This window comes from Pinus tabuliformis, chromosome 6 (assembly GCF_031772625.1).
Source record: "Pinus tabuliformis cultivar Carrire ecotype Pingquan chromosome 6, CPIR1, whole genome shotgun sequence".
Classification (NCBI taxonomy): domain Eukaryota; kingdom Viridiplantae; phylum Streptophyta; class Pinopsida; order Pinales; family Pinaceae; genus Pinus; species Pinus tabuliformis.
The window spans coordinates 2,106,487,924-2,107,641,356 of record NC_142292.1 but is presented as its reverse complement, the minus strand read 5'-3'; the positions used below and the strand labels follow the sequence as shown (position 1 = coordinate 2,107,641,356).

The window sequence follows — 1,153,433 nt, the reverse complement described above, 5'->3', positions numbered from 1 at the left end:
TGCATGCGATTGGGACCCTCTAGTCACTCCCACATCAAGGGCATGCCAGTGACTGGGGACTTTTTCAGTCAATTCTGAGCCAATGACCCTGGATTCTATGTCAATTTTTCAGGGCCAGGATTCAGGCCACTGCCCAGAAATTCATGAAACCTTCGGGAATGGTAAATAACACAGAAACAAAGGTACTGATGAAAAATTTTGATCAATGAATTGACTGGACCCCTACTAGCCATGATAGACATTTCCTCAAACATGTCACAAATATGCATTCTACAGGTCATAACAACATATCTAAGCATAGGGGTCTCATACTTATCTAAGAATCGCTAAGAAGCATTGATGTCTTATCACATTAGCTACATTATCATCTTCTAGATCATATATTCATTGTACTTAGAATTACTAATCAAAACATGAAGAGAGCCATACATCAAATTTGTCATAAAACATATTCATAACCAACAGAAATAACAAGGATATAACAACCATATAATCCACATATAAAACAATACATTTACACATGAAATACCAAGGATAAGAAACTCTTATTAATGAGTGCAAAAGGCAACCAGGTATGGGACTTCCATGAACCACCTGACCATAGATTGGCTAAACCAAATCCCTTTTTCAGCCAATCACCCCTGTGCCATATTCCAAGCATGAATGTGGGACTCATAACCAAAATCAACTAGGGATTCCCGAGGCTAAACTACCTCACCCTCATTAATAGAATCAAGATTTACCACAATCCCCACTAGATTACTAGGCCTTAAACAAGAATGGATGCCACTGGATTTCTCCACCTACACCATGAGGAATTTTTTATGTCTCCTAGTCTCTAGGCTTTACCGTACATCCCACCATACAATGGATGAGGATCACTAAGCCTAATCGAGACTCCACCCTCCAGGATTTACCGTATATCCTATTATTGGTCGACCAAGGATTCTTAGGCCTAATCGAGGGCACCCACCTCTAGGATTTACCGTATATGTTGTCATTCATTGGTCGAGGATTCTTAGGCCCGCCAAGGTAACACAAAATATGGCCCTTATCACAACCCACAGTTTGGTTCAAGGGTTACTAGGCCAAGGTTTTACCGCAATGCACAGTCTGATTAAGGGATCACTAGGCCATGTGCTCTTTCTTTAAGAGACCACCCCACTCAATTTTGAATCCATCCGGTGATCCAGCTCAATCAAAACATGAGAACCCCATCACACCATGGCTATAAAATAATGGCAAGGCTAGGCTAAAAAACACTGTCACACCTAGAAAAACCCATGCCCATGACAACAAGAGAACCAAGAACAAACATGCATAACCATGCATTCAAAAACAGGAAAGGAAATCATACATGCAACTTGATACCTTCAAATAATCCCAATGTAGACGCTTGATCCTAATCTTCCTTTCTTGATATTGGCTTCCTCTTTGCCTTGATAGAGTATGAGAGACATAATATATATAGAGCTCCAAAACTAAAATGACAAAGACTTACAACTGACAAAAGGTACCAACTGATCCTTAGAAGCCTTTTTATTAATGAGGCCTCTATTTTCCTCAGTTTTCCATTACTTTCCTTCATTTTCCTCCTCACATGTAACCTGTGACCTTTCACCTTCCTTTTCTCCTAATTTCCTTTATTTTCATAAATAAAATGTCAATTAATGGTTCATTCCTTTCCAAAGCCTTTTCTATTGCCTCTTCCAATTTTCTTAGCCACAATAAACCAAATGAACACCCACACTAAGATGTTTTGCCCAACATTCAGTTTGGAAAAAGTGTCCCATAACCGTGGTTATTATTTTTCCTTTATTAACATTTATTACATGGAATTTTCACCAAGGGTGTTACATTGTTGTTGATGAGTAGCATTATGGAAACATGGACATGTGTATGAGTTGTAGCAGCTATAGCATGTTTGATTGTGAGATCTCTTTCATTTTCAGGTCTGTCGGATCAACATGTCCATTAAGGTATAATGAGGTTAGGGGGAGATATGCTTTCACTCATTGGATATATATATTTAAGCCATGTATGCACTACTAAGTGCAAGTTTCAGCCCTGTATTTTCATTGATTTTATCATTTAGCTCATGGTGGGGTGGTCCTAGAGTCAAACATGCATGGAGAGGGAGTCAAGTTGATTCATATTTGAACTATATATTCTCTTTTTTATTGTGGTTGAATAGGCATAAGTGGGAGTCATGTTTTGGCCATGGATTCATTTTGGTGTTTATCTTGCATTTAATAGCGTCTTGAGAGTTGACAACCATGTATGGGCTATTGGCATCATTTTTGGCAGCCATGTATTATCATGTTACAACCCTCTATCTCCTTATGTAAGCCTTGTAATATCATGCTTGTCATTTGGTACTAGTACTTGGTTAGTTTGATGAGAAAGTCTTGATGTCTAGCATGAATTAAGAAGATAGTTGTGTATTTTCGTTGTTGGAACATGTTATGGTGATGGGCATGTAGAGAAGAGTCAAATTTCAGCCATGAGTGGGCCTATGGAGTCATTGGTACAACCATGCATTTTCATTAATTAAGCCTTGTATCTCATGCATTAGCCTTGTACTTTCATTATGTATAATTTGGCCATGAGGTGTATGGTCTCTTTGATGGACTCTTTCTTGTTTCAAGGAGGTATTTGCAACAGCGAATGTTGATGTACATTACTATGGAGAAGATGGTTCTAGCCCCATTACAAGTTTAGGAGGAGTATGTTCAGCTTGTAGTCAACATGGTGTTGAGTATTTCAAGGGGAGTGATTCTTTTAGCCCCTCACATTGTTGTCATTGTTTTCAGTGTTGGTATTTCCCTTTGTCAATAATGAGAAAAGGAGAGAGAAATAGAGAGTGTGTGGAGAGAAAATAGAGATCAACCTTAGAGTTTGGAGACATTAATGCCAAAGGGGGGGCACATTGCTGGAATTGATTTCAATAGGCACTTGTCACTTATTGTCTTATCATTAATGTCAACCTTTTGATGGTGGTCCTCATGATATGTGGTTAGCTAGAGATGAGTTATCATTGATTTGATGCATTGGTGTTGACTTGATGCAGAGATGTTGATCCATGCAGAGGTGTTTGGCAAACTAAGTTTTCATGATTTTTACTTGATACAGACATGTTTGGCCTTATGATGATGATATTGATGATACAAAGGAGTTGGAGGAGGTTTTACAGGGTCTGGAGATGCTTGAAGAGGTTGATGAACATGTTTTGGAAGTTTTGAAGCTCAACGGATGGAAGAAAGGATGTTTAGATGAGGTAACATGATTTTGGAGGGATAAAGTGCATTACAATGCAGGTATTGAGGTAGAAAGTGCATTTTAATGTAGGAAAGAGATTCAAAGGTGCGTTATGTCTTAACACAAGTATCCCATTAAGTTTGTTATAATGCAGGTTTTGGTTATCGAGATTGTGTTACAACCAGTAAGTAGAATTTCCCAAATTATGTGCACACTCAGGTTATTTCTAGGGGTTTTTCCTTTGGTTTTTTCACTTAGTAATTGGTCCAAAAGTCCGAGAAGTCTTCTAGAAGATGGTTAAAGTTGATAAGATTTCTCATTCAATAAAGATAGTGGTGTATGAAGTCAAGGTGAAAATTACCAGAGTATGAACATAAGTGTTTGGCTCTCCATATATGTGTGCTATTATTGTTTAATCACTTCAGATATTTTATTTATGGGAGGAAATTTTGTGTTGATGAGGTTGGTTCTTTTGAGAGGGAAAGATATTGTGAAGCACTGAAAGCCAATGGTGAGAGGAGAGACATAGCTATGACAGATTGTTGAAGGAGACCAGTTTATTGCAGATTTTTGTGTGCACACTTCAACATTTTTTTGATGCAAGTTTATGAAGGCATTTGATGGAGAAGATTGTTTCTTTCATGGAGATTGATTGTTAGCATATTTTATACAACACACTTGTATTGCTAACATGGTGTATGTAGGGGTTTATAGCTAAGTATATCATGTTTGATTTTATATGGTTGTAGCATTGTATTCATATCTTGTATGGTTGTTTTGTTGATACACGGATGAGTTCATATATCCAGATTTGTTATGTTTCTGATTGAGTTATGTTGAGAGTATATGTGTTGGATGATTGGTATTTGGATTGAATATTTATATGTATGTTGTTGCATGTGTTATGAGAAAATTTGTTGGGGTAGACAAAGTGCTATATGCTTAGATTGTATTAGTGAGTTCAATTTGAAAAGTGATCAAATGAGGCTCACATTTGTTGTATGCAGAATATATGAGCCTATTGTGACATATTTTGAGATGAGATCCATGAGGGTTTGAAGGTTGGGGTCTTCATTGTTGCAGGTAGAGGCTTACAAACAAGTGGTGGATTTCCAAGGGAGTAGTGGCTTCCTTCCAGTAGAGGCTTGAGAACTTACTCAAGGAGTAGAGGCTTCCTTCCAATGGTGGCCAGAAAACTAGTGAGGGTGGTGGCTCTCAGTAGGTAGCAGCTTGCATGTTTTATGGGAGTGGTCGCTCACATTGCTATGGAAGTATAGGCTTGCATGTACTGGTGGTGTCCAATGATTCCAATGTAAATGAATTTTTATAATAGAAGAGACGATGAAGAAGACTATTTGCTGACGGTAGCTTTTACCCTTAGGGTTTCCACCTTATATCTTGTGTCTCATGTGTTGATGATTTTTGTGGTTTTTTTGTTTATTACTTGTGCATGCTACTAACTTGATTTATATGCTTATAATTTGATCTACAAATGTACATTTTGTTGTTGGTTGAATGATGCATATACAATGATTGATTAAAGGAGGAAAGATGTTTTAATAATTGGTATTCAATACAACATTGATTCACCTGCCACCCCTCTTAGTGGTGTTCAAGGTTTTTAACACAACAATGGATTCAATATTGTATAAGAGGTTTCTAGGTAGCTTCATATACCTTATTACAACTAGACTTGACGTTTTGTATGTGGTTAGTTACATTTCCAGATTTTTGGAGTCTCCCAAGGAATATCATTAAAATGTTGGAAAAAATATTTTGAGGTATATTACATGTACACCTAGTTATGGATTTTGGTACATAGGTTATGAAGACAACATGCTTACAGGATACACAGACAGTGAATTTGTTGCTAGTATTGATGACATGAAAAGCACTTCACGATAAGCTTCTCTGTGAATTTGTTGCTAGTATTAATGACATGAAAAATACTTCATGATACGCTTTTCTTTTGGGTACAAGTTTGATCTGATGGGCATCTAAGAAACAACTGATCATCTCAATATATTCCACTGAAGTAGAATATGTAGCCACTACTACAATAACATTCCATGCAATATGGCTATGAAGACTTATGAAAGATCTTGCACATGCTTCGAAGGAGCTAACTACTATCTTTTGTGACAACAGTTCAACAATTGCATTGTCAAGGAACCATGTATTTCACAAGAAAAGCAAGCGCATTGGGACTCCCCATCACTTCATTCAGGAGCTTTCCAACAATGATGACATGCCACTTCAATTTTGTGGATCTAGAGATAACTAATAGATATTTTCATTAAACCATAGGGAGAAAAAAAATTAGGTTCAGCTGAGATTGATAAGAAGTGTTACAGTATAATAATCTCCCTTGTTAAATAGAGAGAGCAGATAGTTACACCTGAACTCCAATGATACAGTCAATTGTGAGCCTGAGTTATTCTTAAATAACTAATATTTTACTAGAATAAGTTAATTCTAGATATCTCTAGAATCTCACAATGCTAAATAATTTTAGAAATTTCTCAATACATTGTAAAATTTATTTAAGGATGAGAAAAGTAGGTTGCGTCCCAAGGTTTTTTGCATTATCTTTGTGCACACTTTCTTTCTATCAGCGTTCAGACTTAGTAATTAAATTTAGATAGTGAAACCCTTATTGTATATGCAGATTCAAATATTTCAATAAAAACACTGATGGCCCAAATGTAAGCTTTTCTTTGAAATTGTGTGCTCACTATTTATCGCTCTCTGTTTTCAGTGTTAAGGTTGGCAAACCTGTGTGACTGTTTAGATGCTCTCTCTCTCTTGCATCAACGTTAGATATTTTACGGATATAGGTACTTGTTTAAATTGTAATATTACAGATTATGTATATAAGTCACTGTATCTGTCTTCGTGACCTTCAAAACATAAATACTATAAATCAAAATATATTCCAGGACACACAAACTTGAAGAATAACCTTCCCAGATATTATTTACAAATTTAAAGACGGGTTTCACATTAAAATCTTTTATATTTTATTTTAGATATTTTCTAACTAGCTTATTATTTTTAATTTAAAGTATTAAATCAAAACAAATATGTTCGTTGTTTGTTGGATATGTGTTTTAGGTTTGGAATATGTCTTAAAATTGTTTTTGGTTGATTAAGAGCTTGTTTTTTATGGATATAAGGAAATATGTTAAGGAGATTTGGGAGGACTGAAAGCTTACTTTCTTACTAATCACTAGTAGGTAATTCCATGTGGCAAGATTTTCCTTGAATAATAATTACCAGTAAACCAGTATTTAAAATTGTAACCAATAATAATTATGGTGACTATTGGTTTGACCATTAAATTATGATAAATTTATAATATAATTTATTTAAAACTTATTTTCTTTCCTTTAAAAAAATATATATAAATAAATTAATTTAGAGATATCTGATAGTGAAAATTTGTTAAAACTACATGCAAATTTGTTAAAACTACATGCACCTTATTTCATACATATATATATAATAATAATAATGATAAAGAATCGACTAACATTGCTAGTAATGGCTATCCTCCTGCCATGAAAGATAAATCATCATCAATATTGGCAGAGTCAAATAAATTATCATCAATATTCCCACAGAAATAACAAATGGTTTTGGCATTGAATTTCAACTCACTATCCGAATGGCATTTTGGCCTCCTTACATAATATAAGGGTCTCAGATTTTTCTCTATTTGCTTCTCAGATTTTAGGTTCAAGTCTATGCATCAAGTTTTGAAGACTCATTTAAATAGGAGTCTGCAAGGGGATTAGCCATCTCTCCACCAATGACCAAATTTAAAAAAAAATCGCAAGTTTTTTTTTTTTTTTTTTAAATACCCCGAACAACTTGCTCCCTCAACCTCTGATTATTACTTATCAAAAGAAAACAGACGAATTTATAGGTGTAAAAGATTACAGATTAGCTTGTAAGTACCCCACATCTCAATGATAAAATCAGCTCATCAAGAAAGACGCTTAAACCCCACATCTCAATGATAAAATCAGCTCATCAAGAAAGACGCTTAAACCCCTGCGAACGCAGCGTTTGGTTCTGGTCTGAATATTAAGGGGACGGTGACTCTGATACCAACTTAAAATATAAAACTCACAAACTTTATTGATATCTTTACTCAATTACATCATGCTTATATAGGAATTCCTAACCACTCATAACTAACTCTGTTCAACTACTTATAACTAATTCTGTTCAACTGCTCCATAACTAAATCTATTTCTACATTATTTTCACAGCTGGGTCATTTCCCAATGGCCCTTTTTACACATATTCTAATTTTTGCGGCTGCCTCGATGTTCAACTACCACTCCATGACCACATCTGTGTAATAGATACGAGTACAATGCAAAGGGTGAGCATAGCCATGGCGAAATTTAAATACCCGTGCATTTTCTAATATAATAATAATTAACTTATACTCTATTAACAAGAAAATAGCTTACAGTCAGAATCCGTCATTATCCGATAATCTGCGGCTCCTAATTGTGAATAATCCTCCGTCTTGTCCTTTTGGGCACACACCACTTGGCCGCCATTTCTTTCTGCAGAAGAAGATAAATGTACGTGGTTGCAGCATTTCTGTTCACTAGTGCCTTCAAGCGCTTCTGATTCACGCTGGAGCCCTTTTGATGGAGTGTGGACTAAGCAGCCATCCAATTTCTTAGTTTGAAATTTGTGGTGGATCTTCTTCAACAACACTCCCTTTACCTGCACCATTGTCATGATTGGGTGTTAGAGATGAAAATATTGAAAGTTTAATAATGCATATGGGTTTTAGTGCAATGGAAAATCTAACATAGTATTAAAGTTGTTTGGTGTAATAGAAAATTTAATATGATATCAAAGTCTCGGCCAGGTTTCATTGATATTTACTTTTGTTGAATTTTCATTCATTTTATTGGAAATCAATCAAATGACTAAACTCTTAAACCACTTAAAAAAATTAGTAAATAATAATGATTTGGAAATTTACAAATTTCTAAAATTTTAATGTAATAAAAAACCTAACATAATTCACACAAACACAGAAAAACGGGCACACTCAATCTAATTTCGACCTTATACTTGAGTTTTGGATGCTCAAAATGAAATTGCGTCGCTCCGACCATATTTTTCCATCCAAGTGTTTTCTTTAGTCTTCCCACTGGTGATCTTTGGCCACTCAGAACTTCTATCTCTGATTCGACATTCGTTGCTTTGCCATCGAACGCATTGAAAGCATCGTTACGATGCTTTCTGCGCGAGCTTAGGTAATCTGCAAGAAAGCCAAATCTGCAATAAATTTCTTTGATGCAGCCATGATCAGATGGTTGCAGCTTGGACTGAATAATCTGATTGGGCATATCATGAGGCTTGCTCTCATCAAGATTGTCTTCCTGGATTTCGAAGCTGGGTATATCAGCTAATGCCTCTTCAGCTCCATTAATATTCTCAATTCCACCCAGCTGCCCCACTACCCCGATACCCAACGTCTCCATTGACACACCCTCCGTTTCATCGACATCGACATCGACGCCCGACATTCTTCCCAAGTTCGACCAACACCCAAATGATGAAAAGCTCGAGGAAACTCGCGGCACAGTAGTTGAGCGCGCATGACACCCTGTATCCCAATTCACACATTCCGACTATTTCCCGTCAAAACTTTACATATTGAATGCAATTTACCAGAATATAGCTAGCAACTAGGTGATTGATATTATATTTGAGCTTACCCGCTTTCACAGAAATTTTGATGCTGTTATTACCAGAATTTCCGCATAACTTTGGGTGCAGCCAATCCCAAATCTCCTGAGAATTTCAAATCGATTCAAATGACAAGTTAATGGACATGTACTTAACTCTAAATTAAGAGATTTTTTGTGAATATGATATACCTTCTTCATGTTACCTGCAACTTCTTTCCGACTTCGTGCAAGTTGCAACCCCGCACAAAATCCCAATTTCTGTGTCTGAGACAATGAGAGTAAAGCAGGTTGCAACAATGGCGTTGGAGTTCCAGGTGTGTGATATTTATACCCACAAAACAATGAGCAGGTCGAGATGAGTGGAAAGGCATACTCAAATGTATCGTTACTTTATGGACAGATGTTAAACTTTCCGCTGCAGAGGGCAACTGAGTCAGACAGCATATAAAAGAAAACCAGATGACTTGGAAAAGCCGCGCTGCCGCGAGCAATCCCGAGAACATGTGGCTGGAAAAGCGCAAATCATGCGATCTACTACGTCATGGAGGCGGTCAGGCACTAAAAGCTGTACAATTAAGTAAATCGGAAGACTAATATATTTTCACTGTGTCCATTTGCGTAAGATCCAACCCCATGACGTGGAATAAGAAATTATTAGAGCTATATTATAAGGAAGGGATTTCTATGTGGATTCGGTTGGTTGTGTGAGAAAAGGATTTTTGTCAATGGTTTACCTAGAATTATGTGAAAAAAGAGTTCAGGCGATGTGGAATAAGAAAGTATCATAACAATATTGTAACGAACAATAATAAAGTGAATCTGGAAGTGGATTTGGTTCGTTATCTACGAAAGTAGATTTTCATGGTTTCCCGAGAGAAGCGAAAAGAAGGAAGCTGAGAAAATGAGGCGAAGAAATGGAAAGGTTTTTAATATAAAATTGGGATGATATAATTTTTAACAAAATTATAATTTATTATTATTTAAAATTGTGATTTTAAATTAGTTGTTTTTAGTGTGATTTTTTGGAAGTGTTTTTGGTTTAGTTTTTTTTAAATCTGGAAAACATTTATCGAATTCACAAGTTTGATGGGTAATAGCTCTACGATCCAAGTGCCTTAAAAATTTTTCAGGTGCTGAATCCATATATGTAGTCAAAAAACAGTTTAAATAATACAAATCAAAATTTCGCCTCAATTTTTTCCTCGTGCACTGGAAAATTCAAAGAATCCCAACAAAAATAACTCCAATTTCAAATATATAAATAAATTTAATGTTTTAAAAATTAATTTTAATTATATTTATATAAAAATATTTGAAAATAAGTTTTAAAATAAAAAACTAAATTATAAAATGTTTAAATTATATTACTTTTATATTAAAAGAAATTCAAAAATAATGATAATGTCTATGCTTATTTTGATAAGTTTGACTAATTTGAAAGGCATAAAAACATTATCACATCAATTTCCCATGACCTTTGAGATGACAAGAAGATGCATAGCCATTGATTTAACTATGATACCTATATGGTATTGTCATAATTAGTACAAAATAGTTTATCAATGATAGAGTGAACGCGGTTAAGGTACATGGAAGCCTGCTATTCCATTTAAAAACTAAATCATTACTAGTAAAAACTAAATCATTAAAATGCATTTTTTTAATAGTTATCCATTTTGGGAAAATATTTAAGCAAAGTTTAATGGTAAATTGAAAAGTAAATGTTGTATAATATTTTTAAATCAAAATCCTCATCCTAACAAAAAAAAATCTCCAAACCCCCTTATCATGGTTACTTAATTACTATCATAAATTCAAATTTATTTCCATACTTCCATGAAGTTTGAATCAAAGTTTGAAATTGGATATTCTTTGTACTTTTCACTTTTTATTTTCACCAAGGAAAAAACAATACATTTCTATAATAAAGAGAAGTTGTTACATCAAGGATCAGTGTTACTAATTCGTCCTCACTGGTTTTTACAAAGTATCAAGTAGATAAAGATGAAGCTACCAACTGAGGATAGAGCCTTTTCCCAAAGGAACAGGAAATAGATAAGCTCCTTCCAAATACAGAGGGATGTCCAAATAAGACACCATGACCAAGAAAAAACTAAAGAACATGGTTGTCAACCAGATATACATCTGACAAAAAAACATACCATCATGTAAAAATGATTAATAACAGAGCCCTGGACCTGATATTCGTACTGGAAATACCCGGGGAAGGCAAACCCCGCGCTTGGAGAGTTTATCCACCAATGAATTCTTCTCCCATGTGGCGAAAGGAGGAAGAACGAAAACTAGCCCTCATTGTCGGGAATTTCTGGTAATTCCAAAAAAAAAATGAACAGAAAGCACTGTTTTAAACACAGGATCTTAACACAGCGGAAACTAAAAATTGTTTTGCTGGAGAACAAAGTTTTCAACAACACGTATAAAAACTTGTATTCATTAAGAGACTGATGTTACAAAAGATTTGTCTTCCTCTATCAGAGGGATTACAACAACACTAATGTGTAAAATTTTCTTTACGCTGCTGCGTTCTGCACTGCTGTGTTCTAACTCTCATCAACTCACCACTAACACACACTAGTTACAATGTTATTCTGAGTATATATGCAATCTGTATAAAAATATCTCTTCTAGGTCATGCGTGGAGGTGTCATCAGTAGCTTCCATTCCAATCAGAGAAGGTTGGAACAAGACCTTGGGGAATTTGAAACGCTCTGCACCAATGGTGATGATCCAATTCCTTCACGCAATTTCGAGTTTCCTTAAATAAGGGACATGCGCATTAGCTCTTCCATTGAATTATCCAAATGAGCAACCCCTTCATTCAATGGTAGCAAATACTTGCGTAATATAAAGACATGTACAAGAAACTACAAACCATTTCTTTCAGTCACTGTGTGCAACCTTGTATTATTAATACATAGTGCATGAAGACTACTAGGGATGCAGCAAAGTGCTTTTCAGGAAGGGAGAAGTAAACCTTCTGATATAGCATCGAAGAAGGCAGTAGTAAGGCCTGCTGCATGCAGTGTTGAAAAACAAGTCGGATCTTTATGAATTAGTTCACTCATAAGTGTCACCGCCGAAGAGAAGATGTCACCATTGAATTTATGGGAATGACTGAATAATCTGCTCCTTGAATGATTCCCACCTTTCACCCTCATAAATTTCCCTAGTTGGTAGCATCTCCATAATGTTCGATTGGGACGTTACCTTTGCAGTACTGAATGCAACAGCCTTGTAATCAGGAAGTATGCATTAACTGTATGTGTGGCACTCATCATAATCATCTTTCTGAGAGAACCACTCACACAAACCTGCAGCACTATTTAACATTTGAAGTAAACAATGGTGCCAGAAGCTAGACAAATAACCAACAGCCTAATCCTTCTTCCATAATGTGCAGAGATAATGTGCAGCGATAGCAGAAATATTATCATAAAATTACCAATAACATTTGCCACACTTCAACCCCTATGAACTAGAGGGTTTGAGTATAGGTACAACTTCACATACAATGACATCGGTGTATGCTACTAACAAAACACCGTTGTCTTCATGAGCAGAGCATAAGACCAGGTTTGAGTTCAGCATAGTGCAGGAAGCCCACTGTAACTAGTGCAGGAATCCCAATTGATGCAGGAACGTAAATGCAATGGTGTAGGCATGTCCTAAAGTATAATCAAACCGGTTTTAATCCTGCAACACACAAACCTTAATTAAACTCTTATTAATGCTATTTTAATCCTGTTAAAACATACAAGTAACAAATACTCTTCGAAAATAATCATTTAGCCAATCAAAAACATGAGAGAAATAGATAAAAATAAGTTAAAACGGAGACCCAACAGTTCCATTGGAGAGTTTTTTAAGAAACAACAAACATTGTTGCTCATTGCACCAAACTCCCCGAAAGTGAAAGCTTACAAAAAATCAATGAAAGCCCACATGGTAGAATGATGCTAAGCAAGAACACCAATTGATTAGCAATATTTCCTTTCTCACCGACCTGAAACCATAGCTCAATCAAATAGTGCCACCCTTGTGTGAGATATCTTGTGTGAGATATCTATTGAGGGAGTTGATCCCCTACAAGATCGTCTTCCTAGTTCTCCTTCCCCAATAAGGATTCTTGAACCTCTTCTTGAAGAGGCTAATATTTGGCATCTCAACCTCAACCTTATGTCAACTAGGCCAATCAAGTAGAGGAGAAAGAAGCAAAGCAAAGATATAAGAACCTTCATTTGAGAAACTAAATCAGAACAAAAAAGAACAATAAAATCTAATAACCACACTCTAAAACTTAAAAAAACAACAAAATCTAAAAACCCCTTTCTCAAACTTAAAAATAATTATGGAGAAAGAAAAACACTATAGTTATAGTGCCAATTATAATAATAAATTGACGCTAAAACTATTATATATTATTTTTATACTCATTATATTTATATTTATATTTTTTTTTTAATTATTTAAAAAAAATGATCAATACAATACAATTTTAGAAATTTGTAACACTATTAAGTAATCCAGTGAATTAAAATCGATCTTAAAAATTTAGAACTTTATTAATCTCACATTTTAGACTTCAAAAATATATAAATATATTTTTTAATACTTTTTAAATTACTACAACTTCACCTTATTTTTAAAACTTTATTAATCTCTTATTTTACACTTCCATAATATATAAATATGTTTTTTAACACTCTTTTAAATTACTGCAACATTGCCTTGTTTTAAGGGACAAAGCAGTCAAACTTGAGTTAAAAATATAGACACCACTGAAATATTTTTATATTGAAAGTGATTAGTACGGATATTATCCAATAAAAAAGATAGAGACCATTGGATCCAGCATCTTGGATAATTTTTATATTGAAAGTGATGTAGGGGTATTATGCAATGAAATGAAATGTGTTAGTGAGAGTCATTTAAATGTCCGTTATAGTGGCTTAATCTTGCCCACGACTCGTAGATTGCAGGGTTTGCGGGTTTCCACTCACATTTTCCCTCGACTTCTTCCGAGCAACGTGTGCACCTAGACTTATTTTCATTTCGTAACAGTTAGTGCACAAACTAATATTTTATTACAACGTCTGCAAACTTTCCGGATTCTCCTCTCGATTGTCTTTTGAATATATATTTATCACATGCAGCACTCTTCATCAATTCTCTTGCAGTTTTACTTAATCGCCATAGTCCTAGAAAAAGTGTGAGAACATTAATCACAAGTTAGCAAATGGCGCCGCCCACTATTCACACGCCAGCAAATTTAATGTGACTCCTATAGGAATGAGTCGCACATCATTTCAAGACAGTGGAGATTGGCTGGGTTACTTATTGACTTTCCTTCATATGTATCTATAAATAATTATGTTTAGTAATGAAATATTAAGCTCTTCTATAGAGTCTTCATGTTTTTGTCATGGTATCAAAGCTTAGGTGAGCTTCAGGAGACAAAACTCGTTGTGAGGAGAGGCCGAGTGGTATTAGCTGCGTGAGGCCAATTGTTGTGCTCTTGCTGAACGATCATGCAAGGAGCCTGAGACAACGTGAAGGAATTGTTGTGTGAGAGCTGAGTGTTAGCCGAGATCTGTGAGGCTTTGCCATGTTTCTATGTTGTGCCTGCTGTCCATAATCTTTGTTGGTGATTTTTTTTATTTCTGCTGAGTGGTGAGAACAGCCGAGTGTGGGCTGTTTTGAGTTGTGAGACAGTGTGCCCTGTTGTTGGCACTGATTGGTGAGAGTTGTTCAGCGCGGGAAGGTCGCTGCAAGAGGTGCAGCGTGGTTGTGTGAGCATGTGTTGAGGGTTGTGTGAGCCGTTGCCCACGTGGAGGTCAACCAGAGGTAGTGATGAAGGCTGAGGTGAGTGCCAAGAGGAAGCACTGTTAAAAGGAGTGTGTGAGGCCTGGCGACGGTGTGGCTAGGATCTAGTAGAGATCTGTTGGGTGAAAAGCGCCGAGGTGAGCTCAAAGAGTTGAGGGCCAGGTGGCGAGAGGCTGACACAGCGCGTAGCGTGGCCGTGGGTGCTTGTGTGGCTGCTAGGGCCAGTGGCCCTGTGTGATTGAGTGGTGAGTAGGAGCCGTTGAGGCTTGTGAGCATCGAGAGGGCCGAGATTTGTGAGGGTTGTGAGGCTGGAAGCAGAGTAAGTCTGTCCAGTGTAATCTCTGTGTTCTCCGATGAAGTGTTAAGTGTTATTGAGTGTGGAAGGCCAATTAAAGGCCAATTGAATGCATTCTTCAATCTAGGGAGAGTGTTGTTAGTGAGCACCCTGTGTGGAGAGCCCCTTAGAAGGTCATTTGCTTGATTGGAGTATAATGAGTGGGATAATGTTGGATATTGATCTTTTTGATGATGCATTTTTAGAGAGCCCATTTGGAAGTATTTTTGGACCTGGTAATATTTTTTATTCAAGGAGTATTTTTGAGTCACAAGAATTATTAGATCAATAGAATGATTTTTTTGATGACCATAAATATCCAAAGGTGGAGTCCATTCCACATGAGAGCAAAACTTGTTTGTCCTTGAACCCAATTGCTAGTAATGTGATTGGCTCTGTTTCTAGGAGTTCTACGACAGTGGAGGATACTACCATGGATGTTGTTAGGAGGCTGCTCATGTTCGAAGATGAGTGCATTTTGGTGGCTCCTCATGGAAAGTGGGGAGAGCATGAATTGGACTACCTCGTTTTCACTATTCAAGATGTTTCCTTGCATCCCAATCCGAAAAAGGTTGCTGATGTTAAGTACGTAAGCAAGGAGCAGAGGAATTTCATAAGGAAACCCAGAAAGGTGAAGATGAAACTGCACCAGCAAATGAACAAGCATGGACCCTTTAGCAAGAAGGCAAAAATGAAATGTTTTGTTGTAAGCCTAGCTAAGACTTAGACCAGCATGCAAGTTAAAGTTTAGGTCGTCGTGATTAAGGGGAGGTGTTAGAACATTAATCACAACTAAGCAAATGGCGCCGCCCACTATTCACACATCAGCAAATTTAATGTGACTGTGCAGGAATGAGTCGAACATCATTTCAAGACGGCAGAGATCGGCGGAGGTCATTATTGACTCTCCTTCATATGTATCTATAAATAATTATGTTTATTAATGAAATATTAAGCTCTTCTATAGAGTCTTAATGTTTTTGTCAAAAAGCGGCGAGGGATTGTATGCGGAGTTGCAGCGTGCAAAAGTTCGAAAGTAGTTGCAGTTAACAACGCTAACTTAAGATGAATAAGGTATTTCAGATTCATAAGATTCTTTTAGTTTATGGACAAACGCACAAACAATTAAACTTTGTTAACAAAATTAGCGTTGTTCAGAGAAAGAGATAAACAAGCATATACAAGTTACTACTACACATAAAATGATGGGACCAGCCCATAACTCCACTTTATTATGTTAACAATGATATAACAAAGCCTTAATCAGCGATTGAATGATTAGTAAATGATTTGGGGTTTAATACATGTAATTAGGCGCTAATCATAGGATTGTTCTGGATATTTGTTGGATGGCATTTATGTTGGACTTTAATGATGCTGTGTTGGCTATACTCGCCTCGGTTACTGTTTTCCCACTCTTGGTTAACGCCAAAAACCTGAGTTCTTTGTCATTTCTTCATTTTGCACTTGTGTTTTCACTGCGCCGAGGGTTTGGACTGGTAGTGAGGGTTTGTGCTGTGACTGCATGGGGTTTGGTAGCAGGGTCTGCACGCGCCCAACTATGGTTTCTGTTGTTTGTTGGCGTGACACCTTCACTGGTTCTTGTGATTTCGTTGCCCGGTTACTTGGGCACAGTATGGAGGTTCTCCTCATCTGTATAAGAGGGATACTGCTATTTTTGTCTGCTTGGTTACTATACTTTCCCCTGCTCCACTGTTTTCCTTTCGTTATAGTTCTTCTGGTTATTAGCTTTGATTAATGGATGCTTGTTCTGCGTTCTACAGGTCACGGTCACGGTGGCCTCCTCAGCTTCGCAGTTCTGTTAAGGTAAGCTGTTCCTCCATGATTTGCTTACCCTCTTCGTTTTCCTCCAGCTCTAACAATGTCTGCTCCTTGGTCTCAGGGTTTCACCGTTGGCTGTGGCTCAGTGGGGTTTCAGTCCTCCCACGTGAATACTCTCCAGGTAAAACTAATTTAATAACTGTGCATTCAGTTCTCTCCTTCTTAGGTCACTTCTTGTCTTTACTCTGCTTGCATATGGCTAACAGCACTCCATTGGCTTGCTTGTGCAGGTGGGAGTTCGTTCACCAGCGTGGTCGATGAAACTGCTACGAGCTTTGCTCCAGTAGGCTCGTTCTCTGCTACTGTTGTCAATTTGTTTTTGTTAGGTGGCCTCTGTCAGTTTACTGGGCAGAGTCCCAGTTCTCCTCCATTCGATTTTCCTTGTTGTTATGCGACCCGGTTCAATCTTGTATAAGAACCCTCGTTTGTATCCTGGGCAATTTGTAATTATGAACCACCTTTTGGACGGTGGCCGACCAAACCCTCACCCTTAGGGTTCTGCTGTTTCGTAATATTCTTTCCGCCATTTTAATGGGTATCTCAGGACTGTTGAATGTATACAAATATTTTTTTTTGTAATGAAAAAGAATTAATAGGAAATTTTGTTTATATTTCGTTTACCTCTGTCCTGGGGTCGTTGCTCAGCGTTTGCATTCTCGTTCCTTTTCAAACTGCCCGTAATGTGGTTGGCTTTCGTTTGTGGAACTCCTTTATGTTTGCTGCCAGACTCCGTGCTGGGAATGCTCGTTTAATTTCTCTGTTCGCTCTCTGTTCTATAGAAAGGAAACAAAATGTAATAGGTAGGAACGCACAATATTTGCTTAGTTTGCTTACTCAATGACTAAGGGAAAAAGTAAATAAATGTTACAACAAACTGTTACAGATGGACTCAGATATTTTGGATGAAAGAAATTACTCTTTGTATTGTATTTCTCTTCTCATGTACTGAACCCCTCCAGAATGTATTACATTGGTTTTTATGTTGTGTTTAAACAGTTACTCAAACTGTTCTCGGTTACCATACAATTACTCTTTGTAGTTACACAATCGATAATCATGCTGGGTTTTCTTGTGCTGTAGGGTTTACAATATTATACTTTTGTTTATGAACAGACATCTGTAAGATGGACTAAGAAAATGACAAAACCATGTAACTGCTATGACACTATCCTAACTGTACTGTTCCTAATATTCCTTAACTAATAATAATAAAATAAAACTAGTTTCTAGACACTGTTTTATTCATTAAACGTAAATGAAATTAAAAGACATTGAACCTGTCCTCCTTGGCTGAGACCAACACCCGGTCATGCTGCCCTTAGCTGGATGCTCCTACATCATAAAAACTTTCTATTCATTAATCTTCCTCATATACATCCATTCGAGTTGCTGCTCTTCGCTTAATTCACACATTACAATGAACTAATTATAGGTATATAAACATCAAATTTTCTAAATATGAACTTTTTGTTTGTTAATCTTTCTCATATACATCCATTTTCTATTCATTAATATTTCTCATATACATCCATTCGATCTATTCCTCTTCGCTTACTTCACACATTACAATGACCTAACTATAGGTATATAAACATCAAATTTTCTAAATATGGAACCATGCAAATTCTAATTGGACTTTACTCTCTCTAGTTAATTACTTCATGTAAACTCGACTACAGTTGGCTTAACTCAAACTTTCATGCATCACTCAATTAACTTCCTTAACTTAACTCATCATGCATTGCATGCACACATGAGATTACTATTTCTAACACTTTATGATCGTATGACTCAACCTTAACTAAATCATGACTCAACTATGTTTGCTGGACTTACAATAAAAATTGACTTAATCATAATTTGAAGATGCTTTCTGGTTTAAGTCTCAGTTAGGCTTACAATGACTCAAAACTATTACATTCTTGGATTTTGTTTTTCAATTCTTCCAAATTCTATACTCTCAGAATTGATTCATTCTCAGCTACACTTTCTTATTGTAAGCTCTATTTGTCTTCACTTGTTGTTGCAATTTTCCTTTGATTTTTCTTGTATTTGTTCTGAAAAACAATTTTGTCTTTTTGAGTCCATCTTCTATAGCTTTCTCGTCAAAGATTCATTCATTCATGGATTGTAGCCACAACTCTTCATCTTCAAATTGCTTTGTTTCTTATACTTCATATTTATGATCTTCTTGTTGTCATGTTTATTGATAGCAGAATTTGATTTTTTCTTGACTCCATTGTTGAAAGATTGTTTCAATGTTTTTTTCTTCGTCTTCAGAAACTTCACGTCCTTTCCTACATCTTTTTCTTATTCTTCTCTTGTATCTGGATTGCTATGTTGTTTACCTGCACACTCAAAATCAATGTTAAAAACATTTTCATTATACTATGCTGCGAGAGTTTTCTCCTCTTCCTCTTCCTCTATCTTCTCTACCCTTTCAACTACATTGAGGCTATTTTATACTATTATGCAGTTAGTGGATATTCTCGTAAAAAACTCTTGAATCACTTTATCCTCTTCTTGATCATCAGTTGTTGCTACATCACACATTGATTCATAAGCAATTCCAACTTTTGCTTCATAACTTGCTGCTATAGTGGCAACTTCAACCTTCAATTCTTCATTAAACATTACATTTTCCATATTGCCACAATCAGACTTTGTTTCAAAAAGTAGACCCCAAATGTCACGAACATAATTTTCATCCACTCTATGGTGGGATATCCAAGCATACATGTGCTCATTAACAATTTTAACTTCACCAAATTCATTAGTTGTTGTTGAATTTACAAGAGATGCACTCTCAACTCCAAAAACCATTACTTCATATGACAAATTCTCTTTTTCATTCTCAAACTTAAATGTCTCAACCTTTGATGCAAATAGGTCATCATCAGTTGTAATCTTACCATCATCAACAAGGTCTATTATTGGATTCACTAATTCACAACTCACTTTGCAGTCTTCATCCACGTGTCTCATCACAGTGGGATTCGCCACACACATAGGTTCGAGCCTCTCTCTCTACAAACTTTGATGTGTCTTCTTCATCCATATGTATAATGGGCCTCACTTTTAAAGTCTTCATAACCATCATCTACCTTTGAATGGGATTCTTCAAGCTCTGTTGTCCTCTCAGATCTGTGGTTGACTTCTCTATTGATTCTTCAATAAGTTGTGATACAACTTGTTGTTGCATGTCACTTTCCTTTGTACCAAATTCTGCTTCCAGGATCTTCCATGCTTCTTGGGAAGATGTAGCAGTTTTTCCCTGCACAAAAACTTCTCATCCAATGGCTAATTTATAAGATCCAAAACTAAAGCATCACATACTTCATCATATGGGTTATTAGACCGGTACTCAATCAACTCTTTACATCAAAGAAAAAATTGCATTTTGACAACCAAAAAAAAAATAAAAATTTACCAGTAAAATTTTCGTCGTGTTATCAGATCCATCTTGAACCATGCATTCTTGAATTGTTCTACTTCATCTACTTATCTTTTATATCTCTTGATTGCAGCGAGAACCTCTATGATTTCTTTGAAATACTCTGACTCTTCTATTTGATTGATTTTCTTAATCTGCTTCAGTCTTGCTTTGTGATCCATGGTTTGCTGGAATATCTAAATTGCATTTGATTAATAAATGACTTTGGATTCTCATATTTTATCATGGTATTAGAGCCTTGAGGGTCTGGCCCCTCGTGGGCTTGGTCCGTACTGGGCCGAGGGAAATAAAATATTAGTAGAATGTTTGTGTTTGTCCATCGTAAATATACTTAAAGACTTGGATTCAAGCGATAGGGAGGTTTTCCCAGTTACAATGGGTGTTCAGGGCAGTGTCTGAGGCGAGACATTGGAAATGGGGCAAGATCTATGGTTTTTGTGTTTGTGAAGCCTCCATTTGAAGCAAATGTGTTGAAGATTTGCGTCGAAGAAAAGTATCCATGGTGCATCCTACGTTGGAGCAGAGCCGGCCATTGAAGTTGCAGCTAGCATGTTGAGCGTGGTGGTTGCGTTTTTTTCATTGTAGGCCGATCTGTGGCTCTTCCGATCAGCGATGAGGGCGGTCTGTGGCAGAGCTGTGAGTCTACTACTTGGTTCATGCTCGAGCTGGTGAGGCTGTTGATGTGGAGGCTTGAAATTGATCTCTCGGGGTTGTGCCATGGCTCATTCGGCGAAACAAAACAATTATGGAACGTCGGTCGCAGTAGAGTCTCACAAATTTGTTTTGGCTCCGTTTCTCATTAAGACATATCAGTTGGTGGATGATTCCATCACGGATGATATAATTTCATGGAATGAAGTCGATACAACGTTTATTGTTTGGCGAACTGCAAAATTCGCCAGAGATTTATTGTTGAATTACTTCAAGCACAACAATTTCTCAAGTTTTGTTCGCCATCTAAATACATATGGCTTTCGGAAGATTGTAATAGATAGATGGAAGTTCTCAAATGCATTTTTCGTAAGGGGGAAAAGAAGCTACTTTCTGAACTACACAGAAGAAAAGGTCTAATACAACCTCCTCCACCACCTGAGAACAGATCCATCTCACCATCTAACTTTGGTGATGAACAAACATGGTCTTCCACCTCTTCTCCTAAATATTCCAATGGGAGCTATCCAGTGACTCTTCCCATGTATTTGCAAGGATTTTGAGCATCTGACCTGTTCAGAGGGTTGGAGCAGAGGAGGAGCGATGCCCTGTGGCCCGTCTATGTGAGAGAGGCGTTGTGAGCATTTGAAGGCTCTGTTGCCAAATATGTGGAAGCTTTATTGCCAGTTATGTGACTGCGGGAGATCTCTATAGCAGAAGCATGGTGTGGTTGGCTGGCAGTCGTGAACTATGATAGTGAGGTGTGGTTATGCGAAGCAGATGTCTGCCTGCGGTGAGATGAGCAGTAGAAGAGTGGAGTCTTCCTCGTCGTGTCAATTCGTGTGCAATTCTCATGCAAAATTCCAGCTGGTCGTTCTCCTTGTCTGATCTGTGAAGTTGTGAAAGCTATGCAGTGCTGTAATTAGTTCATTGCATGGGAAAGGGTGAAAGAAGTGAGAATTCTGGCTTTGGTACAGGGCGGGGAAATGAGCAACATTGCCACATATTTTTGCCGAGGTTCTTTCCCGATGAATCTATTGATTTCTCCCACAAGACACTTCTCCCATAGGACACCTTATGGTTTAACCAGAACAACCCCTTCTCTAATTTTATAAAGTGATAGCCTCATATGCGTATGTGTATGGAATTATGGTAAGTGCTTTGGATTATTCAAGTTTTTTTTATTGAGTTTAGCTAGCTCAATGGGTGATGATTTTGTTAGAATTGACTATTTTAGCAAATCACATCTATGTAAATATGGAAATCCAAAATAACTATTGAACAATGTTGTCGACAATATGAACAATTCAAAAGATGAGGCAAAGGAGTTACATCAAAAAATTAAAAGATAGATGGACAAATAAAGTAAAATAATGTGTGTTGAAATAAAGCAGACTCGCAGCATATGTCACATATATTAGTAAGCATGTCTAGGATGTTTTATAGTGGTCTTTGTAACGTATGTACCTGGTAACTCCAAAAGTTGGAGTTAAGTTATAAGCCTTGAGAGGCATGTGTATCCCCATACAGTTCATGGTAATATAAAAACCACTTTGTATTTACAATGTCGTTTTTCGTAAGCGAGAAATCACATGTAAGAGTGAAGTGGGATAGAGATTCTTGTTGGCATGGTTTAGGGTTAGCTGAAAAAACCCTTGGCCTGGTTGAGTCGGGTCTTTGGAGTTCCCTAGTGGCAATTTTGTAGCCCAGAGTGGCTGGAGTGCCCTAGTGGCAAGTTTGTGGCCCATAGTGGCTGGAGTGCCTTCGTGGCTAAGTTGAGCCTTCGTGGCTGTGTTGAGCCTTCATGGTTGAGAGCCCTTGGTGGCATGGTTGAGGGTGATCCGATAAAACCCAGAGCATGGTTACGGGTAATCCGAAAAAACCCATGTTGGTATTGGAGGGGGATTTACACTTACAGGTACATGTCTGCAGTTACAATAGTTGATAGAACCGTGTATACGAAGGACATCTTACAAGACTGGCGATTGCAGTGGTTGGCACCCATGCAATCCGATAGATGGTTGTTCCTTTATATGGACGTTGACATATTCTTTTTGGTATATTTGACCACAACTAGATTTTACAGATTGATATGGAGATAAATACTCATTAAGGGCGAGTGTTGGACTATCTAATTCCTACTTGTCTCAGTTGTGATTTTTACTAAGTAAAAGAGTCTGTTCCTAGTAGTTAGGATCTATTTCCTACATTGATTTGTGGTTGAGATATTCTCTCAACCAACAGATTGTGTGTCCAAGATAACGTACCTATCTTGAGACAACACTTCTTGTATATAGATAATTGCATTTAATTAATAAACGAATCTAGATTCTCATATTTTATCATAGTTGACATCTTTCTTCATTTTTCAACTTTTTCCTTTATTACATAAATCTTCTTTCCATATCACTCAAAACAAAAATATGATTTTATAACTCCACCCAATACAAAATATGACTAAAAAAAACCTTTTTGATCTAAAAAGAATTCTCTCCAAAATTATATTTGATAAAAACAAGTCACTTTAAAAAAATCTCTCAAATATGTAACACCACAAAATCTGCCGCATAACTCTTTAAAAATAAATTTATTCTATATAATAAACCCTTTATTTTAAATAAATTTAACCTCAATTTCTTTTTCTTTAAACCCCTTTTAAAAATTCTTATAAACCATAAACCATTTTAAAGATCACACTTTAATACCATCCCACTTCCTTCATCCAAAAGCCTTTTGGACTTTTCTTTTAAATCTTTCGTGCAACTTCTGGTTAGTGTTTACTTTTCACCATATGCGTAATTTGATTCTACGTGCTCATGCCAATTTATTTTTCATGGCCATTCGAATTCGTGCTTCCAATCAACTAACATTAACGTACCTTTCGACTCATGGCAGTGGCATTAGCCCAGAAATATTATTAGTAATGCGGAATAATGTGAATTCTAATTTTTTGGCATGTGTTATAAAGTGACTTTCGGACTTATGGAATGCGTCACTGTTGCTCTTCCTCTTAATACACTGGTAGCTCTATAGGCTATTCACCTCCCTTTGGCTCCTTGGATCTTGAAATTTGATTTCAGCTCTGATATTAATTATTGATTAGAGGAAGAGATAAACAAGCATACATAAGCGACAGTTACACATAAACAGTGGGACATCAGCCATACTTGTCACACGTACTTTTTACAAGTTGCGTCTCTGCTTGAAGACATTTTGGAGGTTGTGTCTCAGCGCGAAGATAGAAGGACCGAAGCCAGACGCGAACCACTCAGAAACTCAGAAAAGGAATTTAAAGAACTTATGTACTTAGATAAACAAATATGGGCAAGCATTAATTCAACAACCTTGCCCACACTCCAGGAACACCTGCGCGACTCTAATCACATTCAACGACAACATCAAAATTAATTTCGCTCTGTCATGAATTAAATGTAAAATTGTCTGTTGAGTTAAATATGAATGTAAAATCCATTTTGATGGTAGGAGGGCAAGTAGAAAAAGAGCGCAAGTCTCTATGGAGAAAATTGTGGAGCAATTTTTAGTGGGCGCGTAAAACAGCAGTTACTCTGTTTTACTGTATAGTGTTGCGCGTAAGTTTAAATCACTGTAATTTTTATTTTACTTGATGAATGAGCGGCAGTCTCATGTAAATGTATTTCATGTTTTAGAATTCAATACTAAGTTTATTATATTGCTCCAAAACCTATTTCCTCATTTTGTCGTGAGCAAATATTATTCATAAGTCTCTGAAATCACTGAGCGGTTGTGCGATATTCAACCCTGGAAAATAGCCTCGCGTTGTGTGAAGGTAGCTCCGCGAAATTGGCTTCGCAGTGCGCAAACCTAGCTTCGCAAAAGTAGCTTCGCGAAAGTTATAACTCTCTACCTCTCCCGTCCGTGAAAACGAAAATTAAATTCGCTAAAATATTATGAACATGGTATCAAAGCGGGTTAGACTCTGTTAGCGTAAAAATAAGTGTTTTTACTAATAGTGAAAATTGTTTTCAGCGCGGATTGTGTTTAGCATATTTACCAGCAGGTAGAAAGTTTTTTTTTTACGTTTAGAAATGGCTACATCAAGCACAAGTTTGACTAATTCTCAAATACCTCAGTTTAATGGCAAAAATTATGATTATTGGGCTATTACAATGAAGGCCCTGTTTTCTTCTCAAGATATTTGGGATTTGGTGGAGAATGGTTTTCAAGAACCAGCAGATGCAGCAGCATACAATGCCTTATCTCAACAAGAAAGATGTTCTGAGGGACAACAGGAAGAAGGATTCAAAAGCCCTGTTTTATATTTTCCAAGCAGTTCATGAAAGTATTTTCCCAAGGGTTGAAGCAATAACGAAGTCCAAGCAAGCATGGGACATCCTCCAGACAGCGTACCAAGGCATGGCAAAAGTCAAGACAGCAAAGCTGCAAATGTTGAGGAGAGATTTTGAAACACTTTGTATGAAAGAGTTTGATAATATAGACTCGTTTTTTACACATGTAAGTGGGCTGGTTACTCAAATCACGTCTCATGGTGAGACACTTGAGGAAAGAAGAATAGTTGAGAAAGTTTTGAGAAGTCTGCCAGCAAGGTTTGAGGCCATTGTTGTGGCCATAGAAGAGACAAAAGATCTCTCACAGTTCACATTGGATGAGCTTAATGCATCACTAATCTCTCATGAACATAGACTGAATAGAGCAGGAATGATCCAGGTGGATATTGGTGGCCACCCACCTATCCCATTTGGAACCCCACAACTGTCTCTTTCAGTCTTTTCAGTTTCCTAAATTGTAGCACAGTTTACTATTTTTAGCAGTTTTTTGGGTCTTAAACTTCCGGAGCTGTTTTGAGGCCCTAAACGACGTTTTTTTGGGAATCTGGGGCAACATGGATCCATGGGTTGCCTCCCAAAGTGGTAGTACTCGGATAGATCTTTCTAACGAGCTATCGTACGCGTCAAACGGAGATCGTATGCCAAAGTTACGACCCCGGGAAATTGATGTACCAATTTACCCAAACGGGGCCCACAATTTAGCATTTCATCTTCTAGGGTAAGGTTTCGGGATGTGAAGGGTTTTTCATTGTTTCTCAACAATAAATAGGCCTTCGAGCCTCATTGTAACTCAGTTCGGAACAGTTCAGAGGCATGGAGTCACACATCTCTTCTCAGAGGTAAGCTACCATCGCCCTAGCTGGTTTATTTCCATTTCTGGTTGTAAGCATATTTCGGTATTTTCCATTAATGAAATGAAGTATTATTTCCGCTGCATCTCTGTATTTATGGTTATCGCATCTCTGTATTTATGGTTATCTCTGTAATCTATTGCGTTCCTGCTTAAATCCGGATCAGTGGTATCAGAGCGGTCTGCTTTTTCTCTGTTTTTCTTTGCATGTCCCCAACAAGGTCGGGATATAAGGAGTTAGGGCTTGAACTGGTTGAACCTTTGCAAGACCAGCCTCGCAAATCCCGACGGCCTCCCATGGCGGATGAGAAGAAAGACGAGGGGGCAGGAGATCCCATCAAAATCTTGCTCGAAGAAGCCCTCGAGCGACAACGGAACGCGATGATGGACAGCTTTGCTCAGATCCTTCAGCGGCTACCCAGAGGCCACGCATCGGCTTCCAACAGCGACTCTGGAAACGCCACGCCGTTTAAGGTACAAGTTAATTTTGAAATCCCCATCTTCAAGGGTAAAATAGACGCAGATGCTGTAGATAAATGGTTAAATCTGCTAGATGGGTATTTTTCTGTTCATGAATTTTCAAGTCGGGAAAAGATTTTTTTCGCTCTTCTCAAAGCAGCCCCCCACGTCAAGGACTGGTGGGAAACCTACTGCGAGCAGAAGGATGAAAGTACAGGCTCACTATTTTTAGCCGCACCCACTTGGAATGACTTCCGGGATGCCATCAAGGAGCAGTACTACCCTGTCGGAAGCTATGAGGACAAATACATCAAATGGACCACACTGCAGCAGGAACGAGACCAAGATGTGCCGGAGTTCACAAACATTTTTCATACCCTTCGCACACAGTTGGGTATCAAAGATTCTGAGCTGCATCTGGTACTCAAATACCGTGGTTGCTTGCACAGATACATCCAGGAAGATATGGGGTTCTTGAACATCTCCTCACTCGGCACAGCATACCGATACGCTGTCAAAATCGAGCAAAAGTTCAAACAGAAGAAGCGAGACTTTGGATCTACAAATCTGAAGCCCAAAGGACAAAGCCAAGGCGGGGTGACCCAAGACAACCTGTTGAAGCCGCAAGAAAAGAACACCACCATGAAGCCGAAGAAGGACACAGGGAAGTGGTGCGAGTTCCACAAGAGTCCCACTCATAACACAAGTGAGTGTCGGACCAATCAGTCGCTGGTGGCTGAGTTGAAGGCTTCCGAATCAGATGCATGTTCCGACCCTGAGCTAGAACCCGACAAGGGGAATGGAAAAGGGAAGCAGATCATTGATGTGGATCCCAGCGCCACTGTTGCCACTGCCAAGATCCAGAAGAATGAACCTACAGATCCAGAAGAGGGGGAGCATCTTTTCCACTCACAGATGTGGGTGAAGGGTTCGCTGCTACAATTCATTGTCGACAGTGGCAGCCAAAAGAACCTCATTTCAGCAGAGGTCGTGAAGCGGTTGGGCCTACCGACTACACCACACCCACAGCCATACAGTATTGGGTGGCTTCATGAAGGACGAGATCTCAAAGTTCGCCAGCAGTGCCGCCTTCCCTACAGCATCAAACCATTCACAGACGAGGTATTGTGTGATGTTACACCTCTGGATGTTTGTGATGTATTATTAGGCCAGCCATACTTGTGGAGGCGACATGCTGTGTATGAGTCCAGGCCTCGTGCTGTCATTATTTCTTTGAATAATTCATTATACAGGATACCAGAGGTAGCCCCACCTACTGCCACATCCTTGATCACTGCTAAGAAAGGTAGCAAGCTCATCTCACAGACCAGGAAATTTATCTGTCTGCTTCGCTCCCAAAGTAAGGGGAAGATCGTTGCTACCTCCATGACCCCTGCAAAGGGTTCCTCCATGCAGCAGCAGCAGCAAAGGGATACGGTCATGACAGAACACAGGAACAACTTCTCCTCACCCACAAAGATACCACACAAGTTTCAGGTGGGCAACAAAGTCTGGTTGCATCTGCAGAGAGAACGTCTTACGAGAACCCATCAGAAGCTCAGACCACTCCGACATGGTCCTTACAGCAGTACCAAGGCTGTGGGGAACAATGCTTTCGAGCACATCATTCCTCCATTCCTTTGCCTGCACCAAGTGTTCAATATGGACCATCGTCGACCATGCTTCCCACCATTACTGGACACATCAGAGATTGCAGGACAAGTTCACCAGATGGAGGAACTCAACGCAATGGGGACCATTGCTTCCTAAGGGGGGAGGAATGATCCAGGTGGATATTGGTGGCCACCCACCTATCCCATTTGGAACCCCACAACTGTCTCTTTCAGTCTTTTCAGTTTCCTAAATTGTAGCACAGTTTACTATTTTTAGCAGTTTTTCAGGTCCTAAACTTCCGGAGCTGTTTTGAGGCCCTAAACGACATTTTTTTGGGAATCTGGGGCAACATGGGTCCATGGACATGGACCGATGTTGCCTCCCAAAGTGGTAGTACTCGGATAGATCTTTCTAACGAGCTATCGTACGCGTCAAAAGGAGATCGTATGCCAAAGTTACGACCCCGGGAAATTGATGTACCAATTTACCCAAACGGGGCCCACAATTTGGCGTTTCATCTTCTAGGGTAAGGTTTCGGGATGTGAAGGGTTTTCCATTGTTTCTCAACAATAAATAGGCCTTCGAGCCTCATTGTAACTCAGTGCGGAACAGTTCAGAGGCATGGAGCCGCATATCTCTTCTCAGAGATAAGCTACCATCGCCCTAGCTGGTTTATTTCCATTTCTGGTTGTAAGCATATTTCGGTATTTTCCATTAATGAAATGAAGTATTATTTCCGCTGCATCTCTGTATTTATGGTTATCGCATCTCTGTATTTATGGTTATCTCTATAATCTATTGCGTTCCTGCTTAAATCCGGATCAAGGAAGCTCCTCATTGGAGCATGCCTTCAAGACACAAGTATCATTTGGTCAAGGTCGAGGTAGAGGAAGATCATATGCTAGAGGAAGAGGAAGAAGCCCACACAGAGGTGGAAGAAGCAGCCCTTCAAGCTCAAATGGAAGAGGTAGCAATCAAAATCCAAGTCAAGGCCCAAGCCAAAATCAAGCACAAGGTCAGAGGTATGATAAATCTCAAGTTCAATGTCATTACTGTAAGAAGTATGGTCATTATGCAAATGAATGTAGAAAGAAGCAATATGATATTAGTAACAAACCAAGTGTAAATTTCACAAGAGAAAATTAGAACCATGATAGCATGTTTCTAGCTTGTAATGTAGCACAAGAAAAACAGAGTGATATATGGTATCTAGATTCAGGGTGTAGCAACCACATGTCAGGAAACATAGAAATGTTTTCTGATCTAGATGAAAGTGTGAAATCTGAAGTGACATTAGGCACTGATAGGAAAGTCTCTGTCATGGGAAAAAGGAAGAGTTAACATCCTAACAAAGAAGGGGGAGAAGAAATACATCTCTGATGTTTACTTTGTCCCCGGTCTGGAACATAATCTCATGAGCGTCGGACAACTCACACAGAAAGGCTACAATGTCTTCTTCAAAAATGATGTGTGTACAATTTTGGATAGGCATCCAAGTAGACCACTGATTGCAAAGGTTCAGATGACAGACAATAGAATGTTTCCCTTGAAAATAATATCAGCTTTGCAGAAAGAAGGTGCACAAGCACAACTATCTATGAACTCACAAGAGGATGGAAGAAAAGGGGCAGCTGTCACCCAAGTGAATTTTCAAGTAGAGGTAAAAGATGAAAACTGGTTATGGCAATTGAGATTTGGACATTTCAACTTTGGAGGTTTGAATTTGCTGCATAGGAAAGGCATGGTGAAGGGTTTACCACTCATAGAAAAACCAGACAGCATATGTGAAGGATGTATCTTGGGAAAGCAACATAGAGAGACATTTCCAACAGGAAAGTCAGTGAGGGCAAAGGCACCTTTGGAGATTGTCCACTCAGACCTATGTGGACCAATGCAGACACCATCAATTGGTGGCAGCCACTATGTATTGACATTCATATATGACTACACAAGGAAGACATGGGTCTTTCTCCTAAAACAAAAAAGCGAAGTGTTTGAGCGCTTTTGCCAGTACAAGGCTCTTGTTGAAAAGCAAAGTAGACATTTCATCAAAGGCCTTAGGATAGACAGAGGTGGAGAATACATCTCAAACAACTTCCTTCAATTTTGCAGGGAACATGGAATTCACAAGCAATTTACAACAAGATATACACTGCAGCAAAATGGTGTGGCAGAAAGGAAGAATAGGACCATTATGGAGATGGCAAGGAGTATGTTGAAGGCAAAGCATTTTCCAAATGACTTATGGGCTGAAGCTATCACTTGTGCAGCATATATCTTGAATAGATGTCCAACCAAAAGTGTCCAGAACATTGTTCCTGAAGAGGCATGGTGTGGAAGAAAACAAAATGTCACTCACATGAAAGTTTTTGGATATGTGGCTTATGCACATGTCCTGGATGAGTTGAGAAAGAAGTTGGACAACAAGGGGGGAAAATGCATATTTGTTGGATACAGTGATGAATCCAAGGCATACAAACTCTACAATCCATTAACCAAGAAAGTCATAATCAGCAGAGATGTGCAGTTCATAGAAGAGGAAACATGGGATGGAAGTTTAGAAAATACAGTCAATGTCAAAGCATGCATACCAAATGAGGACAGAGAGGAATTAACAGCGGCAAGTAATTCATCAACAGTGACTCCCTCTACTCCTATTCAAGTGCAGCAAAGCAGGCAGCAAGCGATGCCATCAACAAATAACAAGACATTTTTGCGTAGCCAAGAAAGTGCTTCTTCAAGCACATCGCGAAGTGCGACACCAAGTGACATATCAAGTCCATCTTCAGCAAGCACAAGAAGGCAAAATTTAGAAATTTGAATGAAATTTATGAACAAGATGAAGTCAATAGTGGCGCAGGTCTGAATTCCTTATTTGCATTATTTTGTCATGTAGATGACCCAATCCACTTTGAAGATGCAGTCAAAGAAGAAAAATGGGTTGCGACAATGGAGGAAGAAATAGAAGCAATAGAAAGGAATGCCACATGGGAGTTAATGAGCCTTCCAAAAGGAAAACATGTCATTGGAGTGAAGTGGGTCTATAAGACCAAAAGTAACATTGAGGGAAAGATTGAAAGGCTCAAAGCAAGGTTAATTGTCAAAGGATACAAGCAGCAGCATGGAAGAGATTAAGCGGAGATGTTCACACCAGTCGCGCAGATGGAGACAGTGGGCGCAGTTGTGGCGATTTCCACGTAGCATAAATGGACAATGTATCAGATGGACGTAAAGTCAGCATTCTTGAATGGAGTGCTGAAAGAGGAAGTGTATGTCACGCAACTGCCTGGTTATGAGATTGAAGGCCAAGAAGACAAAGTGTATCGGTTGAAGAAAGCTCTTTATGGATTGAAGCAAGCACCGCACGCATGGTACAACAGGATAGATGCTTACTTGTTGGACAATGGTTTCAACAAATGTGACGGTGAGCCTACTCTCTACATCAAAGAGAGCGAAGGTAAGATTCTCATTGTCGTCTTATATGTAGATGATTTGATCTTTACAGGTAGTGATGATTTCCTCATCGCTGATTTTAAACAAGTAATGAAGAGTGAGTTTGAAATGACTAACTTGGGATTGCTAAGATATTTTTTGGGCATAGAAGTGAAGCAAACAGAAAATGGCATTTTTATCTCTCAAGCAAAGTATGTGGCAGAAATTTTGGAGAGGTTTAAAATGCAGAATAACAAGTCTGCACCAACTCCAACTGTCATAGGGTTGAAGTTGAGCAAAGAAGATTGTAGCAACAATGTCAATCTGACATTATACAAAATCATGATAGGCAGCCTGATGTATTTGACCGCCACTAGGCCGGATATAATGTATGCAGTAAGTTTGGTGTCAAGGTTCATGGAGACACCCAAGGAGACACATTGGCAAGCAGCGAAAAGGATTCTGAGAGTTGATGACAGAAAGAGCATGTCAGGATATGTTTTTCATTTGGGTTTCGGAGCCATTTCATGGGCCTCCAAGAAGCAGCCAATAGTGTCACTGTCAACAGCAGAAGCTGAATATGTCGCAGCAACAACAGCAGCATGTCAGGCAGTTTGGATGAGAAGGATGTTGAGGGATCTTCGTCATGACCAAGAGGGCGCGACAACTATTTTCTGCGACAACACCTCAGCAATTGCATTGTCAAAGAATTATGTCTTCCACAAAAGGACCAAGCATATTGATGCTAAATATCATTTTATTAGAGAATTGATTAACAATGATGAAATTGTGTTGCAGCACTGCAGGTCACAAGAACAACTTGCTGATATTTTCACAAAGCCATTGGTAGGAGAAAAATTTTCTTATCTCAGAAACTATTTAGGAATTGTCAATGGCGGCAGTTGTGATTAAGGGGGAGTGTTGGAAATAATAATCCCAACCACCGCAATAAACAGTCGGACAGCAGCCATACCTGTCAGACGTACTTTTTGCAGGTTGCGTCTCTACTTGAAGACATTTTTGCAGGTTGCGTCTCAGCGTGAAGATAGAAGGACTGAAGCCAGACGCGAACCACTCAGAAACTCAGAAAAGGCATTTAAAGAACTTATGTACTTAGATAAACAAATATGGGCAAGCATTAATTCAACAACCTTGCCCACACTCCAGGAACACCTGCGCGACTCTGATCACACTCAACAACAACATCAAAATTAATTTCGCTCTGTCATGAATTAAATGTAAAATTGTCTATTGAGTTAAATATGAATGTAAAATCCATTTTGATGGTAGGAGGGTAGAAGAGTAAGATGTAGAAATTTTGAATAATATGACACTTATTCACAGAGATTATCCTGATTATACACTGTTGCGGAATACATGCACAATACATAATCTCCTCTACGTTGATCATCAATTTAGCAGCATCAAAAACAATGAAACATCAATAGCATGCACACATTAACACAGTATGTAACCCGGGGAAAGATTACAGCTGAAAACCCAACACTATCTGTATATTAATGATTTAGAACATGTAACAATACATAGTACAATACTCCTCACAAGTATCTAGCACTATCTCCACCTGTTACACACAAAACTAGCTCAGATCTGCTCCAATCACAGGTTCAAATCTTCTCCACTGCTTTGCCTGCCTCCACAGCACAATGCTTGAGAATCACTCACCCTGGAAATCACGTGAGCACAGGCTATAATACTTGATATTGTCCCACATTGCGTAGTCTTCATTGGCATAACTCAATCCCATTGATTGTGCAAGATCTCATGCACAACTATAGTCACAACTGATAGCAATCTCAACCCCTAACACCTGTCTCCACTGAACTGTAAATGCACTGACATGCAACTGAGTTAACTGATGTATTCTTTAGTTGCTTTATGAGTTAATAATTAGTTCACATAACTCATCACTAGTCTATTTGCAGTTAGACTAATTACAACTAGTTTAACCAAGTCAGACTGAACACAACTCCATCAACTCCACATCCAACTCCACCAAACTCAATTGCTTGAGTTCTAACTGAAGTCCTGCATGCAATAGCTCAACTGACCAAAGAAATTGCATTTCCTTCTGACAGTTGCATGTGCCACATCTGTAGCTCAAACTGAAGTGCTCCAAGAGGATAAGATAATGTTTATAAAATATTATTATGAGACAATAATATTTGACTTTACTATTTTTAGCCTGGCAGTCTAAAAATAGACTTTGATCACACCGCTGTGAACCAGAAATAGAAGTCCATCTATTTTTCCCAACATGACCAATCATCCATAAACAGCATACTGCAACTCATAGACCATGATCCATATGTCTAAAAATAGACATAGTCTAAAAATAGACTTTGCGCCATAATTTGCTTGTGGGCCCACTTAGTGAAGGCGACTCCTTTCCACTAAGCTCCATCATCTTGTTGCATTCTCAACTTAAGACTGTGTAGAGAGGTTAGAGAGCAAGTAGAAAAAGAGCGCAAGTCTCTGTGGAGAAAATTGTGGAGCAATTTTTGGTGGGCGCGTAAAACAGTAACTGTGTTTTACTATGTAGTGTTGCGCGTAAGTTTAAATCACTGTAATTTTTATTTTACATGATGAATGAGCAGAAGTCTCATGTAAATGCATTTCATGTTTTAGAATTCAATACTAAGTTTATTGTATTGCTCCAAAACCTACTTCCTCATTTTGTCGTGAGAAAATATTATTCATAAGTCTCTGAAATCGCTGAGCGGTTGTGCGATTTTCAACCCTAGAAAATAGCCTCACATTGTGCGAAGGTAGCTTCGTGAAAGTTATAACTCTCTGCTTCTCCTATCCACGAAAACGATAATTAAATTCGCTGAAATATTATTAACATAATTGGCTTAATCTGGTCCACTACTCCTAGATTGCATGCTTTGCGGTTTTCCACCCACATTTTCCCGGGACTTCTTCTGACCAACGTGTGCAGAGGAACTTGTCTTGATTTTGTAAACAGCCCTGCACACACTAATGTTTTATTATTCTCTGGATTCTACTTGCGATTGTTTTCTGAATATATATGTATCAGAGACTTGCAATTCTCAATCCATCTTAGTCAATGCTAATTCAACTTTACATAATCGTCATAGTTCGAGAAAAAGCGGAGAGAGATTGTGTGCGGAGTCGCAGCTAGTCAGAAGTCAGAAAGCAGTTCCAGTTAACAATGCTAGCTTAAGATGAAGAAGGTATTTTAGAGTCATAAGCTTATTTTAGTCTCTGAGAAATCATATGGATTCCAAAAATCATATTATTAGTTTTTCAGATTAATCATATTATTAATTTTTCGGATTAATTATATAGATCACAGAAATCTGAAATCAACAATTAAATTTTGTTAGAGAAGTAAGGTCAACCTTTTCTTAATGGATTTAGAAAAGGATTAAGGCTCCCTAACTTATAATAGCAACATTGATCAAATTTATTACCATTTTACTACTACCGTTTCCAATACCATTAGCAAGTTCTCTAAGGAGACTTCGTATAAGCAGAATAATAGAACTTCGAATCCTTGGTATGACAAAGACTGTAAAATTGCCAGGAAAGCAATCAGAGACGCTCCTAATGAAATCATTAAGCTCCAAAATATAAATATATGCAAAGCTCTCATCAAGAGGAAGAAGAGGTCATATATTAATAAAAGACAAGAACATCTTCTCCACCTTTCTAAAGTCGTGCTCGTAAAGTTTTGGCGGAATGTGCTTGTTTGTAAAACTAAAGATAATCATTCTATCCCCTTAAAAAATTGGGACAATTATCTTAAGAAGTTATATAAATCTTCAGACAAGTATGGGATTAATAAGCTCGTTAATGGGAAAGCTAAAGATATTGAAGGATACCAAGCTGAGGTCTTTAAAATGGGAATATCTATCCTCATTCCTCACCTCCAAAAGCTTCTTAATTTGGCTGTAAAGCATGGCTTCCCTCTTTGGACGCAAAGCCTTATTGTGCATATCTTTAAAAATGGGGACAAAAGTGTTCCCTCTAACTATAGGACCATTATGATTAGCCACATCTTAGCCAAGCTATATGGGATCATTTTCGAAATGAAGCTTAGCCTTTGACTTGAAAAGGGTAAAAGAGCTAAAGGGAAAGATGGTTTTATGAGACATCACTCATCTATCGACCATCTTGTCACTCTTAGGATCATTGCAGAGGAATGTCACAATAGTAAAGTTGATCTCTTCTGTTGTTTTGTGGACTTTAGAAAATATTTCGACATTGTTCCTCGAGATAATTTTTGGGAGAGACTTGAAGAGATCATGGTTCCCCCCCTGAACTAAGGATTATTGTGATCCGTCTCTATGAGACTGTCATTGCCAAGATTAAGACAAATGAAGGGTGGTCTAAAGACATTAAATGCAATATCGATGTTAAGAAAGGGTGTCCCCTATCCCTACCATTTTTGGAATATACATCAATAAGCTAGAAGAGTGTTTGGAAACTATAGGATGCAAGGCACCGAGATTGCTAGTATAATCATTACTCTTCTCCTTTATGCTCATGATATTGTTCTTCTTGCAAAATCCATGATGGCCTAGGCACGTAGCTTAAGGCTCTTCATGTTTACTGCTCCAAGATGGGTATGAGACAAGACTAAAGTCGTGATCATTAAATCCAAAAAGATCACCCATTATAGTTTCATTTATAATAATGATTTCTTAGAGCAGGTTTCTTCTTATAAATATTTGAGTATTGACTTTCCTCATCGGCTCAACTGGAATGATAACATTGAGAAAAGGATTATTGGAGGTTGGAAAGCTTATTGTGAGCTTGAAAGCAATTGTAAGTCAGTCGATCTTTGCATTTTGAGAAAAAAGAGGTTCCTCTTTGAGACTCTCATCACCCCTATTGTCTTATACATATGTGAAGTTTGGGGTTGCAGTATATCCAATGAGTCTTGGAGAAAGATTGAGATGCTTCAAAAGCAATTCATAACCTACAACCTAAAGATCAAGGGAAATACTCCCTATCCTATCCTCTTGATTGAAGTTGGTCGGTCCCCCATTGAAAGTACAACTATGTTTAGGTATCTGATTTATAAGAAGAAGGTTTACAACTTGGAATCCAAGAGGCTCCCAAAAATTGCTTCTAACTTTAGTCAAAGCCCCCACTTTTGCCTCAAGCACACGTGGCATAAAGATGCCAAGTCTTGGCTCAACCATTAGGGAATTAAGGAGGAGATCATTATGGGAAGAAAAGATAGTGTCAAAGATAATAATACCTCCAATTTTAAGGACAAGTTGTGGGAGGATAAGGAGATGGAGGGTAAAAGGAAGTTAAGATGTTATAAGGAGGTGATCAAACCCACCCTTGATAACCAAAATTATCTCTTTGTGTTGACCAACACTAAGGAAAAAATGAACATCGCTAGGATAAGAACTAATTTTCATGAGCCTCGAAGTTAAAACCGGGCGGTGGTATATTCCCAAGACTCCCTAGAACGATAAAATCTGTCAGATTTGTGATACTAAGAAGGTGGAAGATGAAAAGAACATCCTTTTAGACTGCCTGACTCTTACTCACATCCGCGCTTAATTCCCTAACATCTCCCACACTTCCAATCTTCTTGACTTATTAAGCGAGCCCAACTATGGCGATCTTGGAGCACTTCTTTTTCTTCTCTTTGATCATAGAAACAAGATTTTGATGAATTCTTTTCTTGAGGTCTGATAGGCCGCATTCATCATCATCATCATCATCATACACAAATGAAAGATTTAATATATCTCAAAATAGTTGTATCTTTTTAATTAATTAAAAAATGTCATATAAACAAGTGTATTTATAAGCCATTATATTGGCCATCATATTATAACAAACTTAAACAACTTATTTAAAATGAAGTACATCTACATAATTAAAAATATCTTATTCCATAATTTTTAAAATGTATATATGTCTAAAATATATATTAATTATTTTTTATAGTTAATAAAATAATCATAATTTTCTTTTTACTAGATTTTAATTTTAACAATATAAGATGAATGATAAAGTAAATATTTCAAATGATGTTTATTATAAACTGAAACTTACCAACATTTACCAACCATTCAAATTATATAACTACCCTAATTTTTTTTCCATTCATATAATACTCTAAATTATAAAAGAAAATACTAACACAATCATTATTTTTTAATTTCTTTTAAAATCCCTTAAATCAAAATTAATAAACAATTAAATTTACTAGATTTTTATTTTTTGCACTATATGCATCTTATTTCTAATACTGTTTTAAATTACTCGACAGTTTTACCTTACTTCGAGATATAAAAACCTAAAACTTGAGCATTAGTCAAGGGTAGAAAATACGGACACCATTCGATTCGATCCCGAAGCATTCTTATATTTTAAAGTAATTAGTGTGGTTGTTATCCAAAGAAAATGTATTAATTACATCTATTTAAAGGTCAGTTTAATTGGCTTAATCTGGTCCACGACTCCTAGATTGCATGCTTTGCGGTGTTCCACCCACATTTTCCCGGGACTTCTTCTGACCAACGTGTGCAGAGGAACTTTGTTGGGGATTTTTCTGGTAAAATCCCAAAAACAAACAAAATAAACTCCACAGAGGCAATGCTCTGTTTCCTCTGTCCAGGATCTTTGCACAGGGAAGCTATTTAAAAGAAATTATCTCAGAACAAACCATTACACAGCCATAACACATTTCTATTGATTAAAAACAAAAGACTGATACAAACTTCATCCTCTTTGCTGAGAGGGATTCACAAAACAAACTCGGTCTCTTTCACTTCTTGTTTTCCACTGCTGTGGATATTACAAAACAATTTCATGCTATTTCTTGGTTCTGCGATGGCAAACCAATACAATACATCCCTGTTCTATATGATTTCTCGCACTGTTGTGCGTTCAATACATACCACAAAAAAAAAACATGCGCGCAGGCACAACACCCTGTTATAAAAAACATACATATGTATATGAAAAAACAATAAAATTTATGTGCCGTAAACAAAATTAAGATCTACCTACTTCTACGAACAATCAATAAATTCATTAACTTCCTTCGGCGGTCAACGGAAAACCTTATACTCCACGCAATCCTTGATTTGATGCGGGCCCGTATGCAGCTTCAGGCGATCGACGACGGAGGTTGATGAGCTGCATCGGACGGTGGACGGAGATATCGGAAACCATTACATGACTGAACAATAGCACCCGAGAATGTCAGACTTGCTTACGTATGGGGAGAGCCACGCATCTGCACCATATTGTATCGAGCTCAAATATACGGAAAATACCTTTGCCGGAAAATGGTCCGAGAAATTTCAGGCGGGTTTGTTGAACGGTTTCTGGCGATGTACGTCTGCGTTGAAATTACATATTCAACACTCCCCTTTAATTTCAACTGCTGGGCATTCAGTCATACCCAGACACTTCCTCAAAAATTCAAAGCTTTTCTGATCTAGTGACTTTGTCAAGATGTCTGCAACCTATTCCTGAGTCCTGCAATGTTCTAGGACAATTTCTCCATTGTTCACCAATTCTCTGATGTAGTGAAACCTTGTATCAATGTGTTTCGTTCTCTTATGAAACACAGAATTCTTTGACAATGCAATGGCTGAGCTATTGTCACAAAAGATCACTGTCGCTTTTGCCTGCTCTTCGCCTAAACTCCTCAACATCCTTCTCATCCAAACTGCTTGACATGCTGCTGCTGTAGCTGCCACATATTCAGCCTCTGCTGTAGACAATGCTACAATGGACTGCTTCTTAGAAGCCCATGAAATGGCTCCTGAACCCATATGAAAAACATAACCGGAAGTGCTTTTCCGATCATCTACACTTCCAGCCCAATCACTATCAGTGTATCCAAACAAATCTGAATGTTCTGAGACACTATATAATATGCCAAACATTTTGGTACCTTTGACATACCTTAAAATTCTTTTTGCTGCCTGCCAATGTGCCTCCTTTGGTCTCTCCATGAATCTGGAAATTAAACTAACAGCATACATAATGTCAGGCCTAGTTGCTGTTAAATACATAAGGCTGCCAACAATACTCTTGTACAAACTAGGATCAAAATCCTTGTTGCTGTCCTCTCTGCTAAGTTTTAATCCCATTACTGTGGGAGTGATCGCTGCCTTGCATTCTTGCATGTTAAATCTGCCCAATACTTGATTTACATATCTAGCTTGTGAGATAAAAATTCCTTTTTCATTTTGATCTACTTCTATGCCTAAGAAGTATCTCAAGAAACCCAAGTCAGTCATTTCAAATTCCTCCTTCATGACTGATTTAAAATTCTTAATGAGCTGATAATCATTACCTGTGAAAATAACATCATCAACATATAAGACAACAATTAAAATTTTACCATCTTTTTCTTTGATGTAGACGGTGGGTTCTCCTTCACACTTGTCAAATTCATTATTCAATAGATATGAATCTATCCTGTTGTACCATGCTCTTGGCGCTTGCTTCAGCCCATAAAGAGCTTTCTTCAATTTGCACACTTTGTGCTCTTCACCTTTCTTCTCATAGCCTAGAGGTTGTTCAATGTAAACCTCTTCCTTTAACACTCCATTTAGGAATGCTGACTTCACGTCCATTTGGTAGACTTTCCATTTGTTTTGAGCTGTTATGGACAGCACTGCTCTCACGGTTTCCATTCTTGCAACCGGGGCGAAAGTCTCATCATAATCTCTCCCATACTGCTGCTTGTACCCTTTGACAACCAGCCTTGCCTTGTGTCTTTCTATTTTACCTTCAGCATTTCTCTTGGTCTTATAGACCCATTTCACTCCAATGACTTCTTTGCCTTTTGGTAGCTCAACCAAATCCCATGTTTTGTTTCTCTCTATGGCATTCATCTCCTCATCCATAGCTTCTATCCATTTCCTATCTTTAATTGCATCCTCGAAATGAATAGGATCATCAACATGACAATACAAGGCAAATAAGGAATTCATTCCTTCATCATAAATGTCACTTAGATTTCTAAACTTCTTACCTCTTTCACTTGGTGTGCAAGTGCTTGAAGATGCACTTGAATTTCCTCCTTATGGTGTGCTTGGAGAAGCACTCTCATTTATCCTCAATGGTGTCCCTTGCTGTCCTTGTGTTGGCGCTGCTGTTTGGGGATCCATTTCAGCCACCTCCTCATCATCTTCATCATGAGACAAACAGTTCTTGACATTCACTGTTTTCTCTATGCTTCCATCCCAAGCTTCCTCTTCAATGAATTAAACATCTCTGCTGACGAAAAACTTCTTGGTAGATGTGATATACAACCTGTAGGCTTTGGATTCCTCACTGTATCCAATGAAAAGACATTTCTCCCCTTTGCTGTCCAACTTCCTCCTTAGCTGATCTGGTATGTGTGCATAGGCCACACATCCAAAAACTCTCATGTGGGTGACTCCTTGCTTTCTCCCACTCCATGCTTCTTCCGGCACTTTGTTCAACACTGCTTTTGTAGGACACCTATTCAAAATATACACTGCACAATTTACAGCTTCAGCCCAATAATCATTTGGAAAATGCTTTGCCTTTAGCATGCTCCTCGCCATATCCATGATGGTCCTATTCTTCCTTTCAGCAACTCCATTTTGCTGCGGAGTGTACCTTGCTGTAAACTGTTTGTGAATTCCATTTTCTCTACAAAATCTTAGGAATTCCTTGGAGATATACTCACCTCCTCTATCAGTTCTCAAAACTTTAATACGCAGCCCGCTTTGGTTCTCCACAAGTGCTTTGAAATTTTGGAATTTTTCAAACACTTCACTTTTGTTTTTAAGGAAATATACCCAAGTTTTTCTTGTACAGTCATCAATGAATGTTAGGAAATATTGGCCGCCTGCTAATGATGGAGCTTGCATTGGTCCACATAAATCTGAGTGGATGATTTCTAAGGGTGCCTTTGCCCTTATGCTCTTCCCTGATGGAAAACTTTCTCTATGTTGTTTTCCCAAAATGCAACCTTCACAAAGGCTGTCCGGTTTCTCTATCAATGGTAATCCTCTTACCATTCCTTTCCTACTCAACAAATTTAGACCTCCAAAATTGAGATGTCCAAATCTCAAGTGCCACAACCAATTTTCATCCTTTGGCACGCTTTGGAAAGCCTCTTGGGTGACTGCTGCAATTTCATTTTTGTTTTTCAAATCTGCCCTGATCCTGAGAGGGAACATCCTGTTCCTTGTCATTTTTACTTCAGCAATGCATCGTTTGCTGGGTGCTATATCCATGATGGTGCACACATCATTCACAAAGAAAACATTGTACCCCTTTTGAACAAGCTGTCCAATACTCAAGAGGTTACATCTCATTCCAGGGACATAGTAGACATCTGCTATGGTTTTCTTTTCTCCTTGCTTTGTAAATATTTTTACCTCTCCTTTTCCCATAACAGAGATTTTGCTATCAGTTCCTAGTGTGACTTCTGATTTCATATTTTTATCTAGAGCAGAAAAGAGGGCTATGTTTCCTGTCATATGGTTGCTGCAACCTGAGTCTAAAAACCATATGTCTTCACTGTTTGTTTCAGCCATGTTACAAGCTAACAACACATTATTTTGGCTGCTGTTTTCTCTAGTGACATTTGCATTTTGTCTATCACTCATATCATGCTGCTTCTTCCTACATTCACTGGCATAATGCCCATATTTTTTACAGTAATAGCATTGGACATTGGATTTTTCATACCTTTGTCCTTGAGCATGATGTTGTCCTCTTTGTTGGCTGCTGCCTTGGCCTTGGTTTTGATTTGGATTGCTGCCTCTTCCTTGAGCATTTGCTGGGTTGTTCCTTCCACCTCTGTTCTAGCTTCTGCCTCTTCCTCTCTTGTTTCCTCTGCCTTGACCTCTTCCTCTTCCAAAGGACATCTGGGTCTTGAAGGCTTGCTCTAGAGATGAGTTTTCATTTCTACTCAACCTCTGCTCATGTGTTATCAGTGATGCATGTAGCTCATCAACTGAAAAGTTTGAGAGATCCTTTGTCTCTTCAATGGTGGTGACAATCGCATCAAACTTTGAGGGTAAGACCCTCAATATTTTCTCCACAATCCTCCTTTCTTCAATGGTTTCTCCATGAGTCCTCATCTGTGTGACCAAACCAATTACATGTGTGAAGAATGAGTCAATATTATCTGACTCCTTCATGCTCAGATTCTCAAAATCCTTCCTCAGCAATTGTAGTTTTGTTGTCTTCACTCTCTCCATGCCTTGATAGGCTGTCTTGAGGGTTTGCCATGCTTCATTTGCTGTCTTAGCTGTTGCTAACCTTGGAAACGCACTCTGGTCTACTGCTAGATACAACAACATACGGGCTTTTGAATCCTTCTTCCTATTACTCTTCAGGAGATCTCTCTCTCCCTGAGTTAATGCATTGAACTCATCTTCATCTGCTGGTTCTTCAAAACCATCTTCAACTATTTCCCATAAATCTTGAGAGGCAAACAGGGCTCTCATAGTTATTGACCAGTAGTCATAGTTCTTCCCATTAAACTGTGGGAGTTGGGTATTAAACATACCCATACCAGTGCTTGTGCTGGCCATTCCTTGCATCTTTAACTATGCTTTAAATTCTTGACTGTGTATCTTAAAATAACTGACTGCTTCTTCAGCAACACATAAAAAAACTTTGTGAAATACCTGAGTATTTTCTTGACTGAGCCTTCACTCTGCTGGAGAAGATTTACTGCTGCAACAAAAGACTCCTCCTTTCAGCTTCTTTGTCACCTTCAAAGAGCTTAAGCCTGCTCTGATACCACTGTTGGGGATTTTTCTGGTAAAATCCCAAAAACAAACAAAATAAACTCCACAGAGGCAATGCTCTGTTTCCTCTGTCCAGGATCTTTTGTGCACAGGGAAGCTATTTAAAAGAAATTATCTCAGAACAAACCATTACACAGCCATAACACATTTCTATTGATTAAAAACAAAAGACTGATACAAACTTCATCCTCTTTGCTGAGAGGGATTCACAAAACAAACTCGGTCTCTTTCACTTCTTGTTTTCCACTGTTGTGGATATTACAAAACAATTTCATGCTATTTCTTGGTTCTGCGATGGCAAACCAATACAATACATCCATGTTCTATATGATTTCTCGCACTGCTGTGCGTTCAATACATACCACAAAAAAAAAACATGCGCGCAGGCACAACACCCTATTATAAAAAACATACATATGTATATGAAAAAACAATAAAATTTATGTGCCGTAAACAAAATTAAGATCTACCTACTTCTACGAACAATCAATAAATTCATTAACTTCCTTCGGCGGTCAACGGAAAACCTTATACTCCACGCAATCTTTGATTTGATGCAGGCCCGTATGCAGCTTCAGGCGATCGACGGTGGAGGTTGATGAGCTGCATCGGACGGTGGACGGAGATATCGGAAACCATTACATGACTGAACAATAGCACTCGAGAATGTCAGACTTGCTTACGTATGGGGAGAGCCACGCGTCTGCACCATATTGTATCGGGCTCAAATATACGGAAAATACCTTTGCCGGAAAATGGTCCGAGAAATTTCAGGCGGGTTTGTTGAATGGTTTCTGGCGATGTACGTCTGCGTTGAAATTACATATTCAACAAACTTCTCTTGATTTTGTAAACAACCCTACACACACTAATGATTTATTATTCTCTGGATTCTACTCGCGATTGTTTTCTGAATATATATATGTATCAGAGACTTGCAATTCTCAATCCATCTTAGTCAATGCTAATTCAGCTTTACATAATCCTCATAGTTCCAGAAAACGCGGAGAGAGATTGTGTGCGGAGTCGCAGCTGGTCAGAAGTCAGAAAGCAGTTCCAGTTAACAACGCTAGCTTAAGATGAAGAAGGTATTTTAGAGTCATAAGCTTAACAATATAAGAGGAATGATAAAGTAAATATTTCAAATGATGTTTATTATAAATTGACACTTACGAACATTTACCCACCATTCTAATTATATAACTACCCTAATTTGTTTTTATTCATATAATACTCTAAATTATAAAAGAAAATCCTAACACAATCATTATTTTTTAATAATTTCTTTTAAAATCCCTTAAATCAAAATTAAGTTTATTAGATTTTTATTTTTTGCACTATATGCATCTTATTTCTAATACTGTTTTAAATTACTCGACAGTTTTACCTTACTCCGAGATATAAAAACCTGAAACTTGAGCATTATTTAGATAATCTTCGGCAAAATCACATAACCAATCTTTTGTCGACGCGTTTCGAACCAACCAGTGTGGTTCATCGTCAGGACAAGTTGAAGAACCAATCCGGCTTAGCTTGATTAAATAGAGTGTGCAGAGACTCCAACAGCTATAATGCTAACGGCTAATTTTGACCCAATGATCCTGGTCAAACCACTAAAATAGTTAATTAATATTTCTTGAAATAGGTAAATAAAGGAACTCATTTGTTAATTAAAAAATAGATATATTATTATTATTATCTCAAATATTAAGAGAATTCATAGTATAATATTAATATTTTAATTATAATGGTCATTATATCTCAAGGGTAGCGAATATGGACACCATTTGATTCGATCCAGAAGCATTCTTATATTTTAGAGTAATTAGTGTGGTTGTTATCCAAAGAAAATGTATTAATTACATCTATTTAAAAGTCAGTTTAATTGGCTTAATCTGGTCCACGACTCCTAGATTGCTTGATTTTCCCGGGACTTCTTCTGACCAACGTGTGCAGAGGTGTTGGAATTAATGCTTACATTCCATATTTAAGAAGTTGGTTTGTGATGGTTGAGAAATTCTCTCAACCTCTCTATCTAATTTAGGAATAAGTTGGATCTCAAAAACTCTATTTAATAGAGTAATCTGAATGTAATCGGGTGTGTGAGTGTCTTTGCACATACACCATTTGTGCATAATATATGTTTGAGTTTTTGTGATTGTGTGATTTTAGCTGTTTCTATCGAGAGGAACTTCTCTTGATTTTGTAAACAGCCCTGCACACACTAATGTTTTATTATTCTCTGGATTCTACTCGCGATTGTTTTCTGAATATATATATGTATCAGAGACTTGCAATTCTCAATCCATCTTAGTCAATGCTAATTCAGCTTTACATAATCCTCATAGTTCCAGAAAAAGCGGAGAGAGATTGTATGCGGAGTCGGAGCTGGTCAGAAGTCAGAAAGCAGTTCCAGTTAACAACGCTAGCTTAAGATGAAGAAGGTATTTTAGAGTCATAAGCTTATTTTAGTCTATGAGAAATCATATTATCAGTTTTTCAGATTAATTATATAGATCACACAAATCTGAAATCAACAATTACATTTTTTTAGAGAAAGTGAGGAATTGTTTCCATTTATGATATTAATAGGTTTCGAATTATTATGTGCATAGTTGTAGAATTCTAGATTTTGACATGTCACTTATCATGTGAATCAATTTTCATTCGGCAGGAGATTTGGGATTGGATGCACCCAAAGCTATGTCGAAATCCTGGTAATTACGGCACCAAAAGTTCTTTGAAGGCGGGTAAGCTAAAGACATGAATTTTAGATAACTCGTTTAAAGCATTTAATTCTGGCAAGTAGCATTTACCATTTCAAAGGAATAGTTTTCTGGGAATTAGTCTGAATGTGTGGATTGGGACACAGGGAATCGCGCGCGTTCCAGTGCGGCTGGGTTGGAGAAAAGGCGTATCAGTAGTATCACTTTCGATATGAATACAAATGATGCCCCGCGCTTTTCACTATTCGGGTGTTGGCCCGATTCAAGAAAGATGTCGGGTGTTGATGTCGATGTCGATGTCGATGAAAGGGAGGGTGTGTCGGGTGGAATGGAGACGTTGGCTGTCGCGGTCTTGGGGCAGCGGGCAGGACTTGACCACATTATGGGAGTGGAAGAAGCCGTAGCCGATGCACCAACCTTGGACATCGAAGAAAAGCATCGCGATCTGCCCAATCACATTATCCGGTCCCTGCAACCATCTGATAATGACCGCATCAAAGGATTTAGCTTTTTCGCGGATTACCTAATGTCGCGCACAAAGCATCGTCACGATGTTTTCAATGCGTTCGAAGGCATAGAAAAGAATGTCGAATCGGAATTGAAATTACTGAGTGGCGACAAAGCATCAGTTGGAATACTAAAGAAAATATTTAGTTTGAAAATCGACCGATCCACATCAATATTGTATTGTCAAAATCGACCGATCCACATCAATATTGTATTGTCAGCGGCCAAAAGTTCTGGAAAAGGTAGAGTGACTGACTATTATGTCGAGCCGTTTTTGGATATGATTTCTTTGTATTAATCTTTGATGTGTAATACCCAACCACATGATTGTGCAGATAAAGCGAGTCTTCTTGAAAAAAACTCATCGCGCAGCTAAGAAATGGGGCGGCTGCTTAATCCAAAACACTTCAAAAGTAAACGACGCATCGGAAACTCTTGAACAAGAAAGCAACCACGTTCATTCCGCGCCAAAGGAGGAGGTTTATGCTCAATTAGCAGATGCAGATTAACGGATAATGACCGACGCTGACTGTAACCTATTTATGTCTCAAAAAGTATAAATAATAGTATTATATTTCATAATGCATAGAGATTTAAATTAATTTTATAATGATGATACTCACAGTTGATATAACTCTAACTGAACTAATATTGCAGATGTCACTCTGGAGTGGTAGAGAGGGAGGTTCAGCTCAACACTATCTGCTACTTAACCACGGTGCTTATGTTGTTATTTCTGGAACCTGATAAACAGCCTCTTTCTCCGCCGCCGTAGCTGGAACGGAGTACAAACCATTCATAGTTCTGATGGAATCTACTCAATTTCTCTGGAATTCTTGGTACGGGTCCGGGTTGATCGAGAGATGGCGCAAAACCCGTCGAAGCAGTGTGAATCAATTTAATTTGTTTTTTTTCGACTACGTATCTTTATTAAAACGATCAATTTGTAATTTGAATGTACGTATAAGCCTGACTCGTTGATCTTAATGTCAGTCACACAATTTTATATTAACGTTTTGACATCCACGAGCATTTTTTAATTACAGAGAACCCTTTTGAAAAGAAAATGCAGATACCCCATGAAACCCGTTTTCCAAGGTTTAAGTGTTCGCGTCGTTGCAAAGAGATTTCCTCGTACGATCTGATGACGAGACTCTCGCTACATCCCTTAATTTTTCAGTTTTCCCACCTAATGTTTTGGGATTGTCTAATTTTTCAGTTTTCCCACCTAATGTTTTGGGATTTTTCAGTTTTCCCACCTAATGTTTTGAAGTTTTTTTATGGGTTTGGGAAGTTAGTTTAATTGATTCAGTTTTTATGATTAAGCTCTTGATCTTGATTGAGTTTTTATTACACAGGTATTTTTATTAGAATCAAAGGATTAAGCTCTTGATCTTTTTAGTGGATCTGCTTTAGTATTTCCCTAGGAAAAAAATTTGACATTTTTTACTTTGGAGACGCCATGCTCGGTATCTATGCCACCTGTCGTTTCTAAGTTCTCATTTCCATCTATACCATAGCTTACACATCCAAATGTCGTCACCATGTTTTTGTTCTTAAAATAATGAAAAATTTAATATGATTTTGACGATAAAGTGTTAAATTTTAGGATTTTGGATGCTTTAAATTTTTTTAAACAGGTTGAATCTATTTTTATTATTTAAAAAATAATTTAAACACTTAAATTAAATTTCTTATAAAAAATTATTAAATTCCAACAAAAAAAAATCTATAATTCAAACAAAATTATCGTCAAATTAACCAATCCATGCAGTTTTATCCCATACTCATGAGTCACTACTTGCATAGCACTGAAGACTATGTCAGCGCTGTATATTTATGGATACTCGTGCTATCATGGCCAATTTAAATTTGAATATTTGTTTGTGTTTTCCAAAACTTTTTCTCATAATCAATTTATAATTATTTACATTTTTATACATACAAGCAATGTCATTAACTATAATATTTAATATTCTTATAAACGAAAAACGTTAACTATAATATTTAATATACTTATAAACTAAAATCATTGATTTAAAAAAATAAAAATAAAAATCTACGTAAATTTAGCACTTCCTTATTAGTCCCTGTCATAGGACAGCAAGGACTATAATAATTGGTCACTTTTATTTTATTAGTCTCTCCACAAAAATCAAAATATTAAATTAAAAATCAAAACATTAAACTTCAAGTTTTGACACAAATATTTTGGTGTATTCTTTTCTCAACTTATTGAATATTGACAATGTTTTTTTTATCTAATCAATAATATTGAAATCTTATTTGGCCTGTTCCTTGGGCCGAAAGGGGAATAAAATATTTTAAGAAAACATATGCTCAAGAGTTTCATTGATGATGAAATAATTCTAGATTATTTAACATTAGTTGGTTAGCATTAAATGTTGGTTTTAAAGAACAAAATAACCCTACACCACAACACATTTTCTTCCATCTGCCACATACAAAACCATGCAAATGTTGGTGCCACTACCATGCAAATATTGGTGCCACCTACACCAACATCAAAAAAAGAGGTCTTTACTTGTATTGTTTTCAAGGGTTTGGATGTTTCTTTCAATCCTACCTTTCGTTCAATCCTCTGGCAAGACTACACATGAGCTACGGTATCAAGCTCTTTCTAGAGAGCAAGCGCTCAGATATTAGGCTTTGTTGCTAGAAATTCTTGAACTACAGGGCATATTGTGGTTTGGAAGATAAACACTACATGGAGGGATGAAGTGTCACATCAAAAGACTAGGGGAAGATTCTTGCAGAGCTTTATCAAATGCCCACAAGGGAGACCAGGCTCAAAGTAGCACAAGCTTAGCGTAAAGGAGCTTGGAAAATCTAGGATCAGGTTTACCAACCATCAAGGGTTGATCAGAAAGGACTGGCCCCTTATTGTAACGAAGCCCCTACCTAATAGCACTTATAGTCAGAGTGTTTCTTTCTTTTCAATACCCATCAATATTGATAGACTCTAAAATTTTGCAAGTTTTGTGTTGAGTATCGCCCATTGTTCACTTGGGTAATATTTTATATGGCATTGATAACACCCTACCCTAACAAAGAGTGGTTTGTTGATAGTTCTGTACACTCCATGCACATGGCTCATCTCGCTTTACAGTTTCAATGGAAGCCACTAACAATGCAAGCCAAAGCCAAAGAGTACTTAAATGCCCAAGGAGATAGGAAAAAAACTTGCAATGTCACCAAGTTTATAGAGACTCATTCTAAATTAGATTTGTTTGGAACTGGGAAGCTATTACTTTTACATTGCTTTCAGTCTTTATTTGTATACATCATTTTAAGATACTCGGGTTTTATCAAAGCAATAAACAAGGAACCCAACTGCAACTACAGCACAAGAACAAAATTTTAGGCTAGAGTAATCACAACAATTGTAAGAAAATGGTTTTATCTTATCCTTTTCTATTTTATTCTTAACTCGGATGTGTTTGTACTTACCACAATATGAATAGTTATTGACACAACATATATATGTGGACAGATAGATAAGTTATTATTTCTCGACTTAGAGGTAAACATGTGCATAAGCAAGTGCATAAGTTTGAACACTAAAAGAGAAGGCCTATTGAGTTGTATCATATGTTCATAATAATTGTTCTATTTTGATTAAATTGCATTGTCAGCTTATTGTGTTTATTTCTATTCTGTTTTAAGTCTTAACTCAGTTTAACTTGGACTTTTAGGAACCAAATAACCATCGTTTTTCTAAGGTATTCTTGAGCCAAAAATAAATAGAATGTCATTTCTCAATTGCACTCCCAAGCCCAATCCCTATCAAGGGTTCTCTAGAACAAGTTATAATATAGGATTGTTTTCAAGCAAAAATATGAAGTGGGTACTATGGTGAAACTCAAAAGAAATGCCCCAAGTTCATATATTTCAATATCCACATCCAAAATTTTCCATCTAACATTACCTCTAGTCAATATCCAACCTAAAAACAAGGACCAACCATGTTTCCAAATAGTGGAAGATCAATCTCAAACTTTACAGAAGCAGTAGAGGGCTTAATGATGTTCTGTTAAGCTTTCCATTGCTCAGATCCTAACAAGTGAAAGGAATCGTAGAAATCCCACATCTATTAATAATCTAAACCTAATTCCTTATGGAAATCCAAGAGGGTACAAGCCCAAATGCCATATCTAAAAGAGCAAAAAGATAAATTCTAGCAAACTAAGAAAATGTAACTGAATAAACTCACACCAATCTTTGTGTCATGGCGAATCAAAACTAGCTCATTCCTCTTATGAGAACTTGCAATCATACCAACATTAGTCTCCATTTTGTGAATCTAAGGATAATATCTTGATCTGAAGGCCTTTGTTTTATGCAATCCCAGACAATGTTTCAAATAATTTTGTGATGTTGGGTAGAAGCCATATCCACATTTCCCTCAACATCCCCACTCTACACCAAATTGTGGATAACTCTAAGACCCCTAATGTTGTTGATTTGAATGTTTTATTACATGTTATAGATTCTTCTTGTGCTCTCTTTGTTGCCTTTTTTCCTTACTTTGTAGAATGATAAATTGCTACTGTGACTCATGGAGCACCAGAAATCAACACTTCCAACGATGAAAGATTGGAACTGGTGAAGGTTGTGGTAGCTTAACACGGTGAATGATTGCAACTTGGGAATGGTTTCTTCTTTTTAATAGCTCAAAAACTTGACATTCATGCGAGGTTAATTTAATTTATTTTCTATTTATTTACTTTTATTAAATTTTTAAATTTTATATTTTAACTATTATTAAATTCAAAATAAACCAAACTTTCAACCTTAGAAACTCATTTCTAAGTGGTATGTGCCACTAGCCATTCATATGGGTCAACCCCTAATTATCACTGTCTTTCGACAGGCGAATTGGTAAAGGATAAACTTGAAATGAATGGTTGAGCAACCTTTGTGAATGGGAAAGAGACAGATGTATTGGTCCAACTGAATTGATGGGAAGAATCGCTCTCCAGTCTGTCCAAATGAATTGATTGACAGAATTACTGCTCTCCAAGTGAGTTTGGAATTGGTGCACCATGATATTGGAACTAATATCCCCTTTATTGATCTGATAGTATTGTAGTTACATAATAATTTGAGACTCCAATGTGTATCTTATCCAGTTTTATGCTATCGTTTATTCCCATAGTCAACACAATATCTAAGATTGAGACTTGGTAATTTTCATATATATTAGTATTATTTCCTATAAATGAATGGGATTTCTAATCTATCTATAGCATGTTTGTCCACTAGTTTCTAGGGAGACACTAATGACACGTAAGTTGGAATACGGAGAAGCATATGGCATATTAGTAGTGCAAAGGTATATGGGAAACATATTAGTCAATGTAATGATTATGGATATTGTTAAGCTTCTAATATTATTGAATAGAGTATGCACATCTTATCTAAAATTCTTAGCTTGTTCGGGAGGCTTAAGAATCATGGTTATGTATTCAAATTCCATTGGCAAGGACTTACTAACTCACAACCTCTCTTGTTGATAATAGGGATTGTTCCCAAGTGACAATGGAGAGAAGTGAAATCTCTTTTACATAATTTTTATTGAGCTAGATTTATTCATCTTATACCTTGGATCACTAGAAATCAAACTATATTAAATCTAGTGTATAATTACATGTGCAAAAGGTTTTTTTGCCCCTTCTATGGAAACATTTCTCAATAAAGAGATTGATTGTTGGCCCATTTCTTTGTTAGTTGACCCATTTAGGCATATCATTGGATCTTATACTTCATTGAAAATGATGAAAGTTAAAATTGATCCTATATAAAATTAATCATTAAAAAAAGGACATTGATTCCACAATTAAATTGTGTTACATAGATAGACTTATTCTTTACCTAATTTATTATTTTAAAATAATACCTAAAATATAATAAATTTCACTTATATATTTAGTGTTGTTTTATTTAAGAAGTTTTGTATCAAAATAAACTTATGAATTGTTGAGTTAACGTTTTTATATGTTAAAACAACATTTAAAGTTTGATTAAAGAGATTCCTTATGTCTATGAATATTGTTGTATAGGCTTCAACCCTTGTGAACTATAAAATGAGTATAAATGTGGGTACCAACAACTTCAATCTAGCTCTAGAGCTGAGTGGAAGGCTAACTTCTCTCCTACACACGAAAAAAGTCCCAAAAAAGAAAAAGGGTCATGCCCACAAATTAAAAGGATGGAAACCCTAGGATCCTTATTTCTTTGAAGATGAAGCAGAAGAAATCGTAGAGAATCCTCCAAACCAATCAAAATAGAATGCCCAAAACCAAAGTGAAAATATGTCTCACTTGTAAAATGACACCAAATTTCATGAGCCATAGAACCCTGAAATGATGAGGCACGTATAGAAAGTGTGATGGCGAGCACAAAAAGACCACATGTTTCATACAAAGAATTCCCACCAAAGGAAATAGGAAAATAACTGACAATAGTTCTCATCGAACCAAATTCAGAGGAATTAAAGAAAGTAAAAAAAGAAAAGAGAAATTAAATAATTATTATCACGTGTAACTTAGTTTTTTTATTCTCTCTTCAGGTTTCCTACGAATCTCCATTTTTGTGGTTAAAATTTGCTCAGTGATATAGGGAGTGTTTTAGGATCATATAGATAATATTCTAGGAAATTTCATTTCAAAACTGAGGAGATCGAACATTAATTATGTTTGCTTTAGCAAAGGGTTTCCAAAATAAACTAAATTTATTGTAAAGATTATATGAGGACCCAAAAGATGGACTATGAACAAGTTTCCTTCCATCGGAGAGTTTTTTCAGAAACAACAAACATTGTTGCTCATTGCACCAAGCTCCCTGAAAGTGCAAGCTTACAAAAAATTCAATGAAAACCCACATGGTAGAATGATGCTAAGAAAGAACACCAATTGATTAGCAATATTTCCTTTCTAACCGACCTAAAACCATAGCTCAATCAAATAGTGTCACCTTTGTGTGAGATATCTAGTGAGGGAGTTAATACCCTACAAGATCCTCCTCCTAGTTCTCTTTCCCCAATAAGGATTCTTGAACCTCCTCTTGAAGAGGCTAATATTTGGCATCCCAACCTCAACCTTATGTCAACTAGGCCAATCAAGTAGAGGAGAAAGAAGTAAAGCAAACATATAAAAAACTTCATTTAAGAAACTAAATTAGAACAAAAGGAAACAACAAGTCTAATAACTCGATTCTAAAACTTAAAAAATACAACAAAATCTAGAAACTCTTTCTCAAGCTTAAAAATATTTATGAAAAAAGAAAACAATACAGCTATACTACCAAGTATAATAATAAATTGACACTAAAGCTATTAGATATTATTTTTATAATCATATTATAGATATATATATATATATATATATATATATATTTTGAACTATTTAAAAAAATTATCAAAAATTTAAAACTTTATTAATCTCATATTTTACGCTTCAATAATATATAAATATGTTTTTAACACTTTTTTAAATTACTGCAGATTTACATTATTTTTAAAACTTTATTAATCTCATATTTTACACTTCCATAACATATAAATATGTTTTTTAACCTGCTTTAACAGATAAAGCAATCAAAATTGAGTTGAAAATATAGACACCACTGGACCCAACACAGTGAATAATTTTTATATTGAAAGTGATTAGTACGGAAATTATCCAATAAAAAATATAGAGACCATTGGATCAAGCATCTTGGATAATTTTTATATTGAAAGTGATTACTAGGGGTTTTATCCAATGAAATGAAATGTATTAGTGAGAGTCATTTAAATATCCGTTATAGTGGCCTAATTTTGCCCACGACTCGTAGATTGCAGGGTTTGCGGGTTTCCACTCACATTTTCCCTGGACTTCTTCCGAGCAACGTGTGCACCGAGACTTATTTTCATTAGTAACAGCTGTGCACAAACTAATATTTATTACGACGTCTGCAAACTTTCCGGATTCTCCTCGCGATTGTTTCTTGAATATATAATTATCACAGACATGCAGATCTCTTCATCAATTCTCTTGCAGTTTTACTTAATCCTCATAGTCCTAGAAAAAGCGGAGAGAGATTGTATGCGGAGTTGCAGCCTGCAAAAGTTCGAAAGTTTGCCGTTAACAGCGCTAACTTAATATGAAGAAGGTATTTCAGATTCATGAGCTTCTTTTAGTTAACGAAATCAGTGTTGTTCAGAGAAAGAGATAAACAAGAATACCCAAGTTACTACTACACACCAAAAAAAATATATATATATATATATATATATATATATTTATTAATCTTTCTCATATACATCCATTCGAGTCGCTGCTCTTGGCTTAATTCACACATTACAATGACCTAATTATAGGTATATGAACATCAAATTTTCTAAATATGGAATCATGCAAATTTTAATTGGATTTTACTTCTCTATTAATTGTTTCACGCAAATTGGTAAGACAAACGGAGCTGCGGAGCTGGGGAGGTGATCATGGACGACTAGGGTTTGAGTCAGACCTGCAAACGGCAGACCTGCACAGACCACGGTATTCTGTCTTCGCTCAGCAGTAAAGATACAAACACTACACGACAAAGGATCAGTACGCAAGCAATGGAAACCCCCCAGGGGGAGGATATGGCGCCTCCCCCCAATGTCGCTGAAAACACTCCAATGCATACAGAAGATGTCAGGAAGGAACACCAGGAAGATGTCAGAACAGAACCCAAAACTTTGCCAGACAATACGAACAAGAATGAAGCTCCCAAGGTGACGTCGGCAACATGTAAGCCTGTAGCAGCTGAAAGACCTAAGATTGAGCTCCCAAGCCACCGGATCAACACTCAAATCCAGTACATGAAGGATCATGCGTTGATTGGAAAGTTTATAGGCTTTTGGCCCATAGAGAAAGCTTTGCATGGCTAGATAGCAGCCAAATGGAAACCAAAAGGGCACATTACCTTGCAGTTGGGGCCTAAAGGCTTCTTTACAACGATTTTCAACTGTATAGAAGATCGAAACAACGTCGTTAATGGAGGATGGTATTTTTTCAATGCAACAGGTTTATATCTGAGAAATTGGATTGAAAGATTCAATCCAGACAAAGAGGATTTAATCTGGGCACCAGTGTGGATTCACCTTTATTCCCTCCCTTTGGAGTACTAGGATGAAGACTCGCTACAAGATATGGGAACAGTTTAGGGGAGTTCATTAAAATCGCAAAGGAGACGAAACTCAGGTGATATACCTCCTATGCCCGAATTTGTGTCTATATGCATCTCAGCAAAGCTCTCCTGGATGCAGTAAGTCTGTACCATGATGATTTTGAATGGATACAATCAATAGATTATGAGCATGTTCCATTCTGATGCAGGAAATGCCATGCCCTTGGCCATCTCTTTCGAGACTGCCCTTCAAATCTGAAAACCTCGACCCCCTCCAATCCGGACAAATCTGACTCGGATGGGTTTACCAAAGTCACCAACCGTAAAAAGAATCACAAAAAACCCTCTTCTAGCCTTAAAAAGCCTGTAGCCAATACCTCTATGCCATCCACAAGCAATAGCTTTGAGACCCTGAATCAGCCGGAACTAAATAACTATGAAATCCCTGACCATTCAGAGGACATCCCCAAGATGACTCCTCATTCCACCCCCTCGAGCTCTAAGATGGCCCAAAAGTCTGTACAATCCACAGATCTTAACTCTGCCTTCCCCAGTCTCTCCCCGAAATGGAATATTCAGGGCATGGAGGTTGACAACGTGCAACAGGAAACCATGACTATAGTGGAAACAACAACAGAACGAAGTGAGGCCCAGCACATGGAAGAGGAGCCGGAGAGCTTCGACATTGGAGATCTAGATATACTGGGATTAGAGCAAGCTTGCAAGAAAAAAGAATACGACAAAATCCCAGAGAGGCAACTGGAAAGCTTAGAAGTCATCCTCTCCAGAGCACAACAGCAAAGATCTTTAGGCATCCAACCTGGGAGTCAATGGGATGGTAAAAATAATACTAAAGACAATAAAAAAAGAGGCAAGAAAACTGATCTACAAAGAACCATCTGCATAGGGGAAATGTTGGTGGAATCGGGAAGATATTCCAAGCTTACAAAGTATTACAACCCCCTACCTAGCAGTGCATCATGAAGCTCATATCATGGAATATCAGAGGGCTAAACAGCCCTGGGAAATATAGACTAATAAAAAACATGATTCAACAGGAGAAACCCCAAATTTTTTTCATGCAAGAAACCAAATGTAATTCTACAACACTGGACCAGACACTTGCAAAAGCGTGGCCAGGCAGCAAAGCGGCAGCGGTGGATGCCTCCGGTGCATCAGGAGGACTAGCAATAATCTGGGATGAACGAGCTATCACACTTGATAATATTCATGCGAGTAAGCATTTTATTCAAGCAACCTTCCATATTATAGGGACAAATGTACATGGTCATCTAACCAATGTCTACTTCCCCCAGGAAGCAATGAATAAGATAGACATATTGAATACTTTAGCTTTGATCAACTCTGAAAGAACACATCCAATCTGGATCACAGGAGGAGACTTTAATATGATAACAAGGCTAGAAGAAAAAAGGGGAGGCAGGGCCAAATTGGGCAATGAAAGCATTCACCTCAAAACCTTCATCCAAGATAACTATCTCATAGATATGTCATCCAACAACGGAATATACACATGGAATAACAAACCAGCAAGTGCACATCAAATCGCCTCACAATTGGATTGATTCCTGCTATCAGACAATGCAATCCATCTAGGTGGGGATTTCATGGCGTCGATCTTACCAATCTCAGGATCATATCATTGGCCTATCACGCTTCAATGGCAAAGGCCGGGTAACACCACACGAAGGCCTTTCCGCTTTGAGGCTTTTTGGATGATGCACCCAGATTTTAACAACCTGATTCATGCGGTTTGGAAAAATTTCAAACCCCCGGATGGTACAAAAATGTATCAATTCCAACAAAAACTCAAAAATCTCAAGAACAACATTAAACAATGGAATCAGAATACCTTTGGAAATATCTTCCAAGCACAACGTGTTCTAGATCAAGAAATGAAAAAACTACAGCAGAGGATCATCACGGAAGGATGGTCTGAAGAAAACTCAGAGCTGGAAAAACACCTGCAAACACAACTATCCGAAAGAGCAAAGCAAGAAGAAATACTTTGGAAACAAAAGTCAAGAATTAGATGGCTTAAAGAGGGCGAAAGAAACACAAAGTTCTTCCATCGCACTACTATCAAAAGAAGAATGCATAACAACATCACCTATATCCAGAATCCGCAGGGGGATCGGTTGGAAAAACATGAGGATATAGAACAAGAGTTTCTTACTCATTTTAAGCAGGTACACCAGGAACCTCAGATAGATAGACTGCAGGCTATTGAGAAAATTACTAAGAATATCCCAAAGATCATAACAGAGGAACACAATCAGCTCCTCCTCAGGCCAATATCTTTACAGGAAGTGGAGAACGCCATGCGACATCTCAAAGAAGGAAAAGCACCTAGCCCCGATGGTTTCACTTCCAATTTCTTCCACAGATTTTGGGATCTCATCAAAGAAGAGGTCTGGCAAGTCGTTGAGGAATCCAGAACTAATAGATGGTTGCTTCCCTCTCTGAACGCAACCTTTATAGCTCTCATCCCCAAGGAATATCATTCTCAGACTCCGAACAAATTCTGACCCATTGCTCTATGTAATGTCATATACAAAATCATCTCCAAAGTTAGTGCTTCCAGACTAAAACCTCTTCTTCCGTTACTCATATCACTTGAGCAATCAGGCTATGTGGAAGGAAGACAAATCACAGATGGAATAACTCTCACTCACGACATTATACACTCCTTAAAGCAATCCAAAAAAGCAGGTATGCTCCTAAAAATCGACCTCTCCAAAGCTTTTGATAGTTTAAGCTAGAAATATATTCACAAAATGTTGATAGCCTTTGGCTTCTCCCCCCCCTGGGTCAGATGGGTCATGAGTCTTATATCATCTTCCTTCTTCTCCATTTTGATCAATGGGATCCCTTCCACCCCCTTTCGCCCCTCTAGAGGCATCCGGCAAGGAGATCCCCTCTCCCCTTTTATGTTCGTCATAATGGCAGAAGGACTGGGAAGATGCATCAAGGAAGCTCTTCAAACCCAAAAACTAAGAGGACTTACTTTTCCCAACACCCCTGCCTTCACCCACCAACAATTCGTGGATGATAACATGCTGTTTGGCCATCCCTCAGTCTAGGAGGCCCTCAAATTAAAAACCATTTTGTCTGAATTCTCAGATGCCTCTGGAGCTTGCATTAACAAGACCAAATCCCAGATCTTTTTCTTTCATACCCCTGCTATAACCAAAGCCTCAATTGCTTGAATCCTGGGTTTTACAATAGCTGCTCTTCCCTCCAAATACCTGGGCACTCCCATGACGGACACTGCTTTAAAGCACTCATCTTGGAAATTACTCTTGGAAAAATTGGAAGCCCATCTCTCTTCCTGGACTTACCGAGTGCTAAACATGGCAAACCATCTAGTCCTAATCAAAGCCGTGTTGCAATCCATGCCGCTTTACCTTTTTTCAATTTTGGCAGCGCCAAAATGGGTCCTCAAAGAAATTAAAAATCTTCAAAGAGCCTTTTTGTGGGGAAACACAGGCCAAAAGAGAAAATGGGCTTTGGTAAAATGGGATACAGTATGCCTCCCGAAAATATACAGAGGTACTGGGCTTCGTGATCCTCAACATAGTAATGCGGTCATGGGAGCTCGCATCTGGTGGAAATGGATCTCGAAGCCGCATACACCCTGGGCTATCCTTTGGATAACAAAATATGCCAATAACCAACCAGTTGATGATTTAATCAGACTCTCAGAAGTTGGCTCAGGCTCTCTCATCTGGAATGCAGCTAAACAACACAAGGATTTAATTCAACAACACAGCTTCTGGGAAATTAGGAATGGTAATAATGCGTGGTTCTGGGAAGACTCATGGCAGCAAAGACCCAAGTTGAAGGACTTGATCGAACCTCAACAAATACAGGACTGGGAAGGGCAATTGATGGCAAAGGTAAATCAATACTGGAAGCCTACCCACACTCAAGGATACAGGCAATGGATGAACTCGGACCACATCATCAGGCAAGGCACACAACTCATCAAGGACAATCTGGAAACAGAGCTTTCAAACAAGAAAATTCGCTACTCTCACAAGAGGGATAAAATCAGATGGGGTTATGAGGCGAAAGGAACCTTCACTACTCAAGAAGCTTACATTTTAACAATAAGAAATCAAATCGTCAAAGACCCTCTATGGAACAAAGTATGGGCCCCCACCATTTGGCCAAAAGTTTCCACTTTCCTTTGGCTGCTATGCCAAAATAAAATTCTCACTTGGGACAACCTATGGAAAAGAAGCTTTCATGGGCCTTCTATGTGTCCCAACTGCAAACAAGCAGAAGAAACCACTGAGCACCTAATAAATTCCTGCCCATTGGCAAATAGACTATGGGAAAAAGTTAGCTTCAGATGCCAAAAAGATGGATGAGTTAAGGAGGATATCCCCAACACTATACGCACTTGGGCAAACAGTCCTTACAAAAGCAAACTGTTAAATGCTTTATGGAAACTTATCCCAGGTCTCCTCATGTGGATTTTTTGGAAAGAAAGGAATCGATGCATCTTCAAGGACCAATCCTCCCCTTTAGAAGTCCTATGGAATAATATAGGTCAAAACCTTCGAGAAACCTTGATGCTTCAAACATGGTCTGAAGAAGATTATCCCACCATTCCACAGGAACAGAATATATGGGCAAACTGGAACCTTCAGTGGAACCATATGCAAGCAAATCAGGGTAAAACTTCCTCACAAGGAAAGACACTAGACAGATGGACTCCTCCGCCCCAGCATATGATACAACTTAACTTTGACGGAGCGTCTAAAGGTAATCCAGGCAAAGCAGGATATGGAGGAGTCTTCAGGGATCACAAGGGCATTCCTCTTCTAACCTACTTAGGCTCAATTGGTTGGGATACGAATAATTCGGCGGAATTAGAAGGGATATGGCAGGGGCTTCTCCTTGCACAACTCCATGATTTCTTCCCACTTATAATTGAAGGGGATTCTCAGATTCTCATTAACATGGTTAATCAGATCCTGCAAGGGACGCCCTCATACAAGGTTGGAAGCAGTTGGAGACTGGCAGAACGATTAGAGCTCATTGAACAATGGCTCTCAACCCACAGAGCAGTAAACCTTAAACACTCTCGTAGGGATGGAAACAAAGTAGCAGATCTTCTAGCTAACATTGGGGTAGACAGTGGAAGGACCTTTCATGCAGGCACACTTAATACTATGGCCACTACTCTTCAGTTACAAGAATACAATGAATTGGTGCAGATTGAAATGGTACAGGAAGAAGAAACGCACCCGGATGCGGGTGATTACCAAAGTCATTAAAACGATGAGACGGCAGGGCGGCGGAAGGGCTGGCCACATGGCCCCCTGCAACTTCCCCCATGCCAATCTGAATTGCATTCAAGGCACCTTGCAGGCGCCATTTAATGAATGCACAGGCCGAGACAGAACCAAATCACACATAACTATGGAGCCTGCAAACTATTCTATAATTCCTCCCCCCCTATTCATTGTGTTTGTCCTTCGCAGGCTGGAGAGCCTAATGTGCGCACTGTAACAGGTAGTCGATGCTGGTTGTTAAGCTGCATTGACCTGGGCAATGGATTCCACCATTCCCACACCCGTCTCTGCAACCTAGCTCAGGTCCACGCTTCCTCTGTCAATTCCCCACGCAGTTCCTCCACCATCCCAGCTGCTATTACCCCTGCTTTCAACCCCACCATGGTCCGCCACCATATGCGAAGTAGGAGAGGTGGCACTAGAGGTGGGAGCTCTCACTCACCTGCAATGTCCAGCCCCGACTCGGTTTCCCCTGCTTCCTCAGCCGACAACCCCAATCCACCTAGTTTCACTGGGCGTTACCCAGACACCCGCAGCGGAAGAGGAAGAGCCTGGTTCCATGGCACAGGAAGAGGAGATGCGGTGGTTCGCACTGCTAATTTTCCCCTACCTCTGCATCCTACTCCCCATACCACGCAATTTCGATTTCATAGCTCTCTGAATCGCCCCGTAATCATAGCCACCGTTACAATCACTTTCACGGAAGAAACTGAGCCGCCAGCTCCTTTGGTTGAACACACTGATGAGCCGAACAGAGCAGAACCAAGCAACAGGAGCCGGTGCAACCCTGGTGAACAGTGAGCAGACGAAGATAGAGCCACCCTGCATGGTAAAGTGGTGGCTGGCAGCCAGCATGTTGAGGAAGGTAGGCTTAGTAACATGCAGGCATCAGGCAGTCGCCGTGGCGACACGTCAGGAATGCGTGTGGGTGCATGCAGCATTGAGGGAGACCATCCAGCACATGGCCATGGCACTTCGGACGAGGATGACGATTCAGACAAGTATGCATGTCCGATTGTGGAGGAACCAACCCCAGACAATTGACAGCCAGGTGTCGAGTTTGCCAGGTGGATGTTTCGTTTTGTTGACTAGGCAGTTATGGTTAAGTTTGTGTGTTTCCTGGTTAGGACTCTGCTATGTCTAAAATGTTTCTGTTGTTTTGTGATCAAACTGGTAACCCCTGCATGGGCTATTTTCTCTTTTTGGACTGGTTCTTATGCTTTCTTGGACTGGTTTCCCCTCTGTTGGGGCAGTCAAAGCTAGACAATCTTACTGTGTGATGAATGATGCTCAGAACTTCTGAGGCCGGGCCTCACTGTAACTCCTTTTTGTATCATATTAATAGATTAAACTTACTTAGAAAAAAAAACTATTTCATACAAACTTGACTACACTCAGCGTAACTCAAACCTTCACACATTAGTCAACTTAACTTCCATAAATTAACTCATCATGCATTGCATGCACACACGAGTAATTACTATTTCTAACACACCCCCTTAATTACGATCGTATGACTCAACCTTAACTAAATCATGACTCAACTATGTTTGCTAAGCTTATAATAAAAATCGACTTAATCATAACTTGAACATGCTCGCTAGTTGAAGTCTCAGCTAGGCTTACAATGATTCAAAACTATTATATTCTTGGATTTTCTTTTTCATTTTTTTCAAATTCTATACTCTTGAAATTGCTTCATACTGAACTACGCTTTCTTATTGTAAGCTCTATTTGTCTTCACTTGTTGTTGCTACAATTTTCCTTTGATTTTTCTTGTATTTGTTATGAAAAACAATTTTGTCTTTTTGAGTCCATCTTCTATAGCATTCTCTTCAAAGATTCGTTCATTCATGGATTGCAGCCACAACTCTTCATCTTCAAATTGCTTTGTTTCTTGTACTTCATATTTCTGATCTTCTTGTTGTCATGTTTCTTTATAGCAGAATTTGATTTCTTCTTGACTCCATTATTGAAAGATTGTTTCAATTTTTTCTTCTTCGTCTTCAGAAACTTCACGTCCTTTCCTACATCTTTTTCTTCTTCTTCTCGTGCATCTGGATTGCTATCTTTTTTACCTGCACACTCAAAATCAATGTTAAAAACATCTTCATTATACTAGGCTGCGAGAGTTTTCTCCTCTTCCTCTTCCTCTGTCTTCTCTACCCTTTCAACTACATTGACGCTATCTTATAATATTATGCAATTAGTGGATATTCTCGTCAAAAACTCTTGAATCACTTTATCCTCTTCTTGATCATCAGTTGTTGCTAGATCACGCATTGATTCATAGGCAATTCCAACTTTTGCTTCATAACTTGCTGCTATAGTGGCAACTTCAACCTTCAGTTCTTCATTAAACATTACATTTTCCATATTGCCACAATCAGACTTTGTTTTAAAAAGTAGACCCCAAATGTCACGAACATAGTTTTCATCCACTCTATGGTGGGATATCCAAACATACATGTGCTCATTAACAATTTTAACTTCACCAATTTCATTAGTTGTTGTTGAATTTACAAGAGATGCACTCTCATCTCCAAAAACCATTACTTCATATGACAAATTCTCTTTTTCATTCTCAAACTTAAATGTCTCAACCTTTGATGCAAAGAGGTCATCATCAGTTGTAATCTTACCATCATGAACAAGGTCTATTATTGGATCCACTAATCCACAACTCACTTTGCAGTCTTCATCCACGTGTCTCATCACAGTGGGATTCACCACCCACATAGGTTCGAGCCTCTCTCTCTACAATCTTTGATGTGTCTTCTTCATCCATATGCATAATGGGTCTCACTTTTAAAGTCTTTATGACCATCATCTACCTTTGAATGGGATTCTTCAAGCTCTGTTGTCCTCTCAGATCTGTGGTTGACTTCTCTATTGATACTTCAACAAATTGTGATACAACTTGTTGTTGCATGTCACTTTCCTTTGTACCAAAGTCTGCTTCCAGGATCTTCCATGCTTCTTGGGAAGATGTAGATTTACCTACACAAAAACTTCTCATCCAATGGCTATTTTATAAGATCCAAAACTAAAGCATCGCATACTTCATCATATGGGTTATTAGACCGACACTCAATCAACTCTTTACATTAAAGAAAAATTGCATTTTGACAACCAAAAATAAAAAAAATTTACCAGTAAATTTTGGTAGTGTTATCAGATCCATCTTGAACCATGCATTCTTGAATTGTTCTACTTCATCTACTTATCTCTTAGATCTCTTGATTGCGACGAGAACCTATATGGTTTCTTTGAAATACTCTGACTCTTCTATTTGATTGATTTTCTTAATCTGCTTCAATCTTGCTTTATGATCCATGATTGACATCTTTCTTCTATCTTTTAACTTTTTTCTTTATTACATGAATCTTCTTTCCATATCACCCAAAACAAAAATATGATTTTGTAACTCCACCCTATAATACAAAATATGACTAAAAAAGCCTTTTGATATAAAAAGAATTCTCTCCAAAATTATATTTAATAAAAACAAATCACTTTAAAAAATCTCTCAAATATGTAACACCACAAAATCTGAGGCGTAACTCTTTAAAATTAAGCCTCTTCTAAATAATAAACCCTTTATTTTAAATAAATTCAACCTCAAAAGATAAACATCTTCTAAATAATAAACCATTTATTTTAAATAAATTCAACCTCAAAAAAATTCTTTAAACCCCTTTTAAAAAATCTTATAATCCATAAACCCTTTATTTTAAATAAATTCAACCTCAAAAGATAAACATCTTCTAAATAATAAACCCTTTATTTTAAATAAATTCAACCTCAAAAAAACATATTCTTTAAACCCCTTTTAAAAAATCTTATAATCCATAAGCCTTTTAAAAATAACACTTTAATACCATCCCACTTCGTTCATCCAAAATAACCCTTTTGGTCTTTTCTTTTAAATCTTTCGTGCAACGTGATTTTGAAAAACAGATATTTCATTATCTTTTGTTCAAAACATTTAAAACTTCAGCTTAGTGTTTACTTTTCACCACATGCGTAATTAGATTCTACGCGCTCATGCCAATTTATTTTTGATGGCCAATCGAATTCGTGCTTCCAATCAACTAACATTAACGCACCTTTCGACTCATGGCAGTGGCATTAGCCCACAAATATTGTTAGTAATGCGGAATAATGTGAATTCTAATTTTTTGGCATGTGTTATAAAGTGACTTTCGAACTCATGAAATGCGTCACTGTTGCTCTTTCTCTTAATACACTCGTAGCTCTATAGGCTATTCACCTCTTTTTGGCTCCTTAGATATTGAAATTCGATTTCAGCTCTGATATTAATTGTGGATTAGAGGAAGAGATAAACAAACATACATAAGCTGCAGCTACACATAAGGTTTTTTTATTCATTAATATTTCTCATATGTATCCATTTAAGTTGTTGTTTTTAGCTTTAATACATTACAATGACAAAGAAATTGGAAAAGTGACCATGTACACAAATCACACACGAAATAATTCATATATTATTATTCAAAACCAAATTATATCCCATATATAATATAGTTCTTATGAGATCCAACAAATTCTAGACAAGAAGAAAATTGTTGAGAGAATATCTCAACAAACCAATCTAACCAATAAATCAATCCTACCTATATATTATTGTTAGAATAATGCATAAATGGAAGAGTTTAGAAATGTGATAGGTTTGTTGAGTTGTTTTCCTAGTTGTCAGAAAATGATCTAAATCTATGTGAGTTACAAGGTGTTGTTCTAGAAGTAACTTTTTTCCAATGTAACTGAGTTGTAGCTTGTTAAAAAGTGATGTTTGAATTAATAAAGACAGCCATTGGTCAGCTCTACGAAAGAGAGTCTGAACCATAGAGTCTGGCTTTGCAAAACGCTCTGCATACTCAATGTACATCACACATTATATAGCAATCATAGATTTAGGGAAGTTAGAACCATACCCTAAGAAATAGAAACTAATTCCTATCCTGAGGTACCATGAACCAATTCACTATTCTAGGATATTCTCCATTATCTTTAACATCGCTGAGTGAGAGTGTGTATCTTATGTGTTGTCATGTCCATCAAGTCTAGTGATCCCATAATTATATAATAGGACAATTTGTGATGTATTTGCAGTGAGCATGTGTCAGCAAGCTTAGGCCTGAAATAATAAAAAGTGTTTCATTGTGTTAAATTGTATGTTTTCTAATTTGGTATCAGAGCCAGAGAGAGACCTAAAGATATAGAAATCAAGAAAGTTAAGATCTGAGAAATCTCTTCCAAATCTGAATTATACAGGTGGTACAATTGTCATAGTTGTTCGTTTTAATGTGGCTGGAGTGGTTCAAATTGGTGCATCAATCACCGATCTAATATTGTTTGGCGTGAAACAGCTAGGTCTTAAGGCCGTCAGTGAAGTTACCTATTGAGGTTGCCATGAATTTGAGCCTGGAACGTTGTTTTTGCAAGACGGCCAAGATCGGCTAGCATAGAGATAGGTTGTGATATGTGAGGGGTCGTTGTATGGACACAATTCTGCCTTGGTAGATAAGATCGGCTAGATCTGCAAGTGGATTTTTTTGTGGCGAAGAAATGAAAGCTCTATTCCCGATATGAGTTGTAAAAGTATGGATCTTGCTTGTGGTTGTTATCATTTTGTGTGTGGAGAATCTAAGCGGTTGCGCTATGTCCAAGTGGGAGTGTGCATCGAAAGAACCTACAACCTGTTATGTGATGCACAGATCTAGATCTGAGATCCTTTTATGGTCTTTGCTTGATACAGAGGAATTTTGAAGGAATACTGTGTTTGGGGCTGTGTGGTTGTAAGATCATCAGATTGGTTTGATATATGTGGCTCAAATCGATCAAATATGCTAGAAGAATTTGCATATGGTTGAGATTGTGTAAAGATCTTGTCTGTGGCCAAGATCGATCGGCATACCGTACTGTCAGAAATTAACAACTAATTCCCAACATCTATTTCTAAAACCACATGCATCTTTCCTATTTAAACATTTAAATAGAATAATTTTTTCACATTTATTTTGAAAATAAGCCACATCACATAAATAAATTGTTTTTTTCATATTTATTTTGAAAATAAACCACATCAGATAAATAGATTGATTTTTTTACATTTAGTTTGAAAATAAACCACATCAAATGATTAGAAAAAATCACCAAATCTAAATGATATGATTAATGTACATCTTATTTTTAACCCCTTTTAAATTAATTAACAATTTACCTAACTTAAAATTATAAAAACCTACAGCTTGAACTTGAGCATTTATCAAGGGTAGAAAATACGGACACCATTCGATTCGATCCAGAAGCATTCTTATATTTTAAAGTAATTAGTGTGGTTGTTATCCAAAGAAAATGTATTAATTACATCTATTTAAAAATCAGTTTAATTTGTTGGAAATAATAATCCCAACCACCGCAATAAACAGTCGGACAGTAGCCATAACTGTCAGACGTATTTTTTGCAGGTTGCGTCTCTACTTGAAGATATTTTTGGAGGTTGTGTCTCAGCGTGAAGATAGAAGGGTCGAAACGAACCACTTAGAAACTCAGAAAAGGAATTTAAAGAACTTATGTACTTAGATAAACAAATATGGGCAAGCATTAATTCAACAACCTTGCCCACACTCCAGGAACTCCTGTGCGACTCTGATCACACTCAACGAAAACATCAAAATTAATTTCGCTCTGTCATGAATTAAATGTACAATTGTTTGTTGAGTTAAATATGAATGTAAAATCCATTTTGATGGTAGGAGGGTAGAAGAGTAACACTGTGTAGAGAGGTTAGAGAGCAAGTAGAAAAAGAGCGCAAGTCTCTGTGGAGAAAATTGTGGAGCAATTTTTGGTGGGCGTGTAAAACAGTAGTTACTGTGTTTTACTGTGTAGTGTTGCGCGTAACTTTAAATCACTGTAATTTTTATTTTACTTGATGAATGAGCGGCAGTCTCATGTAAATGCATTTCATGTCTTAGAATTCAATATTAAGTTTATTGTATTGCTCCAAAACCTACTTCCTCATTTTGTCGTGAGCAAATATTATTCCTAAGTCTCTGAAATAACCACTGAGCAGTTGTGCGATATTCAATCCTAGAAAATAACCTCCCGTTATGCGAAGGTAGCTCCACGAAATCGGCTTCGTGGTGTGCGAACCTAGCTTCGCGAAAGTAGCTTCGCGAAAGTTATAACTCTCTACCTCTCCCATCCGCAAAATCGAAAATTAAATTCGCTAAAATATTATTAACATGGTATCAGAGCGGGTTAAACTCTGTTAGTGTAAAAACACGTGTTTTTACTAACAGTGAAAATTGTTTTGAGCGCGGATTGTGTTTAGCATATTTACCAGCAGGTAGAAAGTTTTTTATTACGTTTAGAAATGGCGACATCATGCACAAGTTTGACTAATCCTCAAATACCTCAGTTTAATGGAAAAAATTATAATTATTGGGCTATTACAGTGAAGACCCTGTTTTCTTCTCAAGATATTTAGGATTTGGTGGAGAATGGTTTTCAAGAACCAGCAGATGCAACAACATACAATGCCTTATCTCAACAAGAAAGAGATCTGCTAAGGGACAACATGAAGAAGGATTCAAAAGCCATGTTTTATATTTTCCAAGCGGTTCATGAAAGTATTTTCCCAAGGGTTGCAGCAGCAACGAAGTCCAAGCAAGCATGGGAAATCCTCTAAACAGCATACCAAGGCATGGCAAAAGTCAAGACAGCGAAGCTGCAAATGTTGAAGAGAGATTTTGAAACACTTTGTATGAAAGAGTCTAATAATATAGACTCATGTAAGTGGGCTGGTTACTCAAATCAAGTCTCATGGTGAGACACTTGAGGAAAGAAGAATAGTTGAGAAAGTTTTGAGAAGTATGCCAGTGAGGTTTGAGGCCATTGTTGTGGCCATAGAAGAGACAAAAGATCTCTCACAGTTCACATTGGATGAGCTTAATGCATCACTAATCTCTCATGAACATAGACTGAATAGAGCAACAAGCTCTTCATTGGAGCATGCCTTCAAGACACAAGCATCATTTGGTCAAGGTCAAGGTAGAGGAAGAGCATATGCTAGAGGAAGAGGAAAAAACCCACACAGAGGTGGAAAAAGCAACCCTTCAAGCTCAAATGGAAGAGGCGACAATCAAAATCCAAGTCAAGGCCCAAGCCAAAATCAAGCACAAGGTCAGAGGTATGATAAATCTCAAGTTCAATGTCACTACTGTAAGAAGTATGGTCATTATACAAATGAATGTAGAAAAAAGCAATATGATATTAGTAACAAACCAAGTGTAAATTTCACAAGAGAAAATTAGAACCATGATAACATGTTTCTAGCTTGTAATGTAGCACAAGAAAAATAGAGTGATATATGGTATCTAGATTCAGGGTGTAGCAACCACATGTCAGGAAATATAGAAATGTTTTTTGATCTAGATGAAAGTGTGAAATTTGAAGTGACATTAGGGACTGATAGCAAAGTCTCTGTCATGGGAAAAGGAAGAGTTAAGATCCTAACAAAGAAGGGGGAGAAGAAATACATCTCTGACGTTTACTTTGTCCCCAGTCTGGAACATAATCTCATGAGCGTTGGACAGCTCACGCAAAAAGGCTACAATGTCTTCTTCAAAAATGATGTGTGTAAAATTTTGGATAGGCCTCCAAGCAGACAGCTGATTGCAAAGGTTCAGATAACAGACAATAGAAAGTTTCCCCTGAAAATAATATCAGATTTGTAGAAAGAAGGTGCACAAGCACAACTATCTATGAACTCACAAGAGGATGGAAGAAAAGGGGCAGCTATCACCCAAGTGAATTTTCAAGCAGAGGTAAAAGATGAAAACTGGTTATGGCATTTGAGATTTGGACATTTCAACTTTGGAGATTTGAATTTGCTACATAGGAAATGCATGTTGAAGGGTTTACCACTCATAGAAAAACCAGATAGCATATGTGAAGGATGTATCCTGGGCAAGCAACATAAAGAGACATTTCCAGCAGGAAAGTCAGTGAGGGAAAAGGCACCTTTGGATATTGTCCACTCAGACCTATGTGGACCAATGTAGACACCATCAATTGGTGGCAACCACTATGTATTGACATTCATAGATGACTACACAAGGAAGACATTGGTCTTTCTCCTAAAACAGAAAAGTGAAGTGTTTGAGTGCTTTTGTCAGTACAAGGCTCTTGTTGAAAAGCAAAGTGGACATTTCATCAAAGTCCTTCGGACAAACAGAGGTGGAGAATACATCTCAAACAACTTCATTCAATTTTGCAGGGAGCATGGAATTCACAAGCAATTTACAGCAAGATATACACCACAGCAAAATGGTGTGGTAGAAAGGAAGAATAGGACCATCATGGAGATGGCAAGGAGTATGTTGAAGGCAAAGCATTTGCCAAATAAGTATTGGGATGAAGTTGTCGCTTGTGCAGCATATATCTTGAATAGATGTCCAACCAAAAGTTTCTAGAACATTGTTCTTGAAGAGGCATAGAGTGGAAGAAAACAAAATGTCACTCACATGAAAGTTTTTGGATGTGTGGCTTATGCACATGTCTTGGATGAGTTGAGAAAGAAATTGGACAGCAAGGGGGAGAAATGCATATTTGTTGGATACAGTGCTGAATCCAAGGCATACAAACTCTACAATCCATTAACCAAGAAAGTCATAATCAGCAGAGATGTGCAGTTCATAGAAGAGGAAGCATGGGATGAAAGTTTAGAAAAGACAGTCAATGTCAAAGCATGAATACCAAACGAGGACAGAGAGGAATTAACAGCAGCAAGTAATTCCTCAACAATGACTCCCTCTACTCCTATTGAAGCGCAACAAAGCAGGCAGCAAACGACGCCATCAACAAATAATAGGACAGTTTCGTGCAGCCAAGCAAGCGCTTCTTCAAGCACACCACGAAGCGCGACACCAAGTGACATATCAAGTCCATCTTTAGCAAGCACAAGAAGGCCAAAATTCAGAAATTTGAATGAAATTTATGAGCAAGATGAAGTCGATAGTGGCGCAGGTCTGAATTCCTTATTTGCATTATTTTGTCATGTAGATGACCCAATCCACTTTGAAGATGCAGTGAAAGAAGAAAAATGGGTTGTGGCAATGGAGGAAGAAAGACAAGCAATAGAAAGGAATGAAACATGGGAGTTATTGAGCCTTCCAAAAGGAAAACATGTCATTGGAGTGAAGTGGGTCTATAAGACCAAAAATAACATTAAGGGAAAGATTGAAAGGCGTAGAGCAAGGCTAGTTGTCAAAGGATACAAGCAGCAGCATGGAAGAGATTACACGGAGACGTTCGCGCCAGTTGCGCGGATGGAGACAGTGGGCGCAGTTGTGGCAATTGTCGCGCAGCATAAATGGACAGTGTATCAGATGGACGTAAAGTCAGCATTCTTGAATGGAGTGCTGAAAGAGGAAGTGTATGTCGCGCAACCGCCTAGTTCTGAGATTGAAGGCCAAGAAGACAAAGCGTATCGGTTGAAGAAAGCTCTTTATGGATTGAAGCAAGCACAGCGCGCATGGTACAGCAGGATAGATGCTTACTTGTTGAACAATGGTTTCAACAAATGTGACGGTGAGCCTACTCTCTACATCAAAGAGAATGAAGGTAAGATTCTCATTGTCATATTATATGTAGATGATTTGATCTTTACAGGCAGTGATAATTTCCTCATCGCTGATTTTAAACAAGTAATGAAGAGTGAGTTTGAAATGACTGACTTAGGATTGCTAAGATATTTTTTGGGCATAGAAGTGAATCAAACAGAAAATGGCATTTTTATCTCTCAGGCAAAGTATGTGGAGAAAAGAAGATTGCAGCAGCAATGTCAATCCGACATTATACAAAAGCATGGTAGACAGCCTGGCGTATTTGACCGCCACTAGGATGGATATAATGTATGCAGTAAGTTTGGTGTTAAGGTTCATGGAGACACCCAAGGAGACACATTGGCAAGTAGCGAAAAGGATTCTGAGTGTTGATGACAGAAAGAGCATGTCAAGATATGTTTTTCATTTGGGTTCCGTAGCCATTTCATGGGCCTCCAAGAAGCAGCATAGTGTCACTGTCAACAAAAGAAGCTGAATATGTCGCAGCAACAGCAGCAACATGTCAGGCAATTTGGATGAGAAGGATGTTGAGAGATTTTCGCCATGACCAAAAGGGTGCAACAACTATTTTCTGCGACAACACCTCAGCAATTGCATTGTCAAAGAATTATGTCTTCCACAAAAGGACCAAGCATATTGATGCTAAATATCATTTTATTAGAGAATTGATTAACAATAATGAAATTGTGTTGCAGCATTGCACGTCACAGGAAGAGCTTGCTGCTATTTTCACAAAGCCATTGGCAGTAGAAAATTTTGCTTATCTCAGAAACTGTTTAGGAATTGTCAATGGCAGCGGTTGTGATTAAGGGGGAGTGTTGGAAATAATAATCCCAACCACCGCAATAAATAGTCGGACAGCAGCCATACCTGTCAGACGTACTTTTTGCAGGTTGCGTCTCTGCTTGAAGACATTTTTGCAGGTTGCGTCTCAGCGTGAAGATAGAAGGACCGAAGCCAAACGCGAACCACTCAGAAACTCAGAAAAGGCATTTAAAGAACTTATGTACTTAGATAAACAAATATGGGCAAGCATTAATTCAACAACCTTGCCCACACTCTAGGAACACCTACGTGACTCTGATCACACTCAACTACAACATCAAAATTAATTTCGCTCTGTCATGAATTAAATATAAAATTGTCTTTGAGTTAAATATGAATGTACAATCCATTTTGATGGTAGGAGGGTAGAAGAGTAAGACTGTGTAGAGAGGTTAGAGAGCAAGTAGAAAAAGAGCGAAGTTTCTGTGGAGAAAATTGTGGAGCAATTTTTGGTGGGCGCGTGTGTAGTGTTGCGTGTAAGTTTAAATCGCTATAATTTTTATTTTACTTGATGAAGGAGCGGCAGTCTCATGTAAATGTATTTCATGTTTTAGAATTCAATACTAAGTTTATTGTATTGCTCCAAAACCTACTTCCTCATTTTGTGGTGAGCAAATATTATTCATAAGTCTCTGAAATAACCACTGAGCGGTTGTGCGATATTCAACCCTGGAAAATAGCCTCGCATTATGTGAAGGTAGCTCCGCAAAATCGACTTCGCGAAAGTTATAACTCTCTGCCTCTCCCATCCGCGAACATGAAAATTAAATTCGCTGAAATATTATTAACATAATTGAAGGTAGCTCAACGAAATCGGCTTCGCCAAAGTTATAACTCTCTGCCTCTCCCGTCCGCGAAAACGAAAATTAAATTCGCTGAAATATTATTCACATAATTGGCTTAATCTGGTCCCCTACTCCTAGATTGCATGCTTTGCGGTTTTCCACCCACATTTTCCGTGGACTTCTTCTGACCAACGTGTGCAAAGGAACTTGTCTTGATTTTGTAAACAGCCCTGCACACACTAATGTTTTATTATTCTCTGGATTCTACTCGCGATTGTTTTCTGAATATATATGTATCAGAGACTTGCAATTCTCAATCCATCTTAGTCAATGCTAATTCAGCTTTACATAATCCTCATAGTTCCAGAAAAAGCGGAGAGAGATTGTGTGCGGAGTCGCAGCTGGTCAGAAGTCAGAAAGCAGTTCCAGTTAACAACGCTAGCTTAAGATGAAGAAGGTATTTTAGAGTCATAAGCTTATTTTAGTCTCTGAGAAATCATATGGATTCCAGAAATCATATTATTAGTTTTTCAGATTAATCATATTATTAATTTTTAGAGGAATTGTTTCCAATTATGATATCAAGAGGTTTCGAATTATTATGTGCATAGTTGTAGAATTCTAGATTTTGACATGTCACTTATCATGTGAATCAATTTTCATTCGGCAGGAGATTTGGGATTGGATGCACCCGAAGCTATGTCGAAATCCTGGTAATTACAGCATCAACAATTCTTTAAGGGCGGGTAAGCTAAAAACATAAATTCTAGATAACTCGCTTAAAGCATTTAATTCTGGCCAGTAGCATTTACCATTTGAAAGGAATAGTTTTCTGGGAATTAGTCTGAATGTGTGGATTGGGACACGGAGTCACGCGCGTTCCAGTGCGGCTGGGTTGGAGAAAAGGCGTATCAGTAGTATCACTTTCGATATGAATACAAATGATGCCCCGCGCTTTTCACTATTCGGGTGTTGGCCCGATTCAAGAAAGATGTCGGGTGTTGATGTCGATGTCGATGTCGATGAAAGGGAGGGTGTGTCGGGTGGAATGGAGACGTTGGCTGTCGCGGTCTTGGGGCAGCGGGCAGGACTTGACCACATTATGGGAGTGGAAGAAGCCGTAGCCGATGGACCAACCTTCGACATCGAAGAAAAGCATCGCGATCTGCCCAATCACATTATCCGGTCCCTGCAACCATCTGATAATGACCGCATCAAAGAAATATATTGCGGATTTAGCTTTTTCGCGGATTATCTAATGTCGCGCAGAAAGCATCGTCACGATGTTGTCAATGCGTTCGAAGGCATAGAAAAGAATGTCGATTCGGAATTGAAATTACTGAGTGGCGACAAAGCATCAGTTGGAATACTAAAGAAGATATTTAGTTTGAAAATCGACGGATCCACATCAATATTGTATTGTCAGCAGCCAAAAGTTGTGGAAAAGGTAGACTGACTAACTGTTATGTCGAGCCGTTTTTTGATATGAATTCGTTGTACCTAGCCTCTTTCTCCGCCGCCATAGCTGGAACGGGGTACAAACCATTCATAGTTCTGATGAAATCTACTCAATTTCTCTGGACTTCTTGGTACGGGTCTGGGTTGATCGAGAGATGGCGCAAAACCCGTCGAAGCAGTGTGAATCAATTTCATTTGGTTTTTTCAACTACGTATCTTTATTAAAACGATCCAACTGCAATTTGAATGTACGTTCCACTCAAAGATATTTGAAATAGTTCACAAAAGCTTGACTCGTTGATCTTAATGTCAGTCACACAATTTTATATTAATGTTTTGACATCCACGAGCATGCATTTTTTAATTACAGAGAACCCTTTTGAAAAGAAAATGCAGATACCCCATTAAACATATTGCCCCGTTTTCCAAGGTTTAAGTGTTCGCGTCGTTGCAAAGAGATTTCCTCGTACGATCTGATGACGAGACTCTCGCTACATCCCTTAATTTTGGGATTGTCTACTTGTTTGAAGTTTTTTTATTTGGTGTGGAAAGTTATTTGAAGTTTTTTTAATTTGGTTTGGAAAGTTAGTTTAATTGATTGAGTTTTTATTATAAAAACATTTTATGAGAGTTAAAGGATTATGCTCTTGATCTTGATTGAGTTTTTATGACACAGGTATTTTTATTAGAATCAAAGGATTAAGCTCTTGATCTTTTTAGTGGATCTGCTTTAGTATTTCCTTGAGAAAAAAATTTGACATTTTTTACTTTGGACACGCCATGCTCGGTATCTATGCCATCTGTCGTTTCTAAGTTCTCATTTCCATCTATACCATAGCTTACACATCCAAATGTCGTCTCCATTTGCACCACTTTCGTTGTTTCTGGTTCAGTGACATAGTTTTCCATTTGCACCACTTTCACTGTTTCTGGTTCACTGACATAGTTTAGAGTAGTAAGAAGGCCATGTTTTTGTTCTTGAAATAATGAAAATTTTAATATGATTTTGACGATAAAGTGTTAAATTTTAGGATTTTGGATGCTTTAAATTTTTTTAAACAGGTTGAATCTATTTTTATTATTTAAAAAATAATTTAAACACTTAAATTAAATTTCTTATAAAAAATTATTAAATTCCAACCAAAAAAATCTATAATTCAAACAAAATTATCGTCAAATTAACCCATCCATGCAGTTTTATCCCATACTCATGAGTCACTACTTGCATAGCACTGAAGACTATGTCAGCGCTGTATATTTATGGATACTCGTGCTATCATGGCCAATTTAAATTTGAATATTTGTTTGTGTTTTCCAAAACTTTTTCTCGTAATTAATTTATAATTATTTACATATTTATACATACAAGCAATGTCATTAACTATAATATTTAATATTCTTATAAACGAAAAACGTTAACTATAATATTTAATATACTTATAAACTAAAATCATTGATTTAAAAAAAAAAAAAATCTACGTAAATTTAACACTTCCTTATTAGTCCCTGTCATATGACAGCAAGGACTATAATAATTGGTCACTTTTATTTTATTAGTCTCTCCACAAAAATCAAAAATCAAAACATTAAACTTAAAGTTTTAACACAAATATTTTGGTCTATTCTTTTCTCAACTTATTGAATATGACAATGTTTTTTTATCTAATATTGAAATCTTATTTGGCCTCTTCCTCGAGCCAAAAGGGGAAAAAATATTTGAAGAAAACATATGCTCAAGAGTTTCGTTGATGATGAAATAATTCTAGATTACTTAACATTAATTGGTTAGCATTAAATGTTGGTTTTAAAGAACAAAATAACCCTACACCACAACACATTTTCTTCCATCTGCTACATACACAACCATGCAAATGTTGGTGCTACTACCATGCAAATGTTGGTGCTACTACCATGCAAATATTGGTGCCACCTACACCAACATGCAAAAAAGAGGTCTCTACTTGTATTGTTTTCAAGGGTTTGAATGTTTCTTTCAATCCTACCTTTCGTTCAATCCTCTGGCAAGACTACACATGAGCTTAGGTATCAAGCTCTTTCTAGACTAGGGGAAGATTCTTGCAGAGCTTTATCAAATGCCCACAAGGGAGACCAGGCTCAGAGTAGCACAAGCTTAGCGTAAAGGAGCTTGGAAAATCTAGGATCAGGTTTATCAGCCATCAAGGGTTGATCAGAAAGGATTGGCTCCTTATTGTAACGAAGCCCCTACCTAATAGCACTTACAGTCAGAGTGTTTCTTTCTTTTCGATACCCACCAATATTGATAGACTCTAAAAATTTGCAAGTTTTGTGTTGAGTATCACCCATTGTCCACTTGGGTAATATTTTATATGGTTGGGTTGATAACACCCTGCCCTAACAAAGAGTGGTTTGTTGATAGTTCTCTACACTCCATGCACATGGCTCATCTCGCTTTACAATTTCAATGGAAGCCGCTAACAATGGAGCCAATGCATATTCATTAAAGCCAAAGCCAAAGAGTACTTAAATGCCCAAGGAGATAGGAAAAAAACTTGCAATGTCACCAAGTTTACAGAGACTCATTCTAAATTAGATTTGTTCGGAACTGGGAAGCTATTACTTTTACATTGCTTTCAGTCTTTATTTGTATACATCATTTTAAGATACTTGGGTTTTATCAAAGCAATAAGCAAGGAACCCAACTGCAACTATAGCACAAGAACAAAATTTTAGGGCTAGAGTAATCACAACAATTGTAAGAAAATGGTTTTATCTTATCCTTTTCTATTTTATTCTTAACTCGGATGTGTTTGTACTTACCACAATATGAATAGTTATTGACACAACATATATATGTGGATAGATATACTAGTTATTATTTCTCAAATTTGAGGTAAACATGTGCATAAGCATAAGTTTGAAAACTAAAAGAGAAGGCCTATTGAGTTGTACTATATGTTCATAATAATTGTTCCATTCTGATTAAATTGCATTTTCAGCTTATTGTGTTTATTTTTATTCTGTTTTAAGTCTTAACTCACTTCAACTTGGACTTTTAGGAACCCAATAACCATCTTTTTGCTAAGGTATTCTCGAGCCAAAAATAAATAGAATGTCATTTCTCAATTGTACTCCCAAGCCCAATCCTTGTCAAGGGTTCTCTAGAACAAGTTATAATATAGGATCATTTTCAAGTGAAAATACAAAGTGGGTACTATGATGAAACTCAAATGAAATGCCCCAAGTTCATATATTTCAATATCCACGTCCAAAATTTGCCATCTAACATTACCTCTAGTCAATATCCAACCTAAAAGCAAGGACCAACCATATTCCCAAATAGTGGAAGAACAATCTCAAACTTTACAGAAGCAGTAGAGGGTTTAATGATGTTTTTCTAAGCTTCCCATTGCTCAGATCCTAACAAGTGAAAGGAATAATAGAAAACCCACATCTATTAATAATCTAAGCCTAATTCCTTATCGAAATCCAAGAGGATACAAGCCCAAATGCCAGATCTAAAAGATCAAAAAGATAAATTATAGGAAACTAAGAAAATGCAACTGAATAAACTCACACCAATATTTGTGTCATGGTGAATCAAAACTAGCTTATTCCTCTTATAAGAACCTGCAATCATACCAACATTTGTCTCCATTTTATGAATCTGGGGATAATATCTTGATTTGAAGGCCTTTGTTTTATGCAATCTCAGGCAATGTTTCAAGTAATTTTGCAATGTTGGGTATAAGCCATATCCACATTTCCCTCAACACCACCACTCTACACCAAATTGTGCATAACTATGAGACACCTGATGTTGTTGATTTGAATGTTTTCTTACATGTTATAGCTCCTGCTTGTGCTCTTTTTGTTTCCTTTTTTCCTTACTTTGTAGAATGATAAATTGCTACAGTGACTCATGGAGCACCAGAAATCAACACTTCCAACGATGAAAGATTGGAACTGGTGAAGGTTGTGGTAGCTAAAGACAGTGAATGATTAGAACTTGGGAATGGTTTCTTCTTTTTAATATCTCAAACACTTGACATTCATGCAAGGTTAATTTACTTTATTTTCTATTTATTTAATTTATTTTTAAATTTTAGATTTTAACTATTATTAAATTCAAAATAAACCAAACTTTCAACCTTAGAAACTCATTTCTAAGTGGTATGTGCCACTATCCATTTATATGGGTCAACCCCTAATTATCATTGTCTTTTGACAGGTGGATTGGTAAAGGATAAACTTGAAATGAATGGTTGGGCAACCTTTGTGAATGGAAAAGAGACAAACATATTGGTCCAACTGAATTAATGGGAAGAATTGCTCTCCAATCTATCTAAATGAATTGACTGCTAGAATTGCTGCTCTCTAAGTGAGTTTGGAATTGGTGCACCATCATATTGGAACTAATATCCCCTTTTATTGATCTGATGGTATTGTACTTACATAATAATTTGAGACTCCGATGTGTATCGTATCCAGTTTTATGCTATCCATTATTCCCATAGTCAACACAATATCTAAGATTGAGACTTGGTAATTGTCATATATATTAGTATTATTTCCTATAAATGAATGGGATTTCTAATCTATCTATACCATGTTTGTCCACTAGTTTCTAGGGAGACACTAATCACATGTAAGCTGGAATAAGGAGAAGCATATGGCATATTAGTTGTGCAAAAGTATATGGGAAACATATTAGTCAATGTAATGATTACGGACATTGTTAAGATTTTAATATTATTGAATAGAGTATGCACACCTTATCTGAGATTCTTAGCTTGTTCGGGAGGCTTAAGAATCTAGCTATGCGTTCAAATTCTATTAGCAAGGACTTACTAACTCACAACCTCTTTTGTTGATAATAGGGATTCTTCCCAAGTGACAATGGAGAGAACTGAAATTTCTTTTACATAATTTTCATTGAGCTAGATTTATTCATCTTATACCTTGGATCACTAGAAATCAAACTATATTAAATCTGGTGTATAATTACATGTGCAAAAGTTTTTTTTTCCCTTCTATGGAAACATTTCTCAATAAAGAGATTGATTGTTGGCCCATTTCTTCGTTAGTTGACCCATTTAGGCATATCATTGGATCTTATACTTCATTGAAAAAGACAAAAGTTAAAATTGATCCTATATAAAATTAATCTTTAAAAAAAGGACATGGATTCAACAATTAAATTTTGTTACATAGATAGACTTATTCTTTACCTAATTTATTATTTTAAAATAATACCTAAAATATAATAAATTTCACTATATATTTAGTGTTGTTTTATTTAAGAAGTTTTATATCAAAATAAACCTATGAATGGTTGAGTTAATGTTTTTATATGTTAAAATAACATTTAAAGTTGTTAAAGAGATTCTGTATCTATGTGAATATTGTTGTTTTTTAGGCTTAAACCCTTGTGAACTATAAAATGAGTATACATGTGGGAACCAACAACTTCAATCTAGCTCTAGAGCTGAGTGGGAGGCTAATTTCTCTCCTACACGGGAAAAAAGTCCCAAAAAAGAAAAAGGGTCATGCCCACAAATTAAAAGGATGGAAACCCTAGGATCCCAATTTCTCTGAAGATGATGCACAAGAAATCGCGGAGAATCCTCCAAACCAATCAAAAGAGGATACACAAAACCAAAATGAAAATATATCTCACTTGCAAAATGACACCAAATTTCATGAGCCATAGAACCCTGAAATGACGAGGCACATATAGAAAGTGGGATGGCGAGCACAAAAACACCACATGTTTCATACAAAGAATTCCCACCAAAGGAAATAGGAAAATAACTGACAATAATTCTCATCGAACCAAATTCAGAGGAATTACAGAAAGTAAAAAAAAAAAAGAGAGAAATTAAATAATTATTATCATGTGTAACTTAGTTTTTTTATTCTCTCTTTAGGTTTCCTACGAATGTCCATTTTTGTGGTTAAAATTTGCTCAGTGATATAGGGAGTGTTTTAGGAAGTTCAATCATATAGATAATATTCTAGGAAATTTCATTTCAAAACTGAGGATATGGAACATTAATGATGTTGGCTTTCATTCCAAAATAAACTAACTTGATTGTAAAGATTATATGAGGAGCCAAAAGATGGACTATGAACAACTTTCCTTGCATTGGAGAGTTTTTTAAGAAACAACAAACATTGTTGCTTATTGCACCAAGCTCCCTGGAAGTGAAAGCTTACAAAAAAAATTCAATGAAAACCCACATGGTAGAATGATGCTAAGGAAGAACACCAATTGATTAGCAATATTTCCTTCTTGAAACCATAGATCAATCAAATAGTGTCACCCTTGTGTGAGATATCTATTAAGGGAGTTAATACCCTACAAGATCCTCCTCCTAACCTCAACCTTATGTCAACTATGTCAATCAAGTAGAGGAGAAAGAAGTAAAGAAAAGATATAAGAATCTTCATTTAAGAAACTAAATCAAAACAAAAGAGAACAACAAGATCTAATAACCCCATTCTAAAACTTTAAAAAACAAAAAAATCTAAAAACTCTTTCTCAAACTTAAAAATATTTATGAAGAAAAAAAAACACTACAACTATACTACCAATTATAATAATAAATTGACACTAAAAGTATTAGATATTATTTTTATACTCATTATATTTTTATTTTTATTTTTTTCCGAACTATTTAAAAAAATTATCAATACAATAAAATTTTAGAAAATTGTAACAATATAAAGTAATCCAATTAATTAAAATCGATCTTAAAAATTTAAAACTTTATTAATCTCATATTAAATATGTTTTTTAACGCTCTTTGAAATTACTGCAAATTTACCTTATTTTTAAGACTTTATTAATCTCGTATTTTACACTTCCATAACATATAAATATGTTTTTTAACCGTCCTTTAAATTACTGCAACTTTATCTGCTTTAACAGATAAAGCAATCAAAATTGAGTTAAAAATATAGACACCACTGGACCCAACACGGTGAATAATTTTTATATTGAAAGTGATTAGTACGGATATTATCCAATAAAAAATATAGAGACCATTGGATCAAGCATCTTGGATAATTTTTATATTGAAATTGATTACTAGGGGTATTATCCAATGAAATGAAATGTATTAGTGAGAGTCATTTAAATGTCCGTTATAGTGGCTTAATCTTGCCCACGACTCGTAGATTGCAGGGTTTGCGGGTTTCCACTCACATTTTCCCTCGACTTCTTCCGAGCAACGTGTGCACCTAGACTTATTTTCATTTCGTAACAGTTAGTGCACAAACTAATATTTTATTACAACGTCTGCAAACTTTCCGGATTCTCCTCGCGATTGTTTTTTGAATATATATTTATCATAGACATGCAGCTCTCTTCATCAATTCTCTTGCAGTTTTACTTAATCCTCATAGTCCTAGAAAAAGCGGAGAGAGATTGTATGCGGAGTTGCAACCTGCAAAAGTTCGAAAGTTTGCCGTTAAAAGCGCTAACTTAATATGAATAAGGTCTCTTTTATGTGTATTTTCTGAACTGCTCTGACATAATGTTTTTTTGTTAAGGATGATAGACATTATATATGTAATTACGCTTTAGCACCGTATTTTGCAAACTCTACTCAAAGTTGAATCAACGTATCGCCATGTTGTATCTGCATCTTGGTGGTGGTTTCGTGTAGGTCCGTCTTGGTGGTCTGTTTTTTGTAGGCGTCAAGGTCGAGGAGGTATAGATCATAGATCAGTAGGTATAGAGAGAAGAGATCTAAGGAGGTATAAAGAGCCGGGCAGCAATTGAGATCCGGACAGTTAGCAAGATCGAAGATATAAGGTCTGCGGTTCGTTCGCTTTCATTCATTCTCCCACCATGCCCCCGTTAGGTAGGTCACTGTAGGCAGTCGTTCGTCCTTGGGACGCCCCACCACTCCACAGATTTATGTAAGCCGTCAATCGGCCTGTATGGGAAATCTGTATGCATTTTTATGAAGAGGCTGGGCATATCCATGACAAATCAGTCATCTTGAATTATGTATTGAAGATCTTTATATACTCTTAATATAAAGCTATGCTGTTTTTTTCTCTGAAAAAAAAAACTTAATATGAATAAGGTATTTCAAATTCATAAGCTTCTTTTAGTTTATGGACAAACACACAAACAATTAAACTTTGTTAACGAAATTAGTGTTGTTCAGAGAAAGAGATAAACAAGCATACACAAGTTACTACTACACATGCCCCGAGGGATAGCTCAAATGGTCGAGTTCCCGTTGATAGTACTCTCCTGGTTTGGGAGGTCACGGGGTCAAATCTCCTCGACGCCCTCGGGGTTAGGCCTGATGGCCGTGCTTCTCTACGTGGACGTAGCGGCCCACCTCTGGTGCCCCGTGAACCACATCGAAAAAAAAAAAGTTACTACTACACATAAAAAAAAATCCTATTCATTAATCTTTCTTATATACATCCATTCGAGTCACTGCTCTTGGCTTAATTCACACATTACAATGACCTAATCATTATAGGTATATGAACATCAAATTTTCTAAATATGGAATCATGCAAATTCTAATTGGACTTTACTTTTCTATTAACTATTTCATGCAACCTCGACTACACTCAGCTTAACTCAAACCTTCATGCATCAGTCAACTTAACCTCCATAACTCTACTCATCATGCATTGCATGCACACATGAGTAATTACTATTTCTAACACACCCCCTTAATTACGATCATATGATTCAACCTTAACTAAATCATGACTCAACTATGTTTGCTAGGCTTATAATAAAAATTGACTTAATCATAAGTTGAACATGCTCGTTGGTTGAAGTCTCAACTAGGCTTACAATGATTCAAAACTATTATATTCTTGAAGTCTCAACTAGGCTTACACTGTATACCTCCAGATCTTAAAAATGACGCAGCTAGGGCTACCGGAAACCTTTTCGCGTGAAACGAAAGGGGTTCCTCACTGGAACAGATGCTCCCAACACAACAGAGCAGTCCTCTCGGCCCGAAAGTAGTCAGAAATAGTAGATCTAGGAAACGGTAGTCGGATGCAGTTCTACCGGCTTCAGATTTGGATCACCAACGGACGCGTTCCTCAAATAGCTGTGATACCATGTAGGAATTTACAGGGTAAGTTCCTCAGACAGAACACCAAAGGACACCGCCCACAAACAGATCGCAGATCAATACACCAATACTTTTGACGTGGTTAAAACCCTCAAAGAGGGAAACAGTCCACGGCCTGAGCCAACGCGGCCACTTCAGGCAATTTATAAATAAAAGAATGAAAATTTACATAAGCTTCTCTCATGAACGGTTAACCTACAAATGACCCTCCATGCTCTTTAAATAGAGATCATGGACCAATCGGGTGTTAAGCCACGGATCAAGTGTCAGTAATACCGAGGAGAGAATGAACCGTCGGATCACTACATATCGTGACCGTCGGATTGTAAGTTACAAAATGTACATAGTAAAGAAACACACTTTACCTAACTCTATACCTAACTCTATACTAGACCAAGTTGTACTTAACTATTTCCTATGTGTCGGAATATTCTAACACTATCCGTGTATATCCATAATACCCTTTAACTTGGATTTCAATTTAGCCGAACATTAACCATAATACATTTATTTTGCTTTATTTCTGTTATAACTCTTGTATAATAGAAATTATACATAACCCATTTAACCCTTCATTAACTTACCATTCTGCCAATTCACACGACTTTGCACATTTACTGATGCTCAACTTGCACTTCAAATCCCCACCGTTAATTCTCTTGTCTCATTCCAACGGTGATCGCGCCATATCGCGCTCTAACTAGCACGACAGATAAAATTCCAGAAGCACGCGAGAAAAGTTGTATTGGTTGTGCTACGTGTCTCCACCTTAGGTTAATCGCGTCAATTAGAAAAATATCATTTACCATTTTTAAACTACACGATATACCCTTACCGTTTCCACAACACCACTCCACTATTCTGCTAACACGTGGCTTAATCTTCTCCATCCAGTTCTTAACTTTATTTTACACGAATAGATTTCCGTCGTTCATCTTCCATCCATCTCGTCCATCGATCTTGATGATCCAACACTCTGTACACTGTTACTTCATTTCTTCGCGCCTTTACGCTTTCTTCATAAATCCTTAGTTTTTAGGAAACCTTGCAGTTATGCCTTCATTGTAACATTTAAGGGTTTCCTCCACTACTGTTTATGTGCAAGCCCGTAATACTCCTCTCTACACTTCTTCTCTGGTTCTGCTCACCTGCAAACCTATGTGATGTAGAATTACTCTAATTCATACACAATTTATAATTCGATTACTAAATCCACACTTGCACAATTCATATCTAAATTCTCTGTATATGTATAAACAAGTAATTACATAATGAGTCTTCCTTTGGCTTGATATTCTAATCAGTGGCCTTTTTCTCTTTCTGCCCATAGGCTTACAATCAAACCCTATCTATTACCTTGTTTCTGAACTCTAACTCTGACTCTCTCTAACTAACTCTTTCTATGACTTTTAGGCTTACATTTATAAAAAAGGTTCTGTAACCCATTTCTGTTCAGATCCTTAATCTTTTGAACTAAATCGTGAATATCCTCTAAGTCCACTTTTGACTCAACTAATCCCTAAGGATTCTCTCTAATCCACAAAATCATCAACTAATTCCTAACCTAAGCTTTTGCAATTAATTCCCAAATATCTCAATATCTATGAACTCTCAACTGTCCTAATTCTCTCATGTTCTCCAACATTCGAGAACATTTACAATATGCCTCGCAATATCTTATTAATTCCTATTCCAAATCACTCAAAACATTTATAATTACATTAATTTGAAACATAGGAATCCAATGTCCTTGAAAACACAAGACCCCTTAAGTTAACTAGAATACAATGAAATCGCTGAGCTGGAAGCTCCTGCATCAGACTCCCAAGGTTAAAATAATCATGATCTCCAGATCATGTGCTCCCGACCTTTGTCCTCCTGGATCCCATACTTTGTTATGTAATTTGTCTTTGGTTTCTGTTGTTGTTTGTTGTTGTTCTCCAGGTCTCCACATTTTATGTTGCTTTGCCCCACTAGCTATGCTTTCAGAGTCTGTTGTTGTCTTTCTCTTGCTGTTGCTTGGCCTTCGTATTGCTTTTTTCTTCTGAGACACCTTCATCATCAATCTTATTATTCTTTCAATCTCTATGTCTAGTATATCTTCTGACTGTTGATTGGTTTTACCTCTTGATTGCTGAACTCTTATTCCTACTGTCGCCCTTTCATCCTTACCCTCTTGTGGTTTTCCAAAAAACCTTTGTTCAATATCTACAAATTTATTTTCAAAAAATAAATTGTCCTCCAATTCCCTTTGTACTTGATTCCTCTCAAATACATCACTATGTTGTTCATCAATTCCAGCATATTTTCCTTCCTCTTCCTTGACAACCCTCAGTAATTGTCCTTCATTTCCTTGACTGGTTCTAATAGTCAATTTAACTTCTTCAAGCATGGTATCTTCATTCTTTTCATTTTCCTCATCAGTATGTCTGACCTGGCAAATTCCAGTCTTCTTCAGTTATAAAACTGATTCTTCAACTTGAAACATGTTTGTCTCATCTTCATTAAATCCTGTAATCATAAAACAATTATCAAAATTAAAAATATAAGGTCTCATTACCTTTTCCTTCTCTGGCAACATCTCAGTATGCTGCTCTGAGTTTTCCTTCAATTCCTTTGTCAACACATCAGTTTGTTGATTTAAAATCTCCTCCATATCATCTGTTTCAATGATATATCTCTGCTCTGGTTCACAATAATGTACTCCTCCTTCTGTAATGTCAATTTGCTGAACTTTTATTACCATTCTCTTTTCCCTATGATCGTCATTCATGACAATTTCTTTGTCTTCCTTTTCCAGCAATTTATCCTGACTATATATCCTTTGCTTTTCCAACTTCCTTCTTTGAAATTCTAATTTTCTATATAACTCAATAATTTCAATTGGAATAGAATTTGGAAATTTTACACAATTTTCCTTACCTTCACTTGTTATCGACCAATCATTAGATTTCCTTTCTCATTTTGCTAAATCTTTTGCATAGATTTCTTCTTTCTTAACATCTTTTAGTAGATGTCCTTCTTCTTCCTTCAATTATGTGAGTGTCTTTTCTTTGTCTTGAGTCGTCTCTGCCTCCCCTTCTTCTTCAATACACTTTGCCTTGTTGTCTCTTTGTAAACCTCCTTCAAGAGCTATCCTCGCCCCATCATATGCATTAGTATTCTCCTGCATTTGTTCTTCATCAATCAAATTCATTAGATTACCTCTCTGAGACAATATTCCTTCATTTTTTATCAGAATAAGATCATGATCTTCCATCTCTATGACAGCTTCAAATGACTGTCTTCTCTCATTAAATAACTCATCCATAGACTCTTTCTATTGTAACCAGTCAAATTCTTCCTCTTCTGAGAATTTTTCCTTGTCACATTTTACTCCAAGATCTTCATCCATCCTAAAGACATCTTCAAAATGTTGCTTTTCTTCTACAATACCTGCAATCATACACAAATTATCAGTTTTATAAACATAAGGCCTTGTGGTCTCACTTGATGCTTCAGTCATCATATCTCCTTGCTGCTTTGAATCCTTGATATTAGTCAGCTCCTCTGTAGATTTCTCCTCTGTCTCTTCATTACTTTCAGAAAGTAATGGACCATATTCGGGTTCACATACATACTCATTTAATCTGAGTAACTCTTCCTTCAATTGAGCATTCACTCTTTGCTCCCATTTTACTTGCAATCCATGCCATTTGACTCTCATTTTCATAATCCATCCATGCCTCTAGTCCTCCTTATTCATCTGCAACATCTCCATCAACAACTCAATATGGAAATTTATCTCAACTTTCTCTCTTCTTCAATGACCTTCAGTAGTCATCCTTTCTTGTTATGTGAACTTTTATCTGTTCACTTGTGAACTACACCTAATCTTACCTTTTTAGCAAGTCTTTGTACCTGCCACTCATCAAGCTTTCCTCTTTAAACTTAATCTATGGTTCTCTACCTCTGGAACCATCTCCTTGTCAAGCTCCTCTTGACTCATCTGTTTCCTGTGGATTGCTTTAGCACCCTTTTCCTTCATCTTGTAGCCTTCTTCTGAACCTTCCATATGACTTTTCATAGCCACCTTCTCTTCTGTGTGAGCTCCTACACCTGCAACCAATCCACCTCCTTCTGAGTTGATCTTCTCACCAAGCTTCTCCTCTGTCCGGTTTCCAAGTCCTCTTTTCCTTAGAACTTGCACTGAGCACTCTTTCTTTCTCTTTGGTTGCTACACTCACTTCTCTTAAGGACCCCTTTGGCCCTATCTCTTCCAAGCCTCAACTGGAATAAGGTTCATCTACAATCTCTAAGAACTTCCAAAAGTTCTTCCTATAGTTTTACTATTGTAGTCTTGTGCCATACTTTTCCATTCATTCAACTGCTACAAACTTTCATACCTTTGTAATAAATTTATGTCTCAACTGGTTGTCTCCTGCAAACGTGCAACTTTTGCACCCCCTTGATCTGTTTCAATTTGTAAAATATCATTAATTAATCAAAGCTTATGCATTCTTTCAACATACAGCTGTTGTCACCACAATCAATCCTGAACAGAGCTTCTCCATATCTCATACAAGACTTCATTCCACATCAATTTGGATCTCATTCCTAGAATGATCAAAATGCGTCCTTGTTGGAGAGGTAAATCCCCTCTGTGGACAGAGGCAATCCCACTAGCCCAAAATGGGTCTAGCAACAATCAATCAACGCTACCATGCAAGTTCCTAGTTGCAAATTGAAAGTGGATTATGAGAACCAACCTGAAGTCCAACGCTAGTGTCGTGGAAGAATTGATACTCCCATTCCCTTGCTCCAGCAGGTCATGATCCTCACGATCTCCGCGAATGGATACCTGCACATGCAAAGAACGAAGCGAATACAAGCATAAAATCCACTAAATACAACCATATATCGGTCAGAAAAGATATAGATCAAACATTATCATAATGAACAATAAGATCGGAACCATAATGATAGTCGTTTATTAATGAGTAATCAACAGAGAAAAGTACAACCAAGGTTCTGACGTTGAATCCCTCCTCTGGCTAGGCGAACAGCTACATATGTCTTGCAATAAACCTTTCTCTCTCTTTGATTATGAATGCACAGCTCAGACTTCTGACAGTATAATCTCCCTATGCTCCAAAACTCTTACTATCACTCAAAACTAGCGTTATCACTAGCTTGTCAAATGCATGAGGACAGGCTTTTATAGATGGAGGAGGGGAAGACGATACAATGAATCAAGACACCCATTACGGATTGGCAGTATCCCCAAAAATCCATTGTGGATAGATGTAAGGGATAGATGATGAATCTCGACATCCAAGAGATTAGCATTATCCTCAAAAACTTCATGATTTGAAGGGAAAAAACATCCGGGCGCGCGTTTGTTAAAAATATTTTCCAAACTCGGTTGGCGCGGGTGTAACTCTAAGACAGAGCGCCAACTAGCGCGCCCTCTTTTGAGTATTTCCTTCATTGGCGCGGGTAGTACATTGTGGACCCGCGCTAATGGAAAAAAGGCACTTTTCAGGGATATTTTGCAGGAGATGTCTTCAAGGCACATGAAGTCCATACTTAGGGGAACATAATGCAAGTGTTTTTAAGTTATGTCACTGCTCACAGGTCCCGGAATGAGTCCTCCAAAGTGCGGGAAAGGGGTAACAGGGACGGTGACCAATGGTGACAAATTACTGTGTAATAGATGCCCCCTAAAGCATGAGGCCCGAGAGAGAGAGAGGGGTGAAATGCTTTACAAGAACACATGCAGCTGGCGCTGGAGAATCTGCATAGAAAGATACAACTGATAGCTCAAGTACATGATATATGTGGTATGGTCGCAGCCATCCATAACAGAGTACATAATAATCTAGATCCATGGTATGGGTGCAGCCATCCGGTTAGGATCGATGAATAGACTCAGGTATGGTCGCAGCCATCCAGTGAATGAGTCATGTAACAAGAATCCACAAAATCACAGCCTGGATTCCAACAGACAAAATCCAGGGTCTTGCGCTCCATCTCGACCCGAACAAAAGTACAAGTTCAAGCATGCGAATACATGAGCTGAAGTCGAACATGCATGAACATCGTTTGATTACCAGTCAATAATGAAAACTGTTAACAGACGCGAGAGGTACCACCAATAATGACAATGGCCCTCAAGGTACTATAGGTACAATCTACGGCGTGCGAATTAGTGAGCTGGCGTCGAACACCCATAGAATCATTCGATCGGAGGCCAATGATGAAAACCTCACGTCGAACACGAAGAACCTGCCATTGAGGCATGCAGGCTCCAAGGCACCAGAAGGGAGTCTCTAGATCAGCTTCCTGGATAATGAGTTGAAGTCGACAGGAAGTGACCTTGATCGAAGGTGGGCCATAGTGTTTCCCACATCATCGACACGAGACAGAGAAAAAATATTGTGGTGGATCAAAATTGTGTGAGCTATCAGAAAGAGGTTGTTACTCTGCAGAGGTCAACTTCTCTTGAACATATCGGCGGCACGACAGTGGAATTGGCAGTATTTGACATCAATGGATCAGAGGTCATGGTGACGAGGCAATGAGCAGATGAGAGGTCAAACAGGATTACCCAAATCCACGGAGGCAAGTGAAAAATGAGATGAGATATCCCCACCCAGACACGAAAGCAGACAAGTGCCATGTTCAAGAGCGACATACTGCCGACACGACAATAATTATGGTTCCATTTTCCCCTACCATTTCTGGCGAGTACCCCAATTATTTTTATTTACAAGTTTGATGGGGATAGCATATGCTTGTAACTTCATCTTGACGGACTCCAATGTCATTAAGTTTTAACGAGTCTGACAAAGGAAAAACTCGGCGTCTTTTCATGTTTAGAGAGTTTGAAAAGACTGCGGAAAAGAAAACTCCAAGGGTGTCCTTTTTCGTAAATTTGTGTCTCTCGAGCCCGAAAAAGTATAAAATAATGCTCGAAAGAACCGCCCGACCATTACGATCGAGGAGTACTTTTCATAAGTAGTGATTTCGACTTGAAAAAGTAAAAAAACGATCGAAACCACGTCGTTTCGAAACTGTTAATGAACCTGAAACGACAAAGGTCCGACGATCTTTTCGTTTTTACACAGTCGGAAAAGAGTTTAAAGACGACCGCCTCTTATTTACGTTTAACGAGTCAAGAGGGATAACTCGGCGATCTTTTCATGTTTAGCGAGTCAGAAAAGTCTGAGCTGAAAGATGACTCCTAGTGACTTTTTCGTGTATTTACCGAGTCCGAAAAAGTATAAAATATAACTCGTTTCACCATCGAAGTTGCGTAAAAGACCTGTCGTTGTACAAGAAGCAATCGTAAAATCCATTTTCGACCACAAATATATTAAAATATTAAAAAAAAAATAACTTTTTAAACCTAAAAATGAGTCAAAAAATCTATAAATATGGTGAAAATGTAAAAATAGAATTACTTTTTACTTTTTACCTCTTGAATAGTAGTGGTGGTCCGTTTGGAGGGCGAACTTCAGGCGGTGATTACAGCCAATCCGTGCAACCATTCGAGATTTCGTCGGTTCCAGGTAAGAGGCGCTTCCTTTGGCTTTATTTCCATTCCTTTTTTATGCATTTTGTCCCCTGATTGAGCCTCTGTAAGGAGGAATTTGAAATTTAGGGCCGCGCCCCATTGGCGCGGGTATCCGGCACGGGTCCGCGCCAATGGGGTGATTTACCCAAAGGTGCCGCGCCATTGGCGCGACTGTTTTAGAAACAGTCGCGCCAACCGCGCGACCTAATTTTTACCTTGAATTTCATCATTATTTTTGAAATTTGTCTGGTTTGTAAGCTTACCAGTGTTCCAATAATGACTTATTCATCCTTGTGGGTGCAGGAAACAAGCAAAAATGGTGGTGGAATGGAAAGAACGGGAACATGATGCCGTAGATGCCTTGGCCATCGAGGATGAGGGATGTATGAACGCTTTGAGGGACTGTGGTCTCAAGAAGTTCTTCCTCACATCTTATCTGCGAGCTCAGCCTGAGTTATTGCAGTTCATAGTGGATGCTTGGGATGTTGATGACCAAGTATTTCGCTTACGGAATCAAACCTTAGAGCTGGACATGTTTGATGTGTATTTCATTACTGGGCTATCACGGAGAGGGGCGAGCCCTATTTTGACTGGAAGCAGACCTTCCGGAGAGAAGATAGGTGAAGTGAAGGCTCGAGTGTGTCCAGAGGCACAATTTGGGAGAAACAGTGCCAAGGTGGATATCGCCACCATCCAGGATTTGGCTCTTAAGGTGATATTGTTCACCATCACGCGTGCAGTTGGGGTACAGGCGCCCCATGAGGCGAGCAAGAATCATCTGTTACTAGCGACAGAATGCCTCAGCCCCACCATCTTTGACTGGGCTACAGCGGTGACTACCAACATCAAAAGGCAGCTTACAAAGTGTAAGCGCGGAGAAGTGAAACAATTCGGGTATGGCTCAATTGTGGTGTCGTTCTTCTTGGAACGATTACCCCTCTTTCAGATGCAGGGAGCTGTAGTGGCTGATCCATTGCCACGAGAGCCTAGGATGACATGCTGGGCAGCATTAATGCCCAGAGGAGGAGGGGGCCAGCAGATGTCTTGGCGGCCCGAATTCTTTATATGGCTCCGTCGTCAGTTGATTGTAGTAGAGGATTGGCCATACGCGGGAACTAATTTCATGGGGGACCCAGACCTTCCTCTGCCAGAGGAAGAGGAATGGGATGAGGAGCTGGGTATGATTTCTTCATTTTTTGATGTTTTATATATTTTCATTTTTTTTGTTAATACATGCATGTTCTGATAACTAGGGACTGGTGCAGAATCTCGAGGGACTCACCCAAGGGATTCCGAGTTACGCTAGACTAGCGGACGTGCCCTTTGCATACCAGAGGCACACAGTGGGAGTGCCGACTCGTATCCATCGTTTGTTAAGACGATTGGTGCGAGCGGTGACGTACTATCATGAGCACCACCATGACTAGACTTCTAGGTTTCTTTCATGCATATTTTTGAGGGACATGTCGTCCCAGGATGTATCAGGATGAACATGTATTATTTTTTGGACTATGTAACGCACGCGGTGCAAACATTATGACACACATATATATATACATATGCCTATGGTTTATTATTGTGTTTTTATGTGTTTGCTTGTCTAATGTTTTGATTATAAATTACGCAAATGTCTATCTAATACATGATTAGCCAATGCATCAGATAATGTGTTTAATCGTCGTGGAATATGTTGATATGTGATAAAATCAAATTTCCTTTCTAACAATCTCCCACGTGAATACAACTTTAGAATGTGATGGTCTCTGACGGAATATCGCCCGTTGAGCTGGTGGACGACAAGTTGAGAGTCTAGGTTCACTACCAATGCACGAATGCCGAGATTAATTGCTTCAGCAAGTAGCTCAATTACAGCACAATATTCAGCGACATTGTCAGTGGTACGACCCAAACACACACCTTGAAAATCTATCAACTCGCCATGAGGATCATAGATCACCCATGCCACAGAGGACAAGTTGCGAGTACTGCGACAGGCACCATCAGCGAAACCAACATAAGGTGCATTAGACATCTGCACAAGAAGCGAAAGACACAATAAGCGGCAGTCACGCCTTTAAAACTGACACACATACACACAACACACCTGCTAAAGTACATGTATGTACAAAATAAAGTGTACAAGCATCATGCATAGTACTTTTTCAAGTACAGCCCGTTTCGGGGCTTCCCGAGAGGGTTCCCTTCATAATCAATTAGCTCGTAGGCCCCTTTTTGCAAAACTTTCTTGACAATGTAAGGGCCTAGCCACATAGGCTCGAGTTTTCCTGCTCCCAGCTTATCGTTTGCCTGATCGTATAGCAGGACTAAATCTCCCTCAACAAAAGAACGTGGATGGACAGTTTGATCAAAGTGAGTCTTGACTCGCTTCTTTTGTGTTTCGATGGCCAAAGAGGCTAGGCGACGGGTCTCATCTAGCCGTTTCAGGTAAAGAAGGCGTTCTTCTAACGGAGTAGTGTTGGGAAGTAGCTCGATAGCCAATTTTAATGAAGGGATTTCGCACTTGATTGGAAGGGTAGCCTCTAGTCCATAAACTAGTTGAAATGGAGTGAAAACAGTGGCATCCTTCACGGAGGTTTGGTAGGCCCACAAGGCAGGGAACAACATCAAATTCCAGTTAGACTTATGCATGCCAACGGTACGCTGAAGCATTGTAACCAAAATCTTATTGATAGCTTCAACTTGGCCATTAGACTGAGGGTAGTATGGAGTTGAACTATCGTGCTGTAAGCCTAGCTGGGTTGTTAGTTCCATCATCATATGATTATGGAAATGCTTCCCGTGATCAGTGACGATGGCTTGATGGACGCCGAATCGCGAGATAACATGGTTGAATAAAAATTGTGCCGCTGTGTGACCGTCTTCAGTTAATGTAGGCATCGCCTTGGCCCATTTAGTAAATTAATCGACGGCAACGATAATAAACCCATGCCCCCCGGCCGAGCGAGGGTTGCAGGTCGTATAATCAATGCCCCATTTTGCAAAAGGGCCGACGGTGACAACATGGTGCAATGGAGCGGGAGGCGCTCGCATCTTCCGCTGGTATATCTGGCACTCATGACAAGAGCGGACGGCAAGAATGCAATCTTTAAAGATAGAGGGCCAAAAGTAGCCAGCACGGAGGATTTTTTGGGCAGTAGCATATCCGGACATGTGACCACCACAGGCACCAGAAACAATGTAAACTTTGAAACGGGAACTGATACTGTTACCCGTTTCGTAGAGATAGCAAAAAAATGACCCGATTTTCAAAAGTGGTGATGCAGAATACACATGTTTTTTTTAGAACATGGTTTTTGGAACTTTAATTTTTTTCATGTGCATTAAGTTTTAGAATGGTAGTGATTTTCATGCTGATTTTAAAAAGTGAGTATTCTGCATCACACCCTTTTTTTAAAAGACCTATTTTTTGACTTTAAATTTTCTAGTGTGTGAAATGTAAAAAATTATTTTCTAAATTTGATAATTTTTGAAGTGGTCATTTTATTCATATTTTCTTGTTCTCTATCTTAATTATTATTTTTTCAGTGGGGTTTTTATTGTTTTGCGTTTTTAAATTAGAAAGTCGACAGTTTGAATTTTAGATAATCTACATATTTATACATCCTTAATTAATTTTTCAATCCACATGAAATAATTGTTTCTAAAAAACAACATTTTTTAACAATGGACATAAAAATAACTATTTTTAACATAAATATAACAAAAAAACTAAACGTTTTGATAATTTTTTGCTAGAATTAACATGTCAAAATCACAATTTTATACAAAAATATTAATTAAAAATGGTCAAATAATAGTTTTTTTTATGAATTTCATGTCAAAAAAATAATAATAACAACTTTTTTTTCAAAAAATAATAATTAACTTAAAAATCAATGCGAAAATCACAAATTACAAATATTGAACACATAACAACTTTAATTCATTGATTATTCTTTTCATGAAATGTCAGAGTCAAAACATTGCAAAGCTTGATTTCCAGGTATAACTTAAATTTAATCAACAATGTCACGTAATCCAAACTCTTCGTCCTCTAGAGTTTCATCATTGTCATCTTCCACAATATTTTCTGCTTCCTTTTGCGCAATTTCCTCTTCTAATGGGTCTTTGATGTCTGCAAATCTCCCAATATATGTCTTTCCAAACATTCCATGTAATGGTGGTTGGGGTTCCTTTGCCTTTTTTGCCACACATGATTCACTAAAGTCCCCTTTCTTCAACCCAATTTCTTGCATTGCATCTGGAAGAAATTAAAGAGCATTAATTCTTTGCTGAATGAAATTGCATTGTAATGGATCTTTCTCAATTGCAATGCAATTTCTTCCTTTTTGAAGGTAGCATGCTAGTGTTGTACCTAATTATCAAGCACAAAAAAATAATGAAGTAAATTAGTACAATGACATATTAATTAAAAAAAAGAACATATTGAAATTCAATTCCATGTGGCAAAACCTACCTGAGCCAGAAAATAAATCCAGAACCCAATCTCCTTCATTTGAACATATGTCTATAAGATAGTTAATCAATAATTGTGGTTTCTGATAAATGTTAACTATCTCTCCTTTCGTTTCTTTGTCTTCATATGTTAGTTTTCTCACAACAGCATCATAAGTCAGTATTTGGCTATGACTCTTTCTGTCCACCCGATTAAAAATCATAGACATACGGCTATCATCTTTTGCCCAACTATCAATATGAATGAACTCACAGTCATTTATAAATTGTTGATCTTCATTGTTAAGAAGATTTGACTTTTCCCTGTAACATAAAATAGTAAAAGTTAAATTAACTTGTACATAAATGAATTTTTCAACATTAATCAAATATACCTTTAAACATCTTACCATGTAAGCTGCATCCTTGAATTTCTTTTCCCCTTGAAGCTTGACAATACCATTGCCAATTGTGTGTCTGAATGAAATGTCACAAATCTCCATAATGGTGATGACGTCACTTCCATAAATCCCGCCACCACTTTATTAAAAGCTTGATAAGTATAAGGGTCACTATCATAGTAAATGTTTGGAATATTGAAACCATGGGGAATATCTGCAATAACCAGGGCATAATCCCTTTTTGGTACGAGTTTAGCAATGTCTTCACAGTCGCCTTGTATTACTTGATATTCCATTCCAAATGAAATGATTAAGAGTTGGATCAAGTTCAACATTCTTAATACGTTGCTTTCTTAGTCTTTCAATCTTTATTTTTTCAATAAAAGTCTTGAAACTGTCTGGTGCTCCATTATCTTCTTTCCTCATCTTTTACCAAACAAACAAATGTATGTGTAAGTTTTAAATTAAAAATAGTACACGGATGATTAAAACTGAATGTATAAATCAAGTTACCTTTTTAAATGCAAGATAAAAAGTTTTTAATGTTGATGTAGAACTTGAATCTGGATAGTTGCGTACAACATCATCCGAACTATCTTCATTCAACAATTTAACCATTTGTTCCTGAATTTTCATGTAAACTTTGTGACTGCATAGATAAAGTAAGAAAAAAGTTAATATAATGATATGTATAACAAATACTACCAATAACAACATGTTTTATTTAAAAGATAACTATAATCCTGGAAATAAGTAAAAATAATTCAGCAAACTTACTTTTGAAATTCTTCAGACATTTCTTCCAATGATAATTCCCCTGACCTCACACGAGATAATACTATTTTGACAATTTTTTCATCTTTCACTCCTTGCATCGCCCTCCAAGGCGTGATGGTCATATCGTCTGGAAGTTGCTTCAGTTCAGGAGCTGATTTATTGTTGCTACATATCAATGGCTTAGACTTTTTGACCCTCTGGTTTTTAATGCCAATGTCTTCCCACATGCTAAAAATGTCATCAATCAAATTCCAAATATCTCCAGTTCTAAATGCCAATTGGAAAATGTTATCAACACCTCTGAATAAATCGCTATATCTGTTGTCTTTTCCACCTTTTGAATTGGTTTTCTCTTCAATTTGATAGCCTATTTCCATACAACATTTCTTTTGGAAATCTGCAGTAATATTTATCTTATCCCCACCACATTTTTCTAGGAATTCACTATGAATAAATCTAACCTTTTGGATCAAAGTCATAGACATCCTATATTCATTATCTGAATTATGATCCCATGCCACTAACTTTGCTTCTGTTTCATTTAAACCAGCATAAATGATACATTTCATTGTTTCAAAACGTGGGTTATTAGGATATTCCTCCATCAATTGTCTTTGAGCTTCAACAGAATGGTTCCCCCCAAGCACATAATAATTGTATTCAAAACATTTTGACTTATCAAATGCTTCTTTGTTGGGAACTTGAAGTGGATCAACAAGAAGCACATAACTAACCACATGAGCATATGGATTGTACCTCATCAATGTCTTCATGTTGTGAACATGCAAATGATGTGGCTTTCTGACTTGATATTGGCATTGTCCTTCACTTGCCTTATAGGTTTGTCTGATATTTAACTGAAATGTACAACCACCATCAATTAAGTTTCTCTTTGTCAAATTCTGTCGAATGGCATTTTTTTTTGTTTTGATTATGCCATCATCTAAATCAGCTCCTGGTGTAATGATTTCTCTGCTTTCTTTTGAAGTTTCACTAGGTTCTTGACTGCTGGTAATGACTACTTCAAGATCTTCAACTCTACTTTTTTTCGTCATAACATTCTCAAGAGATCTATTCTTGGGCATTGTTACTTTTGGTCTTTTACGACCTTCTTCAGTTCCAATGTCATCTTCAGTAATGGCAACATATGCTTCATTGTCAATTTCAACTTCATCGTCCTCAAAAGTAACTTGTTTACCCTTGCTAGATTTATCCACCAAAGGCCTTTTTTTTTTATTCTTTGGATGTAGTTTTGTAGCATCATCAATTACTACATTTTCCATGTTTTCCATATCTTCTTCTGACACTGAGTAAAAATGGCTGACAACTTTCATGATATCATGCTCTATGAAATGAATGCCTCCCAACCTAATTGAACAGCTTTCAACAAAATTCTGCCAAACAAAATATCATATGTTAATATAAACAAAGTTAAAAAAATATAGCGAGACACTTTCAAAATGCAAAATAAAAATACAAATAACAATACTTACGATGTTTTGTGTCATCTCATTTACGATTTGTTTACATAACTTTGTAGATACCTCTCTCATGTCATATAATGAATATGATAGTCGGGATTTAATCTTTTCATGTGACTTGGGAGCTTTTGTAAGTACGTAAACAACTTCAGTGTTTGGTACCGAACACATATCTATGACCCTTCCCATCACCTCCAAATTTTCATTATTATGGGGTATATCAATGTATAGATATATATTCACAGTTGTGCTCTCTCTTTCTTTCACATACCAGACTCTTGATGGAAATTTCACCTCTTTTGAACTTTTCCAATCTGAGATTAGCTTCTTATCACTTGAAGCACTTGAAATATTTGTAGGCATGAGCTCAGGTGGAGTTCGTTCACCAATGTTTTTTGAAGATACACCTTTAAGACTCTTTGGTCCAGAAAGATTCACATAAATTTTCCTTGATGCCATTTTCCTAAAAAAAACACATAAATTAGTAAATAAAAAAACATATTAACTTAAATTAATAACAAAAATATACCATAAATTTTTTATTTGTATAATCAGAATTGCCCAGCCACCTCTAACGGGTAGGCGGGTCGATGGGCGAGCGGGAGGTCAGGTGAGGGATAATGAGGCTAAGTAGACATTTAGGCAAGTATGGGCGAGCCCCTACCCACGCGCCCCCCACAACCCCCTAAGCTTCCCCCCCTCCCCGGCCCCCCCTCCCCTTCCCTCACCCTACCCCCTACCGTCCCCCCACACTCCCGCGCCCCATCCCCCCCCCCCCCCGCCCCCAAAACCCCCTCCCCCCCCATCCCCCCAAACCCCCTACACCCCCCAACACCTCCTCGCGGCCGCCCCTCCCCACTGCGCCCACCGCTCCCCACACCGCGCGCCACCCCAACCCCTACCCTTCCCCATCCCTACCCCCGTGCCCTACCCCATCTGCCCCAATCCCCCTACCCCCCCCCCCCTACACCCTACCAGCGCCCTACCCCTCTACCCCCCCCCCTACCCTTACCCCCCACCCCCTACCCCCCCCATCCCCCCCCCACGCTACCCACGCCCTACCCTTACCCCATCCCCCTACCCCCCCAATTCCCCCCCCCGCCCCCGCCCCCTACCCTTACCCCTACCCCCCCAACCCATCCCCCCACGCCCCCTCCCCACCCCGCACACCCTCCGCCCCCTACCCGGCCCACCCCGCCCACCCCTCCCCCTCCGCCACCCCTCCCCGGCCCACTTCGCCCACCCCTCCGCCCACCGCTCCCCCTCCCCCGCCCCCTCCCCGGCCGCTCCCCCTCCCCCGTCCCCTCCCCGGCCCCTCCGCCCACCCCTCCCCCTCCCCTGCCCCTTCCCCGGCCCCTCCGCCCACCCCGCCCACCGCTCCCCCTCCCCCGCCCCCTCCCCCCGCCACCGGTCGGGCGGGGCGGGGCGGGGCGGCTCGGGGGTGGCCCTGCGCAGGCGGAGGGGGCCGGGGAGGGGGCGGGGTGGGCTGAGGGGCCGGGGGAGGGGCGGGCGAGGTGGGCCGGGGGCGGGGGAGGGGCGGGCGGGGTGGGCCGGGTAGGGGGCGAAGGGTGTGCGAGGTGGGGAGGGGGCAGGGGGGAATGGGGTGGGGGGTAAGGGTAGGGGTAGGGGGATGGGGTGCGGGATGGGGCGGGAGGGGAAATGCGGGAGTAGGGGGATGGGGTGGCGTGGGGTGGGGTGGGGTGGGGGGGTAAGGGTAGGGGCGGGGGGTGGGGGGGGTGGGGTGGGGTGGGGGAGTGGGTGGGCGGAATGGTGGGGGGGTGGCGGGGTAAGGGGGGGTAGGGGGATGGGGTGGGGGGGTAAGGTTAGGGGTTAGGGTGTAGGGGGAGGGGTAGGGGTAGGGACAGAAGGGGGGGGGGGGGGCAGAAGGGGGTGGAGGGAGAGGGAGCACGGGGAAGGAGTTAGGGGGTGGGGCCCATGGGGCCGGCGTTAAGGAAGGGGGGGAGGAGTTGAGATTGGAGGGGAATGGGAGGTAGGGGGTGGGCTTATGGGGAGGAGAGTTGTGGGGTAGGGAAGGAAGAGTTGGGGAAAGGGTGCATGGGTGGGTGAGTTGGGGGTGGCAAGGGCTGGCGCATGGGTAGGGTAGAAGGGGGAAGAGGGCATGGGTGAATGGGAAAGATCGGTAATGGGTTGGGGGAAGGGGGCACGACGACGGCCTACCCACGGTTATTGGGTGATTGAGTTTGATTGGGCCCACCATGCTCACGATTGACATAATTGTTATTTTGGCTTGGAAAAATTATTAATTTAAAAAAAAAAAATCTTCTTCGTTAAATTAATTAAATATGAAAATTTTGAAAAAAAAATTGAACTTACCTTTCAATTGCAATAATTCTTCGTTGAATATGTTGTTGATAGCAATATAGTTGCTCCATAAATTCACAAGTCTTTCAACGAACTTCAGAAAACCTGGATGTGAGGTAAGTAATAGTGATAACGAAATTTAATATATAAGTGAAATTACGAAGATGTTTTTCTGTACGATTAATGTGGGATAATTTGTTTTAAATTATTATAGAGCGAATATTGTAGAGTTGTTTTACAATGGATTGAATGTGGGATAATTTGTTTTAAATTATTATAGAGCGAATATTGTAGAGTTGTTTTACAATGGATTGAATGTGGGATTAATTTGTTTTAATTAAATTTAGTTGTTTAGTAAATATTATATACTTTAACTATTAGAATAATTAATATAGAAGTTGTAGTTTACAATTTGAATTTCAGTGATTGATTTCATAAAAAAATTTAGTTTATGTTTTTCAATAAATTGTAGAATAAATAATAAAGGTAAATAAATCTAACAAACTTTTGGAGGGAAATATTTTCGCAAAAAATTTTGGAGGGAAATATTTTCGCGAAAATTTTTGGAGGGAATAATTTTGGAGGGAATATTTCATTCTTTAAGCTATATAATATTCTTAGGAGACTCCATTTGTATCATTCAACATCTTCTATTTGAAAGGGATGGATTGTTCTGATGGTGAAGTTTCGGTTTATACACCAACATCTTCATCATGTAACAACTCTATTCATATTGGTGAATATAGCGGGAATTCTTCCACTATGAATAGAAAGTCAATTCTTCCACTTAGTCTCGATTCTAAAGACTACGAGAGCAGCACTGATGAAAGAGGGGATGGAGAATTTCAAATTAATAAAGAGTCACAGATTCCACTTAGTCCAAATTCTAAGGACTATGAAAGTAGCGGTGATGAAGAGCATGATGGTGAAGTTCAAAAGAATGGAGTGTCACGACGTCCACTTAGTCCTAATTCTGAGGACTATGTGAGTAGCAGTTTTGAAGAGTGTGATGGTGAAGTTCAAAAGAATGGAGGGTCACGGTGTTCACTCAGTCCTAATTCTGAAGACTATGAGAGCAGCAGTTTTGACGTGTATGATGGCGAATTTCAAAATAATGGAGTGTCACGGTGTCCACTTAGTCCTAATTCTAAGGACTATGAGAGCAGTAGTGATGAAAAGTGTGATAATGAATTTCAAAAAAATGGAGTGTCAAAGTGTCCACTTAGTCCTAATTCTAAGGACTATGAGAGCAGCAGTGATGATGAGTGTGATAATTAATTTCAAAAGAATGGAGTGTCAAAGTGTCCAGTTAGTCCTAATTCTAAGGACTATGAGAGCAGCGGTGATGAAGCGCAGGATGATGATTTTCAAAAGATTGGAGTATCACAATGTCCTCTTAGTCCTGATTCTAAGGACTATGAGAGCAGCAGTGATGAAGCGCAGGATGATGATTTTCAAAAGATTGGAGTATCACAATGTCCTCTTAGTCCTGATTCTAAGGACTATGAGAGCAGCAGTGATGAAGCGCGGGATGATGATTTTCAAAAGATTGGAGTATCACAATGTCCTCTTAGTCCCGATTCTAAGGACTATGAGAGCAGCAGTGATGAAGCGCGGGATGATGATTTTCAAAAGATTGGAGTATCACAATGTCCTCTTAGTCCTGATTCTAAGGACTATGAGAGCAGCAGTGATGAAGAACAGGATGAGAGCAGCAGTGATGATCCAATGATGGAGATGTTGCCAAGAAATATTGTATCGAGGAGTAGGAGCAGACCTTTTCGTATCAATGCAAACTATTCTAGTTATACAAGGGGTAGAGTAGAATATCTGACGAGAAGAAGTTCTATCAGCGCTCTCATTTCAAGTGAATGTTGCCAAAAAATTGCTTGAAACGTATGGATTTCACATTTGCATTAGAAAGCGGGAAGAGATATTTGTCAATGAATAAAAGCATGCAAAACTCATATTTAGTTGGCTGCATGCAATCTACATTTTCAGGTTATGATTATCATATTAGGAATTTATTATTGTGTAGAAAATCTTTCAAAATGTTTCATTCAATTGGGAATTTTCGTCTCTCAAGAATTCAAGAAAATTTGGAAAAGGATCCCACATTTTATTCAGAAGTACGTTATAAAAGACAGTTTGGGCCATTATCAAATACTGCAATGTCATGAATGAAAGATTTCTTTTCAAAGCATGGAGAGTGTATGCCAAATAGAGAGACAATACATATTCCAGATAATTTTTCAAGACGAGAAATCTACAACTTATACAAAGAATATGCAAAAAGTGCTGAGGGACAGGGCCAATTTATTACATATCAATATTTTGTGAAGATATGGAAGAAAGAATTCAATAATGTTCGTATTCCTAAGAAGACAAGGATGGGGATTTGCAGTACATGTGCTTCTCTTAAATCAAAAAGGGAAAAATGTGAAGGCTCAGAAAGAGGTAAGTGTTCATAACTTTTACTTTTAAAATTGCATAGTCATCAACTATGAAAACATATTTCTTAATGAATTTCTTTTATGTTGTGTAGATTTAATTGTCAAAGAACTTTAGGAGCATCGCGAACAACAAACAAATGAAAGGAAGAAGTTGTACAAGCATCAAAAGAAGTGTTATGATAATCCAAATAAATATTTGGGTTTGATAATTGATGGTATGGACCAGAAGAAAACACTTTTACCACATTTTGTTCTCACACCCAAAAATCTACAAGAGGAAAATTTTATTCAGTTTCACTTGGTCGGTTGTATGGTCTTCAATGGGAAAATGTTGCCAAGGGTGTACTTCACAGCTCCAAATATTCATAATGATGCAAATCTGACCATAACCATAATTCATGATGTGATTTCTCATTGGTCTGGTAATCTTCCTGAAGTTTTGTATCTACAATTGGACAACACTTGCCGTGAAAACAAAAATCAGGTTGTTTTTGGGTATCTGAACATGCTTGTTGAATTGAGAATTTTTCAAAAGGTAAAGGTTGGTTTCCTTCTTGTTGGGCACACTCATGACCATATTGATCAGATGTTCAGTCGTTTTTCAGTCACATTGAGGAGGAAGGAAGTTGGGAGCTTGCCATCACTAATTGAATGTATTAAGAAATCATACATTCCAGAGCCTGCTTTTGAAGTGTTGGAAGAAACCGTTGACATGCGAAGGTTTATTCTACGATCATATGGTGAGGGGAAATGCATTGAACAACTTAATGATATTAGCTTCCAACATCAATTTCGTATAAAAAAAATTGATGGGAAAACACTAATATGGGGCAAGAAGTTTTCAACTACTACAGAATGGGCACCGTCATCAGGTTTGCAATTTTTGAAGTTCATTCCAGATCGTCCAATATTTGCATCAAAAATATTGTTATTATAATCAGTTGGTGAAGTTCAGAATGCACGCAGACAGAATAGACATATAAATTATTCTGATTGCCTAGAAGAAATTAAAAAATGTATTAGATATACATATGAGTACTTTGACATTGCTGATTCAGTTTGGTGGGAGTCATTTTTCAATAATCAAAGTGATATCATTTCAACAACAACCAATGAAGATATACCTTTGAAAAATCCATTTATTTGGCCACAAAATGTGTCGAATGAACAAGAGGAAGTAAACATTGTTGAACAGCAACAAACTCAAGGTATTATTAATTCTTCACAGGCAATGGAAAGAGAGATGTATATTGGTTCCAGAAGATCTCGTGCACAACGTGAAGCCATGGAAGACCTTTATAGGGGTTCAGTACATGATATCAAGGAGGGTTGCATGATTGCAGTGCCAGCAGATGGAGATCCCAAAGGCTATCCATTTTGGGTTGCTAAAGTTATAAAGGTCTTTACAGAAAATGAGGATGTTACAGGTGTTGAAGTACATTGGCATGCCACAAATACACACCCATTCAATGGTGTGTATAAGCCAGAGATGGTAGTTGACAAAAAAAATGGTGGAAAAAGAAAAAGAAAGGGTACAAATATAAATCGCCGCCGCACAGACATATTACAATTGGAGGATGTTGACATACTTGTTTATGACTTCAATTTAAAAAAGAGAGGAACTCTTCGCTTCAAGACGACAGAGATTCTGAAAAGGTTGTTACCAGAAGGAATAGTGTTGACATGGGAGTCTGCTGAAACCAGTCGTAGATCTAGAAGACTTTTGAAACCTGGAATGTTGGGCATGCATGTGGACTCAGATGGGGCACTAGTTGATGAAAGAGAAGAATATGGAACATCTTCGTCAGCATCCAGTCACTCATCTGAAGATGTGAATTGTGATGGTGTGCAAGAAAATATGAGTGATTTTGAATAATTGTTTAAGACAGATTATATAACTCATGTATGCATCATATCTTCAAATAAAATTAATGTTTTCCATATGTTGTTAAATGAAAAGTTATGAAGCATTTTTATGTTGTTGGATTATGTCTTAAGTATGATAAATTTTATTGTTTAAATATCTACAATGCAATATCAAATTAGAGATATAATGTCTGTTTTATTCAGTATACAAATAAAGACTTTTGATTTCATTCAGTGATATAATTTGTTCATAATGTCATGGTTTTTTAATTTTATAGTTGAAAAAATTTCAATTTCTTTTGTATCTAGCATGGTGTGGTTGAAAACATGTTAAATTTATACTTAGGAAAGAAAAATGATATTCTACCAGAAACATTAATGTGTTTTTTCCTTAAAAATTAACTTTGTTTGAGACATAAAAAATTGGTTTTATTAGCATTTTTTAAAAAGTTTGAAAATTGACCCTAAAAAAAAAAACGTTATTCCAGTATCATCACTTTTTTTTTGAAGCTATATTTTGCACGAAAATTTCGTAGTAAATTTCGTAGTCACCGCCATTTTTAAAACACGTTCAAAATTGACACCTAAAAAAAAAAACATCGTTCCAGTATACACACTTTTCGTTTTTAGCACTGTTTTTGATGTTTTTTTGGGGTTTTTTGGCCAGAGTTCCCGTTTTGAGTTTATAGTTCCCGTTTCAAAGTTTACATTGTTCAGAGTGGCAGTCATTCAAGACACGCTCAGCTTCTTCGAGAGTTAGACATCGGCGGAGAACAGAGTCGGCGCCAAGGCGATAAAGTGTGTCCCCAATGATACGGTATGGTTGAGACTGATGATGAATCCTTCGCCGAGTGTCTTTGGACACGCCGGGATGAAAGGAGGACGTTTGCAGATATATAATGATATCCCCGTACCAGGGATCGAGGGTGCTAATGAGAAATAAAGTCTCATCCGGAATATGATCCTCTGAGTGAGAGGGCGGGGAAGAAGATGGCAAAGAGCAAAGTAACTCAGCAAATACAAGGGATTTCTTGGACTTGGCAGTGGTAAATTCCAAGTCGAACTCTTGGAGGATGACAATCCACTTTCAGTACTTGCCCCCCAGCAACTGGCGTGACAAAATATACGTCATGGGGTTGCAATAAGAAATCACGGTGGTAGTGCGCAGCAGAATGTAATGACGGAAGCGTTGGACAGCACAAACGATGGCCAAAGCCAACTTCTCGACATAAGCATATCGAGTTTCCATGTCTAAAATATTGCGGTTGAGATAATATACATCATGCTCAGTGTCATCATCATCAGTTTGAACGAGAACCATACCGATAGTGGTGTCGGCGGCAGCCAAATACAGAGTGTAGTCCCGATGATAGTTCGGAGGATGGAGCAACGGAGCAGAAACAAGGAGACCCTTGAGACGCTTAAAAGATTCCTGAGCGATGGTATCCCAATGAAAAGGGACATCTCGCTTTAGTAACCGTGTGAAACCTTTAGCCACCTCGGCATAGTTTGGAACGAATCGTCTTAGAAAATTTGCTTTACCCTGCAATCTTTGCAATTGCTGTAAAGAAGCAGGGGGAGGAAGATTTACTATAGCCTCGACTTTAAGGGGATCCAAATGGATTCCCTCTCGGGAGACGACAAACCCGAGAAGTCGGCTGGATTCAACGCAAAAGACACATTTGTGAGGATTGAGTCTGATTCGGTAGTGTCGACAGCAAAGAAAGATATCGCGAAGGTGAGTAGGGTGGTCCTGACGTTTGGCTGAATGAGCTGGGAGATCATCCAGGTATGGCTGTACAATGTGTCGAATGTCATGGAAAGCATAGGACATTGCACGTTGGAAGGTAGCACCGGCATTTTTGAGACCGAAAGGGAGCTTCTTATAGGCAAAAGTTCCCCATGGACAGATAAAAGCGGTCTTGTGTTGATCAGCGGGAGCAATATTGATCTGGTTATATCCAGAAAAATCGTCCATAAAAGAGTACATTTCGCTTCCGGCACACTCGTCAATAATTTGATCAATGAATGGTGTGGGGAAATTATCTTTAGGACAGGCCCGATTAATATCACGATAATCGACACAAACACGGATTGTACCCTGTTTTTTATTCACAGGTACGATATTGGAGACCCAATCTGTGAGTGGGATAGGATAAATAAAACCGGCTTTAAGAAGCTTCTCTATTTCCGCCTTAATAGCTGCAGTCTTTCGGGGATGTACAGGGCGTAAACGTTGACGAATAGGCTTAGCACCCGGGTATGTGATTATCTCATGCACCACTATGCTAGGATCAATTCCGGGCATTTCTTCGTAGGACCATGCAAAGACGTCACGAAATTCACGAAAAAGATTGGTATAAAGTTGAATCTCCTCCGGAGTACAAGTGACTCCAATGTGAAGATGTTCGACAATCCCTGGTTTCACAGAGATGTCGATGGGCTGGGTTTGTGTAATGTTTGCCATATTTCCTTTAGAGGACACTTGATAAACTTGGATAGGTGTTTGAAGGATTTGAAATGGGAGACAAGGAGCAAACCGCTCGAGACAAGTAAGCATATCCTGATGGGCAAGGAGAAACGAGGAACGATGGTGAGAATCATGCCAAGGAGGTTCCTCGAGGGACATAGTCTCAATAATGGCTTCGTCGGAAGGGAATGTTTCTTTTAAAGGGTCCGAAGAAGTCTCATCTACAAGCCATGAAGATGGAGCGAACGAGTCGAGAATCTTACTCAAAGGAGCAAGTTCAGAAGAGGGAGTCGATGCAGCAATGATTTCGACATAGTTGAGCTCGGCAGGACTCAACGGCATCTGGTCGCCCCAAGAATCTACTTGGTCGGTGGGAGGGAGAATCCACGGATCAGAACAAGTAGTAATCATATTGACGGAAGCGACGTTAGGAGGTGGGAGCGGAAAAACACCCATGAGGGCGGGATCTTTGAAAAGCCCGGCTCCCAGACTCTCAGATGATTTGGAGGTATGCTCCACAAAAGGGATGTTGCCTTCAGAAGAGGAAGCGAAGAATGACAGCTGGTCTACGGTAACAATCTTCCCTTGATGAGGGAAACGGATGATACGAAACAAAGATGAAGCTACAGCTTGCATCGCGTATATCCAGCTACGTCCGAGAAGGAGGTTGTAGGTAAGACTAGCATCAACAACTTCAACTTCCATTTCGACTGTCTTCCCTTCCAAAGAGATGGGCAAACGTTGGAGTATACCATAAGGACGGGATGATCTTCCATCAAAAGCTTCCAAGGTTGTGGGAGACTGGCTCAACGTCGGAGATCCAATAGCTTTCCAACAGGCAACAGACATGATGCAAGTTGAAGCACCTTCATCAATCATTGTACAATGAATCGTTTAGGAATTAATAATAACCTGTATGAGGAATGCGATTTGGGGAGGCAGTCTCTGCGTATGGCGTTCCAAGTCAAAAGTAATCAAATCCGAGTCGGCCGGGTCTATGCCACCGATAGCGGATAGCAAGGACTTCCTCTGAGAAGGGCAACTCTGGAGAACTTCTAAAGCGGACATAGCCGATGGAGTCTGAGCTAAGTCCTCAACGATATTGTAGTGCTGTGCAGCACGAGCATTTGGGTTGTAAGAAGATTTCCGGAGTACTCCTTTTGGAGGGGGTCGAATAGGCGTCTCAGTACTAGGTCTCTCGATGTGGAGCGGGCCTGAACTGAACGGAGGAGCACTAGAGGGGACCTCAGGCTCTTTCCCGGCAGATGACGGATAATCTTTTGTTCGAGTACTGATGTGGACAGGTATCATTCCAGCCATAAATACTTGAGAACCGAAGGAAGAGGGAGGTTGAGAGGGGTCAGCCACCATTTGAGTTTGTTGCGAGGGAAAGGGTTCTTTGAGCACCGCAGGAGTCCCGAGAGCGCCTTTCAACAAATGACTAACTTCGGACCGCCTAGGGCAGTCTTTGGTATAGTGATCTTCATCACAGATAAGACAAGGATACTTGGGTTTGCGCTTGGCACCTTCCTCGGGCGGAGGTTTAGGGGAGTCCTGTTTAGGTTGATCTGGCTTATTCTTCGCTTTCCCTTTCTTCTTTCCTTTCGAGGCTTTGTCTGTCGTGGTGGACTGGACGGCATTGACCTCGGAAGTAATATTCGAAGTGGGTGTTACCTGAGAAGTGTGTTCATTCGAAGCATTTGATTTTTGCTTCCCAGGGTTCGTAGAATTTTTCTTCGAGGACGAATTAACAGAACCAATAATACCGTCAACAGTTGGTGTTGGCGGGGCTTTGGATGTTCCTGGTCTCAGGGCATCAGGCAAATAATCATACAATGTACTAGACTGAGAATAAACCAAGTCAAGGTACTGAGCGCGCGCAATAGCTTGCTCTTCAGTGACACACGCCCCCATGGCAATGTCCCGAGCTATTGGAGGAAAGAACGAAGTCGTAAACCAATCGGTAAGAAGTTGGTCGGGAATCCAAAATTTGATCAAACGTCTACGCCATCTCCATTCATGGATATGATCAGAGATATGCGTAGCCGTTGTCTGTCTTAAGGATGTCAGGAGGTGTGTACCCGTTTCATATCGAATGGGCAACTGAAAATGAGTGAGGAATGCCATAGCCAACGAGTTGAAATCCTGAAAGGATCCACGAGTGAGCTCAATATACCACTTAGCTGCAGAGCCAGTGAGAGTCCTTTGAAAAAGGCGAAGCCGAATCAAATCATCAAGCCACGAATTGGATGAACACCACAAGTGATAGGTCATGACATGAGCTTGAGGATCCTCATTAGCCTTACCATCGAATTTTGGACAGTCACCGGGAATTTTCGTTGGAACCGGAGGCCAATACGGATTATGGAGAATAGGATCATTGGTCAGTTTGGACACATCCGGTAATTCTAAAGTCGCTAAGAAAGGTAACTGAGGATTGAAGGACATCTGGGGCTGCTGGTAGGACGGAGCACCAGGGTTCCAACCAACTGGTGGTTGCCCCCATGGGCTTGGTCCAGACAGATTTGGCCCCATAGGGTTTTGTCCGTAGGGATTTAGGTTCTGCCCCCCAGCGTTCCATGGATTACCAAACTGTCCTGCAGGAGCACCATACGGTTGTGGATAATTCTGATAAGGATTCGCCTGCAGTTGTTGATAATTTTGATATGGGGCAAACAAAGGTTGCCCTTGAGGTTGTTGGTAACCATACGGTGGCTGGACTCCAAACTGAGTTTGAGAAACAGGCTCAGTTTGAAAGACTGGTTGGGATTGAATTCCAACTTGCATTTGAAGATCGGATGGGGCCTGGGGTCCAGCCTGGGGCAAAAAACCGGGTTGAGCAGTGCCAGAAGGATGTCCTGTAGGTTGGGCTATCTGGCCGGAAGGATGACCTTGTTGATATTGAGGTTGGCCCACCTGCCCAGAAGGTTGTACTTGCTGGGGGTGGAGTTGTTGTTGCACAACTGAAGGTTGTCCTAACGGACCAGATGGCCGAGTGGGCTGGGCAGTTGGTTGGCCTGATTGGATTTGAGGCTGGCCGACTTGCCCAGAAGGTTGACTATACTGGACGATGGGCTGACCATGTGGTTGAGCAGCTTGTCCAGATATTGGACCATACTGGACATTAGGTTGGTTTGGGTGAACATATGATTGACCAATTTGTCCAGTAGGATAACCTTGCTGGATACCAGGTTGGGCTTGTTGAACAGAAGATTAACCTGAGTTACCAGAAGGTTGAGCATAAGGAGTGAAAGACGGACCACCAGAGGCGAAAGGTTGTCCCTAGAAGGGTTGTCCTTGTTGGTCTTGATAAGGTGGTCTTTGAGATTGCGCAGACGATACTTGGCCACCATGATAAGAGGTGGGGCCCCAATCAATTGACAGCGGAACTGAAATCTCAACAGTCGGTTGAGACGACAAAGGCCTACCAAGATGTGGTAAATATTGATCGTATGGCCCCTCTGCTGGGACGTTTGACGTAGGATCAAAGACTCCGAATAAAGAGGCCGAAGGATGACTGAAAATAGGAGTCGAAGAAGCTACACATACCGTTGGAATGGTTGGGATTGAGGTAACAGACGTACTGCGACTTTGTGGAGCAAAAGGCTCCGTGGTGGGAAAAGTGAGTTGTGACCAAATATAACTCGTCAAGGGAGTTCCAGAGGACATAACATCCTTTAAAGCTTTATAGCCGGGAGGTAGTCTCCCAGTAGTAGGGGTACTACTAACAAGTATAGGTTCCGTTGCGGTGGGAATTTCATTGCTCATCGCAACGGATTCTTCAGTCGAAGTAGGGGATACGTCCTCCATGTCGGAAGAAAATAGTGGGGCTGAAACACGAGGGGAAGTGTATTCCCAAAAAAAGGTACTGTCCTCAGAAGGTTCCCAAATAGGGTTCCAGTGAAACTCATAAGTCTCGTCGCCTGGAGCACGAGAATTAATCGGTTGTATACTCGGAATAACAGGAAGAGTTTCACTCACAACCGGTATCTCGGCAAAGGAAGAAGACGAAATTGGTAATTCCGCCAGGATGAAAACTTCACAAAATCCTAGGGAATCTAACGAGATAGGACCCTACTCAAACTAATGCAAACAAGATCTAACCGGCTAAATGTGAATCGTGGCCGAATAAATTTTAAGACAAAGGAACTAAACTTGACCTTTTCATGTTTTAAGAGTCGAGAAAAGGACAAAAAGATGACTCTAGTCTCCTTCGAATATTTAGTGAGCCCGAAGTGACAAATGCTCAGGTGAACCTTTTCTTTTAGGGAGTCCGAAAAGGGTCAAAAGTGACTACTCTAGAGAACTAGGCAAAAGGTTTACCAAACAATCCGTAAAACTGCTTATACACCCTGGCAATCAGATGAAAACCAAGGACTTCCCGTACGGCAGTCAATCTTCCCGAATGCTGTGTTCAGTGCATTACGGCTTGTAAGGCGGTAGACACGACTTCATGTGGATAAAGGATGATAACCTAGTGGGGTCTCCACATATACTCGACAGTACGTGGGAGCACAAATCCGTGCTAGACCACTATCGAGTCACAAAAGGAGGAATCACCCAACCATAATGTGAAACAACAGTGACTAGGTTTAACGACGCCGGAACACGTCTCTAGCCTAGACCTCTAGAATGTATGCGTTAAGTTCCAATGCGTTTTTAGATTCATTCAGTTCATTTTACAGTTGATCTTTGATTAGGTTTCAGTTTTCAGGTCCTACCGTATGTGATCTCTCACAATTTCCTAAATGCAAGCTATATGCCAAAATATATCATTCCATTCAATGAATGCTAACTACAGAAGAGTTGAGATGTTTCAAACAAACAAAATGATTATCAAACAATCAACAAAGATTCTAATGCAGCTAATAGCAATAAATGAATTTTATTTTTATTTTTATTTTTTAAAGTGACTAATTGCTAATAACAGTGAAGAATGCTAACTAATGCAATGCAAAAAGATCGTTTGTTTTTTTTTTTTTTAATGGCATAATGCACTTAAACAAATTTTGAGAGATGATAACAAAGAGTAAACAGACAAATTTCACTCAATGAAAATAGAACCAAGTCTGAAACACCAAGACAATCTGTCAAGCCAAGGAGAATCACAAAGACCTCAATGAGCTATGTGATCTAAGCCCAAATGAAGCCAAGTGAAATCCAAACGATCAAAAGGTGGATTGCTCGAAGCACACAATAAAAAGTTCTGACAACCACTAGACAAGTGCAAAAAACAGCCAAGAAGTCGACTGGACAATCAAAGAACCAAAAACTCCCACGGAAGGCTCGATGTACAAAGCCACTAGATGCTCTAGGGCTGGGATATGAGATTGATGGAAAGAGGCAAACACCCGAAGGATGAAGGTCAAAAACCAGTCAAACAGAGCTCTGACACACTCCAGTAGCTGAAAAAGATGTGAAAAGACAGAAATCTGAGTTTAGAAGGCTTCCAAACAAACAAACTGGCAAAGTTCACAGGACTGGCGCGACTGTCAGTCTGTAACTCGCGCTATTAAAGGATTAGCGCGAGTTGCTTTTGTGCAACCTGCGCCCACTGGCGCGACTGTCAGGTAGAAAAACACGCTAATAAAGTTTGTTGGCTTAAAAATAAATCAAGCAGTCCAGGGTCTGATCGACAGTATCCAGACAGATCAAGCAGCAAGAAACAACTTAAAAATCTAACCCAGAAAGCTTATTTAAGCAAGCAAACAAGAGAAAACCAAAGTGCAAGACAAACTCCAAGTTGTTCGGTTCGTAAACCAAACCGGAGATTGACTGAAGTGGCATTGATCTACTTCGCTAATGCAGAGAAATAGCGTTTCGAAGGCTACCTGGCCGTACTTCAGGCTCCGTCCAAAGTTTACGAATCAAACAACAAATAAGTTCCCCAGCGGAGTCGCCAAATTGTTGGAGAGGTAAATCCCCTCTGCGGACAGAGGCGATCCCACTAGCCCAAAATGGGTCTAGCAACAATCAATCAACGCTACCATGCAAGTTCCTAGTTGCAAATTGAAAGTGGATTATGAGAACCAACCTGAAGTCCAACGCTAGTGTCGTGGAAGAGTTGATACTCCCATTCCCTTGCTCCAGCAGGTCACGATCCTCACGATCTCCGCGAATGGATACCTGCACATGCAAAGAACGAAGCAAATACAAGCATAAAATCCACTAAATACAACCATATATCGGTCAGAAAAGATATAGATCAAACATTATCATAATGAACAATAAGATCGGAACCATAATGATAGTCGTTTATTAATGAGTAATCAACAGAGAAAAGTACAACCAAGGTTCTGACGTTGAATCCCTCCTCTGGCTGGGCGAACAGCTACATATGTCTTGCAATAAACCTTTCTCTCTCTTTGATTATGAATGCACAGCTCAGACTTCTGACAGTATAATCTCCCTATGCTCCAAAACTCTTACTATCACTCAAAACTAGCGTTATCACTAGCTTGTCAAATGCATGAGGACAGGCTTTTATAGATGGAGGAGGGGAAGACAATACAATGAATCAAGACACCCATTATGGATTGGCATTATCCCCAAAAAGCCATTGTGGATAGATGTAAGGGATAGATGATGAATCTCAACATCCAAGAGATTAGCATTATCCTCAAAAACTTCATGATTTGAAGGGAAAAAACATCCGGGCGCGCGTTTGTTAAAAATCTTTTCCAAAATCGGTTGGCGCGGGTGTAACTCTAAGACAGAGCGCCAACTGGCGCGCCCTCTTTTGAGTATTTCCTTCATTGGCGTGGGTAGTACATTGTGGACCCGCGCTAATGGAAAAAAGGCACTTTTCAGGGATATTTTGCAGGAGATGTCTTCAAGGCACATGAAGTCCATACTTAGGGGAACATAATGCAAGTGTTTTTAAGTTATGTCACTGCTCACAGGTCCCGGAATGAGTCCTTCAAAGTGTGGGAAAGGGGTAACAGGGACGGTGACCAATGGTGACAAATTACTGTGTAACAGTCCTTGTCTTTGAATAATGCTTTGAATATGAACCTCAACAAATTAGAATTTACACAGAACTTTATTTGCTTCCTAAGCATCTATTTCACCAACAATATCCAATCATAACATAGTTCATAATTCTGCGTTAATGGTTTGAATTTCAACAATACAATACCCTGCAAACATAACAAGTCATCTCTTCCTCATGCAATCTGCGTAAATATAGTATAAAGCTCACTTCAAACTTCCTCAAAAGTTCCCTTCCAAGTAGAAAACAACATTCCTTTGTTATCACGGCCTACCACCTGTGATAAATCTTCATCATGCTTGTTCTTCCTTCTACTGGATAAAACCTGCTCTACTATGATCATCCTTTCTGCAACTCCCTTAATTCACTGTTGGAACTATCAATCTATGTCTAAATGGGGAAAATAATTTATGTGTTTGTTACTCAATTTCAAATAACGTTGGCTCTGATACCAAATGACGCAGCCTAAGCCGCACAAACCCACACAGTATGCATATAAAATGCATGTCACATACATGTCCCAGGAATTCTAATTTCAAACTTAGGAAAAATTCTCTTAATCAAGGTTTAATGCTCTTTCAATAAAATCTATGTGGAAACATTTCATTTAACTATCCAAAGTTTAAACCTTTATAAACCCTTGAGCAGAACCTTATAAGACTCTTCCATAATCTTTGGTTAATCCTTACTTTCAGTGTATATCCATAATACCCTTTAACTTGGATTTTAATTTAACCCAACATTAACCATTATACATTTATTCCGCTTTATTTCTGTTATAACTCTTGTATAATAGAAATTATACATAACCCATTTAACCCTTCATTAACTTACCATTCTGCTGATTCACACGACTTTTCACATTTACCGATGATCAACTTGCACTTCAAATCTCCACCGTTAATTCTCTTGTCTCATTCCAACGGTGATCATGCCATATCGCTCTCTAACTAGCACGATGGATAAAATTCCGGAAGCATGCGAGAAAAGTTGTTTTGGTTGTGCTACATGTCACCACCTTAGGTTAATTGCATCAATTAGAAAAATACCATTTACCATTTTTAGACTACGTGATATACCCTTATCATTTCCACAAGACCACTCCACTATTCTGCTTACACGTGGCTTAATCTACTCCATCCAGTTCTTAAATTTATTTTACATTAATAGAATTTTTCCGTTCATCTTCCATCCATCTCGTCCATCGATCTTGATGATCCAACACTCCGTACAATGTTACTTCATTTCTTCGTGCCTTTATAGTTTCTTCATAAATCCTTAGATTTTAGGAACCCTTACAGTTATGCCTTCGCTGTAACATTTAAGGGTTTCCTCCACTACTGTTTTTGTGCAAGCTGTAATACTCTTCTCTACACTTCTTCTCTGGTTCTACTCACCTACAAATCTATGTGATGCAAAATTACTCTAATTCATGCACAATTTATAATTCGATTACTCAATCCACACTTGCATAATTCAAATCTAAATTCTCTGTATATGTATAAACAAGTAATTACATAATGAGTCTTCCTTTGGCCTGATATTCTAATCAGTGGCATTTTTCTCTTTCTGCCCATAGGCTTACATTCAAACCCTATCTATTACCTCATTTCTGAATTCTGACGCTGAATCTCTCTAACTAACTCTTTCTATGCATTTTAGGCTTACATTTATAAAAAAGGTTTTGTAACCCATTTCTGTTCAGATCCTTAATCTTTTGAACTAAATCCTAAATATCCTCTAAGTCCACTTTTGACTCAACTAATCCCTAAGGATTCTCTCTAATCCACAAAATCATCAACTAATTCCTAACCTAAGCTTTTGCAATTAATTCTCAAAACTCTCAATCTCTATGGACTCTCAACTATCCTAATTCTCTCATGTTCTCCAACATTCGAGAGCATTTACAAAATGCCTCACAATATCTAATCAATTCCTATTCCAAATCACTCAAAACATTTATAATTACATTAATTTGATACATAGGAATCCAACGTCCTTGAAAACACAAGACCCCTTAAGTTAACTAGAATACAATGAAATTGTTGAGCTGGATGCTCCTACATCAGAAATGAAAACATCAAACGCAAGCTTGAATAATCCTCAGATACCTCAGTTTAATGGAAAAAATTATGATTATTGGGCTATTACAATGAAGTCCCTATTTTCTTCTCAAGACATTTGGGATTTGGTGGAGAATGGTTTTCAAGAACCAGCAGATGCAACAACATACACTACCTTGTCTCAAGCATAAAGGGATTTGTTGAGGGACAACAAGAATAAGGATGCAAAATCCCTCTTCTACATTTTTCAAGAAGTTCATGAAAGTATTTTCCCAAGGGTTGTAGCAGCAACGAAGTCCAAGCAAGCATGGGACACCCTTGAGACAGCCTACCAAGGAATGGCAAACGTCATGACAACAAAACTACAAATTCTAAGTAGAGATTTTGAAACACTTTGTATGAAAGAGTCTTAGAATGTAGACTCAATTTTTACACATGTAATTGCGTTGGTTACTCAAATCAAGTCTCATGGTGAGACACTTGAGGAAAGGAGAATAATTGAGAAAGTTTTGAGAAGTTTTCTAACAAGGTTTGATGCCATGGTTGTGGCCATATAAGATACAAAGGATCTCTCATAGTTCTCAGTGGATGAGCTTCATGCATCACTAATTTCTCATGAACATAGATTGAATAGAGCAACAAGCTCCTCATTGGAGCATTCCTTCAAGACACAAGTTTCATTTGGTCAAGGTAGAGGCAGAGGAAGATCATATGCTAGAGGAAGAGGAAGAAGCCCACACATAGGTGGAAGAAACAACCCTTCAATCTCAAGTGGAAGGGGCAAAAATCAAAATCCAAGTCAAGGCCCAAGCCAAAATCAAGCACAAGGTCAGAGGTATGATAAATCTCAAGTCCAATGCAATTATTGTAAGAAATATGGTCATTATGCAAATGAAAGTAGAAAGAAGAAATATGACATTAGTAACAAACCAAGTGTAAATCTCATAAAAGAAAATCAGAACCATGATAACATGTTTTAGCTTGTAATGTAGCACAATAAAAACAAAGTCATGTATGGTATCTAGATTCAAGGTGTAGCAACCACATGTCAGGGAACATAGAAATGTTTTCCAATCTAGATGAAAGTATGAAATCTGAAGTGACATTAGGGACTGGTAGCAAAGTCTCTGTGATGGGAAAAGGAAGAGTTAATATCCTAACAAAGAAGGGGGAGAAGAAGTACATCTCAGATGTTTACTTTGTCCCTGGTTTGAAGCATAACTTCATAAGCATTGGACAACTCATGCAAAAGGGCTACAATGTATTTTTCAAAAATGATGAGTGCACAATTTTGGATAGGCCTCCAAGAAGACAGTTGATTGCAAAGGTTCAAATGACAAATAATAGAATGTTTCCCCTAAATATAAGATCAGATTTGAATAAATAAGGTGCACAAGCACAACTATTAATGAAATCACTGGAGGATGGAAGAAAAGATGCAATTGTCACACAAGTGAACTATCAGGTAGAGGTCAAAGATGAAAATTGGTTATGGCATTTGAGGTTTGTACATCTCAACTTTGGAGGTTTGAATTTGTTGCATAGGAAAGGCATGGTGAAGGGATTACCACTCATAGAAAAACCTGACAACCTATATGAAGGATGTATCTTAGGAAAACAACATAGAGAGACATTTCCAGTAGGAAAGTCAATAAGGGAAAAAGCACCTTTGGATATTGTCCACTCAGATTTATGCGGACCAATGCAGACACCATCAATTGGTGGCAACCACTATTTATTGACCTTCATAGATGACTACACGAGGAAGACATGGGTCTATCTCCTAAAACAAAAAAGTGAAGTGTTTGAGCACTTTTGCCAATACAAGGCTCCTGTTGAGAAGCAAAGTGGACACTACATCAAAGTCCTCAAGACTAACAGAGGTGGCGAATACATCTCAAATGATTTCATTCAATTTTGTAGGGAGCATGGAATTCACGAGAAATTTACAACAAGGTATACACCTCAGCAAACCGGCATCACGGAAGGGAAGAATAGGACCATTATGGAGATGGCAAGGAGTATGTTGAAGGCAAAGCATTTTCCAAACGATTATTGGGTTGAAGTTGTCGCTTGTGCAACATATATCATGAATAGATGTCCAACCAAAAGCGTCCAAAACATGGTTTTTGAAGAGGCATGGAGTGGAAGAAACCATAGTGTCACACATGAGAGTGTTTGGATGTGTGGTGTATGCACATGTCCCAGATGAGTTGAGGAAGAAGTTGGACAGCAAGGGGGAGAAATGCATATTTTTTGGTTATAGTGATGAATCCAAGGCATACAAGCTCTACAATCCATCAACCAAGAAGGTCATAATCAGAAGAGATGTTAGTTCATAGAAGAGGAAGCATGGGATGTAAGTTTAGAGAAGACATTCGATGTTAAAGCTTGTATACCACATGAGGACAAAGAGGAATTGACAACAGCAAACAATACATCAATAGTGACTCCCTCTACTCTTGTTCAAGCACAACAAAGTAGGCAGCAAGCAACACCATTAACAAATAATAGGACAACGTCACACAGTCAAGAAAATGCTTCTCCAAGCACGCTGCAAAGCGCAACACCAAGTGACATGTCAAGCCCATCTTCAGCAAGAACAAGAAGACCAAAATTAAGAAATTTAGATGAAATTTATGAGCAAGATGAAGTTGATAGTAGCACTGGTCTGAATTCCTTATTTGAATTATTTTGTCATGTAGATGACCCAATCCATTTTGAAGATGCAGTCAAAGAAGAAAAATGGGTTGCATCAATGGAGGAAGAAATAAAGCAATAGAAAAGAACGACACATAGGAGTTAGTGAACCTTCCGCAAGGAAAAGAAGTCATTCTAGTGAAGTGGGTCTATAAGACCAAGAGAAATGTCGACGGTAAGATTGAAAGGCACAAAGAAAGACTAGTTGTCAAAGGATACAAGAAGCAACATGGAAGAGATTGTGTGGAGACGTTTGGGCCAGTCGCGAGGATGGAGACAATGTGTACAGTTGTGGCGATTGTCATGCAACATAAATGGAAAGTGTATCAAATGGACATAAAATCAATGTTCTTGAATGGAGCGCTGAAAGAAGAAGTGTATGTTGCGTAACCACCTGGTTATGAGGTAGAGGGCCAAGAAGGCAAAGTGTATCGGTTGAGGAAATCTCTTTATGGGCCGAAGCAAGCACCGCGTGCATGGTACAACAGGATAGATGCTTACTTGTTGGACAATGGTTTTGAAAAATGTGATGGTGAACCTACTCTCTACATCAAAGAGAGCGATGGTGAAATTCTTATTGTTGTATTATATGTAGATGATTTTATTTTTATAGGCAGTGATGATTTCCTCATCGCTGATTTCAAAGAAGTCATGAAGAGTGAATTTGAAATGACTGACTTGGGGTTGTTAAGGTATTTTTTGGGCATAGAAGTAAAGCAAACAAAAAATGGCATTTTTATCTCTCAAGCAAAGTATGTAGCAGACATTTTGGAGAGGTTTAAGATGCAGAACAGAAAGCCTGCACCAACTCCAACTGTCATGGGGTTGAAGTTGAGCAAAGAAGATTGCAGCAGCAATGTCAATCCGACATTATACAAAAGTATGATAGGCAGCTTGATGTATTTGACCGCCACTAGGCCGGATATAATGTATGCAGTGAGTTTGGTGTTGAGGTTCATGGAGACACCCAAGGAAACACATTGGCAAGTAGCGAAAAGAATTCTAAGGTATGTCAATGGGACAAAACAGTATTGCATTTTGTACAATGCAACAAGTGATTTCAAGTTGGTTGGTTACACTAACAGTGATTGGGCAAGAAGTGTCAATGACAAAAAGAGCACGTCAGGATATGTTTTTCATTTGGGTTCTGGAGCCATTTCATGGGCCTCCAAGAAGCAGCCAATAGTTTCATTATCAACAACAAAATTTGAATATGTCACCGCAACAACAGCAGCGTGTCAAGTAGTTTGGATGAGAAGGATGTTGAGGGATCTTCGCCACGACCAAGAGGGAACGACAACTATTTTCTGCGACAACACTTCCGTAATTGCATTGTCAAAGAATTTTTTCTTTCACAAGAGGACCAAGCATATTGATGCTAAATATCATTTTATTAGAGAGTTGATTAACAATGATGAAATTGTGTTGCAACACTGCAGGTCATAGGAACAATTTGTTGATATTTTCACAAAGCCATTGACACGTGAAAGTTTTGTTTATCTCAGAGATTGTTTGGGAATTGTCAATGGCAGAAGTTGTGATTAAGGGGGAGTGTTGGAAATAATTAATCCCAACCACCGCGTTAAACACTCTGACAACAACCTCCATTTATCACGCGAATGTATTTTCCTATGTTTTGAAATATAATCTAAAGCATGGTTTGTTGTGATATGGTCTTAAACCTTCATGAGTATATTTACCGCAACCTTTTTGGTTTTAATATGTTTTTCTATGCGTTAAATTTATATTCAATTAAGCCTCAATGTAGTTGTGATATCCTTGCCGCAACTCAATTATGAGCCAGACTCCTCTCCTCTACCCCCTATGAATTCTTTTCTAACATTCCCTTCACACATAATCAACCTTCTCATGGCCTCTGAGCAGGAATCTATGTTCATACAACGAATTCAAACACAACAGTGACAAGATTACTCTCGGCCTTGTCATAGTGGGACTTCGCCACATGAGTCAAGGCAACGATTCCAATCTTCCACAAAACACACAGTGGAAACACTCAACCCACACTTCACCAAGCTCGACCCCAATGAATGGACAAACCAAAACAAAATTTACCAAAATATTTATTTCCCTAGGCCCAGAAGGGGCCAAGGACCAGGCCCTCACAGGCTCTGATACCATGTTAAATTTCCATAAGGAAATCTATTATCTTTAATCAAATAATGTTACAAATAAATATATGAAGTGTTGTCTCAAGATAGGGAAACTATCTTGGACACACAATCACTTGGTTGAGAGAATATCTCAGCCACACACCAATCTAGGAAACAACTCCTAACTAATAGGAACAAACTCCTTTACGTAGAAAGAATCACAACTGAGACAAGTAGGAATTACATTTTCCAACACACCCGAAGCTATGTCGAAATCCTAGTAATTACAACATCAAAAATTAAGCTAAAGAAATAAATTTTATATGCGAACTAGAATCTATCTATAACTCATTTAAAGAATTTAATTCTGGCAAGTAGCATTTACCATTTGAAAGGAATAGTTTTATGGGAATTAGTCTAAACATGTGAATTGGGACACAGGGAGTCACGCACGTTCCACTGCAATTGGGTTCGAGAAAATGCGTATCAATAGTATCACTTTCGGTATGAATACAAGTGATGCCCCATGCTTTTCACCATTCGAGTGTTGGCCCGATTCAAGAAAGATGTCAGGTGTTGATGTTGATGTCGATGAAAGGGAGGGTTTGTCAGGTGGAATAGAGATGTTGGTTGTTGGGGTCTTGGGGAAGCAGGTAGGACTTGACCATATTACGGGAATGGTAGAAGTTGTAGCCGATGGACCAACCTTCAACATCGAAGAAAAGAATCATGATCTGTCCAATCACATTATCCGATCCCTGCAACTATCTGATAATGATCGCATCAAAGAAATATATTTTGGATTTAGTTTTCCGAATTGTCTTTAGTGCGTGTTTTTGGAAGCTTTTTCGGTGGTTTTTTCCAATCTAATTTCTCTAAAATCCGGTCGAAATTCATTGAAATCACAAGTTTGATGGGTAACCCCTGCAGAATAGAAGTGCCCTAGGGGTTTTTCAAGGTGCTAAATCCATGTATACACTCAAAAAACTAGTTTAAATAACACAAATCAAGGTTTCTCCACATTTTTTTTCCATCGGATTCCGGCACCGGAAACTCCAAAAAGTCGCACTAAAGACAACTCCTTAGTTTTCTCACAGATTATCTAATGTCACGCAGAAAGCATCGTCACGATTTTTTCAATGCGTTCCAAGGCATAGAAAAGGATGAATTAAAATTAATGAGTGGTGACAAAGCATCAGTAGGAACATTAAGGAAACTATTTGGGTGGAAAATTGAGGGATCGACATCATTGCATTGTCAGGGTCCAAAATTTATGGGAAAGGTAGACTGATTGACTATTATGTCAAGTTGTTTTTCGATATGATTTCTATTTATTAATATTTCATGTATGAAATTCGACCACATGATTGTGCAGGTAAAGCGAATCTTTTTTAAAAGATCCATCTTGCAGTTAAGAAATCGAGTGGCTTCTTAATCCAAAACTCTTCAAAAGCAGTTGACGCATCAGAAGCTCATGAACAAGAAAGAAACCACGTACATTCAGTGCCAAAGGAGGAGGTTTATGCTCAATTAGAAGATGCATATTATCAAATAATGACCGACTCTTATTGTAATCTAGTTTATGTGTCAAGAAACATAAATAATAGTATTATATTTCATAATGCATAGGTATTTAAATTAGTTTTGTAATGGTGATGCTCACAGTGGATATAACTCTTAACTAAAATAATATTGCAGATGTCACTCTGGAGTGGTAGAGACGGAGGTTCAGCTCAACACCGTGGCTGGATATTGTAGTGCATTTACCTTCAAAACGACCTTGTGTGAGTTATTTCTATTTTCAGAAGTTTTGATTTTATATTTTTTCAAATGCCAGTCAATATAACAATCCTATTTATATATGTATTTAGTGTTATTATTTCCATGTTCGCCGAAGGCTCTTCATCATCTTCAACTAAAGAAATGGTAAATGTTGTTGATTTTGAACATGAAGAGGAGTTTACCACAAGACATCAATATTTTAAGGTTCAATATTTTCAAGAATCATAGTCCATATGCCATATGCCATAAGTCATTACTTTTCTTTTGTACTTGAAGATTAGTTAATTAGTTAATGCATTTCTAACCCTTGAAATGCAGGTCATAGATAGAAACAAGACAAGTTTGAGTGGTAATTGTGTGCAATTGTCGCCAATTTGTAAGGAAAGACAAATAGTTTCAGATACAATTGAAAAAAAATATTGAGCCTTTATCAGAAGTAGACTCGGTTGGGTTGTCTTTGGAAAAAAATGGTTTAGAGGAGTCCTCAGAAACTCAAACTCATTAACAATTTAGAAGTGTTATTGGTGATGAGAAATACTTAACAAGTGATAGACAAAAGGAAGAAATAAGTCAGCAGGAGGCTTCAGAATCTGCAACAACATTAGAAGATAAAGTTGGCACAAAGGACTATATTATGGAAAAAGAAAGAGATGTTGGTTCTGAGAATGGTGAATTTCAGAAATTAGACATACTATACAATTCAAATATGATTGTTAGGAAACACTACGATTATAGAAATATAGATTACTCATCAAAGAAAGCTACTCCAAATTTCAAATTTTTTATAAAGGTAACATTTAGATTTTTTTATCTATTTCTGTTATTTGGTCCGTTGACATATATTTTAAGCAATTGTTTCATGTTTGGCTTTTACTATTTGTTATGTTTCATGAATTATCAAACCTGACCCAAGGAAGTTGTGTGCCTACCTCCGGTAGGTCAGTGGAACATGATGAATAAGGTAATGATTATCTTCTCTTAAAGATAATTTCCCTATACGACATACAAGATATATGTTCTTCAATAGGAAAATAGCCTATGTATAAAATTTGTACTATTGAAATCTTTTATTGTTTGTAATTTGTTAACTAACATTTGCATAGCATGAGATGAAATAGAAAATGGTCAATGGAGGCACAGTTAACCACTGGGCTTGTATCAACTTCTCACGGGGTGTTCAAGAAAGTGTTGCTCTTGGATTTTGTCATGAGTTGGCTCAAATGTGCCAAATCTCTGGCATGGTAGGAACATGTGGGCCTTGTTGACCTTTCATATTCCTTTTAGAGGTTGTAACATGATTTTCAATACTTTTCTTATGTACTTGAAGATTAGTTAATCAGTTAATTCATTACTAACCCTTGAACTGTAAGTCATATATAACAATATGACAAGTTTGAGTGGTAGTTGTGTGCGATTGTCGCCAATTTGTAAGGAAAGAGAAGTTGTTTCATATACAACTGAATAAAAAGATTTAAGTCTGTATCAGAAGCAGGCTCTGTTGGATTGTCTTTGGAAAAAAATGGTTTAGAGGAGTCCTCAACAACTCAAACTCATCACCAGTTTAGAAGAGTTACCGGTGATGAGAAATACTTAACAAGTGATAGACAAAAGGAAGAAATAAGTCAGCGAGAGGCTTCAGAATATGAAACAACATTAGAAGTTAAAGTTGGCAAAAAGGACTACATTATGTCAAAAGAAGGCGATGGTTCTTTTGAGACTAGTGAATTTCGGAAATTCAACATACTATACAATTCAAATCTGATTGTCGGGAAAAACTGGGATTATAGAAATACAAATTAATCATCAAAGAAAGCTACTCCAAATTTCAAATGTTTTAGAAAGGTAACATTCATATTTTTTTATCTGCTTCTGTTATTTGGTCTGTTGACATCTATTTCAAGCAACTGTTTCATGTTTGGCTTTCATTGTTTGTTATGTTTCATGAATTATCAAACCTAACCCAAGGGAGTTGTATGCCTACCGCAGGTAGGTTAGTGGAACATGATGAATAAGGTAATGACTATCAACTCTTAAAGATAATTTACCTATACGACATAAAGGATATATGTTCTTCAATAGGAAAATAACCTATATATAAACTTTGTACTATTGAAATCTTTTATTGTTTGTAAATGGTCAGCTAACATTTGCATAGCATGAGATGAAACAAAAAATGGTCAATGGAGGCACAGTTAACCACTGGGCTTGTATCAACTTCTCATGGGGCGTTGAAGAAAGGGTTGCTCTTGGATTTTGTCACGAGTTGGCTCAAATGTTGCAAATCTTTGGCATGGTCGGAACATGTGGGATTTTTTGACCTTTAATATTCCCTTTAGAGGTTGTAACATAATTTGCAATTTAGCCTATGTTATATAGAAAACCTGGAAAAAATGTTCCTAATATCTGTTATTGGTTTATGCCTTCCCCTTGTTGTAGGTATTCAATCTTGAACATGTTATTCCAATCTACATGGCACGACCTAACCAAGTTGAAAGCTCTAAAAATTGTATACAAAGATGTAATGAACAAACTAAGAGGCAAGGAATTGGAGCTCCTCATAGTCATTCTACCCGACAACAATGGATCTTTGTATGGTCAATATTTTATTCTTTCTTGAGGATTCAATAACTTTGATCATGTAGAAGTGGATTTTACATGGAATTCAATCATGTAAAATTTATGGAATATCTGAGTATGTTATTCTAGTAATATGTTTATATATATATATATATATATATATATATATATATATATATGGGAGCAGCTTAATTGGTAATTTTTTGAATTTACCAATTCTAATATGTATGATCCTTACGATAATCTTTTAAGAAGTACTTTCAATTGAAAAATAAATTTCAGGTGCATATGTTTATTCTATAAGAATTATTGGATGTTAGGATAACTTACTATATAGGTTACTCCTAGTCAAATGTGTGAGTAAGGTGTCTTTATGAGGCATTGGATATTTACACTTGATTGTGATTGCATTCAATGGTATATAATTTATTACCATTCTTTTCTTCCTTCTCTGTTATTCGCTAGGCTTATTTACCATGAAGGTTGAACCAAAAAAAGAAGAAGTCTAGGTTATCCCATTATTTCATTGCATTCAAGAAAGTGGAATTTGAACTTCAAAAGTTATTCTCGGATTGAATCCATGTCGGCTCTGTCTACAGGGTTGATTGGAATTGCTTTTCCAAAAGCTTTTGCTCAGTGTTTTTGAATCAAATTGTTTGGTTGCCTACCAAAACACTTGTGGCTTTAAGTTGCAACACTTATCAAATTCCTTTTTAATATATGATCTTGATGTCGATGTTTTGGATATTTACACTTGATTGTGATTGCATTTAATGGTATACAATTTACTACCATTCTCTTCCTCCTTCTCTATTATTCACTAGCCTTATTTGCCATGAAGGTTGAACCAAAAAAAGAAGAAGTCTAGGTTATCCCAATGCTTCATTGCATTTAAGAAATTGGAATTTAAACTTCAAAAATTATTCTTGGGTTGAATCCATGTCGGCTCTATCTGCAGGGTTGATTGAAATTTCTTTTCCAAAATATTTTTCTGAGTGTTTTTGAATCAAATTATTTGTAGGGTTGATTGGAATTTCTTTTCCAAAAGCTTTTGCTCAGTGTTTTTGAATCAAATTGTTTGGTTTCCTACCAAAATGCTTATGGCTTTAAGCTGCAACACTTATCAAATTATTTTTTTAAGATAGGAGCTTGATGTCGATGTTTTGTAGCTATTGTATAATCTAGACTCTTTTTTTATGTATTTTTATTTTATAGCAGTCTTTTGGAGTGCTTGTTGGTCATGCTTAAATATCTTATAGACCAAGAGATTATTCTTAAAGTTCTTATTGGATTTTTGCTGCAAATTATTTGATATCCTTATCTGAATTATTGGCTATTAGGATTCTTTTTCGATATGCCCTTTGCGCCATATGTCCAGCAGGAAATTAATTGTTATTGTGTTTTTTTTTCTATTAATTGTTTGGATTCATTTTTTGTGTCCCTATACTTATGGAATGATCTTTGATACTAACTGTAGTATGTTTTGTTTATTGAAATTCATAGAAGATTTTTCTTGCCCATTTTGTTTGGTGTGTTGTGCCAGCTTCAAGGTTGTTAATTGAGACCCTTCCACTGCTTACTTTTCATTTGTATTTTTGTTGGAGTTTTGGTGTTTATTAGTGCGACAGTGCATCATTTTCATTTTTTTGATGACTTTCTTTCCCAATATTTTGTTTTTCATAATGCTTTAACAAAAAATTTCCTTCTGTAAATATTTAAGTGACCTTCAGAATTATTGTGTAGGGTTTATAACTGCATTTGAATTCTTCGCATGATCTATTCAATTTTGAGTTTTGGGTTAGTAAATTGTGTTATTTTTATTATTTTTGAATGCTTATTGGATTTTTGCTGCAAAATCTTTGATATCTTGATCTGAATTATTGGTTGTTAGGATTCTTTTTCGATATGCCCTTTGCGCCATATGTCTAGTAGGAAATGAAGTTGTTGCTTGTAAATTTATGTGACTGATTGGATTAATATAATGCTTCTCCAATGATAATAATTAGGGGAACTGTAATTAAACTCTATGCTATAGTCTACTAGGTTTTAGGGGATGATAAGAAATTAAGGAAATGTGAATTTAGAGTTTTTGACTGGTTTTTCTTTTGTTTCAGGTTGGGAGTCTACATCTACATCGATCAGAATAGTTCATTACCTCTTCCTCAACTGGAGAGCCCAAATCTCCCTTGCAATATTGCTCAACAACAACTAGGTGCATTTTATGGTGGTGAGAAGGTTTACACTAACTAGAGAATGTTAAATTAATACTCCATCAGCGACTATCGAATTGTGAAAACCAGTAATGGAGGAGATAACTTTATAGGTCACCAATAGATTAAGAATTAGCCTATATCATGTTGTTAGGACTTCTATCAATTTTCCATCTTTTGTAAAACCTTCATCAAGACAGGGTTGCCAATCAATTGTAGATTTGAATGCATATACATTCTTACAATTTTTTGTTATCAAGGAAGCTAATTCCAATTATACAAGGGTATGAATTAAATTTTCCACAATTTAATGTGATTCAAGCTTTTGGATTTATATGTCAAAGAGTAAACTCTCTTGTAGGATGGAGAAATCTTGAACATTTTTCTTTTACCTCATAATATGTCATGAAATTAAGTTCCAACGGAGGATCTTGCATGTTCAAATTCAATGACATGAATGTATTTTCAGCGAATATAAGTGTGATGCCTTATTATTTTCAAGGTTGCTATTTAGAATTGTTAAGTTTTGGAAATTGTTTTTTTAGTTAGATTTAAAATGACTTTCCTGTTAGCTTAAAAAAAATGGAATTCATTCCTTTGTTTTCCATAAAGAACAGAGATTTACGGTAATTAAAATCACTAATTGGGAACTTTAAATGTCGAAACCACCTTAAAATAACATTTAAAATGATTTTGTTTTTTTTTCTTAAATATTTTTTCATATTGTTTCTAGAGAGACAATAGTTGGAATTATGGACATATAGTCTTTATAGAGACAATATGTTTTTAATCTTAGCTATTGTCTCTGAAGAGACAAAAATGTAATTGTCTCTTAAGAGACAATAATGCTTGTGTCTTTATAGAGACAAAAATAATATAGGTTTTTTATTGTCTTTATAGAGACAATTTTTTAAGACAATAATTTTGAGACACTAATTTTGAGGCACCTGCTTAAAGGCAATATTTAAAACAATACACAAGTTTCTTTTTTTCTCAAATTAACATTTGACTTGAAAATTGTCTTCAATATTCTCTTAAAACCCCCACATGTAGAAGTGAAATTACATATTTTTCATACTGGATCGGAGAAGGCCTCTATAGACAATCATTTACATTACAAGCAACCTAGATCCATCTTAACTCCCGATCTACCAAGCACCTAGAGGGATAAATTCTCTTAATATCTCAAGAGATTTGAACTTGGTAGGTCCGGAGTTAATTTTATAATGATGATACTCACAGTTGATATAACTCTAACTGAAATAATATTACAGATGTCACTCTGGAGTGGTAGAGAGGGAGGTTCAGCTCAACACTATCTACTACTTAACCACGGTGCTTATGTTGTTATTTCTGGAACCTGATAAACAGCCTCTTTCTCCGCCGCCGTAGCTGGAACGGGGTACAAAGCATTCATAGTTCTGAAGAAATCTACTCAATTTCTCTGGACTTCTTGGTACGGGTCTGGGTTGATCGGAGCAGTGTGAATCAATTTAATTTGTTTTTTTCAACTACGTATCTTTATCAAAACGATCAATTTGCAATTTGAATGTACGTTCCACTCAAAGATATTTGAAATAGTTCACATAAGCTTGACTCGTTGATCTTAATGTCAGTCACACAATTTTATATTAATGTTTTGACATCCACGAGCATGCATTTTTTAATTACAGAGAACCCTTTTGAAAAGAAAATGCAGATACCCCATTAAACATATTGCCCCGTTTTCCAAGGATTAAGGATGACGAGACTCTCGCTACATCCCTTAATTTTTCAGTCTTCCAACCTAATATTTTGGGATTGTCTACTTATTTGAAGTTTTTTTATTTGGTCTGGAAAGTCATTTGAAGTTTTTTTATTGGGTTTGGAAAGTTAGTTTAATTGACTGAGTTTTTATGATTAAGCTCTTGATCTTGATTGAGTTTTTATTACACAGGTATTTTTATTAGAATCAAAGGATTAAGCTCTTGATCTTTTTAGTGGATATGCTTTAGTATTTCCCTAGGAAAAAAATTTGACATTTTTTACTTTGGAGACGCCATGCTCGGTATCTATGCCACCTGTCGTTTCTAAGTTCTCATTTCCATCTATACCATAGGTTAGACATCCAAATGTCGTCACCATGTTTTTGTTCTTAAAATAATGAAAAATTTAATATGATTGTGACGATAAAGTGTTAAATTTTAGGATTTTGGATGCTTTAAATTTTTTTTAAAAGGTTGAATCTATTTCTATTATTTAAAAAATAATTTAAACACTTAAATTAAATTTCTTATAAAAAATTATTAAATTCCAACAAAAAAAAATCTATAATTCAAACAAATTTATCGTCCAATTAACCAATCCATGCAGTTTTATCCCATACTCATGAGTCACTACTTGCATAGCACTGAAGACTATGTCAGCGCTGTATATTTATGGATACTCGTGCTATCATGGCCCATTTAAATTTGAATATTTGTTTGTATTTTCCAAAACTTTTTCTCATAATTAATTTATAATTATTTACATTTTTATACATACAAGAAATGTCATCAACTATAATATTTAATATTCTTATAAACGAAAAACATTAACTATAATATTTAATATACTTATAAACTAAAATCATTGATTAAAAAAAAAAATCTACGTAAATTTAACACTTCCTTATTAGTCCCTGTCATATGACAGCAAGGACTATAATAATTGGTCACTTTTATTTTATTAGTCTCTCCACAAAAATCAAAATATTAAATTAAAAATCAAAACATTAAACTTAAACTTAAAGTTTTAACACAAATATTTTAGTGTATTTTTTTCTCAACTTATTGAATATTGACAATGTTTTTTTTATCTAATAAATAATATTGAAATCTTATTTGGCCTCTTCCCTGGGCCGAAAGGGGAAAAAAATATTTTAAGAAAACATATGCTCAAGAGTTTCGTTGATGATGAAATAATTCTAGATTACTTAACATTAGTTGGTTAGCATTAAATGTTGGTTTTAAAGAACAAAATAACCCTACACCACAACACATTTTCTTCCCACTGCCACATACACAACCATGCAAATGTTGGTGCCACGACCATGCAAATATTGGTGCCACCTACACCAGCATGCAAAAAAGAGGTCTTTACTTGTATTGTTTTCAAGGGTTTGGATGTTTCTTTCAATCTTGCCTTTCGTTCAATCCTCTGGCAAGACTACACATGAGCTCAGATATCAAGCTCTTTCTAGAGAGCAAGCGCTCAGATATCAGGCTTTGTTGCCGGAAATTCTTGAACTACAGGGCATATTGTGGTTTGGAAGATAAACACTGCATGGAGGGATGAAGTGTCACATCAAAAGACTAGGGGAAGATTCTTGCAGAGCTCTATCAAATGTCCACAAGGGAGACCAGGCTCAAAGTAGCACAAGCTTAGCGTAAAGGAGCTTGGAAAATCTAGTATCAGGTTTACCAACCATCAAGGGTTGATCAGAAAGGACTGGCCCCTTATTGTAACAAAGCCCCTACCTAATAGCACTTACAGTCAGAGTGTTTCTTTCTTTTCGATACCCACCAATATTGATAGACTCTAAAAATTTGCAAGTTTTGTGTTGAGTATCACCCATTGTCCACTTGGGTAATATTTTATATGGTTGGGTTGATAACACCCTGCCCTAACAAAGAGTGGTTTGTTGATAGTTCTCTACACTCCATGCACATGGCTCATCTCGCTTTACAGTTTCAATGGAAGCCGCTAACAATGGAGCCAATGCATATTCATTAAAGCCAAAGCCAAAGAGTACTTAAATGCCCAAGGAGATAGGAAAAAAACTTGCAATGTCACCAAGTTTACAGAGAGTCACCCATTCTAAATTAGATTTGTTCGGAACTGGGAAGCTATTACCTTTACATTGCTTTCAGTCTTTATTTGCATACATCATTTTAAGATACTTGGGTTTTATCAAAGCAATAAACAAGGAACCCAACTGCAACTATAGCACAAGAACAAAATTTTACGGCTAGAGTAATCACAACAATTGTAAGAAAATGGTTTTATCTTATCCTTTTCTATTTTATTCTTAACTCGGATGTGTTTGTACTTACCACATTGACACAACATATATATGTGGACAGATATACTAGTTATTATTTCTCGAATTAGAGGTAAACATGTGCATAAGCAAGTGCATAAGTTTGAAAACTAAAAGAGAAGGCCTATTGAGTTGTACCATATGTTCATAATAATTGTTCCATTCTGATTAAATTGCATTGTCAGCTTATTGTGTTTATTTTTATTCTGTTTTAAGTCTTAACTCACTTTAACTTGGACTTTTAGGAACCCAATAACCATCGTTTGCTAAGGTATTCTCGAGCCAAAAATAAATAGAATGTCATTTCTCAATTGCACTCCCAATCCCAATCCCTATCAAGGGTTCTCTAGAACAAGTTATAATATAAGATTGTTTTCAAGCGAAAATACGAAGTGGGTACTATGATGAAACTCAAATGAAATGCCCCAAGTTCATATATTTCAATATCCACGTCCAAAATTTGCCATCTAACATTACCTCTAGTCAATATCCAACCTAAAAACAAGGACCAACCATGTTCCCAAATGGTGGAAGAACAATCTCAAACTTTACAGAACCAATAGAGGGCTTAATGATCTTCTGCTAAGCTTCCCATTGCTCAGATCCTAACAAGTGAAAGGAATCGTAGAAATCCCACATCTATTAATAATCTAAGCCTAATTCCTTATGGAAATCCAAGAGGGTACAAGCCCAAATGCCAGATCTAAAAGAGAAAAAAGATAAATTATAACAAACTAAGAAAATGCAACTGAATAAACTCAACCAATCTTTGTGTCATGGTGAATCAAAACTAGCTTATTCCTCTTATAAGAACCTACAATCATACCAACATTAGTCTCCATTTTGTGAATCTGGGGATAATATATTGATTTGAAGGCCTTTGTTTTATGCAATCTCAGGAAATGTTTCAAATAATTTTGCAATGTTGGGTATAAGCCATATCCACATTTCCCTCAACACCACCACTCTACACCAAATTGTGCATAACTCTGAGACACCTGATGTTGTTGATTTGAATGTTTTCTTACATGTTATAGCTTTTGCTTGTGCTCTCTTTGTTTCCTTTTGTCCTTACTTTGTAGAATGATAAATTGCTACTGTGACTCATGGAGCACCAGAAATCAACACATCCAACGATGAAAGATTGGAACTGGTGAAGGTTGTGGTAGCTTAACACAGTGAATGATTAGAACTTGGGAATGGTTTCTTCTTTTTAATATCTCAGACACTTGACATTCATGCAAGGTTAATTTACTTTATTTTCTATTTATTTACTTTTTTTTAATTTTTTAATTTTAGATTTTAACTATTATTAAATTCAAAATAAACCAAACTTTCAACCTTAGAAACTCATTTCTAAGTGGTGTGTGCCACTAGCCATTCATATGGGTCAACCCCTAATTATCACCGTCTTCTAACAGGTGGACTGGTAAAGGATAAACTTGAAATGAATGGTTGGGCAACCTTTGTGAATGGAAAAGAGACAAACGTACTAGTCCAATTGAATTGATGGGAAGAATCGCTCTCCAATCTGTCCAAATGAATTGATTGATAGAATTACTGATCTCTAAGTGAGTTTTGAATTGGTGCACCATGATATTGGAACTAATATCCCCTATTATTGATCTGATGGTATTGTACTTACATAATAATTTGAGACTCCAATGTGTATCGTATCCAGTTTTATGCTATCGTTTATTCCCATAGTCAACACAATATCTAAGATTGAGACTTGGTAATTGTCATATATATTAGTATTATTTCCTATAAATGAATTGGATTTCTAATCTAACTATACCATGTTTGTCCATTAGTTTCTAGGTAGACACTAATGACACGTAAGCTGGAATAAGGAGAAGCATATGGCATATTAGTAGTGCAAAGGTATATGGGAAACACATTAGTCAATGTAATGATTATGGATATTGTTAAGCTTCTAATATTATTGAATAGAGTATGCACACCTTATCTGAGATTCTTAGCTTGTTCGGGAGGCTTAAGAATCTGGCTATGCATTCAAATTCCATTGGCAAGTACTTACTAACTCACAACCTCTTTTGTTGATAATAGGGATTCTTCCCAAGTGACAATGGAGAGAACTGAAATTTCTTTTACATAATTTTCATTGAGCTAGATTTATTCATCTTATACCTTGGATCACTAGAAATCAAACTATATTAAATCTGGTGTATAATTACATGTGCAAAAGTTTTTTTTCCCTTCCATGGAAACATTTCTCAATAAAGAGATTGATTGTCGGCCCATTTCTTCGTTAGTTGACCCATTTATGCATATCATTGGATCTTATACTTCATTGAAAATGACAAAAGTTAAAATTGATCCTATATAAAATTAATCTTTAAAAAAAGGACATGGATTCAACAATTAAATTGTGTTACATAGATAGATTTATTCTTTACCTAATTTATTATTTTAAAATAATACCTAAAATATAATAAATTTCACTATATATTTAGTGTTGTTTTATTTAAGAAGCTTTATATCAAAATAAACCTATGAATTGTTGAGTTAATGTTTTTATATGTTAAAATAACATTTAAAGTTGATTAAAGAGATTCTGTATCTCTGTGAATATTTTTGTTTAGGCTTAAACCCTTGTGAACTATAAAATGAGTATACATGTGGGTACCAACAACTTCAATCTAGCTCTAGAGCTGACTAGGAGGCTAATTTCTCTCCTACATGGGAAAAAAGTCCCAAAAAAGAAAAGGGGTCATGCCCACAAATTAAAAGGATGGAAACCCTAGGATCCCGATTTCTCTGAAGATGAAGCACAAGAAATCGTGGAGAATCCTCCAAACCAATCAAAAGAGGATAAACAAAACCAAAATGAAAATATGTCTCACTTGCAAAATGACACCAAATTTCATGAGCCATAGAACCCTGAAATGACAAGGCACATATAGAACGTGGGATGGCGAGCACAAAAATACCACATGTTTCATACAAAGAATTCCCACCAAAGGAAATAGGAAAATAACTGACAATAATTCTCATCGAACCAAATTTAGAGGAATTACAGAAAGTAAAAAAAGAAAGAAGAGAAATTAAATAATTATTATCATGTGTAACTTAGTTTTTTTATTCTCTCTTTAGGTTTCCTACAAATCTCCATTTTTGTGGTTAAAATTTGCTCAGTGATATAGGGAGTGTTTTAGGAAGTTCAATCATATAGATAATATTCTAGGAAATTTCATTTCAAAAATGAGGATATGGAACATTAATGATGTTGGCTTTAGCAAAGGGTTTCCAAAATAAACTAACTTGATTGTAAAGATTATATAAGGAGCCAAAAGATGGACTATGAACAACTTTGCTTCCATTGGAGAGTTTTTTAAGAAACAACAAACATTATTGCTTATTGCACCAAGCTCCCTGAAAGTGGAAGCTTACAAAAAATTCAATGAAAACCCACATGGTAGAATGATGCTAAGGAAGAACACCAATTGATTAGCAATATTTCCTTTCTGACCGACTTGAAACCATAGTTCAATCAAATAGTGTCACCCTTGTGTGAGATATCTATTGAGGGAGTTAATACCCTACAAGATCCTCCTCCCAACCTCAACCTTATGTCAACTAGGTCAGTCAAGTAGAGGAGAAAGAAATAAAGCAAAGATATAAGAACCTTCATTTAAGAAACTAAATCAAAACAAAAGGGAACAACAAGATCTAATAACCCCATTCTAAAACTTAAAAAAAACAACAAAATCTAGAAACTCTTTCTCAAACTCAAAAATATTTATGAAGAAAAAAAAACACAACAACTATACTACCAATTATAATAATAAATTGACACTAAAACTATTAAATATTATTTTTATACTCATTATATTTTTATTTTTATTTTTTTTCCAAACTATTTAAAAAAATTATCAATATAATCCAATTAATTAATATCGATCTTAAAAATTTAAAACTTTATTAATCTCATATTTTACACTTCAATAATATGTAAATATGTTTTTTAACACTCTTTGAAATTACTGCAAATTTACCTTATTTTTAAAACTTTATTAATCTCGTATTTTACACTTCCATAACATATAAATATGTTTTTTAACCGTCTTTTAAATTACTGCAACTTTATCTGCTTTAACAGATAAAGCAATCAAAATTGAGTTAAAAATATAGACACCACTGGACCCAACACGGTGACTAATTTTTATATTGAAAGTGATTAGTACGGATATTATCCAATAAAAAAATATAGAGACCATTGGATCAAGCATCTTGGATAATTTTTATATTGAAAGTGATTACTAGGGGTATTATCCAATGAAATGAAATGTATCAGTGAGACTCAATTAAATGTACGTTATAGTGGCCTAATCTTGCCCACGACTCGTAGATGGCAGGGTTTGCGGGTTTCCACTCACATTTTCCCTGGACTTCTTCCGACCAACGTGTGCACCGAGACTTATTTTCATTTGTAACAGCTGTGCACAAACTAATATTTTATTACAACGTCTCCAAACTTTCCGGATTCTCCTCGCTTTTGTTTTTTGAATATATAATTATCACAGACATGCAGCTCTCTTCATCAATTCTCTTGCAGTTTTACTTAATCCTCATAGTCCTAGAAAAAGCGGAGAGAGATTGTATGCGGAGTTGCAGCCTGCAAAATTTCGAAAGTTTGCCATTAACAACGCTAACTTAATATGAAGAAGGTATTTCAGATTCATAAGCTTCTTTTCGTTTATGGACATACGTACAAACAATTAAACTTTGTTAACGAAATTAGTGTTGTTCAGAGAAAGAGATAAACAAGAATACACAAGTTACTACTACACATAAAAAAAATTCTATTCATTAATCTTTCTCATATACATCCATTCGAGTAGCTGCTCTTGGCTTAATTCACATATTACAATGACCTAATAATTATAGGTATATGAACATCAAATTTTCTAAATATGGGAATCATGCAAATTCTAATTGGACTTTACTTCTCTATTAACTATTTCATGCAACCTCGACTACACTCAGCTTAACTCAAACCTTCATGCATCAGTCAACTTAACTTGCATAACTCAACTCATCATGCACACATGAGTAATTATTATTTCTAACACACCTGCTTAATTACGATCGTATGACTCAACTATGTTTGCTAGGCTTATAATAAAAATTGACTTAATCATAACTTCAACATGTTCGCTGGTTGAAGTCTCAACTAGGTTTACAATGATTCAAAACTATTATATTCTTGGATTTTCTTTTTCATTTCTTTCAAATTCTATACTGCTTCATACTCAACTAAGCTTTCTTATTGTAAGCTCTATTTGTCTTCACTTGTTGTTGTTGCAATTTTCCTTTGATTTTTCTTGTTTTTGCTCTGAAAAACAATTTTATCTTTTTGAGTCCATCTTCTATAGCTTTCTCTTCAAAGATTCGTTCATTCATGGATTGCAGCCACAACACTTCATCTTCAAATTTCTCTATTTCTTGTACTTCATATTTCTGATATTCTTTCTATCATATTTCTTGATAACAGAATTTGATTTCTTCTTGACTCCATTGTTGAAAGATTATTTCAATGTTTTCTTCTTCGTCTTCAGAAACTTCCATGTCCTTCCCTGCATCTTTTTCTTCTTCTTCTTTTGCAGCTGGATTGCTATCTTGTTTACTTGCACACTCAAAATCAATGTTGAAAACATCTTCATTATACTATGCTGCGAGAGTTTTTTCCTCTTTCTCTTCCTTGTCTACCTCTCTCTCCTCTTCCTTTGTTTTCTCTGCGCTTTCAACTACATTGAGGCTATCTTATACTATTATGCAGTTAGTGGATATTCTCGTCAAAAACTCTTGAATCACTTTATCCTCTTCTTGATCATCCGTTGTTGCTAGATCACGCATTGATTCATAAGCAATTCCAACTTGTGCTTCATAACTTGCTACTATAGTGGCAACTTCAACCTTCAGTTCTTCATTAAACATTACATTTTCCATATTGCCACAATCAGACTTTGTTTTAAAAAGTAGACCCCAAATGTCATGAACATAATTTTCATCCACTCTATGGTGGGATATCCAAGCATACATGTGCTCATTAACAATTTTAACTTCACCAAATTCATTAGTTGTTGTTGAATTTACAAGAGATGCACTCTCAACTCCAAAAACCATTACTTCATATGACAAATTCTCTTTTTCATTCTCAAACTTAAATGTCTCAACCTTTGATGCAAAGAGGTCATCATCAGTTGTAATCTTACCATCATCAACAAGGTCTGTTATTGGATCCACTAATTCACAACTCACTTTGTAGTCTTCATCCATGTGTCTCATCACAGCGGGATTCACCACACACATAGGTTCGAGCCTCTCTCTCTATAATCTTTGATGTGTCTTCTTCATCCATATGCATAATGGGTCTCACTTTTAAAGTCTTCATGACCATCATCTACCTTTGAATGGGATTCTTCAAGTTTTGTTGTCCTCTCAGATCTGTGGCTGACTTCTCTATTGATTCTTCAACAAATTGTGATACAACTTATTGTTGCATGTCACTTCCTTTGTACCAAATTTTGCTTCCAGGATCTTCCATGCTTCTTGGGAAGATGTAGCATTTTTTACCTGCACAAAAACTTCTCATCCAATGGTTATTTTATAAGATCCAAAACTAAACCATCGCATACTTCATCTCGGTTATTAGACCGGTACTCAATCAACTCTTTACATCAAAGAAAAAATTGCATTTTGACAACCAAAAATAAAAAAATTTACCAATAAATCTTGGTAGTGTTATCAGATCCATCTTGAACCATGCATTCTTGAATTGTTCTACTTCATCTACTTATCTTTTAGATCTCTTGATTGCTGCGAGAACCTCTATGATTTCTTTGAAATACTCCGACTCTTCTATTTGATTGATTTTCTTAATCTACTTTAGTCTTTCTTTGTGATCCATGGTTGGCATCTTTCTTCTATCTTTTAACTTTTTTCTTTATTACATAAATCTTCTTTCCATATTACCCAAAATAAAAATAAAAATATGATTTTGCAACTGCACCGCATAATACAAAATATGACTTAAAAAAACCTTTTTGATCTAAAAAGAATTCTCTCCAAAATTATATTTAATAAAAACAAGTCACTTTAAAAAATCTCTCAAATATGTAACACCACAAAATCTGCCACATAACTCTTTAAAAATAAACGTATTCTATATAATAAACCCTTATTTTAAATAAATTCAACCTCAAAATTTTTTTTTTCTTTAAACCCCTTTTAAAAATTCTTATAATCGATAAGCCCTTTTAAAAATAACAATTTAATACCATCCCACTTCGTTCATCCAAAATTTAACATATGCATAAAAAAAATAACCTTTTTGGATTTTTCTTTTAAAACTTTCGTGCAACGTGACTTTGAAGAAAAAAAATTTCATTATCTTTTGTTCAAAACATTTAAAACTTCCGGTTAGTGTTTACTTTTCACCATATGCGTAATTTGATTCTACGCGCTCATGCCAATTTATTTTTCATGGCCAATCGAATTCTTGCTTCCCATCAACTAACATTAACGCACCTTTCGACTCATGGCAGTGGCATTAGCCCATAAATATTGTTAGTAATGTGGAATAATATGAATTCTAATTTTTTGGCATGTGTTATAAAGTGACTTTCGAACTTATAGAATGCGTCACTGTTGCTCTCTCTTAATACACTGGTAGCTCTATAGGCTATTCACCTCTTTGGCTGCTTAGATCTTGAAATTCGATTTCAGCTCTGATATTAATTGTTGATTAGAGGAAGGGATAAACATACATAAGCTGTAGCTACACATAAGAATTTTTTATTCATTAATATTTCTCATACGTATCTATTTAAGTCGTTGTTTTTAGCTTTAATGCATTACAATGACAAAGAAATTGGAGGAATGACTATGTATACAAATCACACACAAAATAATTCATATATTATCATTCAAAACCAAATTATATCTCATATATAATATAGTTTTTATAAGATCCAATAAATTCTGAACAAAGAGAAAATTGTTGAGAATATCTCAACTACCTATATATTATTGTTAGAATAATGTAGAAATGGAAGAGTCTAGAAATGTGATAGGTTTGTTGAGTTGTTTTCCTAGTTGTCAGAAAATGATCTAAATCTATGTGAGTTACGAGGTGTTGTTCTAGAAGTAATTGTTTTCCAATGTAACTGAGTTGTAGCTTGTTAAAAAGTGATGTTTGAATTAATAAAGACAACGACTGGTCAGCTCTACGAAAGAGAGTTTGAATCAGAAGAGGCAGAAGGCTCTGCATACTCAATGTACATCACACATTATATAGCAATCATAGATTTAGGGAAGTTAGAACCATACCCTAAGAAATAGAAACTAATCCCTATCCTGAGGTACCATGAACCAATTCACTATTCTAGGATATTCTCCATTATCTCTAACATCGCTGAGTCAGAGTGTGTATCTTCTGCGTTGTCATGTCCATCCAGTCTAGTGATCCATAGTTATATAATAGGACAAATTGTGATGTATTTGTAGTGAGCATGTGTGAGCAGGCTTAGGCCTGAATTAATAAAAAGTGTTTAGTTGTGTTAAACTCTATATTTTCTAATTTAGTATGAGAGCGAGAGAGAGAGACCTAGAGAGAGAAAGCAAGAAGATTAAGATCTGAGAAATCTCTTCCAGATCTGTTCCCGATATGAGTAGTAAAATTTGTTGGAACTACTACACACCTACATGCAGACTCTTAGTTAGAGCATAAGACTGCATGCAAGATTCCTTTTGCATGTTGGAACTACTACACACTTACATGCAGACTCTTAGTTAGAGCATGGGATTGCATGCAAGATTCTTTTTGCATGATTTACTCCTTGATTTGCTCCTTCTTTAACTCCGCAACTGACTAGTTATCTCTGGAACTTGTTGTAGGTGTTGAGTCTTCTCATTGATCACCACTATAGTGCATTACCTTGGGATCTTCACCCAGTGATGCTATATCATGAGCATTGTAACATATTTTCGAATGCAATCATTCTTTTCTTCTTTCGATTTTCTTTTAGTGTTTTTGCTCTGCAAAGTTGTGTGTTCAACCTTTACTAGCTAGATTCATCTGTGCAGGTTTTCTAACACATTTACATGGTATCAGAGCCCACAGGTTGCTAGATAAAAGGCGCACCAGTACTTTATTTTGCAAGTATTACAGCTTGGAGATCGAAGATTGACAGAAAAATGGAGTTTCCCAAAGCATCGATCCTAACACCGTACAACTATCATGAATGGAAGGACCAAATGGCTCGATACCTTCGTCATCAAGGGTTGTACAGGATTGCCATGGCTACAGAAGTGGAACCCACTTCAGCCATAGAGAAATCCAAGTACCTCAACCGTAAGGATGAGGCCCACGAATCCATATGCATGTGCATCTCTCCAGAGTTGCAGTTTCATCTATCTGCATGCAATACTCCCAATGAGATTTGGAAAAAGGTTGAAGAGCTCTACGGGAAACAGGATGAGATGAAAGGACATCTGCTCGAAGTGGAGCTGCTATCATTGGATCCACGGAACTATGACAGAATTCAAGACTTCTTCACCAAATATAATGATCTATTGCTGCAACTCAAGGGTTGTGGAATTGACAAATACAAGGAGGAGAGTCGCCAAGTTCTCTCTATTATGTCAAAGCTCAGACCGGAATACTCCGTCTTTGTGTCTACATCTCATTCAGTAAGGCTCGCAACAGGTAAATCCTACACTATGCCTTCTCTCAAAGAATTTATGGAGTCCCTTATTTTTGAGCAAGATAAACTCATTGGCATGGGGAAAATCAAACCTCCAAAATCACATGCACTTGCTGTGCATGATGGCAGCCACAATAAAAATCACAGATCTGATTCAAATTAGAAAAATCAGCAGCAAAAAGACAAAGGAAAAGCACATTCCCATCCAAAGAAGGAAGGGTACACCAAGCCCTTCAATGACTCCTCCGGCTCGAGAAATGAGAAAGGGAAGAAAGGAAACAGATGCACCTACTGTCAAAGAGGATTCCATCCAGAATCCTCTTGCATGAAGAAACAAATTGACCAAATGGCAGAAATCCTTCAAAAGCACAACCTTGGGGACCACATCCCTCAGGGCGCCAAGAAGAAAACTGAGGATCCGCCACACGGGAAAGGTAACAATTTTCATGCTTTAGTTGCAATTAATTCTTCTCCTGATGCATGGATTATAGATTCTGGTGCATCACATCATATGGCTGCTGCAAAGGAAGTCTATTCCTCTTTGGATGCATGCAAAGAACCTCCCATCCTCATGGGAGATGACTCACCTATTGAGGTCACCGGAAAAGGTAGAGTGGAACTTTTACACGGAAGCTTTGAAGTGTTGGAAATAATACTGAGAGGGGGGGGGGGGGGGGGGGGGGGGTGAATCAGTATTATCAGATCAGTAAAACCTTTCCAATTTCATACTCAGAAACATATACGCTACTTCAGTTAAGTGAACCAGCGTGTACACGCTACTGTGTCTAAAGCAACCAGCGTATAACCAGAAATCTTATGATTCAGTTAGCTTATCTTCAGTAAATGCATCAAGACATTATTAACCATATTAATAGTAAACAGGTGCAGTATAACAGAACAGATCATCACACAAAATCCACACACATGAACACCATGATATAAGGTGGAAACCCAATGTGGGTGAAAACCACCTGCTGCAAGTCGTCTCTTTCTTTCTTTAATAAGAAACTTCAGTTTACAATCTTTTGTACTGGTGCAGCCTTATACCAGTACGCAGGCTACAACCTGCAGAGGGCTACAACCCTCTCTCGTTTTCCAGCTACTTCTGGAAGGGAGCTACAACCCCCTCAGCTCTTGTACTAGCCGATCCATTTACTAGTACGTAGGTGCTGACCCTACAGAAGGCTACAACCTTCTTCCTTTCAGGGACCACGTTTCATCAATTTTCAGACTGGATCCATGAGTACAAAACAAACACTGCTTCAATACAATCATCAACTTATACTTGCATCATAATCACCCAATACTGAATCACTGAAACCCTGTCATCAAGAACACAAAACACAAACCAGAGCCCAGAACTCTGCAACAACCACCAGAATCAATAGCAACCTGAAATATCAAATCTTATTATGCATACGCTACTTCGCTATACCAAAACTGCGTGTATACGCACTTTCTCCAAAGGCAACCTGCGTGCAGATCTAGAAATAATTACTTATACCTTCGCTGTCAGATCCGACCCTTGCCAAGCGTCCCGAACAGATAACCAGCAATACCAGATCTTCTCACTTCATCAGACACACATTGCTTACCCCACTTTGCCTAATGATCTTCTCCTTATATAGCCTTAGGCCCTTCACAATACCACGGTCCAAAACCATAGTAACACAATACCATCAACTTCAAAACTAGGGATCGACACGCCCGTCGAGACACCATGGTCCAAAACCATAGGCACAACTTCCAAGGACTAACCGCCACGGACCAAAGGTACGTTTTCACATGTAAGCGCTTTTATTGAAGCCAACCTGCGTGTATACGCTGATTTTCCTTAATGAACCTGCGTATATCTCTTTCTTGTCCTGTTGTACTAAGATCTGTCCTCTGATTAAGTTGCCATCACTTGTACCTGCTTCTGAGTGAGTTGCCATCAAGGACAACACTTGTATTATAATGCCAACAATCTCCCCCTTTGGACTTGATGGCAACCACCACACCAAGTCACTCTCCCCCTTTGACATCAAGGGCAAAGGGCGGACCAAGATATTCTCTTCTTTGGTATACCTTCTGCTGTCCATACTCCCCCTGAGTACATGCTGAAGTTTCTGATTTGGCTCCCCTTTGTATATGCCAAGTTGTATCAATCCATCCATGCTCCCCCTGATCAGATGCAGGTTCTAATACCAGCAATAACTATCATTTATCATATATGATCTGTACCATACGCATAAGCCTGCAATTCCATTCCTTTGATCAAACAACAAGATGTATCATTTAGTTTCATCAGCAACTTCTAACCATAATGCCAACAATGAATTATTTGAAGTATATGCTCCCCCTGAGCGTGAGCCAACCATGACTGAACCATTTCCTGAGTCTGTTCTGCTACCCTTTATGCTCCCCCTGAGCCTGAGCCAACCATGACTGAACCATTTCCTGGGTCTGTTCTGCTGCCCTTTCTACATATACGCGACTTTGCAGCCTGTAACTCGCGTATATACACGACTTGTCTTCATTATATCAGCGTATGCAAGATGGAATACTGAAATTCATCACTTTCAGATTCCCCTGTGTCTGTTATGTCAGCTGACTGAGTTATGCCACACCTTTCTGTCTCTGTCTTCTTCAATTCCTGGAACTGTGATGATGTATGGTCCTCTTGTTTTGAATTTTGAAATCTGCTCCTGCATTCCCTTGCTTTATGCCCATATTTGTTGCATGTATAACATCTTACATATTTCATGTTCCTTCTATCGCAATCAATTGCTTTGTGTCCATATGCATTGCAGGCAAAGCAATATCCTCTGAAATACCTGGGATGCGATGATCTTTTGTAATGGTCTTGAACCATTCTACTTCTACATCTGGCTGCAACATGTCCAAGATTATGACATACATAACATTCAACATTATTCAGTGGAGGAAATAATCGTCTATCACGTCCATAGTTAGGAGTAAAGGATCTTCCTTGAGGAATTTCTTTCCTTGGTTGTTCCTTGTTGAGCATTTCAGATTTCTCATTAGAGTTTATTGCCTCACCTTGTGAACTAGATTCACCTTCAACATATTCATGAAAACCAAGACCAGTTTTGATAGCAGGAGACCTTTGACTATTAAGAATATCGTCCAAGACTTTAGTACTATCTTGAAATCGTAAAAGCTTATCCTTTTCTTCTAATTTACCTTTCAAGATATTTACCTCAACTTGATGTTGTTCTTCCTTTTTCAGATACTGATTCCTTAGGTCTTCTTCAACTTTTCTTCCTTCTTCCACTTGTCGCTTTAGTTTGATCACTTCATGTTCTTGATCTTCAAGAGCTTCTCTGTTCTGTTCTCTTGATTTTTTAAGATCTTCTTTTAGAGAGAGGATCTTTGATTCAAGTCTCTGAATAGTTATGCTCTGATCCTTTACTATATCCTGCAATTGCTCCCTTACCCTGGTTTCTGTCTCCAATTGTTCGTTTAATTTGGTAACTTCTTCAGTTTCTGCATTCTTCTTTTCATGTGCCATGAGACTTCTAATATCTTCACTATTATTGGATGAAGCATTCTTCTTTTCATGTGCCATGAGACTTCTAATATCTTCACTATCATTGAATGAATCATTACCTTTAACATGGGTATAATAGCTTCTACCATCTTCTTCAGACATCTTTCCTTTGTTATGAGGGCATCTAGCAGCATAGTGACCAACTCTACCACATAGAAAACATTTGAAAGGTAGCTTACCTTTGAACCGTCCAGTTCCCCGTTCAAGATTCTTGACAAAATTTACCTCATCTTCTTCCTCCGATGCTTCGAATGCGGCTTCCGATGGTACCTCTATTCGCATTTCAAAAGCAGTTAAGATCCCGTGAAGCTGTGACATGGTGATTTTCTGCACGTTCTCTTTTTCTTCTATGGCAGACACTTTGGAATCAAATTTAGAAGACAGAGATCTCAAAACCTTTTCAACTAAGACAACTTCCTTAAATTCTTCACCCAGATCCCTCATACAATTTACAATCTCATCCATACGCAGGAAATAATTAGCTATGCTTTCATTACTATGCATCTTAAGATTTTCATACCGGATTCTGAGAGTTTGAAGCTTTGCTCTTTTTACCTGATCATCTCCTTCGTAGCTTGTAACGATTTTGTCCCATATTTCCTTAGCTGATTTGAAATGCATGACCTTCATAAATTCTGATTGTGTCAAACTACTCAATAAGACAGTAACAGCTTTGGCATTGAGCTCATATTGCTTTTTCTCTGCTGGATCTGTAGGAGTTGCTGATGGGAATTTATATCCTCCTTCTACGATTCCCCAAACTTCTGCTCCAAGTGATTGTAGATATGTAGTGGTTCTTATCTTCCAGTGGGTAAAATTGTTCCCGTCAAAGACTGGTGGCCTGATGTGTGCCTCTCTTTCTGGATTAGCCATTCTGATGGATCTTTTCCTTCAAGCGATCAAGCTTCCTCTGAAGGACCGGCTCTGATACCAATTGTTGGAAATAATACTGAGAGGGGGGGGGTGAATCAGTATTATCAGATCAGTAAAACCTTTCCAATTTCATACTCAGAAACATATACGCTACTTCAGTTAAGTGAACCAGCGTGTACACGCTACTGTGTCTAAAGCAACCAGCGTATAACCAGAAATCTTATGATTCAGTTAGCTTATCTTCAGTAAATGCATCAGGACATTATTAACCATATTAATAGTAAACAGGTGCAGTATAACAGAACAGATCATCACACAAAAGCCACACACATGAACACCATGATATAAGGTGGAAACCCAATGTGGGTGAAAACCACCTGCGGCAAGTCGTCTCTTTCTTTCTTTAATAAGAAACTTCAGTTTACAATCTTTTGTACTGGTGCAGCCTTATACCAGTACGCAGGCTACAACCCTCTCTCGTTTTCCAGCTACTTCTGGAAGGGAGCTACAACCCCCTCAGCTCTTGTACTAGCCGATCCATTTACTAGTACGTAGGTGCTGACCCTACAGAAGGCTACAACCTTCTTTCTTTCAGGGACCACGTTTCATCAATTTTCAGACTGGATCCATGAGTACAAAACAAACACTGCTTCAATACAATCATCAACTGATACTTGCATCATAATCACCCAATACTGAATCACTGAAACCCTGTCATCAAGAACACAGAACACAAACCAGAGCCCAGAACTCTGCAACAACCATCAAAATCAACAGCAACCTGAAATATCAAATCTTATTATGCATACGCTACTTCGCTATACCAAAACCGCGTGTATACGCACTTTCTCCAAAGGCAACCCGCGTGCAGATCTAGAAATAATTACTTATACCTTCGCTGTCAGATCCGACCCTTGCCAAGCGTCCCGAACAGATAACCAGCAATACCAGATCTTCTCACTTCATCAGACACACATTGCTTACCCCACTTTGCCTAATGATCTTCTCCTTATATAGCCTTAGGCCCTTCACAATACCACGGTCCAAAACCATAGTAACACAATACCATCAACTTCAAAACTAGGGATCGACACGCCCGTCGAGACACCATGGTCCAAAACCATAGGCACAACTTCCAAGGACTAACCGCCACGAACCAAAGGTACGTTTTCACATGTACGCGCTTTTACTGAAGCCAACCTGCGTGTATACGCTGATTTTCCTTAATGAACCTGCGTATATCTCTTTCTTGTCCTGCTATACTAAGATCTGTCCTCTGATTAAGTTGCCATCACTTGTACCTGCTTCTGAGTGAGTTGCCATCAAGGACAACACTTGTATTATAATGCCAACATGAAGATGTGCTTCATGTTCCAAAACTTTCAGTAAACCTACTTTCAGTTTATCATATCACTCATTCCGGCACCGGAAAGAGAGTGGAATTCACTCCAGATGCAGTGAACATATATGATCTACATAGCAATGACAAAATTGCAACTGGTGAGGTAAACAATGGAGCCAGACTGTATACATTTTCTGAATTTATTGAATCTAAATCCTCCTTATTTCTTACACATGCTGATGATAGTAGTAGGCTTTGGCACGAGAGGTTTGGTCACTTAAATTACAGGTATATGTAGCAGCTAAGCAAGAATGAGATGGTGGAAGGATTGCCAAATATCAGTTTCTCCAAAGGAGTTTGTGAAGGGTGTGTTCTTGGCAAACATCCCAGAGAAAAGTTTGACACCGACAAGACTCACAGAGCATCCTCTCCTCTAGATCTGATCCATAGTGATCTCATGGGGCCTTTTCCTCATCCTTCCATCAACAAAGCAAGGTATGTGCTTACATTTATTGATGATTTCTCACGGTATACTTGGGTGTATCTTCTCAGGAACAAATCTGAAATTTTTGAGCACTTTGAAGATTTCAAAGCACTAGTTGAGACACAGTCAGAGAGAAAGATCAAAGCCCTCCGTACAGGTAATGGGGGGGAATATGTTAACACAGCACTTCGAAACCTTTGCCTTCAGTTCGGCATACAGTTGCAGTACACAGTTCCATACACTCCGCAACAGAACGGAGTTGCTGAGAGAAAGAACCGATCTCTCAAAGAGATGGCTTCCTGCATGTTGCATGCCAAGTCACTGCCTCATAAGCTCTGGGCCGAAGCACTTAATTGTGCTAACTACATCTAGAACAGATCTCCTCATAGGTCTGTCAAGGATCAGACCCCCTTTGAGGCTTGGAGCGGCACTAAACCAGAGGTCACTCACCTCCGTGTTTTCGGCTCTCGAGCATGGGCCCGGATCCCCTCTGAAAAGAGGAAAGCTCTTGATCCACAGAGCATTGAGTGCATCTTTGTTGGATACCCTGATGGTGTGAAGGGATATCGACTCCTGATTCCCTCTACGGACAAGCTCATCATTGAGCGAAGTGTCAAATTTGAGGAAAGTCTCTTGCATGCACCTCAAGCGCCGCATGCAGACACTTTTTATCTACCTCATGTCAGAGATGATGACTCAGTGCACTCAGATGTAGATTCAGATCATTCAGATGCCGAGGAAGAGCATGCGGATGCAAAGACAGAGTCTTCAGATACAAATCTAGTGCATGTAAATGATGATCCACATTCAAGTCCAGATCGGGCTTCCAGCAGTGAATCATATTCCCCTGTCATAAATCAGAGAACAAGGAGCTTACGTGAGATATATGCACAAGACCAACCAGCTGCTAGAAATGGTCTTGTGGGGGATAATTCTGATCTACAGAGGACTAGCACAGAGTTTATTGAGCCTCCTCTTGTCCTCACTGCCACTGAACCATCGCCCTCCTGGCATTGTCATTTGGTTTAGTCTTCTGATCCACAGCCTTATGCTGAGGCTGCTGGGCATCCATCTTGGGAGTCCGACATGGAGGAGGAGTATAACCCCCTCCTCGAGAACCAGACTTGGGATCTGGTCCCCCTTCCTTCAAGAAGGAAACTTGTCCGATGCAAATGGGTCTACAGGACCAAGAGTGCTGCAGATGGGCAAATCACCAGACGGAAAGCAAGGCTAGTAGCCAAAGGCTTCCAACAAGTGCATGGCATTGATTATGACAAGACCTTTGCTCCAGTAGCAAAGATGGATTCCATACGCCTTACACTTGCCATTGCGGCTACCCAGGGGTGGGAAGTACATCAGATGGATGTGAAGAATGCCTTTCTTCACGGAGACCTATCTGAGGAGATCTACATGGAGCAGCCACATGGTTTCATTCAGGATTCATCTTTGGTCTGCAGACTGAAGAAATCTCTCTACGGCCTTAAGCAGGCCCCGAGAGCTTGGTATGCGAAGATGGATTCTTTTCTCTTATCACAAAACTTTGAAAGATGTAAGTCTGATCCGAATGTTTACATGCTTAGGACACATGATTCTCTTCTTATCTTAGTTTTGTATGTAGATGATCTCCTAATCACTGGCAGCTCGGCTTCAGCCATTGCTACAGTCAAGAGGGCCTTGCATGATAGGTTCTTGATGACAGACATGGGTCCCTTACACTTCTTTCTTGGTCTTGAGATTATCCAGAATGCCACAGGCATCAAACTTTCTTAGGCTAAGTATGCACGAGATCTCCTCGAGAGATTTCGCATGACTGACTGTAAGCCAACACCGACTCCTTTTATGTCTGGGGTCCGCCTTGAGGATGGAGGTGACACTCCATTAGTTGACAGCACTCTCTACCGACAGCTAGTGGGGAGCTTATTGTACCTCACCCACTCCATACCAGATCTCTCATATGCAGTAGGGGCAGTTTCCAGATACATGCAGGAGCCGCATGAGCTACACTGGAATGCTGCCAAGCGCATCCTCCGATATGTGCAAGGCACCATCACCTTCGGGATTCACTATGCAGCAGGCACTGCATTGAATCTCCTTGGCTTCATAGATTCTGATTGGGCAGGAGACAGCATTGATCGCAAGTCCACCTCCGGATATTCACTAAGTCTAGGATCTGGCCCTATCTGTTGGTCGAGCAAGAAGCAGGCTGCTATTGCTCTCTCTTCAGCTGAGGCTGAGTACCGAGGAGTAGTCAACATCACCATTCAGGCTCTGTGGCTACAACACTTCCTCACTGAGTTGGGCATCCAGTTCCACCAGCCCATTGTCATCTGGTGTGACAACCAGAGCACTCTCAAATTTTGCAGGGATCCAGTACAGCGGCAGCGGACGAAGCACATAGAGATCCATATGCACTACATCAGAGATTTAGTACATGATCGGGTCATTGATTTGCAGTTCTGTCCTTCAGCAGAACAGACTGCAGACATCTTCACCAAGACATTCACTGAGCATAAGTTTTGCTCTTTGCGCGATCGTCTTGGAGTGAAGGACACGATTGCTTAGCAACTGTATTTTTCTTCCTCTTTTCTTTTGATTACATTGTATTTTGAGGGGGGGTTTTTCCCATGAGGTTTTCCCTCTTTCCTCAATTTTAGTACAAGTTGCACTGTATTTTGGGTGACCTTTGGCCTTAGTTGCCAGGGCCCATTTTCTATTTTTCCCCATAGTGGTGTTCAGGGGGGGTGTTGGAACTACTACACACCTACATGCAGACTCTTAGTTAGAGCATAAGACTACATGCAAGATTCCTTTTGCATGTTGGAACTACTACACACCTACATGCGGACTCTTAGTTAGAGCATGGGATTGCATGCAAGATTCCTTTTGCATGATTTACTCCTTGATTTGCTCCTTCTTTCACTCCGCAATTGACTACTTATCTCCGGAACTTGTTGTAGGTGTTGAGTCTTCTCATTGATCACCACTATAGTGCATTACCTTGGGATCTTCACCCAGTGATGCTATATCATGAGCATTGTAACATATTTTCGAATGCAATCATTCTTTTCTTCTTTCGATTTTCTTTTAGTGTTTTTGCTCTGCAAAGCTGTGTGTTCAACCTTTACTAGCTAGATTCATCTGTGCAGGTTTTCTAACACATTTACAAAAGTGTGGATCTTGCTTGTGGTTGTTATCATTTTGTGTGTGGAGAATCTAAGCGGTTGCGCTGTGTCCAAGTGGGAGTGCGCATCGAAAGAACCTAGAACCTGTTATGTGAAGCGCAGATCTAGATCTGAGATCCTTTTATGGTCTTTGCTTGATACAGAGGAATTTTGAAGGAATATTGTGTTTGGGGCTGTGTGGTTGTAAGATCATTAGATTGGTGTGATATATGTGGCTGAAATCGATCAAATATGCCAGAAGAATTTGCATATGGTTGAGATCGTGTAAAGATCTTGTCTGTGGCCAAGATCGATCGGCATACCGTACTATGAAAAATTGTTGAGCATTGGCCATTGTAGTTGTTATATGTAATCAAATTGCCACGGATTCGTTACAGTTTACCAAGCTTTGTGTGAAGTTCAAAACCAGAACGTGCATCTTCAACGCCGGCTACTGACTATGTCTTGTGATCGGAGGCGTGCCAGTTGAGACTGCTAAGGTGAGGCTCCACAGGCGGAAGAGCTATCATTTATAGGATCTGTTCAGATCGACAAAGGGAAAGAATGCGATCAGATTTTTTTTCCGACTACATCACTTCAGAGAAGTTGTGGTAAAACGCTGAAAGTGTAGACTTGTTGTGTGTTTATCGAGGAAAGCTTCTTGTGTTTATCGAGGAGTCGCTGCCAATCGGAGCTGAGGGTATTAGTGTAAAGGCATGTTGTTGTGTGGCTGATGATTTGGAAATTCAATCCACATAAGACGTTGAATACTTGTCATGGAGGTTTGAAAGGTCTTCAAGTTTTCAAGTTATAAGTTTGAGCGCTTAAATTTTTTAAATTAAATTAAATCCTTTGACATTGTGTTTGGAAGTTTTTTTTTTTTTCCTTGTGGAGATATTTGAAGTTATTTTAATAATGGTTAAGAAATACAACAATGTATTTTGGAGACCTTTTCTTTTAGTGGGTTTATTAAAAATAGTTCCTTTATAATTTTGGTGAAGCTTTTGACTATTTAAATTGAAAAAAGGGGGAGAATCTAAGCCGTTGAGGGATTGGAATGATTTTATTTAAAGTATTTGTTGGTGTTTGTTTTCATTTTAAGTATTGCTGAGATTTGGTTTAGATATGGTGCATTGTTAAAGTAATCTGCTAAGGGAATTTGCAGTCATTTTTTATTAATATGAAGTGTTAGTTGGTCATGGTCAAAGGAATTGAGTAAGCACAATAGTGATGGGTCAACAAAGGAGAATTAAATAGTTCTAAAGAGAACTGAAGAAATTGAGGCAAAAGAATCAAAGGGCAGAAAGTGAATCCTTAGTAGAAGATCTATAGCTAGGTGATGAGATTGCAGAGGAAAAAGTTATGGGTGACTTAGCAGCAATCAATGAATTGAAGAAAGAGGAATTTGAAATAAAATTTGATAATGGATATTTGTGTTATGAAAATAAATTGCAGGTTATCTTTTAAAAGAAGTTGATTGATAAATTGTTGTTTTCTTTTGATGATCAAGTGGTTGATGAGAACTTTATTACAATAGCAGAAGCAAAAGAACATGATGAGGAAATAGTAGCAACAGTTAAAGGGAAAATAAAGTTTGAAGATACCAAAAATGATTATGATGCCCAGATAAATCTTATTGAATAATGAATTCAAAATTCCTTTGAACAGATTGATGAAGGTCTAAAAGATGCAGCTGACGTTACATGCTTAATGGTGAAGGCTCTTGAAAATGAGAAAAATGGTGAATCAATAAATAATTTAGATGACATATAAATGGAAACAGTGGTGGATATATTTGAAGAGGTTCATGGTATTTTGATGCATTGGATCCTAGAGGAAATCAAATATTATTATGAACTAATGATGCAACAGTTAAGTAAAAATGAAACTATTGATGATGAAAATGTACTTGTTGAAAAAAGAGTTGAAATGGAGTGGCATCATCCTAGTTGCAATAAGAAGAAATATCCAAACTTCATGATTTGGGGTAGGAAGAAGACTAAACAGGTTGAAAGTGTCAGAGTTTGGAGCAACAAATCCAGGAATAAATTTCATCAATATGTTGAAGCAAAGAAAGTCAAAATGAAATGTTTGAGTCATATTTGTAAGCCTATCTGAGACTTAGACCAGTAGGCATTGTTATTTATGTTATATAAAATCCATTTCTCCATTAAGGGGGGATGTTAGAATAATGTAGAAATGGAAGAGTCTGGAAATGTGATAGGTTTGTTGAGTTGTCTTCTTAGTTGTCAGGAAATGATCTAGATCTATGTGAGTTACGAGGTGTTGTTCTAGAAGTAATTGTTTTCCAATGTAACTGAGTTGTAGTTGAGTCAGAGTGTGTATCTTCCATGTTGTTATGTCCATCGAGTCTAGTGATCCCATAGTTATATAATGGGACACATTGTGATGTATTTGCAATGAGCAGGTGTGAGTAGAATTAGGCTTGAATTAATAAAAAGTGTTCTACTGTGTTAAACTATGTGTTTTCTAATTACTATTGCAAGCATTATTTCCAAGTTCCCCCCTTAATTCTTACATTATTACATGAATACAAAATTACATATAAATCACATCTGTATGATATGGTTTTCATCAACAATTATATTCACTCTGAAATCTTGTAAACATTGTTCTTTCTTCACCACCACTTGAGCTACCGCTTGAGATACATTTAAAACATCACTGCCTTTGACCATTGTTGACAAAATTTGTAGAATTGACACTTTCTAACCTCCCAAAGGACAATATTGATATTGAACCACTCTATGGACTAACTACCATCTATAAAAATGTAGCAAACTGCAATTTTGACAGTTATATAGGTAATTTGTCTCGGTATTGAGTGTATTCAGTAGTCAATTATACAATTGACCTGTATAACACAAGGATCTCATAAAAAAAACTTGTACCTGATGCTCTTGAAGCCCGAAGCACAACAAGACCCATCAACATATAACAGACTCACATAATCAAATTAGCGATATGTTACCTCGACACCGAAAAACATTGAGAATGACTAATTTAATTATATTCCTTTGTTCATTAATTGGTTCTACACTTTTTACGAACAAAATGGAAAACTACACAAATCTCACAAAAAAACCAATAACCATAAAACCTTTTACTGTCATCCAAGCATAAACAAGTCTCCTTGTCCCTCCTTGGTTGTTCATATATAGATGTTTCATCTTGGAGTTTTCTCTTCTTCATGAAGCAATTGTTAGAGTGGTTAGTTCTAACAAAATCTCACTCACATATTGAGTTGACTAGACTCAATATGTTTTTATAAAAACTCCAAAGATATATCGAATATCTAGTCGATGACAACAAACAAACTTGATGTTGGAAGTTACAACAGTCTTGAAAATGACAAAAATGTTGGCCTTGGTAGCTGTTGGCTTAAGGGGGCCTGACCCATGTTCAACGTTATTTAGCCAAACAAATCCCTACACTATTGGCCCTTTCGGCATCAGCCCGCGAAGTGCGGACCGAAGTCTCACTCGAAGCAGTATGGGGGTTTGTTGGAACCAAGTTTCTGCACCCTGAGATGGTCGTGATTTCATTTGATCTCTTCTTTCCCTGCCTTCGTGCAGGTGTTCTCGCTCCAGGGCTTGTAAGACAAACCCCCTATTTCGGCTTTCAATACCTTTGCAAAAGTATACAATCAACCTTCGCGCAGCCCTAACTTGGGGCTCAGGTACTTTCATGCTGCTATGGCAACGCGCCGTACAGATTCCTCAATTACCCTAAGTGATTTACTTATTTTGCCAAATACTTAATTTTATCACCGCGTAATCAGATATTCGTAATTGTGTTTAATTATTCAATGTCATTGTATTCATTCACGCAACATAGAAGCATACCAAAACAAATTCATGCACAAAATATCCAAACCCATCAACAGAACAAATACATAGAAATTGTAGAATAACGCCTTTTATTAATATCTTCCAAGTGTTACAGACTTTGTTCACCCTGTGCACACAGCTGCAGGGGTCCACACACTCAGTTGCGGACTTCTACCCTAGGCCTCTACGCACTCAGCTGCAGAGCCTCTACCTACACTATAACCTAAGACTTAGACTTCTTGCTCTAAAGCTATGACTTTCTTACTTCTTCTATTCTTCTAACTACTTAGACCTTAGCTCTTTTTATACAATCCCATGGTCCGCGGACCATGGGTATATCTCTTACAACCGACTTTACTTTACAACACTAAGGGTGGACTACCCTTTGTGACACATAACACCTTTGCACTCCGCGACCACAAAATGTGGATTATTTATAATAATATTACAAAAACATGGGCTTTTAGCCCCAAAACTGCCCTTGGGGGATCCCGCTCCCAACAGGCCCCCAACACAAACATCATGACTCGCCCTCGAGTCACTCGGTAGGCACGGAGATCTTTGCGCGAAGCCTGTCTAGCTCGACCCTGATGACCGCAACTTCAGTTGTGCACTGAGCTGCTGCCTGCTTCATGTCTTCAACTATCTTCTCAGTTATTGCCCCTGCGTTGTCAGCTTGAAGCTGTTGTTGTGTCGCTTGCAGAGTCAAAACCTTGCCTTCAATGTTTCCTGTCACTGCATATGCTTCCTCCAGCCAGGGCTTTAGTCGCACCTTCAACACGACTTCTTTGTGTAGCGCTGCATCCACCTGTTCCTTCAGCTACTTGGCTAACCTCTGTGTCAGCGCGACGGTTCGCGTTGTGCCCTTAACTTCGTCATAGCGCTATTGCAGTTCACGCGCTTGCATCTTGAGCCTCTGGATGTTTGGGTCCTCGTGTAAACCGGCCAGGACCTCAAATGATTGTTCAAACAACTGGGTGCAGTCAGCTACTGCACTCTCCACTACCACGACTGCTTCCGTAACAGCGGCCACCCATTGTTCCTTTACCTCTGGTGGTGTTGGAGGCTGAGCCCTCAAAAGTGATCTCATCTGGTAGCAATGGGGTTTGCAGGGGAGTCTTACTTTCATCAATGTCCTTGGTGACCTTGGACTTAGGCTTGCGCGAAGGGACATACTCTGACAACCGTGTAATAAGGTCCGCACCCTGGGCTTCAACCTCTTCTATTTCCACTCCCACATCTTCATCATCCATGGGGATGTCTTCGATATCTTCCTCACCTGCCTCTAGGTTTATAGCCTTGCCTTTCTCATGGGCAGTGGGCTATGTTGGGTTTCGTCTCAGCGACGCGCTCATCGGAATGGTAGGCTGCTTTCCCTTCTTATCTTTCATGGTCTCTTTAGTTGGGGTTGGCTTCGGTCTCAGCATTCTTAGGGATCTAGGGACCTCCACCAGTGCTTCGGCTACTTCTGGGGCCGCCTCTTCTGCCCGTTTCTCCATCTCTTGTGCCAGTTGTTCTACCACTTGTTGTGTATTGATAACTTTTGGGGCTGATGACATAACACTCTCTATCAGTACTCGCGACATCTCAGGCAAGTTCGCAAATGCAGGAGTTTGTTTGAGAGCTTTGAAAAACTCTAGGTCCATAGGTGTCTAAGAGCTCAACAGCTAAATACTTAAAATGCCAAGTGTTTCTTGTTGGACAACCACTTGTAATTTATAGGGAAATTTGAATTCAAATCCGACCTTTCCCTTGAAATCAGTCCATTAATGCTGGATTGGCGGAAAATTTTCAAGGATCTAAGCCATAAATTTCATCTTAAATTCTGACTGCCTGCTCCATTTGGCCTCACTTCTGCCGTCTTTTCATGAATAGTGACTTTAATGGTCACTTTCCAACCGACCTGCGTGATTTCTCCTTGGGTAGCGCAGCTCCCTCCACACTGTCGCAGACCCAGTGACACGTCCTTGCTTCGCACCATCTTCCAACCGCGCAACTCCCCAACTTGGGCAGTGTAGTTTATAGTCCCGCGCCTCCTTTCAGCTACCTGGAGTGCTAAGACTGTGCTACTTTCATTTAGTCACATGGCCGGACCACCGGTGTATGGCTTCAAGCGACTGCCATTCACCTTTCCTGGGAAGGATTTTCCATTTAACTTGATCAGTTGTACTGCTCCTATGTTGTTAATCTCCTTAATAACATAAGGCCCTAACTAGTGCATCCTAAATTTTCTGTGGATTTTATCAAAACTACTATCATACAAAAAAACTAGATCATTTACCTTAAATGTGTGCAACTTGATGTGTTGATCATGCCATGCCTTTTCACGCTTCTTTTGGACCTGCTGGTGAAATCCAGCTAAAAATCTTTCTTCTTCGAGCTCATCCAGCTGCGCGAGCCTCTCTTCCAGGGCTCCACGATCTGTCATACCTGTGAGCGCTGCTATGTGCAAACTAGGCACGATGTATTCCATAGGCATTACGGCTTCCACACCATAGACAAGCCTAAAAGGGGTTTGTCCCATCAACTTCTTGCATGTCGTTCGATAAGCCCACAATACTACAGGTATGCGTAGGTTCCAATCACTTCGTTGTGCATTGCAAACCTTGGTCAGTGCATTTTCAAGCACTTTGTTGAACACCTCCACTGTCCCGTTAGCCTGTGGGTGATAAGGTGTGCTCTTCTAGTGATATACCTGAAATTCCTCCGTTAGTGCGTTGATCGTCTCATTCAGGAAGTGCGTACCACGATCACTCATCAAGATCCTTGGACATCCAAATCATGTCAGTACATGCTCAAATAGGAACTTTGCAGCCGTCGCGCCCATGCAATCCTTCATCAGCTGTGCTTTTGCCCAACGAGTCAAATACTCTGTCACAGTGATAATGTACCTTGCTCCTATCTTCCCTTGTGGCTAGATGGGTCCTACAAAATCTATTACCCACTTTTCGAAGGGTTGCAATGTCATTTGTGGATTCAAAGGAATTTCATCCCTCCGCGATGGCCTACCCATTCTTTGACATACATCACATGCCTTGCAATATGCTTTTGAATCCTGATGAAGGGTTGGCCACCACAACCCTGCGCGTAGAATCTTCTGTGCGGTTGCTCTCCCTACATAATGTCCTCTCGTGACGCCCCCATGAGTGTCCGCGAGGATGCTGCTTCGTTCGAACTTAGGTACATATTGTCGCAATATCTCATCAGTCCCCATCTTGTATAGATGCCCAGCAATGACAGAGAAATCTGTCACGCGCACCACTAATTCCTTCTTTTGTTGGACAGAGTATCCTTCCGGTGCAGTTCCTGTTGTTAGGAAGTGTATTATATCCTCAAAATGACCATCCGCGACACGCACTGCAAATAGTTGTGCGTCAGGCAATCCTTCTTCCAAGTTAGTAGGTTCCTCCCCTATTTCGATGCGCGACAGATGGTCTGGTCTCGCATTCAATCGTCCAGGATTCAGAACTTCAAAATTGTACTCTTGGGACAATAAGAGCCATCTGCAGATTCGCCCCCCCCCCAACACAGGCTTATTGACCAGGTACTTCAGCACGGAGTGATCCATATACATCTTAAAATGGCCTCCTAGCAAGTAGTGCCAGTACTTCTGGAGCGCATACACCATAGCTAGCCCCTCGCGTTTAGTGGTAGAATAGTTCTTTTTTGCTTTGGATAATCTACGGCTTGCAAACGTGATAGGATGGTCCAAGCCTTCTCTGCCATCCTGTGTTAGTACTACCCCCAGTGCTATACATGACGCATCGACATGTACATGAAACTCTTTCTTCCAGTCCGGGAAGACTAGAATCGGTGCGGTAACCATCTTTTCTTTCAATATATCCAAGATTTTCTTATAGTCATCGTTCTAGCAGAACATGACATCCTTCTTCAACAATTTTTCCATCGGCATGGTGATCTGGGCATAGCTTTTGATAAACTTTCTGTAATATCTCGTATGTCCCAGAGTAGTGCGCAACTGTTTCACACTCCTCGGCGCTTCCAAGTTCAGTATCACTGCGATCTTCATGGGGTCTACCATCAGTGCCTATCTGCAAAACACATGCCCCAATAGGTTCCCAAAAGGAACGCAAAACATATACTTCTTGAGATTGAGCATGATCTGGTATCTTCGAGAGGTATCTAGCATCAAGCGCAAGCTTGCTTCGTGGCACTTAAGTAGCCCAAGTACAATCCAGTCATCAAAATATACCTCCAGGGACTTATGAATAAATCCTTGAATGCCGCAACAACCATGCGTGAAAAGATGGTAGGCACATTCTTCAATCCAAATGGCATTACAGTGTATTGAAAACAACCCCACTTAGTTGCGAAGGTTGTCTTGCTCCTATCCTCCGGCGCGATTTTGATTTGGTGGTACCCAGAGAACCCATCAGTGAAGGAATATGCTTCCTGGCTGCCTACATTGTCCAACACTTCATTCGTGAACGGAGTCAGGAAAGGATCATGCACACAAGCGTCATTCAGTTTTCTGAGATCCACGCATATCCTTATCTCATCCTTCTGCTTCTTCTCTTGCACCACCATTGGGCTTACCCAATCGGATTCTTCCACAGGCTCAATGATGCCTGTCGCTAGCATCTTGTCTAGCTCTAAGCAGACATTTTCCTTGTATTGCGGACTGAAGCGGTAAGGCCTTTGCTTAACTGGCTTCGCGTCGGGCTTTAACGTGATCTTCATCACTCCTAGGTCTCTGATTATTCCTTTTAGATTTGTAAAATTGGTAGGGAATAAGTCCTGGTAATCGCAGAGCAATTCAGCAACCTTATCCACCGTCACGTCATCCCAATAGTCTCCAATCTTTGTGTTGGTCACTTTAATTGCTTATTGAATTAAACAACAAAGTGCGACATTAATTGTCAACCCAGGGAAGTCTTGTTATTTCAAAGGCAACTGCGTACTATATGTACTTTAATTTTAAAAGTAACGGAAGTTATAGTATAAGCAAATCACGCCTTAAATCAACAAACTGAAGCTCCACTCTGCATTACAGCAATTACACTTTGTTGCAGATGGCTATCAGAAAAGTGCTTAATTCTAATAAAGAAATGGAAAGAATCAATCTGCAAAAGAAAACAATGGCTATGCTGTAACAGAGAGTCAGGACCCTATTCCTCGGAGCGGTAATCTCCAGCACCTGCCTCTGATTAATTCAGCCTTGCCAATTCACTCTGTAACTTAATCACCGGTGAAACACTCATATAAAAATAATCAGAAACAGAGTTTCAGCAATGGTAAAACAATGTTCAGCAAATAGTATTGTTAACAAGGCATGAATAAAAGGCACACTTAACACACTGTAGAAATGTAATGGGTGAATCTTGTGATGAAGGTGGGCTCTGTCCTTCTCACAAGATTCCCCAGGAAACAAGAACTAGAAAAAGATGCTCAGAACAAAACTTTATTCATCCATCAATATGTCATATTACATAAAAGAGTTCCAGTCCTGTTCCTTTTGCTAAGCCTTTTTCTACAGTCTGTTCATCCCCCCTCTAATGTAGATGTCTCCTCTTTAGGAGACATCTATTACAAAAGATTTACATTGTTCTAACCCATTATACAAAAATAGAGAAGCTAATTCCCTGTCAATGAAATGTTGTTATAGTAATGTTGTCTTTAGATATAAGCGTTACATCCCGTGTAACAGCTTCTTTGGTGATCAGTCCCGATTCCTTTGCTGTTGTCGTATTTAGAATGTGGATCTCAACTGTTTCAGCATCGTGATCCGCATGCTGTTCCCGTTGTTTCAGCAACTACAAAAATAGTCTTCTAGTTGTTTCAGCATCACAAACTGCACCTCATCCTTTAATTGTTTAGCACTTAATAATTCAAAGACTAACTATGAAGATGTCATGATTATATGCTAAATAATTAAACGTATAGTGATGAGAAGAATCATTTCATACCTTAGAGATAATTGGGTCAAAATCTTAACAAAGGCTTTTAAATATAAGTTTGAAAGGGATGGTATCATAGCAAAATATATGGTCAAAAAGGGACAATATGAGGCCCTAACATCCCCCCCAACTGAAGCAGTTGCATGTCCCCATGCAACATCTACTCTGAATCTGAATCGGAATACTGGGATGTACAGTGCAAATTACTTATACAGTAAGTATAAAAGGTGCTATCAGTCGGATTTTTGAAACCTTGGACACTCTGTAATCTCTGCCATGCTGCAAGCTCCTCCTTTTTGGACACCTTAAAGTCGGCCTTATATTGTTGTACTGGCAACCAAATAAGGGGAAAGTGAAAATGATAACCTAACCATTTGTTACCACATTGTTGAACACATTTAACATAATTAGGCACGCGTGAAATTGCTGTATGAAGAGTGAGAGTGTTAAAAGGATGATATTCCCTTCTCTCCTTAGGGCAGTGTTCCCAGAACAAATTATTTGCCTGCATGGCAAGAGATCCTTTCTTCTTGATATACTGATGACATGCTTCTAACACTGCTACCCGTAATTCCCTGATATGCTCAGTCATTCCTGGTTCTTTTATGATCCTATGATGTTCAGCAATGAAAATAGCAGCGTTCTGTGGTTCAACTCGAATCCACAGAAGGCGATTTTCTTCGTTATGTTTTGTTGAAAGAAAATCGTTTTGCCATGTGAGCTGATTAGCCATAAAAGAAACCAAAGCTCTAATCTGAATATCACCAGCTACAGGAATCAAATTAAACTTCCTATCTTCTGGCATGGCCTCATTATCGAGATAAAGTTCACATAAGAGATTATGTTCGCTGACTGAGGCTACTGCAAAGGTTTCAATAAATTGTTGTTGTGTAGAGACTTCATGTGGTCGTCCATCTCTGACTGCTTTTATCTGAAGGAATTCTAGGCGTTCTGCTAGGAACATGGAATAATTAAAAGATGGTTTCCTAGTGGCTAGAAGTTTTTGAACTAATTCAAAGATAAGGGACTGTCTGGCTTTTAACTTTTTATTTTCCTGCTGCTGTGCGTGGAACTGTTCCAAGACTTCCCAATTCCTATATGCATGGTTCTGCCATAATGATTTTTGTGCCTGAAATTCCCGTTCTTGCGATAAGGCATACTCTTTCTTCCATATAGCACTGAGTTCTTGAATGCTTAAAGTTTGAGTAAAAACAGTCTCTGCACGAAGAGGCTCAGTCTGGGTAAATACCATCTTTGCAGACTTTGGTGCAAGATTCTCAACTTTGACAACTGGGGTAGGCCGGTGTACTTGCGGTTTTTCTTCTTCTTCAGAAATCTTTGAAGGCCCTGCTGGTTCTTGTGTAACAGCAGGGCGTTCCTTTTTAACTACAACAGGAGTGACTGCAGGAGTAGGTCCAGACAATGGAACTTCAACTATCTTATAACCAACTCGAGAATAAAGATCACCACATTGGCTGCGCATGTATTCCTCATACTGATCCTTATCCGCACTTCTCTCGGTTATAGATGCTACCTGGGCCAAAGTATACAGATTAAGTTCTTTTTCATAAGCTTCCCTTGCTATTATTAACTCCTGCTTATAGGCCTCAATCTCGGCTTTCAGAAACTCATTCTCCCGTTGGAGGGAAGCTATCGTGACTGGGCCTTCTGTAACAATTGCAGTCTTCGTGGTTAGTTCAGGTGGATGGGAGGATGGTTGTTTGGTGGCAGCTTCATCATTCATTTCTCCAGTAGGTGGTTCTTGTGTGACAACTGCTGGGCCATCGGCTGGTTTTGCAACAGCTATCTCTTTCTGAACATGCAAATTTTTCATACTGAGCAACTGAGTGACTAGCTCTTCTGTAGCAGCAGTATCCTGGGTATCAATTCTTTGCTCATTGGCAGGTGGTTCTTGTGTAACACCTACTGGACTAGTAGCTGGTTCTTGTGTATCAGCTATTGAGTCAGTAACAGCTAAGTCTTGTTCAGTTTCCTATTCCTGGTCATCAGCAAGTGGTTCTTGTGTGACACTTACTGAGACAGTGGCTGATTTAGCTGTATGTTGATTACCCGTTTCCTATTTATCAGTAGGTGGTTCTTGTGTAACACCTGCTGAGATAGTGGCTGCTATGTCCTGATGTGTTTCCAGATCATGGTCGTGAACAAGTGGTTCTTATGTGACACTTGCTGGACTAGTAGCTGGTTCTTGTGTAACAGCTATATGTAGTACATCGTCCTAGGTATCTACTTTTGATAAGTTAGCAGCTGGTTCTTGTGGAGCAGCTGTGTCTGCTAAGATGAATGATGTCACAAAATCCTAGACGTTTTGCATTTCGGTACCCAAGGGTGAGGAAGGTAGGGATTCGGGGTTTGGCGGGGTATGGGGTTTTAGGATAATGGGTGGGGTATCTAGGATAGGGGTCTCTATTACTGCTGCGGGAGACGTCCTCCTTCAAGGAGGCAGAAAAAACAGAGGTTTTTCTTTTATGGATTGCCTTTTCTGGGGTGGGAGGAACACTCGAAATACTAGCTTGTTTCACTGAGGCCCTTGTTCGTCTTTTTATTAAAGAGGTAGTCGTTTCTTGCGTTTTTCTTTTCCTTCTCAGCCTAGCTAGAGGAATGTCATTGTCTGAATCACCACTGGGAATATGGACAGTGGGAATGGATGATTTAGGTGAATTATGGGACGGGGTTGATACACTAGCGAGGTCAATTGGTCTGGCTGTTGTGGATGGCTGAGGAATTTCATCCTGTACTTGAGAAGTCTCAGCTACCACCTGAGAAGTTTCAGCAATTTCTTGCGGAATTGCAGCAGCTTCCTGGGGTGGGTTATTAAGGGGGAGAGGGTTCTGCAGGGCAAAGCCCCTGAGGATTAAGAGCTGAACCAGGCGATGGTGAGTAATGGAGAGGAGTGGGTACCTTGCATCCTTGGAATAATGCGACATATTCTTTAGACACCCAAGCAGATAGTACGGCATATTCAATAAATGAACATCTCTTAAATGATTCAATAATACAAAGTCATGCTGGTACACTACCTGGTAACGTCCTTCGCAAGTAAAATAGTGCTTGACAAACTCCACAACCTTTGCCCATGGAGGTGGTAATGAACGTAGTGCAACACCTCTGCCTTTAGGTTCGACCTGCTCCCCAGGTAGAAGAAAATCTTGCTGAGCATTCAGAATTAAGAGTTTTCGGCTGAACCAGCGAATACCATTGGCCGGTAATCCTGAAACTTGTGTTATATCCTCCTCTGTTACCGGAATTTGCACTCCCCGAACAATAGAATGGTCTTCCTTTAAATTAAGTGCGAATTCCAGGACTTGCTGAGAGTCAAATTCCTGGAGTCTTCGGAAGTAATCCACCCAGCCCGCTTGCAGAAAAATTTGATATACTTCTGGGTAAAGCTCCAATAAAGCCGTTGAACCAGGTTCATTTCGGACAGCGTTCCCTCCCATAGTTACTGGTTCGGTAAAATGCATAATACAGAGCCGAGTTACCACAACAAAGACAGAGTAAGATATTGCAAAATGGGGTGTGACCGAATAAAACCGGGACGAGATGATGAGACTCAATCGTGTTAAAAGAACGACGGTGATTGACATATCAGGTAATTATTGCGAAACTTTGATATTCCCCCCAACTGCGGCTAAAAAGTGTACGACGATTTCGACAATTATATCGTGATCTTCTCATTAACTATTGTTTAATATTTACACATAAACACACATACCTCATGTTTTACCTTTGATTGTTGTGCTGAAAGTCCATTTTTGTCGTTTAGTGGATCACCAATGGTTATTAGAACAGGTTATAAGATATGAGGGTATTTACATAAAAGGCTTTCTTTATACATAGGAGGTGATGGTGGAGGAACTTTAATTATCACGATAAATGGCTAATTCTCTGAGAAAGGATAATATTATATATTAATTATTTTTGAGAGAAATTGATGCCTCAATTACGGGAAAAATGGGAAAAATTGATGCTTTTTTGGAAAAATGAGAAAAAGTCGGTGTTTCCACAATGGAGAAGAATGAGAAAAAAATTGATGTTTTAGCGACGGGAAAAATGGGGGAAGATTGGTGTTTCAGCAACGGGGAAAAGATGGGGGAAGGTTGGTGTTTCAGCAACGGCCGAAGCTAGTGTTTCAGCAACGGCTGAAACTGGTGTTTCAGCAACGGGAAAAGAGGTGTTGTCGTTAAAGAGGATAGGGAAATGTTGCTGATGGATAATGAATTGAGATGGAATGGCCATGTTTCCCAAACTGAACCCTGATCCTACTTGTAATGCCATTACTCCTTCAACCAGCCTCCGGATTAAGATCTGCAAAATAAATTGTAATATGGCAACCCTTTACAGGGATTATTAGTTAAGTAATCTAATCTAATACTAATACAAAAATAATGCAGAAATTAGGTGCAATGAGGGGCAAGAGACTCCCCCAAGAAAATGTAGTGTGACTCTACCATGCAAGTGGCTTTAAAATCCTCCTTAGAAATTGGTTGCTGGTACGGACGAAGCCGATACCCATTTACTAGTAATGGAGTTCTAGAACCATCAATTGTTAGGAGCCTTACTGTTCCATTGGGAAAAACAGTGTCTATTTCGTAAGGTCCCAGCCACCATGTTCGTAACTTCCCTTGAAAATTTTCAAATCTGGAATCATATAGTAAAGCCCAATTACCTTTTAGGAACTACTTATGTTTAATAGCTTTGTCATGCCACCTGGTTCTTTGCTACTGAATCATAGTTGTTTGATGGATGGAATCCAACCTTTTTTCATCCAATTCCTGCAGCTGCTGCAACCTAGTTGTCTGAGGGTTCAGTGGCATTTCATCTCTATGGTTGGGTTGGCCCATTCTCTGACAGCTGTCACAGGCCCTGACATATTTCTTTGCATCCTTGAAAAGTGAGGGCCAATAATAACCCATCCTGAGAATTTTATGTGTTGTTCTCTTATCAGCGAAATGCCCACCACAAGGGCCATCATGACAAGCCTTCAATATGTCGTAAACTTCATCTTCTCTAATGCATCTCCGGATCTCCTGATCAAGTCCTGTATGAAAAAGACACCCATTTATCCAGCTGTACCTAGCACTTTGTTGAATGATCCTTCTTTTCTCCCTATGTGATAGGTGTGATGGTAACTTCCCTGCAACCAAATAATTGGCAATGTCTGCATACCATGGTGAGTGAGCAGATACTGCAAACAAATATTCATCAGGAAAGGAATCATCTACTGGAGTATTATCATCAGTTTTTATCCGAGAAAGGAAATCAGCAACCACATTCTCTTTACCTGGTCGATCCACAATTGTAATATCAAATTCTTGTAGTAATAATAACCACCTGGTAACTCGAGCATTTGTAACGGATTTATTCATTAAATACTTAATAGTTGAGTGGTCAGTGTGAACAAAAGTAGGATAACCAGTAATATAATGTCGAAATTTATTAATAGCATAAATGACTGCTAAAAATTCTTTCTCGGTAACTGTGTAATTAAGTTCAGCAGGGGTCATATTCTTACTAATGAAGTAGATAGCATAAGGCAAATTGTTTTCTTCTTGACCCAAGACAGCTCCAATTGCAGTGTCCGAAGCATCAGAGGATATGTGAAAGGGAAGTGCCCAATCAGGTCCCCTCAGAATAGGATCTGTTGACAACTGATGCTTAAGTTCATCAAATGCTTTCTGACAGGCATTAGTCCACTTAAATTCAGCATTTTTCATAAGTAACACAAACAAAGGGGAGGCTATTTCAGAGAAATTTTTGATAAATCTTCTGTAATATCCAGCATGTCCTAAAAAGCTTCTTACATCAATTTGTGTTTTAGGAATAGGAAGGGTCTGAATTACCTGTATTTTGGATGGATCCACCTGAATCCCAAGAAATGAAATGAAGTGCCCTAGTACAGTTCCTTCGTTCATCATCATATGACATTTTTCAGTACTCAAGGAAAGGCTAGCTTGTATACATCATTTAAGTACTTTCTCAAGGTTTTGCAGCGCAACTTCAAAAGTCACACCATAGGGAGTGAAATCATCCATAAATATTTCGAAAGAATCATTAAGCATATCAAAAAAAATTCCTATAACTGCTCTTTGAAATGTTGCTGGAGCATTACATAGTCCAAATGGGAGAACTCTATAGGCAAAAGTTCCCCAAGGACTAGTAAAGGTGGTCTTGTCCTGATATTGGGGTGCAATTCTGATTTGGTTATATCTGCTAAAACCGTCTAAAAAGGAAAAGAATTTCTTCCCTGACAAACTATCCAACACCTGATCAATAAAGGGCAAGGGGAAATGATATTTTTGGGTGGATTTGTTTAATGCCCTATAAACCACACACACTCTCCATTTCCCGTTTTTCTTAGGTACTATCACCAATGGCGAAACCCATTCACTGTCATATATAGGATATATAAACCCGACATCAAGCAATTTTTGAAGCTCTTCCTTAACAATTTCCCTTAGGTTGGGATTCATTTGTCGCTGGGGTTGACAGACTGGTCGGGCTCCCTCCTTAATATAAATACGATGAGTACATAATTTAGGAAAGATCCCCTTCATGTCCGTGTAATCCCAGGCGAATGCTTCTTTGTTTGCACGGAGCAACCTCATTAGCTGTTGTGTTTCAGTATTTGATAAATTGGGGTTTATGTTTAGTGTTTTGCCAGGTTCAATTTCTATTGTTATGCTTTTAGAGGAGATAGCAGTTGATGTTTGAGGTAAATCTTCAGATTTAAGCTTTTGTTGTGCTTCAAGATCCAGAATTGCAGTTAACTGATTATGTGCTTCAGAAGTAACTGAGGAAGGTTCAGAAATAAAATTACTAATTACTTCGTCTTCTGTGGTATCTTTAAGAGTTAAGGCATGTCCAATGGTCAAGATGGGTTGAGTATCATTATCCTCATAGTCTAACCATACAGAATCGTCATTATTAATCATAGGTGTAGCATGAGGGTACAGCGTAAGCTGCTTAGTTTCACAGCCATTAGAAATTGTCATTGAACCTGATCGACAGCTGATAAAAGCATCTGCTGTAGCCAGCCAGGGTCTCCCCAAAATTAGAGGATGCCCCCCAACTTTGCTTTAGTCTGTAACACCACAAAGTCAGCTGGGTAATTCCAGGATTCAATTGAAATAATCAGGTCTTCAATAACCCCCTCTGGTTTGATTGTGGAACGATTAGCTAATTCCACGATAGTTGGCGTTTCTCTAATTACATTTTTCAATTGTTACAGCTGTGCGGTTTCAAGGGTCATGATATTTATAGCAGCACCTAGGTCTACCAGAACTCGTGAAACAATAGTTTTTCCGACCTGCACTGTGACCGTAGGGTGACCAGGGTCACTATATTTGATAGGAGGGGCTTTTCCTGTCATTAAAGCAGCTAGATCTCCCATCACATGAATTGTAAGGGGATCTTTAGCCCTCCTACCAAGTTTCTTAATGCAAATTTCTCTAACAGTTCTGGCATAGATTGGTACATCTCTGAGTGCTTGTAAGAGTGGAATTTTAACATAAAGATTCTGCAATTCCCCTAAAAGGTTAAAAGCAGGTGGCTTAGGCGTCTTAGTGAGAGCCAAGCACTCAAGGAATGGTGGTTCTACTGTTTTAGTAGTTCCATTAGAGGATGGGTTGACTGTTTCAGCAGTTTTATTAGAGGATGGCTTGACTGTTTTAGCAGTTTTATTAGATGATTTATTTTTTTCTGCTTCCTCTTTCTCAGAGTCCGAAGAGGTAATATCATCTATAATTGGCTCGACTACTCTCCCAGATCGTAAATGAATATCATCGCATTGCATAGGAGATGTAGGCAGGTTCTGAATGTCAATAACTTGCATAGCTTTATTGTTATTTGGGTTAGGGTTCAGTTGTACAGGCAGCTGAGGCTTCATGGTCTGATTATTCGACGGGGTACCTACCGGAAGAGAAAGTTGTTGCTGGAGCTAAGGAAATTGATTTGAGAATGGAGTCCGTTGAGCTCTCCAGTTTGGGTTCCATTGGTTAAAATAGGATTGCTGTAGAAGCCAGGGATTCCACATTGTAGGGTCTACAAAGGGAGGGTTTGTTTGCTGGATGGGTGGGAAATTAAAGGGTGGGTATTGCATTTGGTTAAACGGTGGGTAATTTGCTTGATTAAACGAAGGATAATTATTCCAACGATTAAATGGCACACTAGAATTCGTACCTTGTCCTTGTGGTTTCCATTGCCTCCTTTGTGTCAACAGATAAATTGCTTTAGCTTCTTCCTCCGTTGGTTGTAACGCTGCCTTTATCCCTGGTAAAGAGGGGCATTGTTGAGTTTCATGGTCCTTTTCACAAATGGTACAGATTGGCACCTTGTCCAGTGGGCATTCCCTCAACGGATGTTTTTCCCTGCATTTAGAGCAGAAGATGGCCAAAGCAGCTTCTGCCTCTGCTTGCTTCTTTTTAACCTGCAAGGTATCAATCTGTGAAGCAAAAGAACTTAACATTCAGTTTTAAATTCCTCAAGTAAATTACCTATTTCAGCCCTTGTTGCTCCACTACTAGCTGATTTCTGGACCCTTGAATAAGTACTATCCCTGCCCTTTGATTTATTTGCATCTCCTCTTGAACACCTTTTGTAGAGGTTAACAATTTCGTCATACGATTCTTTGGATATATCTCCTTTACCAAGCATATTTAGCATATCTAAACAATCATCTCTTACCCCTTTCAACAATATTGTTTTGAGAATATCTTTACTTACATCGGGGTGTTCAGATCTCTGCAGATTATACTGGAGTCTTTCCACAAAGTCCTCCAGATTTTCATCCTCCTTCTGAACCATCTTGAATAATTCCTCCCTTTTTTCCCTTGTCCGACAATAATCTTGGTATTTGGCCAGAAATTTCTCCTTCATCTGGTCCCATGTCGTGATCACATGAGCTCCCAAGCTCATAAACCATCTTAGTGCATTCCCCTTTAATGTAGCTGGAAAGAACTTCAATTTCTGAGCAACATTAACATAGTCATAGCTTCTACACAATATATCAAATTCAAAAAGAAACTCATCAGGATCTTCAGAGGATAAACCATGGAAATTGGGTAATGCTGAAAGTGGGATATTCTTCATAGGAGTTGTTCCTCTGGGGAGTTCCCCAATAGGGAATTCCAGGGTGGAGAGAGAATTCTCTCCCCTTCCTTCTCCTCTACGACCTCCACCAAAAATTCCTTCATTGTTGTCCTCCATTGGTTGTTTTCCTGATGCGCTTGCCCGGTCTTCAGTGCTTTCTGTTGGACTTTCAATGTCCTGAACTGGTTCCTCAACTTCAGTATCCTCTATTGGCTCCTCAATATTTTCTACTGGTCCTTCGACTTCTTCCACTGGTTCCTTAGTGTATTCTGATGGTTCTATAACCCTTTCAGGTCCCACTACTTCCTCTGTTTGATAGTCTGTTTGGAAAGAGTGTTGGGTCTGTGGCCTTCGAGAGCTTAACCTCTGGGATGTCTCAGTGTTTGAAATAATATCATTGATGAAAGTTTTTCTTCCTCCTCTTCCTTTGCCCTTGCCACCTGTAGGATTAGTTTTCTTGCATCCTCTCATGCATTCTGCATACCTACAGAAAAATCATCAGTACTTTTAAAATCTATAATTGCCTTCCCCGCAACGGCGCTAAAATGTTGGTCACTTTAATTGCTTATTGAATTAATTAACAAAGTGCGACATTAATTTTCAACCCAGGGAAGTCTTGTTATTTCAAAGGCAACTGCGTACTCTATGTACTTTAATTTTAAAAGTAACGGAAGTTATAGTATAAGCAAATCACGCCTTAAATCAACAAACTGAAGCTCCACTCTACATTACAGCAATTACACTCTGTTGCAGATGGCTATCAGAAAAGCGCTTAATTCTAATAAAGAAATGGAAAGAATCAATCTGCAAAAGAAAACAATGGCTATGCTGTAATAGAGAGTTAGGACCCTATTCCCCGGAGCGGGAATCTCCAGCACCTGCCTCTGATTAATTCAGCCTTGCCAATTCACTCTGTAACTTAATCACTGGTGAAACACTCATATAACAATAATCAGGAACAGAGTTTCAGCAATGGTAAAACAATGTTCAGCAAACAGTATTGTTATCGAGGCATGAATAAAAGGCACACTTAACACACTACAGAAATGTAATGGGTGAATCTTGTGATGAAGGTGGGCCCTGTCCTTCTCACAAGATTCCCCAGGAAACAAGAACTAGAAAAAGATGCTCAGAACAAAACTTTATTCATCCATCAATATGTCATATTACAGAAAAGAGTTCCAGTCCTGTTCCTTTTGCTAAGCCTTTTTCTACAATCTGTTCATCCCCCCTCTAATGTAGATGTCTCCTCTTTATATAGAGGAGACATCTATTACAAAAGATTTACATTGTTCTAACCCATTATACAAAAATAGGGAAGCTAATTCCCTGTCAATGAGATGTCGTTATAGTAATGCTGTCTTTAGATATAAGCGTTACATCCCGTGTAACAGCTTCTTTCGTGATCAGTCCCGATTCCTTTGCTGTTGTCGTATTTAGAATGCAGATCTCAACTGTTTCAGCATTGTGATTCGCATGTTGTTCCTGCTGTTTCAACAACTACAAAAATAGTCTTCTAGCTATTTCAGCATCACAAACTGCACATCATCCTTTAACTGTTTAGCACTTAATAATTCAAAGATTAACTATGAAGATGTCGTGATTATATGCTAAATAATTAAACGTATAGTGATGAGAAGAATCATTTCATACCCTAGAAATAATTGGGTCAAAATCTTAACAAAGGCTTTTAAATATAAGTTTGAAAGGGATGGTATCATAGCAAAATATATGGTCAAAAAGGGACAATATGAGGCCCTAACACTTTGCGAATTTGGGGTCTGCCTCCGTAGCAATGTTCACTTGTTTTGTTTTTATCGATGCAGTTATATCAGGGTTCTCAATCTGCGGTCCTTGAACCTCATGGTGGCCTTCTGTTTCTGGAATGTTAATCTTCCGCAGATCCTCATCCTCTGCTTCAGCAGTTATATTATAACATTCGAGGGCATGACTCTGTTGAGTAGCCCATTCAGGCTTAATCAGGTCTAAAGGATCCTATGGTATCCTAAACATGGCTGCTTTCACCTCTTATAGTGCTTCATCAATGATGTCAAACCCATCCTCAAAACTGAATGTCATCATGAATCCTTCGTGTAGGATATCCCATTTTCCTGTCCCATGGTGGAGCTCTATTTCTATATACCAATTCATTGGGATAACATCCAGGGTATGAAAGAACAGGTGTACCCACTCTAGTTGGGGCTTTTCTCCATAAGCCTGCGTCTAATTGGCCAGATGCGTGCATGGATCATTCTGCTCATCGCACTTGTCTGTTAGTCGCATCTTAGGCTTCCCAAATCGTGTTCTCATCATCCTCCTACTTTCGCGCCAATCATCAAAGATTCCCCTGTGTGTACCCCACCATCTTGCGGGCGTAACGCGCAGTGCCCATTCCAAGGCCTGGAAGTGCTACTTTTCTGGTACCTCCCTTTCAAATGCATCCAAAAAGATATCTACCTCATTTAGACCATCATAAAAATGCATATTTCTTACCTCTGACGACACACAGCGCAGCGACCGGGTCATCATGTTGCAATTCAACATAGTTACTTCATGTAACCGATTGTGCGAGTGTTCTATTTCTTCGTCAAAGTCCGAAGTGCAGGAACTCTCGCGATCCCACGTAATCCGTCCATCCGCAGTGGGATTCACCCAATCTTGGTCTTGCGCTATTATCTTATAGATACATTCCAGGTCGTCATCACTCTCATAATCACGGACAGGTTCAGTATAGCGCGATCCTTCAGCAGGATTGAGGGGTATTATTACGTGCAGCGATTTCTTCTCAAAGATCATATTTCACTTCTTCAAATTGATTACCCCGTTCATATCAGTAGCCCAGTCAATTCCTAGGAGTGCAGGGTAGGGATTGCTATCATCCACTATCTCTATTACTTCAAAATCCTCCAGCGCGCTCGCTCCCTCAATATCCACGATCACCCCCTACAGCCACCCCATGGGGATGATTTTCTGCTGATTTTCCATCCTTAGCTGAATCAGAGACCATTGCAGCGCAGGTCTCCCCATTCGCTCCCAAGTCTACTTTGGTAGGACATTCGCATCTGACCCCAGGTCCAAAATGACCTGATCCATTTCATACTCTCCTATTTGTGTGGTCAGTCTCATCTCTCGTCCCGTCCTTGTTTTATGCTTGCCAATCTTTCATACTACGCATGGCTCACCTGGCGTGGTTCCAGCGCATCTATTGATGAGTTCTTGTAACCCTTTCACAGCCTTACTGTCGTGTAGTAACTTCATACAGGTTTCCAGGAAAGTTGTGAGCATAGAGGGGTCCATCTCTGGCTCAAGCTTATCCTTGCTTCCTGAGGTGGAGGCCTCAACGAAGCTCTTCTTAGCTTCCATGAAGGTTTCACGAGCATGCTCCAAATCAAACTCAGCCTCTTTCATCAGGGCTTTGTGAACCCATGTACTGTCTTCTGGTTGTTTCCCCTTGTCATCTCCCATCGCGATTCCACTTCTGAGTACTATATTTACGTTTGGATCTTCCTCGCGTGGCTCAGATCTCATCATCTGCAGGTTCTGAGTCGGCGGAGGTGGTAGCGCCCCTTTGTCACATATCCTAGCTATTAGCGTAGGACAATCTTCCGTTTCATGATCAAACAACGTGCAATACTTGCATGATGGACGTGTTAGATTAGTGCAATCACGGGCATAGTTTCCTTTTCCTCTGCAATTGTAGCAAATCAACTATCCTCGATCTCTACCAGGTCCTCCTCTACCTTGGCCTTGTCCACGCCCTTGAAATCTTGTCTGCATCATCCCTGCATTCTGGTAGTAGAGAAGCCACAAACCACTCGCGATTTTGTTCATCTGTCGAATTCACGTTGGCTTTGCGGATTCTACATTTTAGCCTCTAATCTAGTTCCCAAGGCATCTCGCCTGGTTGCATCACGATCTCTTTGAATCCCATAATCTATTGCGCCTCGGATTTAGCCCTGCTAAATTCCCTATTTAGTGTTTCCTGGATGTTTGCTACTCCAGCATTCAGGTTATTATTAGAGTACTTAATATACCAGGTTAGCGTGTGATCTTGTAGAGCACTAACCAGTGTCGCCTTCTTTATAAGACTATGGAAGTAGATGGCAAAGGAGTGGTCAACATTCTGACCAAGCAGGGGGAGCCGAAGACAATCTTAGAGGTATGTTATGTTCCTATCTCTAACATAATTTGAAAAGTGTTGGTCAATTGACGCAGAAAGGATACAGAGTTATATTTCAAGGTCAAGAATGTGTTATATATGACAAGCCCCCAAGCAAGCAGCTTATAGAAAAGGTGTAGATGACGAGGAACAGACTCTTTCCTCTAATTATGAATTACAGTGGTCAAGTGAGTTATTTTACAGTTGTATGTTCTGATGATTATTGGCTATGGCACTTTCGATTTGGACACTTGCACTTTTCTGGTTTAATATTGTTGCAGCAGAAACAGATGGTTAGAGGATTACCTCCCATCAAAGAACCTACTAGTACTTGCGAGTGTTGCATCTTGGTAAAGCAACACCGTGAAAGTTTTCCAAAGGGAGTTGCGTACAGAGCAAAGAAACATCTTGAGCTAGTGCATACAGACCTGTGTGGACCTATGAGGACATAGTCGATTGGTGGAAGTTGTTACTTCCTCACTTTCATTAATGACTACAACAGAAATGCTTGGGTTTACTTCTTGAAGCAGAAGTCTGAAACTTTTGCAAAGTTCAAGGAATTCAAAGCATTAGCAAAAAACCAAAGTGATTGAAAGATCAAGGTATTGAGGTCAGATCGTGGTGGAGAATATGACTCAAAGGCATTTCATGATTACTGCAAACAACATGGAATCATAAGACAATTTACAACCAGGTACACACCACAGCAGAATGGTGTAGCAGAGAGAAATAACAGGACAATTATGAACATGATAAGAAACATGTTGAAAGGCAAAAACTTGTCTAATGAGTATTGGGTAGAAGCAGTTGCATGTGCTATTTATGTGATAAACATATCTCCTACAAAGAGTGTGGTGAACATAGTACTAGAATAGGCATGGTCAGGTATGTCTTGCAACATATCTCATCTCAGAGTATTTGGATGTGTAGCTTATGCACATGTGCCTAAGGAGCGAAGAGGCAAATTGGATGATAAAAGTGAAAAATGCATATTCACTAGTTATAGTAAGAAATCAAAAGCTTACAAATTGTATAACCCTGTCATGAAGAAGACCATAATTAGCAGAGATGTTTTGTTCAAAGAACAAGATTCATGGAATGGAACTGTAGACAAAATAGTTGATGCAAAAGTGCCACTAATGGAAGAAGATGATGTAGCAGAAAAAGAGCTGCAAGAATCACAGGTGAAGGAATCAAACAGAGACACACCAACAAGGACTCCAAGATTTTCAGAGGAGCATGGATCTTCAAGCAGATCAACAGATCAAGTTTCTCCCAGCAATCAATCAGGTGATGAATCAAGCAATGGTAAGAGAAATATGAGAAGTTTGAAAGATATTTATGCTGATTTGGATGTTAGTTCAAATTTTGCATTATTGTCATTCCAACCTTCTTCGTTTGAAGAAGCAATCAAAGATGCAAATTGGGTCCAAGCCATGGATGAAGAAATTGAATCTATTGAAAAGAATGATACATGGGATTTGATTGATTTACCAAAGGAAAAAAATCTCATTGGTGTAAAGTGGGTGTACAAGACAAAGCTGAATGAGAAGGTGAAATTGACAGATTCAAAGCTAGACATTTAGAAAAAGGATTCTCAGAGAAACTAGGAATAGACTTTGGAGAAACATTTTCTCTGGTAGCCAGAATGGATACCGTAAGAGTAGTTCTAGCTACAACAACTCAGAACAAGTGGAAAGTATATCAAATGGATGTGAAATCAGCCTTCTTGAATGGAATTCTAGAAGAAGAAATTTATGTGCAGTAGCCTCCAGGTTATGAAGTTGAAGGTAACGAAGATAAAGTTTACAGGTTGAAGAAAGCACTCTATGGACTTTTTGATGCCTCTAAAATCCTAGCACCAACATTGGGGATAACCACCCGGTCCGGACCTTAATACAACTCCTTTTCCATTTGGTGTGGTGGCTCCGACTAGATATTATGGGACCAGTTTCCCATATAATGAATGGTATGATGGATGATTGTTTTATAATGTATAATAAGGATGATAAGTGCTTTAACCTATAACTCAAAAATATACAAATATACTTATATAACCCGGGTATTCTATAAACAATGTGATTTCTGATTATTTCTAATAGACAAATAATCATATAGATGAATTACTAATCGATAAAAAGATGCATTCATAGATAATGATTACTTTGTTTAAGAAATTAAACAAAGTAATTATAAATAAAACATATCGCATTCATAACAATGTATATTGCTCACATATATCTGTAAAGTATAACAATTCTAAATCTTCATAAATAACATGATAAAGAATTATTTTGAAGAGTATACATACATCAACAATAGCAACTTTTAAAAGGAATGCTTCATCACATAAGGAAACAAGACAAAAGAACAGTGATAGAAATACCACATGCATTTGAGTCTTTCCAATGCAAATAACACTCTGATTCCACTTTCTTATTTGAGATAACTTCCAGGAGATACAAAAGTGCAAATCTTGAAAAAGTTTCTTCACAAAAATGTAGAACCCTGATCCACTGCTGAGAATGAGTGCATGGCTAAGGAGCTACAAGTGGCCAAGAAGGGAGAAGAGCAAGCTACAACATCTGCCAGAGCAAAGTTGAAGAAAGTGATACTTGATGGAGTATCGTCTATCGATACAATCATGTGGAGGTTGTACTTCAGATTCGTCACCGTGCAAAAGTCAGTTGTCCATCTTAACGGGTGGCAGAAGCGTTGTGCCAGGAGAGCACACATCTTGACAAAGATACAAATTGTTGTTGATTACAAGCAGACATGGACAATGAGGTACAAGGGACCCCCATTGTCCTTGCCAAAGATGATGAAGCCAAAGGCATTGGAGTTGAAGGCACGCATTCAGAGTCAAATCCGGAACTATGAGGAACTCCCACAGCTGATCACCAGCTTACAAGATTCACATGCACAAGTGTTGAGGAGCATAGATTTCATTGTGCGCATGCATGCGATCCCATCCATTAGCACACTCACTGAGGCGAAAGCAAAGAACCAAGTCCAACTGGAGCTGAACATGTACTTCGAGCAGTTGATGCACATAGCCACCAGCATAGACTTGCAGATGAGCGCATACACTATGCACCAGTATGTTACTAGTTCGGATGCACTCAAAACCATGATGCACATGCTATCTGACGAGTTGGACAAAGGTGCCAAATCAGTGTACCTGGATGCAACGAAGGCAAGAGTTCACTTTCAGAAGGATGTCACCACGGAGTACGCGGACACCATAACAGACTACCAAGCTTGGCATCAGTTTGCTACCATCGATCACCAAGAGGATGTCAACGAGTTAGTCTTCCCATAGCTATCCAAGTCCTAGTGATGTCTTGCATGGTGTACTCAAGCCCATTTTGTCTCACATGGGTACATGTGTAGATTGTATTGTAAACATGTTGTAAAGTGAAAGACCAAGTGTCAATAGTAGAATGTAAACAATCATGTGTAAGTTGAAGAGTCATGAGGGTAGGTGAAGAGTCACAAAGGGGAATGTCAAGGGTCACCCCACCCTTTGCTATATATAGAACCTCATAACTCATTGTACAGGCTTTTGGGAGCCAAGCTTCTGATAGGTATAACTTAGAGAAAGCTTGGAGTGTATTGTAACGAGCCTTGGCTTCTCCATAGTGTAGAGCAAGTACATCTCTTTGGAGGACAAAGCGGCAGTGACTATAAAATTCCGCTATCGCGGCTAGTGGTTGTCATGGTTGTATGTATGATTGGATCTTTCACTTTTTTAATATAACAGATCCAACATGTTTCATGCATATATTTTTATTGTAGTCTGGCTATCCTGGTTACTCTAACGATGTATGTAGTTGTAATTTACGCATGTATGTATGGACTATTTCGTATGTGTTTGTATGAATCTTATCGAAGCATGTTGTTGGTATAACTCATCACTTTGGATCATCAGTTATCCTGTTTTCCATCTCGTGATGTCTCTCAGCTCATGTGTTCCCTTTCAAGCTGCATGCTATCACAGGCTTCTAAGAGGTGCACTCTTTTACCCTATCGTGTGTTAAATCCTTTCATGCACCTTCCATGACTTGTTGTAAGGTCACACCCTTACTTCCAACAAGGACATCTTACTTACCTCTGTGCGCAACCGCAGTCAAGGTGATACCATACTACCCACTACTGGGACTCCTACTCCAAATGGTCTGAAGTTTAGTTGGGACTTCTAACGTGGATATCCCCTAACATGTTGGCGGGTACAACACCGTCAACAAGTAGATTCCAAAAATCTCCACTTAATCCAAAGAACACTCCTTCAATAGGTGTTTCCTTCTACAATTTGGGCAAAAGATAGCTAAGGCTAGCTCAACCTCTTCCTTATTTTTCTTCATCTACATCGTATCCAACTTGGAGCTTACAAAACTTAATATTTCTATTTTAAAGTCTTCTACAGATTTCCTATTTCAGCTCTTGTGATTTAGTTCCTAACAGTCTTACTAATCCTTGCTAATACATCCCATGGGCCTTTTCATGTTTTCATTGTTCCATATGAATTTATTCCACAAAGTTCCACAATGACATCATATGAAGTTGTTGGGATACATTTCCTCTAGCCATGAGGTTGAATAGTTCCATGCATTTATCTCGAATTCCTCTCAGCAGTAGAAAATGCAATGTTTCAGGAGCCAAATTGTAACACCCTCCTCTCACATCTACCCAAGCAACAGACCATCCGAGGTAAACATGCGACGAGAGGCCACTATGATATGATTCGACCTCCTAAGTCACATTAAGGAAGTGGAATCGACGGAAACACACCGTACAGACATCCAACATCATTAGCCGAACCCTTAGAAGACAAGTCATCCACTCAGACAGCCTGTCCCTAGGTCCCACTGTTGTTTTAGGTCTCTTGGGCCATAGTCTCTCTCATGCTATGGGCAAGGGAGTGACCAGTAACCTAAAGTTGCTCTCACAGGCCTGCCTGCCATCAATATAACATCCTCTTTAACTTCCATAGGAGTAAATGACCAAGAATTTTAACAATGTTGTTGTTGCTCTAGAATTCACAATCATTCAAATATGCAGTATAAATGCACAATGAAACACAAGGATTTTTATGTTATGTTTGCACAAGAAAGAGATCTTGATGTTAACGTCTAACCTAACAAAAATAATAATTAAATTAAAAATTATATAATGAAAATATTAAAAAAAAATAGTGTACATTGAATGGGATTATTCCTGCATAAGGCGCTGGAAAAATAACATTTAGCCAACAGTGTTGGCCTAAAAGAAAATTATAATAGATATAAAACTATGTTGGAATTATTAATCAACCATGTACCTATAAATGAAACTATAAAATTAAAAAAAAAGGTATTTGTTTTAATTATTAACCATAGGCATACCTATATATAATTTATAATAGTCCAAATTAATCATATAATTTAGAAGGGATATTTTATAATTTAAAAGGGATATTTTAAATTATTGAAATGATCACAAACGTCTACAATGGTTATGTTCCCATTCCTTGATTATTTAATATCCAATGCAAGAATAATCATTCATCAATTAAACAACGTTGAATATTAAAGAGTGACAGATCAATGGTTCATGTTCCCATTCCTTGATTATTTAATATCCAATGTAAGAATAATCATTCATCAATTAGACAAAGTTGAATATTAAAGAGTGACAGATTGCACAAGTGGTGTACTTCTTCCAGCGTTTTTATGATCATAAGTTATTATTAATAAACCTAGTTATTTATGCATTGAATTCACTATTTTTTTTAAGTATTTTAATTATTTTATGTTTAGATATTTTCATTGTTTTTTAAAGCGAGTCTAATGTTTTTTAATATTTAAATTTTATTTTCCTTTATATATTAAACAACTAAAAAAATTATAGATTTCAAATTTCAAGCTTATCACATATTATATTTCATTATTATAATATGAAAGTGACGGCACATTAACAAACAATTGAACCGGGAAATGAATAGATTTCAAAAGTATGACGTCTGTGAAAAAGGTTGCAAGTTCCATTAGGGTTGTATCTGATTAGCGTTGTGTTTAATTATGGCGTCGGAGGTCCAATCCATAGTCTCCACATCAATTTGATTCTCAAAAGGGTATTTGAACATATATTCCTGTAGCCATTCCTATAAACACTAAAATTATTGTTATACAAACTTACAAAACCTAAATATACAAAGAATATAAAAATTGGTTATATGTGTTGTATTTGTACTTTATGTATATGGAGAGAGATTATATCAAAATTTTCATTAGATTAATAATATGTCCATGACACTAGACACTTTGGACTAGAATTGAATTCAAAAGTAGCAAGGGACATCAATGTAGTTGGAAAACTACCATAGTGGTTGTTCAATTATCCAAACAAATTACAATTTGTTAGTATTGAAAAATATTTGATTTCTTTGGAAATTTTGAAAAAAAAAATTAGGTGTCTAAATTTTCCAAGTTTTTCAGGTCTGAGTTTATGCTTTCCAAGTTTGGCCAATTCTTTCCTGATTTTGTTAATTTCTTGAGTTGATGGCCCCTCCAATTTTTTTCCAATGACAAGTTTTGCAACATTGATTTGTATAGCTAGCAGTGTTTTCTTATTTGTTATCTCCAAGCATTCAGCCATATTTTTCTATGCAATATATCTTGCATTTTTTTCTCTTTGACACTCTTTCCTCTTTCAACAAGAAATTTACATCTCTATAGTTATAAATAATTATTCTGCATCTTTTTCCTAAAAACATGTCATACCTAAAATTATCTTGTAGTTTTTTAATGCAAATTCCTTCTCTCCTTTTCTTATCCATGCTTCTTTTCTCCATGATTCCTTCTCTTCAGATGGATTAATAATTAAATATCCATAAGCATGGGCCCTTGAATTTATTTTAACATTTTTTTCTTGGAATATTCATGAACAACTAGTATGGTTTTATATGCAAAATAATTTATGTTTCAAAAGAAACAATTTTGAATGGCTCAAGATTTCAACCATAAGTCACTTGGGACTTTGATTGGTTTCTTTCATGAAGCTCTTAACATGCAGTTATTGAACTAATTTTTTTCTTAGGGGCTACTTGAATTGAAATGGAAATAATTGAGGACGTGATTTGAATGGCATCATGGTGGATTCTTTAACACATGAATTTTCTTTCCATTCTAATCTTACCTGGACCATTGCATTCACATTTTGTCACAGTCTCTCATTTTGTGAGATTTCACTCCTAACTTGTGATGCTTAGAGCTCCCCTTGCCCAAAGGCTACTAGAAGAGCCTATTTTTTGGATCTAGAATAACGCTCGGGCTTTGAACATAGCTTATAAACCCTTATTATTAATGCCTCTTCTTAATGCTTAAAATAAATCCCTTCTATATATTATAATGTATTTCTTAATCTGCTATGGGAGTCCTTTAATTCAAGACATGGACTTCAATACTGACGTGTCTTACTTTTCATAAGGGAGTTGTCGTATTTATGTGTCTATTGGTTTTCCCCCTAGATCAAGCTTGGAAATGAATCTTGTATTTTGAAATACAACAATGTTGGTGTTAAATGACACCCTTAAGTATTAAATATCCTTTTTGTTATTTTAACTCTTTTGTCTAAAGCTATATTTTCTTGCTTCAATCCTCGACACCAATGCTTTAGAGTTATCCGCAGAAGCAATCCATTTTTGGTTTGTTCCTTTTACAAGTGTTTGGGTTGTTAGGCGAGAAATGGAAAACAAAGTAAAAATATTATTGTTCCCATACAACTAAAAGTAGTTACTAGGAATGATGATTACAATATGTATATGGGCATCCTGTTTGTTTTGCATTGCTAGAGGAAATATTTTTTTTTGCATTACAGAATGAAAATTTATAATGAAGTTTTTTCAAGTGAGACCTCCTTTTCAGATGATGAGTTGGAACATGGGATGTGTTATAGACATTTTTGGGCACTACAACCCCAAGCATAAAATGTCCATAAACCAAGGGCTCCTAAGTCCCTAAAAGTGTTGTTCTAACCCCTAAAGGAACAAGGTCAACTGATTACAGCTTCTCCCAGAAGTTCTCCATGAAAAACCACTCAGAACTGGTCAAAACAGGATCATTTCACCTACTCCATAGGCAAAGTGTGTTGCATCTCACCTAAGTACACTATGTGGGTGCGTTGCATTTCAAAAGCCCTTCTATGGGGTGCGATGGGCGAGAAGTAACAAATGGCAGTGTCATTCCGCGAGGTGGAGAGGCATGGAATCTTCCAGAAACTTCTCCTGTGACACGTGCCTCTCTGAATTCGACCAAGGATGAGTAAGAGATCATCAATCTCCAAGTGGAAGCAAGAACTATCAAAGGGAAGACACTAATCAAATCACAAGCTGACTCATCTCCCTTACAGATATCTATATATGGATCCCTCATCCCAGAGATCCAGAGGCTAGAATTTTGCATCTTGTAAGGAATTGTTGTTGGTTTCTTGAGACAACATCATAGTGTTGGGTGATCTAAGCTTTGTATGAGGTGAAGAAGGGCTTACTTGCTGAGAGGATGATGCTGGGTCAGAACAACTGGTTGTAACTCCCTTGGCTCTTTCTTGATTATCAATAAAAGCTATTCAAGTTTTCCTCCATACTCTTGTGTCATTTATGTTTTATGCATTTGTATGGTCAATTTACATCTGATCCTAGATTGTTTATGATTATAGATCCATGTTCTTGTATAGTGTTATGCTACTCTGATTCTACAGGTACTCTGTGAAGCTGGGCGTACAAGGAAGCAAGTAGCAAAGGACTATCAAAAGAGAGAGGAATCGAACTAGGAGATAAGCGCAAGATAGAGGTTGGTCTCCTTTGTTCTTCTCTCATCTATATTTCATAAAGGAAAAACGAAAGTAGCTTTACTTTGTTTGTTTCTAAGGTAGCTACCACACCTTAGTGGGATAAGCAGTTCTGTGTAGACACTTTTCCCTGTAACAAAATGGCGACTCCACTGGGGACCGATTAGGTTGTTTGTTTATCTTCCTTGTTGTTTATTTTATAAACTTACAAACGGAGCCTGAAGTCGAGCCAGGTAGCTTTCGAACTGCATTTGTTATGCAAATGCAAAGTAGATAAATGCCGCTTCAGTCAATCTCCGGGTTTTGTTTATGAATTAAACAACTGATTTACAAACTCTCGGATTGCCCTTGTGGTAGCTCTAGTAACCTCCTTAGATCTACCCCTGATTGTTGATTTACTGATTAGCATTTGATCGGCCAAAACCTCTGAACTGAATTGCAAACTGTGACCCGGAACCCAAGCGAAGTCTCGTCTCTGGCCCAGCACAGGCTCTGTTCTTTGAATCTGAAATTCAGCGCACTTTCCGAGTGTAGTAGGTGCACTGCATTTCAAGTTCACTGTGTTATAGGTGCGCTGATCAGACTAGACATTGTTCCTCAGTTTTGGTTTCTGTGATTCATTCTTTTCAGTTCTATTCATGAGTCTTGCTGCCTGTAATCAGTATACCTATGTCTGAAACCCCTTTTCCTTGTTGTTATTCCACCTCCATTGTGCAAAGAACTGTAAATGTTTTTGTGTATTTGTTGAGTCATTTTCAGTTCTCCTTTACAAAAAAGTAACGTAGTTGTACTGTCGTTTCTCGATTTGAAAGTGTCGTAAGTGTCGTTTTCGTAGAAGAGAGACTGATTGCTCTTGATAGTCAATTACCCTGTTACTATTGTATTTGATCTGAATTTGTAGTTTTTCTAGTGTCGAAATCAAGTATTCATTTCCGAATCGTAAAGTGTTGTGATTGTCTTCATTTTTTATTTTGAAAAGAAACTTGTTAGTAATTGTCGCTTGAAAAGTAATTCAGATTTGTGCATTAGCTTTCTTTTTATCATTCACATACTAAGAAATCCGAAAACAAATACATGCATGTGCATTTGCATTTAGACTGTTTGATTGGTTTGATTTAGGATAGTGCATATAGTGTGTGCCCTTTGCTCTTTGTGAAAGAATATTGTCTCTCTTTCCTGAGTAGCTAAGATTTTCATTGCACAAAGAAGATAAAAGACTGTTTATCATCTTAGATTGCATTTTAGGAATTGTACATCTACATCACGCGGTGAACCTGAAAGGCAAATTTCTTAAACAAGATCAACTATAAAATAAATTTAATGAATCTAACAACGCTTTGGAACTTAATGCACAGCATCTAGAAGTCTAGGCTAGAGACGTATTCCGGCGTCGTAAAGCCTGGTAACTGTTGTTCTCACTGTTGGTTGGGTGATTCCTCCACTTTGAGACGATAAGTGCCAGTACGGACTTGTGCTCCCATGCACCGTCGAGTATATTTTGGGAGACCACAATAGACTTAATCCTTTATCCATAGGAAGTCGTGTCTGCCGCCCTATCGATCGCAATGCACTGAACACAACATTCAGAAAGATTGACTGCCGTACTGTAAAAAGTATTCTGCAGTTTTGCGATTGGTTTGGTAATCCCTCTACCTAGATTTCCAGAGCAGTCCCTTTCGTTCCTTTTCAGACTCCTTAATGGAAAAGGTCCATCTGAGCACTTGTCACTTCAGGCTCATTAAAAATCGAAGGCGACTAAAGTCATCTTTTGTTTTTCTCGACTCTTAAAAATTGAAAAAACAAGTTGTGGCAAAGCGTCTAAAATTCATCTAATTCGGAAACATACTTCCCCTTGATTTTTAGTTGATCGAGTAATCCGCAATCATGGAAGAAAGTCAATTGAAACCCTGTCGTTCGCGGAGGCTTACGAGTCAACCGTCTTTGTCTCCAAAATCGAAACTATTACGGACAAAGCGAACTCATTTAACCGGTTCCAGATCTCCTGGTAAAGTTAGAACAAGTATTCCAACAACATCGGAGACTCCGGTTACTCCAAACATTTCTGGTATCCCTGCCTTTACAGAAGAAGTTCAGCAGCCACCGAAGGACAGTAGTATTGACCCTAGTCTGAGGGTAAGCACTTGTATCACTAAACCAGTTCCATCTACAACCGGTTCGGAGAGTGTTGTTCCCCAAACATCTGTCGCTGCAGATTCTATACCTTCTTCGGCACCAGAAATATTCTACGGACCTGACGGTCTACCTCTTCCACCTGGTCTGATTGCTATAGAAGAGATTGTGGAGGATCCTCCATCTAGTACTCCATCGCAATTTGGAGTCGGGATCACTCTGTATCCTTCTTCATCAGAAATTAGTCTACCGCCAGCGGAAGCTCCTGTAGAATCGCTAGGTAATCTTTTGGATAGACTAGAAATGTCTGAACAACCGTCAACATCTAGGACTGTGTCATCTAACACAGCGACAGCAGAACTTCTTGCTATCACTCCAACAATGTTCGCCGGTATACCATCTGTCCCAACTAGCTCTCAATCGCTAGAAGGAGCCCACTCAGGGGCTATTTCGATGGTATGGTCCGTTCCTATTTGTTCATCCGGAATAATATCCGGGAACTCTTATGTTGAGTCTCAACAAATTGATCCATTTGGAGGTCAATTTGGGCAGTCCGGCCCTCAAGGGCAAACCATTCCCTTAAGTACCGGATTACCGCCGTATGGGGGGCAGTATACCCTTTCATTGTCCCCTCCGGGAGGACAGCCATATGGGAGTTCACAACAAAATTCGGGTTATGTTGGAATTACATCGAGCGGTTGGGTATCGATACTACCTCAACAACCAAGAGTTGTATATTCAATGCAACAATATTTACCTATGTCAAGTATACCAACTACGCCAGCTATTGTGACGGTGTCGCAAGTTCAAGTGTTGCCTGTTGTATACCAACCTCAGGTTTCTCAGGTTGTAACGCAACAACCTCTTGACCCTACAACTCAACCACAATCGCCGACTGGTGGATTGACACAGGTTCAAACGGGTACAATTACCCCTCATCTTGGTCAAACAGTTAGTATCGGGCAACAGCACATGGCTTCACAACCATGGCTAGTGCAATACCAACAACCGCAATTCCAACAAGTATACCAAGGATCTGAGCAACAAATCTTTGCAAATAGTGGGCAGCCGTATATTCAAAACGGTCAAAATCAACCATTCTACAATGGTCATGCCCACCAACCTTACCAAAGTTACCAGCATCAAATGCATTATGCTGGTATGCAAAGACCAACTGCTCAGGCAATCCCATCTTATCCTGGGTATGCTTCACCTAACCTGAATCAACAGTTACCCTTCATGGCGACTTTAGAGTTACCTAATTTAAATCGGTTAACAAACGATCCAATCGCTTACGCCCCTTGGTGGCTAGCGATTCCGCATAAACTTCCATTAGATATTCCTAAATTTAATGGAAATCCGGGTGAGGATCCGTCGAATCATGTGATGACCTTTCATCTGTGGTGTTCATCAAACACCCTAAACGATGATTCGATTAGGCTTTGCCTTTTTCAGAGGACGTTAACTGGTCCGGTAGCAAAATGGTATATCGAATTGCCCAGAGCTTCGTTTGACAACTTCAGTACCCTAGCCACAACCTTTTTAACCCATTTTCAGTTACCGATAAGGTACGAAACGGGAACGGAACTTCTTACCAATTTCAAACAAACAACGGCCACTCACATATCTGATCATATACATGAGTGGTGACGTCGTCGTAGAATGGTAAAAACGTATGTTCCTGATCAGCTTTTAGCTGAATGGTTTATTAAGTCATTATTGCCTTCCATCACGGAAGATGTGGCAAAAGGGGGAGTCGTCACCGAAGAGCAGGTTATCGCTCGTGCACAATATTTGGACTTGATTTACACTCAGTCTGGCACGCTCTACGATAAGATACCTGACGCTCCTAGACCGAAATTCTCAATCCCTCCTCCTCCTAAATCAAACAATGACTCTCATGCTAGCGATGGCGTGATTGGCGCAACAGACACGAAATCGACAAAGGCTACATCTAAAAAGGCCCGTAAGATTTCCAGTCAAAATTCAAAAGAAGAATTTCTTGCCTCGGAAGTAAATGTTGTATCGACAAATAAAGACAAAGAAACCAAGCAACCAGGGGGCAAGAAGAAAAGCAAAGGGAAGAAGAAGAAACAGGAAGAATCATCACCTGAAAAGTCTTCTGCAAACCCTTCTGGAAATAAGAAACCAAATCATCCATGTTTTATATGCGATGAGGATCATTGGACATCAGATTGTCCGTATAAAGCTGAGCTTAAAAAATTCTTCAAGAATACAAAGACCTCAGCAGTATTAACTGATTCGTTTTCGAATCCAGGAACAAATCTGGTTGACAGCGGAAATGCTTCCCCGTCTCAAGTGCTGATGTTGTCAGTTTCCAAACAGCAAAATGATGCTTTGATATTGACAAGGAATAAAGATTATGGGAATCCACAGCTGTCGAACAACGAGGATAAAGATCAACCTAGTAGTTCGACAACAACTTCGACAGAAGTTACGTTGCCCATCATTCTTGAGTTGACAATAAAACCGCCAAAGGGAGTAGTACACAAGTCGACGTTTAATCCTCATGCTAGAGCAGCACAGCATTATAATATAGTGGAAGATTTGGCCCAATCGCCATCCGCTATGTCGACGCTTGAGGTACTACAAAATTGCCCATCCCAAAAGCAGGCTTTATTATCAGCCATTGGTGGGATAGACCCAAAGGATTCCAATCTTGTATCCTTTGATCATAAAGGATACGATCCTCAGTTACCAGCTCAACTAGCTTTCCTCGTTCAAGTGAAAGCCCTCAACAAAACTGTTCATCGAATGATTATTGATGAGGGGGCATCTACATGTATTATGTCGATGAGTTGCTAGAAAACTTTAGGATCTCCAACCTTGTCGCGATCTTTGACAACATTAAAAGCATTTGACGGACGAACATATAACCCATATGGTATTCTAAGTAACTTGAAGGTGGAATTAGGAGGAAAAAGAGTAGAAATAGATGTTGAAGTAATCGACGGAAATCTCGATTACAACATCCTACTGGGAAGACCATGGATATATGCTATGGCTGCTGTTGTGTCGACCTATTTTAGGAAGATTGCATTTCCCTTTCAAGGAGGGATTACAATCATCGATCAACAAAACTTCCTCCCTAATGGTTCTCAAGTTACGGGAAGCATTCCAATGATCCATGGAAGCCCCCATTCGCTTCAAAATATCGGAGTAGGCCTACTAAAAGACCCTGTATTAATGGGAACTTTTTCCCTTCCACCTCCAATCAATTTGGCGGAAGTAGCGTCGATAGGAACCTGCAATATGATATCTTCAAAAAAGATCTCAGAAAACGATATCGACATGGATCATGCGCAGGTTTTGCCTCCAAGCCCAACAAAAATATTGTAGCAATCAATGTTCCTAGCATGGGAAGCAAACCAAAATCAACGCTCATCAAGCGTTTGGATATATAGGTCTAAGGAATATGGCACCCCTTCAGATCCTTGGTCGAGAGTGCATGTCACCGACGAAGGAATTGCTCAATCAATGGTAATTGAAGGGGCACCATGGGAAGATTACCACCATCATTCCCTTCTTCCGGATTGTGAAGAAAATACTCCTGATGACCTTCATCATCCTTAAGTTTTAATTTTCTATCAAATACTGTAAACACGGTGGATTTCGAGCGAAACTTGTCCAATATTGAAGAGACTATCGCCATAAATATCTCGACCAAAACAGATGTTGTAGAGAATATTTATGTTGGCAAATGTTGTTCTCCTTCAGAACTGGAAATATATAACGCTCTTTTTCACGAGTTCAGAGATGTCTTTGCGTGGTCATATAATGAAATGCTAGGCATTGACTCGAGTATCGTTGAACATGAAATCAAGATGTATCCAAATGTCAAACCAGTACGACAACGGCTACGGCAGGTGCACCCCAAGAAAGCCGCTGCCATCAAGGCAGAAGTTGAAAAACTTCTCCATGCTGGTTTCACTTACCCGGTTCCTCTAACCGATTGGGTATCGAATATTGTCCCTGTTATGAAAAAACAAGGAACAATTAGAGTGTGCATCGGTTATAGGGATGTAAATCAAGCTTGTCCAAAAGACAACTACCCTACACCCTTCATCGACCAGATAATTGATGAATGCGCCGGATGTGAAATATTTTCATTTATGGATGGATTCTTTGGGTATAATCAAATAAATATCCGCCCACAGGACCAGTCAAGGACTGCATTTATTTGTCCGTGGGGCACATTCGCATATCGAAAATTACCCTTTGGTTTAAAGAACGCAGGGGAAACATTTTAGAGGGAAATGAATTATGCCTTCCATGACATCAAAAACATCGTTCAACCGTACCTCGACGACCTTCCGGCTCATTCGCGAAAGCGGACTGATCATCCGCAGCATTTAAGAGCAATATTTCTACGTTGTCGACACTACAAGATACGACTCAATCCACACAAATGTGTATTTTGTGTCAGTTCTGGTCGTTTACTTGGCTTTGTAGTCTCGAAAGATGGGATTCGTCTCGACCCATGTAAGGTTCAAGCAATCATAAATTTGCCTCCACCTTCCAATTTTCTTCAGATTCAGAAACTCCAAGGGAAAGCAAACTTTCTGAGGAGGTTCATTCCAAATTACGCCGAACTTGCTAAAGGTTATACGCGTCTTTTGAAAAAGGAAGTACCCTTTGTCTGGGATCAGGTTGCGCAAGCTTCCTTTGATGCTTTAAAAGAATCCCTAATGAAAGCATCATTAATGTACGCTCCTGATTATCAAAAAGACTTTAACCTGTATCTGGCTGCAGCGGATACAACCATCGCAATGGTTTTAGTTCAAGAAGACAACGGAATTGAACATCCTATATATTATTTAAGTAAAAAATTAAATGATACAGAAAGCAAATATTCTTATGTTGAAAAGCTAGCGCTCGCAGTTGTTCAAGCAATACAGAGATTTCAACACTATGTCCTCTTTCGAAAAACTACCATTCTGTCAGATTGCAACCCCATGACTTATATATTGTCGCGACAGTTGTTGGGGGGAAAATATTCAAAATGGATAGCGATTCTACAAGAGTTTGATCTGATATCTCCAAGCAATCTGTGGTATGGGGATATAATCATTTATCTCCAAACCCAAAAATATAGGCCCAATACCTCTCGCTCCGAACAAAAACGTATTCGATACCAATCAAAAGACTACATGATCGTCGGTGATACACTTTACCGTCGTGGTGTCGATACAGTTCTACGGAGGTGCCTCACCCATGAGGAGGCCGAAAAAGTCCTGAATGATTGTCATTCAGGCGCGTGTGGGGGGCATCAATCCGGTTACGCTACAGCACAAAAAATTTTACGAGCAGGATACTTCTGGCCAACAATGTTCAAAGATTGCATAACTGCAGTCAGAAGTTGCCATGCCTGTCAAATTTTCGATAGCAAAACCAGAAGACCACCAGCACCTCTGCAGCCAATAGTTGTTGTCGGGCCATTCGCCAAATGGGGCATCGATTTCATGACATGTAACCCCACCTCGACCGAGGGGCATGGGTATATCATAGTCACAGTTGACTATTTTACCAAATGGGCCGAGGCGATGCCTACATTAGATAATACTGGTGAAACAGCTGCCCTCTTCTTTTTCAATCATGTAGTCGCCAGATTCGGCGTCCCACAAGCTATAGTCACAGATCATGGATCACATTTTCGCAATCACATGATGGTCGAATTAGCTGCCAAATTAGGGTTGTCTCACGACAGCTCTACTCCATATTACCCGCAAGCCAACGGACAAGTTGAAGCAATCAACAAGGTCCTGAAGCGCATGCTGCAAAGGATGATTGGAGTTCACAAAAGAAGCTGGCACCTAATCCTATACTCAGCCTTGTGGGATTACCGAACATTGGTAAGGAATGCAACCGGGTTTACACCTTTCCAACTGGTGTATGGCCTAGAAGCAGTCTTACCAATCCAGTGTGAAATCTCATCCCTCAAACTCGCAATTGACCTTCTCCCCGGAACTTCAGAAGAGGAGGCTCGTTTCTTGGAACTAATCCAATTGGATGAAACCCGTCGTGATGCTGCTTTGGCTAACAAAGCCCATAAGAAACGAGTCAAGGCGCAGTTCGACAAGAATGTCAAACCAAGAAGGTGACTTGGTCTTGCTTTATGACCAAGAATCTGATAAATTGGGGGCAGGTAAATTCAAGTCTTTATGGATGGGCCCCTATATTGTTAAGCGAGTATTAGCAAAAGGAGCCTACGAGTTAATGGATTATGACGGGATTCCACTGGCACAACCTCGTAATGGGTTGTACCTTAAGCGTTACTATGCGTGATTCAGTATAGTAACCTATATGCTTTTGTTATGTTTTTGTTTTCGCTAAAGTATTTGTTTTGGTCAAGTAATCCACTTTTTACATTTATTGCAGATGTCAAACCTATTGGAGTCATGTGTTGGATATGCCGACGGAGCGAGTCGTAGTTCGCGGAACCTATCTTCCGCGGCCTGGGCCATTTTTTATCCAAGCGGCGAGTTAGTAAGTTTCAAAGGGGTATGTATTGGTCGATCAACGAATAACATCGCTGAATATAGTGCGTTGATATAACTTCTCTCTGATGCCATCACACATGGTATACGCCGACTGATTGTCAGGCTAGACTCATAACTCGTCATACTACAACTCACTGGTATCTACTCTGTCCGAAATCCAACTATTTATTGCATGTTCCTAAGGGTTAAGATTTTGGAAAGGCAATTTGATTTTATTCAATATCAGCATATTTCCATAAGCTTAAACACATTAACTGACTCATTGGCAAATTATGTGTTAGATAGACATTTGCAACATTTATAAAAAGAAGCATCCCATCAATATTTGCGTTTGGATCATGTAACTTAACCAAAATAAAACTCCGAAAATCAAAAATATATATATAACTGTTTATGGTTTACACATAATGTTCTGTAACCAAGAAAAAATTGGTCAAATGACCCAAAACTAAAAACGCTAGGGGGCACCCTAGTCTAATGATGCTCGTGATAGCAAGTCACAGCCTGTGTGATCATGCGTAAGAGCCTAGTCCATCGTCTTGGCACACCAGTAGTATGCCGCTGCAACCTCAAAGGCAACTCGTCAGTCCTCACATCTGGAATACCGAGAGTGAGGCCCTTGACTTGGTCCTGTAATGCTGTAAGAGTCTCGGCCACATCGAGGTCGCGAAGGATAGCCCTTCCAATAGCCTCTCCTGCTGGGGCGGCAGCTGGCACTCTCAGGCGTGCTACTGGTCGAACGGGACCGACATCTGCATGAACACATGAGTTTGATTAGTCTTGATAGAATAAAGCACAAGGACATTATAAAAGAAAAACGATAAACAAGAATATGGTCAAAGAATTTACCAATGGCACCCCATTGTTCGCCAGCCGGCAGTACTAAATCTGGGTCACCCCGGAAGTCCATACCAGCATATGGATACTCGGAATAAACCATCTCCTGACAATCAAACCACCCAAAGAAGGTATCAGAAAAGGAAATCTGAGACTGACCAGCATGTCTAGACATATGGTCGACCCATCTCTGCATACGTGGTTCAGTCGGTGAAGGTAAATCGAGTGCAATATACTGCGGCTGCATCAGTGGTATCTTTTCCAAGGCGAAGGCGGTCAAGATAGAACCATATCCAAAGTTCTTCAACCTCCCACTCTTCACCTTGGTCAACTGTTCTTTCATCACAAGGAGTATTGCGTCGCACCAGTTGAACACCTTCGGTTGGAGACATTCCAAGGCATACTGCATATAAGATCGGTTGGCTACATGAAGAGCCGCACCACCAGCCATCCTACCAAAAGTAAACAGAATAGTCCTCAGGGACCTGTCAGTGACATCATGGATGATGATCTTGCTGTCTTTACTCGGCTGAGATCCCTCTCTGCAATACCTGCGAACATAATCTCTAATGGATTCACCTCCTCGGGCCGAACCTGATAAAGAGATGGGGGCACCCGGCCTCGATAAGCCGGTCAAGAAATAGATGTCCACTACAGTCAAGGGGATGGATTTGCCCCTAATCTAGAACACATGGCTGGTAGGATCCCAAGCATCAAGCAAATACTGCAGCAAGTTGATTTGTTGTCTCATGCTAAGAATGCGGAAAAACTTCAGCAAGCCACAGTTCCGCAGTGCGTTTACTGTAACCGGATCATGTAAATCAAGCATGTCCTCTTCTTCATGCTCACGTTCTCACCATGTAATAGTCATCTTGCTCCAAAAATCTATGAAAACAAACAAGAGAAGAGTTAGATCCCGATTTGGCGAGAAACAGGCAAAATTTCCATAAAAAATTGTGCATAAATTTCCTCCCTTGCGCCCATCGCACCTACAGTAGTGTTCTGGGTGCATTGCATGTCAGTTGGCCAGTAGACAGGCTAACATCCAACGCAGCTTTCGATACACAAGGGGTGCGCTAAATCCAGGGCGAGTTTTTCAAACCCCAGAGGCTCAGAAAAACCAGGGATCAAGCTCAGAATGCAAAATGGAAGGCATGAAATGAAAGAGCTCGGGCTTAGCTCCTACCTAATCCAGACGGCGCCGAGAATCGTCCACAGAATCTCCCGGAATCAGCTGATGAAAATCAAGGGGGAAAAGAACCTCCAAAGCTGCAACAAACCAAAGTTCAAATGAAATGGTAAAATGAGAGGTAAAAGCACTTTTAAATTACTTTTTACGTAATTCAAGTAAAATATTAGTGCTCTAACTCATTTTTCAAACATATATTGTTCATTTCTAACTATTTTGATGAAGCAATTGAAAATGCAGTACAATCTTTAAAAGAACGAAGCTATTTATGGTAAAGTCAAGAAATGACCGTTGTATCGAGCAGTTTTAGCACATAGTTCAAGCTTGTTAAAAAATAAACATAAGGCATGAGCAGATGTTTCTCCCCGCGTTTAATCTCATTAAAAAATGAACTATTTCTCGGTAAATAACCATCGTGAATGTAGTACTTTAGCCTTTAAAGCCTTGGTCGTGTTCTCATCATCACCTCCACTCTGTATTGGCCGATCATTCACCTCCATTTGATTGTTTACCCCTTTTGAGGAACAGCTGCGAAGAGTGATCCCGCTAGCCATCCTTGTAACACTGCCGTGATTGGAAAATTCCAAACCTTACCTGGAATCAGCTGCTACCCAATTTTATCACTCATTCCTCAAAAGATGAGTCTCCTTTAAGCTCTTTTCAACTGACTCGTAAAATATGAAAAGATTGCCAAGCCATTGGCCTCTCTAGCTCGTTAAAGGGACCGGAAGTGCTATCCCTCCTTTAGATTTTAATCTTTTTGGACCTGAGGGATTATTACACAAAAAGATCGAGCACTTGTTTTGTTCGGCTCATTAAAAGTATCGAAAATTCATCCCTTCTGTATTGTTTTATACTTTTTCGGACTTAAGGGATTGGATGACAAAAAAGGAATTTTTGAGTTTCCTTTACGTCCCTTTTCAGACTCTCTAAAATTGAACAGGACCGAGTTATCTTTGTCGTTAAAATCGTTAAAACCTAATAGCGACAAACTTGTCTATAGCAGACAAGAACGAGTTTCACTATCGCTAGGCTCATTAAAACATAGCGATGGGTTTGCCCGAAGGGAAAATTATAGAACAAGCATATGTTATCCTCCTCAAGCTTGACAAAAATAAAGAGGTACTGGTCAGCAATGACTGGGGAAAAATTGGGAAGAAAACTTGAAGAAACTTTGTTGGTAGCAAGTCGCTCTTGAACATGACACTTTCACTCCGCATCCAACTCGGGTTGGGTTGTTTCATTCACCGGTCACATCACCATGGTCCCATCACACCATCCACATTTAGGGTTAATGCTACCAATCCATCACGTCAGTCTCGCCAATATGTTCAAGAGAAGTCATTCAGAGAATTCACCTGTGTCTCACCCACTGCAATACATTTACACTCCATTCTTTCATGACCGCCACCCTGAACCTTATATCACCAGATCGTTTTCACCTCCATTAAAATCATTTGCTCCGTTCTATGTCATTGATGTGGGATTCATTAAGGCCCTCCTATGACAGATTTCTTCTTGTCGACATCAGCTCATTATCCAAGAAGTCAATCTAGGAACACCCCGTTCAGTACTTTGAAGCTTGCATGCCTCAATGGCAATTTTCTCACTTCCGGCGACAGGTTTACATCAATGGCCTTCGACCGAAAGATTTTGTGTGGTGTTCGACGCCAAGTCCTTTATTAACACCACGTGAATTGTACTGCAGTACCTTGAGGGTCATTATCATTATCGGTGATTCCTCTCGCGCCTGTTAACAGCTTACATCATTGGCTGGTAATCAGGCGATGTCTTTCCATGTTCGACTCCAGAACATCTCTCACATGGATAGACTTGTACTTCGAGTGAAGATCGAACGAGATTGAAGACCCGGATCTAGTTTCATCCATCCAGGCTGCGATATATATTTAGGGAAATAAAGACATCAAATGTACATCGTTGTTGCACAGATAATCATCCAATCAAACGGATGATGGCTCTACCAGAATCATCAGTCTACACTCAGACGATTGTCTGTCCTATGTACAGGAAAATGAATTTATAAAGCTGAGCATGGGAATGCCCGCCTCAGCTAGATCATGAAAATATTATGAAGATAATGTATTGTATTGTATCTTATTACAGGTCTCCTCCCAGCTTGAAAGAACTTCGGATCCTCATAATAAAGCATTTCACCCGACATCAAAAAGATTAACGACCTCATGCTTTAGGGGGCAACTGTTATAGACATTTTTGGGCACTACAACCCCAAGCATAAAATGTCCATAAACCAAGGGCTCATAAGTCCCTAAAAGTGTTGTTCTAACCCCTAAAGGAACAAGGTCAACTGATTACAACTTCTCCCAGAAGTTCTCCATGAAAAACCACTCAGAACTGGTCAAAACAAGATCATTTCACCTGCTCCATAGGCAAAGTGCATTGCATCTCACCTAAGTACACTCTGTGGGTGCGTTGCATTTCAAAAAGCCCTTCTATGGGGTGCGATGGGCGAGAAGTGACAAATGGCAGTGTCATTCCGCGAGGTGGAGAGGCATGGAATCTTCCAGAAACTTCTCCTGTGACACTTGCCTCTCTAAATTCGACCAAGGATGAGTAAGAGATCATCAATCTCCAAGTGGAAGCAAGAACTATAAGAGGGAAGACACTAATCAAATCACAAGCTGACTCATCTCCCTTACAGATATCTATATATGGATCCCTCATCCCAGAGATCCAGAGGCTGGAATTTTGCATCTTGTAAGGAATTGTTGTTGGTTTCTTGAGACAACATCATAGTGTTGGGTGATCTAAGCTTTGTATGAGGTGAAGAAGGGCTTACTTGCTGAGAGGATGATGCTGGGTCAGAACAACTGGTTGTAACTCCCTTGGCCCTTTCTTGATTATCAATAAAAGCTATTCAAGTTTTCCTCCATACTCTTGTGTCATTTATGTTTTATGCATTTGTATGGTCAATTTACATCTGATCCTAGATTGTTTATGATTATAGATCCATGTTCTTGTATAGTTTTATGCTACTCTGATTCTACAGGTACTCTGTGAAGCTGGGCGTACAAGGAAGCAAGTAGCAAAGTACTATCAGAAGAGAGAGGAATTGAACTAGGAGATAAGCACAAGAGAGAGGTTGGTCTCCTTTGTTCTTCTCTCATCTATATTTCATAAAGGAAAAACGAAAGTAGCTTTACTTTGTTTGTTTCTAAGGTAGCTACCACACCTTAGTGGGATAAGCAGTTCTGTGTAGACACTTTTCCCTGTAACAGGATGGCATGGTTGGAAAACTAAATTCAAAAACTACTTTAAATGGTCTCTTTGAGCAATAAGATAACAAGATCAATGTGCCTTGAGATTTTCTATTTTGAAAAACATTGTTCTAAGTGGTTTTCCTTGAGTTGTTTTAGTTACATGTGCTTCTTTTGAATTGATTGTGTTACCATGCACGTGTACTGTAAGTGAGAGATGAAATGCTATAACTGAATGAGAGAGGCATAATGCTAGAACAATTCAGTTAGTTTAAAAAAAAAAACTCTACTTGTTTGTATCATGTTTCCCTAATATATTAAAGTTTAATGTGTTCTGATCTCATGTCAAACAAGGGTGTGTTATTTCCTTTATTCATACTTTGATACTTATATTTTTTACTAGGAGGATTTAGTATGGTATATGTAGATCATGTCTATAGGAGCTGGAAAAAAATTGATTGTTGATTACCAATGCAGGAGAAATGCATACAAATAATGAAGAGAAGTTCAAATCATTTTTCAGAGTCTCGAGGAAGACGTTTGACTACATATGCTCCCTAGTAAAACTAGATTCATCATCAAAGCCATTATCCGTTATTGTAACAGTAGAAGGCAGGGTGCTAACAATTGAAAATCAAGTTGTTATTTCTCTAAGAAGGTTGGCTTCAGGTGAATCTCAACATAATGTAGGAGAATCATTCGATGTAGGGAAATTACGTAATTCATTTGTTGTAGCTTGCAAATTTCTCATGGCATATATTATTGAAGTTTTGTAGGTTGGTAGATGACCCCTGCTTCTCAAAACAAAGAAAAAGGAAGAGAAAAAAGGGCTTATTACACTAGGAAGCTTAAAATCTTACAGTGTAGGGAATTTGTATTGAGTATTTTGTGCAAATTGTATACAGAAATGGAGCAGGGGGTTGCTCAGGCCATTCTTAGGGGTCAGATAGATTTCAAAAGAGATCCATGGCCAAAATTTTATGAGCATGCCAAGAGTCTTGTCTGGCAAGTGCTTGAGCTTGATCCTAAGATTCGGTTAACTACTCAACAAGTGCTTGGTATGTTGCTTTTTGTCATAACTAAATTATAGCTTGAGGCCTACAAGGTGCAGTTTTAGCTTGTAGGATTGAGTTCAGTTTATAAAAGTAATTAAACGGGAGAGAAAATTTCAAATTATTTATATCATATGTGAATTAAATTTAACTGCCACATTTAAAGATCCCCAGCAGAAAAGAAGCATACATAATAATGGAAGAAAAGCATGAAACTATCTTTTGCTGGTTAAAGGAGTCCAATTCACTTGGTAAAGTTACATTTAATGGTGAAGTGGGCCCTTCATCACCTATACAGTTGAATGAAGATTCATGTTTGTTAAGGGAACTTTAGTCTGCAGTGTTTAGGGAAGTATGATTTTGTTAGAGCTTGTAATGTTGCACCTTACAAAGTTTTTTAACATCTTTATTTGAAAGCCCATAACCACTCCAACATCTACATAGTACAATCTAAAGGAAATAACTCCAAAGAGTGCTCTTAGTGAAAAGGTCAATCATAGGCTCTTCATTCAGCAGGCATGAGCTCCTTGTGTATCATCCCCTTTTATAATGTCTTCAAGCACCACCACTCCCTCCAATGTGATTGAACTTTCTTGCTCATAAGAAAATAAAACCACAATTAGATACAGATGCTAGGGATGATTGAATTAGGTGCATACAACTAAAGTGGGAATAACAACCATCTGTGGATGGTGCAATCCCTGGCTTGATTAACAGGCATCATAAAAAGTTCAAGCTTCAATATCTGCAACCTAAAGGAAACATTCCCAAATAGTGCTCTTCATAAAGCAATCAATCATAAACTATTCACTTACAGGCATGAACTCCTCGTGTATCATGCACAACCACTCCCTCCATGCACTTGAACTTTCTCCCAGGTGACCAAATAAACACACTATTAGACACATGTCTATGAATAACATATCCTACAATAATAGAAGTCCAAGAGACAACATCCCGTTTACACATTTTACTGAACATTTTATGTGCATCACCATCTACAAAAAGAGCTCCATAGCCTTATCAAGATACCCCTTACGTGCATATCCAGCAAGTATTGCAATCCATGAAACCATGTCCCATTCAGGCATTTGAAGAAAAAGTTTCATGGCCTCATCTACGTTCCCATCCTTTACATACCCTGATATCATAACATTTCAAGATACTACATTTCGTTCAAGCATTATGTCAAACACTTGTTGTGCATTCTCTATGCAACCACATTTAGCATACATATTTACAAGAGAACTCCCCACAATGACATTACACTACAATTCACTGGTAATTATGTCATGGTGGACTCCTTTGTCACTTTCCAGATCTACCAAATTAGCACATGCTGAGAGAACACTAGTGAATGTGAAATGGTTAGGTTGGGTACCTGTTTTTTGCATATCACAATAAAAGGCCAGTGCCTCCTTGTAAAATCCCCGCCTCGCATAATCAGACACCATTGCAGACGATGACACCATATTTAGTTTAGACATTTACTTAGGTAGGTAGGGTGCCCCTATCTCCCATCTCCCTATAGAGTACTTTGGTCACATCTTCTTTCTTCTATGATATTGGTTCCTATGCTACCGCCTTACGATGTTTCCTTTACAACTATTAAAAAATAAAAAATAAAAAAAATTCTTGTAAAATATTATATTAAAAATAATAATTTATTATTAAAATATTTGTAGCATGATCTATCTTCTTGCATATTAATTTATCGAAACAATGGAAATTTAAAAAATCCTTCCTCGATCTTTTAGCACGAAGAAAAAAAAAAACTTTAAAAGCAAACCAATTGAAATTGTTTAACGACTTTAATGTCCTTTCGAACCCGAATATACAAATAAAAATAAAATATAAAACCTAACACCAATTTGAAATTTTATATAATTTAAAGTTAAATAAACAAATATTGATTTTAATGGAAAAGGACAATTATCACCATCTTTTGAGCCAATGCTCAATGGTTAACCTTACTCGATGCTGCAAATACCTTTTCATTTGGTGGCATTATCCAATGAAATGTCCACGACTCTCTGCTGAAAATGAAAAGTACATTTTTATTTGCTGGCAATGAAATGTACATTTACTAAATAGCACTTCTAGTGGCTTAATCTTGTCCACGACTGCTACATTGTACGCCTTGCGGTTTTCCACTCGCATGTTCCCCGGAATTCTTTTGACCCACTACTTTTGACTTATCAACAACTGTGCACAAACTTTATTATTATTATTATTGTAACGTCTGCAAACTTTCTAGATTCTCCTGGCGAATGTTTTCTCAATATTTAAGACAGCGGGGACACACAATTCTCACGCCATCTTCGTACCTTTACTGAATCCTCGGAGTCCCAGACATAGAGATTGTGCGCGGGGTTGCAGGTTGCCAGAACTCCGAAACCAGTTGCAGTTAACAGCACTAACTTAACATGAAGAAGGTAATTCAGCTTCCTAAATTCTCTCATTCATAACTTTCTTTTAGTCTCTGGACAAACTCATTTGATAACGGAATTGGTGCACATCATATTGTTGTTCATTAGCAATGAAAAAGAGAGTAACTTTATTATCATCAGAAAATAAAATCACATTCAGAAACATGTATATTTGCCCAATTACTATTCGGCATGATTGATAAATTTAATTAATTTTTTACTAATTATTATAGAATAATGGCTCAAATGAGAATCTAATAAATTTTAAAGTATTACAGTAAATAAAGATGAATGACTCAATCAGAGATTCGTATTCCTTTTTGATGGATTTAGTTTATTTTTTATAAATTGTATTGTTAGCAGGAGATTTGGGATTGGTTGCACCCGAAGCTATGCCGAAATGCTGGTAATCACAGCGTCAAAAATCCTTTGAAGGCGGGTAAGTTCAAAACATAAAATCTATGTGCAAACTAGAATCTACACAGAATCTTTTATTTAAACTAATTTTTTCAAAGTAGCATTTACCCGTTTTGAATGACTGGTTTGATGGGAATGAGTCGGAATGTGTGGATTGGGACACAGGGAGTCATGCGCGTTCCAGTGCGGCCGGGTTGGAGAAAAGGCGTATAAGTAGTATCACTTTCCATATGACCACGAAAAATGCCTCCAGCTTTTCGCCAGTCGGGTGTTGCTCCGACTCAAGAACGGTGTCGGGTGTCGGTGTCGATGTCGATGAAACGGAGGGCGTGTCGGGTGGAATGGAGAGCTTTGTTATCGGGGTCTTGGGGCAGAGGGGAGGATTCGACCACATTATTGGTGTGGAAGAAGCCTTAGGTGATAGACCCTGCTTAGACCTTATTCAAGAAAAGCCGCATGATCTGTCCAATCACATTATCCGGTCCCTGCAACCATCTGATGATGACCGCGTGAAAGAAATATATTGTGGATTCAGCTTTCTATTCTCGCGCAAAAAACATCGTCGGGATGTTTTCAATGCTTTCCAAGGCATAGAAAAGAATGGCAAACCAGAATTAAAATTACTGAGTGGCGACAAAGCATCAGTTGGAAGACTAGGGAAAATATTTGGGTGGAAAATTGATGGATCGACATTTTTGCATTGTCAGCGACCACAAGTTCTAGAGAAGGTAGAGTGACTGACTATTATGTCGAGCCGTTTTTGGATACGATTTCGTTGTATTAATCTTTGATGTGTAATACCCAACCACATGATTGTGCAGATAAGGCGAGTCTTCTTGAAAAAAACTGGTGGCGCAGCTAAGAAATTGGGCGACTGCTTAATCCAAAACACTTCAAAAGTAGAGGACGCATTAGAAGGTGTTGAACAAGAAAGCATGTATGTATATTCTGCGCTAACGAAGGAGGAGGACATTGGTTCTCAATTTGGAGCTGCAGATTATCGGATAATGGTCGATTCAGACTGTAAGCTGATTTTTCTCTCAAACAATATAGATAATATTATTTATTTGAAATTGCGTGCATATTTAAACTTTGTAATGGTGATGCTCACAGTTTATACTCTTAAAAATTATATTGCAGATGTCGTTCTGGAGTGGTAGAGACAGACGTTTGGAGGTTGTATTTTGTGGTGCTTGTGTTGTTCTTTCTGGAGTTTCAGAAACTACAGCGTTCCCAGCAGCCCTCGCTGGAATTGGCAAAAGGCACTTCATGTTTCCTGTCGATCCCGCGCAATTCAGTTTTTCTGAACATCCGGGTATGAGTCTACCAGGATAAGGGGAAAAGCCCGCGGAAGCATCGTGAAACAGGGATTAAAACCACAAACTAGGTAGAACCATGAGTGGAACTATGATTTCCACCAGAAAGATGTCGAACTGTGTTCTTGAATACGTAAATATTGTACGCTGTTTAGCAAATCGACATCCTATAAATTAAAGCCATGTGCAAATATTTGAATATCATTTGGAAGGCTTTTTTGAAACTGAAAATTCCCCATGAACAGGTGGTCTTTTCTTGGTTTTCGGGAGCAATTTGAATGCTGTTATAACCACTAAGTTCATCCCATAAATAAAAGTGTTTCTTCCCCGCTAAATCATCTAAGATTTGGTAGATAAACAAAAGGGGAAAATGGTCTTTGTGGTTGCTTTGTTAATCTGTACACAAATTTGGTTGTTTTTTTTGTTGGGTACCATGACTAAAATGGGAGATCTTCTGGCTATTAAAAATTGGATAACTAAAATCCGTTGCAAGTAATTTCTACGGTTCTTCAGTAACTATGTCTCTTAATGATGGATTTATCTCAAGTTGAGGTTGGTGGGTGGCTCTTGATGCTTCCTTGATATATAAGATGTGTACATAATTTAGGGTGTATTCCCTTGTATCAAAGTAATCTCCAGTAAAAGGTATCACTATGACTTTGCAACATCTCAACTAGTTTTCTTTTTATTGTTCTATCAATTCTTTGTTGATGTTTAATGTTCAAAGTTTTGCCCATGATCATTTTGATGGTCTTGATAATTGTGATGGTCTTTGTGGTATATTCTTGATCTTCTTCCACTGAAGACTTGTTCTAAAGATGAAGTATTTGTTGAGGCAAGGGAAGTCTGAACTTCTATATGTAGAAAGCGTCCAAAAACATGTGTTTGAGGAAGAGAAATAGGAAGCAACGGAATCACTAATACTGTGATCCTTAGCCTTTTCTCTGATAGAAAGATACGACCAATAGAGAAACGTTGATGGATTACTTTTTCTTCATCACTTCCCTTTCCGTTAGCCCAGAAAGTTGTTTCTCGTTGGCGGCCAATAGCTCCCCTGTATCTTTGTTTCCAGGTCTTGTGGGTGGCCAACAGCTCCCCTGTATCTTTTATCAAAATGATGGCTCCCATTTTAAATTTTCGGAAATTTTCCCTTTTATTCGCATTTAAGTGATTGACAGCTCCTCTTATTCTCATGGTGTGATTTCTGAGCTTCTTGATCCTTTAAGGTTCGAGCATGTCTTGTGACACTTTATTCATCAAAACTTTCTTTCACCATTTATGGATCATTACATCATTAATAACTAATAACATATCCAGTAAAGGGGAACTCATCCTCCTCCCAATCCCATGTCTTCACACATTTTGCTTCGACCTTCCTGAATTATCAGCGTGATTGAGTAATTTTTGATGAATTGATTTTTGGCACATTCAAAGATTTGGAAAATGCATGACAATCAAACCATTCTTCTCGTGGCCAGAAACACATCCCTGCGTGTTCTCCATGTCACATTTCTCAAATCTATCAAATATGTTGACACAAATATTTCCAAGCCCGAGATGTGGCATGTGTGGGCACAAATATGGCCTATGTGATGGTTATGATTGTTTCAAAACGATACATAATATTTCCGTTGCAATCATCGCAGTAAATAAGAATGGACGAAGGGATCTTGTTCTGATAACCCAAAATTGGAGCGCTTCTAACAAATTTTTACTGGGAATCAATGGATACATCTGCCACATTATTCATAAGATTGTGTTATTGTTACACCGAGATTTGTTGAAGTCACACTGCCTTCCGTTTTAGTTCGATATAAGATTTTTGATTCGTATGACAGGAGTTTTTGGAGCTATCACCATGAGCCAGTCTATTCCTATTATGTTTATGTAGCAGACCTCTCTTATCATCAATTTCTATTTTTAATTTCAGTTTTGTTTGTTGTAACAGGTCCTCGTATTCACTGAGAGGTAGCCTTGATTTCTACAACGGAGATTACGCTAGAAAAGCATGACAGGAACTCAGATTCGATTCAAGTTGTTGAAAGACTAATTTGGTCGAAATCAAAATCGAGACACTAATTTCAGGTTCAGTTTTTGGCCACAGGAGGAAGAATTTGAGAAATATTGAACATGGGTTTTCTTTAGAACGGGCCCGATTAGCAGATGTGCGACAATTTTCGTAAAAAAATGGACGATTTGGCAAATAACTCGCAGTTCTAGAGACAAATTTTGGGTTGCGGCCGGTGACACCTAAATATACAATGAACCCATAGAGTGATTACCCTAATTCCTTTTGATGCGAATACTCTGATTTTGGTATCAAGATTTTGTACATTAGATCGCAATGATATATCACTGTTAGAGATAATGGAGAATATCTTAGAATAGTGAATTAATTCATGGTACCTCAAGATAGGAATTAGTTTCTATTTCTTAGGGTGTGGTTCTAACTTCCCTAAATATGTGATTACTATATAATGTGTGATATACATGAATAATGTAAAGCGTTATGTAAAGCCAGATTCTCTTTCGTAGAGCTAACGAGTGGGTTCTTTTTTATTAATTCCAACATCACTTTTTAACATGGTATCAGAGTGTCAAGGCTGAAGAACTTGTATACTGAGTGGAGGATTTGAAAGGCGTGTCTGAGGCGAAATCGTCACGTGGTTTGGAGGGCTAATCGCGCTCATCCCACTGTAACACTACATGTGTTTTTATTTTGTCAACCGTCGCAGATCTGGAGTGTACAGTTGCGAAGACCTTCGCGAGTCCATGGTGCTAACTCACACCGACTGTGCAAACAAGAGAGGGGTTGCATGGAGGCTGAGAGAAAGCTGCATCTTGGCAATGGCTGCCGACAGAAAGCTGCCCTGAGGCCAAGCTCTGCCAAGGAGGCTGTGGTAGAGGCCGTGAAGGAAGCCACGGTGGCTTGCGTATCCGCTACGAGATCAAACAGTATTGGAGATCAACAATTTTTATCTTTGACACAGATCTGGGATAAATCTAACATATTTTTTTTTTACTTGTCAAATTTTTTATTTGTCAAGATGAATAATCAAATGTTTGAAGCATGCTTGAATGAGCATAACAAGCTCGATGGCTCCTATTATGCGAATTGGAAATTCAAGATGCAGACTCTGTTAGAAGTGCAGAGTGCTTGGACGATTGCAAATGGGGATGAGCAGAAGCCAGCAACTGGATCAGCATCAGTCCCAGACTAGGGGAAGCGAGAAGGTAAAGCAAGGACGCTACTGAAGATGTCAGTGAAAGACTGCATGATACTACATATCAGAGAATGTAAATCAGCAAGCGAAATCTGAGGAATATTGAAGGATTTGTTTGAAATCAGGAATACAAATTGTCTTCTGTTTCTGAAGAGCAATATCTTATTCTTGAAGATGGAGGAGAATGAAACAGTTGCTGCCTTCATAGCAAGAATCAAGGATCTGAAGAACAAATTGTCAGACATTGGTGATACAGTTGCAGATACAGATCCAGTAACAATTACCATGAATGGTGTGACCGATGACTACCAAATGTTCATCATTGGGATAAATGCGAGAGACAAAATCCCGAAGTTTGAAGAATTGACAGGAATACTGATGCAAGAAGAAAAAAGAAGATCGACTCTGAAGCCCCAGAGTGCAGATCTTGCATTGATGGCGAAAAAGAACTTCTTCAAAGGAAAAGGAAATCTGCAACGACAAAACAAAGGAAACTCACAGAAAAAACCAAATCAGACTCAAGGTATGCATCCGAATAGAAACAACTATGAAATTAAAGGTTTTTTATTATGGAAAACTTGGTCATATAGCTAGGAAGTGCAGGAAGAAGAAATATCATGAAGAATAGCAGAAGCAGAAAAGAAATGCGGGTCATCTCGCGAATGATAACCATGAGCAGAACTTCAGATTGTTCATAGCAGACTTTGATGAGAATGTTGATGCAGACATCTAATATGTAGATTTGGGAGCATCAACACATATGATGGGGAACAAGCACAGGTTTGAAGATTTTAAAGAAATCAACGACGGAGCACAAATCTACTTAGGTGATGATAGAAGTCATTAGATCAAAGGATGTGGGGAAATTTTTGTCATTTTACCTAATGGTATTGTAAGACAAATTCATAATGTCATGTACGTGCCCAGTGTAACAAAGAACTTGATTTTTGTATCAATGATTATAGATTAAGATCTTAAAGTTGAATTTTTTAAATCTAACTGTTATATTAAAGATCTTCTAGGTGGCATGGAGACTATTGCTACAGGAATTCGAACAGGAGGTCTGTACAAATTGGATGTAAGACTAGCACCAGTTCGAGCTTTAACAATAGCGGGTTTGACTACAAAAAAGTTGTAGCATCAGAGATTTGGTCATATCAACTACAATGATTTGTTTAAAAAATCCTTCCTCTATCTTTAGCACTAAGAAAAAAAATAAAACTATAAAGGCAAATAATTGAAGCTGTTTAACCACTTCAATGTCCTTTCGAACCCGAATATAATTTAAAGTTAAATAAACAAATATTGATTTTAATGGAAAAGTAGCCATCATCTTCTTTATTTTTGCGCCAATGCTCAATGGTTACCCTTACTCGATGCTGCAAATACCTTTTCATTTGCTGCCATTATCCAGTGAAATGTACCACATTCACATTTACTAAATTAGCATTAGTGGCTTAATCTTGTCCACGACTCTCCGATGAAAATGAAAGGTACCTTTTCATTTGCTGGCAATGGAATGTACCACATTCACATTTACTAAATGGCGGTTTTAGTGTCCACGAGTGCTACACTGCACGCTTTGTGGTTTTCCACTCGCATGTTCCCGGGAATTCTTTTGACCCACTAGTTTTGGCTTATCAACAACTGTGCACAAACTCATGTTTTATTATTGTAACGTCTGCAAACTTTCTAGATACTCCTCGCGAATGTTTTCTCAATATTTAAGACAGCGGGGACACAATTCTCACTCCATCTTCGGAACTTTACTGAATCCTCGGAGTCCCAGACATAGAGATTGTGCGCGGGGTTGCAGGTTGCCAGAAGTCCGAAACCAGTTGCAGTTAACAGCACTAACTTAACATGAAGAAGGTAATTGTTGGTGTACATGCACTTAGACTAGCTGTGTTGGTGTACATGCACCTAGATTAGCTCCAGTTAACTTATTGCTTGCATGTGGCACATGTACACATTAACATAAGATAAAGCACACTTAGCTTTAGTTATTGCATGTACAACTAAGCTTAACTTAGTTGCTTTTATGTATTTATTCTAAAACTAATATTGTAGAATCAATTTTTTATTCTTTTCTCAATTCTTGCTCGCTTCCTTCCTTCTCTTGCAAGCTTGTTTATTGTTTTGCAGATCTAGATCTGTGTATCTCAAAAATCTTACATGGTATCAGAGCACAGGGATTTGTAATCAGTGCACAAGCAATTTTATTTGCAGGTTCAGAAGATTGAAGCAACAACAAAGAATGGAGTCTAAATTGGAGTTTCCACAATCGGCAATTCTCACTCCATATAATTATTTCGAATGGAAGCCAAAGATTCAACTTCATCTCAGAAGTAGAGGCTTATTTCGAATAACCATGGAAACGGAAGTTGAACCAACATCGGCAATGGAGAAAACAAGATATTTCAATCGCATGGACGAGGCCTTCGGCATCCTATGTTTATCTATTTCTCCGGAACTGCTATTTCATGTTGAATCATGTTCAACTCCAAATGAAGTATGGAAAATTTTGGAAGGATTGTTTGGAAAACAGGATGAAATGCAAGGTCACATTCTCGAAAATGAGTTAAACTCATTAGATCCGAGAAACTTTGAGAACATTCAAGATTTTTCACAAGGTATAAAGCCTTGTTGGTTCAGCTGAAAGGATGCGGGATCGACAAATCCAAGCAAGAAAATCAGTTGATTCTTTCCATTTTATCAAAACTTGGTCCAAAGTATGCAGTATTCGTCTCTACATTCCACACAGTCAGATCTGCAACTGGTGCAGCTTGGAAGATGCCCTCACTGGATTCTTTTATTCAGTCTTTGATGCATGAGCAAGATAAGCTCATCAAAATGGGCACACTTAAAAATTCCAAAGCGCATGCACTTACTGTGCATGCAAAAGGAAAGGCAAATTCCAAAGACCATCAGAAAGGAAAAGGGAAGAAGGATCCTGATCCAGAAAGGGAGGACATCCCAAACCCCCTGATGGATCATCTGGCTCAAAGGAAAGGAAAGGAACGAAAGGGCAATCAATGTGCAATTATTGCCACCGTGGTTTTCATCCTGAATCTGCATGCATGAAGAAGACTATAGATCTTATGGCGCAGACACTCCAGCAACACAATCTTGGAGACCACATTCCTGAGAATGCTAAGAAGAAGTCTAGAGAAAAAGCAGCAGATCCAAGAGGTAAAGGGCATGCTTTGATTGCTCTTCATTCTGCACCACAAGAATGGATCATCAATTCAGGAGCTTCACATCATATGGCTTCTTCAAAGGAATCCTTTTCTTCTCTACATGCATACTCAGGTCCTCCCATTCTCATGGGGGATAATTCTGCAGTTGCAGCAACTAGACAAGGAAGAGTGCAATTCGAAGATGGAAGTTTTGAAAATGTCTTGCATATTCCAAGGCTTTCTGTGAATCTTCTCTCAGTGTATCAGATGACACACACAGGCAGCGGAAGGAAAGTGGAATTTACCGCAGATTCCGTGAGCATTTATGACATGCAAACCAATTTGAAGATTGCATCTGGCAAGGTAAATGATCAATCTCGTCTATATACATTTTCTGATTTTGTTCCTCAATCAGATTTTATTTTGCTACTTACGCATGCAAATGAAGAAAGTAGGATTTGGCACGAGAGATTTGGGCACTTGAATTTCAGATATATGCAACAGCTTAGTAAGCAAAGGATGGTCAAAGGATTGCCAACCATTGAATTTTCAGATGGTGTTTGTAATGGATGTGCTCTTGGAAAGCATCCACAAGAAAAATTCGAGAAGGGGCATGCATGGAAAGCCTCTTCACCTTTGGAACTTGTACACAGTGATCTCATGGTCCATTTCCGGTGCTTTCAATGAGCAAAGCAAGATATGTGTTGTCATTTATAGATGATTACACGAGATTCGCTTGGGTTTACTTCTTGAAACTCAAGTCTAAAGTTTTTCAACATCTAAAGATTTTCAAAGCGCATGCTGAAAATCAGTCTGGAAAACACATCAAAATACTCCGCACAGATAATGGGCCGGAATATGTCAACAAAGATATAAAAATCTTTGTGATCTGTGTATCTCAAAAATCTTACGGTAATTCAGCTTCCTAAATTCTCTCGTTCATAACTTTCTTTTAGTCTCTGGACAAACTCATTTGATAACGGAATTGGTGCACATCATATTGTTGTTCATTAGCAATAAAAGAGAGTAACTTTATTATCCTCAGGAAATAAAATCACATTCAGAAACATGTCCAGCATTTGCATATTTGCCCAATTACTATTCGGCATGATTGATAAATTTAATTATTTTTTACTAATTATTATAGAATAATGGCTCAATTGAGAATCTAATAAAATCACTTTCAGAAACATGTCCAGCATTTGCATATTTGCCCAATTACTATTCGGCATGATTGATAAATTTAATTATTTTTTACTAATTATTATAGAATAATCGCTCAATTGAGAATCTAATAAATTTTAAAGTATCACAGTAAATAAAGATGAATGACTCAACCAGAGATTCGTATTCCTTTTTGGTGGATTTAGTTTATTTTTTTATAAATTGTATTGTTAGCAGGAGATTTGGGATTGGTTGCACCCAAAGCTATGCCGAAATGTTGGTAATCACAGCATAAAAAATCCTTTGAACGCGGGTAAGTTCAAAACATAAAATCTATGTGCGAACTAGAATCTACACAGAATCTTTTATTTAAACTAATTTTTTCAAAGTAGCATTTACCCGTTTTGAATGACTGGTTTTGTAACGCCCTGGCGACTTGGGCAGAGGCGCGCCTTTACCCGACGGGCGACCCGGGTGGGCAACCCGTGGTCGACCCGTGCACGACGGGCGGGCGACCCGGGTGGGCGACCCGTGCACGACGGGCGGGCGCCCCGGGCGCCGTGACCCGTGCATGGCGAGCTATGACAGGTTTGGCGAAAGTGTCATCCGGCGGACGAAAGGCGAGCTGCGGACGAGCTGCAGCAGATTTGGACGCGGGTGCAGCTACCCGAACCGGCGGACAGTTTATGGTTGAGGCTCGGGCGAGCCGAAACGGCGAGGCGACCCAAGGTCGACCCGCGCCCGACGGGCGGGCGACCCATGGGCGACCCACGCCCGATGGGCGGACCACCGAACAGCGACATGGCAGAACGACACGGCATGGGCGCGAGTTGGTTCAAACACGGCGTGGCAAGGTTGGGCGCGTGGATGTGAACGAAGGGAGGGCGACCCGGGCGGGCGCCCCTCCATGCGACGGACGGGCAGAACGCGGCCACAACGGAAGTGCGACAGCAAAACAGCAGTGCGACATATGGCGGACAGGTGCGACGTTCCTACGAGCCGGCTGCGACGTTCTTGGGAGCACTTACGAAAATACTCAAGGAATAATGCGATGGAGTGCAGAGTTTATAAGGGCGTAGGGAGGCCTTGCCCTTAGGCAAGGGCCGACCTGCCCATAAGTAAATAAAGGGGCTCCAACGCATGTATTTAGGGGGTCGGCCTAAAGAGCTGACACCCCTCCATGGACGAGTTGAGATGGCTATATATTCATGGCGCAGATAGCTCATTTGGACAACAAGCACTTCGCTCTCCTCTTGGTGTTCGATCTAGAAACAAAGAGGACGCAGAAGTGCGCATCTCTCATGCGCATAAGTGAATAAGTGCGCAGAACTTTACCGGAAGTTGGTTGAGGACGACAGTTCACGGTGAAGGACGATTTGGTGCAGAGTTGATTCGGTGGAGTTTTGGAGGCTCGGGTGAGCTCGCTCCTACCGTAGGTAATTGGTATCGAATTGTAAAGGCTCTCTTGCCTCATTGTAAAATTCTAAGTGTTGGCCGTGGGGTTGCCCGGCACACTTGTTGTATTATTGAAAAGAAGATTCATAATATACTTGGGCGAACTCGTTCGGGAGTTGCCCCTCCCATTATAATTGTGTGTCAATGTTATGTGCTCGGTTTTACATTGCATATTGATTATATTGGTTGCGATCATATATGAAGTTTTATGCGGTTTACTTGGTTAAAGAAGATTAATTAAGTATATTAATGTGGAAGGCGTAGTCCAAGTGTATGAGTATTACGAAAAAGAAAATACACGTTGGTGCCGCACCCCGCCGGAGAACGGTCGAAAGACTACCGTAGACCTGGGGGCGTGACAGGTGGTATCAGAGCTCGGTTTAGAGCTGGTGAGCAGGGTTGCTCACACACTTGGAAGTTGGCAGTTGACAAGGTTCTTACAGGTGACTTGGGGAAGCCGATGAATGGTCGAAACTAGGTCGCAAAAGAAGATGGCCGCTAACTCTCAAGCTGGGTCTAGCCATACAATGAAGGATCCCGTGAAGGATCCTCATCTTGAGTTCATGGGAAAGGTGATTGAAAGAATGGAGACTTTGGAGTCTTCTTGGAACCAAGATGTGGACTCGCTTACTAAGGAACGAGAAGCCATCTCGAAGGTTAGAGAAGAACTTGAAGAACTCCGTACACAGCATGAGGAGCTCAAGACACAATATGAATACACAGATCTTTTGTGTACACAATTGGAAGGAAGGGTCAAGGAAGTTGAAGAATCAAGAGATCAGGGTCTTGCAGAGATCACGAACTTGAGAGGAACTCTTGACAAGGTAAATAAAAGTCTTGATCAAGCCAAGGACGAGATTGCGGTATTGAAGAGAGCCATGAGGTATAACTCAGGTGGAGGAGTACCTCATGTAAAGGTCAAGGAGCCGGAATCTTATGACGGTACAAGGAGTGCAAAGACTCTTGGTAACTTCTTGTGGGACATGGAGCAGTACTTGGAATGGTTAAGTCTGCCTGATGGGGAGACACAAGTCAAGGTAGCCGCTCAATTCCTGACAAATGATGCCAAGATGTGGTGGCGAAGGAGGGTGGATCAGATTATCAATGGAAATGCTGATGACATCACTTCGTGGGACGACATGAAGAAGGCTTTGCAGACCCATTTCAGTCCTCAGGATGACACATGGGAAGCAAGGACGAAGATCAAGTTCATCAAACAAACCGGAAGCCTACAAGCATATCAGCGAGAGTTTGCAAGTGCAGCTCTGGAACTTCCCGATATGGCGGAAAGAGACAAGGTGTTCAACTTTATTATTGGGTTGAAGCCTTGGGCACACAATGAGGTGAAGAGGCAGAAAATTAGAACACTTGAGGAAGCTTTTGCTACGGTTGACAGGTTGGTGGACCACTATGATGAGACTTCTAATGAGAAAAAGAAGTCCGACAAATCGAAAGACAAGAAGAAGGAGGATACTCCGAAATCAGATGATGGTGCAAAGATGAAGAAACCTTTGAAGTGTTGGTTATGTGAAGGACCACACACGGTGAAGAATTGCCCATCTAAACCAAAGTTGACTGCTGTTACACAACCTGCCGAGGAAGATGACAATGCTTCTGTGGGGATGATGCAGATACTTGGTGCAGCTGCTACTACGGAAGTGGCTTCTAGAAGGGATCCGGAAAGAAACAGGTTGGAGTATGTTCAGATGAAGATTGGTGGGGCCGATGTACTCACTATGGTCGATAGTGGGGCTTCACATAACTTCATGAGTGAAGACACCGCAAGGAGACTTGGGCTGAAATTTGTACCTGTGAAGGCACAAATGAAGACGGTGAATTCTCCTCCTATGGCAATCCTTGGTATGGCCGAAAAGGTGGACACCACACTTGGTGGATGGACCGGAAAGGTGGACTTCACCATAGTGCGGATTGATGACTATGAGGCAGTATTGGGGATGGAGTTCATGAAACAATTTGAAGCTATGGTTGTGCCACATTTGAGGAAACTCTTCATTTATGATGGAAGGGAAGATGTGCCCATTGGTGTTCCAACCATTGGTGTAACAAAACCCGATCATAAGTTAGGAGGAATGCAAATGGAGGACAAGGTAAAGGTAGACAAGCGGTTGTCTACGATGGAGGCAAAGATTGCAGAACAATCTGTGGTCATCCGAGCACTTTCAGATAGCATCTCGGACTTATCAAGAAGGCTAGAGTTGGTGGAGGACGATGATGACGATGATGAGCTATATGTGAGGCCGAATATCCAGAAGGAAGATCGGGAAGCATATCTACAAAGGATGGAGGTTGAGGATCCAGACAGATGGATCGAGCTGATTAGTGAAGGAGAGCCTCCAGGCTCTTCTCGCTCCACATCTTCTTAGATGACATAGAAGATGGGGCTCATTGTTAAGCTGCTCATGGCAGTGAGCCCTCAAACTTGGTTGAGCAGGTATGGTGATCACAACGTGCTGCAGAAAGATGGGGTTCCCATGGACCTGAGCATGGGATCATGGAAGTAAGTGTTGGCACATGACTAGGATGTGTAACACTTGTTATACATGGGCAGTTGGCACATGGAGATGACTTGGTGGAGACGGGACCTTATATATGTTGCAGAGGTGTTGCCTTATATGGAGGAGTCTACATCATGGTCGATATTAGTCTTGGTGAAATTCACTAAGATGGCATGTTGTCGGGACGACAACGTCTTCAGGTGGAGGAGAGTGTAACGCCCTGGCGATTTGGGCAGAGGCGCGCCTTCACCCGACGGGCGACCCGGGTGGGCAACCCGTGGGCGACCCGTGCACGACGGGCGGGCGACCCGGGTGGGCGACCCGTGCACGACGGGCGGGCGCCCCGGGCGCCGCGACCCGTGCACGGCGAGCTATGACAGGTTTGGCGAAAGTGTCATCCGGCGGACGAAAGGCGAGCTGCGGACGAGCTGCAGTAGATTTGGACGTGGGTGCAGCTACCCGAACCGGCGGACAGTTTATGGTTGAGGCTCGGGCGAGCCGAAACGGCGAGGCGACCCAAGGTCGACCCGCGCCCGACGGGCGGGCGACCCATGGGCGACCCACGCCTGATGGGCGGACCACCAAACAGCGACATGGCAAAACGACAAGGCATGGGCACGAGTTGGTTCAAACACGACGTGGCAAGGTTGGGCGCGTGGATGTGAACGAAGGGAGGGCGACCCGGGCGGGCGCCCCTCCATGCGACGGACGGGCAGAACACGGCCACAACGGAAGTGCGACAGCAAAACAGCAGTGCGACATATGGCGGACAGGTGCGACGTTCCTACGAGCCGGCTGCGACGTTCTTGGGAGCACTTACGAAAATACTCAAGGAATAATGTGATGGAGTGCAAAATTTATAAGGGCGTAGGGAGGCCTTGCCCTTAGGCAAGGGCCGACCTGCCCATAAGTAAATAAAGGGGCTTGGCCTAAAGAGCTGACACCCCTCCATGGACGAGTTGAGATGGCTATATATTCATGGCGCAGATAGCTCATTTGAAAAACAAGCACTTTGCTCTCCTCTTGGTGTTCGATCTAGAAACAAAGAGGACGCAGAAGTGCGCATCTCTCATGCGCATAAGTGAATAAGTGCGCAGAACTTTACCGGAAGTTGGTTGAGGACGACAGTTCACGATGAAGGACGATTTGGTGCAGAGTTGATTCGGTGGAGTTTTGGAGGCTCGGGTGAGCTCGCTCCTACCGTAGGTAATTGGTATCGAATTGTAAAGGCTCTCTTGCCTCATTGTAAAATTCTAAGTGTTGGCCGTGGGGTTGCCCGGCACACTTGTTGTATTATTGAAAAGAAGATTCATAATATACTTGGGCGAACTCGTTCGGGAGTTGCCCCTCCCATTATAATTGTGTGTCAATGTTATGTGCTTGGTTTTACATTGCATATTGATTATATTGGTTGCGATCATATATGAAGTTTTATGCGGTTTACTTGGTTAAAGAAGATTAATTAAGTACATTAATGTGGAAGGCGTAGTCCAAGTGTATGAGTATTACGAAAAAGAAAATACACGTTGGTGCAGCACCCCACCGGAGAACGGTCGAAAGACTACCGTAGACCTGGGGGCGTGACAGGTTTGATGGGAATGAGTCGGAATGTGTGGATTGGGACACAGGGCGTCATGCGCGTTCCAGTGCGGCCGGGTTGGAGAAAAGGCGTATAAGTAGTATCACTTTCCATATGACCACGAAAAATGCCTGCAGCTTTTCGCCAGTCGGGTGTTGGTCCGACTCAAGAACGGTGTCAGGTGTCGGTGTCAATGTCGATGTAACGGAGGGCGTGTCAGGTGGAATGGAGAGCTTTGTTATCGGGGTGTTGGGGTCAGAGGGGAGGATTCGACCACATTATTGGTGTGGAAGAAGCCTTAGGTGATAGACCCTGCTTAGACCTTATTCAAGAAAAGCCGCATAATCTGTCCAATCACATTATCCGGTCCCTGCAACCATCTGATGATGACCGCGTGAAAGAAATACATTGTGGATTCAGCTTTCTATTCTCCCACAAAAAACATCGTCGGGATGTTTTCAATGCTTTCCAAGGCATAGAAAAGAATGGCAAACCAGAATTAAAATTACTGAGTGGCGACAAAGCATCAGTTGGAAGACTAGGGAAAATATTTGGGTGGAAAATTGATGGATCGACATTTTTGCATTCTCAGCGACAACAAGTTCTGGAAAAGGTAGACTGACTGACTGTTATGTCGAGCCGTTTTTGGATATGATTTTGTTGTATTAATCTTTGATGTGTAATACCCACCCACATGATCGTGCAGATAAAGCGAGTCTTCTTGAAAAGAACTGGTGGCGCAGCTAAGAAATTGGGCGACTGCTTAATCCAAAACACTTCAAAAGTAGAGGACGCATTAGAAGGTGTTGAACAAGAAAGCATGTATGTATATTCTCTGCTAACGAAGGAGGAGGATATTGGTTCTCAATTTGGAGCTGCAGATTATTGGATAATGGTCGATTCGGACTGTAAGCTGATTTTTCTCTGAAACAATATAGATAGTATTATTTTATTTGAAATTGCATGCATATTTAAATTTTGCAATGGTGATGCTCACAGTTTATACTCTTAAAAATTATATTGCAGATGTCGTTCTGGAGTGGTAGAGACAGACGTTTGGAGGTTGTATTTTGTGGTGTTTGTGTTGTTCTTTCTGGAGTTTCAGAAACTACTGCGTTCCCAGCAGCCCTCGCTGGAATTGGCAAAAGGCACTTCATGTTTCCAGTCGATCCCGCGCAATTCAGTTTTTCTGAACATCTGGGTATGAGTCTACCAGGAGACGGGGAAAAGCCCGCGGAAGCATCGTGAAACAGGGATTAAAACCACAAACTAGGTAGAACCATGAGTGGAACTACGATTTCCACCAGAAAGATGTCGAACTGTGTTCTTGAATACATAAATATTGTACGCTGTTTAGCAAATCGACATCCGATAAATTAAAGCCATGTGCAAATATTTGAATATCATTTGGAAGGCTTTTTTGAAACTGAAAATTCCCCATGAACAGGTGGTCTTTTCTTGGTTTTCGGGAGCAATTTGAATGCTGTTATAACCACTAAGTTCATCCCATAAATAAAAGTGTTTCGTCTCCGCTAAATCATCTAAGATTTGGTAGATAAACAAAAGGGGAAAATGGTCTTTGTCGTTGCTTTGTTAATATGTACACAAATTTGGTTGTTTTTTGTTGTTGGGTACCATGACTAAAATGGGAGATCTTCTGGCTATTAAAAATTGGATAACTAAAATCCGTTGCAAGTAATTTCTACGGTCCTTTAGTAACTATGTCTCTTAATGATGGATTTATCTCAAGTTGAGGTTGGTGGGTGGGTCTTGATGCTTCCTTGATATAAAAGATGTGTACATAATTTAGGGTGTATTCCCTTGTATCAAAGTAATCTCCAGTAAAGTATCACTATGACTTTGCAACATCTCAACTAGTTTTTCTTTTTATTGTTCTATCAATTCTTTGTTGATGTTTAATGTTCAAAGTTTTGCCCATGATAATTTTGATGGTCTTGATAATTGTGATGGTCTTTGTGGTATATTCTTGATCTTCTTCCACTGAAGACTTGTTCTAAAGATGAAGTATTTATTGAGGCAAGGGAAGTCTGAATTTCTAATGTAGAAAGTGTTCAAAAACATGTGTTTGAGGAAGAGAAATAGGAAGCAACTGAATCACTAATATTGTGATCCTTAGCCTTTTCTCTGATAAAAAGATATGACCAATAGAGAAATGTTGATGGATTACTTTTTCTTCATCACTTCCCTTTCCGTTAGCCCAAAATGTTGTTTCTAGGTCTTATTGGCGGCCAACAGCTCCCCTGTATCTTTGTTTCCAGGTCTTGTTGGTGGCCAACAACTCCCCTCTTATCTTTTATCAAAATGATGGCTCCCATTTTAAATTTTCGAAAATTTTCCCTTTTATTCGCATTTAAGTGATTGACAGTTCGTCTTGTTCTCATTGTGTGATTTCTGAGCTTCTTGATCCTTTAAGGTTCGAGCATGTCTTGTGACACTTTATTCATCAAAACTTTCTTTCACCATTTATGGATCATTACATCATTAATAACTGAGATGTGTTAATTATATATCGTTTATATATATATATATATTGACTATTCAATGCCCAATGTTGGAAATACTGAGGGGGGGGTGAATCAGTATTTCTTTTTTCCACTATTGTTTTACCAGTTAAAACATATATATTCAGAACACAAGATGAACAGCAAGAATAAATGCTTTTATTAATATAAACTGTGCAGTAAAATAGATACAATATATAGATGGTTGCAATCAGTTGCCAAGCTCCAACTTGGACTTTGGTGAGGCTCCAACCTCCAGAGCACCAACTCTATTTTGCCAAGACACCAATCTTGGACTTAGGAGCACAAACTCTCAAGGACTTCAATCCTTCCTACTTCTGAGGCTTCAACCCCAAGGACTCCAATCCTACTTACTTCTGAGGCACCAGCCCAAGGACTCCAATCCTATCTTGTCAAGGCACTGTTTGATGGTAATCTTTTGCTCTCAGAACTCTTCTCTGCTGAGTTCTGTCTATTTACAGCTTCACTGTAGTCTCCAGGCTACAGTATCAATGACAACCAGTCTTCTTAAGAATGAGTCTTTACAACTCTGCACACTGCCCACACATAGTCTCCAATAGCCATTTTTCTCTCTGATAATGTCTTCACACAGCTTTAGTCAATCTTCTGTTAGCTGCACTAAACTCTGTATAAAGAACAATTTTCTATTCAAGCTTATGTTCTCATTGTCACAGTGAATGCTTCAGCATGACTGTTTTTCTACTGGCTGTTTCTCCCCTTCGACTGCCTACTATTCTGTTGGTCCTTCATCCATATTTATGTTCCACTGCACCCTGTTTCTATTCTGTTGGACCCTCACATGGCCTCTATTTCCTCCAGCGTATTTCAGCAGCTATAACGGCCTTCATAGCGTATTTCAGCAACATTCAGCAGCTGCAGTAACAACAGCAATCGCAACAACAACAACAACAACAGCAGCTATAGCAACACCAACAGCAGCTACAGCAACACCAACAGCAGCTACAGCAACACCAACAGCAGCTACAGCAGCAACAGTAACAGCAGCTATAGCAACAGCAACAGCAGCTACAGCAACACCAACAGCAGCTACAGAAACAGCTACAGCAGCTACAGCAACAGCAGCAGCAACAGCAACAGCAACAGCAGCTATAGCAACAGCAACAGCAGCTACAGCAACAGCAACAGCAATTCTCTGTTTTTACTGTTTTATACATTCTCATGCCTTTGTCCGTTCATTTCCACTTACTCAATGGCTCTTTGGCTTCCTCCTCGCTCGCTTGAGCTTCGGCTTCCTCAACACTCGCTTGACCTTCGGCTTCCTCAACACTCGCTTGACCTTCCGGCTTCCCTCCTCCATTCGCTTTATCTTCCTCATGATTACCTTCGATTGATGGTGTCACGAAAATATAATGTCGTCGCGGAGGTGTTTTAGCACCGCGGAAATATAATGTCATCGCGGAGGTGTTTCAGCAACGCCGAAACTGGTGTTTCAGCAACGCTGAAACTGGTGTATCGGCAAATTTTTGACAAGTGTCGGTGTTTCAGCAACGGAGAAATTGGTGTTTCAACAACTTTTCTCCAGGGGTTTCAACAGTGTTCAACAACTGTTTCAGCAATGGTGTATTCCGCCTGCTATATATATATAATGTTGCTTTGATACCATATACTCTATAATCCTCCCTATGGCTTTGTGTGCACCTTCTCTTTGGCATATACCGATGGCTCTGTATATATTGCTCCTCTTGGCTCCGATATGCTCTGTCTCCTCCTCTTGAATATTGCCATATTGACATCAATGACAACCTGTGTCCAACAATCTCCCCCTTTGTTATTGATGGCAATATTCTCCTGCCTTCTCCCCCTTTGACATCAATGGCAAAGGAATGCATACGAACTCCCCCTGTCAAGCTGCTCCCCCTGTCCTGCTACATCTTTATGAATGAACTTGAGTGATGATAAAGAAATAACCCCCATCTTTTGTCGCAGATGTTCGAATGCTTCCCGAGGAAGAGGTTTTGTGAAAATATTAGCTATCTGCTCCTTAGTACTGATATATTCCAGAGCGATGTTTTGTTCAGCTACTTGCTCACGGAGGAAATGATACTTAATTGGTATGTGTTTGGTTCTTGAGTGCATCACTGGATTTTTGCTGAGACTGATAGCACTAGTGTTGTCACAATAAACGGTAATTGGTTGATCTGTACATATGTCGACATCTTTTAGCGCTTCCTTCATCCAAAGTATCTGAGAGCAACAGTCTGCTGCAGCGATATACTCGGCTTCGGTTGTGGATAATGATATGGATGACTGTTTTTTGCTGAGCCATGATACCAAACAGTCTCCTAGGAAGAATGCATTTCCACTAGTACTTTTCCGATCATCTATATTTCCAACCCAATCAGCATCGGTGTATGCAGTTACAGTCAGTGTTGAGTTCCTTGGGTACCAAAGACCGAAATCAGAAGTTCCCTTCAGATATCTGAGAATTCTTTTTACAGCTAATAAATGAGATTGTTTGGGAGCCGATTGAAATCTTCCCACCATTCCTACTGCTTGCATTATGTCTGGTCGTGTAGCTGTTAAGTATAGAAGGGCTCCAATCATTGACCTGTAATGAGTTGCATCTACTAGAGGGGAGTCATCATCTTTGCTCAGTTTGCAGTTTGTGGTCATGGGAGTGCTCATGTGTGCACAGTCCTCCATTCCATATTTTTTGAGCATGTCTTTTAGATATTTGGCTTGAGATATACACAATCCTGCTCTGGTTTGAGATAATTGAAGTCCAAGGAAGTGGGACAGTTCTCCTATCATTGACATCTCAAATTCTTTTGCCATGCTTTGAGAAAATTTATGGCTCATTTCATCATTATTACTAGCAAAAATCAGATCATCGACATAAACAAGAGCAACTAGTAACTTACCTTGATCTGTCTTTATGTATAGATTGCTTCCAGCCACTCCCTTTTTGAAGCCTTGTTGTTGGAGATAGTTATCCAGTCTTGCATACCAAGCTCTAGGAGCTTGTTCAACCTATACAAAGCCTTTTTCAACTTACAGACTAGGTCCTTTCCTGCTGTCAGATCAAAACCTTCTGGCTGCTCCATGTAGACTTCCTCCTTGAGTTCCCCATTTAGAAATGCTGATTTCACGTCCATTTGATAGATTTTGAATCCTTTCGAGCAAGCAAATGCTAAAAACATCCTGATAGCTTCCATACGGGCCATTGGTGCAAACGTCTCTTCAAAGTCAACTCCTTCAATTTGCGAATAGCCTTTGCAAACAAGTCTTGCCTTGTTTCTGATAACCTGTCCTTCCTCATTAATTTTATTTTTGAACACCCATTTGGTTCCTATTATGTTTTTGTCCTTCGGACGAGGTACCAGCTCCCATGTCTTGTTCTTCTCAATTTGGGACATTTCTTCTTCCATTGCTTTTACCCAATGAGGATCCTTACTTGCTTCTGTGAATGTTTCTGGTTCTATCATAGATAGGAGGGCAATGGATTTTCTCTTGGGTGAGGTTGTTATCCTTCTTCTGGTCTGCACACCTTCATCTTTATCGCCAATGATCTGTTCTTCTGGATGGTATCTTTCTACATACTTCATCTTTGAAGGAGTATAAGACGGTTCTCTTTCCTCTTCTTCTTCTTCATCATCTATCTCTTCTTCTTTAGATTCTTCTTCTTCAATGAGAAAGTCATCTTCCTGTTCTTCAATTTCCTTTTCTGGAAGATCTTCATCAACCTTAACATCGATGCTTTCCACTATTTTCTTCAGTCGAAAATTGTAGCACTTGTAAGCCTTGCTCCGTGGAGAGTATCCAAGAAATATCCCCTCATCAACCCGAGAATCAAATTTTCCAGGTGAACCATCATTTATTTTTATGAAGCACTTGCTTCCAAATATTTTGAAATACTTCACCGAAGCAGGTCTCCCTTTCCATAGCTCATAAGGAGTTTTATCACAATTTGGTCTTAATTGAGTCTGATTCAATGTATAGACAGCTGTCCCTACTGCTTCACTCCAGAATTTAGGTTGTAGGTCTGCTGCTAACAGCATGGTTCTTGCCATTTCTTGGACAGTTCGGTTTCGTCTTTCAACTACCCCATTTTGCTGAGGTGTTCTGGCAGCCGAGAATTCCCTTTTAATTCCATGAATATTGCAGAACTCACTGAACTCGTTTGATGTGAATTCTCCTCCTCTGTCTGTTCTGAGACACTTAATTTTTGAATCTTTTTCGTTTTCTATAAGGGCTTTTAGATTCTTAAAACACTCAAAAGTTTCAAATTTATACTTTATGAAATATATCCACATCATTCTAGTATAATCATCAACAAATAACACAAAGTACCTTTCTCCTTGGAGTGCTTGATTTCTAGTTGGCCCACACACATCAAAATGGATGATCTCCAAGGGCTTTGATGTACAGTGTTCCTTTGTCTTGTGGCTGGTTCTGGTCTGTTTTCCATGTTTACATGGACCACACACTGCTTGCTTTGGTTTGGACAACCTTGGGATGTCTTGTACAGCTTTGATTTTGTTGATATTGACCATATTTTTGAAGCTGGTATGTCCAAGTCTCTTGTGCCACAACCAACTCTCATCTGCCTGACTCAAGTAGCATTTGTTCTCCTGAATCTTGTTCAGAACGTAAATATTGTCTGGTGTTCTTACTCCTTTTGCCACAAGTTTTCCAGAGACAGAGTTCCTTATTTCACAGTCTTTGGTGCTGAAGACAACCTTATGTCCTTGATCACAAATTTGGCTGACACTCAGAAGGTTGTGTTTGAGTCCGTCAACCAACAGAGCATCTTGAGCTTTTCCTTTTCCATTGATCAGAGTAACTGTTCCTCTTCCTGCAATTTTGCCAGTTCCGCTTCCAAAGGACACATTCCCTTCCTTTTTGCTCAGTGAGATAAATTTCCTTCTGTCTCCTGTCATGTGTCTGGAGCACCCACTATCCACAAACCACTGGTTTCCATTATTTTGCGCAAATAGAGCCAGGCCGCATTTGTCCATTGCAGAGATCTTGCTGCTCGTCTTTCTTCCTTTGAGTGAGCAGTTTTGTTCATAGTGTCCATTATTGTAGCAAAAAGAGCAAGTCAGATCAAATTTAGTCAAGGGATAGAATGAATTGAAGGTTTTGATTTTTCCCTGTCTTTTGGGAGCATATGAGTTGATTACTCGGTCCTTTTGCGTTGTCTTTTCACTTCTGCGAGCCATACAGTGTCTAGCTTGGTGACCGAAGTTTTTACAGTGAAAACAGTGTCCAAGAAATATGGTTTTGAAGCAACCACGGTTTAATTCGCCTTCCTTTCTGAGAATTACTCCTCCCTCGTCCTTTGGATTTTTGATGGGCCCTTGGTGGAGTACAGGTTTGTATTTGCTGTAGTGTCCATGATTCGACTCCACATTCTTCTTTGGAATAACTCTTTCTTGATTCTTGGAATCTGGGATGCACTTTTGATAAGAAACCTTTTCATCTTTTGGGTTGCAGGAAAGTGCATCGGCATAGCTTTTCGCACTATTCTTAGTGCTTGAGGATTCTCCCTTGAAACCTATTCCAGACTTATCATGTTGAGGTTTTTGATTTTTCATAATAGTATCAAGTATTTGAGAGCTTTTACAGCCCTTTTTAATTTGCTCCAACTCCTTTCTCAGAGATACTACTTCGGCCTCACGTTCTTCACAAGTCTCTTCTTTTTCCTTAAGCTTTGTTTCCAAGAGATCTTCTCTCCTTCTTATTTCCTCGTTTTCCACTTTGAGAGAGATAATTTTGTTCCGTAGTTTCTCATTCTCTTCAATGGCACTTATTAACAGTTCATCCACATTTCCTTCTTGCCCCGAGTCATCATCATCTGTGAGTGCCATGAATAATGCTTCTTGGCTTTCATCATGATCGCTTTCCTCATCTGATTTATTTTTGATGACCATAAACTCATCCTCATCAAACTCATCTTGCTTGGAGAGAAGGTTTTTCTTATTGAACCCTTTCTTTTTATATGTCATTCTTTTAGAATTTCTTTCATCATCACTGTCAAGTTTATGAGGACATTTTGCTGCATAATGACCTATTTTACCACATTTAAAACAGATAAGAGGATACTTGCCTTTAAGCTTAGATCCTCTCTTCAGCTTTCGTACATATTGAGCCAATTCGGATTCCACATCTGACTCATCACTACAGTCATTCCTTTCTTTCCCTTTCTTTGACTTTGAGGCCTTGAATGCTGCATCTTTGGAGCTAGGTCCACCTTTCCTCATTTCATAGGCAGTGAGAATTCCATGGAGTTCATCCATTTTGAGGGTGTCAAGATCCTTTGATTCTTCTATAGCACTTATTTTGGAGTCAAATCTGTCTGGAAGGGACCTTAATACCTTTTGTACAATAGTACTTTCTTCAACCTTTTCGTCCAATCCTTTCAGGGAATTTACCACTTCAGCTACTCGGAGGAGGTATGCTGCAATATCTTCTTCCTCTTCCATCTTCAAACTTTCAAATTGTCTTCTGTGAGTTTGAAGCTTTTCCTTTTTGACTTTTGAGTCTCCATCGTACAAGCTAACTAGCTTCTCCCACATTTCTCTGGCAGAGTTACAGTGCATGATTTTTGTAAACTCGGAATCAGTGATTCCACTAGTGATAGAGTTCATGGCTTTTGCATTTGCAATGTAGGCTTTCCTCTCGTCTTGGTCTGTTGGAAGAGTGGAAGTCGCTCGGTATTCAGTTTGACAAAAATGCCAGACTTCGGGTCCAAGGGACATTAAATAGTAAGTCATTCTTTTCTTCCAAAACCCAAAGTTAGTGCCATCAAACAGAGGAGGTTTTCCTGATGCTTCATGATTTCTCATCATGGTTGCTGATACTTCTTCAAGCTATTAGGCTAGAATGAAGAAACCTGGCTCTGATACCAATTGTTGGAAATACTGAGAGGGGGGGTGAATCAGTATTTCTTTTTCCCACTATTGTTTTACCAGTTAAAACATATATATTCAGAACACAAGATGAACAGCAAGAATAAATGCTTTTATTAATATAAACTGTGCAATAAAATAGATACAATATATAGATGGTTGCAATCAGTTGCCAAGCTCCAACTTGGACTTTGGTGAGGCTCCAACCTCCAGAGCACCAACTCTATTTTGCCAAGACACCAATCTTGGACTTAGGAGCACAAACTCTCAAGGACTTCAATCCTTCCTACTTCTGAGGCTTCAACCCCAAGGACTCCAATCCTACTTACTTCTGAGGCACCAGCCCAAGGACTCCAATCCTATCTTGTCAAGGCATTGTTTGATGGTAATCTTTTGCTCTCAGAACTCTTCTCTGCTGAGTTCTGTCTATTTACAGCTTCATTGTAGTCTCCAGGCTACAGTATCAATGACAACCAGTCTTCTTAAGAATGAGTCTTTACAACTCTGCACACTGCTCACACATAGTCTCCAATAGCCATTTTTCTCTCTGATAATGTCTTCACACAGCTTTAGTCAATCTTCTGTTAGCTGCACTAAACTCTGTATAAAGAACAATTTTCTATTCAAGCTTATGTTCTCATTGTCACAGTGAATGCTTCAGCATGATTGTTTTTCTACTGGCTGTTTCTCCCCTTCGACTGCCTACTATTCTGTTGGTCCTTCATCCCTATTTATGTTCTGTTGCACCCTGTTTTTGTTCTGTTGGACCCTCACATGGCCTCTATTTCCTCCAGCGTATTTCAACAGCTATAACGGCCTTCACAGCGTATTTCAGCAACATTCAGCAGCTGCAGTAACAGCAGCAATCACAACAACAACAACAGCAACAGCAGCTATAGCAACACCAACAGCAGCTACAGCAACACCAACAACAGCTACAACAACACCAACAGTAGCTACAGCAACACCAACAACAGCTACAACAACACCAACAGCAGCAGCAGCAGCAACAACAACAGCAGCTATAGCAACAGCAACAGCAGCTACAGCAACACCAACAACAGCTACAGCAACAGCAGCAGCAGCAGCAACAGCAACAGCAGCTATAGCAACAGCAAGAGCAACAGCAGTTACAGCAACAGCAATAGCAATTCTCTGTTTTTACTGTTTTATACATTCTCATGCCTTTGTCCGTTCATTTCCACTTACTCAGTGGCTCTTTGGCTTCCTCCTCGCTCGCTTGAGCTTCGGCTTCCTCAACACTCGCTTGACCTTCGGATTCCTCAACACTCGCTTGACCTTCCGGCTTCCCTCCTCCATTCGCTTTATCTTCCTCATGATTACCTTTGATTGATGGTGTCACGAAAATATAATGTCGTCGCGGAGGTGTTTTAGCACCGCGGAAATATAATGTCATCGCGGAGGTGTTTCAGCAACGCCGAAACTGGTGTTTCAGCAACGCCGAAACTGGTGTTTCAGCAACGCTGAAACTGGTGTATCGGCAAATTTTTGACAGGTGTCGGTGTTTCAGCAACTTTTCTCCAGGGGTTTCAACAGTGTTCAACAAATGTTTCAGCAATGGTGTATTCCGCCTGCTATATATATATAATTATGCTTTGGTACCATATACTCTATAATCCTCCCGATGGCTTTGTGTGCACCTTCTCTTTGGCATATACCGATGGCTCTGTATATATTGCTCCTCTTGGCTCCTCTTGCTCCATCTGCTCCTCCCGGTCGATTTGATCCTCTCATCTCCGATATGCTCTGTCTCCTCCTCTTGAATATTGCCATATTGACATCAATGACAATCTGTGTCCAACAATCTCCCCCTTTGTTATTGATGGCAATATTCTCCTGCCTTCTCCCCCTTTGACATCAATGGCAAAGGAATGCATACGAACTCCCCCTGTCAAGCTGCTCCCCCTGTCCTGCTGCATCTTTATGAATGAACTTGAGTGATGATAAAGAAATAACCCCCATCTTTTGTCGCAGATGTTCGAATGCTTCCCGAGGAAGAGGTTTTGTGAAAATATCAGCTATCTGCTCCTTAGTACTGATATATTCCAGAGTGATGTTTTGTTCAGCTACTTGCTCACGGAGGAAATGATACTTGATCGGTATGTGTTTGGTTCTTGAGTGCATCACTGGATTTTCGCTGAGACTGATAGCACTAGTGTTGTCACAATAAACGGTAATTGGTTGATCTGTACATATGTCGACATCTTTTAGCGCTTCCTTCATCCAAAGTATCTGAGAGCAACAGTCTGCTGCAGCGATATACTCGGCTTCGGTTGTGGATAATGATATGGATGACTGTTTTTTGCTGAGCCAGGATACCAAACAGTCTCCTAGGAAGAATGCATTTCCACTAGTACTTTTCCGATCATCTATATTTCCAGCCCAATCAGCATCGGTGTATGCAGTTACAGTCAGTGTTGAGTTCCTTGGGTACCAAAGACAGAAATTAGAAGTTCCCTTCAGATATCTGAGAATTCTTTTTACAGCTAATAAATGAGATTGTTTGGGAGCCGATTAAAATCTTCCCACCATTCCTACTACTTGCATTATGTCTGGTCGTGTAGCTGTTAAGTATAGAAGGGCTCCAATCATTGACCTGTAATGAGTTGCATCTACTAGAGGGGAGTCATCATCTTTGCTCAGTTTGCAGTTTGTGTTCATGGGAGTGCTCATGGGTGCACAGTCCTCCATTCCATAATTTTTGAGCATGTCTTTTAGATATTTGGCTTGAGATATACACAATCCTGCTCTGGTTTGAGATACTTGAAGTCCAAGGAAGTGGGACAGTTCTCCTATCATTGACATCTCAAATTCTTTTGCCATGCTTTGAGAAAATTTATGGCTCATTTCATCATTATTACTAGCAAAAATCAGATCATCGACATAAACAAGAGCAACTAGTAACTTACCTTGATCTGTCTTTATGTATAGATTGCTTCCAGCCACTCCCTTTTTGAAGCCTTGTTGTTGGAGATAGTTATCCAGTCTTGCATACCAAGCTCTAGGAGCTTGTTTCAACCCATACAAAGCCTTTTTCAACTTACAGACTAGGTCCTTTCCTGCTGTCAGATCAAAACCTTCTGGCTGCTCCATGTAGACTTCCTCCTTGAGTTCCCCATTTAGAAATGCTGATTTCACGTCCATTTGATAGATTTTGAATCCTTTCGAGCAAGCAAATGCTAAAAACATCCCGATAGCTTCCATACGGGCCACTGGTGCAAACGTCTCTTCAAAGTCAACTCCTTCAATTTGCGAATAGCCTTTGCAAACAAGTCTTGCCTTGTTTCTGATAACCTGTCCTTCCTCATTCATTTTATTTTTGAACACCCATTTGGTTCCTATTATGTTTTTGTCCTTCGGACGAGGTACCAACTCCCATGTCTTGTTCTTCTCAATTTGGGACATTTCTTCTTCCATTGCTTTTACCCAATGAGGATCCTTACTTGCTTCTGTGAATGTTTCTGGTTCTATCATAGATAGGATGGCAATGGCTTTTCTCTTGGGTGAGGTTGTTATCCTTCTTCTGGTCTGCACACCTTCATCTTTATTGCCAATGATCTGTTCTTCTGGATGGTATCTTTCTACATACTTCATCTTTGAAGGAGTATAAGACGGTTCTCTTTCCTCTTCTTCTTCTTCATCATCTATCTCTTCTTCTTTAGATTCTTCTTCTTCAATGAGAAAGTCATCTTCCTGTTCTTCAATTTCCTTTTCTGGAAGATCTTCATCAACCTTAACATCGATGCTTTCCACTATTTTCTTCAGTCGAAAATTGTAGCACTTGTAAGCCTTGCTCCATGGAGAGTAGCCAAGAAATATCCCCTCATCAACCCGAGAATCAAATTTTCCAGGTGAACCATCATTTATTTTTATGAAGCACTTGCTTCCAAATATTTTGAAATACTTCACCGAAGCAGGTCTCCCTTTCCATAGCTCATAAGGAGTTTTATCACAATTTGGTCTTAATTGAGTCCGATTCAATGTATAGACAGCTGTCCCTACTGCTTCCCTCCAGAATTTAGGTTGTAGGTCTGCTGCTAACAGCATGGTTCTTGCCATTTCTTGGACAGTTCGGTTTCGTCTTTCAACTACCCCATTTTGCTGAGGTGTTCTGGCAGCCGAGAATTCCCTTTTAATTCCATGAATATTGCAGAACTCACTGAACTCGTTTGATGTGAATTCTCCTCCTCTGTCTGTTCTGAGACACTTAATTTTTGAATCCTTTTCGTTTTCTATAAGGGCTTTTAGATTCTTAAAACACTCAAAAGTTTCAAATTTATACTTTATGAAATATATCCACATCATTCTAGTATAATCATCAACAAATAACACAAAGTACCTTTCTCCTTGGAGTGCTTGATTTCTAGTTGGCCCACACACATCAACATGGATGATCTCCAAGGGCTTTGATGTACAGTGTTCCTTTGTCTTGTGGCTGGTTCTGGTCTGTTTTCCATTTTGACATGGACCACACACTGCTTGCTTTGGTTTGGACAACCTTGGGATGTCTTGTACAGCTTTGATTTTGCTGATATTGACCAGATTTTCGAAGCTGGTATGTCTAAGTCTCTTGTGCCACAACCAACTCTCATCTGCCTGACTCAAGTAGCATTTGTTCTCCTGAATCTTGTTCAGAACGTAAATATTGTCTGGTGTTCTTACTCCTTTTGCCACAAGTTTTCCAGAGACAGAGTTCCTTATTTCACAGTCTTTGGTGCTGAAGACAACCTTATGTCCTTGATCACAAATTTGGCTGACACTCAGAAGGTTGTGTTTGAGTCCGTCAATCAACAGAGCATCTTGAGCTTTTCCTTTTCCATTGATCAGAGTAACTGTTCCTCTTCCTGCAATTTTTCCAGTTCCGCTTCAAAAGGACACATTCCCTTCCTTTTTGCTCAGTGAGATAAATTTCCTTCTGTCTCTTGTCATGTGTCTGGAGCACCCACTATCCACAAACCACTGGTTTCCATTATTTTGCGCAAATAGAGCCAGGCCGCATTTGTCCATTGCAGAGATCTTGCTGCTCGTCTTTCTTCCTTTGAGTGGGCAGTTTTGTTCATAGTGTCCATTATTGTAGCAAAAAGAGCAAGTCAGATCAAATTTAGTCAAGGGATAGAATGAATTGAAGGTTTTGATTTGTCCCTGTCTTTTGGGAGCATATGAGTTGATTACTCGGTCCTTTTGCGTTGTCTTTTCACTTCTGCGAGCCATACAATGTCTAGCTTGGTGACCGAAGTTTTTACAGTGAAAACAGTGTCCAAGAAATATGGTTTTGAAGCAACCACGGTTTAATTCGCCTTCCTTTCTGAGAATTACTCCTCCCTCGTCCTTTGGATTTTTGATGGGCCCTTGGTGGAGTACAGGTTTGTATTTGCTGTAGTGTCCATGATTCGAATCCACATTCTTCTTTGGAATAACTCTTTCTTGATTCTTGGAATCTGGGATGCACTTTTGATAAGAAACTTTTTCATCTTTTGGGTTGCAGGAAAGTACATCGGCATAGCTTTTCGCACTATTCTTAGTGCTTGAGGATTCTCCCTTGAAACCTATTCCAGACTTATCATGTTGAGGTTTTTGATTTTTCAGAATAGTATCAAGTATTTGAGAGCTTTTACAGCCCTTTTTAATTTGCTCCAACTCCTTTCTCAGAGATACTACTTCGGCCTCATGTTCTTCACAAGTCTCTTCTTTTTCCTTAAGCTTTGTTTCCAAGAGATCTTCTCTCCTTCTTATTTCCTCGTTTTCCACTTTGAGAGAGATAATTTTGTTCCGTAGTTTCTCGTTCTCTTCAATGGCACTTATTAACAGTTCATCCACATTTCCTTCTTGCCCCGAGTCATCATCATCTGTGAGTGCCATGAATAATGCTTCTTGGCTTTCATCATGATCGCTTTCCTCATCTGATTTCTTTTTGATGACCATAAACTCATCCTCATCAAACTCATCTTGCTTGGAGAGAAGGTTTTTCTTATTGAACCCTTTCTTTTTATATGTCATTCTTTTAGAATTTCTTTCATCATCACTGTCATGTTTATGAGGACATTTTGCTGCATAATGACCTATTTTACCACATTTAAAACAGATAAGAGGATACTTGCCTTTAAGCTTAGATCCTCTCTTGAGCTTTCGTACATATTGAGCCAATTCGGATTCCACATCTGACTCATCACTACAGTCATTCCTTTCTTTCCCTTTCTTTGACTTTGAGGCCTTGAATGCTGCATCTTTGGAGCTAGGTCCACCTTTCCTCATTTCATAGGCAGAGAGAATTCCATGGAGTTCATCCATTTTGAGGGTGTCAAGATCCTTTGATTCTTCTATAGCACTTATTTTGGAGTCAAATCTGTCTGGAAGGGACCTTATTACCTGTAGGAATTTACAGGGTAAGTTCCTCAGAAAGAATACCAAAAGGACACCGCTCACAACCAGATCTCAAATCAATACACCAGTATTTTTGACATGGTTAAAACCCTCAGAGTGCAAGGAGGGAAACAGTCCACGGCCTGTCCCAACGTGGGTACAGACAATTTATTAATCAAAGAATGAAAATTTACATAAGCTTCTCTCATGCACGGATTACTCGAACAATGACCCTCCATGCGCTTTAAATAGAACTCATGGACCAATCGGGTGTCAAGCCACGGATCAAGTGTCGGTAATACCGAGGTGAGAGTGAACCGTCGGATCACTACATATCGTGACCGTCGGATTGTAAGTTACAAAATGTACAACGGTAAAGAAACACACTTTACCTAACTCTATACTAGACCAAGTTGAACTTAACTATATCCTATGTGTCGGAATATCCTAACATCCCCCCTTAAGAACAACTTGGGATAGGATTGAAGGATTTACAAATATGACACAATAGGAGAAGGAAGGAGGCACTAGAGCCTATCCCCCCTTAGTGACAACTTCCTGAACTCCAAGCATATATCGAAGTTTAGTGAACTTCGCCTCTGTGAGGGCCTTTGTGAAGATGTCTGCAACCTGATCATCCGTTGGACAATATTGCACTTCAAGAACATGGTCATGAATGAGCTTTCTGATGAAGTGCATGTGTAGTTCAATGTGTTTGCTGCGCTGATGCTGGACTGGATCTTTGCATAGCTGAATGGCACTTTGATTATCACACCAAAGTGTGGTTGGATGCTGCTGCTAAAAGCCAAATTCTGATAGGATCTGACGAAGCCACAAGGCTTCCTTACTAGCTTCCACGACACCACGATACTCTGCTTCTGCCGACGAAAGAGAAATGGCAGCCTGTTTCTTACAAGCCCATGTAATAGGTCCTGAACCAAGAGTGAAGACATAACCGGCAGTAGACTTCCGATCATCAAGGTCACCAGCCCAATCAGAATCAGTGAAACCAACTAACAGAGGAGCTGCTTTGGCACTGTAATGAATCCCAAACTGTACTGTACCTCGAACATAACGAAGTATTCTTTTAGCTGCTTTCCAATGACTTTCACGGGGGTTTTGCATAAAACGAGCAACAAGGCCAACAGCAAAGGAAAGATCAGGACGAGTATGGGTTAAATACAAGAGTTTTCCGACAAGTTGACGGTATAAGGTAGCATCAACTTCAGGAGAAGTACAAGAGACTGAAAGTTTGACTCCAGACTGAAAGGGAGAAGGGGCTGGCTTACAGTCTTCCATGTGAAAATGACGAAGAATATCACAAGCATACTTGGACTGGGAAAGGAAAATACCTTCTTGGGATTGCAAGACTTGAAGACCGAGAAAATAGTGTAAGTGTCCTAAGTCTGTCATTTCAAATTTCTTTTTAAGGCTGGACTTCACATGGTTTATAAGGTTGGGATCACTACCAGTAAGAATAAGATCATCAACATAAAGAACAAGGATGATAAGAGAGTTGCCCACTTTCTTGGTGTAGACAGTATTGTCAGAATGACACCTAGAAAAGCCAGATTCTAAAAGAAAGCTATCCATTTTGGCATACCAAGCCCGAGGAGCTTGCTTGAGGCCATAAAGGGATTTCTTAAGTCGACAAACGAGGCTGGAGTCTGTTTGTATGAAGCCAATGGGTTGTTCCATATAGATTTCTTCCTGCAAGTCCCCATGCAAGAAGGCAGATTTAACATCCATTTGATGGACTTCCCATTTTAAAGAGGCAGCAAGGGAAAGAACAAGGCGGATAGAGTTCATTTTGGCAACTGGAGAGAAGGTTTCAGTGTAGTCAATGCCTTCAACCTGTGAAAAGCCCTTAGCAACTAGACGAGCCTTATGTTTATCAACTTTCCCATCTGGTCCATACTTGGTTCTGTAAACCCATTTGCATCTAACAAGTTTGCGTCCCTTTGGTAGAGGAACAAGATCCCATGTATCATTTGTCATCAATGAATGATATTCTTCATTCATAGCTGCTTCCCAATGTGGATGGCCTGAAGCTTCTGCAAAAGTGTCAGGATCATGATTTACTGGAGCTTGAGCCAGTAAAGAAGAGGCTCTTTCAAACTGAGAACGTGTACGTCGCTGATCTGTAGGATCACCGGCAAGATCACCTGCTGCATCCCGAGTAGCACGGACCCATCTTGGAAGTTGAGGATCCTGAGAAGGTGGGGGAGGATTATCATCCTCGCTTTCATCATCAGAAGAAGAAATGTTTTCAAAGATAGAAGAGATAGGAAGAGGTGGCACATCCGCCGGACTAGGCTCGCAGGCCGATTTATTTTCATCAAATTTTACATCTCTTCTAATGATAACATTTTTGGACTTAAATGGAATAAGTCTATAACCTTTTACATCTTCAGAATATCCAACAAAAGTACATTTCTCACTCTTAGGTTCTAAAGCTTTATGCTTTTCATCTGGAATATGGGCCCATGCTTCACTTCCAAACACACGAAAGTGACTTACATCTGGTTTAATGGAACTCCAAGCTTCTTCTGGAGTGATATTCTCTAGAACCTTAGTAGGAGTGCGATTGATTATATAATTTGCACAATTAATTGCTTCGGCCCAAAAACTAAGACTGAGTCCTTTAGATTGCAGCATACAATTAGCCATTTCCTTTAAGGTGCGATTTTTCCTTTCAGCTACACCATTTTGTTGTGGAGTGTATGGAACAGTATGTTGCATTTGAATTCCATTTTCGGTGCAAAAGTTGATGAATGTGTTTTTAACATATTCTCCACCATTATCAGTTCTTAGCTTAAGAATTTGATGTCCAGATTGTTTTTCAACAAATGCTTTGAAGGCCAAAAAAGTGCTAAATACTTCGCTCTTGAGTTTTAAGAAGTATACCCAAGTGCGTCTAGAGAAATCATCAATGAAAGTTAAGAAGTACTTGCAGCCAGAGAATGAAGCAACAGGAAGAGGACCACATAAATCACTGTGCACAAGCTGTAAAGGGGCTGAGGCGTGCCAAGAGGCACGTTTGTCAAAACTGTCCCGATGATGTTTTCCGAGTACACATCCGGAACAAACACCATCTTTGCAAGATACCATAGGAAGACCTGTCACCATATTTTCTTTACATAGATGCTGAAGGGAGCGATAGTTTAAGTGACCAAACCGCTCATGCCAAAGTTTGCTCACTTCATCATTATGAGCAACAAATACTGAGGGAAGATGGGATGACCCAAAGTTGTGAAACTTATACAACCTTTTGGAATCATCAGCAAGACCAGTAGCTAGAATCTGTTTAGGATCTTTTAGATCCTTGATTACAACATCATGAGGTGAAAATTCAACAATTTTACCTTCACCTGAATGAGTTATCTGATAGACAGATAGAAGGTTGCAGGATAAGTTTGGAACACATAATACATCATTGAACTGACCATTGTCTAGATGAACAGTTCCAGTCCCTACAACATTAAGAGATCTATCATCACCAACATATATATTTTTGGTGTTACAATCATTTAAAGAAGAAAACATGGCTTGGTTTTTGGCCATGTGACAAGAGGCTCCAGAATCAATGAGCCACTCATGAGAATGAGAAGAAGAAGAAGATACATTTAATGCATAACCAGACTGAGATGATTGACGATGACATGCAGAAAGTGCCGTTCCGGAAGTTGAAGTTGAAGTAGGCTCCAGATGGATGTTATGTTTCTTCATTGCGGCTTCCAAGGCTTCCATCTTCTTAAAGCATTTAGATTCTAAGTGGCCATCTCGATTACAAAAGTTACAATGTCTGTCAGTCTTCTTCCATTTGTTTTTATTGGTCTTGTCATTTTGCTGAAATGATCTTTCATCTTGAGGCTGAGTTGGTTTAGGACCATTCCTTTGAGGATAAGACTTCTTAGGATTCTTTGAATTTGGTTGCTGCTGGGCGGCTAACGCTTTCGAGGAAGAGTTTCCAAGATTAAGAAGACCAAGGTGTAAGAGTTTTTCTTGTTCTCTTATTAAGGAATCACAAAAGGAGTCAAAGGAAGGGGGTTTGTAGTCTTTGCCTTGACAAATGAAAGCTTCCCTTGTAGAATGGAAAGTGGAAACAAATACAGAGTAGGCTGGTCCCAACTTAGTAAGGATGGAATAAATAAGGTTACCATCTTCTTTCTTAACTTTAACACCTTCCAAGAGATATCTAAGGGTCTTGAATTTGGACAAGAAATCTTCAATGCAAGAAAAATTATTAGGATCCAAAGTAAGCAACTCATTCTCAAGTTGATGGGCTCTAATTTCATTTTTAATCCCAAAAACTTTAGCAAGTTTTTCTAATGCTTCATGAGGAGTTTCAATTTCTGCAATGTGGAATCTAAGATCAGGAGAAACAGACATTCCTATCAAACCACGTGCTTGATCTTGTCTATTTTCCCATTTTTCGGCCTTGTCTTCATCTTTGGGTTTCTTCTCTTGGTCTGTGGCTATTCTGAAGAGACCTTTACTTCTAAGTAAATCTCCCATGTAGGCTACCCATTGGAAGTAGTTAGTGCTGTCAAGAATGACTTGGCATGGACTTTCCATTTTTTTTTGAAAAAACAACTGAAGCTGAAGATGCTGAAAGTAAGTGGTCCAATGGATAGATCTCGAAAAAATAGGCGGTTTTAAAAAAAACGGCTCTGAAAAAGGCTTCCGGATGAAGAAGTTATGGCTTTTTGAAAAAAAATTGTTGACGTTGCCGGCAAAGTGCGCGAATGTGCGGGAATGAAAAAATCCGCCCCCACAAAATGGAGACTTGAACCCAAGACCTCTACTCTCTTAAAAAGTCTTTGAACCAATTGATCTATACAAAATATTTGAGAGAGAGAGAGAGAGAGAGAGAGAGAGAGGGGGGGGGGGGGGGCCTCGATTTGCGTGCTTGCCTTGGGAAGGCTCTTTTCCCCTACAAAACACAAAACCCAACACGAATATGCAAAGAAAAACGAACCTTACGGCTCAAAGTTAGCTTTAGCCAAAAAACTAGAATTTTAAAAAAAATCTCAAAGTTAGCTTTTAACCGAAAAACTAAATATTTTTCTCAATGTTTCTGATTTTCCAAGATCACACTAAGGTGCAGGGAAAAGAGCATACGCATGAGAAAAATCCTTTCTTTCTGTTTCTGATTTGCCCAGATCGCACAGAGTCGCAGGGCAAAGAGCATACGCAGAAATGAAAGGTATAGATCCGGGAAAAAAAAGGCTAAATAAACCGAAACCGAAATAAGCAGAGAGAAAATGACAGTAAACTGCAAAAAAAACACTGTATACCTCCCGATCTGAAAAATGACGCAGCTAGGGCTACCGGAAACCTTTTCGCGTGAAACGAAAGGGGTTCCTCACTGAAACAGATGCTCCGAACGCAACAGAGCAGTCCTCTCAGCCCGAAAGCAGTCAGAAACAACAGATCTAGGAAACGACAGCCGCATGCAGTTCTACCGGCTTCAGATTTGGATCACCAACGGACGCGGCCCTCAAATAGCTCTGATACCATGTAGGAATTTACAGGGTAAGTTCCTCAGAAAGAATACCAAAAGGACACCGCTCACAACCAGATCTCAAATCAATACACCAGTATTTTTGACGTGGTTAAAACCCTCAGAGTGCAAGGAGGGAAACAGTCCACGGCCTGTCCCAACGTGGGTACAGACAATTTATTAATCAAAGAATGAAAATTTACATAAGCTTCTCTCATGCACGGATTACTCGAACAATGACCCTCCATGCGCTTTAAATAGAACTCATGGACCAATCGGGTGTCAAGCCACGGATCAAGTGTCGGTAATACCGAGGTGAGAGTGAACCGTCGGATCACTACATATCGTGACCGTCGGATTGTAAGTTACAAAATGTACAACGGTAAAGAAACACACTTTACCTAACTCTAACCTAACTCTATACTAGACCAAGTTGAACTTAACTATATCCTATGTGTCGGAATATCCTAACATTACCTTTTGTACAATAGTACTTTCTTCAACCTTTTCGTCCAATCCTTTCAGGGAATTTACCACTTCAGCTACTCGGAGGAGGTATGCTGCAATATCTTCTTCCTCTTCCATCTTCAAACTTTCAAATTGTCTTCTGTGAGTTTGAAGCTTTGCCTTTTGAGTCTCCATCGTACAAGCTAACTAGCTTCTCCCACATTTCTCTGGCAGAGTTACAGTGCATGATTTTTGTAAACTCGGAATCAGTGATTCCACTAGTGATAGAGTTCATGGCTTTTGCATTTGCAATGTAGGCTTTCCTCTCGTCTTGGTCTGTTGGAAGAGTGGAAGTCGCTCGGTATTCAGTTTGAAAAAAATGCCAGACTTCAGGTCCAAGGGACATTAAATAGTAAGTCATTCTTTTCTTCCAAAACCCAAAGTTAGTGCCATCAAACAGAGGAGGTTTTCCTGATGCTTCATGATTTCTCATCATGGTTGTTGATCCTTCTTCAAGCTGTTAGGCTAGAATGAAGAAACCTGGCTCTAATACCAATTGTTGGAAATACTGAGAGGGGGGGTGAATCAATATTTCTTTTTCCCACTATTGTTTTACCAGTTAAAACATATATATTCAGAACACAAGATGAACAGCAAGAATAAATGCTTTTATTAATATAAACTGTGCAGTAAAATAGATACAATATATAGATGGTTGCAATCAGTTGCCAAGCTCCAACTTGGACTTTGGTGAGGCTCCAACCTCCAGAGCACCAACTCTATTTTGCCAAGACACCAATCTTGGACTTAGGAGCACAAACTCTCAAGGACTTCAATCCTTCCTACTTCTGAGGCTTCAACCCCAAGGACTCCAATCCTACTTACTTCTGAGGCACCAGCCCAAGGACTCCAATCCTATCTTGTCAAGGCACTGTTTGATGGTAATCTTTTGCTCTCAGAACTCTTCTCTGCTGAGTTTTGTCTATTTACAGCTTCACTGTAGTCTCCAGGCTACAGTATCAATGACAACCAGTCTTCTTAAGAATGAGTCTTTACAACTCTGCACACTGCCCACACATAGTCTCCAATAGCCATTTTTCTCTCTGATAATGTCTTCACACAGCTTTAGTCAATCTTCTGTTAGCTGCACTAAACTCTGTATAAAGAACAATTTTCTATTCAAGCTTATGTTCTCATTGTCACAGTGAATGCTTCAGCATGACTGTTTTTCTACTGGTTGTTTCTCCCCTTCGACTGCCTACTATTCTGTTGGTCCTTCATCCCTCTTTATGTTCTGATGCACCCTGTTTCTGTTCTGTTGGACCCTCACATGGCCTCTATTTCCTCCAGCGTATTTCAGCAGCTTTCAGCAGCTGCAACGGCCTTCACAGCGTATTTCAGCAACATTTAGCAGCTGCAGTAACAGCAGCAATCACAACAACAACAACAACAACAGTAGCTATAGCAACACCAACAGCAGCTACAGCAACACCAACAGCAGCTACAGCAACACCAACAGTAGCTACAGCAACACCAACAGCAGCTACAGCAACAGCAACAGCAGCTACAGCAACAGCAACAGCAGTAGCAGCAGCAACAGCAACAGCAGCTATAGCAACAGCAACAGCAGCTACAGCAACACCAACAGCAGCTACAGCAATAGCAACAGCAGCTACAGCAACAGCAACAGCAGCAGCAACAGCAACAGCAACAGCAGCTACAGCAACACCAACAACAATTCTCTATTTTTACTGTTTTATACATTCTCATGCCTTTGTCCGTTCATTTCCACTTACTCAATGGCTCTTTGGCTTCCTCCTCGCTCGCTTGAGCTTCAGCTTCCTCAACACTCGCTTGACCTTCGGCTTCCTCAACACTCGCTTGACCTTTCGGCTTCCCTCCTCCATTCGCTTTATCTTCCTCATGATTACCTTCGATTGATGATGTCACGAAAATATAATGTCGTCGCGGAGGTGTTTTAGCACCGCGGAAATATAATGTCATCGCGGAGGTGTTTCAGCAACGCCGAAACTGGTGTTTCAGCAACGCTGAAACTGGTGTATCGGCAAATTTTTGACAAGTGTCGGTGTTTCAGCAACGGAGAAATTGGTGTTTCAGCAACTTTTCTCTAGGGGTTTCAACAGTGTTCAACAACTGTTTCAGCAATGGTGTATTCCGCCTGCTATATATATATATAATTATGCTTTGATACCATATACTCTATAATCCTCCCGATGGCTTTGTGTGCACCTTCTCTTTGGCATATACCGATGGCTCTGTATATATTGCTCCTCTTGGCTCCTCTTGCTCCATCTGCTCCTCTCGGTCCATTTGCTCCTCTTGGCTCCGATATGCTCTGTCTCCTCCTCTTGAATATTGCCATATTGACATCAATGACAATCTGTGTCCAACACCCAAAGCATACAAATTTCATAACTAATAACATATCCTATAAAGGGGAACTCATCCTCCTCCCAATCCCATGACTCCACACATTTTGCTTCCACATTTCACACTTTTTGCTTCGACCTTCCTGAATTATCAGCGTGATTGAGTAATTTTTGATGAATTGATTTTTGGCACATTCAAAGATTTGGAAAATGCATGACAATCAAACCATTCTTCTCGTAGCCAGAAACACATCCCTGCGTGTTCTCCATGTCACATTTCTCAAATCTATCAAATACGTTGACACAAATATTTCCAACCCCGAGATGTGGCATGTGTGGGCACAAATATGGCCTATGTGATGGTTATGATTGTTTCGAAACGATACATAATATTTCTGTTGCAATCATCACAGTAATTAAGAATGGACGAAGGGATCTTGTTCTGATAACCCAAAATTGGAGCGCTTCTAACAAATTTTTACTGGGAATCAATGGATACATCTGCCACATTATTCATAAGATTGTGTTATTGTTACACCGAGATTTGTTGAAGTCACACTGCGTTCCATTTTAGTTCGATTTAAGATTTTTGATTCGCATGACAGGAGTTTTTGGAGCTATCACCATGAGCCAGTCTATTCTTATTATGTTTATGTAGCAGACCTCTATTATCATCAATGTCTATTTTTAATTTCAGTTTTGTTTGTTGTAACAGGTCCTCGTATTGACTGAGAGGTAGTCTTGGTTTCTACAACGGAGATTACGTTAGAAAAGCATGACAGGAACTCAGATCCAATTCAAGTTGTTGAAAGACTAATTTGGTCGAAATCAAAATCGAGACACTAATTTCAGGTTCAGTTTTTGGCCACAGGAGGAAGAATTTGAGAAATATTGAACATGGGTTTTCTTTAGAACGGGCCCAATTAGCAGATGTGTGACAATTTTCGTAAAAAAATGGACGATTTGGCAAATAACTTGGAGTTCTAGAGACAAATTTTGGGTTGCGGACGGTGACACCTAAATATACCATGAACCCATAGAGTGATTAACCTAATTCCTTTTTTATGCGAATAATCTGATTTTGGTATCAAGATTTTGTACATTAGATCGCAATGATATATTACTTTTAGAGATAATGGAGAAAATTTTCAGAATAGTGAATTGGTTCACGGTACCTCAAGATAGGAATTAGTTTCTACTTCTTAGGGTGTGGTTCTAACTTCCCTAAATATGTGATTACTATATAATGTGTGATGTACATGAACAATGTAGAGCGTTATGTAAAGCCAGACTGTCTTGGTTCAGACTCTCTTTCGTAGAGCTAACGAGTGGGTTCTTTTTATTAATTCCAACATCACTTTTTAACATGGTATCAAAGCGTTAGGGCTGAAGAACTTGTATACTAAGTGGAGGATTTGAAAGGCGTGCCTGAGGCGAAATCGTCACGTGGTTTGGAGGGCTAATCGCGTCGATCCCACTATAACACTACATGTGTTTTTATTTTTTCAACCGGCAGAGATCTGGAGTGTACAGTTGTGAAGACCTTCGCGAGTCCATGGTGCTAACTCACGCCAACTGTGCAAACAAGAGAGGGGCTGCGTGGAGGCCGAGAGAAGGCTACATCTTGGCAGTGGCTGCCGACAGAAAGTTGCCAAGGTCTACCAAGGAGGTTGTCGTAGAGGCTGTGAAGGAAGCCACGGTGGCTTGCGTATACGCTGCGGGATCAAACAGTATTGGAGATCAACGATTTCTGTCTTTGACACAGATCTGGGGTAAATCTAACATATTATTTTTTTTAATTGTCAAATGTTTTATTTGTCAAGATGAATAATCAAATGTTTGAAGCATGCTTGAATGAGCATAACAAGCTCGATGGCTCCTATTATGTGAATTGGAAATTCAAGATGCAGACTCTGTTAGAAGTGCAGAGTGCTTGGATGATTGCAAATGGGGATGAGCAGAAGCCAGCAACTGGATCAGCATCAGTCCCAGACTAGGGGAAGCGAGAAGGTAAAGCAAGGACGCTACTGAAGATGTCAGTGAAAGACTGCATGATACTACATATCAGAGAATGTAAATCAGCAAGCGAAATCTGGGGAATATTGAAGGATTTGTTTGAAATTAGGAATACAAATTGTCTTCTGTTTCTGAAGAGAAAGATCTTATTCTTGAAGATGGAGGAGAATGAAACAGTTGCTGCCTTCATAGAAAGGATCAAGGATCTGAAGAACAAATTGTCAGACATTGGTGATACAGTTGTAGACACATATCTAGTAACAATTACCATGAATGGTGTGACCGATGACTACTAAATGTTCATCACTGAGATAAATGCGAGAGAGAAAATCCCGAAGTTTGAAGAATTGACAGGAATACTGATGCAAGAAGAAAAAAGAAGATTGACTCTGAAGCCCCAGACTGCAGATTTTGCATTGATGGCGAAAAAGAACTTCTTCAAAGGAAAAGGAAATCCGCAACGGCAAAACAGAGGAAACTCACAGAAAAAACCAAATCAGACTCAAGGTATGCATCTGAATAGAAACAACTCTGAAATTAAATGTTTTTATTGTGGAAAACTTGGTCATATAGCTAGGGAGTGCAGGAAGAAGAAATATCATGAAGAACAGCAGAAGCAGAAAAGAAATGCAGGGCATCTCGCAAACGATAATCATGAGCAGAACTTTAGATTGTTCATAGCAGACTTTGATGAGAATGTTCATGCAGACATCTGATATGTAGATTTGGGAGCATCAACACATATGACGGGGAACAAGCAATGGTTTGAAGATTTTAAAGAAATCAATGATGGAGCACAAATCTACCTAGGTGATGATAGAAGTCATCAGATCAAAGGATGTGGAAAAATTTCTGTCATTTTACCTAATGGTACTGTAAGACAAATTCATAATGTCATGTATGTGCCTAATGTAACAAAGAACTTGATTTTTGTATCAATGATTACAGATCAAGATCTTAAAGTTGAATTTTTTAAATCTAACTGTTATATTAAAGATCTTCTAGGTGGCATGAAGACTATTGCTACAGGAATTCGAACAGGAGGTCTGTACAAATTGGATGTAAGAGTAGCACCAGTTCGAGCTTTAACAACAGCAGGTTTGACTACAAAAGAGTTGTGGCATCAGAGATTTGGTCATATCAACTACAATGATTTGTTGTTACTTTAGAAAAAGGAAATGGTAAGAGATCTTCCTATGTTAAAACAAGTGCATAATGATTGTGATGCTTGTACATTAGGAAAGATGCATAGAGAAGAATTCCTTGTTCGAGTAGAGAAGAAATAGAGAGACATACTTGAATTAGTGCACATATATCTCTGTGGACCCATGCAAACAAAATCATTAGAAGGTGCACTGTATTTTTTACTGTTTATTGATTAATGCACAAAGTTTTCTTGAGTATATTTTTTGAGTAAGAAAAGTCACACATTTGAATACTTTAAGCAGTTCAGAAACATGATTGAAAAGCAAACGGAGAAGCATATAAAAATTATCTGCTCCGATCAAGGGGGAGAATACAGGAAGAATGATCTTATCAAGTATTGTAAAGACCATGGGATATTACAGCAATTCACAGTACCCCATACTCCTCAGTGGAATGGAGTAACGGAAAGAAAGAACAAAACATTGTTGGAATGTGCTAGGAGCATGTTGAAAGGTAAGGATCTTTCGAATGGTTTTTGGGTTGAATGATCCAAATTGGATCCATAGAAGACTGTCAAAGAACCATGACTGTATCAGGTCGAACAAATCTCTAAAGAAATCCAAAACAGTGATCAAAGACACCCTGAACCAGTGGCAATGGCAGCCGACGTGGAACGACGAGGACCTCGATCAAAGCGCACTGACCGAGGCCCATGGAGACCGCGCAGGAGGCCAAAGTAGCCCCTGGGAGCCCTGGATCGGGAAACAGGGGTGGTTTTTGAAGCGCGATGCGAACAGGGCCATGAAGGAAAAGGTCGAGCACTCGGTCACGAGGGGGAACCGGAGGACCGCGGGCAGAAAAGGGAAAAAGCGCCAAAACACAACCGCGGGACCCGCGCTTTGGAAACCAGTGCTTTTGATCGAGGCGCCCTTAAACGGTAAGATGTTTTGGACAAAATCGGACCGATTCCATACACTGATCGATGCGTGGTAGGCAGAGGTGAGAGAAAACCATCGTTGATCGCGCGCTATCGGTCGAGCAAGTAAATTGCGCGAAACGTGCGTATGGCATCGGTTTTGGAGGGCCTAGATCGGATGACTAAGATCGCGCCCGATGGAGGAAGCGGAACCGACAGAGAATTAAGCCGCGTTTTAAAGAGATTTGGAATCCATTTAACTGCCACGGTGGAGTAAGAATGCATCCACGACGTAACTGAAGAAACGAACCGACGAAGCAGGCTGGCGCCGTTTAGAGGAGGACAAGTGGCCACTCCCTAAGCATTCATGATGACGCCGAACACAGGGAACTCCAAGCGCAGCTGCAGAAGGTGAATCGACAGAGGTGGGAGAGGAACCAAATAGGCATAGGGATCGAATGGCTAAAGCCATGAATAGAGGAAGAAGACAGTCAGTTGAAAGTTGAGAGTGACAGAAGTTGAGAGACGAAGAAGTAGAACAGTGAACCTTGAGAGGAGGACTGAACACAGAGAACAATAAAGCAAAGCAGAAGAGACAGAGGGTCGAGCTGACCAGAGGCAGCATCAAGCACCAGAGAACTTGAAGATTCAAGCCTTCCCATAGACGAATCTGTCCGGACTGAGCATCACATTTGGCTCTTTCCGCTGTAGACCAAAAGATCACAGAGCTAGTAGGAAGATGAAAAGTCTGTGTACTCCAGTGGCTTGGGGAATCTAAGAACCACCCTGCCAAGCAGACCTGCTTCAGGAGAACTCACATTGAGTCCCTGTATTGTAATTTTCTCTGCTTAAAGACACAATAAAACAAGGCTACCACTAAAAGCTGGACTGGAGATGTAGCCCTGGAGAATAGGGTGAACACCTTATTAAAATTGCTTGTGTCTTTATGTTTGCTTATTGCATTTCTCTGCTGTCTTTCCATTTTATTGTCTGTGTGTTAGCAATCTAATTGATCCGTTGCTTCAATAACACAGAACACACACTAGCACATGAATCTGTAATACCTTTGTTTAATAAATCTTTAACTGATGTCACTCATAGGGTGAATATCAGATCAAGTGGTATCAGAGCTCTAGGTTGTAAGGTTAGACAAGCTTGTGTTGGTTTAGCTGTGAATGCTTACAAGATCAAAGCTCAAATTAGGAGAAGGAGAGTTGGTGGAAACTAATCCTAAAATTGGGAGAGTTTATCCTCGAAAGACAATGTCAGAAGAAGGTTCTGTAGGGCCAAACCCTCAATTCATAGAGAGTTTCCTAACTATAAAGTCTATGGTTGAAGAAATGTACAAAGACTTTAGAAAGCAAAAGGTGGAAGATGCATCAGGCTCTAAGCAAGAGAAAGAAGAAGATGATTCTCACTTCCATGACAACTCCAAAGGAAAGGGGAAAGAGGAAAGCTTTCTTACACCTCCTAGTAGCCCTGTGCATAATAAGAAAGCATATTTGATTAAGTTAGATGTTAAATTTGATTTGACTATATATGATGGAGAGTTAAATGCTGAAATGTTGGACAATTGGATTAGACAAATTGATGTGTATTGTAGGGTATAGAACATAAACTCAGACAAGAGTAAGATTCAGTTGGCAAACCTACGCCTAGGAGGCATTGCCTTGGTTTGGTGGGAAGGTAGAACCCAAGCTGATATGAAAAGACATGGCAAGACCATCTCTGTCTGGAGTGAATTTGTTGCTGCAATCAAAAAGCAGTTCTATCCATTGGCCTACATGCAACAAGCCATGATGAGTTGGCAAACTCTTCGACAGTTAAAAGGGAAAAGTATGCAAGGGTATACTCAAGAATTCAGAAAGAGAGCATTGATGTTGGGTATCTCACTAGACTCACCAAAGACTCTTTTGAAGTACATTGGTGGTCTACACAGCTACATGAGGCATACCATCCTCATGTTTAATCCCACTAGTATAGATGAGGTATCTGTACAAGCTACTCATCTAGAGGCTAGAGGAAAGAATGGCAATCCAGAAGTTGGGGCACCATCCCAACCCACTGTAAGCAAGAGCAAGGAGAAAAGAAAGCAGAAGTGGAAAGCAAGGAAGGCCAACACTGCACAGAAAGCCAAAGCTTCATGCACTCACTGTAAAAAGGAGGGGCATGATGATGAGCATTGTTGGATTCTGCATCCGGAGTCGAGACCTAATAAGTCCAAGGGCAAGAAGAAGAAGACAGCTGCAGCTATTCAGAGAGATTTGGGGTCAAACTCGGGAGATGAAACAACTATAGCAGCCACAGGTATAAAGGTAATAATTTTGAAGCATCTACTACTAATTCTGATCAATCTGTTATTGATGAAGAAAATGAGAGAAAAAGACATCAGCTTTTCCATATTCGAGTTATTTCCAAAAATCAAAAGATTGATACTTTGTTTAATAGTGGCTCACAAGTAAATTTGATTTCTGAAGCAATTGTAAAGAAATTGGGATTAGCAACTACACCTCACAAGAAACCATACCCATTAGGATGGTTGAATGATAAAGCGCAACTACAAGTGACTAGACAGTGCAAACTCAAGTTTTCTTTTGGGTTAGCATTTGTAGATGAGGTTGAGTTAGACATAATTCCTTTGGACATATGTGGAATTGTTTTAGGAAGTTCTTACTTGTATGATAGAAAGGCTATTTTCTATAGAGCTAAGAACAAGTATCTACTTGTCAAAGATGAAATCGAATACTTTGTAAGAGCTCATAAGCTCAAGAATAATTATACTCTCATAAACTCAGGACAGATGAAAAGAATGATAAATTCATGCAAACAATTCTTACTGATGGTTGTAAAGGAAAAGAAGCTGATAAAACCAATGTATTTCAGGGCTGTAACGCTGAATAGTAAGCTGAAATAGAAAAGGTTGTTTCAGAGTATGATGTCTTGTTTCAAGAACCTAAAGGTCTGCCACCCAACAAGGGAATAGTACATGATATTATTTTGCAGCAAGATGTTCCATTGCCTAACATTGGGATGTACAGGTTGTCTGCTTTAGAGAATGCTAAAATCAAGAAGTAGGTGCAGGAGTTGCTCGAGAAGGGCTTCATCGGGCCTAGCACATCACCATGTGGGTCACCAATCATTTTGGTGAGAAAGAAAGATGGCTCATGGAGAATGTGCATTGATTATCGGGCACTGAATAAGATAACAATAAAAAATCATTATCCCCTTCCTCGCATAGATGATCTTTTAGATCAATTGAAAGAAGTTGTTTATTTCACCAAGCTGGATTTTTACAGTGGATACCATCAGGTCAGAGTTGCAGAGCAAGATGCATGGAAGATTGCTTTCAAAACAAAGCATGGATTGTATGAGTGGCTAGTTATGCCTTTTGGCTTAACTAATGCTCCTGCTACTTTCATGAGATTAATGAATGATGTACTCAGACCTTTTCTTGATGATTTTGTTGTTGTGTATCTGGATGACATTCTGATTTTTAGTAAAACGTGGGAAGAACATTTAAAGCATGTTAAGCAGACATTAGATTTTTTGAAAAGAGAAAAAATTTATGTTAAACTCTCAAAATGTGAATTTGGCAAAACATCTCTAAACTATTTGGGTCATATAGTAGGGGGAGGTGAATTCAAAATAGATCCCTCTAAAGTGGCAGTCACTGTGAACTGGCCTAAACCCAGGTCTGTTACAGAAGTGAGAAGCTTCTTAGGAGCAACACAATATTGGAGGAAGTTCATTTCTAACTTCTCCTCGATTGCAGCTCCCTTACATGCTTTAACAGAATTGAATAAAGTGTTTCAGTGGGGAGGAAAACATCATAAAGCCTTCGACACCTTGAAAGAGAAAATAAGTACAGCACATGTACTAGCACTACCAGATCTACAAAGACCATTTGAGATCCAAACTGATGTCAGTGACTATGCCATGGGAGCAGTGTTGACACAGCACGGCAAACCCATATGTTATCATTCTAAGACATTTAATCCTGCAGTAGTTAACTATCCTACATATGATAAAGAATTGTATGCATTAGTTCAAAGTGTGAAAAAAGTGGAAACATTATTTAATGGGCAAAGAGACAGTAATACATATTGATCATCAGCCACTTCAATATCTACACTCCCAAACTAAGTTGCAACAATCAAGACATTACAGATGGATGGGGTTTCTACAATAGTTTCACTTAGTCATCAGATATAAAAAGGGCATACATAACAGGGTTGTAGACATGTTATCTAGACCCATTATAAATGCATCTACCATAATTAAGCATAATTTTGTGCTACATGAAAGCTACATAGAACAATATGCTCAGGATATGGACTTTAAAGATGTATATGCAATTTTGAGTCAAGGCAAAAGAGTAGAAGAATTGGACTATCATATAAAGGACCGACTCTTATACCATTGTGGGAAACTCTACATTCCACAAATTGAGAGGATAAAGATAATTAGGGAAGCACACACTTCTCTGATATCAGGTCACTTTGGGGTAAGTAAAACAGTTGCACAACTACAAAGATTCTGCTATTGGTCGAAAATGAATGAGACAGTTTCAAGATATGTAAGAGGGTGTGCCATGTGTGCTAAAATCAAGCTCAACAATAGAAAACTAGGCTTGTACACTTCATTGCCAGTTCCTTCTCACCCTTGGGAAAGTGTTTCCATGGATTTTGTTGGAGGACTGCCTAAATCTAGGAAAGGTCATGATTATCTATATGTTGTTGTTGATAGGTTCAGCAAAATGTGCATTTTGATACCTTGTAGTAAACAGATCACAACTGAACAGACTGCAAAATTGTTCTTTGAAAATGTATGGGTTCATTTTGGATTACCCACTTCCATTGTATCTGATCGATCACCCAATTTGTGGGGAAGTTTTCGTCTAGTCTGTGGGAACTGATGGACACCAAACTGAAGAAAAGCAAAGCTTTTCATCCACAAACAGATGGCCAGACAGAAGTAGTAAACAAGACAGTGATCTAGTTACTGAGAGGATATTGCAGTAAACATCCTAAGCTTTAGGATGAACACTTGTGTTATGTGCAGCATGCTTACAACAGAGCCAAACACTCTTCCACACAGAGATCTCCTTCTGAGACCTGTTTTGGTTTCACACCAAGGTCTCCTTTGGATTTTGTCTTTGGTAAAGGTACCATGGTTGATGGACATAGTGATGTGGACAAAGCAACTAGGTTCATTGAATAGATCCAGGAGATCCATCAGGCAGTACAGGAACAGCTGGAAAAGAGCCAGGCCAAATACAAGGCTAGGCATGATAAGCATCGGATGGAGCATAGTTTTCAAGTTGGAGACCAAGTCTGGTTGTATATTAGCAAGGACAGGATGCAAGGTGAAGGAAAAGGGCTAAAGCCTATCAGGTATGGACCTTTTAGGATACTTGAGAAGATTGGTGAAAATGCTTTCCGCCTTGATTTACTAGCTTACATGCACATCTACTCAGTCGTAAATGCAGATTGCTTGAGATTGTTTGAACCTTCAATGATTGAGGACCCTAAAGAGCAAAGTCAATTGCCTTCTATTGATGACCTGCTACTCGAATACCTCAATGAGTTGCAGGAAGACACAGTGTTGGACATGAAGGTGAGGACAATGCGCAGGGGAGATGTTGAGTACCTCAGGATTGGGCTCAAAGGTTCAAAGCCAAACAGTGCAAAGTGGATTGAGATTGGACAAGTGAGAAAACAGTATCCTCACTTAGTCGATGCAAACCAAATTTTGGTGGTCCAAAAGCTTTTTCAGTGGAAAGGCCGTGATCCGAGTTGGATCCATAGAAGACTTTCAAAGAACCATGACTGTATTAGGTCAAACAAATCTCTAAATAAATCCAAAACAACAATCAAAGACACCCTGAACCAGTGGCAATGGCAACCGACGTGGAACGACAAGGACCTCGGTCAAAGTGCGCTAACCGAGGCCCATGGAGACCGTGCAGGAGGCCAAAGTAGCCCTTGGGAGCCCCGAATCGGGAAACAGGGGTGGTTTTTGATGTGCGATCGTGCATCGCTAGGCGAACAGGGCCATGAAGGAAAAGCCCGAGCATTCGGTCGCGTGGGGGAACCGGAGGACCGTGAGCGGAAAAGGGAAAAAGCACCAAGACACAACGACAGGACTCACACTTTGGAAACCAATGGTTTTAATCAGGGCGCCCTTAAACGATAAGAGGTTTTTGATGAAAGCGGAGCGATTCCATACACTAATCAACGCGTCGTAGGTGGAGGTGAGAGAAAACTGCCATTGATCGTGCGCTATCGGTCGAGCAAGTCAACCGCGCAAAACGTGTGTATGGCGTCTGATCTAGAGGGCCCAGATCGGATGGCTGAGGTCACGCCCGATGGAGGAAGCGGAACCGACAGAGAATTAAGCCGCATTTTAAAGGGATTTGGAATCCGTTTGACTGCCACGGTGGAGGAAGAATGCATCCACGACGTAAGTGAAGAAACGAACCGATGAAGCAGGCTGGCGCCATTTAGAGGAGGACAAGTGGCCACTCCTTGAGTGTTCATGATGACGCCGAACACAGGGAACTCCAAGCGCAGCTGCAGAAGGTGAATCGATAAAGGCCAAAGAGGAACTGAAGATGCATAGGGATCGAATGGCTAAAGCCATGAACAAAGGAAGAAGACAGTCAAATTGAAATTTGAGAGAGACAGAAGTCGAGAGACAAAGAAGTGGAACAGTGGACCCTGAGAGGAGGACTGAACACAGAGAACAGTAAAGCAAAGCAGAAGAGACAGAGGTCCGAGCTGACCAGAGGTAGCATCGAGCACCAAAGAGATTGAAGATTCAAGCCTTCCCATAGAGGAATCTTTCCAGACTGAGCATCACATTTGGCTCTTTCCACTGTAGACCAGAAGGTCATAACGCTGGTAGGAAGAAGAAGATTTTGTGTACTCCAGTGGCTTGGGGAATCCAAGAACCACCCTACCAAGAAAACCTGCTTTAGGAGAACTCACATTGAGTCCCTGTATTGTAATTTTCTCTGCTTAAAGACGCAATAAAACAAGGCCACCACTGAAAGCTGGACCGGAGATGTAGTCCTGGAGAATAGGGCGAACTCCTTATTAAAATTGCTTGTGTCTTTCCATTTTATTGTCTATGTGTTGGCAATCTGATCGATCTGTTGCTTCAATAATACAGAACACACACGAGCACATGAGTCTATAATACCTTTGTTTAATAAATCTTTAACTGATGTCACTCATAGGGTGAATATCAGATCATTGAAGCATTGAATACTGCATTTTATTTGAAAGATAGGAGTCCTACAAAGAGTCTTGAGTTTAAAACTCCTTATGAAGCATTATATGGATTTAAGCCTGCAGTAAAACATTTAAGGGTGTTTGGGTCTAAAGCATTTGCCCATATTCCAAAGGAAAACAGAAGAAAACTAGATTCAAAAGCCATCAGATGTATCTTTGTAGGGTATTGTTCATAATATAAAGCATATAGATTATTTAATCCCTCTACTCACAAGAATTTTGTTGGTAGAGATGTCATATTCCATGAACAGGATCATGAAGAATCTGATAAGTGCAATGAGGAATGGGATATTCCATTCTTGGTGGAAGAAAGCGAAGAAACGGAAAACAATCTGGATCAGCAGACAAAGGCAGAAGATGAGCAGCAACATATACAACAGCAACAACAACAACAACAGCGGCAGCGGTAGCAGCAGAAGCAGGAAGGAAAAGAAGATGATGTAGCTATCGAGCCAAGTCTAGAAAATAATGATCAGACAAGGTTTGAAGCTACCCCACCACTCAGGAGATCAGGGAGGAAAGCTCAATTGCCTGCAAGATATAGGGAAAATGTTTGTATATCTAGTATGATGAATGTTATTGAACCTTCTAGTTATAAGGAAGCAAATGAATATAGTGAATGGAAAATAGCTGTGGAACAGGAATATGAATCTATAATCAGAAACAACACTTGGGAACTGGTTGAACTTCCTAAAGGTAAACAAACCATAGGTTGCAAATGATTGTATAAACCAAAGATTAATGCAGATGGAACCATAGATAAATTAAAAGCTAGATTGGTAGCAAAGGGGTATTCACAAAAAGAAGGCATTAACTATGAAGAAACCTTTGCCCTTGTAGCTAAACTAAATACCATCAGAATGTTAATTGCTTTAGCTACTTAGAAACATTGGATGATTCACAAACTAGATGTAAAGTCTGCATTTTTAACTGGAGAATTGAAAGAGTAGGTTTATGTAGAGCAACTTGAAGGGTTTGTCCAGAAAGGGAAAGAACATTTAGTCTGTAGATTAAAGAAAGTTCTTTATGGACTAAAGAAAGCACCCAGGTCTTGGTATGAAAAGATTGATTCATTTTTTCTGCAATTTGGCTACAACAAAAGTAAAAACGACCCTAATCTGTATACCATGCAAGATGAACAAGGGCACATAGTGTTGATTTCTTTGTATGTAGATGATTTAATCATTACATGTAATGCTATTTTTCTAATGAAAGAAATCAAGCAACAAATGTCATAGGTGTTTGAAATGAAACACCTTGGTGAATTAAGATATTATTTGGGTCTTGAGATCTGGAGAGATTTAAGACAAACATTTCTGTCCTAGGGTAAGTATGTCAAAGATCTACTAGAAATATTGAGGATGGATCAGTGTAAGGCTGCAGCAGTACCATTACAATAGAACATTAAACTGCAGAGTGAGCATGGCTCTAAAGAGGCATATGCGACACTTTACAAACAACTGGTTGGGAGCTTAATATACCTAACCACTACTAGACCATATTTGGCTTATGCAGTTAGTGTGCTAAGTCAATACATGTCCAAGCCACTTGAGAGTCATTGGAATGCAGCGAAATGTGTTTTGAGGTATCTACAAGGTACTGTAGACTATGGTATTATTTATATCGATTCCTTTGATGTTAGATTGACAATATTTACAGATTCAGACTGGGTTGGAAATGTAGACGATCGCAGATCCGTAATAGGCCATGCATTCAACATTGGATTTGGGGTGATTACATGGAGCAGCAAGAAACAGAACACAGTTTCCTTGTCTTCAACAGAAGCAGAGTATCAAGCCATGTGCATAGCGACATGTGAGGTAGTTTGGTTGCAGAGACTTCTCTAGGATGTTGGGGAAGAACAAAAAGATGCAACAACAATCAGATGCGACAGTCAAAGTTCAATCAAACTTGCTAGTAATCCGTTGTTTCACAAAAACACTAAACACATTGATACACAATTCCACTTTTTTAGGGAGAAAGTGCAATAAAAAAGAAATCCATCTTGTATATTGTAATACATGTGATAATGTTGCAGACATTTTCACTAAGCCTCTTGGCAAAATCAAGTTTGAAATGTTTAGGGAGATATTAGGCATATTTTTGAACCCCTTCTCCATTAAGGGGGAGTGTTAGAGACAATGGAGAATATCTTAGAATAGTGAATTGGTTCACGGTACCTCAGGATACGAATTAGTTTCTATTTCTTAGGGTATGGTTCTAACTTCCCTAAATCTATGATTACTATATAATGGGTGATGTACATGAACAATGTAGAGTGTTCTCCAACGCCAAACTCTCCTGGTTTAGACTCTCTTTCGTAGAGCTGACCAGGGGGTTCTTTTTTATTAGTTCCAACATCAATTTTTAACAATTACTATCAATTCTTAGCTTGTTGTAAACCACCCTAGTAATTTTGATTATATAAAGTCTTTATTGAATTGAGAAAGGGGATCGATCTGTAGGATAGGATAGTGCACACATGCTTCCTAGACTAAGGGAAGAAATTTTGCACAGGCAGTGACTGTGGAGACTTTTATAAGTTTTTGTTATTTTGATTTGATTTAATTAATATGGACTTGTAACTTTTGCTTCCATGTTTGTTTAGTTATTGTTTTCTTGAAGTGTTTTGTAATTTTATTTCTAAAAGTTTCTTGAAGGTTGCTTATTCTTGTCTTATGGTTTGATTCTATGGATAGATAATAAGCATTCTTGCATTTCTTTTTGATATTGTTAATTCATTTTTAATAGTTTATATAGATTATATTGATTTGAATCTTAAGGATTTTATTAATTTGGGCATTACTTCAAATTTAAGTCTTTGTGATTTGATTATGGGATTTTGATGGTAAAATATGTCATTTTATTTAAATTGAATTGACATTTATATTGTAATTTTATTTATTGATTTGATTCATAAATATATTATCAAAATATATTTTAAACTTCAGAAACCATTGGATTTTTTCTTCTTTTAGCCAAGAATCACACAATAGTTATTGGTAGTTTATTTATCTTTTAATTTTTACATTTGATGATATTTTTTTGGTGATTAATCAATTAAAAAAGTGTGGTTTGATCCATCTTTGTTTGCAAGGGTTGAAGACTTACATTTTCATAGTTTTCATCTTTCATTTTATGGCATCAAGAAGTATCATAATTTAGGCTTATAATTGCATTCGTAGCTTAGTTTACAATCAGTGATTAGTTTGCATTTGAATATTCAGCGTATATACACATTCATTGCTAGTTACATTATTTTCTAGCTTTCATTCTCCTTGTATTATATTTCTATATATTTTGTATAATATGTTTTAACATGCTATGTTAAGTTGTAATATATGTAATTAATCATAGAATAGGTAAGAATAGGATTAGATTAATCATAGGATAGAAACTCCCTTGTCTTTTATTTCGAAAGGAGAAGAGGTGAAAGGCTAATGGAGCCTTGAAACCCGTCGAGGGTGGCCGCACTAAATAGCTAGGGATATTTAAAGAGCTCTAGTTTGGGTCACTTCTCCCTTTTTGAGTAGGGTGCATAAAACCTGAGTTAACAAAATGGTGCTAGAAGTAGGGCCTGAGGAAAAATAAATTATTAAACACTAATTTCTCAACCTCTATTTCCATATATTTTCCTTCTTATTTTTGTCGTTTCAAGTGTACTTGAAGGAAGGTTAAAAGAAAATCTAAACTATTTGGAGTGAGTTTCTTTATTGTTGCATCTAATAAATGGCTCTTGCCCAAACCTTTGTATGTGAGGAAGCTTTTAGCTTCACATTGCCAAACATTCCTCACAAGACATCTCATCACTTATCAGGACCCACATTCGATGGTGAAGAAAAGTATACCTGCATTGAAACATCTAGATAAGTTTTGGTGTAAATGCATTAAATATAAGATTATTGATTTAAATGTTTTATGTAGGTTATTTTCTTTCACATTCAAGGGAAGGATGAAGGATTGGTTTGAGACTTTTCCACTTCATTCTATTTTTAATTGGTTTCAGTTTGCTGAAGAATTTTTAGACACTTTTGAAACCAATGGTCAAAATAAGATATAGGAGGAATTAAAGGTTTTATTACATAAGGGTGATTAATATTTGGAGAGATTTGCAACAAAAGTTAATCATGTTCTTTTTAAATTTCATCTTAATGATTTGTCTCTTTTGTTAGATATCATTGTTGATACTTTTTCCCCTTTCATTGATATAGATTCTATTGTGTTTGATAGATTAGATAAGTATCATAATACCAAATTGCAACATGAATCTTCTTTACAAATTCATATGGATCCTTTAGAAGATATACATTCTAAAAATTCCATTGAGAAAGTACAGGGGGTAGAATCAATTGAGCACAACTCTATTCATAAGCAAACTATTCTCTCTTGTGAACAAGATTCTACTAGGGATATAATGGGAAAAGGTTTAATTGTTGAGGAAGATGCATTTAATTCTCACTCTAATTTGTTCCTAGATGAAATTGATAAATAACACATAATTAATTATCTTAATTGTTGTTATGTATTAATAGAGTAGGTTAGGGATGTTGAACTTCCTTTTGAAAAGGAAAATATAAATCTTAATTAGCAAATTACATTTCAAGAAAGACTAGATGCTTCCACTAAAGTTGTTCATGGATATGTTGACTTGTCCAACATGCAAGAGGTGAATCCTAATTTAATGTTTTATTTCTCATCACCTAAACATAATGGAGACGATGTAGTAATCCAAGAGGGATCTCTTGAAATTATCCTTAATCATAACTATGATAGTTCAAGAGAACCTTTTCATTCTTTTGTTTCAAATTCTTTTTACATCTTCGAGTTCTGAAATATTCGCAGATGTTGGTGCACATTATTCTTTTTCTAATTCATCTTAGATGCTACCACCACAATCTGATCCTTCAGATATGACAAGTATAGGTGATATTGTTGGGCCCTACTTTTGTTATCCTTTTGGTACCCTATTCTACTATTTCCACTATAACCTAACATATTTTACCCTTTTTGACACCTAGAAACCACTCTATATTGGCTAAATTGTGTCATTTTATAATGGAGGTAAGAATCGCAATAAATATTGTCGTTACATTTCTTTGGTTAGTCTAATTAGATGATTAAACGAGTTTATATTCATTGACTCACTATTGACTGATTTATTGATAGGGTTCTTAAACATAAGGATGGAAACTTGCATCTATTGACAGGTCATCAATGACCTAGAATCCAACTCAAGCAATATATCGGACAACCATTCAGTACTTAGTTATGTGCTCTATATGTTACTCTACTCCAGGTTTGGTACCAGTCAACCAATCAACCATTGGCATCCAGAAGATAACTTCTTTTGTTCATAAGCCTAGTGTTAACTTCCTCAACCTAAAGATAACGTCAAAGATGGAACAATGCAAATACGATATGGATGAGTGATATTTGGAATTTGGCTTAGCTCAATTAAGCCTAGATCACACATGTATTTACTTTTCTAAGTCATTTCGTTGTAACTATCTTCAAGCCATAAATTCTTTAAGAAGGCCCAACATTAGTATGAGAGGTTACACGGAATGAACCAATGATCAGGATATTGTGACTGAAGCACCATATAACTCTGTTTTATTTTAAGTTTGGAACACTTAAACTTATGTTTTATTGAAGGCTTTAATATATAATTGATCTCATATTTTATATTTGTGGATTCATGTCCTTTTAATCTGTGATTTATTGAGTTAAATTAGCTTGTCTCAGGTCGTGGCAAGGGCCCACCATAGACCTCAGCCAAGTTCTGTATCAATCTTGGTTAGGTAGAAAGTGTGTTTTCGAATTCGCTTTGGTAATACTGTACTTAAAGTTGTTGCTTCCTTTCTTTAGTAATTTTCAGAATTTTTGTACTTAGGACTGTAATTGAATTACATTTGAAATCTCTCATAGATCTGAATGCTATGATAGTTGTTAGATGCTTGTTTTGAATTGTGTGAGTTCGTAAATCATTTCCATAAGAATTATTTGCATTCATAGGTTTCTTTTCTATTGATCTCAAATACTGATAAGTTTGAAAAGTAGGTTCTAGCTTAGAACAGATTTCTGAGGAACAAGTTTCCTGTAGCCTAAGAATGAATCCTTTGATCTAAATGAAATAGTTTGATTGTCTATGGATCTATAATATTTGATAAGAAATCCTTGTAGTTGATGTTCAGTGTGTTTTAATTTTTGTGAAGATTAAGTAGGAACAGTGTGCCAAATATTGTTTTAAGGAACATTGTGCTAATCATTTTAGGAAATAGTGTGCCATTCATTTTATTAAGAAACAGTGTGCCATTTACTCCATCTCTTAGCCAATTTCGAATAAGATTTGTTGAATTAGGAAACTGTGTGTTATTCATTTAATTTCTCAGTTAATTTCGAATGGATTTATCGAAATAGGAAGTTGTGTGAATGATTTTGAAGTTTAATAGCATTGTTGGGTTTACTTTTCGATTTCTAGCTTGACCCTGGGGTTAGTTTTGTGTAAAGATTTCTGAGTAGAACAGATTGTTAAATTGGATTGTGAGCATGGTTTATGATGATTGTTGAGCTTATTTTTGAAAGAATCTTTAATTAGTTGCATAGATATTAAAAATGAATTAGCAATTTGAATTTTGTGTGTGAAATTGAGGAGTATAATAGGTTTCTTCACTTCGAAAAACTTTAGTGTAACGATTTTAAATTAGGAACAGAGTTTGGTTATTCGGTACTTAAATTCATACTAAGCAAGCATAGGAAAATCAATTTAGATCTAAACCATAATGCCTTGTAACTCGAAGCTTACGAACTCCAGTTTGACAATTCTAAATTTAGGGAATTAAACAACATATAAAAACCCTAACGTTTTTTGCGTCATTATCAGGGAGTTGCAAACGGTATAGGTAACATTTTTTTAATAATTTTATGTGTGTGACAAGGATTTTGTAGGGAAATCAGAGGTTCAAGAGTGTAAGGTAAGATGTGGGTGAAGAGCCACGCATCCACTATGGTGGGGTTTCTCCAAAGTCTGATTGTCTAGAGTAAATTTTTGTAGTGCCTTTTCTCTTTCTTATGCACAAAGTAAAGGTAGACATAGAGATAGTAAGGGGAGATTTATTCAAAGTATGAAATCACTTTCAGAATTATTTGGTCCTATAAAACACCCCCAACTAACCCTGCTAATCGTTACGCAGGTGTCGGAGAGGAGGGAGAAATCTCTACAAGAAAAGTGGCCTTAGAAAAGAAAACATCACATCAAGAGGGGCCATTGTTCTTCAAGATATACTGCAGCAAGAATAGAATATATTATGATTTGTTGTAAGAATGGAAGTTGTGGTAGTCTCACAAGTAGAGTCAGCAGTAGGAGGACCTCGAAGGGACTTGGGACCTGGGTATATTAGACCCATCCAGTTGAATCTTCTTCCAGCTAGAATACCATACCAAAGCTTACTTCTGAACCTATTGCAAGGATGGCTAATAGAGGAGGAGGTGAGGAGAATAAAAATAATGACAAAAACAATGACAGAAATAATGGTGGGGCCAATGTTGGGGATAATGATATAATCAATACTTTACGCGGTGGGAATAATGACCGAAGAGATGGGCCAAGAGGGGGACCTGAGGAGAATGAGGAGCATTCAGAGACTACCTTTGAATTTCCAATTCTGGATATCACTACTATGAAAAACATACCTTTGACATCTCTTCCACTTTTCCATGGTACGTACTCTGAAAACCCTGATTATTTTCTATTTGAATTTGATATTCTTTGCAAAAGTTACAATTATTATGATGATGCACATAAACTCAAACCATTTCCTACTACCCTAAAAGATTCAGCCCTAAGGTGGTTTATGAGCTTGGGAGAACATACTATTTACTCATGGGATGATATGAAGTTTGTTTTTTAAGAAATATCAAGATTACTATAAAAGTAGAGATGTTAATGATATTTTTAGGATGCAACAGATGGAAGATGAGAGTTTGGAAGAATACCTTGAAAGGTTTCTTTATAATTATCATAAATCCCGAATAGGTAATCTAGATGAAAGGACCTTTAGGACTTTTTTTCTAAAAGGGTTAAGGGAAGAATGCATTGAAACATTAAATCTCTTGAGTTCTGGTGATATCTATAGGAAACCTTTTGCTGAAATAATTGAACTATGTAGAAATTATTCTAGAAGCCAAGCTAAGGTAGGAAAAAGGATTTATGACAACTGAAGGTATTATGTGTCTAGGAATTCTAAACCGGTGCAAGGTGGTGTCACTCGAACTGAACTAGGGAACCTCTTAGAAAATTTTAAAACATATATCTTGAATACTATTAGTGATCAGTTGGATACTCTAAAAATTAAGAGGAAACAAGAGGAAGAGAAGGTTGATTTGGCTATTTTCTATCCTAAATGCAAACGAAAACATGTTGAGATGGAATGCACCATAAATGTAGTAGAAGTTTGTGGAATTTTCACCCATGAGCACCCCACTGACTAGTGCCCTTTTCTACCGATATTACAAGCTATTTATAAGGGAGGGGCTGAAACACGTTAGCTTCCCCAATCATCTAGGAAACCAAACAATAACCCTTACCAAGATCCTAACATACAGGGTTTTCCCCAATATCAATCATGGAATTCTTAGCCATCTTATTCTCCATGGCCTACTCAACCACCTCAGAGTTCACCTTGGAACCAAGGGTGGAGGGGCGATCCTTATGGAAATAACTTTCAGTCCCAAGCCCAGGCACCTTCGTACCCTTAGTATCAACCACAATATCCACCCTATATGCCTTATGCATCAAATATACCTCAATTCTAGAAGGAGTATTACCCACCTTATCTCCAACCATCTACATTATTGTTACCACCTCAGTTACAATAGCCACAACCCTTGCCCTTACCTCAAAATACCAACCCATCTTCACAGCAGATGCAACAATCATTAACCCTTCTCGACCAACACAGTTGCATGCACAACCGATATCTAATCCTAATAATAGACCTTATAAACCTGTACAAAACATTGAACTACAACATTTTCTCACTTATGTTATCACTCCCTTTCCTATAAATGAAATTCAACTGAGATCTGGGAAAATCATTAACAAAAATAAATCTGCAGTAGTTATACAAGAGGAGGATCTCCATGTAGAATTTGAAGACAAACAAATCGAACAAATGGAAAATGAAAAGAACAATGAAGTAAAATAACTGCATGATCTCTTATAATCCAAGGAGCCTCCTTTTCTTGAAAGATTGCTTATAAAGAAAACTGAGACACCCATAGAGTATGACTTGGAATCTGAGCTAAGAAATGTTTGTATAAAGATCCCTTTGTTACAAGCTATTAAAGACATTCCTATTTACACTAATATTATTAGGGATATTTGCATTAAGAAACTAGGAAGGAAGAAAAACAATAATTAGACCATCAAAGTAATCAACCAAATGTCAGAAATGATATCTGGACTACCACCAAAATATGATGATCCAGGGAACCCAGTGGTAACCATAGGAATTAATAGAACTTTTCTGCCTAACACTCTTGTAGATCTGGGGGCAGCCATCAATGCAATGATTGTTGATACTATGACATTATTGCAATTAAAAGAGATAAGACCCACACCCATTGTGTTGGAATTAGCAGATAAGTCCATCGTCAAACCTATTGGGGTCCTAGAAGATGTGGTGGTAACAATAGCTTCCTGGGAATATTCAATTGATTTTATAGTAATTTCTTCAAAAAATACCAAACCAGGACACCCAATAGTCTTAGGCTGACCCTGGCTAGATAGTACTGATGTTGTCATTAGGTGCATAAATGGGGAAATGACTATCTCTAATGGGTCACAAATCCAAAGATTGACTATCTTTCCACCTGCCCAATTAGCTGGAGAAGTGTCTCTTTGGTTGGAAAATACTTGTGGGGAAGAATACTGCATACTTCCTTTGCTAACTTTAGAACAATCAAGCGGGCTTCAAGAACATGTTTTGCAACAATTCTTATCTGATATAAGTTGTATATAATATCTTGTTTCTTTAGTGGCTACCATCATGTTTTTAGCAGTGAATTTCAAGAAACTTGTTATCATGTTGTGTTTGCATCATTCACCATTGCAACCTTAGATGAAAATAGAGAACCAAGCACCCAACCTATTGAAATTAGTTCTGGAAAAACATTGTATGTTGGTATAGATTTAAGTACAGAACAAAGACAGAAAGTAGTAGAAATTATCCAAAAATAGTCCATGGCATTTTCTTGGGATTATTTAGATATGAAAGGAATTCATCCTGATACCTACATACATCACATTTATACTAATGAATAAATCAATCCTGTAAGATAGCCACAAAGACGAATGAATCCATCCCTCAAAGAAATTGTCAAAGATGAACTGTAAAAACTTTTGAGTGCAAAATTTATATACCCCATCTCTAACAGTAAGTGGATATCTCCTTTAGTGGTGGTTCCCAAGAAGAATGGGAAATGGATGATTTGCATTGATTATAGGGAGCTGAACAAATCCACCTTGAGGGACTATTTTCCTCTTCCTTTTATTGACCATGTGCTTGATACTTTATCAGGGAAAAAGTATTTCTCCTTCTTGGATGGGTACAACGGTTACAATCAGATCCAAATAGCCCCAAAAGACCAAGAGAAGAATACTTTTACCTGCCCATGGGGTACCTATGCTTACAGAGTTCTTCCATTTGGCTTGTGTAATGCTCCAGCTACCTTTAAGAGGGTTGTGTTAGATATTTTTGTTGATCTGATGCACGACTGTGTGGAAGTCTATATGGATGTCTTCATAGTGTATGGAAATGATTTCCAGCAGGCTATGGAAAACTTAGAAAAAGTTATGATTCATTGTCAGTAATGAGAAATGTAAAATGATGCAGACTGAGGGAAATGTTCTAGATCACCATGTGTCACAAACAGGGATAAAAGTTGACCCTGCAAAAATTGAGGTAATTTCACAAATTGCAATCCCAACATCGCAGAAAGAGGTAAGAAGTTTTTTGGGACATGCAGGATATTATAGGAGATTTATTGAAATTCTACTAAAATTATTGCTCCTATGTTTAAATTGCTCACTAAAGATGTTTATTTTTTATGCGATACTAATTGTCAAAATGCTTTTCAGGTACTGAAAGACAGATTGTCGACTACTCCAATGTTGAGAGGACCTAGGTCTTTACCTTTTCACATTTTTATTGATGCATCAGATACAGCCCTTGGAGTTGTGCTATGACAAAGGGAGAATCACATTTTGTATGTTATTTATTTCATTAACAAACATCTCTCACACACAGAATTAAATTACACTATTACTGAAAAGGAATTACTAGCAGTAGTCCATGCTATCAACAAATTTAGGCACTATATTACTGGTTACGAAACTTTTGTCCATACTGATCATTCAACTATTAGATTCCTTATGAATAAACCAATTACAAATGGAATAATTACTAGATGGTTACTTTTACTTCAGGAATTTAATATTACTGTGATTGATAGGCCTGGACGGGATAATTCAGTTGCATATTTCTTGTCCATAATGAATGTTTCACAGGACATTGCTCCAGTTCCAAATGACTTTCCTGATGAGAACTTGTTTTCTATTTCCACTCATACTCCTTGGTTTGATGATGTGGCTAACTATTTGGTAACAAACAAGTTGCCACAAAATCTGTCCACCAGGGAGAAACATAATATTGTGCAACGGAGTGCCAACTATTCTTGGATCGAAGGGGACTTATACCGCACTAGACCTGATCTTATCATGAGGAGGTGTGTACGAGAAGATGAAATGTATGATGTCTTAAAGGCTTGCCATAGTGAACCCTGTAGTGGGAATTTTGCAGATAAAAGAACAATGTACAAGGCACTACATGCAGGTTATTATTGACCCACTCTTTTCAATGATGCCAAGAAGTTTGTCTCCATCTATGATGCTTTTCAAAGGATGGGAAGGCATGTTCCAAGTGATGAGATGACTCTTCAAACTCAGGTATCGATAAAACCCTTTTAAAAGTGGGCATTATATTTTGTAGGGCCTATTTCTCCTATGTCTAGAAAGAAAAGGTATATATTAGTTTGTACTGATTATGTGACAAAGTAGGTGGAAGCTAAGGCTTTATATTCTACCACTGAGAAGTTTGTTGTAGATTTCATTTTTGAAGAAATATTTCCTCGATTTAGGGTGCCTAAATAAATTTCCACCGATCAGGGGACACAATCTACTTCCAAACTCATAAAGTTTATTACCGAACGGTATCAAATTAAGCACCAAAATCCTACCCCATACCATCCGCAGGCAAATGGACAGTTCGAATCTACTAACAAAGTCTTGGAGTCCATTCTCACTAAAATAGTTCAGTTACACCATGGAGACTGGGTTGATAGGTTTCCAGAAGCATTATGTGCCTATCGAATAACATGGAGAAATGTCATAGGATATACTCCCTATGAGGTAGTGTATGGGAAGCAGGTGTTGCTCCCCATCAAATTTAAGGTAAGAACATTTCGAATTGCTGCTCCACTGGGGATGGATCTAAATGAAGCTCAGAAACAAAGAGTACTTCAGCTAAATGAACGTGATGAAATTAGAAATGATGCCTTCCAAAGAACTATGTTGGTACAGGACCAAAGAGCTCGGTGGCATGATAAGTATATCAAGAAGAAATTCTTCCAACTAGGTGACTGGGCACTATTGTATGATTGCAAGTTTAAACACTTCAAAGGGAACTTTTCAATTAGATGGTTGGGACCCTATGAAGTAGAGGAAGTTTTTGACAATGTCTTAGTCAAGCTTAAAACCATTGATGATGATCAAACTTCATTTGTGGTAAATGGCCACAAATTAAAAATCTACCACCACTCGCTCTGCCGATAGGAATTTTTACAAGATGCGATGCAAGATCCAGAAATGGAGTTAATTCATAAAGGGGATCCAGCTCTTGCTGGTTCTTCAAAATATTTTCTTTTTATTATTTTAATATATGTATATATGTACATAGTATAAAAAACAGTGTGTTGATTTTTGTTTTCGTCCACGGTTCACATAGAATAAAGAGGAAATCTACCAAGGCTAGGTTTATTCCTTTATTTGGACTTGACGAATTATTTACGGAAAATGATATTCTCGAGTTTTCTTTGAACATTTCAGACTCTCTAAAATTGAATATTCTGAGAATTGACTAACCCAAGCTCATTAATATTAATGGGACAGTGGTAGTTAGGGATCTTCTAAGTACAGAATTATTCTTTTCCGTCCCTAGCAGAATAATTATGGAAAATAAACTCCCTAGAGTCTACTTTGGGTTCTTCAGACTCTCTAAAACTGAATACCCTAAGCATTAGCTAACTCAGGCTCGTTAAAATTTATGAGAAGGAAGTAGATAGGGCTTTGTTGAGTATAGACTTATTCTTTTCCGGGCTTAGCAGAATAATTACGGGAAAGAAGCCCCTTGGAGTCTTCTTTTATGCATTTCAGACTTTCAAAAATTGAAATTCCCCTCGGGCAGTGACCACTCCAAGTCTCGTCAAAATGCATGGATTGGTGGCACTAGTGTTGAATGGAAACAATTAGATTTCAATTTAAATTCTTAAAGTTGGCTTATATTAAGCTTTAAGCTCATATGGGAAGACTTATATTTACTTTTCCAATACATTCACAATTGCTCACTATGAGATCCTATACTTAATTTAGTACTTATCATAGACTAAAAGTTTAAGGTATGGAATAAACTTTTTGTATTTGAGAATGTGAATATCAAGTCAAGGAAATATTAAGTGGTAACAACTTTGGCTCAACAACATTAAAATTGATGGAGGTATCAAAATTACAAGTTTTTAGTTTATTCATGATTAAAGTAGCAACCTTCTTGTAATGGACTCAATGAATGGTAAAGATACTCAGTTGATGATCAAGGTGTCATATCCTTTATCATTTTTGAACTCCTAGACATCATTACACAGTCAATCAAGGTATGAATGAGTTTTTGTTTATTTAGATTAATACAGAGAATGTGAATAATAGGACTTAATTGTTGATCTGCCTCCATTTATTTAAATTATGTGCATGTCCCTTCCATATAATATCGAAATCTAATTGGTGTTATATTGTCTTATCCAATCACTCATTTCTTTTCATTATGATACATTTTTCTAGTACCTATTCCATTATTGCAAGCAACCAGTCTATAGCATAATTAAAAAAACACATAGTCGCTCTTTCGAATCAACCCAAGCCTATTTGAAACCTTGAAAAACAAGGATCTCGACAGTCTTTCTAAATTCAGTGGTTAATTAACCTGTGATTCTATACATTTTCTCCTTGGCCTTTGACATTGTTTCATCATCGGCATTAGGGCTGACAGGCATGAACCTACCTTTGCCCAATTTCATTTTAGCCCCAAATATACATCCTGCAAGAGTCGATTTGAGGAAAAAGGGTGGATAGACTTCCTCCAAAAAATTTAGGGATACAATGATAAGGTTTCCATGGAATTCATGTGGAGCCTCGACGGGAAAGAAGCAGAGGTTGGGAATTTGAGGATTAAGGTCATAGAAAAATTGATAAGGCAACATGGTTTCCTTTTACCGGTGAAATATACTTCAAAGGAGGACCACTTAAATAGGATGACTGTGAAAAATTTCTTAATCCAGCATATAAAACTATTAATTGGTTGAAAGGGGTTTTGAGGAGCCGTATAGAAGAGGAGTGGTGGCCACTTATTACTGCATTGCAAAGGTTCGTCACCTGTGAGGGAAGGTATGCAGCTGTATTTCTCTACCACATTAGGCTTCTCCTACATTTCACGGATGGGCGTGAGGTTAATTTTTCATTTTTCCTTCATCAAAGTTTGTACAAAGTTGCCTGAGGCGTTCAATCTACTGGTAAAAATGTTGAAACTAGTCTATGTCATCATATTTTTATAAAAATGTTGGTTGTTTATGAACTGGGTCGACGAAAAAAGACATGGGAAGAATTTTTGACTGAGAATTTTCTTGGGGAGGAAAATCAAATCAAAGGAAAACAGTGGATTATCATCCCCCATTCTAAGAAGTCGGACCAAGAGACCAAGGCCCCTCCTAACTCTATTTCCAAACAAGACAAGGGCCTTGATAGAACCCCTATATTAACAAAATCAGAAGGAATATTGGTGAATCCCCTGGAGAAGCCTAGATTTACAAATCCTCACTCTTCTATAAAGAAAGGATCCCTAGCCTCAAAGAGAAAGAAACATAAAGAAGATAGTGAACAAAAGAAGGAACTCGTAATCAAATATGTGGCGGCCGAAAAACTCCAATAGAGTAAACAAAAGAAACCTCGAGTGGAGGTCATGAAGTCGGTCACCTCGCCAATAGAAGAATGGCTTGAAAAAGCCAAAATGACTCCTAAGAAAGGGAAGAGGAATCTCTTCCGAGAAAAGAAGGAAGCGGAACCATCACTAACTTCACCACTGCAAGAAAACCCAAAAGCATCTGAAACTCTGACCACACCATAGGATTGGCAGCATACCAGGAGTATGACTCGAAACCAAATATCCACCTTCAGGTACTCAAACCCTTGAGCCCGTCACTATTTTTTCCTCCCCATAACTAGAAGTGAAAATCCCCTCTCAGGTATTTGAAGAAACAGAGAAAGTGGAAAATATTTCACCTGAGGAGGAAGGGTCGATTGACAATTTCCAAGATATTTTAAATGATTCTCCACAGCATGAATGATTTGATATGGAACCAACAACGGGGAAACAAGGAGCTAAAACTATGGTAAGTCAAATGCATAAAAGATCAACTAAGAAAGGGAGGAGTTCGTGGAAGAAAACCCTGCCTAGTGAGTACACCTCTATTCATGATGAAGAAGACTTTCAACTACAAGTAAACAAGCTGCAGAATAAAAATATGAAACTTAGAGAGAAGTCTCATAAGTGAAAAACTATGTTTTGTCATGTTCAGAAGTAAAATGAGATGTATCGAAACACGAATCTCGTTTTGGTATCGAAGAATGATGCCTTAGTCCTAAAAAGTAAACAACTTCTTAGTTGGAAGGTGAGACAACTAAATCCCATAAAAATACTCAGTGTTCATGAGTGAATCTAGAAGTTTTAGTGACAATCACTGCAGAAAAACCATGGTTTGGAAGTATTAGTCAGCATGGCGGGAATTTGAAAACAGGGGTGGCCCAATTTTGATGACTGGTCAATTGAAGAGGACAATTGCATGAGGGCATACATTCCCTCTGGCATGGGAGGATTTTGGGCCCCACTTTTTTTATCCTTTTGGTACCCTATTCTACTATTTCCTCTACAACCTACCATATTTTATCCTTTTTGACACCTAGAAACCACTCTATATTGGCTAAATTGTGTCATTTTATAATGGAGGTAAGAATTGCAATAAAGATTGTTTTTAGATTTCTTTGGTTAGTGTAAGCAGATGATTAAACGGGTTTATATTTCTTGACTCATTATTGACTGATTATTGATAGGGTTCTTATCAATAAACATATCGGACAGAAATTCAATACTTAGTTTTGTACTCTATTCAGTACTCTACTCTGAGTTTGGTACCAGTCAACCATTGGCATCCCGAAGATAGCTTCTTATGTTCATAAGCCTGTTGTTAACTTCCTCAGCCTAAAGATAATGTCACAGATGGAACAATGTAGATACAATATGGATGAGTGATCTTTGGAATTTGGCGTAGCTCAATTCAGCCTAGATCACACACGTATTTACTTTTCTAATTCATTTCATTGTAACTATCTTCAGGTCTTAAATTCTTTAAGAAGGCCCGGAATTAGTATGATAGGTTACACATAATGAACCAGCAATCAGGAGATTGTGACTGAAGCACCATATAACTCTATTTTATTTAAGTTTGGAACGCTTGAACTCATCTTTTATTGAAGGTTTTAATATATAACCGATCTTGCCTTTTATATTTGTGGATTCATGTCCTTTTAATATATGAGTTGCTGAGTTAAATTATCTTGTCTCAAGTTGTGGAAAGGGCCCACCACAGATATCAACCACGTTCTATATCAATCTTGGTTAGGTATACATTGTGTTTTCAAATTCACTTTGGCAATACAATAATTAAAGTTGTTGCTTCCTTTCTTTAGTAATTTTTGGAAATTTTGTACTTATGACTGTAATTGAATTACATTTGAAATATTTCATAGATATGAATGCTACGATAGATGTTATATGCTTGTTTTAAATTGTGTGAGTTTGTATATCATTTCCATAAGAATTATTTGCATTCATAGGTTTCTTTTATGTTGATCTCAAATACTTATAAGTTTGAAAAAGTAGGTTTTATCTTAGAACGTATTTCTAAGGAACGTGTTTCCCACAATATTAGAATGAATCCTCTGATCTAAAAGAAACAGTTTGATTGTCTTTGGATCTATAATCTTTGATAATAAATCCTTGTAGTTGATGTTCAGCGTGTTTGAATTTTCGTGAAGATTAAGTAGGAATAGTGTGTCAATCATTTTATTAAGGAACAATGTGCTAATCATTTTAGGAAATAGCGTGTCATTCATTTCATTGAGAAATAGTGTACCATTTACTCTATCTCTTAGCCAATTTCGAATACGATTTGTTGAATTAGGAAACTGTGTGTTATTTTTTTAACTGCTCAGTTAATTTCGAATGGATTTATCGAAATAGGACGCTGTGTGAATGACTTCGAATTTTAATAGCATTTTTTGGTTTACTTTTCGATTTCTAGATTGACCCTGAGGTTAGTTTTGTGTAAAGATTTCTGAGTAGAATAGAATGTTAAATTGGATTGTGATAATGGGTTGCAATGATTATTGAGATTATTTTTAAAATAATCTTTAATTAGTTTCATAAATATTAAAAATGAATTAGAAATTTGAATTGTGTGTGTGAATTGAGGAGTATAATAGGTTTCTTCACTTCAGAAAACTTTAGTGTAACGATTTTAAATCAATAACTTAGTTTGGTTATTCAATACTTGAATTTTTACCAAGGAAGAATAAGAAAATCAATTTAGATCTGAACCGTAATGCCTTGTAACTCGAAGCTTACGAACTTCGGTTTGATAATTCTAAAGTAAGGGAATTAAACGACATATAAAAACCCTCACAAGTACACTCATTTAACATGATATTTATAAAATAGAACATGATACACCTTATTTTCGACCATTCACAAGGAAGGGATGTATGTAATATGATAATTCTATTTCATTAATTCCTGACCATGCACCCTCCCTTGTTGAATTTGAATAACCAGCACTCCCTAATCATCCATTGATTCAATCCAATCTTCCTGCTTCATCATATAATTTTGAATCAATTGAGTTGATCAATAGGAAAGCTCAATCTAGTGTTTTCATATCCTCAATTAATCCTTAAAAGATATAGCTTTCATTTGCAAATTTAACACATCCAAGTTATGATTTGCATGATGGGATTGTGGAATGGATCAAGGATTCATATGTTGAAAAAATTCATGAGAATGGTAAGATCATACTTGCTTTGTTTCTCAGTGAATACTTTCTAGGTAAGCATGATTTGTTTATTTTTTTTATTTCAATATGCTCCAATTAATTTTACTAACTCGAGATTCTTTGTCATTACAAGATTGGAGTTGATTCGATGGTTACATTGGAGATATGACTTCACATGATGTGTGTTATAGACATTTTTGTGCCTTGCAGCTCCAAGTATGAAATGTCCATGAACCAAGGGCTCCTAAGTCCCTAAAAGTGTTGTTCCAACCCCTAAAGGAACAAGGTCAACAAATTGCAGCGTCTCCTAGAAGTTCTCCACCAGAAACTGCTCAGAATAAGTCAAAACAGGATCATTTCAGCTGCTCCACTAGCTAAGTGCGTTGCATAGCACCTAAATCCACTGGCTAGGTGCGTTGCAACGCACCTAAATGCACTACCAGGGTGCGTTGAGCGGGAAATGACAAATGGCAGTGTCATTCCGCGAGGTGGAGAGACAATGGAAGCTTCCAGAATCTTCTCCTATGACACTTGCCTCACTGAATTTGACCAAGGATGAGTAAGAGCCTTTCAGTCTCCAAGTGGAAGCAAGAACTGACAGAGAGAAGCCACTAATCAAATAACAAGCTGACTCATCCTCCTTGCATACATCTATATATGGATCCCTCATCCCAGAGATCCAGAGGCTGGAATTTTGCACATTGTAAGGAATTGCTGTTGGTTTTGAGACACATATCAGAGAATTGGGTGATCTATGCTTTGTTGGAGGTGAAGAGGGGCTTCTTTGCTGGGAGGTTGATGTTGGGTCAGGAATCATCGGTTGTAACTCCTCCTGGATCTTCTTGTATATCAATAAAAACTATTTGAGTTTCTCCTCCATGCTTTTGTATCATTGATGCTTGTTACATTTGTATGGTTAACTTAAATCTGATCCTAAGTTATTTATGAATATAAATCCATGTCTTTGTATATTTTTCTTCTTTTGTGATCTTACAGGTACTTGGTGAAGCTGGGCAAGTAAGGGAGCAGGTAGCTGGAAGCTGTCAAAGAGGAGAGAGATTGGATCAAAGGACTAGCGCAAGACACAGGTTGGTTCTTCCTATTCCTCTTTGTTTATAGTTCATAAAGGAGATACAAAAGTAGTTTTCTCTGTTTGTTTCTAAGGCAGCTGTCACACCTTAGTGGGATAGAGCAGTTCTAAATAGACACTTTTCCCGGTAACAAAATGGCGACTCCACTGGGGACGATTGTCTAATTAGTTTGTTTATGTATCTCTTGTTGTTTGTTTCATAAACTTATAAGTAGAAATCGAATTGCATTTGCCATAACAAATGCAAAGTAGACATCTGCTACTTCAATCCATTCACTGGATCTGTTTATGATTTGAACAGCTGATTCATAGACTATCTGATTGCCCTTGTGATAGCTCTTAGACCCTCCTTAGATCTACCCCTGATTGTGCATTACTGATTGCTTTTACTCGGCCAAAAACCAAAGACTAAACTGCAAACTGTGACCCAGAACCCGGATAGAATTCTCGTTTCTGCCCCAGCGCAGGCACTGTGAAGAGGTTCTGCATTTCAACGCACTTCCCGAGAGGGCAACCTGCGCTGCAATGCAGTTTCTCTGTGTAACAGGTGCGCTGATCAGCCTAGCCCTATGCAGCTGAGGTTCTTTGCTTCATTTTTTCCAGTTTTGTCTCTGATTTTTTGCAGCGTGTGATCAGTATATGATTGTTTCAAACCCCCTTTTCCTTACTGATATTCCGCCTCATTTGTATAAAAGAACTGTAGATGTTTTTGTGTGTTTGTTGAGTCGTTTACAGTTTTCCATTGCAAAAGTATAATAATCGTACTGTCGTCCTTTGATTTAGATCTGTCACAAGTGTCGATTTTGATCATAGGAGAAATTTTATTTGCTGTTGATGGTCGATTATGCTTTTACTATTGCCTTTGGTTTGAATTTGTGACTTTCTAGTGTCAAAACGAATATTTATTTCAAAATCATAAAGTGTCGTAATCATCTCTACCTTTTGATTTCGAAAAGAAGCTTGTTTGTGTTTGTCGCTTGAAAGAAAATTCAGATTTGTACATCAACTTTCTTTTTAACATCAATACTAAGAAAGTGAAAAACAAATACATGCATGTGCATTTGCATATAGACAGTCTGTTTGGCTTGATTTAGGAAAGTGCATTTACAGCGTGCTCTTTGCTCTTTGAGAAAAGATTGTGTCTTTCTTTTCCCCTAGTAGCTAGGATTTTCATTGCTGAAAAGAGATAAAAGTTTGTTTATCATCTTTAGATTGCATTTTAGGAATTACATCTACATCTCGTGGTGAACCCAAAAGGCAAACTTCATAAGAAAGATCAACTTAAAATAAATTCAATGAATCTAACAACGCTTTGGAACTTAACGCACAACATTTAGAGGTCTAGGCTAGAGACGTATTCCGGCGTCGTAAAGCCTGGTAACTGTTGTCCTCACTGATGGTTGGGTGATTCCTCCACTTTGAGACGATAAGTGCCAGTACGGACTTGTGCTCCCACGTACCGTTGAGTATATATTGGGAGACCCCTATAGGCTTAAATCCTTTATCCATAGGAAGCCGTGTCGGCCGCCCTACTGATCGCAATGCACTGAACACAGCATTCGGGAAGATTGACTGCCGTACCATAAAAAGTATTCTGCAGTTTTGCGATTGGTTTGGTACTCCCTCTACCTAGACCTCCAGAGCAGTCCCTTTCGTTCCTTTTCAGACTCTTTAACGGAAAAGGTCCATCTGAGCACTTGTCACTTCAGGCTCATTAAAAATCGAAGGAGACTAGAGCCATCTTTTGTTTTTTCTCGACTCTTAAAAACTAAAAAAACAGGTTGTGTCAAAGCGTGTTAAAATTTATTTTAAACGGAATATTCATTACCCCTTTCCTATGTTGATCTTGGGTTGAGAAAATGGAGTCTACCAACCAAGGAATTCCCCTTGGTGGAAATCCTAGTCCCTTCTCCTCTTGGGGAGATGTTGGTGCACCCCATATAGCCACATTGTCGCTTCCAGGGTTGACAATTGGTTTGCCTGTATGGCTCTTCTCAACCTCTGTCGTTCAGAACACCACTATTCCTGAACAATCGAATCAGCAATTAGACGAGTCCAGAGTTGCCCACCAGCCTTCTACTTCCTCTAATTCTTCCTCTCCTCCTTCCTCTTCGCTTGATGGGGCTGGTAAAGCCAAAAGTCAAGTTCCTAAGGAGAAGAAGGAAAAGAAGAAGAAGGAGGAGCCAAAGGCGAATGGGGGAAAACGAGTGTCGTCTAACGAAAATCCACACACTACACCGACCAGGCCTAAATCGCCATGTGTCATTTGCAAAGGAGACCACTTTCACAGAGATTGTCCTTACATCCCTCGGATATTAAGGGACTGGTCTCCTCGTTTGCACAACCCAGTGTCGTCAACCTCTGATGACCATGTTGAAAGCACACCGTCAACTAGTGAAAGTGAAGCCCCAGGACAAAAAGGGAAATGTAGATTTCCTTGTAAATTGTGCGAAGGCAATCATGCCGTCCACCGTTGTCCCTTCTTAGACGAAGCTAAAAGAGTTCTAGATGATCGTCTGGTTTCACCGTTACGACTTCCTCCTGGATATAAAAAACTCTTGCCGAGTCCGTCACTAGTTGAAAATCCAGCTGGCCCGCTCAGGTGGTCGACTGAAGCACCTAGCATTGAAGATAAACCATCTGGATCCATACCAGACGAAAGTCAAAAGGTCGAGGCGGCAGTTGACCCGGTCTTGCCTTCAGAGGTTTCATCTTCAGATGATAAAGTCACTGAAAAGAACAAGGATGACACCCTCCAAATTCTCTTCATAAACACAGACTCCGACGAACATGGGGGCAATTTACCCATTCCTTTACCGCAGGAAGGAAGTTCGTCAGAGCCCTACCCAGCCATGTATTCGGTCCCACCTCCAAGTAACCTAGTTGTCTCCTTCGACTGGAATCAACTAGGCAAACCCCGTTTACCAGAAAGCATACCATTTCGAATTATCGTTCAAATATATAGAATGGTTATGGCTGGTACCATCATAGATGAGGGGGCTTCTGTGAGTATCCTTTCCTCAACTGCTTGGAAAGCGCTTGGTTCGCCATCGCTTTTGCCTGAGATGAGAAATCTGACAGGCTTTGATAAAGGAACCAGTCGACCTTTAGGGATCCTTCCCGATGTGCCAATAACATTGAGAAGGAAGACATTTCGCATGAACGTAATGGTAGTTCAAGGACCCTTGGATTATAACCTACTCCTTGGACGAGACTATATTTATTGCATGGGAGCGATTGTCTCCTCACTCTTTAGAGTAATGTGTTTTCCGCACGAAGGAAGAGTGGTCAAGCTCGTGGACCAACTTTCATTTCCCGGATCACGCATAGCAAATAGTCATATACCATCCCTGAATGGTCTTTTCACGCAAGAAATGTCTCAATCTCCAGTCCGCCCTCCCGATGAGCGTGAGTAATTCGGAGGGATATGACTGAAACCCAGGGGGCATGCATCCTGGTCTGCTTCGGCAAGAAAACTTCGGGTATAGGGTAGGTTTCCGCGGGAGAATATGACTAGTCTGTACCCCGTCCGTGATTGGAAGAGGGGTTATTCTAGAACAAGATTCTTTTGTCAAAGTTATGTGAGTTGGTGGGCATCGTCGCTCACCTTTGTTTGTTTTGATAGACATCGCCGAAGAAGTGTTTTGTTTGTGAATAGAACAATCTTTGGGTAACCTGTAAGAGGTAGGCCTCTCTCGGTAAAACAAATGTTTTGGCGGAAAGAAGTAGAGGTAACCTTGAAACTCTATTTTATACCTGGGGGCATGCAAACCTTTTGGAGTGCAAGCAAAGAGCGATTATTTATCTGTTTTTTGGATTAGTCGTTACCTAACTTGCATGAAGAAAGGATGTGGGGCAAAAATATAAAAGTTGTCGTTTTTATATGAGACATTCTTATCATATGACTGGATTAATCGAGCAGTGTTGCCGCGAGGTTCAAGCTCGTTAAAAAATAAACCCAGACCGAGCAAATGTTTCCACCCGCGTTTAAGCTCATTAAAAAATGAACTATTCCCTGGTAAATAACCACCGTGAATGTAGTACTTCAGCCATTAAAGCCTTGGTCGTGTTTGCACCGTCACCTCCACTTTTTAATTGGCCAATCATTCACCTCCATCTGATTGTTTACCCATTTTGAGGAACAGCTGTGAAGAGTGATTTCACTAGCCATCCTTGTGACACTGCCGTGATTGGAAAATTCCAAACCTTACCTGGAATCAGCTGCTACCCATTTTATCACTCGTTCCTCAAAAGACGAGTCTTCTTTAAGCTCTTTTCTGACTCGTAAAATATGAAAAGATTGCCGAGTTCTGGCCTTCCAGCTCGTTAAAGGGACAGGAAGTGCTATCCCTCCTCTAGATTTTAATCTTTTTGGACCTGAGGGATTATTGCACAAAAAGATCGAGCGCTTGTTTTGTTCGGCTCATTAAAGCTATCGAAAATTCATCCCTTCTGTATTGTTTTATACTTTTTCGGACTCAAGGGATTAGATGACGAAAAAGGAATTTTGGAGTTACCTTTACGTACCTTTTCAGACTCTCTAAAAATGAAAAGGACTGAGTTATCTTTGTCGTTAAACTCGTTAAAAAGATTAATAGCGACAAACTTGTCTTTAGACGAGAACGAGTTTCACTATCGCTAGGCTCGTTAAAACATAGCGATGGGTTTGCCCGAAGGGAAAATTATAGAACAAGCATATGTTATCCTCCTCAAGCTTGAAAAAAATAAAGAGGTACTGGTCAACAATGACTGGGGAAAAATTGGGGAGAAAACTCAAAGAATCTTTATTGGTAGCAAGTCGCTCTTGAACATGACACTTCCGCTCCGTGCCCGAGTCGGGTTGGGTTGTTTCATTCACCGGTCACATCACCATGGTCACACCATACCATCCACATTTGGGGTTAATGCTACCAATCCATCACATCAGTGTCGCTGATATGTTCAAGAGAAGTCATCCATAAAGGCCACCTGTGTCCCGCCCACTACCATACATTATACTCCATTCTTTCATGACCGCCACCCTAAACCATATATCATCAGATCGTTTTCACCTCCATCAAAATCATTTGCTCCGTTCTGTGTCATTGATGTGGGATTCATTAAGGCCCTCCTGTGACGGATCACTTCTTGTCGACATCAGCTCATTATCCAAGAAGTTGGTCTAGGAACACCCCATTCAGTACTTTGAAGCTTGCATGCCTCAATGGCAAGTTTCTCACTTCGGGCGACAGGTTTACATCAATGACCTTTGACCGAAAGATTTTGCGTGGTGTTCGACGCCAAGTCCTTTATTCACACCACGTGAATTGTACTGCAGTACCTTGAGGATCATTATCATTATCGGTGATTCCTCTCGCGCTTGTTAACGGTTTACATCATTGACTGGTAATCAAGCAATGTCTTTCCATGTTCGACTTCAAAACATTTCTCACATGGATCGACTTGTACTTCGAGTGAAGATCGGACGAGATTGAAGACCCTAGATCTAGTTTCATCCATCCGGGTTGCGATATATATTCAGGGAAATAAAGACATTCAAATGTACAACATTGCAGCACAGATAATCATCCTACCAAAAGGATGATGGCTCTATCAGAATCATCAGTCTACCATCAGACGATTGTCTGTCCTATGTACATGAAAATGAATTTATAAGCTGAGCATGGGAATGCCCGCCTCAGCTAGATCATGAAAACAGTATGAAGATAATGTATTGTATTGTATCTTATTACAGGTCTCCTCCCATCATTGAAAGAACTTCGGATCCTCATAATAAATCATTTCACCCGATAAACGGCCTCATACTTTAGGGGGCAACTGTTATAGACATTTTTGTGCCTTGCAGATCCAAGCATGAAATATCCATAAACCAAGGGCTCCTAAGTCCCTAAAAGTGTTGTTCCAACCCCTAAAGGAACAAGGTCAACAAATTACAGCTTCTCCCAGAAGATCTACACCAGAAACTGCTCAGAATAAGTCAAAACAGGATCATTTCAGCTGCTCCACTAGCTAAGTGCGTTGCATAGCACCTAAATCCACTGGCTAGGTGCGTTGCAACGCACCTAAATGCACTACCAGGGTGCGTTGAGCGGGAAATGACAAATGGCAGTGTCATTCCGCGAGGTGGAGAGACAATGGAAGCTTCCAGAATCTTCTCCTATGACACTTGCCTCACTGAATTCGACCAAGGATGAGTAAGAGGCTTTCAGTCTCCAAGTGGAAGCAAGAACTGACAAAGAGAAGCCACTAATCAAATCACAAGCTGACTCATCCTCCTTGCATACATCTATATATGGATCCCTCATCCCAGAGATCCAGAGGCTGGAATTTTGCACATTGTAAGGAATTGTTGTTGGTTTTGAGACACATATCAGAGAATTGGGTGATTTATGCTTTGTTGGAGGTGAAGAGGGGCTTCTTTGCTGGGAGGTTGATGCTGGGTCAGAAATCATCGGTTGTAACTCCTCCTGGATCTTCTTGTATATCAATAAAAACTATTTGAGTTTCTCCTCCATGCTTTTGTATCATTGATGCTTGTTACATTTGTATGGTTAACTTAAATCTGATCCTAAGTTATTTATGAATGTAAATCCATGTCTTTGTATAGTTTTCTTCTTCTGTGATCTTACAGGTACTTGGTGAAGCTGGGCAAGTAAGGGAGCAGGTAGCAGGAAGCTGTCAAAGAGGAGAGAGATTGGATCAAAGGACTAGCGCAAGGCACAGGTTGGTTCCTCCTATTCCTCTTTGTTTATAGTTCATAAAGGAGATACAAAAGTAGTTTTCTCTGTTTGTTTCTAAGGCAGCTGTCACACCTTAGTGGGATAGAGCAGTTCTAAATAGAAACTTTTCCCGGTAACAATGTGACCATTGAATAGTTTAGGGTAGGATAGTTAAGTTAGTTGTGTTATTGCTTGTCCTTTTGTTAATTTGAATAATGTAGTTGAGAAATCTTGTTAATGATGAAGCTAAAGATGAGACACCATCATGACATCATCAAGGTAGTTTATTTAACTTTGATTCTTTTACGTTTATTCTTGTTTATTATGATTTGCTTAATAATAATTGAACAAGAATGTTATAAGTGAATCAATCATTCACTAAATTTATCTCATGAAAAGTTAATTCTGAGGGTTCTACTTGCTTTGAAATAAACATCATAATTGTACATTTACTTTTTGTTTGTATAGTGCTTGATTTCTTTAATGTGTAATAAGAGGTTAAATCATCAAACATATTGCAAAATGTTTAACTTTTAAAGCCAAGTATATACTTATAAAGGGAATAAAATATGTAAGTGTTCAAAAGTTCATATTATCCCTACTCTTTGATCCTTTTTTATCATTCTTTGCTTGAAATTTTATTAATAAATTGAGCAATGCTCATTTGTTTTTTACCTATTTTCATGTTTTTGCTTTCCTTTGCTTTGACGTTTCTAGGTTTCCCTGGTCCTTCTCTCCTTGGTTTGAATGGGTATATTTTTTAGCATTTTCGAGTTCACCTTGGCATGATCATCAAGAAAACATTTTATCCTTTGTTATATATAAATTAAAGCTTATCTTTTAGGAAATATTTTCTACGAATATGTTTTCTTTGTGCTGACACTCAACCCTCCCAATAAGTTAATTTTCTTACTTTGTAAACTCATTGTTTGACTGTACTTAATGTTTTTCTTCATCCTTCCACCATTTTTTCAAAAGCTTTGTCTTAAACCCAAGAGAAAGATCTTGACATGATAAGTTTATCTAATACATGATTCTTTGGGGTAGCAAGACTGGCCAGTAAATATTAGTCATTGAAAACTTTTCATGCCATCCCTTTCTCTTAAGGAGTATATTTTCCCCCCAATCTATTAAGTAACCCATTAAAGGTTAATCATACTTAGTTTATTTTAATATAAAATTCTCAACTGAGGGATAGGAGGTCTCATTACGAGTCGACCTACCATGATCATGGGTCTTGATAAAAGTGACATTACCACTACTGATCACCAATCTAGGGTAATGGCTTTTAGTTGCAAAGTTGAAATACAAGAGGTCTCATCAAGAGACATCATGTTCATTGTTGTTAGCTATTGTGAATGGCACTGTCATTAGCATGTTACGAATCCAGGACAATGATCTTCAGTTGATTTTTGGCATTATGGCTAATGTGTTGTCCTTGATGGAAACCTACTTGATAGAGATGTCAACATGATGGTTATGCAAATGCTACAAGTGATATGAACAAAGGAATATCAGTTCAGAGACAGGTGGATAGAAAAGATAAAGTGTAAGAAAGTATACGCGGGTCCTATGAAGAAAGATCACATACATACGCATGTATGGTGAAGAGAAGTCGCATATAGAATCTACACCATGGTATTATGAATACTAGGGGTCTTTACCATGGTATTGGCCCATATTATATGGAAGCAATAACAGATATTTGATCCCGTCAGAGAATACTTACAACATAACCAAGGTATTTACCTAAGGTATTGGCTAAGGGAAATACTATATAAAAAGATGGATATCAAGGTGTTGGGTATGCAAGTTTTGAATTGTTTATGAATGATTTGATCTTAAACAGATGTGGACCAGGGAGCTTGGAGATGGATCAAATCTGATAGATATGAAATGAATACATATTGGTTAATATATTTATGATTTGATAAATCTATGATAATGGAATAATGATGTGTGTGATTGTAATGGTGTGTATGCTGAGATTTGGGTTTGACAAATGTTGTGGTTTCAGCGAAGGTATGATTCAGTGATTTCAAATTTGTACGTTGATTTGCCTCTAATAAGTCGCATACATATGTGTATATGATTCTAAGTAGTCGCGTATATATTCTGCGAAAGTTCAGAATTTGTACGCGGGTGCTAAGAATAGTAAACACATACATAGGTGAATGTGCTTTGTTAAAGTCGTGTATACATTCTAGGGTTTTACAGTATGGGTTCTTGATGATATTTGATCAATTTTGTTACGTTTTTTGTTGTTTGTTAATGATGTCTCTCTCATAATAATTTTTGTTTGACAGTATTGGTTGGATTAAATCTTTGGTTATGGAATGGAATGTTGATTAGTGATGATGTTACTGTATCGTGATTTGTATTTGGTTCAGTGATCGGTGATGGATTTAGTATAAGATTCAATGATTGATTTAGTGTTACAGTGATTCAGATTCAAGTATCAGTAATTTGAGATTTGTATGCAGGTCTTCTTCAGGGGAAGCACGTACATACGTGGGTATGATTCAGAACAGTAGCATATACATTCTGACATATGTTTGATCAGGGTTTGTAATAACAACATTTGGTTTCCATGATGAGCAGTACATGGTAGGGTATACTTATGAATGGTTGTGCATTGATTTGATATGATATGGATTGGTTTAGTTGCATTGGTTGATTAAGCTTCAATGATTTATTTGATGATTCAATTGGTTCAGTGATTGGGTGATTTGATTCAGTGATTGGTTTTAGAATTGTTACTTGGTTTGGGCTTAATGATGAAAGTGGATCCAGTATGAAATATTATGAAAAGTGGTCCACCATTTTGGTAGGAGCCGGTAAACAAATTCATGGGGTTGGATCTCCCTTCTAGTAGGTGTAAGAAAATGAGAGAATGTTGTAGCCTTCTGTAGGTGGGTTCCTGCATACCGGTTAGAGTCTGCACCAGTGCAATATTGTAAGAAGTTTTTTTTTAATAAAAGAAGAAGGTAGAGACGACAGCAGTGGTGCTTTTCCCACGTTGGGTTTCCACATAAAATCTTAGCGTTCATGTGTGTTGATATGATTCTTTTGTGTTGATTATGTTTTTTCTTCTTACTGCTCATGATTACTACATAATTGATGAATATTGAAGTAATGATGCACTGATTAAAGTTGAAAACATTGGTTATCCGGATACACAGGTTGCCTTAATGACAATCGCATACATACATTAGTTTACTTTATAACAGTAGCGTACATAAATCAGAATAAGAAATTGGAAATTTGAAGTGAGTAAAATACTGATTCACCCCTCCTCTCAGTATTTTTCCTAACATTGATTTCTAAGAAAACTTATAAATTTCAAGGCTCCATTAGCCTTTCGCCTCTTCTTCTTTCGAAAGAAAATAAAAGGGAGTTTCTATCCTATCATTATCCTATGGTTAATATAATCCTATGGTTACCTATTATATGATTAATTACAACATATTACAAATTAACATAACATGTTAAAACATATTATACATAAATATAATAAAAGCTAGAAAACAATGTAACTAGAAATGAATGAATGTACAAGGGGTAGAATCAATTGAGCACAACTCTATTCATAAGAAAAATAGTCTCTCTTGTGAACAACCTTATACTAGGGATATAGTGGAAGAAGGTTTAATTGTTGATGAAGATACATTTAATTCTCACTCTAATATGCAAGAACTCTCCACCCTTATTGCAGAATAGTGTGTTGTGCCCTTATCTAGACAAGTTTGTTATTGTATTCATTGATGACATGTTGATATATTCTAAGAATGAGGAAGAGCATGCCAAACACTTAGCAACAGTATTGAGATTGCTAAGAGAGCACCAGTTGTATGACAAGCTTAGCAAGTGCAATTTCTTTCATACAGAGGTACATTACTTCGGACATGTGGTTTCCAAGGAAGGCATAAAAGTGGATCCAGAAAAAATCAAAGCTATTATGGAATGGGAAACTCCTAGGAATGTGGATGAGGTTAGATCATCCATGGGGTTAGCAGGTTATTATACGAGGTTCACCAGGAATTTCTCACGGATTTCCTATCCTATTACATCAATATAGAGGAAATGGAAGAATTTGAATGGACAAAGGAATGTGCAACAAGTTTTGAGAAGTTGTAACAGTTGTTTACAAATGCTCCAATTTTAAAGATTGTGGATCTAGATAAATCATGTGTGGTGTGTACAGATGCTTATAAAAGAGGACTTGGTGGAGTCTTGATGCAGGAGGGACAGGTGGTATGCTATGAATCAAGGAAATTGAATGAGCACGAGCATAATTATGTGGTGCATGAACTTGAGTTGGCAGCGATCATCCATGCATTGAATATGTGGAGACACTATCTTCTTGGCAGGAGGTTTGTATTAATGAGCGACCACAGTGAATTGAGATACCTATTTGACCAACCGAATCTAAATTCTAGGCAAGCTAGATGGTTGGCCATGATCAATGAGTTTGACTTCAAGATTGGGTACATTAAGGGAAAAGAGAATAGGGTTGCATATGCTCTTAGCAGAAGAGCACACGTAAATCACATAATAGTTATGAGTTCATGTGGGATAGATTTACAAGATCAGATCTTATAGGCAGGACAATGAGATAACAGGTATAGGGAGCTTAGGCATACGTTATAGCAGCAGGGTACAGGTGATCAGGATATGGACTATCATCTCACAGTGGATGGTTTGGTCAGTTGTAGGGACATGATCTATGTGTCGTACAATGGTGAATTCAAGAAGCTTATCTTGCAAGAATTTCATATTAATTCATATTCAGGTCACCAAGGATATTAGAAGACTTTGACAGCAGTGAAGAAGTTCTACTATAGGCCAAATCTGAAGAAGGAAGTGGCAAAGTTTGTGGCTATATGTTTGGATTGTCAAAAAGTAAAATCCAAGTGTAAGCATCCAGGTGGTTTACTACAACCGATTCTGATTCCAGAGTGGAAATGTGAGGTCATTTCCATGGATTTCATTACAAGTTTGTTGAGGACATCTAGACAACATGGTTATTATGGTTGTGGTTGACAGGTTGCCAAAGGCAACACACTTCATTCCAATGAAGTCTACTTATTCAGCTAGTGATGTAGCACAGGTATTCATCAAGGAGATAGTGAGGTTGCATGGTGTTCCTAAGAAGATTGTGTCAGATAGGGATGATAAGTTCACTTCTAGGTTCTAGAAAGAATTGTTTTCAAGTTTGGGGAGAGGTTTGGCCTTCAACACAACTTATCATCCACAAACGGATGGATATATAGAGAGGGTCAACGGGATTTTGGAGGAGATGTTGAGAATGTATGTTATGCATCAGCAATGAAAGTGGGAAGAGTACCTTCCACTGGTTGAGTTTGCTTACAACAATAGGTATTAGGAGTCACCGAGGATGAGTCCAATTAAGGCACCATATGGGAAGATTTTTAATACTCCCATCAATTGGAGTGATCCAGTGAACAGGGTGTTGATAGGATTCGACATGTTGGCAGAGAGGGAACAAGAAATGCAGGTTATCAAGAAGAATATAAAGGTAGCACATGATAGACAGAAGATTTATACAAACCATCACAGGGAATTTAAGGAGTTTCAGGTTGGGGAGCATGCATACTTGTGCATCAAGCCCAAGAAAATCTCCTTGAGGATTAAGTCATGTGTGAAGCTAGCACCTCAATATTGTGGGCCTTTCAAGATACTTGAGAGTATTGGACGAATGGCCTACAGACTTGCACTGCCTCTGAAAGTGAAATTCCATGATGTTTTCCATGTTTCATTGCTTAAAAGATATGTAAAGCATCTTGATCATTTTATTGATTGGTTTGTATTGCAGGTGGAGGAAGAAGAATTCCAATCAGAACCTCAGTGCATTTTGTAGAGAAAAATGATCATGCTCTGAGACCGAGCAATCGAGCAGTTTAAAGTGCAGTGGAAGCACTTTGGGCCCAATGAAGCTACATGGGAGATGGTTGATCAGATGCGGGCTATGTATCCTTCATTCTTTGTCGGTTGAGGCAAAGAAATTTTCGTATATGTATATATAAATATGTATGTAAATACCGCCATGAGTTGGGCTATAAAGCTCCAATAAGCGGTATGCGTGTCATGTTGTTATGTTTGTCATGTTGGTTTGCTTTTCAGCAAGTTGATCATTGTAAATACTGCATCAATCTAAGTTATAAAGCTCCATGGCTAGTATGTTTTGGTTTTTAGTGGTTTTGTTGGTTGTAGGTGTCATTGAACACCGAGGATGGTGTTCCCCTGGGGGGGTTGGAACAACCTCAAGTTAAAAATCCATGTAATAAAGTTAATAAAGGCAAAATAAGACCAAGGTCATGGGATATGTATTCCAAGATGAATGTTGGGAAAAACAACCTAGTGGGTGTTCATTTGGTTTATTATGGATAAGGGGAAATTGGAAAAGGCAATGACAAAGGATTTGGAAAGGAAAGAACCATTAATTGGCATTTTGTTTATGAAAATAATGGAAATTAGGAGAAAAGGAAGGTGAAAGGTCACAGATTGCACGCGAGGAGTAAAATGAAGGAAAAATAACGGAAAAGAGGCATCATCAATAAAAAGGCATCTGAGAATCAATTCACAACCTTTTGTCAGTTTTAGCTTCGAGCTCTCTCTCTATTCTCTTTACTATCTCATACTCTTGCACACTTAGAGCATTCTTGGAGAACTCTAGATTTGGAGAAGGGATGGCAAAGGAAGGACAAGAAATAAAATGGAAGCAAAGATTAAGCAAGGAACAATTGGATCATGTGGCTACAACGGGATTATTTGCAGGCATCAAATTGCATGTATGATTTCCTTGCTAGTTTTGGCATGCATGGTATATGCATGTGTGTATTCGGTTCTCTAGTTGTCATTGGCATGTATTTTTCCAGGTGTAATAGTGATTTCATCCTTGCATTTCCATTTTCAGATAACTATGGTGTGATGGGGTTCTTTTACTTGGTTGAGCTGAATTGCCAGATAGTTTCAAAACTGAGTGGGGTGGTCTAGGGAAAATTCCAAAAGGCCCAAGAATCCCTTGTGTTAGTGTCAGTGTCTTCACACTGCCATCAGTGATCAAAATTTACTCTTTTGCATTTCATACTAGGAGTCTCATTCTGATGAGTTGCATTCCATTAGGTCATGGATCTACTAATGATATGGTTTATTTCAGCTTTCCCTCATGATATGTACTTGCTGACCTCCTTTCATACCTTTCAGTCAATTATTTATGCTCATTTTTCAGTTCATTTCATCAATTACTTAAGGTTTCAGTCTCATTAGGTCTTAGGGTTTTCACCATGGTCAAAATTCAGTGATTATTGCTAATAATGGTCAGTAGACACATGAAGATGAAAATAATGATTAGAAAGCTAAACTTTCTTAATTTGTAAGCTTAATAATGTTCTCACCTCAAAAGGTGAAAACAGAGCATTTGTATTTCATGCTTAAATTTGATGTAATTTTATTGTTCTCATATGTAATAAATGGTTCCATGCCGCTCCTGGTCACCCGGTGATATTGCCAAGTACTGCCACTGCAAAAATCAAAGAATTTGAGCATCAGTCCACCTATCAAAGCAAGAAGACCAAGCATCAAAAAACAAAGTATTTGAAAAAGCACATAGACATTATAAAAGTGGGTTTTCACCATTAAAAATAAAAACAGTGTAAGCCATATAAAGCCATATCTCTATTGATCATTTCATTATGCTAATGTTGAAGTCAAAGCACTAAAAGGAGAGCTAAGAGGCGATTTTTAAGTGTCATTGAGAAAAAGAGTGCAGTTGCTGCATTTTTGAAGAAATTATGACTGGCGCTACGCATCTGAGGCCGGCACTGCGCATCTGGGAAGCGCTTCGCACCTGGCAGAGTTTTCCAATTTAAAATTGCACAGGCGCTACTCATCTGGGAGGCGCTGCGCATCTATCCATCCAAGCCCAAAACTCTCCCAAGTTGCCAATTCACCTCGAAATCTTTAGTTCCTCTCTCTAACAGGTAAGTACGTTACTCCTATCTTATGATCTAGGGTTTTGATTGCTAATCTTGGTATTTAACATTTTTTAAATTAAAACCCTAGTTTCTAGGTGAAACCCTAGTTTTCCTTATCTCTCCATTGTTTTATTTACCCATACTTTCCATTATTCCCTAAACTAAACCCCATTCCCATTTATATATTTCCTGAATCCCACTCCCTCCTACATTTTCCACATTCCCACTTACACTCTCCCTAAACCCTACAAACCCTATTCACATTACCAAACCCTACCCATTCTCCCTAAAACCCTACTCATCCCTAAAAATCTCTTAATACTCATCTTCATTCCATTCCTCACCCTGTTTCACTATATTATTCACTAATATAACCACAAGGGTTCATAGCCACAAAAAGCAATGGAAAGAGATAGTGAGTATGAGTTTGAAGAAGACACCCTTAGTGACAGTTCCAAGGAGAGAAACATACAGTAAAGGAAGCCTCATAAAGGAGGAAGGATTATCATAGAGGAGCCCACCAGTTTGAGGGAGTTGCAAGCCTGTCCACTTGCCAAGGCATGTTTTGATTTTTGTGAGATGATAGAAAGAATCAAATTTCATCATGAGTTGGCTAGGCTATTTGTGACACATTTGCACAATAATGAAGTAACCCTTGCCGAAATAACATTCACCATATCACTAGCTGTCATCTCAAAGGCTATAGGTATTCCAGATGTGGGTGAAAATTGGAACAAAGGTCAGGATATTGATGAGGAGTACTATGAGCCTTACATCAAGGCTAGATACAAAGACAAAATGAAGAGAGTATTCCCCTTAAAGTTTTTGGAAGATAGGTTTGCTCCATTGATGAAAATAATTATCAAATACCGCACTTGTGAAGGTAGGTTCTCTTGGTTGTATGCCTACCACATTAGAATTCTCACGCATTTCACTAGAGTAAAGATGATCAATATCCCTTACTTCATGTTCAGGAACATTGAGAAGATGGCACATACTGTAAAGAGGAAGCCATACACCCAGCAGTTGAATAGAATTTACCATAACTCTTTGATTAAAATCATTGTTCTACATCAGCTGAACCTTCTTAACATGCAATGGGAGACTTTCATTTCTCATGAGATGTTCAAAGGCCCACAAATATTTTCATCAGTACATCATGAAAAAGGTGGACCTTCAACCCATGAAAAAGTCAAGGAGACTGAAACTATTGGAGTGCCAGTGTTTGTGACATATAAGAGGGGTACTAGGAAACTTTTTGCAGCTGTTAGGCAAGTATTATCTCCACAAGGTGTGGAAGGGGTCTTGCCTTCATCATCAGGCCACAGGCAAATGCTATCTCCACAAGGTGTGGAAGGGGCTTTGCCTTCTTCTTCAGCAAAACAGGTACAGGTTGAGCAGCAAAGCAAGGGCAAAAGTAAGGGCAAGGAAAAGGTGCAAGAGAATGATCTTAGTGATGATCAGGAAAGATATTTTAATCTTGTTGAGCATGATGAGCCACAGTAGCACTTCACTCATCATGGAGTTGACATTATTGATTTGGAAGCTCAGGATCCAAAGACTGTCAAAGACACGATCATAAAGGAACAAGAGGTTGAAATACAAGCTTTGTCAGATAACTTAGAGAGAGCTATGTTCATCATCAGATATTTGGAGTAGGAAAACAAACAATTGAGCGACAAGAAAGTCCTCATGGAGCTGCAAATGATCAAAGAAAACAGGCAAAAGGCCAAGGAGGCTAATGTCCCATTGACCCCTATTGAGCAAGAGATTGAGAATGATAGGGAAACTTGGCTTGAGAGGGCCAACATAAACTTTGAGGGGCTGATTAAGAAGGCCAATATGGATAAGAAGATGCTTTGCCACATGGCCTACCACTATATGACCCGGAACAAAATCTGCAACATAAGGATGAGGAAGCTTAAGGCTAGGTTAAGGAAGGCTTTAAATAGCAAAAAGGAGCAATATAAGTTGAAAATATTGGTTGAAGCTTCACTAGCCTATAAAAGCAACTAATGGTGGTGTCCCATGCCAAATCTGGGCAAGTTTTGATGATTTTTTGTCTTTTTCAAATTTTGAAATTTTGAAAACAGGAAATTGGTTGGTGGCATTGCGCTTTTCCCTGGAGAAATTTTTGGAGGAAAGGCTTATATATTTGGATTAAACATGATGAGAGCATCAAACCCAGAAAATTTCAGAAATTTTGGAGCAAAACTAGGTCACCAAAAGGTCCAAAAACTACCAAAAAATGACCTCTCTGCCTCTTTTTGGACACACAGAAGCATCCTTGGGAGATTTCACTTTTGAGGGGGAAAATGACCTCCAAATGAAAACATTCAAGATATTCCAGAAACTAGAAAGGAATACCTTTCCAATGAGCTATTGTGGGCTCAATTTGACGAAGGGGAAGGCCTCCAAAAGTGGGTGGAAAGCGGCGATGCGGATCTAGCCAGTGGCACTGCGCATTGGGCCAATTTGCCAGAAAATCAAATTTTTGCCTACTTTCACTGCAAGTTGACTTTCTCTCTCTTCATGGATGATTTTATGATTGTAATTAATGTCTTGGCATGTAAATGTAATAGTGAAATGATCTTAGAGGGTAGATTCATTAGGTAGAGGTGGTTTGGGGGTCAATGAATCAGTGTCCATGCTTATAGAGGCAAGTTGTTCCATTGCCTATATTCCAGTTCTTAGTTGGGAAATGGTTGAAACTGCCCCTCTTCTCATGGATTCGACCCCTGATGGTTAGGATGAGTATTTTTTATGCCTATATCAAGTGTTTTCTTAGTCATTTGTTGAGGTTGGACTCTCTTGGATGCTCTGAGCTATATTGTACACCTTTATCAGCAGTTTGGCAAGGAAATAAACCAGGATTTGCAACTATTTTTATGGGATACTTGTGGTGTGGTGTTTTTGCATAGTTTTTTCTTCTGTTATCAGCTCTTCTCATGTTTTATGTGTGCCACAATCTAATTCATTGCTTCTAGCTGAATGATATCAAGATAGATAGGTAGAATTCATTGTTTACAGTGCTCTGCCTTGGGAAACCATTTAGTTTTTTTATGTTTTCTACTGTTTGAGAAGGATACATAATCTTTGCATCCCCTCCTCAGCTCCTCGCCAGTCTTAGACCTACCATATCACTCAATTTCAAGTGCCAAAGCACCTACCTACCTCGCCCCATAGAACACCCTGCATCCTGACTTGATTTCCCGGACCCAAAACTGCCTGGCTCCATTTGATCCAGCAAAAAAACCAACAAAATCAATCAAAAACCCTAGAGCTACTATACCTAGCCTAAAATCCATATCTGATCCAGTCATCTTGACTGAGATTCATAAGGAGAGAACCCTCTCCCGACCTGGTAGGGCTAGCTACCAGGTTAAGCGTGGTTTGTGGTTACCCCATAATTGCTTCAATTCATCCTGAGGTCAATCTAGGCTCTAAGATAGTGACGACCATACTGGGGACGTAGTTTTATGTTCCTCGGAAAAATGTATCAAGTTTAGATCTGATTGTTGATGGTGGACAACGATCAGACATCGGAATGCTGAAATCATTCACCTGGCGACTCTAAATCAGTTTCGAGATCGGATCCAAGGACTTCATTGGAGGATGAATCTGACCAGCAAAAACATGAAAGGACAATATGGAAAGGTTAGGTATTCAAGTTGGAATTTCATCCAAGACATTATGCTCTTTGTTATAAATTATTTCTTCTCTTTTCCTGAGAATGTCAAGAAGGCTTTAAAAAGTATACTATATTTGAAAGAAGATCTTAGACCTGCATTTGATTCTTTCCCTTTGAATATTGCGAATACAAAATATTCGCATGCCTTTGATCTTGATCAAGAACCTTCTTCTGAATCTTATGATGACCGTCGTCAAACTGATGAGCCTCAAGAGACCAAGACTGATTCTACAGCTTCTGTACATATTCCCATACCTTATAAAATTCCAAATAGATACAAGCCTCTGATTTTACCTCCCATATCCCATGCTTTCCCTAAAAATCATTACCTATATCTACCAAGATTCGATGGTGAATGTGACAACATCATTGCTGAGAGACATGTACTGAATTTTGAGTCTTTTCTTGAACTTTTTGAAATTTATGAAGAGGATGTCGGTATTAGGCTTTTTGCTCTTTCTTTACAAGGCAAAGTCAAGAGTTGGTTCAAAACCCTGCCTGATGTAAGCATCTCAGATTTCCAGCAGTTCGTCAAAGTTTTCCTCGACAAGTCGGTGGTCAAACAAAACCCTTTCTTGATTCTAGAAGAGTATAACCAGCTGAAAAGACTACCAGGGGAGACAGTACAACAGTTTTCTACCAGGTTTAACCAATTCTATTTTTCGATGTCGGTTAATATAAGGCCTCCTCCTAGATCCGCTCTCTTGCACTACTAGGATGCCTTTGATCCAGAAATGGAGTTTAAGCCGAGGGAAAGAAACCTTGCAACACTTAAAGAGATGAAAAACAGTGCAGTAGATGTAGAGACTAATTTGTTGATCAAAAGGGCAAAGTTGAAGGAAGAAGAGATGAAGAACATAGATCCAGAGGAATCGACATCTTTAGAGGTAAAGCTCGACATTTTGGTAAGCGCAGTGGAAGAGATGATGGAAAATATCACCACAAGGAATGAGTATGATGTTCAAGACCATGGCTCACTGATTGAAGAAGAACAAGTGGTTGATCCAAAACATTTTCTTTCTTATCCCAGTTGTCATAGATCTAATAGTGATTGTTTTATAGATCATCTTGGAGAAGAGAGATATTTTGATATGACATGTATGCTTGATGATGTGTTTTATACTGATGATTTGCCTCAGTTTGATCAGTATGATGATGATTATGTTCTTCAAACAGAAGCTAGTCTTGCAGACAAATAAGCAGTTGATTTGTGGAAGGAGGAAGTTCACTTTCAGCAGCTCAAATACAGTGATTAGCCGTTGCATATCAGCCATGGAAGTGAGGAGGAAAGTGCAGAAAATGTTGAAGTAAGTGAAGGATCTTTGCCTTTTTGTTTTACTTCGTTTCATTTCATCAGAGACAACTTTCATGCAATCAGAAATCAATTGTCGACAGGTTTTGATCTGGACCACCTTGAGGGCAATGAAATCCTCGTTCAATACTTCTCATATCTAGATTTGCAGCCCCCGAACGCCATTGAATGTCAAGTTGCAGATGAATACTTGGAAGCTGGAACATATGATCAAATGATGCAAGATGATTCCGTACCATTATGTTTTGAATCATTTCAGTTTTTGAAGGGAATTTCACATAGTATATCTTCAAATGAGCACCCTGTAGAAAATCAAGCAATCTCATTGGAACCAACAGAAAGTAGGTTGCAGTAGTCTTTTGAAGTTTTTCACGATCCAATATCTGATGTGTTGGATGATGTCTGCAGTCAAAGTCCTTCTTCATTAGCTAACTATGAGCTTGACAAAAGTATTGATACAAATTTGATCCAGCAACCGGTTTCTTTGTCATTTTCAGCAGGAGTCTCGTCACAAAGCTCAGATGAAAGTTTGCATTCATGGTATGAGAAGAAGAAAAGTAATCTATTGGATGAGCTAAGTCCCAGTGCACATGAATTTAAAGATCCTTATGCAGTATTTTTGGAGTCAGATAGAGAATCCATATTATTCAATCTAGGAAAATTTGGATCTGTTTACAAGTTTTCATGGGAGTTGCATTGTAGTAGTTTTCTCTTCTTTCTCATAAACAAGCACTTGCGGAGAATTAAAACAGCAGCCCGAATGCTTACTTGGTTGCATTGGTTGTTTCATTTCACTTGATCAGGTGATGAATGGAGCAGTTAGAGTAGGTTTTATTGAATAAGCTCCATTTTGAGTATCTTTTCCAGTTTTTCAGTTGTGTTTTAGTATTGAGTCAGTTTCAAGTTAGTTTGTGTCTTTGAGTCATCAGTATTCAGTTATGTAATTTCAGCTTGAGTTTTTGACTCCATGCCCAATGGATAAGGCTACTAGGTCTACGGTGTTCTTGGCACCTCCAAGGAGCTACCATCCCCATTGGAGCCAATGTTAGTGTCAGTTTCTTCACACTGCCATCAGTGATCAAAATTCACTCTTTTGCATTTCATACTAGGAGTCCCATTCTGATGAGTTGCATTCCATTAGGTCATGGATCTACTGATGGTAGGGTTTATTTCAGTTTTCCCTCATGATATGTACTTGCTGACCTCCTTTCATACCTTTCAGTCAATGATTTATGCTCATTTTCAGTTCATTTCATCAATTACTTAAGGTTTCAGTCTCATTAGGTCTTAGGGTTTTCACCATGGTCAAAATTCAGTGATTATTGCTAATAATGGTCAGCAGACACATGAGGATGAAAATAATGATTAGAAAGCTAAAATTTCTTAATTTGTAAGCTTAATAAAGTTCTCACCTCAAAAATAGTTTTGATGTGAAAACAGAGCATTTGTATTTTATGTTTAAATTTGATGTAATTTTATTTTTCTCATATGTAATAAATGGTTCCATGCCGCTCCTGGTTACCTGGTGATATTGCCAAGTACTGCCACTGCAAAAGTCAAAAAATTTGAGCATCAGTCCACCTATCAAAGCAAGAAGACCAAGCATCAAAAAACAAAGTATTTGAAAAAGCACATAGACATTATAAAAGTGGGTTTTCACCATCAAAAATCAAAACAGTGAAAGCCATATAAAGCCATATCTCTATTGATCATTTCATTATGCTAATGTTGTAGTCAAAGCGCTAAAAGGAGAGCTAAGAGGTGATTCTTAAGTGTCATTGAGCAAAAGAGTGCAGTTGCTACGTTTTTGAAGAAATTCTTACCGACGCTGCGCACCTGGCAGAGTTTTCCAGTTTAAAATTACACAGGTGCTACGCATCTGGGAGGTGCTGCGCACCTGTGTGAGGCACTGCGCATTTGTCCAGCCAAGCCCAAAACTCTCCCAAGTTGCCAATTCACCTCGAAATCTTCAGTTCCTCTCTCTAACAAGTAAGTACATTACTCCTATCTTATGATCTAGGGTTTTGATTGCTAAGCTTGGTATTTAGCATTTTTTTAAATTAAAACCCTAGTTTTTAGGGTGAAACCCTAGTTTTCCTCATCTCTCCATTGTTTTATTTACCCTATCCTTTCCATTATTCCCTAAACTAAACCCCATTCCCATTTATATATTTCCTAAATCCCACTCCCCTCCTACATTTTCCACATTCCCACTTACACTCTCCCCAAACCCTACAAACCCTATTCACATCACCAAACCCTACCCATTCTCCCTAAAACCCTACTCATCCCTAAAAATCTCTTAATACTCATCTTCATTCCATTCCTCACCCTGTTTCACTATATTATTCACTAATATAACCACAAGGGTTCATAACCACAAAAAGCAATGGAAAGAGACAGTAAGTATGAGTTTGAAGAAGACACCCTTAGTGGTAGTTCCAGGGAGAGAAACATACAGCAAAGGAAGCCTCATAAAAGAGGAAGGATTATCATAGAGGAGCCCAATAGTTTGAGGGAGTTGCAAGCCTGCCCACTTGCCATTTCTTGCTTTAAACACCAGGCATGCTTTGATTTTTGTGAGATGATAGAAAGAGTCAAATTTCATCATGAGTTGGCTAGGCTATTTGTGACACATTTGCACAATAATGAAGTAACCCTTGCCGAAATAACATTCACCATATCACCAGCTGTCATCTCAGAGGCTACAGGTATTCCAGATGTGGGTGAAAATTGGAACAAAGGTCAAGATATTGATGAGGAGTACTATGAGCCTTACATCAAGGCTAGATACAAAGACAAAATGAAGAGAGTATTCCCCTTCAAGTTTTTGGAAGACAGGTTTGCTCCATTGATGAAAATCATTATCAAATTCTTCACTTGTGAAGGTAGGTTCTCTCGGTTGTATGCCTACCACATTAGACTTCTCATGCATTTCATTAGAGTAAAGATGATTAATATCCCTTACTTCATGTTCAGGAACATTGAGAAGATGGCACATATTGTAAAGAGGAAGCCATACCTCCAGCAGTTGAATAGCATTTACCATTACTCTTTGATTAAAATCATTGTTCTACATCAGTTGAACCTTCTTAACATGCAATGGGAGACTTTCATTTCTCATGAGATGTTCAAAGGCCTACAAATCTTTTCATCAGTACATCATGAAGAAGTTGGACCTTCAAGCCATGAAAAAGTCAAGGAGACTGAAACTGTTGGAGTGCCAGTGTTCGTGACATATAAGAGGGGTACTAGGAAACTTTTTGCAGCTGCTAGGCGAGTATTATCTCCACAAGGTGTGGAAGGGGTCTCTCCTTCATCATCAGGCTAGAGGCAAATGCTATCTCCACAAGGTGTGGAAGGGGCTTTGCCTTCTTATTCAGCAAAACAGGTACAGGTTGAGCAGCAAAGCAAGGGAAAAAGTAAGGGCAAGAAAAAGGTGCAAGAGAAGGATCTTAGTGATGATCAGGAAAGAGATTTTAATCTTGTTGAGCATGATGAGCCACAACAGCACTTCACTCATCATGGAGTTGACATTATTGATTTGGAAGCTCAAGATCCAAAGATTGTCAAAGACATGATCATAAAGGAACAAGAGGCTGAAATACAAGCCTTGTTAGATAACTTAGAGAGAGCTAAGTTCATCATCAGATATTTGGAGCAGGAAAACAAACAATTGAGCGACAAGAAAGTCCTCATGGAGCTGCAAATGATCAAAGAAAACAGGCAAAAGGCCAAGGAGGATAATGTCCCATTGACCCCTATTGTGCAAGAGATTGAGAATGATAGGGAAACTTGGCTTGAGAGGGTCAACATACACTTTGAGGGGCTGATTGAGAAGACCAATATGGATAAGAAGATGCTTCGCCACATGGCCTACCACTACATGACCCGTAACAAAATCGACAACATAAGGATGAGGAAGCTTAAGGCTAGGATAAGGAAGGCCTTAAAGAGAAAAAAGGAGCAAGATAAGTTGAAAATCTTGGTTGAAGCTTCACTAGCCTATCAAAGGAGCAAGATAAGTTGAAATTGGTCGGCGGCACCGCGATTTTCCCTGGAGAAATTTTTGCAGGAAAGGCTTATATATTTGGATTCAACATGATGAGAGCATCAAACCCAAAAAAATTCAGTAATTTTGGAGCAAAACTAGGTCACCAAAAGGTAAAAAAACTACCAAAAAATGACCTCTTTGCCTCTTTTTGGACACACAAAAGTAGCCTTGGGAAATTTCACTTTTGAGGAGGCAAATGACCTCCAAATGCAATCATTCAAGATGTTCCAGAAACTAGACAGGAATACCTTTCCAATGAGCTATCTTGGGCTCAATTTGGCTAAGGGGAAGGCCTCCAAAAGTGGGTGGAAATCGGCGCTGCGCATTGGGCCAGTTTGCCAGAAAATCAAATTTTCGCCTACTTTCACTGCAAGTTGACTTTCTCTCTCTTCATGGATGATTTTATGATTGTAATTAATGTCTTGGCATGTAAATGTAATAGTGAAATGATCTTAGAGGGTAGATTCATTAGGTAGAGGTGGTTTGGGGGTCAATGAATCAGTTTCCATGCTTATAGAGGGAAGTTGTTCCACTGCCTATATTCCAGTTCTTAGTTGGGAAATGGTTGAAACTGCCCCTCTTCTCATGGATTCTACCCCTGATAGTCATGATGAGTAGTTTTGATACCTATATCAAGTGTTTTCTTAGTCATTTGTTGAAGTTGGACTCTCTTGGATGCTCTGAGCTACATTGTACACCTTTATCAGCAGTTTGGCAAGGAAATAAACCAGGATTTGCAGCTATTTTTATGGGATACTTGTGGTGTGGTATTTTTGCATAGTTTCTTCTTCTGTTATCAATTTTTCTCATGTTTTATGTGTGGCACAATCTAATTCATTGCTTCTAGTTGAATGATATCAAGATAGATAGGTAGAATTCATTGTTTACAGTGCTCTACCTTGGGAAACCATTCGGTTTTTTTTATGTTTTCTACTATTTGAGAAGGATACATAATCTTTGCATTCCCTCCTCAGCTCCTCACCAGTCTTATACCTACCATCTCACTCAATTTCAAGTGCCAAATCACCTACCTATGTCGCCCCATAGAACACCCTGCATCCTGACTTGATTTCCTAGACCCAAAACTGCCTAGCTCCATTTGATCCAGCAACAAAACCAACAAAATCAATCAACAACCCTAGAGCTAATATACCTAGCCTAAAATCCATATCTGATCCAGTCATCTTGACTGAGATTCATAAGGAGAGAGCCCTCTCCCAACCTGGTAGGGCTAGCTACCAAGTTAAGTGTGGTTTGTGGTTACCCTATAATTGCTTCAATTCAGCCTGAGGTCAATCTAGGCTCTAACACCTTGGTCGGTGTTGTCGCGCAGATTGGCACGACAACGCTCGGACCGAGGGCTGTCACTCTGATCCCTGATCCCTCCGTTTAAGCCTGTCTCCCGCGACTAAGGGGGGTAGACCCTGCGAGATAGTGAAGACCAACTGCCAAACAGTTGGGTGGGAGACACGATGCACGATATGATAAGCACCAGATGGATTTAGAGATTTAATAGACCAGTGCCTTGTGGAGTTAATGTTTAAATGATTACTTTTTTAATGATATAGAAACATGGACCATGAACAGCAACCATCTATCATCAGCTAAATCACATGACCAAAATGATATCCAACAATTGAGAACTTCGAAAAGATAAATGCTTAAAACCACCACGAGAATTGTAAATTATTAACCAGAAATCAGATTACAAGAGAGCTTTTCAGTACAGACTCACAGATCAGATGATCTGAAATGACCCCTAGCACCCTACTTAAAGGAAATGCCTCCAACGGCTAGTTCGAGTGATCCATGCTGAAATGATCTCGACCACTGATGAGGATCAAGATATCTCTTGATCTCATCTATTATTAAAAAATGCATTCACTTAAAAAATTATTATTTTATTAGTTAGGGTTTTTTGCTCAATTTTTTGATTTTTTATTATTATTTTATTATTTTTATTCATTTTTTAATTTTTTAATTCATTTTAAATGGATCATCGAACTAAGCCTTTGGAAACATCACCTAGGACCTAGGACTTAGGACTCACGAGGGGATTTAAAACATTTTCAACCCTCAAGACACATTTCATGATGACTTTTACAATTTACATCTCAAGGGGACAAGCCCACTTAATACAGACCCTCATAAATCACCCAGTTCTGCGACACAACTATAATCTAGCAGATTAACACACTAGGATTCTCCTAAGGTTCTAATGACAAAATGCATCCCGGCTTTGGGGTCAGGTTTGAAGGAAAACTCTGCCGATCATAGATCGGTGAGACAAAAAACCTTCCGGGACATAGATTATCATAGAAAGTTAGGTCCACCTAGGCAATTTTACATACATGACTCTGATCTGCTTAGATTATTTACAATTCATACATGCAGACTGGGTTTACAACTGAAATGATCAAGCTGCTGACGACTGCTGGATGGCACGGATACGCTGATCAGGTGCTGCCCCTTTCTTGCAAAGAAAAAGGGGGTGTACTGCATGGGTAGTTGACCAGTAGTGGTCAACATCTGGCTCTACTTGGGGACACGATGTTGCACTGTAGGAATGTGAGAATCCAGAATCTGCACCCATACAACACACAGATAAAAATAAGTAGCGTCCATCCAAAATCATCATATACATTAAGCACAATAAAGATAAAAGCTCTTCATTTATTAACCATCTAAAGCAGAAACGAAAATGCGCAAAAAACAAGGAGTAGGGTTAGAAATACGATACAAAGGATGCCCTACGGCATCAGATGTGTTCAATATAGTGCATACTGAGCATTTGCCTGCTTTCAGGCAAATCTGTCGGCTGCTTGTCGGATGTGCCATGTCCAATTTTGCATATGGTAGGACTCTTTCCTATCCGAAAATCAAGCTACTCACGGCCGTTTGATGTATCAAATCTTCGTCTTATTTTCTTTCTCTTACGTTTTTTCTTTCTGGCTGGTTGTATGACTGATGATCTGGTACTTTCTGTTTCAAAACTATCAGATGAAGTATGCATGATATGTCTTTCTTTAGCCCGCATCTGATCTTTATCATTCTTAAGTCTGTCCGGATCACCTTCAATTAACCATCTTTCAATCGAATCAATAACCTCCTCATGATAAGATGGAGCTTGTTGCAACAAATGAGAAGGCTCCTGATCTGTTGATGTTCCCTGGTTTCTCTCATTTTCCAATTGCTGAAACCTTTGAACCTGTATTCTAATGGCATCCATCTGACTAGAGTGTTCAACCTTCATAGCATTGATTTGTCTGGCATGGTGCTCTTGCATATCTTTTATTACTTTAACATTTTCTTCCTTTATGTTCATCAAGCAACGCTGTATGGAATTTATTTCTTTTCTGTGATTCGCTTGCATGTCAGCCAACTGATTATTATGATTGAATGTCATGATAGTCATTTCCTCATCCATAGTGAATAACTTATTTTGCATAGAGTCAATTTCCCTATCATGATCAGTTTTCATGGCCACCATATTTTCCTCTAAGACTGACATCTTGCTTTGTATGCTTCTAATTTCTATTTCACATTTAGTTTTTATGGCCTCAATTTCCTTAGCATGCTGATTTTGCGTGACTTCAATCTCCCTATTACGTTTTTCCAGATGGGTGCATAAAGTTTTGACATCATTGACGTAATTAGTTTGATTGCTTTCCATATTTTTCACCAACATCATTAAATCTTGTATTATTTGCTTTTGCTCCTCCTTTTCATTGTTATGAACTTGATCTGCAATATTTCCGGTGGATGACACATTCTGACATGAAGAGTCGTCTTGGGATCTTTCACCATCCGTTGGACCTCTTATTAAACTATTTTTATTCTGTCGCACAATTTTAGAGGCAGAAGGCAAGCTGTTTGGATAACCATATCTATCTTCAAAAGCATTTACAATGTCATTTAAAGAAGTAAAAGAATCCTTAGGAAAATTGTTAAACCAATTCAAAGCATCATCTTTTAAAGAAAGGACAAATAGACGCATTTTGATATCACCATGACTAAACTGAGGAAATCTACAATATAAGATCATTACACAAGTAAACCTGTTTAAATGCTGTTCAACAGTGACCGAATCATCACCCGAGAACTTAAATAATTTACCAACGGCCTCTTTCGGAAGATCGTGGAGATTATCAGTAAAATGACATGGTTTAAATGAATAATCCATGATGAACAATGAAGGATCAAATGGATGATAGAAAGAGATTTCTGCTCAAGAAAATTAAGAGATGAGAGAAGTGGAGTCGCCACTTGAACAATGAATCTGACAAGCAGATATGAGGAAAGCTTCTTGTTTGGGAAAAATGAGAAAGTGGAGTCGCCACCCAAACAAAAAACAGACCGAAGAGATGCTACTGATATGGCGAAAAATAAAGCAATAAAAGATCCAAATGATAACCCAAAAGGTTGAATTTGCCAGCTCAAAATGAGAGATGAGAAAGATGATAAGGTGAATGATTGTCGTTTGAAACACCGAGAACAAAGTATCCCCGGCAACGGCGCCAATCATTCCAGTTGTAAACCCAGTCTGCATGTATGAATTGTAAATAATCTAAGCATATCAGAGTCATGTATGTAAAATTGCCTAGGTGGACCTAACTTTCTATGATAATCTATGTCCCGGAAGGTTTTTTGTCTCACCGATCTATGATCGGTAGAGTTTTCCTTCAAACTTGACCCCAAAGCCGGGATGCATTTTGTCATTAGAACCTTAGGAGAATCCTAGTGTGTTAATCTGCTAGATTATAGTTGTGTCGCAGAACTGGGTGATTTATGAGGGTCTGTATTAAGTGGGCTTGTCCCCTTGAGATGTAAATTGTAAAAGTCATCATGAAATGTGTCTTGAGGGTTGAAAATGTTTTAAATCCCCTCGTGAGTCCTAAGTCCTAGGTCCTAGGTGATGTTTCCAAAGGCTTAGTTCGATGATCCATTTAAAATGAATTAAAAAATTAAAAAATGAATAAAAATAATAAAATAATAATAAAAAATTAAAAAATTGAGCAAAAAACCCTAACTAATAAAATAATAATTTTTTAAGTGAATGCATTTTTTAATAATAAATCGACGGATGAGATCAAGAGATATCTTGATCCTCATCAGCGGTCGAGATCATTTCAGCATGGATCACTCGAACTAGCCGTTGGAGGCATTTCCTTTAAGTAGGGTGATAGGGGTCATTTCAGATCATCTGATCTGTGAGTCTGTACTGAAAAGCTCTCTTGTAATCTGATTTCTGGTTAATAATTTACAATTCTCGTGGTGGTTTTAAGCATTTATCTTTTCGAAGTTCTCAATTGCTGGATATCATTTTGGTCATGTGATTTAGCTGATGATAGATGGTTGTTGTTCATGGTCCATGTTTCTATATCATTTAAAAAGTAATCATTTAAACATTAACTCCACAAGGCACTGGTCTATTAAATCTCTAAATCCATCTGGTGCTTATCATATCGTGCATCGTGTCTCCCACCCAACTGTTTGGCAGTTGGTCTTCACTATCTCGCAGGGTCTACCCCCCTTAGCCGCGGGAGACAGGCTTAAACGGAGGGATCGGGGATCAGAGTGACAGCCCCCGGTCCGAGCGTTGTCGTGCCAATCTGCGCGACAACAGTCGGTAATGGTGGGATACATGGTAAAGCTTGAGGATGGAGACATGAAAATTCCTCACGGTTTAGGTGGAGAGATTCGAAGGCATCCATGCTTGTTTAGGGCCCAGTGATCCCTTGACCGGTATATGGCGGGATTGCGGTAAAGCCTATAGTGTATGTTTCTTTGTTTGGGCCTAGGAATCCCTTAACCGGTAATGGCGGGATACACGGTAAAGCCTAAGAAGCCCTGGTTGATTTTGTTGTGAGCCACACATTCATGCTTGGAATATGGCACAAGGGTGATTGGCTGAAATAAATATTTGATTCAGCCCAATCTATGGTGGGGTGGTACATGGAAGTCCCTGATGGATTTTGCATATGTTAATAAGAGCTTTTTTCCCTTGTATTTCATGGGTAAATGTACTTGCTATTATGTGGCTTTGATGGTTGTTTTATCATCGTTATTCTGTTGGTTATAAGAATGGTTTTATGACAAACTTTGGTTATGTCTCTCATCATGTTTTGATTAGTAAATGAAATATAAAAGAATGTATGGCCTAATAGATGATAATGTGGCTATTGTGAGAGGGCATCAGAAGTTTAGGACCCGAAAAACTGCCAAAAATAGTAAATTGTGCTACAATTAAGGAAACTGAAAAACTAAAAGAAACAATGGTGAGGGTCCAAGTGGAATAGGCAGGTGGCCAACAATATCCACCTGGATCTATCCTCCACCCTTAGGAAGCAATGGTCCCCATTGCATTGAGTTCCTCCATGAGATGAGGGAACTTCTGCTAAACTTGTTCCCTGGCAGGCCGTTTGCCTTGGTGAAGGAGTTGGCCTGCTTTGAAAACTCGATATAGTTGTATCCTCTGCTGCCGAGTGTTCTTGATCTGTGTGTCCATGATCTGATCAGTTGTGGCCTGTTCCAAGTATTCTGGGTTGAGCTTTATTGGTGTGAGTTTCTCTACAATGTTAGATGTGTCCAACAATGGTGGAAAGTATGGCCGAAGGCGATCTACATTGAACATTGGGTGCAGACCAAGGAACGGTGGGATGCTGAACTCGAAGGCGTTGTTCCCGACGGCCTTGGTGATGGTGTATAGCCCATAACGGAGTAGGTGAAGCTTGCGATGGGGTCCAGCAAGGCTCTCCTTCTGCAAATGTAGTCAAACTTTGTCACCCACATGGAATTTATGCAGCACTTGATGTTGATCATGGCGCTACTTGTACTTAGCATTGGATCTGTCCAATATATCATGGACCTGTTGGTGGATGTTTTGAATGTGCTCAATGAAGTTGTTAGCCCTCTCAGCTTCTGACTGAACGTGAGTCGAATCTACCTAAGTGGCTGCAAATGTTATGGCCACATCAATGGGGCATAATGGCTGAAATCCGAACCCTACCGAAAGGGGATGTGGCCTGTTGAGCTGTGGAGAGCTATGTTGTAGCTGTGTTGGACATAGGGGAGACTTTCATCCCATGTGTGTGAATGCTTCGAGTTGTACATGCTCAGAATGTGTACAATCATCCTGTTGACAACCTCTGTTTGGCCATCAGTTTGGGGATAGAAAGTCGCGGGCTTAATGAGTTTTGTGTCTAGCATCAACCAGAGACTTAACCAAAATGCATTAAGGAATTTGTTGTCCCGATCTAATATAATGGACTGTGGGATCCCAAAGTGTAACGACGCTCACTCAAAGAAAAGCTTAGCAGTGGGCTATATTGTGATACTCTTCTTGTAGGCCGTCATGATGTCCATCTTAGAGAATCTGTCGACGACCACGAAAACACAATCATTGTTGTGCTTAGTAGAAGGAAGGCCCGACATATAATCCATGGAGACAGATTCCCAAGGCCAACTAGGAGTAGGTAGAGGAGTATATAGGCCTTGCTTCTTGATGGTTGGTTTGGAAATGGCGCAGGTGGTGCAGGATCTAATGTACTTCCCAACATCCTGACGAAGTTTCAGCCAATAAAAATACTTCTGCAATATCGCCACTGTTTTCTCTACTCCGAAATGTCCAGCGACCCGACTGTAGTGCACCTCCCAAATCATCTTGGCACGCTCACTTGAAGGAACACATATGTGTCCCAAGTGGCATAACAGTGCATCCTGAAGGTGAAAATTTGGAACTTTCTTCCCTTCCAGGAGTGTCTAGTATATGCTGTCAAATTCTGGATCTCTCTTGTAAAGATGTGGCCGCCCCACTGTCTGGTGCCCACAGGAGTTTAGCAAAGCGATTAGCGCCATGACCGATGGTCGGCTAAGGCAATCAATGACATTATTGGTGTTGCCCTTCTTATACTTAATGTTCAAGTGGAACTGTTGCAGATAGGTGGACCATTTTTTATGACGATCGTTCTGCAACTTCCTTGTGTATGTATGAACTGTAGAGGCTGGTGGTCTATGTGGATAACCATTTCCTTCCCCAGAATGTAATGCTTCCATTGACGACAGGCCTGCACAATGGAATACATTTCTTTGTCGTAAGTGGGGTGCTTTCAGACTATGTCTGAAAGTGTCTCACTGTGGTGAGCCACTGGATGCCCATGTTGAGTAAGAACTACACCAATAGCATAGTCGAGGCATTTGTCTCAATCTCAAATGGTTGTTGCAGGTCTAGTAATGTGAGCACTGGTGCAGAACAGGGGTGATTCTTCAAATTGGAGAACATGCACTGTTGGGTTTCTGACCAAAAGAACTTGGCTTTCGCTCCGCCCTTGGTGACTTGACTTAAAGGCCAAGTGATATGAGAGAACCCCAACATGAACCTACGGTAGAAATTGGCAAGACCCAAAAAGTTGCGGAGCTTTGTTAGAGTGGTTGGTGCTGGCGAATCCCGAATGACATATATCCTGGATGGGTCCACATGTACGCCCTGATCATCAATGATTTACCCTATATATTGAGCTTGGGTCAGGCCAAAGGTACATTTCTCCAAGTTAGAACATAGCTTGTGTTGTCGAAGGGTTTGAAGAACTTGTCGAATATGGTGAATGTGCTCTTCCCAACTCTAGTTGAAGATCATGATGTCATTTAAATACACCACCATGAATGCATTGGTGAAGGGCCGCAAGATGTCGTCCATCAGTTTCATGAAGGTTGCAGGGGCATTCGTCAATTCGATCGGCATGACCAACCATTCAAAAAGGACCTCCTTAGATTTGAAGTCAGTCTTCCACACATCAGAGGGTTCATTAAGCACCTGACGATAACCTAATTTCAAGTCAATCTTGCTGAAATATTTGGCCCGATTTAGCTGGTCCAAAAGGTCATCAATCCGCAGGATTGGGTACCTATGCCAGACAATGATTTTTTTCGGCACCCAATAGTCAATACAGAGCCTCCAGATCCCATCCTTTTTTTGTACCAATATAACTGGGCTCCCACAGGGTGATGAGCTTGGCCTGATGTGCGCTTTCTACAGTAGTTCATGAATATGCCTCTTGATCTCATCATTATCCAGAATAGAGTGTCGATAGATTAGTACATTGGGTAGTGGCGCGCCAGGGGTCAGATCGATGGAGGCTTGACCTGAAAGTGCAGTGGGACCCCTATGGGTGAGTGAAAATTTCCCTGTACTCCTCCACGACCTTGTCCATCTGTTACTATTGCGTGGAGGAGCCCTGCCTAGAAGTCGTAGCCACAACCTTCTTCTTGCCTTAAGGGCGAATCATAAGGAAAACAAATTTCCTAGTCTTGGAAGTGATCTAATTGCATTTCTTTGCAGTGATCAAAGAGATGGAGGTAGGCGGGGATACCTCTAGTATCCTGTACAACTTATTAGCCAAAGTAATAATCACAAAGCGAGGTCTAGACTCATATATAGCATGTCGCTTCCACAAGTATGGTTCTCCTAATAATACATCAGAAACTTCAATAGGAGCAACGTCATGCAATACCTCATCCTTGAAGGGCTTGATGCTATAGGGAAGGCGACATTGTTGGCTGATGCAAAGATATCATCCTTGGTAAAGAAACCCGATGGTGTACAATTGTGGATGTGTTGTAGTCTTTAGGCCCAACCACTTCATGACTTATGCTGAAATGAGGTTCTTTTGGCTCCCGTTGTCGACAATGAACTGAAGCGGAAAACCCATCACCCACATTTGTGAGTGGAAGAGGCATTCCCCCTCCTCTAGATCTTCAATCTCAACTTTCTAGATCTTTGTGGTGGTCACGATGGCACTGGGCTCCGCATCAATGATCTGCTTCCCTTTGTCAGTCCCCTTATTGGTTTCTAGTTTAGAGTTGAAACCTGCATCTGATTCAGAAGCCTTCAACTCAGCCACTAGTGACTGCTTGGCTCGACACTCACTTGTATTGTGAGTGGAGCTCTTATGGAACTCACACCATTTTCCCGTATCCTTCTTCGTCTTCATGGTGTTGTTCTTTACTTGCAACTTTGACAGGCTGTCCTGGGTAGCCCCTCCTTGGCTTGGTCCCTTGTTCTATGGTTTGGGGGAGCCTTTTCCTTGCTTTGGATTCGCAGATCCAAAGTCTCGCTTCTTCTATTTAAACTTCTGCTCAATCTTTACAGCATACGTAGATGTCTTGCCAAGCAAGGAAATTTCTAGGAACTCCATCTCGTTCTAGATGTACTTATGTAGACAGTCGCGGTACTTGAGCAGCAAATGCAACTCAGTATCCTTGATACCCAGCTTCATGCGAAGGGTATGGAAAGTATTTGTGAACTCTGACACGTCTTGGTCCCTTCCTGTCATAGCGTGGTCCACTTTATGTATTTATATTCATAGCTCCTGACATGGTACTATTCCTTGATGGAATCTTGGGAAGAATTCCAAGTGGGTGCAGCTGAAGTTATGTTGCTTAGAAGGACCGCATTTAGAAATTGTTGGAAGATAACGGATTGAAAGAATTTGTTGATAATGACATCCCGAAACCAGTAGCAGTTGATACTCAGAATCTAGCAGAATGGAAGAAGTGTGTAGCCAAGGTGAGGAGAGTCATATTGGAGGGAGTACGAGACCACATTGTCTCAAATATCCACGGGAAAGAGACTTCGTATGCAATGTGTCAAGCACTGACAGATTTGTCCCAGAATAGTAGTGACCATAGGAATTTGGCGCTCAAGGATAAACTTTTAAATATCAAGATGCAGAGGAACGACACTATTCTGCAATACCTGAGTAGGTTCACACAATGTTGTGGTGAACTTGGTGGAGTTGGTGTTACTATTGTAGTATATAATTTGGTAATCCTAGCCCTTCTAGGCCTTCCCAAGAGTTGGCACAACTACCAAGATTTGGTGAATGGGAGGGAGAAACTACCAGATTGGGAATGCTTATGGTCTGATTTGGTACATGAGGAAATAAGGTGGAACACTAGAGATGGGATTTCATCCAAGGGTGAGGATGAAGAAAATTGTGCCTTGGCTGAAAAGGAAAAAAAGGAAAAAAGGAGGAAATTCCAATGCAAACGAGAATCTATTCAAGGGGGAAAGAAGAAAGACTTGTCCAAAATCAAGTGTTTCAATTACCATGAACTCGAGCATAATTCCACGAAGTGTCCACACAAGAAGGAAAGCAATAAGACCTCTGGAGGAGCGGTGGGTGAAGCTTTGGCTTCACACTTTGAGCTTGACTTCATTCTCATCGCATGCATGGTGAGCATAGTGATGGGAAGCGTGTGGTACTTGGACAGTGGTGCCTCATTCCATGTGACGTGGAATAGACAATTTTTTAATGATTTGGAGGAGAAATATTGCCATATGCCCATCGAGATGGGAGATGATGGATGGTATAACATGACCGGGATTGGTACAGTCACCTTTTAGAGGGAGTTGGGCTCCCTTCTCAGACTCAAGGATGTGATGTTTGTTCCAGGTCTAAAGAAAAATCTCATCTTCGTTGTCGTTTTAGAAGACCCTGGTTATGATGTGATATTCAACAATGGGAAATCATTCCCGAGACACTATAGCCATGGGACAAGTGAAGCAAATCGAGGTTTGTGTGAAGAATCTGTACAAGCTAGATTTGGAATATTATGTTGCATTAAACACGAAGGCAGAGAAGGTGCAGATCCGAGATGTCAGTGAACTTTGGCTTAGAAGTCTTGCCCATTTGCATCATGGTGCCTTGAAGATTATGCAGTAGATAACCACAGGCCACCCCAAAGGAGCACTTGAGCAGTAGGATACATGCAAGGGTGTACCTTGGGTAAGTACACAAAAGCCACTTTCCATGATCGGGACAGTAAAGCACATGCAATCCTTGAAAGGATCCACTCTGATGTTTGTGGACTTTTCTTGACAGCCTCCACTGCCATGCACAAATTTTATGTTATCTTTATAGATGATTTCTCATGGAAGCGTTGGATCTTCTTCATGCGGAAGAAAGATGAGACATTCTCTAAGTTCATTGAATTCAAGGCACTTGTTAATAAAGAAATCGGAAAGAAGTTGAAGGCTCTTAGGAGCGATAATGGAGGTGAGTACGAGTCGAATGAGTTTAAATTTTTTTGTGCAAAAGAAGGCACTCGATGGGAGTTGAAAACACCCCACAACACACAACAGAATGGGGTGGCTGAGAGGAAGAAACATAGCATTGTGCGAGCAGCAAGGTCGATGTTGCATGACCAAGGCCTACCTCTACATTTATGAGTTGAAGCATGCAACACAACAGTCTATTTGCAAAACATGAGTCCTCATCAGATTCTTGGCATGAGTACATCAGAGGAATATTTCTCACGGAGGAAGCCATATGTGTCGCACTTTAGGATTTTTGGAGCCTCGGTTTACTGCCATGTATACAAAGAATCAAGGAAGAAGCTAGAACCAACAACAAAGTTGGGGGTATTTGTGGGTTACATGGAAACTCCTCACAGCTACCATGTTATTTACCATCCCTTAGGATGATAATTATGCGAAGGGATGTAAATTTTGATGAGGATAAGGCAATGTAATGTTCTCTTGAGAGGGAGCTTCAGTTGCAACAAGATTAGAATATTTTAGCTCCAAAGGAAGAACCTCAGGAATTTTTGGAGCAACCACAAGTTGAGGAGCAGAGAGTGGAGACATACACTCAGGAAGAATCATCCAAAGAAGGAAGGAAAAGAGCCAGGGAAGTTGAGAGATTATTGCATGATGTTAGAGAATGTGGGAGCACCCACTTCACAGTGTAGGCAGAGAAGGTCGCCTAATCGGCACACTGGCTACATGGCTCTAATGACTGAGCTTGTAGAGATTGAGCCATCCTTTTTTCAAGAAGTAGTAGAGAAACCTGCATGGGTTGATGCAATGGTAGAGGAATATGATTCTGTTGTAAAGAACAGTGTTTGGGAAGTGGTCCCAAGGCCGGAAGATAAATCAGTTATGAGTTTGAGATGGATCTTCAAGGTAAATCCTACTACATATGGAAGAATAGAGAAGTACAAGACCATATATGTGGCCAAGGGATTCTCTCCAGTTGAGGGAATTGACTATGAGGAGACCTTTGCTCCAGTAGCAAGGTACTCATACATCGGATCAATTCTAGCACTTGTTGCGCAGATGGGGTGGAAGATCCATCATATGCATGTAAAGGCAAAATTCCTCAATGGAGTTAATGAGGAGGAGGTGTAGATGGAGAAACGAGAAGGTTTTGAGACCTTTGATCGAGAGTAGCATGTGTGCAAAAATCAAAAGTGAAGCAGATGCAGACCTAGGTTATGGTATTTTATTATCTCACTAGGTTATGATTCAACAAAAGTGAAGCAGATGCAAACCTTTATCATATTGTGGTAGAAGGTAAAATGTTGATTATATTCTTATATGTTGATGATTTGATTTTAACCGGTGATGAGAAGTTGATCAGTTCTTGCAAGAGGACCTTGCAAGAGAATTTAAAATAACGACACGGGACTCGCGCACTACTTCCTCGGTTTGGAAGTATGGCAAGGAGATGGGGAACTGTTTATCTCTTAATGCAAGTATGCAAATGAGATATTGAAGAAGTTTTGCATTGAGAGTAGCAAACCCATGGAAACTCCTCTAGCGACCAGTTGAAGGAAAGAGGATGCCACTTTAGGTGAGGAAGTGGAAGCTACAACTTATCGACAGCTTGTGGGTTCACTAATGTATCTTGTGAACACATGACCAAATATGTGCTATGTACTCAACCAGATGATTCAACCTATGGTTAGGCCAACCAAATTATATTGGAAGGTGGCTAAGCATGTTCTATAGTACCTTAGAGGCCCTACCCAATTTTGACTATGGTGCAGACACACAGAGAGAGTGACGTTATGTGGCTTCACAGATGCAGATTGGACAGGGATTCAATTAGACCACAAGAGTACATCGGGAGGAATTTTCAGTGTTGGGTCCGTAGTTATTTCTTGGTACATCATGAAGCAAAGATCTGTGGCACTCAACTCAACAGAAGCAGAATACATGGTTGCCATTCAAGTAGCATGTGAGGCGATCTTGATGACAATCATAGTTGCATCAAGCTCTCTGGAAATCTTGTATTTTATTATCAATCCAAGTATATATATATATGGTATCACCATCTATGAGATTGTGTGTAGAGGAAGATTATGTTGCTGGAATAATTTCCAACATAGGAACAAGATGTAGACATTTTGACAAAGGCTTTGTCAAGAGGAAAATTCGAGTTCCATAGAAGCAGGATCGGGGTGATAGATAATCCCTTTCTTTCTAAGAGGGAGTGGTGAAAATGTAGCAAGAAAACCTCCGTTTGACCTTCCCTTGGTCAAACTAGAGAAAAAATGAATTTCCACATCAGCATAAATATTTGAGGTAGTTCACTAAGGTGACATGGCACTTTTCACTCAGTTAAATTAGTTAATTCGAATTGGGGAAGCTTGATTTTAGTTCAGTATGATTGATTACTAATTTGTAGCAATCTATTTCAGTTAAATTTAGTTATGGTCAGTTAAACTAGTTTTAACTGTTGGAGGGACTGGTGGAAGGTCAAGTTGTGGAAGTGTAACTTCAACCACACTTTGTGATAAAACAGTTAACTAATCAATCATCCCAAAGTCATTGATGCATGCAGAGAATTCAAGTTACCTTGGTTTTGTAGCGGCTGCAACACCCTCCAAAATTTTGACTTGCACTCAAATTTCGGAGCCTTTCTTGGGTTTTTTTTTTTTTTAATGGTTGCAAACACTCGAGCTCATTCTATGAGCTCCCTCAATGTCTTTTCACCCCTTTTCCTTGTTTGACCAACTGTCATCTCTTGGCATGTTGATTACTTTATCATGCTTGCGGTCCTATTCTGGTGATTTTGAAGGTTTTTCTTTGTGTGTTTGAATTGTCCTAGCTATGTAAACATTGATCGCACTCATACACAAAGTTTTAAGCATTGTCACACAAGTGTCATCGCGGTCGTCCTAAGTTCTATCTCAAGTGTCGCACTTGTCGTTATTGGATCTAGACAATCTCACAGAGGGTAATGTTTTGTCTTGCTATTCTGTTGGTATATACCTTCGTGTCATTGAAGCATGCCAAGTGTGTGATCACAATGTCCAGTTCCTCACAAGTTCACTTGCCTCACACACTTAGCCACTTTCCTGAAAATCCTCCCGACCAGACAACTCTCTTTCACCAAACCTTGACTGAACTGCACATTGTGCAGTCTCAGCCCTCATTGATGCTTCTTTGCTGCCTGGAATTGCGTAGTGTGTGAGATTTCCCCCAGCGTAGTGGCACTGCGCAATCCTAGAGGTGAGAAGCCTTTCTTCCTTCCCAGAATTGCACAGAAATTGCCCCAACCCTGACCTGAACTGCACATTTCACAAGATTAGTCATCAAGCCTCCTCCCTTCCTACTGGAACCTCATAATGCATAGAGACCTAAGCCTTCTTTGCCTCCCGTAACTGCGCAGAGGTGTCCCCTAGTGTCCTCTCTTAGTTGGGACTCACTGATACCAAAAACTGTGCAGATTTGTCTTATCTGGTCTCGCTGCTGGTTAGTCTTGCCTTCCCTCAAAAAATTATGCAGACATGTCTCCCAAGGTCTCACCTTATAGTTGCCACTGATTATCTCAATGCGCAATCCTATCTCCCAGTGGCCTTTCCGCAATTTTTCCTAGCAATGAAGACTGTGCTTCGAAGTTCCTCAGTCAACCCTGAGTTGCGCTCTACGTAGTATCAATGACCAATCTCCCTCCCTGTCACCTGGAACTACGCATTGCATAGTTGTCGGGCCCTCTTCCCAGCCTGTCATCTATACCTTTGTAGTCCATGGATAACAATGCATCATCTTATACTAGGAGGTTTTGGATTTGATGTCATCATGTCATGAATGAATTTCAAGAATAGGTACTATTACATCATGGTGAGATGAATGAAAGAGATGAAGGAGTGAACATGCTAGAAGAGTCATTTGCATATGGATGGATGAAATAAGTTCATAAAGAGTAATCAAATGTAACACATGCATGCAACCACCTTTCAAGACTAGAGATCTTTGAAGACCCCGCAACATCAAACCATGCGGATGAGAAAATAAAGCACATCCAAGAACACATCCATCACTTAGCAACAACAACAGCTTGACATTGGCACCACAGCAAGCCAGTCCATGTCAACAATGTCATGTCAAGTTGTGTCATGATTTGTCAAAGTACACATCACTGTTATGGGCCATATCTGTTGTAAATCAAATGTATTGTAAAGTGAATTCCAATGGACACACATGAATATGAAGGGTCATGTTAGTTGAAACTTCATACGAATTTCAACGGTCATGAGGGTAGTCCAAGAGTCACAAGGGTCAACCGTCACCCTTGGTTATATAGACCCCACCCATTGTATGAGGAAGGATTTTTCACCTTGGCTCCTCCCACGAAGCACTGATAGTTTTCAATCAGTTCTTTGAGGAGTGATGAGTGGCTCCATTGTCCCACTACTGGGGCTAGTGATGTATGATGTACATATGTGTCTTGGAACTTTTTCTTAATACAGAATCATGTTAAGGCCATTACATTTTCATGCATGTTTTGTAGATGTTTGTAAGACTATTCTTTCGACATTTGTAATTCATGTTTGTTTCACATGTACTAAGATAGTTGAACTATTTTGGTTGTTTTATTACTTACCTTGTTGGGAATGTGTTGTATTGGTTATCACTATTGTCTCATCCTTGTGGACTATTCTACAGGATACTAGACAGACCTTCCTTGTTTACTGGTTATAATGACTGTCACATCCATTATGGACTACTCCACTGGATGGTGGACGTGTCTTCCCTTGTACTTCAATTTTAACAACTGTCACATTCATTGTGGACTATTCCGTCGGATGTTGGGTAGACCTTTCTAGTTCACGTGTGTCTGCTCCTGGATGGTACTATTACCTCTCACTTAAAGGATAACTTTACTCTCCCCCTTTTGTAGTAAGAGAATTTAGACATAGTTAAGTTACATTACACACTCACCAGGCATACTCACCTCGCTTTTTGAAGATACCAGTGAAACACTCTCATGTGTTGAACAACAAGAGATAAGGAAAATCTCTAAGTAAATGGAAACTGGGCCATCATACCGGATGGGACTCCTACACCAAATAGTGTGAGTTCTAATTGGGACTTCATTCCAGGGAGATCCCCTGAATGTTGGTGGATCAAAAATTGTCAACATTTCTGGTGCTAGAAGGAGGGTCACTAGTATTTTATGTTTGATTGTCCCACCGACTCCGCTCACCCATTATCTGGTCAAGGTAGTAACATTCACTCCCTCTCCCCTACACACAATTCTGAAGTTGGTAATTTCTCACCTCCCAAACCTGAACGTGAAATCTTGTATCATCAAATCCGAGTTGTTTGTCCCATCACCTGTCAATTTGAAAAAGTTGTTGGAATGATTCCGAGAGTGTACACTCTTCCATATTCTCAAAAGAAGCAAAAGACTACCCCCACAGGAGTAGTAGTTTCATTTGTTGAAGAAGCGATCTTCGCCACTCTTGAGGAGCTGGCAGAAGCTATGGAGAAAGAAGAGGAACCCCCACTCTTTCGAAAGGAAGAAGAAGACAACCTCTTACTCTCGGGCTCAAGTTTCGGTGGAGGAGGCAAAGGGGAAGGAAATGAAGGAGGAGGATGAAGACGAAGAGGACAACATGGTAGAACAAAATTTGGAATGGATGACTCAAGGCCCATTGGCACTTCTAGGTGTCCTTCACAAGATACTGAGACACGTGGAGAATATCTTAACAAAATATGACCTTGACAAGACAGTGAAGGCAGAAGATCACTGAGACACTTTCTACCTACACATGTAGACACTCGAGGTACGTTATGATGATGTTTCTTATAAATTGTTTCCATGTGCCTTGGATGGTAGAGTAGTTGTGTGATATCACAACCTTCCTCCACACTCCATCTAGAATTGGGGGGTGTTCAAGAGGATCTTCCTTGAGAAATTTGTTGAAGACAAGACCCCCACCATGATGCTGAAGGAGTTGGGTAGTCTCAAGATGGAGCAGAAAGAAAAGGTTAAATATTCCAATCAGAGATTTAACCACATTTTGAACAAGTTCTTGGATGACACTAAACCTCATGACTCCATCACCATCGACTACTATACTTCTATCTTGCCAACCAGTATTGTGCAGTTCGTCATGTCAGCTGCGAAACCAACATTGTAGAGGATGGTAGAAGATTTGGAGAAAGGAGAGGAACCCCCACTCTTTCAAAAGGAAGAAGAAGACCACCTCTTACTCTCGGGCTCAAGTTTCGGTGGAGGAGGCAGAGGGGAAGGAAATGAAGGAGGAGGACGAAGACGAAGAGGACAACATGGTAGAACAAAATTTAGAATGGATGACTTAAGGCCCATTGGCACTTTTGGGTGTCCTTCACAAGATACTGAGACACGTGGAGAATATCCTAACAAAATATGACCCTGACAAGACAGTGAAGGCAAAAGATCATTGAGACACTTTCTACCTACACACGTAGACACTCGAGGTACGTTATGATGATGTTTCTTATAGATTGTTTCCATGTGCCTTGGATGGTAGAGCAGTTGTGTGATATCACAACCTTCCTCCAAACTCCATCTAAAATTGGGGGGTGTTCAACATGATCTTCCTTGAGAAATTTGTCGAAGACAAGACCCCCGCCATGATGCTGAAGGAGCTGGGTAGTCTCAAGATGGAGCAGAAAGAAAAGTTTAAATATTCCAATCAGATATTTAACTGCATTTTGAACAAGTTATTGGATGACACTAAACCTCATGACTCCATCACCATCGACTACTATACTTCTACCTTGCTAACGAGTATTGTGCAGTTCGTCATGCCAGCTGAGAAACCAACATTGATAGAAAAGTGTGAATAGGTTATTGCCATAGAGAAAGACCTATGCACTATTGGATTCATTGAAAAGGATGAATCCACTAAGGACTCCAAAGACATGGGCAAGAGGTCTCAGACCTTTGTGAGTAAGGCTAAGGAAAAAGAAGCAAGTGACATTGAGAGCCTTACTCGTCTCGTCAAGTCCCTGACCACCGAATTTGTTGAACTTAAACAAAGGACAAGCAAGACAACTGTGAGCAGCAGGCCTTCCAGGTACCCACCAAAGAAGAATGTAGCTTCAAGCAGTAGCAGCAACAGCCAGCTGGCCAAATCTGTGTAGAGCTCCAACCTGGTTCTGAACCTTGACAAGCTCGCGACAGATTCATACTACATGTTTCACCATGAACAACATTCAAAAAGAACGTGCATGGAATGGAACCGCAGAATGAGCACCATGGCCACGCATTTGTCCAACACTCTCACGGTCAATGAGAAAACTGAGCCTAACAATGAAGAAGAATAAGTTGTTACATCTGATGAAGATCCAAGCACTGGGCATGTAGTAAACATGTATCAGTGTACTCGCACAGCCCAGAAGACCACCACCGAGAAGGAGCCTCTGAGTGACGGTCCAGCCCCAAAGAAAAACAATTGATATAACTTGAGAAGTCAAGGGGTCCCCACTATGTTTGAGATACCGAGGGATAAAATAAGACCAGATATGTTAAGGATAGTAGGTCCACCAATCAACTCAACACAAAACACTCAGAGCAAGTCTGGGAAGACAACTTCAACGAAAAGTGTTTCCACAAGCAGCAAAGACAAAAGCATCCCACCGGAAACCATGAACTCAGTTCCACCCCTAGACACCTCAGTGAGTCTCCCCACTTTAGATTATAACATTGTAGAAGACATGAAGAAGACTCGTGCAAACATCTCTCTGTATGAGCTCACAAAAATCATGAGTCAGCGGGACATTCTTCTACAAGCACTTGGGAAAACCTCTACAAGTGATGCTACCTCTTCCAGCAAGGGATCAAGTAAGTCTCCTGACACTCGCATTTGTGCTTAACACGCTCCACGTGGAGGAGGCAAACTCACTCTACCCACCATTCTTGTTATCATTCAAAATTTTCAACTTCAATGTTCATAACTGCTTGGTTGATTCTGGTGCATCGATTAATGTCATTCCACTCTCCATTGCTAAGAAGATCAATGCCCAATGGAGTAAGACAAGTGCACAAATCCTCCAACTAGACAGAACTTTTGTATCAGCAATTGGTGAACAAAGGGATGTGATCACCTGGTTATCGTCTAATGAACGAGTTCATCAATGCATCAATATCATGGTTGTGGACATCCTGGAAGCATATGGGGTATTTCTAAGTAGAGACTGGTCAAGAAATTTGCAAGGATACTTCGCCACTAATTGGTCCCACTTATGGATTTTGTATAAGGGCAAAAGCAACCAGATTTGGGTATTGTCAGAGAGATACATGAAGCATAATGTGACTCCCTTGACTAGACAAAATGAGTCGTTGGCTTTTGCAGAACTTATGTTTGGCAATTTCTTTCTGGAGACACAGTTGGGGTGTTATCTTGTAGAGCCATCCCCTACCCCACCAAACACACAGTTGGGTCTCCTTCCATGCCCAACTGGCAAAAATGAAACTTGTACAATAGTTTGTAACAATAGTAGCAGTAGTGATAGTAGTACTAGTGCGGCAAGCGGTCCCTATACAGATGATATTTGGACCATGTACTTTGACGGATCCAAAACACCGAAGGGCTCTAGAGCTGGTTGTGTTTTAATAGAACCGTTGTAGAGAAAACACTTAATCTCTAGTCGCTTGGAGTTCAAGTGCACGAACAACACCGTTGAGTATGAAACACTCGTCTTGGGCTTACAGAAAGCCATCGACCTCAAAGTTGTTGTTCTAAAAGTGGTAGGCGACTCAGAGATCGTGGTGCATCAGGTACATAACACTATACATTATGCGTCACCTCGTCTTAAGAGTTATCAAAAAGAGGCATGGCGAATCTGTTGGGTTGTGTTATATTCTTTCCACGACTAGCCCACGTAGTTAACTAGGGGGTTAGAAAGGGGGCGGAGCCCCCCCTTCATTGCACAGATTGCGTAGCAGGGGGGGGGGGTCATAGGGGGTTTGAGGGGTGCAGGTAACCCCACTCTATTTGTTTTTGGACCCTATATTAGGTTCGGCGGACCTACCTAGGTTTTGTGCATGATTTTTCACACATGGTTTTGGACGCGATGATTTTCGGTCCATGGTTTTGGACGCGATGGTTTTTGGTCCATGGTATTGGATGCTTCGGCATGTATAAATATGTATTGTAACATTGAAAGGAAAATAATGAAAAATCAAAATGGTAGTCTCGGTTTTGGGATCTAGGGGAAATCTTTGTGTATATGTGTTTTATGTGTTATGCTCTCGCATTGTTTATTTTCTGTGTTTTAGAATTCGTATGCAGGTAATTTATGTACGGGGTTAAAACCTACATTTGGTATCGGAGTTGTTTTGGCTTCAAGGGGACGCCTTTGTTGTTGAGGGGTTTCGCTCGGGCCTGTGGTAGACCCTATTCAGTGGGAGATCTGTGAGATCGATTCTGGTGGTGAAAGAAGATGGCGAGCTGTGGAAAGATAAAGATCGAGAAATTTAATGGTCAAATCTTTGAGTTGTGGAAACTCAAGATGGAGGATCTGTTGGTGGATAAAGATCAGTGGATTGCAGTAGATCTGAGTACTAAACCAACAAGAGTGTCTGATGAAGAATGGAAGAAGTTGGATCGGAAGGCAAAGAGCATAATACGATTGTATGTCTCAGATTCAATATTGTTGAATGTATTAGGGGAAGCTACAACAAAGGCTTTGTGGGACAAGTTAGGGACTTTGTACCAATCTAAGTCTCTGGTGAATAAACTGTTCCTGCGGAAAATGCTGTATAACCTGAGGATGAAAGATGGAGACTTGGTGACAAAGCATCTGAACGCATTTAATATTGTGGTAAGTCAGTTATTATCTGTTGATATTAAATTTTAGATGAAGATAAGTGCATCAGTTTGTTGTGTTCTCTAACGGATTCGTGGGATATTCTAGTTATTGCAATAGGTAGCAATGCAACTGCCTTGCAGTTTGATGAAATAGTCTCATCCTTACTGACAAAGGAAATGAGACGGAAAAATATGGAGAGCCAGAATGGTGATGCCTTGTCTATAAGAGGATGGTCCCAGAACAAAAACAAAAATAAGTCATCGAGTGGGAGGTCTAAATCTAGAGGGAGATCTAAATCTCCAGGAAAACCTGTAAAGGTGGTGTGCTGGAAATGTGGAAAGGAAAGGCACTACAAAAGGGACTTTAAATCTAAAGCTCCTGATAAAGGAAAGGGACCTGATGATGCTCCTTTTGCAGAGGAGAAAACCACCTCAGATGAAGGTGGGGATGTGTACTTGGCTTCTTCAAGTACACATGTAGATCATGAGGCATGGTTGATTGACTCAGGTGCATCCTTTCACTTCACTCCCCATAGAGAGTGGTTCTGCGAGTATGAGAAATATGATGGTGGTGACGTCTTCTTGGGGGATGACAGGAAGGCTAGAATCATTGGTCACGGAAAAGTAAAGTTGAAGTTGAAAGGTGGAAGGGTTAGAACACTTTCGGGTGTTTTGCATATTCTTGCATTAGCCAAATTTTTGTAAGCAATTTGGATGATGCAGGTTTAAAAACAGTGTTCGAGAAGGATACATGCAAGATGGTTCGGGGAGCACTAGTATTGATGCGGGGAGTTCGAATTGGAACTCTGTACAAGCTGCAAGGTAGCACTGTTGTTGATGAGTGCAACAGCTCTATGGTTCCTAAAAGTGGAGCAGAAAATCTAGCGGTCTCTGGAGAGAAGACCATGTTGTGGCATCAAAGGCTTGGACATAATGGAGAGAAGGGCCTTTGAATACTTCATGGTAAAGGTATGAGTAATAGCTCTCTAGATTTTGATTTCTGTGAAAATTGTGTATATGGGAAGCAGAATCAGGTGAGTTTCCCCTTTGGTGGTAAAAGGGTGAAACATATATTAGAACTTGTGCACAGTGATTTGTTTGGACATGTGAAGGTTCAATCACTGGGTACGTCTGTGTACTATGTATCATTTATAAATGAATTCTCAAGGAATACATGGATATATTTCCTTAAGAAGAAATCTGAAGTCTTTGATAGGTTTAAAGAATTTAAGGCTCTTGTGGAAAACCAGATAGAGAAGAAGATAAAGGTGTTGAGGACAGATAATGGTGGAGAGTTTTGCAATAAATAATTTGAAGAATTTTGTAGGAAATGTGGTATAGCACGGCAGAAGACTACTCCATACACACCTGAGCAAAATGGAGTTGCAAAAAGAATGAACAAGACGTTGATGGAAAGGGAAAGAAGCATGCTCAGTGGTGCCGGGTTAGGACAGGAATTTTGGGGAGAGGCGGTGGAGACTGCATGTTACTTGGTCAACAGATCACCTTCGTCAGCTTTGGAGGATAAGACTCCACAAGAGGTATGGATTGGTAAGAAACCCTCTCTTTCACATCTGAGGGTATTTGGATGTGATGCATATGTACATGTTCCAAAGGAGAAAAGAACAAAGTTGAATAGTAAGTTTGAAAATTGCTTCTTTATTGGGTATAAGGATGATTTAAAGGGTTATAAGCTTTGGAACTCAGTAATAAGGAAGGTTGTGTACAACCGAGATGTGGTGTTCAGAGAGATGAAAGATGTTATTAAACATGAAGTCCAACCAAAGGAACCTGAGAATATAGAGTTTGACCTTAAGGAGGAAGATTCAGACTTTGCAATAGAGGAGAAATCAGAAGATGAAGAGCCACAAACTCCAGGTGTGAGAAGATCAGTTCGAGAAAGAAGGCAGCCGGAAAGATATAGTCCATCTGCTTTCTGTTCAATTTTTTCTTTATCTGTTATTGATGATGATCTTAGAACTGTGAAGGAAGCAATAGATTCAGAGGATGGAAAACTTTGGAAAGAGGCCATGGTTGATGAAATGGAATTTTTGCACAAAAATGAGGCTTGGGATCTGGTGGAGTTGCCCGCTAGAAGGAAACCCATTGGCAGCAAATGGGTGTTCAAGAAGAAGACAAATGCAGAAGGAAAGGTGGAGAAATACGAAGCTCGGTTGGTAGAAAAAGGTTATTACCAGGTGCCGGGAATTGATTTTGGTGATATTTTTTCTCCTGTTGCCAAGGTAACTTCTATTAGATTACTTTTATCTGTTGCTGTTGCTTTTGATTTTGAGGTAGAACAGATGGATGTGAAGACAACATTTCTTCATGGGGATCTAGAAGAGGAAATCTACATGAAGCAACCTGAAGGCTTTGCGGTCAAGGGTAAGAAAGAACTGGTATGCAAGTTAAAGAAGTCTTTGTATGGGTTAAAGCAGTCACCAAGGATGTGGTATCAGAAATTTGATACATTTATACGGGGACTTGGCTTCACCAGAAGCAAAGCAGATCACTGTGTGTCTTTTAAATTAATTGGTGACTGTGTTATTTATCCGGTCTTGTATGTGGATGATATGTTTTTGGTTGGAAATGACAAAGAAATTATCCAAAATTTGAAGACCCATTTGTCCTCCAAATTTGACATGAAAGATCTTGGTGCTACAAACTATATTTTGGGCATGGAAATTAGAAGAGATCGGACAAAGAGGAAGCTCTGGTTAAACCAGAGGAAGTATGTCGAGACAATATTGCAGAGGTTTAATGCAGGATAGTAAACCGGTGAAGGTTCCCATTCCTGTAGGTGTAAAGTTATATGTTGAACAGTGTCCCAAGACACAAGAAGAGAAAGAGGACATGTCCCGTGTTCCATATGCAAGTGCGGTCGGTAGCCTGATGTATGCAATGGTCTGTACTAGACCAAACATTGGACATGCAGTGGGAGTATTGAGCAGGTTTATGTCAAAACCAGGGAAGGAGCACTTGACAACAGTGAAGCGAATTTTCAGGTATCTGCGTGGCACTAGTGATTATGGTTTGTGCTACCAAGGAAGAACAGGATTGGATAGAGTGTTGGATATTCATGGCTTTGTTGATGCAGACTGGGCTGGAGATCTGGATCAAATAACATCTACAAGTGGGTATGTGTTTAACCTATTTGGAGGTGCAGTCGGTTGGATGAGTAAGAAACAATTTGTAGTGGCACTATCAACTACAGAGGCAGAATACATGGCAGCCACTCATGCAAACAAGGAAGCAATTTGGTTGCAGAGATTGTGTTCAAGTATGGGGTTAGTACAGGGAGCTATAAGGATAGACTGTTATTGAATTGAGGCTTTTGTGATCCATAATATTTTTAAGAAGAGTTTCAACGTAAATCACAAGTAGAAAACCTTTGTCGACGCATTTCGAACCAACTAGTGTGGTTCATCGTCAGGACAAGTTGAGGAGTCAGATCATAGCTGCGAGTTAAATAGGGAGAGCATATCTTCCAAACGGCTAGGTGTGACTATTAACAGCTATATAAAACGGCTAAATTACATAGTAATATTCTAATGTTAATTATGGGTATATAGTCAAAGTAACTCATTATATTCCTAATAAATAATATTAAATAATTGAATCTTGTATTATTTTATTTTTATTTATATATTATATATTTGAATTTTATACTATTTTATTTATAAATTTTATTGTTAATTAAATTAATTTAATTATTTAAGTTCAAAAGGTTAAGTAAAGGGGTATCCATAACATTTTATTAAAAATATTATTTGGTTATTAGAAATATATAGTCAATCTAGGTCAAGTAAAAGGGTAATTTTCTATATATATATATATATATATATCTATATATATATATATATATATAAATTATTGTTAAAAAATATTTATTTTTAATTGTTAGTTAAAAAATAATAATAAACTAAAATTATTGTTAAAAAATATTTATTTTTAATTGTTAGTTAAAAATAATAATAAATAAATAATAATAATAATTTGGGATTAAGGTAAGGGTAAAGAACATAAAATCAAAAATTATAAGAGAAGCCATCTAATAGATCTAGGGATGATAATATTAAGATATTATTAATAAAAATATTAGAACGAGAGTCAAAAATTAAAAACAAGATGGTCAAGAACATGACCAAAAATTAACCAAAGGAGAAACCTAGGAGGATGGAGAAGGATACAGGATAAAAAGGGGAAAAAATACGAGGAAACCTAGAAAACTAGAAAAGGTCAAACAAGGGAGGAGGGGGAGGGAGGGGAAGGCAAGACTAGGAAGACAGGGCAGGGATCCAGCAACTACTAATCTTCCAGCCGTCATCTCTATTGAGATTGTTTGGCCTCCTTTCAATTTCAATGGCTTCCCTGAATTTACGGTGATGGAACTACGCAACCTTGGCAATAACCTTGGCCTCCTCAATACAAACCTGATGCTTGGTCTTTTCCGCATGCTCTGCTAACGTTGAAGACTTGGTTCTCCCGTGCCTTAGGTCAGCTGCATGTTCGTTGATCCTTTGATGGATGGAGCGTCCTGTTTCCCCGATATAAGGGGTCCCACAAGAACAAGGAATCATGTAGACACCCTTCATGTCCTTAGGGTCAACAAGATCCTTCACCAATCGGAGGGATTTACGAATGGTGTTGAGGGGCCTAAAGGTTGAGGGAATATTATACTTCTTAAGAATCCGAGCAATCTTGTCCGTGGTTCCCTGGACATAGGGAAGATGGACACCTAGGAGATGCTCTTTAGGTTCTTTTTTAATAACAGAATTCTTGGAGGCTTTAAGGAAAGCCTTTTGACCAAGGCGCCTACTATAGCCATTCTCCATAAAGACATTAAGGAGATGGTATTTCTCCTGATCGAAGCTCTTATTATCAAAAATCCTAAGGGCACGAGTAGCGAGGGTGTTAAGAACACCCAATTTCTGCGCGGGGAAATGATGGGAATTGGCATGAAGATATTGCTCAATATTCGTTTTCTTCCGAAACACTGAGTGGGAGAGGGAACCATCAATATTCTTAGAGATAAGAATATCAAGGAAGGGGAGGCAACCTTGCCAAGATCGCCAATGTCAAAGTAAAGCAACTTGAAAATAAGCTCAAGGAGGCAAAAAAAGACCAAAAGGATGAGGGAGACTTGGAGATTCTTGCTGAAGCATCTATTAAGTTTTAACAAACATATTTTTACACCTTCCCTCCAATTTTGAGCAAATTCTGAGCATTTTGAGTTTTTTGAGAAATTTTGGTCTAAATTCAGAAAATCAGCTGCTCCAGGCACTGCGCTTTTTCCTTAGGCCTCCATTTGACAAAATTTCTACATTTTTGGAAAGCTATTTCCATCCTCTAAAAACCCATTTGCGCATATTTTCCAGAGGTGGCTCAGTTTTGGAGAAAAAGGCAAAAAGTGGCAAAAAACTAGCATTCTGGACCATTTTTGGCAGGGGTTGCGCTTCTGGAGCAACCTTGGGAGAATGGATTTTTGAAGGTCTTCCCATGGTCCAAATTCAAAAATTAAAACTATTCTAGAAACTATACTTGAAGGGCTAGTTGGCCGTTCTCCCAGTTTTGCATTGTGACCCCTAGAAGGCACCGGAAAATCATCTCAAAGTCGACGTTTCACTTCTGTATTTTTCTATGTTTTAAATTGTAAATTTCACTGTGTAAATTTCTAGTTTCTAGTTTGAGTTAGTCAAAGTCAAGGTTCTCTATGTAATGGCACTAGCTTCAAGGCTAGGTGATGTAGGCATGAATAAATGTACATCATAAAGGAGTCAAACTCCTAAACAAACTCTCCATGAAGTGTTTGAGTTTCACCTTCTCACTCTCACCTCTTGGTTGAGAGAATCTTGGAGTCAGTTCCTCCACCAAGGAACTCGAGTCCTGAAGGTGGGAAAGTGGTCTAGGAGCGTCTATATGTATCATTTCTCTTTAGGAGAAGAGGGTTGAACTTTTTGTGAAGGAAGCTTGCATGTAATCATCTTTTCAGCTAATACAGAGACAGGTTGCAGCGATTTTTAGGGAACTCTAGCCCAGTGAGTTCATGGTGCTTGTACTTCATTCTATTTGTTTTCTAATGGTCTAAACATATTTATCTACATTATATCTCTTCTTTCTATGGATTCCTTATAGTGAAATATACAGAATTCTTGTTTTTCAAGCTCTGTTATCTGGTTTTCATAGTTATGTTTATGTCTTCCTAAGCTAATGAAATCATGTTTACTTATGCTCATTAGTTTCTTCTACACTTTATCCTCTATACTACATTGACAATATTCAAAATACACCATGGCTTCTGATATCTAGCTCCTTCTCATATTTTCTCCTGCACTCCTACAACCTAGACCTATTTGTGGCTCCAAACCCTAAAACTCCAATTTTCACAAACAAACAAACAAACAAACAAATACACATATCTAGCCTAAAATTCATTTGCTTTAAAGTCATATCACTGATAAGAGACTTAGAGAGATCCCTCTCATGCTCAGTAGGGCTAGCTACTGAGTTGAAGTGGTTTGAGGTTACCCTTCTCGATTTCCTTTTCAGCCTAGGAGATTGTAAGGACTAAAATTTTTGGCGTCGTTGTTGGGGAAACGATTGTTTAATCATTCCTGGGAAATATGTAAAGAGCTTTCAGAGAACTGGTTCTATACTTGTCAGTTTCCAGTATTCATAGACAGATCCTGAAGACAGAAGAGGAAAGTGGATTGTAGCCATGCTGGAGTATGACTTGGAGATAAAGCCTACAAAGCTCATCAAAGGACAAGGTTTAGCCAAACTCATGGCCGAATCAAATCTGCATGCACTAGACATCAATTTGATTGCTGCATTGTCTGAGGAACAAGAAGAAGACGATCCTTTCTTGCAAGTATCAGATATGTTCATGTCCTCACCTTGGTATTTCGACATTGTCTTTGTCTTGTAGCACTTGAATCCCCCTCCGGAAGTCCCCAAAGGTAAGGCTAGATCACTGAAACTGAAAGCTTCAAAATATTGTTTTCTAGATGGTGTTTTATTTTGGAAAGATCGTGGGGGTGTGCTGCTGAATTGTTTGGTAGAAAATTAAGCTAAAGATGTAATGAAGGATTTTCATAAAGGAGATTGTGGCGGTCATCACTTTTGGAAAACTACATCAAATAAGGTATTAAGAGCTGGCTTCTATTGGCCCACCCTCTTTTCTGATGCATACAAAACAGTCATGAGCTGCCATGAATGTCAAATTTTTCAAGGAAAGAGGAAACTTTTTCCATTACCACTACAACCCATTTTAATTTCAGCTCCTTTCCAGCAGTGGGGTCTTGATTTCATTGGTGAAATCCATCCTTCATCTTCAGCACAACATAAATGGATATTGACAGCCACTGATTACTTCACAAAGTGGATTGAAGCAATCCCAACCAGGCAAGCTACTGATTCTGTCATCATTCAATTCCTGGAGTCTAATATTTTGTCTAGATTTGGCTGCCCACAGAAAATAATTACAGACAATGCTAATGCTTTAAAGTAAAAAAGAATGGTGGACTTCTATGTGAAATATCATATTGTGCTAGGAAATCCTACTGCTTATCATCCGCAAGGGAATGGTCTTGTCAAATCTTCCAATAAATCCTTGGTTAATATCATCAAGAAGGTCCTAGAGGTAAACAAGAAGAACTGGCATAAAAAAATCATCAATGCCTTATAGGTGGACAGGGTCAGCACTAAAAAATCAATAGGTATGTCTCATTTTCAGCTGGTATATGGAGTCGATACAGTATTTCCTTCATCTCTTGTTGTCCTAGTAATGAAAAGTATGCAAGAATTGGATAGTGAAGCTAATGACATACAAAGGAGGATAAATTAGATGATTCATTTACAATAGACAAGGGAAGAGGTTTTTTAGAACACATCCAAACTCCAGGTGAAGATTAAAAAGATTTATGACCACAAGACCAAGGAAGACAATTTCAATCTAGGAGATGTGGTTCTTAGGTGGGATGCTAGAAATGAAGAAAGGGGAAAACATGGTAAGTTTGAAAACTTATGGAAGGGGCCCTACAGAATTTCTACCTTCAGAGGAAAGAATGATTTCTTATTGGAAGAAATGGATGGAAGAGATTATTCAGGAGGGGCGACCAATGGTAGGTTTCTCAAGCACTACTATGTCTAAAAAGGTCCTGAAAATTCATCATCATTGTATATACCGGTGTGTATTTTACTTCCAACATTTTAGATGGTTGTCATAGGAGTTTGAAGCTCGAAGTGAAGGCCCTAAGGCTCTTTAGGTCAACACTGTTTTGATTTTTATTTTTCAGTTTTTCTGTCATGTCAAAAGGTCAGTCAGTTTTAAGTCAAAAGTATGTTTTTATGCATGTTGACTCCATTGCCCAATGAATAAGGCTACTTGGTCTACAGTGTTCTTGACACCTCCAAGGAGCTGCCATCCCCAGTTGGAGCCAATGTTAGTGTCAGTCTTGTTAGCCTGTCACCTGGATCAAATATGCTTTTACTATGTTTGTCCAAACTATCAAAATCAAATTTTTTATGTTACTAGGTTTACATAGCAAAATTTGGTCATTGTTTGGTCAGTCTAAAGATGAATTCAATCTTTTGGAAATTCACTCATGTTGGTCACCTATCACACTTTATGGAGGTGTCACAATAAAAATGGGTAAGTCATCATCATCATTCCATTTGGTCTCAGGTCATCCATTAGGTCGCTAGGGTTTCCAAGGTCCATCATTTTCATGAATAAAACCAACAGTGAATAAAACATGACAAAGAACTCTTGGGAGTCGATTTTTTAATTTTCACACACTCCTCATACTCTCATGTTCAAAATGTTCCAAAAAAAAGAAGCTCCAACACTCAGGAAAGTAAAAGGCATCTCAGGTTTTCAGTGGTAAAGGTAACTCTGTTTTCATAAAGTGAAAAATCAGTTTTTAAAGGAGGGTGGGTCCCATTTATTTTTGAAAAAGTGAACTTTCCCTATATAAACTCCAAAAGCCCCCAAACTCCTTCATTTACCTCCTATTCACTCTTTGTTATCTAGCTAACACGCCCAAGAGAGAAAAAAAGTCAATTTCCTAGGTAAATTTGGCAAAATATTTCAGGCGCTATGCTTAGGAACACTGCGCTGCGCTCAGGAGGTTGGTGCTACACTCAAAGAACTGCGCTGCGCTCAGAACAGAGTGCCCCAAAATCCTTCAAAACTCTCCCAAATTTCATTTTTTCACTTGCAAGCTTGATTTTATTGACTTCTAAGCTAAGGAACAAGTAAGTACACCATCATTATCCCTCTTTTTCTTTTCCAAATTCATCTCATGTCAATGATTCTTCAAGTTAGGGTTTGTAGTGAAATTTGCATGGGAAATGATAGGGTGAAAATGGCCATCTTTATTTTTGGTTTCTAAAACATGTAAAATGATATCCTACACCTACATACATGTTTAATAAGCCATTTTAACCATTTTACCCACCTCAAAACAAAGTTTTAACACTCAAAAAGCAAAACCCTAGCTCATTCCTAGAGGTTTTTGAGCAAGTTTCATTATAAACCCTGTTGTTTCCACTTGCAAGCAAATCATTCTTCCACTGTTTCTCCACTCACTTTCATCAGCTTCCAAAGTCCATTTCACCTTTCCCAAGACCCCTCCATCATTTTTTCAAAAGCCACCTTCATATCTCTTCATTTCCATTCACACCTCACATTTTATTTTTCGCTGCTTGCTGCTAGGACTTTGTGTCATCATGGAGGCAAAATCTTCTCCAGAGAGAAACAGAGAAATTAAAGGAGCGAAGATCCTCAGATACGAACCATTAGAATGTAATGCAATAAACTCGTATCCTTTCATCAAACAATGATTTGAGGATGTCCATTGCCTCGAATTTTGCAAAAAGGGTGAGCGAGGTGGGATTCATGAGAAATTAATAGATTGGGTGGCAACTGAGCTGAAAGGAGAAACTGTTTTCATTGTTTTTGTTGAGTTCAGTTTTTCAGTGACCTCCATCTCACTTGCAACAGGGTTACCGGACAATGGCGAATATTGGTTCAAAGGAATGAGCCTATATCTTGAATACTACAAGCATTTCTTAAAGACGCCATACAAAGAAACACATACTCACCTCATGCCTTTCAGATATTTATTGAAGAAATATTCCCTTTTGATGAAGACTTTCATGAGGTTCTTCATTTGTGAAGGTATATTCTCCAGGTTGTATGCTTATTGCATTCGCCTCTTGAGACATTTCACCTCTCAAAAGCCACTCAACATGTGTAACTATCTATTCGGGAGCATTTCCAAAATGTCTAAAAAAATACAATTAAAGGGCAAAGAGCACTCCCAAAGCTTGTTTCATCATAGTCTAATCAAAACCATTGTCCTTTACCAGCTAGCAGAGAAAGGTATGGCTTGGGAAGGCTTTTTGGAAATAGCCTTGAAATGGCATGAAGAAAATGCAACATCTTAGTCTCCTAGTGTGCCAAAATAGCAAACAGAGGTGGGGTCCTCTAGCAAAATAGTGGAGAAGACTCAGCTACCCAAACCTGAGGTGACTAAAGTGTATAAGAAAGGACAGAGGCTAGTGTTTTCTTCTCATAGAGAGAAAGGGGCCAAGCCTTCTTCATCGACAAAGCAAGAACTGGCAGCAAAAGAGAAAGACACAGTTGAGCATGAGTTTGAACTGGTTGATTCAGAGGCTAAGGATCAGACTTCAAACATGTGACAGACAATTAGGGATAAGGACTATCAAATCAAGGAGCTAGAAATCAATTTGGAAAGAGAAAAATATGTCATATCATTCCTTGAACAGGAAAACAGTCAGCTCAAAGCAAAGGAGTTGATCCTAGAAAAGGAAAAAGCCAAGTTATTGCAGCAAGTTGGAAAAGGTAAGGAGATCATGGAATCAAGCAAGCCTGAAGCATCAAAGGGGAAAGGAAAGAGGAAAATACCAAGAACAAGAGGCCTCAAGAAAGCTTTGCAAGAAGAGCAAGAACAAATTCTGTTGAATGAGGACCTTGACCTAGAGGATAGGATTGCCCTTGAGGTTCATCAAGATAAGGAATATTGGCTAAATAGGGTAAATGAACACTTGGAGAATCTCCTTGAGAAGGCAAACAGGGATAATCAGTTGCTCAGACACATGGCGCACCACTACCAAGCTCAAAACATGATCGCCAATGTCAAAGTAAAGCAACTTGAAAATAAGCTCAAGGAGGCCAAAAAAGACCAAAAGGATGAGGGAAACTTGGAGATGCTTGCTGAAGCATCTATGAAGGTTTAACAAACATATTTTTACACCTTCCCTCCAATTTTGAGCAAATTCTGAGCATTTTGAGTTTTTTGAGAAATTTTGGTCTAAATTCAGAAAATCAGCGGCTCCAGAAGCGCGGTGCGCTTTTTCCTCGGGCTTCCATTTGAGGAAAGGTCTACTTTTTTAGAAATATCTTTCCATCCTCTAAAAAGCCATTTTCTTAGATTTTGCAGAGGTGGCTCAGTTTTGGAGAAAAAGGCAAAAATGTGGCAAAAAACTAGCATTCTAGACCATTTTTTGACATGCACTGCGCTTCTGGAGTGACCTTGGGAGAATGGATTTTTGAAGGTCTTCCCATGGTCCAAATTCAAAAATTAAAACTGTTCTGGAAACTAGACTTGAAGGGATAGTTGATCGTTCTCTTAGTTTTTCATTTTGACCCCTGGAAGGCACCTGAAAATCAACTCAAATTCGGCGTTACGCTTCTGCATTTTTCCATGTTTTAAATTGTAAATTTCACTGTGTAAATTTCTAGTTTCTAGTTTGACTTAGTCAAAGTCAAGATTCTCTATGTAATGGCACTAGTTTCGAGGCTAGGTGATGTAGGCATGAATAAATGTACATCATAGGTTGTTTTTGATGTTTATTAGGCCTCATAAAGGAAGCAAACTCCTAAACAAACTCTCCATGAAGTGTTTGAGTTTCACCTTCTCACTCTCACCTGTTGGTTGAGAGAATATTGGAGTCAGTTCCTCCACCAAGGAATTTGACTCTTGAAGGTGGGAAAGTGGTCTAGGAGAGTCTCTATGTATCATTTCTCTTTAGGAGAAGAGTGTTGAACTTTTTGTGAAGGAAGCTTGTATGTAATCATCTTTTTAGCTAATACAGAGACAGGTTACAACTATTTTTAGGGAACTCTAGCCCAGTGAGTTCATGGTGCTTGTACTTCATTCTATTTGTTTTCTAATGGTCTAAACATATTTATCTACATTATATCTCTTCTTTCTATGGATGAATTACCGTGAAATATACAAAATTCTTATTTTTCAAGCTCTGTTATCTGGTTTTCATAGTTATGTTTATGTCTTCCTAAGCTAATGAAATCATGTTTACTTATGCTCTTAATTTCTTCTACACTTTATCCTCTATACCACACTGACAATCTTCAAAATACACCATGGCTTCTGATATCTAGCTCCTTCTCATATTTTCTCCTGCACTCCTACAACCTAGACCTTTGTGGCTCCAAACCCTAAGTTCACCAAACCCTAAAACTCAAAATTTCAAAAACAAACAAACAAATACACATATCTAGCCTAAAATTCATTTGCTTTAAAGTCGTATCACTGATAAGAGACTTAGAGAGATCCCTCTCATGCTTAGTAGGGCTAGCTATTGAGCTAGAGTGGTTTGAGGTTACCCATCTCGATTTCCTTTTCAGCCTAGGAGATTGTAAGGACTAACAAATTCCAAAACCCATAACTCTACGTTGTTGCACGAATAGATCAATCTAGGAACATAAAAGAAAATGAAGTTTGTGAATATCGGTACATGGTGTATGTCACAAGAGCAAAAGGCTTTCATCCACTTTTTCAAATCGTACCGTGATGTATTCGAGTGGATGTATGATGATCTTAAGACATATGACACGCAAATAATACAACATGTCATACTGATCAAGGAAGGGTCCAAGCCTTTTTAGCAAAAGTTGAGGAAATTTCATCCATCACTTGAGCCCCTTATACAGAAAGAGTGGACCAAGTTGTTGGATGCTCGGATCATCTATAAAGTGTGACATTCAACATGGGTGTCCAATTTAGCCCTTATCAGAAAGAAGTCTAGGAATATCCGCCTGTGCGTAGATTTCTGTAGCCTCAATCGCACCTCAAACAAGGAAAACTGCCCAGTGTCGTCCATGGAGAATTTATTACATACAATATCTGGAGAAAAGATGTTTTCTTTTCTTGACAACTTTTCAAGATACAACTATATTCTGGTAGCAGAACCTGATAGACTCAAAACTACATTTTGTACCAAGTGGGGTATGTTCGTTTTCCGCAAAATGTTATTTGGGTTAGTAAACGCAGGTGCAACATTTTAGCGCGCAATGGACATCGCCTTCCGTGGGCTTATCGGACAGAGCATGGTGGTCTACCTCGATGATGTAACTGTCTTCTCAAGGCAATGGTCGGACCACCTGCACCATCTTAAGAATATTTTCGAGCAATGTTGGAAATACGGGATATCATTGAATCCCAAGAAGAGCATCTTCGTAGTGTCTGAGAGTAACCCGCTAGGACACATCATTGCCAAAATTTTGATCAAGGAAGATTCAGATAGATTTTAGACCATCACACAGATTCCCTATCCTGTGAATAAGAAAGCCATGCAATATTGCTTGGGGAAGATCAACTCCTTCAGAAAGTTCATCCCTGATTATGTTCAAATTGTTAAACACATACAGGAGATGACCAAGAAGGACATAGTTTAGAGTTGGGGAAAGAGGGAAAAGGATGCATTCGCCCATATAAATAAAGCAATAGAAGATGCACCAGTGCTCAAAGTTTTTCAAAGATTTCTTATTCTACACTTTTTCTTCTGACACTTCACTCGTTTTGGTGCTCACTCAGAAGGATGAGTTGAACAATGAGTGACCCATCTCCTTCATGAGTGTGAGCCTAGAAGGACCAGAACTCAACTATCCCGTCGTGGAAAAACAAGATTATGCAGTGTACAAGGCGGTGAAGCATTTCATACCCTACCTATTAAAAAACCACTGCATTATCTTTGTGCCACACCCAATAGTTATATCATTGCTTGTTCAACAAGAGCTGGGTGAGAGAAGGGCGAACTAGATGATAGGACTACAAGAGTATGATCTTGACATCAAACCAATTCATACCATCAAGGGTCACGGTCTTTGCAAACTAGCAGTAGAACTAGTTCACGCACAAGATGAAGAATAAGAGCTCGCAAGTTGGGAGCAAGAAATAGAAATGTACAATGATGAGTGAACCTCTCCCACTTCACACAAAAACCCTTGGTACGCAGAGTTGTGCCATTACCTTGAGCATGGCACTGTTCCCTACCATTTTTCTATGCAGCAGAAGAGGGCACTCTGAATGAAAGCTTTATCATACCAGCTGGTGCATGGGGTGCTATACAGAAAGCACCATAATGGTATCTTTCTCAGGTGCCTAGAGGCACAAGATTCAGAAAAGGTTTTACGTGATCTCCACGATGGACTAGCTGGGGGACACTTCGCGGATAACACCACAACACACAAGGTTATGTGTGTCGGTTTCTACTGGTCTACATTATTCAAGGATGCACATGCTTATGCCCACAAGTGTCCAGTCTGTCAGAGGTGCACCGACAGAAATCGAAACTCGGTGACCCCGCTACAACCTGTTGAAGTGGGAGAACCATTCCAACAGTGGGGCTTGGATATCATTGGGGAAATTTTCCCACATTCACCGAAGAAGCGCTGCTATATTCCGAATGCTATAGATTATTTCATGCAGTGGACAAAGGAAGTTCTGCTTATCACTTTCTGGTGTGGTTGGGGAGTCTCTCTATAGTTATAGTTTTGGTGTGTGCTAATAATTGTTGGCTCGTTTTGTCTTTACTTGGGGTTGTTGGTTTAGATATAATGCGCCCTGAGTTGCACAACACTTGTTCCCTTCCCTCGTCTAAGCTAATGGCGGCAGAGGAGCCTCCAAGTTCTGGTTGGTGTGTTTGACCACCAGTAGCTTGGGTCAGGTGGCTTATGGGGCTCGTGGTGGCTCGCTGGTTGGTCGTGGGGGGAGAACCTCACGAAATCTGAAGAGGGGTGGAGCGGCGCGTCGAGGTGGCACGGGTAGACGGGGGAAGGCGATACATCCTAGGCGTGGGGAACAATGAAGCACCATTGCTATTTAGACAATTGCCGATATTTGATCCAGTCTGTACTGGAACGTTTGGAAACTTCAGAGAGGGCACAACATGAAGTACATGCAGATCTCATCGCTACGTTGAACAAGATGCATTACTTTCATTGTCATGTTCGAGAGTGGGTCGTGGTGGTATGGCATGGTCAAAATCTGTTATCCAAGGAGGTGGAGAAGGTAGAGAAGCTGGAATCATGGATGGCTCACTTTGAAGAGCATGTACAATGTTCCTTCTGTCCTCCTCCTCCTCCAGGGACTGCTCCAGACAATCCTGCTTCTATTACTTCCAATGACTGAGCATGGTTACAGTTATTTTACTTGTTTTATGTGTTTTCTGGTGCTTTTGGCCTCCTAAGTTGTGGACTGTGTCTCTAGTCGTTCTTTTGTTTCTTTGTCATATGCTAATCGCAGTAGTCAACAAACCTGGTCAAGGTGAGACTACCTACATTTTACTACTGATGTACTTCTTTTTTGATGAATGAATAGAACTTCGACTTACAAAGTTTTTTTTTAATAAAAAGTGAGTTTTTTTTTAAAACTACATTTTAAAGATATTTAAATAACTAAATTTATTAATTATATTATATTTTAATGTTTAATTAAATTTATTAATTAATTTTTATTTTAATATAAATTAAATTTATTAATTTAATTATATTTAGTGTTTTAGTCCCAACAAATACACGAGGAATACATCGCTTCAAATTCAGAATTGTACTAGATGCCTACTAGGTACTAACCCATTACATCATTGAAACTTTATATCGACAACCTTACAGCGTATCCATTACATACATGGAGAAACTTTCAATCAAAACTATCGAAACAAAAGGCCCAAAATTGCCTTACATGAAGATCAATCAAATTTAGATGTTGGCTGGTTGAGGTCTATCACTGGCTTGCCTATAGGCTCCAAAGGTCATTCCTACATAGTGGATGGGTTGTTAAGCTTGAAGTATGAAATGATCACCTTAATCGTGTCAACCTCATCTTCCAACCTTAGAATTTGTTGTTGGAGAGCCAAGATATGGTCTTCTTGTAAATCATCGTCTCGTCAACCCTCTACAGGGCTTCATGGGCAAATAAACACTGAGAGCAAGGGTAGTCCTCAGAGGAGGAATCATAATTGGTGTAGGAGTTCATGGTGAAGTGATGGCCCAAGCATCGACCACAATAGATTCTTTGCAGAGACAAACCCGACCAACCCAAATCAATAAAATGTAACAAGTGACTAACCAGAGTAGGTAGTAAGAACCGAGATGCTAAGTCCGGACTGCTAATGGTAGTTTCCCGACAATGAGAGATTCCAGGCTGAATAGAAGAACCACTTTCCAAATTCTCGGTACAAAGGTGATGGCACAAATAAAGTTTGGGCTCGAAAACACTAACTTTCTCTGAACCAGAGACTCCCACGAGGTCGCATAAGGAATACAGCTCGACTTATTGCTCAAGACAACAAATAGGGATCCAATTATAGAGGAATTTCCCTCCCAGCTGTGACTATTAGGAATTTCCAAACTAAACACAGGGAGCTTAGAGTTACCTTCTAACTAAGGAACGTGTGCCAGTTTGGTGCCAATTGGAATGTAAAGACTAGGATCTGCCAAGGAGAACTGCGAGCTACAGAGTCCCTTACGCTAGATTACCCATGAACTGAACTGTTGAACCCACAATTGCACAGTTACAAGAAATAGAGCTAGGGCCCTAAAAAGAAGCTCTTCATAGAGCTACCTATAGAAGGCCCAATTAGATGCCATACCTGAATGCACAGACAGACAAGTGAACCAGTTCACCGTCCATGGGTGAGGAAAGAAAATGCACAGAACCAACGCATTCATGAATGAATCCTGGGCTAGCTTTGAAACCAATTTAACACCATATCGCCTTCCTTGCCACACAAATATCATCATATTTCCATTAATGTCACCTGTGTGGCCACCAAGGGAATTCATCATAATTATGAGCTGAGGCTGATTTCAAGAATTTGGCAAAGGATAACCATAATTGCAAGCATGCGAGGGGATGAAAACACCATCTGCATGGCAATGGATATCAATTGATGCCATGTCAAGGGAATTCTTGAAGGGAGCCATTAACCATAGATGTGAGCCTTCATGAAAACTGAAGGAAGAAAGGACATCGACGCATGGAAAAGATAACCTAACAAATGATATAGGAAAGAAGGGACAAAAAAGACAAAGAGGGGGGCCAAAAGAGGAGTGAGAAGAGGAGTGAGAAGTGGGTGTTGAGGGGAGAGGGGAGGGGAGGGGGAATAGGAGGGGGCAGGTGGGGGAAAGGCATAGGGAGAAGAAGTGAGGAGAAGGGAGAGAGCTAAGGGGATAAAAAGAAAAGGGAGGAAAATGAGGAAGAGGGGATAGGAAAATGAAAAGAGAGGGAGGAGACCAATATTTCTCGAAAAAGGGGCAAGGTCGAAAGGGATTCAAATTCTGAATATCATATAACTTTAGGGAATAAGACAAAAACTAACTATATCATTGATTTCAAGCTTGCCTTCTTCCAACAAGCAAGCTTTGTTTGCTTCCAAATCAACCTCCACATTATTAATTCTAAGGATGTGATAAAATTCTCTGAAGAGGAAAATTTTTGCGAAACCTCTCATTCGATGAAGAATGCGAGAAAGAGAATTATCCTTTGGATTGCCATCTTTGGTTATATACAAAATTAAATTGTGATTATCTTTTGCAATACATAATTCTTTGAGAAGGCCATACATTTCAGCCTGATTGTTAGTCTTCTTTCCCAATCCCCATGCAAACTTGATTTCAGCTATTCCATCGAGATTAATTAAAATCCCTCCCCCTCCTACCACCCCTAAAAATTCATATTTTTTAATGTTAAAGTTCCACACAATTGTATAAAACAAGAGTTTTTTTTGAAACTTTTTAATTCATGAGAGTGACGTGGATTAGGTTCGATGTTGGGAGACACATTTGTAATGGGCTCTCACACCCATAAAGTGGTCTAACTCTTAACCTCGGATCAAAGATGTTTTATTGGAGATTTGAGATTGGATGGGGACAGGGGGAAGGGTGCATGACTTACCTCCCAACTATTGGAGCTATAATCCTTTGATTAAAAAATGGAAGACATGGAGGTGGACTTTGATCCACATAATATGCACAATATGCATACATTACTAGATCATTTCATATAATATATTTGAGTGTAACTAAATGTTTGGTGGCTATTCAAGATATTCTTATAACTTGAGAATTATTATTTTTATTAATTTTCAAAATGAAATTAACCCTTGTTTATTATTATATAATTCTTTTCTATTTTAAAACTTTATTTATTATTTTTGTAAAAGTAAATTAAATTAAAATTTAATAATGGCTTACTCTAACTTATAAACTAAATGACTATTTTTCATGACATTTTTTCTAGTTAATTTTAACCAAAATTAGACAAAACTTTTAAAAACTTGAGTTTCAATTGTTTAATCTTAAATTCAAGTGCCCACATTTTTAGAAGTGTATATTCAAAAATATATTTTAAACAACAAAATTTATATTGCTTAAAATTATATTGCGAAATTCCAATTAAAAAAAACTATTTCATTTATAAATTAAATCATACATTTCATAATCAATGATTACAAAATTCCTATTTCATTTATAAAATAATTAAAACAGTAAAATTTGTCCACTTTCTAATTTAAAAATCACTGGCAAACATTAACATTCAGATGCAACCTTGTAAATTCAAAAGGACAAGCTGCTGTGTGAAAACGCGAGAGTGAAGCGTGATAGGGGTTCAATGTGTAAAGCGGCATGGCGCTGAATATTGTTTTCATTCATCAGTACAAGCTAGTTGGGAATTGATATGCTTAGATCACTTTGTGGGTAGTACCTCCAGCCCCTGATTTGTTGAGCACGGATAGCTTTTCTGCATTAGAAAGTTGGTGGAAATATTTTTTATCTTTCTGTTTTGATCTTCACCTTGTTGCGAGGTAAAGTCCACTAATATCTTTCTTCTCCGCCTCAGAGAAAAATTAGGCAGTGCGGTTTATTTGATATTCAAGTATGATACGGGAGGTTCTGTTTTATGTAAACTGTGATAGCTCATATTGGCTAATTTAGAATCTGTAACTTATGTGTTTCAGGTCTAAGAAATTATAGATTGTCGAACTAGAGATTCAATTACACGCGAGGAATAGCAATGGTTTCCTTGCTCAGCTTGAAGGCCGGTAGCAGATTCTGGAGTGGCAAAATCATGCTTGACAGTAAGATTATAACCTATTTTTGGGCATATAGAATATCGGAACGATGTGAACCTTCCTTGTAATTGGAATGCATTGTGAAGCTATGAACTTGTATATCTGTGTTGACGTTTATAGTCATTTAACTTGGCTGATTGGATTGCAACTGCACATTGAAATCATTGCCTGACACATGATTTGGTAGAACTATGTCAATGGGCTCTTGGCTGGATAATTAAGAGGGGCGATGATGTGCCCTACACCAAGGTTCAAATTCGCTGCTTAAGCATACTGGTGATATTCCCTATCAAGGGTGAAATCCCAGATACATGTTTTGCCCTTTCTGGTGTGTCTACGATACTCTCATATTGAGGAAGGGTATCTTTGCACCATCATAGCAATACTCCTAGATTGAGGAGGGACATGTTCACCCCATCTTATACCATCATTATAAGAAAAAGCATCTTGTAAACTTACAAACATTTGTTCATAATTATTATAAATAGACATGCCAAAAATATGAATCCCATTAAAAATAGGAAGATGTATTAAATGTTTGGAATAGATAGGGAATTTTGCCATACATAGCACTTCTAAAAGTATACATTTCTAAAAATAGAAATCTTGCAGCATGCTTGCTATATTATACTCATTAGACTCAGAATCTGAAGGGAAACAGAAAATGCTGTCAGTGCTCCTATACAATGACTGCTAAAATTTGGAAATGCTTAGATTCTGATGAGACCACCACCATCAGACTTGGAAACTCAACGGGGAGTCTGAATATGTAATCACAGCTGCCATGCACCGATCACTAAAAATAGAACTATCTTAGATTTGGATGAAAACACCACCATTGGACTCAGAACACATCGGGGAACCTGAATGTGTAATCAGACTTGATGTACTATGATTGCTAAAAATAGAAAGTCCTTGGAATCTCATAAATTTATATTCACCGGATTTGTCTTTTAGTAAGGAATTGAAATCTATGATCAAAATTGACACGCAAACACTGCTAAAAATAGAAAGTGGTCGCATGTTACCCATAAGTAGATCATCGAACTCAGAATCTTTCAAGGATTCTAGATATATCATTATCTTTGACATGCGAGTCCCCTAACTAAACTTGCTAAAAATAGAAAATCCCATGCATGTCATCGGAAAAAGCCTCTCTCGAATCTTGAGTTCATAAGGTCTATGAATGTGTGATTGATACTGCTCTAGCATGCCTGGAACTCTTGTTTAGGCAAAATAACGAACCTGCTAAAAATAGCAACTCTCTCCATCCCATGTAAAAATGTGTTTGAGCTATCACTGAATCAATCCTGCAACTAGTCTCACTAGGACAACCCCCAACCTTTATCCATATCTCTCTCAGAATCTTAAGCTTAATGAAATGTGTTGTGTTGCTTGACCCTTTAAATTTGCAAGGGGAAAATTTAGGGGTTGAAATGACCCACCTTTCAAGAAGTATGCTAGATGGGAGAGAGCATTGATCGAAGCAATGGGTGGAGAGCTCTAAAGTAAAGCTATTTGTGGATCACATAGGGTTACTTTCTAGTTGGCTAATCAGGGAGGAGAAAATTTTCTCATAGGTGTTACCCACTTTTGTTGGGTAGCAAGGACCTCTATCTATACTTATTTTCTGAGCTTCAATTAATGTTCAATGGTTAGGGAGGTTATTCTCTTGGGTTACTTTAATGCCTACATTAGAGCCCTCTAGATTCCTCTTCATGACTAGTTCGAGGATGCACTTTGTATTCATGACATAAATCCAAATTCGTGGGACTTTATAGGACATCTAACAATGCTTTGGAGCCTATTATAGCTTATGGTATGCATCTTCTATAGCTTGGAGAATCATATGAACCACTGATCCTAAATGGTCTCTCCCACTTCTTGAACTCTCCTTACTTCACATGCCTCCCCCATAGGGGGGTGTGGGGGTGCAGTGTGGAGCCAACCTTGCCCTTCTTTCCTACTCCATTTGGGTTGACACTTCCTACCCAACCCTTTCTAGGCTGACCTTGGATTATTAAGGGGGGCCCTTGAACCTCTTCTTATTAAACTTGTCTTTCCTCAACCATTTAGGAGGCAACTCTTAATTCTTATCCTCATAATACTTGGTCCTTTCACTCCATCTCTGAACCTGAGTATTGTCATACATGTTACCAATTGAACTTGACTTAAGCTACAAAATCCCAACAACATGCACAAGCCTAAGGGTAAAATAAAGATGGCTATCATTGACATCGGTGGGACATTCCTAGGTTTAGGATTACTAAGGCTTAGTGTTTACTATTTAATGAGTGTTATCTTAGTAAAACATAATTTAAATGATTTATTTGAATTTATATTTTTGGGTGGTTAGAGTTGACTGATTAGTGCCAATAATCTTATTGGGTATATGGAGCCTTAGGGCTTCTAAGAGGGTTGGAATTATGAATGGATTGTGAAAATTCCTAAACCGGAATTCCTATTGCAGCAATTGATGATCTTTCTCCTCCTTGTTAGATTTACATGAACAAGTTATTTACAGTTTCCTACATCAAATATTCAAATACATACACTACAACCTTCACTTAATTACTTTATATTCGGAAACAAGGGACTGAGCAAGAAAGAAAATACAACACAAATGACACTGTTATTTTTGGACAAATGTCCTTGGAAAAACCAACTGTAATATGTCTATAGACTTGCTATGGCTTGAGGGGAATGGTCCCCTTTTGAGCTTTCCTTCGGCACATCCCAGACATACGCCTTCATGCTCTACTTTGAACTTGGGCATCCCTGTCACCATTTGTCTCACATCGGGTAGAGCCTTATAATGAAGGTGGGCAAACCTCCGGTGCCATAGTTCACATTGTAGAGATGTGTTGCAAGACATGACTCCCAACGGACTTCCTCCAACTTGATATAAAGAGTCAACCCAGAACCCAAGAGTAAAAGCATCTTTAAAATTCTTTTTCCAAACACGTACCTTGCCATCAATGAATGCCACCTTGTAGCCTTTGTCTTCCATTGCCGAAATGGACACAACCCAGAGCGGTCGAGTTGAAGGCATGCATCCGGAGACATATCCGGAACTATGAAGAGATCTCGTTGTTCATCACTAGTCTACAGGCTTCCCATGCACATGTATTCAAGAGTATGGATGTTGTGGTGTGCGCACATGTGATCCCATCTATTGGGACTTTCACCCAGGCGAAGACAAAGCCAGATGACAACCCCATTGCAATAATGGGCAATCGGTGAAAACTCGGGGAGGGTGAAAAATCCTGAATCCATGAAGGGATAAAGGTGCCCTCAGTTGAAAGATCTTGATCATGTCAGGGTAAAATGACACGTCAATGAGCAGTGGGGCTGATACAAATGTGACTTGTGATAGCCGGACCCGACGGGGTTATGGATGAAATTTAATAATATTTCAAGTCCGATAAAAGGGTTTTTCTATGTATTTCGCATTTTCGTTAACCTACCTTGTGGTGCGTGATTTGCCAAATAGGTGGAAAACACGCTATGGACAACTGTCATTTGTTACAAAAGTATACACAAAATTCGCAACAATTGTTTTGTAACTTTTGTAGGTCAGTGGGACACGATGAGCGCACTTGTAGGAGCTATGAGTTGATGATGGATAGAACTCCCACCTACAGAGTTCAGGCCGAATCGCGACCCTTAGACCAGAATGCAGGAGTGGCGCAAACCGGATTTCAGGGGCGCGGACGAGGCTGAGGCGGAGGAGGACCTGGAAGAGGTCGCGGTCAGTTGATATGCTACAATTGTGGAGGGCCAGGACATTATGCCCGCAATTGTACGAATTTGACGTGGCCGTCATGTTTATATTGCACCTTGTTTGATCATGAGACGGAAGATTGTCCTACATTGATAGCTAGGATACGTGACAAAGGAGCGCTACCACCTCCCCCAACTCAGAACCTGTAGATGATGAGGTCTGAGTCGCGTGAGGAAGATCCAAATGTGAACATTGTGCTCAGAAGTGGAATCGCGACGGGAGATGACAAATGCAAACAACCTGGAATTCGATTTCCCTCTAAGGCCCATGTTGCCACTGCGTCAGCTCTGCGTGGGCTAGCGTCAGCTCTGCGTGGGCTAGCGTCTGCCTCTCTCTGGATGTCGTTCTGCCCTCTCTCTGCCTCGTACTCTCCGGCCTAGGAAAAATTCCTTCTTTTGGATACTCACTGCCCCTCACTGCAAGAAATATACTCGATTAGAATTCCTCCTGAGAACTTCTCACTTCAGAAATTCGATTTCTTGATCTCTCGGTGTGTTTTCCAAATGACCGTCAAGCTTCCTTAATTAATCTTCTCGTTGACATTCAACGACCCAGATTAAAAGCTAATCAATGGCTAAAATCATTTTAGCTTGATCCTCATCTTCTTCTAGAAGTTACACCCACAATTAGATTAATACCCATTAATATTTTTAATCTCCTAAGTTTAGACTTAGGGTTCCATTAAAAAATATTAATTATTTTAATAAAATTGTTTTTGGGTGGAATTTACCAAAACTCTTTCTGGGTTCTTTGGAATACATGTGCCCAAGCCTCCTTGCAAAATTTGAAGCTCAGAGGACATCCTATGCTACCCCAAATCAACACTCCCTCTTAGCGAGGAATGTGCTCTAGCAATATATGCTGCTGCATACTGCTCTGACTCTGAAGCATCGTCATCTGCACTGCTGATGTCTGACATGCTGTCCACCAACTACTGCGTTGCTGCTACTGCTGTTGACATTGCCACTGTCAACACTGCATTCGTACTATAACTCCCTCTCAAGTGCTGCATCTATGTTGCTGTTACTAGCAGTATTGATTGGATTGGTTGTGCATTGATTAGATCTGGTTGCAATGGTTGGTTAAGATTGGTTTGCTGCAATATTCAGTAGGTTTACAATGCTTTAGTGATTCAAATTTTGAGATTCAGTATTTCAGTTTGGTATTAAGCATAACGTTGGGTGTGGGTCTAGTTTGAAAATATGATGAAAGATGGCCTATAGGTTTTGATGTTTGAGGTAGGTGGATCTAGTATGAAGTATTATGAAATGTGGTCTACAAGAGGTGCTGAGGGTTGGAGCCTTCAGTGAGGGAGTCAGAGCTTACTTCCAGTGGTAGCTTGTAAATTTGTTCAAGGGGTAAGTGCTCCCTTCTAGTAGGAGCCGGTAAACAAGATTAGGGGTTGTAGGTCCTTTCAAGTGGGTGTTGGAGAACGAGTGGAGGTTGTAGCCTCTTGCAGGTGAGTGCCTATGTGCTGGTAAGAGTTTACGCCAGTGTAAAATGTAATGAAGATTTTCTTTATATAATAAGAAAGAAGACAAAGACGACGACAACGGTGGTTTTCTCCCACATTGGGTTTCCGCCTAAAATCATGGTGTTCATATGTGTTGATATGTTGCTTATGTGTTGTGATTTATCTGTTATTTACTGCATATTGAATGGTTAATGAATTAATAATGCAATGGTTAAGTTGACTCACTAATGGAAGTTATGAAAAATAAGTAAATTGAATATACGCTATTTTCCTTCACTGAAGTCGTGAGCACACACTGGTTGCATAAAGAACAGTAGCGTACAAAATTTAGAATATGAAATGAAAAGTTAAAGTGAATTAAAATTCTGATTCACCCCCTTTCTCAGTATTTTTCCTAACAATTGGTATCAGAGCAGGTCGCTCCAACAAAAGCCTAATTGCTTGAGAGTTGATCGAGGACAATGGGCAGGAAGCAAAAGAAGAAGGCAGAAGAAAGAAATAAGTCAATTCAGGAAAGCAGTGACAAGGATGCATCTGATGCTGTGACAATATCTGCATTTATAGGTCAGGGACAATCTGCAACAGGTGAACAAGGCAAGTCAGAAATAATGGAAAATAAAGGTATGCTTATGCTTAGTGATGCTAACTATCAGGAATGGAAAGAAAAGATGAAGTCTAAGTTAATGAACCTTGGATCTGATGTTTGGCATTTAGTATGTAATGGTTGCACTAAAACTCCCCCATCAGGTGAAGAATTGCAAAAGAATAATCAGGCATTAAATGAAATCATTGGTAACATACCTGATTCAGCACTAGAGAAGGTTATGCATTATGCAACTGCAAAGGAAGTATGGGATAATTTGCAGGCAATCCATGAAGGAAAAACAAAGGAAGATTGTTCATCAGGAGAACCAATAAGTAATCTTGTTTCTAAAGGAATTAATGATATGTTTGAAGATGAATATGATAATAAAACAATCTTTGTTATGTCAGATGGAGTTACAGATTTAGAAGAAGACAGGTTAGAGGATGTTCATAATCTTAGAAGAAAACTTGTTTTTGCTTTGAAAATGATTAATAATCTTAAGAATAAGTTGTAGGCATATGAGAACAGGGATCATGATAAATCGGTAAATACTACAGCAAAATCTAAACAATATTGTGAAGGACTTGAAGCTGAGATCATCTCTCTAAGATTAGATCTTGAAAAGTCAAACAAACGAAATGAAGAGCTACTTCAAGTATTTGAAGAACAAGAGAATGGGCTGAAGGAAGAGATTATCAAATTAAAAGAGCAATTGGAAGAAGGAATAAAGGTTGAAGAAGGAATGAGGAAGCAATATCTGGAAAAGGAAGAACAATATCAAAGACTGGAGGTCGAGGTAAACATTCTAAAAGGTAAATTAGAAGAAAAGGATAAACATTTGAGATTTCAAGATAGTACTAAGATTCTGGATAACATTCTTAGTTGTCAAAGGTCTCCCTCTATTAAATCTGGTCTTGATTTTCATGAAACTGTAAAAGGAGAATCTAGCTCACAAGCTTGTGCAAACAATTATGAGGTTAACAAAGCAAACTTTGAAATACTTGGTAAAGAAATAAGAAGTCAACCATATCAACATCCAAGGAAAATGAATTTTCAAAGGAAATCATTTGCTCCAAATAATAGAGACATTAATCCATTCTCTCTTCCGATCAATGATATTGAATGCTTTATCTGTCATAACTTTGGACACTTTACAACCAATTGCAGAAGTAGATTCACAAGAAGACCATCAAGTCCCATGTACTCAAGTTTCTTTAAAGGATATTGTTTTGCTTGCAACATGTTTGGTCATAAAGCTATTAATTGCAATAGGAGGAATATGAAATAGAAGTATTATGATTCCTTTGCTTCCTTTTTTGGTCATGTAAGATGTTATACTTGTAACAAGTTTGGGCATATAGCAAAAGAATGCAGGAACAAGTCAATAGATTCACACAGACAAGAATATTGACAAAGATGGATCCACCAACACTTTTCATTGTAAGCAGAATGAAGAAGAACAAGTTAAATGTGGCCTTGCTCTATGTTCATTTGAAGATGAAGATGAATGGTACATAGACAACGGATGTTCTCATCACATGTCTGGAGATAAGAACAAGTTTGAGTCTCTCAAGAAAAACAAAGATGGTAAAGTTATTCTTGGAAATTGTGCTCCAACAAAAGTTCTAGGAAAAGGTAGAGCCAAACTTGATAAATATACAAAAGCAGTTGATGCACTATTAGTTCAAGGGCTAAAGCAGAATATTCTAAGTGTAGGTCAAATAGCTGATAAATGACATATAATTGTGTTTACATCAACTAAATGCAAAGTTATAGAAGAAGACACTAGAAAGGTTATAGCAAGAGGATTAAAAAATGCAGACAAATTATATGTGCTAGTAAAGAAGAATTCAGGCATAAATAAGAGGTATAGTTCCTCTTCCTCAAATTCAGATTAAAAGAAGACGGTCCCCACCGCAGTCTACTTTACTTAATGCATATTTCTAACAGTGACTACATAAGTGAATGGGAGGTAAATAACCTCATGAAGAACAGATGATGACTATCAGGTCCACAGGATCAATGGTGTATGATCTCAGGGGGAGCTATGCATGTGTATCTAGATGATGATTCCCTATGTTGTTTTGATATTCTTTTGGTGATGTTTATATTACTGACATTGTATCTGATGAAGTAACAGTGAACAGGAATAGGCATGTCATGTTCAGGGGAGTTGTGGCTGGAAACATCAATAATTTACTTTCTGTACGCGGACCTTATGAAAGACAATTGCGTATATACGCGGTTTTTGATCTAGACAGTTGCGTATGCTTCTCTGTGATGAAAAAGAAGTGGCACAAATTTAGGGGGAGCTTCTCATATGCTTCCATTAGTTCATTATTGACATTTTGGTTTTGATGTTGATTTATTGTAGATTGTTAATAATTCCCATATGTTGCTTACGAATGTGTTTTTTCATGATGAGCTTATAAGGTTGCACAATCTTATATTGATGTTGTTGAAATGGTTCTTTGGTGCATTTGTTGGTTGATGAGATGGATATAATATCAGAATTGATGGCACAGGTTTAGGGGGAGCATCTTCTATGCTTCCAATGGTTCATTACTGGCATTATGGTCTCTTGTTAGGCACTGCTTATCTCACATTTGTTGAAGATGATGAGTTCATGATCTATTCCATTTGTTGAAGATGATGAGTTCATGATCTATTCATTGTTGTTGGCATCTTTCATTGAAATATATATATATATATATGTATATATATATATATATATATATATATATATATATGCTGTTGTCAATATGTCATATGTTATCAATGATGCATGGATTGCATGTGGTGAAGTTATAGATAATGCCTATACGCTTCTTGAGTTACATTTGGAGAAGTTGATAATTGTGTCTTAGTCTCGCTGTTGTCAAACATTGATAAGGAAGATATATATGCTATGGTCATTAAAAATGTTGGTTGATGATGTTGCTAATCAGTTCTATTCTACTCAATAATTTGTGATGCTGGAAGTACTTTTTGTTTGCACATATGATTGCTACCTATGGTGTTGTGGTTCAAAAGATTGATATTGCTACTTGTTTATTGTGGCTCTCCCTGTATATGGAGAGTGTGCGTTGACCTTGAGGACATGAGGTCAAGGGGATGAGTTGCTGACAAAGCTTTAATGCACTTCTACTACATTTGCTTGGCGATGATGATATTGAAGAGTTTGATGGTACACTGTCTTATCTTACATTACTCATTGATGATGAGGATGTTCATGCTGTTGTCATAATGACATTTATATTCTTGCCATTCGATAATTATGTTGCAGATTCCTATATGGTGCATGTTGGTTCCTGATGACTATCATGGTCTTTCTACCTCATTGTTGAGGTCCCTATTTTTGGTTATAAGTGTCATATATGTCTCTTGATGTAAAGGTCATGAAAAGACCCATGTTGTAAATCATTGTAAAATTTAGTCATGTATGGGCTATTGGGATCAAGTCATGTCATGTATGTAATCCCATTATTTTGGGACATTGATGTAAAATTTGGGTCCAATATGTAAACCCAATATGTTGGGTGATTGATGTAATCATGGGAACATAGAGTCATTGGTGATAGGAAAGGTCATATTGTTAGGTCCCTATACTTAGTACTATTAGTGTAACCCCTTATTGTTATTAATACAACCCCCTTATTATATTGTTGTGCCCATGTAGTTCCCATATTGTTAATATTGTGCCCCATTGAAGCCCACTATTGTTATTATTGTGCCCTTACATTATTATTGTTATGTCGGCTCTAATTATATTATCACCCCTTAGACTCCTATATATAGAAAGGAGGTCTTGTCATTTGTATCATCCAAGAATTGTTCATTTGTGTAATGTAAAGGAAGTTGCCCCCTCAAAGAGGCTGAATTCTAAGGTGTTTATATTTCTTTTCTATAGTTTTGTGAGTTGGTTTCATACATTTGTTATCAGAGCTTTGGATTCTAGGGTTTTGCTGCTCCAAACAGGTCATCGTGGAATTTTTGCTATAACTTTTTTTTTGCAACGTTTCAGAAACTAAAAAAAAACCCTTTTGAGAAGAAATCTCGCTGAACCTCGAGTCCGAATTTCAGATCTTGTCTCGCTATATTCCCGGAGATTTGATATGAGGAAATTAGGGTTTTTCCAGAATTCCATTTCAAACAGGTCATCGTGGAATTTTCGCTATAATTATTTTTCTACAAAGTTTCAGACTCTGAAATTAAAACCCATTTGAGCTGAAAACTTGGTGAAGCTCGGGACCGAATTTCAGATCTTGTTTCTCTATATTTTCGGAGATACAGTCCAAGACATTTAGGGTTTCTGCAGGTTCCTGAATTACATCTTAAATAGGTGACCTTGGGAAAATTGTCATAACTTTCTTTCTGAGCATCAAATTGAAATTTCGTAAGAAGTTGCAGAAAGAGGACAAATTGTAGTTTTTTGTGTATATTTTTTAGATCCTAAGGTTGAAATAGTGACACGTGCCACTTCGTACAAATGCGCTCTATTGATTGAACCAGTCTATAATCAGGTCATCGTGGGAGATTTGACATAACTCTTCCTTGCAGAATCCAATCTTGATCAGACTTGCGGGGTTAGAAAGAGAACGCAGAGGGCTACTATAGGACGCAATTTCAGAACTTGGAGATCTGAAATTACGGAGTTATAGTCGTTTCAAGACCGAGCTCCTAAAATCAAGAAAAGACGATATGAGGAAGTTTGATGGCAAGGATCCGATAAATTGGATACTACAGATGGAGCAATATTTTGATCTACATGAGGTGCAAATATTACAAAAGGTACGTATTGCATCTTCATATTTAGAACCGGATCAATTTTTATGGTATAAAGGGCTTTGTTCTCGTAAACCACTTGTTACGTGGTCAATTTTCACGGAGGAATTGATAGCACATTATGAGGATACAAAGAGCAACACCTTCTTTAGCCAATTGATAAATCTAAAAAGAAAGTGGTCAATGGCAGAGCACATTGAGGACTTTCAAAAATTGAATATAAGGGAAAATGATATTCCAGAGAAGTAGAGGATTGATGTCTCCATAGGGACTTTAAAGGATAACATTCAACATGAGGTTCGTCTTTGGGAACCTGATTCATTGGAGAAGGCATTCAGGTTGGAAAGAAAAGTGGAAAGCAAAATTATGGCAACAAGGATGTCTACCCCTCACAACTATAAAGATGGAAGTGTTGTTTCTCCTAGCCTTCCACAACCTACAAGGTTGACACCACAACAATTGGAAGAAAAAAGAGCAAAAGGGCTTTGTTACAATTGTGATAACAAATATATTAAAGGTCATAAGTGTGTTGAGAAGAAATTATTTTACATTGATTGTGAAGAGGAGGAAGAAAATGATCAAGAAACGTCAAAAGAAGAGGATATACACCAGGAACCAACCTCAAAGAAAGAAGAAATGAGTCCGACCATATCTTGTAAAGCATTGACAAGAATTACTGCTCCTCAAACTCTCAAGATAGAAGGACATATCAAGAAGAAAAAGGCTCAAGCAGCGAAAGATCACATCGAGCATTAAGAAATTAATCCGACAATATCTTGTAATGCATTGGCCGGAATTACTATTCCTCAAACTATCAAGATAGAAGGACATATCAAGAAGAAAAAGGTAATAGTGTTGATTGATTTGGGTAGTACCCATAATTTTATTCATCGTAAGATAGCCAAGGAATTGAATTGCTTCCTATATCCAGCACCAGAGTGTCAAGTGATGGTTCCAAGTGGAGGAACCATAAATTGCTTTGGAAAGTGCCATAATATCAAGCTATCCATGAGAGAATATGTATTGAATAGCCCAATGCTTTCCATTCCAATGGGTGGTGCTGATGTTGTACTAGGAGTCCAATGGCTACAATAACTTTTATTTTTCAAGAACTTTTCATGAAATTTTCTTCGGAAGGAAAGGAAGTTGAATTAAGGGGTATCACAGGGAAACTGGGAAAGATAATCATCTCTAACAGAATGAAAAAACTTCTGAAGAAAGAACAAAGAGGCGTAATTGCACAATTATGTTCGCTAGAGGTTCCCACGTCGAAATCATCTATTTATCTAGATCTCCAAAAAGTCTTGGACAATCATTCCAAGGTATTTGAGACTTCCAAAGGCCTCCCACCTATTTGTGATCATGATCATGCTATTTATTGCAGATCAAGTTCATGATAGTGAAAAATCAGGGACAAATGACAATGAAAAGGAAGAGCAAAAGCAAATTTTACGAAATCTAATGATGCTGGTAAGAAATATGGAAATCAATCAAACTAATTATGTCAATGATGTGAAAATTTTATGCGCCCACCTGGAAAAACGTAATAGGGAGATTGAGGTCACGCAAAGTCACCACGCTAGAGAAATTGAGGCCATGAAAACTAAATATGAAACAGAAATTGGAAACATGCATAGCAAGATGTCAGTCTTAGAGGAAAACATGGTGACCATGAAAGCTGATCATGATAGGGAAATTGACTCTATGCAAAACAAGTTATTAACTATGGATGAGGAAATGACTATCACGACGTTCGATCATAATAATCAAGTGGCTGACATGCAAGCGAATCATAAAGAAGAAATAAATTTTATGCAGCATTACTTGATGGACATAAAGGAAAAGAATGTTAAAGTAATAAAAGACATGCAAGAACACCATGCCAGACAAATCAATGCTACAAAGGTAGAACACTCTAGTCAGATGGATGCCATTAAAATACAAGTTCAAAGGTTTCAGCAACTGGCAGAAGATAAGAGAAACCAACAAACATCAACAGATCAAGAGTCTTCTCATTTGCTGCAACAAGATTCATCTTATTATTGGGAGGTTGTTGATTCGATTGAAAGATGGTTGATTGAGAGTGATCCAGACAGACTTAAGAATGATAAAGATCAGATGCAAGATGAAGAAAGACATAGCACGCATATCTTATATACTTCATCTGATAGCTTTGAGACAGAAAGTACCAGGTCATCAGTAATTCAACCAACCAGAAAGAAAAAGCGCAAGAGAAAGAAGATAAGACGAAGATTTGATACATCAAACGGCCGCGAGCAGCTTGATTTTCGGATAGGAAAGAGTCCTACCATATGCAAAATTGGACATGGCACATCCGACAAGCAGCCGACAGATTTGCCTGAAAGCAGGCAAATGCTCAGTATGCACTATATTGAACACATCTGATGCCATGGGGCATCTCTTGTATCGTATTTCTAACCCTACTCCTTCTTTTTCCGCATTTTCATTTCTGCTTTAGATAGTTAATAAATGAAGAGCTCATATCTTTCCTGTGCTTAATGTTATATGATGATTTTTGGACGGACGCTACTTATATTTTGTTTTGTGTTGTATGGATGCAGATTCTGGATTCTCACATTCCTACAGAGCAGCAACGTGTCCCCAAGTAGAGCCAGATGTTGACCACTACTGGTCTGTTGTCGCACGGTTTGACACGACAACGCTCAGACCGGGGGCTGTCACTCTGATCCCCGATCCCTCCGTTTAAGCCTGTCTCCCGCGGCTAAGGGGGGTAGTCCCTGTGAGATGATGAGACCAACTGTCGACCAGTTGGTTGGGAGACACGAGATACGATATAAAAAGCACTAAAATGATTTGATTAATTGAGCAGACCAGTGCCTTAGGAGATTAATGTAGAAACGATTACTTGTTAAATGATATAGGAACATGGAGCATGGACAGCAACCATCTATCATCTTCGCATCTCGACTTGAGAAAAATTTTAGATCTCAGTATGAAAGACAATTCCCGAAAAAAATAACTGGATCTGACCACTGTTTTACGAAACGGCCGAGTTGAAACCGAAACGGCCGTTTCGGACCGTTTCAATAGCCAGCTCAATGACCCGGCCCATGACCCGGCTCGGCTGACCGAGTCAGCTATGACTCGGTCAACCCGGCCGGGTCCGTATTGACTCGGCCGAGTCATGGAAAGGACGGCTGGGCAGCGGTTTTTATAAAAAAAATTCATTTTTTTGCTGATATTTGGTAAAGTTAAGTAGGGTTTGTGGATTCCAAAGGGTAATGGAATATTGTTAAATGCTTTTGGGGTCCATTTCCCCCTCCCAAACTCTATTTAAGACAGCCAAATGCTCTCATTTCACTCACAGCAGTCTTATGCATTTGAGTGAGAGTCTTCTTTGAGAGTTAGTGAGCAGTTCTTGAGCTTGTTTTGGAGCAGTAGTGAGGAGTCTTGGAGGAGCATTGTAGCTGGAGTGAGGAGCTTCTTGGGCAGCCATTTGGAGCAGCATTGAGGAGCTGATTCTTGGAGCAAGCTTGAGGAGGCAGTTTGTGCCTGGAGGTATTTTTTTCCACCTCTATAAATCTGTTTTTACTTAGTAAATTTTAGGTGCATATCAAGATAACTTAGAGAGTGTTTTTAGTCAAATAAATGAACATTGAATCAATTTTTTTTTTTTTTCATTTTCAGATTGTTTTCCTAGTCAAAAAATGGCACCTAGAGCAAAAGATCCTGCTTGGGCATATGTTGAAATGGTTGATAGTGAGATGTGTTGCAAGTTTTGCCATAGGAAAATTAAGTCAGGTCCTGGGGGGATTCATAGGCTGAAACAACACTTGGCAGGGATTAAAGGCAATATTACTCCATGTCCCTCTGATCAAATTGGGGAGATTAGAAAGAATTTGTTGGAAAGCTTTGAAAAATTTAAAGAAGAAAAGACTAGGCAAAAAGAGATACAGGCTGAAATTGGGAGGAAGAGGGAGATACAAAGAATGATGGCTGCCAACCCCCACTATGAGTTTGAGGGTTCTTCCTCTATCCCTCAAACTGATGCATCAAACCCTTTCCGTTATGTTCCTCCCTCTTTTGCTTCTGTTCAAGATAAGGGAAAGGGTAGAATGAAGGGTGATGGGACTATCAAAAGTTTTTTCACTCACTCAGGCTCCTCTCCATCAGATGCACATGGTCCTGAAGTTAGTATTAGTAAAGGTCTTGCTCAGCCCACTTTAGATGACCATTGGAAGAAAGAATTGAGGGAGACTGCTTGTGACTACATAGCTAGATGGTGGTATGATGCTGATATCCCCTTTAATGCTGCTCGTTCACCATATTATGAGCCTATGTTTGAGGCCATACATGCTGCTGGAAAAGGCTTCAAAGGCCCTACTATGCAAGAGCTAAGGGGGTTTCGTTTGCAGAAAGAAATTAAATCAATTAATGAGTATTTGCAAGATTTCAAGGAATCATGGGCAAGAACAGGGTGTACCATCATGTCAGATGGATGGACTGATCAAAGAAACCGTACCATCATAAACTTTCTTGTCTTCTGCCCACAGGGAACCATGTTTTTAAAATCAGTTGATGCATCTGATAAGGTAAAAGATGGCCACTTGTTGTTTCAGCTATTGGATGAGGTTATTGAGGATGTGGGGGTGGCTAATGTTGTTCAAATCATCACAGACAATGCCTCTAACTATGTTCTTGCTGGTAGACTGTTAGAGGAAAAACACAAGACCATCTTTTGGACCCCATGCGCTGCACATTGCATAGACCTCATGCTTGAGGATATTGGAAAATTAGATTGGGTCAGAAACACTGTAGATAATGCCAAAAGCATAACAAAATTTATCTACAATCATACACTGGTTTTGAGTCTCATGAGGAAACACGCTGGAGGCAAGGATATTATTAGGCCTGCCATTACTAGATTTGCTACACATTTTTTGACATTGCAATCTATGCTTTCCCAACATAGAAACTTGCAAAAGATGTTTTCCAGTGATGATTGGAATCAAAGCAGTTGGTCTAACAAACCAGAAGGCAGAGAATTGAAAAGGAAAGTCCATGATGAAACTTTTTGGAGAAAGGCAGCAGAGATTGTGAAGCTTGCTGAGCCACTAGTTAAGGTGTTGCGGTTGGTGGATGGGGAAAGGTTGGCTATGGGCTTCATTTATGAGGCTATGGATCAAGCAAAGGAGCAAATAAAGACAGCATACAAGGATAGAGTGGCAAAGTATGGGCCCATTTGGGCAATCATTGATGAAAGATGGAACAATCAACTCCATCGCCCTATACATGCAGCTGGGTATTTTTTGAACCCACGGTATCATTATAAAGCTAAGGAGTCAGGAGCTTTGAGGGGGGAGGTCAGAGATGGACTGGTTGATTGCATTGAGCGCATGGTCCCATCGGAGTCTGATCAGCTGCTGATACATCAGCAGGTCACATCCTTCAGCAATGCAACAGGTACCTTTGGGAAGAACCTAACAAAGATTGCAAGAGAAGCAGATGAGCCAGGTAAACAAAAATTTCAATTTTCAATTTCTTAATGGTTTTACTTTTTTTATTAAAGTTTGTTAATCATTTATAATTTGAAAGTTAGATATAATTTGTAATTTTGTTGAGCTTCAGCCTTCATCTAACTCATAATTCATTACACTCCTATGTTTTTTGCAGCACAATGGTGGGAGGCCTTTGGTGGCCAGTGCCCTGAATTGCAAAGGTTTGCAATTCGTATTTTGAGTCAAACTTGCAGTGCATCTGGGTGTGAGCGCAATTGGTCTGTCTTTGAGAGGATTCACACAAAGAAGAGAAACCGTTTGGAGCAAAAACGGTTGAATGATCTAGTTTTTGTCCAATACAACCTTCGGCTCAGATGGAACCAATTGCTGAACAAAAGACCTGATTCAGATCCCATTGTGTTGGAAGACATTGATCCAACATCAGATTGGGTAGTGGAGAGTCGTCTACCAGAGTTTGATCCTGATGAGGATCTTGAGATTGATCAACTTGATGTTGAACATGCACTGCAGCCTGTTCAGTTGAATGCAGATCCCGATCCACCAGCCTCAGTCTCACAGCCAGCTAGTAGGACTCCAGTTGTAGGTGCTTCGCCTTCCTCTGCTCAGCCACGACAGAAGCGCAGCCGCATTTGTACTCTATCTCAGCTTGCATCTGCTGCACAGCCTAGTGGTACTGGCACCACTTCTATAGTTGCAGTTGGAGACGATGATGATGAGGAGGAGCCATGGGGCCCCTTGTCTGACTCTGATGATGATGATCCAGAGATTGGTCGAGATGATCTTGGCTCCTCTGGCAGTAGCTACTAGCCTCCTTGGTTATTTGTATTTTGTTTTGACTCTTGAGTCTTTGATCATGTATGACAGACTACAGTTGACTATGTATTTACTATTTACTATTGCCATTGGGTACCACCGTACCATTTTGATATAATGGATTGGTTCATGAGCCTACTTTGATCATATGTTGTCTTCCATGTATATTATAATGTTGTGTGTTTGGAAACTTGAATGAAAATCTTTAAAATTATGTTTAAAATATTTAAAATTATGTTTTTTTATAAAAAAAATAAATATTTAATGTATTTTTTACAACGACCGAGTCATTGAAATCGAGCCGGCCGAGTCATTACCGAGTCGGAGTCCGAGTCGGAGTCGATCCTCGGCCGAGTCCGAGTTGTAAAACATTGGATCTGACAAAGAAAAATTTTCCGCAAATTTTTTTAAATTTTTTTATTTTTATTTATTTTTTTAGATCATTTTAAAAATTTAAAAAATAAAATAAAATAATAAATAATAAAAAATTAAAAAATTTAAGTGAATAAATCGACGGATGAGATCAAGAGATGTCTTGATCCTCATCAACGGTCGAGATCATTTCTACATTTTTTAAATTTTTTATTAGGGTTAAAAATGTTGTCGCGCAGATTGACACGACAACGCTCAGACCGGGGGCTGTCACTCTGATCCCCGATCCCTCCGTTTAAGCCTGTCTCCCGCGGCTAAGGGGGGTAGTCCCTGAGAGATGACGAGACCAACTGTCGACCAGTTGGTTGGGAGACACGAGACACGATATGAAAAGCACTAGATGGATTTGATTAATTTAGCAGACCAGTGCCTTAAGAGATTGTGATATAAAAAATATGGACCATGAACAACAATCATCTATCATCAGCTAAATCACATGACCAAAACGATATCCAGCGATTAAAAAAAAAAAAAATTCGAAAAAATGAATGTGCTAAAATGAAATAAAAAAAAAACCCTAAACCCTAATAAAAAGACTGCATAAAGCAAAAATTAAAACCCTAGATCAGCTAATTAATTTACAGATTTGACCCCTTAACAGCCAGATTCAGCAATAAGAACGGAAATATTTTAACGAAACAAAAATTTCAGATTTCTCACTGTGAAGAACTTCAGAAAATTTCTCATGCAAATTAAATAAATAAACCGAATGATAGACCCAGGATCAAATCCAACTGGGCTCAGCAAAAAATGCTTGCGGGAGTTGGCTGGTTCAGCCGAGAACTTCCCCGAACGCCCACAAAATTCCTTCAGAAAATGTTTTCTGCACAGCTCAAAACAACCGTCAACAAAGAGGGCAAAAATGCTGCTAGATCTCAAACAGTAATGGAGATACCTGCCATTACTTCAGAAACCCTAACAACACCCAAACCCCAGCAAGTGAACAAGATACCTGTGCTCACAATACTCTATAAGAAGCTAATATTAATGGCTGAAAATAACATATGCAAAAAATGAAATGATCTCACAACATTCCAAGAGAGTAACACCAGCAAGATATGGACCCCAAAGTCTTCCTTTATTAACCAGAAACAGATTTAGAAGAGAGCTTCTTCAGTCTTAGACTCACAGATCGAATGAATCTGAAATGACCACCTAAGACCCTATATAAAGGAAATGATCCCAACGGCTAGTTCGAATGATCCATGTAGAAATGATCTCGACCGTTGATGAGGATCAAGACATCTCTTGATCTCATCCGTCGATTTATTCACTTAAATTTTTTAATTTTTTATTATTTATTATTTTATTTTATTTTTAAAATTTTTAAATTTTTTTTATTATTTTTTATTTATTTCATTTTTTAAATTTTTTATTATTTTTTATTAAATAAAATAAAATAAAATAATAAATAATAAATAAAAAATAAAATAAAATAAATTAAATTAAATAAAATAAAATAATAAATAATAAAATAAAATAAAATAATAAATAAAATAAAATAAAATAAAATAATAAATAATAAATAATAAAAAATTTAAAAATTTAATAAAAAATAATAAAAAATTTAAAAATTTAAAAATTTAAAAAATGAAATAAATAAAAAATAATAAAAAAATTTTAAAAATTTTAAAAATAAAATAAAATAATAAATAATAAAAATTAAAAAATTTAAGTGAATAAATCGACGGATGAGATCAAGAGATGTCTTGATCCTCATCAACGGTCGAGATCATTTCTACATGGATCATTCGAACTAGCCGTTGGGATCATTTCCTTTATATAGGGTCTTAGGTGGTCATTTCAGATTCATTCGATCTGTGAGTCTAGGACTGAAGAAGCTCTCTTGTAAATCTGTTTCTGGTTAATAAAGGAAGACTTTGGGGTCCATATCTTGCTGGTGTTACTCTCTTGGAATGCTGTGAGATCATTTCATTTTTTGCATATGTTATTTTCAGCCATTAATATTAGCTTCTTATAGAGTATTGTGAGCACAGGTATCTTGTTCACTTGCTGGGGTTTGGGTGTTGTTAGGGTTTCTGAAGTAATGGCAGGTATCTCCATTACTGTTTGAGATCTAGCAGCATTTTTGCCCTCTTTGTTGACGGTTGTTTTGAGCTGTGCAGAAAACATTTTCTGAAGGAATTTTGTGGGCGTTCGGGGAAGTTCTCGGCTGAACCAGCCAACTCCCGCAAGCATTTTTTGCTAAGCCCAGTTGGATTTGATCCTGGGTCTATCATTCGGTTTATTTATTTAATTTGCATGAGAAATTTTCTGAAGTTCTTCACAGTGAGAAATCTGAAATTTTTGTTTCGTTAAAATATTTCCGTTCTTATTGCTGAATCTGGCTGTTAAGGGGTCAAATCTGTAAATTAATTAGCTGATCTAGGGTTTTAATTTTTGCTTTATGCAGTTTTTTTATTAGGGTTTAGGTTTTTTTTTTTGGTTTCATTTTAGCACATTCATCTTTTCGAAGTTATTTTTTTTTTTTTTTTAATTTTTTTAATTTTTTTATTATTTTTTATTTATTTCATTTTTTAAATTTTTTATTATTTATTATTTTATTTTATTTTTTAAATGGATCATCGAACTAAGCCTCTGGAAACATCACCTAGGACCTAGGACTTAGGACTCACGAGGGGATTTAAAACATTTTCAACCCTCAAGACACATTTCATGATGACTTTTTACAATTTACATCTCAAGGGGACAAACCCACCTAATACAGACCCTCATAAATCACCCAGTTCTGCGACACAACTATAATCCAGCAGATTAACACACTAGGATTCTCCTAAAGTTCTAATGACAAAATCCATCCCGGCTTTGGGGTCAGGTTGTTTTCCGCCGATCCATGGATCGGTGAGACAAAAAACCTTCCGGGACATAGATTATCATAGAAAATCAGGGCCACCTAGGCAATTTTACATACATGACTCTGATCTGCTTAGATTATTTACAATTCATACATGCAGACTGGGTTTACAATCAAAATGATCAAGCTGCTGATGACTGCAGGATGGCACGGAAATGCTGATCAGGTGCTGCCCCTTTTTGCAAAGAAAAGGGGGGTGTACTGCATGGGTAGTTGACCAGTAGTTGACCACTACTGGTCAACTACCCATGCAGTACACCCCCCTTTTCTTTGCAAAAAGGGGCAGCACCTGATCAGCATTTCCGTGCCATCCTGCAGTCATCAGCAGCTTGATCATTTTGATTGTAAACCCAGTCTGCATGTATGAATTGTAAATAATCTAAGCAGATCAGAGTCATGTATGTAAAATTGCCTAGGTGGCCCTGATTTTCTATGATAATCTATGTCCCGGAAGGTTTTTTGTCTCACCGATCCATGGATCGGCAGAGTTTTCCTTCAAACCTGACCCCAAAGCCGGGATGGATTTTGTCATTAGAACTTTAGGAGAATCCTAGTGTGTTAATCTGCTGGATTATAGTTGTATCGCAGAACTGGGTGATTTATGCGGGTCTGTATTAGGTGGGTTTGTCCCCTTGAGATGTAAATTGTAAAAAGTCATCATGAAATGTGTCTTGAGGGTTGAAAATGTTTTAAAACCCCTCGTGAGTCCTAAGTCCTAGGTCCTAGGTGATGTTTCCAAAGGCTTAGTTCGATGATCCATTTAAAAAATAAAATAAAATAATAAATAATAAAAAATTTAAAAATTTAATAAAAAATAATAAAAAATTTAAAAATTTAAAAATTTAAAAAATGAAATAAATAAAAAATAATAAAAAAATTTTAAAAATAAAATAAAATAATAAATAATAAAAAATTTAAGTGAATAAATCGACGGATGAGATCAAGAGATGTCTTGATCCTCATCAACGGTCGAGATCATTTCTACATGGATCATTCGAACTAGCCGTTGGGATCATTTCCTTTATATAGGGTCTTAGGTGGTCATTTCAGATTCATTCGATCTGTGAGTCTAAGACTGAAGAAGCTCTCTTGTAAATCTGTTTCTGGTTAATAAAGGAAGACTTTGGGGTCCATATCTTGCTGGTGTTACTCTCTTGGAATGTTGTGAGATCATTTCATTTTTTGCATATGTTATTTTCAGCCATTAATATTAGCTTCTTATAGAGTATTGTGAGCACAGGTATCTTGTTCACTTGCTGGGGTTTGGGTGTTGTTAGGGTTTCTGAAGTAATGGCAGGTATCTCCATTACTGTTTGAGATCTAGCAGCATTTTTGCCCTCTTTGTTGACGGTTGTTTTGAGCTGTGCAGAAAACATTTTCTGAAGGAATTTTGTGGGCGTTCGGGGAAGTTCTCGGCTGAACCAACCAACTCCCGCAAGCATTTTTTGCTGAGCCCAGTTGGATTTGATCCTGGGTCTATCATTCGGTTTATTTATTTAATTTGCATGAGAAATTTTCTGAAGTTCTTCACAGTGAGAAATCTGAAATTTTTGTTTCGTTAAAATATTTCCGTTCTTATTGCTGAATCTGGCTGTTAAGGGGTCAAATCTGTAAATTAATTAGCTGATCTAGGGTTTTAATTTTTGCTTTATGCAGTTTTTTTATTAGGGTTTAGGGTTTTTTTTTTTTGGTTTCATTTTAGCACATTCATCTTTTTGAAGTTTTTTTTTTTTTAATCGCTGGATATCGTTTTGGTCATGTGATTTAGCTGATGATAGATGATTGCTGTTCATGGTCCACATTTTTTATATCACAATCTCTTAAGGCACTGGTCTGCTAAATTAATCAAATCCATCTAGTGCTTTTCATATCGTGTCTCGTGTCTCCCAACCAACTGGTCGACAGTTGGTCTCGTCATCTCTCAGGGACTACCCCCCTTAGCCGCGGGAGACAGGCTTAAACGGAGGGATCGGGGATCAGAGTGACAGCCCCCGGTCTGAGCGTTGTCGTGTCAATCTGCGCGACAACACTATTCATTTTCCAGGAAGTGTTCCTCCAAACATCAAGCCTTACAGATATCCCTTTGCACAAAAGAGTGAAATTGAACGTATGGTTGCAGAAATGTTAGAGGCTGGTATAATTCAACCTAGTCAAAGTTCTTTCTCTGCTCCAGTGGTATTGGTGCGCAAGAAGGATGGATCATGGCGCAAGTGTTGGGATTATAGAGAGCTCAACAAGCTCACTATTAAAGATAAATTTCCCATTCCTCTCATTGATGAATTATTGGATGAATTGCATGGAGAAATTTACTTCAGCAAGTTGGACCTTCATGCAGGATATCATCAAATCAGAATGAAGACTGAAGACATTCCGAAAACAACATTTAGAACTCATGAGGGTCATTATGAATTTTTGGTCATGCCTTTTGGCCTTACCAATGCACCTTCTACATTCCAAGGTTTGATGAATTCCATTTTCAAACCCTTCCTTAGAAAATTTGTGTTAGTATTTTTTGATGATATACTAATCTACAACAAGTCTTGGAAGGATCATGTTCAACATGTTGATAGAGTGCTCAGACTATTGGATGAGAAACAATTATATGCAAAAACCTCCAAATGTTTCTTTGGAGTACAAGAGGTGGAATACTTGGGTCATATTGTATCTCATGAAGGTGTTAAGGTAGACACTCAACAACAAAAAGTTCTCCAACTCTTAAAGGATAACCTCACGTTGGCACAAAATCGAATGAAACAACAGGAAAATCAACATCGCAACGAAAGAAGTTTTGATATAGGTGACTGGGTATTTTTACGAATACAACCATACAAACAAATGTCCCTCAAGCAAGCTAAGAAGGATAATAAATTATCTCCAAAGTACTATGGTATTTACAAGGCGCTGCAAAAGATTGGTACTATGGCATACAAATTGGAGCTTCCTGCATCTTCCCGAGTGCCCCCAGTTTTCCATGTTTCATGCTTAAAGAAGTTTATAAGTGACAAGCTCCCAATTCAAACAATATTGTTGGAACTTGACGAGGAAGGAAAAATCATATTGGAACCTGAAGCAGTCACGGAAACAAGAACCCGACAGCTACGAAATCGATCAATATTAGAGTATCTCATCAAGTGGAAGAACTTACCCGCTGAAGATTCCAGATGGGAGGACGATAATTTTATACAGAAGCATCCAAACTACTCAAGCGTTGAGGACAACACTTTTTGAAGGAGAGGGGCATGTTAGGTCCCTATACTACTAGTGTAACCCCTTATTGTGACGCAAGAGCATTCACCCAAGAGAAAATCATTGTAATTAAGTAGACATAGGGGGTCAGGAAGTTGGATTCCTAAGTGATAAATTAATACAATATTAGGCTTTTAAGTGAATTAATTAGATAATGGGAGGAAATTGTAAGTGCTCTCGAATAAATGAGAACATGAGTGGAAATAATGACAAAAGAGCCTAAAGTCAATTAGGACTCTTTAAACATTCCATGATTCAAGGGACAAGAGAGAGACTTTAGGAATGAAGTAGAAGTGGACAAAAGATTTAGGAGTCAGTACAGAGGATTTAGGAGTCAGTTTAGGATTTACCCCAAAATTAGTTCAACAGAACCATTCTCCATATATGTAAGCCTACGAGCAGAGTAGAGGGAAAGGCCATTGACATTGGAAAACATGCCTGTGCGAGACAGAGAAGTCTCGAATGTAATCTTTTCTCTTACATATATATACAGAGTTTATTTTTGACTGTGTCAGGGTGTGTGGTTCGCGTGTTTTATGGTCGATTATGATGTGAACTCGTAGGTTCTGTAGAAGAGAATTGCAGACAGAGTTCTGAAGAATACGCAGAGGAGAGAACGATTCGGATGAATCGTAAGGGATCTTAGAATCCAATTGATGAATAGAGTAAAGCTCTAAAGAAGTAGCGAAGTGAAGGTTCACAGAGGAGAGAAGTTGAGCAGAAGCGGAAGAATGAAACTCTGAGAAAACAACCCAAATCCATAGAGGAACGTTGAGAAGATAGCGAAAACATAAGCAAAGAGAAAAGCGGAGAAGCGAAGAGGAGTCGCGTAGCGGAAACAACGAAGGACGAAAGTTTTTGAAGAACCTCAATCACAAAGGAAAATCGAAGAAATAAGCGGGAAAAATCCAGTGGAAGGAAGAACAGAAGAGTTAAGAATCGGCACACAACAACCGTTAAATCTCATAGATCAACGATCGAGATTTGATCGCATCGGCGGAAACCCTTTTAGAGATATCAGAACCAAGCTTTGGCAGTTGCGATGAGCGATCGCGATTGATCGTGGACCGTTGGATCGGGACCAAATCTACGGTCCTAATCTAATCGCAAGTTGGAAGTTGGAGATGTAAAGGGATAGTGCGATGAAATGCGACATGTCGATGGCCGAACTTCGATATGTTGGCATTATGATACAGGTGTTGTCCTTGATGGCAACTTACTAAGATGACAGATCACAGTTCAGGCTCATAGAATGAAGAAAAAGAGATATACGCAGGTTCCCCTTGATAAAGCCGCGTATACACGCGGGTTAGCCGACCAAAAGATGCGTATACGTATACATGCACTTTCATGCAAGGGAAGGCGCGTACATTGGGTTTTGGTCCATGGTATTTAGTCCTTGGTATTTGGACCTATGGTTTTGGACCATGGTATCTCGTCCGATGTGTTGAACCCAGGTATTGGGTCCATGGTATTGATTCTCTATGGTTTTGGACCATGGTATTGAGTAAGGCCTAAGACTATAAAAGGAGGAGAAGATCATTAGGCAAATGCACTGAAAAAGTCTTGAATATCTGATGAAGTATGAGATCCAATATGCAGGTTATGGGTTCATAATGCTTTGCTTGATCTGAGCTAAGGAGGAATCTCAGCGGTTGATGGAGAACAAGATCTAAGGATAGATCGGGATCTAATGGCTTGGAATGAATCATCTCTATACGGTTTGATCATGCTTATTCTAGATCTGTATACTGACGCATGTAATGTTCTGTAAATATTCTGATCTGGGTATAACTCAAGTTTTGGAATAGCTGCAAATCATGAATGAATATTTACAGATGTATACGTTGGTTGACTATGATAAAAGCACGTACATACGCAGGTTAGATACATCTAAGTAGCGTATACCATATGAACTATGATGTTTGAAGTTACAGGTGGTTCTGGTTGTTGATGCAAAGTTCTGAGTTCTGGTGTCAGTATTCTGCATATTCAGATTGATTGATTGTGTTTAGCTTCAGTGTTGATGGATGAGATCTAATAATGGATCTGGATCATAATGACTTATCTTTATGTGATCTGATCTGGTGGTTAACACACATATTATCCTTGTATATGTAATGATCTGGTTATGTCTGAAGTCAGGAAGTGCAGCGAAGACATAAGTAAGTAATTAATGACATATACGCTGGTTTGCTTTGGTGAAGTTGCGTATACACATTGGTTCGACTCTTCCAAGTAGCGTATGCACTCTGATGCATGATTTTTGATGATTCAGTTAGTTCTGAACATAGTTGCAGAGTTCTGTGTTCTGCTCTGTGTTCTGGTGATTGCAGTTTGTTGACAGGGTTTCAGTGATTCAGTATTGGGTGTTTCAGAGATTGATGATGCTAGTGTTGATTGATTATGTGCTTCAATGATATTGATGGGTCCAGTATGAAAATTGGATGAAACGTGGCCTTCAGATTACGGTGTTGTGCTTCAGGAGTATCTAGTCTGAAAATTTATGAAACATGGTACCTAGAGGAAGAAAGAGAAGGTTGTAGCCTTCTGTAGGTCGGCACCTACGTACTAGTACATCAGCTAGTACAAGAGCTAAGGGGGTGGTAGCTCCCTTCCAGTAGTAGTTTGAAAACGAGTGAAGGTTGGAGCATTCAGTAGGCCGGCACCTACGTACTAGTAAAAGGATCGGCTAGTACAAGAGTTAAGGGGGTTGCAGCTCCCTTCCAGGAGAAGCTGGAGAACGAGAGAAGGTTGTAGCATTCTGCAGGTAGAAGTCTGTGTACTGGTATAAGACTGCACCAGTACAAAAATATTGTAAAAAGAAGTTGCTTATTAAAAGAGGATAGAGACGACTTGCAGCAAGTGGTTTTCACCCACATTGGGTTTCCACCTTATATCATGGTGTTCATGTGTGCTTCTTGTGTGTGATGATCTGTTCTATTTTACTGCACCTGTTTACTATTCATGTGGTTAATAAAAGTTTTGATGCACTAATTAAAGATCAACATTTAATGGATTAACTGAATTATAAGTTTACTAGATATATGCTAGTTGCATTAGACACAGTTGCGTGTACACGCAGGTTCCCTTCACTAAAGTAGCGTATATGAATCTGAGTATGGAAATGAAAAAGTGTTTGATTTGATAATATTGATTCACCCCCCCTCTCAGTGTTATTTCCAACACGATATAGTGATAGCCGATCGGAGTTCGAAGGAGGAACTTTGCAGAGGACCCGATGATATATAGATTTGGGTCTATACATTTTAAAGTCCGGTATATGTGAGTCGGAGCGGGATTTCCATGGTTTCCTTTGTATTCCTGTATTTCTTATATTTCCCGATAATATGAATGAGTAGGGGTTTAATGTAAAAGAACTTATATATGTGTTTCGATAGACGCGTATCGGAGGAAGAAGGGGTGATGAGGTATATACGTATGACCGTTGAAGGAGTGATGGCCAATTGCGATGGAGGTAGCCTCGGGGTCTGCGCAGAGGCCGTATAAAGTTGAAAAAGGTATGGTTTGTGCGTATTTTCCTTTGTAAAAGGGTTATAAGGGAAAAAAACGCCGATAGAGCATTTTATGCGATAAACATAGGTTAGCTAAGGTGTAAAAGAGGAAGGCTATATATATACGCCCTAAGAGCTTAAGCTAAGGTTTTTGGGAGTAAATGAGTCCCAATAGGAGGGTTTTAATTCTTGATAGAAGGATTTAGATCAATGGAGGTTTGAGGATTAGTTTAAATCTTGATAGAAGGTTTTGGTGGGGTGATTGAGTTCCGATACAAAGGAACTGTAAAAAGGGGGCCTTAACCATTGATATTATGAAAATTTGACTCCTTTGAGAGTCAATTACTTGGGACAGAGGTATTTATGCATATTTATGCATACTGTGGGTATGTGCGGGGGTAACCCGACATCATTAGTGGTATCAGAGCTGAATTGAAATAAGAGTGAGGAAATATTTCTGTGAAAAGGAGGTTACCACAGAAGAAGGTAATGTGCATAACTTAATGGATGAATGATAGAGACTACAACAGAAGACTGTAAGGAGAACTTTTGTAGCAGTTCCAACAGAGGCTTGGAATAAACAGGAATAGAGGATTCCTTGAAGGAAAGAGAAAACAAGATTGCTTAATGCAAGTTCTGAAGGGAAGAGGACTTGGAGACAAAACAGAGAACAAGTGGTGAAACAAGATCATGCTGAGATCTTGAAGGTGAGATAGTGTGTTCTGTTTTAAATTGAGAATATGTGTTTTTTATACTAATGCACAGGTGACAGCAAGAGAAGCTGTGAGAGGAGAACCAGATGTGTTCTTGAAGACAAAGTAAGGAAAACACTCTGATGGAGAAGTGGCAGTGAACCTGAAGAATCCAACAAGAGATTGGACAGAGAGGACAGCTGAAGTGTTCTCAAGAGAGAGTGAGAGATTGCAGAAGCCTAGAAGGAGCAAAGGTGTTGCTCAAGAGGAGGTTCTAGATAGAGGACCGTGCTTACCAAAAGTCTGAGTGAGGAGAGCTTAGTGAGGTAAGATTGCAGCGAGGAGGACTAGCTGTTGTAGAGGCTTGTTGTAGATGAGTAAGGAGCTCATGAAGAAAGAGTAGAAGAAGATGACTACTGATAGTCATAACAAAGGTTCAGAGAGAAGCCACAACAGAAGAAAGATGAAGAAAGAGGATGCCAAGGCAAATGGCAAGAGGATGAGTCAAGAGGAAATTGACAAGGAGATTGCAGAGTTAAAAGAACAACTCGATGCATTGAGGAGAAAACTTGAGGAAAGCCAGAGACTAGGTTGGGTCTTGAGGAAGAAGCCAGTGAAGTGGCATGAGATGCAGAGAAGGCTACAACAAAAGCAAGTGAAGTGGCTGATGGGAAAACTCAAGGAAGTTGAGTTAGAAATGGAAGAGTACATTTGTGAACCAGAACAAGGAGAAATTCTGGGAGAGAGTGAAGACTTGAAGACTGGAACTTCAAGTGAGGCCAAAGGGTCACATGGTTTTAAAACTGACAATTTGTGTATGTTTGCAGGTGAAACATGTAAAGAAGGACAATTTGCTGATATTGTCATGAAGAAGAAAGAAGACCAGCAGAATCTAAATTCTGTTTTGGAAGAAGATGAGATAGATAGATCTCATATACAACTGGAGAAAGATATCAAGCAACCAAGGGAAGGGCTTGAGGAGATTGAAGAGGAGACCATCGAAGGATTTCTGAGTAATAAAGAGAACTTGGAACAGCAAGGAGATATGATGGTTGAACCATCAAGTGAGACCATAGAGTCTTATGTTTTTAAAACTGATAGTTTGTGTATGATGGTAGATATTGTAGGAGAAAAGCAGCCTTTTGAAGATATCTTCAGAGAAGATGAAGATCTAGAAATAAAAGGTGACAAAGAAAACTTCTCAGAAGAAGAAGAATTTGACTGCATACAGAAGGAAAAGTCTATGGAGGAGTCTAAAGAAGCTGTCATGGAGATGAGGAATCAGGATCTTATTCTGATGAAGAATGAAGAAATATTGTCTCAGAAAGGTAATCAAATGAGTTTGATTAATGTTATTGATGAAAAACAAATGCAGGAGAATGTTAATGAAGATGATGAGACAAGGTTAACTCTGGGAGAAGAGTTACAGAGGGACAGCAAGGCAAAATGTACTGAAGAAGAAGGACATCTACTGAAAGATGTTAAGGAAGAAGAAGTCTATGCAAAAGACTTAGCAAAGGGAGAAAGGACATCTGATGATCTATCCATAACAAGGGAAGGTATGGAGAATTGTGTGAAATTTCCAAAATCTACTCCAATTGAAATTATTGAGTTATATAGAAAATTAGATTTTCAAAGAAGGGAGTTGGAAAGACAGAGGATAGATGTTCAAGAGAGATTGTTGAAAAGGGAAGACAAAAGAATTGTCATGAATGACAGTCATCAGAAAAAGGAAATGATAATGAGAGTTCAGCAGATTGACACTGCAAAAGAAGGAGTTCACTATAGTGGACAAGAGCAGGAAGACATCATTAGGACAGATGGTGTGGAAGAGAGACTAATGGACAGTCTCATGAATTCTTTTGAGAGTTCAAATCAGTATACTGATGTGTTGACAGAGGAGAAAGAAACAGTGCAACAAACTGAATTATTGCCAAAGGAAAACAAGGCACAATAGCCTTGTGTTTTTAATTTTAACAAGTGTTTTGTGAGTGCAGGTTTTGTTGTAAACGTTGGAGGAGATTTGGCATAGCTAAGCCACTTAAAGATGAAAGAAGGAGATTCTGTGGAAGAATTCAATCCATGGAGCAGAGATGTTAAATTGCTGGAGAGAGTGCTGAACAATCATGATTCAGTGCAAGAGGGTAAGGATGATAGGGAAGCAGCAAGCAAATTAAAAGTTGGAGCAAACAAATCAAAAGTCAGCCTAAAAGACAACATAAAAGTCAGCATAGAAGTTAGCAAAGCAAGCAAGGAAAAAATTGGAGTAAGTGAAAGTAATCAACAACAGTTTGAAGAACTAGTGGATAGCAGCAACAACATGAAGCAAAGAGAAAGAGGAAGAAATAAGAAACAGAACATGGGCCAGTCCAAAGCTGTACTGGAAACAAAGATTGAAGAAATGTGGCAGCTAATGATGAAGCAGTTCAAATGGAGGAAAATGATAGCAACAAAAAGAAAGATCAATTAGAACTTGAATCTGATTGACAAGAAAAAGAAGATGGAGCAAAAGACAACAAAAGTACAACAACAAGAAGGGAACAAGACATGTGGACAGTTACAAAACAAAGTGTGGGATCCAGGAAGACAAGATCATAAGACACATGATTAGGAGATCATGAATATTTTCTACTTTGGGAGTTTGATGTAGGAGCATTCACCCAAGAGAAAATCATTGTAATTAAGTAGACATAGGGGGTCATGTATTTTTAGGAAGTTGGATTCCTAAGTGACAAATTAATATAATATTAGGCTTTTAAGTGAATCAATTAGATAATGGGAGGAAATTGTAAGTGCTCTCTAATAAATGAGAACATGAGTGGCAATAATGACAAAAGAGCCTAAAGTCAATTAGGACTCTTTAAACATTCCATGATTCAAGGGACAAGAGAGGTGACTTTAGGAATGAAGTAAAAGTGGACAGAAGATTTAGGAGTCAGTACAAGGGATTTAGGAGTCAGTTTAGGATTTACCCCATAATTAGTTCAACAGAACCATTATGCATATATGTAAGCCTATGGGCAGAGTAGAGGGGAGAGACCACTGACATTTAAAAATAGGCCTGTGCGAGACAAAGAAGTCTCGAATGTAATCTTTTCTTTTACATATATATACAGAGTTTATTTTTGACTGTGTCAGGGTGTGTGATTCGCGTGTTTTATGGTCGATTATGATGTGAACTCGTAGGTTCTGTAGAAGAGAATTGCAGACAGAGTTCTGAAGAATACGCAGAGGAAAGAACAATTCGGAGGAATCGTAAGGGACCTTAGAATCCAATTGATGAATAGAGTAAAGCTCTAAAGAAGTAGCAAAGTGAAGGTTCGCAGAGGAGAGAAGTTGAGCAGAAGCGGAAGAATGAAACCCTGAGAAAACAACCCAAATCCATAGAGGAACGCTGAGAAGTTAGCGAAAACATAAGCAAAGAGAAGAGCGGAGAAGCGAAGAGGAGTTGCGTAGCGGAAACAGCGAAGGACGAAAGTTTCTGAAGAACCTCAATCACAAAGGAAAATCGAAGAAATAAGCGGAAAAAATCAAGTGGAAGGAAGAACAGAAGAGTTAAGAATCGGCGCACAACAACCATTAGATCTCATAGATCAATGGCCGAGATTTGATCGCATCTGTAGCAACCCTTTTAGAGATGTCAGAACCAAGCTTTGGCAGTTGCAATGAGCGATCACGATTGATCGTGCATTGTTGGATCGGGACCAGATCTACGGTCCTGATCTAATCGCAAGTTGCAAGTCGGAGATGTAGAGGGACAGTGCGATGAAATGTGACACGTCGATGGCCGAACTCCGATATAGCGATAGCCGATCGGAGATCAGGCCGATTGGAGTTCGAAGGAGGAACTTTGCAGAGGACCCGACGATATATAGATTCGGGTCTATACATTTTAAAGTCCGGTATATGTGAGTCGGAGCGGGATTTCCATGATTTCCTTTGTATTCCTGTATTTCTTATATTCCCCGATAATATGAATGAGCAGGGGTTTAATGTAAAAGAACTTATATATGTGTTTCGATAGACGCGTATCGGAAGAAGAAGGGGTGATGAGGTATCTACGTATGATCATTGAAGGAGCCATGGCCGATTGCGATGGAGGTAGCCTCGGGGTCTGTGCAGAGGCCGTATAAAGTTGGAAAAGGTATGGGTTGTGCGTATTTTCCAGGGTTGCAGGAATCGCCCCCCCCCCGGAGGATCCAAACCCGGAACCGCGGATCGGAGCGAACCGTCCCGGAATCCAATTTGGAAGCGCGATTCGGAGGAGGAGGTGGCGCGGTTCCGGAATTTAAATGCGATTCCTGCCTTTTGGGTTGCGGCCACCCCGGAACCGCGGATCGGAGGGCGGTTCGGGCACGGGGTGGCGCCACGCTTCCGGCCCGGAACCGCACGCCACCCGCACGCCACCCAGGCGATTCCGGAAGCAACCCCGCGGCCTCCTTTTTTTTAATTTATTTTTTTTAAATTTGTTTTAATATGTGACTTAACTAGCATGAGGGGGTGGGTTAGGTTAGTTTAGGGTGAGTCTAGGGTGACTTTAGAAAAGAATAAAGCCCCCATTCTCTTCTCATTTTCTCACTTTGAGTTTATGAGAGTTGGAGAAGAGAAGAGAGGAGAGGAGAAGAGAAGAGAGGAAAGGAGAGGAGAAGAGAGGAGAGCTTGGAGGAGTGAAGAAGGAGGAGCTAGGAGAAGGAGGAGGAGCTTGGAGCAAGAGCTTGGAGGACTTCATCTACAAGAGCTAAAGAGGTAAGTTCAAACCCCAAGCTCCCTTGTTTTTTTGAAAAAAAAATTGTATTTTTCTCCTCCCTCTCCTACTCTTTCCCATTGTTTCTACTTGCTCCTTTATTTACAGGTTGTCCACCACCTATATCCATATTCCAAGATGGTGTTCTTTTGGCTTCTATGTATCATTCCACTCTTGGTTTTAATGATGGCAAGGGTGAGGAATAGAGGGGAAGAGGAAGGGGATGAACTTGGTCCTAATAGTAGTGACCCAATGTATGATGAGGAGGAAGGGTTTGAAGAGGAAGGGGATGAACTTGAAGAGGACACTGAAGCACAAGATGGGAAAGGTACATCAAATCCCTTGTGGAACTATGTGACCAAACTTGAAGGGGGAAAGGGTGGTGGATCTTACAAATGGATGTGCCCTCATGATTGTCATGGAGGAAAACCATATACGGGTTCATATACCCGTCTGAGGAGGCATTTTTGTGGGGTGCTAGAGAGTGATGAAAAAAAGGGTTCTGTGGGGGTAGCCATTTGCCCAAAAATTTCAAGTGAACAAAGACAAAAATACATCAAAATAGAGATGGCTGCACAACAAAAAAACAAGAAACAAAAAACTCATTCAGAATCAAGTGCAACCTCTAAATTTGGTAGTTGCCCATCTCCTTATGGTACTTCTGCAACCTCTGGAGGTAGAAAAACAATAGGGGATTTCCTTAATGTTACTGGGAGGGATGATGTGGATGGAAAGGTAGTCCGTTTTCTTTGTGCTTGCGGTGTACCATTCAATGTGCTTCGCTCTCCCTATTGGCATGACATGGTAAAGGCCATCAATGAAGCCCCAAAAGGATACAAGGCCCCCAACTATGAGAAAGCTAGAACAGTGTTATTAGAAAGAGAAAAAGCTAAGGTTCAAAGAGCTGTGACACGTTTTACACATGAGTGGGTGGATTATGGGGTATCCATTGTATCAGATGGGTGGACAAATATTAGAAACCAACATTTGATAAATGTTCTTGGTGTTTCTTCTAAGGGTGCAGTATTTATTGCATGTCATGACTCCTCCTCCATCAGTGCAACTGCACAAAACATTGCAGATCTCCTATTGAAATCAATCAAAGATGTTGGTCCGAATAATGTGGTTCAAGTGATCACAGATAATGCAGCAAATTGTAAGGCAGCAGGAAAAATTATTGAGCGTACTCATCCACACATCTTTTGGTCTGGGTGCCTGGTTCACACATTGAACCTTTTGATGCATGATATTGTGAAACACAAAGAATGTGGGTGGATTGCTGAGGTTTACAGGAAAGGGAAGCAGCTCATTAAATTCATCACAGGGCATACAAGGGTAAACTACTTCTATGGCACTTACTCCAAGTTGCAATTGCTTAAAATTGCAAAGACAAGATTTGCTAGTTATTACCTCACCTTTAGGCGGCTAGTGAAGGTGAGACAAGCTTTAACTAATCTGGTGTGTGCTGAAACATGGGATGAAATTAACCAGTGTACAGATGGTGCTACTGCTAATGTAGTCAAGGACACTGTTCTTGACACTTACTTTTGGTCACAGGTTAAATATGTTTTGCAATTCACCAAACCAATTTATTACATGATCAAGTTTGCAGATTCAGATCGACCAGTAATTGGGGAGGTGTATGAGCAAATGGATAGCATGTTGGGGCAGATTAAAGACATTGTTGAGCCTAGAGATACCACCTTGTACAATTATATTCGTGAAGAGGTGGAAAAGCGATGGGATATGCTAAATGTTCCATTGCATGCATTAGCATATGTTTTGACACCTAGGTATTATCATCCATCATGGCTTTCAAAACCAGCACCTGGGGGGGGAAGCAGGAAAAAACCACACCAAGATAAAGAGGTTCACGAAAAATATATGGCTGCATTGAGTAGATTAATCCCTGATAATGAGGAGGCTGCATTGGTACGGAGACAGGTGAGCAACTATACGCTCAACACTGGTCCATTTGGGAGCATGCATTCAATTGAAGATCGAGAGCATTTTTCTGCTCTTGAGTGGTGGAACATGCATGGAGGGCCTACTCCACTTCTACAGAGTTTGGCATTGCGTGTGCTATCACAGGTGGTAAACACTTCTTCTGCAGAGAGGTGTTGGAGCTCTTATTCTTTCATCCACAGTGTTAAAAGGAACAGGTTGAGTTTAGATCGGGCAGAGAGCTTGGTTTATGTTCATTACAACTTGCGATTGTTGTCCCATTACTGTGAAGATGCAAAGTCTAATAAAGACTTGTTGACTTGGGACAAGCATCCAGAGGAGCCCAATTTGGAGGATGGAGTGTTGCAACTAGAGCAATTAGAGGATGCTCTTATCCAGGTATGTCCATTGTGGTATGAATTTTCCAATTTTCCCTTATAAAGCATTTCTCTAATTCATGTTTTTAATTTTTTTGTTAACTAGTGTTTTTTTTTTTTTGCATGAATTTTTTGAGCGATTCTAGGATGATGATGACCGTGTTGATATGCCACCACCCCCACCCCCATCTGGTCCTAGGTTCCATGGTTCAACACCAACAGCAGGGGGTTCTTCTTCATCAGTTCCAGTGCCACGACTTACACAGGGACCATCTTCTTCATTGCCACCACGTGGAGGCACGCCATCACGTTCTATTCGTGGTGGAAGGAGGAGAGATTAGTAGATATATTCACAATCTACTTCTTTTTGTCATAGTCTATAGATTACTCATTAGACTTGTAGACTTGTGAATTTGAATTTTGAACCTTTTTGGCTTGGCGGTGACCATGTGACATATTTTGTAAACATTATTATTTGAATTTTGGACATGACAAATGTTGACAGTTGCTCACTTGCTAGATAAATCATAATATGCTCTATGTTTTATGTTTTATAATATGCTTAAATGTTTTATGTTTTATAATATGCTTAAAAATTTGATGTATGTTTGTAATAGCTAGAATATAGATGATTGTTGTACATACTAGTAACTACAATGGAATCATGGATGCCATATCTATCTTGATTTATGCAAAAATATGCATGTTTTCATGTCTTCTACAATTAATTTGGTATTTGGGATGTTTGTTTTGAGTATAAATGCAAAAAAATATATAAAAATATATATATATATAGCAGACGCTTCCGCGGACGCTTCGCTCCCTAGATTTTTGGAAAATGACGCTTCCGCGCTTCGCGCTTCCGCTTCGCTCCCGCTTCGTGCAACATTGGTATTTTCCTTTGTAAAAGGGTTATAAGGGAAAAAAATGCCCATAGAGCATTTTATGCGATAAACATATGTTAGCCAAGGTGTAAAAGGGGAAGGCTATATATATGCGGCCTAAGAGCTTAAGCTAAGGTTTTTGGGAGTAAATGAGTCCCGATAGGAGGGTTTTAATTCCCGATAGAAGGATTTAGATCAATGGAGGCTTGAGGATTAGTTTAAGTCTCGATAGAAGGTTTTGGCAGGGTGATTGAGTTCCGATACAAAGGAACTGTAAAAAGGGGGCCTTAACCATTGATATTATGAAGATTTGACTCCTTTGAGAGTCAATTACCTGGGACATAGGTACTTATGCATATTTATGCATATTGTGGGTATGTGCGGGGGTAACCCGACATTATATTGTTATTAGTGCAACCCCTTATATTATTGTTATGCCCCATAGAAGCCCACTATTGTTATTATTGTGCCCTTACATTATTATTGTTATGTCGGCTCTGATTACATTATGACCCCTTAGACTCCTATATATAGAAAGGAGGTATTGTCTTTTGTATCATCCAAGAATTGTTCATTAGTGTAATGTAAAGGAGGTTGCCCCCTCGAAGAGGCTTATTTCTAAGGCGTTTATCTATCTTTTCTATCTTTTTGTGAGCTAGTTTCATAACACATATATTTCCAATCTTGTACTTTATTGCATATCTTCAGAAGGTCCAGCATATCCTCAGGGGGAGCATGGTCAATATGCAGATTTCATGATTCATATTCAGCGGATCAGACCTACAACAATGAGCACTACAAGGGAAATACTTCATTCAGCCTGGTTCAGCCTTTTGCCCTTAATGTCCAAGGGGGAGAGAAGCTTGGTGTTTGGAGAGAGTGTTTGGAAAGAAGACTTGGTGTTTGCAGGTGTGTTGAAATTGGCAACTAGGGCCAAACTCCATGTGGGTCATATTAATTAATGGCAGCTGATATTTTTCTTGGATCCCTCTCATCGGGAGGTGTAGGATTGATCTAAAGATCATCCGATTCTGATAAGTATTCATGGAGATTTGAATTTATTTGTGTTACGGGACAATTCGTCAAGGTCGGCCAGCAACCAAATAAACCCCACATGTGCTCAGCGTTTTAGTATAAACTTGAAAGTCATTTGGACACACTCACTTGGGATCTCTTCCTCTCTACTTGTATTTGGGTTTTGGTGGGAGGAGAGGTCCTAACGGACAACGTTGCCCTAACGGAGAAAGGTTCTACGCTATCATAGGAGATGGCCTAGAAGGCTCTACACTGTCATGGAGGACAACCCTTATCTCAGCCACAAGGAAGCCCTAACGCTGCGCTTTGGAGAAGTACGCAGTCAAGAAGGGTAGCAACGTAAGCCCTTTAACACAGCCATGGTAGAAGCCTAAATGCCCTACGTGGAGGAGAAAGAGTCCACCTATAGTAGCCCTAATCCCTTGCTGCAACAAGAAAGGGAGATTCTAAGACAGCGTGGAGGAGGCTGAGTTTACTGTTGGAGCTGTAGTGACACTTTGGTGGAGGCCGAGAGACTGTCATGGATGCCGCAGGCTGTCTTGAGGGCCGAAGGCATAGTTTTATGGGGCTATAACCCTTGGAAAGGGCTACGCAGCAAGTGATAGGCTTGCTGTAGCAAGCCGCGGTCCCTATCACACCTACAGGTCTATGTTAGGAGGGTGTAAGGCCTGCTGGGGTATGACAAGCCAATGTGGGATGTAGGAGTGCTGAAGAAGGGTGACTGTAGCCTTGGTAGGGATGTTGCAGATGATGCGTGAAGGCTGGTAGGATTGTCATTGATGCCCTAACCAGTCCATGACCACATTGTGAAGGCTGTCCGAACAACAACATGATATGATATGATGTGACAACATTGTGGTGAATGTTGTAGCATGATGATGGGTATAGTGATGAAGTGTATCACAGCACAATGGTGAGGTGCAACAGTATGATATGTTGCAGCAGCATGATGTATGCAACCGTAAGTTCATAGTGCTGCAAAAGTATAACACATTGGGACAACAGTATGGTACTTGGTGCAATAAGTACACAAAGCAGCTATGGTGCAACAAGCACATGGGTGACAGCATGGTGCAGCAGTGGCACAAGGTACAACAGTGCCAAACACTGGGACAATAGTGCAGTAGTATGATGTGTACATCATGGTCATAAGGTCCAACATTGTGATGATGGGTGCAACACGGTGAGGTGCAACATGATAACGAGATGCAACACAATGATAGGTGAAGGAGTCACCTTGGAGAATCAGTTGAAGCAACATGTTTTCAACTGATCTCATGTATCATCTTCTTAGAGATGATCTATGCTCTTATCTAGATAAGTCAAGGTGTTGACTTCTGTTATAAATGTAATATCTCTCTCTCTCTCTGCTGAACTATTGAATAACGTATAAGAAGAATTGGTCAAGGGTTTCCCCACATTGGGGTTTGTCCTTGGCTAGCGCCACATCTTGTGTCCTCTTGTCTTGGCTTATGTTTATGTTCTATCTGCAGTTTACTTTAATGCTGATGTGATTGCTAATCTGGAAAAGATATTGAGCTAACTGTGAAAATTGAAATAAATTGCTCTAAGCATATAACATAGCTAAAATTAATAGTTTGCGTGTATTTTCTGGTGGTGTCCAAACACCAAAGTGGTTGCCATCAAATCCAAAGGGGGAGATTGTTGGCATTATGGCTAATGTGTTGTCCTTGATGGCAACTTGCTTGATAAATATATACTCATAGTTCCACCAAGTTTCTGGGAAGTGGGGACGGGGGAGTGGGGAAACGTAGGAGTGGCCTATGCAAAAGCTCCCCACCAATTTTTAGGAAACGTGGGGGGACATCAAGGTCTTTAACACAAGGGACCCCGACAAAAATAGTAAAATACTAAAAAATTATAAATATATCATTGAAATTTTATAATTTAACTGTCTTTATCATTATATAACACTTACATCATGAAGGATAAATCAATGAATCATATAACTGAAACAAATTTAAAACGAAAAGCATGATACAATCATACATGTAATTGTAACATTGTACAATGAAAATAAAAGTTTAAACCATATTGAAGTTCCAACTGTGAATACTGAATATTGAAATAAAAGTTTAAACCATATTGAAGTTCCAACTGTGAATACTGAATATTGAAATAAAAGTCAAGTTTGATACATCAAGATTCAAATTTTTATAGCGTCAAGTCTAATATATCATATATTAAGATTCAAAACAAACTAAAGTCTACAACTGAAGTCCGAAACAGAAAATCTGATAACATAAGAACATATCAAATGACAAATGAGCATAATTGCTCAAGCTAATGCCCCGCTAGTCTCTGCATCCAACTACTACATGAATAAATCAGGGTCAGCCATGTCACCATGTGAATTAGAAACACTTGCATTCTCAAACATGCTAAGTTGCACACCAACCAACCCCATCTATGTCTCATCAAGTCCCTCTCCATATCTACCTGTGCATCATCCTCTGGATCAACATCCCATGATTTGACTTTTTCTTTTAATGATTTGATCTCGATTTTTTTGGAAATGCAGGAAATGTTTCATCTTTTGGGAGGAAATGCCCCCTTCGAGTTTCCTTGCGTTTCCATTTTTTAGGGACATGGGGAAACGTCCCCTAGACGTCCCCACGTCCCCTGAGCATAAGGAAGCGCGGGGACGTGTTTTGCAAGTGGGGGGACGCGTTCCTGTGGAACACTGGATATGCTTGATGACAACAGTGTGATCATATGAGCGTGGAAGTATAGCGGATAACAAGTACAGAGAAGTGACAATTCAATTACAGATGAATGACAAAAGTAAAGTTTGAGAAAGTATATGTGGTTCCTGTGAAGAAGAGTCACGTACATACGCAGGTCTTGTGAGTAAAATTCACGTACAAAATCCGAACCATGGAAATTTGGATACTAGAGGTCATTACCATGGTATTGGCCCATTGTAATTGGAGCGGCAATGTTCATTTGATCCTGTCAACAAATACTAATGACTTTACCAAAGAATTTGCCTAAGGTATTGGCTAAGGCAAAAACTATATAAGGAGTTGGAGATCAAGGTGTTTAAGTGTGCAAGTAATGGATTATTTATGTGTGATCTGATCTGGAACACGGGTGCACCAAGGAACAAGGTGAAGACTCAGATCTGAAGATATGTTGAAGTATATGGTTGATTGATTTACTTGTTGAAAATATCTAAATAACTAATAATGATGGATATGTGATTATAGTAACTCTGTGATCTAAATGATTTTTCAGAAGTCTGTAGTTCTGACAGTAAAGGTTGCAGAATGTGAGTTGTGTTTGCAGTGAAAGTATGCTTCAGTAATTTAAGATCTATATGCTGGTTTGCTTTTGAATAGTCGCGTACATACACAGATCTATTTCTGTTAAGTCGCGTGTATAGTCTGAGATATGTTCTTCAGTACATTGAGATCTGTACGCGTGTGTTGCACATGATAAGCTCGTATATACGTTGGTCTGCTTAATAACAGTCACCTATTTATTCTTAGTTATATCTGGTCATGGTTTGCAGTGCTGCTTGATGATAACAATTGATGAGTTCTATTGTATTTACTACTGTCTGTCACTGATGTCTTTTTGTATCTGGCAATATTTATTTGATTGGTTGTGCATTGATTGGATCTGGTTGTAATGGTTGGTTAAGATTGGTTTGTTGCAATATTTAGTTGGTTTATAGTGCTCCAGTGATTCAGATTTTGAGATTCAGTTTTTCAGTTTGGTTTTAAACATAATGTTGGGTGTGGGTCCAGTTTGAAAATATGATGAAAGGTGGCCTACAAGTTTTGATGTTTTGGGACAGGTGGATCCAGTATGAAATATTATAAAATGTGGTCTACAAGATGTGTTGAGCGTTGGAGCCTTCAGTAAGGGAGTCAGAGCTTTCTTCCAGTGGTAGCTAGTAAATTTGTTCAGGGGGTAGGTGCTCCCTTTCAATAAGAGTCAGTAAACAAGATTAGGGGGTTGTAACTCCCTTCCAGTGGGTACTGGAGAACGAGTGGAGGTTGTAACCTCTTGCAGGTGAGTGTGCGTGCTGGTAAGATTTTGTGCTAGTACAAAATGTAATGACGATTTTCTTTATATAATAAGAAAGAAGACAAAAACGATGACGACGGTGGTTTTCTCCCACATTGGGTTTCCACCTAAAATCTTGGTGTTCATATGTGTTGATATGTTGCTTATGTGTTGTGATTTATTTGTTCTTTACTGCATACTAGATGGTTAATGAATTAATATTGCAATGGTTAAGTTAACTCCCTGATGGAAGTTATGAAAATAAGTGCACCGGATATATGATGTTTTCCTTCACTGAAGTCGCGTACACACGCTGGTTGCATAAAGAACAATAGTGTACAAAATTCAGAATATGAAATGAAAAGTTAAGGTGGATTAAAATACTGATTGAACCTTCCCCACCCCCCTGTCTCAGTGTTTTTCTTAACAACACTATGGTGCATACAAAGAACCAAGCACAGTGCATGATAAATGCTTCATCTAATAAATACAGCTCAGTTCATTGTGTATCATAAATGATGCCTGATACATAATATCAACTAGTAAATCTCATCATAAGCAGCCAAAATACGTCATAAATTCATCAACTAAAAGCAACAATAGTTCATTATACAGTCAACGTGAGAGGAACACTTATCTCAAATCTAGATAGCAACTGATTCAGGGACGATGGTTCTCCTCCCAATTGTAGACAGGCTGCAATCGGTCCCTTGTGCAGCTGTCAACCCTGAGCTAGATTCCACGGCATAAGGGGACGGCTCCGAGGACAAGCCTAAGCTGCTAATCGATCCAGGAATTGTAATGACTGAAAGTTCCCTCCTGGCTGAGTACGCTTCCTCCCACTCTGTTTTTCCCCTTTCTTCCTCGCTACCTCAAGATGGGTACATGTATTAAAACCAAAATTGAATCCCACCAGCAATGCCAGCCCGACCTCTGGAAGAACATGGAGAATATGGCCCTCTCTTCAGCAGAGCCCCCCCCCCCCCCCAAAAAAAAAAAATGCGGATTCTCGCTAGGGGAATGAATACGCACCATAACTCGACCTCTCTCCACTGAGTAAACTCTCAGCTGTTCAAACTCATCTTGCTGGTAGTTAGTGTCCAGTTTGGTCCAAATTCTTTGGACCAATAAAACATGTACCATCTGTCCTCTGTTTCCAGATTTTTGTGGTGATTGGCCTTGTCATCATTAGTTGGTTTTTGTATTTTCCAGCCAAGTCTTGTAGGCCAATCAACTTAATGCCACGTAACCTTTTTCCCCCTTGCTTGCCATTTGTCCCAAGCTGCATGTCCTCAGCCTTGGAATCAATGTCCCTTTGACTCAGCCCATGTTTAATTTATTTAATTTACGATAAGCGGGAGAATGTAACCAGGGTTATTAGACTGAGGTACCAATGTCAACATGTCTCAGTCACTAAGAAATGCTTTTCTCTAAATTGCGTTATTTTTTCCTTAGGCTGCCTTTTATAATTCTTTATTGAGCTAAATCCGTAACCCTAATCTCCAACGTTATTGATGGTTGAGATTAGAATCATTAGATCTCATCTCATTTGAGACCAATGGTTGAGATTAAGTCCAAGTTACTATTGTAATTAATTTGCATTTCCTAAAACTTCCCTAACTCAATTGTGAACATTAATTATTTGACTTTAATTAATGTGCTTTCCCTAAGTTAGACTTACGAAAATTATAAAAAACAACTTAATTAATTGAGGTTAATTAAGCAAGTTTCCTAAGTGAGACTTGGGATAAATCCTATATGCTTGACACCTAGCCTATGCAAAAGCACCTGTTTGTTGCTAAAATTCAACAAGAGACTTGTTGAGAAAGAAGTGATTGAATTTTGTGAGCACTTTTGCACTATATTGACTCTTTATGCTTGGCATAATTAATTTTCTGTCAAATTGTATTCTATTTTATTTATTTTGAGAATTGAAGGCCCTATTGGTTATTAGTGCTTGGAGTATTACAAGGAAAGCCCATGTGCACTCATAGTTCAAGTTTTATAATTTTGAGCTTTAGTTGGAATTGGTCTTATTAATCTCTATGGGAGTTAAATCTTTGGATAAAGTTTTATGATTCATGGAGGTAACATTTGTTGGTTTGTGTTAAAATTTTCGTTGTCTACATTTTGAGGTGTTGTTGGTTCACATGTTTTTCTAGGATGGGACATGTTGTTGATGGCTATTGCAGCATTTCATGTGTTTTTGGCTCCTTACACAAAAGTTGAAGAGAGTTTCAATGTCCAGGTAAGTATTAGTCTTTACATGTGCAATGGATTATACATTACAACTTATTGCTTTAACACAATAATTATCTGACACAAGCAATTGGTTCTTGCTCTACTCAATAAAACTTCTTCTGGAAAATCTTTGTATTTCTTTTGCTAAAGTTGAAGCCTAAGGATGGCTTCAATCATATTTTTGGATGTCATAATATGGGTGGGATTCTTGTACTTGTATGCCTTCTTATATTGTTAGAAGTATGCCAAGGTTGTTGCTCACTATTCGTTTTTAGTACGTTTTTTCACATTTCAATATTTTCATTTTAAAATTGTGTACTTTCATTGAGGGAGTTGGTGCATCTTAGTTTACCCCAAAGAACATTGCTAAAGTAGCCCTGTAAGTTTGTCCCGTTGACCTTATTTGCTCGTTTTTGAATCTAGGCAGTCGTCGTCCCTTTCAACCACTTCAAAGCAACAAATAATTCATTTAATTTTCTGTTTTGCAAATATAGAATTTACAGTTAAAATATAAGATACCATATTTTCCATAAGCCTTGGAAACATATTTAATTCATCATCTTTTACCAGACTTTCTTTCTGTTTCGCAAATCTGGAATTTACTACTATAAATTTACTAGACATCAGATTTGTCCTAAAGTCTCAAAGCTTTCCAGTTGTTCCCCTTTGGTAAGACTTAGATTGCTTTAGGGGTACCCCCCTTGCGCTGGAGGAGCATTGGCCTAATGACAGGGAAATTACTACTAAGGTGACAGTGGGGTTGGGACTTTTACATTTTAAGTGAGAACTTAGGAGTTAACAAGTAGATTGATCATCAAGGGAGGGTGTTAAAGTAAATGTCAGATTATAATGGTCAATTATATATTAAACATAGGCATTAATAAAGTCACTTCAAATTTAGGTTATTTTATGCTTCTATGCTTGATTTCACTTTTGGGTCTTTCTCAGTCTATGCTACATTCATAAAGTGGATTGATTGAAATAGCATGTAACCCGTTATAAGGAAAATTAGACCATTCCTCAGTTGCTGGTTAGGAACCATAGACATGCCTAAAAAGACATTCTTCCCCCAAAAAAAAACACTTAAGTACAATTTTGGCCAAATGACATACCTGCTCATAATTAAAAATAGCAAAAAGGCATAGGAAGATGTGCCATTCCAGATCAGAGTGAAAATTGTCCCATTGGACTTGCTTTTTCACCAGGATCAAGAAGTAGTAGTCAAATTTGATGCATGGGCCCCTGATGGTCTAAATATCAGAAAAATAGAACTATCCAAAATAGTAGTTTCCTAGAAATTAATGAAATTGAATATGAAAGGTCCACTAATTGAAGGCTATGCCATGAATCTTCTGGTAATAGACCAATGTGACTGAGTCTCACTGGACCTTAATCCTTCAGTAGCAAGAAACACGATTGGGGTTAGCAGTTATCAATCAAGTTTTTGTTACTAGTTAGTATTATAGCTTTGTTATCATGGTTTGCCTAAAGACTATAGTAAAACCAACCCCATTCATGGTTGAAAGCCTCTTTGTTTAGGTTGGTGATTTTCTATTCATAATGGGGTGTCCCTAAGGGGATGTATGCTACCACTGAAACAATAAATCCGTAGAGAACTCCGAGATTATTAGCACAAAGAGACTAACTTTTGAGTTGTTCATAAATAGTTAAGAGAAAGGATAAATTCCAAATAAAAATGAAAATGGTTGAGATTATCTGCAAATATAATTGTAGCAAAAGATTAGTGAAGAAGATTGTTAGTTTTTGGTAGCATCAGAAAGTGTTCTAGTCTCTATGGTGTCTATGAGGCTAGGGAACACATTTTCTCCAATACCTAGAAAAGGTTTCGTGAGAAAAGACCTTAATTAAATTAATTGACCATTTATTAAAATTTTCCTAAGCCTAACTTAGGAAAACTGGTTAATTAAATAGATTAATTGAGGAAAATCGATTTTGCTCTAGAGACTTCTGGAAAAGTCATTTGATGGGGTCAAGATTATCTTAGCCATCAATTGTGATTATATCATGGTCGTTGATTGCTCAACGAGAGATTATAAGAGTAAGTCGATGGGGTTGGAGAGACAAACTTGAGCAGTTCGACTTGCCCCATTGCAGAGTTAGCAAGGGCGTAGTTGAAGCAGAAGGAGACCCCTGCAATAAGGGTTTCATCAGAAATTTGGTAGGAGAATTTCTGGAGAGGATTTCCATAGATTTTCCAGTGTTCTAGTGACAAGAAAGGAGGTCAATTTTATCTGCAGAGGAGGCCATAATTAGTAGTGTGAGTAGTAGGGGAGTTCATTTCAGTGAGCTAGTGCCGAATATATCACTCAAAGGCAGAGGGAGTGGGCCAAGAGTAGTGCTGGAGGCAGTTTGACTTCAGGAAGTGATTCCTAGAGGCTGTACAAATTTTCCTGGAGTAACAATGCAATTTTTTGCGAAGTAGTGCAAATAGCCAGGTGGAGTGTGAATTGCTAGCGAGAGGCTAGATTGATTTGTAGAGGAGACTTTGTCTCCATATTATTTTTCTAGGGGAGATTATTATTTGCAGAAGCTTTACCATTGACAGACAAGCAAATCATTGTACTCTTAAATTGTTGAAGAATTAATATAAATCCTCATCTGTTGTATTGGTTTTCCCCACATTAGGGTTTTTCCAGGGACTATTGTCTAAAAATATTAGTGTCATCTATTTTGTGTGTGTGCATTATTTTCTCAATTCCTGAATTTTATTTGTGAAGGTTGCAATAGTGTATTAATCATTATTTGTCGAATTAATTTTTTGCAAACAAATAATCTCTATTAGATAGGAGATTAAATTCTAGTTATTGAAATCATGGAAATTTCACAAAGGTTGCATTGAATGTGTCATTTAGGTGATATTAAATCAAAATAAATGCACGTTAACTAGCTACAACATTGCAATACAATGTAATCAATGAACATCCAGTAGATTGAAAGAGCTAGAACAAAGCATAATCAAATCAAATCACATGTTAATCAAGAGATTGATTGCATCATAGTGGGTGTCAGGGGTGTTGGAAATATTGTTGTCATTGGTTTCAGAGACAGGGGGAGGCTACAAATGTACAAAACAAAGAATGTTGGAAATATTGTTTGGATACCTAGTGTTTTTGATGCCCAATTTGGATACCCTATCTTTGATGGCCTTTTCACTCAAAAGACCTAGCTCAAATGAGACCAGAGGGTATATGGTTGGAAAACTTATTTTGAGACCTTTCCAACAATATATGGCACTCCCTTTAACTCCATAGGAATGAGGAGATATGAAATATTTTGTCATGTTACCCTAGCTAGAAAGTACACGTCGACCCAACCAATTTTACAAGTCGACCCGATAAGTGAACAAAGAAACACTATAAATAATGAATAGATGAGTCCATTTGAAGATTATCCAAGCAAGAAGAGATTTGAGGTACACAAGAGAAGGTGGGGAATACTCTTGGGGTTTTAAAGGTGGAGCAAGAACGTGATTTGTGGAGTGAATGAGTCAGTTTGTCATTTTTGCTATAAATTTTCTTCTGGGATGTTTCATACCGTGAAAGTTTGAGGAGATGGAGGTGAGATTTGTGTGTACATGTGGTAAAAATTTCATGCATTGATTTGCTATATTTTCAGAGATATGCTCTGAGGAATTTAGGGATCCTAAATGCTCTTGAAATTTGATTTGAGTAAATCAATTTGCATTTTCACTGTAACTTATTTCCTGAGATGTTCTTAGACTGTGAAACACTAAAATCTTGGGGAGACTGAGGCGAGATCTCTAGGTACCTATGGTAAAATTTCAAACTTTGGTTTACTATACTTTTGAAGGCATGCCTTGTGGAAATTAGGATTTATGAATGGTTTTGAAATTAGTTTCAAACATGTTAGCTTGGAATATATGTTGTAACTTCTTTTCTGGGACTTTTAGATTGTGAAATTTTCAGAGATCTGAGGAGACATTATAGAACTTAGAAGTGCCTCAGTTATAAATTTCAGAATCAGATTTGCAAAATTGGTTACAGGGTGTGCTATACAAGTTCTTTCTTTGGAAGAGACCAAAACCAAGTTTGGGGAGAAGTAGACCTAATGAAGGCAGAAACAACAAGCAGACTCGGTGAACCAAGGCAGAAGTAGGAAGTAGACCTAGTGAAGGTAGTAGCAAGCAGATTCGGTGAAATAGGTTGGAGCCTACAAATATTTGCAACGATGGGGATTGGTGTCTCTAGTAGGTTGCTACCTACGCATATTTGCAGTGGTGGGTATTAGTGTCTCCAATAGGTCGTTGGCTACAAAATTTGCAGTAGTGGGGATTGGTATCTCTAGTAGGTTGGTGCTTACAATGAATTATAAAAAGAAGTTTTATGATTTTCTTTCGAAAGGGTTTCCACGTAAATTTTGTGTTCTAGGTTTTGTAATTGATAGATCTCACATGTGATTATTTTCTTGTGGTTCATGAATGTTTGAATAAGTAAAAATTTTCTTATATTGATTCACCTTCCCTCTCAGTATAAGTGGGTGCTCAACAAGGTGATAGACTATGATAGGTGTCCTTGCATGCAATGGTGGTAGTGGTGTGAGGTTTGGAAGGTGGACGAATAAAGAGTTTTGCATTGCTACAAACTGTTGTATGAGAGTAATATTGTCCAACCTCTTCTCATCTACTTGATACTGTTTATATAGAAGGTCAATGAATGAAGTATGATTCACCTTGGATGTTTGCGGAGGAAAACAAGAAAAACATGCCAATTCTCATCTTCTCTATGGCTGCCAACTCAATTTACTTCTTGTTTTGGTTGGCTTTTCTTTGCCATTTTAATGACTGCAAAATATAGAAGTTATTGTTAAATTATCCTAAAACCAAAAATATAGGCAAACAAATCATTTTTTTTAAGGCTGTGGTTCACAGACACCCTGGTCAACGGGGGGCGCTACGTCCACGAAAAAATATGGGCTGATCGACCCCAAAGGGAATTTAGCCCCGCGGCCCACTAGCAAGGCCTGACCCTAAGGGCTTCGGGGAGATTGGACCTTGTGACCTCCCGATGGCGAGGCACTGATTTTGACCAATTGAGTTAACCCTTGGGGCTCTAGGCAAACAAATCATATCTAGTTACTTGTTGGAATTATTAATCCTTGCATGTAGCGGAAAACGAGAAAAGCAATCACACAGTGCAAATTATTTTTTGCTCTTCTCGATCGGTTCATCATTTAAAATTATCTTCAAAATGAACAACGAACCATGAAATTTTAGTCTACATAGAAATCGAGGCAGCTTGCCCTCCAATTCATATGGAGGAATGTACAACCTGTTCTGCTGTGTTGACTGGTTGCCTATCCTTGCTAAAGGCTGGCTCCCTTCTCCTTGCTGAACTATTGCTGAAATCCTCACAAATGGCTGAAAACCAGATCTTTGATTTTCTCCTTCACTCATGTGACTTATGAAATGAATGCTCTGTGTGCCTTTGTCCTTTGCCCTCTCTTTCTTTTATAACTTTGACATGAGCCAAAAACCTAATCTTCAACGATTGAGATCTAATCATGAGATCAACAATTCTCTTTTAATTAAATTATTAAGTGACCCACTAGTCACTTAAATAAAAAAAGTTCACTTTATTAATTAATTAATAAAGTGAATTTATGAAGAAACATAGGACACTATTAATTTAATGTCCCCGATCACTTAGGAAGCATATGAGGGAGTCCGCTAGCCTACCATGGTTCCTGTAGGCTAAGGCGGGAAAAATTTAATAAGGGACTTGATTCGTCTAGGAAAACATTATAAAAGTTTAAGGGGTGAAAAGGGGAACATTTCCTAGGCAAGTGAAAAGTCACTTTAATTTTATAAAGTGACTTTATAAAAGTTAAAAGGGTAAAATGGAGGCAAAAGTGGCCACAAGTTTATAAAAGAGAAAAAGTGAGGAGACTCTCTTCATTCATCCACTTTACATTTTGAGAGAAGGAGCTCTGCGAGAGTTTTGGAGAAGAAGCTTAGGGTTTGAGAAACCCTAGCCACCATAGTTAGCTTTGGTGTTAAAATTAGACACCCTAGTTGTCACGAGAGTGAGATCACTCAAATTTCACTATTGCACTTTAATGGAGACAATTCACCTTTGTATTATTGTTCTTCTCTCATCACTCTTCACGCACCACAGCCTTGAACCTCTTTACTATTGCACACTTGGAACCATGACATTCAACCTATCCTTGCCACAATAGAAACTGCTAATTATAAACATGCTAAAAAATAGACTTCCTTCGACAAGGAAAAAAGTGAAGAGAAAAAGTAGGAAACATTAAAAATGATGGGCACATTCATGAGAATGTTGCCAAATATAGCAAGTCCCAATTTGGACATTGCTAAAAATAACATCTCATATGTGGATAAAACAATCTCATTGGACTTGCCTTTTTACACAGAACCCAAATATGTGCTCAGAATTGACATGCAAACTCTGGATCTTTGGCTCCTGGAAAAAATCAAACAATTAAAAATAATAGTTCATAATCAAGTGAAATTTGCTTTGAAACAGGGTTTGATCACGGTGAATGTCTTGTCTGTAATGGAACCAAGCTGATGGAATCTCTTTGGATCTTAACCCTGCAGTTGTGGAGACAATCTGGGTTAACAAGCCTTGAGAGTTGAGTATAAGGTTTCAATAATGCAATATAACAAGGTCACATGTTAGAAGCGACTCTCATAAATAGTGATACAGAATTAACTTTAATTGGTGGCATTAATAGGGTAGCTAGATTAGGTAGTAAGTCATGCAACTCTATAAAAGGGATCAGTGCTGTTATAAAATAGCATTTGATATTTAATAATAATTATTGGTATTATAATTTGCGTATATATCTTTTGTGCTACATAGTCTATATTTGCTATATTACAAGTGCCATATATCCCTCTTATTTGCACTCCAAAAATAAATTTTAATCTTGTGACAAAGTGAGAGAGTTGACTGCGTGGCATGCTTCTAACCTGTTTGAAGCAACATATGACATGCATCAAAGATATGTATGTAACGAGCAACACTATGGTACTATGTTACATACCATTTCTTTTTCTTAGTAGGGTTCTTAGTGAGAAAAATAAGTTTGTGTTTTATTCATATGTGAGAATGTACTTTCATGCTTGCAATTTCTTCATATGGTTTGATTTATCATTTATGCAGGCAATACATGATATCCTTTATCATCGTCATCACTTAGAAAAGGCAAGTTTCCTTATTTGTGTGACAAGAATTTGCTTGTACTAATAAAAATCTACTTTTGTAAAGACATTTATTTTAGAAAAAAACATCTGACCATATTTTTTAACTAATACTCTTTTTGGATTATGTAGTATGACCATTTTGAATTTCCAGGAGTTGTACGTCGCACCTTCATAGGTATTATTATGCTTTCTTTCTTTCAACATGTTTATCAGATGCAATTCATGAACATTTTATAGGATTATTAATAAGTTTTCATTTAAAGAATCTCTATTGAAGCAATTACGATAAACTGGTCTTCTAGTTGTGTTATCGAATGCTATATGGTGAATAAGCCTTGTAGACTACGTTTTCTTAATTTTCGTGAAGAATAATTTCCGTGCTGGAGTTGTTTGACATTAATTGTTAGTGAGTGTTTGCTTTGAAATGTTTGGCATTGTATCCTTCATATGGAACCTCTCATGACCCTCAATAAGAACACTGCTAAGATGGGATTGGTATTATGCATCATAAATACAGTAAGCTATAGCTTGAATTTTTCGAGAAAAGAAAGGATTTTTCATAAGAAAAAGGCACTAACTTCTGTAAAGGATGGTGAAGTGGGCCCACATGGTATCAATTGTCATATGAATGTACTGATCTAATCTACACTAGTACAATAGGCTGAAACTCAACACACAAATGTTGATTAATATGAGATTCATGGGTTCAATTTTCCTGTCATCTACTTTTCTTCATAGATCTAGCCACTAAACTTATAGTACTCATTATTACATTCTACACTGTGAATTATGCATCCATCGTGATTACCTGATTGTACAGTTCTTCTTTGCAATGCCTTCACTTAACACCCTAGATACTTGTTTTTCTTGAGTTTTTGGCTTATTTCCTACATTGAAATTGTTCATGTTTGCTTTTTCCGCTAGGTGATGTAGAATCTCCCAATGGTACTTACTATTGGATTTTTAGTGCCACTATTCAATTGTGTATACAACCAACATAATGCAAAAGAAAGTTCAGAGTGCACAAAATGTTAAAGACTGGAGAAAACCCTCACATGTAAGAAAAGCTGTTTTATCAACAAACTAACTAGCTGTTACATTCAGAGCATGTTTCACTCAAGTGCTAAGTAGCTACAACAAGTGTTAGGCATATGGCAGGTTTTGCAAGGATGATTTCAAGTTATAATAGATGGGAAGAGTTGATGCAAACTAAAGAATTGTTTAGCTAAATAATGTTGGGATAGAAATGATATAGAGGTGTATTGCAACAATTATGATTGCTTGCTGCAACACAAATACTTGCTGTAGTGTTACGATAATAAAATAAATTAAACCAAGCTTTTGGCTAATTTTTGGATCCTCTACATGCTGAACAGATATCCAAAGACCTGAGTCCTGAGCTTGATACCGGCCTGCACACTACTCAGGATTGATATCAGCTCCCCTGGTCCCTACCCTCCACTTGGCACTGTACCTTTGATTCCGTAAGATTACTCTATGGCAGGGTCCTGAGTTATTTGACAAGAGGATTCTTAATTCAAAAAATAACCAGACCTCCACTTCTGGAAGCTGACCCCAGCTTCTCTTCTTCACCTGAACCAGCCTCCAGGATATCAAGATTCCTCCTGTCCTTTATCTTAACCCTGCGCCCAAGAAGAATTCTAGAAGAACTTCTACTCCTGCCTCGAGTAAATTCCCTCGAATTGGGATTGCTCGTCTGCTTCATAGAGAGCAGACTACCTGTCAGCTTCCTTTGCCTAGAATCAAAATTATATGTAAATTTAGCTTTCACAGTACATGCCTACCCCCTACTTCTCTGGATTATCCTCCTTCTCACTAGGACCAATTCCCACCAATCACCAGTAGGAGTGTCCTCCCCACTACTTCCTCCTCGGAAAAACAGAATCAGGAGTAATTACAAGGGAATTTCCATAACCACTTTGACTACCAGCCCCTCTAAAAAAAGTTCGATTGCATATAACTCTCACTTTATGAACATGACCCTTCACTGCAAGGAAATAGACAATAAATAATAGAGTACCTTTAAGTGACGAGATAACTTTACACACAAACAACCCAAGCCGCCCGTTACTTGTGGTTCCTCCTCTTTCCCATTCACCTTTAGATATATAAATTTGCCCCTAACAGCGAACCAATTAATGCTTTTGGGCTCTGTCTGTCTGGGCTCCCCCTGCCTTCTCTCATCTAACAATCTCCAGTCTCCCTCGAGCAGACCTGTGAGCAAGATGCAATAGTTTCTCAGCCACCCTCTCTTGCATTCTACCTCTTTTATTACTCCCCATCGGCAACAAATAACTTGGTACCATCCTGTCAACATCAATTCAATTCTTTGCAGGGAAACCTCTTGCCAGACAGAACCGTTCCTCAACATATCACTTGAGCACAATTTTGCATGCTTAAGCCAAGTTCCCACCCTCCTCTCATCCTTGCAAACCTCAGCCCGTAATTATTTTTGTTTGTTCATCATTCAAGATGAGTATGATCCAGAAGATATTATAATGCCAATTTTGGGGGCGTGTTGCCATGTGATGGTTAACGGGGACAGTGGCATACTGCCCCCTCCTCTCTGCTTTACTCACCCGGATCTAGGGCTGGATATCCTTCTTGTATTATTCTCCAGCAAGCTTGTTTAATAGGTGTCATTACCTCTCCATTCCATATCTCTGCCAGAGGTATCGACTCCTCCGAACAACCATAATTTGCTAAAGTATCTACAACTTTATTACCTGTTCTTCTTATTTGCCATGGTATAAGAGCTGATATTGTTGATGCAATTTGACTCACCTGTTCTAGCATTGTTTCTAATCTCCAACTTTTTGAGACTTTCTGTATCCGGGTTCCTCCTTGAATTCTGCAGACCATATTAATAATGACCTGAGAATCTTCTTCCACATATAGGCTCTGATAGCCCTGTGACTGGGAAATAAAGATAAATCTCCAACAATAGGGCCAAAATGCTGACATCATGCATGTGTGGGCCTCTAGAGGGCAGATGTTGAGTCCTTGTGCGATGTAAAGTGTAGAGGGCCTCTAAAATCATGATGGAGAGGTTGGCCCCTCTGCGTCGGTGCAAATCATCATGTGGACCCCTAAATATGGTTTGGGCAACAAAACTGGGTTCTCCAAGTGGCAAAATCTCTGTTTTTGCTCCAACGTTGAGGGCATTGAAGATGGTGCTAGCTCTCCCATGTCTCAAGGTATGAGACAAACCTCTTTTGGGCCTTGGATCAACTGCCTAACCCTCATGAAGCGTTAAGCCGACTGGGGCATGCTGGTTGTAATATTCCTAAAGGAATTTTACAATGATAAACAAGGAATCATAACAAAAACGCACACACAAATTTCACACCACATTAAACACCCAAAAAATGTGTAATGTTCCTTTTTCTGGTGTTCCTTATGACATGGTTAGGATCAACTTTTAGGGCTGGGGCAGATAGGTCACAGGTGTAGGTATACTTCATCAGCAGACCCAGGGGCTTTAGGAGGTGTTTCATGGGCTTTTGAGGAGTTTTTTTGAGGTCCGATGGCATCCGCTTGGTATATTCCATCATCAACATAGTTTGCCTTTTGTTCTGTTGCATTCCGACAACTTTCAAAAAACTGAGTTATTAATGGGCCTGACTCAAATAATTACGCTTAAGGTGGCATTTCATGAGGAATACTTGGCATAACACCTTAATGTAATAGCTCGTTGGAACTGGAACGAGAAGATTTATAGGATGGGATGGATAGGAGTCATTTTCGGAGGCTTGAGGAGACATGGTGGCCAATTTACCATTTTCCCACATTAAAAAGAATATTTTAATTAATGGAAATGTACTAAATGATTAAAATAATAATCAAATAGGAGATTCTAGAGGGGTCCATCAAATATATAAAAAGAGGAGGAGGAGGCCATTAGAGGACATCTTGGATTTGATATTTCTTCTTGTATGAGAGGTTGGGAACCCGATTCTCTACTTCCTTGGTAGCCTCAGGACAGAAACCATCAGGTGATTTAGTGAGATTGGGCAAGTACCCATTTCCCCTTGGTGAATTCATCCAGAATTCACAGGAGAGCTTAGCAATGGCAGTTTAGTTCAATTTTGGTGGAGGTCCTATGCAGCATTGGAGCAGATCCTTGAGACCAGTTCTATCTCAGCGGTGTCAGCTATTCTATTATTTTAGCATGTAAAACCCTAGTTATATATTATAATAAAAGCTGAGATTATTTCTGCTCATCGTATGATTGAATTGCGTGCATTCTCTTGTTCTATTTTACATGGCAATCTTCTGTTAATAGAATAGTAATTTTATGGTGAAATTTTTGGACCTTGGTTGAGGTAAATTTCTGCAAAATAAATCAAATATCCCGTTTGGGATATTACAGTGATATGAGAGCTGGTCATCCTGCCTGCCTGAGGGTTTTACTACATATCAACTTCAGAGGAAGACCGAGGATTTATTATCTTTGCAGGGATTATTGGATCTGGAAGGATTGCATATCAGATGCTCGACAAATTGTCGTTTCATGAGAAAATTCTCTAGTGACTATTAATGATTCGACGAATCTGAGTCTAATATTGAGAAGTCAAAAGCTGCCGAATAAAAAAAAAACAAACAAAAGGGGCCAATCATTCATTCATCAGGTCGAAGTTGTGTTTGGCCAAGCCAGTTATTCATCATTATCCGTCATTTGTTGTGCACAATCCAGTGTGTTGACAAACGCTTGAGTGTTGAACAAATCTTCATGAACGCCAATCCCGAAGGGGTCGAATTTGGCAAGGTCAAAACCAGGGAAAACCTTTTTGGGTTTTTCTGGGTTTCTGGAGAGGAGTACATCCTTAAAAATTGCAGAAATTCTTGGGTTGTGTTGAGGGGGTAAATCAGAGCTCCAGTATGGGAGGAGGGCCAATCCCCAAGGGGTCGAATTTAGCAGGTCAAAACCAGGGAAAACCCTTTCTGGGTTTTTGGAGGGGTAGATCCCCAAAATTGCAGAATTTTCTAAGTTGTTTTGAAGGGGTAAATCAGAGTTTGAAGTCAGCCAACAATGCAGATTTGAGGGGACAACACAGTTCTCTGGGGAGCAGCGAATTCACAACAGCTGGGCACTTATGTATTGATCACTTGAGGCTTGTAGCTTGCCTTGTGCAAGCCCAATAATATTATAGTGGCATGAAAATTAAACTGAACCCTTGTAGAAAGCAATCTGAAGTTGTGCATTCAGACCCAATAGAATATCATGGTGTGAAGTGCGTTCAATCCACATAAATTCAAGTTTGATTCAGAAGTAGAGTTTCTAGTACGTGGTTATTTCTTGTTAGCAGTGGTTCGAATCTCAAGGAGGAGGCAGAGAGGCCATGACTTCAACACTTTCGGGTTGCTGCAAGCTGATATGATTGGTACACGGGACATTGTCACCATATCATTTAGAGTAACCAGATGGAAAAGACACAATTTCTAGGCCAGTTGAATGCAAAATTATCATCTTGCTGAAATTTCCATTGAGCAGCGTATATCCCAGTGTTGGAAGAGAGTTGTTTGTGGTCTCATTTTGCGGGAGTTCTTGCACTATATGCTGAAGGTGTCATATTGCTGCAACTAAGCCTATATTCACACCTTCAGTCAAGAAAAACTTAGGTTTTATCTCTCTGTTGAATGTTTTGATCCCATGTCATTTATTAGTCTGAAATGAATCATTTTTTTGGCACAAAAAAGTGGTTGCTTTAAACTGATTAGCCTGAGAATGAAATGGCATTATTACATGTAATTGCACACGGTTTTTTATGAAACCATTGTCAAAACACTTCATTGAGAAATTCATCAAAATCAGAAAAGCAGTGACCTCATTATCACAAATATTCTTATCCTCATTGAGCCAAAATATGGATCAAACTTTCCTAAACTCCCTTAGTAAACTAGCAGCAACAATCAACAAAACATTGTCCAAGGAGATACTTACTTTGCTACAACACAAGCAGCCACAGAAAAAACATGAATTGGGGTACAAAATTTATGCACTTGGAACAGATTTGAGATGCATGGGAGTTACACTCTGCGTACATTCCTAACTGCTGGTTGCGTAGAGTTTTTAGTGGGCAGCATATAATATAAAATGTCCACCACGTACCTTTACCAAATCCTTTCCAAATCTGCATATATAACTTTGACAACTGCATTAAAAATTTGACTGGGACAACTTGTAATCTGATTTGGCATATGAGTATTTGCTGTAGGTGACTGGCAATGTTGAGCTGTTAACCGACACATTCTTTTCCATCTGATTGGTGTAGAAGACAACTGCATATTAACTGAAGCAATTTGCCATCGTGGAGTGTTGACTGTTTGCCCACAAATCTGCGTGGAATTTCCTCTTGCTGGACTGCGTAACATGTGAAACTTTAATTATAAACCTTTGATTTATGGCATGTGCATATTTATCTCCTTGTTGAGTTATACGTATTCAAAGGAATGAGGTGAAGTGGGTCCCCTCCATTTCTTTTTGAACTTTTCACTTTAGATTTTAATTAACATTTGATTTGAATTAAATCAAAGTCACTTCAAACATTTGCTTGTACGTACTTCTCATGAGCTCAATGTGGGCCCCTTTGACTTTGACTTGAAACTTTGACTTTCTTTGTGGCTTCATGTGGTGGGCCCCACATAATTGCCACATCATCTTTGAATTTCATTTGGAACTGCCATGTCATTTGGTTGACTTTCTTTGACTTTGGAAAAATTTAGAAATTTTTCCAATTATTGATTTTTTTCTCATTTTTTGCCACTGTCACTAGGAAAATCGGCTTTTGAGGGACTATAAGTCGCCTTTTGACCCTCAAAGTGGGTCCTAGGATAATGTTGGGTCTCTGAGGATGAATTTCGAGTAGTCACACGCCCTAGACATTTCCTAAGGCCGCTTATTTACATAATTACATAGAAAATAATTAAAAAAATCCTGTTTGCGGGAAATTTTTAATTATTAAAAAATTCTACTTAGACCTAGCCAAACTCCACGAATTTTTTTGTGTGATCTACTATGGTAATATACATCGACTCTAGACACTAAGATGTGTTAGGGGCTCAACCTTCAAACTGTCACCCTGGCTTTGGGGTAAAAAGTGAGTGAAAAACCCAGAAAATTATCCACCTCTGAAAAAAATGTATAATTAACCAAATAAAAAAATCACTCCAAGGTGTACTCGTTTGCTGATTGAGTCCCAACATCCTAGGCCCGTCACAGACTCAAAAACTCATTATTACTAGTATCACTTATTACAATTCCCCACAGGGTGTGGAATTTGGGTACAAGAAAGATGATGAGAAGATAGAAGCAGAGTTAAAAAATTCTGTTGACTGATGATATATGATGGTACAACTGTCCTCTGGATCATCCTTGGGCGTGAAGTCTTCATATAATCATCAGGTGCCACTCCAGTGGTCAGTAGTCTTTTTAGGAAGAAATCTTCCACATATAATACTAGTACTAAAGGCTCATTCTATACAACCAGATAGTAGAGATTGGGATTTGCATCACTCTTGACGAACCCCATCTTCTGCAGGTAGCCATCAATTCGACCATACCATGCTCTAGGTGCCTGTTTGAGCCCATAAAAGGCTTTCTTCAATCTGCATACATGAGACTTCTTCTCATGTGTCTCAAAGCCTTCTGACTGTTCAATGTATACTTCTTCTTCTATCACGCCGTTCAAGAATGCCGTTTTGACATCCATCTGATGAATCTTCCATCCTATTTGTGCTGCAGGAGATATCACGGTTCTAATAGATGTATACCTGGCTACTGGGGTGAAGGTCTCTTCATAGTCTATTCCTTCCTTTTGAGCATACCCCTTAGCCACAAACCTGGCTTCGTACTTCTCCACATTGCCGTCTGTAGCGTATTTAATCTTGTAGATCCATCTTGAACCTGTCACTGATCTATCCTGAGGCCTTGGCACTACTTCCCAGACATCGTTTAGCATTATAGAGCTGTACTCCTCCACCATTGCATCCATCCAAACTTGATGTTGAGCGGCTTCCTGAAAACTAGAAGGCTCTCCATCCCAAGATAATAATGCATGATATCTGTTTAGTTGTCTTCTCTCCCTCTTATTGTTTCTTGGTGCTCCAATGAAGTCTTCTGCATCCCGTAGAATATGTCCGAGTTCCCGACTTGTTCTCCCTCTGGTAGCTGGTGCATCTGTCAGCTCCTCCTCTTCCTGTGATTCTTCCTGTTCTGGTTTGACCAACGACTCATCTTTGGACTGCTCTTCGGAAGGCATTTCTTGAGATTTTTTAAAGGCCGTATCCTCCATGAACTTCACATCTCATCGAACTACTACCTTCCTGCTCCCTAGAAGATAGATTCTATATGCCTTAGTGTTCTCTCTATATCCCACTAGATATCCTTTCTTTGCAGTTTGATCCAACTTCTTCCTCTTTTCCTCGGGTATGCGGCAATATGCGAAGCTCCCAAATATCTTGAAATCACTGATTTCAGGTGTCTTCCTTGTGAAGACTTTCTGTGGAGTAATCTTGCCCAATGCTCGATGAGGAGTCTTATTCTGAACATAGACTGCCGTGTTGCATGCTTCTGCCCACAGGAATTTTGGCATATCTTGATCATACATCATGGCCTTAGCTGCTTCCACGATAGTCCGATTCTTCCTTTTTGCTACTCCATTCTGCTCTGCATTGTATGGAGCTATCCACTCTCTTTTGATGCCCTCGCTAGCGCAAAAATCTATGAAGTCCTTGTCGACATATTCTCCACCATTGTTTGAGCGCAAAACTTTTATTTTCTTTCCAGTTAGATTCTCCACCAGAGCCTTGAACTCTTTGAATCGACATAAAACCTCGTCCTTGGTTTTCAGAAAATAAATCAAATTTTTCCTGGAGTGGTCATCGATGAAGGTGATGAAGTATTCGGCACCACTAAGAGCTTTAGTGGACATAGGTCTGCAGATATATGAGTGTAACAATCCTAGTACACTCTTGGCCCTGTTTTTACTTCTAGGAAATGCTGCCTTGACATACTTGCCCAAAGCACATCCTTTGCATACATTATCTCTTTCTATACTAAGATCTGGAACTCCTGTTACAGTTTTCTTGAGAATTCTCAGAGCCCCGTGGTGCAGATGTCCCATTCTTCTGTGCCATAGTTCATTTGAATCCTTGTCTCCATGACTGCCTATCAGTGCCATTGGTGATTCTAGCTGTAACCTGTACAACCTGTTACTCTTGATTCTGATCTACACATTCTTTTTCCAGCTCGGGTGTTTGACATACACTTTCTCCTTAATGAAGAAAACATCATAGCCCTTGCTTTGAAGTTGTGACACGGAAAGTAAGTTCATCCCAATCCTGGCACATGCAGCACATTGGTAGCTCGAAACCGCTCTCCCGTTTTTGTTTGAAAAACTATGGTCCCGTTTCCTACTGGGGTACACTTTGCCTTATTCCCCATGGTGATCTGAAAATTCATCATTTCCTCCTGATATTCAGAAAAACATTCCTAGATTCTTGTCATATGCCAGGAGGCTCCACTATCTATATACCATACCTCAGATGATGCCGAACTTGTTACACTCTTGTGCAGTTTTCATGGCTAGAGGACATTCGATGCTACCCCAAATCAACATTTACTCCTACTATTAGATTCATGGCTAAGATTTTGGTTTCTCTAAAATTCTTGTTTCCTGCATCATCTGCAGGTTTCTTGACCTTTCCTTGAACAAGATCCAAAACTTTGTGCTTAGCGAGGATAAGATCTATATTTTTTTCCATGCCCTGTAGTTGGAAGCTCCCTCTAGCTTGTTTTATCCCTTGATTGTAGTTGACATAGTTCCTATAGATAATAGGATTCTCTCCTTATATAATCCTTTTCCCTAATGACCTTCCTTTGATCACCTTTTCTTCAATAGATCTTGTTGCCTTTTTCTTCCTTCTTCATCTTAGCTCTAATACCATGTTAGAAAATCAGAAAGGAAAAAAGATTTCCTTATGTTGATAATTACTTGTGTTCTTATTATTTTCTTTAATATTATTTTTTTATCTTTGTATCACCAAGTAATCATAAAAAAAACATGAAGATCAAAGACACTAGATATAGGCTCTCAGCTAGGGCTAAAAACCCTCTATAGGGGAAAACCTAGTCAAAATTCATTCACTAGTAAATCAATTTGAGATAGACCAAGACCTTAGACCCAAAAAACCTTCCTCCTCCACAAAGTCAACCTTCCAAGATGATTCAATAAACTTCGGTAGTCTCTTTTTGTTCAGTAGCTACAACTCATTAACATTTCAAAACTTTGACCCCCAACAACTTCATAATTTCGCCCCCCAACAACAATCCAGAACTTCGACCCCAACTACTTCAGAACTTCGGCCCAACAACAATCCAACAACTTCGCACGTGTGAGATAAGAGAGAGAAAATTTTGACTTCCTTAGCTAGATAATGACCTCCTTCTCCTTTGTTAGCCCTTTCCTTCTTCCTTCTTGAATTTCGCACTTTTTCTACTTCCAACAATTGCAATTCGAACTTGTTGAGTGAGTGATCCATATGAGGTCGAGTAGCTCCAATATATAGTGAGTTTGTGAGGTCAAATTCCCTTGTTTAGGCGAACTTGTCCTTCCTTGAGGCTGACTTGGTGGAGGGGGTATAGAAGACCTAATTTACATAAAACTAAATATCTTTCTTGACAGATGAAGCCCAAGAAGGGTATTTTACATTATGACACAGACAAGGACACTTGACATAAACCCTAGAAGCCCACAATGGAGGCTTTGACCTAAAAACCATTGACCCAAGCATGAATGAAACCCATGCTTTAATAAATCAATTTCAATAATAATAAAATTACATTACATCATGACTCAAATACAATTATGAAGATCGACACTAGTTACATTCTTCAACATTAAGTTGCCCAGACCTATAGATGGAACCACCTACCAATTACACACAATATCTAGTGCTGCAACTTTCATCATTAGGTACTTTAATCATTAGTGCATCTAATTGCACCAAGCTAGAAAGGGATGGGCATAATAACACTTCATATGTGGATTCTCTTCCAAAATTGGGGTTTTAGTCTCGTAATGGTGTTACCTCCCTAGGCAGGAGTGGTTAATAGATGATCCTATTACGTATTCCCAACCCCCAAAGGTAAATGACATGTCCTTAGTCCACCCTTCAATCAATAGGTGCCATATGAATAATAATGGGACGAAGGGGGGAAGAACTCCATGGCCTAGTGCCATGGTTAAAGAGACTTGCTATGATGGAATGCCTCATCCTGGGTGTATAGATGTGAGGAGGGAGCGATCGTGGATGCATGAGTTACTTCGACTTTTATTTTCCCACCCCTCTATATTGCCTTTTACTTTTTCTTGATTTTTCCTTGTAATACTGCTCGAAGCTTGAGGAATGAGAGCTTGCTTTGTATGATGCACGACAATTATTACCCCCTTTAGAATGGGGCATTTCATTGCCCATCAGGGGTTGGGGCATGCAAGGGTTCCTTTTCTTTTATGACATAGGACACATTGGCCCAAGAATTAGGTGATGGCCATATGATAGAGGTAGAGCTCATGCTTGGTTTTTGCCCATGTGCTAATTTGTAAGTCCCGACCATCTTTTCATTTTGATTTTTCTTTTGTTTTTCCTGTGGCCATGATAAGCTCTTTTATTTTCTTTTAGTTGCATCAACCTCCCAGGGTGCATTTCTAAGGCCTACCAAGGTATGAGGTTGAGTGCCAAATCCCAATGAACCAATGGGGAGGTGGAATAAGGGCCCATAATATAAGATGGGAAGTGGTACATATGGAAGGGATATATGGGACATGCTATCTCAATCATGGCTTCCCAAGTAGTGTCCCTTCCTAAAGCCATAGTGGGCCATTAGGGGTGGTCCCACTAGATTAGGATTGAAAACTAACCCCCCATTTAAGGTGAGGGAACAAGACTACAGCCAAGACCCTTTTTTCTTCCAAGTCACCCCATAATCCATGTTAAAATGCCCAAATACAAACAAGCATAAGCATCCGATTGCATAATGAATAAGTGCTTTTTGATCAGAGGCCCACCTTCCAACATGTGCTCTTGACAAATGGCCGAGGAAACATATGACTGATGCATATGGTTGAGATATGAATGGCACGTCACATCAGCTACAAAGTCACTCTCAAGGGCTACTAGTTGTTCGCTGGAAGAGATGAATAGGAGAAAAGTTTCTCCTAGGGGTCACCCACTTTTTGGTGGGTAACAAGGCCTTTAATTGTGGGACTAAAAGTGATTTTATTTAGTCCTACATGGATTGATGAAGAGAGTTGAACTTCTTGGGAGAGTTATAAAAGCAAATTTGTGGAGTTCATTTCATAGGCTGGTTTTGATATTTGATATTGCCATTTTCTGGAGGATATTACTTCTTGGTTTGTGAGGACTAAACCCTTGTAGGTGACATTCTCCATGCTATTGAGAGATATAATCTGCAGAATATCTTGGTGATTTCACACAGAGATCACAATTGGGCTTCATTGTTGGTTTGATATCTATAGTCTCGAGCAGTTTTGAGGATATTTGTGGCAACAAAAGGATTCTAGAGCTCGCTACAGTAACGTTGCTACAATGATTTTTGTAGATTTCAATTCAGAATTAGACTTGTGCTTTTCCAGATTTAATGGGTATGCTTGAACAGTGTTTTTAAGCATTTTGGTTATCTGGGTATTGTTCATTTCGATCATAGATTGTAATCCCTGCTCTGAAAATAAATCTGAGTTATATCAGTTTGTGGGTTTTCCTAAATACCGTTATTTTCTGAGTTATTTCGTTGTTGCCAGTGATTTTTTTTGGTTATTTGGATATTGTTCATTTCGATCATATATTATAATCCCAGCTCTAAAAATAAATTTGAGTTATATCAGTTTGTGGGTTTTTCCTAAATATTGCTATTTTCTAAGCTATTTCATTGTTGCCAGTTAAAAAAAATACCGGTAAATGTTATAATTTTTCTGTCTTAGTTTCCAAAATTTGTTTCTTGTTAGTCCTCCAAGTTGATTTGGTAGATTAAGAATTGTTCAAAAAATGAAATTCAAGCCTCTATATTTCTTTTAACTAAATTGGTCAATTTATTTTTCATTCTGTATGTGTTATGCAGGTGCTCTTATTGTATCTCTACTATCATCGCCATTTGTAGCAGCTATCAATCTTATAAAACTACCAAAGTTGTATGCACTTTTAATTGGTGAGTTCTGTATTATCTATTTGAGTTATGGTTTGAGTGTATGATTAAACTAATTACAACTAAATTGCCATTAGAAATAAACTGACTCATTGTAGAAGTATTTCAATGATCTTGTTTACATTCTTGATCTATTTTTATCATATTGGAAATGTGTTAGTAAACCCCAAGTTAGTCACGTGGTCTTATATTGTTTGATAATTATTTTGTGTTTAATAACATGTGGTCGATGCACATGTTCTTACATAGTCTTAGTATTATAACGTAATGATGCACTTTATTGTAAAGTAAGTTGTTAGGTCCTAATTAATTTACAGTTGTTCTCCAATCATTGTGTTTACAACCTTATATATGTATAGAGAGCCCCCCTTTCTTGATTTTCATTACTATCACAATTAGAGACATTCTCATTGTATATTGTGCCCACCGTCCATTTCCCTTGATCATGTGTGTTAACACCAAGTTTGTATCTTTCCTAAAGATCCAAAGGTTATGATTATTAGTTCATTGTACAAGGGGTTTTGTAATGGCCTATGAAATTTTTGTGGATATGTAACATAAGCTTAGGAACATTTCTAAACAGTTATTTCACTTAATCTTAAGTGTTCCCTAAGTTTTTGCAGAAAAATCAACCTATCGGAAGTCTACAGGTGGCACTATGAAAATATTTCGTAGCGCCCATAGCAAGTTTAAAAATATGAGTTTCAAGACTGTTTTTCAAGTCCCCGAACCATTTTTCAAGAAGCTTTACCCTTATGAAACCTTGATATGGCATTTGGCAGAGTTCTCAAGCCTAAGAGAGCTTTTAAATTAAACCCTAAAACGACAGTTTGCCCTAAAATGACAGTGTCCAACATTTTTCCTGTTTTAGTTACTATGTTCAAACAAAGATTTCAAATAGGTGGTGATGAATTTTAAAAAACCAAAAGAGGTTTTTGTTGGGAATGGGATGATTTACAAAAACGTCCTGCAGATTTTACCCAGACATCATGGTTTGGAAATTACAAAGGAATCTTTGAGGCCCATTTTTCCAAATTTTGTAATTCTGTTATTTTCATGTTTTAGTAATTATTTTCAAATGCCATTTCTGAACATATGGAGATGAATTTTTAAAAACCAAAAGAGGTTTTTGTTGGTAACGTACCAATTTAAAGAAGTCTCTCTCAATTTTTACCCAGCTAGCATGGTTTGAAGGATATGAAGGAATATTTGCAGCCTATTTTTCAGGACTTAAATATTTACACAGTTGATTTCGAGAAGATGAGGATAAATTTTCCAAATCTGAAAGAGGTTTTTGTGGGCAATGAGCTGATTAAAAAAACCCCTTTCAGTTTTTACACAGCGATCACGGTTTGGGAGATCCAAATGCCTCTTTGAAGCCTATTTTTCAGAAATTTGCTAGATTTTTTGAAATTCTATTTCCTATAAAAATGCCAAGTCAAAGGCCACCTCATCAAATTCGACTTGGGGATCAAGCTAAAGATGGGTGAAGAGGTTTTTCAGATCCATTTCTTTTGGATCTTGATGGTTATTGTAATTAATACTTTTCCAAACATTGTGGATCTCAGATTTATGTATTTTTCCTATATAATGAATGAAAAAGAAGGAAGAAGGGTTGGATTTTGGAAACAAAAATAGTTATTTTTGCTGTGTGTGATCAATTTGTTGATTTTTAAATACCAAGAGAACTAAGAGATTATGTTCATGATACAAAGATTCCTCTAATGGTATGCTCAGTTAGTTCTTCTATTGTGATAGTTTCCTTTTCTATGTGATATCATTTAGCTTCTATATTTTGATGTTTGATTGAGATTATGTGACAAAATTCATTGGTAAATGATTTGGTTCATATGGTTTAAGCATCTGCACTATTTCTCCTAAAGCTTGCAAGATTCATGTTTCATACCCTGCTATAGTGGATTGTTTTCTTTTTCTACTACCATTCATAAATTGTTTGACAGGTCTACAGTCTGGCATCTACCTTGCCTCTGTCCCTCTTGATTCATATAGTCAAGATCTTGGTGTCTACATCTGAAACCTGATTGGTTGACTCCATTGCCCAATAAATTACTTGCTTCATCCCAAATACCACACTCAAAATCGAAAAACCCTATTGAAGATCTAGCCATTATGTGAAGACACAACCAGTTGCTAAGCTTAGTGATTAGGTTGTCAGAGAGAGCCCTCTCTAGATTGAAGGGGCTAGCCTTCAATCTAAGTGATAACAATATGTACATTTTTTTTGTGCATAGATAGAATGGTGGGATTGCCCTCGGGGTGTTGTACCGGTGACCTTCATGTGAGGAATAGCTTTCGAATGCCCCTATTCACTGACTATTTTATGCCCCATGAGCTTGATCATATGTACATTTAATATCAAGTGAATTTTGAATAAGATCCTTCACAATAAATTTTGTGTGTTGTGAATGATATTGATATTACTTTTTTCCATTTTGTTATTTATTTAAGTCATGTGCACACACAATATTATCTCTTGATTAGCACCATCTCATTATCATTCCAAACTTGCAACTTTCGATGGATGTAATTTAAACATCGACATATTGCATTGTAATGGGATTTATTCACTCTTTATATTAATTTTTTTCATGTTTTCAATGAACATATTTTTCAAATATAGAATATTGTAGCAGTTTAATTCAACCTCTAGGGTTTTATAATGGGTGTAGGTTTAGATTTTACCATTGAAGATGTAGTGGGTGCAATATTTTGATTCTAGATGATCATAGCCAACCAACAGGCACGACCCTTTTCTTCACTGGTGCATGGGTACATTTTAGGCTGTCTACTCAATATTTGTAATAGAGGTAGTGGATTTTTATGTAGCTTTTGGGCTACCCTATGGTTTGAAATTGCTACCAAGTTGAAAATAAGTAGAACCTTACATCACAAATAGATGGTTTGTCCTTAGTTGTGAACCAAAATTTCGTAAACTTTCTATGTGGTCACTATTACCCACCCAAGTGGGTAACCCCTAGGAGAATTTTATTTTTTCTTCTATTTGTTCAACTTACTAGCCAAGAACCCTATGATGATCCATAGATAGTTAGCCTCAAAGCCTTCTGTCCATGCTTCGGTTAATGCTTTATTTCATCTAGCTTACTCATTTGATGAAGGTGGGTCATTTATAAGGTACATGAACCATTTTTGTATTCCAGTGCTTTCATTTAATGTTTAAGGGCACTCTAGTATGGACCATAGGTTAATTTTGATGATAGATTTCTTTTTATTGTACTCTTGTTCCCATGCTTTACCTTGGTGATTATCTACTACCCCTAGTCTAGCGTGACCTTCCCTGAGGCCTTTCTTTCCACTGTCAAGGAGGGGCACAAATAGGAGGCATTGATTGATGTTGCATGTCCATGGTAATTCATACTTGATACTTTCCATCTTTCCCTTATATTCATGTTCATCTTTAGGTTGATTGATATTTGTCACTACTATTATTTCCTCGTTTTCCTCATCCTTTAGTAGGGGCCCAATGTTAAATTTCCTTTGAACCCAACATCTAGGCTATTTAATTCCTAGTAGATTATAGATCTATTGAATAAGAGCACTGCGATCTTATAAATATTCAGTGGAAGCATAATGACAACCAATATCAATTAGACATCACGCATAGATATTCTACCTAATCAACAGTTCTTCATTATTATAATATCAGAACCTACAGGGGTTCTATTTCTGGTAAAATGGCCCTATGAGAAATTTACAAATACAACATACACTAGATTTGATTTGGCTAATCAAGCCCTAGGTATGTCCTTCAATCTACTTCACTAATCTGGATCTCCTTTGTTGCACCCTTGCACCTGCCTTGGACTCGACACACTTGGATGAAATTCCTTCTCCACCCAACCTTTGAAGTCTCCTTTTGAGTCTTGTGCTCACTTACTGTTTTGTGTCTTGTCCTCTCCATAGACTTGCTTTTATAATTTCTCTTTGAGCTAAATCCCTAACCTTAATCTCCAAATCGGATTTTTGCCTCAAAATCTAGTAGGCATTACGAGATATGTCACAAAGCAAGGGCCAAAACTAGATGCAACAATGAGGTGGATTGCCACTGCCACCTCAACATGTTGATTTGGGGTAGCATTGGATGTGCTCTAACCATGAAAATTGGAGAGGCTAAAGCACATGAGATCTCCAAGACCCATAAATGGTTTGAGCAAATTCTAACCGGTTTGGGAGATACTAAAATAATTAATGTCTTTAATGGAGTTCCTAAGTCTAAACTTAGGAAAAATAAAATATTAATGGGTATTAATATAAAACTGGGTTAGAAAGGTCCAAAAGTTATGGATCAAGCCAAATCTAATCTTAGTCGTTGATTAGAGATTTAATCTTGGCCGTTGATGGACCAACGAGAAAAGTATAAGAGGAGGCTTGAGGGTCAGTTGGAGGATATATTGAGGGAGACCAGTCAGTTCGATTTCTGGAGCGGGGTTAGCTGAGAAATTCGAACTAGTGGTCTGGAGAGCAGCAAGAGGCAGCAAGTATGGAACAGAGAGTCGGGGGCAACACCAGAAGACCAACGCAGAGGTTGGAGAGGTAGACACAAAGGCAACAACAGACTGCGCGGTCACTGGAGGGCCTGCGTGGGTGATGCAGAGAGGCCCAATGTTGACGCAGAGAGGTAGGGGCTGGCGCAGAGTGTTTGGGAGCTACGCAGAGGTCAACGAGGCTGACGTTGAGACTGGTAGAAGTGCTGGAGAATTTTTCTCTCTGTTGGGTAAGTCAGTTTGGCACCCTGTTGTATTGAAGAATTGTTGAATAATAAAATCCTCCCTTGCTGCACCGATTTTCCCACATTGGGTTTTTCTGGGGAATGTTGTCCAAAATATCTGTATCGATGTGTTGATTCTTGTGCATGTGTTTGTTTCTGTTTTATGGTGTGATATCTGCAACATAATTTATTTCAATGTTTATTGAAGGAGTTCCATAAATAACTTATTGGAAAATAAGTAGGTAAAGTAAACCAGTTGTTGCAGTGATAGAATTTTCACACAACAATCCACCTCCTTCTCTTTAGTGGAATTTCACCCCACGGGACGCTTCCCAATCTTCACCTAAAGGAGATTCTAAGTTAATTCGTCCAAGGTGATATATGTGGAATGCTAAGCAAGGCACTTCTTGAATGGAATGAAGGCATAATCATCTATGTATAGGAACAACGTGCCATAAACAAAAGCCTTAAAGAGATACTTGATACTTAGGGTTTCAAGGTGTTGTTGAACAAAGGAGTATTTAGGCATGCAAGCATGCAGAAAAGGCTTGAATGATGAAATCAACAAAAAGGAAATGGAAAACCTTCAAAATAAGCCCCAAGTTGAAGCCTAAATAGAGATTAGGGTTTTGTAGGGCACAAATTGCCTAGTGTTGATGACATCAACCCAATTAGGGCAAATTCTACCATGAAAAGAGCTGGATTTTGAGATTTAAGAAACAATCAAGGTGGAGACAAGCTACAACGGCTTCAATGTCATCCTTTAGGGGGCCTAATTGAACTCTGTCCCATGCACTAGCCCTAGCGGCTTGTCTTAAATGGCTTAGGAAGATAAAAAGGAAGAAAGGATAAAAGATTTTATGAATTTTGACAACCACAACGATTACTAGTGCCTTTCCCTACTTGCGTGATGTAATCTTTAGGGCTAACTTTAGGATATATCAAATCTGTGGACGGATTAAGGGGGAAATCATAGTTTTCACTTGCAAACCCTAGCTATCTTTTTACGAGGGAGGAAATTAATTAGAAGAAAGGTCTCTAGGAGATATTCTACAACATTTAAGAAAAATAAAATTTAGCATGCAATGATCAACCATGCAATGATGTAACAAACCTAATAATAAATAATAATTAATGAAAAGGTGTAAAGGTGTGTCTTATCAAAGAGACATATCTCTTCATATGAAAGGGCGCCCCGCCTAGTATTTATAATGGGGACCTTCATTTGTAACATCATCAATCAATTGTATTCCCATATGTATGTGTGTGTCTATATATATATTTGTGTACAACACAATTTGAATATAAATAGAACATTGTTTGTTTACTACAATGGGACCAGATTTCTTCGACACTCTGGCCGCTCAACTGTTCTAGGTCTCGAAATCATGGAAACATATTCCCAAGTAGTTTTGGAATACCATAAAACTAAATGAGAATTATTATAGGAAATGAGAGGAATAATTATAAAATCGCTAAAGCTCTTTAAAACATTGGATTCAACACCTATGATAGAAGATGACCTTAATGTCAAAGAGGATGAAATTATTGAAAACACAACACTTGAAGATGTAGAAGCTATAGACGAGGAAAAATTGGTTAATTCTCGAAACAATCAAAGAAGTGTACAGTTCAGGAATGAAATCTTTTCATTTGAGAGAGAAAAACAATAAGATTTTAGTGACCTAATAGATTTACAAAACTCTAATCAAAATATCATATCTTCAGAAAATGCGGTGAGTTCTAATAGTGAATGCGAATTGGGATTGAGTAAGATTTCCACAGAGGTGGCTGATTGCCAACAAAATGCTGTTGAAGTGATGGAGTTAGATGCTTCTCCAAATATGATGCATCGAATAGAAAATGAGTCTAATAAACAGAATATATATATATATATATATATATATATATATAACAACTATTTGGTAGATTTTGTAGCTCGGATAGGTGTTCTAGGCTTGAGAGGTGTCATTGAGTCTAAAAACACGAAGGATTTAATTTTCTCCAAGCCCTTGTAATTTTTCCTATGGGAAATATCTTAATTATGTCAATTAGTGATTTTTTTAATTATTTCCCAAGTCTAACTTAGGAAAAATGAATAATTAATTGGGATAAGATCGATTTTCCTCTAGAAGCTTGTAGATAGTTTCTAAGATGATCTTAGCCATCAATTAGATCAAGTGAACTTCTAATTGTGGCCATTCATTCGTGAATGAGAGATTATAAAGGAGATCGATGGGAAGCATTGGAGAGATACTGAACATCGAGTGGGTGATTTTCAGAGAGACACCAGGAGGGTTTCAGCAGTAGTGTTTGAGGAAAAATTTCCGGAGTTTCTTGCTATAAGTATTTTCTCCAGGAGGCTGAGTTTTTCCAGGGAGGCCATGAGCTTTAGGAGGAGGCCGAATTACTCAGTAAATTTGCAGGAGGCCAAAATTATTTTCTGGAAGGAAGTGCGAGTCTTCCAGAGGTAAGATCATATTGTAGAGGACGTTGGAAATACTGAGAGGGGGGTGAATCAATATTTCCTTTTCTTTTTACAATTGCTTAATTAGTCATTAAATTGTTCAGAGCATTCAGATAATCATCACACCAAAACAGAACAGAAAGCAACAAAGAGACAGTGCAAAACATTCAACTTTAACAAATCACAGTATTATGTACAATGTACATACAACAATTTACCAGGTAGGACTGGAAGAAAGTACAAGACTCCCAAGAGTTTTTCCCGCAAACTGGAAGGAAGCAAATGCTCCCTATAGGTTGGGCTCCCGTGCCAGGGATAATGGCCCAGTTACAAATAGTTTCTACTCTGCTACTACTGCCACTGATGCCCACCGATGCTATTGCTGCACATACTGCTGCTGTTGTCACACTTGTTCCCACTGCTGCTTGCTTCTATCAACTTGCCACTATACTGCTGTACCCAACTGCTGCTGCCACTTTCCCTGTGCCATGCAACTGCCTCTTCTGCACTGTACAATTTTCGCCACTCTTGTTGTTTATCCTCTCTCTGCTATCACTTCTGCTCTTTTGATGCTATTGCCAAAAGATTACAGCCACTGTTGTTTCATGACCCTTCTACTCAAACCCTGGCTGTATCAAATAATCAATATAGCTGCCCTAGCTTCAACAAATTCTTGGCATTCTATCCAAGACACTGCCATACTGCCTCTGTCATTTCACTGCGTTCAATGTTCTTTACTGATTAAGAATTCGTGCTCCCTCATCAGACTTGCTTGCAATTTCTGCTCACAGGATCTGCTTCTACTTAATCATACTTAGCATGGTCATTGTCATAGCCTCTAGTCATATCCAGCAACACATGCATACTGCTCTGAGTCAAACTCTGTCAAACTGATAGTAACAGTTCAATAATTAATCAGACTTTGTCAACACTACAGTGTATGACATATGTAACACAAAATATATGTATCAGCCCTGTCTCTGAAATCTTTATTGTAAATTCTGGTAGCTGCCCTCAAGTCTGAAGTCCTACTTCAAGCAACTATAGGAAGATCACATCCCAAGATAGTCCAAATTTCATAGAGAACTGAGCCTTGGATCTGAGAGTTAATAGCATCAAATCTAGGGTCTCAGCTTCCATCTCTGTGGGACCCTATGGTGCCGATAGACCAGATCTCATCCTAGCAGATTATACAGTCACTATGTGATATCCTCCAAGCCACATTGATGGGTCCTTTTAGGCGGTTGCACAACACTCATTTGAGATCCTTGCCAAATTATTCTTTTGGATAGACATCTATGTTGAATTTTCTCTATTCAGCCTTGGATGCTAGTAGAGAGGGATCTCGTGGATTAGAATTACCTGTTACTGCTGGTGCTATAGGCTAAGGAGCCACTCATCTTGTACGTCTTTTTCTTGGATTGCCTCTCCATTCTTTGGAGTTAGCTTTATAGGTTTTCAGATGAGACTGTTACTTCATCTTATATTTCTTACTTTTATATAGGAGTTGCTTTAGTGCTTCCGCTTTATGTAGACATCATTGTATCTAAAACGTCTCCATTGAGCTACTTTAGTGGTCATTTGTTGGATATTAACACATTTATTTTATCTTATATACAACCTTTGTTGAATTTGAAATCTAAGTCATAAATTTTGTCCTTGAATTTGAAATCTGTCTTTTCATTTTCACCTTCTTTGCTGGGGAATGTAGTCATCTTGAATTTTCTCATCCTCCTGATTATCTGAATGTATTGACTCATGGATACAATCAATGGTTTCATTCTTTAATTCGTTAAGCGTAATGGTTATAGCTCTGGTGAAAGTGAAAATGAAGAGACCAAAGTAGAGGATGTATCCATGGTATACCCCCATAATGGTTGTCATACCATTGACAATTGGAGTGTATAATGGTTTGACTCATGAATTTTTTATGGGGTCGGGTGAAAACAAATAAATAAACTTACGAGGTTTGGTTAAAAAAGTTATTGTCTGGTAATTTTTTTTACCCAGTCAGATAATTTTTTAGCTGGTCTAGTATTTTTTTTTCTTTTCTCTTTTTGTTTTTATTGGGTCGGGTGAAAATAATAAAATAAATTTACAAGGTTTGGTTAAAAAAGTTATCGGGTCTGGTAACTTTTTTTTTACCTAGTTAGATAATTTTTTAGCAAGTATAGTTTTTTATTTTTCTTATTTAATGGGTCTTGGCTTGAATAGCAAGGGAGTGTAAAAGGCCACGATCTTTTATTCAATTATATGAGAAGGATAAAAACATATTTAAATGTATAAGATGAATGAATAATTGATGATGATTTTACTATGTAGGGGCCCCGTATACATATTCCTAAGTGGGTACCTTTTAAAATGTCATGTATTTTAATTAACATACGATCTTTCGTTATTTATTTATTTATTTATTGTACTTCCATGTTTATTTTGTTTCTTATTTCTCATTATTATTTAGCTTTAGACTTATGTATGTAATAAATAATCGATATCAAACTATTCTTTCATCCATGAGTTTGCTACTTCTAATTGTTCAAAAAATGCATGAACATCATACCATGATAAAAGGTAGTAGTTGAATGATTTCAGGCGCCATGATAAAAGCAACAATCAATTTTGACATCTGGGTGAAAAGAATTACCTCATGGAAGGCATCTAGTACAAAGTTACAAACCCTTTGTTGCTTGGTTGTCATTGCTTTAGCTCTTATTATCACTTGCAACTATCAAATGATATTCTGGAGTTGTATGTGAAGCTAATTTACTCTGTTTATGCTACTATCATAGTTCAATGCTTGCTAGAATAAATCTCTACTCTTATTCAGATTAATGGCATCTTAGGGTAAGTTTAAGATTCATGAATACCAAACATGGAAAATTAAATACCCTATTTTGTTCAACATACCCTAATCATTCGTGGGTATTAACCGTTGTAGTTGGTCTCCCCTGTAACATTTTTTGTTTCCTTCTATGTTTACTTTTATCAGTTTTTGCAATTGGTGAGTATCGATCATTTGGACTTTGCTAGTTCCCAAAAATGGCAATAAATGGTAGATTGTCCTCATAAAATGTGCTCTATTTTATTTGTTGCCCATGAATATTATAAATCAATTTACACAGGGAGCATATTCTGTTTTATTCTTTTTCGTTTTAACCCAGCACAACTAATATTGCATTTTGTAACGTGCAGCTCGTCTCGTACTAGGGGGCATTGTATTGTCAGGTTTACATTTTTTTCGAATACAGGTACATTTGGAAGATTCAACTTGTTAATAAAATATTGTGTGCTTTTTTATTTGATTACATATGTAGATTATGACATGGATAACTTGTTAAAGGGTTCCATTATTAGATTGATTTTGTTTTTATTTTTTTGTTTGCTAGCATGTCCATGGCTTATAGTGTTGAAAAGTGTAATTAGGTTTGGTCTTCATAATGGCATGTAATTGTAACTTTTGTAAATGATGTAATGAAGAAAAATAAAATTAGTATTGTAAGCCTTGCTTCATGGGCTTCATGAGCAGGTGATTTTATTTTAGTTGGCTCCCATTGACAGCCTTAGGATTGGTCATTAAAATTCAAAGAGTCTATGTCATGTATGAAGAACCCTTTTGGGGATATATGTTGTAGGAATTTACAGGGTAAGTTCCTCAGATAGAACACCAAAGGACACCGCTCACAACCAGATCGCAGATCAATACACCGGTATTTTTGACGTGGTTAAAACCCTTAAAGAGGGAAACAGTCCACGACCTGAGCCAACGCGGCCACTTCAGGCAATTTATTAATAAAAGAATGAAAATTTACATATGCTTCTCTCATGCACGGATTACCCTACAAATGACCCTCCATGCGCTTTAAATAGAAATCATGGACCAATCGAGTGTCAAGCCACGGATCAAGCATCCGTAATACCGAGGAGAGAATGAACCGTCGGATCACTACATATCGTGACCGTCGGATTGTAAGTTACAAAATGTACAAGATAAAGAAACACACTTTACCTAACTCTATACCTAACTCTATACTAGACCAAGTTGTACTTAACTATTTCCTATGTGTCGAAATATCCTAACATCCCCCCTTAAGAACAACTTGGGATAGGATTGAAAGATTTACAAATATGACACAATAGGAGAAGGAAGGAGGCACTAGAGCCTATCCCCCCTTAGTGACAACTTCCTGAACTCCAACCATAAATCGAAGTTTAGTGAACTTCGCCTCTGTGAGAGCCTTTGTGAAGATGTTTGCAACTTGATCATCTGTTGAACAATATTTCACTTCAAGAACATGGTCGTGAATGAGCTTTCTGATGAAGTGCATGTGCAGTTCAATGTGTTTGCTGCGCTGATGTTGGACTGGACCTTTGCATAGTTGAATGGCACTTTGATTATCACACCAAAGTGTAGTCGGATGCTGCTGCGTGAAAGCCAAACTTTGACAGGATCTGACGAAGCCACAAGGCTTCCTTACTAGCTTCTACGGCACCACGATACTCTGCTTCTGCTAATGAAAGAGAAATGGCACCTTGTTTCTTGCAAGCCCATGTAATAGGTCCTGAACCAAAGGACACCGCTCACAACCAGATCGCAGATCAATACACCAGTATTTTTGACGTGGTTAAAACCCTCAAAGAGGGAAACAGTCCACGGCCTGAGCCAACGCGGCCACTTCAGGCAATTTATTAATAAAAGAATGAAAATTTACTTTGCTTCTCTCATGCACGGATTACCCTACAAATGACCCTCCATGCGCTTTAAATAGAAATCATGGACCAATCGGGTGTCAAGCCACGGATCAAGCGTCGGTAATACCGAGGAGAGAATGAACCGTCGGATCACTACATATCGTGACCGTCGGATTGTAAGTTACAAAATGTACAAGGTAAAGAAACACACTTTACCTAACTCTATACCTAACTCTATACTAGACCAAGTTGTACTTAACTATTTCCTATGTGTCGAAATATCCTAACAGATTTTGGGTAGCATCGGATGTGCTCTAGCTCCGAAATTTTGTGGAGGGGCTAGAACACATGAGATCTCCAAGACCCAAAATCTTTTGGAGAAATTCCACCCGGATGAGGAGTTATTAAAATAATTAATATTTCTTATGGGTTCCTAAATCTAAACTTAGGAAAATAAAAATATTAATGGGTATTAATAAAGATATGGGTGAGAAGCTTCTAAGAGATGAGGATCAAGTCTGTGTTAATCTTAGCTGTTGATTAGAGACTTAATCTCGGCTGTTGATTCATCAACGAGAAAAGTATAAGAGAAGACTTGAGAGTCATTTGGAGACACGCCGGGCAAATACTCAATACCCCGAAGGAAATCAATTCTCAAGAAGGAGTTCGATTTCAGAGGGAGAGTTGCAGGGTGGAGGAAGAGGAGGGCATCAACAACAGTCAGTGACTGAGGAGGAGGTGACGCAGGGCATTCGAGAGACAACACAGAGGGAAGAGCAGGCAGACAACACCATTGGAGATGTAGTCCTCACGCAGGCTGACGCAGAAGTGACGCAGAGGTGGGTGAAGGGTCTCCAGGGTGTCAGAACTTCTCCAGGAGGAGGAGAAACTTTGTCTCAGGTGTTTTCTCTCAGAAGTGTCTCAGTTTCTCTATAAAATCATTCCTTGTAAAGCGATTGTTGCTGAAGATTAATAAAACCCTCATCTGCTACACTGGTTTTCCCACATTGGGTTTTTCCGGGGACAATTGTCCAAAAACAATTGTGTTGATGTTTTTGATTCTTGTGCTTGTATATCACTGTTTTGTTCTCTTTATGTGATAACTGCCGTAGAATTTATTTTAATGTTTACTAAAGGGTTTTCGTAAGTAACTTAGTGAGAGATAAGTAGGTTAAATAAATCAGTCACTGTAGTAGAATTTCGTATTAGGAATTTTCACATGGTATTAGAGGAGAGATCGGGCAACAGGATAGAAGAATCCGTTATGAGTCAGGAGCATGATGCCGAAACATCAACTCAGAGGGACTCACGCATATCTCCAGAGAAATAAGAGAGCATGAAGAACATGGACCACGATTATTCTATGTTAGCTTCCAGACTGGAAGAAGAAGTCACTTGCCTAGCAAGTTCTGCCTTCTCTGAGGTTTGGTATATAGATAGTGGAGCTTCCTGGCATATGACGGGAATACGAGAATGTTTTTCGAATTATTAGGAAGAAAGGATGAATTTTCAGATCACCATGGGAAATACGACAAAGTGTACCCTCGTAGGAAGAGGTACTGTAGTCTTTCAAACAAAAGTAGGGGATCGGCTTCGAGCAACCAATGTGTTGCATGTGCCAGGATTGGGGATGAACTTACTCTCTGTATCCCAACTTCAAAACAAGGGCTATGACATTTTCTTCATTAAGGAGAAAGTATATGTCAAACACCCGAGTTGGAAAAAGAAGGCCCAGATTGGAATCAGAAGTAACAGGCTGTATAGACTACAACTAGAATCGCCAATGGCACTGATAGGCAATAGTGGGGATAAATATTTGAATGAACTATGGCACATGAGGATGGGACACTTACACCATGGGGCTCTAAGAATTCTTGGGAAAACAGTATCAGGAGTTCCAGAATTAAGTACCGAATGAGATGATGTATGCAGAGGATGCGCACTAGGCAAGTACGCCAAGGCAACATTTTCCAGAAGCAACAATAGGGCTAAGAGTGCTTTGGGATTGATACACTCAGACCTCTGTGGACCCTTGTCCACAAAGGGTCTTAGTGGTGCTGAATATTTCATCACCTTCATTGATGACCATTCCAGAAAGACTTGGATCTACTTTCTAAAAACCAAGGATGAGGTTTTTGGTCGATTCAAAGAGTTCAAGGCTCTAGTTGAGAATCTGACAGGAAAGAAGATAAAGATATTGCGCTCAGACAATGGTGGAGAATACATCAACAAGGACTTCACTGATTTTTGCGCAAGGGAAGGCATCAGAAGGGAGTGGACAACCCCCTATAATCCAGAGCATAATGGAGTAGCATAAAGGAAGAAACAGACTATTGTTGAAGTAGCCAGGGCAATATTGTATGATCGGGATATGCCCAAGTTTTTATGGGCAAAAGAATGCAACACGGTAGTGTATATCTAGAACAGGACTCCTCACAGGGCATTGGGTAAGATTACTCCGTAGAGTGTCTTCACCGGTAAGAAGCCTAAGGTGAGTCATTTCAGGATATTTGGGAGTTTGGCATACTGCCATGTACTTGAAGAAAAGAGGAAGAAATTAGATTAGACTGCAGAGAAAGGATATCTTGTAGGATATAGCGAGAATGCTAAGGCATATAGAGTCTATCTTCTGGGGAATAGGAAGATCGTAATTCGACGGGATGTAAAGTTCATGGAGGACAAAGCCTTCAGAAAATCCCGAGAAATGCCTTCCAAAGAGCAGTCAAAGGATGATTCGTTGGTCCAGCCACTTCGACCAGCAGAAACTAGCGCTAGTATTTCTCCTAAAGACAAAATTCCAGAGGTGGAGCCTCAGGAAGAGGAGGAGCAGATAGATATACCCACTACCAGTGGTAGAACGAGCTGAGAACTTCGACAGATACTATGAGATGCAGAGGATTTTGTCGGGGTACCCAGGAATGAGAAAAGGGAGCATAGACAGGCAGACAAATACCAAGCTTTGGTAGCTTAGGTTGGAGAACCCTCTAGTTTTCAGGAGGCCGTTCAACATCAAGTATGGGTAGATGCTATGGTGGAGGAATACAATTCCATAATGGTCAATGATGTCTGGGAAGTGGTACCTAGGCCTTAGGGCATGTCAGTTGTAGGGTCGAGATGGCTCTACAAAGTCAAATACGCTGTAGATGGCAGTGTAGAAAAATACAAAGCCAAGTTTGTGGCTAAGGGGTTTGCTCAGAAGGAAGGGATAGACTACGAAGAAACCTTCGCCCCAGTAGCCAGGTATACTTCTATTAGATCTGTGATATCCCTTGCAGCTCAGATGGGGTGGGAGATTCACCATATGGATGTCAAGACAACATTCTTGAACGGGGTGATAGAAGAAGAAGTATACATTGAAAAACCAAAGGGTTTTGAGACACATGAGAAGAAATCTCATGTATGCAGATTGAATAAAGCTCTGTATGGGCTTAAACAGGCACCTAGAGCATGGTATGGTCGAATTGATGGCTATTTGCAGAAGATGGGATTCGTCATGAGTGATGCAGATCCTAACCTCTACTATCTGGTTGTAGAGAATGAGCCTCTAATCCTGGTTTTATATGTGGATGATCTGTTTCTGACAGGATCATCTAGGCTCATCAAAGATTGCAAGGAGAACCTAGCCACAAAATTTGACATGAAGGATTTGGGACGGATGCATTATTTCCTGGGGTTGGAAGTTTGGTAGCAGAAGGGTGAAATTTTCCTTGGGCAAGGGAGATATGCTACAGAGATTTTGAAAAGGTTCAAAATGTAGGACTGTAGACCTATGGCTACGCCAATGATCACCAACTGGAAGAAGATTGATGCATCCGAAGATAAAGAAGTCGATCCCACCTTGTACAGGTAGCTCATAGGGTCCCTGATGTATCTGGTTAATACCAGGGCAGACATTTGTTACGCTGTCAACACCCTCAGTCAATTCATGGTGGAACCAAAGAGGGCGCACTGGGCAGCAGCCAAGCATGTTCTCAGATATATACGAGGAACAGTCGAGCATGGACTAATGTACACCCAAGGCAATGACATTAGGTTGAGTGGGTTCACTGATGCAGATTGGGCTGGAAGTTCAGTAGATCGGAAAAGTACCACTAGTATTGTTTCAACATTGGATCAGGAATGACCTCCTGGTGTAGTAGCAAACAAAAATGCGTGGCTTTGAGCTCAACTGAAGCTGAATCTATGGCAACTAGCATAGCTTCGTGCGAAGCCATATGGCTTAGGAAATTTCTTGTGAATCTAGTTAGGAGAAAGATGGAAACAACTAGTATTTTGTGTGATAATCAGAGTTGCATTAAGCTCTTTGAGAATCCAGTCTTTCATGATCGGTCGAAACACATTAATATCAAGTGTCACTTTATCAGAGACTGTGTCCAACGAGGGGCCATACAGAGGTACATCCCAACAGGAGAACAGGTGGCAGACATTCTCACCAAGGCCCTAGGAAGAACAAAGTTTGTTTACTTCAGGGAGAAGATGGGGATGATGAAGAATCCGTTTCAGTAGCATAAGCGGAGTTGCAGTGCAGCAGTTAGCAGTGGCAGTGCTATGGGCATCATGATGCAGCATATTCAGAGGAAGCTACGGTACAGATGTAGCAGTGACAGTTACAACGTCATGGGCAACAATACAAGTTGCAGTAGCGCAGTGGATCAGGTTCAGTTGGCCGAGCATCAACAACATAGCGGACTGATGCCGTGGATCGGTGTGATGCTTCTGTTGAGAAGTATTGCTAGAGCACATTCCTCGCTAAGAGGGAGTGTTGATTTTGGGTAGCATCGGATGTGCTCTAGCTCTGAAATTTTGTTGAGGGGCTAGAACACATGAGATCTACAAGACCCAGAAATCGTTTGGAGAAATTCCACCCGGATGAGGAGTTATTAAAACAATTAATATTTTTTATGGGTTCCTTAGTCTAAAATTAAGAAAATAAAAATATTAATGGTTATTAATAAAGATATGGGTGAGAAGCTTCTAAGAGACGAGGATCAAGTCCTTTTAATCTTAGCCATTGATTAGAGACTTAATCTCGACAGTTGATTCATCAATAGGAAAAGTATAAGAGAAGACTTAAGAGTCGTTTGGAGACACACCGGGCAAATACTCAATACCCCGAAAGAAATCAATTCTCAAGGATAAGGAGTTCGATTTCAGAGGGAGAGTTGCAGGGTGGAGGAAGATGAGGGCAACAACAACAGTCGGTGACTGAGGAGGAGGTGACTCAGGGCATTCGAGAGACAGCACAGAGGGAAGCGCAGGTAGACAACATCATTGGAGATGTAGTCCTCACGCAGGCTAGCGCAAAAGTGACGCAAAGGGGTGAAAGGTCTTCAGGGTGTCAGAACTTATCCAGGAGGAGGAGAAACTTTGTCTCAGGTGTTTTCTCTCAGAAGTGTCTCAATTTCTCTGTAAAATCATTCCTTGTAAAGCGATTGTTGCTGAAGATTAATAAAACCCTCATCTGTTGCACCGGTTTTCCCACATTGGGTTTTTCCGAGGAAAATTGTCCAAAAAAAATTGTGTTGATGTGATTGATTTTTGTGCTTGTATATCATTGTTATGTTCTCTATATGTGATAATTGCCATAGAATTTATTTTAATGTTTACTGAAGGGTTTTCATAAACAACTTATTGTGAGAGATAAGTAGGTGAAATAAATTAGTTACTGCAGTAGAATTTCGTATTAGAAATTTTCACAATATCAATGTATATGAGTCTACAAAATGTCTAGACTCTAGATATTCCTCCAACCACAAGCACTAGCCATCCTCTTCAAGTCGGCTGTTATATAAAAATAAATTATTCTTGTAACTATTAGTTTAATTAAGGCAAAGGGCATGATCAAAGATCATGCCCATTCACCAAGAGGCACTTAGGGCTATATTTAAGCCAAGGCCTCTCACTCTGTAAACCATCCATTCAATCATTTATTAATAAATATGTATCATTGCTGAGTATTCTATTGCATTTGGTATCAGAGTGGATTCCAATGAAATGCAAAACTAAACTAAGTGGAGTGCAACATCTTGGTTGATTTTAATTAAGATGCCTAATCTAGATGAATCCTTCCTCCTAGCTGTTTTGAGGGTAGTCTCTAGAGTAAGTTGTGGAGAGAAACCAAGGGAAGCAAGCTATGGCTTGATTAACGATCCCTCCTCTTGAGTTCTAACCACCTGATGCCTCCGGCGCTGCAGAGACTGTAACTCTGATGACTGCAAGGTCACTGTGTTAACTACCAAAGAGGGTCTATCCTTCGCAAGCTACAAAATAAAGGTGGTCCTATCTTTCTTTCAACCAAGCTTAGGCTGGGAGGTAAATTTCAAGGATGCAAATGAGATGCAAAAAAAAAATGAGATATAATGCTTCAATGAGAGACACTAGTATCAAGGTGTTGCCAAATGAAAAATTTCCAATATGCTTGTAATCACAATGAGATGTACTTCAAAAGAACAAGATTACTAGCTTATGGCAGTGTTCCAAAAGCAACTCAATGAAACAATGATGTTAGATGTAGAGCAAAACCACAAATGCCTTATTAGAAAATAATGTGATTATTAGTTCTTACTTATTAGACAGTTGAACAAACAAGAATTTACAGAATTGTCACGACTTATAAGATGGCAAATGAGATTGCTAACAAGCTATAAATGAAACTACTACTTAATATTTAAGAGACAAGATACTCAAAGGCAATTAGATCAAGTAGAAATACAATTTAAAGAACTAGATTGTAGGATGCAACGCAATGGAGTTATAATGCAAATGCAAAAGAGCAAGTTAGTAGGCAGAAATGAGCTAGTATGTTAGTTCTCCTTTTGAAATAAGGAGATTGAGGATGCCAAGGGATCCAAGTCCCAAGCTCCCCAACAGAAAAAATTATCTTTTATTAATGAGAATTACAAAGATGGAAGAGGCCTCCTGGATAATAGAGAAAGGCTCTTCTTCAAAAGACTTAAAGACAAAAATCCTCTTGAGATGTCTTCAGAAATTTCCTCAATGATCAGACGTCAAAAGCTTTGGCTCTCCAATAATGATGACAACACGATCGTGGCTCTTAGTCCAAGAATTTTGACGTTCAAAACAGTTCACGAATATACCATCTTTGTGACAACAAGAAGCTTGGGATTTCAGTTATAGACCTTCTCTATGACAGTGATCAAGATGGTCAGAAATACACTCCCTTTTCTGAGTGAAGAGACACAAAAGGCCAGCGGCCTTCCTCTAAGGATCCTGCACACAAATGTCGATATTTCATCCCTGTAAATAATTTCCTTCAAAATTTAAATTTTTCCCAAAAATTCTATGCTGATTTATACAAAGCAAGTCAAAATTAGAGCAAGGAGAAGAAAAGGGAGAAGCTCTTCCTTTCTAAAGAGACTTATAATGACACTGAATAAGCTTGCAATAACAGGCCACACAGCTAATCCACATATTCTCCAATCTCAGAAAACAATGATCAATCTTTGTAATAGGAAGTACTGAATCCTTAGTGATGGATTCTCCTTTGAAATTTCTTTATTTCGGGGTGAAGGCTTGAAGTTTGATGATACCCTTCCTGCAAAACAAAGGTTAGTCCTTACACAAAATTGTACCAGATAATGGGAAAGGTCTCTGGCCCTAAAGGATAATTGCAATGACCAAAAGTTCACTGAAAATTTCTGAATTTCAAGCTCTAGAAGATGTGAAGAATCCTTGTGATAAAAAGGGTTTGAGGCTTAGTAAAAACATCCTGCAATCAACAAAAAAAACAGTCTTCAAATAAAATCACACTAGACAATAAATATGCCCCCTGCAAAATAACAAGATCAGACCCTGAATACACCTTATACCAATGATCAAAATTACTCACTGCTAGGAGAGAAATAGCCCAAAATATCCACAGTCAGCTCCCAAAATTCAGTTAGGTAAAAATTAAATTTACTTAAATTTTTTTAAGGGAACTTTACTTAAAGATTCAAGGACTGTAAATTATGCAAACACCCAAATCATTTCAGGCCCTGGTAGCTCCGCACCAGGTGAAGAGACAGGTCTTTAAGCTCACAGCAAGCGAGAATTAGGGATCAGAGTAATATGGTTTCCTCCAAGAATATACAGTGAAGACCCACCTTAAAAAATATTGTTGAAAGAATAAAAAAAACTGCAATGATCAGGGTTGGCAAGTAATGAAGTATGGCAATGAAATGATGCCCTTATAAGCTGAAAATTTCTGCAGTCTTCCAGATTTGATCAGTTACAGGCTGCGGCTAGGCCTAAATTGGTCAATAAGGCTTGTAGCCTGCCTGAAGAGGCCCTGCAATCAAAATTAAGTCCAAAATATTGTTTCTCTATGCCTGCAAAACCAACCCATGTCAGATTTTGAAAAGGAAAGAGTGAAAATGCCCTCAAAATTTTTGTGTTTGCAAATTTTGAATAATAAAAGGTTGATAAAAATTTAAATTTGCAGTGAAATAACCCTCCTAGGGCCTGCAGCTAATAGGGTTGTGCATTGAAGAAAAGAGGCTTGATGTAGGCGGATCTAGGCCTCGAAAGGCCAGATCTGGCCCTAAATTAACTGTGGCCCTGGAGGAAGAGACCAAAAGGGCATACAGCCAGCCTTGTGTGGAAGAATGGGGCCCAAACCCTAGCTGTCTAGGCTAGGTAAGGGCTAAAACCCTCTAGATAAAAAATTTCCCCTTCAGATCTGCAAAATATCAAACAAAACCCCAACAACTATATACAAGAAAAAGGAAAATAATGGTTAGATAAAAATTATTTACAAGAATAATCTACAATATTCACAATGATTTATGTCTCTTGTAAGCAAATCTATTCTTTAATGCACAAATATATATATATATATATATATTTCTAAATTAGACTAATTCTATTAATGTAACAAAAATAGTACAAGGAGGCACTGGCCTCTGTAGAGCAAGCCCCAAATTATGCCATGTTTAACAACAAAACTCTGGAAAGACACTGCCCGCACTGGGGAAACCAGTCCAAAACTATAAGAGTTTTCTTCCCATGTAAGGGTAACAACCTGTAATGCCAGAGGAACAGTTTTTTGAACAATCATCAAAATTAACAACATTGCATAAAAAAAACACCAGAATAGACCCATAGTATTGGGAGCCGGGAACCCAGAACCTGAAAACATTGACCAGCTAGGTGTCGTTAGGAGGAGGAGGTTCTTCCACTATCAGACACCTGTACGCCTCCATGTCATCTTCTGCATCCTGTTTATCTCTCGGAGTTTCTTCCATGTTCTTGAAGTGGCCTGGATTGGTGCGTCCCTGAGCTGCTTCTGTGCGTCCTTGAGCTGCTTCGCTGCTTCTGTGCGTCCCTGAGCTACTTCCAGGGGCTTTTCTCTTGTTGGTGGTGTTTCGCACTTGAGTATTGCAGGCTGGGTCTTCAGAGTTTTGTGGCTCCTCTCTAAATGCCACCGAGATAGTTGCTATTATGCAGGGACGTTCCAGCGAGCAACGAAATTGAAATTGTGCAGAATGACTGGGCTGTAGAGATGATACAGAGGCAGCAGGAGGCTGGGGAGCAGTGTCAACAGGCTGAGGACCTGCAGTTTGAGCTCGCCCCCGACTGCTGCGAGTGGCTGGGTAGCATCCAGATAAATGAGCCGTCGAAGGGGAGGTTGAGTCAGAGGGGGACAAGTCAAAGAGGGACAATGCACAAATAAATTTAAGCAGATAAGAGATTTTTTTTTTTTTTTTTTTTTCTTTTAATGTGTGAGCAATAGCAAAAATTGCTGCAAATCAAATCGTTAGATAAGCCATGAAATTTAATCAGATGGGCTCTTGAGTTTTCTTGACTTGAGAGTGGGTTGGTCTAGCCAGTTTTAAAATTGGTAACTATGGCCAAATTCCACTTTGGGCAGCTCCTTCAAAGAAGATAATTGTGGCATTGAATTCCTCTTTTTGAGAGGACCATAATCGATCTAAAGATCACTAAATTTGGATAAGGAAAAATATATTTTTGAAAGCAAGCCTACACATGTAATTTATCAAGATCGGCTTGGGGTTAATTAGTTAAGATGAACCCCTCTCCATGTTATATAAATAGAGGTGTCCTCCGACCTCATTTGATCATGGAAGTGCTTCATTCCTTCATCTTTGAGGCAGCCGCAGAAGAAGGAAAGATAAGGTGTGGGCAATTTCTGGGTTTTGGAATGTTTTCTTGTTCCTTACAGGTCCGTGTTTGGAGCTGAGTGGAGTGGAAACTCTGATTTTTACCAAGTATATATATATATAATGAATTGAATGATGCATTTTTACAAGAATGGCCCTGGCTTAAATAGTCCCTTGGGCACCTTTTCGAGGAGGGGCTTGATTTTTGATTGTGCCCCAATTACATAATTAATTAATTGCATATCATTGCCTCCCTCTGGAAAAGATGCTTTGTCCTCAAAGCATACGTAACGACAAGTGTTTTTGGCAAAAAGATTTTGTCTCCCAAGAGGCTTCTTCTTCTGGTAGATTCTTCCACTTGATAAGGTATTCTTTAATTACTCGAGATCACAACTTCCTTTCCTTGGTGGTAACAATTCCTTCTGGTTCTAAGATGAACTTGCCTTCATCATCTAATATCGGAAGTGTTGTCTGTGTTGATTTGTGTTCTCCCAAAGCTTTTTTAAGACGAGATACATGGAAAACATTGTGAACTCGACTATTGTTCGGAAGGATTAAACTATATGGTACTTGGCTGATCTTTTTGTTAATCTGATATGGTCCATAAAACTTTGTCGCCAATTTGTTTTTTCCTTTTTGTTTCAGGGATAATTGCTTGTAAGGCTAAAGTTTAACAAATACCCATTCTCCACCTTCAAATTCTCTCTTTGTCTTGTGTCGATCGGCCTGCTGCTTCATGCGATTTCTTGCAATACTTAGATTTTCTTTTAATGTTTGAAAAACTTTTTGGGTTTCTTCTAATTGCTCCTTAACTACTGGAACTTTTGTCTCGGAAATGGCCAAATCTTTCCATTTGGGAGGTTCATATCCGTACAGAGCTTGAAATGGGGTCATCTTTGCAGAAGTGCGATAAGTTGAATTGTACCACCATTCAACAAGATACATCTACTGAGCCCACCTATTTTGTTTGTCTGCTGCGTAACAACGAAGGTAAGCTTCTAAGCACTTATTGGCAGTTTCTTTTTGACCGTCTATTTGAGGATGATAAGCATAATTCATGTTGAGGTATATTCCAGTATGTTTGAAAAGATCTTTCCAAAATTTCCCCTTAAACTTAGGATCTCTATCACTAACAATGACTTTAGGAAATCCATGTAATTTGAAGACATTCTTACAAAATATCTCATCAATCTCTTTTGCTAAATCTGATTTCTTCATTCCTATGAAGTGTGCATACTTTGTGAGTCTATCTACTACTACAAGACTTTTATTTTTCCCGTCTGATATGGGTAATCCTTCAATAAAATCCATTGATATTTATTCCCATTTTTGGTTTGGGATATTTAAGGGGTGGAGTAACCCTGGGGTCATAATGTTCTCACTTTTATTTCGCTGACATTGATCACATTCTGCTACATATTTTTGAATATCATTATTCATACCCTTCCAGAAGAATGATTGGCGTGCATTATAGTAGGTTTTAAAGAATCCTACGTGTCCGGTTGACAATGAATCATGCAACTCTTTGAGAATCTTGGCTTTAAATTTGGAATTTGAACTCAGATAAATTCTTCCCTTGTACCATAGAATATTGTTTTTCCATTCAAATTTTGAATTATGAGGAAGGTTATTGATTATAGCACTTGTTTTTGGATCTTTTGCATATTCACTTCAAATCTCATTAAGCCATTTGGGACCAACCACTAAAACTGCAAGTAATGATGGTTCTTTGTCTTTCCTAGATAGAGCATCAACTACTATGTTATCTTTCCCTTTCTTATGTAATATATCCATGTTGAAGGCAACGATTTTTTTGATCCATTTTTGTTGTTTTGTAGATAGCGTTTTCTGTTGGAGGAGATGCTAAAGACTATTATGATCTGTTCACATTAAGAACTTACTTCCCAAGAGATATTGTCTCCATTTGGCTAATGTGTGCCTAATAACAAGCATTTCCTTATTGTATGTAGACTTGAGACGTCCTTTCTTATTGAGCTTCCCGCTTTCAAATGTGATTGGGTGGCCATCATGCATTAATACTGCTGCTATGCCAAAACCTAAAGCATCACACTCAATTACAAATGGTTTTGAGAAGTTTGGAGTTGCCAATACAGGGGCATTAGACATAACTTCCTTCAAGTCTTCAAAACACTTTTCTGCTTCATCATTCCATCAAAATGAGTTCTTCTTTAGAAGGTTCGTTAGGGGTGCAGTTATATGGGCATAGTTTTTTATAAATCTTCGATAATACCCAGTCAATCCTAAGAATCCTCTTAGCTTGGAGATATTAACTGGTTTGGGCCATTCCCTTATAGCCTTGATCTTATTAGGATCTACTTTAACTCCTTCTTTGGATATTATATGTCCGAGATACTCTACTTCTTCTTTCCCAAAAGTGCATTTGGACTTCTTGGCATAGAACTGATGCTCTTCTAATACAGTAAGGACTTGCTCCAAATGTTGTAGGTGCTCCGTCCATGTTATAATGTAAATTAGAATGTCATCAAAGAAAACTAACAAAAATTTCCTTAGATATGGACGGAATAGCTCGTTCATAGTAGCTTGGAATGTTGCTGGTGCATTGGTTAAACCAAAAGGCATTACTTTAAATTCGTAATGACTTTCATGTGTTCGGAACACAGTTTTTGCTTTGTCTTCCAACCTTATTATGATTTGGTAATAACTTGACCTTAAGTCCAATTTTGAGAAGTATTTAGCTCCCTGTACTTCATCCAACATTTCATCGATAAAATCAGGGTTGCGGGGGAGCACCCCCCCTTCTCGCTTCCGCTCCCAATTCGCCCTCTAAGCGGGAGCAGCTCCAAAGCGCGCTCCCTAAAAAAAACGCTCCTTGCCTTTTCGAGAGCATTTGGTCTTTTTTGCAAAAAAAAAATTGCAGTAATATTCCAAATGCCATTTTTCTTCAAAGAAACAAATAAGTTTTGAGTGGGGCAGCCTATGATCAAACCTATGGCCCTAGTATTGATATTCGATTCATGATAATGTTAAATTCTTAAAGTAAAATTGGCATTCTTCTTAATCTTCATTTTCATCCTTTTACCTAAATTTTTAGCATTACCATGAAATGACTCGGGATGTTTGAGAGTGGTTCCGACCTCATTGGATTTCATATGGTGAGAGTAGAATTTTAGATTTCATTGAAAATCCAGCAGACTTATCAGCGTTTCAGGATTTTAGTATTGGGGGGATTGCTATGTTTCCATTGATTTTGTCATGTATTAGGGTATGGAACTCGTATTTAATCAAGAAGACCAATCCTTTTATGTACCTTGATGATAGTGACATTGGTTGTCGAACTCCTCTATCATGACCCTCCTAAAAATGTACGCATCACTCACACAAAATCTTGACTTGACATGCTATGCTTTTTCTATCTTATGTTAATGCTTAGTGGGTGATGTTAATGACAAAGATCCCTATACAGATCCAGATTTAATGACAAAGATGCCTCTGGATAATAATGCTTAGAGGGTGATATTAATGACAAAGATCCTGATTTTCCAACAAGACTAAAAAATTAGACATTTCTCGTGGTGGCAAGAGGCCCAAGCATTAGCAGTAGATAATAGATTTACTTGTCTTTTCTAGTTTCTAGTAGTTTTTATAACTATTGACTCTTTCATATTTTTTATGATATTTTTTGTAAACAATATATGACAATTTAAGTTTGAAGTTTGAAGTTGGCAATTATAACTCATTATTAATGAATTATGAATATGATGCTTCACGAAAGTTGAAATTTGTTTCATTTCATAACATTACATTTCATGTTAGATATTATTTGTTGTAATGGTTACACTTAGCTTACAAGTACAACTTTGGTGATCAATGATGATAAATGTTATATATTGAATTTTGAACACTTGAAAATTTAAGATTGATGAATCATGAGACTCAGTATGTTGTATATTACTATGTTACTAACTTGTGGACATGGTTGATGAAGATTATAACTTCTAGATGATTGTTGTTATATGATTCAATCTATGTTTTTTATATCTAATTTATCATTCTACATGTTTTTGTTGACATATATGCATCAAAATATAAAAAAAATATATTATATAAAAAACGCTCCGGGATTCGCTCCCAAACCGGGATCTTTTGAAAGCTCCCGCTCCTGTTTTTGCTCCCACTCCCAAGTAACCTTGGATAAAAGAGATTGAAAACTTGTTTTTAATTGTTATTTTGTTTAGTCCTCGATAATCGATGCATAATCTAAACGATCCATCTTTCTTTCGAACTAATACAACTGGAGCAGCATACGAACTTCTACTTTTTGTGATAATGCCACATTTTAAAAGATCCTGGACTAATCTTTCAATTTTGATTTTTTGATGATGTGGATATCGATACGGCTTGATGTTGATGGGATTTGATCTTGATTTGACTTCGATTGTATGCTCGATTTCTCTTTTAGGAGGCAACTTCATTGGAAGATCTTGGAATACTTTTTCGTGCTTTTGAATTAGCTCTTGGATTTCTAGTGTTTCTTCGTTGACCAGATTTGAAGTAAACATTTCTAATTGATGACATTGTACTAAATAAGCTGGTGCTCCCTTCTGAATCATTTTCATCATCTGGGATGATGATACAATTTGATTTTCAGGGGGCTGGAACCCATATAACTTGTATTTCTTCTCTTCCCATTTAAATTTTATAATTTGCTTCTGATGTTTGGTAGATTAAGTGCCTAGGGTTTGAAGCCATTGGATACCTATGACCACATCCACTCCTAATGGTACAGTGTAGAAAAAAAATTCTAGATTATAGTCTTGAATATGTAATTTGACTTTATGGCATTTCCGTACTTTTTCAATTTTCTTACCGTCGATTACCATAACCTTCATGTTGGGCATGGAAAATGTAAAAATGTTGAGTCTTTTCGCCATAGTTGAGTCCAAAAAGTTGTTGGTGCTACGGTATCGATTAGAACCATTATGTTGCTCTTTTTGATATGTCCTTTTAACTTTAATGTCTGGGGCTACGATATACTTGTCATGGATGATAATTACACTTGTGGAATATCCTCATTATCTAGTTCTGGAGAAAATTCTGGGGAATCCTCGATTTCTTCTACGTCTGATTCTTCATTCTCTGAATCATTAGTTGCTTCACATTTATACTGTTTCTTGGTTTCTTTTCCTTTAACACATCTGTGTTTAGGGTCCCATTTTTCGCCACAACGTTTGATCTTTCCCTCTTTCATTCTTTGTATTTCCAAGTTAGTCTTTTCTCCTTCACGAAGATGTGGCAGAACATATTTTGTGTTATCCATGTTTGTAGCTTGGGAAAATCTTCGTCTCAAATATACTCTTTCAACTTTTGGTCACTGCATCTTTTCGTGCTTCTTTTCAACAACTTTTGCCTTCTGTCTTGCTACTTCTATAGAAGTGATGTCATGAAGCTCAAGTTCAGCCTGGATATGGGGTTTAAGTCTTGTGATGTATGATTGAATGAGACGAGTTTTTGATAATCCAAGTACTCGTGTAGCTAAAGTTTCCCATTCTCGAGTGTATTCGTCCACATCTCCTTTTTGTTGCAGTCTGGTGAGTGCCGAGAAGAACTCTTCTTCCTTGTGTCGTCTTTTTCCACCACATATACCAATTATATGCTTCACCTTCCATTTGCATGGATACATGCCTGATCTTTTCATCATCATTATCAATATAGTAAATCTTGAAATATTCTTCTACTTTATTGAACCAAGCAACACTGCACTTCTTGTTCTCGTGAAATTTGGAGAGAAAGTTTTGCTCTTCGTTGATATGTTTCAACTGTTGGAGTAAGGAGAAGGTATTGATTCACAAGCTGCATATTTGAGAATTGATTCCAGAGTTGCATATTTTGAAAATTCGTGTTACTATTTTGTTGATGGGGTATGGATGATGCTTTTGGAGACTCGGGTTTCTCATGTGAGTCTGACGAGTTTGACGAATCCAGACAATTGAGATGTTGAGTAGCTTCATTATTCTGGGGTATTTGATCGAGTGTAATCTTCAACTTGTCGCAAATACAGGTTAACATCACCATTGCTTGACTATGATTTAGATTCACCGTATTTGAAAGGATTGCATGATCCCTTTTAAATTCATTATGGTTCTGCTCGCGCTGACTCTCTATTCTCTTTGATGTATCTTGGAGCGCCTCAATTTGTTTGCCATGTCTAGTCACCTTAGTCTCAAGATCTATCAATCTTTTATTGAAATCAAACATCGACATTGATGAAGCCATTGATCGGGTATGCGGCGCAGTTTACTTATCCAACTTAACTTTTCTTTACTTGATCCATTTTTTTTAATAATTAAATTATAATTATATTATTATATAACTATATAACTTAATTATATAATTAAATTATAATTATATTATTATTATACTTTATAACTTATCAACGAAATGTGTGGATGACTAATGACTCAAATGGCGGATGGAGTGACAGTCATGGTGAATGGTGACGGTCAACTCGAGACTTGGACGTAGGGAAATGAGGTTCAGACGGTGCAAAAGACTGGAGGAAACGATGGAGGCAGGGTTTAGCACGCGGCTGGCAGGCTGTCAGGAAGAATGGTCGCAAGGAGGGAAGACGGACGATGGTGAAGGACCAGGTGGACGCGGCGGGGAGAGATGGCAACAGTGGTTGGGAACCAGTTGACAGGTGATCAGAATTATGGATGCAAAAGTTTGGAACGAGACGCAGAGTATGGCAGGGAAAACTGTGGCAGGAGAACGAGGCAGAACATGACGAAGGCAACGGAACAGGGTTGTGTGTTGAAAAGTGTAACTAGGTTCGGTCTTCATAATGACATGTAATTGTGATTTTTGTAAATGATGAAAAGAAGAAAAATAAAATTGTTATTGTAATGCTTGCTTCATGGGTTTCATGAGCAAGAGATTTTATTTTTAGATGGCTCCCATTGAGAGCCTTTAGGATTTGTCATTAAAGTAAAAAAGAGTTAATGTCATGTATGAAGAACCCTTCTTGGGCATATAACGAATGTATATGAGTCTATAGAATTGTCATGAAGCCCTCCAAAGACAAGCACTAGTTCTCCTCTTCAAGTCAGCCTCAAGATGAAGTAGATGACACATGTCGGCTCACCTAATTAGAGACACATCCCTTTGTTGAGGTCATGTCGGCTTATATTCATGGGAAGACCACTATATATATGTGTGAATGGTATTCAAATTTCCACAGTCAATCAAGCTCAGATCACAAAAAAAAGAGACAAGTTTAGATGAAACTCGGAAAAGTGATGAAGGGACAACGAGGATTTGTTTAGGGATTATCATAGCAATAATAGTTTGGATTTCTGAGAGATGGTCTCGGTGCTTCAATAGAGGATCATAGTTTCAGACAAGGGTATAAAAGCTACAGTTCGGTATGGAGACCACAGTTCGGTAGAAGCTATAGTGCAGTGCTAATTCTGTGTTATGATTCGGTTCAGTTTTCTTACAGTCTCAGTGCCACCTCAATTCGTTGATATCACAGTTTGGTGACTATCTCAGTGTGCTCGGATAGGAGATCTCAGTCTATCCACAGTTTGTTTTGGAGCTATCACTGTAACTTTGTTTTGGTGCCTCCACAGTGAGAAAGGCTCAGTACTATCACAGTATGAAGGAATTGATAAGGACTCAATGTCATCACAGAAATAAGATCTTTGTGACATATCAGTGACAAGGTCTCGGTGGTAACTATGTCTCGGTGCTAAGAAGGTTGAAGTGGAAGAGGAGTCAAGAAGAAGAAAAGAGCAGAAGATAGTCAAGATAACTAGTGTCTTGGTCTTGGAGTGGCTAATAGGTCAAGGGTCTTAGTCTTAGTCTTTGTCAATTGGAATCTATATAAGAAGAATTTGTTCGGGTTTTCCTCTCAAAGAGTGAGAGGTTTTGGCTTTGGCTCATAGCCTACATTTTGTGTCTCTTGTCTATTTATGTTCATGCATTAGTAGCTGTTTGATGAAGAATAACGCTAATAACTTAAGTAAAGAAGATCCTAATCTAAAGTTGTCAAAAGCACTCACAAGCAATTACTAATTAAAGAGAAATCACCTAATACTTGATGCCCTAGTTTTCTCAAAGTGAAAGTTCAAGATCTACATTAAAGAATCAAACCCTAGATCAAAGAAGAAAGTCTACACCAACAAAAGTTTTTGGGATCCTCTAGTCATCATCAAAAGACCATAGAGACCCTCATCAAGTTGAAGTGATCTACAAAGTAAGGTAGCCCAAATTATAGACATCCAAGAGAAGCACTTAAAGGACAAAGATCACATCTCTTGGAGAAAGTCAAAACCATAGAAGCATTTATGATCTACATTCATTCACCACTGAAGAAGTCAAAGTATCTTGAAGGCTAGTTATCCAAAGAAGGCTAAAGGCATTGTCATCATCTTCATAAGGCAAGTTCACTCTCATTGAAGCAAGGTCCTTGTCATTATTCTTAAAGAAAATCATCCGAGGAAGCATTAAGACATCCTCATCAATCATCATCATCAAAGGGAGCTAGATCAAAGGCGTTGTCATCATAAAAGGGCCAATCTCCTTTTATTGAAGAAGGGATTTCATGTGGAATAATGTCATCCAAAAAGGGCACTAATACATCTTCATCAACCACCATCAAAGGGATCAAGATGAAGATTTCATCTTCACTTGTCAAGTAAGTATCTTTTATTTTATAATCTAATCTAAAATGACTTCGTTTTGCAAGGAGATCTATAAGTTGGTTGGGTCATCGAACTTCCTTGCATGGAAAAGGAGGATAGACATAGTTCCATGACCATTTCAAGCATATTGGCATCAAGTACCTCTCCATTTGGATATAGTACTGAGGACTCTATTATTCTTGATTGAATATACAGATTACTGTCAATCTCTTGGTAAGGTCAAGATTATCTTTCTTCAGAGAGAGGCTGGAAGTTGTGGTCCCAATTAAACATTGAACTCTGGGAGTTCCTGAGGGGGCTTGGGGTACCTTTTGAAGCTATGACCAACCATAGGGTGAGTGGTTCACCTTCCCCTATAGGTGTGCTCTGTACAGGGTGAGTGGTTCACCTTCCCTTGTGATATCCTATGACGGTTGACATGTGTGTAGGGTGAGTGGTTCACCTTCCCCTACTATTGATGACATATGCATAGGATGAGTGGTTCACCTTCTCCTATGTCATATAAGCAGGGTGAGTGGTTCACCTTCTCCTACCGACAACCCAGTGAGAGATGCATATAGGCATCTGTTGGTTGTCATGTGTGGACATGTCAGTGGGACGTGGTTCATCCTTTCCCCACATGTAGGATGCTCATTCCCTACGATTGATGGTTGTTAAGTTATGGTATGTTCTATGCTTATAGCAATTTACTTCTTTTTCTTATTATATTCCACAGATTAGCAATCACATGTACATAAAGTAAAGTGCAGATAAAACATTAAACGATCGACAGAAAACAAGCCAAGACAAGAGACACAAGATGTGGCGGCTAGCCAGGGACAAACCCCACAATGTGTGGAGAAACCCTTTGATCAAATCTTCTTTTATCTTCAATAATTCAGCAGAGAGAAATAGTACAATAAATCTGATTTATATCAACAGTAGCAAACCCTAGATCAGCAGCATCAACATTAGCGGCTTCATCATCAAAACTAGGGCAGTCGATATCTCACAAACTGACCGTCGGATCGGCTTGATTCCACCACCAAAAGTTGCAGCCTTCAGAGGAGGTTCAGATGAACCTACAACGCAGTTCAGATGAGGAGATCTTCTGGTCCACGCAGGTCAAACTTCACTTCTGCAGTTGCAGCTTCAATTTCAATAGCTTCCTTCAAACTAGGGCAATCGATATCCTGCAAACCGTTCGTCGGATTGACTTGATTCCACCACCAAAAGTTGCAGCCTTCAGAGGAGGTTCAGATGAACCTACAACGCAGATCAGAAGAGGAGGTTTGATGGTCCACGCTGGTCAAATTTTGGATCTGCAGTTGCAGCTTCAATTTCAGCAGCTTCTGGCTTCACATGTGTGAGAGAGAGACCCTTTTTTGCGCAGTAGAGAAGAGACTCTTTTTTGTGCAGTAGAGAGAGAGAGAGATGTGATGAGATGAGTGAGTGCAAATGAGGAAAAGTCCTCCTGTATTTATACACAACTGTTGATGTTTGAATAGATGCGACTGTTGGGCTTCTGAGCCTACATGAGTTGTAGGTCGGCTTGATAATAATTCCATAATCAAAATAAATTCATATCTCCATGAATACTTATCGGAATCGGATGATCTTTAGATCAATCCTACACCTCTCGACGAGAGGAATCTAATGAACATATTATTAGCCATGAATAAGATGACCCACATGAAGTTTGGCCTTAGTTGCCAATTTTAACACTCCCTCTCAACTAGGGAAAACTTCATCTGCAATTTGTCTATCGGTCGCTACTATTCATCCATCAAATGCACTGCCCTGTACAGCCTGACCCTTGCCCTGCTCTGCTCTATTCTGCCTGTTCTACTTTGTCTTGTTCTGCCCTGTACTGATCTGTACGACTCTGCTCTGTTATGCTCTGCTCTGCTTTGTTTTGTTCTGCTCTGCTTTTGTCTGAATTATGAAGAAGAAGAAATGATCGAGGATGTATCATACTGACTCAAAGTCAGTCTTAGAGTATGTACCACTGGTTCTAGACCGGTCTCAACCAACCCGAAGTCAGCGTCATAGTGAGTACAAGTCTTACCACTGGTCCCAGACCAGTCTCAACCAACCCGAAGTTAGCGTCATAGTGAGTACAACTCTTACCACTGGTCCCAGACTAGTAACATCCTCCACTGACTCAAATTCAGTCTTAGAGTGCGTACCACTGGTCCCAGACTAGCAACAACCGACCCAAAGTCAGTGTCATAGAATGTACCACTCCTACCACTAGTCCCAGACCAATATCATTGATCCCAGATCAATGGAGGTCATCTTAGCGTAGGGAGTATGGTAGATACAATGATGCGTCCTTTCATTTCCCTGCTCATTGATCAGATGAGAGGTACTTCCCATGAGTCCCAGACTGCATGGGTAGGATGTCTCGACAGGAGAACTTAATCAATCCCGTCCTCATAGGAGAACACATCAATCCTGCTACAATCGCCATGGAGAACAAATCAATCCAGGCCGCCATGGAGAACACATCAATACAGGCCTCACAGAAAAACACATCAATCCTGCTACAATTGCCATGGAGGACACATCAATCTAGGCCTCACAGGAGAACACATCAATCCTGCTACAATGTCGCCACGGGGTGTACATGTATACCACCAGGGGATAGTGAATCATCCTGTGGTCATATGCTGCTCCAAGAAGTACCCCGCACCCCCCTGGAGCTCCCAGAGCTCAATGCATCATACAAGACCCTCATTGGAGGGTCTTTGAACAACTCCAAGTTGTTCTTGGAAAGTCAGGAATTTTACTTTCCCAAGGGGCTTTGTTAGAATGTCGGCAACCTGTTCATTTGCATCGATATGTTGGAGCCTTATAACTCCCCGCTGCACCATATCTCGAATATAGTGGTACCTGATATCGATATGCTTGGAGCGATCATGAAATACGGGATTCTCTGACAAACGAATCCCACTCTGGTTGTCATAAAGGATCACGGTGGTATCCAATGTAAATCCAAACAGCTCATTGAAGAGCTTTCGCAACCAGACTGCCTCACAGGAGGCCATGCTAGCAACAATATACTTTGCTTCAGTGGTGCTCAAGGCCACCGACTTCTGCTTCCTGCTCATCCAAGATATTGAAGCAGATCCCAAGGAGAAACAACACCCAAAAGTGCTCTTACGGTCCTCCACATTGCCTGCCCAATCATCATCTATGTATCCAAATAGTCTCACATCTCCGGCAGTGTATCTTAACCCATAAGTGATTGTGCCACGATGATATCTCAACAGATTCTTGGCACCAATCCAATGTATGTGGTGGGGTTCAACCATTTGTTGACTCAACGTGTTGATTGCGAAGCATATATCTAGACGGGAGTTCACTAAGAACATTAATGCTCCGATGAGTTGCCGATACTCGGTAGCATTTCATAAAACAGGTCCAGCAGCACTACCGCTTAACTTCTTGAAGTTAAGCTCCATCGGGGTAGTTACAGGCTTGCAGTCCACCATACCGAATCTTTCCAATATCTTCACCACATATTTTCCTTGAGATAGGAAAGTTTCCCCTGGTTTCTGCCACACTTCAAGTCCTAGGAAATAGTGCATCAGTCCTAGGTCCTTCATTTCAAATTCAGAAGCCAACTCCCTGTTACATTTGAGAATGAGAGGGCCTGCACTTGTTAGAAAGAGGTTGTCCACATACAGCACCAGTATGAGAGGTTTGTCATCTTTAACCTTAAAATAAAGGTTAGGATCGGCTTCACTCCTAGTGAATCCCAGCTTCATCAAATAGCTATCAATCCTCTCATACCATGCTTGAGGTGCTTGTTTCAGCCCATAGGGAGCTTTCTTCAAACTGCATAGATGAGATTTTCGATCATAAATCTCAACTCCTTCGGGTTGCTCCACATAGACCTCTTCTTCAATCGAACCATGCAAGAACGTGGTCTTGACATCCATCTGATGTAGGTTCCATCCTTGTGAAGCGGCAAGGGCTATGATCGAGCGGATGGTCGTATATCTGGCACTAGTTGCAAATATCTCATCAAAGTCTATACCTTCCTTCTAGGAGAAACCACGAGCAACAAAATGAACCTTATACTTTTCCGTACTTCCATCTGCTGCATACTTTATCTTGTAAAGCCATTTTGACGTGACAACTGTCTTGTCCTGGGGTCTGGGAACTACTTCCCAGACATCATTCTTCATAATAGACTCATATTCTTCGGTCATAGCATCCTTCCATACTTGATGCTTGACGACATCTGAGAATGATGAAGGCTCATTTTGTATAATCGTGCTCATGATGGTCAGGTATCCCTAATACCTGTTAGGTTTCTTATTTTCACGGAAGGTTCCTCGGGGTGTAGCATGTCCTTCAACATCATCGAGTACCCCCCTAAGCCATGAAGGCCTCTTCCTAGAAGAGGAAGGCTCAGGTGGATAAATAGGATCCATGGGTTCCTCCACATCAGGCATTGTTACATTATCTACCCATAGAAACTTTGGAAGTCTCTGGACAGCTTCCACAATCGTATGGTTCTTCCTTTCTGCAACACCATTCTGCTCAGGAGTATGTGGAGTAGTAGTCTCCCTCTTAATGCTAGCCTCAGGTATGCCTGAGTGAACCAACTGTAATATATCGGAGGTCTTTCTTTGGCTTGAGGGGAATGGTCCCCTTTTGAGCTTTCCTTCAGCACATCCTGGACATACACCTTCTTTCTCTACTCGGAATTCGGGCATCCCTGTTACCATTTGTCTTACATCGGGTAGAGCTTTATAATGAAGGTGGGCAAACCTCCGATGCCAAAGTTCGGACTGAAGAGTTGTGTCACAAGACATGACACCTAGCGGACTTCCACCGACCTGATATAATGAATCAACTCGAAACCCAAGAGTGAAGGCATCTTTAACATTATTTTTCCATATACGTACCTTGCCATTGCTGAAGGTTACCTTGTAGCCTTTGTCTTCCATTGCGGAGATGGACACCAGGTTCTTTTTGAGGTCAGGTACATATAATACATCCTGTAGGTGGATCGTATTTCCTTGATTCAATTTGAGAGAGACATTTCCTACACCTCTTACGGGATATTTCATATTGTCTCCAAGGACAATTTCCAGGTTCGTTTCTTTCTCTATCAGATTATAGAGAACTTCTTTGTAACTAGTGAAGTGCCTTGAGGCACCACTATCAATGAGCCAAATTCCCATTGAGTCCGTAGGAGCAGAGGTAGATAGAGCAGCTGGTAGATAATATTCATCCTGCTTATTATCTACAGTATTAGATTCATACCTGGAATTTCTTGCCCTCTTGAATGGTTGACCTCTTCCTTGATTTCCGGCGCTCCTTTTACCTTTGCTATTGAATTTTCCATTCCTTTGATTGCTAGGAGAGGGATTTTGATCATCGTCCCGGTGTGAGTCCTTTCTATCAAGGCACTCCCTTGCATTTCTCTGTGAGTAATAGTCTCCCCAATAGATAGGAGATCGTTCTTGATCTCGGTGATTCTTAAGAAGTATGCTTGCATACTCTCATCTTTACCCTTCTTGATTTCCCTCAGCTTATTTCTAAGAAACAAAACTTGATTTGCATCATTAACTTTAAATAAACTCACTAGTCTATCGTAGATTTCCTTGGAGGTGTCCAGTTCAGAGATGTAGGCCACAAAGTGCTTGTCGATAGAATCCCGGATGATCTTCTTTGTTTTGACTTCTCCGTTTTTCCATCTTTTCCAGGCAGCAGCAGATGCATTTGATGGAGGCTCAGCAATATTGCCTCTTACATGGCCCAATACTCCTTGATCTTCTAGGGTTAGATCGATAGACATCTTCCATCCGTGATAGTCAGCTTTCTCACGGAGCTTGTCTTCGGCAGGAAAGAGTGTTGAGGACCTCATATTTATTTTAGGATAGCCTTGCCAATCTTCTCTTCGGTGATGGCTCTTGCTCTTGCTCGAGCTTTGTCTTCACCTTAGCTCCGATACCATGTTAAGTTATGGTATGTTCTACGTTTATAACAGTTTACTTCTTTTTCTTATTATATTCCACAGATTAGCAATCACATGTACATAAAGTAAAGTGCAGATAGAACATTAAATGATCGACAGAAAACAAGCCAAGACAAGAGACACAAGATGTGGCGGTTAGCCAGGGACAAACCCCACAATGTGTGGGGAAACCCTTTGATCAAATCTTCTTTTATCTTCAATAATTCAACAGAGAGAAATAGTACAATAAATCTGATTTATATCAACAGTAGCAAACCCTAGATCAGCAACATCAGCATTAGTGGCTTCATCATCAAAACTAGGGTAGTTGATATCTCACAAACCGACCGTCGAATCGGCTTGATTCCACCACCGAAAGGTGCAGCCTTCAAACGAGGTTCAGATGAACCTACAACGCAGTTTAGATGAGGAGATCTTTTGGTCCACGCAAGTCAAACTTCACTTCTGCAGTTGCAGCTTCAATTTCAACAACTTCCTTCAAACTAGGGCAGTCGATATCTCGCAAACCGTCCGTCGGATCAACTTGATTCCACCACCAAAAGTTGCAGCCTTCAGAGGAGGTTCAGATGAACCTACAACGCAGATTAGAAGAGGAGGTTTGATGGTCCACGCTGGTCAAAGTTTGGATCTATAGTTGTAGCTTCAGTTTCAGCGGCTTCCGGCTTCACATGTGTGAGAGAGATCCTTTTCTGCGCAGTAGAGAAGAGACTCTTTTCTGCGCAGTAGAGAGAGAGAGATGTGATGAGATGAGTGAGTGCAAATGAGGAAAAGTCCTCCTGTATTTATACACATCTGTTGATGTTTGAATAGATGCGACTGTTGGGCTTCTGAGCCTACATGAGTTGTAGGTCGGCTTGATAATAATTCCATAATCAAAATAAATTCATATCTTCATGAATACTTATCGGAATCGGATGATCTTTAGATCAATCCTACACCTCTCGACGAGAGGAATCTAATGAACATATTATCAGCCATGAATAAGATGACCCACATGAAGTTTGGCCCTAGTTGCCAATTTTAACAATGGTTGACATGTCGGTGGGACGTGGTTCATCCTTTCCCCACATATAGGATGCTCATTCCCTACGATTGATGGTTGACATGTCAGTGGGACGTGGTTCATCCTTCCCCCACATGTAGGATGCTCATTCCCTACGTTTGATGGTTGACATGTGGGTAGGACGTGGTTCACAATTTCCCTACTCTTGGTGATTTGCATGTGCGCAGGATGTGGTTTATCCTTTCCCTACGATGATTGTGACATGTGACTGTAGGATGTGGTTCATCGTTTCCCTACGTGTGGTTGTGAGAAGGATGTGATTTATTCTTTCCTTGCTATTGTCTCAACATCATCCTACCCATGTAGTCTGGGACACATGGGAAGTACCTCTCATCTGGCCAATGAGTTGGGAAAAGTGGATAGGGAACATAGCACTACCGATGGACGCATCGTGTACTACCATACTCCCTATGTATAGGATGCATGGTGTTCAACATCTTGACTTTGGATCAAGTCTGATTGGGGTTTTACCTCTGGGCTGACTTTTGTAAGTGAAGAGTGTTAAGGTCTTGTGACTCACTCTTAATCAATTCTTCTTCATTATTTATATTAGTGTTCAACAGATTTGAGACAAGATGAAGAGACAGTGCATGATGTCGGGATGGTTTGATAAATTGGTAGGTGGAATTCTCCCTAGTTGAGAAGGAGTGTTAAAATTGGCAACTAGGGCCAAATTCCACTTTGGGCAGCTCCTTCAAAGAAGATAATTGTGGATTTGAATTCCTCTTTTTGAGAAGACCAAAATCGATCTAAAGATCACTAAATTTGGATAAGGAAAAGTATATTTTTGAAAGCAAGCCCACATGTGTAATCTATCAAGGTTGGCTTGGGGTTAATTAATTAAGATGAACCCCTCTCCATCTTCTATAAATAAAGGTGTCCTCCAACCTCATTTGATCATGGAAGTGCTTCATTCCTTCATCTTTGAGGAAACCACAGAAGAAGGGAAGATAAGGCGTGGGCGATTTCTGGGTTTTGGAGTTTTTTCTTGTTCCTTACAGGTGCGAGTTTGGAGTTGAGGCTGCCACCTTGCATAAGGGATAATCTAATTACATTTTGGGCATGATCCTCATGGTGAATCTCTCCTAGAAGCTGGCTGCAATAGTTTGAGTCACCTTCAGTCAGGCCGTAGGCCTTGAATACCCTGTTCTGAAGGTCGAGAAGCTACAAATAGGATGCCGCAGTCTAGAATGCTTGATCAGGAGGTTGTGTGGTTCATATTTGAAGCCTAAAAGAAGCTTAATGGGCAACGTATAGTTGGAAGGATTGTTTGATGGAAGCCATAATCAATAGAAGGTGTGATAAGTATAAATAACGATGATGTAACAGACCGCATTTGTGCCCTAACCAGTGATCTAAATTACAGAGATGAAGATACCTTGGAGGATGCATAGGGAGCCAGAATTACAATTTTGATTAAGCCCTTCCTTTGTCTAAGGGTCGTAACTTTTGATCTTCAATTGGCAAGTCATTTTGAATTTGAATTATTGTATTCTCTTATTGCTGAACACTTGATATTAATGATAAGAAGATTTGAAAAAGGGTTTTCCCCATCTTGCGGTTTTTCCTTGGCTTGAGTCATATCCTTGTGTTCTTTGGTCTCGGCTTGTATTCTGCATCTATCATTTATGTTCTTTCTTCAATTACTATGAATGTGATAATGATTGTTAATGGAAATTAATGGTTTGGTAAATAGGCTAATATTGATCTCTGGAGTAACTCTCCTAAGTTAAGAACATGTTAACCTAAAATTAACACGAAGACTTCCCCTCACGCCCAAGATTTGAATACCCGAAGTCTCAACACCCTTAAAATCAAATTATTAGATCAATAGAGGCAAAGATAACAAAATTGTTGAAGAATCTAGGGCAAATGTAGTTTATGTGATTCTTCTTAGCATGATAACTATTTGTGAGGTATTTTATCTTTAGCTTATTAGCACAATCTTTTCTTGATATCATTAGTGTGTGTATTTCTTACTTCATCAAATAGCTACCAAAACAAAGAGACAAGAACACACGATGTTGGCTTTTTGCCAGGGCCAAAACCTCTCCTCTTGAGAGGAAAACCCTTCAATCTCTTCTTCAAGATTCTTTTATTGACGAATACTAAGACCCTTGACAAAATACTTGAGTCAATTCTTCTTCAAGACACTTGTCACTATCTCTTGCACTCTTCGGCCTTCATAGTCTTCCTCCTTTGCACTGTATTACTTGAGTCCTCCGCACTCTTATTATACTATCACTGGGAGAGTCTCGGTCTCCTTTTTCCTTTGCAACCCTAGACACAATCCTCAGCCTTCACTGATCTCTTCTTTCGGTCCAAGATATCCTCTCTATCTTCGATCTTCTTCTATCACCATTCAATGCTTGATATAGCCCTTAGCTACAACTGCCGCTTTCTTAGAACACACTTCGATCCTTCGCTTAGATGACAGACTTAGCCTGAGAACCCTTAAGACATTTTTTCACTTGTAGTCACCTTCCTTCTTCACTGTAATATCCTTATCTTCTTCGCTCTGAGATTCGTATTGTTTTAGATCAGAGATGTCCAAATTGCTTGACGATTATGAGGTGAGGTTACTCTCTATATATAGTGACTTATGCTTGTCATTTAGGCCAACATGAGATCCTGGAGATAAGCCGACATTACCTTAAGGAGAATAATGTCCTTTTAGCAGAGTGCAAGAGTGACAATGTCTTGGAGTGTAACTTTGACATGTGTAACATGACTTCTTAATTATATTCATAACAAGACAACAAAACCTAAAGACATCAAGAAAAAGTCTTTTGGCCTATGAAAAACACTTCTTGCTCATGAAACCCATGATGCAAGGAATATAATAAATACATTTGTTTCTTCTTCACATGAAATCATAATTATAAGTCATTATGAAAACTGACCCTAGTTACACCTTTCTTCAACACTCCCTCTTAACTAGGGAGATATTCATAAATGGTACATGGATATTCTTAATACTGAAGAGATCTTATAAGAAGAGCCAGACTATTAATCCATCTGTATAGCATCATTATAACCAACATTGTCACATAGCAAGGCCTTGACTAACAACTCTATCTTTCAATAGGTCAGAGCACACAATGTTGGTGAGACCAATGATTATAGACACCTTCGTCATTGTCTCTCAATGTACATACCCACCCGGGTGTTCACTGAGTATGATCTTCTAGGAATATTCTTATCTTGGGTTCCCAACCCTCAAAGGATATCAGTCCTCTTGCCTACTCTTATCTTGGATGCCCCACACATCCTCAAAGAGCATTGGATGCCAGATGATTACCCAATCCTCCATTCTTTTTTCCAAAAGAAGACAAGAATGTTGTGTCTATCTCTCCTTCTCAAATAGGGAGGATATCATGTATTTGCATTTATCTTCATGGCCTTCACCTAGACTTACGGTTGTTAGTCTTGGTCTAGTGCGTGACACATGAAATAGAAAAACACAACTGTCACTCCTTTTTAATCAGGGGTGATCCAATCCAAGCTCCCTCTTGATCAGGGACTTGTTAGAGCTCCCTCTTAGCTAGGGACTCTTCTATACATCAGCAATTTCTTCTTCGTGGGTCCTTCAGCTGCTTGATCAATTTCTCTCCTTGATGTCATGCAATTTAGTTGAGCTTCTTCCTTGTAGGGCAACAACCATCCATCACTTTTCTCCTTAGTTCATAATGTCATTCCTTTCTTCATGGAAAGTGGCCTTCTTCATGTCTAGAACCTTTGTTGTATGACTACTTCTTTCTCATCATGCTTCTTCCATCCACCACATGAATGCTAGTTGTACTTGTATTTACAACTCTTGTTCGAGTAACCCTGCATTATCCAGATATTATTCAAGAAATCAAAACATCATATTAAATCAAATCATGCCTTATGAGATGGCTCTTCATCATGACATCTTCTTGTAGGTATCAACATTTTGCACACATACTGACACATCTCCCAAAGATATCCATTGTCAAGGGTCTTCATCTTTTTCAAACCTTCATTAGAGCCTTCATATCTTTCCGGGAGATTTCCTCGTCAAATCTTCTTGGTCTTTTGGATGTTGATTGCCTTCATCATGGTTGCATATCTCACGATCACGGGTATACTCCATCAAACTAAGCATGAGTTGAGTGCATGACTGTAATTATTGAAGTTGATACTCCATGACTGTTGTAGAAATGCTTGTTGTATACTTGCTCCTTTAATCCTTTCAACCTGCTTTGATGTCCTTGAAGACAAATCCTTGTATGTCTCTTTTGTTGCCCTTCATTTGACTTCAACACCTTAGCTTCGATACCATGTTGAAGATTCTAGGGCAAATGTAGTTTATGTGCTTCTTCTTAGCATGATAACTATTTGTGAGGTATTTTTTTCAGAGAGAAAATCATCATGGATTATATTAAGAGAATATTTGTGAGGTATTTTATCTTTAGCTTATTAGCACAATATTTTCTTGATATCGTTAGTGTTTGTATTTCTTACTTCATCAAATAGCTACCAAAACAAAGAGACAAGAACACATGATGTTGGCTTTCTGCTAGGGCCAAAGCCTCTCCTCTTGAGAGGAAAACCCTTCAATCTCTTCTTCAAGATTCTTTTATTGACGAATACCAAGATCCTTGACAAAATACTTGACTTAATTCTTCTTCAAGATACTTGTCACTATCTCTTGCACTCTTCGGCCTTCACATTCTTCCTCCTTCGCATTGTATTACTTCAATCCTTCTTCGCGCTGTTATTACACTGTCACTGGGAGAGTCTCGGTCTCCCTTTTCCTTTGCAACCCTAGACACAATCCTCGGCCTTCACTGTTCTCTTCTTTCGGTCCAAGATAGCCTCTCTGTCTTTGGTCTTCTTCTATCACCATTCAACGCTTGATATAGCCCTTAACTATAACTGCCACTGTCTTAGAACAGAATTCGATCCTTCGCTTAGATGACAGACTTAGCCCGAGAACCCTTAAGACATTTACGCACCTGTAGTCACCTTCCTTCTTCACTGTAATATCCTTATCTTCTTCGCTCTGAGATTTGTATTGTTTCAGATCAGAAATGTCCAAATTGCTTGACGATTATGAGGTGAGGTTACTCTATATATATAGTGACTTATGCTTGTCATTTAGGCCGACATGAGATCCTGGGATAATACGACATTACCTTAAGGAGAATATTGTCCTCCTTTTAGCTGACCGTAAGAGAGATAGTGACAATGTCTTGGAGTGTAACTTTGACATGTGTAACATGACTTCATGACTTCTTAATTATATTCATAACAAGACAATAAAACCTAAAGACATCAAGAAGTCTTTTGACCTATGAAAAATACTTCTTGCTCATGAAACCCATGATGCAAGGAATACAATATATACATTTGTTTCTTCTTTACATGAAATCATAATTATAAGTCATTATGAAAACCGAACCTAGTTACACCTTTCTTCAACAAAAATAACCTTCAAAATCTAGAGATACCTGCTAGATAAATCAAATTAAAATGTTTCTCTAAAACCCATCAACTAATACAAGATACATGTGTAAATAGTTGATCCAACAAATGGCTAAAGAAATAATAATTTATAAGGTTTATTGAGTAGAGTATTAAGCACGTGATCCAAAAAAAATCACCACAAGAAAACGAAGAGGAACACCATCGAGAGTAAACCCCAAATACTTTTTTCTTGATTGATCAAAAAAGTATTACAACCAACGAAGCTTGACTCAGAGCTCGATTACAAAATTTTCGGTGACAAATGAGGATCAAATAGCTTCCTTATATAGAAAATAGAGAGATCTAGATCCCCCTCCAAGTGGAAAATGGCTAGGTCCAAGAAGTTGCACATTTTTTACTTGATCCCAGAGAATAATGACTAGTTGCTGCTTGATCTATGCCAAAATTAAATCTTGTCCTTTGATCTTTGATGAAGACATTCGAATTCCATAATAATTCCCTTTTTTGCAGGTCCAAAAAGTATTATTTTGATCTTTTTTCCTCAAAAAATTACTTTTGACTTAACCACCTAGGTCCATAAGTTCAATTTTTGTTAAAAAAATGATTTTTTCCTTGATAGAGGACCTTGAAAATTGGATATCTTTTGGACCCATGAATTTTCTTCAACTAACTGGACCCAAAAAAATTATTTTTCTTGAAAAATAATTCTATTCTGACCCAAAATAATTTCTTGTGATTTTTTTGCCTTGGAAATGGGTTTGTCAATTTAATTCTTCCTTGGGAATGATCACTTTCTCCAAAATTCGTTTTTCCACCTGGAGATAATTTTATTTTCTCTATAATTATTTTTTGACTCAAAATTAATTAATTTTTTGGCTTAGGATCTTAATTTAATTTAGACAGAAAAAATAATTAATTGACACTAGAGGGGATTAATAATTTGTTCCACCCTCAAATATTTTAGCCACGGTGTCTAGAGCTCTGATTTGGGTGATTTTCTAAGCATTGGAATCGACACGCCAAGCTCTATCACCTCAAATTTTCTCATGCTCAACTTCTTCATGGTTTTGGCCCAAATCCTGATGGATGTAAAACCCCAAGCTTGGGTTTCAAGCCCACAAGCCTACTTGTGGCACTTTGCCCTCCAATCCTCGAACCCTAGGTCTTGGAGTACCTCCCAAGCTATACAAAAATCAACAAGTTTATGGTGGAATAGAAGAGGGTACAATGGATGGCAGCGAGGCACATTTTGAGGTATGTTCGTTGCACAATTGAGTATGGATTGAGATATATCCGAGGGGATGACATCAAATTATGTGGATTCACAGATGCAAATTGTGGTAGACAAACCAACAATAGTCATCAAAATATATATTTTATTAATAATGAATTTGAATTGATGATTTACAGGATGAGAGGCCCAGGCTTAAATACTACCCTACGTGCCTCTTGGTGAATGGGCATGATATTTGATCATGCCATGTGCCCTAATTAACTAAAAATACTTAATTTTTATATGACATTGCCTTCCTCCCAAAAAGATGCTTTGTCCTCAAAAAATACGTAACAATGGATGTTGTTGACGAAATGTTTTAGTTTCCCAAGAAGCTTCTTCTTCTGGTAAGTCCATCCACTTGATCAAGTACTCTTTGATTACTCGTGATTAGAGCTTCTTTTCCCTCGTGGATATGATACCTTCTGGTTCTAAAATGACCCTTCCTTCATCATCTAAGGATGGAAGCATTGTTTGTGTTGATTGATGGTTACCAAGTGCCCTTTTAAGGTAGGATACATGGAAGATGTTGTGGATACGACTTTTATCCGGAAGGCTTAAACTATATGCAACTTGGCTGATCCTTTTGTTGATCTAGTATGGTCCATAGAAATTTGGTGCCAATTTATTTTTTCCTTTTTGTTTTAAGGACAACTGTTTGTATGGCTGGAGCTTGACAAATACCCATTCTCCAAACTTCAAATTCTCTCTCAGTTTTGTTTCGGTTAGCATGCTGCTTCATACAGTTTCTTGCATTATTTAAATTTTCTTTTAGAGTTTGAACGATTTTTTGTGTTTCTTCTAGTTGGTTTTTAACAATTGGTAGATTTCTCTGGATGGTAGCTAGAACCTTCCATTTGGGAGGTTCGTACCCCTACAAAGCTTGGAATGGATTCATTTTTGCTGACATATGGTAAGTAGAATTATACCACCATTCAACGAGATGCAACCATTGAACACACTTATTTTGTTTTTTGTAGCATAACAATGTAGGTAGGCTTCTAAACATTTATTGACAACCTCCGTTTGACCATCTATTTGAGGGTGGTAAGCATAACTGTAACAACCCTGCTAAATTAATCCATCTTATAAAGTTTTAAACTCTATAATAAAACCAATTGTGTGGAAATTTAAACTATAAGTATGTTAAGATTATATATATATAATTTAAATTTAAAACATATATAAGTTTAAATTTTATAAAATATACAATTTAACCTTATAATATATATATATTAATATTACAAAACATGTAACTGAATTATATAAAGTATATATATATATATATATATATATATATATAACTTTGTATAAAGTAAAATGTTATAAAGTATAAAATGAAACTTTATATGTAATGTTATAATATATAAATGAAACTTTATATATGATGTCATAAAGTATATATATAGGAATGTTATAAAGTATATACATTAAAACTTACAGATTATACGAAAGGTTTATATGTTATAAAGTCAATAAATTGATTCATGATATTACTATACAATAACCTACCTATGAGTCACCCCAGCCATTAATAAAAGCGCGTCCGAACCAGCTAAATATTGATTGCTAAACGAAGAAGTCAGTGGAAAATATCCCAGAACCTTGAATGCAAGGAAGGCGGTGGCTGCAAGTGGGAGGGCGGCCACCGCCAGACCAGGGATTAAATAGCAGGGCCTGAACCTGAAGTGGGGGGGAAAAAAACCAGAGAATTATGAATTCATCAGCAGGAAACCAGGAGAAGTAACTTTGCAGTGGAAGAGTCTTGAGTGATCTGAGTTCTGGGCACGGAGGGACAGAGAGCCTCTGTGGAGAGCTTCTCTGGATTGAGCAACCAGGTTGCTCTGTCTGGTAGGGTGGTATTGGCCATCTCGAAATTGAATCAAATCAGTCAGCAGTTCAGGATTACCAGTTCAGCAGCGGAATCGGAAGTCAGCCAGCAGCTCAGGTAGGTGCAGATTACAATTTTATGCATTACTGTTTTCAAATTTCATATGAGTGTTTATCTGGTTACTGTAAATTCGAAATTAGGGCACTACACATGGTATCAGAGCCCAGTTTTAAACTCTGCGGCACCTTATTGGCCTACACCTGTAAAAACACGCTCTTGAAATCTCAAATCCTTGCAAATTCTCATCACGGTCCTCACAAACCCGTATCTGGCATCGAATCTATCGTTTTCTGGCAGAATGAAAAGACGATGTTTTTCCCACCGAATCAACGCGGTTGGGAACGAGGTCACACTCACGGGTGACTATCACGGAGAAAGAGACCTCCGTGTTTTGGCGATGCATGGATCAAATCCAACACGTTACTGACAGAAAGCGACTACAGTCGTATTTTCTTCAATCTGCGAGAATCGAAAGAGAAGCAGGGTTTCATGCGATTCTCTGAATCACCAGCATAGCTTCTCTGATGTTGTCAAAATACATATGCCCCGTTTGAATGTTTTCTGCGCGGGTTTATTGCATTGCCCCGGACACTTGAAATCGTCTTAATCCTTTCCTGCGTTTAAATAACCTTGCGGTTCTCCACTCTTCGTAAGCTAACTGTTGGCTCTAAACGCGTTTCTTTCTTCCCTGCTCTACCTCGTTTTAATTTCATGACATGCCGAAGAAATCCTGCAAACGACCAATATTTAGCCGTAATGTTGTAAGAATACCCGTTTTGGCGGCTACCTTTGGTGCCGGCCACTTTCCGGGCTGTGCTGAATTGTTCCGCGAGCGTATTTAGCTCAAGGACCTCTCGTAATTACAGGAGTTGTAACCATATGCGTAGTGACCGATCAAGGAGGTTAAACATAATATATGGAATCCCTTATGTACACTGTTGACCACTACTGGTCAACTTCCCATGCGGTACACCCTCTTTTCTTGGCAGAAAGAGATAGCACCTGAACGACGTGTCCGTGCCAGCCTACAATCATCAGCAGCTTGATCATTTCAATTGTAAACCCAGTCTGCATGTATGAATTGTAAATAATCTAAGCAGATCAGAGTCATGTATGTAAAATTGCCTAGGTGGACCTAATTTTCTATGATAATCTATGTCCCGGAAGGTTTTTCGTCTCACCGATCCATGGATCGGCAGAGTTTTCCTTCAAACCTGACCCCAAAGCCGGGATGGATTTTGTCATTAGAACTTTAGGAGAATCCTAGTGTGTTAATATGCTAGATTATAGTTGTGTCGCAGAACTGGGTGATTTATGAGGGTTTGTGTTAAGTGGGCTTGTCCCCTTGAGATGTAAGTTGTAAAAGTCATGATGTAATGTGTCTTGAGGGTCGAAAAATGTTTTAAATCCCCTCGTGAGTCCTAAGTCCTAGGTCCTGGGTGATGTTTCCAAAGGTTTAGTTCGATGATCCATTTAAAAAATGAAATAAAATAATAAAATAAATAAAAAATTTAAAAATTTAAAAAAATGAAATAAATAAAAAATAATAAAAAAAATTTAAAAATTTAAAAATTTTAAAAATAATAATAAAATAATAAATAATAATAAAATTTAAAAATTTAAAAAAATGAAATAAATAAAAAATAATAAAAATTTAAAAATTTTAAAAAATGAAATAAATAATAAATAATAAATAAAATTTAAAAATTTAAAAAATAATAATAAAATAATAAATAATAAGAAATTTAAAAAATTTAAATAAAAAATTAATTGAATAAATCGACGGATGAGATCAAGAGATGTCTTGATCTTCATCAACGGTCGAGATCATTTCTACATGGATCATTCGAACTAGCCGTTGGGATCATTTCCTTTATATAGGGTCTTAGGTGGTCATTTCAGATCAATTCGATCTGTGAGTCTAAGACTGAAGAAGCTCTCTTGTAAATCTGTTTCTGGTTAATAAAGGAAGACTTTGGGGTCCATATCTTGCTGGTGTTACTCTCTTGGAATGCTGTGAGATCATTTCATTTTCTGCATATGTTATTTTCAGCCATTAATAATAGCTTTTCGTAGAGTATTGTGAGCACAGGTATCTTGTTCACTTGCTGGGGTTTGGGTGCTGTTAGGGTTTCTCAAGTAATGGCAGGTATCTCCATTACTGTTTGAGATCTAGCGGCATTTTTTGCCCTCTTTGTTGACGGTTGTTTTGAGCTGTGCAGAAAACATTTTCTGAAGGAAATTTGTGGGCGTTCGGGGAAGTTCTCGGCTGAACCAGCCAACACCCGCAAACATTTTTTTTGCTGAGCCCAGTTGGACTTGATCCTGGGTCTATCATTCGGTTTATTTTTCTAAGTTTGCATGAGAGATTTTCTGAAGTTCTTCACAGTGACGATCTGAAATTTCTGTTCTTTAAAATGTTTTCCGTGCTTATTGCTGAATCTGGCTGTTAAGGGGCCAAATCTGTAAATTAATTAGCTGATCTAGGGTTTTAATTTTTGCTTTATGCAGTTTTTTATTAGGGTTTAGGGTTTTTTTTTTGGTTTCATTTTAGCACATTCATCTTTTCGAAGTTTTTTTTTTTTTTAATCGCTGGATATCGTTTTGGTCATGTGATTTAGCTGATGATAGATGGTTGCTGTCCATGGTCCATGTTCCTATATCATTTAACAAGTAATCGTTTCTACATCAATCTCTTAAGGCACTGGTCTGCTCAATTAATCAAATCCATCGCGTCCTTTTTATAGCGTATCTCGTGTCTCCCAACCAACTGGTCGACAGTTGGTCTCATCATCTCACAGGGACTACCCCCCTTAGCCGCGGGAGACAGGCTTAAACGGAGGGATCGGGGATCAGAGTGACAGCCCCCGGTCTGAGCGTTGTCGTGTCAATCCGCGCGACAACATTTTTTGGCGCCGTTGCCGGGGATAGAGTTTTTCTGTCCTTGGTTTTTCAACATCTTTTCATCATTCATCGTTCATCTGTCTATCATTCGTTTGAGCCGGCAACGCCAACATTTTTTGGCGCCGTTGCCGGGGACACTTTGTTCTCGGTGTTTCAAACGACAAATCATTTTCTCATTTCTTATCTCTTCATCTGACCCGGCAACGCCAACATTTTTTGGCGCCGTTGCCGGGGATAGAGTTTTTCTGTCCTTGGTGTTTCAACGACTTTTCATCATTCATCGTTCATCTTTTTATCATTCATTTGAGCCGGCAACGCCAACATTTTTTGGCGCCTTTGCCAGGGACAGAGTTTTTTTGTTCCTGGAGTTTCATCGACATTCACCTTATCATCTTTCTCATCTCTCATTTTGAGCTGGCAAATTCAACCTTTTGGGTTATCATTTGGATCTTTTATTGCTTTATTTTTCGCCATATTAGTAGCATCTCTTCGCTCTGTTTTTTGTTTGGGTGGCGACTCCACTTTCTCATTTTTCCCAGACAAGAAGCTTTCCTCATATCTGCTTGTGGTTACTTTTTGGATCCTAGAATCAGATTCATTGTTCAAGTGGCGACTCCACTTCTCTCATCTCTTAATTTTCTTGAGCATAAATCTCTTTCTATCATCCATTTGATCCTTCATTGTTCATCATGGATTATTCATTTAAACCATGTCATTTTACTGATAATCTCCATGATCTTCCGAAAGAGGCCGTTGGTAAATTATTTAAGTTCTCGGGTGGTGATTCGATCACTGTTGAACAACATTTAAACAGGTTTACTTGTGTAATGATCTTATATTGTAGATTTCCTCAATATAATCATGAAGATTTCAAGATGCGTTTATTTGTCCATTCTTTAGAGGGTGATGCCTTGAATTGGTTTAATAATTTTCCTAATGATTTTTTCACTTCTTTACAAGACATTCTCAATGCTTTTAAAGATAGATATGATAATCCAAACAGCTTGCCTTCTACCTCTAAAATTGTGCAACAGGATGAAAGTAATTTGATAAGAGGTCCAGCTGAAAGATCCCAAGACGATTTATCATGTCAGAATGTGTCATCCACCGGAAATATTGCAGATCAAGTTCATGATAGTGAAAAATCAGGGACAAATGACAATGAAAGGGAAGAGCAAAAGCAAATTTTACGAAATCTAATGATGCTGGTAAGGAATATGGAAATCAACCAAACTAATTATGTCAATGATGTGAAAACTTTATGCGCCCACCTGGAAAAACGTAATAGGGAGATTGAGGTCACGCAAAGTCACCATGCTAGAGAAATTGAGGCCATGAAAACTAAATATGAAACAGAAATTGGAAACATGCATAGCAAGATGTCAGTCTTAGAGGAAAATATGGTGACCATGAAAGCTGATCATGATAAGGAAATTGACTCTATGCAAAACAAGTTATTAACTATGGATGAGGAAATGACTATCATAACGTTCAATCATAACAATCAGTTGGCTGACATGCAAGCGAATCATGAAGAAGAAATAAATTTCATGCAACATTGCTTGATGGACATAAAAGAAAAGAATGATAAAGTAATAAAACACATGCAAGAGCACCATGCCATACAAATCAGTGCTATAAGGGATGAATGCTCTAGACAGATAAATGCCATTAGAATACAGGTTCAAAGGTTTCAACAATTGGAAGATAAGAGAAACCAGCAAACATCAACAGATCAGGAGTCTTCTCATTTGCTGCAACAAGATTCATCTTATTATTGGGAGGTTGTTGATTCGATTGAAAGATGGTTGATTGAGGGTGATCCAGACAGACTTAAGAATGATAAAGATCAGATGCAAGATGAAGAAAGACATAGCACGCATATCTTACATACTTCATCTGATAGCTTTGAAACAGAAAGTACCAGGTCATCAGTAATTCAACTAGCCAGAAAGAAAAAGCGCAAGAGAAAGAAAATGAGAAGAAGATTTGACGCATCAGACGGCCGCAAGCAGCTTGATTTTCGGATAGGAAAGAGTCCTACCATATGCAAAATGGGACATGGCACATCCGACAAGCAGCCGACAGATTTGCCTGAAAGCAGGCAAATGCTTAGTATGCACTATATTGAACACATCTGATGCCATGGGGCATCTTTTGTATCGTATTTCTAACCCTACTCCTTCTTTTTCCGCATTTTCATTTCTGCTTTAGATAGTTAATAAATGAAGAGCTCATATCTTTCCTGTGCTTAATGTTATATGATGATTTTTGGACGGACGCTACTTATATTTTGTTTTGTGTTGTATGGATGCAGATTCTGGATTCTCACATTCCTACAGAGCAGCAACGTGTCCCCAAGTAGAGCCAGATGTTGACCACTACTGGTCAACTTCCCATGCGGTACACCCTCTTTTCTTGGCAGAAAGAGATAGCACCTGAACGACGTGTCCGTGCCAGCCTACAGTCATCAGCAGCTTGATCATTTCAATTGTAAACCCAGTCTGCATGTATGAATTGTAAATAATCTAAGCAGATCAGAGTCATGTATGTAAAATTGCCTAGGTGGACCTAATTTTCTATGATAATCTATGTCCCGGAAGGTTTTTCGTCTCACCGATCCATGGATCGGCAAAGTTTTCCTTCAAACCTGACCCCAAAGCCGGGATGGATTTTGTCATTAGAACTTTAGGAGAATCCTAGTGTGTTAATATGCTAGATTATAGTTGTGTCGCAGAACTGGGTGATTTATGAGGGTTTGTGTTAAGTGGGCTTGTCCCCTTGAGATATAAGTTGTAAAAGTCATGATGTAATGTGTCTTGAGGGTCGAAAAATGTTTTAAATCCCCTCGTGAGTCCTAAGTCCTAGGTCCTGGGTGATGTTTCCAAAGGTTTAGTTCGATGATCCATTTTAAAAATGAAATAAAATAATAAAATAAATAAAAAATTTAAAAATTTAAAAAAATGAAATAAATAAAAAATAATAAAAAAAATTTAAAATTTTAAAAATTTAAAAAATAATAAATAATAATAAAATTTAAAAATTTAAAAAAATGAAATAAATAAAAAATAATAAAAAATTTAAAAATTTTAAAAAATGAAATAAATAAAAAATAATAAAAAAAATTTAAAAATTTAAATAATAATAATAAAATAATAAATAATAAGAAATTTAAAAAATTTAAATAAAAAATTAATTGAATAAATCGACGGATGAGATCAAGAGATGTCTTGATCTTCATCAACGGTCGAGATCATTTCTACATGGATCATTCGAACTAGCCGTTGGGATCATTTCCTTTATATAGGGTCTTAGGTGGTCATTTCAGATCAATTCGATCTGTGAGTCTAAGACTGAAGAAGCTCTCTTGTAAATCTGTTTCTGGTTAATAAAGGAAGACTTTGGGGTCCATATCTTGCTGGTGTTACTCTCTTGGAATGCTGTGAGATCATTTCATTTTCTGCATATGTTATTTTCAGCCATTAATAATAGCTTTTCGTAGAGTATTGTGAGCACAGGTATCTTGTTCACTTGCTGGGGTTTGGGTGCTGTTAGGGTTTCTCAAGATATGGCAGGTATCTCCATTACTGTTTGAGATCTAGCGGCATTTTTTGCCCTCTTTGTTGACGGTTGTTTTGAGCTGTGCAGAAAACATTTTCTGAAGGAAATTTGTGGGCGTTCGGGGAAGTTCTCGGCTGAACCAGCCAACTCCCGCAAGCATTTTTTTTGCTGAGCCCAGTTGGACTTGATCCTGGGTCTATCATTCGGTTTATTTTTCTAAGTTTGCATGAGAGATTTTCTGAAGTTCTTCACAATGACGATCTGAAATTTCTGTTCTTTAAAATGTTTTCCGTGCTTATTGCTGAATCTGGCTATTAAGGGGCCAAATCTGTAAATTAATTAGCTGATCTAGGGTTTTAATTTTTGCTTTATGCAGTTTTTTATTAGGGTTTAGGGTTTTTTTTTTGGTTTCATTTTAACACATTCATCTTTTCGAAGTTTTTTTTTTTTTTTAATCGCTGGATATCGTTTTGGTCATGTGATTTAGCTGATGATAGATGGTTGCTGTCCATGGTCCATGTTCCTATATCATTTAACAAGTAATCGTTTCTACATCAATCTCTTAAGGCACTGGTTTGCTCAATTAATCAAATCCATCGCGTCCTTTTTATAGCGTATCTCGTGTCTCCCAACCAACTGGTCGACAGTTGGTCTCATCATCTCACAGGGACTACCCCCCTTAGCCGCGGGAGACAGGCTTAAACGGAGGGATCGGGGATCAGAGTGACAGCCCCCGGTCTGAGCGTTGTCGTGTCAATTCGCGCGACAACATACACAAAATGAGTTGGGTAAATACATATGTATATATGTTTGTAGAGTTAATATCATATGTGTAGCACAAACTTTTAATAGTGTAAAGTTTTCACTAAGACATCGAGTACAATAGAATGGTGAAATCACATTATGGTAAACATTATCATAAACTCAGTGGAATGTATTCCTTTTGCTGGAAAAGAATCCACTCTCCGGTCTCAAAGATCCAATTTCAAATTTTGTGGGATTCTGTTTATTTTCTGAGACACATCCAGTTCACTTCAGTAGAGTTCGTGGAGGATATTATGTGCCAAACTCACCAAACGTTGCAAATATTACTTTCAACACTAAAAGTCTAGGTGATGAGAGGCAAGCATTCAAAAGGCTCATTCTGGAGGCGTCCATCATACAGTTCTTCATCATATGGCCCTTCACCATCATGGAATTCTTCATCGTATTACCCTTCATCAGCAGTTCCATCTGAAACTTATACACAGTCAGTGGCTAAAAATAAGTTACAAAGGAGATACTCCAGAATAGCTGACAATTATAATTCACTTGATGAGTGATGATGTGCAGTCATGTAGCACTGCCATATATAAGGTACAATGTATGGATCATGTGATATAGACATGCCCAGTCATGATAATTATGATTTAAACTTAATATTTCAGTAGGCAATATTATTTTAGTTACTAAGTTAGGAGTTAGAAGTGCAAAACTCTGTTCATTATTGGAAAATCATAGTCCATAGCTGCAAAACTCTAACCAAGAGAAATAAACTATCCACAAATCTTATCCTCTGCTCAAAGAAAGAAACAATGCACGCAAGCAAGCAGCTGTCCTCTGTTTAAAGGTTCACTGCCTATGCTCTCCATCAGAGAGAAATGCTGTTAACTCCTTAACTGCATGCCCTAGATTATTCGTCCTTTTCATGAAAGACAGTTAAACTTTTAAATAAATCTAAGCCTCCTCTTACAAGTCAGTTTCCATCACAGTTACACCACTGCTGCACCTTCACTGAAATCATCTCTGTTGTACCTTCATTGAGGTCACCATTGCTGTACCTTTATTGAGATCATAACAATGTGGTCTTTATGAAAGCTACACCGAGATAGGGATCAGGACCTTGTCTTCATAAAAGAACAAGATCATGACTGCTATTTTCACCAAGATCTTGACTGTGTCCAGAATGCCAAAATGTATAACTGTGAGGTCACAATCATGCCAAGATTGTGACTGTGTAATGCTAAGAGTGCCATATACTTAAATAAATTAAGTTCAACAATTAAATTGAGTATGCATAGTGGTAGCCATTAAAAACTATATGTTATAATAGTGGTTCATGTTTTAATCCATGGCCAGCTCATATCACTCATTAGGTGTTTAATATTAATATATCAAACTGTTGTGAAATAATATATATTTTAATGTGCTATAAAAGTGCCTCTAATTCCTCTGCCCAGAGCAACTGTAGTGTCGATCTGTGCAAGCATTAAAATCAGTGCTCACCTGTATAAGGGTGTGACATTCTGCCCCTAGTTTTTTTTTGTCATGGCAGGAAACCATAAGTTAGCACACTTCCATCACCTGAAGGAAGAACTACTTCTGAGTTGATTACTTCTGACTTTTGAAATTTCTATTAGCTAGTACATGCTCCAATCAGTGGAGGCACCAACATGTTAGAACCAATAGCAACTGCTTGCAATTTATTACCAAAGTTGTCAATGCTGGTAATCATACAAGCTAAAGATTTAATCCATACCCTTGTAATTTATTCGGGGTATGGATACAGATGACCCCCTTAAATGTTATAGTCAGGTTGAGGTATGACAGTTAAGTTACCGATGTACATAGTAAACGAAAAGCTAACATTTTCGTTTTGGGGATGTTATTAGGTAAATAAACTTTGAATGTCTTACCTTAGGGGCTAATAACCATACACCTATGCATTATTCATTTTTTAGAAAACCCTGCATTAGGACAAGGAGGTCGCGTGACCACCCTCCTTGACCTCGGTACCAGTAAGATCCGCCTAGCGGGTAAAAATAGCAAAACTATACCCGTTTTTAAGTGTGAAGTTACAAAGAAATTGGTGTGTTAAAATTCGGTTATCCGCCTCATTTTTTTTTATATATATACATTTTATTTGTGTTCAGGGACCATTACTATGGTAAAGACGTATGAGCGACGACGACGTGACCAGGCAGCATCATCACCATTAATGCCGCCACCGTCACCATCGCCATCCCCCTCACCCTCGTCACCACCAAGGCAACCGTCAACATCAAACGCTCCAACGCCAGAGTTGACTGTGATAATGAACTCTTTGGAGGCCTTGTTGGAGACATTAAAGGAATCAACTAAGGCTAAAAACAAAGAGGAATTTCAGCATGTAGCCACCAGTTCAGCGGAACCACATAATTTGGAGCCCAGAGGATCGAGAGAAGACATCTCTAGGGAGCTTCAGAAAATTAGACTCCCAGAATTTTCGGGAGGTCGAGCTGGTGAACGCGCTGAGGCATGGTTGGAGGGGATGAACCGGTGCTTTAGGTTAAGAGAATATTCGCCTTCAGCAAAAACAAAAATTGTCGTGTTTCAACTAAAGGAAAGTGCCCTGATTTGGTGGGGAAACCTGGAAAAGCAGCTACACCTTACTTCAGACAACGTTCCTTGGGATCTGTTTGAGGAAAGGTTCCGCGCGAAGTATTTACCTCCATATTTTCAACAGCAGCAAGCCAGAGCCTTTCATACACTAATTCAGGGAAGTAAAACGGTGGAAGAGTACGAAATAAGGTTTATGGAGCTGGTAAAATACATTCCCTACTTAGACTCTGATGAACGTCAAGCTGAACGCTTCATATTTGGGTTAAACCCTCGCATCAGAGCCTTGGTAAGTATGTGGAAACCATCATCTGTAGCCGAGGCAGTCGAATGTAGCCGTTATGCAGAAGAGCACCTTGGAATCAAAAAGGATATGGGGCCAGCAGGGCCTTTTCAATCTGGGTTTCCAGGGAAGGCTCCCCGGAACGTTTTCAGAGGAGGTAGCTCGAGGCCACCTTACGGTAACAGGTTTACCCCAAGTATGGGGACAAGAGTTCCCATGGCTGTAAACACTATAGCTGCGGAATCGTCCAGCACCAGACCATGGGCATCGCGAGGGACTACCGGTAGAGGAAGGGGTGCGAGAGGAACCAACATGGGAGGACGCGGCTCGTTCTCTAGAAACTCACACCTTAATTCAAGAGGATCAGCGCAGCTCAATTGTTGGGGATGTGGGGGGCCGCATTTCCAGCGTAACTGCCCAGAAGCGTCATCGGACATATTGCAAAGCACTGGGAGGGAGCCGATATCAGCCAAGCGAAGTAATCATAGAATTCATGCAGTAGTCAACCACGACCAAGCAGCCCATCAATCCACTGTAGTGGAATCTTCAGGTATTATCAATGGTGTAAAACTCAAAATCTTATTTGATACTGGTGCCACAGATAGTTTCATTTCGTCATATGCATTAAACAAATGTGGGTTGGCAGCTCGTAGACAAAATGATTTCCACCAAGTGGAAATGGCCTCAGGAGAACTCCAAACCGTAGGCTTGAGTGTGGATCAATGCAAAATTGACCTAGGGGTCTGTTCGACTAAACTAAAAGTCTACGTCACCGCCCTAGGGACGTATGATCTTATCATAGGTATGGATTGGCTGGAAGCTCACCAAGCGTGGGTAGATTGTTATGGAAAAAGGATTTTGGGCTTAAATGATGAGGGAGAAGTAATCCAAATTCAAGGAATCAAGAGAGAAATTTCTTTGCGCTACATTTCGGCAATGCAGGTGAAGCGTTGTTTAAGAAAGGGTTGTCAGGCTTATGCAATTCACGAAGTAAGCCAGGAAAAGGGACCATCCTTAGAACAATATCCGGTGTTAGCCGAGTTCCCGGATGTATTTCCAAAGGAACTACCTGGATTACCCCCGGTAAGAGAATTGGATCTCACTATTGAATTAAAGCCAGGTACCCAGCCGATCTCTAAAACGCCTTATAGAATGACAGCTCCAGAACTTCAGAAATTGCAAATCCAGTTGAAGGAACTACTTGATATAGGGCTTATTCGACCTAGTACCTCACCTTGGGGCGCTCCGGTAATCTTTGTGAAGAAGAAGGATGGATCCTTAAGATTATGCATAGACTATCGGGACTTGAATCGAGCTACAGTAAAGAATCAATACCCTATGCCGCGAATCGATGACCTTTTCGATCAAATGAAAGGAGCTTCTGTCTTTTCAAAAATTGATCTTCGATCAGGGTATCATCAGCTAAGGATTTCTGAAAATGATATCTCTAAGACAGCATTCCGGACTCGTTTTGGGCACTATGAATTTACTGTGGTACCATTTGGGTTAACAAATGCGCCAGCCGTATTCATGAATCTTATGAACAGTGTTTTCCGTCAGTATCTTGATAAATTTGTACAAGTCTTTTTAGATGATATTCTCATCTATTCCAAGAATGAAGAAGAGCATAAGGAGCATTTGCGGTTAGTATTGTCCTGCCTTAGAGAACGTCAGTTATATGGAAAACTGTCCAAGTGTTCCTTCTTTCAGGAAAAGATTCATTATTTGGGTCACATCATATCAGGTGAAGGAATTTCAGTAGATCTTGAGAAGGTAAAAGCGATCATGGAATGGCCAATACCGAAAAATGCACATGAGATACGAAGCTTTATGGGCTTAGCAGGTTATTACCGGAGATTTGTGGAGGGATTCTCCAAAATCGCAAAGCCAATCACAACCCTCCAGCGTAAAGGTGTTAAGTATGAGTGGACCGAGGAATGTAATAATGCATTCTCTGAACTCAAAAGACTACTCACCAGCGCACCAATCCTAAGAGTCCCTGATATGGGCAAAGACTTTACAGTATGTACTGATGCATCCAAGCAAGGGCTGGGTGCAGTATTGATGCAGGATAAGGGAGTGATAGCTTATGCTTCCAGAAAGCTAAAACCTCATGAAGAACTCTATGCTACTCACGATTTAGAATTGGCCGCTGTAATGCTAGCTTTAAAGATCTGGAGACACTATTTGGTGGGACGAAAGTTTACACTTAAAAGCGACCATCAAAGTCTACAATATTTGTTCACCCAAAGAGACTTAAATGCCAGGCAAAGGCGATGGAGTGAATTCCTAAGTGAGTATGACTTCGGAATATCATATATTAAGGGAAAGGAAAATGTGGTAGCCGATGCCTTAAGCAGGAGACCCCGGATATTTTCTCTCATACCCATTAAAGTGGACTTAAGACAACGAGTGCTGGATCGTCTTATAAAAGACAGCTGGTATTTAAAAGTGAGGGCAAGTCTTGAGGGGATTAAGGCAAAAGAATCTAAGTTCGAGGGTTATGAATTAGAAAGCGATGGGATCTTGCGATTCCGTGGAAGGATGTACATTCCTGATGATAAAGATCTTTGAGATACCATCCTCAGGGAAGCTCATAAAGCCGTATATTGTGCTCATCCTGGAGTAGGGAAAATGTATGCGGATACCAAGAAACTCTTCTTTTGGGCAAGCATGAAGCGTGATATCGCTCAATTTGTTGCAAAATGTATGGAATGTCAGCAAGTAAAGGCAGATCATTGTCACCCAGCGGGTCTCTTACAACCTCACGACATACCTATGTCCAAATGGGAGACCATCTCTATGGATTTTATCACTGGACTACCTCTTACTTCTCAGAGACACAATGCCATTCTGGTAGTGGTGGATAAATTAACAAAAAGCGCCCATTTTATTCCGGTAAGAGATACTTATGATGTTGCTGACGTGGCTCGAGTATTCATAAACGAAATTATCAGATATCATGGAGTACCTAAGAAGATTATATCCGATAGAGATTCGCGATTCACTTCCAGATTCTGGACGTGCATGCAGACAGCCTTAGGTACTTAGCTAAATTTAAGCACTGCCTACCATCCTGAGACTGATGGGCAAACTGAAAGAGTAAATCAAGTACTTGAAGACATGTTGCGGATGTATGTAATGGATCAGCAATCCCACTGGGAAAAGTATTTACCCTTGGTTGAATTCGCATACAACAACAGTTACCACAGTTCAATTGGGATGCCTCCATTTGAAGCTTTATATGGCAGACTGTGCAGAACACCGTTAAGTTGGGACAGGTTAGAAGATCGAGTGATAATAGGACCAGAATTAATCCATGAAATGGAAGCGCAGGTCAGGCAGATTAGACAGCGATTAAAGGAAGCACAGGATAGACAAAAGAGTTATGCTGATGCTCACCGATCTGATAGGAGGTATGAAGTAGGGGACCAGGTCTTCGTCTGCATCAAGCCAAATAAAAGTACTATTCGATTCGGAAAAGGGACAAAGCTGTCACCCCGATTTATAGGACCGTTTAAAGTCGTGGAAAGAGTTGGACCTGTGGCCTATCGTCTTGCCCTGCCACCTCACCTGCATAGAATTCATAATGTATTTCATGTTTCTGTATTAAGGCATTATGTAGCTGATCTATCTCATAACATCCAGTGGAAAGAATTGCAGGTATCGGACGAGGGAGTCATAACGGTCGAACCGTTACGTATACTGGAGCGTAGAGTTCGACAGCTGAGGAACCGCCTGGTGGACCAAGTTAAGGTCCAGTGGGACAAGTATAGTCCTGGATCAGCGACTTGGGAGAATACAGAGGACATATGTCAGAGATACCCTAGTTTATGTCCATTTTGAAGAGCTTTACACTATGTTTAGTATATATATTTACTTCACCTCTGTCAGAAAACCAAAAACATTTGAATGATTAGTGATAAACATGAAACTTTGCGGCATAATATATGTTTAAATTCTTGCTGGTACATGGATACCAAAATAATACATGTTTAAATTCCTGCTGGTACGTGTATACCAAAATAATATGTGTTTAATTCCTGCTGGTACATGGATACCAAAACAATATATGTGATTATATTACTAAATTATAAATGTTGAAGTAAAGATTAAGACCGTCAAATGAATTTACTTCTGGTAGAAATTGAACAATATAAATCTGTTTTATTTTATGCATGTCAAAACGAGCAACTGAAATAAAAGACAGGAAGTGAATACACCCTATAGAAAAGTCAGAATACATGCATAGAAAATAAACAAAATTCTGTTATATGTAGATAATACATAAGTTATTTCGAATATGCTGATGCACATTTTACAAATGCTGGGTAAGTGTAAGATTGCAGATAAACTATGATTGCAGATAATTGATCCAATTTTCGAGATGACCACGTGATGACAGAACTCAGATCAGTTAAAGCTCAAAGTGATTCTATGATAGGGTAGTAGCCCTGATTCTACTGGAGGGGTGGAGGTGTTACCCACCGTTTATCCTCCGAATCCTGGAGTCATGGGAGGACTGTGCGAGTCACGCTCCCCTAGACGTGTGATGATGACTGCCGGATGCCTACTGGGAATCAGGTCGGTATAGTCGACGCTGTTACCTTTGTGTTATGAATGGTTAGGTCAGTAAATTGACGCCATGGCATACTCTAGTAGAGGACGGATAGGATGGGAGCAGAAGAGATTAGGAAGGATAGGATGAGTTTGAATAGCTTGGGAACCTGGATAGGAAAGGGCATGTCCGTTAAAACCTTGAACCTAAAGCTCTAACTTCGGGACGAAGTTTTCAGAAGGGGGAATGTATGTAACAACCCTGCTAAATTAATCCATCTTATAAAGTTTTAAACTTTATAATAAAACCAATTGTGTGGAAATTTAAACTATAAGTATGTTAAGATTATATATATAATTTAAATTTAAAACATATATAAGTTTAAATTTTATAAAATATACAATTTAACCTTATAATATATATATATTAATATTACAAAACATGTAACTGAATTATATAAAGTATATATATAACTTTGTATAAAGTAAAATGTTATAAAGTATAAAATGAAACTTTGTATGTAATGTTATAATATAAAAATGAAACTTTATATATGATGTCATAAAGTATATATATAAGAATGTTATAAAGTATATACATTAAAACTTACAGATTATACGAAAGGTTATATGTTATAAAGTCAATAAATTGATTCATGATATTACTATACAATAACCTACCTATGAGTCACTCCAGCCATTAATAAAAGCGCGTCCGAACCAGCTAAATATTGATTGCTAAACGAAGAAGTCAGTGGAAAATATCCCAGAACCTTGAATGCAAGGAAGGCGGTGGCTGCAAGTGGGAGGGCGGCCACCGCCAGACCAGGGATTAAATAGCAGGGCCTGAACCTGAAGTGGGGGGGAAAAACACGAGAGAATTATGAATTCATCAGGAGGAAACCAGGGGAAGTAACTTTGCAGTGGAAGAGTCTTGAGTGATCTGAGTTCTGGGCACGGAGGGACAGAGAGCCTCTGTGGAGAGCTTCTCTGGATTGAGCAACCAGGTTGCTCTGTCTGGTAGGGTGGTATTGGCCATCTCGAAATTGAATCAAATCAGTCAGCAGTTCAGGATTACCAGTTCAGCAGCGGAATCGGAAGTCAGCCAGCAGCTCAGGTAGGTGCAGATTACAATTTTATGCATTACTGTTTTCAAATTTCATATGAGTGTTTATCTGGTTACTGTAAATTCGAAATTAGGGCACTACAATAACTCATATCTAGGTAGGTTCCTATATGGTTGAACAATTCCTTCAAGAAATTATCATTAAATTTGGCATCTCTATCACTCACAATGGCTTTTGGAAATCTGTGTAATTTATAAATATTTTTGCTAAATATCTCAGCGATTTGTTTACTTGAGTCTGATTTCTTCATTGCAAGAAAGTGAACATATTTGGTGAGTTTGTCGACTAATACGAAAATCTTATCCTTGCCATTGGATACAGGTAACCCTTCAATAAAGTCCATAGATATTTCTTCCCATTTCTGATTCGGAATGTTTAAGCAGTGAAGTAATCTAGGTGTCATAATATTTTCACTTTTATTTCTTTGATATTTGTCACATTCTGCTACATATTTTTGAATATCGCGACTCATCCCCTTCCAAAAAAATGATTGACGTGCATTGTAGTAAGTTTTAAAGAATCCTACATGTTTGGCTAACAATGATTCATGTGACTTCTTGAGTATCTTGGATTTAAACTTGGAGTTTGAATTCAGATAGATTCTTCCTTTGTACCATAGAATATCATTCTTCCATTCAAGTTTTGAGTTGTCTAAAAGGTTATTTATTATCGCAGTTGTTTTTGGATCCTTGGCATACTCACTTTGAATCTCATTAAGCCATTCAGGAACAACAACTAAGACTACAAGGAATGTTGGTTCTTCGTCCTTCCTAGACAGGGCATCTGCTACTACATTGTCTTTTCCCTTTTTATGTAATATCTCCATGTCAAAGGCGATAACTTTTTCAATCCATTTTTGTTGTTCTTTAGAAAGTGTTCTTTGTTGGAGGAGGTGCTAGACATTGTTACGGTCTGTTCAAATGGAGAATTTACTTCCCAAAAGATATTGTCTGCACTTGGCCAGTGCGTGCATAATAGCGAGCATTTCCTTGTTGTATGTGGATTTAAGACGTTCTCGTTTATTGAGCTTCCTGCTTTCAAAAGCTATTGGATGCCCCTCTTGCATTAACACTGCACCTATACTGAACCTGGAAGCATTGCACTCAATGATAAATGGTCTAGAGAAATTTGGAGTTGCCAATACCGGGGCGTTAGACATAACTTCCTTCAATTCTTCAAAACGCCTTCCTGCTTCCTCATTCCATTGAAATGAATTATTCTTTAAAAGGTTTGTTAAAGGTGCAGTTATATGTGCATAGTTTTTAATAAATCTTCGGTAATATCCAGTCAATCCTAAGAACCCTCTTAGCTTGGATATGGTAACTAGTTTGGTTCATTCCTTTATAGCCTTGATTTTATTAGGGTCCACTTTTACTCCTTCATGGGATATTATGTGTCCAAGATATTCTACTTCTTCCTTCCCAAAGGTGCATTTGGATTTCTTGGCATAGAACTGATGCTCTTCCAGTAGTGTAAGAACTTTATCCAGATGTTGTAGGTGCTCCTTCCAAGTTTTACTGTAAATTAAAATATCATCAAAGAATACTAATACAAACTTACTAAGATATGGACGGAATAACTCGTTCATAGTGGCTTGGAATGTTACTGGTGCATTGGTTAATCGAAAGGGCATTACTTTAAATTCGTAGTGACTTTCGTGTGTTCGGAACACAGTTTTTGGTATGTCTTCCAACCTGATTCTAATTTGGTAATAGCCTGACCTTAAGTCCAATTTTGAGAAGTATTTTGCGCCATGTAGTTCGTCCAACATTTCATCGATAAAGGGAATTGGGAATTTGTTTTTAATCGTTATTTTGTTTAATCCTCTATAATCAATGCATAGCCTGAACGATCCATCCTTCTTCCTTACCAATACAACTGGAGCAACATACAAACTCTTACTTTTTGAGATGATTCCACATTTTAAAAGGTCTTGGATTAATCTCTCAATTTCAGTCTTTTGGTGATGCAGATATCGATACGGTTTGATGTTGACGGGGTTTGATCCTGCTTTGACTTCTATTGTATGCTCGATTTCCCTGTTAGGAGGCATTTTCATGGGTAGGTCTTGGAATACTTTTTCGTGCTTCTGAATTAGCTCTTGTACTTCTGGTGACTCTTCGTTGATCACTTTTGCAGATAACATTTCTAATTAGTGACATTGTACTACATAGCTTGGTGCTCATTTTCAAATCGTTTTCATCATCTGGGATGATGACACGATTTGATTTTTTGGTGCTTGGAATCCATATAACTTGTACCTCTGCCCTTCCCATTTAAAGCTTATAAACTGCTTTTGATGGTTGGCAGAGTAAGTGCCTAGGGTTTGTAGCCATTGGATACCTAAGACCACATCTACTCCTCCTAATGGTACAGTGTAGAACGAAGATTCTAAATTAAAGTCTTGAATCTACAATTTGACCTTATGGCATTTCCCTACCTTTTCAATCTTCTTACTGTCGGCTACCATCACCTTCATGTTGGGCATGGGAAATGTGAAAATGTTGAGTCTCTTTGCCATGGTTGAGTCTAAAAAATTGTGGGTGCTACCGGTGTCGATGAGAACCATTATGTTGTTCTTCTTGATATGTCCTTTTAATTTTGAAGTCTGGGGTTGTGATATACCTGTCATAGCCGATAATGACACTTGCAGAATGCTTTCGTCATCTAGTTCTGGAGAGAATTCTGGGGCATCTTCTATTCCTTCTATGTCTGATTCATCACTGTTTGAATCATTAGTTGCTTCACAGTTATATAGGTTCTTTGTCTCTTTTCCTTTAGCACACCTATGTTTAGGGTCCCACTTTTTGCCACAGCGTTTGCACTTGCCCTCTTTCATCCTTTGCATTTCCACGTTAGATTTTTCTCCTTCACGAAGATGTGGTGGAACATATTTTGTATTATCCGTATTCACAGACTGGGGAATTCTTCGTCTCGAATATACTTTTTCCGTTTTTGACCACAGTATCTTTTCAAATTTCTTTTTAGCAGCTTTTGCTTTTTGTCTTGCTACTTCTATCGACATAATGTCATGAAGCTCAAGTTCTACTCGTAGATGGGTTTTAAGTCTGGAGATGTATGATTGGATTAGATGAGATTCTGATAACCCAGGTACTCGTGTTGCTAAGGTCTCCCATTCTCGAGTGTATTCATCCACATCTCCTTTTTGTCGCAATCTGACGAGTGTTGAAAAGAACTCTTCTTCCTTGATACCTTGGAACCTTTTAAAGAACACATCCTTAAATTTTCTCCAACTAATAGCGAGTATCGTCTTCTTCCACCACATATACCAATTATATGCTTCGCCTTCCATTTTCATGGAAGCGTGCCTAATCTTTTCGTCATCATTGTCAATATCGTAAATCTCGAAATATTCTTCTGCTTTATTGAGCCATGCAACGCTACGTTTTTCGTTACTGCCAAACTTGGGTAGCTTGATTGATACGTCGCTAACGGTGGAGTGAAAAAAGGGTATTGATTGGTGAATGGATTCCAAAGCTGCTTATTTTGAAAATTCGCATTACTATTTTCTTGATGGTGTGTGGATGATTTTTTTGGAGACTCGGTTTTTTCATGAGAATCTGCTGAATTTGCTGAATCTGATGAATTGTGCTATTGATTACCTTCATCATCCTGGAATATCTGTTTGGGTGTAATCTTCATCCTGTCACAGATAGCGGTTAGTATTGTCATTGTCTGATTATGATTCATTTTGGATTCGGTATGGTTCTGCCTGCTTTGTTTTTCTATCCGACTTGTCGTATCCTGAAGCTTCTTGATATTGTCGGAATGTCTGGTAACCTTACTCTCGAGATTGATTAATTTTTGGTTAAAATCATCGGAACGGCTAGTAATCCTATTATGAAGATCAAGAAGTTTTTTGCTAAAATTGGTTATTGTCATCGATGACATTGAACGGGTTTGTGGGGGTGTATATTTGTCCGTTAGTTTAAGCTTTCTTCCTTAATTTGATTTTTTTTTTAAATAATAATAATAATAATAGATTTTTTAATTATATATTATATATAATTATAATAAGTTATAACTATATAAATATATATATATATATATATATATATATATATATATATAAATTATATATCATATATAATTATAACAACCATATATATATATATATATAAATTACAATTGATTAATCTGCGGTGAAAAAAAACGAGGTCGACGTGATGACACAGGACGTGGATGTTGGAACAGGGATTGACAGGCGGAGGTGCCGGTGGATGATTGACAGATAGAGGTGCGGTTCAGGAATTGACGCGGTCGGAAGGATGGTTTGGCGTTTGGAGTGGCTTGGATTCGGTGTGAAATTGTTGAGGGTAATGCAGCGTGAATGGAATCAATGCAGTGATAGTGAGGAGCACGGGTGAACACGGGGGTGTGGATAGTCGATGTAGTGCCAGCGAGGAGCACGAGTGAACACGGGGGTATGGATAGCCGATGTAGTGATAGCAAGGAGTAGGATGAGCACGAGGGAGTGGACGTAGGGGTCAACTTACAAACAAACGTGGATAGTGAGTGGTGAATGACAAGGCTGTGTAGCGATTTGCCGAAGACCAAGCTGCTCTGATACCACATGCGACAGACAAACCACCAATATTCATCAAAATATATATTTTATTAATAATGAATTTGAATTGATGATTTATAGTATGAGAGGTCCGAACTTAAATTTCTAATTGTAGATCACCTGGTAATGCAATGTACTAAAGCAAAACACTTGATCTACTTCTACAACAATTGAGCGGAAGCTTAATCGAACACGAGCAACATCAAGCATGAACAAATATAACTGAGAATGAGAAGTAATCAACCATAACACAAAAGATATATCACTGGGGAAAGCACTAGCCTAAAACCCCAACTCTGTATTATCATACAAATGGAAATCTTGTTCAAGTTACAAAAGGAATTAGCTCTCAAGCTATCCTGATCTCTCTGCACTCAAACAATACTGCTCACAGACTCAATAGACGTAGAATATATCTTCCTCAAGCCCTCCAAGATTCCTATTTCCTTGCGCAGTTTTGGTTGGGGTCCAATGATATCACGTGTGAATTGGCCTCATCACACTCACTGTAACCTCAGGTCCAACTGCGCAATCCATAAGGAATAATATTCCTTTTGCATGCAAGGAATATTCACCAAAGAATATCTTAGCAACTGATAGTACACTGTCCCTCCATCTGATCTCAACTGGGTCTTTGACTGAGCTGACATGCATGAGTTATCCATGAGTGAATATTCAGTTATCTGAAATACAGTAGTTACATGCATGCAAGCATTAACTAACTGAACTCTCATTATTTAACAAACTGTTAAATTAATCTAACTGGACTTGACTAAGTTAAACTAAGTCAACTGATTACAACTCAATATTACAACTCATCCTTATCTCTTTAACTGAAGGTTAAATTCCTCAATTAATGGAGAAACTGTTGCATGTCCTTACATAGACTTCAAGTTTGATTTTCCTTATCTAATTAACTCAAGATGAATTAATTAATTAATTTTCAAACTACTGTTGATATCAAATTCGAATTTTACTTCCTATGTTTAGTCCAGGGACTGACTAAAATAAGAAGGGATCTCGAAATGCTATTTTTAGCACTTTCACTTTTCACCCATTGTAGCTAAGATCTCCAATGGCTGAACTGCTATTTATAACAGTGCTATTTTTAGCAATTTCTATTTTTAGCATTTCTTGTTGCACACTTTTCAACACTCCCTCTCAACAAGAAAGGCTTCCTTTCGAACTTGATCCTATACCTTCGGAATGTTATGCATGCAACACTTCTACCAAGTGGTTGCTCCAGCAACTCTTGGAACAAAAAACTCCCAACTGACCTCTCTGTTGGGCTAGAAACATACTCTGATGCTGAAGCTCTACCTGCTGCTGACAAGTGCTCCCTCTTTGACCTCTGAGCTGTTGCAACACTCCATGCATCTCGCACCGTTGCAGCCTCCTAGCTCTACACAGTCCTGGGACTCCTGCACTGTAGCTCTCTTTGTTGCTCCATCCGCATCTATCTCTACCCAATCAGTCAGTCCTGCTACTCCTCATCGGGGCTCCTGTAGCAAGGTCGAATCAAAGAGGTTGGGTACCTCAAGGATCCTGCCCCTCCTCCTTGGGATGATCACTCCACATTGCCCCACCTCCTACCTGGAGGTATGGCTGCATGTGATCCCTCTACCTGTGAGAAACCTCAGGCAACAAACCTTGCCTTGTGTTTCTCAACACTGCCATCAGCTGCCTGCTTTACCTTGTAAAGCCATTGGGAAATAACCACTGAATTGTCCCCAAGTCTAGGGACAACATCCCACACACTGTTCCATATGATAGAATCGTACTCTTTTACCATTGCATCAACCCAGACTGGTCGCTGCACTGCCTCTTGAAAAGAAGAAGGTTCGGTCGCTACACACTCCCCAACAAGGGCCATGTAGCCAGTGTATATCTCAGGAGATCTCCTCTGTTTGTGCTGAGAGGATGGCTGCCCCACATTCTCTCTTGCATCCTTCATCAATTTGTCAGCTTCCCGCGAGCGTTTCCGCCCATCTCTGGAAGACTCTCCAGGAGTGGTGGTCTTGACTACTGGATCCTCTGCATGTGGCTAATCCACATCATTAGGAGGTTCCTCCTCCTTTGAAATTGAAACTAAAAGTTCCTCATCACCATGCAACTTGAGCTCCCTCTCAAGTGACACTCACATGGCTCTCTGCTCATCGAACTTCAGATCCCTGCGCACTACGGTCCTCTGACTGGCAGGCAGAAACACACGATAGTTGTGGGGTGTATTTGTGTACCCCACAAGTATCCCCAACTCAGTTGTTGGGTCTAGCTTCTTTCGAGCATCTTTGGTCACATGACAGAAAACTGGTGATCCAAAGATGTGGAAGTGACTCACATCTAGTCGCTTCCTCGAAAAAGCCTCTATAGGTGTCTTCATCCCCAATACGATGAAGACTTCTGTTCTGAAGATACACTGTTGTATTGCATGCCTCAGTGCACAGATGAAGTGGTAGGCTTTGGTCATGCAACATCGCTTGAGCTGCTCCCATAATAGATTTGTTCTTCCTTTTGGCCATCCCATTCTGTTGTGGGTTATGAGGTGCCATCAGTTTCCGTTTAATTCCTTCTGCTGCATAGAAGTCTTTAAACTATTGGGAAACATACTCTCCACCATTGTCGCTACGCAAGGCTTTTACTTTCTTCCCAGATTCTTTCTCCGTCGAGGCTTTAAACTCACAAAACCTCAAGAAGGTCTGATCCTTCTTTTGCATAAAGTAGATCCAACATCTACGAGAAAAATCATCAATGAAAATAACATAGTACCTTTGTTTAGTGGTGGAGGCTGTAGAGAATGGTCCACATACATCTGAGTGAACTCGCTCCAGGATTGCTCCAGCTCTACTATCCCGATCCTGAAAGGAAGCTTTCACATACTTACCTAGGGTGCATCCTTTGCATGTGTCTGTTTGCTCCAGTTTTCCCTTAGGTAAGTCGGTAGAAATTTACTGCGGGATCTTCAAGGCCTCGTGATGCAAGTGGCCCAGTCTCCTATGCCATAGCTCGCCAACATCTTGGCTTTGCACCACCTCTACTTTGGAACTTAATGCAACACAGTCATCTACCTCTAGCTTGTAGAGATTCTTTACTCGAATCCCTATTCGCTTGGTCTGTCCGGTGCCGATATGCCTCAGGAACACTTTTCCTTTACTAAAGACTACATCATAGCCTTTATCTTTTAGCATAGCTACAAACACAGGATTCTTTTTCAAACCTGGTACATATTTAACAACAGATAGGGTGAGAGGAGCACCATGCTCCCTCTGAAACACAAATGTACCTTCACTTGAGACACTGTACTTTCCATCATCGCCCATCTCGATCCACATTTGGAGATCCTTCTCCTCCAATGTACTGAAAAGATTCTTGTCACCCGACATGTGGAAGGAAGCTCCACTGTCTAGGTACCGAACACATCCCACCATGGATGAAACCATGCATGCGATAAGCGAGAAATCCAGTTCAAATTGTGAAGCTAGTGCATCACCCTCAGATCCCTTTGAGGCACCCTTCTTGGATTTCTTCTGTGGACAATTCATAGCATAATGGCCCACTTCATGATAGTGAAAGCATCACACCTTCGACTTGTCAACCTTCTTCCCACCATGAGAAGATTTGGATTGGGACGCCTTCCCTTTCCCTTTCTTAGCTTTACTCACTAAAGCTAGATTTTCTTCATCATCTTGTTTTGATGAAGATCCATCCCTGGTGCTCCGCCTTATCTCCTCCTGCATTAGGTCCGACCAAAGTCGTTCCCAATCTGGCAGTTTCTCTCTTCCATTAACCGAGTCCTGGTAGCTATGCCAGCTCTTTGGAAGACCGAGGAGTGCTAGACTCACCATGTCGTCATCAACAGTCACGACCCCTACACTTGCAAGCTCATCCCTGCAGGTGGTGAGCTTGTTTAGGAACGTAGAGATTGTGTTGCCCTTTTCGCACTTGATCTTGCGAAGTTTGTCCTTCAGCGCCAGCTTCCTTTGATCGTTGCTATTCTGATAAAGATCTTTCAATGTTTTCCACATCGAAAATGGAGTCTCCTTCCCATGGAGGCTCGAGACAATGTGATCTCGAACTCCCTCCAGGAGGATTCTCCTTGCTCTAGCCACACACTTTTTCCATTCCGCCAGTTGAGTAGCATCAGTCGACTTCTGGACTTCTTGATCAATGAAGTCCTTAAGGCCGTTATCTTCCAATACTGCCTCCATGCGATCCTTCCAGGCTATATAATTCGAACTGCCATCAAGGGCATATTCGAGTCTTAAACCACTGAATGCCATCGGTGAAATAGATGTGATAAGAACTCAATTCAATATTCAGAAACCAAACTTCGTACTTCTCCTGCTTGTATACTGTTCTTCCTTGATCACCTTTGCTCCGATACCATGTAGAAATTTCCCACTGTAGATCACCTGGTAATGCAATGTACTAAAGCAAAACACTTGATCTACTTCTACAACAATTGAGCGGAAGCTTAATCGAACATGAGCAACATCAAGCATGAACAAATATAACTGAGAATGAGAAGTAATCAACCATAACACAGAAGATATATCACTGGGGAAAGCACCAGCCTAAAACCCCAACTCTGTATTATCATACAAGTGGAAATCTTGTTCAAGTTACAAAAAGAATTAGCTCTCAAGCTATCCTGATCTCTCTACACTCAAACAATACTACTCACAGACTCAATAGACATAGAATATATCTTCCTCAAGCCCTCCAAGCCTCTTATTTCCTTGCGCAGTTTTGGTTGGGGTCCAATGATATCACATGTGTGAATTGGCCTCATCACACTCACTGTAACCTCAGGTCCAACTGCGCAATACATAAGGAATAATATTCCTTCTGCATGCAAGGAATATTAACCAAGGAATATCTTAGCAACTGATAGTACACTGTCCCTCCATCTGATCTCAACTGGGTCTCTGATTGAACTAGCATGCATGAGTTATCCATGAGTGAATACTCAGTAATCCGAAATACAATAGTTACATGCATGCAAGCATTAACTAACTGAATTCTCATTAATTTAACAAACTTTTAAATTAATCTAACTGGACTTGACTAAGTTAAACTAAGTCAACTGATTACAACTCAATATTACAACCTAAGTCACATGACACGAGGACACGAGACACGGAGGACACGTAAATACGATATTCAATACGAAACGCAGCGACCTGGAAACAGGACACGGGGGACACGTTTTATATATGTTTAATATGTATATATATATATATATATATATATATATATATACCAAAATATAGTTTTTTATCCATATTAAATTGCAGGTTGCAGCTTATCTAATCAAAGTAAAATATAATTACTTCTCAAAGCTCATAGTTCACTTTAAAAAAATAAATAGAATCAAAATTTACTATTTAGAAATTAGAATGTGATATGCTTGGTCTTGATTCTTGAATATTCAATGTTCATTGTTCATGTACAACTTACAAGCACATAAGAAAATAACTAAAGTCTAATCCTATTGATTTCCTCTGCCCCTCTTGCGAGAAAATGCGACAGCTTTCCCTTTCCCTCTAGATGTAGATGCTGATGCTGGGGGAGTTCATAGTGGAGTTTGCTATGCTCTAGAAACTGAAGAACTAGAAGTAGGAGCTATAGGAGGTAGACCACGTCCTCTAGTGGTGGCAGGGGTAGCCCGGGCAGGTGGTGTCACCTGGAAACATTACAATCTCCCAATCCTGAAATCCTGAAAAACTGATAAGTCTGCTGCATTTTGAATGAAATCTAAAATTCTACTTTCTCCATATGAAATCCAATGAGGCTGGAACCACTCTCAAACATCCTGAGTCATTTCATGGTAATGTTAAAAATTTAAGTAAAAGGGTGACATTCTATTTTCATCCTTTTACTTTAAGAATTTAACATTACCATGAATAGCATATCAAACTAGGGCCTTGACTTGATCATTAAGCTGCCCCACTCAAAAATTATTTGTTTCTTTCAAAAAAAATTGCAGCGTATGCAGGCAATGTTTTCTATCAACGGAATACGCGTTTTCCGGATGTAGGACACGACGAAAACCGGCGAATACGTTTTACATTTTAGAGGACACGATGAAAAACGTTTTCGACACGTTTTAGGGCCGTTTTTGTGTCCGACACGTAAAATACGGGACACGAGACCTTGGAGGACGTGTCCTGTGACTTAGATTACAACTCATCCTTATCTCTTTAACTGAAGGTTAAATTCCTCAATTAATGGAGAAACTGTTGCATGTCCTCACATAGACTTCAAGTTTGATTTTCCTTCACTAATTAACTCAAGATGAATTAATTAATTAATTTTCAAACTGCTGTTGATATCAAATTCGAATTTTACTTCCTATGTTTAGTCCATGGATTGAATAAAATAAGAAGGGACCCGAAATGCTATTTTTAGAAAAGATATTTTTAGCACTTTCACTTTTCATCCATTGTAACTAAGATCTCCAATCGCCGAACTGCTATTTATAGCCCGGCTATTTATAGCAGTGCTATTTTTAGCAATTTCTATTTTTAGCATTTCTTGTTGAACACTTTTCAACAATGATAAGGATGTGCAGCGATTTGCTGAAGACCAAGCTGCTTTGATACCACATGCGACAGACAAACCAACAATATTCATCAAAATATATATTTTATTAATAATGAATTTGAATTGATGATTTACAGGATGAGAGGCCTGCGCTTAAATACAACCCTACGTGCCTCTTGGTGAATGGGCATGATCTTAGATCATGCACTATGCCCTAATTAACTAAAAATACTTAATTTTTATATAACACAAATTGGGCAAGTAGTTTGGTGGATAGGAAAATTACCTCTAGGTACTACTTCATCGTTGGATCAGGGATGGTTTCTTGGTGCAGCAGGAAGCAGAAGTCAGTAGCACTGAGCTCTGCAAAAGCAGAGTATATGGCAGCAAGCACAACTATGTGCGAAGCTATATGGCTTCAGAAGTTGCTAGTAAGCTTGTTCAGGCAGAGGATGGAGGCGACCAGTGTTTACTGCAATAATCATAGTTGCATCAAGTTGTCTGAGAATCCAAAGTTTCATGACAGGTCGAAAAACATAGATATTCGATGTCATTTCATTAGAGATTGTGTGCAGCTTGGAGCGGTCCAACTACGATATGTTCCCACAGATGAGCAGGTTGCAGATATACTCACAAAATCTATAGGGAGAGCTAAGTTCATCTATTTCAGAGAAAAGATGGGTATGGTGGAGAACCCGTTTCAGTAGCAGGGGCAAAGTATTTCAGACGCTTCTTAGTTACAATAGTTGTAGCAACAACAGTTGAGAGGAGTTGCAGTGAAAATGCAGAGTTGGCAACAATATCGTAGTGTCAGCAGTAGCACAGAGGCAACATCAGAGTTGCGCAGTGGTTGGTGGGTAGTGGCAGGCAGTCACAATGGCTAGACATCAGTAGCCTGATAGAGGGTGATAGTAGATACAGAGACAAGGTGTTGTAGCAGTGCAACATTAGAACACCTTCCTCGCTAAGAGGGAGTTTTAGTTTTTGTAGCATCAGAGGTGTTCTAGTCTCGAAACTTTGTGGAGAGACTAAAACACAGGAGTTCTCCATAACCCATAAATCGTTTAAGGAAATTCCACCTAGAAGTGTCTCAATTAGATTATATATTTCCTAGGTCTAAACTTAGGAAAAGTGGTTAATTAATTAGTATTAATTAAAAAAGGTGTGAATCATCTAGAAACTCACATGGATCGATTCAAATATAATCTCAACCATCGATTATGTTTTAATCTTGGCCGTTGAAGTCCCAACTGAAGATTGTAAGAGGAGGTTGGCAGGTAGATGGAGAACACACCAATGTAGATACTTAGTTGTCCAAGCAGTTCGATTTTCCCAATAACAGAGATCCAACAGTGATTTAGCAGTGGAGATTGAGCTAGAGGGTGAGTAGCAGGTGGCAGAGGAGGTTAGTAGCATCTGGAAGATAGTTTTCTAGTTTTGGAGAGTACCTTGTAGAGAGGCAACAATAGGCATAGAGGATCTGCGCAGAGGCCTGCGTAAGCATTCGTGGACGCAGCTCAAATAACAGATTTGGGAAGTCGTTTCAAAGTTTCGGAGAAAGGAAAATTTTGCAGATGTCGGGAGAAATGTTTCCAGAGATAGTGGCAAGTTGAAGAGGCAGTTTAGGGTGAGATCTAGGCAACATGAATTTGTTCCTGCGTAGAGGGTGATGCAGGGCATTTCGTGGAGGGGTTTCAAAGGCCAGTCTTCAGTGCCAGATTGCTTGTGGGGTGAGGAAAATTCCTCACTAGATTTTTGTTAGTATTACTTTCAGATTGGATTGCCAGTAGGGCATCCAAATTATTGTACTCAGATTATTGTTGTTGCATAATTAAAAAACCCTCATTCTGCTGCATCGGTTTTCCCACATTGGGTTTTTCCGGGGACTTTTGTCCAAAATAACCGTGTCAATTTTGTGTGTGCTAGCATATTTCTTAGTTCCTATTTTTGCTTCTGCAATATTTTATTTGGTGAAAAAATTGTAGTGTGAATATTTCATTATATTGCCGTAAACAAAATAAATTGCATAATCAATTTATTGGTTAGAAGAAATATTTCCAGCTGCTGCATTTCAAGGAAATTTCATAGTTTCCCCTTTGGAACCCCTCCTAGATTGAGTGGTAATATGTCCAAAGGATCGAACAACTCTAATACCAAATGTTATGAACAAAGTCCATATATCATATATGCAACAACATACTCAAAAGATTTGAAATATGTAAATATTCATTATAGGACAAGTAGTGTATTTGTATAGAAATGTACAAAAGATATGAGATGATGATGAGAATATTACAAATGAGGGCTTGCTTATATACCTAGGTAGGTGCACCTTGATGAATGGTCATGTCCTTAGAGACATACCTCTTCTATACTAATCACCAATTAATATATATATATATATATATATATATAACATTGTCAACATGTTGTACATGCTCTTCCCCAAATTTTTTGTAGATTAGTATGTCAACCAAAAATACTAGCACAAACTCTCCAAGGAAGGGTTTGAATATATAATTCATCAAGCTTTGAAATGTGAAGGTGAATTTGTAAGTTCAATGGCATAACCGAAATCTCATAATGACCTTCATGTGTTTTGAAGGGTATTTTGGGATGTCTTTTTGCCTCATTTTGATTTGATGATATCCAGAATGAAGATCCAACATAGTAAAAGAAATTGCTCCATGCATTTCATCTAATAATTCATCAATGGTAGGAATATAAATCTTATCTTTGATTGTCATTTTGTTGAGCTTTTTGTAATCTGGACACTTATTTTAGAATTTTTCCACGAACCCAACACCTGGTACTTAATTCCAAGCAATTAGTTATTGAATAAATACACAACCAAATTCCTAACCAAAATATTTAGCGGAAGCAAAATTATTCGATCTTAATAACAACGAGACACAGCTTTCTATCCAACAAATCGATTCATTATTAAAATGACTAAGAACCAATGTTACCAGACTCGGAATCGGCAATAAATCGGCGAGGCAAAAGAGCGAAGAGTTTTAATCGGATCGGGAAAAAATCGGCAAATTCATTAAATAAAAATATACACATATATTGAATTAAAAAAACCATTTTTCATTAATATTGGGTAAAGGTATGTCCAAACAATGCATAATATCAATAGATGTCCAAAATATCATGAATAAATAAGTATCTCATATATGTTATGAGTCCACACATGATCCAAAGCACTGAGTCTTGAGTCCTTAGAAGCATATGCTTCTAAAAGTTTACAAAAAAGTTAAAAACTGCATACTAATCAGAAAAAAATCAGCAACTAAGAGTCTAAGACTCTTAAGAGTGAGAACTAGAAGCGATTCCTCCCACTCCTTCGCTTGCTTGACTCTCAAAGTTCTCCAAGTCATGAAGGCTGAAAAGAGGAGGCTCATCTAATTGAACCCATTCTGCTGCATTTGTAGCTTGCAAATCTAACTCTTCAAGGTCGATTGGTGAATGATCAATACCTGTCATTATCATGAGACATTGAAATGTGAATTAAAATTTCACTTTGAAGTTTGAACTTTAAACTTTTAAAGTAAGAACTACTACTAGATTATGAAACCTTTAAATTCAAGCTCTCGAATCTCACCTTGTATTTGTTTGTTGCGAAGTTGTAGATTGTAATGGACAAATACAAGGTCATTCAAGCGCTTTTGTGTCAATCGGTTGCGCTTCTTAGAATGTATTTTCTCAAACATGCTCCAGTTGCGTTCACAACCTGAAGCATTGCATGCTTGGTTTAAGATTCGAATGGCAAATCTCTTCAAATCTGGCGTATCACTACCAAAGTTTTGCCACCAAAGACCTAGCAAGTGGTAAGGGTTTGTGAGTAGAAGACTAGAAGTACCAAATTAGTAAATAGTAAAAACTTAAAAAGAAAAGAAAATTTAATAAAACATTTAACATACAAAATAAAGTTTAAACAAATTTAATGAATTGATGAAGCCTTCAAGCTGGGTACCTGGCAACATCTTTGACCTTTGTCTTATAGCACTGGTATAGGCAAACAATTTAGATGGTGCCCTATAATCTTGTAGTTGGGAAAAGACACGACTTTGTTGTTCTGGATTAGGGAAGCACCTTTCCAAGCATGTCATAAGTCCTCTGCCAACCTCCCCATCCTCATTAAATTTGCTCTTATCATAAAAATATTGTGGGTTTAAGAAGTACCCAGCAGCATGTAAGGGGGAATGCAATTTCCTATCCCAACGTGCATCTATAATGTCCCAAAGAGGCATATACTTTGTCTCATCATCCCCATATCTTCTTTTGATGGCCTCCTTTGCGAGATCCATCGCCTCATAAATGTAACCCATAGCGGGTTTGTCACCATCAACCATCCTGAAAGTTCAAGCATTCAAATTTAAAGAAATATGAAACATTGTAAATAAAAAGAAGCTTGAAATGAAATTTAAAAAATGAAAAAGTTAAAAGACTAAAACTTAAAAGTACCTGAGAACTCTAACAAGGGACTCCGTCACAGCAATAATCTCTTCAGCATCTTTCCAGAAGCCATCATTAAACACAAGTGCAGCAATTTCGATGCCTTCAGGGGTCTTGGAATGTTTAGATCCCATCCACTCAGGTCCCAAGAACATCCTCTTCAGATTTATCTTTTGCTCAACCACAGATTGCAAAGATATGAAATTTGTTGCAAATCTAGTCACTGCAGGTCGAACAATTTCTTTACCTTCAATGTATATTCTCATAGTGTTTAGGACAATAGTGTGGTTGTATAGGTATTTGGTTATGGATTTTGCCTTCTCCACAACCTCATGTATCCAATGAAGCTTACCAATGTCCTCAAGCATTAAATCTATGCAATGGGCAGCACAAGAGGTCCAAAAAATAGTGGGGTGCCTCATCTCAAAAAGTCTACCAGCAGCCATATAATTCGCTGCATTATCGGTGACAATTTGTACAACATGTTCTTCTCCCACTTCTTGAACGACTTCCTCCATCATTTCACAGATAAGTTGGGCAGTCTTAACCTTATCTGAAGCATCCACTGACTTGAGAAACATTGTGCCTGCGGGACAAAATACAAGGAAATTTATTAAAGTTCTATTCCTCTGATCTGTCCATCCATCACTCATGATGGTGCACCCTGTTTCTACCCATGATGAACGAAACTCAGCTAGCACAAGCATGACATCTTCAACACTCTCTAACAACATATCTGTCCTAAGGCTCTCTGATGTAGGGGCTTTGAACCCTGGACCTGCAACAGCAATTGCATCAATCATAGCTTGCCAATAAGGACTTCTGGCACAGTGGAAAGGTATGTCAGAATAGTACCAAAAGTTAGCAATGGCCTTCCTTGCCTGACTATGGATATTTTTTTTCCAACCAGTGCCATCCAAGGTAGGTTGGGAACGGGGTTTTGTGCGGGGAGCAAAAAAGGTGTTTATGTTTCCACCTCCAGTGTTGAAGGAAGGAGTTGAAGGACTCGCATGGCTTTGAGTTTGACTTGGCCTTGGAGGCATGTGTGGAAAACTTGGGAATGGCATTGAGGATTCAACAGATTGAGGTGACATGGGGCTAGTGGCAGAAAAAGTATCAAGTTCAACTCCAACAGTTCCTATTTCAGCATTTTGCTTTGCTTTCTTGGCATTATGCTGCTCTAACATCTCAAGGGCCAAGGCTGCTTGGTGTTTGACATTGTCGTCAACCTTGTCGCAAATACCTATATCATGGCCAGTTATTTGTGCAAGGTGGAACTTGAATCTATAAATGCCTCCACTACATTTTGTTTTGCAAAATTTACAAAGGAGCCTGGGGTCTCCGGGAATCCTGTCACAATAAGCCCAAGCAAAGTCCTTCTCTCTCGGCATTGTTGTTGCTTTGAACTTGTGTTTAATTTGTGGCTTCTGTTAAGATTTGGAGTCTGGCTTCTATTTTATTTGTGGCTCCTGTGAAAGACAACAAAAAATCAAATTTAAAAATTATCCAAAAATTTACAATATGCTAGAAATTTAAATTTTAAAAAATTAAATGAAGACAGAACCCCTCTTTTTCCTTTCTGCTGGACCAATGCCATCAATTTGGTCTGCCCCCAAAAGAAAACACAGGGATTTATGCTGCCAGTTCCTGCCATCAGGTAACGTCCAAAGAAAGTCATGAAAGAAGCCTTGTAGGCTTGTACAGTATTCAGGTTTTGCTGGTAGAAATATGGTCTCTGTTGAATCAGCAGTGTATGGATCTGGTGTTAGGGAGGCCCATTAACATGTTGTCTTGCAGGAACTAGGGAGACCATTGAAACAAGCAGCGAAAAGTTGCTTAAGCCTTATACACAAGGCACATTCATGAAGAGGATATGAACTGTTTTGATTAGCTAAAGAAGGCACACTAATCACTGCAACATAGCAGCACACTTTCCTCTTTTACAGCAGTTTGAAGGTGCATGCATCAAGAGAGGGTAACTTTTATATCTTGAGACTGCATGAGGATGCATTCTAGGACAACACATAGTAGGTGCATGCCATCATAAGACTTCGATATATATCATGCAAGAATGGGGACACACTTAGCTGGAGGTGAGTCCTGACTCCTAATGCATGTGTAGAGGTAAGTTCTAAAAGGTTGATAATTGATTACTTGTTTTGAGTCTTGACATCTAACGCACACTTCAACCCATAGCCAAACTCATGCACACACCTTAGCAACAGTTACTTGTCTGTTTGGTAAGTCAAAAGGATGCAGGGTAATGAAGGTTGCAGCCTGCAGGTGGGTTGGCATGAAGATGGTGAGACTCAGAAAGAATCACCGTTGCTTCCTGCACCAATGCTGTCAAGACATCAACAGCAACAAAGTCTGTCAAGATTGTGGAAATAAGCAAATCTATAAGAAGCACTTTGAGTGCTGTTACAAATAAACAGATATATCTGCAAATTTATATATAAAATGAGTGAACAACAAGAGATGATCTACAATCCTCTGTGATGGTATATTTATATACATTGGCTAGTCACGAGTGTGAAGGGGTAAACCGTAAGACCCTTGGTCTTTAATTATAAATTATTATTATTAAACATATTTATGTATGTCACATAATACATTGCCTCTGCCTTTAAAATTTACGTCGAATATCAATATGATTTGAGAACTCAGAAAACCCGAGCTACCTCTTTGTTACGTCAAGCCTGGCCGCTGAAGGCTCACGCGTGACGCAGGCTCTGCGGCTTCGAAGTTCGAATGCTGCTCTGTGGTGCCCGTGCTGCGGTCGAATGCTGCTCTGTGGTGCCCGTGCTGCGGTCGAATGCTGTTCTGTCGACTGAACAGTGAAGACTGCGGACTGTGCTCACTGCTATCCAACCAATGTATCACCGTTACACTCTGCCAACGCGCTATCAACCAATGTATCACCGTTAAACAATCGACGCATGTTATAAACGCAACCGGAACCCAAAACCCTATTTTAAATTGGCGGGACTCGCTAAAAAATCGCAGAGTCGGGTAAATCGGAGGAATCGCGAGTCAAACTCGCGTTGACCACGAGTGAAACTCGGTCAACGCGAGTTGACACGCCGAGTTTCAAATCGGGACTTTCTGCCGCCGAGCCGATTCAAAGTCGCGATTAATCGCCGGAATCGGCGATTCCTGTTTCATTGCTAAGAACTTACTTGGGTTCCCGTCCTGGGATAATGGCACAACTGAGGAATTACATATACAACAATAAACCTGGAGTTATCTAGCTAATCAAGCCCTAGATCTGTCCTTTCATCTTCCTTGATTGGTTTGGATCTGTCTCCCTCACTGTTCCTTGCACCTTCTTTGGACCCGTCACACTAGAGTATGACACTCCTCCTCCTGAGGTTAGTGCCACTATTGTGTCTTAGTCTCAACACGTAGGCTCAATTTATAACTTTCCTAAGCCAAGATTGATGGCCAAAATTAGCTCGTCAAGTTAACTGAACATAAGAGACTTTATTTTAGTTAACTATCCTATCTTTAGCTTTCTTTACTTTAACTCAAGTACAAGTCATAAATTTAGCTTGTTTTACATGCACATCTCATGCATGTCACATCCAACACATCTGCATGCATGCAACTCGCTCACTCTGCATGTCGCATGCAAGCTCCTAGAGAGGCAAAACAAGGTCCTTCTAGTCAATACACATGGCTAGAAGACTTTTAAAAGGTACAAAAGTACTTTCCCGAGCTAGAAAAATCAACAATCCCTCTTAGCGAGGGAGGTACTTCTGGAAGAATCTCTTGCACTTGGATTTGTCTCCAACACCACCTCGTCATTTGTTGCTGTAGCTGCCCCCTCTGAACTGGAAGACTTCTCTGCTACCTGATTCAGAATCTGAGTTGAAGACGTATTCTTTCCAACCATGCTCTTAGGAGAGTTGGTATAAAATGAATAATCCAAGTTTTCAATCCTCTGACCAGAGAAATGAATAGTGCAACCCCTAACTGCATGCAAACCATGTGCAAGGACACACACTGAAATTCCCTTTTGGCCTCCAAAACTTTGAAAATACAAAGGTCAAGTTTGACTGGAGTGTTAAGAGACAAACTGAAATAAGCAATCAGATTATGTAGATGTCCTCGAAACTGTCACCTTGTACTTCAATTGTTGAATCAAGACCAAATGTGGAGATATATTGCATGCATGGATAGCAATTGCACAGTGGTTCAATGCCAAGTATGAGACATGTGGCATTGTTCATACCATATCTTTGGTTTTGATGACTCTGAGGAGATCTTGTTTAGGAGGCCCATAATCATATCACTGAATGTATATGCCAAAACCCAAAGTGCTATACAAAGTGTTTGGATGGAGTCTAGACTGTTGGACTTGACACAACGATGTTTCTTATGCATGTGACTTGGAATGAGTCTTGGGTTTTATACCATGATATTTTGCTGTTTCGTTTTTCATCAAAAACTTTAGGGATAGAACACCTGTACAGACATCACTTTATTGATTAACCACGTCATTCATTCATTTTGCAGCTAGGTACTATTGGGCTCCAGTGGTGCTTGGCATTGATGAACACAATATTTGCTGAAAGTTACTTTAATTTATCAACCAAAGAGGAGAGGACCTTCAAAGCACGGGCACTGTATATGCAATCATAGTGATTCCCTAATTTGGAGATGCTAAATTGATTGATTTGGTGCGGGGGGCGTGAGTTAACGGTTTCTTAACATGACTGCTCTAACCCACAGGGCTATGATACTTGGCTTCCTCGACTCCATCAAGAAGATAATAACCAACATGGATAAACCCAAAACCTCCCAGGCAACTCTGACAAATGTAACCCATAGGACTCTGATTCTTGGCTCTATGATACTTGGCTTCCTTGATTCCACCAAGAAGATAATAACCAACATGGATAAACCCAAGACCTCCCAGGCAACTCTGACAAATGTAACCCATAGGATTCTGATTCTTGGCTCAGTTGAGCAGCCTTAGAATTCTTGTTGTTTGTTCTGCATGTTTGGTTATCCATGCACAGGAATGTGTTTTCTAGTTTCTTTTCATGTAGCAGTATAGCATTTTGTATATCACAATATATATTGATGTGATGGTGCTTTCTTGTTATTAGTATGCAATTCTTACACTAAATGCAGCCTTGGATCTGATTCACATCATGTTGCTATGGGTTCTACAATGCCTCTTATTTCTATTGTGTAAAATTTCACTGAAATTTTTTACCAGTTGAAGGTCTTCATCAAGGTTTCACTTTTTTAATCTGGACAGGTCAGATTGAAGTTTGGTCAACAGGTCTCCAATTTATTTGCAATAATGATAGCTCTGCAGTTCCATCTTTTATTTTACTGTTCAAGACCACTTCCAAATATTTTTGCTCTGGCTATAGGTATGTTCTGTCTGAAATTGTTCACATTTCTACAAATAATATTTTGATTATGCTATACTTGTTGCTAAATCACTTCTGGCAGGATTATTAGGAACAGAATCCAGTGGATGTAGAATTTACTAGTATCCATATTTCTTTTCTTTAATTCATAAATGTTAATTTTCTAACCCCAGCAATCTGGCTAATTATTTCCTAGCAGATTATTACTCAGATCTATTGAATCAAAAGCATGGCTGAGAGTTTAACACGTAAAAGAATAGATAACAGTAGAAACAAACATTAACCAATCTCAAACACATACACACATAATTTCTAACGTTCAAAATCTCCTATTTCATTAACAATAACCTATGCCATACAAGGGATCCCTTACTAGGATAATGGCCGTATGAGGAAAAACACATACAACAGAAACCTGGAAATGATCCAACTGATCAAACCCTCTGCGGAGCTTGCTTGGCTGATTTGAATCCTTCTCCATTGCTGCCATTTGCACTTTTGCTCGAACCCTGCACGCTTGGATGAATGTCCTTCTCCACCCGATCACTGAGATCTCACTATCTCAGTGTGCCTTGTGCTCACTAGATGTGTCTTCTCCCTCAACATAGCCTTCCTTTTATAAGTTTGAGTTATTGATTGAATCCACAATCTTAATCTCTAAAGCGATTGACAGTTGAGATTAGATCTCAACATCATTTGATACCGGTTGAGATTCATCTAATTCACTAATGCAAATGACCTTTGTATTTAATTAGATTAACTCACATTATCTTATGAAAGTCAATTACTTTAAGGTGACTTCCCCATGTCTAGACACATATATAGGACAATCGAACCAGGAGGTGCAGAAGGTGTTGATTTTGGGTAGCATCGGATGTGCTCTAGCTCCCAAATTTTGTGGAGGGGCTAGAATACATGAGATCTCCAAAACCCAGAAATCGTTTGGAGAAATTCCACCTGAATGAGGAGTTATTAAAATAATTAATATTTTTAGTGGGTTCCTAAGTCTAAACTTAGGAAAAAAAATATTAATGGGTATTAATAAGAATATGGGTGAGAAACTTCTAAGTGGCAAGGATCAAGTTTGTTTTAATCTTAGCCGTTGATTAGGGACTTAATCTCGGTCGTTGATTCATCAACATGAAAAGTATAAGAGGACGCTTGAGGGTCAGTTGGAGAAACACTTGAGAGATCAGTGAGTTCGATTTTTCTGGGGCGAGGTTTGCCGAGAACATCGAACAAGTGATCTGTTGCGGTGAGGGGCAGTTCGGTAGAGGGACTTAGTCCAAGGCTGAGAATACACAACAGAGAGGCAGAGAAGCACTAGGAGAGCTCTGACACAGTGACGCAGAGGGAGAGCTATGATGTAGTGTCACCGTGACGCAGCTCCTAGAGGAGGGGACGCAGTTCCAACGCAGAGCTTGGAGCAGCCATTGCTGCCCAGCACTGAGAACAACGCAGTCACTTGTGGGGTTTGTTCATCTGTCTTTGGATAGAGGTACTTCTGCTGGGTTTATTCTCTGTTGGGTGAGCCAGATTTGGCACCCTAGTTGTATTCAGAAATCTGTTTAATAATACAAAGTTCAAATGCTCTATATGCTGCACCGATTTTCCCGCATTGGGTTTTTCTGGGGACATTTGTCCAAAAATAATGGTGTCCCTTGTATATTTGTCTCGTTCTATTTTCAGATCATGATCTGCATGTATGTGTAGTTTGCAATAGTGTTTTCATCGCTGTTTAAATAAATTGTTGAATGTAAAAACAAGTAGGAGATGGTAAACCAATGATTGCAGTAGGATTTTTGATGTGTAGATTCATAAATTTTCACATGGTATCAGAGGATTGCAGATCATATGAGACTTAAGACACCAGCTGGGAGTTCCAGAGAATTTGCGGCAAAGAGGCAGCTGCCCCGAGTGACAATGCTGTTCTAGAGCCAGAGACATAGAGGGAGAGTGACGCAGGGTAGAAGAGGTGACACAGTAGTTGGGAGGAGCCCACGTAGTAACTGCGTTAGTTGTCTAGGCCAGCAAAGAAGCAGAGAGGGGAAGATCAGGCTCACGTAGAGCCACGTTAGCTTTCCGGACTAGGAAGGAGTGACGTAGTGGCTAGGAGGAGCTGATCTATCTCATGCTGTGTTTGCGCAGAGCCAGAGGTGCTTAGATTCCTTAGTTGCCGGGGTTGAGGGAGCAGAGCAGATTCGATCTGAAGAGCTGGTGGGACGCTGTTGCTGTTGGTGTAGAACAATGTCTGTGGAGACATAATTGAGGTAGAGGGAGTCACTGCTTTGATAGATTTCTAGCCAAAGATATCTAGATCCGGGTTACAACAGCAAAGGAGGATTGGAAAGTAGTGATTTGACATTTGGCTAGAGGATTTCTGTGAAGGAAATCAAGACTCAGAGGGAGTCTAGAGGAGCTTGTTCCTTAGAGGATTTCTAGTGCCAAAGAAATCCAGATCCTAGTTTTGCTGGAGCAGCAGTGAAAGAGGGAGAAGAGAACTAGTTCGACATTCATTTGAGCAGAGATGGTCGTCGATGACGATTGTGCCATGAGTGCTCATGCGCCTCTCGAGAAGAGGTGGGGCGACATGGAGCTGTAGTCGAGAGGACTGCATGGTAGGGGCAGGATTCTTGACGTGCCCAAACTCTTGGATCACGTACGGCTATGGGAGCCCTTAACGACAGTAGAATAATGATGGGTGTCGGTTGGAGCGAGGTGTGATGGAGCGACAATGGCAGAGCTAGAGTGCCAAAGTCTGAGGCAACGTAGTGGATGTTGTAGTAGTGCGAGAGGCACAAAGCAGTTTGCAGCAGTGTAGTAGCAGTAGAGGGTTAGCACATATTAGCAACAGAGGTAGCTTTAGCATCACGAGGCATCCATACTGACCAACATGTCAGTTTTTGGGTGAAGTTTCAGTTGCTTACTTCTTGGCAACTGAGTTGAGTGCAGCAGTTAGCAGTGGCAGTGCTATGGGCAGCATGATGCAACATATTGAGAGGGAGTTGTAGTACAAATGCAGTAGTGGTAGTGGCAGAGTCATGGGTAGCAGTACAGGAAGAAGCAATGTAGTGGGTGAAGGGCATCAAGCCAAACATCAGCAGCACAGAGAAACAATGCAGTGGATCAATGTAGTACTTTTGTTGAGAAGTGTTACTAGAGCACATTCCTCGCTAAGAGGGAGTGTTGATTTTGGGTAGCATTGAATGTGCCCTGTCTCCGAAATTTTGTGGAGGGGCTAGAATACATGAGATCTCCAGAACCCAGAAATCGTTTGGAGAAATTCCACCCGGATGAGGAGTTATGAAAATAATTAATATTTTTAATGGGTTCCTAAGTCTAAACTTAGGAAAATAAAATTATTAATGGGTATTAATAAGGATATGGTTGAGAAACTTCTAAGTGACGAGGATCAAGTATGTTTTAATCTTAGCCGTTGATTAGGGACTTAATCTCGGCCGTTGATTCATCAATAGCAAAAATACAAGAGGAGGCTTGAGGGTCAGTTGGAGAGACACTTGAGAGATCAGTGAGTTCGATTTTTTTGGGGCGAGGTTTGTTAAGAAAATCGAAGAAGTGATCTGTTGCAGTGAGAGGGGCAGTTCGACAGAGGGACTTCAGTCCAAGGCCGAGAATACATAGCAGAGAGGCAGAGAAGCACCAGGAGAGCTCTGACGCAGTGATGCAGAGGGAGAGCTTTGACGCAGTGACGTATTGTCGATTTGACGCAGAGTGAGAGCTCTGATGCAGTGACGCAGAGGGAGAGCTCTGACGCAGTGTCGCAGTGACGCAACTCCTAGAGGAGGCGACACAGTTCCAGCGCACAACTTGGAGCAACCATCACTACCCAACACTGGGAACAACGCAATCACCTGTGGGGTTTGTTCATATGTCTCTAGATAGAGCTACTTTTGCCGGGTTTATTCTTTGTTGGGTGAGCCAGATTTTGCACCCTAGTTGTATTCAAAAATCTGCTTAACAATACAAACCCTCTATATGTTGCACCGATTTTCCTGCATTGGGTTTTTCCGGGGACATTTGTCCAAAAATAACAGTGTTCTTTGTGTATTTGTCTCGTTCTATTTTCAGTTCATGATCTATATGTATGTGTAGTCTGCAATAGTGTTTTCATCGCTATTTAAATAAGTAAATAACTTGTTGAATGTAAAAACAAGTAGGAGATGGTAAACCAATGATTGCAGTAGGATTCTGATATGTAGATTTAGAAATTTTCACAAAAGGTAGCAGGGAAGGCCACACTTCCTTATGTTGATGGGTCAGCCAAGAACTTAGGTAGAGCGTGGGTCTAGAAGTTGGACATGTTTCTCCATTTGAACCCCATGCGAGAGATTGATGCTATCTGATTTTCCACCCTGCATTTGGAGGGAGATGCGCAGGAGTGGTGGTACCATGGCTTGATCACTCTTGGGCACATACACATTACTTCCTATATTGAGTTCACCAGGAGGTTGGTTGAGAGGTTTGATAGGAAGGATCCAGAGTTGCACTTCAGGGAGTTGGCACATCTGAGACAGATTGGTAGTCCTGAGGCCTATATATCAGAGTTCCAACAATTGGCTGTGATGGTTACAGACATTTCAGAGACTTGGTTGATCATGTTGTTCATTGAGGGGCTAGTTGATCCCCTACATGATTTGGGAGGGCTTATAGGCCTATGACATTGCAGGATGCCATCACTAGAGCTAGATATATGATTGTTGCCTTGCCTAAGACCAAGGCCCCTATGCTTGTCGGACACACTGCACCCCAAGGTGGACGAGATACCAGATAGGTGTGAAAATTCATGATTCTAACACATCAGAAACCCCTACTGCAATTACTAGTTTAGAATCTCCTACTTGTTTTTTACATTAACAAGTTATTTAATTGCATAAACATCGAAGTAAACACTATTGCAGCCTTCACAGATATATAGATCATGCACTGAAATAACCTAAGAAAATAACACAAAGGGACACCGTTATTTTTGGACAATTGTCCCCGGAAAACCCAATTCGGGAAAACCGGTGCAACATATAGAGGGTTTGTATTATTAAGCAGATTCGTGAATAAAACTAGGGTGCCAGAAATGGCTTATCGAACAGAGAATATCCTGGGCAGTAGTACCTCTATCTAGAGACAGGTATTTCGGCAAGTCAACAACTGGATGATCAAACCCCACAGTGACTTGGGCTGTTCCCTATGCTGGACAACGAAAGCTGCTCCAAGCACTGCTCTAGAACTGCATCACTCCTCTAGGAGCTGCATCACCCTCTCTCGGCCTAGAGTCTGCTGATCTCCCCCTAGTCTGCCCCACAGAATCTCCCCAGCGTTGCCACTGAGGCCCAACGTCAGCCTCTACAGCTTCTATGTTGCCTGCATCAGCCTCTGCGTCAGCCCTTCTAGGGCCTGTGTTGTCTCTCCCAGCACTGCGCTGCCTCTCTGCTATGTATTCTTTGTTGATTTGGGGTAGTATCGGATGTGCTCTAGCCATGAAACTTGGTGGAGAGGCTAAGGCACATGAGATCTCCAATACCTAGAAAGGGTTTGGGCAGATTCTAAACAATGTGGGAGATATTAAAATAATTAATATTTTTAATGTAATCCCTAAGTCTAAACTTAGGGAAAATAAAATATTAATGTGAATTAATATGAAACTGTGTTACAATGGTCCAATCTAATCGTAGCCGTTGAATAGGGACTTAATCTCGACCATTCGTTTGTCAACAAGAAAAGTATAAAAGGAGGCTTCAGGGTCACTTGGAGAACAAACTGAGGGAGACTAGTCAGTTCAATTTCTGGAGTAGGGTTAGCTGAGAAATTGAACCAGTGGTCTGGTGAGAAATCAGGAGGCAGCAAGTATGGAACAGAGAGATGGGAGATCAGTGCAGAGGCAGAAAAGGCAGACACAAGGCTAGAGGGAGCCACGTAGAGGCAATAGAGACTGCGCAGAGCCAGCAGGGCCTGCGTCATCCACGCAGAGGCTGCAGGAGTGATGCAGAAGGCTAGAGAGGATGCGCAAAGTCTCAACAGGCTGACACAGAGGGTTTCAGGCCATGCAGAGGTCAGTAGGGCTGATGCTGGGTTCAGGAGAAGTGCTGAAGAATTTGTCTATCTGTGGGTAACCCAGTTTGGTACCCTCGCTGAATAATAAAACCCTCCCTTCCTGCATCGGTTTTCCCACATTGGGTTTTTCCGGGGACATTAGTCCAAAATATCTTTGTCAATGTGTTGATTATTGTGCATATGTTTGTTTCTGTATTACAGTGTGATATCTGCAACAATATTTATTTTAATGTTTATTGAAGTGATTTCATGAATAACTTATGGTGGAATAAGTAGGAAATGTAAACCAGTTACTGCAGTGATAGAATTTTCACATGGTATCAGAGGAAGTAATCAGAGACAGAAAGGGAAAATCAGTTATGGGTCGAGACCAATGTTGCAGTAATCGTTATCGAGATATTATCAGCGAGGGGAAAAAATCGTAAAATTCGGGAAAAAAACGGTAAAAATCGGGAAAAAATCGTAACATACAAAAATATTTATTTTTTTTTTCAATTTTTTTTAATATCTAAAGGATCTACAACATAAAATAAATACATTGACACATAAATATGATAAAAGAACTAATATATAAGATGTTTAATATCATTTCTGTTGCTACATCACACATAACAGTGAATCATGTCCTGAATATTAAGTCCTGACTCATGACTCCCAACTCAGCCTCAAAATATCAACAAAAAATATAATAATGTATCTCATGAGTCATAATGTCATATACAATGAAATGAACCAAATAACTAAAGTCTAATACTACTGATTTCCTCTGCCCCTCTTGCGAGAAAATGCAATAGCTTTCCCTTTCCCTCTAGATGTAGATGCCGGTGGAGTTGGCAATGGACTCTGCTGTGCTCTAGAAGCTGAAGAACTAGGAGGTATAGGGGGTAGACCACGTCCTCTACTGGTGGAAGGGGTAGCCCGGGTAGGTGGTGTCACCTCCTCCTCCTGTTGCTCCTCCTCCTCCTCCTTCTCCTCCCCCTCCACTACCTCCTGCTCTAACCAATCATCGACAGGTTCCATGAGAGGCCTCTTGGCCTCAACCCTCCATGCAGTAGTGGTGTCAATCTGTTACGAATAAAATATATAAATAATATAAATATAAGTAACGAGGATAATTGTAATAGTGATTAGTTAATAATAACTAGTGATTAGGTTGAAGAGGCATGCTTAAATGAGACATGACTCTTTGTGAAGAGACACTTGCGTGATATAAAAGCAAGCCTCTCGTTCTCATTGTAAATCATCATTCTTATTCTTATTCATACATTTAATATATAATATTTGCATCCTCATGGATAACTTTATATTCCAAGTCTTCTGGAGTAATTAATTTATAGAAAGAACTTTGTTCGCTTCATTTGGTATTAGAGCAGTTTGATTCTTTGGCTGCTTCAACGTTGCATAGAGCTCGCTCTTTGATCTAGGTCTTTGACCATCAAAAAATCGTCAACATTGTTGCCATCCTGATTGAAGCATTCGCTACAAGTTTGGAGTTTCTCCGTCATTGATTCGTCAAGGCCCTTGGCCATTTATTTAATTTTTTTTATTGAAAAACAAGAAAAGAAAAAAACAATAAAAAAAAGAGTCAACATAAAAAAAAATATAAAAAATAAAAAGAAGAAAAAAGACTATAAAGTCAATTTTTTTTTACATCGCTGGTCGATTCGTTGCCATTCCACTGATGTCCACATACTTCGCCACCATTTGCGAATTCTGCTGCCACATTTTCCAGCGGTGCACACCAACCGTCACAACAACACTGCAATTCTTTCCGACAAAACTCGCCGATGCCATCCATTGATCGTATCATCCACGCTGCCATCAGAACCAAGCTATGCCACTGCCATCTTCCGTCCATCCGCGCTTACCTCAACACCAAAAATCACAACCTCCATTTTTGTTGTTTTCCATAACCACAACCGCCATTCCATCTCATCTATTTGAGCCATAGTTGTTCCATTTTCTTGGCCTCACAGCCGTCACACCGTTGTACTGCTCCAAATTGTCCGCGACAACCACCCTCTCCAACAATGCTCCAAACATCCCGCGACCGTCCCTCGCTGCGTCGTCATACCTTTGCCTGACTGACTTACCTTGGCCGCACACCCCGCGGTCACCCTCATTGACCCGTGCCCGTCCCTCGCTGACCCGCTCCCTGTGTCGTTGGACCCCCACTGGTTGACTTACCTTGCCCGCACACCCAACCATTCTCTCCATCCAGAACAGTCGCACACCCAAGTTGCCAGCCAAACACACTTACACCGCTGTCACCCTCCAGCCATCCACAGAACCCGACCCTATGTAAGAACACCATCGATCCAGTCTGTGGATCACTGTGCTGCGCCCACTAAAAACTTGTTTCCCGGTACCTCCTCGACCGAGCTATCACCTTCTGCCCGTTGTCGTCTACAGTGCTGTCGTTACTGCAATTTGAAGCCGCGGCCACCTTCGGGCACGTATTTCTTAGTATAAGCAGTCTATTTAATTCACTTCCTTACCGTCCCTAATTTCAGAATTCCAGTAAAAAATTAAAAGCATTGCTCGTGCTATGAAGGGCCACATCATTTCATACATTTATTTCGTATAGCCGTCGGTTCGGAAAATATTGCTACAACTCTAACTTGTGATGGTTGAAACATAATTAGAGAATCAATGATATATATATATATATATATATATTAAAGTATATATATGCCAAACATAGACCAAAAAGTGAAAGGGTATTTTACATGTTCTTAATTGCTTAGTTGAAAACGTGGAAAAGGAATAATTACCACCATTCACCAAAGTCATTTGAGTGATATATAAATTCAAACAAAAATACAAGGGAAATATTATAAGCGAAAACCGCATGTCAGACCAGCGTTACATATTAAACTGGAGTGGTGAGGTATTAACAGGCAGGGACAACGTTCATATAACTGTCATTCATATAACCAGATAGTGTATATACTAATCTGATGCAACACCACCATAGTCATGGTGTACAGTCGTGGTGTACACGCCAACACAATTTCACTGATGCGGAGGAGGTATTATGGTGTGGAGTTAGGAGTATTACTGTGCAGAAGGAGAGGCATTAGCCAAGCAACAATCATGGTAACACAGTATTATGCAACACAATAATATCGGCTCACAGTCACTCCATGTCAAACAACGCAATGTTCACCCAAACCACAATCAACACATTACCATTCAACACAGAATACCATTCAATGCAGAATATGTATTGAGTATGTTTGGCTGCAATACATACTTACTTCACTCATGGCACTCACCACGGTCATCTTAGTCTTCCACGCAACACAGACTTTAAAGGTCATTCGATTTTCTATCAAACGCAGTGCATACTCCGTCCAATAGCATTCTCCGACTGGAAAGGTTTATGTGCATTTGATGGGCTCCAGCAGACCACATTTTCACTACAAACACTAGGCAGAGGAAAGTGTGGGAGTGTTGTCTTCATGGAATGAATTGCCTCACGTTCAAAATGCAGAGAGGCCACAGGTCAGGAATACACCTTGCTCTGATACCATGTTAAACATAGTCAAGATAGGAAAGGTAAATCATTAATTGCATTTACTGTTAACATAGATGTGCATTTATAATACATTCTTGTGACTGTTGGATTCATCTTCCAACGTCTCTTGGACTCCCTTTGACCGTCCAACTTCCACACCTTAACCCTTAGTGGATTAGGTGTCCAGCATTTCTAAGGATCTCTGACGCTATCCTGCCCTAGCAACTGCCTACAGAAAATTACGTCCCACCAGAAAAAAACCTCTTCGTTGAAGCTTCTGCTGCACTGCTCCCTCTAATGGTGACAAATCTCGATTTGACAATCTTACCTCTTTGTTGACTCACTCAGAGAGATTTCCCTCGAAAATCTAGCCCTCCGGCCTGAACTGCGCAAGCCCTCTGTGGATTAGAATTGTTGCCTCTGCAGGAATTTCGAATTCCTTTCTTCCTTCAGCGTTGGGTCTTCTGGCTCTGTTCTTGTTGCTTCACTTGTTGCTCAGATACCATGTGAAAATTCCTAAACCCGGAATCCCTATTGCAGCAGCTGATATTACTTCTCCTATTTGCTAAACCTTACAAGTTATTTACTGTGTTCTATGGTAAATATCAAAGTAAATACAACTGCAACATTCACTATTTAAAATTAATATGTCGAAACAAGAAACTGAACAAGAAAAAGATACAACACAATGACACAGTTATTTTTGGACAAATGTCCCCGGAAGAACCCAATGCGGGAAAACCAATGCAGCAAATGAGGGTTTCTTTATTATTCTTCAGCAAAAATCTCATGTGTAAGATACAACTAGCAACATAGAAGAGGAGTCTCTCTGAGAATTTTTTACAAACACTTGACGAGTTTCTTATCCAGGAGAGGACTTGCTGCCCTCTCTGCGTCTCACTACGTCAGCCCCTGCGTGAGAACTACAGTATCCTAGCGTCACACTGCCTCTGCACTGTCCTCTGCGTCACAACCTCTGCGTTGTCCTCCTTCTGCTCTGCGTCTTTTGCTCTTGACCATCAGACTGATGCTGATACCCCTTCTCTCTCCTTCTCACCTGCAACTCTCCCTCTGATTCGATTTTCTCTTACCAAACTTCAACCTGTGAGAAAATCGAACTTACTCGGGTAACTGAGTATCTGCCTCTAGTGTATATCTAAATGCCCTTCGATGTCCTTCTTATAATCTTCCAGTTGACAACCAATGACCTAGATGAGATTCTAATCAATGGCTTAGATCATTTGGACTCGATCTTTGTCTTCTTCTAGAAGTTACACCCATAGTTTAGATTAATACCCACTAATTATTTTAATTTTCTAATTTTAGACTTAGGGTCCCATTAAAAATAATTAATTATTTTAATAAAACTATCTTCATGTGGAATTTCTTAAAACGATTTTTGGGTATTGTGGAATACATATGTCTAAGCCTCCCTACAAAATTTGAGACTTAGAGCACATCCGATGCTACCAGAAATCAACACCATCTTCATGGACATAGGTGGTTGCTAGAGTGTCAGTTGTTGAGCTCATGGGTCTAATCAACTAGGAGTGGTTTGTGCAACCCTAGACTTTGTGTGGAGAAGGACATCTACAAGAGATGATGGGCAGTCCTCCTAGCCCGTGTTCATTGTGGGAGATGGACATCTTGCAGTGATAGGTGGCAGGCCTCTGTGTTCTATGTTAGTCTTTATTAGAGCAACACAGGAGACTATAGCGGGTTGAAGTCCCTGAGCAGTTGAGGAGCAGCAATGGGCAGTTATGAGTTGTTCACAAACGGATTTGTGAACTTGACAGGAGTCTCGATGTGTTGTGCCCTTGATGGACTAAGGTACAACGAGTGAGTAGATTGGAAAAGCAAGGTTCAATGGCCAAATGGATTTGGATCATTGATAGAGGCAGGTGCTACAGATCAAGAGTCGAGCAAAAGATCTCCTTGATTAATGTAAAAGGGAGTTGGCCTCTAAGTTCGAGATGAAGGATCTAGGTTTGATGCATTACTACTTAGGACTAGAAGTGTTGCGGAAGCCGGGTGAGATCTTCCTTCGTCAAGGGAAATATATTATTACAATCTTTTAGAGATTTGGGATGATGGACTGCAAGTTCACGACCACTCCCATGGAAACCAATCTAAAGAAAGGCTCTGATTCAGAGTTGGTGGGTTCCACATTATACAAACAATCAGGCAAAGTGGAAGGACCGGCCAAGTGGACGTGATGGGATTGAGATTGTCAGACTAGATGCTCAGAGACGGGAGGTCTCTAAGAGTAGCATGCCTTCTATGAGTGGACCATCCCAGACAACAGATATGCTTCAATGATTAGGAAGCAGTGGTGGTAGACGGAGCAATCATGATTGCCACAATAAGCTCTGTTTTAGTGTTAGAGGGAGCACCCAGTCAAGGTGATCGGAAATTAGTTGTGGTGATGGATCTAGTCAAGGAAGCTGATCAGTTTATGGTTGAGCCAAGGCATGCGACATAACATGTGTTGAGGTACCGACATGGTACAGTTGGATATCAATTGAGACATGTCTCAAATGATGAAGTACAATTGTAGGGATATACAGATTCAGATTGGGTAGAGAGTGCAAAAGATATATAGAGCACATCAGGGTGTTACTTAAGTTTGGGTTCTATAATGATATCCTGGATGCGTAGGAAGCAAACATCTAGTCGCACTTAGCATTGCAGAGGCTGAGTATATTGCAGCTAGTTTTGCGAGTAGTGAAGTAGTGTGGCTTTGGAAAGTGCTCACAAGATTGTTTGATCAAGTGATGGAGACGACTGTGATGATAGGTTGATGCACAAACCGCTACATTCGAGACATGGTACACAATGGACTAGTGAGACTCCAATGCATTTCTACGGATGAGTAGGTTCTTGACATTCTCACAAAATCTCTTTCCTAGATGAAGTTTATCTACTTAAGGGACGAGCTTGGAGTGGTCGAATGCTTCCCTTGGCCAGAGGGAGTGTTGATGTTGTAGCATAAAGGGTAGATATTCTCCCTAGGTTAAGGGTATTGACCACATGCCATGTAATGTGGCTAGGAAGATTGGCCCAGAGAGTGTCAAGGCTCAGAGTGCTCCGCCAATGAAAGGTTCTAACCATATTGCCAAGGGTTACTTGGCTAGTGGGTAGAGTAAGTGCCCCATAACATTTGGTAAGTGTTTTTATCATTCAAATATCATGTGACGACACGAGGGAATGGGAAATTGGTGTAGGGTTCCACCATTGGTCAGCGATATTGATTTGGTTCCAAGTGACAACCTGGATAATTGGTGACCCAAGATTGTCTTGTGTTTACTCCGGTCCAGGGGTACCTAGCCATATTGCGAAAGGGTATTTGGCTAGTGGGTGCCTAGATCCTTTGCAAAGGGTGTTTGGCTAGTGGGTAACTAGCTACTTTGCATGATGCTAATGCAAAATGCTTTCCACATGGTTCTAGAATAGAACATGAGGTGGATGGATGCATTAACATCGCGGGCTCATTCAATCTTTTCTTGGGATGGAGAATTCTTTTCAGCAAAAGTGGACATCTTAGGAAGTTAGGGTGAATACCTCTCTCGCTAAGGGGGAGTGTTGATTTTTGGGTAATTGCGGGAGGTATTCCATAGCTACAAGTCAGCCCATGGAAAGGAGGGAGAATTAAATTTAAAATTTGAATTCAAATTGATCAAGTCAGTGGCAAAGTACAGGTCGGCCCAGCTAAAGGATGTGCCCCTTGGACACTACAAGAACAATATATATTGGCACTCACTCTCCTCACTTGAAGACCAATTCAGATCACACAACATCTACTATTCTTCTGTTCACACGTGTGAGTTAAGGAGGAAGGCTTCTAACGTTGACTTGTGTTGACAAAGATTATTGCTGGGCAGTTTGATTGAGTTTTTGAGCAGAAGTTTGACCAAGTTTTCTGAGGTCAATTTGATCGAAGTTCTGGGCAGTGTCACAGGGTTTGTCGAACCTAAATATTGAGGTCCGAAATTCGGCGAATTTCAATTTTTTTTTTTTAAAGTTCGTTTAGGTTCGAGAAGGTTCGACTTTATATTAGTTCCTGTTGCGTTGAGGTTACGGATAGCGTTCCCGTGGCTCCACAATTTCTAAGAAAAAATTTAATAGATAGCAGACGCGAAGGAGCAGGGAGATTGCTGCTTGAAGTATGGAGGAGACTCCGAATTTTGTGGTGAAGATCGAAGAGGGAAAGAAAGCGCAGATCGGCGAGCCTTCTGTCTGCCCTGTTTACCGAAACATTTTAACGAAGGATGGCTTCGCACCTCTGCCGCAAGGGATCGAGTCCTGCTGGGACATTTCTCACCTGACATTTTTTTAGAAGTTAAATTCTGGGCGTTTAAGTCCGTCATCGCCTTGATATGCCGATTCTTTATTTAGTTGATTCAGTTCTTGAGAGAAATTATAACAAAATGTATGTGTCCATGGAAGCTTTCCTTTCAAGAAAAAGAAAGAACGTAAACCAATTCTTCGCTGTATGAATCTTAAGCGCGATAAGATAAAACGGCTGAACCAAAATTTGTAGTAGAATTTAGCATTAATTAGACCATACGTTATTCCACAATGCGTGCTTTTCCGAATCAGTTTTGTTAGTTATGATTTTAAGCCTACTTATAGGTTTAATGACGCAGCGCGTTGGAATTTGAAAATTATAAATTTATTGATATAGTATATGATTAAAATTATAAATATATATTAATTATAAATGAATATAAAAGATTTATGTAATTTTAATTTTATATATATATATATATATATATATATATATATATATATATAAAATTATATACATGAACGAACTTAATGGCGAACCTCATACGAACCTCATCTAAAAATTCGAACTCGAATCGAACTTAATTGTAATCGAATTCGAATTTGAACCTGAACCATGTGACATTGGTTCTGGGCAGTTGTAGGAGGCCGAATGTTGGCTTGTTTGACCAGGTTTGACCTGTGCTGATTCTTTGGTCTGGGTCGACCAAGTTTTACTTGAGATTGTCATATTGTACTTTTGTTGAATTGAAGAATTTCTCCTAAGAAATGGTTGCTGGGCTTTTACTGAGGTTGGGTTTCCCTAGGGTAAATTTGTGTCTCTTTTGTGCTTGGCTGTCTCTTTATCATCCTACTATCATTATTGCGTTGCTGTTGATATTTTCTATGTAAAATTGCTTAATGATATATGTGACATAAGTTAACTTTATCAAGAAATCATTAGAAAGTAATTATCAGATTAAAAGATCATATTCTCTATATAAAATCAACAAATTTGGTAATTTACCATTCAAAATACATTAAACCATTCTACATCTTAAACATTACAATTTTCATGAATTCTTTTGGCCACTATCTTGCTCAGTGCTGGCTGTTTTTCTATGTTATATTTCAGATTTACAGGTTAGAACAACAGGTACTAAGACTAGGGACACCTCCCTGAGGTTGGCAAGCACCATGCCAAACGGAGAGGGAGATTTGCTAGTGACAATTAGGGAAAATTTTCCTATTTGTTCGCTGATTTTTGTTGTTGATTTTCAAAGGTTAAATTATTCTCAAATGGTGTAGAAATTATTGCTAATGTCACTATAGCATCATCAAAAGAGAAGGGCCATAAAGAAATGCTAACGTCATCCAATCAAGTGTGTTCCCCATCACACATCCAACACATGAAGACCATGTAGAACAACCTGTCCTAGTGACCCTCACATCATACACCAATGCACGAAGTCACTAGGAAACATCAACAACATCATGAAATGCATGCCTCCTAACATCGTTATCGAACCCCTTGAGTGGCTAGAACCATTGTCCATATCCAAGATAAGCATATATACCATACCATAATGAGATAACATGCTCCAAAACCATCAAATATGCAGCCAAGGGGTGCTCAACAAGGCAAGCAGTTGTGAGATGGCCACCGTGTTGATTTTTCCACGGCACTTAAGAATCAGGGTCGAGTCTAAGATCACGATCACAAACACACTCAAATGCCACAACACAATCACTTTGCACAACGAAATAACAAATAGTAGTGAATCAATCTCGTGCGCAAGACAATTTTTCAAGCCACAACTTGTTATATTACAAACTTTAATACAACAATATTAGGGCTCCTGTACCATGGATCATGGCCCTTACAATCAGCCTTGATACATGAGAACTAGGGCTTGGTATCAACAACAATGATGACCAATCTTTCCTTGAACAAAGTACACTTGACTTGCTGATGTAGCGCTCCACAGTTAGTCCTTTCAGTGTTGAAGTTTCTAAGTCTACTTACTTAGAAACCCTCCATGCACTTTATCTGACTTATTCCTACCCACTTGTTATGTTACTTAACAAGTTATTTACAATGTAAATACTGAAAATAAATAGTGGTGCATGCTCAACATATTATAGATCAACAACTAAAGGAAAAAGAAACAATCACACCATATGACACCATTATTTTTGGACCAATGTCTCTGGAAAAACCCAATGTGGGAAAACCGGTGCAACTATCTGAGGGTTTTCTTATTAAGCAATATCAAAGTACAATCTGGGTGCCGAAACTGACATACCCAACAGAGAAGTTCCTTGGCAGTAATACCTCTCAGTTTGAGACAAATGTCTTGGCTGAAACCCTGGATAATCCTTCCAGCAGCTCCTCAGCACTAATTTGCCCCAGAATTCCCAGCGTCAGCCTTCTCTGGACTGCATCAGCCCCTCTCTGCCCAGTGCTAGCCCTGCGTCACCCCGGGTGGGTTTGTGTTAGCATTAGGAGGCCTTGTGTCAGCCTTCTGGCCCTCTGTGTCAGCAATGCTGGCCTATTTGAGGCTCTGTGCAGCTCCCGGCTACTGCGCTACTCTCCCAACACTATCTCTGCCTCTCTGTCTCTCTGTACTCAATGCCCCTCAGCTGCAACTCTCGATCACTAATTCTATCTCTCTTAGCAAACCCCATTCTAGAGAATAGAATCACTGATCACTCTGGTGTGTTCTCTAAGTGACCCTCAAGCCTCCTCTTAAACTTTTCCTGTTGACATATAAACGGCCAAGATTAAGTCCATAATCAATGGCTAAGATTAGATTAGATCTGGCTTGATCCATGCCCTTTGGAACATTCTAACACAGTTTCATATTAATTTCCATTAATATTTTATTTTCCCTAAGTTTAGACTTAGGGATTCCATTAAAAATATTAATTATTTTAATATCTCCTGAATTGTTTAGAATCTGCGCAAACCCTTTCTGGGTATTGGAGATTTCATGTGCCCCAACCTCTCCACCACATTTCGTGGCCAGAGCACACCTGATGCTACCCCAAATCAACACTCCTTCTTAACGAGGACTGTTCTCGCAATACTCCTCACTGAGTATTACTCTGATCATACGGTATCCGTACCTATGCTGATGTTAGGCCTTCCTGCCCAACATCCTCTGCGCTGCTGCATCCTGTATTGCTGCCCATGGTTCTGCCACTGTCACTGCTGCATCTGTATGAAAGCTCCCTCTGCATCTGTGCTGTTGCTGGTCCTTTCTCCCAGCATTGCATCCGCACTGCACCTCCTCTCATCATGCTGCATCGTGCTGCCCACTGCTGCATTGCAACTCAGTTATTGAGAAGTGAGTAATTGATCTCCCAATCTGACCTCCCTGTTGGGCTAGAGACACCCATTGATGATGAAGCTCCCTGTGCCGCTGACAAGTGCTCCCTCTCTGACCTTTGCGTTGCTGCAACAACTTCCTGCATCTCGCATCGTTGCACACCTCTCTATGCCATCCTGCACTGGTGCAACACTCCTATGCCTCTTGCACTGCTGCAGCCTGCTAGCCTTGCGCTGTCTCGAGACTCCTGCATTGTAGCTCTCTCTGCCGCTCCATCCGCATCCGTCTCTACCCACTTAGCTAGTCCTGCTACTTCTCTTCGGGGCTCCCTTAGCAAGGTCTAATCCAAGAGGTTGGGTACCTCGAGGATCCTGCCCCTCATCTCCTGTAGTCCTCCTGACTATAGCTCAATGTCTCCCCACTTCTGCTCAAGTGGTGCCTGTGCACTCATGGCACAATCATTGTCTGTCAAAACTTCCTTCTCTGCTTGTGCTGGCGCTTCCTTAGTCTCAGAATACTCTCCCTTACTCTTCTTCCTTGGACATTGGGTTGCATAATGACTCAGATCCCCACAGTGGAAGCACTTGATCTTGGAGAGATCCTTCTTCTTCCGCTTTTCCTGCTTTCCCTCAGATGCTAAGGCAACATGTTCCTCCTCCTGCTTGACTTTGATCCCGTTGCTGCTGCTACTCGTCTTCGATTGTCGTCTGATCTGTTCCTGGCGAAGAGAAGCCCACATCTCATCCCAAGGTGGAAGTGTCCCTCTGCCCAGTATACTCTGGACAAATACCTCCCAGTCTTCTGAGACTGCATTCAGGGTCGTCCTCACCATCAATTCCTGATCCGGTGTGGCTTTTATAGCAGTCAACTGATCTTGGATCTCATTCAGTTATTCGAGGAAGGTGTCAATCGGTTCTCCATTCTTCATCTGATATGACCTCAACTGATTCTCAAGTAACATTCTTCTCTGCACAAAAGTATGCTGGTACAATTTCTTGAGGGCCTCCCACATCTCATATGCTGTTTCCTTCTCGGCAATGTGTGGTACTACATAGTCCTTGACCCCGTCAAAGATGATGCTCTTGGCCCTCGCCATTGCCTCCTCGTACTTGTTGTTGTCATTGGGGTCGACTGGGATAGCTATAACTTTCAAGGCGAAGTTCTTGATATGATTTCTGTCAAGTATGGATAAGATTCTGGCCTTCCAGACTGTGAAGTTCAATGCTTCGTCCAGTCTATCCGATCTCTTACTCCGTGTAGTGCCATGATGCTTTTCTACTTCCCTCCTGGAAGTTCTCTGTTCGACTCCTCTGAGTCTCTACTTCCTGTCTGGAAGTTCTCTTCTGGACTCCCTTTGAGTCTCGATTTCCCTACCGGAAATCCTTCTGCCGCTGTCGAGATGCCCCCTACTCTGATCGTCTTATGCAACCGCACCACTGATCTAGGTTCCTCGACTAGAAACCCTCGGTAGCAACTCCTTCCTCTTGGCCTTACTCTGTCAGGTACTGTTGTGACTACAGTACCTCGCCAACTCTACTCTGCAATATTCCCACAGCGTTCTAAACCCCGACAACCTGAAGGTGAGATTTCCTAGGCTCTGCGCAATCCCGACACCAGCAACCCAATCTCCTCCGTCAACTGCGTCAACCCTCCCAGCTTCTGCGTGGCTTTGCATGAGGCTCCCTTAGCCTTCCTTAGCCTCTGCGTTGCCTCTTCCTGGTTCACCCTTGATGATGCTGGCACTGCATCACCCTTCCTATGTTGTTGCTCTGCTAGAAACAACTTTTGTCACCTCGGGAAAATTGTTTTCTGCTGCTATTGCTCCACTTAGCTAATGTCCTTAGTCCTCTTGTGATCTGCAATCACGCTCCAATACCATGTTGAATTTTCTAAGTCTACTTAGTTAGAAACCCTCCATGCACTTTATCTGATTTATTCCTACCCACTTGTTATGTTACTTAACAAGTTATTTGCAATGTAAATATTGAAAATAAACACCGCTGCATGCTCAACATATTACAGATCAACAACTAAAGGAAACATAAATTATCACACCATATGACACTATTATTTTTGGACCAATGTCACCGGAAAAACCCAATGTGGGAAAACCGGTGCAGTTATCTGAGGGTTTTCTTATTAAGCAATATCGGGGTACAAGCTGGGCGCCGAAACTGGCCTACCCAATAGAGAGTTTCCTTGGCAGTAATACCTCTCAGTTTGAGACAAATCTCCTGGCTAAAACCTCAGATAATCCTTTCGGCAGCTCCTCAGCACCAATCTGGCCCAGAAACCCCAGCATTAGCCTTCTCTGGACTGTGTCAGCCCCTCTTTGCCCAGCGCTGGCCCTGTGTCACCCTGGATGGGTCTGCGTCAGCGTAAGGAGGCCCCGTGTCAGCCTTTTGGCCGTCTGCGTCAGCAACGTTGGCCTCTCTGAGGCTTTGTGCAGCTCCCGACTAATGCGCCGCTCTCCCGGCACTATCTCAGCCTCTCTGTCTCTCTGTACTCAATGCCCCACAGCTGCAACTCCCGATCACTAATTCTATCTCTGTTAGCAAACCCCTTCTAGAGAATAGAATGACTGATCACTCTGGTGTGTTCTCCAAGTGACCCTCAATCCTCCTCTTATACTTTTCTTGTTGACATATCAACGACCGAGATTAAGTCCCTAATCCATGTCTTTTGGACCATTCTAACACAGTTTCAGATTAATTCCCATTAATATTTTATTTTCCCTTAGTTTAGACTTAGGGACTCCATTAAAAATATTAATTATTTTAATATCTCCTGAACTGTTTAGAATCTGCCCAAACCCTTTCTGGGTATTGGAGAACTCATGTGCCCCAACCTCTCCTCCAAATTTTGTAGCTAGAGCACATCCGATGCTACCCCAAATCAACATTCAGTCCACATACGTTGAACACATCTGGTGGGTTCTTTTCCTCTCCTTTTGCTGATCAATGCAAATTATGCCACTTCAGAAAGATTGCATCTCCAGCTCCTCAAACTGCGACTCTCAACCCTCCTGCTGTTCCAAGAGTGACTGAACTTTGGCTCATACAAGTCTGCCCACTAGCTGCTTTCTTGCTCCACAAAGAGCCAACTCTTATGGTTGACTCTTCACAACTGTCGTCTTCTTGCCTCTTTGTTGCTCCAAAGAAGACCAGGCTTAGGGATCAAGAAACTGTCCTCTTATCACTGGTTTGTCCACCTGCAACCCACTGAACTAGGGATCACAAAACTGCCCTCTTATCACTGGTTTATCCACCTGCAACCTGCTGAACTAGGGATCACAAAACTGCCCTCACACAATGCACAAGCTGACTGATCTACGGCTTCACACGACTGCCCACACACAGTGACAAATCGGCCCCTTTTGTCACTCTCCTTAAGGCATCCAAAACAACCCTATTAACTGTCACAAGTCTGCTCCTTGTTGACAGTACCAGGGCATCACAAAACTAATGTTCAAACACACTAGAACAACCCTACCATCTCCTTGCTAACATCAACTTGAAAGACAAATCACATACCTCTGCAAGATGTCACCAACAACCTTGTAATTCTTGGCTTTGTGCACTGAATTCACTAAAGTTTTCAGTCCTCTTTAGGGCCTCTGTCACCACCACAGGACAACCCTAACTTTGGCCCTGAACAGACCTCAAAACCATTGACAAACCCCTCCACAAGGCCCTGATATCCTGTGCTATTAATCAAGGAACCTTAGCTTGTTGTTACAACTCTTCCTTAGGTCATATGACCACCATCCAGCATACAAACAGGGGTTCGGCCCTCCTGCAATATACAGAGATACAACTCGGCCGGTCACAAAGAATATGCCACCAATGAGTGCCCAAAATTCTGCCTAAACAACTTGGCCAATAGATGCTCTAACTTGGCCTATCCAAAACACAAGAAAGATGGCAATATCATCCTCCTTTCACTTCAGATCTGCTCCTATAGGTCTGCGGCCAGATCAGATTTGTCTGTCCACTTGATGAATGCACTTGGATGGTTGGAATGAGCTAATCCTTTTCTTCCATTTATAGAGTTCTTGGTGGGTTTCCCTTAGCCACCAAGGGTCATCACATAACTCCAAGCTAACCTAAACAATTGTTTAATCTCCATAAAAACATAAGACAAAAAATTCTTTTCATTCAACCAAAGCCACCTTATTGATGCCTTAGGTGCCCCTCAGCCCTTTAAGGCCCCCCCCCACATGCCCTCAGTGACCAAACCATCAAAATATCCACTTGGTTTCGTGCCCACAATTTTGGGTGCAAAACCTATTGCTTGGGTACACTTTCCCACAAAGCCCGTGCGGGTCAAACTTCTCCCAAACCCTGTACCCTAGGGTGTGGGAGTACCTCCCAAGCTCAACAAATCAACACACCAAGCAGCAAGCATGATTATCCAACCAAAGATAAGTGAGACTTCGCCAAGCCAAATACCTCCAAGGAACCATCAACAAATCTCCATCATTGTGATGAAAATTACAAAGCGGAAGCTCATATATAAGGTGTAACACTATCTATTGATTATAACTTGCATTTTTCTTCACTAGCTACAACTTTTTCTGCTTACCCAAAGTATTGAGACAATCTAGACCTTTAATTGACCCCCAAAATAATGTTGGAATGGGTACTAAGTGATTACAAAGTGAAAATTAAGCAATATATCACCTGCTAGCCATGAAAGTTATTTCTTTAAAAAATACTTCTAAGTCAAAACGGGTTTACATTGCTAAAATGTTACCAGCTTATCGGGAGTTATTCTCAAACTTGAAAGCCTATGAAATTGACAATTTAGTTGCTTTCATGATTGATTGCTCCTTATTGCTTCAGGATTCCTCATGCCGTATATAACAGAACTTTGACTAAAATTGCATGCTTACTGTACCTTCTAATATAATTAAAGTAATGGGTTAAGGTTTGTTTATATATAATGGTTTTCTATTGAAACATTACCATGGCCACTACAACTTTCAACTGGGTTTCAACTTGAAATATGATTTAGTTTCGATCTATCATAAAATCATTATTAATTTATGTAAAATCATTATTATATAAGCATTGACTATACGATTGCTCACTACTTTGTATGGTTTGTTATATTTGTTTGTTTTGGCCATGGTTATGGTTTTCCCATTAAGTTGCCATCTTATACTTGAATGTTTGCAACTTTCATGGTCAGTGAACTTGGCATATGCTTTTTGGATAAGTGGGCTCCCCTTTGCAACATTGAAATGCCTGGTATATGCTATTCTATCTCCCTCAAAAATGATAAGTCAGAACTTCACTTTATTGTCACATGTAAATGTGAATGCTTATGCACCGAAGTGCCCAATACTCTAAATTTCAACTATTTGATTTCTCATTGCTTTCGAATATATTCGAAATTTTCTCTAGCTTGTATGAAAGGGTAAGAAAAACAAGTCTTGTTGCTTTGAGGTCTTGAAATGGTGTAATTGGTAAAGTTTCTAATAATTGTTTTATTTATTTATGTTTTCATTTTAACATACATCTCATTATCTTGAAATTAAGGCAGTTTACAACAGTAATGGGTGGCTTGATGCAATATTAGCAATTACAAGAAAACTTGGTCAATCTAACTCTATGACATTGTCCAAGAAAGATGCTTACTGTTATCACCAAGGTTCTCACTTGATGAAAATGTCATAATCATCAACGTAAAACCCCAATGTGTAATATTCCTTTTTTTATTTAATTAAAAATTTCCAAAAATTTTATAATGATATTTCCTCCCAATACTCTAAATTTCAAAGATTTGATTTCTTATTGCTTTCCAATGTAGTCCAAATTTTCTCTAGCTTATATGAAATGGTAAGCAAAACTAGTCTTGTTGCTTCGATGTCATGAAATGGTCTAATTTGTGAAGTTTCTAATAATGATTTTGTTTGTTTGTTTGTTTGTTTGTTTGCTAGTTTAATTTTTTCGTTTTAATATACATTTTGTTATGAATAAAATAATAAGTAAATAAATAAATAAATAATAAAATAATAATAATAATATAATTGATTAATTAAATAAATAATTAATTACTTATGAAGGGTCAAAGCTCAAATAATGTGACCATTCACCTTCATGGCCAATCAATGCTTATATAGGCAAACCGCCACGAAGGCATGTAATCACCAATTCAATTCTTATTCAATAAAAAAAATTACTTATATACAATTACTTACACGGTCCTGCATACTGGGTTTCTCTCTTATAGTGGTATTAGAGTCATTGATTCTCCATCTACAACCATCCCTATTCCACCATGCCTTCATCCCTCGCTTCCCTCGCCTCCATCGTTCTGTCTCATCACTGTCCGCATATATATATATATATATATATATATATATATATATATATATATTAATTTGAAAAAGAATGTGGGGTCTGCAAGGAAAAAAATGGTGAATAACGAAGAATTACAAGCCGATATAAATCATTGTAGAGACAAGATCAATACCATACAATATTGTCTTGGAAGCTTGGAAAAGCCATAGGCAAATTTGAATGAAGGACAAAAGAAGTTGATCTTGATGATGGAGAAAATACTACAAATAGATGACAAAATTGACGAAACCACCAAAAGACTCAACAATCATAGCGAACGACTCAATCAATGGAGAAGGTGGACACACTGATAATTCAAACTTTTCAAAATCCAAAGTCTAGCCCATGAAACGAAAACAAAGCATGAACCTGTAGATCCACCCAAGACATGTTTTTTAGGTAATCAATATTACACTAGAATTCCAGAGAGAAACCATCAATGAATTGAGAATGAACCACCAAAATATGACGTAAGGATCACATAGGAGCAATTGTTTGGGTCAACAAGATGAAAGGAAGTTTTGGAGCAAAACCACCACTAGGTGAGAAAGAGAAGATAATGACCACATCTAATACCTTAGAGGGCGAAGAATATGATTTGTTCCTGTGGTGGACTGTAATATTCCAAATTGAAATTTACAGTGAATAATAGACACATGAACTAGGCTATAGCAAAATAAAATCACAATTACGCATGCACCATTAAAACACCAAGAAACTGGGCAAATAAGTTGAGCCATTTCATTAATTTATGAACTGTAAGGAATGTGAAAATTCTATCACTGCAGCAACTAATTTACTTTTCCTACTTATTTCACCATAAGTTATTCATGAAATTACTTCAATAAACATTAAAATAAATACTGTCGCAGATATCACATTGTAATACAGAAACAAACATATGCACAAGAATCAACACATTGACATAGTTATTTTGGACTAATGTCCCCGGAAAAACCCAAAGTGGGAAAATCGATGCAGCAAGGGAGGATTTTATTATTCAGCGATTTTCTAGTACAACAGGGTGCCAAACTGGCTTACCCACAGATAGAAAAATTCTCCAGCACTTCTTCTGAACCCAGCGTTAGCCCTACTGACCTCTGCGTGACCTGAAACCCTCTGTGTCAGCGTATTGAGACTTTGTGCAGCCTCTTTGGCCTTCTGCGTCAGTCCTACAACCTTTGCGTGGATGACGCAGGCCCTGCTGGCTTTGTGCAGTCTCTGCTGCCTCTGCGTGGCTCCCTCTGGCCCTGTGTCTGCCTTTTGACTGCTCTCCAGACCACTGGTTCAATTTCTCAGCTAACCCTGCTCCAGAAATTGAACTGACTAGTCTCTCTCAAGCCTTCTCTTATACTTTTCTCGTTGACAAATCAGTGGTCGAGATTAAGTCCCTAATCAACGGCTAAGATTAGATGTGGTTTGATCCATGACTTTTGGACCATTCTAACACAGTTTCATATTAATTCACATTAATATTTTATTTTCCCTAAGTTTAGACGTAGAGATTACATTAAAAATATTAATTATTTTAATATCTCCCAAACTGTTTAGAATCTGCCCAAACCCTTTTTGGGTATTGGAGACTTCATGTGCCTTAGCCTCTCCACCAAGTTTCGTGGCTAGAGCACATCCTATGCTACCCCAAATCAACACTCCCTCTTAGCGAGGATTGTGCTCTGGCAATACTCCTCACTGAGCATCACCCTGATCATTTGACATTGATTCCTATGCTGATGCTAAGCCTTCCTGTCCAAGATCCTCTGCACTGTTGTATCCTGTACTGCTACCCATGGCTCTACCAATGTTACTGCCACTGCTGCATCTGTACAACAACTCTCCCTGCATCTGTGTTGCTGCTAGTCCTTTTTCGCAATACTGCATCTACACTGCAACTCCCTCTTCATTCGTCCTGCTAACACACTCATTTCTACTTCTGAAAGGGGTTCTTTACCATCCCCATCTTTTCCCCGAAGTAGTCAAATTTTGACTTTCCAAGGGCCTTGGTGAGGATATCTGCGACCTGTTCACATGTAGGAGTGTAGCTCAACTGTACAATTCCTTGTTGGACAGTGTCTCTAACAAAGTGACACTGGATATCAATATGCTTCGACCTATCATGAAACACTGGATTCTCAGAGAGTTTGATGCAACTCTAATTATCACACATGATCCTGGTCGCCTCCATATTTCTTCTTAATAGGTTCACCAACAGTTTTCTAAGCCATATGGCCTCACACGAAGCTGTGCTTGCTGCCATATATTCTGCGTCAGATGAGCTTAGAGCCATGAACTTCTGTTTCCTACTGCACCAGGAAGTCATTCCTGATCCAATGTTGAAACAGTACCCAGAGGTACTTTTCCGATCCACTGAACTTCCTGCCCAATCTGCATCAGTAAATCCACTCAACTTGATATCCTTCCCCTTGATGTATAAGAGCCCATAATCAACTGTTCCCTGTAAATACCTGAGAACATGTTTGGCTGCTGCCTAGTGTCCCCTCTTTGGTTCCACCATGAATTGAATGAGGGTGTTGACAACATAGCAAATATCTTGCTTGGTATTGACCAAATACATTAGGGACCCTATGAGCTGCCGGTATAGGGTGGGATCGACATCCTTATCTTCTGATGCATCAATCTTCTTCCAGTTGGTGATCATTGGCGTAGCCATAGGTCTACAATCTCCCATCCCGAACTTTTTCAGGATTTCTGTAGCATACCTCCCTTGCCCAAGGAAGATTTCTCCTTTCTGCTGTCAAACTTCCAACCCTAGGAAGTAGTGCATTCGTCCCAGATCCTTCATATCGAACTCTATGGCTAGATTCTTCTTGCAGTCCTTAATGAGTCTGGATGCTCCTGTCAGAAAGAGATCATCCACATATAATACTAAGATAAGCGACTCGTTCTCTACGACCAGATAGTAGAGATTCGGATCCGCATCACTCTTGACAACCCCCATCTTCTGCAAGTAGCCATGTATTCGACCATACCAGGCTCTCGGTGTCTGCTTCAGACCATACAAGGCGTTCTTTAGTCTGCATACATGCGACTTCTTCTCATGAGTTTCAAATCCCTCTAGTTGTTCAATGTATACCTCTTCTTCTATTACCCCATTCAGAAATGTCGTCTTGACATCCATCTGATGGATCTCCCATCCCATCTGGGCTGCAAGAGATATCACGGTCCTAATATATGTATACCTGGCTACCGGGGTGAAGGTTTCCTCATAGTCAATTCCTTACTTTTGAGCATACCCCTGAACCACAAACCTGGCCTTACATTTCTCAACACTGCTGTTCGCAGCATATTTGATCTTGTAGATCCATCTTGACCTTTCTACAGATCTGTCTCGAGGTCTTGACACCACTTCCGAGACATCGTTCAATATTATGGAGTTATACTCCTCTACCATCGCATCTAGCCAAACCTGATGATGACCTGCCTCCTTGAAACTGACGGGCTCTCCATGTTGATTTGGGGTAGCATTGGATGTGCTCTAGCCATGAAATTTGGTGGAGAGGTTGAGGCACATGAGATCTCCAATACCCATAAAGGGTTTGGGCAGATTCTAAACAGTTCAGAGATATTAAAATAATTAATATTTTTAATGGAGTCCCTAAGTCTAAACTTAGGGAAAATAAATATAAATGTGTATTAATATGAATCTGTGTTGGAGTGGTCCAAAAGGCATGGATCAAGTCAGATCTGATCTTAGCCATTGATTAGGGACTTAGTCTCGGCCGTTGATATGTCAACAGGAAAAGTATAAGAGGAGGCTTGAGGGTCACATGGAGAACACACTAGAGTGATCAATCATTCTATTCTCTAGAGCAGGGTTTGCTAAGAGAGATAGAATCAGTGATCGGGAGAGTAGCTGAGGGGCATTGAGTACAGAGAGATAGAGAGGCAGAGATAGTGTCGGGATAGCAGCAGAGCAGCCAGGGAGAGAGACGCAGGAGCAACCAGTGCTCACGCAGGGCCATGAAGAGGCAGCTAAGTGCTGCGCAAAGCACCAGAGGGGCTAGCATAGCTAATGCAGAGGCTCAAAGAGTTGACGCAGGGCCTCCTGTTGTTGACGCAGTGCCAGCGCTGGGCTAGGAGAGGCTGACATATTCCAAATTGGGCAAACACTAGGGTTTTTGGGGCAGATTGGTGTTAAGTAGCTGTCAGAAGGATTATCTGGGGTTTCAGCTAGTAGATTTGTCAGAAACCGAGAGGTATTACTGCTAAGGAAATTCTCTATTGGGTAGGCCAGTTTCGGCACCCAGATTGTACTCTGATATTGCTTAATAGGAAAACCCTCAGATAGCTGCACTGGTTTTCCCACATTGGGCTTTTCCGTGGACATTAGTCCAAAAGTAATGGTGTCATGTGGTGTGTTTGTTCTTGTTTCTTTTAGTTGCTGATCTGTAATATGTTGAGCATGCTCTGGTGTTTACTTTCAGTATTTACTTTGTAAATAACTTGTTAAGGAAAAATAACAAGTAGGTAGGAATAAATCAGAAAAAGTGCATGAAGGGTTTCTAACTAAGTAAACTTAGAAACTTCAACATGGTATCGGAGCGTGATTGCAGTTCAGAGGAGGACTAAGACACATTAGCCGAGCGGAGCAATAGCGGTAGAAAACAATTGTCTCGGGTTGACAGAAGTTATTTCTAGCAGCGTAGAAGCCAAGATGTGTGACATAGAGCCAGTCGGAGCCACACAGAGGAAGCCGGGAGCTGCGTAGAGCCTTAGAGAGGCTAGCGTTGCTGACGTAGAGGGCCAGAGGGCTGACGTAAGGCATCCCAGGGATGATGCAGACCCATCTGGGGTGACACAGAGCCAGCGTGAGGCAGAGAGGGGCTGACGCAGTTCACAGAGAGGCAGTTGCTGGGGTCTAGAGGGCTGCAGGAATATTGCAGAGTGGAGCTGGTGAGTCACTGTAGTCAGAACAGTACCTGACAGAGCAGGGCCAGAGGAGTTGTTACCGAGGGTTTCTAGCTGAGGAACCCAGATCAGAAGTGCATCTGCACAAGTTGATCAGAGTAGGGGGCATCTCAACAAGCGACAGAAATATTTCCAGGAGGGAAATCAGGACTCAGAGGGAGTCGAGAAGAGAATTTCTAGACGGGAAGTAGAGACTCAGAGGAGTCGAACAGAGAACTTTCGGGAGGGAAGTAGAGGAGCATCATGGCACTACACGGGGTAAGAGACCAGGATAGACTGGATGGAGCATTGAAATTTGTAGTCTGGAAGGCCAGAATCTTATCAGTGCTTGACAGGATTTGTGTCAAGAACTTTGCCTTGAAGGTAATAGCTGTCCAAGTTGACCCCAATGATAATGATAGGTACGAAGAAGCAATGGCGAGGGCTAAGTGCATTATTCTTGACGGGGTCAAGGATCATGTGGTACCACATATAGCAGAGAAGGAAATGGCATGAGAGACGTGGGAGGCTCTCAAGAAGTTGTATCAACATACTTCTGTGCAGAGAAGAATGTTTCTCAAGAACTAGATGAGGTCGTATCAGATGAAGAAGGGTCGATCGATTGATACCTTCCTTGGAGGACTGAATGAAATTCGAGACCAGTTGACTGCTATAGGAGCGACACCGGATCAGGAGCTTATGGTGAGGACAACCTTGAATGTTGTCTTTGAAGATTGGGAAGTATTTGTCTAGAGTACCCTGGGCGGAGGGACTCTCCCACCTTGGGATGAGATGTGGGTAGCTCTTCGCCAGGAAGAGATCAGATGGTGGTCGAAGACAGGTAGCAGCAGCAAAGAGATCAAGGTCAAGCAGGAGGAGGATGTGGCCCTAGCATTTGAGGGAAAGCAGGAGAAGTAGAAGAAGAAAGATCTCTCCAAGATCAAGTGCTTCCACTGTGGAGAGCTGGGTCATTATGCGACCTAGTGTCTAAGGAAGAAAAGTAAGGGAGGGTCTTTCGAGACTAAGGCAGCCCCAGCACGGGCAGAGAAGGAAGTTTTGATAGACGATCACTGTGCCATGAATGCACACGCACCACTTGAATGGAAGTGGGGAGACATCAAACTGTAGTTAGGCAGACTATAGGCGATGAGGGGCAGGATCCTTAAGGTATTCAGCCTCTTGGATTAGACCTTGCTAAGGGAGCCCCAACGAGGAGTAGCAGGATTGGCTGGGTGGGTAGAGACGGATGTGGATGAAGTAGCAGAGAGAGCTACATTGCAGGAGTCCCAAGACAGCGCAGAGCTAGCAGGCTACAACAGTGCGAGAGGCACAGGAGTGTTGCATCAGTGCAGGAAGGCATAGCGAGGTGTGCAACAGTGCGAGATGCAGGGAGTTGTTGCAGCAGTGCAGAGGTCAGAGAGAGGGAGCACTTGTTGGCAGCAGAGGGAGCTTCAGCATCAGTGGGTGTTTTTTGTCCAACAGGGAGGTCAGTTGGGAGATCAGTTACTTACTTCTTAGTAACTGAGTTGTAGTGCAGCAGTGGGTGGCACGATGCAACATGATGAGAGGAGGTGCAGTGTGTTGACCACTACGTGTCAACTTCCCGTAGCAGTACACCTCTTTTTCTGCGCAAAAGGGATAGCGCTTGATTGACGTGTCCATGCCATTCGACAGTCATCGTCGACTTGATCATATTATGTTGTAAACCCAGTCTGCATGTGTGAATTGTAAATAATCTTAGCAGAGCTGAGTCATGCATGTGAATTGCCTAGGTGGACCTAATTTTCTAGTGATAATCTACGTTCCAGAAGGTTTTTTGTCTCACCGATCCATGATTGGCAGAGTTTTCCTTCAGCCTAACCCCAAAGCCAGAATGAATTTTGTCATTAGAATCTTAGGAGAATCCTAGTGCGTTGATCTGCTAGATTATATCTGTGTCGCAACACTGGGTGGTCTATGAGGGTCTATATCAAATGGGTTTTCCCCCCTTGAGATGTAAAATTGTAAAAGTCATGATGTAAAGTGTCTTGAGGGTTAGAAAATGTTTTAATCCCCTCATAAGTCCTAGTCCTAGGTCCTAGGTAATTTTTCCAAAGGTTAAGTTCGAGGATCCAAAAAAAAAAAAATTAAAGAAATTGAAAAAAATTAAAAAATAGATGAAAATAATAATAAAAAATTAAAACTCAAAAAATTAAAAAGAAAAATAATAATAAAATAATAAAATAAGTCGAAATTTTGAGGAAACAAATGCAAAATTTTAATTTTTAATTTATTAAAAATTCGACAGATAAGATTAAAAGATATCTTGATCCTCATCGACGGTAGAGATTAGTTTGTCATGGATCACTCGAACTAGCCGTTGGGAATTTTTCCTTTAAATAGGGTGTGGGGGGTCATTTGAGATCATTCGATCTGTGAGTCTTGTGCTGAAGAAAGCTCTCTTGTAAACTTTTTCTGGTGCAAATAAAGAAAGACTTTGGGGTTGAAATCTTGCTGGTGTTACTCTCCTGAAGTGCTGTGAGCTATTTTATTTTCAACCATTAGTAATAGTTTGATGTAGAGTATTGTTGAACACAGGTATCTTGTTCACTTACTAGGGTTTGAATGGTAATAGGATTTCTGAAATAATGGCAAGTATCTCCATTGCATCTGGAATTTAATACTGTTTTTTCCCTCTTTATTGATGGTTGAAGTGAGCTGTGCAGGAAACCCTTATTGAGAAAATCAGTGGGCGTTTGGGGAAGTTCTCGACTGAATCAACCAACTCCTGCAAAGCATTTTCTTGCAGAGCCCAGCTAGTTTCGATTCTGGGTTTGACATTTAAAGTTTATTTTTCTTGAATTGCATGAGAGATTTCTGAAGTATCTCATAGTAAATCTGATATTCTGAAAATATTATGGAGGGTTACTTACAAATTTCGCTGTTGTAGAGTCACGAAGTTGTAAATTTTGTAGCTGGTTTTTAGGGTTTTACCTTTTGTATATATTCTGGGTGTTTTTCATTTCCATTTACAGGTCGCAGGATTTTCTGAAGACTTCCGAGGGCTTGATCAGCTCCTCGCTATTATTCAGGGTTTTGTCATGTTGCAGGTTTAATTGTGTTACAGGGACATTTTGAAATTTTTTGAGGCAAAACTGTGTTCTAGCCTCTCCATACCTTTCAGCTCCTGCAAAACGCCATCATCTGCCAAAATCACTGCACCCGCAATTTCCTTCTTTCCCCACTGCCTCATCAGCAGCTTCACTGCTGTCTTTTTCCCTCCGCAAACTTGGTCTGAGGCTCCATCATCTATCCGTAGCCTTACTCCATCATATCCGCAGTAGTTTTCTTCCTCCGCCAGCCCTCACGTATCTCCTCACGCTGCTACACGCGGCCATCTCCTTCTGCCACCGAGTTGCCCAAACCATGGGCAGTCTTCCCTCACCAACGCACTGCAAACCTGCAAACGTGTAACGTAAACCCCGTGAACCCATTTGAGTCTCCTCTCATCTACGCCTAATCCACGATTTCCTCACTTTTTTTTCTTTCCGCCGTCACCTGTAGGCACACAATAAAATACGACTTTGAATTTCTTTGTTTTTGTAATACGTTAATGGCTAAGGTTGGTCATGCGTATGGTTCTAGATTTGAACTTTTATTTAATTTAGTATTTAGATCTTAGACTTTTATGTGATTGAGTTTCGATTTCAAATTTTTTAGGTTGTCAATATAATACGTTTAGTGTTAGTTCCTTTTTTATGCATATCGATTAGAGTTAGCTCTTGTTTACATATATAGAGTATGTTTTAATATATAAAAAGTAGAAAAAATAAAAACGTAAAAAATTTCTAAGTTTCATTTTTTTTCTATTAGGTGTTAACTTTAGATTTAATTGTTTTTTTTTGGCCCTAGTTTGGCCTAGGTTTCTTTAATTTTAGATATTTAGATTTTAAATTTTAGTTTAAATTTTAGATTTATTTAATTTTGTTTAGATTTAGATTTTAACAAAAAATATATATATATAAAGATTTGGAATTTTTCTTTTTGTTTATTCTATTTAGTTTTCATTCTATTTAGCATTCATATTTTGTTTCATATATATTAGATGTAAGTTAGTTTAGATTAGATTTAGGTTTTATTTAGATTTTAGATTTAAAGTTTCATTAGCCTAGTTCAGTTTTATTTGAAAATATAAAAATATTTTGGAAATATTTTGTAAGATTCAATCTTGGCTCAAGGATTTGTTATGTTTGCAATATATCTTTTTCTCCTGAGGCTAAAATTTTGATCATTTTCATGTCGTTAAATATGCTTGAATGATCATTTAAATATTAGCTATATGAATCTGATCTCTGGTTAGCATTTAAAATTACATGGTTATTTTATTTAATCTTTCGAAATTTTAATCGCTGGAATATTGTTAAGCCATTGAGCGTTCATCGATTATCTCACATTTGGGAAAAGTTAATCTTTGATTGAGTTATTTGGTGGTAAACGATTGTTAATGAGTTCATACTTCTACAGCATTTGATAAATAATCGTTTAATCATTTATTTCATAAGGCACTGGTCTATTAACTTAATAAAATCAATTAAGTGTTTATTTCCCTTCGTGTCTCCCAAACCAACTGGTCCCCAGTTGGTCATCCATTATCCCATAGGGTCTAGCCCCCTTAGCCGCGAGAGACAAGCTTAAATAGAGAGATCGGGGATCAGGGTGACACCCCCCAGTCTGAGCGTTGTCGTGGCAATCTGTGCGACAACACAGTGTTGATGCAGTGCTGGGAGAAAGGACCAGTAGCAGCACGGATGCAGAGGGAGCTGTCGTACAAATGCAGTAGTGGCAGTGGCAGAACCATGGGCAACAGTACAGGAGGCAGCAGTGCAGAGGATGTTAGGTAGGAAGGCCTAGCATCAGCACTGGTACCGATGTCGGATGATCAAAGTAATACTCAGTGAGGAGTATTGCTAGAGCATAGTCCTCGCTAAGAGGCAGTATTGATTTGGGGTAGCATTGGATGTGCTCTAGCCACGAAATTTGGTGGAGAGGTTGGGGCACATGAGATATCCAATACCTAGAAAGGGTTTGGGCAGATTCTAAATAGTTCAGAGGATATTAAAATAATTAATATTTTTAATGGAGTCCCCAAGTCTAAACTTAGGGAAAATAAAATATTAATGTGTATTAATATGAATCTGTGTTAGAGTGGTCCAAAAGACATGGATCAAGCTAGATCTAATTTTAGCCGTTGATTAGGGACTTAATCTCGGCCGTTGATATGTCAATAGAAAAAGTATAGGAGGAGGCTTGAGGGTCACTTGGAGAACACACCAGAGTGATCAGTCATTCTATTCTCTAGAGAGGGGTTTGCTAAGAGAGATAGAATCAGTGATCGAGAGAGTAGCTGAGGGGCATTGAGTACAGAGAGACAGAGATGCAGAGATAGTGCCGGGATAGAAGCAGAGCAGCCAGAGAGAGAGAGACGTAGGAGCATCTAGTGCTCACGCAAGGCCATGCAGAGGCAACTAAGTGCTGTGCAGAGCACTAGAGGGGCTAGCGTAGCTGACGCAGAGGCTCAGAGAGCTGATTCAGGGCCTCCTGGGGTTGACACAGTGCCAGTGTCAGGCTAGGAGAGGCTGACGCAGTCCAGATTGGGCAAATGCTGGGGTTTCTAGGGCAGATTGGTGCTGAGTCGCTGGTGGAAGGATTATCCGGGGTTTTAGCCAGTAGATTTGTCAGAAACCGAGAGGTATTACTGCTAAGGAAATTCTCTGTTGGGTAGGCCAGTTTCGGCACCCAGATTGTACTTTGATATTTCTTAATAAGAAAACCCTCATATAGCTACACCGGTTTTCCCACATTGGGTTTTTCCAGGGACATTAGTCCAAAAATAATGGTGTCATGTGGTGTGTTTGTTCTTGTTTCTTTTAGTTGTTGATCTGTAATATGTTGAGCATGCATTGGTGTTTACTTTCAGTATTTACTTTGTAAATAACTTGTTAAGGAAAAATAACAAGTAGGTAGGAATAAATCAGAAAAAGTGCATGAAGGGTTTCTAACTAAGTAAACTTAGAAACTTCAACACTCCATCCTGAGCTACTAACGCCTGATATCTATTTGGCTGTTTTTGCTCCCTCTTACTGTTCCTTGGCTCACTAATGAATTTCTCTGCATGACGCAGAATCTGATGAAGTTCCTTGCTGGTTCTTCCTCTGTCAGCAAGTGCTTCTGTTTGCTCCTCCTCATGTTGAGAATCTTCCTGAACTGAGGAAGAATTCTTCACTTCTGTTGGTTGAAGAGGCATGACCAATGGATCCTCTTTCGCCTGCTCCTCGGAAGGCATTTTGCGAGATCTTCTGAAAGCTTTGTCTTGCATGAACTTTATATCTCGTCGTACTACTACCTTCCTGCTCCCTGGAAGATAGATTTTGTATGCCTTAGCGTTCTCGCTATATCCCACTAGATATCCCTTTTCTGCAGTCTGATCTAGCTTCTTCCTCTTTTCTTCGGGTATGCGGCAATATGCTAAACTCCCAAATATCCTGAAATCACTGACTTCAGGTGTCTTCCCAGTGAAGACTTTCTCTGGAGTAATCTTGCCCAATGCCCGATGAGGAGTCCTGTTCTGAATGTAGACAACTGTGTTGCATGCTTCTGCCCACAGGAATTTTGGCATATCCTGATCATACAGCATGGCCCTAGGTGCTTCTACAATGGTCCTGTTTTTCCTTTCTGCTACCCCATTCTGCTCCGTATTGTAGGGAGCTGTCCAGTCTCTTTTGATGCCCTCCTTAGCGCAATAATCAATGAAGTCCTTATCGACATACTCTCCACCATTATCTGAGCGCAAAAAATTTATTTTCCTCCTAGTTAGATTCTCCAGCAGAGCCTTGAGCTCCTTGAATCGATAGAAAACCTCATCCTTGGTTTTCAGAAAATAAATCCAAGTTCTCCTCGAGTGGTCATCAATGAAGGTAAGGAAATACTCGGCACCATTGAGAGCTTTGACAGACATAGGTTCGCAGATATCTGAGTGTATCAATCCTAGTACACTCTTGGCCCTGTGTTTGCTCCTAGGAAATGCCGCCTTGGCATACTTTCCTAGAGCGCATTCCCTGCATACATCATCTCGTTTCGTACTCAAATCCGGAACACCTATTACAGTGCTCCTGAGAATTCTTAGAGCTCCATGGTGCAAGTGACCCATCCTTCTGAGCCATAGTTCGTTCAAGTCCTTGTCCCCATGACTGCCTATTAGTGCCATTGGTGATTCTAGTTGTAACCTATACAACCGATTACTTTTGATCCCAATCTGCACTTTCTTTTTCCAGCTTGGGTGTTTGACGTATACCTTTTCCTTGATGAAGTAGATGTCATAGCCCTTGCCTTGTAGTTGTGACACGGAAAGTAAGTTTATCCCCAATCCTGGTACATGCAGCACATTTGTTGCACGAAACCGTTCTCCCGATTCTGTTGAAACTATGGTACCCTTCCCTACTGGAGTACACTTTGCCTTGTTCCCCATGGTGATCTGAAAGTTCATCTTCTCTTCTCGATATTCTGAGAAAAACTCCCTGATTCTCGTCATATGCCATGAGGCTCCACTGTCTATATACCATACTTTTGATGATGCAACACTAGTCATGCATGCCACTTCTTCTTCTAGCTTGTAAGCCAACATAGAGAAATCGAAATCTCTTTCTCTTGTGAAATCTTCTGAAAATCTATGTGAGTCCCCTGAGGTGGATGCCTTTGCATCGTGGTCTCGACCCATAACTGATTTTCCCTTTCTGTCTCTGATTACTTGCTCTGATACCATGTGAAAATTCTATCACTGCAGCAACTGATATCTAAGTGACGAGGATCAAACCAGTTTTAATTTTAGCCATTGATTAGGGACTTAATATTGGTCGTTGAATCATCAACAGGAAAAGTATAAGAAGAGGCTTGAGGGTCGGTTTAAGATACGCCAAAGAGATCAGTCAATTTGATTTTTTGGGCGAAGTTTGCTGAGGAAATCGAGCAAGTGATTAGTTGCAGTGAGGAGCAGTTTGGCAGGAGGCCGAAGAATGTGAAAATTCTATCACTGCAGTAATTGATTTACTTTTCCTACTTATTCCACCATAAAGTTATTCATGAAGTCACTTCAATAAAAATTAAAATAAATACTGCTGCAGATATCACATCGTAATACAGAAACAAACATATGCACAAGAATCAACACATTGACAAAGATATTTTGGACTAATGTCCCCGGAAAAACCCAATGTGGGAAAACCGGTGCAGCAAGGGAGGATTTTATTATTTAGCAATTTTCTAGTACAATAGGGTGCCAAACTGGCTTACCCACAGATAGACAAATCCTTCAGCACTTATCCTGAACCCAGCGTTAGCCCTGTAGACCTTTGCGTGGCCTGAAACCCTCTGTGTTAGCCTGTTGAGACTTTGCGCAGCCGCTCTGGCTTTCTACGTCACTCCTGCAACCCCTACGTGGATGACGCAGGCCCTGCTGGCTCTGTGCAATCTCTGCTGCCTCTGCATAGCTCCCTCTGGCCCTGCGTCTGACTTTTCTGCCTCTGCATTGATTTCTCGTCTCTCTATTCCGTACTTGCTGCCTCCTGACTGGTCACCAGACCACTGGTTCAATTTCTCAGCTAACCCCGCTCCAGAAATTGAACTGACTGGTCTCTCTCAGTTTGTTCTCCAAGTGACCCTCAAGCCTCCTCTTATACTTTTCTTGTTGACAAATCAACGTCTGAGATTAAGTCCCTAATCAACGGCTAAGATTGGATCTGTGTTGATCCATTACTTTTGGACCATTCTAACACAGTTTCATATTAATTCACATTAATATTTTATTTTCCCTAAGTTTAGACTTAGGGATTACATCAAAAATATTAATTATTTTAATATCTCCCAAATTGTTTAGAATCTGCCCAAACCCTTTCTAGGTATTAGAGATCTCATGTGCCTTAGCCTCTCCACCAAGTTTCGTGGCTAGAGCACATCTGATGCTACCCCAAATCAACAAGAAGTACATATAACAAGGAACAAGTGCAGCTACGCTGGCATAAGCAAGCTAGAACAAACTCAGGTGGAAGAAATGACCCCACGAGGTAGGAAACTTTGGCCCAATATTTTTTTGTGCAGACCCAGAAACTAACAATTGTTGCTGCACTGGAAATGCTGATAATGACCCTTTTTAGTGCCCGAAATCACCTGAAAATGCAGCTATAGTTTCTCCCAAAAATACTCAAGCAAACCCAGAAAGGAATCTGCCTCAGACAAACCACCTGGAAAACCCACAAAATGGTGCAAATTACCAGTGAAGTAATAAAACACAGTTCTGAACAAAAAGGGAATTTCTGGCTTGAATACTAGGAAAATTTTGCAAATTTAACCAGGACCTCTCCTCCAAATACCCATAAAAACTCAGAAGGGGTTTGGTCTAATTTCGTCCCTCTAAATTCACCCTGAATTCTTGTGAGCTCCTCCACTAACCTGATAATTCATGAAACAGGGATTTCAGCCACCGAATCCCCTCCAAAATGCTAGGAAAATTCTCTCAACGCTTCTCTTTGAATCTCCTAGCAAGCCTAACTCTGGTCAAATCTTCCCCACAATTAGCTCCCCTCTATGACTGCACAGTCCCGTGTCTCCTCTGTGCAGGGCTAGCATAGGAAAACTTGGTACAATGGATAGCGCCAAGTCAGCCCCACAATTTACCCAAAATCTCCAGCAAATACCAAGGGAAATCAACCCACAAAATCTCGGATCCAATCCGAGCACAAGATGGCTCTCCCAAGAAATGTGTACTTTTGTTCTGCGTCCCAACTACTCCACGTGATGATTGGTTGTGCCTGCAAACTCCTCTTGGAACAACTATGAAGTGTGAAGATGTCTCCCCTAGAGTGGCACTCGAAGTCTACTGAAGGTAGAGTCGAGATCTTCGCTTGGAATCCCCTAGTGCTGAACAACACTTAGTTGTCTTGGCTCAACAACTCAAGAGAACTTGGTTGTATTGTAAAATTGTCAAAAGCCCCAAAATGAGAGCCTCACCTCCAATTTATAGCTAGCCATCCCTCATGTTTTGAAAAGTGTAACTAGGTTCGGTCTTCATAATGACATGTGTAATTATGATTTAATGTAATTGGTGTAAAGATGAAAAATAAAAATTATTTTTATAATGCTTGAATCATGGGTTTCATGATCAGGGAATTTTATTTTTAGTTAAGGCTCCCATTGTGAGCCTTTACGTTGAGTCGTCATGTCTTAAAAGTCTATTGAGTCAAAGTCATGTATGCAAGACCCTTCTTGGGGATGTTACATATGTATGTGAGTCATTGAAAGAGTCAAAAGACCCTCCAAGACCAAGCTCAAGCACCTCCAACAAGTCGGCCTTAAGATGGAGTAATAAACCTACACCAAATGACATGTCGGCCTAGGACTCTCTCAAGTCGGCTTATTTACATGGGCAAACCACTATAAATAGGCAGCTCGACCTTCATTTGTAAACAATTTTTCGGTCAAGATCTTAAGTGAGAAAGGAAGTGCGAGAATCACAGAAGAAGAGCCTCCATCCAAGCGAAGAAGAAAGAACAAGAAGCCAAGTTTTTTTGGATCTATTTTAGGGCTATTATATGTCACAAGTGCGAAGAAGAGAGCTACCATCTGCTGCAAGAAAAGTCGAGAGAATTACAGGAATCCGAATTAGGGAAGAGGAAAAGTCAAGAAGGAAGCCGAGTTGAAGTAAAAGAAGTTTGCATCTTAAGCGCAAAAAACAAGGACACAAATCTAGGTGGTGACACTTCCCACGTGCTGCAATTAGGGCTTTTGAAATAGGTTGAGAATTACAGGAAGCCAAAATCTGAAGGTAGCCTATAAGGAGAGAGAAGTTAACAGTTTGACCATCGTTGACTCGAAGAAGAGGTTAAGCTAAGAAGCCTTGTAACTTGGTCTTGGAGAGGTTAATTGGTCAAGTGTCTTGGTCATGGTCTTGGTATTCGTTGATTGAAGTCTCTATAAGAAGAATAATTCATTTGGGTTTTCCTCTTAGAGTGGAGAGGTTTTGGCCCTGGATGATCGCCTATATTCAGTGTCTCTTGTCTCTTTATTGTTTATGCATTAGTAGTTGTTTGATAAAGAAGAACACGATAATAATCTAAGTAAAGAGAACATCCTAATCTAAAAAAGTAGAAAGCATTCACAAACAATTATCATTAAAAGAGAAATCATCTAATTGTTGTGCCTTAGATTTCTCAACATGGTATCAGAGCTAAGGTGACGAAGTCAAGGAAGGGCATCTTATCAAGGGACACTCAAGGATCAAATCTCGAGAAAGGCATCAAGTCAAATCTAAGAAGATCATCTTGGAGTCAAGATCTACAAAGAAGTATCAAAACCCTAGATCGAAGAAGAAGTCTACACCAGTAGAAGTCTTGGAGATTATTCATCCAAGAAAAGCAAGATCAAGGATGTTGTCATCATCATCAAAAGGAAAATCTCCCTCATTGAAGATCAAGGATCATTCTTGAAGAGAACTATCTTCATCAAGGAGAATCTCTCTATTAACTATATCATCATCAAAATTCAAGGAGGCAACAAGTGGAAGAAGCATCCTCACAAGTAAGTATATTTATGTCTGAATCTATCAAAATGCCTTTTTGCAATGAAAGCAACAAATTGGTTAGGGCTTCAAACTATCTTGCATGGAAGAAGAGGTTATGGATCATGTCAAAGGATCTATCACCAAACCAACAAAAGAAGATGCTCAAGCACTTGCAAAGTTTATGAAAGGAGAAGTGAGGGCTCAAAGGATTCTCTTAGAATCCATCAAGGATCCCCTCATTCCATATGTATCTAAACTCGACACCTCAAAAGAAATATATGACAAATTGGTAGCGTTGTTTTCTGTAAGCACTACAGGAGAAGTTATCTTTAGGCAAGAACAATACAAGCTAAGGATATCAAAAGAAGAAGGAATAGCCTCATGCTATATGAGGATATCTAAAATAAGGGATCAACTTCAAGATCTGGGTGAAATAATCTTTGATAAGGAAATGACCATTGTAGTGCTAAATGCACTACTATTGGAGTGGAGTAACTTTCTTCAAGTATTAATGGAAAGAAAAAAGCTACTCCATTCGAGGACCTATGGTCACTATGCAAGATTGAAGAAACCAGACTGAGGGCAAAAACTGATGTAGGATCCAGTGAGAAGAATCAAGCATATGCTGCTATGGCAAAGAGAAGAGGAAAGTCTGGAAAATTTGGTCCTCAGAAAAAGAAGAAGAACCTAGCTAAGGTTCAATGCTATGGATGTCAAGAATATGGGCATTACAAAAGAGATTGTCCTAAGCTCAAAAAGGATAATAAAAGAGAGGTAGAGAAGAAGCCCATATCACTGAAGAAGTGGAGGAAGTTGAAAAGAAGAAGTCCAAGAAAGAGGAAGTAAGAGATCTCTACTATGATTGAGATAGTCTTCCTCACCTAGTTCTTTTCAAGTTCTTGTTTTCAAGTTTTTTTGTTGTAAGATATGGCTATCATGATTCACTAAGGAAAATGATAGGATGCATCATGGCATCATAGAAGCATTAAAAGCAAGAGCTCGTGATCATAGAGAAAAATAGCTGAAATAGAAGTCTATGATAGTCACCCATGGAAGGATATAGCTCTTGGTAACCTCATTAGAAGCATAAGTGGTACTTATGGGAAAAGAAAAAGTCATCTAGTACAAAATCTCATCATACATCAGTCAAAAGGAAACATCTGCTAGATGAGGATACTCAAGATCCTCTATTGGAATCTTCATCGGAAGGTTCACCAATCAAAGGGAAACAAGTGTTTCATCAAGAATTCCAACTTGTAGGAATTCATGGGATGATGGTATGATGACAAAAGAGGTAAAGCAGATCAAGGGATTGAAGTTCTTTCAATTAGGGAAGCTGCTAAAGGAAGTCTAGATGATATAAAGGAAAATGAGGTATGTATGATTATATTCGATATTGTAGAGTCATGTCATGTAGTTGCAAGTAACATGGATAAATGCTCTATCTCGAGAGCATGATTAAAATTTAAAATTAAGGATCTCCAACTTTGAAAGGATGCAGGAAGGCATGGGTCACACATTGTCTAGATGAAATCAACATAATATGTTCTCATATGATATATGAGGTGGTTGAAAAAATTGAAAGAACTATGGATGGAAGTTCCTAGAAGGAAATGTCTGAAGAAAGAAAGGAAGAGATCATGAAATATGCAACTATGGAGAAAGCAATCAACATCTGAGGGTTGAGAAATTTGACTAGGATATCTCCATGAAAGATATGGAGACTTTGATGAACTCTGAAAAAGAAAGAGATCCTTGACAGTATATATCTTCTGGAGATGTGCCAATGTGTATGAAGGATGTTGATGCGAACTAGGAGATGCCATGATGAAAGACCATCACAAAGGTAATTTTGATTTACTGTTCATTCCTTATTTTTGAATGATATCTAGATGGGCTTATGCAGGGCTACCAAGGGAAGAGCCATGGATATCTTCCACCACTGATGTCCATGTAGTGGGATAAAAGATCCTTAAGGAAACATGGCATGAAAAAAAAGGGCTAGATATGAATTGACGGATCACTTTCCGATGAAAGGAATGATGACATGATTGACTCATGGATGAAAGTGATGGATGGTTTGTGCCCTACGAAGAAGTCCCAAAACATGAAGACTCTTGAATAAAGAAAAGAAGTTCATGACATTGTGAGGAGGAGTTCTTCAAGCAGCTGTTTGTCCCATCATCTCCACCTAAAGAGCTGTTGTAGGTCCCTAATTAAGAGGGAGCCCGGAAACAAGTTTTTAACTTGGTAGAAACTTGGAAGCAAATTCCTAAGCAAAGAGGGAGCTTAGGTACATTCCTTTCGTAGGAATGAGTACATTTCTTCATTGGAATAGGTATATCCTCCCTAATTAAGAGGGAGAAATAGACACATCATTCTTGTCTTCACCTGGGAAGACAAAATGAAGGATTGGGTAAACATCTGGCATCCGATGTTCTTTGAGGATGAGTTTGGGCATCCAAGATAATAGTAATCGTAGAGGGCCGATATTCTTTGAGGACTAGGAATCCAAGATAAGAATAGTCTTGGTGGAACATACTCTGAGCGAACTCGTGTGGGGGATGTTTCGAGAGAGACAATGATGAGGGTGTCTATACATCATTGGTCTCGCCAACATTGTGCTCTGATCTTGTGGAGTGATAGAGAGGTTAGTCAAGGCCTTGCTATGTGACAACGCTGGATGATATGATGCTATACAGATGGGTTACCAATCTGACTCTTCTTATGAGAATGCTTCAGATTGAGAATGTCAAAGTACCTTGTATGGATTATGAATACCTCCCTAGTTAAGAGGGGGTGTCGAAAAGTGTAACTAGGTTTGGTCTTCATAATGACGTGTAATTATGATTTTATGTAATTGATGTAAAGAGGAAAAATAAAAATTATTTTTGTAATGCTTGAATCATGGGTTTCATGATCAAGGAAATTTTTAGTTGAGGTTCCCATTGTGAGCCTTTAGGATGAGTCATCATGTCTATTGAGTCAATCCCATGTATGGAAGACCCTTCTTGGGCATGTTACATATGTATGTGAGTCATTGAAAGAGTCAAGATACCCTCCACGACCAAGCTCAAGCACCTCCCGCAAGTCAGCCTTAAGATGGAGTAATAAACCTACACTAAATTACATGTTGACCTAGGACTCTCTCACGTCGGCTTATTTACATGGGCAAAACACTATAAATAGGAAACTCAACCTTCATTTGTAAACAAGGATTTTCGGTCAAATCTGAAGTGAGAAAGGAAGTGCGAGAATCACAGAAGAAGAGCCTCCATCCAAGCGAAGAAGAAAGAACAAGAAGTCGAGTTATTTTGGATCTGTTTTAGGATATTATTTGTCACACGTGCGAAGAAGAGAGGTATCATTCGATGCAAGAAAGGCCGAGAGTATTACAAGAATCCGAATTAGGGAAGAGGACAAGTCAAGAAGGAAGCGAAGTTGAAGTAAAAGAAGTCTCTAGTTATCAATTTATCTAGTTTTTGCTTTCCCCCTTCGGTTTTTAAGCTTTTGGGTAAAGGTTTAAATTTTGCCTTGGCCCCTAAGAAGATCCCGGTAGATGACATTATCTGTGACATAGAGTTTGGGATTAGAGGTTTACCTGATAGTATTAAGAACACTATTAGGCAGGATTGTGCCGTTGTCCTGAGGAAGGCAAAGCCCCCTAAGAGCAACCTTAGCAGGGATGAATTTGTAGCCCTCAGATCCTTAAACCAGAACAAAGATATCGTTGTTCTGAATGTCGACAAAGGAGGGGCTGCTGTCATTCTTAACAAAGTAGATTACCGCAATAAGATGTTGGATCATCTTCATAATAGTGGAAGCTATAAGAAACTTCCCAAAAACCTGTTAAAGAAGATTTCTAGGACTGTGGCTCTTGCCATCAAATCTAGTAGCTCAGTGAGTTCCCTACACCAAAAACTCATTGAGAGCAATCCCATCACTCCTAGGATCTATGGGCTCCCTAAAATTCACAAGGAAGGAGCTCCCCTAAGACCCATTGTCAACACCATTGGAGGTCCTACCTACCTTCTTGCTAAATTCCTTGCCTTAATGCTTAAGCCCTTAGTTGGCCGTACAGAGTCCTTTGTCAAGGAATCTGCTTCCTTTATTAAGGAACTCAAGGACATTAAGCTTGACCTGGGGGACATTCTTGTTAGTTTTGATGTAGTTTCCCTGTACACTTGAGGCCATGGAGGTGATCAACTGCCTAACAGATCCCGATACCGCTCAGTTAGTGGAGATCTGCCTCACTTCCACCTTTTTCAGTTTTGAAGGTGAGTTCTTTGAGCAAACCTGTGGTGTTGCCATGGGCTCACCCCTATCCCCTGTCGTTGCTAATCTTTTGATGGAATATTTTGAATCCAAGGCTCTAAACTCGGCCCGCCTCCTGTCTAAACTTTGGAAAAGATATGTAGATGACACTAATGTCATCAGGTCTCATGGCTAAGAGGAATTAGATATCTTCTTCAATCATCTCAATAGTCAATCCTCGACCATTAAGTTCACCAGGGAACAGGAAGTCGATGGTTGCCTCCCTTTCCTTGATATTCTTATTTCAAAGAATAATGATGATTCCCTCTCCCACCAAGTGTTTCAAAAGAAAACACATACGGAGCAGTGTCTTCATGCCAATTCCCACCATTTGTCGGCGCAGAAGTTGGGTGTTCTCAACACCCTCGCTACTCGTGCCCTTAGGATCTCTGATGAAAAGAGCTTTGAGAAAGAGAAATCCCATCTCCTTAATGTCTTTGTGGAAAATGGTTATAATAGATACCTGGGTCAGAAGGCTTTCCTCAAAGCTAACAAAAATTCGTTAATTAAAAGAGAACCTAAAGAACAAATCCCAGGTGTCCATCTTCCATTTGTGCAGGGAACCACTGATAAGATTATGAGGATTCTTAGGAAACATAATGTTCCCTTGACCTTTAGACCCGTTAACACCATTCGCGAGTCCCTCAGATCAGTGAAGGATCCTATCGACCCTAAGGACATGAAGGGGTCCTATATTATTCCTTGTTCCTGTGGGACCCCCTATATTGGTGAGACTGGACGCTCCATTAATCAGAGGATTAGTGAGCATGCAGCTGACCTTAAACATAGGAGAACCAAGTCTTCCGCTTTAGCAGAGCACGCAGAGAAAACCAAACATCATGTTTGTATCGAAGAGGCCAATGTTATTGCTAGAGTTTCGCAGTTCCATCATCGTAAATTTAGGGAAGCCCTTGAGATTGAAAAAAGGCCGAGCAATCTCAATAGAGAAGACAGCTGGAAGATTAGTAGTTGCTAGATCCCAGCCCTCACTTCCTAGTCGTGTTCTTCACTTTCTCCCCTCCTTTTTATAGCTTGTTCTTGTTTTCTTATAAGTTAGTTTCCCCTTGTTACCTTTTAACCGTCTCTCTTTTACCTTTGTTCTTTGATCCTCTTTGGTGGGTTGTTTATATAGTATAAGATGCTTTACTAGCATTTAGTTTAAGCCACTGTTTTAAAACTGGCCGTTTCGACTCCGATTCAACCGAGTTAGTCCGAGTCATAGCCCAACCGGGTTGACTTGGCCTTTGAACCGGATCGGTCGGCCAGGTTGTTACCGAGCCGATCGAGTTGGCTAACGACTTGACCGGCTCGGTAACAACCTGGCCGGCTCGGCCAAGTCTGAGCCAACTCGGTCGGCTTGGTAACAGCGGCCGGTCAAGTCACTTCAATGGCATTTTTTTTTTAATTTCATTTTTGGGGACTCCCTGGGCTTCCCTGTCTGACTCATGGGTTTCCCTTTCTGAATCTAATCCCTAGTATTGATATGCTATTCATGGTAATGTTAAATTCTTAAAGTAAAAGTGACATTCTCCTTAATCTTCATTTTCATCATTTTACTTAAATTTTTAACTTTACCATGAAATGACTAAGGATGTTTGAGAGTGGTTCCGACCTCATTGGATTTCATATGGAGAAAGTAGAATTTTAGATTTCATTCAAAATCCAGCAGACTTATCAGTTTTTCAGGATTTTAGGATTGGGGGATTGCAATGTTTCTATTGAATTTTGTCATGTATTAGGGTATGGAACTCGTATTTAATCAAGAGCATCAATCTCTGTGTGTACCTTGATGTTAGTGACATTGGTTGTCGAACTCCTCCGGGATTCGCTCCCAAATCGGGAGCTTCTAAAAATGTCGCTCCCGCTCCTGTTTTCGCTCCCGCTCCCCGCTTTCGCTCCCGCTCCCAAGTAACACTGAGCCAGATGATGTTGGCAACTCTAGTAGTAGCCAGTAGTACTGGTCACAAACTTTTGTTGTAGAGGCCATTTCTAGCCTCTTTGGTTATGTGTTTTTGTTTTGATCTCTATATCATCATCGTGTATGTATTGGACAGTGCACTGGGTGCCATTTTGATATAATGGATATATTCATGAGCCTACTTTGATCATATATTGTCTTATATCTATATTTTAATGCCGTGTGTTTGGAAACATGAATGAAAATCTTTAAAATTATGTGTTTTTATAAAAAATAAATATTTAAGGTATTTTTTACAACGACCGAATCATTGAAATTGAGCCGGTCGAGTCGATATTGAGTCGGAGTTAGAGTTGGAGTTGACCCTCGGCCGAGTCGAAGTCGGAGTTGGAGTTTTAAAACATTGGTTTAAGCTATTAGTTATGTACTAAATTTTAACTTAATAATTACTTTGATCTATGATAATATGTTTTTATTAATTTATAATTAAAAAGAATTAAACAATTTAACAATTAAATAATACCTAAATTAATTTATTCTATTATTTTATTATATATATATGTATATAATAAAAAAATTAAAATAAATATCAAATTGTTAATACCTTTTATGTAAATTCATATATCCTATTAACTTTTAATTTAATAATAGTATAACTAACTATTAATTTAATAATTATTTAAATCCATAACTTTAACTTATTTTAATTTTTAATTTTTAATTAAATACAGTTATGCTCCTTTTTCCCTGAGTCTGGTCCAACTAGCCATTTCCTAGTCAAATATAGCCGTTAGCTAGTCAATATAGCCGTTGCCTGGTAAAAAATTATAGCCGTTGGATGTTCTGCTTTGTCTATTTAACATGCAACCTAGATCTGATTCTTCAACTTGTCCTGACGATGAACCACACTGGTTGGTTCGAAACGTGTCGACAAATGAAATATCATGTGATTTACGCCGAAAAATCTCTCATAAACTTGATATGGATCACAGAAGCCTCAATTCAACAGAAGTCTCCATCTTAAGCGAAGAAAACGAAGGCACAAATCTAGGTGGTGACACTTCCCATGCGCTGCAATCGGGCTTCTGAAATAGGCCGAGAATTGCAGGAAGCCAAAATCTGAAGGGTAGCTGAGAAGGAGAGAGAAGTTAGCAGTTTGACCATTGTTGAATCGAAGAAGAAGAGGTTAAGCTTGTGAAAATGCCTACACTCAAGGAACCCTTACTGTAGCAAAATTGAATTTATTTCTCCTACTTGATTTTAATATACATTATCAAGTTATTTTCTGAATAATACTGAAGTAAATTACTTCTGCAGCCTACACCAACTAAATTTGATTACATGAAACAAGAAACTAAGCGAAGAACAAGATACATAGGACACAGTTATTTTTGGGCAAAATAGTCCTCGGAAAAACCCAATGTGAGAAAACCGGTGTAGCTGTTCTGAGGGTTTTATATTATTATGTAGTAGTTCTGAATACAATGTTGGTTGCCCTCCCGAAAATCCAGTGATAGAGAAAAAATATAATGGCGGAAAACTGAGTGAGATTAGCTCACTTCACTCGACAGTTTTCAGCTAATCCGGCAGCAGAACTGGCTAACCCCGACTATCTCTGCACTGGCCCAGTGTCAACCTTATAGGTTTTGCATTAGCTCTGCGCTGTATCTTCTGACTCCTGGAGCTTCTACGTCAACCTCTCCCGGCTGTTCCGGCAGGTCCCCGATAGTTTCCGTCTTTTTGCATGAGGGAAACCTCACTTCTGCGCTGGCCCTTCTGGCTCTGCGTCAAGATTGCGTGGGCTCAGGCTGGTCCAACGTCAGTTCCTCTAGATGTTGCGTTGCCTCCATTGGTGGCTCTCCGCCTCTTTGTCCAGTATTCCTGAATTATCCTTGCCCCTCTACTGCAGAATGATCATTCAGTTCGAATTTCTTAGCTTCCTAGCCCCAGAAATCGAACTCTAGATCAATTCGTTCTCTCCATGTGTGTTTCTAAATGAACCCCAAGCCTGCTCATACTTTTCTCATTGAGACTTCAATGATCGAGATTAAATCTCTAATCAACAGCTAAGATTAAAACTTGACTTGATCTCCTTTCTGGAACATTCTCACCCACATTTTGATTAAAACCCATTAATACTTTCATTTTCCTAAGTTTAGACTTAAGAACCCCATTAAAAATATTAATTATCTAAATAAAATACAATCCGGGTGGAATTTCACCAAACGATTTCTGGGTTCTTTAGAACTCATGTGCCTTAGCCTCTCCACCAATTTTCATTGCTAGAGCACATCCGATGCTACCAAAAACTAACACTCCCTCTTAGCGAGGAAAGTGCTCTAGCAACAATGTCCAACTGCATGCTGCTCTGTCTCTGAAGCATCTCCTTTCCGCATTGTTGCTGCCACCAACACTGTGCTGCTGTTGCTATTGTACTGCTGCCCATGACACTGCCACTGCCACTACTGCATCTGTACTACAGCTCCCTCTGCATCTGCTGCTAACACTGCCACTGCTAGCTCTACATTGCGTCATTTTCCAATTGTTGCTGCTTAGCAACGGAAAAGCATCCAAAATTTCTGAACTAACTGTGTTTAGCATAATACCATGTGAATGTTGGAATCTCATTGCTACTAGTCTCTGACCCTCTGAATCTTCTGCGTTGCTGCTGACTTTTGCACTGTGCCATCTGCACTGCTGCCAACCTTGTTTTGCGCTGATCAGTCTCTGGTCTCAGGCCACTGCATCTGTCTCTCTGATCAACCCACTGCATCATCTAACACTAAGTCCATCTCGCTATTGCTAAATATTGGGTTCCCATAGCAAGGAATTGACCCTAGAGGTGGATTCCTCAGGGATCCTGCCCACTTGTAGTCCTCTTGACTATAGTTCTATATCGCCCCATTTCCCTCCTGGAGATGCATGGGCACTCATGGCAAACTCATCTTCGTCAATTTTTGCTGGAGCAGCCTTAGCATCATGTTTCTCATCCTTATCCTTTTGCTTCAAAGGACACTGGGATGCAAAGTGGCCCAACTTGCCACATTTGAAACATTTAACCTTTGAAATGTCCTTCTTCCGCTTCTGCTTCTGTTGTCCCTTTGATGCTAGAGCTACGTTCTCCTTCTCCTCCTTGGTCTTCGTGCCACTCCCACTGTTGCCATTGAGGTTGACCTTAACCAAATACCTCCTTAATTCTTCCATTTGAAGAGCTGCCCACATCTCCTCCCATGAAGGTAGTCTTTCCTTGCCCAATATACTTTGGATGAAAACTTGCCATTCATCTGAGACTCCATTTAGGGCCGTCCTTACCATCACGGTAGACTAAGGAGTAGACCCTACTGCCGCAAGCTAGTCATTGGTATCTTGAAGACGTTGAAGATAGGAGTTAACCCCTTCTCCCTTCTGCATCAATGACCGCTGCAACTTCTGTTCTAAGTACATCTGCCGCTGTTTAGAAGAACCTTCATATAGTGAAGACAAAACTTCCCACATTTCTCGTGCTGTATCTTTGCCCCGCAAATGTGAGATCACATGATCTCAAGCTCCATTGAGTATGAAGCTCTTTGCCTTTGCCTGCTCAGCCTTGTACTTCTTCTTCTGATCATTGGCCGCGGGAACAACCACAACGCTCTTGACATAAGCTTCAAGATCGTACTCTTCCAGAACAACTAAGGTTCTGGTCTTCCATATGACATAGTTGGAAGCTCCCAACCTGTCTTGATCTTTGAGCCTATGTGATGCCATCTCACCCAAACTGTCAAATTGACTCCTCTAGTCACTGCGCAACATTGTTCTGCTACTTGACAAGTGAAAAATTTGAGCTTTTAGCGAAAAAAGTCCTTTGAGGAGAAATTCCCCTTCTATGTGTCTTCGCTCTTTTCTGACAGATTTTTGCCCCCGCAGAAACTACGTCCTTCAAGCACTGTGCTGAGGCTCTATGTCACTTCCTCTGCCTTTGCAAGCTCACGAACTGGAAATCGTATCTCTCTGTCGACTCTCTCAGAAAGAGATTTGCTTAGGATCTCTGCTTTCCTGGCAAGGACTACACAATCTGTTCAAGGGGATTCGAATTGCTGCCAAATGCAACTATTGACCTCTCTGCTCAGTGCTGGATTTGCTCTTCCTATTTCAAAATCAATGCTCTGAAACCATGTGAAAATTCCTACACTAAAGGAACGCCTATTGCAAAAAAACTGAATTTACTTCTCCTACTTGATTTTAATATACATTATCATGTTATTTTCTGAATACTATTGAAGTAAATTACTTTTGTAGCCTACACCAAGTAAATTTGATTACATGAAACAAGAAACTGAGCAAAGAACAAGATACATAGGACACAATTATTTTTGGACAAAATAGTCCCCGGAAAAACCCAATGCGAGAAAACCGGTGCAACAGTTCTGAGGGTTTTATATTATTAAGCAGTGGTTCTGAATACAATGCTGGTTTCCCTCTCGACAATCTAGTGACAGAGAAAATATAATGGCTGAAAACTGAGTGAGATTACCTCACTTCACCTGGCAATTTTGGGCCGATTCGACAACAGAACTGGCTAACCCCGACTATCTCTACACTGGCCCTACGTAGGCCCTGCGTCAGCCTTACAGGCTCTGCATCAGTTTTGCACTGTCTCTTCTGCCTCCTAGAGCTTCTACGTCAATCTCTTCCGGCTGTTCTGGCAGTATCCAGCTTTCTACATGAGGGCAATGTCACTTCTGCGCTAGCCCTTTTGGCTCTACATCAAGACTGCGTGGACCCAGACTGGCCCAACGTCAATCCCTCTAGATGCTGCACTGCCTCCACTAGTGGCTCTTCACCTCTCTTTCCAGTATTCCCAAACTATCCCTACCCCTCTGCTACAGAATGATCACTTAGTTCAAATTTCTCAGCGTCCTAGCCCCAGAAATCGAACTCTAGGTCAATTCACTCTGTGTGTGTGTGTTTGTAAATGAACCCTAAGCCTCCTTCTTATGCTTTTCTCATTGAGACTTCAGCGGAGGAGATTAAGTCTCTAATCAACGACTAAGATTAAAACTTGATTTGATCTCCTTTCTAGAACATTCTCACCCATATTTTGATTAATATCCATTAATACTTCAATTTTCCTAAGTTTAGAGTTAGGAACCCCATTAAAAATATTAATTATTTAAATAAAATACAATCCGGACAAAATTTCACCAAACGATTTTTGGTTTATTTTGAACTCATGTACCTTAACCTCTCGACCAATTTTCATGGCTATAGCATATCCGATGCTACCAAAAACTAACAAAGCTAAGAAGCCTTGTGACTTGGTCTTGGAGAGGTTAATAGGTCAAGGGTCTTGGTCATGGTATTGGTATATGTCAATTGAGGTCTCTATAAGAAGAAGAATTTGTTTGGGTTTTCCTCTCAGAGTGGAGAGGTTTTGGCCTTGGCTGATTGCCTATATTCTGTTTCTTGTCTCTTTATTGTTTATGTATTGGTAGTTGTTTGATGAAGAAGAACACTATAATAATCTAAGTAAAGATAAGATCCTAATCTAAAGAAGTAAAAAGCATTCACAAACAATTATCATTAGAAGAGAAATCACCTAATTGCTATGCCCTAGATTTTTCAACATCATGCTCCTTGTGGGCTCCACCCATCAAATTCCCTCTCTCCCCCAATTTAAATTCCTCCAGGGGGTGCATATTCCCTTGGAGTGGTCCCCACTCTCCACTTCCCATCGAATTTCTTGGTTTTTCTAATGTTTGGGGGTGGCACCTTTATAAATTTTCCTTTTCACCAACTTTTCCTAAGTTTATATGCTAAAATTATTAACTGCCAAAAATTGCAAAATTGAGAATTTCCTTAACAAAATTATTAATTGGGGACATGACAGTCCTCCCCACCAAAAATTGCTTGCTCTCAAGCAATGCCTGAACAAGTTCCCTCTCTATCATCTTACCTAAAAGGCTACTGCAAACAATACCGGGGTCCCAAATGTGCCACTGAGTCATCCTTGCCCCCAATGCCATGCTGCCATGAAGGAGTTCCTCGATACTAGGACCCCAAACTACCCTGATCAACATGAAGTGCCCGTTGCTCCACTCACTATCCAACCTAGTATAGGCACCTAAAGCCCTCTGCATACCATCAGTAAATAGAGCATCATGATCATATAAAGTCATGTCTATCTCCACGTGCAACTGCTCTACTGAGTCATCCATCTCATGTACTCCAAGGGTGGGCACTTGAAGATACAATTTGACTCCTGTGGAAATAAATCCTTGCTCGCACGAGCTTCCCCTAAACTCCCCCTGTTGATCATCCCTCCATGTTGGTGAAGTCCCCCACGCTAACAAAGAATCACTAAGCACCAATGGAAGGTCGGAATGATCCCCCCCTGTCGAACCCATTTCACCCCCAAGGGTAGCTGAACTGTCAAGTACTGTGATGCTAGGGTCCCATGCCCATCGCAGGAAGACATTGTCCTGCAGATCTTGCGACACTTTGGGCACGACTAACTGTCTAACATGCTTGTACCAGAGTCTCATTTCCTGTAACTCTCGGCCATAGTATATGTAATGATCGAGGCTATGCCCTACCTACTAAGGGAACTCAGGAATGCCCACGCCTATCACTCCATGGTTGGCTCCAATCCTGAACAACCACCTGCCTCGCCATATGAAGAAGGTCTTAGTGACTCCCCATGTGTCAGCTTGGGAAAGAATTGGATCACCCTCCATCATAACCCTCCCCATCGATAAGTGGAGTGATCCACTCGCCAGTCGGATCCCTGGATCCCCCAACTACACTGGGAACTCACAACTCCCAATCCTCACGCGTTGCCCTGGATCCCCCAACTACACTGGGAGCTCACAACTCCCACTTCTTACGTGTTGCCGTTGCGTAGCACTGCTATTTGCTAGAACCCATCTGACCCTCATCTCTGACCTCTGTATGTATCCCATAGGTGGACCCTAAGTTTCAGGAATCTCTCCCACACATGGCAATTTGCCTTGCTCCTGTTAGACCACATAGTGAAAATTGCTATCCCAACACCTGATGATCCACCCGGACATTGCTGGGAGTCTGGACAACCTCCTGTAGACGAAGTCTACCATCAACTGTCCCTCATGCTCATGTAGCGCCTCAAACTGCCTCGCCGAAAGTGTATCATGCAGCTCCCTAGCGACCACCTCTCCAAGTGTGAGCCTAGGGGTGGAACATATGCTGCCTCGGTAGTAGACCATGCCATCCCTAACCCTGTACTCGTCAACTCGTGCACCCACCAAATGCCTCCACTAGAGAGTCTCCCTCCTGCCCATGACACACTGTGTCTCATCCAACTGTCTAGGGTGAGCCTCCCATGTCTTGTTGCCTTACTTTGGGCATCATAAGCTAGCAACCCAACCCTCAACAACTGTAATCCATGCTAGAGAGCAATAGGTATGTAAGTCCCCACAGGTATGACCAAGAGTCCTCGTGGACATCGAAAGGTAATCCCATGGATGCCCCCCTCTTTGTCTTGGTCCTGTTGATAACTCCATCGAAGGACTGTCTCTGCCGAACAAGATGTCCCCAGATGCTCACCAACGCCCCCATCCATACGGGGTGAGCTACATCCAATGGTACATCTCCTCTCACGCCATGGTGTAAACCCGCGCACTACAACACACCGCCATGCATCTACGTGTTGGCCTGCAAAACACTACTCAACGCTACATGCTCCTACACTCCACTGAATGCTAGGATCTAACACTGAGATAGTACACATTGACCCGCACCCTACCAGTGTCGCCACCTCCACTATCGTATCGCCGTACCCCTTGATGTAGGGGCCTCGCCTCAAAATCCTCCCTAAGACACACAAATGAGAATCCTTGTATGTACTAGTGGCGATGCCACTATTGTGCTACTCATCAGTGACTGTTGAGTCCCAACTAACTGTAGACAGTCCCTGGCCCCAATCAAGGCACTATCTAGTGGCTTGCCAATGCCACCTCCAACAAACTCCTACCAAAGTATGTTGATCATCTTATGACGCCATGTACAACCATCAGAACAAAACGACTAAGGGAGTCCCCTCACAAACTGACTGGCCACTAACGCTGACTGAGACTCCCCCAATGAAAGTGTGCGCTCGACCGCTGGGTCAAACACACCACCAAGGTTGTAGTCAATCTGCGTACTTGATAAGTGGTAGGTAGTCCCACCAGGATCCCAATGCCAACCTGGGCCTCTAGTATCCCCGATGCCTGGACGTGCTTGCTCACTCTCACCTCAGCCTATGACCAAATCCATCGAGCACCAACTTAGAAGTTCTTGCCATCCAACCCCAAGGGTAGGATCAATAGCACGAACTCCCATACACGGGCCTAGTGCCCCATCCTACGAATGCTGTCCCTTGCATAACTCATGTCGCCTCATCTCACTGATCTGGTCGTCACATGGAATATGTCAGGGTAATTCTTCATCTCTCTCTCCCCTGTGCAGAGGTAGCCTAGAAATGCTGCAAGCCTTGTCTATATAGGCCCGAAGAGAGATGTTGTTTGAGATACTACAACTCTGCTGGTGGTTTGTGCATTTGTCTTCTCTAAATCAGTGTTTGACCCAAAAGATGACTATTCGTCCTCCTCCAGTATGGGCTCAACATAAGTCACAGATTGCCCCTCCATGAGTAGCTCACGTCCGCTTGTGTGTTCTCCATGCTTCTGAAGGTGGCTGCCATGGGGGAACTCAGTCGTGGCTATGAGTACCATTGTGTCTCCTAACACCTCATCAACAGATGGCTCAATGGGTGTAGGAGTCACTCTGTCCACCAAAGTGTCAATCGATGCTATCTAAGAGGTCTCTAGCAATGGTGACTCCTACGCCACACTGGGTATATCAGTGTGCTCCTCACCAATTTGTGTGTCCTCATGCTCAACTTCCTCCTTAGGCTCCTGACATCTGAGGCCTGCTCAACACCAACAGTAACGCTTGCTAGCTCCATCCTCTAGTTGTCCTCCTCTATTCTCCTCCAACGAGAAAGCCCTCCTGATCCTAGGGTCCAACGCCTCATACCCATCACTCCTATCCACGAAGGACCTCCTCAAATCTACAAAGGTGTTGACTTCCCCCCCTTTCTCTGATTCATCTAGAAAATGATGTGAAAATTCCAAACTGGAATCCTATTGTAGCAACTAGAAATTATTCTCATAATTGTAATTTAATTTAACAATTTATTTGCTGTTTGCTATAGAAAATACTGAATAAATCACACTGCAATCTACACAAATAAAACTGCGAAAGAATAAACACTAGAAGAAATGATAGCACACACACAAAATAACACAGTTATTTTTGGACAAAAGTCCCTAGAAAAACCCAACTTAGGAAAACCAATGCAGCAACTGAGGGTTTTATTAGTAAGAAGCAATGAAATACTCTGAGTACAATTTGGATGTTGAATATTGGCAATCCTACAGAGAAAACATTGGCAAAAATCTAGTGAGGAATTTCCTCACCTCACAGGAAAATCTGGGCTCGATTGCAGCTCCAAGTGAGCCATCCAAACTACCTCTGCGTTGGCTCTGCGTCACCCTAGCGCAGTCCCTTTTGTGCTTAGTCTGAATCAGCGTCTCCTCAAGCCATCTAGTCTACTACTATATGGGAAAATGATTCTCCTGGCCCCCGGAACCTCTGTCCAACTTTTGCCACTGAAACTCGGCTTCCCCCAGCAGAATCGAAATTGCCTCTAGAGGCTACTTCACTGTGTTGGAAAATGTAACTATGTTCGGTCTTCATTAATGTACTTGAGTCATCATGAAATGTACTTGTCAAAAGAATAAAGAAAAGAATTTTATTATTGTAACAATGATTTATTAAAGCATGGGTTTCATGCTTGGGTCATCATTATATTGGTCAAAGTCTCCATTGTGGACTCCTAGGATTAATATTGAGTTTATAAAGTCATTGTACATTCAAAGAGACCCTTCTTGGCTTTTGAATCATGTAAAAAGGTTAAATATTGAGTCAAATATGATTTATGTATCCTCCACTCCAAGTCGGCCTAGAAGAGATCAAGCCAGCCAAAGGACCTTAATTCGACCCACAAGAAGCCGATAAATACGAGCTAGTTGAAGTCATTTCGAGCATCACAACTCAAGCTAGTTTGATATCTCAAGAGTAGCTGTGGAAGTTCAAAGTCTGTTGCCAGGAAGCCAAAGGAAGTGAGAGTTTGGGGAAGTCTAGGGAGAAGAAGAAAATCAAACTTTTGGTGCCTCTCTCTCTCTGTGTTTTATGCCCTAGTTTGGGAGATCAAAGTCTTCCAAGTTTCACTGTTTCCGGAAGCTGCTGGAAGGGGTCGAAGATCTGGGAGGCTGACTTGGTGTGGAGGGAAGGTTTGGTCTTTGTCTAGGGTGAGGAGTCTCAAAGAATACTATTGAAATGAAGAGTTATCTTGACTGAGTTTTCTCCTCGAGGGGGCCTTTGCCCTGGCATAGTGCCTATATCTTGTGTCTCTTGTTTTGTGATCTTCATAGATACATAATATGGTAATTGCTTGATGAAAGATACGATAATAAAGAAGTAAAAGAAGCCAACACACACAAGTAGTTATCAAGAAAGGAGAATCAAACCCTAAATATAACTACTTTGATTTTCCAACATGCTAACAAAGCTAAGGTCAGGAAGGGTCAAAGATCATTTTGTTGGCATGAATTCTCCCTCGTTGATGAACTATATAAGAATGGGTATCAACACTATTGGAAGCTGGATCAAGAAGGTCATCTACTACTTATTCAACAAGGTCAAGAGTCAAGGATTCGTGGCTACTCTTACAGGTTCTCTTAGTGATGACAAAGCATGGATCATTGATAGTGGAGTATCGAGACACATGACAGGTGAAAGTAAACAACTTCATACACTATCAAAGGAGCCATCTTCTCATGCAATGGAATTGGGTGACAACAAAAGCTACGCTGTTAGAGGCCTGGGATCTACATTGTTGAAGCTGGATAATGGATTGAAGTTGCATCTCAACAACATTCTATATGTTTCAGGTTTAAAAAAGAATTTGCTTTCTATTTCTTGTTTAGAAGATAAAGGGGAAATAATTGCTTTTGTTGATCGAAAAGTATTGGTTTGGGGTAAAGACTCTAGCATTGATAAAGCTAGGGTTATTGGATTTCGTGAAGGAATTCTTTTTGAGTCATTACACCACCTCCTCAAGCTTTGGTTCATATGGAAATAAGCCCCATTGAGCTATGGCATAGGAGGTATGGTCATCTGCATTATAAGGTCATCCCTACTCTTAGTCAACTGGTTCATGGTATTCCTAATATGAAGTTAGATCATGTAGGTGTGTGCAAGGGATGCTCTTTGGGAAAACATACAAGAAAGCCATTTCCTAATAGTGAAACTAGGTTTAAAGAGATATTAGACCTCATCCATTCCGATGTATGTGGGTCCATGTCTGACAAATCACTTGGAGGTCATCTCTACTATGTGATTTATTGATGAACATTCGAGAAAGACATGGCTCTACCTCCTCAAAACAAAAGATGAAGTATTTGATAGGTTCAAGGAGTTTAGGGTTGAAGCTGAAACCTAATTGAAAGAAAGATAAAAACTCTAAGGTTTGACAATGGTGGGGAATAGACTTCCAAGGAATTGATTGCATATTGTAAGGAAGTAGGTATTAAGAGGGAGCTCATTGTTCCCTATTATCCCGAATAAAATGGATTGGCCGAAAGGAAGAATAGGTCAATTGAAGAAGACATTCGAACTATGCTCCTTGATTAAGATCTACGAAAGTTCTTATGGGGAGAAGCAGTGATGATAACCATATACATTCAAAATAGAAGTCCTCATAAGAGCCTTGATAATACAACATCCAAAGAAGTATTCACAAGAAAGAAGCCAAGTGTGGATCACCTCCGAATTTTTGGGAGTCTAGCATATATTCATGTTCCGAAAGACAAGTGAAAGAAGTTGGACTCTACAAGTATCAAATGAATATTCGTTGGATATAGACTCTCCTCAAAAGCATATAGAATCTACATAAAGGAAGGAAGACACATTGAAGTAAGCAGGGATGTCATATTCAATGAGAATCAAGCATACAAGAAATCAATGAATATTCTTATTGACTCTGATGACGAAGAAGTTCCGATATTTGTAGAATAAGAAGTTCATCATGAAAACTCTACTGTAAATCTCAAAGAAAGACCAAGTGAGCCTATTCAATCTGTGGTCATCCCAACCACAAGGAAGAGGCCAAATTGGTTGAAAGCTACATTAGAAGACTCTGAAAGACATGAAGCTGTGAAAGGTTCCTTTAGGGAAAGTAAAAGACCAAAAAGATATTCTGGCTATGTTGCATATCTGACAAAAATGATTGACGCTGAACCATCTACATTCAAGGAAGTTGCGCATCAAGAGGTTTGGAAGAAAGCAATGTAGGAAGAATATCAATCCATCATGAAAAATGGGGTTCGGGAGATCATTCCTAGACCTAGTGACAAATTGATTGTCGCATCTAAATGGATCTATAAGATCAAACATGTTGTTGATGGAAGTATAGACAAGTACAAAGCAAGATTTGTTGCAAGGGGTTTCTCTCAAAAGGAAAGCATTGATTATGAAGAAACCTTTGCACCCACAGCAAGGTACACTACCATTAGTTGTTGGTTTCATTGGCTACTACAGTGGGGTGGAATATCCATCAAATGGATGTTAAGACCGCATTTTTGAAGGGGAACATTGATGAGGAAGTGTACATTGAACAACCCAAGGGCTTTGAAGTTAATAACAGGGACTCTCATGTTTGCAGACTTAAGAAGGCTCTATATAGTTTGAAGCAAGCACCTAGGGCATGGTATGCAAGGATGGATGCATATCTACTTAGAATTGGGTTTGTGAAGAGTTTTGCTGATCCGAACCTCTGCATCAAGGTCGTAAATAATGAGCTTGTCATTATTCTACTATATGTGGATGATCTATTCATCACAGGTGTAGAGCGAAGAATTCAAGAATGCAAGGAGATGTTGGCAGCCAAATTTGAAATGAAGGATCTAGGAGTAATGCACTAGTACCTAGGTCTAGAAGTATGGCAGAGACCTGGGGAGATATATTTGGGGCAAGGAAAGCACATCAACAAGTTATTGCAGAAATTCTCGATGATGGATTGCAAGCCGATGACTACTCCTATGATGACCAACCTCAAGAAGTTGAGGGGATCTGACTCTAGTCTCATGGATCCTACCTCATATCGACAGTTGGTGGGTTCCCTAATGTATCTGGTAAATAATAGGCCAGATATATGTTTTGCAGTGACATTCTTAGTTAGTTTTAGTTGGAGCCTTGTCATGATCACTAGATAACTGCTAAACATATATTGAGGTATCTTCGTGGCACTATACATCACTGCCTAAAGTATGATAGTAAGGAAGTCAAACTAATTGGCTTCACAGACTCTGGTTGGGGTGGCAGTGAGACCGATGGAAGGAGCACTACCAGAGGATGTTTTTAGTCTGGGAGCTTCTATGATCTCATGGATGATTAGGAAGCAAGATCCCGTTGCTTTAAGTAGTGCTAAGGCAGAATAACGGAGTTCATCCAGGATGAACTACGTCTCCGGGCCCCGTTGCCGAGATGGTGTAGGCCGTTGCATTAAGTGCTGTCAATAGTGATGATATACATAAGTGGTGATGTCGCTATCATACAAGGGAAATGCCCTCATGCAGGAGTGGCTCCAAGAGATGTTCTGCTACAGGAACTCTCAGTCAAAAAGGGCTCCTATCAGTATGACTCAAACTCATGCATGATGATAATGAACATCTCGCCAACATGGCATAAAAGGGATTTCAATGCAAACATACATGGCGACACATGAGTATCCCATCAACATAACGACAAAGGGATCTCAAATGAAACATGACGAATCATGACAACAAGTACATCCCACAAATGATTCTGCATCACATCAAGCAGGAATCATGAAAGCATGTAAGAAACAAGATCCCACATCAAACATCAAACAGGGATCTGTGCAGCACAATGCATAGCAAAAAGAAGTACATGAACACACTGCATATACCTCAAATCCTGGGGCCATCTGAAGAAATGGATGTCACACTGTTGAAGCTGGCTGTATCATCAATCTCGTGGCGTCGGATCTCATGGAATGACTGCTCGCACGTTGACTGTTGACACCTGCACTCGCTTTGAAAAGTGGCTGAAAAATGAAATGGGCAAATGGAAAATCTAAATGCACCATCAAATTTGTGGCGTCGAATGGTGCAAAATTGATTGTCAAATTTCTGAATTCCAAGAAAGTGGAAATCTGGGGCTCAAAGAATCTTTTAGATTCCCCCTAGATTCCTCAAAGATTCCCTCCTCCAGGTCCTTTGCAAATCTGCTGCTCAGATCAGGAAACTGACCGCGCCATCGGGTTTGTGCCGTTGAGAGGTGTAAGATCGACATAAAATTTGTCCAATTTGGACACTGCAAAAATTTCACCCTCTTGAAAATTTCGCGCAATCATGGTTCCACCTGCAATAAATTAATTAAAAAAATTACAGTCTCGGTTTCCGTGCCTGCTCTTAGTTCTTCCATGCTTGGGCGCACTGATGAAATGAGGGTTTATATAAATTTTTGGGTGGATTGTTCAATGTGGGTTGGTTGGCATAGTGGCAACTTTAGGAATTTGTTGAGGAGGGGTCGAGGGATCAAATCCCACCTCTCCTTAATTGCCCCACGTAATATTTTTTGGTTAAGTTTGGGGTGGTGGGTCCACTGTTTTGGGTGGCCCGCCCCCATTTCCGTCAGCATTTACGGTTCATATAGAAGGTATGGAGGGCGGCAAGGTTGACAGCGCACGCCCCCACTGATTAGTAGTGATGTGTAAAGGGTGTGGAGGAGCGGCAGGGTTGACATCGCGCGACCCACCATATTTAGAGTTTGTTATATGAGGGCTCCAGGGGTGTCGGGGTCATGGCTGCCCACCCCTTAATTAAATATTATTTTGTTTTTATAGTTTTGGGATGCGATGACGGTGGCGGGCGTCATGGCCTGCCATCATTTTTTTTTATATATTTTTTTGATTTAAAAATTAATAGTCATTTTAAAAAATTCGAAAAATGACCAAGGAGACAAATTAAACACGCCGCAAATTCGCCGGGAGTTGGCCGGATTCCGTCCGCCAGAAAGCTTCCAAATTGTGTCTCCATTAACCTTGCCCAGTCAGCGAAAGTCAACCAAAACTTTGACTGGCTCATTCTCCCTCATACGAGCTCAGATTGACGAACCATTCGCACTGCTGCGATCAGGACGATGAGATCTACGCTTTGGTCTTGGTTCGAAAGCATTCTGATCACTTTGATTTTTGTGCTCTCATAAGCCCTCTGTCTTGTGTGTGTCTCTGGAGCCACTTGGATCAACCCTCCCCACTGAGAAGCTTTTGGTCCTCCAAAAGCATGAAAAACAATTTGCAACCTTTCTGTACCTTGTTTGCATCACAAGCGTCCTGAAAGGTCTCGCTTCCATTTCCTTCACCTTTGTTCTTCGAAGCCTTAAGCGATGAGCTGACACTTACAACGTATAGTACATTGTTTTGCAAATTACATGCTTGACTTTCATGACCCACTAATGATCCAAGCATCCCACACTTGGCACGAGTTTATAACACATACTCGGTGGTCAAGTTTACATCAAGATGGACTCAATACCCCAGCTATGAAAACAAGGTCAACATATCATTGTTGCTCCAACAAGTGATGAAAAACACGTCATCACTGCAACACATGATTTACAACAACAAGGCCAAACACTATTTTCGCTTTGACAAGTGATGGAAACACGACATCACTTTCACAGTTTATCATGCAACTCAAAATAAGACCATACATCATTGTTGCTTAACAAGTGATGGAAAACACATTATCAATTTTTACATTTTAAATTGCAACAAATGATTTACAAAAGCATGACCATGACAAGCTAACATATCTAGAAACCATTTTTCACTTATCAAGGTGAATGGGTCGCTTCCTTGTGGTGGTTTTGCTTGTCGAACAATCGTTTCATCTGGTTCATGCACTGACACTTTGTCTTTAAGGCGCTGCTCTGGATGGAGCCTCCAACAAGTGGCTCTTTGATGGCCACCTCTGTTGCAATGATTGTAATACATCTTCTTCCTCTAGATCTTCTTTACATGTTTCTTTACCTGTTGTTGAGAGGGCCTTTCATGCCTCCTCCTTTTGTGTGCTGCTATTCTTTTCTAATGCTTAGAAAATGTATGGTTATGTAATCCACAAAAGGTACATGTTTTTCGATTCCATGATTTACGCTCATCATTAACAACATGATTACAATCAAAATGAACATTCGAATATTGAAATTGGTTGTACCTTTCCTTGCTGTCTCTGGTGTAAGTATGGCGATGAGAGTTTGTCTTAGCTCTTTCCCTGCAATGGAAACTGCCATGGGACGATGGTGATGTGTTCCCATCATTCTCTTTCCTCGACGATTTCAACGATGTCTCGGAAGAATCTGACACCTTCGAGCATTCTCCCTCGGTGTATCTCAAGCCTGCAAGTTGAGGTCTCTGCAGAACCTCCAGTGGTTGAGTTATGCCTTGGTTATTAACACCAAGTTCTTTTTCCTCCTCACGCCTCGTCCTGGTAAGGAGCCTCATGTTTGTCCCTGTAATTGGTATCTCCACATCTCCAACAAAAATCATACTATGTGAAGACGCAACCGAAAGGAAATCAACATCTTTTACCTCCTCTGTCGATTTAGAAAGAACTGATGAGGGTTGCTCATCTTCTATTATTGGTGGTTCGCTAGCTGTCTCGGTGCATTCCCCAACTTCCTTTCTGACATACCCAAGTCCTGTTTGACGGGGTAATTCCTCCACTTTGATGGGGTTGACAATGCCTTGGCCATTAATGCCCAAGCCATTTTCTTCATACCCCATTTTCTTCAACAGTTTGGAGCCAATTCCTGTGGTATGACTTTCAAAAACAGCGAAATCATCATTAGGACACATACATGAATTCAGAGAACTACTTCTCACATGGGTCACGCTGCAGCTTTTCCAAGGCCTCGTCCTTTGCTTGTAGCTATCGTAGTATGACTTTCAAAAACAGCGAAATCATCATTAGGACACATACATGAATTCAGAGAACTACTTCTCACATGGGTCACGCTGCAGCTTTTCCAAGGCCTCGTCCTTTGCTTGCAGCTGTCGTAGCAAACTATGTTTCTCCCCTTTCTCTTCATGTAGACGCATCTTCAATTCAATGTTCTCTGTTTGAAGGTTTTGGTTGTTGTGCTTCAGTTCTTCCAAGGCCTCTTCCGTGGTTTGCAACTGAAGTTGCAATCGCTCCTTTTCCTCAGTCTCTTTCTGTAGAGCATCATACATTATTTCCACCCTCTGGGAAATTTTGAGCATGGTCTCGTACATCGCTTTTTCATTCTCTGTCTCTGCACATTCCATTGTTCACGCTTGCAATTCACATCCACGCAAAGACTACTCTGATACCACTTGATCCGGGTCCGGTTGTGACAAAGGACGCTTCCAAGACCTTTTACTTTGGTGATGTGTTAAATTGCATTTTTAAAAGAACATAAATGAATACATTTGCATGCTATAAAGAAGAGGAACATGACATTCATCAGTGCATGAAAACATAAAATAACAAAACGTTGATAACGGAGTTCGTCCAAGAGGGACTACGTCTCCGGGCCCCGGTGCTGAGATGGTGTAGGCCGCTGCATTAAGTGTTGTCAATAGTGATGATGTACATAAGTTGTGATGTTGCTATCATACAAGGAAATGCCCTTACGCAGGAGTGGCTCCAAGAGATGTTCCGCTACAGGAACTCTTCGTCAAAAAGGACTCCTATCAATATGACTCAAACTCATGCATGATGATAATGAACATCTCGCGAACATGGCATAAAAGGGATTTCAATGCAAACATACATGGCGACACATGAGTATCCCATCAACATAACGACAAAGGGATCTCAAACGAAACATGACGAATCATGACAACAAGTACATCCCACAAATGTTTCCGCATTACATCAAGCAGGAAACATGAAAGCAAGTAAGAAACAAGATCCCACATCAAACATCAAACAGGGATCTGTGCAACACAATGCATGGCAAAAGAAGTACATGAACACATTGCATATACCTCACATCTTGGGGCCATCTGAAGAAAAGGATGTCACACTACTGAAGCTAGCTGTATCATCAATCTCGCAGCGTCGGATCTCATGGAATGACTGCTCACACGTTCACTGTTGACACCTGCACTCCACTTTGAAAAGTGGCCGAAAAATGAAATGAGAAAATGGAAAATCTGAATGCACCATCAAATTTATGGCGTCGAATAGTGCAAAATCGACTGTCAAATTTCTGAATTCTGAGAAAGTGGAAATCTGGGGCTCAAGGAATCTTTTAGATTCCCCCTAGATTCCTCAAAGATTCCCTCCTCCAGGTCCTCTGCAAATTTGCTGCTCAGATCAGGAAATTGACTGTGCCATCGGGTTTGTGTCGCTGAGAGGTGTAAGATCGACATAAAATTTGTCCAATTTGGACATTGCAAAAATTTCACCCTCTTGAGAATTTCGCCCAATCATGGTTCCACTTGCAATAAATTAATTAAAAAAATTACAGTCTCGATTTCCGTGCTCGCTCCTAGTTCCTCCATGCCTGGGTGCATTGACGAAATGAGGGTTTATATAAATTTTTGGGTGGATTGTTCAACGTGGGTTGGTTGGCGCAGTGGCAACTTTAGGAATTTGTTGAGGAGGGGTTGGGGGATCAAATCCCGCCCCTCCTTAATTACCCCATGTAATATTTTTTGGTTAAGGTTAGGGTGGCGGGTCCACTGTTTTGGGTGGCCCGCCCCCATTTCTGCCGGCAGTTATGGTTCATACGGAAGGTGTGGCCCGCCCCTATTTTTGCCGGCAGTTATGGTTCATACGGAAGGTGTGGAGGGTGGTGGGGTTGATAGCTCGCTCCCCCACTTATTAATAGTGATGTGTAAAGGGCGTGGAGGGGCGGCGGGGTTGACAGCGTGTGCCCCACCATATTTGGAGTTTGTTATATGAGGGCTTTGGGGGTGGCAGGGTCATGGCCGCCCACCCCTTAATTAAATATTATTTTGTTTTTATAGTTTTGGGATGCGATGGCGATGGCGGGGGTCATGGCCCGCCGCCATTTTATATATATATATATATATATATATATATATATATATATATATATAATAGCTCGCTCCCCCACTTATTAATAGTGATGTGTAAAGGGTGTGGAGGGGCGGCGGGGTTGACAGCGTGCGCCCCACCATATTTGGAGTTTGTTATATGAGGGCTCTGGGGGTGGCAGGGTCATGGCCGCCCAACCCTTAATTAAATATTATTTTGTTTTTATAGTTTTGGGATGCGATGGTGATGGCGGGGGTCATGGCCCGCCGCCATTTTATATATATATATATATTTATTTATTTAAAAGTTAATATTCATTTTTAAAAATTCGAAAAATGACCAAAGGAGACAAATTAAACAGGCCACAAATTCGCTTGGAATGCGGCCGGAGTTGGTTGGATTCCGTCCACCGGAAAACTTCCAAATTGTGTCTCCATTAAGCTTGCCCAGTGAGCAAATGTCAACCAAAACTTTGACTGGCTCGTTCTCCCTCATACGAGCTTGAATTGATGAACTGTTCACACTGCTGCGATCAGGACGATGTGATCTACACTCTGGTATTGGTTTGAAAGCATCTGATCACTTTGATTTTTGAGCTCCCATAAGCCCTCTTTGTCCTGTGTGTGTCTCTGGAGCCACCTGGATCAGAAACCCCTATTGCAATATCTAGTTTACTATCTCCTACTTGTTATTTACATTAACAAGTTATTTAAATACATAAATATTGAAGTAAACACAAATGCAACCTTCACAGATATACAAATCATGCATTGAAGTAAACAGAAACAATAACACAAGGGACACTGTTATTTTTGGACAATCGTCCCCGGAAAAACCCAATTAAGGAAAACTAGTGCAGCATATATGAGGGTTTTATTATTAAGAAAATTCTGAATACAACTAGGGTGCTAGAAATGGCTCACCTTTCAGAGAATTTCCTTGGCAGTAGAACCTCTCTCCGAGCACAGATATTTCAGCAAATCAGCAACCGGATGAACAACCCCATAGTGACTCTGGCTACTCCTTGTGTTGGACAGCGAAAGTTGCTCCAAGCACTCCTCTGGAACTGCGTCACCCTCTTTGGAACTGCATCACCCTCTCCCGGCTAATCTGCTCTCAATCTGCCCTACAGACTTCCTCAGCGTAACCTCTTCAGCCCAGTGTCGGCCTCTACAGCCCTTTGTGTTGTCTGCATCAGCCTTTGCGACTTTCTGCAGCTTTTTGCATCAGCTTCTGCGTCCTCTGCCTCTGCCTCTGTAGCTTCTACGTCCTCTGCGTTGGCCTCCTTAGCCTCTGCATCAACCCTCCTAGGCTCTGCGCTGCCTCTTCCGACTCTTTGTTGCCTCTCTGATATGTATTCTTCAGCCTTGGATCGAAATCCCTTGTTGAACTGCCCCTCACTGCAACTGATCTCTAACTCGATTTCCTCAACAAACCCAACCCCAGAAAATCGAATTCTTGATCTCTCTTGGTGTATCTTCAACTGACCCTCAAGCCTCCTCTTATACTTTTCCTGTTGACGATTCAACGACCGAGATTAAGTCCCTAATCAACACCTAAGATTAGATCTCGCTTGATCTTCTTTATTTAGAACTTTCTCACCCATATTATATTAATACACATTAATATTTTAATTTTCATAAGTTTAGACTTAGGGTCTCATTAAAAATATTAATTTTTTTAATATCTATTCATCCAGGTGGAATTTCTCCAAACAATTTCTGGGTCTTGGAGATCTCACGTGCGTTAGCCTCTCCACCAATTTTTATGGGTAGAGCACATCCGATGCTACCAAAAATCAACAGGTCAAAGTTGTCGTAGTTGCTGTGGTTAAAGATGCCATGGTCGAAGTTGCCATGGTTTTTGTGGTCGAAGTGTTGATTTATTGGGATTGGACAAATAGAGCTTGTTGAAGTCTTCTCTTGAGAAAAAAATAGGGCAGAGTTGGAGAACCTTTGAAGAACTTATGAGCAATCTTTGAAGGAGTATCATTAGGAATTCCTTGAAGTATAAATTGAAGACTTGTTGAGCACTATTGAGGCTTGTTGAAGGGACATTGAAGACCTAGGATTGTGTTGAGATTGAAAGGCTATTTTGAAGCTTTAGTCAAAGCGTTGTTGAAGACCCCTTGAAGTCAAAATTAAGCAGCTTGATGAGGATATTGTGAAGACATATTTAGAAATAATTATTGAAGACTTAAGCCAATATTGAAGGCACCCTTAAAGATCATAATGCACTGATTGAAGGTCCTCATTATGAGACCTTGAAGATTTTGTTTGGGTCACATGAAGAGTTGTGGAGAAACCTTCTGAGAAGACAAAGTTGTCATTGATGAGCTAAGTTCTTTGGAGATTGTTTGAAGGGATTGTTAAAGGTGAAGATATTGTCTGGGATTGTTGCAGAAGATATTGGGAGCCGTGAAGAATCATTGAACTTATCTTGAGGAATTGACGTTGTGGGTTGGAGCCCTAGAGGATAGGAGTCCTCAAGAAGACTAGGTTGGAGCTTGTACCAGTGAGAGGTTGGAGCCCTAGAGGTTGGGGCCTCATAAAGACAAGGTTGGAACCTTGGGGAAGATAGGGTTGGAGCCTTGTGAAGTCCAAGTCGGTGCTCGACAAAGTATAGGTTGGAGTCTGGTGGATTGGAGATTGGTGTCTTCATCTAGGGTTGGAGCCCTAATTATTATTATACTCAATTTATTGTAAAAATAGGATTGGATTCCTCGATATATCTGATTAATAGAATTATTTATTTTATTGTTCATTTTGTGTTCAATTTATAAATGATCTAAAAATGGTAAAATAACAATTGTAAAAGAAATATTGATTCACCCCCCCAGTATTTCCAACAATTGGTATCAGAGCCATTACCTTCACTCAAAACCTAATAGCTTGAAGGTAGATCCTTAGAACACAAATGGCAAAGCCAAGGAAGAAAGCCTCCAATCCTTCTAAAGATGTCCCTTCTTCAACCATGAAAACAAAAGATAATCAGATTGGGAAAGCTCCATTGTTCAATGGAAACTTTGATATGTGGAAGGAAAGAATGGAGAATTTTTTAATGTCTCAAGATTTTGAAGTCTAGGAATCAAGGATTATTGAAAGCACGATGGAAGAAGAATACAAGAAATATAATGCAAGAGCGATAAAAGCAATCTTGTGTGGGCTATCAGATCCTATAAAGGCCAAAGTGGAAAAATGTTCATCGGCAAAAGGTATGTGGGACAAATTTCAAGATCTTCACTCAAAAGGAGCATTGACTATGATGTCTAATCAAGAAGATGATGGAAAGCAATAAGGAAATCTAGAACCCATAAAGGAAGTTGAAAACAAGAATGAAGACATCAAGACCAAGGAGGACCTAGAAGATGAAGAAATTGAAGATGATACCAAAGAAGATCTCAAGGCAAAACTTGTAGCTGCCCTAGAAGAGATTAGCAGTTTGAAAAAGGAAAATGAGGATCTCAAGATGGTGACCATGACCTTTACCAGACAAGGAAGGAAGTTGATTTTTTCAAGTTTCAAGTACAAGAAAAGGATGAGGAGCTCACCAAGCTTAAGGAGGAATTTCATCAAAACAAGAAAAGGCATCATGAAGAAGTCATATCCATGACAAATCAATTGGATAAAGCAAAGAAAAAGGAAGACACTTTGTCAAGCCATCTTGAACAAAGACACAAGGACTTGAACAAACTTGAAGTAAAAATTGATCAATACAAGGAAGAGGTCTCCTCCCTTAAATCCCAACTAGAAGAAGCAAAGAAACAAGCACAAGGAGCTGAAAAGGTGATGGAAGCTTTGGCACTCCTAGAAGGACAAGTCGATGAAGCAGAAAAGGAAAGAAATGCCATAACATGCCAACTGCAAGAAAAAGATGAAGAGATCTCCAAATTAAAATTAGATGTCATCTCACCTAAGGCCCAATAATGTGAAGCAACAAGAATGAAGGAAGAAATGGAGAACCATCTAGCAAAAAAGGATGAAGAATGCAAGATGATGAAAGAAGAAATTGATCTTGTAAGGAAAGAAATTGATCATCTCAGCAAATGTCTAAAGAGCTGTCAAACCATAGATGACATCCTAAGTCATCAAAGATCTCCTCTTGATAAATCAGGTCTTGGTTATGCAGGTGAACCCTCAAACAGAAATGATGCAAACCCTAATGCTTCAAACAAAAAGGATGTGGAGAAGCTTGGAAGAAATATTGATGCCCCAATTCTTGCAAAAGCAAGAAGAAGAATCAAGATGACATTGGAAGAAACCCTACTCCAAGAAGATATGCAAATAGTGTCAAGAAAAGAGGCAATAAATTTGATCAAAGGATCCCAAGACAGAATGACCTTAGGAGTGCATGAAGACAATCTCCGTCCTCCAGGTACCAAAGTATATCTTTTGGTTATTGCTATTCTCGTACAAATTTTGGGCATATGGCAAAGGATTGTAGGGCATATCACAAGGACAAAAATCATGGTCGCCATCAGCTCCCTAGAAGCAGCTTTGCAAGAAGAAATCATGCATCCTCATCTATGAACAAAATGTAATGATTCAATTGCCATAAAATTGGACATATAGCTTGCAATTGTAACTTGACTTGGGTCCCTAAACAAGCTAAAAACTTGACTACCAAGCAAGAAAGGAAAGTTACACAAGTATGGAGAAGGAAGCAAATTGGATTCTGGAAAATTTAGTTAATTGACACTAGAGGGGATTAAATATTTTTTTCACCATCTAATATTTTAGCCATGGTGTCTAAGTATGAGGGAGCATGCACTAAAATATTTTTTACATAAGATTTTTTACAATTCAACCCTCAAGGGGGAATACTCGTTCGGTTTAGACCCTCAAATTACATACCCAATTTTACGAAACAATATGATCTAGTAGACCAAGTGATTTGTAATAAAATAGTTTAGCCAGTTAGCTTAAATTATTCCCATATCACTTTTACATAAGACTCGATTAAAACACTAAGACTCACCTAAGACTTTGACGAAGAATTCCACCTTAGCTTTGGGGTGAGGTTGGAGGGAAAATCTCTGTCGATCATTCGTGTTTAGAAACACAAATGAATCAGTGAGACAAAAAACCTCATAGGATGAAATTATCTCCAAAATAATAGGCTTACCTAGGTTGTTACATACATTCATGGTCTTACTCGCATCATTTACATTAAAAATTTGCAGAATGGGTTTACAATAACATAGTGTTGATGGCTGGTGATCTCGAACCTTTGAAGAAAAATATGGTACATCTCTTTCCTCGGAACTTTGACAAAATGAGTACAACATTTCCTAAAGTTAATTAGTGCTGATAATTCTGAAGTGCTACTGTTGATTTTGGTTATTTGGAATTTAACATTCGTTTGTATTGTCTTAAGTTATAAGAATTTTGCACTTAAATCACTCACATATCTAAGCTCTAGATCATCTAATCTTGCTTCAATCATTCATGTCATTTTTGCATTAGAATCTAATTGACATTGTGGTTGAATCATTATTGAATAAGTGTTCTAAGTGTTGAAGAATCTAGGGCAATTAGATGTAGTGTGATTCTTTTTTGACTTGATAACAATTTGTGGAGTATTTTTCCAATTTGTCTTTGTTAACTTAATCTTTTTCTTCTTATTAATGCATGTGTGTGTACTTCATCAAACTGCTACCAAAAGCATAAGAACAAGAACACAAGATGTTGACTCTCTGCCAGGGCCAAAACCTCTCTTCTCTTGAGAGGAAAACCCTTCAGTAAGTTTATCTTATTGAAGCTTCTTATTGATCAATGCCAAACCCTAGACCCTTGATAAGAATATCCTCCAAGCACAAGTCAATTCCTTCTTTCTTCCCTGCACTTTGTTTTCCGACACTTTGTCCTACTTCTTCCGGCACTTCGTTCCCCGACACTTCATCCTCCTTCGTTCTTTGACTGGAGATAGACCTAGCTTATGTGAGCTCTAGATGAAATGCTTCTCTTCTATACTTAGTGATATTCTTTACCGATGTAGGCACCTCCCTTCTTTCAACCAAACAAGATCCTTCTTGAGATGTAGATGAAAACTTGGTGTGACTGTACAACAGTCCTAGTTCTTCGCACATGTGGATGGTTTACTTGTATATTATGCTCCTTTGATCTTCTCTTAGATGGGTCTTTCCTTTGTTTGAGTAGAAGGCCTTATAGGCCTGACTTACTAGCCCAAACAATGATAGATATGAGACTGTGATATCTCTGCTGTTATGACTGTAGAGATGACTCTGTTTCTCGCATGTGTGACTGTTTTTGAAACAAAAATCTTCTGATATGCAGAAATAGATATATAAATATTTTATTAAAAAGATGAATTACAGATGATGTTGATTACAAATGGGGTTCCTGGCTTATATACTGCCATGGACACCCTTTGGGGAAAGGGCATGATCTTATGATCGTGCCCTTTCGTCTAATTTAACTAAAAATTAAATAATAAACCTAATCTAACTAATTTTTACATAACATTGCCTTCCTCTCGAAAGAATGCTTTGTCCTCAAAGCATATGTAATGACGGATGTTGTTGACAAAATGCTTCATTCTCCCAAGAAGCTTCTTCTTCGGGTAAGTCCTTCCACTTGATCAGATATTCCTTGATAGTACGATATCGAAGCTTTCTTTCTCTAGTAGACAAAATACCTTCTGGTTCTAAAATGACTCTTCCCTCATCATCTAAGGATGGAAGTGTTGTTTGCGCTGTTTGATTGTTACCTAGTGCCCTTTTAAGGCAAGATACGTGGAAGACGTTGTGAACACGACTTGTCTCTGGAAGGCTTAAACCATACGCAACTTGGCTAATCTTTTTGTTGATCTGATAAGGTCCATAAAACTTTGGTGCCAATTTGTTTTTTCCTTTTTGTTTTAAGGATAATTGTTTGTATGGTTGGAGCTTAACAAATACCCATTCTCCAACTTCAAACTCTCTTTCGGTTCTGTTACGGTCTGCTTGTTGCTTCATATGATTCCTTGCATTATTCAGGTTTTCTTTTAATATTTGGACGATTTTTTGGGTTTCTTCTAGTTGATCTTTAACAGCGGGTAGATTTGTCTGGACAATAGCTAGATCCTTCCATTTCGGGGGTTCATACCCATATAGAGCTTGAAATGGCGTCATTTTTGCTGATGTATGATAAGTGGAATTATACCACCACTCAGCAAGATGTAACCATTGAGCCCATTTATTTTGTTTTTCTGTAGCGTAGCAACGTAGGTAGGCCTCCAAACATTTATTGACAACCTCTGTTTGGCCATCTGTTTGAGGGTGATAAGCGGAACTCATATTTAGGTAGGTTCCTATATGGCTGAACAATTCCTTCCAGAAATTACCCTTGAACTTGGCATCTCTATCACTCACAATGACTTTCAGAAAACCGTGTAACTTATATATATTTTTGCAAAATATTTCAGCGATTTCTTTTGCTGAGTATGACTTCTTTATTGCCATAAAGTGAGCATATTTGGTGAGTCTGTCGACTACTACGAAAATCTTGTCCTTGCCTTCAGATACTGGTAATCCTTCAATAAAGTCCATCGAGATTTCTTCCCATTTCTGATTTGGAATGTTTAAGGGGTGAAGTAATCCTGGTGTCGTAATATTTTCGCTTTTATTCCTTTGACATGTGTCACATTCTGCTACATACTTCTGAATATCACGATTCATTCCCTTCCAAAAGAAGGATTGACGTGCATTGTAGTAAGTCTTAAAGAATCCTACATGTCCAGCTGACGGTGAGTCATGTAATTCCTTGAGTATCTTAAACTTAAACTTGGAATTTGTATTTAGATAGATTCTTCCCTTATACCATAGGATATCATTCTTCCACTCAAATTTTGAGTTGTTGGGAAGGTTATTGATTATTGCCGTTATTTCTGGATCCTTGGCATACTCACTCCGAATTTCGTTAAGCCACTCAGGGGCAGCAACCTAAATTGCAAGTAGTGTTGGTTCTTCATTTTTCCTGGATAAGGCATCTGCTATTACATTGTCTTTACCTCTTTTATGCAATATTTCCAAGTCAAAAGCGGCAATTTTTTCAATCCATTTTTGTTGTTCTTCGGAAAGTGTTTTTTTTTGAAGGAGATGCTGGAGACTGTTATGGTCTGTTCGAATAGAAAACTTACTTCCCAAAAGATATTGCCTCCACTTAGCTAGTGCGTGCATGATAGCGAGCATTTCTTTGTTGTATGTGGATTTGAGGTGTTCTCTTTTGTTGAGCTTCCTACTTTCAAAAGCTATTGGCTGTCCTTGTTGCATTAATACTGCACCTATACTGAATCTAGAAGCATCACACTCAACGATAAATGGTTTAGAAAAATCTGGTGTTGCTAATACGGGAGCATTAGACATAATTCCTTTAATTTTCAAAACACCTTCCTGCTTCCTTATCCCATAGAAATGAATTCTTCTTTAAAAGATTTGTTAGAGGTGCAGTTATATGTGCATAGTTTTTAATAAATCTTCGGTAATATCCAGTCAAACCTAAGAACCCTCTTAGCTTTGATATATTAGCAGGTTTGGTCCATTCTTTTATAGCTTTGATTTTGTTAGGGTCCACCTTTACACCTTCATGGGATATAATGTGTCCAAGGTATTCTACTTCTTCCTTTCCGAAGGTGCATTTGGATTTTTTTGCGTAAAATTGGTGTTCTTTAAGTAGTGTAAGAACTTTGTCCAAATGTTGCAAGTGCTCCTTCCAAGTTTTACTGTAAATTAGAATATCGTCAAAGAATACTAATACAAACTTTCTAAGATGTGGGCGAAATAATTCGTTCATAGTTGCTTGAAACGTTGCTGGTGCATTGGTTAATCCAAACAGCATTACTTTAAATTCATAGTGACCTTCGTGTGTTCGGAATGCCGTTTTTGGTATGTCCTCTAATCTGATTCTAATTTGATAGTAGCCTGATCTTAAGTCCAATTTTGAGAAATACCTTGTGCCATGTAGCTCATCCAACATTTCGTCGATAAAGGGGATTGGAAACTTGTTTTTAATTGTTATTTTGTTTAATCCCCTATAGTCAATACATAGCCTGAATGACCCATCTTTTTTCCTTACCAACACTATTGGAGCAGCGTAAGGACTTTTACTTTTCGAGATGATTCCACACTTTAAGAGGTCTTGGATTAATCTCTCGATTTCTGTTTTTTGGTGATGTGGATATCGGTATGGCTTGATGTTGACCGGGTTTGATCCTGCCTTGACTTCTATTGTATGCTCAATTTCCCTATTAGGTGGCATCTTCATAGGTAGGTCTTGAAATACTTTTTCATGTTTCCTAATTAGATCTTGTATCTCTGGTGACTCTTCACTGGTCATATTTGCAGATAATATTTCTAACTGATGACATTGTACTACATAAGCGGGTGCTCCTTTTCGAATCATCTTCATCATCTGTGATGATGATACGATTTGATTTTCTGGTGCTTGGAATCCGTGTAATTTGTACTTCTGACCTCCCCATTTGAATTTTATAAATTGTACTTGGTGGTTGGCGGCATAAGTACCTAAAGTTCGTAACCACTGAATACCTAAGACTACATCTACTCCTCCTAATGGTACTATGAAAAACGGAGCCTCTAAACTGAAGTCTTGAATCTGCAATTTAACCTTATGGCATTTCCCCACCTTTTCAATCTTCTTACCATCTGCTACCATCACCTTCATGTTTGGTAAGGGAAATGAAAAAATATTGAGTCTCTTTGCCACAGTTGCATCCAAAAAATTGTGTGTGCTACCAGAATCAATGAGAACCACCACGTTGTTCTTCTTTATGTGTCCTTTTAACTTTAAAGTCTGAGGTTGTGATATACCTGTCATAGCTGATAATGACACTTGCGGAATACTTTCGTCATCTAATTCTGGTGAGAATTCTGGGGCATCTTCTGTTTCTTCAATGTCAGAATCTTCACTGTTTGAATCATTGGTTGCTTCACAATTATATAGGTTCTTTGGTTCTTTTCCCTTAGCACACCTATGTTTGGGGTCCCACTTTTCACCACAGCGCTTGCATTTACCCTCTTTTATCCTTTGTGTTTCCACATTAGATTTTTCATCTTCACGACGATGTGGTGGAACATATCTTGTATTTTTTGCATCCGCATACTGAGGTGTTCTTCGTCTTGAATATGTATTTCCGGATTTTGACCAAAATATTTGTTCGAATTTCTTTTCGGCTGTTTTTACTTTTCGTCTTGCTACTTCTATTGATGAAATGTCATGCATCTCAAGTTCTACTTGTAAATGGGTTTTGAGTCCTGAGATGTATGACTGAATTAGACGAGATTCTGATAACCCAGTTACTCGTGTTACTAAGGTCTCCCATTCTTGAGTGTATTCGTCCACACTTCCTTTTTGTCGTAATTTGATGAGTTTTGAAAATAACTCTTCTTCCTTTACACCTTGGAATCTTTTAAAGAATGCATCTTTAAATTTCCTCTAGCTAATGACGTGTGTTGTCTTTTTCCACCACATATACCATTTATATGCTTCTCCCTCCATTTTCATGGATGCATGCCTGAGCTTTTCGTCATCGTCATTGATGTCATATATCTCAAAGTATTCTTCTGCCTTATTTATCCATGCAACATTGTTTTTTTCGTTTCCATCGAATTTAGGCATCTCGACTTTTGCCCTTCGCTGGTATGTTGCTAATGGTTGAGCAAAAAAAGGGTGTTGATTGGTAATGTTATCCCGGAGTTGCTTGTTTGTAAAAGCTGTGTTACTCACTTCTTGGTGGGGTGTTGCTGATTTCCTTGGGGATTCAACTTTTTCATGAGAGTCAGTGGACTTTGTTGAATCTGATGAGATGTGTTCTTGATTCTCTTCATTTTCTTTTAGTAGTTGTTCGGGTGTACAATTCATCTTTTTACACAGAAGTTTCAGCATTGTTACAGCATCTCTGATATGTACTTCTGTTTGGACATGTTGATTTTCCATCTTTGTTTCTATTCGGTTTGTCGTATCGTGAAGACTTTTGATTTCATCATCTTGCTCCCCAAGCTTGATCTGGAATTCATTTAATCTTTTACTGACTTTGTCATGGTTGTTATTTATCTTATGCTCCGAATCCAACAATTTTGTCTGAAAATCCGCCATTGTCATTGTCGACATCGAGCGGGTTTGCGGGGGCGTGTATTTATCTTCCTGCTTAAGTTGTTGTTGTTGTTTTTTTTTAATAATTAAATTAAATTAATTTAATAATTTAATTTAATTAATTATTTTTTTTTAAATAATGTTATATTTAACTTTATAACTTATAATTAAATTATAGTTATGTATTATATATAACTTACATATATATATATATAGACATTTAATTATATATGTAATATTTAAACGTATGTTATATAATTTGAAAACGGACAGTTACGTTCACCCCAATACGTCACGACCAATGCTTCCAGCGGATATTACCGCAGAACCCGGGCAAATTTCAGCGTGCGTACCAATTGAGGAACGATAACTTACGCCTGGAAAACGCAGATTTGGATCGGATACACTCTGCAGATGCGACGGATAGCGGATGGCAGAACAGGGAGCGGGATTGTGACAACGCGTATTATGGTTTGCAGTGGCAGTGGATCACGAAAAAAAACGACTGCGTTGGAAGGGTATGCCAAATGTAACAGATAAAAGACAGTCGGAAGAATAGTGAGCGTGGAGGGATGAAGATAATGGTGGTTGAACAGTGTTGCAGGCGGCAGGATCGATGCTCTGATACCAGATGAAACAAAAATCTTCTGATATGCAGAAATAGATATATAAATATTTTATTAAAATGATGAATTACAGATGATGTTGATTACAAATGGGGTTCCTGGCTTATATACTGCCATGGACACCCTTTGGGGAAAGGGCATGATCTTATGATCGTGCCCTTTCGTCTAATTTAACTAAAAATTAAATAATAAACCTAATCTAACTAATTTTTACATAACAGTTTTTCACCCTAAAAACAGTCCTTTTGACTTCAGTCTTGACTTATTCTCTTTTGCTGCACTAGAGGCTCCTCAAACTTGTCTTCTCTTCACCTTTGCTTGGCCATCCTTCTTCGTTGATTTCAGAGGTAAGTGCTTGACTTTATGAGGGAGTGGACAACCTCTATATATAGAGGACTGTCCCTCCTTTAGGCCGACTTGTAGGCCAACTAGAAGATTGCAGGCTGACTTGACATATTTAGCTCAGATTGCTTCTTTGGTGGTGTCACATGCTTGGAGGAGACTTTGACTTTGGTTGGAGGTATTCTCTTGACTCTAATACATAATCATACATGGTGTAACATGCCCATAAGGCCTTCAACATTTTCTTTTGACTATTTGACTCACCTATAGCTCTTAACATGTGCTAGACCTATTTCAATGAGCAAAAAACTCATTGACAAATAATATAAGAATAATATTTCTTTTCTTGAATAAATACAAATATCAAAAGTACATTTATGGAGACCAAACCTAGTTACACTTTCTTCAACACTAAGTTAATATTGTGATCTTTTATAATTTTAAGAAGCTTGGTGATTGTATCATTTATCTTGTGGATTTGACATTGGCACTTTCTTGGTTGTAAAATTGCATTTTGATTCACAATTTCTCTTGAAGAATTATCGTAACTTAAGTACTTAAACCTTAAGCAAATCTTAACTAAGAATTTCACTCATAATAACTGCATAAGCATTCTAGGCTTGATTTGCATTTACCTCTAAGCATAAGCTTGGTTGATAGATTTCTAGGACAACCCTTTCTCATCTAGCTTGAGGGATTCAACCCTTTTTAGTGGTTAACACAATGACCTTGCAATCGTTAGAGCCACAGTGTATGTAGGTTAGTTGATCATTTTAAGCAACAATTGTCTATCTGGTTACTTGTTCTTGATTTGTAATAAGCAAGAATTTTCACTCCATAAGGCACTGGTCTCATTTCTAAATCTAATCGAATCCTTAAGTCTTTTTAAATTAAACCGAGTAGCTAGGCCACTCAACTGTGTCTCCCGGATAAGCTGGTTCCCAACTTGTCTTTCATTGTCTCATTTTCATAGGGTCTACCCCCATAGCCTGTTGTTAGGAGACAACTAGGACAAAGAGGTCGAGGATTAGGGTGACAACCCCCGACCTGCGCAGTTGTCGTGGTGCCTGCACAATCTGAGCGACAACAAAGTCAAATGGTCGTGACCCTTGATGGAGCCAACTTGATCTTATGAAGGGCCGACCTGCCTTTTTAGGGGCAATAATAATTTAAATTTAAAAATTAATTTTCCTTCTCTTTGAAGCCGACATGAAGAACATGTATTACATATATTTGGAGGGCTAAAATATCAATTATGAAGACCGACCATGGCTACAAAAATAGAACATTTTATTATTTTAAGTTTTTCCATAAGCTAATAATGTTGTAAATGCACATGGTTAATTTCATTTCAGCAGTACAATACACTTGGTATCATTGCAAGCACCAATATTCACTCTAAAAGCACCTTAGATTCGTACTAACTCTTGCATATTTCACAAGCATAAAGAACCATTGAGAGTATTGGGCTTGAACCTCCTTGTGAGTCTGCTCTCATTTCCACTTCAACATGTTCTACTTGGACAATCTTGGACTAGCAATATTGAGCTCTTTGTGAACTTGAGCTTTAGGAGTTTCGTTCACCTTAAAGACCTTTGGACTTTCACTTTAATGTTGAGTGAGTTGGCTAAGTGAGGTTGGCCTGAGCTAAGTCCCTTCACCCTATACTCAAATGGATAGGCTTACATTGACACAGGGAGCCTCCTTTGTCTAGAATTTCCATAGTTTGGAGCGTGGAGAAAATCACCAAGGTGGCAATGGGTGATTTGCTTGCTAGTACTCTTTGGCTCTACCCAAGAAAGGTTAGGACTTTTCCTTGTAGGGAGAGATTGAGAGATAACAGGAACATACTTATATTTTGAAGATAAAGGAGCAGAATGTTAGGGAAGAAAATACTGAATACTTCCTAGGTATTGGCACCTTCATCATATCCCTTTCCAAGTACAATGTTGTTCTACAGAAAATTTGACAGCAAGATTGCAGAACAGGATTTTTGCCAGGTGATCAGCATATATAAGGTTAAGTGGTGTTTATGAGATTCCTGTTTATCAAGCTTTGATCTCAACGGCATGTGTATAGGAACATATAGTTGAATATCCTTTGGAAGCAGACAAATGGTGAAAGTGTTTCTATAATGATAATGCTCTGTTGTCTCTGTTCTCTAGGTTTTCTTTTTGACTTCAATTAATCTGTATATAGTCTCTTGAAATGTTGCACTTTTCTAGTCTTTTGATTTGTATATCATTTATCTTTTGTTATTTCATTGATGCTTTTCTTGTGGAAATGCAGGTTTTTGCAATGGCTGTGTTCAGATGTGACATTGTATTGCTTATATGTCCTATTGGTTTACACTTTCTGCTGGTAAGTGATAATTCATTTAACCCCACGAAATCAACATTTTCCTTTTGTTTGTTCATCTAGGGATATGAAACTTCAATCATATTATTTCTTAGAAAATTCTCTTTATGCAGGGTCAGAATTGAAAAGTCCCTTTGGATTGAAGTGATGGTTCTATATTTGAAGGATCAAATATGTGATATTTTAAGACTCTTTATTCAAGCTGACTGCTTAGGTATTAGGAAATATATTGGTTCTGTAGTCTTTTGCGCTAGGGATGTTATGATGGTTCTTATTGTTCATGTAAAAATAGAGGGATGCATACTCCCTTGATGTAAACTTATTTGAGAATTGACATAATAGAAGATTGAGTTTCTTTATCACACAAAAGAAAGGAAAGATAAGGAATCATACAGAAGAATCGGAGTGTTCTTTCCTCAGTTTGTAAGATGTTCATTAAATCTCACATCCAGCTTATTGTGAGAAACTTGACGTTCTCCTGTTTGACTTGTTGCTGTTATGAACATAAATATATACAACATAATATAAATATTAAATAATAATAATAATTAATAGTTAATGAAGAGACATGTGAAAGGACATGTTTGTATGAAAAGAAGTGACTTATTATGAAAGGGCACTCCCGCGTAGTATTTATAATGGAACCCTCATTTGTAACATCATATGAATTTTACTTATACATTTATATATATTGTTTATTTATCCTATAATGATATTTTTATATTCCAGATCTTTTGGACAATTAACTTGTGAGCTAGGTTTGGTTATCACATTTGGTATCAGAGCTTATTTTATGATTTGGCTTCTGGCCACACCACATTTAGAGTTTATTTGATTTGGCTTTTGGCCAACCCCACTTTTCAAGTTTTGGGTCATTGACCATGTCAAACCCTTAGCCCTATACAATGTTGAATTCCATTGGAAGAAAATAAAAATATCATATAAAACAAAACCAGGAAGCTGTACATCCATATGGTAACAGAATAAACAAAATTTCAGCGATAGTTTGTATCATTTGTTGGAAATACTGAGAAGGGGGGGGGGGGGGGGGGGGGTGGAAAGCGGGGGTGAATTAGTATTTCATTAATTTCAACAATTTAAGTATCAAAACAATTAACCAATAACATCACATCAAAGGAACACAAGATATATATATGAACACTATATTTATATTACAAGGAAAGCTACATCTTCCAGATTTACCAGCTAGAATTGGAAGTGCTACAATCCCAAGATTTACCAACTCTGACTGGAAGGAGGTGACAACCTCCTGAAGGAAGCTACAACTTCCTTCCCTAACACCACCTTGACACCCTATAGAATAAAAGATAAAATAAAAGCTTCTTGGGCTTCAGTATTAAGAACAATGACCCAATTACAACAACATTCAATCTCCTTGAACAAGTTCAACTTCAGCTTTGCTCCAATAAATATGCCACTCTAATTCAGACCTTCAATTCAACTACAGGTGCCCTTATACTGACCTTTAATTTTGCCTCACAAATTCATCAACAGGAGCTGCTTCAAGTTTGTTACAAATCTGCTACAATAGCTGCTTCAACAGGACTTAGGGATAGGTCCACAAGAACTGCTTCAAATCTGTTACAAATCTTCTACAGGACAAATGACAAAGACTGCTCCAGAACTTGTACAAGACAGGGACCAAAGGCATGCTTCTGATTGCTCCAAATATCTACAAGAATACCTTCAAGGTGACCTCCAAGTGTGGCTTCAGGTTTGCTACACAACAAGCCTAAAAAGTTTCAGTTGGTCTATACAGTCTCAGGGTTGACTTCTGATTTAACTCTAACCTTAGTTATAACCCTAAAGAAATCTTGAATCTGCTTTACAATACCCTGGGATACTCACAGATGGACTGGCCGAAAGAGACTGTAAATATATCATAAAACCTGAACCTTGAACAAAAGTATATCCTGAGAAAGGGAGTCAAAATTTGGCCTATGAGACAGTCACAGAAGAGGCCTCATGAGGGCCAAAATTGGCATCAGGAGAGGGATAAAATACAAACAAAAAATTACCCTCAAACAGTTCACAGTGTGCCCCAGAAAAACTTGGATTATGGCCTCATGATGAACTCGGATGAGATCTTTAGATCATGTACAGTTTGTCTCCAAGAAGAAAAAGAAAATCTGTTCAGTAAGCTTCAAACAGGAGGAGGAAACCTCCCAGACTTCTTTGAGCCAGAATTAAAATATTCCACAACAAGATCAGATAATCAAACTCCAAGCTTGCTCGACCTTCTTCAGATCTTCAAAAAGGCTCAGGCCTCAGACTTCTTCTTCTTGTATTGCTCCTCAGATCACCCAAATTACTTCACGAATTGCATGCCATGAATGTCCACAGCTAGGACATATTTATACACATTGGAGGGGCCTATTCTGAGGCTGACTAGACCTTTTAACGAACCTGTCTTTTACTGGAGTTAACCTGAACGAAGAGGCTAAGACTACTTTTAAAAGTTTTTTTTCTGTGTCTTTCAATATGCATAATTCAAGGCTGACTTTGACAATGGATTTAGGGCATTTTAATTTATAATGCTAGACCCTTTTCTAGGGAAGCAATGAAGTGTTAAGGTTATAAACTCTATGGGCAAAGGTGCTGGTGCTAAACCCATCTTTTGTGAAAATTCTAAAACTGAAATCCTATTGCAGCAATTGGAATTTATTTTTCTAATTGTTAATTATTTTTCTAATTTATTTGCTATGACGAATATCAAATAAATCACACTGCAATCTTCACAAATAAAATTCTGCAGAAATAATAACGTAGGAAGCTAAGAAAACACTAGCACACACACAATAGAAATGCCACCGTTATTTTTGGACAAATGTCCTCGGAAAAACCCAACTTGGGAGAACCAGTGAAGCAAATGAGGGTTTTATTATAAAGCAGCAATGAAATATGAGTACAATAATCTTGATGTCGAATTTGGCAATCCTATAAAGAAAAATATTGGCAAAAATCTAGTGAGAAATTTTCGGCACCCCACAAGCAAATCCGACATTGAAGAATGGCCTCTGAAACCCTCTACGAATTGCCCTGCATCACCCTCTATGTGGGCTCTGAACAGGCTCTAATTTGTACAGCCTGGATCTCAATCTGAGTTGTTGCTTTTGTTTGCCACTAACTCTGGAAACGCTTCTCCTGGCCTTTGCAAAATTCCTCTGCCACCGGAACATTGAAACAACTTCCTGAATCTGCAAATCGAACTCGTTTAGAGACCACTGCATAGTCCCTTTTGTCAGCCTCACTGTGGCTCTTCTGCCTCTCTGCAAATGCACTCACTGGATCTGGAAATATTCCTCCAACCTCCATGTCTCTGCCCTTCACTGTCTTTGCTTCCTCACTGAAGGTTGAACTCTCCAGCAATTGACTGTTGCTACTTTGGGAAATAAAATTCTCCTAGTGACTTTGGTGTGTTCTCCATCACGATATCGATCCCTTCTTATATCTTCATGTTGGAACTCCAACGGCCAAGATTAAATCTTAATCGATGGCGCAGATTATTTCTGGATCAATACATGTGAGTTTTTAGATAATTCTCATATTGAATTAATTAATTTTGATTAATTAAACAATTTTCCTAAGTTTAGACTTGGGAAACATGAAAAAATGGGTTAATAATCTAATTAAGTCATCTCTAGATGGAATTTCCAGAAACAATTTCTAGGTTTTGGAGATCTCATGTATTCTAGTCCCTCCACTAAATTTCGTGGCTAGAACACATCCGATGCTACAAAAACTAACATCTTTGGGGCATCAAACTTAAAAAATTAATATCTCTCCAACCAAGAGGACCCATAGGGCGTACCACCTATCAAAGGAAATGGGTTGGCAAGGGTTACCAATCTAGAGTGTCCTTGCATCGAAATTTGCTGAAATGTGCAGGCAAATCATCAAACAAATGTTGTCCCATTCACCCTTTGACACCAATGACAAATTCTTCCAACATCGTCTTGTCTCATCAACTATGATAACATCCAAATCAAAGAATCAAGTGAATATATTACAAGCAGAATTAAAAGAGACATAAAGCATTTTCGTGAATATGCTTCGATGACAAAGAATTTCTAAGGAGAAGACAATGTTATGAACATAAATATACATAAAATAATATAAATAATGAATAATGAATAATAATAATAATTAATTACTAGTTAATGAAGTGGCATGTGGAAGGACATGTCTCTATAAAAGAACGTGACTTCTTATGAAATGACACTCCCATCTATACTTTTAATGGGACTTGTTAAACACTTGCCGCCTACAACTACGAGTTAGTGAGAAAAGCTTTTAACCCCACAAGGTGTGGTTGGTGTCAAGAACTAAGAGAAGGGGCTATCACCTATTCCCAACTCTCTCTGTTTAAGTTATCTCCTAGGTTAGCTAAGGGGGTTGGTCCCTAAATGGAAAACTAAGTTAAAAAATGTGAGGTTTCTAGGGGATGTTAGAGTGAAGTGGATTATTTTTTTGAGATTACAAGAAAATATGATATAAGCAATATGAGCTAAAATCAACTTCAATAACCATGAACACATGAGATAATAATAAGCATATGTAAAACCAATGCCTTCAAAATATTGCTCAAAATGAATGATACCTACTCAAAATAAAATAAGGTGCTTCATATTGAAATGCAAGATATTAAAATTCTTTCAAGATATATGATCACTTATTAATCCAAAGCAATGAAGCACGACCTGTATTAGACCCGTGAGTACCCACGGGTCTTGGCAGGTTCTATACCGAGTCGGGTCACTCGCATAGAACCCGTGCTTAAGACCCAGACTCAGAGGGTATTTTATTATACTTGGCTACTCATATAAGACCTGTGGGTATGCTATAGAACTTGTATCGAAACACTATAGAACCCGTCGAGTCTCAAAAGACACATTTTGTTTGATTTTTTATTTTTCTTTTTCTTTTTTGGAAATGAGGTGGAGGGAAAGGGAAATTGGAGGGAAGAAAATGCTTTATAAGCACCTCTCTCCCTTCCATTTGTCATTCACTTGTCATTTGAGTGTTTGGCTAATTTGTATGAGTGTTGAGTGACTCCATTGCATAGTGAAGGAGCTCTTGGAGGAGGCTAAAGGAGGCTTCATCGGAGCAGACCCAACTTTAGGTAGGCTTCATGAACCTTGTTTGAATGTTTTCCATGTAATTTTTTTGTATTCAATTTAGTTTTTTTTGTTTTGAATTTTTTTTTTTTTTTTTATGTTTGCAATTTTTATTTTTTTATTTTTAATGTTTGGGCCTGTGGCTGAGTTTCTCAACCACATGACAGTCCTCATCCCGCAAGCCCTGTGGTTGAGTTTCTAAGCCACACAACGACCTTGTGTGGCTGAGAAACTCAGCCACAGGGCCAAAAAAAATTTGCAAATTAAAAAAAAAATTCAAAACCAAAAAAATTTAAAATTTATTTATTTTTCTTCCAGTTTCTGTCACCATGCCACCGAAGGGTTCTATAAAGTCTCGTGATCTGGCATAGGCACATGGTAAACTAATTATTGCCGATAATGACCACCATGTCAAGTGCAATTATTGCAATGCCACAATGCATGCAGGCATAAATAGGCTAAAATACCACCTAGCCAAAATTCCTGGGAATGGTGTGGAATGTTGTCAAAATTTCCCTGATGAAGTCACTACTGAAATGGCAGCTGCTTTGGAATACATTAAAGAAGAAAGTTCTAAGAGGGCATTAAGGAAGGATGAGATTGTTGGATAGGTAGATCTTTTTCTTAGAGTAAAACACACATTCAAAGTCCAAGTATTGGTAACTCCTCTTCAAGTGTTGTGGCAAACAGGAGTATAACCTCTTCTTTCTTCAGTCCTCATACAACTCCAGGATCTCAACCAACCTCGGATAGTTTTAGTGAAAAGAAGAGGAAGGAGGCAGATATGGCAGTGAGGAGGTTTTGGTACCATAACAATCTTTCATTTTGTTACCACTCCTCCGGATCTCCAAGGCTGAGGAACAGTCCAGTTGAGGTAACCACAAACTAACCTTTTGACTTGGTATCTAGCCCTACCAAGCCGGAGAGGGCTCTCTCCATAAAATCACAACCAAGAGGGCTGGATGAATTAGGGTTTTAGGCTAGTTATGATGTACAGAAGGGTTTGATTGTTTGAAATTGGGTTGCTGGATGAGAATTTGGTCAAAAAGACTAGGTCAGGGGAAATAAGGGTATGATTGCAAACATCTGATGGAGCAAGGTAGATAGGCACTCAAACACTTTAAGGTTCTAAAGTGAGATGGATCAGACAGGTGAGGTGCTAGAAAGAGCAAGACAAGCATGTATTCTTTCTAAATTGAAGAAATTGGACAAATTATGAAGATTTCTCCATAACAGAGCATGTAAGATGTATTCTTATCATCAACTTGAAAATCAACATATCATACAAGTGAAATGAAACATGAGAGTACAAAACATTCAAACATATACAACATAAGAAGAAACTATGTCAAAATTCCATACCACAACGTTCCACCAAAATAGCTGCAACTCATTCATTAAATTCTGCCAAACACTGATTACACTAGTGTCTCTGATCAATACTACAACATCCAACTGAGTCCAACCTTTGAAAAGACTGAAAAATACAAGATATAGGCCTCAAACAAACTCCTCCCAGCCTCAGGGGTCGAATCCATGAGTGGAGGAGCAGTTCCACCAAAATCTGAACTGATAGCTAGAGTATAGGGTGGTCAAAGTGACTCATCCCTAATTACAATGAAATTAATTCATTACACCTCATTGAGTCCATTTACCTAATGTATTTACCCTAGGTAATAATAAAAACACCATAATTACATTTACATCATCAATTACATAAGTAAAAACTTGATTTCCCAAGATGAAAATCAAATTTGCAATGAAAACTGAAAAATATCATACAATTTTCAAACCCGCCATTTTTGTGCAAGGCGCGCCATCCATGTTGCGGCCAAGTTTTGAGTGTCTTCCCAGTGTCCAAATTGAGCCCAGGATAGCTCATTGGAAAGCTTGTCCTGTCTAGTTTCCAAATCTACCTTTAGTTTCCAAAATGGACTTGATTTGACCTGTCAAAAAGTGTTTCTCCCAAGACTACTCAACGTGCCATTTTTGTGCCACGCGTGCCCTCCATATTGCAGCTTGATTTTGAGTGCCTTCCCGATGTCCATATTGAGCTCACGATAGCTCATTGGAAAGCTATTCCAGTCTAGTTGTCATTTGACTTATCAAGAAAGTCATTTGGACACTCCAGCTAGGAGAAAAATTGATTTTCCCAAGGTCACTCCAGAAATGCAGAAAACCTCTTGTAGCAACTGTATTTTTGACATTTCTCCAAAACCATGACACCTGTGTAAAAACTAAAGGAGGTTTTTCATCCTTGGCCTATGATGGACAAAAACCTCTCACTTTTGTCAAATTCATCTCTGTTTGGTCAGAAACATAGTTTGAAGAAAAACTGGCCCTATGTGTGGCAAATGATTTGTCCCTTGGAATGAAGTTTTTGAAAAATGATGGAGACATGATGTTTATGAGTTGGAGTGGCCTCATACTTGCTGATATGACCTCCCTTATGCCTCCTCTGCTCAGATGTCTCTGATTCCATAGCAAACCCTAGCTCAATGGGAGAGGAAATTAGGGTTTAGTGTAGGCAAAACAGGGGATTTGGGAAATTTATAGGAATGAAAGGAAATAAAGGGGATAGGGGACTTCTAAATTCTTAGGAAAATTTTGGGAGGTAGGGAGGGATGTTAGGAAGTAGGGGAAACTGGAATTTCAAGGATTGAGTGAGGGGAAGGGGTCCAAAAGGGCAAAACACAGGCCTAGTGGAATGACAAAAATTTCAGAATGGGACCCTAATATGATATGAAAAGAGGATTTTTTATCACTGATGGAAGTATGCAAATATTGACACTAACACATTCAACTATGCAAAGTCTTATTTTTATCAGCCCATGGTGGATGCCATTGCAAGTGTTGACCCTGGATACAAAGCCCCATCTTATAATGCACTTAGGGGGAAAGAGCTAGATGAGGAGCTTGAGTGTGTCCAGGAACAATTGGAAAGCATTGAAAGCTCATGGAAATTTACAGGTTGTCCAATTATGTCTAATTGGTGGACAGATCAGAGGGGTAGAACAATAATAATTTTTTTTGTAGCTTGCCCTAAAGGAGCCATGTTCCTCAAATCCATTGATGCATCTACAAATGTAAAAGATGCACATTTTATTTTTACATTGTTGGCTGATGTGGTGGAGGAAGTTGGGGTTACAAATGTTGTCCAAGTAATCACGAACAATGCAACAAATTATGTGGCAGTTGGAAGGTTGCTTTGTGTCAAATATCCCACTATTTTTTGGACTCCATACGCTGCCCATTGCATAAACTTGATGCTAGAGGACATTGGGAAGTTGGAGTGGGTGCAAGATGTTGTGCAGGAATGCAAACAAATTACCAAGTATATTTATAATCATGCTTGGGTGTTGAACCTTATGAGGGAATTCACACAGGGTGAGCTTAGTTGCCCAACTGTCACATGGTTTGCTACAAACTTTATTTCCCTCCAAATCCTTTTGTATGAGTACCAAGCTTTGAGAAAAATGTTTTGTAGCCAGCAATGGGTATTTTGGAAAGATAGCACAAAACCATAAGCATTGTCTGTGAAAGCATCTATCTTTGGTGATAGTTTGTGGGACAAAGTCACTGAGATTGTCAGCTTCACTGAGCCCCTTGTGAAAGTCTTGAAATTGATGGATGGAGAGAAACCTGCAATGGGATATATATATATATATATATATATATATATATGAAGGCATGGATAGGGCCAAAGAGGCCATCAAGACTTTCTATAAGGGAAATGAATCTAAATATCTCCCTATATGGCAAATTATTGATTCTAGGTGGTACAAACAACTACATTCACCATTGCATGCAGCAGGAGCTCAATCTGAGCTTATTCTATAATGAGGGGTCTAGCGTTCCAAGAGATCCGAGGGGATGCGAGGTGTCATGATATGCATTGAGAATATGTTCTCGAATCAAGATATCAAGACAAAGTCAACATAAAACGAGATATGTACAAGGAAGCATCAGACATGTTTGGATTAAGCTCAAGCCAACATCTCAAGGACAAGAAAATGCCTTGTAAGTGCAAATTGTTAGAACTTAGCTTGTAATTTTGCTAGCTCTCTTTTATATGTTTGGCATTGCAAACTAATATCTTTGTTGTTATTTTTTTACAGCTCATTGGTGGATAGATTGTGGCACTAAGGCACTACAATTACAAGAATTTTCCATCAGAGTTTTAAGTCAACCCTGCAATGCTTCTTCTTGTGAGTGCAATTGGTCAGTGTTTGAGCACAGCCACAACAAAAAGAGAAACAGATTGGAGCATGAGAGGTTGGAGAAGTTGGTTTTCATCTACTACAACCTTCGAATGCTCACAAAACAAGTGCAACCAAAGGATATGAATCCAATTTTATTGGATACTATTGATTTAGAGTCTGATTGGGTTGTGGAGGAGGAGTCCCCTGATTTGAGTTTTCTTGATGAAGAGACTAGGGATCTCTCTAGGTTGTCATCTCAAATGGAGACTCCAAATACACCTACCTCACAGTTGCTTCAGCCTTCCGATGTTAGTACTAGCTCCACGAGGGCTTATTGTAGGCGTAGTTGTCCATGAGTGATGAGACTCAAGATTGTTATGAGACAATCATTGATCATTTATGTATTTGAATTTTGAATTTGCTGACATTTTTTATTTTAATTATGGAATCATGAGTCCTTTTCTTTTTCAATATCTAAATGTTTTTCTTACAAATATCGAATATGTTATGTTGTAATTTTATAGATATGAGATGATGTTATGAATTATTGCATATATTGTGGTTTTTATAACTTATAAGGATTGGAATTGTTATTAGTTAATTTTTTGTGCTTAAAATTAACCATATTTTGACGAGTCTTATAAGGGTCGTTCCCGAGTCTTATACGAGTCAACTAGTTAATGCCGTGACGAGTCTTATATGAGTACGAGTCGTGCAACATTGATCCAAAGCATACAAGGAAAGAATATCTTGCAAAGGAAACCAATTAGAATTCTACATGCACAATGAGATACTACTTGCCCAAAGTATCCAATTCAACACATTCATAAATGACAAGTGTAATGACTATTTGCAAGTAAAAGAATGGGATGTGTTTATATGAAATGCACCTAAACTAAAATTGGATGCAATTATTTTAGTTACTTTTAATCTAAATGCCTAATCTAGGTGAAAGATCTTCCTTTTGAGCTCGTAACAAAGGGTAAAAATTGGGGTGACTGTAAGAATAAGGGGTCGAGGACACGGTGGTGTCATTAACGATATCCTTCCCCTGGGTCTTACTAGCCAGCGTGTGCCTTCGTTCCTACAAGGGGACAAGCCACCTTCATAACTACAGGGTCACACACCTTTACCTTACTTTATACCAATTGGAAGAACTTTCTAAGAAAGTATTTTTCCTATGATTTCTATCAACCAAGCTTATGCTTGGAGATTAATTTGTTTAAAATGCAACTAAATGAGAATACCTAATATGATATGCAAGTGAGATTGCGAGTGCTATGTAAAAGATAGAAATTGCTTCAATTAAATGTGCTCCACAAGATCACTTGTATATTTGCTCAAGTAAACACAAGATGCATAAGCTTCATGAACAATTAAAATTGTGAGTTTCTAAAGATAAATGATGAACCAATAACAAACTAAAGCAAATGAAGCTTGAAATGTATGTGCTTGCAAAATGAGCAAATAAAACGCATGTAAAATTTCTCAATGTAAATTGCAATGCCTTGAAAATGAATTGAGATAAGATTGATGCCCACAATAGCTTTGCAAAAAGAACTTTAAACTTGAGAAAAGAAGATTAGCTTGACATGAAAGTAAATAGTTGCTTTGGAAAATAAACTTGTCCAATACACAATGCTTCAATATACTTAAAATGGAAATGTGGCATAACAATAAAGCATGAATTATTTAGACAAGTGCCAAACTAAATGTATCAAATTTCGCCTAAAAATTATAGAAATGCTTGCATAAAGTAAGTTGCAAATGGAAATGTAAACTTGAAACTTGTAGCACCAATGATAAGTGGTGCAAACTTAAAGCATGTAGCAAACTTGAAGAGAAAGAAATGCGATTTGTGTTACTTCCCAGTTAGACCATGCATATGTCTGAAAAATGAAAGAAATAGAAATGTTAACAATCAATCCACCCACTAGCCTTTCTCCCTAAATGGAGAAATAGGATGCCATGGGTAAACCCACGCTCTCACAACAAAAACATAAATTTTTATTACGGTGTTACAATGAGGTTAGAGCCTCTTAGAGGGTTGCCCAAGGAATAATGGAAAGATACAATGTGAGATATTGAAACAACAAGGAAATCCCTTCAAGTACAAGAGCCTCGAAAGAGATGAAGAGTTTCTACAATTTAGAGAATATAAGCTCCAAAATGATACACGACCTAGCCTCCTTCACAAAGTCTCCTAATGCCCACGACCTCCTTGGAATGAGTCTTGAAGCTTGAGGGGAGCTACAAGAAAGAATGTTAGGGCTGCAAAACTGAAACAAAAGTTAGTGTGAAAAATAGAGCATGTAAGTGGGTTATAATGCTACAAAATAATATACAAAAACTAAATCAAGTGATGGGAAAATTCCCCATCTATGAGAATTCCTAAACTCTAACCCCTACTGCAGCAAATCTGAATCTACTTCACCTACTTGATTTTAATTACATTATCCAGTTATTCTTCTGAATACTGAAGCAAATTACTTCTGCATCCTACACTTAATTAAATATTTGATCTCATGAAACAGAAAACAGAGCAAAGAACATGATACATAGGACACACTTATTTTTGGACACAATAGTCCCCAGAAAATCCCAATGTGGGAAAACTGGTGCAGCAGCTTTGAGGGTTTATTATTATGCATGAGAAATATCTGAATACAAATCTAGGATGCTCATCTAGCAATCCTTTACAGAGAAAACACTGGCGGAAAATCTTAGTGAGTTTTACCTCACTTCACCCGGCAGAATTCCAGTTGATCGGCACAAGACTGGCTAACCCTGGTTATTTCTGCGTTGGCTCTGCGCCAGCCATGCGTCACCTTCTCTTCCCTCTCCGTCAGCTCTCCCGGCTGTTCCGACAGTTCCTGGTAGTTTCGGTTGTTCCGACAATTTTGGATTCTGTGTGACAGGAAACTTTTCTGCATGAGCTCTCTCGGTTATTGTGATGCCTCTGTGTTAGCTCTCCCGGCTACTGTGATGCCTCTGCGCCAGCTCTCCTAGCTGTTCCAGCAGTTCTCGGTAGTTCCTACAGTTCTTGGCAGTTTCGGCTATCCCGACAGCTCTGGATTCTGCGTGACAGGCAAATTTTCTGTGTTAGCTATTTCGGCTGCTGCGCTGCCTCTTTGCAAGCTCTCTCTGCCTCTCTGCCATTATTCTCTAGAAAGTCCTCTCAGATTCTCACTGCCCCTCAGTTGCAAGATTTCCCCAATCGATTTTCCTCCTCAAAACTTATCACCTCAGAAAATCGATTTCCTCAATCTCTTGTGTGTGTTTCCAAATGAACCCTAAGCCTCCATTTTTTACTTTTCCTGTTGAGTCTTCAACGGCCGAGATTAAGTCTCTAATCAACGGCTAAAATCAAAACATGACTTGATCTGCCTTCTAGATCATTCTCACCCATATTTTGATTAATACCCATTAATATTTTAATTTTCCTAATTTTACACTTAGGAACTCCATTAAAAATATTAGTTATTTTAATAAAATATATTATGGGTGGAATTTCACCAAACAGTTTCTGGGTTCTTTAGAACTCATGTGCCTTAGCCTCTCCATCAAATTTCAAGGCTAGAGCACTTCCGATGCTACCAAAATCTAACACTCCCTCTTAGCGAGGAAAGTGCTCTAGCAACAATGTCCACCTGCATGCTGCTTTGTTTCTGAAGCACCTCCTTTCTACACTGTTGTTGCCACCAACACTGTGTTGCTGTTGCCCATGACACTGCCACTGCCACTGCTGCATTTGTACTACAACTCCCTCTCAAACGCTGCATCTGCTATGCTGCTAACACTGCATCCGCACTGCAACTTAGTTGTTGAGAGAAGCAACTGAAAAACATCCAAAATTAGCTGAACTTAACTGTGTTCAACATAATACAATGAATGTTGGAATCTGACTACTATTGATTCTAACCCTCTGAATCTTTTGCGTTGCTCTTGACTTTTGCACTTCTAAACTGATCAGTCTCTGGTCCCAAGCTACTGCATCTGTCCTCCAAACACTCCACTTCATCATCTGACACTAAGTCCATCTTGCTACTGCTGAATCTTGGGCTCTTGTAGAAAGGAATTGATCCAAGCGGTGGACTCCTCAAGGATCCTGCCCACATGTAGTCCTCTTGACCAATGTTGCACGAAGTGGGGACGTTTTTTGGAAGCAGGAACGCGGAAGCGTCTGCTATATATATATATATTTTGCATTTATACTCAAAACAAACATCCCAAATACCAAATTAATTGTAGAAGACATGAAAACATGCTTATTTTTGCATAAATCAAGATAGATATGGCATCCATGATTCCATTGTAGTTACTAGTATGTATAACAACCATCTGTATTCTAGCTATTACAAACATACATCAAATTTTTAAGCATATTATAAAACATAAAACATTTAAGCATATTATAAAACATAAAACATAGAGCATATTATGATTTTTCTAGCAAGTGAGCAACTGTCAAAATTTGTCATGTTCAAAATTCAAATAATAATGTTTACAAAATATGTCACCTGGTCACCGCCAAGACAAAAAAGGTTCAAAATTCAACTTCACAAGCCTACAAGTCTAATGAGTAATCTATGACAAAAGTAGTAGATTGTGAATATATCTACTAATCTCTCCTCCTTCCACCACGAAGAGAACGTGGTGGCGGGCCTCCACGTGGTGGCAATGAAGAAGATGGTGCCTGTGGAAGTTGTGGCAATGGCACTGAAACTGATGAAGAAGAACCCCCTGCTGTTGGTGTTGAACCATGGAACCTAGGAACCAAGGGACCAAATGGGGGTGGGGGTGGCATATCAACACGATCATCATCATCCTGGAATCGCTTAAAGCATTCATGCAAAAAAAAACACTAGTTAGCAAAAAAATTAAAAACATGAATTAGAGAAATGCTTTATAAGGAAAAATTGGAAAATTCATACCACAATGGACATACCTGGATAAGAGCATCCTCTAATTGCTCTAGTCGCAACACTCCATCCTCCAAATTGGGCTCCTCTAGATTCTTGTCCCAAATCAACAGGTCTTTATTAGACTTTGCATCTTCACAGTAATGGGACAACAATCGGAAGTTGTAATGAACATAAACCAAGCTCTCTGCCCGGTCTAAACTCAACCTGTTCTTTTAACACTGTGGATGAAAGAATAAGAGCTCCAACACCTCTCTGCAGAAGAAGTATTTACCACCTGTGATAGCACCCGCAATGCCAAAGTCTGTAGAAGTGGAGTACCCCCTCCATGCATGTTCCACCACTCAAGAGAAGAAAATGTCTCTCGATCTTTAATTGCATGCATGCTCCCAAATGGACTAGTGTTAAGCATATAGTTGCTCACCTGTCTCCGTACCAATGCAGCCTCCTCCTCATCAGGGATTAATTTACTCAATGCAGCCATATATTTTCTATGAACCTCTTGATCTTGGTGTGGTTTTCTCCTGCTTCCCCCCCAGGTGCTGGTGTTGAAAGCCATGATGGATGATAGTATTTAGGTGTCAAAACATATGCTAATGTATGCAATGGAACATTTAGCATTTCCCATCGGTTTTCCACCTCTGCACGAATATAATTGTACAAGGTGGTATCTCTAGGCTCAACAATGTCTTTAATTTGCCCCAACATGCTATCCATTTGCTCATACACCTCCCCAATTACTGGTCGATCTGAATCTGCAAACTTGATCATGTAATAAATTGGTTTGGTGAATTGCAAAACATATTTAACCTGTGCCCAAAAGTAACTGTCAAGAACAGTGTCCTTGACTGATTAGCACCATCTATGTCAGTGTTAATTTCATCCCATGATTCAGCACACACCAGATTAGTTAAAGCTTGTCTCACCTTCACTAGCCGCCTAAAGTTGAGGTAATAACTAGCAAATCTTGTCTTTGCAAGTTTAAGCAACTGCAACTTGGAGTAAGTGCCATAGAAGTAGTTTACCCTTGTATGCCCTGTGATGAATTTAATGAGTTGCTTCCCTCTCCTGTAAAGCTCAATAATCCACCCACATTCTTTGTGCTTCACAATATCATGCATCAAAAGGTTCAATGTGTGAACCAGACACCCAGACCAAAAGATGTGTGGATAAGTACGCTCAATAATTTTTCCCGCTGCCTTACAATTTGCTGCATTATCTGTATCACTTGAACCACATTATTCGGACCAACATCTTTGATTGATTTCAAGAGGAGATCTGCAATGTTTTGTGCAGATGGACTGATGGAGGAGAGTCATGACATGTAATAATTACTGCACCACTAGAAGAAACACCAAGAACATTTATCAAATGTTGGTTTCTAATATTTGTCCACCCATCTGATACAACGGATACCCCAGAATCTACCCACTCATTTGTAAAACGTGTCAAAGCTCTTTGAACCTTAGCTTTTTCTCTTTCTAATAACACTGTTCTAGCTTTCTCATAGTTGGGAGCCTTGTATCCTTTTGGGGCTTCATTGATGGCCTTTACCATTTCACGCCAATAGGGAGAGCGAAGCACATTGAATGGTACACCGCAAGCACAAAGAAAACGGACTATCTTTCCATCCACATCAACCCTTCCAGCAACATTAAAGAAATCCCCTATTGTTCTTCTACCTGCAGAGCTTGCAGAAGTACCATGAGGAGATGAGCAGCTACCAAATTTAGAGGTTGCACTTGATTCAGAATGAGTTTTTTGTTTCTTGTTTTTTTGTTGTGCAGCCTCCTCTATTTGGATGAATTTTCCTCTTTCTTCAGTTGAAATGTTTGGGCAAATTTGTACCCCCACAGGACCCTTTTTTTCATCACTGTCCAGCACCCCACAAAGATGCCTCCTCACATGGGTATATGAACCAAAATATGGTTTTCCTCCATGACAACCATGAGGGCACACAAATTTGTAAGTTCCACCACCCTTTCCCCCATCAAGTTTGGTCACATAGTTCCACAAGGGTGTTAATGCAGCTTTCCCATCTAGTGTTTCAGTTTCCCCTTCAGGGTCATCCCCTTCCTCTTCAAACCCTTCCTCCTCATCATACATTGGATTTGGGTCACTCATATTGGGACCATTGTCCTCTTGTGTTTCTTCCCCTCTATTCTTATTCCCCCTTGCCATCATTAAAACCAAGAGTGGAATGATACATAGAAGCCAAAAGAACACCATCTTGGAATATGGATATAGGTGGTGGATAACCTGCAAGTAAAGGAGCAAGTAGAAACAATGGGAAAGAGTAGGAGAGGGAGGAGAAAAATACAAAAAAAATGTCAAAAATATAAGGGAGTTTGGGGTTTGAACTTACCTCTTTAGCTCTTGTAGATGAAGTCCTCCAAGCTCTTGCTCCAAGCTCCTCCTCCACCTAGCTCCTCCTCCTTCACTCCTCCAAGCTCTCCTCTCTTCTCCTCTCCTTTCATCTCTTCTCTTCTCCTCTCCTCTCTTCTCTTCTCCAACTCTCATAAACTCAAAGTGAGCAAATGAGGAATGAATGGGGGCTTTATTCCCTTCATTCCTCACCTTAACCTCACCCTAACCCACCCCCTTTATGCCAAGTCAACAAAAACTAAAAAAAAAATAAAAATAAAAAAAACCGAATTTTACTTTGCGCGTGGCCTTTTCCGGAAGTGTACGGGAAGCATGCGCTTCTCCCTCCGAAGCACCATGCTTCGTATGCCCGAAGCGCCGTACGAAGCGCGCTTTCGAGCCACGCTTCCGAAAATTCTAGGAAGCGGCAAAAAAATTCGGAAGCGCGCTTCCGAGCTTGGAACGGGGGGGGGGCGCTTCGTGCAACATTGCTCTTGACTACACCTCAATATTGCCCCATCTCCCTCCTGGAGATGCGTGAGCACTCATGGCATACTCTTCCTCGTCTATCTTCCCCGCTGCAACCTTTGGATTATGCTTCTCGTGTAATAGATCTGACCTAGGAATATATGATAAAAATACTGAATATGCCCAAGAAATAACACAATATAAGATAATAATTTCAGATCTTTATTAATATCAAAACCCTTGAGGTAGGGTAACACCATACAACTACTCCTTAAGGAAGGAGAACACTCCACAAGCCATATGCTTGTTCATACAATATTCCTTGACACCTCTTAATGGGGAGTCTCTAGCCTCTATATAGGATTCATAAATACAATACCATGGGTCATTACCATGGTTCTCTCAATACCATATATCTAATACCATGGGCTTATCACATTATTGCTAACAACTTGTGGTCCCTAACATGATGTGGGTTAACCACTTTATTTATTAACTATGGCCCATCCCATTATTACATTATTCTCATTCTGTACCCCATACTATACACCCTAGGTATACTACATTCCACCCCCCTTAAAATGTTTCGTCCCCGAGATATAAGAAGAACACAAATAATAAGATCTACTCAAAAAAGTAGTCCACTGGTACCATGCCCGTGCATCTAGCCATCCAAGAGAAAGGTGAACCCTCAATCTAGCTGGTGCTCGCTCACTTGAGATGGAAATTGACCCTGGCGGCTCTTTTGTGTTGATGTGTTGTGGGTGAATCATCGTCCCTCTCTATCTGTCATGCGGGGGTTGTTGTCCTTGTGGCTAATTTGTTTCCATCGTGTTGGTTGTTTTCTTGCGGGGTGATGTGGGTGGTGATATGCTGAAGTTTTAACCAATGGTGTATCTTTCTTTAATTCACTACCTAATGGAGCCTAATTGGTATCTGGTACATGTTGTGGCACGTGCTATTGTTGCTTATCTTTCAATATTACTTCAACCACAGATTTCTCATCTGATGTATCAGTCCCTGAAACATTTTCCGCTTCAGCCTCCTTGGACTCTACCTGTTTTTTTGGTACATGGTTTGATGTTTGTGTTTGGTTGTTGACCATCAAAGGCTCATCGTCTAATGTGTCAGTGTCATTAGAACTTTGTGCTTCTGCCTCCATAGTCTCTGCTTGGGTCTTAATGGAAATATTGTTAAATTGCAACTAGGGCCAAACTCCATGTGGGTCATCTTATTTATGGCAGCTGATAATTTTATTGGATTCCTCTCATCGAGAAGTGTAGGATTGATCTAAAGATCATCCAATTCTGATACGCATTCATGGAGTTATGAATTTATTTGTATTATAAGACATATTGTCAAGTCGGCCAACATCCTATGTAGACTCAGAAGCCCAATAGTCGTGTCTATTCATCATCTACGTTTTAGTATAAATATAGAGGACTTGAAATCATTTGAAAGACACATCCTCTTCATATGTGGTCTCCTCCTCTCCACGTCTTTGGGTTATGGTGAAGGAGAGACATAATGAAGATGTGCTGGCCCAAGGGTGATGCCCTAACTGCAGGAAGCTGCAGGCATATGAGGATGATCTATGCAGCACATAGGCCCTAATACGCTGTCCAAAAGTCTTATACACGGGCCCTAATACGCTGTCCAGAAGTCTTATATGCAGGCCCTAATCTACACAGTCAAGGGGGCTCCCATATACGTAGATCATGATGGAGACTTATACGCTGTTCATAATGGAGACATATACACAGAAGAATTATGCGCTGTCTTTATACGCTGGTCATTGTGAATATTATACGTTGTTTTGGATATATGCAGGACAGAGAGACTCCCTACACGCAGTGACTGTCATATGGGTTATATGTTGGTCATTGTGAACGTTATACATTGTTTTGGATATACGCAGGACAGAGAGACTCCCTACATGCAGTCACTGTCATATGGAACAGCCGCAGTCATAACCGCAGTCACGAGGAGGTGAAACCGCAGGTAAGGCGTGGGGCTATAGTCACGAAGAAGAGGAGTTGCAGCAATGAGGAGGTGTAGCCATAGTGAAACACAATCATACGTTTTGGGCTATCGACATACTTGAAGGAGATTTGATGAAGCCGCAGTGGAAGAGCCGCAGTCAAACGCAACATTGTCAATGAATCTTTATACGCAGCAATAAAGACTCATTTCTATGCAGCCATGGATGGAAACTCATATGCAGCCATGGAAACATTTATATGCGGATCATGAAGTCATCTATATACTGTCATGGAGACACCTTATACACAGTAATGAAGACACGCTGTCATGGAGACATAACAGTCTCAAGCATACCTGTGAAGACAAGAGTCTTGAAGTGACAATCTTTGTCTCGACCTACAGTCATAGTGCCGTCATAATTATGATGAGAAGGATTCCAGTGATCCCACAGAAATGCACGACATAGTGATCTCAGTCATAATAAAGGATGGCAAGAATGAACGGTCTAATATCATGATGCTACATAATCTACAACAGGTGCAGTTGCAAGGCTTGAAGAATATGTAGAAACCATCTCTGTAATGAGCAGCATGATGATGGATGAGACAACATACTGATGTTTGAGGCAGCATGCTGATGTATGAGATAGCGTGATGATGTATGATGCAGCATGATGGGCATGATAAATAATGAGTACCATGATGATGAGAGCAAGAGCAGCTCAGTCATCAAGGTTCGACACGTGACAGTACAACATGGTGTCACACGGTTATGTGCAGCAAATGGATGAAAGGCAACACTTTGATAGGTGAAGGAGTCACCTTAGAGAATCAGTTGAAGCAATATGTGTTCAACTGATCTCATGCGATATCAAAAGTCAAGATATTGACTTCTATTATAAATGTTCTATCTCTCTCGCTTTCTCTGCTGAACTTTGAAGAACATAAAAGAAGATTTGATCAAGGGTTTCCCCACATTAGGGTTTACCCCTGGCTAGAGCCACATCTTGTGTCCTCTTGTCTTGGCTTGTCTTCTGTGATTTATATTTATGTTCTATCTGCAGTTTACTTTAATGCTGATGTGATTGCTAACTGGGAAAATTTAAATAAAATGCTGTAGCATAGAACATGCCTAAAATTAACATGGTATCAGAGGTGAGGTGAAGACAATGCCCAAGCAAGAGTGAAAGAGCAGTCACCGAAGACAGTTGGGACAGGACAAAAGGATCATTGGGATCATTATCCCTCTTCTCATTCACTAAGGGTGAAGTGGAAGCAGAGAATATTATCGGAATGGCACAACGGAAGATCACTTCATTGGGAAGTTTAGATCTAAGGGTGGAAGGAAAGGCAGATGCTTTGGTTGCAATAAGTTCAGCCATCATGCAAAGTAGTGTCTGAATGGCAGAGACACATATCTTGATGAAGATAACAATCATTCTAGGGACATCTTCAATGATCAAGGGAATGACTGATAATGCAGGTCATCAAGGAAATGGTCGACTCTTCAAAGAAAGCAAGGAACCCCAGAATCTATTTTATGTACTTGATCGCAAGAAGAACCTGGTGTCCATCTCGGAAATGGAAGTCAAAGGTTTTAGGATGGCACTCATCGATGGAAAGGTATGTGTTTGAAAATAGATTTTTCAAGATGTTTTTGAGTTCAGGGTTGTATCAAGTTGCAGGAAATCCACTGGGGACCATGTCCATTGACACAACACTGGAGGCCTGTGAGTCAGATGGTGACAGGGATGCCTGGATTCAAAAAGAGCATGAAGGTACATGTCTGAGATGTACCGAAGGAAAATCTTATAAGGGGACCATTCCCCTCATACAGCAGGTCCACAGGTTTGGAACAACCCGAGGAGTTTGAGATTGATAATCAGGAATCTCGCATATGCAGGTGGAAGAAAGCCCTCTATGGCTTGAAGCAAAACACCCCGGGCATAGTATGAGAGGATCGATAGCTGTCTGATAAAGCTGAGATTCACTAGAAGTGAAACGGATCCAAACCATCCGAAGGTTGTGGATGATAGACCTCTCATACCAGCACCTTATGAGGACGACCTATGCAGACCCTCTCACTTGCAGAAGTAAGAGGGAGTTGGATTCTGGATGTGAAATGATAAACTGCAAGCCTGTGACTACCTCGAGGATCTTAACTTTCAGAAGTTATATGGTAGTGATGTCGGACCAGATTTGGGAAAGTTCTTGGTGAACTTCTGTCTGGACATATGTTTTGCAGTTAGCATGGGGAGCTCATATTTGGTTGAGGCTCACAATATTGGTGCCAAGAATCTTCTAAGATGTCTTCATGGCACAATCTCTCATTGATGGAGATAAACTGCCGGAAATATGAAACTGCATGATTATTCAAATGCTGATTGGGCAGGCAGTGTGGAGGATCACTAGAGCACTTCTTAGTGCTGTTTCTCTTTGGATTTTGCTTCGATATCATGGATGAGTAGGAAGCAGAAGTCAGTTGTTATAAGCATTGCCGAGACCGGATACATATCTATGAGTATGATCTCGTATGAAGCTACCTGGTTGGGGAAGCTCTTCAGCAAGCTGTTTGTACACATGATGAATACCATTGTGATTCTCTGTGACAACCAGAGGTGGGATTCGATTATTGAGGAATCCCGTATTCGATGATTGGTCCAGCAGATAGACATCAGATACTACCTGTAAGTCTATGAGCAAGCAAGCTCCATCGCTATGAGATGATGTACAAGTCGCTACACTTTGTCTAAGCCTCGGGGGAAAGATCAAATCTGTGATTTTCTCGAACGACTTGGAGTTGTCAAGAGACCCTTGTACAAGGGTCTTGCATGTTGTTTACATTGAGCTCTGGGAGCTCTGGGGGCTTGTGGTTCTCACTGGAGCAACATACGACCACAGGGTGACTCACCCTCCCCTGGTGGTGCGCACTTGACAGGATGATTCGCTCTCTTGTGGATAGGATGATTCGCTCTCTTGTGTAGCAGGATGATTAGTTCTCTTGTGAGGTCTATATTATGTGTTCTCCATGACGATTGTGTAGCAGGATGATTAGTTCTCTTGTGAGGTCTGGATGATGTGTTCTCCATGACGATTGTGTAGCAGGATGATTAGTTCTCCTGTGAGGCCTGGATGATGTGTTCTCCATCGCGATTGTGGACAAGATGATTCGCTCTCTTGTGGGACAGGATGACTCGCTCTCCTATGGACATGATTGATTAGTTCTCCTGTCAAGGCATCCTACCCATGCAGTCCAAGATTCATGGGAAGTACCTCTCATCTGATCAATGAGCAGGGAAATGAGCATAGGGACCATAGTAGTATTGATGGATGCATCGCTGTATCTACTGTACTCCCTATGCTTGGATGACCTTCGTTGATCTGGGATCAATGATATTGGTCTGGGACCAGTGGTAGGAGTTGTACCCACTATGACACTGACTTCGGGTCGGTTGAGAACTGGTCTGGGACCAGTGGTACATATTCTGAGACTAACTTCGAGTCAGTAGAAGACTGGTCTGGGACCAATTCTAGGAGTTGTACCCACTATGACACTGACTTTAGGTTGGTTGAGGACTGGTCTGGGACCAGTGGTACACACTCTGAGACTGACTTTGGGTCAGTGGAGAATGGTATGACACATTCTCAATCAATTCTTCTTCTTCATGGTTCAGCAGAGTAGAGCAGAGCCAACAGAGCCAGCAGAGCTGAGCAGAGCCAACAGAGTTCGCAGAGCTGAGCAGAGCAGTGCAGGGAACTGATGGCAGAGATAGTACAGTTGGACATATGGATCAACGGATGGATTTCTCCCTAGTTGAGAGGGAGTGTTAAATTGGAAACTAGGGTCAAACTCCATGTGGGTCATCTTATTTATGGCAGCTGATCTTTTTATTGGATCCCTCTCATTGAGAGGTGTAGGATTGATCTAAAGATCATCCGATTTTGATAAGTATTCATGGAGTTATGAATTTATTTGTTTTATAAGACATATTGTCAAGTCGACCAGTATCCTATGTAGGCTCAGAAGCCCAATAGTTGTGTCTATTCATCATCTATGTTTTAGTATAAATTTAGAGGACTTGAAATCATTTGAAAGACACATCCTCTTCATATGTGGTCTCCTCCTCTCCACGTCTTTGGGTTTTGGTGAAGGAGAGACATAATGAAGATGCGCTGGCCCAAGGGTGATGCCCTAACCGTAGGAAGCCGCAGGCATATGCAGATGATCTACGTAGCACACAAGCCCTAATACACTGTCCAGAAGTCTTATACACAGGCCCTAATACGTTGTCTAGAAGTCTTATATGCAGGCCCTAATCTACGCAGTCAAGGGGGGTCCCATATACGCAGATCATGATGGAGACTTATACGCTGTTCATAATGGAGACATATATGCAGAAGACTTATGCGCTATCTTTATACGCTGGTCATTGTGAATGTTATACGCTGTTCTGGATATATGCAGGACAGAGAGACTCCCTACATGTAGTGACTGTCATATGGGTTATACGCTGGTCATTGTGAATGTTATACGATGTTCTAGATATACGCAGGACAGAGAGACTCCCTACACGCAGTGACTATCATATGGAATAGCCGCAGTCATAACCGCAGTCACGAGGAGGTGAAGCCGCAAGTAAGGTGTGGAGCTGTAGTGACAAAGAAGAGGAGCCGCATCAATGAGGAGGTGTAGCCACAGTGAAACGCAGTCATACGTTCTGGGCTATCGGCATAGCTGAACTTGATTTGATGAAGCTGCAGTCAAACGCAACATTGTCAATGAATCTTTATACGCAGCAATAAAGACTCATTTATACGCAACCATGGATGGAAACTCATATGCAGCCATGGAAACATTTATATGCGGATCATGGAGTCATCTATATACTGTCATGGAGACACCTTATACATAGTCATGAAGACACACTGTCATGGAGACATAACAGTCTCATGCATACTTGTGAAGACAAGAGTCTTGAAGTGACACTCTTTGTCTCGACCTACAGTCATAGTGCCGTCATAATTATGATGAGAAGGATTCCAGTGATCCCACAGAAATCCACGACATAGTGATCTCAGTCATAATAAAGGATGGCAAGAATGAACGGTCTAATATCATGATGCTACATAATCTACAGTAGGTGCAGTTGCAAGGCTTGAAGAATATGTAGAAACCATCTCTGTAATGAGCAGCGTGATGATGGATGAGACAACATACTGATGTTTGAGGCAACATGTTGATGTATGAGATAGCATGATGATGTATGATGCAGCATGATGGGCATGATAAATAATGAGTACTATGATGATGAGAGCAGGAGCAGCTCAGTCATCAAGGTTCGACAAATGTGACAGTACAACATGGTGTCACACGGTTATGTGCACAAATGGACGAAAAGCAGCGCTTTGATAGGTGAAGGAGTCACCTTAGAGAATCAGTTGAAGCAATATGTCTTCAATTGATCTCATGCGATATCAAAAGCCAAGATATTGACTTCTATTGTAAATGTACTATCTCTCTCGCTTTCTCTGCTAAACTTTGAAGAACATAAAAGAAGAATTGATCAAGGGTTTTCCCACATTAGGGTTTGTCTCTGGCTGGAGCCACATCTTGTGTCCTCTTGTCTTGGCTTGCCTTTTGCGATTATATTTATGTTCTATTTGCAGTTTACTTTAATGTTGACGTGATTGCTATCTGAGAAAATTTAAATAAATTGCTCTAGCATAGAACATGCCTAAAATTAACAATTATCCTGTAATGTAATTTTATTCTTTTTATTCCAGAGCTTCATGAATTTCTTCTGCACATTAATATTGACAGTACCCACATATTCCATCCAAGCATATCCCAAAACAACATCCATGTTATCCATATCTGAAGTATAAAAATCACAATGCAACACATACTTATCCATAGAAAGCTTCAAATCTTTATAAACTTGAACATCTTCATTATCAACATGTGTTTTACTGGAACTTGCAATTTTTTTGCCAAATTAACATTGATAAAATTATGCTTGCAACTAGGATTTATAGACACAATGATCTTCTCCTTTTGAATCAATCCATGAACCTGTAATAAGGAGATACCATCAGAAAATAACCCTTTAGGTTTCTTGGTTTCCTTTTTTCCTGTAAAAATAAAATCTTTGCTAGATTTTTTGGTTTCCTTCTTTTCAGTATGAGACCGTTTGTTCAAACAATAGTTTTTCAATTTCGTCAGCATGACATAACTTTAGAATCTCACTGTCAAGTGATTTCCACCATATAGCAGCTTCATCTTTCAAATAATACTTTATTTTGTCCTTCCAACACCCTAGGAAGTCAAACTTGTGAAATGCTATTAAATTTTCAATAGTCGGCCCACCATTTTTTCTATAAAAAACATCTTGCTAGATGACACGAATGGGGTTTTGAAAAAAAATCACACTTGGCGAAAATTTAAAGTGGCCATAGTTCGGTCAATATTGCTCAGAATCTTTATTATGACTTGTTTTCGTAAATGGAATGACCATTCTGCATCTTCCCATGTGATAGAAATCCCGATTTAGGCATTGAAATTTCAGATTCGCACTGCCACTGTCCTGTCGTTACAAAAATTTCTGAAAAAGCGCTGATTTTAAATCAACGATATCTCCCTCATCCAGACTCCGTTTTGACCGATTTTGTTTTTGAAATTGAGTAATTTTTCAAGGGGTTCTCAGATCTGCAATTAATTTCTCAAAATTCTCCACAAAAACTACATAAATTAATTGGAGATCCGTCGTCCACGAATTTTCATAAAAAATTTCTGCGACACAACTGATTTTTAAAGCAGTGATATCTCCTTCATCCAAACTCCAATTCGGCCGATTTTTTTTGAAGTTGGGTATTTTTCACAAAGAATCCAGATCTGCAATTAGATTCTGCAAATGTTTCACCTGAACTTACAGATCTGATCTGCAAACTCGCCGTCCCAAAAAAACTCCTGCAAAAAAAAAAAACTTCGCTGTGCCCAAGAAGGTGCTCTGATACCATTTGCAATAGATCTAACCTAGAAATATATGATAAAAATACTGAATATGCCGAAGAAATAACACAATATAAGATAATAATTTCAGATTTTTATTAATATCGAAATCCTTGAGGTAGGGTAACACCATACAACTACTCCTTAAGGAATGAGAACACTCCACAAGCCATATGCTTGTTCATACAATATTCCTTGACACCTCTCAATGGGAGTCTCTAGCCTCTATATAGGATTCATACATACATTACCATGGTTCTCTCAATACCATATATCTAATACCATGGGCTTATCACATTATTACTAACAACTTGTGGTCCCTTGCATGATACGGTTAACCACTTTATTTATTAACTATGGCCCATCTCATTATTACATTATTCCATTGGGTACCTCCCTCTGTACCTGATACTATCTCCCTTAGGTATAATACATCTCGTCCTTATCCTTTTGCTTTAAAGGACACTGAGATGCAAAATGACCCATCTCGCCACATCTGAAACATTTCACCTTCGAAATGTCCTTCCACTGTTTCTTTTGTTGTCCCTTCAATGCTAGAGCTGTGTTTTCCTCCTCCTTTGTCTTTGTGCCACTCCCAATGCTTCCATTGAGTTTGACCTTCACTAGGTCCCTCCTTAACTCCTCTTGTTGAAGAGCCGCCCACATCCCCTCCCATGAAGGTAGTTTTTCCCTGCCTAATATGCTTTTGGCGAAAACGTGTCATTCATCTGAGACTCCATTCAGGGCTATCCTCACCATCACGGTTGGTTGAGGAGTGGACTCCATTGCAGCAAGCTGGTCTCTAGTGTCCTGAAGACGTTGAAGATAGAGGTGCACCCCTTCTTTCTGCATCAAATTCTGCTGCAACTTTTGCTCTAAATACATCTTTCGTTGTTTGAAAGAGCTTTCATATAGAGACGACAAGGCTTCCCACATCTCCTGGGTTGTATCCATGCCCTGCAAGTGTGAGACCACCTGATCTCAAACTCCATCGAGAATGAGCCTCTTTGCCTTCCCCTGCTTGGCCTTATACTTCTTCCTTTGATCTCTATCAGTAGGAACAGCCACAGTACTCTTGACGTAGGCCTTGAGATCGTATTCTTCCAGAACATCTAAGATTTTGGTCTTCCATATGACATAGTTGGAAACACCTTCTGTCTCTGCAAACTCACGAACTGGAAATCGTACCTCTCCGTCGTCTCGTTCAGAGAGAGATTTCCTCAGAGATGGTTCTCGATAAGCATTGTGCAATCCCTTCAAGGGGATTCGAATTGCTGCCAAGTGTAGCTTTCGGCCTCACTGCTCAGCACTGGATCTGCTCTTCTTGTTTCAAAATCAATGCTCTGATACCATGTGAAAATTTCTAGACTCTAGGAACCACTACTGCAACAAATTTGAATCTACTTCACCTAATTGATTTTAATTACATTATCAAGTTATTCTTTTGAATACTGAAGCAAATTACTTCTGCAGCCTACACTTAATTAAATATTTGATATCATGAAATAGAAAACAGAGTAAAGAACAAGATACATAGGACACACTTATTTTTGGATACAATAGTCATCGGAAAAACCCAATGTAGGAAAATCGGTGCAACAACTTTGAGGGCATATTTTTTATGTAGGCGAAATATCTGAATACAAATCTAGGATGCTCATCTAACAATCCTTTACAGAGAAAATACTGGCGGAAAATCTGAGTGAGTTTTTACCTCACTTCACTCGGCAAAATTCCGACTAATTCGGCACAAGACTGGCTAACCCCAACTATTTCTGCGTTGGCTCTGCGTTAGCCTTGCGTCACCTTCTCTTCCTTTTGCGTCAGCTCTCCCGGCTGTTTCGGCAGTTCCCAGTAGTTCCAGCAGTTCCCAACAGTTCCAGTAGTTCCCGACAGTTTCGGTTGTTCTGACAATTCTAGATTCTCCGTGATAGGCAACTTTTCCGCGTCAGCTTTGTCAGCTACTACGTTGCCTCTGCGTAGGCTCTCTTAGCTGTTCCAGCAATTCCCGACAGTTCTCGATAGTTTCGGCTATTCCGGTTGTTCTGGATTCTTTGTGACGGGCAACTTTTTTGCGCTAGCTATCCTGGTTGCTGAGCTGCCTCTCTGCAAGCTCTCTCCGCCTCTCTGTTAGTATTCTCCAGAAAATCCTTCTCCCGGATTCTCACTACCCCTCAGCTACAAGATCTCCCCAATCGATTTCCTCCTGAGAACTCCTCACCTCAGAAAATTGATTTCCTCAATCTCTCTCTGTGTGTTTCCAAATGAACCCCAAGCCTCAATTTTATACTTTTCCTGTTGAGTCTTCAACAACTGAGATTAAGTCTCTAATCAACAACTAAGATTAAAACATGACTTGATTCACCTTCTATTTCTCACCCATATTTTGATTAATACCCATTAATATTTTAATTTCCCTAAGTTTAGTCTTAGGAACTTGATTAAAAATATTAATTATTTTAATAAAATACAGTCCGGGTGGAATTTCATTAAACGGTTTTTGGGTTCTTTAGAACTCATGTGCCTTAGCCTCTCCACCAATTTTCAAGGCTAGAGAACTTTCGATGCTACCAAAAACTAGCAGTATCATGTCTAGCTTATAAGAAGTTCTTGATTCATTAGATAAATAGATGAAAGTACAAGATCAAAATATATGAAGGATTTTTGATATTTTGACTTATGCATAAACTAGGTAAAAGAAAACCCTGCAAGAACAACTACTTCTAAAGATTAGACTTATAAAATTTAAATAACGATGAGAGCTCCTTGAAAACAATAGCAAGAGTGGGTTGGTCTCTTGAAGACTTCCCTTCACGCTTGCTAGTTGATTCAACATTGATCCTTTACGAAACTTCCAACACACATTAGCTCATATGGATTAAATCAATAAACAATGTTGAGATAACTCTAGAAATTTATATGAAAACAACTAGAGGTAGTCTACACCTAGAGCATATTCATAAACCAATTGTAAATGTAAGATAGTTATACATCTACGATTCTATAAAAGCATATGAGCAAATGAAATACAATTCAAAGGCACAAGTAGAGAGGATTATACCTTCAATGAACCAAGCACATGCTCCAATGGAATAACAATCATGAATCAACCCCAAAGTCTCTTTATTCAAATGAAGAACAAGAGTACATAGAAGCAAGGGTTCCCCAAGCATAATAGCTCGTTGCAAAAGATACAAAATGAGAACCCAAGATTTAATTATATAGGAGAATGTGAACAAATCCCAATGTAGCATCCATATGACAAATGGCTATGGAGGAAATCCCAAGAAGAGCAAGTCGAGTTACAAGTGTGGATGAAAGAGCACAATTGTAGAGCCTCCACCAAATCGAATTCCATATGTGGCATGAGCAATCCCCACTAAGAAATCAAATTCTCCAAGTGTGCAATGAGAGGGAGTTAACTCCCTATCCAACTAGCCATGAAGTGCCACCTCAAACAATGATCCCAATGTGCCCAACGAATATCCTCATCATGAACTGCGTGGGCCTCCAAGTGCAACTCGAAATCTCCAAGTGAATATGCTAAGTGTAGAAGAAGTGGAGCTAAGGTGAGACAAACTTCCACAAATTTCTCCATCAAATATTCCTTTGTGTGCATTAAATCCTCCAAAAATTCGATTTTCCAAGTAAGCAACTTCATAATTAAGTGCAAGAAATTTAATTTCCTTGTGGGAGTGGTGCATTTATGATGTAAGGTGCTCAATCATCCTCCACATGTCCCTTGACTCAACTCTTTGACTTGGGATAATTTCCAAGTCATTTTCTCACATGGAACATTTATTTTCCTCTATTTTAATTTATTTATGGCTTAATTAATTGCCAGATTTCCCACTAAACTTAGGAAAAGTGGGTTTTGAGGGTCTAGAACACATTTTTAACCTCTCAAAGTGTGTCATAGTAGAAAGTTGAGGGTGAGAGGTGCAATTTTTATTACTCATACCCCATACAACTTCTTTAGACATCACTTATTACATTTTAGATACAAATTTTATTCCAATTTCCGCCCTGCCGAAAATTAAAAAAATTAAAAAATGACCCCCTAGACCTAACCAAATTCCACGAAACTTTACGAGTGATCTAGTATGGTAATATACAATGACTCTAGACACTAAGACTCACTCAAGGCCTCACCATAAAGCCGTACGTCAGCTTTGGGGTTATGCTTGGAGGAAAAATCTCAATTAATTATTAAGTCCTCCTAAGGAGATGATAAGATCCAAAGCTACTTAGGCCTGTTGCATGACTCAAACTCATCATACTAGCATCACTTTATATCGTCCCCATAGGGTTTGTGGAATTTGGGTACATTAGAAAATGATAAGAAGAAAAAGTAGAGTTGAAAAACTCTGGTAATATGATAATATTTGATGGTACAAGCATCCTTTGGTTCATCCTTGGGCATGGAGTCTTCAGATAATCTTCAGGTGCCACTCCAGTGGTCAACAAGACCCTCGTTTGTAACATCATATTAATTTTAGTCATACATTTATATATATTGTTTATTTAACCTATAATGGATATCTTTATAATCCATAACTTTTGGACAATTATCTTGTCAGCCAGGTTTGGTCATCACAGTTGGATGGACCAAATCTCATGGAATGTGTTTGGTTATGAACTGATTAGGAGATTCATGGAAAATATCTAAATGATTTGTAGTGGTTTTCAACATAGCTATAAAAATATGTAGAATCTTTTTTAATATTCCGAGGAAACCCTTGCATAAAATCCTTCGAGTACTACCCCATGATCCATAATGCAGTAAATCATCGGTTACTTGACCTCACGGGGATCAAGAGTGTCGAACCTATGATATCCTCAACTTTGGGGGAGAGATAAGATGTCTCATGTCTGGCTCATGACCACTTTAGGTAACCCTTGGGGCTAAAAATCTGCAAAACCTATTGAGAAGGGAATGACTATTAAGTTTTAACATAATGAACATTGAAAAGAAATATGAGGAAGAAATTCTGCTATAAACATAGTTCTTTGTCTCGTAGACCCTTCATGGACATTACCACTAATTGAAAAGAGTTACACTTCAATTATCTAAAGCTGAACTACATTTTGCTCATGTCTAAGGTCCAATAATGGAATGCCATGCAGCCCTTCTTTAAATTTCTTGAGCTTTTTTCAAAACTAACTGTAAAGGATGTACATAATACTATATGGTATATCTTGTTATGCTTGCAAGTAATTACATGTGTTTATGGTGAATGGTAAATTTTTAAAATTATGCACACATACCATCCCCAACTTGCCATACCCTGAAAATTTTGGGGTTCTGGTCTAGCTGTCTTGGAAACTTGTCCTGTTATCCTCACTGTTCCCCCATCTTGAAAGCCGGTGTAACAGAGGCAAGAGCTAATTCTAGTCATATGCTGTAATTTTCTCCAGCTATTTTGGTTGGATATGGAGACCACTTCTTAGATTTGTGTACCTAGGGCTATGAGTATTTAGTTCTAACTTCTATGATGCTTAATTTGATGAGTTAATCTAGCCATAGAAGTCCTGAAGATTTGTCGTTCCATATGCTTTAAGTACAAGTCTTTTAAATGGGTGTTTCAAGTCATCAAGGGCTATGCATCAGCATGGGCTGTAATTATTTATTTCAGGATATTTTCTTTATTTTTTGCAGTATGCTTTGTCAAATTGCTAGTACAAAATGAACTTCTTAGGAATCTTCTTTTTTCCGTTCTGTCCCTGTTCTGCTTGCTGTATGCATGAATATCACTTTTGCATGTCTCTGACAAATTGTGTTGAAACTTTTATATCACACAACCTTTATAGGTATCAGAATCTGTTCTTATCTATATTTTGCACCTTTCTCAGACTAGACAAGTTACATTATGGAGCGCTGTAAGATGTTGTGCAATTACAGCTCTTTTGAGCATAGGTTGACACTTTCCAGGCTCTAGTAATATTGTTTTCTATTTCCTCTTAGCAGAAATATATTGAGCACTTTCATTAATGTTTTTCCATGCTATTACTGCTTTATAGAAGAAGATGCATTCGTTTATTTTCCCATTTATTGGAGCACTAATTGAAGGGATGGATATATCTTTGCTGATTGTTAGTGTTATTTTGACTTTTGGCAGGGTCGACAATCTTGATTGACTCAATTATGTGGAAAAGGATCACATGGCCAGAAATGGAGGTTTTCTGGTTTAATTCTGTCTTGAACCGTAGCTCTGAATGGGGTGTATCCTGAAATTCTTTCAAAAGTAAATGCACTTATGCAGATGAGCTGGAAATGCTTACTTTTGTCAGCAAATGATCAATGGGTGAATCTAAGGCTTCAAGAGTTTGTCACTTATTCATATTTGTCTGAATATTGATTTAGTTCATTTTGTTTTGCATGCTGATCTTAACTTCTTGTGTGGCATTCCTGAATTCTAGGAAATATTACTCAATTATTTTGTGAAGGAGTCCTCAAGTGATTTCAATTTTTTATTCTAATAACCAATAACGTTTTACAACATATGCTTGATGATTTAAATAGCAAATTGCTTATTGTAATCAAAAGAGAAGTTTGAAGAGATGTGACAATTTTGATATATGATGTGGGAAGCATCGACAAAATAGTGTTTCAGAGAAATTCATTGAAGAATTGTAGCCTCACACATATTGGTTATGGGAAAACTGTATGCATAAGAAGACATAAAAAGTTAAATCATGGGAAAGTGGAAGACATGATTGTAGATTTTTGGGAAACTAGAGAAGACCTGTAAGAGATATTTATGGACTGCAGATGAGTTACTATGGAAAAAATGATTGATGATTGGGGATTGATTGTGCAGACCCACAAAGCCCGAGTGAAGCAAAGCTTCAGGAATTTGTGAAGTGTGGATGTTAAGGAATTGGTTTGGACCAGTGTTGATAATATCGGTATCGGAAAAATATCGGCTAGACTCCAGAAAACATCTTATCGGCAATATCGGCGAAAATATTGGCAAAATATTGGCAAATATCAGCAAGCATAAAAAATGCATAATATATTCATTTTTTTAGATTTTTAAACATATAAAGCAATAACAACATGAAATAAACACATTGACACATAAATATGAAGAAAGCACTGATATATATGATGTCAAATAGAAATGATACATCAAAGGTGATACCAAATCCTGCTGATCCCTGATAATTGTCCAATCAAGGACTCAGATGTGGAGAACCAATACAAAATAACATCACATATATAAAAGTATCTCATCATCATGAGTTATATGTAGCAAAAAAAATAGAACTAGCAGCTATGTATCTGCAATCAGTGCCCTCTCCCCCTTTTACAGGAAACCATGATGAGTTGTTTGCCAGGCTTGCCCTTAGCAGTACAAGGCCCTGGCCTTGCCCCTGCACCTAATGTCAAATAATGAGTGCTAGGTATGGAGCTATGCTCTCCTATATCTATAGAAGATGGTGTTGATGTTGATGCTCCCACAGTCTCCTCTTCCTCCTCTTCCTCTTGCTCCTTCTCCTCTTGCTGCCCCTGTTCTAATGGATCATTTGGCTCTAACCATGAAGGTGACTCCTCCAAGATGGGCTCCTCATACTGCACCCTCCACTGAGACAATACATCAATATTGTCTAAGGAAATGACATCTAGATCCATTGGTGCTTCTATTTGCTTCACTCAAAGTCGGATATTGTAATGCACATACACTAAATCATTGAGGTGTGCGAACTCCAACCTGTGAGAGTAAAAAAAACTAATGAATTTTGAGTTTTGACTCTTGACACTTGAGGGTCATAAATTAAAATTTTTAAATTACAATAAGTGTAATTGCTCAACTGAAGGCTGGAGCTCAAAGTTATACATTTTGCGCTTTTTGCGTGTATTTTCTCAAATACACTCCAATTGCACTCACACCCTGAAGAGCTACATGTTTGACTCAGGATTCTTATGGCCAATTTCTGCAAATTTGGTGCCCTTGCATCATAACTTTGCCACCAAATATCTACAACAAAATAAAGAAACAAAAAAGTCAAAAACTTAAAACATAATTAAACTTTCAAATAAAAAGTTACATAATTGAATTTTAAAAATCTAGAATTATAAGTAAGGAAATTCTAATTTCTAATGAGTGATGACTTGTCACTTACATGGCATGAAAAGGGTCCTTTCCCTAATAGCATCATCAAAGCCAAATAGGTGAACACAACCCCGATAAAACTGTATTTTGCGATTGATTTTGCTACGAACCTCGGGATTAGGTAGCATCCTATGAATATAGGAATGGAGCCCTTCCATCCAGTGTTGCACACATCGCGATTTAATCGCGATAAAATCGGAAAATCGCGATTTTTTCAAAATGCCGATTCAAATCGCGATTTTTATCCAAAAAATCGGCGGAAATTTTTTTTAACGATTTTTATCGAAAAAATCGCGATTTTTAAGGAAAAAATCGCGGGAGGCGCGGGCAGCGGGGGTTTTATATGTAAAATCGATTTTTTGTTTATTCATTCAGCAGTCCGCCGCGGAGGAGAAGGAGGAGAAGGAGAAGAAGGGAGGGAGAGGGTTGCCGTCGCTTGTGGGAGCCGATTTTAGGAGGAATCCAAGCCAAGATCGCGAATTTGTCCATAAACCAGGTATGTAGATTAATTTTTTTTTGTTTTGGTTCTCTAAAAACTTTGTTTTTCATTGTTTTTAAAGAATTTTTAGAAATTTTTCATTGATTTGGGATGGGTTATTTGTTATGACTATGAGAACCAATTTTTGATTTTTATTTTCTCATTTTCTTTAAACATTGTTTATTTTTTTTGATTTTTCATTGTTTTTTGGGTTTAGAAATTCAAATTGGGATTTTGGAAATAATTAGCTTGTAATTTTGCAAATGCTAAATTGTAATTTGTATTTACTATTTACTATTATCATTTATGTAATCCTAAATTCCTATTTCCTAATCCTTATTTTTCCATAGGTTTGCAAATTCAAAATTCAAAAACAAACATGCCAAGGAAATTGGATCCTTTCTGGGAATATGGTGACCCTAAAACTCCGAATGATAGACAAAACTTGATTTGCAAGTTGTGTGGAAAGGAAATATTCGGGGGGGTGTACAGGTTGAAGTTCCACCTTGCACAAATCCCTGGACGTGATGTGGGGCCCTGTCTAAAGACAAATGCTGAAATTATCCAAAAAGCCATGAGAGCATTGGGAGAATTAGAGCACACTAGAGACGCCAAAGAAGAACTCAAAAGGCAACTAAGAAGGTCAGTTGAAGGAAGTGGGCCAAGTGGCACAGGTTCTACTGCAGCGTCAGTCAATCCGTTTGCTGCATCATCATATTTTGTTCCTCGAACCACACCTGGTTCACAACCAACTATCGGTTCAATGATGAAAAGAACTGAAAAAGAAAAAGCTGACAAGTTGATGACAAAATTTCTCCTCTGGAGTGATATTCCTTTCAGCATTATAAGGAATAATCCATTTTTCCAACCTACTCTTGATGCTGTTGCCAGTGTTGGCCCGGGGTACAAACTCCCTTCTCTTCATGATTTCAGAGGCCGGCTTCTTCAAGATGAAAAGCGTGACTGCACCCAAAGATTGGAGGATTTTAGGGCATCATGGGCACAAACAGGATGCACTGTTATGTCAGATGGTTGGACTGACCAAAAGGGGAGAACCCTTATAAACTTCTTGGTTAGTTGTCCCTTGGGGACTATGTTTATCAAATCTGTTGATGCAACTCATCAAATCAAAGATGCAAAAAATTTATGTGATTTGCTGGATGTGTTTATTTTGGAGGTGGGTGCAGAAAATGTTGTCCAAGTCATAACGGACAACGCTGCAAATTATGTTGCTGCTGGTAGATTGCTTATGGACAGGCATCCTACTTTATTTTGGACACCTTGTGCTGCCCATTGTATTGATTTGATGTTAGAGGACATAGGGAAAATTCCCTTTGTCAAAGAGGCTGTTGACTCATCAAAAACCATCACAAAATTTATTTACAATCACACATCTGTGCTTAGCTTGATGAGAAAATGCACCAACAACAAAGAGTTGGTGCGCCCCGCCATTACACGGTTTGCGACGAGTTTCATATCTCTTCAATCCCTCTTGAATTCTATGTGGGATTTGAAGAGAATGTTTGTTTCAGAGGAGTGGCGTTCTTCGCCAATGAGCCGCAAACCAGAAGGAGAGGCCGTCTGCAGACTTGTTTCATACCAAGAAGACTTCTGGGCGGGAGTGCAGGAGGTGTGCGCTGTCACAGAACCTTTGGTAAAGGTTCTTCGGTTGGTAGATGGTGAGAAGCCCGCAATGGGCTATTTGTATGAAGCCATGGATAGGGCCAAAGAAGCCATTCGGTCCTACTATGATGACAAGGGAGATGATGGGTTCCAGAGACAACTCCTTCTATGGAAGGTCATTGATGAGCGATGGAACAACACACTCCATCGTCCCATTCATGCTGCTGGCCTTTTCCTGAACCCTGCATTTTCTTATGCATGTGGGTTTAATTTTGATGTTGAGGTCGTGGAAGGATTATTAACCTGTGTCCAGAAGATGGTGAAAACTCCAGAAGAACGTATGGAGGTCTCTAGACAAATTGAGCAATATAAGTTGTCAGGTGGCACATTTGGCTTTGAGATGGCTATCAATGATAGGACGGTTAAAATCCCAGGTATTTTTTAGTTTGTAGTATGTACTTTGTAACTTTGTTTCAAATTTCATTGTTTCTTCAAATTCCATTTTTTTCTTATGTTTATTTAAAATTTTCTTTGTAATTTTGTTGTAGACGCATGGTGGAAGATGTATGGTGGCAGAGTACCCCTTTTGCAAAATCTTGCCGTGCGCATCCTCAGCCAAACATGCAGCTCCTCGGGATGTGAGCGCAATTGGAGTGTATTTGAAAAAATACACAACAAGAAGCGCAATAGGTTAACACTTAAACATTTAAAATATTGCAAATTTCCAAATAAATTTTTGAATTCATTAAAGTTTTAAACAATATTTTTTTTATAATATTAATTATTAATTTATTATTTCATGAACTTTGTACAGGTTGGAGTCCCATAGACTTAATGACATGGTCTATGTCTACTACAATCTTCGATTGTGGGTGAAACAACTAGAGAAGACACCTGATACGGAAGCCATCTCATTGGATGGGATTGACACCACTGCTGAATGGAGGGTTGAGACCGAGAGGCCTCTCATGGATCCCACTGAGGATTGGTTAGTGCAGGATGAGGGGGAGGAGGAGGGGGAGGAGGAGGAGGAGGAGGAGGAGCAGGAGCAGGAGCAGGAGCAGGAGGAGGAGGAGTTGGAGGAGCAGGAGGAGGAGGTGACACCGCCTACCCGGGCTACCCGGGCTACCACTACCACCAGTAGAGGACGTGGTCTCCGTCCACCTCAGCCTCTTGTAGCTGCTACTACTAGTTCTTCAGCTTCTAGAGCACGTCAGACTCCACTGCCATTTCCACCACCACAGGCACCAGCTTCTACATCTAGAGGGAAAGAGAAAGCTGTGCCATATTCTCGCAAGAGGGGCAGAGGAAATCAATAGGATTAGACTTTCATTTTATTGTATATGACATTATGACATGATGAGATACATTATCATATTTTTTGTTGATATTTTGAGGCTGAGTTGGACTTGGGACTCAGGACTTACTATTCAGGACATGATTCAATGTTATGTGTGATTTTAGCGCTAGAAATGATATTGAACATCTTATATATTAGTTTTTTTATCATATTTATGTGTCAATGTATTTATTTTATGTTGTAGATGGTTTAGATATTAAAAAAATTGAAAAAAAATGAAAAAAAATGAATATTTTTGTGCCAAACGATTTTTTTCCGATTTTTTCCCGATTTTTTCCCGATTTTAACGATTTTTCCGATTTTTTCCCGGCGCCGATTAAATCCCGATCGCGATGTGTGCAACATTGCTTCCATCACCTCGCCATCAAAATCAAAGTTGCATTTGTATGAAAATGTGAGGTTGAGGAAGAGTGTTGCTGCATGAATGGGTCAATGAAGCATCCCTGTCCATCGACTATCAATCACATCCCATAACATCATATGCCTATCAAGCCCAACAAAACCCTTGTTTGCATTATAAGAACGAATGGCCTCCTTGGCCCTATCCATGGCCTCATACAAATAAGCCATTGTAGACTTCTCCCATCTACCAATCTCAGAACCTTTATTATAGGTTCACTAACTAAGCATGCTTCTTCTACTCCTTGCCAAAACATGTCAGAGTACACCATTTTTGCAATGGCTCTCCCATCCTATCTCCTGTTTATCTACAATCATGCCACTCATAAGAAACGAACATTTGCTTCAACTCGAACTGGCATCGAAGCAAAGATTGAAGAGTAATAAAGTTTGTGGCAAAACGTGTGATTGTAGGATGCCACAACTCCTTGATTTTAGTCTATCTCCTCGTGAGGCTAAGAACAAAAGCATGGTTATAAATAAACTTGGGGACGCTCCTAGCCATATCAACCACCTCCTTGATGAAGGACAGTTTCCCCATATCCTCAAGTAGTAAATCGATATAATGTGCGGCACATAGAGTCCAGAACAATTTGCAATGCCTCTCCATAAGCATCATGCCGGCAGACACATAATTATTTGCATTGTCAGCTATGACTTGCACCGCATTTTGCACACCAATCTCCTAAATGAACCCATCTAACAACTCACACATCGTTGTTGCATCTTTGATATGTGTTGATGCATCCACTGATTTAATAAACATGGTACCTTTAGGACAATGTACCAAGAAATTTAGAAGGGTCCTACCCTTCCTATCTGTCCAACCATCAGACATCACTGTGCGTCCAGAAACTTCCCACGCTTTTTTCAACTCCGCCAATCTAGAGTTGATGTCCTGCTTTTATGCTTGAAGAATTAGCCCCCACAACTCCTCATATGTAGCACTTTTGTACCCTGGGTCCACAACAGCAATAGCATCATGAATTGGCTGCCAAAATGGACGGTTTTGGTGATGCTGAGAGATAAGTCACTCCAGAAAAGACACCTCCCCATGACTCTATCTGCTTCTTGCTTCTCTTTTTTTTTAACAATTGATTTTATGGAAGATTGTGCTCCATGTCCTGTTCGTGGAACAAAAAATGATGAATTCGCACTAGCAAATGTTGTGGAGTCCCTCCCACTACCCTCAGCCTCAAAATCAGAAGAAGATATCCCGAGAGATCTACCTGCACGTTCAACTTTGTTTCTTTCTGCCTCTTCCTTCTTTCTGCCTTTTTCATTAATTGCTTCAAGAGCTTTTTGTATAAGCACGGACTAGAAATTGTACAAATCCCAGCATCATGTCTAGTGAGTCTAGCCAGATGGTATTTCAATTGCGTAACCCCTCTTGTCGTCTTGGTCCCACATAGTTTGCATGATAGATATGCGCAATTTGTTCCACCATCGGGCTCCCCATACTCCCAAAATGGGTCCAAGGCTTTTGGCATATTTGAATTTTGTAGTGAGCTAACTCAAACCTAGGGCACCCAAACAAAAATTGGAATTAATGATTAAAGTTACTCCACCCATACACAAAAAATAATAAGCAATAACCACCTCATTTTAGAAAATAATTTTTTTGTTACATTATTTGTAATGTGAATTCAATGAAAAATGACAATAAGAGGGTGCATTTGAAAGTTAAAAAAAGAAATGGAGTTTATTGTCCAAATATGGAGAAAACCCTTGCATTGGCTCATGGTCATGAAAATCATAGCGAATGAAAAAAATGTTGATTTGGGGTAGCATCGGATCTGCTCTAGCCACAAAAATTGGTGGAGAGGCTAAAACACATGAGATCTCCAAGATCCAGAAAGGGTTTGGGCAGATTCTAACCGGTTTGAGCGATATTAAAATAATTAATATTTTTAATGGAGTTCCTAAGTCTAAACTTAGGAAAAATAAAATATTAATGGGTATTAATATAAAACTAGGTTAGAATGTTCCAAAGGATAAGGATCAAGCCAAATGTAATCTTAGCCGTTGATTAGAGATTTAATCTCGGCTGTTGAAGGACCAACGAGAAAAGTATAAGAAGAGGCTTGAGGGTTAGTTGGAGAATACATCAGAGTGATCAGCCATTCATTTTGTTAGAGCGAGGTTGCTAAGCAAAAGTGAATCAGTGATCAACAATGAGGGATAGTGAGTACTGGGCGGAGAGGCAGAGACAGTGCCAAGAGACTAGCGCAGAAGTAGAAAGCGAGAGTAGTAGCCAGAGCAGGCCATGCAGAGCCCAACAGAGACAGTGCAGAGGCCAGAGGGACTGCGTCATCCATGCAGAGGGCTGTAGGAGTAACGCAGAGGGTCCCAGAGGCTGCGCAATGCCTTAGAGGGTTGACGCAGAGTGTCCTGGCGCTGACGCAGTGCAGCGTGAGGCTGATGCAGAGTGTCCTGGCGCTGACACAGTGCAACATGAGGCTGACGCAGAGGCCAGAAGGGCCAACGCTAAGCTTCAGAGTCGGTAGAGGGTTTCGTGGGACAAGTTTTCTGAATCCCTTTTTCCAAATAGAGAGGTATTCTTGCCATGTATTTTTTCTCTGTCGGGTGAGCAGGTTAGGCACCCAGTTGTACTCAAGGAAATACTGAATAATAATAAACTCTCATAATAGCTGCATTGGTTTTCCCACATTGGGTTTTTCCGGGGACATTTGTCCAAAAATAATGGTGTCACTTTTGTGTTTGTTTTCTTTTAGCTTATGATCTGTAGATGTTGTGACTGTATTGTGTTTATTTCGGTATTTAAATGTTTTAAATAACTTGTTCATAATTTACAAGTAGAAGAAATAAACCAACATAATACAGATTAATTTTCTAATGGATAGACTTAGAAAATTCAACATGGTATCAGAGCATGGTTGCAGATCACTGGAGAGTTGAAGGCATCAGCGAAGCAAAGCATTTGCAACAGAATCAGTTGTCCCGAGTGACAGTAGCTGATCCTTGCAGAAGCAACAGAGGAAGCGTTGACGCAGAGGAACTGCGTCATCAGTTCGCGCCAGAGAGAGGCTAGTGCAAAGGTTGAGGAGGGCAAAGCGAGGCTCACGCAGAGACCAGGAGGGTTGACGCAGTGGCTGAGGGAGCTGTTTTTTTGCCATAGCCGAGATTGCACAGAGCCTAGAGGCTAAGTCTTTTAGTTGCTAGGGCGAAGGAAGTTGTGGGCAGTTTGTGGGAGTGAAGCTGGTGGGGTACTGTGGTCAGAACAATACCTAACAGGGAAAAACCAAGGTAGAGGGAGTTGTTGCTGAGGTAGATTTCTAGCCAAGCAATTTGGATCAGTGTTGCAGTTGCACAGACGATCGGAGAGGGGCAACTTGATGGTTGGCAGAAGGATTTCCAGAAGGGAAATCGGGACTTAGAGGGAGTCCAGAAGAGAACTTCCAGACCGGAAGTAGAGAGACTCAGTAGGAGTCAAACGGAGAACTTCCAGGCAGGAGGTAGAGAGACTCGGAGGAGTCATCAGAGAAGAGCAGAGAGATGGTCGTGAATGGGCTGAGCGATCAGGATAGGCTGGACGGACACCCTAAATATCTAGGGTTTCATAACATAGCGAAGCAAACCCTACAATATGAAAATTTCCAAGGTTTGAGATCTCAAACAAACATCATTCAACCCTAACAAGTTAGGTTTTGATGATCATAACGAAATCCCAAACATGACATCATCAATAAAAACTTCAAAATTCAAATAGCATTTCCCAATAATCCTAAGCAATTTTAGGGTTTCAAACATTAGTATACCCTTAGGTTAGGGTTTTCTAGAGAACCTGTCTAGGGTTCTATAAAGTCAATTAAGAATATGAGAGAGGTTGATTTATCAAGTGATGAATCACCCAAAACAAGAATCATTATGATTCGACATAGTTGGATATAATGATGTTAGTAACATATTATCAAATGAATAAACATTTATTATAAGGAAATCAATGTTTTGTAGTTTAAGACATACCTTTGTTCCTTGACAAACCTTGTAGGGACTCCTTGAAGTGCCATGATATTTTTTACCTGTAACAAATACTTCTAGACAAAATATGTGACACCTAGAATATGATGTTAGCTCTCAATCTGTATTTTCTAACAATGGAGGATGGAATCCTTTATATAAAAATACTTTTTTCCTTTCCTTCTAATTAATACTAATATTTTACTTGACATCCTAGATTGCCTTCTAGACTAGGATTATGTGGACCATCTAAGACAATAGAAGCTTATAAATATTTGTACCCCTTGTTTGCATACCTTGAACTTCTTTAATGAGAGATAAATGTTTCATAGGACTTGATGCTCTCCTTGGAAACTGTAAGCACATTGTTAGAGGCATAGAAATCATAATACTTACTTGAGTCCTGTCAGGCAAGGAGGTAACTTCACAATGCGAATTGTGATTTTGCATTAAGATTTCTCATGGATATATACAGGGAGGGAGAGACTCTTAGGCTTCACCTACCAATGTCTCTTCATATTCATATTCTCTTTATTTACTATTTACACTATTTTACATATATTCATCCAATCCTAATGATTAGGTGTCAACATTCCCCCCCTTAATTTGAAGGGATGTTGGTGAGTCCAAGCATTGTTCTAAATCTTTCGAACTTTTCTTTTCCAAGTGCTTTGGTGAAGATGTCTGTAATCTGCTCATTTGTGGAACAATGGCATTGATGGATTGTCTTGGCCTCAATATGATGTCGAATCAGATGGTATTTTGTATTGATGTGTTTCGTTCAGTCATGGAACTTTGGGTTCTTGGCCAACATTATTGCAGAAGTGTTGTCAATCATGAGTGGAGTTGAATGCACTTGTTTTACCTACAAATCTTCCAAAAATTTCCTGAGCCACACAATTTCCTTTGTTGCTTCAGCGACTGCCACATATTCTGCCTCTGTTGTGGAATCTGCTGGAACTGATTGTTTGCGTGACCTCCAAGAGACAACTCCTGTTCCAAGCGTCCAAGCATAACCTAAAGTAGATACCCCAATTTATTTATCTCCATTGAAGTCTGAATCACAGTATCCAATCAATCTAAAGTCGCCCACCTGTGTATACTTGAGTCCAAAGTCTTGAGTTCCCTTCAAGTACTTTAGAACTCTTTTTGCAGCAGACCAATGTTCCTCACAAGGCTTTTGCATAAACCTGCGGAGAATTCCAACAACAAATGAAATGTTCGATTTGGTGGAAGTCAGGTAGTTGAGACTTCCTACAAGCTATCTATACTTTGTTCCATCCTCAAATTCTTTTCCTTCAATGGATGTGAGCTTCAAGTTCTATTCCATTGGAGTAGTCAAAGGATTGCACTCAGCCATGCCGAACTTGTTCAACAGATCTCCAATGTACTTCTTCTGAGAGAGGAATATAAACTTCGGATGTTGAGTTACTTCAATATCAAGATGTTATTGAACATAACCCAAGTCAGTGATTTCAAAATGTTTCCTTTAATTCCTTCTTTATGGATGCAATCTAGCTCTCATTGTTCCCTGTCATCAAAAGATCATTTACATGCACCACAAGATATACAACTGTTTTGCCAACTTTCTTGCCAAACAATGTTGCATCATCAAGATCATAATGTTTGAAGTTGAGTTTCAGAAGATGCTCAATTGACTTTTCATACCAGGCTTGCGGTGCTTGCTTGATGCCTTACAAGGATTTCACAAGCTTGCATACTTTGTGTTCTTGGCCCTTCACAACAAATCCTTCAGATCTCCATTCAAGAAAGTAGTTTTTACATCCATTTGATGGACTTTCGTACCGTTCTGAGCTGCCATGGCAAAGAGTGTACAAATGGTAGCCCATTTCGTTGTGGGGGAAAAACTCTCCTCATAATCGACCCCTTCCTTCTGTGCAAAACCTTTTGCCACATGCCTGGCTTTGTGCTTTTCAAGTGAGCCATCAACTTTATACTTGTTCATGTAGACCCACTTGTAGCCAATTGGTTTGGTTCCCAATGGAGGATCAACCAGCGTCCAAGTGCCATTCTTTATCAAGGCATCATACTTGTTTTGCACCGCTTCTTTCCATTCATCATGAGAAGCGACTTCTTTGCAGGAAGTTGGTTCAAACTCTGTAGACAAATTTGTTGAAGTTTCTAAATTTACTTAGTTTAGAAACCCTTCATGCACTTTTTCTGATTTATTCCTACCTATTTGTTAATTTTCCTTTAACAAGTTATTTACAAAGTAAATACTGAAAATAAACACCAGTGCATGCTCAACATATTACAGATCAGCAACTAAAAGTAACAATAACAAACACACCACATGACACCATTATTTTTGGACCAATGTCCCCGGAAAAACTCAATGTGGGAAAACCGGTGTAGCTATCTGAGGCTTTTCTTATTAAGCAATAATAGAGTACAATCTAAGTGCCGAAACTGGCCTACCCAACAAAGAATTTCCTTAGCAGTTATACCTCACAATTTGAGAGAGATCTCATGGCTGAAACCACAAAAAATCCTTCCGGTAGATCCTTAGCACAAAACTACTCTTGCAACTCTAGTGTCTGCGCAATCTGGACTGCTTCAGCCCCTCTCTGTCTCACGTTGGCCCTGTGTCAGTCTTTCTAGGCCTGTATCAGCCCCAGGAGGCCCTGTGTCAGCTCTGGGAGCCTCTGTGTTAGCTACGCTGGCCCCTCTAGTGCTCTGCATAGCACTTAGCTGCCTGTGCATGGCCCTGCGTGAGCCCTTGCTAGCAGGGTTGCAGGAATCGCCCCCCCCCCCGGATCCTAACCCGGAACCGCGACCCGTGCGGAATCGTTTCGGAATCCCTTGGCGAAGCGCGATTCCAGATTGAAGGTGGCGCGGTTCCGTTTTTTAAAGCCGATTCCTGGTTTTTAGGTGGCGGTAGCCCGGATCCGCGCTTCGGAGGGCGGTTCTGGCATCCGGTTGCGCCACGCAACCCGCCCGGAAGCGCACGCAACCCGCACGCAACCCCGACGCAACCCGGACGCAACCTTTGAGTTGAAGGGAAAATTGCTGAGTAAAAGATTATTATAAATGCAGGAACAATTGTTGGAAAAGAGGCTGAATTACTGGGGATGTTTCGGGGTCTAACCATTCCATCAGCTGATCCGAATTGATGATTCCAGGGCTGAGTTACTCTATTCCTGAAGGGGCCGAGTTATCTTTTTGTGGGCTGATTTCCTCTAATTCACCTAAGGTCAAGTTCTGAAGTGGAGGCCGAATTGTATGCTTTCCAGGGGGTCAATTTGTGGGGAGGACGACTTTCCGCAAGAGGCCAAATTCATTTCAGTGGTGGGCTGAGCACAATTTTCAGAATTAAATGAAGAGGTTGAATTACTGATTTACAGAAGGCCGAATTTCCCTTTCTTAGTGGCTGAACCTGTGTGTCTATTGCTAAGTGTACCAAGGCATTTGAAGGTGAAATTGTAAATGGTTTCTCTGCTAGAAGAATCACGAGTTATCTCAGCATTGTACATGAGTGGACTGGTGGTATTTTGGCACTTTGAGGGAAGAATACATGTTTTAACCTCTGCTGAAGCTTAATTTGTCTTTCTGTTGATTTTCTGGCCCTGTACATACATCTACAGCTGTCACATCTTCTATTATTCACTGGTATTTTGAATCTCAGTCCTCCTTTTATTGCTGAAGTGTATGTATTAGAGATGGGCATGCATTTAAATTTAATATGAAGTGGATATCAGCATTTCTCAAACACTCCTCTCTTGTATGTTTATCACTGTTCATGACCTTATGCTAAGTTGTAAAAGAGATACCTACAGTACACTGCCTACAAACTGTTTGTGAAACTCCTCGGTGAACTAAATCTTACAAACTCAGAGAGATGGACTGATATTTAATTTTATATGCTGTCATGTGATGTTCATCTCTCCTAAGTTGCTTGTTACCACTCACTGCGGTTGGAACCATCATTAGAGTTGCACTAATTTATGGTGTCCCACTATTTGAAAATGAAATTATTCAAATCACACTTGCAGCAGAAGGTTCATGACATGTTTGACAAAAAACTCTCACTGAAAGGACTCATTGAAAACTCAGAAAATTCGTGGTCGTTTTGGGAAATTCTCGAGCGGGAATATTACAAATATTTTCTTCTCATTTTTAGAATAGCTATTGGAATTGCTTTTGCACTTCTTAATCTAGACAACCAATAAAAGAATACAAGCAACCTCTGAACTTGTGTGAACAAATAGTTTCCTTATTTAAAGTGGACAAAAGCATTGAACCAAGGACTTGAACAAGGACCACTTAGTAAAGTACATTAAATCATAATAAGCATACATTTATCAACCACGTGTTTAAATCATCAGACAAATAATGTACAAGACAAAAATAAAGAAGTGGCCCATTTGGGACTACATGCGTTCATGGCTTGACATTCTAACAAAGAAGAAGACACCACATAATTCGTTAAAATAGTCAACAAAATTTACTGAAATTTTAGTATTGAATTACTCAACAACTACAAGAGGTGACAGTTATGACAAGGATAATGACCTATTCTCCCCCGTTGCACAGATGCAAGTATAGGAGCAACGCCTACAACCACCAAACATATACACATAGTGCAAGAACGTGCTTTCCAATTGATACTCCTTCATCCCAACTTTTGTTCTTCACATGACCTAGCCATGCAAGTTTGAATAAGCAAAAAATAAAATCTCTAAAGAAATACAAACTTTCTGCACCATAATTATTAATTACTCCCTGGCATGATGCTAAATTTAGTACTAGTATGATACTAGTAACTACAATGGAATCATGGATGCCATATCTATCTTGATTTATGCAAAAATATGCATGTTTTCATGTCTTCTACAATTAATTTGGTATTTGGGATGTTTGTTTTGAGTATAAATGCAAAAAAATATAAAAAAATATATATATATAGCAGACGCTTCCGCGGACGCTTCGCTTCCTAGATTTTTGGAAAATGACGCTTCCGCGCTCCGCGCTTCCGCTTCGCTCCCGCTTCGTGCAACATTGCTTGCTAGCTCTGCATTACCCTCCTTGGCTGCTGTGCTACTCTCTCGGCACAATCTCTGCCTTCTCTGTTTCTTTGTACTCAATGCCCCTCAGTTGCTCTCCCGATCACTGATTGTATCTCTCTTAGCAAACCGTGCTCTAGAGAATAGAATGATTGATCATCTAGTGTACTCTCCAAGTGACCCTTAAGCCTCCTCTTATACTTTTCCTGTTGACATCTCAACAACTGAGATTAAGTCCCTAATCAATGGCTAAGATTAGATATGGCTTGATCCCTGTCTTTTGGACCATTCTAACACAAATTCATATTAATACACATTAATATTTTATTTTCCCTAAGTTTAGACTTAGGGACTCCACTAAAAATATTAATTATTTTAATATCTCCTGAACTGTTTAGAATCTACCCAAACCCTTTCTGGGTATGGGAGATCTCATGTGCCTCAACCTCTCTACCAAATTTCGTGGCTAGAGCACATCCAATGCTACCTCAAATCAACACTCCCTCTTAGCAAGGACTGTGTTCTAGCAATACTCCTCATTGAGTATTACTCTAATCATCCGGCATCGGTACCTGTGTTGATGCTAGGCCTTCCTGCCCAACACCCTCTGCACTGTTGCCTCCTGTACTGTTGCCCATGGTTCTACCACTGCCACTGCTGCATCTGTACGACAACTCCCTCTGCATCTATGTTGCACGAAACTTCAAAGAACCCGGCGTTTCGGGTCGTACCCGTACCCAAAACTCTGAAACTTGGCGGAAACTCGGCGGAAACTCGACCATCATGTAATCATATATTAGAGTTAATATAGACTTCTTTTTCCTTTTAAATTGTCATATATCGGTCTTATTCCCTTTTTTCTGGCAAGATAATGTGTTATTCACTTATTTCTTTATATATATATTTTTAGATATACATATATGACGTTTTTGCTGACGTTTCGGCCCACGTTTCCATTTTTGGGAGGTGACGTTTCTAAACGTACCCGTTTCGGAAACTTTGAAACGTTTCGGCGTTTCGTGCAACTTAGCTCTGCATCTATGCTGCTGCTGGTCCTTTCTCCCAACATTGCATCGCATTGCACCTCCTCTCATCATGCTGCATCGTGCTGCCCACTGCTGCACTGCAACTCAGTTACTGAGAAGTAAGTAACTGATCTCCCAACTGACCTCCCTGTTGGGCTAGAGATACCCACTGATGCTGAAGCTCCCTCTGTCGCTGACAAGTGCTCCCTCTCTGACCTCTGCGCTGCTGCAACAACTCTCTTGCATCTCACACCATTGCACACCTCCGTGTGCCATCCTCCACTGGTGCAACACTCCTATGCCTCTCGCACTGCTGCAGCTTGTTAGCTCTGCGTTATCTCGGGACTTCTGCACTGTATCTCTCTCTGTCGCTCCATCCGCATCCGTCCCACCCACTCAGCCAGTCTTGCTACTCCTCCTCAGGGCTCCCGTAGCAAGGTCTAATCCAAGAGGCTGGGTACCTCAATGATCCTGCCCCTCATCGCCTGTAGTCCGCCTGACTACAGCTCGATGTCTCCCCACTTCCGCTCAAGTGGCGTGTGTGCACTCATGGCACAGTCATTGTCTGTCAAAACTTCCTTCTCTGCCCGTGCTGGTGCTGCCTTAGTCTCAGAAGACTCTCCCTTACTCTTGTTCCTTGGGCACTGGTTGCATAATGACCCATCTCCCCACAATGGAAGCACTTGATCTTGGGGAGATCTTTCTTCTTCTGCTTCTCCTGCTTTCCCTCAAATGTTAGGGCCACATGCTCCTCCTCCTACTGAACCTTGTTCCCTTTGCTGCTGCTACTTGTCTTTGACTGGCGTCTGATCTCTTCCTAGTGAAGAGCTGCCCACATCTCGTCCCAAGGTAGGAGAGTCCCTCTGTCCAGGATACTCTGGACAAACACTTTCTAATCTTCTAAGATAGCATTCAGGGTTGTCCTTACCACAAGCTCCTGATTCAATGTTGCTCCTATAGCAGTCAACTGATCTCAGATCTCATTCAGTCCTCCCAGGAAGGAGTCAATCGTTTGACCCTTCTTCATCTGATACGAACTCATCTGGTTCTCGAGCAACGTTCTTCTCTACACATAATTATGCTGGTACAGGGTCTTGAGAGCCTCCCACATCTCAACTGTCGTTTCCTTCTCGGCTATATGTGGTACCACATGATCCTTGACCTCGTCAAGGATAATGAACTTGGCCCTCACCATCGCTTCTTCATACTTGTCATTATCATTTGGGTTGACTGGGATAGCTATCGTCTTCAAGGCGAAGTTCTTGACACGATTCCTATCAAGCACTGATAAGACTCTAGCCTTCCAGACTACGAAGTTCGATGCTCCGTCTAGTCTAACCTAGTCTCTTACCCCATGTAGTGCCATGATGCTCCTCTACTTCCCTCCTGGAAGTCCTCTGTTCGACTCCTCTGAGTCTCTATTTTCCGTTTGGAAGTTCTCTTCTTGACTCCCTCTGAGTCTTGATTTCCCTCCTGGAAAACCTCCTGCCGCTTGTCGAGATGCACCCTACTCTGATCGTCTTGTGCAACTGCACTACTGATCCAGGTTCCTCGGCTAGAAACCCTCGGTAACAACTCCTCTGGCCTTGCTTTGTCAGGTACTGTTCTAACTATAGTACCTCACCAACTCTACTCTGCAATATTCTTGCAGTCTTCTAGACTCCAGCAACCACCTCTTTGTGAAGTGCGTCAGCCCCTCTCTGCCCCACGCTGGCTCTGCGTCACCCCAGATGGGTCTGCGTCAGCACTGGGATGCCCTGTGTCAGCCCTTTAGCCCTCTGCGTCAGCAACGCTGGCCTCCCTGAGGCTCTACGCAGCTCCCGGCTTCTTCTACATGGCTCTGGTTGGCTCTACGTCACACTTCTTAGCCTCTGTGCTGCTAGAAACAACTTCTGTCACCCTGGGATAGCTGTTTTTTGCTGCTATTGCTCCGCTCGACTGATGTCTCTTAGTCCTCCTGTGATCTGCAATCACCCTCTGATACCATGTTGAAGTTTCTAAATTTACTTAGTTTAGAAACCCGTCATGCACTTTTTTTGATTTATTCCTACATACTTGTTAATTTTCCTTTAACAAGTTATTTACAGAGTAAACACTGAAATTAAACATCAGTGCATGCTCAACATATTACAGATCAACAACTAAAAGAAACAAGAACAAACACACCATATGACACCATGATTTTTGGACCAATGTCCCCAGAAAAACCGAATGCGGGAAAACCGGTGCAACTATCTGAGGGTTTTCTTATTAAGCAATATCAAAGTACAATCTGAGTGCCGAAACTAGCCTACCCAACAAAGAATTTCCTTAGCAGCTATACCTCATAGTTTGATAGAAATCTCCTGGTTGAAACCCTAGAAAATCCTTCCGGAAGCTCCTCAGCACAAAACTGCTAGTGCAACCCCAATATCTGCCCAATCTGAACTGTGTCAGCCCCTCTCTGTCTCACGCTGGCCCTGCGCCAGCTTTACTAGGCCTGCGTCAGTCCTAGGAGGCCCCGCGTCAGCTCTGGGAGCTTCTACGTCAGCTGCGTTGGCCCCTTTGGTGCTCTGCGCAACACTTGGTTGCCTCTGTGTGGCCCTGCGTGAGCCCTTGTTGGCTCTGCGTCACCCCCCTTGGTTGTTGCACTGCTCTCCTAGCATAATCTTTGCCTTCTCTATTTCTCTGTACTCAATGCCCCTCAGCTGCTCTCCTGATCACTGATTCTATCTCTCTTAGCAAACCCCGCTCTAGAGAATAGAATGACTGATCATCTGGTGTACTCTCCAAGTGACCCTCAAGCCTCCTCTTATACTTTTCCTATTGACATCTCAACGGCCGAGATTAAATCCCTAATCAACGACTAAGATTAGATTTGGCTTGATCCATGTCTTTTGGACCATTCTAACACAGATTCATATTAATACACATTAATATTTTATTTTCCCTAAGTTTAGACTTAGGGACTCTATTAAAAATATTAATTATTTTAATATCTCCTGATCTGTTTAGAATCTGCCCAAACCCTTTCTGAGTATTGGAGATCTCATGTGCCCCAACCTCTCCACCAAATTTCGTGGCTAGAGCATATCCAATGCTACCCCAAATCAACAAAATTTAGTTTTCAATCATAAGAAACATCCATATCAATAGGTGAATCAAAATCGTCTACATCACCTCCATTTTGCCTAGTTGAATTTCTTGTTCCTATCTTTCCAACCTCATCAGGATGAACACTTTCAAGTGTCTTTGTCATCCATTTTGGAGGACCTTTCTAAGATGGCCCAGGTTGCTCAGTTGACGGAGTTGGGGCTGAGTCAAGATTTAGTCTCCCAATTATGTCAATCACATCACTCAAAGTATCATCAGTGGCTAGAGCTTCATGTGGGGGAGAGATTGCTTCGGGAGAAGATTTCACAGATTGATCCAGTACAGGAATCCCCCCTTCAAGCTGTGGAATCTGATTATCAAATTCTTGAAACGACTTTGCATGTCCAAATCTATCCAAGCGATCAAGCTTCCGCTCAACAACATTGTCAACTGTGGAAGATTCAAGAAAGATCACATCTCAAGATACAACAAACTTCTTATTAACTTCATCATAGAGACAGTATGCTTTGGAGGTGTTGTCGCACAAAATGTCTAGGCAGCGCGACAACGGCTCAGATCGGGGGCTGTCACCTTGATCCCCAATCTCTCCGTTTAAGCTGTCTCCCTACAACAGGCTAAGGGGGTAGACCCTATGGAAAAATGGAATGAAGAAGAACTAGTTGGGAACCAACCAGTTCGGGAGACACAGTGAGGCGATCAAGTACTTGATTAAGATTTAGCAAGACTTAGGATTTGATTAGATTTTAAACGATTGATACCAGTGCCTTATGGAGTCAACAATCTTGCTAGGGAAATTAAGACCAAGTAATCGATTAGCAACTGCTGCTTAGATGAATGACTATCTTATATGAAATGCAGATCCTAAAACTAATGTGAGATGCAAGAATCTTGGTTAATTTTAGTTAAATGCCTATTTAAATGTGAATCCTTCAATCCTTTCTGTGTTGAGCCTGATTTCGTAGTAATTGGCAGAGAGAAGATAAGGAGAAGCACACTAAGGTGTGATTAACGATACCTCTCCTGAAATTCTAACATACCCAGTGCCTCTAACGCTGCAGAGAATTGTGGCTCCGACGACTGTAAGGTCACCGTTTCAAGTACTATTAAAACAGGCTTCTCAAGCAAAGATCGATAGATACCTATCTCTCTATCGACCAAGCTTATGCTTGGAAGTAAATTTTATCTATGCAAAGTTAAATTATATGCGAATGCACTAGATGATGGGATGAAGTTAGACTCGAGGATCAGAAAACACTTGTGCCGCAAAAGCTCTCAACTACCCAAATGAAATCTCTGCATTATGGATGAATATTTGAAAAACCCCTGAAGATATTACAATTAAGATACAAGCTTATTTCAAATCTTTCTAATACAATTATAGCTGAAAGAGAACAAAAAAGTTCTTTGCAATTAATATCAATGTCAACAGATGTTCACAAATACTCAGCTTAGGAAACAAAGATATGCAATCTATTGTAATTCCACTAATTTTTTTTTAACAATCGCTTGAAAATATTCGCAAAATGTCTAACATGTAACGAGCATTAAATAATTCAAGCAATCATGACCAATTTCGATAGATGCACAATGTTCTAGCAATTAAATTTCTAGAGATCCAAATACTTTAAGCAACCATGAAATTTAAATGCTAACCAATTTCGATCCTAGAATTAAAATATTTATTCTTAGTGACCCAAATCTAGGAAAATTTACCACTCTCCAATAGTTAATCTTTAGGTGCAAAAAATTTAAGCGCGTTTAACTATAGAGAAATGAAAAATGCTTAATACCACAAAAGATCTCTTTTTGATTTTACCTTTAGCACAAAAAGACACCAAGAAGGAATTAAGAATTGACAAATTTGATTAGTCCTTACAAAAAATTTTCGAAGTGCTAAGTTTTATGAAACTAGACTTAATGTGGCAAATATTTTTTTTTTGTATGTGACCCAAAAATGAAAATGAAAATTACTTAATTAAATTTAAATTTAAAGTCACATAATTAAAAAATTTATGATTTTCTTAATTTTTTAAAATTTTAAGTTTTAGAATTTTTTAAATCAAAATCATAAAAATGAAAAATGTGAACTTAAATCTAACCAAAGGCCAAAATAAAATAAAAATGAATCGAATTATAAAAAAGAAGAACCAACCTAAAACCTAACCATATACACTTAAACAAATGAAAAAGGAAATCGAAAGGTTTGATTTGTAGGTCTACCGCAGCGGGTTAGCCCAACGACAGTAGCGAGAGGAGGGATAGTAGAAACGAGGCAGCGGAAGGATGAGGAAACTTGCCATCAGAAGGGAGGACGCAGGTTCTGGAGGTTGCGACAGGAAGCTGCGTGTAGAGGAGAGGGGATGGTTGATGTGGGAAAGCAGAGAGGGAGCAGCGGGGAGAGCAAGCTGACAGTGATGAGAGAGATGCGCAGTGTTTGCAGGTTGTGGGCTTGTGTGGAGAGGTAGCAAAGAATGTTCAATGGACAAGTAGCGAGAGGACAACGATGTAGCAAGGGTTTCGAAGAGCAGCGTGGGAGCTGTTTGTTATTGGTGATGCAGGTGTGGACTGCAGATAGAGACGATGTAGGGAGAAAGATGGAGCCGCGTACAAGATTGAGGAAAGGCAACGAAAGAAAGCTGCGTTGAGGGATGGATAGACGTAGAGATAGGACTGCGAGGGTGATGGTGAGACTGAAAAGACTGTGGGTTAGGGAGTGAGGCAGCTGTAAGGGAAACAAGGGAAAGATGTAGAGTTGCAGCTATGGGCCTCTCCGAAAATTGAAATTGAAATTTCTTCAGCAAGACTGCAAAAGGCAATAGGCAAAAAACCTAGAAATTTCCCAACAAAATTTCTTTTTTAAATTTTCTTTCCAGAATTTACGATTTTTTTTTTTAGAAAATTTGAAACCCTTCAGCTTGTAAAACCCTTATTAGATTTTTTCCAAATTTAAAATAAAAAATTTAAACCCTTGGACTGCAACAAATCTGGATATTATCCCTGCATAAAATGATTTTGAGCCCAGATCTTACCCTCCAGGGCCTAGATCTGGCTTTAAAATCAAACCTCTCCTTCAGATTTGCAACCTGTACCTGAAAATAAAAACACTCAAAACCCGGATATACAAAAAATAAATAAAACCCCAGAAACGTAAGTCAGAAAAATTAAAAAAATTTACAAATCTATGCAAAAGAATAACAAAACTACCAGATCTGGTGAGTGTGAGTCCAACTCTGCTCCCAGATCTGGTAATCTAAGGATCTTAAACAACCAGATTTATCAATTTAGCACCAAAAACAAATATATATATATAAATTTAAAAAGAGGTGCTTCGCCCAAAAGCCTTCATGCATCACCAATAAAAATCTTATGATAAACCTAGGATCAAATCAAACTAGGCTCTTCAAAAAATACAAATCGGGAGTTGGCTGGTCCAACTGAAAACTTCCCCGAATGCCCAATGATCCTAAAAATCAAAACTTTCCTACAAAACTCAATTCAACCATTAAAATAGAGCGAGAAAATGATAATAAAATTTCAGATAAATAGAGATACCTGCTATTATATTCAAAACTTAAATTATCATTTAAACCCCAGCGACTGAGCAAGATCCCTGTACTCAAATCACACTTTAGAAAGCTATCATCAATGGCTAAAAAGAAATCTATGCATGAAAATGACACATCTTACAGTATTTCCATGAAGAGTAAGACCAGCGGAAATTAACCCCAAAGTCTTTCTTTATTGTTCATAAAAAGATTACAAGAGAGCTTTTCACTTAGCACACGACTCAAAGATTAGATGGATTAACTGACAAATGACCTCCTATATAAAGATAAATCTTCCAACGGCTAGTTCGAGTGATCCTTGTCAAAGCAATCTCGACCGTTGATGAGAATTAATTTTTTTTTTTTTAATTTCATCCGTCGAAATATTAAATTCTTGAGGAAATTCAAAATTTTCAATTAAAAGCATTTTAATTAACTCAAAAATAAATTTTTTGAGTTAATTTCCTCAAAAATTTGACTTTGACTTAACCCCCGGGGACTAAAGGCTTAAAATTTAGCAAAATAATCAATTTATCTTAGTCCTGGGACCTTTTAAAATTTGAATTATAAGGACCAACGAATTTTGCCTTTGGAAAATTTAAATTTACCTGGGACCTATAATTAATTAAATTTTCTGGCATAGGATTTTAATTAATTTTTGGCTAGAAAATTTAATTAATTAACCTATGAGGGGATAAATTATTTTTCCAACCCTCAATACACTTTACATCATAATTTTCATATCTTTTATATCAGAAGGGGGAAAACCCATCTGAAATAGACCCTCATAGACTACTCATTTCTGCGACACAAATATAATCCAGCAGACCAAGCAATTTGTAATAAAATAACCTAACCAAATAGTTATGATTATTCCCAAATCACTTTTACATAGACTCGATCTATAACACTAAGACTCACCTAAGATCCCAATGACAAAATTCACTCTGGCTTTGGGGTAAGGCTGAAGGAAAACTCTACTGACCATCTAAGAATGGATTAGTGAGACAAAAAACCACCTGGAATGTAAATCGTCACTAGAAAAATAGGTTTACCTAGGCAATTACATACATGACACAGATCTTTTGAGATTATTTACATCATATACATGCAGAATGGGTTTACATTATAAGATGATGATATCTGGACGACACGAACACATCGATCAGGCGCTATCCCTTTTGCAAGAAAAGGGGGTGTACTACTATGGGTCGTTGACACATAGTGGTCAACAGGAGGTATTTGAATATCCCAAGAAAATACACTTAGGACTACTTGCATCAAGTTTGTTTCTTTGTTCCTTTGGTATCAAGGCATAACAAGTGGAACCAAAGATCCTGAGATGCTTTACCGAAGGAATGTGGCCATACCACATTTCATGAGTCTTGTTTCTAATAGCATTAGATGGACATATATTCTTTACATACATAGCACATAGAATTGCATCAGCCCAAAACATCAATTTTACATTCCTGAAAAATATCATGAAACGTACCATATTTAAGATTGTCCTATTCATTCTTTCAGCTACTCCGTTCTGTTGGGGATTATAAGGCACAATTGTTTGAAGTTTGATCCCATGCTAGCGAAGATAGTTTTAAAATTCATTTGAAGTGTATTCTTTTCTATTATCAGTGCAAATAGATCCAATATAAGATTGTGCATCATTTTCAATCCATGCATGAAAGTTCTTGAATGTTTGAAAAGCGTCACATTTGTTCTTCAATAAATAAACCCAACACATCCTGGTGTAGTCATCACTAAATGCCATCATATATTTATTTCCATTTGCATTGGGCCACATAAGTTTGAATGAATGAGTTCAAGTTTTTTATGTGCTTTGGAATGTGAATCATGAAAAATTGTTTTCTATGCTTTCCTAGAATACAAGCATCACATTCCTTAAGTTTCCTAGGAATTGTAGGCAAACCAGTAGCACCATTTTTCTTCAACAAGCAAAGGTTGTCATAGTCCAAGTGTCCAAATATAGCATGCCATAAAAGACTTGATGGAAATGTACCTTCATCATAATGAGAATTGTATGAGAATTTTTGTGCACGAGTAGAGTTACCTTGCAGCTTGAGAAGTCTTTCTTCTATCCCCGTCATGACAAGTGAGTGATCTGATGCTTTTCTGACCTCAACCTTGCCATCAAACATATGAATGGAGTGTCCTTGCTAGCAGATGTAGACCAAAGACAACAAGTTTTTCCTTAGCTGTGGGAGATATAAAGCATCGTGTAGAAGAAAGTCTGGAAGACTAGGCAATTTGAGCCTAATGGTGCCAAGCCCTGATGGCTTGAGTTTTGATTTGTCTGCAAAGTATACTGCTCCATCAAAATTGTCAGTAAATTCTTCAAAAAAATCTCTTCTCAAAGTCATGTGGCAAGCTGCTCTTGAATCAAGCAACCAATCATTTTTCCAAGAAGCAAGTGAAGCGTTAAACAAGTCTTCAGTTACTCCAATATTACAATGTACCACAACATAGTGAGTAGATTCATGTGCTTTACCTTTCTCTTTGTCATGAGTTTTACCTTTGGCTTCATTTCTTTCCTACTCAATTTTGTCCCAAGGCAACTTACATGTAGATGCATCATGTCCATCTCTATTTGAGGTATGCAATGAAGATCAGACTTTTCTCCTTGAAATTGTCTGCCCCCCTGCATCTAAAATTTCTTCTTCCTCTTCCTCTTTGGCCACCTCTTCCTCTAGAAGAGTCTTGAGCATGATTCTTCTCTCTATGTGCAAGACACAACTTCTTCAGAAGACTGAGGAGTTGTCTTCTTCCCAAAAGCCTTCTTCTCAAGGGAGTCAAAGGTAATCTCCTTGAGGTTTCCACTTTCTTGCAATGACTCAAGATAATTTGAATAAGTTAGTGATAGTGCCTTGACATAAGCTATGAGAGGAATGTCTATTTGAACACCAGTGGTTTTGATATCATGCATAATAGATCTTACTTCTGATGCTAAAGCAAGAGGGTCATTATTTTTCATTTCAAGGCTGAACAATTTAATCATTAATTGGACAACTTCAAGTTCAGAGTGTGAGACATAGAGTTCATTCAACTGCTTTAAGGCTTCAAAAGCATTTGAAAATGGTGAAATATAGTGAATCACCTCTTCATTTACAGATGTTGCAATCAAGGCATAGGCCTTGTTGTTCTTGTAATCCCAAATGGCGATCTCTTTATCTGAGGTGGGCTTTGCAGGTTCTTCATCATCTCCTTCTCCTACACAAACTCCTTTCCACAACTCATTGCAAATGAGAGTGTGTTTTATCTTCCGCGACCATTCAGGATAGTTCTCTTTCCTAGAGAGGACTACTTCGACAATTGATATTAGTGAATTTATCTTAAAAATGTACTCTGCTACCAATATATAAAAAATTGCACTTCTAGTGGTAAAAAAATGCAGTTCTGGTGTAAAATTGCAATCTGATATATATAGGACAACGATATTATTTGTGTAGTTGTTATATGGGGGAGGATATATATGGGAGAGGGAGTATATAGGGGAGGAAGTATTTAGGGAAGGGTGTATATGGGGGAGGGGTCAACAATTGAATGAGAGTCTTGTGTAGTATTGATTTCCTATTCAAAGGAGAAGAGATCGAGATTGTCAGCGCCTATACATATTTGGGAGTTCAGTTTTCAGGACCTCGATTCAGCCTGCAGCTAGCCCTTCAACCTCGGATCAACAAAGGGTATGGCTCCCTAGCCCTTATGGAGAGATAGTGTTTCTGGCACCATTTCCAAGACATCTCGTCCAAAATGTGCATCATGGATACTTTGGTTTGGCCCACAGTGCTTTATGGCTAAGAAATTTGGGGCCCCTCTCTCCTAGAATCAGATTGGGCTTCAGTGGAACGTGTCCAGACTCTCCTTCTACGCCGTTTTATTAGGTGCAAGCAGATAGTTCCACAGCACATCCTTCTAGCCGAGTTCGGGGCTCAACCTTTCTGCCTAGAGGTGATATTCAGGCTAGTGTCACTCCTGCACAGACTTCGTGGCCTGGCAGAAGTGAGGGAGGGTCGTGACAGATACCCATATTTAGCATATTGCTCCTTGGAGAACATCGCCCGTTTACAGACAGGCCGATCCAAATGTTGGTACACCGGTGTGACAGAGATTCTGGAGGCTTCAGGAATCCAGATTGAGCGTCTCCCTCCTTTTCAATACTCTCTGAATGCTCCAGGCCACCTCCTTCCCAATCAACAAGAGCTGAACAAAATCATTAAGGAAGATATTTACAAACGTTACATTCAGATTACATGGACCAACCCTCCCAATGGGTTGCGCCCTAAAATGGCCTTTTACACAGAACATTGCTTGGAGATCAAGGATGGGCTCATCATCAGACCTCCAACATTGGATGCATGCCCTTAGAATCCCCCTTGGGCAGCTCAGAGTTGGATCTCACAGACTCCGGGTGGAAACAGACCACCACACTGATAGAGCAGATAGGATCTGCCAGCTTTGTCACTTACAGGAGATAGAGACAGAGACACATTTCATCTTCGGATGCCCTGCATACTACGAGATTCGGGGCCGTTTCCATTGTCTCTTCAGGTCTTCTCAGATCTTGTCCAGCTTCCTCAGATATGTTGACTAGAGATGCCTAGCACTTTATCTCCAAGAGGCCTTCAGATTCCGGGCCCTCTTTCTTCAGCCACCAGCTAGACCAGACACCACACAAAAGATCATGGACTTCTTTAGAGCACTACCCTCAGCGCGAGGCACCAAAAGAATCATAGACCGACCCAAAGACACTGAAACCAGATCAGTATGGTCTCGGGGGGGCCGAACCACCAAACTGCGCCAGCGCTCCAGGATCAGTTCCACCCCTATGAGGCGTTTTAGAACTTCTAGGAGACATCAACGACAGCCCAGTATGCCCACAAGATAGTAGACTTTGACGAGCTTCTCTTAGTTTTCTTCTCTCGACCTCGGATGTTAGGAGTAGGGGTTAGACAGGGTCCCCGCCCCCCCTCTTCTTATTCCTCTTCTCCTTCGCTGCTTCATCGTAGCGCTTTGTTCCGAAGCTTCTTGACTCTTCATTTACTTTTAGATGTATTTCTTGCTTTTAAATAGAAATGTTAAAGGGGACCGTTTGGTCCACCGACTTGCATAATGTAATCATTTGTAACTGACAGTTCCATTGACCTATTATGGTCATTTGTTGGACATTAATAAAATTATCTTATCTTATCTTATCTTATCTTCCGGAGTCATCGCATTCATGTTTGTAGGAATCGACGTTTCGAACCAACCTCTGTGGTTCATCATCAGGAATAGATCCATAAGTGAATAAGTCAGAACTCATTAGGGAGGTGAGATTTGACTTCTTCTTTGCAATCAATGATCTGAATTGTTCTAATAATCGAATTTCTCTTAATTTCTCCCTCCTGTATAGGTTGAAAATTAATGATTTGAGGCTTCTGTGATCTGTATTTTGTGTAGTAGTGTCTTCCGGAGTCATCGCAATATGGGGGAGAGCTCAACGATTGAATGAGAGTCTTGTGTATTATTGTCTTCGAGAGTCGATCTGAATGAGAGTCGACAACATTATATTGGTGGAGCGTGTAACATAATACACAACGCACAAAACCGATGGAGAAAACGATATGGAGAAGCCGGTATGGCAGCGTGGTATGTAATAAAAAGCCAGGAGCGGATTCACATATGGAAGGGGGGTGTATGGACTGTGGAGTCAACTATGGAGCGCAATGTGTAGGTCGTCAACTCTGCGTGGGAGGAGCCGAGGTACGCAAGTGAGGCGTAGGGCATCCACTGTGCATGGGAGGAGCCAAGGCGCTGGAGCTGAGGTATGCAAGTTAGGTCGGTGAGGCCGAGGCTCGAGGGAGAGGACCTATAAAAGCTTGAGTGGTATAATATATACAACATTTGTGGAGGCAGTGCGTAGTTGGGAGAGAGGCATGTGTAGGTGAGAAGTGTTATGCAGCATATGGACTAGAGTGGTGAACTGTATTAACAACTGGCGTATGGAGGAGTCGAGAGGCAGTGTGGTGCTGCTGTATTACCAAACGCATACCAAAACCACATCATAGTTAAAAAAAATCACGTCGGGTTCACCAAACGCATACCATTCATGCATTCAATAAAACTAATGCAGAGGACAGAGAGCATGCCAGACTGTAGAAATGGCAGAAGGGAGTTACAAGGGCATGAAAACTAAAAAATGTAGTTGGCTCTAGTACCATGTCAGGCCAATATGTAACTCCACAATGCAAATTGTGATTTTGTATTAAGATTTCTCTTGGATATATTCATGGAGGGAGAGACTCTTGGGCTTCACCTCCTAGTGTCTCTTCATATTCCTATTCTCCTTATTTACTATTTACACTATTTTACATATATTCACCCAATCCCAATGATTAGGTGTCAACAAGTTCCTTGAGCTTGTTCTTAGTGCTTTCCAGACTTTGAGTTCTCTTCAACCTAAATACTTCTTGTAGTCATAGATACCTTAGATCATTGGAAGATTTCCATAGGCAGCTATTTTGAGATCCTTTTCCTCAACAAGTTGTAGACTGAATGTGTTACTTCACTGTATGCAGATATCATTGCTTCAATCTTATCACTACTTCAGCACTTAGTGCTTCAACACATCAATGAGCTCGAAATCTTCTTTATGATTGTGACAGTGACTTCTTCCATTTCTGAAGTTGTTTTGACTTACGAACTTAATTCCTTAAGATAATCCAAATTATTCTATTGTCCGAATTTCTTCACTGTGATGAATTTGAATTTCACACTGTACTTACTTCTGAGATATCACTGAAGTAAAACCTTTTGAGCAATATATATCTCTTCTAGATTGTGAATTTATCGATCCTTATTGTTTGAAGGTTGGTCCAAATTTCTTTGTTGTGATACTACTGTAATATATGACCATATAAACCAGATCACCTTACTGTAATATATCATTGAGAGTCTCATTATAGTGCGAGTTCTGTGGTTACTGAAAGCATATCGAGATTATTGCATTGAGATCTTGTCACAGTGGTAGCATTGAAACCATCTTCTGCAATCAATATATATATATATATATATATATATATATAGCGAAGTCATATTTTCATCAACTGTGCCTTCACCGAAAAGAAATGCTCAGAACCCATTCTTGAAAGGAACAAACTGTAGTAGTATCGAAACTTCCTCTTTGAGATGGCACCGAAACTTCCGTTCTTTGGTAGCACTAAAATATCACCGTGTTGTCACCTTGAGGGATCTTGATTTAATTGTCATGATCTTTAAGACACATGCAAACAAAACTTCTTACTGAGGGAGCTTCAAAGATGTAAAAACTGCTCTTCAAACTGCGTTTGACCTTGACCATAGCTTCAATACCATGTTGGAAATCCATAAGGGTGGCAATTAAACGATTTCCCTTATTATGACATTAACTTGTGATGTTCTCATTATTAGTATTAGATCTTTTAATTATCTTTTTTTTCATCAAGATTAATGCCAAGCAACAAATAGATGAGAACACAAGATGTAGGCACACTGCTAGCGCAAAACACCCCTCGAGGGGAAAACCCAGTCACAAATTCTTCCTTTAGTAGATTCAAACGATGAGACAACCAAGACCCTTACAATCTAAACCAAGACATCTTGCATCCATCAAGTCAACCTTGTCATGCTTCAGTTCCATGGCTTCCTGTAGCTGTCAGTCTTCCTCACACTTGTCTTTGAAGAGATCACCTCTGCAACCAATATGAGCTCCTTTATCCACTGTGATAGCATCATTATAATAGTACCAAGATAATGTGAAAGCATCAATGTAATAGCACTGAATTGAAGTCATTGTAATAGCACTAAGATGATGTGAGAGCACCGAGTTAAGGTCACTATGATAGCACCGAATTGAATTCACTGTAATATGAGTTTATCTCTGTAATGACAATAGGCCTCTCCTTCTAAAGTGGCACCAAACTGAAGTCATCATATTGTGATATGCGAACTTATTACCTGAATTATGTCTCTAAAATTATATCCGAACTTTGATTACCGAAAGAGACTCTTTAAAAAAATGTGAGCTCTATTCTGTCCTTCTGAGCGAAGACCCTACACACATATATATAGTTGTTTGTCCATCTTTAATGAGCCGACATGAATATATAAAGAGTTGTGTCAATGAATTAAGCCGACATGTGATCTTTTGAGGGAGGCCGACTTCATGAGGGTTCTTTCAATAACAAGGAGACTTTGATGGATGGAGGAGTCTTTACAAATTGACTTTGGCAATAACCTAAAGGCTACAATGGAGGCTTGACCTATACATTTGACCCAAGCATGAAACCCATGCTTTAACAAGTCAATTTCAATAATAATAAAACTTATTTTTGCTTTTCTCTTGACAAATATATTACATTTTGACTTCAAGTACAATCATGAAGACCGAACCGAGTTACATTTTCCAACACAGCCAACCTAGAAATATTGTTGCACTTTGGCTCCAAATCCTCCATCAAATGGCCAAACATTCTCTGCAAAAATATTCCCAGAATTATGTGTGGAATTCCTGCCCCACTCCTGCTCAAAATCTTGCTCCAACTCCCGTGTTGCAATTATGCCTAGAAAGTACCTTGCGTAGGCCCTAGAAGTGACATATTTGGCCTTCTCATTTGCAACAATCTCTAGCTCTGCAAATCACCCAAGTGACTTGTTCTCCCTCAAGGAAAATCTCTGCAATTTCTTCAAGTGCTGCTCCCTCGGAATCCCCTCTTCCAAGCTCTATGGATTTCTGCCTCTGCATCCTCTAGGAAACACGCACTAGATGAAGCAAGTGGTGAGATGGCTCGTAATAGCTAGAAAATTGACCCTCCAATCATCTCCAAATTCTCTCCTAGGGTGACACCTCTCAGTTCAACGAAAGATTGTTAGGATTTTCCACTTGGAAATCCTTGTGTTAAGCAACACTAGTTGACTTGGCTAAACAACTCAAGCAAACTCTAAGTCTGAAAATGCACAATCAAGGAACCCAAAAAATGAGTTCTCCTCTCCTATTTATAATTGTTGCCCTTCTCCTCCTTGTGGACCTAAGTTGCAGGAAACGCAGGTACAGGGTCCGTTTCCGTACGGAAACGAAACGGAAACGCGTTTCCGCGTACCGTACGGCCTGGAAACGCGTTTCCGGCCGTACGGCCACGTTTCCCGAAACGGAAACTTGGCCGTACGGCCGGAAACGCGTTTCCAGGCCCTACGTGCCACGTTTCCCCAAAAAAAACACTTGTTTTTTAATTTTTATTTGTTTTTAATTTTTTTTAGGGTTTCCAGGTAGTAAATGTGATGTAAATTTAATCTTAATGTTTAAATGTTTATGTAAGTAAATGTATCATTCATGCTTTATGATTGCACATATATATAATAATAATTTTTAAATATTTTTAATATATATATATATATATATATATATATATATATTCGCGTTTCCCCGTTTCCAAAATTTGGGGAGGTCGCGTTTCGTTTCGCTTCCCCGTTTCGTTTCGCTTCCGCGTTTCCCCGTTTCGTGCAACTTAGTTGTGGACTCACTAGTTTGAACTCCCCTTTTTGCCTCCCTTCTCTTGTGGTTCAAATTTCTCCAAGGGGTTCGATTTCCCTTTTGGGCGGCCCCCAGAACCCACCAACATTTTAATTTTCATTTCTCCTAAGTTGGCCTTCTTCCGCTTTTTCAAAATTAATTTATGCCTCCATACCCCTTTTCCCTAAGTTCAAATGCCAAAAGATTTATCAATTGCCAAAATTGCAAAATTGCGAGTTCTCCTTAGAAAAAATATTTGTTGGGATCATGACACTGAGTTACTACTGAAATGAAGGCTGAAAATTTTCTGCTCAGAGGTGTGCTCAAGGTGGATGTACGTGGGTCAAAACTTTGTTCAAATATGATCCAAGAACCCACGAAAAACCCATAAAAGTATGACAAGAAAACCCAATGAGACCCTCATCTTCCTTACTTAATCTGCTCCTGGCTCATGAGTTGTGAAACTTTTCTATCTTGCCTCATATCGAATGTGTTCTTGTTATGCTTGACTGAGTTGGATGGAATGAGGAGCCACAACTTATATCTATACAAATTTGTCCTCTCATGAAACATGTCTCTTGGCAATGGGACTGACCTGTCAAGGGCTAAATTAGGTCTTTTTGTTCCTTAAAGAATGTTTCTCTTTGATGAAGGGGAGTTAAAAGGCAAGTAAATACTCATTGGAAAGTTCTTGGAGTCTCCTTTCAGCCTATCTGTTTTTTATCTTTATCAAGGCACCCTTTGACATCAATAACAAATTCTTTCAACACAGGTACCATATAGAATGCTTCAAATGCCATATCTATGGATATATAGCTTGTGATTGCAGATACATGATGGAATCTTCCATGAAGGAGACCTCTAATATCAGGTACAAGAAAGTTTGGAGAAGAAAACAAAAGCAAGATGATCAGGAAAATGTAGAAGTCCTGGTGGTCGTGCTCTCACGATTTCTAAAGTAGCAAAGCCATGATGAATCCACAAGTACTATGGAAGATATCACAGTTCAGGATGATCCGGTTGTAGAGTTGGTTTATACATTGTTCTGAATAATCCAACATTAAGATTTCCTGTCCTATAAATATTTAAGAGGGGCAGTCTAAGTAGCAGTGGTTGCAAAGTTGAAGATCTATCCTTCAGATGGCAAATGTGAAGAAGTCGCCAGAACTGTAATCAGCATTGTGTGGTGTAGCAGTTTTGGAAGGAAAAGTCATGGACAAGCTGTCAAGAAGGACTCGCTGTCTCTATCATAGAGGTAAATATTTTCAATAATGCATATTGACAGGTGCAATCAGTTGTGATAAGCTATGAGAGGCATAGCATGTCAGGGGGAGAGAAGCAGTCAAAGGGAAGAAAGGTATATTGCAAGAACACAGAGGGAGATATTTCGTCAGAGGGAGTATTCCTTTGCCATTGATGTCAAAGGGGGAGAAAAATCAGGAAAGTAAGATCGGAAACATGGAGACAGCCAGAGCATTAATCGCAGTGGGAGTATGTGTGTTTCCATCAATGACAACACCATTCAACACATCCATCCAAAAAAGAGAAGAAATAGTTTATTTCAAATTAGTTTCACACATAGATCCATTTATATCCACCATGCTTACATAGAAATGATTTCAATTTAACAAAATATAATATAATGTAACCTTGGGATAAACATGAGATTTTTTAAATCCATTATTTTTATTTCATTGTTCATATTCAAGACCAGCTTCATCTTCATCAAATTCCTAGTAAAATAATTTTGTAGTTTTTAAGTTAAATTTATAATTTTTACAAGAAAAATATTATCAATCATTTTCACAAAGTATTGACAATAATAAAACTAGAACATAAACATTCTTTGATACCAGAAGCATTTACGTTATCTATTTTTTTTTAAATACATTAATAGCTATCTATTATTTCAAATTCTCTCTACTACTGAGATTTACAATCTTTCATGAGAAGTGTTTTTTGGAAGAAGGGTATCTTAATCATCATTTAGAATCCCAGATATTTGATTATATTTGAAATGCTTGCAAAAATATGTGTAGAGAAAAGCTATTATGAGGTTGGCCTTTTATCTATGAATCTGCTCAGGTATTTCCAGTGCATTGGTATTTTACGTCAGCTCTTCCACGATCAATGTTAGCGGCATTCCCACTATGCTTTGTAAGTTTTTCTGTTATGCTCTTACTTTTTTTTCTTGTCATACTTCTATTGATAAATCATAAATTTCTCATCAGAAAATCAAGATAATGGAAATGGATGAAACTTGGGACATTTCATATCATTGTGAACAATCTGGATTGGGTTTTTATGTCGGTTAATGTTCATAACGCATGACATTAGTTATGATCTCCAGTTATTACTTGTAACCTCTCTCAGTTTGCAAATGGATAATTTTGTATTTAGCTTGTGTGAAATGTTATCTTTGGATACAATTGAAAATTTTCTCATGCCAATTTTTCAATTGAAATCAAAATGTAAATATGGTATTCTTACATTTTTGTCATGTCATCGTTCTATTACTAAATAAATAAATAAAATATCCTATCAGACCATAAAGATAATGGAAATTGATGAAACTTAGAACCAGTGTGGAAAAAGTGCAAAAAATCGCGATTTAATCCTCAAAACGCAATTTTTTGAACTAAACGATTTAATCCCCCGACTTTTTGGCGACTTTTTTACAAACGAAAAAATCGTGATTTTTTCGTTATACTCCCGATTTAATTGGGAGTTGACCCAAAAAGTCGACCTCCCTTCCCAGGCCATGGATAAAGAGGCCGCAAAGGTGAAAAAACTGTAAATTGAAGCTTCCATCCATGCATTTTCAAGTTATTGCATTGTATTGTTTGTCATACTTCTTGTGAGCATCGCAGTCTCATTTGTAATATGTTAGTTTTGAGGTTAGGATATGATTTTGTTTTCCAAGGAAAAACAAATCTTTATACTTCATATTTCTAGTTAGAAAGCAAAGTATACATTGGCTAAGCCTCCAGGGTTTCAGTGATCCAGACTCTAACAGCCACTGCCCCTTCAAAAGATTACAAAAGTACCAAAAGGACATGCATACAATAGTCTTCCGTAGAAAGAACCCCACACCATCAAAAACATTGTTATAGTTGTTGAATGATTCCAGAAGAAACAACAAAGAGGAGGTCATGAAGATCAAACAGCAACTTGTCCAAAAAAACAAAACCAGTGCCTCAAAAAAGAACCCATTTTTCAGACAGGAACAAAGTACCTGTGAAATCTTGTGACAACAAAGATTCTTCCTGCAATGAGAGCAAGTTTTGAAAGGGAATCTTCTTTAGTGGTGAACTCCCTGTAAATGTGGGGAAAGGTTATGTATCAGAAGTGGATTTTACCTCAAAGAGTTTTTGAATAATAGATGCCAAGGCTAGGTTAGTAATCTGACATCTACTGCTTTCTCAGAAAATAAGCAGCTTGGAATCACCAAGCATTAATTTTCACATCTACTGTGATACTCACTGTTAATTTTCATTGGACCTACCACCTGACACCTTATTACCCAAGCAGATTACAATCTACTGAATAAATGCATGCCTTATTTATTAATACATTTAGCGGAAGAAAAAATTAAAAGGGGAAGAGGATCTCAGTGACTGATTACTTGATGACTTTTAGATGACTCATGATATACATTTATTATATTTTTTGTTGATATTTTGACTCTTGAGAGTTGAGACTCAGACAGGTCTCAAAATCCAGGAGTTGATTCACTATTTTGATATGCGATGTAGCACTAGACTTCATATACATATTATATATTAGCTTTCTTTACATGTTTATGTGGAAATGCATTTATTTGATGTTGTGGATACTCTAGATGTTAAAAAAAATATTAAAAAATGAATAATTTTGTGTTTTTTTTAATTTTGCCGACTTTTTCAAAAAACCCCCGACTTTGACAAATTTTTCAACTTTTGGACCCTTGCCCAATTAATCCCGACTTTGACTTTTTCCACATTGCTTAGAACATTTCATATCATTGTGAACAATCTAGATTGAGCTTTTTTGTTGGTTAATGTTCCTAATGCATGAAATTAGTTATTATCTCTAGTTATTAGTTTTAACCTCTCTCTGTTTGCAAATGGATAATTTTGTATTTAGGTTGTGTGAAACAATGTTGCGAACATTGACATCGTGATAAAATCTGCGAGGGTCCGAAAAAAAGAAAAAATCGTACAAATCGGGAAAAAAATGGTAAACATTGACAAAACTAAAAAAATACAAAAGTATTCATCTTTTTTTAGGTTTTTTTAGTGTCTAAAGCATCCACAACATAAAGTAAATGCATTGACACATAAACATGAAAAGAAAGCTAATATATAAGATGTATAAGATGTCTAGTGCTACGTCATACATGACATTGAATCGTGTCCATAATCCTGAGCCCTGATTCAGCCTCAAAATATCAACAAAAAATATAATAAATGTATCTCATATCATGAATCATGTAAAATGAAATGAATCACTAAGTTCATTCTAACTTTTAAATAATGGTTTCCTCTGCCCCTTTTGCGAGAAAATGTAATGGATTTTCCTCTAGATGAAGAAGGCCCTTGAGCTAGCATTGGACTTTGATGTCCTCTAGAAGAAGTAGGACAAAGTGGATTACGTCCTCTACTGGTGACCATGGTAGTTGGTGTCACCTCCTCCTCCCATTGCTCCTCCTCCTCCTCCTCTACTACCTCTCTCTCCTCTGCAAAGGCTACCTCCTCCATTGTCTCCTCCTCTAACCATTCAGGGGCCTATTGCATGATAGCCCTCTCAGCCTCAATCCTCCATGCAGTGGTTGTATCAATCACATCCAATGAGATGGCCTCCATATCAGGTGTCTTTTGAAGTTGCCTCACCCACAATCGTAGATTGTGGTAGAAGTAGATCATGTTGTTAAGGCATTGGGACCCTGTTAAAATTGGCAACTAGGGCCAAACTCCACACGGGTCATCTTATTTATGACATCTAATATTTTTCTTGGATTCCTTTCTCCGAGAGGTGTACGATTGATCTAAAGAACATCCTATTCTGACATGTACAAATGAAGTTATGAATTTATTTTGATTATGGTCAAATTGTCAAGGTTTGCCAGCAAATTTATGTAGGCTCAGAAGCCTAATAGTCACGTCTATTCATCCTCAACGTTGCATATAAATAGAAGGTGACTTAACCTCATTTGGACACACTCATCTTAACACGTCTCTCTCTCTCTCCACATGTCCGAAATTTCAGAAGTCCGAATTTCTGAACAGTTTGACCAAATGTTGTGTTGACCACTACGCAGTACATCCCCTTTTCTTCGCAAAAGGGATAGCGCTTGATCAACGTGTCCATGCCATTCGACAGTAATCATCGACCTGATCATGTTATGTTGTAAACCCAGTCTGCATGTGTAAATTGTAAATAATCTTAGCAGAGTTGAGTCATGTATGTAAATTGCCTAGGTGGACCTAATTTTCTAGTGATAATCTACGTTCCGGAAGGTTTTTTGTCTCACCGATTGATTCGGATTTAAACAGGAACGCAACAAATTACAGAGATAACCATATACACAAAGATGCAGCGGAAATAATACTTCATTTCAGTAATGGAAAATACTGAAATATGCGAAATAAACCAGCTAGGGCGATGGTAGCTTATCTCTGAGAAGAGATGTGGTGGCTACATGCCTCTGAACTGTTCCGAACTGTGTTACAATGAGGCTCGAAGGCCTATTTATTATTGAAAAACAATGGAAAACCCTTCACATCCCGAAACCTAGCCCTAGAAGATGAAACGCCAAATTGTGGGCCCCGTTTGGGTAAATTGGTACATCAATTTTCTGGGGTCGTAACTTTGGCATACGATCTCCTTTTGACGCGTACGATAGCTCGTCAGAAAGATCTATCCGAGTACTACCACTTTGGGAGGCAACATGGATCCATGGACCCATGTTGCCTCAGATTCCCAAAAAAACATCGTTTAGGGCCTCAAAAAGGCTCCAGAAGTTCAGGACCCGAAAAACTGCTAAAAATAGTAAATTGTGCTGCAATTTAGGAAACTGAAAAGACTGAAAAAGACAGTTGTGGGGGTCCAAATGGGATAGGTGGGTGGCCACCAACATCCACCTGGATCATTCCTCCCCCCTTAAGAAGCAATGGTCCCCATTGCGTTGAGTTTATCCCTGAGATGAGGAAGCTTCTGCTGATTCTGGTCTTTGGTGAGTTGTTCTGCAATCTCTGATGTGTCCAGAAATGGTGGGAAGCATAGTCGATGACGGTCCCCATTGAACACTCGATGCAAGCCAAGGAATGGAGGAATGCTGTGCTTCAAAGCATTGTTGCCCGTAGCCTTGGTACTGGTGTAAGGACCATGTCGGAGTCGCCTGAGTTTCTGATGGGTTCTGGTAAGGCGTTCTCTCTGCAGATGTAACCAAACTTTATCGCTCACCTGAAACTTTTGTGGTACCCTTGTGGGTGAGGAGAAGTTGTTCTTGTGTCTTGTCATGACTGTATCCCTTTGCTGCTGCTGCTGCATGGAGGAACCCTTCGTCGGGGTCATGTATGTGATGACGATCTTCCCCTTACTTTGGGAGTGAATCAAACAGATGAATTTCCTGGTCTGTGATATGAGCTTGCTGCCTTTCTTGGTAGTGATTAAAGATGTGGCGGTAGGTGGGGCTACCTCCGGTATCCTGTATAATGAATTATTCAAAGAAATAATGACAGCACGAGGCCTGGACTCATACACAGCATGTCGCCTCCACAAGTATGGCTGGCCTAATAATACATCACAAACATCTAGAGGTGTAACATCACACAATACCTCGTCTGTGAAGGGTTTGATGCTGTAGGGAAGGCGGCACTGCTGGCGAACTTTCAGATTTCGTCCTTCGTGAAACCACCCGATACTGTACGGCTGCGGGGTGCGGTGTAGTCGGTAGGCCCAACCGCTTCACGAGCTCTTTTGAAATGAGGTTCTTTTGGCTGCCACTATTGACAATGAATTGCAGCGGCGAACCCTTCACCCACATCTGTGAGTGGAAAAGACGCTCCCCCTCTTCTGGATCTGCAGGGTCATTCTTCTGGATCTTGGCAGTGGCAACAGTGGCACTGGGATCCGCATCAATGATCTGCTTCCCTTTGCCATTCCCCTTGTCAAGTTCTGGCTCAGGGTCAGAACATGCATCTGATTTAGAAGCCTTCAACTTGGCCACCAGTGACTGCTTGGTTCGACACTCACTTGTGTTATGAGTGAGACTCTTGTGGAACTCACACCACTTCCCTGTGTCCTTCTTCAGCTTCATCGTGTTGTTCTTTTCTTGTGGCTTTGACGGGTTGTCCTGGGTCACCCCGCCTTGGCTTTGTCCTTTGGGCTTCGAATTTGCAGATCCAAAGTCTCACTTCCTCTGTTTGAACTTTTGCTCGATTTTGACAGCGTATTGGTATGCTGTGCCGAGTGAGGAGATGTTCAAGAACCCCATCTCTTCCTGGATGTATCTGTGTAGGCAACTGTGGTATTTGAGTACCAGATGCAGCTCAGAATCTTTGATACCCAACTGTGTGCGAAGGGTATGAAAAATGTTTGTGAACTTCGGCACATCTTGGTCTCGTCCCTGCCGCAGTGTGGTCCATTTGATGTATTTGTCCTCATAGCTTCCGACAGGGTAGTACTACTCCTTGATGGCATCCCGGAAGTCATTCCAAGTGGGTGCGGCTGAAAATAGTGAGCCTGTACTTTCATCCTTCTGCTCGCAGTAGGTTTCCCACCAGTCCTTGACGTGGGGCGCTGCTTTGAGAAGAGCGAAAACAATCTTTTCCCGACTTGAAAATTCATGAACAGAAAAATATCCATCTAGCAGATTTAACCATTTATCTACGGCATCTGCGTCTATTTGACCCTCGAAGATGGGGATTTCAAAATTAACTTGTACCTTAAATGGTGTGGCGTTTCCAGAGTCGCTGTTGGAAACCGATGCATCGCCTCTGGGTAGCCGTTGAAGGATCTGCGCAAAGCTATCCATCATCGCGTTCCTTTGCCGCTCGAGCGCTTCTTCGAGCAAGATTTTGATAGGATCTCCTGCCCTCTCGTCTTTCTTCTCATCCGCCATGGGAAGCCGTCGGGATTTGTGAGGCTGGTCTTGCAAAGGTTCGACCAGTTCAAGCCCTAACTCCTTATATCCCGACCTTGTTGGGGACATGCAAAGAAAAACAGAGAAAAAGCAGACCGCTCTGATACCACTGATCCGGATTTAAACAAGAACGCAACAAATTACAGAGATAACCATATACACAAAGATGCAGCGGAAATAATACTTCATTTCAGTAATGGAAAATACTGTAATATGCTGACAACCAGAAATGGAAATAAACCAGCTAGGGCGATGGTAGCTTATCTCTGAGAAGAGATGTGGTGCTACATGCCTCTAAACTGTTCCGAACTGTGTTACAATGAGGCTCGAAGGCCTATTTATTATTGAGAAACAATGGAAAACCCTTCACATCCCGAAACCTAGCCCTAGAAGATGAAACACCAAATTGTGGGCCCCGTTTGGGTAAATTGGTACATCAATTTCCTGGGGTCGTAACTTTGGCATACGATCTCCGTTTGACGCGTACGATAGCTCGTCAGAAAGATCTATCCGAGTACTACCACTTTGGGAGGCAACATCGGTCCATGGACCCATGTTGCCCCAGATTCCCAAAAAAACGTCGTTTAGGGCCTCAAAACGGCTCCGGAAGTTCAGGACCCGAAAAACTGCTAAAAATAGTAAATTGTGCTGCAATTTAGGAAACTGAAAAGACTGAAAGAGACAGTTGTGGGGGTCCAAATGGGATAGGTGGGTGGCCACCAACATCCACCTGGATCACCGATCCATGATCGGGAGAGTTTTCCTTCAACCTAACCCCAAAGCCAGAATGAATTTTGTCATTAGAATCTTAGGGGAATCCTAGTGTGTTGATCTATTAGATTATATTTGGTCGCAGAACTGGGTGGTCCATGAGGGTCTATGTCAAATGGGTTTTCCCCCTTGAGATGTAAAATTGTAAAAGTCATGATGTAAAATGTCTTGAGGGTTAGAAAATGTTTTAATCCCCTCATAAGTCCTAAGTCCTAAGTCCTAGGTCCTCAGTAATTTTTTCCAAAGGTTAAGTTCGAGGATCCATTTAAAAAAAATAAAAATTGAAAAAATAATAAAAAAAAAAATAAAATAATAAAATAATAATAAGTCAAATTTTTGAGTAAATAAATGCAGAATTTTAATTGTTTAATATATTAAAATGCATTTAAAAATTCGACGGATGAGATTAAAAGAAATTTTGATCCTCATCAATGGTTGAGATTAGTTTGACATGGATCACTCGAACTAGCCGTTGGGAATTTTTCATTTAAATAGGGTTTTAGGGGTCATTTGAGATCAGATTGGATTTGAGAGTCTGGTGCTAAAGAAAGCTCTCTTGTAGTCATTTTTGTGCAATAAAGAAAGACTTTGGGGTTAAAAATCTTGCTGGTGTTACTATTCTGGAAATGCTGTAAGATGTTTTATTTTTCTGCATAATTTTATTTTCAGCTATTGATTTTAGCTTGATGAAGATTGATTTCAGGCACAGCTATCTTGTCTGATCTTTGGGGTTTGAATGATAGTTTAGATTCTGAAATATAATGGCAGGTATTTCCATTTGATCTGGATTTCACTATTGTTTTCTCCCTCTATGTGAATGGTTGATTTTAAGCTGTGCAGGAAATCTTAGTTTTGACTTTACCGGGTGTTCGGGGAAGTTCTCGGCTGAACCAGCCAACCCCCGGATTGTGTTTTCTGAAAGAGCCCAGCTAGTTTTAATCACGGGCTTATCATCTGAAATCTTTTTTATGAGTGCATGCAGGGTTTTCTGAAGTATCTCAAATTAAAATTAAATTCTGATAATATGACTGTGATTATTGACAAATCTGGTTGCTTAAGAGTCGAAAATTTGTAAATACTGTAATTATTTAGCTGATTTAGGGATTCAGTTTTGTTTCTGGCACATTTTACTTTTGGGTTTTCTGTTTCTTTTTTCCATTACAGGTTGCAGGTACAGGTTTTGAGAAAAAATTCAGAGCTTCCATCAGACAAATCTGAATGCAGGGTGATTTAAGATTTACTGGAGAATCTAGAGGGTTTTCTGATCCATCTTTCCGCTGCTGCCATTGCTCCAAACGTTTAGCTTGCCCCACGCAGTCACTTTCTGCTCCATTCTGGACCTACACACAGCCAGATCCGCATCTATCCACGCAGCTCCATCAAACCCTTCTGCATCCTTATTTTTCCACGTGTTCTCTTTTTGCCGTCTCTCCTTTTTGCCAGTCCTCTCTCCCTCCTCATGTTGATCCCCCCTCAATGCTGCTATCAAACCCATCAAACCTGCAAATTGCATTCAATACTCTCCATTCTGCCGCAGTAACAACATTTCTTCCCACGTACATCCAAATCCATCACGCTGTATCTTCTTGCCTTCATCGCAGCTGTAAACCAGTGTTCTCCCCACACGCCTAACCCACTGCCACAACCACGTTCTTCCTCCACACAGTCTCAATCCTCATCACCTGTCCAAAAAAAATAAAAAAAGAAACGCGTGAGTTCCTCTTTGCTACTGCCATCACCAATCGTTCTTCGAACCTGCGCAGCAAACGACAAGTAAAAAAAAAAAAGGTCAGATTTGTTTTGCGTGGATTGGCATGATCAGGTTCTGAGGTTAGCATATCATTTTTTATCGATTTTCAGATCTGCAAAACCCATCACAAGCTCCAGTACAAAACCCGCAGACCCTCACCTGCAGCCTATCTCGCCAGCAAATGCAGCAAACGCAGTCCTTCCATGCTCAAGTTTCTCTGCCTGTCGTCAAGCATCATTCCGCAAACCTGCAGCCACACATTTACGATTTTCATTTCACCACGTATGTTTGGTTAGGGTTAGCGTTTATTTTTCGATTTTGATTTATTTATTTTTATATAGCTCTAACGTTTGCAGCGAAGGTTAGTTGTATGCACTCATTTGTATATCCGTCAAATTTCATTTTTGACCTTAGGTTTTGCGGCTGAAGTTTTTCATTTTCATTTTAGTTTAGTTTTGTGCGTATAATTCTATGTACTTTAGTTTTAGTTTCAAAATTAAATTTTTGTTGTAGTTTAGTTTCTTTTGATTTTGACCTAAACCAAAAATCTCCAAAAAAAAAAAATTACAATATCAAAGAAATCATAAAAATTAAAAAATTTAAAAGGGGCATAAAAAGTTTTAATCTTTTGTTTTGTTTAGAATTAGATTAGATTTTGATTTTGTTAAGTTAGATCTGAGTTTTCTTTAGAAATAGATTTTTTAATATATTTTAATTTTCATCTAGTTTAGAATTAGTTTTATTTCATTTAAAAATACAAAGAATAAAAAAAAATAAAAAATAAAAAAAATCATAAAAATAAAAAGATTTATGAACTTTCCTTTTTGTTCTATTTAGTTTTCATTTAACTTAGCATTCATATTTTGTTTCATATATATTAGATGTTAGTTTAGTTTAGATTAGCTTTAGGTTTTATTTAGATTTTATATTGAGTTAGTTGTTTGAAATTTTGACACTAAAAAAAAAAAATCATAAAAAGTTGATCTTTAGGCCTCTTTTCGAGTTTTTGTTTAGAATTTTAGATATTAGTTTTGTTTTATCTTAATGTTAGAATTTTATTTAAAAATAAAAAATAAAAAATAAAAAATCATAAAAATTTTCTTCATATTTTGTTTAGATTTATTTGATTTTAGGATTAAATTTTAATAATTTTAAGTTTTATTTAGTTTAGTTTAATTTAGAATAGTTTTAAGTTTTATTTATTTTAGTTTTATTAAGATTTTAGTTTGTTTTATTCTTGGAAAATAAAAAAAATAAAAATATAAAAATTAAAAAATATTTTGAAAAAGCTTAATAAAAAAATTGAAAATTCATTTTTTGTGGTCCATTTTTCTATAGCTAAACGCACTTAAAATGTTTATTTACAAGTTGGCTATATGAAAGTGGTAGCTGGTCAGCATTTAAATTTTATGATCATTTAAAGCATTTAATTTTTCTTGAAGTTTAATTGCTGGATCATCGTTAAGGCGTTGTGCATTTGTTGAAAATCTTACATCATTTGGGTTATTTGATGATAAATGATTGTTTTACATGGTTTATACTTCTGCAACATCTAATAAATAATCATTTAATCATTAACCACATAAGGCACTGGTACATTAATTCCTAAAATCAATCGGTGCTAAATCGCCTTGTTGTGTCTCCCAACCCAACTGTCCACAGTTGGTCATCTATTGTCCCATAGGGTCTACCCCCCTTAGCCGCGGGAGACAGACTTAAACGGAGAGATTGGGGATCAAGGTGACAGCCCCCGGTCTGAGCGTTGTCGTGACAATCTGTGCGACAACACGTTGATTGTTGACTAGTGTTGACTATAGCTAGGGCTGACTGCAGGTGGGCTGTTTGACCAGACTTTGACTAGGCTGAATTTGATTGTTCTGAGGGTTGTTTTATCTTCCTGTTTAGACGTTGAAGTTGACCGATTCGCTGAGGGTCAAATCTGCCATGTTGATCAGCGTTGACTTTTTTGGTTAGGGCTCTTTTGCTGCTGTTATAAATTATCAGATTTGTAAATTGTACTCTCTCTCTACTAAACTATTGAAGACTAAAAGAAGATTTGATCAAAGGTTTACCCACATTGGGGTTTGTCCTTGGCTGGTGCCACATCTTATGTCCTCTTGTCTTGGTTTGTCTTCTACTATTTATGTTTTTGTTCTATCTGCATTTTACTATCATGTTGATGTGATTGCTAATCTGAATATTGATACTGGGCTAATAAACAAATTGAAGTAAAATTGCTCTAAAGCATAGAACATACCATTGTTGCCTAAAATTAACATGGTATCAGGGCTGAGGTGAAGACAAAGCCAATGCTATGGGCAACACGATGCAGCATGATGAGAGGGGATGCAGTGCAGACACAGTAGTGGCAGTGGCAGGGCCATGGGAAGTAGCACGGATGCAGAGGGAGCTATTGTACAGATGCAGCAGTGGCAGTGGCAGAGCCATGAGTGGCAATACGAGATGTAGCAGTACAGATGATTAGCAGCAGGCCTAGCATCAGGGACCAATGTCGAATGATTAGAGTAATACTCAGTAAGGGGTATTGCTAGAGCACAGTCTTCGCTAAGAGGGAGTGTTGATTTGGGGTAGCATCGGATGTGCTCTAGCCACAAAATTTGGTGGAAAGGCTAAGGCACATGAGATCTCCAATACCTAGAAAGGGTTTGGGCAGATTTTAAACAGTTTGGGAGATATTAAAATAATTAATATTTTTAATGGAGTCCCTAAGTCTAAACTTTGGGAAATTAAAATATTAATGTGAATTAATATAAAATTGTGTTAAAATGGTCCAAAAGTCATGGATCAAGCCAGAGCTAATTTTAGTCGTTCATTAGGGACTTAATCTTCGCTGTTGATTTGTCAACGAGAAAAGTATAAGAGGAGGCTTGAGGGTCACTTGGAGAACACACCAAAAGATCAAGATTTCGACTTTCTGGGGTTGGGTTCGCTGAGAAATTTGAGAGAGTGATCTGGAATTGCAATTGAGGGGCAGTGAATACAGAAGTAGAGTGGCAAAGATAGTGCCGGGAGGATCAGTGCAGCAGTCGGGAAAGCTGATGCAGAGGGCAGAAGCCGGAACTACTGGGAACAACTGGAACTGTCGGGAACTGCTGGAACAACGAAAAAAGCTGACACAGAGGGTAGAAGCCGAAACTGTCAGGAAAGCTGACGCAGAGCGTAGAAGTCGGAACTGTCAGGAACAACTGGAACTGCCAGGAAAGATGTTGCAGAGGGCAGAAGAGGCTGACGCAGCCCTTAGACGCTGACGCTGGGGTTTTTCGTGGGGCAGATTGGAGCTGAGGAGTCGCCAGAGTGTTTATCCGGGGTTTCAGCTGGAGCATCTGTCTCCGAAGGAGAGGTACTACTGCCGAGATTTTTCTTTGTTGGGTGAGCTGGTTTTGGCACCCAAATTGTATTCTGAAATTGCTTAATAAATCAAACCCTCAGATAGCTACACCAGTTTTTCCGCATTGGGTTTTCTGTGGACATTAGTCCAAAAATAATGGTTTCATTTGTGTGCTTGTTTCTGTTTCCTTCAGTTAATGATCTGTAATGTGTTGAGCATGTACTTGTGTTTATTTTCAGTATTTACATGGTAAATAACTTGTTAATCAATCAGAACAAGTAGGAAGGAAATGGAGGGTTTCTAACTGTTAAACTTAGAAACTTCAACAAGTAGAAGGAGTTAAGGAACAAAATTCAGTTGATCTATTGCAACCAATTAAAGTGTGCAGGCCTATTACACTTGAAACATTTTTTTGTGTGTGATTCGTTTGGAGCAAATTTGAGCTTGAAATACATCAAAATTTCAGCCTATTTTTCTGTGAAGAATTTCGGCCTTCCCTGTGATAACTGAACCTGAAATTTTGGCCCTAACAGGCCTATAAATTCGTTTTTTTTTTTAAGCTCAGACCTGAGATTTCTCTCTACATTTCAGACCTGAATTGGAGACACATTTGTTGCAGATTTGTGAGAAAGTATTTGACTGATCTTTGGACCTCTAATTTCATTAGACCAAAGCTCTTGTGAAGCAATAAAATCAAGTTTTGTCATTTGTATTTACACTCATTTGCAGAAGTACTGAAGACATTTCAGACCTACTGCAATACCTATTTGCAGACCTGTTATAGCAGCCCTATGGAGACTATTTCAACCCTGAAGGTAGTCTTTGTTGCACAGTATGCAAACTTGTGGGTAGTCTTTTTTTGTGCTGATTTCTAGCAGCATCGGATGTGCTCTAAGTCTCAAAATTTGTAGGGAGGCTTATACATATGCATTCTCCAATAGCCAGAAATCGTTTTGAGAAATTCCACTCGGAGACAGTTTTTAATTAATTATTTTTAATGGGACCCTAAGTCTAAACTTAGGAAATTAAAATAATTTATGGGTATTAATCTAAATTGCTATGGTTGTAACTTCTAGAAGGAGGCGGAGATCAAGTCAATATGATTCTAGCCATTGATTAGAATCGAATTTGGGCCATTGATTGATCAATGAGAGGATTATAAGAGAAGGCTTGATGGGCACTTGGAGAACACACACAGAGAGTTCAGAAGATCGAATTTCTGAAGTAGAGCAGTTGTCGATGAGAGGGCCATGACTGTTGTCCAAAATTTACAAAACCAAGAAAATGGAGAAATGAACTTTCCAACACACCTTGCTGTCCCAAAAGTTCAGTCTGTGTGAAATTTCACATTGCTGTCCCAAAATATCAATTTGTTGTCCAAATTGAGTTTCTGTCCAAAACTTCAGTTTGTTGTCCAAACCACTGTTTGTTGTCCCAAACTACTCTCTGTTGTTCAAACTGCAATTTTCAGCCTGTAGCTCTGATACCATGTTGAAATTTGATGACTAAAAAGTTTCTTGCAATCCCAACCCAGTTTTAATTTCACCTTATCACTCCCATTCAGTTAAATGCCCTTTCTCATAAACATACATTCAACATATAGAATTCTAGAAATGAAATTTTCAGATTAAAACACATGGGACTGTCAACACATGTTGAAAATAAATATGGACATAAACAGACCAGCAACACACATAAAAATACATAGATTTTTGGTCAACTTAGACCCAGGCAAAACCCTTTCAATCTTCTCCGAGACAAACTTGTTTAAGAGCTCTTCAAATTTATTTGTCTTTCAAGTTTAGGAAAAATACATTTGTAGACAAAACAAAACAGCAAACTACAACTTATATCTTTAGCCCAAAACTCCTTGAAAACTGTACCCACTTTGCCTCGATTTTCGTGCCCACTTGAAGCTGAAAATATGTATTTGATGGACACCTAATCCTCTAAGGGTTGGTGTGGAAGTTGAATAGTCTAAGGAAGTCCAAGAGACCTTGGAATATGAAACCAAAGGTCATGTGAATGTACTATAAATGTATATCATTGTCAATAATAAACAAACTCATATTTATCATTTACACTTTGTGTTTGCCATGTAAGTGTCTTAACATGGTATCAGAGCGGGCCATTTCCTATCCTGCTCCAATCTGAGTTATGTCGTTTGCTCAACGTGTCAGATCTACCATTTCTGCTTGAGCGTTTTCACTTTCCTAACTACCTAACGCGCCTGACAACCTGAAACATTGAAGGTTGTTCGTTGCATCCAGAACAATTTGAATGGACCCACTCTTCAACAGTCTACATGGAGAATGAAACGCCTGTGCACTGAGCGTGGAAACTGAGCGGTATGTCTATGAGTGTCAGTTTTATATATTAATGTTACATGTTGGTGTTATGACTACTGTGGTTTTTTAATATAACGCACAATATTATACCACTGTTGGAGCTCCCAGCGATGAACAAACTCACGACCTTCACTGTGGTGGCACCGCTTGGACCTGCACATCTAATGTTTTATCTCCCTAGTTATTGAAGCACGACTTGTTGTGAGTAGAATCTCGTTGAAGCTTTGGATTAGAGTGTTGTGAAATCCCTCCCCGGGGAAGGTTGAATGATTGGATTTATTATGTGCATTGGAGTCTTGGATAATGTAGTTGTTTTTGTGTATATAAGCAATAAACGTGTGTTGGTCAACTTATTAAATGTTGGAGGGTTGGTGTTGTAGTCAATTTAATACTAATGAGAGTTTGCATAGAGAGAAGCATAGTTGTGCATGTCCTTGCCTTACTCTAGATTGTAACATCCCTATCTTCTTGTATATGGACTATCCCTCTGCCCAACAACTATTTCGCTGGTGTAAAAGAAAACGTTCCCTGCTCTTACAGAAAGTCATCATGCAAGGTTTCATTCATTACTGTCTGTAATTTTTCCCTGATAGTGTCGAATTCCCGTCGAGATATCTATTGGCAGAAACTGGGAAGGAAGGAACAATCAACCTGAATTTGCTCAGAACCATTGTGGATAAATATTTTTGAAAAATAAAAAAAAAATTGTGTCGTGCAAGTTGGAAATACTCTATTAGGAGTGACATGCATATACGGATACGGACTGTATGGAATTTTTTTTTTAATTTCTCAAGAATGTCTCTTGAACGATGTGCAGCTCACAACATTAAATGATGTTCATATTGTACCTTCTGTTGTCTTCGATGCCTTGATTTCCATGCCCAACTTTGCCTAGAAATCACTCCTTCTGCATGTTGCAACAAATTTCTCCTTCAGAACTTTTCTCCAGCTCTTAGCCTCCTTTCTCCAATCTGCTCATGAAAAATGAATGCAGTTTTTCTTTTCTTTTCCCCTTTTGTTTCCTTAAATGACTTTTGGGCAACCCTAAGATCTAATGTTTCAGATTCATTTAGATCAAGGGATAAGAATAAATGTGCATTTAATTCTCACTTTCTATTTTTTAACTGACCCATTAAATAAAGTACCCACATTGTACGTTATGTCTAAAGTCACTTTTTACTTTATAATTTAACGTTGACTTTACTACTTATAAAGTCACTTTCACTTTATAAACTCACACTTAGGAAAATAATTTTGGGTCCACTTTGTCCCCTATGGTCCCACAACTTATTGAAGATAGTTTCACAAAGACCATTTGAAAACCAAGTTTTCACAAGGGTTTCCAGGACTAGGTACCTCCTTGACAAGTCTTATTCGCAAACCTTAGCCCTTGAAATTCCCTTGGCCCTTCTTAGAGGGCCTTACACCTTGCTTCTCAAGCAAGCGAACCATACAATTGAGTCTCTCTTGTGAATAGGCCTTAGAAATCACTCCTTATCTCTTCATTGATTCATCCATCTAGTGATTCCCTTTACATCGAGTCTCCTCCCATCGGTGAAAGTCCGTAAAGACTAGGGAGCCTTAGCTAAGGTTGTTGCACGTAGCCTAGGTTTATAGTGGCAGCCAATCAGATTTGATCCTGGGTCTGTTCAGGATAACTCTCACCAGTTACCGATTATCCTAGATTCAAAAAAAAAAAAAAAAAGCAATCTAGACTTTGGTCAAAGAGGCTTAGAAACACTAAAACTCCAAAACTCAGAAAAATTTCAAGAGAAAACACCTAGAGATGCCTCAATTAAGTTAATTAGTCAATAATTAAATATTTCCCAAGTTTAACTTAGGAAAAGTGATTAACATGAATTAACTGAGAAAGGTTAGATTTCTCTAGAAACTCACATGGATCGACTCAGAGACGATCTTAGTCATTGATGAGGATTTAAACATGGTCGTTGTTGAGGTAATGAGAGACTATAAGAGGAGGTCGATGGGGTTGGAGATAGATACACTTTGAGGTTGAGTTCTTTGGCAGAAATCAAGCTTCCCAGTTGCAGTGATTCTACTGAGAAGAATTCGAGCTAGAGAGGGGACGCAGAGACGGTGAATCTGGAGGAAGGTTTCCAATTCCAGAGAGGCAATGAGAGGAGGTCGAGCTTATTCTCTAGGAGGCTGCTTAGAGCCTTATAGAGGCAATTCGATTTGGCTGAGAGGAAGGTTGTTTCAGGTATTGAAGGCTGGGAAGATTTCCAGAAGGTTTGGCCAGGGACTTCCAACAATCGCTACAGGCAGAATGATTGACTCAAAGATAGTTCCAGAGGAGTGTGAGCTTGGCCTGCGCAATAGGCTGATGTAGGGGTTCTCCAGAACAGACTTTTGTGGCCAATTTGGGCTAGGATTGCTTGCGGAGGAGGGTAATATTCCCTTAGTAATTTTTCTAGTATTTCTATCAAATTGGATTGCTAGATTAAGCATCCAAATTGTACTCAGAATTTCTGCTGCATAATAATAATAAAACCCTCATCTGCTGCACTAGTTTTCCCACAATGGGTTTTTCAGGGGACAACTGTCCAAAAATAACTGCCATATTTTTGTGTGTGGTCTATATTTCTCAATTTCCAACATTTTATTTTCTGTAGTGTTTGATTGTGAAGAAATTGCGATGTGATTAATTCGTTATTTTGTCGTAAGAAAATAAATTGCATAATTTACTATGTTAGAAGAATTAATTCCAGTTGCATTTCAAGGAAAATTTCATAGCCATTTGATGATCACACTCTCTTTCCCACATAATTTCTCCTAGAATTTTGGTCCCTTCTTCTTGAGCAACTAGGCTAGGGCATAGAGCGAAGTTCATTAGAGAGGGAGTTGGTGGATTTCAAGAGCATAATCCTTAAGCTTATGGTTTTATATACAAGACTTCAAAGTTTGGGAATCATCTCGCGAGTTTTCATCAATAAAAATTGTTGCCCTATGTGTTCCCTAGAAGGGAAACCCTAGATTGCATTGCTTTGATTATGAGACTTCTTAGTGTGAAAATTCCTGAATCTAACACATCAGAAACTCCTACTGCAATTACTGGTTTACAATCTCCTACTTGTTCTTTACATTAACAAGTTATTTAATTGCATAAGCATCGAAGTAAACACTATTGCAACCTTCAAAAATATACAGATCATGCACTGAAATAAACTGAGACAATAACACAAGGGACACCGTTATTTTTGGACAATCGTCCCCAGAAAAACCCAATTCGGGAAAACCGATGCAACATATAGAGGGTTTGTATTATTAAGCAGATTTCGTGAATACAACTAGGGTGCCAGAAATGGCTCACCCAACAAAGAATATCCTCGGCGTAGTACCTCTATCCGTAGACATATATTACAGAAAATCACCAATCGGATGATCGAACCCCATAGCAACTCAGATTGTTCCCTATGCTAGACAGCGAAAGCTGCTCCAAGCACTGCTCAGGAACTGTGTCACCCTATCCCGGCTTAGAATCTACTGATCTGCTCCCAGTCTGTGTCACAGAATCTCCCCAACGTCAGCCTTTGAAGCCCTCTACGACTTATGCGTCAACCTCTACGACTTCTACATCAACCTCTATAGCCCTCTGCGTCAGCTCCTATGGCCTATGCATCAGCCCTTCTAGGGCCTGTGTTGTCTCTCCTGGCACTGCACTGCCTCTCTGCTATGTATTCTTCGACCTCTTGCCGAACTGCCCCTCACTGCAACTGATCACTTGCTTGATTTCCTTAGCAAACCTCACCCCAGAAAATCAAACTGATTGATCTCTCTTGGTATGTCTCTAACTAACCCCCAAGCCTCCTCTTATACTTTTCCTGTTGACGATTCAACAACTGAGATTAAGTCCCTAATCAACGGCTAATATTAGATTTGGCTTGATCCTCGTCTCGTAGAACTTTCTCACCCATTTTATATTAATACACATTAATATTTTAATTTTCCTAAGTTTAGACTTAGGGACTTCATTAAAAATATTAATTATTTTAATATCTCTTCATCCATGTGGAATTTCTCCAAACCATTTCTGGGTCTTGGAGATCTCATGTGCCTTAGCCTCTCCACCAAATTTCATGGCTAGAGCACATCCGATGCTACCGAAAATCAACACTCCCTCTTAGCGAGGAATGTACTGTAGTAATGCCTCACCATAGAAGCATCACACTGATCCTCCGCATCGGTCCTTTGTGTTGATGCTTGGCCTGTTACCCCACATCCACTACATTACTGCTTCCTGTACTACTGCCCATGACACTACCATTGCCGCTACTACATATGTACTGCAGCTTCCTCTCAACATGCTGCATCATGTTGTCCATAACATTGCCATTACTAACTATTAAAACAGTGCGAAACACGCATATAGATTTCAATGAATGAATTAAATTCATGAGCAAGCTGAAGCTCAATAATAATACAGAGATATTTACAGAAATAGAAACATCAAGTTTCTATTTAGATAATGGAAACAATCAGTTTCATCTAAGAAACTGCTAAAAGAATAAAAATTAGCAACAGCTAAAAGAATGAGCATTAAATACTTAAATACTAAATAGGATTATTCTAATACCCTCCCTTAATGCTCAATCTATTTACAACACCAATAGACCCTCTGAATTTTACAAATTTATCAGGACCAAGAGGCTTGGTGAAGATGTCTGCGGGCTGCTCTGTTGTGGGAACATATTGCAACTGAACTGATCCGTCTTCAACAAGCTGGCGAATGTAGTGGCAATGAGTTTCCACATGCTTTGTTCATTCATGAAAGACTGGATTCTTGGCAAGTTTGAGCACTCCCTGATTATCACAAAACAAAGAAGTAGGCCCTGTCTGGGAAACATGCATATCTGCAAGCATACGTCGAAGCCAAACTGCCTCACAGGATGCCTTAACTGCTCCCCGATACTCTGCTTCTGTTGAGGAGAGAGCCACTGCCTGTTGCTTCTTACTAGTCCAAGTAACAGCACCGGATCCTAGACTAAACACATACCCAGCTGTAGATTTACGGTCATCAACCGAACCGACCCAGTCAGAATCTGTGTAACCACTGAGTATAGGATCGGAACTTCGAGTGTATAGGAGTCCATAATCAGAAGTGCCACGCACATATCGTAGCACACGCTTTGCTGCTATCTAGTGATCAGCTTTAGGAGTTGACATGAAGCGGGAAATGTAGCTTACTGCAAAACTGATGTCAGGTCTGGTGGCAGTAAGATAGATGAGATTGCCCACTAATTTCCTGAATAAAGTTTCATCCACAAGGGAAGAGGATGACTGTGCTGAAAGTTTGAGCCCTGGTTCCATAGGAGTCGTGGCCGGTTTGCAATCCTGCATTCTGAACCTGTCCACAAGATTTTTGGCATACTTGGACCGAGAGAGAAAGATATGATTTTCAGTCTGCCAAACTTCAACCCCCAGACAGTAATGAAGAAGTCCCAAGTCTGTCATCTCAAAGGTTCTGCATAAATCTTGTTTGATCCCATGGATCAAATGTGCAGAGCTGCCAGTAATGATAAGGTCATCCACATAGACAACCACAAACAAGATATCATCACCAGTATGCTTGATATACAGGTTTGCATCAGATGGGCTCTGCTGAAAACCCTGATCTGTCAGGTACTGATCAATTTTCATGTACCAAGCCCGAGGAGCTTGTTTCAATCCATAGAGTGCTTTAGCTAAACGACACACTTTCTGTTCTTGACCAGCAACCTTGAATCCTGGAGGCTGTGTCATGTAGACTTCTTCTTGGAGATCACCATTTAGGAAAGCACTCTTTACATCCATCTGATGAACTTTCCAATTGAACTGAGCTGCTAGGACAAGGACAAGCCTTATGGTACTCATCTTGGCTGTAGGAGCAAAAGTCTCTTCATAGTCGATGCCTTCTTTCTGTGAGAACCCTCGAGCCACAAGACGAGCTTTATACTTGTCTATGGTTCCATCAGCTTTGTATTTCACTTTATACACCCATTTGCAGCCTATGGGCTTTTTCCCTGCAGGAAGATCAGAAAGGGTCCATGTGTGATTCTTCTGAAGACTCTGGAATTCGGCTTCCATAGCCTGTTCCCACTCAGATGTACCCTTAGCCTCTGAATAGGTTTGAGGCTCAAAAATACTGTGTAGGTTAGCCATAAGAGCAAAATTGACTGTAGACTGTTGTTTGTTCTTATGTCTAGAAGTTCTACCTTCAAGGAGCTCATCATCCCGGAGATCACCAATGGTTTTAGCCCACCATTTAGGCCGAAGAGTAGAGGAACCAATATCAGGAGGAGGTGGAGAAGACTCAAGAACAATAGGGGCAGCAAGAGGAGGGTTATTTTCTGGAGGAAGCTCAGATAGAGTATTATCAAATACTGATGCTACATCATCCCTCCCATCAGGTGGACCGACCGGAAGAAGAACACTGTGAGGCTGATCCTCAGAACACTGCTCAGAAGAAGAAGACTGAAAGAATCCTCTGTCTTCATCAAATACTACATCCCAACTGAAGCTAAGACGACCAGTGGCTATATCTATTAGCCTATAGGCCTTGTGATGATCACTGTACCCTGTCATCATGAGTTTCTGGCTTTTGGAATCCAACTTAGAGCGCTTAGCAGCTGGAATCCAAACATGTGCAACTGAGCCAAATACTTTGAGGTGACTGATCTTAGGCTTACGGCCAGACCAAACCTCTTCAGGAGTCTTCCCTTTAACAGCCTGAGTGGGTGATCGGTTAAGAAGATAAACAGCGGTAAACACTGCTTCAGCCCAGAATTTGTTTGGAACACTCCTGTGTTGTAACATGGAAAGAGCCATTTCAACAACCGTGCGGTTGCGACGCTCGACAACACTGTTCTGCTGAGGAGTGTAGGGTGTGGTTAACTGACGTTTGATGCCATGAATATCACAGAAGTTGGCAAAAGCTGAAGAACAAAATTCCCCCCCCCGTTGTCGGTCCTAAGAGTCATGATGTTACAGCCAGACTCTTTTTCAACTAAGGTTTTAAACTTCTGAAAGGTACTAAGTGCATCAGATTTATTTTTTAGAAAATACACCCACATCTTTTTACTGAAATCATCTACAATAAGTAAAAAATATTTGCAAGCAGTGATAGAAGCTGTATTCATAGGACCACAAATATCAGCATGAAGTAACTGGAGTACCTTAGATGCGCGCCAAGATTCTCCATCCTTGAATGAAGACCGATGTTGCTTTCCTGCTTGACAAGCGCTGCATACCCCCAACTGCTGAGTCTGAATATCAGGTAATCCTCACACAAGTCCCTCCCGAGAGAGCTGAGAGAGATACTGCATATTTAGATGCCCATATTGCTGATGCCATAGAGTGCTGATGGGAGAGACACGCGCTGCTAGAGCCACTTCTGGAGAGTCACCGGTGTCAAGTAGCCTGTATAGACCATGATCCTCTAGGCCAACAGCAACTGTAAGACTAGTCTCCCCGTCAATAATGGAGCACTTGTGCGCACTGAACACTACATCAAGTTGAGGAGAATTCCTCATAATCTGGCTGACAGACAGCAGATTAATTTCCATACCAGGAACATAGTATACATTCAGAAAGATGAGTGTGCGCCCACCAGACTGGATTTGAACTGTACCTTTGCCAACTACTGTGTACTTTTCACCTCCGCCAAATACCACGGAATCGCTGAAAAGTGAGAAGTCAATAAACCAGTCACGCCTGTGAGAAAAATGGCGTGATGCACCAGAGTCAATGTACCAGGCAGAATACGGAACATGATCTGAAGACCTTTTAGCCATAAAGGCGTAAAAGGCAGAATCTGTCTGCTCGGAATGTTCTGCAACATTTGCTGTCTGATGAAGCCCTCCCTGTTTCTTCTGTTCAGAGGCAATCCTCTATCGACAATCTTTCTTCATGTGGCCAAACTTGTGACAGTAATTACACTGCACATTTTTCTTCCTAGTAGGATCAAAAGGCTGAGAAGAACCTTTTTGCTGAAAGGACTGAGAGGACTGATATTTGGCAGCAAAAGCATTTTCTGAGGAGGCTGATGCTGCACCACTACCAAATTGTTGTTTCCAACGATCCTGCTGCATGAGTTTGGTGCATAACTCTGGAAACTTCAGATCAACATTAGTGGCGGTAATGTTGAGTGTTTCTATGAAGTGCTCATAAGATTTTGGTAGACTTTTCAGAGTGATGACTACCATATCTTCTTCCTCCATGGTGCGGCCAATGGCTTCGAGCTGGTCTCGAATGTCTTTAATCTTGTTGAGATGTTCCTGTAAAGACATATGTTCGTCCATCATGATGGAGAACAACTGATTTTTGAGAAAGAAAGCTCTGCTCTTGTCAGATGTCTCGTGCAGTTCTTTCAACTGTTGCCAGATCTCGGCAGCTGTCTTGCCAGAAGGAATCTGCGGTAACTGATCATCAGCTACAGAGAGCTTGAGAAGCATAACAGCCTCTCGATTTCGATCATCAAACTTATCTTGATCGGTACCAGCTGTACCGGGACAAAGCTCTTTGCCCAAAACGAGCTGATCAAGACGTCTGCATTCAAAAATGGTCTACATTCTTTGTTTTCAGATGTTATAATTGCTTCCATTAAAGCGTTGATTTCCTTCTAACATCAGATTGGCGAGTGAGGCCATTTGTATGTTTTCCAAAGACAATAAAGAAGTCTGGCACAAATTTCAATGTAGATGCCCGCTGATCTTGGTGCAATAAAGATAAACAAAACATAATTTGTTCTGCGAAGCAGGTTCAAAAATATATATATAGCGCTTACCCGGCAAAAGTCTCCACAGAAATAATTTATTTGATAAAAAATGAGCGCTATATTTTGCAACAGCAAAAATTTTTGTGTGACTATCTTTCCAGTTAAGTCGAAACTCCAACTTCTGATTTTGCAGTAGATAACTTAATCCACTCAGCCAAGAAACAACAAAACCGATACGTGGACAGAATGAGGGATTTGCTTGATAAGTGTCTGATTTTACCTGCTCTGGCTAATAATATGATACAGATTTCAAAAAAAATGCAGATTGGCAGCGCTCAGATGCAGCTTTTCTCCGAATCATGCATTCAACCAAGCATGAAAACGACCACACGGTTTTGACAACACTGTTTCGGAGCAGAAATGGCCACGTTTTGTGATAAACTGCAGCACCCCCAGCTTGATTGGTGCCAACAGATGCACCAACGAAGAACTGATCTTTGTGGAAGCTCGCACAATAACTTGAACCAAAGTTCAAGCACCGCTACCTCCTCTCCTATGACTTCGACTTGGATTGCTGTAGAGCCACGACGTCGATTAATGGAGATCCCGTGTAGTCGGCTGACTGAAATATAACCAGACTGTCAAGAATCTATAGCCTGGGCGAAGAAGTATGGCGTCAGATTGCGTCAATATCTTTGCGTCTATACGCTGGTTCACTGAGCTTTCAAGAAGGACGAAATGAAGCGGGTCACGCCGAGGGCACAGAGCTCTGTCACGGGCTGGAAAAAATAAATTATTTGCTTGAGGAAGCCTCAAGGAACTAGCCACCTGATATGACCAGCAGCTTAAGACGACACACCGATGTGACCTCAGAGCTCGAGGCAGGACTTGCTATGTGGAGAAAAATCGTCCGCTGGAGGAATTTCGATTTTCTCTCGACGTCTGGGGTTGCAGTCACGACAGAAGCTGTAGCCACCAGATGAGCGGGCGTTGGACTATCTCATCCAATCAAAACATCATAGCCCAAATGATCTTTCTCTCTGTCCGGTTACTGGTTCGAATCTCTGCGTGGATTGTTCTCAATTTTGCTGTTGATTCGGTAAATATAAAAATAGCTTTCAGATCTCAGACCAAGCAGAACATAGACAAGCTTTCTTTGCAAATGGAGACGCTAACCCTTGGAAAAAAAATTTCGAATGTGGCCACGATAACAAAAAATCCAGACCCCTAAAGAGCAATTTCGAAATGAAACAAAATTTTTCAAACAGTGAAAAATTATTTCGAAAGATACCTGTGCTCTGATACCATAAAACAATGCGAAACACGCATATAGATTTCAATGAATGAATTAAATTCATGAGCAAGCTGAAGCTCAATAATAATACAGAGATATTTACAGAAATAGAAACATCAAGTTTCTATTTAGATAATGGAAACAATCAGTTTCATCTAAGAAACTGCTAAAAGAATAAAAATTAGCAACAGCTAAAAGAATGAGCATTAAATACTTAAATACTAAATAGGATTATTCTAATAACTATTGCACTGCAACTCAGTTTCCGAGAAGTAAGTAACTGACTTTATCCAAACACTGACATCCTGGTCAGCTTGGAAGCCTTGTGATGTTGAAGCTCCCTCTATTGCTATCCTGTACTCCCTCTACTGCCACTGCGTTGCTACAGAATTCTGCACTCTAGCACTGCCTTGTCGCTCCATCACACCTTATTCCACCCAACATCTGTCATCATGCTACTGTCTTTAAGGGCTCCTATAGCCGAATGTGATCCAAGAGTTTGGGCACCTCAAGGATCTTGCCCTCCTTTCGTAGTCCTCTCGACTACAGCTCAATGCCTCCCCACCTCTTCTCTAGAGGCGCATGAGCACTCATGGCACAATCATCATTAGTCTCAACATCCTTTTCCGCCTTTACTGGAGCAGCCTTTGAGTCGAAAGATTCTCCCTTGCCTTTCTTCCTGGGGCACTGAGAGGTATAATGTCCCAGCTCCCCACAGTTGAAGCACTTGACCTTGGAGATGTCTTTCTTCTTCCTCTTTTGTACCCCCTGTTGTCCCGTTGATGCAAGTGTTGCATCCTCCTCCTCCTCCTTTATTTGAACTCCCTTACTACTACTCCCTGCCTTGGACAATCTCATGAGCTCTTCCTGTCGAAGAGCTGCTCACATCTCCTCCCAACTGGGGAGAGTCGCTCTGCCCAAAATGCTTTGGACAAATGTCTCCCACTCCTCTGAGATTGCATTCAGGGCAGTCCTGACCATGAACTCTGGATCCAGTGTAGACCCCATGGAAGTAAGCTGGTCGCGAATCCCTTGCAACCTGAGAAGGAAGGGATCTATCTCCTCCCCTTTCTGCATTTGGTACGACCTTAGTTGATTCTCCAATAATTCTGTTGCACGAAAGAGCCCTGTTATAAGGTGGTCAAGGTCTCCCACATCGCCCTTGTTGTTGTCTTCTCAGCAATATGTGGTATTACATGATCCTTCACCCCTCTAGGATCATGCATTCACCTTCGCCTGGGCCTCCTCATACTTCTCATTTGCATTGGGGTCAATTGGGACAACTACTGTTTTCAAGGCATAGTCCTTGATGTGATGTTTATCCAGAATTGCCAGGATCCTGGCCTTCCAGATGACAAAATTGGAAGCTTCGTCCAATCTATCATGACCCCTCAATCCGTTCACTGCGATCTCTACTCCTATTCTCTAGACTCCCTTTGAGTCCTGATTTCCCTCTCGAAAATTCTCCGACCAATTGTCGAATCACTCCTCTCCAATCCTCCTTTGCCGCTGCAACCCGGATCTAGATTTCTTGGCTAGAAATATGTCGAGGTAGTGCTTCCCTCTACCTTGGTTCAGTCTCCTTAGACACTATTCTGCACCGACAGAAACAGTGTCCCACCAGGTCCACAAATCAAAATCTGCATAGCTCCCTTAGCCTTGGCAACTCGAAGAATCTGAGCCCTTCATGCTCTATGCAATCTCTGCGTGGGCTGAATCTACTCTTCCTGACCAACTGCGTCAATCCTTCCTAGCTCAGAAGGATGACGTAGCACTGCGTGAGCCTGATCTGCCCTCTTCTGCCTCTGCATTAGCCCTGATGGCTGACGTAGCTACTGCGTGGCCTCCTCCCAGCTACTGCATCTTCCTCTCTCGGCTCAGAAAGCTGATGCAAGCACTGTGTGAGCCTCTACGTCAGACTCTCTACACTGCATCACTCCTCCTCTTGCCTCTTCAGCTCTGGAACAACGCTGTCTCTTAGGACAATTGCTTCTCTACTGCAAATTCTCAAATTTCTCAATTGGTGTCTTCAGTCGCCTATGATCTGCAATCGCTCTGATACCATGTGAAAATTCCTGAATCTAACTCATTAGAAACCCCTACTACAATTACTAGTTTACAATCTCCTACTTGTTCTTTACATTAACAAGTTATTTAATTGCATAAACATCGAAGTAAACATTATTGCAACCTTCAAAAATATACAGATCATGCACTAAAATAAACTAAGACAATAACACAAGGGACACCGTTATTTTTGGACAATCGTCCCCGGAAAAACTCAATTCGAGAAAACCGGTTCAGCATATAGAGGGTTTGTATTATTAAGTAGATTTTGTGAATACAACTAAGGTGCCAGAAATGGCTCACCCAACAAAGAATATCCTCGACAATAGTACCTCTATCCAGAGACAGATATTCTGGCAAATGAACAACCGATGATCAGACCCCACAGCGGCTCTGGCTGTTTCCTATGCTGGACAGCGAAAGCTGCTCCATGCACTGCTCAGGAACTGTGCCAACCTATCCTGGCTCAGAATTTGTTGATCTGCTCCCAATCTGCCTCACAGAATCTCCCCAGTGTTGCCTCTGAAGCCCTCTACGACTTCTACGTTAGCCTCTATGGCCCTTTGCGTCCTTTGCGTCAGCTCCTACAGCCTCTGCATCAGCGCTTCTAGGGCCTGTGTTGTCTCTCCCAGCACTGCATTGCCTCTCTACTATGTATTCTTCGACCTCCTACCAAACTGCCCCTCACTGCAACTGATCACTTGCTTGATTTCATCAGCAAACCTTGCCCCAGAAAATTGAACTCACTGATCTCTCTTGGTGTGTCTCCAATTGACCATCAAGCCTCCTCTTATACTTTTCCTGTTGATGATTCAATGACCGAGATTAAGTCCCTAATCAATGGCTAAGATTAGATTTGGCTTGATCCTCGTCTCTTAGAACTTTCTCACCCATTTTATATTACACATTAATATTTTAATTTTTCGAAGTTTAGACTTAGGAACTTCATTAAAAATATTAATTATTTTAATATCTCTTCATCTAGGTGGAATTTCTACAAACGATTTCCGAGTCTTGGAGATCTCATGTGCCTTAGCCTCTCCACCAAATTTTATGGCTAGAGCACATTTGATGCTACCAAAAATCAACACTTAGAGGGTTGTATGAGCTTAGTATTCATAGAAATAAATCTTAAGAAGCCCTTTCCCTCCTTTCCTTGACCTTAGAAGCATTTCTTCACACATTATTCATAAAGCCCTAGGTCTTGTGCAAGTTTCTTCTAGGTCTCTTAGAAGATGCATGTTAAAATTGGCAACTAGGGCCAAACTTCATGTGGGTCATCTTATTTATGGCAGCTGATATTTTTCTTGGATTCCTCTCTTCGAGAGGTGTAGGATTGTTCTAAAGATCATCTGAGTCCGACATGTATTTATGGAGATATGAATTTATTTTTATTGTTGACAATTTGTCGAGGTCGGCTAGCAACCAAATTACCTCAACTTATCCTCAACGTTGCATTATAAATAGAGGTGACCTCAGGTCATTTGTGACACACAATCTCTCATGATCTCTCTCCACTCATTTGGGTTTGGTAGAAAGAGAGGTCAAGAGGGAGACCTAGCTGTAGTTGAAGATGGTGCACTTATACGTTGTCCTAAAGGAGATCAAGCCACAGTCATGGAGGAAACTTATACGGTGTCCTAAAGGAGATCAAGCCACAGTCATGGAGGAGACTTGTACACAATCCAAGGGAAGGATCTAGCCACAGTCATTTGAAGCCCTAGCTGCAGTCATCTGAAGCCTAGCCGCAGTCATGAAGCCCTACAGTAGTCTTGTGAGGAGGTCTGGCCGCAGTTAAAAAGGAGACCTATTAGCTGTCAAGAGGAGCACCATACGCAGTATAAAGAATCCTTTAATCTGCTGTCTAAAGGTGGCCCTAATCTGCTGACTAAAGGAGGCCCTAACTGCAGTTAAGAAAGGCCTAATATGCAGTCAAGGGAGACATCTAAAATGCAGTCAAGGAGAGACCCTATCGCAGCTAATTGAAGCCTGTTGACAGCATGAAGAAGGCTAGATGGACAGCGTGGAAATCTTTGTGTGTTGTAGGTGACAGCATGGCAAATAAGGAAGCCTTAAGGCTTGAATTAAAGGGATGTTAGCAAGGCTGGAAGTTACAATCATAAGGAGAAGTCTGCCTTCAAGACAGCATAGGGCAGAATAGGTTATGCACTTGGGTGCCGCTAAGAGTAGACAGCTAGGCTGAGATCTTCAGGAAGAAAATGCTGCCATTTCAATGTCATTTGGGCAGGAGCTACAGCTAGCTGTTGTGCTAGGCCACAGGCCTTAGCACACAACTCTAGGCTGAGTTAAGGGTTGTCAAGGGTGGACAGCAACTTTAGAAGGCAGTGTAGCATGAGAGAAGGATATCCAAGGTATACTATAGTCCTAAAAAGACTTGTCTCCTGGCTGCGTGGTGGAACTACTGCTACAGAATTTGCCATAACCTATAATGCAGCAAACCTCAGTGCTAATATGTTGCAGCAAGGGCTACTAGATTGATGAACTCAAAGGATATGCTACAGTACTATTAATGACTGATTGAAGACTGTCATGAGAATTCAGGGCTGCATCTTTGAACTGTCATCATTAACAGAATGATAGAATTTCTACAGCTGTCATAAATATCAGTTTTGTATATTTGTACTATCTCTCTCTGCTGTACTATTGAAGAATATAAGAAGAATTGATCAAGGATTTCCCCACATTGGGGTTTGTCCCTGGCTGGTACCACATCTTGTGTCCTCTTATCTTGGCTTGTCTTCTACTATTTATGTTTATGTTCTATCTGCATTTTACTATCATGCTGATGTGATTGCTAATCTGGATATTGATAGTGAGCTAATAAGAAAATTGAAGTAAATTGCTCTAAGCATAGAACATACCAAAATTTAACATGGTATCAGAGGTGAGGTGAAGACAAAACCCAAGCAAGAGTGAAAGTGCAATCACTGAAGACAGTTGGACAATGTCAAATGCCCAATGGGTTCCTCATCCCACTTCTCGGCTAAAGACAAGCTCCGTGAAAAGTCTAACTATCACGGATGGAAGATGTCTCTTGATTTGACATTAGAAGAACAAGAAGTGCTAGATTATGTGAAGGGTAAAATTCCTGAGCCTCCATCAAATGCACCGGATGCTAAAAGAACAAGAACACCAAGGGTGATTCAAAGCGAAGAAGATTATTAGAGATTCCATTGACAAGCGTCTGGTTGCTTACATCTCTGATCTAAACACCTCCAAGGAGATCTACAACAGATTGGTAAGCATGTTCAAGGTTAGTGATGTAAATCAAATTTTGTTCCTCAAAATAAGTTGAAGGATATTAAGAAGGGCAAGGACAAGGATATTCAATCCTACTTCTTAAGGATCACCGAAATCAAGAATGATCTTCTATCGATTGGAGAAGTCATTTTGACAGGGAACTTACTATTACTACCCTTGGAGGGCTCCCACCCGAGTGGTGTATATTTAGAACCACTATTCTCAACAATGATCGAAGGAATGACCGATACAATGGCAAAGGAAAAAGGAATGCAGGACATCAAGGAAATGGTCGACCCTCCAAGAAAGCCAAGAACTCCAGGTATGAAGAATCAAATGTTGCTTCTGATAAGCAAAAGGAGTATTATCTTATATCAACCCTCTCCACTACCTCTCCTCCAAACACTTTGGGAAATTGGCTTATTGATAGTGGTGCTTCAAGGCATTTTACCGGATACAAGGAAGCGCTCTCTAATCTAATAGAGAAGGAAACAAACTTGAAGATTATTCTTGTAGACAATGCCACCTATCCCGTAAAGGGTGTAGGGAATGTTACTCTTTAATTGGATCAGGGTAACTCGATTCATTTACAAGAAGTTCTTTATGTACCTGATCTCAAGAAGCACCTGGTGTCCATTTCGGCAATGGAAGACAAAGGTTACAAGGTGGCATTCATCGATGGAAAGGTATGTGTTTGGAAAAGAAATTTAAAGATGCTTTTACTCTTGGGTTCAAGGCTGACACTTTGTATCAAGTTGCAGGAAGTCCATTGGGGACTGTGTATTGTGATACATCTCCTCAATCTGAACTATGGCACTAGAGGTCTGCCCATCTTCATTGTAAGACCCTACCCGATGTGAAACAGATGGTGACAGGGATGTTTGAGTTCAAAGAAGAGCATGAAGGTATATGTTCGGGATGTACCAAGGGAAAACATTCAAGTAATAGCAAGACCATAGATGTGGAACAACCCGAGGGGCTTGAGGTTCATGATCAGGAATCTCATATAAGCAAGATGAAGAAAGCTCTCTATAGTTTGAAGCAAGCACCCCGGACTTGGTATGAGAGGATCGATAGCTATCTGATGAAGTTGGGATTCACTAGGAGTGAAGCCGATCCGAACCTTTACCTTAAGGTTGATGATGATAGATCTCTCATACTAGTGCTTTATATGAATGACCTCTTTCTAACAGGTGCAGACCCTCTCATTTACAAACGTAAGAGGTAGTTGGATTCCAAATTTGGAATGGTGAACTGCAAGCCTGTGACTACCCTAATGGAGCTTAACTTTAAGAATTTATGCAGTACTGCTGCCGGACCTGAATTGGGAAATGCCTATGAGTTTCGTCAACTCATAGTAGCATTGTTGTTCTTGGTGAACTCCTGTACGGATATATGTTTTGCAGTTAGCATGTTGAGCCAACATATGGCTGAGCCTCATCACTCACATGGGATTGGTGCCAATAATCTTCTGAGATATCTTCGGCGCACAATCACTTAGGCTCTGAGATTCACTACCGGAGCTGCTTCATGGTTACTCTGATGCTAACTGGGCAGGCAGTATGGTGTATCGCAAAAGAACTTTTGAGTGTTGTTTCTCTTTGGGTTCTGCTTTGATATCCTGGATGAGTAGGAAGCAGAAGTCGGTTGCTTTGAGCACCACTGAGGCCGGATGCATAGCTGCGAGTAGGGCCTTGTGTGAAGCTTTTTGGTTGAGGAAACTGTTCAGTGAGTTGTTTGGACATGTGCTGGATACCACAGTGATCCTCTGTGACAACCAAATTGGGATTCAATTATCGAAGAGTCTCGTGTTTCATGATCACTCCAAGCACATAGACATCAGGTACCATTTTATCCGGTATATGGTACAACGAGGAGCAATAAGGCTCCATCACATTGGGACTGATGTGCAGGTCATCGATATTTTGACGAAGCCCCAGGGAAAGGTCAAATGCTTGACTTTCCGAGAATGACTAGGAGTCATGGAGAGATCCTCTCCTGAGGGTCCTGTATGATATGGATATTGAACTCTGGGAGCTCTAGGGGGCTTGGGGTACTTCTTGGAGCGATGAGCAACCATAGGGTGAGTGGTTCACCCTTCCCCTAGTGGTTTTCAATGTAGGCAGGATGAGTGGTTCATCCTTCTCTTGCTAAGACACAATCATAGGGTGAGTAGTCCAGCCTTCCCCTAGTGATTTGTTGTGTACAGGGTGAATGGTTCAGCCTTACCCTAGGATAACCCATGGCGACATGTAGGTAGGATGCGTGGTTCATCCTTCTCCTACTGAGACATCCTACCCATGCAGTCTGGGACTCATGAGAAGTACCTCTCATCTAGCCAATGAGTAGGGAAATGAGGATAGGGACCATAGTACTACCGATGGATGCATCGTGTACTACCGTACTCTCTATGATAGGATGATATTGATCTGGGATCAATTGGAACTGACTTCGGGTCAGTAAGAGTGGTATGAGACACTCTCTTTATTTGGAATTGATTTCGGATCAGTAAGAGTGGTATGAGACACTCTTTATTTGGAACTGATTTCGGATCAGTAAGAGTGGTATGAGACACTCTTTATTTGGAACTAATTTTGGATCAGTAAGAGTGATATGAGACACTCTCTTTGGGGACTGACTTTGGGTTAGTAGAGAATGGTATGATACATTCTCGATCACTTCTTCTTCTTCATAGTTCAGTAGAGTAGTGCAGGGCATTGCATTGATGGCAGAGATAGTACAAACTGGCAGATGGATTAGCAGATGGAGTTCTCTCAACTAGAGGGAGTGTTAAAATTGGCAACTAGGGCCAAACTCCATGTGGGTCATCTTATTTATGAGAGCTGATATTTTTCTTGGATTCCTTTCTTCGAGAGGTGTAGGATTGATCTAAAGATCATCCAATTCTAACATGTATTTATGGAGATATGAATTTATTTGTATTATTGACAATTTGTCAAGGTCGGCCAGCAACCAAATTACCCCAACTTATCCTCAACGTTGCATTATAAATAGAGGTGACCTCAAGTCATTTGTGACACACAATCTCTCATGATCTCTCTCCACTCGTTTGGGTTTGGTGGCAAGAGAAGTCAAGAGGGAGACCTAGCTGCAGTTGAAGAAGGTGCACTTATATGTTGTCCTAAAGGAGATCAAGCCATAGTCATGGAGGAGACTTATACGCTGTCCTAAAGGAGATCAAGCCATAGTCATGGAGGAGACTTATACGCAGTCCAAGGGAAGGATCTAGCCGCAGTCATCTAAAGCCCTAGCCACAGTGATCTGAAGCCCTAGCCACAGTCATCTAAACCCTAGCCACAATCATGAAGCCCTAGACGCAGTCATGAAGCTCTAGCAGTAGTCTTGTGAGGAGGTCTGGCCGCAGTTAAAAACGAGACCTATTCGTTATCAAGAGGAGCACCATACGTAGTATAAAGAAGCCCTTAATCTGTTGTCTAAAGTTGGCCCTAATCCGCTGACTAAAGGAGGCCCTAATTGCAGTTAAGAAAGGCCTAATACGCAGTCAAGGGAGACATCTAAAATGTAGTCAAGGAGAGACCATATCGCAGCTAATTGAAGCCTGTTGACAATGTGAAGAAGGCTAGATGGACAGCGTGGAAATCTTTGTGTGTTGTAGGTGACAACGTGGCAAATAAGGTAGCCTCAAGGCTTGAATTAAAGGGTTGTTAGCAAGGCTAGAAGTTACTGTCATAAGGAGAAGCATTGCATTGGAGAAGTCTACCTTCAAGACAACATAGGGTAGAATAGGTTATGCGCTTGGGTGCTGCTAAGAGTAGACAACTAGGCTAAGATCTTTAGGAAGAAAATGCTACCATTTCAATATAATTTGGGTTGGAGCTACAACTAGATGTTGTGCTAGGCCACAGGCCTTAGCACACAGCTATAGGTTGAGTTAAGGGCTGTCAAGGGTGGACAACACTTTTAGAAGGCAGTGTAGCATGAGAGAAGGATCTCCAAGGTATACTATAGTCCTAAGAAGAGTTGTCTCCTGACTGTGTGGTGGAACTATTGCTACAGGATTTGCCATAACCTATAATGCAGCAAACCTCAGTGCTAATATGTTGCAACAAGGGCTACTAGATTGATGAACTTAAAGGATATGCTACAATACTCTTAATGACTGATTGAAGACTATCATGAGAATTCAGGGCTGCATCTTTGAACTGTCATCATTAGCAGAATGATAGACTTTCTACTGCTATCATAAATATCAGTTTTGTATATTTGTACTCTCTCTCACTGCTGAACTATTGAAGAATATAAGAAGAATTGAACAAGGGTTTCCCCACATTGGGGTTCGTCCCTGGATAGTGCCACATCTTGTTAATTTTAGGTATGTTCTATGCTAGAGAAATTTATTTAAATTGTCATAGTTAGCAATCACATCAGCATTAAAGTAAACTGCAGATAGAACATAAATATAATTCGCAGAAGACAAGCCAAGACAAGAGGACACAAGATGTGGTGCTAGCCAGGGACAAACCCCACAATGTGGGGAAACCCTTGATCAATCCTTCTTTTATGTTCTTCAAAGTTCAGCAAAGAAATTGAGAGAGATAGTACATTTACAATAGAAGTCAACACTTTGACTTTTGATATCTATAAAGATCAGTTGAAGACTTGTTGCTTCCACTGATTCTCTAAGGTGACTTCTTCACCTATCATAGTGCTGCATCCCGTCCATTTGTTGCACCTTACCATGTAGCACCATCATGCATCATCATGCTGCTCATGATCACTATGTTGCCCATACATCATGCTGTCCATGATCTCATACATCACGCTGCCCATGCATCATGTTGCCCATGATCTCATCTATCATGATGCTGCCCATGCTCATGCATCATTATGTTGCTCATGCTCATGATCTCATTCATCATGATGCTACCCATGTTCATGATATCATTCATCATCATGTTGCCCATGCTTATATCATCATGCATCATTATGCTGCCCATGCATCATGTTGTCCATGATCTCATACATCATGTTGCCCATGATCTCATCTATCATGATGCTGCCCATGCTCATGCATCATTATGCTGCTCATGCTCATGATCTCATTCATCATGATGCTGCCCATGTTCATGATCTCATTCATCATCATGCTGCCCATGCTTATATCATCATGCATCATTATACTGCCCATGCTCATATCATCATGCTAGTCATAATGTTGCCCATACATCATGCTGCTCATGATCTCATGCATCATTATGCCCATACATCATGTTGCCCTTGCTATTCCTCTATATATCAGGCTTAGCTGCTTGGTATGGCTTGCAGCCTAGCAAAGTAGCTAGGCTATAGTTCCAGAATCCTCCATGCAGTCCCATTATTTGCTGCATATAGGGTTTGTTGTGTGAATCAAGGTTGCATATTAGGTTTGAACAACATATGATCCTGTTGACTGCATATAAGAGGAGTCCATGACTATGTATGGATATGACCAGCGTATGAGTGTCCAGCGTATCACTGTCTATATGACCAACGTTCTTCATAACCATGTTGGACTGCAATTATCACGTTATGTCTTCATTACTTACTGCGGCTGACAACATATTTATATTGCATATATGACTGCGTTCCATCCATGCTGTGTTCCTTCCCTTACTGCGGCTGACAGCGTATATATATATTGCGTATATGACTGCATTCCATCCACACTGTGTTCCTTTCCTTACTGCGGCTGACTACGCATATATATATATATATATATATTGTGTATGTGACTACGTGGCCATGCTGTGCATGATGGCGTATATATATTGTTGCGTATATACTAGTATTTCCATCCACGCTATATTCCTTCCCTTATATCATATTATTGCGTATATGACTGCGTTCCATCCACGCTGTGTTCCTTTCCTTACTGTAGATGACTGCGTATATATATATATATATATATATATATATATATTGCGTATATGACTGCGTGGCCATGCTATGCATGACAACGTATATATATTGTTGTGTCTATACTAGTATTTCCATCCACGTTGTATTCCTTCCCTTATATCGTATGAATCTTTGTGCATATATTGCTAGGGCATCATCCACGTATAAGCTAGGGCATCATCCAATGTATCTTCTTGTGTGTCTCTCCTTCACCAAAAACCCAAGACGTGGTGAGGAGGAGATCACATGAAGAGTGTGTGTAAATGACTTCAAGTCCACACTTATTTATACTAAAAACGTAGATGATGAATAGACACGTCTATTGGGCTTCTGAGCCTACGTAAGATGTTGGCCGACTTAACAATTTGTCCATAACATAAATAAATTCATAACTTCATAAATACTTATCGGAATCAGATGATCTTTAGATCAATCCTATACCTCTCGATGAGAGGGATCCAATAAAAATATCAACTGCCATAAATAAGATGACCCACATGGAGTTTGGCCCTAGTTGCCAATTTAACACTCCCTCTCAACTAGGGAGAACTCCATCCGTTGATCCATATGTCTGACTGTACTATCGCTACCATCAGTGCCCTGCACTGCTCTGCTTAGCTCTATTGGCTCTGCTTTGCTGGCTCTGTTCTGCTCTGCTCAGCTCTACTAGCTCTTCTGGCTCTTTTGGCTTTGCTCTGCTTTGCTCAGCTCTGTTGGCTCTGCTCTGCTCTGCTAAGCTTTGTTGGCTCTGCTCAGCTCTGCTGGCTTTGCTGGCGCTGCTCTGCTCAACCTAGCTCTACTGAACTATGAAGAAGAAGAATTGATCGAGAATGTCTCATACCATTCTCCACTGACCCGAAGTCAGTTTCAGAGTGCGTACCATTGGTCCCAGACCAGTCTCAACCGACCCAAAGTCAGCGTCATAGTGGGTACTGCTCCTACCACTGGTCCCAGACCAGTATCATTAGTCTCAGAGTGTGTAGCACTGGTCCTAGACTAGTCTCAACTGACCTGAAGTCAGCGTCATAGTATGTACCACTATCACTGGTCGCAGACCAGTCCTACACTGACCAGAAGTCAGTCTCAGAGTATGTACCACTGCTCCCAGACCAGTCTCAACTAACCTGAAGTCAGCGTCATAGTAGGTACAACTCCTACAATTGGTCCTAGACCAGTATCATTAATCCCAGATCAATGAAGGTCATCCTAGCATAGGGAGTACTGTAGATACAACGATGCATCCATTGGTACTACTATGGTCCCTATCCTCATTTCCCTGCTCATTGATCAGATGAGAGGTACTTCCCATGAGTCCCACACTGCATGGGTAGGATGCCTCGATAGGAGAACTTAATCAATCCTGTCCTCACAGGAGAACTAATCATCCTGCTACATAATCTCCATGGAGAACACATCATCCAGGCTTCACAGGAGAGCTAATCATCCTACTACATAATCGCCATGGAGAACACATCATCCAGACCTCACAGGAGAACTAATCATCCTGCTACATAATCGTCATGGAGAACACATCATCCAGACCTCACAGGGGAACTAATCATCCTGCTACATAATCGTCATGGAGAACACATCATCCAGACCTCATAGGAGAACTAATCATCCTGCTACATAGTGGTATCCAAACAGCTCACTGAAGAGCTTTCATAACCAGACTGCTTCTCAGGTAGCCATGCTAGCGACAATATACTCTACCTCGGCAGTGCTCAAAGCCATCGACTTCTGCTTCTTGCTTATCCAAGATATCAAAGCAGATCCCAAGGAGAACTAGCACTGAGAAGTGCTCTAGTGATCCTCCACACTGCCTACCCACTCAACATTTGAAATATTCCAGGCAGTGTATCTCAAGCCATGAGAGATTGTGCCTTGAAGATATCTTAGAAGATTCTAGGCACCAACCCAGTGAAGCTCAACCAAATATGAGCTCACCATACTAACTGCAAAACATATGTTCGGATGGAGGTTCACCAAGAACATCAACGCGAATGAGTTTATGAAACTCAGAAGTATTTCCCAAATCTTGTCCGACATCACTACCATATAACTTCTGAAAGTTAAGATCCTCGAGGTAGTCACAAGCTTGCAGTTTATCTTTCCACATTCGGAATCCAACTCCCTCTGTCTTCTACAAATGAGAGGGTTTGCACCTGTCAGACATAGGTGCCGGTATGAGAGGTTTGTCATCCACAACCTTTGGATGGTTTGGATCGATTTCACTCCTAGTGAATCTCAGCTTCATCAGACAGCTGTTGATCCTCTCATACTGTGCCCGAGGTGTTTTGCTTCAAGCCATAGAGGGCTTTCTACCACCTGCATACATGAGATTCCCGATCATGAATCTCAAACTCCTCATGTTGTTCCAAACCTGTGGACCTGTGGCATGAGGGGAATGGTCCCCTTTTAAGATTTTCCTTTGGTACATCTCAAACATGTACCTTCATGCTCTTTTTGAATTTAGGCATCCCTGTCACCATTTGACTCACAGACCTCCAGTGCTGTGTCAATGGACATGGTCCCTAGTGGACTTCCTGCAACTTGATACAACCTTGAACTCAAAAACATTTGAGAAAAATCTATTTTCAAACACATACCTTTCCATTGATGAGTGCCACCCTGAACCTTTGACTTCCATTGCTGAAATGGACACTAGGTTCTTCTTGCGGTCAGGTACATAAAAGAGATTCTGTAAATGAATCAAGTTATCGTCATTCAATTGAGGGGTAACATTCCCTACACCCTTTCCGGGATAGGTGGTATCGGCTCCAAGTATAATCCCATGATTATTTATCCGATGAAGTGCCTAGGGTTCCTTGCTTTCTTTGAAGAGTCGACCATTTCTCCTTGATGAACTATATTACCTGTCATTCCCTTGACCCTGGAATGATTTGTTTATCTTCATCAAGGGAAGTGTCTTTGCCATTCAGACACTCCTTCTCATAATGGCTGAACTTATTGTAACCAAGGCATCTGTCTTTCCTTCCACCCTTAGATCTAAACTTCCCAATGAAGTGATCTTTACGTAGGCCATCAGAACCTTCTACTGCACCATTCTGATAACATTCTTTGCTTCGACTTCACCCTGGGTGAATTATGAGGAACCCATTGATCCTTTTGTCTTGTCCTAATTGTTTTTGGTGATTGCTCTTTCACTCTTGCTTGGGCATTGTCTACACCTCCGCTCTGATACCATGTTAATTTTAAGTATGTTCTATGCTAGAGAAATATATTTAAATTTTTACAGTTAGCAATCACATCAGCATTAAAGTAAACTGCAGAGAGAACATAAATATAATTTGCAGAAGACAAGCCAAGACAAGAGGACACGAGATGTGGTGCTAGCCAGGGACAAACCCCACAATGTGGGGAAACCCTTGATCAATTCTTCTTTTATGTTCTTCAAAGTTCAGCAGAGAAAGTGAGAGAGATAGTACATTTACAATAGAAGTCAACACTTTGACTTTTGATATCTACAGAGATCAGTTGAAGACATATTGCTTCAACTGATTCTCTAAGGTGACTTCTTCACCTATCATAGTGCTGCATCTCGTCCATTTGCTGCACCTTACCGTGTAGCACCATCATGCTGCATCATGCATCATCATGCTGCTCATGATCACTATGCTGCCCATACATCATGCTGTCCATGATCTCATACATCATGCTGCCCATGCATCATGTTTCCCATGATCTCATCTATCATAATGCTGCCCATACTCATGCATCATTATGCTGCTCATGCTCATGATCTCATTCATCATGATGCTACCCATGTTCATGATCTCATTCATCATCATGTTGCCCATGCTTATATCATCATGCATCATTATGTTGCCCATGCATCATGTTGTCCATGATCTCATACATCATGCTGCCTATGCATCATGTAGCCCATGATCTCATCTATCATGATACTGCCCATGCTCATGCATCATTATGCTGCTCATGCTCATGATTTCATTCATCATGATGCTGCCCATGTTCATGATCTCATTCATCATCATGCTGCCCATGCTTATATCATCATGCATCATTATATTGCCCATGCTCATACCATCATGCTGCTCATGATCTCATACATCATTATGCCCATACATCATGATGCCCTTGCTATCCTTCTTTATATCAGCCTTAGCTGCTTACTATGGCTTGCAGCCTAGCAAAGCAGCTAGGCTATAGTCCCAGAATCCTCCACGCAGTCCCATTATTTGCTGTGTGAATCAGGGCTGCATATTAGGTTTGAACAGCGTATGATCTTGTTAACTGCGTATAACAGGAGTCCATGATTGTGTATGGATATGACCAGCATATAAGTGTCCAGCGTATCACTGTCTATATGACCAGCGTTCTTCATAACCATGATGGACTGCAGTTATCACGTTATGTCTTCATTACTTACTGCGGCTGACAACATATATATATTGCATATATGACTGCGTTCCATCCATGCTGTGTTCCTTCCCTTACTGCAGCTGACAACGTATATGACTGCGTTCCATCCACGCTGTGTTCCTTTCCTTACTGTGGCTGATTGCGTATATATATCTATATATATATATATTGCGTATATGACTGCGTGGCCATGCTGTGCATGACAACATATATATATTGTTGCGTATATACTAGTATTTCCATCCACGTTGTATTCTTTCCCTTATATCGTATGAATGATTGTGCATATATTGCTAGGGCATCATCCACATATAAGCTAGGGCATCATCCAATGTATCTTCTTGTGTGTCTCTCCTTCACCAAAAACCCAAGACGTGGTGAGGAGGAGATCACATGAAGAGTGTGTGTAAATGACTTCAAGTCCACACTTATTTATACTAAAAACGTAGATGATGAATAGACACGTCTATTGGGCTTTTAAGCCTACGTAAGATGCTGGCCGACTTAACAATTTGTCCATAACATAAATAAATTCATAACTTCATAAATACTTATCAGAATTGGATGATCTTTAGATCAATCCTATACCTCTCGATGAGAGGGATCCAATAAAAATATCAGTTGCCATAAATAAGATGACACACATGGATTTGGCCCTAATTGCCAATTTAACACATCTTGTGTCCTCTTGTCTTGGCTTGTCTTCTAATGTTTATGTTTATGTTCTATCTGTATTTTACTATCATGCTGATGTGCATCTGGATATTGATATTGAGCTAATAAGAAAATTGAAGTAAATTGCTCTAAGCATAGAACATACCAAAATTTAACAATGCGAAATACCTTTCAAAGCCTCTTATCATCACATTGTATCTCCCTTGAGAGGTCCTGCCTCATCACCTAATACCATAAACCCTAGAACATCAATCAGAGGTGATCATATATAAAGGTGAAAGTCTATAAAGAGCAAGGGATTTTGACTGTGGTGATAGTGGGTCATAGTTCCATTGTTATCACTTGGTCTAGCTCTTTGTCCTATAGGGTTTCCCTCCCTAGGGCCTGCTAGATTGTGTTGTAATAGGAGGTTCAGTGGATCGGAAAAGCACCTCAAAGTGTTGCTTCAGTGTTGGATTAAGGGTTGTCTCTTGGTGCAATAGGAGGCAGAAGCCCGTGGTACTGAGTTTTGCAGACGAAAAATACATGGCAGCAAGCGTGGCCACATGCGAAACTATTTGGCTTCGAAAGTTACTAGTGGGATTGTTTGGTTAATTGTTAGATTCAACCAGTATCTGTTGTGATAATTAGAGTTGCATCATTCTGTCTGAGAATCTAGTCTTTCATGATAAATCAAAGCATATCGACATCCGATACCACTTCATCAAATATTGTGTACAGTGTGGATCAGTTCGGCTACAATATGTTCCCATAGATCAACAAATTGCGGATATTCTCACGAAGGCCTTGGATAAGGCAAAGTTTGTCTACTTCAGGGATAAGATGGGAGTAGTCGAGATCACCTTCCTCACTAAGAGGGAGTGTTAGTTTTTGGTGGCAGCGAAAATGTTTTCTAGTCTCTATTGTGTTTCTGAGGCTAAGGAACACATTTTCTCCAATACCCAGTGTTGACCTCTACCGGTCAACTACCCATGCAATACACCCCCTTTTTCTTTGCAAGAAAAGGACAGCACCTGATCAGCGTGTCCGTGCCATCCAGCAGTCATCAGCAGCTTGATCAATCTAATTGTAAACCCAGTCTGCATGTAATAATTGTAAATAATCTTAGCAGATATGAGTCGTGTATGTGAATTGCCTAGGTGGACCTAACTTTCTAGTGGTAATCTACGTCCCGGGAGGTTTTTTGTCTCACCGATCCATGGATCGGCAGAGTTTTCCTTCAAACCTGACCCCAAAGCCGGGATGGATTTTGTCATTGGAATTTTAGGAGAATCCTAGTGTGTTGATCTGCTAGATTATAGTTGTGTCGCAGAACTGGGTGTTTTGTGAGGGTCTGTATTAAGTGGGTTTGTCCCCTTGAGATGTAAATTGTAAAAAGTCATCATGAAATGTGTCTTGAGGGTTGAAAATGTTTTAAATCCCCTCGTGAGTCCTAAGTCCTAGGTCCTAGGTGATGTTTCCGAAGGCTTAGTTCGATGATCCATTTAAAAAACGAAATAAAATAATAAAATAAAAATAAAAATTAAGAAATTTAAAAATTTAAAAAATGAAATAAAATAAAAAATTTAAAAATTTAAAAATTTAAAAAAATTAAATAAATAAAAAATAATAAAAAATTAAAAAATTTTAAAATTTAATAATAATAAATCGACGGATGAGATCAAGAGATGTCTTGATCCTCATCAATGGTCGAGATCATTTCTACATGGATCATTCGAACTAGCCGTTGGGATCATTTCCTTTATATAGGGTCTTAGGTGGTCATTTCAGATCATTGGATCTGTGGAGTCAGTACTGAAAAAGCTCTCTTGTAAATCTGTTTCTGGTTAATAAAAGAAGACTTTGGGGTCCATATCTTGCTGGTGTTACTCTCTTAAAATGCTGTGAGATTGTTTCATTTTCTGCATATGTTATTTTCAGTCGTTAATAATAGCTTTTTGTAGAGTATTGTGAGCACAGGTATCTTGTTCACCTACTAGGGTTTGAGTGTTGTTAGGGTTTCTGAAGTAATGGCAGGTAGCTCCATTACTGTTTGAGATCTAGTAGCATTTTTGCCCTCTTTATTGACGGTTGTTTTGAGCTGTGCAGAAAACATTTTCTGAAGGAATTTTGTGGGTGTTTGGGGAAGTTCTCGGCTGAACCAGCCAACTCCCGCAAGCGTTTTTTGCTGAGCCCAGTTGGATTTGATCCTGGGTCTATCTTTCGGTTTATTTTTTCTAATTTGCATGAGAGATTTTCTGAAGTTTTTCACAGTGAAAATCTGAAATCTTTATTTCTTTCAAATATTTCTGTGCTCATTGCTGAATCTCGCTGTTAAGGGGCCAAATCTGTACATTAATCAACTGTTTTAGGGTTTCAAAATTTTCTGATCTAGGGTTTCAAATTTCAAGATTTTGCTTTGTACAGTTTTGATTAAGGTTTTTTTTGTATCTACAGGCATAAGGTAAGAAATCCGTCTAGACCAAAATCGCTCCAACGTGCTCAATCGCAGAACGAGGAGAGGTTTCAGTTCATCAGCTGTCGGATCGGTGTAATACTGGGCATCAAGCCATCTGCATAGCCTGCGGATCTGGACTTAAGCGTTAAATTTATCGTTGTGGGCATCAGCAAAAAATTGCCACTGTATTCATGCGAGGAAAAGGCTCCTTAAATCTCCGCCAGCAGAAGAAAATCCTGAAACGCATCGAAAGAGAATACGTCGCTATCTCAGCAAATCATGAAGGCAACATCGGATTGCTCAGATCTCGATTTCTAGTTTGATGAAGCCAGGCGGATTAGACAAACAGTGGCTTCCGTCAATATATGATCTTCATCCACACACGGTATCAAACTCTAATTCGCAGCGGCTCAGGATTTTTCTGCGATCAAGGCATCTGGGATATGGGCATCGTGTGCGTTTAACGCGATTGCAAAACACTGCACTCACTGTCGACTGAGACAAGGAATAATAAATGTAAAACGCTGCAGCTCCAAGATCATAACGAAGGCCGAGCGTCCCACGGGTTTTGGCCACCGGCTCAGGTAATTCACGCTCAGCGCATTATCGTAAGATTGTTTCCTCCGCCGATTCGTCCACGCACAAATAAAAAGGGAAAACGCATCAAACGCCAGTAAATCACGAGGGTATCAGTCAAGAGTTTCATCGAAAATTTCAGGTGATTCGATTTCCTTCTCTGGCGGCTGAGGTAATATCGTTTCACGCCATTTCATTCACGCATAGTCTCAGAGCCGCAGGTAAACATTGACTCCTTCTTCGCGCGGGTAATGTTCCATCGTATTTTCGAGCAGGGAATGTTCCATCACAGTTAGGGTAAGAATTTTTTATGTCTGCGTATTTGCCGTCGATTCTGGTTGCTTTAGTTTCGTTTTCGTTTGCCTTAAGCATTCTCTTAAATTGTAATGGGTTGCGTATTGTTTGTAATTCGATTTTAATATTAGTCTCGTAGTCTTGTTTTATTTTAGGATATGAATTTAATTTAAGCGTAGTTTCCTTTTTTTTAGATTTTAATATTTAGTTTTTAGATTTTAATTATTTTAGATTTTAATTTTTAGTTTTTTAAATTTTAATTATTTTAGATTTTAGTATTAGATGTTAGATTTTAATTAGACCTTTGATTTTTGTTTTAGTTTGGAAAAAGGAAAAGTATAAAAAATTTTTTATTTAGTTTTTAATCTTTGGTTTAATTTTTATTTTAAAATTTTTATAATTTTTAGATTTCAGTTCTTTTTTTTTTTTTTTTTTTTTATAGATTCTTTCCCTTTTTAGATTTTCATAATATAAAAAATAAAAAAGAGATTTTTGGTTTAGTTTAATTTTTTATTTATAGTTTAGTTTTAGATTATTTTTTTAGATTTTATAAAAAAAAAAAAAAAAAAAATTCGTGGAAAATTATTTTGCCAGATCCAGTTATTTTCGGGAATTATCATCTTTCATGCTGAGATCTAAATTTGCAAGTCGAGATGCGAAATTGATATCTGGTTAATGGTTTATGATTCGTGGTGGTTTAAAGCATTCATTTTTTTTTATTTTTGAATTGCTGGATATCGTTCACAATCTCTTAAGGCACTAGTCTGCTAAATTAATCAAATCTATCGAGTGCTTTTTATATCGTATCTCGTGTCTCTCAACCAACTGGTCGACAGTTGGTCTCATCATCTCACAGGGACTACCCCCCTTAGCCGCGAGAGACAGGCTTAAACGGAGGGATCGGGGATCAGAGTGACAGCCCCCGGTCTGAGCGTTGTCGTGCCAATCCGCACGACAACATTTTTTGGCGCCGTTGCTGGGGATACTTTTATTCTCGGCGTTTCAACGACAATCTTCCTTCTCATTGTTATCTTTGCATCTGGCCCGGCAACGCCAACATTTTTTTGCGCCGTTGCTGGGGATAGAGTTTTTCTGTCCTTGGTTTTTCATCATCTTTTCATCATTCATCGTTCATCTGTCTATCATTCGTTTGAGCCGGCAACGACAACATTTTTTGGCGCCGTTGCCGGGGAGTCTTTGTTCTCGGTGTTTCAACGACAATCATCCTTCTCTTTTTTATCTTTTCATCTGGCCCGGCAACGGCAACATTTTTTGGCGCCGTTGCCGGGGACAGAGTTTTCCTGTTTCTGGAGTTTCATCGACATTCATCTTCTCATCTCTCATCTCTCAGTTGAGCTGGCAGATTCAATATTTTTGGCATCTTTTCATTGCCTTATCAGTGTCTCTTCGGTGTGTTTCTTGTTTGGGTGGCGACTCCACTTTCTCATTTTTTCCCAGACAAGAAGCTTCCCTCATATCTGCTTGTGATTACTTTTTGGATCCTAGAATCAGATTCATTGTTCAAGTGGCGACTCCACTTCTTTCATCTCTTAATTTTCTTGAGCAGAAATCTCTTTCTATCATCCATTTGATCCCTTACTGTTCATCATGGATTATTCATGTAAACCATGTCATTTTACTGATAATCTCCATGATCTTCCGAAAGAGGCCATTTCTAAATTATTTAAGTTCTTGGGTGGTGATTCGGGCACTGTTAAACAACATTTAAACATGTTTACTTGTGTAATGATCTTATATTGTAGATTTCCTCAATATAATCATGAAGATTTCAAGATGCGTCTATTTGTCCATTCTTTAGAGGGTGATGCTTTGAATTGGTTTAATAATTTTCCTAATGATTTTTTCACTTCTTTACAAGACATTCTCAATGCTTTTAAAGATAGATATGATAGTCCAAACAGCTTGCCTTCTACCTCTAAAATTGTGCAACAAAATGAAAGTAATTTGGTAAGAGGTCTAGCTGAAAGATCCCAAGACGATTCATCATGTCAGAATGTGTCATCCACCGGAAATATTACAGATCAAGTTCATGATAGTGAAAAATCAGGGACAAATGACAATGAAAGGGAAGAGCAAAAGCAAATTTTACGAGATCTAATGATGCTGGTGAGAAATATGGAAATCAATCAAACTAATTATGTCAATGATGTGAAAACTTTATGCACCCACCTGGAAAAACGTAATAGGGAGATTGAGGTCACGCAAAATCAGCATGCTAAAGAAATTGAGGCCATGAAAACTAAATATGAAACAGAAATTGGAAACATGCATAGCAAGATGTCAGTCTTAGAGGAAAATATGGTGACCATGAAAGCTGATCATGATAGGGAAATTGACTCTATGCAAAACAAGCTATTAACCATGGATGAGGAAATGACCATCATGACGTTCAATCATAATAATCAGTTGGCTGACATGCAAGCGAATCATAAAGAAGAAATAAATTTCATGCAGCATTACTTGATGGACATAAAGGAAGAGAATGTTAAAGTAATAAAAGACATGCAGGAGCACCATGCCAGACAAATCAGTGCTATAAAGGTTGAACACTCTAGTCAGATGGATGCCATTAAAATACAAGTTCAAAGGTTTTAGCAATTGGCAGAGGATAAGAGAAACCAGCAAACATCAACAGATCAGGAGTCTTCTCATTTGCTACAACAAGCTCCATCTTATTATGAGGAGGTTATTGATTTGATTGAAAGATGGTTAATTGAAGGTGATCCGGATAGACTTAAGAATGATAAAGATCAGATGCGGGCTAAAAAAAGACATATCACGCATACTTCATCTGATAGTTTTGAAATAGAAAGTTCCAGGTCATCAGTAATTCAACCTGCCAGAAAGAAAAAACGTAAGAGAAAGAAAATAAGAAGAAGATTTGATGCATCAGACGGCCGTGAGCAGCTTGATTTTCGGATAGGAAAGAGTCCTACCATATGCAAAATTGGACATGGTACATCCGACAAGCAGCCGACAGATTTGCCTGAAAGCAGGCAAATGCTCAGTATGCACTATATTGAACACATCTGATGCCGTAGGGCATCCTTTGTATCGTATTTCTAACCCTACTCCTTGTTTTTTCCGCATTTTCGTTTCTGCTTTAGATAGTTAATAAATGAAGAGCTTTTATCTTTCCTGTGCTTAATGTATATGATGATTTTGGATGGACGCTACTTATTTTTGTGTTGTATGGATGCAGATTCTGGATTCTCACATTCCTGCAAGCAGCAACGTGTCCCCAAGTAGAGCCAGATGTTGACCTCTACCGGTCAACTACCCATGCAGTACACCCCCTTTTTCTTTGCAAGAAAAGGGCAGCACCTGATCAGCGTGTCCGTGCCATCCAGCAGTCATCAGCAGCTTGATCAATCTAATTGTAAACCCAGTCTGCATGTATTAATTGTAAATAATCTTAGCAGATATGAGTCGTGTATGTGAATTGCCTAGGTGGACCTAACTTTCTAGTGGTAATCTACGTCCCGGGAGGTTTTTTGTCTCACCGATCCATGGATCGGCAGAGTTTTCCTTCAAACCTGACCCCAAAGCCGGGATGGATTTTGTCATTGGAATTTTAGGAGAATCCTAGTGTGTTGATCTGCTAGATTATAGTTGTGTCGCAGAACTGGGTGTTTTGTGAGGGTCTGTATTAAGTGGGTTTGTCCCCTTGAGATGTAAATTGTAAAAAGTCATCATGAAATGTGTCATGAGGGTTGAAAATGTTTTAAATCCCCTCGTGAGTCCTAAGTCCTAGGTCCTAGGTGATGTTTCCGAAGGCTTAGTTCGATGATCCATTTAAAAAACGAAATAAAATAATAAAATAAAAATAAAAATTAAGAAATTTAAAAATTTAAAAAATGAAATAAAATAAAAAATAATAAAAAATTTAAAAATTTAAAAAAATTAAATAAATAAAAAATAATAAAAAATTAAAAAATTTTAAAATTTAATAATAATAAATCGACGGATGAGATCAAGAGATGTCTTGATCCTCATCAACGGTCGAGATCATTTCTACATGGATCATTCGAACTAGCCGTTGGGATCATTTCCTTTATATAGGGTCTTAGGTGGTCATTTCAGATCATTGGATCTGTGGAGTCAGTACTGAAAAAGCTCTCTTGTAAATCTGTTTCTGGTTAAGAAAAGAAGACTTTGGGGTCCATATCTTGCTGGTGTTACTCTCTTAAAATGCTGTGAGATTGTTTCATTTTCTGCATATGTTATTTCAGCCGTTAATAATAGCTTTTTGTAGAGTATTGTGAGCACAGGTATCTTGTTCACCTACTAGGGTTTGAGTGTTGTTAGGGTTTCTGAAGTAATGGCAGGTAGCTCCATTACTGTTTGAGATCTAGCAACATTTTTGCCCTCTTTATTGACGGTTGTTTTGAGCTGTGCAGAAAACATTTTCTGAAGGAATTTTGTGGGCGTTTGGGGAAGTTCTCGGCTGAACCAGCCAACTCCCGCAAGCGTTTTTTGCTGAGCCCAGTTGGATTTGATCCTGGGTCTATCATTCGGTTTATTTTTTCTAATTTGCATGAGAGATTTTCTGAAGTTCTTCACAGTGAAAATCTGAAATCTTTATTTCTTTAAAATATTTCTGTGCTCATTGCTGAATCTCGCTGTTAAGGGGCCAAATCTGTACATTAATCAGCTGTTTTAAGGTTTCAAAATTTTCTGATCTAGGGTTTCAAATTTCAGGATTTTGCTTTGTACAGTTTTGATTAAGGTTTTTTTTGTATCTACAGACATAAGGTAAGAAATCCGTCTAGACCAAAATCGCTCGAAAGTGCTCAATCGCAGAACGAGGAGAGGTTTCAGTTCATCAGCTGTCGGATCGGTGTAATACTGGGCATCAAGCCGTCTACATAGCCTGCGGATCTGGACTTAAGCATTAAATTTATCGTTGTGGGCATCAGCAAAAAATTGCCACTGTATTCATGCTAGGAAAAGGCTCCTTAAATCTCCGCCAGCAGAAGAAAATCCTGAAACGCATCGAAAGAGAATACGTCGCTATCTCAGCAAATCATGAAGGCAACATCGGATTGCTCAGATCTCGATTTCTAGTTTGATGAAGCCAGGCGGCTCAGACAAACAGTGGCTTCCGTCAATATATGATCTTCATTCACACACGGTATCAAATTCTAATTCACGGCGGCTCAGGATTTTTCTGCGATCAAGGCATCTGGCATCTGGGCATCGTGTGCGTTTAACGCGATTGCAAAACACTGCACTCATTGTCGACTGAGACAAGGAATAATAAATGTAAAACGCTGCAGCTCCAAGATCATAACGAAGGCCGAGCGTCCCACGGGTTTTGGCCACCGGCTCAGGTAATTCACGCTCAACGCATTATCGTAAGATTGTTTCCTCCGCCGATTCGTCCACGCACAAATAAAAAGGGAAAACGCATCAAACGCCAGTAAATCACGAGGGTATCAGTCAAGAGTTTCATCGAAAATTTCAGGTGATTCGATTTCCTTCTCTGGCGGCTGAGGTAATATCGTTTCACGCCATTTCATTCACGCATAGTCTTAGAGCCGCAGGTAAACATTGACTCCTTCTTCGCGCGGGTAATGTTCCATCGTATTTTCGAGCAGGTAATGTTCCATCGCAGTTAGGGTAAGAATTTTTTATGTCTGCGTATTTGCTGTCGATTCTGGTTGCTTTAGTTTCGTTTTCGTTTGCCTTAAGCATTCTCTTAAATTGTAATGGGTTGCGTATTGTTTGTAATTCGATTTTAATATTAGTCTCGTAGTCTTGTTTTATTTTAGGATATGAATTTAATTTAAGCGTAGTTTCCTTTTTTTTAGATTTTAATATTTAGTTTTTAGATTTTAATTTTTAGTTTTTTAAATTTTAATTATTTTAGATTTTAGTATTAGATGTTAGATTTTAATTAGACCTTTGATTTTTGTTTTAGTTTGGAAAAAGGAAAAGTATAAAAAAAAATTTATTTAGTTTTTCATCTTTGGTTTAATTTTTATTTTAAAATTTTTATAATTTTTAGATTTCAGTCTTTTTTTTTTTTGTAATAGATTCTTTCCCTTTTTAGATTTTTATAATATAAAAAATAAAAAAGATATTTTTGGTTTAGTTTAATTTTTTATTTATATTTTAGTTTTAGATTATTTTTTTAGATTTTATAAAAAAAAAAAAAAAATATTTCATGGAAAATTATTTTGCCAGATCCAGTTATTTTCGGGAATTATCATCTTTCATGCTGAGATCTAAATTTGCAAGTCGAGATGCGAAATTGATATCTGGTTAATGGTTTATGATTCGTGGTGGTTTAAAGCATTCATTTTTTTTTAATTTTCAATTGCTGGATATCGTTCACAATCTCTTAAGGCACTGGTCTGCTAAATTAATCAAATCTATCCAGTGCTTTTTATATCGTATCTCGTGTCTCCCAACCAACTGGTCGACAGTTGGTCTCATCATCTCACAGGGACTACCCCCCTTAGCCGCGGGAGACAGGCTTAAACGGAGGGATCGGGGATCAGAGTGACAGCCCCCGGTCTGAGCGTTGTCGTGCCAATCCGCGCGACAACACCCAGAAAATTATTCACAAGAATGTCTTAATTAGACTAAGTAGCTTAATTATTTTCCCAAGTCTAACTGAGGAAAATTGGTTATTTAAATCGGATTAATTGAAGTAAATCTATTTCGCTCTAAAGACTTCCAGAAAAGTCACTTGATGGAGGCAGGATGATGTTAGCCATCGATTGTGATTAGATCATGGTCGTTGATTGCCCAACGAGAGATTATAAGAGCAAGTCGATGGGGCTTTGGAGAACACACATAGATACTCAGTGAGTGCGATTGGTAGTGATAGCAAGGGCACAGAGGGAGACACCAGCAGCGGGGTTTCAACAGAGAGTTTGGGAAGAGAATTTCTGGAGAAATTCTCCACAGATTTTCCAGCCATTTCGAGGAGGAAAGGAGGTCGAATTATTTTGCAAGAGGGAGGCTGATTTAGCTAGTGCACATTTCCAATTTACACAATGCAAGTTACATAGGCTATGGTTCAATTTCCAGTGTAGAGTTAACTACTGGAGGAAGTGCAAGTGGCCTCAATGTGTTTCAATAGGCATTGTAATTGTCAGAACAAAGTTCCAGAGGCTAAAAGAATTTCCTAGAGCCAACAATGCGGATTTCCAGTCACTAGTGTGAGCAGCAGGAGGTGTAAATAAGCAGAGGGAGGCCAAATTAATTTGGCAAAAGGGAACTTGTATTTCTAGTTGATTTTTCCAGCGGAGAAAATTGTTTTCCAGAGCTTTGCTAGTGAGAGGCAAGCCGTTGTTGTAATTCTCAAATTACTGAAGATTTATTAATAATATAAACTCTCATTTGCAGAACTAGTATTCCCCAAATTGGGGTTTTTCCAGGGACAATTTGTCCAAAAACACCGTTGTCAATAAATTTTGTGTGTGTGCATTAATTCTCAGTTCCTGTATTTATTTGTGAAGATTGCAGTAGTGAATTAATCATTATTTGACGTATGAAAATTCTAAAGACATAATCTCTAGTAGATAGAAGATTAAATTTCCAGTTACTGCAATTAAGGAAATTTCAGAACACATTCATCAACCTGTTGAAGCATGGCATTGATGGGGCTCTCAAAGAGTTATCTCTATAGTTATTTCTAGCATTATGAAGGCTGATGGCGGCATGCTATTTGCAGCCCTTTTCCCCTTAATTATTCACAGAAAAGCCCTCTTTAAAGTGTTGTTCTTTGTCTCCATTTTGCCCAAGATATGGTAAGCACCAGTCTTGGGGTTTCCATGACCCTAATTGTTCTCAAACCATTCATATTTTCACCACTCTATAACTACTTGTTTCTATAAGGTTTACTCTTTAAACATTACCTGGAACCTCTGCTCCATGGCCGCAGTAATCCTACTTAGGGATAACCCCCTTGTATTGGAGTAGAGCCAACCTAAGGGGAGAGGAAGAGCTATTGAGGTGGAAGTGGGTGGCCTTGCTAAGTTACAGAAAGAAAGTACTTAGTGTTTGCAACTTTACACTTTGTAGGTGCTGGATTTTGTTATAGAAATATGTATGAAGAACGCTGCTGTTGGAAAAATGACAACTCAAGGAAGTCAGAATTCCTTTGAATCACCTGAATCACTTCAAATCTGTTTTTCCCCCTCACCTGCACAATATTAGAGTGTTTTCCTGTAGCTGAAAGTGAAAAGTAAAGAATGGAAAGTTGCTTTCTCTAACTTTGTTTTGGTCCTCTGCATGTCTGACACCTCGAGGATTACTAGGGAACTCGTCAGACACAAGCTTGACACATATCATGTTTAATTATGTGTCAAACTTGTGTCCAATGTGTGAGATATGGAGATGTAGTTGCTAGGGTACATGTCATGTTTCCTAGCTGCTGGATTACAGGATACATCGAATAGTGTTTGTTGTATTGGGATGGTATCCGATATGCAGGTGGGTATTTGCACAAATAAGATGCTTTTCCATTCACCTGCCATTATTACTAACTCATCAGAACCATGTGACTTATTCTTCCCGGGTACTTGATGTTTGCTTCAGGGATTGGCCTTGCATCAACAGCTTTAGTCTTGGTCTTGGAATGGGATTGTTACTCTGTATTAAATCTTTTTCCATTCCTTGTTGCACCTGGTTCTGGCTAAACTTCTAAAGTATGTATGCTAGAAAAAGACATGTATTCAGGGAATTGGATTCATCCTTCTATCAACAGGCTTGGAAACTGTTTATGTAGATCTGTTATTCATTCGATTTTCTGACAAAATTTGATGTTTTACATCGGAAATGAGATAACTTGTAACAATTGTGGTACCTTTGTTGCTAATGACAGCTAGGTGTAATCCTTGAGAGAAGGATACGAGAGTACATGTTACCTGTCTTTGCTTTTATTGTACTTTACTCCAAACTTCCACACAAGGTATGTCTAACCCAAGTCAAAAATGTTTTCCTTGGTTTTTAGTTCAAATTTAAGTTGTGAAATACCTTTTCATGTGAAATATTTGCATATGATATGATTGGTTTCCTTGTTTTTAAATGGTTCAGGAGCTCCGGTTTATAATTTTGGCAATGCCCTTGCTCAACCTCTCTGCAGCGATTGCAGCTACAAGAATGTATACTTCGCGTTTCTTTTGAAAATAAATCAATTTACGTGTCCCAAAGCCATCTTAATAATTCTATAGAGCAATGGAGTCTTGCATTTCCCTTTGCTTGGATATGCCTTCTGGAAGTTTTATTAGTTTTACAGATACTGTGTTCCAGTAATTACAAGCTTCAATATTTCTACTGAATATTGAAATTGAATTTGGGCTGCCTCTATTGCAAATATTAAACATAATGGACATTGGAGAATATTGAATTGCATTCTCATTTCTAGAGTTGAAAATTTCACCTTTTTCCTCATTCTGACATATTCACTGTGAGCAAATATGGTGTATGCTTCCAGTTTAGAAGTTTCTTCATGAGGAATATATTTAGGAATTAAGAACTGCATGAGCAGGATATAAACAGACTTAGATGAGTTCAAATGTTTTGTTTTGCAGTTACAACAATAGGAAGAAAGCAATCTGGAAGTGGGCATACATTGGCATGATATGCTCGCTCTTTGCAAGGTTGGAAACCTGATTAATCCTCTGATTATGATATATGTAAGCTTTAACTTGAAAAAAAAAATTTGCATTTTCAGGATTCTGACATATTGTTTGACTGGGCACTTCAGTTTAGGGTTCTCTGCAATAATGAGTGCTGCATCATATGCAAACTATCCGGCTGGCTATGCACTAGATGCTCTGCATCATAAAGGTAAGAGGTCATCGGCATGTTTGATGTGATAAGAAACCTGACAATATTAGAGATACAGATGTTAATCTTTGAACCAGTTCCTATGGAACACAATTTATTCACCAGATCACCTTTGTGTGCTTCATTGAAATTTCATTGATACTTTGTTTGCCTATCTTAAGAAATCTTCTTTCGTAACCCGATTATATGGCAAAATTTATACTCATGAGAGCACAGGTGCAAATCTTTTAATAGGGTTCATCAGGACATGGTAACTTGTTAGTTAAAATCTTAATGGTGTAACTTGTTAGTCAGTTACAAGTCTTGTCAGCCTATTCAACATGCTTATGAAATATGCCAATTCTGCTCATTTGTTCGAAACTCGGTCAAATCTTGTCAAATGCACAAAGACTCAACAAGTTTAACCAAAACCTGACGTTTGTTTAAGGTTTGATGTGTTTGACCAATTTTCATTGGTTCATTGTTGAATTTTGTGAGTTTTACACACACAAGTATGGACAGGAATACACATAAGAATGAGAAAGGGTGGATTCATACTTGTTTTGTTAGAGAATGCAATATCTCATTACATAGTAGTGGAAGAGCACATTAAGTAACTCATTCTTATATCACTTTGTTTAGTAATACTTTATTATATGCATAAGTTGTTATCAGTATATCTAAGTTCTAAACATGGCTATTATTTCTAACACTCTCCCATAATGGTCATTTTACATGCTTGTTCAAATACAAAAAGCTATAAGTATTAGAATAACAAGCTTTTTGTAGTCACAAGATAAGATCTTCAAAATAGTGATTAGAAGGGAACTATATCTGGCGTGCTTGATGAAGTAAAATTCTGTCACCATCCTTTTAACCATTGACTCACTAACTGGATGGCAGCCAATGCTGTTAATTTTTTAATAGATCTGATTTATTTTCCTAGAAATTTATTTTATAGCTAAAAAATGTTTCACCCAGTATATTGTTTTTCTGATAACTGCTGAAAATAAATACATTGTATTTTAACTTTAAATGAAAATTTGCAGTGGAAAATAAATGGTAATCAATCACATAACACAGCATAAAATGAATCCCAACAAATTCTCTTTGACTTTCTATTACTCAAGAAAATTAGGGCCTCCTTGTTGGAATCATGATTGCCATTATGCCAAAACCCGTAGCTGTTAGTAAACAAACACATCACCAGAATTAACAGATCCTCCAAAGGCAGTTAAGCACATGTTGCAAAACACACAGAGAGCACTAGATTATCCAATGCCCAACAATCTCCCCCACAGTGCAAGTTGGGGGTGTTTTGAACTCAAGACCTTTGGCTCTGATACCAATTGTTGGAATATTCACCAATACAGAGAAGAGGCGTGAATCAGTATTGGACACTTTTTAACAATTTTAATCATATCATGTAAACATTAAACAGTTAACAACACCATTCAACAATGCACAACGTCAAAGACAATACACAAGATATTTCTAGGTGGAAACCCTTATGAGAGAAAAACCACCGAACACTTTTAATATAAGTTCTAAGGATTAAATCAACAAGAAGCTCCAAGTTTCGAGATTCTCCAGCAACAACTAGAAGGAGGCTCCAACCTGTTGATTTTTGTAGCATTTGGGAGGTATTCTTGCATGCCAAGGAGCCTTCGAAATTAGCAAAAAGAAGATATTAAATATGAAAAATAATTAGTATTATTTCTAGCCTTCATGTAGGCCCCAAAAGTCAAGTCAGACCCACCTTTTGAATGGGTGTGACCCTTGGTCAAACCCATGTTTTTGACTAGTATAAATAAGACAATTTGACCTCCACACTTGGAAGAATTCGAATCACACACAAGAAAAACAACATCTTTGATCCACATGTGCGAAGTCAATAGAAAGGAGGAATGCGAAGTTTGACCAAATCTGATGTTGCCATTGACCAAAGTTGATCGAGCTCATTCTTGCACATTTTCACTAAGTTTACAGGCTAACTATTGGAGTGAATATTTTGGACATCCTTGACTAAATGTTGACCAAATTTATGGACTGAAATATGGATGTTGACCGAATTTGTTTGACTAGGGTTGACCGTAGGTCAGCTGGGACAGTTTGACCAAATTCACTGTATGTTTTTCCATGACATTGGAGTCTAGGTTAGGGTCTTAGAATCACAGACATTAACAATTCAAATAACACAACAAACTACTTTGCACAGCGGAATATAAACAATAGTAAATCAACACGTGCACAAAAACAAACAATTTTTTACAATTTTTAACAACCCAACTTTTTTATAGCAACAAGCTATAATACAACTGTCTAGGGCTCCCGTACCAGGGATAATGGCCCTGATACATCCACTGATACAAGAATACAAACTAGGGCTTCTTTTCAACAACTATGACAACCAAACTGCCCTGAACAAAATACACTGGTTGTCTAGCTGAGGTAGTGACAATCACAACTCCTTGATTGTACCTTGAACACAATTGTTGGTCCTTTTGCTCCCAATCTGCAGCTCTGCCTCTATCAATGGTCCTGCTCCTTTAGGTCACTAAACTCAGCTTATAAATATACCCCTTAGTTGATCATTCGTCCATCAATGTATCAACACATAGGGTTCTCTATTGAGTTTTCACAACTTTGTTTGTGAACAACTCTAGACTGCCCACTGTTGCTCCTCATCTCCTTTGGGACTTCTTCCCTCTAATGCCTTCCTACACTGCTCCAATGAAGACAAACTTTGGGTCGAAGGGCTGCCAACTATCATTGCAAGATGTTGTTTTCCAACAATGAATTTGGGTTGAATCACTTAGCTATCCTTGTTGAGAAATCTAGAGGGCTATGATTAGAGTGATTTCTCTTTACTTTATAACTGCTTGTGATGTATTTTTACTTTAAGTTACTTATTAGCTTCTTTACTTATATTATGTTTGTATATCATCAAACAACTACCAAAAAAAGAAGAACAAGAACACAAAATATAGGTTGCAAGTCAGGGCCAAAACCTCTCCACTTGAGAGGAAAGCCTGCAAATCTCCTTTTCCTTATAGATTCTTCAATTGGCAAATTCCAAAACCTTTAGACCAAGACCAATACCCTCCAAGACCAAGTCCAACCTTTTCGGATGATGTGCTTTCCTTGTCTAAGTCAAACCCAGTCAAATCTCTTCCGGTAGCACAATTTCGACCTCCATTTGCAGAATTTCAGCCTCCTTTGCAGACTTGAATTTTCAGCCCTCCTGCAGTTGTTGGTGCCACACGTGTGAGCTTCTTTTGGCCTCCCAGGGCTTCCTTAGACCTCGCTTGGCTTTCTCTGACTTCTGGAGCTTGAGGATGGCTTCTTGTGACCTTTGCTTGACCTTCTTGCCTTCTCTTCTTCAAGATCGAACTTGTAGAGGAAAACCCTAGATTTGTTGCAGAAACCCTAGCCTTCCTTAACACATGTGAGAGAGAGATAGCCAAAAACCAAGTCTTCTTTGTTCTCTTCCTTCTTCATTGCCTTCTTCTTCTTCTACCTTTACTTGAATGAGAGAGAGATGAATGTGCTACAAGGAGGTCGAGTTTCCTCCTTTATATAGGCTTCTCAAAGGTGGATGTGGCTCCTCAAATTAGGCCGACTTGCCAGCTGCCAGACTGACTTGATCTTGGAGGGTAGTTTGACACTTTTAAGGACAAAAATAATTTTTTTACAACTTACAATGTGGCCGAAGGGGTCCTCAACTTATGACAATGACTCTTTTGACTTCTCGACCTAGGACAAACCCTTGAAGCACTCAATGGGTGTTTGACCTATTAAATAAAAGACCTTGAGCATGAAATCCATGCTCCAAAAACAATAATAATAATTTTCTTTCATTTTACAATTTACAAGAATCAAAAGTACATTTCATATTTATGAAGACCGAAACTAGTTACACATTTTTCAACATTCCCTCTTAGCTAGGGAGGTATTCATAAATGGTATGTGGACATTCTCAATCTGAAGAGATCTCATAAGAATCAGATTGGTAACCCATATGTTTAGCATCATATCAACCAACATTGTCATATAGCAAGGCCTTGACTAACAACTCTATCTCTCCACAAGATCAGAGCAAAATGCTTGGCAAAACCAATGATTTATATACACCATCATCATTGTCTCTTAGGGTAGATATCCCACCTGGGTGTTCACAGAGTATGACCTTCTTTGGATTATTCTTATCTTGGATAGCTAGTCCTCAAAGAATATCGGTCCACGACTACTCTTATCTTGGATGACCTACCTCATCCTCAAAGAGTATCGGATGCCAGATGCTTACCCAATCCTCCATTTTGTCTTTCAAAGTGAAGACAAGAATGATGTGCCTATCTCCCCCTCTCAACTAGTGAGGATACATCAACCAAACCAAGCTTGTCTCTCAAATACACAAGCTTCTTATTAGGAAGAGATTTTGTCAATATGTCAACTACTTGTTCATCGGTGGAGATATATTGTAGTTGTAACACGCCATCTTGTACTAGCTTCCGAATATAGTGATACTTGTTGTTGATATGCTTTGTCTTTCCATGAAACACTGGGTCTTTAAACAATCGTATGCAACCGGTGTTATCACAATGTATCATTGTAGGGTCCATAGGTCCTTCAAATAGGTCGAATAGAAGCTTCCTTAACTAGACTGCTTCTTTGCTTACTTCACAGGCTGCAATATACTCAGCCTCAACACTACTATAAGCCGTTGAATCTTGCTTTCTACTCATCCATGAGATCATGGAGGGTCCCAAACTAAAACACCTTCGTGTAGTGATCCTTCCATCTTGCTCATTGCCTCCTGAGTCAGAATCTACACATCCAATCAAGTGACATCATTCCTCCTATCATATTTCAAGAACTAGTGATGGTTCCTTGCAGATATCTCAATATATGTTTTGTTGTTATCCAATGATCATGTTTTGACTCCACTTGGAATTAACTGAGAACATTTACTACAAAACATGTATGGTCGAGTATTCACCAAGTACATTAGTGAACCAATCAATTATCTATACTTGGAAGGATCCACAAGGCTCGATTTCGAACTCCTTAGTCTTTTCAAATTTTTGATCATCGGGGTTGTCATTGGTTTGCAATCCATCATGTCAAACCTCTTCAACATCTTGATCACATACTTTCCTTGCCCTAGATAATTCTCTTCGGGTCCTTGCCAGACTTACAGTCCCAAATAGTAGTGCATCAGCGCTAGATCCTTCATGTCAAATTTTGTTGCTAGTTGCTTCTTACATTCTTCAATTCAACCTTCTACACCTGTCAAGAGAAGATCATCCACATATAGAAGAATGATTATCGGTTCTCCCTTCACAACCTTAATATAAAGGTTAGGATCAATAGAACTCTTTGTGAAGCCTAATCTCTGAAAGTATGCATCCATCCTAGCATACCATGCCCTTGGTGCTTGCTTGAGGCCATATAGTGCCTTCTTTAATCTGCAAACATATACATTTCTTTCCTTGACTTAAAATCCCAAGGTTTGTTCTATATAGACTTCCTCATCAATTGTGCCATTTACGAATGTGGTCTTCACATCCATTTGGTGGATGTGATAAACACACATGGGCAGCAATAGAATATGAAAGATAAAACATGAGAGTACATCTTTTATTAACAACTGATATACATTTATAGTACATTGTTTGATCGTTGGGTTTCACATCCCAAGGTCTCTTGGACTTCTTTTTGTCTATTCAGCTTCCACACTAACCCATTGAGGATTAGGTGTCCAAAATTCCCCCCCTTAATCCGAAGGGTTATGTATGAGTCCAAGAAGAGAGATGTAATACAAAATGTGCAAAAATGCATGACAGCACTAGGTTGAATGTGCTCTCTAAAATGTTGGTATAAAGGGTGGTGGTTTAAGGATGACCACCAACACTGGAATGCTTAGTGCAATTCCCGGAACTCTTCCAAAACTAGCAAGATGTTGAAGTCTTCTGCTAGAGGAAGTGTTCCTATTGTTTTGAAGAGGGAAACCTTCAACCAATAAAGGGAGGTCTCACCCCGCATAAAAGGGAGAACTTCAACCTGAAAAGGGAAGTCTCAACCTGTGATGGTTTAAGGATGACCAACAACTCTGGAATGCTTAATGCAATTCCTGGAACTCTTCCAAAATTGGCAAGAAGATGAAATCTTCTACTAGAGGAAGTGTTCTCAATTTTGTTCTTGGAATTCTTCCGAAAATGGCAAGAAGCTGAAGTCTTCTGCTAGAGGAAGTGTCCCAGATTACCAATTGAAGGCATGTTCATGGGCATCTTTGTCTCTGGCTACAACTTTGAAACTGGTGTGGCAGGTTGTGGCTCAGGCTCGCTTGATGTGACTTTGAAGCTTGTAGATGACAATCGTTTCCCCCCCTGTCGGATACAAGGTGAGATGATGGAGAAAACTCAACTGGAAGATTATTCAATACTCTGGAACAAGTTCTGACATGTGATTGAAATATCTTCTTGGCTGTTGATGCCCATTGCCAAGAAGCAATCCATCCAAGATGAATCTTTGTTCTTGCAGGACGTTTATTTCTGAAGCATCTGTGTGAAGAATGGGTGGTTTTATGACAGTGCTTACATGGATGAAGGCAAGAAGGTCACAGTTTTGTGAAATCCACTTCCCTCCTTCGTAGCGATTCGCGGCCCACTTTTTATTATCTTCAGCTCGAGGGAATCAGCGTCCACAGCTCCTGGCTTGATCTTCCCCAAGGCACTTTCGATCTCAACGCAGATGGCAGTGGGGGAATTATCATCGATTCCGGAACGACCATAACCTTATATATACTCGTTACAGTGCCTAGCAAAATGAAGCTGCACGATGCGTATAGTACCTTGAAGAGCGCTGTTCAAGAAATTATTCAAACAGACTTCAATGGCAACGTTCAAGAATAGGCAGAACAGGAAGAAAGCGATTGACACCTCTTCTTCAGCCGTTGCTGCGTAGAGACGTTGAGTAGGGTAGCTGGTATTCGATGGGAATACCAAGCATTACCCATTATCACGCAGAGAGCAGATTATTACGACTGAGAAAATTTAGAATGGCAGAGAGATAACTAGATGAAACAGCTTGGTGTATGTAAGTAGCAGACCTGATAGACAGAGGTGGCAGTTAATGGCAGACAACGGTTATGGCAGAGAGCCCACAGAGCGCAGGAAGGAATATGGCACAGAATGAGGAATAAAATGCTCAATTTTGTCAAGCAGATAGGGCATTAATTAATGCTATCAAGAAGGTTGTTGGACTGGCAAAATTTGACCAATTTAGAGGCATATTTGACAGGTGTGGAAAGGAACTCAGTGAGATTCATGCTAAGAGGTCAGATCCATAGGTGTGTGGCAAGGAAAATGGACAGATACCCTGTGAAATCTGTTTAGTAATGAAATAGGTATGTATGCACACAGTCAAATGCTCTATAAGGTGGCAATTCTGATAAATTTTGATTAGGAGAAAGGCATAATTGACATGTATATAGAGACCACAAAACAAGTGGCTCAAATTGGAGCAGGACCAACAATCGCCCACTCTGATACCATGTTAAACACACATGGGCAGCAATAGAATATGAAAGATAAAACATGAGAGTACATCTTTTATTAACAATTGATATACATTTATAGTACATTGTTTGATCGTTGGGTTTCACATCCCAAGGTCTCTTGGACTTCTTTTTGTCTATTCGGCTTCCACACTAACCCATTGAGGATTAGGTGTCCAATAGTTCCATCCCATAATGTTGCCGAAGAGACTAATGAATGTATAGTTGCATACCTTGCGGTTGGAGCAAATGTCCCTTCATAGTCGATGCCTTCTTGTTGAGAGAAGCCCCTAGCCACAAATATTTCCTTATACTTATCAATACTTCCATCTGCTGCATGTTTGATCTTGTAGATCCATTTGGAAGTTACCACAGATTTGTCTTCAGGCCTAGGTACGATCTCCTGAACTCCATTCTTCATTATAGATTGATATTCTTCATTCATGGCATCGTTCCATTCTTGATGATTGACAATCTCTTCAAAATTGGATGGCTCTTCTTCTATTAGTTTTGTCATATTGGCTGCATACCTAGAATATCGTTTGGGCTTCTTGCTTTCCCTAAACGTGCCTTGAGCTACTCCATGACCTTTTGCATCAAGTAGTGTAGACTTCAAACAGTTGGGTCTCTTTCTAGTTTTGGGGATAAGCACAAGTTGTATAGGTTCACTGGGACCTTCATCTTCATGATTTGATTCTTCTTCTTCCCTAGTAACTTCTTCACATACTGGAAGTTCTTCATCATCGGAGTCCATAGGGATATCCTTTGATTTCTTGAATTCTATACTTTCGTCAAATATCACATCTCAACTGACTTCTATTCGATGTCCTTCCTTTATGTAGATCTTATAGGCCTTAGAAGAGTTATTGTAGCCAACGAATGTTCCCTTCATGCCTAATGGATCCAACTTCTTTCTTTTGTTCTTAGGTATATGAATATAGATAGGACAACCAAAATTCAAAGATGATCTATGGTTGGTTTCTTCCAAGTGAATACTTCTTCAGGATTCTGTTATCTAGTGACCTGTGGGGACTTTGATTTTGAATGTATACAACTATCTTCGTAGCTTCACCCCACAAAAACTTTGGTAAATCTTGATCATGTAACATTGTTTTTACACTTTCTTCAATTGGATCTATTATTTTGTTTTGCAATTCCATTTTGTTCAGAATTATATGGGACTATCGGCTCCCTCTTAATCCCAGACTCCTCCATTATCAGATCTTAATATCTTGATTCTTCTTTCTGTAAGTTTCTCTACTTCAGCTTTGAATTCTTGAAATTTGGTAAATACTTCATCCTTGGATTTCATTAAGTAAACCCAAGTTTTCCTTGAATGATCATCTATAAATGTGACATAATATAGGTGAGCTCCAAGAGATTTAGGAGTCATAGGACTACGGACATCAAAATGAATAAGATCCAAGATTTCTTTTTGACCGTGAAGGACTGCTTCCAAATGGTCTCTTGGTGTTCTTACCCAATGGACATCCCTTACATACTCCTTCAGGATCTTCTTTTGAGTTCGGGGATTCCATCTACTATTGAACTTAGAGTTGGAAGGATTTTGAAATGGAGATTACCAAATCTTCTATGCCAAAGTTCACATTGGTTGATTTCAATGTGAACCAAAGTTTGAGCAAGAGGAGATAGCAACCTGTAAAGTCTCCCTTCACGAATCCCAATTACTCTAGCATTTTCTATCCTGAGTTTTTACCCCATACTACAACTTTTCCATCAATGAGAGCCACTCTATCACCTTTATCTTCTAGACTTGAAATGGAAAGTAAGTTCTTATGCAAACCTAGAATGAATAGAATGTTGTTGAGATGAATATTGCCTCCATTCTCCAGCTCTATTGAGGTTGATCCAATTCCTCTCACAAGATAGCTCTTATTATCACCAAGCTCTACAGAGTAACAAGACTTTCCTTTTGACAATGTTTTGAGTTGCTAGTGATGACCAGTCATGTGCCTTGATGCACCATTGTCAATCACCCAAATGCTTTCATCTTGAAATGTACCAGTGAGTGCTGAGAAGAGTCCTTCGTCCTTTGTCTTGGTCAATTCCTTCCTAGGAGTAAATAGGAGATTTCGTTCTTCTTTGATGCCCTTCTTGAGATGACTTGCTATTGTTGACCACTTCTTTAGGAACTTCTTCAATGTTGTAGAGATCTTCATAATGCCCTTAGCCAACCTTAGCTCTAATTCCATATTGAGAAATCTAGAGGGCTATGATTAGAGTGATTTCTCTTTACTTGATAACTTCTTGTGATGTATTTTTACTTTAAGTTACTTATTAGCTTCTTTACTTATTATTATATGTATATACCATCAAACAACTACCAAAATAAGAATAAGAACACCTAATATAGGTTGCAAACCAGGGCCAAAACCTCTCCACTTGAGAGGAAAACCCGCAAATCTCTTCTCTTCCTTATAGATTCTTCAATTGATGAATTCCAAAACCTGTAGACCAAGTCCAACCTTTCTGGATGCTATGTTGCAGGAAACGTGGTATAGAGGTCCGTTTCCGTATGGAAACGGGTACGAAACGTGGAAACACTTTTGGTACAGCCGTGAAACGCGTTTTCGGCCGTACTGGCCACGTTTCCGTTTCGGGAAACGTGGCAGTACGGCCGGAAACGTGTTTCAGGGCCGTACGACCCACGTTTCCTCATTAACTTGTGTTTTTTTAATTTTTTTTTTTTTTTTAATTTACTTTTAGGGTATGTTAGTGACTTCTTGTTGCTTCTAGATGCGTGTCTAAAGTTATAAAAGTGAATTTTTCCCTAGTGTTGATATGCAGTTCATTAGGAAGTTTGAGGGATATGCAGTTTATGGTAATGTTAAATTCTTAAAGTAAAAGTGATATTCTCCTTTATTTTTCATTTTCATCATTTTACTTAAATTTTTAACATTACCATGAAATGACTCAGGATGTTTGAGAGTGGTTTCGACCTCATTGGATTTCATATGGAGAAAGTAGAATTTTAGATCTCACTCAAAATCCAGTAGACTTATTTGTTTTTCAGGATTTCAGGATTGGAGGGATTGCAATGTTTCCATTGGATTTTATCATGTACTAGGGTATGGAACTTGTATTTAATCAAGAGAACCAAGCCCTCTATGCATGGGAAACTCCCAATAATCAAGATCATGTAGGGTACTAGGGTATGAAACGTGTATTTAATCAAGAGCACTAAGGTCATTCGACTATGTAGGAGGAGACTCCCAATACAACAATGGTCCTTCTAAAAAATGGGATGTGGATGCAGAAAATCCTGACTTGGATCTCTCTCTTGCAGCCTTATAGTCTTTATTGTACTTGCAGCCTCATATATTAATATAAATAAAGGCTGATTTTGAGATTTGGATATATAATAAAGGTTGCTTTTGGATATTCCGATATTTTTATTTTCATTATGTGATCATTCATGAGTAAATGTGATGTAAATTAAATCTTAATGTTTAAGTGTAATAAATTATAATGTATCATTTATGCTTTATGATTGCACATATATATATTTAAATATTTTCGATATATATATATATATATATTTATATATATATATATATATATATATATGTATATATATATTCGCGTTTCCCCGTTTCCAAAATTTGGGGAGGTCGCGTTTTGTATCGCTTCCCGTCTCGGAAACTCGTACCCGTTTCCCCGTTTCGTGCAACTTAGTCTGGATGATGTGCTTTCCTTGTCTAAGTCAAACCTAGTCAAATCTCTTCCAGTAGTTCAATTTCGACCTCTAGCTGCAGAGTTTTGGCCTTCACTGCAGCCCTGAAATTTTCGGCCCTCCTACAGTTGTTGTTGCCACACGTGTGAGCTTCTTTTAGCCTCCCAAGGCTTCCTTAGAACTTCACTTGGCTTTCTATGACTTCTGGAGCTTGAGGATGGCTTCTTGTGACCTTTGCTTGACCTTCTTTCCTTCTCTTATTCAAGATCAAACTTTTAGAGGAAATCCCTAGATCTGTTGTAGAAACGATAGCCTTCCTTCGCACGTGAGAGAGAGATAGCCCAAAACCAAGTCTTCTTTGTCCTCTTCCTTCTTTGTTGCCTTCCTCCTTTATATAGGCTTCTCAAAGGTGGACGTGGCTCCTCAAATTAGGCCGACTCGCTAGCTGCCAGGCCGACTTGATCTTGGAGGGTATTTTGACACTTTTAAGGACAAAATTAATTTCCTTTACAAGTTACAATGTGCCCAAAGGGGTATTCAACTTACGACAATGACTCTTTTGACTTCTTGACCTAGGAAAAACCCTAGAAGCTCTCAATGGGTGCTTGACCTATAAAATAAAAGACCTTGAGCATGAAATTGATGCTCCAAAAACAAAAATATTAATTTTCTTTCATTTTACAATTTACAAGAATCAAAAGTACATTTCATATTTATGAAGACCGAACCTAGTTACACGTTTTTCCACAGTTCTTTGTCCTTCAAGGTGTCAGTACTAGAGCCTTCAACCTTCACCCTCCTTACAATTGTCAATGTCCTTCTTGGTAACTGATCTAGGGCTACTTTGAGCACCTATTCGCCCTCCAATGACCTTAAGATGCCCAACAAATCTGTCCTACACTAGGACCTTCTATCCACTAGCAACAAGACAACTTATACACATCAATAACATACCTCTAGACTTGTGAATATTGTTGTAGCTTCACAGTTTGGTTAAAGCATCCAACAGTCTTGTTTATCCCTTCCTTCTTGTTCCAATAGTCCTCCAAAAGTTGCGACCTTCCTCAACCTTTATTCTACTCCCATTCATTGCTCCTTTAGGGTTGTCTGCTCCTAGTTTTAGGCCTTTCAACCCCTCCACCAGTGGGTGACACCCATAAGAGAAATTTTTTTCCTAGGTTTGTCTTCAGCTGGCATCCAACAACCCCTTACAGCCACCAGATAGCTCGATGTGCCACCTTTATCCGCTACTTGAGCTAGCTATTATGTGCCCTCGCCAATATGTTATGATCGTATGTTTGAAGGTGGGCCTTCCAACCCTGAAGGTATGGCTTTCATTATGTAGTGGGGTACTTTTGCTTACTTATCATAAACACTAGGCATGGATTTGTGGGGGGATTTGGCAAAAAACATTGTCTTGTTCTGTACTCTTGTCCTCTTGTCCAACTTGGTGGTTAATCTTGTCTTCTAGTCCCATGGGATCTCTTTAACTAGCTACTAGCTTTAGGAATGACACTACATGGGAAAACTCGAGTTTGGTTGCGTGGTCCCACTTCCTAACACCACATACATCACTCCCCCAACTCATTATAACCCCTTTCACATATTTCCCATCTGGGTCCACATTTATCCATTAGGTCCACAAGGGGTTAGTCTCCCCCTCCCATTTTCCACACTTTGAGTTGGGCCTAGAATAATGCCCTGGAGGTTGATGCAACTAAAAAATAAGTAAAAAGCATAATTTGGCCACTCTCAACAGGAAATGTACCTAATGAGCACTATGTGTCAACAACCCATAGCAGTACACCCCCTTTTTCGCAAAAGGGATAGCGCCTGATCGATGTGTTCCTGCCACCCAGCTATCATCATCAGCATGAGGATCATCCTGTATTGTAAACCCAGTCTACATGTGTATAATGTAAATAATCTCAGCAGATCCGTGTCGTGTATGTAATCACCTAGGTAAACCTACCTTTCTAGTGACAATCTACATTCCGGGAGGCTTTTTTCTCAACGATCCATTCTCGGATGGCCGACAGAGTTTTCCTTCAGCCTTACCCCAAAGCCAGAATGGATTTTTTCACTAGGATCTTAAGGGAGTCCTAGTGTTCTAGATCGAGTCTATGTAAAAGTGATTTGGGAATAATCCTAACAATTTGGTTAGGTTATTTTATTTCAAATTGATTGATCTGCTAGATTATATTTGTGTCGCAGAACTTGGTAGTCTGTGAGGGTCCTTTTCAGATGGGTTTTCCCCCTTGTGATGTAAAAAATGTGAAAATCATGATGTAAAGTGTCCTGAGGGTTGGAAAAATAATTTATCCTCTCATAGGTTAATTAATTAAATTTTCTGGCCAAAATTAATTAAAATCCTAAGCCAGAAATTTGATTAATTCTAGGTTCCAAGTGAATTTAAACTTTTCAAGGGGAAATTCGTGGGTCCTTTAAAAAAAATTAAATTTGAAGAAGTCCAGGAACTAAGGTTAATTGATTATTTTGCTAAATTTTATGCCTTTGGTCCCTGGAGTTAAGTCAAAGTCAAAATTTTGAGGAAATTAATTCAAAATTTAATTTTTGAATTAATTAAAATGCATTTAATTGAAAAATTCGAAATTTCCTCAATATTTAAAATTTCGACGGATGAGATTAAAAGAAATTTTGATCCTTATCAACGGTCGAGATTGCTTTGACAAGGATCACTCGAACTAGCCGTTGGAAGATTTATCTTTAAATAGGAGGTCATTTGTCAGTCAATGTCATTCGATCTCCGGATCGTGTACTAAGCTCTCAAACTATCTTGTATACTTTTTTGAATTAATGCAAAAAAGTATACAAGATCTGGCTATGATTTGATGGTTGACCGAGTGTTTGCAGAAGATCTCTCAGGTTCTTATTGAGCGTTTGGGGATAGTCCTCGGTTGGACCGGCCAACTCTCAACACATATTTTCTGAAGAGCCTACTTCATAAAAGCCTCAGGATTTATCTAACGATAATTTTTTTCTATAGGGTGTTTTTGGGCTAGTACCTCTCTAAAATTTCAAAATCTTTTAAATATTTTGTGGAAATTTTGATAGATCTGGCTATTAAGAGCCTTAGATTATCAGATCTGTGAGCGGAGTTGGACTCATACTCCTTAGATCTGATAGATCTGTATATTATTTGTATAGATCTGTAAATTATTTGTATAGATCTGTTTTTTACTTGTGTAAATCTGAAATTCTGTAACATAATTTTGAATTTTAACACTTGGGTTTTTTGAGATTTTCTCTATTTTATACATATTGGGTATTGGGGTTTTCTCTTTTCACTTGCGCAGAAATAGATCTGAGAAATTAGCCAAGAAAATCTTCAGATCTGAGCTAGATCTAAACCTTGGAGGGGAAGATCTGGGCTCAAAGACTGTTTGCAGGAATAGATCTGAGAAATCAGCCAAGTAAATCTTCAGATTTGAGCTAGATCTAGACCCTGGAGGGCAAGATCTAGGCTCAAAGATTGTTTGTAGGAATAGATCTGAGAAATCAGCCAAGTAAATCTTTAGATCTGAGATTTTTCAAGCAGATCTGGGGGTTTTGAGACATATCTAGGCCCTGTAGGGCAATATCTTATCCCAAATATTTTTACAAGGCCAGCCATTAAAGATTTTGCAATAAATCTGAAGATCTAAAGCAAAATAATTTTTTTTCAGAACAAGGGTTTCAAGTTTTGGGGCTCCTAAGCCCAGATCTGCCTTCTCCTAGCCCAATGCTAGTTCTATTGGGCCTAGTGTTAGCTCTCATTGGCCTTAGATTCCCTTGCTCCATTTCTGATTTGAATATTTGATTTTCTGAAGCTAATCATTGATGGGTTTTTGCAGAAAATTTAGTAAAATTTGTGTTTCAGATATTGAAATTTTTTTGGCAACTTGGGCAAGTGATCTTCAAGGCCTAGGGCCTAAGGGTTTGATCTCTAAACCATCTTTTTCCTCACTGTTTGCTATAGTAGTCATATACCTTTCTAATAGTGGTGAAAAACACATCTAGGTGGTTTGAAATTAACTAAAAAATTGCTAAATAAATTAGTAAGTCATTTATATTTGATGTGTATCAAGAATTTGGCCTAGATCTACATTTTGGATCATTGTTATCTCTGAATAATTATGTTTCTGAAGTCTGAAATATAACAATGGAAAAATTCCATGTGGGTTAGCCTAAAATCAGTTCCTAAGTTGTCTAATATATTAAGGAATTAATTTCTTGAGTTGGGCATTCACCATTAGGCTTATTTCATGTTCTAATTGCTGGCTGTAATAAGTATATCAGATCTGATATAATTTTGGAAATCACATCATAACAAGCTGAAATTTTTTTATAATTCATGTGGTCAAGTTTGGAAAAATTTCGGTAAATTTTTGGCATAAAGATATCATTGATAGTTTACTGTTTTCATTGTCATATTGTTGTTATCATAAAGTTTTTCTTACTGTTGTCCTAAAAATTAATTTCTGAAAATTAAGTACTCTGTCATGGAATTGATGCATATCCTTTGTTTCATAAACTGAGTATTTTTTGAGCATCTGTTGATATTAATTGCGTAGAAGTTTTTGTTCTTTTTGAGCTATAACTATATCAGAAATATTTGAAATAAGCTTGTGTTCTAATTGTAATATCTTCAAGGGTTTAATTTTGAGTCTTCATTTAACAAAGCGAACATTTCACTTGGGTGTTGGAAGTTTCTGCGACATAAGCATCTTTTCATCCTTGAATCTAACTTCATCTCATCTTCTCATCATCTGGTGCATTTGCATATAAGTTAGTTTTGTATAAATAAAATTTACTTCCAAGCATAAGCTTGGTCAATAGAGAGATAGGTATCCATCCATCTTTGCTTGAGTAGCCTGCTTTTAATAGTACTTAAAACGGTGACCTTGCAGTCGTCAGAGCCACAGCTCTCTGTAGCGCCAGAGGCACTGGGTATGTTAGAGTTTCTGGAGAGGTATCGTTAATCACACCTTAGTGTGTTTCACCTTATCTTCTTTTTGCCAATTACTACGAAATCAGGCTCAATATAGAAAAGATTGAAGAGTTAAAACTTAAATAAACATTTAACTAAAATTAACCAAGATTCTTGCATCTCACATTAGTTTTAGGGTCTGCATTTCATATAAGATAGTCATTCATCTAAGCAGCAGTTGTTAATCGATTACTTGGTCTTCATTTCCCTAGCAAGATCGTTGACTCCATAAGGCACTAGTATCAATCATTTAAAATCTAATCAAATCCTATAAGTCTTGCTAAATCTTAATCAAGTACTTGATCGCTTCACTGTGTCTCCCGAACTGGTTGGTTCCCAACGAGTTCTTCATTCCATTTTTCCATAGGGTCCACCCCCCTTTGCCTGTTGTACGGAGACAACTTAAACAGAGAGATTGGGAATCAGGGTGACAGCACCCGACCTGAGCCGTTGTCACAATGCCTAGACATTCTATGCGACAACAGTACCATAAAATGCAAAAGATGGTCGGGACATAAAAATTTAGCACTTGGGCAAAAGACGAACATGATCTATACCCTTATCATTATGGCCATCACCCTGGTTCTGAGGGCCCCTTATGTGAGCCCCTGCATCATTAAGGAACCCATGAATTTTCCAACCCCTCGTGGGCAATGAATTGCCCAACCTTAAGGGGGTGTTCACTGCGATATCATTCACATCATGCTCTCATTCCCTAGAGCCCCAAGCAATTATAAAAAGAAAAGAAAGGGAAAAAGGCATATGAAGAAGGGTGGAAAAATAAAGGTCAGGGTAACTCATGTACCACGATGGCTCCCTCTTACATCTATACACTCATGTGTGGGCTTCCCCCATTATAGCTACCCTTGTACCATGGCATATGGATTGGAGCCTTCCCTATTGCCCCATTCTATTCCATCATTATTTCATATGACACCTGCCATCTAATGGATGTACCGTGGACTTGCCATTCCCTCAAAGGTTGAAACCATTTAATAGGGTCCTTGATTGACCTCCATCCTGAACCTAGGGACACTTGTATGTTCTAAAGCTCATTATGGGAGGGCATGCCACTATGAATTGCCCACTTGGTTCCATGATTTGTAAGCTCATTTGCTTAGTTGCATTGATGAATTGTTGTACTGGAAGGTGAGGAGACACATTGGATCTTATACAGAATTGGCAGGTAGGTCTTCATCTTGGGGTTTGGTCTCCCTATATGGGATCCAAGCCCTCCAGAGGGTCATGATGGCACTTGTAGGGTGAGCATTGAGAGCCATGGGACTCCACCATAGTAGAGAGCAGATAGCCACACCATGGAATCCCTCAGCACCACCTACTGCTTGCTCGTGTCTCAGTTATTCGACGATGATGATGCGCTTGGACCACATTGCCCAACTGGCTACACACTTGGCAGTTGATCTAGGGCCTAGATGGGGTTTTGTCTCACCTAGGGAGAAAAAAGAGGGCTTGCATCATTGTTCTAACCCTTATAGATGGAGGACAATCTTGTTTGATTCAGTTGGAGGCCCATGAGACCATTCTTTATGCCCCCGCATCCACTTGGGAGCACCACAGGTTATTTGCTTGAACATTAAGGGGCCACTCCCTTCATCGTTGTTATTGGAGCCCTTCCATTCATTATGATGGCAAATGAGGGACTTGATTTGGCCTTCCAATGACCCTATTAGCTATTGTTCTATCATTTCAGCGCTCTTGAGAGGTTTGTCATCTTTTGGAGCTATTTGTTGGGATTTGTTGATTTGGGGTAGCATCGGATGTGCTCTAGGCCTCAAATTTTGCAAGGAGCCTTGGGCACATGTATTCCAAAGAACCCAGAAAGCATGTTGAGAAATTCCACCGAGAGACAATTTTATTAAAATAATTAATATTTTTTAATGGGACCCTAAGTCTAAACTTAGGAATTAAAAATATTAATGGGTATTAATCTAATTGTGGGTGTAACTTCTTGAAGAAGACAAGGATCAAGCTAAAATGATCTTAGCCATTGATTAGCTTTTAATCTGGGTCGTTGAATGTCAACGAGAAGATTAATTAAGGGAGCTTGAGGGTCATTTGGAAAACACACCAAGAGATCAAGAGATCGAATTTCTAAAGTGAGAAGTTCTCAGGAGGAAATTATGATCGAGGATATTTCTTGCAGTTGAGGGGCAGGGATAACATCCGGAGAGAGATTTTTCTCAACTGAAGAATCATCAGCAGAGAGAGGCAGAGAGTGATCCAGCAGTGCTCACGCAGAGGTTGATGCAGGGCCACGCAGAGGGTGAGAGGGAGTCTGAAATTTTGCAGCAGGGTCAGTTTCAAAAGCCAGGAGTCGGGGTGTGAGACCGGGAGGATGAGAGCAGTGACTCTGGGCAGCAAATCAATCAGTTGGTTGGGTGACGCAGTGTCTAGAGGGGTTGACCCAAGGACTGCATGAGGACTGCACAGAGGTGGCGCAGGGCCTACTAGAGGCACTTCATCCAGTGTCCAAATCAGCTGGGATTTTTCTTAGTGATTGTGTGAGGTAATCTCACAAATCTTTCTGCCAGTATTTCTCTCTTTGTAACTGAATAACCCGAGAGGTATTCAGAATTTGCTACTACATAATAATAAAACCCTCAGATTTGTTGCACCAATTTTCCTGCATTGGGTTTTTCCAGGGACATTTTTCTAAAAACAACAGTGTCATTTGTGATGTATTTTCTTTCTTGCTCAGTGTTTTGTTTCCACATAATTTTTAATTAAGTGAAGGTTGCAATAGTATTTACTTCAAGATTTACCATAGAACACAGTAAATAACTTGTATGGATTAACAAGTAGGAGAAGTAACATCAATTTGTTGCAGTAGGAATTCCCGTGTTTAAGGAATTTCATGGGCTTGTCATCAAAGTAATGTTATTTTGCACATTATTTTATTATAGGGGCATCATTAGGCTAAATTAGGCCATTCGAATTCCTCAAAGGCTCATATAAATACAATAGAGCCTCATTGTAACATTAATCATCACTTGGATTTGGATTTGTCTCTCAAAAAGATTTTAGACCTACAATTTGGATGAGCTTTGGAGCTTTAAATGAATTTTGATGTATGGATTAATTTCAGACTACTTGGAGCCTCTATTTGCATGTTGGATGGATGGATATACTCTCTCTTTTCCTTGTAAGTGCTTTATGATGCTTATTTATGTCATAATAAATGTCTAATGCATGGAATCCTCTCTTGTTATAATTGGATATGTCCTAATTAATGTGAATTTGCTTATATCATTGAAAATTGTTAGGATTTTGCATGTGTTACTCATTTGACAAAGATTGAGTGAATGTTCCTAGGGGAATAATTTTATAATTAAGTCCTTGAAACTCCATCTTCACATCATATTGGAAGTATAAAATTCTTGAGGGTTTTCTTTTGACATCTTCTATTGAGATAGTGAGGTCACTCAAGGTCTCCTTGAAGCATCAAAGTTACGTTAATCAAGGTCATTTGACTCCATTTCTCCCAAAAAGTAAGGCATTGATCCATAATCCTTTGTTGATCACTCCCAAAACCTTTTTTGTCTTTTCTTTGATTTCTGCCCTAGCCCTAATAGACTCCTAGGGCCTATTGCAAAATGCATTGGGTTGGTTCAAATCAAGTGCTAGTTGGTCCATAGCTGCGTTGGGGTCTCCTCTAGGTCTCCACAAAATTTCAAGCTATTCCCACAGTTGGATTTGGAGAAACCCTAAGCCCTAGCTCCAACACCATTTTCATCCTAGGTTGCTTGGTTAGTGGATTTCAAAGGGTTATCCCTTGCCCAAATGCTCAAGGAAGTTCATCTTTAAGTGACCCTTCTTCTCATCCTTGTTTGACCTAGAGCCATTGTTGGGCTATCATCCTAAACGTAGGTCTTGCTTGGATTCCCTAGGTTTCTCTCTTGCGGTCCCAACTCATTACAAATCATCATTTCACGTTACCCTAAGAGAGGTCCTTTTCCTTTTCTAGGAAGCCTTGATCTAGGCATAGCCCTTCTGTTGAATACCCTTTCACCTAGGTCTAGGCCTCCTACCAATAAGCCTTTCTTGGAGAGTCGTCCTTTTGCTTCTAAAACAAGTAACCTATTATTTGAGCCTCTCTTTTGAATGGGATTTTGGAAATCACACCATATTTGATCATTGACTCCATCTTTCCTCCATACTGGGACTCCTCCCATCGGTGAAAGTCCGTAAAGAGCAGGGAACATCGACTGAGGTGACAGTGGGTCCTTGTCCCACTATTGCCACTTAGTCTAGTAGAAAGCCCTTCAAAACCCCTCTTACGACCCCTACTAGATTGAGCGGTAACACAACTTATAACAAAGAGAATGATGCCACCAAAAACATGCACAAACAACCCAGAAACGTGCTCCTCCTACTCAGCTCTACTCCTAATCTTTGCAGTCCTCGAGACAGTCAGATAAAGAACAAAACTAGTCCTCCTTTCCTTTGCCTGAGTTGCTCTAGATCGACGGCCAAGTTCAGATGTGTATCACATGAAATGTTGTTCCTTAGATGTGTCATTTAGCCTCAAGGCCACCATTTATTTATATGCTTCTTTTGGTCTCCAACGAACTATCCATGAGGACTTAATCTATCTCATCTGACTTGACTTTTTTTGTGCAAGCCCATCTAGCACATAAATAAATTTATATCTCACATTGTAGGCCTCCTCTCTTGGTGTTCTTTGTAGCCCCTAACTCCTTTTAGGGTCCTCTACAATCTTCAAGGTTACATCATCAAAACTCCTAGTGGGTTCACACCCACAAGCTTGGGTGCAAACCCCACTCCTTCGATTCTAAGCCACAAAGCAGTTTTGTGGTGCCCATTCCTCCAAAACCCCAAACCCTAGGACCCTAAGGCTTGGAGTACCTCCCAAGCTACAAATCTCAACACTATGAGGAAGCTGAAGGGCCAAAACTTGGTCTCCTTTGAATATTGTTGACCAGAAGCAGAACATACTAGAGGGGAGTTATGATGCTTGAATATGTTCCTATTGATGAGCACGTTCCTGATAATGTTAACAAAGTCATTGTCCCAGGTGAAGTTTCCGTATTTTAGAGAACAACTTGGAGTTGTTGAGAACCCCTCTTTGAGAGAGAGGGAGCATTGATTGTACAACATCATATGACCTTATGTTGTGATTGGGAGACCTATGGATTGGTCGGGAAGATTATCACTACCTTAGATCAATTGGCTGGGAGGCCAATGAGTCTAGTTGGGGAGCTTGGTTTTGAGGCATAGAGTGATCCCTTAGGTTTTTACCGGGAGACTAATTTGGTCAGGGACACTAATATTGTGATATCTCCCTTAGCTAGTGACCATGAGACATATGGATTGGTTTGGGAGATTGATCTCGAGTTTCCTCCCTTAGACTATGGGTTGGGAGACCTATGGATTGGTCAAGGATATGTATCGTGTGCATATGATTGGTTTGGCCTCATTGATTGATCCCACTGGTCAATAGGGAATTGACCTGTATGCCATGGGGTTGTGGCTTTTGGGATGTGTTGGATGTTGTGTATTTTTCCTTCTGATCAGATTGATGATCTCTTCCTTAGGTTGTGGGTCAGAAGTTCTATGGATTGGTTGGGGAGATTGATCTTGATATAGAGAGAGACTTGTGCTTATGATCTCTCCCTTAGGCTGTGGGCCAAGAGACTTGTGGATTGGTCAGGGAGACTGATCTTGAGAGAGAATGAAAAGTACCTCCCTAGCTAAGAGGGAGTGTTGAAAAATTGGGTAGCTATGGTTGGTATTTTCATTGGAAAATCATGGAGAAAAGTTCATATTTTGACATTTGACCAAGTGGTTGGTATTTTCATTGGAAAATCATGGAGAAGAGTTCATATTTTGACATTTGACCAAGTCGGCCTATTGATGCACAAGTCGACCCCACATGCGAAAAAGCCACCTCCTAACTCACATATAAATAAGACATCGTTGGAGCTTATTTGGCACACATCACATCCGTCATTCAATCTGAAAATCACAGAGATACATCCACATGTGCGAAGGAGTCAAAGGAGGTTTCTGTATCTGTGTTAACCAGCGTGTATTCTTCTATTTGACCAATGTTGACTTGGGCTAGATTGCTTATGCTGACTAAGACTTTGATTGATCTAAGAAGGCCGAGTTTGATTGACGTTTGTTTTCTCTAGTGGACTGTTTTTTTGTTTTGTTTCTAGACATTGACCACAGGTTGACCGCATGTGAACTCTGCCCCTTTGGTCGAGGATTGTAGGTGACTATTTGACTGAGGTTGACCAAATTTCAGCCGATTTGGCCCTATTGTTGCAAACTTGATTTTGACTGAAGTTGGCAATTTTTCTCTTTGTTGACTGGTTTGACTTGGTATTTGTTGAGGTCAGATTCAGAATCTTGTTGGAATATTTTGATGTGTTATTGATGGTCTGAATTCTCTCTCTCATAAGGAAAGATTGGTTGGGTTTTCCCCTTGTGGGATTTTCCTTGATTGTGAGCCTAATTTTTGGTGTCTCTTGTCTCTTGTTTACTGTGATCTTTGTTGCTCTATTGTAGAAAGTGAATGGTTGAAGTTTTTCATGTGTAACTACTTAATGCTTGTAATGCTATAAGGAGACTAATTGTATCATTGGAAGTAGTTACAAATTTTGAAAAATTATACTAGTCTTGATTGGGTTATATTTTTCAATAATTGTGATTTCTTTCAGCTGAAAGGAGTTTGGGTTTGTTTGGTTGTGTAATTTAAATTCCCAAAGGGTATTTGTGGCTTGATTCATTGTGCCATTAGCCAAAATCTATGACCAACACAGTGCATCGACTTGCTACTCCTCCAATTATCCACAATGTGTGGCATCTACGACCATCGAGCCAAGTCCTCGACCAATGCACCAATCTTTTCTACCCAGGCCGGTTGCCTCTCCTCAATTTAGCCCCAACGACAAGATACTTGTGGCACTTCCACATGTGATTCTCGGAAAATTTTCACTTTTGATATTAAAGACGGAAACCATACTCAGCCACAAAGCTAAACTGCAGAGTTTTCATGAGTTTTAATGTTCATTAAGTTTGCATCTTTGATCAAAATTTGAGATTGATAATCAACAACCACATTACTTATCGTAGATTGATGCGATCATCTGAAGCATTGATTTCATGGTTATTATCTGAAGCATGCATCTCATTCTAAAGTAAATTGACGGAATTTCACCTATTAAAATGGTGAATCCTTTTCTATCAAATATCGCAATATGATTATTTGCTCTTTTGAGATCTGAGTCATCAAGAATTTAATCTTGGGTTTCATCTTATAAGTCGCATTTCGAGATCATTTTGATGCTTACAAATTCATTTCCTAAACATAGTTGCAAGCAATGTTGCATGAAACAGGGACAAAATAGGGACGTTTTTTGGAAGCAGTGATGCGGAAGTGTCATTTCCCAAAAATCTAGGAAGCGAATCGTCTCAAAAGCATCTACTATATATATATTGCATTTATATTTAAAAATAACATCCCAAATACCAAATTAGTTGGAGAAGACATGAAAACATGCATATTTTTACATAAATCAAGATAGATATGGCATCCTTGATTCCATTGTACATCAATTATTAATTATTCGAGCACCAACCATCTAGATTCTAGTAATTACAAACATACATCGAATTTTTAAGCATATTATAAAACGTAAAACATTTAGAAGATAAAATAATCAAACATTCAAGTAACTTATATAGCAAGCGAGCAATTGTCAATATTAGTCATGTCCAAAATTCAAATAATAATGTTTACAAATAGGCCACTTGGCCACCAAGACTCAAGTACACACTGAACTAGAAAGAGTATGACAAAAAAGTTCAAATTCTCAACAACCCTACAAGTCTAATCTATGAAAAAAGTAGTAAATTGTGAATATATCTACTAATCTCTCCTCCATCCACCACAAACAGTACGTGGCGGTGGGCCTCCACGTGGTGGCAATGAAGAAGATGGTGGTTGTGGAAGTTGTGGCACTGAAATTGATGAAGAAGCCCCTGCTTTTGGTGTTGAAGCATGGACCCTGGGAACCAAGGTACCAGATGCGAGTGACATCTCAACACGATCATCGTCATCCTGGATAAAAGCATCCTCTAATTGCTCTAATCGCAACACTTCGTCCTCCAAATTAGGCTCTGTTGTCGCGCGGATTGACACGACTACGCTCAGACCGGGGGCTGTCACTCTAATCCCCGATCCCTCCGTTTAAGCCTGTCTCTCGCGGCTAAGGGGGGTAGTCCCTGTGAGATGATGAGGCCAACTGTCGACCAGTTGGCTGGGAGACACGAGATACGATATAAAAAGCACTCGATGGACTTGATTAATTTAACAGACCAGTGCCTTAAGAGATTGTTATTAAAAACGATTACTTGTTAGATCATATAGAAACATAAATCGTGAACAGCAATCATTTGTCATAGAAAGGTATCAGTTAAATCACATGACCAAAACGATATCCAGCAATTGAGAATTTTCAAAAAAAGATAAATGCCCTAAAACACCACGAGAATCATAAATCATTAACCAGACATCATATTCGCATCTCGACTTGAAAATTTTTAGATCTCAACATGAAAGATGAAAATTTCTGAAAATAACTGGATCTGACGAAGAAAATTTTCCACAAAATTTTTTTATACCTTTTCGAATTTTTTTTTTTTTTTTTTTTTTTTTAAGTAAAATTAAAACTAAATCTGAAAAATTTTAAAATCTAAAACTAAATCTAAAACCCTAAAAATCCCTTTTTTATGAATTTTTATTTATAAACTTTAAACAGAGCCTAAAAAAAATAAAAATAAAAAAATCTAAATTTAAATTTAATCTAAAACTCAACTATATTAAAACTAAACGTAAAGCCTATATATATATATATATATATATATATATATATATATATATCTAGATATATATATATATATATATATATATATATATATATATATATTTTATTTATAAATGAATCTTTTTATTTTTTATATTTTATAACAAAACCAAAAAAAAAAATTAAACTAAAACAAACTTAAAATCTAATTATAACTAAAATCTATTAAAAAATAAAAAATTGGAAAATCCCCTTTTTTTATGTTATATTTAAATAAATAAAAAAAAATCTAAAAAAAGGAAACTACCTAAAATCAATCTAACATTAGACTAGAACCTAAAAAAAAATATACATAAATCAAAATTACGATTTCTGCACGATCATAACCTAAAACGCTGAACGCTTACCACGAAAAAGAAATCGAGACCCTAAGTTGACGCTGAAAAAAAAAAACGCAGGCATTACCTGGACAAACTGCAATGATACTCAGTCGATGGCGACGGTAAACACTTGAATCGATTTTGAAAATTTACCTTGGCAATTTCTATCTACCTGATTCCACACGCACCATCGATCCGGCTTCGGTACCTTTGTTTACTTGGATGCTGTTTCATTTGCTTCTGGGACTGATAGCTCTACTGGCGTTCATAAAGAATCAAAACGATTCCCTGAGATGCATCGCGGATGACAGCGGATTCTCAAAACGATGCTGCATCCAACGTTTCATTAGCCTCAAATCCCGTCAACGTGATATAGAAACTGATCATGTTTCTGCTAATCGGCCAAAGGACATTTGATAGCGGATAAAGATTTCAAGCTTTTTTGCAGGTTTTGAATGCCGATGGAGGAAAATACGCGTGCGTTTTTTTTTTTTTTTTTTACTGATGAAACTGGAGCCTCCACAGAAATTGTTATGCTGATCGGAAAAGGGCAAAAGAGAACATCGTTTACAGCTCACGTGAACTCGATGGCGTCAAGGAATCTCGTTCAGGGATACTTATGTAGAAGCAAACTGATGATTTTCACCGTATGTCCACCACCGTTCAAAGCGTGAAGCTAAAAAAAAGCGTGGGTATATATTTTTTAAGTTGGCGTCCAGCGTAATGCCTCTGAAGCCTACGATATGCTCAGGTGACGGCAGAGATGCTCGAGAGGCCTGCGGGCCAATCCCGATTGCCCCTATGAAATACAATGTATACACATGAAATTTGGCTCTCCGATCCTCGCTGTTTTGTGCAGGCAGAATATTGTATTTGCAATGCAATGATCAGTATATACCCCAGGAGAACGTGCTTCTCTGCAAAACTTAATTTTTCCTCCAGATCTTGTCTCAGGTCTGTAACCTACAAGAAGAAAACAAAACCCAGAAGATATACACAAAATTTTAAAGTAAAACCCTTCAAAACTAACCTAGAATCACAAAAAAAATTGCAGTAAACAAAATCCAAAACCCTAGATCCAGCAAAAGAATTACAGTATCTACAGATCTACGGCTCTTTAGTAGCCAGATTCAGCAATAAGCACAGAAATATTATCGAAAACAACTTCAGATTTCACTGTGAAGAACTTCAGAAAATCTCTCATGCAAATTTAAAATAAATAAACCGAATGATAGACCCAGGATCAAATCCAACTGGGCTCAACAAAAAATGCTTGCGGGAGTTGGCTGGTTCAGCCGAGAACTTCCCCGAACGCCCACAAATTTCCTTCAGAAAATGTTTTCTGCACAGCTCAAAACAACCGTCAATAAAGAGGGCAAAAATGCTGCTGGATCTCAAACAGTAATGGAGATACCTGCCATTACTTCAGAAACCCTAACAGCACTCAAACCCCAGCAAGTGAACAAGATACTTGTGCTCACAATACTCTACAAAAAGCTATTATTAATGGCTGAAAATAACATATGCAGAAAATGAAATGATCTCACAGCATTCCAAGAGAGTAACACCAGCAAGATATGGACCCCAAAGTCTTCCTTTATTAACCAGAAACAGATTTACAAGAGAGCTTCTTCAGTACAAGACTCACAGATCCAATTGATCGAAAATGACTCCTAGCACCCTATTTAAAGGAAATGATCCAACGGCTAGTTCGAGTGATCCATGTAGAAATGATCTCGACCGTTGATGAGGATCAAGACATCTCTTGATCTCATCCGTCGATTTATTCACTTAAAATATTATTATTTTATTAGTTAGGGTTTTTGCTTTATTTTTTATTATTATTTTTTAATTTATTTCATTTTTTAATTTTTATTTATTTTATTATTTTTATTCATTTTTTAATTTCTTAATTCATTTTAAAATGGATCATCGAACTAAGCCTTCGGAAACATCACCTAGGACCTAGGACTTAGGACTCATGAGGGGATTTAAAACATTTTTCGACCCTCAGGACACATTACATCATGCCTTTTACAATTTACATCTCAAGGGGACAAGCCCACTTAATACAGACCCTCACAAATCACCCAGCTCTGCGACACAACGATAATCTAGGAGATCAACACACTAGGATTCTCCTAAAGTTCTAATGACAAAATCCATCCCGGCTTTGGGGTCAGGTTTGAAGGAAAACTCTGCCGATCCATGGATCGGTGAGACGAAAAACCTTCCGGGACGTAGATTACCACTAAAAAGTTAGGTCCACCTAGGGAATTTTACATACACGACTCGCATCTGCTAAGATTATTTACAATTAATACATGCAGATTGGGTTTACAATCAAAATGATCAAGTTGCTGATGACTGCTGGATGGCACGGACACGCTGATCAGGTGCTGCCCCCTTTCTGTTAAGAAAAGGGGGTGCATTGCATGGGTAGTTGACGGTAGAGGTCAACATCTGGCTCTACTTGGGGACATGTTGCTGCTTGCAGGAATGTGAGAATCCAGAATCTGCATCCAAGCAACACAAAAATAAGTAGCGTCCATCCAAAAATCATCATATACTTTAAGCACAGGAAAGAAAAAAGCTCTTCATTTATTAACTATCTAAAGCAGAAATGAGAATGCTGAAAAAACAAGGAGTAGGGTTAGAAATACGATACAAAGGATGCCCTGTGGCATCAGATGTGTTCAATATAATGCATACTGAGCATTTGCCTGCTTTCAGGCAAATCTGTCGGCTGCTTGTCGGATGTGCCATGTCCAATTTTGCATATGGTAGGAGTTTTTCCTATCCGAAAATCAAGCTGCTCACGTCCGTCTGATGCGTCAAATCTTCTTCTTATTTCAAAACTATCAGATGAAGTATGTAAGATATGCGTGCTATGTCTCTCTTCATCTTGCATCTGATCTTTATCATTTTTAAGTCTATCTGGATCTCCTTCAATCAACCATCTTTCAATCGAATCAATGACCTCCTCATAATAAGATGGAGCTTGTTGTAACAAATGAGAAGGCTCCTGATCTGTTGATGTTTGCTGGTTTCTCTTATCATCTGACCATTGTTGAAACTTTTGAACCTGTATTTTAATGGCATCCATCTGACTAGAGCATTCATCCCTTATAGCACTGATTTGTATGGCATGGTGTTCTTGCATATCTTTTATTACTTTAACATTTTCTTCCTTTATGTTCATCAAGCAATGCTGTATGGAATTTATTTCTTCTTTGTGATTCGCTTGCATGTCAACCAACTGATTATTATGATTGAATGTTATGATAGTCATTTCCTCATCCATAGTTAATAACTTATTTTGCATAGAGTCAATTTCCCTATCATGATCAGCTTTAATGGTCACCATATTTTCCTCTAAGACTGACATCTTGCTTTGCATGATTCTAATTTCTATTTCATGATTAGTCTTCATGGCCTCAATTTCTTTAGCATGGTGACTTTGCGTGACCTCAATCTCCCTATTACGTTTTTCCAGGTGGGTGCATAAAGTTTTCACATCATTGACATAATTAGTTTGATTGATTTCCATATTTCTTACCAGCATCATTAGATCTCGTAAAATTTGTTTTTGCTCTTCCCTTTCATTGTCATTTGTCCCTGATTTTTCACTATCATGAACTTGATCTGCAATATTTCCGGTGGATGACACATTCTGACATGATGAATCGTCTTGGGATCTTTCAGCTGGACCTCTTATCAAATTACTTTCATTCTGTTGCACAATTTTAGAGGCAGAAGGCAAGTTGTTTGGATAACCATATCTATTTTTAAAAGCATCGACAATGTCTTCTAAAGAAGTGAAAGATTCCTTTGGAAAATTGTTAAACCACTTCAAAGCATCATCTTCTAAAGAAAGGACAAATAGACGCATTTTGATATCTTCATGATTAAACTGAGGGGATCTACAGTATATGATCATGATGCGAGTAAACAAGACTAAATGCCTTCTAACAGCGATTGGATCACCACCCGAGAAAATAGGTAACTTAGGAATGGCATCTTCCGGAAAATCATGGAGACGTTCAGTAAAACGACATGGCTTAAATGAATAATCCATGATGAATGATAAGGGATTAAAAGGATGATAGAACTAGATATCTGCTCAAGAAAATCAAGAGATGAAAACAGTGGAGTCGCCACTTGAACAATAAATCTGATTCTAGGATCCCAAAAGTAACCACAAGCAGAAATGAGGAAAGCTTCTTGTCTGGGAAAAATGAGAAAGTGGAGTCGCCACCCAAACAAGAAACAAACCCAAGAGATGCTGCTGATATGGGATGAAAAGATGCCAAAAATATTGAATCTGCCAGCTCAACTGAGAGGTGAGAGATGAGAAGATGAATGATGAAAAGATGTTGAAAAACCAAGGATAGAAAAACTCTATCCCCGGCAACGGCGCCAAAAAATGTTGGCGTTGCCGGGCCAGATGAAAAAAATGAGAAGGAAGATTGTCGTTGAAACGCCGAGAAAACAATTTCCCCGGCAACGGCGCCAAAAAATGTTGGCGTTGCCAGGCCAGATGAAGAGATAAGAAATGAGAAAAATGATTTGTCGTTTGAAACACCGAGAAAAAGTATCCCCGGCAACGGCGCCAAAAAATGTTGTCGCGCGGATTGACACGACAACGCTAAGACCGGGGGCTGTCACTCTAATCCCCGATCCCTCCGTTTAAGCCTGTCTCCCGCGGCTAAGGGGGGTAGTCCCTGTGAGATGATGAGGCCAACTGTCGACCAGTTGGCTGGGAGACACGAGATACGATATAAAAAGCACTCGATGGACTTGATTAATTTAACAGACCAGTGCCTTAAGAGATTGTTATTAAAAACGATTACTTGTTAGATCATATAGAAACATAAATCGTGAACAACAATCATTTGTCATAGAAAGGTATCAGTTAAATCACATGACCAAAACGATATCCAGCAATTGAGAATTTTCAAAAAAAGATAAATGCCCTAAAACACCACGAGAATCATAAATCATTAACCAGACATCATATTCGCATCTCAACTTGAAAATTTTTAAATCTGAACATGAAAGATGAAAATTTCTGAAAATAACTGGATCTGACGAAGAAAATTTTCCACAAAATTTTTTTATACCTTTTCGAATTTTTTTTTTTTTCAAGTAAAATTAAAACTAGATCTGAAAAATTTTAAAATCTAATACTAAATCTAAAACCCTAAAAATTCCTTTTTTATGAATTTTTATTTATAAACTTTAAACAGAGCCTAAAAAAAATAAAAATAAAAAAATCTAAATTTAAATTTAATCTAAAACTCAACTATATTAAAACTAAACGTAAAGCCTATATATATATATATATATATTTTATTTATAAATGAATCTTTTTATTTTTTATATTTTATAACAAAACCAAAAAAAAAATTAAACTAAAACAAACTTAAAATCTAATTATAACTAAAATCTATTAAAAAATAAAAAATTGGAAAATCCCCTTTTTTTATGTTATATTTAAATAAATAAAAAAAAATCTAAAAAAAGGAAACTACCTAAAATCAATCTAACATTAGACTAGAACCTAAAAAAAAATATACATAAATCAAAATTATGATTCCTGCACGATCATAACCTAAAACGCTGAACGCTTACCACGAAAAAGAAATCGAGACCCTGAGTTGACGCTGAAAAAAAAAAACGCAGGCATTACCTGGACAAACTGCAATGATACTCAGTCGATGGCGGCGGTAAACACTTGAATCGATTCTGAAAATTTACCTTGGCAATTTCGATCTACCTGATTCCACACGCACCATCGATCCGGCTTCGGTACCTTTGTTTACTTGGATGCTGTTTCATTTGCTTCTGGGACTGATAGCTCTACTGGCGTTCATAAAGAATCAAAACGATTCCCTGAGATGCATCGCGGATGACAGCGGATTCTCAAAACGATGCTGCGTCCAACGTTTCATCAGCCTCAAATCCCGTCAACGTGATATAGAAACTGATCATGTTTCTGCTAATCGGCCAAAGGACATTTGATAGCGGATAAAGATTTCAAGCTTTTTTGCAGGTTTTGAATGCCGATGGAGGAAAATACGCGTGCATTCTTTTTTTTTTTTTTACTGATGAAACTGGAGCCTCCACAGAAATTGTTATGCTGATCGGAAAAGGGCAAAAGAGAACATCGTTTACAGCTCACGTGAACTCGATGGCGTCAAGGGATCTCGTTCAGGGATACTTATGTAGAAGCAAACTGATGATTTTCACCGTATGTCCACCACTGTTCAAAGCGTGAGGCTAAAAAAAAGCGTGGGTATATATTTTTAAAGTTGGCGTCCAGCGTAATGCCTCTGAAGCCTACGATATGCTCAGGTGACGGCAGAGATGCTCGAGAGGCCTGCGGGCCAATCCCGATTGCCCCTATGAAATACAGTGTATGCACATGAAATTTGGCTCTCCGATCCTCGCTGTTTTGTGCAGGCAGAATATTATATTTGCAATGCAATGATCGGTATATATCCCAGGAGAACGTGCTTCTCAGCAAAACTCAATTTTTCCTCCAGATCTTGTCTCGGGTCTGTATCCTACAAGAAGAAAACAAAACCCAGAAGATATACACAAAATTTTAAAGTAAAACCCTTCGAAACTAACCTAAAATCACAAAAAAAAAATTTGCAGTAAACAAAATCAAAACCCTAGATCCAGCAAAAGAATTACAGTATCTACAGATCTACGACTCTTTAGTAGCCAGATTTATCAATAATCACAGAAATATTATCGAAAACAACTTCAGATTTCACTGTGAAGAACTTCAGAAAATCTCTCATGCAAATTTAAAATAAATAAACCGAATGATAGACCCAGGATCAAATCCAACTGGGCTCAACAAAAAATGCTTGCGGGAGTTGGCTGGTTCAGCCGAGAACTTCCCCGAACGCCCACAAATTTCCTTCAGAAAATGTTTTCTGCACAGCTCAAAACAACTGTCAATAAAGAGGGCAAAAATGCTGCTGGATCTCAAACAGTAATGGAGATACTTGCCATTACTTCAGAAACCCTAACAGCACTCAAACCCCAGCAAGTGAACAAGATACCTGTGCTCACAATACTCTACAAAAAGCTATTATTAATGGCTGAAAATAACATATGCAGAAAATGAAATGATTTTACAGCATTCCAAGAGAGTAACACCAGCAAGATATGGACCCCAAAGTCTTCCTTTATTAACCAGAAACAGATTTACAAGAGAGCTTCTTCAGTACAAGACTCACAGATCCAATTGATCGAAAATGACTCCTAGCACCCTATTTAAAGGAAATGATCCAACGGCTAGTTCGAGTGATCCATGTAGAAATGATCTCGACCGTTGATGAGGATCAAGACATCTCTTGATCTCATCCGTCGATTTATTCACTTAAAATATTATTATTTTATTAGTTAGGGTTTTTGCTTTATTTTTTAATTTTTTATTATTATTTTTTAATTTATTTCATTTTTTAATTTTTATTTATTTTATTATTTTTATTCATTTTTTAATTTCTTAATTCATTTTAAAATGGATCATCGAACTAAGCCTTCGGAAACATCACCTAGGACCTAGGACTTAGGACTCATGAGGGGATTTAAAACATTTTTCGACCCTCAAGACACATTACATCATGCCTTTTACAATTTACATCTCAAGGGGACAAGCCCACTTAATACAGACCCTCACAAATCACCCAGCTCTGCGACACAACGATAATCTAGCAGATCAACACACTAGGATTCTCCTAAAGTTCTAATGACAAAATCCATCCCGGCTTTGGGGTCAGGTTTGAAGGAAAACTCTGCCGATCCATGGATCGGTGAGACGAAAAACCTTCCGGGACGTAGATTACCACTAGAAAGTTAGGTCCACCTAGGCAATTTTACATACACGACTCGCATCTGCTAAGATTATTTACAATTAATACATGCAGATTGGGTTTACAATCAAAATGATTAAGTTGCTGATGACTGTTGGATGGCACGAACACGCTGATCAGGTGCTGCCCCCTTTCTGTCAAGAAAAGGGGGTGCATTGCATGGGTAGTTGACCGGTAGAGGTCAACAGGCTCCTCTGGATTTTTGTCCCAAACCTTAAGGTGTTTATTATTCTTTGCATCATCACAGTAATGGGACAACAATCGCAAGTTGTAGTGAACATAAACCAAGCTCTCTACCCAATCTAAATTTAACTTGTTCCTTAACATTGTGGATGAAAGAATAAGAGCTCCAACGCAATGTTGCACGAAGCGGGTGCGAAGCGGAAGCGTTTTTTGGAAGAGGGGACACGGAAGCGTCATTTTCCAAAAATCTAGGAAGCGAAGCGTCTGCTATATATATATATTTTTATATTTTTTTGCATTTATACTCAAGAGTCAAAACAAACATCCCAAATAGCAAATTAATTGTAGAAGACATGAAAAAATGCATATTTTTGCATAAATCAAGATAGATATAACATCCATTGTACATTAATGATTAATTATTCGAGCATCAACCATTTAGATGCATCAACCATCTAGAATCTAGATTCTTCTCCTCTTGTCTAGCTTTTGCCTCTACCTCGATTGTCTAGGGATATTAGTCAACATTGCCCAATTTTGATCAAACTACCTAATTCAAGACTTAACATATGGTAGAAAAAGCTTAACATGCTTGATCGATGATTTTGACTTGATTGAAAGGTAATTTTTTGCTAAGGGCGTGTCGCGTGACAAAGGAGTTCAACAATTGACACCACCAACACTAGGGTACATATAGGGCTTGGTGCTCTTGATTAAATGCTAATCGCATACCTTCATACTTGATATAATCTAATGAAATGCCACAATCCCATTGATCCTGAATTCCTGAAAACTATTAAGTCTGCTGAACTTTGAATAGGATATGAAATTCTATTTTCTCCATATGAAGTCCAATGAGGCTGGAACCACTCTCAAACATCCTGAGTCATTTCATGGTAATGTTAAAAATTTAAGTAAAAGGATGAAAATGAAAAATAAAAGAGAATGTCGCTTTTACTTTAAGAATTTAACATTACCATGAGGGAGCATCTGCTATATTTATATTTTTTTTTGCCTTCATTCATCACCCTAACCCAATGTGGACCCAGCCCCAACAAGCAAACTCACCTAAAATAAAAAAAATTTGAAAAATAAAAACGATTTTCTAAACGCTTTTCCGGAAGCGTATGCTTCCGACGCCCGAAGTGTCGTACGAAGCGTGCTTCGGCGCTTCGGAAGCGGTGCTTCCATACCACACTTCCGAATTTCCAGGAAGCGGCAAAAAATTCGGAAGCGACGCTTCCAAATTTCAGAAGTGCGCTTTCGGCCAAGCTTCCTAGGCGCTTCCGTACGGGACGTGCTTCGGGGCTTGGAACCGTGGGGGGGCAGGGGGGCGCTTCGTGCAACATTGCTCCAACGCCTGTCTTCAGAAGAAGTGTTTACCACCAATGATAGCACCCGCAATGCCAGATTCTATAGAAGTGGAGTAGCACCTCCATGCACAGTCCACCACTCGAGAAGAAAAGGTCTTGAGATCTCTAATTGCATGCATGATCCCAAATGGCCCAGTGCTAAGAATATAGTTGCTCAATTGTTTCCGTACCATGGCAGACTCCTCATTAGGGACTAATTTATCCAATGCTCTCATATAAGCCTCTAGATCCTCTAGATCTAGGTGTGGTTTTCTCCTGCTCCCCCCCAGTTGCTGGTGTTGAAAGCCATGATGGATGATAGTATTTAGGTGTCTGAATATATGCTAAGGCATGCAATGGAATGTTTAGCATTTTTCCACTTCTTCATAAATATAGTTGTACAAGGTGATATCTCTAGGCTCAACAATGTCTTTAATCTGCCCCAGCATGTTATTTATTGTTGATTTGGGGTAGCATCGGATGTGCTCTAGCCACGAAATTTGGTGGAGAGGTTGAGGCACATGAGATGTCCAATACCCAAAAAAGGTTTGGGCAGATTCTAAACAAATCAGGAGATATTAAAATAATTAATATTTTTAATGGAGTCCTTAAGTCTAAACTTAGGGAAAATAAAATATTAATGTGTATTAATATGAATTTGTGTTAGAATGGTCCAAAAGACGTGGATCAAGCCAGATCTAATCTTAGTCGTTGATTAAGGACTTAATCTCGGCCGTTGAGGTGTCAACAGGAAAAGTATAAGAGGAGGCTTGAGGGTCACTTGGAGAACACACCAGATGATCAGTGATTCTGTTCTCTAGAGCGGGGTTTACTAAGAGAGATAGAATCAGTGATCAGGAGAGAAGCTGAGAGGCATTGAGTACAGAGAAACAGAGAAGGCGGAGATTGTGTCGGGAGAGCAGTGCAGTAGCCAAGGAGGGTGACGCAGAGCCAGCAAGGGCTCACGTAGGGCCACGCAGAGGCAGCCAAGCGCTGCGCAGAGCACCAGAGGGGCCAGCGCAGCTGACGCAGAGGCTCCCAGAGCTGACGCAGGGCCAGCGTGAGACAAAGAGGGGCTCACGTAGTCCAGATTGGGCAGACGTTGGGGTTGCCGAGCAGTTTTGTGCTGAGGAGATGCCGGAAGGATTTTCCGGGGTTTCAGCCAAGAGATTTCTCTCAAACTGTGAGGTATAATTGCTAAGGAAATTCTTTGTTGGGTAGGCCAACTATGGCACGTAGATTGTACTATGTTATTGATTAATAAGAAAACCCTCAGATAGCTGCACCGGTTTTCCCCCATTGGGTTTTTCCGGGGACATTTGTCCAAAAATAATGGTGTCATGTGGTGTGTTTGTTCTCGTTTCTTTTAGTTGCTGATCTGTAATATGTTGAGCATGCATTGGTGTTTATTTTCAGTATTTACTTTGTAAATAACTTGTTAAAGAAAAATTAACAAGTAAGTAGGAATAAATCAGGAAAAATGCATGAAGGGTTTCTAAATTAAGTAAACTTAGAAACTTCAACATGGTATCAGAACGTGATTGCAGATCACAAGAGGACTAAAAGACATCAGCCGAGCGGAGCAATAGCAGCAGAAAACAGTTGTCCCGAGGTGACAGAAGTTGTTTCTAGCAGCGCAGAAGCCAAGGAAGTGTGACACAAAGCCAGCCAGAGCCACGTAGAACAAGTCGAGAACTACGCAGAGCCTTAGAGAGGCCAACGTTGCTGACGCAGAGAGCCAGAGGGTTGACGCAAGGCATCCCAGGGCTGACGCAAACCCATCCAGGGTGACGCAGAGGCAGCGTGAGGCAGAGAGGGGTTGATGCAGTTCACAGAGAGGCAGTTGCTGGGGTCTAGAAGGCTGTAGAAATTTTGCAAAATGGAGCTGGTGAGGTACTGTAGTCAGAACAGTACCCGACAAAGAAAGGCGAGAGGAGTTGTTACCGAGGGTTTCTAGTCGAGGAACCCGGATCAGCAATGCAGTTGCACAAGACGATCAGAGTAGGGGGCATCTCGACAAGTGGCAGAAGGATTTCCAGGAGGGAAATCAGGACTCAGAGGGAGTCCAGAAGAGAACTTCCAGACGGGAAGTAGAGACTCAGAGGAGTCGAACAGAGAACTTCTAGGAGGGAAGTAGAGGAGTGTCATGGCACTACACGGGGTAAGAAACCAAAGAGACTCGATGAAGCATCGAACTTCGCAGAGTGGAAGGCTAGAATCTTATCAGTGCTTGACAGGAATCGTGTCAAGAACTTCGCCTGGAAGGTTATAGCTATCCCAGTCGACCCCAATGATAACAACAAGTACGAAGAGGCGATGGCAAGGGCCAAGTGCATTATCCTTGACGGGGTCAAGGATCATGTGGTACCACATATAGCCGAGAAGGAAACGACAGTTGAGATGTGGGAGGCTCTCAAGAGCTTGTACCAACATACTTCTGTGCAAAGAAGAATGTTGCTCGAGAACCAAATGAGGTCGTATCAAATGAAGAAGGGTCAATCAATTAACACCTTCCTCGGAAGACTGAATGAGATTAGAGACTAGTTCACTGCTATAGGAGCGACACTGGATCAGGAGCTTATGGTGAGAACAACCCTGAATGTTGTCTCAAAAGATTGGGAAGTGTTTGTCCAAAGTATCATGGGCAGAGGGACTCTCCCACCATGGGATGAGATGTGGGCAGCTCTTCGCCAAGAAGAGATTAGACGGCAGTCGAAGACAGGTAGCAGCAGCAAAGGGATCATGGTCAAGTAGGAGGAGGAGGATGTGGCCCTAGCATCTGAGGGAAAGCAGGAGAAGCGGAAGAAGAAAGATCTCTCCAAGATCAAGTGCTTCCACTGTGAGGAGATGGGTCATTATGTGACCCAGTGCCAAGGAAGAAGAATAAGGGAGAGTCTTCCGAGACTAAGGCAGCGCCAGCAAGGGCAAAGAAGGAAGTAGAGACAGACGATGACTATGCCATGAGTGCACACGCACCACTTGAGCGGAAGTGGGGAGACATCGAGCTGTAGTTAGGCAGACTACAGGCGATGAGGGGCAGGATCCTCGAGGTACCCAGCCTCTTGGATTAGACCTTGCTATGGGAGCCTCGACAAGGAGTAGCAAGACTGCCTGAGTCAGGTAGAGATGGATGCGGATGGCGCAGCAGAGAGAGCTACAGTGTAGGAGTCCCGAGACAACACAGATCTAGCAGGTTGCAGCAGTGCGAGAGGCACAGGAGTGTTGCACCAGTGCAGGACGACACAGAGAGGTTTGCAACGGTGCGAGATGCAAGGAGCTGTTGCAGCAGCACAAAGGTCAGAGAGGGAGCACTTGTCAGCGACAAAGGGAGCTTCAGCATCAGTGGGTGTCTCTAGCCCAACAGGGAGGTCAGATTGGGAGATCAGTTACTTACTTCTCAGTAATTGAGTTGCAGTGCAGCAGTGGGCAGCATGATGCAACATGATGAAAGGAGGTGCAGTGCAGATGCAGTGTTGGGAGAAAGGACCAGCAACAACACGGATGCAGAGGGAGTTGTCGTATAGATGCAGCAGTGGAAGTGGCAGAACCATGGGTAGCAGTATAGGATGCAGTAGTGCAGAGGATGTTAGGTAGGAAGGCTTAGCATCAGCACAGGTACCAATGTCGGATGATCAGAGTAATACTCAGTGAGGAGTATTGTTAGAGCACAATCCTCTCTAAGAGGGAGTGTTGATTTGGGGTAGCATCAGATGTGCTCTAGCCACGAAATTTGGTGGAGAGATTGGGGCACATGAGATCTCCAATACCCAGAAAGGGTTTGGGCAGATTCTAAACAAATCAGGAGATATTAAAATAATTAATATTTTTAATGGAGTCCCTAAGTCTAAACTTAGGGAAAATAAAATATTAATGTGTATTAATATGAATCTGTGTTGGAATGGTCCAAAAGACATGGAATCAAGCCAGATCTAATCTTAGCCGTTGATTAATCACTTAATCTCGGCCATTGAGATGTCAACAGGAAAAGTATAAGAGGAGGCTTGAGGGTCGCTTGGAGAACACACCAGATGATTAGTCATTCTATTCTCTAGTGCGGGGTTTGCTAAGAGAGATAGAATCAGTGATTGAGAGAGTAGCTGAGGGGTATTAAGTACAGAGAAACAGAGAAGGCAGAGATTGTGTCGGGAGAGTAGCGCAGTAGCCAAGGAGGGTGACGCAGAACTAGCAAGGGCTCATGCAGGGCCACGCAGAGGCAGCCAAGTGCTGCGCAGAGCACCTAAAGGGCCAGTGTAGCTGACGCAGAGGCTCCTAAAGCTGACGCAGGCCAAGAAAGGCTGACGTGGGGCCAACGTGAGACAAAGAGGGGCTGACGCAGTCCAAATTGGGCAGATGTTGGGGTTGTAGGAGTAGTTTTGTGCTGGGGAGCTGCCAAAAGGATTTTCCAAGGTTTTAGCCAGGAAATTTCTCTCAAACTGTGAGGTATAGCTGCTAAGGAAATTCTTTGTTGGGTAGGCTAGTTACGGCACCGAGATTGTACTCTGATATTGCTTAATAAGAAAACCCTCAGATAGCTGCATCAGTTTTCCCGCATTGTGTTTTCCGGGAACATTGGTCCAAAAATAATGGTGTTATGTGGTGTGTTTGTTCTTGTTTCTTTTAGTTGTTGATCTGTAATATGTTGAGCATGCACTGGTGTTTATTTTTAGTATTTACTTTGTAAATAACTAGTTAAAGAAAAATTAACAAGTAGGTAGGAATAAATCAGGAAAAGTGCATGAAGGGTTTCTAAATTAAGTAAACTTAGAAACTTCAATATTTATTTGCTCATACACCTCCCCAATTATTGGCCAATCTGAATCTGCAAACTTGATCATGTAATAAATTGGTTTGGTGAATTGCAAAACATATTTAATCTGTGACCAAAATAACATGTCAAGAATAGTGTCATTGGCTACATTAGCTCCATCTCTATCAGTGTTAATTTCCTCCTATGATTCATAGGTCACCTTATTAGTTAAAGCTTGTCTCACCTTCAGTATCCGCCTAAAGGTGAGGTAATAACTTGAAAATCTTGTTTTTGCAAGTTTAAGCAACTACAACTTGGAATAAGTGCCATAAAAGTAGTTTACCCTTCTTTGTCCTGTGATAAATTTAATGAGTTGCTTCCCTCTCTTGTAAAGCTCATTAATCCATCCACATTCTTTATGCTTCACAATATCATGCATCAAAAGGTTCAATGTGTGCACCAAGCACCCAAACCAAACGATGTGTGGATGAGTATGCTCAATAAATTTTCCTGTTGCCTTACAATTTGTTGCATTATCAGTGATCACTTGAACCACATTATTAGGACCAACATCTCTAATTGATTGCAATAGGAGATCTGCAATGTTTTGAGAAGTTGCACTAACGGAGGAGGAGTCATGACATGTAATAAATACTGCAACACTAGCAGAAACACCAAGAACATTTATCAAATGTTGGTTTCTAATATTTGTCCACCCATCTGATACAATGGATACCCCACAATCCATCCACTCATTTGTAAAAAGTGTCAAAGCTCATTGAACCTTTGCTTCTTCTCTTTCTAATAACATTGTTCTAGCTTTCTCATAATTGGGGCTTTTGTATCCTTTTGGGCCTTCATTGATGGCCTTAATCATATCATGCCAATAGGGAGATCGTAGCACATTGAATGGTACACCACAAGCACATAGAAATCAGACTATCTTTCCATCCACATCATCCATGCCAGCAACATTAAGGAAATCCCCTATTGTTCTACCTCCAAAGGTTGCAGAAGTACTGTTGTAACTTTTTTCGACACCTTCAAAAGTTACAAATTTTTTTAAATCTGTCAATTTGTTCCCTAGCACAACTCTTAGGTATAAAGGTGCATATACTACTTCTTGGGTTTTTTTAATATTGAGTTCAATTTTTAAGTAAATTTAATTTTATAAAAAAATTAAAAAAATTTATTTTTTATAAAAAAAATTATTTAAGTATTAATTTTGTGTAAAATTATTGGGTTCATAACCCATCTCTAATTCAAACTCATGTTATATATGCCTTTGAAGTCTACAAACTAATCAAAGTGACAAATCCAAGGATCGAAGCCAAGTCCACCTAGCATGCAAGATGCCAAAGACAAGGGAAGAGCCCACGAGGGGTGTTGTGTAAGTACTACACGTTGATTAAAGGTCAAAGGGTTGGCATATATGAACATAAATGCATCTCTCTATTTGACATATGTGGGATATATATCCCATACCTACAAACTAACGACAAATACAATTGATAAAGACCTGCAGTTTTCGATGGTGGAGATGAGCACCTGAAAATCAACAACTCCAGTTCAATTACAGACCCACAGGTGTGTTCAAAGTTTAACTTGGAGGGGGGTCCCGCAATAGTGGTTTTACAGAAACAACATTTGTCAACATGAAAGCTCTAAATGATTGCGGCACCCCCAACATTAAAACCAATTACCACCTAGACCGTCTCCCGCAATCCGCCTATGGATTTCAGGGACAACGCAAAGGCTTTACTGCCAGGTAATTTCTGGGAAGAACATCGATGAATTCTCCTATCACCATCCCCAGTTCAATGCAGAAGTGAAGAATCATATCATTTATATGAAATCCCGTTGAAATCAAGGCCCAAAGAATGATATAATTCAATGAAGGATTTCATTTCTAGAACAGTGTCAGAGTCTAATCTCAGAAGCAGGATGGGAAGTTGGTTGGTCGAATTGCAGAATTTAAGGTACAGGCAATACATGGGGTGGCTAATTATGATTGGCTTGGTAGGTTAACTATGATCGCTCTGGATCTAATAATTTCAAAACAATGAATTCACCATTATCAAAATCAAAATCTACCCCAGAACTGCCAAACAATGATACAAAATTGCCCACCAAGAATGGAGAGAGGAGTTACCCCCAGATTGTCATATGTTTAGTAGGTGGAGCGAGAAGGTTTAAGCTTACAGCTTCTCTACTGAAATATGTACTGAATAGGTATAACAATACAAATGTTTTCCTGTACGCTCTCTTTAACAGGATTCACACAAATTCCATTTTCTCAAGAATACAAACAGTCTCCTGCAATCGCTTCCTGTATACTTTCAATCACAAGGCATTATAACACATATGAATGCTCTGCTCGGGCAGTAGTTCTGCACATACCTCTAAATATCATCCTAGTATTCGTTTTTAAATTGGGAGTGCCAAGAATCACAATTGTTGCAGTTCTAACCAACCTCAACATGGTGTTTCTCTTGGTTGGATACCTTTACTTCTCCAGAGTATACAAGAGAACTTGGAATGATTGGTCTGTTCATTCTTTCAAAGAATGGTGGCCTCTCCTGAAATTTAACTACTGCAATTACGCCTACTATGGGTTTGTGCGAATTAGGAAACTGTCCTTCGACGACAGGCTGTGGGGTCCTAAGGAGTAGTGCTAGGCCCATAATTGGGGCCATAATTAATCTGACATCATTTTATTTTTTGGAAACTCCTATGGCTCTGGCCCTGGTCTTCTGGTTGAAGATTTGCTTCAGGATTTTATGGTATTTCTTAACCATACTTCCATCCCTCAAAAGAGATGGAATGATTTCTTTGCGACAATCATGAGAGCTCTATTTAAAGCTAGCCTAATTACAATTTGGACAGATGTATGTCATATTTTGGAACAAATATATGTCATCCTTGTATTACAGAAGCTAAGGAGTTTGAGTCATAATCAGACTTTGATTCGATTGTAAAAGATTTTGCAACCATCGACAATATAGCACTTGTAAATGTTGAAGGAATTGGAATGGCTAGTGTTCTTGGTATAGTGAGCACAAATTTTAGTTCAGTCAAAGATGTTAGTGTGAATGTTATTATGATATCACCGACAAGTAGTGAGCAATCTGGATGCTTTACAGTGATACGAAAGGAAGTTGGTGTTGCTGTAGAGGCTTTAAATAAGAGGTTTGAAGAAGCTCAACTGTATGTTTGAAATAAGCTCCTTTCCATCTTCAATTGTCGCCTTCTGTCATCTCTTGAATGTATATTGTTTTGGTTGTAGAAGTCTTCTACACGCATCTACATATTTGATTGATTACGTATTCAGTATGAATACTTAATTACCTAATTTCTCTTATTTTCCTCCACCAAACTCTTTAAGCTATGTTTTCTGCCAGAATTAGATGTTGGCACTTTGATTAAGTTTCAGCAAGAGGACTTTATTTCTGAGCAGAGATTAGATAATCATCAACAACCACCTATAACAAATCATAGATATGGCCATTGTGCTTCAATGGTTGTTGTCTAGTGACAGTGGACAACGTTAAAAAAAGGCCTCGTAACACTTGAGGGAGCCCCCTCTGGTTCAAAGGCCAACTTGAACCTAAAGACTGGTTGACTTGGTTTCTCAACGTAGTTTCACAACCAAGAAATGCCTTCGACAAGCAAGTACAACAAGTACCTTGAGGAGATGAGCTACCAAATCTAGAGGTTGCACTTGATTCAGACAGAGTTTTTTGTTTCTTGTTTTTTTGTTGTGCAACCTTCTCTATTTGGATGTATTTTCTTCTTTGTTCAGTTGAAACGTTTGTGCAAATTTGTATCCCCACGACACCCTTTTTCTTATCACTGTCAATCACCCCATCAAGATGCCTCCTCACACAGGGATATGAACCACTATATGGATTTCCTCCATGACAACCATGAGGGCACAAAAACTTGTAGCTTCCACCACCTTTTCTCCCTTCAAATTTGGTCACATAGTTCCACAAGGGTGTCAATGCAGCTTTCCCCTCTAGTGTTTCAGTGTTCTCTTCAAGTTCATCCCCTTCCTCTTCAAACTCTTGCTCCTCATCATATATTGGGTCACTCATATGGGGACCATTATCCTCTTGTTCTTCTTCCCTTCTATTCCTACTCCCCGTTGCAATCATGAAAACCAAAAGTGGAATGATACATAGAAGCCAAAAGAACACCATCTTGGAATATGAATATAGGTGGTGGACAACCTGCAATGAAATGAGCAAAAAGAAAGAATGGGAAAGAGTATAAGAGGGAGGAAAAAATGCAAAAACAATGACAAAAAAATGAGGGGGTTTGGGGTTTGCACTTACCTCTTTAGCTCTTATAGATGGAAGCCCTTCTTTTCTCCTCCAAGCTCCTCCTCCTTCACTACTCCGGGCTCCTCCTTCTTCACTCCTCCAAGCTCTCCTCAAGTGTTTCCTCTCTTCTCTTCTCTTCTCCAAGCTCTCCAAAAATACAAGAGTGACAAAATGAGAGGAGAAATAGACTTTTAATCCCTTCATTCTTTTGCCTAACCCAAGTTAAACCCACCCCCAACCACAATTAAAGAAAAATAAATAAATAAAAAATGAAATTATGGGCCCACACAGCAGAACTGTCTGGCAGCCCAAGGAAGTGGTCGCGATTTGCTCGGAGTCTGCCCCGATCCGCAGCGGATCCACTGGGTGATCTGACCTCGGAACTGCATCTCAGGCATACAGAAACACGAATCGGGCCAGACAATTCCCACAAACCAGGAATCGTTTTTTCTAGCCCAATCCGCATTTTTAAATTTCTAGGATGCGGTTTTGGGGCCGAATCACCCAAGGATTCGTATGGTTTGTGAATCTGGATTTCAATCTAGGGGGGTTTCGTGGAACACTGGTTGCAAGTGAATGAAATAAAACCTAGATAACGAATCTTGGTATAAGCTTGGTGCATGATTGATTTGATTTGTTGGCATGATAAATTATGGTGAGGAAGACTTTGGATTAACTAATCTTGGTGCATAAATTTATTGCATTTCACGTGAGAAATTTATGATTTTACTTTATTTCCTTTCATGGTGGTTCTTTACATGGAGAATCAATGCATGTTAATGGTGCAATAACTTTGGGTGTGTGACTTTTGAACAATTTTTACATTCTCTGGATGATAAATAAGCCTCATTTTTGGTCTTGAGTGAATGACATTTGCACCTGTGCATGACTGCTCAATATTGATATATGGAACTTTGGTGATTTGTGTTAGGATATTCCGACACATAGGATATAGTTAAGTTCAACTTGGTCTAGTATAGAGTTAGGTTAGAGTTAGGTAAAGTGTGTTTCTTTACCGTTGTACATTTTGTAACTTACAATCCGACGGTCACGATATGTAGTGATCCGACGGTTCACTCTCACCTCGGTATTACCGACACTTGATCCGTGGCTTGACACCCGATTGGTCCATGAGTTCTATTTAAAGCGCATGGAGGGTCATTGTTCGGGTAATCCGTGCATGAGAGAAGCTTATGTAAATTTTCATTCTTTGATTAATAAATTGCCTGTAGTACCCACGTTGGGACAGGCCGTGGACTGTTTCCCTCCTTGCACTCTGAGGGTTTTAACCACGTCAAAAATACTGGTGTATTGATTTGAGATCTGGTTGTGAGCGGTGTCCTTTTGGTATTCTTTCTGTGGAACTTACCCTGTAAATTCCTACATGGTATCAGAGCTATTTGAGGGCCGCGTCCGTTGGTGATCCAAATCTGAAGCCGGTAGAACTGCATGCGGCTGTCGTTTCCTAGATCTGTTGTTTCTGACTGCTTTCGGGCCGAGAGGACTGCTCTGTTGCGTTCGGAGCATCTGTTCCAGTGAGGAACCCCTTTCGTTTCACGCGAAAAGGTTTCCGGTAGCCCTAGCTGCGTCATTTTTCAGATCGGGAGGTATACAGTGTTTTTTTTTGCAGTTTACTGTTATTTTCTCTCTGCTTATTTCGGTCTCAGTTTATTTAGCCTTTTTTTTTAACCGGATCTATACCTTTCATTTCTGCGTATGCTCTTTGCCCTGCGACTCTGTGCGATCTGGGCAAATCAGAAACAGAAAGGAAGGATTTTTCTCATGCGTATGCTCTTTTCCCTGCACCTTAGTGTGATCTCGGAAAATCAGAAACATTGAGAAAAATATTTAGTTTTTCGGCTAAAGCTAACTTTAGAGATTTTTTTTAATTTCTAGTTTTTTGGCTAAAGCTAACTTCGAGCCGTAAGGTTCGTTTTTCTTTGCATATTCGTGTTGGGTTTTGTGTTTTGTGTTTTGTAGGGAAAAAGAGCTTTCTCAAGGCAAGCACGCAAACCAAGGCCCCCCCCCCTCTCTCTCTCTCTCTCTCTCTCAAATTTTTTGTATAGATCAATTGGTTCAAAGCTATTTTAAGAGAGTAGAGGTCTTGGGTTCAAGTCTCCATTTTGTGGGGGCGGATTTTTTCATTCCCGCACATTCGCGCACTTTGCCGGCAACGTCAACAATTTTTTTTCAAAAAGCCATAACTTCTTCATCCGGAAGCCTTTTTCAGAGCCGTTTTTTTTAAAACCGCCTATTTTTTCGAGATCTATCCATTGGAACACTTACTTTCAGCATCTTCAGCTTCAGTTTTTAAAAAAAAATGGAAAGTCCATGCCAAGTCATTCTTGACAGCACTAACTACTTCCAATGGGTAGCCTACATGGGAGATTTACTTAGAAGTAAAGGTCTCTTCAGAATAGCCACAGACCAAGAGAAGAAACCAAAAGATGAAGACAAGGCGGCAAAATGGGAAAATAGACAAGATCAAGCACGTGGTTTGATAGGGATGTCTATTTCTCCTGATCTTAGATTCCACATTGCAGAACTTGAGACTCCTCATGAAGCATTAGAAAAACTTGCTAAAGTTTTTGGGATTAAAAATGAAATTAGAGCCCATCAACTTGAAAATGAGCTGCTTACTTTGGATCCTAATAATTTTTCTTGCATTGAAGATTTCTTGTCCAAATTCAAGACCCTTAGATATCTCTTGGAAGGTGTTAAAGTTAAGAAAGAAGATGGTAACCTTATTTATTCCATCCTTACTAAGTTGGGACCAGCCTACTCTGTATTTGTTTCCACTTTCCATTCTACAAGGGAAGCTTTCATTTGTCAAGGACAAGACTACAAGGCCCCTTCCTTTGACTCCTTTTGTGATTCCTTAATAAGAGAACAAGAAAAACTCTTACACCTTGGTCTTCTTAATCTTGGAAACTCTTCCACGAAAGCGTTAGCCGCCCAGCAGCAACCAAATTCAAAGAATCCTAAGAAGTCATATCCTCAAAAGAATGGTCCTAAACCATCTCAGCCTCAAAATGAAAGATCATTTCAGCAAAATGATAAGACCAATAAAAACAAATGGAAGAAGACTGATAGACATTGTAACTTTTGTAATCGAGATGGCCACTTAGAATCTAAATGCTTTAAGAAGATGGAAGCCTTGGAAGCCGCAATGAAGAAACATAACATCCATGTGGAGCCTACTTCAACTTCAACTTCCGGAATGGCACTTTCTGCATGTCATTGTCAATCATCTCAGTCTGGTTATGCATTAAATGTATCTTCTTCTTCTTCTCATTCTCATGAGTGGCTCATTGATTCTGGAGCCTCTTGTCACATGGCCAAAAACCAAGCCATGTTTTCTTCTTTAAATGATTGTAACACCAAAAATATATATATTGGTGATGATAGATCTCTTAATGTTGTAGGGACTGGAACTGTTCATCTAGACAATGGTCAGTTTAATGATGTATTATGTGTTCCAACCTTATCCTGCAACCTTCTATCTGTCTATCAGATAACTCATTCAGGTGAAGGTAAAATTGTTGAATTTTCACCTCATGATGTTGTAATCAAGGATCTAAAAGATCCTAAACAGATTCTAGCTACTGGTCTTGCTGATGATTCCAAAAGGTTGTATAAGTTTCACAACTTTGGGTCATCAAATCTTCCCTCAGTATTTGTTGCTCATAATGATGAAGTGAGCAAACTTTGGCATGAGCGATTTGGTCACTTAAACTATCGCTCCCTTCAGCATCTATGTAAAGAAAATATGATGGTGTTTGTTCCGGATGTGTACTCGGAAAACATCATCGGGACAGTTTTGACAAACGTGCCTCTTGGCACGCCTCAGCCCCTTTACAGCTTGTGCACAGTGATTTATGTGGTCCTCTTCCTGTTGCTTCATTCTCTGGCTGCAAGTACTTCTTAACTTTCATTGATGATTTCTCCAGACGCACTTGGGTATACTTCTTAAAACTCAAGAGCGAAGTATTTAACACTTTTTTGGCCTTCAAAGCCTTTGTTGAAAAACAATCTGGACATCAAATTCTTAAGCTAAGAACTGATAATGGTGGAGAATATGTTAAAAACACATTCATCAACTTTTGCACCGAAAATGGAATTCAAATGCAACATACTGTTCCATACACTCCACAACAAAATGGTGTAGCTGAAAGGAAAAATCGCACCTTAAAGGAAATGGCTAATTGTATGCTGCAATCTAAAGGACTCAGTCTTAGTTTTTGGGCCGAAGCAATTAATTGTGCAAATTATATAATCAATCGCACTCCTACTAAGGTTCTAGAGAATATCACTCCAGAAGAAGCTTGGAGTTCCATTAAACCAGATGTAAGTCACTTTCGTGTGTTTGGAAGTGAAGCATGGGCCCATATTCCAGATGAAAAGCATAAAGCTTTAGAACCTAAGAGTGAGAAATGTACTTTTGTTGGATATTCTGAAGATGTAAAAGGTTATAGACTTATTCCATTTAAGTCCAAAAATGTTATCATTAGAAGAGATGTAAAATTTGATGAAAATAAATCGGCCTGCGAGCCTAGTCCGGCGGATGTGCCACCTCTTCCTATCTCTTCTACTTTTGAAAACATTTCTTCTTCAGATGATGAAAGCGAGGATGATAATCCTCCCCCACCTTCTCAGGATCCTCAACTTCCAAGATGGGTCCGTGCTACTCGGGATGCAGCAGGTGATCTTGCCGGTGATCCTACAGATCAGCGACGTACACGTTCTCAGTTTGAAAGAGCCTCTTCTTTACTGGCTCAAGCTCCAGTAAATCATGATCCTGACACTTTTGCAGAAGCTTCAGGCCATCCACATTGGGAAGCAGCTATGAATGAAGAATATCATTCATTGATGACAAATGATACATGGGATCTTGTTCCTCTACCAAAGGGACGCAAACTTGTTAGATGTAAATGGGTTTACAGAACCAAGTATGGACCAGATGGGAAAGTTGATAAACATAAAGCTCGTCTCGTTGCTAAGGGCTTTTCACAGGTTGAAGGCATTGACTACACTGAAACCTTCTCCCCTGTTGCCAAAATGAACTCTATCCGCCTTGTTCTTTCCCTTGCTGCCTCTTTAAAATGGGAAGTCCATCAGATGGATGTTAAATCTGCCTTCTTGCATGGGGACTTGCAGGAAGAAATCTATATGGAACAACCCATTGGCTTCATACAAACAGACTCCAGCCTTGTTTGTCGACTTAAGAAATCCCTTTATGGCCTCAAGCAAGCTCCTCGGGCTTGGTATGCCAAAATGGATAGCTTTCTTTTAGAATCTGGCTTTTCTAGGTGTCATTCTGACAATACTGTCTACACCAAGAAAGTGGGCAACTCTCTTATCATCCTTGTTCTTTATGTTGATGATCTTATTCTTACTGGTAGTGATCCCAACCTTATAAACCATGTGAAGTCCAGCCTTAAAAAGAAATTTGAAATGACAGACTTAGGACACTTACACTATTTTCTCGGTCTTCAAGTCTTGCAATCCCAAGAGGGTATTTTCCTTTCCCAGTCCAAGTATGCTTGTGATATTCTTCGTCATTTTCACATGGAAGACTGTAAGCCAGCCCCTTCTCCCTTTCAGTCTGGAGTCAAACTTTCAGTCTCTTGTACTTCTCCTGAAGTTGATGCTACCTTATACCGTCAACTTGTCGGAAAACTCTTGTATTTAACCCATACTCGTCCTGATCTTTCCTTTGCTGTTGGCCTTGTTGCTCGTTTTATGCAAAACCCCCGTGAAAGTCATTGGAAAGCAGCTAAAAGAATACTTCGTTATGTTCGAGGTACAGTACAGTTTGGGATTCATTACAGTGCCAAAGCAGCTCCTCTGTTAGTTGGTTTCACTGATTCTGATTGGGCTGGTGACCCTGATGATCGGAAGTCTACTGCCGGTTATGTCTTCACTCTTGGTTCAGGACCTATTACATGGGCTTGTAAGAAACAGGCTGCCATTTCTCTTTCGTCAGCAGAAGCAGAGTATCGTGGTGCCGTGGAAGCTAGTAAGGAAGCCTTGTGGCTTCGTCAGATCCTATCAGAGTTTGGCTTTGAGCAGCAGCATCCAACCACACTTTGGTGTGATAATCAAAGTGCCATTCAGCTATGCAAAGATCCAGTCCAGCATCAGCGCAGCAAACACATTGAACTACACATGCACTTCATCAGAAAGCTCATTCATGACCATGTTCTTGAAGTGCAATATTGTCCAACAGATGATCAGGTTGCAGACATCTTCACAAAGGCTCTCACAGAGGCGAAGTTCACTAAACTTCGATATATGCTTGGAGTTCAGGAAGTTGTCACTAAGGGGGGATAGGCTCTAGTGCCTCCTTCCTTCTCCTATTGTGTCATATTTGTAAATCCTTCAATCCTATCCCAAGTTGTTCTTAAGGGGGGATGTTAGGATATTCCGACACATAGGATATAGTTAAGTTCAACTTGGTCTAGTATAGAGTTAGGTTAGAGTTAGGTAAAGTGTGTTTCTTTACCGTTGTACATTTTGTAACTTACAATCCGACGGTCACGATATGTAGTGATCCGACGGTTCACTCTCACCTCGGTATTACCGACACTTGATCCGTGGCTTGACACCCGATTGGTCCATGAGTTCTATTTAAAGCGCATGGAGGGTCATTGTTCGGGTAATCCGTGCATGAGAGAAGCTTATGTAAATTTTCATTCTTTGATTAATAAATTGCCTGTAGTACCCACGTTGGGACAGGCCGTGGACTGTTTCCCTCCTTGCACTCTGAGGGTTTTAACCACGTCAAAAATACTGGTGTATTGATTTGAGATCTGGTTGTGAGCGGTGTCCTTTTGGTATTCTTTCTGTGGAACTTACCCTGTAAATTCCTACAATTTGAAATTTAATGCAACCTTTGAGTACTCCTAAATTCTTGTGAAGGCTCCTAAAATGGCATGGCCGCAATAACATGTTTATATCACATTCGAATGATTCAAACATTTAGTCTCCCTTGATTTTTTTCTATTCACCCATACCAACGACAAGTTTGAAATTGGGATTTAAAAATAGGGAAACCCCTCTTAGGTTAGAATCTCTAGCTTAGAAGTGGGGTAGGATTGCCAAGGTGACAGTAGGAATTTTTTCTAGTTTGTGCCCATACTTCTTCCCTTTGATAAGATCAGCCTTTGCTTTAGGGAGAACTTGTGAGATAACAGGGACTATGAGTTCCTTCTTGATCCCTGCCTCCCTACATAATTCTTGAAATTTATTGGAGGTATACTCACCCCCATAATCAGATCATAGTACATTAATCTTCTTCCGAGACTAGTTCCCCAGAAGAGCTTTGAACTCTTGAAACCGATCAAAGATCTCACCCTTGGTGTTTAGGAAGTAGATCCGAGTCTTCTTGGAATTCTCATTTATGAATGTCACAAATTATACCTTGCGATTGATTTCATTGTCATAGGACCACATATATTTGAACGCACCAAGTCTAATATCCCCTTGAACTTGGTCTAACTGTGAGGAAAGGTTGCCTTGACATGCTTGTCAAGCGCACACCCTTTGCACACTCCCTCTTGCTCCAACCTGAACTTCAAAAAACTTGTAACCATAGTTTTAAAACCAGTTTGTTCTAACTCAGATTTGGCCTGGTAAACCAAGCCAAACCACTGCCCAGGTCGGCTCAGTCAAAAAAAATGTCTAGCATCTAGTTCGATAACAAATCGGTCGGCTCGACCAAGCCAGCTTAAACCGGCAAGCCTGGGCGTCGAGAAAAAAGGGCGGCAAGGCAGAGTTGAAGTTGAGTTATTTTTTTGGTTTATTTTCCCTAATACCTCTACCCCTCTCCCGAGCCCATAAAAGTGACCCAACCCGCTCACATTTCCTCACATCTATCTCATTGCATTTGTGTGAGCATTTGTGAGGAGTTTGTGAAGAGTTAGAGTTGGTTTTTGGAGTAGCAGTGAGGAGGTTCTTGGGCAATCATTGGAGCAGCGTTTTGGAGTAACATTGAGGAGGCTAGAGGTATTTATTTTTCACTTCTCAAGTCTGCCCTTGTTTTTTTTTTTTGCATATCTAGAAATTGAAAAGAGTAATTTTTCTAGAATAAATGAACATTAAGAGTTTTTTTTTTCTTTTCAATTTCAGACTTTTTTCCTTTCATTTCCAATTCCAAATTACAGAAAATGACTCCTAGAATGAAAGATGTTGCTTGGGCTTATGTTGAGATGATTGACAATCAAATGTATAGCACAAATTTTGTCATAAAAGAATTAAGGGAGGTGGAGGTGGCATTCATAGGCTGAAACAACACTTGGCTGGTATTAGAGGCCAAATTGTCCTATGTGCAGCACCAACAGAACAAATTGGGGAAATTAGGAAGGAGTTGCTAGAAAATTTTGAGAAGTTTGAGGAAGAAAAAGCTAGGAAAAAAGAAATAAAGGATGAAATAGGGAGGAAAAGGAGTCTAAAACACATGATGGCCGCCAACCCCAATTTTGATTATGAGGGCTCTTCATCTATCCCTTGCATTGATGCATCCAACCCCTTTCGTGATGTTCCTCCCTCTTTGGAGTCTATTCAAGAAAAGGGTAAGGGTAAAATAAGAAAGAAGAGTGATATCAAAAGTTATTTCACACCCTCCTCTCCCTCCGATAGTGCACATGGTCCTCAAGCTAATAGAGGTCAAATCCAACCTACTTTAGATGACCATTGGAAGAAAGAATTGAGAGAAACTGTCTGTGATTACATAGCTAGATGGTGGTATGATGATGGTATCCCTTTCAATGTTGCCCGTTCACTATATTATGAACCTATGTCTGATGCCATATTTGTTGGTGGTAAGGACTTCAAAGGCTCTACTATGCAGAATTAAGGGGATCTCTTTTGCAAAAAGAGGTTATGTCCATTGAGGAATATTTGAAAGATTTCAAAAGCTCATGGGTGAAAACAGGATGTACCATCATGTCAAATGGATGAACTGATCAAAGGAACCATACCATTATAAATTTTGTTATCTTTTGCCCCCAAGGAACCATGTTTCTAAAATCAATTGATGCATTGGATAAGGTGAAAGATGCACACTTGTTTCAGCTTTTGAATCAGGTTGTTGAAGAGATGGGGGTGGCTAATGTTGTTCAGATCATCACAGATAATGCCTCTAGCTATGTTCTTGCTGGTAAAATGTTAGTGGAAAAACACGAAATCATCTTTTGGACCCCATATGCTGCATATTGCATAGACCTAATACTTGAGGATGTTGGTAAAATAGATTGGATCAAGAACACTATAGAGCATGCCAAAAGCATAACAAAGTATATCTACAATCACTCATGGATTTTGAAACTGATGAGGAAAATGTTAAAAAAATGGTATGTTCTATGCTTAGAGCAATTTACTTCAATTTCTTCTTATTAGCCCAATGTCAATTCTCAGTATAGCAATCACATTAACATATAAGTAAAATGCTAATAGAACATAAATAAAATCGATAGAAGACAAGCCAAGACAAGAGACAAAAGATGTGGCGGCTAGCCAAGGACAAACCCCAATGCGGGGAAACCCTTTGATCAATTCTTATATATTCTTCAATAATTCAGCAGAGAGAGAGAGAGAGAGAGAGAGAGAGATAGTACAATATCACAAATCTGTGATTTTATATCAACAACAATACAACACTGATCAAAAAGGTCAAAGTTGGTCAAATAGCTCACAATTTGACCTCAAGTCAACCTTGAAGAATTCGATCTTCAACAACGAGCATAGGTAGCCCAGAACAGCCCTCGGCCAACAGTCAAACAACGATCAACAAAAGTCACAGCCTACGATCAACCCTGTCCAGTCAACATTGGTCAATGTTTGGTCAACGCTGGTCAACATATCACCCAAAACAGAAATGTGCAGTGAAGATCTGGTCAATGCAGGGTCAATGCACTACACAGCAGCTCAGTCAACAATCAGCAGTCCTGCACCTCGGTCAACGCAGACCTAAAATAGAAATACGTCCTCTTCCTTGCACGTGTGAGAGATCAGCTGCTCCTATGCTTGCCCAATCAGATTAGGAGAGAGAAGATGATGAGATGAGTGATGGTGAAATGAGACATGTCATCTCCTTCCTTTATATGCAATGTTGAGGTTTAGCTAGGGGTGTGCCACACACTTTAACTTGTTGGCCAACCTTGACAAATAGTTAAGAAATACAAATAAATTCATATCTCCATGAATACATGTCAGAATCGAATGATCGTTAGATCAATCCAACACCTTTCGACGAGAGGAATCCAAGAAAAATATCAGCTGCCATAAATAAGATGACCCACATGGAGTTTGGCCCTAGTTGCCAATTTTAACAGAAAAACATAGGGTGCAAGGATCTTGTTAGGCCTGCCATCACTAGATTTGCAACTCATTTTTTGACATTGCAATCTATGCTTTTCTAACATAGAAACTTGCAGAGAATGTTTTCTAGTGATGAATGGAATGGATGTCAATGGGCTCACAAACAAGATGGCAAAGATGTAAGAAAGAAGGTTAATGAAGACATATTTTGAGATTGTGAAAGTTGTGGAGCCACTAGTTAAGGTGTTGTGGTTGGTGGATGGGGAAAGATTGGCTATGGATTTCATTTATGAGGCTATGGATCAGAAAAAGAGCAAATAAAGGCAACATACAAGGATATAGTGGCTAAGTATGGGTTCACTTGGGAAATCATTAATCAAAGATGGAACAATCATTTTGGGTCCAAGGTATCATTATAAAGCCCTAATGGGAGAAGATTTGACTAGGGAGGTGAGAGATGGATTGATTGAGTGCCTTGAGTGCATGGTCCCTAATGAGAGTGAGCAGCTGGAGATACACCAACAAATCATTTGTTTCAGTAGAGCCACAGGTACCTTTGGCAAGAGCCTAGCAAGGATTGCAAGGAAAGCAGATGAGGCAGGTAAACAATTTCAATTTTCAAATTCTTATTTTGTTAAATTGTTTATAATTTGAAAGTTGGATATAATTTGTTGAACTAACTCATTTCATAACTATGTTTTTTGCAGCACAATGGTGGGAGGCATTTGGTAGCCAGTGTCCTCAATTGCAGAAGTTTGCAATCTGTATTTTGAGTCAAACTTGCAGTGCTTCTAGGTGTGAGCGCAATTGGTCTATCTTTTAGAGGATTCACACGAAGAAAGAAACTGTTTAGAACAAAATGGTTAAATTATCTAGTCTTCGTGCAATACAACCTCTGACTAAGACACAACCAATTGCTAAAAAAAGACCTGATACAAATCCCATTGTGTTGGAATATATTGATCCATCCTTAGATTGGGTAGTGAAAACTCAATTGGCAGAGTTTGACTCTGATGAGGGTATTGGTGTTGATTTTGATTTGGAGATGGATCCATTACAAATTGTTCAGTTAAATGTAGATCCACTAGTACCAGCCCCAAGTCCTCCTACTGCAAGCACTTCCTCTACTCAGCCACGAGGCAGGCGCATAACTCGTCTATCTCAACATGCAGCTAGTGCTACTACTTCTACAACTGCAGTTGGAGATCTTGATGAAAAGGAGGAGCCATGAGTTTCCCCGTCTGACCCCGATTCATAGTCTAAGCCATATATGTTGCCTTGTCTAGTTGTAGTGACTAGTGATGTTTTGTTGTAGAGGCCATTTACAGCCTCCTTGGTTATGTGTTTTTGTTCTGATCTCTATATATTGCATGTATTGGACAATGCACTGGGTACCATTTTGATATAATAGATATATTCATGAGCATACTTTAATCATATGTTGTCTTCTCTCCATATTATAATGCTTTGAGTTTGGAAAGATGAATGAAAATCTTTAAAAATATGTTTTTTCATAAAAAAGAAAATATTTAGTGTATTTTTTACAAAGATTGAGTTATTGAAATCAACTAGGCTGAGTCGATACCGAGTCAGAGATGACCCTCGATCGGTTCCGAATCCAAGTTTGAGTTTTAAAACTATGCTTGTAACCATCCTTTGTATCCTAGGAAGAGCCTTGTAGTGTAGGACCGTAGGTGTTTCATCCTCCTATGCCAAAGCTCACTTTGGCTATTAGTTTCATGTGCAGTAGCCTTCACCGGGGTCCTCTCAACAGATATAGGTTGTTCTCCTACTCCTAATTACTCGCATGTTGCTAGGACCAGATTCTTTTGGCCCAACAACTACTCCTCCTAGCATGAAGCTAACCTTTATTCCTTTGTCCTCCATGGTTGAAAATGATAGGAGACTCATTTCAAACCACAATACAAACATCACTTGGTTCACCTCCATTATACTCCCCGAGTCCGTCTAAAATTCAATGTTCCCAATGCCCTCTATTGCATACTTAGTGTTGTCTCCAAGCTCCATATGTAGTTCTCTAGGCTCTTTGGCCATGTTGGTGAAAATATCTCGAAATCTGACGAGATTTTCCACTATCTACAAACCACACCCTTTTCATTACGGTGCCAGAAAGGCATGACACGAAGGAAAAGTTTGTGAAAATTCCTTAAACCAGAATCCCTACTGCAGCAACTGATGATATTTCTCCTACTTGTTAGATTTACATGAACAAGTTATTTGCAGTTTCCTACGGAAAACATGGAAATACATACACTGGAGCCTACACCATTTAAAATAATATGCCAAAACAAGAAACTGAACAGTAGAGAGATACAACACAAATGACACAGTTGTTTTTGGACAAATGTCCACAGAAAAACCCAATGTAGGAAATGCAGTGTAGCAGATCTGAGGGTTTTATTATTAAGAAGAAGTTATTTCTGAATACAAACTCTGGATTCCTTGCTGGCAGTCCAGTACAGGTAATATCACTCGGCAGAAGAAATTAGTGAGATTACCTCACTCTACACTGCAAGTTCCGGTTGATCTGGCAGCTAAACCAACGAGTTCCCGACTACTTCTGTGCCGCCCCTACGCAGTCACTGCGTGGGCCTGCGTCACAATCTCTAAGGCCCTATGTCACCTCTTTGCTGGATCGATTTGCTCTCAGGCACTGACTTCAGCCCTCCCAGCTCAGAATGTCAAACCCCCAACAAATCTCGAACTTCTGCGTGAAGGTTGTGTGTGTTAGTTTTTGGTAGCATTGGAAGTGTCCTAGCCTTGAAAATTGGTGGAGAGGATAAGGCGCATGAGTTCTAAAGGACCCATAAATCGTTTGGTGAAATTTCACCTGGATTATATTTTATTAAAATAATTAATATTTTTAATGGGGTTCCTAAGCCTAAACTTAGGAAAATTTAAATATTAATGGGTATTAATCGAAATATGGGTGAGAATGATCTACAAGGCGGATCAAGTCAAGCTTTAATCTTAGTCATTGATTAGAGACTTAATCTCAGCCATTGAAGTCTCAACAAGAAAAATATAAGGAGGCTTGGGGTTCAGTTAGAAACACACACAGAGATTCAGGAAATCGATTTTCTGAGGTGAGAAGTTCTTAGGAGGAAAATCGATTGGGGAGATCTTGCAGCAGAGGGGCAGTGAGATTCCAGGAGGACTTTCCGAAGAATACAAGGCAGAGAAAGGACAGAAGACGTCTAGAGGAGGGCTGACACTAGCCTATGCAGTGTTGACGCAAAGGCAGCGCAGCCAGTGAGGGGAAGTCGAATTTTTGCAGAGGGAATTCGCAGTTCAAGTGTAGGAATTTACAGGGTAAGTTCCTTAGATAGAACACCAAAGGACACCGCTCACAAATAGATCACAGATTAGTACACTAGTATTCTTGACGTGGTTAAAACCCTCAATAGGGAAAGTCCACGGCCTGAGCCAACTCGGCCACTTCAGGCAATTTATTAATGTAAAAAGAATAAAATTTACGTAAGCTTCTCTCATGAACGGTCACCTTACAAATGACCCTCCATGCTCTTTAAATAGACATCATGGACCAATCGGGTGTTAAGCCACGGATCAAGTGTCGGTAATACCGAGGAGAGAATGCACCAACGGATCACTTCATGTCTAGAACATATCGTGACCGTCGAATTGTAAGTTACAAAAATTAAATAGTAAAGAAACACACTTTACCTAACCATACACTAGACAAAGTTATACTTAACTATTTGCTATGTGTCAGAATATCCTAACATCCCCCCTTAAGAACAACTTGGGATAGGATCAATGTTACTTGGGAGCGGGAGCGAATGCGAAAACAGGTGCGGGAGCGACATTTTCAGAAGCTCCTGGTTTGGGAGCGAATCCCAGAGCAATTTTTTAAAATATATATATATATATATATATATATATATATATATATATATTATATTTTTAATTTTTGATACAGATATGTCAACAAAAACATGTAGAATGATGAATTAGATATAAAAAACATAAGAAAACATAGATTGATCATTGAACCATATCACATCAATCATTTAGAAGTTATAATCTTCATCAACCATGTCCACAAGTTAGTAACATACATATTACAACTGCAACATATTGAGTCTCGTGAATCATGATTCATCAAATTCAATCTTAAAGTTTCAACTTCAAGCTTTCAAAATTGAAAATTCAATATATAACATTTATCATCATTGATCACCAAAGTTGTACTTGTAAGCTAAGTTTAACCATTACAAGAAATAATATCTTAGATATTTCTAAGTTCTAACTTCTAATTGTTAACATGAAATGAAATGTTATAAAATGAAACATGAATAATGAAATGAAATGAAACAACTTTAGTCTTTCACGAAGCATCATATTCACAATTCACAATCATTACCAATGATTTATAATTGCCAACTTCAAACTTTAAATTTTCATTGTCACAGTCATATATTGTTTACAAAAAAGATCATTATGATATGAAAGAGTCAAGAGTCAAGAGTCAAGGACTCAAGACTCAACAGTTATGAAAACTAATAGAAACTAGAAAAGACAAGTAAACTGTAAATCTACATGTGGCCCTTGCCACGAGAGTCTCCAGGAGTATAAGCAGGTCATGGTGGTCTTTTAGGAATCTCCCGCACAGACCGACGACCAGAACTAGAAGGCACATGCCCTCCACGTGAGGGTGTAGATGGAGGTGGCGATAGCAAAGGAACAAGACTCGGAACTCGAGCACTGCTACTGGATGGTGGAGGTGGCATGGCTGCTGCAGCTGCTTCATCTTCATCCCTTATAAGTTCCTCTTCCAGTTCTTCAAGATGTATAGTGCCATCCTCCAAATTGTCTTCCTCTGGGTGGTTGTCCCAAATTTTATATGTGGGATCCTCATAAGCCCGATCACAGTAATGACTCAACAACCTCAAGTTGTAGTGCACATAAACCAAGCTTTCTGCCCGATTTTCATTGAGTCTGTTTCTTTTCACATTATGTATGAAGCTGTAGGTGCTCCAACACCTCTCTGCAGAAAAAGTATTTACAACCTGTGATAGAATTTTTTTTCCAATTTTGGCAAAAGTCCCTGGCCGCCATATGTTTCCCACCATGTGAGAGAACCAAATCTGTCTCTGTCTTCCATTGCATGGAAGTTACCAAACAAACTAGTGCCACTGAAGTATTTGTCTATTTCAAGGCGCACAGCTACACATTCCTCCCTGTCAGGTATCAACTTTTGTAATGCTTGCAAATATCCGCTAGTTACCTCTGCATCTAAATGGGGTTTGGTCCTAATCCCACCCCCTAGTGCAGGTTGGCCCAACCAAGATGTAGAGTAGTATTTTGGCGTAAGGATATACGCCAAGCAATGTAGTGGAAGATTAAGTTTATTCCACCGTACACACACACAATCGTGAATCAGTTTGTACAAGTCGGGATCTCTGTTATGAACAGTATCTTTTATTTGTCCCAACATGGTATCCATCTGCTCATACACCTTGCCAATCACTGGTTTATCTGTATCTACAAACCGAATCATGTGATAAATGGGCTTGGTGAAATCCAATACTTGCCTCACACTTGTCCAAAACTGACCATCAAGAGTGGCCTCCTCCACCAATTCAAAACCTTGCCTGTCAGCTGCATTTGTAGCTATTTCCTTTAATACCCGCCAATGTGGACTTGATACCATGCTAGCCAATGACTCTCTTACCTTCAAAAGGCGCCTGAAGGTGAGGTAATAGCTACCAAATCTGTTCTTCGCAATCTTCAACAACTCCAATCTTGAGTGACTGCGGAAAAGGCCATGGGTATTGCTATGATTTGTAATAAATTTTATCATTTGTTTGCCTTTGTTGTACAAATCACCAATCCATTTGTATTGTGCATTTTTGTTCTTGACAACATCATGCATCAAAAGGTTCAATGTGTGAACCAAACATCTAGACCAAAATATGTTGGGGTATTTATCCTCAATAATTGCTTCCGCTGTCTTAGAATTAGGGGCATTATCAGTGATGACTTGGATGACATTGTATGGCCCAATACAGTCAATTGTTTCAAGTAATGCTTCTGCAATGTTGATGGTGGTCTTGAACTTGTCTGAGTAATCATATGCAATTAGAAAGATGGCACCACTAACAGACACAACAAGAACACTTATCAATGGCTTGCCTTTTACATTTGTCCATCCATCAGATACAATGGACACCCCATGGTCAATCCAAGAACTTGTCATTCTATTCAAAGAATGTGATATTTTTGCTTTTTCATGATCAAGTCCAACGATTCTTGCCTTGTCATACCCAGGGCTTTTGTATCCTTTAGGGGTATCATTTATGGCAGAAACCATTTCGTGCCAATAAGGTGAGCGAAGAACATTGAATGGTATCCCACATGCATAGAAAAAACCTGTAAACCTTTGAATCCACATCATTCCTACACCCCTCATCAAGGAAATCTGATATGATTCTACGCCTTAAAGCTGGTGACCCTGTGCCTCCATATCCACTGCCTCGGGAGGATGCTGAAGGAGTTCTTTGTGCTTGTGATTGTGAGTTTGGTTCAAAGAAACCCCTTGATTTTTTAGATTTGTATTGGGCTTTCTCCTCTTCCCTTATGTATTTGGCTCTATCTGCTGCTGACACAATTGCACAAGTTTTGATTCTTATTTGTTTATCTCCATCCCATGGCCTTTTCCCGTAGAGGTGTTTTCTGGCACGGGTGTATGAACCTGTGTAATTATTGTTGCAATGGGGGCAATGAAATTTAGTGGTTCCACCCCCTTCCCTGCTTCAGGCATGTTAACATATTTCCACAATGGGGTTTGGTCTTGTTTAGTTTTTTGAGAGTCATGTTCACCCTCCTCCAGCTCCTCCTCATCGGGGTTTTCATCAAATCCACTTTCTCCAGCTTCGTCATCCCCCTCTTCAATTTGCCCCTCCGTTTCCTACTCTCCAGCACCATAATAACCAGAAAAGGGACCAAGAAGAGGAAAATGCCAAGAAATATAGCCAGGTCCATGATGTTTGATATTTGTAGGCTTTTGAATCTGCAAAATTTAATGGGAATGGGAATGGGAATATGAATGAGAAAATTAATTTAATTTATTTAGATTAATTAATTTAATTTATTAATTTTATTTAGATTCATGATTTTTTTACTAAATAAATTAAACTAAACTAAATTAAACTAACTAAACTATACTAAATTACTACCTAACTAAGGTTTAAAATACTAAATTACTAAGTTACTAACGTAACTAACCTCTTTGCAGGTTGCTCCTCGGCGCTTGCTCCTCACCTCTTTGCTCAATCTCCTTCGCTCTCCAGCTTCTCCTCAACTCATTCAAGTGACAATGAATTTTTTTTCCCCCAAGTCGTTTTAAAACTAATTTTTTTTTTAAATGAAATTTTTTTCGCGTCCGCGGATTTCTTTTCGCACGAATCGCTTCGGGCGTCGCGCGCATCACTCCCAGAGCGAAAATTAAATGCTCGGGAGCGATCGCTCTCGAGATGTAATTTTCGCTCCGGGAGCGACGAGAGCGACGCTCCTGAACTCGCTCCCGATTTTGGCAAGGAGTGTAATTTTTTTTTATCGGGAGCGCGCACCGACCCGCTCCCGAGCCACTCCCGCCCTGAGCGTGGATTAGGAGCGGGTTCAAAGTGGCGGGGAGCGCTCCCCCGCAACTCTGGATAGGATTGAAGGATGTACAAAGATGACACAATAGGAGAAGGAAGGAGGCATTAGAGCTTATCCCCCCTTAGTGACAACTTCCTGAACTCCAACCATAAATTGAAGTTTAGTAAACTTCGCCTCTGTGAGAGCCTTTGTAAAGATGTCTGCAACTTGATCATTGGTTGAACAATATTGCACTTCAAGAACATGGTCATGAATGAGCTTTCTGATGAAGTGCATGTGTAGTTCAATGTGTTTGTTGCGTTGATGTTGGACTGGATCTTTGCATAGTTGAATGGCACTTTGATTATCACACCAAAGTGTAGTCAAATGCTGCTGTTGAAAACCAAACTCTGACAGGATCTAACGAAGCCACATGGCTTCCTTACTAGCTTCTACGGCGCCACAATGATTTGCTTCTACTGAAGAATGAGAAATGGCACTTTGTTTCTTGCAAGCCCATGTAATAGGTCCAGAAACAAGAGTGAAGACATAACCTACAGTAGACTTCCGATCATCAGGGTCACCAACCCAATCAAAATCAAGGAAACCAACCAATAAAGGAGATGCTTCTACACTGTAATGAATCCCAAACTAAACTGTACCTCAAACATAACGAAGTATTCTTTCAGTTGCTTTCCAATGACTTTCATGTGGGTTTTGCATAAACCGAGCAATAAGGCCAACAACAAAGGAAAGGTCACGACGGGTTTTGGGTCAGATACAAAAGTTTTCCAACGAGTTGACGGTATAAGGTAGCATAAACTTCAGGGGAAGTACAAGTGACTGAGAGTTTGGTTCCAGACTGAAAGGGAGAAGGGGCTGGCTTACAATCTTCCATGTAAGAGTGGCGTAGAAGATCACAGGCATACTTGGACTGGTAAAGGGAAATACCTTCTTTGGATTGCAAGACTTGAAGTCCAAGAAAATAATGCAAGTGTCCTAAGTCTATCATTTCAAACTGCTTTTTAAGGCTAGATTTCAAATGGTTTATAAGGTTGGGATCACTACCAGTAGGGATAAGATCATCAACATAAAGAACAAGAATGATAAGAGACTTACCCACTTTCTTGGTGTAGACAGTATTGTCAGAATGACACCTAGAAAAGCCAGTATCTAAAAGAAAGCTATCCATTTTGGCATACCAAGCCCGAGGGGCTTGCTTGAGACCATAAAGGGATTTCTTAAGCCGACATACAAGGTTGGAGTCTGTTTGTATAAATCCAGGAGGTTTTTCCATATATATTTTTTCATGCATGTCCCCATGCAAGAAGGCGAATTTGACATCCATCTGATGGACTTCCCATTTGAAAGAGGCAGCAAGGCGGATGGAGTTCATTTTGGCAACAGGGGAGAAGGTTTCAGTATAGTCAACTGTCAATGCCTTCAACTTGTGACAAACCCTTAGCAACAAGACAAGCTTTATGTTTATCAATTTTTCCATCTGGTCCAAACTTGGTTCTGTAAACCCATTTGCATCTAACAAGTTTCCGTCCCTTTGGAAGAGGAACAATGTCCCATGTATCATTTTCCAATAGTGAATGATATTCTTCATTCATAGTTGCGTCCCAATCTGGATGGCTTGAAGTTTCTACAAAGGTGTCAGGATCATAATTCGCTGAAGCTTGAGCCAATAAAGAAGAGGCTCTATCAAACTAAGAACGTGTATGACGTTGATCTGTAGGATCACCTGCAAGAGCACCTACTACATCCTAAGTAACGCTGACCTATTTTTGAAGCTAAGGAGATAAAGATGTTGAAACTAAGTGTTCCAATGGAAAGATCTCGAAAAATTAGGTTGATTAAAAAAAACGGCTTCTGGATGAAGAAGTTATGGCTTCTTGAAGAAAAATTGTTGTAGATGCCGACGAACTACGTGAATGTTGGGAAGTGAATGATAATGTTATATTTAACCTCCCCCCCCCCTCCAAACTTAATCTAATTAGCTCACTTTTTAAAAAATATTACTTTATGTGATCCACTTTTATAAATAAGTGAAAGTCACTTTTACAATGGTACTTTATATACTATCGACTAAATTGTAACTTAAATAAAAGATAAAGTGACTTCGTAATTATAAGTGACTCACTTTTTATAATGGGTGAAAACACTTCGACATAAAGTAACTTTAAAACATAAGTTACATGTGTTTTTTGAAAAAGTAAATCTAACAAAAAGAAAGACTTGAACCCAAGACCTCTATTCTCGTAAAGTAACTTTGGACCAAGTGAGCTAGTTTAAAAGGTTAGTAATTTTTGGAAAGGAAGAAGGGCTTTTTTTTTCTCACTAAAGCTTTGGAGTGCGTGCGTACTTGAAAAACATTTTTTTCCTGACAAAACAAAAAAAACCACACAACCCAAAACGAACATGCAAAAGAAATTCAAGCCTTAACCGCTTAAAGTTAGAATTGGCCAGAAACTAAATATTTTCGTCGATGTTTCTGATTTTCTAAGATCAAACTAAGATGCTGCGGAAAAGAGCATACGCATGAGAAAAATCCTTTCTTTATGTTTTTGGTTTGTCGAGATCGCACGAGTTGTGGGGCAAAGAGCATACGCAGAAATGAAAGGTATAGATCCGATAATAAAAAAAATTATATAGGACTATAAATCGAAATTAACAGAGAGAGAAATAACTGTAACTGCAAATAAACACTGTATACCTCCAGATCTTAAAAATGACATAGCTAGGGCTACCAGAAACATTTTCACGTGAAACGAAAGGGGTTCCTCATTGGAACAAATGCTCCTAACACAATAAAGTAGTCATTTCGACCCGAAAGCAGTCAGAAATAGTAGATCTAGGAAACGAGAGTCGGATGCAGTTGTACCGCTTCGGATTTGGATCACCAACGGATATGGCCCTTGAATACCTTTGATACCATGTAGGAATTTACAAGTAATTTCCTTAGATAGAACACTAAAGGACACTGCTCACAAACAGATCACAGATCAGTACACCAACATTCTTGACGTGGTTAAAACCCTCAAACAGGGAAAGAGTCCACAGCCTGAGCCAACGCGGCCACTTCAGGTAATTTATTAATGTAAAAGAAATAAAGTTTACATAAGCTTCTCTCATGAATGGTCACCTTACAAATGACTCTCCATGCTCTTTAAATAGAGATCATGGACCAATCGGGTGTTAAGCCACGGATCAAATGTCGGTAATACCAAGGAGAGAATGAACCGTCGGATCACTTCATGTCTAGAACATATCGTGACCATCAGATTGTAAGTTACAAAAAATAGATAGTAAAGAAACACACTTTACCTAACCATACACTAGACCAAGTTATACTTAACTATTTGCTATGTGTTGGAATATCCTAACATCCCCCCTTAAGAACAACTTGGGATAGGATTGAAGGATGTACAAAGATGACGCAATAGGGGAAGGAAGGAGACATTAGAGCCTATCCTCCCTTAGTGACAACACCTGAACTCCAACCATAAATCAAAGTTTAGTAAACTTCGCCTCTGTGAGAGCCTTTGTAAAGATATCTGCAACTTGATCATCGGTTGAACAATATTTCACTTCAAGAACATGGTCATGAATGAGCTTTCTAATGAAGTGCATGTGTAGTTCGATGTGTTTGTTGCGCTGATGTTGGACTGGATCTTTGCATAGTTGAATGGCACTTTGATTATCACACCAAAGTGTAGTCGAATACTGCTGCTGAAAACCAAACTCTGACAGGATCTGACAAAGCCACAGGGCTTCCTTACTAGCTTCTACGGCGCCCCGATGCTTTGCTTCTGCTGAAGAAAGAGAAATGGCACTTTGTTTCTTGCAAGCCCATGTAATAGGTCCAAAACCAAGAGTAAAGACATAACCTGCAGTAGACTTCCGATCATCAGGGTCACCAGCCCAATCGAAATCAGTGAAACCAACCAATAGAGGAGATGCTTCTACACTGTAATGAATCCCAAACTGAACTGTACCTCTAACATAACAATGTATTATTTTAGTTGCTTTCCAATGACTTTCTTGTGGGTTTTGCATAAATCGAGCAATAAGGCCAACATCAAAGGAAAGGTCACGACCGGTATGTGTCAGATACAAAATTTTTCCAACGAGTTGATGGTATAAGGTAGCATCAACTTCAGGGGAAGTACAAGTGGCTGAAAGTTTGGCTCCAGACTGAAAGGGATAAGGGGTTGGCTTAATGTCTTCCATGTGAAAGTGACATAGAAGATCACAAGCATACTTGGACTGGGAAAGGGAAATACCTTCTTTGGATTGCAAGACTTGAAGTCCAAGAAAATAATGCAAGTGTCCTAAGTCTATCATTTCAAACTGCTTTTTAAGGCTAGATTTCACATTGTTTATAAGGTTGGGATCACTAGCAGTAAGGATAAGATCATCAACATAAAGAACAAGAATGATAAGAGACTTACCCACTTTCTTGGTGTAGACAGTATTTTCATAATGACACCTAGAAAAGCCAGTATCTAAAAGAAAGCTATCCATTTTGGCATACCAAGCCCGAGAGGCTTGCTTGAGACCATAAAGGGATTTCTTAAGCCGACATACAAGGCTGGAGTCTGATTGTATAAAGCCAGGAGGTTGTTCCATATAGATTTCTTCACGCATGTCCCCATGCAAAAAGGCGGATTTAACATACATCTGATGGACTTCCCGTTTGAAAGAGGCGGCAATGGAAAGAACAAGGCAGATAGAGTTCATTTTGGCAACAAGGGAGAAGGTTTCAATATAGTCAATGCCTTCAACTTGTGAAAAACCCTTAGCAACAAGACGAGCTTTATGTTTATTAATTTTTCCATCTGGTCCAAACTTGGTTCTGTAAACCCATTTGCATCTAACAAGTTTTCGACTCTTTGCAAGAGGAACAAGGTCCCATGTATCATTTGCCAATAGTGAACGATATTATTCATTCATAGTTGCGTCCCAATCTGGATGGCATGAAGCTTCTGTAAAGGTGTCAGGATCATAATTCGATGAAGCTTGAGCCAATAAGTAAGAGTCTTTATCAAACTAAGACGTGTACGACGTTGATCTGTAGGATCACCTGCAAGAGCACCTACTACATCCTGAATAACACAGACCCATTTTGGAATCTGGGGAGCTAAAGATGTTGAAACTAAGTGTTCCAATGGAAATATCTCGAAAAATTAGGCCGATTAAAAAAAATGGCTCCGAAAACAGCTTCTGGATGAAGAAGTTATGGTTTTTTGAAGAAAAGTTGTTGAAGATGCCGACGAACTATGTGAATGTTGGGAAGTGAATGATAATGTTATATTTAACCCCCCCACCCTTCCAAACTTAATCTGATTAGCTCACTTTTTAAAAAAGATTACTTTATGTGACCCACTTTTATAAATAAGTGAAAGTCACTTTTACAATGGTACTTTATGAACTACGCACTAAATTTTAACTTAAATAAAAGATAATGTGACTTCAGAATTATAAGTGACTCACTTTTTATAATGGGTGAGAACACTTCTACATAAAGTAACTTTAAAACATAAGTTACATGTGCTTTTTGAAAATGTAACTTAACAAAAAGAAAGACTTGAACCCAAAACCTCTATTCTCATAAACTTTGGAGCAAGTGAGCTAGTTTAAAAAGTTAGTATTTTTTGGAAAGGAGGAAGTGCTTTTTTTTTTGGCTCACTGAAGCTTTGGAGTGCATGCTTACTTGAAAAACATTTTTTGCCTGACAAAACAAAAAAAACCACAGAACCCAAAACGAGCATGCAAAAGAAATCCAAGCCTTAACGGCTTAAAATTAGAATTGGCCGGAAACTAAATATTTTCCTCAATGTTTTTGATTTTCTGAGATCAAACTAAGACGCAGCGAAAAAGAGCATACGCATGAGAAAAATCCTTTCTTTCTGTTTCTAGTTTGTTGAGATCGCACAGAGTCGTGGGGCGAAGAGCATACGCAGAAATAAAAGGTATAGATCCAACAATAAAAAAAATTATAGAGGACTATAAACTGAAATAAACAAAGAGATAGATAACTGTAACTGCAAATAAAGACTGTATACCTCTAGATCTTAAAAATGACGTAGCTAGTGCTACCAGAAACCTTTTCGTGTGAAATGAAAGGGGTTCCTCACTGGAATAGATGCTCCTAACACAATAGAGTAGTCCTCTCAGTGCAAGTAGTCAGAAACAATAGATCTAGGAAACGACAGCCGAATGCAGTTGTACCGGCTTCAGATTTGGATCACCAATGGTTGCGGCTCTCGAATAGCTCTGATACCATGTAGGCATTTAGAGGGTAAGCTCCTTAGATAAAACACCAAAGGACACCGCTCACAAACAGATCACAAATCAGTGCACCAGTATTCTTGACGTGGTTAAATCTCTCAAAGAGGGAAACAGTGCACGGCCTAAGCCAACGCGGCCACTTCAGGCAGTTTATTAATGTAAAATAAATAAAATTTGCATAAGCTTCTCTCATAAACTATCACCTTACAAATGACCCTCCATGCTCTCTAAATAGAGATCATGGACCAATCGGGTGTTAAGCCATGGATCAAGTGTCGGTAATACCGAGGAGAGAATGAACCATCAGAGCACTTCATGCCTAGAACATATCGTGACTGTCGGATTGTAAGTTACAAAAAGTACATAGTAAAGAAACACACTTTACCTAACTATACACTAGACCAAATTATACTTAACTATTTCCTATGTGTCGGAATATCCTAACGTCAAGTGCCGGAAGCCAAGGTGTGAGACTGGAGGCAAGGAAGTCGAATTCTCAGCCAGTAGGAGATCCAGAGCAGAAGGGCAGCGTAATACCCAGGAGGGGTGACACAAAAGCTACCTAGGGTGACGCAGTTTGACGCAGAGGTCATTAGAAGTTGACACAGAGCCTCCTAGAGCTGAGGATCAGTGACTGATTCTCCAGTGGCAGGGTGAGATTATTTCACCAGTATTTTGTCCAGTATTTTCTCTGTAAAGGATTGATAGTTGACCATCCTAGATTTGTATTTAGAATGTTCTCCTACATAATAATAAACCCTCAGAGCTACTGCACCGGTTTTTCTGCATCGGGTTTTTCTAGGAACTACTTTGTCCAAAAATAATTATGTCCTATGTATCTTGTTCTTTCCTCAATTTTCTATTTCATGAAATCAAATATTTAAAGTAGTGTAGGTTGCAAAAGTAATTTGCTTCGGTATTCAGAAGAATAACTTGATGAATGTAATTAAAATCAAGTAGGTGAAGTAGATTCAGATTTGCTGCAGTAGGGGTTCCTTAAGGATTAGGAATTTTCACACTGCGCTGCTCTGCGCGAGCCCTTCCTAGCTCTGCATCACCCTCTCTGGGCACTGCGCTGCCTTCCCTGCATGTTTCTCTACCTCTCTATTGGGTATTCTTGGGTCTGGAGAAGATCCTCCAGCCAAAACTCTCTCTACCCCTCTCTGTGTGATCACTACGAAATCACTGCACTGCTCTCTAGCTCAGCAATTCGATCTGATTGACAAGCTCTCTGTGTGTCTTCCAAATGGCCCTCAAGCCTCCTTAAATAATCTTCTCGTTGACATTCAACGGCCCAGATTAGAAGCCAATCAATGGCTAAGATCATTTCTGCTTGATCCTCGTCTTCTTCTAGAAGTTACACCCACAGTTAGATTAATACCCATTAATTATTTTAATTTCTCAAGTTTAGACTTAGGGACCCATTAAAAATAATTAATTATTTTAATAAAACAGTCTCCAAGTGGAATTTCTCAAAACGCTTTTTGGGTTGTTTGGAATCCATGTGCCCAAGCCTCCCTGCAAAATTTGAGACTTTGAGCACATCCGATGCTACCATAAATCAACAAAGTTCTTCACAAACTTCTCATCCAGCTCATCCATTTGTGCTATGGTTGTTGTAGATGTTTGTCCCTTGCCCTTCTTCTTATTTGGACATTGTTCGACAGAGTGATTGAACTTACGACATGTAAAGCATTTTACTTTTCTCTTGTTTGTCTCCTTTTTATTTTGTGAAGATCCTCCTCCACCTTGGTTCTGCTTGGCCTTCCCTTTACCCTTCATGTTCCTTATCCCCACCACCACTCCTACGGTGTCCACCAATGTTTGAACTCTCCCAAATTTCTTTCTAGGTGAAGTCATCCAACAAATGATTCCAATTAGAAAGATATTGTCTAGAAAAGATTCCATCCACAAGGGTGGTTCATTGCATAGTGCAACCCTTCAGAGCTACCTTCACTAGTTCTGAATCACTGATTTGTTCTCTTATAGCTGATAGCTCATCAAAAGCCTATTGGATCTTGGTGAAATATGAGGTCACAGTCTCTGATTTGTTTATACAAATGTTGTTCAACTTCTCTTTTAGCACCATATTCTTGTTCTTATTTGTACTCTGATACAGACTGGTTAAGTCTTCCCACATTTTATGTGCTATGTCCTTCCTTGTTATGTGAGGAATTATATGATTCCTCACACGATCCAAAATAATACCCATCGCTTTCACATACTTCAGATTGTGCTCGACTACTTGGTTTGGGTCAAAAGGAACCTTGATCTTTGTGTTTGCAAAATCCCACAAACCATTCGTTTTCAAAACAATAGTGATTTGTTCCTTCCATGAACTAAAATTAGCGGCCCCATCCAACCTGTCTTCATATCTCAAACTTATTGATGCCATTTCACAAATCGACCTTGGCCACAAAACCCTAGTTGCAAAATAAAAAATATTGCTACCGTAAAAGGGAATTAACTCACCGTTGTAAAATCCTTGTGATCTCAAATCTCTCCCTCAAAGTTTTTGAAGCTCTCATACCATGTTAAATGTCCAATACTAGTGTAGATTTATTTATACCTCAACAATTTTATTCCCATAAAGTTATTAAATAAAATTTTGAACTGTTGTGAATTTAAAATCATTGGTATTTAAGTTCTAAAATAAAATATTTGCAATGGAAAATTAAAATCGGAGAGATTAATCATATCATAATAGTTAGTATACATCCTGTTGTCGCGCGGATTGACACGACAACGCTCAGACCGGGGGCTGTCACTCTGATCCCCGATCCCTCCGTTTAAGCCTGTCTCCTGCGGCTAAGGGGGGTAGTCCCTGTGAGATGATGAGGCCAACTGTTGACCAGTTGGTTGGGAGACACGAGATACGATATAAAAAGCACTTGATGGATTTGATTAATTTAGCAGACTAGTGCCTTAAGAGATTGTGGTTAAAACGATTACTTGTTAAATGATATAGAAATATGGACCATGAACAGCAATCATCTATTATCAGCTAAATCACAATGCTCTTAGAATGACCAAAACGATATCCAGCAATTGAGAATTTAAAAAAAAAATGAATGCTTTAAACCACCACGAATCATAAACCATTAACCCGATATCAATTTCGCATCTCGACTTGAAAATTTAGATCTCAGCATGAAAGATATGACAATTCCCGAAAAATAACTGGATCTTGGTAAAAGAGAAAATTTTCCAATTTTTTTTTTTTTTTGTTTTTTATATTTAAAAGCAAAACTTAAAATCTAAATAAAACACAACTTAAACTAAACATAAATTAAAATCTACGTTAATTTAAATTAAGATCTAAAATTAAAACTTTAAAAAAAAGAATTACAAAATCTAATTAAAATGAACCTTTTTTATTTTTTATATTTAACAAAATGAAACCTAAGAATTAAAATCTAAAATAAAATAAAATACGTAACTATACAAAACCCTAAACTAAACTAAAAATAAATTAAAATCTAACTAAAACAAAAATCAAAAAAATCTAATTTAAATCTCATTAAGATCTAAATCTAAAATCTATTTTAAATATAAAAGAAAACTATACAAGATTTACATCTAAAAAACTTAACATAAAATCTATTTTAAAGATAAATCAAAACTATGAAAATTTTAAATCTAAACTTACTAAACTTAAAAAATTTATAAAACAAATCTAAACTAAAATCGAATTTCAAATAAAAACTATTGCTAACCTAAGGGAACCCTAAAGTAACCAAAACGCAACCATATATTAGAACAGTCCACTGCATAAACGCGATATGGCTCAGGAGATTGAAAATGTGAGACGCGGCGACCCAAAAAAATCGAAAGACGGCGGCAATGAAACAGTCAAAAATCCGATACAAATACGCAGGCACCCAAAAGAAATTTGTTTCGAATTTACCTGAGCGTAATGGCCTGAAACTCATTCGATTTCTCTGCAAGGAAACTTCGATTTTCCTAACTCAACTGAGCCGGTGGTGTGAACGTCCTTTGGCAGAGGAGCAGTAGATCCTGGTAACCCGCACGCAGACCCTCACGACGGTGATCAGGAGAACGATTTGTGGATGGGTCCGATGTCAAAAGCCTGAGCCCGGAGACGCAGTTTGAAATTATATGAAGGATGCCGAAAGGGATTGATTTAATCAGATCTTGATACTCCCTTTTGATCCTGCCGGCGGCTTGAAAACAAACGATCTGCTCTGCCAAACACTTACCTGCGTCCTCTGGCCTTGAATGAAATCACAGTGAATGTAACCCTATATATATTTTTTATCAAACAAAACCAGAACTCTAAATGAAAACTGCGCTTACGTTACAGCAAAATCGGAATGCAGCGATTACTGTTCACGTGAACTCAACGACAGCAGAGGATTTTCGATCAGTGAAAACCAGTGTTGATAATATCGGTATCGGAAAAATATCGGCGAGGGTCCAGAAAATATCTTATCGGCAATATCGGCGAAAATATCGGCAAAATATCAGCAAATATCGGCAAGCATAAAAAATGCATAATATATTCATTTTTTTCAGATTTTTAAACATATAAAGCAATAACAACATGAAATAAACACATTGGCACATAAATATGAAGAAAACACTGATATATATGATGTCAAATAGAAATGATATATCAAAGGTGATACCAAATCCTGCTGATCCCTGATAATTGTCCATTCAAGGACTCAAATGTAGAGAACCAATACAAAATAACATCACATATATAAAAGTATCTCATCATCATGAGTTACATGTAGCATAACAAATAAAACTAGCAGCTATCTATCTACTGCCCTCTCCCCCTTTTACAGGAAAACATGATGGGTTGTTTGCCAGGCCTGCCCCTAGTAGTAGAAGGCCCTGACCTTGCCTGTGCACCTAATGTCAAATAATGAGTGCTAGGTATGGAGCTATGCTCTCCTATATCTATAGCAGATGGTGTTGATGTTGATGCTCCCGCAATGTCCTCCTCCTCCTCCTCCTGCTCCTCCTCTAAGTGTTGCTGCTCCTCTGACTCTGAGTCCGCCTCTTGCTGCCCCTGCTCTAATGGATCATCTGCCACTGGCTCTAACCATGAAGGTGACTCCTCCAATATGGGCTCCTCTGACTCCACCCTCCACGGAGACAATACATCAATATTGTCTAAGGAAATGGCATCTTGATCCATTGGTGATTCTATTTGCCTCACTCGAATTTGGATGTTGTAATGCACATACACCAAATCGTTGAGGCGTGCGAACTCCAACCTGTAAGAGTGTCAAAAAAAGTAATGAGTCTTGACTCTTGACTCTTGACTCTTGACACTTGAAGGTCATAAATTAAAAATAAAAAATTACAATAAGTGTAATTGCTCAATTGAAGGCTTGAGTTCAAAGTTATACCTGTTGCACTTTTTGGCGTGTATTTTCTCAAATACACTCCAATTGCGCTCACACCCTGAAGAGCTACATGTTTGACTCAAGATTCGTATAGCCAATTTTTGCAAATTTAGTGCCTTTGCACCATAGTTTCGCCACCAAATATCTACAACAAAATAATGAAATAAAAAATTCAAAAACTTAAAAGTTAAAACATAATTAAATTTAAAATTCTAATTTCTAATGAGTGATGACTTGTCACTTACGTGGCATGAAGAGGGTCCTTTCCCTAATGGCATCATCAAAGCCAAATAGGCCAACACAATCCCGATAAGACTGTATCTCGTGATTGATTTTGCTACGAAGCTCAAGATCAGGTACTATCCTCTAAATACAAGAATGGAGCCCTTCCATCAACTCGCCATCAAAATCAAAGTTGCATTTGTATGAAAATGCGGGGTTCAGGAAGAGTGTTGTTGCATGAATGGGTCGATGAAGCATCCCAGTCCACCGACTATCGATCACATCCCATAACATCATCTGCCTATCAAGGCCAGCAAAACCCTCGTCTGCATAATAGGAACGAATGGCCTCCTTGGCCCTATCCATGCCCTCATACAAATAAGGCCTTACAGACTTCTCTCCATCCACCAATCTAAGAACCTTTACTATAGGTTCGCTAACTGCACATGCTTCTTCTACTCCACGCCAAAATGTCTCAGAGTACACCATTTTTGCAATGGCTTTCCCATCAGGTCTCCTGTTGTATCTACAATTACGCCAATCATCAGACACAAACATTTGCTTCAACTCGAACTAACATCGAAGCAAAGACTGAAGAGTAATAAAGGTTGTGGCAAAACGTGTGATGGCAGGACGCCACAACTCCTTGTTTCTAGTGAACCTCCTCATAAGGCTAAGAACAAAAGCATAGTTATAAATAAACTTGGGGATGCTCCTAGCCATATCAACTGCCTCCTTGATGAAGGAGAGTTTCCCCATATCCTCAAGCAACAAATCAAGACAATGCGCTGCACATGGAGTCCAGAACAATGTGGGATGCCTCTCCATAAGCATTCTGCCGACAGACACATAATTAGCTGCAATGTCTATTATGACTTCCACCACATTCTGCACACCAATCTCCCGAATGAACCCATCTAACAACTCACATATCGTTGCTGCATCTTTGATATGTTTTGATGCATCCAACGATTTAATAAACATGGTACCTTTAGGACATTGTACCAAGAAATTTAGAAGGGTCCTACCCTTCCTATCTGTCCAACCATCGGACATCACTGTGCATCCAGTGACTTCCCATGTCTTTTTCAACTCCGCCAATCTAAAGTTGATGTCCTGTTTTTCTGCTTGAAGAATTGGCCCCCGCAACTCCTCGTATGTGGCACTTTTGTACCCTGGGCCCACAACAGCAATAGCATCACACATTGGCTGCCAAAATGGATTGGTTTTTGTGATGCTGAGAGGTAAGTCGCTCCAAAAAATACACCTCCCCATGACTCTATCTGCTTCTTGCTTCTCCTTTTTTTTAACAAGCGATTTTATGCCAGGTTGTGCTCCAGCTCCTGTTCGTGGAACAAAAAATGATGACCTCGCACTCACACTAGCAGTAGCATGTGATGGTGTGCCAGTTGTGGAGCCCCTCCCACTAAGGCCACTAGGCCCACTACCCTCAACACCAAAATCAGGAGAAGATATCCCGAAAGATCTACCTGCACGTTCAGCTTTGTTTCTTTCCGCCTCTTCCTTCTTTTTGTCCTTTTCTTCAATTGCCTCAAGAGCTTTTTGTATAAGCTCCAGACTTGAAACTGTACAAACCCCAACATCATGTCCACTGAGTCTAGCAAGATGGTATTTCAGTCGTGTAATCCCACCTGTCATCTTGGTCCCACACAATCTGCATGTAAGATATGCACGATTTGTCCCACCATCAGGGCTCCCATACTCACAAAATGAGTCCAAGGCTTTTGGCATATATGTATTTTGTAGTGGGCTAACTCAAAAGGAAACCTAGAGCACCAAAAAAAATTTGGAATTAGTAACTTAATAAGTAATACAAAATTACAAATAAGTTAATATCCACATCATTTTACAAAACAGTTTTAACTTTTTTTGCTACATTATTTGCAAATTTGCAATGGGCATGAAAAATTTAAAAAAGAACAGAATTAAAAGTTAAGAGGACAGTGAGCTTGTATCATGCAATAATTGCCACTTTAACCAAAGATGCCAAGCAATGAAAGAGCCTAACAATGCAAAATTGCAAATGATATGCCAAGGAAATGAGGTGAATGCAAAATTGCAAATTATATGCCATGGAAATGAGGAAATGAGGTGACTGTTACTTAATTAATAATTAATTATTATACCACAGCTGTAGGTGCATTATTAGACCTCGGTATTCAACGGTTTCAACCTCCTAGCAGTGACCTCTTTTGCATTTGTATTACCTTGACAGTGATATGAACCTGATGATGACTTGTCACTTGACAATGATACAGGCCTGATATAGATGTGACACATCACAGTGAGCTTGACTCTCCTGACAACAATGATCCTCTAGGCTCTAAGTAACTCGATGATGATGTATGGCCATAACAGTGGCATGGAGAGTTTCTTAAGTTAATAGTTCCAATCTGATGTGAAATAGAAATGAATTTTCAATCTGTTTTAGTGAGATGAAGATCAGCCATTTACTTCAATTATTATTCAAAATGCACTTCAACAAGAAGGTAAAAAAACTGTCATGTGAAGGAATTGTCTAACTGTTCTATTTTTTGGACCTATTTTGGTCATGATTTTACTGATTTTGGTCATATATGGATCAAAAAATTAGAACAGGTAAACTAGTTCATTACTTAATTATCCACTATCCAGTATTTTCATTCCATTCTAATCTACTGTGACGCTGTTTCTTTTTCTCTAGGAATAGGATAGCCTTCCCTTCCATCACCAATTGAAGAATCTTAACAGTGGTAATAATTTGAAATTTTGACACTAACAGTGATCTATGATGGCAGCAATGAAAACATAGTGACAAACCTTGATGACTTGTCCAATCTTTTGAAGCAGATGTAGCAATTAATGTTTGGAACTTTGGAATATATGTTTGTTCTGAGCAGTGAGAATCACTATGTTTTGCAAAGAGTTTCAATGCATCTCTCTCCTACACAGTGCACACTATGGTGATAAATTTAAAACCCTTGCATTTTGAAATGGAAAACAAAAACCAAGCAAACTGATTGTAGGGAAGAATGAGATGTCTCACTGTTCTTGGCACTTGCAGCTTAGAGAAATCTTCGTTCTTGGTGGCAAATTGGCAATAATGGCTATGGATTCGTTCAAACCCTCCTTGGCAGCAACCACATTCCTTCTCCAGCGCTCAGAAAAACAAAATGACATCAAAAAAACCAAAAATCGAATTTTATAGGCCGCGCGGAAAGATTTCGCTGTCACCGGGCGATATTTTACGTCGTCGCGCGATATTTTACGAAATATCGGCAATATATCGGAAATCGCGCGATATTTTCAAAACCATAAAATATCGCGATATTTGGTCGGTCCAAATATCGTCGATATCTCGGCGATATTATCAACACTGGTGAAAACGCATAAATCTATGCCCTCACCTGAAGCCCGTGAAACGTTACCTTGTTTGCTCCAGCAATGTATGTATTTATTTTTGTCTGAAGGGATGCGATAACTTCTATGGAGGTGATACGTCGTAGCCGCAGGAGTCTAAAAAAAAAAAAACAGATAGATACGCTCTCCCCTTAATGCATTCAGCTGTTTCGACTGATGGCAGATGGGATTGCTTAAGAGAAAGTCTGCTTGTTTTATGTGACTGCAGATCAAAATGAGGACGCCTGAGGAGATGGACTCGCTGAGGGGGAAAGGATCGGCTTTATTTGCAAGCTGAAGGACGTGTACAGGTGCGATGGTGCAGGATACAAGGCACAGAGGTTTAGAAAATTAGTGTATGGCTGCTTTTGCTGATGAGAAAGAGAGAGGTGGCCTGAAACAGCTATGGGAGATGGCAGCAAAATAGAATAATAGTGTCTGAAATCCAGCAGCTTGATCACAAAATTCGCAATCTTTCTTGCTCCAGAAACCCTGAAGAATTTCTCAGAACCCTGTACCTGCAGTTAAAAAAAATAAAACCCTAACGAAACAAAGACTGAAAACCCTAATTAAACCTGATATAAAACAAAAATTTGAAACCCTAGATCAGAAAAAATTGAAACCCTAAGACAGCTGATTAATTTACAGATTTGGCCCCTTAACAGCCAGATTTCAGCAATAGGCACAGAAATATTTTAAAGAAATAAAGATTCTCAGATTTTCACTGTGAAGAACTTCAGAAAATCTCTCATGCAAATTTAAAAAAAATAAACCAAATGATAGACCCAGGATCAAATCCAACTGGGCTCAACACAAAATGCTTGCGGGAGTTGGCTGGTTCAGCCGAGAACTTCCCCGAACGCCCACAAAATTTCCTTCAATGATGTTTTCTGCACAGCTCAAAACAACTGTCAATAAAGAGGGCAAAAATGCTGCTAGATCTCAGGAAGTAATGGAGATACCTGCCATTACTTCAGAAACCCTAACAGCACCCAAACCCCAACAAGTGAACAAGATACCTGTGCTCACAATACTCTACAAAAAGCTATTATTAACGGCTGAAAATAACATATGCAGAAAATGAAACAATCTCATAGCATTTTAACAGAGTAATACCATCAAGATATGGACCCCAAAGTCTTCTTTTATTAACCAGAAACAGATTTACAAGAGAGCTTCTTCAGTATCAGACTCACAGATCGAATCATCTAAAATGACCACCTAAGACCCTATATAAAGGAAATGATCCCAACGGCTAGTTCGAATGATCCATGTAGAAATGATCTCGACCGTTGATGAGGATCAAGACATCTCTTGATCTCATCCGTCGATTTATTCGCTTAAAATATTATTATTTTATTAGTTAGGGTTTTTGCTTTATTTTTTAAATTTTTTATTATTTTTTTATTTATTTCATTTTTTAAATTTTTAAATTTTTTATTATTTATTATTTTATTTCATTTTTTAAATGGATCATCGAACTAAGCCTTCGGAAACATCACCTAGGACCTAGGACTTAGGACTCACGAGGGGATTTAAAACATTTTCAACCCTCAAGACACATTTCATGATGACTTTTTACAATTTACATCTCAAGGGGACAAACCCACTTAATACAGACCCTCACAAAACACCCAGTTCTGCGACACAACTATAATCTAGCAAATCAACACACTAGGATTCTCCTAAAGTTCTAATGACAAAATCCATCCCGGCTTTGGGGTCAGGTTTGAAGGAAAACTCTGCCGATCCATGGATCGGTGAGACGAAAAACCTTCCGGGACGTAGATTACCACTAGAAAGTTAGGTCCACCTAGGCAATACACATACACGACTCATGTCTGCTAAGATTATTTACAATTCATACATGCAGACTGGGTTTACAATCAAGATGATCAAGCTGCTGATGACTGCAGGATGGCACGGAAACGCTGATCAGGTGCTGCCCCTTTTTGCAAAGAAAAGGGGGTTGTACTGCATGGGTAGTTGACCAGTAGTGGTCAACACATCCATAACAATTTTCCTTTATTAAAATCCTTGAGAAAATATGGGCCTAGACCCACAGAGAAAAATGTACTGCTAGAACCTTTAACTCAGCCCAATGAATTCAACCCTCTAGTAAATTGGCTTCCTGAAGAATTCGGCCCTGGAGTAACTCGACCTCCACTAACAGCAAATCGGCCCTCTCCGTTCTGCTCGTATGACTTTTGCACACTCAAGAAAAATCGGCCCATTGGATAAATCGACCTCTCCACAACTTAGCCTCCTTTGTGCTTTAGCCACCTCTTAGAAATACTCCCGAAATTTCCCTACACTGTTTCTCCCTTCTCTTCAGAGTAGTTGAGCCTCTTGCTATTAGAGAAAATTGTTTCCTCCACTTGTATCATGTATGTCTTCACCTCTCCCTTGGTTTCATTGAGCCAAATCCATAACCTTCATCTTCTAAGTGATTGACAATCGAGATTAGATCTTTCCTTAGTTGAGATCATATCTAAGTCATTAAAAAATTAAATTATTTATCACTAGTACTTTGGCTTAATAGTCCACAATAATAATTGACTTCAATTATTGTACTTTCATAATTTAGACTTAGGAAAGAAGTCATAAATCACTTACTCCACCAAGCAAGCACCTAAAGAGGCAATCAACGATCTTCTACATGCTCAGGCACCAAGCTCGTGTAGAGGACCCTTTCTGTTGGATGGTGTTGTCATTGATGTCAACCCATTGAGTTGATTGGGTTTTGACTTTGACCAAAAACACCAGTCATTGATGTCAAATGGTTAATGAACACTTATTAGTAATTGTTAAATTACATCAAGATGGCAGCTATACTGTTGGATGGTTAAAAACCCAAGTCTTAGGGTTTGGGTTCCCTGGACTAATGATGTACCCCGACTTTGTCGAGGGTTTTTGGTAAGACAAATCATTGAGTTTAGGTCGGAGATCTATGTCTTTAAATTCTCATTGAAAAGATGTTTCTGTTGGTATGTGGTACGCCCCGAGAGGCCTCCTAGTTTGAGAGATATTCACAATTGAAGTTGGTGACCCCATTTTTTGGGCTAAAACCCAAAGGGGTGGTGACTTGGCATAATTTTATTGGTTGTAGGCACAAACCCCACAGGATAGTAACGTAGCATCAAACTATTAGTTGAATAATTTGGATGTCCTATTAATGAAACTCCTAGAACATTTGATGATGTGGCACCTTTACATTGGCCTAGATGGATTTTCTTCAAGGTTGTGCTTAGAATACACCTTAATCATTATTTGAAATTACAAAAGGCATTAGACTCCATCAAAACATCAAACTCCCATTTCCTTAGTCAAAAATCTTCTAAGAAATCTTAAATTTTAGTGAAAGAATTTACTTGGAGGACCCTACAAATATATTTTAAAATTATAAATCAAAATGTTAAGGGTCTTTAGGCCTAAAAGACAAACGATACTCAAAACTCAATCTTATCTTAGGGCTTAAGAAACCATTCAATAGCATTTAAATAACAGTCATTAAGAATTTACTCAAGCCTAAATCCTCTCCAACATATAGCCTATGAAGCCTCTCCAAACAATGTTAAAACAGACCCAATACCTAAATGGCTTGCTTAGGAATAAAGACAATTATTTAAAATAATAAAATAATATTAATAAAGATAAAAAGAAAAGTGTGACCCTAACGTCTATCTCCTAAGAGCCCCTAACTAGCTTCACCACACACTATAAAAAGAGACTGCTATCCTCCAAAACATAACATCTCAACGAATCCTTTTATGCTTGACCTCTGAAATTACTTGACCTTCCTGAGGTAGATTAGCGAAATTTTATGAGGAAGAGAAGTGTGATTCCTGTGGCAAGGGCAGCGAAGATCTCTAAGGAAAATAAAGTGCAGATCTCTAAGGACAACGAAGTTTTTTTTTTGGTAAGGATCTTGCCTTGTTATCTCTTGATCCTGTGTAGTTTAAGGTTAAAACTTTCCTTTGCTCCCCTTACAAAGTTGCAAGTTCTGTTCTTAATTTTATGGATCCGTTGGTCATGTTCTGGGCATAAACTTACTAGTCTAAAATCACTACAGTTGTGGAGCTCCTGTGAATCGTTACAGACCTTGATCACTTTATAAACATTCAAGATGGAGTCTTCAAGAAATCCATGACTTTTGTGGTGCAGTTCTGTTGTAACTGACTCTAGCATAAAATAATGTTAAGTCTACCCATATTCATATATGTGTGCGAGTCCTCCTTGTAAGCCGAAATCATTTAGGACCTACTCGGTGGGCATCTACAACACCTTTTTGCAAAAGTCAGATTTGAAGTCTCTTTGTTTAGACATTCATATCTATAGGAGCAATAATTTTGCAGTAGTATAGGTTTACTGTAACAATAGTTTAAGACTAAGGTTTTTGTCATTGTTGAAGCATAGTACACACATTGGTTATTGGGATGATGATGCAGTAAACTTTGACACACTGTATCAGTGATCTAATAATGTGTATGGACAGTGACATGTGTAAAGACACCGGTCCCCTTGTCAATATATGACGTTGATTCTTATCACAAGACAGTGGCAGTAAGCTCATATTAAATTGAACAATTTTAAGCATCATGCACTAAGCCAATGATTGATTCAACATCTTATTGAAAAACCTGTCAACCAAAACACAGACGTACTTTATGTGATCTTACAAAGCAGTAAATGATATGACAGTAACTTAACATGACAAGGACACATAGATAACTGTGGTATATATATGGGCTTGTAAGTGACACTTAGTAACACAAATAACATAGCACTTATTTTATGTGACCTTGCAGTAATAGACTTAACCATGACTTGACATCTGATATTACATTGACAATGATCTATGCATCAAATTTGTGAACAGCAGTGCACATACACAGTGAACCTATCTACCCTACAGTGATATGACCTCGACATTTGACTATACTTAACTGAGATATCATATTTGACTAAGAATGATACATTGACATATTGACTGTGACACTTGTTCATCAATAACCTTTATTCTATCTTGACTTCAGTGAACTGAACTTTGAAGTTAGTAAACAGTGGTCCACTTACCTTGTTAAGATATTAAACTTGTTGCGTGAAAAACCTAAGTAATCTAACTACTGTGACCTTGGTTCCCTTAATAACCTGTAGTTTGACATAATCCTCATAATTGACACTTGACATACATTAAGTATTGTTGAAGTTATCAGTTAATTGGACAAGGAAATTGTTCAAGCAGTGCAAGGGTTTAGTTTGGTCCTAGGGTCTAGAGTTTTATCCTAAGGTGTTATGTCCTAGGGTTTCATTGAAGAAAATGGTTGCATGTGCTTAGAGCAACACTTGGGTAAATTTGGACATAAAACAGATTGGAGACATCTAGGATTCAGTATAAGAAGCATATTATTTTGACATTGACTTGTAAACTTGTTAATTGACAAGACACTTGACAATGGTAAATAACTTGTCTGTAACAGCGTATTGACATGGGACAAGGGCAGCAATGTTTAGACATATGCTGGTAGTTCTCTGTGGACAAAGCTTGAGAGCATTGGTAGCAGGTCATAGGGATGACCTGAGGCACCTTTGTTTGTGCCATCATTTGATAGCAGTGCAAGATGGTTGAGGCATTGTGTGCAACTTGATACAGTGCAGCAGCATGATATATTGAGTCTTGATTTGTATTCATTCGTGAGAAGCCAACAGCTATGCAGTGATCTATGTGTGCAGTGACAGTGGTTGTACATTGATGACTATTCATTCATAAGCAGTGACATGTAGTGATAGTCAATAGTTGTGCAGTGACTTGTAGTGACATTGATATACAGTATGAAGTGACAGTGATGTGCAGTTGAACAGTGATAGCTTGATGTGTAGCATTGTGCAGTGATTAGTTCATGGGAACAATGATCGACAGCTACCAAGATTCAACATTTATTCTACATCTTTCTTACAACTATTCTACATTGATTCAAAGTACAAGGAATCCAATCTGAAAATTGTGAAACGTGGTCTTCTGGCTTGTCAAGGCAGGTGATTGGAGTCACCTTCAAGTTGTGCCCTGAGAACACTTCAGGGTGGCAGGGTGGTGCTAGGGCAAGTTGTGGCTTGCACAGGGTGTTGTGACGTCCATTTAGTTGTGGCTGATAAACTAACAGGGCAGCGAAGCATCCTTTCCAACCGCAGCTAGTAAAGGGAGTGTTGGGGCACTCATCAGGTTGTGGCCTGATCTACAGGGTGTTGGGGCGCCCTTCTAATTGCAGCAAGATATCAGGGTTTAGTAGTGTCCTATAGGTTGTGGCCTGTGAATCAGGGGGTTGACGCCTCCCTCAATTGTAGCTGAAATCTTGATGTACTCAATTTTGTTTTAATAGCGAAAAGATAATTACTAAAGAAGCGTTCGGTGGTTTTTGACCCGGAGGGGTTTTTCCACCTAAAAATTTGTGTCCTTTGTTTTATCTTTTTGCATTGTTGTATGGTGTTGTCTACTGTTGATTATTGTTTATGATCATCTGAAGAAGAACAATAATAATAACTGAAAATTAACTAATGCTCTGAGAAAAGATTAAAAAGTGTTAATTGCTAAGAAATACTAATTCACCCCCCTCTCAATATTTCCAACATTTTGAAGCTACCAAGAACTTCAACACTGGAAGAAATCAACAAAAGCAGTTGAAATACACACTTGTGTGGGGTGCTTCTAATGTAGTTACCCCTTGGGGGCCAAGAAGCTCATTTAAGACAAATGCATACAAATGACATAGATCAAAAAACAATGATTTAACAATTAAATGGCATTCCATCTAGAGTGACATCAGAAGCAACTCAATATTACATTGTTATCACACCCTTCAAACTTCATTAGTTGCAAGTCTAATTACAACTGTCAACTCCCTCACATTGTTTAGTGAGATCCTCACTATTTGTATATTTAATAAAGTAATGATATAATTATCAGTTACAAAATCAATCACAATATGTATCTTCTTACATAGATATGTTATCCTCTCATGACCTAATGTGATATCCCCATTAAATAAAACTCTGCTAAGCAATTATCAATTTTTGCATTTTTGACATTTTGATGTTGTGAACTTAGGAAAAGTGGGTTGAGTAGACCCCCACTTGATCTTTGGAGAAAGAGGAGGCTATGCACATTAGAGAAAAGAGAATAATTATTTTGTTGGTGGAATGGGCCACATAAAGGGAAATTCCACCCCCTTGAGGAATTTGCACTAGAGGAGAGAAGGAAGAGAGAAGGTGGTTCGAATTAGCGGAATTGGGGGCCCGCTAAGGGAGAAGGGACCAACATCTATAAATATCACGAGGAAGTATCATTTTGGGATCTTTTGTCTATCACTCTACAAAAATCGCACTCTCTTGCTATTGAGCACAAGAAGAGAAGTGCTACTTAGCACAGGAATTCCAAGTAGAAATTCCACCCCTATTTCGTTAGACATTGAGTGCCTCCCTAGTAAGGGAAATTGGAGTCTAATTCTGGGCTTCACTTGAGCATTTTGCAGAGATTTCATCCAGTTTTGCGTGTTCCCTTAGGCGCAAAAGACAGTTTCTAGTGGTTGATTGAAGCAGTTTCCTTTGATTGGAGATTCTGAGCATTTGCAAGTGTTTTTCCTTGGGTAGAAGGCAGAGATTGGCACCATTTCACAGGGTTGAAATATCTTACTGGGTCGAATTCTTCTATTTATGGGCTTGCGCAGGGGAATGTAGCTATAGAGATTGTTGGATTTTGGGCCTAGAGAAGTGAGCTATTTCCGGGAGGGATTTTGCAGTGATTTCATAGGCATTTTAGCGGAAGATTTGTGCCATCTTCAACAATGTCTCTCTTAAAGTGCACAGAGCTGGGCAGACTGGGAAATTCGCACTTTGTTATGAACATAAATTATGTAAAAATAGATAATAAATAATAATCATAATAATATAAATATAATAATAAATAATATGTAAATTAACTAATGGTTAGTTAGTTAATAATGAAAAGGCATGTCTTAGAGACATGCCTGTTCATGAAAGGGTACTTACTTGGCTATATATACATGACCCCCATTCTCATTTGTAATCATTCTACATCAATTCTTTTATTATTCATACATTTAATATATAATATTAGTATCCTCAATGGATATCTTCATATTCAAATTCTTATGGAGTATTTAACGAGAAGAACAAACTTTGTTCGCTTCATTATGTAACAACCACTAGTCGTATACGCAGTGGAAATATTAAAATACTTCGTAGACAAAGACATCCATCGTAGGATAATAATTATAATTGTCTGTAGATTTTTGTGGTGTGGTTTTTGTGATTCTGGGCTCGGATATTCCACAGTATGCATTTTTATGTTGTCTACGTTTCGAGTCTAGAACAAGACTCATCCTCAGTATAGTAATTGTAATTGTATATTGTATAAAAGAATTGATATAGGATGATTACAAATGAGAATGAGGGTCTTGTATATATAGCTAGGTATGTACCCTTTCATGAACAGGCATATCTCTAAGACATGCATTTTCAATATTAACTAACTAACCATTAGTTAATTTACTTATTATTTATTATCTATTTTTACATAATTTATGTTCATAACATTGCCTTCTCCTTCAAAAAGTTTTGTCCTCAAAGTTTATTGATGAAGCATCGGATCTTTTATGTCGTTCGGAATATCTTCTTGTTTCTGAGTTTTTATCTTTGTTGATACAAGACGATATGATGTTATGAGCGATAGACAGAATTGTCGTACTGAAAACGGATCAGACCATCCTAAATTAATCTCTTGGGGAATCTTCTGATCCTTGGAGATGTGTGGTTAGTAGTTATCGTATGACCAGATTGAGCTCACTTCAATATCCTTCGAAACATAAGTTTGTTTATGTTCTGCGTGATATAGATTTGTAAATTGATTAAGGTGTGTACTCTTGTGATTTGGATGTAGATAAGGATTTTTTCTTGTTTGAACTTCCTTAAACGTTTTTATGGAAGTTTCCTGATTTCCTTCAAGAATTGTTGTTGTTGACTTGACCACTGAATCCTCATTTGGGGTGTCCTCTGTTTGAACAACAACCTCTGAGTACGCTTTTACTTCAATAGGGTTTGGATTTGCCGGAACTATGAGATTAGTGGTATTGATGTTTGTTTCTTCAGTTTGGATTGCTACATCTGGAGATTTTGATGCTTCCTTTGCGACAAGTTCTTTGAACCTATTTGTTAATGATTTCCTTTTGTCCTTAAGTTTTTTAATTTGTTTGAGCAAATTTTGATTATGATTTTTGAGATGTAAGCATTCCTCATTCTCTGAGTCAACTTTATTTTGGCCTTCACGCTTCTCATCTTTTAAACACTTGATTTGTTATACTAATGTTTGGTTAAGGCTCTTTAAATGTAAATTTTCTTCTTCTTGTTCTAATAAATTCTCCTTGAGTTCCTTCTTTGATGCTTTAGCTTTCTTGACTTGATCAAGTAGTTTTTCTAGGTGATCTTTGAGGCGTGAAATTTCTTTGTCTTTGCTGCAGATGACTTCTTAAAGCTCTTTTTTCTTCTTTGATAGTTTTTTTGTTATCTTGAAACATCAAGTTTGATATATATTTAACGTCTTCTAATGAAGATTTTATTGATTTTGATTTACTTGTTATGTCTCGAAACGTGACCATCTTCCCTTTATAAGGAAACATCAAAACTTGTTTCTCTATGTTTAACTTGAATGTACCCAACTCCTTAAACCATGGTTGACCGAGTATGATGTCAGTCTTTTTATCCATCCTTACAACATCAAATTGAGATATGTGCTCATAATGACCTATTGTCACTTGTAGATCACTAATTTTATATTCTTTTTGGTCAAAAATATCTTTCTTTACACCAATGCTTAGCTCTGGAATTAATAGCTGTTAAAATTGGAAACTAGGGCCAAGCTCCATGTGGGTCATCTTATCTATGGCATCTGATATTTTTCTTGGATCCCTCTCATCGAGAGGTGTAGGATTGATCCATAGATCATCCGATTCCGACAAGTATTCATAGAGTTATGAATTTATTTTTGTTATAAGACAATTCGTCAAGGTCGGCCAGCAACCAAATAAACCCCACATGTGCTCAACATTTTAGTATAAAAGGAGATGACTTGAGAGTCATTTCACACACACTTCTCTCTTGATTTCTCTCCACTTGTCTTGGGTTTTAGTGTGAGAGAAATCTAGGAGGAAGAAGCCCTAGACGTTGGAGGAAAGGAGGCTGCCCTAGCCGCAACAAAGAAGACAGGCCAGTGAAGCTATGGAAGGGATCTATGTTGACCTAAAGGAGCTCATGGAAGAAGTTTAATGCAGCTATGGAGGAGGCCTTAACAAGCCCTAGCCGCAGTCCTAAAGCAGCCCTAACGTTGTCCTAAATTTGCCCTAACCGCAGGTCTGCCCAGCCCTAACCACAGGTTTGTTCAAGCCCTAGACGCAAGTCTATTGAGGTGTCTTGGGTGCAAGAAAGGGCAGTGTATGATGCTACAAGAAGAGGCCAAGGCAGCGAGGGAGTTAAGGTCTAGTTCAAGGCTAACCGAGTTGCTGTTAGAGGGTCAAGGAGTTGAGCTTGGAGGTCAAGTTGAAGAAGGGTGATCACAATTTTATTTGGGGAGCGAAAAGGTAAGGGAAGCGTATTTTGAGTGGGCTGTAGGTGACAGCGTGGGACTATGGTAGGCCGCAGTCCTAACCACCTCAAAACAGGGATAGCGTGGAGAGGTTGAGGGCTCAAACATGCCCAAAACAATAGCGTGCTAGGGGAAGTGTCTCATGAGGGTGTGTGGCAGTTTTCCAGAGGGTTGTTCAAGGACAGTGTGAGGAGTTTAGGGCTTCCCTAGTGCCCTAACTAGAACAGTCACGAACAACATTATATAAATTGATTGGAGCAGCGTTTGTATGGTGTGTTGGCAGTTAGATACATGGGACAACAAGGTCACTTGGTGGAGAAAGCAAATGGTACAGCAAGGCTATGTTACTTGGTGGAGAAAGCAATAGGACAACAAGCTATGACATGGTACAGCATGCCAAATGAGACAGCTAGGCAATGGTGCTTAGTACAGCATGGAAAGTGGGACAGCTAGGCAATGGTGCTTGTTGGAGCATGGTAAAGGGGATAGCTAGGCAATGGTGCTTGGTGCACCAAACATTGGGACAGCATGTGTGACAGCAAGGTACAACAATACTAAACAATGGGACAGCGTGTGTGGCCGCAGGTACAACAGTGCTAAACATTGGGACAAGCAGTGTGACAACATGGCGCAGCAATGGCACATGGGACAACAAGTACATGATGCAGTACAATGATGGGTACAATCATGATTAGTGAAGAAGGATGAGATGCAGCATGGTGATGATGGGTGCAGCATGATGATGAGGAGTAGCACAATGATAGGTGCAGCATGGTGATGGAGTCACCTGGGAGAATCAATTGAAGCAGCATGTCTTCAAATGAGTTCAGCTACCTCATGTATCATCTACTTAGAGATGATCTATGCTCTTATTTAGATAAGTCAAAGTGTTGACTTCTGTTGTAAATGTATTATCTCTATCTCTCTCTCTCTTTGTGCTGAACTATTGAAGAACATATAAGAAGAATTGATCAAGGGTTTCCCCACATTGGGGTTTGTCTCTGGCTAGCACCACATCTTGTGTCCTCTTCTCTTGGCTTGTCTTCTATGATTTATGTTTATGTTCTATCTGTAATTTACTATTATGCTGATGTGATTGCTAATTTGGAAAAGTTATTGAGCTAACTGTGAAAATTGAAATAAATTTCTCTAAGCATAGAACATACCTAAACTTAACATGATATCGGAGTTGAGGTGAAAACAAAGCCTAAGCAAGAGTGAAAGAGCAGTCACCGAAGACAATTGGGAAAGGACAAAAGGCTCAATGGGTTCCTCATTCCTCTTCAAATTCACCAAGGGTGAAGCCGAAGCAGAGAACATTATCAGAATGGCGCAGCAGAAGCTTCTGATGGCCTACCTAAAGATCACTTCAATGGGAAGTCCAGATCTAAGGGTGGAAGAAAAGGAAAATGCCTTGTTTGTAATAAGTTCAGCGATTATGCGAAGGAGTGTCCGAATGGTAGGAACCCCAGATATAAAGAATCAAATGTTGTCTTTGGTAAGATAAGGCAGCATTATCTTATATTGACCCTCTCCTCTAGACTCTTTGGGAATCTGGGTTATTGATTGTAGTGCTTCAAAGCACTTCATCGGATAGAATGGTGCTCTCTCCAATTTGGTAGAGATGGAAACAATCGTGGGATTATACTTGGAGTCAATACCACCTATCTCGGAAAGGGTGTAGGGAATGTTACCCCTCAATTGAATGAGAGTAACTCAATTCATTTACGAGAATCTCTTTATGTACCTGATCACAAGAAGAACCTGGTGTCCATTTCGGAAAAGGAAGTCAATGGTTTCAGGGTGGCATTCATCGATGGAAAGGTACGTGTTTGAAAATGATGAAGTTTCTAAGTTTACTTAGTTAGAAACCCTCCATGCACTCTATCTAATTTATTCCTACCTACTTGTTATTTTCCTTAACAAGTTATTTACAATGTAAACATTGAAAATAAACACTAGTGCATGCTCAACATATTACAGATCAACAACTAAAAAGAAACAGAAACAAACACACCATATGACACCACTTTGTTGGACTAATGTCCCCGGAAAAACCTAATGTCGGAAAACCGGTGCAACTATCTTAGGGTTTTCTTATTAAGCAATATCAAAGTACAATCTGGGTGCTGAAAATGGCCTACCCAACAAAGAATTTCCTTAGCAGTAATACCTCTCTGTTTCTGACAAATCTACTAGCTGAAACCTCAGATAATCCTTCCGGTAGCTACTCAGCGCCAATCTGCCCTAGAAACCCCAGCATCTACCCAATCTGGATTGCGTCAGCCTCTCCTAGCCCAGCACTGGCCCTGCATCAGCCTATCTTGGCCTGCGTTAGCCCCAGGAGGCTCTATTCAGCTCTCTGAGACTTTGCGTCAGCTGCGCTGGCCTCTCTGGTGCTCTACAGAGCACTTAGTTGCCTTTGCGTAGCCCTGCATGAGCACTGGCTACTCTTGCGTCACTCTTTGGCTACTCTGCTACTCTCCTGGCACTATCTCTGCCTCTCTGTCTCTCTGTACTCAATGCCGCTCAGCTGCTCTCCAATCACTAATTCTATCTCTCTTAGCAAACCCCTCTCTAGAGAATAGAATGACTGATCACTCTGGTGTATTCTCCAAGTGACCCTCAAGCCTCCACTTATACTTTTCCTGTTGGCATCTCAATGACCGAGATTAAGTCCCTACTCAATGGCTAAGATTAGATCTGGCTTGATCCATGTCTTTTGGACCATTCTAACACAAATTCACATTAATACACATTAATATTTTATTTTCCCTAAGTTTAGACTTAGGGACTCCATTAAAAATATTAATTATTTTAATATCTCCTGATCTATTTAGAATCTAGACAAACCCTTTCTGGGTATTGGTGATCTCATGTGCCCCAACCTCTCCACCAAATTTCGTGGCTAGAGCACATCCGATGCTACCCCAAATCAACACTCCCTCTTAGCAAGGACTGTGCTCTAGCAATACTCCTTACTGAGTATTACTCTGATCATCCGGCATCGGTACCTTGATGCTAGGCCTTCCTGCCCAACATCCTCTGCACTGCTGCATCCTATACTGCTAACCATGGTTCTACCACTGCCACTACTGCATCTGTACGATAGTGCCCTCTGCATCCTTGCTGTTGTTGGTCCTTTCTCCTAGCACTGCATCCGCACGCACCTCCTCTCATCATGTTGCATCATGCTGCGTGCTGCTGCACTACAACTCAATTACTGAGAAGTAAGTAACGGATCTCCCAACTGACCTCCTTGTTGGGCTAGAGACACCCACTGATGTTGAAGCTCCCTCTGCCGCTGACAAGTGCTCCCTCTCTGACTCTACGCTGCTGCAACAACTCTCTGCATCTCGCACTGTTGCACACCTCTCTATGCCTTCTTGCACTGGTGCAACACTTCTATGCCTCTTGCACTGCTGCAGCCTGCTAGCTCTGCACTGTCTTGGGACTGTTGCACTGTAGCTCTCTCTGCCGCTCCATCTACATCTGTCTCTACCCACTCAGCCAGTCCTGCTACTCCTCGACAGGGCTCCCGTAGCAAGGTCTAATCCAAGAGGCTGAGTACCTCGAGGATCCTGCCCCTCATTGCCTGTAGTCCACTTGACTACAGCTCGATGTCTCCCCACTTCCGCTCAAGTGGCGCGTGTGCACCCATGGCACAGTTAGGATTTGTCGAAACTTCCTTCTCTGCCCATGCTGGCGCTGCCTTAGTCTCGGAAGACTCTCCCTGACTCTTCTTCCTTGGACACTAGGTCGCATAATGACCCAGCTCCCCACAGTGGAAGCACTTGATCTTGGAGAGATCCTTCTTCTTCCGCTTTTCCTTCTTTCCCTCAAATGCTAGGGCCACGTCTTCCTCCTCCTACTTGACTTTCATCCCCTTGCTGCTGCTACCCGTCTTCAACTGCCATCTAATCTCTTCCTGGTGGAGAGCTGCCCACATCTCATCCTAAGGTGGAAGTGCCCCTCTGCCCAGTACACTCTGGACAAATACTTCCCAGTCTTTTGAGACAGCATTCAGGGTTGTCCTCACCATTAGCTCCTGATCCGGTGTCGCCCCTATAGCAGTCAACTGATCTCGGATCTCATTCAGTCCTCCGAGGAAGGTCTCAATTAATTGTCCCTTCATTTGATACAACCTCATCTGATTCTCAAGCAGCATTCTTCTCTGCAAAAAAGTATGTTGGTACAACTTTTTGAGAGCCTCCCACATCTGAAATGTTGTTTCCTTCTCGATTATGTGTGGCACTACATAATCCTTGACCCTGTCAAGGATAATGCTCTTGGCCCTTGCTATCGCCTCCTCGTACCTATCATTATCACTGGGGTCAACGGGGATAGCTATTACCTTCAAGGAAAAGTTCTTGACACGATTCCTGTCAAGTACGGATAAGATTCTGGCCTTCCAAACTACGAAGTTTGATGCTCCTTCCAGTCTATCCTGGTCCCTTACGTTGTGTAGTGCCATGATTCTCCTCTACTTCCCTCCTGGAAGTTATTTGTTCGACTCCTCTAAGTCTCTACTTCTCGTCTAGAAGTTCTCCTCTGGACTCCCTCTGAGTCCCGATTTCCCTCCTGGAAATCTTTCTGTCGCTTGTCAAGATGCCCCCTACTCTGATCGTCTTGTGCAACCACACCATTGATCCGGGTTCCTCAGCTAGAATCCCTCAGTAGCAACCCCTCTGGCCTTGCTCTGTCAGGTACCGTTCTGACTACAGTACCTCACCAGCTCCACTTTGCAATATTCCTGTAGCCTTCTAAACCCCAGCAACTGTCTATCTGTGGACTGCGTCAGCCCCTCTCTGCCTCATGGTGGCCCTGCATTAGCCCTGGGAGGCCCTGCGTCAACCCTCTGGCCCTCTGTGTCAGCGACGCTGGCCTCTCTTAGGCTCTGTGTAGCTCTCTGCTACCTCTACCTGACCCTGGCTGGCTCTGCGTCACACTCCTTGGCTTCTGTGCTACTAGAAACAGTTTTTGTCACTCAGGACAGTTGTTTTCTACTGCTATTTCTCCCCTCATCTCATGTCTTTTAGTCCTCCTGTGATCTGCAATCATCCTCTGATACCATGTTGAAGTTTCTAAGTTTACTTAGTTAGAAACCCTCCATGCACTTTATCTGATTTATTCCTACCTACTTGTTATTTTCCTTAACAGGTTATCTACAATGTAAACACTGAAAATAAACACTAGTGCATGCTCAACATATTATAGATCAGCAACTAAAAATAAATAGAAACAAACACACCATATGACACCATTATTTTTGGACTAATGTCCTCGGAAAAACACAATGTGGGAAAACTAGTGCAGCTATCTGAGGGTTTTCTCATTAAGCAATATCAGAGTACAATCTGGGTGTTGAAACTGGCCTACCCAACAGAGAATTTCCTTAGCAGTAATACCTCTCCGTTTCTGACAAATCTACTGGCTGAAACCCCAGATAATCCTTTCGGTAGCTACTCAGCACCAATCTGCCCCAGAAACCCCAGCGTCTACCCAATCTGGACTGCGTCAGCCTCTCCTAGCCTAACGATGGCCCTGTGTCAGCCCTAGGAGGCCCTGCGTCAACTAAGCTAGCCTCTCTAGTGCTCTGCGTAGCACTTAGCTGCCTCTGCATGGCCTTGCGTGAGCATTGGCTGCTCCTGCATCACTCTCTCTGGTTGCTTTGCTGCTCTCCTGGCACTATCTCTGCCTCTTTGTCTCTTTGTACTCAATGCCCCTTAGCTGCTCTCCAATCACTGATTCTATCTCTCTTAGCAAACCCCGCTCTAGAGAATAGAATGACTGACCACTCTGGTCTATTCTCCAGGTGACCCTCAAGCCTCCTCTTATACTTTTCCTGTTGACATCTCAACGGCCAAGATTAAGTCCCTAATCAACGGCTAAGGTTAGATCTGGCTTGATCCATGTCTTTTGGACCATTCTAACACATATTCATATTAATACACATTAATATTTTATTTTCCCTTAAGTTTAGACTTAGGGACTCCATTAAAAATATTAATTATTTTAATATCTCCTGATCTGTTTAGAATCTGCCCAAACCCTTTCTAGGTATTGGAGATCTCATGTGCTCCAACCTCTCCACCAAATTTTGTGGCTAGAGCACATCCAATGCTACCCTAAATCAACAGAAAATGGAATTTTTCAAAGATGCTTTTACTCATGGGTTTAGGGTTGACAGTTTGTATCAAGTTGCAGGATGGTCCATTGGGGACCATGTCAGTTGTCACATCTTATCTATAGCACCGGAGGTTTACTTATTATGGGGCCCTACCCGATGTGAGTCAAATGGTGACAGGGATGCCTAAATTCAAGAATAGCATGAAGGTACATGTCTGAGATGTACCGAAGGAAATTCTTACAAGGGGACCATTCCCCTCATGTAGCAGGTCCACAGGTTTGGAATAACCCGAGGGGTTTGAGATTCATGATCGGGAATCTCATATATGCAGGTGGAAGAAAGCCCTCTATGGCTTGAAGCAAAAAACCCTAGGCATAGTATGAGAGGATTGATAGTTGTCTGATGAAGCTGAGATTCACTAGGAGTGAAGTCGATCCAAACCATTGCTTGAAGGTTGTGGATTATAGACCTCTCATATTAGCACCTTCGAAGGACGACCTCTTTCTGCCAGGTGCAGACCCTCTCAGTTACAAAAGTAAGAGGGAGTTGGATTCCAGATTTAGAATGATGAATCCAAGCCTGTGACTACCTCGATGGATCTTAACTTTCAAAAGTTATGTGGTAGGGATGCCAGACCTATTTTGGGAAATGCCTTTGAGTTTCATAAAATCATTTGCATTGATGTTCTTGGTGAACTTCCGTCCGAATATATGTTTTGCAGTTAGCATGATGAGCTCATATATGGTTGAGCCTCATTGGATTGGTGCCAAGAATCTTCTGAGATATCTTTGAGGCACTATCTCTCATGGATTGAGATACACTACTGAAAATATGAAGCTGCATGATTATTCGAATGCTAACATGGCAGGCAGTGTGAAGGATCGTAAGAGCACTTCTAGGTGCTGACTCTCTTTGGGTTTTGCTCGATATCTTTGATGAACAGGAAGCAGAAGTCAGTTGCTATAAGCACCGCTGAGATCAAATACATAGCTATGAGTATGATCTCCTGTGAAGCTGCCTGGTTGTGGAAGCTCTTCAGTGAGCTGTTTGTACACATGATGGATACCATTGTGATCTTCTGTGTCAACCAGAGGGGGATTCGATTATTGAGGAATCTCGTATTCTATGATTGCTCCAACATATAGAGATCAGATACTACCTTATCTGGGATATGGTACGTCGATAAGCGAGGAGGCTTCATCGCATTGAGACTGATGTACAGGTCGTAGACATTCTGTCAAAGCCCCAGGGAAAGGTCAAATTTGTGACTTTCCCGAACGACTTGGAGTCGTTGAGAGACCCTCTTATGAGGGTCCTGCATGATGCATGCATTGAGCTCTGGGAGCTCCGGGGGGCTTGGGGTACTTCTTGGAGCAACAAGCAACCATAGGGCGACTCACCCTCCCCTAATGGTGCGCTGTGTACAGGGTGAATGGTTCAGCCTTCCCCTGTGATACCCCGTGGTGACTTATGGACAAGATGAGTGGTTCTCCTATCGAGGCATCCTACCCATGCAGTCTGGGACTCATGGGAAGTACCTCTTATCTGGCCAATGAGTAGGGAAATGGGGTTAGGGACCATAGGAGTACTATCGATGGACACATCATTGTATCTGCTGTACTCCCTATGCTAGGATGACCTCCATTGATCTGGGATCAGTATGAATGGTTTGAGACACTCTCTTTTGATATTCATCTGGGATCAATTGGAACTGACTTTGGGTTAGTAAGAGTGATATGACTCACTCTCTTGGAACTAATATGGGATCAATAAGAGTGGTATGACACACTCTCTTCATATGGAACTGACTTCGGGTCAGTAGAGAATGGTATGAAACATTCTCGATCAATTCTTCTTCTTCATGGTTCAATAGGGCAGAGCAGAGCAGTGCAGGGCACTGATGGCAGAGATAGTACAGTCTAGCAGATGGATCAGCGGATGGAGTTCTCCCTAGTTGAGAGGGAGTGTAAAAATTGGCAACTAGGGCCAAAATCCATGTGGGTCATCTTATCTGTGGCAGCTGATAATTTTCTTGGATCCCTCTCATCGAGAGTTGTAGGATTGATCTAAAGATCATCCAATTCCGATAAGTATTCATGGAGTTATGAATTATTTTTGTGTTATAAGACAATTCGTCAAGGTTGGCCAGCAACCAAATAAACCCATGTGCTCAACGTTTTAGTATAAAAAGAGATGACTTGAGAGTCATTTCACACACACTTCTCTCTTGATTTCTCTCCACTTGTCTTGGGTTTTAGTGTGAGAGAAATCTAGGAGGAAGAAGCCTTAGACGTTGGAGGAAAGGAGGCTGCCCTAGCGGCAGCAAAGAAGGCAGGCCAGGGAAGCTATAGAAGGGATCTACGTTGACCTAAGGGAGCTCATGGAAGAAGTTTAATGCAGCTATGGAGGAGGCCTTAACAAGCCCTAGCCGCGGTCCTAAAGTAGCCCTAACGTTGTCCTAAATCTGCCCTAACCGCAGGTCTGCCCAGCCCTAACTGCAAGTCTGTTTAAGCCCTAGACGCAGGTCTATTGAGGTGTCTTGGGTGCAAGAAAGGGCAGCATATGATGCTACAAGAAGAGGCCAAGGCAACGAGGGAGTTAAGGTCTAGTTCAAGGCTAACCGAGTTACTGTTAGAGGGCCGAGGAGCTAAGCTTGGAGGCCGAGTTGAAGAAGGGTGATCACAGGTCTGTTTGGGGCAGCAAAAAGGTAAGGGAAGCCTGTTTTGAGTGGGCTGTAGGTGACAGCATGGAACTGTGGTAGGCTGCAGTCCTAACCACCTCAAAACAGGGACAGCGTGGAGAGGTTGAGAGCTCAAACATGCCCAAAACAGCAACGTGCTAGGGGAAGTGTCTCATGAGGGTGTGCAACAGTTTTCCAGAGGGTTGTTCAAGGATTGTGTGAGGAGTTTAGGGCTGCCCTAGTGCCCGAACCGAAAAAGTCACGAACAGCAGTATATAAACTGTTTGGAGCAGCGTTTGTATGGTGTGTTGGCAGCTAGATACATGGGATAACAAGGTCACTTGGTGGAGAAAGAAAATGGTACAGCAAGGCTATGTTACTTGGTGGAGAAAGCAATAGGACAGCAAGCTATGACATGGTATAGCATGCCAAATGGGACAGCTAGGCAATGGTGCTTAGTACACCATGGAAAATGAGACAGCTAGGCAATGGTGCTTGTTGGAGCATGGTAAAGGGGACAGCTAGGCAATGGTGCTTGGTGCACCAAACATTGGGACAACATGTGTGACAGCAAGGTACAACAGTACTAAACATTGGGACAACATGTGTGGCAGCAGGTACAACAATGCTAAACATTGGGACAAGCAGTGTGACAGCATGGTGCAGCAATGGCACATGGGACAGCAAGTACATGATGCAATACAGTGATGGGTACAGTCATGATTAGTGAAGCAGGATGAGATGCAGCATGGTGATGATGGGTGCAGCATGATGATGAGGAGTAGCACAATGATAGGTATAGCATGGTGATGGAGTTACTTGGGAGAATTAGTTGAAGCAGCATATCTTCAACTGAGTTCAGCGACCTCATGTATCATCTACTTAGAGATGATCTATGCTCTTATTTAGATAAGTCAAAGTGTTGACTTCTGTTGTAAATGTACTATCTCTCTCTCTCTCTCTGTTGAACTATTGAAGAACATATAAGAAGAATTGATCAAGGGTTTCCCCACATTGGAGTTTGTCCCTGGCTAGCACCACATCTTGTGTCCTCTTGTCTTGGCTTGTCTTCTACGATTTATGTTTATGTTCTATCTACAATTACTATTATGCTGATGTGATTGCTAATCTGGAAAAGATATTGAGCTAACTGTGAAAATTGAAATAAATTGCTCTAAGCATAGAACATACCTAAGCTTAACAATCGCTGATTTGCCAAGTTGATATTGATATAATTTTTATCGTTGCTTGGGCTGATGGTGACATTAACTTCTCTTCCTTGGATACTTCCTTTTAATGTAATTATGCCGTGATCTGTAACTGAAAGACCATTATAGAAAAACCTTCTTTCATCATTTTAGAATTGAGCTCCATCATTTTTTTTTTCAATGATTGATCCCATTTGTTTTGTCGCAAGGAAATTAGGGTTAACCCATTTTTTTATAAACCTTTAAAACTTTTAATTTTATTTCTCTCTTTTTTTTAATGATAATTCTTTTGCTTCCTTTTACTTCAAAATATAATAAGTCCCTCTTAATTACCCTTTTAACATAGGGAATATTATCTTATAACTCTTCAATTAATAATGTATCCCTCTTATTCCCTTTTTATTTATTTTTAATAACTATCCTTTATAACTTTAATATATGGATCTTTCAAGTAACTTTTTATAATAATACTCGCTTTGTACTTATATATATTTTCATGAACTTTTCTTTAAAATACCCCTTTATAATATAATATTTCTCTCTGTATATCTTTTATTTATAATCTTTTTTTTCTTTTTGAAAAGTTACAACCCTAGTGAAATGTGGCTATTCACCTCTTTGGGGTATAATATAAAATATATGTCCACTAATGTGCTTTTGACTCTGTTAATTTTCTCCACGTAAAAACTTACCATTCACTTAAAGAGATTTGGTATTCCTTTTGTTTTTCTTTTACCTTGAAAATACCATGGGTTGCTAAAACCACGAGCTTGTAAACCACTTAATGATGAATCAAGATAATAGTATCTACTCTTATTTTTCTTACGTATAGTTTTATAGATATTTGGAAAGATTCCCTTTTAACTTTATCATGCACTTTTTATCAATAATGTAGAACCTTTTTATATATATATGAATGTTCTCCTTCAAAATTTACACAAGACTATATATATCCTTTTTTTTAATAATATATTTTTATATGATTTTTTTCTTCAATTTTTTTGTTTTTAAATCTTTATATGTACTTTTTTTTCCCTTTTTTTATTTGACTATCTTCTTTTTTTCTTTTTCTTTTTTGTTTAATGGCCAAAGGCCTCTAACGAATCAGCGACGGAGAAACTCCCAAAAGTGTAGAGAAACGCTTCAATCTCGACGGCAACAATGTTGACGAAACCTGGATGGCCAAGGGCCTGGATCAGAGAGCGTGGCTCTGTGCAGCGGTGGAGCAACCAGAGGATTGAACTGCTCTGATACCAATGTAACGAACAACTAGTCGTATATGCAGCGGAAATATTAAAATACTTCATAGACAAAGACATCTATCGTAGGATAGTAATTGTAATTGTATATTGTATAAAAGAATTGATGTGGGATGATTACAAATGAGAATGAGGGTCCTGTATATACTATATATAGCCAGGTAAGTACCCTTTCATGAACAGGCATGTCTCTAAGACACACCTTCTCATTATTAACTAACTAACCATTAGTTAATTTACTTATTATTTATTATTATATTTATATTATTATGATTATTATTTATTATCTATTTTTACATAATTTATGTTCATAACACACTTTTTGGGGCTCTATAGGTTAGCTGGAATTAGCTCAAAATTTTTCTGGGTCTTTGTGGGTTTGGTGTGAGGAGCTCCAGGTTAATTTTGCAGAATTTTTGGAGCAGTTTTGAGGGAAGAAACAACAGTTCTTCTTCAGCAGTAGCAACAAAATTTCTGGGCCGTGCGAATTACTTATTTGGGCCATTTTCCAGCACTTGGGTTTACATCATACAGCCTGGGTTTTGCATGCTTGCAGTGGCAAGCCCAGGTTCTATTGTTCTACTCTATTTGTACCCAATTTCCAGCATTATTAATAAAATGGCTCAGATTTCCTGTTCAGATTTAATGGTTTACCGATTGTGCTTGCATGTTTAAAAATTCATTTGCTGTAGCTTAGTGCATGTCTCTGTTATTTCCTGAATATTTCCATTAGGACTATTACACCTAACACTTCCTATTCCTCTTTCTACATAAATTTCTGCAATATGTTTGCTCCTCAAGTTGCACCTTATAGTAGTTTTAAAGTCCCACAACTCTTCCTTGCAATACAGTGTAGATTTCTGTTGTTTGCTTAGCCTGCAACCTGAACTTGTGGTGCTCCTGATGGCCCACATGCATCCTACAACCTAACATTGTGTTTTATAAAAGCCTGCTATCTGATCTTGCACAGTTCCAATCCATACCTCCCAGCATTCTCATATTGCAACCCACAACTTATTAGACTCGCCTGTTCTTTTATTCACAACCTATTATCCATATTAATTGCCCAAACATCCCAATACTGTAAAGTATATGGAAATCTTGTGAGGATATCCACTGACAACTAATGCCCTATCCAAAACTTAAAAGGTGTGGGCTGTGAAGGCCAACTCACAACCCTAATAGCCAAGCTATGACGTGTCGTAATGATGCTGGTTCAAGGATGCACTTCCCAAAATAATATTCATACTACTCTCAGTACTGAGTCCTGATCATTAATGCATAGTTATGACTACTTGACCTGTGTTGATGTACTTTGATCTAAAAGCAGCAATGCGTTGTGATTGAATTCCAATCTGTTGATTTCATTTAGGGGAAGATCATATGTGCAAACTTTTGCAGGAATCTAGACTACAGATTTTCTATCTTCTTGCAAATGGATAATTTCTGGATCAGTATGCTGATTATAAATCTCGAGGCACTAATTTAAACAACTGGGCTTGACTTCAGACGAATATTGGAGGTTGTGCATGTCCGAATCACACTTTTCGGACTATAAGAGTATTATTTCCACTTTTCACTCTTAATATGAGAAAACAGATCATGAGCCAGTGTTCTAAAGGCGTGTTCTATTGTTTCTTTTTCTATTCCCCTTCTATTGTTTCAATTTCTATGTAGATACCTCTCTGCCTGTACATATTATTCTATGTTTGTACATATTATTTTCTGACTAATATAAGAAATTTGTTCTGCAATACATACATACATATATAGACAGATAGATAAACATCTGGGACTTTCATTGCCATTGGAATCATAGCCAATTCAGAAAAATGGATTATTATAAAGTACAGAATTTCATTGCCCTTTGATTTTACTTCTTAGAAGTTTTTAGATGTTTTTATTGTAGGAAATTGGCCACTGTACCATGGGGAATGGTTTTACATCACCAGTAATTATCAAGCTTTGGTTGCCCTAACATTTTTTTTTTCTGGCAGATTTTAACAGAACTTCAAGCTGTGTGGTCCACATTGATTCATTTGCAGCAATGAATGGAATTTCTCGTTTTTGTGAAAATGATTTTCTTTGGAGGTATGCTTATTACTATTATGTGTGTACTTGTAGCTTGTAATCTGTCAAAGTCACCGCATTTTGCATACATTGTGATCTAAGATATAAATATATAGCAAGCAAGTAGCCTAGCTGGGAATATCTCATTTTCTCCCCATATTTGTTTAGTGGCATGGCTTTGTTGTTTTAAATTTTCCTACAGTGAGTACTTTGTTCTCTCTTTCATTCTAGCCTGTTATCATTGGTGTGAGTGCAGGTATTCTAAGGAAGAAGATCTTTCTGTTGAAGAAATCATTGCCAAAAATTTCACATATCTTATCAAGTGAGCTTATATTATTTTGCTATGTGTATCTCTACGCTGGCATCTTCTTATCTTCTCAATGTGTCATCACTATGTTTCCGTTATCCTTGGATTGAAGAAGTAAATATTGTACAAAAATAAGAATACACAAATGCGAGATGTGGAATATAATGTCTTATTAAAATAGAGTCTTCAGACATAATGTGTAGATCATCTTTATCCATACATTTCGTCATCACACTACCTAATTCATAACTAACAAAACTTCATTTTAATAACTTTATTCTATAGTTTGGTCTCGTAATATAATGTGACCTTTATTACATATTAAAATTACTTTATTAAACTTTGACTCTTAGTTTGCATTGTTAATACTTTGACACCCCCTTAACAGAGAAATACTATTTTTAACCATCTACCCCTGGATTTAACGACTCAAAAATGTGATATCCCCACTAAATAAAATTTTGCTAAGTATATCCCATTTTTGCATATTTAACATTTTGATGATTTAGTGACTTACAAAAGGTGGGTTGAGTAGACCCCATTTGATTTTTGGAGAAAAGAAGGCTATGCGCATTAGAGAAAAAGGGAAAATTAGTTTGCTAGTGAAATGTGGGGGCCACAAGGAAGGAGTTCGAACCACATGAAGAATTCGCACTAGAGGAGAGAGGAGAGAGAAAAAGGAGGTGCGAACTAGTGGAGATTGTGGCCCACCAAGGGAGAAGAGACTAACACTTATAAATATCACAAGGGGGCTCTCATTTTGTATCTTTTTCTTACCTATCTTATGAAATCGAACTCTCTTGGAGTTGTTGAGAACAAGAAGAGAAGTGTTGTTTAGCACAGAAGTTTCAGGCGGAACTTCACCCTCATTTCGGAGAATTTTGAGTGTCTCCCTAGTAAGGAAGTTGGGGAGTCTACTTTAGGGCTTCCACAAAGATTGTTACTAGTGACTTCACTCAATTTTTCACTCCACCTGGGCGCTGAAGCAGTTTAAATAGTTCCATTGGTGATCAACTACAGTGGGTCAAAGAACTAGACGATTTGCAGGAGTTTCCCTTCATATTAGCTCTAAATTTTGCAATGATTTGACATGGTCGAAGTGTAGGGAATTTTTGGAGCCATTTCTCTTGTTTTTGGCAATGTGCAGGGGTTTTTGGCCAGGCTTGCCCAAGGGAAAGGATTTTGCAGTGATTCCGGAGGCATTTCAATGAAGGATTTGGCATCATTGCAATGCGCAGAGCAGTCCAGTCTGGGCAATTCACACGTTTTGAGGCTCTCGGAGTCAACTGGAATTAGCCCAAGATATTTCTAGGCTTTTGTGGGTTTGGTATGAGGAGCTCTAGGCTATTTTTGTAGAATTTTCTAAGCAATTCTTCTTCAACAACAGTGACAGTCTTTTTTGGGTAGTGCGCAAATATTGTGGGAGACATTTCCAGCACCTAAGCCATTGTTTTCTCACCTGGGTTTTGCAAAGCTTGCAGAAGCAAGCCCAGGTTCTATCTCTCTTGTCATATTGTGTACTCAAATTCCATATATTATTAAAATGGCTCAGGTTTATTGACCAGTTCATTTTTCTTATTGATTGTGCATGCATGTTTAAATTTTTACTTCTTGTCGCTGGTTCATGTTCTTGATTTTTGCTATTATTTCTTAGCTGGAATATTACAGAGGTATCAAAGCATGTTCTTGGCCAACTGTGGGAAAAATAGCAGATGATGCCACCCAGGTACCAAGGAGTAGTGTTTCACAGAGGCGAAGGAAGAGAAAGAGGAAGAGGTCATGGTAGAAGAGAAGAGTTTGGTCCCTTTTCAGGTACATAGATTGAACACGCCAAGGAGCACATGGAGAACCAAGAAGGCAATGAGAAACCTAGATAGAATGATCATAATCAATTTCTAGAGGAGTTGGTAAGGTAGAACCAACAGTTGATGAGACAAAATCAACAATTTCTAGAGATGATGCAACAGATGATGGGAATGCAAATACAGAACCAGCAAGGTCATCTCAACAATGGAGAAGGGGGTTTTGGGATTAGAGAAGGGAGCCATGCACATGTACGCATAGTGCAACATAATGACACACATACATATGGTCGAACTAGACGCCTGACCGTGCCTCATTTTTTGGATGAACCGGAAATGGAGAGAGACGAACACTTTTGCGGATTTGATGAGGTCACTTGCAGATGGGATCAATGAGTATTATGTGTTGGACCCCAGGATCAGGAGGGTTTTATCCTTTGGATACTTTTGTCATCTGAAGGAGAAGCACATATTAAGAGTGGGAACATCATCCAGAGGGGGACAACAGAATCAAAACCAGGATACACAGAAGCTGGCAGGGAAGACTACACTTCCAAACTTTGACGGATCAGCGCAGAGTTCAGCTAAGGTGTGGATACATAAGCTATACATCTACCTCCATTTGAACCCCATGCTAGAGAGAAATGTTATTCAGTTCACCACTCTAAACTTGTATGGAGATGCACAAGAGTGGTGGTACCACGGATTGGTTATGTTGGGGCATGCCACCATCACATCCTACACTATGTTCACGAGGCGGCTTATTGAGAGATTTTATCGGAAGAACCCTAAGCTACACTTATGGGCATTAGCTAACCTGAGACAGACAAGCAACGTTGAGGCATATTTGGCAAAGTTTCAAAGAATAACAGTGATGGTCTATTTCTCGGAGTCGAGGTTGTTCATGCTTCATTGAGGGGTTAACAAAACCATTGTATGGTTGGGTGAGAGCTTACAGGCCCATATCTTTGCAGGATGCTATTAACAGAACCAGGGATATGCTTGATGCAATACCTAAGATGAGAGAACTAGTGCCTTCCAGGCGTACCTTTCCTCTGAAAGGTAAGGACATTAGACCTCCTCAAAAGGAGCAAGTCAGACGTGAGCAGCTAGATGATAAGACTAGGAGAGACCTCCGGAGGAGGAAGTTGTGCTTCACTTACCAAGGCATCGATGTACCAAGGGAAAGGCCCACTACATAGAGGTTTTCTTAAATAGCAAGCCGGAGGATAACGCCAATCTTGAGGCGGGTAGGAGAGAGGACAAGCTACAGGGGATAGGAGACCCACCTCTTCCTACAAGAGGTGTCATTGCCTCACTTTAAGGAGTTCTGAAGAACTTGACATTGCAAATCAAAGGCACAATGCAGGGACGACGTGTGTCGGTGCTAGTGGACAATGGGGCTACCCACAATTTTATTAATGCACAGATGGTGGAGCGGAGAGGGATACATAAAGAGGCCTTTGAGAGTTTTTCAATGTTGGTGCCTGTTGTCGCTCAAATTGTACAAGCACTGCACCAATGACTCAGGTCGATGGTTGTCAACCTGATTCCCGACCTCTCCATTCTAGTTGTCTCCCAATAGCATGCTATGGAAGGTAGTCCCTGTGGAAATGTGAAGGAAAAGGACAAGTTGGTAACCAACTTGTCCGGGAGATACAGTTGGGTGGCCTAGCTACTTAGTTAAATTTAGCAAGATTTTATGGATTAGATTATATTTGAGTATGAGACCAGTGTCTTATGGAGTCAAAAATCTTGGTTATTGTAAAATTAAGACCAAGTAACCGAATGTACAATTGTTGCTTAGATGCTTCACTAACCTATATGAAATGCAAATCCTAAGATCTAGGTGTGATGCAAAGATCTTGGTTAATTTTAAATTAAATGTCTAATCTAAGTATGACCTTCCCTTAACTGTTTTGAAGCTAGGCTCCCAAGTAGGTTGTGGGAAGGAGGCCAACAGGAAGCAAGCAAAGGCTTGATTAACGATACCTTCCTTTAGGCTCCTATCACCCGATACCTTTGGCTTTGCAGAGACTGTGGCTCTAACAATTGCAAGGTCACTGTGTTAACCACCAAAGAGTTGCTAAGCCCCTCAAGCTAGATGAGAAGGGTGATCCTAGAGGTCTATCAACCAAGCTTATGCTTGGAGGTAAATTATTAGTGCAACTAGGCCTAGAATGCTTATGCAAAGAATGAGAGTGAATTCCTTAGTTTAAGATTGCCTTAGTGTTTAATTACTTTTAAGTTATGATTAATATTCAATGACAAGAGTACTTATCAATGAAAAGACAATCTTATTACCAAGAATGAGCCAATTATTAAGTGCCAATATTAAATAGTGGATCAATCCACAAGATGCTTAGCAATTTAGAACACTTATCCAATTTAAACAAGAATTGCTTGACACAAAAATCTTCCATGATATGCCAATAACCAATGTTAAGAGATGCTCACTTAGAAAGATAAACAATGAATCTTAAGATGCCAATACTTGACAAAATTACCAAGATTATGAGCTTAGGCTAGAGAAATCATCAAATAATTTCTCAACAACGCTTCAACCAAAATGCCAAGTAGATCTTAATACCCAAAGAATTTAGATCATCAACAAGATTAGGAGATTTAGAACTTAGATGTTTGAGTGATTTTAGTGCAAAGTTTAATAATTCTTATAGCTAATCACAATACAAGCAAATGTTAGATTCCAAATAACCAATGATTGCAATAGCACTTTAGAATTATGAGCACTTACTAATCTTTAGGACAACAGTAAGCAATTCACTCTAGATCCAAGAAATATCAAGCATGTGAGAACCCAATATGATCAATGAAACATTAGATGACTTTTCCAATTGCAAACACATGCTAATTAACCCGCTTATGATAAATTATTCAGTGTATATCAGATATGGAAACTCTTATTACAGCAGCAAGCAAACTTTGCAAATAGTGAGCTATTAGTGCAATAACTTGTGCCAAAATATGCCCAAAACTTTCTAGATGCTGAAACAAGTTTACCAATGTGAAATTATGAGTTTCTAGACTTTCTTAAGATGTAGTATTCATAATTATATCAAATCTGATTCATTGATTATGCAAGATATTTCAGTCAAGAAACAACTAGATCTATGCTCAATAATTAATGCCCAATTCACCAAACAATTAGTAAAGTTTTACTATGAATTTTTTGGTGTATTTAGAGTCCCAGTGTTGATAATATCGGTATCGGGAAAATATCGGCGAGGGTCCAGAAAATATCTTATCGGCAATATCGGCGAAAATATCGGCAAATATCGACAAGCATAAAACATGCATAATATATTCATTTTTTTCAGATTTTTAAACATATAAAGCAATAACAACATGAAATAAACACATTGGCACATAAATATGAAGAAAACATTGATATATATGATGTCAAATAGAAATGATGCATCAAAGGCGATACCAAATCCTGCTGATCCCTGATAATTGTCCATTCAAGGACTCAAATGTGGAGAACCAATACAAAATAACATCACATATATAAAAGTATCTCATCATCATGAGTTATATGTAGCACAACAAATAAAACTAGCAGCTATCTATCTGAAATCACTGCCCTCTCCCCCTTTTACGGGAAAACATGATGGGCTGTTTGCCAGGCCTGCCCCTAGTAGTAGGAGGCCCTGACCCTGCCTCTACACCGAATGTCAAATAATGAGTGCTAGGTATGGGGCTATGCTCTCCTATATCTATAGCAGATGGTGTTGATGTTGATGCTCCCGCAGTGTCCTCCTCCTCCTCCTCTGAGTGCTGCTGCTCCTCTGACTCCGAGTCCTCCTCTTGCTGCCCCTGCTCTAATGGATCATCTGCCACTGGCTCTAACCATGAAGGTGACTCCTCCAAGAGGGGCTCCTCAGACTCCACCCTCCACGGAGACAATACATCAATATTGTCTAAGCTAAGTCACATGACACGAGACACGGAGGACACGTAAATACGAGTATTTGTTGGCATTATGGTTCAGGTGTTGTTCTTGATGGCAACCCATTCAGGTGGTAGATCACTGTTCTTCATGTCAGCAGCAAAGATTGATGATCAGCTCTTAATTTATTGAAAAATTTAAGAAGGACGCAGGTACACCTTTCAGAAAGTGCGTACCCACAGATAATCCATGCATAGACCGCGTCCAGGGACGCAGTCCAGCCGTTCAGAAGGTGCATCCACCCAGTGCACACTTTTTAAGGCAGAGAAAAGCACACGTGGGGGTTTCTTGTGATTTACTCCTGGTATCTAGCCGACGGTATTGTGTTTTTAAGGTGTCGGCTCGTGGTATTGTTCCTTGATTTGAGGAGGAGCTTGCCTATATAAAGCAAAGGAGATCATTTGGTTTGAGCATGTCTTTGTTGAATATCTTATGGGGTGAGATCTGGTCTAGATCTAATCAAGGCGAATCTATTAATGGACCGAGATCTCTTGGCGCATGTTCAGATCTGTGGATCTGATTGTCTGGGTTACTTCTGAAGTCTTGAAATCATTTATGCCCGGAGGGACGCAGGTGCAGTAAGGGTTCAGGTGCGTCCGGGACGCAGGAGCGAAGCGTTTCAGGTGCGCCGGGACGCAGGCGCAGAAGGGTTCAGGTGCGCCGGGACGCAGGCAGTTCAATAGACTCAGTGCGAGGGACGCAGGCTAGCAGTTGAGCAGGGTGCGTCCGGGACGCAGGCTAGCAGTTGAGCAGGGTGCGTCCAGGGACTCAGGCCAGCAGTTGAGCAGGGTGAGTCCGAGACTCAGGCTAGCAGTTGAGCAGGGTGAGTCCGGACTCAGGCTAGCAGTTGAGCAGGGTGCTTCCTTCTCTTAAAATCTTTGTTTATCACTGTTGTATTTTGGGTTTGGTCCTATTATTGTTGATCTGGTTACTACAGTTGATTGGGTAATTCTCTTACACTTGATGATCAATTAATGCTTATGGATCCAGTTTGAAAATTTATGAAAAGTGGTCCTTGTATGAAAAGAAGTAGGGGGTTGTAGCTCCCTTCCAGGAGAGACTGGAAAACGAGAGAGAGTTGTAGCTCTCTGCAGGTTGCAGCCTGCGTACTGGTAAAGGACTACACCAGTACAAAACCATTGTAAAAGGAGTTTCTAATTTGAAAGAAGATAGAGACATATTGCAGCAGGTGGTTTTCTCCCACATTGGGTTTCCACCTTACATCTTGTGTTCTTTGGTGTGACTATCTGTTTCTTTTGTTCATGTTCATTATTTTATGGTACTGACATGCAAAAATAATTCAAAGAACAAATAAAGAAGATTTATTAAACGAATTATATAATACTGATTCACCCCCCCTCTCAGTATTATTTCCAACAATTGGTATCAGAGCAGGTCCTTCAGAGAAGCTTGATCGCTTGAAGGTAGATCGTTCATCATGAGCAACTACGAGAGAGAAGCATCAATCAGGCCACCCGTTTTTGATGGGACAAACTTCAATTATTGGAAGGTAAGAGTTACTGCATATCTTCAATCTCTTGGTACAGAAGTTTGGGACATTGTAGAAACAGGCTACGCTTTTCCTTCAGTTACTCCTACAGATGCAGCAGAGAAGAAGAAGTATGAAACAAATGCGAAAGCAGTCAGTACTCTATTAGGAAGTATATCCCAAACAGAATCCATGAAGGTAATGCACTTCAAATCCGCAAAAGAGATATGGGACAAAATGGTCACAAGCTATGAAGGAGATGAACAGGTAAAGCGTGCTAAACTTCAAACTCTCAGGATTCAGTATGAGACTCTCAAGATGTATAATGATGAAAGTGTGGCTAATTATTTTCTTCGGGTAGATGAGATTGTTAATTGTATGAAAAATATGGGTGAAGAAATAAAAGAGGCTACAGTAATTGAAAAGGTTCTAAGATCATTGTCCCCCAAGTTTGAATCTAAAGTGTCTGCAATAGAAGAAAAGGAAAATCTCTGAATTCTCACTATGTCTCAGCTACATGGAATTCTAACTGCTTATGAAATGAGAAAGGGAGGTCCATCAGATAGAAGGGAAGCTGCTTTCAAGGCATCAAGCAAAGAAGATTATTATGAAGCAAGCCATGTTCCAGAAGAAGAGGAAGAAGAATCAAATTTTGTCAGAAATCTTCAAAGGGGTTCTGGAAGGTTCAGAGGTAAGCTACCTTTCAAATGCTTTGCTTGTGGAAGAGTAGGTCATTATGCTGCAAAATGTCCCTATAAGGATAAAGGAAAGGAACCTGCTAGATGGAACAAGAAACAAAGTGCAAATAAGAAAAGCTACTACACCCATGAAGATAGTGATGGTTTATCAAACAGTGATGAAGTTGAACAAGGTAATAAATATAAGTTGTTAATGGCATTTGAAGATGATGATTATGAGGATGCTGTAGATGTGAATAACCTCTATGATGAAATTACTAGACTCAAGAGATGTATAGAAGAAAAGAATGTGATCATTGATACTCTACAATTTCAAATTGATGAAAAGGAAAAACATCTTGAAAAACTAGAAGGTGAAATTGTTGGTCTCAGAAAAGAAATTGAGAAAACAAAAGCTATTAATCTTAAGTTTGTCAAAGGATCTGAAACTTTGGATGAGATTATCAATGTGCAGCGGTCTCCTCTAAACAAGACAGGTTTGGGTTATAATGGAGAAACCTCTCAAGCATCCACCTCAAAAAGTTATCTTGATGCGGCAAGAAGAAATGAGCAGAAGAACAATGAAGATAATCAGGTAAAGCAGGGACGAAATACAAACAGAAACTATCAGGGGCAATCCATCTTAAGGGTGAACAAAAGCTACAACCAGCCACAGGTAAAATCTTCTCAGTTTGGTTCAAGAATAGATGAAAATAGAAATTACAATCAGTTGGCAGGTAGATTCAATAACCGCAGAAGCTTCTTCAATGGACAATGCTTTTCTTGCCATAACTTTGGTCACAAAGCAGCTCAATGTGTTGCATATAAAACGATCATGACTAGGGAAGCTCAAAAACAAAGAAGTATGACGGGGATTACAAAAAGGACCTATAACAACTTTTCGGCTCTTGAAAATGAAGTTGAATGTTCCATTTGCAATAATTTTGGTCATGAAGACTCTGAATGCAGGAGCAGGTTTCAGGAGAGAAAGGAACAAGAGCGGAAAAAGGAACAAGCCTCAAGCACCAAAACATGGAGAATAAAGGAACCTCAAACAGAAAGATGTGGGATTGCATTTTATGCAGAGGGACAGGAAAATCTATGGTACATTGACAGTGGATGTTCGAAGCATATGACAGGTGATAAAGAAAAACTTGAGTCTTATTCTACTTTAGAAAAGGGAAAGAAAGTCTCTTTTGGAAATGATACTCCTGCAACTATAAAAGGAAAAGGTATTGCTCCTTTAAAAGAAAATGTCAAGTCTGGAAATGTTTTGTATGTTGATGGATTGAAGCATAATCTACTAAGTGTCAGCCAGATGTGTGATCAAAGAACCGAGGTTATATTCAGATCAAATGGATGTCTTGTTCGTGATCTTGATACAGGTAAAACAGTGCTCAAAGGCAAAAGAACTCCAAATAATCTGTACATATTTGAAGAAGGACAACAACAATGCTATCTAAGCAAGGATGAAGAGCACTGGTTATGGCATCGAAGGTTGGGACATCTAAGCTTCTCACAAATAAGGAAAGCATGCAAATATCAGGCAGTTCGCGATCTTCCAGATATCAAAATTCCTGACAACACCATATGCAAATCATGTCAGTTTGGAAAACAAACCAGAACTAACTTTCCAGAGAAAGAAGGATCAGCTAGCATGCCTCTTGAGCTAGTACATACAGATACATGCGGTCCTTTCAGAAAAAGGACACCTCGAGGAGAAGAATACTTGATATTATTCATTGACGATTTCTCCAGGTTTGTTTGGTTAGGACTTATGAAGCACAAAGATGAAGCATTCGAAAAATTCAAAGCCTTGGTTGAAAATGAATCAGGTCACAAAATTAAGTGCCTCAGATCCGACAGAGGTGGGGAATTTACTTCAAATGAATTTTTCGATTTCTGTGAAGAACATGGGATAAGAAGAGAATTCTCTACAGTAAGAACTCCCCAGCAAAATGGAGTTGTGGAAAGAATGAACAGAACAATCCAACAAATGGCTCGTGCTATGCTTGATGAATCAGGAACTCCCACAACTTTCTGGGGTGAAGCTGCACATGCTGCGGTTATTATTCTCAACAAAACAAATGTCCGGGTAAACAGCACTCAAACTCCTCATGAGCTCTGGAGTGGTAAAACTCCTTCGGTAAAGCACTTCAAAATCTTTGGGAGAAAATGCTATATCAAGAATACTGATGAGCAGCTTGGCAAACTTGAACCTAGAGCAGATGAAGGCATTCTTCTTGGTTACTCTCCACATAGCAAAGCATACAAGTGCTACAATAAAAGACTTGGCAGAATTGTTGACAGCATTGATGTGGTGGTTGATGAGAAGGGATACATTCCTAGGCAAGTACATCGAGAAGATATCGAAGAAGATGAAGGCTACCCTCAAAGACAGAATGATGAAGAAGAAGAACCTCAAGAAGAACCAGAGGAGCAAACAAGAATAGAAGAAAAGACTCCATCCAGATATGTTCAGAAAAACCATCCAGAATCTCAGATTATGGGACAGAAAGAAGCAGGTGTACAAACTAGAAGAACAGTTGCAGAAGCCTCAAGCTATTTGGCATTACTCTCCTCGACTGAACCACAAAATGTGAAGGAAGCATGCAAAGATGAATGTTGGGTGAAAGCAATGGATGAAGAACTTGAGCAGATCGAAAAGAACAACACTTGGGAGCTGGTTCCTAGACCAAAAGATAAGAATGTTATCGGGACAAAATGGGTCTTCAAAAACAAATTGAATGAAAATGGAGAAGTAATTAGAAACAAAGCCAGACTTGTTTGTAAAGGGTACGCACAGCAAGAAGGAATAGACTTTGAAGAAACTTTTGCTCCTGTTGCAAGACTTGAGGCCATCCGAATGTTCCTTGCTCTCTCAAGTTTTCAAAACTTCAAAGTATTTCAAATGGACGTGAAATCAGCCTTTCTGAATGGAGACTTGGAAGAAGAAGTGTACATTGAACAGCCAGATGGGTTTATTCTTGGAAATGATCCAAGCCTCGTATGCAGATTGAAAAAGGCCCTCTATGGTCTCAAACAAGCTCCAAGGGCTTGGTACTACCGCTTGGACAAATATCTTCATCAACAAGGGTTCTCAAAAGGTTCAGCAGATAGCAATCTTTATATAAAAGTTGAAAATGAAAAATTGCTAATTCTTGTTGTGTATGTAGATGACATTATTTTTGGCAGCAATGAAGAAGCTATGAGTCAAAGCTTTGCCTCGGTCATGCAGAAAGAATTTGAAATGTCCTTACTAGGAGAACTGACATATTTCCTTGGTTTGCAAATCCAACAAAAGGAAGAAGGAATCTTTTTATCTCAAACCAAGTATCTCAAACAGATTTTGAAGAAATATGGCATGGAAGATGCAAAACCAGTATGTACACCCATGGTCACAGGATGTAGCCTCAGTGCAAATGATGAATCTGCAGCAGTACATCAACCAACCTACAGATCTATGATTGGAAGTTTACTTTATTTGACAGGTACCCGACCAGATATCATGCATGCAGTTGGAATAGTTGGAAGATTTCAAGCAAATCCGAAAGAGACTCATCTTCAGGCAGTGAAGAGAATTTTCAAATATCTTCAAGGGACTCAAAATTATGGCTTATGGTATCCTAGAGATACAGATCTTACACTTCATGCTTATACAGATGCAGATTGAGCCGGAAGCGTGGATGACAGGAAAAGCACAAGTGGTGGTGCGTTCTTTATGGGTTCCAGACTGGTATCTTGGTTCAGCAAGAAACAGAGTTCAATTGCCTTGTCTACAGCTGAAGCGGAATATGTTGCTGCTGCATCTTGTTGCACCCAACTCCTTCGGATGATGCAGACATTACAGGATTTTCAAATCACTTGTACACCACCAATCCCTATCTTATGTGACAACACAAGTGCAATCAGCATCTCAAAGAATCCTGTTATGCATTCAAAAACCAAGCGCATACCAATCAAGTACCATTTTCTCCGGGAACAAGTACTTGAACAGAAGGTCAAATTGGAGTATGTTCCTTCTAAGGAACAAGTTGCTGATATTTTCACCAAACCATTGCCCAGGGACACTTTTGAATACCTCAGGCAAAAGCTGGGGGTTGTTGATGCATCATCTTATTGTTGAACCTCTTCTTATTGGTGATACAGGCTCAGGGGGAGCACATAATGCATTGTTGGCATTATGGAGGATGGTCAGAAGGAGATCTTGGAAATTGCTGCAATATGTCTCTATCTCTTTCATGGTAGATTATGGTTCGTCGCTGCAGATCTGGTTCATATTCAGGAGGAGCATGATCTTAGGGGGAGCATACCCTTTGCCCTTGATGTCAAAGGGGGAGAATGAAGCTGAAGATTATGAGGTTGCCATCAAGTCCAAAGGGGGAGATTGTTGGCATTATGGTTCAGGTGTTGTCCTTGATGGCAACCCATTCAGGTGGTAGATCACTGTTCTTCATGTCAGCAGCAAAGATTGATGATCAGCTCTTAATTTATTGAAAAATTTAAGGAGGACGCAGGTACACCTTTCAGAAAGTGCGTACCCGCAGGTAATCCATGCATAGACCGCGTCCAGGGACGCAGTCCAGCCGTTCAGAAGGTGCGTCCACCCAGTGCACACTTTTTAAGGCAGAGAAAAGCACACGTGGGGGTTTCTTGTGATTTACTCCTGGTATCTAGCCGACGGTATTGTGTTTTTAAGGTGTCGGCTCGTGGTATTGTTCCTTGATTTGAGGAGGAGCTTGCCTATATAAAGCAAAGGAGATCATTTGGTTTGAGCATGTCTTTGTTGAATATCTTATGGGGTGAGATCTGGTCTAGATCTAATCAAGGCGAATCTATTAATGGACCGAGATCTCTTGGCGCATGTTCAGATCTGTGGATCTGATTGTCTGGGTTACTTCTGAAGTCTTGAAATCATCTATGCCCGGAGGGACGCAGGTGCAGTAAGGGTTCAGGTGCGTCCGGGACGCAGGAGCGAAGCGTTTCAGGTGCGCCGGGACGCAGGCGCAGAAGGGTTCAGGTGCGCCGGGACGCAGGCAGTTCAATAGACTCAGTGCGAGGGACGCAGGCTAGCAGTTGAGCAGGGTGCGTCCGGGACGCAGGCTAGCAGTTGAGCAGGGTGCGTCCAGGGACTCAGGCCAGCAGTTGAGCAGGGTGAGTCCGGGACTCAGGCTAGCAGTTGAGCAGGGTGAGTCCGGACTCAGGCTAGCAGTTGAGCAGGGTGCTTCCTTCTCTTAAAATCTTTGTTTATCACTATTGTGTTCTGGGTTTGGTCCTATTATTGTTGATCTGGTTACTACAGTTGATTGGGTAATTCTCTTACACTTGATGATCAATTGATGCTTATGGATCCAGTTTGAAAATTTATGAAAAGTGGTCCTTGTATGAAAAGAAGTAGGGGGTTGTAGCTCCCTTCCAGGAGAGACTGGAAAACGAGAGAGAGTTGTAGCTCTCTGCAGGTTGCAGCCTGCGTACTGGTAAAGGACTGCACCAGTACAAAACCATTGTAAAAGGAGTTTCTAATTTGAAAGAAGATAGAGACATATTGCAGCACGTGGTTTTCTCCCACATTGGATTTCCACCTTACATCTTGTGTTCTTTGGTGTGACTATCTGTTTCTTTTGTTCATGTTCATTATTTTATGGTACTGACATGCAAAAATAATTCAAAGAACAAATAAAGAAGATTTATTAAACGAATTATATAATACTACTGATTCACCCCCCCTCTCAGTATTATTTCCAACAGTATTCAATACGAAACACAACGACTTGGAAACAAGACACGAGGGACACGTTTTATATATATATATATATACCAAAATATAGTTTTTTATCCATATTAAATTGCAGGTTGCAGCTTATCTAATCAAATTAAAATATAATTACTTCTCAAAGTTCATAGTTCACTTTAAAAAAATAAATAGAATCAAAATTTACTATTTAGAAATTAGAATGTGATATGCTTGGTCTTGATTCTTGAATATTCAATGTTCATTGTTCATGTACAACTTACAAGCACATAAGAAAATAACTAAAGTCTAATCCTATTGATTTCCTCTGCCCCTCTTGCGAGAAAATGCCACAGCTTTTCCTTTCCCTCTAGATGTAGATGCTGGTGCTGGTGGAGTTGGCAGTGGAGGTTGCTATGCTCTAGAAGCTGAAGAACTAGAAGTAGGAGCTATAGGAGGTAGACCACGTCCTCTACTGGTGGCAAGGGTAGCCCGGGCAGGTGGTGTCACCTGGAAACATTACAATCTCCCAATCCTGAAATCCTAAAAAACTGATAAGTCTGCTGCATTTTGAATGAAATCTAAAATTCTACTTTCTGCATATGAAATCCAATGAGGCCGGAACCACTCTCAAACATCCTGAGTCATTTCATTGTAATGTTAAAAATTTAAGTAAAAGGATGAAAATGAAGATTAAGGAGAATGTCACTTTTACTTTAATAATTTAACATTACCATGAATAGCATATCAATACTAGGGCCTAGAACGCTCAAACCCTCCTTGGCAGCAACCACATAGCTCTCCCCTTCCTTCTCCAGCAATCAGAAATGAAAATGATATGAAAGAAACCAAAATCGAATTTTTATAGACCATGCAGAAATTTTTTACAGTCACCGGGCGATATTTTCGATTGTCGCGCGATATTTTCCGAAATATCGGCGATATTTCGGAAATTGCGCGATATTTTCAAAAGCCGAAAATATCGCGATATTTTGTCGGCGGCTCGCCGACAAAATATCGCGATATTTCTGAATATCGCCGATATCTCGGCGATATTATCAACACTGATTTAGACCACTTAGATGTGATTTTAGGGCATTTAATTCACTGTTATGGAATGAATATGACAGCTGAAGCGAAACAGTGAGAGGACAAGAGTTTAGAAATCAAACCCTAGGCCCAAGACCTTGTAGATCACTTGCCCAAGTTGCCAAAAAAATTTCCAAAGTACTTGTCACCTGAAAACACCAACTTTGAGCCAATTTCACCTGCCAAACTCAGCAATATTCAGTCCAGAAAATTCAGAGATGTAAAAGAGGGCAAACTAGGGTCTAGAAGGGCTAACGCTAGGTACAATAGGGCTAGTGTTGGGCTAGAAAGAGTGAAGGGCTACAGAGGGACAAAGAGCCCTAAGAGGGTTGCAGCTAGGCCTTGGAGGCCTTAAGGGTCTACGACAAGCCCTCTAGGGTTGTCGTCTATGGTCGATGCCTTTTAGGCTTACGACCAAGCCAAAAATTGCCTTAAACTCCCATGGCCAAGGGAAAAGAGGGAGGCCAAGGCCCCTAGAGGCTTACAGCTAGCCTCTAGGGCCTTAAAAAAGATGATGCAAAGGTCAAGGACGCTGACGCTGAGCCTTAGAGGAGGACGTTGGGCTTGGAGAGGGGAGATTTGGGCCTAAAAGTCCCAAAACTTGAAACCCTTGCTCTTAAAAATTAATTTTTCTTCAGATCTTCAGATTTACTACAAAATCTTCAATGGCTGGCCCTGCAAAAAAATTTGGAGACTAGATCTTACCCTCAAGGGCCTAGATCTAGCTCTAATCCAGCTCTTTTCACTTGATCTCACCTACACAAATGAAATTACAAGAGCCCAAAACCCCAATATATACAAAATATCAAATAATAATTCAAAACCCCAGCTGCAAAACAAACAAATTATTTACAAAAATCTATTTTACAAATATATGTACAAAATATACATGCGAAAATAGCTTGAAGGAATTTTGAGGATTTAAATCTTTGTAAATCTTTGATAATGGCGATCTGTATTTCGAAAGATGAATGTAGAAACCACAACCTTAGCGAAGTTAGAACGCCATAAAAATAATTAGAGTTCAAACACAGTCAGCCTCTATCCAAAGTTTGTGAACTTGGAGTCCAAGGGCTGGGGAACCTACAAACAATATATATATTTCCGAAAAAAATAAATCATTAGAAACGCCCAGTGAATCAGATCACCTAAGCTAAGCCCATAGCTTACCAATAGAATGTTCCTATCACCTGCAATGAATTAAATATAAACAATTATAAAGCACAATATAGGAATGCCCGTACCCAACACACACCACAAATCATCAAATCATAAACACCATGAACTACACCCCAAAGTCTTTATTATGCTTATTCTAATGTTCCCAGTGGAACAGTAATTTAGATCAGCTTTTCAGAGTTACATAAGCCAAAACCAGATAGCTTGAGACACAAATGACTTCTAATTTATAGATAAATCCTCCAAGTGGAAAATAATGGCTAGTTGGCTTGATCCCCGTCAAAATAATCTCGATCGTTAATAAATCCTTGATCGACTTTTAATCTCTTCCATTGAAAATATTTATTTTTGAGGAATTTTCGAATTTCTCATTAAATCCATTTTTTATTAGCTCAAAAATAATTATTTTGAATTAATTTCCTCAAAATTTTGACTTTGACTTAACCACCAAGGCCTAAGGTCCAATTTTTCTTGAAATTTCCAATATTCCCTGAGTGGGGGACCTCCAAAATTTGACTTCTTTAAGACCCACGAATTTTTCCACTTGCATAATTTTTTTTCCTAGCATTTTAATTTTTGACTCAAATTAATGAATTTTTTGGCTTAAAATTAATTTTATTTTTGCCAGAAAAATTAATTAATTGACACATGAGGGGATTGATTATTTTTTCCACCCTCTAATACTTTAGCCATGGTGTCTGATTGCAAGGGACCATGCACCAGAATATTTTGTACATAAGATTTACATAATTCAACCCTCAAAGGGGGAATCCTAGTTCATTATAGACCCTCAAAAATTAACCCAATTCTACGACACAATATGATCTAGTAGACCAAATGATTTGTAATAAAATAATTTAGCCAAATAGCTTAAATTATTCCTGTTGTCACACAAATTGTCACGACAACGCTTAGACCGGGGGCTGTCACCCTGATCCCCAATCTCTCCATTTAAGCCTGTCTCCCACGGCTAAGGAGGGTAGACCCTATGGGATAATGAATGACCAACTGGGGACCAGTTCGGTTGGGAGACACGAGGGGAAACAAGCACTAAATTGATTTTATTAAGTTAATAAACCAGTGCTTTACGAAATAAATGATTAAACGATTATTTATCGAATGCTGCAGAAACATGAACTCATTAACAATCGTTTACCATCAAACAAATCAAACAAAGATTAACTTATACCAAATGTGAGATAATCAATAAATGCTCAATGGCTTAATGATACCCCAGCAATTAAAATTTCGAAAGATAAAGTGCTTTAAATGTAGAAATTTCTGTTTTCCCACCCCGGTTTTCAGTTTCACCTTATTTCTCCCATGTAGTTAAATGCCCATTCCCATAACCATACATTTAACAGACTGAAAAAAATAAATATGGCTGAAAACACAAATTCTAGAAATTTTTCAGAATGCTGGAAATTGCAGAAATAAAAATCAGCAATTAAAAACAGCCATTAAAACACATTAAAACACTGATATTTTTTGTCAACTTGACCCTGGAAAAACCCCCTACAACTCTTGGGGAAAACCAGTTTGAGAGCTCTTCTTTATTTCTGAAAATTGTCTTTTTACAGCGAGAATTATTCAGCAAAAAATCAGCAAGCAAATTTACAACTTATCTCCTTTCCCGTGCCTCACAGCAATCTGGAAATTACAGCAAACAGGACAGCAATAAATGCTGTACGACCTCAGTTTTGTGTGCAGAAAAATCAGCAAACTGCTCCTCGATGTTTGTGCAAAAATCTGCCTTTCACTATGTGCTGAATCAGCTGTACAAATCTGCTCAACTGCTGCCTTGGAATGTGTGCCAAGCTGCTGTCTCCTTCTCCTTCCTGCTCAGAAATCTCTCTTGCTCTCTTGCTCTCCTTCTCCCAATCTGCTCATGAAAGAATGAATGACCTTTTCCTCCTTTTCCTCCTTTAATATAACTCCAAGTGACTTTTGGGTGATCCAAATGACTTAGGGGTGATCTCTAAATCCAATGGCTGAAATAGATTTAGATCAATGGTTGAGATTAAATTCTCATTTAAATCTCACTTTCTATTTTTTAATTCACCCCACTTTAATAAAGACCTACTTAGTCATTTATTTCCAAAGTCACTTTTCCTTTCTAATTTTTCATTGACTTTATAAAAGTCATTTTAAAATTAGACCTAATAACTTTATCACTTAAAGTCACTTTTAAATTAGATTTAACTTTATAAAATTATAAAGTCACTTTAGGAGAAAAATTAAATTCTTTTGGACACTTTTCCCTAGGCCAAAGATCAAAGCCTAAGGGAACCACCTGTCCTCCGGTACCAAATTTCAACACTCCCTCTTACCGAGGAAGGTGTTCCTCACCACACCCATCTTGTCTCTGAAGTAGACATGCTTGCCCCGTGGTAAGGCTTTGGTAAGGATATCTGCAACCTGCTCATCAGTGGAAATATACTCAAGCTTCACAGCTCCCTTCTGAACATAGTCTCTGATGAAATGATATCTGATCCCGATATGCTTTGACCTGTCATGAAATACTGGATTCTCCGTGAGTTTAATGCAACTCTGATTATCACAGTAAATCACTGAAGGTCTCAACGGCTGACCAAATAAGCCAAACAACATCTTGCGAAGCCAGATGGCCTCACAACTAGCTAGACTGGCTGCCATATACTCTGCTTCCGCTGAACTCAGTGCTACTGACTGCTGCTTCCGGCTGAACCATGACACTACTGCTGAACCCAACCCAAAACAACACCCTGAAGTGCTCTTCCTATCAGAAGCACAACCTGCCCAATCAGAATCAGTGTATCCTGCCAATCTCACTCCATCTCCCTGCCTGTAGTCCAGACCATAATCCACTGTCCCCTGCAAGTACCGCAAAATGTGTTTTGCAGCCACCCAGTGAACCTTCCTAGGCTCACACATAAACTGACTCATCGTGTTGACTGCAAAACAGATATCTGGTCTAGTGTTGACCAAATACATCAAAGAACCAATCAGCTGCCTGTACAATGTGGGATCCGCCAACTCGGAATCCGAAGCATGAAGCTTCTTCCAGTTGGTGATCATCGGTGTCGACATGGGTCTACAATCCTCCATGTGGAATCTGCTAAGGATGTCCACAATATACTTCCCCTGCCCCAGGAAGAAATGCCCCTCCTCCTGCCACACCTCCAAACCCAAAAAGTAATGCATCAAGCCGATGTCCTTCATCTCAAACTCCGCCGCAAGATCTCTCTTGCAGTGCTCTATGAGTCTCTCTGCACCTGTAATGATCAAGTCATCCACATACAGCACCAGAATGAGAGGCTCCTCACCAATCACAATAAAGTAAAGGTTCGGATCTGCCTCACTCTTTGTGAAACCCATCCCCTGCAAGTATGCATCTATCCTGGAGTACCAAGCTCTGGGAGCTTGCTTCAGGCCATAAAGGGCCTTCTTCAATCTGCACACATGGGACTCCTTCCCATGCACCTCAAAGCCCTGTGGCTGCTCAATGTACACCTCCTCCTGTATGAAGCCATTGAGAAATGCGGTCTTCACATCCATCTGGTGGATCTTCCAACCCATCTCTGCTGCTATCGATATAATGGAGCGGATCAAAGTATATCGAGCCACGGGAGCGAAGGTCTCCTCATAATCAACTCCCTCTACCTGGGAGAACCCTCTAGCCACAAACCTTGCTTTGAATTTCTCAATGCTGCCATCTGCAGCATGCTTTACCTTGTAAAGCCATCTGGAAGTAACCACAGATTTGCCCTCAGGCCTCGGCACCACCTCCCAAACATCATTCTTCATGATAGAAGAATACTCCTCCTGCATGGCCTCTCTCCAGACCTGCTGGCTAGCTGCCTCCTCATAGCTAGAAGGCTCAGAGTTAAGGATGCTGGTAACCATCGCCATATAGCTACAGAACCTCTCAGGTGGTCTACTCTCTCTAACCGGCCTCTTCGGCTCAGCAACAGATGTGGCATCTCTCAAGGTGTCCTGAAGCCACTTTGGCTTCCTCTTCCCTGAGGATGCTTCTCCCATAGGAGAATGAAACTCCTCCTCCTCATCACCATCAGTAGCCTGAACTCCTGACTGTCTGTCTGCTGTCCTCCTGCCTGCACCTGAACCTGTAGAAGCTGAGGTACCGTGTGAACTGTCCATCAGTGGACTCCCTAGTGAACTGCTCTGTGAACTGCTCTGCATGCTGCCCGGAGCACCACCCCTCTGGCTCGGCGAGCCACTGCTCACTGATGGACCTGACATCCTCATAGATGTACCTCCGGATCCTTCTGATCCCTGCCCACTGGATCCCTGCGACTGACTCAACTGCTGTTGAGGGTCTGGCTGATCCAGATACTCCAACTCCCGTGACCTCCTAAAGGCCCTGTCCTCCTCGAACTTCACATCCCGTCTGACAACAACTCTCCTTTTTGCAGGAATGTAAATCCGAAAGGCCTTTGAGGTCTCACTGTAGCCCACAAAGATACCCTTCTCTACGGTGGGCTCTAGTTTGGTCCTCTTCTCCTTGGGTATATAGGAGTATGCAATGCATCCAAAGATATGAAGATGACCAAGATCAGGCTTCTTCCCAGAGAAAGCCTCCTCCGGAGTCATGTGCCCCAAGGCACGATGCGGACTCCTGTTCTGCAAGTAAACAATTGTGTTGCAGGCCTCTGCCCACAAGAACAATGGCAACCCCTGATCATGTATCATGGCTTTGGCAGCCCCTATGATGGATCTGTTCTTCCTCTCCGCAACCCCGTTCAGCTGAGGGTTGTAAGGAACAGTGAACTCCCTCCTAATGCCTGCCTCCGCACAATAATCAACAAACTCTCCAAGGGTGTACTCTCCTCCATTGTCCGACCTCAGGGACTTGATCTTTCGACCTGTCTGAGTCTCCACAAGAGCTCTGAACTCCTAAAACCGCTTGAAGACCTCACTCTTGGTCTTCAAAAAATAAATCCAGGTCCTCCTGGAGTGATCATCAATAAATAAAACATAGTACTCATATCCACTCAAAGAAACATGAGACATCCGACCGCTCACATCGGAATGAATCAAATCAAGTATCCCCGTCGCTCTGCTGTCACTGCTGGGAAAAGGGGATTTGGCAAACTTGCCCATCGCACAACCTCTGCAAGTATCAAAGTGATCAGTACTGAAATCTGGCACACCTGTAGTGATCTCCCGCAATGTCCTCAAGGCTCCATGATACATATGTCCCATCCTGCGGTGCCGAATCTCACACAGCTCAGAACTGCTAGCTCTGCTGTCGGTACTACTGCTCAATGCCAAAAGGGGTTGGAATGCAAACTTGTACACCTTTGCATGGCGTACACCTATCACTCTAGCTGAATCAGCTGGAGCGCCCCTGGGATACATCAACACCTGTCCTCCCCTGAACAGTACCTCATATCCTCTGTCCTCCAAAGCTGAGACGGATATGAGGTTCTTCCTCATCCCTGGCACATAAAGAACCTCTGACACCTTTAAGGGAGGTTTGGACTCCCTCTGAAATGTCACTGTCCCCACCCCGACTGCTCTAACAACTCTGTCATCACCGAGTACTACCTCAATATCAGTGCCACTCTCTGAAAGCTCTGAGAAGTACTCACAGACTCCTGTCATATGACGTGAAGCCCCACTGTCCACATACCAGATACCTGAAGATGCTCCGCTAATCCAGGGAAAAGCATGCTCCCTCTGAACCTGTGTGGCAGGTGATCCTGTACTAGAGGACTCACACGTAGTGAACGCAAACTCTCGGTCAAAACGACCAGCAAAGTCCTCAATCTCTACTGAAGCTGCCACGTCCTGGTTCTTCCCCTTCTTCTTCTTCTTCTCCGGACACACAACTGCATAGTGTCCCATCTTCTGACAATTCCAACACTTCACCTTGGAATAGTCCTTCTGTGTGTTCCCCTGTTTACCTTTACCTTTGCCTTTGCCCCCACCACTGCTTGTGGAAGCCTGCTTCTTCCCTTTGCCTTTCTTGCCTCCTGCCACCAGTGCTACATCCTCATCCTGCTCAACTGGCTTGGCTGCCCCAAGCTGTCCTTTCCTGATCTCTGTCTGAATGCAATCATCCCAAAACCTCTCCCATGTGGGAAGGGTCTCACGTGCACAAACCCCATCAGCAAAGTTCAACCATGAACGGGGGAGGTCATTCACTGTAATACGCACCAACTCAGTGGATGGAATGGCCTCTCCAATCGCTGCCAACTCATCTCTCACATTAGTAATCTTTGTGAGATATCCAGCTGCACTATCATTACCCATCTTAATGTTCTTCAGCTTCTCCTTCAGGACCATCTTCTGGTTCTCATTGGTACTCTGGTAGAGATTGGACAATGTTGTCCACATCTCATGGGCATTGCTCTTTCCTCTCACATGAGGAATGCAATGGTCTTTGATTCCGTCTAGAATCAGCCTCTTACCCTTATTGTTCTTCTTTTTATACTCAGCCAGTTGAGTAACATCAGTGGGCACAACAACAGGGTTCTGTGTGGTATGCACCATAATATCCCAGACTTCTGCCTCCTCAAAGATACTCTGCATTCTCTCCTTCCAAACGTTGTAATTTATATGCCCATCCAGCCTATCCTCCACCCTCAATCCCAATGACATCCTGCTGTCCTAAAACTGAAAAATAGCACTGCTGTAGTAAAGATAAAACTGCTGTTTATGAAAAAATCAGCTTGCTGGAATTTTCTGAGTGAAAAATCAGCAACTGTAATTTTTCCTTTTTGCTGTCCCAAACTGCCCTTCAGCACTCAAGCTCTGATACCATGTAGAAATTTCTGTTTTCCCACCCCGGTTTTTAGTTTCACCTTATTTCTCCCATGTAGTTAAATGCCCATTCCCATAACCATACATTTAACAGACTGAAAAAAATAAATATGGCTGAAAACACAAATTCTGGAAATTTTTCAGAATGCTGGAAATTGCAGAAATAAAAATCAGCAATTAAAAACAGCCATTAAAACACATTAAAACACTGATATTTTTGGTCAACTTGACCCTGGAAAAACCCCCTACAACTCTTGGGGAAAACCAGTTTGAGAGCTCTTCTTTATTTTTTAAAATTGTCTTTTTACAGCGAGAATTATTCAGCAAAAAATCAGCAAGCAAATTTACAACTTATCTCCTTTCCCGTGCCTCACAGCAATCTGGAAATTACAGCAAACAGGACAGCAATAAATGCTGTACGACCTCAGTTTTGTGTGCAGAAAAATCAGCAAACTGCTCCTCGATGTTTGTGCAAAAATCTGCCTTTCACTATGTGTTGAATCAGCTGTACAAATCTGCTCAACTGCTGCCTTGGAATGTGTGCCAAGCTGCTGTCTCCTTCTCCTTCCTGCTCAGAAATCTCTCTTACTCTCTTGCTCTCCTTCTCCCAATCTGCTCATGAAAGAATGAATGACCTTTTCCTCCTTTAATATAACTCCAAGTGACTTTTGGGTGATCCAAATGACTTAGGGGTGATCTCTAAATCCAATGGCTGAAATAGATTTAGATCAATGGTTGAGATTAAATGCTCATTTAAATCTCACTTTCTATTTTTTAATTCACCCCACTTTAATAAAGACCCACTTAGTCATTTATTTCCAAAGTCACTTTTCCTTTCTAATTTTTCATTGACTTTATAAAAGTCACTTTAAAATTAGACTTAATAACTTTATCACTTAAAGTCACTTTTAAATTAGATTTAACTTTATAAAATTATAAAGTCACTTTAGGAGAAAAATTAAATTCTTTTGGACACTTTTCCCTAGGCCAAAGATCAAAGCCTAAGGGAACCACCTGTCCTCCGGTACCAAATTTCAACATTAAACAATCACGTAAGATGCTAACCAAAGATTACATTCATGTAGTTAATCTTCAAATGAACATTTAAGCATGTTAAAAATGATAAACATTAATTCCCACATCAAAATTTTAGCCTCAGCAGAAAGGATAAAACATAACAAATTCTTGAGCCAAGACTCAAACTGGCAAAAAACTTTCCAAAAAAAAATATTTTTATATTTTTCAAATAAAACAAACTTAAAGACTAAATGAAACTTTAAATAAAAAATCTAAATAACATTAAAATCTAAACTAAATTGAATCAAAATCTAAAGTAAAAGAAAAGAAACTTTTCTTTTTTTTCAAATAAAACTCACATCTAAATAAAACAAAGAAAAGTCTAACTTTTTTTTTGTTATATTTTTTATTTGAAAGAAATCAGACTATAATTTAAACTAAATGAAATTTAATCAAAATAAAATAAAATAAAAAATCAAAACCTAAAATCTAAAACTCAAACTTTTATGTGAAAACAAAAATTTAAAATTTTTCCCTTTGAAACATAACTAAAAGGCAAACATATCTAAATAAGAAATAACAATCTAAACTAAAATCTAAAATCTAGAATATACATCAGAGCACCTAGGTTAAAATAAAAATTTAAATGAAAGTCAAATTCTTTTTATTTTAAATGTTTTTTTTTGGATTTACTTTAAAATTAAAACAAAGATAAACGTTAAACATTCTAAATATTAAAACTAAAGCCTAAAAGACAAATTGAATAGATATAAAAAACTAAACTATATCCAAACTAAAAAGAAAATGGAACCTACGCTAAAGTGAAAATGCTTTCATAAAATCTTAAGAAACATAGGCATCAACGCATATAACAAAACCACGCTAACCCTAGCCCAGAAATAAGCCACCGTACGCATAAAAAAATTACGATTAAACCTGTTATCAAAGAGATGAGTGCGTGTTAGTGCAGCTGAGCCGCAGGCCTGGACGTTTTGATGCCGGATTTGATTGCAGATTTCCGCGTGGAGGAGATACGCTACACAAAGGATGCTGCTACAGGTCGATTGATGGCAAAGCTTGGTTGAACAGCAAAAACAGCACGCAGGAGGAATATGGCAGCCGCTGTGGAATGGCAACTCGGGGCTGCGAGTTGAGCGTGGAAAAATGAATGCGTGACGATGACTAAAAGATTACGTGTTTTTTCCTTCTTTTTTCTTTTGATTGCAGGTTGTGTGAAGACAAAAAGGGTTGCGTGAAGAATGCTGTGAATTTGAACCTACAGGTTAGCGTGAGGGTGATGAACAATGGGTGCAACGTGAACGATTAGTGAGGGAATTGCAAGTACAGCGAGTCGATGCAAGGAAATGAGGAAACTGTTGCGTTTTTTGAGTGCCTGATAGCAGCAAGAGCAACGTTGGCAGCTGGATGATACGGAATAGGCACAATTGAGACAACGTGGAACTGGAAGGCAACGCTTTGAATTTTGTTTGCAGGTGATGATACACAGTACAGACGAGGGAGAGCAGGACAACACAATGGTGATGGTTGCGGCAATGCTGAGGATCTGCTTGTAGAATGGACGCAAAGAGCTTAGTAGTGTGAGAGATGGCGGATACAGCAGTTAAGAAAAATTCTGAATTTCTTGTGTTTCAATGAAATCCTCGTAAGGTTTCTTCCAGATCTGAAAATAACTGAAATTGAAACCCTTGGACAACAAAACAGCTTAGATAAACCCTCGGAAATCTTCAGAAAACCCTGCCACCTGTAAATGGAAAAGAAAAACACCTAGAATATGTGCAAAAAATAAAACCCTAAAAACCAGCTACAAAATTTACAACTTTGTGACTCTGCAATAGTCGGATTTGTCAGTAACTACAGTAATATTATCAGAATATCAGATTTACTATGAGCTACTGTCAGAAATCTCTCATGCATTCGTTAAAACAAACTTAAATGATAAACCCAGAATCGAAACTGGTTGGGCTCTGCAAGAGAATGCTTGCGGGAGTTGGCTGGTTCAGCCGAGAACTTCCCCAAACGCCCACTGATCTTCTCAATAAGGGTTTCCTGCACAGCTCACTTCAACCATCAATAAAGAGGGAAAAAACAATACTAGATTCCAGATACAATGGAGATACCTGCCATTATTTCAGAAATCTTATTACCATTCAAACCCTAGTAAGTGAACAAGATACCTGTGTTCAACAATACTCTACATCAAGCTATTACTAATGGCTGAAAAATAAAAATATGCAGAAAATAAAACAGCTCACAGCACTTCAAGAGAGTAACACCAGCAAGATTTCAACCCCAAAGTCTTTCTTTATTAGCACCAGAAAAAGTTTACAAGAGAGCTTTCTTCAGCACAAGACTCACAGATCGAATGATCTCAAATGACCCCTAGCACCCTATTTAAAGGAAAAATTCCCAACGGCTAGTTCGAGTGATCCATGTCAAAATGATCTCAACCGTCGATGAGGATCAAGATATCTTTTAATCTCATCCGTCGAAATTAAAAATTAAAATTTTGCATTTGTTTTCTAAAAATTTCGACTTATTTTATTATTTTATTTTACTTTATTATTTTATTATTTTTTCAATTTTTCAATTTTTATTATTATTATTATTATTATTTTTTTTTATTATTATTTTTAAAAGGATCCTCGAACTTAGCCTTTGGAAAAATTTCCCTAGGACTTAGGACTTTATGAGGGGATTAAAACATTTTCTAACCCTCAAGACACTTTACATCATGACTTTTACAATTTTACATCTTAAGGGGGAAAACCCATTTGACATAGACCCTCATAGACCACCCAGTTCTGCAACACAACCATAATCTAGCAGATCAACGCACTAGGATTCCCCTAAGATTCTAATGACAAAATTCATTCCGGCTTTGGGGTTAGGCTGAAGGAAAACTCTGCCGATCATGGATCGGTGAGACAAAAAACCTTCCGAAACGTAAATTATCACTAGAAAATTAGGTCCACCTAGGCAATTTACATGCATGACTCAGCTCTGCTAAGATTATTTACAATTTACATATGCAGACTAGGTTTACAACATAATATGATCAAGTCAATGATGACTGTCGAATGGCACGGACACGTCAATCAAGCACTACCCCTTTTGTGAAGAAAAATGGGGTGTACTGCTATGGGAAGCTAACACGTAGTGGTCAACAATTCCCAAATCACTTTTACATAAGACTCGACTAAAACATTAGGACTTACTTAAGACCTTAACGATAAATTCCACCCTAGCTTTGGGGTGAGGTTGGAGGGAAAAACTCTGTCAATCATCCGCGTTTAGAAACACAGTTGAATCAGTGAGACGAAAAACCTCCTAGGATGAAACTTGTCGCCAAAATAATAGGCTTACCTAGGTTGTTACATGTTATATAAAAAATTTAATTAATTAGTAGTTATTAGGCAAAGGGCATGATCAAAGATCATGCCCATTCACCAAGAGGCACCCAAGGCAATATAAAGCCATGGGCCTCCGACAAATTGTAATTATCTTCTATCTTTTAATAATAATAAATATGAATTTGTTGAATATTTAAGTTGTTTGTTCCATCTAGCATTAGAGAAAGTTGCTCCTCAGTTTAGCGTTGCACAGGTCACGGAGTTCTCCAGTCGTTGTCCCTACTAATCACTGCCTCCTTGTTTCACCGTGTTTCCCCTGTGCCAAACAATGTTCACTGTTTTTTTTCCTTCTTCCGTTGTTCCACGTACTGTTCTAACAGCCACGATACCCTATCCAGGTCCACCATCATCGTTGTCATTTCCACCGTCATCCGACAGGCTCCGCTCCCTGGCTTCCGACTCCCGTGCCACCGTGCTAGATCTGCCTTCCTTCCTCTGTTTGGACGTCCATCACCACGCTTACTGTCCACAGCCCCTGTTCGCAGCCGCAGGCCTATCCATAGCCACCGACCTTTTCGTCGCCCGCAACCCATTCGCCGACCCTCAATCATCTGCACTCATCTGTCGTGCCTTATTCCGTTCACCCACCCATTCACGCCCCTTCATAAATCGATTTGTGGCACCATTTTGGTTTTTGCTGGTGGGTTATATACAGGGACTTATATAATTGTTATATGTTGGTTTTTATAATAGTTTCTATATAAAAAACAATTAAACAATTAAATTAGTTTAATTTAATTATTTAAAAAAAAAAAGACAAAACAAAAATTATTATTTAAAAATATATATATATATATATATAGATAGATATTAGTTCACGTTAAGAAAGGAATTTTAAGTTGGTGGACAAACATACACCCCCACAAACGCGTTCAATGTCGTCGATGACAATGACCGATTTCAGCAAAAAATTGATTGATCTTGAGAATAGGATTACTAGCCACTCCGATGATTTCAACCAAAAATTAGTCGATCTCAAGAGTAAGGTTATCGGACATTCCGACGATATCAAGAAGCTTCAGTATATGACAAATCGGATAGAACTACAACTCGAGCAGAATCATATCAAATCCAAAATGAATCATAATCAGACAATGTCATTGCTAAGAATTTTGTGTGACAGGATGAAGGTTACACCCGAACAACTACTCCAAGATGATGGAGGTAATCAACAAGACAATTCATCAGATTCAACGAATTCAACAAATTCTCATGAAAAAACGGAGTCTCCAAAGAAATCATTCGCACACCATCAAGGAAATAGTAATGCAAATTTTTCATATAAGCAGCTCTAGAATACATTCACCAATAAATACCCCCTTTTCACTCCACCATTAGCGACATATCAACGAAGAGCCAAAATTGAGCTACCCAAATTCGATGGTAACAAAAAATGCAGTGTTGCGTGGCTGAATAAAGCAGAAGAATATTTCGAGATTTACGATATTGACAATGATGACGAAAAGATTAGACAAGCTTCCATGAAATTGGAAGGCAGAGCATATAATTGGTATATGTGGTGGAAGAAGACGACGCTCGCTATTAGTTGGAGAAAATTTAAGGATGCATTCTTTAAAAGATTCCAAGGTGTAAAGGAAAAAGAGTTCTTTCCAACACTCATCAGATTTTGAAAAAAAGGAAATGTGGATGAATACACTCAAGAATGGAAGACCTTAGCAACACGACTACTTGGGTTATCAGAATCTCGTCTAATTCAATCATACATCTCTGAACTTAAAACTCATCTATGAGTAGAACTTGAGCTTCATGACATTACGTCAATAGAAGTAGCAAGACAAAAAACAAAAGCTACTGAAAAGAAATTTGAACAAATACTGTGGTCAAAACCAGAAAAAGTATATTCGAGACAAAGAATGCCCCAGTCTGGGAATACGGATAATACAAGATATGTTCCACCACATCTTCATGAAGGCGAAAAATCTAACGTGGAAATGCAAAGGATAAGAGAAGGCAAATGCAAACGTCGTGGCGAGAAGTGGGACCCTAAACATAGGTGTGCTAAAGGAAAAGAATCAAAGAACCTATATAACTCTGAAGCAACTAATGATTCAAACAGTCATGAATCAAACATAGAAGGAATAGAAGATGCCCCAGAATTCTCTCCAGAATTATATGACGAAAGTATTCCGCAAGTGTCACTATCAGCTATGATAGGTATATCACAACCCCAGACTCTAAAATTGAAAGGACATGTAAAGAAGAACAACATAGTGGTTCTCAACGACTCTGGTAGCACCCATAGTTTTTTAGATGCAACCATGACAAAGAGACTCAACATTTTTTCATTCCCCTTGCCCAACATGAAGGTGATGGTAGCCGATGGTAAGAAGATTGAAAAGGTAGGGAAATGCCATAAGGTCAAATTGCAGATTCAAGACTTTAATTTAGAATCCTTGTTCTTCACTGTAGCATTAGGAGTAGATGTGGTCCTAGGTATCCAATGGTTACGAACCTTAGGCACATACTCCGCCAACCATCAAGAGCAGTTCATAAGCTTTAACTGGGAAGGGCATAGGTACAAGTTATACAGATTCCAAGCACCAAAAAATCAAATTGTGTCATCATCCCAGATGATAAAGATGATTCGAAAAGGAGCATTGGCTTATGTAGTACAATGTCATCAATTAGAAATGCTATCTGCAAACATGATCAATGAAGAGTCACCAGAAGTACAAGAGCTAATTCAAAAGCATGAAAATGTATTCCAAGACCTGCCCTTAAAATGCCTCCTAACAGGGAAATCGAGCATACAATAGAAATCGAAGCAAGATCAGACCCCATCAACATCAAGCCGTATCGATATCCACATCACCAAAAGACTGAAATTGAGAGATTAATCCAAGACCTTTTAAAATGTGGGATCATCTCGAAAAGTAAGATTTTGTATGTTGCTCCAGTGGTATTGGTAAGGAAGAAGGATGGCTCATTCAGGCTATGCATTGATTATAGAGGATTAAACAAAATAATGATTAAGAAAAAACTCCAAATTCCCTTTATCGACGAAATGTTGGATGAACTACATGGCGCAAAATACTTCTCAAAACTAGACTTAAGGTCAGGCTATTACCAAATCAGAATCAGGTTGGAAGACATACCAAAAATTGTGTTCCAAACACATGAAGGTCGCTACGAATTTAAAGTAATGCCCTTTGGGTTAACCAATGCACCAGCAACATTCCAAGCCACTATGAACGAGTTATTTCGTCCATATCTTAGAAAGTTTGTATTAGTATTCTTTGATGATATTTTAATTGACAGTAAAACTTGGAAGGAGTACCTACAACATCTGGATAAATTTCTTACACTACTGAAATTAGCATCAGTTCTATGCCAAGAAATCCAAATGCACCTTTGGGAAGGAAGAAGTAGAATATCTCGGACACATAATATCCCATGAAGGAGTGAAAGTGGACCCCAATAAAATCAAATCTATAAAGGAATGGGACAAACCAATTAATATATCAAAGCTAAGAGGGCTCTTAGGATTGACTAGATATTACCGAAAATTTATTAAAAACTATGCACACATAATTGCACCTCTAACAAACCTTTTAAAGAAGAATTCATTTCAATGGAATGAGGAAGCAAGAAGGTGTTTTGAAAAACCGAAGAAAGTTATGTCTAACACAATGTTGCACGAAGCGGAAGCGTTTTTTGGAAGCAGGGACACCGAAGCGTCATTTTCCAAAAATCTAGGAAGCGAAGCGTCCGCGGAAGCGTCTGCCATATATATATATATATATATATATATATATATATATATATATATATTTGCATTTATACTCTGTTGTCACACAGATTGTCACGACAACGCTCAGACCAGGGACTGTCACTCCGATCCCCGATCTCTCCGTTTAAGCCTATCTCCTGCGGCTAAGGGGGGTAGACCCTATGAGATGATGAAAACCAACTGTGAACCAGTCGGGTTGGGAGACACGAAAGGAAACCAGCACTAAATAGATTTTATTAATTTAATGGACCAGTGCCTTATGGGTTTGATGTTTAAACGATTACTTACTAGATGTTGTAGAAATATAAACCATGTACAGCAATCATTTATCATCAAATAACTTGAACGATGCAAGATATCCAGTAAATTCACAATGTCTTAACGATGATCTAGCAATTTTAAAACTTCGAAAGATAAAGCTTGATACACAACCACGTAAATTTGAACATTAACCAGATATCATATTCATGTAGCTAATTTTCAAAATGATCATTCATGCCAACTCACATAAGATGATAAACATTCATTCCACATAAAAAATTCAGCCTCAGCAGAAAAAAAAAATAAAACGTGATAAATCCCCGAGCTAAGATCAAATCTGACAAAATATTTCCAAAATATTTTTATGTTTTTTTTCCAGATACAGTAAAAATTTAAAGCTAAAAGAAACTTTAAACAAAAATCTAAATGATGCTAAATCAAAATCTAAGCTTTAAGAAAAAAAATATATATATATATATATATATATATATTATTATTATTATTATTATTATTATTATTATTTTTAATAAAATTTAACTAAAATAAAAATTAAATCTAAATCCTAAAATAAAACTTAAACTATAGAATTAAAACCCAGAACCCCTTTTTTATGATTTTAAATTTCAAAACTGGAGTCTAATCTAAAATCGAATTAAAACTTAAGTCTAAAGTAAAAATCTTTAAAAATAAAAATAAAAATGTGCCCCTTTTTTCTTTATATTATAATTAAAAGAAAAGAAACTAAACTAAACGATATCTAACCTAAACTAAGCTAAAGAAACTTTTTATAATATATATATATATATATATATATATATATATATATATTTATTTATTTATTTTTATTTATTTTTTTCCTTAAAAAGAAAAAAAAAAGACAAACTAAAACGTTATATTGAAATCTAATCAGAAACTTAAAAAAAACGTGAATCTAATAAACTGATCAATAAAAAAAAAAAAAAAAACTAAACTACGCTGATTTCTAACCACGCAGACTGAAATAAAATTACCCACGCGTGAACTGAAACTGGCCCGTATACAAAAAAGGAGACGTGTTCTTACGGCGTGCTGCAGGTTTCCTTCGACGGCGGGAAAGAAAAATGTGGATAGGACGCAGGATGCAGGCAGCTTACCCACGCGCTTCGTTTATTGCTTACCCCACGCAGATTTGTTTGAATGATTTCTGCGTTTGAGCTGATGCAAGCCCACGGAAGTTCTGGCGGCGGCAGCGAAGAGCAGCAACATGAAAGGCCTCACGCAGATTTGCAGGTTCCAGGAATGATGGACGGAGGATGCTTACTGTGAGTTTTTGCAAGTGTTAACCATGAAGCTAAACAGCAAAAGGAAACGGGGCGGTGGCAAAGATCAGCAATGACGCGTTTGGAGAGGAAGAGAAAGACTGGTAGCGTGAAAGATGACAGAAGGGATGGAACTACGATTTTGCAGCAAAGGGGCAGCACGAATGACAGCAGAGAAGGCAGCGTACAGGCAGACTGGATAGCCTAGGGATTAAGAAAAACGACTTTGAAATCCTCGGAACAAATGTTCAAACCCCAGAAACGGATTATTAATGAAAACCGATGTAAAAAAATTTCCAAATCTGAAAACCCTTGGACAGCGAGATAGCGACCCTGCAACTCAATTTTCCACAAGAATTTTATCTCAGACCTGCAAATGGAAAACAAAAATCCGGAAAGTATATGCAAAGATTTAAAATGAAACCCTACAAACCGGTCCAAAATTTCAAAATTATAGCTCTACAATAGCCAGATTTGTCAGTTATCATCAATAATATCTTAGAACTTCAGATTTACTGTGAAAATACTTAGGAAATTTCTCATGCAAATCAGAAAACAAACTAAATGATTAACCCAGGATCAAAACTAGCTGGGCTCTGCAAGAAAATGCTTGCGGGAGTTGGCTGGTTCAGCCGAGAACTTCCCCAAACGCCCGCTGATCTTCTTCAATAAGGGTTTCCTGCACAGCTCACTTCAACCATCAATAAAGAGAAGAAAAATAATACTAGATCTCAAAAAGCAATGGAGATACCTACCATTACTTCAGAAAACCTAATACCATTCAAACCCTAGCAAGTGAACAAGATACCTGTGCTCAACAATACTCTATAATAAGCTGTTACTAATGGCTGAAAATCAAAATATGCAGAAAATAAAATAGCTCACAGCACTTCCAGAGAGTAACACCAGCAAGATTTCAACCCCAAAGTCTTTCTTTATTAGCACTAGACAAGTTTACAAGAGAGCTTCTTCAGCACAAGACTCCAAGATCCAATGATCTCAAATGACCCCTAGCACCCTATTTAAAGGAAAAAATCCCAACAGCTAGTTCGAGTGATCCATGTCAAAATGATCTCGACCGTCGATGAGGATCAAGATATCTCTTAATCTCATCCGTCGAATTTTTAATGTATTAAAAAATTGAAATTCTGCATTTATTTACTCAAAATATTATTATTTTATTATTTTTAGGTTTTTTACTTTATTTTATTATTATTTATATTTTTTTATTTTTTTTATTTTTTTATTTTTATTTTTTATTTTTTCTTAATTTTTTAATTTTTTAATTTTTAATTTATTTTTAAATGGATCCTCGAACTTAGCTTTTGGGAAAAACACCTAGGACCTAGGACTTAGGACTTATGAGGGGATTAAAACATTTCTTAACCCTCAAGACACTTTACATCATGACTTTTACAACTTTACATCCCAAGGGGGGAAAACCCATTTGACATAGACCCTCATAAACCACCCAGTTCTGCGACACAACTATAATCTAGCAGATTAACACACTAGGATTCTCCTAAGATTCTAATGACAAAATCCATTCCGGCTTTGGGGTTAGGCTGAAGGAAAACTCTGTCGATCATGGATCGGTGAGACGAAAAATCTTCCGGAACGTAGATTATCACTTAGAAAATTAGGTCCACCTAGGCAATTTACATACATGACTCATATCTGCTAAGATTATTTATAATTTATACATGCAGACTGTGTTTACAACATAAATTGGTCAAGCTGTCGATGACTGTCGAATGGCACGGACATGTCGATCAAGCGCTACCCCTTTTGCAAAGAAAAGTGGACGTACTGTTATGGGTAGTTGACCCGTAGTGGTCAACATACTCAAAACAAACATCCCAAACACCAAATTAATTGTAGAAGACATGAAAACATGCATATTTTTGCATAAATCAAGATAGATATAATATCCATTGTACATTAATGATTAATTATTCGAGTATCAACCATTTAGATGTATCAACCATCTAGAATCTAGATTCTTCTCCTCTTGTCTAGCCTTTGCCTCTACCTCGATTGTCTAGGGATATTAGTCAACATTGCCCAATTTTGATCAAACTACCTAATTCAAGACTTAAAATATGGTAGAAAAAGCTTAACATGCTTGATCGATGATTTTGACTTGATTGAAAGGTAATTTTTTGCTAAGGGCGTGCCGTGTGACAAAGGAGTTCAACAATTAACACCACCAACACTATGGTACATATAGGGTTTGGTGCTTTTGATTAAATGCTAATCGCATACCTTCATACTTGATATAATCTAATGAAATGCCACAATCCCATTGATTCTGAGTTCCTGAAAACTGTTAAGTCTGCTGAATTTTGAATAGAATATGAAATTCTATTTTCTCCATATGAAGTCCAATGAGGCTGGAACCACTCTCAAACATCCTGAGTCATTTCATGGTAATGTTAAAAATTTAAGTAAAAGGATGAAAATGAAAAATAAAGGAGAATGTCACTTTTACTTTAAGAATTTAACATTACCATGAGGGAGCATCTGCTATATTTATATATTTTTTTTGCCTTCATTCGTCACCCTAACCCAAGGTGGACCCACCCCCAACAAGCAAACTCACTTAAAATTAAAAAAAAAAATTGGAAAAAAAAACGATTTTCTAAACGCTTTTTCGAAAGCTTTTCTGGAAGCGTACGCTTCCTCCTCCGAAGCGCCACGCTTCCGATGCCCGAAGCGCCGTACGAAGCGCGCTTCGGCGCTTCCGTACAACGCTTCCAAATTTCCAGGAAGCGTCTAAAAATGCCGAAGCGGCGCTTCCGAATTCAAGCTTCCTAGGCGCTTCCATACGGGACGCGCTTCAGGGCTTGGGGGGGGGGGGGGGGGCGCTTTGTGCAACTATGGTCTAACACCCTGGCATTGGCAACTCCAGATTTCTCTAAAGCATTTATCATCGAGTGTGATGCTTCCAGATTTGGTATAGATGCAGTGTTAATGCAAGAAGGGCATCCAATAGCTTTTGAAAGCAAGAAGCTCAATAAACGAGAACCTCTCAAGTCCACATGCAACAAGGAAATGCTCGCTATTATGCACGCACTGGCCAAGTGGAGACAATATCTTTTGCGAAGTAAGTTCTCCATTTGAACAGACCATAACAGTCTCCAGCGCCTCCTCCAACAAAAAACACTTTCCGAAGAACAACAAAAATGGATTGAAAAAATTGTCGCCTTTGACATGGAGATAGTACATAAAAAAGGAAAAGACAATGTAGTAGCAAATGCCCTGTCTAGGAAGGACAAAGAACGAGCATTACTTGCAGTCTCGGTTGTTGTTCCTGAATGGCTTAATGAGATTCGAAGTGAGTATGCCAAGGATCCAGAAATAGCTGCGATAATCAATAACCTTCCAAACAACTCAAAATTTGAATGGAAGAATGATATTCTATGTTACAAAGGAAGAATCTATCTGAATTCAAACTCCAAGTTTAAATCCAAGATACTCAAGGAGTCACATGATTCACTGTCAGCCAGACATGTAGGATTCTTTAAAACTTACTACAATGCACGGCAATCATTCTTTTGGAAAGGGATGAGTCGTAATATTCGGAAATATGTAGCAGAATGTGACAAATGTCAAAGAAATAAAAGTGAAAATATTACGACACCTGGATTACTTCACCCCTTAAACATTCTGAATCAGAAATGGGAAGAAATATCGAAGAACTTTATTGAGGGATTACCTGTATCTGAAGGCAAAGATAAGATTTTCATAGTAGTCAACAAACTCACCAAATATGCTCACTTTATTGCAATGAAGAAATCAAACTCAGCTAAACAAATCACCGAGATATTCTGCAAAAATATTTATAAATTACACAGTTTTCCGAAAGTCATTGTGAGTGATAGAGATGCCAAATTTAAGGGTAATTTTTGGAAAGAATTGTTCAACCATATAGGAACCTACCTAAATATGAGTTCCGCTTACCACCCTCAAACAGATGGACAAACATAGGTTGTCAATAAATGTTTGGAAGCCTACCTACGTTGTTACACTACAGAAAAACAAAATAAGTGGGCTCAGTGGTTGCATCTCGTTGAATGGTGGTATAATTCTACTTATCATACGTCAGCAAAAATGACTCCATTCCAAGCTTTGTATGGGAACGAACCTCCAAAATGGAAGGATCTAACTACCATCCAGACAAATCTACCAGCTATTAAAAACTAACTAGAAGAAACCCAAAATATCGTCCAAACCCTAAAAGAAAATTTAAATAATGCAAGAAATCGTATGAAGCAACAAGCTGACTGAAACAGAACCGAAAAAGAATTTGAAGTTGTAGAATGGGCATTTGTCAAGCTCCAGCCATACAAACAGTTGTCCTTGAAACAAAAAAGGAAAAAATAAATTAGCACCAAAGTTCTGTGGCCATACCAGATCAACAAAAGGATTAGCCAAGTTGCATATAGTTTAAGCCTTCTGGATAAAAGTTGAGTTCACAATGTCTTCCATGTATCCTGCCTTAAAAGGGCACTGGGTGACCATCAATCAGCACAAAAAACACTTCCATCCTTAGATGATGAAGGAAGGGTCATTTTAGAACCAGAAGGTATCATATCCACCTAGGAAAAAAAGCTTTGATCTCATGTAATCAAGGAATACTTGATCAAGTGGAAGGACTTACCAAAAGAAGAAGCTTCTTGGGAGACTGAAGCATTTCATCAACAACATCTGTCGTTACGTATGCTGTGAGGAAAAAGACTTTTTGAGAGGACGGCAATGTTATATAAAAAAATTAATTAATTAGTAGTTATTAGGCAAAGAGCATGATCAAAGATCATGCCCATTCACCAAGAGGCACCCAAAGCAGTATAAAGCTAGGGACCTCCTACAAATTGTAATCACCTTCTATCTTTTAATAATAATAAATACGAATTTGTCGAATATTTAAGTTGTTTGTGCCATTACATACATACAAGTTCTTACTAGCATGATTTACATCACAAACTTTGCAGAATGGGTCTACAATGACTCAAATTGATGGTTGATGATCTCAATCCTTGAAGAAAAATATGGTATCACTTCTTCCTTAGAACTTGGATAAAATGTGTGCAACATCTGGCTCCATATGGGGACATGTTGCTTCAATGAAGTAACGTGAGAATCCCAAAACCCTGCATCCAAGAAAATAGAAGTCCATCAAAAAGATGTCCATTCAAAATCTGAATCGTCATGCATTTATAGTAAATTCGTTGGAATAGAAAATTTTACTCTAACAAATTAAAACATAAAGAGCATATAACTTAAGTGCGTGGAATAAAACTAGCTAATGACAAATAAAAACGAGTAAGGTTAGAGATACTATACAAAGGATGCCCTATGGCATCAGATGTCATTGGTTTGGCATGATTTGGAACATATGCTTGTTGATCGGTAGATCAATAGGCTACTTATCAGATGTCCCTTGTTGAAACTTGATTTCTAGTAGCATCGGATGTTCTCTAAGCCTCAAAATTTGCAGGGAGGCTTAGACGCATGTATTCCACAATACCCAAAAATCGTTTTGGGAAATTCCACCTGGAGACAGTTTTATTAAAATAATTAATTATTTTTAATGGGTGCCTAAGTCTAAACTTAGGAAGTTAAAATAATTAAAGGGTATTAATCTAACTGTGGATGAAACTTATAGAAGAAGACAGAGATCGAGTCCAAATGATCTGAGTCATTGATTAGAATCTAAACTGGGTTGTTGGTTCTCAACTAGAGGATTATAAGAAGGACATCAATGGGCACTTGGAGAACACATCGAGTGGGATCAAGAGATCGATTTCTCAAGAGAGCGGCGCAGAGTAGCAGGAGAGATCATCGAGGAGATTCTTGCAATGAGGAGCAGGGATAGTTTTCCAGAGGAACTTTTTCTGATCCGGAGAATGCAAGGCAAAGAGGGCAGAGAGTAGTCCAGAGAGGCAGCGTAGAGCTTCGAAGGGAGTCTATATTTTTGTTGGGGAACAATCGGGATCTAGTATCAAAGCCAGGGTGTGAGACCGGGAGGCCAGAGGTCCAAAGTTTCCAGCTAGTAGGAGATCAAGAAGAGGTGCACCGCAGTCCCAGTAGCAATGATGCAATAACTACGTAGGTGTGACACAGTGTTGCGCAGAGACAGCGCAAAGGCTCATCTGCAGTGCAGATCAATGCCAGATTTTCCAGTGACAAGGTGAGATCATCTCACTATCTTTTATCCAGTTAGATCTCTATATAGGATTGCCAATTTGAGCATCTGAAGAATCGTAGCCAGAAACTATTGCATAATAATACAAACCCTCAGCTGTTGCACCAGTTCTCCCGCATTGGATTTTTCCAAGGACATTCGTCCAAAAGCAACGGTGTCACTTGTGTGTGTGTTATTTCTTCTTGTTCAGTTCTTGTCTTCGCGTATAATTTAATTAGTGAAGGTTGTAGTCGTATTTACTTCGATATTTACAGCGTAACACAGTAAATAAATTGCATCAGCCTCTACGTCAGTCCCACTTGCCTCTGCGTACTACCAAGGCTCTGCGTTCTCTCTGTCACTATCTTTGCCTCTCTGCTATGTATTCTTGTCCTTCTGTCGAACTGCCCCTCGCTGCAACAGATCACTAGCTCGATTCTCTTAGCAAACCCCGCTCCAAAAAATCAAACTGACTGATCAATTTGGTGTATCTCCAACTGACCCTCAAGCCTCCTCTTATACTTTTCTTATTGAGTCATCAACAGTTGAGATTAAATCCCTAATCAACGACTAAGATTAGATTTGGCTTGATCCTCGTCTCTTGGAACCTTCTAACCCAAAATTATATTAATACACATTAATATTTTAATTTTCCTAAGTTTATACTTAGGACCCCATTAAAAATATTAATTATTTTAATATCTTCTCATCCGGGTAGAATTTCTCCAAACGATTTCTAGGGTTTGGAGATCTCATGTGCTTTAGCCTCTCCACTAATTTTCATGGCTAGAGCACATCCGATGTGACCACAAATCAACACTCCCACTTAGTGAGGAATGTGCTCTACCAATGTTTCACTATAGAAACATCACACTGATCTTATGCATCGGTACCTGTGTTGATGCTTGGCCTGCTGCCTCACATTCCTTGCATTGTTGCTTCCTGTACTACTGCCCATGACACTACCACTGCCACTGCTACATCTGTACTGCAGCTCCCTCTCAATATGCTACCCATGCTGCCCCTAGCACTGCCACTACTAATTGTTGCACTGCAACTCAGTTACTGAGAAGTAACTGACTTCTCCCAAACACTGACATCCCAATCAGTCTGGAAGCCTCGTGATGTTGAAGTTGCCTCTGTTGCTATCATGTGCTCCCTCTGCTGCCACTGCGTTGCTGCATACATCTATGTGTCGCTCGCACTGCTGCAACCTCCACTGCGTTGCCTCAGATTTCTGCACTCAAGCACTCCCTTGCTGCTCAACTACACTTTGGTCCATCTAACCTTTGTCATCCTGCTATTGTCATTAAGGGCTCTCGTAGCCAGATGTGATCCAAGAGTTTGGGCACCTCAAGGATCTTGCCCTTAGTATGTAGTCCTCCTGACCACAATTTGTTGTCTCCCCACCTCTTCTCTAGAGGTACATGAGCACTCAGGGCACAGTCGTCATCAGTCTCGACCTCTTTCTCCGCCTTAGTTGAAGCTGCCTTTGAAGCGGAAGCCTCTCCATTGTTTTTCTTCCTAGGACACTGGGATGCATAATGTCCCAACTCGCCACAATGGAAGCACTTAACCTTAGAGATGTCCTTCTTCCTCTTTCCTTGATGTCCTGCATATGCTAGAGCCACATCCTCCTCCTCCTCTTTCTTGATTCGACCTACCTTGCGTCTACTCCCCGCCTTGATCATCCTCCTGTTCTCTTCTTGGTGAAGAGTTGCCCACATCTCCTCCCAACTTGGAAGAGTAGCCCTACCCAAAATACTTTGGACAAATGTCTCCCACTCCTCAGAGACTGCATTCAAGGCAGTCCTAACCATAAATTTTGGATCCGGTGTAGACCCCACTGGAGTAAGCTAGTCGCGAATCCCCTGCAACTTGAGAAGGAATGGATCTATCTACTCTCCCTTCTGCATCTGATATGACTGTAGCTGATTCTCCATTAGCATCTTCAGCTGCACGGAAGAGCCCTGGTATAAAGTGGTCAAGGTGTCCCACATCTCCTTTGCTTTGTTCTTTTTAGCAATATGTGGTATGACATGATCTTTGACCCCGTCTAGGGTCATGCACTTCGCCCTCGCCATTGCATCCTCATACTTCTCGTTCTCAGTTGGGTCAACTAGGATATCCACGTTTCACAAGGTAAAGTCCTTGATCCGATGTCGATCAAGACTGCTAGGATCCTGGCCTTCCAGATGACAAAGTTGGAAACGCCGTCCAACCTATCCTGATCCTTTAGTCTGTTCATTGCCATTTCAACTCCTCTTCTGGACTCCCTCTGAGTCTCGACTTCCCTTCTAGAAATCTCTCTCTAAGTCCTGATTTCCCTCCTGGAAATCCTCTAGCCTCTCCAATTCTCCTTGCAACTGCAACTCGGATCTGGATTTCGTGGCTAGAAATCCGTTAAGGTAGCGACTCCCTCTACCTTGGTTACATCTCCTTAGACATTGTTCTACGTCGATAGAAATAGTGTCCCACCAGCTCCTCAAATCACAATCTGCCCACAACTCCCCAAGCCTCAGCAACCGAAGAAACTGAGCCTTTCAGGCTCTGCGCAATCCCGACAACGGTTAAATCTACACCTCCTGGCCACAGCGTCGATCCTTCCTAGCTGAGAAAGATGACCAAGCACTGCGTAGGTCTAATCTGCCCCTTTCTGCCTTTGCGCTGACCCTCCTCTTGGCTCGAAATGATGACGCAGGCTCTGTGTCACTTCCTCTTTGGTTGCTTTTGCTTTGGAACAACATTGTCTCTTGGGACCGCTGCTACTACTGCAAATTCTTCAGATTACTGTTGGTGCCTTCAGTTCTCCTGTGATCTATAATGCTCTGATACCATGTTGAAATTTCTAAGTCTAGCACTTTAGAAATCCCTACTACATTATCTGGTTTATTATCTCCTACTTTTTTATTCCATTAACCAAGTTATTTATCAATATAAATACCAAAATAAACACAAATCCAACCTTAACACATATACAGATCAGCAACTGAAATAACTGAGACAAACACACAAGGGACACTGTTATTTTTAGACAATCGTCCTCGGAAAAACCCAATGTGGGAAAACCGGTGCAACAGATATGAGGGTTTTATTATTATGCAGTTTTTGAATACAACTAGGGTGCCAGAAATTGCTCACACTTCAGAGAATTTCCTTGGTAGAAGTACCTCTCCTCGGAGACAAATATTCTGGTTGATCATACATCGGATGATCGATCCCACAGCAACTACGAAAGCTCCTTAGTTGGACAATGAAAGTTGCTCCAATCTTCTCCACTGCTTTGCGTCACTCTGCAGGGACTGCGTCACCCTCTCAGCTCTAGTCTGCCCCACAAAACTTTCTAGCGCTGCCTCTTGGCCCTACGTCAGCTCTACTAGCCTCTGCACAGCTACTGCTACCTTTGTGTCAACCCTCTGGCCCTTTGCGTCATCCTTCCCAAGCTCTGTGTTGTCTCTCTGTCACTATCTTTACCTCTCTGCTATGTATTCTCGGCCTTCTGTCGAATTGCCCCTCGCTGCAACAGATCACTAGCTCGATTCTCTCAGCAAACCCCGCTCCAGAAAATCGAACTGACTGATCAATTTGGTGTATCTCCAACTGACCCTCAAGCCTCCTCTTATACTTTTCCTGTTGAGTCTTCAACAGTCGAGATTAAGTCCCTAATCAACAGCTAAGATTAGATTTGGCTTGATCCTCGTCTCTTGGAACCTTCTAATCAAAATTATATTAATACACATTAATATTTTAATTTTCCTAAGTTTATACTTAGGACCAGTGTTGCACACATCGCGATCGGGATTTAATCGGCGCCGGGAAAAAAGCGGAAAAAATCGTTAAAATCGGGAAAAAATCGGAAAAAAGCGGGAAAAAATCGTTTGGCACAAAAATATTCATTTTTTTAAAAAAATTGAAAAAAATTGAAAAAAAAATGAATATTTTTGTGCCAAACGATTTTTTCCCGCTTTTTTCCGATTTTTTCTCGATTTTAACGATTTTTTTCCCGATTTTAACGATTTTTTCCCGATTTTAACGATTTTTTCCCGCTTTTTTCCGATTTTTTCAAAAAATCGCGATTTTTTCGATAAAAATCGTTATAAAAAAAAGTGGCGATTTTTATGTATAAAAATCGCGATTTGAATCGGCTAAATGAAAAAATCGCGCTTTTACGATAAAATCGCGATTTTATCGCGATTTTAACAACACTGCTTAGGACCCCATTAAAAATATTAATTATTTTAATATCTTCTCATCCAGGTAGAATTTCTCCAAACGATTTCTAGGGTTTGGAGAGCTCATGTGCTTTAGCCTTTCCACCAATTTTCATGGCTAAAGCACATCCGATGCTACCACAAATCAACAATAACTTGCACGAATTAACAAGTAGGAGAAGTAATATCAGTTTGTTGTAGTAGGAGATTTGGGTCTCCAAATTTTCACATGGTATCAAAGTTGCAGGTGAAACAAGAGAGCAGTGTCAGAAGAACCCAGCGCTGAAGGAAGAAAGGAAGTTGAAGTGTTGCATAGACAACAAATCGAATCCCCAGAGGGAGTGCGCAGTTTAGGCCAGGAGGGCAAGATTTCTTGGTAAATCTCTCTCTGAGTGAGTCGACAAAGAGGTAGGATTTCCAGATCGAGATTTGCCAGCGGTAGAGGGAGCAGCGCAATAAAAGCTTCAGCAAAGAGTTCCTGGTGTGATGCAGTTTTTTGCAGGCAGTTGTTGGGCAGAAAGACATTAGAAGAAAGAAAAGACACTTGAGGGAATTTCTTCCTCAGAGAATTCCTAGCTAGGGAATTCGAATTCTCATTTGCTGAGCAGCAGCAAAGGGGCAGCATATCTACTACCTCCAGCAGGGAATGTGTAGACTAGCCCAGCCGCAGCGCAGAAGAGAGAGGAGGTGATTCGACTTTTTCAATTGGCAGAGATGGCAGCGAGTGGGTTGAGAGATCAGGATCGGTTGGATGGTGCATCCAACTATGTGATCTGGAAGGCGAAAATGTCATGCCTTTTGGATGAATGTTTTCTCGAGATCTACGTCGACATTGTGGTAGTTGAGCCCGCGGATCCAGATCCGCTCAAAAAGTACAAGGGAGAAATGGTGAAGGCCAAGTAGATGATCCTCGATGGAGTGAAGGATCATGTAGTATGTCACATCTCAGGGAAAGGCACTGCCAAGGAGATGTGGGATGCCTTATCCATGCTATATCAGGGATCTTCCGAGCTGCGAAAGATGTACTTGGAGCAGAAGATGAGATCCACGTAGATGCAGAAGGGGATATGCATTGATTCGTTCCTTGCAAAGCTTCAGGAAACCTGTGACGAGTTAGTAGCTGTGGGGTCAACACCTCATCCTACCGAGATGGTGACGCTGACTCTAAATTCAGTCTCAGAAGAGTGGCAAGTATTTGTCCAGAGCATCTTGGGCAGGGAGAAATTGCCAAACTAGGAAGGAATGTGGGCCTTTCTTCAGCAGGAAGAGATGAGGAGAGACTTAGTCAAGTGCAAACTTGATGGTAGCAGTAGCAGCAGTGGGACGAAGCCCAAGGAGGAGGATGAGAATGCAGCCCTCGCATCTAAAGGGCAGCGAGAGCAACGGAAGAAGAAGAAAGATATTTCAAAGATCAAGTGCTTCTGGTGTGGCGAACTTGGTCACTACGCTACACAGTGTCCTCTCAAGAAGAAGGACAAGGACGAGAAGCATGATCCGAAGGCTACATCCACACAGATCGAGGAGGAGGAGTTTGCCATGATCACCCAAAGATGGGGTGATATAGAATTGTAGTTTGAAAGAACTGCAGATGGGCAGGATCCTTGAGGAGTCCACCTCTTGGATCAATACCTTGCTACAGGAGCCCAGATCAAAAGTAGCAGGATGAACTAGTGTCAGTTGGTGCAGAGGAGTGTCGGAGTGATAGTTGCAGTGGCTAGGAGCGCCAGAGACTGAGCAGCGCAGAGCTAGAGTTGGCAGCAGTGCAGTTGGCATAGAGCAGAGGTCAGCAACAACGCAGAGGCTTCAGAGGGTCAGTGTAGAGACTAGCAGCAATCAGAACTCTAGCAATAGATGCATCATGTTGAACACCAGTTCAGTAATTTTGGATGCTTTTCTGTTGTTGATGCAGTAGCAGCAGTAGTTGGAGAAGGTTGCAGTGTTGGCAGTGGCAGTGCCAGCAGCAGCACGGATGCAGAATCTGAGAGGGAGTTGCAGTACAGATGCAATGTTGGTAGTGGAGTTTCAACAGCAATACAGATGCAGCATTTGCGCAGTAGTTGATGGGCAGTAATGTCAGACATCAACAACGCAGAGGTAGATGCTACAGAGAAGGGTGATGCTTCAGCAGGTTGCATTATTAGAGCACATTCCTCGCTAAGAGCGAGTGTTGATTTTTGGTAGCATTGGATGTGCTCTAAGCCTCAAAATTTGCAGGGAGGCTTAGACACATGTATTCCACAATACCCAGAAATCGTTTTGGGAAATTCTACTCAGAGACAGTTTTATTAAAATAATTAATTATTTTTAATGGGTGCCTAAGTATAAACTTAGGAAATTAAAATAATTAAAGGGTATTAATCTAATTGTGGCTGAAACTTCTAGAAGAAGACAGAGATCGAGTACAAATGATCTAAGCCATTGATTAGAATCTAATATGGGCCGTTGGTTCTCAACTGGAGGATTATAAGAAGGACATCAATGGGCACTTGGAAAACACATCGAGTGGGATCAAGAGATTGATTTCTCAAGAGAGCAGCATAGAGCAATAGGAGAGATCATTGAGGAGATTCTTGCAGTGAGGGGCAGGGATAGTTTTCTAGAGGAATTTTATCTGATCCAGAGAGTACAAGGCAGAGAGGGTAGAGAGTAGTCCGGAGAGGTAGCGCAGAGCTTCAAAGGGAGTCTCTATTTTTGTTGGCGAACAATCAGGATCTAGTGTCGGAGTCGAGGTGTGAGACTGGGAGGCTAGAGGGTCAAAGTTTCCAGCTAGCAAGAGATCAAGAGTAGGTGCAATGCAGTCCCAGCAGCAACGACACAATAACTACGTAGGTGTGACGCAGTGCTGCGCAGAGACAATGCAGAGGCTCATCTCCAGTGCAGATTAGTGCCAGATTTTCTAGTGATAGGGTGAGATCATCTCACTATCTTTTGTCCAGTTAGATCCCTGTATAGGATTGCCAGTTTGGGCATGTAAAGAATTGTATTCTGAAACAACTGCATAATAATACAAACCCTCAACTATTGCACCGGTTTTTCCGGGGACATTTGTCCAAAAACACATGGTGTCACTTGTGTGTGTTATTTCTTCTTGCTCAATTGTTGTTTCCACATAAAATTTAATTAGTGAAGGTTGCATTCATATTTACTTTTATATTTACAGTGTAACACAATAAATAAATTGCATGAATTAACAAGTAGGAGAAGTAATATTAGTTTGTTGCAGTAGGGGATTTGGGTCTCCAAACTTTCATAGAAACTTGATCCTCTTTGGTCGGTAAAACTGCTCATCATTGTGCTCCATACCTTTGTCAAACTGAAACCTGCTTCTCTTTCTGCTTGGAGGAGGGGATGGGCGGTGGAATGAAGAAAAGTGATATACTGGTTGGATGAATTATGTCTCATAGTGCAACGAATGATCTTGCGGTACGACCTCTTCACAATTTTCCAACCTCTTTGGAACTTCGACATAGTGTCTTTATTCAACTTCCCTGTATAATCTGACCATGCCTCCTGCTGCTGCAGGAATAGTGGCATAAGATAAATCCATCTGAATACATCCACCTAAGTCTGATGCAAACTTCATGGATAGTAGCATTCCCCATACATCTGATACATCAATAATTGCTATATCCATGGTGATGATTTTATATGGATAATTTTCCAATGACAAATGTAAATCTCTAACTGCACTAAGGACTTCAATCTTCTTTGAATCCATAGAAAAAATGTTATGATAAGGTCTCGAGATTCTAAGATTCAGTTGATCCATGACCTTTTTAGCATAACATTTGTTGAGGCACCGGAATCAAGCATGCAATTATGAAGCAATCAATCATTGATGTCCAAAGTCAAGAAGAAGGGTTGATGATCCTCGTTAGTCATGTAGCAATTTAAGTATTTTAATTTGATTTCTTCATCTTTTGATGGTATGTCAATCCTTTCCTGTTGATTCAGGCCTAAAGCTTTGAAAAATGAGGCTCTCTGAGATGGAAATTATAAGAACACTATGATTGGAACTGACATCTTGATACTATTAATCCATGTGGCCAAATCGATCTTTAAGCTTGACTTATATTTGTCAGAAGTTATATGTTTATTTTGACTAAGCTCTTTACCCTTTCTCTGATAAGTGTAACCTTTGCTTCTGTCAATTTCTAAAATTTGTTCCTATGATGGCTTTTCACCATATGCTTGTGTGATGGTGTCCTTCTCATTACTAAAGTTATTAATGGCAAAGGATGACGAAATCATAACCACGCATCACTTTCCTGAGAAGCACTTGACTTACATTATTTATTTGTTGGATTTTGCCTCCTTCTAAAAGCTTTCTAGCAAAAGCACATGTGCTTTCTTAATGGAAACGATCACAAGGTCTACAGAAAGGGATAGGCTCATCCACCATGTTGGCGGATTCCAAAGGAGTAGGAGGCCTTGATGATTTCTCTTCGACCATTGATTAGTGTTGCCTCCTCTATTATTATTGTTATTCCTTGGCTACATACTTTGCATTCGACTTCTTTCCATCTGAATTAGTTGATTTTGCATCTCACTTATCTGTTTGGCATGCTCAATTTTCATTTCTTTAATTGATCCATTTTCTTCTTAATTTGTTTCCCCTTAGGTTTGTTTGGACCTCTCTCAAAACCTAGGATTTATGATTTGCCTAATGCTTTCTTATCTTTCTCTAAATCTTCAGTTGTATTCTGGACAACAGCTAAAGTAGTTGGCTTGGCATGTCTAATCTCATATTGAGTGTCAACATTGAAAGCTTCAAGATATTGTTCTAATATTGCCTTGTCAGGACTCAGGAGGCTTATAATCTTGAGTCATGTCTTACAGGAGACCATTAAACCTTTGGTTAAATTCTTCAACAGTTTCATTCTCCCTCTTCTTAATAGTATTAAGCTCTTTGACCAAGTACTTTCCTTCTCTTTTATCCCCAAATTTATCCTTAAATGTATCAGTGAGGGCTCTCAGAGAATCAAAGGCATTATCTTCTTTGTCATGAAACTAGTGAAGTGCATTATCCTCTAATGACAAAACAAACAATCTCAAACTGACATCTTCATGGTTGTAAGCAACATCGTGAACATATCTCTGGATGAAGGTGTTTAACTCCTTTATGTGAGGTTCAACTTGGATAGCATTATTCCCTTGGGAGGTGGGCAACCTGTTCATAGTAGATTCATATGGCAGATTATGCAAATATCCTTGGATGTTGGTGAAGTTGCAAGGCCTGAAATAATTAGCCATGAAGTCTTGATTGGGAAGATTAAGGAAAAGAAAATGGAGATCAAGCAGATCTTCCTGTCCGAGAAATATTAAATGCTCTCTAGAATGTGATTTGTTCAACCAGGCTCTTAGAACCTTTTCAGGAACGGTAGCGGGGTTAACCAAGCTACTAGGATTCCTTCTATAGTAAGCTCCTGTGAATGGATGAATAAGTGGAGTCGCCACCCAAACAGGAAACAGACCTAAATGTCCAAGTGTTGAAGGTGCGAATAAACAAGATGAAAGGATTAGTGAGAGAAAAAATGATAAGGTGATGAGAAGATGAAGAATGATGAAAGAAGGTGCGTGAAAATGTTGTGGAGTGAGTCCCGGATTAAAATGAAAGAATGTTGTTGAAATACCAAGGATCACAAAGTGCTTCCCAAAAAGAGTGCCGAAAAATGTGTCAATTGATAGGCTAAATGAAGAGAAGAGAGATCAACAATGAGAATGATGAAAGGATGTCGTAAACCCCGACAACAAGAAACGTGTCCCCGGCAACAGCGCCAGAAAATGTTGTCGCTCAGATTGTACAGGCACTGCAACAACGACTCAAGTCAGGGGTTGTCACCTTGATTCCCAACCTCTCCGTTCTAGTTGTCTCCCAACAACAAGCTATGGGGATAGTCTATATGGAAATGTGAATATGGGGGAAGACATAGTTGAGTGCCCTAGCTACTTGGTTAAATTTAGCAAGATTTTAAGGATTAGATTATATTTGAGTATGAGACCAGTGCCTTATGGAGTCAAAACTCTTGCTTATTATAAAATTAAGGCTAAGTAACCAGATGGACAACTGTTGCTTGGATGCTTCACTAACTTATATGAAATGCAAATCCTAAGACCTAGGTGTGATGCAAAGATCTTGGTTAATTTTAAATTAAATGCCTAATCTAAGTATGACTTTCCCTTAACTGTTTTGAAGCTAGGCTCCCAAGTAGGTTGTGGGAAGGAGGCCAACAGGCTTCTATCACCCAATGCCTTCGGTGTTGTAGAGACTGTAGCTCTAACGACTACAAGGTCACCGTGTTAACCATAGAAGAGTTGTTAAACCCCTCAAGCTAGATGAGAAGGGTGGCCCTAGAGGTCTATCAACCAAGCTTATACTTGTAGCTAAATTATTAGTGCAATTAGGCCAAGAATGCTTATGCAAAGAATGAGAGTGAATTCCTTAGTTTAAGATTGCCTTAGTGTTTAAGTACTTTTAAGTTATGATTAATATTCAATGACAAGAGTACTTATCAATGAAAAGACAATCTTATTACCAAGAATGTACCGATTATTAAGTGCCAATATTAAACAATGGATTAATCCGCAAGATGCTTAGCAATTTAGAACACTTATCCAATTTAAACAAGAATTGCTTGGCACAAAAATCTTCCAAGATATGCCAATAACCAATGTTAAGAGATGCTCACTTAGAAAGATAACCAATGAAACTTAAGATCCCAATACTTAACAAAATTACCAAGATTATGAGCTTAGACTAGAGCAGTCATCAAATAATTTCTCAACAATGCTTCAACCAAAATGCCAAGTAGATCTTAATGCCCAAAGAATTTAGATCATCAACAAGATTAGGAGATTTAGAGTTTAGATGTTTGAGTGATTTTAGTTCAAAGTTTAATATTTCTTATAGCTAATCACAATACAAGCAAATGTTAGATTCCAAATAACCAATGATTGCAATAGAACTTTAGAAGTATGAGCACTTACTAATCTTTAGGACAGCAGTAAGCAATTCACTCTAGATCCAAGAAATAGCAAGCATGTGAGAACCTAATATGATCAATGAAACATTAGATGACTTTTCCTATTGAAAAAACAAGCTAACTAACCCACTTATGATGAATTATTCAGTGTATATCAGATCTGGAAACTCTTATTATAAGAGTAAGCGAAGTCTGCAAACAGTGAGCTATTAGCGCAATAACTTGTGCCAAAATATGCCCAAACCTTTCTAGATGCTTAAACAAGTTTACCAATGTAAAATTATGAGTTTCTAGACCTTCTTAAGATGTAGTATTCAGAATTATATCAGATTTGATCTATTGATTATGCAGAGATATTCAGTCAAGAAATAACTAGATCTATGCTCAATAATTAATGCCCAATTCACCAAACAATTAGCAAAATTTTACCATGAAATTTTTGGTGTGTTTAAACCACTTAGATGTGATTTTAGGGCATTTAATTTAATATTATGAAATGAATATGACAGCTGGAGCAAAACAGTGAGAGAACAAGGGTTTAGAAATCAAATCCTAGGCCCAAGGCCTTGCAGATCACTTGCCCAATTTGCCAAAAAAAATTCCAAAGTACTTGTCACCTGAAAACACCAACTTTGAGCCAATTTCACCTTGACCTGCAAAAATCACAAATATTCAGTCCAGAAAATTCAGGGATGAAAAAGAGGGCAAATTATTGAGAAATCAAGGGCATAAGCATTATGTGATTTCTCTTCTATTAGTGACTGCTTGTGAATGCTTTTTACTTGATTAGATTAGGATCTTCTACATGTTAGATTATTAGTGTTCTTCTTCATCAAACAGTAACCAATGCATGAACATAAATACACGGACACAAAATGTAGGCTATGAGCCAGGGCCAAAACCTGTCACTGAAACGGTTGTGTATCATTGGTAATCCGAACTTCTTCTTCAGTCACAGTCATCCGAAAACTTCAGAGGAGGATGTCGGAAATTCTGCATTTAGGAATAGACTGAGGTGCCTATTTATAGTTGTTGGTGCATATTAATAAGCCGACATGATACTTCGAATAGGTGTGTCTTCTTGAGTGAGCCGACATGAGCCATTATTTCATCTTGCGGGCTGACATAGGAAGAGCTTGTCGTTTGAGGGCTACTTGATATCTTTTTATACATGACATTGACTCTTTGACAAATCCTAAGGCTCTCAATGGGAGCCATCTAAAATAAACCTCTTGCTCATGAAACCCATGAAGCAAGGCATTACAATAATAATTTTATTCTCTTCATTTCACCATTTACAAAAATCATAATTACATGTCCTTATGAAGACCGAAACTAGTTACATTTTACAACACTCCCTCTTAACTAGGGAGGTAACCATAATGGTACTTGGTCATTCTCAATCTGAAGAATTTCTCATAAGAAGAATCGGATTGGCAACCCATTTGTTTAGCATCATATCAACCAGCATTGTTACATAGCAAGGCCTTGACTAACAACTCTATCACTCCACAAGATCTGAGCTCAATGCTGGAGAGACCAATGATTTATAGACACACTCATCATTGTCTCTCTCGTTAAATATCCCACCCGAGTTCTCAGGGTGTATTCCAATATGACTATACTTATCTTGGATTCCCAGTCCTCCAAGAATATTGGTCCTCCATGACTACCCTTATCTTGGATGCCCTATCTCATCCTCAAAGAGTATCAGATGCCAAATGATTACCTAAGAAACCGGATTCGTCCAAAACCCTTGACGAATCGCGAATCGGTCGAATCGGACACGATTCTCTGTGGACTCGTGTCAAGATTGCAGGGCACGTCGTGTCCTCTTGTGACACGTCGTGTCCAGTAACGTGCCCGAATTTCCAAATCGTGTCTCGAATTTTATGACGAGTCCTGGTTTGCGGATTCGTTTCGAGGGTTCGGAACTGCTGCTAGGTTAAAAGGGGGCGTGTCTCTCTCAGTTGATGGCTCATTCAGTCATTCTGCAAGGTAGTTGGCAAAGGATTGCTTTGTTGCAGCGAGGAGCGGACCGCCCAACGTCCACAGTCCACCCAACGTCCAGTTTAAACTTCAGGTAAGTAGTGCACGGTCCACCAGATTGAAATCTCAGATAACGCATTTCTTAAATCTTTGTATCAGGCTATCAGGCATTTTAACATAAATCATAAATGTGGTTCACGGTTCATCTTTGTATCTTTGTATCTAGGCACAGGCATCGTTAAAATGCCACAGGCTTGGATCGAGATAATCACCATTCGGATTTGAAAACAATAGATTCAAGCCACAAAATTTGTGCCCTAAGAGAGGCTAAGAATGACAAACCTGATAGTCTTCCGAACTCAAAACTTCGGCCTTCATAAAAATAGGATCATCATAGGTTACGAGCTTCTATCCGAGATACCATGAATCAGATTTTCATTTAACTGTTTATTCAAAATCACGTGGCTGTGCAGAACAGATTTTGTATGATGAGAAGATAGCATAAGTTTCTAATATAAAAAGAATAAAACCTCCGGTTACAACCTTCAATCGCCACCATGAAAGCCGTGAATGAGCATCAAGTTAGCACGTTTTGTCATGCTTCTATATAGATGAGTCGATGACAAATGTGGATACAGATTCGAATTTCCTTTTTGAACAAGGGCACATGCAGACTTGACACTGAATGCCACAGAATGCCACTTCTGTTACCTGTATTTACTATTAATATGAATTCTGGGTTAAATTGATTGTTGACATAGTCACAATTTCCGTGATATCAATCTCAGGCTTCAGCATTGTCTGTATATAGAGCTTATCTCACAGTATATCGATCTACCTCCTTGCTATATTAATAATTTAAAAATTAAAATGTATATTAATATCAGTGATATGAATATCACAAGTTACAACAGGTCTCGGTATATATACATGTTTGTGTGTAATTAATAAGTGATATTAATATATATATTAGTGCCGTGGTCATCTCTGAGTTTACTTGAGAAGCAAAATTGCAATTTTATTGAATGACAGATGTTTGTACAAGCCATAAGTTCACCTGCTTGAAAATTATAAAATCTATTAAAATAACTTATAAATATTAAACACACTGCTGTAGCCTGTAGGTGCTCTTTCCTCAGTTGCACATCATCTATGCAATAAATTGGTAATGGTAACAAATTACAATTCAAATTAGTGTTGAACTTGATTCTTGTTCATTTCTTTTGCATTTTTAAATTTTTACAGCAGTTTGTTCATTTTTTTTACAGGTTGAGGTAACATGGCTCAATCAAAGGCAGCAAGGAAGGGCAAGAATGTCATGGGTAGAGATGCCCTTCCTCCCCCAATATCATCAGAGTCTGCTGCAAGTAATGTTGAGGGAAGAGGACTTAAAGACAATGATAAATATCCATTGTGGAAATATGTCACAAGAGAGGATGGGCCAAACAACAAGGGAAAGGGAGGAGGCAATGTGCAATGGAAATGCAACTTTTGTAACATTTCTTTCAAAAGCACATATTATCGTGTGAAAGCACATTTGTTGGCTATACCTGGTTGTGGGATTGGATCTTGTAAAGTTATTACTTCACAAAAGAGAAAAGAATTGGAAAAGGAGGCCAATGTTGGTATGGAACATGTGGCACTGGCTTCAAAATCAAAAGCACCCAAGGGCAAGAATGAAGACCCCCTTCCTTTTTTGAGGAAAGCCACCACCAAATTTCCATTTGAGAGTTCTACTTCTACTGGGGGACAAGCATTAAAAAGAAGATCACTTGGTCCAATGGACAGGATTTTCCAAAAAGAGAGACGGGAAGAGCTTGATCTCACCATTGCCTTCTTCTTCTATCAAAACTTCATATCATTTAATGTTGCACGTTCACCTTTATTTGTTGAGATGTGCCGATCTCTAACTCAAGGGGCTCCAGCAGGGTATGTGCCTCCTGGGTCAGAGAAGCTGAGAACCACATTGTTGACGAAGGCAAAAAAAGAGGTGCAAAAAATGCTCGAGCTTATTATGGCATCATGGCCAACATCTGGGGTTAGCATTGTTTCTGATGGATGGACAGGTCCAGCACGACACCCAATCATCAACTTCATGGTGTCTTCCTTGAATGGTCCAGTTTTCCTGAAAGCAGTGGATACACTTGGCGAATACAAGGATGCACAATTTATGGGTGAGTTATTTATTAGAGTTGTTGAAGAGGTAGGTGTTGATTCTTGTGCGCAAATCATTACAGATAATGCACCTGTTTGCAAGGCGGTTGGCATGATTGTGGAAGCTAAATATCCACAAGTGTTTTGGACACCTTGCATTGTCCATTCATTGAACTTAGCACTGAAATCCATTGCTTCTGATGTGCTTTGGATTGGAAGCATTATTGAGGATGCAAGACATATCCGTAACTTTGTGCAAAATCATACAAATGCCCTCACTATCTACAAGGAGTACAGCAATCTATCATTGTTGAAGATTGCTGATACACGGTTTGCATCTTCATTCATGATGTTGAAGAGGTTGAGGGAGGTCAAGACTGCTCTTGGGTCCATGGTTATTTCTGAGTTTTGGTCTTTTTGGAGAAAGACAGATCAGGCAGCCTCTAAAAGAGTGAAGGACACGGTACTAGATGATGCTTGGTGGGAGAGGGTAGATCTAATTATTCGGATCATGGACCCTATCATCTCTTTGCTTCGAGTTGCAGATACAGACAAACCCATCCTAGGAGAGGTTTATGAGGGATGGGATTCCATGATTGAGTCTGTGAGGAGCATTATTCTACAGAGTGAGTGCCCCTAGTATGAGACATCACCAGAGGCCTTCTGCGATACCATACATGATATTCTTGTCCGCAGATGGGACAAGAATTGTACACCTTTACATTGTTTGGCTCACTCATTGAACCCCAAATACTACAGCCATAAGTGGCTGAATGGTGGACCTTCCCGCAGATTCCCTCCTCACATGGATGGTGAAATCTCACAGGGGAGGAAAGAGGCATTGAGGCGGATTTATCAGGATAGTGCATTGCTTGCTGAGGTGGAGGATGCCTTTGCAGAGTTTTCCACTGGCACTGGTCGATTTGGAGGTTATGATGTGATTAGAGACAGGGGGCTTAAGAAGCCCTACTCTTGGTGGGCAAATCATGGGGCAACAAGCCCTCCTCTTCAACAGTTAGCCATGAGGCTCCTCTCTCAGGTGACTTCATCCTCTTGTTGCGAGAGGAATTGGAGCACATATGGGAATTTGCATACTGTGAAGAAGAGCAGGCTTGAGCAGTCCAGGGCAGAGACAATGGTGTATGTGCATACCAACCTTCGTCTTATTTACAGGAAGAGGGAAGAGTGGTTGAGGGGAAAGAAAAAGATGTGGGATGTCTTTCCTGATGATATGGGTCTGGACACCACTGTTGAGTTGGCATTGGCCAACATGGATCTCGGTGATCCAGTGCTAGACCCTATTAGTTTTGATGACTTAGAGGGGTCAACCTCCATACCAGCAGATGCAGAGGCGACTATGGATACAGGGGAGGAGGAGGATGCAGAGGAGAGCAGTGGGGACCATGATGATGGGGACAGTGATGCTGATTTTGATGTTGATTGATGCCTTGAGGCTTGTATACCTATAATTGTTTTATATTTTCTATTTCTATTTGCCATTGGCATTGCACCAACACTACCTATGTAACAGATTTTGATTTGATGACTTAATGAGAAAACTACAGTTGTCAGTGTGTTTATCTTACTATCTTGTAGTTGTAGGTTGTCTTTCAGTTATGAATTATGAATCATGATTTAAATTTTTAATAGATTTATCATTTATGTGACCAGTACCACTGACATTTATTTGAATTTTGTATGTACTATGCATGCTAATAGCTAGAGATGAAGATCTATGTTTGAAATCAATAAATTTGTATCATTAATTAAAATTTGTGTAAGAAATATGCTAATATCTAATTTTTAATATAATATATATATATATATATATATATATTTTTAAATATATATTATATATATATATATATATATATATATATTTTTAAATATATTATATATATATATATATATATATATATATTTTTAATAAAATAATATATAACGTGTCCTGTTCCGGGGGTCAGCGTGTCCCGAATCCGACACCACGAATCCCGAAACCTACGTGTCCCGAATCCCCGTGTCAGGTGACTTAGATGATTACCCAATACTCTCATTCTTGTCTTCCCAAGTGAAGAGTAGAATGATGTGTCTATCTCTCCCTCTCAGTTAGGGAGGATATATCTATCCAATAAAGGAATTTACTCATTCCTATACCAGGAACGTACCTAAGCTACCTCTTGGCTTAGGAATTTCCAAGTTTCTTCCAAGTAAGAAACTTTCCAGGCTCCCTCACAAAATAGGGACCTACAACAGCTCCTTAGTTGGAGATGACGGGACAACCAGTGGCTTGAAGATCTCTTTCCTTCAATGTCATGAATTTCTTTGTCAAGGAGTCTTCATCTTTTGTGGCTTCTTCATAAGGCATAGACGATCCATCACTTTCATCCATGGGTTAGTCGTGTCATTATTCCTTTCATTAGAAAGTGATCCATTAGTCTTCATCTGGCCTTGCTTCATGTCTTGCTGCCTTCTTCATGCCATATTTTCCGAAAGGATCTTACATCCTTCTATATGGTCCTCTTGGAAGTCATCCACAGTTCTTCCCTTTGGCAATTCTGCACAAGCCCATCCAAATATTTGTTCAAAATAAGAAATGAACACTTAAATCAAAATTACCTTTGTGATGGTCTTTCATCATGACATCTTCCTGTAGGTATCGGCATCCTACATACATGTTGACACATCTCCCAAAGATATCCATTGTCAAAGTTCTCCATTTTTTTTCAGACTTCCATCAGAGTCTGCATCTCTTTCTGGGAGATTTCTTAGTCAAATCTTCTTGGTCTTTCGAATGTAGATTGCCTTTACCATGGTTGCATATATCACAATCTCTTCCTTCTTTTCTTTACACATTTCATTCCCAGGAGCTTCAGAGGTCCTCCATTGTAGTCAACCACCTCATACTTCATATAAAGACATATTATGTTGATTTCATCTAGTGTGAACCATGCCTTCCGACATCCTTTTGAAGGAGGAGATTCCTTTCCTTTGATCATGCTTCTCAAGATAGAGAAGTGATCCAAGTTATCTGCAACCATACAACATGACGTTATAAAATCAAATATAAGCATACATACCTCATTTACTTTAGGTCATCTAGGCTTCTTTCAGCAGCATCCTTGATTGACAAGATTTTCAACCCCTTGATCTGCTTCATCTCTTATGTCATCATACCACCATCCCATGAATTCCACAAGTTGGAGTTCCTAATGAAACACTTGCTTCCACTCTAGATCTGTGAGTCCTCTTATGATGATTCCATCAGAGAATCTTGAGGATCTTGCATATCCTTATTTAGCATATGTTTCCCTTTTGACTGATGTATTATGAGACTTGTTCTGGATGACTTCTTCCTTTGATCTTTCAATGAGGTCACCAAGAGCTATATCCTTCAAAGTTGACTACCATAGATTTTGTTCTAGTGGTCCTTCATGTTTCCCTATGGTGATGTCACGAGCTCTTGCTTCTAATGCTTATTTTCCTCTTCCTTAGACTTCCTTCTTTCAGCTTCCTCCACTTCTTCGGTGAAATGGACTTCTTCTCTATTCTTATTGTTATTGTCCTTCTTAAGCTAAGGACAATCTTTCCTGTAATGTTCATAGCATTGAATCTTAATTATGTTCTTCTTTCCTTTCGACAAAATGTTTGAATCCTTTCATTTGATCCTTCAACACTTTTTCCCTCAACTTGTCTTCTTCTATATTGCATAGAAACCACAAGTTGTTGAATGGGATAGCCTTCTTATCCTCATAAACATTGTTACCTTGTTCATCAGTTAGTGCATTTAGAACAATGAGGATTATCTCTCTCAGATCTCGCAATTGAGATATTATGAAGATAACCCTTTATCCTTTAGTGCATTTAGAACAATGAGGATTATCTCTCTCAAATCTCGCAATTGAGATATTATGAAGATAACCCTTTATCCTTTGATACCTTCAATTTGTGTAGATCAGATCTAAGTGATGCGACCTTCTTTATCACATCTTCATAGAATAGCTACCAGCCTATCATATATATCTATTTGATGTCTCCAATATTGCTATATAGGGAGGAGGGATCTTTGACTGATTACATAAGAACCTCTTGATCCCTTTGATCCCTTTCCATGTATTCAGAGGAGACCTTTCCATTGATATGTTCAATGACTTCAATTTCTTCGAGGACTACGTCTATCCTCATTTTCCATGCAAGGAATTTCGATGACCCAACAAGCTCATAGATCTCCTTGCGAACACGAAGTCATTTTACCAAACTGATTAAAGCATGAAAGATACTTACTTGACAAGTGAAGATGAAATCTTCAACTTGAGTGCTTTGATGATGGTTGAAGAAGATGTATTAGTGCTCATTTTGGATGATCTTCTACAAGGATAAGGAGGGGATCCTTGCTGCAATGATAGGGAGCTTTCCTTATAGCTTTGAAGATGATGATAATGCTTTCTCGCCTTCAAGATACTTCGACTTCTCTTGTAGTGTAAATAAGAAATGCTTCTAAGATTTTGACTCTCTTCAAGATGATGTGATCTTCAACTTTAAAGTACTTCGAGCTACCTTGCTTTGTAGATAACTTGACAAGGGTCTTTGTGTTCTTTTAATGATGACTATAGGATCCAAAACATTTGTTGTTGTAGACTGCTTCTTCGATCTAGGATTTGATTCTTCAATATATCTTGATCTTTTGCTTTTATAACCTTCAACTTGCTTTGATGCCTTTCTTGAAACTCAACCCTTGAGTGTCTCTTTGATTAGATGCCCTACCTTTGACTTCAACACCTTAGCTCCGATACCATGTTGAGAAATCTAGGGCATAAGCATTATGTGATTTCTCTTCTATTAGTGACTGCTTGTGAATGCTTTTTACTTGATTAGATTAGGATCTTCTACATGTTAGATTATTAGTGTTCTTCTTCATCAAACATTAACCAATGCATGAACATAAATATACAAGAGACACAGAATGTAGGCTATGAGCCAGGGCCAAAACCTCTCACTAAAATGGTTATGCATATCACTGATAATTTGAACTTCTTCTTCAGTGACAGTCATCCGAAAACTTCAGAGGAGGATGTCTGAAATTTTGTGTTTTAGGAATAGGCCGAGATTCATATCTATAGTTGTTGGTGCATATTAATAAGCCGACATGACACTTCGAATAGGTGTGTCTTCTTAAGTGAGATGACATGAACCATTATTTCATCTTGCAGGCTAACATAGGAAGAGGAGTGTATGCTTGTCGTTGGAGGGCTATTTGATATCTTTTTATGCATGACATTGACTCTGACAAATCCTAAGGCTCTCAATGGGAGCCATCTAAAATAAACCTCTTGCTCATGAAAACCATGAAGCAAGGCATTACAATAATAATTGTATTCTCTTAATTTCATCATTTACAAAGATCATAATTACATGTCATTAAGAAGACCAAAACTAGTTACATTTTACAACATAAACTAGGGTCTAGAAGGGCTGACGCTATGCCCAATAGGGCTAGCTTTGGGCTAGAAAAGGCCTAGAAGGCCTAGCGGCTAGGGATAAGGGCCAGAGGAGGGTTGAACAGGGTCAACGAAAAGGCCCAAAAGGAAGAGTGAAAGGTTGCAGAGGGAGGAAGAGCCCTAAGAGGGCTACGACCAGACCTTAACGGTCTATGACAAGCCCTCTAGGGCCGCTGTCTAGGCCTTAGGAAGGGGGTCGAGGCCTTTTAGGTCTACGGCCAAGCCAAAAATGACCTTAAACCCCCATGGCCAAGGGAAAGGAGGGAGGCCGAGGCCCCTAGGGGCTTACGACCAACCTCTAGGGCCTTAAAAAAGATGACACAGAGGCTGAGCAGGTTGACGTTGAGCCTTATAGGAGGACGTTGGGCTTGGAGAGGGGAGATTCAGGCCTAGCAGTCCCAAAACTTGAAACCCTTGCTCTTAAAAATTAATTTTGCTTTAGATCTTCAGATTTATTGCAAAATCTTCAATGGTTGACCCTACAAAAATATTTGAAGACTAGATCTTACTGTCAAGGGCCTAGATCTAGCTCTAATCCAGCTCTTTTCACTTGATCTCACCTGAACAAATGAAATTACTAGAGCCCAAAACGCCAATATACAAAATATCAAAAAATAATTCAAAACCCCAGCTGCAAAACAAACAAATTATTTACAAAAACCTATTTTACGAATATATTTACAAAATATACATGTCAAATTGCTTGAATAAATTTTGAGAATTTAAATTTTTGTAAATATTTGCTAATGGCGATATGTATTTCGAAAGATAAATGTAAAAACCACAATCGTAGCGAGTTAGAACACCATAAAAATAATTAGAGTCCAAACGCAGACAGCATTTGTCCAAAGTTTGTGAACTTGGAGTCCAAAGGCTGGGGAACCTACAACTACGAACACTATATATAATTCTGAAAAATATAAATTGCTAGAAACACCCAGTGAATCGTATCACCTAATAAGATAAGCCCACAGTTTACCAATAGAATGTTCCTATCACCTACAATGAATTAAAGATAAACAATTATAAAGCACAATATAGGAATGCTCGTACCCAATACATACCACAAATCATCAAATCAAAAACACCATGAACCCCAAACTCTTTATTATGAGTATTCCAACGTTTCCAGCGGGACAGTAATTTACATCAGCTTTTCAAAGTTACATAAGCCAAAACTAGATGGCTTGAAACATAAATGAATTCTAATTTATAGATAAATCCTCCGAGTGGAAAATAATAGCTAGTTGGCTTGATCCCTGTCAAAATAATCTCGGCCTTCAATAAATCCTTGATCAACTTTAAATCTTTGCCATTAAAAATATTTATTTTTAAGGAATTTTCGAATTTCTCATTAAACCCATTTTTTATTAGCTAAATAACTATTTTGAGCTAATTTCCTCGAAAAATTGACTTTGACTTAACCACCAAGGGTCCAATTTTTCTTTAAATTTCCAATATTCTCTTGATAGGGGTCCTCCAAAATTTGAATTCTTTAAGAACCATGAAATTTTCCGCTTGGAGAATTTATTTTTTTATTGAAATTAATTAATTTTTTGGCTTAGGATTAATTTTATTTTTGCCAGAAAAATTAATTAATTGACACACTAGGGGATTAATTATTTTTTCCACTCTCTAATACTTTAGCCATGGTTGTCTGATTGCGAGGGACCATGCACTAAAATATTTTCTACATAATATTTACATAATTCAACCCTCGAAGGGGGAATACCTGTGCGTTATAGACCCTCAAAAATAACCCAATTTTGTGACACAATATGATCTAGTAGACCAGGTGATTTGTAATAAAATAATTTAGTCAATTACCTTAAATTATTCCCAAATCACTTTTACATAAGACTCAACTAAAACACTACGACTTAACTAAGATCTTGACGATAAATTCCACTTTAGCTTTGGGGTGAGGCTGGAGGGAAAATCTTTGTCGATCATCCGTGTTTAGAAACACAGCTGAATTAGTGAGATGATAAACCTCCTAGGATGAAATTTGTCGCCAAAATAATAGGCTTACCTAGGTTGTTACATACATACACGGTCTTACTAGCATCATTTACGTTACAAACTTTGCATAATGGGTTTACAATGACTCAAATTGATACTGATGGTTGATGATCTCGATCCTTGAAGAAAAATATGGCACCACTTCTTCCTTAAAACTCGGACAAAATGTGTGCAACCTCTGGCTCCATATGGGGACACTTTGCTTCAATGAAGTAACGTGACAATCCTAGAATCCTGCATCCAAGAAAACAAAAGTCCATCAAATAGATATCCACTCAAAATCCGAATCATCATGCATTTATAGTAAATTCACTGGAATAGAAAATTTTACTCTAACAAACTAAAACATAAAGAGCATATAACTTAAATGCATGGAATAAAACTAGCTAATGACATAAATAAATATGAGTAACGATAGAGATACTATACAAAGGATGTCCCATGGCATCAAATGTCATCAATGTGGCACAATCTGGAACATCTACTCGCTATTCGATAGATAAATAGGATGCTTATCAGATGTTCCTTGTTAAAGCTTAACTCTCTTTGGTCGGTGTAACTGCTCATCACTGTGTTACATACCTCTGTCAAACTAAAACCTGCTTTTCTTTCTGCTCGGAGGAGGGGATGGGCAGTGGAATGAAGAAAAATGATATACTGGTTGGACGAATTATATCTCATAGTGCGGCAGATGATCTTGTAGTACGACCTCTTCACCATTTTCCAATCTCTTTAGAACTTTGACATGGTGTCTTCTTTCAACTTCCCTGTATAATCTGACCATGCCTCCTACTGCTACAGTAATAGTAGCATAAGATAAATCCATCTGAATACATCCACCTAAGTCTGTTGCAAACTTCATGGATAGGAGCATTCCCCATACATCTGGTACATCAATAATTGCTATATCTATGGTGATAATTTTATATGGATAATTTTCCAATAACACTTGTAAATCTTTAACCACACCAAGGACTTCAATCTTCTTTGAATCCATAGAACAAATGTTATGATAAGGTCTCGATATTCTAAGATTCAGCTAATCCATGACCTTTTTAGTCATAACATTTGTTGAGGTACCGGAATCAAGCATGCAACTATGAAGCACTTGGTTATTGATATCCAAATTCAAGAAGAAGGGTTGATGATCCTCGTTAGTCATTTAGCAATTTAAGTCTTTTAACTTGATTTCTTCATCTTTTGATGGTGTGTCAATCCTTTCCTGTTGAGCCAAGCCTAAAGCTTTGAAAAATGAGGCTCTCTGAGATGGAAATTTTAAGAGTTTTATGACTGGGATTGACACCTTGATACTATTAATCCATGTGGCCCAATCGATATTTAAGCTTGACTTATATTTGTCAGAAGTTATTCATTTATTTTGACTCCTCTCTTTACCCTTTCTCTGATAAGTGTAACCTTTGCTTTTGGCAATTTCTAAAATTTGTTCCTGTGATGGCTTTTCACCATATGCTTGTGTGACGAAGTCCTTCTCATCACCAAAGTTATTAATTGCAAAGGATGAAGAAATCATATCCGCACATTGACTTTCTTGAGAAGCATCTTGATTTACATTATTTATTTGTTGATTTTTTCCTTCTCCTAAGATATTTCTAGTGAAAGCGCATGCGCTTTCTTCATGGAAACTTTCACAAGGTCTGCAGAAAGGGATAGGTTCATCCACCATGTTGGCGGATTCCAAAGGAGTAGGAGGCCTTTGATCATTCAGAGGATTTCTCTTCAGCGATTGATTTGTGTTGCCTCTATTATTATTGTTATACCTTGGTTGCATAGTTTGCATTCGACGTCTTTCCATCTAAACTAGTTGATTTTGCATCTCACTTATCTGTATGACATGCTCAATTTTCATTTCTTTAATTACTTGAGTTAATTCTTTAATTAAGTAATGTTCCTCTTCCTTAACTTCTTTCCCCTTTGGTTTGACTGGACTACTCTCAAAACCTAGGATTTTTTATTTTCCTGATGCTTTCTTATCTTTCTCTAACTCTTCAGTTGTATTATGGGCACCAGCGAAAGTAGCAAGCTTGGCGCATCTAATCGCATATTAAGTGTCAACATTGAAAGCTTCAAGATATTGTTCTAATATTGTCTTGTCAAGAGGCTTATAATCTTGAGTCATGTCTTTTAGGAGACCATTAAACCTTTGATTAAATTCTTCAACAGTTTGATTCTTCCTCTTCTTAATAGTTTTAAGCTCTTTGACCAAGCACTTTCCTTCTCTTTTATCCCCAAATTTATCCTTAAATGTATCAGTGAGAGCTCACAGAGAGTCAAAGGCATTATTTGGTTTGTCATGAAGCCAATGAAGTGCATTATCCTCTAATGACAAAACACACAATCTCATCCTAACATCTTCATGGTTGTAAGCAACGACGTGAGCATATCTCTGGATGATGGTGTTGGACTTCTTTATGTGAGCTTCAACATTGATAGCATTATTCCCTTGGAAGGTTGGCAACTTGTTCATAGTAGATTCATCTAGCAGATTATGCAGATATCCTTGGATGTTGGTGAAGTAGCAAGGCCTGAAATAATCAGCCATGAACTCTTGATTGGGAAGATTAAGGAAAGGCAAATGGAGATCAAGGAGAGCTTCCTATCAGAGAAATATTAAACGCTCTCTAGAATGTGATATGTTCAACCAGACTCAAAGGCATTATATGGTTTGTCATGAAACTAGTGAAGAGCATTATCCTTTAATGACAAAACAAACAATCTCTTCCTGACATCTTCATGGTTGTAAGCAACGACGTGAGCATATCTCTGGATGAAGGTGTTGGACTTCTTTATGTGAGCTTCAACATGGATAGCATTATTCCCTTGGAAGGTTGGCAACCTGTTCATAGTAGATTCGTCTGGCAAATTATGCGGATATCCTTGGATGTTGGTGAAGTTGCAAGTCCTGAAATAATCAACCATGAAGTATTGATTGGGAAGATTAAGGAAAATAAAATGGAGATCAAGTAGAGCTTCCTGTCCGAGGAATATTAAATGCTCTCTAGAATGTGATTTGTTCAATCGGAATCTTAGAACTTGTTACCGCTCAAACTAGCAGGGGTCTTAGGAGTGGGGTCCTATAGGGCAACTACTAGGTCAAGGGAAACAATGGAGCGATAGCCCACTGTCACCTCAGCTAAGGCTCCCTGCTCTTTACGGACTTTCACCGATGGGAGGAGACCTGGTATAATGAGGATCACAAAGATGAATGGATCAATGATAGGGTGAAAGGTGATCCTAGAAGCCTATTCACAAGAGAGGCTCAAATGTATGGCTTACTTGCTTGGAAAGCAAGATGAAAGGCTCTCTAAGAAGGGCTTAGGGGAATTTCAAGGGCTAGGGTTTGAGTATATGACTTGTCAAGGAGATTCCTAGCCCCTAAAATCCTTGTGGAAACTTGGATTCCAAGTGGTCTTTGTGGATTGATCTTTAAAATGTTATGGGACCACACAGGGCCAAGTGGACCCAGAATTAGGTCAAGGGGATGGAATTGATCAACCAAGGGTGTGCTTGACCTAATTGAGGGGGAGAAAAGGATTAAAGGAGACTTTTTCTTTGAATTTGATGCAATAATCCCAATGAGGTCACCAGCCAAGGGAAACCTAGGGCAAGAAATGGTCTTCGAGCTAGGGCTTGCAATATCTCAAGATCCCACCGTCGAATTTGATTCAAATTTGGGCCTCTAGAGCAAACTCAGCGTAGTTGTGGACCAAAAGTCGAAGTATCTGGATGGCTAGATTGTGAGATAAGTGATGCCCTAGGTGACCTATGTAGGTTAGGCCTAGAAATAAAGGGAGAAGGTGAGAAAAATATGATTTAAGGTGATAACCTATGGAAGACCAATGCCTATTCCTTTGGGAGAAATGGAGTCAAGAAGATTCTAATAATTAGGATGGTTTCATTCAGTGAAGGAGGCCTCTAGAACAATTTCGTATGACAATTAGGGCATGAGGAATATTGCTTCAAGGTCTTTATACTTCAATGTGCAATATGTGATGACTTATCAAGATAAATTTCAATGAAATATCTCTAGGAACATTCACTTATTCAAACATGGCCCATAATATGATGCAACACTAATAAAAGACAAATTTATACCCTTTCACCAAAGAAAAGTAGCAAAATTTTGGCTTAGTATAGCAAAAATCCCAACATCATTTATGTGACATAGAAAAGAATGACAAAACAACATTAAAAGAGCACTTACATGTGAGAACAAGTATATTCAATCATTATCATATGCCAATATAGAAGCTCCAAGACAAAAATGAAGATATCCAAACATCAAAATTCATTCATCCATCCAATTTTGTCTTCCAAAAAGAATAGAAAAAAATCTCTTAAGAGAGAATGATCAATCCAAGTGATGATGAAAGAATGAATCAACTCGTCATCTATTTAAACAATGTTTAATGAATTCGATTTAGCTTATTTTGGCCTCATTTAGCCCCTAGAATAAAATAATGTGCAAAATAACAAGTACTTTTGGTGACAAGCCCACCAAATAGCTCAATAACACATGAATAAGCCTCTTAAGAGGGTCGAATGATCAATAACATGTGATGTTGGGCCTTAGAGGAGGCCTAATGAAGTCCATAGGTGCCATAATGTGAAATAGGACTCCCAAAAGTAGTGGACAAGGGGTTGGCCCCTTGTTCTCCAAGTAATAAACCTGTGCTGCGTCCAAATGGATGTGGGGGCACACAAGTGTCCTCATGGGTCTCCAAACAAATCGAAGATGTTTGTAGACAATCTGCAAGAGCTAGGATGATGGCATAGGTGACACCACATCATCATATAGATCCTAGATCATCTACCAAGTGTATGGTGTAACTGTGGATTTGGTTGGGCATGGTGAACCAGGTGCATCTTCCTTGTCCAATAGGTGAACCACGAGCAATCTCTGAATGACTCTGGGGATCCATGGAATGTTTTCTGTTGTTGTGGAGGCTCTCTACACACACCCTACATGTGCCAATGTAGCCCTCTGGAGGATTAGGACCCCATATAAGAAGACCAAACCTAAGATGGAAACCATCTGCAATCCTACATAAGATCCAATGTGTCCCCTTGCCCTCCAATACACTAAGTCATTAAAGAAATCAAGTAAAAGAGTTTACAAACCATGGAAAATAGGTGGGCACTTCATAATGGCATGCCCTTCCATAGTGGGCTTTGGCATGTGCAAATGTCTCCAAGCTCAAAGGGGGGTTAACCAAGCACCCTATTAGGTGGTTTCTGCTTCTAAAGGGGGTGGTATGTCCATGGTACATCCTTCAAATGGTGGTGGCATGTGATAAAGTGATGGAACGAAGTAGGGGATGAAGGGGAAAACCTGGGTCACATGCCATGGTACAAGGGTAGCTAATGAAAGGGAAGCCCATACTTGGGTAAATGATGTGTAGGAGGGAGAAATTGTGGTACATGAGTTACCCCGGCCTTGATTTTTCCACCCTTCTTCATATGCCTTTTGCCTTTTATGATTTTCTTTGGTTAACTGCTCGGGGCTCAAGGGAATGAGAGCGTGATGTGTAGAGTATAGCAATGGATACCCCCTTTAAGGTGGCGCAGCTCATTGCCCACCAAGGGTTGGGATAATCATGGGTTCTTGAATGATAGAGGAAGCTCATCTAGGGCCTATAGGAACCAGGGTGATGGCCATGGAAGCGGGTAGGGCTCATGTATTGGCTTTTGCCCACGTCCTGAATGTGTTTGTCCCGACCATCTTTTACATTTTGTGGTACAATTTCCTGTTGAATGTGGCCAATTATGCTTTTTCTTTTATTTTCTTTTGCATCAACCTCCGGGCATTGTTCCAGGTCCGACCCAAGGTGTGGGCAAAGCGGAGGGGGTGGCTGACCCTTTGTGGACCCAATGGAGGAATGTGGACCTAGGTGGGAGGAGTGATGAATGGGATTATAATGAGCAGAAGGGGGGTGATATATGTGGATCAGGGAGTGGGACCACGCAACCAAAATCGGGGTTTCCCATGTAGTACCATCCCTAAAGCCCAAAGGTCAGTAAAAGAGATCCCACAGGACTAGGGTCCAAGGTTAACATCCAAAAGAGGCCTAGGGGACAAGAGCACAAACCTAGTCCACTCTTTCCGCCAAATCCCCCCATTAATCCACGCCCAAGATTTTCTATGATAAGTGAACTAAAATACTCAATCACCAAATGACAAGGCATACTTGTAGGTTTGGGATGCCCACCTTCAAACACATAATCATGACAAATGGTTGAGAGACCACATCCCTGGCTTAGGTGGTGGAGAAATGGCACAATGAGCTAGTTGGTGGTTGGAAGGGGTTGTTGGTTGTCGGCTAAGGACCATCATGGAGAAATATTTTCTCATAGGGATTTCACCCACAAAATGGTGGGTAACAGAACCTTTTCAGGATCAGGAGCTGATTTAACCAAGCTACTAGAATTTCTTCTAGAGTAAGCTCTTGTGAATGGATGAATAAGTGGAGTCGCCACCCAAACAGGAAACCAACCTAAATGTCCAAGTGCTAAAGTTGCGGATAAACAAAATGAAAGGATTAGTGAAAGAAAAAAGGATAAGGTGATGAGAAGATGAAGAATGATGAAAGAAGGTGCCTGAAAATGTTGTGGAGTCGTCGGTTAAAATGAAAGAATGTCATTGAGATACCAAGTATCACAAAGTGCTCCCTGGAAACGGTGCCAGAAAATGTGCCGCTTGACGGGCTAAATGAAGAGATGAGAGATCAACAACGGGAATGATGAAAGGATGTTGTAAACTCCGACAACAAGAAATTTGTCCCCGCCAATGGTGCCAGAAAACATTGTCGCTCAGATTGTAAAGGCACTGCGACAACGACTCAGGTCGGGTGTTGTCACCCTGATTCTCGACCTCTTTGTTCTAGTTGTCTACCAAGAGCAGGCTATGGGGGGAGTCCCTATGGAAATGTGAAGGCGAAGGACAAGTTGGTAACCAACTTATCCGGGAGACACAATTGAGTGGCCTAGCTACTTGGTTAAATTTAGCAAGATTTTGATGATTAGGTTAAGATATTTGTGTATATCCCAAGAGTTGTATTTCATTACCATTGTACCAGAGGCAGTGATGTATGGTTCCACGCGAATATCTTAAGATGTTTTTGGCTGCGATCCAATGGTCATGCTTTGGCTCCATCTAAAACTGACTGAAGACATTCACTGTAAAACAAATGTCAAGTCTTGTGTTTACCAGATACATCAAGGACCCAATCAATTGTCTGTAACAAGTAGGATCTACCAGACTAGAATCTGAACTCCTCAACTTCTTTAGATTGGTAATCATAGGAGTCATCATCGGCTCATTGTCCATCATGCCAAATTTATGAAGAATTTTGATCACATATTTACCTTGACCAAGATATATTTCACCTGGCTTTTGCGAAACTTCTAGTCCCAAGTAATAATGCATAATTCCAAGATCCTTCATATCAAACTCGGCTGCTAACTACTTCTTGCATTCCTGAATTCGATGTTCTACACTTGTAACTGTTGAAAAGTGTAGCTTGGGAGGTATTCCCAAGCCCAGATCAGGGATTGTGAGAATTTCTTTAACAAAAGGGTTTGTGAGCAACAGATCCAAGTGAAGGGGTTTAGGCCAAGATGGGGTTTAAAATCCTAAAAGAAATATTAAAATGAAAATTAAATCCTAAGTCTAAGTGGAAAACTAGTCTAAGATCTAGAGGGTTCCTAGAAGGCTTAGAGAAAAGCTATTTAAGAAGACCTTAGGACAGGCTAAGGCAATCGAATGAGAGGAGCTCATTTGATGAGGAGTTTGGACAAGATGTAGTCCAAGAGGGGGTCGAGTTGTAGACCAAGCATGGCCTACTAGAGGTCCGAGTACCTTAGGCCCCAACATCTTTAGAGAGGACAATAGGACGAGCATGAAGGGTTTGTGGTAGGACAAGGTTCTACTGCAAAGTGAGGATAGTTACCTCATAAAGTTCGGCCTCAAGAAAGATAGGATCTGCACAAGAAGAGGAGTCTGAGTAGGGTTACATGGAGAGTCATGATCACCATAAGGAAATTGAAACAAGAGGGCCGCAGACCTCTAAAGTGCGAAATCAGCTAGAAGAGGAAGACAGGCCTTGGTCTGTTATCTTAAGTTCTGGTTAGACGAAATATAGGCCTGCTCATGGAGGATTTTGGGCTTAAAGTTTAAGCTTCACCTCAAAGATCTGGCCACACATGCTCAGTTCAAAAAGGAGTACTGAAACCCTGTTTGGGAGGGCCAAAAGGCTTAGCATATAGCTTGAGTGAGGTCATACTTCACTAGGACATTGTGCAAGGGATATAAGGCAGAGAAAGAGGTGACGACCTGCTCAAATGAGACTGATATAACCCTAGTATGGGAGGCCACAGTGACCTGTGTAAAAGGCAGAACATATCAATCAAGATAGAGTCCAGATCTAGATTCTAGTGATTCTTGGAGCCGTGAAGAGGGATCCAAGAAGGCAGGGTTGTATGCTTCAAGATGGTGTATTTTTGAAGTGAAAAGGAGTTGTTTTGAAGGGTTTTAGGACAGCGAATCCTGAAGCCCTAGTTGTGTTTTTTCTCCATTCATGAACAGTCACATAGATCTACTCATAGATCTGTCCTGGAGGTGCGTATAAGGAGACTAGATTAGAGTGCAGAATGGGTTGTCATGAGGTGAGAAGGAAGAGGGCAGATTCAGGGTCAGTAAGGTTTGTCCAGATCTCAATATAAGAGTAGCCCATAATGAAGAAGGTCGAGATCCCAGATAAGGAGGCAGATAGACTCTTCATTGAAGGAAGAAAGTTGAGAAGGATGGACAACAGAAATGAGAGCAGCCCTAGACAAGGGAAGATCTAGTGCCAAGCCTTAGATTGAAGGGCAGAAGTTTGGCAGTGCATTCAACGCATATCTAAAGAGTTTTGGAGGTCTGCATCAGGGGTTTGAAGCAGCAACATGAGAGCCCAAGATCTGGGCAGACCTGGAAGAATTTGACAGTGAGAAGAATCCCATGGTGAGGGCAATCCTAGGTGGTCTAGATCTGTGCAATTAAGGATCTGATAGAAGAACAGAGTACAGTGTGAAGAAGCCCTAGAAGAGGGCAGATCTGAAGAAGTATGATGGGGTTGTTAAATGGTTGGAGCAGCAGTATGAGGAAGACAAAGTCAGTCAAGGATTGATTGAAGATGTGCAGTGCAGGAACTCAAGCAGTGCGGGAAGGAATCCTAGTTTAGGAAAATGGTGGAGCAGCCAAAAGAACAAGACTTAGGAGGGCTGCAGTGCCTTGCTCCAAGCCCTAAGTACAACCTCTTCAAGGACGAAGAGGACTTTTAGAAGTGGCAGAAGAAGGTGAGCTCAGGACTGATTCATGAAGGATGAAGAAAGGAGGTCAAGGGAGCAGATCACATCAGCCCGTGTTCATTGTTGAAGAAGGGTGTTTGACAATGATAGGTGGCAAACCTCTGTGCCCTAAGTGTGTCTTCATCGGGCAACACAGGAAGGCACTGTTATTTTTCTACGATACTGGAGTCTAGGATAGATTCTTAAATCACTGATGCTACCAAATCCAAGTATCACAACAAACTATGTTGCACAGCGGAATATTATACAATAGTAAATCAACACATGCACAAACATAGACAACTTTTTACAATTGTATACAACAACCCAACTTCGTTATATTAACCAAACTGATAATACAATAGTGTTAAAATTGGCAACTAAGGCCAACTTCCACCTTAGGACAGCCCATATGATGGAGATGATTATTGCATTCGATTCCTCTTTTCGAGAGATACAATTTTGAAATAAAAATCATCTCATTCTGACAAGCGAAAATGGAATTTTGAATTTATTCTTTCTCGTGATCAAATTGTCAAGGTCGGCCTCAGTCAAATGTAGGCTCATGAAGCCCAATGGATGTGTCTCCTCACCCTCAACGAATTGTATAAATAGGAGTGACCCTTCTCTCATTTGGACACTCACTCATCTCATCATATCATCTTCTCTCTCCTCTCTTGATTGGTTCATACACTTGGAGGCTCTCTCTTCTTCGCATGTGTGGAAGGAAGGTAGATTTCAGGAGGCCGAAATTTTCTATGATTAGGGCAGCGTTGACCAGCATTGACTTGGGTACTTTGACCAAGCGTTGACTTTTTTTTGGGCCAGAACTTCAATCTTTTTAGGCCGCATTCTTTGGCACACAAATCGAGGCAATTGGGGACAGTTTGACCACGTTGACTGCAGCATTGACTTTCTGTTTGACTGCAGAAATTACAGCAAGGATTGTTTGGGTTGACCGAGCTGTTTTGGGTTGACTTTGACCCTCTCTAGAGGTCGTACTATTCTGCTATTGACCAAGCTGATTAGAGGTTGATTTGGGGCAGCTTTGACCATCGTTGACTTTTTGGTTAGGGCTGCATTGACTGCTGATTTGGCAGATCTGTTTTGGGCTTGTATTTATGATATTTGTACTCTCTTTCTCTTTGCTGAACTATTGAAGAATAATAAGAAGATTTGATCAAAGGGTTTCCCCACATTGGGGTTTGTCCCTGGCATCTGCCAAATCTTGTGTTCTCTTGTCTTGGCTTATCTTCTGCATATGATTTTATGTTCTATCTGCATTTACTATCAATGTTTATAAGTTAATGTGATTGCTACTGGATATAATTGGAAATTGCCATTGGATTGCTAAAGGAACATTGAAGTAAATTGTGCTAAAGCATAGAACATACCATTGTTATCTAAAATTAACAAATAGTCTAGGGCTACCATACCAAAGACAATGGCCCTCATACATGCACTGGTACTAGACAACAACAACTAGGGCTTGATATCGGTCACTTCAACAGCCAATCTACCCTGCATAAAGTACTTTGACCATCTAGTAGATGTAGAGCTCCTCACAACTGCCTTGGTTGTACCTTGTACACATCTACCCAGTCCTTTGACTCCCGATCTGTAGCAAGACAACTCTGCCTCTATCATTGAACCAGCTTTATTAGATCATTGAACACGGCTCCACCTGTTCCCTTGCTAACCATTCGTCCTTCAACACATCAACACATCGACACTCTTGTCGAGTTTTTTCACAACTCTGTTTGTGAACAACTCTCAACTGCTCACTGTTGCTCCTCAGCTATTTTGGGACTTTCTTCCCACTAGTGCCTTCTTGTGTTGCCCGATGAAGACACACTTAGGGCCTGAGGGCTTCCCACTATCACTGTGAAATGTCGCTTCTCCAACAATGAACTTAGAGCATGGAGAGCTGACCGATTTCTGCTGTAGATGTGCGACCCACATGGCAAGTCTCCGGCTATAAACTGCTCGTGGATGATCAAACCTATGAGCTTTTCTTTCTGCCACTTCTAACAATCCCTTAGTCTTTCAATAGACTTGTTTCTTAGGGCTTGAAGCAAACCTCTACAATCCTCAAGTTGTTCTTTAGGCTGCTCCAACTTTGCCACTTCTAGGCCAACTTGGTACACTTTCACGTTGCCCTCCAACAGTCCACAAGAATCTAACACAATGTCCTCTCATCTACTATCATCCAACCATCAATAAGATGACATCTACAACTCATTGTTGTTGCCTCCTTGTCCTTAATTTCTGTGCATCCGCTAAACGGTTAGTGTGAAAATTTCAACTATTGCAGCAACTAGAAATTATTCTTCTAATTGTAAATTAATTAACAGTTTATTTTCCCACACTAAAAAGGAATAATTCACAACTGCAATTTTCACCAAATTAAATTATGCAAAAGATAAACTGGAAACAAGAAAATATTGGCACACGCACGATAAATTTGACACAATTATTTTTGGACAAATGTCCCCTGAGAAACCCAACTTGGGAAAACCGGTGCAACAACTAAGGGTTTTTATTATTAAGCAGCAGTGAAAATTTTTTAGTACAACTGGATGTTGAAATTAGGCAATGCTACAGAGAAAAGTACTAGCAAAAATCTAGTAAGGAATTTTCCTCACCCCACAAGCAATCTGGGCTCTAACTGCCATCTCCAAGTGAGTCATCCAAACAACTTTTGTGCAGGCCTACGTTTCTCTAGCATGGTCTCTTCCACGCTTTGCCTGAAAGAACTGCTCCTCAAGTCGTCTTGTCTGTTGTTGACTAAGAACTTGTCTCTCTGACACTCTAGAAAATCTTTCCGGCCTCTGGAGCTGAAAACCAACTTCTCTCCATCAAAATCGAATTGTCTCTAGATACTTCTACGCAGCCCCTGAGTCAACCTCTCTATGGCTATTTCTGCCTCTTTGTAAGCTACTCTCCGAAACTGGAATCTCTTCCTCCAGACTCACTATCCCTGCCCCTCTCTTTCTATACTTCCCTTCTCTGTCTTGAACTCTTCTAGCAATTTCTACTTCTCTCTGGAAAATCGAACTCCCCAAGGAAATCAATCTCAAGTGTGTGTTCTCCATCTACCCATCGACTTCTTATAATCTTTTGTTGGGACTCCAACGGCCAAGATTAAAACTTAATCAAGGGCTAAGATTATTTCCTAGTCGATTTGTGTGAGTTTCTAGATGATTCACACCTTTCTCAATTAATACTGATTAATTAACCCCTTTTCCTAAGTTTAGACTTAGGAAATATTTAAAAATAGGCTAATTATCTAATTGAGACACTTTTAGGTTCAAGAAACGATTTATGGGTTGTGGAGAACTCCTGTGTTTTAGTCTCTCCACAAAGTTTTGAGACTAGAACATCATTGATGCTACAAAAACTAACTCCCTCTTAGCAAGGAAGGTGTTACAGTGTTGCACTACTGCTACAACACCGTGTCTCTATATCACCCTTTGTACGTTGTTGATGTCTAGCCACTGTGACTGACTACCACTACCCATCAACCACTACGCAACTCTGATGATGTGTCTATGCTACTGTTGATACTGCTATATTGTTGCCAAATCTGCATCTGCATTGCAACTCCCTTTCAACTATTGTTGTTCCTACTGCAACTAATGCAACTGAGAAGCATCCAAAATACTAAATCAACAATGTTCGTGATGCATCTATCTCCTAAGTATCTGACTGCTACTAGCTTCTGCACTATCCACTGAAGAATCTGTGTCGTTGGTAACTCTACGTTGAGCCACCTGCTCTGTTGTCAACACTGCATCTGTGCTCTTCAACACCTGACTGCAACTAGTCAGCAATTGTCACTCTGTAATTTGATTGTGAAACATAAAAACTGACAGCTTGTAGGCTTGAATATAAAAATACACAAGAGGTGTTTGTAATAATAATTTATTATATATATATAAAAATGTATAAGTGATGAATGTTACAATGAGGACCCGCATATATATACCTAAGCAGGTGTCCTTTCGTGACTTGGCATGTCTTTTAGACATACCTTTTCACTTAACTTGATGACTATTTAACATAATCAATATTTAATTCTTTAATATTTAGTATTTACATTTATTTTATTTATTTACTTGTTATGAATTATATTCATAACATAGCCCCTTCCTTCAGAAGCTTTGTCTTAAAGCTTATTGTCAGCATGTTTCCTTCAATTTGCATTTATCATCTTGGCATATGTAACTCGACACCATTGACGCCTCTGCCTGTATAATTCGCTTGGTAACACTGTCTTGAATCCAGGGTTATTGATTTTTTTATTTTTTATTTTTAATAACTCTAAAAAAAAATTTAAATAGCTCTAATAATTTATATTTATTTTTAATTATATAATTATAAACTAAATATATGTTATACAGTTATAATTTATATATACTATGTAATTATATAAACTTTATACGTATATATCTTTTTTAAAAACCTTATTATCAAACGGACGGGTGTATGACCAACAGTCACGTCGTATTAGTGGGGAGTTGACCAGATATGTGAAAAGGGGATCTCCGATTTACTGCTAGTCAACAGCGGCAACCACTGATCCACATCATGGAGCATGGTTCCTCCACGCCACGGAGCCAGGAAACCTTGCAAATGCCTGTTATCAACGATCAACGGTCAAAGCGAGTCGTCTTTTGAACTTGACGTCGCTGGAGCCACAGATCACGCTTGTTGACAGGGCTCTGACCTCAGACGCCGCTTAAGCCTATTCCACGGGAATGGTGAACAGTGAGAATGGGGAAAAGGGGTGAATGGAGAACCAGCGGGTAATGGTCACCGAATAGTGGGCCGATCTGCGGCTGTATGCGGACTGTCGATGTGTATGCGACAAAAGGTGACAGAGCACGATTACAAGGATTGTATTAGTGTGGGTGGACGGGACTGCCTCAGTATTCTCATTGCAGAGATTTTTGTTCCGATTTGGCCTTCCATCCCTATTCGCCATAATTTCCCTCTCGTCTGCGAGGGGATTGCAGACATTGATGGAGTGGTTGAATTTGCCTTCTTGAATTACAAAATCTCCAACAAGGGAGGGTCCTCGTGTTTTCTCCTTCCAATTCCATTTTCTTTTCTCTGGTGGAAGGGATGGCAGCGGAAACATTGTTGTGTTAGTTTGATCAATGGAGCAGCAGCGTGATAGGGTCGGCAGGTGGGAACAGCGTAGTGGAAGGGTGGATTCGATGGTTGATTGCGTGGTTTTTTTCTCCAGCTGTGTCTCTGCAGTGTTTCGATCGTAGAGAAAAGTAGTTGGGGTTATATTCACTGGATCCACAGCAATACTCACACTCACAATGAATTGATATTCCTTCTTCTCACACTCAACTTATTTCATCTTAAAATGGCTCTCACTGTAAACTATATTTTCTGTAAGAGAATTCCTAATTTTGCTTCTTCCCCTCTCCAGTAAATGTTTGTCCCGGGCTTCAGTAGTGCTTTCTTGATTGCACTTGTTTAGATTCCCCATGGATTGATCTCCCACCATTGGGTTATTCAGCGTGACAGTCGGATTACATGGGATACTCAGTTGAATCATTTCATCCAGTGAAGGCCCTTGGTGTGTTGCATAGCTCGAGCCAAGAAGGACTTGATTGACAAATGCAGTGTTATGTGGTTCTGAAACATAGATAACTAAGGGAGGCTCACTAGTGAGAAGCATTAGCCTCCAGCTGAAAATTCTTTGAAATATAGTAACCCATTTTGGCATAATGGCATATCTCAATCCACTTTGTTCAAGGAAAACACCCTTCTGTAACATTATATCAGCTCCCTTCAATGACATCATATCATTTTCCCTTATGAAACCAATCAACAAGACATGAAGAATGGAATAGATGTTGGAAGCTATGTTCCAGCCAAATTTGGGTAGAAGAGAGTTTACAGGTATTCTATTCTCTGTAGTTTTATCAAGCAAACTAATTTCATGATGCTTCTTGAATTTTACTAAACTGCTCAACGCATTCAGGACATGAACATAATGGCACATTGTGTGACGAACAACGTTCAAAGACCCACATGATTATATTGTGTGTCATGGCTCTGATACCACCGAAGCATAAAATTAATAGCTTGTAGGTTTGAATATAAAAATACACAAGAGTTATTTGTAATAATAATTTATTATATATATAAAAATGTATAAGTGATGAATGTTACAATGAGGACCCGCATATATATACCTAAGCAGGTGTCCTTTCGTGACTTGGCATGTCTTTTAGACATGCCTTTTGACTTAACTTGATGACTATTTAACATAATCAATATTTAATTATTTAATATTTACATTTATTTATTTATTTACGTTATGAATTATATTCATAACAGATTGCATTAACTAACATTGATCATCCTGCTACTGAATATTGTGGGCCCTTGTAACAAGGTAATGATCCATGAGGAGGACACCTCAATGGACCCTACCCAAACTCTACAATTCTAGGACTATAGCTCCATATCGCCCCACCTCACTCCTGGAGGTATAGCTACTATCATGGCGAAATCTTCCTCCATCCTGGAGCATAACTAGTCTATCTCTGCAGACGCTGCCGCCTGGTCTTCCTTCTCCTGCTTGTCCTTCTTCCTGAGAGGACATTCGGAACTGTAGTGACCAAACTCGCCACACCTGAAGCAGTTGATCTTACTAGGTCCTTTTTTTTCTTCTCTTTCAGTTCCTAACTAGAACCCTTAGATGTTAGGGCCACATTCTCCTCTTCCTTCTCACCCTTTGTCCCCTTGTTGCTGCTTCCGCTAATGGTGCTCTTTAATAGAGCTCGCCTCATCTCCTCCTGTTGTAGATCTAACCACATCCTATCCCATCTAGGCAATGTGTCTTGGCCCAGGATACTTTGGACAAAGACTTGTCACTCCTCTGAGACGCACTCATCAGGCATCTCTCTCTCTCTCCTCTCATTGGTTCATACAATTTGAAAATTGTAGGGTTCCTCACATGTGTGAAAGAGAAGAAGTGTCTTTATGCTAACCAAAGTTTGACTTTTTGTTTGTGTTGATCCGACTTGCTTTGATTGAGATGATTTTGACCTGCATTGACTAGTTTTGGACCTATCTTTGAAGGCCGAGTTGATTGGCACACAAACCGAGAGTTTTTGTGTTGTTTGACTTGAGTTGACCGTAGGCATAATTGCAGACTTTGACCGTAGGGTATCTCTCTCTGTTGACCAAGTTTGAATGAGTTTTCTTGCACTGTTTTGGGTTGATCTATGGTAAATTGGAGAAACTCCAAAACTCTGTATAGTGAAACGCTCCAATTACACGACAATAAGTTTGACGAAAGGTTGATGGCCAAAGGCTAAATCAATCTAACTATGTGCAACAGTTGAGCGGAAAGAGGATCGAACAACTCTGATACCAATGTAATCAACATAGTTTGTCTACACTCTGATACCAATATTACAAACAATGTTTGTACTTTGCGATAATCTTCAGAACACTTGATACACAAAGACATCCATTGCAAATATGAAATATATATATATATATATATATATATAATAGTGTATAAAAGAACTAATATGAAATGTTGATTTGATTACAACTGAGGGTCCCGTATATATAGATAGGCAGTTACCCTTTCACAAACAATCATGTCCATAGAGACATACTTCTTCAATACTAATTATTGTTGATTTGGGGTAGCTTCGAATGTGCTCTAGCCATGAAAACTGGTGGAGAGGCTAAAGCACATGAGATCTCCAAGACCTAGAAATCGTTTCGGAAAAATCCATCCGAATGAAGAGTTATTAAAATAATTAATATTTTTAATGAGTTCCTAAATCTAAACTTAGGAAAATAAAAATATTAATGGGTATTAATAAAGATAAGGATGAGAAGCTTCCAAAAGGTAAGGATCTAGTCTATTTTAATCTTAGCCGTTGATTAGGGACTTAATCTCGGCCATTGATTCATCAATAGGAAAAGTATAAGAGGGGAATTGAGGGTCAGCTGGAAATATACTGAGGGAGACCATCTAGGTCGATTTCTGGAGCGGGACTTGCTAAGAAATTCGAACTAGAAGATTGGATTGCAGCAAGAGGTCACGAGTACGGAGTAGAGAGGCAGGGACAGTGTCGAAGGAGCAGCGCGAAGATCAGAGGGGCAGACGCAGAGGCAGTAGTACTGCGCAATCACTGGAGGGCCTGCGTGTTATGAATCGGCTCACAAAAAGATAGAAAAGATAGATCAACGACTTCAAAATCAGCCTCTTCAAGAGGGAAACCTCCTTTACATTACACAAATGAACAATTCTCCCATGATACAAATGACAATACCTTCTTTCTATATATAGGAGTCTAAGGGGTCCCAATACAATCAGAGACTACATAACAATAATATTGTAGGGGCACAACAATAACAATAGTGGGCTTCTATGGGGCATAATAATAACAATAAGGGGGTTGCACTAATAACATTAAGGGGTTACACTAGTAGTATAGGGATCTAACACTGCATGAGTGACGCAGAGAGGCAGAGTGCTGACGTTGAGTCTAGGGGAGGTGCTAGAGAATTTATCTCTGTTGGGTGAGTCAGTTTGGCACCCAGTTGTACTCAAGAAAAGCTAATAAATAAAATCCTCCTCTGTTGCACCGGTTTTCCTGCATTGGGTTTTTCTGAGGACAATTGTCCAAAAATAACGGTGTTGATGTGTTTAATTCTTGTGCATGTATTTGTTTCTGTTCAATGGTGTGATATCTGCAATAGAGTTTATTTTAATATTACCAAAGGGATTTCGTAAATAACTTATTGAAGAATAAGTAGGTAAAATAAATCAGTTGCTGCAGCGATAGAATTTTCACAATTATTAGTTAATTAATCATTATTATTATTATTATATTATTCATAACAAAGAGCTTTAAATGGCAAGGCCATCTATTATAAATTGTCATATCATTTATCATATCTTATTTATTGTTTTACATTACTTATCTAATTTGAATTTGCTTGTTATCATTCAAAGGTGTGAACTGGCCATGGAAATGCTAAGTAGAATATGTAGGAATTTACAGGGTAAGTTCCTTAGATAGAACACCAAAGGACACCGCTCACAAACAGATCACAGATCAGTACACTAGTGTTCTTTATGTGGTTAAAACCCTCAAAGAGGGAAATAGTCCACGGCCTGAGCCAACGAGGCCACTTCAGGCAATTTATTAATGTAAAAGAAAGAAAATTTACATAAGCTTCTCTCATGAATGGTCACCTTACAAATGACCCTCCATGCTCTTTAAATAAAGATCATGGACCAATCGGGTGTTAAACCAGAGATCAATTGTCGATAATACCGAAGAGAGAACGAACCGTCGAATCACTTCATGTCTGGAACATATCGTGACCATCTAATTGTAAGTTACAAAAAGTACATAGTAAAGAAACGCACTTTACCTAACTATACACTAGACCAAGTTATACTTAACTATTTTCTATGTGTCGGAATATCCTAACATCCCCCTTTAAGAACAACTTTGGATAGGATTGAAAGATGTACAAATATGACACAATAGGAGAAGGAATGAGGCATTAGAGCCTATCCCCCCCTTAGTGACAACTTCCTAAACTCCAACCATAAATCGAAATTTAGTAAACTTCGCCTCTATGAGAGCCTTTGTAAAGATGTCTGCAACTTGATCATCGGTTGAACAATATTTCACTTCAAGAACATGGTCATGAATGAGATTTCTGATGAAGTGCATGTGTAGTTCAATGTGTTTTTTGCGTTGATGTTGGACTGGATCTTTGCATAGTTGAATGGCACTTTGATTATCACACCAAAGTGTAGTCGGATGTTGCTGCTGAAAACCAAACTCTGACAGGATCTGACGAAGCCACAAGGCTTCCTTACTAGCTTCTACGGCGCCATGATACTCTGCTTCTACTGAAGAAAGAGAAATGGCACTTTGTTTCTTGCAAGCCCATGTAATAGGTCCAGAACCAAGAGTGAAGACATAACCTGCAGTAGACTTCTGATCATCAGGGTCACCAACCCAATCAGAATCAGTGAAACCAACCAATAGAGGAGATGCTTTTGCACTGTAATGAATCCCAAACTGAATTGTACCTTGAACATAACGAAGTATTCTTTTAGCTGCTTTCCAATGACTTTCATGTGGGTTTTGCATAAACCGAGCAATAAGGCCAATAGCAAAGGAAAGATCAGGATGGGTATGGGTCAAATACAAAAGTTTTCCAACAAGCTGACGGTATAAGGTAGCATCAACTTCAGGGGAAGTACAAGTGACTGAAAAATTGGCTTCAGACTGAAAGGGAGAAGGGGCTGACTTACAGTTTTCCATGTGAAAGTGGCGTAGAAGATCACAAGCATACTTGGACTGGAAAAGGGAAATACCTTCTTTGGATTGCAAGACTTGAAGACCAAGAAAATAATGCAAGTGCCCTAAGTCTGTCATTTCAAATTGCCTTTTAAGGCTAGACTTCACATGGTTTATAAGGTTGGGATCACTACCAGTTAAGTCATCAACATAAAGAACAAGAATGATAAAAGACTTACCCACTTTCTTGGTGTAGATAGTATTGTCAAAATGACACCTAGAAAAGCTAGTATCTAAAAGAAAGCTATCCATTTTGGCATACCAAGCCTAAGGGACTTGCTTGAGACCATAAAGGGATTTCTTAAGCCGACATACAAGAATGGAGTTTGTTTGTATAAAGCCAAGAGATTGTTCCATATATATTTCTTCATGCAAGTCCCCATGCAAGAAGGCGGATTTAACATCCATCTGATGGACTTTCCATTTGAAAGAGGTAGCAAGGGAAAGAATAAGGGGGATAGAGTTCATTTTGGAAACAGGGGAGAAGGTTTCAATATGGTCAATGCCTTCAACTTGTGAAAAACCCTTAGCAACAAGGCAAGCTTTATGTTTATCAACTTTTCCATCTGGTCCAAACTTGGTTTTGTAAACCCATTTGCATCTAACAAGTTTTCATCCCTTTGGAAGAGGAACAAGGTCCCATGTATCATTTGCCAATAGTGAACAATATTCTTCATTCATAGTTGTGTCCCAATCTGGATGGCCTGAAGCTTCTACAAAGGTGTCAGGATCATAATTCGTTGAAGCTTAAGTCAGTAATGAAGAGGTTCTATCGAATTGAAAACGTGTACGATGATGATCTGTAGGATCACCTGTTGCATCCTGAGTAGCACAAACCCATTTTGGAAGTTGAGGAGCTGAAGGAGGATCCCAAGAAGGTGGGGGAGGATTGTCATCCTCGCTGTCATCATCTGAAGAAGAAATATTTTTAGAAGTAGAAGGGATAGAGAGAGGTGGCACATCTGCCGAACTAGGCTCATAGACCGATATATTTTCAACAAACTTTACATATCTTCTAATAATATTTTGGATTTAGGTTGAAGAATTCTATATCCTTTGACATCCTCAGAATATCCAACAAAAATACATTTTTCACTCTTAGGTTCTAAGGCTTTATGTTTTTCATCTGGAAGATGGGCCCATGCTTCACTTCCAAAAACACGAAAGTGACTTACATATGGTTTAATTGAGCTCCATGCTTCTTCTGAAGTGATATTCATTAAAACCTTAGTAGGAGTGCGATTTACTATATAATTTGCACAGTTAATTGCTTATGCCCAAAATTTAAGACTAAGTCCTTTAGATTGAAGCATACAATTAGCCATTTCTTTTAAGTTGCAATTCTTCCTTTCAGCGACACCATTTTGGTGTGGAGTATATGGAATAGTATGTTGCAATTGAATTCCATGCTCAGTGCAAAAGTTGATGAATTTGTCGTTAACATATTCTCCACCATTATTAGATTTTAGTTTAAGAATTTGATGTCCAGATTGTTTCTCAACAAAGGCCTTAAAGGCCAAGAACATGTTAAAGATTTCACTCTTGAGTTTTAAGAAGTATACCCAAGTGCGTCTCGAGAAATCATTAATGAAAGTTAAGAAATACTTGTAGCCAGAGTATGAAACAACTAGAAGTGGACCACATAGATCACTATGCACAAGTTGTAAAGGGGTTGAGTCACGTTTTTCAAAACTATTCCGATGATGTTTTTTGAGTATACATCTAGAACAAACACCATCTCTACAAGATACCATAGAAGACCTGTCACCATATTTTATTTACATAGATTTTGAAGGGTGCAATAGTTTAAGTGACCAAATCGCTCATCCCAAAGTTTTTTCACTTCATCATTATGAGCAACAAATACCGAGGGAAGAGTTGATGACCCAAAGTTGTTAAACTTATACAACCTTGTAGAATCATCAGCAATGCTAGTAGCTAAAATCTGTTTAGGATCTCTTAGGTCCTTAATTACAACATCATGAGGTGAAAATTCAACGATTTTACCTTCACCTGAATGAGTTATCTGATATATAGATAGAAGGTTACAGGATAAGGTAGGAACACATAATACATCATTAAATTGACCATTGTCTAGATGAATAGTTCCGGTCCCTACAACACTAAGAGATCTATCATCACCAACATATATATTTGTGGTGTTACAATCATTTAAAGAAGAAAACATGGATTCGTTTTTGGCCATGTGATAAGAAGCTCCGGAATCAATGAGCCACTCATGAGAATGGGAAGAAGAAGATACATTTAGTGCATAATCAGACCGAGATGCTTGGCAACCACATGTAGAAAGTGGTATTCATGAAGATGAAGTTGAAGTTGAAGAGTGCTCCAAATGGATGTTATGTTTCTTCATTGTTGCGTCCAAGACTTCCATATTCTTAAAGCATTTGGATTCTAAGTGGCCATCACGATTACAAAAGTTGCAATGTCTATCAGTTTTCTTTCCTTTGTTTTTATTTGTCTTATCATTTTGTTGAATCGATTTTTCATTTTGAGACTGAAATTGCTTAGGACCCTTGTTTGGTTTAGGACCGTTCTTTTTAGGATGTTACTTCTTAGGATTCTTTGAATTTGGTTGTTGTTGGGCTGCTAAAGCTTTCTTAGAAGAGTTTATGATATTAAGAAGACCAAGATGTAAGAGTTTTTCTTGTTCTCTTATTAAAGAATGTTAAAATTGGCAACTAGGGCCAAACTCCATGTGGGTCATCTTATTAATGGAAGCTGATATTTTTCCTAGATCCCTCTCATCAAGAGGTGTAGGATTGATCTAAAGATCATCCGATCTTGATAAGTATTCATGGAGATATGAATTTATTTGTGTTATGGGACAATTCGTCAAGGTCGGCCAACAACCAAATAAACCCCACTTGTGCTCAACGTTTTAGTATAAATAGAGGTGGCCTTCAAGTCATTTCAACACACTTTCTCTTCCTCTCTACTTGTCTTTGGGTTTTAGTAGGAGGAGAAATCCTAAGGGATAATGCTGCCCTAATCTAGAGGGTAGAAGCCAGAACCGCCGGGAATAACCGGAATTGCCGGAACTACCAAGAACTGCCGGAATTGCCAGGAATTGCCAGAACAGCCGGGAAAGCTGATGCAGAGGGCAGAAGTCGAAAGTGTCGGGAATAACCGGAAGTGTCGGGAACAACCGAAACTGCTGGAACAGCCGGGAAAGCTGACACAAAGGGAAGAAGCCGGAACTGCCAGCACTGCCAGAATTGCCGGGAAAAGCCTGAACAGCCAGAATTGTTGGGAAAAGCCGAAACTGCCAGAAATCGCTGGAATCGCCGGCACTTCCAGGAACAGCCGAAATTGTCGAAACTGCTGGAACAGCCAGAGCATCTATCTCCGAAGGAGAGCAGCATGCAAGGGACAACTAACTAACATTGGGACAGTTGTATGCTACTTAGCAGCAAATCCACCAAGCATGCAATGTTACAGCTAGCATGCAAAGGACAACAAGCAAGCAAAATGCAGCGAGCACATAGGTCAATATGGCAACATGATGCAGCAATGGCACATAATGCAGTACAGTGATGGGTACAGTCATGATTAATGAAGCATGATGAGATGCAGCATAGTGATGATGGGTGCAGCATGGTGCAGCACGGTGAGGTGTAGCATGATGACGAAATGCAACACAACGATAGGTGAAGGAGTCACCTTGGAGAATCAGTTGAAGCAGCATGTCTTCAATTGATCTCATGTATCATCTTTTTAGAGATGATCTATGCTCTTATCTAGATAAGTCAAAGTGTTGACTTCTGTTGTAAACATACTCTCTCTCTTTCTCTGCTGAACTATTGAAGAACATATAAGAAGAATTGATCAAGGATTTCCCCACATTAGGGTTTGTCCCCGGCTAGCGCCACATCTTGTGTCCTCTTGTCTTGGCTTGTCTTTTGTGATTTATGTTTATGTTCTATTTGCAGTTTACTTTAATGCTGATGTGATTGCTAATCTGGAAAAGATATTGAGCTAACTATGAAAATTGAAATAAATTGCTCTAAGCATAGAACATACCTAAAATTAACATGTTATCGGAGCTAAGGTGAAGACAATACCCAAGCAAGAGTGAAAGAGCAATCACCAAAGACAGTTGGGAAAGGACAAAAGGATCAGTGGATTCCTTATCCCTCCTCAAATTCACCGAGGGTGAAGTCGAAGCAGAGAATATTATCAGAATGGCGCAATGGAAGTTTCTGATGGCCTACCTAAAGATCACTTCAATGGGAAGTCCAGATATAAGGGTGGAACGAAAGACAGATGCCTTGGTTGTAATAAGTTCGGCCATTATGTGAAGGAGTGTCCGAATGGCAGAGACACATCTCTTGATGAAGATAACAATCATTCCAGGGACATCTTCAATGATCAAAGGAATGACAGGTAATGCAGGTCATCAAGGAAATGGCCGACTCTTCAAAGAAAGCAAGGAACCCCAAGTATGAAGAATCAAATGTTGTTTTTGATAAGATAAAGAAGCATTATCTTGTATTGGCCCTCGCCTTCAGATTCTTTGGGAATCTGGCTTATTTATTGTAGTGGTTCAAGGCACTTCATCGGATAGAAGGGTGCACTCTCTAATTTGGTAGAGATGGAAACAATCGTGGGATTATACTTGGAGTCGATGCCACCTATCTCAGAAAGGGTTTAGGGAATGTTACCCCTCAACTAAATGAGGGTAACTCGATTCATTTATAGAATCTCTTTTATGTACTTGATCGCAAGAAGACCCTGGTGTCCATTTCAGCAATAGAAGTCGAAGGTTACGAGGTGGCACTCATCGATGGAAAGGTACATGTTTGAAAATAGAATTTTCAATGATGTTTTCGAGTTCAGGATTGTATCAAGTTGCAGGAAGTCCACTAGGGACCATGTCCATTGAAACATAGCACTGGAGGTCTGTGAGTCAGATGGTGACAGGGATGCCTGAATTCAAAGAGCATGAAAGTACATGTTTGAGATGTACCGAAGGAAAATCTTACAAGGGGACCATTCCCCTCATGTAGCAGGCCCACAGGTTTGGAACAACCCGAGGGGTTTGAGATTGATGATCAGGAGTCTCACGTATGCAGGTGGAAGAAATCCCTCTATGGTTTGAAGCAAAATTCCCCGGACGTAGTATGAGAGGATTGATAGTTGTCAAATGAAACTGAGATTCACTAAGAGTGAAGCCGATCCAAACCATTGTTTGAAGGTTGTGGATGATAGACCTCTCATACCAGCACCTTATGAGGATGACCTAGTTCTGACAAGTGCAGATCCTCTCATTTGCAAAAGTAAGAGGGAGTTGGATTCCGGATGTGGAATGATAAACTGCAAGCCTGTGACTACCTCAAGGATCTTAACTTTTAGAAGTTATATGGTAGTGATGTCGGACCAGATTTGGGAAATGCCTCTGAGTTTCATGAACTCATTCGCGTTGATGTTCTTGGTGAACTTCCGTTCGGACATATGTTTTGCAGGTAGCATGGTGAACTCATATTTGGTTGAGCCTCAGTGGATTGGTGCCAAGAATCTTTTGAGATATCTTCAGGGCACAATCTCTCATGGATTGAGATACACTACATGATTAATGAGCAGGAAGCAGAAGTCGGTTGCTATAAGCACCGCCGAGACCGAATACATGGCTACGAGTATGATCTCGTGTGAAGCTGCATGGTTGCAGAAACTCTTAAGTGAGCTATTTGTACACATGATGAATACCACTGTGATTCTCTGTGACAACCAGAGGGGGGATTCGATTATTGAGGAATCTCGTATTCGATAATTGCTCCAGCAGATAGACATCAGATACTACCTTATCTGGGATATGGTAAGTCGATAAGCGAGGAGGCTCCGTCGCATTAAGACTGATGTACAGGTCGCAGACATTTTGTCAAAGCCCCGGGGAAATGTCAAATCTATGACTTTCCCAAATGACTTGGAGTTGTTGAGAGACCTTCTTATAAGGGTCCTACATGTTGCATGCATTGAGCTCTGGGAGCTCTGGGGGGCTTGGGGTACTTACTGGAGCAACATACGACCACAAGGCGACTCACCCTCCCCTAGTGGTGCGCTATGTACAAGATGACAGGTTCAACCTTCCCCTATGATACCCTATGGCGACTGTGGAACAAGATGATTAGTTTTCCTATGGGCCGGGATGATTAGTTCTCCCGTGGCAACTGTGGAACAGGATGATTAGTTCTCCTGTGGGCCGAGATGATTAGTTCTCCCATGGCAACTGTGAAATAGGATGATTAGTTCTCCTGTGGGCCGGGATGATTAGTTCTCCCGTGGCGACTGTGGGGCAGGATGATTCGTTCTCCTGTGGACAGGATGATTAGTTCTCATGTCGAGGCATCCTACCCATGCAGTTTGGGACTCATGGGAAGTACCTCTCATCTAATCAATGAGCAAGGAAATGGGGTTAGGGACCATAGTAGTACTATCGATGGATGCATTGATGTATCTACCGTACTCCATATGCTAGGATGACCTCCATTGATCTGGGATCAATGAAACTGATCTGGGATCAGTATGAGTGGTTTGAGACACTCTCTTGTGATATTGATCTTGGATCAATAAAACTGACTTCGGGCCAATAAGAGTGATGTGACACACTCTCTTCAGATGAAACTGACTTCGGGCCAATAAGAATGATGTTACACACTCTCTTCAGATGAAACTAACTTCAGGTCAATAGAGAATGGTATGAAACATTCTCAATCAATTCTTCTTCTTCATGGTTCAGCAGAGCTCAGTAGTGCAGGGCACTGATGGCAGAGATAGTACAGTCAGACATATGGATCAGCGGATGGAGTTCTCCCTAGTTGAGAGGGAGTGTTAACATTGGCAACTAGGGCCAAACTCCATGGGGGTCATCTTATTAATGGACGCTAATATTTTTCTTGGATCCCTCTCATCGAGAGATGTAGGATTGATCTAAAGATCATCCGATTCCAATAAGTATTCATGGAGATATGAATTTATTTGTGTTATGGGACAATTCGTCAAGGTCAGCCAGCAACCAAATAAACCCCACTTGTGCTCAACGTTTTAGTATAAATAGAGGTGGCCTTCAAGTCATTTCAACACACTTTCTCTTCTTGTCTACTTGTCTTTGGGTTTTAGTAGGAGGAGAAATCATAAGGGATAACGCTGCCCTAATCCAGAGGGCAGAAGCTAGAACTGCCGGCAATAGCCGTAATTGTTGGAACTGTCGGAACTGCGAAGAAAAGTCGGAACTATCAGAACTGCCGAAACTGTCGGGAAAAACAGCCGGAACTTCCGGAACAGACGGGAAAGCTGACGTAGAGGACAGAAGTCGAAATTGCCAGGAATAGCCGAAACTACCGGGAAAGCTAACGCAGAGGGCAGAAGCCAGAACTGCCAGAATTGTCGGAACTGTCGGGAACAACGGAAATTGCCAGAACAGCCAGAGCATCTGTCTCCGAAGGAGAACAGCATGCAAGGGACCACTAACTAACATTAGGACAGTTGTATGCTACTTAGCAGCAAATACACCAAGCATGCAATGTTACAACTAGCATGAACAACAAGCATGCAAAGGACAACAAGCATGCTAGGGACAAGAAGCAAGCAAGATGTAGCGAGCACATAGGTCAGTATGGCAACATGGTGCAGCAATGGCACATAATGCAGTACAGTGATGGGTACAGTCATGATTAATGAAGCATGATGAGACGCAGCATAGTGATGATGGGTGCAGCATGGTGCAGCACGGTGAGGTGCAGCATGATGACGAAATGCAGCACAACGATAGGTGAAGGAGTCACCTTGGAGAATCAGTTGAAGCAGCATGTCCTCAACTGATCTCATGTATCATCTTCTTAGAGATGATCTATGCTCTTATCTAGATAAGTCAAAGTGTTGACTTCTGTTGTAAATGTACTCTCTCTCTCTCTGCTGAACTATTGAAGAACATATAAGAAGAATTGATCAAGGGTTTCCCCACATTGGGGTTTGTCCCTTGCTAACGCCACATCTTGTGTCTTCTTATCTTGGCTTGTCTTCTGCGATTTATGTTTATGTTCTATCTGCAGTTTACTTTAATGTTGATGTGATTGCTAATCTGGAAAAGATATTGAGTTAACTATGAAAATTGAAATAAATTGCTCTAAGCATAGAACATACCTAAAATTAACAAAGAATCACAAAAGGCATCAAAAGAGGGGGACTTGTAGGCTTGTCCTTGAGAAATAAAGGCTTCTCTAGTAGAATGGAAGGTGGAAACAAACACATAGTAGGTTGGTCCTAACTTAGTAAGAATGGAATAGATAAGGCTACTATCTTCTTTCTTAACCTTAACACCTTCCAAGAGAAGTCTAAGGGTCTTGAACTTGGACAAAAATTCTTTAATGGAAGAAAAATTATTGGGGTCCAACGTAAGCAACTCATTTTCGAGTTGATGGGCTCTAATTTCATTTTTTATTCCAAAAACTTTATTGAGTTGTTTCATTGCTTCATCAAGGATATCAAGTTCTGCGATATGGAATCTAAGGTCTGGAGAAATAGACATCCCTATCAACCCACATGCTTGATCTTGCTTATTTTCCCATTTGGCTACCTTATCTTCATCTTTAGGTTTAGATTCTTGGCCTGGGGTTATTCTATAAAGACTTTTACTTCTAAGTAAATCCACAATGTAGGATAACCATTAGAAATAATTGGTGGTGTCAAGAATAACTAAGCATGGACTTTCTATTTTAAAAGAAACTGAAGATGAAAATGTTGAAACGAAATGTTCCAATGGAAAGATCTCGAAAAATTAGGCCGATTCAAAAGAAAACGGCTCTCTAGTAGAATGGAAGGTGGAAACAAACACAGAGTAGGTTGGTCCTAACTTAATAAGAATGGAATAGATAAGGCTACCATCTTTTTTCTTAACCTTAACACCTTCCAAGAGAAGTCTAAGGGTTTTGAACTTGGACAAAAAATGTTCAATAGAAGAAAAATTATTGGGGTCCAACGTAAGCAACTCATTTTCAAGTTGATGGGCTCTAATTTCATTTTTAATTCCAAAAACTTTATTGAGTTGTTTGATTGCTTCATCAGGGATATCAAGTTCTGCGATATGGAATCTAAGGTCTGCAGAAATAGACATCCTTATCAAACCACGTGCTTGATCTTGCTTATTTTCCCATTTGGCTACCTTATCTTCATCTTTAGGTTTAGATTCTTGGCCTGAGGCTATTATATAAAGACCTTTACTTCTAAGTAAATCTACAATGTAGGATAACCATTGGAAGTAGTTAGTGTTGTCAAGAATAACTAGGCATGGACTTTCCATTTTAAAAGAAACTAACGCTGAAGATGCTGAAACGAAGTGTTCCAATGGAAAGATCTCGAAAAATTAAGCCGATTAAAAAAAAACTGCTCTGAAAATGGTTTCCAGATAAAGAAGTTATGGTGTTTTAAAGAAAAGTTGTTGAAGATGCCGACAAACTACGTGAATGTTGGGAAGTGAATGATAATGTTATATTTAAAAAATATGCTCCACCCCCCATCCTCTCTAAACTTAATCTAATTAGCTCACTTTTTAAAAAAAGATTATTTTATGCGACCCACTCTTATAAATAAGTGAAAGTCACTTTTACAATGGTACTTTATGAACTACCCACTAAATTGTAACTTAAATAAAAGATAAAGTGACTTCGTAATTATAAATGACTCACTTTTTATAATGGGTGAGAACACTTTTACATAAAGTAACTTTTAAATATATGTTACATGTGCTTTTTGAAGAAGTAACTCAACAAAAAGAAAGACTTGAACCCAAGACCTCTATTCTCATAAAATAACTTTGGACCAAGTGAATTAGTTTAAAAGGCTAGTAATTTTTGGAAAGAAGGAAAAGGTTTTTTTTTTTTGCTCACTGAACTTTGGAGTGCGTGCTTACCTGAAAAACCTCTTTTTGCCTACAAAACAAAAAAAACCGCACAACCCAAAACGAACATGCAAAAGAAATCCAAGCTTTACGGTTTAAAGTTAAATTTGGCCGGAAACTAAATATTTTCCTCAATGTTTCTGATTTTCCGATATCACACTAAGGCTCAGCGGAAAAGAGCATACACATAAGAAAAATCATTTCTTTATGTTACTGGTTTGCCCAGATTGCACAGAGTCGCGGGGAAAAGAGCATATGTAGAAATGAGAGGTATAGATCCGGTAATAAAAAGAATTATAGAGGACTATAAATCGAAATAAACAGAGAGATAAATAATTGTAACTGCAAATAAAGACTATACCTCCAGATCTTTAAAATGGCGTAGCTAGGGCTACCAGAAACCTTTTCGTGTGAAACGAAAGGGGTTCCTCATTGGAACAAATGCTCATAACACAATAAAGCAGTCCTCTTGGCCCAAAAGCGGTCAGAAACAGTGGACCTCGGAAACCACTGTTGAATGTAGTTGTAATGGCTTTGGATTTGGATCATCAAAGGTTGCGGCCCTCAAATAGCTCTGATACCATGTAGGAATTTACAGGGTAAGTTCCTTAGATAAAACACCAAAAGGACACCATTCAAAAACAGATCACAGATCGGTACACCAATATTCTTGATGTGGTTAAAACCCTCAAAGAAGGAAACAATGCACGACCTGAGCCAACGCGGCCACTTCAGGCAATTTGTTAATGTAAAAGAAAGAAAATTTACATAAGCTTCTCTCATGAACAGCCACCTTACAAATGACCCTCCATGCTCTTTAAATAGAAATCATGGACCAATCGGGTGTTAAGCCACAGATCAAGTGTCAGTGATACCGAGGAGAGAATGCACTGTCGGATCACTTCATGTCTAGAATATATCGTAACCGTCGGATTGTAAGTTACAAAAAGTATATAGTAAAGAAACAGAGTTTACCTAACTATACACTAGACCAAATTATACTTAGCTATTTCCTATGTGTCGAAATATCCTAATAGAATACACTTGTATAGAAATATATCTATTTCATTGAGGATGGCACTAAAGTGGAAATGTTGGCTCAGCATGCCTATGTTGGGAGTAGCCAGGGGAATTGCTGCCCAATTAATAATGATTTCATTGATGGAGTCATATTTTTTTCCAAACCCAAGAGGTTAGCTCAATGAGTTGTCACCATTGTTTTTGAGCATTTCACTAATTATGTGACTAAATGTGCCTAATTCAAATGCCTACCTAGATTAGGTGCACTACTTTACACCGACTAGTTTACTAGGATGTTATCTTTGGGCGTTAGGGGCATCCTTGGATTTCCCATAAGGTTTTCCTTGAAAATTAAATCATATTGTTCTTCATTACAATATAGTAAGGTAATGATTTTCAAAAATAAAAATAAAAAGAATATGATGTTTTGATAGATTCTCCCAAGGAAAGTGTAATAATTTGTTGGATTTATTTTTTCATCAAACCTAAGGGTGTGGACAGGATATTATGATTATTGCTAGAGGATTTGTGGAATAATGTAGAAGTGCAATTTGATTAATCGGGAAACATTTTTATGTACACAGCTCTCCAAGTGGCCATCAAAATTTAGTTATACTATCAGAAATACTGATTTTATCTATACATACTAAATTAGATTTGGCTAAAAAAAATAGACCTTTATGGAAGATTTGTTGTTGAAGATGTATTAATGGATTTTTATCTGTGCACGAACTTTGTGAGTATTGGGTGATAAGATTTGACTCCAACTCATGGTTATATATTAGTTTTTCATATGGACACCACCTGGAAGTATATTAAGAAAAAAATTATATGGTTTTGCTATCCGCGCAGGCCAGTGATTAGATTTTCTTTTCGAGTCCTGTTGAATTTAACACCTGCCAGTATGCTAGTATTGTTCACGTGAGAGTTTGTTTTTTCAGCTACTTTTCATTATATCTCTGTCCCGTTTTTTAGCTTTTGGGACATTAATATAATTTATCTAAGATTCCTTTTTCCCTAGCATTGGGATTTATGTTGAATTTGTGCTTCTGGTGCAGTGAACGGTCAAGCATACCCGAGTTTAAATGCTTATTGGCTATCTCTGGATTTTCTAGGCTTGTTGTTCAGCTCTCCTTCCCACCTGTTCGCCTGGTATAGTTTTTTTACTTGGCCATTGTTTTTTATTATGATATTTGGTGAAGTTTAAAAACGTTTTGTTGCCACAGCAGTTTAGCTCCTAATGGTTGTGCTTCTTGTTCACAGTTAACTGAGCCCAAAGTTTTTGTCCATGGAAATATAAGAAGTGAAGGTATTGAAGATATAAGATGGCCTGGTTGTCCTTACTCATAGTAGGAGAACCACACAATTGTCAACTTGTCTGATAATATTACTAGAGTTGAAGTGTTTAATCCAACTTTTCAAGAACGATATTCTTCCAGCAGCGCAGTGAAAGATTGCAATTATTGAATCATATTTAAAGGCTACTATTTTGTAGTTGGAGTCTTTGTCACGATTAGCTTGGAATTTTTATTGTAATAACATTTAATTTATTGGGTTGATAGATATTCTATAGTCCAATATATGAGGGAGATGTTGTCACATTAATTTTATTTTTTAAATATGTGTTCAATTAAACTTTTTATTTGCCAAAATGTGAAAGTGAATAGAAAGGTCAATTTTTATTAGGTGTTAAATATTTCATGAAATTGGAATACTTACAAAAGTAGAAAGTTTTTTTACAAAAATTATGTAAATTGATATCATAGTTAAAATGTGTTTGTGGGAGGTAAATTTTATCAAAGTAAAAAATAATTAGTAATTAAGATATATAAATTGAGTAAATTGATATCATAGTGTAAAATGTTTATGTGTGAGTTAAATTTTCTTGAAGTAAAAAACAATAAGTATTTATAATTGTTGAATGTTGTTGTCATTGATGCCAACACCTATTAATGAATGTTCTTAATATTTCTCTGGATTACATTAGTTGAAAGCTCCAATGGAAGGATGATTAGAAACCCTAGTATCCCCACATTTGTTGAGGTTGTTTTTGATGAAGCTCGATGAATTTGATCTTAAGATCATCATCTTTGAATTATCTACATCATGCTGATTTCAATGCTATGTGGATCATCACGAGAGGCTTCACGGTTTGAGAGATATGCTCAGTCAAAGTCCGTGCACCCAACTAGTGGTTCAAAGCCCCAAAGTTGATGATGTGGCAAATTCTCTTTGGTCACAAGTGTGATGATGTGGCATCAAGTTATTGGTTGAATATTTTGGATGTCTTATTGTGTTTGAAGGCCCTAACAATTGATGATGTGGTAATCCACTAATATTATGACAATACATTCTTGTGGAGGGTTTCAATAGCTAGAAAGGGGTTTTTGAGTTTAAATTTGAAATTCAATCTGTGGTCCACAGTGGAGGAGCATTTTGGCTCCAATTGTATTTGAAATTCAAATCTCAGATAAGTCCTCCCTCCAAAAGTGGTTTTCTGCTACCTCTTTGGAGCCACTCCAAAAACTATATAAGGGTATCACATTACAGCTCTAAAGAAAGTATTCAACATGTATCTTTTGTTATATAGCTCTGAAGTTGATTTTGACCCTGTGGTGAAAGTGCAAGATCAAATGAGAGGCTTTTTTTGTTTGGGTTTTGGTTATGTTTTTTTCTTAAATAAGGGTTTCACTAGTTTCTTATGTTTCAGGCTAGTGACAGAATTGAAATACTAAGGATCAAGGTTTGTTGTTTTTCTATTACAGAAAGAAGGGTTTTCTGGCAGGTTTTGGCCCTCGTTAGGGCATCAAGTTTGAGGTTCGTTTGATAGTAGTTTCTTCTTTGCAGTAAATCTATTTTCAGTAAGCCTAACGAAGTTCCAAAATCCTTGAAAAAGGCTTCTCACAGTTGTCATTTAGTTGCTTGGATTTGGTTAAATAGCCAAGGAATCACAGAAGTCTTAAGGAAAACGTGTAACCTCTTAACATTCATATGCTTGCAGCCCTATTGATGTTATTAGGGTGGGATTGTAGTTGAAGCATTGAAGCTCCAAATCATGGTATGGATTAGCCCTTAATTAAGATAGATTTCTGAGTAGAGTCAACATGAATCTTCTGACTTTTGGTCACAGTGGGTTTGAAACCTTGTTTCTTTGTGCTGGAGGATTATGCACCATTTACAAATCCTAGTCCAAAATTAACAGAGTATTCATACTTATACAATTGTCTTTAGTCCTCGCACAGGAATTAAGCCGATTTTTAGATGATCATTGTAGCAAATTGAACCATAGAATTACTCGGTCCTCTACAGTGACTTGTACTTGATCTTGTTGTCGTGAAAAATCCAAGCATATATATACATATACTTATGTGCATGCGAAAGAAGAATTAAGCCAACTTTATTGAAGAAATTGTTGAGACATGGTAGTTCTAAGCAAGAAAATTCATATTTTATGTGACCCTATTGTATTGCAATACTCTAACAATTTGTAGCACCTTTAATTTGGGTTTGCAATTGGTTAATCTGAGCTATACTTGTGATTCCTGCGGACTTGGTTTCCCTACGGCCTATTGAAATTTGAACTAGATTCGGTCTTCATTAATGTATCTGAGATGTACTTGTCAAAATAATGAAGAAAATATTTTTACTATTATTTATATGACTTATTAAAGCATGGGTTTCAAGCTTGGGTCATCATGTTTTAGGTCAAAGTCCCCATTGAGGACTTCTAGGATATATTCTAAGTCATTAGAATCATTGTACATTTAAAGAGACCCTTCTTGGGCTTTCGGATCATGTAAGAAGAATTATATTTGAGTCAAAAATGAATTTAGTCTCTTCCACACCAAGTTGGCCTCAAGAAGATCAAGTCGGCCTCAAGACAAGTAATTCAACCTCACATAAGGGTTATAAATACAAGGAGTTTGAATTCATTTGGATCATCTCATTCTCTCTCACATATTTCAATGTTTGAAGCTGGAAGCTGGAAAAGTGTGAAATTGTCTAAGGGCTGGAAAAGAAGTTGGAAAGAAGCGCAAGTTTCTAGAGGAAGATAGAAGGGCTAAAGATCAAATTTTTGGGACAAGCCTTACTCAATTCTGAGGTGTAACAAGGGAGATCGAAGTTCTCCAATTCTGGTCGAAGATGTTACTAATACATCTGTTGGGTCGAAGTTGGTGTTGATGCTATTAGGTTGAAGTTGCTTTGGAAGGTTTTTCATCTGCAAGAAGGATTGAGGGTTGACTTGGTGTGGAGGGAATCTTTGTCTGGGTCTAGAGTCTTGGATTATCTTGAGAAACTATTGAAGGAAGAATTGTTGACTGGGTTTTCCCCTAGATAGGAGTTTTTCCCTGGTTGTCCACCTACATATGTCGTCCTTGTGTTATTGTTTTGGTAATTCCTTTATGAACTAAAACATAAAGAAGAGCATAGAGATAAAAGAATCAAAAGTAATTATCTATATAAGAAAATCTTTTTGCCTTTCTGGTTTTCTAACATGGTATCAGAGCTAAGGTGAAGGAGAAAAAATGTAGTCTTGAGTATCTACTAGAATGATCTAAAGAATTGATCTAGGGATAATATAAGGAGCCCTTATAAGAAAAGGGGTTCTCTATCTTCAAGGACAATGTCTAACACATTAAAGAGTGAGAACAAGTTGGAAGGAGCATCAAACTACAAGTCTTGGAAAAAGAGGATTGACCTCATTCTTGAAAAAAACAAGGTCTTGGATGTGGTCAAAGGGAAGGTGAAGGAACCTACTGAAGAATCCAGTGATGTAGACAAGGTGAAGTATAGGGAATTGGAAATATTGGCTATGACTCTAATGGTAGGAATCATTAAGGGCAATCTTGTCCCATACATTTCCAATATAGAACATACTTAAGAAATGTATGAAGCATTGACAAAATTATTCACTATAAAAAACATAGGTCAAGTAGCAAGCTTAACGAATGAGTTAAGGACTGTAAAGATGACTAAACATGATACTGTGGCTTCCTTATTTGTAAGGATGTCAAGGATTAGAGATGAACTTCAAGCCATAGATGAAATGGTGCCAGAGAAGGAGCTAGTAATCACTACATTGTTGGGATTACCACCTACTTGGAGCTCTTTTGCTTTAGGTCTCAACAGTTGGAAAGAAGCTCCCACCTTTGAAACTGTGGAATGCCTGCACCTAAGAAGAAATGAGAATTTCTTTATTATCCAACAATGAAGAAGTAAAGGTATCAAATTCTTACTCTGCTTCTCACAAGAAAAGTCACTCCAAGAAGTCAAAAGGGCCAAGAAAGAAGGTTGATATGTCCAAAATAGAATGCTACCAGTGCCACAAGATGGGTCACTGTAGAAGTGACTGCCCCGACAATTCGAAGAACAAGAAGAGAAGCAAGGATCAAGCCAATGTAGTTGAAGAAGGATCTCCAAAGAAAACAGTCTGAAGAATTGGATTTAAGAGACTTACACTACTAAAGTCTTTTGATCTAATTTTTTTTTATTTCATTTTTATTTCTATTTTTGTAGGCTTAACATTATGGTGTTAATCTAGGTTGTCATTGATGTCAATATAGCGGTGTTTGTGATGGCAAATTCTTTGATACATGATTGCCCATTGATGCCCATTGATCATAATGCTCATAGTGATGAAAGTTTGATATATGATGATATGATGAGATGGAGGACCCAAGTGGATTGAATATATATATATATATATATATATATATATATACAAAATAGAAGCAGTAGATCCGTGAAGCAACGGAGGAAGAAACCAAAGAGGAGAAGCCATTGTGAAGGCAAAGAGTAAGAAGAAAAGTTTTATCGAAAGCCATCAAAGAAGCAAGTCATCAAAGCAAGAGAAGCAGGTTATCGCATATGCCCAAGGGTAAGTGTTATCGAAAGAACAAAGAGCAACAACGATAACAGAGGAGTAAAGAAGAAAACATCGGAGGAGCCATATCAGAAGTATCACATGTAATATATGCCCAAGAAGAACCGATAGGAAGAAAATAGCAGAGGAGCATAAACAGAGTTATAAGAGGTCACAGGAAGATAAGCCACAGGAGCAACAGCTATCGGAAGAGCGAGGGTAAGAGTGTATGTCTGTTTTGATCGTGGCTGAAGGCCCACACTAAATCCTAGCTGTCGATCTCATTTTCAACGCTTACGTCACAGTTAATGGCGGGGGTTAAGCCTATTTTTAACCCGTGTGCTAGTTGAAATCCCACAGGCTGTAGATTTGATGACCTCGTATATCCAATGGATATCGGGTCACAAAATGATCGAACGTTAATCTCAAAAACGGACCCAAACTTTTATAGATCAAGGATTTATAATCCTTATTGGCTTCGTAAAGGTGGTTAAGTGTGACGCAAGTTCCTCGGCTGATACTGTTATGAACCATTGGATCTAGCGCGCCTTGATCAAACGGTGGAGTATCTGCGATTGGGTTTGTTGATTGGGTGGATCAACAACTATCGGATTAATGATGAGATCAACGGTGGAGAATTAATCCGATAAGACTTGGGACTAAGTGGACCTAAGAAATTTATGGGCACGGGTTTATTTTATTTAGGGTCTGGTCTTGTGCATTCAGGTGGGACCGACGTTTGTTGGCGGGTTTTGTGTTAAAGTGTTGCTTGGTGATTGGTCAGGACTTTGTTTAAAACCCACCAATGTAAACACTTCCGATTTGTATTTATCGCATATCGAGGAGTCTTAGGAATAACTATGATTCTTCATGAAGTTGCGATTGGATTAAAGGTGATGACGTGGCATGTGGGACCTCCATGTGGGTATAGCATCTCTTATATGGTTTTCTGTGAATAATCAAGTCTATGGATAAAAGAATCTCCGATATATATTTTTAATATACAAGTCGACCTCCCTCCAATAGACGTGTCCTTTGGTCATTGGTGAAACTCGTATAAAAATGAGTTAAAACGCTTCAATTCTGAGTAAGCCGAAGGCAGCTGAAGAGAAAGAGAAGCCAAAGGAACGGAAGAAAAAGGAAGTTGAAGAGACAGAGGAAGCCGAAGGAACAGCAGTTGAAAGAAGGAAGTCGAAAGGTTCAGCAGAAGAAAAAGGAAGCCAAAGGTCGAGCGAACGAAAGATCGAGAAGTCGAAAGGTTGAGAAGCCAAAGGTCTAGCAGACGATAAAGGTACAAAAAAAGTCGAAGATCAAGTGAGAAAGAAAGTAGTTGTAGGTCCAGTAGGACTGAAGGAAGCTGTAGGTCCAGCAGCACAGAAGGAAGCCGTAGGTCGAGTAGGACAAAAGGAAGTCGAAGGTCTAGAAGGACAAAAGGAAGCCGAAGGTCCAACAGTACAGGAGGAAGTCGAAGGATGAAGCAATTTTGTTGATTGGATTAATCTTTGAAAGGCTCGGACCTATGATGAATTAATCAATTACATAACACAACCTGAAGAACAATTATGTGAAGGGGAAAATAAAGTTTTATCTGACATCGTTTGAAGGGAGCAGTAGCTAGCACCAGCGTTGAAGCATTCGTGAGTCTGGTTCTGGGAAGTAAGAGATTGCAATAGCAAGAACAATGAGAATAAGTCACTCCTGAAGCGGTTACTCCTGAAGCAGTCACTCCTGAAGCATTTACCGTGACAGTGAGAACAGGGGCTTGAAACAGAGAGTTGTTTTGTGCAGAGCTTAATGCAGTTCATTGTAGACACATTGAAGTTGTGTAAAGACTATTGTAGATCATGATGGATATTTGAAATCATCATGAGGTAACTTTGCAGACTTTGTGAGCAATATGAAGAGTTGTGAAGACTCCTTCATATGAAGACAAGTTGTCATTGATGATGTAGCATGGAGACTACAGTGAAGAAAATGTTGGGAGCAGAGAATAACTACCAAACATATCTAGACAAAATATAGCAATGAGTTGGAGCCCAGAGGGTTGGAGCCCAGAGGGTTGGTGCCTTGATGGTTGGAGCCTCAAACAAACAAAGTTGGTGCCTTGACAAGATAGGGTTAGAGCCCTTGGAGTTGGTGGCTCAGAATTGCAAGGATTGATGTCCTTGGAGTTGGTGCTCCTAAACACAAGGTTGGCTCCTTGAGAAGATAGGGTTGGAGCCTCACAAATGACCAAGTTGGTGCCTGGAAACAGATTGGAGCCTTATATATATTGTACCTGATTTATTGTAAAGATTATATTAATAAAATCATTTATCCCTATTATTCACTTTGTGTTCTAAATATAAATGATTTAACTAGTAAAAATAACAATTGAAAAGAAATACTGACTCACCCCCCCTCTTAATATTTCCAACAATTGGTATCAGAGCCAATACCTTCACTCAAAGCCTAACAGGTTGAAGGTTGATCATTAGAACACAAATGGGGAAGCCAAGGAAGAAAGTCTCCAATCCTCCTAAAGATGTGTCTCCCTCTACCACTGAAATAGAAGTCAATCAATTTGTGAATGCTCCATAGTTCAATGGAAACTTTGATATATGGGAAGCAAGAATGAGGAATTTCTTAAAGACTCAAGGCAATGAAGTATGGGAATCAGTAATTATTGATAACATGATGAAATGAGAATCCAAGGAGTACAATGCAAAAGCAATGAAGGCAATATTGAATGGGCTACTAGATTCTATAAAGAACAATTTAGGAAAATGTTTGTCAACAAAGGATATATGGGACAAACTTCATGATCTTCACTCAAAAGGAGCATTGACAATGATCTATAGTCAAGAAAATGATGGAAAACAAGAAGAAAATCCAGAGCCAGTGAAGGAAGCTGAAGATAAGATTGATGACATCAAGGCTAAAGAAGACCTAGAAAATGAAGAGAATGAAAAGGAATTTGTGGAAGATCTCCTCACTAAAATTATGGCTTCCATGGAAGAGATTATCAATTTGAAAAAGGAAAACGAGGAACTTAATAAGAAAGCACTAGCTGGTGACCAAGACCAAACAAGGAAGAAAGTTGACCTTGTCAAGCTTCAAGTACAAGAAAGGGATGAAGAGCTTGCCAAGTTTAAGAAGGAGTTTCATCAAAGCAAAAGAAAGCATCATGAAGAAGTCATATTCAAGAAAAATCAATTGGATAAAGCAAAGAAACGGGAAGATGTCTTTTCAAGTCAACTTGAACAAAGGCACAAGAGCTTGAACAAACTTGAAGAAGAGATTGGCCAGTACAAGGTAGAGGTCTCCTCTCTCAAATCTCAACTACAAGAAGCAAGAAAATTAGCACAAGGAGTTGAGAAGACAATGGAAGCATTGGCAATCATAGAAGGACGGGTTGATGAAGCAGAAAAGGAGAGAAACACCATGATATGTCAAATAAAAGCAAAGGATGGAGAAATCTTCAAATTAAAATCTAACATCAACCTTCTCAAGGTCGAAACATGTAAAGCTACAAGAATCAAGGAAGAAATGGAGAGCAGTCTAGCAAAGGAAAATGAAGAAATCTTCAAAATGAAGTCAGATATCATCTCCCTTAAATTAGAAGCAAATGAAGCAATACGTATCAAGGAAGAAAGTGAGAAACAACTTGCTAAGAAGAATAATGATTGCGAAAGATTGGAAGAAGAGATTGTCTCCCTCAGGAAAAAGGTTGAAGGGATGGACAAAATCTTGAAGAGCTCTCAAGCCTAGGATGACATGCTCAACCATCAAAGATCTCCATTTGATAAATCAGGTCTTGGCTATGAAGGAGAATCCTTAAGAAATAATGATAATGCTTAAAAAAAAAAGGATGTGAGGAAGCCAGAAAGAAATGTTGATGCTCCCAGTTCTAGCAAAGGCAAGGATAAGAGTCAAGGCAACAATGAAGGAAATCCTATTCCAAGAAGAAATGCAGATGATGTCAAGGACGCAAGAAGAAATGGTTATAATCAAAGGATCTCAAGGCAAAAAGGCTTCAAAAGTACATTAAAGAAATCTCGATCTCCCAGGTACCAAAGTTTATTTCTTGGTTATTGTTATTCTTGTACAAACTTTGAACACATGGCAAAAGATTGTAGGGCATATCATAAAGATAAATATAATGGTCCCCGTTAATCTCCGAGAAGCAATTTTGCAAGAAGAATTCATGAATTCTTATTCAAGAACAAATAGAGTGCTTCAAGTGTCATAACATTGGTCATATGGCACGTAATTGTAACTTGATTTGGGCACCTTCTGAAGCTAGAACTATGCCAAAAAAGAAAGTTATACAAGTATAGAGAAGAAAGCAAATACAATCTGAAAAACTCCTAAGCTCTCCAGCCAACAACACATGTTGTTGACTTGATGAAGATATTCTTGATATTTCGAGAGTTTGATGATGGGATTCTGCCAAAAAGATACCATGTATACAGTTAGAGGGAGCTTGTGATTCTTGATCATTATTGCAGAAGCTATTCGTGAAAGGGTCCGTATGAAATCTTTGATGAACTATATTAACAATCATTCTTTGATAAAGATCATTTCTCAAGAGCACTACATTGAAGAAAATGATCTTGTAACCATTCTAGGCACTGTTGTTGAAGATGTTTTCCACTTGATCACTAAGCAGAAATTGGAGCAGCAGAGAAGGTCATCTAATGCTAATAAGGAAAATAACTATGTTGTTGTTATTACAGATGTTAAATGTCTCGACTCAGGGATTTGATGTGAGAACAGGTAAATTATGAACACAAATGGAGGCAACCTTCAAACAAACAAGATACATCTGGGAATGAAGCTTGAAGAAAGAGCAGTTGGTAGCATCTAACAAAACTAAAGCATTGTAGAAAGATGCCTATCAGTAAAAAGAATTTAAAAGACAGTCACAGATTGGATATGAAAATCTGCTAGTGGAGATAACTTGCAGAGACTTATACAAGAACACCAAGAAAAGATGGCTCATGAAAAGGACTACAGAAAGGAGAATGTTATGCAGTCGAATATAGCTCAGTAACTTAAGGAGAAGCACAGACATACAAAGGAACTTGGATATGAAGAAAATGCCAATTTCAATGGCACTTTCTCTTGATACGGACTGTGAAGACCCCTTAATTCTGACTATGGAGACAAGAAGAATTGAAGTGGAGCATATTTAAGCATTGTTGAAAGCATTATGAAGGAGTTCTGAGACATGAAGTGGAGATAATGTGCTAGTTGATAATGAGGCAGCAATCCTTCTATCTTGAGTAAAAAGAAGAGCACCACGACAGGGGAGTAACATACCCATGAAGATCTATTATTCATAAAGAACAGAAGCAGTTCGACAGGGGGAGTCCTTGTGCACTCCTTTGCCATTAATGTCAAAGGGGGGGAGAAGAAGAATATTGCCATCAATGAAAAAGGGGGAGATTGTTAATCTAGCTTGTCATTGATGTCAATATAGCAGTGTTTGTGATGGAAAATTCTTTGATACATGATTTCCCATTAATCATAATGCTCATAGTGATGAAAGTTTGATATATGATGATATGATGAGATGGAGGACCCAATTGGATTGAATATATATATATAGACAAAATAAAAGTAGTAGATCCATGAAGCAACAGGAGTAAGAAGCCAAAGAGGAGAAGCCATCGTGAAGCCAAAGAGTAAGATGAAGAGTTTATCGAAAGCCATCAAAGAAGCAAGTCATCAGAGCAAGAGAAGCAAGTTATCGCATATGCCCAAGGGTAAGTGTTATCGAAAGAACAAAGAGCAATAGCGATAACAGAGGAGTAAAGAAGAAAACATCGGAGGAGCCATATCAGAAGTATCGCATGTAATATATGCCCAAGAAGAACCGATAGGAAGAAAACAGCGGAGGAGCATAAACAAAGTTATAGGAGGTCACAGGAAGATAAGCCACAGGAAAAACAGTTATCAGAAGAGCGGGGGGTAGGAGTGTACGTCTGTTTTGATCGTGGCTAGAGGCCCACACTAAATCCTAGTCGTTGATCTCATTTTCAACGCTTACGTCACAATCAACGGCATGGGTTAAGCATATTTTTAACCCGTGTGCTAGTTGAAGACCCGCAGGCCGTAGATTTGATGACCTCATATATCTAATGGATATCGGGTCACAAAATGATCAGACGTTAATCTCAAAAACGGACCCGAACTTTTATAGATCAAGGATTTATAATCCTTATCGGCTCTGTAAAGGCGGTTAAGCGTCGCACAAGTTCCTCGGTCCATACCATTATGAACCATTGGATCCAGCGTGCCTTGATCAAACGGTGGAGGATCGACAATTGGGTTTGTTGATCGAGTGGATCAACAACCGTCGGATTAATGATGAGATCAACGGTGGAGAATTAATCCGATAAGACTTGGGACTGAGTGGACCCGAGAAGTTTATGGACACGGGTTTATTTTATTTGGGGTCTGGTCTTGTGCATTCAAGTGGGACCAGCGTTTGTTGGTGGGTTCTATGTTAAAGCGTTGCTTGGTGATTGGTTGGGTCTTTGTTTAAAACCCACCAATGTAAACACTTCCGATTTGTATTTATCGCATATCAAGGAGTCTTAGGAATAACTCTGATTCTTCATGAAGTTGCGATTGGATTAAAGGTGATGACGTGGCATGTGGGACCTCCATGTGGGTATAAAAGCTCTTATATGGTTTTCTGTGAATAATCAAGTCTATGGATAAAATACTCTCCGATATATATTTTTAATATACAAGTCGGCCTCCCTCTAATAGACGCGTCCTTTGGTCATTGGTGAAACTCGTATAAAAATGAGTTAAAACGCTTCAGTTCTGAGTAAGCCGAAGGAAGCTGAAGAGACAGAGGAAGCCGAAGGAACAGAAGAAAAAGGAAGTTGAAGAGACGGAGGAAGCCGAAGGAACAGTAGTTGAAAGAAGGAAGCCGAAAGGTTCAACAGGAGAAAATGGAAGCCAAAGGTCGAGTGAACGAAAGATTGAGAAGTCAAAAGGTCGAGAAGCCAAAGGTCTAGCAGACGATAAAGGTACAAAAGAATCCAAAGATCAAGTGAGAAAGAAAGTAGTTGTAGGTCTAGCAGGACAAAAGGAAGTTGTAGGTCCAGCAGGACATAAGGAAGTCGCAGGTTCAGCAGGACAGAAGGAAGTCGAAGGTCTAGCAGGACAGAAGGAAGCCGAAGGTCCAGTAGGACAGGAGGAAGCCGAAGGACGAAGCAATTTTGTTGATTGGGTTAATCTTTGAAAGGCTCGGACCTGTGATGAATTAATCAAGTACCTAATGCAACCTGAAGAACAATTTTGTGAAGGGGAAAAATAAAGTTTCATCTAACATCATCTGAAGGGAGCAGTAGCCAACACCAGCATTGAAGCGTTTGTGATTTTGGTTCTAGGAAGTAAGAGATCGCAATTGCAAGAACAGTGAGAAGAATTCACTCCTGAAGCATTTACCGTGACAGTGAGAACAAGGGCTTGAAACAGAGAGTTGTTTTGTGCAGAGCTCACTGCAGTTCACTGTCGACACATTGAAGTTGTGTAAAGACTATTGTAGATCATGATGGATATTTGAAATCATCATGAGGTAACTTTACAGACTCTGTGTGGGAAATATGAAGACTTGTGAAGACTCCTTCATATGAAGACAGGTTGGCATTGATGATGTAGCATGGAGACTACAGTGAAGCTGTAGATTGACAGAATTCAGTGAAGAAAATGTTGGGAGCAGAGAATAACTACAAACATATCTAGACAAATTATAGTAGAGGGTTGGTGCCCTGATGGTTGGATCCTCAAACAAACAAGGTTGGTGCCTTGACAAGATAGGGTTGGAGCCCTTGGGGTTGGTGCCTCAGAATTGGAAGGATTGGTGTCCTTGGAGTTGGTGCTCCTAAACACAAGGTTGGTGCCTTGAGAAGATAGGGTTGGAACCCTAGAGGTTGGAGCCTCACAAATGACCAAGTTGGTGCTTGGAAACAGATTGGAGCCTTATATATATTGTACCTGATTTATTGTAAAAATTATATTAATAAAAGCATTTATCCCTATTGTTCATTTTGTTTTCTAAATATAAATGATTTAACTAGTAAAAATAACAATTGAAAAGAAATACTGATTCACCCCCCCTCTCAATATTTCCAACATATGGAAAAACATTTTTATTTGTTCTTAAAGTTATAGGTATCCCTCAAGCTTGGAGGGAGCCCTCATCAACCTCCAAAGATAAGTATCCTATTACCATTTTCATTTTTAGTTTTCCTTACTTATCTAGTTTTGTTTAAATACTAATCACACTTCTCCTTTTATTTCCTTGCTAAGGAAAACTTGTTAAAGACTCGAGGAAGGTCTCACGGAGCAAAGTATTAAAAGTACAAGGCTTGTTAAGAGATAAGAGGTATGTTTTGAATTACAAGTTCTTGCTCTCTCCATATTCATTCTTGATAAACTATTACTAACATCTTTTTATCTAGCTCTCTTGAATCTTAAATATTCTTGATTAGGTGATTCATTAATAGATAAATCTACCCTCCTTATATCTCGGATTGCTCTTGTGAGACCCTAGAAAGGTTCATTGTGAAAAACCCTAACTTAAGGGTATGTCGATGATTATCTATGAAACCCTAATCTTCTTAGGGTTATTGTTGAAAGAAAATGGCTGATGTTTTGATAAAGTCTAAAGTAACTGACTAATGCTTCGATAATGTCTTGTTTGGGGTTTTGGTATGGTTATGGAAACTCTAACTTGTTGGGGTTGAATGGTAATGTCTGAAATCTCGAGCCTTTGAAGTATTGATAATTTAGGATTTACTATATTTTGTGTTGAAACCCTAGAACTTTAGGGTTTGGTAGAATGTATAAGCAAGACCCTTATAATGATTTTAAAATGATTTCCTTGGGATGTGTGTGTTCGCTCAAACCCTAGTCTAATCAAGTTTGTTATATGCCTAACTCTTACTGATATTGGTATAGTTGGGTTTTACTAACACATGTTATGAATTTCTTGTGCATGATGATGGAATCCTAGATGTATGAGTTGACCTAATTGTTTATGGTCATGAGTTGTAGGGTTTGGAACTAAGCCCTAGTCGAAGTTTGTTTCTCTAGGATGATAGTATTTGTGAATTCTAGGGTTTTGAGGTTAAACTTTAGTAGAAGTGAAAATCTATGATATATGATGACAATATGATACTTTGAGATTTGTGTAAGATTGTTGAAATATGAGTTTCAGTTGTGATTGATGTTTGATTGAGAAAATCTAGGGTTTGCAACAAACCCTAGTGGAAGCTAATCATGTTATTAGTTGAGTTGTGATTGGTTTTGATTGTCAAATCTCATGTATGAAACGCAGGGTTTGTATGAAATCCTAGTAGGATGTCTAACATATGAATTCTGAAGTTGTTAGATATATTGTAGATCTATGTTTGTTTGTATTGTTTCTAGGGTTTGCAATATGTTGTAGTAGCATATGTCATACCTTTGGAAGAACATTGAAACCCTAGATGTAATGAAAGTTGTTATGAAATGCTCGAAGCCTTGATGTAGTCTAGGGTTTATGACAAAATCCCTAGCAAGAATTTGAAGAGTATGTGTCTCTTGTTTGTAACTAAGTTTGGGCATATGATATATAAAGTTGAATGCTTTTGTGATTTTGATATGGTTAACTTCATGCTTCTATAGGTTTGGTTGTACTTGCTATCTAAGTTGTGCAAGTACTTGATCTTCAAGATAGTGAAGATGTTCGTAAAGAAAAGTTGATGTGATAAGCATAATGTGAATAATGCTAATAAATCCATGAAAGATTCTCTAGTGTCGTAAAGAAGAAATATAACTCCCTAAGTTAACAGGGAGCCTGGATGAACTCTCCTTAGGTTAATAGGGAACTTGATTGATATAGTCACCACCCTCAGAGGAGCGAGATGATATAGCCTTTGAGAATTTCATATATAATGCAGCCACCAAGTTTAGTTACCGCACTTAAAGGCGCTTTATTCAAGTGGATATGTTGCTACTTCAGCAATCGAAGGGAAGCTGGGACAGAATAGAGGTATGAAAAAAAAGGGTAGGTTGGGTCATTGGTGGTTGAGATGATTCTAGGTAAACTAAGTCTATTGGGTACGCATAATATATCATATAATATCCTACCTCCACCTTAAATGCTCCCACCTCCATAGCTACGTGGTAGGATAACATCATGAGGAGGAACATGTTGATGTGAATGTGCTGACGAGTAGGGGGTACTTATCCCTGCTTGAGACATAGGGTCATATGGATCCGAAGGCAGGTAAGAGTATGAAGGACTGGTCTACCATGACCTTAAAAGTCAACAAAGTTTCAATGGGGGGGGGGGGGACCTTCACACTACTAAAGCGGCTACACACTAAGCCTAGTCATCCATTCATCCTCATCCTCATTCATACTCCTCCCAAACTCCACCTCTAACCTCACCTCCATAATCTCAATCATTTGTCAAGACACTTCGACGAACTGTGGAGATTAGCACCACAACTATGTTGAAAAGTGTAACTAGGTTCAGTCTTCATAATGACATGTGTAATTGTGATTTTAATGTAATTGTTGTAAAGAAGAAAAATAAAATGATTGTATGCTTGCTTCACAGGTTTCATGAGCAAGAGATTTTATTTTTAGATGGCTCCCATTGTGAGCCTTTAGGATTTGTCATAAAAGTAAAAAGATTCAATGTCATGTATGGAGAGCCCTCCTTGGGCATGTTACAAATGTATACAAGTCTATAGGATTGCCAAATAGCCCTCCAAGAAAAGTACTTGTTACTCCTCTTCAAGTCATCCTCAAGTCAAAGAGAAGAATTCATGTTCGGTCACCTAAATGGCGACACACCTACTCGGTTTCATGGGTCGATTTATTTAGATGGGAAAACCACTATAAATAGGCGTGTAGGGTATTCGCATTTCCACAATGAGTAAGTTTGGATATATCTTTGAGACTTTTGGGTGGACAGTTGCAGTGATAAGTTCAAATGTAATCACATAAAGAACTCGGATAGGAGATAAAGGAACAATGAAGAAGTTTAAAGGCTAATCACAAGAACAATAGTTCAGGTTTCAGAGGGAAAGTCTCGATGCCACAGCAGAAGATCACAGATCGGAAAAGGGTATATAAACACAGTTCACTGCTATAATGACACCACAGTTCGATGTTATGTATAAACTACAGTGTAGTGCTTTGATTCAATTTAAGATCTCTCACAATTTTGATACTATCTCCTTCAGTCAAGATCTCAATGCAATCTTTGGTTTTGGTGTCACCACAATAAGATGATCTTGGTGACAATGATTAGATCTTTGTGGTGGCAATGTCTTATTGCTAAGAAGGTCAAAATGGAAAATGAGACGAGAAGAGGAAAGAGCAGAAGATAGTCAAGAGAACTTGTGTCTTGGTCTTGGAGTGGCAACTAGGTTAAGGATCTTGGTCTTGGTATTCATCAATTGGAATCTCTATAAGAAGAATTTATGCGAGTTTTCCTCTCAAAGAGTGAGATGTTTTGGCCTTGGCTCCTAGCCTACATTTTGTGTCTCCTGTCTATCTTGTTTATGCATTGGTAGTTGTTTGATGAAGAAGAACAATAATAATCTAAGTATGAATAAGATCATAATCTAAAGAAATGAAAAAAACTCACAAGCAGTTACTAATCAAAGAGAAATCACCTAACTATTGATGCCCTAGATTTCTCAACATGGTATCAAAGCTAAGGTGACAGTTAAGGAAGGGCATCTTATCAAATAAACACTCAAGGATTGAGTTTCAAGAAAGGGATCAAAGCAAGTTATCAAAGTGAAGTCGAGATATACATCAAAGTATCAAACCCTAGATAGAAGAAGAAGTCTACTCCAGCAAAAGTTTTGGGTCCTCTAAGCCATCATTAAAAGACCACAAAGACTCTCATCAGGTTGAAGAGATCTACAATGCAAGGTTGCCCAAAGTATAGACATCCAAGAGAAGAAACCCTAGAAGTATTTCTGGGATTTGCACTCATCCACCACCGAAGAGGTCGAAGTATCTTGAAGCCGAGAAGGCTAAAGGCATTGTCATCATCTTCAAAAGTCTATAAGGAAATTTCCCTCTCATTGAAGCAAGGACCCCTCCTTTATCCTTAAAGAATATCATCCGAGGAAGCATCAAAACATGCTCATTAATCACCATCAACAAAGGGAGCTAGATCAAAAGGCATTGTCATCATAAAAGGGGCAATCTCCTTTTATTGAAGAAGGGATTTCATTTGGAAGAATATCATCCAAAAAGGCACTAATACATATTTTTCAACCACCACCAAAGGGATCAAGTTGAAGATTTCATCTTCACTTGTCAAGTGAGTATCTTTTATTCTATAATCTAATCTAGTAAAATGACTTCATTTTGCAAGGAGATCTATAAGTTGGTTGGGTCATTGAACTTCGTTGCATGGAAAAGGAGGATAGACATAGTCCTCAAATAAAGTGAAGTCATTAATCATATCTATGGAAAAGTCTCCAAACCATCATAAGGTCAAGCATCATCTGAATACATGGAAAGGGATCAAAGGGCTCAAGGGATTCTTATGAAATCAGTCAAAGGTCCCCTCATTTCCCCATATAGCAGGATTGGAGACATCAAAAGAGATATATGATAAAGTTGGTAGAACCATTCTCTGAAGATGTGATAAGAAAGGTCATATCGCTTAGATCTGATCTACATAAGTTGAAGGGATCAAAGGATGAAGGGATATCTTCATAAGATCTCAACTACATGGTCTAGGAGAGATGATATCTGATAAGGAGATAATCCTCATTGTTGTAAATGCACTAACTACTTAACAAGGTAACAAATGTTTATGAGGATAAGAAGGCTATCCCATTCAACAACTTGTGGTTTCTATGCAAGATCGAAGAAGACAGGTTGAGGGAAAAAAGTATTCAAACATTTTTCGAAAGGAAAGAAGAACATAGCTAAGATTCAATGCTATGGGAATTTAAGGAAATATTATCCTAAGCTCAAGTAGGGAAATAACAAGGAAGATAGAGAAGAAGTCCATTTCATCAAAGAAGTGGAGGAAGCAGAAAGAAGGAAAAGAATTAGAAGCAAGATCTTGTGACATCACCATAGGGAAACATGAGGGATAGCTAGAACAAAATCTATGGCAGTCAAATATGAAGGATATAGCTCTTGGGAACCTCATTGGAAACTTAAGGAAAGGAAGAAGTCATCCAGGACAAGGTTCATCATACATCAAAAGGTAACATCTTTTGGATGGGAATATGCAAGATCGTCAATATTCTCTGGTGGAATCTTCATTGGAAGGCTCACCAATCTAGAGAGGAAGCAAGTGTTTCATCTAGAACTCCAACTTGTGGAATTCATGGGATGATAGTATGATGACATAAGAGATAAATCATATCAAGGGGTTAAATCTATTTTCAATCAAGGAAGTTGTTGAAAGAAGCCTAGATGACCTAAAGGTAAATGAGATATGTATGCTTGTATTCAATACTATAAAGTCATGGCATATGGTTGCAGGAACATGGATCACTGCTCTATCTTGAGAAGCATGATCAAAGTAAAAGGATCTTGTCCTTTGAAAGGATGCAAGAAGGCATAGATCACACTAGATCAAATCAACATAATATGTCCTCAAATGAAAAAGAGGTATTTGATAGTAATTAGAGGAACTCTGATTGGAAGTTCCTGGGAATGAAATATGTGAAGAAAGGAAGGAAGAGATCGTGGATTGTTCAACCATAAAAAAAAAAGGCAATTAACATTCGAGAACTAGAAGATTTGACTATGAAATCTCCCGAAAAGATATGAAGACTCTGATGGAGATCTAAAAAAGATGGAGACCCTTGAAAATGGATATCTTTGGGAGATATGTCAACATGTATGTAGGATGATGATGCAAATTGGAAGATGTCATGATGAAAGAACGTAACAAAGATAATTTTGACTTAATTGTTCATTTCTTATTTTTGAACAAATATCTGGATGGGTTTATGCAGGTCTGCCAAGGGAAGAACTGTGGATGTCTTCCAAGAGGACCATATAGAAGGATGTAAGATCCTTCCAGAAAATATGGCATGAAAAAGGTAGCATGACATGAAGCAAGGCCAGACGTAGTCTGATGGATTGCTTTCTGATGAAAGCAATGATGACATGACTAACTCGTGGACAAAAGTGATGGATGGTTTGTGCCTTATGAAGAAGTCCCAAAAGATGAAGACTCCTTGACAAAGAAATTCATGGCATCGAAGGAAGGAGCTCTTCAAGCAATTGGTTATCTTTTTATCTCCAACTGAGGAGTTGTTGTAGGTCCCTAATTAAGAGGGAGCCTGGAAGCAATTTTCTTACTAGGAAGAAAATTGGGAATTCCTAAGCCAAGGGGGAGCTTAGGTACATTCCTTCTGTAGGAATGAGTACATTCCTTTATAGGAATAGATATGTCCTCCCTAATTGAGAGGGAGAGATAGACACATCATTCTGGTCTTCACCTAGGAAGACAAAATGGAGGATTGGGTAATCATCTGGCATCTGATGCTCTTTGAGGATGAGATAAGGCATCCAATATAAGAGTAGTCGTAGAGGACTGATATTCTTTGAGGACTGGGTATCCAAGATAAGAATAGTCCTGGTAGAACACACCCTAAGAACTCGGGTGGGGTATGTTCTAGGAGCGACAATGATTAGGGTGTCTATAAATCATTAGTCTCGCCAGCATTAAGCTCAGATCTTGTGGAGAGAGAGTTGTTAGTCTAGGCCTTGATATGTGACAATGTTGGTTGATGTGATGTTGTACAGATGAGTTACCAATCTGATTCTTCTTATAAGAAATTCTTCAGATTGAGAATGACCAAGTACCATTATGAATACCTCCTTAGTTAAGAGGGAGTGTTGAAAAGTGTAACTAGGTTCGGTCTTCATAATGACATGTGTAATTGTGATTTTTATGTAATTGATATAAAGAAGAAAAATAAAATGATTGTATGCTTGCTTCATGGGTTTCATGAGCAAGAGATTTTATTTTTAGATGGCTCCCATTGTGAGCCTTTAGGATTTGTCATAAAATTCAAAAGAGTGAATGTCGTGTATGAAGAGCCCCTCTTAGGCATGTTACAAATGTACACAAGTCTATAGGATTGTCAAATAGCCCTCCAAGAAAAGCACTTGTTACTCCTCTTCAAGTCAGCCTCAAGACAAAGAGAAGAATCCATGTAGACTCACCTAAGTGGAGACACACCTGTTTGATTTCATAGGTCAACCTATTTATATGGGACAACCACTATAAATAGGCATGTAGGGTATTTGCATATCCATGGTGAGTAAGTTCGGATATATCTTTGAGATATTCAGGTGGACAGTTTCAGTGGTAAGTTGAGATGTAATCACAGAAAGAAATCGGATAGGAGATGAAGGAACAACAAAGAAGTTTAAAGACTAATCACAAGAACAATAGTTTGGATTTCAGAGGGAAAGTCTCGATGCCATAGCAGAATATAATGGATCGGACAACGGTTATAAACACAATTCAGTGCTATGTCTAAGCTACAGTTCAATGCTTTAATTCAGTTTAAGATCTCTCATAGTTTCGGTACTATCTCCTTCGGTCAAGATCTCGATGCAATATTTGGTTTTGGTGTCACCACAGTAAGATGATCTCGGTGACAATGATTAGATCTCAGTGGTGGTAATATCTCAGTGCTAAGAAGGTTGAAATGGAAGATGAGTCGAGAAGAGGAAAAGAACAGAAGATAGTCAAGAGAACTTGTGTCTTGGTCTTGGAGTGGAAACTAGGTCAAGGGTCTTGGTCTTGGTATTTGTCAATTGGAATCTCTATAAAAAGAATTTGTGTGGGTTTTCCTCTCAAAGAGTGAGAGGTTTTGGCCCTAGCTCATAGCTTACATTTTGTGTCTCTTTCCCATCTTGTTTATGCATTGGTATTTGTTTGATTAAGAATAACAATAATAATCTAAGTAAGAAAAAGATCCTAATCTAAAGAAATGAAAAACACTCACAAGCAGTTACTAATCAAAGAGAAATCACCTAACTATTGATGCCCTAAATTTCTCAACGTGTTATACCCGGATGCCTACGATCCCAAACCTAACTTGTAGAACAAGTCAGCCTCAAGTTTATAAATGTCTTGGTCCCAAGGAATATAATATAATATTATTATAATATAATATAATAGTCCCCCACCAATAAAATAAATCAATATAGTGTGATAGGTGGATTATCCTATCTAATTATTATATGTATGATTAGGGAATGAATAGAGTATGTATGGTGGTCGATCGTGGTTGATGGTGTTAGCAATTATGGAAAAACATTTTTATTTGTTCTTAAGGTTATAGGTATTCCTCAAGCTTGGAGGGAGCCCTCATCAACCTCCAAAGATAAATATCCTATTACCATTTTCATTTTTAGTTTTATTTTTCCTTACTTATTTGGCTTTGTTTAAAATACTAATCACATTCCTCCTCTTATTTCCTTGTCTAGAAAAACTTGTTAAAGACTCGAGGAAGAAGGTATCACAGAACAAAGCATTATGTTAAGAGATAGAGGTATGTTTTGAATTACAAGTTCTTGCTCTCTCCATATTCATTCTTGATAAACTATTATTAACATATTTTTATCTAGTTCTCTTTAATCTTAAAGATTCTTGATTGGGTGATTCATCACTAGATAAATCTACCCTCCTTATATCTCTTATTGCTCTTGTGAAAACCTAGAAAGGTTCATTGTAACTTATGGGTATGTCAATGATTATGTGTGAAACCCTAATCTTCTTAGGGTTATTGTTGAAAGAAAAAGTTTGATGTTTTGATAAAGTCTAAAGTAACTGACTGATGCTTTGATAATGTTTTGTTTGGGGTTTTGGTATGGTTATGGAAACCCTAACTTATTAGGGTTGAATGGTAACGTCTGAAATCTCGAGCCTTTGAAGTATTGGTAATTTAGGGTTTGTTATATTCTGTGTTGAAACCCTAGAACTTTAGTGTTAGGTAGAATGTATAAGCAAGACCCTTATAATGTTTTAAAAATGATTTCCTTGGGATGTGCGTGTCCAATCAAACCCTAGTCTAATCAAGTTTTTTATAAGCCTAACTCTTATTGATATTGGTGTAGTTGGGTTTGACTAACACATGTTATGATATGCTTGTGCATGATGATGGAATCCTAGATGTATTAGTTGATGGTCATGAGTCCTAGGGTTTGGAACTAAGCTCTAGTCGAAGTTTGTTTCTCTAGGATGATAGTATTTGTGAATTCTATGGTTTCGAAGTTAAACCTTAGTAGAAGTGAAAATCTCTGATATATGATGACAATATGATAATTTGAGATTTGTGTAAGATTGTTGAAATATGAGTTTTAGTTGTGATTGATGTTTGATTAAGAAAATCTAGGGTTTGCAACAAACCCTAGTGGAAGCTATTCATGTTATTGATTGAGTTGTGATTGGTTTTGATTGTCAAATCTCATGTACGAAACCTAGGGTTTGTATGAAATCTAGTAGGAAGTCTAACATATGAATTATGAAGTTGTTAGATATATTGTAGATTTATGTTTGTTTGTATTGTTTCTAGGGTTTGCAATATGTTGTAGTAGGGTGTGTCATACATTTTTAAGAAACATTGAAACCCTAGATGTAATGAAATTTGTTATGAATTGCTCTGTTACGTAGTATTTTGTCACACCTCTTGTTCACTTCCTGTTCTATATCCCGAAGTGCCAAAACATTGACAATTACACAGCATATCCATCATAATATACAAACCTAAACCTCCCTGAAGAATCAAAGGAAAATTTCCATGAATCCATTCTGAATAAGTTTAACTAAAAACCTATTTTTTAGGGCCAACGCATTTTGCTACACTATCTGCCCGTGCTGATGGCAGGTTGTACAGTTCTACCCTAGCGCTGCCAGCATGGGTTTTGATATGAAATCCTGCACTAAACGCTTCTAGCAGGTTTTCCCAAACTAGAGGAGAAGCTTTATGCACTAGAACCTTCGAGAATAGCGAGCTGGATTTTGGTTGTTATTGATATGGTCAAGCTCTCCCATTTGGACCTCTTGATCTTATCATCATGGGCTTTTCCCTTGAAATGTAGGCCCTCCTCCCTCTTTTGTGGATCCCTAACTCCCTCTCCCTTCCTATAAATCCACTCCCTTCCATCCCAAAATGGTTGGTCATTGATTGTTGCATCCCTATGTTGAGATTATGTTTAGATGTTACCCATTCTAGCTTGGAGAAGGAGTGTTTGAAGAGTCTTTGCTTAGACTTGGACATCCACCAAAAGGAGGTCTCCAACATCAAGGCATAGGTCATATGCTTCCCTTTTTGGCTTATTAATATATACATTTGATGTTCACTTTCCATAATTGTGTAAATGTTTATGTTTTTAGCTTAATACTCCTTGATCTATTAAGTAGTTTATGTTTGATGTATGCCATATATGCTCTTGTATCTTGCATAGCTCTTTGATCTTCTTTGCAGGTACTCGGACGTAAAGAACAAGTAAGGAGTGAGGCCTAAAACGAAAGAATCAAAGTCATCTCCAAAGGACTAAGTGATTAGCATCAGAGTAAGGTAGGCCACTCTCTCTCTCTGCATTTGTTAAACATAAGCTAGGAAAGTGTATGTTAGTTTGTTTAGTTTGTTGCTAGACCCACTCATTGGGCTAGAGGGATTGCCTCTGTCCGCAGAGGGGATTTACCTTCACAACAAAATGGTGACTCTGTTGGGGAAGCTATAACCTCTTCATCCTCTTTTCTCATCTGATCTTTTGATCAGTTTGACCGACCATCGAGTTCTCAGTTAGTTTGAGTCTGTGTAGGTCTACACAATCATTAATTGCTACCTTAGAGTGCTAAGTCTAGAAGTGTTTGTGGAAATCTTTTTATTTTTTTCCTTATTCCTCGCCCAGTGCGCTTTTTGCTTTGATAGTCTTTCTTCCAACGCGTTTTCTTTTGAAACAGTCGTGTTGACCCCCTGTTCAGTGCCATTTTGGCTGTAACAGCCACGTTGATCTCAGAGATTGGAAAAAAACTTAGGGTTTCTCTGTCAAACTCCAGTGTGTCTGAGCCCCTGAGGTCTTGTTTAATCCTGTATGATTGGATTTTTATTTATGTTTTGTCTAGTTACCTATTTTCATTAGCAAATTCTTGTCTTTTTTAGCTTTCAAGTGTTTGAATGAAATTGGATTGATTTTAGGGTTTACAGGTCATTTGATTGTCACTTACCACTTGTAAGGGTCACTGAGTTTGTGGTTTTATAATTGTTTGGGACTGATTTTCTAGTAAAATCATTCAAAACATTGGTTTGCATTAGTTTTGGTTTATTTTTTGCAAAGTTGCTCTTCAATTGTATTAGCTCATCTTGCATTTGAAAATCATCTTTGATATTCATCAAGCATAGATTTGGTTTGCAAACTAAAAAGAGTGCATTTGTTTATCTGTGCGAAAAAGAAAAGTGAAAGACATTTTCATTGAGTGCTTTTGCATTTGTTTTGGTGTTTCTTTGATTGGTGCATCGTTTGAATTAGAATCATTTTGAATCAAAATTTTCATTTTTGCTTTAATTGAAGCTTAATTGCATTAGGGCATCTGAAATCAAAGAGAACATCATTTAGATAAAGTGCATCTTAGTGAAGTAAAAGTCATTTTTTCTTTCGATAGATTGCATGTTGGATAGTGAAAGTGAAGTTTAAGTTTTGCTTTTTCATATTGCATTTGGAAAATAAAAGTTAGTGGAGGCATGTTCTTTGATGCATTCTCTTGTTTGATGCATTAATTGATTGAATTCTCTTCCCTTGCTAGTATAGCATTCATCAAAGTGAAAAGTTTCATTTTCTCATATAGTTTCATTTTAGGATTCAAGTGACATCGTTTGAGCCCAAAATTGAAACATAATTCAAGAACAACATTAAAATTTACTGAATTAACCTAAGGATCATTTGGAACTTAATAAAAACATTTAGAGGTCTAGGCTAGAGACGTGTTCCGGTGTCTATAAACCTAGCAGTTGTCGTTAACTGCCTGCATTGTATCCCGGGGGTGAAATCTCATTCCAGTACGGAAGTATATCGAAGGTTCTCCAGTACTCTTGGGTATATCGGAGGCACTCTAGTATGGCAAGTATATGGGAATGCTCTCACCGAACGGTTATGCATAAGATAGCGCTAACACGGACTTGTGCTCCTTGTACCGTCGCGTATATATTGGAAGACCCCACTAGGTAGCTATCCTTTAGCCACAGTGAACTGAGTCAGCCGCCTTGTAGACATGATACACCAAACATAGCATTCGAGTAGATCGGTCGTTGTACGTTAAGTCCTTGGTTTCGACTAAGGTGTATATAGCAGTTCAGGGATACTTGGTAAACCCTCTTGCCTAGTACACCCTTTTTATTTATTTATTGTTTTTAAGTTCTAAAATTTAACTACCCACGATAATAAGGCTTACCTATGTAGTGATCATTGGCCTCATATCGCCTGATTAATAGTAAATTTTAATTGTAAGCTCAAATCGACCACCCCCTTTTGTTTTTGAGAGAAGGTCATCGTGGTTGAACCATAAAGTTCGCCTTACATTTCCCCTTCATCATCTGACACTGAAGGGTCATCACAAGGAGTACATCCTGAGATTTCACAGTCACTTTAAGACCAAGGTCTTGAACTTGGAATTATCCCGAGTATTCAACCCTTTGCTTCTCATCCTCCACCTCAAGACTCATCATCTCAGGAATCTGACCTAGAAACTCCCAAGAGTCAACGAAGGTTTTTATTATTCCCTCTGAATCCTTTTTTGATCCATTGGTCATATTTCCTCAATGGCCATATAATCTATACAATAATCTTGGTTTGCCTTTGGAGCTTTCTCCATGATCGTCCTAGATTCCCCCTCACCAACTGTTTCCACCCATGACATCAAAAGGTGTGTTTCCAACATGTCCTTGAGGTCCTCCTCCAGAAGTATCAGCCACTCACACTCCTAGTGTTGCCAATGATTCTGAATATAACTTTCCACCTAAAGGCTTTCCATATGTGGGAAGTATACCACCTCCACCACCGCCTGAAAGTAGCGAACCTTTGTTTCTACCTGGTTACACCTCTTTGGCACAATTGGTTTCAGGTACTTCAAGTCCGTCATCACTTTAGCACAATCCTATTTGGTTGTCAAGCACCATGCCTACTTCTGGTCCATCTGTTTCAAACGTGGTCTCTCAAATTCCTGTACAAACTACAATTTCTTCAGTTCTTGTAAACCTGACAGTTATGGTTGGGACAGTTAATGTCCCTATAGGTTCCTCGGGTCCTCCCTTAAGTGGACAATTTGTGCCACCACCTATCCCACCGCATGGGGGACAATAGCCACCTCCTCTGTATGTACCTACTGTTTCAAGTGGAACTTATGTGAGTGGATCTCAGTCTCACACTACTAGAGTTAGTCAAAATGTTGGCAGTGTACCTTATCCTAATGGATGATCTATTCCATCTAGATCAGGCCAAATCCCATATCAACAACCTCTTTCAGCCTGGATACCCTACCAACAACCATACCCTTTGTATGGCTTACAACTGCTTCAAAATCCGCCCTTTACTCAACAGGAAGGACCCAAAATGCAACCTGGTTCAAATCCCTCATTCGAGACACCTTGTCAATTTCAAACTAGAACCTATTAGTACCAACCTGGAACTCAGCAAATTCCACAAGGAACTTTTCAATAACAACAGCCTTATGTACAACAAGGACCTTACGTGCAACAAGGGCTTTATAACCAACCCTTGCAGCAACGAAACCAACCCTTTTATCAATAAGACCAACCCTTATAGCAACAAGGTCAAACCATGCAGCAGCAAGGTTAGCAATTTTATCACTAGGTTCAAAAATTGCAACAGAAACCTTATACTCCATACTCTTCACAAGTTGTTTATCCACCCTATGGTTCTCAACGGCCTATGACAGGTCAATATCAACCTTACCCTAGTCAAAACCCACCTTTGTGGGGGGGGAATCCACCTTTGTATGGTCAGAATACCTCTTAGTGGGGGAAATATCAAGCTCCTTATGGTCAAAATCGGCCACTTTGGGGGTATAAATCATACCAACGAGGTTGGAATCCACAAGTTGAGCCTTATCAAAGGCCTCCCATGCCTTTCAATCCACAATTGATATTTCTAGCAACTTTGGAACTATTGGACGTGTCAAGACTCACAAATGACCCAATACTTGATTCGTCTTATTGGCCTCTACTTCCTAATAAGATTCCTGAAAATTGTCTGAAATTAGAAGAAAAGTCTAGAGAAGACCCCCAGGCCCACGTTATGAATTACCTTTTGTGGTGTTCATCCAATTCTTGGGTTGATAACTCCATTTGTCTACGTCTTTTCCAACGAACATTGACAGGTGCTTCCACAAAATGGTACATTGAGTTACCTGGAGGTGCCTATCAAGACTTCAACTCTTTGGAAATGGCCTTCCTTACTTTCGGTTACTAGTTCGATATGAAACTGGTACCCATCTGCTTACGTCTTTGAAACAAAATACTGCTACCCACATCTCTGATCATATCCATGAGTGGAGATGTCGGGTCACCTTATCAAGTTTGATATACCTGATGAGTTGTTAATTGAATGACTTACCAAATCATTCATTAATAAAATTGCCAAAGACATAGATATGGGTGGTCGTGTGACTGAATATCAAGCCATTTCCCGTGCCCAATATTTAGATTTGGTATATTCCCAATCTGGCACATTATATGATCTCTTTCCTGATGCTTTGAGACTGTCTACGGATCCTGCATCTTCCAAACCTCCAAATGTACCACATTTCAATGGTATTATTCGGTCAGTAACTCAAACTTCCAGTAAAGCTTCTTCAAAGCAGAAATCCATTTCAACTACTGCATCCAATCCTCCTTCGAATCCCTCTCCAAATCTTGGTAAAACCTCTGAGGTTAATGCCATTCAATCTACCGTGACAGACAAAACCTCAAAAGGTAAAAAGAAGGGTAAAGGAAAAGCCAAATTTGATACCCCAAAACAGGATCCTCTGAAATCATCTATTGATGATGCGTCTAAACATAAGCCCAAACATCCTTGCCTCATATGTGAGGAAGATCACCATACAAAGGATTTTCCCCATCATGCTGAATTTATTTGTTTATTAAAAGGCACCCAAGGGACATCGGTTGTACTAAAAGAAGTTTTTCCATCACAGCAAACCCAATTGGTAGAACAACTGCAATCTTCTACATCTTCGGGTTCTCAGGTTTTTATGAGAGGAACGACACCTATTTATGTTGCCACTCATTCAAAAGACTATCTGACTCCTCCCAAACAATTTGTGTAGAAAGAAGTTATTGATACACCTTCCACCTCTACTCCACCCAGTTTTGGTCCTCTCCATATTGAGAGACCTAGTAATGACTGTGTTATCCGACCACCTCCTAAGGGTGTCCTTCGAAAATCATCTTACAATTTGAATGTGCGAGTTTCTCGACATTATAATATTGTTGAAGATTTAGCTCAAGTGCCTTCGATGATGTCTTCCTTGGAAGTTCTCCATAGTTGTCCATTGCAATGGAAAGAATTACTATCCACTATAGGAGGAATTGACCCTACTGATTCAAGTTTGATTACCTTTGACCTAGAAAATCATGTTCCACGTCTTCCACATCAACTTGCCTTTTTAATCCAAGTCATTATCAAAGGGAAGACGATTCACCAGACTGTGGTTGATGAGGGTGCTTCCACCTGCATCATGTATGTCTCATGCTGGAAAGTTATTGGCTCTCCACCTCTCAACTAGTCTCCTAACACCTTAGAAGCCTTTGATGGCAGAGGATCTCATCCTTACAGTATTCTCACGAACTTTCCCATAACATTGGAAGGGAAAATCGTTAACTTAGAAGTAGAAGTTGTTGACGCCAATTTGAATTATAACCTTCTACTTGGTCGGAGTTGGACCCACGTTATGTTTTGCATGGTTTCTACTTTGTTCTGCATGCTATGTTTTCCTCGTGAGGGGAAAACAGTCACTGTTGATCACTTAGTTTTTTTCTCTTCTAACTCTTTGAATGTCAATGTGCCATATGTGGGAAATACTGGAATCCCTTATGAGAGTGTTGGGGCGGGTCTTTTTAAAGACTCTGCTCTTATGGGAACTTTTTCCCTCCCACCTCCAAACATCGCTTCCGTCAACATGATCTCCACTTCTCACGATCCTTGGATCGTTCCTCATCCCAATTAGGTTGATTCTTTTGGTGATGTCATGCCGCTCAGCCCAGTAGAACAAGCCTATCAAGTTGTTGTTTTGGCTTCAACGGTCACTTCTGAAAGTCATGTTACTCTTAGTATGCATCTAGACATGTATTCACAATCCCCTTGGCTTGGTTCTTGGGATTCTCTAGATCCCTTGAACAAGACATTTCCCACTGACGAGAGTATCATTGAGGTTATGTCTCTTGAAGAAACTCCCTAGAATGATGTCCATCATCGTTCCTCGTTTCTCCAGAGTCTCGGAGAGATTTCATCATGTTTACATACCTTTGTTTCTCGTACTCTGACCCATCCACTTCAAACACCTATTTTGGTACACGAAGTTTTGTCTGAGGGAAACATGGGGAACATTACTACTACGATGCCCAGAGATATTTTTGTTAAACCAGCGATTGTAGAAAATATCCATGTCGGGTTTTCTTGTTCTCCAGATGAGATCAATATTTACACAGCCCTCTTTAAGTAATTCTGCAATGTCTTTGCCTAGTCATATGAAGAAATGTCTAGCATAGATCCAACTATAGTTGTGCACGAAATACCCACTTATCCAAATGAAAAGCCTATTCGTTATCGCCTTCGCCCAGTGCACCCTAGAAAGGCAGTTGCTATAAAGGGAGAAGTTGAAAAACTTCTTAATGTTGGTTTAATTTACTCCATTCCATTGATAGATTGGGTTTTGAACATTTTCCCTGTGACTAAAAAACAGGGGACTATTCGCGTTTGTGTTGATTATCGTGACATTAATCGGGCGTGTCCGAAAGATAATTATCCAACTCCTTTTATAAACCAAATCATTGATGAATGTGCTGGGAGTGAGATTTTTTATTTTATGGACAATATTTTTGGCTACAATCAGATTAGCATTCTTCCCTTCGATCATCATAAAATTCCTTTTATCTGTCCATGGGGAACCTTTGCCTACAAAAAACTCCCTTTTGGTCTGAAAAATGTTGGCGCTACCTTCCAATAAGCGATGTCTTATGCTTTCCATGACATTAAACACATTGTTCAACCATATATTGATGACTTACCAGCCCATTCTGCTAAGCGTCATGATCATCCTAACCACCTTCGAGTGATTTTTCTTCATTGTAGACACTACAATATTTGTTTAAATCCGCATAAGTGTGTCTTTTGCATCGAATTTGGTCATCTCCTAGGGTTTGTTGTATCTAAAGAAGGCATCCAGATTGACCCCCTCAAATTTGAGGCCATTGTAAATTTACCCCCTCCATCATCTTTACACCAGTTGCAGAGCTTGCAAGGGAAAGCTAATTTCCTTCGTCGTTTTGTGCCCAATTATGTTGAACTTGCCAAGGGATTTACTCATTTGCTGAAAAAGGGGATCCCATTTATTTGGGATGAAATCGCTCAAAAATCTTTCGATGCATTAAATAACACCCTCATTAGTGCCCCTTTACTGCATCCCCCCAATTATCACCGTGATTAATTCTTGTACTTGGTCACATTCGATAGTATTATTTCCATGGTACTAGTGCAAGATGATGATGACAGAAATGAACACGTGATTTACTACTTAAGCCTAAATCTTATCGATATTGAAACTCAATATTCCCATGTCGAGAAACTGGCTTTAGCAGCTATTCATGTTGTTCAACGCTTTCGACACTATATACTCTTGCGGAAAACCACTATGATTTCTAACTACAACCCCATGACCTACATCCTAACCTGTCAGTTGCTAGGGGACAAGTATTCTAAGTGGATTGTTATCCTTCAGGAGTTTGATTTGGAATTTTTTAAGCCAAATCAAAGAAATCATTGGTTTTTGCCAAGTTAATTTGTGACCTACCCTCTACGACCACATCTACGGCTTTTGATGAGCTCATTCCTGACGGAACTCTCTTCTCATCAGCACTCTTGACCCATGGTACGGGGATATTATTGTTTATCTCCAAACCCAAACTTTTCGATCGGATTTGTCTAATTCTGAACATCGTCGCATTCGACATCAGTCCCAACCCTATTGAATCATTGGCGATACTTTGTTTCATGTTGGTGTCGATTCTATACTTCGTAGATGTTTGACAGTTGAAGAAGCTGAGAGAGTCCTAAATGACTGCCACTCTGGGGCTTGTGGTGGTCACATGTCAGGGTATATTACTGCTCATAAAATCCTTCGTTTCCGTTATTTATAGCCTTTGATATTTAAAGATTGGATTTTAGCAGTCCAAAAATGGCATGCCTGCTAGATTTACAACCGTAAGCAGTGCACCCCTACACTCAATTGTTACCATCGAATCCTTTATTAAATGGGGTATTGATTTCATGACATGTAACCCTCGCTCGACCGGGGGGCATGGTTATATCGTCGTCGTCATTGATTATTTCACTAAATGGGCCGAGGCGATGCCCACACATGATGTTGATGGTAAAACTTCCACTCAATTTCTTTTCAACCATGTCATAGCTCGATTTGGTGTCCCTCAAGCCATTGCTACTGATCATGGAACTCATTTATGAAATTACATGATGGCAGATCTCACTACTCGGTTGGGTTTGCGTCACAACAACTCAACTCCTTATTATCCATAGGCCAATGGCCAGGTTGAGGCAATTAACAAAGTCTTGGTTACCAGGCTTCAACGCACCATTGGGATGCATAAATCAAATTGGCACCTCATGTTATTTTCAGCTCTTTGGGCTTATTGAATCATAGCTAAGATTGCCATTGGATTCACAACCTTTCAGCTAGTGTATGGTCTAGAGGTAACTCTTCTGATTGAATGTGAAATTCATGTTGATCAGTGGTTGTCATGGATGTCAACCCAAGCAACACCAGGGGCTACCCCGATCTTGCATGGGCATTTTGACTTCAAAAATCATATTATTTTGTGTCAAAGATCTTCTCGATGGATTCTACTCGTCGAGATGTTTCCGTTGATATATGGTACGCCTCCCAGTTCTTCACGATTTGAGAGTTATTTGTGTTTGAAGTCGGAAACTCCCATTAGTGGGCTAAAACCCCAGGGGTTGAGACATCATCTTATTCACCAACGGCTTTCAATATATGACAGGGATTCTCACCGTAATCTCACCTCATTTAAGTTGAATAACTTGAAAATCCAAAGATAGTGAACCAATCATTGACTTCACACTCGAGTAAGACCATATGCACTAATCAAATCATTGATTTTATTTTTTTGTGGAATTAAAAATATTTTACACAAATATTAAATAAACAAAAAATGTAAGAGTGAACATACATCAAATTAACTTCAAAAAGGGCAGTGATTCTTCCTTTATTCATAAGGAAGAAATATAGGATAAACTCTTACAACATTCATGAATCCCTTCCAATGTTTATATGAGAAAACCACTTGATATAACTTAATGTGTGATGTTTATGAATGAAAATAAGAACTTTAATGAATAACCAAAAGAATTTAACCTCCAAGAGACTATTAAAATAATTTATCCTTCTCCAATGTATAACAATGAAGCCCCTCTTTAATCCATTGATATGCCTATAAATGAACAATCAAGATACCTCTCAATATATACGTTATAAACAAATAATCTTGAAGGAAGATCTCTGAAATTACTTGGCCCCTGTGCAGAAGCGTTGCATCAAATGAAAGGGTTAGATAAGTCAGGGTTCTGTTTTATTTTTAAGCTTTCTTTTGTTTAATTGGGTAGACCTCTTTTGCAGCATATGACTTATATTACATCAGGAAAAATTCTAGGTACATAAAGCACTGGTAGCATGAGATTTATGGTAGCATGAGGGTTTCCTAGGCCCTGTGGCAACATATTGTTTCTGAGGCCCCCCCAAGGCCTAGTTTGTGGCAAAACATGGAGTTAAAATGAGCCAGCGAAGAGTTATCTAGGGCCAAGTTTACAGAGACTGTTTTGGGTCCAAATTTAGTTGTGTCTTAGGCCAATATTATTGGGTAGGAGTCCAAGGTCAAGACAACAAAATAGGATTGTGCTTGAAGGTTGATTGGGTTGATTTGAGGTAGTCCAAGAGCTAGAGTTGTTTCCATGGCAACAGTAAGGTAATATTGCAATATCTTAGGCTTATTTCATTTAAGATTCAGATATGTATTTATACCTTGTGTTCAGTATTGGTTAGGGCTGGTTTCGTATTAGTGGATAAGGCATATCATCAAGGTAAGTAGTAAGTCTTGCAGCAGTTTTAGAGCACAACTTGTAGGATTTTAAGAGCCATTTTTAGGACTGTATAATATCTAGCTCATGTCAGGGATAGTGTCATCAAATGGGTTAAGTGTAGGTCTGTCTAGTGTCTAGCAAAAGTTCTAGGATCACCCAAGAAGAGTGAAGTCTGAGCATCATTAAGATTTCAGTGCCATCAAGAAAAGACACAGGTATGTATTGTTATATTTCTTTTGTTGCATTTCTATTTCTGCTAACATAAATTTTAGTATGTTTATTACTATTGTACTAATTCTCTTTGCAGGCAGAGATAAGTTTTGTTAAAGGGGTGTTGTGTTTATTTGTTATTCTTTGGGATTGTGTTCCATAGGGAAATTTGCATGCAGCCTACAGGTAGAAGAACACTCAAGGACAACATCAAGTGAGCATTCAAGAGCTGAAGTATCAAATCAAAGGAAGCATTGCAGCGGGACATCCTTTTAAGACATGACAGCCATCTGTATATTGTGAAGAAGTGTCAAGGCCAAGAGTCATCAATGTAAAGTTGTAAAAGAGTCATTTGTAAAAGTGTCATCATTGGAAGAGTCATTATTGTAAAAGAGTCAACATGCCTAGAGTCGAAAATGAATTATTGGAAGGTATGGGAGTCTCTGTTGGGATGATGTCATGGTTGGGTTGCAAGTCATAGTGTGATAGGGTGTTCGGTCAAAATCATTGTAAATCATATTGTATCGTGGATTGTTGTCCCTAGTATGGAAATCCACACTCTTGTCTCATTTCAGTCATTATAGGGTGGTAGGGAGGTGCTAGGAAGGTACCTAAAGTTGCCTATAGGTTGGAGCCTGTGAACACTTCAGGGTGGTAGGTTGGTCTAGGGTGTTGGGGCATCCATTCAGTTGATTACTGAAGAAACTAGTGCATTGGGGTGTCCTTCTAGTGGGAGCTAGAGAAGAATGTTTTTCTAGAATTCTAGGAAGTTGTTGCTTTCATTTCAGTTGGGGCTAAAGATTAAAGAATTTACTAGAAAAGTGTTTGGTGGTTTTTGACCTGGAGGGGGTTTTCTACCTAAAATTTTGTGCCTACTTTGTTCTTTTATTTACTGTTATTATTGCATAAACATTAATAATAACTAAAGATTAACTAATTCTTTGAAAAGATTTAAAAGTGTTAATTGCTAAGGAATAATGATTCACCCCCCCTCTTAGTATTTTCCAACAATTGGTATCTGAGCTTGGTTCCTTCAAATGCAGTCTAACAACTGGAAGGAGATCATGGAGTATATTAAGGATAGAGTTCCTTTGTTCAATGGAAATAACTTTGCACTTTAGAGTGGAAGAATGCAGGTTCATTTGTTGGCGCAAGGATACGAAGTATGGGAAATCGTTGACAAAGGCTTCACACCGACCCAAGATGAACAAGGTAAGAAAAAGGTGGCATATGATGCAAATGCCAAATATCTTATTATCAGTGGGCTTATCGAAGCTATTTATATTAAGATATTGAGTTGCAAAACTGCTAAATAGGTATGGGGCAAGTTTGAAAATATATATGCAGGTGACTCAAAGGTGAAAGAAGCAAAGCTTCAAATTTTCAGGGAAAATTTTGAGCAACTCAAAATGAGGGAAGATGAAGATATTTTCGCATACTTTCAACGTGTTGATGAAACAACAAATACATTGGAAGGTTTGGGATAACATGTTGAAATTAAAATTATTGTCTAAAAGATCCTCAAAACCTTGCCAGCAAGATTTAACCCTAAGGTATCTATCTTGGAAGATAGATTGAATCTGACCAATCTTAGCATATATGAATTGCATGGAATTCTTACGGCATATGAAATGAGGATTGAAGAAGAGGATGGCACATCTCACTTAGAAACAACATTTTCCGCATCCAAGAAGAATAGTAAGGACAAGCAGACTCTGAAAGCAAAAACTTGCAATTGTAAGGATGAGGAAAAGGAAGAAGATGAAGAAGAATTCTCAGATAAAGAGTTTGCCTACTTCACGCGGAAAATGAGAACAGGTACGGGAAAATTCAAAGGTAAACTTCCATTAATATGTTTGGGCATTTTGCAACCAAATGTCCTCACAAAAATGAGGTTGTTACGAAAGGAAAGAAAAGTCCTAGGAAGTTCAACAAGTAAGGCAAGAAGAAATGGTTTAAGAAAAGTTTCTTCTCCAAAGAATATAGCTCCTCATCCGAAGAAGACAGTGATAACGAAGAAGAATTCAACAGAAGAGTATTGTTTATGGCCAAGCACAATAAGCAAGAGGCACTTGACGAAGAAGGAGACGAAGAAGAAGAAATGATTGAGGTTGAATTTCAAAATGAAGTGATCAGGGTTATCAAAGAGCTCAAGGCCGAGAAGAAGCACGTCAACACTCTTGAAGACAAATTAAAGACAAAAATGGAACAAGTCCTAAATCTTAAAATCAAGGTTGAAGAATACAAACAAATTGAAGAATCGCTCTGGAAAGAATTAAAGGAAAGCAACAAGGAAATAGAAGCATTGGAAGTTGAAATCGTTTCTTTACAAAAGGAAGTAAAAAATGGAAAAACTTTTCAAAACTACGCCAACGTCTCAAATACTTTGGACGAACTCATCAGCAACCAGCGATCATGCAGCGATAAGACTGGTCTTGGTTACAAAGAAAAATTCGAAAAAAAGTCAAGTCCTTCTATGACAACTAAAGAATATGGATCTGGAAAATCTACCAAGCAGGTAGATCTCCCAGCTAGATCGAGAGATCAATACTTGCGGGAAGAACCATGGAAGACAATTCCTCGAAGAAGATTTCCTCCCAGGGATCAACCTATCTTTTATGGTCATCGTTATTCAAGTGGAAGGTTTGGACATAGAGCTATAGAATGTCACATGTATTTTTGAAATGAATATAATTCTAGGAGATCTCTTAGAAATGGATATTCCAGAACTCAACAGAATATCAACATATTTGATCATTTCAAAGATGATTTTGAATGTTACAAATGTAACAATTTTGGACACTTGACCAAAGATTGTAGACTTGGAAGTTCTTCAAAGGAATTATCGCAAAATCAGAATGAACAAGTATGGAAAAGGAAGACTGAAAGGTGTGCTCTTGCTCTCAAGGCTCAAAGCAACAGAAACGTATGGTATGTTGACAGTGGTTTCTCAACGCATATGACTAGAGATAGAAATAAGTTCATATCCTTGAAAGAAAAGAAGGATGGAACAATGTCTTTTGGAAATGACGGGTCTTCAAACGTCATAGGAGTAGGTACGGTCACTCTTGGAAGCAAGGATGCATTAGAAAAGGATATGTTGTTGGTTGAAAATATGAATCACAATATGCTCAGTGTTGGACAGATGTGCGATCAAGAACACACAATGTTATTCAACTCGAAGAAATGTGAAATCTAAAAAGGCAAGTTTGGTAAAATTGTGGCTATAGCAAGTAGAGCTCCAAACAACATATATATTTTGGATGAGACACATAAAGGGTGTTTCTTGGCAAAAGAAGACAAGAGCTGGTTATGGCACAAACAAATGGGACATATAAATTTCGACAATTTGGTCAAGATCAGCAAAAAGGAAGCAGTTAGAGAAATGCTTAAAATCTCAAAACCTAGCAATACAATATGTGAATCTTGTCGACACAGCAAACAAACAAAGTCGAGTTCAAGACAAAGGAACATTTTGCGTCACATCCATTGGAATTAATACATACTGGTCTATGTGGTCCTATGAGAACAAAAGGTTTAGACAGTGAATTATACTATATGTTAATGATATATGATTACACCAGAATGACAGTCGCCAATTTGCTGAAGAAAAAGTTTGAGGCATTCGAATGTTTCAAAATCTACAAGGAATTAGTTGAAAATGAAACCGATTTGAAGATCAAATGTCTAAGATTAGATAAAGGTGGAGAATTCACGTCCAAAGCATTTCAGCAATATTGTGATGAACATGGAATAAAAAGGAAATTCTCAACAGCCAAAACACCATAGCAAAATGGAGTAGCTGAAAGAAAAAACAAAACCGTACAGGAAATGGCTAGAACCATGTTAAAAGACTCAAACTTAGATGATAAATTATGGGTTCAAGAAATTGATATTGTCGTATTCATTATAAACAGAGGCCTACTCAGGAACAATTTTAACATGACTCCGTATGAACTATGGAAAGGAATACCAACTAACGTCAAATACTTCAAAATATTTGGAAGCAAATGCTACATCAAAAGAGAAGACCAAAAATTGGGCAAGTTTGATTCCCATGTTTATGAAGGTATTTTTGGTGGTTATTCACGCAAAAGAAAGGCTTATAGATGCTACAATCTGAGGCAAAAACAAATAGTTGAAAGTATAAATGTTACTTTTGACGAAGACTATGTTCTAAAGGATAACAATGAGATCGTCTCTTCAAGCAAATCTGAGGGGCTTGAGGTAGAATCTGTGAAGGATGAAGAAGAAGCTCCAGAACAAGACCAATCAAATAAGGAAACACCAATCAACCAAGAAGAAATAAGAAATGATCAGCAGGATGTACAAGAAGTTTCTCCAAAAGGTTCAAAAGAATGGTATCAAAAGAATCATTCATCAAATCAGATCATTGGCAACATAAATGAAGGAATTGGAACCAGAAGAAGTTGACAGCTTTGTTCATCACAACAAGCCCATCTTGCCCTTTTAGTGACTTTTGAGCCTAGCAATTTTGAGGAAGCTAGTCAAAATGAACACTGGGTAGCAGCTATGAATGAAGAACTGGATCAAATTGAGAAGAAAGACACTTGGGAATTGGTTCCACAACCAAAGGATAAAAATGTTATTGGAACTAAATGGGTCTTCAGAAACAAATTGAATGAGGATGGACAGGTTACCAGGAATAAAGCAAGATTAGTCTGCAAAGGATATGCACAAGTTGAGGGAATCGATTTTGAAGAAACATTTGCTCCCATTGCCAGAATGGAAGCTATCAGGATGTTTCTCACTTATGCATGCTCGAGAAAAATCAAGGTCTACCAAATGGATGTTAAGTTAGCCTTTCTAAATGGTGAATTGGAAGAAGAAGTTTACATTGAACAACCCGAAGGTTTTCTACTCACTAACAAAGAAAACTATGTTTGCATATTAAAGAAGGCACTATATGGTCTCAAGCAAGCTCCTAGGGCTTGGTATGATCGTCTTGATAGGTATCTACATCAACAAGGATTCAAGAAAGGAAGCGCTGACAGGAATCTCTATGTGAAAGTGGATCAAGATAACCTAACGATTATCAAGGTATATGTGGATGATATAATCTTTGGAAGTAATGATGACAGATTAAGTAAAGACTTTGCCACAAAAATGCAAAGTGAGTTTGAAATGTATATGCTTGGCGAGCTAACATACTTTTTGGGGCTTCAGATTTCTCAGTAGGATAAAGGAATATTCATATATCAAACCAAGTACATCAAGGAAATGCTAAAAAAATTCAAAATGGAAGATTGCAAGCCAGTCCTTACCCCCATGATAATAGGTTGCAAGATAAGCTCAGAATATTCATCAAAGGATGTGGACCAAAGGTTGTATAGATCCATGATTGGTAGTCTCCTATATGTGAAAATCCTCTCGGTCTGATGTGATGCAGGCAGTTGGACAAGTAGCAATATTCCAAGCAGCACCAAAAAAATCTCATATTATTGTCGTCAAAAGAATTATTCGATATCTTGAGGGCATAGTGAAATATGGTCTATGGTATCCCAAAGGAAATGATCTGGTTATCCAAGCTTATATAGATGCAGATTGAGCAGGAAGTGTTGATGATCATAAGAGTACTAGTGGAGCATCATTCTATCTTGGTGGATGTCTTATTTCATGGTTAAGTAAAAAGAAATCTTCAATCTCGTTATCCACGGCAGAAGCAGAATATATCGCAGCAGCAGCTTTTTGTACACAAGTTCTCTGGATGAAGCAAAATTTGAAAGATCTTCATGTCAATTTTGATGAGCCTATTCCCATCTTTTGTGATAACACCAGCGCCATCAGTATCTCCAAGAATCCTATGATCCATTCCAAAACGAAGCACATTCCAATTAAATATCATTTTGTTAGAGAGCAGGTCGTCGAAAGGAATATCAAGCTTGAATATGTTGGCACAAGGAAAAAATTGTTGACATCCTTACCAAACCATTACCTCGTGAAGCATTTGAGTATATTCACCAAAAGCTTGGGATTCTCCCAATTTCTCATTAGAATCTTTCTCTTATCTACTCAAGTAGAAAGGGGGAGTGGAGGTGTGTATAGGTTCGTAGAGTGGTTGTTTGTTAGGGGGAGTGGAGGTGTGTATAGGTCCATAGAATGGTTGTTTGTTAGGGGGAGTGGAGGTGTGTATAGGTCCGTAGGATGGTTGTTTGTTAGGGGGAGTTTCCCTTTACCATTGATGAAAAAGGGGGAGAGAAGGCAGTAGGAAGAGGTGTCATAATCACAGGGGGAGTACCTTTGTTTCCATCAATGCCAAAGAGGGGTATTTTTTATCAATGGTTGTAATTGATGTCAGCCCAAGCAGCACCAAGGGCTACCCCGATCTTGCATGGGCATTTTGACTTGACAACTCATATTATTTTGCGTCAAGGATCTTCTCGATGGATTCTACTCGTCGAGATGTTTCCGTTGATATATGGTACGCCTCCCAGTTCTTCACGGTTTGAGATTTTTTTGTGTTTGAAGTCGGAAGCCCCCATTAGTGAGCTAAAACCCCAAGGGTTGAGACATCACCTTATTCACCAATTGCTGTCAATACATGATAGGGATTCTCACGGTAATCTCACCTCATATAAGTTGAATAACTTGAAAATCCAAAGATAGTGAACCAATCATTGACTTCACACTCGAGTAAGACCATATGCACTAATCAAATCATTGATTTCATATTTTTTGTGGAATTAAAAATATTTAACACAAATATTAAATAAAGTCTTTTTTAAGAGTGAATGTACATCAAATTAACTTCAAAAAGGGCAGTGATTCTTCCTTTATTCATAAGGAAGCAATATAGGAGAAACTCTTACAATGTTCATGAATCCTTTCCAATGTTTATATGAGAAAACCATTTGATATAACTGAATGTGTGATGTTTATGAATTAAAATATGAACTTCAATGAATAACCAAAAGAATTTAACCTCCAAGAGACTATTAAAAGAATTTATCCTTCTCCAACGTATAACAATGAAGCCCCTCTTTAATCCATTTATATGCCTATAAATGAACAATCAAAATACCTCTTAATATATACGTGAGAAACAAATAATCTTGAAGGAAGATCTCTAAAATTACTTGGCCGTTGTGCAGAAGCGTTGCATCAAACAAAAGGGTTAGATAAGTTAGGGTTTTGTTGTATTTTTGAGCTTTCTTTTGTTTGATTGGGTAAACCTCTTTTGCAGCATATGACTTATATTACAGCGGTAAAAAAATTGGGCACATAAAGCACTAGTAGCATGAGATTTATGGCAGCGTGAGGGTTTCCTATGCCTTGTGGCAGAGTATTGTTTCTGAGGCCCCCCCAAGGCCTAGTTTGTGGCAAAATGTGGAGTTAAAATGAGCCAGCGAAGAGTTATCTACGGCTGAGTTTACATAGATTGTTTGGGGTCCAAAGTTAGTTGTGTCTTAGGCCAATATTATTGGGCAGGATTCCAAGATCAAGACAACAAAATAAGACTGTGTTTGAACTCTGATTGGGTTGATTTGAGCGAGGCCGAGTGTTGGAGTTATTTCCATGGTAGCACTAAGGTAACATTGCAATATCTTAGGCTTATTTCATTTAAGATTCAGATCTGTATTTATACCTTGTGTTCAAAACTGGTTAGGGCTTGTTTCATATTAGTGGATAAGGCATATCATCAAGGTAAGTAGTAAGGCTTGCAGCAGTTTTTAGGGCACAACTTGTAGGCTTTTAAGAGCCAGTTTTAGGACTGTATAATATCTAGCTCATGTCAGGGATAGTGTCATCAAAGGGGTCAAGTGTAGGTATGTCTAGTGTCTAGCAAAAGTTTTAGGATCACCCAAGAAGAGTGAAGTTTGAGCATCATTAAGATTTCAGTGCCATCAAGGAAAGAGATAGGTATGTATTGTTATATTTCTTTTGTTGCATTTCTATTTCTGCTAACATAAATTTTAGTATTTTTATTACTATTGTACTAATTCTCTTTGTAGGTAGAGGTAAGTTTTGTTAAAGGGGTGTTGTGTTTATTTGTTTTGCTTTGGGATTGGGTTCTGTTGGGCAATTTGCATGTAGCCTGCAGGTAGAAGAAGACTCAAGGACAACATCAAGAGAGCATTCAAGAGCTGAAATATCAAATCAAAGGAAGCATTGCAGTGGGACATCCTTTTAAGACATCAAAACCAATTGTATATTGTGAATAAGTTTCAAGGCCAAGAGTCATCATTGTAAAGTTGTAAAAGAGTCATTTGTAAAAGTGTCATCATTGGAAGAGTCATTATTGTAAAAGAGTCAATCTTCCTAGAGTTGAAAAGGCATTATTGGGAGGTATATGAGTCTTTGTTGGGATGGTGTCATGGTTGGGTTGCAGGTCATAGTGTGATTGGGTGTTCGGTCAAAATCACTATAAATCATATTGTATCATGGATCGTTGTCCCTGGTATGGGAATCCACACTCTTGTCTCATTTCAGTCATTATAAGGTGGCAAGGAGGTGCTAGGAAGGTGCATGAAGTCACCTACAGGTTGGAGCCTGTGAACACTTCAGGTGGTAGATTGGTCTAGGGTGTTGGGGCATCCATTCAGTTGATTACTGAAGAAACCAAGGTGTTGGGGCGTCCTTCCAATGGGAGCTGGAGAAGAATTTTTTTATAGAATTCTACGAAGTTGTTTCTTTCATTTCAGTTGGGGCTGAAGATTAAAGAATTTACTAGAAAAGTGTTCGGTGGTTTTTGACCCGGAGGGGGTTTTCCACCTAAAATTTGTGTGCCTATTGTGTTCTTTTATTTATTGTTATTACTACATAAACATTAATAATAATTTAAGATTAACTAATGCTCTGAAGATTTAAAAGTGATAATTGTTAAGGAATATTGATTCATCCCCCCTCTCAGTATTTTCCAACAATTCCTTCACTGAAACTAGTTGTCGAATTACTCCATGATACCTCACCTGAAGAGGAATGTTTACTTTACCTCGAAAGGCTCAATGAAACTCGTTGTATTGCAACGTTAGTAATTGAAGCCCATAAAAAATGAGTTAAGGCTCAATACGATAGAATTGTTTCTCCTCACGTTTTTATTGAGGGTGATTTGGTATTACTATATGATCAATCCAATGACAAATTGGGAGCTGGGAAATTCAAGCCAATGTGGCATGGGCCTTACATTGTTAAACGAGTTTCACAAAAAGGTGCCTATGAGTTAGTATATTATGAAGGAAATTCTTTGGTTGAGCCCCAAAACGGCCTTTACCTAAAGAAGTATTATCCGTGATTTTCCGTGTAAATACTTTTGTACATTAGTGTATTTTCATTAGTGTGAAGTGCGTTTTGGTGTGTTAGTTTGCTTTTGCAAACGTTTTCCTCTGCTTACCTCATGCTCTACTTGGTTTGCAGATGTCATCCAACTATTATGTTGGTTTTGTTGATGGTGTTTTTCTTAGTACATGGAATCTATCTTTCGTTGCATGGGCAATCTTTGACCCTAACGGTGTTTTAATGAACTTACAAGGTATATGTTTAGATCGTATGACCAATAACATTGCCAAATATAGTTTGGTCATCGAACTTGTGTCAGAAGCCATCGCTCTTGGCATTAGAGATTTAATCGTAAAACTTGATTCACATCTCATTGTACTACATCTTAATGGACAATATTCAGTTAGAAACCCTCAAATTTTGAGAATGTATTTGTGAGTTCGTCTCTTGAAACGAGACTTTGATTTCATTACTTATCATCACATTTTTGAGATGCATGAACACATTAATAGATGCATTGGCTAACTATGTGTTAGATAAACATTTGTGAAACTTGTAAACACACACACACACACACACACACACATATATATACATATATTGAGTGCTCACAAAAGAGTTTTCTACATCAAAATGACAAAATCTGTGTCCTGAGACACATGGATTTATAAGCCTACAACAGTGTGTCTCTAGTAGCGCAATGGCACTTCATCTATCGAGGTTTATTTTGGAATGCCCCTAGTTAAAGCTTCCATGTTACGCTCTACCTCGACAATTGCATTTGCTCCCTCCTCATCAGTAGCCTCCTCAATCTGGCACGCTAGTCGTCTGGCTGTCGGAGAAACCCCTGGAGGTCTCTCTGGTCCAACATCTGCAAATCATCATAAATTAAATCTCAGTAAACATAAGAAAAAAAAAATTCAAAAATTAAAAAATTACCTGAATCAGTCCACTGTGCGCCTGACGGAAGTGGCAGATCTGGATCTCCTCAGAAATTTGTGCATGTATATGCCCAATCATCAGCCATGATGCATTGTTGACGCAACCATCTGAAAAATGTCGGAGGGAATGACATTTGTTGGTCGCCTACATGACGAGGCATCATCTCACCCCATCTGAGTAATTGTGGATCTCTAAGTGTCGGTGCATCCACTTCTATCCACTGATAACAAAAAAATGGCACACGTTCCAAGAAGAACGTCACCAAAATGGATCCGAAATCGAATTGTTTCAGACTCCCTAACTTGCACTTGGTAAGTTGGCACTTCATGCAAACCAAAAAACCCTCACTCCAATTGAAAATCATGGGATTCAGACACTCGATTGCATACTGGAAATGAGATTTTGTTGCCTCATGCAACGCTTGAGCCCCAACTATTCGGGCCATAGTATGCAGGATTGTTCGTAGTGGGAGATTTTTGATGGTATTTATGTCGATCTTCCCACTTTGGGTCTTTTTGGTCCTTAGACAATGCCTTGCAATCAACATATCTGTGCTCTCTCCTCTAGTGTGTGAACCAGACAACTGAACCTGTTGTCCCTTTCTAGACAACCCAGTAATGAAATAAATGTCAGCAACATCTATTTCGAGCTCTTGGTCCCCAATCATGAATAGTTGGCGATCCACATCCCACCAACTAATCAGATGCTGCAATAACTTAGGCTGGGATCTAATCCCAGGAATCCTGAAGAACTTGAGCAACCCACATGCTCGTAGGGCATCAACACAATCTTGATTCTAAGCAGCCTATTGGTCTTCATCTTCATGTCCTCTTTCTTTCCATTCAACCACCATTTTGGATTGATTATCATGGGGAAAATCAATAAAACAACATTTCATGAGCTTCCATGGAGACAAAATCCAAGAAAACCCATTTAACATGGAGGATTTCACACAAAAAAATTTACCTCTGGGCCATCATGATTGTGTATGAATTTTCTCGCTTTGTCAGCACAAGGACCTAATTGACCACAGGGTGAGCAACATAAGTCAGATGGGTAAAACCCGCATTGATCACCCCCGACATAAAGATTTTACAAGTCCTCCTTGCAGCCTAATATATGGATGAAAATGCATGAAATGTGTTACAGTACAAAGTAAATATAAAGTTAATTCCTTAATTAAAATCATAAACAAACAATTAAGCTCATACCTATATTACCTATGATCGAAATCTTCCAGATAACAACAAGGTTTTGGGTATGACTCTCCACCCAACCGTAGGCTCAATTGTGCAAGGATCTGCTACAACTAGCCACCCCGGAGCCCTCAATCAACGTACTACTACCAGTGACTCCTAAGTCTTAGAACACTATTCTCCCAAGAGAATGAAGGATAGAAACTCGGAGAGATGGAATGCCTCCCATCCTCCTCACCCTCTAATAAATAGAACAAACATTGGATGGGAAACCACATGCACACACTCCATGTGTCTACATGCGACTTTGATTTTTAGCTTTCTTTACTTTTCTTTTGATTTTTTTTTAGTTTTCTTGTTTAATTTATTTTCTTTTCTTTAGCTTTCTTGTTTTATTTCTATTTATTCTTATTTATAGGATAACCATTATTTATTTTCTTGTATATATTTTAAATATCATTTTTTATCATTTTTTATTTTTTATTTTTTTTATTATTAAGTGATTTATTATTTATTATTTATATTATTATTTATTATTTTGTATTATTTATTATTTTATTATTTATTATTTATTATTTATTATTTATTATTTATTATTATATTATTATTTTTATTATTTATTATTTATTATTAAGGGAAAGGATATTACATACTCTCCCTCTTTAAGAAACTTTATCCTGAAGTTAAGTTGAATTATTTATTATTTATTATTTATTATTTATTATTTATTATTTAATTTAATTCATGTTGCCAACACCCTCTGTTGAACTAGTATAACCAGCAGGCATCGAAAGTCTCCAACACCCGAGAAATCTCAAGGAATCTCTGTCCCTTTTCCCACTTTCGGTACCAAGCATAACCCTGACCCGGTTTGTATCCTAGTCGAAGGCTCGCGCCTGACTCAGACCTCATTTGCCCCAAGGCAGGCATCCGGTCCGGTACTCAATGATCGCGGGCATCTCGCAAGGCTAGCCCACTCCCTCCGCAACTACTAAGGTGCACAGCCCCAGGCATCAAATTCCTTTACATCCCTTCCAGACTTTGGCATCCCAATCCAATAACAGACACCTAGCCTAGAACATCAGGCACTTGGCCTCCTGAAGATGGTCCCGTAGCTCTTCAAGAGCTATCCATCAAGAGCTATACATAAGACAAAGGAACCACTGGCATATGTAGTGTTGATTGAGTTTTGTCCCCGGCCCATATGGTAGTACTTATTCTCCATCATGCGTATGGGCTCGCACGAGATCATCAAATAAACCAGCCCTCACGACCCAATGTGTAGTCCTGTCGATCATTACATCTCAACATGCAACAATGCATTCGCTATACCATCATAGTATCCTAGAAAATAATCCACATGCCAAGTCTTGCATGTCATCATGAAAATATTCATCATTGTTAATCACAAAATAACAAACTGCGTGCTCATGCATATCATTTGTATGCAACTATTACATGCTTCACCATTTTAAATTATGATATGAACATATTGCATCAAAGATATATCATGATTTTATATAATAGATGAATCACGTGTCAATAAACCTCATATTGTAGCATCAAAAATCCTATGAAAATCATAAGGATACATTATCGCCATAAGTTCCATATGTGCATCATTATATCATATCAGTCAAGTACCTATCTGAACTGAGTAAGCATTTCCACACATTTTAATCAAGTAAATAAGAAAAGTCTTGAAAAATAACAGCTGCATCTTCCCAAGTAACTAACCCTGGGCTATATTGGTCCCATTGGACCTTGACTTGTTCAAACTCATGGTTCTTGAGTCGACGAACCCGGCAGGCCAGTATACAGAATGGTTAGACCTGAAGGACTCCTTCCTCGAAAACCTGCAATTTTTCAAATTTCAAAACATGTGATGGGTCGGGTACATATTTTCTAAGCATAGAAACATGAAACACATTATGCATTCTTCTTAGATGGAATGGCAGCTCGAGCTTGTAAGCGACTGGTCCAATCCTCTCTAGGATCGTGAATGGCCCAACAAATCTAGGTGATAGCTTTGTTCCCTTACCCATCCTAAAGGGACTTTTAAAGGGTTTGATTCTAATAAAAACTTGGCTTCCCTCCTCAAAGTTTCTATTAATTCTCTTTGCATCAGCATAACTTTTCTGGCGATCCCTAGCTTCTTTTAGTCTCTATTTAATCGTGGCCATTTGTTCTTCCATTTCCTGGAGTATTTCAGGTCCCAACATGACTCGATCCTCTAATCGATCCCAACTTAACGGAGTACGACATGGTCTTCCATACAAGATTTCGAGGGGAGCTGCCTATATTGAACTGTGGTAACTGTTGTTGTATGCAAACTCCACTAAGGGAAGGCATTTTTCCCATTGGTTTTGTTGATCCATGACATACATTCTTAGCATGTCCTCCAACATTTGGTTTACTCTTTCTGTTTGACCATCTATCTCTGGGTGATACGCTGTACTGAAATTTAGTTGTGTTCCCATAGATTGTAATAGACTTTTCCAAAATCTGGAAGTAAAACGTGCGTCTCTGTCAGATATTATCTTTCATGGTACTCCATGAAGGTGAATTATTTCTTTTAGGAAAATTTGAGCGATAGCTGATGCTTCAAAGGTGGTCTTGACTGGAATGAAGTGAGCACTCTTAGTTAATTTATCAACCACAACCATAATACAGTCATGTCTTTGGGATGTCATAGGTAAGTCTCCAACAAAATCCATCCAAACAACTTCCCACTTAGTTTCCGATATATCATGGGGTTGTAAAATCCCTGCGGGGTGACGATGTTCAGCTTTAACCTGTTGACATTCTAAACATCGGGCCACAAACTTTGTTATATCCTTTTTCATTCCTGTCTAGAAAAATAGTTGTTTTAAGTCTACATACATTTTCTGGACTTTTGATACCATATGTAACAGTACAAAGTAAATATAAAGTTAATTTCTTAATTAAAATCATAAACAAACAATTAAGCTCATACCTATATTACCTATGATCGAAGTTTGCCAGATGACAACAAGGTTTTGGGGACGACTCTCCACCCAACCGTAGGCTCAATTGTGCAAGGATCTGCTACAACTGGCCATCCCTGAGCCCTCAATCAACGTACTACTGCCAGTGACTCCTAAGTCTTAGAACATTATTCTCCCAAGAGAATGAAGGATAGAAACTCAGAGAGATGGAATGTCTCCCATCCTCCTCACCCTCTAATAAATAAAACAAACATTGGATGGGAAACCACATGCAGACACTCCATGTGTCTACATGCGACTTTGATTTTTATCTTTCTTTACTTTTCTTTCGATTTTTTTTTTGTTTTCTTGTTTAATTTCTTTTCTTTTCCTTAGCTTTCTTGTTTTATTTTCTTCTTTTTCCTATTTTTCTTGTTTTATTTCTATTTATTCTTATTTAGAGGATAACCATTATTTATTTTCTTGTATATATTTTAAATATCATTTATTTATTATTTATTTATTATTAAGTGATTTATTATTTATTATTTATATTATTATTTATTATTTTATATTATTTATTATTTTATTATTTATTATTTATTATTATATTATTATTATTATTTATTATTTATTATTAAGGGAAGGGATATTACAAAATGAGTACCAAAATGAAGGGAAGAGATACATCTCTTACCTACAACAAGCAGCTCAACGAATGGTGTCCGGGATTGATCATCCTCCTTGCCTGAAAATCGAGGTAAACTGAGGTAAATTGCTCTCAAAACTATAAATTGGTGAAATGGTAAAAATGATTTACTTTTTGCCCTTTTATAAGTTTAAAATAATATTTTTTACTGAATTAGGGCATATTTCACTCATTTTTTAATATTATTCCTAAAAATCAGTATTGTGTGTTTCCTTGTGCAGCGACAGGTCATACATTCTTGTTGACGGTGATTTATTTTCACAGATTCAATGAGTTTTATTTTATCACTTTTTTGGACTCGTAAAAAATAAACGAAAAAACGACCCCCTGGATTCATCTTTAAGCTCTTTTCTGACTCTCGAAAAATGAAAAGATTGTCAAGTACTTGTCGTTTCAAACTCGTTAAAGTAAATGAAATGATGTCTACTCAGTATAAGTTTAACCCTTTTCCGGAATGAGATAGACTATTGTACGAAAAAGGAATACCTTAGTCGAACATGGCTAAGAGGTTCTCTTGGATATTGTTTTCTGCCTTTTCAGATTCAAGAGACGTTTTACGAAAAGGGAACTTTGGATTTTTCTTTCCCTCTTCTTTTTCAAACTCTCTAAATATGAAAAAGATGTCGAGTTTCCCCTTCGTCGGATTCATCAAACATAAATGACGCAGAACTTGTTGCCATGACGAGACCGAGTTTCTCCTTCCTAGGGCTCGTAAAACTTACTAGGATGGATTCATCCAAAGGATGAACTTATATGGCAAGCATGCAGCTATCCCCTTCAAGCTTGCAATAAAAAAAAATATGGGGTACTCACCAAAAATGGTGGGGGAAAAAGTGAAAGCAATTATCTCTTGTATTTTGCAAAGGCAGCTTGTCGCTCTTGAACATGACACTCATATGTTGCTCGTGTCTGGTTTGGGGACATGCTCACTTAGTCACTTCCCTTCCTAGGTTTGGGAAATCCCTTTTGCCTCTCATCTAATTATACCTTTTCATCATCATGACCTTTGATCCTATGTTGAGTCAAATGTTGCCAAACTTCAGAGTCATGTCACCAATATGTTCAAGAGAAGTCCTATCTAGAGTTCTTTACCAATTATACATTGTCTAAATTTCTACCACAGTCCTGTATCACACTTATCTACTCTACTACATCCTTTTGTTTCATGTCGATGATGTTGGATTCATTATGGCCCTCCTTCATCAGATCACTTCCTGTTGACTTCAGCTCATCGTACAGGAAGATGATCTAGAAACCCCCTTTCGATACCTTAGAGCTTGCATGCCTTAATGACAATTTCTTCGCATTCGACGACAGGTTTACATCACTGACCTTTGATCGGATGATTCCACGGGTGTTTGACTTTAGCTTCATTATTCACATTCATGGATTATGCTTATTGTACCTTGAGAGACATTGTCATTTTTAGTGGTTTCTCTCATGCCTGTTAACGGTTTTCATCATTGGTCAGTAATCAAGTGGTTTTCTATCATGTGCAACTTCGACACATCTATTCACATGTTAGAATTTGTACATTGATCGGGTCGAGACAGAGCGCAAGACCCTAGATTATGTCTGATAAAATCCAGGTTGCGTGGAGTTATGAGCTATTCATGATTGTACACATGTTTGCTTTAGACAGATGGCTGCAACCATATCGTGGGTCCATATTCATGATCCTTTCTATTCGGATGGTTGTGACCATACCGTGGATCCATACACATGATCCCTTCCATTCAGATGGTTGCGTCCATACCGTGGATTCATGTATTAGTAGGTGCCTATTCATGTATCATTAGGCATGATCATCAGAGATGTCATATATGTATATGTATATGTATATGCTTGATTTGTAGGTCTCCTGACGGTGTTGTTCTAGTCCTTGCACTGACTTGTAAAGCATCTCAGCCATCACTCCTTGTTTTTCCTTCATGCTTTAAGGGGAATCCGTTACACAATATTTTGTCACACCTCTTGTTCAGTTCCTGTTCTATATACCGAAGTGCCAAAACATTGACAACTGTGCACCAACCCTAAAGGTTGACTAAAAACCTAACTTTTAGCACCAACCCGTTACACTGCCTACCCATGCTGATGGCAAGTTGCACAGTTCTACCCTAGCGCCGTCAGCGTTGTTTTTTATATGAAAACCCATGTCGAAACTTTGGGGTTTGAAAAGTCGACATATTGAACATAATACTATGGATAATCTTGATCATACTTCTCCAAAAAACTACCACAGAAGCTTAAAGTCTAACATAAGGTTTTCCCAAACTGAAGGAGAAGCTTTGTGCACTAGAACCTTCAAGAACAGCGAGCTGGATATTGGTTGTTGTTTATATGGTTAAGCTCTCCCATTTGGACCTCTTTATCTTATCATCATGGGATTTCCCCTTGAGATGTGGGCCTTCCTCCCTCTTTTGTGGATCCCTAACCCCTCTCCCTTTCTATAAATCCACTCCCTTCCATCTCCAAATGGTTGGTCATGGATTGTTGCATCCCTATGTTGAGATTATGCTTACATGCTACCCATTCTAGCTTGGAGAAGGAGTGCTTGAAGAGTCTTTTCTTGGACTTGGACATCCATCAAAAGGAGGTCTCCAACATCAAGGCATAATTTGTAAGAAATTGGAGAATGTCTTTTTGAAGGGATGTTGAGATAAGAAAAGTCGAATCGATTTATGGAACATTCGGGGAATTTTTAGGTCTAAAATGGGCCTCCTAAGGAAATTATAAAAAAATAGTGGAAATAATAAAATAATATTAGATTACATCATCAAAGTTTGAAGGGAAAAAATAAAAAACTATTTTTTCAACTCGTATATTCAACTTATCTTCCTATGGGTTTACACAAATTTTGAGTGGAAACACTCATTGGATGCATAACTTGATTCCTCATCCAAGGAGAACCCATGTTGCATACTTTTGATAGATCCTACTACATGAAAAATGAGAAATACATGAAAAAAAATCATTGCAATCAATTTTTTTCATGTATTTCTCATTTTTTGTGTAGTAGGGTTCATCGAAAGTATGCAACATGGGTACTCTTTGAATGAGAAATTAAATTTTGCATCCAACGAGTACTCCCACTTGAAATTTGAGTAAAAATTTAGGGAGATAAGTTGAATATACGAGTTGAAAAAATAGTTTTATTATTTTTTTTATTTTTTTATCTTTTTATTTTTTAACTCCAAAAATGGTTATGCCCCATGGTTGACATCATCATCTTGGATCCTATTGGTTCTTATAAAGTTTATTTTGGTTGTACATTTTTCTTAGGAGGCCCATTTTAGACCTCAAAATTCCCCTAATGTATGTTGTTGCATGAGTAGGAAAGAAAGTTGCATGGTTGAAGGAATCCTCTGTCAAGATTCATTAGAAAAGCTCTAAGTCCTACTATGAAAATTTGAGAAGCAACATCAATTTTTTTGTAAGACCACGGAGGTTTGTATCTATGTACATTTGAAAGTTTGTTACTGATTGGGGTTGTGTTTGTATAGATAAATCTCTTAGAAGTTTGATAGCATGTCTTTACATGTTTAGAGTTGACGGTCATTTTGATTGGAGAGATTTGTTGTTGATATGTTTGATCGGGGAGGATTTGTTATCGATTGAAAGGTTGACGCTTTGTGTGAGACATTGCCTAGAAGGACATATGGTCGGCACTTTTTGTTGATGTCTAGTTCTCGAAGTAGGGAGGGTGGCATTGGTCATGGAGCTTTGACCTCGAATACACACCTAATTCCCTGGGTTGATAGTTAGTAATTAAGCCTGATGGTACCTAGAGAGGCTAAAAGCTTTAGTCCATCTTAGTCCCACCTAGATAGATTTCCTTGGTCAGGGATCTAGTCCATGGCATTGCAGTGCCTAAATTGTTGAAATACCTTGCATATATTGCCCTAGTCAGGAATCTAGTTCATGGCATTGCGATGCCTAAAATTCTTCATGGTTCACGTGTTCTGATATCTTCCTTGTACTTGTACTGATGAATACCTCCCTAGTTAAGAGAAAGTGTTGAATAGATCTAATTGAAGATTACCTTGCTACTAGAGCAAAGGTCTCCTTGTAATCTATTTTGTCCACCTGAGAGAACCCTCTGGCTAGAAATTTGGCCTTATGTTTCTCCACACTCCCATTTGTTGCTTGCTTTACCTTGTAAATCCATCTAGAACTCACCACTGACTTGTTTGTTGGTCTTGGGACCACTTCCCAAACACTGTTTCTCATAATGGAGTCATACTCCTTGTTGTCTCTTTTTCTATCACCTATAGCACAAGTACTTCAGGAGACATAGAAAGCTTCCTAGAGACAGCCTTTGGATTAATTTTAGAACAATTCCTAGGACATCTTAGGTAGAGGAGTGCATGGAAGAATATCAGTGAGGGGTTTCGAAAGCACTCCAATTGTCACGTAGTTAAAAAGATAATAAATGGGGCTTGGTTCAATAGGCCTTCATTAAGGTAAACTCAAGCCAATACAGGATCTGAATGTTCAGGGGGTAAATCGGGACAACCTCAAAGAGGAATTACTGGTTCTGGTGGCCAACACACAACAACGGGCAACTTAATATTAGCGTTGCAGTAAAGTGAAGAGGAGGAAAGGGATGAGGGGATTCATTGCATAGGTTTGATTACAATACAGAATCCTAAGCAACAATTATTCTAGCATAAATATGGAAGAGGGAGGAGATGAAAGAGTGGAAAGAGAGGAGTGTGAATGAAGTTTTCATGCCATATACCTCATGGGTACCTTTATCACCAAATAGCATGAGTAAATTTGTGCTCATATAGGTTCGTGTAAACGGGTATTGTAGGTTATATACTAACATAAGTAAATCTGTCTTATAGATAGGTACTGGTCTCTATTTAGAATCCCAAATAAATCCATGAATCAGAGAGAAACTGACAACTTCATCACACTATTTTAGACAAAGAAAAACATATATGAAATGAGATTTACAGAGGGGAAAACATATTGCACATTACCATGATTGGAATCACCAAATAGTTTCATTAATCTTCGAAATGAGTCCCATTCACCAGTCTATTTACATTTAGAAATCTATAACTCAAGTCCCTCATGAACAAGCTTCATAGAACCAAAGTGGAACCACAAAATTGGGACCACTGCGGGTGTAGAATTCTAGAACCTTTATTAAGTGTTTCTTCCTCCCTTTTATAAGGAGAGGGAGATCTTGAAAATTAATTACAAAAATATCTCAGCCTAAGCATACAGTTGTGTTATGAAACCAACTATGTTATATAGGAGTTTAAGGGGTCATAATATAATCAGAGCTGACATAACAATAATAATATAAGGGCACAATAATAAAAATAGTGGGCTTCTATGGGGCACAATAATAACAATATGGGGACTACATGGTCACAACAATATAATAAGGGGGTTGTACTAATAACAATAAGGGGTTACACTAATAGTATAGGGACCTAACATGCCCCTCTCCTTCAAAAAGTATTGTCCTCAACGCTTGAGTAGTTCTTGATGCTTCTGTATAAAATTATTGTCCTCCTATGTGGAATCTTCAGTGGGTAAGTTCTTCCACTTGATGAGATACTCTTAAATTGGTTGATTTCGTAGCTGTCGGGTTCTTGTTTCTATGACTACTTCAGGTTCCAATATGATTTTTCCTTCCTCGTCAAGTTCTGGCAATATTGTTTGAATTGGGATCTTCTGTTTGAAGTGTCACGTGTCATTGTTTCAACCTTAGGTTCTGAAAATGATACCCAACAAACTACAATCTATCTGATTTCTGTCACTTTTTACGAAATTTAAATCAGATACTCAGAGAGAGAGTTATGTCGATTTTTCCAAGGTCACCTGTTTGGGATGTAATTCAGGGGCTTGCAGAAAACCTAAATGTCTTGGACCATATATATGAAAATATAGCGAAGCAAAATCTGAAATTCAGGACCAAGCTTCACCAAGATTTTGACTCAAATGGGTTTTAATTTCTAAGTCTGAACCTTCGTAGAAAAGAATTTATGGCGAAAATTCCACGATGACCTGTTTGAGATGAAATTCTAGATCTTGCAAAAACCCTAACTTCCTCAGATCATATCTCCAAAAATATAGCTAGACAAGATCTGAAATTCGGACCCAAAATTTATACTGATTTCTTCTCAAATGGGTTTTTTTAGCTTCTAAAACTTCATAGCGAAACAGTTATAGCGAAAATTCCATGACGACCTGTTTGGAGCAGCAAAACCCTAGAATCCAAAGCTCTTATACCAAATGTTATGAAACCAGCTCACAAAAAGATAAAAAATATAGATCAACGCCTTATAAATCAGCCTCTTTGAGGGGGAAACCTCCTTTATATTACACAAATGAACAATTCTTGGATGATACAAATGACAAGGCCTCCTTTCTATATATAGGAGTCTAAGGGGTCATAATATAATCAGAGCCGACATAATAATAATAATGTAGGGGCACAATAATAACAATAGTGGGCTTCTATGGGGCACAATAATAACAATATGGGGACTACATGGGCACAAAAATATAATAAGGGGGTTGTACTAATAACAATAAGGGGTTACACTAGTAGTATAGGGACCTAACAAGTTGTCTGTTAGACTAGCTGTCTCGACGTGCAAGGCTCTATTGCCCCAAAATGATTTCATTCGGATTTGATTATGTTCTTGAAAATATAGAAATTACAAAAAAATAGAAACAAAGGAAATTGAATGATTATGGAGGAAAAAATCATTATGCGATTCCTATGAAGGCCCCCGATCAGGCCACGTCTCTGCCACAATGTGTCCCTCTAGCTGCTCAACTGGTTCCTGTCACTTTCGCCTTAACTGTCTGGTTTCACCACTCTCTGGAGTTGGTAGCAATCGACTATGTTTTCTTGTCACAAAGTAGAAGCAAAGTTTGTCCTGGAAATCCTTTGTTGTGTATCTAAGTGGAGCTCCATGTTGAGCCATTAAGTCTTCCTAAGTCCCATACCTCCATTTACTCTCTAAAGGCATGCAGCAAAGTAGTGAAATTAATTTTTGCGGCCCACGTAGTCCTTGGTTTCTTGTTGCAGGGGCTTCTACAAGATTAGCCCATATCGATTTGCAAATGCTCCATGCCTCTATTCAATGTCTTAGCTACCGACCCATCCGCCTTTAAATCTCTATACCACGCTATCGGAACATTACTACATCAGGACTTCTATTCAAGAGGACGTTACAAACAACGAGCTCTGATGCTCCTTAGCCCCCTTTGGTTTAGCCCCTTTTAGTATTTTTTCATCATAAGACCAACGGTTGTGACCTGGGGCTCAAGCTCGACGCCCTAGGGCCTTTAGACTCCTGTCAGGGGCCATTTTCCTTTTATAAAGTGATTTGTTCCCCTTTCCTTAAGTTCCTCTAGCGACCGCGCGCTTAGCCAAATATCGGAGCTCCTCTCAGAGGTTTTCAGTCGGGGTTCTTGTATTGGAGCTACAACATGTTTGCGATCTCTAATTGCTATAGCCCTTTTTGTTCTCGGCCTTTGGTTTTTTTTGCCTTTGTGATCGCGGACCAACCCCCCACATTGGAGCGCCTTTATCACACTTTCCCATGTGTGCACTGTGTTACAAAGTGCCAATAAGCATCAACCTTCAATTTGTGATTGTCGATGTGATGTCATCACTGCCACGTGACACTTCCTTAGTGGTGACACGTGTCACCCGGGTATGCCCTCTTTGGACCCTTGAAAATGTCATATTTTCATGCCACGTGTCCTTCGTACTGCCATGTCATGATGACATCAGATGCCATGTGGATTTATCGGGACCAATAGTATTTTGCCACATCGCCCTCTAGAGGAGAGAGAAAAGGCCCATTCACCCTTGGTTTTTTGCTAATTTTCTTTGTAAATTACTTTCGGCCTTTCCCAATGATTTGTAATATTGGCATATTCTCCCCACAATTTCTTAAGAGTGTTTAGTTGAATATCATTGATTGCTGATTTGCGACATATTTGTGTTGTTGCGATCGTTGATCGCCGATTTACCTCACTGATATGCCTGATCGCTAATCAGCAAAGTGCTTCTACTATTTGCACTATACTTTGAAACCCTAACGATGATGACTTTAAGGAGATTTATGCAAAACTAACCCATGGTTCATAGGTGGACAACTATCACTTTCAAGGGAAACTGTTGTATCACCTTGGCAAATTGTGTATTCCCACAGGGGAACGAGTACATGTAATTCAAGAGGCCCACACCTCTCTTGTGTCTGGTCACTTTGGTGTCGAAAAGACTTTATGCCATGTACAAATATTTTGTTTTTGGCCTCATATGAAGAACATTGTGACTCGCTATGTAAAGGGTTGTGTGATGTGTTATGTTTCAAAGCCCTCTAATAGAAAACTCAAGCTCTACACACCACTCCCTATTCTGAGTCATCCATGGGAAAGTGTGTCGATGGACTTTGTAGGAGGTTTGCCTTTGTCCAGAAAGAGTCACGACTATTTGTATGTTGTCGTTGACCGTTTTAGTAAGATGTGTATTTAATGCCTTGTAAAAAGAAGATCACTGCAAAGCAGATTGCTTATCTTTTCTTTCAACATGTTTGGGTCCATTTTGGGTTGCCCACATCGATTGTGTCAGATCAGGACTCTCACTTTCTCAGAGAGTTTTGGACCAGCTTGTGGAAGATGATGGACACCAAGTTGAAAAGAAGCACGGCATTTCATCCACAGACTGACAAACAGACAAAGGTTGTTAACTGCACCGTGGTACACTTGTTACGAGGCTATTGTGGGAAACATCCTAAATTGTAGCATCTCCCATATGCAACCAAGCAATGCACTCGTCTACACAGCGTTCACCATTTGAGACATGTTTTGGTTACCTGCCAAAGGACCCTTTTGATATGGTCTTTGGAAGGGAAGATGACTCCAATGGACGTAATGATAGGGACAAAGCTCAGCAGTTCATTCAGCAAATTTAGTTGATTCACCAAGCAGTACAAGAGCAGTTGGAGAAAAGTCAAGCCCGTTACAAGGCTCGGCATGACAAACACCAAGTCGAACATCAATTTCAAGTGGGTGACAAAGTGTGGTTCCATATCAGCAAGGACAGGATGAAGGGAGAAGGGAAAAAGTTACGACCAATTCAGTATGGTCCATTCACCATTTTGGAGGAGATTGGAAACAATGCCTTTCGTCTCAATTTGCCAATATGTATGAAGATGTACTCCGTGGTGAATGTGGAGAACTTAAAGTTGTATGAACCACCAGTGACTATGGACACCGAGGAGGTGGGCACAGTTCCTACAGTTGATGATTTTGCACCAAAGTATCTTGATGCGTTACCTTAAGACATCATCCTTGACAAAAGAACCAGGACTTCACGGTGAGGAGATGTGGAATACCTTCAAGTTGGTTTCAAGAGGATGCACCCCAACAAGGAAAAATGGCTGGAGAAGGAAAGAGTGAGTGAACAATCCCCTCACTTGCCAATTGACTGATAAAGCTTTTGGTGGTCCAAAAGCTCCTCAATGGGGAGGATTGATCCAGGTGGATCTTCAGACACAGTGGCATGGGAAAAGTTCAAAATTCAAAATGGCAGAAAGGCAACTATCTTGACATCAGATCAAAGTGCTCGTCGCACTAATCCCAACAATGTGAATAATCTGAGTCCGAACGAAGGAGATAGAAGCAGTCAAACTTCTGGGTTGACTTGCGGAAACAGAGGAAAATGAAAGCCCAAGGATGCTCCTGGAAACAGTCCCATTGCATAGATCTTTTCATTTTGAATCTATTGCAACTTGAATGGGCTAAAATGGACTTCGAATGATGAAGTTATCACCAAAAGAGTATGCCTTTGTTCCTTTGAAAAATGAGGCATTTCTTCAAAAAATAGGCTTAAAACCTTAAAAGGGAAAATCGCAATCGAAGGAGGAAAAAGGGCGGACTTAAGGCAAGGGCAGAGGAACCCCAAATCAGCGATCTCTGACTAATCACAATCGGGGGCAAGTAATCGGCGATATCGGAACTTTAGAACTGGCGATATGCGATGGAGCAATCAGATCAACGGATCGGGTCAGCACAGCCCATGGTATAAGGGCAAGACCCCTAGGCCGTAGTGAATGCGATATGCCAATGTGATAGGGCTGATAGCAATACGCCGATATCGGCGATCAGTGATCGGCATACCGGCGATCGGAAGTTCCCCGCAACATGGGCCATTAATAGCGCGATATGCTGACAATGATAAAGGGTCGGACCCGATGGGTTTATGGACCCGATTTGATAAAATTTGAAGTCTAGGGTTTCCGGTTTTTTAGTGTTTCCGCGTGTATTTGTGTATAAACGAAAAAGGGCTATTTTAAAGGGTTTGTTGCATAGAAAGGTCAGACGGTTGGCCCGCCGATCGATTCGATAGAACGGCTTCTATTATAAACGAACAGACACCCAATTTTTAAGTGACATTGTGTTATAAAACCCGATGAGCATGGAAAAGTGCGCGGAGAGGATTTTTGGCATGTAGTTCAAGGCAAAGCTTGCAGGAGAGGCGAAAGTCATTTTGTCCAGATTTTGACAAATTTTATATGGTTTCTGCCCTTCTCGACGCCACGAATGCAGTGGTGCTATCTGTTTCTCCATCTGAGTTCTGCATTTCTTAGTCATTTTCCATAATGGAGGTATAAGACTCCTTTTATGTAATTGATGATTGTATTCTCCTTTTTCATGCCATTTAATGAATGAAAGCATCTCCATTGATCGAGCAGGGCCTGGAGACGTAGTCCAAGTTGGATGAACTCTGTTATCAAGTCTTGTTGTCTTCTTATCATGCTTTATGTGTTTCTTCTTATTCTCTCATGTGCACATTAGATTTCTATGGTTAAGCTGCAATTTTTCCATGTGATTCTTTAATACATGTATAAGCAAATGATTCCTGGATCAATCCTCGTCTAAAGAATACATGAAAAAAATCATTTGTACATCTTCAAGAAAAATACCATGTTGTTCCATGCATTCATGAAAATTTTTGAGGTGTTGGTCAGGCCTTCTATCTATGTCTACACTGAATCTAGGCAAATAGGTATTCCATTCATGAACTGAAGGGACATGATTGGGATAACCAACAATAGAAGAAAAAATCAATGGGGAAAATTCATTGGCCAGGAATTCATGAATGGCCATTTTGAGAACCTTCCTAGGTGAGTGATTTCAAGTTCAAAGGTAGGGAAATTTTTCGGTTGCTTTAGCATCAGATTGAGTATGAGGTTGCTTGAAAGCTAAGATTATCAAATAGAGATATGGACAATGGAATCACCAGGATGTTTACCATAAAATTGAAATAGTGGAGTCGCAAAGGTGAGAGATCTTCAACTCACACTTCCCTTTCTCACCTAACAGAGGGAATGTAAAAATTTGTTGTACCCAAGGAAAAATATTCTAATCAGTTCCCCGACAACAACGCCAGAAAGATGTTGTCACTTTTTCTAGCACCTGTAGCACAAGTGCTTCAGGAGACATAGAAAGCTTCTTGGATACAGCCTCTGGGCTGATTGTAGACCAATGCCTAGGACACCTTAAATAGAGGAGTGCATGGAAGAATATCAGAGAGGGGTTTCGACAGCACTCTAATCGTCATGTAGTTAAAAATATAATAAAGTGGGCTTGGTTCAATAGGCCTTCATTAAGGTAAACTCAAGCCAATACATGGATCTGAATGTTCATGGGGTAAATCGGGCCAACCTCAAAGAGAAATGGTTGGTTCTTGTGGTTGGCACACAACAACAGGCAGCTTAATATTGACGTTGTAGTAAAGTGAAGAGGAAGAAAGGTAGGAGGGATTCAGTGCGTAGGGATGATTGCAATACATAATCCTAAGCAACGATTGTACCGGAAAAATATGGAAGAGGGAGAAAATGAAAGAGAGGAAAGAGTGGAGCGTGAATTAAGGTTTCATGCCATATACCTCATGGGTACCTTTATCACCAAACAACATGAATAAATATTTTCTCATACAGGTACTGCAAGTTAATCGAATAACACAAGTAAATATTTGTTGTACACGGGTATTGTAGGTTATAGACTAACATAAGTAAATTTGTCTTATAGATAGGTATTGGTCTCTATTTAGAATCCTAGATAAATCCATGAATCAAAGAGAAACCGACAGCTTCATCACACTATTTCAGAGAAAGAAAAACATATATGAAATGAGATTTACAAAGGGGAAAACATATTGTGCATTACCATGATTGGAATCACCAAAGAGTTTCATTAATATTCGAAATGAGTCCCATTCACCAGTCCATTTACATTCAAGAATCTATAGCTCATGTCCCTCATGAACAAGTGTTAAAATTGGAAACTAGGGCCAAACTCCATGTGGGTCATCGTATTCATGGCTAATAATATTTTTATTAGATTCCTCTTGTCGAGATGTGTAGGATTGATCTAAAGATCATCCGATTCTGATAAGTATTTATGGAGATATGAATTTATTTGATTATGGAATAATTATCAAGCCGACCAGCAACTCATGTAGGCTCAGAAGCCCAATAGTCGCATCTATTCAATCATCAACATTTATGTATAAATACAGGAGGTATTTTCATCATTTGGACACACTCTCTCATCACATCTCTCTCTCTCTCTCTCTCCTGTGTAGAAAAGAGGCTCTTCTCCTACTACGTAGAAAGAGACTCTTCTCTCACATGTGTGGAAGGAAGGACGCAGATTTAGGGCTGCAACTACAGATCAGAAGTTTGATAAGCATTGACCATCTTTCTCCCTCTCTGAACTTAGCTATAGGTGGATCTGACTCTCCTCAGAAGGCCGCATTTTTTGGTGAAGGAATCAAGCCGATCCGACGGTCGATTTGCAAGATATTGACTTCCCTAGTTTAGGGTTGATGCCGGTGATGCCAGTGATGCTAATGATGATGATGTCAATGATGCCGATGATGCTGATGTTGATGATGCCGGTGATGTCGGTGATGCCGATGATACTGATGCCGGTGATGCCAGTGATGATGATGCCGGTGATGCCGATGATGCCGCTGATGCTGATGATGCTAATGCTGGTGATGTCGATGATGTCGGTGATGCCGATGATACTAATGCCGGTGATGCTGATGCCACTGATCTAGGGTTTGTTGCTATTGATGTAAATCAGATTTATGTACTATTTCTCTCTATTGAATTATTAAAGATAAAGGAAGATTTCATCAAAGGGTTTCCCCACATTGGGGTTTTTCCCTGGCTAGCCGCCACATCTTATGTCTCTTGTCTTGGCTTTTTTTCTGTCGATCGTTTAATGTTATATCTTCACTTTACTTTATGTACATTTGATTTCTAATCTGTGGATCCTAAAATAAAGATAAATAAACTGCTCTAAGCATAGAACATACCATAACCTAACAATAAGCTTCATAAACCAAAGTGGAACCACAAAATTGAGACCATTGCGGGTGCATAATTTCAGAACCTTTATTGAGTGTTTCTTCCTCCCTTTTATAAGGAGAGGGAGATCTTGGAAATTAATTACAAAAATATCTCAGCCTGAGTATCCAGCTATCTACTAGACTAGCTGTCTCGGCGTGCAAGGCTCTGTCGCCCCAAAATGATTTCATTCGGATTTGATTCTGTTCTTGGAAATATAGAAATTATAGAACAATAGAAATCACAGAAAAATAGAAACAAAGGAAACTGAATGATGATGGAGGAAAATATCGTTATGTTGTTCCTGTGAAGTCCCCTGATCAGGCCACATCTCTGCCACAATATGTCCCTCTAGCTGATCAGCTGGTTCCTGTTGCTTTTGCCTTAACTGTCTGGCTTCACCACTCTCTGGAGTTGGTAGCGATCGACTGTGTTTGTTGTCATAGAGCAGAAGCAGAGTTTGTCCTGATAGTCCTTCGTTGTGTATCTAAGTGGAGCTCCATGCTGATCCATTAAGTCTTCCTGAGTCCTCTCCAAAGATGTGTGGCAAAGCAGTCGAATTCGTTTATGTGGCCCATGTAGTCCTTGTTTTCTTATTACAGGGGCTTCTACAGGATTATCCCATATCAATTTTCAACTGCTCCATGCCTATATTCAATGTCTCAGCTATCGACCCATATGCCTTTAAATATCTGTACCACGCTATCGGAACATTACTGCACCAGGACTTTTATTCAAGAGGACGTTACAAATAGCGAGTTTTGATGCTCCTTGGCCCCCTTTGGTTTAGCCACTTTTAGTATTTCTTCATCATAAGACCTAGGATTGTGACCTAGGGCTCAGCGTCAAGGCGCTAGGGCCTTTAGACTCCTTCTGGGGGTCATTTTCCTTTTATAAAGTGCTTTTTCCCCTTTCTTTTAAGTTCCTCTAGTGACCGCCTGCTTAGCCAAATATCGGAGCTCCTCTACATTGGAAGTTTCCAGTTAGGGTTCTTATATTAGAGCAGCAACATGTTTGCGATTTCCAATTGTGATAGCCCTTTAGTGCTCAACCTCCAGCTCGGACTTTGGTTTTTTATGCCTTTGTGACTCAGACTAGCTTCCCACATTGGAGCCCCTTTATCGCACTTTCCCATGTGTGCATTGCGTTACAAAGTGTGGATAAGCCTCAACCTTCAATTTGCGATTGTCGATGTGACGTCATCACTGCCAAGTGATACTTCCTAAGTGGTGACACATGTCCCCTGGATATGCCCTCTTTGCACCCATGAAAATTCCATATCTGCATGTCAGGTGTCCTCCATACTGCCACGTCATGTTGACGTCAAATGCCACGTGAATTTATCGGGACAATATTCCACCATGTGGCTCTCTAGAGGAGAGAGAAAAGGCCCATCCGTCCTTGGTTTTTCACTAATTTCCTTTGTAAATCTCTTTCGGCCTTTCCCGGTGATTTTTAATATCGGCATATTCTCCCCATGATTTCTTAAGAGTGGTCGGTTGAATATCATCGATTGCTTATTTGCGACATATTTGTGTTGTTGTGATCATCGATTGCCACTTCACCCCACTGATATGCATGATCGCTAATTGCTAATCAAAGAAATTCTTATATTATTTGCATTGTACTTTGAAACCCCCAATCGCTGATTTGCGATATCGATGATCGCCGATCGTTGATTTCACCCCAAACCTCTTATTGCATCATCGTTGCCTTGGACCACTGATCTCCAATATCGGCGATCATTGATCAGTGGTATACTCTATCCTGCCATGCTGCCTGATCCTCTGGTTTGTGATTTGCGAGATGCTCCCAGACCTTCGATATTCTCTTCTCCTTCATTTAAAAGGAAACAAAACTCCTAAACTTCAACAAGCCATATCTTCTGTTCCAGAAATCCATTTTTGGGCCTCCACATATCGTTGGAAAGCTTATTTCGAGCACTATCCAATGGAGAGGTTCTAATTTAGCTTTGAGAGCTTCTTTAGCTTGGAATATGGCTTCATACTTCACTTCTATTTTGCACTTTGGGCAAATGAAAACCCATTTTGCAGTGAGTGACAACACTCCTCAACCATGGCATCAACCCGTACTAGTTGTTGCACTGCTTCCTCGAATGAGGATGTCTCAACCTCTACACTCTCGCTCATTAGAGTCATGTAGCCAATGCACCAATCTGGTGACCTCCTTTTCATGTGTTGTGATGTAGGTGCTCCCACATTCTCTCTAACATCATGCATCAATCTGTCAGTCTATATGGTGCGCTTCCTTCCATCTCTGGAAGTATCTACATGAGTGGGTGCTTCCACTCTCTTTTACTCTGCATGTGGTTACTCCACATCATCCTGAGGTTCCTCCTTTGGAGCTAAAATCTCCTCATATGCATGTAACTAAATCTCCCTCTCAAAGGACGATCTCATGGTATTCTCTTCACCAAACTTCACATCTCTACGAACCACTGTCATCCTATTGGATGGCAAATACACCCGATAGTTGTGAGGTGTATCAGTGTAACCCACAAATATGCCCAACTCAGTTGTTGGCTCTAGCTTTTTTCGTGCATCCTTGGTAACATGACAGTAGACTATTGAACCAAATATCCTGAATTGTGCCACATCTGGTTTTTTACCTGAAAAATATTCTTCTGGTGTACTCATCCCAAGAATTCGATGAGGTCTTCTATTCTGCAAATAAACAGTTGTGTTGAACACTTCAGCCCACAAGCACAAAGGTAGACCTTGATCATGTAGCATCACCTGTGTTGCTCCCACAATAATTTTCTTCTTCCTTTCATCCACCTCATTTTGTTGTTAGTTATGAGGTGTTACTAACTCTCGTTGAATGCCTTCTGATGCATAAAAGTTCTTTAATTCATTCGACACATATTCTCCACCGTTATCGCTTATGAGAGATTTAAATTTCCTACCATTATCTTGTTTATTTTTGAAGATTGGGAGGCACTCCAAGTCCTGGTGATCAAGGGTTGGAAGTCAAAGCGCCACAAAGGGACTTGTGGGTTTGAGATCCAAGCTTGGGGGTTTTGCACCCATCGTGATTTGGACCAAAACTGAGATGAAAACACGACATGTGATAGATGAGGATGATAGTGCTCAGTGATACAATTCCAACGCATCAAGATTTGTCTTTATCTGAGTTGTCGTTAGAGAGAAATGAATTTTTGAAGTTGACTATGTAATTTTTGGTTGCCAAGTTAGGTTGACTTGGTGTAAAAAGTTCCAAAAGATGGGTCTCTTCATGTGAATTTGATGGAGCCTTAAGGGATATAAATAAAGGATGTTTTGATGTCATTTGAGTATCCATTGTGTGGGAAATTCACCTCAAGGAAGCTCTGAAATTCGGGTACCCTAGCCACAGCAAGGAGAAGACATAGGACAGCATGAGGACTAGTCTGCAATAGGAGGCTGAGGATAGTGTGAGAGGACTGTTTTGGAGGCCGAAGTACTGGGCTAGTTTGTGGATTGTCTGAGGGGTTGAGTAAGGGCTAAAGGGAGATCCTCAAGGGTCGGATTGTTGTGCTAGTGGACTGTGCAGGAGAGGCTTGGAATAGAAAAATGTATCTACCCTAGACAGTGTGGAGAGACCTGCATTCTAGGCCAAGTTGTTGTAGGTAAGTGTGGATTAGGTGGAGAATTGTTTTATGGTTAAAACAAGTCCGAACTGATGTTGTTTCAAGAACGAATTGATGAGCAGTCAAGGCCGAGGTAAGGAGGAGCATGACAGTGTTGGTTTAGGGGATGTGTGAGGTGCTTCTTAGGTGGAACAACCTTGGGAGAGGAAACTTTGCTTGTTGTGGGTAGGCCGCAGGCCCTACCTTCCTATTTAAGGTCAGCGTAGGGTATATGAAGGGTTGTTCATGCCTAGAACAACAACAAATAAAGGGAAGACCTCTCCAAAGGTGGGTCACATTCCATAAGAGGAGTTATTGTGATTGATTAAGGGTTGTTACGGTAGACTACGATGCCCTAACCAGTTATAGTATGAACAACAGCGAAAGCAGACCTAGAGAAATGGTTGGAGGTGTGTTGGGTTTGCGATTTGTGGACTAGTATTTGGATCATGTGCTTGTCATCTTTGTGAGGTGTTAAGATGACAAGGTGCCCTAGACTTGTTGTCATAAAGGACCTTGTATAACAGAACGAGGGCACACTTCGCAATCCATGATTGGACCATTGGTTGGATCCAATGATGGGCAGCATGAAGAAACCTTAGGAGTTGTTTATAGGCCCACATGGACTGTTGAGAAGCTTACCAAGCAGCCAAGGTGACAGCAAGCACATCAAATTGGAAGGTAAGAGGACATCAGCAAGGAGTGTTGCAGATGTTCACTTGAGGATTGATGAATTGATGGTGTCCTAGGCAAGGACACATTGAGATGCCTAGATTTGCGCAATATCTCCTCTATTGCACGGCAAAGGCCGAAATGGTGAAGTCTGTGGGCAGATGTGTGTAAGGGTCTCCTAGGTGTGGAGATGCCCTAACTAGGTGCAGATGCTACACAGTGGAATTGGTATCTCGTGGACTGTTGGAGGGCAGTGTGAGAGAAGACCAAGTGTGGATGTGATTGGGCATTTATGTTCTACTGGAGGACAACAAGATAGTGTCCAAGTTAGAGCCCGTGAGAAACACCTTGATGGACAAAGGTAGTTGCGAGAGAGGCAATTGTTGAGCTCAATGGTATGATCAACTAGGAGCAGTTTGTGGTGCCCGAGACTTGTGTGTGGAGAAGGACTTCTACAACAAACGATGGGTAGTCCTCCTAGCTCGTGTTCATTGTGGGAGATGGACATCTTGCAGTGATAGGTGGCAGTCCTTTATGCCCTATGTTGGTCTTCATCGGTGCAGCACACGAAGACATGGCGGATCGAAGTCCCTGAGTAGTTGAGGAGCAACAGTGGGCAGTTGAGAGTTGTTCAAAAGTGGAGCTGTGAAAAACTCAACAGGAGTCTCGATGTGTTTTTGCCTTGATGGACAAAGACACAACTAGAGAGCAGATTGGACAACCGAGATTCAGTGATGGACTTGTAGCATTGATAGAGCTAGAAGTTGCAAATTGGGAGTTGAAGGACCAGGCAGGTACAGGGTACGACCAAGAGGAGTCGTTAGATGCTACATCCAGATGGTCAAAGTATCTTGTCTTGTACCAGTGGATGTATGAGGGCCATTATCCTTGGTACGGGAGCCCTAACTGTTGTATTATATGTTGTTAATATAACGAAGTTAGGCTAAAAATTTAAAAATTTGTCTATGTTTTGTGCATGTGTGATTTACTGCTTTACATTTCCGTTGTGCTAAGTATTTTATGTTGATATTATTGGTTTTGTAGTGTCAATGATTTTCAAACTCTAACCTAGACCCAAGGTCATGGAAATTCAACATATCTTTCTCAACAAGTGCTTTAAATTCAAAAAATTTAGCGAATGTATGATCTTTCTTCTGCTTGAAGAAAATCCAACACTTACGAGAAAAATCATCAACAAATATTACATAATACCTCTGCTTGGTCGTGGATGTCGTTGAGAATGGTCCACACACATCTGAGTGAACTCGATCAAGGATCACTTGAGCTCGATTGTCTTTATCATGAAAGGAATATTTGGTGTACTTCCCCAATGTACACCCTTTTCATGTGTCTCTCTACTCTAGTGTACCCTGGGGAAGTCCAGTAGAAATTTGTTGCGTGATATTCAAAGCTCTGTGGTGCAAGTGACCCAATATTTTATGCCATAACTCACTGATGTCTCAGCTCTGCACCTTCTTTGCTTTAGTGCTCAAAGAAGAACAGTCTTCTACATCCAATTTGTAGAGGTTCTTCACCCTAAACCCGAACCACTTCACTTGTCCTGAGGCTATGATGAAGGAAATCCTTTCCCTTGGTGAATATCACATCATAACCATGACCCTCCAACATGAAAACTAAAACCAAATTCTTCTTCAAACTCAAAACATACATGACATCTTTTAATGTGAGAGAAGAACTAGACTCCCTCTAAAAGGTAACAGTAACAATGTCAGTTGCACTATACCTCCCATCATCTCCCATATCGATGTGCATCTGGAGGTCCTTCTCCTCCATGTCACTGAAGAACTATTTGTTGTTGGTCATATGGAATGAGGATCCACTATCCAGGTACCACACACTACCCATCACTGATGTCACCATCCTGAGAGCTTTGTAATCCTGAGAGCTTAGGTCTTTTGGGTTCAATGTCTCCGTGGTTTAGTGTGGTTTGTCTACTGGGAGCTAGGGATTTTGTTGGGGATTTGAATGTGTCTTGGCACATGGAATTGGGTCAATCTCTTCTCTTGAAAGAGGGTAGTTGGAATTTTATGCAAAGGGTGGTTTGGGTGTTTTTAATTGTGAAGTTGGCCAATTGTAGTGGGTTGGGTTTAGTTAGATATATACAAGCTCTAGGATGCAAAAGTATCTTAGTTCTAGGGTGGAGTCGTATGGGCTCAATGGTAAAGGGGGTTGAGTCTCTAACCTAGGAAGTGTTTTCCAATTCCATGCCTGGTGGGTCTTTGTCTAGAGTCAAGTCTTTTGCCTCGTGTTCTATGAAGAAATTAGTTAATGGTATCTTGGTTTTTTCTAAGGAAGGGTCGAGTCGATCTTTGTGTCCTTTTACAGGAAGATGAAATTCCTTCAAAGAAATTAAAGAACCCTCCTGTGACTCTATGATGCCACCTTGGCAGAGGGGGAGGAGGAGAATGGGAGGAGGTATCAGATCCCAGCTCGGTTAGCGTGGTGCAAATATTTTTTTCCCATGAATCAATGGCAACTTATTTTAATGCCATTCCACGAGAAACTCATCAAGACATTCGTGAGCTTGAGATTAAAGAAAGTAAAGAGAGACAATCTATCTCATATTCAAAGTTATTAGAAGATATATCAGGATGGGTGCCAGACCCTCGGCACACTAGGGGAAGTTGTAAGAAGTATTTGAATTCTTGATTGGAAAATGAACAGGTTTATGGGGTTGAATCTAAGATACAATAAGGTGGAAAAGTATAATATTTTCACCTCTATAGAGGATGTGAAGGGAATATTCAGGAACCTAGGGTTTTGCTTGGAAAAAATTGAGGCTCGTTTGATGCATGTGGAGAGCCACATAGCATGTGACTTAAATGGGGGAGAGCAGATGGACCCCCTAGTTCTAGTACTCAGATTTCGACCAACACTTCCTCCTCAGAAAATTAATAGTGTGTACCGGAGGTGGTGGGTGAATCATAGGTCTCTCCTAATGTTTCTAATTTTGAAAGGCCCTTTGGTGGTATCCTTATCTACGGATGACAGTGACTTAGTTGTTTTATGGTCGTGTGCTCCTATGGATTGATTTTGGTTTCAATTTTCAGCCTTTAAAGTTCTATTTGTGTCTGGGGCTTTAAATGTATGGTACGATGCATTTGTTGTGAATTTTTTGGAAGAAGGGTTGATGTTTGCTCTAGCATTGGTGGTTGCTCCTCTTGTTATTCATTAGTGTTTTCTCCCTATTGCATGATGGTTCTCCTGTCATGGCATGTGAGTTGACTCTCTTTGTGTTCTTATGTGATGGTGATGGCGAGCCTAAGGTTTAGGTGCTCGTTTATATATTCAGCTATTTTTTCAAACTCCTTTTGTATATAATGGCTCCCTTGCCTGTTAAGACAATGGTGTATATGCCTTTTAGTCTAGTCAGTATATGTAGCCTCCATAAGGAATTAGAGGTAAAGCTATGTTTTCCTCCCTCTGGACATATGTTGTCTATGATGTAACTCTCTTTTTTGAATTAATATGAAGTATTTTAATTTATAAAAAAATCAATAAGGTCACACTTTGATGGGGTGTTGGAAAGTGTGCTAAAGAGGGAGGAGATCAAACTTCCCACCTTGCAATCACCCTAACCATTAAAGAGGGGGATTTCATGGCCAGCTAGTCCCATGCAATCACACATGCCAATGAGTAATAAAAACGCAAAGCATTAATCCATAAACTATTGAGATCACCTCATCTTCTTGGAGTTGTTGGGGACAAGTTGCAATTATTTGGTGCCATCATTGTGTTATCAAGTTGCTTGTGGGGTTTTTCCTTTACATCACCCACACTTGTAGTTCAAAAGTTGAGGAAGGCCCAGGCTCTTTTGGTCTATCCTTTCATCTCTCATTGTATATCGTTGGTTGGTCTCTTCGCAATTTTCAAGCATCTACAGGGTTACATGTAGTTAATTCATGTGATCGTCGATGGGAGGATTAGTACTAGGATTCTTTTGGGGTCTTTGTGAAATTTTATCCCCCAAGTTTGTTGGTATCACTTCTGATTTTAGTTTCTTATAGATGGTTTTGTAACTGTAGTACTGTGGTTCTTGATTTTTTGGTCCATGAATTTTTGGTGAAGTCACAACATGAGATCTTGTGGGGAGGTGGCTTGGCTCTCCTCATTACCAACGAGGACCACTTACTATTCGGTCTTACTTATATCAATCCTTTGCAACTCTCTTGGCCTCTGGAATCCTTACCAACCCTACCCCTAAAGTTCTCTAATTTGTCTACTTTACATTGGTCTTACCTTTGTCTCCAATTCCCTGACCCCCTACTATCTCCTTGGAATTTTATAGTGTGGTTCATATTTTTCCTTATCATCATGCTTCTGCAATGAATGTTTCCAATACATGGCTCAGGTGGTCGAGGCCCCTCTAGCAAGCCTCACGCCTATTTGCAAACCCAAACTATTACTTACCTCTACCATACAGCTACCCCCCCCCCCCCCCCCCCACCTGAAAATTCAGGACAAAATTTGGTTGCTCGAAGCTTGAGTAGTTCATGATAAGAATGCTCAGTCTAACTCTGAGATTTAGGCCAATGTAATTGATTGGATTCTGAACCCTGAAGACACTAGGGGCTACAGGAATCATTGCCTACACTCTATCACTTTGTATTGTTATATGAAAACTATTTTGGGCAGAATCATCCAGGAAAAGCAAGAAGATTACAATGAGACAATTTTCCATCTCAATGATATTCAATGGATTCAAAAGCATTTTTGATCCCATAGATTTAGCTTGGATGCTCGGTTGATGCATATAGAGATGCATCTTCAATGCAGGAGACAAGCAACACCAGGACTGAGCACTCAAGATCCCACTTCTGCAACTTCTTCCGAGGAAGTATGATGACCAAAGTTCATCATATTTTATGTTTATGTTTTTTGAATTGTAATTTACATATTTTTGTGCTATACAATTAAAAAAAAAAACTTCTATACTCAGTTGTTTTTTGTAACCTATATGCTGGAATGGCCAACCATTTGTCATATTCTATACATAGCTATATGGTAGCTTTGAATTGGGTAATTTTGTTAAAAATAAGAACTTTGCAACATTTTTACTATCACTAAGCCTAGACAATAAGAATGTTATTTTGTATGATTGAATTGTGAAGTAATGAAATCCAACAAATCAACAAACAAAAACAAAACAAAAAATAATTAATAAATTCAATTTTCTTTTAAAAAAATTTGCTATAGTGATTATTCTTTTGTAGTTGTGGTACCTTTTAAAACGATTATTTCCAAATTATAGTGTATTGATATAAATATTAAAAAGTTAACATTTAATAAAATCCTCTCATGATATTATAAGGAATTAATGAAAGTTTTAGTATTCTTTCATAATATTAATATTAATGTCATTTTCTAACGCTTACAACTAGTATTAAATGTAACTTCATGTAGCCATTACTATCTAGAAGGTGTGATATATATTACTCTGTTGTACAGTGAGCCTCTTCTATTTTTATTTATATGAAAGAGTTTCTTATATTTTCTACACACTAGATTTGGTAGACCGTTGAAATTTGTAGGAGTTCTTCTTGGGATATTCTTTTAAATATTTCATGTTAAATATCCACATGCACTTCATTATGTTCCTTTTCTATGATGGTGTTCTCTATTTTGAGTATTTATATATTAAATCACAAGTTGTATGCATCTTCACTAAACCTTTGGCATCACCTGGTTTTCTTTAATTGTCATCGATATTTGAGGTGAAGGAAGTTATCCTTGTGTGGTTGTATTGAGTCTTCCTTCACTTTTTCATTTCTATTTTTTTTCGCTCCTTTGGGGTGGATTTTTTACCTATGGAATTTTCTCCTTTTTCTTGGATTATGAGAATTTTTACATGGGTATCATAGTTGGCCTAGTTGTTCAGGTCTATTTCTATGTTAATTCGTTTACTCTCCACATTTCACTTAAGGGTGGAGGGGTGTTAATGTTATTTTCCAATGCATCTTTTTCCAATATAAACATATGTAAGAACCATTATATATTAAGATGTTATAACTATCCCTTTATTATATATTTGTCTATTTCTTTGTTATTTATGAGAAACTCTCCTATATATTTGTTATACAAATCTAATAAATTATTAAACTCCTTGATTTCCCTCGTCCCACAATCACTAAATTACCATCCATGAAATGTGAAGAAGTACTCAAAAGTTTCTCATACTTTTATTCCAAAAAAAAAAACAAAACAAAACAAAACCATAAAAAATAAATTATTGTCATGCTTTTTTATAAAATGTTTTTAATTTTTAGAATATCTTTTAAATTAGTTTAAATTATTTTATATGTTTTTTTGTTTTGGGAAAAGAAACAAAACAATTTTAAAATTGTTAATTCAACCTTTGTTTTGTTGAATTTAACAAATCCTCCACCTCTCAACATTTTTATAAGAATTTTTAATTTCTTATATTCTATAAGACTCTTTGTACCTAATGCTTTGAAATTTCTATATGTCTTATAATGTACCATTTATTTTACCAAATGTTTTGAAATGATAAAAGTATTGCTTTAATCTTTATTTTACTAAATGTTTTAAAATGAGAAAAATATTGCTTTAATCAAAAACAATTATAGTAATGAGGAGAAGAGAAATCTTGATTATGAATATTTTGCATGTATATATTTATTAGACTTTAAATTTATTTATAGTTTAAATTATTTTTTATAAAATATTTTATTGAAGCTTTGAAATGATTAAATTATCTTTATATTCATAAATCACGGTATTTTGCATTTATTCATTATGATATTTTTCATTTACTAAACTTTGTGCTATATAACTAGAGACAATCTTCTACACCTAGTTGTTTGTTATAACTTATATGTTGGAATGCCCAACTATTTGTCATGTTCTATAGATTGCTATGTGGTAGCTTTGAATTGAGTAATTTTGTTAGAAATAAGAACTTTGCAACATTTTTATTATTACTAGAGATAGCTATGTGGTAACTTTGAACTCGATATTTTGTTAGAAAGAAAAACTTTGCAACATTTTTACCATCACTAGGCTGGTTTGAGTTGTGATGGGCTTAGATAGCAAGAATGTTATTTTGTATTATTAAATTATGAAGTAATGAAAGCTAACATATTAACAAAGAAAAAACAAAACAACACAAAAAATGTTATAGTGATTATTCTTTTGTAGTTGTATTTTTTTTAAATAATTATTTACAAATTATAGTGTATTAATATAAATATAAAAAATTAACTTTTAATAAAATCCTCTCATGATAGCCCAATTGGTCGAGTTCTCATTGCTAAAGCACCTTGCTAATGGGAGGTCACTGGGTCAACTCTCCTCACGCCCTTTGGGTTAACCTCTTCTAATAACTCAACGAGATATGATCCCTTCAGGTATATCTATCTCAATATGGTGGTGATCCCGAGGAGGGACGTGTGGCTATTGACCGTTTAATTCTTTGGTTCCAAGTTAAGTTTGGTGGCAGGGTTTTTGGTGTGTGTCTTTATTGCGGTTTAATGTTTGTTGCCCGCCCTCTATACTGATCTCGGGCTCGCGACTAAGGGTTATCACTTTCGCCAAGGGGTTTGGGAGGTCATTTCTCCTATGCGATGGTTTTGCTCTGTGGGTGCTCTGTGTTCTCACCTGGTATTCGCGATGGATGGTAAGTATTGTGCCATGTTTGCTCCGTATGGCGGTTTAATGTGCTTTGTTGGTTCTCTGTGGTTTATTGGTGCTATGTCTCTGCTCGTTCTCCGTGGTCTGTCGTTGCTATGCCTCTGCTCATTCTCTGTAGTGACTCATTGCTCTAGTGTTTGGAGGGTTTCAGGTCCTCTTCCTCTCGCAAGTCTGTTTGTCTCTGTTATTTTCTTCGAGCTCATTTCTATTCGTTTTGTGGTGATTCGTTTGTTGATGTGGGGTCTGGTTATGGTTCGGCTCTACAAATCTCAGGTCCCTGCTTGGCTGCTGCATAGGACGACTCAGCGCCCTCAATTTCAGGTAAGCTCCTCCTTTCGATTTCAATTTCACTCCCTATTTTTAAAGGTCCTAATGCTCTGGCTCCTTGGTGAGCAGGCAGAACGTGTTCATGGCTCATTCACTGGTGGAAACCCTCTGTTGTGGGTCTCGGCTCTTGCCCTTCGTCTCAAAACGGTTCTTCTCCAGGTAAGGTCCTCGTTCTCCTTCCAGTTAGTTATTCACTGTTATCTTTTTTATTTTTGTGGCTCAATACTGACTGCTGCCCTACTCTGTGGTGGTGTGCAGGCCCTTCCAGGGAAGTGTTGCTCCACAGCTTCATCCTGGGGACTATTCGCAGGCTTAGGGAAACCTGGGTAGGGTCTTTCCGTAGCTATAGTGGTTTCTTGCTTGCTTTGTTGTGTGTCTAGTTTTGCAGCAGTTGTTCTGTCGCTTGCTCTTGTTGTGACTCGGCTATACCCTTGATGTTTTGGGTCCTTTGTATCTGTATGTGATCTTTGAGGTGTTCATGCCCTCGCTAGAAGATTTAGGCATAGCCTGTGGACTGTAATGTGTTTTGGTTTCATGGGTTTGGAACCCTTCACGATTTTGTACAGTGAATTTTTATTGAACGAAAACAAATGAAAATGCCATGTACAGGAAATGTTTTTTTTTTTTTTTTGGTTTAAATGCAGAATGTAATAGTACCTGGGGTTTGTTTTGTTGAGAAACGAAATCTACGTGCTCGTGTACCTTTGTTTGATTCTCGGTCTTGAAACGTTGCTTGTTACCATATGCTTGTCAATGCTTGTTCGAATATTTGAAAAGAAATGATTTCACTGTCTTGCTTTCATTTTGATGCTTGAGACATCTATGCACAGAGAACGTAATGAAATTTAATCTACTTTATTAAATGACAGATTTTGAATTGTTAGTTATCATAGAAGTTCAAATAATTCTGGGTTACAGCTTCTAGGTTCTCTCCCCTCTCTCGATGGCATCCCTTCCATCATCTCTAATTTTTGTTTTTCAATATATTATCAGCAGTTCCTTTACAGTTTGAGGAACTATTCCTCAGTTACTAAACAGTTTCTTCAAACAAGTTCCTAACTAATCCTATTTTGTCTAATTTAAAAACTAACAATGGTTGATTTAACCATAATTTAAAATGACATAAAATGAAACTAAATGAAACATAAAACTGAAGTGTTTTCCTCTCTATCTGTCAAAATAAAACGAAAATAAAATTTAAAAAAAAAAAACATCTCCCAGATGTTGCCTCTTCACTCGGATGCTCCTGCATCAGGCTCCCGGGGTAAATTAAACTCATGTCTCCTACCCATGAGCTCTTCAATAGAGTACCCGGCGCTTTGAATCTGGCCAGCATCTAACCAAGAACTATCTTCAATAGGATGACCCTTCCACTTGACTAGGTACTGCAAATATTCCTTCCTTCGAGTCCGTCAGGCCACTTGGTTATCTAGGATATGTTCGATTTCTAGAGGCTTTGTTGGGGGCATTTGTTTAATCCACTAATCATTCTCTTTCTGGGTGTCCCATGTTCATCTTTTCGAACTGTCTTCTTCATCTACCGCAGTGTAGGGGTACAGTTCTGCCACATTGAAAATGAGTGAAATTCCAATACCTAGGGGTAACTGCAATTCTTAAGCATTCGCAAAAAACTTCTAAATAATCCTGCAAGGCCCAATTTTTTTCCATTAAATCTTGTTGTAATCACCTTTAGGAAACCTTTCCTTGCATAGGTGTGCTAATACCAGGTCTCCTATGTTGAATTATACCTCCCGCCTTTTCAAATCTACCTTCTGCTTGTATCTTTGTCTATTGTCTTGTAATTTTAATTTCACCTGTTCATGAAGATCATTGATTGCCTTTGCGAAATCTTCCCCATCAACACTCCTGTGCTCCAAGTGTCCCAAATCCTGTAACTCATGTACTCCACATGGGTGCATGTCGTATAGGATCTGGAAAGGACTATTGCCCGTGCTTCGGTTGCGCGAATCGTTATAAGTAAATTTCGCTTGTGCAAGCACACGATCCCACTGTCGAGAATTTTCTCCAATCAAACTCCTCAACAAGTTTCCCAGACTTCGATTCACCACTTCGGTTTGACCATCGGTCTGCGGGTGATAAGTTGAGCTGAAGTTTAGTTTGGTGTCTAATTTTTTCCATAGGGTTGGCCAAAAATGTCCTGTAAACTTAACATCTCGATCCGAAACAATAGACTTTGGCAAGCCATGTAATCTAACTATCTCAGTAAAGAACAAATGTGTTACATGTGTGGCGTCACTGGTTTTCCTGCATGGAATGAAATGTGCCATTTTGGTGAAACGATCCACCACCACCATGATGGAATCAAATCCCCATTGTATCTTCAGCAGACCTAAGACAAAGTCCAAACTGACAGAGGCCCATGGTCTGTTCGGAATAGATAAGGGTGTATACAACCCTGTGTTCTGGCCGTGTCCCTTTGCAAGCTGACACACTTTGCGTCTAGTCACAAACCTATGTACATCTCTACGCATCTTTGGCCAATTGTAAAAGTGACTCAACTATTCCAAGGTCTTGTCTATGCCAAAATGTCCAGCTAAACCTCCATTATGCTTTTCCTGGATTAAGTTCTCTCTCATAGAACATTCCAGAATACACAACTGTCCTCCTTTGAACAGCAACCATTCCTGCATATTATAACCCATCCATGAACTGTTATCTCTCAACAACGGATTTTGGCAAGCTTCATAAGCTTCCTTAAAATCTGCATCTCCCTCATACAAGTCCTTAAGATGTTCAAATCCTAATACTTGTATCGTACTTTCCTGTAGGATCAAATTCCTCCTACTTAACGCATCTGCCACTTTCTTGGCTTGACCGTTGATGTGTTTCAACGCAAACGTAAAACTCTGCAAGTACTCCACCCACTTCGCATGTTTATGGTTCAACTTATGCTGCTACATAATATACTGCAATGTAGAATTATCTAAAAACAAGACAAATTCATTGGCCAACAGGTAATGTCTCCAATGCTTTAGCGCTTGAACCACTACGTAAAATTCCTTGTCATAAGACATGTACTTCTGCCTACTTTCATTTAGTTTCTCACTGAAATAGGCTAGTGGCTTGTCCTCTTGACTAAGCACTGCACCAATGGCTATCCCACTGGCATCACAACGAACTTGAAAAATTTTGTTAAAGTCTGGTAACCTCAAAATCGGTTTTTCAGTAATTTTCCTTTTGAGTAGCTGAAAACTCTTCTCTACCATTTCTATTCAATGGAAAGGTTGATTTGTCTTCTTAATGGTGTCCAACATGGGTGCACAAATCCCACTGAAATTTTTAATAAATTTCCGATAAAAACTCGCCAATCCATGGAAACTCTGTACCTCAAACAAACTTTTGGGGGATGGCCAGCTAACTATGGCTGCAACCTTTTCTGGATCCATTTTTAGTTCATTCTCGGAAATCACAAATCCAAAATAAATTAATTCTTTCTTGAAAAGAGAACCTTTCTTCAAATTTATCAGTAATTTATTCTGTTGTAATTTTTCCAATACATACCTCACATGTCGAAAATGTTCTTCCTTCGTCTTGTTGAATATAAGTATATCATACAGATATACAATCACAGATTTTCCAATAAATTCATTAGGCATATTGTTCATCAACCGCATGAATGTGCTAGGGGTGTTACTCAATCCAAATGGCATAACCAGCCATTCGTACAAGCCTTCATTAGTCTTGAAAGTTGTCTTCTACTTGTCACCTTCTTGAATTCGGATTTGCTGGTAGCCGCTTTTCAGGTCTATCTTTGAAAAGTACGCTGCTCCACTCAAACAATCCATCATATCATCCATCCGAGGTAAAGGGAACCTATACCTAATAGTAATCTTGTTAATGGCCCGGGAATCCATCCACGTTTTCCACTCACTTGCTTTCTTGGGAGCTAAAACAGTCGAAACTGCACAAGGGCTTAAACTCTCCTGAATCAGTCCTTTATCCAACAACTCCTGCACCTGCTTCCAGATTTCTTCATTATCCTTCGGACTCATCGGTAGGCAACCTTGTTTGGAAAACTGGCTCCTAGAATAAAATCAATATGGTGACTAATGCTCCGCTTCGGTGGTAATTTGTCTAGTAGATCGTCTACCACAATATCACTAAACTCTTGCAACATGTCCTGTATTTCTTTAGGTAAGTCAGTGACTTCAGTATGGATCAATATTGGTTTCGACCTTTGCACAACAGCATACTTCAGCTCATCATACTCCATCTATTGCAAAAACTCTTTTCCGCCTAACAGTAGTGCTTTTGTCCCACTGGTTTCTGCAGCATCCTCTTCCTTCATGGGCACTAGGGTATGCTTTATCCCATCTTTAACAAACTTGTAACAATTTGTTGCCCTATCATGGACGACCTTCGTATCATACTGCCATGGTCTGCCCAACAGAATATGCACACATCCATAGGCATGATATCTCAAGTCACCTTGTCTTTGTACTTGCCAATATGAAACTCTACTTCACACTGCTCATCGACCAACAGTTAGTGGCCTTTCTACAACCATGACACCATGTATGGAGTTGGGTGCTTCAACTTCTTCAAACCCAATTTTCCCACCATTTCAGTAGCTACCATATTATTAGTACTTCCACTGTCTATAATTAATTTGCAGCATTTCCCATGCGACTTGCATACAGTACAAAACAATGTTTTCCTCTGTGTTTGATCAGCTACTTCTTTAGCTAGTTTTAATAATACCTTGTTCAACACCAAGGCTTCCCCAGTCTCTGGCATATTTTCCACCTCCTATGGTGGTGCCTCTGCTTCATTGGGTTGAGCGACATATGCTTCCCTCTGCCCAGTTTTTTCATTTTCAGGACATTTAAAGGACCTGTGTCCCCACTTGTGACACTTGTAACACTGATAGGAATTTCCTCTGCCTCTTCCATTACCTCTTCCTCGCTGGTATGACCTTCCTCCTTTGGTGTTACCTTCCCTTTCACTCTGTCCCGAAGTCTTTGAACTACTGCCCTCTTCATTGTTGTTGGCAATCCTACCTCTGACAAAGGTCTATCCCCGACCTCTACTAGAACCACGTCCTCTTCTGGCATTTTGTTTCCTAGCAATCTTTTCCTCTGCCTTCAAAGCACTCTGATAAGCTTCCTCTATGGTCTTAGGGGAAAGAATACTAATTTCGTCTAGGATATCCATCCGTAGACCATTCACAAACCTCGCTATTTTCTCAGGAGTATCTTCAACATAACTAGCTCTCAGGTTAACTTTATAAAATTATTCAGTATATTCCTTCACAATCATCATTCTCTGCTTTAGGTTCTGTACTTGTCTATAAAGGTAAATTTGATAATCTTTAGGCGGAAACTTGTTCTTCATTCTAGCAACCATCCTGTCCCATTTTTTAATCAATGGTTTGTTTAATCTCCTCCTTTCTTCTTGTACATTGTCCCACCATAGAGCTGCATGTCCCTTCAATTTGGTGACAGCAAACCTGATCCTCTTGTCTTCGTTGATTTCTTCATACTCAAAATATTTATCTAGCTCACTTATCCAATCTAACAATGCCTTTGTGGACAACCTGCCATCATAATTAGAGAGCTCTGGTCTTGGCTTGCTGCTAGCCAACAAAATTGACCTCAATAGTTTAATTTTATGTCCTTCGTCATCTGACCCATCCGTTGTGGGTATGTTTTCCTCCTCACTGTAATCCCCACCTTCCGGATCTCTACGCCTTCCTGCTTCCACTGCTGCCAAATGTGTAGTTAAATTCCTAATTTCTTCTCATAGACCTTCATCTGCTATACTTTTGATGCCTCTTCCTCGACCCCTTCTTCCTACCTCCATTTTTAAGAAGAGAAAAGGACAACCTTCTCTAATACCAAAAAATTGGTGGCAATCCCGAGGAGGGACGGGTGGCTATTGACCGTTTAATTCTTCGGTTCCAAGTTAAGTTTGGTGGCATTGTTTTTGGTGTGTGTCTTTATTGCAGTTTAATGTTTGCTGCCTGTTCTTTGTACTAACCTCAGGCTTGCAACTAAGGGTTATCACTTTCACCGAGGGGTTTTGGAGGTCATTTCTCCTGTGCGATGGTTTTGCTCTGCGGGTGCTCTGTGTTCTCGCCTGGTATTCGCGATGGATGGTAAGTATTGTGCCATGTTTGCTCCGTATGGTGGTTTAATGTGCTTTGTTAGTTCTCTATGGTTTATTGGTGCTATGCCTCTGCTCGTTCTCTATGGTTTATTGGTTCTATGCATCTGCTCGTTATCTGTAGTGACTCATTGCTCTGGTGTTTGGAGGGTTTCAGGTCCTCTTCCTCTTGCAAGTCTGTTTGTCTCTGTTATTTTCTTCGAGCTCGTTTCTGTTCGTTTTGTGGTGATTCGTTTGTTGATGTGGGGTCTGGTTATGGTTCGGCTCTGCAAATCTCAGGTCCCTGCTTGGCTGCTGCACAGGACGACTCGGCGCCCTCAATTTCAGGTAAGCTCCTCCTTCTGGTTTCAATTTCACTCCCTGTTTTTAAAGGTCCTAATGCTCTGGCTCCTTGGTGAGCAGGCAGAACGTGTTCATGGCTCATTCACTGGTGGAAACCCTCTATTGTGGGTCTTGACTCTCGTCCTTCATCTCAAAACGGTTCTTCTCCAGGTAAGGTCCTCATTCTCCTTCTAGTTAGCTATTCATTGTTATCTTTTTTATTTTTGTGGCTCAATACTGACTGCTACCCTGCTCTATGGTGGTGTGCAGGCCCTTCCAGGGAAGCGCTACTCCATAGCTTCATCCTGGGGACTGTTCGCAGGCTTAGGGAAACCCGGGTAGGGTCTTTCCGTAGCTATAACGGTTTCTTGCTTGCTTTGTTGTGTGTCTAGTTTTGCAGCAGTTGTTTTGTCGCTTGCTCTTGTTGTGACTCGACTATACCCTTGATGTTTTGGGTCCTTTGTATCTGTATGTGATCTTTGAGGTGTTCATGCCCTTGCTAGGAGATTTAGGGATAGCCTGTGACTGTAATGTGTTTTGGTTTCATGGGTTTGGAACCCTTCACAATTTTGTACAGTGAATTTTTATTGAACGAAAAAAAATGAAAATTCCATGTACAGGAAATGTTTTTTTTGTTTAAATGTAGAATGTAATAGTACCTAGGGTTTGTTTTGTTGAGAAACGAAATCTATGTGCTGGTGTACCTCTGTTTGATTCTCGGTCTTGAAATGCTGCTTGTTACTATATGCTTGTCGATGCTTGTTCGAATCTTTGAAAAGAAATGGTTTCACTGTCTTGCTTTCATTTTGATGCCTGAGACATCTATGCACAGAGAACGTAATGAAATTTAATCTACTTTATTAAATGACAGATTTTGAATTGTTAGCTATCATAGAAGTTCAAATAATTCTGGGTTATAGCTTCTAGGCTCTCTCTCCTCTCTGGATGGCAGCCCTTCCATCATCTCTGATTTTTCCTTTTCAATACATTATCAGCAGTTCCTTTACAGTTTGAGGAACTGTTCCTCAATTACTAAATAGTTTCTTCAAACAAGTTCCTAATTAATCCTATTGTGTCTAATTTAAAAACTAATAATGGATGATTCAACCTTAATTTAAATTGACACAAAATGAAACTAAATGAAACATAAAATTGAAGTGTTTTTTTCCTCTCTATCTATCCCAAAAAAAAAAAAACAACAACAACATCATCTCCCAGCTATTGCCTCTTCACTCGGATGCTCCTGCATCACAATATTTCATTGGGAAAAAAATGAAATCCTCTCATGGTATTATAAGGAATTAATCAATGTTTTAGTAATCATTCATAATATTAATATTAATGTCATTTTCTAATGGTTACAACTAGTATTAAATGTAAATTCACACAGTCATTACTATCTAGAAAGTGTGATATATATTGATTTAGTGTACATTGGGTCTCTTCTATTTTTATTTATATGGAAGACTTTCTTATATTTTCTACACACTAGATTTGATATATCATTAGGAGTTCTTCTTGGGATATTCTTTTAAATATTTTCATGGTGAAGAACCACATGCACTTCATTATGTTCCTCATGTAGGATGGTGTTCTCAACTTTGGGTATTTGTCTATTAAATCACAAGTTGTGGACATCTTCACTAAACCTTTGGTTTCACCTCCTTCTCTTCAATTACAAGTTGTAGACATCTTCACTAAGACTTTGGCTTCACCTCCTTTTCTTCAATTGCCATCGATACTTAAGGTGGAGTATTTTTTTTCTTTCTTTTGAGGTGGAATTTTTTCCTATGGGATTTTCTCCTTTTTCTTGGCTTATGATAACTTTTTACTCTCTACATTTCACTTAAGGGTGGATGGGTGTTAATGTTATTTTCCAATGTAAACATATGTAAGCACCACTATCTATTAAGATGTTATAGGTGTAGAAATTCCCACTGTAGATCAATAGATTATGCAATATACTAAAGCAAAATACAAGATCTAATTCTACAACAAACTTTGCGGAAGCTTAAACGAATATGAGCAAGATAAAATGGAACACGTATATCTAAGAATGAGAATCAATCACACATGAACACAGAAGAATACTCTGGGGAAAGCCTCAGCCTAAAACCCCAATCTCTGTATTATCATACAAGTGGAAATATGTTCAGTATTACAAAAAGAATCAGCTCACAAGCTATCCTTCTCTCTCTGCAATCCAACTGCTGCTCATAGATAGTCAAAGGCTTCTCACAAACCTTCTCCTCTGCCCTCCGAGCCTCCTATTTCCTTGCGCAGTTTCTCTTAGGTCCTCTGGTTGCCACCTGTGTGATTCTCACCTCACACACAACACTGACCTCTATAACTGCGCAAACCTGAAGGAGATGAATTCCTTCTGCATGGATGAGTTTCCTTTATAGGAAAATTCCTCCAACTGATAGTACATTGTCCCTTCCTTTAATTTCAACTAGGTCTTTCTCTGAACTGATACGCATGAGTTATTTATGATAGAATATTCAGTTATCTAGAGAACACTAGTTGCATGCATGCATGCATTAACTGACTGAACTCACAATTAGTTCCTCCAACTGTTTGGAACTAATTTAGCTGGACTTAACTTAGTTAACTGAGCTAACTAATTACGACTCAAATACAACTCATCCTTATCTCTTTAACTGAGGGATAAATTCCTCAATCAATGGGATAATTGTTGCATGTCTTCACAAAGACTTCATGTTTGATTTTCTCCAACTAATTTAACTTGAGATGAATTAATTAATTATTTTTCAAACAGCTACTGATACCAAATTCGAATTTTAATTCAGGGACTAATTAAAATTAGAATATATCCTGAAATGCTATTTATAGCGATGCTATTTTTAGCATTTCTATTTTATCATTCCTTGTTGCTACTTTCCACACTGGTACCTGAAATGCTATCTATAGCAATGCTATTTATAGCATTTCTATTTTTAGCATTTCTTGTTGCTTTTTTCAACACTCCCTCTCAACAAGAAAGGCATTCAACTCGAACCCGATCCTGAACCTTTGGAATGTTCTGCATGCAACACTTCTCTCAAGTGTTGTTGCTCCAGCAACTCTAGAAACAAAAAAATCTCCCAACTGACCTCCCTGTTGGGCTAGAAACACCCTCTGATACTGAAGCTCCCTCTCCCGCTGACAAGTGCTCCCTCTCAGATCTTTGCGCTACTGCAACACTCCATGCATCTCACACCGTTGCACACCTCTCTATGCCATCTTGCACTGGTGCAACACTCATGTGCCTCTTGCATTGTTGTAGCCTGCTAGCTCTGCACTGTCTTGGGATTCTTGCATTGTAGATCTCTCTGCCACTCCATCTACATCTGTCTCTATCCACTCAGCCAATCTTGCTACTCCTCATCGAGGCTCCCATAGCAAGGTCTAATCAAAGAGCTTGTGTACCTCAATGACCCTGACCCTATTCCAGCCTTCTTGGGACTGTCACTCCACATCGCCCCAACTCCTACCTGGAGGTATGGATGCATGTGATCCCTTTTCCCACTTGGCTCGAAATTCCCCCCTATTGGAGGTCTCTGTATGCGTGGATGCCTCCACTCGGTCTCCTCTCTGCTTCTCTAGTTGTGGCTGCTCCACAACCTCCTGAAGATGCTTCACCAATTGTGGCTCCTCCACAATTTTCTGAGACTTCTTCTGGCACTGCATGTTGAGAGGTAATGTACTCTCCCTTTCAACCACCAAGTCTTCAACAGTTGCCTTGCTCCTCAAGGCTTTACATGCATCTTGAACCTCAAGAGCATACAAGTTCTTGACTCATGAACCGATCTACTTCACCTGTCTCGTGGTGATGTGTCAAAGGAAAACCTTTCCCTTACTAAAGACTACATCATAGCCTTTGTCTTCTAGCATTGCGATCAACAGCAAATTTTTCTTCAGTCCTGGTATATACTTGACATCGGTCAAGGTAATGTGAGCTCCATCCTCCCTCTGAAAAACAACCGTGCCTACACCTGAGACGCTATACTTTTCATCATTACCAATCGCTATGAGTATCTGGAGATCTTTCTCCTCCAAGGTACTGAACAAACTCTTGTCGCCAGTCATGTGGAAAGAAGCTCCACTGTCAAGAAACCAACCACATCCCACCATGGATGAAACCATGCATGTGAAGAGGGTGAAATACAACTCGAACTGTGAGGCCAATGCCTCACCTTCAGATCCTTCCTTGGATCCCATCTTGGATTTCTTCAATGGAAAATTCGTAGCATAATGGCCCACTTCATGACAATGAAAGCATCGCACTTTCGATTTGTCAAACTTCTTCCCACCATGGGAAGAACTGGATTTGGGATGGGGCACCTTCCCTTTCCCTTTCCTCGCCTTACTCTCTAAGGCTAGATTTTCCTCATCATCTTGCTTTGATGAGGGTCCATCTCTAGTGCTTCTTCTTATCTCCTCCTGCATCAGATCTGACCAAAGTCGTTCCCAATCTGGCAGTTTTTCTCTTCCATTAACCGAGTCTTGGTAGCTATGCCAACTCTTAGGAAGATCGAGGAGTGCAAGACTCACCATGTCATCATCGGCTGTCGTGATCCCTACACTTCCAAGCTCATCCCTGCAAGTGGTGAGCTTGTTCAGATATGTAGAGATCGTGTCGCCCTTTTCACACTTGATTTTTTGAAGCTTGTCTTTCAGCACCAGCTTCCTCTAATCGTTGTTGTTCTGATATAGATCTTTCAATGTTTTCCACATCGAAAACAGTGTCTCCTTCCCATGGAGACTCGAGACTATGTGGTCTCGAACTCCCTCTAGAAGGATTCTCCTTGCTTTAGCCAGAAATTTCTTCCATTCCGCCAATTCAGTAGCATCAGTCGGCTTGGGGACTTCTTGATCAATGAAGTCTTTTAGAATGTTATCCTCTAATACTGCTTCCATGCGATCCTTCCAAGCTATATAATTCAAGCTGCCATCAAGGGCATACTCGAGTCTTTAACCGTTGAACGCCATTGGTGAAATTGAGATGTGATAAGAACTCTATTCCTATATTCAGTAACTTCAAACTTCGAACCTCTCCCTTTTTGTATATTGTTCTTCGCTTTGATCCCTTTTGCTCCAATACCATGTAGAAATTCCCATTGTAGATCAACAGATTTTGCAATATACTAAAGCAAAATACAAGATCTACTTCTACAACAAACTTTGCAGAAGCTTAATCGAATATGAGCAAGATCAAATAGAACACATATAACTAAGAATGAGAAATCAATCACATATGAACACAGAAGAATACTCTGGGGAAAGCCTCAGCCTAAAACCCTAATTTATGTATTATCATACAAGTGGAAATATGTTTAGTATTACAAAAAGAATCAGCTCACAAGCTATCCTACTCTCTCTGCAATACAACTACTGCTCATAGACAGTCAAAGGCTTCTCACAAACCTTCTCCTCTGCCCTCTAAGCCTCCTATTTCCTTGCACAGTTTCTCCTAGGTCCTCTCGCTGCCACCTATGTCATTCTCACCTCACACACAACACTGACCTCTGAAATAACTGCACAAACCTGAAGGAGATGAATTCCTTCTGCATGGATGAGCTTCCTTTTAGGAAAATTCCTCTAACTGATAGTACATGTTCCTTCCTTTAATCTCAACTAGGTCTTTCTCTGCACTGACATGCATGAGTTATTTATGAGAGAATATTCAGTTATCTGGAGAACACTAGTTTCATGCATGCATGCATTAACTGACTGAACTCACAATTAGTTCCTCCAATTGTTTGGAAATAATTTAACTGGACATAACTCAGTTAACTGAGCTAACTAATTACAACTCATCCTTATCTCTTTAACTGAGAGATAAATTCCTCAATCAATGGGATAAATGTTGCATGTCTTCACAAAGACTTCATGTATGATTTTCTCCAACTAATTTAACTCAAGATGAATTAATTAATTATTTTTCAAACAGCTGCTAAGACCAAATTTGAATTTTAATTCTCAATGTTAATTCAGGGACTAATTAAAATTGGAATATATCCTGAAATGCTATTTTTAACATTTCTACCTGAAATGCTATCTATAGCAATGCTATTTGTAGCATTTCTTGTTGTTATTTTCAACAATAGGTATCCATTTATTATATATTGGCCTCTATTTTTGTTATTTATAAGAAAATCTCTTATACATTTTCGGCACAATTCTAATAGATTATTAATCTCTTTGATTGCCTTGAGGCTCCCCATAATTTTTTACCCAATTTATCATACATGAAAGGTGTGAAGTACTCATTCCCATGTGTGTGTGTTTGTTTTTTTATTTTTCAAATAATTTTATTTTAATTATTTTACATACTTTTAATTTTAAAACAAAAAACAAAGGAATGATTTTTAAAATGTTAGTTAAAATTTTGTTGAGCGTAGAGGTAGGCTCATTCTACAGCCGAGTATGATGTGTAACTCCATCATCAAGATTGAATTGAAATTTTGATCATGTCCACAAAAATTAAAATTATGAAAAAACTAAAATTAAAATAAATAAATAAATAAAACATTTAAATAATGTCGACTCATAAAAAAAATTTACACGTGAAGAAATTGGATCCCTCTCAGCTCATCTTAAATCCATATTTAAGATGGATCTATAATAGTATCTATTGAATTTGACAAATCCTCAACTATAAACATTTTTATAATATTTTTTAATATGTTATATTCTATTTTTTAATATCTTATATTCTATAAAGTTTTGTGTACTGAAGCTTTGAAATTTTTATATTTTTTATAATTTACATTTTATTTTACCAAATAATTTGAAATGATAAAATTATTGCTTCAATCCAAAATTACAATAAAGAGAAAAAAACCCTTGGTTAAGAATATTTTGCATACATTCATTTATAATTTAAAGTATTTTTTATAAAATATTTTACTTGAACATTAAAAATGATAAAATTATCTTTGCATTCATAAATCACATTATTTTACATTTAAAAGTATCTTTGCATTCCTAAATCACATTATTTTGCATTTACTAATCATAGTATTTTGTATTTACTAGACTTTAAATTCATTTCCAAATTAATTACTTTAAGTATTTCCAAATTCACAAATTATTCAAAATAATTTATTTATATTACTATCACATGTTTGAAAAAAATTGGAATTAATATTAAGTTTATGAAAGAAATTGAAATTAATATTAATTTAATTATATAAATCTGATTTATGTTGAATATAGTTTTTATAAAAATTTATGAGAAATGAAAGAGTAAAATGCAAAAGATAAAAAATGGTATTATAGACAATTTAGATAATATCAAGTCTGACAAGATATAGTTTTCATAATAGCATTCGCTGTTATATTAAATTTTTCATTCAACATATAAACGGTTAGATTAAACTAAGAATTAGCCATAACCTATATTTAACTTAAATATATAATAAAACAAAACATATAAACGGTTAGATTAAACATTTGTTTAGTTTATCAGGTGAATTAGCCATAACCTATATTTAACTTTAATATATAATAATAATTAAAAAACGCATTCACTTTTTTAACCTTCAATATATTAGAAAGCAAAAACTTATGCTATACAAATTTGTACATGTAAATGAAAACCGTATCATCCTCAATACAATCGATATCTAGCAATTGTACTTCTATTCAATGTTACAATATTACAATATTTGAAGTTGCAGCTTCTCTGTATGTGGAGCTGATTTTTTAATTTGCGGTTTCTCTATATATCAACCCTTGGATATTTCCATCCTCTCTATGAAATGATGCAGGCACTGCATTAGCAAGGATAGTCTTTCCCATATCACCAAGCCCGTGCATAATAACCGATACTGCTTCCGTTTCTCTTTCCAACTAATTTGTTTCAATGATTTTTTTAGTCCAACCGTTATCTATCGACCTTTTCTAGGTCTAATTAAGAAGCATCAACTGCTGCCTGTATCTTGTTAATAGATCGGACTCCGTCGGAACGAGCCTGGGAGAGGAGCCGCCTTCTGCACAATTGGAAGCATGATGAGAGATGGAAGGTTGATCAGAAATGAAGCCTTCTGCAGAATTGGAAGCATGATGAGAGATGGAAGGTTGATCAGAAATGGAGGCTTCTGCAGAATTGGAAGCATGATGAGAGGTGGAAGGTTGATCAGAAATGGAGCCTTCTGCAGAATTGGAAGCATGATGCGAGATGGAAGGATCATCAGAAGTGGAGCCGCCTTCTGGAGAATTGGAATGATGATGAGAGGTGGAAGGATTGTCAAAAGTGGAGTTGGAGGCGTGAGAAGGAGAAGAATCGAGAAGGCAGGAGAAGAAGTTGCAAAAGATTCTGTTTCCCAACTCTCTGCAACTGATTATATTTCCCATTGTTTTCTCTACTCTCCTCGCTTCGATTATCTTCGCTTTCAAAAATAAAGGATATTCGCTTCGCTTGTGTTGGCTGTGAAAAATAAAGAATTCGCTTCCCTTGTCTTGGCTTTGAGAAATGATGAATTCGTTTCGCTTTGCTTTGCTTTTGCCTTGAGAAATGAAAGTATGGCTTTCTATTTATACCCTACGCTGAATTAATCGCTGCAATGTTTCAGTAACACGCTAAGGACAACTCAATTCCATAGAGAAAAGTTCTCACGTTTCTACATAAGCGTTTTTACAGCCAGTTTTACGTCATTGGCTAAGTGATTAACACGAAATCTCGCCCTCTGTTTTCATTGATTATTTCCTTAACTTGTCATGGTGGCTCGTTATGAATATTTATATCAAGGATCCACGGATCACAGGCAAAGTTGACAATCTCACCATGTGCTACTCATTAATTGTCGCCGTGAATTGTGAGGATTACATATACTATCATCAAAGTCTTCGGCGTGAGGGGTGAAATTTATAGTCTCAAAGTTGTTGAATGTCCGCGTAAAGGGTGAGAATTATGTACAATATTGTCCAAAAGTCGTTGAATAGGTAATCTCACCATCACTTGTACGAAGTTAAATTGGACTTCTATGTTGAAGTTGTAATTTCCCCTGCGCGTCATCAAAACCACCGGTATCTTCCCCGCACCACCATTCTCAAAATGCTGTATTTGTCAGAGGGCGTCCGAACACCCCGACCAAATGACACGCGTCGTTTGTCCGATTAAATCAACGGACCAGGATCATTTTCAACCTGCCTGAACTTTTGTCTAACCGCCCACTCGAAGGAATTAATGTGATTTATATTGTTTCGTAGATTGTAGGTGGGCTGCTTCAGTTTTAATATTTTTTTCTTTTTCACGGAAGTATGGCGAATTTAAAGATGGGTATGGGTAAGTCAACGCATCATTAAGTTTGTTTTGTTTTGGTATATGTTTTGTTTTTTTGTTTTTTTTTTTTTCATTCATTCGTACATGTAATGTATGTTTAAAGAAAGGAGGGAAAGGAGGGCACAGCAGTGCGAAACCAGAGCGAGGGTTGCAAAACCAGAGTGGAGATTAGTTTTCAATGAAGACATTTTGAAATACGCAGCAGCTTGATAAAAATTTTGTGTGCTGACTTTCTGTATTGTAACACGGGATAAAAAGAGGGCTTGCGGCAGCAAAGAACACAATATACAGGAAAAGCAAGGCACATCAGTACGAATAAAAATAAAAATTTTATGGAGCATAAAATTTTGTGGAGCATATGCATTGAAATGCATAGAAATGAAATGTATGGTGTGGCGTACTAGCACAAATTTAAACTTTGGTTAAATGCAATGTGAAAAACCAGCAAAGCATGTGAAAAAAAAAAATTGGGTGAATGTAAAGAAATTTTACACAGTGGTGTAAAATTTTCTACTGTGTAAAATTTTCTGGAGGGAAAGAGTATGTAATCTTTGATGAAATTGTTTTTTATAACAGTAAACCTATGTAAGAAATTTTTATTTTACAGCAGTGAATGTAAAAGTTTTTCACATAGCAGTGAATGAGGATTTTACACAGCAGTGTAAAATTATTTGTAAAAGAGGCAGAGTAATTTTGTTTTGGTGAAAGTTCTTGGTGAATCCCTCTGAGAGAGAAGAAGAAATTTGTATCAGGGGTTTATTTGTAAAAGAGGCAGAGTAATTTTGTTTTGGTGAAAGTTCTTGGTGAATCCCTCTGAGAGAGAAGAAAAAATTTGTATCAGGAGTTTATGAATTAATACAAGTTTATTTTGGTTGGGAAACTCTACTTTGCTCGGAAATGTTATTTGCTTCCCTGTGTTAAAGATCCTGTGGAGAAAACAGAGCATTGTCTCTGTGTTCAGTTAATTTGTGTTTGAAATTACCAGAAATTTCCAACATTCTATTTAATTAAATTACGAATTGGTTAAGGAATTCATTTTATTAAATCACGAAATGGTTAAGGATTTTTTTGTTTTTGGGATATGTACTTGATATGAATTTTCATATTGATTGTTAAATATTAGATGTGTACATATTTTATTTTTTTAGATTTAAATTTGTAATCTCTGGAGAAAAAACATATAATCTTAATTATTAAGCTTATTTAAATTGTCATTTAATCTATTTAAATTAAATTTTGGAGTTTAAAATTTTACTTTGAGATATGGTATTATTTAATTGAGAAAAAGTCTTAAAAGTGAATTAAAGGATGTTGAAGATGGGAGAGAGAAAGAAAATGAGAAGAGTGTAGGGTGTGTAGAAAAGAAAGGTAAGGGAAGATATATAGAGTGAAAAAAAGAGAAAAAGATAGTGGTATAAAAAAATAAAAGTTATGCATCAACAAACTAAATGTTGAAAAAGGTAAGTGAGTAAACGACTTCTATGCAAGATGTTTGTTAACAAGGTGAATGATCAATATAAGGTTATCAATGGATTCATTGATAAAGGGTTTGTTGACAGAGAAGATGTAAGCAAAAAGGTTGTCAATTTAGTAGTCATTGATGATGAAAGTTGAAAACTTAAAGATATTGACAATCGCATGATTTGATATAAGAACAAAACACTTTTGTTTTGGGCTAATGCAGTGAATTGTGAAAATTATATTTAGAGTCACATACTTCATAGGGTAGTTTTGAATATGACTCTAGAAGAAGCTTGGACCCATGTGAAGTTGATTTTTTATTCTTTCAAGATATTTGATAGTCAATCATTGACCCTCATTCCATATGAAAAGTACAAAGTTATGGATAAGAAGATGTAATTGTTGATATTTGTTGGTTACCATGAGGATGTGAAGGGGGAAAAAGCTATTTGACCTTATTTCTAAAGATCTCTTGTTTCAAATGGATTTCCATTTTGATGAGTGCTTTGATCTAATAGTCTCTCCTAATTGTCCCACTTATTTTTATATAGAAGATTGTATTGATCCCATGAATTTCTTTTTTTGGGGGTAAAACAAGAAGATGATGAAAATTTTGATATTGCAAATCACACCACTAGTATTGAAAAACAACAAGTCAAAAATCTATTTGAAATTGTGAATTAGTCAAAACAAAATTTTCATTTAGCACCATATCAACCAATTGATTTTTGTTAGTTAGCCACTGACCCTCACCATATTCATTCACAAATAACTAGCATCTCTATTTTGAGTCACACCAGTTTATTGATCCAAAACCATTTTATGATTTTATTGTTATACTAGAATGGGATGTTATTATGACAAAGAGTATCCTTCCTTATTGAAGAATCACACTTGGGATGTTCTTCCTCTTCCGAATAAAAGTTGGTTTATTGTAAATAGGTTTACAAAACCAAATATGCAATAGATGGATCTATTAACAAGCAAAAGATGTCTCCTGTAACTAAGGGATTTTAACAATTTGGGGAAATTGGTTGTTTTGAGACATTTTCCCTTCTTGCTAAGTGGATTCCATAAAATTGGTGCCTTGTAGAGAGAGAAGTTATAATCACTATCTACGTAGGTGGTTGAGGATGGTTGGAAGGAGTTGATGAAGAGCTAGAACACTACGTCAACACTAACCTCTTTTAGCATCATAGACGTTCCATCAAGGTCGCTTGAGAGGTGCATTCTATGGTCTACATCACTTTCTTGCATCAATTCATTTGTCACATTTGTGTTCCTATATGTCACTAGCTATGACGTGCTAATTGAGATAAGCTATGTCATTTTGTGTCATAGGGTGTTGTATTTGGCATCATACTACATCACTATTATGCTAAAGAGGTAATAATGTGTGTGTATTAGTGTTAATTGGGTGACTCTTGCTGCATACTTGCATCACACACACTATGTATATGTAGATAAATATTATTGCTAGAATTGACTCACAAAATGTCTTAACATGTTCAATAAACTCTTTCATTGAGTAAAATGTGTTTGTAGGAACTCGAGACAATTTGAATTCACTCCAAACTATAGCTAACTCTCCCATTTAAAATCACAAAATGAAACCGCTATTAGACCCATGACCATTACCTAGGAGGATTCTACTACCCAAAAAAATACCAAACAAAACTAAGTCTCTTAAACCCAAAACAATGTAATGTTGCTTGTAATGAACATTTTTTTTCAAAGTAGGTTATGCTTAGGTCATGGTTAGCCTAATGTTGGATGGAAAAATAGTTTACCCAATTGAAAAATGTTATCACCAATATTGTGTGAGACTTAGTGGAGCCTAGACACCACTTGGGATAGTGTAAGCCCCACAATTGGCTCCCACCCTCAACCCTTTCCCATGAAATTTGAACCAAAGGCCTAATAAAGATTAAATCACACACAAACCAATTAGCCTACACCTCATATATATGTGTGTAAAGTGCCACATCCTAGTAAAAAAAACATGACTTAATCAAAAAACGTGACTTACGAACCATTATGACTAGTCAAGTCTATGTATACAGTCACATAACATTGTACCAACATACAATTTATCGATATTATTTATTATTTTATATATTTCTATGTGTTATATAAATCAAAATTATTTATTTTTTATATTGAATATTAATCAATAAATAAATTATATTATTATTAATTTTAACCACTTTTTTACCCATCCTTTAACCACGCCAAAAAGATAAACCACAATTTCTTTCAATGTTTAGATCTTATACGTTGTATAAACCCCATTTTACCAATCTTAGTCATTAATCACAATTGTTCTTTGACCAATTCAAAGTTAGAATTTAATGAATCGATGTAAACTTGAAGGAAAACCAAAAATAAAAGGAAAGAGTAGAGTGTAAACAATTACCCAAGGTTGTTTACAATTTCACTAAATTAATATGGCTTTGACCTTTTCTAAACAACTTTTGGCATAATCATTATATATTAGAATTTCGTTGATCTTGGTCATTAAGCAAAATTGGCCTTTGCCTAAGTCAAAATTAAAATTTCAGTCGGGTCTTACTTTTACAAATTGTGTCGTAGGGTTCCCGCAACTGTGCTGGCCATAATGTCCTAGTCACACGGTAAGGACAACTCAACTCCATGAGAAAAGCTCTCACGTTTATATCCAAGTATTTTTTATGTCATTGGCAAAGTGATTAACACGTGTTTTCGTTAATTATTTTCCGACTGTTATCATTGCAATTTGAAAACGTTACATGCCTATCAAATTTGAGATTTTGAAAGAGGATTTTTTCGATTTATGTAAAATATTATTATTTTTTATTTTAAATAATAAAATTAAATTTCAATAGTTATTTATGTATATGTATTAATGCACTTATATTAATAAATATAGTTGATATATGTCTTGTATATCAATTACATTAATAAATATGATTAATATACACTAATAAACATACATCAACCACATTAACTAATAAAACATCTATAATAAAAATTTAATATTAATATTGATATTAATTAATATACAATTATAATAATTATATTATAATGATTATTATTATTATATACAATTATATTATATTATGTAATATTTTTATTATTATTTTATTTTTTCCTAAGGAAAGATCGTATTTTTTTATTAATTGAAAAATTACATATAGTAGATTCCAATGGCATATGCATAACTGTTCGGCCTAGGCCAGTCAAAGTAGCTGTCAAAAATATATAAGTTATGGCCAAAGCCATTACCAAAAAAGTTGTACATTTTCACCTCAAAGGGTGTTCATCTTGTCTAGTATGCAGAATAAAGACATAAATATATACATATAATGATACTGTGTATCAACTGTAAACTAACCCAAAAAATTAGGGCATGTCCGCCCTAGGATATGCTCCATCTATGTAGGGCTGGTGATAATACTAATATTGTTCTGCACCATATTGTTCCTGAATCATCCACAGGCCTATGGGGTGTGTTATGGCCTCCTTGGATAATTTGTCAGCAGCCTCGTTACGTTTCCTGTAAATGTATTGACAGGTGATAGAGTTAAATTGTGCCTTGAATTCCATGATTTCATCCAAAATGTTTCTAAGAGTATGAACCAATTAATGATCATTTTGGAGTCTCTGAAGATCTGTAGATTAATGCATGAGTGTGTTAGCGCAAAATGCAAGAGTTGCCTTAGCGTGATCAATTTTGCATAGTTATCGGTTCCCTCTCCCAATCCTAGATGTATTTTGTAATGGTGTTTTTCAAATAGGAATAGTATGATACCCCCCCCCCCCCCAACATCCTTGTGCTTAGGCTACTCCGTTAAAGTATGCCCACGGTATGGAGCGATCAATCGTCTCAGAGGTGTATGAGCGAATTGTAGTAGAGTGGGCTTCATCCGGGATTTCATGGTAGGTTGCGATAATCTTCGTTGTTGTGAGTGGCCATTGTGCCTATGCTCCTTTGAAGATTACACCATTCCTTGTCCGCCAGATAGACCAATGGATAAGGAGAGGAAGACACAGTGATTTTGTATCTTGATTCGCAGCAGTCCAGTTGTTCCATGCTTCAAGAATCGAAGGACCGTGCCAGCTTCCATGATTGGAAAGGAGATGTAATACTTGTTGCCACAGTTGTCCACACATTAGGAAGTGGAGAAATAAGTGATCATGTGTCTCCTCTGCCTGTTTATAGAGAACGCACCAATGTTGTTCATAGTGAGATCTGCGCATAAGGTTTTCTCGATTGGTGTCTTGTTGTTGAGCACATTCCACATAAAGAGCCTAGTTCGAGGAGGCGCTTTGAGTTTCCAAATCTTAGTTGCGAGAGAGGAATTTGTTGAGCTCAAGGGTATGATCAACTAGGAGCAATTTGTGGTGCCCGAGACTTGTGTGTGGAGAAGGACTTCTACAGTAGACATTCGGCAGCCCTCCTCGCCCGTGTTCATTGTGGGAGATGGACATCTTGCAGTGATAGGTGGTAGTCCTTTGTGCCCTATGTTGGTATTCATCGATGCAGCACATGAATACCATAGTGGGTCAAAGTCCCTGAGTAGTTGAGGAGTAGCAGTGGGCAGTTGAGAGTTGTTCACAAGTGGAGTTGTGAACAACTCAACAGGAGTCTCGATGTGTTTTGGCCTTGATGGATGAAGACACAACTAGAGAGCAAATTGGACAGCCGAGATTCAGTGACCAGATGGACTTGGAGCATTGATAGAGGTAGAAGTTGCAGATTGGGAGTTGAAGGACTAGGCAGGTATAGGGTACGACCAAGAGGAGTTGTTAGATGCTACATCAAGATGGTCAGAGTATCTTGTCTTGTACTAGTGGATGTATGAGGGCCATTATCCCTGGTACAAGAGCCCTGACTATTGTATTATATGTTGTCAATATAACGAAGTTAGGCAGAAAAATTAAAAAGTTGTCTATGTTTTGTGCACGTGTGATTTATTGCTTTATATTTTCGTTGTGCTAAGTATTTTATGGTTGAGATTATTGGTTTTGTATTGTCAATGATTTTAAGACTCTAACCTAGACCCAAGGTCGTGGAAATTCAACATATCTTTCTTGACAAGTGATTTAAATTCACAAAATTTAGCGAATGTATGATCTTTCTTTTGCATGAAGAAAATCCAACACTTACGAGAAAAATCATCAACAAATATTACATAATACCTCTTCTTGGTCATGGATGTTGTTGAGAATGGTCCACACACATCTGAGTGAACTCGATCAAGGATCACTTGTGCTCGATTGTCTTTATCATGAAATGAATATTTGGTGTACTTCCCCAATGTACACCCTTTTCATGTGTACCCTTGGGAAGTCCAGTAGAAATTTTTTGTGTGATATTCAAAGCTCTGTGGTGCAAGTGACCCAATATTCTATGCCATAAATCACTGATGTCTCGGCTCTGCACCTTCTTTGCTTTAGTGCTCAAAGAAGAACAATCTTCTACATCCAATTTGTAGAGGTTCTTCACCCTAAACCCAAACCACTTCACCTGTCCTGAGGCTATGTGATGAAGGAAATCCTTTCCCTTGTTGAATATCACATCGTATCCATGATCCTCCAACATGGAAACTAAAACCAAATTCTTCTTCAAACTCAAAACATACATGACATATTTTAATGTGAGAGAAGAACTAGACTCCCTTTGAAAGGTAATAGTAACGATGTTGGTCGCACTATACCTCCCATCATCTCCCATATCAATGTGCATCTGGAGGTCCTACTCCTCCATGTCACTGAAGAACTCTTTTTTGTCGATCATATGGAATGAGGCTCCACTATCCAGGTACCACACACTACCCATCACTGATGTCACCATGCAAGCGATGAGGATGAAATCCAGTTCGAATTGTGAAGCAAGAGCTTCACCTACCGCTCCTCCTGAGGGCCTCTTACCAACCTTCTTGTGTGGACACTTTCTGGCATAATGTCCCAGCTCGTGACAGTGAAATAATTTAATCTTCGACATGTCCTTCTTCTTGCCACCCTAACTCGAATCTGATTTGTAATCGGATGACTTTCCCTTCCCTTTCTTCACCTTTCCATCTAAGGCATAGTTCTCCTCATCATCATGCTTGGATGGGGATCCATCTTTGGTGTTTCGTCGGATCTCTTCTTGTACTAAGTCAGACCACAATCGCTCCCACTCTGGTAGCTTCTCCCTCCCATTAACTGAGTCCTGGTATTTGTGCCAGCTCTTATGAAGTCCTAGAAGTGTTAGGCTCCCCAGATCGTCTTTAGAAACTATAACATCGACACTTCCAAACTCATCCCGACATTGGGTGAACTTGGTCAAGTACTTCGGTATTGTATCACCCTTCTCCATCTTGATCTTTCTGAGCTTTTCCTTCAATGCTAGCTTCATGTGGTCACCATTATTTTGAAACAAGTCTGGCAAGGCCTTCCACATTGCAAATATAGTTTCCTTACCATGAAGGTTCGAGACAATATGATCTCAAACTCCTTATAGGATAATCTTTCTCACCTTTTTCACATACTTTCTCCACTTTGCAATATCTTGAGCATCAGTTGGCTTAGTAATGTCTTTGTCTATGAATTCCTTAAGCCTGTTGTCTTCCATCACTGCCTCCATCATGTCCTTCCAAGCAATATAATTCGAACTACCCTCAAGGGCATATTTGAGTCTCAATACATAGAACAACATCCTAATAGCTCTGAAGTATGATACTACAAATTTGATTTCTTCTGCAAAAGACAAACTCATATTCTCCTCTTCTATAGTGATTTAAGCTCTGATACCATGTAGAAATTCCTTGTAGATTCAAACCACAGATGTAATATGCTAAAACAATTGACTTGAATCTACACTAATCATCAGTGGAAACAATAATTTATCAATGAAATCACGAAGCATAAAAAAGAAAGAATTCAATCATACATAACACAATAATTTTCTGGGGACAGACATAGCTAAAAACCCTTGTTATCTGTATATTGCATTAATCAGAAAATATGAGAAGATTGCAATGCTTTTCTCAAACCTGAGCAACCTATGCACAATCTCAATCTATCTCACTATTTCACAAACAAGCTCTAGCCAATACTTAGCCAAATTTGTTGTCTGCCAAGCTCTTATTTCCTTGTGTTGTTCCCTTGGGAATTATCCCATATTTAATTGGGAAATTTCTCATCCATAACTACAGAATCCATAATAGGCCTTCCTCTGATTGCATGCACCACTTATATAATTCAGATGATTATACAACTAATAGTACATTGTCCTTGAACTCCAATCTCAATTGGGTCTTTCTCTGATCTGACATGTATGAGTTAATTATGAGTGAATCTTCATTTTACTAATTGAGCAAGTTGGTTACACCCCACTGTTGTAGGTTACACCCCACTACTGGATCTCCCACTAATTCCTCCATTAGTTGGAACTAGTTAACTGAAATTAACTTAGTTAATCTTAATTAAATAATTACAACTGAAAAGAACTCAACCTACACCCCTAAAATTTAGGAACCACTCTACATGACTATAAATAGACTCCCAACTCGAATTAATTGAGCCAGCTAAGTCAAATTAACTTAGTTAACTATTACAAGTTGTTATGAGAATTAGAATTAGAATTTAATTCCTAATCTAATTTAAGCACAAAATTAAATTAGGATTTTCTTGGTGTTATTTTCAACACGACAGTTATCACCTAGAGGTTTTCGCTAGCATTTGAAGTTGGTAATCCTTGTGTGCTCTTGTTATCCACATCTTGGTTATATTTAAATTTAGTGCTTTGTAATCCGGAGAGCTTAGGTCTTTTGGGTTCAATGTCTCAGTCGTTTAGTGTGGTTTATGTACTGGGAGCTAGGGATTTTGTTGGGGCTTTGAATGTGTCTTAGCATATGGAATTGGTTCAATCTCTTCTCTTGAAAGAGGGTAGTTGGAATTTTATGCAAAGGGTGGTTTGGGTGTTTTTAATTGTGAAGTTGGAAAATTGTAGTGGGTTGGGTTTAGTTAGATATCTACAAGCTCTAGGATGCAAAAGTCTCTTGGTTCTAAGGTGCAGTCGTATGGGCTCTGTTAGCGCTTGAAATTTCACCTCAGGCTGAGAAAGGCAAACTCCAAGGCAACATCAAACCACTTAGCCTCGTAGCTAGCCCTACGGGGCAGGAGAGGGCTCTCTTCGGTCTATCTCAGCAAAGATCTTCAACGGGCAGAGATAACCAATAAAGAACATTTATTTTGGGCTAGTAAACTGATAAAAGGTTTGATTTGAGATTTTTGAGATTTTGGTGGAAAATCGGGGAAAGGCAGTTTTGGGTGCGGGGTTTGGACACAGTTTTTGCAGGGGGTTCTTTGGGGCAAGGTAGGAGACTGTATTGATGCCTTTGAAAGAGTCAGATGGGCAAGAATGACTGGTGAGGAGCTAAGGAGAGCAAGTAAACACCTTGAGTTCTCCTTAAACAGATGAAAACATTGATATTAAGCAAACTTAAAAGCAGAGCATGGCAATCATGAATTCTACTTTAACACTTCATTTGCCTAATTTGCAGAAGGAAAAGTAAGAAGATGATTCACATAACAAACTTACAAGTACAAAGAGAAACACACCATCAATACATGTAACCACAGGAATCCCAAAAAGGACTGCAAAACCCTGGTCTTTCTTCCTTTGCCAAAATTGCAGAGATACAATGAGTAATACAATAGAAGCTTTCTCCCTCAAGAGTCCAACCATGAAAATGACCAAGAAAGTACATAATATAGGCAATATAACATCTTTCCTTGCCTCTAGGGGTCGAGCTCACTATCCTAGGAGTTGTTTCAACCAATTCTAAACTGAGCACTGAAAACTAGGCAGTCAAAACAACTTGCCTCTAGAAGCTAGGAAACCAATTCATTCATTAAATTTTTGCCTATCTCATGAATGAATCTTCTAGAAGAGATAAATAAGTGTCAAAATATCATAAAATTACATCTTACAACAAGGAAGATCAAAATCTACTCCAAAAAGTCAAATCCAGTCAAAACTGCGTTTTGCTGAGCTGTAGGTGAATTTCTGTGAAAACTGCCCAACACGTCGTGCCCTGATCCTGAACGCGTCGCGCGCCTTTGGAGCTGCTTTTGAGGAAATTCCAGGTGTCCAAAGGAGGCAAAAGTGGTCTTGTTGGAAAGGTCTGGATGTCTACTTTCCAACCCAAGTGGAATTTCTGAAATTGATGGCCATTTGCCCCTCCAAAATTGCAATCTCCCAAGACTGCTTCTTGTGTGTCAAAAAAGTGGCAGAAAGTCATTTTTTGCATGTTTTTTGACCTTCTGGAGGCTCAAAACTTGGTGAAATTTCTTGGCAATTGCTGAGAAAGTGTATTTTTGCATGACAAATCCAAAAATGCTGAGTTTTCCTGAAATGGAGTTGCCCATCTTAAGGTTCGCGCGCGACGTGTTGGGGGCAAAAACCTGTGTTTGGCACAAAAAATTCACAATTGACAAAATTTTCTCCAAATTTCTTGAAATTTGGGCTGGGAGTCCCCAATCAAGTACCATGCTCAGTCAAAGAGGCTTTGGCCAAAATTTGGAGTGGATCGGGCCTTTTCTGTCGTTTCAGTGCCTTGGCCAACCTCCTTGGATCTGGCGATTGTATTTTTAACATTTCTTTAAAACTATGGCACTTGTACAAAAAGTGAAGGAGGTGTTTCTTCCTTGGCCTGTTGTGTACAAAAACCTCTCTCAATTTTCCCAAATTCATCTTTCATTACTCTGAAACATCTTTTGAGTGAAACTGCTCCCGATGTGTGAAACAAGGAATTTGGTGGAAATGAAGCGAAATGAAGGGGATAGGGGGCTTCTAAATTCTTGGGGAAATTTTTGGGAGTGGGGAGGGATGTTAGGAAGCAGGGGAAAGTGGAATCTCAGAGATTGAGTGAGGGGAAGGGCTCTAAAAGGGCAAAACACAGGCCAAACCTAGAAAATTGCCAGGTTGTAGCTAGAAACTAGGGTTTGTGCAAAAATGAGGAATTTGGGGGATCTCAGTGATGGAAAGTGTTTGATAAGGTACATGAAGGATAGGGGAAGGTGTATGAACATCTGGATACAAGTTTTGCTAATGATTTGACCATTCAAGAGAAATTAGCTTTCAAAACCCTAGGAGAGGGAAATGACCTTGCCTAGGTGCAACTGAAGCATGAACAAGGTGTAAAATGACTCATTAGACACTGACATGATAATGACAACCCTATGAATGATGATAAACTCAGCTGAATGATGACATGGACCGACATTTGAACAACTTTAGAAGGAGTGAAAGCAAGCCCTAGACCTAATGCCTAGTGACCAAATTTTACTTGAAAACTCTTTGAAATGACAAAATTTGACCTTGACACTCTGAGACCACTTTGTAAGAGCATATTTGATCACTGGAGGAAGGCTGGAAAGACTGACACTAACAGGCTCAATGGTAAAGGGGGTTGAGTCTCTAGCCGAGGAAGTGTTGTCCAATTCCCTCCCTGGTGGGTCTTCGTCTAGAGTCAAATCTTTTGCCTCGTGTTCTATGAAGAAATTAGTTAATGGTATCGTGGTTTTTGCTAAGGAAGGTTCGAGTCGATCTTTGTGTCCTTTTACGGGAAGAGGCAATTCCTTCAAGGAAATTAAAGAACCCTCCTGTGACACTATGATTCCACCTAGGTAGAGGGGGACGAGGTAGCAGATCCTAGAACGGTTAGCATGGTGCAAATATTTTTTCCCATGAATCACTGGCAACTTATTTTAATGCCATTGCATGAGAAACTCGACAAGAGATTCGTGAGATTGAGATTAAAGAAAGTAAAGAGAGACAATCTATCTCATATTCAAAATTATTAGAAGATATATCAGGATGGGTGCCAGACCCTGGGCACACTAGGGGAAGTTGTGAGAAGTACTTGAATTCAATAGCACTCGATTGGAAAATGAACATGCTTATGGGGTTGAATCTGAGATACAAGCAGGTGGAAAAGTATAATATTTTCACCTCTATAGAGGATGTGAAGGGAATGTTCAGGAACCTAAGGTTTTGCTTGGAAAAAATTGAGGCTCGTTTGATGCATGTGGAGAGCCACATAGCATGTGACTCAAATGGGGGAGAGCAGATGGACCCCCTAGTTCTAGTACTCAGATTTCGACCAACATTTCCTCCTTAGAAAATTAATAGTGTGTATCGGAGGTGGTGGGTGAATCATAGGTCTCTCCTAATGTTTCTAATTTTGAAAGGTCCTTTGGTGGTATCCTTATCTACGGATGACAGTGACTTAGTTGTTTTACGGTCGTGTGCTCCTATGGATTGATTTTGGATTCAATTTTCAGCCTTTAAATTTCTATTTTTGTCCGGGGCTTTAAATGTATGGTACGATGTGTTTGTTGTGAAGTTTTTGGAAGAAGGGTTGATGTTTGCTCTGGCATTGGTGGTTGCTCCTCTTGTTGTTCATTAGTGTTTTCTCCCTGCTGCATGATGGTTCTCCTGTCATGGCATGTGAGTTGACTCTCTTTGTGTTCTTATGTGATGGCAATGGCGAGCCAAAGGTTCAAGCGCTCGTTTATATATTCAATTGATGTTTCAAACTCCTTTTGTATATAATGGCTCCCTTTCCTGTTAGGACAATGGTGTATATGCCTTTTAGTCTAGTCAGTATATGCAGCCTCCATAAGGAATTAGAGGTCGGGCTATGTTTTCCTCCCTCTGGACGTATGTTGTCTATGATGTAACTCTCTTTTTTGAATTAATATGAAGTATTTTAATTTATAAAAAAAATCAATAAGTTCACACTTTGATGGGGTGTTGGAAAGTGTGCTAAAGAGGGAGGAGATCGAACTTGCCACCCTGCAATCACCCTAACCATTAAAGAGGGGGATGTCATGGCCAGCCACTCCCATGCAATCACACATGCCAATGAGTAATAAAAATGCAAAGCATTAATCCATAAACTATTTAGATCACCTCATCTTCTTGGAGTTGTTGGGGACAAGTTGCAATTATTTGGTGCCATCATTGTGTTATCAAGTTGCTTGTGGGGTTTTTCCTTTACATCAACCACGGTTGTAGTTCAAAAGTTGAGGAAGGCCCAGGCTCTTTTGTTCTATCCTTCCGTCTCTCACTGTATATCGTTGGTTGGTCTCTTTGCAATTTTCAAGCATCTGCAAGGTTACATGTAGTTATTTCATGTGATTGTTGATGGGAGGATCGGTACTAGGATTCTTCTGGGGTCTTTGTGATATTTTATCCCCCAAGTTTGTTGGTATCACTTCTGATTTTAGTTTCTTATAGATGGTTTTTTAACTGTAGTATTGTGGTTCTTGCTTTTTTGGTCCATGAATTTTTGGTGAAGTCACAACATGATATCTTGTGGGGAGGCGGCTTGGCTCTTCTCATTACCAACGAGGACCACTTACTATTTGTTCTTACTTATATCACTCCTTTGCAGCTCTCTTGGTCTCTAGAATCCTTACCAACCCTACCCCTAAAGTTCTCTACTTTGTCTTCTTTACATTAGTCTTACCTTTGTCTCCAATTCCCCGATCGCCTACTATCTCCTTGGAATTTTATAGCGTGGTTCATATTTTTCCTTATCATCACGCTTCTGCAATGAATGTGGCCAATACATGGCTCAGGTGGTCGAGGCCCCTCTATCAAGCCTCGCACCTAGTTCCAAACCCAAACTATTACTTACCTCTACCATACAGCTACCCCCCCACCCGAAAATTCAAGACAAAATTTGGTTGCTCGAAGCTCGAGTAGTTCATGATAGGAATGCTCACTCTAACTCTGAGATTTAGGCCAATGTAATTGATTGGATTCTGAACCCTGAAGACACTAGGGGCTGCCGGAATCAGTGCCTACACTCTATCACTTTATATTGTTATATGAAAAGTATTTTGGGCAGAGTCATCCAAGAAAAGGAAGAAGATTACAATGAGAAAATTTTCCATCTCAATGATATTCAGTGGATTCAAAAGCATTTTTGATCCTATCTATTTAGCTTGGATGCTCGGTTGATGCATATAGAGATGCATCTTCAATGTAGGAGACAAACAACACCAGGACTGAGCACTCAATATCCCACTTCTACAACTTCTTCCGAGGAAGGATGATGACCAAAGTTCATCATATTTTATGTTTATGTTTTTTGAATTGTAATTTACATATTTTTGTGTTATACAATTATTAAAAAAAAAAAGCATATAGAGATGCATCTTCAATGTAGGAGACAAACAACACCACGACTGAGCACTCAATATCCCACTTCTGCAACTTCTTCCCAAAAAAAAAAAAAAAAATCTATACCTAGTTGTTTTTTGTAACCTATATGCTGGAATGGCCAACCATTTGTCGTGTTCTAGACATAGCTATATGGTAGCTTTGAATTGGGTACTTTTGTTAAAAAGAAGATCTTTGCAACATTTTTACTATCACTAGGCCTAGACAATAAGAATGTTATTTTGTATGATTGAATTGTGAAGTAATGAAAGCCAACAAATCAACAAACAAAAACAAAACAAAAAATAATTAATAAATTCAATTTTCTTTTTAAAAAAATTGCTATAGTGATTATTCTTTTGTAGTAGTGGTATCTTTTAAAACGATTATTTACAAATTATAGTGTATTGATATAAATATTAAAAAGTTAACATTTAATAAAATCCTCTCATGATATTATAAGGAATTAATGAATGTTTTAGTATTTTTTCATAATATTAATATTAATGTAATTTTCTAACGCATACAACTAGCATTAAATGTAACTTCACGTAGCCACTACTATCTAGAAGGTGTGATATAGTACTTTGTTGTACAGTGAGCCTCTTCTATTTTTATTTATATGAAAGAGTTTCATATATTTTCTACACACTAGATTTGATAGATCGTTAACATTTGTAGGAGTTCTTCTTGGGATATTCTTTTAAATATTTTCATGTTAAATATCCACATGCACTTCATTATGTTCATTATGTTCCTTTTCGACGATGGTGTTCTCTACTTGGAGTCTTTATCTATTAAATCACAAGTTGTATACATCTTCACTAAACCTTTGGCATCACCTAGTTTTCTTTAATTGTCATCGATATTTGAGGTGAAGGAAGTTATCCTTGCGTGGTTGTATTGAGTCTTCCTTCACTTTTTCATTTTTATTTTTTTTTGTTCTTTTGGGGTGGATTTTTTACCTATGGTATTTTCTCCTTTTTCTTGGATTATGAGAATTTTTACATGGGTATCATAGTTGGCCTCGCTGTTGAGGTCTATTTCTATGTTAATTCGTTTACTCTCCACATTTCACTTAAGGGTGGAGGGGTGTTAATGTTATTTTCCAATGCATCTGTTTCCAATGTAAACATATGTAAGAACCACTATATAGTAAGATGTTATAGCTATCTCTTTATTATATATTGGTCTATTTCTTTGTTTTCATGAGAAACTCTCCTATATATTTGCTATACAACTCTAATAAATTATTAAACTCTTTGATTTTCCTCATCCCACAATCACTCGATTACCATCCATGAAATGTGAAGAAGTGCTCAAAAATTTCTCGTACTGTCATTCCAAATAAAGAAAAACAATAAAACAAAATTATTAACATTCTTTTTTATAAAATGTTTTTAATTTTTAAAATATTTTTTAAATTATTTTATATGTTTTTTTTTAATGGTGAGAAGATAACAAAACAATTTTAAAATTGGTAATTCAACCTTTGTATCATTGAATTTGACAAATCCTCCACCTCTCAACATTTTAATAAGAATTTTTAATTTCTTATATTCTATAACACTCTTTGTACGTAATGCTTTGAAATTCCTATATGTCTTATAATGTACAGTTTATTTTACCAAATGTTTTGAAATGATAAAAGTATTGCTTTAATCTTTATTTTACTAAATGTTTTAAAATGAGAAAAATATTGCTTTAATAAAAAAAATTATAGTAATGAGGAGAAGAGAAATTTTGGTTATGAATATTTTGCATGTATATATTTATTAGACTTTAAATTTATTTATAGTTTAAATTAATTTTTATAAAATATTTTAGTGAAGGTTTGAAATGATTAAATTATTTTTATATTCATAAATCATAGTATTTTGTATTTATTAATTATGTTATTTTGCATTTACTAGACTTTGTGCTATATAGCTAGAGAAAATCTTCTACACCTAGTTGTTTTTGTAACCTATATGTTGGAATGCCCAACCATTTGTCATGTTATAGAGATCGATATGTGGTAGTTTTGAATTGGGTAATTTTGTTAGAAAGAAGAACTTTGCAACATTTTTATTATTACTAGAGATAGCTATGTGGTAGCTTTGAATTGGATATTTTTGCTAGGAAGAAATATTTTGCAACATTTTTACCATCACTAGTCTCGTTTGCGTTGTCATGGGCTTAGATAGCAAGAATATTATTCTGTATTATTAAATTATGAAGTAATGAAAGCTGACAGATAAACAAAGAAAAAAAACAAAACAACACAAAAATCTTATAGTGATTATTCTCTTATAGTTGTATTTTTTTTAAATAATTATTTACAAATTATAGTGTATGAATATAAATATAAAAAATTAACTTTTAATAAAATCCTCTCATGATAGCCCAATTGGTCGAGTTCTCATTGCTAAAGCACCATGCTAATGGGAGGTCATGGGGTCAATTCTCCTTGCACCCTTGGGGTTAGCCTATGCTAATAAGTCGACGAGATATGATCCCTTCACATAGATCTATCTCAATATTTCCTTGAGAAAAAAATGAAATCCTCTCATGGTATTATAAGGAATTAATCAATGTTTTATTAATCTTTCATAATATTAATATTAATGTCATTTTCTAATGGTTACAACTAGTATTAAATGTAAATTCACATAGTCATTACTATCTAGAAAGTGTGATATATATTGATTTATTGTACATTGGGTCTCTTCTATTTTTATTTATAGGGAAGACTTTCTTATATTTTCTACACACTAGATTTGATATATCATTAGGAGTTCTTCTTGGGATATTCTTTTAAATATTTTCATGGTGAAGAACCACATTCACTTCATTATGTTCCTCGTGTAGGATGGTGTTTTCAACTTGGGGTATTTGTCTATTAAATCACAAGTTGTGGACATCTTCACTAGACCTTTGGTTTCACCTCCTTCTCTTCAATCACAAGTTGTAGACATCCTCACTAAGACTTTGGCTTCACCTCCTTTTCTTCAATTGCCATCGATACTTAAGGTGAAGTAATTTTTTTCTTTCTTTTGAGGTGGATTTTTTTCCTATGGAATTTTCTCCTTTTTCTTGGCTTATGAGAATTTTTTACTCTCTACATTTCACTTAAGGGTGGATGGGTGTTAATGTTATTTTCCAATGTAAACTTATGTAAGCACCACTATCTATTAAGATCTTATAGGTATCCATTTGTTATATATTGGCCTCTATTTTTGTTATTTATAAGAAAATCTCTTATACATTTTTGACACAATTCTAATAGATTATTAATCTCTTTGATTCCCTTGAGGCCTCCCATAATCTTTTACCCAATTTTTCATACATGAAAGGTGTGAAGTACTCATTCCCATTAAATGTGTGTGTGTGTGTTTTAATTTTTCAAATAATTTTATTTTAATTATTTTACATACTTTTAATTTTAAAACAAAAAACAAACGGAACGATTTTAAAAATGTTAGTTAAACTTTTGTTGAGCCTAAAGGTAGGCTCATTCTACAACCGAGTATGATGTGTAACATTGTCCATCCGTCATCAAGATTGAATTGAAATTTTTCTCATGTCCACCAAAATAAAAATTATGAAAAATCTAAAAAAAAAAAAAAAAAAAACTATACAAAACATTTAAATAATATCGACTCATAAAAAAATTTACACGTGAAGAAATTGGATCCCTCTCAGCTCATCTTAAATCTGTATTTAAGATGGATCTATACTAGTATCTATTGAATTTGACAAATCCTCGATTATAAACATTTTTATATTATTTTTTAATTTTTTTTTTAATATCTTATATTCTATAAAGTTTTGTGTTATATTTCTTATAATTTACAATTTATTTTACCAAATGATTTGAAATGATAAAATTTAAATGCAATATATTAGATATTATTTTTGTGATTCAACTGGGTTAGTAAGTCATTCACGTATAACCATTTTCATGAGAGGTAGTCGTAAGTGACTAATTTCTCATGATTTGAATAGCTCACTTTGCACTCATTGCATCGAGTGATGCTCACAGGGGTGAAGAAGTGGGATTGAAACTGGTGAAATAAATCACATAGCATCAATCATCACCTCCAGGGCTTGTACCGGTAACCAGGACTTCCTGGGAGGTCACGCATCCCAGATCGCCTCTGTTTCAAGCGCACTTAACTGTGGATTTTTCCCCACAATCAAGCCCACTTAGCTTGCTACCCCATTTGCAAAACCTTAGCAAGTATTGTGCCTCATGAACCATTCAAGTAGAGATCCCTTCACTCTTTTTGAATTTAAGTACAAGGGGTTTACGCAGTGCATTATATTAGATATCATTTTTGGGATTCAACTGCATTAAGTAAGTCATTCACGTATGACCATTTCCATGAGAGGTAGTCGTGAGCGACTAATTTCTCATGATTTGAATAGTTCACTTAGCACTCATTGTATCGGGTGATGCTCACAGGGGTGAAGAAGTGGGATTGAAACTGGCGAAAATAGATCACATAAAATTATTGCTTCAATCCAGAATTACAATAAAGAAAAAAAAAACCTTGGTTAGGAATATTTTGCATACATTCATTTATAATTTAAAGTATTTTTTATAAAATATTTTACTTGAACATTAGAAATAATGAAATTATCTTGACATTCATAAATCACATTATTTTGCATTTAAAAAAGTATCTTTGCATTCCTAAATCACATTATTTTGCATTTACTAATCATGGTATTTTGTATTTATTAGAGTTTAAATTCATCTCTTGAGATTTCCAAATTAATTGCTTTAAGTATTTCCAAATTCACAAATTATTCAAAATAATTTATTTATATTACTATTGTATATTTGAAAAAAAATGAAATTAATATTAAATTTATGAAAGAAATTGGAATTAATATTAATTTAATTACTTAAATCTGATTTATGTGGAATATAGTTTTTATAAAAATTTATGAGAAATGAAAGAGTAAAATGCAAAAGATAAAAATGGTATTATAGACAACTTAGACTATATCAAGTTTGACAAGATGTAGTTTTCATAATAGCATTCGTTTTCATAATAGCATTCGTTGTTATATTACATTTTTTCATTCAACATATAAACGGTTAGATTAAACTAAGAATTAGCCATAACCTATATTTAACTTAAATATATAATAAAACAAAAAAAATGTGAATTAGCCATAACTTATATTTAACTTAAATATATAATAAAACAAAAAATGCATTCACTTTTTTAACTTTCATTTTTATAATTTACAATTTATTTTACCAAATGATTTGAAATGATAAAATTATTGCTTCAATCCAGAATTACAATAAAGAGGAAAAAAAAACCCTTGGTTAATGATGCGGGAGCATGTGACTCAGAGGGGAAGAATCTTCCAAATTATTCCAAAAATCCAAAAAAATTTACAGGCAAGGGAGTGGGGTCCTTTAGCCTGCAATATCTATGCTTTCTTAGTTAAAAATAGAATAAATTCTAGTAATAAATCATGCTATTTGTAACAGAGCTTTCAAGCTTTAAATCACCTGTAAAGCATGCTTTTCTTGTATTGGATAAGGACGAGAGGGCCTATCCTTAGTTATAAATAAAATGGCAGCAAAGCTCTCATCAGACAGAGGAGAGGGGCGAGTGCCTTAGATTTAGTTGGAAATTTTGTTCTCTTGGTGTCTCTTATTTAATGATTCTGTAAATTGCTTGCATGACTTATTTCGTTGAATCGGTGAATGGACTTCCTCGAGCTGCCAATACTTTATATTAATTACAGAAATCGATTTCCCTTTCCTTTTAGGTTATTACAGGCTTGAATTCCGGTTGCGTATATGCCTCTGGCTATACCAAGAGTTCTTGTGGCTTTATTAACTGACTGTAATGGATTTACAAATTTAAAGCGGTCTTGATTTTACAATTGCGCATATGGTTTGATATCATAAGTGTTCTTGCGATCTCCATTTGATGGCTTTAGCGGATTAAAAATCTATGACCATAAGCCCTCAACATCGTGGTTATAATCTATACCGGCGTGGTGCTCTGTTCATAAAACATGTGGCGAAAAGGAGTATAGCGTAATAAACAGGACGAGTTCCAAATTGGAACCGAAACACTATAAATTGGTGTCTATATAATTCGCGGAGTCCGTCATCGCAGGGACAGCAAAGTTATCAATTGTATCAACTACCGAAACCGGAACTGGCGAAGTCTTAAACATTGATTATAGGTGGATCGGGTCCGGAGGTAGAAGACCATTGTTGAGCGATCGCTCATTCGGTTATACATCGGCCAACCTCAAATTAAGTGCTGAAATATATAAGGCGATGTAGATTTGGTTATACATCAGCCAAACCCAATTGAAGTGCGATATATCTATAAAGCGTTGTATGCATGTATACCGACCGAGAGTGGTAAAGAGAACAGGGGATATATATATGGCAGTGAGTCTTGCCTATGGTAAGACCGGTGCGACATATGCATACGAGCCTTGTCTATAGTAAACGTGCCGTGGATATATATAACGAAGGTATATATATGTTGCGTGCGCTATTATGACGGGGAGGTGTGTGTAAATAGAAGCCCTCAAAAGAAGGATATCACTTTTAAGCGTCACCGAGAGCCACGGTTGATTAGTAAAGCAGGATATTGGGACTTTGGAAATGAACCATCATTTTAATGACTGATGCGCTCAGTCCAAAAGAAAAAGAAATTAACCAAGGCATAGAAGAACTTGCTGACAGATTGGGGAAATTGACTCTAACGCCTGCACCCACGCCATCATTAGTGGTATCAGAGCCCACAACTGACATTGAATTGAATCTCAGGAGCAGAAGAAGGATGGCTTTCAAAGTTGGAAGAGGACGAGGACGTGGTGGAAGAGGACGACCTGCTGCAAATGCTGAACTATTGGAAACAGTGGAAGAGCTGCGAGCTAGAGTGGATGCTTTAACTTCAAAGAGAAATATAGATGATGGAGATGTCAGTGAGCCTGAAATTGAAGATGCTAAAGAAGAGGAAGCTGTACAGGTTACTCCTGAGATGAGATTCTTTCAGTCAGTGTTAAAATCCTCAGCCAGGCCATGGAACCAATTAGTACCAGTGTATCAAGGAGGATTGAATCCAGAAGAATTGATCGACTGGATTAACAGCATGGAGAAATTCTTTGATTACGAGGAAACAGAGGATGAGAAGAAAGTAAAGTTTGTTGTCACCAAGTTAAAAGGCCATGCAACACTCTGGTGGGATGGTGTGCAGACGGAAAGGAAGAGACTTGGTAAGCATCCAATCAAGAACTGGAGCCGAATGGTAGCAAAGTTAAGAGGTAAGTTCTTGCCAAGTAATTATCAGCAAACATTGTTTAGACAAATGCAAAATCTTAGACAGAGAGCTTTAACAGTAAAAGAATATACAGAAGAGTTTTATAAAGTAAGCATAAGAGATGGAGAAGCCCAAGACACAGATGAGAAGGTAGCTAGATATATGAATGGCCTCAGAATGGACATTCAGGATGAGATAAGCCTGTTGTCTCCTAAAACAGTAGAGGAAGCTTATCAGATAGCGCTGAAAGCGGAGGAAAAGCTCATAAGGAAGCAGTCTGCCAAAGGGAGAGGGACTTTCAGAGGAAAAGGAAGTCAAGGTGGTAGAGGTAGATCTACAGCACCTAGAGATGGAGCTAGCAGTAGCTCAACCCAGCATGCACCCAGAGAAGGTGATGCAAGAGGCAGAGGGAGTTTTTCCAGAGGAAGAGGAGGCAGAGGAAGAGGCAGAGAAATAAGATGTTACAGGTGTAACAAACTGGGACACAGAGCTTTTGAGTGCCCAGAGAATGCAGACACAAAGCAGAGGAATGCAATTGTTGCTCCAGCTGAAGAAGAAGCACCAGCGGCAGCAATAGTAGAAGAAGAAAACACACTAGAAAGAGGAGAATCTCTGGTGGTAAATAAAGTTTTACTTAAGCCAGTGAAAGAGGTGGCTGCTGAACCGCCACAAAGGAAAACTTTGTTCAGGACAGTGTGCAAAGTCCAAGGGAAATGTTGCCAGATGATCATTGATAGTGGCAGCACTGATAATTTGGTCTCTACAGAGGTAGTGGAGAAATTGAAACTGAAAACAATGAAGCATCTAACACCTTATAAGGTGTCATGGTTACAAAAGGGACATCAACTGTTGGTAAGTGAACAGTGTGAAGTGGAATTTCAAGTGGGCAAGTACAAGGATAAAATTGTTTGTGATGTGATGCCTATGGACGTGTGTCACATATTGCTCGGGAGGCCTTGGCAATATGACAGAGGAGCCATACATGACGGGAAGCGGAACACCTACAAGTTTGGAAAAGATGGTGTTAATCATACATTGTTGCCTTTGCAAGAAGAAGATGTACCGGGATAGAAGACTGCTCCAAAAACTCTGTTGCTTGGGGGGAAGGAATACTTGAAGTAGATTGAAGAAAATGAGGTAAATTTTGTTGTGATTTGCAAGCACAAGGTAATATTGACTTCTACTAAAATTTCTGAATTACCCATTGAAATTCAAGAAATGCTGGAGAATTATTGTGACATTATTGTTGATGATTTGCCTAATGAATTACCGCCAATCCGAAAAATCAGTCATCATATAGACTTGATTCCTGGAGCAAGTCTACCTAACAAAGCAGCGTATAGAATGACTCCTGCAGAGAATGAAGAAGTTAAGAAACAGGTGCAAGAATTGCTTGACAAGGGGTTGATTAAGGAAAGCCTGAGTCCTTGTGCAGTGCCAATAGTGCTGAGCCCGAAGAAAGATGGAGGCTGGAGAATGTGTACAGATTCAAGAGCCATTAATAAGATTACAATCAGGTACAGATTTCCATTACCCAGAATTGAAGATTTACTGGATTGTTTATCTGGCGCAAAATATTTTTCAAAGTTAGATCTTAAGAGTGGTTATCATCAGATAAGGATAAGAGAAGGGGATGAATGGAAAACCGCTTTTAAGACCAATGAGGGATTATATGAATGGAGAGTGATGCCTTTTGGGCTGTCCAATGCACCAAGTACATTCATGAGGCTTATGAATGAAATCCTTAAAGAATTTATTGGTAAATTTGTAATAGTATATCTGGATGATATATTAGTCTATAGCAGATCTAAGGAAGAACACTTGAGGCATTTAAATTATGTTCTACAGAAGCTACAGCAAGAAAAATTATTGTTGAATCTGAAGAAGTGTTTATTTATGAAAGAAGAGCTGGTATACTTGGGATTTGTTATCTCAGCTGAAGGATTGAAAATGGATCTAGAAAAAATCAAAGCAATTGTGGAGTGGCCTTCACCCAAGAGTATTTTTGAGGTAAGGAGTTTTCATGGTCTTGCTAGTCTTTACAGAAAATTCATTAAGAATTTTAGTAAGATTAATGCACCTATTATTGAGACCATAAAGAAAGATAAACAGCCATTCAAGTGGACTACTGAAGCAGAGAGAAATTTTCAGCTGTTGAAGAGGAAAATAACTGAAAAGCCTGTTTTGGTTCTTCCTGATTTTAACAAAACTTTTCAAGTTAAGTGTGATGCCAGCACAGAAGCAATTGGAGGAGTTTTGAGTCAAGAAGATAGACCAATAGCTTACTTCAGTGAAAAGCTAAATAAGGCAAAAAGAAAGTATTCTTCTTATGATAAAGAGTTTTATGCAGTTGTACAGGCACTAAAGAAGTGGAGGCATTATTTAATGTCGAAGGAATTTATTCTTTACTCAGATAATCATGCATTGCAGTTTATAATGCAGCAGCCAAAACTCAGCCAGAGACATGCTAAATGGGTAGAATATCTTCAAGGCTTTCATTTTGTGTTGAAACATATAACTGGACAGTCAAACAAAGTTGTAGATGCCTTAAGTAGGAGGAGTATATTGCTGCAAGAAAGTCAAATCCAAGTGTTGGGTTTTGATTTTCTTAAGGAATTATATGAGACCGATTCAGATTTTAAGGAGGCATATGAGGCTTGTAAGAATCCTGTTTTGGCGGACAGGAGCAAGTGGCTGGATTATTTTATACAAGATGGACTGTTATTCAAGAAAAATCAGTTGTGCATACCCAACTGTTCAATGAGAGAAAATTTAATCAAAGAGAAGCATAGTGGAGGACTTGCAGGACATTTTGGTAGAGAAAAGACCTTTGAACAGCTCAACAGATTTTACTTCTGGCCGAAAATGAAATCTGAAGTAGAAAAGTATGTAAGGAATTGTAAAGTATGTCAGTATGCAAAAGGAAGGAGCCAGAACACAGGGTTGTATATTCCATTTCCAATTCCAAATAGGCCTTGGGATATGGTAAGTATGGATTTTGTGCTAGGATTGCCAAAGACTCAAAGAGGCTATGATTCAATTTTTGTGGTAGTGGACAGATTTTCAAAAATGGCACACTTTATTCCATGTTATAAAACTAGTGATGCTTCTCATATTGCTAACTTGTTTTTTAAAGAAATTGTAAGATTACATGGATTGCCCAAAAGTATTGTTTCAGACAGGGATTCAAAGTTCGTTGGACATTTCTGGAGAACACTATGGAAGAAGCTGGGAACTAAATTAAATTTCAGTTCTGCCTATCATCCACAGACTGATGGACAGACTGAGGTTGTGAATAGAAGTTTAGGCAATCTTTTGAGGAGCTTTACTGCAGAGCATCCAAAGCAATGGGATCAAGTGTTACCACAAGTTGAATATGCATATAATGATTCACTGAACAGAAGCACATTACAGAGCCCATTCCATATTGTTTATGGAATTCACCCAAGGGGAATATCTGAATTAAGGAACTTGGGAAAGGAAGAAATGAGAAGTGCAGAAGGTGAAGACTTTGCTTCAAGAATGCAGGCAATACATGAGCAGGTGAAACAACAGCTACAGGACAGCAACATCAAATATAAAACAAGAGCAGACATGAGGAGAAGAGAAATGAATTTTGAAGTTGGAGACTTGGTTTTAGCACACCTCAGAAAAGAGAGATTTCCAAAGGGAGAGTATAATAAATTAAAATCCAAGAAAATTGGACCATGCAAAGTACTGAGGAAATTCTCTGCAATTGCTTATGAGATTGAATTACCACCTGGTGTGGGAATATCACCAATTTTTAATGTTGCAAACCTGTACAAGTATAAGAATGAAGCTGCAGATGATATAGCACAGGATCAAGAGACTCCAGAGATTGACTGGGTAAAACAGTTACCCACAGCCAAGAATTTACAGCCAGAAAGAATTCTGGACAGGAAAGTGTATAAGAAGACAAGGGCACGAGAGTATTTCCAGTATCTGGTGAAGTGGAAGGAACAGCCGATTACTGAAGCTACTTGGGTTACAGAAGACATTCTACAGAAATTGGGCAAATCTGTAGATGAGCTCATGGACAGGAGCCCATGAAGAATTTTGTCCTCAGGAGTCTGATGCGGGAGCATGTGACTCAGAGGGGAAGAATCTTCCAAATTATTCCAAAAATCCAAAAAAAATTACAGGCAAGGGAGTGGGGTCCTTTAGCCTGCAATTTCTATGCTTTCTTAGTTAAAAATAGAATAAATTCTAGCAATAAATCATGCTATTTGTAACAGAGCTTTCAAGCTTTAAATCACCTGTAAAGCATGCTTTTCTTGTATTGGATAAGGATGAGAGGGCCTATCCTTAGTTATAAATAAAATGGCAGCAAAGCTCTCATCAGACAGAGGAGAGGGGCGAGTGCCTTAGCTTTAGTTGGAAATTTTGTTCTCTTGGTGTCTCTTATTTAATGATTCTGTAAATTGCTTGCATGACTTATTTTGTTGAATCGGCGACTGGACTTCCTCAAGCTGCCAATACTTTATATTAATTACAGAAATCGATTTCCCTTTCCTTTTATGTTATTACAGGCTTGAATTCCGGTTGCGTATATGCCTCTGTCTATACCAAGAGTTCTTGTGGCTTTATTAACTGACTGTAATGGATTTACAAATTTAAAGCGGTCTTGATTTTACAATTGCGCATATGGTTTGATATCATAAGTGTTCTTGCGATCTCCATTTGATGGCTTTAGCGGATTAAAAATCTATGACCATAAGCCCTCAACATCGTGGTTATAATCTATACTGGCGTGGTGCTCTGTTCATAAAACCTGTGGCGAAAAGGAGTATAGCGTAATAAACAGGACGAGTTCCAAATTGGAACCGAAACACTATAAATTGGTGTCTATATAATTCGCGGAGTCCGTCATCACAGGGACAGCAAAGTTATCAATTGTATCAATTGCCGAAACCGGAACTGGCGAAGTCTTAAACATTGATTATAGGTGGATCGGGTCCGGAGGTAGAAGACCATTGTTGAGCGATCGCCGGTTCGGTTATACATCGGCCAACCTCAAATTAAGTGCGGAAATATATAAGGCGATGTAGATTTGGTTATACATCGGCCAAACCCAATTGAAGTGCGATATATCTATAAAGCGTTGTATGCATGTATACCGACCGAGAGTGGTAAAGAGAACAGGGGATATATATATGGCCGTGAGTCTTGCCTATGGTAAGACCGGTGCGACATATGCATACGAGCCTTGTCTATAGTAAACGTGTCGTGGATATATATAACGAAGGTATATATATGTTGTGTGCGCTATTATAACGGGGAGGTGTATGTAAATAGAAGCCCTCAAAAGAAGGATATCGCTTTTAAGCGTCACCGAGAGCCACGGTTGATTAGTAAAGCAGGATATTGGGACTTTGGAAATGAACCATCATTTTAATGACTGATGCGCTCAGTCCAGAAGAAAAGGAAATTAACCAAGGCATAGAAGAACTTGCTGACAGATTGGGGAAATTGACTCTAACGCCTGCACCCACGCCATCAGTTAAGAATATTTTGCATACATTCATTTATAATTTAAAGTATTTTTTATAAAATATTTTACTTGAACATTAGAAATGATAAAATTATCTTTGCATTCATAAATCACATTATTTTATATTTAAAAGTATCTTTACATTCCTAAATCACACATTATTTTGCATTTACTAATCATAGTATTTTGTATTTACTAAACTTTAAATTCATCTCTTGAGATTTCCAAATTAATTGCTTTAAGTATTTCCAAATTCACAAATTATTCAAAATAATTTATTTATATTACTATCGCATGCTTGAAAAAAATTAATATTAATTTAATTATATAAATCTGATTTATATTGAATATAGTTTTTATAAAAAAAATATGAGAAATGAAAGAGTAAAATGCAAAAGATAAAAATGGTACTATAGACCATTTAGACTATATCAAGTCTGACAAGATGTAGTTTTCATAATAGCATTCGCTGTTATATTACATTTTTCCATTCAACATATAAACGGTTAGATTAAGCTAAGAATTAGCCATAACTTATATTTAACTTAAATATATAATATTCCGGAACCTGAAGAATCTAGGCAACCTCCCCCCAGAAAAGAGGAACGTATCAGAGATGGGATCCCATGGGCCTACTTTGACGGGGCAGCTCAGAACAACAATACTGGCGCTGGGATCATCATCCATTTAAGTTCTTCTCACTCTCTAAAAGCCTCTGTGGGACTAGGACCCGGAACAAACAACTTCGCCGAACTGTCCGCTCTAAAACTTCTGTTATGTTGGCTCATAAGCAGAAATATCTTCACTGTTCAGATCTTTGGGGATTCATTGAATGTAATAAACTGGGTCAATGGAAAATATAGATGCCAAAATTATATGCTGAGGCCGCTCCTGGAAGAAATTCAAAATTTAAAACACCATTTTAATGTTTTCTCTATTGAACATATTTACAGGGACAGGAATGAAGATGCAGACAGGCTTTCTAAAGAAGGTCTGCAGCAAGCTGTGGACGCGTGGAGAATAATTGAACAGATGCATGATCAGATCCGTGTGTCGGATCTCCCTCCATACACATAAACTTTTAAAATATCAGTTGGTTTCAGTTTCTTTTTGACAGTCTATCTATTTCCGGATTCGGAGCTTATGTAAATATTGCTGTTTATTTTTCTGTTGTGGACTACTTCTTAGGATCAAACAATTGAAATACATGGTGGTATCCCGTGGGTTGTTTTCCTCTGTATAGGAGACCCACGGATTTTTGATTTGGACAGGTAAACTTTTTGTCAAAGTTGTCTATGATAGGCAACGATCCAGCGCGCGAGAAAATGGTTTCTTTTGTTTTCATATGTCTGTTTGGTGATACACAGAGGAGTCTGTTTCTCTCTCTTTTGGGACTGATGTAGGTCTCAATATCACTGATGTTTCTGGAATGTTAACTCATATGCTTGTAACTTTTTTATTTCTTATAAAAAAGTTCGCTTTTTTCCTCGGAAAAAACTTAAATATATAATAAAACAAAACATATAAACGCTTAGATTAAACATTTATTTAATTTATCATGTGAATTAGCCATAAACTATTTTTAACTTTAATATATAATACAACAAAAAAAACGCATTCACTTTTTTAACCTTCAATATATTAGACAGCAAAAACTTATGCTATACAAATTTATACATGTAAATGAAAACCGTATCATCCTCAAGACAATCGATATCTAGCAATTGTACTTCTATTCAATGTTACAATATTACAATATTTGAAGTTGCAGCTTCTCTGTATGTATGTGGAGCTGATTTTTTAATTTGCAGCTTCTCTATATATCAACCTTTGGATATTTCCATCCTCTCTATGAAATGATGCAGGCACTGCATTAGCAAGGATAGTCTTTCCCATATCACCAAGCCCGTGCATAATAACCGATACTGCTTCCGTTTCTCTTTCCAACTAATTTGTTTCAATGGTTTTTTTAGTCCAACCGTTATCTATCGACCTTTTCTAGGTCTAATTAAGAAGCATCAACTGCTGCCTGTATCTTGTTAATAGATCGGACTCCGTCGGAACGAGCCTGGGAGAGGAGCCGCCTTCTGCACAATTGGAAGCATGATGAGAGATGGAAGGTCGATCAGAAATGGAGGCTTCTGCAGAATTTGAAGCATGATGAGAGATGGAAGGTTGATCAGAAATGGAGGCTTCTGCAGAATTGGAAGCATGATGAGAGATGGAAGGATCATCAGAAGTGGAACCGCCTTCTGCAGAATTGGAATGATGATGAGAGGTGGAAGGATTGTCAAAAGTGGAGTTGGAGGCGTGAGAAGGAGAAGAATCGAGAAGGCAGGAGAAGAAGTTGCAAAAGATTCTGTTTCCCAACTCTCTGCAACTGATTATATTTCCCATTGTTTTCTCTACTCTCCTCGCTTCGATTATCTTCGCTTTCAAAAATAAAGGATATTCGCTACGCTTGTGTTGGCTGTGAAAAATAAAGAATTCGCTTCCCTTGTCTGGGCTGGCTTTGAGAAATGATGAATTCGTTTCGCTTCGCTTTGCTTTGCTTTTGCCTTGAGAAATGAAGGTATGGCTTTCTATTTATACTCTACGCCGAATTAATCGCTGCAATGTTTCAGTAACACGCTAAGGACAACTCAATTCGATAGAGAAAAGTTCTCACGTTTCTACATAAGTGTTTTTACAGCCAGTTTTACGTCATTGGCTAAGTGATTAACACGAAATCTCGCCCTCTGTTTTCATTGATTATTTCCTTAACTTGTCATGGTGGCTCGTTATGACTATTTATATCAAGGATTCACGGATCACAGGCAAAGTTGACAATCTCACCATGTGCTACTCATTAATTGTCGCCGTGAATCGTGAGGATTACATATACTATCATCAAAGTCGTCCGCGCGAGGGGTGAAATTTATTTTCTCAAAGTTGTTGAATGTTGAATGTCTGCGTAAAGGGTGAGAATTATATACAATATTAGATATTATTTTTGGGATTCAACTGCGTTAAGTAAGTCATTCAAACGTTAGGGTGAGAATTATATACAATATTAGATATTATTTTTGGGATTCAACTGCGTTAAGTAAGTCATTCAAACGTATGACCATTTCCATGAGAGGTACTCATTGCATCGGGTGATGCTCACAGGGGTGAAGAAGTGGGATTGAAACTAGTGAAATGTGGAGAACGAATCACATAGCATCAATCATCACTTCCGGGGCTTGCACCCGGTAACCAAGACTTCCCAGGAGGTCACCCATCCCAGAACTCCTCTGGCTCAAGCTCGCTTAACTGTGGAGTTTTTCCCCACAATCAAGCCCACTTAGCTTGCTACCCCATTTGCAAAACCTTAGCAAGTATTGTGCCTCATGAACCATTCAAGTAGAGATCCCTTGTCCAAAAATCGTTGAATAGGTAATCTCACCATCACCTGTACGAAGTTAAATTGGACTTCTATTTAATTAAATTACAAATTGGTTAAGGAATTCATTTTATTAAATCACGAAATGGTTAAGGATTATTTTTTTGTTTGTGGGATATGTACTTAATATGAATTTTCATATTGATTGTTAAATATTAGATGTGTACAGATTTTATTTTTTTTATTTAAATTTGTAATCTCTTGAGAAAAAAACATATAATCTTAATTATTAAGCTTATTTAAATTGTCATTTAATCTATTTAAATTAAATTTTGGAGTTTAAAATTTTACTTTGAGATATGGTATTATTCAATTGAGAGAAAGTTTTAAAAGTGAATTAAAGGATGTTGAAGATTGGAGAGAGAAAGAAAGAGAAGAGTGTAGGATGTATAGAAAAGAAAGGTAAGGGAAGATATATAGAGTGAAAAAAAGGAGAAAAAGATAGTGGTATAAAAAAATAAAAGTTATGCATCAACAAACTAAATGTTGAAAAAGGTAAGTGAGTAAACGACTTCTATGCAAGATGTTTGTTAACAAGGTGAATGATCAATATAAGGTTATCAATGGATTCATTGATAAAGGGTTTGTTGACGGAGAAGATGTAAGCAAAAAGGTTGTCAATTTAGTAGTCATTGACAACGAGAGTTGAAAACTTAAAGATATTGGCAATCGCATGATTCGATATAAGAACAAAACACTTTTGTTTTCGGCTAATGCAGTGAATTGTGAAAATTACATTTAGAATCACATGCTTCATAGGGTAGTGTTGAATATGACTCTAGAAGAAGCTTGGACCCATGTGAAGTTGAATGTTTATTCTTTCAAGATATTTGATAGTCAATCATTGCCGCTCATTCCATATGAAAAGTACAAATTTATGGATAAGAAGATGTAATTGTTGATATTTGTTGGTTACCAAGAGGATGTGAACGGGGAAAAAAGCTATTTGACCTTATTTCTAAAGATCTCTCGTTTCAAATCGATTTCCATTTTGATGAGTGCTTTGATCTACTAGTCTCTCCTAATTGTCCCACTTATTGTTATATAGAATATTGTATTGATCCCATCGAATTTCTTTTTTTGGGGGGTAAAACAAGAAGATGGTGAAAATTTTGATATTGCAAATCACACCACTAGTATTGAAAAACAACAAGTCGAAAATCTATTTGAAATTTTGAATTAGCGAAAACAAATTTTCATTTAGCACCATTTAATGAATGATGGAATTTTGAGGGGCATCCATTAACAAAATATGTTAGAAAAGTATGGTTATCAACCAATCGATTTTTGTTATTTAGCCACTGACCCTCACCATATTCATTCACAAATAACTAGCATCTCTATTTTGAGTCACACCAGTTTATTGATCCAAAACCATTTTATGATTTTATTGTTATACTAGAATGGGATGTTATTATGACAAAGAGTATCCTTCCTTATTGAAGAATCACACTTGGGATGTTCTTCCTCTTCCGAATAAAAGTTGGTTTGTTGTAAATAAGTTTACAAAACCAAATATGCAATAGATGGATCTATTAACAAGCAAAAGATATCTCTTGTAGCTAAGGGATTTTGAAAATTTGGGGAAATTGGTTGTTTTGAGACATTTTCCCTTCTTGCTAAGTGGATTCCATAAAATTGGTGCCTTGTAGAGAGAGAAGTTATAATCACTATCTACGTAGGTGGTTGAGGATGGTTGGAAGGAGTTGATGAAGAGCTAGAACACTACTTCAACACTAACCTCTTTTAGCATCATAGACATTCCATCAAGGTCGCTTGAGAGGTGCATTCTATGGTCTACATCATTTTCTTGCATCAATTCATTTGTCACATTTGTGTTCCTATATGTCACTAACTATGACGTGCTAATTGAGATAAGCTATGTCATTTTGTGTCATAGGGTGTTTTATTTGGCATCATACTACATAACTATTATGCTAAAGAGGTAATAATGTGTGTGTATCAGTGTTAATTGGATGACTCTTGATGCATACTTGCATCACACACAATATTTATATGTACATAAATATTATTGCTAGAATTGACTCACAAAATCTCTTAACATGTTCAATAAACTCCTTCATTGAGTAAAATGTGTTTGTAGGAACTCGAGACAGTTTGAATTCACTCCAAACTATAGCTAACTCTCCCATTTAAAATCACAAAATGAAACCGCTATTAGACCCATGACCATTACCTAGGAGGATTCTACTACCCAAAAAAATACCAAACAAAACTAAGTCTCTTAAAGCCAAAACAATGTAATGTTGCTTGTAATGAACATTTTTTTTCAAAGTAGGTTATGCTTAGGTCATGGTTAGCCTAATGTTGGATGGAAAAATAGTTTGCCCAATTGAAAAATGCTATCACCAATATTGTGCTAGACTTAGTGGAGCCTAGACACCACTTGGGATAGTGTAAGCCCCACAATTGGCTCCCACCCTCAACCCTTTCCCATGAAATTTGAACCAAAGGCCTAATAAAAATTAAATCACACACAAACCAATTAGCCTACACCTCATATGTATGTGTGTAAAGTGCCACATCCTAGTAAAAAAACATGACTTAATCAAAAGACGTGACTTACGAACCATTATGACTAGTCAAGTCTATGTATACCATCACATAACATTATACCAACATATAATTTATCGATATTATTTATTATTTTATTTATTTCTAAGTGTTATATAAATCGAAATTATTTTTTTTTATCTTGAATATTAATCAATAAATAAATTATATTATTATTAATTTTAACCACTTTTTTACCCATCCTTTAACCATGCCAAAAAAATAAACCACAATTTCTTTCAATGTTTTGTTGGAGTTAATGCTTGCATTCCATATTTAAGAAGTTGGTTTGTGATGGTTGAGAAATTATCTCAACCTCTCTATCTAATTTGGGAATAAGTTGGATCTCAGAAACTCTATTTAATAGAGTAATCTGAATGTAAATCTGTGTGTGAGTGTCTTTGCACATACACCATTTGTGCATAATATATGATTGAGTTTCTGTAATTGTGTTGTTTTAGCTATTTTTATCATGGTATCAGAGCTAGATCTGAACCTGTGTTGTGAGGAGGTGCATCTGGATGTTAACCGGGCTGTTGCAACCTGAGTATTCTGGACGGAGCAACCTGCGTATGCAGCCGTAAACCATCCCCATCTCCATTGCGGCCGTGAGCTTCCATAGAGGAACAGCGATAGTGACAGAAGCGATGTCGTTGCCAACCAGTGCGGAGTCAAGACGAGGTCTGTGATTTAATTTGAAGCGATGTCGTTGCCAACCAGTGCAGAGTCAAGACGAGCGTCCAGACCTCCACAGAACCGTCTTATATTGTTCGTAGTTGCGCCATAGACGAACAATTGTGTGGCACGAGTAGCAGGCTCGACAACGCCTGAGCAGCGATCTCCTGAGCGGTGTTGTTTTTGGCCTCCAACATCTTGCCAGAAAAGGGATGCAGCCGGACTCGCCGACTTCTTTTCTCAGATCAGTTGATGCGTTGAACCTAAATCGATGCTAATTAGATTTTATCCTGGACAAAGAAACAGACTTTATGCTTCTAAGATGCGGACTAATTGGGGCGCAGAGAAAGCCCGGTCGTAGCTGATTTTATTGTAAGTTATATCAGAGATGGCCACTGCAGATGTTTCATTGCTACATGTCCTTTTATCACAGTGATATTGGTCGATATTTATGGGTTTTGGGAAGAATCTGCGTTGCAGAGAGATATGATCAAACGAGCCAGTCCAGATGTGAGAGACAGAGAGCCGTGTCTGATATTCACGCAGAGAGACAGCGATAAATGCGTTGTGACAGTCACTGTTACCATGACTATACCGGTTTTTGGAAAATACATTTGTGATTATATTAGTTTAATTTCCATTATTATAAAATGTTTGTAAAATAAGTGAGGGTTAATTGTTAAAATCAGACAAAAAGGTTATTTTGTAACACTGATTTTAGATACATTCTGTATCTAGACGGCTTTTCTAGATAACTGGCAAGTACAACGGTGGCACCCATGTATCTCGGTGGATGGGAGCTCGTCCATAGAATGACTAGGGGTTCAGTGATTGCAATCAATTGTGTTTGAAGAAATCAAGTAGCAGTAAGGCTCAATATGGATGGTTGTCCAGATAGTATGGCAGTTGCGGATCTAGGGAAGGATCCCTCATTAGTGGTAGACATGGAAGTGGTTTCCTAATGAGGTTATGCGACAGATTGGGATGCTGTCCAGTAATTGACTTCGGGAGGTCCTTGATTCGGGAGTTGAGGAAGGGAACTTGGGAATTCAACTTGCCAACTACACCTTTCTGAGGGTTATGAGGCAACTTGATGGAGCATCTACTGATAAGCTTGATTATTTTGTTATTTTCATGTAATGTAATCATTAAGGGGGGATGTTGGAGTTAATGCTTACATTCCATATCTAAGAAGTTGGTTTGTGATGGTTGAGAAATTCTCTCAACCTCTCTATCTAATTTGGGAATAAGTTGGATCTCAGAAACTCTATTTAATAGAGTAATCTGAATGTAAATCTTTGTGTGAGTGTCTTTGCACATACACCATTTATGCATAATATATGATTGAGTTTCTGTAATTGTGTTGTTTTAACTATTTTTATCTTATTTAGATCTTATACCTTGTATAAACCCCATTTTACCCATCTTAATCATTAATCACAATTGTTCTTTGACCAATTCAAAGTTAGAATTTATTTCTTTAATCTTATTCATTAATCACAATTGTTCTTTGACCAATTCAAAGTTAGAATTTAATGAATCGATCTAAGTTTGAAGGAAAACCAAAAATAAAAGGAAAAAGTAGAGTGTAAACAATTACCCAAGTTTATTTACAATTTCACTAAATTAATATATCTTTGACCTTTTCTAAACAACTTTTGGCATAATCATTATATATTAGAATTTCGTTGATCTTGTTGGTCATTAAGCATAATGGGCCTTTGCCTAAGTCAAAATTAAAATTTCAATCGGGTCTTACTTTTAGAAATTGTGTCGTAGGGTTACCGCAACTGTGCTCGCCGTAATGTCCTAGTGACACGGTAAGGACAACTCAACTCCATGAGAAAAGCTCTCACGTTTATATCCAAGTATTTTTTATGTCATTGGCAAAGTGACTAACAAGTGTTTTCGTTAATTATTTTCCAACCGTTATCATTGCAATGTGAAAACGTTCCATGCCTATCAAATTTGAGACTTTGAAAGAGGATTTTTTTCGATTTATGTAAAATATTATTAATTTTTATTTTAAATAATAAAATTAAATTTGAATAGTTATTTATGTATATGTATTAATGTACTTATATTAATAAATATAGTTGATATATGTCATGTATATCAATTACATTAATAAATATGATTAATATACACTAATAAACATACATCAACCATATTAATTAATAAAACATTTATAATAAAAATTTAATATTAATATTTATATTAATTAATATACAGTTATAATACCCCGGATGCGAGTGAAAGGATGGGTGGCAATGAGGAGCCACATGCCAGCGATGTGCTGCCTCGAGCATAAGCTTGGCATTCAATTCGTTTCTCGCCGCCGAGGAATAGTGCACAGGTGAAAGCGGAGGTTATTCAATGCAGTGTCTGGTTAATTGGTGTGACTGCAAATCGTAGTTATGGAGAACAGGTCTCGAGGGAATGTTGAAGTTTTTAAAAAGGGTGATGGATTGGAGCAGGTTCACGCTCAGTGCTTGGGTCACGAAGTTCAGGTTCCTGCATGCAGTATTGTCATCCAGGCTACAGCTCTTGCTGTTAAAGCCTACTTCCAAGTCGTTGAGGGCTGTCTCAAGCCCGGAAAATCTATTGGTTGCTGTCTCTGGTCTGTTGGGTGTCGTCCTAGGTCTGTTGGACGCCGCTTCAATTATGCTGGGTGTCGTTTCGAGCTGGGAAGGTCCTCTGTCTCAGCATTGCTCCAAGCCCCCGGTGCTCCTGCAAAGATGGTCAGACCCCGACAAAGATTGCTCAGTCGTCGAGGTTCTGCTCGGGGAGGGTCTTCTCGTCCTCCAGTCACAGAGCCCCCTCTCCATTGTTGCCGTTGTCACTGCCATAGAAGTGCTGAGGCCAATCCCCTCCAGGCAAGCCAATTCATGGACGCGAGCAGCCCAAATTTTGATCCGGATCCTTTACCTGCCTTCGGCTCCGCCATCTCCACCTTCGGCAGCGCGATGGATAAACCCCGCATTAATGCACACGTTTCAGTTTTATTCCTCGAGGAAACTCAGGACGGTGAAGGCGGTCCGCGCAGTATGGGGAAGCTCCCAGGTGGAAGCTCGGAAGACGACGAGAAGAGACCAGCGGGGGCGCCCGAGCAAGCTCCTAATCGCCCTCAGGCTCAGAAGGCGTCGACTTCCAAGGAGAACATTGTCGAAGATTGGGACTCCTTCCCCACTGCAGAAGAACGAGAGAAGTATGGATGGTGCAGGGTGGTTGAGGAGAAGCCGGAGGAATAGCCTTCCACTGGTTAAATCTCTCTTCCTCCATAACTGCTCAGGTCCTGTTTTGGTTTGATGTCTATGTCTATGTCTTTTTGGTTTATGTCTATGTCTATGTCTGCTCTTGCTATGTTTGTATGGCCTGTAAGGGAATTCGCTGAAAGTCTTTTGATGCCCCTGCATGGATGTACTTTTTTGCTCCGGTGCCCCTGCGCGGGAAGATTTTGTTTGGTCTGGATGCACTGTCGAGTTACAACACCCCTGTGTGGGTAGTTCTGTCTAGTCGCGCTGCCCCTGCGAGGGCTGGTTTTGTACTGAGAAATCCTGGTCCAAAGAGCCACAGTTGGCCTTGGGCAAACTGACTCTGTGAATGTAATGTTTTCCTGTATATAATAGAATAGAATAGATTTACCGAGAAAAAATATACAGTTATAATAATTATATTACAATGATTATTATTATATTATATTATGTAATATTTTTATTATTATTTTATTTTTTTCTCAAGGAAAAATCCTAATCTTTCATTAATTGAAAAATTACATATAGTAGATGCCAATGGCATATGCATAACTGTTTGGCCTAGGCCAATCAAAGTAGCTGTCAAAAATATATAAGTTATGGCCAAAGCCATTCCACCTCAAAGGGTGTTCATCTTGTCTAGTATGCAAAATAAAGACATAAATATATACATATAATGATACTATGTATCAACTGTAAACTAACCCAAAAAATTAGGGCATGTCCGCCCTAGGATATGCTCCATCTATGTAGGGCCGGTGATAATACTGATATTGTTCTGCACCATATTGTTCCTGAATCATCCACAGGCCTCTGGGGTGTGTCGTGGCCTCCTTAGATAATTTGTCAACAGCCTCGTTACGTTTCCTGTAAATGTGTTGACAGGTGATAGAGTTAAATTGTGCCTTGAATTCCATGATTTCATCCAAAATGTTTCTAAGAGTATGACCATGACAGTTATTGATGTTATTGAACCAATTAATGATGATTTTGGAGTCTCTGAAGATCTGTAGATTAATGCATGAGTGTGTTAGCGCAAAATGCAAGAGTTGCCTGAGCGTGATCAATTCTGCATAGTTATCGGTTCCCTCTCCCAATCCTAGATGTATTTTGTAATGGTGTTTTTCAAATAGGAATAGTATGATACCCCCCCCCCCCCCAACATCCCTGTGCTTGGGCTACTCCATTAAAGTATGCCCACGGTATGGAGCGATCAATCGTCTCAGAGGTGTGTGAGCGAATTGTAGTAGAGTGGGGTTCATCCGGGATTTCATGGTAGGTTGCGATAATCTTTGTTGTTGTGAGTGGCCATTGTGCCTATGCTCCTTTGAAGATTACACCATTCCTTGTCAGCCAGATAGACCAATGGATAAGGAGAGGAAGACATAGAGATTTTGTATCTTCATTCGCAGCAGTCCAGTTGTTCCATGCTTCAAGAATCGAAGGACCGTGCCAGCTTCCATGATTGGAAAGGAGATGTAATACTTGTTGCCACAGTTGTCCACACATTAGGAAGTGGAGAAATAAGTGATCATTTGTCTCCTCCGCCTGTGTATAGAGAACGCACCAATGCGGCCCATGGTGAGATCTGTGCATGAGGTTTGCTCTGGTGTCTTGTTGTTGAGCACATTCCACATAAAGAGCCTAGTTCGAGGAGGCGCTTTGAATTTCCAAATCTTAGTTGCGAGAGAGGAATTTGTTGAGCTCAAGGGTATGATCAACTAGGAGCAATTTGGGGTGCCCGAGACTTGTGTGTGGAGAAGGACTTCTACAGCAGACATTCGGCAACCCTCCTCGCTCGTGTTCATTGTGGGAGATGGACATCTTGCAGTGATAGGTGGTAGTCCTTTGCGCCCTATGTTGGTATTCATCGATGCAGCACACGAATACCATAGTGGGTCACAGTCCCTGAGTAGTTGAGGAGTAGCAGTGGGCATTTGAGAGTTGTTCACAAGTGGAGCTGTGAACAACTCAACAGGAGTCTCGATGTGTTTTGGCCTTGATGGATGAAGACACAACTAGAGAGCAGATTGGACAGCCGAGATTCAGTGACCAGATGGACTTGGAGCATTGATAGAGGTAGAAGTCGCAGATCGGGAGTTGAAGGACTAGGCAGGTATAGGGTACGACCAAGAGGAGTTGTTAGATGCTACATCCAGATGGTCAGAGTATCTTGTCTTGTACTAGTGGATGTATGAGGGCCATTATCCCTGGTACAGGAGCCCTGACTATTGTATTATATGTTGTCAATATAACGAAGTTAGGCAGAAAAATTAAAAAGTTGTCTATGTTTTGTGCATGTGTGATTTATTGCTTTATATTTCCGTTGTGCTAAGTATTTTATGGTTGAGATTATTGGTTTTGTATTGTCAATGATTTTAAGACTCTAACCTAGACCCAAGGTCGTGGAAATTCAACATATCTTTCTCAACAAGTGCTTTAAATTCACAAAATTTAGCGAATGTATGATCTTTCTTTTGCATGAAGAAAATCCAACACTTACGAGAAAAATCATCAACAAATATTACATAATACCTCTTCTTGGTCGTGGATGCTGTTGAGAATGGTCCACACACATCTGAGTGAACTCGATCAAGGATCACTTGCGCTCGATTGTCTTTATCATGAAATGAATATTTGGTGTAATTCCCCAATGTACACCCTTTTCATGTGTCTCTCTACTCTAGTGTACCCTTGGGAAGTCCAGTAGAAATTTGTTTGCGTGATATTCAAAGCTCTGTGGTGCAAGTGACCCAATATTTTATGCCATAACTCACTGATGTCTCAGCTCTGCACCTTCTTTACTTTAGTGCTCAAAGAAGAACAGTCTTCTACATCCAATTTGTAGAGGTTCTTCACCCTAAACCCAAACCACTTCACCTATCCTAAGGCTATGTGATGAAGGAAATCCTTTCCCTTGTTGAATATCACATCGTATCCATGATCCTCCAACATGGAAACTAAAACCAAATTCTTCCTCAAACTCAAAACATACAAGACATATTTTAATGTGATAGAAGAACTAGACTCCCTCTGAAAGGTAACAGTAACGATGTTGGTCGCACTATACCTCCCATCATCTCCCATATCAATGTGCATCTGGAGGTCCTTCTCCTCCATGTCACTGAAGAACTCTTTGTTGTCGATCATATGGAATGAGGCTCCACTATCCAGGTACCACACACTACCCATCACCGATGTCACCATGCAAGCGATGAGGATGAAATCCAGTTCGAATTGTGAAGCAAGAGCTTCACCTACCGCTCCTCCTAAGGGCCTCTTACCAACCTTCTTGTGTGGACACTTTGTGGCATAGTGTCCCAGCTCGTGACAGTGAAATAATTTAATCTTCGACATGTCCTTCTTCTTGCCGCCCTAACTGGAATCTGATTTGTAATGGGATGACTTTCCCTTCCCTTTCTTCACCTTTCCATGTAAGGCATAGTTCTCCTCATCTCATGCTTGGATGGGGATCCATCTTTGGTGTTTCGTCGGATCTCTTCTTTTACTAAGTCCAACCACAATCGCTCCCACTCTGGTAGCTTCTCCCTCCCATTAACTGAGTCCTGGTATTTGTGCCAGCTCTTGGGAAGTCCTAGAAGTGTTAGGCTCCCTAGATCGTCTTTAGCAACTATAACATCGACACTTCCAAACTCATCTCGACATTGGGTGAACTTGGTCAAGTGCTTCGGTATTGTATCACCCTTCTCCATCTTGATCTTTCTGAGCTTTTCCTTCAATGCTAGCTTCATGTGGTCACCATTGTTTTGAAACAAGTCTGGCAAGGCCTTCCACATTGCAAATATAGTTTCCTTACCATGAAGGTTCAAGACAATATGATCTCAAACTCCTTATAGGATAATCTTTCTCACCTTTTTCACATACTTTCTCCACTTTGCAATATCTTGAGCATCAGTTGGCTTCGTAATGTCTCTGTCTATGAATTCCTTAAGCCTGTTGTCTTCCATCACTGCCTCCATCATGTCCTTCCAAGCAATATAATTCGAACTACCCTCAAGGGCATATTTGAGTCTCAATACATAGAACAACATCCTAATAGCTCTGAAGTATGATACTACAAATTTGATTTCTTTTGCAAAAGACAAACTCATATTCTCCTCTTCTATAGTGATTTAAGCTCTGATACCATGTAGAAATTCCTTGTAGATTCAAACCACAGATGTAATATGCTAAAACAATTGACTTGAATCTACACTACTCATCAGTGGAAACAATAATTTATCGATGAAATCAAGAAGCATAAAAAAGAAAGAATTCAATCATACATAACACAATAATTTTATAGGGAAAGCCATAGCTAAAAACCCTTGTTATTTGTATATTGCATTAATCAGAAAATATGAGAAGCTTGCAATGCTTTGCTCAAACCTGAGCAACATATGCACAATCTCAATCTATCTCACTATTTCACAAACAAGCTCTAGCCAATACTTAGCCAAATTTGTTGTCTGCCAAGCTCTTATTTCCTTGTGTTGTTCCCATGGGAATTATCCCATATTTAATTGGGAAATTTCTCATCCATAACTACAGAATCCATAATAGGCCTTCCTCTGATTGCATGCACCACTTATATAATTCAGATGATTATACAACTAATAGTACATTGTCCTTGAACTCAAATCTCAATTGGGTATTTCTCTAATCTAACATGTATGAGTTAATTATGAGTGAATCTTCATTTTATTAATTGAGCAAGTTGGTTACACCCCACTGTTGCAGGTTACACCCCACTACTGGATCTCCCACTAATTCCTCCATAAGTTGGAACTAGTTAACTGAATTTAACTTCATTAATCTTAATTAAATAATTACAACTGAAAAGAACTCAACCTACGCCCCTAAAATTTAGGAACCACTCTACATGACTATAGATAGACTCCCAACTCGAATTAATTGAGCCAGCTAAGTCAAATTAACTTAGTTAACTATTACAAGTTGTTATGAGAATTAGAATTAGAATTTAATTCCTAATCTAATTTAAGCAAAAAATTAAATTAGGATTTTCTTGGTGTTATTTTCAACACGACAATTATCACCTAGAGGTTTTCGCTAGCATTTGAAGTTGGTAAGCCTTGTGTGCTCTTGTTATCCACATCTTGGTTATATTTAAATTTAGTGCTTTGTAATCCTGAGAGCTTAGGTCTTTTGGGTTCAATGTCTCAGTCGTTTAGTGTGGTTTGTGTACTGGGAGCTAGGGATTTTGTTGGGGCTTTGAATGTGTCTTAGCATATGGAATTGGTTCAATCTCTTCTCTTGAAAGAGGGTAGTTGGAATTTTATGCAAAGGGTGGTTTGGGTGTTTTTAATTGTGAAGTTGGAAAATTGTAGTGGGTTGGGTTTAGTTAGATATCTACAAGCTCTACGATGCAAAAGTCTCTTGGTTCTAGGGTGGAGTCGTATGGGCTCAATGGTAAAGGGGGTTGAGTCTCTAGCCGAGGAAGTGTTGTCCAATTCCCTCCCTGGTGGGTCTTCGTCTAGAGTCAAATCTTTTGCCTCGTGTTCTATGAAGAAATTAGTTAATGGTATCTTGGTTTTTCCTAAGGAAGGGTCGAGTCAATCTTTGTGTCCTTTTATGGGAAGAGGCAATTCCTTCAAGGAAATTAAAGAACCCTCCTGTGACTCTATGATTCCACCTAGGTAGAGGGGGAGGAGGTAGCAGATCCCAAAACGGTTAGCATGGTGTAAATATTTTTTTCCATGAATCAATGGCAACTTATTTTAATGCCATTGCATGAGAAACTCGTCAAGAGATCGTGAGATTGAGATTAAAGAAAGTAAAGAGAGACAATCTATCTCATATTCAAAATTATTAGAGGATATATCAGGATGGGTGCCAGACCCTGGGCACACTAGGGGAAGTTGTAAGAAGTATTTGAATTCAGTAGCACTCGATTGGAAAATGAACATGCTTATGGAGTTGAATCTGAGATACAAGCAGGTGGAAAAGTATAATATTTTCACCTCTATAGAGGATGTGAAGGGAATGTTCAGGAACCTAAGGTTTTTCTTGGAAAAAATTGAGGCTCGTTTGATGCATGTGGAGAGCCACATAGCATGTGACTCAAATGGGGGAGAGCAGATGGACCCCCCTAGTTCTAGTACTCAGATTTCGACCAACATTTCCTCCTTAGAAAATTAATAGTGTGTATCGAAAGTGGTGGGTGAATCATAGGTCTCTCCTAATGTTTCTAATTTTGAAAGGTCCTTTGGTGGTATCCTTATCTACGGATGACAGTGACTTAGTTGTTTAACGGTCGTGTGCTCCTATGGATTGATTTTGGATTCAATTTTCAGCCTTTAAATATCTATTTTTGTCTTAGGCTTTAAATGTATGGTACGATGCGTTTGTTGTGAAGTTTTTGGAAGAAGGGCTGATATTTTCTCTGGCATTGGTGGTTGCTCCTCTTGTTGTTCATTAGCGTTTTCTCCCTGCTGCATGATGGTTCTCCTGTCATGGCATGGGAGTTGACTCTCTTTGTGTTCTTATGTGATGGCAATGGTGAGCCAAAAGTTCAAGTGCTCGTTTATATATTCAATTATTGTTTCAAACTCCTTTTGTATATAATGGCTCCCTTTCCTGTTAGGACAATGGTGTATATGCCTTTTAGTCTAGTCAGTATATGCAGCCTCCATAAGGAATTAGAGGTCGGGCTATGTTTTCCTCCCTCTGGACGTATGATGTCTATGATGTAACTCTCTTTTTTGAATTAATATGAAGTATTTTAATTTATAAAAAAAATCAATAAGTTCACACTTTGATGGGGTGTTGGAAAATGTGCTAAAGAGGGAGGAGATCGAATTTGCCACCATGCAATCACCCTAACCATTAAAGAGGGGGATGTCATGGCCAGCCACTCCCATGCAATCACACATGCCAATGAGTAATAAAAATGCAAAGCATTAATCCATAAACTATTGAGATCACCTCATCTTCTTGGAGTTGTTGGGGACAAGTTGCAATTATTTGGTGCCATCATTGTGTTATCAAGTTGCTTGTGGGGTTTTTCCTTTACATCAACCACGGTTGTAGTTCAAAAGTTGAGGAAGGCCCAGGCTCTTTTGGTCTATCCTTTCGTCTCTCACTGTATATCGTTGGTTGGTCTCTTTGAAATTTTCAAGCATATGCAAGGTTACATGTAGTTATTTCATGTGATTGTTGATGGGAGGATCGGTACTAGGATTCTTCTGGGGTCTTTGTGAAATTTTATCCCCCAAGTTTGTTGGTATCACTTCTGATTTTAGTTTCTTATAGATGGTTTTGTAACTGTAGTATTGTGGTTCTTGCTTTTTTGGTCCATGAATTTTTGGTGAAGTCACAACATGATGTCTTGTGGGGAGGCGGCTTGGCTCTTCTCATTACCAACGAGGACCACTTACTATTCAGTCTTACTTATATCACTCCTTTGCAGCTCTCTTGGTCTCTAGAATCCTGACCAACCCTACCCCTAAAGTTCTCTACTTTGTCTTCTTTACATTAGTCTTACCTTTGTCTCCAATTCCCCGACCGCCTACTATCTCCTCGGAATTTTATAGCGTGGTACATATTTTTCCTTATCATCATGCTTCTGCAATGAATGTGGCCAATACATGGCTCAGGTGGTCGAGGCCCCTCTAGCAAGCCTCGCACCTAGTTCCAAACCCAAACTGTTACTTACCTCTACCATACAGCTACCCCCCCACCCGGAAATTCAAGACAAAATTTGGTTGCTCGAAGCTCGAGTAGTTCATGATAGGAATGCTCACTCTAACTCTGAGATTTAGGCCAATGTAATTGATTAGATTCTGAACCCTGAAGACACTAGGGGCTGCAGGAATCAGTGCCTACACTCTATCACTTTGTATTGTTATATGAAAAGTATTTTGGGCAGAGTCATCCAAGAAAAGCAAGAAGATTACAATGAGAAAATTTTCCATCTCAATGATATTCAGTGGATTCAAAAAAAATTTTGATCCTATCTATTTAGCTTGGATGCTCGGTTGATGCATATAGAGATGCATCTTCAATGTAGGAGACAAACAACACCAGGACTGAGCACTCATTATCCCACTTCTGCAACTTCTTCCGAGGAAGGATGATGACCAAAGGTCATCATATTTTATGTTTATGTTTTTTGAATTGTAATTTACATATTTTTGTGCCATGCAATTATTAAAAAAAAAAAAAGCATATAGAGATGCATCTTCAATGTAGGAGACAAACAACACCAGGACTGAGCACTCAATATCCCACTTCTGCACCTTCTTCCGAGGAAGGATGATGACCAAAGTTCATCATATTTTATGTTTATGTTTTTTGAATTGTAATTGACATATTTTTGTGCTATACAATTATTAAAAAAAATAAAAAAATCTATACCTAGTTGTTTTTTGTAACCTATATGCTGGAATGGCCAACCATTTGTCATGTTCTAGACATAGCTATATGGTAGCTTTGAATTGGGTAATTTTGTTAAAAAGAAGAACTTTGCAACATTTTTACTATCACTAGGCCTAGACAATAAGAATGTTATTTTGTATGATTGAATTGTGAAGTAATGAAAGCCAACAAATCAACAAACAAAAACAAAACAAAAAATAATTAATAAATTCAATTTTCTTTTAAAAAAATTTGCTATAGTGATTATTCTTTTGTAGTTGTGGTATCTTTTAAAACGATTATTTACAAATTATAGTGTATTGATATAAATATTAAAAAGTTAACATTTACTAAAATCCTCTCATGATATTATAAGGAATTAATGAATGTTTTAGTATTTTTTCATAATATTAATATTAATGTAATTTTCTAACGCTTACAACTAGTATTAAATGTAACTTCACGTAGCCACTACTATCTAGAAGGTGTGATATATATTACTTTGTTGTACAGTGAGCCTCTTCTATTTTTATTTATATGAAAGAGTTTCTTATATTTTCTACACACTAGATTTGATAGATCGTTAACATTTGTAGGAGTTCTTCTTGGGATATTCTTTTAAATATTTTCATGTTAAATATCCACATGCACTTCATTATGTTCATTATGTTCCTTTTCGACGATGGTGTTCTCTACTTGGAGTCTTTATCTATTAAATCACAAGTTGTATGCATCTTCACTAAACCTTTGGCATCACCTAGTTTTCTTTAATTGTCATCGATATTTGAGGTGAAGGAAGTTACCCTTGGGTGGTTGTATTGAGTCTTCCTTCACTTTTTCATTTCTATTTTTTTTCGTTCTTTTGGGGTGGATTTTTTACCTATGGGATTTTCTCCTTTTCCTTGGATTATGAGAATTTTTACATGGGTATCATAGTTGGCCTTGTTGTTCACGTCTATTTCTAAGTTAATTCGTTTACTCTCCACATTTCACTTAAGGGTGGAGGGGTGTTAATGTTATTTTCCAATGCATCTGTTTCCAATGTAAACATATGTAAGAACCACTATATATTAAGATGTTATAGCTATCTCTTTACTATATATTGGTCCGTTTCTTTGTTTTTATGAGAAACTCTCCTATATATTTGCTATACAACTCTAATAAATTATTAAACTCTTTGATTTTCATCGTCCCACAATCACTTGATTACCATCCATGAAATGTGAAGAAGTGCTCAAAAATTTCTCGTACTATCATTCCAAATAAAGAAAAACAATAAAAAAAATTATTAACATTCTTTTTTATAAAATGTTTTTAATTTTTAAAATAGTTTTTAAATTATTTTATATGTTTTTTTTTAAGAAAAGAACAAAACAATTTTAAAATTGTTAATTCAATTCAACCTTTGTATCGTTGAATTTGACAAATCCTCCACCTCTCAACATTTTAATAAGAATTTTTAATTTCTTATATTCTATAAGACTCTTTGTACCTAATGCTTTGAAATTTCTATGTCTTATAATGTACCGTTTATTTTACCAAATGTTTTGAAATGATAAAAGTATTGCTTTAATCTTTATTTTACTAAATGTTTTAAAATGAGAAAAGTATTGCTTTAATCAAAAAAAAATATAGTAATGAGGAGAAGAGAAATTTTGGTTATGAATATTTTGCATGTATATATTTATTAGACTTTAAATTTATTTATAGTTTAAATTTATTTTTATAAAATATTTTAGTGAAGGTTTGAAATGATTAAATTATCTTTATATTCATAAATCATAGTATTTTGTATTTATTAATTATGATATTTTGCATTTACTAGACTTTGTGCTATATAGCTAGAGACGATCTTCTACACCTAGTTGTTTTTTGTAACCTATATGTTATGCCCAACCATTTGTCATGTTCTAGAGATCGATATGCGGTAGTTTTGAATTGGGTAATTTTGTTAAAAAAAGAACTTTGCAACACTTTTATTATTACTAGAGATAGCTATGTGGTAGCTTTGAATTGGATATTTTTGCTAGAAAGAAAAACTTTGCAACATTTTTACCATCACTAGTCTGGTTTGCGTTGTGATGGGCTTAGATAGCAAGAATATTATTCTGTATTATTAAATTATGAAGTAATGAAATCTGACAGATAAACAAAGAAAAAAGCAAAACAACACAAAAATGTTATAGTGATTATTCTTTTATAGTTGTATTTTTTTTAAATAATTATTTACAAATTATAGTGTATTAATATAAATATAAAAAATTAACTTTTAATAAAATCCTCTCATGATAGCCCAATTGGTCGAGTTCTCATTGCTAAAGCACCATGCTAATGGGAGGTCACGGGGTCAATTCTCCTCGCACCCTTGGGCTTAGCCTCTGCTAATAAGTCGACGAGATATGATCCCTTCACGTAGATCTATCTCAATATTTCCTTGAGAAAAAAATGAAATCCTCTCATGGTATTATAAGGAATTAATCAATGTTTTAGTAATCTTTCATAATATTAATATTAATGCCGTTTTCTAATGGTTACAACTAGTATTAAATGTAAATTCACATAGTCATTACTATCTAGAAAGTGTGATATATATTGATTTATTGTACATTGGGTCTCTTCTATTTTTATTTATATGGAAGAATTTCTTATATTTTCTACACACTAGATTTGATATATCATTAGGAGTTCTTCTTGGGATATTCTTTAAATATTTTCATGGTGAAGAACCACATTCACTTCATTATGTTCCTCGTGTAGGATGGTGTTCTCAACTTGGGGTATTTGTCTATTAAATCACAAGTTGTGGACATCTTCACTAGACCTTTGGTTTCACCTCCTTCTCTTCAATCACAAGTTGTAGGCATCTTCACTAAGACTTTGGCTTCACCTCCTTTTCTTCAATTGCCATCGATACTTAAGGTGAAGTATTTTTTTTCTTTCTTTTGAGGTGGATTTTTTTCCTATAGAATTTTCTCCTTTTTCTTGGCTTATGAGAATTTTTTACTCTCTACATTTCACTTAAGGGTGGATGGGTGTTAATGTTATTTTCCAATGTAAACATATGTAAGCACCACTATCTATTAAGATCTTATAGGTATCCATTTATTATATATTGGCCTTTAGTTTTTTTATTTATAAGAAAATCTCTTATACATTTTTGACACAATTCTAATAGATTATTAATCTCTTTGATTCCCTTGAGGCTCCCCATAATCTTTTACCCAATTTTTCATACATGAAAGGTGTGAAGTACTCATTCCCATTAAATGTGTGTATGTGTGTGTGTTTGTTTTTTAATTTTCAAATAATTTTATTTTAATTATTTTACATACTTTAATTTTAAAACAAAAAACAAATGGAACAATTTTAAAAATGTTATTTAAACTTTTGTTGAGCCTAGAGGTAGGCTCATTCTATAGCCCAGTATGATGTGTCACATTGTCCATCCTTCATCAAGATTGAATTGAAATTTTGCTCATGTCCACCAAAATAAAAATTATGAAAAATCTAAAATTTAAAAAAAAATAACTATACAAAACATTTAAATAATGTCGACTCATAAAAAAATTTACACGTGAAGAAATTGGATCCCTCTCGGCTCATCTTAAATCCGTATTTAAGATGGATCTATACTAGTATCTATTGAATTTGACAAATCCTCGACTATAAACATTTTTATATTATTTTTTAATATCTTATATTCTATAAATTTTGTGTTATATTTCTTATAATTTACAATTTATTTTACCAAATGATTTGAAATGATAAAATTTAAATGCATTATATTAGATATTATTTTTGCGATTCAACTGGGTTAAGTAAGTCATTCACGTATAACCATTTCCATGAGAGGTAGTCGTAACTGACTAATTTCTCATGATTTGAATAGCTCACTTTGCACTCATTGCATCGAGTGATGCTCACAGAGGTGAAGAACTCACTATTCATATGGTGAGGGCACACTATAAATGTGGTAACCAGAGGAGGAGGATGGACCAAGGGAGAGAACAATAAGATAGCTTGCTACCCCATTTGCAAAACCTTAGCAAGTATTGTGCCTCGTGAACCATTCAAGTAGAGATCCCTTCACTCTTTTTGAATTTAAGTACAAGGGGTTTACGCAGTGCATTATATTAGATATCATTTTTGGGATTCAACTGTGTTAAGTAAGTCATTCACGTATGACCATTTCCATGAGAGGGGTGAAGAAGTGGGATTGAAACTGGTGAAAATAGATCACATAAAATTATTGCTTCAATCCAGAATTACAATAAAGAGAAAAAAAAACCTTGGTTAGGAATATTTTGCATACATTCATTTATAATTTAAAGTATTTTTTATAAAATATTTTACTTGAACATTAGAAATAATGAAATTATCTTTACATTCATAAATCACATTATTTTGCATTTAAAAAAGTATCTCTGCATTCCTAAATCACATTATTTTGCATTTACTAATCATAGTATTTTGTATTTATTAGAGTTTAAATTCATCTCTTGAGATTTCCAAATTAATTGCTTTAAGTATTTCCAAATTCACAAATTATTCAAAATAACTTATTTATATTACTATTGTATATTTGAAAAAAAATGAAATTAATATTAAATTTATGAAAGAAATTGGAATTAATATTAATTTAATTACTTAAATCTGATTTATGTGGAATATAGTTTTATAAAAAAATATGAGAAATGAAAGAGTAAAATGCAAAAGATAAAAATGGTATTATAGACAATTTAGACTATATCAAGTCTGACTAGATGTAGTTTTCATAATAGCATTCGTTGTTATATTACATTTTTTCATTCAACATATAAACGGTTAGATTAAACTAAGAATTAGCTATAACCTATATTTAACTTAAATACATAATAAAACAAAAAAATGCATTCACTTTTTTAACCTTCATTTTTATAATTTACAATTTATTTTGCCAAATGATTTGAAATGATAAAATTATTGCTTCAATCCAGAATTACAATAAAGAGAAAAAAAATCCTTGGTTAAGAATATTTTGCATACATTTATTTATAATTTAAAGTATTTTTTATAAAATATTTTACTCGAACATTACAAATGATAAAATTATCTTTGCATTCATAAATCACATTATTTTGTATTTAAAAGTATCTTTGCATTCCTAAATCACACATTATTTTGCATTTACTAATCATAGTATTTGGTATTTACTAAACTTTAAATTCATCTCTCGAGGTTTCCAAATTAATTGCTTTAAGTATTTCAAAATTCACAAATTATTCAAAATAATTTATTTATATTACTATCGCATGTTTGGAAAAAAATTAAAATTAATATTAATTTAATTATATAAATCTGATTTATATGGAATATAGTTTTTATAAAAAAAATATGAGAAATGAAAGAGTAAAATGCAAAAGATAAAAATGGTATTATAGACCATTTAGACTATATCAAGTCTGACAAGATGTAGTTTTCATATTAGCATTCGCTGTTATATTACATTTTTTTCATTCAACATATTTAAAATTAAACTAAGAATTAGCCATAACCTATATTTAACTAAAATATATAATAAAACAAAACATATAAACGGCTAGATTAAACATTTGTTTAGTTTATCATGTGAGTTAGCCATAACCTATATTTAACTTTAATATATAATAAAACAAAACATATAAACAGCTAGATTAAACATTTATTTAGTTTATCATGTGAGTTAGCCATAACCTATATTTAACTTTAATATATAATAAAACAAAAAAAACGCATTCACTTTTTTAACCTTCAATATATTAGACAGCAAAAACTTATGCTATACAAATTTGTGCATGTAAATGAAAACCGTATCATCCTCAATACAATCGATATCTAGCAATTGTACTTCTATTCAATGTTACAATATTACAATATTTGAAGTTGCAGCTTCTCTGTATGTGGAGCTGATTTTTTAATTTGCAGCTTCTCTGTATGTGCAGCTGATTTTTTAATTTGCAGCTTCTCTATATATCAACCTCTGGATATTTCCATCCTCTCTATCAAATGATGCAGGCACTGCATTAGCAAGGATAGTCTTTCCCATATCACCAAGCCCGTGCATAAAAACCGATACTGCTTCCGTTTCTCTTCCCAACTAATTTGTTTCAATGGTTTTTTTTAGTCCAACCGTTATCTATCGACCTTTTCTAGGTCTAATTAAGAAGCATCAACTGCTGCCTGTATCTTGTTAATAGATCGGACTCCGTCGGAACGAGCCTGGGAGAGGAGCCGCCTTCTGCACAATTGGAAGCATGATGAGAGATGGAAGGTTGATCAGAAATGGAGGCTTCTGCAGAATTGGAAGCATGATGAGAGGTGGAAGGTTGATCAGAAATGGAGGCTTCAGCAGAATTGGAAGCATGATGAGAGATGGAAGGATCATCAGAAGTGGAGCCGCCTTCTGCAGAATTGGAATGATGATGAGAGGTGGAAGGATTGTCAAAAGTGGAGTTGGAGGCGTGAGAAGGAGAAGAATCGAGAAGGCAGGAAAGAAGCTATTTGACCTTATTTCTAAAGATCTCTGGTTTCAAATGGATTTCCAATCCATTTGATGAATGCTTTGATCTAATAGTCTCTCCTAATTGTCCCACTTATTGTTATATAGAAGATTGTATTGATCTCATAAATTTCTTTTTTTTGGGTGGTAAAACAAGAAGATGATGAAAATTTTGATATTGCAAATCACACCACTAGTATTGAAAAACAACAAGTCAAAAACCTATTTGAAATTGTAAATTAGCCAAAACAAAATTTTCATTTAGCGATGGAATTTGAGGGGCCTTCGTTAACAAAATATGTTAGAAAAGTATGGATATCAACCAATTGATTTTTGTTAGTTAGCCATTGACCCTCACCATATTCATTCACAAATAACTAGCATCTCTATTTTGAGTCACTGATCCAAAGCCATTTTATGATTTTATTGTTATACTAGAATGGGATGTTATTATGGCAAAGAGTATCCTTCCTTATTGAAGAATCACACTTGGGATGTTCTTCCTCTTCCGAATAAAATTTGGTTTGTTGTAAATAGGTTTACAAAACCAAATATGCAATAGATGGATCTATTAACAAGCAAAAGATATCTCTTGTAGCCAAGGGATTTTGAGAATTTGGGGAAATTGGTTGTTTTGAGACATTTTGCCTTCTTGCTAAGTGGATTCCATAAAATTGGTGCCTTGTAGAGAGAGAAGTTATAATCACTATCTATGTAGGTGGTTGAGGATGGTTGGAAGGAGTTGATGAAGAGCTAGAACACTACTTCAACACTAACCTCTTTTAGCATCATAGACATTCCATCAAGGTCGCTTGAGAGGCACATTCTATGGTCTACATCACTTTCTTGCATCAATTCATTTGCCACATTTGTGTTCCTATATGTCACTAACTATGATGTGCTAATTGAGATATGTTATGTCATTTTTTGTCATAGGGTGTTGTATTTGGAATCATACTACATCACTATTATGCTAAAGAGGTAATAATGTGTGTGTACTAGTGTTAATTGGGTGACTCTTGGTGCATACTTGCATCACACACACTATGTATATGTACATAAATATTATTGCTAGAATTGACTCACAAAATCTCTTAACATGTTTAATAGACTCCTTCATTGAGTAAAATGTGTTTGTAGGAACTCAAGACAATTTGAATTCACTCCAAACTATAGCTAACTCTCCCATTTAAAATCACAAAATGAAACCACTATTAGACCCATGACCATTACCTAGGAGGATTCTACTACCCAAAAAAATACCAAACAAAACTAAGTCTCTTAAACCCAAAACAATGTAATGTTGCTTGTAATGAACATTTTTTTTCAAAGTAGGTTATGCTTAGGTCATGGTTAGCCTAATGTTGGATGGAAAAATAGTTTACCCAATTGAAAAATGTTATCACCAATATTTTGCAAGACTTAGTGGAGCCTAGACACCACTTGGGATAGTGTAAGCCCCACAATTGCCTCCCACCCTCAACCCTTTCCCATGAAATTTGAACCAAAGGCCTAATAAAAATTAAATCACACACAAACCAATTAACCTACACCTCATATGTATGTGTGTAAAGTGCCACATCCTAGTAAAAAAACATGACTTAATCAAAAGACGTGACTTACGAACCATTATGACTAGTCAAGTCTATGTATACCATCACATAACATTATACCAACATATAGTTTATCGATATTATTTATTATTTTATATATTTCTACGTATTATATAAATCGAAATTATTTATTTTTTATCTTAAATATTAATCAATAAATAAATTATATTATTATTAATTTTAACCACTTTTTTACCCATCCTTTAACCATGCCAAAAAAATAAACCACAATTTCTTTCAATATTTAAATCTTATACCTTGTATAAACCCCATTTTACCCATCTTAATCATTAATCACAATTGTTCTTTGACCAATTCAAAGTTAGAATTTTTTTCTTTAATCTTATTCATTAATCACAATTGTTCTTTGACCAATTCAAAGTTAGAATTTAATGAATCGATGTAAGTTTGAAGGAAAACCAAAAATAAAAGGAAAGAGTAGAGTGTAAACCATTACCCAAGTTTATTTACGATGTCACTAAATTAACATATCTTTGACCTTTTCTAAACAACTTTTGGCATAATCATTATATATTAGAATTTCGTTGATCTTGGTCATTAAGCATAATAGGCCTTTGCCTAAGTCAAAATTAAAATTTCAATCGGGTCTTACTTTTACAAACTGTGTCGTAGGGTTACCGCAACTGTGCTCGCCGTAATGTCCTAGTGACACGGTAAGGACAACTCAACTCCATGAGAAAAGCTCTCACGTTTATATCCAAGTATTTTTTTATGTAAGTGGCAAAGTGATTAACAAGTGTTTTCGTTAATTATTTTCCAACTGTTATCATTGCAATGTGAAAACGTTCCATGCCTATCAAATTTGAGATTTTGAAAGAGGATTTTTTCGATTTCTGTAAAATATTATTATTTTTTATTTTAAATAATAAAATTAAATTTCAATAATTATTTATGTATATGTATTAATGCACTTATATTAATAAATATAGTTGATATATGTTAGGTATATCAATTACATTAATAAATATGATTAATATACACTAATAAACATACATCAACCATATTAATTAATAAAATATTTATAATAAAAATTTAATATTAATATTGATATTAATTATTATACAATTATAATAATTATATTATAATGATTACTATTATATATTATATTATGTAATATTTTTATTATTATTTATTTTTTTCTCAAGGAAAAATCTTAAGGTTTCATTAATTGAAAAATTACATATAATAGATGCTAATGGCATATGCATAATTGTTTGGCCTAGGCCAGTCAAAGTAGCTGTCAAAAATATATAAGTTATGGCCAAAGCCATTCCCAAAAAAGTTGTACATATTCACCTCAAAGGGTGTTCATCTTGTCTAGTATGCAAAATAAAGACATAAATATATACATATAATGATACTGTGTATCAACTGTAAACTAACCCAAAAAATTAGGGCATGTCCGCCCTAGGATATTCTCCATCTATATAGGGCCGGTGATAATACTGATATTGTTCTGCACCATATTGTTCCTGAATCATCCACAGGCCTCTGGGGTGTGTTATGGCCTCCTTGGATAATTTGTCAGTAGCCTCGTTACGTTTCCTGTAAATGTGTTGATAGGTGATAGAGTTAAATTGTGCCTTGAATTCCATGATTTCATCAAAAATGTTTTTAAGAGTATGACCATGATAATTATTGATGTTATTGAACCAATTAATGATGATTTTGGAGTCTCTGAAGATCTGTAGATTAATGCATGAGGGTGTTAGCGCAAAATGCAAGAGTTGCCTGAGCGTGATCAATTCTGCATAGGTTATCGATTACCTCTCCCAATCCTAGATGTATTTTGTAATGGTTTTTTCAAATAGGAATAGTATGATACCCCCCCCCCCAACATCCCTGTGCTTGGGCTACTCCATTAAAGTATGCCCATGGTATGGAGCGATCAATCGTCTCAGAGGTGTCTGAGCGAATTGTAATAGAATGGGGTTCATCCGGGATTTCATGGTAGGTTGCGATGATCTTTTTTGTTGTGAGTGGCCATTGTGCCTATGCTCCTTTGAAGATTACACCATTCCTTGTCAGCCAGATAGACCAATGGATAAGGAGAGGAAAACATAGAGATTTTGTATCTTGATTCGCAGCAGTCCAGTTGTTCCATGCTTCAAGAATCGAAGGACCGTGCCAGCTTCCATGATTGGAAAGGAGATGTAATACTTGTTGCCACAGTTGTCCACACATTAGGAAGTGGAGAAATAAGTGATCATGTGTCTCCTCCGCCTGTTTATAGAGAACGCACCAATGTTGTTCATAGTGAGATCTGCGCATAAGGTTTTCTCAATTGGTGTCTTTTTGTTGAGCACATTCCACATAAAGAGCCTAGTTCGAGGAGGCGCTTTGAGTTTCCAAATCGTAGTTGCGAGAGAAGAATTTGTTGAGCTCAAGGGTATGATCAACTAGGAGCAATTTGTGGTGCCCGAGACTTGTGTGTGGAGAAGGACTTCTACATCAGACATTCGGCAGCCCTCCTCGCCCGTGTTCATTGTGGGAGATGGACATCTTGCAGTGATAGGTGGTAGTCCTTTGTGCCCTATGTTGGTATTCATCGATGCAGCACACGAATACCATATTGGGTCAAAGTCCCTGAGTAATTGAGGAGTAGCAGTGGGCAGTTGAGAGTTGTTCACAAGTGGAGCTGTGAACAACTCAACAGGAGTCTTGATGTGTTTTGGCCTTGATGGATGAAGACACAACTAGAGAGCAGATTGCAGCCGAGATTCAATGACCAGATGGACTTGGAGCATTAATAGAGGTAGAAGTTGCAGATCAAGAGTTGAAGGACTAGGCAGGTATAGGGTACGACCAAGAGGAGTTGTTAGATGCTACATCCAGATGGTCAGAGTATCTTGTCTTGTACTAGTGGATGTATGAGGGCCATTATCCCTGATACAGGAGCCCTGACTATTGTATTATATGTTGTAAATATAACAAAGTTAGGCAGAAAAATTAAAAAGTTGTCTATGTTTTGTGCATGTGTGATTTATTGCTTTATATTTCCGTTGTGCTAAGTATTTTATGGTTGAGATTATTGGTTTTGTATTGTAAATGATTTTAAGACTCTAACCTAGAGCCAAGGTCGTGGAAATTCAACATATCTTTCTCGACAAGTGCTTTAAATTCACAAAATTTAGCAAATGTATGATCTTTCTTTTGCATGAAGAAAATCCAACACTTACGAGAAAAATCATCAACAAATATTACATAATACCTCTTCTTGGTCGTGGATGCCGTTGAGAATGGTCCACACACATCTGAGTGAACTCGATCAAGGATCACTTGCGCTCGAATTTCTTTATCATGAAATGAATATTTGGTGTACTTCCCCAATGTACACCCTTTTCATGTGTCTTTCTACTCTAGTGTACCCTTGGGAAGTCCAGTAGAAATTTGTTGCGTGATATTCAAAGCTCTGTGGTGCAAGTGACCCAATATTTTATGCCATAACTCACTGATGTCTCGGCTCTGCACCTTCTTTGCTTTAGTGCTCAAAGAAGAACAGTCTTCTACATCCAATTTGTAGAGGTTCTTCACCCTAAACCCAAACCACTTCACCTGTCCTGAGGCTATGTGATGAAGGAAATCCTTTCCCTTGTTGAATATCACATCGTATCCATGATCCTCCAACATGGAAACTGAAACCAAATTCTTCCTCAAACTCAAAACATACATGACATATTTTAATGTGAGAGAAGAACTAGACTCCCTCTGAAAGGTAACAGTAACGATGTTGGTCGCACTATACATCCCATCATCTCCCATATCAATGTGCATCTGGAGGTCCTTCTCCTCCATGTCGCTGAAGAACTCTTTGTTGTCGATCATATGGAATGAGGCTCCACTATCCAGGTACCACAACCTACCCATCACCGATGTCACCATGCAAGCGATGAGGATGAAATTCAGTTCGAATTGTGAAGCAAGAGCTTCACCTACCGCTCCTCCTGAGGGCCTCTTACCAACCTTCTTATGTGGACACTCTGTGGCATAGTGTCCCAGCTCGTGACAGTGAAATAATTTAATCTTCGACATGTCCTTCTTCTTGCCGCCCTAACTGGAATCTAATTTGTAATGGGATGACTTTCCCTTCCCTTTCTTCACCTTTCCATCTAAGGCATAGTTCTCCTCATCATCATGCTTGGATGGGGATCCATCTTTGGTGTTTCGTTGAATCTCTTCTTGTACTAAGTCGGACCACAATCGTTCCCACTCTGGTAGCTTCTCCCTCCCATTAACTGAGTCCTGGTAGTTGTGCCAGCTCTTGGGAAGTCCTAGAAGTGTTAGGCTCACCAGATCATCTTTAGCAACTATAAAACTGACACTTCCAAACTCATCCCGACGTTGGGTGAACTTGGTCAAGTGCTTCGGTATTGTATCACCCTTCTCCATCTTGATCGTTCTGAGATTTTCCTTCAATGCTAGCTTCATGTGGTCACTATTGTTTTGAAACGGGTCTGTCAAGGCCTTCCACATTGCAAATATAGTTTCCTTACCATGAAGGTTCGAGATAATATGATCTCAAACTCCTTATAGGATAATCTTTCTCACCTTTTTCACATACTTTCTCCACTTTGCAATATCTTGAGCATCAGTTGGCTTAGTAATGTCTTCGTCTATGAATTCCTTAAGCCTGTTGTCTTCCATAACTGCCTCCATCATGTCCTTCCAAGCAATATAATTCGAACTACCCTCAAGGGCATATTTGAGTCTCAATACATAGAACAACATCCTAATAGCTCTGAAGTATGATACTACAAATTTGATTTAACCTGCAAAAGACAAACTCATATTCTCCTCTTCTATAGTGATTTAAGCTCTGATACCATGTAGAAATTCCTTGTAGATTCAAACCACAGATGTAATATGCTAAAACAATTGACTTGAATCTACACTACTCATCAGTGGAAACAATAATTTATCGATGAAATCATGAAGCATAAAAAAGAAAGAATTCAATCATACATAACACAATAATTTTCTAGGGAAAGCCACAGCTAAAAACCCTTGTTATCTGTATATTGCATTAATCAGAAAATATGAGAAGATTGCAATCCTTTGCTCAAACCTGAGCAACCTATGCACAATCTCAATCTATCTCACTATTTCACAAACAAGCTCTAGCCAATACTTAGCCAAATTTGTTGTCTGCCAAGCTCTTATTTCCTTGTTTTGTTCCCTTGGGAATTATCCCATATTTAATTGGGAAATTTCTCATCCATAACTACATAATCCATAATAGGTGTTCCTCTGATTGCATGCACCACTTATATAATTCAGATGATTATACAACTAATAGTACATTGTCCTTGAACTCCAATCTCAATTGGGTCTTTCTCTGATATGACATGTATGAATTAATTATGAGTGAATCTTCATTTTACTAATTGAGCAAGTTGGTTACACCCCACTGTTGCAGGTTACACCCCACTACTGGATCTCCGACTAATTCCTCCATCAGTTGGAACTAGTTAACTGAATTTAACTTCGTTAATCTTAATTAAATAATTACAACTGAAAAGAACTCAACCTACACCCCTAAAATTTAGGAACCATTCTACATGACTATAGATAGACTCCCAACTCGAATTAATTGAGCCAGCTAAGTCAAATTAACTTAGTTAACTATTACAAGTTGTTATGAGAATTAGAATTTAATTCCTAATCTAATTTAAGCACAAAATTAAATTAGGATTTTCTTGGTGTTATTTTCAACACGACAGTTATCACCCAGAGGTTTTCGCTAGCATTTGAAGTTGGTAAGCCTTGTGTGCTCTTGTTATCCGCATCTTGGTTATATTTAAATTTAGTGCTTCGTAATCCTGGGAACTTAGGTCTTTTGGGTTCAATGTCTCAGTCGTTTAGTGTGGTTTGTGTACTGGGAGCTAGGGATTTTGTTGGGGCTTTGAATGTGTCTTAGCATATGGAATTGGTTCAATCTCTTCTCTTGAAAGAGGGTAGTTGGAATTTTATGCAAAGGGTGGTTTGGGTGTTTTTAATTGTGAAGTTGGAAAATTCTAGTGGGTTGGGTTTAGTTAGATATCTACAAGCTCTAGGATGCAAAAGTCTCTTGGTTCTAGGATGGAGTCGTACGGGCTCAATGGTAAAGGGGGTTGAGTCTCTAGCCGAGGAAGTGTTGTCCAATTCCCTGCCTGGTGGGTCTTCGTCTAGAGTCAAATCTTTTGCCTCGTGTTCTATGAATAAATTAGTTAATGGTATCTTGGTTTTTGCTAAGGAAGGGTCGAGTCGATCTTTGTGTCCTTTTACGGGAAGAGGAAATTCCTTCAAGGAAATTAAAGAACCCTCCTGTGACTCTATGATTCCACCTAGGTAGAGGGGGAGGAGGAGAATGGGAGGAGGTAGCAGATCCCAGAACGGTTAGCATGGTGCAAATATTTTTTCCCATGAATCAGTGGCAACTTATTTTAATGCCATTGCATGAGAAACTCGTCAAGAGATTCGTGAGATTGAGATTAAAGAAAGTAAAGAGAGACAATCTATCTCATATTCAAAATTATTAGAATATATATCAGGATGGGTGCCAGACCCTGGGCACACTAGGGGAAGTTGTAAGAAGTATTTGAATTCAATAGCACTCGATTGGAAAATGAACATGCTTATGGGGTTGAATCTGAGATACAAGCAGGTGGAAAAGTAAAAAAAAAATCACCTCTATAGAGGATGTGAAGGGAATGTTCAGGAACCTAAGGTTTTTCTTGGAAAAAATTGAGGCTCGTTTGATGCATGTGGAGAGCCACATAGCATGTGACTCAAATGGGGGAGAGCATATGGACCCCCTAGTTCTAGTACTTAGATTTCGACCAACATTTCCTCCTCAGAAAATTAATAGTGTGTATCGGAGGTGGTGGGTGAATCATAGGTCTCTCCTAATGTTTCTAATTTTGAAAGGTCCTTTGGTGGTATCCTTATCTATGGATGACAGTGACTTAGTTGTTTTATAGTCGTGTGCTCCTATGGATTGGTTTTGGATTCAATTTTCAGCCTTTAAATTTCTATTTTTGTCCGAGGCTTTAAATGTATGGTACGATGCGTTTGTTGTGAAGTTTTTGGAAGAAGGGTTGATATTTTCTCTGGCATTGGTGGTTGCTCCTCTTGTTGTTCATTAGTGTTTTCTCCCTTCTGCATGATGGTTCTCCTGTCATGGCATGTGAGTTGACTCTCTTTGTGTTCTTATGTGATGGCAATGGCGAGCCAAAGGTTCAAGCGCTCATTTATATATTCAATTATTGTTTCAAACTCCTTTTGTATATAATGGCTCCCTTTCCTGTTAGGACAATGGTGTATATGCCTTTTATTCTAGTCAATATATGCAGCCTCCATAAGGAATTAGAGGTCGGGCTATGTTTTCCTCCCTTTGGACGTATGTTGTCTATGATGAAACTCTCTTTTTTGAATCAATATGAAGTATTTTAATTTATAAAAACAATCAATAAGTTCACACTTTGATGGGGTGTTGGAAAGTGTGCTAAAGAGGGAGGAGATCGAACTTGCCACCCTGAAATCACCCTAACCATTAAAGAGAGGGATGTCATGGCCAGCCACTCCCATGCAATCACACATGCCAATGAGTAATAAAAATGCAAAGCATTAATCCATAAACTATTGAGATCACCTCAACTTCTTGGAGTTGTTGGGGACAAGTTGCAATTATTTGGTGCCATCATTGTGTTATCAAGTTGCTTGTGGGGTTTTTCCTTTACATCAACCACAGTTGTAGTTCAAAAGTTGAGGAAGGCCCAGGCTCTTTTGGTCTATCCTTCCGTCTCTCACTGTATATCGTTGGTTGTCTCTTTGCAATTTTCAAGCATCTGCAAGGTTACATGTAGTTATTTCATGTGATTGTTGATGGGAGGATCGGTACTAGGATTCTTCTGGGGTCTTTGTGAAATTTTATCCCCCAAGTTTGTTGGTATCACTTCTGATTTTAGTTTCTCATAGATGGTTTTGTAACTGTAGTATTGTGGTTCTTGCTTTTTTGGTCCATGAATTTTTGGTGAAGTCACAACATGATATCTTGTGGGGAGGCGACTTGGCATTCTCATTACCAACGAGGACCACTTACTATTCAGTCTTACTTATATCACTCCTTTGCAGCTCTCTTGGTCTCTAGAATCCTTACCAACCCTACCCCTAAAGTTCTCTACTTTGTCTTCTTTACATTAGTCTTACCTTTGTCTCCAATTCCCCGACCGCCTACTATCTCCTCAGAATTTTATAGTGTGGTTCATATTTTTCCTTATCATCATGCTTCTGCAATGAATGTGGCCAATACATGGCTCAGGTGGTCGAGGCCCCTCTAGCAAGCCTCTCACCTAGTTCCAAACCTAAACTATTACTTACCTCTACCATATAGCTACCCCCCCACCCGAAAATTCAAGACAAAATTTGGTTGCTCGAAGCTCGAGTAGTTCATGATAGGAATTCTCACTCTAACTCTGAGATTTAGGCCAATGTAATTGATTGGATTCCGAACCCTAAAGACACTATGGGTTGCAGGAATCAGTGCCTACACTCTATCACTTTGTATTGTTATATGAAAAGTATTTTGGGCAGAGTCATCCAAGAAAAGCAAGAAGATTACAATGAGAAAATTTTCCATCTCAATGATATTCAGTGGATTCAAAAGCATTTTTGATCCTATCTATTTAGCTTGGATGCTCGGTTGATGCATATAGAGATGCATCTTCAATGTAGGAGACAAACAACACCAGGACTGAGCACTCAATATCCCACTTCTGCAACTTCTTCCGAGGAAGGATGATGACCAAAGTTCATCATATTTTATGTTTATGTTTTTTGAATTGTAATTTACATATTTTTGTGCCATACAATTATTAAAAAAAAAAAAAAAAAAAGATCATATAGAGATGCATCTTCAATGTAGGAGACAAACAACACCAGGACTGAGCACTCAATATCCCACTTCTGCAACTTCTTCCGAGGAAGGATGATGACCAAAGTTCATCATATTTTATGTTTATGTTTTTTGAATTGTAATTTACATATTTTTGTGCTATACAATTATTAAAAAAAAAAAAAAAAAAACTATACCTAGTTGTTTTTTGTAACCTATATGCTGGAATGGCCAACCATTTGTCATGTTCTAGACATAGCTATATGGTAGCTTTGAATTGGGTAATTTTGTTAAAAAGAAGAACTTTGCAACATTTTTACTATCACTAGGCCTAGACAATAAGAATGTTATTTTGTATGATTGAATTGTGAAGTAACGAAAGCCAACAAATCAACAAACAAAAAATAATTAATAAATTCAATTTTCTTTTAAAAAAATTTGCTATAGTGATTATTCTTTTGTAGTTGTGGTATCTTTTAAAATGATTATTTACAGATTATAGTGTATTGATATAAATATTAAAAAGTTAACATTTAATAAAATCCTCTCATGATATTATAAGGATTTAATGAATGTTTTAGTATTTTTTCATAACATTAATATTAATGTAATTTTCTAATGCTTACAACTAGTATTAAATGTAACTTCACGTAGCCACTACTATCTAGAAGGTGTGATATATATTACTTTGTTGTACACTGAGCCTCTTCTATTTTTATTTATATGAAAGAGTTTCTTATATTTTCTACGAACTAGATTTGATAGATCGTTAACATTTGTAGGAGTTCTTCTTGGGATATTCTTTTAAATATTTTTATGTTAAATATCCAGATGCACTTCATTATGTTCCTTTTCGACGATGGTGTTCTCTACTTGGAGTCTTTATCTATTAAATCACAAGTTGTATACATCTTCACTAAACCTTTGGCATCACCTAGTTTTCTTTAATTGTCATCGATATTTGAGGTGAAGGAAGTTATCCTTGGGTGGTTGTATTGAGTCTTCCTTCACTTTTTCATTTCTATTTTTTTTCGTTCTTTTGGGGTGGATTTTTTACCTATGGGATTTTCTCCTTTTTCTTGGATTATGAGAATTTTTACATGGGTATCATAGTTGGCCTTGCTGTTCAGGTCTATTTCTATGTTAATTCGTTTACTCTCCACATTTCACTTAAGGGTGGAGGGGTGTTAATGTTATTTTCCAATGCATCTGTTTCCAATGTAAACATATGTAAGAACCACTATATATTAAGATGTTATAGCTATCTCTTTATTATATATTGGTCCATTTCTTTGTTTTTATGAGAAACTCTCCTATATATTTGCTATACAACTCTAATAAATTATTAAACTATTTGATTTTCCCCCTCCCACAATCACTCGATTATCATCCATGAAATGTGAAAAAGTGCTCAAAAATTTCTCGTACTGTCCTTCCAAATAAAGAAAAACAATAAAAAAATTTATTAACATTCTTTTTATAAAATGTTTTTAAGTTTTAAATTATTTTATATGTTTTTTTTTTTTTTTTTGAGAAAATAACAAAACAATTTTAAAATTGTTAATTCAACCTGTGTATCGTTGAATTTGACAAATCCTCCACCTCTCAACATTTTAATAAGAATTTTTAATTTCTTATATTCTATAAGACTCTTTGTACCTAATGCTTTGAAATTTCTATATGTCTTATAATGTACCGTTTATTTTACCAAATGTTTTGAAATGATAAAAGTATTGCTTTAATCTTTATTTTACTAAATGTTTTAAAATGAGAAAAGTATTGCTTTAATCAAAAAAAACTATAGTAATTAGGAGAAGAGAAATTTTGGTTATGAATATTTTGCATGTATATATTTATTAGACTTTAAATTTATTTATAGTTTAAATTAATTTTTATAAAATATTTTAGTGAAGGTTTGAAATGATTAAATTATCTTTATATTCATAAATCATAGTATTTTGTATTTATTAATTATGATATTTTGTATTTACTAGACTTTGTGCTATATAGCTAGAGACAATCTTCTACACCTAGTTGTTTTTTGTAACCTATATGTTGGAATGCCCAACTATTTGTCATGTTCTAGAGATCGATATGTGGTAGTTTTGAATTGGGTAATTTTGTTAGAAAGAAGAACTTTGCAAAACTTTTATTATTACTAGAGATAGCTATGTGGTAGCTTTGAATTGGATATTTTTGTTAGAAAGAAAAACTTTGCAACATTTTTACCATCACTAATCTAGTTTGCATTGTGATGGGCTTAGAATTTTTTTATTAAATTATGAAGTAATGAAAGCTGACATATTAACAAAGAAAAAAAACAAAACAACACAAAAATGTTATAGTGATTATTCTTTTGTAGTTGTATTTTTTTTAAATAATTATTTACAAATTATAATGTATTAATATAAATATAAAAAATTAACTTTTAATCAAATCCTCTCATGATAGCCCAATTGGTCGAGTTCTCATTGCTAAAGCATCATGCTAATGGGAGGTCACGAGGTCAATTCTCTTCGCACCCTTGGGGTTAGCCTCTGCTAATAAGTCGACGAGATATGATCCCTTCACGTAGATCTATCTCAATATTTCCTTGAGAAAAAAATGAAATCCTCTCATGGTATTATAAGGAATTAATCAATGTTTTAGTAATCTTTCATAATATTAATATTAATGTCGTTTTCTAATGGTTACAACTAGTATTAAATGTAAATTCACATAGTCATTACTATCTAGAAAGTGTGATATATATTGATTTATTGTACATTGGGTCTCTTCTATTTTTATTTATATGGAAGACTTTCTTATATTTTCTACACACTAGATTTGATATATTCTTCTTGGGATATTCTTTAAATATTTTCATGGTGAAGAACCACATTCACTTCATTATGTTCCTCGTGTAGGATGGTGTTCTCAACTTGGGGTATTTGTCTATTAAATCACAAGTTGTGGACATCTTCACTAGACCTTTGGTTTCACCTCCTTCTCTTCAATCACAAGTTGTAGACATCTTCACTAAGACTTTGGCTTCACCTCCTTTTCTTCAATTGCCATCGATACTTAAGGTGAAGTATTTTTTTTCTTTCTTTTGAGGTGGATTTTTTTCCTATGGAATTTTCTCCTTTTTCTTGGCTTATGAGAATTTTTTACTCTCTACATTTCACTTAAGGGTGGATGGGTGTTAATGTTATTTTCCAATGTAAACATATGTAAGCACCACTATCTATTAAGATCTTATAGGTATCCATTTATTATATATTGGCCTCTATTTTTGTTATTTATAAGAAAATCTCTTATACATTTTTGACACAATTCTAATAGATTATTAATCTCTTTGATTCCCTTGAGGCTCCCCATAATCTTTTACCCAATTTTTCATACATGAAAGGTGTGAAGTACTCATTCCCATTAAATGTGTGTGTGTTTGTTTTTTAATTTTTCAAATAACTTTATTTTAATTATTTTACATACTTTTAATTTTAAAACAAAAAACAAACGGAATGATTTTAAAAATGTTAGTTAAACTTTTTTTGAGCCTAGAGGTAGGCTCATTCTACAGCCCAGTATGATGTATAACATTGTCCATCCGTCATCAAGATTGAATTGAAATTTTGCTCATGTCCACCAAAATAAAAATTATGAAAATTCTAAAATTAAAAAAAAAAATAATAATAACTATACAAAACATTTAAATAATGTCGACTCATAAAAAAAATTACACGTGAAGAAATTGGATCCCTCTCGGCTCATCTTAAATTGGATCTATACTAGTATCTATTGAATTTGACAAATCCTCAACTATAAACATTTTTATATTATTTTTTAATATCTTATATTCTATAAAGTTTTGTGTTATATTTCTTATAATTTACAATTTATTTTACCAAATGATTTGAAATGAAAAAATTTAAATGCATTATATTAGATATTATTTTTGTGATTCAACTGGGTTAAGTAAGTCATTCACGTATAACCATTTCCATGAGAGGTAGTCATAAGTGACTAATTTCTCATGATTTGAATAGCTCACTTTTCACTCATTGCATCGAGTGATGCTCACAAGGGTGAAGAAGTGGGATTGAAACTGGTGAAAATAAATCACATAGTGTCAATCATCACCTCCAGGGCTTGCACCGGTAACCAGGACTTCCTGGGAGGTCACCCATCCCAGATCGCCTCTGGCTCAAGCGCACTTAACTGTGGATTTTTCCCCACAATCAAGCCCACTTAGCTTGCTACCCCATTTGCAAAACCTTAGCAAGTATTGTGCCTCATGAACCATTCAAGTAGAGATCCCTTCACTCTTTTTGAATTTAAGTACAAGGAGTTTACGCAGTGCATTATATTAGATATCTTTTTGGGATTCAACTGTGTTAAGTAAGTCATTCACGTATGACCATTTCCATGAGAGGTAGTCTTAAGCGACTAATTTCTCATGATTTGAATAGTTCATTTAGCACTCATTGTATTGGGTGATGCTCACAGGGGTAAAGAAGTGGGATTGAAACGGTGAAAATAGATCACATAAAACTATTGCTTCAATCCAGAATTACAATAAAGAGAAAAAAAAAACCTTGGTTAGGAATATTTTGCATACATTCATTTATAATTTAAAGTATTTTTTATAAAATATTTTACTTGAACATTAGAAATAATGAAATTACCTTTACATTCATAAATCACATTATTTTGCATTTAAAAAAGTATCTTTGCATTCCTAAATCACATTATTTTGCATTTACTAATCATATTATTTTTGTATTTATTAGAGTTTAAATTCATCTCTTGAGATTTCCAAATTAATTGCTTTAAGTATTTCCAAATTCACAAATTATTCAAAATAATTTATTTATATTACTATTGTATATTTGAAAAAAAATGAAATTAATATTAAATTTATGAAAGAAAATGGAATTAATATTAATTTAATTACTTAAATCTGATTTATGTGGAATATAGTTTTATAAAAATTTATGAGAAAATCTGTATTATCCGTCCACTCATCTTAAATCCGTATTTAAGATGGATCTATACTAGTATCTATTGAATTTGACAAATCCTCAACTATAAACATTTTTATTGTATTTTTTAATATGTTATATTCTATTTTTTATTATCTTATATTCTATAAAGTTTTGTGTACTGAAGCTTTGAAATTGTTATATTTTTTATAATTTACATTTTATTTTACCAAATAATTTGAAATGATAAAATTATTGCTTCAATCCAAAATTACAATAAAGAGAAAAAGACCCTTGGTTAAGAATATTTTGCATACATTCATTTATAATTTAAAGTATTTTTTATAAAATATTTTACTTGAACATTAGAAATGATAAAATTATCTTTGCATTCATAAATCACATTATTTTACATTTAAAAGTATCTTTGCATTCTTAAATCACATTATTTTGCATTTACTAATCATAGTATTTTGTATTTACTAGACTTTAAATTCATCTCTTGAGATTTCCAAATTAATTACTTTAAGTATTTTCAAATTCACAAATTATTCAAAATAATTTATTTATATTACTATCACATGTTTGAAAAAAATGGAATTAATATTTAATTATATAAATCTGATTTATGTTGAATATAATTTTTTTTATTAGAAATGAAAGAGTAAAATGCAAAAGATAAAAAATGGTATTATAGACAATTTAGACTATATCAAGTCTGACAAGATGTAGTTTTCATAATAGCATTCGCTGTTATATTAAATTTTTCATTCAACATATAAACGGTTAGATTAAACTAAGAATTAGCCATAACCTATATTTAACTTAAATATATAATAAAACAAAACATATAAACGGTTAGATTAAACATTTGTTTAGTTTATCATGTGAATTAGCCGTAACCTATATTTAACTTTAATATATAATAAAACAAAAAAACGCATTCACATTTTTAACCTTCAATATATTAGACAGCAAAAACTTATGCTATACAAATTTGTACATGTAAATGAAAACCGTATCATCCTCAATACAATCGATATCTAGCAATTGTACTTCTATTCAATGTTACAATATTACAATATTTGAAGTTGCAGCTTCTCTGTATGTATGTGGAGCTGATTTTTTAATTTGCAGCTTCTCTATATATCAACCTTTGGATATTTCCGTCCTCTCTATGAAATGATGCAGGCACTGCATTAGCAAGGATAGTCTTTCCCATATCACCAAGCCCGTGCATAATAACCGATACTGCTTCCGTTTCTCTTTCCAACTAATTTGTTTCAATGGTTTTTTTAGTCCAACCGTTATCTATCGACCTTTTCTAGGTCTAATTAAGAAGCATCAACTGCTGCCTGTATCTTGTTAATAGATCGGATTCCGTCGGAACGAGCCTGGGAGAGGAGCCGCCTTCTGCACAATTGGAAGCACGATGCGAGGTGGAAGGTTGATCAGAAATGAAGCCTTCTGCAGAATTGGAAGCATGATGAGAGATGGAAGGTTGATCAGAAATGGAGGCTTCTGCAGAATTGGACGCATGATGAGAGGTGGAAGGTTGATCAGAAATGGAGCCTTCTGCAGAATTGGAATGATGATGAGAGATGGAAGGATCATCAGAAGTGGAGCCGCCTTCTGCAGAATTGGAATGATGATGAGAGGTGGAAGGATTGTCAAAAGTGGAGTTGGAGGCGTGAGAAGGTGAAGAATCGAGAAGGCAGGAGAAGAAGTTGCAAAAGATTCTGTTTCCCAACTCTCTGTAACTGATTATATTTCCCATTGTTTTCTCTACTCTCCTCGCTTCGATTATCTTCGCTTTCAAAAATGAAGGATATTCGCTACGCTTGTGTTGGCTGTGAAAAATAAAGAATTCGCTTCCCTTGTCTTGGCTGGCTTTGAGAAATGATGAATTCGTTTCGCTTCGCTTTGCTTTGCTTTTGCCTTGAGAAATGAAAGTATGGCTTTCTATTTATACCCTCCGCTAAATTAATCGCTGCAATGTTTCAGTAACACGCTAAGGACAACTCAATTCCATAGAGAAAAGCTCTCGCGTTTCTACATAAGCGTTTTTACAGCCATTTTTACGTCATTGGCTAAGTGATTAACACGAAATCTCGCCCTCTGTTTTCATTGATTATTTCCTTAACTTGTCATGGTGGCTCGTTATGAATATTTATATCAAGGATTCACGGATCACAGGCAAAGTTGACAATCTCACCATGTGCTACTCATTAATTGTCGCCGTGAATTGTGAGGATTACATATACTATCATCAAAGTCTTCGGCGTGAGGGGTGAAATTTATAGTCTCAAAGTTGTTGAATGTTGAATGTTCGCGTAAAGGGTGAGAATTATATACAATATTGTCCAAAAGTCGTTGAATAGGTAATCTCACCATTACTTGTACGAAGTTAAATTGGACTTCTAGTTAATTAAATTACGAATTGGTTAACGAATTCATTTTATTAAATCACGAAATGGTTAAGGATTTTTTTGCTTTTGGGATATGTACGTGATATGAATTTTCATATTGATTGTTAAATATCAGATGTGTACATATTTTATTTTTTTAGATTTAAATTTGTAATCTCTGGAGAAAAAACATATAATCCTAATTATTAAGCTTATTTAAATTGTCATTTAATCTATTTAAATTAAATTTTGGAGTTTAAAATTTTACTTTGAGATAGGGTATTATTCAATTGAGAGAAAGTCTTAAAAGTGAATTAAAGGATGTTGAAGATGGGGGAGAGAAAGAAAATGAGAAGAGTGTAGGGTGTGTAGTAAAGAAAGGTAAGGGAAGATATATAGAGTGAAAAAAAGAGAAAAAGATAGTGGTATAAAAAAATAAAAGTTATGCATCAACAAACTAATAGTCTGTCCTAATTGTCCCACTTATTTTTATATAGAAGATTGTATTGATCCCATGAATTTCTTTTTTTTGGCGGGTAAAACAAGAAGATGATGAAAATTTTGATATTGCAAATCACACCACTAGTATTGAAAAACAAGTCAAAAATCTATTTGAAATTGTGAATTAGTCAAAACAAAATTTTCATTTAGCACCATATCAACCAATTGATTTTTGTTAGTTAGCCACTGACCCTCACCATATTCATTCACAAATAACTAGCATCTCTATTTTGAGTCACACCAGTTTATTGATCCAAAACCATTTTATGATTTTATTGTTATACTAGAATGGGATGTTATTATGACAAAGAGTATCCTTCCTTATTGAAGAATCACACTTGGGATGTTCTTCCTCTTCCGAATAAAAGTTGGTTTGTTGTAAATAAGTTTACAAAACCAAATATGCAATAGATGGATCTATTAACAAGCAAAAGATATCTCTTGTAGCTAAGGGATTTTGACAATTTGGGGAAATTGGTTGTTTTGAGACATTTTCCCTTCTTGCTAAGTGGATTCCATAAAATTGCTGCCTTGTAGAGAGATAAGTTATAATCACTATCTACGTAGGTGGTTGAGGATGGTTGGAAGGAGTTGATGAAGAGCTAGAACACTACTTCAACACTAACCTCTTTTAGCATCATAGACATTCCATCAAGGTCGCTTGAGAGGTGCATTCTATGGTCTACATCACTTTCTTGCATCAATTCATTTGTCACATTTGTGTTCCTATATGTCACTAACTATGATGTGCTAATTGAGATAATCTATGTCATTTTGTGTCATAGGGTGTTGTATTTGGCATCATACTACATAACTATTATGCTAAAGAGATAATAATGTGTGTGTATTAGTGTTAATTGGGTGACTCTTGATGCATACTTGCATCACACACACTATGTATATGTACATAAATATTATTGCTAGAATTGACTCACAAAATCTCTTAACATGTTCAATAAACTCCTTCATTGAGTAAAATGTGTTTGTAGGAACTCGAGACAATTTGAATTCACTCCAAACTATAGCTAACTCTCCCATTTAAAATCACAAAATGAAACCGCTATTAGACCCATGACCATTACCTAGGAGGATTCTACTACCCAAAAAAATACCAAACAAAACTAAGTCTCTTAAACCCAAAACAATGTAATGTTGCTTGTAATGAACATTTTTTTTCAAAGTAGGTTATGCTTAGGTCATGGTTAGCCTAATGTTGGATGGAAAAATAGTTTGCCCAATTGAAAAATGTTATCACCAATATTGTGCTAGACTTAGTGGAGCCTAGACACCACTTGGGATAGTGTAAGCCCCACAATTGGCTCCCACCCTCAACCCTTTCCCATGAAATTTGAACCAAAGGCCTAATAAAAATTAAATCACACACAAACCAATTAGCCTACACCTCATATGTATGTGTGTAAAGTGCCACATCCTAGTAAAAAAACATGACTTAATCAAAAGACGTGACTTACGAACCATTATGACTAGTCAAGTCTATGTATACCATCACATAACATTATACCAACATATAATTTATCGATATTATTTATTATTTTATATATCTCTACGTGTTATATAAATTGAAATTATTTTTTTTTATCTTGAATATTAATCAATAAATAAATTATATTATTATTAATTTTAACCACTTTTTTACCCATCCTTTAACCATGCCAAAAAAATAAACCACAATTTCTTTCAATGTTTTGTTGGAGTTAATGCTTACATTCCATATTTAAGAAGTTGGTTTGTGATGGTTGAGAAATTCTCTCAACCTCTCTATCTAATTTGGGAATAAGTTGGATCTCAGAAACTCTATTTAATAGAGTAATTTGAATGTAAATCTGTGTGTGAGTGTCTTTGCACATACACCATTTGTGCATAATATATGATTGAGTTTCTGTAATTGTGTTGTTTTAGCTATTTTTATCTTGGTATCAGAGCTAGATCTAAACATGTGTTGTGAGGAGGTGCATCTGGATGTTAACCGGGTTGTTGCAACCTGAGTATTCTGGACGGAGCAACCTGTGTATGCAGCCGTAAACCAGGGAAAATTTTAAGAACCCCCCCCCTAAATTTATAAATATAATAAATGGGCGAATCTCCATGGTATATGGTATATAGGAAAAATGGAAGGCGATTTTATCAATAATATAATATGTATATATAATTTTTTGGCGAATCTCTCACCAGGCATGGCGAATATTTTACTCAATTATAAAATCTTGTAAGATCTTGGCGAGTCTTTCACTAAATAATAAAACTTTGTAAAGTCCTAGTGAATCTTAGCATAGGCTAGCCGCTACATGTTGGTTTAATTCCCCCATTTAAATAGGCTACATTCCAGGTGAATACCATGGGTCAATACCATGTGCCATTTTGGTGAATACCATGGGTCAATACCATGTGCCATTTTTATTTTTATTAATTCTAATATTAGGGTTAATAATGGTTTTTTGCATGGTATTAATAACAATCTAGTCCATGGTATTTTGGCCATAGGTTTCACCTAAATATAACCCATTTTTTGAGTGTTCGTAAATATAAGGTGACTTATGGAGTAAATATAGAAAAATATTTTATTTGTTTACCATACCTCTCGTTTATTTATATTTTTATTAATTTAACATACCTCTTTTACAAATATGGTATTTCGCCCATAGGATTCACTTAAATAAAACCTCTTTCTTGAGCCTTCATAAATAGAACGAGGGTTATGGACTAAATATAAAAAGAGGTTTTATTTATTTACGATACGTCTAGTTTATTTATATTTTTATTTATTTACCATACCTTTTGAGTAAGTATAAAAAGACGTTTTATTTATTTACCATACCTCCACTTTACTTATATTTTTATTTGTTTACACCCTTACATGTATATAAGGTGACTTATGGAGTAAATATAAAAAATGTTTTATTTATTTACCATACCTCTCATTTATTTATATTTTTATTAATTTACCATACCTCTTTTATAAATATGATATTTGGCCCATAGGACTCACTTAAATAAAACCTATTCTTGAAAATGGGCGAATGGAAGGTTGTAAGTCCTAATTTCAAGGGCTAAATTTACCTTTTTTACCCTCTCCCTTAAAATAAGGTGGGCTATTTGAGGTGATTTGTAAAAATGCACTACGATACAAAATATTCGCCCACTAAAAATTTAGAACCCCTTAATTTCGCCAAAGGGCGAACATTCGCCCCTAAAATTATCCTTGCCGTAAACCATCCCCATCTCCATTGCGGCCGTGAGCTTCCATAGAGGAACAGCGATAGTGACAGAAGCGATGTCGTTGCCAACCAGTGCGGAGTCAAGACGAGGTCTATGATTTAATTTGAAGCGATGTCGTTGCCAACCAGTGTGGAGTCAAGACGAGCGTCCAGACCTCTACAGAACCGTCTTATATTGTTCGTAGCTGCGCCATAGACGAACAATTGTGTGGCACGAGTAGCAGGCTCGACAACGCCTGAGGAGTGATCTCCTAAGCGGTGCTGTTTTTGGCCTCCAACATCTTGACCAGAAAAGGGATGCAGCCGGACTCGCCGACTTCTTTTCTCAGATCAGTTGATGCGTTGAACCTAAATCGATGCTAATTAGATTTTATCCTGGACAAAGAAACGGACTTTATGCTTCTAAGATGCGGACTAATTGGGGCGCAGAGAAAACCCAGTCGTAGCTGATTTTATTGTAAGTTATATCAGAGATGGCCACTGCAGATGTTTCATTACTACATGTCCTTTTATCACAGTGATATTGGTCGATATTTATGGGTTTTGGGAAGAATCTGCGTTGCAGAGAGATATGATCAAACGAGCCAGTCCAGATGTGAGAGACAGAGAGTCATGTCTGATATTCACGCAGAGAGACAGCGATAAATGCGCTGTGACAGTCACTGTTACCATGACTATACCGGTTTTTGGAAAATGCATTTGTGATTATATTAGTTTAATTTCCATTATTATAAAATGTTTGTAAAATAAGTGAGGGTTAATTGTTAAAATCAGACAAAAAGGTTATTTTGTAACACTGATTTTAGATACATTCTATATCTAGACGGCTTTTCTAGATAACTGGCAAGTACAACGGTGGCACCCATGTATCTCGGTGGATGGGAGCTCGTCCATAGAATGACTAGGTGTTCAGTGATTGTAATCAATTGTGTTTGAAGAAATCAAGTAGCAGTAAGGCTAAACATGGATGGTTGTCCAGATAGTATGGCAGTTGCGGATGTAGGGAAGGATCCCTCATTAGTGGTAGACATGGAAGTGGTTTCCTAATGAGGTTATGCGACAAATTGGGATGTTGTCCAGTAATTGACTTCGAGAGGTCCTTGATTCGGGAGTTGAGGAAGGGAACTCGGGAATTCAACTTGCCAACTACACCTTTCCGAGGGTTATCAGGCAACTTGATGGAGCATCTACTGATAAGCTTGATTATTTTGTTATTTTCATGTAATGTAATCATTAAGGGGGGATGTTGGAGTTAATGCTTACATTCCATATTTAAGAAGTTGGTTTGTGATGGTTGAGAAATTCTCTCAACCTCTCTATTTAATTTGGCAATAAGTTGGATCTCAGAAACTCTATTTAATAGAGTAATCTGAATGTAAATCTTTGTGTGAGTGTCTTTGCACATACACCATTTGTGCATAATATATGATTGAGTTTCTATAATTGTGTTGTTTTAGCTATTTTTATCTTGTTTAGATCTTATACCTTGTATAAACCCCATTTTACCCATCTTAATCATTAATCACAATTGTTCTTTCACCAATTCAAAGTTAGAATTTATTTCTTTAATCTTATTCATTAATCACAATTGTTCTTTGACCCATTCATAGTTAGAATTTAATGAATCGATCTAAGTTGGAAGGAAAACCAACAATACCCATTCATAGTTAGAATTTAATGAATCGATCTAAGTTTGAAGGAAAACCAAAAATAAAAGGAAAGAGTAGAGTGTAAACAATTACCCAAGTTTATTTACAATTTCACTAAATTAATATATCTTTGACCTTTTCTAAATTAATATATCGTTGATCTTGCTCATTAAGCATAATGGGCCTTTGCCTAAGTCAAAATTAAAATTTCAATCGGGTCTTACTTTTCCAAATTGTGTCGTAGGGTTACCGCAACTGTGCTCGCCGTAATGTCCTAGTGACACGGTAAGGACAACTCAACTCCATGAGAAAAGCTCTCACGTTTATATCCAAGTATTTTTTATGTCATTGGCAAAGTGATTAACAAGTGTTTTCGTTAATTATTTTCCAACTGTTATCATTGCAATGTGAAAACGTTCCATGCCTATCAAATTTGAGATTTTGAAAGTGGATTTTTTCGATTTATGTAAAATATTATTATTTTTTATTTTAAATAATAAAATTAAATTTGAATAGTTATTTAATTATATGTATTAATGTATTTATATTAATAAATATAATTGATATATGTCATGTATATCAATTACATTAATAAATATGATTAATATACACTAATAAACATACATAAACCATATTAATTAATAAAATATTTATAATAAAAAATTAATATTGATATTGATATTAATTAATATACAGTGATAATAATTATATTATAATGATTATTATTATATTATATTATGTAATATTTTTATTATTATTTTATTTTTTTCCCAAGGAAAAATCGTAATCTTTCATTAATTGAAAAATTACATATAGTAGATGCCAATGGCATATGCATAACTGTTTGGCCTAGGCCAGTCAAAGTAGCTGTCAAAAATATATAAGTTATGGCCAAAGCCATTCCCAAAAAAGTTGTACATATTCACCTCAAAGGGTGTTCATCTTGTCTAGTATGCAGAATAAAAACATAAATATATACATATAATGATATTGTGTATCAACTGTAAACTAACCCAAAAAATTAGGGCATGTCCGCCCTAGGATATGCTCTATCTATGTAGGGTCGGTGATAATACTGATATTGTTCTACACCATATTGTTCCTGAATCATCCACAGGCCTCTAGGGTGTGTCGTGGCCTCCTTGGATAATTTGTCAACAGCCTCGTTACGTTTCCTGTAAATGTGTTGACAGGTGATAGAGTTAAATTGTGCCTTGAATTCCATGATTTCATCAAAAATGTTTCTAAGAGTATGACCATGACAGTTATTGATGTTATTGAACCAATTAATGACGATTTTGGAGTCTCTGAAGATCTGTAGATTAATGCATGAGGGTGTTAGCGCAAAATGCAAGAGTTGCCTGAGCGTGATCAATTCTGCATAGTTATCGGTTCCCTCTCCCAATCCTAGATGTATTTTGTAATGGTGTTTTTCAAATAGGAATAGTATGATACCCCCCCCCCCCCCCAACATCAATGTGCTTGGGCTACTCCATTAAAGTATGCCCACGGTATGGAGCGATCAATCGTCTCAGAGGTGTGTGAGTGAATTGTAGTAGAGTGGGGTTCATCCGAGATTTCATGGTAGGTTGTGATAATATTTGTTGTTGTGAGTGGCCATTGTGCCTATGCTCCTTTGAAGATTACACCATTGCTTGTCAGCCAGATAGACCAATGGATAAGGAGAGGAAGACATAGAGATTTTGTATCTTGATTCGCAGCAGTCCAGTTGTTCCATGCTTCAAGAATCGAAGGACCGTGCCAGCTGCCATGATTGGAAAGGAGATGTAATACTTGTTGCCACAGTTGTGCACACATTAGGAAGTGGAGAAATAAGTGATCATGTGTCTCCTCCACCTGTTTATAGAGAACGCACCAATGTTGTTCATAGTGAGATCTGCGCATAAGGTTTTCTCAATTGGTGTCTTGTTGTTGAGCACATTCCACATAAAAAGCCTAGTTCGAGGAGGCGCTTTGAATTTCCAAATCTTAGTTGCGAAAGAGGAATTTGTTGAGCTCAAGGGTATGATCAACTAGGAGCAATTTGTGGTGCCCGAGACTTGTGTGTGGAGAAGGACTTCTACAGCAGACATTCGGCAGCCCTCCTCGCCCGTGTTCATTGTGGGAGACGGACATCTTGCAATGATAGGTGGTAGTCCTTTGTGCCCTATGTTGGTATTCATCGATGCAGCACACGAATACCATAGTGGGTCACAGTCCCTAAGTAGTTGAGGAGTAGCAGTGGGCAGTTGAGAGTTATTCACAAGTGGAGCTCTGAACAACTCAACAGGAGTCTCGATGTGTTTTGGCCTTGATGGATGAAGACACAACTAGAGAGTAGATTGGACAGCCGAGATTCAGTGACCAGATGGACTTGGAGCATTGATAGAGGTAGAAGTTGCAAATCGGGAGTTGAAGGACTAGGCAGGTATAGGGTATGACCAAGAGGAGTTGTTAGATGCTACATCCAGATGGTCAGAGTGTCTTGTCTTGTACTAGCGGATGTATGAGGGCCATTATCCCTGGTACAGGAGCCCTGACTATTGTATTATATGTTGTCAATATAACAAAGTTAGGCAGAAAAATTAAAAAGTTGTCTATGTTTTGTGCATGTGTGATTTATTGCTTTATATTTCCGTTGTGCTAAGTATTTTATGGTTGAGATTATTGGTTTTGTATTGTCAATGATTTTAAGACTCTAACCTAGACCCAAGGTCGTGGAAATTCAACATATCTTTCTCGACAAGTGCTTTAAATTCACAAAATTTAGCGAATGTATGATCTTTCTTTTGCATGAAGAAAATCCAACACTTACGAGAAAAATCATCAACAAATATTACATAATACCTCTTCTTGGTCATGGATGATGTTGAGAATGGTCCACACACATCTGAGTGAACTCGATCAAGGATCACTTGCGCTCGATTGTCTTTATCATGAAATGAATATTTGGTGTAATTCCCCAATGTACACCCTTTTCATGTGTCTCTCTACTCTAGTGTACCCTTGGGAAGTCCAGTAGAAATTTGTTGCGTGATATTCAAAGCTCTGTGGTGCAAGTGACCTAATATTTTATCCCATAACTCACTGATGTCTCGGCTCTGCACCTTCTTTGCTTTAGTGCTCAAAGAAGAACAGTCTTCTACATCCAATTTGTAGAGGTTCTTCACCCTAAACCCAAACCACTTCACCTATCCTGAGGCTATGTGATGAAGGAAATCCTTTCCCTTGTTGAATATCACATTGTATCCATGATCCTCCAACATGGAAACTGAAACCAAATTCTTCCTCAAACTCAAAACATACAAGACATATTTTAATGTGAGAGAAGAACTAGACTCCCTCTGAAAGGTAACAGTAACGATGTTGGTCGCACTATACCTCCCATCATCTCCCATATCAATGTGCATCTGGAGGTCCTTCTCCTCCATGTCACTGAAGAACTCTTTGATGTCGATCATATGGAATGAGGCTCCACTATCCAGGTACCACACACTACCCATCACCGATGTCACCATGCAAGCGATGAGGATGAAATCCAGTTCGAATTGTGAAGCAAGAGCTTCACCTACCGCTCCTCCTGAGGGCCTCTTACCAACCTTCTTGTGTGGACACTTTGTGGCATAGTGTCCCAGCTCCGGATAGTGAATTAATTTAATCTTCGACATGTCCTTCTTCTTGTCGCCCTAACTGGAATCTGATTTGTAATGGGATGACTTTCCCTTCCCTTTCTTCACCTTTCCATGTAAGGCATACTTCTCCTCATCATCATGCTTGGATGGGGATCCATCTTTGGTGTTTCGTCGGATCTCTTCTTTTACTAAGTCGGACCACAATCGCTCCCACTCTGGTAGCTTCTCCCTCCCATTAACTAAGTCCTGGTATTTGTGCCAGCTCTTGGGAAGTCCTAAAAGTGTTAGGCTCCCTAGATCGTCTTTAGCAACTATAACATCGACACTTCCAAACTCATCCCGACATTGGGTGAACTTGGTCAAGTGCTTCGGTATTGTATCACCCTTCTCCATCTTGATCTTTCTGAGCTTTTCCTTCAATGCTAGCTTCATGTGGTCACCATTGTTTTGAAACAAGTCTGGCAAGACCTTCCACATTGCAAATATAGTTTCCTTACCATGAAGGTTCGAGACAATATGATCTCAAACTCCTTATATGATAATCTTTCTCACCTTTTTCACATACTTTCTCCACTTTGCAATATCTTGAGCATCAGTTGGCTTAGTAATGTCTTTGTCTATGAATTCCTTAAGCCTGTTGTCTTCCATCACTGCCTCCATCATGTCCTTCCAAGCAATATAATTCGAACTACCCTCAAGGGCATATTTGAGTCTCAATACATAGAACAACATCCTAATAGCTCTGAAGTATGATACTACAAATTTGATTTCTTTTGCAAAAGACAAACTCATATTCTCCTCTTCTATAGTGATTTAAGCTCTGATACCATGTAGAAATTCCTTGTAGATTCAAACCACAGATGTAATATGCTAAAACAATTGACTTGAATCTACACTACTCATCAGTGGAAACAATAATTTATCGATGAAATCACGAAGCATAAAAAAGAAAGAATTCAATCATACATAACACAATAATTTTCTAGGGAAAGCCACAGCTAAAAACCCTTGTTATCTGTATATTGCATTAATCAAAAAATATGAGAAGCTTGCAATGCTTTGCTCAAACCTGAGCAACCTATGCACAATCTCAATCTATCTCACTATTTCACAAACAAGCTCTAGCCAATACTTAGCCAAATTTGTTGTCTGCCAAGCTCTTATTTCCTTGTGTTGTTCCCTTGGGAATTATCCCATATTTAATTGGAAAATTTCTCATCCATAACTACAGAATCCATAATAGGCCTTCCTCTGATTGCATGCACCACTTATATAATTCAGATGATTATACAACTAATAGTACATTGTCCTTGAACTCCAATCCCAATTGGGTATTTCTCTGATCTGACATGTATGAGTTAATTATGAGTGAATCTTCATTTTACTAATTGAGCAAGTTGGTTACACCCCACTGTTGCAGGTTACACCCCACTACTGGATCTCCCACTAATTCCTCCATCAGTTGGAACTAGTTAACTGAATTTAACTTCGTTAGTCTTAATTAAATAATTACAACTGAAAAGAACTCAACCTACGCCCCTAAAATTTAGGAACCAATCTACATGACTATAGATAGACTCCCAACTCGAATTAATTGAGCCAGCTAAGTCAAATTAACTTAGTTAACTATTACAAGTTGTTATGAGAATTAGAATTAGAATTTAATTCCTAATCCAATTTAAGAAAAAAATTAAATTAGGATTTTCTTGGTGTTATTTTCAACACGACAATTATCACCTAGAGGTTTTCGCTAGCATTTGAAGTTGGTAAGCCTTGTGTGCTCTTGTTATCCGCATCTTGGTTATATTTAAATTTAGTGCTTTGTAATCCTGAGAGCTTAGGTCTTTTGGGTTCAATGTCTCAGTCGTTTAGTGTGGTTTGTGTACTGGGAGCTAGGGATTTTGTTGGGGCTTTGAATGTGTCTTATCATATGGAATTGGTTCAATCTCTTCTCTTGAAAGAGGGTAGTTGGAATTTTATGCAAAGGGTGTTTTGGGTGTTTTTAATTGTGAAGTTGGAAAATTGTAGTGGGTTGGGTTTAGTTAGAAATCTACAAGCTCTAGGATGCAAAAGTATCTTGGTTCTAGGGTGGAGTCATATGGGCTCAATGGTAAAGGGGGTTGAGTCTCTAGCCGAGGAAGTGTTTTCCAATTCTCTGCCTGGTGGGTCTTCGTCTAGAGTCAAATATTTTGCCTCGTGTTCTATGAAGAAATTAGTTAATGGTATCTTGGTTTTTCCTAAGGAAGGGTCGAGTCGATCTTTGTGTCCTTTTACGGGAAGAGGCAATTCCTTCAAGGAAATTAAAGAACCCTCCTGTGACTCTATGATTCCACCTAGGTAGAGGGTGAGGAGGAGAATGGGAGGAGGTAGCAGATCCCAAAACGGTTAGCATGGTGTAAATATTTTTTCCCATGAATCAATGGCAACTTATTTTAATGCCATTGCATGAGAAACTCGTCAAGAGATCGTGAGATTGAGATTAAAGAAAGTAAAGAGAGACAATCTATCTCATATTCAAAATTATTAGAAGATATATCAAAATGGGTGCCAGACCCTGGGCACACTAGGGGAAGTTGTAAGAAGTATTTGAATTCAGTAGCACTCGATTGGAAAATGAACATGCTTATGGAGTTGAATCTGAGATACAAGCAGGTGGAAAAGTATAATATTTTCACCTCTATAGAGGATGTGAAGGGAATGTTCAGGAACCTAAGGTTTTTCTTGGAAAAAATTGAGGCTCATTTGATTCATGTGGAGAGCCACATAGCATGTGACTCAAATGGGGGAGAGCAGATGGACCCCCTAGTTCTAGTACTCATATTTCGACCAACATTTCCTCCTTAGAAAATTAATAGTGTGTATCGGAGGTGGTGGGTGAATCATAGGTCTCTCCTAATGTTTCTAATTTTGAAAGGTCCTTTGGTGGTATCCTTATCTACGGATGACAGTGACTTAGTTGTTTTACGGTCGTGTGCTCCTATGGATTGATTTTGGATTCAATTTTCAGCCTTTAAATTTCTATTTTTGTCTGAGGCTTTAAATGTATGGTATGATGCGTTTGTTGTGAAGTTTTTGGGAGAAGGGTTGATATTTTCTCTAGCATTGGTGGTTGCTCCTCTTGTTGTTCATTAGTGTTTTCTCCCTGCTGCATGATGGTTCTCCTGTCATGGCATGGGAGTTGACTCTCTTTGTGTTCTTATGTGATGGCAATGGCGAGCCAAAGGTTCAAGTGCTCGTTTATATATTCAATTATTGTTTCAAACTCCTTTTGTATATAATGGCTCCCTTTCTTGTTAGGAAAATGGTGTATATGCCTTTTAGTCTAGTCAGTATATGCAGCCTCCATAAGGAAGTAGAGGTCGGCTATGTTTTCCTCCCTGACATATGTTGTCTATGATGTAACTCTCTTTTTTGAATTAATATGAAGTATTTTAATTTATAAAAAAAATCAATAAGTTCACACTTTGATGGGGTGTTGGAAAGTGTGCTAAAGAGGGAGGAGATCGAACTTGCCACCATGCAATCACCCTAACCATTAAAGAGGGGCATGTCATGGCCAGCCACTCCCATGCAATCACACATGCCAATGAGTAACAAAAATGCAAAGCATTAATCCATAAACTATTGAGATCACCTCATCTTCTTGGAGTTGTTGGGGACAAGTTGCAATTATTTGGTGCCATCATTGTGTTATCAAGTTGCTTGTGGGGTTTTTCCTTTACATCAACCACGGTCGTAGTTCAAAAGTTGAGGAAGGCCCAGGCTCTTTTGGTCTATCCTTCCGTCTCTCACTGTATATCGTTGGTTGGTCTCTTTGCAATTTTCAAGCATCTGCAAGGTTACATGTAGTTATTTCATGTGATTGTTGATGGGAGGATCGGTACTAGGATTCTTCTGGGGTCTTTATGAAATTTTATCCCCCAAGTTTGTTGGTATCACTTCTGAATTTAGTTTCTTATAGATGGTTTTGTAACTGTAGTATTGTGGTTCTTGCTTTTTTGGTCCATGAATTTTTGGTGAAGTCACAACATGATATCTTGTGGGGAGGTGGCTTGGCTCTTCTCATTACCAACGAGGACCACTTACTATTCAGTCTTACTTATATCACTCCTTTGCAGCTCTCTTGGTCTCTAGAATCCTTACCAACCCTACCCCTAAAGTTCTCTACTTTGTCTTCTTTACATTAGTCTTACCTTTGTCTCCAATTACCCGACCGCCTACTATCTCCTCGGAATTTTATAGCGTGGTTCATATTTTTCCTTATCTTCATGCTTCTGCAATGAATGTGGCCAATACATGGCTCAGGTGGTCGAGGCCCCTCTAGCAAGCCTCGCACCTAGTTCCAAACCCAAACTATTACTTACCTCTACCATACAGCTACCCCCCCACCCGAAAATTCAAGACAAAATTTGGTTGCTCGAAGCTCGAGTAGTTCATGATAGGAATGCTCACTCTAACTCTGAGATTTAGGCCAATGTAATTGATTGGATTCTGAACCCTGAAGACACTAGGGGCTGCAGGAATCAGTGCCTACACTCTATCACTTTGTATTGTTATATGAAAAGTATTTTGGGCAGAGTCATCCAAGAAAAGCAAGAAGATTACAATGAGAAAATTTTCCATCTCAATGATATTCAGTGGATTCAAAAGAATTTTTGATCCTATCTATTTAGCTTGGATGCTCGGTTGATGCATATAGAGATGCATCTTCAATGTAGGAGACAAACAACACCAGGACTGAGCACTCAATATCCCACTTCTGCAACTTCTTCCGAGGAAGGATGATGACCAAAGTTCATCATATTTTATGTTTATGTTTTTTGAATTGTAATTTACATATTTTTGTGCCATGCAATTATTAAAAAAAAAAATCATATAGAGATGCATCTTCAATGTAGGAGACAAACAACACCAGGACTGAGCACTCAATATCCCACTTCTGCAACTTCTTCCGAGGAAGGATGATGACCAAATTTCATCATATTTTATGTTTATGTTTTTTGAATTGTAATTTACATATTTTTGTGCTATACAATTATTAAAAAAAATAAAAAAATCTATACCTAGTTGTTTTTTGCAACCTATATGCTGGAATGGCCAACCATTTGTCATGTTCTAGACATAGCTATATGGTAGCTTTGAATTGGGTAATTTTGTTAAAAAGAAGATCTTTGCAACATTTTTACTATCATTAGGCCTAGACAATAAGAATGTTATTTTGTATGATTGAATTGTGAAGTAATGAAAGCCAACAAATCAACAAACAAAAACAAAACAAAAAATAATTAATAAATTCAATTTTCTTTTAAAAAAATTTGCTATAGTGATTATTCTTTTGTAGTTGTGGTATCTTTTAAAATGATTATTTACAAATTATAGTTTATTGATATAAATATTAAAAAGTTAACATTTAATAAAATCCTCTCATGATATTATAAGGAATTAATGAATGTTTTAGTATTTTTTCATAATATTAATTTTAATGTAATTTTCTAACGCTTACAACTAGTATTAAATGTAACTTCACGTAGCCACTACTATCTAGAAGGTATGATATATATTACTTTGTTGTAAAGTGAGCCTCTTCTATTTTTATTTATATGGAAGAGTTTCTTATATTTTCTACACACTAGATTTGATAGATCGTTAACATTTGTAGGAGTTCTTCTTGGGATATTCTTTTAAATATTTTCATGTTAAATATCCACATGCACTTCATTATGTTCCTTTTCGACGATGGTGTTCTCTACTTGGAGTCTTTATCTATTAAATCACAAGTTGTATACATCTTCACTAAACCTTTGGCATCACCTAGTTTTCTTTAATTGTCATCGATATTTGAGGTGAAGGAAGTTACCCTTGGGTGGTTGTATTGAGTCTTCCTTCACTTTTTCATTTCTATTTTTTTTCGTTCTTTTGGGGTGGATTTTTTACCTATGGGATTTTCTCCTTTTTCTTGGATTATGAGAATTTTTACATGGGTATCATAGTTGGCCTTGCTATTCACGTCTATTTCTATGTTAATTCGTTTACTCTCCACATTTCACTTAAGGGTGGAGGGGTGTTAATGTTATTTTCCAATGCATCTGTTTCCAATGTAAACATATGTAAGAACCACTATATATTAAGATGTTATAGCTATCTCTTTATTATATATTGGTCCATTTCTTTGTTTTTATGAGAAACTCTCCTATATATTTGCTATACAACTCTAATAAATTATTAAACTCTTTGATTTTCCTCGTAACACAATCACTCGATTACCATCCATGAAATGTGAAGAAGTGCTCAAAAATTTCTCGTAGTATCATTCCAAATAAAGAAAAACAATAAAAAAAATTATTAACATTCTTTTTTATAAAATGTTTTTAATTTTTAAATTATTTTATATGTTTTTTTTTTTAAGAAAAGAACAAAACAATTTTAAAATTGTTAATTCAACCTTTGTATCGTTGAATTTGACAAATCCTCCACCTCTCAACATTTTAATAAGAATTGTTAATTTCTTATATTCTATAAGACTCATTGTACCTAATGCTTTGAAATTTCTATATGTCTTATAATGTACCGTTTATTTTACCAAATGTTTTGAAATGATAAAAGTATTGCTTTAATCTTTATTTTACAAAATGTTTTAAAATGAGAAAAGTATTGCTTTAATCAAAAAAAATTATAGTAATGAGGAGAAGAGAAATTTTGGTTATGAATATTTTGCATGTATATATTTATTAGACTTTAAATTTATTTATAGTTTAAATTAATTTTTATAAAATATTTTAGTGAAAGTTTGAAATGATTAAATTATTTTTATATTCATAAATCATAGTATTTTGTATTTATTAATTATGATATTTTGCATTTACTAGACTTTGTACTATATAGCTAGAGACAATGTTCTACACCTAGTTGTTTTTTGTAACCTATATGTTGGAATGCCCAACCATTTGTCATGTTTTAGAGATCGATATGTGGTAGTTTTGAATTGGGTAATTTTGTTAAAAAAGAACTTTGCAACACTTTTATTATTACTAGAGATAGTTATGTGGTAGCTTTGAATTGGATATTTTTGCTAGAAAGAAAAATTTTGCAACATTTTTACCATCACTAGTCTGGTTTGCGTTGTGATGGGCTTAGATAGCAAGAATATTATTATGTATTATTAAATTATGAAGTAATGAAATCTGACAGATAAACATAGAAAAAAACAAAACAACACAAAAATGTTATAGTGATTATTCTTTTATAGTTGTATTTTTTTTAAATAATTATTTACAAATTATAGTGTATTAATATAAATATAAAAAATTAACTTTTAATAAAATCCTCTCATGATAGCCCAATTGGTCGAGTTCTCATTGCTAAAGCACCATGCTAATGGGAGGTCACGGGGTCAATTCTCCTCGCACCCTTGGGCTTAGCCTCTGCTAATAAGTCGACGAGATATGATCCCTTCACGTAGATCTATCTCAATATTTCCTTGAGAAAAAAATGAAATCCTCTCATGGTATTATAAGGAATTAATCAATGTTTTAGTAATCTTTCATAATATGAATATTAATGCCGTTTTCTAATGGTTACAACTAGTATTAAATGTAAATTCACATAGTCATTACTATCTAGAAAGTGTGATATATATTGATTTATTGTACATTGGGTCTCTTCTATTTTTATTTATATGGAAGACTTTCTTATATTTTCTACACACTAGATTTGATATATCATTAGGAGTTCTTCTTGGGATATTCTTTAAATATTTTCATGGTGAAGAACCACATTCACTTCATTATGTTCCTCGTGTAGGATGGTGTTCTCAACTTGGGGTATTTGTCTATTAAATCACAAGTTGTGGATAGCTTCACTAGACCTTTGGTTTCACCTCCTTCTCTTCAATCACAAGTTGTAGACATCTTCACTAAGACTTTGGCTTCACCTCCTTTTCTTCAATTGTCATCGATACTTAAGGTGAAGTATTTTTTTTCTTTCTTTTGAGGTGGATTTTTTTCCTATGGAATTTTCTCCTTTTTCTTGGCTTATGATAATTTTTTACTCTCTACATTTCACTTAAGGGTGGGTGGGTGCTAATGTTATTTTCCAATGTAAACATATGTAAGCACCACTATCTATTAAGATCTTATAGGTATCCATTTATTATATATTGGCCTCTATTTTTGTTATTTATAAGAAAATCTCTTATACATTTTTGACACAATTCTAATAGATTATTAATCTCTTTGATTCCCTTGAGGCTCCCCATAATCTTTTACCCAATTTTTCATACATGAAAGGTGTGAAGTACTCATTCCCATTAAATGTGTGTGTGTGTTTGTTTTTTAATTTTTCAAATAATTTTATTTTAATTATTTTACATACTTTTAATTTTAAAACAAAAAACAAACGGAACGATTTTAAAAATGTTAGTTAAACTTTTGTTGAGCCTAGAGGTAGGCTCATTCTACAGCCCAGTATGATGTGTAACATTGTCCATCCATCATCAAGATTGAATTGAAATTTTGCTCATGTCCACCAAAATAAAAATTATGAAAAATCTAAAATTTAAAAAAAAATAACTATACAAAACATTTAAATAATGTCGACTCATAAAAAAATTTACACGTGAAGAAATTGGATCCCTCTCGGCTCATCTTAAATCCGTATTTAAGATGGATCTATACTAGTATCTATTGAATTTGACAAATCCTCGACTATAAACATTTTTATATTATTTTTTAATATCTTATATTCTATAAAGTTTTGTGTTATATTTCTTATAATTTACAATTTATTTTACCAAATGATTTGAAATGATAAAATTTAAATGCATTATATTAGATATTATTTTTGCGATTCAACTGGGTTAAGTAAGTCATTCACGTATAACCATTTCCATGAGAGGTAGTCGTAAGTGACTAATTTCTCATGATTTGAATAGCTCACTTTGCACTCATTGCATCGAGTGATGCTCCCAGGGGTGAAGAAGTGGGATTGAAACTAGTGAAAATAAATCACATAGCGTCAATCATCACCTCCAGGGCTTGCACCGGTAACCAGGACTTCCTGGGAGGTCACCCATCCCAGATCGCCTCTGGCTCAAGCGCACTTAACTGTGGATTTTTCCCCACAATCAAGCCTTGCTACCCCATTTGCAAAACCTTAGCAAGTATTGTGCCTCATGAACCATTCAAGTAGAGATCCCTTCACTCGTTTTGAATTTAAGTACAAGGGATTTACGCAGTGCATTATATTAGATATCATTTTTGGGATTCAACTATGTTAAGTAAGTCATTCACGTATGACCATTTCCATGAGAGGTAGTCTTAAGCGACTAATTTCTCATGATTTGAATAGTTCACTTAGCACTCATTGTACCGGGTGATGCTCATAGGGGTGAAGAAGTGGGATTGAAACTGGTGAAAATAGATCACATAAAATTATTGCTTCAATCTAGAATTACAATAAAGAGAAAAAAAAACCTTGGTTAGGAATATTTTGCATACATTCATTTATAATTTAAAGTATTTTTTATAAAATATTTTACTTGAACATTAGAAATAATGAAATTATCTTTACATTCATAAATCACATTATTTTGCATTTAAAAAAGTATCTTTGCATTCCTAAATCACATTATTTTGCATTTAGTAATCATAGTATTTTGTATTTATTAGAGTTTAAATTCATCTCTTGAGATTTCCAAATTAATTTCTTTAAGTATTTCCAAATTCACAAATTATTCAAAATAACTTATTTATATTACTATTGTATATTTGAAAAAAAATGAAATTAATATTAAATTTATGAAAGAAATTGAAATTAATATTAATTTAATTACTTAAATCTGATTTATGTGGAATATAGTTTTATAAAAAATATGAGAAATGAAAGAGTAAAATGCAAAAGATAAAAATGGTATTATAGGCAATTTACATTATATCAAGTGTGACAAGATGTAGTTTTCATAATAGCATTCGTTGTTATATTACATTTTTTCATTCAACATATAAACGGTTAGATTAAACTAAGAATTAGCCATAACCTATATTTAACTTAAATATATAATAAAACAAAAAAATGTGAATTAGCCATAACCTATATTTAACTTAAATATATAATAAAACAAAAAAATGCATTCACTTTTTTAACCTTCATTTTTATAATTTACAATTTATTTTGACAAATGATTTGAAACGATAAAATTATTGCTTCAATCCAGAATTACAATAAAGAGAAAAAAAAAACCTTGGTTAAGAATATTTTGCATACATTCATTTATAATTTAAAGTATTTTTTATAAAATATTTTACTCGAACATTACAAATGATAAAATTATCTTTGCATTCATAAATCACATTATTTTATATTTAAAAGTATCTTTGCATTCCTAAATCACACATTATTTTGCATTTACTAATCATAATATTTTGTATTTACTAAACTTTAAATTCATCTCTTGAGGTTTCCAAATTAATTGCTTTAAGTATTTCCAAATTCACAAATTATTCAAAATAATTTATTTATATTACTATCGCATGTTTGAAAAAAATTGAAATTAATATTAATTTAATTATATAAATCTGATTTATATTGAATATAGTTTTTATAAAAAAAATTATGAAAAATGAAAGAGCAAAATGCAAAAGATAAAAATGGTATTATAGACGATTTAGACTATATCAAGTCTGACAAGATGTAGTTTTCATATTAGCATTCGCTGTTATATTACATTTTTTTCATTCAACATATTTAAAATTAAACTAAGAATTAGCCATAACCTATATTTAACTTAAATATATAATAAAACAAAACATATAAACGGCTAGATTAAACATTTGTTTAGTTTATCATGTGAGTTAGCCATAACCTCTATTTAACTTTAATATATAATAAAACAAAAAAAACACATTCACTTTTTTAACCTTCAATATATTAGACAGCAAAAACTTATGCTATACAAATTTGTACATGTAAATGAAAACCGTATCATCCTCAATACAATCGATATCTAGCAATTGCACTTCTATTCAATGTTACAATATTACAATATTTGAAGTTGCAGCTTCTCTGTATGTATGTGGAGCTGATTTTTTAATTTGCAGCTTCTCTATATATCAACCTTTGGATATTTCCATCCTCTCTATGAAATGATGCAGGCACTGCATTAGCAAGGATAGTCTTTCCCATATCACCAAGCCCGTGCATAATAACCGATACTGCTTCCGTTTCTCTTTCCAACTAATTTGTTTCAATGGTTTTTTTAGTCCAACCGTTATCTATCGACCTTTTCTAGGTCTAATTAAGAAGCATCAACTGCTGCCTGTATCTTGTTAATAGATCGGACTCCGTCGGAACGAGCCTGGGAGAGGAGCCGCCTTCTGCACAATTGGAAGCACGATGCGAGGTGGAAGGTTGATCAGAAATGAAGCCTTCTGCAGAATTGGAAGCATGATGAGAGATGGAAGGTTGATCAGAAATGGAGGCTTCTGCAGAATTGGAAGCATGATGAGAGGTGGAAGGTTGATCAGAAATGGAGCCTTCTGCAGAATTGGAATGATGATGAGAGATGGAAGGATCATCAGAAGTGGAGCCGCCTTCTACAGAATTGGAATGATGATGAGAGGTGGAAGGATTGTCAAAAGTGGAGTTGGAGGCGTGAGAAGGAGAAGAATCGAGAAGGCAGGAGAAGAAGTTGCAAAAGATTCTGTTTCCCAACTCTCTGCAACTGATTATATTTCCCATTGTTTTCTCTACTCTCCTCGCTTCGATTATCTTCGCTTTCAAAAATAAAGGATATTCGCTTCGCTTGTGTTGGCTGTGAAAAATAAAGAATTCGCTTCCCTTGTCTTGGCTGGCTTTGAGAAATGATGAATTCGTTTCGCTTCGCTTTGCTTTGCTTTGCTTTTCCCTTGAGAAATGAAAGTATGGCTTTCTATTTATACCCTACGCTGAATTAATCGCTGCAATGTTTCAGTAACACGCTAAGGACAACTCAATTCCATAGAGAAAAGCTCTCACGTTTCTACATAAGCGTTTTTACAGCCATTTTTACGTCATTGGCTTAACACGAAATCTCGCCCTCTGTTTTTATTGATTATTTCCTGAATTTGTCACGGTGGTTCGTTATGAATATTTATATCAAGGATTCACGAATCACAGGCAAAGTTGACAATCTCACCACGTGCTACTCGTTAATTGTCGCCGTGAATTGTGAGGATTATATATAATATCATCAAAGTCGTCGGCGTGAGGGGTGAGAATTATATTGTTAAAGTTGTTGAATGTGGAATGTCCGCGTAAAGGGTGAGAATTATATACAATATTGTCCAAAAGTCGTTGAATAGGTAATCTCACCATCACTTGTACGGTGTACCAAGTTAAATTGGACTTCTATTTAATTTTACGAAATGGTTAAGGAATTCATTATAGTACACACTATTATTTTTAGATTTAAATTTGTGATTTTTCAAGAAAAAGGATATAATCTCAACCATTAAGTCTATTCAAATGGTCATTTATATAATCCATTTGAATCAAATTTTAGAGTTTAAAATTTCATATCCAATTTAGTTTAAAAAAGAAAAAGAAAATGAGAAGAGTGTATAGAAAAGAAAAGAAAGGTAAGGGAAGATATATATTGAAAAATATAGTGGTATAGATATAAGTATAGACAAAGAAAAGATAAAAAAGTTATGTATCAACAAATTAAATGTTGAAAAAGAAAAGTGAGTAAATGACTTCTATGCAAGATGTTTGTTAACAAGGTGAATGATCAATATAAGGTTATCAATGGATTGATAAAGGGTTTGTTGACAGAGAATATGTAAGCAAAAAGGTTGTCAACTTAGTAGTCATTGATAACGAGAGTTGAAAACTAAAAAATATTGACAATCGCATGATTTGATATAAGAACAAAACACTTTTGTTTTGGGCTAATGCACTGAATTGTGAAAATTACATTTAGAGTCACATACTTCATAGGGTAGTTTTAAATATGACTCTAGAAGAAGCTTCGACCCATGTGAAGTTGAATGTTTATTCTTTCAAGATATTTGATAGTCAATCATTGCCCCTCATTCCATATGAAAAGTACAAAGTTATGGATAAGAAGATGTAATTGTTGATATTTGTTGGTTACCATGAGGATGTGAAGGGGGAAAAATGCTATTTGACCTTATTTCTAAAGATCTCTTGTTTCAAATGGATTTCCATTTTGATGAGTGTTTTGATCTAATAGTCTCTCCTAATTGTCCCACTTATTGTTATATAGAAGATTGTATTGATCCCATGAATTTCTTTTTTTTGGGGGGTAAAACAAGAAGATGATGAAATTTTTGATATTGCAAATCACACCACTAGTATTGAAAAACAACAAGTCGAAAATCTATTTGAAATTGTGAATTAGCCAAAACAAAATTTTCATTTAGCACCATTTAATGAATGATGGAATTTGAGGGGCCTTCGTTAACAAAATATGTTAGAAAAGTATGGATATCAACCAATTGATTTTTGTTAGTTAGCCACTGACCCTCACCATATTCATTCACAAATAACTAGCATCTCTATTTTGAGTCACTAATCCAAAGCCATTTTATGATTTTATTGTTATACTAGAATGGGATGTTATTATGACAAAGAGTATCCTTCCTTATTGAAGAATCACACTTGGGATGTTCTTCCTCTTCCGAATAAAAGTTGGTTTGTTGTAAATAGGTTTACAAAACCAAATATGCAATAGATGGATCTATTAACAAGCAAAAGATATCTCTTGTAGCCAAGGGATTTTGAGAATTTGGGGAAATTGGTTATTTTGAGACATTTTCCCTTCTTGCTAAGTGGATTCCATAAAATTGGTGCCTTGTAGAGAGAGAAGTTATAATCACTATCTACGTAGGTGGTTGAGGATGGTTAGAAGGAGTTGACGAAGAGCTAGAACACTACTTCAACACTAACCTCTTTTAGCATCATAGACGTTCCATCAAGGTCGCTTGAGAGGCACATTCTATGGTCTACATCACTTTCTTGCGTCAATTCATTTGTCACATTTGTGTTCCTATATGTCACTAACTATGATGTGCTAATTGAGATATGCTATGTCATTTTTTTGTCATAGGGTGTTGTATTTGGCATCATACTACATCACTATTATGCTAAAGAGGTAATAATGTGTGTGTATTAGTGTTAATTGGGTGACTCTTGGTGCACACTTGCATCACACACACTATGTATATGTACATAAATATTATTGCTAGAATTGACTCACAAAATCTCTTAACATGTTTAATAGACTCCTTCATTGAGTAAAATGTGTTTGTAGGAACTCAAGACAATTTGAATTCACTCCAAACTATAGCTAACTCTCCCATTTAAAATCACAAAATGAAACCGCTGTTAGACCCATGACCATTACCTAGGAGGATTCTACTACCCAAAAAAATACCAAACAAAACTAAGTCTCTTAAACCCAAAACAATGTAATGTTGCTTGTAATGAACATTTTTTTTCAAAGTAGGTTATGCTTAGGTCATGGTTAGCCTAATGTTGGATGGAAAAATAGTTTACCCAATTGAAAAATGTTATCACCAATATTGTGCGAGACTTAGTGGAGCCTAGACACCACTTGGGATAGTGTAAGCCCCACAATTGGCTCCCACCCTCAACCCTTTCCCATGAAATTTGAACTAAAGGCCTAATAAAGATTAAATCACACACAAACCAATTAGCCTACACCTCATATGTATGTGTGTAAAGTGCCACATCCTAGTAAAACAAACATGACTTAATCAAAAGACATGACTTACGAACCATTATGACTAGTCAAGTCTATGTATACCGTCACATAACATTGTACCAACATACAATTTATCGATATTATTTATTATTTTATATATTTCTACGTGTTATATAAATCAAAATTATTTATTTTTTTATATTGAATATTAATCGATAAATAAATTATATTATTATTAATTTTAACCACTTTTTTACCCATCCTTTAACCACGCCAAAAAGATAAACCACAATTTCTTTCAATGTTTAAATCTTATACGTTGTATAAACCCCATTTTACCAATCTTAGTCATTAATCACCATTGTTCTTTGACCAATTCAAAGTTAGAATTTAATGAATCGATGTAAACTTGAAGGAAAACCAAAAATAAAAGGAAAGAGTAGAGTGTAAACAATTACCCAAGGTTGTTTACAATTTCACTAAATTAATATGGCTTTGACCTTTTCTAAACAACTTTTGGCATAATCATTATATATTAGAATTTCGTTGATCTTGGTCATTAAGCATAATTGGCCTTTGCCTAAGTCAAAATTAAAATTTCAATCGGGTCTTACTTTTACAAATTGTGTCGTAGGGTTACCGCAACTGTGCTCGCCATAATGTCCTAGTGACACGGTAAGGACAACTCATAATGTCGTAGTGACACGGTAAGAACAACTCAACTCCATGAGAAAAGCTCTCACGTTTATATCCAAGTATTTTTTATGTCATTGGCAAAGTGATTAACACGTGTTTTCGTTAATTATTTTCCAACTGTTATCATTGCAATTTGAAAACGTTACATGCCTATCCAATTTGAGATTTTGAAAGAGGATTTTTTCGATTTACGTAAAATATTATTATTTTTTATTTTAAATAATAAAATTAAATTTCAATAGTTATTTAGGTATATGTATTAATGTACTTATATTAATAAATATAGTTGATATATGTTTTGTATATCAATTACATTAATAAATATGATTAATATACACTAATAAACATATATCAACCACATTAATTAATAAAACATTTATAATAAAAATTTAATATTAATATTGATATTAATTAATATACAATTATAATGATTATTATTATATATTACATTATGTAATATTTTTATTATTATTTTATTTTTTCGCAAGGAAAAATCGTAATCTTCCATTAATTTGAAAAATTACATATAGTAGATGCCAGTGGCATATGCATAACTGTTTGGCCTAGGCCAGTCAAAGTAGTTGTCAAAAATATAAGTTATGGCCGAAGCCATTCCCAAAAATAAGTTGTACATATTCACCTCAGAGGGTGTTCATCGTGTCTAGTATGCAGAAATAAAAACATAAATATATACATATAATGATACTGTGTATCAACTGTAAAATAACCCAAAAAATTAGGGCTTGTCCGCCCTAGGATATGCTCTATCTATGTAGGGTCGGTGATAATACTGATATTGTTCTGCACCAAGTTGTTCCTGTATCATCCACAAGCCTCTGGGGTGTGTCGTGGCCTCCTTGGATAATTTGTCAGCAACCTTGTTACGTTTCCTGTAAATGTGTTGACAGGTGATAGAGTTAAATTTTGCATTGAATTCCATGATTTCATCCAAAATGTTCCTAAGAGTATGAGCATGAGAGTTATTGATGTTATTGAACCAAGTAATGATGATTTTGGAGTCTCTGAATATCTGTGGATTAATGCATGTGTGTTAGTGCAAAATCCAAGAGATGCTTGAGCGTGATCAATTATGCATAGTTATCGGTTCCCTCTCCCAATCCCAGATGTATTTTGTAATGGTGTTGTTCAGATAGGAATAGTATGATACCCCCCCCCCCCCACATCCCTGTGCTTGGGCTGCTCCATCAAAGTATGCCCACGGTATGGAGCGATCAATTGTCTCAGAGGTGTGTGAGCGAATTGTAGTAGAGTGGGGTTCATCCGGGATTTTATGGTAGGCTGCGATAATCTTTGTTGTTGTGAGTGGCCATCGTGCCTATGCTCCTTTGAAGATTATACCATTCCTTATTAGCCAGATAGACCAACGGATAAGGAGAGGAAGACATAGAGATTTTGTATCTTGATTCGCAGTAGTCCAGTTGTTCCATGCTTAAAGAATCAAAAGACTGTGCCAACTTCCATGATTGGAAAGGAGATTTAATACTTGTTGCCACAGTTGTGCACACATTGGGCAATGGAGAAATAAGTGATCATGTGTCTCCTCCGCCTATTTACAGAGAACGCACCAATGTTGTCCATAGTAAGATCTGCGCATAAGGTTTGACAGGTTGGTGTCTTGTTGTTGAGCACATTCCACATAAAGAGCCTAGTTCGAGGAGGCGCTTTAAGCTTCCAAACCTTTCGCCACCAATCCAAAAGAACAAGTGGTTTGTGTTCATTGAGAAGGTTTGGATAGCCAACTTTTGGGGAGTACTTACCATGATCGGTCGGGGTCCAGATGAGCTCATCGGGGCCCTCCTTAATGCGCACATCTGCTTCGTTCAGGGCATTTATGTACCCATCCCAGATCTGCTGCCAGTGTTCAGGGATACCCAGATTTTGAGCAGAAGACCATGCATGTTCGAAGATGGAGTTGTTCTCCATGTCTACTATCTGGGCGATCACCTTGATGCTCCTTTGGAAAGTGGACAGCCTTGCCAAAGGCCTCGCTCAGCATGGAAAAAATGAGATGCAAAGCCATTAATGAGGACACTAAAATATGTCGATGATCCAAGTGAATCTTCAGATACAATGGCATGGAAAAACTCAAAATTCAAAGTGGCAGAAAAGCAACTATCCTAACATCAGATCGAAGTGCTCGTCACCCTGATTCCAACAGTGTGAACGACACTCCAATCCAAGTCCGGATGATGAAGTTATGCTAGAAATAAGTTCACCTTGTTCCTTTGGAAAATGAGGGTTTTTCCCTTAAAAAAATGGACTTTTTAGCTTTAAAAGGGAATCGAATCGAAAATCGTGCAAAGGGCGGAGTTTAAGACCCCGATCAGCGATTGTCGATATATCGTGTCCGAGAAGTCAAAGGTGAAGAAGCAAGGGCAGCAGAACCCCCAATTAGCAATCTCCGACTAATCACAATCGAGGGCAAGAAATCGGCGATATCGGAGACATAAAGCGGTTGGCATCGACGGATCGGATCGGTGAAACCCAAGGCACAATACCTGGACCTTTGGGCCATTACGATTGCAATTTCCGATCAGCAACATGCAATCTCAATCGTCTGATCGAGAAGCAGATCGATGGCCAGGATTAATTCGGCTATCGGTGATTGGTGAATCGGCAATCGGCGATCGGCGATTCCCAAATATACAGGGCCATGGACCTCAGTGATAGCGATTTGCGATCGGGATCGGACCCGATGGATTTATAGGGCCAATTTGATCTATTTGAAGTCTGGTTTTAAAGGTTTTGGTCGGATTTTCAGTGTTTTTCGGGTTTTTTGTATTATCGCTTTTAAATGATAAAAAGGCTATTTTAGGGGGTTAGTTGTGCCCGCCGACCCTTCTACCTAACAGCTTCTATTCTGAACAAACAGACCCCCGATTTGCAAGCGGCTTTGTGCTATAAAGCCCAATGAATGAAGAAAGGACGAGGGGGAGGATTTTCAACACGCAGTTCGAGGCAGGAGAGTTTTCAGGAGGGTCGATAGTGTATTTTGTCTGATTTTGGACAAATCTTATATGTTTTCAATCCCTTTCATCGCCACGGACACATTGGTGTTGTCCATTTCTCCATCTGAGGTCTCCATTTCACAGCCATTGTCCAAAATGGAGGTATAAGCTTCTTTTAATGTACTGATGATTGTATTCTCCTCTTTTCATGCCATTTAATATATGAAGGCCTCCCCATTGATAGAGCAAGGCCCAGAGACGTATTCTGAGTTGAACGAAATCTGTTATCAAGTCTTGTTGTCTTCTTGTCATGCTTTTATGCGTTTCTTCTTCTTTTCTTGTGTGCACATTAAAATTCTATGTTAGGCTGCAATTTTTACATGTGATTCTTTTCATACATCTATAAGCGAAAGTATCTTGGATCAAGTGGTATCAGAGCAAGGCTTTTTAGATGTGAATTGCATGTTTGTATGCTAACAACAAAGAGGCTCCAAAGAGGCGAAGGGGAACTAGAACCTTTTGATCCCGAAGCAGGGCGTGCACATCGAAGGAGAAACATGGAAGACGAGGCTCATCTTGAAGAGGAGCGTAATTTCAAAAAGACCTTCTATTCAATGGCAGATAATATCAGTCAGTTGGTTTTAATGCTAGAGAAAGAAAAAGAGAGAAACCCAGAAGGACAAGGTTCATCACATGGGAATGGTGGAGAAGAACCCCCTCCTTCTCCTTCTGGGAGTGAAGGTTCTCCTTCCTCTCACCACCATAATCATAGAAATTTAAAGGATGCATCTAAGAAACCTTTCTTTAAATCAGATGTGAAATTTGATCTTCCCATGTTTAATGGTGAAAGTAATGCAGAAAAGCTTAATAATTGGATTAGGCAGATTGAGGTCTACTGCAGGATTCAGCAAATCGTGGAGGATGACGCAGAGATTCAGCTAGCCTCTCTATGTCTGAGCAGCACTGCTCTCGTTTGGTGGGAGAGCAAATTGCAGAGCAGTAAGAATGTGGGTAAACTCTTTTCCTCATGGCCTGATTTTATTTCTGCATTAAAGGAACAGTTTTATCCCTGAGGATACAAGCAAAAAGCTTTAATGAATTGGCAGTATTTAAGACAAGGCAAAGGTCAGGATGTTAGGAGCTTTACAAAGGAGTTTAGAAAGAAAGCACTTAATCTGGGTATTGCACTTGATACACCGGAAGTTGTAACTAAGTATATTGGCTCATTGCATAGCTATATTAGGCATTCATTGTTGTTATTTGAACCAACCACTATTGACTCAGCCAGCGTGAAGGCAATTCATATTGAGAACAGGGGCAAAAATGAAAGGGATGATCAGTCCAAAAAGCCACCGTTCAAACCTCCCAATGGCAAATCCAAAGCAAAATGGAAAGGAAAGGAGAAGAAGACAGCAGCAGCCAAAGAGGGAGAATGGCCATATTGCAATCATTGCAAAAAGGAAGGCCATGATGACGATCACTGTTGGAAACAGCACCCAGAAAAGCATCTAAAGAAGTATGGAGGAAAAGGGAAGCAGAAGACAGTGGCAACGGCGCAACAAGACCTTGGATCGGATTTTGGAGATGAAGCGTTGATCACAGCAGCAGGAACAAAAGGTACTCTTACTGTAGGTTTTAACCCTGTACAGAAATTACCTACATACGAATTCTAAAACACATAAAATAAACAATGCGAGAGCATAACACATAAAACACATATACACAGAGATTTTCCCCTAGATCCCAAAACCGGGACTACCAGCTTGATTTTTCATTATATTCCTTTCAATGTTACAATACATATATATACATGCCAAAGCATCCAATACCATGGACCGAAAACCATAGGTAGGTTTGCCCAACCTAATATAGGGTCCAAAAAAAAAATTCCTGAGGCGTTGCCCCGGACCCCGTAGAGGGGGGCTACCCGCCCCCCTCAAACCCCCCGGACAAGGGGGGCTGCCACCCCCCCTGTGACCCCCCCGCTGCGCAATCGGCGCAACGAAGGGGGGGCTCCGCCCCCCCTATAACCCCCCAGTTCTCTACGTAGGTTAGTTGTGGAAAGAATATAACACAATCCAAAATTCTCCCACTTGTTGTTTTCTTTCCACAAGGGGCCACAGGAGAGCTTAGTCATTTTTCCAGCCCTAAAATGCCCATTGTTTCTCTACACCAAGAGAACTTCTCAGAGCTCACATATTTTTTCAATGCATCTGCAGTATTCTTCAAAATGTCCACCTTTACCAGCGACACCTTCTTCTCTTCTATCATATCCCTCACAAAGTGATACTGAACATCAATGTGCTTTGTCTTTGAATGATAAGAAGTGTAACGACCTAGAGTTCTTAGGCGCGCGGGCGGATGTGAGTGCGCGCGGGTAGAGCTAAGCGAGCGAGCGTTTGGCGAAGTGCGACTGCGGTTGGAGTAAAGTGCGAGCTCTTTTGGAGTGTGCGTTGTATTATGCGCACATATGGAAGGCGAGCGATGTATATACACATGATGGCATGTGTTAGCATATGCGGAGGCCGACTTACGGTTGATGAGGGGGCCGACTTGAAATGAAGGCGTGGAAAGGTCGGTTGGGCAAGCCACAACCTCTCCCTACAATGCATATAAGTGGGAAGAGCATGGAGCTCATTTTTCACCATCCATCGCTCAAACATCTTCGCTCTATGAGGTAAAGGCGCAGTTCTAAGGAGGAGCTGCAGGTTTAGTAATGCACCCATTCTTGGGCAGGGCTGCATGGTGATAGCGCAGTTGTGGCTGAAGGTGCGGGCAAGAATGCCCGGTGGTTGGGTGAGGGCGTGCACAGGTGTGTGGCACCTGAAGGGCGGTTGAGGCGTGCATGGGTGTGTGGCGCCCGGTTTGTGCGATGACTTGGCGTGGGTGTCTTGGCGACTCAGGTGAGTGCTCGTCCGGCGTGCAAGTGTGCACGGTGACTTGGTGAAGTGTTGAGATTGTGAACGGAGGTGTGTCTCAGGTAGAGGCACCCGTGTGTGGCGACTTGGAGGTGCGCCAGAGTTGGGCAAACAACACGATCGTGCGACAAGGTGAACGAAGCGTTGGTGAGTCGTGCGGCGACCATGCGGAGGCGTCGACAAGCTAGGCAACCAAGTTTTGCCTTGGATTGTAAATTTGGCTAAGTATGAAACTTGGGGTTTCCAAGTATACTTGTAAAAGCTTTGTAACTGTTGTATAATATATTATTTGGGCAAACTAATTGTTCAGGGAGTTGCCTCTCCCTTTATACTGTGCAATTGTGTTCTTCATTTATAATTGTTGATGTTAATGAATGTGTATGGGTGTTCATTGGTATAAAGGATAACATAATAATACTTGGTTGTGAAACACAAACGAAGTAGGAGTAAGTGGTTAGGCGTAGTCCACGAACGTAAGTATTGGTGAAAAGAAAGTGTTCGGTGGTGCCGCACCTCGCTAAGAGCGGTTGAAAGACTACAGCCGCTTGGGGGCGTGACAGGTGGTATTAGCGCACGGTTGCTCATGATGAAGTGCAGATATTGAAGTTGATTCAGGGTTGAAGAAGCTTGATAGTTGAAGACAGTGAAGCAGGTACTTGCAGGTGAAGGAAGCTACTTCACATACAAGTGGAACAAGAGCTGGTTCAGGTTGCAAGCATCTTGGTGAAGTTGTTGGATGGTCGAAACTAGATCGCAAAGAAGAAGGAAGCTGTTAGAAATGGCAACTGAATCTCAGGTTGGGTCTAGTCACGGTGTGCAGGATGCTACTATGGCACTTATGGAAAAAGTGTTGGAAAGGATGGAGGACTTGGAAGATTTCTGGACTAAGAAGATGGACTTGTTCGATAAGGAGCAAGAGGCCAATTCGAAGATGAAGGAAGAGCTCGATGAACTCTGGACTCAACACGAGTACACTGATCTTATGTTTACACAACTTGAAGTAAGGGTCAAGGAGGTTGAAGAGGCAAGAGAACAAGCTCTTGCAGAGATCGTGGGCTTGCGAAAATCTCTTGACGAAGCCAGAGATGATATCGCGGTGTTGAAGAAGGCTGTGAGGCATAACTCAGGTGGAGGAGTGCCTCATGTGAAAGTCAAGGAACCGGAATCTTACGATGGTACAAGGAGTGCAAAGACTCTTGGAAACTTTCTATGGGACATGGAGCAGTACTTGGAACGATTGGGTCTATCTGATGATGAGACGAAGGTCAAGGTAGCTGCTCAGTTCTTGACAAAGGATGCTAAGATGTGGTGGTGAAGATGGATGGATTAGATTGCCAATGGCAGTGCTGGTGACATTACTTCGTGGGATGAGATGAAGAAAGCTTTGCAGACCCATTTCAGTCCTTAAGATGAAACGTGGGAAGCAAGGATGAAAATTAAGTTCATAAAGCAGACCAGGAACCTTCAGACATATCAGTGGGAGTTTGCAAGTGCGGTTCTGGAACTTCCTGACATGGCGGAGAGGGACAAGGTGTTCAATTTCATTATTGGGTTGAAGCCTTGGGCACGCAATGAAGTGAAGAGGCAAAGGATTAGAACACTTGAGGAAGCTTTTGCTGCTGTGGACAGGTTGGTGGAGCATTATGATGAGACTTCTGATGATAGGAAGAAGAATTTTGATAAGCTGAAAAATAAGAAGAAGGATTATGCTTCAAAATCGGATGATAATTCGAAGACGAAGAAAGCCTTGAAGTGTTGGATATGTGTTGGACCACATACGGTGAAGAATTGTCCTTCTAGACCGAAAGTGGCTGTGATTGCATAATCCAATGCGAAGAATGAAGAAGCTTCTGTGGGGATGATGCAGATACTTGGTGTTGTTGCTGCTACAGAGGTGGTCTCTCGGAGGGACCCTGAGAAGAACAGGTTGGAGTATGTTCGGATGAAGGTTGGAGGTGTTGATATACTCACTATGGTGGATAGTGGGGCTTCTCACAACTTCATGGGTGAAGATACTGCGAGAAGAATTGGGCTGAAAATTGTATTAGTGAAGGCACAGATGAAGACAGTCAATTATCCTTCTAATAATGTTCTTGGTGTAGCTGAAAAGGTGGACACAACACTTGGTGAGTGGACAGGGAAGGTCGACTTCACTATAGTGCGGATTGATGACTATGAAGCTGTGCTGGGGATGGAATTCATGAAACAGTTTGATGCTATGATTGTTCCACATTTGAGGAAGTTGTACATTTACGATGGAAGGGAAGATGTACCCATTGGTGTACCAACCATTGGAGTGACAAGGCCTAATTGTAAGTTGGCAGTGATGCAAATGGAGGATGAAAAGTGGATGGAAGATATGAGTAAGTGGTTGTCTACGGTTGAGACAAAGCTTACCGAGCAGTCATTGGTCATACGGGCACTTTCAGATAGTATCTTGGATTTGTCAAGAAGGCTAGAAGTCGTTGAGGATGATGATGATGATGATGAGGCATATGTGAGGCCGAATTTCCGGGAGGAGGATCGGGTCACTTATCTACAGAGGATGGAGATAGAAGATCTTGACAGATGGATTGAGATGATTAGTGAGGGTGAGCCTTCAGGCTCTACTCCCTCCACATCTTCTTAGATGACAAAGAAGATGGGGCTCATTGTTAGCTGCTCATGGCAGTGAGTCCTTAAAACAGGTTGAGCAGGTATGACAGATGATGCAAGGATGGCTTGGCATCAAGCATCATGACATGTTGCAGATGGGATGGAGTTTCCATGGACCTGAACATGGTGGTGAGATTCTTGGTGAGTCCGGGATGTGGCAGAATCCGAGATAGACTAGTGAAGGCATAAGGATGTTCACTCTCATGGCTTGAGCGTGACAGTTGGATTAGCTACCCAACTAGTTCAAACATGGGGTCCGGAAGTGCACGGAGAGATGCTGGCATCAGGCAGACAAGGAGGATAGTTCACAGGATGAGGACGACACATGGTGGAGATGGAGTTCTACATATGTTGCAGAGATGTTTCTAGTATGTGGAGGAGTTGACATCATGGACCAAGGATGAGACAGACATTAATGTTGATCTTGGTGGATGGCTACCAAGATGGTATGTTGTCAAGGACGACAACGATTTCAGGTGGAGGATGATGTAACGACCTGCAGTTCTTAGGTGCACGGGTGGATGTGCATGCGCGCGGGTAGAGCTAAACGGGTGAGCGTTTGGCGAAGTGCGACTGCGGTTGGAGTAAAGTGTGAGCTGTTTTGGAGTGTGCATTGTATTATGTGCACATATGGAAGGTGAGCGATGAATATACACATGATGGCATGTGTTAGCATATGCGGAGGCCGACCTACGATTGATGAGGGGGCCGACTTGAAATGAAGGCGTGGAGAGGTCGGCTGGGCAAGCCACAACCTCTCCCTACAACGCATATAAGTGGGAAGAGCGTGGAGCTCATTTGTCATCATCCATTGCTCAAACATCTTCACTCTATGACGTAAAGGCGTAGGTATAGTCGCAGTTCTAAGGAGGAGGCGCAGGTTTAGTAATGCGCCCATTCTTGGGCAGGGCTGCACGGTGATAGCGCAGTTGTGGGTGAAGGTGCAGGCAGGAGCACCCGGTGGTTGGGTGAGGGCGTGCACGGGTGTGTGGCACCCGACGGATGGTTGAGGCGTGCACGGGTGTGTGGCGCCCGGTTTGTGCGATGACTTGGCACGGGTGTCTTGGCGACTCGGGTGAGCGCTCGCCCGGCGTGCAAGTGTGCACGGTGACTTGGTGAAGTGTTGAGATTGTGAATGGAGGTGTGTCTCGGGTAGAGGCGCTCGTGTGTGGCGACTTGGAGGCACGCCTGAGTTGGGCAAACAACACGATCGTGTGACAAGGTGAACGAAGCATTGGTGAGTCGTGTGGCGACCGTGCGGAGGCGTCAACAAGCTGGGCAACCGAGTTTTGCCTTGGATTGTAAATTTGGCTAAGTATGAAACTTGGGGTTTCCAAGTATACTTGTAAAAGCTTTGTAATTTTTGTATAATATATTATTCAGGCAGACTCAGTGTTCAGGGAGTTGCCCCTCCCTTTATACTGTGCAATTGTGTTCTTCATTTATAATTGTTGATGTTAATGAATGTTTATGGGTGTTCATTGGTATAAAGGATAACATAATAATACTTGGTTGCGAAACACAAACTAAGTAGGAGTAAGTGGTTAGGCGTAGTCCACGAGCATAAGTATTGGTGAAAATAAAGTGTTTGGTGGTGCCGCACCTCGCTAAGAGCGGTTGAAAGACTACTGCCAGCTTGGGGGCGTGACAAGAAGGGTTCTTTGCAAAGAAAATTTCACTTTGGCTGTCATAGTCTATCCTTATAGCTCCCTGTACTAACCGAATACTTGAACACAATCTCTGCAGCCAAACTACTTCCTTGCTTGTATGAGTGACTGCCATGTATTCTGCCTCTGTAGTTGATAGTGCCACTACAGATTGTTTCTTACTCATCCAACTAATTGCACCTCCAAATAGGTTGAACACATACCCACTTGTAGATCTTCTCTGATCCAAATCTCCAGCCCAGTCTGCATCAACAAAGCCACGAATATCTAACACTTTTTCCAATCCTGGTCTTCCTTGGTAGCACAAACCATAATTACTAATGCCACGCAAATACCTGAAAACCTGCTTCACTGTTGTCCAATGCTCCTTCCCTGGTTTTCACATAAACCTACTCAATACTCCCACTGCATGTGCAATTTCTAGTCTAGTACAGACCATTGCATACATTAGGCTACCGACTGCACTTGCATATGGAACACGAGACATATCCTCTTCCTCCTCTTGTGTCTTAGGACACTATTCAGCAGATAGCTTTACACCTACAGGAATAGGAACCTTCACCAGTTTACTATCCTGCATATTAAACCTCTGCAGTATTGTCTCGACATACTTCCTCTGGTTTAACCAGAGCTTCCTCTTTACCCGAGCTCTTTTAATTTCCATGCCCAAAATATAGTTTGTAGCACCAAGATATTTCATGTCGAATTTGGAGGACAATTAGGTCTTCAAATCCTGGATAATTTCTTCGTCATTTCTAACCAACAACATATCATCCACATACAAGACCAGATAAATAACACGGTCACCAATTAATTTAAAATACACACAATGATCTGCTTTGCTTCTGGTGAAGCCAAGTCCCCGTATAAATGTATCAAATTTCTAATACCACATCCTTGGTGACTGTTTTAACCCATACAGAGACTTCTTTAACTTGCATACCAGTTCTTTCTTACCCTTCACCGCAAAGCCTTCAGGTTGCTTCATGTAGATCTCCTCTTCTAGAGCCCCATGAAGAAATGTTGTCTTCGCATCCATCTATTTACCTCAAAATCAAAAGTAGCAGCAACAGATAAAAGTAACCTAATAGAAGTTACCTTGACAACAAGAGAAAAAATATCACCAAAATAAATTCCTGGCACCTGGGAATAACCTTTTGCTACCAACCGAGCTTTGGATTTCTCCACCTTTCCTTTTGCATTTGTCTTCTTATTGAACACCCATTTACTGCCAATGGGTTTCCTTCCAGCCGGCAACTCCACCAGATCCCAAGCCTCATTTTTGTGCAAAGATGCCATTTCATCAACCATGGCCTCTTTCCAGAGTTTTCCATCCTCTGAATCTACTGCTTCCTTCATAGTTCTGGGATCATCATCAGTAATAGATAAAGCAAAATTTGAACAGAAAGCAGATGGACTATTCCTTTCTGGCTGCCTTCTTTCTTGAATTGATCTTCTTACACCCGGATTTTTTGGCTCTTCATCTTCTGATTCCTCCTTTGCTGTAGAGTCTGATTCTTCCTCCTTTAGCTCAAACTTTATCTTCTCAGGTTCCTTTGGTTGGACTTCATGTTTAATAACATCTTTCACCTCTCTAAACATCACATCTTGGCTGTACACAACCTTCCTTGTTGTTGGGTTCCAAAGCTTATAACCCTTTAAACCATCCTTATACCCACTAAAGATGCACTTTTCAGATTTACTATCCAACTTGGTTCGTTTCTCCTTTGGAACATGTACATATGCATCACATCCAAATACCCTCAGATGTGAAAGAGAGGTTTTCTTACTAGTCCACACCTCTTGTGGAGTTTTATCCTCCAACGTTGATGAAGGTGATCTGTTGACCAGGTAACATGTTGTCTCCACTGCCTATGCCTAGAATTCCTGTCCTAACCCAGCACCACTGAGCATGCTTCTTTCCCTTTCCATCAACGTCTTGTTCATTCTTTCTGCAACTCCATTTTGCTGAGGTGTATATGGAGTAGTCTCCTGTCGTGCTATACCACACTTCTTACAGAATTCTTCAAATTCCTTACTGCAAAATTCTCCACCATTATATGTCTTCAGCACTTTTATCTTCTTCTCTGTCTGGTTTTCCACCAGAGCCTTAAATTCTTTAAACTTGTCAAAGACTTCAAATTTCTTCTTAAGGAAATATATCCATGTATTCCTTGAGAAGTCATCTATAAATGATACATAGTACACAGACTTACCCAGTGATGGAACCTTCACAGGTCCAAACACATCACTGTGCACAAGCTCTAATCTGTTTCGCCCTCTTACCACCAGAGGGGGAACTTACCCGACTCTGCTTCCCATATACACAATTTTCACAGAAATCAAAATCCAGAGAGCTATTACTCATACCTTCTACAATACCTTTACCATGAAGTATTCGAAGGCCCTTCTCTCCAATATGTCCAAACCTTTGATGCCACAGCATGGTCTTCTCTCCAGAGACCACTAAATTTTCTGCTCCACTTTCAGGAACCACAGAACTGTTGCACCCATCAACAACAGTGCTACCTTGCAACTTGTACAGAGTTCCAATCTGAACTCCCCACATCAATACGAGTGCTCCCTGAACTATCTTGCATGTATCCTTCTCGAACATTGTTTTTACACCTGCATCATCCAGCTTGCTTACAGAAATCAGATTTATGGCCAATGCAAGAATATGTAGAACACCCGGAAGTGTTCTAACCCTTCCACCTCGTAACTTCAACTTTACTTTTCCGCGACCAACGATTCTAGCCTTCCTATCATCCCCTAAGAAGACATCACCAACATCGTATTTCTCATACTCGCAGAACCACTCTCTATGGGGAGTGAAGTGAAATGATGCACTTGATTCAATCAACCATGCCTCATGACCTAGCATTGTCACATAACATTGTACCAACATATTATCTATCTATATTATTTGTTATTTTATATATTTATGTGTTATATAAATTGAAATTATTCATCATTTTTATATTAGATATTCCTCAATAAATAAATTATATTATTATTCTTTTTAATGGTATTCTTATCCATCCTTTAACCACACAAACAAAATAAATAAATCCACAATTTCCTTCCTTAGCTAAATCTTATACCTAGTTTAAACCACCTTTTAATATGTTAAAAAAAATTAATCTTAATCATTAATCACAACATAATATTATATGGTAAAATTTCTTCAATCTTAATCATTAAGCACAACACATTATATGTTAAAATTTATTTAATCACAATGGTTCTTTGACTAACTCAAAGTTAGAATTTAATGAATCCTGCATGTGTAAGTTTGAAGGAAAACCAAAAGTAAAACGAAAGAATAGTGTGTAAACAATTACCCAAGTTCGTTTACAATTTCACTAAATTAATAGGTCTTTGACCTTTTCTAAACCAACTTTTGGCATAATCATTATATATTAGAATTTCGTTGATCTTGGACGTTAAACATAATTGGCCTTTGGTCAAGTCAAAATTAAAATTTCAATCGGGTCTTTCTTTTACAAATGTCGTGTCGTAGGGTTACCGCAACTTTGTTCGCCATTATGTCCTAGTGACACGTTGAGGACAACTCAACTCCATGAGAAAAGTTGTCACGTTTATATCAAAATGTTTTTTATGTCATTGGAATGGTGATTAACAAGTGTTTTCGTTAATTGATTTCCAACTTATTGTCATTGCAATTTGAAAACGTTACATAACTATCAACTTTGAGATTTTTGAAGAGGATTTTTTCGATTTATGTAAAATATTATTATTTTGAATTTTAAATAATAAGAAAAAATAATTATTGATGTTGTTTTTTATTATAGAATTGTTTATATATACGGCCTGGAGTATGCCGTAAAACTGCTTCTGCTTGGCTAAGAGCTCGTCTTCCTCGGACGTAAGGAAACAGGTTAACGGCCCAAGACCCAGAGGCATCTGGCAGGAGTGATGAGCCTGCTCCCTTACGGACCACCAGCGGGTTATTTCAGGTGGCGTGGTTTTCCTATCTAACTATGATGAGTCAAACCGACATTCGCGGATAGCAGCCAGAGATGGTTGTCCTCACTGTTGGTTTTGACACCTGAGTTGATAGGTTTTTCCACCTAGGTGAAAAAAAGAATTGTTTATATATTGGGAGTATGTTTTAAAATTGCTTCTGTTTGGTTAAGAACCCATTTTCTTCGGACGTAAGGAAATAGGTTAACGGCCTAAGACCCAGAGGCATTTGGCAAGAGTGAAACCCTGCCCTCTTACAGACCACCAGCGGGTTATTCCAAGCGGCGTGGTTTTCCTTTATTAACGGTGATGAGTCAGCGTGCATTCGCGGTTAGCAGCGAGAGATATATTGGGAGCGTCGTGAGTAAGGCTTTAACTAAAATTATCTTTCCTGCCATGTTCAGCCACATCATTCCCCACTTTTGGATTTTCTCTTTCATTTTTTCAATTTGTTTATTCCATAGCTTTGTTTTCAAATTCTCTTTTGAGATGGGCAGTCTGAGATAAAAGAAATAGGTCCATCTTTCTTGAATTGGGATCTCAAGAATCTGTGAGATTCTTTGCATGGTTCTGGGAGAGGTATTCCAGCCATAAATTCTACACTTAGTGTTGTTTAAGAGACCACCGGGGACCTACAAAAAGTTTTCCAAGACTTTTTTAAATCTTTGAACAATTATGCTTGAGGCACCTCCCAACAAGAGAGTGTCATCAGCAAACAAAGAGTGGTTAATGCTTTTGATTCCTTTTAAGATTTGCAGTCCTGTTATGGTTCTTTTTCTCCTAGTTTTTTCCAGTGCTCTACTTAGAGTATCTGCCATTATGATATAAAGGAAAGGAGATAGAGGGCATCCCTATCTCAATCCTCTTGAGCTTTGAAAGAAGTCACTTGGTCTTCTGTTTATTAGTGGCACTATCCATGGGTCTGTAATGCATGCCTGGATGACCTCTATAATTTCTTTGGAGAATCTGAATTTCTTTAGAACAACCATGAGGTATGGTAGGCTGACTCTATCAAAAGCATTAGCCATGTCCAGTTTTATAATAATTCCTTTTTCTTTTCTCTAAATGCTTGAGTGAATGGCTTCCTGGACGACAATAACATTATCAATGATCTACCTGCTTGGGACAAAGCCTCCTTGGTTTTCCGATATTATTTCCACAAGAACTTTCTTTATTCTATTTGCTATGATCTTTGTTACTATCTTGTAGGAAGAATTGCATAGAGAGATTGGTCGAAATCTACTGAAAGTGGAGGGATTGGATTCCTTTGGTATTAATGCCAGATATGAAGATTTTGTGTTGCCTCCCATTTTTTTTTTTTTTGAAGACGTTCCTTACTATTCTTAAGAAATCTTTTTTTATAGTTTGCCAGTGCTTCCTATAAAAGGCTATTGTGAATCCATCTGGGCCTAGTGCCTTATCTGGGTGGAGGCTCCATATTGTTGCCTTTACTTCTTCTTCTTAAATTTCTTTCATTATTTCTGCATTCTGTCCATCTCTTATCTTTTTTGGGGTGTGTTGTAAGAAATTATCATGGTCTGTTGTTTCTTCATTTGTTGTCAAGAGGTTTTTAAAGTGATTATGTGCTGCTTTTTTTATTTCCTCCGCTCCCTTAATTTCTTGTCCATCCACTTGGATTTTGTCAATTTGGTTTCTTGCTCTTCTTATTTGCATGGAGTTGTGGAAAAATGTTGTGTTTTTGTCCCCTACATTCAACCAAAGACTTCTTGACTTTAATCTCATCTCTTCTTCTTCTTTTCTATTTTCTCTGTATATTTCCCAAAAAAGTTCCTTTTCTTGTAAATAGTCTTGTTTATCCTCCTCTTTATTTTCCTTTGCCTCTTGTAAGTTGTCCATTTTTTTAATCAGCTCGACTCTTCTTTTTTGTTTTGCTTTTCATTTTCCCTTGCCCAAGTTTTCACTTCTTTTCTCAAATTTTTTAATTTGGTTTCCCACACAAAGTGAGGCGAACCTGTGACCTTTTGTGCCCACACTTCTGAAATTAGTTTTCTGAATTCTTCACTGTTGTCCCATATTGGGCAGTATTTAAAAGGTAGAGGCCCTTGGTTATCCATTTTGCCCAAAATGATTGCCACCGGCTTGTGATCAGATGTCGTGGTGTGGATAATTTTTGATCTTGATGAATTAAAACTTGAGATGATGTTTTCTTGAACCAATATACAGTCCAGTCTCTCTTTTATATTGCTTTTTCCCACCCTTTTGTTATTCCACGTGTACTTCCCATTGCTTGGTGGGATATCAAATAACTTGTTATGTTCCATAATTGTTTCAAGAGCCTCCCTAGATGGATTTGCATGGTAGGATCCTCCAAATTTCTCCTCAATATTTAGTACCAAGTTGAGGTCCCCTCCCAAGATCACTTTTCTATTTTGTGTTTCATTTAGAATTTCTTGCACTGTGCTCCAGCATTGTTCTTTTTCCCTATAGTGGTTTGGGGCATATATGTTGATAAAGTTGTATTGCTCCTTGGTGTTTATTTCCTTTAAATCTGTTCGGATCCAATGTTGCTCCCTTTTTTGCTGAATCATTTCCCATTTTACTTTCTTCCATAGTGTACAAATTCCTCCTGAGGCCCCTATGGCTTGTATTGTTGTTCCTTCATAGTTTTTTAATTTTTTAATCATATTTTATGATTCTTGGCTACTTGTTTTGGTCTCCTAGAGCATGAATATATTTGGGGTTTCTTTTGCTAAAATATCTCTTGTTGCATTCATTTTGAAGGGTGCTCCTAGTCCACGACAATTCCAGGAGACCACGACTATTACTTGTTTGTTTGGTGAGATGAGGGACCTTTCCCTCTATGCTGGTTTTGCTTTTTCTCATTTTTCCCAAAGCTTTTCCTAAAGAAGGATTCCATGGGTTGATGTGTGCCTAGTGCCATCTCCTTAGCTACCGCTTCATCTCTCAACTCCCTGTTGGATTTTCTTCCTGCTTTTTTTGGTGTTCAAATGTTTGGAGGGACTCCTTGGATTGGTTTCTAGTTAATATTCGATCCATTGATGGGGGAGGAGGAGTGCGGAGGTTTATAGGGATTGAAGGCATGATAGGGGAGCTAGGTGGATGAGGGGAGGAGCGGGGAGAGGGGGGAGCTGAGGGCTCTTCCAAGGGACCAAAGGTGTAAGGACCGGTAGTCCTTGCACGCGCTACGGGTGAAGTGCGATGACAAATAACGAAGGAACGAGCTCGAACCATCAACGCGGAGGTGTTATGCGACGTGTAGGAGGGGAGAGCGATGGGTATATGTATGTGTGGGAGCGTGGATGAACCACCCACGGGCCGACCAACAAGTGAAGCGTGGAGCTCATTTGACAACCATTCGCTCATCGCTCAAGCATGTAAGGGAAGGCGCAGAACTAGAAGGTGGACGCACAAGAGGTGAAGGCGCAGATTTGGAAGATGCGCCCATTCTTGGGCAAGGCCGCACGGAGTTAAGTGTCGCTCTTGGTTTTGGGTGAAGGGCGTGGGCAGGGTCGCCCGCCAGTTGGAGTGAGGTGTGCACGGGTGTGTGGCACCCAATTTGTGCGACGACTTAGCACAGGTTCTTGGGTGACTCAGGTGAGCGCCCACCCGTCGTGCAAGTGTGCACGGTGACGTGGTGAAGTGTTGAGATTGTGAACAAAGGTGTGTCTTGGGCAGAGGTGCCCGTGTGTGGCGACTTGGAGGCGTGCCCAAGTTGGGCAAACAACACGATCGTGCGACAAGGTGAACGAAGGGTTGGTGAGTCGTGCGGCGACCATGCGGAGGCGCCGACAAGCTGGGAAACCGAGTTTGCCAAAGTTGAAAATTGGCTAAGTGTAAATTTGGGGTTTCCCAAGATTTAACTTGTACTTTGTAAAAGTGAAGATTGTATAATATATTGATTCGGGTAGACTCGTATTGCAGGGAGTTGCCCCTCACTTTATACTGTTGTGCATTTCTCTTGTATAATGTTGTTTATGTGAATGTTATGGGCTTTCACTTGTATAAAGCAACACATTAATAATACTTGGTAACGAAAATAAGAATAAGTATGGAATGTTAGGCGTAGTCTACAATCGTAAGTATTGGTGAAAAGAAACGATTGGTAGTGCCGCACCTCGCTATAAGCGGTTGAAAGACTACCGCAGGTGTAGGGGCGTGACAGGTGGTATCAGAGCTCATGGTTAGAGCTGGTGAACTGAATCAAGGAGTTGATTCTACGAAGACCGAAGACTTGGCAGGGAGCTCAAGTTTTGCAGGTGACAGGTGGAATATCAGGGTGATTCAGGTGAATGGTGAAACAGGTTTAGCAGAGGTGAAGCTTAGTGCTTGGACCAAGCTGAACGACAAGACATGGCAAGTTTGGAAGAATGCGAAGGGAAGCTCTTGCTTACCTTATACAGGTTGAAGCGGATAAAAGAAGAGAACCCCCGGATTCGAAAGGAACTTGAAGTCTTGGAAAAGAATGTTGAAGACGAACTTCTTCAACTTGGTTGGGCAATGGAGCAAGATGAAGTTGCCGATTGTGCTAACAAGGAAGAGGAATTCATGATGATTGAAGATGTTGCAGACATGACGACGAGGGAGGATGAACTTGAGTTTGATCAAGTTGGACGAAGATCATGCAGTTTGCAAACATGGATGGATGAAGATACTCACATGGAAGAGCCTCATGATGATGATGATGATGTAAGTATTGTTGATACTTGTGTTTCACTTAAGCATTTGGTAGATGAACCGTATGCAGGGAAGGGAAAAATAGTTTGCCGATGCTAGGGAGGATCTTACCATGGATGACTATGATGAGACCTTGTATGGAGAAGCAAGGATTGTTGATTGTTGCAGGACTTTTTAGGGTTGTTTATGACCTTATGGTAGAAGGTACAAAGGCCCATGACAAGGGAGGAACATGATGATCGTTGCGGATGAATGGGTCATGCTTTAGCCACATGGAGGATTGGTTAAACTGCCTGGCATGACTCATGGATAGAATAAGGAGGGCACATGCTTAGGTATGATGATACTTGGGTGGACTTCTCATGGTCGAGACCAAGAGAGCAAGTCTTGGTGGAACCTTTAGTGGGGGAGCTATGTTGGAAGGGACTCATGATGATGATATGGTTGGGTGACCGAGTTCACTAATCCGGAGATTGCAGACTTGGATGAGGATGAACGATTGTTGTGATGGGTCTACTTGGTTGGACTACATGGGCAACTTAGTCATGGACATCAGGTTGGAGACAGGGAGCATGGCAGTCTTATGTAGGGACATTATGCAGGAGCACTTGTAGAGGTGTCACTTATGGGCATCCAATGAGGAGTGCCAAGGCAGGGATGTTGTGCAGGTGGATTTGCCGATGTGACATGGAGATGTTTTACTTATGAGCCGATGGAGAGGTTGTGCACTTATGTACAACAAGGCCATGGACTTGGATGAAGTTGTGAGCAGGCTATGGAGCATTCCTACTATATGGAGAGTTGAGGCATCTTGCAGAGACCTTTGGTCCGAGACTTGTATGCTTGCTGAGATGTTGGTTGGGGATGGCTTATGGAGCTCATGATGACATGAGATTGTTGTGACTTTTGGGGAATTCATATATGGTGGACTTGGAGGATCTGATGCATTGAGGAGCTGAGGTCAGAGACTTTGATGCAGAATGGGATGCATACTTTCAACATGTATGGGAATGGCTTGGAAGAGTGACTGGATGGGGAGGATCGATATGAGACACTTTAGAGTGATGGAGTTACGACGATGATGATGCCTTGGTGGCAACACTTGGGCATGGGTTGAGTCGAGACTTGACCACCTTGACATATGGGAGCTGATTGATCTATGATAAAGGGCAGCACATGGAGAGATGAGACAGATGTATACTTGTTTCTATGGCAGACTTGAGGGATGGCACATTGCAGATATGATGGAGGTTGCTTCATGGACCTGGATGTGGCACACCGAGATTCGGAGTTTGATGAGATGATCTCTTCATATTGAGGAGATACACATATGGATGATGATGTTGGGGTAGATGTGGCTGATTTCATGCAGCACATTAATACCAGACATCATGGACAGCATGTTTCAGATGAGATGAGGACTACTTCATGGACCTGAGCATGGCTTACACTTGTATGGAGATGGATTCTTGATCGAGTTAATGATGTGACAGGGTGTTCTGAGAAACAACTGATGATGGCATGACGATGTTCACTCTCATGGTTTGAGCATGACAGTTGGATTGATCACCCTACTAGTTTGAACATGGGGACGCATAGTGTGCATAGATGTGTTAGCATTGTGTTGGAGTATCATGGTAGCAGTTCACATGAGGATGACACATGATGAGGTCGAAATGAGATGTTGCAGGAAGGATGTAGCTTGAGATGGAAGGATCAGCCTTCCACGATGGGAAGCAGCATGTGGAGATTGCGACGAGATGGTTGATGATCATGGATTGAGATGATTTCCGATGTATGACATACCGATGGGGTGTATACCTTGGTATGGTGATCTTGGTGACAGATGGTTACCGAGACAAGACATGATGGAGACAATGGTTCTACATATGTTGCAGAAATGTTTGCAATATGTGGAGGAGTTGACGTCATGGATGAGACATATATTGATGATCTTGGTGGATGGCTACCAGGATGATATGTTGTCGAGGACGACAATGACTTCAGGTGGAGGAGGATGTAAGGACCTGCAGTCCTTGCACGCGCTCCGGGTGAAGTGCGATGACAAATAACGAAGGAAGGAGCTCGGACCATCAACGCGGAGGTGTTATGCGATGCGTAGGAGGGGAGAGCGATGGGTATATGTATGCGTGGGAGCGTGGAAGAACCACCCACGGGCCGACCAACAAGTGAAGCGTGGAGCTCATTTGACAACCATTCGCTCATCACTCAAGCATGTAAGGGAAGGCGCAGAACTAGAAGGTGGACGCACAAGAGGTGAAGGCACAGATTTGGAAGATGTGCCCGTTCTTGGGCAAGGCCGCACGGAGTTAACTGTCGCTCTTGGTTTTGGGTGAAGGGCGTGGGCAGGGTCGCCCACCTGTTGGAGTGAGGCGTGCACGGGTGTGTGGCGCCTGATTTGTGCGACAACTTGGCACGGGTTCTTGGGTGACTCAGGTGAGCGCCCACCCATCGTGCAAGTGTGGACGGTGACTTGGTGAAGTGTTGAGATTGTGAACAAAGGTGTGTCTCGGGCAGAGGCGCCCGTGTGTGGCGACTTGGAGGCGCACCCAAGTTGGGAAAACAACACGATCGTGCGACGAGGTGAACGAAGGGTTGGTGAGTCGTGCGGCGACCGTGCGGAGGCACCGACGAGCTGGGCAACCGAGTTTGCCGAAGTTGAAAATTGGCTAAGTGTAAATTTGGGGTTTCCCAAGATTTAACTTGTACTTTGTAAAAGTGAATATTGTATAATATATTGATTCGGGCAAACTCATATTGCAGGGAGTTGCCACTCCCTTTATACTGTTTTGCATTTCTCTTGTATAATGTTGTTTATGTGAATGTTATGGGCTTTCACTTGTATAAAGGAACACATTAATAATACTTGGTAACGAAAATAAGACTAAGTATGGAATGTTAGGCGTAGTCTACAATCGTAAGTATTGGTGAAAAGAAAACGATTTGTAGTGCCGCACCTCACTATAAGCGGTTGAAAGACTACCGCAGGTGTAGGGGCGTGACAAAAGGGGTTGGGGTTTATGAGGGATGAGGGGATTTTAGCATTGGGTGAGGATGGGGAAGGTTCAGTGGATGCTTGTGGTTGTGATGAGGAAGAAATAGCCTGTTTTTTGGATGATTTCTTCCACTTGAATTACTCCCATTTGTTTTCCGGTTCTTCTGCATTTTCATTTTCTTTATTTTTTGGACATTTATTTGCAAAATGTCTTTATTCATGACATACCTTACACTTGAATGGGATTTTTTCATATTCCAGCTATTGTATATGCATCCATTGGTCGAGTTTGATCTTTATTGCTTCTGGGAGGCCTTTCCCTAAATCCACTTCTATGCAGATCCTCACACACGTATGTATGTTCTCCTTTGGTTCACATCTATCAATGTATTTCCCCACAACATTCCCAATTGCTTTCACTGATTCATCTCCCCAACAATGAAGAGGAAGATGTGGTAGTCTAACCCATACTAGCATAGCACTTGGTACATCCATTTCAGGGTCAAAATCAAGGGTCCATCGATTCAAATATAGTCCTCTCATGTCCATGAAGTATGGGTTGTTCCTAAAGATTAAATCACGATCTTCTTTGGTTTCAAAATGGAAGGTATAATACCCTCTTCCACAAAACCTTATGGAGATTTTCCCATTAATTGATGATGTCCAGTTTCTTTCTACCCATTTTTGAACAGATTTGGGTGATGGCCATAAACCTGTGAACTAGCCAACCAAACCACATTCTGCAAGGGAGAGTGTTGCTTATCTAGGGAGAGTCGGTGGGAGGGATATCTCAGGAATGTCGTCCAATTTATTTACAAACTTGGTTAATGATGACCTGTTTTTTGGAGGTCCGATAGCGGAGATGTGTTGGGTTTTGTTATATTCTTTCCACGACTAGCCCACGTAGTTAATCGGGGGGTTAGAGGAGGGGCGAAGCCCCCCCTTCGTTGCGCCGATTAGTAGAGGGGGAGGTCACAGGGGATTTTGAGGGGTGCAAGTAACCCCACTCTATGGGGTCCAGGGCAGCGCCCCAGAAAATTTTGGTTTTGGAACCTATGTTAGGTTGGGCAGACCCACCTATGGTTTTGTGCATGATTTTCGCACATGGTTTTGGACGTGATGGTTTTCGGTCCATGGTATTGGATGCTTCAGCATGTATAAATATGTATTATAACATTGAAAGGAACATAATGAAAAATCAAGCTGCTAGTCTCGGTTTTGGGATCCAAGGGAAAATCTCTGTGTATATGTGTTTTATGTGTTATGCTCTCGCATTGTTTATTTTATGTGTTTTAGAATTCGTATGCAGGTAATTTGTGTACGGGGTTAAAACCTACATTTGGTATCAGAGTTGTTTTGGTTTCAAGGGGACACCTTTATTGCTGAGGGATTTTGCTCAGGCCTGTGGTAGACCCTATTTAGTGGGAGATCTGCGAGATCGATTTTGGTGGTGAAAGAAGCTGGCGAGCAGTGGAGAGATAGAGATCGAGAAATTTAATGGTCAGATTTTTTAGTTGTGGAAACTCAAGATGGAGGATCTGTTGGTGGATAAAGATCAGTGGATCGCGGTAGATCCGGGTACTAAACCAACGAGAGTGTCTGATGAAGAATGGAAGAAGTTGGATTGGAAGGCAAAGAGCATGATATAATTGTGTGTCTCAAATTCAATATTTCTGAATGTATTAGGGGAAGCTACGGCGAAGGCTTTGTGGGACAAGTTAGGGACTTTGTACCAATCTAAGTCTCTGGTGAATAAACTGTTCCTGCGGAAAAAGCTGTATAACCTGAGGATGAAAGATGGAGACTCGGTGACAGAGCATCTAAACGCATTTAATACTGTGGTAAGTCAGTTAGCATCTGTTGATATTAAAATTTCAGATGAAGATAAGTGCATCAGTTTATTGTGTTCTCTACGAGATTTGTGGGATAGTCTAGTTATTGCAATAGGTAGCAATGTAACTGCCTTGTAGTTTCATGAAATAGTCTCATCCTTGCTGACAGAGGAGATGAGACGGAAAAATATGGAGAGCCAGAATGGTGATGCCTTATCTGTACGAGGACGGTCCTAGAACAGAAACAAAAATAAGTCATCGAGTGGGAGATCTAAATCTCCAGGAAAACATGTAAAGTTGGTGTGCTGGAAATGCGAAAAGGAAGGGCACTACAAAAGGGACTGTAAATCTAAAGCTCCTGATAAAGGAAAGGGATCTGATGATGCTCCTTCTACAGAGGCGAAAACCACCTCAAATGAAGGTGGGGATGTGTACTTGGCTTTTTCAAGTACACATGTAGATCATGAGGCATGGTTGATTGACTCAGGTGCATCCTTTCACTTCACTCCCCATAGAGAGTGGTTCTGCGAGTATGAGAAATACGATGGTGGTGATGTCTTCTTAGGGGATGATAGGAAGGCTAGAATCATTGGTCGCGGAAAAGTAATGCTGAAGTTGCAAGGTGGAAGGGTTAGAACACTTCCGGGTGTTCTGCATATTCCTGCATTGGCCATAAATCTAATTTCTGTAAGTAAGTTGGATGATGCAGGTGTAAAAACAATGTTTGAGAAGGATACTTGCAAGATGGTTCGGGGAGCACTGGTATTGATGCGGGGAGTTCGGATTGGAACTCTGTACAAGTTGCGAGGTTGTAAGGTTGTTGATGGGTGCAATAGTTCTCTGGTTCCTGAAAGTGGAGTAGAAAATCTAGTGGTCTCTAGAGAGAAGACCATGTTGTGGCATCAAAGGCTTGGACATATTGGAGAGAAGGGCCTTTGAATACTTCATGGTAAAGGTATGGTAGAAGGTATGAGTAATATCTCTCTCGATTTTGATTTCTGTGAAAATTGTGTATATGGGAAGCAGAATCGGGTGAGTTTCCCCTCTGGCGGTAAGAGGGCGAAACATATATTAGAGCTTGTGCATAATGATGTATTTGGACCTGTGAAGGTTCCATCACTGGGTAATTCTTTGTACTATGTATCATTTATAGATGATTTCTCAAGGAATACATGGATATATTTCCTTAAGAAGAAATCTGAAGTCTTTGACAAGTTTACAGAATTCAAGGCTCTGGTGGAAAATCAAACAGAGAAGAAGATAAAGGTGCTGAGGACAGATAACAGTGGAGAGTTTTGCAGTAATGAATTTGAAGAATTCTGTAAGAAGTGTGGTATAGCACAGTAGAAGACTACTCCATATACACCTCAGCAAAATGGATTTGCAGAAAGAATGAACAAGACGTTGATGGAAAGGGCAAGAACCATGCTCAGTCATGCCAGGTTAGGACAAGAATTCTGGGCAGAGTCAGTGGATTGAGCATGTTACCTGGTGAACAGATCACCTTCATCAACGTTGGAGGATAAAACTCCACAAGAGGTATGGACTGGTAAGAAACCCTCTCTTTCACATTTGATGGTATTTGGATGTGAAGCATATGTACATGTTCCAAAGGAGAAACGGACCAAGTTGGATAGTAAATCTGAAAAGTGCATCTTTATTGGGTATAATGATGGTTTAAAGGGTTATAAGCTTTGGAACCTAGTAACAAGGAAGGTTGTGTACAGCCAAGATGTGGTGTTCAGAGAGGTAAAAGATGTTATTAAACATGAAGTCCAACCAAAGGAACCTGAGAAGATAGAGTTTGAGCTAAAGGAGGAAGAATCAGACTCTAAAGCAGAGGAGGAATTAGAAGATGAAGAGCCACAAACTCCGGGTGTGAGAAGATCAGTTCAAGAAAGAAGGTAGCCAGAAAGGTATAGTCCATTTGCTTTCTGTTCAAATTTTGGTTTATGTATTACTGATGATGATCCCAGAACTGTGAAGGATGCAGTAGATTCAGAGGATGGAAAACTCTAGAAAGAGGCCATGGTTGATGAAATGGCATCTTTGCACAAAAATGAGGCTTAGGATCTGGTGGAGTTGCCGGCTGGAAGGAAACCCATTGGCAGCAAACGGGTGTTCAGGAAGAAGACAAATGCAGAAGGAAAGGTGGAGAAATACAAAGCTCAGTTGGTAGCAAAAGGTTATTCCCAGGTGCCGGGAATTGATTTTGGTGATATTTTTTCTCCTGTTGCCAAGGTAACTTCTATTAGATTACTTTTATCTGTTGCAACTGCTTTTGATTTTGAGGTAGAATAGATGGGTGTCAAGACAGCATTTCTTCACGGGGATTTGGAAGAGGAAATCTACATGAAGCAACCTGAAGGCTTTATGGTGAAGGTTAAGAAAGAACTGGTATGCAAGTTAAAGAAGTCTCTGTATGGGTTAAAACAATCACTAAGGATGTGGTATCAGAAATTTGATACATTTATACGGGGACTTGGCTTCACCAGAAGCAAAGCAGATCACTGTGTGTATTTTAAATTAACTGGTGACCATGTTATTTATTTGGTCTTGTATGTGGATGATATGTTACTGGTTGGAAATGACAAAGAAATTATCCAGGATTTGAAGACCCAATTGTCCTCCAAATTCGACATGAAAGATCTTGGTGCTGCAAACTATATTTTGGGCATGGAAATTAAAAGAGATTGGGCAAAGAGAAAGCTCTGGTTAAACCAGAGGAAGTATGTCGAGGCAATATTGCAGAGATTTACTATGCAGGATAGTAAACCGGTGAAGGTTCCTATTCCTGTAGGTGTAAAGTTATCTGCTGAACAGTGTCCCAAGACACAAGAAGAGGAAGAGGACATGTCACGTGTTCCATATGCAAGTGCATTCAGTAGCCTGATGTATGCAATGGTATATACTAGACTAGACATTGCACATGCAGTGGGAGTATTGAGCAAGTTTATGCCAAAACCAGGAAAGGAGCATTGGACAGAAATGAAGCGGGTTTTCAGGTATTTGCGTGGCACTAGTGATTATGGTTTGTGCTACCAAGGAAGACCGGGATTGGACAGAGTGTTGGATATACGTGGCTTTGTTGATGCAGACTGGGCTGGAGATCTGGATCAGAGAAGATCTACAAGTGGGTATGTGCTTAACCTATTTGGAGGTGCAGTCAGTTGGATGAGTAAGAAACAATCTGTAGTGGCACTATCCACTATAGAGGCAGAATACATGGCAGCCACTCATGCAAGCAAGGAAGTAGTTTGGTTGCAGAGATTGTGTTCAAGTATGGGGTTAGTACAAGGAGCTATAAGGATAGACTGTGATAGCCAAAGTGCAATTTTCTTGGCAAAGAACCCTACATATCCTTCAAAGACAAAGCACATTGATGTTCAGTATCACTTTGTGAGGGATATGATAGAAGACAAAAAGGTGTTGCTGGTAAAGGTGGACACTTTGAAGAATACTGCAGATGCATTGACAAAATATGTGAGCTCTTAGAAGTTCTCTTGGTGTAGACAAACAATGGGCGTTGCAGGGCTGGATAAATGACTAAGCTCTCTTGTGGCCCGTTGTAGAAAGAAAACAACAAGTGGGAGAATGTTGGGTTGTGTTATATTCTTTCCATGACTAGCCCACGTAGTTAACCGGGGGGTTAGAGGGGGGGTGGAGCCCCTCCTTCGTTGCGCCGATTGCGTAGCAGGGGGGGTCACAGGGGGTTTTGAGAGGTTCAGGGAAAATTTTGGTTTTGGAACCTATGTTAGGTTGGGCAGACCCACCTATGGTTTTGTGCATGATTTTCGCACATAGTTTTCGACGCGATGGTTTTCGGTCCATGGTATTGGATGCTTCGGCATGTATAAATATGTATTATAACATTGAAAGGAACATAATGAAAAATCAAGCTGGTAGTCCCGGTTTTGGGATCCAGGGGAAAATCTTTGTGTATATGTGTTTTATGTGTTATGCTCTCGCATTGTTTATTTTCTATGTTTTAGAATTCGTATGTAGGTAATTTCTGTATGGGGTTAAAACCTACAAGATGAGGGATGAAAACACATTTTTTGTATCTTCATGCTCATGTTGGTGGTCAGATGATGGATCTCCATCTTTTGGAGAGTCCCCTTACTCCATTGATGCGGCAGGGGGCTGCTAGTAGGCAGTTATGAGCAGCGTCAGCCCAGGCTATGTCACGCGTTCAACAGCAGCGGAGGAGAGCGATTTCATTCTAAGTTGGGTAGTTAACTTGAAATAATATTAAAACCTAATATTAAACACAATATTAAACCCATAATATTAAAGCCAATATTAAACTAAATATTAAAAACCCCAATATTATAAACTCAATATTAAACCCTAATATTAAAGCCCAATTTTGTAATGTTGCAATGCAATGTTAAGTAAAGTGCAATGCAATTTAACATTGGAACAATGATTGTCAAATTGATTGTCACATTGAGACAGTGTTTGTCACAATGTGACGTTGGATAAATTTTTGTACCATTTTAACATCATAATATTAAACCCTAATATTATAAGCCCCAACATTATAAAAACTAATATTATAAACCATAAGATTATTATATTAAATCCTAGGATTATAAACCCTAATATTAATATTAAACTCTAGGAATAATATTATAAACCCTAGGATTAATATTAAATACCCTAAGATTATGGGAATTACCTCGTATCTTATTCTCGTTATCAAATTTGGCCTTTCCCCTATTGAAAACAGGGCTATGTTTAAATATCTAATGTATAAGAATAAGCTTTCCAACATGGAACCCAAGAGGCTTCCTAAAATTGCTTCTAACTTTATTCAAAACTCCCACCTTCACCTTAAGCATGGGTGGCATAAGGATGCCCAGCCTTGGCTCAACCACTGGGGGATAAATGAGGAGATCATCCTGGGAAGCAAGGATAGTGTCAAAGATACTATCACCTCCAAATTTAAGGATAAGTTATGGGATGATAAAGAGCTGGAGGGTAAAAGGAAGTTAAGATATTATAAGGAGGTGATCAACCCCACCCTTGAGAACCAGAATTATCTTTATATTTTGACTAGCTCAAAGAAAAAGATTTAAAACTAACTTGCATGAAATGCGGAGTCAAACCGGGCGGTGGTCTACTCCCAAGACTCCCTGGGATGATATAATTTGTCAGTTTTGCGATACTAAGAAAGTGGAGGATGAAAAGCACTTTCTTTTAGATTATCTGACCCTTACTCACATTTTCTCTCGTTTCTCTAACATCTGCCACACTTCCAAGTTTCTTGACTTACTAATTCAACCCAACTATAGTGATTTTGGTGCCCTTATTTCCCTTCTTTTTTAGCAAAGAAATGAGATTCTAAATAATTATAATTAGATTCTCCTTCTTAAGGTATGATAGACCACATTCATCTTAGTGGATGTTAATCATCATCATCATTATAAACCCTAAGATTAATATTGAAAATCCTAGTATCAAACTCTAATATTATAAACCCAATATTAAACCCCGATTTTGTAATGTCGCATTGTGATGGTGAATAAATTGCAATGTAATGTAACATTGTGACAATGATTGTCAGATTGATTGTTGCATTGAGACAATGTATGTCACAATGCAACATTGGATAGATTTATGTACCATTCCAACATCACAATATTAAACCAAATATTATAAAGCCTAAGATTAATATTATAAACCCTAAGATTATAAATCTTAAGTTTAATATATTAAACCCTAGGATTATAAACTCTAATTTTAATATTAAACCCTAATATTAATATTATAAACCATAGGATTAATATTATAAACCCTATGATTAATATTATAAAGCCTAAGATTAATATTCTAAACACTAGGATTAATATGAAACCCTAGGATTATAAACCCAAGGATTAATATATTTTTTTCTAAGGAAAATATGGGCAGATCAACCCAAATGGATTACATCATGTCGGTCATACTAACAAATCCTAACCCCAAGGTCGTCGAGGATAATTGACCCATGACCTCTCATTGGTGAGGTGCTTTAGCAATAGGAACTCGATCGATTGAGCTAACCCTTAGGGCTAAAATTTATTGACTTGACCTAAGGGGATTTGAACATTGAATCTCATGATTTACATCATATTTCATAACACAATGATCACCAACTGAGTTATCCCTATAGGCTCCAAGGATTAATATTATAAACCATAAGATTAATTTATAAACCATGAGATTATTATATTAAGCCCTAAATTTAATATATTAAACCCTAGGATTATATGTGTTAAGATTAATATTATAAACCCTATATTAAACCTTAATAAAATAAATCCCAATTTTGTGATGTCGTAATGTGACATTGAATAAATTGCAATGTAATGTCACATTGTGATAATGATTGTCAGATTGATTATCGCATTGAGACAATGTGTGTCACAATGTGACGTTGGATGGACTTCTCTACCATTCCAATGTCACAATATTAAATCTTAATTTTAAACCAAATATTATAAAATCTAAGATTAGGATTATAAACCCTAGGATTAATATTATAAACTCAATAGTAAACCCAATTTTATAATGTTGCAATGCAATATTGAATAAATTGCAATCTAATGTAGGATTGCAACAATGATTGTCAAATGATTGTCACACTGAGACAATGTCACGATGCAACGTTGGAAAGATTTATGTACCATTCCAATGTCACAATATTAAATCGTAATATTAAACCAAATATTATAAACCCTAACATTATAAAACCCAATATTATAAACCCTAAGATTAATATTATAAATCCTGAGATTATAAACTCTAAAATTAATATATTGCTATTATAAAACCCTAAAATTATAATACTCAATATTATAAAGCAAATGATTAATATTATAAACCCTAAGATTAATATTATAAACCTTAAGATTAATATATTAAACCTTAGGATTATAAACCCTAATATTTAAATATTAAATCCTAGGGTTATAAACCCTAAGTGTAATATATTAAACTCTAGGATTATAAACACTAAGATTATGAACCCTGAGTCAATTCCCACTAGCACAACCAATTGAGGATGGGCCTCGTTAGCAAGGAGACCTAGGATCAAACCTCACGGAGGTTGTTGTACCCGTGCTAGGGGGAGGAGACATACCAAAATGCAGTCAACTTAGGGTTGGTGTGGCCCAAGCCAGGTGTGATCCCCGGGACACTTTTACGGCTTAAATGCCCCTGAGTCACGGTTTCTCAAGAAACAGGTCAAGCCTAGAGGAATACGGACAACTTGACAAACAAACAAAAAATATTATAAACCCTAAGTTTAATATATTAAACCCTACGATTATAAACTTTAATATTAATATTATAAACCCTAAGTTTAATATATTAAATCTTAAGAGCTCACAAATTTAATAATGTTTGATCGAAGATGGTGGGGAGGGGGAGTTTAAGGGAGTGGAGGGTTGGGGGGCTGAACCTTATCCACTCCAAACCTTTGGTTCGTGCCTCCCTTCTTCAGTGCGGTCAGGGTTTCTTCTCCTACTGCAATGTTAGTTTCATTTTTGTGTGGGTTCTCTTGTTGTGTTCGTGGTTTGGTGACCTAGTTTACTTGCTCGTGGTTTGCTTGGGCCTTTTTCATTCGGTTTCTTTTCCTACCTGGAATTTGGTTCTATTGTTACTCGGATTATTGTCTAGTTGCACTATCTTAACTTGTCTCATTCATTATTGGTGCCTCCTTCACTCGACGTCTATGTTTCCTTGCAAGGGCTTTTGTCATGGCCATTCTGCAAGGTTTGGTTATATCTATATATATCTATATATATATATATATATATATATATAGATATATATATATATAGATAGATAGATAGATAGATAGATAGATAGATAATGATGAATAATGATTAATTAACTAATAATCAGTATTGAAGAGGCATGTCTCTAATGGCATGACCATTTGTGAAGGGGTACATGCCTAGGTATATAAGCACACCCTCACCCTCATTTGTAATCATCTCATATCAACTATTTTATACAATATTCAATATATATATTTCTTATCCTAAATGGATGTCTTTGTGTACCATGTTTTCTGAAGATTATTGCAAAGTGTCAAGCCAGGAGAAACTCCATGAATGTGATTTTTGTGTTTGCATTAAGATAGAATATGACTATATACAAGGAGAGGGAGACTATTGGGTTTCATCTCCCAATGTCTCTTCATCTTCCAGCTTCTTTTAATTTGTTATTTATAATATTTACATAGAATTCCTAATCCCATTGATTAGATGTTAACATTCTCCCCTTAATCTGAAGGAAATTGGTTCGAAATCTGTAGACAAATTCAATTCTCAATCATAAGAAACATTCATATAAACAGGTGAATCAAGATCATCTACATCGCCTCCATTTTGTCTAACAGAGCTTCTTATTCTTGTTTTTCCAACCTCATCAAGACGAACACTTTCAAGTGCCTCTGTCATCCATTTTGGAGGACCTTTCTAAGATGGCCCAAGCAGCTCAGTTGACTGAGATGGGGTTGAATAAAGATTTAGTCTCCTAATTATGTCAATCACATCACTCAAAGTGTCATATTGATCAGTGGTTGGAGTTTCATGTGAGGGAGAGAGTGCTTCAGAAGAAGATTCCACATATTGATCTAGTATATAGATCCCCCCTTCAAGATGTGGAATCTCATTATCAAACTCTTGAAAAGACTTTGCATTTCCGAATGTATCCAATTGATCAAGATGTTGCTCAACAAGATTTTCAATCTTGGAAGTTTCAAGAAACATCACATCTCTAGATATTATGAACTTTTTATTAAAATCATCATAGAGACAGTATGTTTTGGAGGTATTTGAGTACCCCAAGAAGATACATTTGTGACTCCTTGCACCAAGTTTGTTTCTTTTTTCCTTAGGTATCAAGGCATAACAAGTGGAACAAAAAACCTCGAGATGTATCACCAAAGGAATGTGGCCATACCACATTTCATAGGGAGTCTTTTTTATATAGCATTAGATGAACACCTATTCTTTATAGACACAGCACATGGAACTGCATCAGCCCAAAACATCAGTTTAACATTCTTGAGAAACATCATGGAACGTACCATATTTAATATTGTTATGTTCATTCTTTCAGCTACTATGCTCTATTGGGGATTATAAGGCACAGTTGTTTGATGTTTGATCCCGTGTTGGCAAAGATATTTTTCAAATTCATTTGATGTATATTATTTTCCATTATCAGTACGAATAGATCCAATATGAGATTGTGCATCATTTTCAATCCATGAATGAAAGTTATTGGATGTTTCAAAAACTTCAAATTTGTTCTTCAATAAATAAACCCAAGACATTCTGGTGTAGTCATCCATAAATGTCATAATATATTTATTACCATTTGCAGAAGGAACGGGCATTGGGCCACAAAAATCAGAATGAATGAGTTCAAGTTTTCTATGTGCTCTGGAATGAGAATCATGAAAAAATTGTTTGTTGTGCTTTCTTAAGATACAAGCATCACATTGCTTAAGTTTCCTATGAATTGTAGGCAAACCAGTAACACCATTTTTCTTCAACAAATGGAGGTTGTCATAGTTCAAGTGTCCAAATCTAGCATGTCATAAAAGACTTGATGGAAATGTACCTTCATCATAATGAGAACTGTATGAAAAGTTATGTGCATGAGCAAAGGTTCCTTGCAACTTCAGAAGTCTTTCTTCTTCTATCCCGTCATGACAAGTGAGTGATCTGATGCTTTTCTAACCTCAAAAACTTGAATGCACCAAATAAAAAGCATTCAGCGCATACATCGGCCTCAATTTTATACAAGATCTTCAAATAATTTCAACACAAAGCCAATATACCATCGTTCTAACATATTCAACACTTCCTTCGTAAAGTCACCATACCTCAAATTTTGTTGGGACCTCCATATACAATGTATGAAACAACACATAACAACATTCGAACTATGGTTCCACGCTCACCACACATATTTCTAGCCACTATAATCGCCAGAGTTAGACAACACCAGCATATTCAATGCATACACATGAAAAATATATATACACCTCTAGCAATGCACCGAACAACATGCAATAACATCGCCTCTTTTATTTAGTACTCAATGCAAATATTTAGTGTGCAAAGAATAAACCACGGAGTTCACTGATCAACACCACAGACATGACATCCTTTCTCATCACACCATACATATCACTGCAATCAAACACAACCCTTCTCAAAACAAACCAGAACAAGTCACGAGTTTCGTGACAATATACACAATTCAATGCATCAACACAACACATTATTCAATGCATCAAGCGCACAAGGACAAAGGATGGAAGGAATCAACAAATATGACAGACTGCAAAAAAAATGGCAGAAGGCAGTTACAAGGGCAAAAAGGGATGCCAAAAATTGAGGAGCTAGCTTTGATACCATGTCGGGCCAAGAGTAACTCCACGAATGTGATTGTTGCATTTGCATTAATATAGAATATGACTATATACAAGGAGAGGGATACTATTGGGTTTCATATCCTAATGTCTCTCCATCTTCTAGCTTCTTTTATTTTGCTATTTACAATATTTACATAGAATTCCTAATTCGAAAGATTAGGTGTCAACACAAAGTATGAAATTTGTTCATAACATTGGTATCATAGCATTCCTCTGAGTATACAAACTTTGTTTGTTACATTGGTATCAGAGTATATCGTTGAAGTATACAAACTTTGTTCATTACATTGGTATCAGAGTTGTTCGATCTTTTGGTCGCTCAACCGTTGCACATAGTCAGTCTGATCTGGCCTTTGGCCATTGATATTCATTAACCTTGTTGTTGTTGAATCATTTCACTACATATTTGGAAGTTGTCCATTATGTTGGTTTCACCAATTAGGCTCTTGGCCAATGTTGGGTCTAAAATGTGGATGCAAATTAGAGTTTCATTTACTATCAATCTAGGTAAGTAAACTTCGAGGATCATCCAATATATATGGACTTAGAGACAAACTAAATTAAGCTAGGTGAAGAAATGCCAAAGCTCCCTTACAGGAAGTTTTTCATTGGGATCTCCAACACCTATTTAGTCATTTAATAAAATGAAATCTAAAAATTAAAATACATTATGACAAGTGTGAGAAATAATGAAGCTCCCTTACAGGAGACTATTCATTAATATTTCTAACCATCTTAATCAATGAACTAAGAAATGAAGGCATTTAAACATAATTCAAATTGATTACAGGAAATATTAAAGCTTTCTTACAAGAGACTATTCATTTATATTTCCAGCTTCAAGATCTTTAAACTAATGAAATTAAAAACATAAACAAAAGCTTTACTATACCAAAACAATTATGCAAGTGAGGCAATGGGGGCCCTCCATAGCTCCACAAGCACTCCTAGAAAGAAGTCAAATGTAGAAGAAAATCCAATCCACTTTATTTATCATCAATTGCAAATTGCAATTACAAGCTCCAAGTTCTACATTCCAAGAGGTTCTAAACTCTCTATTATAATGATTTTAAAATCTAAAATTACAAATGCAAGACTAAGTTTCTAAATTCTAAAAATTAAGATTACAAATGAAGGAGATAACACTCATATTTATACAAAAGTTATGATAACAAACTCATAAATGTGGATCCACTATTCCCTCTTCAAATCCACATATCTCTCAACCAATGGTGACACATAACCATATCCTCCATGATCTTTTCTATGAGGTCCATGATCTCCTCAAATTCGAATTTGAACATAGAGTGCCACATAAGCGTGCCTTAGAATCTTCCTTTATACCTACACATGTCAACAAACTCATTCTAATTGTTAGGTATAAGTATATGGGTATTATTTTCTAAAGTTTAACCACAAATTCTCTTAAAAATACTAAGAATTAATAATGTTTTGGAAAACACAATGATAACCCATTTAATGATGAAAGTGAAGCTAATGTGATGACATGGTGGTGGAATAGAGGTGAGAAAATGTGTGAATGTAGAGAAAGTGGATGTATTTTGAGGATAAGTCTTAGGCACAACATACCCCCAAACTGAAGGTTTTGCATGTCCTCATGCAATCTATTACATTAATTTTGATACTTAAGCTTTGGCTTAAACTTTGCATGATAATATTTACTTAACTTTTGCAAAGTGTTTTTGATGAATTGCAACTTGGTTGGTTCTTGTGTTTCAACCATATTTTGTTTGTTGCATTCAATTTCAATGTATAATCTTTGCATATTGATAATGTGATTTTATTGCAAAGGATTTTTGTTGGAATGCATCATGGTTGGTTCTTATGTAACAACCACGATTGTGTTGGCATCCAATTAACTTTTAAATACTTTTTACAAAGCCATTTTTATGCTCATGACAATGTAATAGTAAATATATTTTGAAAGTATGTGGGTTTTAGAATGTGATATATGAATATGGAAAGATATGAAGATGACAAAGTATGAATGTAAATGTATCTTGTTAGGATATTCTGACACATAGGAAATAGTTAAGTATAACTTGGTCTAGTGTAGAGTTAGGTAAAGTGTGTTTCTTTACTATGTACTTTTGTAACTTACAATCCGACGGTCACGATATGTAGTGATCCGATGGTTCATTCTCTCCTCGGTATTACCGACACTTGATTCGTGGCTTAACACCTGATTGGTTTAACCGTTCATGAGAGAAGATTATGTAAATTTTCATTCTTTTATTAATAAATTGCCTGAAGTGGTCGCGTTGGCTCAGGCCGTGGACTGTTTCCCTCTTTGAGGATTTTAACCACGTCAACAATACTGGTGTATTGATCTGTGATCTTTTAGTAAGTGGTGTCCTTTGGTGTTCTGTCTGAGGAACTTACCCTGTAAATTCCTACATGGTATCAGAGCCAAGTTGAGGACGGCATCCGTTGGTGATCCAAATCTAAAGCCGTTAGAATTGTATCTGACTGCCATTTCCTATATCTATTGTTTTTTACTGCTTTCGGGCTGAGAGGACTGCTCTATTGTGTTAGGATCATCTGTTCCCATGAGGAACCCCTTTCGTTTCAGGCGAAAAGGTTTTCGGTAGACGTAACTACGTCGTTTTTAAGATCTGGAGGTATATAGTGTTTATTTGTAGTTTTTAGTTATTTTCTCTCTGTTTATTTCGGTTTATTTAGCTCTTTCTTTTTTTTATTACCAGATATATACCTTTCATTTCTGCGTATGCTCTTTGCCCTGTGACTCTGTGCGATCTAGGCAAATCAGAAACAAAAAGGAAGGATTTTCTCATGCGTATGCTCTTTTCCGTCGCGCCTTAGTGTGATCTCGGAAAATTAGAAACATTGAGGAAAATATTTAGTTTCCGGTTAAATCTAACTTCAAGCCGTAAGGTTTATTTTTTTTGTATGTCCATGTTGGGTTTTGTGTTTTTGTTCTGCAGGCAAAAAAGAGCTTTCTCAAGTAAGCACACACCCAAAAGCTTCAATGACTAAAAAAAAAAAACCCTTCCTCTTTTCCAAAAATTACTAACCTTTTAATCTAGCTCACTTGGTCCAAAGCTACTTTATGAGAATAGAGGTCTTGAGTTCAAGTCTTTCTTTTAGTTGAGCTAATCAAATTAAGTTTGGAAAGGGGGTAGATTTTTTTTTAAATATAACATTATCATTCATTTCCGCACATTCCCGCACTTCATCGGCATCTTCAACAACTTTTCTTCAAAAAGCCATAACTTCTTCATCTGAAAGCCATTTTCAGAGCCATTTTTTTTTAATCAACCTATTTTTTCAAGATCTCTCCATTAGAGCACTTATTTTCAGCAAATACAGCTTTAGTTTCTATTAAAATGGAAAGTCCACGCCAAGTTATTCTTGATAGCACTAACTACTTCCAATGGTGGTCCTACATTGTTGATTTACTTAGAAGTAAAGGTCTTTACAGAATAGCCTCAGGCCAACAAACCAAACCGAAAGATGAAGATAGGCAGCCAAATGGGAAAATAGGCAGATCAAGCACGTGGGTTGATAGGGATGTCTATTTCTCTAGACCTTAGATTCCATATCGCAGAACTTGATACTCCTAATGAAGCAATGAAACAGATCACTAAATTTTTTAGAATTAAAAATGAACTTAAAGCCCATCAACTCGAAAATGAGTTGCTTACTTTGGACCCCAATAATTTTTCAATACTTTCTGTCCAAGTTCAAGACCCTTAGACTTCTCTTGGAAGGTGTTAAGGTTAGAAAAGAAGATGGTAACCTTATCTATTCCATTCTTACTAAGTTGGGACCAGCCTACTCTGTGTTTGTTTCCACCTTCCATTCTACAAAAGAAGCCTTCATTTCTCAAGGACAAGACTACAAGTCCCCTTCCTTTGATGCCTTTTGTGATTCTTTAATAAGAGAACAAGAAAAACTCATACACCTTGGTCTTCTTAATCTTGGAAACTCTTCTAAGAAAGCCTTAGCCGCCCAGCAGCAGCCAAATTCAAAGAATCCTAAGAAGTCGTATCCTAAAAAGAATGGTCCTAAACCAAACAAGGGTCCTAAGCAATTTCAGCCTCAAAATGAAAAATCATTTCAACAAAATGATAAGGTAAATAAAAACAATGGGAAGAAGACTGATAGACATTGCCACTTTTGTAATTGAGATGGCCACTTAGAATCCAATTGCTTTAAGAAGATGGAAGCCTTGGAAGCAACAATGAAGAAGCATAACATCCATTTGGAGCACTCTTAAACTTCAACTTCATCTTCAGGAATAGCACTTTCTACATGTGGTTGTCAAACATCTCGGTCTGGATATGCACTAAATGTATCTTCTTCTTCTAATTCTCATGAGTGGCTCATTGATTATGGAGCTTCTTATCACATGGCCAAAAACAAAGCCATGTTTTCTTCTTTAAATGATTGTAGCACCAAAAATATATATGTTGGTGATGATAGATCTCTTAGTGTTGTAGGGACTAGAACTATTCATATAGACAATGGTCAATTTAATGATGTATTATGTGTTCCAACCTTATCCTGCAACCTTCTATCTATATATCAGATAACTCATTCAGGTGAAGGTAAAATTGTTGAATTTTCACCTCACGATGTTGTAATTAAGGACCTAAGAGATCCTAGATAGATTTTAGCTACTGGCATTGCTGATGATTCTACAAGGTTGTATAAGTTTAACAACTTTGGGTCATCAAATCTTCTCTCGGTATTTGTTGCTCATAATGATGAAGTGAGCAAACTTTGGCATGAGCGATTTGGTCACTTAAACTATCGCTCCCTTCAGAATCTATGTAAAGAAAATATGGTGACAGGTCTTCCAATGGTATCTTGCAGAGATGGTGTTTGTTCCAGATGTGTACTCGGAAAACATCATTGGGATAGTTTTGAAAAACATGCCTCTTGGCATGCCTCAGCCCCTTTACAACTTGTGCATAGTGATTTATGTGGTCCACTTCCAGTTGTTTCATTCTCTGGCTACAAGTATTTCTTAACTTTCATTAATGATTTCTCCATACGCACTTGGGTATACTTCTTAAAACTCAAGAGTGAAGTATTTAACATGTTCTTGGCCTTTAAGGCCTTTGTTGAAAACAATCTGGACATCAAATTCTTAAGCTAAGATCTGATAATGGCGGAGAATATTTTAACAACAAATTAATCAAATTTTGCACTAAGAATGGAATTCAAATGCAACATACTTTCCATATAGTCCACAACAAAATGGTGTAGCTGAAAGGAAGAATCGGACCTTAAAGGAAATGGCTAATTGTATGCTTCAATCTAAAGGACTTAGTCTTAATTTTTGGGCAAAAGCAATTAACTATGCAAATTACATAATAAATCGCACTCCTACTAAGGTTTTAAAGAATATCACTCCAGAAGAAGCATGGAGATCAATTAAAGCAGATGTAAGTCACTTTTGTGTTTTTGGAAGTGAAGCATGGGCCCATATTCCAGATGAGAAACATAAATCTTTAGAAGCTAAGAGTGAAAAATGTATTTTTGTTGGATAGTCTGAAGATGTCAAAGGATATAGACTTTTTCCACTTAAGTCCAAAAATGTTATCATTAGAAGAGATGTAAAGTTTGCTGAAAATATATCGGCCTACGAGCCTAGTTTTGCGAATGTGCCACCTCTCTCTATCTCTTCTACTTTTGAAAATATTTCTTCTTCAGATGATGAAAGTGAGGATGAAAATCCTCCCCCACCTTCTCAGGATCCTCCTTCAGCTCCTCAGCTTCCAAAATGGGTTTGTGCTACTCGGGATGCAGCAAGCGCTCTTGTCGGTGATCCTACAGATCAGTGACATAACCATTCTCAGTTCAATAGAGCCTCTTCTTTACTGGCTCAAGCTTCAGCGAATTATGATCCTGACACCTTTGCAGAAGCTTCAAGCCATCTAGATTGGGACACAGCTATGAATGAAGAATATCGTTCGTTATTGGCAAATGATACATGGGATCTTGTTCCTCTACCAAAGGGACGAAAACTTGTTAGAGGCAAATGGGTTTGCAGAACCAAGTATGGACCAGATTGAAAAGTTGATAAACATAAAGCTCGTCTTGTTGCTAAGGGTTTTTCACAAGTTGAAGGCATTTACTATACTAAAACCTTCTCCCCTGTTGCCAAAATGAACTCTATCTGCCTTGTTCTTTCCCTTGCTACCTCTTTCAAATGGGAAGTCCATCAGATGGATGTTAAATATGCCTTCTTGCATGGGGACTTGCATGAAGAAATCTATATGGAACAACCTACTGGCTTTATACAAACAAACTCCAGCCTTGTATGTCAGCTTAAGAAATCCCTTTATGGTCTCAAGCAAGCTCCTCGAGCTTGGTATGCCAAAATGGATAGCTTTCTTTTAGAAACTGGATTTTCTAGGTGTCATTCTGACAATACTATCTACACCAAGAAAGTGGGCAAGTCTCTTATCATTCTTGTTCTTTATGTTGATGATCTTATCCTTACTGGTAGTGATCCCAACCTTATAAACCATGTGAAGTCCAACCTTAGAAAGAAGTTTGAAATGACAGACTTAGGACATTTGCATTATTTTCTTGGACTTCAAGTCTTGCAATCCAAGGAAGGTATTTCCCTTTCCCAGTCCAAGAATCCATGTGATCTTCTACGCCATTTGCACATGGAAGACTATAAGCCAGGCCCTTCTCCCTTTCAGTGTGGAGCCAAACTGATAGTCACTTGTACTTCCCCTAAAGCTGTTGCTACCTTATACTGTCAACTTGTAGGAAAACTTTTGTATCTGACCCATACTCATCCTGACCTTTCCTTTGTTGTTGGCCTTATTGCTCGGTTTATGCAAAACCCACATGAAAGTCATTGGAAAGCAGCTAAAATAATACTTCGTTATGTTCGAGGTACAGTTCAGTTTGGGATTCATTACAGTGCAGAAGCATCTCCTCTATTGGTTGGTTTCACTGATTCTGATTGGGCTGGTGACCCTGATGATCGGAAGTCTACTGCAGGTTATGTGTTCACTCTTGGTTCAGGACCTATTACATGGGCTTGCAAGAAACAAAGTGCCATTTCTCTTTCTTCAGCAGAAGCAGAGTATCATGGTAGAAGCTAGTAAGGAATCCATCTGGCTTCGTCAGATCTTGTCAGAGTTTGGCTTTCAGCAGCAGCGTCCGACTTCACTTTGGTGTGATAATCAAAGTGTCATTCAACTATGTAAAGATCCAGTCCAACATCAGCGTAGCAAACACATTGAACTTCACATGCACTTCATTAGAAAGCTCATTCACAACCATGTTCTTGAAGTGCAATATTGTTTAACAGATGATCAAGTTGCAGACATCTTTACAAAGGCTCTCACAGAGGTGAAGTTTACTAAACTTCGATTTATGGTTGGAGTTCAGGAAGTTGTCACTAAGTGGGGAATAGGCTCTAATGCCTCCTTCCTTCTCTTATTGTGTCATATGTGTACATCCTTCAATCTTATCCCAAGTTGTTCTTAAGGAGTGATGTTAGGATATTCTGACACATAGGAAATAGTTAAGTATAACTTGGTCTAGTGTAGAGTTAGGTAAAGTGTGTTTCTTTACTATGTACTTTTGTAACATACAATCCGACGGTCACAATATGTAGTGATCCGATGGTTCATTCTCTCCTCGGTATTACCGACACTTGATCCGTGGCTTAACACCCGATTGGTCCATGATATCTATTTAAAGAGCATGGAGGGTCATTTGTAGGGTAACCATTCATGAGAGAAGCTTATGTAAATTTTCATTCTTTTATTAATAAATTGCCTGAAGTGGCCATGTTGGCTTAGGCCGTGGACTGTTTCCCTCTTTGAGGGTTTTAACCACGTCAACAATATTGGTGTATTGATCTGTGATCTGTTTGTGAGTGGTGTCCTTTGGTGTTTCGTTTGAGGAACTTACCCTGTAAATTCCTACATATCCCCCCCCCCCCCCCAAATTGATGGTTTTGGCAATTTTGTTAAATGAGGAAAGGAAGTTTTTTTTTTCCAAAATTTATCATTCTAGTTTTTCAAGGAATTGAATGGTTAAAAGTTAGAAAATATCATACCTCAACTTACCCTTTCAAAAATGGATGAGAGTTGTGCATTCGTGGCTACAAAATTCTGATCTTAGTCTTCTTCACTTGGCTGTGAAAATAGTGGATGAAGTCGAAAAAGTGAATCTTTTATTGTTGTTGCATCTATTGCTAAATCTGTTGCTGGATCTTTTGTTGAATGTTCTGAATCTGCCGTTGAATGCGGCTGAGAATGTATAAGGCTTGGAAGGTATACAAAATTCAGAATTTACACTTTCCCTCCCCAACCGTATTTATTGACTTGCCCTCAAGTCATTTACATCAAAAACTGAAAAGTAATGAAAGTAAATCTACTTCCTCTGCTATAGCATGCTTGGTCTTCAAGTCTTTAACGCTCATTGGCACAATTCTTGTGATGTGAATAAATGTTTCGGTGTCGAACATAACAATAAATTGTTAACTTAGTGGTCATTGATGGATGCCACTAGTCAACACGAGATCTCCCATATTTGATGTGGATGAGACTCAAGTTGCCCCGAACACATCTTTCTAAGTATGAATGAGTTTTTTGTTGTCGAATACTTAGAAGATCTGATGAATAAGGGACATTGGTGTATCCCCTTTGTTTATCAGCATGATAGCTTGCCCTTAGGGCATGCAAGATTCAAGGTGCTTTTAGAAAAATATTTAGACTCGAGGACTATGGACTCAATGGTGTAGGCAAACAAGGTGTTATTTGTAAGGGTAGGAAAAAGGAAACTGACAATGAATATGTAAAGTGGAACAAAAAGCTTCGTTGCTTTTATTGGTGGGTTAAGATTGATGAAAATGTAATGAAGTGTATGTGGATAATGAGAAATGGATAATGACTCTTGCTGGGAAAAAGTGAATTTTGGCATGCAAAATCTCAAATATAGCAAATTTGCTCATTAATTCTGGAATTTCTGCTAAAATAGCTGAGTTTGACCAACGTTGACCAGCCACCTGTAGACTTCGAATTCAAAAGTGGATAGGTATTTCACCATCCTTGGACATTTAGGAACAAACCCCAGATCTTCGAATTTGCTAATCTGTCATGCAACATGTCAAACCATTAAGCTATTACAGGAAGTTGCAAGAACTTGTAATTTTCTGGAAATTTTGTTTTATGATCATGGACTTGTTGTTTAGAATTTCTCATGAAATTAGTCTTTTGAAGACCAATCACCAGCACAATTTAGTCTCCTTAATGATCAGTTGATCACCCAAAACCTGCAAAAAAAACTTGGCATAAAGAACATAAGTGTGTTCAAGAAGAAATGGCCATTCCCTTCCTGATTCTTACGCAAAAATTGTATGCCAAAATGAAACAGATTAAGGAAAATCAAAAGCGTAATTTTTGTCCAATTCATGATGTTGATAACAATCCATTTTTAATAAATACCCATGAAAAATAAATTACTTCCTGTTTGTGTCAGATGGCTCATGGAATGTGCATGGCAAAAAGTTGGGTATTAGAGATTTGTTTCTCACTCTGGCATTGGCTCTAACTCACAGTGGTGGCATGCAACAATGGTGAGTCAAAAATCGCAAATAGATTCTCTTTTAATATTATCTTTATCGAAACTTCTCACAAAAACAACCCTTCCAAAAATACTTTTGCAAAACCCTTTTTAATTAAAAAAAACTTTTTACAATAATGTCTTTTTCTTTTTACAAACTCCTTTTGCAAAATTTCAATTAAAAAAAAAATACTCTCTATAAAATTCCCAAATATAAATGGACCTTTAGACTCTTCTTTTTATTTTTAACAAACTTCGTCCCTTTAAAAACATTTCTAAAAAAAACATTAAAAAATAAAAACTAAACCTTTGATCTTTTTTTTTAACGTTAATATTCCTTTGGAGAATAAACCGTTCACCTTTGTTTCGATACAATATATAACAAAGTCTTTTTTTTTTAAATTACATAAGGTCTTTTCAAATAATACCAAAGGCACTCAATAGTTATCTGATCGGTGTTCAAGACATGCGTATTTTTTTAAAATATCATTGGATTCCATTTTAATAAAAATTGCATGAGGGATTTTGATAAGCATTTCTCAAAAGTATCGGAAATACCTTTCCTTGCCGTTGACTTTGGAAATCGAACATCAACTGGAGGCGGCGGTTTTTCTTTCTATGTTTTTTTTTAATCGCAAATGTTTACACTACATCGCTCTTCCCGACACAGATGGTTGGCGATGTATTGTAGTTTTGTTAATATTTTAAGTTCTCCATGATCAACACATTTTCTCCTTTGTGCCAAATTCGTTGGATGCTTCAAAAATTTTAAAAATTGACACCAGGGTTGTCACTTCACGAATTTAAAAAGAAAAATTCCTATAACGCAATCGCTCACTCGCTCAACCTTCTTCCCAACAACGACTTCTTCAAACAACAAAGACTTCTTCAATAGATGCTTGTTCATGAAAATTCCAATAACTACAGGGAGTTGAGCGTTAATAATAAGGGACCCTATGGCCTTAAGAACATAATCGTAAAACTTCCCTTGGATGACTGTTGCCGATCTGAATTGATTCGAAACCTTATTTGGTGAGCAGCCCGAATCGGATCTCGTAAAGCAAGGTTGTCCAATGCCCATCCATGTTCTGACACTTACGCAATGTTCTACTCAGGCTTGCACTGTCCGTGGAACTTGAAAATGCTCCTAAAGTGGCTACAAGAAACACTTACATTCAACGCATAACAGAGCTTATAAAGAGTCGTAAAAAAAACAAGATGTGGACATAGCTTGCATTATTCATCACACACAGCAATTTCAAAGATAAAGCAATGCCACCCAAGATCGTCTTCACTGTACTTATGCTATTGTTGATGAGATTGTTTTCAGGGATGCAACAAAACAAATCTTGTATGTCGATAAGTATACAGGCTTTTAACAAGCATACATCAGAATTTCAGTGAAACTTTTGAAAAGGCATTTAGCATTGATAAGGTTTGCAGAATATGAGGCTTAAACTGGAAGCCATGCAAAGGTCGCATCTAGATGTATCGAAAGTGCAGGTTGATCTTGATACTATTTGGAAGGCAACACAAGGTGCTTTGTTCCAGTAAGTACTTTTTTCAGTTCCCGAATTCCTGGTTAAAACTAACAGTAGATGCCAAGATCGATATTTTTTCTAATTAGTAGCTTCACAAAATCTGCATGCAATCATCAAACCCTCAAATCGTGCCAAAAAATTTGTATGCAATTGTAGAGCTTTGAAATTACACCTCTCCTACACATTTTCCCAGACTTTTCTCCCTTACCAGCACTCCATAAGTTGTCAGAGATCATTGCATATTGATTTTAAAAGAGCATTTAAGTGGTTTTCTGACTATGTTTTTGTGTTTGTTGTTTGAACTAGATTTTGCTCATTAGCTGCGGAATCCAGTCACTTTCCGCAGCTGATTCAACTTTCCGTAGCTATTTTGTTAAACTCTATGTTGCAGTTGTCACCAGGCAAAACAAGCCACATGGGCAAGTTAGAAATGACCTGGACATGGATCAGGTCCTATTGGTTCAGCCAAATTCATCAAGGGAAGTTGTGGTCAATGGTGGTCAAACCGTGGTCCAACGTAAGAGTTCTATAGCAGCCAGACTCTGTTTTCCAACACGTGAAGGATTCTAAAGGATGCGTGACCATTCCTAACTCTCTAGGGTCTGTTTCCACCTGTAGACTAACACATGACGAGAATCTAACAGCCACAGTTGATAGATTTAATATTCTCGGCAACCAGTACGCTAAATCCATGGACGTTGTCTTTTACGTGTCCCCTGTTCACGCAGTTCTACAAGAAAACAGTTATGTAAACTTTGTTATAAATAACGTGTTTCTATAACGCATAGTCTTAGTCTTTTTGAATGTAATTTTGCTGTTAAAAACCCATTGTGTCGTGACACTAGTTTTATTGCTATAATTGTGTTTTGAAATATATGAGAAGACTATGTTTCTACATGATTGCGTGAATATAATCTTGGATTGATACCCTGTTGACCGAGGCTATGCAAAGTGCCCCTGTACGCTGAGGTTTTGTTTCCTTTGTTGCTGTCAAGTTTTATGGATTGTTTTCTTATTTCCATTGCATATATTCCACCTGCATATATTTCAATTGTCATGATATTAACATTCCACTTTGTTTCATGATTTTACAGCTTTGTATAACACTGATCAGTGCATGTATGTTTCAGGATAGAGTAGGCAGCCCGGGCATTTGCATATAATTTTCACAATGACTAATGACATGGGATTAATTCTCTGTTGACTGTGCTTTTCTTAGTATTTTAATTCCAATTATGTTTTGTTGATTTCAGTTTTGTTTACTTGCTTTGTTAGTTGGATTAGATATTAAATTGCTCATATCATTGACGGTTACCTCCGAAAGCCATAGTTAGACTAACTGGCGAGGGATCGAATTATGAATGTGTGATTTGATTTTAGTTTTACTTTTCTGCAATTAGATATTAAATTGCTCATATCATTGACGGTTACCTCCGAAAGCCATAGCTAGACTAACTGGCGAGGGATCGAATTATGAATGTGTGATTTGATTTTAGTTTTACTTTTCTGCAATTAGATATCAGATTGCTCATGTCATTGATGGTTCTCTCCGAAAGCCATAGCTAGACTAACTAGCGAGGAATCAGATTATGAATGTTGTGATTTGAATTTAGTTTTACTTTTCTGCAATTAGATATCAGATTGCTCATGTTATTGACGATTATATTTGAAAGTCATAGCTAGACTAACTGGCGAGAGGTCGAACTATGAATGATGTAATTTGATTTTAGTTTTACTTTCCTTGCAATTTTTTATTTCTTTGAGTGCAGTAACTTAAATCATTTTTTTGTATTTAGATAGCAGCAGAGATGATAGTTCATGATCAATAGTTCATTACTTACTTGTTTTAGATAGCAGCACATCTTTCATTCTTGTTCAAGTATTACTGTCATCACTAGTATATTCTAAGATCTTCTGGAGTGTTAAGTGCTGGAAACCATTATAGAGGACATAATTTCCTAAAATCTATATCCATACTTGCCTTCTAGAGACTTAGGAATAGGATTTTCATTCATAATAGGAGATAAACGAAGATAAAAACCCCCAAAACAAAATAAAAATCGAAAACGACAAAAAGTAAGGAAAGGTTATCTTGCACATATAGTGCGCCACACTTCATCAGTTTACGAATCCCGAATTGATAATTAATGTAGCAATTTAGGACCCAATAAATTGACCAAACATTTTGGCGCCGTTACCAGGGAAGTGTAACTAGGTAGCCAATCTCTTTAACAAAAAAAGAGAAGGGAAAATTTGATAACTTCTTGAAGTATGCTCTCCTCTTGCACCTAGTGTGATCTGGAGGATCATAAAAGAGAGTTGTTAGTTTAATAATTTCTTGATTATGCTCTCTTCTTGCACCTAGTGTGATCTGGAAGATCAGAAAAAGAATTATTAGCCCGACTTGAAAAATAAAATAAAATAAAAAAGTGACATGCATAGAGCAAGAGATTCTAGGGGAAGATTTATAGCTAGGGCCAAAAGTTCGATTTTCACAACTCCATCTACTTTAAGGCATAAACAAGATACATTTCCATCATCTCTAACTCACGCTCCCAGCCTTAGGATTCTTGGAATTCAAGGGGCAACAGCTGAATTAGGAAACTCTCCCACACTATCCATCAAATCTGACCTAGGAGAAGAACCTTTCTTCACTTCTACAAGGGAACACATTGTAATCAAAGAAGTAGAATCACCTGAAGAAGAGGAGGGAGAAATTCTTCCCCATTCGCCATTAATAGAAGAACCAGAGGACTCTGAGAACTCTGAGGAAACTCTCATGACAGAGGAAGTGGTGAATGGATTTGGAGGAGGGGGTAGATGTAGAGGTAGAGGAGGAGGAAACAATGGAGGAGGTAGAGGTAAAAATGGGGGAAATAGGGATGGAGATAACTCATTTGGATTCCCTATAGCCGATGAGGAGACCCATACAACAATGAAAAACATTTCACCATCTGTCCTCCCAAACTTCTATGGGTTGCGAAGTGAGGATCCTGAAACATTTCTATTTGAGTTTGAAGTCTTGTGCCGAACCTATGACTATATGGAAGACTCTCAAAAACTCAAACTGTTTCCTTCAACATTGAAAGGAACTGCTTTGAAATGGTTCATGGGATTAGTCACTCAATCTATTAGGACTTGGAATGATATGAAACAAACATTTTTGGATAGATATTTGGATTATTGTATGCCCACCAATCATAAGGATGAGGTATTCAAGATGATGCAAAAAGAAAATGAAAACTTGGAGGATTTACTTGAAAGATTTCAATACAACTTAAAGAGAGCAAAAATGAGTAATTTAGATGAGGAAACCTTGAAAGCCCTTCTATTGAAAGCCATTAGAGATGAATGGATAGATATTTTAAACATGATGGGGAAGGGAGATATTTCTCAACTTCCACTCCATGACATAGCAGAACTATGTGTTCATCTCTTAAGGGGAAAATCTAAAACTGGAAAAGGGCCTAGAGATCCTTCTCTTATTAGAACAAACAAATCTGCAACTGGATCAGTAAGTAGGGTAGAGATTGGCAATATGCTTGATGAGTTCAAAACTGATATTCTAGGGAGCCTTAGTGAACAGCTAGACACCCTTAAAATACAAAACAAGCAGAAAGTAGAAGCCGAAGCCTTAGCCATCTTTTGTCCAAAATGTAGAAAGAAACATGATTTAAGGGAATGTCCATTGGATGCAAAAGTTGTAGAGACATGTATGATTTGCTCAGAGAGCCATGAGGCCAAGGATTGCCCTTCAATTCCTGGGCTCAAAGCTGTCTTTCATGAAGATCCAAATTTAGTAGAATCCCTTTGTTTTGTTTCAAGAAGACCATGGCAGGGGCCACAAAATTAAGGATTTAACAATCCTATGAATTTTCATCTCCCACCAAATTGGAATTCTTGGCAACAACCTTGGCCCAAATCTCAAAACCCATACCAATCATGGGCACAAGGGATGCAAAATCCTTATGGGAGATTTGCTCAATTTTATCAATATCCTCCATCTTTTCAAAATCAACAAAATCCACAAATTCCAAATCAAAACCCACAGCTTCCATTACCATTTCCGCAACAACAACCTTCTCAACAAAATCCAAATTCTCAACTCTTGCTTCCATTTCAACAAAATACAAATCAACTACCAGCCCAGCCATTGCCAAATCCCAATAATAAAAATCCTCAGAATGCTTACATGGTAGAAGGACAACAATTTCCTACCTATATGATTGTTCCTCTCAATGATGTACAACTTAGGTCTGGTAGAGTTTTAGAAAAACCTTCTATAGATGTTCAAGAGCAAGATACCTCTGAGGAGGATTCACTTAAAGCCAATAAAGGTTCTGAGGAAGCATCTCTTCAAAACCCAAACATTCAAAAAGAAAAAGAAAAAGAGTCAACCCCCACAACTCCCATAGTTAAGCAACCTGCATCTTAATCCACACCTCCTTTCCCTGAAAGAACAAATTGACAAAGGGGTGGAAAAACAAATCTTGTTGCCTGACTATGATTTCCTAGATGAATTAAAGAATGTCTGTATCAAGATTCCCTTGCTACAAGACATTAGAGAGATTCCTGTTCTAGCAAAAACAATAAAGGAGTTGAGTCTCAAAAGACCAGGAAGGAAACCAAGAGATACAAGAAGAATCCACCTGGTAGGAAAAATTGCAGATATCATGATGGGAAAAATTACCATGCAGAAATATGTAGATCCAGGTAGTCCAATTGTCAAAACACATATAAATGGGATAGAAATTCCAAATACCTTGATAGACTTAGGGGCTGCTATCAACATTATGAGTAGACAGACTATGGAACAGCTTAAACTTCCTAATCTTCTTTTTACACCTACCTCACTGCAACTTGCAGATAGATCAATAATCAAACCAGATGGTGTTTAGAAGATATTTCAGTCTCCTTAGATTCTTGGGAATATCCAGTAGATTTCATGATTCTGACTCCCAAGAGTAATTTAGGAGGACATCCACTCATCTTAGGAAGACCTTGGCTAGCCACAGTTGATGCTTTCATTAGTTGTAGATCTGGGGATATGTACATTTCTGATGGTAACTCGGCAAAGAAATTCAATTTGTATCCTCCAGAAAAAGAAATTACAGAAGTAGGAGACAATGAATGGGTCGATGATAAGGACACTATACAACCTGTCTTTACCATTTCTAAAATCAATGAAGATAATCAAATTCTGAACCCATTGGAAAATTTTGAAACATCTTAAGAATATGACCACACACAATTTCAGTTAGATTCTGACATTGAGTATTTATCATCAAGATAGATGTCTCTTTACTCTATGGAAGAGTTTGGTAGTTCTACCATTGAGATTTTTCCAGGTAAAGCATTGAATATCAACAAAAATTTGGAAAAATCACAACAGGGAGAGCTAACCAAAATCTTGCAAAAACATTCTACTGCATTTGGATGGGAGTATACTGATATGAAAAGTATTGACCCTAAGACTTGCATCCATCATATCTATATTGAGGAAAATAGTAGACTAATCAGACAACCTCAGAGAAGGATGAATCCAAATCCTAGGGAGATAGTGAAAGAAGAGCTCCAAAAACTACTCAATGTAAACTTCATTTATCCAATTTCAGATAGCCGATGGGTTTCTCCTTTGGTTATAGTACCCAAAAAGAATAGTAAATGGAGGGTATGCATTGATTACCGGGAATTAAACAAAGCAACCTTGAAGGATCACTTTCCTTTACCCTTTATCGATCAAGTATTAGATACATTAGCAGGCAAAAAGTACTTTTCATTTTTGGATGGTTTTAGTGGTTATAATCAAATTCAGGTAGCACCTGAGGATCAGGATAAGACCACATTTACCTGTCCATGGGGAACTTTTGCTTATCGAGTGCTTCCTTTTGGATTATGTAATGCACCTGCAACATTCCAAAGAGCAGTACTAGGAATCTTTTCTGATCTAATCCATGATTGTGTAGAGGTTTATATGGATGATTTTACAGTTTATGGTAATTCGTTTGAAGAGGCATTAGAAAATTTGGAAAAAGTCCTTATAAGATGTAAAGAGACAAACCTTTCATTAAGCCATGAAAAATTCTTTATGATGTTTACTGAAGGTATTGTTTTAGGACATCATATTTCAGGGGATGGGATTAAAGTTGATAGATCAAAAGTTGAAGTCATCTCCAAGTTGCCTATTCCAAATTGTCAAAAAGATGTTAGAAGTTTTCTAGGATTTACTGGATACTATAGAAGATTTATAGAAAACTTCACTAAAATAGCATCTCCACTCTTCAAACTACTTACAAAAGACTGTGAATTCAAATGGGATCCTGATTGTCAATCAGCATTTGAAACTTTGAAAACAAGAATATCTGAAGCGCCTATCTTGAGAGGACCGAATTGGAAACTCCCTTTCCATATTTCTACAGATGCTTCAGATACAGCTTTAGGAGTTGTGTTGGGTCAAAAAGATTTAGTTCCTTATGCCATTTACTATACCAGTAAAAATTTGACTCCCACTGAGTTGAACTATACTGTAACTGAAAAAGAGTTCTTAGTTGTTGTTCATGCAATCAATAAGTTTAGACACTATATAACAGGCTATGAAACTTTTATTCATACTGATCATTCTGCGATTAGATATCTAATGACCAAACCTGTTACTAATGGCAGAGTTACAAGATGGCTCCTACTTTTACAGGAATTCAATATTACTGTGTTGGATAGACCAGGGAAACAAAATACAGTAGTTGATTTCTTGTCTAGAATTCAGAATACTAAAGAAGATTCTCATGTAGAGGATAAGTTTCCTGATGAATATTTATTTGCAGTAACTACTAAGACTCCTTGGTATGCAGATATAGCTAACTATTTGGTTACAGGGAAACTACCTCCACATTTATTTCCTAGTGAAAGAAGAAAGATTATTCAGGAGATTTCAAAATATTCATGGATTTCTAACGAATTGTTTAAAACAGGGTCAGATCTTGTGATCAGAAGATGTGTTAGGGAAGATGAAATGCCTAATATTCTCAAAGCATGTCATGATGAACCATGTGGCGGACACTTTGCTGACAAAAGGACAGCCTATAAGATCCTCTCTTTAGGATATTATTGGCCATCCCTCTTCAAAGATGCAAAACAATATGTCAAAAGGTGTGACAGCTGCCAAAGAGTAGGGAAACCTACCCTATGAAATGAAATGCCATTGCAACCACAGGTACTCATCGAACCCTTTGAAAAATGGGCTTTAGATTTCATTGGACCTATTAATCCACCATCTAAATAAAGAAAGTATATATTGGTATGTACTGATTATGTCACTAAATGGATAGAAGCCAAAGCATTATTTTCCGCTACTAAAAATTTAGTTGTTATTTTTCTTTATGAGGATATTTTACTCGCTTTGGTGTTCCAAGAGAAATTGTGACAGATCAGGGAAGTCAATTTACATCCAACCTGGTGGAGAATCTGATGGAAGAATATAAAATCAAGCACATAAAATCTACTCCTTACCATCCACAAGCAAATGGTCAAGTGGAGTCTACAAAAAAAGTTATTGAAGCCATCATCACCAAAATTGTTCATCTACACAGAAGAGATTAGGCAGAAAGGTTTCCTGAAGCCTTATAGGCCTACAGAACTACATGTAGAAATACAATAGGACATTCTCCCTATGAACTTGTTTATGGGAAAGAAGTCCTGCTCCCCATTGAGTTCCAAGTCAAAACTTTCAAGATGTCAGTTCAGTTGGGAATGGATCTATCAGAAGCCCAAAAGCATAGAATGGAGCAGTTGAATGAGCTAGATGAGATCAGACAAGAGGCAATCCTAAGAACTGATCTAGTTCAATATCAAAGAGCTAAGTGGCATGACAAATACATCAAGGAGAAAAATTTTCAAGAAGGAGATTGGGCATTGCTATTTGATTCCAAGTTTAAAGATTTTAAAGGGAAATTTCAAACTCATTGGCTTGGGCCATATGAGATTGACAAAATCTTTAGCAATGAAGCAGTAAGAATCAAAACCATTGATGAACATCAAACTTCTCTTATTGTGAATGGCCACAGATTAAAGATCTATCATAAGCCACTCTCAAAAGAGGAATTTGTCAAAATCTTTCAAGATAGTTCTGCAATAAGGCTGGTGAAGAAGAATCCTTCTTCTCCACCAGCCTAGCCTTTGCTCTTTTTTGTTTCTAAAAAAAAAAAAAGGTATAAGCCTGAAAACCAATCACGGATTTGCAGTCTTATACAGAAAATACAGGGCGAAAATTAGGAACTCCTGACACCCTATATTTTCCAAAAAAAAACTCTCTCTCACAGTTTTGTGACACTCCACTTCATTTCATTCCACTCCACTTCATTTCATTCCACTCCATTTCATCCATTTCATTTCATTCCGCCAATAAAAGTTTTTTTCATGACCATTTTCATTCATTCAGTTATCATTTATCCATCTCCATTCAGTCATATGATTGTTGTGTCAGTTTCCGCAACTGAACCCAGTTTCCGCAGCCATCACTCTGTTTTTCAAAACTGATAGTCAGATGTTAGTTAAATGATCATGAAAATCAAATGCAGGTATGACCAAGGACCTATTTTGAAGATATGAGGCACCTAAAAGCATCAACAAGGAGTAGTTGATCAAAGGTTAATGGACGAAAAGTGGCAAAAATTCCAAGGTATGGGTAAGATTTATTTCAAATAGCATTTAAAAGCACATTTTACGTAGTTTTGAAACCACGGCACCATTATATGCAATGATTGGTGTAGATAGCTCCATAACCGTTCCACGACCTTTATATGATTCCTCCACAAGCCTTGCATTTACTTTCAAACGACCTCATGATCAAGCCTCCGGTTTTAACTTGTGTTTGGCTGTACTTTGACACTCCACCTATAATTATGGGACGTGGTTGATTTGATCACGGCTTTTCTCCACCGCACAAATTCTGTAGCCATTTCTTGAGCATGTTTATGTCTACTTCAGTTTAAAACTCTGCCAGGCTCATTTTACTCCCCTACTATCCTATTCAAGTCGTGTTTGCATTCCTACCCTGTTCACATAAGCCTCTGCTCTGCTGCATAAACTCACTCCCGCTACCTGTTCTCTATTTTCCGTTTACAGTCACTGGTTTTTTTCCATAAATCCTGTCCATCTCCCGCTAACCCAGCCGTCTCACCTCCGTTCATCCAATACCCACGCAGATGTGTTTAAGACAGGAGGAAAGAATGGGTCCTATTTTGATAGCAGAACCGGAAGGGCCCAAATTTATGGAAGGGTATCCGCAAGTGAGAAGCATGCTAAGGAAGGCCCGGTGGTTACAATTTATTCAGAAATTCAGAGGCTACAACAAGGAAGTTACGAAGACTTTTGCGAGGTCCTTTGACGGCGTAGAAGCGGAGATTGGAGACCTTAAATTCACAGTCACAGAGGCATCCATAGCAGTTGCAACCAAACTCCCACAAGAGGGAGAACGGTGGTTCAAAAATAAGAGCTTTGATGAGAGAGCATGGAGGGTTATCCTACGAAATCTAGGTATGGATGTAACCATCTTTAATAGAGGAATCCATGTCTCTGCTTTACAAGAAAAATGGGCTAGTTTATTATTAATAATCCAAAAATTCATTACCTGTGAGGGACGATTCGAGTCAATGTACATGTATCACACTCGATTTCTGATGAATTTTCTAGAGAACCAAACTCTTAATTTGCCCTATTTCTTGCTAAATAGCCTGAAGAAAATGTCCACCACAGTCCAAAAGAATCTGGGGGATGTAAAACCCCACTTGTATCACCACGGCCTTGTAAAAATCTTGATAGAAAAACAATTAAAAGAAAAGAAGGACACATGGGAGCAGTTTTTGGTCAGAAATTTCTTTAAAGATCCACAAGAAACCCCTGAAAGCAGCACATCAAAGAGAAGCAGAAGAAAGAAAACAAGTGATAGAATTCAGGATACCCCTACTAACACAGTCAAAGAAACTAGTAGGGAAGAAAAACTGCCTGAAGATAGGAAGGAAAGAACTGAGGGTAAGAAGCCAAGAAAATCAAAAGGAAAAAGAAGTATTGAGGCTTTCCATCAAACCCCAGAACCTTTCTCAGAAGAGGACCACCAAATATTGTCTGAAAGACTAGTTTACCTTCAAGAACAGTCAGCTGCAGCTAAGAAGAAAGGAAAAGAAAAATAGAGTTCTAGCCCACAAAATTTGAGGAGAAGTTCCAGACTTAAAGGGAAGTTGAGAAAAATACAAACTAAAGGGCCCCACTTTATTGATTTAGTAGGGGAAACACCGGAACAACCTTCAGCAATTTCTCCTAGCCGTGGTCCCCACCATACTCCTATTTCTCAGCCAGATTTTGACATGAGTCCTTCTCGGCCAGACTTTGAAATCAGTCCTTCTCAACAGGATTTTGGGGTCAACCCAAGAAATACTACACCTGAGATAGACCCGAACCAGCAAGAAATGTATGACTATATAGAATCCTTGGAGAAAACGGCCACAGATCCAGGCACTTCATCTGCCCAACCTAATACAGCCCAAGAAGCTCAAATCCAATCACTGAAATAGGAAGTTTTTGAGCTGGAGGTCTTACATAGACATATCAAAAGAGAAAACGAAACATTGAAGGAACAGGGCAGATTAGATAAGATTATTCACGAGAACACCATGTTGCATCTTGGGCTATGGCAAAAGAAAAATAGAAAGTTAAAGAAAAAGAACAGAAGGTTGAACAGGGCTCTCATCAACCTCAAGTCCAGGTGTCTAATGAGGAAGCTGAGGATGGTAGTGGTCCCAAGAAAGAAGAAGAGAAGGTTGGATGTATTGGCATAGCTCTTAGAACACATGAACTGAAGGAGAGTGATCAAAGTTTTGGTTGCATGGGTACATGCAACACCTTCACAATGGGGGTATGTGGAGCTTTGAAATTACACCTCTCCTACACATTTTCCCAGACTTTTCTCCCTTACCAGCACTCCATAAGCTGTCAGAGATCATTGCCTATTGATTTTAAAAGAGCATTTAAGTGGTTTTCTGACTATGTTTTTGTGTTTGTTGTTTGAACTAGATTTTTCTCATTAGCTGCGGAATCCAGTCACTTTTCGCAGCTGATTCAACTTTCCGCAGTTGTTTTTGTTAAACTCTATGTTGCAGGTGTCACCAGGAAAAACAAGCCACATGGGCAAGTTAGAAATGACCTGGACATGGATCAGGTCCTATTGGTTCAGCCAAATTCATCAAGGGAAGTTGTGGTCAATGGTGGTCAAACGGTGGTCCAACGTAAGAGTCCTACGGCAGCCAGACTCTGTTTTCCAACACGTGAAGGATTCTAAAGGATGTGTGACCGTTCCTAACTCTCTAGGGTCTGTTGCCACCTGTAGACTGACCCATGACGAGAATCTAACAGCCACAATTGATAGATTTAATATTCTCGGCAACCAGTATGCTAAATCCATGGATGTTGTCTTTTACGTGTCCCCTGTTCACGCAGTTCTACAAGAAAACAGTTATGTAAACTTTGTTATAAATAACGCGTTTCTATAATGCATAGTCTTAGTCTTTTTGAATGTAATTTTGTTGTTAAAAACCCACTGTGTCGTGACACTAGTTTTATTGTTGTAACTGTGTTTTGAAATATATGAGAAGACTCTGTTTCTACATGATTGCGTGAATATAATCTTGGATTGATAGCCTGTTGACCGAGGCTATGCAGAGGGCCCCTGTACACTGAGGTTTCGTTTCCTTTGTTGCTGTAAAGTTTTATGCATCGTTTTCTTATTTCCATTGCATATATTCCACCTGTGTATATTTCAATTGTCATGATATTAACATTCCACTTCTGTTCATGATTTTACAGCTTTGTATAACATTGATCAGTGCATGTATGTTTCAGGATAGAGTAGGCAGCCCGAGCATCTGCATATAATTTTCACAATGACTAATGACATGGGATTAATTCTCTGCTGACTTTGCTTTTCTTAGTATTTTAATTCCAGTTCTGTTTTGTTGATTTCAGTTTTGTTTACTTGCTTTGTTAGTTGGCTTAGATATTAAATTGCTCATATCATTGACGGTTACCTCTGAAAGCCATAGCTAGACTAACTGGCGAGGGATCGAATTATGAATGTGTGATTTGATTTTAGTTTTACTTTTCTGCAATTAGATATTAAATTGCTCATATCATTGACGGTTACCTCTGAAAGCCATAGCTAGACTAACTGGCAAGGGATCAAATTATGAATGTGTGATTTGATTTTAGTTTTACTTTTCTGCAATTAGATATTAGATTGCTCATGTCATTGATGATTATCTCCAAAAGCCATAGCTAGACTAACTGGAAAGGAATCAGATTATGAATGTTGTGATTTGATTTTAGTTTTACTTTTCTGCAATTAGATAACAGATTGCTCATGTTATTGACGATTATCTCTGAAAGCCATAGCTAGACTAACTGGCGAGAGTTTGAATTATGAATGATGTAATTTGATTTTAGTTTTACTTTCCTTGCAATTTTTGATTTCTTTGAGTGCAGTAACTTAAATCATTTTTCTGTATTTAGACAGCAGCAGAGATGATAGTTCATGATCAATAGTTCATTACTTACTTGTTTTAGATAGCAGCACATCTTTCATTCTTGTTCAAGTATTACTGTCATCACTAGTATATTCTAAGATCTTCTGGAGTGTTAAGTGCTGGAAACCATTATAGAGGACATAATTGCCTAAAATCTATATCCATACTTGCCTTCTAGAGACTTAGGAATAGGATTTTCGCTCATAATAAGAGATAAACGAAGATAAAAACCCCCAAAACAAAATAAAAATCGAAAACGACAAAAAGTAAGGAAAGGTTATCTTGCACATATAGTGCGCCACACTTCATCAGTTTATGACTCTCGGATTGATAATTAATGTAGCAATTTAGGACACACTAAATTGACCAAACAGCAATCATGAAATCGCTAAAAATGGATCAACCGAAAGCAGATCAAATCAAGACTTGAGGAATGAAACGAGATTGCGTAGTGAAAGTGCATATTTAGCAGACAGGCGAGTTGAGATAGTGAAATGAGGAAGAGCCAGATAAGCTAATCACAAGGATAGAGCCGCAATGACTCGAGTAAGAGACCAAAGGAAGGAGCTTGTTCCACGGAACCTAATTTAGCTCGCCCAATTTGGCAGAAACCCTTTACTTAATTCAACAAACAGGAAACACCAAGAAGAGTTTAATTTAGAATCTTTTCTCCATGTCAATGACATCTCAACACCCTTTAGCAATGGTCCTTCATTTCTGAGTGCTCTTATGCAATCACCTTCAAAGTGACAATGCCTCTTCTCGCATAGCTGGTTAGCAATCACTCTGTTGCAAGAAAGCGTAAGTCGAGGCACCATATGCTCTTATGCACTTCCCAATATAAGGAGAAAATAGAAAATAATAAAAAAATAAGTAAACAAAATATATTTTTGAAAAAAAAAAGAGAATTATTACAAAATAAATAAATTATATATATATCTATATATATATATATATATATATATATATAAATGGAATACATATATGTATTAAAAAAATAAAAAATAAAAAAAAATAAAAAAAGATATATATATATTATTAAAAAAATCAAAATATATATAGAAAAAAAATATATCTACATATATTTATGAAAAAAAAACATATATATTATTATTATCATCCAATTTTAAGGTCACGACCAGGCTAGACACTGCATTGGTGTATGAGACACCCTTGTTTGTGGGACAAGGGATCCACTTCCGTGAAGAGATTTGACTTCTTAGTCTACGAAGGCATACATACTCTACTACTCTCTAGTTTTAAACTTGTGACCTCTTAGAAGGAAACATATGCTCTTAACCATTAAGCCCACTCAAGTTGTATAAAAAATGAGGAATAAATAAATTTATAAAAAAGAATTAAAAAATAAAATAAAAGGAAAAGAAAATATATATTAAAAAAAAATATTATGATCGCCACCACAATTGTTGTTGCCATTCATTCTGTCGGATGGCCACCCACAACCCATGGCAATTACCTCCTACCCTACCCCCCTCAGCTCTTGCAGCCTCGACAGGTCATTGTAGTCTTATGTCGTGATGTTTCCATCCTGACAAAGCATCGAAGTGCTACCAATAGATGTAGACTGACATAATGTTGTAGTCGCTTCCTTCTCTTCTTGAACCACCAATCCAACCACCATCGCAATCCAAGTTTGTCCCGTCAACAAAGTGATTGCCTCTCCAACCACCACAGTCGAATAGTCCTACACAGCCACATCCAGCAGTGCTACTAGTAGACTAAATGTCACCATGACCATTAAACCCCTGTGCCTTGTTAACCACAGACACTTTGTCCTTGGTCCGTCACTAATTTATAGCTCGTCCATTTCCAGCTAACCATTCATCCCCGTTGTAAATCCATCAACCGTCACATCACTTTCCCTGTTGTTTCACCACCTATCCGGCCAACCACCTCCCAGTTGTCGACTACAACCACATTCACCACCACTATATTTTGACTTCCCTGCATTGCTCCTATCGTCTTTACAATCGGTTTTATCTGTCGTTCACTTCATCACTAATCAGCAGGCCTGGAATTTGACGTCCCACAGGACGTATTTCATATTTTAAGACGTATTTGGCAGTTTCTGTTAATTTTTTACCCGTCAAATTTGACGTGCTTCATAAATCAAAAACCGTCATTTTAACATTTAATTTAGGATTTGTCCCGTCAAAATTTATAGTACCCATCTTTAAGTTAAAAACACCAAAGTCAGACTAAGCCCAAGGTCATAACGCAAATGCATACAATACCTCTGGCTCATATGGCAATGGAGCCTGACACACTTTCATAGATTTGAATCATATAAAAAATTATCTGGCTATAGTCTTTTCGTAGATTTGAACTTTATGAAAGAAGATCTCGCCCTAAGCAACTAAGAACAACTACATTGTAATCTAGGTGTTACATTCAAGGAACCGACCAACCAGTCCATGTCAAGAATGTGAATTCAGCCATCAAACTATAAGCTAGTACGTGATTGAAAAATACTAAAAATATACATGCTTTTTTTGGTGTGTATAACACTGAGAAGGGGTGGTGGGCTTGGTTTTGTTCCTTAGGCTTCCCTCAATCGTTCCACACTCTCCCTCTTGTTTGATTCTGCCATCTTCCAACATCGATAAAGAAGTGCAATCGAGAAATAAAAGCAGCCGAGGAACAACTGGTGACGTGAAGGGTAGTTGCAGTGTTTAATTCGAAAACATCTTTGTCGAGGCTTATCAGAAGTCACACCAAATCAAAAATAATGATAGGGCTCCCTGCTGCGAAAAAGTTGGGCTCAAGAAGGGCCCTAGACCCCCGAAGAAAATCAGAAGCTCGTTACTTACATACTGTAGCACAGCCATGGAAGCTGGAGGGCTCTGCGGCAAAAAGTTGGGTGCTAAGATAAGAAAGAGCTGGAGATTACATTGGGCTAACTATCTAAGACCAAATATCAAGGGGAAAAATTTAGCCTGCAGGAAGAGAAGACTATTATTCAACTTCATGCTCTACTGGGAAATAGGTGGTCTGCCATTGCTACTCACCTTCCCAAGCAAATAGACAGCAAAATAACAATGAAAAGGGGTAAGCAAAAGGTGGAACTTAAACTCATTCAAAACAGTAGTCACTCTCATGCTATTTCTTGAAGAGCAAGGATAGTTATTGATTTGAGGCTCTTGTGATCTATATTATGTGTGGTGTTGTCTTCCAGAGTCATTGCATACAATTTTTTGGAATCGATGTTTCGAACCATTCTCGTGGTTCATGAACCACGAAAGATGGTTTGAAACGTCGATTCAAAAAATTTGTATGCGATAACTCCAGAAAACAACACCACAACCAAAAATAAGTCACTAAAAATAAATATTGGAGCTTTCTACTGAACTTGCCCTCATCATTTACTTCAAAATCGACAAGATTTACCTGTTTTCAAGTCCCAAGTAAGTTGCCTTCTTCAACCAGTTTCAATCTCATTCAGTTGTTGTTTTTTTTATTTCTTTCTTAGTATTTGTTTTATGTGAAATAAATGTTGTGAAATTATACAGGCTTGTCAAAATGAATTTCTCTGAGGTCTGTTCTTTTACAGGAATAATATATCATGTCACATTAAAAAAATGTCTTAAATATTAGAAAAATAGCTTGTGATTTATTCCATAATGAAGTGCTCAATTACCATTTTGAAAAGCCCATGCTTATTTTGACTATTTTTGTTTTTTTGAGTGGCCTGGCTTATTTTGACTAAAAATAGCTTGTGATTTATTGCATAATGAAGTGCTCAATTACCATTTTGAAAAGCCCAGGCTTATTTTGACTATTTTTGTTTTTTGAGTGCCCTGGCTTATTTTGACTAATTTTGTATTTTGAGTTTTTTACTAAATGTTCTGAAATCAACTTCATTTTTACCGTAGTGAATTTCTCTTTAAAAAAAATAATTATATAGTTATTAAGCTAAACTTCTCTTACAATAAAAATAATTATTGAAGATGTTACAAACTCATATTTATTTAACATACCTATTTAGATTGTCAACCACTTCTAATATAATTGTATTTGGAGGATTCAACTCGTACTAAGTACATGAATAGAATAAGTGATGGTATTGTCTAGGGCAATGTTTAATAGGAAGGATTTCTTTGTGTAATTGGTTGGGTTGTATATTCCGTCTATGATGTGGACAATAATGTGAATCTAATTTTTTAAGATGAGGAAATCATAGGCTCATATTTAAGATATTATGAAAATGATTAGTTAACAATGTTCAAATGCAGATGATGAGTTGATTACCTCGTAGATAGATTGCAGAGTTTGCTTAGTCTTGACATTTTTCACGTCATGGTTTTAGGAATAATGTGTTCCAAATATTTGTAATGGATATCAAATTAGTTGAAAGGATATACAAATATTTTAAAAAATATTTAGCTATCATTATTGGATTTATTATTCAAGTAGTTCAAGTAGTTCACAGTTGGTTGAAAGTGCACTTATAGGGATTAAAGTTATCTTGGTATAAATAAAGAATTCAGTAAATAAAATATGTAGTGAGTAAATAAAGATGTGTGTGCCCATCTGTAAATAAAATATTTGGTGAAAATAAGTTATTAAGAAATAGTTAAACATGTAATTATATGTTTAATAAATTTGACATATGTAGTAGATTATTGGATTTAAATAAATTATAAAAAGGGATAGTAGTTAAATTCTTGATATTTAAAAAAAATAACTCTATCTCATTTACTTGCAGTTGAGAATCCTCATCATCTTAACTATATGGCTTTCTTTAGTTTCTTTCACATGTCAAAATTTATGTACATAATCAAAATTATTAACTCCCAAAGGCTAAAAAGCTTTATAAAATCTTTAAAATATGGTTGTATACTAGGTGGAAACACATATGCTAACTTAGGAAGAAACAAGGCACTCTAAGAGGGAGATTAAAGGAAGTGGAGACATGGTGAAACACATATGCTGAGAAGAAACAAGGCACTCTCATAGGGAGATTAAAGGAAGTTGAGATGAAGGAATAGTTGTAAGAGAATTTCTAGATAAGGGGAAGTCGACACTCACAAATTTAAGTAGAACGTAAAATGAAAGGCATGAAAAATGCCAAAACGTCATCAAATTTTCATTTGACGGGCAGAGAGGATTTGAAATTCCAAGCCTGCTAATCAGTCGGGAAAATATGTTGCCATTGTTCCTACTTATTTGCACAACCCTTCATAAAAAAATATTTAAAAAAAATTATCATTTAATTAATTCAACAATAAATTTATTTGTGTCATGTTAGATATGAAATAATAATGTATTATATAGATCTTGAGTGAAAAGGTTGGCATAAACCATAAAAGCTGCTAAAGTTTTAAGATTTTTTGAATATATATATATATATATATAAAAGAGTGAAAAGAAAAAATAAAAAGAGTTAAAGTAAAAAGGTGATATATTATAAAACTTGAAAAAGGGATTATCAAGTATCAACATTGAGGAAGATACTTATAATAAGGTACCTTTATAAGTTCATTCCGAAAAGAAAAAAATGGAAACCAACAATGGATGATTTTCATAAACTATATCTAACTGCTTTCTAGTGCTGTTTAAAATTAAGGGGACTTTTGCAGGAAAAATGTTATTATTTCTATCTCACGAGCAGAAGATAGAAATTATATAAACCCTAAAATCGCAAACCAATTAGTGATTCGTGAGTCAAATATAATCGAAAAATCAGACAATTTAAAAAAAAAACTATATGTCATCCCCGATCGGAGTGCGTACGAGAATCTTGACGCAATCAAATGTTTTAATGGGAAGGGCCTTGAAAGAACAACCCACCACCCTCCACATGCATGGCAATGTTGGCATGGTCCCGTCAGGCAAATAAAAGAGCGATATGTATGTGGGTGGCAACAGGGAGTGTATTGAATTCCATTGTGAGGTGTTGGGTGATTGCATGAGGTTAGAAACTTGGAGGTTGCAAGGAGTTCGCAGCTGCGGAGAGCAGACGGACCAGGGGCGAGCTCAACCAGGCACTGCGTGGGTGAATTGGTATGTTGTCTGCTCCATCTCCCTTTTCACAATGTTGAAAGTATACTGGATTTACATTCTGGGCTAGTTGGGCATAATTTAGTGGGGTTTTGAGAGTCTAGGTCCTACACTATCTCAGTTTGCGTCGAGTCAGGGGTCTATATATGGAATTGGTCAGTAGGTGCCACCATTTCTATGCAATTTTGCATATGGTTGTCCCACCAGGGGATTTTCTTAGCCTGGAATTCAGGGGGGTTTGTAGGGAGGGTAGGTATTGAAAATTGGCAACAAGAAATTGCTAAAAATAGAAGTGCTAAAAATAGCACTACTAAAAATAGTAGTTTGGGCATCAATACTGGATTGGGCAACATGGAATGAAAAATGGAAGTGATAAAAATAGAAGTTCTATTTTTAGCAATTCAAGTTGGATTCCTATTTTTAGACAGTTCCTAGTCTAAAATAGGAAGTAAAATTCGAATTTGGTCTTACCAGCAGTTTGAATATTAATTAATTAATTCTCCATGAGTTAATTAGTTAAGGAAAATCAAACTTGAAGTGTTTGTGAGAACATGCAAAAATTTCTCCACTGATTGGGGAATGTGTCCTTGATTTGCTCCACTAATTGAGGAATTAAGGATGAGTTCTATATTGAGAGGATCAGTTGACTTAGTTTAACTTAGTCAAGTTCAGTTAGATTAATTTAACAAGTTGTTAAATTAATGAGATACAGTTTGTTGATGCTTGCATGCATGTGACAACTGCTATTTTCAGATAACTGAGTATTCTCTCATGGATAACTAATGCATGTCAGTTCAAACAGAGACCCAGTTGAGATCAGAGAAGGGACAGTGTATTATCAGTTGGATGAATATTTTTCCTATAAAGGAAGCTCATCCATGATGAGGATTTATCTCCTTCAGGTTTGTTCAGTTATTTCAGAGGTCAGTGTTGTGTGTGAGGTGAGAATCACACAAGTTGCAGCTGGAGGACCCAGGAAAAACTGTGCATAGATATAGGAGGCTTGGAGGATAGAGGAGAAGGTTTGTGAGAAGCCTTTGATTGTTTGTGAGCAGCAGAGGGATTGTACTGAGAGATGGATAGCTTTCGAGCTAAGGCTTTGTGTAATCCGGACATATTTCCACTTGTATGATAATACAGAGATGGGGTTTTAGGCAGGTGCTTTCCCCGGGTAAATTCTTCTGTGTTATGTGTGATTGATTCCTTCTTATCAGTTATATGTGTTCTTATTGATGTTGTTCATGGTTGATTAAGCTTCCGCTAAATTGTTTGTAGAAGTAGATCAAGTGTTTTGCTTTAGTACTTTGCATTACCAGGTGATATACAGGTGGGAAATTTCTACATGGTATCAGAGCTAGCTGATTTGTAGAAAAAGTTTTACATGGTATCAGAGCTAGCTGATTTGTAGAAAAACTCTACAAAATTCTACATGGTATCAGAGCTAGCTGATTTGTAGAAAAAGTTCTACATGGTATCAAATCTCACTGATTTGTAGGAAATTTTCTACAAAATTCTACAATAGGCAGGGTTGGGGAATTGCATGGATGCGACCCACTGGACTTCTGGCAGAATGACCTTGGGAAATGGTTTATGTTAGGGGGATGGGCGAATCTCCGTAACCATAAAGAGTAGCTTGGTCTTTAAAAATGTGGCCTCAACTCTGCAACTGAGCGGGTCTAACCCGGCAAAGAATTGGGTAATTATAGTAAAGCCTATGTATGACTGGTGCTGGAAGTTTGCAAGAAATTGGGCCGAGGGAGAGCAGGGTAACCAGGTGCATGGGGATATTTTTGTGGTTGTAACCTCTTATCAGCATGGGGAGGTTATTCCCTCGAGTCGCACTCAAGAGAGGTGGAATATATGGAGCGAGGTGCCTGGAAACCACAATTTTGAGTCTGAATTGGCATGTGTTGCTTCTAGAAATTACATTAAAATATGTTTTGAACCTCGGATGGTTGGTAAGAAATTCTTTCAGGTTTTATGTATGCTTGTTTCTCTTTGTACAAGTAAGCAGGTTGGAAATAGTTCTGGGTATTCTAAAGGTCGGGGGCTCACTCCTCCGGAGAGCATCCACCACCACAAAACACCTTGCAGGAAGTGGGATAAGATGGTTCATGTGGCAGCTAACTCTTACAGCCCAACCCCGCATGGCTGAGGCCGAGGCCAAAAAAATAAGGGCAAGCAAGAGGAAGGGGAACCCAGCAACCTTGGGGGAAAGTTGAGAGGTCATAAACCGACTGTTAATATCATCAACGAAGCAGCGGAAGCCTATCATGAAGGCATAGATGAAGAAATCTAAAAGCTGATAGAGAAGTGGGAGGAAGACCTGAACCGTCAGGCAGGTTCTATGGAGATCGAAGTTGACGATTAGCGGGTCTTAGTGCCTGACCCAAGGCACACCCAAGGCCGAGTGACCCAATTCAAACACACTCTTTTCCTCTACTGGTCAATGAAGGGAATCCTAGGCAAGGCCCTAGAAGAAATTGCTTTGAATATGGTTGTTGCAGCACAGGCACCTCCAACGAATCTAAAATCATTTCCCATGCATATTTCCAGCAGATGAACTCCCGAGGTCGAATGCAAAAGACCTGGCTCTAGTTGAATCTGCCTTAGCAGAAGAAGCAGATCAATGAAACGATGTCTCTATATTTTTGTAGATTTTGATGTGGATAGCATTTACTTTTACTTGTAATTACAGTTATGTTAGTACAAAAGTAAATAGAGGGATAAATATGGACATACAATCATATGTAGTTTGGATAGAAAGACTCAAAATGTATCATTTTTGGATGGCATACCATGTTGTTAGGTGGCCAACAGACTTAGTTTCCCATAGGAAAAGTTGAGGCCACCTAACAAATTTCAGAACTGGTTGTAACTTGTTGTTAAAATCAATAGAAAAATGAGGTCCTACCAAGCTTAACAAAAAAAAAACAATATGTCATAACCCATTCACAATTAAACATTGGGGATTATACATTTACATCACAATTCTCTATTCAAACCCTATGGAAAAATCAAGGTGACATTATTTTGGGCTTACCCTGGATGGAAACTCTAGGATCCTTCATCCTAAATACGAAGAAGAATTTTTTGATATTTTCATACGAAAAGAAAAAATAACACTGCAAGATGTTACATTAAAGCAAAATTCAGTAACACCAGAAGAGATATAAGATATTTCAAAATTAATTTTTCAAGAAGGTAAAAAAGTATTACAAAATATGTAAAGAGAAGTTGACAAAATCACCGCTAACAAAAATGAAGAAGTTTATCGGCTTAAAAACCACAGTGAAAAATTACTAACGCAAACTAAGAAGCTTAAGAAGGACAATAATTCGTTGGGAAACAAGGTACAACACCTTGTTCAGAAGGAAGCGTTGAAATATCAAAATGTAGAAATTCAAGTTAAAGAGAAAGGAATGAAAACCGAGTGAATATCACAACTCAAGGCGAAGATAAGCCAGTTGAAGGAAAAACATACTCAAATGTTGCAGTTCAAACAATGAAAAATCCAAATGAAGCTTTTGTAGCCAACTCAACAACATCAATAATTAAAGCAAATCAGGAGGTTATCACATGCATGATAAGGGAAAATCAAACCATAAGAACTCTTTATCGACATCTGAATCACAAGAGAAGACAACTCAATCAATCTGCATATATGTCTCACTCAGATCAAAAACAACAAACTTATGTTCCAAAGACTACTAATGTAAGTGCAAATTAGTCTTCCTATAAAAATTCACACGAAGTATCCAATAACCGCAAGATTCCACAAAAGATTGATTTAGGATGGTCAGATTCGTTTTCCATGCGACAATTTTATTTATCATTCAGATGATCCTATCATCTCATATCTACGAAGATGACAACTCCAAAAATTCATAAAAGACGCAAATAGATTACAAGACAAGAAACAGATGACATACCTTGTCAGTGATAAGCATTGAGGACAAAGCTTTTCGAAGAGGAAGGAAATGTTATGAATAAAATATATATAAAAATAATACAAATGATCTAAATAATAATAATAATGATTAATTAACTAGTAATTAGTATTGAAGACACATGTCTCTATGGACAAGACCATTTGTAAAGGGGTACCTGCCTAGGTATATAAGCATGCCCCCACCCTCATTTGTAATAATTTCATATCAACTATTATATATATATCTTATCCTAAATGGATGTCTTCATGTACCAAGTGTTCTGAAGATTATTACAGAGTACCAACTTTGTTCGTAACATTGTGTTGTGTTGTACAACAACCCCCCATTTCTATAAAAAAATTATACAAAATCTTAATATGAAATGGGTCCCTTTAAAATAAACTTAGTTAGATATGTGAGGTAATAAATAAAATGGTATTAACCTCATTACAAGAAAAATCCTTATTAAAAGCTCTGATGTAAACGAGTCATTTTATAAAGCCTTTTGATAAAAAACAAAGTGTTCCTTTTAAAATATCGTAAATAATTCCATATTTGTGATAAAGCGATCGGAGATCGCATATTGCAATAACAAAGGGAACACATATAAAAGCAAGACCTCACCTAATCCTCCGATCTGAAAAGGAAATCGCAATCGGCAATCAGAGAAGTCAAATGCCAAAGGTACACACACAAGGGCTCATCATATCTTCTGATCCGATATCACAATCGGTAATCGGAGATATTCATTGATAAAGGGATATACGTAAAGGCCTCGTCAAACCTCCCAATGTGATAAAGTAGATCTCAATCGCAAGCGGCAATCGGCGGAGTCATATGACAAAAGGATAAAAGCTTAAGCCAAATCCTGACTGCGATCAATTAATTGGATGCGCATTTCAAAAGGTAAATATACGTTGAAAAAACGGATTGCATGCATAATACCCCCTTCCATTATATTATAATATTACCTTTCGGCAATAGGAGATATTCATTGCAAGTGCTAAAGCCCTTCCTTCCCCTTGACACTCCCGATTGCGATTTGCGATTTATCGTTGATCGCCGATCGATGAAATCTAAAGTACGCTTGAAATAATCATTCGGTATATGATTGACGAGATGGGTATTTATGATATTAATTTACCACAATTGGCGGTTCGAACGATGATTAAATTTTACAGTTAAGGGTAGATCCTTTAAAAGATTTTATCTGTGGTAATCCTTAACTGTATTTCATTTATCATATGTCAATCAACGTAATTCTATTCATTTTCATATTGGCTTGCAGCAGCAGTATCTCTGTGTTACGGTTTGCAACTGTTTGTGCAGAGTCTCTCCGAAGCTAGAAATCTAGAGAAAATGGGGAAGAAATCAAAGAAGTCCACAGCAACTCCTGCAGCCAAAGAACCAGAACAGAGCAAGAAGGGATTAATCTCAGATACGACATGTCTTGGTCTGGGAAATACCAGCTGGGAAAGCATTTATAATCTGATAGAAGCAGAGGAGCCTGAGGAATTATCAGAGGAAGCCACTACCGATTCAACCAACAAGTCAGAGGGAACTCTCAAGGAATTGGTTTGTTCTTATCTTCACAGAATAGCAGCGCGAGCCAAAATCCTACCATATACTGATGTGGTAAGATGGGTGGTAGAGAAAATTCCAACGTCAAATAGAACATTTTCCACGGTAGATGGAAGGATATTCGACTCATTCAAGCCTGAAGATCTCAGGCAAATGTACCATCTACCAGAGCCTGAGAAGCAATACAACAAGGCGTTCCTATAAGCATTTGCAAAGGAAAACGACTCGGAGTCAGCCCCGATCAAGCAATGGAGGCATTTTCCGGAGAAACACAAACACGAGTCATCGAGTAAGTACTCTGTTGACTCATTAGCTTCCCCTTATTGCTATGCTGGAGCTATGATGTGTAGATTGTGGGGACAACATGATTCTGCCAAATTCACTATAGATATGGTCCCGCTAATGGAAGCAGCAATTAATGGTTATGTTATGGATTGGGCAAATATTTTGTCTGATAGACTAGCCACTAAGATTTTAGAGTACAGAAGGAATGCATATAAAACTTCCCGGACCATTCCCCCTTTCTACTACAGTGCATATATTATGGATACTATTTGTTTTAATTCTGAATACCTGGTACTCAGATGGAAATGGACTGCCCAAGATCCGAACCCAATTCATATTTATCATAAGCAATTGTGGAAAGCGCACTACAAAAATCACCTGTACAGAATTTGCAATGGTTTTGTTTTACCTGTATATTATTCTATTTTCAATAAGCCTGCCCCCAGGATATCCCAGGAAGCAAAAATTGACCTGACAGTAGTAGGCAACTGGTTCAGGGAGGAAAAATTTACCTATGTAAGGCTTTTTGGCAGCCTCACTAAACCCCATGTCCTCCCCTTATATGTGCCTGATAAATTGTTAGCACGGGAATTGGCATATCAAATAATTGTTGAAGGGACATCAAGAACCCTTAGGGACTCCAAGAAACAGATGTGGCCTATATTTCCCTTACGATGTGGCATTTTTACCCTACATGACTACAAGCATGCAGAAAAAGAGGCGAAGAAGATTCAGATGTTGAATCTTGCCACCATTCCTAACAGACAATATGACCCAAATAAGGTGGCCCATAATGTAACCGCTCAAGCTAAACTGGCCAAATTTGATCATGAAGCGGATGACTTTGATGATTTATTTTCTTCGGCCAATACATTTTTTCAAGTTAAAGGATTGGCTAGAATCAAGTATCAAGAAGAAGGGTTAGAAACGTTCAATAGGCTCAGAGACCAAAGGTTGCAAACTCTGCCTTTAGACCTATTAGCTACAACCCCTAAAATTCAGCCACCAAGTCAAACTGAACAGAAAGCTGCCGACAAGACTCCTGCAGTGGAAAAGGTTCCTGAAAAAGAAAAATTGCCAGAGAAGCAGGAACAAGGAAAGAGTAGTGAACTCATGGATTCGAGTATTTATGTTGATCCCAAACTGCTCAAAGAATGGCAGCAATTCGATTCTATTATCAGTAATACTGAAAGCCTACAAGGATTTAGCACACCTAAGGTGACAACTGGTCAGAAGACAGCAACTAATACAGTTCCGACTGAAGGAACTAGCAACCCACCCATGACTCAAAAGGATGTAGAAATAATTCCCAATAATCCATCCAATGAAATTATTCTACATGTAGAAGAAATACCACCCTTGGATGTCTTCTACAGCCCTAAGCATAGGGCTATAGTCAAGAGACAAAGGAAAAAGAGAAAACTTGATCAATCTTCTCTTTTGCCTTCACAAATGGAGATAAAAAATGTGGTATGGAGAGAAGAAGTCAACCCTTCTGAAGATCTCACTAAACTCTCTCAGTATGCTGGAGCATACACAGCAGCTACTATGGACAAAGCATCGAAGGTAAGCAATTTGCTTAAAGAAAATGATCAAGTAATTATTTTTCTAGAGACACAGGTACAAGAGAAGCAGCAGAGGATAGAGCAATTGGAACAGCAGTTAGCAGCCCAGAGGCAGTCAAATGATCAATTAAACGAGCAATTGCTCAAAGAAAAACAAAGGATTGATCAAAATGCAATTCAGAAGCAACAAGAACTATCACAAGCATTGAGCAAGCTGCGATTATTAAATGAACAGTTGAGCAAATCAAAAGAAGAACAAATCGCTCAACTATCACTGCAAATAGAAAGATATAAAGGATATCCCCAAGTGGGAGAATTCAAATCGGAAGCTCTCCAAATTACCAAAGCATTATCTAATCAGTTGAGCTTATTTTATCATGACATCTCTCTCGTTCTTCCCCTATGTGAAATTTCATCATCTATTATTGATAAGTCAGTTGATGCAAGACAGAAATTGGAGCAAGTAGATGAAAGACTAACAGAGTTTCTCTATTGGCAAGAAACCAAGGAAGGACAAGCTGCAAATCTACCCCGAATTCTCGAATCGCATAAGGAAATCCTTGAATGGAAATCTCAACTGATGAAGGCAAAAAGGGCAACATCAAGATGCAAATTGGCAACTAGTAATCTAGTTGAATTGATTAATGATACTCTTTATTTGTCAAATTTAATTTCATAATGTTCTCCAGGGAAACTTCCATCAATGAAAGCATTGGAACAGACATCGAAACAGAAGTTGGAGCAGAGAGAAAGATCAATAGCAGGAATTCAAACTTTAACATGGGAAACCTTTTGGTTCTTCCTTGTTAAACCACATAGTCAGAGGACAGCGATGAAATGCCTTACCAATGCAATCAGTTACATGATTCCCGAAATTATTGATGCCACATATACTACCCAGTTACAGTCGCGCATGATTCATCCTCCAGAAATGCAACCGACGCTCACCATTTGCCAGCTCAAGCCACAAGATAGTCAGCCGAAACAGTGAACCATTATGACCGACTGCAAGCATGCCTATTTCTAGAAGATTTTCATATATTTATGATTTGGCTATACCAGCACACAACATTTTTATTTCATAGTTTGTTAATTTAGATAGTATTTATAGACTCTTTCATGTTTTAGAAAGGGTCCTCAAATCTTGTATTAAGACTTGGATCAGAAGTTGCAATACTGTGTTTCCGATATATATTTTTTTATAAAAACTGGACCTGAATTCTGAATTTTGATGAAGAATACTTTTATGTGACATGCACTATTGCTTCTTGTAAAAGAATTTCTAAGTTGAAAGGTGGGATTTGAATGCAATTCATATCGGAGGAGATTCAAACACATATGGTACTATTATCTATGTTTTTGCTTCATGCTTTTATGTGAATCAGCATTTATTCATTTTTGCTATTATTGATGTATGTATATGCTTTCACAACAATTCTTTGACTTATCACTATTGAATGTTTAAGAGTTGTTATTTTTATACATATGTATGTCAATGATATATAAAGAATAGTGTAATAATGTTTTAATTATTACTTTGTTCAACTACTTGAACAAAGTAATTATCATATAAATAAATATTTTTGTTTATAAGTAGAGTCATCTATATGCCTACTTATCAATAAGAACCATAAAAAATTGCACTAAGAGAAAGACTTCCCGGGATAGATTAGTTATTTATGTTATTGCATTTTAGAATAAATTATCAATCATTACCATCAGATATTAGAAAATCAACCGCTTATCCATCCCATTTATAAATCACTGGGAAAATTGTCCCATTATATCCAGTCGGAGCCACCACACCAAATGGAAAAGGAGTTGCTTTTAAGGTCCGGACCAGGTGGTTTTCCCCGATGTTGATGTAGCGAATTTCAAGACATCAACACATTGTTATCAGAGCATTCATGTGAGTATACGAACTTTGTTCGTTACATTGGTATAAGAATATACCGATGAAGTATATGCACTTTGTTTGTTACATTTGGCTACCATGTTTCTATTATCCCTATTGCTTGGTTTTTTCAGGCTTATTGTTATGGGCTTCCTAGATGGTCTATGCCCAGTGTCTTGGCTTTAGTCTGTGGGCCGATGTGTCTTGTCTTGTATACGTGGGGAAATTTTTGTCCTCTATTATTGGGGTTAATGACCCTGCCTCTATTTTTGTAGAGTTCTTTGTCTGTGGCTCCTTTTAGGGTTTTTCACAGTTTTGTTTGCCATGATTTCTTGTATTGCTTAGTTTTGTGGCCTAGGTTTTGTTTCCCGTAAAGTTTTCTTTTTTGTTTGAATGTTATGCATTTTTTCATGGCTCTTCAATCGAAGAATGCTCTCTGTAATGCTCTTGCGTATATGCAAAATGTAATTTTATTCTTCTCTAATGAATAAAATTATACGTCATTTTTATATAGAAAAAATATTAAGTTCTAAAATTAATATTATAAACCCTAAGACTAATATTATAAACCTTGGGATCAATATTAAACCCTGGGATTTATATTATAAACTCTAGGACTAGGATTATAAACCCTAGGATTAATATTATAGACCTTAAGATTAAAAAACCTATGATTAAAATGAAGCTTTAAGATTAACACTTTAACCCTCATATTAAAACCCATATATATATATATATATATATATATATATATATTTTTCTTAATATTAAAGCAATATTTCCAACCATCATGGGGGAACTCTCCTTCCAACTTCATGGGGAAGTGGGCTCCTACAAGATTGGCCATTTTACGTAGGCGGCGGTTTTTCCTCTCCCGGGTCCTTCTGTTGGCATTATGTTTCTGGTATGGCTATATGTTACAAATGTTGTACTTGATGGCAACTCCCGTGGCAAGGCCCTCAATTTGTTGAAAATAAAGAAGTACGCAGGAAATCAGTTTAGAAGGTGCGTACCCGCAGGTACACCATGCAGGGACCGCGTCCAGATACGCAGGCCAACCGTTCAGGAGGTGCGTCCCCCCAGTGCACACATTTCAAGGCAGAGAAAAGCACACGTGGGGTTTCTTATGTTTTACTCTTGGTATTTAGTCGACGGTTTTGGGTTATTACGGTGTCGGCTCGTGGTATTGTTCCATGATTTTAGGAGGAGCTTGCCTATATAAAGCAAAGGAGATCACTTGGCTAAGCATCTTTTGCAATTGAATATCTTTAGATCTGAAATATTGGGTTATGGTCTTAAAAGCTTGATCTATATGAAAGGGAAGTTGAAGGCGAATCTGTGAAGGGTGATCTCTCGAGCGCATGATCAGATCTGAGCAACTGTGCCATTCTGGTAGACTGCCTATTCGGCCCTAATCAGAAGGACTCAGGTGTTTAACAGAAGAGCTGCGTGGGTACGCAGTGCAGAAACAGGAGATCTGCGTGGGCACGCAGAGCAGAAGAAGGAGACCTGCGTCGGTACGCAGAGCAGAAGAAGGAGAACTGCGTGGGTACGCAGAGCGACTAAGGTTCAGGTGCGTCCGTGCAGTAAAAGTACGCGGCGCGATAGTATTTTCAGGTGCGTCCGTGCAGTAACAGTACGCGGCGCGATAATATCTCTGGGTGCGTCCCTGCAGTAATAGTACGCAGCGCGGTTCAAGGAACAGTGCGTGGGCACGCAGTTCGGCAGAAGGATCCCTGCGGGTATACGCAGGAAAGCAGAAGGTGAACTGCGTAGCGACGCAGGCCACAGAAGGGAAAACTGCGTATCTGTCTTAAAATGTTCTGTTGACTGAATTTTTCTGTTGATAAGGTGTTCTGGGTTAGTTCTGTTATTGCTGATCTGATAATTGTAGTGGTCTGTAACTTATATGTACTTGATGATCATTTGATGCTTTATGAAAAGAAGTAGGGGGTTGTAGCTCCCTTCCAGGAGAGACTGGAAAATGAGAGAGAGAGAGAGTTGTAGCTCTCTGCAGGTTGCAGCCTGCGTACTGGTAAAGGACTGCACCAGTACAAAACCATTGTAAGAGAAGTTTCTAATTTGAAAGAAGATAGAGACATATTGCAGCAGGTGGTTTTCACCCACATTGGGTTTCCACCTTACATCTTGTGTTCTTTGGTGTGACTATCTGTTTTCTTTGTTCATGCTCATTATTTTATGGTACTGACATGCAAAAATAATTCAAAGAACAAATAAGGAAGATTTGTTAAAAGAATTAGATAATACTGATTCACCCCCCCCTCTCAGTATTATTGTCAACAATTGGTATCAGAGCAGGTCCTTCAGAGAAGCTTGATCGCTTGAAGGTAGATCGTTCATCATGAGCAACTACGAGAGAGAAGCATCAATCAGGCCACCGGTTTTTGATGGGACAAACTTCAATTATTGGAAGGTAAGAGTTACTGCCTATCTTCAATCTCTTGGTACAGAAGTTTGGGACATCGTAGAGACAGGCTATGCTTTCCCTTCAGCTACTCCTACAGATGCAGCCGAGAAAAAGAAGTATGAAACAAATGCGAAAGCAGTCAGTACTCTATTAGGATGTATATCTCAATCAGAATTCATGAAGGTAATGCACTATAAATCCGCAAAAGAAATATGGGACAAAATTGTCACGAGCTATGAAGGAGACGAACAGGTAAAGCGTGTTAAACTTCAAACTCTCAGAATTCAGTATGAGACTCTCAAAATGTATAATGATGAAAGTGTGGCTAACTATTTTCTTCGGGTAGATGAGGTTGTTAATTGTATGAAAAATTTGGGTGAAGAAATAAAAGAGGCTATTGTGGTTGAAAAGGTCCTAAGATCATTGTCCCCCAAGTTTGAATCTAAAGTATCTGCAATAGAAGAAAAGGAAAATATACGAATTCCTACTATGTCTCAGCTACATGGGATTCTAACTGCTTATGAAATGAGAAAGGGAGGTCCATCAAACAGAAGAGAAGCTGCTTTCAAGGCATCAGGCAAAGGAGATTATTATGAAGCAAGCCACGTCCCAGAAGAAGAGGAAGAAGAATCAAATTTCGTCAGAAATCTTCAAAGGGGTTCTGGAAGGTTCAGAGGTAAGTTACCATTTAAATGCTTTGCTTGTGGAAGAGTAGGTCATTATGCTGCAAAATGTCCTTATAAGGATAAAGGAAAGGAACCTGCTAGATGGAACAAGAAACGGAACGCAAATAAGAAAAGCTACTACACTCATGAAGATAGTGATGGTCTATCAAACAGTGATGAAGATGAACAAGGTAATGAATATAAGTTGTTAATGGCATTTGAAGATGATGATTATATGGATGCTATAGATGTGGATAACCTTTATGATGAAATTACTAGACTCAAGAGATGTATAGAAGAAAAGAACATGATCATTGATACTCTACAATTTCAAATTGATGAAAAGGAAAAACATCTTGAAAAATTAGAAGGTGAAATTGTTGGTCTTAGAAAAGAGATTGAGAAAACAAAAGCTATTAATCTCAAGTTTGTCAAAGGATCTGAAACTTTGGATGAGATTATCAATGTGCAGCGGTCTCCACTAAACAAGACAGGTCTGGGCTATAATGGAGAAACTTCTCAAGCATCCACCTCAAAAAGTTATCTTGATGCAGCAAGAAGAAATGAGCAAAAGAACAATGAAGATCATCAGGTAAAGCAGGGACGAATTACAAACAGAAACTATCAGGGGCAATCCATCTTAAGGGTGAACAAAAGCTACAACCAGCCACAGGTAAAATCTTCTCAATTTGGTTCAAGAATAGATGAAAATAGAAATTACAATCAGTTGGCTGGTAGATTCGATAACCGCAGAAGTTTCTTCAATGGACAATGCTTTTCTTGCCATAACTTTGGTCACAAAGCAGCTCAATGTGTTGCATATAAAACGATCATGACTAGGGAAGCTCAAAAACAAAGAAGTATGACAGGGATTACAAAAAGGACCTATAACAACTTTTCGGTTCTTGAAAATGAAGTTGAATGTTCTATTTGCAATAACTTTGGTCATGAAAACTCTGAATGCAGAAGCAGGTTTCAGCAGAAAAAGGAACAAGCCTCAAGCACCAAAACATGGAGAATAAAGGAACCTCAAACAGAAAGATGTGGGATAGCTTTTTATGCAGAGGGACAGGAAAATCTATGGTACATTGACAGTGGATGTTCGAAGCATATGACAGGTGATAAAGAAAAACTTGAGTCTTATTCTGCTCTAGAAAAGGGAAAGAAAGTCTCTTTTGGAAATGATACTCCTGCAACTATAAAAGGAAAGGGCATTGCTCAGTTAAAAGAAAAGGTCAAGGCTGGAAATGTTTTGTATGTTGATGGATTGAAGCATAATCTTCTAAGTGTCAGCCAGATGTGTGATCAAAGAACCGAGGTTATATTCAGATCAAATGGATGTCTTGTTCGTGATCTTGATACAGGTAAAACAGTGATCAAAGGTAAAAGAACTCCAAATAATCTGTACATATTTGAAGAAGGACAACAACAATGCTATCTGAGCAAGGATGATGAGCACTGGTTATGGCATCGGAGGTTGGGGCATCTAAGCTTTTCACAAATAAGGAAAGCATGCAAATATCAGGCAGTTCGTGATCTTCCAGATATCAAAATTCCTGACAACACCATATGCAAATCATGTCAATTTGGAAAACAAACCAGAACTAACTTTCCAGAGAAGGAAGGATCAGCTAGCATGGCTCTTGAGCTAGTTCATACAGATACATGCGGTCCATTCAGGAAAAGAACACCTAGAGGAGAAGAATACTTGATATTATTCATTGACGATTTCTCCAGGTTTGTCTGGCTAGGACTTATGAAGCACAAAGATGAAGCATTCGAAAAATTCAAATCCTTCAAAGCCTTGGTTGAAAATGAATCAGGTCACAAAATTAAGTGCCTCAGATCCGACAGAGGTGGGGAGTTTACCTCAAACGAATTCTTCGATTTCTGTGAAGAACATGGGATAAGAAGAGAATTCTCTACAGCTAGAACTCCTCAGCAAAATGGAGTTGTGGAAAGAATGAACAGAACAGTCCAACAAATGGCTCGTGCTATGCTTGATGAATCAGGAACTCCCGCAACTTTCTGGGGTGAAGCTGCACATGCTGCGGTTGTTATTCTCAACAAAACAAATGTCCGGGTGAACAGCACTCAAACTCCTCATGAGCTCTGGAGTGGTAAGACTCCTTCGGTAAAGCACTTCAAAATCTTTGGGAGCAAATGTTATATCAAGAATACTGATGAGCAGCTTGGCAAACTTGAACCTAGAGCAGATGAAGGCATTCTTCTTGGTTACTCTCCACATAGCAAAGCATACAAATGCTACAATAAAAGACTTGGCAGAATTGTTGACAGCATTGATGTAGTGGTTGATGAGAAGGGATACATTCCTAGGCAAGTACATCATGAAGACATCGAAGAAGATGAAGGCTACCCTCAAAGACAGAATGATGAAGAAGAAGAACCTCAAGAAGAACCTCAAGAAGAACCAGAGGAGCAGACAAGAATAGAAGAAAAGACTCCATCCAGATATGTTCAGAAGAATCATCCAGAATCTCAGATTATGGGGCAGAAAGAAGCAGGTGTACAAACAAGAAGAACAGTTGCAGAAGCTTCAAGCTATTTGGAATTACTCTCCTCTACTGAACCACAAAGTGTGAAAGAGGCATGCAAAGATGAATGTTGGATGAAGGCAATGGATGAAGAACTTGATCAGATCGAAAAGAACAACACTTGGGAGCTGGTTCCCAGACCAAAGGATAAGAATGTTATCGGAACAAAATGGGTCTTCAAAAATAAATTGAATGAAAATGGGGAAGTAATTAGAAACAAAGCCAGACTTGTTTGTAAAGGGTATGCGCAGCAAGAAGGAATAGACTTTGAAGAAACCTTTGCTCCTGTTGCAAGACTTGAGGCCATCCGAATGTTCCTTGCTCTCTCAAGTTTTCAAAACTTCAAAGTATTTCAAATGGACGTGAAATCAGCCTTTCTGAATGGAGATTTGGAAGAAGAAGTGTACATTGAACAGCCAGATGGGTTCATTCTTGGAAATGATCCAAATCTTGTATGCAGATTGAAAAAGGCTCTCTATGGTCTCAAACAAGCTCCAAGGGCTTGGTACTACCGTTTGGTCAAATATCTTCATCAACAAGGTTTTTCAAAAGGATCGGCAGATAGCAATCTTTATATAAAAGTTGAAAATGACAAATTGCTAATACTTGTTGTGTATGTAGATGACATCATTTTTGGGAGCAATGAAGAAGCTATGAGTCAAAAATTTGCCTTGGTCATGCAGAAAGAATTTGAAATGTCCTTGCTAGGAGAACTGACATATTTCCTTGGTTTGCAAATCCAACAAAAAGAAGGAGGAATCTTTTTATCTCAAACCAAGTATCTCAAATAGATTTTGAAGAAATATGGTATGGAAGATGCAAAACCAGTATGTACACCCATGGTCACAGGATGTAGCCTCAGTGCAAATGATGAATCTGCAGCAGTACATCAACCAACCTACAGATCTATGATTGGAAGTTTACTTTATTTGACAGGTACCCGACCGGACATCATGCATGCAGTTGGAATAGTTGGAAGATTTCAGGCAAATCCGAAGGAGACTCATCTTCAGGCAGTGAAGAGAATTTTCAAATATCTTCAAGGGACTCAAAATTATGGTTTATGGTATCCTAGAGATACAGATCTTACACTTCATGCTTATACAGATGCAGATTGGGCCGGAAGCGTGGATGACAGGAAAAGCACAAGTGGTGGTGCGTTCTTTATGGGTTCTATACTGGTATCTTGGTTCAGCAAGAAACAAAGTTCAATTGCCTTGTCTACAGCTGAAGCGGAATATGTTGCTGCTGCATCTTGTTGCACCCAACTCCTTTGGATGATGCAGACTTTGCAGGATTTTCAAATCACTTGTAAACCACCAATCCCCATCTTATGTGATAACACAAGTGCAATCAGCATCTCAAAGAATCCTGTTATGCATTCAAAAACCAAGCACATACCAATCAAGTACCATTTTCTCCGGGAACAAGTACTTGAACAGAAGGTCAAGTTGGAGTATGTTCCTTCTAAGGAACAAGTTGCTGATATTCTCACCAAACCATTGCCCAGGGACACTTTTGAATACCTCATGCAAAAGCTGGGGGTTGTTGATGCATCATCTTATTGTTGAACCTTTTCTGATTGATGCTACAGGTTCAGGGGGAGCATATAATGCATTGTTGGCATTATGGAGAATGGTCAGAAGGAGATCTTGGAAATAGCTGCAATATGTCTCTATCTCTTTCATGGTGGATTATGGTTCTTTGTTGCAGATCTGGTTCATTTTCAGGGGGAGCATGATCTTAGGGGGAGCATACCCCTTTGCCCTTGATGTCAAAGGGGGAGAATGAAGCTAAGGTTTGTGAGGTTGCCATCAAGTCCAAAGGGGGAGATTGTTGGCATTATGTTTCTGGTATGGCTATATGTTACAAATGTTGTACTTGATGGCAACTCCCGTGGCAAGGCCCTCAATTTGTTGAAAATAAAGAAGTACGCAGGAAATCAGTTCAGAAGGTGCGTACCCGCAGGTACACCATGCAGGGACCGCGTCCAGATATGCAGGCCAGCCGTTCAGGAGGTGCGTCCCCCCAGTGCACACATTTCAAGGCAGAGAAAAGCACACGTGGGGTTTCTTATGTTTTACTCTTGGTATTTAGTCGACGGTTTTGGGTTATTACGGTGTCGGCTCGTGGTATTGTTCCATGATTTTAGGAGGAGCTTGCCTATATAAAGCAAAGGAGATCACTTGGCTAAGCATCTTTTGCAATTGAATATCTTTAGATCTGAAATATTGGGTTATGGTCTTAAAAGCTTGATCTATATGAAAGGGAAGTTGAAGGCGAATCTGTGAAGGGTGATCTCTCGAGCGCATGATCAGATCTGAGCAACTGTGCCATTCTGGTAGACTGCCTATTCGGCCCTAATCAGAAGGACGCAGGTGTTTAACAGAAGAGCTGCGTGGGTACGCAGTGCAGAAACAAGAGATCTGCGTGGGCACGCAGAGCAGAAGAAGGAGACCTGCGTCGGTACGCAGAGCAGAAGAAGGAGAACTGCGTGGGTACGCAGAGCGACTAAGGTTCAGGTGCGTCCGTGCAGTAAAAGTACGCGGCGCGATAGTATTTTCAGGTGCGTCCGTGCAGTAACAGTACGCGGCGCGATAATATCTCTGGGTGCGTCCCTGCAGTAATAGTACGCAGCGCGGTTCAAGGAACAGTGCGTGGGCACGCAGTTCGGCAGAAGGATCCCTGCGAGTATACGCAGGAAAGCAGAAGGTAAACTGCGTAGCGACGCAGGCCACAGAAGGGAAAACTGCGTATCTGTCTTAAAATGCTCTGTTGACTGAATTTTTCTGTTGATAAGGTGTTCTGGGTTAGTTCTGTTATTGCTGATCTGATAACTGTAGTGGTCTGTAACTTATATGTACTTGATGATCATTTGATGCTTTATGAAAAGAAGTAGGGGGTTGTAGCTCCCTTCCAGGAGAGACTGGAAAACGAGAGAGAGAGAGAGTTGTAGCTCTCTGCAGGTTGCAGCCTGCGTACTGGTAAAGGACTGCACCAGTACAAAACCATTGTAAGAGAAGTTTCTAATTTGAAAGAAGATAGAGACATATTGCAGCAGGTGGTTTTCACCCACATTGGGTTTCCACCTTACATCTTGTGTTCTTTGGTGTGACTATCTGTTTTCTTTGTTCATGCTCATTATTTTATGGTACTGACATGCAAAAATAATTCAAAGAACAAATAAGGAAGATTTGTTAAAAGAATTAGATAATACTGATTCACCCCCCCTCTCAGTATTATTGTCAACTTCTCCTTCCTCACCAAATAGCCAGAATATATAAACAGTCGCATCATCAGGTTGCATTTTTGTGTAAGGATTCCCATTAACAGTTTCATCATATGTATCATCGCGCGTGGCCTCGTGCTGCAGTGTTTTCGATGCTTTGGGATCTCCCCTGCTTGGTGCTTTATATCTATATGAATGAATGCGGCTTACGGGTCTGGCCGTTCTGTTAGTACGTTATTCTATGGCGTGTAATATTGCTAATTTTGTACTTAACATGTATAGGGAGGGGGCCTTTAGAGTGCGACGACCTCTAATCGGTCTTTTCTAACTCATATATTGACCCATAAGCTGAATCTCAGCAATAAATTTCAATTTACTTATTGGGTGGGGGGGCGTTGGTCGAGCCCTGCCGGGGGCATCCTCTCCTTATCAGTCGAACCCCTGTCGGTCCTTGCCATCCATCTTGTCTTTTGCACCCACGTAATTATATGTGTAATTAACTATATATCTATTGGGGTGAAGGGAGGGGGAGCAAGGGAGAGTTGAGGGAGTGGGGGCGAGGTGGTTGCCCTAACCGCCTTTGCCCTTGGTTCGTACCTTTCCTTTACTTCTTGACCGGGTCTTTGGGACTTCCCGACTTGTTGCCGACATTGTTGCCTGTTTTGGGGGCGATTATTGCACATAGGTTGTTCGCTTATGTCCCTGCGTGGGGTAGGAGTCGGGGTTTATCGCTGGTGGGTGCCGTTCGTGGTCCGACTGGAGCAGCATGTCGCCATGGACGCCTTCTACATCTGGTGCAGCGTTTTTGTGGTTGTTGCAGTTTCCGTTGGGGTTTATGCCCTGTTTCTAGGTCTGGCTTTTGGTTGGCGGTCACTGCGTTTTCTACCTGTATCACTACAAATTGGAGGGTTGAGGGAGCAGGGGCGAGGTGGCTAACCTTGCCGACTTTGCCTCTAGTTCGTGCCTTCTCTTTTTCCTTTGACCAAGTCTCTGGGGCTTATTGTCGACGTTGTTTCTTGGGTGCTTGTTTTGGTGGCGAGTTTTTGTTGCCATGGGTGCCTATCTGGTGCAGCGTATTTTGGTTTTGCAATATGGTTGTAGCAGTTTCCATTGGGGTTTCTGCCCCGTTCCTTTTGTTGCCCTGTTTTTGGGCTTTTTCTTCCTGGTTACCTGGGCGGCCTGTGCCCGGGATATATCTCTGGATTTTGGTAGTTTTTGCCATAGTTGCATGTATGCACCTGTGTCACAGGTTGTATGTTGGCTTTCGTTTCCTTGATGGGGTTTTGGTTTTTGTTCTTTCAAGTTTTCTGCTAGGGTTTTTTAACCTGTTTTGTAAATGTTTTGATTTTGTTTGGTCAAAACAACACAGAAATTGACATATGACCACTATTACTACATATGCTATCAACATCTATAGCATGTAATTTTCATATATTATCAATGAAAATTATGATTTTCTAAGGAAAAAAAACTATATCTCTATTGTACTTTTCTTTACTTTTACGATATACAATTTTATTGTTTTCTTGTTTTCTATTAAACTTTATTCTATTCAATCTATATGGTTTATTAAGCATTAAAATTGTTTTCACATTCCTTTAAAAACATCTAATTACAAAAAAATACAACCAAACTTGAATCTTATAAGCATACTATGTTTTCAAGTGGATGATCAACGATTGCAATTTTTTTCCTTACTCAAAAAAACGAGTCGAAGTTCAAAGTTTAATGGTTTGAATGTTTATAGCTCGTCTTATTTCCTGCCGCGGCAGGATATAAAGCATTGCAAATGTGCTGACCGTTAATTTGTTTTAATTTGACCAAAAATTAAAATTGGATGTGTAATGTTAACTTTGTACTTAAAAATAATTTATTTTATTAAATTATTTGAAGTTTATTTTTTTTAACGGTGATTGGTTGGTAATTCGTTGTGTGAGGGCTCCTCTTATTCAGTTATGATAATATTGTCCTTTGCCGGCATACAGTTGACTTGCCTGTGCGACTTGCCTGTGCTGGACTTTCACACAGTCGATTGTCAGGTTTTCATCGTCGCGATTTCCAATATCCAACAAAATCAATGGTCATTGCTATTCATGTACGGCTTCTCGCCTGTGTTTTCTCACTTTCATGGGTTGATGCTGTGAAAAATGACGTGCATTTGTTCTTTTGCGTTTCTGCAGCAAGATGTGCTTAATTACATTGCAATCTCACATGATCTTTCGGTCTGAGTTCATTGTGAGTTCATTGTGAGTTCATTGTGTTTTAAGCTGTAGATTAACTAGCCGAAGGAATTGCTCAGAAAGTTATGGAAATTCCGGTCATATTTAGAGAAAATCAGGCAAGGATTTTTGTAAATCCAAGTTATAGTAGTCAAATTTCAAAATTTTAGGTGTCCTAGACGTTTTTGATGGTGCTAAATCCATTTCCACCATCAAAAACACGATTCAAAGACTGCCTCTACAAGATTTTTTGAAATTTTTTTGGTCGGATTCCAGCCACTTTTGGCCCTCCAAGCAATTCCTCCGCCTAGGTAGACGACTCCATGTATTAATTGTTATATGATGTCTTAGTGGGCTGTGTTTTAATGATACCCCATTATGAATCCTAAAATTGTCTATATTTATATATACGCCAATTTAGCTATTTGATGTTTGTCTTTTTAATTATTTTATTGTTTAAAAAAGAAACACTAAAAACTTTTCACACCCTGTAAAATATTCAAATTATACCCCATTACAATTCAAAATTATAATTTCAACCATTTTTGGGAAGTATTTGAAACAAAATTCGTTAAATCAAATGGTCAAATGGCTAGAGTACGCTTGTTTTCAAATTTGGAGGACACAGTAGCCGACCTGACTATAAGATTTCATCACAAGTTGAATCGGGAAATTTAACAAGTTTTTCAAATTTCGAGGACGCAGTTTCTAGTCGCACAATAATAATTATGTCAAACTATGATGATGATGATGATGGTTAATGTCCACTAAGACCAAACTTTGGTCTATCTGACCTAAAGAAACGAATTATTTACTTTGATTTAAGATTTTATCGCTATGCTCAAAAAGCTTGGAGAGAAGCCTTCTGAGCTCACTGTAATTTTGACAACGTAAAAGGCTAGGAAGGTCAGTATTGTAACAAAGATTTTGAAACTGAGATCTAATGTGGTTGTACGCGCGGCACTCTAAGAGAAAGTAATTTTCATCCTAGATGTTCGTATTCTCACTGTAATATGCATTGCATTGCATTAATATTAATTATATATTTGGAAAAAAACTTTAAATATTTATTAATTATATATTTTGAATTAATATAATATATTATCCCTAAATAATGTAGTAGATAAGTTAGATATCAAACCAATTAAAGATGAAATGAAAAAATTAATAGAATTAGACCACGAACGTAACAAAAGGGCCTTAAACCTTATAATATTCAGTTTAAAAGAGGAAGTAGATGAGGATACTTTAGCCTTAGCCCAGACAGAACTACATAATAGATTACAAATTGAAACATTGTGTCTCACAGAAGCAACAAGGTTGGGGAAATTAACCGAGAATAAAGGAAGACTAATCCGCATAAAGGTGAGCTCCACTGATCATAAGCACGACATACTTAGTAAAACCTCAAGTCTAAAAGGAACGGGAATATTCATAAATGAATATCTCATTCCAGAAGACCAAGAAGAATTAAGAAAGGAGGTTCAAAAGGTAAAAGAAGCCAGAAAGGAAGGAAAATGGGCAATAATCAGAAATAGAAAAGCCTTTATTCGAGATAGAAACCAAAAATATAGTAATCAATAGCAATTAAACATGCTCCAGATCCTTTCTTGGAATTGTCGGGGCTTCCCATGGAACAAAGGCCCCAAGCTAAGTTGGATTTCAAATGATGTTGATATTATTTTGCTTGTTGAAACTTGGGAGCACGAAGAATCTAAGGTCCCTAACATAGATGGCTTTACGCTATGGTCTACCTGGAACAAGCGATCCTCCCGTAGAGGCATTGGGGGAATAGCTTGTTACATTAAGAAGAACATCTCCCCCCATGTTAGGATTTATAAAAACGACCCTCACAACCAATATAGTTGGATAGAGATCAAAGACATTAATAATAAAAAGTCCTACATAACAATATGTTATTTTCCCCCCATTAATTCTAACTTCTATAAGAAGAAGAATCTAGATAAAACTAACCCTTACAATGGTTTAGAGAATGATATTTCTAGCCTAAGGAATGATGGTAATATCCTTTTAATAGGTGACTTTAATGCTCGAACTTCAAACAACCAAGCTATTATTCTAAGAAATCATTCCAACCCTAACCCTCTTTGGTTAGACAAAGACCCTACTCTGGCTAGCAGGTACAAAAGGAACTCTGAAGATCTCGGGGAAAATTTGTTTGGGTCGGAGCTAGTCAAGCTCTGTAGTGCTCAGGATCTCATAATTTGCAACGGTCTAAAGAAGTGGCCCAATTCTAGCAAGATGACCTGCATCCATGGACTTGGTAGCAGCGTGCTAGACTACGTTATTTCCGATCTCCCATTATACAACGAAATAATAAATTTTGACATCTTAAACGACCATGAACCTGACTCTGATCATAGGCCTTTACTTATAACTCTCAATTTTGTCATGCATAGAGTTCCCATAGAAAATAATACTTATAGCCAAAAGAACTTAATATTTGATAGAAATAAAAATGATCTCTTTCTAAATGAATTAAAAACTAATTTGCTTCATTTATCTAATATAGACAACATAGAAGACCTCTATCATAATTTTACTACAACCCTCTCATATTCTATTAACAAGTTCTCAATTGAAGTTTCAAATAATAAAAGAAATAGCAAAACCAATCCATGGTATGACAAAGATTGTAAAAGTGCAAGGAGAGCAATTAAGGAAGCTGTTGATGAATCTCTTAAAATGGACAAGATAAAAATATACAAAGCCCTAACTAAAAGGAAAAAGAGGTAGTACATTCGTCAAAGACAGGAGAATCTCTTACACCTCTCTAAGGTAGCTCCTAATAAATTTTGGAGGCGGATTCTAACTAGGAAGACTAAGGATAATAATAAAATTGCTCTTCATGATTGGAATTCCTATCTTAAAAAGCTTTATGAATCTCCAAATGTCATGGATAATCTGGAAACCCTTCTCACAACGAAAGAAGTTTTCTCTTTAGAAGACATTAAGTTTGGGGTTAATCACCTCGCTAATGGGAAAGCTAAGGACATTGAAGGTTACCAAGCGAAAATCTTAAAAATTGGAGGTCTGTCCTCATCCCCCACATCCACAAGCTTTTCAATCAAGCAGTCAAGCAAGGGTTCCCTAAACCTTGGACTGAGAGCCTCATTATCCCTATTTTTAAAAGTGGGGATACAAATAACCCCTCTAATTATCGAACAATTATGATCAGCCCTCTCTTAGCCAAGTTATATGGTAGTATTTTGGAAAAAAAGTTAATCATATGGCTTGAAAGTGAAGGTAAGCGGGCTAAAGGCCAAGCAGGTTTCAGAAGGCATCACTCAACAACAGACCACCTTGTTACGCTTAGGATCATTGCGGAGGAATGTCGTAATGATAAATCCAATTTATTTTGTTGCTTTGTGGACTTCAGAAAGGCTTTCGATACGGTTCCTAGATACAACCTTTGGAATAGATTAGAAGAGCTAAAGGTTCCTCTCGAGTTGAGAGCTGCCGCTATAAGGTTATACGAGAATGTAATTGCCAAGCTAAAGAGCAATGAAGGGTGGTCGAAAGATATTAAGTGTAACATCGGAGTTAAACAAGGTTGCCCCCTCTCCCCTACCCTATTTGGCATTTACATCGATAAGCTCGAAGGCTATTTAAAGGAAGCAGGATGTGATGGCACGATCTTAGCTGGGATAGTCGTCATCCTTCTTCTTTATGCTGACGATATTGTTCTTTTGGCAAGGTGCCCATCTGATCTTAATAAGCAACTCAGGCTTCTTAAGGATTTCTGCTCTACCATGGGTATGACTGTTAACACTGACAAAACAAAAGTTATGATTATCAAATCCAAGAAGGACACTTATGCTAATTTTATGTATGACAATAATAACTTGGAGGAAGTGTATTCTTACAAGTACCTAGGAATTGATATTCATCACAAGCTCAACTGGAACCATAGCATTGAGAAAAGGATTAATGGGGGGTGGAAAGCTTACTTTGGTCTTGAAAATAATTGTAAAATAGCAAACCTTGTAATGTGGGATAAAAAGAAGTTCCTCTTTGAAACTTTAGTCACTCCTGTTATCTTATATGGCTGTGAGGTTTGGGGTTGCAGCATCTCCAGAGAATCATGGAGAAAGATTGAGCAAATCCAGAAGCGTTTTATAACTTATAACCTGAAAATTAAAAGTAATACACCCTATCCTATTCTCCTTATAGAAGCAGGTCTTTCCCCTATTGAGAGCCTTGCTATGCTTAGGTTTCTGTTGTACAAGCACAAAATCAGTAACATAGACAATCATAGACTTCCTAAGCTAGCTTTAAATGCTAGCCAAAACCACCTAAGACTCAATCGAGGGTGGCATAAAGACACAAGGGCCTGGTTAAACTATTGGGAGATCAACGAAAATGATGCACTGCAAAACATAAATAACATTAAAGATATTGTTACTTCTAAGTTCAAAGAAAAAATGTGGTGTGAGAAAGACTTAGCGGCTAAAAGAAAATTAAGTTATTATAAGAAGGTCATCAACCCCACCCTAGAAGATCAAAAGTATCTCTCTATTTTAACTAGCTCAAAGAAGAAAATTAATATAGCAAAGATTAGAACGAATTCTCATGAGCTCCATAGTGAAACAGGTCGTTGGGCAGTTCCTAAAACGCCATGGACGGAAAGGATCTGCCATATATGTGAGAATAGGAACATCGAGAATGAAAACCACTTCCTCTTAGAGTGCCCCGCATATAACCACATTAGATCTCAGTTTCACAATCTTTGTTACAATACTGACCTTCCTAACCTTTTACAATGTCAAAATTATAGTGAGCTCGGGAGGCTTCTCTCCAAGCTTTTTGAGCATAGGAAAAAAATCTTAAATCAAAATAGATAATTTGTTTCTTTAGGTCCGATAGACCATTATTTGGTCTCAACGGACATTAACCATCATCATCATCATCATCATATTATTTTCTAAAATAATTTATAATTTATCCATAAAAATAAAATTTATATGATGATGATGATGATGGTGGTTAACGTCCACTGAGACCAAATTGGTCTATCGGACCTACAATTTTCTTAATTTTTACTTGTCTGGCTCCTCGTCTTTCTTGGCGAGATTGGTGTTGTAGCTTTCTTTTTTTTCTCTACGGTCTTCCAACTTCCTTTATCTTGCATTTCCTTCATCTCTTCTGGTTCTTGGAACATTGGTGTCTTAGCTTCGCGATCTATTGTGTTCGTTCTTTTGAAGATAGTCGGAGAAGAAGTTTGGTCTGGGAGATCTGCTTTGCTGTTAAATGAAGATTTATTTTCTGAGTTATTCGAATCCTCATAACTGTTGATTTGCTAGGGCGGGATTTCTCCTTGCTTGTCTTGAGAGTTGTTTATTTCTTCCCTTCTTTCTTGTGACTCAGAGTTTTCTCTAGAATATTCTTCTTTGATGACAGTGTAGTGTTCTTTTTGTGATCCTTCCCACCATGTAGATCTGTGGTGGTTTTTTCTAGCAAAATTTTTCTCAGAGGCTTTTGGGCAATTTTTGGCTAGATGCCCTGTCTCAAAGCAGGATCGACATCTGAAGAGGACACTTTCATAATCAAGTTTCTGGTTCCACACATAGTCTTTACTTGTTAGGTTTATTTCAGCTGGGAATCCGGCGCTGAAGTCCATTTCCACACAGATGCGTGCATAGGTGGTTCTAGCATATTCCTCTATTTCTGGGCACCTGCAGTAAAATTTCCCAATTGCATTTCCGATGGCTTTTAGTGAGGAGAGATTCCAGAGATGCAAGGGTAGGCTTGGCAATCTCACCCAAACTGGTGCTGAGGTTATCACTGCTGTAGAGGGATCGAATGATGGGTCCCATGGCTTCATGAATAGGCCTGATTTTTCCCAAAACCAAGGGCCGGAATCTAGAATACATTGTCTGCTTTCAGGATTTTCAAAATCTACTATAAAGAAACCCCTAGCACAAGGGTAGATATTAATTTCATCAGAAATGACAGGCTTCCATACCTCTGAAATCCAATTGTGGAGTGCTATCAACCGCGGCCAAAAACCATTGAACCGGCAAATTAGGGCACTTTCGGAAAACTTCAAAGCTTCATCGAGTGAGGCCTGGACTACTTGGATAGTGGGAGCTGGGGCTTCACTGACGATATGGGCAGGAGATTGCCCTCCAGAGGGGGGTGAGCCACCAGTGATTTTTGCGAAGCTCGGAGCCATATTTTACTTGACCGTAGAACCCAGCCTTAGAGAAGATAAGGTTAGATCTAGATCTGGCCGCAGAAAATTAGATTGAGCAGCCTAGATCTAGATCTAACCGTAAAAAATTAGATCGAAATGCATAAGACCTGGAGAAAGACGCGGAGATCTGATTTAATAAGACGCGGAGATCTGCTTTAATAAGAGCCGCAGCCGAACTGTTGGTATTAGTAATGCCTGGAGCCGCAGCCGGAGACCTGGAGCCGCAGAAGAGGCGCGGAGACCTGGAGACGAGTTACCTGGAGCCGCAGCCTGAGACCTGGAGCCGCAGAAGAGACGCGGAGACAATGTATGCATGTAGATCTGATTTAATAAGATCTGATTTAATAAGACGCGGAGATCTGATTTAATAAGAGCCGCAGCCGAATTGTTGGTATTAGTAATGCCTGGAGCCGCAGCCGAACTGTTGGTATTAGTATCTATAAATATATATATATATATATATATATATATATATATATATATATATTTCTTAACTTAAAATAAAATGATGAAAAAAAATTAATGTAATTTGAAATTTACCTTCATCGAGAACTTTTGATTCTGTGTACACGAATTCGAAAGTTTCAACCAGAAAACTTTTGATTCTGTGTACACAAATTCGAAAGTGTCGAGAAGAAAAGAAATTATTGACAATTAAACGCTTGTCACCATCACTCCCGGTGGTTTTGTTATCCGAGGAAGAAGATTATAGAATGGGTTACTTACAGGAAAGCTTTTGATAGGGAAAGATAACGAATTGGAGATGTGGAGGGTGACTTCAAAATGGTCCTCTTTATTCCCTTCACATGGGAAGAAATTCCAGTCAAATTTTGTTACACGGCTAAGTTATACTATGAGAGAGAAGACGTATGCAAATTGTCCTATCAATTGATTCAACGAAAGTAATATGCACGTGTTAGATTAAATTAACGGTTATGTTTAGTATGAACCTTATATGTGTTTTTATTTTATTGGGAGATATTTTTGGTTCGAGTTTTGCATGTAGGTGGAAATTTTTCTTTTTTTTTTCAGAGAGAAATCATCATATGGCCGCGCAGATTTTTACAATCTATATGGCCAAAGCCAGCAGAATTTTTACGGCATAGCCATTACAAATATCGTTCAGATCAATGTCATTCTAGTTAAGTTAAGTTAGATTAAGTTTATGTTGTTGACTTGGTCTAAATATTAATATGCCCATGTCATTCTGGTTAGGTTAAGTTAGATTAAGTTTATGTTTTTGACTTGGTCTAAATATTATATGCTTTTCATTTTATTTCGTGATATTTTCTGATCAATATTTTGCAAGCAGGTGGGCTTACGTGATTTGAATATTTAAAAAAGAGTGCAATCGAACTTTTTTAGGTTTTCACTATAAATGCAATTCCATAGAGGCCTATTATATGCCTCCGTAAATTGCCAACCAGAGGTTATTAGTTCAATTTCCAT

The 1,153,433-nt window shown here is 38.8% G+C and overlaps 5 protein-coding genes across 6 annotated transcripts; all 5 read left to right on the top strand.

The window, feature by feature from the left end:
- The first annotated feature begins 200,807 nt into the window (after nucleotides 1-200,807).
- On the top strand, nucleotides 200,808-202,494 carry LOC149267670 (uncharacterized). Its single transcript, XM_089413141.1, has 5 exons — nucleotides 200,808-200,816; nucleotides 201,174-201,249; nucleotides 201,393-201,955; nucleotides 202,049-202,250; nucleotides 202,368-202,494. Exons 1-5 carry the CDS (start codon nucleotides 200,808-200,810, stop codon nucleotides 202,385-202,387), a joined length of 870 nt encoding a protein of 289 aa, XP_089269267.1. The 3' UTR covers nucleotides 202,388-202,494.
- Nucleotides 202,495-260,624: 58,130 nt separating this feature from the next.
- On the top strand, nucleotides 260,625-263,077 carry LOC149267669 (uncharacterized). Its single transcript, XM_089413136.1, has 4 exons — nucleotides 260,625-260,858; nucleotides 262,068-262,175; nucleotides 262,313-262,411; nucleotides 262,661-263,077. The coding sequence occupies exons 1-4, from the start codon at nucleotides 260,625-260,627 to the stop codon at nucleotides 263,075-263,077; spliced, it is 858 nt and encodes a 285-aa protein (XP_089269262.1).
- A 72,183-nt stretch (nucleotides 263,078-335,260) lies between these two features.
- On the top strand, nucleotides 335,261-877,616 carry LOC149267666 (dol-P-Man:Man(7)GlcNAc(2)-PP-Dol alpha-1,6-mannosyltransferase-like). 2 transcript variants are annotated; one of them, XM_089433813.1, is made up of 21 exons: nucleotides 335,261-335,534; nucleotides 335,688-335,807; nucleotides 378,686-378,771; nucleotides 385,940-385,981; nucleotides 386,110-386,155; nucleotides 399,140-399,226; nucleotides 409,630-409,685; nucleotides 482,240-482,357; nucleotides 504,735-504,793; nucleotides 562,162-562,233; nucleotides 594,169-594,232; nucleotides 594,435-594,538; nucleotides 628,590-628,661; nucleotides 681,351-681,437; nucleotides 681,563-681,630; nucleotides 682,060-682,128; nucleotides 682,236-682,318; nucleotides 783,441-783,534; nucleotides 783,770-783,835; nucleotides 877,040-877,133; nucleotides 877,245-877,616. In XM_089433813.1, the coding sequence occupies exons 2-21, from the start codon at nucleotides 335,744-335,746 to the stop codon at nucleotides 877,329-877,331; spliced, it is 1,518 nt and encodes a 505-aa protein (XP_089289939.1). In that variant the 5' UTR covers nucleotides 335,261-335,534; nucleotides 335,688-335,743; the 3' UTR covers nucleotides 877,332-877,616. The 2 variants fall into 2 exon arrangements, with proteins under 2 accessions (XP_089289939.1, XP_089289943.1); XM_089433817.1 differs by lacking the exon at nucleotides 335,261-335,534 and adding an exon at nucleotides 344,724-344,832.
- LOC149267668 (uncharacterized) lies at nucleotides 367,778-371,007 on the top strand. Its single transcript, XM_089433809.1, has 2 exons — nucleotides 367,778-370,591; nucleotides 370,716-371,007. Exons 1-2 carry the CDS (start codon nucleotides 368,387-368,389, stop codon nucleotides 370,908-370,910), a joined length of 2,400 nt encoding a protein of 799 aa, XP_089289935.1. The 5' UTR covers nucleotides 367,778-368,386; the 3' UTR covers nucleotides 370,911-371,007.
- Nucleotides 598,112-600,042, top strand: LOC149267667 (uncharacterized). Its single transcript, XM_089399477.1, has 3 exons — nucleotides 598,112-598,967; nucleotides 599,082-599,223; nucleotides 599,348-600,042. The coding sequence occupies exons 1-3, from the start codon at nucleotides 598,160-598,162 to the stop codon at nucleotides 599,850-599,852; spliced, it is 1,455 nt and encodes a 484-aa protein (XP_089255603.1). The 5' UTR covers nucleotides 598,112-598,159; the 3' UTR covers nucleotides 599,853-600,042.
- Nucleotides 877,617-1,153,433: the final 275,817 nt, after the last annotated feature.

Excerpts from the sequence above, each read along its gene's own strand:
- LOC149267670 (XM_089413141.1), top strand. Across the intron at positions 201,250-201,392 it reads CAAAAATCCTTTGAAGGCGG|GGAGTCATGCGCGTTCCAGT; the intron begins GTAAGTTCAAAA and ends ATTGGGACACAG. Across the intron at positions 202,251-202,367 it reads GATAATGGTCGATTCAGACT|ATGTCGTTCTGGAGTGGTAG; the intron begins GTAAGCTGATTT and ends ATTATATTGCAG.
- LOC149267669 (XM_089413136.1), top strand. The coding sequence starts at position 260,625 with ATGATATCTGGACTACCACCAAAATATGATGATCCAGGGAACCCAGTG. Across the intron at positions 260,859-262,067 it reads GGGTCCTAGAAGATGTGGTG|ACTGAGGGAAATGTTCTAGA; the intron begins GTAACAATAGCT and ends AAAATGATGCAG. Across the intron at positions 262,176-262,312 it reads TCCCAACATCGCAGAAAGAG|GTACTGAAAGACAGATTGTC; the intron begins GTAAGAAGTTTT and ends AATGCTTTTCAG.
- LOC149267666 (XM_089433813.1), top strand. The coding sequence starts at position 335,744 with ATGGTTTCCTTGCTCAGCTTGAAGGCCGGTAGCAGATTCTGGAGTGGC. Across the intron at positions 385,982-386,109 it reads ATCGTCATCACTTAGAAAAG|TATGACCATTTTGAATTTCC; the intron begins GCAAGTTTCCTT and ends TGGATTATGTAG. Across the intron at positions 504,794-562,161 it reads TTGCAACATTGAAATGCCTG|GTTTTTGCAATGGCTGTGTT; the intron begins GTATATGCTATT and ends GTGGAAATGCAG.
- LOC149267668 (XM_089433809.1), top strand. The coding sequence starts at position 368,387 with ATGGTGTTCTTTTGGCTTCTATGTATCATTCCACTCTTGGTTTTAATG. Across the intron at positions 370,592-370,715 it reads TAGAGGATGCTCTTATCCAG|GATGATGATGACCGTGTTGA; the intron begins GTATGTCCATTG and ends GAGCGATTCTAG.
- LOC149267667 (XM_089399477.1), top strand. The coding sequence starts at position 598,160 with ATGGACAGGCATCCTACTTTATTTTGGACACCTTGTGCTGCCCATTGT. Across the intron at positions 598,968-599,081 it reads TAGGACGGTTAAAATCCCAG|ACGCATGGTGGAAGATGTAT; the intron begins GTATTTTTTAGT and ends ATTTTGTTGTAG. Across the intron at positions 599,224-599,347 it reads CACAACAAGAAGCGCAATAG|GTTGGAGTCCCATAGACTTA; the intron begins GTTAACACTTAA and ends AACTTTGTACAG.